Raw genomic sequence first — 1,153,433 nt, forward strand, 5'->3', positions numbered from 1 at the left:
GCTCCCCGCCTGCAGGGGAGCCGCTTCACAGGCGGTAAAGCAGGTCTGCAGGTGTCTTATCTTTCTCTTCCCTTCTCTGTCTTCCCCTCCTCTCTCCATTTTTCTCTGTTCTATCCAACAATCACAACATCAGTAACAACAACAATAAGAACTACAACAATAAAACAACAAGGGCAACAAAAGGGAATAAATTAAAAAAAAAAAAAAAAGAATTAGCCAAGTCACGGGGATATGAGCTGTTTCCCCAAGCAAGTGTGGATATAAACCTTCCTGTGATCTTCCACCCTATTTTGTAGAGGAAGGTGAGGGTTCAGGAGGGGTTGAGGCTTCTCCTGGATTGCCAGAGAGAGACATAGAGGTGGTTCAGTGGGTCAGTGTATGTTTGTGGAACTTCATGTGAGCAAGGCAGTCCTTAGTCTACAGGCAGGATCTAGACCCTGTGAGGGCAAGGCTGGGGTAGCTGGATACAAAAGCATGTGATCTATGCTTAGTCTTCTCGCTGTGTATTACCAGGTGAGTTGCTTCACCTCTCTGTACCTCGGTTTACTTGATGGTGTGTGCCTCACTTAAGTGGGATTGTTGGGAGGAATGCTTGGGATCATCCCTGCAAAATGCATTAAGCAGTACAAAGTATGTAGCAGGATTTTATTTATTTATTTTGAGAGAGGAAAACGAGAGAGAGAGAGAGGAAAGATAACACAGCACTGCTTCACCATCCATGAAGTGCCCCTCAGTGCTGTCCATGGCACTCCCATGTAGTGCTAGTGATTGAACCCAGGGCTTCATGCATGGTTAATGTGACCATCTCTGATGCATGAAGTGGGGGGAGGACTTAGCACAAATAAGCTGCACACTCACACTTCCTAGGGGCCCCCATAAGGCTCAGGGCACTGGGAGAGGGCATGTACTGAATGGCCACGGCTCTGGGTCTCACGTGACTCACCCTAGACCAGACATCTTGCCAACCTTGACCCCTGACCAGCTCCACGGTTCTCTCCAGTTCTGTGATGCTGAGAAGTCTCACAGGACTCAGACTGGTCTGAAGTGGGGGTCCACCCCAGTAGAAGATTCCTCCCCCCGCCTCCCAGGACCCTTCCAGAAGCATAGGGCCAGATCAAAAGGACCCAGCACTGAGCATCTGGAGGCGGGCTTGGAAAGAATGTAAACATGAGGATATTTTTAAACTTTTTCCAGCTCCAGAGATTAGGGCTCTTGAAGCAAGAGGCCCAGGGGTCAGTCCAGCCCTCACTTACAGCCTAGGACCTGATAGATACCTGCCCCACCCACCCCACCTCTACCCATTCTGGGACTCTAACTTGGGTCTCACTTCCAGAGCCCTGAAGCTATGGGTAGGAAGACCCAAGAGTGGTAGGGACTGTGAGCCTCCTCAGCAGGAAGAGTATTGGAAGCCTTGCACTTGGGGACCTCTGAGTGGCTCTGTTGCTTCACTGGGCATGTGTGTGTATGCACTCATGTCTGTGTGAGGATGGATGCATGCATGTTAAAGTCTGAGCTGTGGCACAATATGTGACTCCCTTTCTTCATCCCTTTCTCTGACATTCCTGGTTCCCACCACCTGGGATACCCTTAGGGACATTGTAGGGAACATGTGGAGGGAAGCAGGAAGTAGGAGTGAGGGTCTAGAGGAACAGTCACCAAGAAGGGGAGTGGAGATGAGGAGTGATGGGGGTTGCTGAGCGTGGAGGGGATGGGGAGACTGGAGGATGAGCTGACACCGGAACTGAGCCATCAGTGAGTCAGGCTAGGAGAGCTGCGTGGACCACTGACGTGGAGACTGGGGCCCTCGGCTCCCTTATTATCCTCAGGTGTCTCAGTGACTCAGGACTTGGACACACAGCTCCTGAATCTCTCTCCTCCGGTGTCATAGTGACGCTTGACATGGGTTCCATGACAACAGCCACTCCACTCAGAGCGATGCAGCCACCCTCAAGTGACACAATGAAGCACATCCCCGAGACTTAGACAGGAAACTCAGCCACAACATGCCCTTGTGATCACATTTCAGGCTCTCACCCACTCCCCTGCCCATACCACACTGATAATGGTGCTCAGGGTCAGGGCTGAGGGGCCTTCAGGAACCAGGCTGGGCTGTGGTGACCAAACAGCAAGGGACCGTGACCCCAGGACAGAGATCTTACTTCCTGTCTCCCTTGCTTCAAGGTGCTGCTGGGCCTCTTGCCCTGCTCCTGGACTCAGAAAAGAACAATGGCAGCTCTAGGTCACAGGCTCCTGAGAGCTGGGCAGGGTTCAAGCCCCAGGCTCAGATCAGGAAGGTAGTGTGTGCCCTGCAGACCCTTCTACTGAGATACCAGAACACGTGACCTTGAACCAACTGGAGTGTTGGGTCCAGGATGGGGGTGGGACCGGATGAGTCTGGCAGCAATGTCCTCAAGAAGAGGACTAGAGCCCTCTGCCTACCTGCAGTCTTTGCTGTGCTGTCCCCAGCATGTGCCCACTCACTTGCTTGCTGGCTGTTCCTACCCATTTGGCTCTGGTGGCAGGAACAGAGATAGTAGTGGGGTGAGAGGGAGTCATGAGCACCAGCCTCTTATCTGACACATTCCTTGGAAACTTGGCAGGGGCTGCCAGGCTCTGGGGCCCCCGGGCAAGGGGTGGTGGGTTGGAAGGACTGGGCTCACCCAGGAAAAAGCCTTCTGCCAGATGCCTTGCCCACAGCCAGACAAGACTCCCTTAGAGTCGCTCTGGGGGTTTCCAGTGCGATTGTTACTCACCTGACCATCAAGATATTCAAGTTAGCCTCAACATTCTCCCCTACTCTACCCAGAATGCAACCTGGTTCCCACCTTCGAGCCATGCATACTCTTAGGAGACAATATGTTGGTTCTTCAGTAAGGCCATAGAGGCCAAGGGCCACCTCTAAGGGGAAAGCACTGTGCTGAGCCACAGGAACACAGACTGGCTACTTTCCTGACCACTTCCTAGCTGTATGAACTTGAGCTAGTTGCTTGCCCACTCTGAGCTTCAGTTTTCTCACCCTGTTCCTGAGTCATTGTGGAGGTGACGGTATTACTGTCAGGAAGACAGGCTGAGGGCCGCAAGTATGTGTGTGTGTGTGTGTGTGTGTGTGTGTGTGTGTGTGTGTGTGTGTGTGTGTGTGTGTGTCTGTGTGTGTGTGTGTGTCTGTGTGTGTGTGTGTCTGTGTGTGTGTGTGTCTGTGTTGCATGTGCTTCCATGTGGGTAAGCTGAGCATAGGAAGAGAAAGGCACATGGTTCCCTCACCTTGGAGACTCCTACCCCTTGGATTTTCCATTGGCACGTCGGCACCTTCTCCTCCAAAATAGGCCTTATGAGCCGTGCGCGACAGAGGCCAGACTGTGGGGTCTTTTTTTAGCTGCCCTTTGATTGTCAGCTCTCAAGCAGCAGGCTATTTCAAGCCCCAGAGGGTAGAGGAGGAGGGCCAAGTGGGGCCTGGAGGCAGCTCAGTGGGTCTGGCTGTCTCCCTGAAGGCTTCCCCGAGGGGGCCAGCCATGCCCTCTCACAGCCAGCACTGCTGGCAGGGAGTGCAGAGTGCCTTCTGTGCATTGAGCCTATAGGGCTCTTCTGCCCACCCCCAAGAAAGCTGCAGGAACAAGGTTATTTACAGACTCATCCCACAGGCCACTGGCTACTGCCTGTGAGACATGAGTGTACTGTGGGGATTAACTTAGATAATGTAAGCAATTCCTTACTTAGCACAGAGACTGGCATGTAACTGGCCCTCAAAAAAAAAAAATAGATCCTATTAGTGCTGCCATACTGCTATCATACTATCATTCCTGCTTTTACTGTTAGTTACACTTTTTTTATAAATAAAATTTAAAATTATTTTTAATATTTATTTTTCCTTTTTGTTGCCTTGTTGTTTTTTACTGTTGTTGTTGTTATTGATGTCATTGTTGTTAGATAGGACAGAGAGAAATGGGAGTCGGGCAGTAGCACAACAGGTTAAGTGCATGTGGCACAAAGCTCAGGGACTGGTGTAAGGATCCTGGTTCCAGCCCCTGGCTCCTCACCTGCAGGGAAGTCACAGTGAAGCAGGTCTGCAGGTGTCTATCTTTCTCTCCTCCTCTCTGTCTTCCCCTCCTCTCTCCATTTCTCTCTGTCCTATCCAACAACGATGACATCAATAACTACAATAATAAAACAACAAGGGCAACAAAAGGGAATAAATAAATATTTAAAAAGAAAGGAAGGAAATAAATAAAGAAAAAGAAAGAAAGAAAGAAAGAAAGAAAGAAAGAAAGAAAGAAAGGGCTGCCAAGAGCAGTGGATTTGTAGAGTCAGAGGCAAAAAAAAAAAAAAAGAGAGAGAGAGAGAAATAGAGAGAGGAGAGGAAGACAGAGAAGGGGAGAGAAAGACACCTGCAGACCTGCTTGACTGCCTGTGAAGCAACTTCCCTGCAGGTGAGGAGCCGAAGGCTTGAACCAGGATCCTTACTTCAGTCCATGGGCTTTTCACCATGTATGCTTAACCCACTGCGCTAACGCCCAACTCCCTAGTTATACTTTCTTATTTTATATAGCCCTGGGGGAATGAACCCAGGATCTTGCCCATGTGACTGAGTGGTTTCCTAGAAGCATTTTTTTTTTTTTATTCATTGCTCAATTCAGGTTACAATACTCCTCACATCTCTAAGCACACATGTAACCACCCGGTTTCAGCAGAAAGGACACCTTCCAGGTTTGCTGAGCTGCCCCTGACTATCTCTGAGTTTCACCCCAGATGCCACCCCTCTTTAAATAGTGTTGTGTTTTTTTTCTTTTTATATTTGTTTTCCCTTTTGTTGTCCTTGTTTTTTTTATTGTTGTTATAGTTACTGTTGTTACTGATATCATTGTTGTTGGATAGGACAGAGAGAAATGGAGAGAGGAGGGGAAGACAGAGAGGGGAAGAGAAAGATAGACACCTGCAGACCTGCTTCATCGTCTATGAAACAACCCCCCTGCAGGTGGGGAGCCGGGGGCTCGAACCAGCATCCTTACACCAATCCCTGCGCTTTGCACCATGTGCACTTAACCCAGTATGCTACTGCCTGGCCCCCTATAAATGGTTTTTAATGTCTGTGACCTTGGAGATTGTATTTGGCCTTTTGGAGTGCCTTCCCACTGCTCTGTTATCTCCCCATAAGCCATTAGTTACTGACTGCCATGCTGAATTTCCAAACCCTAATTCTGAAAATCAAGTTCTAGATGTTGGAGCCCAATGCGAAGGTTATGGGATGCCAAAAGAGGGAATGAGGTTGAAGGTGAGATTCCAGGAAATGGACAGGCAGGGAGAAAGGGGGAATGTGGCACCATCCCCCCTTCACTAATAAGATCATGTCCCAGCACGACTGAAGGGTTAGCTGGGTTGGCAAGGGCGGGGAAGGGGGTGGGTGGGTGGGCAGACAGGACTTGTTCCACACTCACCCCAAGTAGTTACTGAACAAGGTGAGACTTCCTTGTTACCCGAAAAACAAAAATAGACCCCAGGTGATGATGAGCGGTGATCTGTGCCCATCAGGTTTATTCTGAGACTTCCCTGGATTGAGGACACCACCAATGTGTCCTGGAGCTCAGCTTCCCAGAGACCCATCCTACTGGGGAAAGAGAGAGGCAGACTGGGAGTATGGACCGACCAGTCAACGCCCATGTTCAACGAGGAAGCAATTACAGAAGCCAGACCTTCTACCTTCTGCAACCCTCAATGACCCTGGATCCATGCCCCCAGAGGGATAGAGAATGGGAAAGCTATCGGGGGAGCGGGTGGGATATGGAGATTGGGCAGTGGGAATTGTGTGGAGTTGTACCCCTCCTACCCTATGGTTTTGTTAATTAATCCTTTCTTAAATAAAAAAAATAAATTAAAAAAAAAAAAAAAAAAGGTTTATTCTGAGAGTGACATGCACAGGGCCAGCTCAGGCTCAGTCACTTGGGACGGAGCTGGAAATGGTATCCTCAGCCTGCCAGCTCGCCCTGCCCTTTCAGGGAACCTGAATGGAGGGGGGGGGAGGACATGGGGAAAGGGGAGTGGAGCCAGGTACAGGCCATACTTGAGAGGTGGGTCTCAGATCCTCACTCTTCTGTGACCTGGGACAGTAAGGTGCTTGTCTTCTCTGAGCATTGTTTTTTCCTGGAATAGTGGACACCTTGACCTCTGCCTCTCAGGGTGGTGGCATGAGGTGGACAGATGGTGCTCCACACATGGGTGCATGTTCACCCAGGTTGTCCCAGAGTCAGCAGAGCCACTGCCATGGTCATTTTTGTTCAAACAACCCCACCCTCCCCCCTCCACTATCTGTCTGTCTGTCTGTCTCTCTCTCTCAGTCTCTCTCTCTCTGTCTCTCTCAGTCTCTCTCTCTCTCTCTCTCTCTCTCTCTCTCTCTCCCTACACAGTCCACCCCTCTGATAAAATCAGACAGGTGCTCACTGTGTGACGATTGAGTTCTGGGGCCTCCCTCATACCAAAGTATCAGAGTAGATCCAGAGAGTGGGGCTCTGTCACCCTAAGGCCACTTCCCTTTCAGTCTGAAGGAGCCAGAGTCAGGCACAAAAGCACGTTTCTGGAAGAGCTTGTGGGAATTTTCCAGGAACAACTCTCCAGCTGGAGAATTACACTCCAGGTCCTACTGCCCAGGGCCCAGGCTAAGGAGGGGATGCTCCAGTTCATTCTGGTTCTGCCCAGCTCCCACTCCTCCCTCCACAGCCCAGGTTCTGATACTCTAACACTATTTGCCATGGAACCTGAGTCTCTGAGGTCCCCAGCAAGGCTCAGGCACAGGACAGTATAGTTGTTCTCCCCTAACTATTCCATCCCTTCCAGGTCTTCTCCCTTTCTTCCATCTAACCTGTCCTAGCATTTTCCCCAGTCAGTCCCTGCTTTCAAGATCACTGCAAATGAACATAATTGACCAGTTGCCCTGATAGACTGACTTGGGGGAAGATGGTGCCTGACTCTGCATGAGGTGTATGCTGACAGTGTCAGCTGCAATGGAGATGTGTGGAGACAGGTGCTTGAGCCAAAGCTCTGAGGCACAGCAGAACTTGGGAGACTGGGACACCCTGTGCATTTCCAAGACTGAATGCAGGCTGGAGAAGTCTGATGGGCACAGAAGCCAGAAGTGAGAACTGACTGGAACTCCAGTATTTGCTGAGCTGGAACTAGATCGAGTTTCCTACCCAGTCCAGACCCTTTCCTTCCATAGCCCTCCCCACACACAGGATTTTTTCCTGAACAGGCCATGAAACAGCAAGGAGGAGACTGGCAAAGAGAAATCTTAAGATGGGGTGTGGGGGAGAGGTAAAATAACATTGGTTATGTTAAAAGGCTTATGTGCCTGAAGCTCCAAAGTCCCAAGTTCAATCCCCACCCTTACCCCCCACATCCATAAGCCAGAACTAAAAAGTACTCTAGTAAATATATGTATATATATATATATATATTGCCTCCAGGGTTATTGCCGGGGCTCAGTGCCTGCACCATGAATCCACTGCTCTTGGAGGCCATTTTTCCCTTTTGTTACTCTGGTTGTTTTACCATTGTTGTGGTTATTATTATTGTTGTTATTGCTGTCATTGTTGTTGGATAGAACAGAGAGAAATGGAGAGAGGAGGGGAAGAGAAGGGGAGAGAAAGATAGACACCTACAGACCTGCTTGACTGCCTGTGAAGCAACTCCCCTACAGGTGGGGGCCCAGGGGATTGAACTGGGATCCTTCCGCCAGTCCCCACACTTTGTGCCATATGCGCTTAACCCACTGCACTACCGCCAGACTCCCATAAATACATATTTTTAAAAGACATAACAAGATGGTAGAACTGGGCTCAAGAAGGTCCCTGCTCAATTCCACATGGTGGCCATCCTCTGGGATAGTCTGGTACCCAGAAAACACACTTTCTGCCTATCCAGGTCCCAGGGGAGTGATAAGTCATTCAGATTTGCTGAGAGCAAAATTCTCAGGCCCCAGCCCCACTCTGCCATTTTCTCTCAGTTTCAGACTAGCACCTAGGCCCTATCTCCCACCCCACCCCCCACTACAGCTACCATCTCTGCCCCTGGAGTGAAGGGACTTAGTCCTCCCTCCACCCTGCAGGCTGGTGCCAAGGTTTATGAGCTAAGACCCAAGTCTTGGAGAGCCACACAAGAGTGGAAAAAGTTACCCAGCTCTAAATCAGCAAGCCTTTGGGTGATCTCATCCCCTTCCCAATATAGCTCCAGCCCCTCCCCCAACGGGGAAGTCAGGAGCCTGCTGGAGGTTAGAGTGTGTGAGGGCAGGGAAGCAGAACTTCAGGCTGGTGGGAGGAGGTCACACTAGGCATTCTTTTTCCCACCACACCTCCTCACTTACAGTATTTCTCTTTAGCAGTTTATCACCAATAAAGCTTTTCTGGCATCAATGTTTCCCTCTGTCCCTTTTTTTTGCTAACCATTTTTTTTTTTGAGGTGTTCTGGAGTTTCTTTTTTCTTTCTTTATTGGGGGATTAATGTTTTACATTTGACAGTAAATACAATAGTTTGTACATGCATAACATTTCTGTTTCTACATAACAATACAACCCCCACTAGGTCCTCTCCCTCTGTCATTTTTAAAGTACATCAGGTGGGTGCTTCAAAATCCCATTGGTGTCCAGTTTCTCTCCCTTACAAAAGCCACTGGCATGATCATTTTTGTTCAAACACACCCACCCTTACCCCCCACCACCGTGCAGCTGTCTGATTGGTTCTCTCTCTTTCTCTCTCTCTCCCTCCCACCCTCCCTACCTCCCTGACCACCCCCTCTGATAAAATCAGATAGGTGTTCACTGTGTGACAATTGAGTTCTGGAACCTCCTTCATACCAAAGTATAAGAGTAGATCCAGAGAGCATATTGGGGGCTGGGAGGTAGTGCACCTTGTTGAATGTACATTGTTGGGTAGTTGCCACCACCCCCTGGCTTCTGCTTAACCATATGCCTATATAGGGATTTTACTGATCCAAAGCTTTGGTCTATTTACATAAATCACTTTTACATAAAGCACTCCAGGGCATTGGTGGTTCTATGATAGGATTCTCTCCTGCTCCACCCCCTCCTTGTCACACACTGATCCCTTCTTTGTCACACTCTGATTTTCACCAGTCACTTTTCTCTCCACCCTCTCTATATCACATCCTGTTTCCACCCTACTTGGAGAGTATAAAAACAGCTGCTCTTCTGATTAAAGACACTTGGAAATTGCTTTCCGGCTCCGAGAGTTCCAGAGTGTATCTCCTGCGGAAGTTGGTGCAGCACGAGTTCCTGATCCCTCTCCCACACAGCAGCCTAGATCAGCTCCAGTCGAGTTCTCTCCAACCCAGAGAGAACTAGCTCGGGAAGAAGTACCCTCAGGCTATCCCGGCAGTACATGTTACAATTTGCAAGAACCAGGGTTCAAGCCCCTGGCCTCCACCTACAGGGGGAATGCTTCACATGTGATGAAGCAGTGTTGTAGGCATCTGTCTCTCTCCCTATCTTCTCCTTCCTCTCAATTTCTGGCTGTCTCTGTCCAATAAATAAAGATCATTTAAAAAAAAAAAAGAGTGGGAATCAGGGTGGGCTGAATCAGATGGGCACACCCTCACTCCAACTACCACCTACCTCTGCCCTCCCAGCTCCATAGATTGGCAGGCTGACCAGGGACACAGGAAGATAGGTATAGGTCTGTCCTGTGCTGTACCTACACAGCCCCATGCCAGCTACAAGCAGAAGGCCTAGCCTTGGAGTCCCACATAGACCACCTAATTTTCACCTTGCTAGTGTTCCCCTTACTTCTGTTAGAATACTTCTCTAGAGCCACAGCTCACTCCTTCCTGCCAGGCTTTTGGGGAGCAAGTAGAGCTTATTATAGTGCTTGTCTTTTAATCAAATAAATATTTAACAGAATTGCAGGCTCACTTTAAGCAATAGCATGGAAGCTAAAGGAGAAACTCTTGGAGTCAGATGCCAGAGTTGAAATTCAGCTCCACACTCATTAGTGTTGTGCTATTGGGCACATCATTCTACCCCTGCAGGTTCAGTTTCACAGTCTGTGAAGCAGGCTGATAATACTTGCCTCACAGGGTTGTGTGAGGATTAAGTAAGATTCACTCATAAATCCTCAGCACAGTACCTGGGAAGAAGTTATGTTCATCAGTGTGACCTAGTTCATTGCCATAAGTCTTACTGAATCCATGGGATATCCAGTTAACCAGATAGACTCCTTGGCTAGAAGTAAATCTGGGTGGTGAAGCACAATGTGAAAGAGGCAGCAGTTAAAGAGTAAACAGGGTCATAGCATATTGAACATCGTGCATCATAAATGGATTAGACATTAAGTGGGGGCAAAGTTGGGTTAGTAATTTAATTTTATGTTTCTTTTGTTTTTAAATATTCTTTATTTATTTGGGGTAGAACAGAGAGAAATTGAGAGGAAGGGAAAGATACTGAAGTAACAAGAGAGAGATCTGCAGCACTGCTCCACCATTATGAAGCTTCCCCACTGCAGGAGAAGACCAGTGACTTGGTCCTTGTATACTGTAATAATATGTATCATCAGGAGTCAGGCGGTGGCACAGTGGGTTAAGCGCATGTGGTGCAACGCGCAAGGACGGGCAGAAGGATCCTGGTTCGAGCCCCCGGCTCCCCACCTGCAGGGGGATAGCTTCACAGGCGGTGAAGCAGGTCTGCATGTGTCTATCTTTCTCTCCCCATTTCTGTCTTCCTCTCCTCTCTCCATTTCTCTCTGTCCTATCCAACAATGATGACATCAATAACAACAATAATAACTACAACAACAATGAAAAACAAGGGCAGCAAAAGGGAAAATAAATAAATGTTTAAAAAATTAAAAAATATAATAATATGTATCATCACCAGGCCCCTAAAATGTCTATTTCTTCCATAAAAATTTAGCTAGATCCTGGAGCTCTGCTTGCCCAGAGACCCACCCTACTAGGGAAAGAGAGGCAGACTGGGAGTATGGATTGACCAGTCAACGCTCGTGTTCAGCGGGAAGCAATTACAGAAGCCAGACCTCCCACCTTCTGCAACCCACAATGACCTTGGGTCCATACTTCCAGAGGGATAAAGAATGGGAAAGCTATCAGGGGAGGGGATGGGATACAGAGATCTGGTGGTGGGCATTGTGTGGAGTTGTACCCCTCCTATCCTATGGTTTTGTTAATGTCTCCTTTTTAAATTAATTAATTAATTAATTTAAAAAAATTAGATAGAAACAGAGAGGGAGAAAGTAAAAGAGACCACAACATTGAGGTTTCCTTCAATGCAGTGGAGGCCAGGCTCCAATCTGGGTTGTACACATGACAAAGAAGTATACTGTCCAAGTGAGCTATTTTGCCAGCCTTAGTTCTTATTTTACTAAATAGAAAATGGTTGAAGAGATGAGACATTGTACCTCTAAAACACTTCTTCTTCTAGCGTTTGCCCTTCTTCCGTAGCCAGTCAACAGCGTCAGGTTGAGCCTGATGTAAAGTTTCGAGACCTCCTTTGAATCTGGAGAGGTGGCAGTCGTTGACTATGTGGGTCATAGTCTGTCTGTAGCCGCAGGGGCAGTTTGGGTTGCATTGGATCAACTTTCCCGTGGTGCATCTCGTGAGTACCCATTCATTGGGGAAACTGAGGATCCTTCCTAGCCGACTGAATCCACATGGATCCCAGTCACTTTCAAAGCCAACAACAAGCAGCTGCTGACAGCTTTCAAGCTGTTGGTCCTGCTCTTCAAGTCCTCCAACTTAATGTTGAGGGGCTGTCCTTTGCCAAACGCGTTCTTATTGGTCAACTGGCGATACAGCATCAGGCAGATGTTATCTGCCTACAAGAAACACATATAGCAGTCGATGAAGCTGCTAAAACACTGATTCTAAAACACTGATAATCTTGTAAATGAAAATTGCCTTAAGGGCAGGAGTAGATAGCACAGTGATTATGCAAAGAGACTGTCATACCTGAGCTTCCAAAATTACCTTAAGAACAAGTAAAATTATGGGGGCCAGGCGGTAACACAGCAGGTAAGCACACATGGTGCAAAGCACAGGGACCTGAGTAAGGATCCCAGTTTGAGCCCCTGGCTCCCCACCTGTAGGAGAGTCACTTCACAAGCGGTGAAGCAGGTCTGCGGATGTCTGTCTTTCTCTCCCCCTCTCTGTTTTCCTCTCCTCTCTCAATTTCTCTCTGCCCTATCCAGCAACAACAACAGCAATGGCAACGATAAAAATAACAAGAGCAACAATAAGGGCAATAAAAATGGGAAAAAATGGCCTCCAGGAGCAATGGATTGGTAGTGCAGGCACTGAGCCCCCAGCAATAACCCTGGAGGCAAAATAATGAATGAATGAATGAATGAATGAATGAATGAATGAATAATAAAAAAAATCTTTTAAAAAAAAAAGAACAAGTAAAACTAGACATGGTGCAGGCCAAGAGAAATTGGCAGAAATTGGCGTGGAGATTTGACTGTTCAGGCAAAGAAGCAGAAGAAGACAAAAAAAGATGCCAAGGCTCCAAAAAAGTGGCCCAACGAAGCACAGGTGGAGGAGGAAGAAGACAAAGACTGTATCCCAGGCCCCGTTTGCAAGGGAAAGTGGAAAAATAAGGAAAGGATTCTCATCATTTCTTCCAGAGGAACAAGTTTCAGAATAAGATATTTGATGCAAGACTTGAGAATGTTGATGCCTCATTCAAAACCAGGTACTAAAATGGACTGCAAAGACAGGTTATTTGTGATTCATGAAATTTGTGAAATGAAAAACTGCAATAAATGTGTCTATTTTGAAGCAACGAAGAAACAAGATCTCTATATGTGGCTTTCAAATTCCCCTCATGGACCATCTGCTAAATTTCTTGTTCAAAATGTTCATACCCTAGCTGAACTTAAGATGACTGGAAACTGTTTAAAAGGTTCTCAACCCCTTTTGTCTTCTGACCCCACTTTTGATGAATTGCCACATGATGCTTTATTAAAAGAACTCTTAATTCAGATCTTTAGCACACCAAGGTATCACCCCAAAAGCCAACCATTAGCATAGCACTGGCATAGTGGTGAGAATAGCTGCCTTCCAAAAGCCAACCATTTGTGGACCACATGTTTATTTTCACCATTTTGGATAATAGGATATGGTTTCATAACTTTCAGATCATAGAAGGAGATGCTGCTCTTGTAGAAATAGGACTTCATTTTGTATTAAATCTCATAAAGATTTTGCAGGGAAGTTTTGAAGGACCAACTTTATATGAAAATCCTCACTACCAGTCACCAAACATGCAACGGTGTAAGATCCATCACAGCTGCAAAATACAGAGAAAAACAGCAAATGAAGGAGGTGCAGAAACTGAGAAAGAAAGAACCAAAGACTATTCTTCCACATGATCCTACTGCAGATGTTTCTGATATTCCAGCTGAGGAAAAACCAATAGAAATACAGTGGGTGAAACCAGAGCCAAAGGTGGATTTGAGTGCAAGAAAGAAAAGAGTTTATAAAAGGCACAGAAAAATGAATCAAAAGATGAAGCGTGGGAATGCAAAATAAATCAATGGATAACTACTTTGTTTTCAGTGTTTTATATTTATTTTGTATTCAGATTGTACATCATTCAGATATCCATTTTAGATCTAATGAATGTGACATTTACAAGAAAAATTTAAATGAAAATGAAAAACTTGTGACTTCAGTGGTATCTATATTTTCTAAATAAAATATCATCAGAGTTCAAAAAAAAAAAAAGAACAAGTAAAATTAGAGAGAGAGAGATAAAGAGAGAGAGAAATGTGGGGCAGCTCTCATGGGGCACAGCCACATTGGGGGGGACCAGGAAAGTTGGCAACCACTCCCCATTGCCTATAACTTACAGCCTGACTCTGACTCCTTTGGAACCCTAATAGCACCTCCTCACATGGCAGGATGGAGCACAGGGCAGGGTCATTCCCCTACTCTATACATTTGCTCACAGCCCTAGAGACATCAAAGATCTAGCAAGGCCTTCTGGGGAAAATATAGTTTGCAGTGTAGGGAGACCCTGCTCAAGCTGGGAGTGATCCTTTGGGCTTCACCTTTCAGGAAGACTTTCCTCCTGCTTCAGTAGCAGCTGCTACCAATATGATCAGTTGATGACATCTAGTGGCAGCCTCCCACCTCACAGTTGCTCATGCCAACATCCCCATAGCAGCCCATGGACGGTGGTACACAGGAAGAGGCTACTGTGGTGGTGGTAGGTGTGGTATGGAACAAATATTTGAAGAGGTGTGAAAACTGTACCTTTTTTTTAAGGTTTTTTTTTCCTTCAGGGCTATTGCTGGGGCTCAGTGCCTGCAGGGTTATTGCTGGGGCTCAGTGCCTGCACTACAAATCCACTGCTCCTGGAGGCTATTTTTTGCCCTTTTGTTGCTCTTGTGGTTGTTTTAATTGTTATTGTGATTGTTATTATTGTTGTCATTGCTGTCATTGTTGTTGGGTAGGACAGAGAGAAATGTAGAGAGGAGGGGAAAAAAGAGAGGGGGAGAGAAAGATAGACACCTGCAGACCCGCTCCACTGCTTGTGAGGTGATCCCCTGCAGGTGGGGACCCAGGGGCATGAACTGGGACGCTTGAGCTAGTCCCTGCGCTTTGCACCATTTGCACTACTGCCCAACCCCCAAAACTGTACTTTTAAAACATACTCTGTGCTGGAAGTCAACTTTATTTCAGTGAAGACAAAGTGGAACATAGAGCCAAGAAATAAATTCACACACATATGGACATCTAATACTTGACAAAGATGCCAAAGTCATAAAATGGGAAAACAGAAATTCTCTTTGTGGTCTGGGAGGTGGTGCAGTGATAAAGCTTTGGACTCTCAAGCATGAGGTTCTGAGTTCAATCCCCGGCAGCACATGTGCCAAAGTGACATCTGGTTCTTTCTCTCTCCTCCTATCTTTCTCGTTAATAAATAAATAAAATCTTTAAAAAAAGTTCTATTCAAAAATGGTATTAGGAAAACTGGTCAGTCACATGTAGAAAAATGAAAATAGGGGAGTTGGTGGTAGTGCAACGGGTTAAGCACACATTGCGTGGGGATTCGACTTCCGGAGGCGGAGCTACGAGCAGCAGATCGCTTTCTCTCCTCTCCTCTCCTCTCCTCTCCCGGATCAACTAGGAATACCAAAGGAGACCACCTGGACCGAAACAAGACAGGACTAGAATGACCACAGAAACCCAGTAAATCACCCATGAGTACAAAAAAGATAGGAATGGACACTACTTAATGCTCAGAGGATCAGTCAATCAAGAGGACTTAATTATTAATATCTATGCACCCAATGAGAAGCCATCTAAATACATCAAACTTCTACTGAAAGAGCTACAGCAATATATTAACAGTAACACAATCATAGTAGGGGACTTCAACACCCCACTATCTCAACTTGACAGATCATCCAGGAAGAAAATCAGTAAAGACATAAGGGAGCTAAATGAAGAGATAGATAAACTAGAACTATTGGACATTTTCAGAGTCATTCATCCCAAGAAACTGGAATACACATTTTACTCAAATCCACATGGATCATTCTCAAGGATAGACCATATGTTAGGCCACAAAGACAGCATCAGCCTATTCAAGAGCACTGAAATCATCCCAAGCATCTTCTCAGACCACAGTGGAATTAAACTAACACTTAACAATCAACAAAAGATTAGTAACAGTGCCAAAATGTGGAAGCTCAACAGTACACTTCTTAACAACTTCTGGGTCAAAGAGGAAATCAAGGAAGAAATCAAAATGTTTCAAGAGTTCAATGAAAATGAAGACACAAGCTATCAAAATATTTGGGACACAGCTAAAGCAGTCCTAAGAGGGAAGTTCATAGCTATACAAGCACACATTAGGAAACAAGAAAAGGCACAAATAAACAGCCTGATTGCACATCTTAAAGACCTAGAAGAAGAACAACAAAGGAACCCTAAAGCAACCAGAAGGACAGAAATTACTAAAGTTAGGGCAGAAATAAATAACATTGAGAATAGGAAAACCATACAAAAGATCAATGAAAGTAAATGTTGGTTCTTCGAAAGAGTAAACAAAATCGACAAACCTTTAGCCAGACTCACAAAACAAAAAAGGGAGAAGACCCAAATAAATCGGATAGTTAATGAAAGAGGAGATATCACAACAGACACTGCAGAAATTCAACATATCATGCGAGGCTTCTATGAACAACTATATGCCACCAAGTTAGAGAACCTGGAAGAAATGAATGATTTCCTAGATACCTACCAACTTCCAAAACTAAGTAAAGAGGAAGTGGATAACATGAACAGGCCCATCACAGCTAATGAAATTGAAACAGTTATCAAAAATCTTCCCAAAAATAAAAGTCCTGGACCAGATGGTTTTACAAATGAATTCTACAAAACTTTCAAAGAAGAACTAATACCTCTACTTTTAAAAGTCTTCCAGAAGATTGAAGACACTGGAATACTCCCTGCCAGCTTCTATGAAGCCAACATCACCCTGATACCAAAAGCAGACAGGGACACAACCAAAAAAGAAAACTACAGACCAATATCTCTGATGAACATAGATGCGAAAATATTGAACAAAATTCTAGCCAACCGGATACAGCAGTATATCAAAAAGATTGTTCATCATGACCAAGTGGGGTTTATCCCAGGCATGCAAGGTTGGTTTAATATACGTAAATCAATCAATGTGATCCACCACATCAACAAAAGCAAGACCAAAAACCACATGGTCATATCAATAGATGCAGAGAAAGCCTTTGACAAAATACAACATCCCTTTATGATCAAAACACTACAAAAAATAGGAATACATGGAAAATTCCTGAAGATAGTGGAGTCTATATATAGCAAACCTACAGCCAACATCATACTCAATGGTGAAAAACTGGAAGCATTTCCCCTCAGATCAGGTACTAGATAGGGCTGCCCACTATCACCATTACTATTCAACATAGTGTTGGAAATTCTTGCCATAGCAATCAGGCAGGAGCAAGGAATTAAAGGCATACAGATTGGAAGAGAAGAAGTCAAACTCTCCTTATTTGCAGATGACATGATAGTATACATGGAAAAACCTAAGGAATCTAGCAAGAGGCTTTTGGAAATCATCAGGCAATACAGTAATGTGTCAGGCTATAAAATTAACATTCAAAAGTCAGTGGCATTCCTCTATGCAAACACTAAGTTAGAAGAAATTGAAATCCAGAAATCAGTTCCTTTTTCTATAGCAACAAAAACAATAAAATATCTAGGAATAAACCTAACCAAGGAAGTGAAAGACTTGTATACTGAAAATTATGAGTCACTACTCAAAGAAATTGAAAAAGACACAAAGAAGTGGAAAGATATTCCATGCTCATGGGTTGGAAGAATTAACATCATCAAAATGAATATATTACCCAGAGCCATCTACAAATTTAATGCTATCCCCATCAAGATCCCAAGCACATTTTCTAGGAGAATAGAAAAAATGCTACAAATGTTTATCTGGAACCAGAAAAGACCTAGAATTGCCAAAACAATCTTGAGAAAAAAGAACAGAACTGGAGGCATCACACTGCCAGATCTCAAACTATATTATAGGGCCATTGTCATCAAAACTGCTTGGTACTGGAACATGAACAGACACACTGACCAGTGGAATAGAATTGAGAGCCCAGAAATGAGGCCCCACACCTATGGACATCTAATCTTTGACAAAGGGGCCCAGACTATTACATGGGGAAAGCAGAGTCTCTTCAACAAATGGTGTTGGAAACAATGGGTTGAAACATGCAGAAGAATGAAGCTGAATCACTGTATTTCACCAAATACAAAAGTAAATTCCAAGTGGATCAAGGACTTGGATGTTAGACCAGAAACTATCAGATACTTAGAGGAAAATATTGGAAGAACTTTTTTCCGCATAAATTTTAAAGACATTTTCAATGAAACGAATCCAATTACAAGGAAGACTAAGGCAAGTATAAACCTATGGGACTACATCAAATTAAAAAGCTTCTTCACAGCAAAAGAAACCACTACCCAAATCAAGAGACCCCTCACAGAATGGGAGAAGATCTTTACATGCCATACATCAGATAAGAGTTTAATAACCAACATATATAAAGAGCTTACCAGACTCAACAACAAGACAACAAATAACCCCATCCAAAAATGGGGGGAGGAATTGGACAGAATATTTACCACAGAATAGATCCAAAAGGCCGAGAAACACATGAAAAAATGCTCCAAGTCTCTGATTGTCAGAGAAATGCAAATCAAGACAACAATGAGATATCACTTCACTCCTGTGAGAATGTCACACATCAGAAAAGGTAACAGCAGCAAATGCTGGAGAGGGTGTGGGGTCAAAGGAACCCTCCTGCACTGCTGGTGGGAATGTCAATTGGTCCAACCTCTGTGGAGAACAGTCTGGAGAACTCTCAGAAGACTAGAAATGGACCTACCCTATGACCCTGCAATTCCCCTCCTGGGGATATATCCTAAGGAACCCAACACATCCATCCAAAAAGATCTGTGTACACATATGTTCTTGGCAGCACAATTTGTAATAGCCAAAACCTGGAAGCAACCCAGGTGTCCAACAACAGATGAGTGGCTGAGCAAGTTGTGGTATATATACACAATGGAATACTACTCAGCTGTAAAAAATGGTGACTTCACCGTTTTCAGCCGATCTTGGATGGACCTTGAAAAAATCATGTTGAGTGAAATAAGTCAGAAACAGAAAGATGAATATGGGATGATCTCACTCTCAGGCCGAAGTTGAAAAACAAGATTAGAAAAGAAAACACAAGTCGAACCTGAAATGGAATTGGAGTATTACACCAAAGTAAAAGACTCTGGGGTGGGTGGGTGGGTGGGGAGAATACAGGTCCATGAAAAATGATGAATGAAATAGTGGGGGTTGTATTGCTAAATGGGAATCTGGGGAATGTTATGCATGTAAAAAAAAAAAAAAGAAGTAGAAACGCAAAGCAGAAATTGACTGAGTTTGGAGTATGGCACCAAAGTAAGAAAGCAGAAGTATACTAGAGTTTGCAGTGAGTACCTCCCTAATACTTCCTCTCCACTTTTCCAAGCTTTGGGTCCATGATTGCTCAACAATTTGTTTGGCTTTGTATGTTAACTCTCTTTTTAGTCACCAGGTTCCAGGTGTCATCAGGATGCCGGCCAGACTTCCCTGGATTGAAGACAACACCAATGTGTACTGGAGCTCAGCTTCCCCAGAGACCCATCCTACTAGGGAGAGAGGCAGACTGGGAGTATGGACCGACCAGTCAACGCCCATGTTCAGCGAGGAAGCAATTACAGAAGCCAGACCTTCTACCTTCTGCAACCCTCAATGACCCTGGGTCCATGCTCCCAGAGGGATAGAGAATGGGAAAGCTATCAGGGGAGGGGGTGGGATATGGAGATTGGGCGGTGGGAATTGTGTGGAGTTGTACCCCTCCTACCCTATGGTTTTGTTAATTAATCCTTTCTTAAATTAAATTTAATCCTTTCTTAAATTAAATTTAATCCTTTCTTAAATTAAAAAAATCCTTTCTTAAATTAAAAATCCTTTCTTAAATTAAAAAAAAAAAAAAAAGCACACATTGCGTAAAGCTCAAGGATTGGTTCGAGCCCTTGGCTCCCACCTGCAGGGGAGTCACTTCACAAGCAGTGAAGCAGGTCTGCAGGTGTCTATCTTTCTCTCCCCCTCTCTGTCTTCCCCTCCTCTCTCTATTTCTCTCTGTCCTATCCAACAACGATGACATCAATAACAATAACTACAACAACAATAGAAAACAAGGGCAACAAAAAGGGAAATATAAAAAAATTTTAAAAAAAAGAAAAATGAAAATAGATGCCAAAGTCTTAAAATGGGAAAACAGAAGTTCTCTTCAAACAAATGGTTATTGGGAAAACTGGTCGGTCACATGTAGAAAAATGAAAATAGAGGTACTCACTTCAGCAGTACATATACTATAACTGGAACGTTACAGAGAAGATTAGCAGGACCCCTGCACAAGGATGACACACAAATTCGTGAAGCATTTCATATTTTTAAATTAGAAACAAATAAAATAGAGGGCCAGGTGGGGGCACACCTGGTTAAATGAACATAGTACCATGCACAAGGACCCAGGTCCAAGCCCTGTTCTTCACCTGCAGCAGGGTGCTTCACAGCAGTGAAGCAGGTCTATAGATGTCTTTCTCCTTTTCTGTCACTCCCTCCCCTTTCAATTTCTCTCTGTCCTATCAAATAAAGTAGAAAAAAAGGGGGGGGAATAGTCACCAGGAGTGGTGGATTTGTAGTGTGGGAACTAAACCCCAGCAATAACCCTGGAGGGAAAAAAAAATACTAGGCTAGGGAGACAGCAGGGTGGTTATGCAAAAGACTTTCATGCCTGAGACTCTAAGATCCCATATTCAATACTTAGCACCACATTAAGCAAGAACTGAGCAGTGCTCTGGTATCTATCTATTTAATAAATGTGAAATGGTTACTTGTGAATGGTAGGACTAAATGAAATAATCTTTTTATTTGTACGTGTCTGTGTACAACAAGTATTGGGTCATTTTCAGACTTAGGGAAGTATCTTAGTATGTTAAAGCACAGGACTTGTGTGAGGCCTGAGCTTGACCCCTAGCACTGCATATGCTAGAATGAAGCTCTGGTCTCGTCTTTTGTTAATAAGCATACATATTACAAATAGCTAAATAAAAATTAATAAGGGAAAACATGAAAAATTTAGAATAAAAAATGTCACAGATGGGGGCTGGGTGGTGGAGCACCTGGTCGAAAGGAATGTGCAAGGACCCGGGTTCAAGACCTCGGTCCCCACCTGTAGGGGGAAAGCTTCACAAGTGGTGAAACAGTGCTGCTACAGGTATCTGTCTCTCTCCCGATCTCGCCCACATAACCATAAGCCAGAGCTGAGCAGTCCTCTGGTTAAAAAAAATAATAATAACAAAAAGGACTAGAAAAACAAAATGGAGTGGAGGCTGTTATAGTGCTGGACTTGATTTTAATTGTTTTACATTTATTTGTTTGCTTATTTATTTACTTGACAGGGCAGGCAGAAATTAAGAGGGAGAAGGGAGACAGAGAAAGAGAGACCCCTGCAACATTGCTTCACTGCTATTGAAGCATCCCCCTGCAGGTAGGAACCAGGGGCTTGAACTCAAGTCCTTGTGCATGGTAACATGTCCACTCAGGCAAGCCACTGCTGAACTTGAAAGCATGAGGTCCTGAGTTTGGTCTCTGCATCCCATATGCCGGAATGACACCCAGTTTCTCTCTTATGAATAAATATTTTTAATGAAAATATTTTATTGGAACTAATTTGAAGGGATATAATCACCCCCCCATATTCATAGCAGCTTTATTCACAACAGCAAAAACTTGGAAACAATCAAAATATCCTTTGACAAGATGACTGGATAAAAAAGTTATGGGACATATACTCAATGTAGTATTATTCAGCAATAAAAAGGTAATATTGTGTCCTTTGGGATTATCTAGATGGAATTGGAGATTATGCTTAGTGAAGTAAATAAGGAATTGAAGGACAACTACAGAATGGTTTCACTGGTGGTCCAGAGGTGGCGCAGTGGCTAAGGCACTAGACTCTCAAGCATGAGGTCCAGAGTTTGATCCCCAGCAGCACATGTATCAGAGTGATGGCTGGTTCTTTCTCTCATCCTAACTTTCTCATGAATAAATAAATATATAATTGTTTTAAAAAGCTAGAATGGCTTCACTCATACACAGAATATAGAGAATTGAATATATGAATGAAAAAAAGTCAACCTATACTTAAGACTGTGGGAGAAATATAGTAGTTATCTCTGGGGGTGGGGGTGTGGACACAGACCTTTGGTGATGGGAGTGGTGAAAAAAAGACTATAAAATAAATTATTACTCAATAAAGCTTAAAAAAAAAAAAAAAAGGAGTCAGGCGGTAGTGCAGCAGGTTAAGTGCACATAGTGCAAAGCACAAGGACCCGTGTAATGATCCCGGTTCAAGCTCCCGGCTCCTCATCAGCAGGGGAGTCACTTCACAAACGGTGAAGCAGGTCTACAGGTGTCTATCTTTCCCCCTCTTTGTACTCCCCTCCTCTCTCCATTTCTTTCTGTCTTATCCAACAACGACATCAATAAAAATTACTACAACAACAAAACAACCAGGGCAATAAAAGAGAATAAATATAAAAAACATTTTATAAAAGGAAATATTTAGCTGGCAAAATAACTTACCTGGATAGTTCCCTGCTTTGTCATGTACACAACCCAGATTCTAGCCTGGCCTCTACCACATTGGCGGAGGCTTCAGTGCTATGTCTCTCTTTCTCTGTCTGTCTCACTCCTTCTATCTGAGAAAAAGTTGTTTTTGTTTTTTTATATTTCCACTAGGGTTATTGCTGTTATTGATGTTTGGTGTCTTTATGACATATCTGCTGTTCCTGGTGGCCATTCTCCCCCACCCCCTTTTTCTTGCTTTTTGTTTTTCCTTGTAATTTGATAGAAGAGAGGGAAATCGAGAGGGCAGGTGGATGGATATATGGTATGGGGGTGGGAGCTACTGTAGCGTAGCACTGCTTCACTGCTTGTGAAGCTTTTCCTCTGCAGGTGGGGACTCAGTCTTGAATCTGGGCCCTTGTGCATGATAATGTGTTTACTGGCTTCATCACCACCTGGCCCTTCCACCCTACTTTTGAGCTGGTAAAGAGCAAATCATGTCCACAGTCCTCTCTGAGGTAGCTTCAGGACCTTGCTCACTTCTCAATTCCTGGAGAACTCCTTAGGGATTCCTCCTGACCCATCCAGTCACATTTTGATTATCCCTGCCCCTTCACTGCAACTTGTCTCTTACTCATTTCCTTGAATTAGTCTCTCCCAGCCCTTTTGTGTGGGCCTCTCACTGGATGGCCATACTTGGAACCAGTTAAGGATATTTAGTAGTATCAAATAAAATGAAAAAATATATATATTAGTTCAAATTTTCTCCTTCTAGTTAGGAAATACTCCCCCAAAGAGCTCACTTTCTAAATTTTAATTCTCCATTTTCCCTCTAGTATGGAAAAGTATGTTTTAGTTTTTTATTGTTTCATTTGGAAAGTATGTTTTAGTTTTTTATTGTTTCATTAGGGAAATGATTTATGACAGTTGGCACATAGGTATAATTTGTCATCTTTTTGTGACAAGCATCAGTATATCACTTCCCACCAACTTCAGCCCTCATCCATTGTGCATTAGGTTCCCACCACCCCACTCCCTATCCCACCACTACCTCCCCAACACACACATACACACTCTCCACATCTGTGGCTTGCTACAACAAACCAAGTCTAGTCCAAATGGAAAGTATATTTTGAGCATAGTTGACCTGTTACAACTAAAGGAATATTCAACTTAACAGAGCTGTTTTATTCTCAGCAATGATGCCCCCCACCCCAGAATCTAGTTTCATTCTAGCATACCACCTACTTCTCTGCCTCATCCCCAAACCACACCAGGCCAAAACTGTGGCATTGAAAGATTTCTTTTGCATTATTATCCCTTTCTGGAAGCCCAGTATGGGGACAAGTGTGTGGGCTGTGAATGGTTTAAATCTGGAATCTACTATCTTGTCATAGGCAAGTTTTTCTAACTATGGGCTAATTCTATCAAGTTTTAAATGATGTTTATTCCTCTATCCTGTCCCTATCAGACCTCAGAAACTTCCATTTCCAACTTTCCCTCCCCCACAATTCACTCTTCAAGACAAAATCACTGACAACTCATACTTTAGTGTTAATGACTGAATAGTTGTATTTTAAGAACCACTCAAATTAGTTTTCATAAATGAGCTATACTATATCAAGGCAATGCATTACAATTCAGTTGGTGGGGGAGATGCACTGGAGAGGGGTCTTCAACTCTAGGTAGCTAACAAGACTGTCCCCAAACTAGCTCTGCATTTAAGATTCACACAGAGGGAGTCAGGCGGTAGCACAGCAGGTTAAGCGCAGGTGTCACAAAGTGGAAGGACTGGAGTAAGGATCCCGGTTCGAGCCCCCGGCTCCCCACCTGCAGGGAAGTTGCTTCACAGGTGGTGAAGCAGGTCTGCAGGTGTCTATCTTTCTCTCCCCCTCTCTGTCTTCCCCTCTTCTCTCTATCATATCTAACAACATCAATAACAACAATAATAAAACAAGGGCAACAAAAGGGAATAAATAAATAAAATATATTTTAAAAAGATTCACACAGAAACGGGCTGGTTAAGCAACTCAGTGGAAGAACACATGTTGCATTTATGAAGTCTTGGTTTCAATCTTTGCTACCCAAAAAGAGATTAAATGTAACATGGCTTTATATGTTTAGCTAAAAAACATGAGAACCCTTCACAACTACTTGCTTCTGCATAGGTGAACTCTCTGACATGTTTTTGTCTTTTTCAAACTCAATTATTTAAAAGCAAGACTATTGTAAACTATCAGTGACTTGCTGAAAGGAAACAGCTCTGAATAGTTGAAAAAAATTACTCTGACATAGATAGAAGTAAATGTTAAGATATAATCATTGAATAAAAATGAATATAGTTTAGATCTTAAATTGAAATATATTACAGGTTGACAGATGAACTAGTCAAGATTTACATTAATCTAAGATATTTGGCTTTGTTCTGTTTTCAGTTATATAGCTACTCTTCTTTTTGCAATCTTATAGTTACACCTTTGCTGTAGAATACCGTCTTTGTTAATTTTCTTTATTTTCTTCCTTGAGATTGAAATTATTTTGAAGGTCTATATATTTTTTATTATCTGTGAACTTGCACTTAGTATATCTTGGATCCATCTGCATAACAGATTCCAGGCTCAGGGGAAAAAAAAAACTAGTATAGCCACAGGCCCTTTGGAATATAACTAAAATATGTCTACTAGCTATCTATAAAACGGAGGACTGCCCCCCCAACCTTCATCTGCACTATTCCAGCCTTTAGTTTCATGATTAGTCAACAATTTGTTTGGCTTTATATCTTAACTCTCTTTTTAGCCACCAGGTTCCAGATGCTAGCATGATGCCAACCAGACTTCCCTGGATAGACAATCCTACCAATATGTCCTGGAACTCCAATTCTCCAGAATTCAACCCCACTAGGGAGAGACAAGCTGGGAGTGTAGATCTACCTGTCAACACCCATGTTCAGTGGGGAAGCAATTACAGAAGCCAGACCTTCCACCTTCTGCATCCCACAACCTTGGGTCCATACCCCCCCCCCAGAGGGTTAAAGAATAGGAAAGCTATCAAGGGAGGGGATGGGATAGAGTTCTGGTGATGGGAATTATGTGAAGTTGTACCCCTTATCCTATGATTTTGTCAATCTTTCCTTTTTATAAATAAAAATAAATAAACATGAGAACCCAGCAGCACTTGGCACTGGAGGGAAATTTCCCTCCACCCCCAACAAAAGCCTTCACTTCTTTTACCTTCTCTTTCAGGTCCCTATTTACTAGGCTTGTCCTAAATGAAGACTTCCTACATGGCGAACAGTCACCAAAATTTTTCAGAGATAACTTAAAAAAAAAAATTCTTAATATTTATTTATTCCCTTTTGTTGCCCTTGTTGTTTTATTGTTGTAGTTACTGATATTGTCGTTGTTGGATAGGACAGAGAGAAATGGAGAGAAGACAGAGGGGGAGAGAAAGACAGACACCTGCAGACCTGCTTCACCACCTGTGAAGCAATTCCCCTGCAGATGGGGAGCCGGAGGCTCAAACTGGGATCCTTATGCTGATCCTTGCACCAACAACACTTAACCTGCTGCGCTACCGCCCGACTTCCGAGAGAGAACTTTTTTGAGTGGACTTTTTAAACAGCCCAAAAATTCTTCCATGACCAAATGTGGTGAAACAAACTCTACCACTCTAACAACCTAAAAGTATGAAAATAGTATGCAAGTCAAAAGAAGCCAAATTTCATTTTCCCTTTTATTTATAACTTTAAATTACTATTTCTCATGGCTAGAAAATCAATGGCAAGTAGAGATACTGGCACACAGCCTAAAATACAATTACTGAAGGACATGGTTAATGATTTCTCCACATAAATCCTTGATATTATTTTCCAGCAGGCAAGTCACACATCGGGTGCCTAAGGTATAAGGGACGGAGAGCCTCGGCTTGCTCAGGAATAGGTTAGACAACAGTCTAAACTTGTTTCTCACTAGGATATGTTTGGCAGCTCAATCGAGTTATACACTTGGTAGCTCACATGACAAGTGGTTTCACCAATCTTTTCTATCCCAGCTCCAGGGCCTTTTTCTGGCAGAACTCAGTTCCAAGATATCCTAGCTTTTCCTGGGAAACTGAAGAATCCCAAAAGTAGTCAATGAAGACAGGTCATCAGAGCCTGATGGACAAGCCAAGCTGATACTGAGCATCCATTTGAAAGAATTTTTTTTCTTTTTAGAAAAATGTTTTTATTTATTTGTTATTGGGTAGAGACTAAGGGAAACTGAGCGGGTTGAGGGAGAGAGGAAAGGAGAGAGATACTTGCAGCCCTGCTTCACCACTCGTGAAGCTCTGAATGGCTTTTTAAAAAAAAATTTGGGGTATTTATTTAGAAAGAACTTGAAAGGGAAGGGGGAGATAGGGAGACACCGGCAGCACTGCTTCACCATTCATGAAGCTTTCTCCGTGCAGGCAGGGACCGGAGGCTTGAACCCAGGTCCTTGCACATTATAACATGTGAAGTGAACATCTATTTGTTCCATGCAATTAACTGTTCTCTTTAACTTGAGCTTAAGCTCTTTATATTTCACCCATGTTTGAAAAGTGTCAACTCAATTGTGTGTAACCTGCACTTTGTCCAGTGTGCATAAAACTAGAGCTCTTTTAGGCCAGGCATACTCAGGTAAAGTAGGCTTATATTAATTAGCTCTCCTCAAACTTTATATTTTTGTTACAATAAATTAGCTTTAATACTATAAAAGACATCTCAGAAACCTGTATAAGTAACTTGTCCTAGTATACTAATTTGAACTGAGAAATAATTCCATCTTCTCTATTCCCTTTGACTAATCCTCAGAAGCAGCTGAGCTGTAACATTTACATTAGACAGTCTCTAAATCATACACTATCGCCAGTTCCTTAAAGTAGGCAATTTTTTATTTATATATGCATATTTTTAACTTAGTTTATTTACTGGATAGAGACAGAAATTGAGGGAAATGAGAGATAAAGATATCTGTAGCACTACTACTTTATCACTGCAAGTGGGGACCAGAGGCTTAAACCTGGGTCCTTGCACACCGTAACATGTCCACTTGACCAAGTGTGCCACTGTCCATCCCCATGATAAGTAGGTAACTTTAAGCACCAAAGCATATTTTATTCATACCTAAAATATTAAACATCCAGTCTCATTTGTTAGTTCACAGTGAAATCTATCTAAAAGGAAAGACAAATTATTTTGGAAAAACCTGACAATTATCACCAATCCTGTCAAATCCCAGTGTCTTTATTAAGCAGTGACCCTTGTGCCTCAGGAAGGCCACTAACAGTAGAACGATTGGTTAAGAAGACAGGCATGGTTCAAGGAGGAGCTCCCTGGAGCACTGAGTTCACAGCAGCAAAAAAGCAGACAGTACACTGCCTTTTCTCTTTTCTGCACATCAAATAGAAAGCAGGAACACAGATAGGCTTCGGGAAATAGGTATTGAGTCCCTTTTCTCTCAAGTGTTCCACAACATACTGAGTCAAAGATAGTTATGACTTATGCTAGGCTTCAATATAAGATTCACAGATCACTCTGGAATTCCATGTTCCAAGACTGCCAGGGTTTAGTTAAAAGAATAAAGGGAGGAGGGATGGAAGCATAATGGTTATGAAAAGAGACTCTCATGCCTGAGACTCCAGAAATCCTAGGTTCAATCCCCAGCACCATCATAAGCCAGGACTGATCAGTGCTCTGGTAAAAAAAAAAGTGGTCCAGCAGTGATAAAGCTTTGAACTCTCAAGCATGAAGTCCTGAGTTCAATCCTCAGCAGCACATGTGCCAGAGTGATGTCTGGTTCTCTCTCCCTCCCTATATTTCTCATCAATAAATAAAATCTAAAAAAAAAACCTAATCAACTAACCTATTGAGTTGTCGGAAAAGTCATGACATGTTTTTCTATGCAAAAATGCATCCTGACTTCTCTAACAATCCAATAATAAAACTGTTACATTTGGGGTCATGCAGTGGTGCACTCAGTTGAGCACACATGCTCAAGGACCCATGTTCAAGCACCTGGTGCCCACCTTCAGGGAGGACATCTCACTCATGACCGGTAAAAAGTATATCTGCAGGTATCTCCTTTTCTCTCTCCCACTCTACCTTCCCTTCAGTTTCTCTTTCCATCAAGTAAAACACAAAACAAAACAAACAAATAAAAACTTGGCACTTCTATACTTATATTTCCATTTAGGGACATTTCTTGTTATTTACATGTCACAGCAATTCATCAAAACATGAAACTCATCCCCCTCAAAAAAAATCACATGGTTTAATTTTCAAGTAAACAGACTGTGCAGTTCACAGAAGCCATTACAGGTTTTTAATTTTCTCCCAAATCCTATAGTAATAAGGATTAATTCTCAAGGAATAGCCATGGCAATACATTCCACAATACATTCTAGAGTCAAATGGCCCATCTAGCAAGTTTCACTCCTCCCTCTCCCCGTACTCAAGATATAGATGGTCTTGGTTAGTGAGTGTTCTCTAGCCTTTCATGTTTTCACCCCTACAGACTCTGCACAAGACAGTTTAACACCTATCACAACCACCACATGCAATCACATTTTCTCCTACCCTGAAGCCATTTAAGAAAACAGTACTTTTCAGACAGTACTGCTAGCAAGGATATTCAGGTAGGGTAGATAACATCATAGTTCTGCAAAGAGATTCACGCCTAAGGCTCCAAAAGTCCTAGGTTCAATTCCCACACCACTATAAGCCAGAGCTGAGCAGTGCTCTGGTAAGAAAAAAAAAGATGTTCATCAGAGCAGAGGTAGAGTATCAGGTGGAGTAACAGAAGGAAGTCTAAGCAGTACAATCAGAAAGTCAAGTACTATGAACATAACCCCAGAGACAAAGCCCTAGAAGAAATTTTACTAGACAGGGAGAGCTAGGAATTAAGGCTTAGACAGAAGTTATCTCCTAGCATGGCTTCAAGGTTCCTGGGGTAAGACACAGTAGAAGGACTGAAAGTTGTACAGGTTTTAGCTGGTCCAGAAGCTGAGCCTGTCTCACCCTCAGCTGAAGACCAAGATAAGTTAGTGCAGGCCTGTTCGTAAGTTTGAGGATTCCATTTTAAAGTAACCTAGAAATCAGAACTAAAGTATTACAAAATGTTTCCTCAAGTACAATCACTAAGAGTTAGAATATGTATGAAAATGTCCTGTTACATGCTTTGTAAACCCAGGTCTTAATAATTTGAAAAAAAAAAAACTTCCCTTCATAGAAGTCCATGACTGTGATTTGAAAAGTACCAAATTTGCACATTTTTCAGCAAGAAAACAGAAGATTCTGAAATTCTTCACATTCCCAGAATCATGATTAAATTTATCCTTTGAAAGTTCAGGCTGTCACAGTTTAACAATAGTGTCTTTATAAAAAGACTTGGGTCACATGAACTCAAGCTAATTCTATGATTTCCTTGCTCTACTGTGTTAAAAAAAAAAAAAAAGTGACCAAACATAAAGATATGACATCACTATTGTTTTTTAAACCTAAGACTTTTTTTTCTCTCATGTTAGTCTGTTATTAAGCAAGTTACCCCTGCCTGCCCTTTCAAAAGGTTTAAGTAGCCAGTTTAAGAGTAAGAGAAGTTTTAGGAGAACACACAAGTTATAACCTTGGCAATAGCATGGAAGACTCTTAACCCCCCTTGTAATATGTTTCAATTGAATCTGAGTTGAAATACACAACAGTGATAGTAATGTCATCCCTATACATCCTAGCCAAGTCCTCAGGCAAGGTCAGCATTGTTGTCAGTCGCTCAGGATCCATCTCCCCATACTCGTTGCTCCCGATGGCATGTCTGATCAGATGTGTGGCCGCATTTTGGCCAGCAGCATGGAGTCCCTTGGCTTTCCTCTGCAAGAGCATATTCTGCATGAGTCCTAGGCTGGTAGGTCTCTGGGCCAGGTCTGGCTTGTGCCGACCTGCTTCAGCCAAGTGCTCCACTACCAGCTTTACCACATCCTCATTGTTTAGAACATCCCACAGGCCATCTGAGGCCAGCACAAGGAACTTGTCCTGGGGCCTCAGCCTGTGGTATGTGACCTCGGGCTCAGCAGTCAGGTAAGGTGGCGTATAGTAGTGTGTGGGGGTGAACTGGTAAATGTTGAGGGCCTCAGTGTCAAAACCCCTCTCCAAGACACTACGCTGCAGCTCCTTACTCCACTTGAGCTGGACATCCCCAAAGGCCCTGCAGGGCATGAGGACACCCAGCAGCCTGTTTTCCATGATGATTGTCCTCTCCTCTGACTCAGGGTGCTCCTTCTTTAGCCTTGTCAGCTCAGCCTCATTCCAGGCATTGTGGTCATGGGTGAGGGGCAAACAAGACCACATGCCACTGCCATCCTGGACACCGAGGATGGCCCGGCAGTCACCAGTGTTTGCCACGTGCAAATGAACTCCACTGACATGGGCCATGCAAGCTGTTGCCCCGGAGAAAGCAACCTGGAGTGAAAGGTTTCTTGTCATCTCATCTTCCTGTGGAGCCTGAATTTCCAGGGAGATGTCTGAATCCAGTCTCCGGAAGGAGTGCTTCAATGCTTCTTCAGTGTTCAGTCCCATTTCCATGTGCAGATCAAGCAGTTCCTGCCAGTAGACGCGAAGGTGATCATGGTGTAGTGATGTGACATCCTTGTAGATACTGTCTCCTGGGTGCTGGAGCCACTGTAGGATAGGCAGCAAGGGTTTCATGCTTTCCACTGCTCCCTCCATCTGTTCTAAAGTCTGCTGGGACATCAGTGACACTGCCATGTAGTAGAAGAGCCTCTCACTCACTGCTTGAGCACAGGCATGTCCACCATGCCCATCAAAGATGCCAAACATCAGCCCATTGGTCTGCATGCAGGACGCTACACCTTGACGGTCCTCCACTGGGGAATTAGCAGCCAGCTGATTACTCTCAAACCGCAGTACTGAATTTGGAACTCCACTGGCAAGGCCAAGAATCTTGTGAGCTGACTCACCAGCTCGAAGCACTTCATTTACCTGCTCAGGGCTGAGCTGCAAGTGGAAATCATCTTCCTCTGTTGATGTGTGTCTGTAGGCTTTCTGCACAGCAAACCCACCACATGGAGCAGTGTTTTTTGGAGTGACTGGTACTGGGGAAAAGAGCCTCCATTTCGACTTACTCCTATTTATGTTTAAGGCATACCTGGAGTATAATCGCCGGCCACCTTGCAATATGACAGTGCTGTTTCTTGCAGAATTTAAGATCCAGTAGGACACAGTACTTGACATTCTGAACTGTGCCAGCCAAATGTATTCCTTCAATAAAAGGGCCTTTTATTTTAACCTGAAAAATAGAGTTTAAAAAGTTTCAAGGGGGTGGGGGGTAGATAGCATGTTTATATACAGAGACTCATCCATGCCTGAGGCTCCAAAGTCCCAGGTTCAATCCCCTGCACCACCATAAACCAGAACTGATCAGTGCTCTGGTTAAAAAAAAAAAAGGAATAGCTAGCATAATGTTTATGCAAAGAGACTCTCATGCATGCCTGAGGCTTCAAAATCCCAGATTAAAAAAAAAAAAAAGACGATCAGAAATAGTAATAGATGTGCTTGCTTCAGCAGCACATATACTAAAATTGGAACGATACAGAGATTAGCATGGCCCCTGCGCAAGGATGACACGCAAATTCGTGAAGCGTTCCATATTTTTTGGAGGGTAGGTAGCATAGTGGTTATGCAAACAGACTCTCATGCCTGAGGCTCCAAAGTCCCAGGTTCAATCCCCCATACCACCAGAGCTGAACAGTGCTCTGGTTAAAAAAATAAAATAAATTAAAAAAAAAAAGTAATAGATGTAGGTGTGTCTTAGAAAGGAAGAGAAGGCAGAACTAAAGGAAAAAAAGGCAAAATATAAAAACATAAATAGTTATAGAAATAACAGTCACGGGCTGGACAGCAGGTTAAGTGCACATGGCGTGAAATGCAAGGACCAAGGTAAGAATCCCTGTTCCAGGTCCCCGCTCCCCACCTGCAGGGGGGTCTCTTCACAAGCAGTGAAGCAAGTCTGCAGTCTTTCTCTCCCCCCTGTCTTCCCCTCATCTCTCCATTTCTGTCCTATCCAACAACGACATAATCAATAACAACAATAACTACAACAATAGTAAAAAAACAAGGACAACAAAAAAGTAAAATAAATAAATAAGGGGTCAGGCAGTGGCACAGCGGGTTAAGCGCACATGGCGTGAAGCTCAAGGACTGGCCTTAGGATCCTGGTTCGAGCCCCTGGCTCCCCACCTGCAGGGGGGGTCACTTCACAGGTGGTGAAGCATGTCTTCACGTGCCTATCTTTCTCTCCCCCCTGTTTTCTATTTCTGTCTATCCAACGACATCAATAACAATAATAATAACCACAACAAGGGCAACAAAAAAAAGGGGGGGAAATAGCCTCCAGGAGCAATGGATTGGTAGTGCAGGCACCAAGCGCCAACAATAACCCTGGAGGCAATAAATAAATAAATAAATAATTCAAGAGGCAGGCAGTGACACACCTGTTTGCACTGCATATTACAGTGTGTGGGCCCTGGGATTCACGCCTGCAGGAAGGAAGCTTCACAAGAAGTGAAACAGTACAGCAGGTTATGTCTCACCTCTCCCTATCCCCTTTCCTCTCAATTTCTGTCTGTATCCAAAATAAGTTAATTAACAAAGAAACAAAACATTCAATACATTTAATTTAACTTAGAATTTTCATATATAATTTATTAAAAGTACTGACTTCTGGGTCAGAGAGATAGCATAATGGTTATGCAAACAGACTAATGCCTGAGGCTCAAAGGTCCCAGGTTCGATCCCCCACACCACCGTAAGCCAGAGCTGCAGTGCTCTCTGGTTAAAAAATAAATGTGGTCCAGTGGATAAAGCATTGGACTCTCAAGCATGAGGTCCAGAGTTAGATCCCCAGCTGCACATGTACCAGAGTGATGTCTGGTTCTTTCTCTCTCTCTTCCTATCCCTCTCATTGATAAAATATTTAAATAATAATATATTGACTTCCAAATCATTTAAATTGCTACTATCCTGAAGCTAAAATATTTAACACCCAATAGAGCTCTCTAGGTACAGGACGAGCTACCTAGGTACAGGCAGCCATCTTTAGTTGTCTAAGCTCCAGCTATCTATTGGTGGGAAGGGAATGCTAATCTTGTGAGGTTTTAATGAAATATCAAGTAGTCTAGGAGGTGGCACAGTGGATAAAGCATTCCGACTCACAAGCATGAGGTCCTGAGTTCAATCCCCAGCAGCACATGTACCAGAGTGATGTCTGGTTCTTTCTCCTCCTTTCTCATTAACAAATATTTTGAACAATTCACAATCTATAATACTTAAGTATAATTTGCCATTGGGAATTTCTGAGGTAATTTCCACTAGTTCCCTGTTTATAAAATATCAAACTGTAGTGCCTTATCTTTTCCCTATTTATTTCCCAAAAGAGGCATCAGTAGGTTAAAGGGTGTGTAGACTCACTGACAAACTGATTTCTAAAAGGTTCACATCTGTGGTCTGGGAGGTGGCGCAGTGACTAAGGCACTGGACTCTCAAGCATGAAGTCCTGAGTTCAGTCCCTGGCAGCATATGTACCAGAATGATGTCTGGTTCTTTCTCTCTCTCCTATCTTTCTCATTAATAAATAAATAAAATCTTTTTAAAAAAAAAAAAGGGTTCGCATCTGCCTCCACGAGGGTATGAAGGAAACAGTTTCTTAGCACCTTCAAAAGTCTCTGGTGGGGGCAGAGAGTAGACAGCATAATGGTTATGCAAACAGACTCTCATGCCTGAGGCTCCAAAGTCCTAGGTTCAGTCCCTCGCACCACCATAAGCCAGAGCTGAACAGTGCTCTGGTTAAAAAAAAAAAGTCTCTGGTGGCATTTTTCCTCATGCAAAAAAAAAAAGTGCTGCTCTACTTTCGATTTCTCTTTTTGAAAGACCACAGAGGAGAGGTTCCCATGTGTAAAAAAGTCTCTGGTGGAATTTTTCCTCATGCAAAAAAAAAAAAAAAAATGCTGCTCTACTTTCTATTTCTGTTTTTGAGGGACCACAGAGGAGAGGTTCCCATGTGTTTTCAGTATTTCTTTATAAACCCTGCCTTTCCCATTTGTCCCTCTGGGTATCAAAAGCTCCCAGAATTGAAGACTTCCCCTCTAGCCCACAGCCCAGGTCCACCCCGCTGAACCTGGGCTAAGAGGGTCGGTCTGAGCGGCCCAAGGGTGCCGGCTCCTCCCCATCCCATCCCCCAGGCCATGCAGAAAAGCCAGGCAGCGGTGCCCCACGCCAAGAGCTCCCGCTACTGCCCGGACCACACCGATTCCAAGTTCAAGTCTGACACACATGAGAAACTATGAGAGCGCAGCCCGCAGAGTCCCTCAAAAACCGGTGCAACCCAGTCCAGCTGAGAGATCCCTAGCAAGCCCTTTGAGTGTCTCTTAAGTTACAGCTTCCCAGCCAGTAAAAGGATGCAATTCAACTGGGATGCCAGGCTGCAGGGGTGCTCAGAGCATTAAAGAGGGTCGTGCCGGCGCCCCGGGTGCAGCAGAGCCTCGATCCCCGGCAGCGAGTACGCGAGCCCACGTGGCGCTTGCGCGCGTGGGGTGACCGTGGCTGCGGGCCCGCCCCCTCACCTCACCTCCTGTCTCCACCCCATCACCTGAGCCCACGCGGGCAGTCAGAGGAAAGCCCATTTGGTGCGGCCCCGAGAGGTGAGAGGTGTCCACATGTCGTACTCGCCTCCCTCCTTCCCTAGAAACCTCGCCCTTTTACCTATGAACAAGGCTGTCTCCGGGTCCGTCCCGTCAGTGCCGCGCCTGCGCAAACCGCAGCCCCCGCTGCCGAAGGAGTCTGGGGTCCCTGAAGCAACCACCTTATGTTGAGGCTGTTTAAGAAGGAAGCATCCTCCACTCAGCCCTTATTGGTTCATCTGCGGAGGCGGACCCTTGACGGACGGCGTAATTGTCCAATAGCAGAGGGAGAGAATGAGGGGCAGAGTCCGAGGGGCCAAATCCGCTTCCACCACACCCACCCAGTCTACCACCGTGGCTCGAGGTTTTAGGAGGTTGAGTGCGGGCCTTTAGAGACCTGGAAGTCACGTGTCTGAGTACCCCCACCACGTGACCCCGTGCTAAGCAACACTCCCCAAATCCTGCAGCCTCTCCAGTTCCTAAAATTGTCAGCAGGCCACCTCGGCCTCTCCTCCAGTCCAGATCCCTTTCCCTGGCACTAAGTACACTTCTAACAACTTACCCCAAGCTCTTCTACCTGGCAAGCTTGCTCTTCCTTTCCTTCTCTAACCCAATAATGGCCCCACCTTCTACCCAGAGACACAAATCAAAAGCTCTTTTAAAAGAGCCCTCTAGATCCCCCCCAGCTCCACCCACACTATATTATCTAATTTCATCAGTCTAATCTAAATATCATTCCTGAGCCTAACGTTTGCCTCAAGCTCCTCCTACCTCCTGTTCCCCAGTTGTGTCTGCTCTCTCCACCTCTAATTTTTACTTGGCTCCATCAAGCCCACCTTCTAAAGCCCAGCTTCTACTGAACAGCCAGCAGTGAGCATTTTAAAACCCAAATTCCTGGGAGAGGGTAGATATGCAAAGAGACGCTCATATCTCATGAGGCTTCAAAGTGCCGAGTTCAACTCCCCGCACCACCATAAACCAGGGCTAAGCAGTGCTCTGGTAAAGAAAAAAATAAAGACTTCACTGATTCCCCACGGACCATTGGACTTTGAACTGACAATTACTTTAACTTAGCCATGGAGACAGCAAATTGTTAATGGCTGGTAGGTTTGAGTCTGAAAGAGCCCTTTCAATATCTAAGAGAATGTGGACACCAGATGCTCCCTTCCATCATCTTCCATTGAGGGGTTCCTGCATATTGCCTTTTTCCTTATAAACTGCCTTTTTTTTTTTCCACCGGAGCACTACTCAGATCTGGCTTATGGTGGTGCGGGGGATTGAACCTGGGACTCTGGAGCCTCAGGCATGACAGTCTGTTTGCATAACCATTATGCTATCTACCCGCGCCTATAAACTGCCTTAACAGACTTCTGTTATTAGCTAGAAAGTCTTGTCCTGAAGGCAGAAAAAAAAAATAAGACAGGATTGGAAAAGACCATTTAAGAGTTCTAAGAATGGGTGGGGGTAGATAGCATAATGGTTATGCTGAGAGACTCTCATTCCTCCAGAGTGCCAGGTTCAATGCCAGGCACAACCATAAACTAGAGCTGAGTGGTCCGGGAAGTGGCGCAGTGGAGAAAGCATCAGACTCTCAAGTGTGAGGTCCTGAGTTCAATCCCAGGCAGCACATGTACCAGAGTGATGTCTGGTTCTTTCTCTCTCTCCTATAATTTCTCATGAATAAATAAATAAAATCTTAAAAAAAAAAAAACAACTAGAGCTGAGCAGTGCTCTGGTGAGAGAGAGAGAAAAAATTAATCCAAAAGAAGGGGGCAGGCGGTGGCACAACTGGTTAAGTGTACACATTGCAGTGTGCAAAGTTGCAGGTTCAAGCCCCTGGTCCCCACCTGCAGGAGGGAAAGCTTCACCAGTGGTGAAGCAGAGCTGTAGGTGTCTCTCTGTCTCTATCCCTCTCTGTCTTCCCTCCCTACTCAATTCCTGCTGTCTCTGTCCAATAATAAACAAATAAAAACATTAAATAGTAACTTTTAAAAAATATTTTATTTATTTTATTTTTGAGAGTGATGCAGAGGGAGAAACACCAGAGCACTGCTCAGCTCTGGCTTATGGAGGTGCAGGGGATTGAACCTAGGACTTTGGAGCCTCAGGCATGAGAGAGAGTATGTCTACATAACCATTATGTTATCTCCCCTGCCCATTAAATAGTAATTTAAAAGAAAGAGAGAGTTCTAAGAATGTGGTCTTCCAGAAGGGGAAGCACACTGGCTTACCTGGGGAGCCTGGCCAGCCCATCTGGAACCAAGGTCACACCTGCCATAAAACTGCTCTTGTCAGACTTGTCCTTGGTGTATTTCTATTGCCAGTTACCTTTAGCCTTTTCCGGAAGTTCTACCAGTAAGTCAGAATTTGCATTATTAGATATTGAAAGGACTCTTTCAGGATGAATATGGGTTGATCTCACTCTCAGGTAGTTGAAAAACAAGATCAGAAGGAAAAAAAAAAAACACAAGTAGAACCTGAAATGGAATTGGCGTATCGCACCAAAGTAAAAGACTCTGGGGTGGGGGTGGGTGGGTGAGGAGAATACAGGTCCAAGAAGGATGACAGAGAACCTAGTGGGGGTTGTATTGTTATATGGGAAACTGGGGAATGTTATGCATGTACAAACTATTGTATTTACTGTTGAATTTAAAACATTAATTCCCTAATAAAGAAAAAAATTACAAAAAAAAAAAGATAGGAGAGAAAGAACCAGAAGGAAAAAAAAAAAAAAAGGACTCTTTCAGACCCAAACTGAGAAATTACTTTAAATAAATGGATGCAATTTGGAAGGAGGATAGCAATATTACATTTGGAGCTTCAGAGGGTCATCCTTCAGGACAAAAGCAATGCAACTTAATCACCTAATCTTCAGGTGTTAATCAGTGCCTCCAGTTTGTCAAGCCAAAGGTCAGCTACTAGAGACACACAGATGGCTGCCTCCCCACACCCCATACACTTTTTTAAAATTACTTATTTATTTATTGGATAGAGACTGTCAGAAATCGAGAGGGAAGGGAGGGATAGAGAGGGTGAGAGACAGAGAGACACACCTGCAGCACTGCTTCACCACTTGTGAAGCTTTTCCCCTGCAGGTGAGGACTGGGGGCTTGAAACTGGGTCCTTGCAATATGTGCACTTAATCAGGTGCACCACCACCCGGCCCCAACAAACTCTTTTTTTTTTTTTTTTTTACCAGAGCACTGTTCAGTTCTGACGTATGGTGGTGTGGGGGATTAAACCTGTGACTTGACGGAGCCTCAGGCGTGAGAGTCAGTTTGCATAGCCATTATGGTATCTACCCCACCCCACATCCCATACAATTTTCAGAAACAAATTACATCACTCCACTAAACCTAAAACCACAGAGTTCCTCCAAGTTACCACACACTGCCACTTCAAAAGTAAAGATGTATCCTTGGGGATTTTGTGTGCAATGGTACTTTTGTTTTAACTGCTAAAACCAACTCAAATCAACCTACATGATACACCAGTCTGAAAACCCCATCTGGTCTCCCAAGGCTTCCTTGCCTTAAAGCCTTGTAAGAAAAGCATTTAATTAAGGAAAAGGACTTATTCTCCTCTGAGAAAGAGGAAGCAGCAGCTCAGTGGCCACTTTATTAAAACATGTGAAACTCTACCTTCTCCAAATCTAAGGAAGGGAAATTAAAACAGTATATTGTTTTATGTCGCTCAACTTGACAGACACTAAAACATGGTTAATACAAATGTTAATGATGTCATTGTAGGACGGAAGGTAGATAGCATAATAGTTATGTAAACAGACTCCTATGGTTTTGTCAGTGTTTCCTTTTTATAAATATTTTTTTTAATGAGGACATTTTGATAACAGCAAAGGTATATATAGTTTTTTTTAATTACCAGAGCACTGTTCAGTTCTGGTTTATGGTGATGTAGGGGATTGAACCTGGGATTTTGGAGCCTCAGACAAGAGAATCTCTTTGCATTACCATTATGCTATCTACTCCTGCCCTATAATTTTTTTTCTCTTCTCTTCTTTCCCTTTCCCTTTAGGCATGTCTTTGCAGCAGCTAACAATGCTATCACTGGGACATAAAATTATAGGAAATTTTATTCTTTACTTATCTTTTTTTTAATTTTTATTTATAAAATGGAATTATTGACAAGACCATAGGATACAAGGGATACAATTCCACACAATTCCCACCACCAGATCTCAGAATCCAATCTCGTCTCTTGATAGCTTTCCTATTCTTTATCTCTCTGGGAGTATGGAACCAGGATCATCATGGGGTGCAGAAGGTGGGAGATCTGGCTTCTGTAATTGCTTCACTGCTGAACATGGGCACTGACAGGTCGATTCATACTCTCTGCCTGTCTCTCTCTGCCGGGCTAGTGTGGGGTGCCTCTTCCCGGGTGTGTACTCTCTGTGTTGGAGAGAACGTGACCAGAGCCAGACTGGGCTGCTACTCACTCAGTGAAGCAAGGGAGATGACTCAGGAACAGACTCGTGGTGGCAAGACAATTAATTCTTTATTGATCAGAGATCCCAGGCTGTTAAAGGTCGGACCCAGAAGTGGCAAATCAGAAACAGAAATCACAAAAAAGAAAAGAAAAGAAACAGAAATCACTAGGAAAGGGGCAGAGAAAGATAAAAGGGAGCTGGAAAGGTAGGGACTTCCTTAGCAATTGTTGTGAGGGTTTTAACTGGTGGGATTAATAATACCCTGGAGGCAGGGAGGGTCTTGAGGGTAGAAAGAAGATAGATCAAAGGAATGGAATGGGTAGGGATCTTTCAGGCAAAACAATTATTATGTAGATAATATGTCTGATAAGACAAGAGGATGGATGCCTCCTCAACTCAAGCCCTGCAAAGCTCAACCACATCCTCACAATTTCCGGACATCTTTTTCCCTAATGGGGCAGAGCTCTGGGGAATCAGGGATCCAGGACATGTTGGTGGGGTCATCTGCCCAGGAAAGTCAGGTTGGCATCATGGTAGCATCTGGAACCTGGTGGCTGAAAAAAAGTTAACATGTAAAGTCAAACAAATTATTGACTAATCATGAACCTAAAGACAAGAATATTGTAGATGAAGATTTGGAGTCTATTTTAGGTATATTCCAAGGGAGCCCATGACCCTACTAGTTTTGCCCTGAACCTGAAATCTAATATGCAGATGACCTAAGTTATTGTCTGGGGAGATAGTGTCATAGTTAGAAAAAGGACTAGAAAGCTGGATTGTTGGGGTCTGCTTGGTCCCGATCTAGGCCCAGCAGACATTCTGTAAGCCTGGCTCGAGTTTCGCTGATGGTCACTAACTTCCTCAGAGTGACACAGCATTTCTTGTAGGCCGTACCTAAATTCACCTCTGCCCTCCAGCTGATGATGCGTTAAGAGCATAGGCCCCACTGATGGTGACGCCACCTCACACCACCTCTAATGTCATCTCACCCTACCTTTCCATCCCTACCTCTACCCCCTGCCTATAAAAAATGGTCTTTTTCTCAATAAAGCGAGTCACTGCCTTGACAGAACTCCCGACTTGGTGTGGTGTCTTTTTTCAAGTCGTCGACACTCTCCCTCCCGCTCAGCCCCAGAAGGGGTGTCCGGCTGGTCCAGATCTCCCCTCCTCGCGACTACCTGTCGGGGAGAACCCCGACACTGGATCAGGGAAGAGAGTAACTCCCAAATATGGGAAAAGTATATAAATATTGTTAACTGTAAACCCCATCAATTTGATCTGGGTCCCATAGTCAGCACAGGAGCCTGTGTAACCTCTGCATCCCTGTAGGTCTGAGCTGGCATTCTGTGGTCACGGTTAGGAACATTCCAGGCTGCACTAATTTTAGGATCCATTATCCACGGGTGATAAGTAGAGTATGCTGTCCAACTTTCCTTCAGAGAATGGAACATTCCTTACTATTGTTGATCCACATTGAAGGTCAGGTCCTACAGGGGCCCACAAAGGGGTCCATGATGTTGTTCCTGATGGAGATGACCAGTGACAGTGGTGAGAGGGATGTTAAAGGTCTAGGCCCATCATGTCTATATGGGAATCCCAGAACTCCTTCACTAGGGTCCCATCACTAGGTCCCAGGTGATGGGGTGGCCTGGTATTGACTACAGAGTCATCATTAAAGTATGCAGGTCTCTTGCCTAATGTATTCCGGTCTATTGCCTCTCTCTCTCTCTCTTTTAATATTTTTATTTATTTTATTTTATAGAAAGACAAGGGTAGGTAGATAGCATAAGGGTTATGCAAACAGACTGCCTGAAGCTACAAGGTCCCAGGTTCAATCCCCCTCTGGTAAAAGGAGAGAGGGAGAAAGAGAAAGAGAGAAAGAAAAGACAGAAACATCAGAGCACTGCTCAACTCTGGTTTATGGTGGTCCTGGGGACTGAACCTGGGAGCTTGGAGCCTCAGACATAAAATTCTTTTGCATAACCATTATGCTGTTTCCCCAGCCCACATTCTTTACATATTTATTATATTATTGCCCCAGGGTTATCATTGACTCTATGAATCCACTGCTCCCAGCAGCCTTTTTCACCCCCATTTTATTGGATAAGATAGAGAGAAATTGAGAGGGGAGGAAAGTAGAGAGGGAGAGAGAATGACAGACACCTGCAGACCTGCATCCCTTCCCCCTCCCCCACATGTGGGGAGTGGGAGTTAGAACCTGGGTACTTGTGCATGGTAATACGTGCACTTAACTGGGTATGTCACCACTGAGCACCCCCATATATATATTTACTTACTTTTATTTTTTAAATATGCAGCATGTATTTAATAATCAAGGGGGAAAAAACAGTATTGTCACTCTTGCACTCACACAAGAATGGCAGGGAAGAATGCAAGAAGAACAGAGCCTAGAAAGGGAGGTAGGTGAGGAAAGGGCAGGGCCTACCCTGGGAATGAAGTGGAGTGTTTGGGAAAAGGTGGTTTTGGGGGAAGCTGGAAGAAAGTGGTGACCTAGGCCTGCAAGTCAGGGAAGGCTTCACTGATAAGAATGACTTTGATAACTTTGGAGAGAGATGTGAACAAAGTCAGGGAGTCAGCCTGGTGATATCTGAGAGAGAGCATTCTGGGAAAGAAATAGCAGGAGCAAAGGTCCTGGCCTTGTGGCCTGAGGGAAGGGCTTGGTTTATATGGCCAGAGCTGTCTGCTCCATCCCCAACCCTTGGATCAGGGCTGAGAAGAACTTGAGAAATCCTTTTTTTTTTTTTAATGTTTATTTATTTCCTTTTTGTTGCCCTTGTTGTTGTTATTGTTATTGATGTCTTCATTGTTAGAACAGAAAGAAATGGAGAGGGGAAGGCTGAGAGGGGGAGAGAAAGATAGACAACTGCAGACTTGCTTTATTGCTTGTGAAGCGACTCCCGTGCAGGTGGGGAGCCGGGGGCTCAAACCGGGGACCCTAAACCAGTCCTTGCGCTTTGTGCCACGTGCACTTAATCCACTGCGCTACTGCCTGACTCCTGAGAAACCCTCTTATCCAAATGACTTAGTCAAGGCACTGGAGAATCAAATTGCTCAGTAAAGGAATCCATTCACTTTTTTATTTTCCTTGTTTGTGGTGTTGGAAATTGAACCTGAGAGCCTTAAGCAATAAAGTCTTTTGCATAGCCATTTTGCTATCTCACTAACCCCCTGCCCCAATCCATCTTTATTGCAGCTATCCTAAACATTTCAACACAAGCCTACTCTTTGCTAGATAGTCTATTTACATCTGGCAGAGACTGGACTATATACTTTATGAAACACTAATTAGACCCATTCATTGAAGAGCTAAATTAATTCAGCTGACACAAATTAACTTCTCCAGGTTTCCCAGCATCCTACTTTAAGTTTGTGGTTGAGCTGAGGCTGGGATCTGCTCTCTGGACCCACAAATCAAGATACTCTGCTGGAAGATGGTGTTGTTATTGTTTTTATCAGAGCACTGCTCAACTCTGGTTTGTGGTGGTGTTTTGCACTGAAGCTGGGACATTTGGTGCTGCCGGGCATGAAGTTTATTTACATAAGCATTAGGCTATCTCCCCAGCCTTCCAGAAAACTTCTTATCCATAGTAAGAGCCTGATAATCTAATTTGGGTTTCTCTGAAGACATACAGAAGGCTCATTACACTCTACCTGGGGAGACAGCAACCTTCTCACCATATATATGTGTGTGTGTGTGTGTGTGTGTGTGTGTGTGTGTGTGTGTGTGTGTGTATATTACCAGAGCACTTCTCAGCCCTGGCTTATGGTGGTGCAGGGGATTGAACCTGTGACTTTGGAGCCTCAGGCATGAGAGTCTGTTTGCATAACCATTATGCTATCTACCCCTGCCCACCATACTGTGTTTTGATTTATCCATCTCTAGGTTCTAGGGAGTCGAACAGTAACGCAGCAGGTTAAGCGCACGTGGCGCAAAGCACAAGGACCAGCATAAGGATCCCGGTTCGAGCCCGGGCTCCCCACCTGCAGGGGAGTCGCTTCACAAGCGGTGAAGTAGGTTTGCAGATGTCTATCTTTCTCTCCCCCCTCTGCCTTCCCATCCTCTCTCCATTTCTCTCTGTCTTATCCAACAACGACAGCATCAATAACAATAATAACTATAACAATAAAACAACAAGGACAACAAAAGGGAATAAATAAATGAATAAATATTTTAAAACACTAAAAAAAAAAAAGACCAGGGGGCTATCTTACATGCTCAACATCCCAGATTCATTCCCTAGAACCACATATGCTATCAGTGCTCTGGTCTCACACAAATAAATAAATGAATGGTCTGGGAAATGGTGCAGTGGATAAAGCTTTGGACTCTTAAACATGAGGAGCTGTGTTCAATCCCCAGCAGCACATGTACTAGAGTGATTCTAGTCCTTCTCTCCTCCTATCTTTCTCATTAATAAATAAATAAGGGAGTTGGGGTAGCACAGCAGGTTAAGCGCATGTGGTGCAAAGCACAAGGACTGGCTTAAGGATCCAGGTTCGAGCCCCCGGCTCCCCACCTGCAGGGGAGTCGCTTCACAGGTGGTGAAGCAGGTCTGCAGGTGTCTTTCTCTCACCCCTCTGTCTTCCCCTCATCTGTCCATTTCTCTCTGTCCTATCCAACAATGACTACAACGATAAAACAAGGGCAACAAAAGGGAATAAATAAATAAATATTAAAAATAAATAAATAAAATATTTTTAAAAACCAAAATAAATAAATATATATTTTTTAAAGATTGATTTAAATAAGATCTTTATCTCCAAGGCTGCTGTTCCCATTGTTAATTCATGCCTCTTGGGCAGGGGTAGTTAGCATAATGGTTATGCAAAGAGACTTGCATACCTGAGGCTCTAAAGTCCCACCTTGAATCCCCCCACTACCATTAGCCAGAACAGAGGGGAAAAAGTGTATGCCTCTCTTCTGAGCCTGGTCTACCACCGGGCAATATAATGCTGTTTGCTTGTTTGTCTATTTTGCCAGAATACTGCTCAACTCTGGCTTTTAGTAGTGCCAAGGAACTTAACCTGTGTCTTTGGAACCTCAGGTATGAAAGTCTTTTTGCTTAACCATATGCTTGATGTCTTCCCTACCCAATGCAGTGCATTTCAAACACATTGAAGGAAAACCAAACTTTAATAAGAAAGCAGAGGCAACCAAATCCTCCATCTGAACAGCACACTGGGGGAAAACTGAAAATCTGTGATAATTTTCCTTCTTGAGGACTTGTGGCAAAAACCCAGGCACTTCCATGGACTGGATCCAAGAATCAGGCAAGGAGCCTCAGGCAAAGTCAGGAGACTCTGTGTCTCCATCTGCTGAATGAAGGTGATCATATGTCTCCATGTGTGCAGTGGTGTCATACCCCATGCCCTAGGTGCACAAACACTGTGGAACAGGGGCAGCCGGGAAGTGTGAGGGGGTGTTGAGGTAGAGTTGTCCTCCTTTTCTCAGCTCTGGAGCTATTCCTGACTGAAGAACTAGGACCCATCTCTGTAATCAGGGCACCTCTGTCCCCAGACTCTGCTGGAGACTAGGTCAACTTTAATTCAGTTTTTTTTTTTTTTGCCTCCAGGGTTATTGCTGGGGCTCAGTGCCTGTACGACAAATCCACTGCTCCTGGAGGCCATTTTTTCCCCTTTTGTTACACTGGTTGTTGTTGGTTTTTTAAAAATGAACGAATTAATTAATTAATTTATTTCTTTATTGGGGAATTAATGTTTTACATTCTACAGTAAATACAATGGTTTGTACATGCATAGCATTCCCCAGATTCCCATTTAACAATACAATCCCCACTATGTCATTCATCATCTTTCATGGACCTGTATTCTCCCCACCCACCCACCCACCACAGAGTCTTTTACTTTGGTGTGATACGCCAATTCCATTTCAGCTTCTACTTGTGTTTTCTTTTCTAATCTTGTTTTTCAACTTCGGCCTGAGAGTGAGATCATCCCATATTCATCCTTCTGTTTCTGACTTATTTCACTCAACATGATTTTTTCAAGGTCCATCCAAGATTGGCTGAAAACGGTGAAGTCACTATTTTTTTTTAATAATTTATTTCTATATTGGGGAATTAATGTTTTACATTCAACAGTAAATACAATAGTTTGTACATGCATAACATTCCCCAGATTCCCATTTAACAATACAACCCCCACTATGTCATTCATCATCTTTCATGGAGCTGTATTCTCCCCACCCACCCACCCACTCCAGAGTCTTTTACTTTGGTGTAATACTCCAATTTCATTTCAGGTTCGACTTGTGTTTTCTTTTCTAATCTTGTTTTTCAACTTCGGCCTGAGAGTGAGATCATCCCATATTCATCCTTCTGTTTCTGACTTATTTCACTCAATATGATTTTTTCAAGGTCCATCCAAGATCGGCTGAAAACGGTGAAGTCACCATTTTTTACAGCTGGGTAGTATTCCATTGTGTATATATACCACAACTTGCTCAGCCACTCATCTGTTGTTGGACACCTGGGTTGCTTCCAGGTTTTGGCTATTACAAATTGTGCTGCCAAGAACATATGTGTACACAGATCTTTTTGGATGGATGTGTTGGGTTCCTTAGGCTATATCCCCAGGAGGGGAATTGCAGGGTCATAGGGTAGGTCCATTTCTAGTCTTCTGAGAGTTCTCCAGACTGTTCTCCACAGAGGTTGGACCAATTGACATTCCCACCAGCAGTGCAGGAGGGTTCCTTTGACCCCACACCCTCTCCAGCATTTGCTGTTGTTACCTTTTCTGATGTATGACATTCTCACAGGAGTGAAGTGATATTTCATTGTTGTCTTGATTTGCATTTCTCTGACAATCAGAGACTTGGAGCATTTTTTCATGTGTTTCTCAACCTTTTGGATCTCTTCTGTGGTGAATATTCTGTCCAAGTCCTCTTCCCATTTTTGGATGGGGTTATTTGTTGTCTTGTTGTTGAGTCTGGCAAGCTCTTTATATATGTTGGTTATTAAACTCTTGTCTGATGTATGGCATGTAAAGATCTTCTCCCATTCTGTGAGGGATCTCTTGGTTTGGGCAGTGGTTTCTTTTGCTGTGAAGAAGCTTTTTAATTTGATGTAGTCCCATAGGTTTATACTTGCCTTAGTCTTCTTTGTAATTGGATTCGTTTCATTGAAAATGTCTTTAAAATTTATGTGGAAAAGAGTTCTGCCAATATTTTCCTCTAAGTATTTGATAGTTTCTGGTCTAACATCCAAGTCCTTGATCCACTTGGAATTTACTTTTGTATTTGGTGAAATACAGTGGTTCAGTTTCATTCTTCTGCATGTTTCAACCCATTGTTTCCAACACCATTTGTTGAAGAGACTCTGCTTTCCCCATGTAATAGTCTGGGCCCCTTTGTCAAAGATTAGATGTCCATAGGTGTGGGGCCTCATTTCTGGGCTCTCAATTCTATTCCACTGGTCAGTGTGTCTGTTCATGTTCCAGTACCAAGCAGTTTTGATGACAATGGCCCTATAATACAGTTTGAGATCTGGGAATGTGATGCCTCCGGTTCTGTTCTTTTTTCTCAAGATTGTTCTGGCAATTCTAGGTCTTTTCTGGTTCCAGATAAACATTTGTAGCATTTTTTCTATTCTCCTAGAAAATGTGCTTGGGATCTTGATGGGCATAGCATTAAATTTGTAGATGGCTCTGGGTAATATATTCATTTTGATTATGTTAATTCTTCCAACCCATGAACATGGAATATCTTTCCACTTCTTTGTGTCTTTTTCAATTTCTTTGAGTAGTGACTCATAATTTTCAGTATACAAGTCTTTCACTTCTTTGGCTAGGTTTACTCCTAGATATTTTATTGTTTTTGTTGCTATAGAAAAAGGAACTGATTTCTGGATTTCAATTTCTTCTAACTTAGTGTTTGCATAGAGGAATGCCACTGACTTTTGAATGTTAATTTTATAGCCTGACACCTTACTGTATTGCCTGATGATTTCCAAAAGCTTCTTGCTGGATTCCTTAGGTTTTTCCATGTATACTATCAAGTCATCTGCAAATAAGGAGAGTTTGACTTCTTCTCTTCCAATCTGTATGCCTTTAATTCCTTGCTCCTGCCTGATTGCTATGGCAAGAATTTCCAACACTATGTTGAATAGTAATGGTGATAGTGGGCAGCCCTGTCTAGTACCTGATCTGAGGGGAAATGCTTCCAGTTTTTCACCATTGAGTATGATGTTGGCTGTAGGTTTGCTATATATAGACTCCACTATCTTGAGGAATTTTCCATCTATTCCTATTTTTTGTAGTGTTTTGATCATAAAGGGATGTTGTATTTTGTCAAAGGCTTTCTCTGCATCTATTGATATGACCATGTGGTTTTTGGTCTTGCTTTTGTTGATGTGGTGGATCACATTGATTGATTTACGTATATTAAACCAACCTTGCATGCCTGGGATAAACCCCACTTGGTCATGATCAACAGTCTTTGTGATATACTGCTGTATCCAGTTGGCTAGAATTTTGTTCAATATTTTCGCATCTATGTTCATCAGAGATATTGGTCTGTAGTTTTCTTTTTTGGTTGTGTCCCTGTCTGCTTTTGGTATCAGGGTGATGTTGGCTTCATAGAAGCTGGCAGGGAGTGTTCCAGTGTCTTCAGTCTTCTGGAAGACTTTTAAAAGTAGAGGTATTAGTTCTTCTTTGAAGGTTTTGTAGAATTCATTTGTAAAACCATCTGGTCCAGGACTTTTATTTTTGGGAAGATTTTGGATAACTGTTTCAATTTCATTAGCTGTGATGGGCCTGTTCATGTTATCCACTTCCTCTTTACTTAGTTTTGGAAGTTGGTAGGTATCTAGGAAATCATTCATTTCTTCCAGGTTCTCTAGCTTGGTGGCATATAGTTGTTCATACAAGCCTCGCATGATATGTTGAATTTCTGCAGTGTCTGTTGTGATATCTCCTCTTTCATTTACTATCCGATTTATTTGGGTCTTCTCCCTTTTTTGTTTTGTGAGTCTGGCTAAAGGTTTGTCGATTTTATTTACTCTTTCGAAGAACCAACATTTACTTTCATTGATCTTTTGTATGCTTTTCCTATTCTCAATGTTATTTATTTCTGCTCTAACTTTAGTGATTTCTGTCCTTCTGGTTGCTTTAGGATTCCTTTGTTGTTCTTCTATGTCTTTAAGATGTGCAATCAGGCTGTTTATTTGTGCCTTTTCTTGTTTCCTAATGTGTGCTTGTATAGCTATGAACTTCCCTCTTAGGACTGCTTTAGCTGTGTCCCAGATATTTTGATAGCTTGTGTCTTCATTTTCATTGAACTCTCGAAACATTTTGATTTCTTCCTTCATTTCCTCTTTGACCCAGGAGTTGTTAAGAAGTGTACTGTTGAGCTTCCACATTTTGGGACTGTTACTAATCTTTTGTTGATTGTTAAGTGTTAGTTTAATTCCACTGTGGTCTGAGAAGATGCTTGGGATGATTTCAGTGCTCTTGAATTGGCTGATGCTGTCTTTGTGGCCTAATATATGGTCTATCCTTGAGAATGATCCATGTGGATTTGAGTAAAATGTGTATTCCAGTTTCTTGGGATGAATGACTCTGAAAATGTCCAATAGTTCTAGTTTATCTGTCTCTTCATTTAGCTCCCTTATGTCTTTACTGATTTTCTGCCTGGATGATCTGTCAAGTTGAGAGAGTGGGGTGTTGAAGTCCCCTACTATGATTATGTTACTGTTAATATATTGCTGTAGCTCTTTCAGTAGAAGTTTGATGTATTTAGATGCCTTCTTATTGGGTGCATAGATGTTAATAATTTTTTTTAAAGATTTTATTTATTTATTAATGAGAAAGATAGGAGGAGAGAGAGAAAGAACCAGACATCACTCTGGTACATGTGCTGCCGGGGATTGAACTCAGGACCTCATGCTTGAGAGTCCAGTGCTTTATCCACTGCGCCACCTCCCGGACCACAATGTTAATAATTTTTAATTCCTCTTGATTGACTGATCCTCTGAGCATTAGTGTCCATTCCTATCTTTTTTAATCTTATCTATTTTAAAGTCTATCATGTCAGATATGAGAATAGCTGTTCCTGCCGTTTTTTGTGTGCCATTGGCTTGTATGATAGTTTTCCATCCTTTCACTTTAAGTCTGTGTTTGTCTTGGTGAGTTAGGTGAGTTTCCTGTAGACAACCCATTGTTGGGTTGTGTTTTCTGATCCATCTTCCTACTCTGTGTCTTTTAATAGGTGAATTCAGGCCATTGACATTTATTGATATCAAAGATTGAAGATATTTTAACACCATTCTTGTAGAGTTTTAGAGTGTTTTGATATATGTCCTATTTGTGGTGGTCTGGTTGTTTATAGGAGACCTTTCAGAACTTCTTTCAGGGCAGGCTTGGTGATGGTTGCTTCCTTCAACTGCTGCTTATCTGAGAAGGTTTTGATGCCTCCATCTAGTCTGAATGACAGTCTAGCAGGATATAGTATTCTTGGCTGAAAGCCTTTCTCATTGAGCACTCTATAGATATCTTGCCATTCTCTTCTGGCCTGTAGTTTGTATGGAGAAGTCTGCTGCTAATCTTATGGGTTTTCCTTTGTAGGTGACTCTTTGTTTTTCTCTTGCAGCCTTGAGGATCCTTTCTTTATCCTTATTCCTTTCCATTCTAAGTATGACATGTCTTGGTGTCTTTAGGTCTGGGTTAATTCTGTTTGGGACCCTCTGGGCTTCTTGAATCTTCATGTCTTTGATGTTGTCTAGACTATAGAAATTTCCAGCTATTATGGCCTGGAAAATGCTTTCTTCGTCTCCTTCTCTTTCTTCCTCTGGTAAGCCAATAATGCGTATATTGTTTCTTTTGAAGTCATCCCACAGGACTCTGTTGTTGTTTTCAGCATCTCTTAATCTCTTTTTGAGATCTCTTACTTCTTTTTTAGTTGTCTCTAATTCATCCTCAATCTTGCTAATTCTGTCTTCAGCCTCATAGATTCTATTCTCTCTGCCCTCTACTGCTTTCTGGAGTTCATCTATTTTGTTGCCCTGCTCTGATACTGTTTTAGCTTGTTCAGCTAGTTGCCTTCTTAGTTCAGCGATTTCAGCTTTCAGCTCTCTAATAACCATGAGATAACTAGAATTTTCTTCCATATTCTCATTTGTTGTTCCTGCATTTCTGATTACAATTTTTTCAAATTCTTTACTCACTCCTGTTATTATTTCCTTAGCTAATGTTTGGATGTTGAACTTGTTGTTTTGTGCTTCACCCTCTGGAGGACTTTTAGCTGGACTCTTGTCCTGGTTCGAGTCTCCAGTATTTTTTCTTGTTGTTTTAACCATTTTATATATGATGTTATGAGTTCCCTTTATCAGTACTTTTCAAATTATTTATCACTATTGCCTGGATTGACTTGTGTCTAAGTAAGTTAATTAAAGGGTTTACAGTGGTGGAAGTTAACAGTTTTTTCAATCCCTGAGTTGGAGCTCAGTGGTTTAAAAGCCTCTTTTTTTTTTTTCTTCCCTGTAGGCTATGGGAGCCTGAGGGATTTTAAACTATTAATAGGCTTTTTAGCTTAATCATAGAAAGACGGACACTGAGAGTCGGGCGGTAGCGCAGCGGCTTAAGCGCAGGTGGCGCAAAGCACAAGGACTTGCGTAAGGATCCCGGTTCGAGCCCCCAGGCTCCCCACATGCAGGGGAGTCCCTTCACAGGTTGTGAAGCAGGCCTGCAGGTGTCTATCTTTCTCCCCCTCTCTGTCTTCCCCTCCTCTCTCCATTTCTCTGTCCTATCCAACAACAATGACATCAATAACAACAGTAATAACTATAACAATAAAATAAGGGCAACAAAAGGAAATAAATAAATATTTTTTAAAAAAGACAGACACCTGCAGACTTGCTTCACCGTCTGTGAAGTGACTCCCTTGCAGGTGGGGAGCCAGGGGCTGGAACCTGGATCCTTATGCTGGTCCTTGTGCTTTGCGCCAAGTGCGCTTAACCCGCTGCACTACTGCCCTACCCCCCTAATTCAGTTTTACACTAACATTCAGTTTCCAGGAACTATCTCCAGGCCTATGCCCTTTCTGCTTCCCTGCCTAGTATGCCTCCCTCTATCCTCTCCTCTTTGGGGGGAATTGTAGGGCCACTGACAGCCCCTTGGTGCTACTCTGCCCCATGCTGGAGCCCCGGTCCAGCAAAGGAAACAAGAACATGGGGTGCCAGCAAAGCTGGAACAAAAGTAACAACAACAACAACAAAAGTTTAAAATATTTTGACAAGTGGTAACCTGCTGGGCAAATTCCCAGCACAGCCAGGCTCATCGCCTGCCTGTGGATCACTAGCTAGAATGGAGACTAAGTGACACCTCTCATTATGGCCACCAGGAGGCGTAAACAGACTAGGAGAAACCCCTGAACCAATCCTGGCCCAAGCGACTCCCAGTTAATTGACATGGGCAAAGCCTCTTAATCAGTCTGATCCTGAATAGCTCATTTGCAAAATGGGAATAAGAATGAGCTTCACCTCTAGTAGTCCTCAGTCTGACTAAATGAATCAATCCATGGATTATGTTCATTTTATTCACCCCACAGGCAAATACAGCATGTTCCCAGGGGCCACCAAAAGAAGGTACCTTAAAATTTGTCGTGTACTACTTAAGAGGTAGCTCAGCAGATAGGACATGTGCCTTGCCATGAGTGTGGTCCAGGTTCAAGCCCTGGCACCACACAGAAGGTATATTATCACTGAAGGAAGCTAGAGGATGGTTAAGGCACCCAGTGTCCCATGATAGAAGAAGATGATAGTTGGGTGAAGGGTCAGGAATGCTGACACTGTGAGGAGATGTAGAAGTGTACCCCTTTGGCAGCATCCCTGTAAATCAACATTTTCCTCAATAAAGTAATTTTAAAGATATTTTCATGAGAAGATATGAAGAGAGAGAGAGAGAGAAAGAACCAGACATCACTCTGATACAAGTGCTGCTGGTGATTGAACTTGGGACCTCATGGTTGAGGATGCAATGCTGTATCCACTGTGCCACCTCCCAGACCACAAAGAAGTAATTTTTTTTTTTGTCTCCAGGATTGTTGCTGAGGCTCAGCACCTGCACTAGGAATCCCCTGCTCCTAGAGACCATTTTCCCCATTTTGTTACCTTTGTTGTTGTTGGATAGGACAGAGAGAAATGGAGAGAGGAGGGGAAGACAGAGGGGGGAGAGAAAGAGAGACACCTGCAGGCCTGCTTCACCGCCTGTGAAGAGACTCCCCTGCAGGTGGGGAGCCGGGGGGCTCCAACCAGGATCCTTGTGCCAATCCTTGCACTTTGCACTATGTGCATTTAACCCAGTGCACTACTACCTGGCCCCAGTAAAGTAATTTTTAAAAGATTTATTTTACTTGTTGCAACAGAGAGAGAGAGAGAAAGTGTGTGTGCTTCACACAAAAGAGTGAGAAATCAGCACCACTTGTATATGTGATACTGGGGATCAAGCTAGGAGCTCAGGCATGCAAGTCCAATGTTCTACCAGTTGAATCATCTCCCCAGTCACTAAAGTGATTTTTTTAAATTTATTTATTGGGGGATTAATGTTTTACATTTGACAGTAAATACAATAGTTTGTACATGCATAACATTTCTCAGTTTTCCACATAACAATACAACCCCCACTAGGTCCTCTGTCATCCTTTTCCAGGACCTGTACTCTCCCTACATCCACCCCAGAGTCTTTTACTTTGGTTCAATACACTAAAGTGATTTTCTTAAAAATAAAAACAATTTTTCTTTTTTTATTTGCCTCCAGGGTTATCACTGGGGCTTGGTGCCTGCACTACGGATCCACTGCTCCTATGGCCATTTTTCCATTTTATTGGATAGAACAGAGATAAATTGATAAGGGAAGGAAAGACAGACACCTGCAGACCTGCCTCACTACCCCGTGCAGGTGGGGAACCGGGGGCTCCAACTGGGATACTTATGCCAGTCCTTGCACTTTGTACTATATGTTCTTAACCTGGTGTGCCACCATCCAGCCCCCAAAACAATTCTTCTTTAGCATACATTGAGAACTCTGGGTCTGATAGAGGAAACCTGTGGGCTGGCCATTCCTATCTGTTCCCATGGCTGCAACCCCAGTTATTCTGGGTGTCTGTGTGGAGAGGGGCAGGAGAAAAGGAAACAAAGCCAGACATCACCCAGCTAGTCCAGGCCTTCAGGACTGCAGGCGCAGAGACCCCATCTTTGGGAGTCTTCCCCTACAGCAGAGGCTCAGCCAACTTAGCTCTTGCCTATTCCCAGATGTCCATGTTTCTCAACTCCATATGACCTATGACCTCAGGGAGCATCCAGCTTGAGGCAGGTGCCTCAAAGACTGCAGAGCTGTCTGCTGGTACCTTATTCAAGCCTCCAGAAGTTGTTGGAGCCACCACAGGCGCCAGTAAAAGCAGCCAGCTTGGCACTCAGTGCCGCCCCTCCACCCTGGGGTCAAAGGCTCCTGTGAGCTATTCTGCACCCAGCAGGCCAGAGCTGAACAGGGGTGAGGCACTCCCCTCTAGGTCCCCTACTTTTGCCCCTGGAAACCACAGGCCTCTGGATTTAGTTCTGGGGCTAGGTCTTCAAAGGTTTGGCTGCCCCCAAAGTATCTTTCCAGTTCAGCTTCCCCAACCTGAAATGATAGCATTAGAGCCCTGCTCTCCTAGGAAAGAAATCATTTCTAGGCGCTGTCTCCTCCTAAAGTGTATACCTCAATATGGCATGGGCCATAGTTCATTGCCGTTCTTCTTGCAGGGAGGCCTTTTCTTGGGCACAGACTCCCGGTGTGCCCACCCTGTTGTGCACCAGATGCGGGGGTCTAGGAGAATGTCACCCAAGGCAGCAGGGGCTGAGTCTTACAGGACTCACTCTGTGTCCACGACAAGAGATGACTCGGAGACCAAGCTAATAGCAATGATCCGTTTATTGATCAGAAAGGCAAGGCTTTTAAGGGGTTGCAGAAGGAGGTAGCTTGTTTATATCATATATGGTTAAAGCATAAAAGGGGCAGAGAGAGCTAAAGGGTTGGGAAAACTATCAGATGAGTGATCTAAGGAATGAGGAAGCTAGATTTTGATGTACATGGGTGTATAGGGGTCCTTGCCTGTCAGGGGGGTGAGGTTTGGTTATAGTCTTATTCAGAAGGGCAAGAACAAAGAAGTGAGGAAAGGGGCTTCTGATAGCATCTGTGTAAGCAGGAGAGCCATTTTGGGAATGAGGAAGTAGGGTTATCAATGGCTAGCAGACAGAGAGGTGTCCTGAGGGCGGAGAGAAGATGGGTCAGGTATGATAACTTCAGGTAGCTTTTGAATAAGCAGACCATTTGGTTTAAAGGCAAGGAAGTAAGCCATTGTATTGGGAATGCAGAGTCCCTGTGAGGCAGAGTCTGACAGGTGAAGCTGAACCTGAAGGCCGTTCTCTCCCATGCTCAGTCTCTGGTAGAGAGAGGCTGAAAGGAAGACCGTGTTCCTCAGGCACCCATCTTTCAATGAGAGCTTCCACCAAGCTCAACCATATCCTCACAGTTTCCCTACAGCTCATGAACTTGGATTTGTGAAACATACAGAATGGTTTTCTTTTCCGTAAATTGGTTACACCTAGCTCTCAACCCCCATTGTCCTGGGCTGGTAGGAAATTCAACCCAGGTTCGATCCCCTGCACCACTGTAAACCTGAGCTCATCAGTACTCTGGTAAAAATAAATAAATAAATAAAAATGAGCCACAGGAAATTCAACCCAGGAGGTCTTCTTGTGCCACACTGAGAAGCAAAGATCTGGGTATCATGGGAGGCTCTTCCAACAGCCAGTTGTCTCTGCCTATTTTGCACCCAGCAGCATGGCCCCTTTCAGTTTAAGAGGTGGCCAGTATACCACTCAGCTCTGGCTATGGGTGGTGTTAGAGATCAAACCTAGAACCCCTGAGTGTAAGTCTTTTTAAAACATATTTATTTATTTATTCCCTTTTGTTGTCCTTGTTTTGTTGTGATTATTATTATTGTTGCTATTAATGTCATTGTTGTTGGCTAGGACAGAGAGAAATAGAGAGAGGAGGGGAAGATAGAGAGGGGGAGAGAAAGATAGACACCTGCAAACCTGCTTCACCGCCTGTGAAGCGACTCCCCTCCAGGTGAGGAGCCGGGGGCTCCTACTGGGATCCTTACACGGTCCAGTCCTTACGTTACCTGAACTTAACCCACTGCACTACCACCCGGCTCCCTGAATGCAAGTCTTATTCACTGTTGCTGTGCATAGGATACACAGTAATGCCCACGCCCCCACCAGTCCTTTTCAGCAGCACACACACCAGGGCTCACTCACCTCCTCTGAACCTTTCTGTATGCCTGCTTTCTCTCAGCATCAGACGTGGCCTGGGGCTAGGAAGAAAGTTCAGAAGTAGAGTGCTCTTCTTGCATATGCAATGCCCTGGGTTCTATCCCCAGCACTGCATAAAATGGCAGGCAGGTCCTCCAGTCTCTCTCACTGCCCAATCCACAATGCCTAGAGTAGTAGTGACAGATAACACAGGCACTCAGTGGGTATTGGTTACATGGATGAATCAATTTATTAATCAAGTCAAGGACAGATTATCATGTAGGTGGCTTTGGTGGTTGAGTGGCAATGAGGGGCAATATTACCACATAAGCTGCAGCCAAGGCCTGCCGGTGGCAGCAGGTGGCTGGAGGGCAAAGGCCATGTCACCTCCAGCAGGCTGGGTGTTGATTTTTATGGCCTGGCAGTGAGGTGTATGTATGTGGAGGCCTACAGAAGAGGTAATACCGAGGGGGCAGCTCTGCCCACCTCTGATTATTGCTTGAGTCTTTCTGGCAATGCCAGGTGCCTGCCCCAGAGCTCTGTCTCATCCATCACAGTGTGAGCTCAGGGTAGAGGTCACTGTCACTGCCAGTGGGGAAGACAATAGGAGGTTCCTGGGGCCTTTTGGTTCTGGAGAGCAGAGGGAGCCCCAGACTTGGACCAGCTAGGGGAGCTGAAGGATGTCCCCCAACTCAAGGGCCCAATCAGAGAAGCCTCCAGAGTGGCCAAAGAGCAAGCCAGCTGAAGGGGAGTTCCCAGCACTCCCCTGAGTAGGAAGCCTCAATGATTTGGTGTCTGCTGACATGGAAGCCCTTGGGAAGATGGTGGGTGCACTAGTGGCCCACTGGGCAGGTGGGCAGCTCAGGCCTGGAAAGAGGCCTTGACCACACGACCCTTCAGTGGCTGTGGAGGCCGGAAGTTGTTCACCATGTGGATCCTCTCATCATCCTCTGAGGTGAAAAGCAGGCTCCGGAACTTCTCCATCTTGAGGAGGCAGAAGAGATATTTAGAGCAGAATAAGTATGCTGTGGTCCTTTCTAATTCCAGACACATCATCTGCCATGTGCACATGGCACATCTCTCAGGCATCTCATTTTGTTCCTAGGGCTTGTTTCCCACTCAGTCCCTCTCTGGGGCCCAACCTCAGTTACTTTACTCCCTAGAAGGCCTCTGAAACTGAACCCCACTTCACTTAATTCCAGTCAGATTCTAACACAGTTCCAGAGACAGCCTCTCCGAGCCCATGTCTATACTGTGATAATTAACAATAAGTCCACTTCTAACCAAGACTAAGCATTTCATAACAAAAGATGGGAGCCTGGGGCCAGGTGGTGGCACACCTGGTTGGATGCACAAGTTAGAATGTGCAAGGACCCAGGTTGAAGCCCCCAGTCCCCATCTGCAGGGGAAAAGCTTCACAAGTGGTGAAGTAGGTGAAGCAGGTATCTCTCTTCCTCTCTATCTCTCCCTCCCCTCTCAGTTTCTGACTGTCCCGATCCAATAAATATTATAAAATATTTAAAAATAAATATAAAATAAAATAAAAAATATTTTAAAAAAAAGACAGAAGCCCCAATTGTGAGAACACAGGCCTGTAGGGTACTGGATTAGAGAGCCTTACTCCTCAAGGTGGGTGCTGAGTGCCACATCCCTCTAACCAGTGCTCCATGAGGACTCACCTGCCTCTCAGAGATGGTGATGGGTTCCTGGAGCACAATCCAGGTGACACTCTCACTCAGTGGAGGCGTGGTCAGTGAACCTGGGTAGGTCCAGTAGTGCCTACTGGCTGGCAGGAGGCACTTGGGGTTGAAGCAGTTAAACTGGGCCTTCGTGCCCTGAGGCAGGATAGGGAGAACCCAGGAATCAGCTTGAATCTGCCCTCCCCTCTCCCCCCAGAACCTACCCAACAGCCTCCCCACCTGATTCAAGCAGCAGGATTTAAGCTTCTCCTTAGTGCACTGATGCAAATTGTGGGCAAATGGCTGCAACCTCTGAAAGAACTTCCCAGACTGGGCTGCGCCCTCTCCACCCATTTATTTATCTTTATGGAAATGTTGTGAAACCCCCTCCCCCAGCTCTTTGCCCAGCATGTTCTATTTTCTGCCTTAGGTGACCTTTAGTGCACTGTCACAACTATGACAGTCATTCCATCAACCCTATATCCAACTAGGCTGTGTGCTGAGCTTCTGGGGATGGGGTCACTAATCCTAATGAAAGAGAACCAGTTGTAGGACATTTCAGAGACCCATCTTGTACCCTTCCTCTCAGTGAGACTGTACTGCCAGAAAAGAGAAGTGAATGGGTCCACCCCAATCAATGTCTGATCTCCGCCTTGCCCCTGGCCCCATCCCACATCCTCCCAACCATTCTCCCCACCCCCAGGCTGTTCTGAGTCAGGGGCGTGGACACCCAGACTCACCTTAAACCGAACCATGTAGAGCGCATCTGTCAGCTGGTTCATGCTGGGATGTTCGTCCCCTGTCTGTCAGAAAGAGTGGTGTGAGCCTAGCACCCAGTAGTTTGGAAGCAGGAGCAGTGCCAGGCTTCCTAAGCCCCTCCTGACCCCAGATAACCACCCCTCACCTCCAAGAAGACACCAACCACAGCTAGGCCATCGGATGCTGAGGCCGCCTCCCCAAAGGTGCTGTACTTCTTGGCATTCCAGTGAACTAGGTGCAGCTACAGAGGCAACAACAAGGCAGGCAGTGCTTAGTGCTCCAAGGAGCCAAGGGAGCAGGGAGCTGGACTCCCATACCCTCTGCAGGAAGGACAGACTATCAAAAGTCCCACACCTGGGCCCCTCCTCCAAAGACCCACCCTGCTGGGGCCAAACTGTTTCCCGAGCTTCAGAGAACACACAGAGGAATCCAGCTCAAGCTCTGCCTCTGTGAACTATGGCTGAACTAGATAAAGGCTACAGCTCACTGAGGAGATGGGCCTATGGTGGAGGCCAAGGACCAAGTGTGGAGGTAGCAGGTGGAAGCCTAGGGAAAGTATTCCAGGCAGAGAGGACAACACAGGCAAGAGGGTGAAGTTATGAAAGAGCCAGGAGCGGGTAGGGGATTATCACATGTGAGTCAGCATGGGAAGGGATAGGGCAAGATAAAGTCTTGAGGGGCCTTGAATACAAGGTTCAGTCCCCCCACATTTTTTACAATTTATTTTTATTATTATTATTAATAGTTTACTTATTTTAATGAGAGAGATATATAGATGGAATGACAGAAAGAGAGAAAGAGACAGAGAGAGAGAGAGAGAGATCCTAGAGGACTGCTCTGGCTTATGATGGTGCTGGGGATTGAACCTGGGACCATAGAGCCTTAAATATGAAAATCACTGGCATAGCCATTATACCTTCTCCCCTGTCCCCTTTCTATTTTTTATTCTTTTAAAGATTAATTTTAATGCATTTCACATGATATGGTTTTCCCATGAGAAAAAAGAGAGAAAGAAAGTAGAATACCACTCTGGTCTACATCAGGCATGCAAGTCCTTCACTCTCCCAGCCGAGCTTATTAGCCAGCCCCCACCCCCCAGTCCCCTCCACTGTCTTTAAAAGGTTGTTGTTAGCAGGGTTGTGGTGGGACTGGATTGGCTCTTTAGAAAACACTTTCTGGACACACAGAGCAGGATAGCAGTGGGCAGAGTTTAGGTAGAAGAACCTATGCTGGGGATGGGTGGAGGGTGTCTCCCAAAGCCCCTTAAGCCTCCTTCTCTCCATGCCCAAGTCTATAGCAAGCACTAGTTAAGCCCACCTCAACCCACCACCTCCCAGCCAAGACAGGGGCTCAGGCAGAGGCAGGCTCTCACCTCACTGGGGAATGACTTGCCATCCACCGTGTGCTCTGAGCCTACGTTGTGCTTCTTGCCCCAGTGGAAGTGGAACTGTTTGAGGCGGTAGGGCCCATCCAGGGGGCCGCCTGTCACCACTGTGGGAAGAAGTGGTGCATGTAGTCATGGTATGCAAGAGCCACACCACTGGCAGGCAGCTATGCCAGGATGAGGGCAATGCCCAGGAGGGGGTGGGTCTCTCTTTCACTTTTCTTCCCTTCTCTCTTTATTTTCTTTCTTTTTTTAATTTTTTTTTTATCTTTGCTTACTAATAGAGACATCCAGAAATTGAGAGGAAGGGGGAGATAGAGAGAGCAGGAGACAGAGAGACACCTGCAGCACTACTTCACCACTTGTGAAGCTTTCCGTACTACAGGTGGGAACCAGGGGCTGAGCCTGGGTCCTTGCGCACTGTAACATGTGTGCTCAACCAGGTGTGCCACCACCTGGCTCCATCTTTTTTTTTTTAATTTTTATTTATTTATGAGAAAGATGGGAAGAGAGAGAAAGAACCAGACATCACTCTGGCACATGTGCTGCCGGGGATTGAACTTGGGACCTCATGCTTGAGAGTCCAAAGCTTTACCACTGTGCCACCTCCCAGACCACATTCTTTTTTTTTTAAGACTTTTTAATTTATTTATGATAAAGATAGGAGAAGAGAGAAAGAACCAAACATCACTTTGGCACATGTGCTGCCGGGGATCGAACTCGGGACCTCATACTTGAGAGTCTAAAGCTTTATCATTGCACCACCTCCCGGACCACCTCTTTCTCTTTCTCTGTCTCTTTTTGTTATCTCCCCACTCCTGGTCAACTTTGTCAGATAGAAAGAGACAGAGACCACAGCACCAAAACATCCCCTGGCACTGAGGACAGGGTTTGAACCTGGGACACATACTTGGCAAAGCCAGTGACATCCCAGGTTAGCTATCTTGCTGACTCTGGGCCAACACAGAAGTTCCTGCTGCCTGTGAAGGAGTCTGGGACTGACAGTATATCTCTCCATCTAGCCATTATTCCTGCCCAGTTTTTTAGACAAGCTGGGACCTTGCCTCTCAAACCCCCACTCATCACTAATTATGGACCTCTCATGTCTGGAGGCCTAACCCCAATCTGGGTGAGAAGAACTGTCTTAGTTCTTTTTTTTAAATTTAAATTTCTTTTTTTTTATTGTTGTTGTTATTGATGTAATTGTTGTTAGGTAGGCCAGAGAGAAATGGAGAGAGGAGGGGAAGACAGAGAGGGGGAGAGAAAGAGACACCTACAGGGAGTCGGGCAGTAGCGCAGTGGGTTAAGCACACGTGGCGCAAAGCGCCAGGACAGGCATAAGAATCCAGTTCGAGCCCCTGGCTCCCCACCTGCAGGGGAGTCACTTCACAAGCGGTGAAGGAGGTCTGTAGGTGTTGTCTTTCTCTCTCCCCTCTTCTCTCAATTTCTCTCTGTCCTATCCAACAAAGACAACATTAATAACAACAATAACTACAACAATTAACAAAAGGGAATAAATATTAAAAAATTTAAAAAATAATAAAATAAGGAAAGAAAGAGACACCTAGAAACCTACTTCACCGCTTGTGAAGCGACGCCCCTGTAGGTGGGGAGCCGGGGGCTCGAACCAGGATCCTTATGCCGGTCCTTGCACTTCTGCGCCTTGCGCGCTTTAACCTACTATGCTACCGCCCAACTCCCTAATTTAAATTTCTTTATTGGGAATTAATGTTTTACAGTTGACAGTAAATACGATAGTTTGTACATGCATAACATTTCCCAGTTTTCCACATAACAGTACAAACCCCCACTAGGTCCTCTGCCATCATGTTTCAGGACCTGAGACCCCACACCCACCCCAGAGTTTTCTACTTTGGTGAAATACACCAATTGTTTAGTTCTTATGGTAGCCCATAAGGGACAGAACTTATTATTAAGACAGAAACTCTTTAATTCTTTATTAAGAAAGGATAAGCTGGAGCCAGGGTGGCACACCCGGTTAAGCACTCATATTACAGTGCACAAGGACCCAGGTTCAAGGCCCTGGTCCCCAGCTGCATGGGGGAAGTTTCACAAGTGGTGAAGCAGGGCTGCAGGTGTCTATCTTCTCCTCTCTCAATTTCTCTCTGTTTCTATCCAATAATAAACAAATATATATATATATATCAAGCCGTTTGACCAAGGTCTTACATCATGGCACTGAACTAGGATCTAAGTCTTTATCTCCTTAACTCTAGAGCCCAAACTTCTAATCACCAGGATGCACTGCCTCCCCAGAAACGCAGTCCTCCCCAGGACCTGGTGTTGTCTAGAGGCCAGCAATTAAGTGTCCCCACTCTGATGATGAGGTCCAAATGCTGCCAATGTCTCTTTCCCATGGCCTCCTAGAAAGACCCATTCATATCACTTTTGTGTCTTTTCCACCCTGATGCCCTGTGGACTAAGGCCATGCTCAAGGCCTCCTGGGGCTGACTGAATTTCCAGCTGAAAGGGATCTAGCCTTGGAGGGTGCCCCAGCCAGACCTGAATGTGAGCCCCTGTATCAGGTAACTGTCCAGGACTCAGAGTTCCCCTGGGCCCCTCCAGCATATGTGACCAGGGAACATTACCCACATAGGGGAGGGTGGGGAGGGATACCTTTAGGACCTCTCTTGGCTGCCATTTCTTCTCTTTATTTTATTAATTTACTAGCAAGAGAGATGGGAGGAGAGAGAGAGAAAAAAAAAAACAACAACAAAACAGACATCACTCTGGTACATGTGCTCCCAGGGATTGAATTCAGGACCTCATGCTTGAGTCCAGTATTTTATCCACTGTGCCACGCCCTGGACCACTGCTACCATTTCTTCTCTGAGATCAGTCTGTTCATGACTGTGTTGGGAGGTCAGGGACTAATCCAGCTGTCCCATCCTGGGGAGGCAAGAACAGCTGGGCCTGTGGGCTGAGCTCCTTATGACCTGTGAGCCTCTCCCAAGTGGGACGCCATAGTGTTATCTCTCTCTCTCTCTTTAAAGATTTTATTTATTTATTCATGAAGAAGATAAGAGGAGAGAAAGAAAGAACCAGACATCACTCTGGTACATGTGCTGCTGGGGATTGAACTCAGGACCCCATGCTTGAGAGTCCAATGCTTTATCCAATGCACTACCTCCTGGATTACCATAATGTCATCTCTCTAAGTGAACTTCCTAACTCCTTGAACTTGACTTGAGCCTCTACTGCCTTCCCTGACCAAAGAACACACTGTTATTCACTATGCACTCTCTTGGTTTGGCACTTTGCTAGTATCAACCCCCTGGTGACCTTGATGGGGCCACATTGTATCTGCCAATGGGATTGAGGCTGAGGAAGGTGAGTACCTTGCTGGAGGTCACACTGATGGTGAGTAGTAGAACCCCAATTGCCTCACTTCCAAGCCCCTCTCTACTGGTTCAGCAATCCAAGGTATGTACCCCTCCCTAGCAAATGTAGTCTTCATTGAACTACCAATGTCTTACTTGAGTTTGCTGTGCCTTTTGAAGGGTGTTAGAAGATATATAAACTGGGGAGTCAGGCGTAGCGCAGCAGGTTAAACACGCATGGCGTGAAGCGCAAGGACCAGCCTAAGGATCCCGGTTTGAGTCCCTGGCTCCCCACCTGCAGGGATTCGCTTCACAAGCGAATCTGTCTTCCCCTCCTCTCTCCATTTCTCTCTGTCCTATCTAACAACAACAACAACAATAATAACTACAACAATAAAAAATAACAAGGGCAACAAAAGGGAAAATAAATAAATATTAAAATGTATTTTAAAAAAAGATACATAAACTATATGTCTATGGCTATCAAGAGGTCTAAGTCCCTTCCCAAAACTCTAGGTCAAAGACTTTTCTTTGTTTTTTTTTTAAATATTTTATTTATTTATTAATGAGAAAGGAGGAGAGAGAGAAAGAACCAGACATCACTCTGGTACATGTGCTGTTGGGGATTGAAAATAAGACCTCATGTTTGAGAGTCCAATCAATGCCTTATCCACTGTGCCATCTCCTGGACCATGGTCAAAGACTTTTCTTAAGAATTCAGTACCAAGAAATTCTGAGTCTCTCTGATCTGCTAGACCACACTTCTGGAGCAAAAGCCATAATTAATTCTCTTTCTCTTTTTGCCTAGCTTACCAGTAAGCTCAAGACCAAGCAATTAAGATCATTCTTTCATGAGATATCTGGCTTCCTTAATCTTTTCTGCCTCTTGACTTTCTGTTTGAAACTTAGGTTCTCTTGAGTGCTTTCACTGTGTGTGTATGGGAGTGACTGGGGGTTATTTAGTGACATAGAGAGGAAATGGCAGGGTTCCAGACACTTCCAGTTACTTCTCTGACCAAACAATTCTAACACACTTCACTTCCATTGCCACAGGCCTGGTCACTGTCACTGAAGAGCACTCCTGAGGCCTCTACCTAAGGATTTTTCAACAAAGAATGTGGACTCTGATCCCTGGGCAAAGAGACTTTGGAAGCAGCTGTCACAAGTTCTAACTGCCTCTCTCTGGTTCAAGATGATTGGGACCTTGAGGCCACTGGTGGGTTGGAAAAAAAGACATTTGGAGTTGGATCAGACTGTTTCTGGGGCCAGCAAAATAGCTCAACTGGGAGGGCACCTGGTTTACTATGCAAGATCCCAGAATACAGCCTGGACCCCACTCCTTGGAGGGAGCTTTGGTGCTATGGTATCTTTCCTTCTCATTCTATCAAAATTCTATCACCTCAGGTTGGTGAAGCTCAAGTTAGGACAAAAAAATTAGTTGTGGCATTCCCCAGCTTAACTTATAGAGATAGATTCTTTCCTTGTCTATCTTAAAGGAAGGTTCTTGAACAGGATAAAGAAGCTGCCTAAGGTCTTAACAAAGGACCTGAAACATATAATACTTTAGCTCTCTTTTCTTTCTACTAGGTTGGGTTTGGCCAGATTACAGAAGAGGGTTTGGCTTTGGGCTACACAACAGATCAGTGATGGAAAACCAACCCAACCAAATGCACAGGGAGAAAGGCAATTCACCTTCCTTCCTTCCTTCCTTCCTTCCTTCCTTCCTTCCTTCTTTTATTTCTCTTTTGTTTCTTTCTCCTTCATCCTTTCCTTTCTCTCTTTCTTTCTTTCTTTCTTTCTTTCTTTCTTTCTTCCTTTCTCTTTTTCACCATAGCAATGCTCATCCCTGGCTTATGGTGGTATAGGGGTTAACCCTGGGACCTGGGAGCCTCAGGCATGACAGTCTCTTTGCACAACCATTATGCTATCTCTTCCACCCTACAAACTAGCATTTCTGAGCATCTGTTCTATGCTAAGATCACATCACTTCAATCCTTCCTCTCCATGACCTTGAAGAGGGAAAAAGGAGTCTTATTACTTCTGTTTTATGCACAAGAAGACTGAGGCTCAGCCTAAAGCTTCATAGCTGGCAAGAGGGGAGACTTCTTTCTCTACTATGGCATACCACCTCCTGAGCCTGCCCAATACCAGGCTAGAGCTCCAGAGGGACAAGTTCCAGGCATCAGTAGGGACTACTTACCAGTTTGGTCATCAGTGTCATTAAAGTCCACCTGGACAGAATGTCCATTGTTGGCAATGCTGAGGGATGTGCAGGTCTCATAGGAAAGCTCCAATGGCTTAAGGCTGGGTGAGTAGACAGCCTGGCTGGATATGATATTGATTGGGGATTGGCGGTCTCCCTGGGCAATGGGGTACATCTTGTGCCACTGTGCGGGGCCTGCAGCAGGGAGAGAGACAGGACTGAGGCTAGGCTGGATCTTTGAGCTGTAGACTCACAGCCCCTGTGGAGGATGGTCTCCTAGTATTCTTTCAGAGTTTAGTCCCTGATTTGAAGCCACGTGGTCTGGAGCTCCAATCTCCTCTCTGCCTCCATTTCTCTGTCTATGAAATGTGCTCATTAAAGTCTCACTTCCTGGAAAGGTCACATATAGGAGGGAAGGAGCACAACATAGCCGTAGGCTCAGAAGCCATATTGGGCAGTGAGTCCACCCTAACTTCCTCTATGTGCTCCAAGAGACCCCAGAAAGCCCTAATAAGATCTCTGGGTTTTACACCCCTCTTTTCATACCTCAGGAAGAGTCAAGTTGGTGTTTGTTATGACCATAGCAAAAGCACACACCAACCAAACTTTGGCTGTAACTTGCATTTGTTCCTTCTAACCACCTCATGAAACAGAAAGCAGTGTGATCCCCTTTGCACAGAAAAGGGAAATGGGGGCAACTCACACATATGCACATACTCCTGGGCACTGGTATAAGTACACAGCATGTGCATGCACTGCCCATGGCTGCTCTTCCCAGGCACACATGTTGTCAGCTCCCAGGAGGTTTTTGTATGTGCACATGCATGTAAATAGTGAGCTAGATCCAGAGCAGCCAGGCCCAGCAACACACATGTGCTCAAATATATACAAACCTGCTGACTACCTCTGTCACACATATGCACCCTTACATATAAGTGCCCTCATTGCAAACCTAGGTCTGCATTGAGAGATGACAGCAAACATTCTCATACACACACACATACACACCTGGGTGAACACCCACGGGCACCCACCACCTGCCTCCCAGAGACTCCATCTGCAGCCAAGAGGTTCAGCATCTCCCCGGGGAACATCCTGAGATACAGTCTATTTTTAGAGTGGTTGCCGGCTGGTGCTTCTCCCTGTTTTTGGCTTCTTAAGTTTTCCCAAGAAAACAGCAGCAGGTGCCGACAGAACTGTGTCCCCAGTGGATGACTCAGAACCATGGCCCAGACCCACTGGGATATTTTTGAAGTCCTGTGCTCATGCTGCATGCTAGCACCTCTCTTCTCATCATTCCCCCGCTCACTGCCCCAGGTCTAGCTGGGGAAGGGCCAATGGCCTGAAGATGGCAGGTTGTATGGGATGCTGAATGCTCAGAATTGGAAGGCAAAATTAGCAAGAAGGCTGGATGGTGTAAAGACATTCCCTCTACGAAAAACCTTCAGCCAATGCAGGGAACCAGTGGACCTTCTATGGGTTCTGTCAGCCCACCTGCATTCTCTGTTTCTTTCTCCATCTCTACTGTCTCTGTTGTCTTTTCCTGAATGTCTCTTTCTAACTTTTGCATATCCAAATGACAATTGAAGAGGTGGGTTCTCCCCTGGAGAATTTGAGAATTTGCTCCTATCCTGGGGGGGGGGGGTTAGAGAAAGTTAAAGAAGTCTTAGCACCTTCCTAACTCCCTTTTGCCCATTGTGACCTCTTGACCCCCAAGCTGCAACTCAGGACCTCCAGGGATCCCCAGAGTAACCACCTCTTCCTAGATAAGTGAGGATGAGAAAGGTTTTTCCAGCTCTTGCTTCCTTTTCTCTCCAACCCTATCTGCCCTGCTTCATCTTGGTAAGTAGTGCAAAGGGTAGTAAATAGCCCAAATGCCGTTTTTTGATAAGAAATGGTCCCCCAAAGGGAGTTAAATTCTTAGAAAAGTCCCAGAAGCTTACTCAGATCGCCTGGCTGTCCACTTCTGCCTCTTCTTCCAGGCAGCCTGAGGAAACTGAGGCTGATGGAGGAGCTAATTTCCAGGTCAAACCAGGAGGCTGGTATGGGCCACTGGCTCCCACCTCTCGCCAGGACATGACCACACACCCATATCCAAGATCCCCTGCCCTCACATACCTGCCAGCACACAGGCTCAGACACGTCCACGGGGCGCTTCCCCTGGACACCACGTCCTTGCCCACGCGGCACCCCTCTCCCCGAGGTCCCCGCACATTGCCGTGCGCGCTCCCCGCACCAACACCCGCGCACAGTGCTCCACCCCAACCGCCCCGAGTTGCCTGGGCCACATCCGCCAGCCTTGCCCGGCTGAGTGAGCGTGAACTGGGTCCAAGCGCGCCGCCCCTGGGGCTGCATGGAGGAGGCGGCAGGATGAGCTCAATCCTGGGGTCGCGGGTTGGTGGCGGAGCCAGCCGGGGCGCAGAGCAGACTTTGCGCCAGACGCAGAGCCAGGGCTCCGGCTGAGCACAGGAGCCGGGTTCTAGGGAACTGGACGGGATGGGGCGATGGGAGGTGGGGGGCGTCCTTTCTGGCTTCCAGGATGGAGGCTGACAGATCCAGGAAACCTGTCCGGGCGGCGGGTCGGGGTCCAGGGTGGTCGGGGTCTGCGCTTACCATCGTTCTGGCCGTAGCCCCAGCCGTGGTGGCCGGTCATGCCGTTGTCCTGCCCGCAGCTGTGCACCTGCCTGCTCGCTGCGCTCCCGCTTGTTCGGGCTGCTGCTCCGGCCCGCTGGTTGCGGCGGAGCAGCCTCTTAAAGCGGCGGCCAGCGGGAGGAGCAGTTCCCGGGAGACCCGCCTCCCCAACCTCCCACCTCCACCCCTAGCTGGGTGAGTGAGGCCCTCACTGCCCCACCTCCGCTCCACTGCAGGTCAATTCTAAAAGGATCTAAATCTCTCGCCCCCCCACCCCGCAATCCCAAACACACACACACACACACACACACACACACACACACACACACACACACACACACACAACCTAGTAGGGCAGCCCTCCTTCTTTTCTCCAGCACGTGCACAGACCGTGGGAGGTCCCCCAGCTCCCCCACAACCCTTCCCATTCCCATGCAGGTTTGCCCCTGCACTGTAAATCCCATCTTCCAGTACCTGGATTCTGGGCCCTGAATCTTCTAAGTTTGGAGAATCCTCTTGAAACTGCAAATTGTCCTGCCTACCAAGTGTCCAGAACCGAGTGTGTGTTCTTCCTATATATAGGCTATGGCCCCCTACAACATTCACTGGGTTGGTCTCCTAGTAAAGTCCTCTTCACAGTAGAGGAACAAGGAGGGCCTGGAGAGGTAAAGTGATTTGTCCTAGGTCACCTGGATAGTGACTGAGGGATCCCCATTTCAGACACTGTGCTCTTAACCACTTCCTCTTGGTGCTGGGTGGGGGAGGGGATCCTGTGAATGTGGAGGGTCTAGGAAGCCTGGGATGAGTGTAAGACAATCTGAATTGGCCCAGGTAGAACCAGACACTCAAAGGGACAGTGGGATGGAGTACTATATCAATTGGTGGGTATGAGGATATATAGAAAAGTTGAGTTCCTGCTGGAATTGAGTCTGAGGCCCTGCTTCCCACTTTCTCATTCTTTCTATTGTTACCTCCTTCCATCCAAGATTCCATGCTGTTCCTCTACAAACTGTTCTTTTGTCCTCCATTCTTTGCTTGCCCATGACCTTTGGCACACCTTCTGGAAGCTCAGAACCCTCCACCCTGCACTCAACTTTAGTGCCTGTCATGGTCCTACATTTTCCCACCCATGAGTCCTGGTCCTTGCTGTGTCTTCCACTTGATATGTCCTCTGTCTTCCACCCACTGGCTCCGGCCAACCCAATCTGATTCATCTCAGAATGTGGCCTTGTGCCAAAGATAGGGCTTGTCTCTGGCAAGGCCACAGCAGGCAGTTTGGGGAAGACAAACAGATGGGTGGATAGAACAGACAAATGATCCTACCCAGGGATCTATTTCCAACAGAAGTTGAAGGGCCATTTGCAGATCTGCTGGTTTGACCTTGACCACAGGAGACTATTTCAGACCCTGATCTTGGTTGGCCTGGTGAAGGGCTCTGCCAGTCTGGCTTCCTGGCTCTCCTATATTTCTGTGCCTGTCCTGACTTCTCTCTCTTAGGTCTTACCCCCCCCCCCCCAGGCCTCCCAGGTAGATTTTATGAGATTTTATTTGGCCAGCGTCAGCTAGTCACTTGCCAGCCCTGCCTAGATGTCCCAACTCTGATCCAGGAGCTGAGAGAGGTCCTTATATAAATTTGATGGGGGTAGGGGGGTAGATGATACATGATAGAGATGAAGGTGGTGGCCACCAAGCCCAGCATGTATCAAAAGAATTAAATCAATATCTTCTTACCTCCAAGGCAGAAAATTTATCTTCAAACCAAGAAGACAAAGACCCATAACCTCTGCCTATCTGTCAAAGGAGCCAGCTACCCTATTCCTGGGGAAGTGTCAGAGTCTGGGGACAAATATGCCCACTTCATGGACCCACTCCTCCTCACAGTGACTCTGATATTACCCATATTTCCTATAGGATTAAAACACTTGGGGGTTGGAGAGCAGAGAGACAGAGCTCCAGGTAGGGTGTAGGCCTTGCCACACATAGGACCCAGGTTCTCAGCCCAGCACTGCATAGAAGGTGCTGTGGTAATGAAGTGCCAGTACTGCTGTCTCTCTCTCTCTCCATATATATGCAACCTGTGCATGTGTCAGGCACAGGCTCCATTAAAAAATGGAATTATTTGGGCCAGGCAGTGGTGCACCTGGTTAAGTGCACACATTACAGTGCTCAAGGACCTGGGTTCAAGTCCTTGGTCCCTACCTGCAGGGAGTGGTGAAGCAGGGTTGTAGGTATCTCTCTATCTCCTTTCCTCTCTCTCTTTCTCTCTTATTTTTTAATTTTTTTATATTTATTTTTTTATTTATTTATTCCCTTTTGTTGCCCTTGTTGTTTTATTGTTGTAGTTATTATTGATGTCGTTGTTGTTGGATAGGACAGAGAGAAATGGAGAGAGGAGGGGAAGACAGAGAGAGGGAGAGAAAGACAGACACCTGCAGACCTGCTTCACCGCCTGTGAAGCGACTCCCCTGCAGGTGGGGAGCCGGGTTTGGAACCGGGATTCTTATGCCGGTCCTTGTGCTTTGCGCCACCTGCGCTTAACCCGCTGCGCTACAGCCTGACTCCCTCTCTCTTATTTTTAATAGCTTTATTTTTGGATAGAGACAGAGAGAAACTGAGAGAAGGGGAAATAGAGAGAGAGACAGAGAGACACCTGCTGTCCTGCTTCACTGCTCATGAAGCTTTCCCTCTGCTGGTAAGGAGGGAGCCAGGGCCTTGAACCCCAGTCATTATGCACTGTAATGTGTACACTTAACCAGGTATGTCACCATCTAGCCTCTTCTCTTTCCCTCTATCTCCCTGTCCTCTCTCAATTTCTGTCTCTATTGAATAATAAAATTATACAAACAGAGCATAAGGGCCGGCGTAAGGATCCTGGTTCAAGCCCCCAGCTCCCTACCTGCAGAGGCGTCGCTTCACAGGCGGTGAAGCAGGTCTGCAGGTGTCTATCTTTCCCCCTGTCTTCCCCTCAGCTCTCTATTTCTCTCTGTCATATCTAACAACGACAACATCAACAACAATAATAACTACAACAACAAAATGGACAAGGGAGTGGTCCAGGAGGTGGCGCAGTGGATAATGCATCGGACTCTCAAGCATGAGGTCCTGAGTTCGGTCCCCGGCAGCACATGTACCAGAGTGATGTCTGGTTCTTTCTCTCTCTCCTCTTATCTTTCTCATAAATAAATAAAATATTTTTAAAAAAAGGACAAGGGCAACAAAATGGAAAATAAATAAATATTTAAAAATTGTACCAAAAATATACAAATAGAAATATTTTTAGATGGAATTATTAATTTAGTTTTGCGTTTAATTTCCACTTGATAGCAACCCTGGGGGATTTCTACCCGATTTTACAGGTGAGGTAAGTAAGACTCAGAGATATTGACTAGGGTATACAGCAAATGACAGAGTAGGATTGAAAACCCAGGGCTGTGGAGTCCCTTATTTCACATGTCTAAAATTACAGAGGAAGAAGAGGATTTCAGATTTGATTGTCATTTGCATATCTATGCATGACTTTCTCTGGAAGGACTAGAGAAACTAGGGAGAGTGTTTGTTTGCTTCCAGGGAGGAATCTGGAAGAGCAAGGTGGGGAGTGAGGAGAGGGGGGGTAACAAGAGTGCTGACTAAGGGTGGGAGGAACTCACTTTACCAACTATTCCTTTGTACCTTTTCTAAGAATTAAAGTATTGCCTCTCTAACAGTCAAATAAAAGTTGATCCAGGGAGTCTGGCGGTAGTGCAGTGGGTTAAGTGCACATGGTGCAAAGTTCAAGGACTGGCATAAGGATCCTGGTTTGAGCCCCTGGCTTCCCACTTGCAGGAGTCCTTCATAGGCAATGAAGCAGGTCTGCAGGAGTCTCTCTTTCTCTCTCCCTCCCTGTCTTCCCCTCCTCTCTCCATTTCTCTCTGTCCTATCTAACAACGATGACATCAATAACAACAATAATAACTACAACAATAAAACAACAAGGGCAACAAAAGGGAATAAATACATTTTTAAATTTTTTTTTTTTAAAGTTGATCCAATTCTTTCCTTCCTGTAGTTTGGCTTCAGCAGTTTCCTCTGGGAGCTGAAGTGCTGGGAACTCAGGCAGGAGAGAGAAGTTGTTGGAGTCTGCCTTCCTCAGTTGAAGCCCCAGTGCCCTCACAGCCCACACAGGTCAGCTTGGGAAAGCCAGTGCTCCCATTCAGGCACCTCTTGTCTCAATTATGTGATGTCTTTAAAGAGGAATTGATTTCCTGCTCCAGAGGTTACTCTTTGGTCTCACTGGCGTCAGTGGTTTCTGGGTTTCACTGGGGAGGGGGAGGAGAGCAGGAACCACTTGCATAGCTACACCTTATCCATCCTGTGACTCTGGCCACATCTCACTTCCCTTCTCCAATGTACAGTGAGTATCTGCTCTATGACCAAGACTGAGTGAAGTGGTGAAAGTGAGTCTCCCTGCCATACTCACCTTATAAGAATTCCTATGTTCAAACCCCCGTCTCCCCACCTACAGGGGAGTCACCCCACAGGCGGTGAAGCAGGTCTGCAGGCGTCTCTCTGTCTCTCTTCCTCTCTATCTCCCCCTTCTCTCTCAATTTCTCTCTGTCTCTATCCAATAACGAATAAAAAAATTATGATAAAAAGAATTCCTATGAACACTGACTGATATAACAAGTGCCCAATGCTTTATCAAAAGGCTGAGTCACACCTGCTTTTCACCTTATGCTATTCACACAGTCAGTGGGTCAGGTCAGAAATATGTTAGCGGGAGTTGGGCTGTAGCGCAGCGGGTTAAGCGTAGGTGACGCAAAGCACAAGGACTGGCATAAGGATCCCAGTTCGAACCCTGGCTCCTCACCTGCAGGGGAGTAGCTTCACAGGCGGTGAAGCAGGTCTGCAGGTGTCTATCTTTCTCTCCTCCTCTCTGTCTTGCCCTCCTCTCTCCATTTCTCTCTGTCCTATGCAACAACGACAAAAACAATAATAACTACAACAATAAAAAAACAAGGGCAACAAAAGGGAATAAATAAATAAAATAAATATTTTTTTAAAAAAGAAATATGTTAGCCTGGGGACTCTAAAGCAAAAGTTACAGTTCCTTGTATTTAAAAAAAGATTTTATTTATTTATTTATTTATTTCCTCCAGGGTTATTGCTGGGTCTTGGTGCCTGCACTACAAATCCACTGCTATTGGAAGCTATTTTTTCCCTTTGTTGCCCTTTTTCTGTTTTTATCGTTGTTGTGGTTATTATTATTGCTTACGTTGTTGTTGGATAGGGCAGAGAGAAATAGTGGGAGGAGGGGAAGACAGAGAGGGAGAGAGAAAGACAGACACCCGCAGACCTGCTTCACCGCTTGCGAAGCGACCCCCCCCCCCCTGCTGGTTGGGAGCTGGGGCTCAAACTGGGATCCTTACACTGCTCCTTGCACTTTGCATTATCTGAGCTTAACCCGGTATGCTACCGCCTGGCCTCCAAAGATTTTATTTATTGGGGTGTCAGAAAAGCCATGATACATTTTGCACAGAAAAAAACAAAAACGGGAGTTGGGCGGTAGCACAGCGGGTTAAGAGCACAAGGCGCAAAGCGCAAGGACTGGCATAAAGATCCTGGTTGGAGCTCCCAACTCCCCACCTGCAGGTCTGCAGGTGTCTGTCTTTCTCTCTCTCCCTCTGATGTTATTGTTGTTGGATAGGACAGAGAGAAATGGAGAAAGGAGGGGAAGACAGAGGCCGGGAGAGGAAGATAGACACCTGCAGACCTGCTTCACCGCTTGTGAAGCGACACCCCTGCAGGTGGGGAGCCGGGGGCTCAAACCCAGATCCTTATGCCTGTCCTTGCGTTTTGCACCACATGCGCTTAACCTGCTGTGCTACCTCCTGACTCCCTTCTTTCTTTTTTTATTTTTATTTATTTATGTTTTTGTTCTGAGCTTATTTTCTGATGTATAAGGTCAGTTGAGAGGGCTAACTGGATGGTCAAATGAGGTGATGATGTCTGTGAGATTCCAGTTAGCAAGGATGCATCACTGCCTATTGCCTGAGGTGCCACGGTTCCAGGTTCAATCCCCAGCACCATTGTAAGTCAAAGCTGAGCAATGCTTTGGGAAAAAACAAACAAACATCACCCTTCACATCCTAGAACCTCTGTTGTTTCTTCTTTTCTTCAGATATCCTTTTTCCAGTTATAGTAATAGCATCTATTAATTTAAAAGATAATAATTTTTTAAATTCTTTATTGAGGAATTAATGTTTTACATTCAACAGTAAATACAATAGTTTGTACATGCATACCATTCCCCAGTTTCCCATTTAACAATACAACCCCCACTATGTCATTTATCATCCTTCATGGATCTGTATTCTCCCCACCCACCCACCCCAGAGTCTCTTACTTTGGTGCAATATGCCAATTCTATTTCAGGTTCTACTTCTGTTTTCTTTTCTGATCTTGTTTTTCAACTTTGGCCTGAGAGTGAGATCATCCCATATTCATCCTTCTGTTTCTGACTTATTTCACTCAACATAATTTTTTCAAGGTCCATCCAAGATCGGCTGAAAACCGGTGAAGTCACCATTTTTTACAGCTGAGTAGTATTCCATTGTGTATATATACCACAACTTGCTCAGCCACTCATCTGTTATTGGACACCTGGGTTGCTTCCAGGTTTTGGCTATTACAAATTGTGCTGTCAAAAACATATGTGTACACAGATCTTTTTGGATGGATGTGTTGAGTTCCTTAGGATATATCCCCAGGAGGGGAATTGCAGGGTCATAGGGTAGGTCCATTTCTAGCCTTCTGAGAGTTCTCCAGACTGTTCTCCACAGAGGTTGGACCAATTGACATTCCCACCAGCAGTGTAGGAGGGTTCCTTTGACCCCACACCCTCTCCAGCATTTGCTGCTGTTACCTTTTCTGATGTATGACATTCTCACAAGAGTGAAGTGATATCTCATTGTTGTCTTGATTTGCATTTCTCTGACAATCAGAGACTTGGAGCATTTTTTCATGTGTTTCTTGGCCTTTTGGATCTCTTCTGTGGTGAATATTCTTGTCCAAGTCCTCCCCCCATTTTTGGATGGGGTTATTTGTTGTCTTGTTGTTGAGTCTGGCAAGCTCTTTATATATGTTGGTTATTAAACTCATGTCTGATGTATGGCATGTAAAGATCTTCTCCCATTCTGTGAGGGGTCTCTTGGTTTGGGTAGTGGTTTCTTTTGCTGTGAAGAAGCTTTTTAATTTGATGTAGTCCCATACGTTTATACTTGCCTTAGTCTTCTTTGTAATTGGATTCGTTTCATTGAAAATGTCTTTAAAATTTATGCAGAAAAAAGTTCTTCCAATATTTTCCTCTAAGTATCTGATAGTTTGTGGTCTAACATCCAAGTCCTTGATCCACTTGGAATTTACTTTTGTATTTGGTGAAATACAGTGGTTCAGTTTCATTCTTCTGCATGTTTCAACCCATTGTTTCCAACACCATTTGTTGAAGAGACTCTGCTTTCCCCATGTAATAGTCTGGGCCCCTTTGTCAAAGATTAGATGTCCATAGGTGTGGGGGCTCATTACTGGACTCTCAATTCTATTCCACTGGTCAGTGTGTCTGCTCATGTTCCAGTACCAAGCAGTTTTGATGACAATGGCCCTATAATACAGTTTGAGATCTGAGAGTGTGATGCCTCCGGTTCTGTTCTTTTTTCTCAAGATTGTTTTGGCAATTCTAGGTCTTTTCTGGTTCCAGATAAACATTTGTAGCATTTTTTCTATTCTCCTAAAAAATGTGCTTGGGATCTTGATGGGGATAACATTAAATTTGTAGATGGCTCTGGGTAATATATTCATTTTGATGATGTTAATTCTTCCAACCCATGAACATGGAATATCTTTCTACTACTTTGTGTCTTTTTCAATTTCTTTGAGTAGTGACTCATAATTTTCAGTATACAAGTCTTTCACTTCTTTGGCTAGGTTTACTCCTAGATATTTTATTGTTTTTGTTGCTATAGTAAAAGGAATTGATTTCTGGATTTCAATTTCTTCTAACTTAGTGTTTGCATAGAGGAATGCCACTGACTTTTGAATGTTAATTTTGTAGCCTGACACCTTACTGTATTGCCTGATGATTTCCAAAAGCTTCTTGCTGGATTCCTTAGGATTTTCCATGTATACTATCATGTCATCTGCAAATAAGGAGAGTTTGACTTCTTCTCTTCCAATCTGTATCCTTTGAATTCCTTGCTCCTGCCTGATTGCTATGGCAAGAACTTCCAACACTATGTTGAATAGTAATGGTGATAGTGGGCAGCCCTGTCTAGTACCTGATCTGAGGGGAAATGCTTCCAGTTTTTCACCATTGAGTATGATGTTGGCTGTAGGTTTGCTATATATAGACTCCACTATCTTGAGGAATTTTCCATCTATTCCCATTTTTTGTAGTGTTTTGATCATAAAGGGATGTTGTATTTTGTCAAAGGCTTTCTCTGCATCTATTGATATGACCATGTGGTTTTTGGTCTTGCTTTTGTTGATGTGGTGGATCACATTGATTGATTTACGTATATTAAACCAACCTTGCATGCCTGGGATAAACCCCACTTGGTCATGATCAACAATCTTTTTGATATACTGCTGTATCCAGTTGGCTAGAATTTTGTTCAATATTTTCGCATCTATGTTCATCAGAGATATTGGTCTGTAGTTTTCTTTTTTGGTTGTGTCCCTGTCTGCTTTTGGTATCAGGGTAATGTTGGCTTCATAGAAGCTGGCAGGGAGTATTCCAGTGTCTTCAATCTTCTGGAAGACTTTGAAAAGTAGAGGTATTAGTTCTTCTTTGAAGGTTTTGTAGAATTCATTTGTAAAACCATCTGGTCCAGGACTTTTATTTTTGGGAAGATTTTTGATAACTGTTTCAATTTCATTAGCTGTGATGGGCCTGTTCATGTTATCCACTTCCTCTTTACTTAGTTTTGGAAGTAAAATACATCAAACTTCTACTGAAAGAGCTACAGCTATATATTAACAGTAACATAATCATAGTAGGGGACTTCAATACCCTACTCTCTCAACTTGACAGATCATCCAGGCAGGAAATCAATAAAGACATAAGGGAGCTAAATGAAGAGATAGATAAACTAGAACTATTGAACATTTTCAGAGTCATTCATGCCAAGAAACTGGAATACACATTTTACTCAAATCCACATGGATCATTCTCAAGGATAGGCCATATGTTAAGCCACAAAGGCAGCATCAGCCAATTCAAGAGCACTGAAATCATCCCAAGTATCTTCTCAGACCACAGTAGAATTAAACTAATACTTAACAATCAACAAAAGATTAGTAACAGTGCCAAAATGTGAAAGCTCAACAGTACACTTCTTAACAACTTCTGGGTCAAAGAGGAAATCAAGGAAGAAATCAAAATGTTTTGAGAGTTCAATGAAAATGAAGACACAAGCTATCAAAATATTTGGGACACAGCTAAAGCAGTCCTAAGAGGGAAGTTCATAGCTATACAAGCACACATTAGGAAACAAGAAAAAGCACAAATAAACAGCCTGATTGCACACCTTAAAGACCTAGAAGAAGAACAACAAAGGAACCCTAAAGCAACGAGAAGGTCAGAAATTACTAAAGTTAGGGCAGAAATAAATAACATTGAGAATAGGAAAACCATACATAAGATCAATGAAAGTAAATGTTGGTACTTCGAAAGAGTAAACAAAATCAACAAACCTTTAGCCAGACTCACAAAACAAAAAGGAGAAAAGACCCAAATAAATAGTATAGTAAATGAAAGAGGAGATATCACAACAGACACCGCAGAAATTCAACATATCATGCAAGGCTTCTATGAACAACTATATGCCACCAAGCTTGAGAACCGGGAAGAAATGGACGATTTCCTAGATACCTACCAACTTCCAAAAGATAATAATTTAAGATTAGAAGAAAATAAAAAGTACTAGTCATATGATTTGAGAATCACCAGTGTTCACGTTAGTGACCATCTTGCCAGACTTTTTTGATATTAATGATACTTAAAAAAAAAAAATCAGAGAGGGCCAGCAAACTGCCAGAGCTGGGACCACAAGAATGAGTTCTTCCCTACAGACTTCAGGGAGAGTATAGCACACACATCTTGGTCTCAGACTTCTAGCTTTCAGAACTGATAGAATTAAGTTTTTATAGTTTTTTTTTAAATTGTTTTTTTGGTTCCAGGGTTATTACTGGGGCTGGGTGCCACTGTTCCTGGAGGCTATTTTTTTCCCTTTTGTTGCCCTTGTTGTTTTATCATTGTTGTGGTTATTATTGTTGTTGTTATTGATGTCATTGTTGTTGGATAGGACAGAGAGAAATGGAGAGAGGAGGGGAAGACAGAGAAGGGAAGAGAAAGATAGACACACCTGCAGACCTGCTTCACAGCTTGTTAAGCGACTCCCCTGCAGGTGGGGTCTGGGGAGCTCGAACTGGGATCCCTGTGCCAATCCTTGCGCTTCCCGCCACCTGTGCTTAACCCCCTGTGCTACCACTGGGCCCCCAAGTTTTTATAGTTTTAAGCCACTCAGTTGTGCTCCTTTATTATAGCATTCCTAGGAAATGAATACAATAAAGTATCCTTTTATAGACACCACAAACCAAAACTTTTCAAAATCATACATTTCTTCATAGTCTGTATAACTCAACTGATCCCCCAATAAAACCCACATTTGAGAATATATTCTTTCATGCAGTTCCTGATTGACTGAGTATGAGAGCCTAAGCAGTGACCTCTCACCTGTCACCTTCTGACCTTCCCACATGTCCTGGGTGTATTTTATTATCCCATATATTTTACCTGTCTAACTGGAGACAGAAATGTGAAATCATAAGCACATGATGAGCTGGGAGAGTCTCCAGCTTCTGTTTCCCACAGCTTGTGCTCCATCTGAGCAGGGTCAGAGGCAAGGAAGTGGCAAGAGGGCATGCCCCCACCCTGGTCCTAGAGACAGCAACAGGGTGCTATAGGGAAAGGGGAAATGCACCCATCATCACTGCATCATTACTGTCAAATTGCCCTCTCCTCTGCCCTGATCCAAGGGTGGGGACACACACTGGCATGCACATATCCACCTGACTTCAGGCAATTATTAACCTGAGGTTGCCTATAGGGCCTGGGGAGTAAAAAGTGAGGAATTCTCATTTCCCACCTTGCTGGCCTTCTGGCCTATGCACTCCTCCTTCTCCAACTTCCTCACTGGGAAGTCTTCATCCCTATCACACAGCTCCACTCAACTATCTCCTGGCTGCAAGTGCCTCTTTTCAGAAGGCAGATGGTTTAAAATTCCTCCTTGCTCTGTCTTCGAAGTCCTCACAACCTGGCACCAGCTGTAACTCACACCTCTCTGTCCACTCTCTTTCACCTAATTCCCTACCACACTAAGCTTACTTTAGAGCCTCCAGCCTCTGTGTCTTTTCTACTTCCCAGAGTTAACACCTGCTGTTCCTTCTGCTTAAATTAACATTCCTCCTAATCCACACCTTATGAAGTATTTATGCACAGGGGTTTTGCGGGGGGGGGGGGGGGGGGGCTTCTTTGGTGCCTCTCAGCACCCCAGCTTCCTCTCAATATTGAGGACCATATTGTCTAGTAGGTACTTGTTTACTATTCCTCTCCTCTCAGGAGAATATGAACCCCCAAACTTAATGGTCTTTGTTTCTGCAGCACAGAGCAACTTTGTAGTTCAAAGCAGGACCTCCCATGGCTTAGCTGCATGGAAGAATGGAAAAAACGGGTGAGCAATACAATCACAATAGAAAAAATAACTATACAGGTTTTTTTTTTCAGATACTGTGTATTTAAAACCTCATTAAGGCTAGTAGAATCCTATGCTGGTGACCCAATTACCTACATTGGACAGGTGAACTGAGAACTTAAAAGGTAAAGAGCAGATTACTATACTTTAATAATAGGAGGTTAAAATACAAACTATATAGCACAAAGTGAGAATTCCTCCACAATTATTACATGTACAAAGTGATCTTCTAGGGCTGGGGAGACAGCATTATGTTTAAGCAAAAGATTTTCATGCCTGAGAATCTAAGGTCCCAGGTTCAATCCCCAACACCGATATAAGCCAGACCCAAGCAGTGCTCGGTATCTATCATTAAAAAATTTTTTTGATTGCATTTGCGATTTGACTTCCTGAGGCAGAGCTACGAGCAGCAGATCGCTTTCTCTCCTCTCCTCTCCTCTCCTCTCCCGGATCAACTAGGAATACCAAAGGAGACCACACGGACCGAAATAAGACAGGACTAGAATGACCACAGGAACCCAGTAAATCACTCGTGAGTACAAACACGCGTGGCTGGTGACAGAGAGGAGAGAGGGGCCTAAGGAGAGATTAAGTGGCTGCTAACAGTTCAACAGTTTATCAGTGGAGACACCACCTCCAGTCTGCTCCACAACAAGGGGACAGCTGAAGGGAGGAAAGGACTCCCCAGAGACTCACCAAGTGCAACTCTGAGTCTCCATTGCTACTACCCTCAGAATCTGGAGCAGCAACAGGGAGGGACACCAGGGGACAGAGATCTAACCGGGAAACTCAGGAGAAGACCTATACCTCGGTGGCATAGCTGAGGGGCTGTGAAAGTCTCTTTGCATAACCACTGGATTATCTCTGCCACACCCTGCTTTATCTCTTGGTCAGGAGTCAGTGATTAAGCTAAGAAGCCTATTGATAGTTTAAAAGCCCTCAGGCTCCCATAGCCTACAGGGAAGAAAAAAAAAAGAGGCTTTTACACCACTGAGCTCCAACTCAGGGACTGAAAAAACTGTTAACATATATAAAATGGTTAAAACAACAAGAAAAAATATTGGAGACTCGAACCAGGACAAGAGTCCAGCTAAAACTCCTCCAGAGGGTGAAGCACAAAACAACGAGTTCAACATCCAAACATTAGCTAAGGAAATAATAATAGGAGTGAGTAAAGAATTTAAAAAAATTGTAATCAGAAATGCAGGAACAACAAATGAGAAAATGGAAGAAAATTCTAATTATCTCATGGTTATTAGAGAGCTGAAAGCTGAAATTGCTGAGCTAAGAAGGCAACTAGCTGAACAAGCTAAAACAGTATCAGAGCAAGGCAACAAAATAGATGAACTCCAGAAAGCAGTAGAGGGCAGAGAGAATAGAATCAATGAGGCTGAAGACAGAATTAGCAAGATTGAGGATGAATTAGAGACAACTAAAAAAGAAGTAAGAGATCTCAAAAAGAGATTAAGAGATGCTGAAAACAACAACAGAGTCCTATGGGATGACTTCAAAAGAAACAATATACACATTATTGGCTTACCAGAGGAAGAAAGAGAAGGGGAAGAAGAAAGCATTCTCCAGGCCATAATAGCTGAAAATTTCTCTAGTCTAGACAACATCAAAGAAATAAATATTCAAGAAGCCCAGAATTAACAGAATTAACCCAGACCTAAAGAATTAACCTAAACAGAATTAACCCAGACCTAAAGACACCAAGACATGTCATACTTAGATTGGAAAGGAATAAGGATAAAGAAAGGATCCTCAAGGCTGCAAGAGAAAAACAAAGAGTCACCTACAAAGGAAAACCCATAAGATTAGCAGCAGACTTCTCCATACAAACACTACAGGCCAGAAGAGAATGGCAAGATATTTATCGAGTGCTCAATGAGAAAGGCTTTCAGCCAAGAATACTATATCCTGCTAGACTGTCATTCAGACTAGATGGAAGCATCAAAACCTTCTCAGACAAGCAACAGTTGAAGGAAGCAACCATCACCAAGCCTGCCCTGAAAGAAGTTCTGAAAGGTCTCCTATAAACAACCAGACCACCACAAATAGGACATATATCAAAACACTCTAAAACTCTACAAGAATGGTGTTAAAATATCAGGAAACACAACCCAACAATATGTTGTCTACAGGAAACTCACCTAACTCAACAAGACAAACACAGACTTAAAGTGAAAGGATGGAAAACTATCATACAAGCCAATGGCCCACAAAAAAGGGCAGGAACAGCTATTCTCATATCTGACATGATAGACTTTAAAATAGATAAGATTAAAAAAGATAGGAATGGACACTACTTAATGCTCAGAGGATCAGTCAATCAAGAGGACTTAACAATTATTAACATCTATGCACCCAATGAGAAGCCATCTAAATACATCAAACTTCTACTGAAAGAGCTACAGCAATATATTAAATGGACCTACCCTATGACCCTGCAATGCCCCTCCTGGGGATATATCCTAAGGAACCCAACACATCCATCCAAAAAGATCTGTATATACATATGTTCTTGGCAGCACAATTTGTAATAGCCAAAACTTGGAAGCAATCCAGGTGTCCAACAACAGATGAGTGGCTGAGCAAGTTGTGGTATATATACACAATGGAATACTACTCAGCTGTACAAAATGGTGACTTCACCGTTTTCAGCCGATCTTGGATGGACCTTGAAAAAATCATGTTGAGTGAAATAAGTCAGAAAGTGAAGGATGAATATGGGATGATCTCACTCTCAGGCCGAAGTTGAAAAACAAGATTAGAAAAGAAAACACAGGCCCCACACCTATGGACATCTAATCTTTGACAAAGGGGCCCAGACTATTACATGGGGAAAGCAGAGTCTCTTCAACAAATGGTGTTGGAAACAATGGGTTGAAACATGCAGAAGAATGAAGCTGAATCACTGTATTTCACCAAATACAAAAGTAAATTCTAAGTGGATCAAGGACTTGGATGTTAGACCAGAAACTATCAGATACTTAGAGGAAAATATTGGAAGAACTTTTTTCCGCATAAATTTTAAAGACATTTTCAATGAAACGAATCCAATTACAAGGAAGACTAAGGCAAGTATAAACCTATGGGACTACATCAAATTAAAAAGCTTCTTCACAGCAAAAGAAACCACTACCCAAACCAAGAGACCCCTCACAGAATGGGAGAAGATCTTTACATGCCATACATCAGATAAGAGTTTAATAACCAACATATATAAAGAGCTTACCAGACTCAACAACAAGACAACAAATAACCCCATCCAAAAATGGGGGGAGGACATGGACAGAATATTCACCACAGAAGAGATCCAAAAGGCCGAGAAACACATGAAAAAATGCTCCAAGTCTCTGATTGTCAGAGAAATGCAAATAAAGACAACAATGAGATATCACTTCACTCCTGTGAGAATGTCACACATCAGAAAAGGTAACAGCAGCAAATGCTGGAGAGGGTGTGGGGTCAAAGGAACCCTCCTGCACTGCTGGTGGGAATGTCAATTGGTCCAACCTCTGTGGAGAACAGTCTGGAGAACTCTCAGTAGGCTAGAAATGGACCTACCCTATGACCCTGCAATTCCCCTCCTGGGGATATATCCTAAGGAACCCAACACATCCATCCAAAAAGATCTGTGTACACATATGTTCTTGGCAGCACAATTTGTAATAGCCAAAACCTGGAAGCAACCCAGGTGTCCAACAACAGATGAGTGGCTGAACAAGTTGTGGTATATATACACAATGGAATACTACTCAGCTGTAAAAAATGGTGACTTCACCGTTTTCAGCCGATCTTGGATGGACCTTGAAAAAATCATGTTGAGTGAAATAAGTCAGAAACAGAAGGATGAATATGGGATGATCTCACTCTCAGGCCGAAGTTGAAAAACAAGATCAGAAAAGAAAACACAAGTCGAACCTGAAATGGAATTGGAGTATTACACCAAAGTAAAAGACTCTGGGGTGGGTGGGTGGGTGGGGAGAATACAGGTCCATGAAAAATGATGAATGAAATAGTGGGGGTTGTATTGCTAAATGGGAATCTGGGGAATGTCATGCATGTAAAAAAAAAAGAAGTAGAAATGCAAAGCAGAAATTGACTGAGTTTGGAGTATGGCACCAAAGTAAGAAAGCAGAAGTATACTAGAGTTTGCAGTGAGTACCTCCCTAATACTTCCTCTCCACTTTTCCAAGCTTTGGGTCCATGATTGCTCAACAATTTGTTTGGCTTTGTATGTTAACTCTCTTTTTAGATAGAAAAAAAAAAAAAAAAGGAACCCTCCTACACTGCTGGTGGGAATGTCAATTGGTCCAACCTCTGTGGAGAACAGTCTGGAGAACTCTCACAAGGCTAGAAATGGACCTACCCTATGACCCTGCAATTCCTCTCCTGGAGATATATCCTAAGGAACCCAACACATCCATCCAAAAAGATCTGTGTACACATATGTTCTTAGCAGCACAATTTGTAATAGCCAAAACCTGGAAGCAACCCAGGTGTCCAACAACAGATGAGTGGCTGAGCAAGTTGTGGTATATATACACAATGGAATACTACTCAGCTGTAAAAAATGGTGACTTCACCATTTTCAGCTGATCTTGGATGGACCTTGAAAAAATCATGTTAAGTGAAATAAGTTAGAAACAGAAGGATGAATATGGGACAATCTCACTCTCAGGCAGAAGTTGAAAAACAAGATCAGAAAACAACAACAACAACAACAAAACACACAAGTAGAACCTGAAATGGAATTGGCGGCATATGGCACCAAAGTAAAAGACTCTGGGGTGGGGTTGGGTGAGTGGGGAGTATACAGGTCCAAGAAGGATGACAGAGGACCTAGTGAGGGTTGTATTGTTATATGGGAAACTAGGGAATGTTATGCATGTACAAAGTATGTATTTATGGTTGAATGTAAAACATTAATTCCCCAATAAAGAAATAAAAAAATAAAAGAAAGGAAAAAAAAAAAAAAAAACACAAGTCGAACCTGAAATGGAATTGGAGTATTACACCAAAGTAAAAGACTCTGGGGTGGGTGGGTGGGTGGGGAGAATACAGGCCCATGAAAAATGATGAATGAAATAGTGGGGGTTGTATTGCTAAATGGGAATCTGGGGAATGTTATGCATGTAAAAAAAAAAAAAGAAGTAGAAACGCAAAGCAGAAATTGACTGAGTTTGGAGTATGGCACCAAAGTAAGAAAGCAGAAGTATACTAGAGTTTGCAGTGAGTACCTCCCTAATACTTCCTCTCCACTTTTCCAAGCTTTGGGTCCATGATTGCCCAACAATTTGTTTGGCTTTGTATGTTAACTCTCTTTTTAGTCACCAGGTTCCAGGTGTCATCAGGATGCCGGCCAGACTTCCCTGGATTGAAGACACCACCAATGTGTCCTGGAGCTCAGCTTCCCCAGAGACCCATCCTACTAGGGAAAGAGAGAGGCAGACTGGGAGTATGGACCGACCAGTCAACGCCCATGTTCAGCGAGGAAGCAATTACAGAAGCCAGACCTTCTACCTTCTGCAACCCTCAATGACCCTGGGTCCATGCTCCCAGAGGGATAGAGAATGGGAAAGCTATCGGGGGAGGGGGTGGGATATGGAGATTGGGTGGTGGGAATTGTGTGGAGTTGTACCCCTCCTACCCTATGGTTTTGTTAATTAATCCTTTCTTAAATAAAAAAAAAAAACATGAAAAAAAAAAAAAAAGAAAAGAAAACACAAGTGGAACCTGAAATGGAATTGGAGTATTACACCAAAGTAAAAGACTCTGGGGTAGGTGGATGGGTGGGGAGAATATAGGTCCATGAAAAATGATGTATGAAATAGTGGGGGTTGTATTGTTAAATGGGAATCTGGGGAATGTTATGCATGTACAAACTATTGTATTTACTGTTGAATGTAAAGCATTAATTCCCCAATAAAGAAATAAATTATTAAAAAAAAATTTTTTTTTAAGGTTATCTACTAGTGGGATGTCAAAATAGCTCACTTAGGTAGTGTGCTGCTTCGCTATGCGCACAAACCAGGTTCAAACCTGACCTCCACTGCTTTGGAGGTAGCTTCAATGCTGTGGTGTTTCTCTCTCTAGCTCTCCTATTTTTTATTTATTTTTAATATGTATTTATTTCCTTTTTTGTTGCCCTTTTTTGTTTTAGTTATTATTGTTGTTGCTATTATTGTTGATGATGTCGTCGTTGTTGGATAAGACAGAGAGAAATGGAGAGAGGAGGGGAAGACAGAGAGGCAGAGAGAAAGAGACAGCTGCAGACCTACTTTACCGCTTGTGAAGCGACTGCCCTGCAGGTGGGGAGCCAGGGGCTCCAACCGGGATCCTTAAACCAGTCTTTGCCCTTTGCGCCATGTGCTATCGCTCGACTCCCTCTTTTATTTTTTATTATCTTTATTACTTTAGTTTAAAATATTGTTTAAATTTATTACTGGATAGAAACAGACATTGAGAGGGGAGGAGGAGATAGAGAGGAAGAGACACTTGCAGCCCAGCTTCACCACTTATGATGCGTTCCCCCAGTAGGTGGGATCGGAGGCTTGAACCTGGGTCCTTGAACACTGTAATGTGTGTGCTTAACCAGGCACGCCAGCGCCTGGCCCCTTATCTTAATTTTTTGGATAGAGAAATCCAGAAATCGAGAGAGAGAGAGAGAGAGAGAGAGAGATGGAGAGAGATTCCTACAACACTGCTTCATTATTCGCAAAGCTTTCCCTTGCAGGTGGAGGGAGACCTGGGGCTCAAACCTGGGTTCTTCTGCATTGTAACATGCTCGCTCAACAAGGTGCACCATGTTGTCTCTCTCTCTCACACTTTCCTTCTCTCTGTCTTTTTCTATCTTTTTTTTTTCTTTTTTAGAATTTATTTATTCATGAGAAAGACAGGCAGAGAGAAAGAACCAGACACCACTCTGGTACATGTGCTGGCGGGGATGGAACTCAGGACCTCGTGGTTGAGAATCCAATGCTTTATCCACTGCGCCACCTCCCGGACCACAGTCTTTTCCTATCTTAAAGAAAAAAAAGGCATTCAGGAGCGGTGAAGCCCCGGCGATGACACAAAACAAGCAAATTAACAAAACAAGCAAACAAACTAGCACACCAGAAGTGTCTGTGTTTCAAGATAGATGCATCCACCAGAGCCCCATGGGAATCAAACCTTGCGCTCTGGAGGCCCAATAGCTCCGGCGACGCGTGCGCAGTGCAATGTCGGCGCCCCCTGCAGGCGGCGCCCAGGAAACAGCCGAGGCGAAGAGTTGCTCACTGCGCCTGCGCACTTGAGCTGGCGGTGTTAGTACGCGGCAGCAGCTCGCCGGTTCCTGGTGCGGCAGGCGCGGCCATGGCGCAGCCGGTGAAGCTGCTCAAAGAGCAGAAGTACGACCGGCAGCTGAGGTGAGCCGAGGCTCCCCGAGCCGGGCGGGAGGGCCAGCAGGCTCGTCTGCATCCTGGCCCGCTGGGCCTGAGCGAGCGGGCGGCGCGGTTGGGGAGCACGGTCGGGCCTCGCTCAGGCCTCCTGCCGGGCCGCCGGGCGGTGCGGGGCCCCGGGCGCGGCGCTGCGTGTCGGGCCTGGGCCGCTCTGTCCCCGCGGCCGCCATCCCCCTGCTCCCCCCCCAGGGGCGTGTCCGCACGCTTCGCGGCGTGTGCTGCCAGGTGCACCGCCGGGCAGGTCTGTCTGCGCACAGGCTCCACATTTTGCTTAATCGGGGTGGAGTGGGAGCTCCCCCAGCCACCCCCAGCCTCGAGAGCGGCCCCGAGAATTAGAGGTATTGTTCCGAGCCGCTGCTGTCCAAGAGAAATACTAAGGCTCGTCTCCCCTATGCAACTACGTTTTCTCGTGGCTACCTTAAAAAAAAAAATAGGTAAAGAGGTGAAATTAATAATATTGATAGTTCATTCAGCCCAATACATTACCCGTTGCACACATAATCAGTATAAAAAGTTGCTAGAGATCATTTACTTTCTCCACCCTCCCCGCCCCCAGCCTGGATTGGAAATCTGGCCTTTTACACTTGAGGCACATGTGGACGCATGTCCTCTTTAGTGCTTTTAATGGACTCTGCATAGCTAAGTAGTCAGAGCCTTGACTACTCACTTTCCTTTCCTTAGCCTTTTTCTTCTGATACTCCCCTTCCATTATTTATTGAACATCTTTGGTATGTTAAGGTAATGCACGTAACAAAAGTGTTTGGTACCCCTTCTTTCCGGAACCCCCAAGTCAGAGGTTATAATATGTCAGTGGGGATCAGAACTCGTATTTGCACCTCCAACCTAGTGCTTTTGGTACTCAATCGTGGGAGCAGGCCAGAAGGTGGACATTCTCTGCTTTACAGAAAGGGAAATTGAGCCGTGGAGAAATTAGATAACTTGTGCAAAGACTGCCTTATTTTTGAGCCAGGAGTAAACTAAGGTCCATCTGGCTTTCCAGAGGTGAGATTCACTATCATTTTGCTCCCAGGTTTCAAGGAAAAGAAAGCTACAGAAACATAAACTGTGTGCTTTTGCCAATTCTGAGAGTTCCCTGTGTCTTGAATGCAGATGGAACTGTATGTAAAGGAATTGAAGATATTTTAGGTTACTAGACAACTGTAACAAGAGTTTTTATTGAGTCCAGTCCATTTAAGGATCACACTGGACCGGATGGTGGCGCACCTGTTTGAGCACACATTTGACCATTTAGGGACCACACTTTACCTTTGTATAGTGACAATTGAGTTTTGGGTGCCAGGGGGAAACAAGCAAAGGTGTCCTGCCAGGCAGCAGTCAGCAAGACCCTGTTCCCCTTAGACCAGCCATTAAGAGTATAGTGGATTGACTTCATGTTTGACTCTTTCTTGGGATAATGATACCTAGAGATACTCCAGTGCTCACCTAGTTGGGTGCATACATTACAGTGCTCAGGTACATGGGTTCCAGTCCCCAGCCCCCATCTGCAGGGGGAAAGCTTCATGAGGTTTGAAGCAGTGCTGCAGTTGTCTCACTCTCCCTATCTCTTCCTTCCTTCTTAATTTCACCGTCTCTATCTAAAATAAATAGATACCCCACCAATGTGTCTTGGAGCACTGCTTCCCCAGAGCCCTTCCTGACTAGGGAAAGAGAGAGGCAGGCTGGGAGTATGGATCGACCTGTCAATGTCCATGTTCAGCAGGGAAGCAATTACAGAAGTCAGACCTTCCACCTTCTGCATTCCACAATGACCTTGGGTCCATACTCCCAGAGGGTTAAAGAATAGGAAAGCTATCAGGAGGGGATGGGATACGGACTTCTTGTGGTGGGAATTGTGTGGAGTTGTACTCCTCTTATCCTATGGTTTTGTCAATATTTCCTTTTTATAAATAAAATAAGTTAATAAAAAATAAATATTTTTAAAAAAGAGTTAATTATTTAGTTATAAAAAAGAAAAGGGGCTAGGTGGTGGTGAACCCAGTTAAGTGCACACATTATCATGCATTAGGACCCGGGTTGGAGTTCCTGCTCCCCACCTGCAGAGGGGACACTTTATTTATTTATTTATTTATTTATTTATTTTATAATTTATTTATTTATTGGGGAATTAATGTTTTACATTCAACAGTAAATACAATAGTTTGTACATGCATAACATTCCCCAGATTCCCATTTAACAATACAACCCCCCCTATGTCATTCATCATCTTTAATGGACCTGTATTCTCCCCAGCCACCCACCCACCCACCCCAGAGTCTTTTACTTTGATGGAATACGCCAATTCCATTTCAGGTTCTACTTGTGTTTTCTTTTCTGATCTTGTTTTTCAACTTCGGCCTGAGAGTGAGATCATCCCATATTCATCCTTCTGTTTCTGACTTATTTCACTCAACATGATTTTTTCAAGGTCTATCCAAGATCGGCTGAAAAACGGTGAAGTCACCATATTTTACAGCTGAGTAGTATTCCATTATGTATATAGACCACAACTTGCTCAGCCACTAATCTGTTGTTGGACACCTGGGTTGCTTCCAGGTTTTGGCTATTACAAATTGTGCTGCCAAGAACATATGTGTACACAGATCTTTTTGGATGGATGTGTTGGGTTCCTTAGGATATATCCCCAGGAGAGGAATTGCAGGGTCATAGGGTAGGTCCATTTCTAATCTTCTGAGAGTTCTCCAGACTGTTCTCCACAGAGGGGGACACTTTATTTTATTTTTTTTTTAAGATTTTTTTTATTTGTTAATGAGAAAGATAGAAGAGAGAGAAAAAAAACAGACATCACTCTGTACATGTGCTGCCAGGGATTGAAGTTGGGATCTATAATTTTTATCCATTGCACCACCTCCCGGGCCATGAGGGGACACTTTATCAGTGGTGAAGTAGGTCTGCAAGTCTCTGTCCCTTTCTGTCTCCCCCACCTCTCACAATTTCTCTCTCCTATTCAATTAAAAAATAGAAAAAAGAGCAGGGGTTGATAGCATAGTGGTTATGCAAAGAGACTCTCATGCCTGAGGTTCCAAAGTTCCAGGTTCAATCCCTTGCACCGCCATAAGCCAGAGCTGAGTGGTGCTCTGGTAAAAAAAAAAAAAGGAAAAATGGCCACCAGGAGCAATAGATTCTTAATATGGGCACTGAGCCTCACCAATAACACTGGCAGCAGGAAAAAAGTGTGTGTGTGGGAGGCTCCAGTGTTTTCTTAATCTCACTCTTCAACTACACAGGCATCCATCAACCAGAAGTATTGGTTGTCTTCTGTGTTCTCTACTTTAATAGGAAATACAGATGTTTCTAGTCCATCTTCCATGTATTTCACAGCTGCTCAGTGATCACATATCCTGAGCAATATATTGTGCTAGGCATTGAAGCTCCAGTGCTCTGGGTTCTTGTGAAGCATGGAGTAAGAGATGGATATTCAGCAAACAGAAAAACAAACAAGACATCTGAAACTGTTATGTGCTTTGGAAGACACACTGACTGAAGACTAAAAGGGAATTTGCTTTAAATCAGCTGACAGGGAAGTCAAAGTAAAGTACCAGTCCTCTACTGCCAGTTGTGGTTTTTCCTTGTGATTTAGGCTTTTTTTAAAAAAAATTTTTTACTTATTTATTTATTTCTAATGAAAGAGACACAGAGAGAAAGATACACACAGAGAGCTACCAGAGAACTGCTCAGCTTTAGTTTATGGTGGGGCTGGGGATTGAACCTGGGATTTTGGAGCCTCAGGCATGAAAGCCTTTTGCATAATCATTATGCTATCTCCCCAGCCCTGGGCTTCTTTAGTCTTTAAACTGGCTAAATAATGGTTAATGGTTTTTAGTGCCAGAGGGAAACAAGCAAAGGTGTCCTGCCAGTCAGCAAGGCCCTGTTCCCCTTACGCCAGCCAGTAAGAGTATGGTGGATTGACTTCATGTTTGACTTCTTTCTTAGAATAATACTTAGAAATGCCCCAGTGCTCACCTAGTTGGGTGCACACATTACAGTGCTCAAGTACCTGGGTTTATAGGCTTTTCTAGTGAAGGTAACCAGATTGGCCCAGATAACTATGTGTGATTGTGTGTCTTGTCCTGTTAATAAGCTGGTATAAATCAGATCACAACACATATTTCTAACTTTTATTACATCTTAGTGTTTGTTGATGCATGCATTTACTAATTATACCTTTAGAATGTTTGTTGAATATTAAATTCTAAAACGTTCCTGTAAAATTGACATAAAGCATTGTAGATTATGCTAACTTTTTTTTCCCTTTTTGCCACAGATCTTGCTTAGTCTTGCAGGTAACATAGTGACAAGTCTAATGTCATGATATTAAAATATACTGGCTCATTGTAACTTAAGGATAAATGAAATAAAGAACAACAGGGTTTAAGTCCAAGGCATTTCTAAATGTTGAGTATATCTAGAAACTGTTTTTGTAAGTCATTTGATTTGGTAAGAATAATGGACAAGAAGCTGAAAGACCAAGTTTCTAGTTCTGACTTGAACACCCCTTAATGCAAGACTGAGTTTTAGGTTACTAAACTCTATAGTCCCCAATATCTCCTCTCACATGTTTGCCAGGGTTATCATATCAGTTATTCTGTGCAAGAACACTTTAAAAGATCTAACAGCACTAGTTCTGTTGTTATGAAAGTTTCTAAGATGGTGAATCTGTGTCTTGTTTTGTAGGTTGTGGGGTGATCATGGACAAGAAGCATTAGAATCTGCTCATGTTTGTTTAATAAATGCAACAGCTACAGGAACAGAAATTCTTAAAAACTTGGTGCTACCCGGTAATGTAGTTTTGTTTGTAGTTGTATTCTCAGTCTACATCTTTAAAGTTTGAGTTAGAAATACATATTCTTGACTGACTCCATTTTGTCTCTTAGGTATTGGTTCATTTACAATTATTGATGGAAATCAGGTCAGCGGAGAAGATGCTGGAAATAAGTATGTTCTATTCTTTCCATACATGTGCATGTTAGAGCCAGGGAGATAGTACTTGCTTTGTATGTGACTCAGGTCTGAGCCATGTTTGAAGCTCTGGTGCTATGGAGTCGGAGTCAGAGTCAGTCTCTCTCTCTCTCTGTTTCTCTCTCTCTCTGTTTCTCTCTCTGTCCTTCTCTCATCCACTCATCTTTCTGATTGAAAGAGCTGGGCAGTGAATTGTGCCACAAGGCCCGGGCTTTGGGGGGGTGGGGGGAGTATATGTTAGGGAAGGTTGTGCATTGTTGTGAGAGAATGAGGCCTAAATCTCAGCTTCACCTTCATTCTAATGACTTATTAGTGAGAAAGGAGGGGATGAGGGAGGGAAAGAGAACTAGAGCATCGTTCTGGCCTATGTGTTGCCAGGGATCAAACTCAGTACCTTATGCTTGAAGGCGCGGCAGTTAATCCACTTCACCACCTCCCAGGCCACTCCAGCTTCACCTTCTCAATTAAGGTGACTTACCTCTCAGCTGGAAATGATCACTAAAGATTAGAGTAATGGCAAGGATGGATTGAGTAAGTGTATTAGGAGCATGCACAATAATATCTTGCAAATAGGCTGTTATTACAAGGTATTTGTCATTATTACCTTTATTGTTGTTACTAAATACAAAGAAGTAACCATTACTTCTTTATCCATGAAATTTAGATACTCCCTAAGTCCTTGCAATGATTACTAGGTGTTAGTCTGTAATTATTAATAAATTTAATTTTTACATTTTGCGTATAATAAAAACTATCTTTTATATATGGTATCACCTGAATTTAGTTAATGTATATCTCTTCCTACATAGTCTCTATAAAAATGCTGTCTTAGGAGTTGGGTGATGGCACAGTGGGTTAAGCACACGTGGTAGGAAGCGCAAGGACCCGTTCAAGCCCCCGGCTCCCCACCTTCAGGGGAGTCGCTTCACAGGCAGTGAAGCAGGTCTGCAGGTGTCTATCCTCCCCCTCTCTGTCTTCCCCTCCTCTCCATTTCTCTCTGTCCTAACAACAGTGACATCAATAACAACAACAGTAGTAACTACAACAACAATAAAAAACAAGGGCAACAAAAGGGAAAATAAATATTAAAAAAATTTTTTTTAATCTTTTTTAAAAAGTGCTGTCTTAAAGATGACCTATATCCTTGAAAGATGCTTGTATTTAGGTTTTCATAGCACCACTAAATTTTTATTTCAAAGTTGCTTTTTCAAAGACTTGAAGTCTGGAATCTCTTATTTTCATTTTTGTTTGTTTGTTTTTTGTTTTTTAACCAGAGCATGACTCAGCTCTCTGGGTTATGGTGGTGCGGGGGATTGAACCTGGGACTTTGGAGCCTCATGCATGAGAGTCTTTTTGCATAACCATTATGCTGTTCCCCCACCCCCTGTAATCTCTTATTTTCCAGTGAACAAATACAGTGATTATAGATAAGGAAAATCAGGATTTGATTGTATTGAGCTTTAAAGATTTATTTCTTTTTTTAAATATTTATTTATTTTTCCCTTTTGTTGTAGTTATTGTTGTTATTGATGATGTTGTTGTTGTTAGATAGGACAGAGAGAAATGGAGAGGGGGGAGAGAAAGACACCTGCAGACCTGCTTCACTATCTGTGAAGTGACTCCCCTGCAGGTGGGGAGCTGGGGGCTCGAACCAAGATCCTTAGGCCGGTCCTTGCGCTTCGTGCCACGTGCGCTTAACCCACTGTGCCACCGCCCAACTCCCTAAAGATTTATTTCTATGAGGGAGAGACTTGAGCACCATTCACTTCTGGCATATGGTGATACTGGGAATTAAATCTAGGGCTTCTGCGACCTTAGGCATTGCAGATACTGTGATCTAGTACTGAGCTGTCACTCTGTTTAAGATGCAGTTATTTATGAGAGAACCGGAACTTCATTGTGGCACATGAGATGCTGGGGATTGAACTCAGAACCTCATACTTTCAAGTTGTGCTCTCTACCCATTGTACCATCTCTGGGGCTTCTAGGGTCTTTTTAAAGATAGACTTTACTTATTGCATATGTGAGAATTTCACTTGAGACAGGTAGGCAGGCAGGCACGCACACACACATGCCAAAGTATTATATGGTGTTAGGTATTGAACTGGGAACCTCAGCATACCAAATTGTCTATCAGCTGAACTATTTCCATGACTGCTAAAGTTAATTTTTTTTTTTTTTGATGAGAGAGAGAGGCATCTCTCATTCTGGCATGTGAAAGTGCTGAGGATTGAGCCTGCTGCCTTCCATGTAAATTCTGTGCTCTAATGCTGAGCTATCTCCTCAACCCTCATATTCAGCTTTTTTTTTTTATTCCCTTTTGTTGCCCTTGTTTTATTGTTGTAGTTATTATTGTTGTTGTTATTGATGTCATCATTGTTGGATAGGACAGAGAGAAATGAAGAGAGGAGGGGAAGACAGAGATAGGGAGAGAAAGATAGACACCTGCAGACCTGCTTCACCACTTGTGAAGCGACTCTCCTACAGGTAGGGAGCCGGGGGCTCAAACTGGGATCCTTACGCCGGTCCTTGCACTTTGTGCCACCTGCGCTTAGCCCACTGCGCTACTGCCCAACTCCCCTCATATTTAGCTTAATATCTTTTCTCTGGGTGGTATAAATTTCTACTATTAGCAATATAATCCATTTATATTGATGTCTGTAAAGAAAAAGCACTGTGGGTGGGAGTAGATAGCATAAAGGTTATGTGGAGACTCTTATGCCTGAGGTTCCAAAGTCTCAGGTTCAATCCCCTGCACCACCATAAGCCAGAACTGAGCAGTGCTCTCGCAAAAACAAACAAAACAAACAAGCAAACAAAAAAACGCACAAAGAAAAAGCACTGTTGGGGCCAGGTGGTGGCGCACCTGGTTGAGCAAGCATGTTACTATGTGCAAGGATCCAGGTTCAAGCCCCTGGTCCCCGTCTGCAAGGGGAAAGCTTTGTGAGTGGTGAAGCAGGGCTGCAGGTGTCTCTCTGTCTCTCTTCCTCTCTGTCTCTCCCTTCCTCTAGATACCTGATTGTCTATATCACTAAATAAATATAATTTAAAAATTTAAAAACTAAGAAAAAGCACTGTTATCTTTGGTTACTTGGCTGATTAAAGCGAGATGTGATAAGAGTTTTTTTCCTCCTTCTAGAGCCAGGTTGTACAAGTATACTCTATAATGTATATGCAAAGACAACATTTTATTTCTCTGTATTGTATTCCTGTCATTAAGCAGCACATATACTATGGATTTTCAGAAAGGAATTTAACATATGGTGCTTCTCAAATTAAAAAAATTATATTTATTTAATAATAGTTTGAATATGTGAATATCATGCTATTTCACATGATCTATTTCCATGATTGCGGAAAAAAAATCTTTCTTTCTCTTTCTCCTCCACACTAGTGTACTACACAGCTCTGAGTAATGGTGCTGGAGATTGAACTTGAAACCTCTTGCTTGCATGCAAGTCCTCTGCACAGCCATTGTACTATCTCCCCAGTGTTTTCCAAATCATTTTAAAGCCAGAGAACCCTTTTCTTCCAGAGCATCTTGTGAAATTTGTAGTTTGTGGCACATACTTTAAATAGCACTCATCACAAGTTTTACCCAGTTTCCTTCTTCAACGGAAATAGTTGTAGTCTGCAAATATTTTTATGCTTTATTTTGTATTGTTAATGAAATGTACCTGATAGTACAAAAAAACTTTCTTACATAGTCAACGAAGCTCTTAATTTCTTTTAATTTTCTCCATTTTAGTTTTTTCCTTCAGAAGAACAGTATTGGCAAGGTAAACAATATAGCAATTTATTGTAAAATGCACTTATATTTTGAGTAGTTGATGGTGCCACTGTTTGATAGCTCAAAAAACTTCGACCTTAAAAGAACTCACTACTCTGAGAAAAAAAGTTGAATTAGCTTGTATTTTCCTGATCTTGTTTTTATATGTTTAGTAGTTTAAGAACGTAGAAGTACTGTCTATGTTGTTATACTGTGTCCTACATTACAGGTAAATCTTGAGTAATGCGTTAATGTTCAGAGGATGGAATTTTAGGTTATAAAATTCCTAACTGATAGTCAGAATGTCCTTTATTTTTTATTTCGTATTAAAAACCATATTAGTTAGCTTAGTACAATATTCAGAATAGAAATGACTGCTTCTTGTATATGAGTGTAGATGTGGAAGTTTTAGTTAAGTCTGAACGTCGACATGCCCGTTTATTATCCAGGGTTTTCTAACTCTGACTAATCAAAAAAGTAGAGTATAAGTATGGTAGTCATTTAAGAACTCTGAATAAGTTTAACTCATCTTTAAGAAATATGTTTAAGTCTCAATTTAAACATGAAAAGCAGACTTGTCATACCTGTGCATGATACTTGAGTAGTTTTATAGTAAGTTTGCCTGACCAGTAAATTGAGGGGGCTAGGGGGCAGGTGATGGTGCACTTGGTTGAATGCACATGTTACAGTGCACAAAGACCCTGGTTGGACCCCCCCCCCCACCTGCAAGGGGAAAGCTTTGCCAGTGGTGGAGCAGTGCTGCAGGTGTCTCTCTGTCTCTCTCCCTTTCTCTCTCCCCTATCCCTCTTGATCTCTGTCCAACAAAAAAAATTGAGGGGGTTACATTTTAATAATTTTTGTTCTAATTCAAGTAAAATTTTTTGCTTTTAAAAAGAACCGAGCTCAAGCTGCCATGGAATTCTTGCAAGAATTAAATAGTGATGTCTCTGGAAGTTTTGTGGAAGAGGTACTTATTTATACATATATACATGATTATTTCTGTGCAGAAATGTCATTTATAATTCAAAGCCATAGGAATTTAGAATTTTGAACCTTCATATTATTTATATTTAGTTGAGGATTGAATTACTTTTAACATTGGAGTCTAGTATGTTGCCTCATTTGTTCTATAATAGTTTTAACTGTTCCTGCCATGTTGAATACAATTGTGAAATTATTGGGTTTTTCTCCCCTGTCCTATTTAGAGTCCAGAAAACCTTCTAGACAATGATCCTTCATTTTTCTGTAGGTTTACCATAGTGGTTGCAACTCAGCTTCCTGAAAGGTAAATTTTAATATTAATATGCTCCTTTAATCTCCTGTTAGATTCGCATAGTTTAGTTTTCTCTTGAACATTCTGTTGTTTTTAAATTTCTTTTTGCTTGTTTTTATTTTCAAGTTTATTAACAAGAGAGAGAGGAGATTTTTTTTTTGGGGGGGGGAGATGGGAACAAACAAGCGAGAACATTACTCCAGCACATGCAATCCTGACCATCAAACTCAGGACTTCATGATTTTAAGTCTAACCATCGTGCCACCTCCCCGATTTTAAAATTTTTAATTGTTCAAGAAACTTGGACTTGAAAGAGCACTGAAGATTTATACTCCAGTATGCAAAAGAGAAGAAAAATATTGAGACTTGAGGGGACATATTTAGAGTAGTTAAATTTATCATTGCTTGTCTTTAGTGAAGAAAACTAGTTAGAATTAATTATAGGGAATGGGCAGGGGAGATAGCATAAATGTTAATGTAAAAAGACTTCTATGCCTGCAGCTCTATAAAGTTCCAGGTTCAATTCCCTGCACCATTGTTAGCCAGAGCTGAGCAATATTCTGTTAAAAAGCAAGTCTATTTAATTATAACTCCTTAGTTATAGGGAACACTTGTGGAGTGTATATAAAGGTTTACTTTTCTCTTTGTTATGGAAATATTTAGGATGTGAGTTTTCAGTAACATGTTCATTAGTACAAATTATAAAGCTTTCATATCCCAGTATCCAAAAGATACATTCTTGGGAGACCATGGTTTTGTTTACTTTTTAGTACATCTTTATTTTGCTTACATACATGCAATTGAAGTGCCTTTGTATTACTTTGTAAGAAAGTTGCATTATTTTAAAACATTTTCATATTTGCTTATGTTCTTACTGTCCATTTTACAGTACATTACTACGATTAGCAGATGCCCTCTGGAATTCTCAAATTCCTCTTCTCATCTGTAGAACGTATGGACTAGTTGGTTATATGAGGATCATTATAAAAGAACATCCAGGTAAAATTATTGTGTGTGAGATTTGCTACTGTTTGCTTTAGCTACAGCTTTAGAAAATTATTATTATTATTATTATTTTTAATAATTTATTTCTTTATTGGGGAATTAATGCTTTACATTCAACAGTAAATACAATAGTTTGTACATGCATAACATTCCCCAGATTCCCCTTTAACAATACAACCCCCACTATGTCATTTATCATCTTTCATGGACCTGTATTCTCCCCACCCACCCACCCCAGAGTCTTTTACTTTGGTGCGATACGCCAATTCCATTTCAGGTTCCACTTGTGTTTTCTTTTCTAATCTTGTTTTTCAACTTCGGCCTGAGAGTAAGATCATCCCATATTCATCCTTCTGTTTCTGACTTATTTCACTCAACATGATTTTTTCAAGGTCCATCCAAGATGAGCTGAAAAACGGTGAAGTCACCATTTTTTACAGCTGAGTAGTATTCCATTATGTATATAGACCACAACTTGCTCAGCCACTCATCTGTTGTTGGACACCTGGGTTGCTTCCAGGTTTTGGCTATTACAAATTGTGCTGCCAAGAACATATGTGTACACAGATCTTTTTGGATGGATGTGTTGGGTTCCTTAGGATTGCAGGGTCATAGGGTAGGTCCATTTCTAGCCTTCTGAGAGTTCTCCAGACTGTTCTCCACAGAGGTTGGACCAATTGACATTCCCACCAGCAGTGTAGGAGGGTTCCTTTGACCCCACACCCTCTCCAGCATTTGCTGCTGTTACCTTTTCTGATGTATGACATTCTCACAGGAGTGAAGTGATATCTCATTGTTGTCTTGATTTGCATTTCTCTGACAATCAGAGACTTGGAGCATTTTTTCATGTGTTTCTTGGCCTTTTGGATCTCTTCTGTGGTGAATATTCTGTCCAAGTCCTCCCCCCATTTTTGGATGGGGTTATTTGTTGTCTTGTTGTTGAGTCTGGCAAGCTCTTTATATATGTTGGTTATTAAACTCTTATCTGATGTATGGCATGTAAAGATCTTCTCCCATTCTGTGAGGGGTCTCTTGGTTTGGGTAGTGGTTTCTTTTGCTGTGAAGAAGCTTTTTAATTTGATGTAGTCCCATAGGTTTATACTTGCCTTAGTCTTCCTTGTAATTGGATTCGTTTCATTGAAAATGTCTTTAAAATTTATGCGGAAAAAAGTTCTTCCAATATTTTCCTCTAAGTATCTGATAGTTTCTGGTCTAACATCCAAGTCCTTGATCCACTTGGAATTTACTTTTGTATTTGGTGAAATACAGTGGTTCAGTTTCATTCTTCTGCATGTTTCAACCCATTGTTTCCAACACCATTTGTTGAAGAGACTCTGCTTCCCCCATATAATAGTCTGGGCCCCTTTGTCAAAGATTAGATGTCCATAGGTGTGGGGCCTCATTTCTGGGCTCTCAATTCTATTCCACTGGTCAGTGTGTCTGTTCATGTTCCAGTACCAAGCAGTTTTGATGACAATGGCCCTATAATACAGTTTGAGATCTGGGAGTGTGATGCCTCCGGTTCTGTTCTTTTTTCTCAAGATTGTTTTGGCAATTCTAGGTCTTTTCTGGTTCCAGATAAACATTTGTAGCATTTTTTCTATTCTCCTAAAAAATGTGCTTGGGATCCTGATGGGGATAGCATTAAATTTGTAGATGGCTCTGGGTAATATATTCATTTTGATGATGTTAATTCTTCCAACCCATGAACAACATGGAATATCTTTCCACTTCTTTGTGTCTTTTTCAATTTCTTTGAGTAGTGACTCATAATTTTCAGTATACAAGTCTTTCACTTCTTTGGCTAGGTTTACTCCTAGATATTTTATTGTTTTTGTTGCTATAGAAAAAGGAACTGATTTCTGGATTTCAATTTCTTCTAACTTAGTGTTTGCATAGAGGAATGCCACTGACTTTTGAATGTTAATTTTATAGCCTGACACCTTACTGTATTGCCTGATGATTTCCAAAAGCTTCTTGCTGGATTCCTTAGGTTTCTCCATGTATACTATCAAGTCATCTGCAAATAAGGAGAGTTTGACTTCTTCTCTTCCAATCTGTATGCCTTTAATTCCTTGCTCCTGCCTGATTGCTATGGCAAGAACTTCCAATAGTATGTTGAATAGTAATGGTGATAGTGGGCAGCCCTGTCTAGTACCTGATCTGAGGGGAAATGCTTCCAGTTTTTCACCATTGAGTAAGATGTTGGCTGTAGGTTTGCTATATATAGACTCCACTATCTTGAGGAATTTTCCATCTATTCCCATTTTTTGTAGTGTTTTGATCATAAAGGGATGTTGTATTTTGTCAAAGGCTTTCTCTGCATCTATTGATATGACCTTGTGGTTTTTGGTCTTGCTTTTGTTGATGTGGTGGATCACATTGATTGATTTACGTATATTAAACCAACCTTGCATGCCTGGGATAAACCCCACTTGGTCATGATCAACAATCTTTTTGATATACTGCTGTATCCAGTTGGCTAGAATTTTGTTCAATATTTTCGCATCTATGTTCATCAGAGATATTGGTCTGTAGTTTTCTTTTTTGGTTGTGTCCCTGTCTGCTTTTGGTATCAGGGTGATGTTGGCTTCATAGAAGCTGGCAGGGAGTATTCCAGTGTCTTCAATCTTCTGGAAGACTTTGAAAAGTAGAGGTATTAGTACTTCTTTGAAGGTTTTGTAGAATTCATTTGTAAAACCATCTGGTCCAGGACTTTTATTTTTGGGAAGATTTTTGATAACTATTTCAATTTCATTAGCTGTGATGGGCCTGTTCATGTTATCCACTTCCTCTTGACTTAGTTTTGGAAGTTGGTAGGTATCTAGGAAATCATTCATTTCTTCCAGGTTCTCTAGCTTGGTGGCATATAGTTGTTCATAGAAGCCTCGCATGATATGTTGAATTTCTACAGTGTCTATTGTGATATCTCCTCTTTCATTTACTATCCGATTTATTTGGGTCTTCTCCCTTTTTTGTTTTGTGAGTCTGGCTAAAGGTTTATCGATTTTGTTTACTCTTTCGAAGAACCAACATTTACTTTCATTGATCTTTTGTATGGGTTTCCTATTCTCAATGTTATTTATTTCTGCCCTAACTTTAGTGATTTCTGTCCTTCTGGTTGCTTTAGGATTCCTTTGTTGTTCTTCTTCTAGGTCTTTAAGATGTGCAATCAGGCTGTTTATTTGTGCCTTTTCTTGTTTCCTAATGTGTGCTTGTATAGCTATGAACTTCCCTCTTAGGACTGCTTTAGCTGTGTCCCAAATATTTTGATAGCTTGTGTCTTCATTTTCATTGAACTCTCGAAACATTTTGATTTCTTCCTTGATTTCCTCTTTGACCCAGAAGTTGTTAGGAAGTGTACTGTTGAGCTTCCACATTTTGGGACTGTTACTAATCTTTTGTTGATTGTTAAGTATTAGTTTAATTCCACTGTGGTCTGAGAAGATGCTTGGGATGATTTCAGTGCTCTTGAATTGGCTGATGCTGTCTTTGTGACCTAATATATGGTCTATCCTTGAGAATGATCCATGTGGATTTGAGTAAAATGTGTATTCCAGTTTCTTGGGATGAATGACTCTGAAAATGTCCAATAGTTCTAGTTTATCTATCTCTTCATTTAGCTCCCTTATGTCTTTACTGATTTTCTGCCTGGATGATCTGTCAAGTTGAGAGAGTGGGGTGTTGAAGTCCCCTACTATGATTATGTTGCTGTTAATATATTGCTGTAGCTCTTTCAGTAGAAGTTTGATGTATTTAGATGGCTTCTCATTGGGTGCATAGATATTAATAATTGTTAAGTCCTCTTGATTGACTGATCCTCTGAGCATTAAGTAGTGTCCATTCCTATCTTTTTTAATCTTATCTATTTTAAAGTCTATCGTGTCAGATATGAGAATAGCTGTTCCTGCCCTTTTTTGCGGGCCATTGGCTTGTATGATAGTTTTCCATCCTTTCACTTTAAGTCTGTGTTTGTCTTGTTGAGTTAGGTGAGTTTCCTGTAGACAACATATTGTTGGGTTGTGTTTTCTGATCCATCTTCCTACTCTGTGTCTTTTAATAGGTGAATTCAGGCCATTGACATTTATTGATATCAAAGATTGAAGATATTTTAACGCCATTCTTGTAGAGTTTTAGAGTGTTTTGATATATGTCCTATTTGTGGTGGTCTGGTTGTTTATAGGAGACCTTTCAGAACTTCTTTCAGGGCAGGCTTGGTGATGGTTGCTTCCTTCAACTGTTGCTTGTCTGAGAAGGTTTTGATGCTTCCATCTAGTCTGAATGACAGTCTAGCAGGATATAGTATTCTTGGCTGAAAGCCTTTCTCATTGAGCACTCTATAGATATCTTGCCATTCTCTTCTGGCCTGTAGTGTTTGTATGGAGAAGTCTGCTGCTAATCTTATGGGTTTTCCTTTGTAGGTGACTCTTTGTTTTTCTCTTGCAGCCTTGAGGATCCTTTCTTTATCCTTATTCCTTTCCATTCTAAGTATGACATGTCTTGGTGTCTTTAGGTCTGGGTTAATTCTGTTTGGGACCCTCTGGGCTTCTTGAATCTTTATGTCTTTGGTGTTGTCTAGACTAGAGAAATTTTCAGCTATTATGGCCTGGAGAATGCTTTCTTCCTCTCCTTCTCTTTCTTCCTCTGGTAAGCCAATAATGCGTATATTGTTTCTTTTGAAGTCATCCCATAGGACTCTGTTGCTGTTTTCAGCTTCTCTTAATCTCTTTTTGAGATCTCTTATTTCTTTTTCAGTTGTCTCTAATTCATCCTCAATCTTACTAATTCTGTCTTCAGCCTCATAGATTCTATTCTCTCTGCCCTCTACTGCTTTCTGGAGTTCATCTATTTTGTTGCCCTGCTCTGATACTGTTTTAGCTTGTTCAGCTAGTTGCCTTCTTAGCTCAGCGATTTCAGCTTTCAGCTCTCTAATAACCATGAGATAATTAGAATTTTCTTCCATATTCTCATTTGTTGTTCCTGCATTTCTGATTATAATTTTTTCAAATTCTTTACTCACTCCTGTTATTATTTCCTTAGCTAATGTTTGGATGTTGAACTCGTTGTTTTGTGCTTCACCCTCTGGAGGACTTTTAGCTGGACTCTTGTCCTGGTTTGAGTCTCCAGTATTTTTTCTTGTTGTTTTAACCATTTTATATATTATGTTATGAATTCCCTTTATCAGTACTTTTCAAATTATTGATCACTATTGCCTGGATTGACTTGTGTCTAAGTAAGTTAATTAAAGGGTTCACAGTGGTGGAAGTTAACAGTTTTTTCAATCCCTGAGTTGGAGCTCAGTGGTGTAAAAGCCTCTTTTTTTTTTTTTTCTTCCCTGTAGGCTATGGGAGCCTGAGGGCTTTTAAACTATCAATAGGCTTCTTACCTTAATCACTGACTCCTGACCAAGAGATAAAGCAGGGTGTGGCAGAGATAATCCAGTGGTTATGCAAAGAGACTTTCACAGCCCCTCAGCTATGCCACCGAGGTATAGGTCTTCTGAGTTTCCCGGTTAGATTTCTGTCCCCTGGTGTCCCTCCCTGTTGCTGCTTCAGATTCTGAGGGTAGTAGCAATGGAGACTCAGAGTTGCACTTGGTGAGTCTCTGGGGAGTCCTTTCCTCCCTTCAGCTGTGCCCTTGTTGTGGAACAGACTGGAGGTGGTGTCTCCACTGATAAACTGTTGAACTGTTAGCAGTCACTTAATCTCTCCTTAGGCCCCTCTCTCCTCTCTGTCACCAGCCACGCGTGTTTGTACTCACGGGTGATTTACTGGGTTCCTGTGGTCATTCTAGTCCTGTCTTGTTTCGGTCCAAGTGGTCTCCTTTGGTATTCCTAGTTGATCCAGGAGAGGAGAGGAGAGGAGAGAAAGTGATCTGCTGCTCGTAGCTCCGCCTAGAAAGTTATTATTTTAAGATTTATTTAATTTCATGAATGAATGAGAGTCCAGACCTCTGCTCAGCTTTGACATGTGGTGGTACTAGGGATTGAACCTGGGACCTGTGGGGCCTCAGGCATGTGATTCTGGTGCACTATTGCTCTGAACCTAACCCCCCCACCCCTAGTCAGTCATAAATTACAGAATAAAATTGTAGTGGCACAGCTTTAATTATAAGCCCAAAGTGGCAATCACAGCCTTAAATTATTATTTTTTTTTTTACCAGAACACCACTGCTCCATTCTGTTTTATGGTGGTGCAAGGGATTGAACCTGGGATTGAAGAGATTTAACCTCATGCTTAAAAGTCTTTTTGCATGACCACTATGCTATTTCCCCTGCCATATATCTGCTTTTCACAGATGAGCTGACACACAGAAAGATGAAGTTATTTGCTAAGTCCACATAGCTAGTAAGTGAGAAAATTAGGCATAGTTTAAACAGCAGTTAATGTACATTGTTGTACTTCCCCATATGTAGAACTGCGTGCCTGGTGATACCAAGATATGGGGAGTGACAGATGTTGGGCCAAGGAAGCAAGAGGTCAGGATTCAAGAGAAGAGGTTTTAAGTGGACGATGATGAAGATTGAAGACCACAGGAGAGGAAGAGTAGTTTATTAAATGTTACTTGAACACACATTTTATTAATTTTGATCTTGTGGGGAGATAGCATAAGGGTTATGCAAAAAAGGCTTTCATGCTTGAGGCTCCCTGCTCAGTCCTCCACACCACTAAAAACCAGAACTGGGCAGTGCTCTGGGGTCTCTCTCTCTTTCATATATTTTACAAATAAAATATATTAACAATTTATTAAATACTATACAACTATAGTAACATGAAGTTTCTGGGCTGGGGAGATAGCATAATGGTTATGCAAAAGACTTCAAGCCTGAGGCTCCAAAGTCCCAGGTTCAGTCCCCAGCTCCACCATAAGCCAGAGCTGAGCAGTGCTCTGGTAGCTCTCTCTGTATCCCTCTTTCACTTAAAATAAATAAATATTTTTGAAAAGTAACATGAACTCTCTCTTTCTTTTCTTTCTTTCTTTCTTTCTTTCTTTCTTTCTTTCTTTCTTTCTTTCTTTCTTTCTTTCTTTCTTTCTTTTCCTCCAGGCTTGTTAATGGGGCTTGGTGCTGGCTCTACAAATCCACTACTCCTGGAGGCCATTTTTCCTTTTTTTTTTAATAGGATAAGACAGAACTTGAGAGAGTAGGGGAAGATAGGGAGAGAGAGAAACATCTGCAGACCTGCTTCACTGATTGCAAAATGACACCTCCCACACACACACACACACACACACAGGTGGGGAGCTGAGGGCACAAACTAGGATCCTTTCAAGGGCCCTTGTGCTTTGTAGTAGGTGGACTTAACCTAGTGCACTACTGCCCGGCCCCCATATGAAATTTCTGCTTTAAAAAAATCTTGGTTTTATTTTTGTTGAAATTAAAAATCTGTTAAAATATTTTATTTTGGGGTTGGGTGGTGGTACACTAGGTTGAGTGCACCCGTTACCATGCCCGAGGAACCCAATTCAAGCTCCTGGTCCCCACCTTCAGGGAGGAAGCTTCACAAAGGAAGCAGTGCTGCCAGGTGTCTTTCTGTCTCCCATTCTTTTTTTTTTTTTTTTAAGATTTTATTTATTTTATTAATGAGAAAGATAGGATAGAGAGAAACTATGGCAGCAATGATAAAAACACTTATAGATTTCCTACATTCCTAAAGTAAAATATCTTGCCAGTGATATCACTAGGGAAGTAAGGCTGTCTTTTGGGATTATTTGTTTTACAGTAATAGAATCTCATCCAGATAATGCATTAGAGGATCTACGGCTGGATAAACCATTTCCTGAACTCAGAGAACATCTTCAGTCCTACGATTTGGATCATATGGAAAAAAAGGTTGGTAGTACAAGAAAATGTGACTTTTTGATTACAGGTAGACTTAAAATATTTTTAAGCCTAAGGTTTTTTTTGGGTTTTTTGTTTGTTTGTTTGTTTGTTTAATTTTTTTTTATGAGAGGGATAAGAGGAGAGAAAGAACCAGACATCACTCTGGTACGTGTGCTGCCAGGGATTGAACTCAAGACCTCATGCTTGAGAGTCCAACACTTTATCCATGGCACCACCTCCTGGACCACGCCTAAAGCTTTTTATTTTTTATTTATTTTTTTATTTTCTTTATTGGGGAATTAATGTTTTACATTCAACAGTAAATACAATAGTTTGTACATGCATAACATTCCCCAGTTTCCCATATAACAATACAACCCCCACTAGATCCTCTATCATCCTTCATGGACCTGTATTCTCCCCACCCACCCACCCCAGAGTCTTTTACTTTGGTGCGATATGCCAATTCCATTTCAGGTTCCACTTGTGTTTTCTTTTCTGATCTTGTTTTTCAACTTCTGCCTGAGAGTGAGATCATCCCATATTCATCCTTCTGTTTCTGACTTATTTCACTCAACATGATTTTTTCAAGGTCCATCCAAGATGAGCTGAAAATGGTGAAGTCACCATTTTTTACAGCTGAGTAGTTTCCATTGTGTATATACACCACAACTTGCTCAGCCACTCATCTGTTGTTGGACACCTGGCTTGCTTCCAGGTTTTGGCTATTACAAATTGTGCTGCCAAGAACATATGTGTACACAGATCTTTTTGGATGGATATGTTGGGTTCCTTAGGATATATCCCCAGGAGAGGAATTGCAGGATCATAGGGTAGGTCCATTTCTAATCTTCTGAGAGTTCTCCAGACTGTTCTCCACAGAGGTTGGACCAATTGACATTCCCACCAGCAGTGTAGGAGGGTTCCTTTGACCCCACACCCTCTCCAGCATTTGCTGCTATTACCTTTTCTGATGTATGACATTCTTACAGGAGTGAAGTGGTATCTCATTGTTGTCTTGATTTGCATTTCTCTGACAATCAGAGACTTGGAGCATTTTTTCATGTGTTTCTCGGCCTTTTGGATCTCTTCTGTGGTGAATATTCTGTCCATGTTTTCCCCCCATTTTTGGATGGGGTTATTTGTTGTCTTGTTGTTGAGTCTGGCAAGCTCTTTATATATGTTGGTTATTAAACTCTTATCTGATGTATGGCATGTAAGGATCTTCTCCCATTCTGTGAGGGGTCTCTTGGTTTGGGTTGTGGTTTCTTTTGCTGTACAGAAGCTTTTTTTTGCCTAAAGCTTTTTAATTATACCAAAATGAGGAAATAGTATATACCTCTATATTTCTGATACCCAGTTACATAATTACAACATTGTACCTAATTTGTTTTAAGTCTATTTCTCTTCAACATTTAAACTTTTCTTTATTGAGAAAAATATATAACCTGAACATAGCTATGTAATCAATACACAGGTCAAGAAGTTAAACATTAACATTCAGGGCCTTTTTTTATGGTAATTTTTTTTTTTTTCCCTCCAGGATTATTGCTGGGCTCGGTGCCTGCACCATGAATCCACCGCTCCTGGAGGCCATTTTTCCCCTTTTTTGTTGCCCTAGTTGTTGCAGCCTCGTTGTGGTTATTATTGCCATTGTTGACGTTGCTTTGTTGTTGGATAGGACAGAGAGAAATGGAGAGAGGAGGGGAAGACAGAGAGAGAGGGGAGAGAAAGATAGACACCTGCAGACCTGCTTCACCGCCAGTGAAGCGACTCCCCTGCAGGTGGGGAGCCAGGGGCTTGAACCGGGAACCTTACGCCGGTCCCTGCGCTTTGTGCACGTGCGCTTAACCCACGGTAATTTTTTTAATCTTTGTTTATTAGACAGAGACAGTCAGAAATTGAGAGGGAAGGGAGGAGATAGAGAGGGAGAGAAACAGAGAATCACCTGCAACTCTGCCTTACCACTTGGCCCCCATGGTCTTTTTTTATGCAAATAGATGCCCTTTTAAACATAGTTTGAATTTGGAGTTGAGTGTTTTGTATGGTTTTTATTTTTTGCCACTAGGGTTATCTGTGGGACTCAGAGCCTGCACAGGGACTCTGCTGTTCCTAGTGGCCATTTCCTCTCCCTTAACCTTCCTTAACCTGTGCTTAACCCGCTGTGCTACCGCCCAACTCCCTACTTTTGTTTCTTAAGAGTTAGCAAGATAAGGAATTTGGCTCTCTCTTTGCTGACATGCCTCCCTCTCATGTCTCACCTTTGAGGCAGATGGCTCCTTTTTACCTTCTCTTAATAACTATTTCCTAAATTGTTTATTCCAATAAATTTCCTATCACCTTTGAAAAAAAAAAGAGTAAGCAAGACAACTATATATTTTGTCATGAAAATGTTACTTTTATAAAAAATGCAACAAAATCTTGATTTGTTTGTCACTCATTTGATTTATATACAGTTGATATATAGGGTTTTGGCATTTTAGGAAAATTATTTGCAAATCTGACAAATGTAAAGTAACATTCTTAGTAAATTGTATAATTATTGCAAATAAATTCTGAAACTTATAAAAAATGTTACTTTTAACAGAGTGTATCATCTAAGGAGTGTGTGTATTTTTTCCTATGTACATATTAATTAAAATGTAGACATCTGACTCATAAGAAAACACAAAGTATTTTTAAGTCAAGAATTCGTGTATAAAATAAAGATATTTGAGTTTGTTTTTTTTAAATTTATTTCTTTATTGGGGAATTAATGTTTTACATTCAACAGTAAATACGATAGTTTGTACATGCATAACATTCCCCAGTTTCCCATTTAACAATACAACCCCCACTAGGTCCTCTATCATCCTTCATGGACCTGTATTCTCCCCACCCACCCCACCCACCCCAGAGTCTTTCACTTTGGTGCGATACGCCAATTCCATTTCAGGTTCTCCTTGTGTTTTTGTTTCTGATATTTGAGTTTTTATATTTGATTATCAGTTTATGAGAGTATTTTCCTGATGATAAAATAGTCACAGTGTGTACATCATTAGGGTTACACTGGACACTGCCACTAGAAAAAAATTATAAAGCAGTTGTTAACCTAGTTCATTTTCCTTTATTTATTGTTTCATATATATTAGGAAAAATGATCATAATTACTTTAAGTCTGTTGAAAACAATATACTGAAAAATAAAAGTTAACTAGTACTGACATTTTCTTGTTTTTTAATTTTCTTTTCTCTTATTTTTAGGACCATAGCCATACCCCATGGATTGTGATCATAGCTAAATACTTAGCACAGTGGTACAGTGAAGTATGTCCTTTTGTAAAAATAAATTTCATATGTGACAATTTTTAAAAAATATTTATTCATTCCCTTTTGTTGCCCTTGTTGTTTTATTGTTGTAGTTATTGTTATTGATGTCATTGTTGGATAGGACAGAGAGAAATGGAGAGAGGAGGGGAAGACAGAGGTGGAGAGAAAGATAGACACCTGCAGACGTGCTTCACCACTTGTGAAGCGACTCCCCTGCAGGTGGGGAGTTGGGGGCTCGAACTGGAACCCTATGCCAGTCCTTTGGCTTTGCACCATGTGTACTTAACCCACTGCACTACCGCCCGACTCCCCTGACTGTAGTTTTTAACTTAAAGATCTCATTGAAGAGGAGTGGGGTGTGTATGTCTTTTTTCCCTTTTACAGTTATATAGAGCAGGTGGGCCCTTTTTAACTTAATCCTAGTTTGTTTTGATACTGGTTTTAGTTAACAAAATCGATTTGAATAAAGGTCATTCTGAAACTGGCACTGAGGAATTAACGTAGAGAAATAATCTCTAGTTTCTGTTTTCTATCAAGTCAGCCTCTGTTTTCACTGAGGTATAAATTTGTTGATGAAATCTTATTTGAATGGGAGAATGGAGAGAAACTTTGGGCTCTCAATTCCTATGTTTGAATTTTTATAACTAAAATTTTTAATATTTTAACCAATTTAGACAAATGGAAGGATACCTAAAACATACAAAGAAAAAGAAGACTTCAGAGATTTGATTAGACAAGGTAATATTACGGGTGTGACTAAAAGTATAAAATTTGAAAAACAAATTGCTTAAAGATAGTGTTCATTGGATTTCTGTGAGCTCATTTATCAGATGATGTCATCATGAGCTTTTTTTTTTCTCCTCAGAAGTGTTTAAGAAGCCACTCCTTGTATAATTTTAGGAATTAACTAATGATAATTTCCAAACCTCTCCAGAATCTGGCAAAGTTACTTCCATAATGTTGGAAGGAGGTGGGAGAATAAAAAGAATTTATTTGCTAACCAATTTCTGTTTTTTGAAATAGTTTTTTTTTTTTTTTAAATCAAAGATCCCATTTCATTTAATGAGAGGGTAGGGGTAAACATACACTAGAGCACTGCTCAGTTTTGGCTTATCGTAATGCAAGGGATTGAACCTCGGACTTCCAGGCTTTAAAAGGCATAAAAGTCTGGGGCACTAATCTCCCTGGTTTCCAAATTCTTTTTTTTTTTTTCCCTCCAGGGTTATTGCTGGGTTCGGTGCCTGCACCATGAATCCACCGCTCCTGGAGGCCATTTTTTCCCCTTTTGTTGTAGCCTCGTTGTGGTTATTATTATTGCCATTGTTCATTGTTGGATAGGCCAGAGAGAAATGGAGAGAGGAGGGGAAGACAGAGAGGAGGAGAGAAAGATAGACACCTGCAGACCTGCTTCACTGCCTGTGAAGCGACTACCCTGCAGGTGGGGAGCCGGGGGCTCAAACCGGGATCCTTATGCCCGGTCCCTGCGCTTTGCGCCACGTGCGCTTAACCCACTGCGCCACCGCCCAACCCCCGCAAATTCTATTTTTATAGGAATCCTGAAGAATGAAAATGGGGCTCCTGAAGATGAAGAGAACTTCGAAGAAGCTATTAAAAATGTGAACACAGCACTAAATACAACTCAGGTAATAAAAGAGTTGAGGAATTCACATCAAAAAGGTGTTTTCTAAAGTCCTCAGATGTAAAATAGTTGATTTTAGATTTAGGTTAACATTTCCTAAATTGCATAGATATTAAAAATTAACATCTATAATACTATTGAAATTTATTATAGTAAGATTCTGTACTTCTCTTGTTAAAATGAATGTTAATGCCTCAGTATATGTGTGTGTGTGTGTGTGTGTGTGTGTGTGTGTGTGTTATAATGTGACCCAGAAGGTGATGTAGTGGGTAAGTCATTGGACTCTGAGACATGAGGTTCCAAATTCAATCCCTAGCATCGAATGTGCCAGAGTGATGCTTTGATTCTCACTTTCTTCTCCCTCCCATAAGTAAGTAAATGAATGAATCTTTTTTAAATTTTTTTTTAGCTCTCATATTAAATAGTGATTTATATGACTACAAGTTAATAGAAGTGTACATAAACACCATTCCCACCACCAAAAGACTGTGTCCCTTCCCATCCCCTCCCTCCCCTCACCCCTAAAGTTCTTTAATGTATGGTGACCTTATTAACATTAAAAGTACTAAATTTAATGATCCTGTTTTTGTCAGTCATTGTTTCAGCAGTCAGTGATTAGGATATACATACACACACATCTCTGTTTTTTCTCTTAAATGAAAGAGAGTAGAGAACTGCTCAGTTCTGCCTTATAGTGGTACTGGGGATTGAACCTGGGAAATTAGAACTTCAGGATTGAAAATTTGGTGCACAACTGTTGCAAAACCCTTATTTTAAATTTTGAAAAGATACAAAAACATGAAAGACTACAAAATCTAGCTTGCTAATAATATCTGTAATCTTTGTTATATTTTCAAATGTAGTTACATAGAAAGATTTTATTTTTTTTATTTTTGTTGTATTTATTTAGTCTCTTTTGTTGCCCTTATTGTTTCGTTGTTGTAGTTATTATTTTTGTTGTTACTGATGTCGTTGTTGTTGGATAGGACAGAGAGAAATGGAGAGAGGAGGGGAAGACAGAGGGGGGAGAGAAAGACAGACACCTGCAGACCTGCTTCACCGCCTGTGAAGAGACTCCCCTGCAGGTGGGGAGCTGGGGGCTCGCACCGGGATCCTTACGCCGGTCCTTGCGCTTTGCACCACGTGCACTTAACCCGCTGCGCTACCGCCCGACTCCCAAAAGATTTTCTTTGACTCCTTCAGTCCATTCATGTTACAGAAGAACAAACTGGTCTTTAATACTTTGCATAACCATTATGCTATCTACCTCCGTGGTCTTGAATACTTAAAACCATAGACAGGAGGAAAGTTTCTTCTATCCTCCCTTTTCCTATCAAATCTCCATTTAGTACTGATTCTAAGTAAAAATCTTAGGCGAATCGGAAACTTGTACTTTAAGAGTTTGAAAATGTAAAGAGTTTTCTTAAGAAATAACAGTAAAAATAAAGGTGGGCTAATTCTTGACTTAACAGATTATTTTTCTTTGTTAGATTCCAAGAAGTATTGAAGATATATTTAATGATGATCGCTGTGTACATATCACCAAACAGGTAACAACTAAAAGTAAATATTTTGTTCTTTAAACCTCTGAGTTTAATGCCGCAAGGTTAATTTTTCCTTCTTTTTCTTAGACACCTCCGTTTTGGATTTTAGCTCGTGCCTTAAAGGAATTTGTGGCCAAAGAGGGTCAAGGAAATCTGCCAGTTCGAGGCACAATTCCTGATATGATTGCTGATTCAGGGAAATATATAAAGCTACAAAATATGTAAGTCACTGTTTTCGGGACTCTGTAACAAAAAATAATTGCTGATATTAGAGTTTAGCAATATATTAGGTACAGTAGTTTAGCAGTCTGTCAGGAATTAAAAGTTTTACTGTACTCATATTTATTTTTCCTTAAATATATTTTTAGGTTTTTTTTTTTTTTTTTTTAGTAGTTTTAGGTTCACAGCCTAACTGAGCAGAAAGACAGAGAATCTCCATATAACCCATAGGGTATAGTTTTTTTTTCCCCTCATATATTATGATAGAATTTAACATTTTAGTACATAATTCTGTGCTAGAAACTGTTCTGTGGTGGTCTGGGAGGTGGTAGTGGATAAAGCATTAAATTGTCAAGCATGAGATCCTGAGTTCAGACCCCAGCAGCACATGTACCAGAGTGATGTCTGGTTCTTCTCTCTCTCCTATCTTTCTCATAAATAAATAAAATCTTTAAAAAGTAACTGTTCTATGTATTAACTAGGTTAATATTTACATCCCTTTGGGAAGATACTATTGTCCCAGTTTTACACGTGAGAAAAGTGAGGTATAGAAAAGGTAATTCATGGGAGTCAATGGTAGCGCAGTGGGTTAAGCACACGTGATGCAAAGCACAAGGACAGGTGTAAGGATCCCAGTTCGAGCCCCCGGCTCCCCACCTGCAGAGGAGTCACTTCACAGGCGATGAAGCAGGTCTGTAGGTGTCTATCTTCCTCTCTGTCTTCCCCTTCTCTCTCCATTTCTCTCTGTCCTATCTAACAACGACATCAATAACAACAACAATAATAACTACAACAATAAAACAAGGGCAACAAAAGGGAAAATAAATAAAATATAAAAACAATTTTTAAAAAAGGAAAGGTAATTCATTCAGTCATTTGCAGCTGACAAGTGGCAGAACCAGGATTTGAACCCATGAAATCCAGCTCTCTATTGACCATTCTGCCATATCTTGTGTTTTATCTATAATTTAAAATTTTCATCTTTGGCTATGATCAGTTTTTTATCACTAATATTCCAGAGTTAAAGAGTTAATGGAGGGGGGTCAGATGGTGGCACACCTGGTTGAGCACACATATTATAATGCACAGCAGTGCTGCAGGTGTCTCTTTGTCTCTCACCCTCTCTATCCTTCCCTTCCCTCTCGATTTCTGATTGTCTCTATCTTATAAATAAAGATAATTTAAAAAAAGAAAAAAGAACATTAAAAAATAAAGAGTTAATGAGGGGGCTAGGTGATGGTGTACCTAGTTAAGTGTACACATTACAATGCACAAGGACCCAGGTTCAAGCCCCTGGTCCCCCCCTGCAGGGCAAAAGTTTCACAAGTGGTGAAGTAGGGCTGCAGGTGTCTCTCTGTCTCTCTCCCTTTCTATCTCCCCACCCCTCTCAATTTCTCTCTTTATCTAATAAATAAATAAATAATATGTTAAAAAAGAGTTAATGAGATTAGACAAATACCTGCCATGTAGGTATCTAACCTGAACCCTAGATAGACTGTCACAAATGTCACCTCAGTGGATATTTGCCGGGATAGCCTGAGGGTACTTCTTCCCGAGCTAGTGCTCTCTGGGTTGGAGAGAACTCAACTGGAGCTGATCTAGGCTGCTGTGTGGGAGAGGGATCAGGAACTCGTGCTGCACCAACTTCCGCAGGAGATACACTCTGGAACTCTCGGAGCCGGAAAGCAATTTCCAGGTGTCTTTAATCAGAAGAGCAGCTGTTTTTATACTCTCCAAGTAGGGTGGAAACAGGATGTGATATAGAGAGGGTGGAGAGAAAAGTGACTGGTGAAAATCAGGGTGTGACAAAGAAGGGATCAGGGTGTGACAAGGAGGGGGTGGAGCAGGCGAGAATCCTATCATTGAACCACCAATGCCCTGGAGTACTTTATGTAAAAGTGATTTATGTAAATAGACCAAAGCTTTGGATCAGTAAATCCCTATATAGGCATATGGTTAAGTAGAAGCCAGGGGGAGGTGGCATACTACCCAACAGATATTACCCTAGTTTGGGCCTGGTACTGATGAATCCAGTGCCACTGACTTGGTTTCTTCAAAGACCAAATGTCACACAGAAAAGAGCTTTGTTCCCTAAGTAGATTGCACTATTCTCAGCCACTAACAATCTCTGTTGTCCTGGCCTGAAAGTCCAACCATTTAAAATTTAGGAAAAGATATAGATAAAGACTACCTTGTTTAAAAAATCTGGTTTTTTAATTTATTATTGGATAGAAACAGAGAAATTGAGAGGGGGAGATAGAGGAAGAGAGACAGAGAGACACCTGCAGACATGCTTCACCATTCCTGAAGCTTTTCCCCCTATAGGTGGGATCCAGGGACTTGAACATGTGTCCTTGTGCACTATAATGTGAGCACTTAATCAGGTATGCCACCAGCTGGCCCCTAAGACTATTCTTCAGTAACATATTTTGCTACTGTCCTCTTGTTGGAGAAGCATGGATCATGAATCTCTCTAGGAGAGGCATTTTTAAGTTGGGTGCTATTAATTGATAACTCCAAGAATCCCATCAGCAACCCTGGGAAGATTCCCAACTGCTAGTGGGTATTGCTGGTAGCATTCTGTTTTTTTTTTTTTTTTTTAATTATTTATTTTCCCTTTTGTTGCCCTTGTTTTGTCTTGTTGTAGTTATTATTGGTGTATTTATTGATGTTGTCATTGTTAGGTAGGACAGAGAGAAATGGAGAGAGAGGGGGAGAGAAAGAAAAACACCTGCAGACCTGCTTCACCGCCTCCGAAGCGACTCCGCTGCAGGTGGGGAGCCAAAGGCTCAAACCGGGATCCTTAACACTGGTCCTTGCACTTCACGCCACCTGCGGTTAACCCGCTACACTACTGCCCGACTGCTGGTAGCATTCCTTTTTATGTGTTGCCAACCACTATCTTTTTATGACAAGAAATTGTTTTTTTCCAGTTACCGTGAAAAAGCAAAGAAAGATGCTGCTGCTGTGGGTAATCATGTTGCCAAATTGCTACAGTCTATAGGCCAGGTATGTTGCTGGGCACACTGCCTTTGATGAACTGTGTAACTCCGTTTAGGCCTGATGTATAACTCTTAACTAGAAAATATTTGCAGATAGAGGATGGGCCCAGCAGTGGCACACCTGGTTAAGTACATACATTACAGTGTACAAGGACCCAGGTTCAAGCCCCTGGTCCCACCTACAGGGGGAAAGCTTCACAAGTGGGTAAGCAGTGCTGCAGGTGTCTCTGTGTCTCTCTCCCTCTCTATTTCCCCCTCCCTTCTCAATTTCTATCCAATAATAGATAAATAAAAATATTTTTTAAGAGAGAGATAGAAGTCTGGTGGTGGGAGTCGGGCGGTAGCGCAGTGGGTTAAGAGCAGGTGGCTCGAAGCACAAGGCCAGGTGTAAGGATCCTGGTTTGAGCCCCTGGCTCCCCACCTGCAGGGGAGTCGCTTCACAGGCGGTGAAGCAGGTTTGCAGGTGTCTATCTTTCTCTCCCCTTCTCTGTCTTCCCCTCGTCTCTCCATTTCTCTCTGTCCTATCCAACAACAACAACATCAACAACAACGATAATAACTACAACAACAGTAAAATAACAAGGGCAACAAAAGGGACAATAAATAGTAATAAAAAAGGAAGTCTGGTAGTAGCACACCTGGTTGAGCACCCACATTACCATTGCAGAAGGACCCCTGTTCAGGCCCCCTCTTTCCACCTGTTGGGGGGGTTGGAGAGAAGCTACACAAGTGGTTAAACAAGTACTGCAGATGTCTCTGCCTCTCTCCCTCTCCTTAATTTCTCTGTCCTGTCGTAGGAAAAAAAAAAAAAGAAAGAAGGAAGGAGAGAAAGGCAGGTCTCTGAAAGCAGTAGATTCATTGTGCAGGCACTGAGCCATGGTGGCAATTACAAAAAAAGAAAATCAGGGGCCAGGCAGTGGTACACCGAGTTAAGCACACGAAGTATGAAGCTCAATGACTCAAGCAAGGATCCTAGTTCGAGCCCCAGCTCCCCACCTTCAGGGGGGTCGCTTCACAAGGGGTGAAGCATTTCTGCAGGTGACTTTCTCCCTATCTTCTCCTCCCCTCTCAGTTTCTTTGTCTTATCCAAAAAAATAAAATAAAATAAATTTTTTAAAAAATGGCCACAGGAGCAGTGGATTTGTAGTACAGGCATCAAGCTCCAGCAATAACCCTGGAGGCAAAAATAAATAAGTAGACAAACAAACCAGGAATAAGACATCAGGGGGTCTCCAACAGAAACTTACTTGTCTATCTGGGAGAAAGCTTAATATAAGGAGGCAAAATGTTCTCCCCATGCTTGGAGGAAGGCTCCTGTGTTACAGTGATTAGCTCTGTGCTGCCCCCTCTGTTATTCTCTTTTACACTGAATCAAAACCTGCATTTCTTTTCTTTACAGGCACCAGAGTCCATTTCAGAGAAAGAATTAAAACTACTCTGTAAGTCTTGAACTGATTTCCTTGTTTTCTTTGGAAAAAAAAATACCACAGAAATGTTCCCAGGCCTTTTACTTTTTTATTAAATACCATTTTATTGGGAGTTGGGCACATCGGGTTAAGCACATGTGGTACAAAGCGCAGAGACCGGTTAAGAATCCCGGTTTGAGCCCCTGCTCCCCACCTATAGGGGAGTCGCTTCACAGGTGGTGAAGCAGGTCTGCAGGTGTCTATCGCTCTCTCCCCCCTCTCCATTTCCCCCCCTCTCCATTTCTCTCTGTCCTATCTAACAACAATGACATCAAGAACAACAACAATAATAACTACAACAACAATAAAAAGCAAGGTCACAAGGGGAAAATAAATGAATATTAAAAATAACTTTTAAATACCATTTTATTGATTTTTTTTTTCTACTGGTTTATAGTCCCAAGAATCTTACTTAGATCATTGAAATTTATAATTTTCTGGGGAGTCGGGCTGTAGCGCAGCAGGTTAAGCCCAGGTGGCACAAAGCACAAGGACCAGCATAAGGATCCCGGTTCGAACCCTGGCTCCCCACCTGCAGGGGAGTCGCTTCACAGGTAGTGAAGCAGGTCTGCAGTTGTCTATCTTTCTCTCCTCCTCTCTGCCTTCCCCTCCTCTCTCCATGTCTCTCTGTCCTATCCAACAACGACAACAACAATAATAACTACAACAATAAAACAAGGGCAACAAAAGGGAATAAATAAATAAATTAAATATTTTTAAAAAATTTATAATTTTCTGTGTTTTTTTTTAAAATGGTATAGACGTAATTAGTGAATAAATTTTTCTTTTTCTCTATATAATAAATGGCTGGGCAAAGCTATTTTAGGACTAGATCAGAAGGTATCTGTGACAAATCTAAAAACATACAGAGGCCAAGTAATTAAAAATTGTCATAAATATAGAATCATTTTCAGCTTAAGTAATTTAAGAAGGTTTATTTATTTACTTATTTATTGTCATCACTGAGGCTTTACAATTCTGGCTAGGCAGGTGGGCAAGCAGGTTGGGTAGGTAGGTAGGTAGATAGATAGATAGTTAGTAAGGAGATAAAATAGGTAGGTAGAACATAGCACCAAAGCTACCCTTAGTGTTGTGGTACTCCCACTTGACTCTCACACTTTGTCACACATGGCAAAGTATTAATAATAGTAACCCTCCCAAGTAGGCAATCTTACTTGCCCAACTTTTGGGGAAAGTTTTTATCTGAAGACTGGGTGTAGAGTCAGAGTAGCAGTACTGTTAGTTTTTTTTTTTCCTTTTTAATATTTATTTATTATTGGATTGAGACAGAAATGGAGATGAGGGGGGAGATAGAGAGGGAGAGAGACACCTGAAACCCTGTTTCACTACTTGTGAAGCTTTCCCCCTGCAGGTGGGGACCAGGGACTTGAACCTGGGTTCCTGTTCACTGTAATGTGAGTGCTTAACCAGGTGTGCCACCACCTGGTCCCAGTACTGATAGTTTTAAATATTCATTTTGACCTATGTCAAAGATTTTGGGGTTTAGGGAATGTTCAGGTTCAAGAAGGCAGAGGAGTATCTGGGGGGCAATTAAGGTGTTATGTGGGAAACTGAGAAATGTTACACATGTACAAACTATTTTACTGTTGACTGTGCAACACTAATCCCCCCCCAATAAAGAAAAAAGAAAAGCTGAGTAATGAGTATTTGAATGGTTATTCTTCTTTCTGTTATAGGATATGTTTAAAAATTACCATGATATAAAGTTGTTTTAAAAACCTCACATGTAGGGGAAGGATGGTAGATAGTATAATGGTTATTTAGAGACTCTTGTGCTTGGGGCTCCAAAGTCCCAGGTTCAGTCCCTTGTACCACCATAAGCCAGAGCTGAGCAGTGCTCTGGTAAAAAAAAAAAAAAAAAACTTCACACGTAGGAGTATAACATACTCCTTTATGGCTACATATCAATAATGATGAAAATGACTATTCACTGAGTTCTATCAGGCATTGTGTTAGGTTTGTGATTTACAAAGGGAGTGATTTGAGACTCAGAGAGGTGCCATCACCTACTTAAACAGTATATAACTGGTTTTAGTGCCAAGGACATTAATTTTTTTTTCAAGGATGTTAATTTAAGATGACTTATGTTCTAGTGGCTTCTTTGCTAACCACTAGAACTAAATAAAAGACATTTCTTCCCATTCCATGTCTGTGGAAAATATGCACAAAATTTTCTCTTCTTCTAGTTGTCCGGGAGGTGGTGCAGTGGCTAAGGCACTAGGCTCTCAAGCATGAGTTCTTGAGTTCAGTCCCTGCAGCACATGTACCAGAGTGCTGTCTGGTTCTCTCTCTCTCTCTCTCCTATCTTTCTCATTAATAAATAAATAAAATCTTTAAAACAAATTTCTCTTCTTAATGTCATTTGTGATTCAGAGCATTCGTCCATATCTACAACCATTTACTTGTCCTCTCTGTTTAGGCAGCAATTCTGCATTTCTTCGAGTGGTAAGATGTCGATCCTTAGCTGAAGAATATGGCTTGGATACAGTTCACAAGGATGAAATTAGTAAGTACAATAACCATTGGATGCTAGGTTATCCCTTTTAATTAATTTTAAAGCTAGAAATCATGTACAAAGAAGAGACCGAAAGGGCCAATAGATATATGAAAACATGCCCAAAGCCACTGGCTTATCTCACTTAACTGGAAGTGTAATTTGGTCCGATCTCTGTGGAGAGCAGTCTGGAAAACTCTCAGGCTAGAAATGGACCTACCCTATGATCCAGCAATTCCTCTCCTAGAGATATAGCCTATGGCAACAAACACATCCATCCAAAAAGTGTGTATACCTATGTTTATAGCAGCACAATTTGTACTAGCCCAAGCTTGGAAACAACCTGGGTCCAGCATCTGTTAATCAACAGATGAGTCGCTAAGAAAGTTGTGGTATAAATACACAATGGAATACTACTCAGCCATTAAGAAATATGAATTTGCCTTCTTCACCCCATCTTGGATGGAGCTTGAAGGAATCATGTTAATTGAGATAAGCCAGAAAGAGAAGGATGAACACAGGGTGATTTCACTCATGGGCAGAACTTAAGACGAGCAGAAAGGGGAAACACATGGACTGGTTGGGTGTGTTGCACTAAGGCAAAAGACTATGAAAAGAAGACAGGAAGAGGGGTTAGGCGTAGGGAAGCCTTCAGGTCCTGATACATGATGAAGGAAGAGGACCTAAACAGGAAAGAGTTTTGTAGACATCTATTATGGCAAGATGAGAAATTGTACCCATGTATCAACAACTAATATAAACCATTTTTTCCTAATTAAAAGAAGAAAAAAGAAATAGTGTTTAATAGTGTTGACTGTATAATAATTAAAGGATATTATAAACATTTCTGCTCTAAATTACACTCTGTAAGCCTATTCAAATAGTTGTAATTTGAAAATATGAAACTTAGTATATACATGAAATCATATTTAGGCCAATGAGTTGGTTCCATGGTAAGTGGAAAAGTTAAATCAGCCTATTATTGGTAGAGAACTGTGTTTATGGCTAGTACTCCATAAAGCCACTAGGTTTCATCTTAACCTATCTCCTTTTGCTTTATTGTTATTTATCATTTTCTATTTTATTGACATAAATATTTAAATTTTGTAGTAAAGTTTCAATCTCTTGAGCTTGAATATATAGTAAATGCAATTCATTGTTTTTTATGTCATGGAGTAAGCAAATTACATTGAAAGAAATTGTTTTCCTTTCAGTTTCCAGCATGGACAATCCAGATAATGAAATCGTATTGTACTTGATGTTACGGTCTGTTGATAGATTTCATAAACAACATGGTAGATATCCAGGTAAGGCTTGCTATTAAATGACCAAATACAATAAAAAAATTGAATAAATAATTGAATCTTCAGGTGTTCTCAGGGTGTTTGTAGTAGTGGTGATTGAATTTTAAACTGCAAACAGTTTGTACCTAGCTCATGAAAGTGAGGAATTGTCATTTGTTTTTTAAGTATAACTATTTGCAAATAGTATTTTTTTATCTAATTATTTTATTATTGGATAGAGACAGAGCCATTGAGAGGGAGAGAGACTGAGAGACTCCTGCAGCACTGCTTCACCATTTGTGAAGCTTTTCCACTGTAGTTGGGGACCGGGGACTTGAACCTGAGTCCCTTGCACTCTGTAATGTGAGCATTTAACCAGGTGCACCACTACCTGGCCCTGCAAATAGTATTTGATTCTGACCTTTTACAGGTGGCTGTTGGTTGACTGCATATAGAAGAAAAGGTGTTTTTGTTTTGTTTTGCTTTTTTTTTTTTTTTTTTTTACCTCCAGGGTTATTGCAGGGGCTAGGTATTGGCATTATGAATCTACTGCTCCTGGAGGCCAGTTTTTCTATCTTATTGAATAGGACAGAGAAATTGAGAGGGGAGAGGGAGATACAGAGGGAAAGAGAAAGATAGACACCTGCAGACCTGCTTCATCACTTGTGAAGCATCCCTGATGCAGGTGGGAAGCAGTGGGCTTGAACCCAGGTCCTTGTACTGGTCCTTGCGCTTAGTACTATGTGCGCTTAACTGGGTGTGCCACCACCTGGCCCCCTCCTTTCAGTTTTTATAGTTTACTTCTAAGACTAAGACTCACTGAGTTTAACTTAATGGATTCTTTTTTTTTTTTTTTAACAGTACTGCTCAACTCTGGTGCAGGGGATTGAACCTGAGACTTCAGTGCCCCAGGCATGAGTCTCTTTGCATAGCCATTATGCTATCTACCCCTGCCCAAGTTTAGTTTATTGGAATGGAATAGAAAAACCCTAAAACTATGCCAGTACTTTTCAACACAGGAAGTGTAGGAATTTTTTTTTTTTTAATCTACAATCTGCAAGTGTAGTGGTTTGGGAGTTGGTATAATCTCTAGGGCCTACAATTGCCAAGAATTTTTTTTTCTTTTTTTGCCTCCAGGGTTATTGCTGGGGCTTGGTGCCTGCACTATAGTTCACTCACTACTACCGGAGGCCATTTTTCCTATTTTGTTGTTCTTCTTATTGTTATTGCTATTGTTGGACAAGGCAGAGAAATCGAGAGGGGGGGGGAAGAAAGATAGACACCTGCAGATCTGCTTCACCACTTGTGAAGTGACCCCCCCGGCAGATGGGGAGCTGGGGGCTCAAATCCAGATCCTTACTCCGGTCCTTGCCATGTACACTTAACCTGCTGTGCTACCACTTGGCCCCCTCCAAGAATATTTTAAGATGATAGTTTTGTTTGTTTGTTTGTTTCTTTCATACCACCAGGTCTATAGCTGGGTCTCAATGCCTGCACAATGAATCCACCACTCCTGACAGCTATTTATTTTATTTTATTTTGATAGGACAGAGAGAAATACCTAGATATAGATAGGGAAGGAGAAGAGAGAGAGGGAAGAAGAGACACCTGCAGCATTATTCCACCATTTGTGAAGCTTCCCTCCTACAGGGCTTGAACGTAGGTCCTCATACATGGTATTGTATGTACTCTACCCAGTGTGCCACTGCATGGCTCCAGGTCATAGTTTCAGCTGTTCAGGGTTATTGGATCGTGATAAATTCTAGGAGTATCATAAAACCTATACTTCACTGTTATATTGTTATAATCCCAATGAGCAAGTTTATTAGAAGAAAAGAATAATACCAGATATATGCTACTTTATTTGTATTATTAATTAGACTGACATATCTTTGTTTTTTATGCAAAAATATGTCATAATTTTCCCAACAACTCAATATAACAAACCATTCTCATGTTTTGACTAGATATATAAAACTAAACTAGCTAAAAGTTATAGCCATTAATTTTTATCACATATTTATTACAATGAAAAAAATATATATATATCCATCCATCCCATTGTCATATATATATGGTTTGGCGTAGTGGGTAAAGTGTAGTACTCTTAACCATAGAGTCTTCTGATCCCCAGCATCACGTATACCAGACTGATTGATGTTCTGGTGTTCTATCTTTTTTCCTTTTCCCTATCTATCTATCTATCTATCCTCTCATAAATGAATAAACAAACCTTTTTTAAAGACAAAATTAATATATATCAGGTATGTTCCTTTTTTAGGGGTATCTAACTATCAAGTTGAAGAAGATATAGGAAAGTTGAAGACTTGTCTCACTGGCTTCCTTCAGGAATATGGATTATCTGTAATGGTGAAAGATGACTATGTCCATGAATTGTGAGTATTTTTACAGGGCATAAGGTATCAGACATAATATTTGTCTTATCATAATCCAGTCTTAAAATCATTTCTCCATCCTTTTCTGTAGTTGTCGATATGGAGCTGCTGAGCCACACACCATTGCTGCATTCTTAGGCGGTGAGTTCCATAGATGAGAAGACCATCAACTGTTGTTATATAGTAGTTACTATTTTACATTATGTTTTCTTAGTTCTTTTAGCTAGGGAGGACAGTGCAGGAGATTGTTATATTAAATTCAGATTATTTTAGTAGCTTCTACAGTGGTCTCCCAGTTTTTCCTTCTCTCCCATTGCTGTCTATCTGAGATTCCTAAATAGTCATTAATCTATAGATAGCAGAGCTCTGACCATGTCTCTTAACTCTCTGCCCCAACAAAACACATGTAACTCACTGCAGTGATTCTCAGAAAAGATGTCTTGGGCTCTTGAAGTCACATGTTCTAATTCTACTCAGCCTTTCTGGTCTTGGTCTTTATCAAGTTACTTACTTTTCCCCCAGTTATAACCTTTGATTTCCTGTTGCTTGAATCTTCAATCCATTTGCCTCAAGTCTCTTTCCCACGAATCTAAAATCCACCTATCCACTGGAGGGTAGGGACATAGGATTTTGGTGCTGGGTGTGGTATGGAACTACATGCTGTAATCTTACTATTAATAATAAATAAGAAATGGAAAAAAATAAAAGCCACCCTTCCAAGACCAACTCAAAAATGACATCTTTACCCCTGAGGCAACAACATACTTATGAAAATTTCCTTAAAAAAAAAAGTAAAACTCCCTGTGTTTCCTTCACTCTACTTCCTCCATTTAAAAAAATAATGAATTTTTCTCTCCTGCCCATGATCCCCTATAGACTGTGTTATTTGTAATATTTTCCTTCTAGATTATTAATAGTTTTGAAGACAGATCTGGGTCTGGTTGATACTCAGTGTTCAAAATGTAAATAAATGAATGATACAGACTTAAGAAAACTGTATTCTAAGCAAGTCTGATTTGGGGTAATTTATTTTTAATTAAAGCCATATCTCTCTGCCAAAATATCAAAGTTAATGTGCTAGTTCACCAGAAAAGGGCAGATTACTAATTTAGATGCCAAAAAATATATCCAGAGAGGTTGGATGACTTGCTTGTAACTGAAATTTACAGCTTTTTTTTTTTTTAATTGAAAATTTTGACTACTGTGTTATATAAATATAAACTATTATAACAAGATGCCATAGAATGGGTAACTTTATTTTTCTTTTTAAATTTTATTTTATTTCCTTTATTGGGGGATTAGAATGGGTGTAATTTAATAGACATTCTCATAATTCTGAAAGTTCAAGATCAGGGTGTCTGCATGATCATTTTCTGGTAAAGCCTTTCTTTCTGGCTTATACATTATTTGTTCTCACATAGCCTTTATTCAGGGCAGGAAAGACAGATGAATTGGACACAAGCTTATTTATAAGGGCATTCATTCAATCAAGGACTCTACCACCCTCATCTAATCCTAATTACTTCCTAAAGATCCCCAGTTTTATCTCAAATATTACCACATTAGGTATTAAAACTTCAGTATTGAATGGGAGAGGGACGACACATTCATTCAGTACTCAATATGTATGTTCTATAATTCTGTATACAGTTATATCTTTTCACTTCTTCCATTGTTTAAATTGTTACCTTTCCCTGTGAGACTCTCTGACTCTGATTTTAACTTCTTGCATTTTCTTTAATTTGTCTTTAATCCTTAGCATTTGAGGTCATTGATACACATTTTATTTATTCTTGATTTATCTTGCCCTTATCTCTAGCTACTCAAAAATAAGATCCATAAAGACAAGCTTTTTATTACTTATTTATGTATGTATATATTTTTTACCAGAGCATTGCTTAGCTCTGGCTTATGGTGATGTGGGGGATTGTACCTGGGACTTTAGAATCTCAGGCATGAGAGTCTCTTTGCATAACCGTTATGCTATCTGCCTCCACCTAAGCTTTTCTTTTTCTTTTTTTTTTTTCCCACTGGGGTTATAGCTGGGGCTTGATGCAGACACTATGAATCCATGTCTCTGGGCAAGCATTTTTTCCTTTTCTTTTTTTTTTTTTCCTTTTGATAGGACAAAGAAAAATTGAGGGGGGTGGGTGAGGTGGGGAAAGAGAAAGAGAGATACCTGGAGACCTGCTTCACCACTTGTGAAGCTTCACCCCTGCAGGTGGGGAGCAGGGGCTCAGAGCTGGTCCTTGCATATGATAACATGTGCACTTCAGCCCCCAAGGGTAAACATTTTTGTCTTTTGTTCTTTACTGTATCTAGTGTCTAGAGCCATATCTGGTATATAATAAAGCTTCAAGTTTGGAAGCCTGGCGGTAGCACAGCGGGTTAAGTGCATATGGCACAAAGCGCAAGGACCGGCATACGGATCCCAGTTCAAGCCCCTGGCTCCCCACCTGCAGGGGAGTCACTTCACAGGTGGTGAAGCAAGTGTGCAGGTGTCTATCTTTCTCTCCCCCTCTCTGTCTTCCCCTCCTCTCTCCATTTCTCTCTGTCCTATCCAACAAAAAATGACATCAGTAACAACAATAACTACAACAACAAAACGAGCAACAAAAGAGAAAATAAATTTTAAAAAAAGCTTCAAGTTTTACCAAATTGTATTTGTGAAACTTGAAACTTCATATTATTAAAGATGAGGAGGGTTTTGGTTTTTTTCCTTTTTTTTCCCCCTCTATTGTTTTGTACTGATAGCAGTTAGGTAATATTTAATAAAGATCATTCAAGTCACAGAAATATTTAGAATAAATACATCTTCACTGCCTTTTTTAAGCAACAGGAAGATGTCCTTTTTGTCCCTATGTCTATATATAGAACAAATTTAAATTTATTTGATAAGTTGTTGAAATTTACACTACTTAGTTTGATATGATTTGGTAAGCTACGTCTGTTTTTTTTTGTTTGATATGATTATTGTATATGTACTTTTGTATATCTTTACTTTGGTAAAGGAAAGGTTTCCTTTATAGAAGTGAACATTTTTATATTACTTGTAAATTTTACTCTTTTCAACAATTTGCTTTTCTCCTTTTTCCTTGTAGGAGCTGCTGCTCAAGAGGTTATCAAAATAATCACCAAACAATTTGTAATTTTTAATAATACTTACATTTATAGTGGCATGTCACAAACCTCTGCAACTTTCCAGTTGTAGAATAAGCATCCTATGTAGTGTGTTACTGATCGGTATTGGAATTGTCTTCAGGGTATGATCCATCAGCTCTCTGCTAATGGAGAACTATTAAATTGTTTCCTTAATAAACATTTTTATTTGTAATTACGTAGTTGTATTCTTTTCACAGAAAGGAAAGGAAAGCAATCATCTTCTCAGAGAAGATGTCCATTTCTAATTGAGTCACTGTAATTTTAAAGTTACTTACAATAGAAATCTCTCTGTGGGTGGAGGGCACTGGGCTTTGTGTGTGCATACACAATTTCACCGTTTCTGGGCCAAATTTTTATTTATTTTTACTTCAGTTGTGTGGGGAGAGGGAGGGGGAGAGAGAGAGAGAAAGAGAGAGAGAGAGAGAGACTGGGTGGTGGTGTTAATCGCATAGTACTAATCTTAAGGATCTAAGTTTGAGCCCCTGTTCCCCACCTGCAGGGGGGAAGCTTCACAAGTTTCAAAGCAGGTCTGCAGGCTTCTATCTTTCTCTCTGTCTCTATCTCCCCCTCCCCTCTCAATTTCTCTTTGTCCTATAGAATTAAAAAAAAAAATGGAAAAAATGGCCACCACAAGCAATGGATTCATAGTACCAGCACCAAGCTCTAGCAATAATCCTGGAGGCAAAAGATAAATAAATAAATAAATCTGACCATCAGAGCTTCCTGTGGTGCAGTGGTACTCCTGTGTGGTACTGGGGCATAATCCTGGGCTATGTGTACACCAGGTGTGATATAATCCAGTGTGATATAATCACTTGTGTTTCATCAAAAATATCTTTAAAATATTTTTCGAGTAGTCTTCATGAATCTAAGCTGTGTATAAACTTTGGTTATGGACATCTTAGAACCATCATTATTAAAATACTTAGGACTGGGGTCCATGTGGTGACTTGTCCAGTAGAGAGCACATGTGTCAAGACCCAGATTGAATGGCAGTTCCTATGGGAGGAAGCATCATAAGTGGTAGAGCTGCACTATGGTGTCACTCTTCTCTCTGTTTCTCCCTATCCCTCAACCCTTTATCTAACCTTTAAAATGCTACCAGGAGCTAGAGAGTCGTGCAGGCTCAAAGCCCCAACAATAACACTTGTGGAGGGGACAAAGCACTTAGGACCATAGCTATTATTATTACTTTCTTTTTAAAAATAGTTTATTTGTTATTGGATACAGATAGAGATAAATTGAGAGGGGAGGGGAAGATAGAGGGGGAGAGAGATACCTGCAGCCCTGCTTCACCACTCATGAAGCTTTCCCCCTGCAGGTGGAGACCAGAGGCTTGAGCCTGGGTCCTTGTGTACTGTCATGTGAGCATTTAATCAGGTGCACCACCACCTGGCCCCTATTATTACTTTCAGTATTTATTTATTTATGAGAAACAGAATGAAGGGAGAGGGAGAATCAAGGCATCACTGGCATATACGATGCCAGGGATTATTGAACTTGGACCTCATGCTTGAGAATCCACATTTTATCACTGTACCACCTTATAGGGCACAGGACCATCACTACTAAAATAAGTCAAGAGGGCAACCTGGGAGTTGGTGCCATGAATAAAGCATTGAGTCTTAAGCATGAAATCCCATTTTCAGACCCTGCCATTACATATTTTAAAGTGATGATCTGATTCTCCCTCTCTCATTAATAAGTATTTTTAGCTAAACTTTTGGAGGAATAGAACTCCTCCTGACAATCACAATAGCTTCATCATAGCAAACCATCACAGCAGAGGAAACTTCATCCCAAAGAAAACCTGCTCCTGCTAAAGCTCAGTCAAGGAATCATATCTCACAGTGAGGAGACAAGAAAACACATTAGGGCAGAGGGTAGATAGCATAATGGTTATGCAAACAGATTCTCATGTCTGAGGCTTCAGAGTCCCAGGTTCAATCCCCTGCACCACCATAAGCCAGAGCTGAACAGTGCTCTGGTTAGGAAAAAAAAAGAAAACACATTCACCAAGAGGTCAAGACAGAACCCCTGAAAAAGTTCCAAATACACAGGAGTTAGAAGTTCCCTAATGGAGTCGCTTCACAGGTGGTGAAGCAGGTCCGCAGGTGTCTATCTTTCTCTCCCCCTTTCTGTCTTCCCCTCCTCTCTCCATTTCTCTCTGTACTATCCAACAACGATAAACAACAAGGGCAACGAAAGGGAAAATAAATAAATAAATGAGAAAAAAAAAATTTTAATTGTTAAAAAAAAAAAGTTCCCTAATGTATCAGTCCTCAGGGAGCACACAGAAATAAATAGTGGAAAACTCCAAGAATATAAATACAGTGATTGAATCTATGAGCCAAATTGAAACAGAAAACAACTAAAGGCTGCAATAAGTGAACTAATGACCACAAGAGCTAAATTAGGTGGCAGTGAAAAAAAAACTAATGAATAAAAATGAGGAACTAACAGCAGGATGGCAGAGGCTAAACATTTAATAAGTAGACTTGAGACATCAGGCAGAGAACACCAAGAAGAAACAAGAAATGAGGAAAAAAGACAAAACATCAGATTTATGGGACAACAAATGCACCAGAGGTGTCCCAGAAGGAGAGAAGGGTAGAACATATACCGAATAATAGCTAAAAATTTTCCCTTAATGGGAAACTGGGGAATGTTATGCATGTACAAACTATTGTATTTACTGTTGAATGTAAAACATTAATTCCTCAATAAAGAAATAAATTTTAAAAAAATGAAAAGAAAAAGTGCTGTTACCTGTGGTCCGGGAGATGGCACAGTGATAAAGTTTTGGATTCTCAAGCATGAGGTCCCAAGTTCAATCCCTGGCAGCACATGTGCCAGCACATGTGCCAGAGTGATGTCTGGTTCTTCCTCTCTCCTCCTTTCTTTCTCATAAATAAAATCTTTAAAGAAAAAAAAAAAAACAACTTTCCCTTAGCTGAATAAAAGGGAAGACGTAAAAATCCAAGAAACAGAGTGCTATACAAAATAAACCCAAATACACGTAACACCAAGACATAAAGTGTCAAAAGCTGAGGACAAGGAAAAATCCAGAGGGCCGCAAGAGAAAACAAAGAATGACCTATAAAGGAATCCCATAAGATTACCAGCAGGTTTTTATTTTATTTTTTTATTTTATATTTTTTAATTTCTTTATTGGAGAATTAATGTTTTACATTCAACAATAAATACATTAGTTTGTACATGCATAACATCCCCCAGTTTCCCATATAACAATACAACCCCCACTAGGACCTCTGTCATCTTTTTTTTTAAAATTTATTTCTTTATTGGGGAATTAATGTTTTACATTCAACAGTAAATACAATAGTTTGTACATGCATACATTCCCCAGTTTCCCATTTAAGTTTTTATTTTATTTTAATGAAAGAGAGGAGAAAGATCACAGTACTGCTCGGCTCTGATTCATGGTGGGGCTGGGGATTGAACCTGGGACCTCAGGGCCTCAGGCATTAAAGTCTTTTGCATTAACCATTATACTGTCGCCCCAGTCCCCAGCAGATCTTTCTATAAAAATGCTAGAATGGTGTACACCTATGTTCATAGTAGCACAACTGATAGTAGCTAAAATCTGAAAGCTATTCAGGTGCCCAACAACAGATGAATGGCTGAGAAAGTTGTGGTATATATACACAATGGAATACTACTCAGCTATTAAGAACAATGAACCCACCTTATCTGACCCATCTTGGATGGAGCCAGAAAGATAAAGATGAGTATGGGATGATCCCACTCATAAACAGAAGTTGAGAAGGAATAACAGAAATGGAAACTCAAAGTAGGATTTGACTGAATTTGGAGTAGGGCACCAAAGTAAAAACCCTGAGTTGAGGGTGAGGGTGGATGTTCAGCTTTGGGGGCGGGGTGGGGGGGGTCTTTTGGTAGTCACATAAATCACTAATATGAGGGGGAAAATTGAATGTCTCAAACTTTTTTTTTCTTTTAAAGAATTTATTTATTTTTTATTAATGAGAAAGATAGGAGCAAAGAGAAAGAACCAGACATCACTCTGGCACATGTGCTGCCAGGAATCAAACTAAGGACCTCATGCTTGAGAGTCCAAAGACTTATTTATCACTGCGCCACCTCCCGGACCACAAATGTTTCAAAACTTTTAAAATCACAGACTGAGTCTTTTTAATACATAGGCTGTCTTTGATATGTTGACTCTCTTAAAAGCCTAGAACAGGAAGAACAGAAGCCACCGGTGGCACAGCTATATACAAATAATGTCAAAGGACATAAATTATGGTGATGTTGTATATGATACAGCAAATCCTAACAAAGGGATATTTCAAAGTTAACCCAATTGCCAAATAATGTGATTAGCAGTAACTCTTGTCTTCTTAAACCCTAAGACAGCAGGAACTTCCCGCTTCCTCTATAAAGCCTATATTTCCCCCAGTCCTGGAACCTCTAGGGTGGGGCTCAAACCGGGATCCTTACACGCCTGTCCTTCAGCTTTGCGCCATGTGCGCTTAACGTGCTGCACTACCGCCCAACCCCCAGGACTGAACTCTTGAGGTCGTCCAGGAGATGAAGGTATAGCAGGTGAGCTGAGTTGATGCCTCAAGGAGCTGTCCAACATCACGATGAGCCGCAAGGGTGAGGGAAAGTGGAGGTAATGGCAGAGGCCCCAAAACCAAGCTCCTGAACCCAGGGCGCTCTCAATTTCCTTGGCACAAGTGCCTCTCTCTGCTAAAAGGAAGCCATAAGAACCCAGGATGGGGGAATGAGAGGATTTCTCTTCCAGGTGGGACTCTCCACCTCAGGAAGATACTGCATCCACACCACACACCTGTTAACAGATCAACTCCCTCTCTTACAAAGGAAGTTAGCTGAGCAAGTCCACGTCAGTCCTCGCGAGTGCACGCGAGACCACAGGAAGTCCACGCGAGAGCCAGGAGGTGCAGCCGGAAGTCCTGCCCCGGAAAGGAGCTGGCCTGCAGCGGGGGGGGGAAATCTGGTCTACGCTCGAGGGAAGCTGGATACGCAGGGCCAGAGAGCTGGAAGGGACGCTACTGGAGGCTGAAGGGTTTGAACCCCGCTCCCTACCGCTTTGGTTCCTGCAGTAGACCCTCTTGGAACTGTCCCACGGCCTCCTGTGGCAGGCGCCCCGACCCAGGTTAGCTACCACAGCTATGTCCTCACCGGCTCGCGGGAGGGTCCTCATGAGGAGGCCGCAGCCCCCTCAGCCGCTGGGCAGAGGGAGTTGTACCATTTAGTCCCGCACCCAGGGCCTGGCAGCGTCACACTGTTTCAGTGTCACACTGGCCCCGGGGCCAGGGGAGATTATGGACGGAAAAGGGAGGGAACCAGCTCAGGAACCACCTTGCAAAAAGCACCTCCCGGGGTAGATGGCTTGTTCACAGGGCAGATTGGGGGTCTAACCTGCGCCCCGGCTCCTCCCAAGGACCTTGGGAAAACTGGTTTAAGAAAACCCTGTGGGACCCACCTGTGCTCCTCAAGACCTTTAGGTGTTGACCTAAAGGAAGCCGTAAGAACCCAGGATGGGGGAATGAGAGGATTTCTTTACTTGTGCTCCTCAAGACCTTTAGGTGTTTAGGTGTCTGTGCTTTCCAGACCTTTAGGTGAGCCGGACCAGGGTGTTGATGAGTGGAAACAGAAAACAGGATGGGGCTGATTTTCTGTCTTTGCAAAGATTATGGAGGCGACGGCTGTGCAAAAAGACTCATGCAAAAGTTGCAGGTTCATCCCCTCTCCCCAACAGAGGTGACCTTCTTGGAACTGAGCAGTGCTCTGGTTAATAAAAATAAGGGGGGGGGGGGGACAGGCGGTAGCGCAGCAGGTTAAGCGCATGTGGCACAAAGCACAAGGACCGGCATAAGGATCCCGGTTCGAACCCCGGCTCCCCACCTGCAGGGGAGTCACTTCACAGGCGGTGAAGCAGGTCTGCAGGTGTCTGTCTTTCTCTCCTCCTCTCTGTCTTCCCCTCCTCTCCATTTCTCTCTATCCTATCCAACAACAACGACATCAATAAGAACAGTAATTACAACAATAAAACAAGGGCAACAAAAGGAAATAAATAAATATTTTTTGAAAAATATTATGAGCATGGGGACACCTGGTAGAGTGCACGCACTGTGGTGCACTAGGACCTGGGTTCAAGCAGCGCCCTGGTCCCCACCTGAGGGAAGGGGGAGAGACAACTCAGCGATAAAGCAGTGTTGTGGGGTGTGTGTGCTTGCCTCGCCCTCTCTCCTTCTTCCCTCTCAGTTTCTTTGTCTATCTAAAATAAATCTTTTTTTAATTTTTATTTATTTATTGGATAGAGATAGCCAGAAATCGAGAGGGGAGAGGGTGATAGGGAGGGAAACAGAAACAGCTGCAGCACTGCTTCACCATTTATGAAGCTTTCCCCCCTGTGAGTGGGGAACAGGGGCTCTAATCTGGGTTCTTGTACATTGTAACTGTGCATTCAGGTGAGTCACCATCTCCTAAAGTAAATCTTTTTTTTTTTTTTTTTTTTTAAAGCAGAGCACTGCTCGGCTCTGGCTTTTATTATTATTATTATTTATTTATTCCCATTTGTTGCCCTTGTTTTACTGTTGTAGTTATTATTGTTGTTATTGATGTCGTCGTTGTTGGATAGGTCAGAGAGAAATGGAGAGAGGAGGGGAAGACAGAGGGGGAGAGAAAGACAGACACCTGCAGACCTGCTTCACCACCTGTGAAGCGACTCCCCTTGCAGGAGGGGAGCCAGGGTTCAAACCTGGATCCCCCTGCTGATCCCTGCACTTGCACCATGTGCGCTACCACCCAGCTCCCTCTCTTTCCCTTTATATGCCCCCTCCCTCTCAATTTCTGGCTATCTCTATCTAATAAATAAATATTTTTTAAAAGCGGAGGTTTGGGCAGTACCGCAGCGGATTAAGCGCACATGGAGTGAAACACAAGGACCAGCTTATGGATTACTATTCGATCCCGGCTCCCCACCTGCATGGGGGGGGTCGCTTCATAGGTGGTGAAGCAGGCCCGCAGGTGTCCACCTTTCCCTTCCCCCTCAGCTATGGCTTATGGTGGTGCGGGGAATTGAACTTGAGACTTTGGCGCCTCAGGCATGAGAGCCTGTTTGCATAACCATTATGCTACCTACACTTAATCCCTAAAGTAAATCTTTAAAAAATATTTTTTGGGGAGTCGGGCGGTAGCACAGCGGGTTATGCGCAGGTGGTGCAAATCGCAAGGACCAGAGTAAGGATCCCGGTTCGAGCCCCAGCGCCCCACCTGCAGGGGAGTCACTTCATAGGTGGTGAAGCAGGTCTGCAGGTGTCTATCTTTTCTCTCCCCCTCTCTGTCTTCCCCTCCTCTCTCCATTTCTCTCTGTCCTATCCAACAACAATAATAACTACAACAATAATAACTACAACAATAAAACAACAAGGGCAACAAAAAGGAATAAATATTAAAGAAAATTTGGGGGGGGTGGAGCGGTGGCTCACCCAGTTAAGCGCACATAGTACAAAGCACAAGACCAGCTCAAGGATCTAAGTTCGAGCCCGGGCTCCGCACCTGCAGGGGAGTCACTTCACAGGCAGTGAAGCAGTCTGCATGTGTCTTCCTCTCCTCTCTCCATTTCTTTCTGTCCTATCCAACAACGACATCATCAATAACAACAAGAACAATAACTACAACAATGAAAAACAACAAGGGCAACAAAAGGGAAAAAATGGCCTCTAGGAGGAGTGAATTCATAGTGCAGGCACCAAGCCCCAGCGATAATCCTGGAGGAAAAAAAAATAGTGAAAAAGACCATGGGTGGAGGGGTTACCTGTGGTGAAAGGATTGATGCAGAATGCTGCTCTGATCTGTTGAGTGTGGAAGTGTTGATGGTAGTGAACTTTGCTTTGTACACTTGATTGTATTTGCAGCAAAGTTTATATACTCAACATCTCTGTTTTATCACCCTTTCCCTCACCTTCATTGGAGGAATTTTTCTTTGAAGTATGAGTCCAAGCAGGGTTTTTACTGTCAACAATTAGCAATGGCAGTTAGTGGTGGGCTGTCAGGCCTGCCTGTCTTGACACAATAAGGTATGATTCATCTTTTTATTATTATTACTATTTTTTAACCAGAGCACTGTTAAGCTCTGTCTTATGGTGGTGCGGGGGATTGAACCTGGGACTTTGGAGCCTCAGGCATGAGAGTCTGTTTGCATAACCATTATGCTATTTACCTTCCACCCGATTCATCTTTTTGATGTTTGGGAGTGTTAAATAGGTTGTAGAAGTGCTGTTGATACATTATCTAGGCCAAGTTGTAATTTTTAAAAAAATATTTATTTATTTCATTGTAATGAGAGAAAGAGGGAGAGAGAGACAGACAGACAGACACCAGAGCACTGCTCAGCTCTGGCTTATGGTGGTGCTGGGATTGAAATTGGGACCTCAGAGTCTCAGGCATGAAAGTCTTTTGCAGAACCATTATACTGTCTCCCCAGCCCCAAGCTATAATGTTGAACTAATTTTCTCACTTAAATTTCAGTTTGAATTAACAGTGCTACTTTAGGGAGTACATTGAGTGAAATTTATAAATGGAATAGTTTCTTCTTGTTTCCTCGGGGAGATAGGCTTTTGCTGTTGTTGTTGAGTGTACTGTAAAGAATTTTGAATTTTGTTGCTCATTACATTTTGTATCTACTCATTGAAAACAATTCGCATTATCAAGTAGATGCATTTGTTCGTGGGAATTTTTTCAATTTTATTTATTAATATTTATTTCCTTTTTTGTTGCCCTTTTTTTTAATTGGGGAATTAATGTTTTACATTCAACAGTAAGTACAATAGTTTGTACATGCATAACATTCCCCACTTTCCCATATAACAATACAACCCCCACTAGGGCCTCTGAATCCTTCTTGGACCTGTATTCTCCCCACCCACCCACTCCAGAGCCTTGTTGGTTTTTTTATTGTTGTAGTTATTATTGTTGATATTGATGTCATTGTTGTTGGATAGGACAGAGAAATGTAGAAAGGAAGGAAAGATAAGAGGGGGAAAGAGAGACACCTGCAGACCTGCTTCACCGCTTGTGAAGTGACTTCCCTGCAGGTGGGGAGCAGGGAGCTCAAACCGGATCCACACGCTGGTCCTTGTGGTTTGCGGCCACCTGCGCCTAACCCACTATGCTACTGCCCGACTCCCTTTTTTCAGTTTTGGATAGAATTTGATAGTTATCAGTCCTTGAAATTTATAACTTGTTCTTAGCTGTGGATGATTTTAAGCACTTAACTAGTAAATAGCTTGTTTATACTGAAGCTACTAGCTACTTAAGCAAAATTTATCTTATTTTATTATGCAAAGAAACCATTTATTAGAAAATAATAAAGACATACATGACTAGGGGCCAGGCAATGGCACACCCTGTAGAACACACATACAACCATACTCAAGGACCCAGGTTCAAGCCTGTGGTCCTACTTGCCAGGAGGAAGCTTCATGAGAATTGAAACAGTGCTGCAGTTGTCTCTCTTTATCCTTCTTTATCTCCCCTCCTCTCCCAATTTTTCTGGCTCAGTCCAAAAGAAAAGCTGGATAAACTACCTGGAGTTGTGGATTTGTCATGCAGACACCAAGCTCCAGCAATAACCCTGGTGTGGGGGGCAGGAAGGAGACATGAATAGAAGGTAGTATATGTTGTTGGTTTCAATTTTAAGACATTTGGGTTTAAAGGTTATACCCCTAAAATCATATCTTAGAACTGAGATAATAACTCAGCCTGCTAGATTACTAATTTATTGGATTGTCAGGAAAGTCATGAGGTTGTTTTTTTTCTATGCAAAAATGTGTCATAACTTCCTACAGTCCAGTACATGCCAGTCTTCAGAGGACTCAGGTTAAATCGCTGGCACCAGTTTATACCAGGGCTAGGTAGTACTCTGGCCCTCTGTCTCCCTTCCTTCTCTCCCATTATCTTTCTGTTAACAATTTAAAGTATGTAAGTAAATAAATAAATAAATGTTTTTAGCCTTGCCATATTTGTGACCCAGGTTCAGGCCCATTCCCTACCACACTGGAGGAAGCTTCAGTGCTGTACTATCTTTTCCTCTTCTTTCTGTCTCTATAGATACATGAAAAAGTCAACCAGGAGTAATGAATCTCCAACAATGACAAAAATAAATATTAAATTATATTTTTAAAAGGCAGAGTAAACTAATAAGGACTAAATAGTTCATAGGCTCTTTTGTAGAGCAAAAAAACTTTCACATATGATACAGCAGTCCTTTTTTGTTTTATTTATTTATTTTAATTTATTTTAATTTTTATTTATCAACTAGAGGGATAGGGAGAGAGAGAGAGAAAGAACCAGACATCACTCTGGTACATGTGCTTCTGGGGATCAAACTCAGGTCCTCATGCTTGAGAGTGCAATGCTTTAACCACTGCACCACCTCCCAGACCACTTGTTTTATTTATTTATTTTTAATTTTTTTCTTTATTGGGGGATTAATATTCTGCAGTTAATAGTAAAATACAGTAGTTTGTACATGTGCAACATTTCTCAGGGTTTTTGTTTGTTTACCAGAGCACTGTCCAGCTCTGGCTTATGGTGGTACGGGGGATACAGTTCTCAGTTTTCCACATCACATAACAATTCAGCCCCCACTAGGTCCTCCTCTAACATCATGTTCCAGGACCTAAACCCTCCCCCCAACCCCAGTGCTTTTTACTTTGGTGCAGTACACCAACTCTAGTCCAAATTCTGCTTTGTGTTTTCTTATTTTTCAACTTCTTTTTATTGTTATTATTAGTGATTTAGTTATGATTGAGAAGATTATGGGATAATAAGGGTACAATTCATACAATTCCCACCACCAGAGTTCCATATCCCCATTCTCTCTATTGGAAGCTTCCCTATTCTTTATCCCTCTGGGAGTATGGATCAGAGCTCTTTATGTGCGCAGAAGGTAGGAGGTCTGGCTTCTGTAATTGCTTCTCTGCTGGACATGGGTGTTGAGAGGTTGATCTATACCCCCAATCTATTTCTGTCTTTCCCTAGTGGGGCAGGGCTCTGGGGAGGTGGGACTCCAGGACACATTGGTGAGGTCCCCTGCCCAAGGAAGGCATGTTGGTCTCATGGTAATATTTAGCAGCTTCTGTCTATGAGTGAGATCATCCCATAGGCATCCTTCTCTTTCTGACTGATCTCACTTAATATGATTCCTTCAAGCTCCATCCAAGATGGGGTGAGGAAAGTGAAATCATCATTTTTAATAGCTGAATAGTATTCCGTTGTGTATATATACCATAGCTTTCCCAGCCATTCATCTGTTGTTAGCCGATTTGCTTCCAGATTTTGACTTATTACAAATTGTGCTGCTATGAACATAGGTATACATAAATCTTTTTGGATGGAAGTTTTTGGTTCCTAAGGATATATCCCCAGGAGAGGAATTGCAGGGTCATAGGGAAGGTTCCTTTCTAGCCTTCTGAGAGTTCTCCAGGCTGCTCTCCATAGGAGTTGGATCAATTGACATTCCCACCAGCAATGCAAGAGTGTTCCTTTGTCCCCACAACCTCTCCAACATTTGTTGCTGCTACCTTTTCTGATGCATGGCATTCTTACAGGAGTAAAATGGTCTCATTGTTAATCTTTATTTACATTTCTCTGACAATCAGTGATTTTGAGCATTTTATTTTCATATGTTTGTTGGCCTTTTGGATCTCTTCTATGAAGAATATTCTGTTCATATCCTCTCTCCATTTTTGGATGGAGTCATTTGTTTTCTTGTTGCTGAGTTTGGTGAGCTCTTTATATATTTTGGTTATTAGCCTCTTGTCTGATGTATGGCATATAAAGATTTTCCTCCATTCTGTAAGGGATCTCTTTATTTGGGTGGTGGTTTCTTTTGCTGTGTGGAAGCTTTTTAATTTGGTGTAGTCCCATTGGTTTATTTTTGTCTTAGTTTTCTTTGTAATTGGATTTGTATCATTGAAGATGCCTGTAAAATTTAGATAGAAAAGAGTTCTTCCAATATTTTCCTCTAAGTATTTGATAGTTTCTGGTCTAACATCCAAATCCTTGATGCATTTGAAATTTACTTTTGTGTTTTGTGGGATATAGTGGTTCAGTTTCATTCTTCTGCATGTTTCAACCCAATTTTTCCAACACTGTTTGTTGAAGAGACTCTGCTTTCCCCATTTAATAGTCTGGGCACCTTTGTCAAAGATTAAATGTCCATAGGTATGGGAATAGTTCATTTTTAACAGTATTTTTAACCTACTTATATTTTTCAGATCTTAACCCATTTGCCCAAGGATAATGCATATTTGTAGATGGGATAGTATAATAGAGGATAAGAATATAGGTCCAGGGATCAAATTTCATGCTTCACATTCTAGTTCTGGCACTTAATAGTTACTTGAACTTGAGAAAATTATTTACCCTTTCCTCATCTATTTCATTTTTATAGCTTCCTTGTAAGATTGTAAAGATGATATTCACAAGGTTAACAGAATAGCAAATTTGCCAATATTACTGGTGTTTTTATTTTAAAAAACTAAGAAATTGAAAAAATGAATAAGACACCAAGAACTAAAAACAAATAATATGTTATAGTTTTCAATCTAGGTTTTTTTTTTTTTTGCCTCCAGAGTTATCGCTGGGGCTCTTTGCTTGCACTACAAATCCACTGCTCCTGGAAGCTATTTTTTCCCTTTTGTTGCCCTTGTTGTTTATCATTGTTGTTGTTATTGCTGTTGTCATTGTTGGATAGAATAGAGAGAGGATGGGAAGACTGGGGGGAGAGAAAGACACCTGCAGACCTGCTTCACTGCTTGTAAAGTGACCTCCCTGTAGGTGGGGAGCTGGGGGCTCAAACCGGAATCCTAACTGGCATTTCATGTCATGTGCACTTAAGCCACTGCACTACGCCCCCCCCCTTTTTTTAAATATAACACTAGGAAATGAACCAAATGTCTCACTCATTTTGTGATATACTGGCTGGATGTCTTGCCTAATTTTGTCACTCTTAATTTCTTTTTGAGAGAGAAGAAGGAGGGAGGAACAAAGACAGAAAGGATTGAGATCCCAGAACTGTTCCTCCACCTATAGAGCTCCCCCTGCTACCACCTAACATTGCTTCCATTTGGTTCAAACATGGGTTCAAACCTCATCACATACGGTAAGGTGTGCACTTGATTCTTTTTTTTTTCTTTCTAATTTTTTATGAGGACATAGAGAAGATAGAAGAAGAGCGAAGATAGAAAGGGAGAAAAAGATACCTGTAGACCTGCTTCACTGCTTGTGAAACGACCCCCTCCCACAGGTGGGGAGCAGGGCCTTGAATTCAAGTCCTTGCATTTAGTAATATATGCACTTAACCTAGTGCATCACCACCCAGCCCCCTGCACTTAATTCTTCTTCTTTTTTTTTTTTATGAGAAAGATAGAAGGAGAGGGAGAGAAAGAACCAGACATCACTCTGGTACATGTGATGCCAGGGATTGAACTCAGGATTTCTTGCTTGAGAGTCCAGTGCTTTATCACTGTACCACTTGCCTGAACGCTGCACTTAATTCTTTTTTTTTTTAATTATTTTTTATTACCAGAGTATTCAGCTCTGGCTTATGGTGGTACAGGGGATTGAACCTGGGACTTCAGAGCCTTAGGCATGAGAGTCTCTTTGCATAACCATTATGCTATCTATCCCTGCCTCTGTACTTAATTCTTTTTAAAAAAATTTTTTCTTTAACTTTTTAAAATTTTATTTATTTATTTATTCCCTTTTGTTGCCCTTGTTTTATTATTGTAGTTATTATTGTTGTCATCATTGTTGGGTAGGACAGAGAAATGGAGAGAGCAGGGGAAGACAGAGGGTGGGAGAGAAAGATAGACACCTGCAGACCTGCTTCACTGCTTGTGAAGTGACTCCCCTGCAGGTTGGGAGCTGGGGACTCAAACCGGGATCCTTATGCTGGTCCTTGTGAGCGCCACCTGCGCTTAACCTGTTGGGCTACCACCCAGCTCCCTAGATTTCTTTAAGACAAACCCTGAGTCCCATCTAATTCTTATAACGACTTCTATGAGGTAGGAAATTTATGTATTACATATAAGAAAACTGAACTTCAGAGAACATTACAATCTCTTCTTTATTTTTTTGAGTCAAAGAGACAAGGAGATAGGAGAATGAAAGAGACCACAGCACTAACGCTTCCTTCATTACAGAGGGGGCTGGGCTCAAACCAGGGTCATGCACATGACAAAGTGCACTCTCCAAATGAGCTATTTTGCCATCATAACAATATCTCATAACTAGAAGTATGCAGATTTAACTTCTACTCTGACTTCAGAAAACCTTCTGTGTAAAGGGGGAGGGAAGGTGACTGGGAGGCAGATCAGTCAGTGGAGCTCATTCATTGTATGCATGAGGTCCCACATGCACATATGACCTCTGCAAAACATATGATGGAGCAGTGCTCTGGTTTGTCCTTTTTTTTTTTTTTTTTTTGCCTCCAGGGTTATTGCTACGCTTGGTGTCTGCATCATGAATCCCTTGCTCCTGGAGGCCTTTTTTCCCCCTTTTGTTGCCTTTGTTGTGGTGGTTATTATTATTATTGTTATTGCTGTCATTGTTGTTGGATAGGAGAGAGAGAAATCGAGAGGGGGAGAGAAAGACAGACACCTGCAGACCTGCTTCACCGCTTGGAAGTGACCGCCCTGCAGGTGGGGAGCTGGGAGCTTGAACTGGGATCCTTACCCTGTTCACTTCACAGCCTTGTGTGCTTAACCTGCTGCACTACTGCCAGACCCCCAGTTTCTCCTCCTCTTATAAAATAAATATTTTTCTAAATTTATTTATTTATTTATTTATTTATTCTTTTTTTTCTTTTTTTTTTTTTTTTTTTTTTTCCTCCAGGGTTATTGCTGGGCTCGGTGCCTGCACCATGAACCCACCGCTCCTGGAGGCCATTTCTCCCCCTTTTTGTTGCCCTAGTTGTTTCAGCCTCGTTGCGGTTATTATTGCCATTGTTGACGTTGCTTTGTTGTTGGATAGGACAGAGAGAAATGGAGAGAGGAGGGGAAGACAGAGAGAGAGGGGAGAGAAGTATTCCCTTTTGTTGCCCTTCTTGTTTTATTGTTGTAGATGTTGTCGTTGTTGGATAGGACAGAGAGAAATGGAGAGAGGAGGAGAAGACAGAGAGGGGGAGATAGACACCTGCATACTTGCTTCACTGCCTGTGCAGTGACTTCTCTGCAGGTGGGGAGCCAGGAGCTCAAACTGGCGTCCTTACTCTGGTCCTTGCGCTTTGTGCCACATGTGCTTAACCTGCTGTGCTACCACCCAACTCCTTAAAATAAATCTTTAAAAGAAGAACTATTATATCCTTTATCCATGTGTAATTCTGACATTTTCACACATTGATTTAAGATGAAAAAATATCTTTATTTTACAGATTGAATATAAGGAAAAATAATACACACAACTATGGAAAGTGAGGACAAAAAGAAAACACAAGGCAAGAGATTCATGGACTATATGTATGGAATTAGTTTTATAATGTACTTGAAGGATATACTGCTGATTACGTGACAGGATCCAGGAAATGAAAAACTCATTCATCAGTTTTTTTTTTAATTTATTTATTCCCTTTTGTTGCCCTTGTTGTTTTATTGTTGTAGTTATTATTGTTGTCATAGTTGTTGGATAGGACAGAGAGAAATGGAGAGAGGTGGGGAAGACAGAGAGGGGGAGAGAAAGATAGACACCTGCAGACCTGCTTCACTGCTTGTGAAGCGACTCCCCTGCAGGTGGGGAGTCAGGGCTTGAACCGGGATCCTCATTGCTGGTCCTTCTGCTTTGCGCCACCTGCGTTTAACCTGCTGTGCTACAGCCCAACTCCCCATTCATCAGTTTTTTTAAAGCTTTAGTTTTATTGAGCTCCTCTTCTGTGCCTGTCACACAGATTTTGAGAAAACTGATAACTCTAATTGCAAAAGTCATGGTGATAATGATGGTTATTTGAAAATAACTTGGGTTAGGGGTTAGGTCTAGGGTTAGATATTTAAGCCAATATATCTGCATGTGTGTGAGAGAGAGAGATACCAGAGCGCTGCTCAGCTCTGGCTTATGATGGTGACAAAGATTGATTGAATTTGAAATCTTTGTTCTCTAGTACCTCTGGCATGTAAATCTGTTTTGTAAGTCACTGTGGCACTTCCCCAGCCCTAGTGTAGCTTTATTTAAAGCAAATTATATTCAGATTTTCTATTCCTGTTTTATTCCAGGGAAAAGTCTAATAATTATAAGGTCATTTCAAGTTCTGTTATTTCAAGGACATCTTTTTCCATATATTTGTTATAACATAAAGTATGTAAGTAATATGCACTTATTTTAAAAACTAAATATTATAAAAGTATGTATTTAGGAAGTGATATTTAAATGATTAGTTTTTTTTAAAGGAAGGACTTGGTTTAAATAATTAACTTTTTGTTGCTTAGAAATGAAGACTGACCTGAATTTATTATTGGAGTGTCTAAAATATCAAATGGACAACCCTTTGTCACAAAAGGAAGCATTGATCACTATTCATTCAGTTTGTCAACAAAACAGTAAGACACTAGTGTGAATTTTTTTTCTGTGGCTGTAATTCTCTAAATGTGATATAAGAAATAAGCATGTGCTTGCTTCAGCAGCACATACACTAAAATTGGAACGATACAGAGAAGATTAGCATGGCCCCTGTGCAAGGATGACACGCAAATTCGTTAAATGTTCCATATTTTTTTTTAAAAAAAGCATATTTTCTACTCAGTTACTCTGCATATCACCATGTTCATGTGATTTATTTTATCCTTAACAACTAAAAATAAATATTTATGTATTATTTTGCTTGCAAACCTTACAGATAATGCTGGTGTTTATTTTCGGGAAATTGGTGGCTTGATGTTTGTGAAAAATCTTGCAAAGTCAAGTGCACATAGCATGGTTAAAGAAGCTGCCTTATATACATTAGGAGCTGTTGCAGAACAAAATGGTAAATTATCAAAACTTTATTTCATTATCCTTTAATGTATTATAATCTAGAAAACCTAAAATAATTTTAAATGTGATTATTTTTATGTTTTGATAATTATACTAAAAGTTGAAGAGTAAGTAGAAAAAATAACTCAATTTGTAGAGTAATGAGATTTCCATGTTTAAAGTTCATGTTTCTTTTTCTTTTTTTTTCTAAAAGGAATCTTATTTATTTATTTACTTATTTATTTTATTCATTTTTTTTAACTCTTTTTTTAATTGATAGAGACAGAGAGAAATTGAGAATGGAGAGGTAGATAGAGAGGGAAATAGACAGAGACACCTGCAGCCCTACTACATCACTCATGAAACTTTCCCTGTAGGTGGGGACCAGGGCTTGAACCTGGGTCCTTGTACACTGTAATGTGTGTGCTTAATCAGGTGCATCACCGCCTAGTCCTAAGGTTCATGTTTCTATTCCCAGTACTAACCTGAAAGCTGTTCTGGCTTCTGTCTTGTGTGAATCTCTCTCATATGAATTTAAAAAAATTACTATTGGAGTAACAGAAGAGTCATGATGCATTTTTGCACAGAAAAATATGTCATGTCAGTAGGCAATGAAAATTATAGATTATCTGCTGCCATCTTATATGTAGGTAAATATTTTCTGGGTATTGTAATTTATGTTGGTAAAAAATCTCTGAAGTATATCTGAAAATGAGGTTGAATCTAAACCATTGCTTTGTCAAACAACTTTATATTCTTATATTTTTATTCATTTACTTGTTACCAAACTCTGCTAGACATTATACACAGATAAATAAAATATAGTCTTTATCTTTGAGGAGGATCCAGTAATAGCCAGTTTTAGACACTGGATAAAATGCTAATTATATTCTTGAGATAAAATTATGTTGAAAAATCTTGCTTACTGAATAATTAATCACACATACTTAAAACCCACTGTCAGGTAGGCATGATTTTTTTATTTTTAAAAAGATATTTTTATTTTAAAAATATCAAAAGTATTTTTATCTCTCTTTTCTTTGTTTTGCCACCAAGGTTACAGCTGGGGCTTTGTGCCTGCAAAATTCCACTGATCCTGACTGATTTTTTTGATTTTTAGACAGAAAGGGAAAGAGAGAGAGAGAGATAGAGAGAGAGAGAAGGAAAAACACCACAACACTATTACACCACTTATGAAGCTTGCCTTGTGCAAGTACTTTCTTGTGGTGTCCAGGAGCTCTAATGTGGGTCTTCGAACATGGTAAAGTGTGCACTGTACCAGGTGAACTATCTCCCAGTTCCTTGTCCCTCTTTTTTTTTTTTCCCCCTGTCATCAGGGTCCTTTCTGGGGCTTGGTGCCAGCACTATGAATGCCTTCTGGCAGCTATCTCCCCCTCATTCCCCCCCCCCCCGTATGTTTTTTATTGGCTAGGACAGAGAAATTGAGAGGGGAAAGGAAGATAGGGAGAGAGAAAGAGAGCTACCTGCATACCTACTACAATGTTTGTGAAGCATCCCCCTGCAGGTGGGGAGCAGGGGCTTGAACCTTGATGCTTAAGCATGGTAATATCTGTGCACTTAACCAGGTGCACCACTGCTCAGCTCCCTCTTTTTCTTTATTTGTTGTTGTTTACTTTTAACCTATTTAATTATTATTAGATATAGAGAAATTGAGAGGGGAAGGGGAGATAGGGAGACACCTGCAGCCCTGCTTTCCCACTCATGAAGCTTTCTGCCATAGGTGGGGACCAGGGACTTAAACCTTGGCCCTTGTGCACTGTAATGTGTTCCCTTAACCAGGTGTGTCACTGCCTGGCTCCCTTTTTTTTTTTTTTTTTTTTTTTACACCAGAGCACGGATTAGGTGGTGTGTGGGAAATTGAACCTGGGACTTCAGAGCCTCAGCATGAGAGTCTCTTTGAATAACTGTTATGCTATCTACCCCTGCCTGCCCCACCTTTTTTCTAAAGCAGGTTTCTGAACTTTCTTTCTTACTGTGTTTTCTTTCTTATTAATCCTCTTAAATTTTTGTCATATTTTAGTATTTTGTTTAGTTAGGTTTTAATAAATTTTAAATCCTAGGATATTTTAAGATCCAAATCCAGTACTTCTTTATTTTCTGTTTGTTTGTTTGTTTTTTCTTTAATATTGGCAGAGCCAAGCCCTTGAGTATGTGTGATTTTACTGCTCCCAGGCTGACTTTTCCATTCAGATAGAGAGAGGGAGAGACACCACAGCACCAACACTTTCCCCCAATGCCACTGCACCACCCACGTGGTGTCAGGGCTTGAACCTGGACTGTGCACATAATAATCCGTATGCCCTGTCCAGTGAGTTATCTCTCTGATTCTAAATCAAGTTCTTCTGATTAAGATATTGACTCCTTGTATTTATTTTATTTTATTAGTGACTTAATTTTGATTTACAAAAATATAATATAATAGGAGTATAGTTCCACACCGTTCCCACCACCAGAGTTCTGTATCCCTATTCCCTCTACTGGAAGCTCAAGTGGTTTTCTCAGTGGTCAGATATAGATTGACTATTATTTCTTTCTTTCTTTTCTTTTCGCCTCCAGGGTTATTGCTGGGGCTTGATGTCTGCACTACTATCCATTGCTCCCAGAGGCCATGTTTTTCCTTTTGTTGCCCTTGTTTATCTCTGTTGTTGTTATTATTGTTGTCATTGTTGTTGGATAGGACAGAGTGAAATCAAGAGAGGAGGGGAAGACAGGGAGAGATAGACACTTGCAGATATGCTTCACAGCTTGTGAAGAGACCCCCCTGCAGGTGGGGAGCCGGGGGCTTGAACAGGGATTCTTACCTTGGCCCTTGCATTTCACGCCAGGTGCACTCCGCTGTACTAATGTCCAGCCCGCAACTGTTATTTCTATAACTATCTTTCTATGTTTTTATATTTTGCCTTTTTTTCCTATAGTTCTGCCTTCTCTTCCTAAGTCACACCTACACATATCACTATTTCTGAATGTCCTCTTTTTTTTTTTTTTTTCCTTCTCTCTCCGGATCCTCATGGAATTAGAGTTCAGAGCCCTCTGGTCATCTTCCCCTATCATTTCTCCCCCTCTGGGACTGTGGACCAAAATTCTTTTTGGGGTGCATACGATAGGAGTTCTGGCTTCTGTACTTGCTTTTCTGCGGGACATGGACATTGGTAGGTCGATCCATACCCCCAGCCTGTTTCTATATTTCCTTAGTTAAGTAGGGCTCTGGAGAGGTGAGGTCTTCTGCTTAGGGAAGTCAGGATGGAATCTTGCTAGCACCTGCAACTTGGTGGCTGAAAGGCAGTAAGATATAAAGCAGAACAAAATGATTAATGAGCAGGAACCAAAAAGTAGGAATAGAGCAGATGAGAATAGGGATTTTTGGGTGTTAAGAAGCGAGGAAGTCTATTTTAGGTATATTCTTAGGGGCCCATGACTTTCATAGTTTTTGCTTGAGTTTAATAGCTAACATGGAAGTGAACAAAAACATTGTCTGAGAAAGACGGTGTCAGAGTTAAGAATAAAGCTAGAAAGTTGGATTAGCTCCCAACTTGAAGAAAATCTGTGAATAAAATTAACTACCCCATCAACCTGACCCAGGGCCCATATGTATTCATATTTAGCACAGGAGCCTGTGTAGCTTCTGAATCCCTGTTCATCTGATCTCACAGTTAATAGTCACAGTTGGGAACATTCTAGGCTGCACTCATTTCAGGATAAGTCTTCCTTGAGTGCCAGAGTAGGATGACCCAGACTCCATTCAGAGAAGTTGACTTCATGTATTTGAAGAGAAGCTTCAAGAACAAGTTGAGGAACAACTGTCCTTCTATGAGACTGGAGAGATTACACAAGATAAGTTGTAAGTCATGAAGGAGGCAGTGTTCAAGGTGAAGTTGCTGCTGATATTACTAAGAAAACACTTGAAGGAAAAGAAATGCCTAGCTGCAGTTGCCCTCTCGGTTTTGGAAAACTGCACTCTAGGGGGATGTGGGGAGACATGTAAAAGATGGAAAAAGAAGAAAAAGCAAAAAACTCAGGTTTCTCAGAAGAATGGAATGGAAGAAGAGTCACCTGTCTCCAAACCCAAGAAAAAGAAATCTTTTTCCAAGGATCTAGTTAATAATGATTTTGAAGAGACAACTAGGGTTGTAAGCTTTCCCAAAGAGGAACCAATTAGTGATCAAGAAGAGACTGAAAACAAGATTGCTTCCAAGGAAAAAGAAATTCATAGAGGAGCCACTCAACAGTGGACCTGGAGAGACTGCTGGCAGTAAGAACAGCTCTATGAAAAAAGAAAACAAACAAAAATTGTCCCAGGTAGACTAAAATGAACAACCTTCTCCCCAACCCCAATAAAAACAAATTTAAACACACACACACACACACACACACACACACACACACACACACAGAAATATGTTGATTCTTGGGGCCTGCTGGTGGAATACCTGGTTGAGCGTGCATGTTACAAAGCACAAGGACCCAGGCTCAAGCCCCTGCTCCTACCTGCAGAGGGATGTTTCACAAGTGGGAAAGCTGTGCTACAGGTGTCTGTCTCTCATCCTCTCTAGCTCCTCAACTCCCCTCTTGCTTTCTCTGTCTCTATCCAAATAAATAAATAAAATATGGAAAACCATAAAAAGAAAAAATCACTAATAATATTTTTAAATATATATGTATATTGAATTTTTGTGAATGAGTAAACACATACCATTTTGTTAAAAGTTTTGTCATATGACCAATGATTATTGAGAGCTGGTTAAAAAAAAATCATCCCAGTTTGATATGTTTGTTTAATATTTTTAAAACATCTTTGTGTTAATATGTAGAAATTAAAAATAGACATTTTTCATGTTTCAGTTTACTGTCAGCAGACTTTGTGTACTTCAGAATTGTTTGAAGACTTAATTGGATACTTATCTGATAATAATTCAAACACAAACTTGAAAAGAATGTCTATCTATGTTATTTTGGGTCTAGTATCAAATAATAGTAAGTATATTCTCTTATGTTGTGGAAACACTTAAAAGGTCGTAAATCGGAATCAGTATTATCAGTCATTTTATTATAGTTCTATATTAATGTCTTTTTATCTTACTACTGAAAACTACTAGCTTTAAAGAAAAGAGTTAACATGCATTTGCTTGAAGTCTGTTACTTTTTAGAGATATAAAAATAACTTATACTATTTTAAGTTGAAAGCAGGCTTTAAGAACAAAAGAGAAGTGGTTAATGAATTAGTTTAGTTGATTTTTCACTGAATTAACCTTTAAGTTACAGCATGTTCTGTAACATTTTTTTCTCAATCAACTCTCTTTATTAAAGAGATGTTGATTTATGAGACTGTTGTCATGTACCGTTTCACATCTCACCAAGATAGGTGTCAACACACTTCACCCACCACCAATTTGTTACCACCCTCCACCATAGAGCACTGGGTCCTCAACCCTTTTACACTCCCAGCCCCCAATGCCTTTTCCAGTATTACTTTTTTAAAAAATATTTTATTTATTGGATAGATACTGGGAAACTGAGAAGGGAAGGAGAAAGAGAGAGAGAGAAAGGAAGAGAGAGACACTTGAGCACTGCTTTACCACTTGCAAAGCTTTTTCCCTACAGGTGGGCACTGGGGCCTTGAACCCAGGTCCTTGAGCATTGTAACATACACCAGCCCCTCAGGATAATTTCAGATTACAGAAAATTTGTGAAGATAATGTAAACTATTCCTGTATTCCTACTGCCTAGATTAGTTTTTTTTTAAACAGTGGTTAATTTAATTCTCTAAATTGTTAGAAAGTTTATAAGCAGGTTGGCAAAATAACTCAGTTGGATAGTATGCTGCTTTACCATGTGCGTGACTCAGGTTCAGGATTGGCCTCCACCACATTAAAGGGAACTTCGTGCTATGGCTTCTTTTCCGCATTCTCTGTCTCTGTCTGAAAAGTCAGTCTGGAACATTGAAGTCATTGAAATGATTTTAGATTGTATTTTTCTTCTCTCAGTTCTTTCTGTTTTATAGCATTTTGGGCATTGTAGCACAAAATTATATGAAATAATTGTTTTGAATATTCTTTTTCTTATTGTGGCCTGTACCTGCATGATTCCACTGCTCCAAGTGGACCTTTTTTTTCCCCCCAATTTCAGATTCAGTAGGATTGAGAGAGACAAAGAAGAGGAGACACCACAGCACCATTCCACTATTAATGAAATTTCCCTCAAGGCTATGTATAGTGCCTCCATATGATGCATGCTGGGGGTTTGAACCCTGGTCCTTGCATATGGTAAAATATGTATTCTCTCAGGTGATTTCCAGCATCTGACATTATAAAAATATTTTTTGATGAATTTATTCATGAGAAAGGAGAGAAAGAACCAGATATCATTCTGGTACATGTGCTGCTGGGGATTGAACCCAGGGCCTCATGAGAATCCCATGCTTGATATCCACTGCGCCACCTCCCAGATGACTAAATATTTTTATTTATTATTTGATAGAGACAGGAAGAAATTGAAAAGGGAGGAGGAGATAGAGAGACACCTGCAGTCCTGCTTTACTCATGCAGCTTTCCCCCTGCAGGTGGGGATCAGGAGCTTGAACCTGGGTTCTTGAGCACAGTAATGTGTGTGCTTAACTAATTTACAAGTTAATTATTCATTAATCTACTACTTAAATGTTTTCCATTTCTGTAAAATTATTTCTAATAAAAGTAATACTTATATAGTATTTGTCTTTCTTTAAGGGACTGGACAAATGCTTGTGAAAAAGACAGGTTGTATTACAGTTCTGTCACAGTTATTCAAGTAAGGAAATATGAATTTCTTGCAATATAATTAGTTATGACATAAAATTTTAAAGCATTTGTTAATTCATTAATTTATTTGCTAATTTAACACATTAACTACCTTTTCTTTTTACATAATAGGACAGTTCTTCCAGAATATGAGTTAAATTTTTCAGATAAAGATGTTTTCCAGAATTATCAGCTGTGGTCTTCAGTGTGTAGTACTCTCTGTGTCTGTGTCAACAACCCTCAAAATGGTAATTTCCTCATCTATTTAAATATAAAAATTAGGATATAAACTGGTAATTCCAAAAATATCTTCTTAAAACATAATCGTCTCCTTCTAGATGAGAATCAAGTGTTTTGCAGTTCACTTTTTCCACATGCTAATGACTGGCTAGTAAATTGTATCAAGCCTGAGATAGTTCGGCCTATTTGCTCGTTTATTGGACTTACTCTTGCAAATAACAGTAAGTATTCATTATTCTCTACGTTATACTTGAAGAAACATTTTAAAATATGACAGGTAGCTTATTTTAATTATTGAATTAATTGATTTTGTTGCAGTGAATTGAACCACTGTAAGTGTATTTGTACAGTTGTAGAAAGGAAAATCTTAAATGTAGATTTTGTTAGAACATTGGGAAGGTGGTTTAACAGCATAATTCTGAATCCCCTATTTTCCTCACAAAGCAAAACAATTAGCAGAATTGAAAGCACAGAGTTTGTTTTCTGAGCATATAGAATTAAGTTAGAGTGGGGTAGGCAGTGGCATACCTGGTTGAGTGCACACCTTATCAAGGACATGGGTTCAAGCCTATAGTCTCCACCTTATAGCAGTAAAGCTATGCTTCAAATGTCTCTCTTTCTCTGTCCCTCTTTGTCTTCCCCTTCTCTCTCAACTTCTCTCTGTCCTAGCAAATAAAAAAATTAAATTAGAAATGAAAAAATACCTAGTCAATGGAAAACTAAATGATGGGATATTTCTAAATTTAGTTTTAAAATAACCATACAGGGGGGCCGGGTGGTAGCACTGCGTTTTAAGCACATATGGAAGCACAAGGACCGGCGCAAAGAACCCAGTTCGAGCCCTCAGCTCCCCACCTGCAGGGGGGTCGCTTCACAAGTGGTGAAACAGGTCTGCAGGTGTCTATCTTTCTCTCTCCCTCTCTGTCTTCCCCTCCTCTCTTGATTTCTCTCCGTCCTATCCAATAGCAACGGCAGAAATAATAACAACAATGATAAGCAAGGGCAACAAAAGGGAAAAAATAGCCTCCAGGAGTGGTGGATTCATAGTGCAGGCACCGAGCCCCCCCCCCCCAATAACCCTGGAGGCAAAAAAATTAAAAAATTAACCATACAATAGAAAATAATTTAACTTCTAGAAAAAAAATCCCAGATATATGGAAACAAACTCTATTTTGGCATACAACACAAGGTTTTATGAGAAAACCCTGTACAAAAGAGGAAACATGTTCCCAAAACACCGTAAGTTCTGTGAAAGCATTAACACCATATTTCAGAAAATATTAGAAAAGATGCACGCTTCAAATACTTTTATGTCTTGTGTTCTGGGGGCATCTCCTCACTTGCCCTTTAGAGTTTTGGGGGTCCCCATGACAGATGGAGTGGGTGCCTATCAACTGGCTTGAAATGTTCAGTGAAATATAACAGGGATGGCCACACCCAGTTGGCTAGGAGGCATGGACACCCCTCTCTGTTCTGAACGTATCAAATATGTTGTGTATGGCGTGGTCTGCCTGTCCTGTGGGGTACTCTAGGAAGACTGGAGGTACTGGCTATGGCTTTGTCTCTCCTGCACCAAGGTGGCTCCTGGCCTAGAGGACCTAGTCAAGGGATGTGAGTTTCTCCCAACTGGCCTGATGTGAACAGAATGTTGCTGAGGCTGCCTACCCTCCCCACTCCCCTACTAAGCAGTCCAGGTCAGTGTAGGCAGGGCTGGTGTGGTTAGGCTAAACTCATTTAAAAAGACAAATCAGCCATAAACTTATGAGTCAAATGAAGGAAATCAGAAATGCTTTGAACTCAGTGATAGCAATATGCAATATTGAAGGGGTCAGGTGGTGACTCACTCAGTAGAGCATATGAGCTTTTTCTTGCACATGGACCAAGGTTCTAGTCCCTACTTGTAGTAGGAGGAAGCTTCATGAGCAGTAGAACAGTGCTGCAGGTATCTTTCCTCCTCTGTTTCACTTTTCTCTCACCTTCTCTCTCTCTCTCCCTTTCCCTCCCTCCCTTCTTTCCTCCTCTTTTTTTCTCTCTCTCTCACCCTCTATACAAAAGAAAAAAAAAAAAAGGTCACTGGCAGTCTGGCAATTGTAGAGTCATGCAGGCACTGAGTCCCAGCAGTAACCTTGATGGCAAAAAGCTAATGAAATATGTTATTAAATTGCAATATTAAAAGCCTGTGACTTGCTGTAAAAGCAGTGTCTAGAGGTGAATTTATAGTATTAAGACTTATTTTGGGAGTCGGGCGGTAGCACAGCGGGTTAAGCGCACGCGGCGCAAAGTGCAAGAACCAGCGTAAGGATCCTGGTTCGAGCCCCCGGCTCCCCACCTGCAGGGGAGTCGCTTCACAGGCGTTGAAGCAGGTCTGTAGGTGTCTGTCTTTCTCTCCCTATCTTCCCCTCCTCTCTCCATTTCTCTCTGTCCCATCCAACAATGATGACATCAATAATAACTACAACAATAAAACAACAAGGGCAACAAAAGGGAATAAATAAATAAATATTAAAAAAATTTTTTTAAAAAAAGACTTATTTTTTGGAAGTCGGGTGGTAGCGCATCAGGTTAAGCACAGGTGACATAAAGTGCAAGGACCAGTGTAAGGATCCCCATTCAAGCCCCTGGCTCCCCACCTACAGGGGAGTCACTTTACAAGTGGTGAAGCAGGTCTGCAGGTGTCTATCTTTCTCTTTCCCTCTCTGTTTTCCTCTCCTCTCTCCATTTCTCTCTGTCCTATCCAACAGTGACGACATCAATAACAATAACAAAAATAACTACAATAATAAAACAAAGGCAACAAAAGGGAATAAATAAATTTTAAAGAAGACTTATTTTCAGCTATTTAAAAAATATTTTATTTATTTTTTCTTTTATTATTATTTTTTTATTTATAAAAAGGAAACATTGACAAAACCATAGGATAAGAGGGGTACAACTCCACACAATTCCTGATAGCTTTCCTATTCTTTATCCCTTTGGGAGTATGGACTCAAGATCATTGTGGGATGCAAAATGTGGAAGGCTTCTGTAATTGCTTCCTCGCTGAACAGGTGTTGACAGATCGATCCATACTCCCAGCCTACCTCTCTCTCTCCCCTTTTTTTTTTTCTTTTTTTTTTCTTTTTCTTCCCCCCTTTATTGGGGGATTGTTTTACATTTGACAGTAAATACAATAGTTTGTACATGCATAACATTTCTCAGTTTTCCATATAACACTACAACCCCCATTAAAAAATCTTAAAAAAAAATAAAGAAAAGCATTACTATATTGTACACTAACCGTGTGGAGAAAACTGAAACTGAGAGAAATAATGTGAAATGATATACTTGAAGTTGAACCTCTGTATGACCATTTTCCATGACTAAAGTTCTTATGCATTGCTACAGCCTCAAGTCATCAGAAAGCTGGTAAGGTTGTAACTCTGAGTAGTTAAATAAATAAATAAATAAATAGCTCACCAGGTGAGGACTAGCTGTATTTGAGAAAATTATATTAATATTTGATGTAAAGTAAGTGAATGAAGCCAAAGGTCTACCTTACTTTGAAGTATTAATAGCTCTGCTCCCTAATTTCTTAAGCATATGTTCAGAAATACTTTGTGTCTGTGGGCGGACTGGATGTACTTTCTCAAGTTCTTGTGCAACTAGAATCTGATTCACACAAGACCCTTTCCAGTGCTAAGCTTGCAGTGGTGGTGGCAAAAACAGTGGATGCATGCATTGCCAATAATCGTGAGTGAAAATGCCTGATATATTTTTTTCTACAGTTGCATTTTATTTGAATTCAGCATGGTAAGTGCTGAAATGATAGATTGAACATAAGTATGAATTGAACTTTCTGTTTCTCACAAGTGGGAAGGAATTTTAAAGATCACTTAGTCTAGTTGCAGAGATGGTAGCATAATGGTTGTGGAAAAAGACTCTCATGCCTGAGGCTCCAAAGAACCATTCAGTTCCCCAGCACCACAAGACTGAGCCGAACAATGCTCTGGTAAAATGTAAACAAACAAACAAAATTAGTTTTGGACACTGTAACTTCCCTAAAGTTTCAAACATTGGTCCTCTGAGTTTAAGTCTTAAGATAAAATTTTATCATTCCTAAGAAATCTTACTTTCATTTAAATGATGTCATTAAACTAAAAAGTTGAGTCCAGGAAGTGGTGCAGTGGATAAAGTATAGGACTCTCAAGCATGAGACTCCATGTTTGATCCCCAGCAGTGCATGTACCAGAATGATGTTCTGGTTCTCTATCTCTCCTCCCATCTCTTTGAATAATAAATAAAAATTGTTTTAATTGAGATGAAAAATCAAGGAACATTTTAGAGACATATGGATGAATGAAAAATAAAATTTATAAATTATAAATGTATATACTATACATTTATAATTCATAAATTATGGGAGTCGGGCAGTAGTGCAGTGAGTTAAACTTAGGTGCCACAAAGTGCAAGGAATGGCGGAAGGATCCCCATTCGAACCCCTGGCTCCCCATCTGTAGGGGAGTCACTTCACAGGCAGTGAAGCAGGTCTGCAGGTGTCTGTCTTTCTCTCCCCCTCTCTGTCTTCCCCTCCTCTCTCCATTTCTCTCTGTCCCATCTAACAATGACGACATCAATAACAACAACAATAATAACTACAACAACAATAAAAAAAACAAGGGCAACAAAAGGGAAAATAAATAAATAAAAAACGAAAAAACAAAAAAAAGATGGGAATTTGAGCCACCAATCACCACATGGGAGCACCATGCAAAGGGGGAACTTCAGAAGCAGTGGAGCAGTGCTATTTCCTTCTCTCTCTCAATATCTCTCCATCTCCCTCTCTCTCCTATCTCTTACCCTCTATTTAAAAAGAAAAAAAAGTCTACTGGAAGCAGTGGAATCATGCAGATCTAAAGTCCCAGCAAAAACCCTGGAGGCAAAAAAAAAAAAAGAGTAAGCATATTCTCCTTTTAGGTATCGAGTATTATTACTTATTTACAACATCTTGCAGCACAATTGAGAAACTACTCTTAAAAAATTTTGCATTAATAATGTCTTTATTTCTTTATTTTTTTGTGGATCTGGGGCTTAGTAGTGCATATGTGATTTCACAACTTCTATGTAGCCTTTTCATTCATAGAGACAGAGACCCCATAACACTGGAGCTTTCTCTGGTGCCATGGTACCACATAGTACCAGAACTGGAACCTGGGTCACTTGCATGACAAGGTACATGCCCTACCTGGAGAGCTTTTTGGTCCTGTAAATTCTTTAAAATGTAGGAGAGGGATTAATGGGGAAGATATAAGCCACCATCTTTTTACTATACATTTATTTATATTCACATACATATACTTACTGTATTCATATACTTAGATGTTATGAGATATGAACATTAGATATTATAAGTTTATAAAATGTTCTCACAGGAAAGATCTGAAAAATAGTGTATGTATAGTTTTTAATTTTATAACAACTTATATTCTGTTTTATACTAATAGCTACTTTTGGGGTCATATTATCCAAGTACTCCATTGTTTCCAAACTTCTGACATTACTGCTTTATGACAGTCTGGATTCAGGAGAAAAATTTAGCATCATACTTACTCTTGGTCATTGCACAGAAGATTGTGGTAAGTACTGAATTCATTTAATACACTTATTAAGACAGTGGAGTGGAAGTAGATTTTCATCTTTCCCCTACTCCTATGAAAAGCTCCATGGTGTTTCCTTTCTCACAGTCACTTAGGCTCCAAATCAACTGTTTTGCTTCCCATCCTTCTCCATTTATAATATACAGACAATCACTAAAGCTGTAATTCTCTTTCTTTTTTATATTGTTGACACCTGCAACACTGCTTCACCACTTGTGAAACTTCACCCTTGCAGATGAAGCCCAGGACTTGAATCAGGCTCATTGATGTGTGGTAATATATGCTCTACTGGGTGAGCCACCATCTAGTCCCAATTCTACTTGTTTTTAATCACTTTTTATCCATTTCTGCCTAATCCCTGTGTTGCCCACCCAATTTAGGTTTTCTTTTTATTTTTTTAAATTTTTTTATTATCTTTATTTATTGGATAGAAATAGCCAGAAATTGAGAGGGAAGGGGGTGATAGAGAGGGAAAGAGACAGACACCTGCAGCCCTGCCTCACCACTCGTGAAGCTTTTCCCCTGCAGGTGGGAACCGGGGGCTCGAACCTGGATCCTTTTGCACTGTGACATGTGCACTCAGCCAGGTGCACCACTACCTGGTCCCCAATTTAGGTTTTCAACCCCTTGACTTTTTTTTTTTTTTTTTGGTCCATTACTGGGACTGTTTTCAGATTAACAGGAGAGAAATCAGGGGGAAACTCTATTAGCACTGACAGTGCCAGAGTACTCCCATGTGGTGCAGGAGGGTTGAATCTGGATTGTGCACATTGCAAAGTAGGTGCCCTCCCAAGTGCACAGTCCCATCAATACCCCTTGACACTTTTTTTTCTAAACCAGAGCACTATTCATGTGGTACTAGAGATTGAACCTGAGACCTGATAGTTACTTTTTTTCTCATCAATCTTTTAAATGACCACCAGGGTTATTGCTGGGGTTTGGAGCCTGCACAACCAGTACACTGCTCCTGGAGGCATTTTTTCTTTTTTATTAGATAAAACAGAAAATGAGAAGGGGCCAGGCGGTGGAGCACCTGGTTAAGCTCACACGTCACAATGCACATGGACCCAGGTTCAAGCCCCTTGTCCGCACCTGCAGGGGGGAAGTTTCACAAATGTGGAAGCATGGCTGCAGGTGTCTCTCTGTCTCTCTTCTCTATCTCCCCTGACCCTCTGAATTTCTCTCTATTTCTATCCAATAATAGATAAATAAATAAAAAATTTAAAAGACAGAAAGTGAGAGGGAAGTGGGAGATAGGGAAAGAGAAAGAGAGACACCTGCAGCCCTGCTTCACCTCTTGTGAAGCTTCTCCCCTGTAGGTGGGGAACAGGGACTCAAACCTGGGTCCTCACACGTTGTAACATGTACACTTAGGCTGAGTAGATAGCATAATGATTATGCACAAAGAATTTCATTCCTAGGGCACCAAAGATCCCAGGTTCAATCCCTAGCACCACCATATCCCAGAGCTGGGCAGTGCTCTTGTAAAAAACAAAAACAAACAACAACAACAAAAAGTACACTCAACCAGGTGCACCACTGCCAGGCCCTCTTATTATTTATTAGTGAAAGAAAGGGGGGGGGAGAACTCGAGCATTACTGTACATGCAAAGCCAGGGATCAAACTGGGAACCCCATGCTTTTAAGTATAAACCTCTAGTACTGTACCAACTCCCAGGCCACCACTAGAACCATTTTTCATTACACTCTTTACACTGCTCTGGGTTATGTGCTGCAGGGGATTGAACTTGGGATCTCATGCTTCAATCCAGTGCTTAGCCACTGCACCACCTCCCAGGATGCACCGCCTCTTTACACTACTGTACAGTTCTTTCTTCTCAAGATCTGTAGTTCTATTTTAAAATGAATATTATGGCTAAGGACATTTGTGACCATATATAGATAGTTAATAACTATCTCCTACTTACCTTTTCATATGTCTTCCAGAAGAAAATCAGTATGATCTTTTTAAAAGCAATGGGCTTCCACTCATGATACAAATCTTAACTGATTCTCAGAATGAGGAACTAAGCAAAGCTGCCACTTTTGTGCTTTACAACTGCAATAAAATTGGTAAGTTTATTGTTATTTTAAGAAAATGCCTGAGTCAGGCAGTAGCACAGTGAGTTAAACGCATTTGGCGTGAAGCACAAGGACTGGTGGAAGGATCCCGGTTCAAGCCTTTGACTCCCCACTTGCAGGGGAGTCGCTTCACAAGAGGTGAAGCAGGTCTGCAGGTGTCTATCTTTCTCTCCCCCCTCTGTCTTCCCCTCCTCTTTCCTTTTCTCTCTGTCCTATCCAACAACAGTGACAACAACAACAGCAATAATAACTACAACAATAAAAAAACAAGGGCAACAAAAGGGAAAATAAATAAATAAATATAAAAAAAGAAAAAAAAAGAAAATGCCAACCAAAGTTTATGAAGGGAAATTTATATCTGCTTTTTGATATACCACATCCCTTTAATTCTCAGGAGCTCATTTGTGAAAAGCAAAACTATATAATTTGGAAATAACAAATAAGAGTTTTTTGGCACATAGAAACCCAATATGGAAGAAAACAGTAGCATAGAAAGTTCACTTTACTTTATATCATGTGGACAGTTTTTACTGTAGGAGCTAAATGTGAAGACTAAAGATGATTTATAGTTAAATTATTATGTGAGATAACTTACTTATTTAAACATTTTTTAATCATTATTTTCCAGGCAGGATACTAAGCATGTACATTATCATGATAAGAAACAACAGTCTATGAGCCTAGAAGGGGGCACAGCAGATAAAGCTTTGAACTCTAAAGCATGATATCCTGAGTTCAACTCCCAGCATCCCATGTGCCAGAGTAATGCTCTGGTTCTGGTTACATCCTTTTCTCATTAATAGATTAAAAAGGAGAGAGATAGACAACAGTCTGTGTACTTGTAAAGCATAGTTTAACTAGAGAAATAGATAGTATTTGAATAATCTAAACAATGAATGTATCATAAATGAACATAAAGTTAAGATAGATGCAGCACAGTTCTTATAGAACCTGTTAACATAGGAATATGACTTAGAGTGGGAAAGGCCTTGGGAAGAAATTATTCTTAAACTGAGATCTGAATATACAATATTAATTAGGCATAAAGAAGAAAATTTGTTATGGTAAGTGTCTCAGACATAAGCAGCAGTCAAGTATAAATGCCTTGTGATAGGAGGAGGCCTAGTATATTGAAGAAATTGATAGTGTGATATGGAGAAGAGAGTAGCCATGAAAAAAAATTTGGTCTTTGTAGAAAAAATTCTTTCTGTAATATGTGAAAAGAATATTTTAAAAGATTATAGGAAGAGCTACTTTATGAAATACATGCTTTAAAAAAACTATAAAACTATTGTCCATTCACTTGAAGGTGTTTACATGCCTGACAAATTTTCATGATGTTTTCATTTTCCTGTAACTTTGAAGGGAAAAGTCTAATTTATGACTCTTCAGTCCTGGACTTCTGCCAGATATGTACTTTCCACTATTTCTAGTATAATTTAGGTAGTATAAATGGTCAAAAGAGAAAAGTGTATTGAGGAAGCACTGGGTATAAGAATGATCTTATGTAAATTGTTTTTACATAAGTAATTTCTAATAATGAATTTACTATTTTCCCCAATTGCAAAGCTGAGAAATTATCTCAAAATCTAGGAGATTATTCTCTTGATGAAAATGAAGCACAACAATTAGAGGCCATAAATTTTAAAGAAAAGAATCTTGAAGGGTACTGGAAGAAAGCAAAGGAAATTCTGCACAGAATAGAACAACTTGAAAGAGAAGAAAATGAGGTTGGCTTCCCTGTTTCATGTAATAATATAAAATACCCACCCCCAGAATTAATTTAGATATTTGTGGTATTTTATGAGTCCATATAACCCTTAGTAGTTTTGCTTTTTTCCTTAAAAATATCTTTGGATTTTTGGTTGGGCTTGCACTGAATTTATAATAATGCTTTTGGTATGATGACCTTTTTTTTTTTTTTTCAATCAGAGCACTGCTCAGCTCTGGCTTATGGTATATGGGGGATTGAATCTGGGACTTAGGAGCCTCAGATATGAGAATCTCTTTGCATAATCATTCTACTATCTCCCACATCCTATGATAGCCATTTTGACTATCCTGGTTCTCCCTATCGTGTTGTTAAATGTCTTTTCCATCTCTTAATGTCTTATTCTAGGTTTCCTCCTCTCCCCCTTCCTTCTCCCACTGGTCCTGCATTGCAGTGTGTCAGTCTGGGATTCCATACATGTCCATTACCAGTGAGTTTTCTTCCTAACCCAAATTATTTCTATTTTTTATATATGTATATAGAGAGAGAGCACAAGAGAGCAAGATAGCTTATAAAACAGCTCCACCATCCAGGGAATTCTTCTTGCTGCTTCCATATAGAGCTGAGGTTAAAACAAAGAGCCTCAAACATGGCTACTGGATGGTCTGCTGCCGAGCAACCTCCCTGGCCTTGTATCATGTCATTTACCAGTGTCTTGTAATTTTTATTAATGGGTTTTTACCCTCCTGTGTTAAATTTATTTTGAGTGTGTAATTCTTTTGAAAGTTAGTACAAATGAAATTGTTTTCTTAGTTTCTTATTGTTGTTTGCATATACTAAAACTGTTTTTTTCTTTTTTCTCATAGAGACAGAGAAATTGATAGGAAGGGAGAGATAGAAAATGAGAGAGGAAAAGAGACGCCTGCTGCACTTTTTTTTTTTTTTTAAACCAAGCACTGCTCAGCTCTGGCTTATGGTGGTATGGGCGATTGAACCAGAACTTTGGAACTTGAGGCATGAGAGTCTTTTTTGTATAACCATTATGCTATCTACCCCCACCTGCACTGCTTACTACTCATGAAGCTTTCCTTGGAGGTGGGGACCAGAGGCTTGAACTTGAATCATTGTAAATAATACATGGGTGCTCAACCAGTTGCACCATAGCTCAGGCCCCACAAATAATTATTTATTGAATGCAGACAGAAATCAAGAAGGATCCCAGTTCGAGCCCCCGGCTCCCTACCTGCAGGGGAGTTGCTTCACAGGTGGTGAAATAGGTCCGTAGGTGTCTATCTTCCCCTCCTCTCTCCATTTCTGTCTGTCCTATCCAGTAACAACAATATCAATAACAACGACAATAATGACTATTAACAATAAAACAACAAGTGCAACAAAAGGGAATAAATAAATAACAAAAAATCAAGAAAGGAGAGAGAGAGAGAGAAAGAGAGAGAGAAAGAGAGGGAGAGAGAGAAAGAAACAGAGAAACAGAGACACAACACTTATTCACCACTTGGGAAGCTTCCCCCTGTAGATATGGACCAGAGACTTAAACCTGGGTCCTAACACTTTGTAAATGTGCACTCAACCAGGTGTACTACCACCTGGCCCCACCCACAATTAATTCATATATATTGCTTTTTAAGCAGTCACTTAGCTGTAGTCATTGTTCCTGATAGTCTTTTAATATAACCTTCATGATTTTTCCCCTATATATTGCCATGTCTTATACAAATAATGGTGATTTCACTTCTTTTCAGATCTAAATTTCTTCCCTTTTTTATTGCTTAAGTTGTCTAGTGATTCTTGGGAGTACTAAATTAAGTAGAAGCTTTCTCCCTGCAGATGAGGAGCGGGGGCTTGCACTGTAGTGTGTGCATTTAACCAGGTGCGCCACCGCCGGGTTCAAACCCTGGTCCCCATCTGTAGGGGAAAAGTTTTGCAAGTGATGAAGCAGTGTTGCAGGTGTCTCTCTCCCTCTTGAGCACGCCCTCCCCTCTCGATCTCTGGCTATCTCTAGCCAATAAATAAATAAATAAGGATAATAAAACAAAAAATTTGAAGAGTTTAAATAGTTGCATTGACTGATATGTGACATCATCTTTGCATCCCTAGAAATTACATTGGGTTATGCTATATGATCTTTTTTTTAATTATTATTTTTCTTTTAATTTTTTAAATTTTTAAATATTTATTTTCCCTTTTATTGCCATTGTTGTTTTTCATTGTTGTTGCAGTTATTGTTGTTGTTCTTCTTCTTTTTCTTCTTTTCCTCCCCTCTACCTCCTCCTCCTTTTTTGATGAACATGAAAGTTACTTCCAACTCTTATCTACTACAGACAATATTGTAGTTAATAACATTAATATTTTACAATGTAAATGTCCAAAAGTAGGTTTATTTATACAGATATACACAGTTTTGATTATACATCTTTCAAATCTCTTCATGGTTTTACTAACTTGTACTTCTACCTGAAATATACAAGAATGCTGTACAGTTTAGCTCCCTTTTTATTTTTATACATTTATGTATTTCTGGTCAATTTATACATATTTCTGGGAACATATACATTATTTTTGGGTAATTTGATTATCATTTTTTTCCACTAAGTTCTTCCCCCCCCCCGTTTTGTTTGTTCTCCATTAGAACTTAAAAAATTGTTATGTGGTTAAGTGTGTTAACTTTTTTCTAACTTGTTGGCTTTGAGAAGGAAGCTTCCCTAGAGAAGTCTCTTTGAGAACATATGTAGTTTCATTTTTTAAATATTTTTTAATTTATTCCCTTTTGTTGCCTTGTTGTTTTATTGTTTTAGTTATTATTGATGTTGTTGTTGTTGGATAGGACAGAGAGAAATGGAGAGAGGAGGGGAAGACAGAGAGGGGGAGAGACAGATAGACACCTGCAGACCTGCTTCACCGCCTGTGAAGCGACTCCCCTGCAGGTGGGGAGCCGGGGCTCAAGCCGGTATCCTTACACCAGGTCCTTGGCGCTTTGTGCCACCTGCACTTAACCCGCATTACCACCTGACTCCTTTGTAATTTCATTTTTATATGTAAATATTTAGTTCATTTTGACTTTATTTTTGTGTCAAATTATGAGGTATGGATCCAACTTATTTTTCCCAAAATCAAGTGTCCTATCTAATCATCTCCCTTTTTCTTCCTAATGCAAACTACCACTTACATCGTGTATATTAATTCTTTTTATCATTTTATTTTATTTTAATGAGAGAGTGAGATGCAGAGGGAAAGGTTAGAGAGAGAGGGACAGACAAAACAGTGTACCCAAGCATTCATTGTTCAGCTCTGACTTATAGTGGTGCTGGGGATAGTGTCTGAGACCTTCATGTCTCAGGCATGAAAGTCTTTTTGCATAGCCATTATGCTATCTCCATGGCCCATGTATATTAATTCTTTTGACAATCAAACTTTTTCTGTATTATTTAAAGAGAATATTGGGGTAGAGAGGTAGCTCACCAGGTAGGGCCAGCCTTTTCATGCTCATGGCTCAGGTTTGAGCCTTGGCACCATGTGGAAGTTGCCATAGCCTTAGGAGAAGCTCTGGTGCTCTGGGGTCCCTCTGTCTCTTTGTCTGAATGATAGAGTAAAGTAATAACAATAATTATAAATAAATGAGGATAGCAAGGTGACTCATGTGAGTAGTGTGCGTGATAGTAAGTGTGACTGAGTTTGGGCTCAGTCCCCAGTGCACTATGTAGGAAGTTTCAGTACTGTGATATCTTGCCTTTTTTCCTTCTTTCAACCTCTCTCTCTTTTTCAGATTTATTTATTTGTTAAAGAGAGACAGAGAGAGAAAGATTCAGAACATAATTGTAGCACATGTCAGGCTAAGTGAGGGCTAAACTCAGAATCTCATGCTTGAGAGTCCAATGTTTTATCCAAGCCTTCTGTCTTTCTAAAAAAGTTGGCCCATAGCAACAAAGCCCCAGTGACCACAAAAAAAGTAAATTAATAAAGGGAGTGTAAACTGAACTATAAAACAAATAGATTAATTTGAAACTATTAACCTTTTTTTACATTATAGGAAAGCATGCAAGAAAAATATAAGAATAATGTTTCATCTGTGAATATTGATACTCAAGAAACATTGAAACACCTCTGTGCAAATAGTTTTTGTGGAGGCCCTAAAACAGAAGATAAAGGAAAAGAACAGCCTAAAAACCTTCAGAATTTTAAGTTCCGTGAACTAATGTCTAAAACTTGCACAAGTGACCAAATGAAGATCCTGTTAAAGAATGCAAATCCAGTTAATGCTTGCTGTCGAGAGAGTGAGAAAAATAAGGTTTTATATAAAACCAATTCAAACTGCAATCTAAACTTACATGAGCAAACAACTCTTGAAAAAAAGAAGTTTGTTTCTTCATCAAGGTATAGTTTAAAAATTGTTTCCAGGAGCCTGGGAGGTATTGTAGGGGCTAGAGCTTTGCACTAAAAGCATGACATCCTGAATTTGATCCTGGCATCTTATAATTCTTTTTTTTTTTTTATTTTTTTCTCTTTTGTTGCCCTTGTTTTTTTATTGTTGTTGTTATTGATGTCATCGTTGTTAGACAGGATAGAGAGAAATGGAGAGAGGAGGGGAAGACAGAGAGGGGGAGAGAAAGACAGACACCTGCAGACCTGATTCACTGCCTGTGAAGCATATCCCATGCAGGTGGGGAGCCGGGGGCTCAAACCAGGATCCTTACGCCGGTCCTTGCGCTTCGCGCCACGGACTTAACCCGCTGTAGTGCTGCCCGACTCCCTGCATCTTATAATTCTGAGTGCTGTTCGAGCTCTCTCCTTACCTCGTTAATGTTGTAAATAAGCCTTTTTAAAAAGTTTTTTTTTCAGAGGAACCAGGTGGTGGCACAGCTGGTGGAGCACACATCACCAAGCACAAGGACCTGGTTCAAGCCTCTGGTCCCCCCACAACCAGTGAAGCTGCTCTACAGTTGTATCTCTCTCCCCCTTTATGTCCCTCTCCCCTTTCAGTTTTTGTCTTATCAAATAAAAGGAAAAGAAGGGGAAAGTGGAAAAAAGATTGCTGGGGGGTCAGGTGGTGGCACACCTGGTTGAGTGTACATGTTATAATGCATAAGGATCCAGGTTCAAGCCCCTGGTCCCCACCTGCAGGGGGAAAGCTTTGCAAGTGGTGAAGCATGGCTGCAGGTGTCTTTCTGTTTCTCTCTCCCTCTCTATCATCCCCTCCCCTCTTGATTTCTGGCTGTCTGTCAAATAAATAAAGTTAATTTAAAAAAAAGATTGCTAGGAGCGGTGGATTCATAATGCAGAACCCCAACAATAACCCTGGTGGGGGAAAAATTATTTCGAGGGGCCAGAGGGGTGGTGCAGTGCTAGAATGCATGCCTTGCATATAAGAGACCCTGGGTTTGGTATCCTATAGTGCATAAAATAAAATGTCAGCAGTGTTCTGTGCTTTCTTTTATCCTCTCTCTCAAAAAAATGAGATTTCTGATTTTTCTTTATTTACTCAGCAAATGTTTTTGTCAAGTATTTTGTGCCATACTAGTGAGCCCTAGTATATGGTTGCCATCAGCCAAGAAGCTAAAATGAAATTATAAAGTTTCTGAAGAGATTGTTAGTCAGATTTTTAAAAGATTATATAATTAAATTAGAGAGCAGAGCTCTAGTATATAGTGGTACTGGGAATGAATCTTTGGCATCTGGTGCCTCAGGCATGTAAATTCTGTGCTCTGACAGGTTGAACTATCTCCCTACCTCCCAGTTTATAAACGTAATATGATAATGAAATGATATATGATGAAAAATTGGTTTAAGCTTGCCCTTCCATTTGATCCCTGCACCTTACCTTTAGTGTACTTCTTTCTCCTTTCCAGGCACACTGTGGGGTTCAATCTAGGATTAAAGATTTCTTCAAATGTTTATTTTTTAATTTTATTATTTTAGGGGGTTGGGCGGTGGCACACCGGGTTAAGCACACATAGTACAAAGTGCACTGACCTGTGCAAGGATCCAGGTTCTAGCCTCTGGCTCCCCACCTGCAGGGGGGTCGTTCCACAAGTGGTGAAGCAGGTCTGCAGATGTCACTCTTTCTTTCTCCTCTATCTTCCCCTCCCCTCTCAATTTCTCTCTGTCTTATACAATAAAAAAAATGGGGAAAATGCCCACCAGGAGCAGCAGATTTGTAATGCAGGCACTGAGCGCCACTGCTAACCATGGAGGCATAAAAAATTAAATTTTATTATTTAAAAATAATACATGTAATATTAATTTTTAAATTTAATAAGTCATTTATTATTTAGGTAATCTTAGTTTACAAACCCATAAATGTTTTAAAATTATATTTTCTCATCTATTTAAAAATGGCTGTACATGGGGAGTCGGGCAGTAGTTCAGCCAGTTAAGTGCACGTGGCGCAGAAGGCAAGGACCTGCATAAGGATCCTGGTTCAAGCCCCGGCTCCCCACCTGTAGGGGAGTCACTTCACAAGCAGTGAAGCAGGTCTGCAGGTGTCTATCTTTTTCTTGCCTTCTCTGTCTTCCCCTCTCCATTTCTCTCTGTCCTATCCAACAACGATGACATCAATAACAGTAATAACTACAACAATAAAAACAACAAGGGCAACAAAAGGAATAAATAAATATTTAAATGTTCATACATTATGTATAACATAACGGTTATACAGAAAGACTTTCATGCCTGAGTCTCCAGAGTCCCAGGTCCAGTCTCCAGCATCACCATAAGCATGTCTGAGTAGTGCTTTGTTAAAAAATAAAATAAAAAATAAAAAATAAAAATAAATAAAATGTACCACTCTGTAATAACCTTCAGCAATGCATCACTATTCCTTTAAAGTCCATTGGGCTGCTCCACCCCCCTCCCCACCATAACTGTTAAACTTAGTTATGCTATCTGAGTCCATAGTCTTTGTTGAGTTTCCTGGTTTTGTTTGTTTTCTCCCAGTGGGTGAAAAAACAATTCTTAATTTCATATCCATGAGCCTCTTTAGTACTTCTTGTAGGTCTGATTAAAGTGGTAGTGAATGCTTTTATCCATTACTTATCTGAAATGTACTTTATTTATTTATTTATTTTTTGCCTCCAGGGTTATCACTGGGGCTCAGTGCCTGCACTACAAATCCACTGCTCCTGGAGGCCATTTTTTCCCCCATTTTTGTTGTCCTTGTTGTTATTATTGTTATTATTGCTGTTGTTGTTGGAAAGGACAGAGAAATCAAGAGAGGAGGGGAAGACAGAGATAGGATAAGATAGAGGGGGAGAAAAAGATAGACACCTGCAGACCTGCTTCACCACTCATGAGGCGATTCCCCCTGCAGGTGGGGAGCCGGGGGGGGGGGGGGGCTTGAACCGGGATCCTTACACTGGTCTTTGAGCTTTGCACCACGTGCATTTAACCTGCAGCGATACCACCTGACCCCCCCCCCCAAAGATTTTCTATAAAGGAAATCCCATAAGAGTATCTGCTCAACAAAAATGCTAAAGGATAGAAAGAATTGACAGGAAGGGGGATGGGTGGTAGTGCACAGGGCTAAGCGCATGTAGTAGTAGAAAGTGCATGCACCTGTGCAAGGATACTGGTTGGAGCCCCCAGCTTCCCACTTGGGGGGGGTCACTTCACAAACAGTGAAGCAGGTCTGTGGGTGTCTTTCTCCCCCCTCTATCTTCCCTTCCTCTCTCGATTTCTCTGTGTCCTGTCCAACAGCAACAACAGCAATGGCAGCAATAGCAACAACAAACGGGGCAACAACAAGGGCAACAAAATGGGAAAAATGGTCTCCGGGAACAGTGGATTCATTGTGTAGGCACTGAGCCCCAGCAATAACCCTGGAGGCAAAAAGAAAGGAGGGAGGGAGGGAGGGAGGGAGGGAGGGAGGAAGGAAGGAAGGAAGGAAGGAAGGAAGGAAGGAAGGAAGGAAGGAAGGAAAAGAAAGAAAGGAAGAAAGAGGGCCAGGTGGTGGCGTACCTGGTTAAGCACACACATTACAATGCTCAAGGATCTGGGGTCAAGCCCCTGGTCCCCACCTGCAGAGGGAAAGCTTCATGAGTGTTGAAGTAGGTCTACAGGTGTCTCTCTGTCTCTCTCCCATACTGTTTCCCCCTCCCCTCACAATTTCTCTCTGTCTCTGTTCAAAATAAATAAATAAATAAATAAATAAATATTTTAAAAATTAAAAAAAAAAGAAGAGAAAATCTTTGGTTTTGTGGTCTGGGAGGTGGCACAGTGGATAAAGCATTGGATTTTCAAACATGAGGCCCTGAGTTCAGTCCCTGGCAGCACATGTACCAGGGTGATGTCTAGTTCTTTCTCTCTCTCTCTCTCCTTCTAGCTTCATGAATTAATTAATAAAATCTTTTTTAAAATCTTTGGTTTTTTGGTGCTTTTTTTTCCCTCTAGCACCAAACATGCCTTAGTGAACATATGTTTGGAGAAATGCTCAGCTAAAATTTCTTCAAATATATTCCTTTCTTTGTCATTTTCTTCCTTTTTTACCCAAATGACATAGATATTGTTCCTTTTGATGTTAGCCCATAATTTTAATATTATTTTCATTTATTTTAGTAATTTTTTTCTTTTTTCTGTTTTTTGTTTTTGAGAGGACTGGCTTCTGTCTTACCTTCTCATTCTTTACTTCAGTCTTTGGTATATATCTTCTTCCAACTATTTTCCTATGCTGTTTTGTTGTTGTTGGTTTTCTTTTTAGCTTGCTCACTGCACTTTTCATTCCTCTGATCACTATTACAAATGTTTCTATAATTTTTCTCATTATTTCTCTAGATTTGTTGCAATACTTTTCTATAACTTCTCTCAATTTGGTGAGTATTCTGAAGACCAGAAGGTTTAAATTCTTTTTTAGAGATTATTTATTTATTTGTTGTATAGAGACAGAGAGAAATTGAAAGGGGAGAGGAAGAGAGACAGACAGCTCCAGCCCTGCTTCACCATTTGTGAAGCTTTCCTCTGCAGGTGGAGACCAGAGGCTTGAACCTGAGTCCTTGCACATTGTAACGTGAGAACTTAACCAGGTGCACCACTGCCTGGCCTCACTTTAAATTTATCATCAGGAGATTTGTATAGTTCTGTTGTATTGAGGTTTTCTTCAAACTGCTATTTTGGTCCAATATTGAAAGGTGGATTATGTAGTAATCTCATTGTTTAATTCTCCATGAAGGTGCTCAGGCCAGCAGGTGACAGGGTCCTAACCAGAACAAGTTGGTGGCCACAAAAGGAGGAGGCCTAGCTGGACTGGATATAGGCTGAACCAGGCATGGGCAGAGAAGCCTGTAGCAGGAGCCCTAGCTGGATTCCTGCAGACTGAATCAGGAGTGAGCTGAACTCAGCAGCCACCATAGATGAGGTAGTAAGTGGCCATGGCAGAGGCAGTTGAGGAAAGGAATACAGCAGCAGTGGAAGTCTCTAGAGACCATGTCTGGACTACCTAGTAATGAGAACCCAGTTGATGACTGTAGTGCCAGTTGGTATGGAACTGAATGGGGAGTAAATTTTTACCTTAGTTGTGAGTTCTGTCCTTACTGCCTAAATTCTGTACTTTCTCCCCTTGTGTTAGTTCATCTGAATTTCAGGCTCATCTCTATGCTGAGTGTGTGTGTGTGTGTGTGTGTGTGTGTGTGTGTGTGTGTGTGTGTGTGTGTGTATGCAAGAGCAAATATGTTACAAAGTCCTCTGCCATCTTGCCTGAAGTCTGATTTTTGTTTTAAATCCACTGCTGTGTTATGTTCTAATGGTTACTGTGCTAGGGAAATTGAAAAGCATACAGCTGTGTTCTAGACAAGTTGCAAGGTAAACTAAGTATCAAAATAAGTGCTAGGAAAATAGATTATATCATCACTACTCTTACTGTCCTTTTTTCTCAAAGTAATTACTGACATTAATTTTAAATGGATCTCTTAGAAATGTGGAATTAGGAAACAGTTATATAGTCTTGAATCAGCCTTCTTGCTTATTTATTTATTTATTTATTTATTTATTTATTTATTTATTTTTTGTTTTACCACAGCACTACTCAGCTCTGGCTTATGGTGGTGCAGGGGATTGAACCGGGGGCTTTGGAGCATTAGGCATGAGAGTCTCTTCCATAACCTTTATACTATCTGCCCCTGCCCGCTGTCTTGCTTTCTAACCCATTGATTTATTCTTTCCCTTTTTTCTCTTATTTCTGCTGATTTTCTCCTCTTCCTCTTCTTCCCCTTCTCCTTCTTCTCCTCATCCTCCTCTTCTTCTTCCCTTTCATCTTCTCTCTCTCTCTTTTTTCCAGAGCACTGCTTAATTTGGTTAATGATGGTGTGAGGGGGATTGAACCTGGGACCTGGGAGCCTCAAGCATGAGAGTCTGTTTGCATAGCCATTAATGCTGTCTCCCTTGGCTTTATCATCATTATCATCTTCCTCTTCCTCCTCCTCATCCTCCTTCTTTTATCTCTCCCTTTCATATTTCTCCTGGCATCAGGAGAATTGTCCTCCATAGTCATATTTAATTTCACTTTTGGACACAAGGTTATAACCGCTACAGATCCTACGTAAGTAGATTTTGATATATCCTGGCTCTAGCTCCTTCTAAATACAAAATACCCAGAAATCATTCCACTGCTTGTAAAAATAGTTGTCTATACACCAAGCAATATGTTTATTTTTAGTAATATGGTGTCTTTTATTTTAGTGACTATGTTTTTAAACAACCAGCTCCTGCTGTCAAAAACAAAAAACAGTTACCAGAAACAGGTAAGATATAAAGTTATTTTCCCCACAAGAACAGACAGTTAGTTGACTAATATAGTTTAAAGTATTCATTGATATATCTGCCATCTAATGTGTAATCCTTGCCTTGAACTCTTTTTGGTATAAACGCTTCCGATATCTTTATTGGTATTCAGAACTCTTGTATTTATCCACTTTAATGATGTATATATCATATTCAACTAATATTTATGAAAATGTCAGGAATAAATAAGCTTTCTAAATATCCAGCTACTATTCTTGAAAAAGCTTGCATTTTGTATTTTTTTCAGATCCATTTACATTATGTTCAGATATAATAAATAAAGAAGTCATCACTTTTATAGCAACTGACAATTCCAAACTGTTGAAGTATAGGTGCTCAGGTAAACATTTTTTAATTGCAGTTATACATAATTAAATTTTTATTATATTAGTTAACTAAAATTTGTAATAATCTAACTTTGTGATTTTAGCTTAATTCCCTGGAAAGGCCAACTGGTGTTGTACCTGGTAGAACATACATATCTCCATGTAAAAGTACCTGAGTTCAAGTCCCTGCCTCCTGCCTTTGGGGGGATACTTCATGAATGGTGAAGTAATGCTGGTGCTTCTCTTTTGCTCTCCCTCTCTATCTTCCCCTTCTCTTTCAGTTTCTTTCAGTCCTATCAAATAAAAGAAAGGGGATAGGAAGGAGAAAAATGATCATGGAGTGCAATAGATTCGTTGTAGAGGCCGCAAGCCCCAGCAATAACCCTGCTAGCAGTTTTTTTAAATGAACTTAATTTAATTTGGATAAATAATGGATAAATAATGTTATAGAACATTCAAATCAAGGTGCTTTGCAATGGTGCACCCACTTGAGAGAATGCATTACTGTGTACAAGGACACAGGCTCAAGCCCCCAGTCTCCATCAGCAGGAGGGAAGCTTCACAATTGGTGAACCATTATTGCAGGAATATTTCTTTCTCTCTTGCTCTCTATCTTCTCTTCCCCTTTCAATTTCTCTCTATCCTAGCAAATAAAATAAATATTATAAAATTCAAATTAATATCTTATGTCTACATCAAGCTGTAATCTCATTGTTTATTGATATGAATGAATATAGCTAATACTCTTGTTACTTTATTCTCTTTTTGTACACTTAATACTTTCTATAATTACACCTTTACTAATTTTTTTAAATCTTTATTTATTGGACAGACACAGCCAGAAACTGAGAGGGAAGGGGATGATAGAGAGGGAGAGAGATAGACACCTGTAGCCCTACTTCACCACTCGTGAGGCTTTCCTCCTACAGGGGGAAAAATGGGGACTAGGGACTCAAACCTGGGTCCTTGCGAACTATCTTCAAAGACCCAATAAATAGGTATGTAGTCTACATTATCTTCTAACCATGGTAGTCATTAAGTGTTTCAAACTATCTGTTTTTATGTTTATGATAAGTATAGATGGGGAGATAGCATAATGGTTATACAAAAAGACTTACATGTTGTGGTCCAGGAGGTGGTACAATGGATAAAGCATAGGACTCTCAAACATGAGGTCTTGAGTTCGATCCCTGGCAGCACATGTACCAGAGCGATGTCTGGTTCTTTCTTTCTCTCTCCTCCTATCTTTCTCATAAATAAATAAAATCTTTAAAAAAAAAAAAAAAAAAGACATGTCTGAAGTGCTAAGGATCCCAGGTTCAATTTCCAGCGCCACTATCAGCCAGAGCTGAGTGATGCTCTGTTAAATAATAATAATGATAATAAGTATAGAAATAATTCTGCTGGGTCCTTGCACATTCTAACATGTGCACTCAACCAGGTGTGCCACCACCCAGCCCCTAATAGTATTTACTGATGCAAAAAATTATTTTTAAAAATAAATATTTCTGCTGTTCCATACTCTATTGTTGTTTATTCTGTAGAGCCCCTATAAATGTTCCAAGATACTTACTCTATTCCTTTTTCTTCTCTTTCCATACTTTGATATTTTCCTATGTTTACTATCACTTTAGTCTGTGGATAAAATTGAAGTGATTTCACAGTTGATTCAAAATATCACTTCAGTCTCAGTGTTATTCTTTTAATATGATATTAGAGAGTGAACTCAAGACCTGACATTTGCATGTACTTCTAAACCACCACAGCAGCCCAAATTATAACATATATGAGATATATATTCATATATATTTATATATGATAATAATCATATCTCTATAATTATCTTAATGTTCTGAAGTTTCATATATGTGCAGTGCCACTGACAAATGGCCTCGTTAGGCCAGGTTTTTTTTTTTAATATTTATTTATTTTCCCTTTTGTTGCCTTTGTTTTTTTTTATTGTTGTTGTAGTTGTTGTTGTTATTGATGTCCTCGTTGTTCGATAGAACAGAGAGAAATCAAGAGAGGAGAGGAAGACGGGGAGAGAAAGACACCTGCAGACCTCCTTCATCATCTGTGAAGTGACTCCCCTGCAGGTGGGGAGCTGGGGGCTCGAACGGGGATTCTCATGCCAGTCCTTGCGCTTTAGCACCACGTGCGCTTAACCCGCTACTCTACTGCCTCACTCCCAGGCCAGGTTTTTAATTATTTTATTAAAAGAATTATTTACCAGGGGTTGGGCGGTAGCTCAATTGGTTAAGCGCAAGGACTGGGTAAGGATCCCGGATTGAGCCCCCGGGTCCCTACCAGCAGAGGAGTCACTTCACAAGCAGTGAAGCAGGTCTGCAAGTGTCTGTCTTTCTCTCCTCCTCTCTGTCTTCCCCTCCTCTCTCCATTTCTCTCTGTCCTATCCAACAACAACGACATCAATAACAATAATAATAACCATAATGATAAAACAACAAGGGCAACAAAAGGGGGAAAAAAAAGAATTATTTACCAGTGAAAGAGAGGAGAGAAAGAAAAATATCAAACTATGGACTTCATACCCAAGAATCTTAACATTCTATCCACTATACCTCTTCCTGGGCCACAGTCTTGTTTTTTCCTTTAGGGTTATTACTGGTACTCAGTGACTACCTAATGGTTCCACCACTCCCAGTGACCACTTTTTTCTTTGTTCTGTCTTTTTTAATGGGGAATGGGGGTGGGGAGAGAGAGAAGAGAAGGACAGAAAAGAGACACCTGTAGCACTGCTCCAACACCAGTGAAGCTTCCTGGCTACAAATAGTGGCCAGATCTTGAACCCAGGTCTTCATACATTAGGTAACTTGTGTACATTACCTGGTGCATTACATTCCTTCTGATTGAATGATAAATGGGAACATTAGAAAGCATTGGGTGTAATGGGTAAGAACCACCTGACTCTTACTTTTAATTAATGAAATGTCATTTATTTTCCTCTTTAACAAATACCTTTAACTTCTTCTCCATTGCTGTGAAGATAGTGTTGTTGTTTTTTTTTCTTTATTGGGGGTTAATGGATTACATTAAATTTTTTTACACTTGGGTACAGTTTCTCATCTTCCTGTGATTGGTATCTGCAAAACGCTCTCATCCCCAACTTAGGTCTTTTTCCACTATCATGCAGATCCCCAGTGCTCTCCTACGCTCACCCTTCCTCTCCTTCCCCATAGTCTTTTCCAAGCTGACTTTCTCTGGTCCATGGGAACCCTCAGGAGCCTCAATTTTTTCATACCTTATACTCCAGTGTACCTCTGATTCTCTTAAAGCACCATGCGTTTTCATGTTTCTCTGCTTTTTCACATGTTCATTGTATTCAAAATTTCTTCAGGGTTATGGAGATTGCATAGTGTTTATGCAAAAGACTTTGATACCTAAGGTTCTAAAGACCTGGGTTCATTGGCGCACCACCAGAAGCCGTAGCTAAACACTGTTCAGGTTTAACAAAAAAAAAGTATGTGTTTCAAACTGTTTAATACATTTCTTCATCCTCATTTGTCACCATGCACAGGGACCAGGGGGGAAACTTCACAAATGGTGACCTGGTGCTGCAAGTCTCTCTCTCTCTCTCTTTCTCTCTCTCTCTCCCTCCCCCCCTCCCGCTCTCTCTCTCCCCTTCTCCCTCTCCCTCTCCCTCTCTATCTCTCCTTTTCCTCTCAATTTCTCTGTCTCTGTCCAATTAATAAAAAAATAAAGAAACAGGCTGCAATGAAGCTGGGAGATCGCTCACCCAGTAGAACACACATGTTACTATGTGAGAACACAGGTTTGCATGTATATACCATGCAAAGGGGAAGCTTCATGAAAAGTGGAGCAGTGCTGTGGCATCTCTCCTCTCCCTTTTGCTCTTCCCCCTATATCTCTTACCTTCTATCTGGAGGGGGAAAAAAAGAAAGAAAGAACCCTAGTTAAGCCCTAGTGGCAAGAAAAGAAGGAAAAGAAAGAGGAGGGGTAGGTAGGTATGCAGCCACTGCCAAAGACTATGACAAATGGCAGGTTAAAGAACTTGTTAACAAATAGATGTGGGGCTGGGTGGTGGCGCACCTGGTTGAGCGCACATGTTATATTGCGAAAGGACCCGGGTTTGAGCCCCCAGGTCCCCACCTGTAGGGGGGAAGCTTCACGAGTGGTGAAGCAGGGCAGCAGGTGTCTCTGTGTCTCTCTCTCAATTTCTGGCTTTCTCTATCCAATAAATAATAAAGATAGCAATATATATATATATATATATATTTATATATGGCAGGCAGGAGTAGATAGAATAATGGTTATGCAACAAGACTGTCATGCCTGAGGCTCCAATGCCTCAGACTCAATCTCCTGTACTACCATAAGCCAGAGCTGAGTAGTTCCCTGGTTTAAAAAAAAAAAAATACAAATAGATGTGGCTAACTAAACCTACTGAATGTTGTTATTATTTTCACAGCCCACATGCATACTTTCACTGCTATAGACTACTTTTTCATTCAAGTAGAAGAAGGTTGAGTACAGAGAGCAGGAGATAGAGCCTAACACCAGACCTTCTTCCAGTACCAGGGCACCTCCCTTGTGGTACTTTAACCTGGGCTGTACACACAGCAAGACAAGTCCCCTGTCCGATGAGTTATCTCTCCAGCTTCTCTATCTTTTCTTAAAATTTACTTCATGAAATAGAGACGGGGAGAGAGAGCAGCCAGAGCAGCATTCTGGTATGTAGTGCTGAGTACTGAACTTTGGACCTCATGATTGGAAGTCTAAAGCTTTAACATTGTCCCCAGTTCCTTTATATTAACTTTATAAAAAGAGATAATCAGACTTTATGTGCCTCAAAATATGACACAGTAAGAAAGATGCCATGTGTGAAGAAATCAACTAAAATCAGGGCTGGGTAGTGGCACACCTGGTTGAGCACACATGTTACAAGGTACAAGGACCCAGGTTCAAACCCCTGGTCTCCACCTGCAGAGGGAAAGTTTTGTGAGTGGTGAAGCAGGCCTACAGGTATCTCTCTGTCTCTCTCCCTTTCTATCTCCCCCTTCCCTCTCAATTTCTGGCTGCTCTATCCAATAAATAAAGATAATAAAAATTTTAAAAAGAAACCTACTAAAGGGAGTTGGGTGGTAGCACAGCAGGTTAAGTGCACATGGCACAAAGTGCAAGGACCAGTATAAGGATCCCAGTTTGAGCCCCCAGATCCCCACCTGCAGGAGAGTCACTTCACAGGCAGTGAAGCAGGTCTGAAGGTTTCTCTATCTATCTCTCCCCCTCTGTCTCCCCCTCCTCTCTCCATTTCTCTCTGTCCTGTCTAACAACAACGACATCAATAGCTACAACAATAACTACAACAATAAAAAAAAATGCAACAAAAGGGAAAATAAAAAAAAGAAACCTACTAAAATCAGTTCAATCTGAATCTGAAAAACCATGTAAATCTAATTACTAGCTTATTGAACATACGGAAATATTTTAAAGTATTCAGCAGAGTGTAGAATGCCAGTAAGAAGTAACTGACAAGTAGAGAGGTGAAATGATAGATTAAAAACTTGGGGCAGGGATAGATAACATAATGGTTATGCAAAGAGATTCTCATGCCTGAGGCTCTGAAGTCCCAGGTTCAATCCCCTGCACCACCATAAACCAGAGCTGAGCAGTGATGCGATTAAAAAAAAAAAAAGATTGGGGGCAGGGCCCAGAGGTGGCACACCTGGTTAAGCTCTCACATTACAATGGCACAAGGACCTGGATTCAAGTCCTTGGTCCCCATCTACGGGGGGAAAGCTTCACAAGTGGTGAAACAGTGCTGCAGGTGTCTATCTGTCTCTCTCCCTTTATATACCCCCTTACTATAAATCTCTCTCTGTTTTTATCCAATAACTAAAATAAAAATTTTTTTAAAAACTTGGTGCCAGGCAAGGGAACACCCCGTTGTATGCACATGTTACAATGTGTAAGGAACAGGATTGAAACCCCTGGTCTTCACTTGCAGGGGGAAAGCTTTGCAAGTGGAGAAACAGTATTGCAGGTGTCTTATCTTTTTCTCTCTCCTCCTTCCCCCTTGATTTCTCTTTGTCTCTATCCAATAAATTCACAAATAAAATATATATTTTTTAAAAAAACAAGAAGACAGGATATCTCTTTTGGTTATATTTCTTTAAAAAATTTTTTTTATTTATTCCCTTTTGTTGTCCTTGTTTTATTGTTGTAGTTATTATTATAGTTGTTATTGGTGTCATTGATGTTGGATAGGACAGAGAGAAATGGAGAGAGGAGGGGAAGACAGAGAGGGGGAGAGAAAGACGCCTGTAGACCTGCTTCACCACTTGTGAAGCAACCCCCCCTGCAGGTGGGGAACCGGGGGCTCGAACCAGGATCCCTGCCCTAGTCCTTGCACTTTGCACCATGTGTGCTTAACCTGCTGTGCTACCGCCCAGCCCCTTGGTTATATTTCTTTTTCTTTTTTTTAATATTTATTTATTTATTCCCTTTTTGTTGCCCTTGTTGTTTTATTGTCACACCTATTGTTGTTGTTATTGATGTTGTTGTTGTTGTTGGGCAGGACAGAGAGAAATGGAGAGAGGAGGGGAAAACAGAGGGGGAGAGAAAGATAGACACCTGCAGACCTGCTTCACCACCTGTGAAGCGACTCCCCTGCAAGTGGGGAGCTGGGGGCTCGAACCGGGATCCTTCCGCTGGCCCTTGCGCCACCTGTGCTTAACCTGCGCCAGTTACCGCCTACTCTGGGTTATATTTCTGAACAGTGACTCCTGCCTTGAGCCAAATCAAAATGTTCCTTTTCTATTTTTCTTTTACTTTTTATTTATTTATTATTGGGTATAGACAGAGAGAAATTGAGAGGGGAGGGAGAAGTAGAGAGGAAGAAAAGACAGAGAGAGAAACCTGCAGCCTTGCTTCACCATTCATGAAGCCTTCTCCCTGCAGGTGGAGGCTGAGGGCTTGAACCTGGGTCCTTGTGCACCATAATGTGAATGCTTAATCAAGTGGCCACCACCTGGCCCCATTTCTTTTATTTTTTTGTTTATTGCCACCAGGGTTATTGCCTTTATTTTTCATTGCCACCAAGGTTATTGCTGGGGCCTAGTGCCAACACTACAAATCCACTGCTCCAGGTACCCACTCCCCCCCTTTTTTTCTTTCTGTTTTATTTGATAGGCTAGTAAGAAATTGAGAGAGAAAAAAAGAGGGAGGAAGAGTGGCCTGGGAGATGGTACAATGGATAAAGCATTGGACTCTTGAGTTCCCAAGTTCAATCCCCAACAGCACATGTACCAGCATGTCTGGTTCTTTCTCTCACTCCTTCTTTCTCATTAAGAAATAAAATCTTGGGGGAGTCGGGCTGTAGTGCAGTGGGTTAAGCACACGTGGTGCAAAGCGCAAGGACCGGCACAAGGATCCCGGTTTGAGCCCCTGGCTCCCCACCTGCAGGGGAATCCCTTCACAGGCGGTGAAGCAGGTCTACAGGTGTCTGTCTTTCTCTCCCCCTCTGTCTTCCCCTCCTCTCTCCATTTCTCTCTGTCCTATCCAACAACGACTACAACAATAAAACAACAAGGGCAATAAAAGGGAATAAATAAATATTAAAAAAAAGAAATAAAATCTTGGGAGTCGGGTGGTAGCACAGCGGGTTAAGCGCAGGTGGCACAAAGCGCAAGGTAAGGATCCCGGTTCGAGCCCCCGGCTCCCCACCTTCAGGGCAGTCGTTTCACAGGCAGTGAAGCAGGTCTGCAGGTGTCTGTCTTTCTCTCCCCCTCTGTCTTCCCCTCCTTTCTCCTCTTCTCTCTGTCCTACCTAACAATGATGACATCAGTAACAACAACAATAATAACTACAACAATAAAACAAGGACAACAAAGGGGAATAAATAAATTATTTTTAAAAAACAAAAAAATAAATAAAATCTTGGGGGCCAGGTGGTGGTATACCTGGTTAAACACACACACTACACTGCTTAAGGACCTGAGTTTAAGCTCCTAGTCCCCACCTGCAGGGGAAAAGCTTCATAAGTGGTGAAGCAGGGCTGCAGGTATCTCTGTTTCTCTCCATCTCTTATCTCCCTCTCCCCTCAATTTCTCTCTGTCTCTATCCAATAATAAATAAATTAATAGAAAGCAAAAAATAAACAATCTTTAAAAGAGAGAGAGAGAGTGGGGGAGGAAGATAGACATCTACAGACTTGCTTCACTGTGAAACTTCCCCCCTGCAGGTGGGGAGTGGGGCTTGGAACCCAGATCCTTGTGCATGATAATACATATGTTCAACTTGGTGCATCAATGGCCAGCCCCAGTACTCCTTTTCTTTTTTTTTTTAAATTTATTTATTTATTTTATTTATTTATTCCCTTTTGTTGCCCTTGTTGTTTTATTGTTGTAGTTATTATTGTTGTTGTCGTTGTTGGATAGGACAAAGAGAAATGGAGAGAGGAGGGGAAGACAGAGAGGAGGAGAGAAAGACAGACACCTGCAGACCTGCTTCACCGCCTGTGAAGCGACTCCCCTGCAGGTGGGGAGCCGGGGTTCGAACCGGGATCCTTATGCTGGTCCTTGTGCTTTGCGCCACCTGCGCTTAAGCCACCTGCGCTTAAGCCGCTGCGCTACAGCCCGACTCCCCCAGTACTCCTTTTCTATATTACCATGAATCTGTTAACACTTTTGGCAACATTTTTCATTGTTTTGTTATGTTTTCTCTCTTGACTTTGAGACTCTTGACTTACTTATAATCATGTTCCTAATTTCACTTCAGTTAGCATCATAGAGATATTTGCTTTCATAGATTTATTATAAGATATTTTGTAACATCTTTACATCACTTCAATATGTTTTCTTTTAGGTTGCATAGCAGTAGGAAAATCCCTGAATAGCCGAAATTTTAGCAAGCTCTTGCATTCTTGCTCCTACCAATGTGATCGTCACAAAGTCATTATGGAAACTGAAGACAGATATAAAAGTGAACTAAGGAAATCACTTATCTGTAACAAAAGTAATTAATTCAGCAGCCTTAAGACTGTAATTATGACTGTACATCCTGAACAGTGATCTACAACATTAAGTATATTAAAAGCTACAGGATAAACCAATGTTGAGAAGAAAATCTGACTTAAAGAGACCAGTGATTTAAGATGTACACAGGGAGGACCATCAAATTAGCTCACTTGTGAGGGGTGCCTTCTTTTTGCCATGTGTGCAGTCCAGGCTGATCCTGGTTCCCACAAGGGAAGGTTTAGTGCTATGGTATCTTTCTTTCTCCCTTCCTTCTTTCCTTCCTTCCTTCCTTCCTTCCTTCCTTCCTTCCTTCCTTCCTTCCTTCCTTCCTTCCTTCCTTTTTTGCCTCCAGGGTTATCGCTGGGACTCAGTGCCTGCACTATGAATCCACTGCTCCTGGAGGCTATTTTTTCCCTTTGGTTGCCTTTGTTTATCATTGTTGTTGGTTAGAACAGAGGAAAAATCAAGAGAGGAGGGGAAGACAAAGAGGGAGAGAAAGACACCTGCAGACCTGCTTCACTGCCTGTGAAGTGACCTGTGGATGGGGAGCCAGGGGCTCAAACCGCGATCATTACGCAGGTCCTTGGACTTTGTGCCATGTGTGCTTAACCCACTGTACTACCACCCAGCCCCATATGGTGTCTTTCTTACATGCTCTCTCTGCCTCTCTGTCTCTTGTTTCACCCATTTTTATCTGGAAAAGTTTGCCAAAAGCAGTGATTCTTTGGCAATAACAAAAAGTTATAATAGAAAGTAAAATGATGCACCCAGGGAATATGTTAAGTCTCTAGTACTTTAAATATTTTTCTTAAATTTACCTAATGTTTCCCACTAAAAGGGGGGAAAAGAAATATACTAATGGAATTGATTCATTGTACTCAGATTGATACACTAAATATGCTAAATGGTTTTTATATTTTCCAGAAGTCCTACTGACCCCTCGTAGAAGGAAACGACTCAATACTGAATCTGCAGCCTCTGGAGAAATAAGTGAATGCATTTAATGTTTAAATAAACCTGAATTTCATAAATTCCTGATAAAGAAGAGGACAGCTAATTGATTAGTCTCAGTCTCATGACTCTGAAATGATCACCTTTCACACTGAGTCTGACTTCCTAAGAAAAGAGACTTTCCAGGGGTTGGATAGTAATGCAGTAGGTTAAGCACACATAGTATGAAAAGAGGCTTTCCTCCTCCTCCATTATTTTGCTTGCTTTCTAATTGATTACAAGCTGGGAAAGAGCAGGAAACTAACATTTATTGAGAATCTTCTCTGTGAGGTACTTTACAGCTATTTTAATTCTTATCACAAAATATCTATTATTTTACTCCCATTTTAAAGCACAATAAATGGGGATATAGATAGTGTAATGGTTATGTAAAAAGATTATCATGCCTCAGGCTCCCAAGTCCCAGGTTCAATCTCTTGCACCACCACAATCCAGAGCTAAGCAATGCTTTGGTAATAAAGAAATAAATAATCAAAGTACAATAAATTAGTAAATAGCAGAGACTAGACTCAAATGCATGCTTGTCTTCCTCTGTAAGTGCCTGACCTTTTTGTTGAAAAATTTGGTTCATGACTGTAGTATATCACATAATAAAAATTGAAGATGCAAAAATATAAACCTTAAAGCCCTGCTTAATAATCAAAAATTTTATTGGGCTCACTTCAGCAGCACCTATACTAAAAATAAAAAATATTTCTTAAACAGTTAATTTACAGGACATTTTATTTAACGGGTTAACAGTTCACATTTATTACCATTCCAAATTTATCACAAACATCATTCTCTTTTATTTGTTTGGAATTAGAATCTGCAGAATAAGAATGAGCAGCTAAATATCTTAAATTTTCAGAGTAATCTGAAAATTAGTAACCTCTGTAGAGCCATTCTATTATTTATTGTAAAGACTTTGAGACTTGGTCCAACCAGGAAACCATTTTCAGTTTGATTTTGATGCGGCATCTTGGAATGAACTCAGGGCATGCATGATGCTGTCACTGAGTGGCCCTTCCTGTTTTTTATTTTCCACTCTTTATTTCTTTTAAGAGAGAGAGAGAGAGAGAGGAGAGACACCGATGCACTGCTTCACCATCCATGATGAGTATGTAGTGCCTGAGCTGGAACTCAGTACCTTATATATGGACGGTGTGCTTTCTGCCTGGTAAGGTATCTTCTAGCCCTTTGACATTTACTTTTTTCTTTAAGATTTTATTTGTTTATTTATGAGAAAGTTAGGGGAGAGAGAAAGAACCAGACATCACTCTGGTACATGTGCTGTTGAGAATTTAACCCGAGACCTCATGCTTTAGAGTCCAATGCTTTATCTACTGCACTATCTCCTGGACCACCATTTTCTTTTCTTTCTGCCAAGGTTATTGCTGTGTCTCCACTCTTGTGTGGATTTCACAGCTCCTGATGGACTTTTTTTTTTTTTTTTTAAGATAATGGGTGAGGGACAGAGAAAAGGAGAGATACTGTTGCACTGCTCCACGACTCATGAAGCTTCTCCCATCCAGATACTCATGTGGCAGCTAGGGATTCAAACTTGGGTCCTTGTGCATGGCAAAGTGTGTGCACTCTTATCCAGTAAGCTATCTGTTTAGGCATTGGTGACAAAAAGTGAGCAAAAAAAAAAAAACCCAACAGCTCAACTTTCATGAAACATGTATTCTAAGAAATATTACTAAGTTATAATCATGTATTATTTTCAGTGTTTTCTCAAACTTTGCTGGTATGATTTTTCTCTTCTGTTTTGAAATACCTTAACTCAACTGGCTATATTTTGCAAAGGCAGTATTTTCCTTTTTTTTTCGATTGCTTATTTATTCTAAGTAGAGACAGAAAGAAATTGAGAAGGAAGGGGCTGGGACAGAGAGATACCTGCAGCACTTTTTTTTTTTACCACTAGTGAAGCTTTCCCCCTACAGGTGGGGGCCAGCAGCTTGAACCTGACTCCTTGCACACTGTAATGTGTGCACTCAACCCAAAGTATAGCCCCAAGATTTTCTTTTCTTTATCTACTGGATAGAGATGGATAGACACTGAAAAGGAAGGGGGAGATAGAGGGAAAGACACCTACAGCAGTGTTTCACTGCTTGTGAAGATTCCTCCCTGCAGGTGGGAACCAGGGCTTGAACTTGGGTCCTTATTCACTATAATGTGTGCTCTTTATTGGGTTCACCACCACCCAGCCCCAAGGCAATATTTTCTAAGAATGTACCAGCCTTATGCCAGGTCCTGATAAGTAAATAACAGCCTTGGGGCTGGACCGTGGTGCACCCAGTTGAGCACATACATTACTATGTGCAAGCACCCACATCAAGCTCCCACTCCCCACTGCAGGGGGAACACTTCATGAACAGTGAGACAGGCCTTCAGATGTCTGTCTTTCTCCATCTCTTATCTCCTTCTCTCAACTTACTTCTGTCAAATAAAATAGGGAAAAAATGCCTACTGGGAGAGGTGGATTTGTGGTACTGTCACTGAGCTCCAGCAATAACCCCAGTGGTAATAAAAAATAAAATAAGTAGCACTCTTAAGTGGAAGTACAAAACCTTGTCATCAATTCCACCTACAGTAATAACATCAATTAATAATAAATAAGGGTAGGGGCAGGTGGTAGTGCAGAAAGTTAAATGCACATGGCACAAAGCGCAAGGACCAAGTAAGGATCCTTGTTCGAACCCCTGGCTCCCCACCTGCAGGAGTCGCATCACAAGTGGTGAAACAGTGGTGTCTGTCTTTCTTTCCCCCTCTCTGTCTTGCCCTCCTCTCTTGATTTATCTCTGTTCTATACAGCAATAGCAGTAACAACACAGGCAGCAAAAATGGGAAAATGGCCTCCAGGAGCAGTGGATTCATAGTGCAGGCACTAAGCCCCAGTAATAACCCTGGAGGCAAAAAGAAAAAGAAATAATAAATGAAAAAATTAAGATATATTTCTGGTAATCATCACCAGGATATATATGTTAGCCAATACCAATAGTACATTATCTCTGTTGTAAAAAGTACCCCTAAAAATAAATTTAAAAATTACTTTTCTTCTGCATTTTGCATGTAATTTTTAAATTTCAGTTAAGTTGAACACCTACTACCAGTGGTGCACCTGGTAGAGCACATATGACCAGGTACAAGGACCTGGGCTCAAGACCCCACCCTCCCCTGCAGAGAGAGGAAACTTCATGAGTGGTATACTAGAGTTGTAGGTGTTACTCTTCCTCCCTCCCTCTCACTTCCCCTTCAGGAAAAGAAAGATAGGAAGAAAAATAGATGAGAGAAAGAGGAAGTGAAAGGTAAGCACCAGGAAAGTGGAATCATCATACAGGCATGTCCTGGGGGAGAAAATAAATAAATTGAACAACCATAGATAGTGATAATGTTTTTAAAGCAAAATTCAAAAGATCTTTATTTAAAAACATTGAACTTAATATTTAAAGTAATGAGTGTTGGTATTTTTTTCTATTCTATGAAGTTATGAAGCCCTTTGGGAAGACTATATCTGTAAGATAGGTAAGCTGTTTATTAACTGTCCTTATAGGAATTTTGAGAGAATTAACAAATATATAAACTTTTGTGTTTCTGGATTGAAAGATGTTGCAGTAACATTGCAATAGAATGCAATTAAATTATTGAATAAGTGGCACTTTACCAGTAGGCACTAATTAAAAAAATTTAAAAAAAAACTGAAGTGGATTTCTGCTTTTTTTTTTTTTTTTTTTTTTTTTTTTTTTTTACCAGAGCTCTGCTCAGCTCTGGCTTATGGTGGGGCATGGAATTGAACCTGGGATTCAAGAACCTCAGGCATAAGAGTCTCCTTGCATAACTATTATGCTATCTACCTATCTACCCTCCACCCCTGAAGTGGATTTCTATATGTTGAATAGAGTAAGCATGAAGCTTCCTTATTATGTGGTTCAGATTCATAGAATAAGTTAAGGACTTACTCAGCTGGTAAGATCTCTTTTTTCCCTAGGAAGTGCTAATATATTTGACAATTCTTATTAATTACAGAAAAAAGAAGAGTTCGTAAAAACTATACTGAAGAAGAAGTAAATTACCTTTTCAGTGGAGTTAAGAAAATGGGAAATCATTGGAATTCAATTTTATGGTCTTTCCCCTTTCAGCAAGGACGGAAGGCTGTGGACCTAGCTCACAAATACCACAAGCTGATCAAATGCCCTGAGTATGTGGCTTCTTGATTAGAATATGTGAACACTTTTAGTTGGGACTCTTATAATACAGTGCCTTGAAGACACAAAATTTTAAATATTTTTCTAAACTTTCAAAAGATAGGGAATGTGAGGTGGAGATACTGTATTTTCCCTTTTAATATTTTTTTCCATATTAGGGGGATTAATGGCTTGCAACTGACATTAAAATACAGTAGTAGTTTGTACATGTGTAACATTACTTAGTTTTCCATATAACAACCTAACCCCCTCTAGGTCCTACTCTAGACCATCATGTTCCAGGACCTGAGCCCTCCCCCTCCCCGGAGATACTATTTTAATAAACAGTTTTTGTGATCCTATAGCTCTTCAAATTATTAAAAATCATTCATGGGAGTGGGGTGGTAGTGCAGCGGGTTAAGCATATGTGGCACAAAGCACAAGGACCGGCATAATGATCCCGGTTCGAGCCCCAGCTCCCCACCTACAGGGGAGTTGCTTCACAGGCGGTGAAGCAGGTCTGCAGGTGTCTATCTTTCTCTCTCCCTCTCTGTCTTCCCCTCCTCTCTCCATTTTTCTTTTTTTTTTTTTAATTTTTTTATATTTATTTTATTTATTTATTCCCTTTTGTTGCCTTTGTTGTTTTATTGTTGTAGTTATTATTGTTGTTGTTGGATAGGACAGAGAGAAATGGAGAGAGGAGGGGAAGACAGAGAGGAGGAGAGAAAGATAGACACCTGCAGACCTGCTTCACCGCCTGTGAAGCGACTCCCCCTGCAGGTGGGGAGCCGGGGTTCGAACCGGGATCCTTATGCCGGTCCTTGTGCTTTGCGCCACCTGCGCTTAACCTGCTGCGCTACAGCCCGACTCCCGTCCTCTCTCCATTTTTCTCTGTCCTATCTAACAACGATGACATCAATAACAACAACAACAATAAAAGACTACAAGGGCAACAAAAGGCAAAATAATTTTAAAAAATTTTTTTAAATCATAAAACATGCATTTTCAGTTTGCAAATATTTTTTCATAAGTTCAACTATTTGCCTAGGCATATGCCTTTTTTTGTGATCAAAGAAGACAAGTCAGAGAAAAAAATCAGCATTTAAACATTATTTGACACTATATAGCAATGAATACTACACAAGGCATTCAGATTTTAGTATTTTTATTTATTTATTTTGCCTCCAGGGTTATTGCTGGGGCTCCATGCCTGCGCTATGAATCTAATGATCCTGTGGCCGTTTTTTGTTTTGTTTTGTTTTTTGTTTTTCTATTTTTTGGATAGGACAGAGATAAACTGAGAGGGGAGGGGAAGATAGGAGAAAAAGATATGACACCTGCAGATCTGCTTCACTTGTTTGTAAAGCGACCCCCACTGCAGATGGGGAGCTGAGGCCTTTGTGTGTGTACTTAACCTGGTGTACCACTGCCCAGTCCCCAGATTTTAGTAGTTTTATCCAGTTTGAGAGTCCCTACTTAGGACATGGGAACATAAAATAGTTTTCAAGCTGTTCCAAGTGAGATTCCCACACACTAAATAAATATTTGACATTTTGCTAATTAAAATATTCCCTCTTTTAAAGGTGAACTATATACTTGCTTTGGCTACACTGAGGTCAGGTTCATTTCTTTATTTTTTTTTAATATTTACTTACTTATTCCCTTTTGTTGCCCTTGTTGTCTTATTGTTGCTGGATAGAACAGAGAGAAATGGAGAGAGGAGGGAAAGACAGAGAGTAGGAAAGACACCTGCAGACCTGCTTCACTGCTTGTGAAGCGACTCCCCTGCAGGTGGGGCGCCAGGGGCTCCAACCTGGATCCTTACTCCACCTGTGCTTTAACCTGCTGCACTACCTCCCGATTCCCAGGTTTACTTTTCATGGTTTTCCTTTTTGTTTTAAAGGTTTAAAATACTTCTTTTAGTGGCAAGCCAAACTATTAGAACTCAATTTCTTGCTCTTCCTATTCTGCTGGTTTCCTTAGTCTGCACTCATCAATTAGGCATCCCTTCCTGAAGCAAATTCTACAAATTCTAAGAATACTTTCTCTTATAAATCAGCGCAGGGAGGGAAGTTGGGGCAGACCCCTAGTGGCCTCTTCTGGTAGTTTCTGCTTATTAGCCATCTATGCCAGGTCTTTAAAGTCCCATTTTTACCATCCAGTCTACATAAAAAAAAAAAAAAAAAGTCATGTGAATTATCAAATGCCCACATTTGCTATGTCTATAACATATTCCTACTAGTATCCTTTGGGGCAGGGTAGGGGACCTGTAAATCTCGTGATATTGTTTCCTTTTCCCACTGGTCACATAAGAGAATTTCACCTAGACGTTCAATGGCATGCAGTTTTCAACTCCATATTGTGTCCTGTGAATATCAAGATGGTAATTTATTTTTTCTTTTAAGACTTATGATGTGCTTGCTCTTCCAGATTTCCAAGAGGTGTGATTTAATGGGTTTTTTTTTTTTTTTCTCACCCTTGTCTTGTTTGAATCTTGCATCAAGGTTGGGAGATGATAGGCCCATTTGCTGGATCCTATAGTTTCATACTACCAGAATTGTGGGAGTGCCATTATCAGAATTTTACTCATTTGAATTCCAGCCTCATTTGTTGCTTTACTATTTACTCCACTTGATAATTTAGATAACCCTTCTAAGAGTCAGGCTAGCCAGAAGGAACACTTAAATTTAGGCTTAACAGGTAGAATGTTTTTTTTTATTACTGTATTCCTTCCCTCATTTGCCCTCTCCCCATATCCATCTTTTCTTTTGATCCCCTTTTTCCTTCCAAAGAAAGGGAAACAAATACTTATTTATGAGAAAGAGCAAGAGTGAACCAGAACATCATCCTGGTGCATGCAATGCTGAGGATCAAACTTGGGACATCATGCTTAAGAGTCCAACTCTTTATCCATGGTTTCACCTCCCAGGCTGCAAGAAAGAAAATTAAAGCCTATAGTTTTTTTTATGTGTTACTGAAAATATCATTAACATAGAACTTGTTAGTAAAGTGAAGTTTATTTCCCACTGCAATAAAGATCACTACAGTGGTCGGGAGATGATGCAGTGTATAAAGCACTGAATTTTCAACCATGAGGTCCGGGGTTCAATCCCCAGCATCACATATACCAGAGTAATGTCTGGTTCTTACTCTCCTGTCTTTCTCATGAATAGATAAATTCTTTTAAAAAAAAAAATCACTACGGGAGTCGGGCGGTAGCGCAGAGGGTTAAGCGCACGTGGCGTGAAGCTCAGGGACCAGCATAAGGATCCGGGTTCGAGCCCCCGGCCCCTCACCTGCAGGGGAGTCGCTTCACAGGCGGTGAAGCAGGTCTGTAGGTGTCTATCTTTCTCTCCCCCTCTCTGTCTTCCCCTCCTCTCTCCATTTCTCTCTGTCCCATCTAACAACGATGACAACAATAACTACAACAACAAAAAGGGCAACAAAATGGAAAATAAAAAATTAAAAATCACTACATAAAGTCTTAGTGGGGTCAAGAAAGAGGAGGTGAACGAGTCTATTTGGGGTCTAGTTAAGGTCTTTTTTGTGGGGCTTGACAAGGATTAGGTAAATTTTGTGATAACTGCAGTTTAAAATCGTCAAATAAGATTAGGAATACCCGAGTGCGCTTGTACCATCAGATCCCTGAACAGATTTCTTAAGTTTTCTGCGCTTCAGGTTCCCCAACTGTAAAGAGGGTTGCACCGGATTAAGTGATAAAATACGCGGTAAGCGATAGGTAAATGATGCTCTCCTGAAATGTGAACTTTTGGGGTCAGTCCATCTGGTTGCTTTGGCTTCCGACCCGCGCAGCTGGAGTGACCCCGCTCACAGGGACCGGGGCGGGGCGGGGGCGCCGCTACGCCTTTCGGCCAGCAGAGGCCGCCCGTGCGCCCCAGTCTGGGCGGCTCCTCCTGCCGCCGCCACCGCCGCCACCGCCGCCTCACTGCGCATAGCTGCCCCGGCGGCCGCCTGACCGGCGTGCACCTTCGCGCCCTGTTCCCCGCCTCGGTGGCAGCCGGACGACTCTGTGGGAAACCGAAGGCATCACGAGCTCGGCGGGAGGCGGAGGGCGGCGCGGCTCCAGCGGGGCGGGCGGCGGCGGGCGGCCGGCCAGGGTCTTGGCGGGTCCTCGGCAGCCCCGGGGGAGGCCCTCTTTGTGGCTGCAGTTGGCAAGATGGCGCCGGTGGGGGTGGAGAAGAAGCTGCTGCTGGGCGCCAATGGCCCCGCGGTGGCGGGCGCCGGCGACCTCACCAGTGAGGAGGAGGAGGGCCAGAGCCTGTGGTGAGGCCCCGAGGCAGCCGGGCCGGGGAGGGCGCAGCCGGTGGGCAGCGGGCCGGGCCGGTCGCCGGACAGACTGACGGCTGGTCAGGTTCAAGCTCGACTCCGGGGCTGACCGCTTTGCCTTGTCCCCGCAGGTCCTCCATCCTGAGCGAGGTGTCCACCCGCGCCAGGTCTAAGCTCCCGTCCGGCAAGAACATCCTGGTCTTCGGTGAGCGCCCGCGGCGGGGCGTTGCCCGGGGAGCCAGATGGGCGAAGCGGGCGCCGGGCTGCAGGTCCAGGCCACCCCGCGCCCGCCCGGCCCGGCCCGCCCTCAGCTTTGCCCGGGGGAGACCCGGGGCCTCGGCTGCGCAGGGCCGGGGTGTTGCCCCTTAGAGAGAGACCCGTGCTGCCGGCCGTGGGGTTGTCGGTCCACTCCTCAGCCACTTGGCCTTCACATCCACCTTACACCGAATACCCTGGACTCTGCGACTCTAGCCCCGGACTTCAGCAAATTGTGGGCATCTTGCGAGGAGAGTAGTTGAGGGTTAGGTGCTGAGCAGTGCGCAGTGGGTGGTTTTCAGGGACCGGCTGACTGACAGCAGATGTGGGAATCCGCACGGGAACTTTCCTGTAGGGCTCCTGCCCTCATTGAAGGACTTGCCTGCATTAGGTCCCTTAACGTCTAGAGTCTCCTAATACAAACGAGGAGGTGGGGGGTTGCATATATTCACATAGCCACCGTATTTATTTATTGAGCAGAGCTTTGGCACAGCAGACATTCCTTGGACGCTACTCAGAAATCTCAGGCTGGTCACAGACAGATGTGTTGGTGATTTCTTATACGATACCGTGGACACAGGTTATTTTGACAGCATTGCTACGCTCGGTGCTGGTTTGAAAGAATAGTTTTTGGGATCAGGTGTTTTTTGAAAGGTTAAGTGTCAGCATGGGGCTAGCAGTGAGGGGAGAGTGGGGTGTGGGGGAGTTTGAAAACAGCCAGAAGCTCCTTGTGGAAGGTGATTGATGAGGTCAGCTGGGGCAGGTGATGAAAGTTTGAAGAATTGGTGTATATTCCTGAAGGCCCCTAATTCTCATGGAGATTTCCCCCACCTTTTTTGAGGGGCGTGTTTGGTCTTTTGGTGATAGTCCATTATGGGGGATCCTCAGAGACCTTCTATAAGTGGGAGAATTTTGGCAGCAGATTAGCAGGTGACTCAAAGGAAAAAAAAGAAAAAGTAGGTACTGAAATCAGACTGACAGGTGCTCACTGTGGTCCAGATGGGGTGTGGATGACCTGAATAAAGTGACGCTGAGGATGGAGAAAAGGCCTTTGATCTATGGAATGCCTTTCAAGTCTCATGTTCTGTAATTTTACATTATTATCTACCAGGGGTACCTGATGGTGTTTCTTCTTCATGTTTAAGGTTTTCTCTCGAAGAAGGGGGTGGATGGGATAAGAGGTGCTTGATGATTACTGAGATTGTGCTTAATAGTTTTGCTTTGGTCTGTAATTAGGGTATTTTCGGCAGTTTCGGAGCCTTCAGGATGCTTATGAAAGAGATTTCACTCTTCACAGTTGTGAGGCAGGAACAATTTTTTTTTTAAGTCCAGAGTTCCTGAGCATGACACTTAATTATATTTTGAAGGTTTCTTTTCATCCTAGTTGATTTTGTGAGACACTTTTTTTTTTTTTTTTTTTTCCCCACCGTGAGACACTTGTCTCTACTTTTAACTTTAACTTCAGCTGATAAATAGGTCTTGTAAATTGAAGGTGGCATCTGTGGGCCTGCCTTATTTCTTCCATTGTGAACTAGGGTAAGTACAGTAGGATGTCATTTTTAGATTTTAGTATCTGCCACCTCCCCTCACCACTGTTATAGAAAAGGCTGTTCTGTTTCTGATGGCAGGTGAGACCCCAGAAGCAGACTTTGTATGAAATTCTTAGTAATCTCTTGTATGGATGTCAAGACTCCCCAACTTTGCTCAGAATAAACAATACACTTTATGTCTTTACAATGCACCATTTGTAGGTGAAGATGGTTCTGGTAAAACAACTCTCATGACTAAACTACAAGGAGCTGAGCATGGCAAAAAAGGAAGAGGCCTGGAGTATCTCTACCTCAGTGTACATGATGAGGACCGAGATGGTAAGTGAAACCTGCATGCCTGTCTGATTCTTACATTGCAGCTCTTGCAACATGTCCAGCTATCCTTAATTTTGTTTGTTGTTGTTTGTTTGCTTGTTTGTTTTTTACCTAAGAGAATAGTCATGGGCAGTGGTGCTTCTAATTAAGTGCACATGCTACTTAGTATGCACAAGGACCCAAGTTCAAGCCCCCAGTCCCCACTTGCAAGGAGAAAGTGTCACAAGTAATGAAGCAGTGCTGCAGGTGTCTCTTCCTCTCTCTCCCCCTTCCCTCTCAATTTCTCTCTGTTCTTTCAAATTAAGTAAATGTGGTAGCACACCTTGTTGAGTACACACATGGTGCACAAGCACCTAAGCCCTCAGCCCCCACCTGCAGAGGCAAAGCTCCATAAATGATCTCTCCTTCTCCCCCTTCCTCCCTGTCTGCCCCCTTCCCAATTTCTGTCTGTCCTATTAAATAAAATAAATAAAAATCACAAAGTTTTATTTTAAAAAGAGAGAGAATAGTCATAAGGGAATAGATCAAGTGTATTATTGTGTAGAACTTTAGCCACTTCATAGACTTTTAGCGAAAGTCGGGCATGCTACTCTTAAGTAGAGGTACTAAAGGTAAAGTTTTAGATATATATAAAAGGAGTTAAGAAAGTTTTTTTTTAGGGGACCAGATGATGGCACACTCGGTTATGTGCACGCAGTATTGGTTACTAGGAGACCCATACAAGGATCTAGGTTTGAGCCCCCCGGCTCCCCACCTGCAGGGGGGATGCTTTATAAGCAGCGAAGCAGATTTGCAGGTGTCTCTCTTCCTCTTCCTCTCTCTAACCCTCCTTTCTCATTTTCTCTCTGTTCTATCCAACTAAAAAAAAAAAAAAGAAAGAAAAAGTAGCCTCCAGGAGCAGTGGATTCGTAGTGCCAGCAGCACTAAGCCCCAGCAATGACCGTAGAGGCAAAATAAAGATGTTTTTAAAAGCCTTGAACTTATTTGGTGTAAGTATTGCACCAAAGTAAAAGACTGGGGTGGTGGGGAGGGCTCAGGTCCTGGAACATGGTGGCAGAGGAAGACCAAGAGGGGTTTGAATTGTTATGTGGGAAACTGATAAATGTTACACATGTAGAAACTACTGTATTTTACTGTTGACTGTAAATCATTAATCCCCCCAATAAAGAAAAAAAAATACCTTGGACTTTGAGACTAATACTTCGCAAATTAACATAGACACGATCACTTCTCTGCCTAGGATATCTGAAACTGATACAATGAATTCACAGTATATATGTGTGTACATATGTGTGTGTGTATATATATATGTATGTATACACACATTTATAAAAAGATTTTATTTATTTATTAATGAGAAAGGAGGAGAGAGAAAGAACCAGGCATCACTCTGGCACATGTGCTGCTGGGGATTGAACTCAGGACCGACCCCATGCTTGAGAGATTAAACCTTTATCTCTGCGCCACCTCCTAGACCACTACACATGTATCTTCTTTTATTTCATTGAGGAAGTAATGATTTTAGGACAGTTGACATATGATACAACTCCCAGAGTGTAACAATTTTACACCACAGTATAGCAGATAACTTATAGGAGAGTTTTCTTTGTGATATTTTAGAAATGCCAATTTTGGGAGCACATTGGGTTAAGTGCAGGTGGCGCAAAGTGCAAGGACCGGCTTAAGGATCCTGGTTTGAGCCCCTGGCTCCCCACTGCAGGAGAGTCGCTTCACAAGAGGTGAAGCAGGTCTGCAGGTGTCTGTCTTTCTCTCCCCCTCTCTGTCTTCCCCTCCTCTCTCCATTTCTCTCTGTCCTATCCAACAGCGACAACATCAGTAACAACAACAATAAAACAACAAGGGAAACAAAAGGGAATAAATATTTTTTTTAAAAAAAGAAATGCCAATTTCCTGTATTTCTTTCAGTGAAGGAACAAACTCGATATAACATTACCTTATTATTTTTTTTTAAGAATTTATTTATTCATGAGAAAGGTAGGAGGAGAGAAAGAACCAACCATCACTCTAGTACATGTGCTGCCGGGGATCGAACTCAGGACCTCATGCTTGAGAGTCCAGTGCTTTATCCACTACGCCACCTCCCGGACCACAACCTTATTTCTTTATCTCAAAAATGTAGAGAGTCTGGGTGGTGGCACACCTGGTTAAGCACATATGTTACAGTGCACAAGGTCCTGGCTTCAAGCACCTGGTCCCCACCTGCAGGGGGAAAGCTTCATAAGTGGTGAAGCAGGGCTACAGGTGTTTCTCTGTCTCTTCCTATTTCCCCATTCCTCTTAATTTCTGGCTGTCTCTGTCCAATAAAAATAAAGATAATACAAAAAAATGTAGATACATAGGTCTATGCATGACAAGTTAGGCACTTTGTAGGCTGTTCTTCCAGTCCTTATTTCAGATTCTCTATGGGATTTTTTTTTTTCAGGCTTACTTTATTAAGTACGAGAGAGTGAGTGTTTCACATGAAACAGAGCAACAAACTAGAGCACTGTTCTGACCCATGTGATACCAAAGATAAAACTGAGTCTCCATTATACAAGTCCCCATGCTCTAACAGTTGAACTGTTTCCCTGACCTTTTTTTAAATACATATGTATATCTTTTTCATTAATGGTTTAGTACTCATTTACAAAATTATTAGATGTTAGAGATATAGTTTCACATGGTTCCATTGCCACTCTTTTTTTTTTTTTTCCATTATCTATTGGATAGAGACAGCCAGAGATTGAGAGGGAAGGGGTGACAGAGAGGGAGAGAAGCAGAGAGACCTGCAGCCCTGCTTCACCACTCATGAGGCTTTCCCCCTGAAGGTGGGGATGGGGGACTCAAACCCCGAGTCCTTGCGCATTGTAATATATGCGCCCAATCAGGCACGCCATCACCCGCCCCACCCCCCTTTGCCAATCTTTATGTGATTTTTTTTTTTTAGGTGACTTACAGATTCTTTTTTTTTTTTTTTTTTTCCCCACCACCCAATCTCCATATCCCATCCCCTCCCCAGTAGCTTTCCCATTCTCTAGCCCTCTGGGAGCATGGACCCAGGGTCATTGAGGGTTGCAGAAGGTAGAAGGTCTGGCTTCTGTAATTGCTTCCCCGCTGAACATGGGCGTTGACTGGTCGGTCCATACTCCCAATCTGCCTCTCTCTTTCCCTAGTAGGGTGGGTCTCTGGGGAAGCTGAGCTCCAGGACACATTGGTGGGGTCTTCAATCCAGGGAAGCATGGCCGGCATCCTGAAGACTTACAGATTCTTACTTGATGAAACAGTTGTCTTTATCTGTGGTTGATTAGTTTTTTTTTCAGCTCTAGTTTTTTTCTTTTTTACTTTATTTTTCTACTGTGTAGTATGACTGGGTTATAAATACATATTCTATAGACAGTTACCCAGGTAGAGAAAATAATCTTTGGCTTGTTCCTAGTTTCTATATATTTTTAGTATGCTGGGATATGACCTCAAAAGGATGGCAGCCTTCAGCATTGGAGGCATCTTTTTACTGTCACATGTTGTATGTGTGTGTGATCTCCACAGTCGTGGGTGAATTATGTATAGTGGACCTGTGGTAGAAGAGACTGAAAAAGGAATATCTGAGGAGAGGCAGGCATTAAAATACATGGATGCAGTATTTCAAAGGGATTCACAGAACCAAAACCACTATCAAAAATGTATTAGAATTTTTGAAATAAAAGTTAGTAGTGGGCTCTCCACCCCAAGTTGCCACAGCTTACGTCGCTTTCAGCCTCTGAGGCCTGAAGGGGGAAAAAAACATTTTTTAAATTTTTTTTTACATTTATTTATTTATTTATTCCCTTTTGTTGTCCTTGTTGTTTTATTGTTGTAGTTATTATTGATGTCATCATTGTTGGATAGGACAGAGAAATGGAGAGAGGAGGGGAAGACAGGGGAGAGAAAGACAGACACCTGCAGACCTGCTTCACCACCTGTGAAGCGATTCCCCTGCAGTTGGGGAGCCGGGGGCTCAAACCGGGATCCTTCCTCTGGTCCTTGTGCTTTGCGTCACGTGCGCTTAACCTGCTGTGCTACCGCCCGACTCCCGGAAAAAAACACATTTAAAAAAAAAATCTGAAAACACTTTAAAATCTAAAAAAAAAAAAAAAACAGTGGTAGTTTTGATTTTTTTTTTTCCTGTTTTATTCAATATGACAGAGATTGAGAGGGGAGGGAAAGAGAAAGATACCTGCAGACCTGCTTCGCCACTTGTGAAGCATCCCTGCTGCAGGTGGGGCTGGGAGGAACCTGGGTCCACAAGTCCTGGCACATATCATTATGTACATTTAATTGGTTGTATCACTGCCTGGCCCCAAACTTAGTGTTATTTCTTATGCATGTTGATGAATTGATTATACAAAAAGAAAGGTAACTAATGTAAGACATGTACTTTTCCTTTCTTTTTAGATTTTTATTTATTTATTTATTTGTTTATCCATGAAGAATGATAGGAGAGAGAAAGAACCAGACATCACTCTGGTACGTTTGCTGCTGGGGGCGAACTCAGGACCTCATGCTTGAGAGTCCTGTGCTTTATCCACTGCGCCACCTCCCAGACCACTTTTTTTTTTTTTTTTTAAGATTTTTAGAAGGTTTATTAATGAAAGAGAATCAAGAATCAGAGAAGCACTCTGGCATGTGTTAAATTAAGGTTTGAATTCAGGACTTCATACTTACAAATTTAGCTCTCTAGTCACTGTGCCACCTTCTAAAAATGTATCTTAGAGTTTACTAAAAGTTAATGAAATGATAATTTTGATGATAGGAATTCCTTGAGGCACATTTTGTGATAAAGTGCTCTCAAAGATGTCTGTTGTTTTCTAAGTATTTTATCAGTTTGGAGAATTGCACAGTTTGATCACCCAAGTGTGATTTTGGTAACCATATGATTCACTAAATATTAAATTTACATGTTTGTATGTATATGTTTTAAACTTTTTATTATGGATAATAAAAAAAATACAAAGTAGAAACTGGTATCATGGGCCCCAGTGTCGATATCACCCACCTTCAACTATTACAATTTCTTGTTCAGTTTTATTTCAGCTATACTATTACACTCTTGTTCATCATTTCATTTATGAATACTTCTAAAACATAAGGATTTTTGTTTTCTTACAAGTGTAACAGTATTATGCCAAAAACAACAGTACAGTCACTTCTTTATATCATCAGGATTCTAGTTCTTGTTTAGATTGTGTATGTAATGATTTTATCTTGCTATTTAATTACAATAGTCCTGTCTCGTACCCTTTGTAGTATGTGCAAGCACTGTGTAGTGTGACTGTCACAAGAAGAGCTTCTTTAACCATAGGCTGTTTAGATCAACTTGCTGCCTCACAGATTGCTGATAGTTCAGAAGAATAAATGAGTTAGATGATAGCATTGTTGTTCAGTGAACATTTGTATCTTTTTAATTAGTTTTTTAAAAATATTTATTTATTCCCTTTTGCTGCCCTTGTTGTTTTATTGTTGTAGTTATTATTGTTGTTGTTGGATAGGACAGAGAGAAATGGAGAGAGGAGGGGAAGACAGAGAGGAGGAGAGAAAGATAGACACCTGCAGACCTGCTTCACCGCCTGTGAAGCGACTCCCCTGCAGGTGGGGAGCCGGGGTTCGAACCGGGATCCTTATGCCGGTCCTGTGCTTTGCGCCACCTGTACTTAACCCGCTGCGCTACAGCCCGACTCCCCTAATTAGTTGTTTTTTTTTTTTCTTGCTCTTATTTAAAGCTAAAATGGCATTCACTCTTAATACATTATTGGAATTATTTTAGACATGGACACATAGTATATTATGGTAGATTTGTGACACTGAATTCTAAAAAGTTCACCAGGCACTCTGACCAAGGATTACTGTCTGCTAGACACTTGAGTCTTTTCTGGGTTAAGATTTGTTTTGTTCTGGGAGTCTGGGAGTCGGGCGGTAGCGCAGAGGAGTCGCTTCACAGATGGTGAAGCAGGTCTGCAGGTGTCTTTCTCTCCACCACCACCACTCCCCCCCCCCCCCCCCGTCTTCCCCTCTTCCTCTCCTCTCTCCACTTCTCTCTGTCCTATCCAACAACGACATCAATAACAACAACAATAATAACTACAACAATAAAACAAGGGCAATAAAAGGGAAAATGAAAATAAAAAAAAAAAAGATTTGTTCTTTGTGGAATTCCACTATCATTTTCAAGTCCTTCCTGATGTGATTTTAAAGCTGAACAGATCACCAGGTACTAACTTAGTTATTTTTTTTTTTTTTAGATCACACACGCTGCAATGTGTGGATCCTGGATGGAGACTTATATCATAAAGGCCTGCTGAAGTTTGCAGTTTCTGCTGAATCCTTGCCAGAGACCCTGGTCATTTTTGTTGCAGACATGTCTCGGCCTTGGACTGTGATGGAATCTCTACAGAAATGGGCTAGTGTTTTACGTGAGCACATTGATAAAATGAAAATTCCACCAGAAGAAATGAGAAATCTGGAACAGAAATGTAAGTAAAATAGTAGTTTTTGTTTGCTTATTTTACTTAAGGAATTTTAAGCTTTATAAAATAGAATTTTATTGGGAGTTGGGCGGTAGCACGGTGGGTTAATCGCAGGTGGTGCAAAGAGCAAGGACTGAGTAAGGATCCCGGTTGAAGCCCCAGCTTCCCCACCTGCAGGAGAGTCACTTCTCAAGCCGTAAAGCAGGTCTGCAAGTGTCTGTCTTTCTCTCCCTCTCTCTGTCTTCCCCTCCTCTCTCCATTTCTTTCCTATCCAACAGTGACGACATCAATAAAAACAAGGGCAACAAGAGGGAATAAATAAATTAATTTTTAAAAAATAGAATTTTATTAATTGAGAAATTCACTACTTTGTTTGGGTGGTTCCATTGAACTTCTAACAGTGCTTCCCTTATAGATTGTGTTGTGCTTTTATTACCATTTGTTAGTGAATCGTTCTTGAAATTTAGTAATCAGAAAGAATTTGAAAGGCCTGGGAGATGACTTGGCAGGTAAAGAGCATTCCTTCCGTGGATGAGATCCTGAGTTAAACCCTGGTGCCACATAGGAGCATCTTAGCCATCACCAAGGGCAAGAGCCTAGGTGTCTCTCCTCATTCGCCCTTTCTCTCTTTCAGTCTCTCTACCTCCCTTTCTCTTATTCTGAAAATACAGAGTAAAAGTTGCAGTCCCCCATACCACCATAAGCTGGAGCTGGTCTCAAACAAACAAACAGAATAAAAATTGTACTGAAGAAGTGACTCAGCAGTATTGCATATACACAAGGTCTTACTTCCAGCCCTGGGGGAGAAGTAGTCTTTATCTCAAATGTCATAATTGAAGGAAATGAATGAATCATATTCCTAATTATCTTCATTGGTTCTCATTTTGGTTTTGTTTACTTATAAAGATTTATTCGCTAGAGATGGGGAGAGAAACAAGGCATTACTCTGCTACATGCAGTGCTTGAAATCAAAAATCTGGACCCCATGCTTGAGAGTAACTATTTATTCATTTATTTTAATTTCTTTATTCCCTTTTGTTGCCCTTGTTGTTTTATTGTTGTTAATTTTGTCGTCGTTGTGGGATAGGAGAGCAATGGAGAGAGGAGGGGAAGACAGAGAGGAAGGAGAGAAAGATAGACACCTGCAGACCTACTTCACCGCTTGTGAAGCAACTCCCCTGCAGGTGGGGAGCCAGGGGCTCAAACCGGAATCCTTATGCCGGGATCCTTACGTTCGCTTAACCCGCTGCGCTACAGCCCGACTCCCAAGAGTAACACTTTATTAATAGCATCACCTCCTGACTGTATTATTTATTTTGTCCAGAGCACTACTTTGGCTTATGGTGTTGCTGGGGATTTGAATCTGGAACTTCAGAGCCTCAAGTGTGAGAGTATTTTGTTGGGGGTTGGGTGGTAGCACAGCGGGTTAAGTGCAAGGACCAGCGTAAGGATGCTGGTTCGAGCTCCCCGCAACTTGTGAAGCTGGTCAGCAGGTGTCTTATCTTTTTTTCTTTCCCCCTCTCTGTCTTCCCCTCCTCACCATTTCTCTCTGTCCTATCCAACAACGATGACATCAGTAAGTAACAACAGTAATAACTGCAACAACAATAAAAACAAGGGCGACATAAGGGAAAATAAGTAAATAAATATAAAAAAGGTCTTTTGTTAATCATTACGCTATCTCCTCAGCTCTCTCATTTATTTTACAATTTTGTTTTTGTGTACACATTTGCTTAACAGTCACTTAATTTCCAGGGCTGGTGAGACAGCATAGTTGTTACATAATGTCTTTTATACTCGAGGCAGCAAAGATCCGTGTTTGATCCCTAGCACCACTATAAGCCAGAATTTAACAGGGCTCTGTTGAAACAAAACAAAACAAGAGTCATTGATGGGAGGGTTAGGTAGCATATGATTATGCAGAGAGTCTCATCCGAGAGGATCCAAAATCCCAGGTTCAATCTCCTGCACCACTATATAATCCAGAGCTGAGTACTGCTCTTGTAGAGAAAGGAAGGAACGAAGGAAGGAAGGAAAAAGAAGAATCATTAATTTCTAGGTTAGGTTCAGCTAATTGGAGTTCATATTGTCTAGACCCAAGATAAGGCTATAAACATAATTTGGAGCAAAATGGAAAATAGCATTTTTCTAAGAATAGGTTTAGAAATTACAATCTGGTGATTTAAGATGTCTTTTCTCGATAAATCAGAGCTGAGCAGGGCTCTGGTCACTATCTCTTTCAATAATTTTTCAATTAAAAAAAAAAAGATGTCTTTTCTCTGTCAACAGGACTAAATTGTACCTGGCATCTAGGCAGCCATTCATACATACAGCTAAGAAAACAGAATATAGATCACCCCAAGCAAGACCAGCCAGTCCTCCCTGGGTTATAGTATAAGCTTCACAATTCAAATAGTCTGTATCCAAAGGGAATTTTACAAAATCTTTGTAAGACACATCCAACTGTCAAAAATGGTATTATTTCCATGATAAACCAGAAGCTCTGCAAATCTCAGTGTTGTATTTAAGACACATTGAAAAATATTTGCTTTTAAGCAAAAGAGCAGCATTTCCCAACATGTTTTCCATGTTCAAGTAGATTCTTTATTTTTCTGGTTATAATACTGAAAATTAAGTTTTCCTTTACGGTATCATTTGCTTCTTGAATTTCCATCTTTCTGTTGTTATCACCACCAAGGGTTCACTTCTCCAGGGCAATTTTTTCTTTTCTTCCTTTCCTTTCCTCTTTTCTCTCTCTCTCTCTCAAATTTCAGATTTATTGATTATTATTACTATTACTATTATTATTTTGCCAGAGCACTGCTCAGTGATGCAGGAGATTGAACCTGGGACCTCGAAGACTCAGTCATGTGACTCTTTTTGCATAACTATTATATTCCCCTACCCTTTTCTTCCTTCCCTTCTTTTCAATTATTTATTTTTAATTAAAGACAGACAGAAATCTATGGGGGAGGTAGACAGGGAGAGTGAGAGACCTGCAGTACTACTTCGCCATTCATGAAGCTTTCCCCCTATAGGTAGAGGACCAGGGACCTGAACTTGAGTCCATGTGCATTGTAACATGTGCTTTCTACCAGATGCACTACCACCTGGCCCCCAGTGTTTTTAGATAGAAAGAGACAGTGGGAGAGAAGAAAAGACTGCAGCACCAGAGCTTCCCCCAGTGTTGTGGGCTCCGGGCTCAAAACTGGATGACACACATGGCAAATCAAGCACCCCCCCAACCCCCTGGAAGCTGTCTTGCCAGCCCTGATTTTTTCATCTTGAGCCTTAAAAAAACACCTTTTCCTCTCCCAGTTATCAGTGCCTCCTTGACTCTTCCTCAGCCATGCTGAAATTCACAGCAACCTTTTGCTTTGAAGTTATGGTTGTTCCCTTACCTTCCAAATGGGATAATTTCTATGAGTAATTTTTTTTTTACTGTCTTACTTTCCCTCTGCTGAAATAGTGGATGTGCAGACTTACTTTGCTCTCTCTGCAGCTTGTGTTCATTGCCCTGGAATTCCATTAAGACCCAGTCACCCCTCTTATTGGCAGGTTTAAAAGAAATCCTAAAAGAGACAAATCTTTCAGCTACTGCCTTAGTTCATTTTGGAATCTTGATAGGATTATTTGCTAGAAATAGAGAAGTCTTTTTTTTCCAGTTAAAATGAAATGCTATTTTAAGACTGAGGATGTCCAAATTATTTTTTGAGAACAAAGAACAGTCAGTATAAGGGAAGCTGGGCTTTTTTTTTCCCTCCTTAAATTGATTCAGAAGCTTGTTTTTCATTTCCCTTGCTTCTGTGCAGTTACGTCAGCTTCTGTCCACTTGCCAGGGAGATGGGAGGGGCAGGGGCTTGAGCTGTGGCAGTGGCAGTGGCAGCAGTCTTAACTGGGTTGGCTTAGTTCAGCCTGGCTTATTTCCATAGGATGACATCATACTCTTTAGTGAATTAATGAGGGCTTGTGGGACATGGCACACAGAATCTTCATACTTATTGCCAAGAGAGTTCAAAAATTTTTTGATGTGTTTTTCAAATCAGCTTTCTTACTGTATGTCTTCCTGTCCTGACTTTTTACTCCCATACCCATTAGCTAAAACAGGGAGTTTAACATCTAATTATTTGGTTTGCATATGTGTTTCCTGGCTTACTTGCATATATACTGTAGTCATTGTTATGCAGCTCAGTTCATCTCTCTCCAACCACTGGCCCTTCTAGATATTGCTTCTTTTTCCTCTGAAATAGAAAACCTAAGACAACTTCAAAGAATAATTCTGAACCTGAAGAGCTGTTTTTCTTCCATTGCATATTTAGCATAGTACCTAAATTAGTGGGTTAGTACACTGGAGACTAGCTTATGAATCTATTTCCTTTTTTTTTTTTTATTTATAAAAAGGAAACATTGACTAAACCATAGGATAAGAGGGGTACAGTTTCACACAATTCCCACCACCAGAACTGTGTATCCCATCCCCTCCCTTGATAGCTTTCCTATTTTTTAACCCTCTGGGAGTATGGACCCAAGGTCATTGTGGAATGCAGAAGGTGGAAGGTCTGGCTTCTGTAATTGCTTCCCCGCTGAACATGGGCATTGACAGGTCATGAATCTATTTTCTTAGCTATAAGCTTATAAAGTTTTTTGGGTTTTTTTTGCCTCCAAGGTTATTACTGGGGCTCAGTACTGGTCCGTGAAGGATGATAGAGGACCTAGTGGGGGTTGTATTGTTATATGGGAAACTGGGGAATGTTATGCATGTACAAACTATTGTATTTACTGTTGAATGTAAAACATTAATTCCCCAATAAAGAAAAAATAAATTAAAAAAAAAGATTCTTTTTTCTTTTTTTTTTTTTTGCCTCCAAGGTTATTACTGGGGCTCAGTACTGGCACTATGAATCCATTGCTCCTGAAGGCCAATTTTTTTTTTTTGTTTGTTTTATTGGATAGGACAGAGGAATTAAGAGGGGAGGGGGAGCTAGAGAGGGGAGAGAAAGACATCTGCAGACCTGTTGCACTGCTTATGAAGTGACCTCCCTGCAGGTAGGGAGTTGGAGTCTCGAACCAGGATCTTTTTTTAAAAAAAATATTTTATTTATTTATTAATGAGAAAGATAGGAGGAGAGAGAAAGAACCAGACATCACTCTGGCACATGTGCTGCTGGGGATCGAACTCGGGATCTCATGCTTGAGAGTCCAAAGCTTTATTACTGCGCCACCTCCCGGACCACAAACCAGGATCTTTGTATGAGTCCTTGCACTTCATACTATGTGTGCTTAACCCAGTGCATCACCACCTAACCTCCATAAAGATTTTTCAAACAGGAATTACACCAAGGATATTATTCTTTCCTGGACAGGGGATGTGTCTTCCCTGCATCAGATACTACTTTAGGTTATCAGGTTATACTTCAGATTATATCATAAATAGGATGCCTGATCCTAAGGAATTTGTTCCAGTGACATACTGAATTTGTTTATTTAGTCTGTGTCAGTTAGGACTAGATTCAGCTGCATGTGACATAAACCTAAAACAATAGTGACTTGAACAAGACTGAGGTGTAATTTTTTCTTTTTCCTGTCTGTGAAATCCAGAGGTAGGCAGTTTGGGCTTAGAAAGCATCTCTAGGAAGATAATTCAAGGGCCCCAGGGCCTCTTTCTGTTTGTTGCTTTGTTGACTCTAGGATGTGGTTCTTGTCATTCTGACAAGTAGAACTCTGACCTTCAGTCCCCATTCCAGGCAGCGGGATGGAGGAAGAGGAAACTAGAAGGGAAGAGCCCTACGTGTCTGATGTCTTTTTATGGAGGCATGGAAATGTAGTCTATTCAGCTCTATATTCTAAGTATCATGGTTCAGTTTGGTGATAAGAAAAGGAAGAGGACCTGAAAGGGAATTAGCAAGTTACTGGAGCCACATCCATATCTCAGCCCTCTAGTTAACCTTCCTCTTGTTTTTACCATCCTTCCACTGAGATGTTTGAAATGATAGTCAGTGCTTGCTGTGTTGCTTGTTGAAGGAATGCCTTTGTGAGTGCTAGTTTAAGGTTACATTTTTTAAATTTATTTATTTTTACCAGAGCTTTGCTAAATTCCAGCTTCTGGTGGTGTTGGGGCTGAACCTGGAACCTTCAGTACCTCAGCATGGAAGTCTTTGTATATAACCATTATGATATAACCATTATGATATCTCTCCACCTAGGTTACATTAAAATATTTTTTATTTCTTTATTTTTTAGATAGAGACAGAAATTGATGGGAAGTAGGAGATAAAGCAAGAAAGAGAGACACCTGTATCTCTGCTTCTTCACTCATGAAGCTTTCCCCCTGCAGGTGGGGACAAGGGACCTGAACCTGGTTCCTTATGCATGATAATGTGTGTGCTCTACCAAGTGTGCTACTGCGTGGCCCCTCGTTAAATTTTAATAAAGCAGTTAACTGTCCTCTTGCTCAGAAGAGTCCCAATTTCCAGATTAATTGAATTGTAATTATAGTATTGAATGAAGGGTTATCATCCAATCTAGCTTTCAATCCTGAAACCAGTCTCAAGTCTGCTGAGTTTGAAAAGTTGCTTCCTGGTAGGCCACATTCAGGTTTAGATTTCTCAGTTGTCCTGGATCTGTTGCAACTGTTTGACTGCTGGATCCATCTGAAAGTAGAAGGGCAAAACAACTCCCAGTGCAGCTTGCAAGTGGGTTAGGCTTGATTTTCCTGCATTCTGTCTGGGACTTCATTTGCTTCTGCAGAACAAGATGAGATGCCATTATGGGTCTTCTCAGGATTTTATAACCAAAAGGTGATTGATTGCTCAGGTGGAGAAAAAATGTGAAGGAGGTGGCAACAATTCAGGTAGAGCACTCTGTTCATTCTTCCATCCCACTCCCCTCTGATCCTATAAAATACTGGCCACCTCACTATCTGGGGGGAAGTTAAAACAGTGATATATGTGTAAATTGAGAACATGCATATTTTATTATTTGCATTGCACATTATTTATTACAAGCTTCTATGTTAAGAATATTTGCTGGGTGGGGCTATAGCATAATGGTTATACAAAGAGACTTTCATGCCTGAGGCTCTCAAGTCCCAGGTTCAATCCCCCACCACCATAAGCCAGAGCTGAGCAGTGCTCTGGTAAAAAAAAAAATAAAAAAAAAAAAAGATTTGCTTTGTTTTCTGACTAGTTTCTATATATATATATATATATATATATATATATATATATATATATATATATATATATATATATATACTTATTTATTGGATAGAGACAGCCAGAAATTGAGGGGGGATGGGAGATATAGAGTGAGAGAGACAGAGAAGACACCCACAGTCCTACTTCACCACTCATGAAGCTTCCTGCCTGCAGGTGGGGACCAGGGACTCAAACCTGGGACCTTGTACACTGTAATGTGAGCACTTAACCAGGTGCACCACCGCCTGGCCCCCTTTCTGACTAGTTTTCTAAAAATGTTGAATTATTTTAAAAATGAATTTCCTACTAATGTTGGGCAGTCATAATTAAGTCATTCTTTTTAGAGAGTGCATACTTTGGACTGGAGAAACAGCATAAATGTTAAGCAAAAGACTCATACCTGAGGCTCTGAGGCCCCAGGTTCAATCCCCAGTACCACCATAAGCCATCTGAGCAGTCCTCTGGTTTTCTGTCTCTCTACCTCCCCTCTATCTCTCTCTCAAGAAAATAAGTAAAACAATTTTTAAAATGTTTAATTAATTAAAAAGAGAGTGTATTGTGGTCCGGGAGATGGCATAGTGATAAAGTTTTGGACACTCAATTATGAGGTCCCAAGTTCGATCCCTGGCAGCACATGTTCCAGAGTGATGTCTGATTCTTTCTCTCTGCTCCTGTGTTTCTCATAAATAAATAAAATCTTAAAAAAAAAAAAAAAAAAAAAAGAGAGAGTGTATAATATAGCCCAAAGCTTTCAAACCATTTTCACATCATAGCACATATAGAATACAACAGAATACGGCACACTTAGCAATGGAGATTCATAGAGCCAGTGACCCACCATCTAATTTGCCTCATTCCCACTTCACTTCTCAGTCTTTCTGTTCACTTGAAACCTGTTCCAGGCTCAGCCATGCTCCCTGTCTTGGAATTTACAGCTGAGTGCCTCACGTGATCTAGAGCAGTTAGTAGAGTTTACTCAGACAATCAAGCCATTGTATTTCATTGATTTGAAGATTTATTGAAATGCTTTTAAAGAGATATCATGAGAACCTTTGATTGTTTCAGGATCCTTCAATAGCCATGCAAAGTTCTAAGCTTGAAAGGAAATCTTTCTCTGTTTTTTGTTCAAAAATGCAATAGAAATCTCTTGAGTAATTATATTGGAAATGAGATTATATGAATGAATTTAATTAAAAGAAGTTGTAACAGCCAAAGAAGTGACTCAGCAAGTAAACAAATTGCTTGAATGTGTGAGGCCTTTGGTTCAAGCCCTGGCATTGCATATAAGAAATTGATATTCCTATATTTCTCTTTCTCTCTTATAAAATAAATCTTTAAATAAGTAAAGAGAAGTTTTAGAAAAATAATTTTTTAAACATAATGTATTCATTTATTTATGAGAAAGATAGGAGGAGAGAGAGAAAGAACCAGACATCACTCTGGTACATGTGCTGCCAGGGATTGAACTCAAGACTTCATGTTTGAGAGTCCGATGCTTGATTCACTGCACCACCTCCCGGGCCACAGAAAAATAATTTTATATTGTGTGTGTGTTGGAGCTTAGTTCTCAACTGATTTTGCAGTTGAACTGCCTGTTTGCTCTTCTGCCTTTAACCAAAACCTCCTTGTCCTCTAGTCTGACAGATGAGCCTTTAAGTTTGTGTGAAAAGGTGCAGCAGGGCTGTGAACTTTGTGGTCACTTACTTTAATTAACCAAGCCACAGACCACACTCGGTCTTGAAAGCTCTGCCGGTGGAGTTTCACCCTTGATCAAAGTAGTGGCTAAATGCCAAGAAGGAGCACTAACTACTACCACTAACGACTTGTGTTAGAGAACAACAGGTCCCAGGAGCCTCTAAAGTTAGACTGAGTTCATGAAAGTGCGGATAATAAGGAAACTTGGATAATACTGGACATGCCTGCTCTTCTTAGTGCCAGCATACCTCAGTTATATGGAAAATAGTGTGTTCTTATAAGTATTGAGGTAGTTTTATTAAATATTTCTGTTTGAGTGTTTCTAATGAAGTATTTATGACTTCTCAGTAATTTCTCCAAAATTTTTTTTAATATTTATTTTATTTATTTATTCCCTTTTGTTGCCCTTGTTATTTTATTGTTGTAGTTATTATTGTTGTTGTCGTTGTTGGATAGGACAGAGAGAAATGGAGAGAGGAGGGGAAGACAGAGAGGAGGAGAGAAAGATAGACACCTGCAGACCTGCTTCACCGCCTGTGAAGCGACTCCCCTGCAGGTGGGGAGCCGGGGTTGGAACCGGGATCCTTATGCCGGTCCTTGTGCTTTGCGCCACCTGCGCTTAACCCGCTGCGCTACAGCCCGACTCCCAATTTCTCCAAATTTTATAAGCTACGACTATTTGTAGTCACCTGTGAAGTAATATGTTTCGGCTTGGGGTATGGATCAACTTGCAGTGCCCATGTCCAGTGGAGAAGCAATCACAGAAGTCAGAAATCCCACCTTCTGCACAACAAAAAGAATTTTGGTACAGGGGGCTAGGTTGTGGCATACCTGGTTAAATGCACATATTACAAAGCACAAGGACCTGGGCAAGAATCTAGGTTCGAGCCCTCGACTCCCCACCTGCGGGGGAGATGCTTCACAAGCAGTGAAGTAGGTCTGCAGGTGTCTATTTTTCTCTCTCCCTTTCTGTCTCCCCTCCTCTCTCAATTTCTCTCTGTCCTACCCAATAAAATGAAGAGAAAAAAAAAAGCTGCTAGGATCAGTGGATTCATAGTGCCGGTACTGGGCCCCAGCAGTAACTCTGGAGGCAAAAAAAAAAATTGGGGGCAAGGGGTAGATAGCATAATGGTTATGCAAACAGACTGTTAAGCCTGAGGCTCCAGAGTCCCAGGTTCAATCCCCTGCACCACCATAAACCAGAGTTGATCAGTGCTCTGGTTTTAAAAAAAAAAAAAAAAAAAAAGAATTTTGGTCTACTCCTAGAGAGGGAGAAATGATAGGGGGAGATCACTAGAGGGCTCTAAACACCAACACCATGAGGACCCAGAGGGAGAAGAGGGGGGAAAGGACAGTTGCAAGTAGTAATAGATGTAGGTGTGACTTAGAAAGGCCAAACCGGGAGTCGGGCAGTAGCGCAGCAGGTTAAGCACACGTGGCGCAAAGCGCAAGGGCTGGCGAAGAATCCTGGTTTGAGCCCCTGGCTCCCCACTTGCAAGGGAGTCGTTTCACAGGCGGTGAAGCAGGTCTGTAGGTGTCTGTCTTTCTCTCCCCCTCTCTGTCTTCCCCTCCTCTCTCCATTTCTTTGTCCTATCCAACAACAATGATATCATCAACAACAATAATAATAACTACAACAATAATTTTAAAAAAAACACCAAGGGCAACAAAAGGGAAAATAAATAATAAAAGAGAGAGAGAGAGGGAAAAAAAAGGCAGAACCACGGGGCCAGATATTAGCACACTAGCTTAAGTGCACGTAGTATAAAGTGCAAGGATCCAAGCAAGGATCACATTTGGAGCCACTGGCTCTCCACCTGCAGGGGGGACGCTTCACAAGTGGTGAAGCAGGTCTGCCGGTGTTTATCTTTCTCCCTCTGTATCTTCCCCTTCCTTCTCAATTTCTCTCTGTCCTATCCAAAATAAATAAATGAATAAATAAGTAAAATGGCCACCAGGAGCAGTGGATTTGTAGTGTAGTCACCGAGCCCCAGTGATAACCCTGGAGGCAAAAAATAGATAAATAAGGAAGGACCATAGGGAAAAAATGGGTGGTCTGGGAGGTGCTGCAGTGGATAAAGCATCGGACTCTGAAGCATGAGTTTCTGAGTTCAATCCCCGGCAGCACATGTACCAGAGTGATGTCTGGTTCTTTCTCTCTCTCCTATCTTTTTCATTAATAAATAAATAAATAAAATCTTTTTTTAAAAAAAGGAAAAACTGGGCAAATATATATAAATCTAGCAGATAGTTATAGAAATTATACTCAATGTATATCTGTAACCTTGGGAGAACTACTGAAGCTTCCAGTGGAGGGAATAGTGATACAGAACTCTGGTGGTGGGAATAGTGAAGAATTATACTCCTGTTATCTTACAATTTTGTGAGTCAATATTAAGTCACTAATAAAATAAAATAAAGCAATATATTTCAGTTCTTAAGATATTTTGAAGTATAAAGTATATAAGGATAAAGTCGCCCTTTTTTCCCATACAAGAAACTGTTAAATGTTTTTTTTTTTTTTATTTATTTATTGGATAGAAATTGAGAGGGGGGGGATAGGGAATGAGGAGACACCTGTAGCACTGCTTCACCACTAGCAAAGCTTTCCCCTTCCAGGTGACTTGAACCTGGTTCCTTGTACTTTGTAACATGTGCTCAACCAGGTGCACCACCACCCAGCCAGCCCCCTAAGGAACTGTTAAGTTTTTTTTTAATATTTATTTATTATTATTTATTCCCTTTTGTTGCCCTTGTTTTATTGTTGTAGTTATTATTGGTGTCTTTGTTGTTGGATAGGACAGAGAGAAATGGAGAGAGGAGGGGAAGACAGTGAGGGGGAGAGAAAGATAGACACCTGCAGACCTGCTCCCCTGCATGTGGGGAGCCGGGGGCTCGAACTGGCATCCTTACGTTGGTCCTTGTGCTTCGTACCACGTGCGCTTAACCCGCTGTGCTACCGCCCGAATCCCGGAACTGTTAAGTTTTTTAAAAGTGCATGTAAAAAAGAAAAAGCGCAAGGGCCGGCGTTAGGATCCCAGCTCTAGCCCCCGGCTCCCTGCCTGCAGGGGGTCGCTTCGCAAGCGGTGAAGTGGGTCTGCCGGTGTCTTTCTGTCTTCTTCTCTTCCCCTCCTCTCAATTTCTCTCTGTCCTATCCAACAACAACTACAACAAGAGCAACAACAACACCAAAAAAATGGGAAAATGGCCTCCAGGAGCAAAGGATTCGTAATGCAGGCACTGAACCCCAGTGGTAACCTTGGAGGCAAAAAAAAAAATGGGGCCTGGTAGTGGCGCACCTGGTTGAGCGCACGTTACAATGCACAAGGACCCAGGTTCGAGCCCCCAGTCCCCAGCAGCAGGTAGAAAGTTTCACGAGTGGTGAAGCAGGGCTGCAGGTTCCTCTCTCCTCTCTCTCTCTCTCTCTCTCTATCTTCCCCTCTCCCCCTCTTCATTTCTGGCTGTCTCTATCCAATAAATAAATAAAGATAATTAAAAAAATGTTTTTAATGTATGTAAAATAGTTAGCTCTGGCTAAATATGTCCGAGTTGTCATTTGGATTTACCACTCCTAAATCCTGTGTATTGCAAAAGGATGTGGTTGGGAAGTTCATTGCAGCTCTTTCTGGCTTGTACTTGTATTACTACCTTTTCCAATTTCTTGTAAATTTTACTTTTATTTATTTTGCCTTTAGGGTTATTGCTGGGGCTTGATGTTGGCATTCACAGCTGCCATTTTATTTTATTTTATTTTATTTTATTTTATTTTATTTTTTATTTGATAGGACAGAGAGAAATTGAGAGGGATGGGGTAGATAGGGAAAGGGGGGCCGGCACCCAGTTAAGTGCACATAGTATTAAGCTCAAGAACCCATGCAAGGATCTGGATTCAAAAACCTGGCTCCCCACCTGCAGGGGAGATGCTTCACAAGTAGCAAAGCAGGTCTGCAGGTATCTGTCTTTCCCTCAATTTTTAAATTTTTTTTTTAATTTATAAAATGGAGATATTGACAAGACCATAGGATAAGAGGGCTATAATTCCACACAATCTCCACCACCGGAACTTCCTATCCCATCTATGCCCCCTCCCCCACCTTTGAAAACTCTCCTATTCTTTATCCCTCTGGGAGTATGGACCCAGTATCATTATGGGGTACAGAATGTGGAAGGTCTGGCTTCTGTAATTGCTTCCCCACTGAACATGGACGTTGGCAGGTCAATCCAGAATCCCAGCCTGTCTCTCTCTTTCCCTAGTCGGGTAGGGATCTGGGGAGGTAAGATTCCAGGACACATTGGTGGGGTCGTCTGCCCAGGGAAGTCAGGTTGGCATCATGGTAGCCTCTGGAACCTGGAAGCTGGAAAGAATTAAGATATAAAGCAGAACAAATTGTTGACTAATCATGAACCTAAAGACAAGAATATTGCAGGTGAAGATTTGGGGTCTCCGTTTTGGAAAAAGCTTGTAGGTCTATTTTAGGTATATTTCAAGAGGCCCGTGACTTTACTAGTTTTTGCCTGAGTCTGACAGCTAATATGCAGGTGGGCCCAAGGTATTGTCTGGGAAGTTGGTGTCTAGTTGCAAAAAGGACTAGAAAGCTGAATCAGGGAAGAGAGTAGCTCCCAAATATAGTAAAAGTATATAAATATTGTTAACTGTAAACCCCATCGATTTGGTCTGGGGCCCATAATCAGCACAGATGTCTATGTGGCCTCTATCTCTGTAGGTCTGATCTGGCATTCTGTGATCACAGCTGGCAACACTGTAAGCTGAACTAATTTCAGGACCATCTTCCTTGGGTGGTAGAGTATGTTGTCCAACCTCCCTTCAGAAAATGGAACATTCCCTACCATTGTTGATCCACATTGAGGGCCAAGTCCTGTAGGGGTCCACAAAGGGGTCCATTGTTGTTCCTGATGGAGATGACCAATGACCTTGAGAGCCCCTCCTCTCTCAGTTTCTGTCCTGCCAAATAAAATGGAAAACAATGGCCGCCAGGAACAATGGATTCATAGTGCAAGCACTGAGCCTCAGTGATAACCCTGAGGCAAAAAAAAAGGGGGGGATAGACCTTTACTGCTTTACTGCTCGTAAAGTGACCCTTCTGCAGTTGGGGAGCAGGGACTCAAACCTGGGTCCTGTGCATAGTAAGGCACTTAACCAGATGTGCTGCTGCACAGCCCCTCCTTTTTCAATGTTTTAAAATTTGGTGTGTGCATATTTTTACTTGTATGAGTATGACATTTCCTTTGACTTTTTTTTTCTTTAATAGTTATGAAAGATTTTCAAGACTATGTTGAACCTGAAGAAGGTTGTCAAGGTTCTCCACAAAGAAGAGGACCTCTGACCTCAGGACCTGATGAAGAAAATGTTGCCCTGCCTCTTGGTGACAACGTCTTGACTCATAACTTGGGGGTCCCAGTGTTGGTAGTGTGTACAAAGGTATGTGCTAGGTGATTGTCAGTTTGTATGGGTTTAACTTTCAACACTAGCCCTCTAAAAATAAGTCTGAGAAACTTTCAGTAGATATTTTCCCCAAAACACTTAACTGATTTGGATTTATTCAAAAATTAGACTTACGGGAGTCGGGCAGTAGCTCAGCAGGTTAAGCGCAAGTGGTGCAAAGCATAAGGACTGACGTAAGTATCCTGGTTCAATCCCCCGGCTCCCCACCTGCAGTGGAGTTGCTTCACAAGTGGTGAACAATTTATCTTGCCCAAACTTATGGCAAAAAAACAGTATGGAAGGGGGGCCAGGTGGTAGTGCACCTGGTTGGTGCACATGTTGCAATACACAAGGACCCAGGTTCGAGCCCCTGGTTGCCACCTGCACAAGGAAAGTTTTGTGAGTGGTAAAGCAGTGCTGCAGGTGTCTCTCTGTCTCTCCCCTTCACTGATCCCTTCACAATTTCAGGCTGTCTCTATTCAATAAATTTTTTAAAAAGATAATTCTAAATTTTTTTTTCTTTTTTTTTTGAAATATTTAATTCATTTTGTTGCCCTTGTTGTTTTATTGTTGTAGTTACTGATGTTGTTGTTGCAGGATAGGACAGAGAGAAATGGAGAGAGGAGGGGGAGAGAAAGATAGACACCTGTAGACCTGCTTCACCGCTTGTGAAGCTGGGGAGCTGGGGATTCGAACTAGGATCCTTAAGCCGGTCCTTGCGCTTTGCGCCACATGCCCTTAACCTGCTACGCTACCACCTGACTCCCTTGATAATTTAAAAAATTAAAAAAAATAAAACATTATGGAAGGAAGAGTAGAGTTCTTTTATATTTTGGTTTCTGAAATCTGTTGTACTTGAGATGATTTTCAAAGGAACCTAAAACCCTAGATGAAAAAAGAAAAGAAACTTGGTTTGAGTTTCTCCTACCCTGCAGAATGATGAGATGAGTAGAAATTAAGTTCTACCATAAAGAATTAAACTTGTTGGGAGTTGGGTTAAGTGCAGGTGGTGCAAAGTGCAAGGGCCAGCTTAAAGATCCCAGTTCGAGCCTCTGGCTCCCCACCTGCAGGGGAGTCCCTTCACAGGCAGTGAAGCAGGTCTGTAGGTGTCTTTTTTTCCCCCTCTCTGTCTTCCCCTCCTCTCTCCATTTCTCTCTGTCCTATACAACAACAACATCAATAACAGCAACAATAATAACTACAACAATAAAACAACAAGGGCAACAAAGGGGAAGAAATAAATATTTTAAAAAAGAAGAATTAAGGGGGTCGGGTGGTGGCGCAGTGGGTTAAGCGCATGTGGCGCAAAGCGCAGGGACCAGCGTAAGGATCCCGGTTCGAGCCCCCGGCTCCCCACCTGCAGGGGAGTCACTTCACAGGCGGTGAAGCAGGTCTGCAGGTGTCTATCTTTCTCTCTCCTTCTCTGTCTTCCCCTCCTCTCTCCATTTCTCTCTGTCCTATCCAACAACGAATTACGTCAACAAGGGCAATAATAATAACCACAACGAAGCTACAACAAGGGCAACAAAAGGGGGAAAAAAATGGCCTCCAGGAGCGGTAGATTCATGGTGCAGGCACCGAGCCCAGCAATAACCCTGGAGGAGGAAAAAGAAGAAGAATTAAACTTGTTGGTGGCCAGGCAGTAGAGCTCTGGTTTAAGTGCACATAGTACGAAGTACAAGGATCTACACAAGGGTCCTGGTTTGAACCCCCAGCTCCCCACCTGCCGGAAGGAAGCTTCACAAGCACTGAAGTAGGTATGCAGGTATCTTTCTCCCTCCCTCTCTCCCCCTCCTCTCTCAGTTTCTCTCTGTCCTATCCAATACAAAGTAGGGAAAATGGCCGCCAGAGCAGTGGATTTGTAATGTGGGCACCGAGCCCCAGAGATAACCCTAGAGACCAAAAAAAAAGAATTTGTAGTGGTCCAGGAGGTGATGCAGTAGATAAAGCACTGGACTCTCAAGCTTTCGGTCCCCAGTTCAGTTCAGTTCAGTTCCTGGCAGCACATGTACCAGAGTGATGTCTGGTTCTTTCTTTCTCTTAACTCCTCCTATCTTTCTCATTAATAAATAAATAAAATCTTGAAAATGAAAAAAGGGGGCCAGGTGTTGGTGCTCCTGGTGACTGCACACATTACAATGCATAAGGGCCCAGGTTCAAGTCCCTGGTCTCCACCTGAAAGGGGAAAGTTTCACAAATGGTGAAGCAGTGCTGCAGGTGTTTGTCTCTCTCCCTCTCTATCTCCCCTTTCCCTCTAGATTTCTGGCTGTATCTATCCAATAAATAAAAATAACAAAAATTTTAAAAAAGGATTAAACTTGTTTCCATTTTATTTTAAAGAAGCTTCAAAAACTTTTTGGATTTCAAAAAAAACTTTATTCCCTGTTAAATCTACCATGTTGCCCAGTTGTAGGATAACCTTTTACAGCATCTTCTATGAGAATGGAGCCCTGTGGAGCTATGTCTGATGGGCCAATTTCCTTGATCAGGCCTGTTCCCCCACTTGACAGATAAGAAGACAGGCCCATGGTAAAATAGAAAAAGCTATTTGTGGGGGCCGCGCGGTGGCTAAGCTCACTATGTGCACAAGGACTGGCGTAAGGACCCTGGTTCAAGCTCCCTGGCTCCCTACCTGCAGGGGTGTTGCTTCACAAGCAGTGAAGTAGGTCTGCAGGTGCCTATCTCTCACCCTCTCTATCTTCCCCATCTCTCTCTATTCATGTCTGTCCTATTCAGTAGCAATAATGACAGTAATGGGGAAAAGATGTCTTCCAGGAGCCGTGGATTCACAGAGCACCGAGCCCTAGCGATTACCCTGGAGCAAAAAAGAAAGAAAGAAGCAAAGAAAGAGAGAAAAAGAAATAAAAGGGAAAGGGAAGGAAGGGGAAAGGGAAAAGGAAGGGAAAGGAGCTATTTGCTGTAGTATGGGAGATGGCATGGTAGATAAAGCATTGGATTCTCAGCAACGAGGTCCCAAGTTCAGTCCCCAGTAGCATTTGTACAAGAGTGATGTCTGGTTCTTTCTCTCTCCTATCTTTCTCATGAATAAATAAATTTCTTTCTTTAAAAAAAGGTATTTGTGGGGCTGGGTTGTTGCGCACTAGGTTGAGCACACATATTACAGTGCACAAGGACCCGGGTTCGAGCCTCCGGTCCCCACCTGCAGGGGGAAAGCTTTGCGAGTGGTGAAGCAGTGCTGCAGGTGTCTTTCTGTCTCTCTGTCTCTCTCTCTGTCTGTCTCTCTCTGTCTCTCTCTCAATTTCTGGCTGTCTTTATCCAATAAATAAAGATAATAAAAAAATTTAAGAAAAAGCTATTTGCTTTTCACTCTTCACTCTTATCTAACTTTTGAACCTTGGTTTCTAGTTTTCTTATTTGAAGCTTTACTTTTGATGAAGATGCCATTTCCATTCTCATGAAACAGGCAAAAAGATGACTCTTCTCTCTTTCTTCCCTGCAGTGTGATGCAGTGAGTGTTCTGGAGAAGGAGCATGATTACAGGGAGGAGCACTTTGACTTCATCCAGTCACACCTTCGGAGGTTCTGCCTCCAGTGTATCCTTGGAGCACTGTGCTGGACCTGGGGTCACAGGCTTCCCTTTCTGTGTGCTAATATACTTTTCTTCCAAACAGAGCATCTTAAAGAAGTATTTCCTGAATCTAGAAGTCTTCTGCTAGGGAGAAATTCTTTACATCTTTTTTTTTTTTTACTAGTTTTGTATTTTTACTCTGTTGGAATTTAAGACATCAATTTGTGCTTATCTTTGATCATTTTTTATTTTATTTGGTACATTTTTATATTAAAATTTATATATGATAATTTTGTGTTGATTATATCATATCTTGAGAATCTTTTTTATACTTGGCATTTTTGCCAAAAAGGTTAATTAACCAACCCTATTATTTTAGATACTTTAAGTGTTTTCATATATTTTTACTTTATTTTGTTCATGAATAATGCCTTGTTTCTGTAAAAATCCAATAGCAGCATCAACAAGGGCAACAAAAGGGAATAAATAAATAAAATAAATATTTAAAAAATATATATATATAAAAAAATCCAATAGCAGTTTATGCACAGTTTCATACCCTGAGGTAGGGACAGGTAGTTCCCTATCACTTCCATTGGGCCCTTTAGGTTGCCCAACCCAATGGAGGGTGCTGGTACATGAAGGTGCCCATCTCCCATAGTGTGCTTAATAGTAAGCTTGCTCACATGTGACACTGCCTGGAAAAGAATCTGCTGTGAATATACTAAAGTTATTTTCCTGGGCTAATTTCATAGCCACTGTTAGGATTGGGAACAGCCTTCAAGTCAAAGGATAACAAGTTACATCTTTTTTTTTTTTTTTTTTTTTTGAAGATTTTATTTATTAATGAGAAAGATAGGAGGAGAGAGAGAGAGAAAGAACCAGACATCACTCTGGTGCATGTGCTGCCAGGGATTGAACTCAGGACCTCATGCTTGAGAGTCCGATGCTTTATCCACTTTGCCACCTCCTGGACCACAAGTTACATCTTTAAAAAAAAAAAAAAAGCCCCACTCACTGCATCAACGTGTTTTTTAACTTATTGCATCGGCTGCCCTTACCATTTTAGATTTTTTAAATTTTTTAAATTTTATTTATTCCCTTTTGTTGCCCTTGTTTTATTGTTGTAATTATTATTATTGTTGTCATTGTTGGATAGAAAAGAGAGAAGTGGAGAGAGGAGGGGAAGACAGAGGGGGAGAGAAAGACAGACACCAGCAAACCTGCTTCACCTCTTGTGAAGCGACTCCCCTGCAGGTGGGGAGCCAGGGGCTCGAACCGGGATCCTTCTGCAGGTCCTTGTGCTTTGCGCCACGTGCATTTAACCCACTGCAATACCACCCGACTCCCTTTTTTTTTTTTTATATTCCCTTTTGTTGCCCTTGTTTTGTTTTATTTTTTTAATCTTTATCTGTTGGATAGAGACAGTCAGAAATTGAGAGGGAAGAGGGGAGAGAGAGAGAGAGAGAGAGACCTGCAGCACTGCTTCACCACTTTTGAAGCTTTACCCCTGCAGGTGGGTACCAGGGGCTCAAACCTGGGTCCTTGCACTGTAAAAGCAGTGCTTTGGTAAAAAATAATAATAATAATAATTAGTAAAATTAAAATTTCACAGAAAATTTTAAATACATACACAAAATGGAAGTGAAAGCTCAAAGGAAGAAATTAAACTGGTGGAAAATTTTTTTTAAATTAAGGGAAAAAATCTTTCAGTTGATGATGAACTAATCAACCTGTGAGTAGTACTTTGAGGATTGTGTTTATATGTGTTTGCTTTTGTCTTCTCCTGTAGTGAATTGATTTTCCTTAAGCAGATTGATTAGATGGAGCTGCCTTGATTTACACATCAGTCAAGGAAGAGAAAAACCTCGACTTGTTATATAAATACATTGTTCATAAAACATATGGCTTCCACTTTACCACACCTGCCTTAGTTGTGGAAAAGGATGCAGTTTTTATGTGAGTTGATTATTCTCCCCCTTTTTTGAACAATATTTTTGCTTATATATCAACAGTACATTGTCTTTTTTTAATATTTATTTATTCTCTTTTATTGCCCTTGTTTTATTGTTGTAGTTATTATTGTTGTCATCATTATTGGATAGGACAGAGAGAAATGGAGAGAAGAGGGGAAGACAGAGAGGGGAAGAGAAAGACACCTGCAGACCTGCTTCACCACCTGTGAAGTGACTCCCCTGAGGGTGGGGAGCTAGGGCTCCAACCTTACACAGTCCTTGCACTTTATATAATTTATGTGAAGGTAATGTAGATTTTCCCTTTTTTTATTTTATTTTTTATAAACCATTTTTATTTGTGACTAATAGTGGTTTACAAGCTTGTAAGATTATTAGTGTATAGTTCCACACTGTACTCATTTAAAATTCTCTGCTCCCACACGCCCAAGTAACCATCATAGTTCTTTTTTTTTTTTTTAAATCTTTATTTATTGGATAGAGACAGCCAGAAATCAAGAGGGAAGAGGGTGGTAGAGAAGGGGAAGAGACAGAGATACACCTGCAGTCCTGCTTCACCACTCAAAAAGCTTTCCCCCTGCAGGTGGGGACTGGGGGCTCAAACCCGGGTCCTTGCACATTGTGACATGTGTGCCCAACCAAATGCACCACCACTTGGCCCTACCATCATAATTATGTGACTTTTTATAGGTGATTTTTTGAATGGGGAGAGAGAGAGGGAGCGAGACCAAGAGACTGAGACATGCGGCACTACATCACCACTTGTGAAGCTTTCTCCCTGCAAGTGGGGACATGGTAACACACACACTTAATCTGGTATGTCACCACCTAAAAACTTGACTCAAGGTCATGTTTTTCTAAAACTCTTCTTTTAACAAGTGCATTTACCTTTCAAGTAAGGTATCATGCAGCCAGCTTTTTGCTGCTGTCTTAGAGGAAAGTACTTGGGCTGGGCCTCGCTAGTGATAAGATATACCCTGTTTTCCTTCTCTACTCCTTTCCAGATCATTTGCCATTCTTCTTCCAGTTGAGGAAAGAGGGTGATGTGAGGTCAAAGGTGCTATTTTTCTTCACTGAGAGCAGTTTTCAAAAACAGCCATTTCTGCCACTTGCTACTGATTCTGATAGAATACTGAATGAGGGCAGGAGTTGAAATCAGAATTGTGATTTGGGCATACTGAATTCTTCTGTTGAAACATCTGGTTTCAGGGCCAGGTGGCACACCTGGTTAAGCACACACATTATAGTGTGCAAGGACCCAAGTTCAAGCCCCTGGTCCCCATCTACAGGGGAAAGCTTCACAAGTGATGAAGCAGGGATACAGCTGTGTCTCTGTCCCTTTCCTTCTCTATATCCCCCTCTCTCAATTTCTCTCTCTATCCAGTACTAAATAAATAAATATAAATTTAAAAAATGAATTAGAGATTTGCATATTTAAAAAAAGAAACATCTGGGGGGGGTCAGGCGGTGGCGCAGTGGGTTAAGCGCATGTGGCGCAAAGCGCAAGGACTGGCATAATGATCCTGGTTCAAGCCCCTGGCTCCCCACCTGCAGGGGAGTCGCTTCACAGGTAGTGAAGCAGGTCTGCGGGTGTCTATCTTTCTCTCCCCCTCTCTGTCTTCCCCTCCTGTCTCCATTTCTCTCTGTCCTATCCAACAACAAACAATGGCAACAATAATAACCACAACGAGGCTACAACAACAAGGGCAACAAAAGGGGAAAAAATGGCCTCCAGGAGCAGTGGATTCATGGTGCAGGCACCGAGTCCAGCAATAACCCTGGAGGGGGAAAAAAAAAGATGTTTTTTTTTTTCCCCCTTTAGCAAGGATGATTGTAAGCTCTCATACCAGCATCCCTATGAGCATAGGCATTGACTATGTTGAATATTTTTAATACCGTGTTCTGGCATTTCACATTTTAGGAGTCAGTAGGTTTTCTCCTTGCCAGAGACTTGGATACCTTTTTGTGCAAGTTTTTGTCAATAGAGAATGGTGACTATTGTGAATGTGGTCTCTCAGAGGACCACAAGGAGACTAATGTTTGAACTTAGATATTCAGTTCACTTAAGAAAGAATTATAGCAACAAAATGGGAGGGTGGGGGAATGGCCTCCAGGAGCCGTGGATTCATAGTGCATGCGCCAAGCCTCAGCAATAACCCTGGAGGCAAAAAAAAGAAAGAAAGAATTATAGTATTATAGTTGTTCATTCAGCAAATAGTCATTAGCTACTTCCTAGGTGCTTAGGTTCTATGCTGAAGATGCAAAAATGAAAGAGATATGGTCCTATACATGGCACTGTGGAGAACACAACAGGAGGCAGTGTAGAGCAAGCCAGGGGTAATGGAGAGGTGGGAATGTGAAAAGGAAGAGCTTCCAGGAAATTTAAGTAGATGGCCATCTTAACATTCAGGAAGATACTCATTTGACTGTTGAGATAGCAAACCAGAGCTTACACTGAATTTAGAGACTCATTGTCCAGAGCAATCAGTCACACACCAAAAACATAAACCCAGGGAGGGGTATGTTTTGAGGGCCAAGCAGTACTGAAATCACTTGTGATTCTGGGGATCAGAGGAAAAAGGGACTTGGTGGTGATAGGACTCATCTAGAATAGAGAAGAAGTGTGTAGCAGCTGTGATAGGCTATGTGTGCTATGACAGTATTTTAATCATTTATTGACCCTTTGATCTTTTGTGGTTCATATTTAGGAGGTCAGGTCATCAAATTTGGATGGTGTGGCCTGACTGAACTCCCTTTTGGTTATAGAACTCATATCCCTCTTGGTTATCAGGGGTTCTAGAATTCACAAGTGTGTCAAGTGGGGAGTTTTATAATTGTTTGAGGAGATTCCAGTGGGAACCCTAGGCTGTAGATTAACTTAATGGAACTTGGTTGCCATTATCCCCTGTGATGTTGATGTGGGAAGTACCCATATAGGTGCCTCAGTGATTCCTTTTGTCCCTCTGGTTTGAGGTCCAAAATAGATACAGACCCTGATACTCCTTAATTCAAGGGTACATCTTTCTTTTCTTTTTCTTTTCTTTCTTTTTCTTTTCTTTTTTTTTTTTTTTTTTGCCTCCAGGGTTATTGCTGGGGCTTGGTGCCTGCACCACGAATCCACTGCTCCTGGAGACCATTTTTTCCCTTTTGTTACCCTGGTGGTTTTATCATTGTGGTTATTATCATTGTCATTGATGTCATTGTTGTTGATTAGGACAGAGAGAAATGGAGAGAGGAAGGGAAAACAGAGGGTGAGAGAAAGATAGACACCTGCAGACCTGCTCCACCACCTGTGAAGCGACTCCCCTGCAGGTGGGGAGCTGGAGAATCGAACAGGGATCCTTCCACCTGTCCTTGTGCTTTGCGCACATGCACTTAACCCATTGCACTACCGCTTGACCCCCTCTTTTTAATTTTTTATTATCTTTATTTATTTATTGGCTAGAGACAGAAATCCAGAGGGAAAGGAGAGATATAAGAGGGAGAGAGGCACTGGCAACCATGCTTCACCACTCGCAAAGCTTTCCCCCTGCAGGTGGGGGCCAGGGGCTCGCACCTGGATCCTTGTGCATTGTAACATGTGCACTCAACCAGCTGCACCATCACCCAACCCCAGGATATATCTTTCTACTGCAGTAAAATTAATGAACCAACCTTCAAGTAAGCTTGTCAGAGAGAAGTGTTCTCAATTGTAAATATCCCACAAGAGGGTCACCACCATACCAAAGCCCAGTGAAGCAGTCCTAATCAAAATGCAATCTTTGTGTTTTCTATTCTGTCAAAACAGGTGCCCATTATGTCCCTGCTCCTCTGTAGTTGTGGGAAAGCTTTATAGACATTTCCTGTGCACTTAAGCATGTATAGTCAATAAGACCTCGTAGTAACTCCTTCCACCTGGAGCCGTCTATGTGGCAGGACCTGTGATGTTGATCTGATGGACTGTACCTGTAGTCTGCTGAAAGCTATATGGAAATCTCAGCAGTTACAGACCCAGTTTTGTGGGGGAAGATCTCATCCAGGATTCCTCCCTTACCTGAATGTGCTCTAAGTGTTTTAGAAGGCAAAACCAAGGCAAACAAGTCAATCCCTGTCTCCTTGCCTTCAGACCTGCAGGCTGGGACAATGAAAAGAAAATAGCTATTTTACATGAAAATCTCACAACTGTGAAGCCAGAAGATACATATGAAGACTTTATTGTGAAGCCTCCTGTGAGAAAGGTACTCAAATCAATCACTTTACAAGTGTCTGTTTTATTTGTTTGTTTTTCATAAGAAAGAAATCCATAAAGGAAACTAGTCTTACACATGGAACCATTTTTGAAATTACAAATAATTAATTCAAGGGCCTTTATTAAACATATTTAAATAAAAGTGCAATGTTATATAAATGGCTGTGAGTGGTAGGGTGTGAGTCCCCAAAGGAGTTGAGTTGGAGTTTCCCAAGAAGTCCTGACAGTGTTACTGTAGCCTCAGTTATTGTTAGTGGAGTGGAATCCCCTTGCTTCTTGGTCTCCTGCAGACCTATGTAGCAGGTATCATTTAGAATATGCCAGACTAGGAAAATGTAACTGCTGTCTCGGCAAGGGCCCTTCTCTGTGCCCTTAATTTTCCTTTTAACTTGTTTATAGTAGGTTTTTGTTGTTGTTGTTGATGCTGTTGTTCTTTGACCACAAACAAGTACCATTTGACTTCACAGTTAGTCCATGAGAAAGAGTTGGCAGCAGAGGATGAGCAGGTGTTCCTAATGAAGCAACAGGTGAGTCCCAGAAGGAGCCTTCTCATGCACAGAGGCCCAGTGCAGTGGTGTGAAAATGGGGGTATCACACAGCTTGCTGGGGTTGAAAGGGTCTCTTTCTTGTTCCTTCCCATTACTAGGATTGATAGAGTAGGTGTTGTGTCACCTGCTTCAGGAGATCCTTGTCTGCCTTGCAGATTCTTCTACAGGGATTAGTATCTTTAATAATCTGTTTTCTCTAGAAATGTCTATTTTGGGACATACTTCTCTGTTGACAGTATACTAAGTGCCCTGTCCTCACTTTCTTTTTTTTTTAATTAATTTTTTAAGCATTTATTTATTTATTCCCTTTTTGTTGCCCTTGTTTTATTATTGTAGTTATTGTTGTTGTTATTGGTGTTGTCGTTGTTGGATAGGACAGAAATGGAGACAGGAGGGGAAGACAGAGAGGGGGAGAGAAAGATAGACACCTGCAGACCTGCTTCACTGCCTGTGAAGCGACTCCCCTGCAGGTGGGGCTCGAACCAGGATCCTTAAGCCGGTCCTTGTGCTTTGCGCCACTTGTGCTTAACCTGCAGAGCTACCGCCCAACTCCCCCGTCCTCACTTTCATTGTTTTGCATAGTTCTCACAGTCCTGTGCATAATGGCAGGTGAACTGATGTACCTGTTTTGTAGTAGAGAGTCACTTCCTATGTGGCTCAGTGATTAGGGTTGCTGAACATCAAAGTGTGGGGTCCCAGTTTGAGCATCATATGTGTCAGAGTGATGTTCTGGTTCATTCTCTTGCTCATATTAATAAATATAAGGTGGGGGGGTGTACCTTGTAGAGCACACCTGTTACCATGTGTAAGGACCTGTGGTCAAGCCCCCAGCCCTCATCTACAGGTGGTAATCTTAACAAGCAGAGAAGTGTGCTATAGGTGTCTCTCATTCTCATCTCTACTCTATTTCTGTATGTTTCTTCTTTTTTTTTTTTACCTTTTTATTTATTTATTTATTCTTTTTGTTGCCCTTGTTTTTTTTATTGTTGTAGTTATTATTGATGTCATTGTTGTTGGACAGGACAGAGAGAAATGGAGAGAGGAGGGGAAGACGGGGAGAGAAAGACAGACACCTGCAGACCTGCTTCACTGCTTGTGAAGTGACTCCCCTGCAGGTGGGGAGCTGGGGGCTCGAACCGGGATCCTTCCTCTGGTCCTTGTGCTTAGCGTCACCTGCACTTAACCCGCTGCGCTACCGCCCGACTCCTCTTCTGTATGTTTCTATAAGAAAAGAATATATATATATATATATATATATATATATACATATATATACACATATATATATATATATATATATATATATATATATATATATATATATATGACTGCCAGGAATGGTGGAGTCATACAGGCACCAAGCCCCAGGTACAACCATGTTGTCATAAATAAATAATTCTCCCCAGTGGTCCAGCAAGTGGCACCATGGATAAAGCATTGGACTCTCAAGCATGAGATCCTAAGTTCAACCCCCAGCAGCTCATGTACCAGAGTGATGTCTGGTTCTTTCTCTCCTTTCTTTCTCATAAATAAATAAATAAATAAAACATTTAAAAAATAATTTCCCCCAGCTGACAGTTCAGAGTGCAAATCCAGTCTCACCTGTCTTCACTTGGACTGTACAGCATGTCACAATTCTGCTTGCTTATATAGGCAGGTTAACACTGGATATTGACACTCCTTTGTCAACTCTTCCTCTCTTGTGTCTTCCTTACTTCCTTAACTTTAAAACTGGTTGGTTACCTGGAGCTTTTTTTCCTTTTTTTTTTTTTTTTTTTCAGTATATACTAAATTACAGGTTTAAATTATTTGCTTTTATAGTGTAAAACTTGTGACTTGAGGGAGTTGGGCAGTAGCGCAGTAGGTTAAGCGCATGTGGTGCAAAGTGCAAGGACCGGCATAAGGATCCCAGTTCAAGCCCCCAGCTCCCCACCTGCAGGGGAGTCGCTTAACAGGCGGTGAAGCAGGTCTGCAGGTGTCTGTCTTTCTCTCCCCCTCTCTGTCTTCCCCTCCTCTCTCCATTTCTCTCTGGCCTATCCAATAACAACAACATCAATAACAACAATAATAATAACACAACAATAAAACAACAAGGGCAACAAAAGGGGATAAATAAATAAATAAATAAATATTTAAAAACAAAAACTTGTGACTTGTTTGTTAGTGGTGCTCTCTAGTGGAAATACTTAAAAGCAGGTGTTTCTCCTGACCTTTGGTGTACTCTACAGACTTCAGTTAATGGCCAGTGTGTCCCTCTCTTTGCAGTCACTCCTTGCCAAGCAGCCAGCCACGCCCACAAGAGCTTCTGTGAGTATCTTAAGCTAAACAGTGGGTTTAGTAGGCCCAATGTCTCTTCAGAAACCATTTTGAGAGCTTGTTGTGTGGGCTTTGGCATTTCCTAAGAGAATTTGACCTCCCTAAATCCAGGTCCATGAACATTGGAACTCAGGAACTGTCTATATCAGGAATACAACTCTGGGAATTAGAGTGAGCAGGCTTTGTAATCTTGAGATGTCATCTCAGGAGAAACTGACATCTAGAAAGAGACTGAGCTAAATGCAAACTCAGTGCTGCCACCCTTCTCCCTAGACTGAAAAATACTTTGCAAAAATGTGTTTTTATTCTTGGAATATGTATTTCCTTTTATTTTCATACCTGTGTGTGACTTGGACTGGTTTTGGACTTTTAGGAATCCCCTGCAAGAGGACCCTCTGGCTCTCCAAGAACCCAGGGCCGGGGAGGACCAGCGAGTGTGCCTAGTGCCTCCCCTAGCACGTCAGTCAAGAAGCCAGATCCAAACATCAAAAGTATGTATCGTGGGGCTGACAAGATACCTCACCAAGATAGTGACTGCTTTACTGTGTGCATTACCCAGGTTTGACTCTGACCCCCACTGCACTGAAGGAAGCTTTGGTGCTATGGTGTGTTTGTCTCTCTGTCTCTGCGTGTGTATCTGTCTCTCTTCCTTTGCCTCTCAATTTCTCTCTGTCTATCCAGAATAATTTTTTTTAAAAAAATCCTATTTGGGGGAGTTGGGCGGTAGTGCAGCAGGTTAAGCGCAGGTGGCGCAAAGTGCAGGGACCAGCATAAGGATCCCAGTTCGAGCCCTGGCTCCCCACCTGCAGGGGGAGTTTCTTCACAAGCAGTAAAGCAGGTCTTTCTCTCCCCATCTCTGTGTCTTTCCTCTCCATTTCTCTCTATCCTATCCAACAACAATGACATCAATAACAATAATAATAACTACAACAAAACAAAAAGGGCATCAAAAGGGAATAAATAAATATAAAAAACATTTAAAAAAATTCCTATTTGGAGTCCTTAGTTTTATCTCTTATTATTATCTCTTATTATGTATATTTTGTTGCCATAAGTGAATTTGGGATTTTTTTTTTCTTTTTGGCCTCCAGGCTTATTGCTGGAGCTCGGTGCCTGTACTACAAATCCACTGCTCCCAAAGGCTATTTTTTCCCTTTTGTTGCCCTTGTTGTTTATCACTGTTGTTGTTATTGTTATTGTTGTTGCTGTCCTTGTTGTTGAATATGACAGAGAGAAATGGACAGAGGGCAGGAAGACGGGGAGAGAAAGAAAGACAACCTACAGACTTGCTTCACCACTTGTGAAGCAACCCACTGCAGGAGGGGAGCCAGGGGCTTGAACCCGGATCCTTATTCCAGTCCTTGTGCTTTGTGCCATGTGTGCTTAGCCCGATGCACTACCGCCCGGCCCCTGGGATTTTTTTTTTTACCTTCGTTTTTCTTATGAAACTCAATTACTGTTGAAATAATCCTTAGGCCACTCAATAATACTTAAAGCTGTTGACTGCAATAAAACTCTCAGAACAAATTTTCATTAATTCTTGAATGAATATTTGAATGTCTTGTATTCAAAATGAGAGCTTTTCACAGCAGCCTTGGAGTACTTAAGGCTATAAAACTTGGTTAAACATTGCTTTGTGGACTTGGAGTGATACGGAGCTTAGGTTGCCTATTATGTACCCAAACAGGAAGTGTTAAATAGGTTTTAACTTCATAAGCTCTAACACATGATTAGCCTCAGCAAATTGTTATGAAGGAATCGTAGGAGGGGCTGGGAGGTGACTCCATGGGTAGAGTACATGCCTTCCCATGCATGAGACCATGGTTGTTTATTTGTTTTATTGCTACTAGGACTACTGCTAGAGCTTGGAACCTATATGGCAATCCACTGTTCCTGTCTTTCTCTCTCTTTCTTTCTTTCTTTCTTTAAGGCTAAAGACTTACAGAGAAAAACACCAGAACACTATTCAGCTCTGGCTTATGGAGGTGTTAGGGATTGAACTTGGGACTTTGGAGCCTCAGGCATGAAAATCTTTTGTATAACCAATATGCTATCTCCCCAGCCCTTTCTTTTTCGTTTTCTTCCCTTCTCTCCTTTTCTTTTTCCTTCCAACAACAACATCAGTAACAACAGTAATAACTACAACAGCAATAAAAAACAAGGGCAACAAAAGGGAAAATAAATATTTAAAGAATTTAAAAAAAAACCCAGAAGATGGCATAGGCAGTGTTCAATCCTTGAGCTTGAATCATCACATGTGCCAGAATGATGCTCTAGCTTTCTCCCTCTCCTTCTGCCTCTCTGTCTCTTTCTCTCTCTCTGTCTCTTTCTCTCTCTCTCTCTCTCTCTCTCTCTCTACATATATATATATAAAGATTTTATTTATTAGAAAGATAGAAGAGAGAGAAAGAACCAGACATCACTCTGGTATGTGTGCTGCTGGGGATTGAACTCAGGATCTCATGCTTGAGAGTCTACTGTGCCACCTGTTGGACCACCAATATATTTTTTAAAAGAGTGGGGAGGGGTGACAGTGGTGCACCTGGTTAAACACACATTACTGTGTAAAGGACCTAGGTTCACATACCTGATTCCCCACCTTCAGGGGGAAACTTCACAAGCAGTGGTGCAGGTGTCTTGCTCTCCTTTTCTATCTCTCCTTCCTTTCTGAATTTCTCTCTATCCTATCAAGGAAAAAGGGGAAGAAGAAAAAAAAATGTTTGCCAGGGACAATGGATTCACTGTGCAGGCATCAAGTCCCAGTGATAACCCTATTGGCAAGAAAAAAGAATTTAGTAACTGGATGGTGGCACACTCAGTAGAACGAACACATTATCATGTGTAAGGACCTGGGTTCATGCCCTAATCCCCACTTATAGGGGAGATACTGAATGAGCAGTGAAGCAGGACTGCAGGTGTGTCTACCTTTTCCCCTTTCTATCTCCCCCTACCCTCTCAATTTCTCTTTGTCCTATCAAAATAGAAAAGGAGTGGTGGATTCATAGTGCCAGCACTGAGCCCTAGAGATAACCTTGGTGGCAAAAAAAAAATATATTAAAAATATTAATCCCTGGCGTATCGCACCAAAGTAAAAGACTCTAGGGTGGGGGTGGGTGCGTGGGGGAAAATACAGATCCAAGAAGGATGACAGAGGACCTAGTGGGGGTTGTATTGTTATATGGGAAACTGAGAAATGTTATGCATGTACAAACTATTGTATTTACTGTTGAATGTAAAACATTAATTCCCCAATAAAGAAATAAATATATATATATTATTATTCCCTTTTATTGCCCTAGATTTTTGTTGTTGTTGTTGTTATTGTAGTTATTATTCTTGTTGTTGATGGATAGGACAGAGAGAAATGGAGATGAGGAAGACAGAGGTGGGGAGCCAGGGGCTCGAACCGGGATCCTTCCGCTGGTCCTTCCACTTTGCACCACATGCACTTAACCCGCTGCGCTACCGCCCGACTCCCAAAAAAGAATTTTTAATTAAAAAACAATACTGAAGGGGACCAGGTGGTACTGCAGTGGGTTAATCGCACATGGCGCTAAGTGCAGGAACCGGCACTTATAAAGATTCTGTTTCGAGCCCCTGGCTCTCCAACTGTAAAGGGGTTGCTTCACAAGTGGTGAAGCAGGCCTGCAGGTATCTGTATTTCTTTCTCCCCTGTCTGTCTTCCCCTCCTCTCTCGATTTCTCTCTGTCCTGTCCAACAATGACAATCGCAATAATGACAACAAGAGCAACAGAATGGGAAATTGGCCTCCAGGAGCAGTGGATTCGTAGTGCAGGCGATAACCAAACCCAGCGATAACCCTGGAGGCAAAAGAAAATAAGTAAAAATAAAAACACTGAAGGGGCCTGGTGGTACACCTGGTTAAGTGTGCGTGGACTTAACTTACTGTGTGCACACAGTACAGTGTGCGTGGACCCACGTTCAAGCCCCTGGTCTCCACATGCACGAGTGATGGGACAGGGCTGCAGGTATCTCTCTGCCTCTTTCCTTCTCTACCTACCTCCCCCTCCTCTCTCAATTTCTCTGTTTCTATCCAATAATAAATAAATTTTTAAAAAACACTGAATTAAGAAACAGTGAGCTCATAATAAATGTTCTTAGTATTACAGGGAGATGGTAACCATACAAATAAGTCCAAACTGAAAACCAGTGGTTGTTTTTTTGTGTTTCTGATTGTCATCCAGTTTATATGATGCTTTTTTCCCTTAATGTTTCCCAGATAATGCAGCAAGCGAAGGGGTGTTGGCCAGCTTCTTCAACAGTCTGCTGAGTAAAAAAACAGGCTCTCCTGGAAGTCCTGGTGCTGGTGGGGTACAGAGCACAGCCAAGAAAACAGGTACTGAAGGCCCCTCAGAGACCCCCGATATGTAGTTGAGCAGTGTTAAGGGTGTAAGGTAATAAATAAACTCCTCTTCCTTCATCTCAACTGCATGCAGGCCCTCTCTGGTCTGAACAGCTAAGCAAGCAAGCAGATGTTCACTCTCTACTGAGCTATAAAGCATACTATACTATATATAGTATACACTTTGTACATTAGTGTTACAACATGCAAATATATAAAGGGTCTTTGCTTCTAATTTGGCCACTCTCTAAAAAGTGTGTTAATATATTGCCCTAAGTGATGTGTTCAGGTAAAAGATGACCCTTGGATGATTATTCCACTTTCTCTCAGGTCAGCCTGGGCCTTCAAAGGTTCGTTAGTTCTTGGAAACTCACATTCTGATCTGCTGGTCCAAGCATAGGGACTAGTATTTCCTGGCAGGAGATAGGGGGTCTCTTTCAGGTTCTAGTCAGTGTCCACAAAAAGGGGGAATATATATATATATAGTGCAGTATTGAAATATGTGATTTTATCTTTGTGTTCTTACTGCAAGATGGTGTTTATAGACCATATAAGTTATTCTAGTGTGTATAATAAGAAACATAGCTTGCTGCACATCCAAAACTCAAAAGGTTCCCCTACCCCAACTATGTGGAGGTATAATGTTTCTCTTGAGTGTGCGATTTTGTAGGTTATCCTTTAGTTCTGTGAATGCACACTTTTTGTTTTCTGTGTAAATTAATGGTAATAAAATTCCTGGACCCAAAAACAACTTACTAAGTCATACTGTTTATGAATAGCTGAGGAAGTCTATGACACTTCAAAGATGGTGATGTGGTACATAAGCTTTGAGAAAGATTCTTGTATTTGGTATAGAGCCATCCTTGAGCAGGGGTTAGTCATAAGTGTGGGAGCACAGACAGATTTGTTAAAATTTAGAATTAAGAAGAGCTGAGGGAGTCGGGCAGTAGCGCAGCGGGTTAAGCACACTTGGCGCAGGGACTGGCATAAGGATCCCGGTTCGAACCCTAGGCTCCCCACCTACAGGGGAGTCGCCTCACAGTCAATGAAGCGGGTCTGCGGGTAGCTATCTTTCTCTCCCCCTCTCTGTCTTCCCCTCCTCTCTTGATTTCTCTCTGTACTATCCAACGACGACATCAATAATAACTACAACAATAAAACAACAAGAACAACAAAAGGAAATAAATAAATATAAAAAGAGGAGTTGATAGGGACCGGGTGGCGGCACACCTGCTTGAGTACACATGTTAACAATACGCAAGGACCCAGGTTCCAACTCTCCCCCCCCCATCTCGACCTGCAAGGGGAAAGCTTTGCCAGTGGTGAAGAAGGGCTATAGATGTCTCTCATTCTCTCTCCCTTTCTATTTCCCCCTACCTTCTTGGTTTCTGACTATCTCTACCCAATGAATAAAGATAACTAAAAATTATAACTAAAATATATAAGAATTATAACTAAAATATATAAGAATTTAGAGCTATTTCCTCATAGTCATTGCAAATCAAAAAGACTTATTAAAGTTACCACCACCACAAATAATTACCAAAAAATAAACATACAAAAAAAATTTAAAAGAAAAGAAACCTCCCATCACTGCTGCTCTTTTTTTCTTTTTAGGACAAAAACCTGTGTTGACAAATGTTCAGGAAGAACTGGATAGAATGACTCGAAAACCTGACTCCACGGTAACAAACTCTTCAACAGAAAATGAAGCCTGATCATCCTTAAAAAGTGCATATGTAAAATGACCAAATAACTATGTATATTGATCTGCTAAGACCAGGATTTTTCTGATATGGCACATGCTATCAGTTTTTTGGGGCAGGGGAGATGAACTTAAAAAAAAAATCTACTTCATTAACTTGTCCAAGTGTGGAATGCACATTTAGGAAAGTTACCTGTCAGACCCCTTTGTAAAAGGATCACCCTTGTACTCTCAGGCATGTGGCTCTCTCGTGGGAAGCAAAGTGCCACTGGGCTCCTTGTGGAGGAGAAGGTAGATCGAGAGAAAAGGGACCCACTTTCTTTCAGGGTGGAGCAAGTGAGGCCAGAAAATTATTGATCCGATGGTGGTTAGTCTGACCAACTGTGTGTTAGCAAAATTTACTTGTTCTTGGAAAGCAGAGTAAGTAGCAGAAAGTTCCGGAAAGAAAGAGAAAGACTGAGAGAAAGAGAAGTGATAGTGGTGGGGAAGCTGAACATTGGAGGAAAGAGATGATAAGCAGTGTTAATAAATCCTGTGTGTTCAGTAGAAGTCAAATAAACATTTTAAGACTTGAAAACATTTCAAACTAAACACTAAGCAAAATGGGAAATAGACTTCTTCTGAATGCATCTGTAACTTACGGGAGATCTTTAAGTGTGAGAGTGCCTGAGTCAGGTGGAGCTGATACAGAAGTGCAGAAGATGGCGACTACCCAGACTCATGTGCTTGGCCCAGGTGGTGTCCTCCTGGGAGGTGCTGTGCTCCACACATGTGCATCATGGGGTGAACAGTCACTGAGGGGTGGGTGTGCTTAAAATCAGCAGTTAGAAAATTAGTTTACTTTTAATTGTGCTTTCTAAATGGCTCCTGCATTGTTTTTCAAATTAAAACAAACAAAATACACCACAGGCTGGCCTACTAATACCAAATAAGTGACCAACTGATCAGTTTTGTCAATGTGCTACAGGAAATTTGAGGGAGGTTTTGGTTATTGGTTTTTGGTTTTTTTGTAATTGCACTCTAATTAATTGACTTGCACCAGTCCCTGCCTTACAGTCTATGGAAGTTGTCCTGGAGTTCCATTGATGCAAAAGGGTCCTAGCTCCTTGGTCTGATCAATGCTATCAGATGGACAAATAAGTGTCCCTGTTTTATATTGAAAAGGGGAATGATACATTTCTCTTGTTTTGCGTTTTTCATAAAATGTAGCATTTTTTTCTTATGGAAATAAGAGCTTTATATGTCTTCACTTGTGGCAAATCCATCCACTTTGTCATGTTACATCACCATTCTGGAAATGAATTCTGTGGTTCAAGATCGCACTTTTAATTTTATACATGACGCAGAACATTTTAATGCAAACACTACCATGAGTTTAATGTGTAAGACATTTGTTGTCAAACCAAGGGGGGGAAAAAACACAGTTCACTTATGTGGAGTTTACTTTTTTATATGAATGTTTGTTGTACTGTGTCTGAGTATAAAACTTCCCTAATGTAATTACTTTTACATACCAGATTTGATTGACCACTAACATAGTACTGGGCATTACTTAATGTCCTATGTTATATAACGAGACTATAGACTGTCTTGAATTCTTTTTTTGTAAAGGTCTGAACACTGTTAAGGAGAAAGTTGGGTATCAACTTGCCTTTCTGATGAACATAAAAAGCACGTTTCTTGTGCCGATTTTATTGTTGAAAATATACTTTTCCTCCCTTTTTTAATTCAGTTTTTTTTTTTTTAATGTATTATGGTTTCCTGTTAATTACAGAGTGTCCAGGTAGTGACAGTGAGCTGACTATGGGATGATAGTTGTGGTGTAGTGATCAATAGATGCCTAATAGCTTGTGGCCACACTAATGATGGGGTCACTTAGCCCCTCCATATAAGCTGAGAAGGACAAAATGAGTGACCTCAGAGATAAGAAAAAATTCTTAGAAAGACACATGCCTAAGAAGGATACAGTATAATTTAAACTTTAATGCAATTTTTTACTTTATTTTTTATCATTTAAACTGATAAGCACTTTTTGTGTCAGTGTAAAATGAACTAAAACTGATGAAATTCCAAGACACCTGTCTTATGAAGGAAGATTCCTTGGAGATCACTTTTAGTTTCTTATGACAAGTGGATGCTCCTATTATCAGAAGAGACTGATGCAGAGTCATGTGCTCAGTGATTGCCAAAGTCTACCAGCTTTGGGGGAGCTACAGGGTTCTTGGGGGAAGGGTAGAAATTTTTTTGTTGTTATTGTTATATTGGGGTTGTCATGCATTGGAACCAAAGGCCAAACAATAAACAGCCTGTGCTTTTTTAAAGTAAAATTCATCTTATTTGTGAAATACACACCTATGGTATACTGTTAAAGGCAATTTTTATGACTATTTATATACATTATATGGGTTATAGCTACTGTTTGTCTTTAAAATGAAAAATCTTAATAAAACAAGCCCAACTTTGAAGATGTGGCCATGAAAAGGCCATGGATTGGTCTTTCCTAAAAACGCAATGGGTATGCTGCTAGAATTATTTAATTTTGTTTGCACTTTTTTTTTTAATTGGCATTTTAAAATCAGTATTTAAACTGAAGACTTTGCCGTGCTTTATTAGTTTAACAAACAGAAAGTGACTGGTCTGTACATCATGACTTTAACAATGTTGATGCTGTAAGTGAAAGTTCACTGTCTGTTAATACTAAGTTTATTGGTGTTTTTAACTTAAAGTTAGGACTGCAGATTTACTCCCCCACCAGCCTTAGTCTGGGGGTATGGTTCTATCCAGATGCAGTATGCAGTCATGTGGAACCTTGCTTTCTAGTGCTGGAAAAGAAGATGTCTCTAATTACTGGTTTCAATAAACATGAACCCAGACTGCTTACAATTTTTGGTGACTTTCTCTGTGATAAATCATCCCACTGGAGAAAAATTGTCTGCTGATTCTATGGGGTATCTATCTGACCAGTTAGCTAAAACTGTATACAACTCCCACTTGAGTGGTCCAGCAGGTGGTGCAGTGGATAAAGCACTGGACTCTCAAGTGTGAGGTCCCCAGTTCATCCCTGGCAGCACATGTATCAGAGTGATGTCTGGTTCTTTCTCCTCCTCTTTCTCATGAATAAATAAATAAAATCTTTTTTTTTAAAAAAAAAAGTAGTTGGGCAGCGGGTTAAGCGCATGTGGCGCAAAGGACCCGTGTAAAGATCCCGGTTCGAGCCCCCGGCTCCCCACCTGCAGGGGAGTTGCTTCACAGGTGATGAAGCAGGTCTGCAGGTGTCTGTCTTTCTCTCCCCCTCTCTGTCTTCCCCTCCTCCATTTCTCTGTCCTATCCAACAATGACATACATAACAACAATAATAACTACAACAACAATTTTTTAAAAAGACAAGGGCAACAAAAGGGAAAATAAAATTTTAAAAAAAAAAACTCACTTGAAATCTAGAAAGGTGAATTTTGTTTATTTCATATAAGATATGAGAGAAAGGGAAGCTTAAGAACCATTCTGCTGGCACATGGTTTGTCAGGATCAAACCAGGAGCTGTAGGCATGCAGATTTTATGTTCTACAAACTGGTATTTCTCTGACTAACCACAACAAAAAGAGGAAAGGAGGGAGGGATTTTATATATTTTGTTACTTTATTGCCACCAGGGTTATCATTTGGGGCTTTGTGCCTCCAAGACTTATCCTGGCTCCTGGCAACCTTTTTGTTTTAGTTTTTCCCTTGTTAAGATGGAGAAAAATTGAGAGAGAAAGGGAAGATAGGCCCTGCAATGCTGCTTCACCACTTGTGAAGCTTCCCCTCTATAGGTGGGGATTTGGGGATTGAATCTGCATTCCTGTGTGGTAACATGTGTTTAACCAAATGTGCCACTGTTCAGCCCAAAATACTTTATTTTTAATTTACTTATTTATTACTATTTTTACCAGAGCACTGTTCAGCTCTGGCTTATGGTGGTGCGAGGAATTGAATCTGGGACTTTGGGGCCTCAGGCATGAGAGTCTCTTTGCATAACCATTATGCTATCTACTCTCCACCCTGCTTATTTATTATTATTATATTGGTTTACAGAATTACAAGAGAAAAGGGGTAGGAATAGAGCAGGTGAGAATAGGGATTTTAGAGTGGTAAGAAGCTAGGATGTCTGTTATAGGTGTATTCCTGGGGGGGGAGTAACACTTTTTTGCTTGAGCATGACAGTTAACTTGGAAGTAGACTTAAGAATATTGTCTGGGAAGATGTAGTCAAGAGAATAAAACTTTAAAGCTTGATTAGGGCAGAGAGTAACTCCCAGACTTGAAGAGAATATATAAATATACATAACTTTTTTTGTTTTGTTTTTTAATAATTCATTTATTCCCTTTTGTAGCCCTTGTTTATTGTTGTAGTTGTTGTTGTTATTGATGTTGTCATTGTTAGGACAGAAAGAAATGGAGAGAGGAGGAGAAGACAGAAGGGGAGAGAAGGATAGACATCTGCAGACCTTGACCACCTGTGAATTGACTCCCCTGTAGTTGGGGAGCAAGGGGCTTGAACCTGGATCCTTCCACCGATCCTTGCACTTTGTGTCAGGTGCACTTAACCCCCTGTGCCACCGCCTGACTCCCTTACTTAACTGTGTACTACATGAATCTGACCCAGGATTCATGTATATTCATATTTAGCACAAAACCCTGTATAACCTCCAAGTATGTCAATCTGAGCTCATGGTTCATGGTCACAGGCGGACCATTTTAGGCTGCACTCATTTCAGGACCATTCTTCCTTGAGTGGCAGAGTAGGCTGACCCCAGCTTCCATTGAGAGAATGAGGCAGCAAAATATTTTTTTAAGTTTAAAAAAAATTTTTTTTTAATTTATTTTCCCTCTTGTTGCCCTTGTTTTTTATTGTTGTAGTTATTATTGTTGTTATTGATGCCATTGTTGTTGGATAGGACAGAGAGAAATGGAGAGAGGAGGGGAAGACAGGGAGAGAAAGACACCTGCAGACCTGCTTCACTGACTGTGAAGTGACTCCCCTACAGGTGGGGAGCCGGGGCCTCAAACCAGGATCCTTATGCCGGTCCTTGCGCTTCAAACCACGTGTGCTTAACCCACTGTGCTACCGCCCGACTCCCCAAAGATTTTTTTTTTAACCTTTATTTGATTTAGATAGAGAAGTTGCGAGGTAAGGGGAAAGTAGAAGGGGAGAGACCTGCAGCACTGTTTCTCTGCTCATGAAGGTTCCCCCTCCCCAGGTGTGGATCAGGGGCTTGAACCCAAGACCTTCTACACTGTAATGTGTGCACTCCACCAAGTGTGCCACCTCCGAGTCCCCAACTCCCAGGACCAGAGCATCACTCTACCACATGCAATGTCAAACTCAGGAACTCATGCTTAAAATTGTAGAACACTAGTCTCTGCAACACCTCCCAAACCATCAAATAAACATTTTGAGCCATGTTTTGTTTTTATTATTACATAGGAGAGTTTCACATGAGACAAGGAGAGAAACCAGAGCAATACTTTGGTACATGAAGTGTCAGAGATTGAACATGATGCTTTAGGTATATAAATCCAGTGCTCTACCAGTTGAATTATTTCCCTAGCATCTCAGATAAATTTTTGATTGTCTGAATTCACAGAGGAATGTCAGAGCAACTGTACTATAGTGCTTTTCACCTGTATAAGTGGGGCACTGTTGCATTACATTTCTGGTAATTTGTTGAGTTTCTTTTTATTTTTCTTCTTTTTCTTTTTGCCTCTAGGATTATTGCTGGTAGACTGTTGCCAATACTACAAATAATCTTCTGTCTGCTGGCCATCTTTTTTTTTCCTCCAGGTTTACTTCTAGGGGCTCAGTGCTTGCACCAGTAATCCACTGCTCCCTGAGACCATTTTTGTTGCCCTTGTTATTATTAGCTAATTATTAGCTATTAGAGAAGAGGGGAAGGCAAGAGAAGGGGAAAGAAAGACACTTGCAGACATGCTTCACCACTTGTGAAGCAACCCCCCTGCAGGTGGGGAGCCGGGGCTGGAACCGGGATCCTTACTCTAGTCCTTGCGCTTCGTGCCATGTGCACTTAACCCGGTACACCTACCGCCCAGCCTCCCAGTTTCTTTCTTTTTTTTAAGATGTTATTTATTTATTAATGAGAAAGAACAGGACATCACTCTGGTACATGTGCTGCCGGGGATGAACTCAAGACCTCATGCTTGAGAGTCCAATGCTTTATCCACTGCACCACCTCCTGGACCACTAGTTTCTATTTTTTCCCTTTTGTTGCCCTTGTTGTTTATCGTTGTTGTTATTGCTGTCATTGTTGGATAGGCAGAGAGAAATGGAGAGAGGAGGGGAAGGCAGAGAGAAGGAGAGAAAGACAGACACCTGCAGACCTGCTTCATGGCTTGTGGGGAGTTGGGAGCTTGCGCAGTTCCTTGCACTTCATGCTATGTGCTCTTAACCAGGTGCACCACCACCCAACCCCCTTGAATGCTAATTTCTCTACATAGATTAATCAGTTATTTAACTTTTTTTTTTTCTTTTACCAGACCACTACTGTCTAATTATGCTGCCAGGGCTTGAATGAACCTCAAGCATATGAAAGTCTGTTGAATAACCACTATGCTATCTCCTGGGTCCTATTAAACTTTTTTTTTAAAAAAAGCAAAGTATTTTTTAAAATATTTTTATTATCTTTATTTATTTGATAGACAGCCAGAAGTCCAGAGGGAAGGGGGTGATAGGGACAGGGATAGAGAGACACCCGCAACACTGCTTCACTGCTTGCAGAACTTTCCTCCTACAGGTGGGGACTGGGGGCTCAAACCCTGGTCATCAAGCATTGTAACGTGCTCAACAGGATGCATCACCACCTGACTCCCTATTAAACTTTTTACCATGTTCCCTCTCTTCATCTTTCCCTCTGCCCACCCCCACCTCTCAATACATATGCATATGCTTTCTTCCCCTAGAATAATTAAAAATAAATGTTAGAGATTCGGGCAGTACTGCAGCAGGTTAAGCACGTGTGGCGCAAAGCTCAAGGACCAGCGTAAGGATTCCGGTTCGAGCCCCTGCCTCCCCACCTGCAGGGAGTAGCTTCACAGGCGGTGAAGCAGGTCTGCAGGTGTCTGTCTCCCCCTCCCCTTCTGTCTTCCCTTCCTCTCTCCATTTAAGTTTCAAATAAATTTTAAATAGACCATTTCCCCCTAAATGTATTAGATGAGTCCAAGCCAGTCATAGGAAATCCCATGTTCTAGATTTGTTTCATTGTTACTTCATAGTCCACTTCCTGGTTAACATTTTGTGCAAAAATACAGCATAAATGAGATTGTATATGTTTCAGTGTGTCATTTCAGTTTACCTCTGGAATGGTGATCTGGACTTTGATTCCTTGGTTAAATTGGTATCTCCTGATCTCAAACCATGGTGATACCATTGAATATTTTGATCTTCTGCCACCTTTTACACATAGTATCCACTAATGATCTTTGCCTAGGTCAGTCATCAATTCGGAGCTTATTTCTGTTTTTGTTATACCAGAGCACTGCTCAGCTCTGATTTATGGTGTTGCCAGGGATTGAACCTGGAACCTGGAAACCTCAGGTATGTGAGTCTTTTGCATAACCATCATGTTACCTTCCTGGTCCACACTAAGAGTTCTTAGTATTATTTTTTAAATATTATCTTTTTAATTTCATAGTACTGAAATTGAGAAAAAGGGAGAAGAAGAGAGAAACACCTGCAACATTGCTTCACCACTAATGAAGCTCCCCTGCCCACAAAACTGGGGACTCGGGGCTTGAACTCTTGTCCCTGTGGATGGTAACTGTTGAATTCAACCAGGTGTCCACCACCCACCCCTCCTTTTTTTTTGTAATTTTTTTTGTTCTTATTTTTATTTATTGGATAGAGACAACCAGAAATTCAGAGGGAAGGGGGAGATAGAGAGGGAAAGAGACACACCTGCAGCCCTGCTTCACCATTCGTGAAGTTTCCCCCTGCAGGTGGGGATCAGGAGCTCGAAACTGGGTCCTTGAGCAACATGTGCTCAAACAAGTGCGCCACCATCCAGTCCCAGAACAGCACTTCTGACACATGGCATTGCTGAGGGCTCAGGATCTCATGCGTGAGAGTCTAATACTTTATTCACTGGGCCCTCAGATGGTAGGTTTTTTTTTAATTTTTATTATCTTTATTTATTGGATACAGACAGCCAAATATCGAGAGAGAAGGGGTGATAAAGAGGAAGAGACAGAGAGACACCTGCAACACTGCTTCACCATTTGCAAAGCATTCCCCCAGCAGGACCTAGGACCTGGGTCCTTGTGCACTGTAAGGTGTGTGCTCAACCAGGTGCATCACCTCCCGGCCCCTAGATGGTAGTTTTTTATCCTCTTATTCTTCCTTTATTAGAAAGCATTTATCTATAAAGAAAGCTTCTTTTCACTTTCATAGATTTACTGTTTTTTGTTGGTTTTGTTATATTTATTTTTTGCCTCCAGGGTTATCGCTGGGGCTCAGTGCTGGCAATACAAAGCCACAGTTCGGGAGTAGGGCGGCAGCACAGCGGGTTAAGCGCAGGTGGTACAAAGTGCAAGGACCAGCCTAAGGATCCCAGTTGGAGCTCCCGGCTCCCCACCTGCAGGGGAGTTGCTTCACAGGCAGTAAAACAGTTCTGCAGGTGTCTATCTCTCCCCGTCTGTCTTCTCCTCTCTCCATTTCTCTCTGTCCTATCCAACAACGACAACGTCAACAACAACAACAGTAATAACTACAACAATAAAACAAGGGCAACAAAAGGGAATAAATAAATATTTACTAAAAAAGCCACAGCTCCTGGTGGCCATTTTTTTTTTCCCATTTTTGTATAGAACAGAAATTGAGAGTGGAGGAGAGACAGGAGAAAGAAAGACACCTGCAGACCTGCTTCACTGCTTTAAAGCTTCCCCTCTGCAGGTGGGAAATGAGGGCTCGAACCCAGGTCCTTGCTAGGGTCCTTGCACTTAGTACTGTGTGCACTTAACCCGGTGCCCCACTTTCTAGTACCTTTTACTGTTTTTTTTTAACTTTTTCTTATTACTATTTATTTTCCCTTTTGTTGTCCTTGTTGTTTTATTGTTGTAGTTATGTTGATGATGATGCCATCGTTGGATAGGATAGAGAGAAATGCAGAGAGGAGAGGAAGACAGGGAGAGAAAGACACCTGTAGACCTGCTTCACCGCCTGTGAAGCGACTCTCCTGCAGATGGGGATCCAGGGGCTCGAACCGGGATCCTTATTCCAGTCCTTGGGCGTGGTGCCACGTGCACTTAACCCACTGCGCTACTGCCCTACCCCCTACTGTTTTTTATTTCAAAATATTATAATCTACTTACTTTTTTTTAATGTTTAGATTGTCCCAAATGTAATGAGTTAGCAACTTCAAGTTCATCCTTATTTTCCCTTTTATTGAAGATAATAATTCATAGCATAAAACTCATACTTTTTTTTTAATTTCTTGGGAATTAATATTTTACATTCAACAGTATTGTACATGCATAACATTCCCCAGTTTCCCATATAACAATACAATCCCTGCTAGGTCCTCTGAATCCTTCTTGGACCTGTATTCTCCCCACCCACCCACCCCAGAGTCTTTTACTTTGGTGTGATACGCCAATTCCAGTTCAGGTTCTACTTGTGTTTTCTTTTCTGATCTTGTTTTTCAACTTTGGCCTGAGAGTGAGATCATCCCATATTCATCCTTCTGTTTCTGACTTATTTCACTCAACATGAATTTTTCAAGGTCCATCCAAGATCGGCTGAAAACGGTGAAGTCACCATTTTTTATAGCTGAGTAGTATTCCATTGTGTATATATACCACAACTTGCTCAGCCACTCATCTGTTGTTGGACACCTGGGTTGCTTCCAGGTTTTGGCTATTACAAATTGTGCTGCCAAGAACATATGTGTACAGATCTTTTTGGATGAATGTGTTGGGTTCCTTAGGATATATCCCCAGGATAGAAATTGCAGGGTCATAGGGTAGGTCCATTTCTAGCCTTCTAAGAGTTCTCCAGACTGTTCTCCACAGAGGTTGGACCAATTGACATTCCCACCAGCAGTGTAGGAGGGTTCCTTTGACCCCACACCCTCTCCAGCATTTGCTGCTGTTACCTTTTCTGATGTATGACATTCTCACAGGAGTGAGGTGGTATCTCATTGTTGTCTTTATTTGCATTTCTCTGACCATCAGAGACTTGGAGCATTTTTTCATGTGTTTCTCAGCCTTTTGGATCTCTTCTGTGGTGAATATTCTGTCCAAGTCCTCCCCCCATTTTTGGATGGGGTTATTTGTTGTCTTGTTGTTGAGTCTGGCAAGCTCTTTATATATGTTGGTTATTAAACTCTTATCTGATGTATGGCATGTAAAGATCTTCCATTCTATGAGGGGTCTCTTGGTTTGGGTAGTGGTTTCTTTTGCTGTGAAGAAGCTTTTTAATTTGATGTAGTCTCATAGGTTTATACTTGTCTTAGTCTTCTTTGTAATTGGATTCATTTCATTGAAAATGTCTTTAAAATTTATGCAGAAAAGAGTTCTGCCAATATTTTCCTCTAAGTATTTGATAGTTTGTGGTCTAACATCCAAGTCCTTGATCCACTTGGAATTTACTTTTGTATTTGGTGAAATACAGTGGTTCAGTTTCATTCTTCTGCATGTTTCAACCCATTGTTTCCAACACCATTTGTTGAAGAGACTCTGCTTTCCCCATGTAATAGTCTGGGCCCCTTTGTCAAAGATTAGATGTCCATAGGTGTGGGGGCAAAACTAACACTTTCAAGATTTTTTTAAACATTTATTTATTATTGGATAGAGAGAGAGAAATCGAGCAGAGGAGGAGAGAGACAGAGAGATGCCTGTAGCACTGCTTCTGGTGAAGCATTTCCCCTGCAGATGGGGACCAGTTTCGGGGTGTCTCCCTCCTTCTCCAACAGGGTGTACTCCAGGGGAAAGGTAACGGGCTGGTTCTTTCTCGCTCACGACAGGGGTGACACGAAGCAAAAGACACCAGGGGACTCTTAGCGTGAATCTAGAATCTGAGTCCTTAGAGTCCCAGAATCCTAGAGTCCGTTTATTAGCAACGTGGACATGAGTTAAATAGGAAAGCAATGAAGTTAACTATTGTTGAAATATGACAGAAATTACAGGTTTCTTAACAGTCAGCATGCCCCTAAGGTAGGGGGTTGGTATGACAGGAATTGATGAGATACAAGACAGTTATTTTCCATAACACAAGCAACTTAATTATCCAAAGGTATTTGAGAGAAGCATAGGGGTTAAACCCGTAGGGTGAGTCAGAGAGAAGATGAATATCAAAAGGCCATATAGTTTGGCATTTCTCTTGTCTGGGGTCTGAGGTGTGTGATGAAGTGTGTGATAAGGTGTGTTCTGTGATCAGAAGGTGACTTTGAATGAGTGAATCTGCGGCCATGTGGCCTGCAGTTAATGGAGGGAAGTACTGGGGTATCTGTGGGCCTGAGAGTCAAGAAGGAAAGAACCAAGTCTGAGTTTCCCCCCTTATGCTCACCTCGGTTGAGAGAGACTTACCAAGAGGTTATCTTCTCAGACCTCCATCCAAAGATGGGGGTGGTTCTCCCTAAGCTCTATCAGGCTCACACATGTTCCCAACAGACCAGGGGCTTGAACTTAGGACCTGTGCACTGTGATGTGTGTGCTTAACCAGGTGTGCTACCTGCCACCACCTGCCCCCCCACTTTAAGATTTTTTATTGTATTTTTTAATTTTCTTTTTATTGCCCTTGTTGTTTTATTGTTGTGGTATTGTTGTTGTTGTCGTTGTTGGATAGGACAGAGAGAAATGGAAATAGGAGGGGGAGAGAAAGACACCCGCAGACCTGCTTCACCGCTTATGAAATGACTCCCCTGCAGGTGTGGAGCCAGGTGCTCTAACCGGGATCCTTATGCCGGTCCTTGCGCTTTGCGCCACGGGTGCTTAATCCGCTGCACTACCGCCAGACTCCCCAGATTTTTTTTATTGTTGTTGTTGTAGTTGTTATTGATGTCGTCATTGTTGTATAGGACAGAGAGAGGAGGGGAAGACTGAGGCGGGAAGAAAGATAGACACCTGCAGACCTGCTTCACCGCCTGTGAAGCGACTCCCCTGCAGGTGGGGAGCCGGGGGCTCAAACTGGGAACCTTACGCCGGTCCTTGTGCTTTGCACCACGGTAAGCTTAACCTGCTGCGCTACCGCCCAACCCCCCACTTTGAAGATTTTTGATTCAGGTAGCCAGGAAGGTGGTTCAGCAGGTATAGCAAAAACTTGAATGAAGACATCAATAACAATAGCAATAATAAGTACAACAACAAAAAACAACAAGGGCAACAAAAAGGGGAAATGAATAAATAAATATTTTTTAAAATTTAATAACTACAACAATAAAACAAGGTTCTGACTAGGAGGGAACAGCTGACATGGCATTATTTTGGTTTAGGAGGAAGAAACCAGAACTCATACTGTGGTTGTACTATGTACCCTGCTGGCGCAGTGAACCAGCCCACAGCTGAGACAATGCCCAAAAGTCTGTCTTATAGGGGACCTTACAACTTGAAGGGAAAAAAGACTGCTGAAGCAGCAAGGCTTTGAGAGGCCAGAAATGCCTGCGGTATCAGGTTCCAGGACAGTGGGACCAGGGTTCTGTGTGGGAACATTGAAAGGTCATGAAGTCTGGTTCCCTCTATCTTTCAGAAGGGAGGAATCTAATTATTTTAATCCTTAATAAAAATTCCTGTGTGTGTAAAGTTAAGCTTTTTTTTTTTTCTTCAGTACCGTTAACATTTGATTTTGTGTTCTTTCTTGTTTTCATCAAGCAACTCAAATCACAGGAACACTGGGGTATTTTTATGTATGATGTTTTTCTAAGGCTTTTAACTGAAACTGTTGCTTCCATAGAAATGTATGAACATTTCTAAATATCATCTAGCTTTACCATCTTCCCTGTTCTGTCTGCTTCCAAATTCATTTCACTCAGTTAGCTTCTTTAAAATAGCTCTCTAAATCCTTAGAAAAGCAAAACCAAGATGTGGACTTCAGATTATAAACAGTCTTCATTTTTGTTTTGGGTAGAATTCAACAATCAAAACTGTCCTTTTAAAAGCAGTGATTTATTTTAAAGAGTGGGGGTGCCTTGGTACATCTGTCAGCAGTCTGTGGAATGCTACATCTGTCCTTGATGTTTAAAATATTTTGGCACCATTTTACTGTGGATCTTTTTTTTTTTTTTTTTTGACATACTCATAATCATCTAACAAATGCTACCCTGGAATTAAATTCCAGAGTGTATATATAGTAAACTGAACACTGTAATTGTTTAAATGTTATGTATACAGATAATATGTGTGCATTGAGAAAGCTATTTCAGAGGTTCTAATTAATGTTAGGTGGTTTTTGTCCCCTAAAAGTCTGTCTGAAAGCTTTGCACTGTAGCAACTTCTAGAACAGCCCTGGTACAGGCTCTGCCCCTCACCAACAGCCCAACTTGTGACATTTTTCTCCCAATTTCTAAAATCCTAAGTCTTAAGTTTTCCAAGGTGTGTTCTGAACATATCAGATTTAAGACGGTCACATGGGATCTAAAAGATAATTAGGCAGATTTTTGTTTTCATGGGAACTACTATGAGTCTTTGAAAGGGCTTAAGTGTGGACTTCCCTGGCCAGCTGTGGCTGGACATCCTCCAGGTTCCACAGAATGCCTTTAGAGAACATTCATATGCAAGTTTTATAAAACTTGGGTCAGTCTTTTTTCCTTTTTTCTTTTGTAAGTAAAAAGGGTGTTTCTTTGTAGAACAAGATTCTAATCAAACAAACTGAATCCTACGTCTTGGCCCAACTCCTCAGACTCCTCCTCCTCTTTCTCTGCTGCAGCTGGAGCAGAACCAGCAGCAGGTGATGTGAATCCTGGGGCTTCTGGGATGGGCACAGTCCCACCATTGGGTACACTGACCAGCTTTCCAATACCCTGGGCAATAATGTCATTGATATATTTTTTTCCTTCCGGCTCATTGAAGACTTGTGGAGCCAATCATCCTCTGCCTCACTACCCATGCTATCCAGGGTTTTCTTGGTGCTGGGGGACACTTTGCCCTTGAGGGCACCCAGCAGGTAGGAGGTGACCTGTTTCTATGGTGTCATTGACCCACAGTTCATGTTCTGATGCCTTAATATGTTGACCCTGGTGCTTTTTCCTTGCCAGGATAGCCTGAGGGTGCTTCTTCCCGAACAAGTGCTCTCTGGGTTGGAGAGAACTCAACTGGAGCCAACCTAGGATGCTGCGTGGGAGAGGGTTCAGGAACTCGTGCCTGGGCTAGCATCGCAGGAGAGAGTCTCTGGGACTCTCATTGCCGGAAGGCAATCCCAAGTGTGTTCAATCAGAAGAGCAGCTATATATACTCGCCAAGTAGGGTGGAAACAGGATGTGAAGTAGAGAGGGTGGAGCGAAAAGCAAGTGGTGGAAATCAGGGTGTGTCTAGGAGAGGGGGTGGAGCAAAAAGTATAAACTAGTGAGATTAAACCAGTGCCCTGCAGGCAGGGCGGTTCTTAGATAACTGGTTATGTAAATAGACCACAGAGTTAAGCAGGGGGAAGTTGGCTACTGTCCAACATTTCCTTGTGGTCGGTCTCTCACTCTCTCTCCAAAGCATTGCTTAGCTCTGGCATAAGGTGGTTCTGGGAATCAAACCTGGGACCTTTGGTACCTCAGGCATGAAAGTCTTTTTTGTATGTCCATTATGCTATCTCCCCAGCCCACCTCTTCACTCTTTTTTTATTTTAATTATTAAATATTTTTAAAATATTTATTTATTTATTGCCTTTTTTGTTGTTGCCCTTGTTGTTTTATTGTTGTAGTTATTACTGACGTCATTGTTGGATAGGACAGAGAAAAATGGAGAGAGGAGGGGAAGACAGAGACGGGGAGAGAAAGACAGACACCTGCAGACCCGCTTCACCGCCTGTGAAGCGACTCCCCTGCAGGTGGGGAGCCAGGGGCTCAAACTGGGGTCTTTAAGCCAGTTCTTGCGCTTTGTGACACCTGCGCTTAACCCTAATTTTTTTTTTAACTTTATTTGTGGATAGAAACAAACTGAAAGGGGAGAGGATGATAGGGAGAAAGAGACACCAGCATTGCTTCATTGCTTGTGAAGTGTCCCCCCTGCAGGTAGAGACTTGGGGCTTGAGAACCTGGGTCCTTGTGCATGGTAACATGTGCTTAACTGGGTTCACCATCACCCAGCCCCCTCTTCACTCTTTTAATGCCTTACAAGGCAGTCAGCCTAGGACATTGCATAGGTGTCATACTATCACAGAACAGCTTTTCCAGTTGATTGTGTGTGTGTGTGTGTGTTCATGAATGTGTGTTTATTTAAAGAAAGACACAACAGCACTATTTTCACCATTAATGGAGCTCTCCAGGTGCTGACCATGATACACCCATACAGTGCTGGGACTTGACTAGGACCTCTCAGACATGTGTTCTGGATGAACTGTCTCTTGGCCATCAAATTTTCCCCTCTTGCGTGCGTGCTCTCTCTCTCTCCTTCCCCGCTCCCCTCCCCTAGTATCCACCTGCAGGGGGAAAGCTTCATGAGTGGTTAAGCATGACTGCAAGTGTCTCTCTATCTCTTTCCTCTATCTCCCCCTTCCCTCTTGGTTTCTGGTTGTCTCTGTCCAATAATAAATAAATAAAAACATTTAAAAAACAAGGGCAACAAAAGGGAAAATAAATAAATAAATATTAAAAATGTTTTTAAAAAAGATAAGGGGCCGGTTGGTGGCATACCTCGTTAAGTGCATGCACATATTACAATGTGCAAGGACCCAGGTTCAATTCCCCAGTCCCCCTCTGTAGAGGGAAAGCTTCACAAGTAGTGAAGCAATTTTGCAGGTCTTTCTTTGTCTCTCCCTCTCTATCTCCCCACTCCACTTAATTTCTGGCTGTCTCTATCGAATAAATAAAGATAATAGAATTTTTTTTAAGATAAGAACCCCCTTTATTTTCTTTTTTATAGTTATTTTATTTATTTTTTTAATTGTTCTTTTTTATATTTTACTTATTCCCTTTTGCTGCCCTTGTTTTATTGTTATAGTTATTGATGTCGTTGTTGGATAGGACAGAGAGAAATGGAGAGAGGAGGGGAAGACAGAGAGGGGGAGAGAAAGATAGACACCTGCAGATCTGCTTTACTACCTGTGAAGTGACTCCCCTACAGGTGGGGAGCAAGGGGCTTGAACCAGGATCCTTACACCAGTCCGTGTGCTTAACCCGCTACGCTACCGCCCAACTCCCTATTTTATTTATTGTTATTATTGTATAGAGACAAAGAGAAATTGAGTGGGGGAGATAGGGAAAGAGACAGACACCTGCAGCCTGCTTCACACTGATGAAGCTTTCCCCCCACAGGTGGGGACTAGGGGCTTGATCCTGGATCCTCGTGCACTGTAATGTATGTGCATAACTGGGTGCGCCACTGCCTGGCCCCTTATTTTTTATTTTATTTTACTATTTACTCTTTAGTTTCTCTTTCCCTGACCCTAGGGAAATCAGCATATGTGAGTTAATGAGTTTGCCAGACAGGAAGGACACTCCTGGGAGGTTTTATCCTAGGAACAGGTTTCTCCTGTGACTCCCATAGGTGACATAGTGCTTGGAACAAGGCAAAGTTCAATAAATACCTCTCTACTGCCAGGTTGGAGTGCTCAAGGAGGCATGCCCAGAGACAGATTCAAGCCAGCCACTCTGCCAGATGATTCTCTTCCACATTTAAAATCATCAGTAATTCTAGCATTGAGGTGAATCAGAACTGCTATGACATAAAAGAAAAATTAACCCTGGCAACCCCACCAGGAGATGGCACATACCAGTCAGAGCACACACTGTCATGCACAGGAACCCAGTTTCAAACCCTTTGGCCACCACATGGGAGCATTATGCAAAAGGAAAACTTAACAAATAGTTGAAACAATACTATGATGTCTCCTCTGTCTCTCATCTACTATAATTTTTTTTTAAAAAAATGGTGGGGGTAGATAACATAATGGTTATGCAAAGAGACTCTCTTGCCTGAGGCACCACCATAAGCCAGAGCTGAGCAGTATTCTGGTGTAAAAAAAAAAAAAAAAGCAGGGGTTAGGCGGTGGCTCAGTGGGTTGAGCACACATGGTGCAAAGTGCAAGGTCCGGTGGAAGGATCCTGGTTCAAGCCCCTGGCTCCCTACGTGCAGGAGAGTCACTTCACGGGCGGTGAAGCGGGTCAGCAGGTATCTGTCTTTCTCTCCCCCTCTCTGTCTTCCCCTCCTCTCTCCATTTCTCTCTGTCCTATCCAACAACAACGACATCAACAATAACAATAACAGCCACAACAAGGCAACAACAACAAAGGCAACAAAGCGTTGGGGGTGGGTGGGAGGGATGGCCTTCAGGAGCAGTGGATTCATGGTACAGGCACTGAGCCCCAGCAATAACCCTGGAGGCAAAAAAAATAAAAAATATATATACATATATATATACATATACATATATATAATTTCTTTAGTAGGGCAGGGGAGATAACAATGGTTATGCAAACAGACTTTCATGCCTGAGGCTTCAAAAGTTTCAGGTTCAATCCTCCATACCACCATAAGCCATAGCTAAGCAGTGCTCTGGTGTTTCTCTCTCTCTCTACTCCCCCTCTCCCTCTCTCTGCATTTCTCTCAAAAATAAAACAAATTTAAAAATTTTTTTCTTTAGTGGTCCAGGAGGTAGTGCAATGGATAAGGCTTTGGACTCTCAAGCATGAGGTCCCCAGTTCAATCTCCGGCAGCATATGTAGCAACCAGAGTGATGTCTGGTTCTTTCTCCCTATCCTATCATTTCTTGTAAATAAATAAAATCTTTTAAATTTTTTTTCATAAAAAATAAAGTTAAGGGGGTCAGGCGGTAGCGCAGCAGGTTAAGTGCATGCGGCGCAAAGCGCAAGGACCAGCATAAGGATCCCAGTTTGAGCCCCAGTCTCTCCATCTGCAGGGGAATCACTTCACAGGCTGTGAAGCAGGTCTGCAGTTGTCTATCTTTCTCTCCCCCTCTCAGTCTTCCCCTCCTCTCTCCATTTCTCTCTGTCCTATCCAACAATAATAATAACAACAACAATGGAAACAAGGGCAACAAAAAGGAAATAAATAAATATTTAAAAAAAATTAAAAGGGGCCAAGCGGTGGTGCATCAGGTTATAGGTGCACATTATAGTGCTCAAGGTTCTAGGTTCAAGCCACTGGTCCCCACCTGCAGGGTGGGGACTTTTCTTTCTTTTTTTTTAATTTTTTTTTATTTTGTATTTATTTTCCCTTCTGTTGCCCTTGTTGTTTAACATTGTTGTAGTTATTGACGTCATTGTTGTTGGATAGGACAGAGAGAAATGGAGAGAGGAGGGGAAGACAGAGAGGGGGAGAGAAAGATAGACACCTGCAGACCTGCTTCACCGCCTGTGAAGTGACTCCCCTGCAGGTGGGGAACCGGGGGCTTGAACCAGGATCCTTCCGCTGGTCCTTGCGCTTTGCACCAAGTGTGCTTAACCAGCTGCGCCACCGCCCAACTCCCGGGATATTTTCATAAGTGGTGAAGCAGGGTTGAAGCTGTCTCTTTGTCTCTGTATCTCCCCCATCCCTCTCAATTTCTCTCTGTCTCTATCCAATAATAAATAAATAAAATAATAATAAGATTTAAAAAGTCTACCAGAGCTGTGCAGTTGTGCAGATTCAAAACCCTGGTGCAGAGGTGTGAGGGTAGGGATACAGAACTTCGGTGGGTATGGCATGGAACTAACTACACTGTAATCTTACAACTGTTTTATCATCTTTATTTGTTTATTGGATAGAGACATCCAGAAATCAAGAGGGAAGGGGGTGACAGGGAGAGAGACCTGTAGCACTGTTCCACTGCTTGCAAAGCTTTCCCCCTGCAGGTAGGGACTGGGGGCTCGAACCTTGGTCCCTGTGCACTGTAACATGTACGCTCAACCAAATGCACCACTACCTGGCCCCTGTAATCTTACAATCTTGTAACCTACTATTCACGAATAAAAAAAAATAAAATAAAATCTGGGGGCCAGGTGGTGGTGCACCTAGTTAAGTGCACACATGACTGCACAAGGTTCTAGTTTCAAGTCCCTGGTCCCCACCTGCAGAGAGAAAGCTTCAGGAGTGGTGAAGCAGCGCTTCAGGTGTCTCTCTGTCCCTTCCCCTCTCTCTGTCTCACTTCCCTTGTCAATTTTTCTCTATCTCTATCCAATAATTAAAAAAAAAAAGGGGGGGGCCTGGTGGTGGCGAACCTGTTTGAGCGCACTTGTTACAGTGCTCAAGGACCCAGGTTCGAGCCCCCGACCCCCACCTGCAGGGGAAAGCTTTGCAAGTGATGAAGCAGTGCAGGTGTCTCTCTGTCTCTCTCCCTCTCTATCATTCCCTTCCCGCTTAATTTCTGGCTGTCTCTATCCAATAAATAAATGAAGGCAATGCATAAAAATAATAAATAACCCTAGTGAAAAAAACCTTAGATCAACTAGGGTTTGGGTCGTGTTCCAGATGTTAATGGTTTTGTAATGGAGGGCTGGTCCCTTAATCTGTTTTTGTTTTTGTTTTTGCTTTTTTGCCTCCAGGGTTATTGCTGGGGCTGGGTGCCTGTACCATGAATCCACTGCTCCTGGAGGCTTTTTTTTTCCCCCTTTTGTTGCCCTTGTTTTTATCGTTTTTTGTGGTTATTGTTGTTGTTATTGATGTCACTGTTGAATAGGACAGAGAGAAATGGAGAGGGGGAGAGAAAGATAAGAAACCTGGAGACCTGCTTCACCGCTCGTGAAACAACCCCTGCAGGTGGGGAGCCAGGGCTCGAACCCGGATCCTTACACCAGTCCTTGGGCTTTGTGTGCTTAGTCTGCTGTTCTGTCGCCCGACCCCCCTCTTAATCCTTCTAAATCTCAACATCCTCATCTGGGAAATGCTGAGGAGATTTACATGTGTATAGGGAGGCTGGATGCATTGAGAGGAGTACTTAGCACAGTACCTACTATGCAGCCTGTCCTGAAACAACCAGCCCTGAACTAATTGTGTGAGGCAGATCTTAGTTCTTTTTTTTTTCTTTAATCTGAGGAAGAATTTATTTTCACCACTAAACATATTTTTTATTGATTTAATAATAAATGACAAGACTATAAGATAAGAGGGGCACAACTCCCACCACCAGAGTTCTGTATCCCTTCCCTTCCATTGGAAGCTTTCTTTTTATTTATCCCTCTGGGAGCATGGACCCAGGATCATCATGGGGTGCAGAAGGTGGAAGGTTTGGCTTCTGTAATTGCTTCTTCTCTGGACATGGGCATTGATAGGTTGATCCAAACTCCTAGCCTATCTCTCTTTCCATAGTGGGGCAGGGCTCTGGAGAAGTGGGGTTCCAGGACACATTGTTGAGGTTGTCTGCCCAGGGAAGTCAGGTTGGCATCATGGTAGCATCTGCAACTTGGTGGCTGAAAAGCATTAGGATATAAAGCAGGACAATTTGTTTAGTAATCAGGAACCTAAAGGAAAGAATAGAACAGATGAGATTTGGGGTCTCCATTTTGGAAAAAGCTAGGAAGTCTATTTTAGGTATATTCTGAGGGGCCCATGATTTTACTGATTTTTTTTTTGCCTGAGCCCAACAACTAACATTCAGGTGGGCTAAAGATATTGTCTGGGGAGATTATGTCATAGTTGGAAATAGGACTAGAAAGCTGGACGGGGCCGTATGGTGGTACACCTGATTGAGCACACATGTTACAGTTCACAAGGACCCAGGTTTGAGCCCTCAGTCTCCACCTGCAGGAGGAAAGCTTTGCAAGTGGTGAAGCAGTGCCGCTGGTGTCTCTATTTCTCTCCTCCTCTCTGTCTCCTCCTTCCCTCTCAATTTCTGGCTGTTCCTATTCAATAAATAAATAAAGATAATACAAATTTTTGGGAGTCTGGCGGTAGCGCAGCACGTTAAGCACAGGTGGCACAAAGTGCAAGGATAAGTGTAAGGATCCCATTTCAAGCCCCCAGCTCCCCACCTGCAAGGGAGTCACTTTACAGGCGGTGAAGCAGGTCTACAGGTGTCTTTCTCTCCTCTCTCTGTCTTCCCCTCCTCTCTCCATTTCTCTCTGTCCTATCCAACAACGATGACATCAATAACAATAATAACTACAACAGGGAGTCGGGCTGTAGCACAGCGCAGGTGGTGCAAAGCCAAGGACAGGCATAAGGATCCTGGTTCGAGCCCCCAGCTCTCCACCTGCAGGGGAGTCTCTTCACAAGCGGTGAAGCAGGTCTGCAGGTGTCTTTCTCTCCTCCCCTCTGTCTCCCCCTCCTCTCTCCATTTCTCTCTATCCTATCCAACGACGACGACATCAGTAACTACAACAATAAAACAACAAGGGCAACAAAAGGGAATAAATAAATATTAGAAATAATAACAATAGGGAGTTGGGCTGTAGCGCAGTGGGTTAAGCGCAGGTGGCGCCACGCAAAGCACAAGGACCAGCGAAAGGATCCCGGTTCGAGCCCCGGCTCCCCACCTGCAGAGGAGTCACTTCACAGGCGGTGAAGCAGGTCTGCAGGTGTCTTTCTCTCCCCCTCTCTGTCTTCCCCCTCCTCTCTCCATTTCTCTCTGTTTTATCCAACAACAACGACAACAATAATAACTACAACAGTAAAACAACAAGGGTAACAAAAGGGAATAAATAAATAAATATTTTTTAAAAGAAATAATAACAATAACTACAACAATAAAAATCCAAGGGCAGCAAAAATGGAATAAATATTAAAATAAATAAAAATTTAAAAAAATGGATCAGGGAAGAGAGTAGCTTCCAAATAGGGTAACAGTATATAAATATTGTTAACTGTAAACCCCATCAATTTGATCTGGTGCCCATATTCAGCTCAGGAGTCAGTGTAACCTCTGCATCCCTGTAGGTCTGAGCTCGCATTCCATGGTCATAGCTAGGAACATTCTAGGGTGCACTCATTGCAGGACCCAGATCTCTTAGTTCTTGAATGGTCACCTTGAATGTAGGGAAATAGGCCAGGGAGAAAGACTTCTTGTCAAGGTTACACAGAAAGAAAGAGGTGGGACTGAGAACCATCCATCTGGTAATTGTTGCTTCCTCGGTACTTCGTTGTATCCAGTCTGCATTCTTTTCTCCAGCTCAGGCAGTGCTACACACCAAGTCTCAAATCTGGAGAAATAAATTGCTGGCTTAGACTATGAGCAAGAGAGCTATTTTAAGGCACAGTAGCTTCCAGTACAACATAAATTCCATCACCTGGGAAACTGCCTGATTTCTTGAGCAAGACTGCTCTTTGCCATCTGTATGTGTGGGTATCTGAATACATGGCCGAGGTATGTAGCCTCCTGCTGACTCCTCCCTACTCTGAACAACCCTTGTCATCTTCAGTGAACCATGGGCATACGTGATGACACTCAAGATGCTGGCTTTAAGGGGTAAACATTAGTGCCTCTACACTGTTGCCAGGAACAGCAGATAAGCCAGCCATTGTCTCTAACACCACAATCAGCTTCTTTGCCTAAAGTAGAAGCCAAAACCCTAGCCTTTAAGTAAGTGGGCAGCACATTGTAGGCATCTATGACTGGGTTGGGGTAGGGAGCTGTGGTGACCTAGAGTCAGTTTTGGGAATCTGAACAGGGTGAGGAAAGGGTCCCTGTGGGTGCGAGATAGCCTGGCATGGAGTTAGCCCCAGCATGATGAAGAAAAAGAAAGAAAAAAAGCCTGAAGTGAGTGAAGCCACAGTGACACACACTTACCAAAAAAAAAAAATTCCCTGCTTTCTATAACCCTGAACAGTCTTACTGGCCTTGAATTCCTTTAGAGACTTATAATAGCAGATTTCTGACCCCCACTTTAGACCTAAGCATCAGACTTTGTAGGGAAGGTCCTGAGAATCTATCCTTTGAGAGAATCCTATGTTCATTTGAGAACCCCTACATTCTAGAGAGGAAAATCCCCAGATAGAGTTTTCATTGGCTTAAATAGGCTATTATTGGAGCTGGTAGTAGTAGTCTTCCTGCGTCGCATCACCTGTTAGAGGAGGTGGGTATTGTAGAAGAAGAATGGGGCCAGGTGGTGGCGCACCTGGTTAAGTGCACACATTGCAATGCATAAAGACCCAGGTTCAAGCCCCTGGTCCCCACCTGCAGGGGGAAAGCTTCTCAAATGGTAAAGCAGGGCTGCAGGTGTCTCTCTGTCTCTTTCCCTCCCTAGCTCCCCCTCCCCTCTCAATTTCTGTATTTATCCAATAATAAATAAAGGGGTCGGGTCGGGCAGTAGTGCAGCGAGTTAATTGCACATAGTACAAAGAGAAAAAACCTGCTCAAGTATGCCAGTTCGAGTCCCTAGCTCCCCACCTGCAGAGGGGTTGCTTCACAAGTGGTGAAGCAGGTCTGCAGGTGTTTTTTCTTCCTCTGTCTTCCCCTTCTCTCTCAATTTCTTTGTGTCCTATTCGACAAGAACAGCAATAAGAACAATAACAAGGGCAACAAAAATGGGGGAAATGGCCTCCAGGAGCAGTGGATTCATAGTGCAGACACTGAGCCACAGTGAAAACTCTAGAGGCAAATAAATAAATAAATAAATAAATAAATAAAATTAAAAAGTAAATAGGGGGCTGGGCGGTGGCGCAGCGGGTTAAGCGCAGGTGGCACAAAGCTCAAGGACTGGCGTAAGGATCCTGGTAAGGCATCCCTGGCTCCCCACCTGCAGCAGCTCACTTCTCTCCCCCTCTCTGTCTTCCTTTCCTCTCTCCATTTCTCTCTGTCCTATCCAACAACAACAACAATAACAACAACAATGATAAGCAACAAGGTCAACAAAAGGGGAAAAAAATAGTCTCCAGGAGCAGTGGATTCATAGTGCAGGCACCGACCCCCAGTGATAACCTGGAGGCCAAAGAAAAAAAGAGTAAATATGTATTTTTAATATTTATTCCCTTTTTGTTGCTCTTGTTTTATTGTTGTAGTTACTATTGTTGTTGTTATTGGTGTTGTGAGTGTTGGATAGGACAGAGATAAATGGAGAGAGGAGGGGAAGACAGAGACTGGGAGAGAAAGACACCTACAGACCTGCTTCACTGCCTGTGAAGTGACTCCTCTGCAGGTGGGGAGCCGGGGGCTCGAACCAGAATTCTTAAGCCGGTCCTTGTGCTTTGCAGCACTTGGCTTAACCCGCTGAGCTACCGCCCAATTCCCAAAAAGAGTAAATATTTAAAAAAGAAAAGAAGAGGGGCCAGGTGGTGTTACACCTGGTTAAGCACACACACACACACTATAGTGCACAAGGACCCAGGGTCAAGCCCCTGGTCCCCACCAGCAGGGGGAAAGCTTCACAATTGGCGAAGCAAAGTGGTAGGTGTCTCTCTCCCTCTCTATCTCCTCTTCCTCTCTCAATTTTTCTCTCTCTGTATCCAATAAAAAAATTAAAGCATTTAAAAGAAAAGAAAAAATAAAATGAGGAGCATGGGGGTCTCCTGAAGGTATACAGAAGCAAGCTTACTCCAGGCATACAGAAGCAAGCGTCAACCCGGCTTTGGCCTAGCACGTTATGATTGGGCCCTCCTCAATCGCTATCGAACAGGCCATGGCTGGTGCGCCGCTATGTTCCATCGCTGGGGAGCCAGAGACAACCCGAACTGCCCCTGCAGCTACAGACAGACTATGCCCCACATAGTGAACGACTGCCACCTCTCCAGATTCAAAGGAGGTCTCGAAACTTTACATCAGGCTCGACCTGACGCTGTTGACTGGCTACGGAAGAAGGGCAAACGCTAGAAGGAGAAGGAGAAGGAGGAGAAGGAGAAGGAGAAGGAGAAGGAGAAGGAGAAGGAGAAGAAGAAGAAGAAGCAAGCTCTGGTTCTCACAACTCCCTCCACAGTTCTTTTTGAGCCCCTTCAGGGCCGGGCACACAGCCCCCTGCCTGATGAGTGGGGTGGACTATCAACAAATGGTTTATCATGTTGTTTCCTGGCTCCCTGGTCGTCTCTAAGGTTGACAGTCCAGGTTAGCTGGAACCTGGCCTGGCGTGACCACCAGTTGCTTATCCAGTAAGTCGCTGAAGTTCTCCCACTTCCTAGTAGCCACATGCTCTGCATTCTTCCTTGGAAGCCATTACTCTTGCTCCACGGTGGGAAGTGAAGGTAGAGTGCAGCCAGGCAGAAGAGATGCAGCTGCGAGCCTGTGGACCCTTTCCTCAATCAGCCGGGCCTCAATCAGGGATGGAGACAGCTGCAATGACCACAAACTGGGGTTCCAGGGAGAGTGAGATGCCTTGGGTGGCTCCAGTAAGGGGTGCAGATGGATTGGACTGAGTTATCCTGGGTCATAGGAACCCAAGGAATGTCAAGATGGAAAATCCCAGCAAATGCTATTTTTAGAGATTTGGAGAACGTTTTTCCGGCTGCAGGGACATGTTCTTTCAGAAGCAGCAGTTAACTGTAACCCCTGAACCGCTCCCGCCTGGAATTGGCCCAGGTCCGCCCCTCCCTGCAGGCTGTGGGAACATTACCCCAGGGCTTCTTCAGTCAGGCCCTCTGAAAGGTAGAGGCTTCCACACTTCTCCTCTACACAAATATCTTTGTTGCTGCTCTTTATTGTTGCTGTTTTTGTTTGTTTTGAGTTTAGCTCCTCTGAGACAGGGACTTTATCCTGGTATTTTTCTTGAAAATGCTTTTTTAAAAGTAGGAAGAATCGCATAATCCTGGAGTCCAGCCTCCACTGAACTAGATGGGGTTTCTGTCTTTCTCTCACTCTCAGTCTCTCTTTTTCTCTGAGAAAGTCTCCCAGAGTGGTGAAGCCACAATGATAACAAACCAATAAAGTAAAGGGAGTCGGGCGGTAGCGCAGTGGGTTAAGAGCACATGGTGCAAAGCACAAGGACCAGCCTAAAGATCCCAATTCGAGCCTCCAGCTGCCCACCTGCAGGGGAGTCGCTTCACAGTCAGTGAAGCAAGTCTGCAGGTATCTTTCTCTGTCTTTCCTTCCTCTTTCCATCTCTCTCTGTCGTATCCAACAATGACAACATCAATAACAACAACTATAACAATAAAACAAGGGCAACAAAAGGGAATAATTTTTAAAAAATTTTTAAAAAGTAAAAGAAGAGAGTCGGGCGGTAGCGCAGCGGGTTAAGCACACGTGGCGCAAAGCGCAAGGACTGGCGTAAGGATCCCGGTTCAAGCCCCCGGCTCCCCACCTGTAGGGGAGTCGCTTCACAAGCGGTGAAGCAGGTCTGCAGGTGTCTGTCTTTCTCCCCCCTCTCTGTCTTCCCCTCCTCTCTCCATTTCTCTCTGTCCTATCTAACGATGATATCATAACAACAACAACAATAACTACAACAACAATAAAAAACAAGGGCAACAAAAGGGAAAATAAATAAATATAAAAAAAAATTTTAAAAAAAAGTAAAAGAAATTAGAAGTAGAGATGCTTCGTGTGTGGAAAGGTGAGCTATCTCCTGTATATGCATAGTGATCACGAACAGTGGTCAATGGTCAACTCCATCAGTTTTCCTACTGTTTACTTCAGGCTTGAATTTCTACTTGCCACCAATATTTATATTTGCTGCTTGAGGTGGAAGTCTCCAGGGCTTCTGCTAATTACTGAGCTTATTAAAAGTAGATTAGATGAATGACTTAATTGAAGTTACAGGAAAAGCCACCCCACCCCCAATACTCACAGGGATGCAGGGAACTCATTTTCTCTCCTCAGGCACTGCCTCCAGAAGACAGTTTAAGAAGGCAGGTTGCTCTTATTCCTTTGTGGGATTTAGAATCTAAACTTTTAAAAAAATTGTTATTATCTTTACTTATTTATTGGATAGAGACAGCAGCCAGATAGCAAGAGGAAGGAAAAGAAAGAGAGGGAGAGAAACAGAAAGACACCTGCAATACTGCTTCACCACTCACTAAGCTTTCCTCCTGCAGGTGGGGACTGGGGGCCTAAACCTGGGTCGTTATGCATTGTAACATGTGTATTCAACCAGGTGCACCACCACTTGCCCCGAATCTAAGCTCTTTATAGGGCCAATGCTTTTGGTGTTAGGACTCTCCATGAGTCCATGGACTCAGCATGCTCAAGGAGGGGGGCTACAGTGAAGACCACCCCCAGACTCAGATGTCCTTGGAGAAAGCCAAGTCCAGCTGAAATGAAAGGAAGAGGCCATTTGATTTAGGTGAACCAGAGCAGTTGGGTACAGACCATATCTAAAGTTACTTTACCAAAAGCAACTCTTTGAAGATGAGTTCAGGGACTGTGTTAAAAGTCAGCATTCTGGGTGGTGGGTGGTGACAAACCTGGTTAAGTATATATGTTACAATTGCACAAAGACCTGGGTTTGAGCCCCTGATCCCCACCCGCAGGGTGAATGCTTTGTGAGTGGTAAAGCAGCGCTGCAGGTGTCTGTCTCTGTCTCTCTCCCTCTCTATCATTCCCTTCCCTCTTAATTTCTGTCTGTCTCTATCCAGTAAATAAATAAATATACTAAAAAATAAACATAAAAGAGTGAGCATTCTGGTTACTGACAGAATCTAAGCCTCTGGCAGCAATTAATAGAGGAACATCTGGCTTAATCATCAGTCTCTTCTGAAACTGGTTGTCTTGAGTCATCTCTGGATATGTGGACCCTGGAACTCAGAGTCCGGCCCAACTGCTGCTCATCTCTTTCTTTTATCATCTTCATGGTTTTTTAAATAATTGAAATCTTATTATTTATTTATATTTTATTTATAGAATTTGGGACCTTAGGTCAGTGAAATAGCTTACTTGAATAGTGTGCTTCTTGGCTATGTGCACAGCCCAGGTTTAGGCCTGGTGCCCACTACACTGTAGTAAGTTTTAGTGCTATCGTCTCTTCCATTCTCTCTTCCTCACTGCCTCTCTGTCTCTAGAAAGAAATAAAGAGAGGTAGAGAAGGAAAAGGAAAGGGAAATGGGAAGGGGAAGGAAGAGACTCGAGACCTCTTTACAGGTCAGATGCTCTACCTGCTGCACCACCTTCTAGGTTATTGTCTCCCTTATTCCACAGCTATCATCATGGACTCGAGGTGTGTTACAATTTAACACCAATGAAGGCACCATAACACCAGATTTTTGTCTATTACTATGTAAGATTGCCCAAAATATCCTTTGGAAGCCTGTGAATGTCTCTTAAAAACCAGAAGTCAAAACTGTGACTGTCACTGGAACTATAAATAACCATAGGCTAGTGTCCAGGAAGAGGGAGCAGTTAATAAGTACTGGAGGGGGAAAGTCTCCAGTCTTACTTCCGCTCAATCCATGTTATTCAGTGAAGTCAGAGAGCATTCTTTTTATTTATTTATTTATTTATTCTCCAGAGTTATTGCTGGGTCTCAGTGCCTGCACTATGAATCAGTCCACTGCTCCTGGAAGCCATTTTTCCCATTTTGTTGCCCGTGTTGTCATTATTATTATTGTTGTTATTGTTGGATAGGTCAGAGAGAAATGGAGAGAGGAGGAGAAGACAGGGGGAGAGAAAGATAGACACCTGCAGACCTGCTTCACCCCTGTGAAGCAACCCCCCCGCAGGTGGGGAGCTGAAGGCTCAAACCAGGATCCTTAGGCTGGTCCTTGTGCTTTGTGCCATGTGCACTTAAATCGTGAGCTACCACCCAACCCCCATCAGAGAGCATTCTAAAAGGCAAAGCTCATCAGGCCAGCCACTCTCCTGCTTAACATTATTCTTTTGGGTGTCTACCCTCTCTCACAGCCCACAAGAGTCTGCAGGGACAAATGTAAGACTTCTTTTCAGCTTCAGATCTTATCTGCCAGTCCTTCTTCTCACCTTGCTTTCTGCACTTGAACCTCTTTATTATGTCTTGTTTTTTTCTTGGCTCTGGGCCTTTGCATATATTTCTTCTTCCCTGGACTCTCTTTCACCTATTCTTACCAACTATGCCTAGCTAATTACTATTCATATTTTAGATCTCTGCTGAAATTCTTTTCTTTTTTAAAACGTTTTATTTTTCAAAGTTTTATATTATACTTATTTATTTATTGGAGCAAGACAGAGAGAAATCGAGAGGGAAGAGAGAGATAGAGAAGAAAGAGAGACGCCTGTAGCATTGCTCCACTGCTTGTGAAGATTCCCTCTCCCCTGCAGGTGAGGCCTGGGGCTTGAACCTGGGTCCGTTTGCAGTATATACCAGCACTACTACATGACCCAACATTCTTTTCTTTTTCATTAGTGTTGAACCTAGGACCTCACACATTTCAAAACATACACTATCACCATTTTACTGTTGTTGTTTTTTTTGCCAATAGTTACTTTTGTAGATTCCACTTGAGTAGTTTTTTTAAAAAATTTATTTATTTATTGGGGAATTAATGTTTTACATTCAACAGTAAATACAATAGTTTGTTCATGCATATCATTCCCCAGTTTCCCATTTAACAATACAACCCCCACTATGTCATTTATCATCCTTCATGGACCTGTATTCTCCCCACCCACCCACCCCCCACTTGAGTGTTATTACAGAGTAGCTGTCTTTGTCTTTTTTTGTTGTTGTTGTTCTTTATTGGGTATTTATTTATTTGCATTTTAAATAAACTTTCACTTGACACTGCAAGTTTTAAATCATATCAGGGAGCATATCTGACCTTATGTGAAAATAGTTGCTACCGATAGGCAACAGTTATCTAAAGACTGTTCACATTTCTTTTTTTTTATTATTTCTTTATTGGGAAATTAATGTTTTACATTCAACAGTAAATACAATAACATTTCTCTTTTCTTTTTTAAAGAATTTATTTATTTATTCATGAGAAGGATAGGAGAGAAAGAACCAGACATCACTCTGGCACATGTGCTGTCAGGGATCGAACTCGGGACCTCATGGCTGAGAATCCACTTTATTCACTGTGCCACCTCCCGGACCACGAATGTTCACATTTCTAAACCTCCTTTGCAGCAAGGCCTGAAGGTCTATGATAATTTGTCTATTACTGACTGCATAAACTAACCCAGAATTAAATGATTTATAAAGGTATTTTTAGGTTTAGGTACTTTTTTTTTTTTTCTTTAGAATACTCCAAATTTAATATCCTTATTTACCACATATGCTTTTTCAAGCCCATGCTGTTTTCTGGTTTCAGAGATGTTAGTTGTGTGTTTGATACCTGGATGATAAAGGCAGCCATGGAATTATGTTCCTAAAAATTGGCATAGTTGGGCAGGGGGAAATATCTTAATAGTTATACAGAATATTTTCATGCCGGAGGCTCCAAAGTCCCAGGTTTAATCCTCTGCACCTCCATAAGCCAGAGCTAATCAGTGCTCTAATAAAATAAAAATTTTAAAAATCAGTATAATTAAAGCTCAGAGGATTACTGGACAGGTGAAGGTTTCTTAACAACCACATTTCATTATTCTAAGAGTTTTGTTATCAATGCTAGGATTGGTTGGATAGGATAACCTTACATATGACATGACATATTTAAGTTCATAAAAGAAAAACAGCTCATTGGGACAAGCATGCCTACTTTGCCAAGCCTGTGACTCAGGTTAGAGCCTGCCCCCACTGCATTGGAGGAATCTGTGGTGTGGTGTGGTGTTTCCTCTTCCCCTTCTCCCCATCTGAAGAAATTCTCCTAAGCAGGTCATGACCAAGTAGTTAAAATGAGATAATGTGAAACACAAAAACAAAAAGAAAAAAACCTCACATGAACACTTTATGTAAGATTAATGTTAACAATGTGTAAGTTTTAGTTAATCATTAAAAGTCAGTGTGTATATACGACATTCAATTTACCACTAAATGTTCAATTATACTGTTCAACATATATTGACTTTTCCATTTCCTTCCAATCATAGGTCTTTAAAAAAATTTTTTTTTAAATACTTAGTTATTCCTTTTTGTTGCCCTTGTTGGATAGGACAGAGAAATGAAGAGAGGAAGGGAAGACAGAGAGGAGGAGAGAAAGAGAGACACCTGCAGATCTGCTTCACTGCCTGTGAAGCGACTTCCCTGCAGGTAGGGAGTCAGGGGCTGGAACCGGGATCCATACGCCAGTCCTTGCGCTTTGCACCATGTGCTCTTAACCCGCTGCGCTACCATCCGACTCCCCCCATTCACTGGTCTTGATGTGTAGAGTCTCTGAATATAAAAGTTGTATTTAGTAATTTAGGCCTGAGAATATTATCTAGAAACTGATAGTGATAAGAAAGGGGAACAATAATTTGTAGTTCAAAAAACTTGGGTAAAACTCATAAAAGTTGGGTTCAATATTTTGAAATAGCTTATATTCAATACTAGTTTATATTCAATACTAGTTTTATTAGTCGAATATTTTTATATTACATACATGAATACCATCAACTTTCCTAACATACTACTTCCAGCATACAGATTATTTTTTAGCTATTATAGTAGGTAAGGGAGGGTATTCTGTAGAAATGTTATCATTCAGTGGATTATCTGCTTTTCCTTTTCTGCCATTTCTTGTTGCCGAATTGTATCTTGTGCTGCTTGTTGAATTTTCTCGTTTTTCCAGGGTCAGAGATTTTTTTAAAAATTTTTCTTAACTTTTACTTATTTATTTATTTATTTATTGGATAGGGATAGAGAGAAATTGAGAGAGGAGGTAAGATAGTGAGGGAGAGAAACAGAGAAACACCTGCAGCCCTGCTTCACCACTTGTGAAGCTTTCCCCCTGCAGGTGGGGACCAGGGGCTTGAACCTGGGTCCTTGTGCACTGTAGTGTGTGCACTTAACCAGGTGTGCCACCACCTGTCCCCAGGGTCAGAGATTTTAAGGGTAAAAGTTTGGGTTTACACAACACCAGTTGATTATATCTTCTGCAGACAACTGTCCTTGTTTTAGAACTTCCCGGAACATCAACTTCATTTCTACCATATCTCACTTGTTGGATAATAGCTTTTTCCTGAAAGTTTTACTGTTCTTTTTCCCGCCGCTTTAAGCATTCGTCCAGGTATTACCAATGACAGTTCTTGACTCAAGCCTATAGAAGGAAAGATGCGTCTCTTTCCTGATGGCTTGCCATTACCCCCCCCCCACACACACACACACACTGTCTTTGTCTTATCTCACTTAGCATAATGTCCTCAGGATCCATCCATGGTAACCCTTGCCAGAACCCACTTTCTTGGTTTAAGTCCTTGTTCTAGTGGTGTCTTCCTCCAGCAGCTTCCTGAGAAAGAGATAGGGGAGTCTTTATTTTTTTTTTTTGGTATTATTTTCTTTTAAAATTTTTTTTTAAAAATATGTATTTATTTACTCCCTTTTGTTGCCCTTGTTGTTTTATTGTTGTAGTTATTATTATTGTTGTTATTGATGTCATTGTTGTTAGATAGGACAGAGAGAAATGGAGAGAGAAGGGGAAGACAGAGATGGGGAGAGGAAGATAGACACCTGCAGACCTGATTCACCGCCTGTGAAGCAACTTCCCTGCAGGTGGGGAGCTGAGGGCGAATCCTTATACACCTGTCCTTATGCTTTGCGCCATGTGCGCTTAACTTGCTGCACTATCGCCGGACTCTGGAGAGGAGTCTGGAGAACTCTCACAAGGCTAGACATGGACCTTCCATATAACCCAGTAATTCCTCTCTCCTGGGGATATACCCCAAGGATTCCATAATACCCAATCAAAAAGATATGTGTACACCTATATTCATAGCAGCACAATTCATAATAGCTAAAACCTGGAAGCAACCCAGGTGCCCAACAACAGATATTTATTTGTTTATTTATTTATTTTATTGCTACCAGGGTTATCACTGGGGCTGCGTCCACCACCTGCAGGGAGGAAGCTTCAAGATGGGTGAAGTAGGGCTAAAGGTCTCTCTCTCTCCCTCTCATTAAAAAAATTAATGCCGGGAGTCAGGCGGTATTTATTTAAAAAAGGAGACATTAACAAAACCGTAGGATAGGAGGGGTATAACTCCACACAATTCCCACCACCAAATCTCTATATCCCATCCCCTCCCCTGATAGCTTTCCCATTCTCTGTCCCTCTGGGAGTATGGACCCAAGGTCATTGTGGGTTGCAGAAGGTGGAAGGTCTGGCTTCTGTAATTGCTTCCCCACTGAACATGGGCGTTGACTGGTTGATCCATACTCCCAGTCTGCCTCTCTCTTTCCCTAGTAGGGTGGGGCTCTGGGGAAGTGAAGCTCCAGGACACATTGGTGGTGTCGTCTGTCCAGGGAAGTCTGGTCGGCATCATGCTAGCATCTGGAACCTGGTGGCTGAAAAGAGAATTAACATATAAAGCCAAAACAAATTGTTGAACCATTATGGACCTGACAGCTGGAATAGCGCAGATGAAGTGTTGGGGGGTACTCACTGCAGACTGTTGTGTACTTCTGCTTTCAGGTATATATTTTTCCCTAGTTTATGGATACTTGTGAACATATGCTCTATCTCATGGGACCTGGTCTATATCTAGGTTTTGGGACTTTGTTAGGAAGTGAACCACCTGGAATGGAATTAGAGAATACTATGAAAGGAAAGGTCTCACCCGAGTAATGAAGCTGAAGGGTTGTCATTCCACACCTGAAGTCTCTGGACACAGTCTGAAGTAAAGCATGCTGGGGTGGCACTCATTGTGTTGATTAGGTTGCGATCGGCGGATGCAATATTATTTTATATGAATTGAGAGAAGCATGCAGGAAAGTGTGTCCCACCCTAAGGTTCCAGGGGAAATATAGGCTCTATAGTGGAAATGTGAGGTTCCTGCTGTCTTAGGGTTCAAGAAGACAATAGATAGTTATTGTTATCATCACATTATTTGATAATTGGGTTGACTTTGAAAGGTCCCTTTGTTAGGGTTTGCTGTATAGTACCCAGCATTTTGTATATAGCTGTGCCACCAGTTGCTTCTGTTCTACCTGGTCTAGGCTTTTGAGAGAGTCAACAAACATATCAAAGACTCAGCCTATGTATTAAAAAGACTCAGTCTGTTTTTTAAAAAGTTCGAGACATACAATAAATTTTTCCCCTCTCATATTAGTGATTTATATTACTGCATTTTAATAGGAGTGTACATAAAAACCATTCCCACCATCAAAAGACTGTGTCTCATCGCCGCCCCCCCCCCCCCCCCCGCCGTCCTGGGAAGCCGAATGTCCACCCTTCCCCTCACCACAGGGTTTTTACTTTGGTGCCCTACTCTCAATTTAGTCAGATCCTGCTTTTAGTTTCCCTTTCTGTTCTTCTTTCTCAACTTCTGTTGATGAGTGGGAATCATCCCATACTCATCTTTATCTTTCTGACTTAGCTCAGTTAAAATAATTCCTTCTAACTCCATCCAAGATGGGTCAGAGAAGGTGGGTTCATTGTTCTTAATAGCTGCATAGTATTCCATTGTGTATATATACCACAGCTTTCTCAGCCACTCATCCTTTGTTGGGTGGTGCAAAGTGCAAGGACTGGTGTAAGGATCCTGGTTAGAGCCCCCCGGCTCCCCACCTGCAGGGGAGTCGCTTCACAATGGGTGAAGCAGGTCTGCAGGTGTCTGTCTTTCTCTCCCCCCTCTGTCTTCCCCTTCTCTCTCCATTTCTCTCTGTCCTATCCAACAATGATGACGTAAATAACAACAACAATAATAACTACAACAATAAAGCAACAAGGGCAACAAAAGAGAATAAATAAATATTTAAAAAATACAAATAATAATAATGGCAATTATATACAAATATAGACATAGTTGTAGAAATAATAGTTGACCCATATCTGTGACCTTAAGAATACTGCTGTAGCTTACAATAGAGGGATAGGGGATTCAGAACTCTGGTGGTGGGAACGGTATGAACTTATACCCCTGTTTGACATATAATTTTGTAAATCAATATTAAGTCACTAATAAAATAATAAAGAAGTCTCCTTAGTTATGGCATTTACTGCTTTTCAGTTTGGAGTCCACAAGCTTGTTTGAATTATATATCGGGGCCAGGGAGATAACTCAGCGGTGGTAATTCACAGGGCTTGCTTTAGAGAGGTCCCAGGTTCCATCCCTGGTACCATCAGTAGCCTGAGCTGAGCAGTGCTCTAATCAAAAGAAGAAACAACCAAAGAAACAAAATACCTGTACAGTCTTGGATAAGGTGCTTATCTGTAAAATGGGAACAATAATACTTTCTTTAGGCACCTTGAGGATGGGAAGCTCTGGCTATTTGTGGTAAGGAAGGGTTTACTAGCCAAGTGACAATTCTTAGAAAGTCAGTTTCACTCAAACTTGCAATTAGCCTTCACACTTGAATTGCAAATTGTTCTTAATTAATGCCCTTCAGCACAAAGTCTGTGTTTAACCTGTTGGTACAGAGAAAGAGTGAAAACATTTTGGCTAGGAGGAAACTAAAGTTAGTAACGTGGATCTACCATGTGTGAGTTCCCCTCCAGTGTCAGGTCATGGATAGAGAACTTAACATTGGGAGTTCGAATGTCCTGCGGATTGTGTACTCGGGGACCCTCCACTCATCCCTGCCATGTCCTCCCCTGACTTCACAAGAGGTCTGTTGCAAGGCGTCCAGAGCGAATCGGGCCCATCCTGAGTCACGCACTCAACTGTTTCCAGTTCGGGCAGGGATTCCACTTGCACCTTTTGGTTTTCCCGGGGAACCTTCTAACCTGCAGAGGACGCACTTCTTCCAGAGCAGACCCTGAGGTAGCCCCTAGATCAAGCAACTCCCTGTCCCCTAGGCCCACCTCAGGCCGCCCCTCCGTCTTCTTTCTTCCCGTCGCCACGCCCCCTATTCCCGGACCCCGGCCCGGGAACGCGCCCAGAGCCGGGTGCCGAGCGACCGCCCGGGTCCAGCGCGCGGGCAGGTGAGGGCGGGGCGGAGGGCGGGGCCGCGGGATCGAAGCCACGCCCCCAGGGGTCTCCAGGGCCGGGCGGCGCGCGGGCCACCTCAGTCTCGCTGGGGCGGCGGAGCGGACCGGCGCTCGCTCCGCCCCCTCCCGGCCCGCCGCGCCGGCTCCCGCCTCCTTCCCTCTCCGCCCGCTCCCGCCTCCCTCCCTTTCCGCTGCCGAGGCGGCGGGAGCCGAGCCCGAGCGGACCGAGCTGCGGCTGTAGCCGGGCGGCGAGTGCAGAACAAGGCGGCGGTGGCGCGCGGGCCGGGCCGCGGGCGGTCAGTCAGCCAGGCGGCGGGGATGGCGATGCGGCGACCCCGCTGAGCCCGCCCGCCCGCGCCGAGAGCCGGCCGCGCCGGGCGGCCCGGGCCAGGCGGCAGCATGCGGAGCGGCGAGGAGCTGGACGGCTTCGAGGGCGAGGCCTCGAGCACCTCCATGATCTCGGGCGCCAGCAGCCCGTACCAGCCCACCACCGAGCCGGTGAGCCAGCGCCGCGGGCTGGCCGGCCTGCGCTGCGACCCCGACTACCTGCGCGGCGCGTTCGGCTGCCTCAAGGTCGCCCAAGTGGTAGGTGCCGGGCGGGGCCCCAGGTGCGGGCGGCCTAGCTGCTCGCCTCCCCTCGCCGCTCCCTCTTCGGGGCGCAGGCCCAGTGGGCCTCCTCCGTGGGGCACCCGCTTCCCGCCCCTCGCACCCCCTCTTCCTCTCGTGGTCCTGGGGACCCCGCCCGTGACCCGATTCAACCCCCCTCCAGCCCCCCAGGTGTGCGCCTACCTGCACACCTGTCCCCGGGCCTACCTGCCTTCCCTCCCGGGCTGGCAGGGGTGCCGGTGGTGGTGGGGGGTCATGGTGTCCCCTGGGGGTGACTGGTCATAGCAACTTGTGGCATGTTTCGGGGTCGCCACCCCTCCCGACGAGGCTTGTCGGGTCTCTGTGGCTTGGCTTCTACCCCACAGCCTAGCAGAGGAGCCCTCGGAGCGGAGGGCCCGGCAGACGTGGACGCACAACCATTATTTGTTGAAGGGAGACAGCAACCTAGGTGCAGCAGCGGAGCCCAAGGCTGCCCACGGAGTGAGTCTCCTATGTACTCTGCAGAGCTTGGACTCCTAGCTCGCCTAGAAGCCAGCACTGGCACCCCCGAGTCCTCCACCCCAGCACGGTAGCTGGCATTGCCCAATTGGTACCCAGAGTTAAAATCACTCTGGGAGGGGAGCCAGTTTTGGAGGTAACAGAAACAGAGAACTTTCTGTTGGACTTGGGTAGATTCTGAGCTGGTTGCTCAGAATTCTTATTTTTAGCTTCCAGGATGTTGAGGGTAGGGGGCCTGCCTGTCAGCTCTGCCCCTCTTCTGTGGTTTTGTAACTGACCTTTCCGGGCTGCTGCTTAGCTCTGTTGTGGACGGGGCAAGCTCTGGTTGGGGGTGGGGTTGGGGGAAAAACATGCTCAGTATTCTCCATCGCAGGTAGGCCTTCTTCTGAGGCCCAGCGTCAAAACTTCTTAGACTTCTCAGTCAGAGAATCCAGTTGATAAAACATGAGGACCTGAGTTCAGTCCTTGGCAGCACATTTATCAATCAGAGTGATGTCTGGTTCTTTTTCTCCTAGCTTTCTCATCAATAAATAATTAAGATCTTGAGAGAGAGAGAGAGAATCCATTTACACTGAACTGAACTGCCATTGCATCCCGTTCTTGTATGAATTGGCCCTGTGTTTACTCCAATACATAGATAAACATTCCTCGGACACCCTTTAAAGAAAGGTCTCAGCCAGTCTGTAAAGTACAGAATCTTAGACTTTCATCTCAGGTGAAAAAGGCTTGCTCTGCTGATTGCCTGAGGGTATTTCCAAAGGGCTGTAAGGAAAGACAATTGGAACATTCTGGACTTTATAGATGATTCTCTAGAATTTTCAGTTGATCTATCCAATTAGCTGGTATGTTCACAGCAATGTATTGCTTCTAACTCAGGCTTTGCTGTTAACTGAGAGTGGAGGAGGTGGGGAGACATGTGTAACTGCCACTTAAAAAGCAGGTAGCCAGTGTCTGAGCACAGATTATCAGAAATTAATGAAGAGCAGAATGGGAACGTCAATTTAGGTGGGATCTAGGACTTTGTTAATTTAAGTACCCTGCTTCATTTACTCTGGACTTTCAAAAGTAAACAATGCATCATCACTCAGGGGCTCTGGTACAAGAATGAAACTCAATAGTTTGCATAAAATGTTAATTATCACCTGCTGGAACTTTGTTTCCCTGACCAGAAATGGAAGCCAGTAGTATTGGTCATTACCTTTTTGGTAAAGTGCTGTTTTCTCATACAACTTTGCTTCTTTTTCTCTTTCTTTCCTCCTACCCTCTTTCCTTCCTTTTCTTTCTTTCTAGACCAACTTTTTTTTTTTTTTTTTTTGAGAAACAGAGATAGCAAGACAGAGGAGGACAGCAAAACTTCCTTCAGTACTATGGGAACCAGGCTTGAACCTGAGTTGTGCCCTTGACCAAGAACTTTACTTTTCATTATGAAGACTTTGGTGCTTGGTCCCTGCATAGTAGTAAATCAGCTACCCCCCACCCCCGTTACCTTTTTTTTTTTTTCTTTTTCTTCCCTTTTTTCCTTTTTTGATAGAAATGGGGGAGTGGGGGGGGGAGAGGAAGAGAGAGAGAGAGAGAGGTGCACCTGCAGCACTGCTTCACTGATTCTCACCCATGCTGTTTTTGTTGTGTTATTTTTTTTTTTTAAAAAAAAAATACCATATACCTGCTCAGCTCTGGTTTATGATGGTTGGGGGTTGAACCTGGGACTTTGAGCCTCAGACATGAAAGTCTCTTTGCATAACCATTATGCTATCCTCTCCTCACATCAGTTTTTATAGCTTTTTTTTTTTTGTGGTCTGTGGCCTATAGATCCTTGCTACTTCAAATGTAGTCATAGTTATCTCTAGCACTGGGAGATTGTTAAAAAATGCAGAGTAGGGAGCCAGGCTGGCTGAGTGCAAATGTTAGCATGCGTCAGAACCCTGGTTAAGGACTCTTGTCTCCCTCCATATGCAACAGTGAAGTGGTGCCACAGATGTTTCTCTTTCTCCTTTCTTGTCTCCCCCTTCCCTCTCAATTTCTCTCTGTTCCTGTGCAGTAATTAAATAAATAAAGACATGCAGGAAAGTGTCCTCATTGGCGTGAGTCATGATATGTATTATAACAGGAGCCCCCATTGGTCACTTGCATACTGAAGTTTGAGACTTACCTTTCTACATCATTTTGCTATGTGTGCTTAATCCTGCCTGGCCCCACCCCCCCATTTTTCTAATATTTCATTTTTCTTTCTTTCTTTCTTCCTTTCTTTTTCTTTCTCCTTTTCCTTTTCCTTCTCCTTCTCCTTCTTTTTAAAGATTTTATTTATTTATGAGAAAGATAGGAGGAGAGAGAAAGAACCAGACATCACTCTGGTACATGTGCTGCCAGGGATCGACCTCATGCTTCAGAGTCCAAAGCTTTACCACTGCACTACCTCCTGGACTACTTTTTTTTATTAAATTTTATCTTATTATATTTATTTATTTATTGGATAGAGACAGCCAGAAATCAAGAGGGAAGAGGGGATAGAGAGGAAGAGAGACAGAGAGACACCTGCAGCACTGCTTTACCACTTGTGAAGCTTTCCCCCTGCAGGTGGGGGCCGGGGACTCGAACCTGGGTCCTTGTGCACTGTAACATGTATGCTCAACCAGGTGGGCCACCACCCGGCCCCTCTTTTTTTTTTTTTTTTTTTAAAGAATTTATTCATTTATTCATGTGAAAGACAGGAGGAGAGAAAGAACCAGACATCACTCTGGTACATGTGCTGCTGGGGATCGAACTAAGGACCTCATAGCTAAGAATCCAATGCTTTATCCACTGCGCCACCTCCCAGACCACTCTTTTTTTTTTTACCTCCAGTGTTATTGCTGGGGCTCAGTGTCTACACTAGGAATCCACTGCTCCTAGAGGCCATCTTTTATTCCATTGTTGTTATTGCTGCTGTTGTTGGATATGACAGAGAGAAATTAAGAGAGGAGGGGGAGAGAAAGATAGACATCTGCAGACCTGCTTCATTGCTTGTGAAGTGACCCTGCTGCAGGTGGGGAGCTGGGGGCTCGAGCTCTTGTGCAGATCCTTGCACTTTGCACTATGAGGACTTAACCCTGTACGCTACTGCCCAGTTCCCTATTTCTTTCTTTTTTTTTTCTTCTTCTCCTTCTCCATCTCCTCTTCCTTTTTTTTCTTTTTGTCATTTCCAAGGCTTTACTGTTCCAGGCTGACTTTTCAGGTAGAGAGGAGAAAGGGGGCTGGATGATAGTACACTCACTTGAGTACAAATATTACCACGACAAGGGGTTTAAGTCTCTGATCCCCATCTGAAGGAGACAAGTTTAATGAGTATTGAAACTGCTCTGTCTTCTTGCCCTCTCTATCACCTCCTCTCCTCTAAATTTCTGAATTTCTATCTTACCTAATGAAACAGAAAAGGGGAAAGAAGGGAGCCGGGCGGTAGCACAGTGGGTTAAGCACAGGTGGCGCAAAGTGCCAAGTTGGGTGTAAGGATCCCGTTTCGATCCCCTGGCTCCCCATCTGCAGGGGAGTCGCTTCACAGGTGGCGAAGCAGGTCTGCAGGTGTCTTTCTCTCCCCCTCTCTGTCTTCCCCTCCTCTCTCCATTTCTCTCTGTCCTATCCAACAACGACATCAACAACAACAACAACAGTAATAACTATAACAATAAAACAAGGGCAACAAAAGCAATAAATAAATTTCTAAAAAAGAAAGGAAGTTGTGCAGTAGCACAGTGGGTGGCGCAAAGTACAAGGACCAATGTAAGGATCCTGGTTCAAGCTCCTGGCTCCCCACCTGTAGGGGAGTTGCTTCACAGGCAGTAGTATAGCAGGTCTATAGGTGTCTGTCTTTCTCTCCCCCCTCTATCCTCTCCATCTCTCTCCATTTCTCTCTGTCCTATCCAACAGCGATGACAACAATAACAACAATAAAACAACAAAGGCAACAAAAGGAAGTAAATAAATATTAAAATTAAAAAAAAAAAAAAGAAAGGGGGAAAGAAAAAGGGTAGAGGGAATGGCCGTCGGGAGTGGTTGGTTCATAGTGCTAGCACCAAGCCTTACCAGTAAACCTGGTGGCATAAATAGAGGGGGCATGGGGAGAGGGAGAGAAAGAAACCATGGCACTGAAGCTGGATCATTCACATGGCAAAGCATGCTATCCAAGTAAGGTTTTTTTTTTTTTTTTTTTAACCAAAGCACGGCTTAGCTCTGGCTTATGGTGTGGTACAGGGGATTGAATTTGGGGCTTTGGAGCCTCAGGCATGAGAGTCTCTTTGCATAACCATTATGGTGTCTACCCCTGCCCCAAGTAAGCAATTTTGTCAGCCCTCTTACTGATATTTCTTGTTTTCTAAAGAAATTTGTGAAGATACCACCCCCAAATCATAATTATACATTTGAATTGAAGGTAGTTTATTTCTTAGTGATTTATAATTTACATCAATATATTAAATGGGCTGTTACTTGATAGTAAAACTGATTTGAAGTATGAAAGTTAATCTGTGTATTTTCATAGTCTTTTAAGAAATGAAACATACCTGTTTCTTAGTTGGGGAGAATGTTTCCTGTGGTTATACCAAACAATAAGGATGTGCTTTTGTGGGAAAAGTGTTTAAATTATTGATTTAAATACTTTCGTCTTCTTATTATAGATTTTATGAAAACTTACTTATTTTTGGCTCCTAGGTATTTTAATGAAATTTAATTAAATAGCTGGTACAGGCTTTTTGCTTACATTGTTTTTCTACTAGCTTGACTAGCCAAGTTTTGCTCTTGGGCTGGGGGAACCACATCATCTGATATTTCATGATTTATGGACTCTTCTGAGCTTTCCAGCATGGTTTCCTGCTCTAGAACCAGCAGGCACTTTCTGGGAAAGACTAGATGAACTTTCTCAAAAGTGCCAAGAGCAGTTTCAGCATTTCATTGTCAGACCCCTTGAGCTCTTTCACTTCTGATATTTTACTTGAATCCTTCCTATGACTGATTGACCTTCTGACATGCATTACATGTATTTAGGTCCTTTTAAAAATTCAGTGTAGGAGGCTGGGTGGTAGTGCACTTAGTTGAACACATGTTAAGAGTGCACAGGGACCCAGGTTCAAGTCCTCCCCTGGCTGCCACCTGTAGGGGGAAAGCTTCATGAGTAGTGAAGCAGTGCTGTAGGTTTCTCTCTCTCTCTCCCCTCCTCTATGTCTCCCTTCCTTCTTGATTTCTGTCTCTATCTAATAAATGAATAAATAAAATTCAAAGTTCAGTGCTAGCGAATTTACGAGTCTTGCATGCATGATACAGACAGAAGCAGGATAGACAAAATGGGGAGATACACCAAAGCACCACTCCATCATCCATAGAATTCTTTTCGGTTCTGTCCATGGTGCTCCCCTGTGGTGTTTATCCACTGTGAGGTATGAGTGCTGTCCAATGAGGAATCTTTCACCCCTGTTTAGGAACTTTTTCTGTTGTTGCCACGTGGGCTTCACTGTTTTATTTATTTATTTTTAATATTCCCTTTTGTTGCTCTTGTTGTTTTATTGTTGTAGTTATTGTTGTTATTTATGTCGTTGTCGTTGGATAGGACAGAGAGAAATGGAGAGAGGAGGGGAAGACAGAGAGGGGGAGAGAAAGAGAGACACCTGCAGACCTGCTTCACCGTCTGTGAAGCGACTCCCCTGCAGGTGGGGATAGGGGCTCGAACCGGGATCCTTATGCTAGTCCTTGCGCTTTGCGCCGCCTGCGCTTAACCCACTGCACTACCGCCTGACTCCCTGGCTTCACTGTTTAGGGCTGATTTTTTTTTTTCCTCCAGGGTTATCATCACTGGGGTTCTGTGCCTGCACTAGGAATCCACTGCTCGTGGAGGCCATTTTTTCCCCCCATTTTATTGAATAGGACAGAGAACTTGAAAGTGGGAAATAGGGAGAGAGAAAGACAGACACTTGCAGACCTACTTCGCAGTTTTGTGAAGCAACTCCCCAGCAGGTGGGGAGCCACGGCTTGAACCAGGATCCCTGCATGGGTTCTTGTGCTTCGTACTATGTGCAATTAATTTGGTGTGCCACTGCCCAACCTATGAGGGGAGCTTTTATGCTGTGATCTCTTTCACTCTCTCTGCCTTTCTGTCTTACTGTCTCTATCTAAAAAGAGAGAGAGGAAGAGGACAAAGGGAAGTTTTTAAAAAAAGGCAATATTGGAAAGAAAGAAAAAGCTTATATTATCCACAGATGGTGTGATTGTTTAATGTAGACAATCTCATAGGAACCTGTGTACAAGGTTCTAGGAGTCATGAGTATCATGGTTGTAAAGTACAGGGGCAGCACATAAAAGTCAATACTATTTCTGTGTTCTAGCAGTAAATCACGGGGAACAGTAATAAAAATTACAAAACCCAGGGGCTGGGTGATAGTGCATCGGGTTAAGCACACGTGGTACAAAGTGCAAGGACCAGCGTAAGGATCTGGGTTGGAGCCCCCAGCTCCTCACCTGCAGGGGAGTCGCTTCACAGGCAGTGAAGCAGGTCTACAGGTGTTTATCTTTCTCTCCCCTTCTATCTTCCCCATGTCTCTCCATTTCTGTCTGTCCTACCCAACAACGACAACAATAATAACTACAACATGAAACAACAAGGGCAACAAAAGGGGAAAAGAAGCCTTCAGGAGCAGTGGATTTGTGATGCAGGCACCGAGCCCCAGCAATAACCCTGGAAGCAAGAAAAAATAATAACAAAACCCATTCTACTTAGCACAATTGCTCTGAAAAGAGCTAAAACTTAGGTGTAAGTCTAACAAAATATATACAGGATCTGTACATTGAAAACTGAAAAACAATGAAGAAAGAAACTAAAGACAAGGAGTCGGGTGGTAGCGCAGCGGGTTAAGCGCACGAGGCGCAAAGCGCAAGGCCCCCAGTGTAAGGATCCCGGTTTGAGCCCCCGGCTCCCCACCTGCAGGGGAGTCGCTTCACAAGTGGTGAAGCAGATCTGTAGGTGTCTGTATTTCTCTCCCCTTCTCTGTCTTCCCTTCCTTTCTCCAGTTCTCCCTCTCCTATCCAACAACAATAACTACAACAATAAAACAAGGGCAACAAAAGGGAATAAATAAATAAATAAATAAAAAAGAAACTAAAGACAACCTAGATAAGTGGACAGAAATACTGTGTCCATGAATTGAAAGATTCTTTTTTTTTTTAATTCTTATTTTTTAAGGTTTATTATCAGTGCTTAGAGGAGAGAGAACCAGAGCATCACCCTGGCACAGGTGATGCTGCAATCAGACTAGGACCTCATGTTTATAAGTCCAGTGCCACAAGATTACATATTGTTGAAATATAAATTCTCCACAAATTGGTTGTATGTTTAACACATTTTCAAATAGTGAGCAAGGTGGGGACCAGGTGGTGGCAACACCTGGTAGAACACACTGATTACCACGGGCAAGGACCTGGGTTTGCGGCCCTAGGCCCCACCTGTAAGGCGGGAAGCTTCACAAACAGTGAAGTAATGCTGCAGGTCTTTTTTTTTTTCTGATTGTCTTCCCCTTTTCTCTCAATTTCTCTTTATCTTACAAAATAAGGGGGTGGGTGGAGAAATGGTCCTCCAGAGCTCACAGACATTGAACCCCATCTGATAATAAACAAATACAGAGCCAGATGTGTGTGTGTGTGTGTGTGTGTGTGTGTGTGTGTAGTGAAGGCACAGATTTTTTTTTTTTTTTTTTTGCCTCCAAGGTTATCCACTGCTCCTGGAGGCTATTTTCCCCATTTTTTTTGTTGCCTTTGTCATTACTGTTGTTGTTAAATAGGAGAGAGAAATCGAGAGAGGAGGGGAAGATGGGGAGAGAAAGATAGACACCTGCAGACTTATTTCACCACCTGTGAAGTGACCACCCCTGCAGGTGGGGAACCGGGGGCTTGAATCAGGATCCTTACTCCGCTTTGTTAAGCGCTTTGCACCATGTGCGCTTAACCTGCTGCACTACCGCCTGGCCCCCATTATGTTTTTTTAATATAGGTAAATTGTAGTATGGAAAGTCAAGTCAACTAGGCAAGGAATGGTGAAGGTTGGTGGAAGAGTGTTCAGGAGACAGTGTAACATGAAGTCCTCTTTGTTTAGGACTTGTATATTTGAGGGTCAGTTCTGAGAGTCTGTATTTTTTTAAATTTTATTCCCTTTTGTTGCCCCTGTTTTATTGTTGTTGTTATTATTGTTGTCGTTGTTGGATAGGACAGAGAGAAATGGAGAGAGGAGGGGAAGACAGAGAGGGGGAGAGAAAGATCGATGCCTCCAGACCTGCTTTACTGCTTGTGAAGTGACTCCCCTGCAGGTGGGGAGTCGGGGACTGGAACCAGGATCCTTATGCCAGTCCTTGTGCTTTGCACTCCCTGTGCTACTGCCTGACTCCCTTTTTTTTTTTTTTAACCAGGGCAGTGCTCAGCTCTGACTTGTTGTGGCGTGGGGATTGAAAATGGGACTTCAGAGCCTATGGATTTCATGGCTCTTGTGACCATGAGTCTGTAGTGATTTGTTCACTTCAGGTCAGAATCATATCCTACTGGGACTTGGTCCTGATGATAATACTACTTGTACTAAGTTCTCTGTCTGAAGTCCTTAGCAAAGTATCTCTCACATATGAAGTCAACCAACCTGTTGGCTTTGTGAATTATCTCTGAATGATACAAGTTGGTAGGTAGGTACACTCAGTACTTTACCACCAACATACTGATAATACAGGTTGGAAAACTGGGAGTCTAAGTGAGGGTTCAGTGGAAAGGCTTACTTTTTTTTTTTTTTTTTAAGATTTTGTTTATTAATGAGAAAGGAAAGAGAAAGAACCAGATATCACCCTGGTACATGTGCTGCTGGGGCTTGAACTCAGGACCTCTTGCTTGAGAGTTCAGTGCTTTATCCACTGAGCCATCTCCCAGACCACAAAAGGCTTACTTTTTTTTTTTTTTTTGCTTCCAAGGTTATTGCTAGGGCTTGGTGCCTACACGACGAATCCACTGCTCCTGGAGGCCATTTTTCCCCTCTTTTGTTGCCCCTGTTGTTTATTGTTGTTGTTACTATTATTGTTGTTATTGCTGTCATTGTTGTTGGATGGGACAGAGAGAAATGGAGAGAGGAGGGGAAGACAGTGGGGAGAGAAAGACAGACACCTGCAGACCTGCTTCACCGCCTGTGAAGCGACTCCCCTGTGGATGGGGAGCCAGGGGCTCGAACTGGGATCCTTACGCTGGTCCTTGTGCTTTGCGCCACGTGCACTTAAACTGCACTACCGCACGACTCCCGAAAGGCTTACATTTTATGAAGTGCCTTTAAATAATTTAATTTATTTATTATCTTTATTTTGGATAGAGACAGATATTGAGAGGGGTGAGGAGAAAGAGACACCTGCAGTACTGCTTAAAAATTATTTTATTTTTGAGAGAGATGCAGAGAGAAAAAGACAGAGAGAAATACCAGAGCACTGCACAGCTCTGGCTTATGGTGGTGTGGGGGATTGAACCTGGCACTTTGGATTCTCAGGCATGAGAGTCTTTTTGCATAACCATTATGCTATCTACCCTGCCCTGTAAATATATTCTATTAAAAAATTTCTAGCTAGCTTTTATTAACTTTACCATAGTATAGATTAGTCTTAAAGCTAGTATAACCATAATCTTTAAATAATCTTTTTTAAAAAATTCTTTTTATATTGATTTATTTTCCCTTTTGTTGCCCTTGTTTTTTATCATTGTTGTAGTTGTTGTTGATGTCATCACTGTTAGGATAGAGAGAAATGGAGAGAGGAGGGGAAGACAGAGGGGGGAGAGAAAGATAGACACCTGCAGACCTGCTTCACCGCCTGTGAAGTGACCCCCCTGCAGGTGGGGAGTCGGGGGCTCAAACTGGGATCCTTAAGTTGGTCCTTGCACTTTGAGCCACATGCGCTTACCGCCCGACTCCCAATCTTTTCTTTTTTTTTTTTAAACTTCATTATTTGGAGGTTCTTAAGAAGGATTATTTGGATAGTATAGGCATCTTGAAAAACACTTAACATTTAAAATGCATTAAAATATTTAAAATACATTTTCTTATAAAACAAGCATAATAATAGGTGCTAATAAAATTAATTCCTCTTGAAACGGATTTCTCTCATTAGTTAAAACATTGTAACACTAGAGGAAATACTTATTCTTTTTTTTTTTTTAATCAAAGTACGCTCATCTCTGGCTTAAGGTGGTACTAACAATGGAACCTTTTAACTTAGGTGCCTTAGGCATGGGCATCTTTCTGCATAACCATTATGTTATTATCTCTCCATCCTATTGCTCAGTTTAAAAAAAATTTTTTTTATATTTATTTGTTTATTCTCTTTGTTGCCTTTGTTGCTTTATTGTTGTAGTTATTATGTTTCCTTTTAAAAATATTTAGTAATTTATTTTCTTTTGTTGCCTTTGTTTTTTTATTGTTGTAGTTATTATTATTGTCATCGTTGTTGGATAGGACGGAGAGAAATGAAGAGAGGAGGAGAAGACAGAGAGGAGGAGAGAAAGATAGACACCTGCAGACCTGCTTCACCGCTTGTGAAGCGACTCCCGGTCAGGTGGGGAGCCGGGGGCTCAAACCAGGATCCTTACGCCAGTACTTGCGCTTTGTGCCACGTGTGGTTAACCCGTTGCGCTACCGCCCGACTCCCTGTTGTAGTTATTATTGTTATTGATGTCGTTCATTGTTGGATAGGACAGAGAGAAATGGAGAGAGGAGGGGAAGACAGAGGGGGGAGAGAAAGACAGACACCTCCAGACCTGCTTCACCGCTTGTGAAGCGACTCCCCTGCAGGTGTGGAGCCCGGGGCTCCAACAGGGATCCTTACGGAGGTCCTTGGGCTTAGCGCCATGTGCACTTAACTCGCTGAGCTACAGCCTGACTCCTTCCCCTTTATTTTATTTTATTATTTATTTTCCCTTTTTGCTGCCCTTGTTTTTTTTTTTTTTTTTGTAGTTATTATTATTGTTGTTGATGGTGATGTTGTTGTTGGATAGGACAGAGAGAAATGGAGAGAGGAGGGGAAGAGAGTGTGAGAGAAAGACACCTGCAGACCTGCTTTACCGCCTGTGAAGCAACTCCCCTGCGAGGTGGGGAGCCTGGGCTTAAGCTGCGCTACTGCCCAACCCCCCCGAAGTTTTTTTTCTTTGCCTCCAGGGTTATTGCTGGGGCTCAGTGCCTGCACCATGAATCCACTGCTTCTGGAGGCCATTTTTTCCCCCTTTTGTTGCCCTTGTTATAGTCTTGTGTTTATTATTGTTGTTGTTGATGTCGTTTGTTGTTGGATAGGACAGAGAGAGATGGAGAGAGGAGGAGAAGACAGAGAGGGAGAGAGAAAGATAGATACCTGCAGACTTGCTTCACTGCTTGTGAAGTGACTCCCGGTCAGGTGGGGAGCCGGGAGGCTTCACCCGGGATCCTTACACCAGTCCTTGCGCTTTGTGCCATGTGTGCTTAACCTGCTGCCCTACCGCCTGATCCCCAGTTTTTTTTTAACTTTTATATTTATTATCTTTATAATAAATATATTTATTATAGATAAATATAATCTTCAGAGATGGAGAGGGAGATTATATTTATTAATCTTCAGAGATGGAGAGAGAGGGGCTAAATAAAGAGGAAGAGAGGAAGAGAGAGAGAAAGGAGACAAGGCAGAAACACACTGGGTTAAACACACATAGTTTGAAGCGCAAGGACCCGCTGAAGAATCCCACCTGCAGGGAGTTGCTCCCCAAGCAGTGAAGCAGCTCTGCAAGTGTCATATCTCTACCCCCCCTTAACCTCTAACGTCCCCTCCTCTCTCAGTTTGTCTCTGTTCTAGAGAGAGGCAGGCTGGGAGTATGGATCCACCTGTCAGTGCCCATGTTCAGCGGGGAAGCAATTACAGAAGCCCAGACCTTCCACCTTCTGCATCCCACAATGACCTTGGGTCCATACTCCCAGAGGGGTAAAGAATAGGAAAGCTATCAGGGGAGGGGATGGGATACAGAGTTCTGGTGGTGGGAATTGTGTGGAGTTGTACCCCTCTTATCCTATCGTTTTGTTAGTGTTTCCTTTTTATAAATAAAATTAAAAAAAAAAAAAAAGAAAATGGCTACCAGGTGCGGTAGATTAGTAGTGTAGGCACCGAGCCCTGGTGATAATCCTGGAGGCAGAGAGAGGAGAGATATACCTGTAGCCCTGTTCACCACTCTTAAAGCTTTTTCCCTGAAGGTGGGGACTGGGGGCTCAAACCTGGGTCCTTGCATACTGTAATGTGTGTGCTTAACAAGGTGTACCACCACCCAGCCCCCCCCACCCCCCAGGACTCAAGTTTGTATGGCAGCCAAGACTGATTATGCCAGAATGAGTCTGTTAGCTCCCTGAGTTATTGATGTAACCTGCAAATACCAGTGTTCTGACCTTCAGCCCAGAGCTGCTGTCAATCGTCCTCTTGTCCATATTCCTGGAAGTAGCTCCAAATCCTCATTTCTTTGGAAAATAAGACTTAGAGAATGGGGAGTAGTCAGAGACCCATGGCTGTGATTACAGATACTAAAATTTCTTGTTCAAGTGTTCTTCTACATATTTCCCAGAAATATCCTGATTTCCAATACTCATCTACATGTATTAACTACCATTTTATGTTTCTTTATTTTTTGCTTTAAATTGTGAAATATTCCTTGCATTGAAATTAGAACCATCTTCAAATAAATCTCTCTGTGCTGACGGTGACAAAGTGTCCTGATGCTTTTCCCACCTATTCTTTTTTTTTTAAATTTTTTATATTTATTTATTTATTTATTTTTCCCTTTTTGTTGCCCTTGTTGTTTTTTATTGTTGTAGTTATTGATGTCATCATTGTTGGATAGGACAGAGAGAAATGGAGAGAGATGGGGAAGACAGAAGGGGAGAGGAAGACACCTGCAGACCTGCTTCACCGCCCTGCAGGTGGGGAGCCGGGGGCTTGAACCGGGATCCTTAGGCCAATCCTTGCACTTTGTGCCACGTGTGCTTAACCTGCTGCGCTAACGCCTGACTCCCTCCACCTATTTTTACCTGTTTTCTTTTTTTTCTCAATATTTTATTTATTAATTTATTTCAGTTTTTGTTGCCCTTGTTTTTATCATTGTTGTGGTTATTATTATTGTTGTTATTGATGTTGCCAGATCGGACAGAAAAATGGAAAGAGGAGGGGAAAACGGGGAGAGAAAGATAGACACCTGCTTCACCACTTGTGAAGCAACCCCCCTGCAGGTGGGGAACCGAACCGGGATCCTTACCCAGTCCTTGAGTTTCGTGCCATGTGCGCTTAACCTGCTGCGCTACAGCCCGACCCCATGTTTTCTGTGTCAGGTTTCCATCACTGTCTGTGTTTTAGGAATATTGTGGTACAGCACTGCTTCACCACTTACAAGCTTTTCCCCTACAGATTAGTTGTCAGGGAGGGGCTCAAACTCTGGTCCTTCTGCATTATAACATGAACACTCAACCAGGTGTGCCACCGCCTGACACCTGTGCAGGTGTTTCTCTACTTCCTCTCCCTCTCAATTTCTTCTTCTTTTTTTTTTTTTTTCTCTATTATCTTTGTTTATTGGCTAGAGACAGCCAGAAATCCTGAGGAAGGGGGAGATAGAAAGGGGTAGATAGTATAATGGTAATACAAAGAGATTCATGCCTGAGGCTCCAAAGTCCCAGGTTCAGTCTCCCGCACCATCATAAGCCAGAGCTGAGCAGTGCTCTGGTTATAATAAATAAATAAATACTAAAAAAAAAAAAAAAGAAAGGGAGAGAATGAGAGAGAGAGACAGATACCTGCAACCCTGCTTCAATACTTGCAAAGCCTTCCCCGTGCAGGTAGGGAGCAGGGGGGCTTGAACCCGGGTCTTTGCACATAGTAACATGTGTGCTGAACTAGGTGCATGACCACCTTATCTCCCCTCAATTTCTGTTCTATCAAATAAATAAATAGTGACTGACACAGTACAACATTGAATAAACACATGCATATATATATCTAATAAGTAAAAATGAATTATTAACATAGGGTTTTTTTTTTTTTTGCCTCCAGGGTTATTGCTGGGGCTCAGTGCCTGCACTATGATTCCACTACTTCTGGAGGCCATTTTTTTCCATTTTGTTGCTGTTGTTGTTATTGTTGCCACTGATGACCTTGTGTCCTTGTTGTTGGATAGGACAGAGAGAAATCCAGAGAGGAGGGGAAGACAAAGAAGGGGAGAGAAAGACAGATACCTGCAGACCTGCTTCACCGCCTGTGAAGAGACTCCCCTGCAGGTGGGGAGCCAGTGGCTCGAACTGGGATCATTACGCTGGTCCTTGTGCTTCACGCCCCAACATATATATATTATTTTATTTATTTTATTTTTGAGAGAAATGCAGAGAGAGAGGGAGAGAGACACAGAGAGAAACACCAGAGCACTGATCAGCTCTGGCTTGTGGTGCGGGGGATTGAACCTGGGATTTAGGAGCCTCAGGCATGACAGTCTGTTTGCATAACCGTTATGCTATCTCCCCCACCCCCCAACATAGTTTTTAAGGTAAAATTCTTTGACAACGTGGGACTCATATGGGAAAAATAATGTATATGTGTTTATAAGTAGATACCTAGGGCCAAGGAGATAACTCAGTTTTTTTTTAAAGACTTTTAAAAAATATTTATTTCTCACTTTTTGTTGCCCTTTTTTTATTGTTGTAATTATTATTATTGTTATTGATGTCTTCATTGTTGGGTAGGACAGAGAGAAATGGAGAGAGGAAGGGAAGACAGAGAGGTGGAGAGAAAGAGACACCTGCAGACCTGCTTCATCGCTTGTGAAGCGACTCCCCTGCAGTGGGGAGCCCTGGGCTTAAACCAAAATCTTTGTGCCGGTCCTTGCGCTTTGCGCTGCCTGCGCTTAACTGCTATAACTCAGTTTGTTAAGAGCATGATATTTGCATGCCTGAAGCCCCAGAATTCTAGGTTCCAGTCTCCAGTACCATCAAAGGTCAGAGCTGAGCAGTGCTCTGGTCTCCTTAATAAGAAAGATAACTAAGTCTAAGTAAACAAACAAAAACCAAACCTGTCATTTGTTCTGGAGTGGGGAATAAGTATGCCATTTATAATTTTTTTCCCATTTATAATTATTTTTATCTTTATTATTATTATTTTGCCTCCAGGGTTATTGCTGGGGCTCGGTGCCAGCACCATGAATCCACAGTTCCTGGAGGCTATTTCTTATTTTATCTTATTTTTTTATTTTTGCCTCCAGAATTATTGCTGGGGCTCAGTGCCTGCACCATGAATCCTCTGCTCTTGGAGGCCATCCCCCCCTTTTTTTGTTGGCCTTGTTGTGGTTATTATTGTTGTTGATATCGTTCGTTGTTGGATAGGACAGAGAGAAATGGAGAGAGGAGGGGAAGACAGAGGGGTAGAGAAAGATAAGACACCTGCAGATCTGTTTCAACGGCTGTGATGTGACTCCCCTGAAGGTGGAGGGGGGGCGGCTCGAACCGGGATACTTCCGTTGGTCCTTGCGCTTTGCTCCACGTGCGCTTAACCCACTGCGCTACGCCTGGAGGCTATTTTTCCCCCTTTTGTTGCCCTTGTTTTAGCTTTGTTGTGGTTATTATTATTGTCGTTGATGTCATTGTTGAATAGGACAGAGAAATCGAGAGAGGAGGGGAAAACAGTGGGAGAGAAAGACACCTGCAGACCTGCTTCGCCGCTTGTGAAATGACCCCCTGCAAGTTGGAATGCCGCGGACTCGAACCTGGATCCTTATGCCTGTCCTTGCGCTTTGCGTGGACATACGCTTAACTCGCTGCGCTACCACCCGACCCCCTATTATTATTATTATTAAACATTTTATTTATTAATGAGAAAGATAGGAGGAGAGAGAGAAAGAATCAGGGGCTCGAACTCAGGACCTCATGCTGGAGAGTCCAATACTGCGCCACCTTCCAGACCACTTATTTTTTTATATTTATTTGTTTGTTAATTTTCCCTTTTGTTGCCCTTGTTTTTTATTGTTGTAGTTATTATTGTTGTTATTGATGTCATTGTTAGATAGGACAGAGAAAATGGAGAGAGGAGGGGAAGACCTGGTGGGGTGGAGTGGGAAGGGGGGAAGGAAAGATAGACAACTGCAGACATGCTTCACCACCTGTGAAGCGACTCTCCTGCAGATGGGGTGCCGCAGGCTCGAACCGGGATCCTTCCACTGGTCCTTGCGCTTTGCGCAATGTGTGCTTAATCTGCTGCACTACTGCCCGACTCCCTATTTTTTTTATTTATAAATATTCATTTTATTTATTTATTCCCTTTTGTTGCCCTTGTTGTTTTATTGTTGTAGTTATTATTGTTGTTGTCGTTGTTGGATAGGACAGAGAGAAATGGAGAGAGGAGGGGAAGACAGAGAGGGGGAGAGAAAGATAGACACCTGCAGACCTGCTTCACCGCCTGTGAAGCGACTCCCCTGCAGGTGGGGAGCCGGGGTTTGAACCGGGATCCTTATGCCGGTCCTTGTGCTTTGCGCCACCTGCGCTTAACCCGCTGCCCTACAGCCCGACTCCCCCTATTTTTTAATTTTTTTTCAAAAGGACTGGCACGGGGATCTCCGTTTTGTAGATAGGTAGTAGGCATATTTTAGTTATATTCCAAAGGGCCTGTGGCTATACTAGGTTTTTTTTTTTTTTTTTTTCCCTGAGCCTGAAATCTTATATGCAGGTGGATCCAAGTTATTGTCTGGGGAGATGATGTCATGGCTGGAAAAGGACCAGAAAGCTGGATCAGGGAAGAGAGTAGCTCCCTAATATGGGAAAGGGGTATAAACATTGTTGACTGTAAACCCCATCGATTTGGTTTGGTCTGGGGCCCATATTCAGCTTAGGAGCCTATGTGACCTCTGCATCCCTGTAGATCTGAGCTCACATTCTGTGGTCATGAATAGGAACATTCCAAGCTGCCCCAATATCAGCCCGTCTTCCTCAGGTGTAGCATAGAGTATGTTGTCCAGCCTCCCTTTGGAGGATGGGACATTCTCTACCGTTGTTGATCCAAGTTGAGGGCAAGCTCCTATGGGGAAATGAAATCTTTAATATCTGTATGAGAATTGTGATTAAAGTACCCTCTAATAGGGTGGTTGATTGAGTACACATATTACATGTGTAAGAACCCAGGCTCAAGCCTACAGTCCCCACCTTCAGGAGAGAAGCTTCATAAGCAGTGAAACAGATCTGTAGGTGTCTATCTTTCTCTCTTCCTCTCACTCCTCCTCCTCCTCTCTTCTATCAAAAAGAAAAAGAAAAAAGAATAAAGGGAATTAATGACTGCCAGAAGTGGTGGATTCATAGTGCTGGCATGGAGCCCTATGGATAACCCTCATGGCAAAAAATAATAATAACATTATTCTCTAATGAGCTGGGAGACAACATAACTGAGGCACCAAAGGTCCCGGTTCAACCTCTAGCACTACCATAAGCCAGAGCTAAGCAGGGCTCTGGTAAGAAATAAAATAAAATAAAATAAATAAACCCCCTAATACCCACAAAGCAACCCTAAAGCCTAAAAAGGGTGCCAGTTTTCTGTATTTACTATTCTAAGGAAAATAAAAAAGTGCCAGAGGTCAATAATTCACCCAAACCCAAATACTTTGAAGTATTCTGGCTCAAACTGACAGCATAATCAATTCAGTTTTTACCTCTTTTTTTTAAAAAAAATATTTACTTATTTATTTTCCTTTTGTTGCCCTTGTTTTATTGTAGTTGTTGTTGTCATTGTTGGATAGGACAGAGAGAAATAGTGATGGGGGGAGTTGAAAAGGGGGAGACAAAGATAGACACCTGCAGACCTGCTTCACCGCTTGTGAAGCAACTCCCCTGCAGGTGGGGAGCCGGGCTTGAACCCAGAGCCTTACTCTAGTCCTTGCGCTTTGCGCCACGTGCGCTTAACCTGCTGTGTTACTGCCCGATTCCCCAATTTTTACCTCTTACCCTTCCTCCACTATCAAACGTTGTCTGCAGTTTCCTCATGACTTTCATTGACTCTGATCTCAACCTTTCTCAAATTTCTTTTTTTTTTTTAAATTTCTTTATTGGGGAATTAATGTTTTACATTCGACAACAAATACAATAGTTTGTACATGCGTAACATTTCCCAGTTTTCCATATAACAATACACTTTCTCAAATTTCATTGACAAGTCTTCTTCTAGCGTTTGCCCTTCTTCCGTAGCCAGTCAACAGCGTCAGGTTGAGCCTGATGTAAAGTTTCGAGACCTCCTTTGAATCTGGAGAGGTGGCAGTCGTTGACTCTGTAGGTCATAGTCTGTCTGTAGCCGCAGGGGCAGTTCGGGTCGTCTCTGGCTCCCCAGCGATGGAACATAGCGGCGCACCGGCATTGACAATACAAGGAGTTAGCAGAGAAGAGCCAAGATGTCTCCCCCCCTTTTTAAAATTTTTAAAAAATATTTATTTATTTATTTTCCCTTTTGTTGCTCTTGTTGTTTAACATTGTTGTGGTTATTGATGTCGTTGTTGTTGGATAGGACAGAGAGAAACGGAGAGAGGAGGGCAAGACAGGGGAAGAGAAAGACACCTGGAGACCTGCTTCACTCACTACCTGTGAGGCGGCTCCCCTGTAGGTGGGGCGGGCTGAACCTGGATTCTTACACAGGTCCGTGTGCTTTGCCCCATGTGCACTTAAGCTGCTGTGCTACCGCCAGACTCCCATAACCACAATATATAAAGAGCTTGCCAAACTCAACAAGAAAACAAATGGTGGTCCAAGAGGTGGCGCAGTGGATAAGGCTTTGGACTCTCAAGCATGAGGTCTCAAGTTCAATCTCCGGCAGCACATGTACCAGAGTGATGTCTGGTTCTTTCTCTCTCTCCTAATCATTTCTCATGAATAAATAAATAAAACTTAAAAAAAAAACAAGTGACCCTATCCAGAAGTGGAGAGAGGACATGGACAGAATATTCACCACAGAAGAGATTCAAAAGGCTGAGAAACACTTGAAAAAATGCTCCAAGTCTTTGATTGTCAGAGAAATTCAAATAAAGACAACAATGAAATAAAAAAAAAAGTGTTGGTTAGTAGTAGAGAAAAGAGAGTCATTGGGGCCAGGCGGTGGCATACCCACTTAAGCACATATACCATGTAGAAGGACCCGGGTTTGAGCCCCTGCTCCCCACCTGCAGGAGGTACACTTCATAAACAGTGAAGGAGGTCTGCAATTCTCTCTCCCTCTTCACCCCTTACCCCCGCCTCAATTTCTCTCTGTCCTGTAAAAGAGAGAGAGAGAAAGGAAGAAAAAAAAAAGGTAAAAATAGCCGCCAGGAGCAGTGGATTTGTAGTGTGGGCACCAAGTCCCAGCAATAACCCTGATCGGGAAAAAGAAAAATTAACGAAAAAGAAAAGAGTCATGGGGCTGGGTGGTGGCACACCTGGTTAAGTGCATATATTATAGTGCACAAGGCCCCGGGTTCAAGTCCCTGGCCCCCATCTGCATGGGGAACACTTCATAAGCAGTGAAGCAGTGCTGCAGGTGTCTCTCTCTCTCTGTCTCCCTGGCCCTCTTGATTTCTGGCTGTCTATCCAACAAATAAATAATAATAATAAAAAAGTCATATCTGATCATCTCTTTACCCCCTCCTATTCTGGACTTATACTTTACTCCAGACACCTGGTATATTCCTTCTCCAGAGAACATAACCATACCTTATTGTAGGCACTGGCCAATCAGCAGCTTATGTGAATGTGCCATTCACACAGGTCACAAGTGCTTCCTTGCCAAGCACACCAATCTCAACTACTACTAGAAAACTTAGCTACAGTGATGAGATCAGTCTGTGTACTTTGTCAGCCCCATACCAAGCCTTCACCTCCCATATGGACCCTGATTCCTTGGAGGCTGGGACTTCTGTCCTATTATATATGTCTCACTGTACCTGACCCTATCAGGCATTTATTTTTAATTTTTAATTACATTTTTATTAACCTTATTTATTTATTGGATAGAGACAACCAGAAATTGAGAGGGAAGTGGGTGACAGAGGGAGAGAGACAGAGAGACACCTGTAACACTGCTTTACCTCTCGCAAAGCTTTCCCCCTGCAGGTAGAGGCCTGGGGGTTGAAAGCCAGGTCCTTGTGCATTGTAGCATGTGCACTCAACCAGGTGCACCACCACCCGGCCCTTCCCTGTTAGGCACTTAAACACATATAAAGTCTAGAATTTTTTATAGGAAGAGAACATTAGAATCTTTACTGACATCCAGCTACTGATCTTGTTTTCTCTTAATCTCAAATCATACACATACAGAACATTTGAACTAAAAATGGTGAAGAGAGGGTGGGGGAGATAGCGGAATGGTTTTGCAAAGGGACTCTCTTGACTGAAGCTCAGAAGTCTCAAGTTCAGTCTCCCGCACCACCATAAATCAGAGCTGAGTGAACAGTGCTCTGGCTATATATATATTTGTTTATTATTTTTTTAATTTTTAAAAAGACAAAAAAATGGTTGCGAGAAACTCAACAAGCTAAGGAAGCAACTACTGATGGAAGAACCATTGTTCCTATGCTGGGTTTTCTTCTTCCTCTTTCTTTTCTTTTCTTTTCTTTTCTTTCTTTCTTTCTTTCTTTTTCTTTTTTTCAAATTGGCACAAAAATCTTTTAGATTTAAACTGTTTTTCATAGCTGTGTTGGAATAAATGAGAAACCACAAAAATGAAGGCTTCTACTGTGCCAGTCGCCAAACTGTAGCAGCAAGAGAAAATATCTCAAGCCATCCACATTTGATTGAACATTGGACTTTTAAAGTACATATTAACCCATTTAGTTCCCAAATTTAATCAATCCCTAGAAATGCTCAGAAACAATACTCTGGATTCCTACTGTCCTCTCCAACCACCAGAAGTTTGAGGTTTCCCTACTCAGACCTGTGAAACCTTTTATTTTAGTCAGAGAGCTTTATTTTACTTTATTTTATTTTTTTGCCTCCAGGGTTGTTGCTGGGGCTCAGTGCCTATACTATGAATCCACTGCTCCTGGAGTCCATTTTTTCCCCTTTTGTTGCCCTTGTTGTTTATCGTTATTATTATTGTCATTGTTTGGATAGGACAGAAAAGTCGAGAGAGAAGGGGGAGATGGGGAGAGAAAGATAGACACCTGCAGACCTGTCTTACCGCCTGTGAAATAACTCCTCTGCAGGTGGGGAGCCGGGGGCTCCAACTGCGCATACCCCACTGTGGTACCTCCCAGCCCTTGTCAGAGAGCTTTGTAAAAGCAACCACTAGGATCCTCCTCCTTCTCAAATCCAGTTGCGACTTTTACGTGTTTTAGTGTATAAGACCTCTTGTAAGACAACAAGGGGTGGGGGGCTGGCTGGTAGGCACCCACCTACAGGAGGGTCTCTTCACAAGTGGTGAAGCAGATATGCAGGTGTCTATCTTTCTCTCCCGCTCTCTGTCTTCCCCTCCTCTTTCCATTTCTCTCTGTCCTATTCAACAACAGCAATGACAATAATAACAACAACAAAGGCAACTAAAGTGGGAAAAAAAATGGCCTCCAGGAGCAGTGGATTCGTAATGTAGGCACTGAGCGAGCCCCAGAGATAACCCTGGAGAGAAGGGGGATGGGGGTGGGGCAGTGGCACACCCAGGTAAGCACACATAGTAGCATGTGCAGATTCATGCAAGGAACCAGGTTTGAGCCCCTGCTTTCCACCTGCAGCAGGGACGCTTCACAAGTGGTGAGGCAGTCTGCAGATGTCTGTTTTTCTCTCTCCCTCTCTGTGTTTCCCTCTCCCCTCTTAATTTCTCTCTGTTCTATCAAATAAAATAAAAATAACAATTAAAAAAAAGGAAAACTGGCTGCCAGGAGCTATGGCTTTGTAGTGCCAGCACCAAGCCCCAGTAATAACCCTGTAGGCAAAGGAAGAAAGAAAAGAAAGAAAGAAAGAAGTGAAAAGGGGGTTCTTGTACATGGTGTGCTCAGTCAGGTGCACCACTGCCCAGCCACCTAAGCTCTTTTCCTTACAGGGGTATATTTAAAATTTTTTTTTTTTTATATTTATTCATTCCCTTTTGTTGTCGTTGTTTTATTGTTGTAGTTATTATTGATGTCATTGTTGTTGGATAGGACAGAGAAATGGAGAGAAGAGGGGAAGACAGAGGGGGAGAGAAAGATAGACACCTGCAGACCTGCATCACCACCTTTGAAGCAATTCCCCTGCAGGTGAGGAGCAGGGGGCTCGAACCCAGATACTTTCGCTGGTCCTTGCACTTGCGCCACCTGCGACAGGGCTGTATTTTTAACTGGTACAGAGATGTTATAGGGAGCAGTTATATCTTTTTAAAATAATTTACTTATTTTGGATAGAGAAGGAAATTGAGTGGGCAAAGGGAGATAGAGAGACAGAGAGACACCTGCAGTACTGCTTCATCACTCTTGAAGCTTATCTGCTGTAGGTGGGGACTGGGGGCTTGGACTGGAGTCCTTGCACACTGTAATGTGTGCACTAAATTAACCAGGTGTGCTACTGCCTGACCCCACAGTTATATCTTGATTATTCAGTCAGGAAATTAATTTCCAGACACATGGCCTAGCAGTGACATTAAGTTAGATAGTAGGATGTAATTTGGGTTAAGCGCAGGTGGCGCTAAGCTCAAGGACCGGCCTCAGGATCCCGGTTCGATCCCCCAGCTCCCCACCTGCAGGCAGGTCCCTTCACAGGCGGTGAAGCAGGTCTGCAGGTGTCTGTCTTTCTCTCCCCCTCTCTGTCTTCCCCTCCTCTCTTCATTTCTCTCTGTCCTATCCAATAACAACGACATCAATAATAACTACAACAATAAAACAACAAGGGCAACAAAAGGGAATAAATAAATAAAATAAAATAAAAAAAAAAGTAGGATGTAATTTAAAATATAAGGTCTAGCAGGTAGAGTCTGGACTTACATGCATTGGGTCTTAAATTCTACACTCTGCATTGCATATGCCATGGTAATGGTAATGCTCTGGCTCTCTCTTTCTCATTAATAAAAGCAGGGGCCAGGTGGTGGCATACCTGGTTGAGTGGACATGTTACAATGTGCAAGGACCCAGGTTCGAACCCCTGGTCCCCAATTGCAGGGGGAAAGCTTTGTGCATGGTGAAGCAGTGCTGTAGGTGTCTCTGAAGAGTGAATGTATTTAAAAATAAATAAATTAAGCAAAATCTCTTTAAAATTGAATAGGGGCTAGAGAGGAGAAGGCTTGGCAGTGGAGTGCCTGCTTCATATGGATGAGGCTTGGGTTGGGTCCCTCATACCATATGGAGAAGCTAGGGGAATGAGGGTCCTTTGTGCTGCTGCTGCTGCTGCTGCTCCTCCTCCTCCTCCTCCTCCTCCTTCTTCTCCTTCTTCTTTTTTAAATCTTCATTGAATAAAGACAGTAAGATGTGGGGGAGATAGCATAATGGCTATGCAAACAGATTTTCATGCCTGAGGCTCCCAGGTCCCAGGTTCAGTCCCCCCATACCACTATAAGCAGAGCTGAACAATGCTCTGGTTTAAAAAAAAAAAAAAAAAGACAGTAAGATATTGAGAGGGAAGGATGAGCTAGATAGAGAGACAGAGAGATACCTGTTTCACCACACATGAAGTTTTCCTCCTGCAGGTGGGGACTGGGGGCTTGAACCCAGGTCCTTGTGCATTGTAACTTGTGCTCAACGAGATGCTCCACTACCCGGTCCCTTGTTCTTTCTGTGTGTCTCTTTTATTAAAAAAAAAAAATAAGGTTAGGTTGGGAGGGAGGTGGCTTAATAATGATGTGCATGGGTGAGACTCTGGACTAGATCTTTTTTAAAAAATATATTTATTTTCCCTTTTGTTGCCCTTGTTTTTTATTGTTTTATTAATTATTTTTTTTATTCAGTCCCCTGCACCACCATAAGCCTGAGTTGAGCAGTGCTCTGGTAAAAAAAAAAAAAAAGAACAAAACATCGTACTGATTATAAGATTAATAAGATAACAGTGACTTGTTGACCTATTTTAGCAAATGCTCCCATGCTGCTGAAATTAAAACTTCCAATCTTGCTCAGAATCTAAATTATTAGAACATCTGTCAAACAACTGATGATATATGATAACGTAAGTAAAGTCTGGTGCAGGGTCTGAGAGCTGGCTCACCTGGTTGAAAGCACACTACCACCATGATGAGCCAGGTGTGAGCTCTGGCTGCCACACGGGAGCACCTTCACAGTGGAAGCTTCACAAGTGGTGGAACCAGTGCTGTGATGTCTCTCCTCTTTCTTTCCCCTCTTTCTTTTCCTCTCTTTCTTTCACACCATCCAAAAAACAAAAGTAGAATATTGTAGATACAGAGCCCCAACAATAACCTCAAAACAAAACTGTTACAAATAGACCTATCCATTTCCCTCTAGGGCTTCTTATCTGGATGTGTGGGCAAGAAGCCCATCCCTGCAATGGAAGTCACTTCTGAGTTACTAGGAAGGGACACAAGAGTTCCTTTAGGGGGAAAAAAAAATTCCTTTAGGTTTACTGCAAGGCCAGGTAAACCAGGCCTGCGGAGAATCTCTGAAAGGGCCAGGCAATTGGGACTCATGGATCTTGGGGCTTCTGAAACTTAAGGCAGAGTGCTTCATTCAGTACATTGCTTAGCTCTGGTTTGTGGTGGTCCTGGGGATTGAACCTGGGACCTGGGAACCTTATAGGCATGAGGGACTGTTTGTATGACCGCTATGCTGTCTCCTCTATCTTCAGTTTCTTTACCTTTTGTTTTTCCTTTTAAGGGTGTTCATCCTTCTCCCACCACTGCCCCTGATGTTTTCAATATAATTGCTATACAATCTGATAATTCCAATAACTGTGCTATTAATAATCTCACTATTGGCATCTGTTGTCTCTTGCCATGTGAATTGACTTTCCTGGTTCTCTGTGCCAAATAATTTCAGGTTATATCATGGCCATTTGAAAATTATGCTTTGAGACTCTGGTGTTGTTTTAATCCTGTGAAGTGTTGACTTTAGTGTTATTTTTGAAGGCAGTCAACTTGATTGGATTAAATGGCTCATTCTGATCAGCCTACTGTGAGTTGATTCAGTGTCAGTTTTATTCCCATGCTTTTGCAGTGCTGCTTGCAAAGTTTTCCCTTTGTGTATGCTTCCAAATAGCCAGTTCGGGACCTGTGCAGTGACCTCCCTACAGTTCAGTTTTCAGAGTTTACCATCCATGTAGAGCTTGTGGTGCACAGTCCAGTTTCTTTATTTTGTTTATTTTTCACTAGAGCACTGCCTCAGCTCAGGTTTTGGGTATTGCTGGAGATTAAATCTGAGACCTTTGGTGCCTCAGGCATGAAAGTCTTTTTGCGTAACTGTTATACTCTTTTCCCAGACCTCACCTTCTAGTTTATAAGTGACTTTATGGTTTTGCTTTCCCTTCCTGATATGTCTTTGGTATTTTCTATTTCCTTGGGACTCCCTTTTCAGGTCTATATCCAGAAAGCTGGCACTGTGATTATTACTGTATGCTTTCTATAACTGTGCCTGACCAGGTTCAAGGTCAAACTGTGGGAGGCCAAGGAAAGAAAAGTCTTTGCTAACCACTCATCCTCTTGGAATTCCACTTTTTCTCAGGTCACACAGAGTAACTAAAGCACTCAGAATTTTGGGCTTCTGCAGACTCTTGCTGTTGCAAGTGCCCCTGCCAGTTTAGAGTTGCCTGGGGTTTGGAATGAAAGGGGGGGGGGGGTGTTGGAGAGAATGAAAAACAAGATCTCTTTTGAGAATCCCACTGCCCGCTTCTCCAGACAGAATTGGAGGGATTGTCGTGGAGTGCTTTCTGTCTACACCTGCTTCCAATTTCAGGGTCCTGCCTGGAGTCCAAACTGTGAAATGATGAAGGAAAAATTGGAAACTGATTCCTAGGTTAGTCATACCTTCAGTTCTGCTCATCTTCTGACATCTGACTATTGCTACTAAATTTTCAGATTCCTGCATGCGCTTCTAGTTTTTATAGCCACATTTAGTGGGAGAGACAGGGTGTGTGTACTTATTCCATTAGCTAGAATTGGAATTCCAAAGTTGTAATATTTGTTTTATTTTATTTTATTTTTATTTTTTTCCATTACTACCTTTGTTGGATAGAAACAGTCAGAAATCAAGAGGGAAGGAGGAGATAGAGAGGGAGAGAGAGTGGTCTAGGAGGTGGATAATGCAATGGATTCTCAAGCATGCAGTCCCGAGTTCAATCCCTAGTAGCACAGGTAGCAGAATGATGTCTGGTTCTTTCTCTCTCTCCTCCTATCCTTCTCATTAATAAATAAGATATTAAAAAGAGAGAGAGGGAGAGAGACAGAGAGACACTTGCAGCCTTGCTTTACCACTAGCAGAGCTTCTCCCCCAGAAGGTGGGGGCTGGTTCCTTGTGCATTATAGCATGTGCATTCAACCAGATGCTCCACCACCCGGCCCCTAAGTTGTGATATTTGTAAATTTTCTAATTTGTTTTTATTGTCTGTATTAAATAGGCTACTAGTTTACAGGCAAGGTCTTGGTCTAGTGGTAGTCTAGAGATAAACTATTGTTGCTGTGTTGTCTTGGTTTGGTTTTATGTTTGTTTTTGAAATAAGGTAATTGCCACTCTGAATACACCTGGCATGTGCAGGGAATCATATACATATTCCTTAAATATGGTTTGGACTTTTCAAACTTTCAAACTCATGGACAGCCTTCAGTCTGTAGGTGTGGAGATGATGGAGCATCTTTGATGAGAGATTTGTGACCAATCACCTCAGTCCTTGCCACCAAAATTTAAGTTTTTTATTTCACTTTAACTGATGTTTAGTGAGTCATGCCATCTAATATCACCAGGTCTGCACTTGCTTGACTGGCTTTATCAAGTTTGAACTCCTATATTCCTATTCTTTTTCCTTTTACCCAGTTAGAATCCACTTTATGGCCTCTACCATGTTGGTATAATTTCAAAGTTTATCACGTTAAATGTGGCCAGTCTTATAAGTGATACACTGGAAACTTAAGTGGGTAGGGATCGTCCCAGAAGTGCTTCACTTGAATTCATATTCTAGGCTGGCATGAAATATTAGTCACCCTTTAGATAGTCCAGTTACCTGTATATATGGCTTAATGATCATTTACTATGGTCCTGTTCATTAACAGTTAGTCTGCCAGTCACTGACAGATGGTCACTGGAGTGCTTGAATAAGGAACCAAAGAGGCATGATTTCTGAGACAGGCGGAACCAAGCACTGAGAACCTGGAGTAAACACAGGAACATGGCAGGTGTGGAGCCACTTCCTCATTCAGTGAGGCCAAAGAGAACGAGGCTATAGGGCAACCTGTGTTAAGTGCTGGGAGGAGGTGGAGAGAAAGTCTGGAAGGAAAAAGGCTGATTGTGGTGGGATCAGGGATGGCTTGTCAAAGGAGATTGTGCTTATCTTTTCTTTTTAAAATGCAGTGCTACGGAGTGAACCCAAGGCCTCTTTCATGTGTTGATTCTGCTGAGGACCTCCCTGGCTCAATTTCTATTTAGTTTTTTTTAGAGGCATATAAAAAAAAAAGAGAGAGAGGGGGGGAGTGGGGCGGTAGCAGCAGGGAGCAAAGTGCAAGGGCTAGCCTAAGGATCCTGGTTCGAGCACCCGACTCCCCGTCTGCAGGAGGTCTCTTTGCAAGCGGTGAAGCAGGTGTCTATCTCTCTCTCCTCTCTGTCTTCCCCATCTCTCTCCATTTCTCTCTGTCCTATCCAACAACAACAACAGCTATGACAATAATAACCACAACAAGCACAACAACAATGGCAACAAAATGGGAAAAATAACTTCCAGGAGCAGTGGATTTGTAGTGCAGGCACTGAACCCCAGTAATAACCCTGGAGGCAAAAAAAAAAAAGAGAGAGAGAGAGACACTGTAGATACAAATTGCCTTGTAAGGGCTGAGAGTTAACTCATTCAGTAGAGTGTATGCAGTTCCCTGTGTAAGGCCCTGGGTTCTAGTCCTGGGACAACATAGGAGCATCATGGAAGACACTGAGGGAGTTCCATGGATGGTGGGGTAATGCTGTGGTGTCTTTCCTCTCTAAAGTAAAAAAATTTAAAAAAGTGGGTATAAGGAGACTACTCAGTGTGGTGGTGCATATCTGCATGGTTCTGTGTTCCTTTGCTGGTTCAGCATTTTTTAATTTTTTAAAACTTTTTAAAAAAATTTATTAAAACTTTTTTAAAAAATTTATTTATTAATGAGACACATAGGAAGAGAGAGAAAGAGCCAGACATCACTCTGGTACATGTGCTGCCGGGAATTGAACTCAGGATCTCATGCCTGAGGGTCCGATGCTTTACGCACTGTGCCCCACCTCCCAGACCACTTTTAAAACTTTTTTGATGGGAGTCGGGCTGTAGCGCAGCGGGTTAAGTGCAGGTGGCGCAAAGCACAAGGACTGGCATAAGGATCCTGGTTCGAACCCCGGCTCCCCACCTGCAGGGGAGTCGCTTCACAGGCGGAGAAGCAGGTCTGCAGGTGTCTATCTTTCTCTCCTCCTCTCTGTCTTCCCCTCCTCTCTCCACTTCTCTCTGTCCTATCCAACAACGACAACAACAATAATAACTACAACAATAAAACAACAAGGGCAACAAAAGGAAATAAATAAATAAAATAAATATTAAAAAAAAACTTTTTTGACAACAGGACTTTATGCCTTCATGCTGTCACCCCCATCCAGATATCCCTAAGTTTAATATATATTGATGATTATTGCTTGAATCAAATATTATGATGCTACAAATTCATCATTCTATTTATATTAGCTGGATTTTCAACTGTAAGAAAATTCTTGTCAGTAGGGATTTGCAGGTTCATTTTATTCATTGCTTTTACTGCTTAGTTGTTATTTCTTTTTATGCTCAAATTATTCCAGATTTGACCAGTAAGGGGTCATTTAAACTGACTCTAATGTCCATGTGATATGTTCCCCTAATTCTCTGAACATAAAATTTCCAGACTTATCTTGTACTCACCTCAACCCTGAAATTCTCTAAGCAGCCCTGATTCCTTTCAGTGAAAAATAGTGGAATGAATGTTTCATATATGTGTGTATGTATCTGCTTATATTGGTTATTGGGAGTCCTTCAAATTGACTTGTTTCCTGCAGACACAATCCTGGTGATCTTTGATAGTATGCTTTTTTTCTGTTAATACATATCATGCAGAGGTCCTCTCCAGACCTGGTTCTCTTTTCTCCTGGAAACTCTTGTTCCTTTTAGTGGGAAGTAATGTTTAGACCTCAGTGTGGACACTTGGTGCTGGGGGCTGTTAGTGCTGTCAGTCTCACAGCTGAGCTGGGTTTGCCAGGCACACCTCTGCCCTTTGTAGGATAGCAGTGTGCTGTTTTCATCTACATTATTCTTTAGCATAATGTTACTCTTAGCCTACTCATTGTCTGAGTAAAACTGGGTTTTAAGGGCTGTTTGGAGTGGGAAGTGCCCTCGAGAAGAAGAAAGGGGATAGGTCTTGTTTTTAAATCACATGGAATTGTCATGTTGCTCTCTGGGATTTTAGCTTTCCCCAGTACGCTAGGACATGGGAAAGGAAGGAGGAAAAGAAGGTCCAAGTGCCAGCAGTATAAACATCTTCAGATGTGTATCATTTGAAGGCAGCTTGTTTCCTGTGTCTTCTGCATGCACGTTGTTTTTGCTCCATTACTAATTTAAACGGTCTGAAAATGGAGGTTTTGGGGCAGGGTGGCATTTGCAGTAAAATGTTGTGGGCAATAGTTTGGCAAAAAAAGATGCTGACCATCTTGTGGTTTTCTGAAATCATGCACAATTATGTCATCAAACCACATAATAAGACTTTTTTTTTCAAGCAAGAAAATATTTTGCACTTCATTGGGGTAATACTATATGCTCTAGGTAATTGGGTGGCCCATGATAAAACAATTTTAATCTGTCAGGGACTGTGATAGGTTGTGGCCAGCCATTATTGACAAGTAGCCTGTGGATTTAGTGTGTGTGCATGCAAGCCTACCTATACTGGAAGTACAATCATTTATGTTAAATGTTACAGTTTTTTTTTTTTTTTTTTTTGCAAAGAAGAAAAGACGAAGCCTCCTGACTTCAGTTGTTTTTCTTTTTTAAAAGAAAAGAACCAGACATCACTCTGGTACATGTACTGCCAGGGATTGAACTCAGGACCTCATACTTGAGAGTCCAATGCTTTATCCACTGTACCACCTCCCAGACCACTCTTTGTTTAATTTAAAAATATCTTTATTTATTGAATAGAGACATCCAGAAATTGATAGGGTTAGTGGGAAATAGGGAGAAAGAAGGGTTGGGGAGATAGCATAATGGTTATGCAAACAGACTCTCATGCCTGAGGCTCTGAGGTCCCAGGTTCAATCCCCAGCCCCACCATAAGGCAGAGTTGAGCAGTGCTCTGGTCTTCTCAGTCTTGTCTTTCTCGGTATCACTTTTATCTCAATAAAATAAAATAAAATAGGGAGCCCCGGCGGTTGTGCAGTGGGTTAAATGCACATGGCGGAAAGCACACCGATCGGCATCAGGATTTCAGTTCAAGCCCCCCGGCTCCCCACCTGCAGGGGGAGTCACTTCACAGGGACTGAAGCAGGTCTGCAGGTGTCTTATCTTTCTCTCCCCCACTCTGTCTTCCCCTCCTCTCTCCATTTTTCTCTGACCTATGCAACAACAATGCAGCAGTAACAACAACAATAACAGTGATGATAAACAACAAGGGCAACAAAAGGAATAAAATAAATAAAGTTTAAAATAATATATTAAAAAAAGAGAAAGAGACATCTGAAGCCCTGTCTCACCACTCACAAAGCTTTCCCCCTGCAGGTGAGGACCAGGGGCTCAAACCTGGGTCCTTGTGCACTGTGATGTGACCATTTAACGAGGTGTGTCACTGTCTAGCCACTGTTTTTCTTTTTTCTTTTCTTATATTTATTTTCCCTTTTGTTGCCCTTGTTTTTTATTGTTGTTGTAGTTATTGATGTCGTAATTGTTGGATAGGACAGAGAGAAATGGAGAGAGGAGGGGAAGACAGGAGGAGAGAAAGAAAGACACCTGCAGACCTGCTTCACCACCTGTGAAGCTACTCCCCTGCAGCTGAGATGCTGGGGGCTCGAACCAGGATCCTTACGCTGGTCCTTGCGCTTCGCGCCACTTGTGCTGAACCCACTGCACTACTGCCCAACTCCATGTTTTTCTTTTTTTCTACCAGGATTATTGATGGGTCTTTGTGTCTGCAGGATTCTACCATTCTCAGCAGTCATTTCTGACTTTCTCTCTTTTAGATAGAGGCAGAGACAGAGAGACAGGCAGGTGCAGGCTATAGCACTTGTTTCTTTCAGTGCAGTGGGGGCTGAGCTTGAACTTGGTTCATGCACATGGCAAAGCAGCACACTCTCCAATTGAGCCATTTCATCGGCTTTTTAATTTTTTTTTTAGAGGGTAAAAGACGGGGGGATGGGAGAGAGAAAGAGGGAGAGGTTGATCGAGATTAAAGACATCTGTGCTCCTCTGTTACTCATGAAGCTTCCTGCTTACAGGTAGGGACCAGGGGCTCAAACCTGTGTCTTCACACATGGTAACATGTGCACTCTACTGAGTAACCACCTTACCCCTGATGAAGCTTTTAACTTATGTATGACTATGGGAGTCTAAAATGGCAAAATTATTTGTATAGTAGGATCCACCTTTGAAAAACCTGCAGAGGCATTGGCCAAGTAGGCATTTATGACATGAGTTGAGCTCAGACCAAAGCAAACTACTTCCTAAAGTGGTTGCATTCTGAGCCTTCTGTTCCCAGTGGAAAACAGTCTTCTAGGGTTTGCAACTGGCACACATTGGAGTATGGTTAACAGGGTTGCCCACTGGGGCACACACCTGGCAAGAGTTGCTGCTATCCTGGTCTCCTCTGTTTTCCAACTGCTTGGAGCTCTTGGCAGCCTCCTCTTTCTGCCTTTATCTCTCCTCAACACCAAAGAACTTAATTGCCTCTGCCTGTTGGCGCCTTTGCTTAACTAATTGTATTCCCTAGTGTTCCCTGCCAGTCTGGGTGGTTTTAGCTTCTCAAGGTGTGTCTGTCCTCCTGAACAGGGAGTTTTCTTTTAATTCGTTGCTTCTCTCAAATCCTTAGCTTGAGCAATGTTTATTTAGCTGGAGAAAAAACAGTGAGACCAAAGATCACATGTAAAGACACAGGCTGCAAGGTAAATAATTTACACATGCAAATTTAGCTCCTTTGTTTTGGAATAAAAAAAAAAAACACTTGCTCCTGCACCTGTTGCTCTGTTGTCTCTAAGGAGAGTACACGATGATATTTTATTTAAATCTGCTTTCCTCTTATGATACCCTTCCTTAAGAGGAACAACCCATGGATTATTTTTCCTTAGAAAAATTAAGATGTGACTATAGATAGATCCCTTTGAGAGTGAGTAATCAATCTGTGTGCTTTGTCAGGGACACTCAAGGCACTAATTCCCTTGATCTCTGTGCTCCTTGAAGAGAAACGATACAGTGATCTATGTGAGGATGAAGTGTGAGGAAGGCTAGAATTTTTGGTCATATTAATATTAGGTTTACATGATACAAAAGAATGAAGTATGGGGGAAAGCTAGTTTCTTTCTTTTTCTTTTTTTAAATTATTTAAAATTTTTTTTTTAAATTTAAAAAACATTTATTTATTCCCTTTTGTTGCCCTTGTTTTTTATTATTGTAATTACTATTGATGTCGTTGTTGGATAGGACAGAGAGAAATGGAGAGAGGAGGGGAAGACAGAGAGGAGGAAAGAAAGACACCTGCAGACCTGCTTCACTGCCTGTGAAGTGACTCCCCTACAGGTGAGGAGCCGGGGGCTCGAACCGGGATGCTGACACCAGTCCTTGTACTTGGCGCCACCTGTGCTTAACCTGCTTCACTACCGCTCAACTCCCTCTTTTTCTTTTCTTTTCTTTTCTTTCTTTTTTTCTGCCTCCAGAATTATCATCGGGGGCTTGGTGCCTACACCATGAATCCACTGCTCCTGTGGCCCTATTTTCAATTTTCTTGGATAGGACAGAGAGAAATTGAGAGGGGAGGTATAGAAAGGGAGAGAGAGAGGGAGATAGACACCTACAGACCTATTTCACCACTTGTGAGGTGACCCCGCCCCCTGCAGGTGGGGAGTGGCGGCTTGAACTGGGAATCCTTGAGCGGGTCCTTGCACTTCATAGTATGTGCGCTTAACCTGGTGTGCCACCACTTGGCCCCGAAAAGCTAGCTTTCAAGATAAACAAATCTGTGCTCTATGGTAGATACAGTAGAATGCCGCCTGTTTTCCAAGTGGGCATGAATATCAGAGAGTGATAGGAATACTATGCCAGCACAGAGCCTGAACATATCATTATATTACTGATGTTCCCTAGATGCAAGTCATTGTTATTTTGACATGCTCAGTACTGTAGAACTAGCTGTACAGATGGTACAGTGTAACTTCTGACCCAGAAGCTACTGCAGACCTAGGAGCTCATGACCTGTCTTAGCAAATGTGGACACATGTAGGGCACTTTACGAGATGGTGGAGGAAGCCATTTGTTGGCTTCTGACTCTAGGATCCCATCTGAACATTTGCAGTGATGATAAAGTTGCTAAGATTGGTGAGGTGCAATCATTGCTTTGCTCTTCTACTGCTCTTTGGGTTTTCTGTTGTGCATACTGCAAGGTCTGCTAGCAGATGCAGCATTTAGCAACTTTGCTTTACCTACTGTTGGGTTGTTGGGAAAGTCATGATGCATTTTTGCATAGAAAAGTATGTCATGACTTTTCCAACAACACAATAAATATGTCATGTCACATCTTTTAAAGTATTTAATATTTTTTCAGTATTGGCAGGAATAGAGATGTTTTAGTTTTGAATGTGCTGTTGATAAAATTGACTAGAGCTTGATCAGATTACATAGGTCTTTTGGGCTCTGAAGTGTGTGTGTGAACATGTTAGTGGGGTTAGTATTTGTGGGGTTAGTATTTGTTAGTATTTAGTGGGGCTTAGTATTTGCTACTCTGCTGGGTTCATGAGCTTCTGTGTTTTGCTCTGTAAATTGTGTTTACAAAGTTGAGTACTGACTAGCTTTCTGTGCTTCTCAAGTGGGTTTACTTCCAAATACTATTGTTAAGTGCTAATAGATGTACTGAGGGAGAAAACAACTTAAGTGTTCAGGTAACATAATCTTTGTGCCAAATAAAGGCAAACAGGTTTTGTTGTTGTTGTTGTTGTTCAGAACTGTCACTATGCTTATGTGCTCAGAGAATCCCAGGACCAAGGATAAATTATGATTGATATATCATGGGGTTTAGGGTAGGTCTCCAAAGTTTGGTGACTGTACAGTTGCAGGCACTCACATTTGTATGAAATTTACATAATTGTTCCTTTGGGACTGGAGAAATAGCATAATGATTATGCAAATGACTTTCATGCCTGAGACTCTGAGGTTTCAGGTTCAATCCCCAGCACCACCATAAGCTAAAGCTGAGCAGTGTTCTGGTTAAGAAAAAATTAAATTAAGATTGAAAATGAATAAATCACAAGAACTGCTTATTTGTAATAAGGGTCAGTTTTCATTATTAGTTTTATTTATTTATTTAGCCATCAGAGTTCTTGTTGGGGCTTGTTGTTGCACTATGAATCCACCACTCCTGGTGGCAATTTTTTTCCTTTTCTCTCTCTCTCTCTCTCTTTTTTTTTTAAATTGGCTAGAACAGAGAAAAATTGAGAAGGGGAGGGAAGGTAGAGAGAGGGAGAGAGGGGACTGGGCGGTGGCATACCCAGTTAAGCACATATAGTATGAAGCACAAGGACCCACACAAAGATCTGTGTTCGAGCCCTTGCTTCCTACCTGCTTCCATGAGCAGCAAAGCATGTCTGCAGGTGTCTTTTCTCTCCCTCTCTACTCCCCCCTCCTCTCTCAATTTCTCTCTGTCTTATACAATAAAATGGAAAAAATGGCCACCAGGATCAGTGGATTTACAATACAAAACATAACTAGACTAAAAAAGGAGGGAGAGAGGGAGTCAGGCGGTAGTGTAGCCGGGTTAAGCGCAGATGAGGTGACGCAAAGCTCAAGGACCAGCCTAAGGATCCTGGTTTGAGCCCCTGGCTTCCTGCCTGCAGGGGATTCGCTTCACAGGCGGTGAAGCAGGTCTGCAGGTGTCTTTTTCTCCCCCTTTCTGTCTTCCCCTCCTCTCTCCATTTCTCTCTGTCCTGTCCAACAGCGATGACATCAGTAACAACAACAGTAAAACAACAAGGGCAACAAAAGGGAATAAATAAAATATTAAATACATATATATATAAAAAGAGAGAGAAAGATAAACATCTGTAGATCTGCTTCATCACTTGTGAAGTGCCCCCCTACAGGTGGGGAGCAGGGGCTTGAACCCAGGTTTTTTTTTTTTTTTGGCCTCCAGGGTTATTGCTGGGCCTCGGTGGCTATTTTCCCCCCCTTTTTTTGTTGCCCTTGTTATTTTTTATCATTGTTGTGGTTATTGTTATTATTGTTGTTATTGGATAGGATAGAGAGAAATGAAGAGAGGTGGGGAAGACAAAGACAGACACTTGCAGACCTGCTTCACTGTCTGTGAAGCAACTCTCCTGCAGTTGGGGAGCTGGGGGCTTGAACCGGGATCCTTCCTCTGGTCCTTTTGCTTAGCACCATGTGCGCTTAACCCTCTGTGCTACCGCCCGACCCCTGAACCCAGGTTTTTATTGATGGTAAAGTATATGCTCAACCGAGTATGCCACCGCCTAGCACCCTGAAAGTACAATTTCTTTTTTCTTTCTTTCTTTCTTTCTTTCTTTCTTTCTTTCTTTCTTTCTTTCTTTCTCTTCCTTCCTTTTAAAATAATTTACTTATTTATTCATGAGAAAGGAGAGAGAGAGAAAACCAGATTATTACTCTGGTACATGTGCTGCCAAGGATTGAATTTGGGACCTCATGCTTGAGAATTCAATGCTTTATCCACTGCGCCACCTCCTGGACCACCTAAAAGTACAGTTTCTTACCTCAAAATGCATTTTCCCACCACTACCCCCCAACTAAAGCACCATTTCTCTGCTCTCTCCCCTCTCCCATATGTGTATGCCTGATTTTCATCTAGAGAGAGATAGAGAGAAAGGAAGAAACACTACAGCACCAGCACTTTCCCTGTTACTATGACACATCCCATGTAGTGCTGGGATTTGAACCTGGCTCATGCAAACGGCAAGGCATACACACTAACTGTGGAACTCCCTCTTGGGTCTTGTGTATATTTTAAATTGAGCGATGCTAGATTTTTTTTGATAAGTTGGTATTCAAGGAAGATTAGTACATTGTTTAATCCTGGAGGATATTTTTATAAATCTGTGGGAGCCTGTCTGTTTAGCTGTTATATTCTGTTCTAGCCTGCAGAACCATACTCCTACCGCTCTCAGTGCATTGGTTGCCAAGAAATGGGATTGTGTTATATCCAGGAGGCTTTAGAGATGCTGAACTCTTCTGATAAAGACGGAGCAGTGTGGACTTGTGGAGCAGCTTACATTTTCCATTACCAATTTTAATGTGATTTTAAAATATTCACGAGTGGATTTAAAACAATGCAGATCGATCTTCAAAATCACTAACATTTCATTCATTTAAAAATGTTTATATGTAGAATATTAAACTTTTTTATTTTTTAAAAATTATCTTTATTTATTTATTGGATAGAGACAGGTAGAAATCGAGAGGGAAGGGGATGATAGGGAGGGAGAGAGACAGAGAGACACCTGCAACCCTGCTTCACCACTTGTGAAGCTTTCCCCCTGCAGGTGGGAACCAGGGGATCGAACCTGGGTCCTTGCACACTGTAACGTGTGCACTCAACCAGGTGTGCCACCACCTGGCCCAATATTAAACTTTTTAAATAAAAAATTTACACTATGGAAAATAAAAGTCTAAAAAATTCACATTTCTACCACAGAGATGGATTCCCTATCTTCTTGGCCCAGGATATGGTCAATCCTTGTGAATATTCCATGTATACTTGAGAAGAATGTGCATGCATTTCTCTTTTTTTCTTTCTTTTTTCTTTTCTTTTCTTTTTTTTTTTTTTCCTGCAGGGTTATCATTGGGACTCGTTGCCTGCACTGTAAATCTGCTCCTGGAGGCCTTTTTTTTTTTTTTTTTTTTTTTACATTTTTGTTGCCCTTGTTGTTATTGTTGCTATTGCTGTTGTTATTGTCGGATAGGACAGAGAGAAATTGAGAGAAGAGGGGAAGGCAGAGAAGGAGAGAGAAAAATAGACACCTGTAGACCTGCTTCACCACTTGTGAAGTGACCCCTGCTGCAGGTGGAGAGTCTGGGTCTCAAACTGGGATCCTTATGCCTGTCCTCGCGCTTCCCCCCATGTGCACTTAGCCTGATGTGCTATGGTCTGGCCCCCGTGTACACATTTCTTTTGGGATGGTAAATTCTTTATCTGTTAGGTCCATTTCATCTGTGGTTTCATTTAAGACCACTATTTCCCTATTGACTTTTTTGTCCAGATGACCTGTCTCTTGCTGTGAGTGGTGTGTTTAGATATCCTACTATTTTTTTATTTTTATTTATTTTTTATTTTTTTCCTCCAGGGTTATGGCTGGGCTCGGTGCCTGCACCATGAATCCACTGCTCCTGGAGGCCATTTTTTCCCCCTTTTTTGTTGCCCTAGTTGTTGCAGCCTCGTTGGGTTATTATTGCCATTGTTGACATTGCTTTGTTGTTGGATAGGACAGAGAGAAATGGAGAGAAGAGGGGAAGACAGAGAGAGAGGGGGAGAGAAAGATAGACACCTGCAGACCTGCTTCACCGCCCGTGAAGCGACTCCCCTGCAGGTGGGGAGCCGGGGGTTCGAACCGGGATCCTTACGCCGGTCCCTGCCCTTTGCGCCATGTGCGCTTAACCCACTGCGCTACCGCCTGACCCCCGATATCCTACTATTACTGTGTTGCTGTCACTGTCTCCTTTCAGTTCAGTATTTGTTTTATATACTTGGGGTGCACTGAGTTTGGGGCATATATTAATGGTTATGTCTTCTTGTTAGATTAATCCTTCAACGATTATATAGTGTCCTTCTCTGTCTCTGCTTACTTTCTTTACCTGAAAGTCTATCTTATCTGAGATTTGAATAGTTGTGCCTGCCCTTTTCTTCTGAATTATTAGCTCAGAGCATTTTGCTCCAGCCGCTTAAATTAAGCATCTGTTTATCTTTTCTTTGGATGTGTGTTTACTGAAGACATATGGATGGATTCTGTTCTCTAATCCATTTAGCTACTCACTGAGTTTTTTGACAGGTGAATTTAGGCCATTCATATTTAGGGTGACTATTGATAATATGTGGTTTACTGACATCCATTCTGATTTTTTTTGAATTTCTTGATTCTTTGTTTTATTTTTCTTTCATTTAAAATTTTTTTTATACTCCAGTTTTTTTATATTCTAATACTGTTCACCTCACTTAGAATGTATATTCCTTTGCTTGCTCTGCTCTTGTGGGACTCCTTTATAGTAATTCTTGTAAGGTGGGGCTGATGATGGCAGATTCCTTTTGCTTTTGGATATTTGAGAAGAACTTTATTTCTCCTTCATATTTGAAGAATAATTTTGCAGAGCATAAGATCCAGGGTTGGAATTCTCTCTCTTTTAGTACTTTAAATATGTCATTTAGGGACCCAGTGGTGGTGCACCTGTTGAGTGCACATGTTACAATGAGCAAGGACCCGGGTTCAAGCCCCTGGTCCCCACCTGCAGGGAGAAAGCTTTGCAAGTGGAGAAGCAGGGCTGCAGGTATCTCTCTTCTCTTTTCCTCTCTGTTATGCCCTTCTCTCTTAATTTCTAGCTGTCTCTATCCAATAAATAAATAAGGTTAATAAATATGTTATTCCATTCCCTCCTTGCCTCTAGGGTTTGTGAAGTCTGATGAGAGCCTGATAACCTTTGTAGAGTTCCTGTTCATATTTATTTACTTATTATCAATATTTTGTTTATTTTGGATAGAGACAGGGAAATTGAGAGAAATGGGGGAAATAGAAAGAGAGACACCTACAGCACTGCTTCATAGCTCATGAAGCTTCCACCCTGTAGGTGGAGACCTGGGGCTTGAACTCAGGTGCTTGTTCATGGTAATGTGTGCACTCAACTCCGTGTGCCACCTCCCAGCACCCTCTGTTTACATATCTATTGGATTATAAATTGCATATAGGTCTTTTTGTAAATTTCCTTTTCATGTTCTACTTATTTATTTTTCCTTACTGACTTATAGGAGTTTTATTTACATATCTGTACTCTCCTTCCTTAATTTCTTGCTTTTTAAAAAATATTTATTTTATTTATTCCCTTTTGTTGCCCTTGTTGTTTTATTGTCATCGTTGTTGGATAGGACTGAGAGAAAAGGAGAGAGGAGGGAGAAGACAGAGGAGGAGAGAAAGATAGACACCTGTAGACCTGCTTCACTGCTTGTGAAACAACTCCCCTGCAGGTGGGGAGCTGGGGGCTCGAACCGGGATCCTTATGCCAGTTTTTGCGTTTAACCCACTGCGCTACAGCCTGACTCCTGCTTGCATTCTTTCTTTCTCCCCCTTCCCTTCCCTTCCCTTTCCCTTTCCCTTTCCCCTTCCCCTTCCCTTCCCTTCCCTTTCCCTTTCCCCTTCCCCTTCCCCTTCCCCTTCCCCTCCCCCTCCCCTTCCCCTCCCCTTCCCTTTCCCCTTCCCCTTCCCCTTCCCTTTCCTCCCTCCCTCCCTCCCTCCCTTCCTTCCTTCCTTCCTTCCTTCCTTCCTTCCTTCCTTCCTTCCTTCCTTCCTTCCTTCCTTTCCCAGAGCGCACTGCTTAACTCTGGTTTAAGGTGCTGTGGGGGATTGAACCTTGGACTATGGAGCCTCAGGCATGAGAATCTGTTTGCATAACTATTATATGCTATCTACCCCTTACATCTGAAGAATTTAAATTAAAACTATTTTATGTATATTACAAATATTTTTTTCTTTTCTGTCATTTATCTCTGTCTATAATCTCTTTTCCATAGAGGTTTTTTTTTTTTTTAAAAATATTCATTTATTTATTCCCTTTTGTTGCCCTTGTTGTTTTATTGTTGTAGTTATTATTGTTGTCGTCGTTGGATAGGACAGAGAGAAATGGAGAGAGGAGAGGAAGACAGGGGGAGAGAAAGACACCTGCAGACCTGCTTCACCCCCTGTAAAGCGACGCCCCTGCAGGTGGGGGGTGGGGGGTGGGGGTTGTCGAACCGGGATCCTTCAGCTGTTCCTTGTGCTTTGCGCTACCTGCACTTAATCCGCTGCGCTATGGCCCGATCTTTTAAATTTTTTTTGTTTATTTGATAGAGACAGAGAGAAATCAAGTGAGAAGGGGGAGATAGAAAGGGACAAAGGGGGACTGGGCGGTAGTGCAGTGGGTTAAGTGCACATGACGCGAAGCACAGGGACTGGCCTAAGGATCCTGGTTCGAGCCCCCTGACTCCCCACCTGCAGGGGGGTCGCTTCACACGTGGTAAAGCAGATCTGTAGGTGTTTATCTCCCCCTCTCTGTCTCCCCTCCTTTCTCGATTTCTCTCTGTCCTATCCAACAACAACGACATCAATAACCAGGTGCAACACAGCCTGGCCCCCAGGATGACTTTCTTAAATCCAGATCAGTGATAGTGTCTTTCGTATTCTTTTATCTTTAAATCTTTTTATTTTCATTTAGGTCTTTAATGAATATATAATCTATTTAGAAATATTATGAGAGAAATCTGACTTCTTTTCCCATATTGGTAGTCTTTTGAACAAGCTGTTTATTGATTTTTTTTTTTTTTAATCCTAGAGAACTACTCAGCTCCAAATTATAGTGGTGCTGGGGACTGAAACTGAGACCTCTGGTACCAGCCTTGGGCATGAAAGCCCGTGTTGTAAACTGCTGTGCTATTTCCCCAGCCCATCAAATCATTTCTTTACCCCACTGATTTGAATTGCTTCTATACAATTACATGTTTGTAAATATTAGTCTCTTCCTCCCTTAATGTATAGAGTGAAGATTGGGCTAGGATGGCAACTCAGCAGTTTCACACATGTGCAGGGTCCTGGGCATATTCCCTACCTCCTCACCCACTGGGGGAGGCGGGGATACATTTAGATTTGGGAAGGTTGCTCAGCAATCACCCACCTGCCTTACATGGCTAAGGCTTTCGTTTTGATTCTTGACATAGTATGAGAGAGCAACAAAAACAAATGGAACTCCTTGGTGATGCTTTGGCCTTTTTCTGTCACTCACCCTCTTTCCCATCTCTCATTTAAAAAGGGCTTCTCGATATTATTTTGTGCAGTTGCAACCTTGTGCATACAGAATCTCGCCACTCCTGGGTCACTTTTCATTTAGATAGAGAGATAGACCACAGCATTGGAGTTTCTTCTGGTTCTCTTGTACCTCCCATGTAGTCTTGGGGTTTAAACCTGGGCCATGTGCATGCCAAGGCATGTGCCCTACCCAGTGAGCTATCTCTCCAGTCCTAGTTTTTTAATTTCATTAACTGCCTTTGATTATATCAGTGTGATTATATGTATTTTCTCTGACATGTTATGTGAAGGAAGAACATTACCACTGTTGCTTCTGTTGGGCCCTTCATCCTGGATTACATTGCCTTTGTATTTCATTGCTAATATTTTAGTTTGTGATTTTACAACTGTACTCACAAGTGTGATTGGTCTACTTTTTCTCATCTGCTTATCAGATTTTGTTGTTGGGGTTATGATAGCCGCAAAGAATGAAACCACACACATTTTATGCTTTTCCTTGTTTTAAAAGAGTTTAAACAACATAGTCATATTTTCGGTTTGACAGCTTGGTACAAGTTTGTTTAATCATTTGGGCCTCATATATCTGAAGAGTGAATAGAGAGGTCCAGCAGGTGACTGACTCACTTGGAGGAGTGTATACCAGATTAATTCTTATTTTAGATTGTCAATATGTTGTTATGCTACATGTGTCAACTTATATCACTGTGACTTTTTTAGGTTGTTTCAATGTGTCGTAGGCAGTTTTGCATAGTATTTTCTTTGGGACTGTCTGATTTTTGTCAGTTCAAGAGCTGTTAACTCCTCCCCAAACCCCCATCTCCAGCTCTCTTACATATTGGTGTATGTGAGCTATGATTACCCACACATATAATTGTTCTTTGTAGTATTACTGCAAGTTTCTGTTTTTATGAATCCTGGGATTCTGGTAAATTCCATTTCATGTGACTCCCACATGAAACCAGAAAATCTATGTTTTTTTTTTTGGGGGGGTAAAAACCTCTGCAGATTTCTTTTTTTTCCTTTTTATTTATTTGTTTATATTTTTTTTCCGTTTGTTGCCTTTGTTTATCGTCACTGCTGTTATGTTTTTATTGCTGCCGTTGTTGGATAGGACAGAGAGAAATGGAGAGAGGAGGGGAAGACAGAGAGAGGAGAGAAAGATAGACACCTGCAGACCTGCTTCATCACCACTCCCTGCATGTAGGGAGCTGGGGGTTCAAACTGGGATCCTAACGCCTGTCCTTGCGCTTTGTGCCATGTGTGCTTAACCTGCCGTGCCACCACCCAGCAGATTTCTTTCTTTTTTTTAAATTAATTTATTTATTTAAGAAAGGAGACATTAACAAAATCATAGGTTGGGGGGGTACAACTCCACACAATTCCCACCACCCAATCTCCGTATCCCATCCCCTCCCCAATAGCTTTCCCATTCTCTATCCCTCTGGGAGCATGGACCCAGGGTCCTTGTGGGTTGCAGAAGGTGGAAGGTCTGGCTTCTGTAATTGCTTCCCCGCTGAACATGGGCGTTGACTGGTCAGTCCATACTCCCAGTCTACCTCTCTCTTTCCCTCTTATGGTGAGTACCTGGGGAAGCGGAGCTCTAGGATGCATTGGTGGGGTCTTCAGTCCAGGGAAGCCTGGCTGGCATCCTGATGGCATCTGGAACCTGGTGGCTGAAAAGAGAGTTAACATACAAAGCCAAACAAATTGTTGAAAAATCATGGACCCAAAGGTTGGAATAGTGGAGATGAAGTGTTGGGGGGGTACTCACTGCAAACTCTAGTGTACTACTGCTTTCAGGTATATATTTGCCCTAGTTTATGGATACCTGTGAACATATGCTCTATCTCCTAGAACCTGGTCTATATCTAGGTTTTGGGACTTTGTTAGGAAGTGAACCACCTGGGATGAAATTAGAGAATACTATGAAAGGAAAGGTCTCACCCTAGTGATGAAGCTGAAGGGTTGTTGTTCCACACTTGAAGTCTCTGGACACAGTCTGAAGTGAAGCATGCTGGGGTGGCACTCATTGAGTTGATTAGGTTGCAATCAGCGGATGCAGTATTATTTGATAAGAATTGGGAGAAGCATACAGGAAAGTGGGCCCTACCCTAGGGTCCCAGGACTGGGGGAAGTTTAGGCTCTATAGTGGAAATGTGAGGTTCCTGATGTCTTAGGGCTCAAGAAGACAATGGATAGTTACTGTTATCACATTATTTGGTAATTGGGTTAACTTTGAAAAGTCCCTTTGTTAGACATACAATCAATTTTCCCCCTCTCATATTAATTAGTGATTTATATGACTACAATTTAATAGGTGTGTACATAAACACCATTCCCATCACCAAAAGATTGTGTCCCATCCCACCCAACCACCCCCACCCCCGCCCCCCGGACTGCCCAGGAAGCCACATGTCCACCCTCCCGCTCACCACAGGGTTTTTACTTTGGTGCCCTACTTTCAATTTAGTCAGCTCCTGCCTTTAGTTTCCCTTTCTGATCTTCTTTCTCAACTTCTGTTGATGAGTGGGATCATCCCATACTCATCTTTATCTTTCTGACTTAGCTCACTTAACATAATTCCTTCTAGCTCTGACCAAGATGGGTCAGAGAAGTTGAGTTCATTGTTCTTAGTAGCTGCATAGTATTCCATTGTGTATATATACCACAGCTTTCTCAGCCACTCATCTGTTGTTGGGTGGTGCAAAGTGCAAGGACTGGTGTAAGGATCCTGGTTAGAGCTCCCGGCTCCCCACCTGTAGGGGAGTCGCTTCACAAGCATGAAGCAGGTCTGCAGGTGTCTCTCTTTCTTTCCCCCTCTCGGTCTTCCCCTTCTCTCTCCATTTCTCTCTGTCCTATCCAACAATGATAATGTCAATAACAACAATAATAACCACAACAATAAAACAACAAGGGCAACAAAAGGGAATAACTAAACAAATATTAAAAAAATAATAAGCTCCAGTGCTATGTATCTCACCCTGTCTTTTTTTCTGTCTCTCTTATCTCGATTTCTTTATTTAGCTTTATTTATTTGTTGGATAGAGACAGCCAGAAATCGAGAGGGAAGAGGGTGATAGAGAGGTAGAGAGACAGGGAGCTTGGGAGGCGGGTGGTGGTATAGCAGGTTAAGTGCACACAGTATGAAGCTCAAGGACCTGCACAAGGATCCTGATTGGAAACCCCCTCCCCCCACCTGCAGGGGGTTGTTTCACAAGTGGCGAAGCAAGTCTGCAGGTATTCTATTCTTCTTTCTCTCTCCTCTCAGTTTCTTTCTGTCCTATCCGATAAAATGGGGTGGAGGGAGAATGGTGGCAGGAATAGTAGATTTGTAGTACAGGCTTCCAGCCCCAGTGATAACCCTGAAGGCAAAGGAGGGGGCGGGGAAGAGACACCTGCAGCCCTGCTTCACCACTCACAAAGCATTCCCCCTGCAGGTGGGGGCCAGGGGCTGGAACCTGGTAACACACTGTAACATGTACACTCAATCAGGTGTGCCACCACTAGACCTCTCTATGATGTGTTTGTAATCCTATACATTGCATCATAGAATAGATTTCTTTTTAAAATTTTTTAAATTTATTTTCCCTTTTGTTGCCCTTGTTGTTTTATTTGTTGTAGTTATTGTTATTGATGTCATCATTGTTGGATAGGACAGAGAGAAATGGAGAAGGGAGGGGAAGACAGAGAGAGGGAGAGAAAGACCTGCTTCACCACCTGTGAAGCGACTCCCCTGCAGGTGGGGAGCCGGGGGCTTGAGCTGGTCCTTGCGCTTTGCGCCACGTGTACTTAACCCGCTGCACTCCCGCCCGACCCCCTATAGAATAAATTTCTAATATGGCTTACCTTCTATCTAGACACTGATGAAAACAAAATCACCCACTTTGTAGTTTTATGTATTTGATTGTTGAGCTGGGAATTTTCCACTGACTAGCTTCTGGCTCCACATTTTTAAAAAACTTATTAGATATTTATTTTTTAAAAATATATTTATTTATTTTGGACAGAGACAAGAGGAATTGAGAGGCAAGGGAAAATAGAAACACCTGTAGCACTGTTTCACTGCTTGTGAAGCTTCCCTTCTCCTGCTGGTGGGGGCTGGGGGTTTGAACTTGGGTCCTTGTGCGCTATAATATGTCTGCTAAAACAGGTGTGCCATCACCTGGTGGTCCCTGGCTCCATCCACATTAAACAATTTTTAAAAAAAATATGTTTTCCCTTCTGTTGCCCCCCTTTTAATCATTGCATTGTTATTGTTGTTACTGATGTCCTTGTTAGGACAGAGAGAAATGGAGAGAGGAGGGGAAGACAGAGAGGGGGAAAAGACTGACACCTGCAGACCTGCTTCACCACCTGTGAAGCGACTCCCTGCAGTTGGGGAGCTGGGCTTAAGCCGGGATCTTTCCGCTGGTCCTTGTGCTGGTCCTTCTGCACTTAACCTGCTGCGCTACCGCCCGACTCCCATTCAGATTTTTCTAACCACTTTTCTCCTTTTGCTACTGACATACTTCTAGTTTGTCATTGTAAGACACTTTAGATTTTAGGGTCTGCTTTTCTTCACCGTGACGTCAGATTAGAATTTAGAAGCTATTCCTACATGGGAAGGGAGTAATCACTTAACTACATCCGTGGAAGTGACAGCTAAATCTGAATTTAACATATCTCTCAGTTTCCATTTAGCCAAATCCCCAGAATGTCCATTGCCACTCCATTACTATCTGGCAAAAGGAATTGTGATAAATATGAAATTGAAGTAGAAGGAGAGAGTGGACTATTAAAGTAGTTTACTTGTGGCTGGGGAGATAAAGCAGTGGTAGCATACAGGACTTGCCTGCAAGAGGTCTCTTTTAAAATTCTGCACTGCATATACTGGAACTGAACAGTGCTTTGGTCTCTCCTGGAAATAAGTAATAGATTTTATAAAAATAACTTTCGTGCTAATTTTACAAAAGAAAGACCATGTCAGACTGGCACCTTTCAGAGTCTTGTAAGTGAAGACTTGTAGAGTGTTTTGTAAGTGAGTACCTGGAAGGGAGAAAACAGGATGTTTTGTTGAGTGAATGGTGCTGTTGATTACCACAGCTCTCCAGAAAAGCCCGCATAGTTTGCACTCCCACCAGTACTTGGGGATTCCTGGAGAAAATTTAGTTTTTATAGTTACTTAATAGCCAATCTTTTCCTCCCTCCCTTCTTGCTTTTTGATGTTGCTAGTCAGAATTAGCCACAGTTGTGGGAACCTGACACTGTTTAATATCAATTCACTTATCAACTATGAAAATATTTACTCCTGGTCAGCTGGTAGGGATTACTTGGGAAGGACTCTTTCCAAGGGCACCTATGATCTCTATTTTAGAAAAATATAGGGGAGCTGGTGAGATAGCATAATGGCTATGCAAATAGACTTTCATTTGAAGTCAGTAAAAGTCCCAGGTTCAGTCCCCAGTACCACCATGAGCCAGAGCTGAGCAGTACTCTGGTAAAACCAAAATAAAGCAAAAAACAAACACCTGTAAGGCCCTTGGTCCCATCCCAGTACCCAGTACTGCATAAAAACAAGAAAGACAAAAAAATAAATAAAATGTCATAAATGTCAGAGTGTTACTTTACTTTTTCTCTCTCCCTCTCCCCCCTTCCTCCCTCTGCTCCCTAAAAAAAGAAAATATACCAGCTTTTCCTTATATACATTTTGTAGAACATCTCTGTACAGTTTTACTTGTGGCATACATGTACTCCAAAATTGCCCACTGCACACACTGCAGAATTTTTATTACTTGAGTTACTTTTGACTCTTGGATACCATTGATATGCTAGTTGGCTTCTACCATAACTTTGAATCATCATTTATTTTCTTTTTGATGAATAGTTTTATTTATTTATTTATTTTTATTTACCACAGCTCTGATATTGTTGGTGTAGGGGCTTGGAGCCCCAGGTGTGAGAGTCTCTTTACATAACCATTATACTATCTACTGCCTGTGAATGGGTACTGAGAAAGAATTGTTAGATTTTACTATGCTGGAGGAAAATTTGACATTTTGCTGGGCCAGAAAGGAGACAAAATGTATGCTGTTAATAAAGTCAGAGTATTAGAAACTACCTAAAATTTTATTGTTAGAGAATTGATTAAATTGATTTAATTGTATTTTTGTGTATCTCTATCTACATATAAGTTCTTTTGATTTGTGGTTTATAATAAATACATAAGAGTTTTTTTTTTTTTAATCAGAGCACTGTTCAGCTTTGGTTTATGGAGGTGTAGGGGATTGAGAGCCTTAGGCATGAAAGTCTCTTTGCATAACCATTATCCATTATGCTATATCTTCACCCTGTTTGTTTATTTCATTGCTGGGGCAAGATTATCGCTGGGCTCAGTACCTATATGTGAATCCACTGCTTCAGGTAGCCATTTCATTTTCTTTTCTCCTCTTTCTCTCTTTCTATCCTTCTTTCTGCTTTCTTCCTTCCTTCCTTCCTTCCTTCCTTCCTTCCTTCCTTCCTTCCTTCCTCCCTTCCTTCCTTCCTTTTTTTCTTTATTTGATAGAACAGAGAAATTGAGGAGAGGGGGAGATAGAGAAGTCTCTCTCCCTTTCTCTCACCCTTTCCTCTCAGTTTCTCTCTGTCCTATCTTAATAAAATGGAAAACATATGGCTGTCAAGGAGCAGTGGATTCATAGTGCAGGCACTAAGCCCCAGCCCCAGTGATAATCTTGGAGGCAAAACAAAAACCAAAAGAGAGTGAGTGTATGTGTGTGTGTGTGTGTGTGTGTGCATGCGTGTGTGTGTGTTTGTATGTGAAGAGAGATAGAGTGAGAGAGAGAGAGGGGAAAGATGGATACCTGCAGCACTTGCTTAAACTTGAGTCCTTGTGCATGGTAATGTGTGCACTCAGCCGGGTATGCTGCCACCTGGCCCCATATTAGATCTTTATTTCATTACTGGCACAGAGCTTTTAAAATCCTTGAAATTCCCAAAGTGATATGGAGTAGTGAAGGTGTCCTTTGATATATATAACAAATCCCTTACAGCACACCTGAGTTTGTGTTAATATGATGTCTTTTGGAAAACACCTAAGGACAGGGGCTAATTGTCAGGGGGATCCTATCCTATGATTATAGTCTTGAAACTTGAAACCCTGCACGCTAACTTCCTGGGAGGGCAGGGAGGTTACAGATTAAGCTCTGTAAAAACTCTGGAACTAGGAGAGTTGGTGAACTTCCAGGTTGGTAAACCAGAACATGTGTACATTCCAAGCTCCATGGAACAGAACCTCCTGGTTTAAGACCTTCTGGGCTTTAGCTTATGTAGTTCTTCATCTGACTGTTCACTCATACTCTTTGTCATAAACTGGTAATCTAGTTGGTAAACTGATTTGATCATTTCTGTTTGCTTCTTTAGCAAATTAACTGAACCCAGGAGTGGAGGTAACGTTGCGGGGCTGAAACTTTGAACCCATGGGGTCTACTGTATCTCCAGATAGTGTCAGGATTGATATAATTGCTTGGTGGTACTAAAAAACACTCACTGGAATACTTACTGTCATCAAAGAATGACATGTATGTTTAAATTTATGTGGGAATATATTATTTAATGAGGAAAAGGCTGGAAAACAAGATGTGTAATATATATTGGATAGCTCAATAGTTACATATCACTGTGCTTATGATTTCTCTACTTTTCATACAGCTTTTATCATTTGCTGAGTCCTCTTAAATGTTTACCCACTAAAGAAAATTATTTTTTTTTTGCCAGCAGTGTTAATGAGGGAGTTCTGCACCTATATGATTCCTTTGCTCCAGGTGCACTTCTCTGTCTCTTAAAACAATTTTCCAATATTTTTAACTTTATTTAATTTGATAGGACAGAGAGAAATTTAGAAGAGAGGCGGATAGATGGAGACAGAGAAACACTTGCAGCACTGCTTCACCACTCCTGAAGCTCCTGCCTGCAGGTTGGGGGGGAGACTTGGGGGGGTTGAACCCAAGTCCTTGTGCTCTGTAATGTGTGTACTTAACCAGGTGTACCACTGCCCAGCCCTTCTATCTCTGTTTCTGTCTCTGTCTATCTCTATTTCTATCTTTATTTCTATCTCTATAGAGAGTAAGAAACAGAGGGAGAGAGAAGAAATACTATAGCACTGCTCTACTGCTTATGAAGTAACTTGCACAGGTGCTCCCGTGTGGTAGCCAGGAGCTCGAACCCTAGTCCTTGCATATGGTAAAATATATGTTTTCCTAGGTGAGCTATCTTCCAGACCCCCAAATGCCTATTCATTTTGAACTATATAATTTTGAATCTGACAACTGAGGTGTGCAAAGAAGGTCTGGATGAACAGTGATGAACAGAGAAATAACATAGTCAGGTAGCAAGAAGAGTCTTTTGTCACAACTAGGGAGACCGAGGATCAGTCTGGGCTATTAAATCCTGGCATTGCCTCTTGGCTGTCTATATGTGACACAGGGCTTCAGTGTCCTTATCTGTAAAATGAGGTAAATGTATACATTATATGATCTTGGTGGAGACTCAGTGGTAAATAATGAGAAGTGCAGCTATAGCGCTTGATTTGTAGGTAATCGACGAATAATATCTACTCCTTATTAATACTACTAATTATAATAGTAACATTCTCTTCTGTATTAGTTATGTTTTTGCGGTAGTGACTACCTGAAAACATAGGGCTTAAAACAGTAGGAGGTCTTTATTATCTTTATTTCTGTGGGCCAGTCACGCTGCAAGTCAGTTGTGAGTGTATCATCTGATGGTTTGCCTAGGGGTAGAGGACCTGTCTCAGGCTGGCTCACTTGCATGGCTGTTACAGGTGGCATTAGCTCTTATTCCCTGAAATTCTCGATAAGGCCACTGTTCTCTTGACATAACAGCTGTTTTCTCCCAGAGTGTATAATCTAAGGAAGAGTGACGTTGGATAATCGTTTTAACCTAATCTCTGAGGTCACAGACCATGAAATTATTCCTGCCAAGATAACAGATCAGCCCCGTTTCTCTGTGTGTCAAAAGAATGTGAATAGCAGAGAGGCATGAATCCTTGGGTGGCATTTTGGAGGCTGACTGCTACATCCAGCTAGTAACTAGCAAGCAGACATTTCAATCCAAGTTATCTCATTCTTTGCCACCCACATGTTGGAGTGTCCCAGACTTATCTCTAGTTTTGTTTTCCACTCCATAGTGTTTGTATCCTTCAGACTCCCAATCACATGTCCCATGTCCACTCTAGGCCTCTCAAGACCATATTAACTACAACCACCTTGAGCCCAACAGGCATTTTAAGGTTTATAGTCTTTTTTTTTTTTTTTTTTAATCAGAGCACTGCTCAGCTCTGGCTTATGGAGGTGTGGGGGACTGAACCTGGGACTTGAGAGCCTCAGGCATGAAAGTCTCTCTGCATAACCATTATGCTATACTCCCACCCCCAACAGGCATTTCAAACTTACTATGTCCACAGCTGAGCTCCAGACACCGCACCCCAAGCTTGTTTCTCCAGCACATCCCCTATATCAGTTACTGGCAGTTCTGTTCTTCCAGTTGCTGAGATCATTAACTTCAATGTTATGTTTGCCTCCCCTGTTTCTTATATCCCTTCATCTTTCAGCAGATCCGGTTGGCTGTGCCTTTAGATTTTGCCTAGAATTCAACATTTCTCATAGTCTGTGCTTCTCCCAGTCTGATCCCTGCCACTATCACCTTTCACCAGGACATAGCAAAAATCTTCTAGCTCTTTTCCTAGCTTCTGCCCCTCCCAAAATTTTTATTTATTAATGAGAAACATAGGAGAGGGAAAGAATCAGGCATCACCCTGGTACATGTGCTGCCGGGGATTGAACTCAGAACCCCATGCTTGAGAGTTCGATGCTTTATCCACTGTGTTACCTCCCGGACCACCTTTCTTTTTCTTTTCTTTTTCTTTTTCTTTTTCTTGTTCTTGTTCTTGTTCTTGTTCTTGTTCTTGTTCTTGTTCTTGTTCTTGTTCTTTTCTTTTCTTTTCTTTTCTTTTCTTTTCTTTTCTTTTTTTTTGCCTCCAGGGTTATTACTGGTTATTACTGGTTATTACTGGTTATTACTGGTTATTACTGGTTATTACTGGTTATTACTGGGCCTCACTACTCACAAAGCTTTCCCCCTTCAGGTGTGAACTGGGGCTGGAACCCAGGTCCTTACGCATTGTAACATGTGAGCTTAACCAGGTGGGATACCACCCTGCTCCTGGTGATTTAATAATGGTTTACAAGTCTCCTTTGTTTTGACCACTGCCAAGCATGCTATAATAACTTATATTTCAAATTTTTAAAGCTTCTTCATGTTTCCCGTAGGTGGCACAGTGGATAAAGTGTTGGTCATTACGCCAGGTCCCCTGCATTGGTTGGTGCTGTGGTCTATTTAGATAATGATTGTTTTGCCTGAGACCCGCCCTGCCTGCAGGGTATTGGTTTTATCCCACTGGTTAGAACCTTCGCAATAGCTGCTATGGAAGCTTTAGCTGCTATGGAAGCTTTCTACCTTCCGGCTCTTTTCTTTACTCCACCCCCTCTTGAAGCCATTTCCTTTTCCAGCCTGCCACTTCCGTTTAAAAAAGATATAAAGGCGTTGTCTCTGATCAATAAAGGCATTGCATTGCGTTCCTGCTCCACCATGAGTTCCTCGTCTCTCCCACGTCGCTGAGTAAGCAGCAGCCCAGGTTGTCTCCGGTCGAGTTCTCTCCAACCCAGAGAGCATGTGCCCAGGAAGAAACACCCATGACGCTAGCCCGGCAATAAAGCACTGGACTCTGAAGCATGAGGTCCTAAGTTCAGTCCCCAGCAGCACATATACCAGAGTGATGTCTGGTTCTTTTTCTCCTCCTTTCTCATTAATAAATAAATAAAATCTTAAAAAAGAAAACAAAGAAAAAGCTTCACTATAATATCTAGAGGACAGGGTTTGTTTATTTGTTTATTTATTGCCAGGGCTTCACTGCTTTAGGCTGACCATTTCATCTAGAAAGAGAGAGGGACAGAATGAAAGACACCACAGGCCTGAAGCTTCCTCCAGTGCAGTAGGGGCTGGGCTCAAACCTGGGTCAAGCACGTGGCAAAGCAGGTGCCCTTCCAGGTAACTTATCTTGCTGGCCCTGAGAACAGGGATTTTTGTCTGTTTTGTTTGTTCTGTGCTGTAGTGAATGACCCATTATATTTGCATATTCTTGAAACCATTTTTATTTTAATATTTAAGAATGTAGGTGTTACCTTCCCACACAAATATGGTTGAAGCTAGCATACCAGAAACATTTGTAAGTCATCAGTACAGTGTGTTATTTCTTGCCCAAGATTAGTAGATCCAATTACAGGGGTTGAGAAAAAAACATTAGGAGCTTTCCTTATATGAACTATTTCTTTGTGAATTGATTGCCAGCCAGGCATGTAATTCAGGTGGAGAAATAAAGTCTATGGTTCTATAGAGGACTGTAAAGAAAGCCATTAGGAGAAGCAGAAAGTGTGTGTTGAAAGACCCCAATATGTTTTATGTACTGATTCAGAATAGAAATGTGAAAGGATCTTGTGTTGTTAGAAAAAGTATCCTTTACAGACATTTTGATCACTCTGTGGAGGTATCAACAGTAGGAAAAGCAGACCTGCCACCTTACTTTCATGTGAATACATGGAAAAGTGTGTCAGGCGTTGCCTGCAAGTTTTTGGTGACTCAGTGAGCCTCCATTTGCTGATGGTGTACAAATTACTATGCTTGGTACTTTGGGGGAATAGCTAAAGGTAGACTGGCCCCTGCTCTCAAAAAACTCAAGAGGCAGAGAGCACACACTTTTCTGAGAGAGAATTCCCCACCCAACTCTTTTTATTAATTTATTTATTCTCTTTTGTTGCCCTTGTTTTTTTATTGTTGTAGTTATTATTGTTGTTGATGATGTTGTCGTTGTTGGATAGGACAGAGAGAAGTGGACAGAGGAGGAGAGAAAGACAGACACCCGCAGACCTGCTTCACTGCAGGTGGGGAGCCGGGGCCTCGAACCAGGATCCTTACGCTGGTCTTTGTGCTTTGTGCCACCTGTGCTTAACCCGTTGTGCTACCACCTGACTCCCCTTCATTTTATTTATTGGATAGAGACAGAAAGAAGCAGTTGGGGATGAGGTGGCTTGAACCTGGGGCCTTGGATATTGTAACACTTGTGTTTAACCAGGTGCAGCACCACACAGCTCCTCCATAAATCTTTTTTTTTTTAATTTCTTTATTGGGGGATTAATGTTTTATAGTCGACAGTAAATACAATAGTTTGTACATGCATAATATCTGTCAGTTTTCCACTTAGCAATACAACCCCCACTAGCTCCTCTGTCATCCTTTTTGGACTTGTACTCTTCCCCTCCACCCACCCCAGAGTCTTTTCCTTTGGTGCAATATACCAACTCCAGTTCAGGTTCTACTTGTGTTTTTTATTTTGATCTTGTTGTTCAACATCTGCCTGAGAGTGAGATCATCCCATATTCATCCTTCTGTTTCTGGCTTATTTCACTTAACATGATTTCTTCAAGGTCCATCCAAGATCGGCTGAAAACAGTGAAGTCACTGTTTTTAATAGCTGAGTAGTATTCCATTGTGTATATATATACCACAACTTGCTCAGCTACTCATCTGTTTTTGGACACCTGGGTTGCTTTTAGGTTTTGGCTATACAAATTGTGCTGCCAAGAACATATGTGTACACAGATCTTTTTGGATGTGTGTGTTGGGTTCCTTAGGATATATCCCCAGGAGAGGAATTGCAGGATCATAGGGTAGGTCCATTTCTAGCCTTCTGAGAGTTCTCCAGACTGTTCCCCACAGAGGTTGGACCAATTTATATTCCCATCAGTAGTGCAGGAGGCTTCTTTTGTCCTTCTCACAGGAGTGAAGTGGTATCTCATTGTTGTCTTTATTTGCATTTCTCTGATAATCAGAGACTTGGAGTATTTTTTTATGTCTTTCTCGGCCTTTTGGATCTCTTCTGTGGTGAATATTCTGTCCATGTCCTCTCCCCATTTTGGGATGGGGTTATTTGTTTTCTTGTTGTTGAGTTTGGCAAGCTCTTTATATATGTTGGTTATTAAACTCTTGTCTGATGTATGGCATGTAAAGATCTCCCATTCTGTGAGGGGTCTCTTGGTTTGGATAGTGGTTTCTTTTGCTGTGCATAAGCTTTTTAATTTTATACTTGCCTAGGTCTTCTTTGTAATTGGATTCATTTCATTGAAGATGTCTTTAAAATTTTTGCAGAAAAGAGTTCTGCCAATATTTTCCTCTAAGTATCTGTTTCTGGTCAAACATTCCAATCCATGATCCCCTTGGAATTTACTTAAAATTTTTTTTTAAATATTTATTTATTTTCCCTTTTGTTATCCTTGTTGTTTTTTATTGTTGTTGTGATTGATGTCTTTGTTGGATAGAACAGAGAGAAATGGAGAGAGGAGGGGAAGACAGAGAGGGGGAGAGAAAGATAGACACCTGCAGACCTGCTTTTCACCGCCTGTGAAGCGACTCCTGTGCAGGTGATGAGCCAGGGGCTCAAACTGGGATCCTTATGCCGGTCCTGGAATTTACTTTTGTATTTGGTGAAATATAGTGGTTCAGTTTCATTCTTCTGCATATTTCAACCTATTTTTTTCTAACACCATTTGTTGAAGAGACTCTGCTTTCCCCATTTAATAGCCTGGGCACCTTTGTCAAAGATTAGATATCCATAGGTGTGGGGGCTTACTTCTGGGCTCTCAGTTCTATTCTACTGGTCAGTGTGTCTATTCATGTTCCAGTACTAAGCAGTTTTGATGACAATGGCCCTATAATACAATTTGAGATCTGGGAGTGTGATGCCTCCAATTCTGTTCTTTCTTTCTCAAGGTTGTTTTGGCTCAATAAATCTTTTTTAAATGTCCACCTGCTATTTTCCACTGATAGCTATTTGATCTTTTTTTTTTTTTTGCCTCCAGGATTATTGCTGGGGCTTAGTGCCTGCACCATGAATCCACTGCTCCTGGAGACCATTTTACCCCCTTTTGTTACCCTTGTTGTTTTTTTTATCATTGTTGTGGTTATTATTGTTGTTGTTGTTGTTGACGTCGTCATTGTTGGATAGGACAGAGAGAAATGGAGAGAGGAGGGGAGACGGAGGGGGAGAGAAAGACAGACACCTGCAGACCTGTTTCACCGCCTGTGAAGCGAACTCCCTGCAGGTGGGGAGCTGGGGGCTAGAACTGGGATCCTTACGCTGGTCCTTGCGCTTTGTGCCACGTGCGCTTAACCAGCTACACCACTGCCTGACTCCCAATAGCTGTTTGATTTTATAAACTATGATCTATCTCTTGGGACATAGTACTAGATGTTATTTTGGCTTCTTAGAAATACATTGATTCTATAATTGGTAGTTAAAATTTTTTTTCTTTAAATAAATGGCCAGTCTGTCTTCTTGAGACCAAGATCAGTAATAAGCTTTATTTACAAGGTTTATTTAAGGGGCCAGGCAGTGGCTCACCTGGTTAAATGCACATGTTACAATGGGTAAGGATCCAAGTTCTAACCCCTGACTCTTACCTGCAGGGGGAAGCCTTTTCAGTGGTGCAGGGCTTCAGGTGTCTCTCTGTCTCTATCCCTCTTTATCTTCCCCTTCCCTTGATTTCTTTCTATTTCTATCCAGTAAGTAAATAAAATATTTAAAAGATTTATTTATTCCTCTGTGAAAGGGAGGGAATCAGAATATCACTCTAACATATGTGATACTGGGGATTGAACTCAGGACCTCATGCTTGAGCATCCAGAGCACTGCTCAACTCAGGTTTATGGTGGTACAGGGGATTGAACCTGGGACTTCCGGAGCCTCAGGCTTGACAATTTCCTTGCATAACCATTATGCTATCTAACCCCGCCCTCCAATGCTTTATCCACTGCACCATCTCCAGGTTCACCAGTCACAAATCCCAAACTTGTGAAAATCATACTCATACCTGAATTAGGTGTTTTTATTTTGTTTTGCTTCATTTTTATCAGAGCACTGCTCCCTCTGGCTTATGGTGGTGCTGGGGATCGAACCTCGTGCCTCAGAGCCTCAGTTATGAATGTCTTTTTGCATAACCACTGTGCTATTCCCCAGCCCTAGGTGGGTCTCATTTTTAGGGACTTATAATTGGAAGAGGTTCATCATTCCCTAAAGCTGTTATCATAAACACTAAGGTAGTTTCAGATACCATAGAATTAATACCATTAGAATTCTGCCCTCTCGGGAGTCGAGCGATAATGTAGCAGGTTAAGCGCAGGTGGCGCAAAGCACAAAGACTGGCCTAAGGATCCCGGTTCGAGTCCCCGGCTCCCCACCTGCAGGGGAGTCGATTCACAAGTGTCTTTCTCTCCCCCTCTCTGTCTTCCCCTCTTCTCTCCATTTCTGTCTGTCCTATCTTAACAACGACAACATCAACAACAACAATAACCACAACAATAAAAAAGTGCAGCAAAAGGGAAAATAAATAAATAAATATAAAATAAAATAAAAAACAAAAAGAATTCTGCCCTGTCCTTGCTCACCACAGTTAACACATAAATTGGAAACTCATAGGACTGAAAGCATCACAGAGATTTTCCTTTCTGCTTCTGCACAAGGGCCCTGCCATACCAGACTGGTTTCAGTGTACTGTGGTAGAGGCTTAATTGTTCATGGGGAATTTGTTCCTTTCATTAAGGCTTTTATACCTGTACCCATATAAGAATTGAGCCAGATTATATTCCTGACAATATTTTCTTGCTATCTCCAGAAGAGAACTTTGTGACTGTATGTGCTGGTGGTGTTCGCACGTTAAGTTAGTGTGGTAGTACGTATGTCCACAGGTGTGTATGAAGTATACACATACATGTATGTCTCCTACTTTCTGCCTAGATTCTGGCCCTGATTGCGTTCATCTGCATAGAGACCATCATGGAGTGCTCCCCATGTGAAGGCCTCTACTTTTTTGAGTTTGTGAGCTGCAGTGCATTTGTGGTGACTGGAGTCTTGCTGATCCTGTTCAGTCTCAACCTTCACATGAGGATCCCCCAAATCAACTGGAACCTGACGGTGAGTATAAAGCACCACTCTCTGACTGTGAAAGGACTGTATGCTGCTTGGTTGGTTCTGAGGGAGAGATGGGATATTTGGTTCCAGCTCATTTTGATTTTTAAATTTCTGAGGGCTGGGTGGTAGCTTACCGGGTTAAGTGCATGTGGCACTAAGCACAAGGACTGGCCTAAGGATCCTGGTTCGAGCCCCTGTCTCCCCATCTGCAGGGGAGTTGCCTCACGGGTGGTGAAGCAGGTCTGCAGATGTCTATCTTTCTTTCCCCCTCTCTGTCTTCCTCATCTCTCTACATTTCTCCTTGTCCTATCCAACAACAATAGCAGCAGCAGTGGCAACAATTATAACAACAACAAGGGCAATAAAATGGGAAAATTGGCCTCCAGGAGCAGTGGCTTGGTAGTGTAGGCACCAAGTCCCAGTGATAACCCTGGAGGCAAAAAGAAAAAAAAGGAGAAATGAGCATTTCTTCATAGGGTTGAATAAAACTGTAAACTGTAAGTTTTTTTTTAATATTTTATTTATTTGGCTAGAGAGAGAAGTCAAGAGGGGAGTGGGGAGATAGAGATGGAGAGAGACACCTGCAGCCCTTACTTCACCACTTGTGAAGCTTTCCACCTGCAGGTTGAGGCTGGGGGCTTGAACCCTGGTCCTTGTGCATTGTAGCATGTGCGCTTAACCAAGTGCACCACCACCTGGCCCTGCCACAAGGCATGCTTATATCTTCACTGTTGGTAGAAATAGCATAGCAAAATTATTCTGAGCCTTTTTAAAGATGTCATTCCAGTCTGTGCTCCTCTGAGAAAATTGGTAATGTTAATATTTACAGAATATAAAAAAGAGAAAATGAAATTAATGAATCATCATATTCTTCATATTGGATCCAAAAGCCATTTGCTAAAATACTGATTCAGGAAAGATTGAAAATATGAATGAAAATGCAAATAATTTACCAGACAAGGACTATTATTAAACTTAGGACAATTGGGAGGACACTAGACAACTTGGTTTGATTAGAGAGTTGTAAGTGTAAATGTGTCCTAGTCTTTCTATGGTTTGAGCTCTGAATTGTGTTCTATTGCCATATTCTGTACCTGGCAGAAGCACAGGACTGGCCATTCTCAGGCCCATTTTCCCAGACTTGTGTTACTTGTCCATATTATGCCGAAGAAGGAAGGAAACTTAACAAAACTTGGCTGCTTGCTATTGCTGTTCAAATAAGCACATATAAGAACTCAAAAGGAGTGGTCCGGGAGGTGGCGCAGTGGCTAAGGCACTAGACTGTCAAGCATGAGGTCCTGAGTTTGATCCCCGGCAGCACATGTACCAGAGCGATGTCTGGTTCTTTCTCTCCTCCTATCTTTCTCATGAATAAATAAATAAATAAATTCTTTAAAAAAAAAAAGAACTCAAAAGGAATCAGTCTGGAAGTTACTGGATAGTACAAATAACTGCCTGGTCCTTCTGTGCTCGTGGGAGGAGAACCCTGTGATGCCACAGCTGCTGAGAGGATAGTGGGAGGAAAGAAGGGGGTTGAGATGCCCCCCAGCCTCATGTGGGCTCCACTCTCCTTGCCTGGTGCTGGCTGTGTGGCTCATGTGTGTGAGCTAGGAGGAGGCCAAGGCTCTGAAACCCACTGCCATGGTGATGCGTGGGGTACCGAGAGAGGAGCATCTTCTTGACAGAATGCTCACTGTTGTCCTGAGGACCTCAAACTCTTTTAGAAGGAAAAACAAAGCAGAGCTGCTGAGCTAGAAAAGTTAATGTCAGTTGAGGGTGGCAGATATACGATAGTAGTCACACAAAAGACTTGCATACCCGAGGCTCTGAAGTCACCTCCACACCGACATAAGCCAGAGCTGTGCAGTTCTCTAGTAAAACAAACAAGTAAATAAGAAGAAAAGGATAAAGAAAAGCTAACACCAGTTGAAAATGTAGTATGAAAACACCGTGAATAATGTGATGGGATTTTACACTTAAATTCTAAAATTTTAAGACACTAAAGGCATTTTTTTCAGGATTTTTTTTTTTTGTGTGTGTGTGTGTGTGACAGGTTTTAATATCTCAGCTATTTTTCAGGTAGACTTGGCATTATCTGTAAGAGAATTTTCATCGAGTTAGGATCTTAGTTGATAGTCTGGTGGATAGAAAGAAAACCAAAAATGCAAGCAAGCTCCATAGGGGCTTGGTCCTAGTATTCATTGGTATCCCCGATCCCTGGACATTTCTAAGACCTTCTCAGTAGATATTTGTTGAAGGAGGGGCTGGGCTGTAAATGAAACCCTGCTAGAGGGCCTATTTGAGTCAGAATGACACTATAGCACCATCCATGGAACTCCTCTAGTATTGTCCATGGTGTTCCCATGTGGTACACAGTAAGGACTGAGTTCTTATAAACTCTCCTCCATGTAAATCTAGTCCCCAAAGCCTATGGTTTGCAAGTAGTATGCAGTGACAGCCCAGGACTGAACCTCTTTAAATATGTCTCATCTGCAGTCAATTCAAACATTTATTGAATAGGTTTTTGTGCCAGATTTGGGGAACTGAAAATACAGGCGTTGCTGCTTTCCTATGGTATTTGTGCTCTGTATGATCCAGCTTTGTATAAGACCTCAGAGAATGCAGTCCAGGCACTGGTGAATTCCTCCAGGCAGGGGCCTGGACCAGGATAGAGAAAGTCCAGAAAAAATGACAGATTCTAATTGGGTGACTCTCAGAGAATGAATAGGTGCTTAATGGGCATATTATTTCCATGCCCTGGAGCAGGTTTATAAATTCAGGGCTCAGTGGAGCCGCCTAAGTAACATAACTGGGCAAATGAGAAGGTAGGCTGGGGATCTGGGAGATGGAGGTGGGGGTTTTACTCACCTCCAACTGATTTGCTGTTGCTTCCTGGAACTTACGTATAAGAACCGTGTGCTAACCTATTGCACTACTGAAGCTCCCTGGAACTTATGAAGCAAAAATTTCAGGAACAATAGAAATTGGTGGTTTATTTAAGACTTTTAAAAATTATTTATTAACATGCTTGAGAAAAAGAAAAGGAGGGAGATAAACTGTGCTGAAGTGTTTGTTATAGAAAAACCATAAGATATCCTAGAGAGATAGCATAATGGTTATTTGAAAACACTTTTATGCCAAAGATAGCAAAGGTCCCAGGTTCTGTCCCCAGCACCACCATAAACCAGAAATGTGCAGTACTGTGGTAAAGGGAAGAAGGGAGGAAGGGGCTGGGTAGTGGCACACCTGGTTGAGCATACATGTTAACATGCACAAGGACCGGGGTTTGAGCCCCAGGACCCCACCTTCAGGGGGAAGGCTTTGTGAATGGTGAAGCCGTGTTACAGGTGTGTCTCACTGTCTCTCTCCCTCTCTATCACCCCTTCCCTCTTGATTTCTAGTTGTCTTTATCCAATAAATAAAGTTAATAAAAAATTTTTTTAAAAAAGAGAAAACCATCACCAACAATCCCCTCCCCCCAAAAAGATATAGGGAATAAAATAAAATCATGGGATGATCTAAGAGAAAAGAAAATATATCTACACAAAAGCTTGTGAAATTCTTAGTAATAGTATTCACAGTAACTAAAAAGTAGAAACAACTGCAGTGCTCAATAATGAAAGAATAAATTGTGATATTTTGTACAATAGTATATTATTTGATAGTAAAAAAGGATGAAGTATTGCTACAACAGGAATGAGCAAATTTTAGAACCATCACTAAGTGAAAGAAAGCAGCCACACACACAAAAAAAAAAACCACAGGGAGTCCGGTGGTAGCTCAGAGGGTTAAGCGCATGTGGCGCAAAGCAGAAGGATCCTGGTTCGAGCCTCCGGCTCCCCACCGGCAGGGGGGTCGCTTCACAGGTGGTGAAGCAGGTCTGCAGGTGTCTGTCTTTCTCTCCCCCTCTCAGTCTTCCCCTCCTCTCTCCATTTCTCTCTGTCCTATCCAACAACAATGACATCAATAACAACAACAATAATAACTACAACAATAAAAAAACCAACAAGGGCAACAAAAGGGAATTAATAAAATAAAAAAATAAATTATAAAAAAAAAAACCCGTTACATCATTCTACTCATATGCAATGTTCTGAGTTGTCAATTCCACAGAGATAAAAAGCAGATCAATGGTTACTTAGGAAAGGAACAAACAATTAACTGTTAGTGAGTATGAGATTTTTCTTTTTGAGAGCTGGCACTATTCTAAAATTAGATTGTGATGATTAAATTGTACATTTTAAAAGACTCATTTGCTTATTTACGAGAGGGAGGTAGAGTGAGAGAGCATAACTGGCATATGTGATGCAGGGGATAAAACCTGGGACCTTATGTTTAAAGGTCCAACATTATTCACTGCACCACCTCCTGGGCCACAAATCATACATTTTAATTGGTTACATTGTATAGCTTATGTGTTATAGGTCAATAAAGCTGTTTCAAAAAAAAAAAATGTTGGATAGTTTGTTGCTTTGCTATGTGTGAGCCCCAGGTTTGAGCCCAGCTCTCACTACATTGAAGGAAGTTCAGTGCTGTGATTTTTGTTTTCCTTCTCACTCCCTCCCTCCCTCCCTCGCTCTCCCCCACCCTCTCTTTACCTTTGTCTCTCTTGTTCTATGTGGATTAAAGGAAAAAGGAAAAAAAAAAAAAAGTCAGCCAGAAGTAGTGAAGCCCTAGAGATGACCAAAAGCAAAATCATATATGAATATATGCTAACAAACCTTTTCAGGCTAAGTACTTGTAATACTTGAGATATAACCACCTAAAGTATTTTCTGTAGATCATCTTACACACACATGCTGTGATATGTTAGTGAAAAACAAGGAGGCCATTAAAATCACAGTCTTTCATTTAAACTATCACGAGCACCTTCCATGTTAAACACCCAAGCTTATATTTTTAATGGTTGCATAGTTTTCCATTATGGACCTACCATTTTATTTAACAGCTACCTATTCTTGAACATCTTATTTGTTTCTACTGTTTTGCTATTTTAAGTAATACTATGTAGAACATCCTATACTTAGATGTTTTTTGTTTGTTAATTTTTTTTTTGTTTTACTCTTAAGTTTTATTAATGCCTTCAGTTTGTGTGTCATTTAAAACAAGACATGTGCTTTAAACAGCATTCTTATACATAAATAGATCAAGAACAGTTAAGTAACTCCTAAAACATGCACATAAGTTTTATTCAGGTGTGTACAAGAAAGGGAAGTACATCCTTCTCTTTGGATTAAAGACATTTGGAAATCACTATTCAAGAATGTTTTCTAATATATCGAATAAATGCTGACATGACTAAATGGCAGTGGAAAATGTTTGCACTATGCACTCGACAGAGTGTTCAAGCAGATCGGAAATACATGTCAAATAACCCCACCAGGTAGCATGAGTCCAAAGGGTTAGATGGAAGGACAGGAAGCTTGGGCCAGATTTCTTTGACACTCGCTTCAAGGCATATGACTAAGCTGAACACATAGCTAGGTTTACAGGAAAAAAAAATTACGATGGAAAAAATTTTTAGTATAATTTCCAATTTACTGGCATTTATTGATGAATAAATGTGATTTTATCTAGGGCAGAAAAACCGTTATGCCACAAAGAATGCTCAAACTTACTCAACAGCAGTCACACCTAAATCCTGGGATTGAGTGTAGACTATATTCAAGTTGGGCTTCTCCCAGATGGGAAAAAAAAAATTCCCACACTACCTTCCTCATGTTTGTTAATTTTTAAAACCAGCTCAGCTCTGGCTTATGGTGGTGACTTCAGATCCTCACGCATGAAAAATCTTTTGCATAATTAGTATGTTATCTCCCCTGCCCACTGATAAGATTTGTAAGATTAGTTTCTAAGGGGTCAGGTGGTGGTGCACCTGGTTGAGCATGCACATTACTATGTGCACAACCCAGATTTGAACCCAGGGCCCACATTAAAGGAAGCTTCAGAGGTATAGTCTATCTCTGTCTCTCTGTTACTACCTTAAAAAAAAAAAAAAGAGTGATGTTGGCTTCATAGAAGCTGGAAGGGAGTATTCCAGTATCTTCAATCTTCTGGAAGACTTTTAAAAGTAGAGGTGTTAGTTCTTCTTTGAAGGTTTTGTAGAATTCATTTGTAAAACCATCTGGTCTAGGACCTTTATTCTTGGGAAGGTTTTTTATAACTGTTTAAATTTCATTAGCTGTGATGGGCCTGTTCATGTTGTCTACTTCCTCTTTACTTAGTTTTGGAAGTTGGTAGGTATCTAGGAAATCGTCCATTTCTTCCAGGTTCTCTAGCTTGGTGGCATATAGTTGTTCATAGAAGCCTTGCATGATATGTTGAATTTCTGAGGTGTCTTGGGAAATCTCCTCTTTCATTTACAAACTGATTTATTTGGGTCTTCTTCCCCCCCCTCCCTTTTTTTTTTGTGAGTCTGGCTAAAGGTTTGTTGATTTTGTTCATTCTTTTGAAGAACCAGCATTTACTTTCGTTGATCTTTTGTATGGTTTTCTTATTTTCAGTGTTATTGATTTCTGCCCTGACTTTAGTGATTTCTGTCCTTCTGGTTGCTTTAGGGTTCCTTTGTTCTTCTTCTAGGTCTTTAAGATGTGCAATCAGGCTGTTTATTTGTGCTTTTTCTTGTTTCCTAATGTGTGGTTATATGGCTATGAACTTCCCTCTCAGTACTGCCTTAGCTGTGTCCCAAATATTTTGATAGCTTGTGTCTTCATTTTCATTGAACTCTCAAACAATTTTGATTTCTTCGTTTATTTTCTCTAGACAAGTAAGATGAGAGTTAAGTTTTTGAAGCACTGGATATGTAACCTGGTCTGCTCTGCAAGAAGCTTAGGAGAAAATCCTCTAGGCTTTAGTTCTTCTTCTAGCGTTTGCCCTTCTTCTGTAGCCAGTCAACAGCGTCAGGTTGAGCCTGATGTAGTAAACAGAGGCTCGAAAGATCATGTATAACAATTAATTTAAGGTCTGGTTATGTGTGCTCTCAGGCCTCAAACTGCCTTCTTGAGATATCATAAATGAATGAAGGGATATTTGAGGGGATTCTAGCCAGTTTCAGTACATACTTGACTCTTAAGAGCTTTGTGTTGCCAAGATGACTCACACATTTTTCAAAAGATGACAATAAATATTAATGGATAGCAGACTGTAGTTAGTGTGTATATTCTTGGTGGTTAACAGTTTGAGTTTCTATAATAAATTAAGAAATGGGTCAGGGCTGGCAGATGGCTCACCTAGTAGAGTGTCCATATTACCATGTACATGTACAGGCTTTGAGCCATGCTCCTCCACATGGGAACATTTGCAAGGAAAGGGGGAAGCTTCATGGGTGTTGGAGCAATGGAGCAATACTTTAGTGTCTTTCCTCCTCTTTCCCTATCTTTGTCTCTTACTCTCAGAAAAGGGGAAAAAAAAAGCTATAACTCACCCAGTGGCACATACATTTTACCGTGCTCAAGGATTTGTGCCCCTACTACAACATGGGAGAAGGGAAAACCATGTGAGAGAAGCTTCATGGAGCAGTGCTGTAGTAACTCTTCTGCCTCTCTTCCTCTTTGTTGCTCTCTGATTGAAATTAAAAGGACCAAAAAAAAAAAAAAAAAATCCACTGGGGTGGTCTGGAAGGTAGTGAAGTGGATAAAGCATCTGACTCTCAGGCATGAGATCCTAAGTTCAGTCCCTGGCATTGCAGGTGCCAGAATGATACTCTGGCTCCCCCCACCGTCTTCCTTTTTTACCTAGTAGAATGTGTAAGCTCCCATGTATGAGGACCTGGGTTTGAAGCCCTATTCCCCATCTGTGGGTGTGTGTGTGTGGGGGGGGGTGAGGAAGCTTCATGAGCAGTGGAGCAGTGCTGCAGGTCTCTCTCTAGCTCTGTCAGGTCTCTCTTTCTCTCTAGCTCTCTCTCTCTAGCTCTGTCTCTCACCTTCTATCAAAATAAAAATAAAAATGGCTGCCAGGAACGGTGGAGGTGAAATTTCTATTTAGACATGAACACCAGCAATAACCCTGGTGAAGTAAAACAACAACAGCAAAAAAGTCCATTGGGAATAGTAGAATCATGCAGGTGAAATGGCTGGTTAAAGTATGGACTGTGGTGATTTATCAGGTAACAATCATAAACTCAATCATCTGACTTCTCACACCTAAAATCCTGCATAATAGAAACTAACATGGAGCTACTAAGAGGTTGGATATTGTCTTTCTTGTTTTGTAAGTTTTCTCAGTTGATTTTAGGCCAAAGACTGGAATGATTCTTTTCAAGTTATTTTATTTTCTCTTTTTCTTTAGGATTTGGTCAACACTGGACTGAGCACTTTCTTTTTCTTTATTGCTTCAATTGTACTGGCTGCTTTAAACCACAAAACCGGAGCAGAAATTGCTGCCGTGGTAAGGAACTCAGTTGGCCATCAACAATCAGCAGGCTGACTTGTGCATTTACTGGGACTTTCTCTGCTTTCCTCTTCCCCCCAGACCATGTCCTCATTCCTTAAGGTGTTTTCCCCCTTTAGCTATTGATGTTATTAGGTCAGTGGGGATTTTCAGTTGTGGATCTGTGCGGTACCTGAAGCAGTAGGTTTTAGGAGCAAGTAGGAACTTTAGTTAGGCATTCCTTTCTCAGATTCCCTCTGTGCTACCGTATCAGAAATACACTTTAAACAAGCCCCCCTGGGTGATGCAGATTTGTGCTTAAGTTTGGGAACCACAACTTTAGTCTAGCAGAACCCTGGATAACTGTTAGTGATTATTATTATTTTTTAAACCAGGGTACTTCTCAGCTCTGCTTTATGGTGGTGCTGAGGTCTGAACCTAGGAGCTGAGAGCCTCAAGTATGAAAGTCATATGCATAACCATTATGCAGTTTTTCCAGCCTTTGAGGTTGCTTTTGAGAACTTCACTTCATGTACCAGTGTGGAGTCTTCAAAAAGAAAAGATCATTTAGTAGTTAGCAAATGTTTTTGCTCTTTTAAAAAAGAATGTGGGAGTAAGGGGGCAGGTGTAGGGGGGTACACAGGAACCAGATAATGTAATATTTTCATTCTCTGTGCCTTGAATTCCTGTATTCTCTATTTACAAAGAACATGTATTACTTTTGTAATGGAGGGGGATTAAAATAAATATAAGTAATACATAAAATAATTATAAGAGGGCTTTTTGAGTGATGAAGCAGTGCTGCAGGTGTCTCTCTGTTCCTTTCTCCTTTTCGCCTCTCTCTTTTCTCTTTTCTTTCTTTTTTTTTTTTTTCTTTCTACCAGAACACTGCTTAGCTCTGGCTTATGGTGGTATGAGAGATTGAACCTGGGACTTTGGAGCCTCAGGCATGCCAAGGTTGAGCCTTGGCACCACATGGTAGATGCTATGGCACTGTCATAAGCTCCAGTGCTAGGGAGTTGGGTGGTAGCGCAGTGGGTTAAGTGCAGGTGGCACAGAGTGCAAGGACCGGTGTAAGGGTCCCAGTTCGAGCCCCTGGCTCCCCACCTGCAGGGGAGTCGCAGGACCTGCCAGCGTCCTCCTCCCTTTCCCAACCTGTGTCGCAGTGAAGCAGGTCTGCAAGTGTCTCTCTCTCTCCCCCTCTCTATCTTCCCCATCTCTCTCCATTTCTTTCTATCCTGTCTAACAACGATGACATCAATAACAATAATAACCACAACAATAAAACAACAAGGGCAACAAAAGGGAATAAATAAACAAACAAATATTAAAAAAACAATAAGCTCCAGTGCTGTCTATCTCACCCTGTCTTTTTTTCTGTCTCTCTTATCTCGATGAATGAGTGACCCAGGGCAGTGAAATCACACGTGTGAAGCCCAGCTCCACAACAAATTAATCAACAACTATTTTAAATTACAAGTTTTGTGTATGTTGTCATTTTTTAAATATATATTTTAGTTATTTATTCATGAGAAAGATAGGAGGAGAGAAAAAGAACCAGATATCACTCTGGTACATGTGCTGCCAGGGATTGAACACAAGACCTCATGCTTGAGAGTCCAGTGCTTTATCTACTGCGCCACCTCCTGGACCACTGTTGTCATTTTTATAAATAATAAATGCAAGAATATTAAAGTAGCTGCTCTCCCTCCCAGATGTTACTCCAGCAAGTGGCATCTGCTTCTCAACTTGGAGCTGACCACTTGGAACTGCCCAGGCTCGAGGGAGCTGCATAGTAGTTTGGGGGTTCAGGGTAGTAACTAGGACTATAGGCTTTACAGTTTGATTTGGGCCTCACATGTGAGACTCCTAATGTTTGTCTATATGGCATTTTGTCTTTATTGTATTTACTTCTCTGAGGCCAGTGACCATGAGGCATTATGAGTCACCTGTCACTTTTTTTTTTGGTCATTGTAGAGGCTTCACTGCTCCAGGATGACTCCCTCTCCACCACCCCCACCACCCCCAGATAGCAAGAGAGAAAGAGACCAGAGCATGAAAGCTTCCTCCAGTGTGGAAGGGACCAGGCTTAAACCTGAACTGTGTACATGGCAAAGCAGTGTGCTATCCAGCTGAGCTATTTTGCTAGCTAAAGAGGCACTTATGCGTTATCATAGAATAGAATCCTTCAAAAGAAATCTTGTGCTATCTTTAGGTCACATGGAGCTTGATGTGAGTCTTGGGGCTACAGACAGGATCCAATAGCTTAAACATTCGGTGGGGCATAGGCATTGGGTACACAGCTTGGCTACTGTAAGCTGCAGACAAGCCAGAGACTCCACATAGACGTGTGATGTGCCTGAAGACTAACTAAGTCCTTTTTTTCATAGATATTTGGTTTCTTGGCAACTGCAGTGTATGCAGTGAACACATTCCTGGCAGTGCAGAAATGGAGAGTTAGCATCCGTCAGCAGAGCACCAACGACTACATCCGAGCCCGTACGGAGTCCAGAGATGTGGATGGCCGCCCTGAGATTCAGCGCCTGGACACGTGAGGACCTGCCAGCGTCCTCCTCCCTTTCCCAACCTGTGCCCATCCTTTCAGTCAAGTCTTCTTTACCTTGTCATGTTAGACTTTCATGTGATTATTTTGAATTTTGTCCTCTTTGGGAAAATTTTATTTTGAGAAAGGGTCTGTAGAGTGTCCCTGTTGGTGGGTATGCGAGGTGGGAGCCCTCCCCCTTTTTTCTCCCCCCCCTTTTCCCTCCCCATCTTGTTGTTCAGACGGAGGTGAATGGGAGAGGTCTATGGATTCTCCAGCACTTGATGACTGTGGAAGCAGCTGGCCTTGGGGCTGCTGTGTCCACTTTAGGTCTTTATACAGGCTTTCCACCTAACTCTGAGCCATCCTGTCATAATATATTTGTGATAAAGGGGAACAAAGCATGGAGGCACAGCAACCAGCCAGCAGCTATTCTTGGGCAGTCTGTCACCACACTGCCAGGGCTGTCCCTTGCTCTTCACCTCATGCCCAAGTCACAGCCAGTCACCACAAGCCCAAAATCCACATGACAGTAAGGGTCTTGCTGGTGGGTTTCAACTTGATGGGGATGGAAAAAGCTGGCATCCTCTTGGGACAGTGCCACAGGACTGCTGACATATAGGAGGGCCACCTCTCCTTTCCTACCCTGCTGAGAAGTCACTTGATTCTTCCTGAAACCTGGGGTCTTCTCTAGGAATATAGACACCATCTTTTCCCTTAGTTTCCTACCTATTCCTAATATTTGGAGGCTGGGTTGCAGCTTCTCTGTGTTTACCTTCTCAGGTAAAAACCACAGAAGAAATATGATCCATTCCACCAGCCAGAACACTTGCCCACTGCTGACGTCATGAACCACAGGTGGAGATACCCTACATTTTAGGACTGTGTGCTAATTCTCAAATGCCTGCGAGAAGTTCTAAAGTGATTCTGAGTAGATTTGTCTATGACTTGAAAATACTTGAATTTGCACCATGACACATCCTTTTACAGATGTTTCAGAAGGCACACATTGTAGCTTTGGTGCCTTAGTGTCATAACTATGAAACTGATCTTGGAAGTTATTGGGGAAAAATTCTAGGTATGTGAGGAAGTGATTCTTGATGAAGTGAAGATTATTGTGGTGAGTGAGTTAAATGAGCCCCTATCATGGTGTAGCTTTTTTGTTTTTTTGGAGATTAATTGTAGCTTTTATGGAAAATTTGTTGGAATTTGTTAGGTTTTCACTCTTTGAACTGTTTTTAATGTTTACAAACCTCATTTGAGCTCTAACATCCATTTATCACTCAGCAAGGAAAACATTCTGCTGGTGGAAAGGTTTTGCAGCAGCATGGAGACTCTCCAGGATTCTGTTCTAGTGTGACTGCTTATAGCTTTAGCTGTATCCTACATAATGAGAGGCAAAGAGAATGAATGAATGTGTGGGTGGGTGGGTGGAGAATGTGTGAGAAAGTGTCCACTTATACATGTGGGCATTGCCTTCCTCATAAAAGAGCAGTGTGTGATTTGGGAAGGGGGTTGACCAGGTGACACTGCTAGGCCAGGGAGTCTGTGGAAAATGCTATGCTGCCTCTGAAGAATTGAAGTTAAGGGTTAGCATCTGATCATCCTGCTGAGTATCACCACAGTTCCTTTCTAGAGCAGCACTCCAGGTCAGATGTTCAAGTTCTAGGGATCATGGGCTACTCGGCCCAGCTAGTATGGTGGTAACTCAGCTTCCCTCTGCTCCACAGAAGGCAGGAAGGCTGAGTCACAGGCACACATGCTGCCCAGCAGGTCCAAAGAGAGCCTTCTTCCCATGTATCTTATAAAGCAGTACAAATCATGCAACACAAACTTTGAAGCTACTATATGTAATGATTTCAGAGGAGATTGTGACATCTGGATTTTATCTGTTCATTTAATGTATTTATTTTGCATTTGATAAGTGGCTATGCATAATCAAAATTGCAGTTATCTCCCTCAGAGTTCCATTTAAAAACAGTTACAAAGACTCAGCTTTGCATTAAATGGGGCCCACTTGGAAAGACCACCCTGAACCATATCAGTAATCTTCCTGCCGGGAATCATGTTACTTGGCCTCAATAAAAAACTCTGAGACTGAAAAAAAGAACACCATTCAGGCAGGACCAGTTTATCATCTGGTACTAAGGAGCTGACTGGCCTCCTCAGGATGTGTTGTTAGCTGCAAGGAATAATTTTGAAGCCCATTTGAAACTGTAAATGCTGAGAAGATAAAAATTGATGACGCTTTGTGCCACAGAGCTACTTAAGAGTTAATTTGCATCTTAGTGTTAGGATCTTTGGAATTATTTATGTCCCTGTAACTATTTAAAATCCTATGTGCCATGAGACTCTCCATGGTTTTTTTGTAAATATATTTCTTTATATTTAATTAGCTGACACTACAACCAGGAGTGGCCAGGTTTGCATTGTAACTGGTGTGATGCAGAATCACACATCTCGTCACCTACGGCACTGTGGTGGTGAATATGAAGGGGATATCATTTATGGTGAATGTAAAGATACTTGCATTTTTTTTTTATGCTGTCTCTACAGATAAGACAATCTGTGTTATTTGTGTATGTGTGTTGGGGGGGGGCTTAAAAGGGCTTTCTTTTGGAAGTTAAAGGCAGTGTATTATCTCCTTTAATAGTTGCAGTATGGACAGATTGAGGCATTTTGAGACTAAAGCAATCTTAGTGTTTCTCAACTTCCTTGTGGATGATATTGGCTTTCCTAATTTGGCCAAACTTGAAGAGAATGACAGATGCTCTGTACATTTAAATTTGTTCCTGGAGACTGTATGGTTGAAACCCTCAAGCATTTGGTGGAACCTCTGGTGGTTTTAGATGGATGCAAATACTGATGTCTTCAGAGAGAGTTTATCTTGGCACGTATTTGGTTAATGTGGTTTTCTTTTCCCCCTTGATTTTCCTTTATCCTCTTTTCATTTCATTTGAAGGCATGAAAGGAAATGCCTTTTCCCTTTCATACAGAGAGATTACAATCATGAAAGCCTAAAGTCACTTGTTGGTCTGTGTATAAGACTAGGAAAGTAAAAAGGCAGCAACAGATTAAAATCTCCTGAGTTTGCTTTCAGGTAAAGAAAACATTTTTACTTTGTGTAGCAGCAGTCTTCCAGATTACCTTTGCCTTTGAAAGAGCAAGAACATAGTAGCCTGCCCAACCCCAATACCCAGGTTTTCCTTGGTAACTTGGCATGAAGTGCCAGCATTGGCAGAACCTAGCCTGGCCACAGGGAAGCCAACATATACCCAGCCTAGCTCTCTGGGCTTGCTTGGCTCAGGGGTAAGGGGTAGGTGGGTCACACTCCCAGCCATTTGGACACCATTCTTACCCCCAGACAGGAATGCTCACAGCATGGAGAGACATGGAGCATATCTGACCTCTGCTAATGCTTCTGATGAGAGCATTGTGGTTTTGTTGAAAATATCCCTATGCTTTTAAAATTGTGCAGTTTCATCTGCCTTAAAATTTTTTTTATTACTATCTTTATTTATTGGGACAGCCAGAAATTGAGAGGGGAGTGGGTGACAGAGAGGGAGAGAGACAGACACCTGCAGCCCTGCTTCACCACTCACAGAGCTTTTCCCCTGCAGGTGGACCAGGGCTTGAATCTGTGTCCTTGCGCATTATAACACGTGTGCCACCACCCAGCCCCTTATCTGCCTTTCTTTGAAGCTTTCTTAGTAGTGATTAAATTTGGGTTAAACCACAGGCAGTCTCTGAAGAAAAGTACTAGTTTTTCTGTTTGTTTGGTTGTTTTACCAGAGCACTGCTTAGCTCTGGTTTATGGTGATGTGGGGGATTGAACCTGGGACCTTAGAGCCTCTGGCGTGAGAGTCTTTTGCATAACCATTATATTCTCTCCCCAGCAGAGTGTGCTTTTTTTTTTTTTTTTTAAATTTATGGTGTTTGCATATTCATGCATTCTTACTTACAGTAAATGAACCTTGAGTGACCCTGCCACATGTCCTATCTTACATGTGGTTCCCAGCTCACCTTTTCTTGTAGATACTTCTGTACTGGCTAGACAAAACAAGCCTTTTTATATCCATGTATTTTAAAGAGGTCACCTAAGGTCTGATATCTGCAAGATTGTGGGTTGGTCTTAGAAACTCAACAGATGACTAGAATATGGAGACAACATGTGGCAAATTCAGTGATTCTGGGCAGCAGTGGTGATTCTAAGTAACTCCCATTTATATTCAAAACAAAGCTACCATGAAGTCATTGTGATATTACATGATTGACATTTTCTCTATACTGAACAATAATGATATTTTAAAAAAGATAGCAAGAGAGAAAAACACTTTCTAGGCCAAAGGTTTCTGACTGACTCGCAAATGAAAAGTTGTTCACTGCTCTAGGCACTGCCAGTTTTGTGTGAGGTCTAAGAGACACTTTTTTGTTGTTGTTGTTGTTAAGTTCCTAGTGAAGTTTGCAGATTCCAGGTGAACCAGGTCATTCTTAACATCAGCACTCAGGTCTAGTAAGCAATAGGCTTGGTGAGTTAGTGAGGTGGGAGTGTGCGGAGCAGGTCTGGGAAGTAGGAGGACAAGTGTCTTCCTTGAAGCTGCTGGCACAGTTACTAACCCAGGCTGTCTTGGAAAACTGCACTTGGTTAACTACCTTCCTGTATTCGGAAAAGAGACCTTAGGTTCCAAAACTAGCTCTAGAGCAAGAGCCAAATGTTATAGCAACCATTCCTTGGTGCTATAGGTGGGCTCATAGTCTCTCATTTAGAAACTAGGGGGCTCTGGACAGGTAACTCAGTTTCTGGTTTGGGTGCTACCTTAGGCAGGACTCAACCTAAAAACACTGCCTACCTTGACCTTTGTGGGCTTTTCCTGACTTGTTATAAATGTTTTCTTCTTGGTATCACTGAAATCAATCAACTGTCTTAGCTGAGAAGGTAATTTGAGATATTTGATCTTTTACTGTTCTTTCACTTAGAAACTATCTCTAAAAGGAAATAGCCGCAATACTGTTAGATCTAAAAGAATTTTCTTCTGAAAGTGAATATTCTATTAGAATTTTCTTTATCCCAGTCAGTGGCATTTTCATACACTCTTAACCTGAAACAGAGGAGTGGGTCCTGATACATTTTCTTCTCTTTAGATTATACTGTTATTCTACTTGGACCAATTTTTCAACCTTGAGGATTTTCTAGTTTTCTTAAAACTAATAGTGAAACAAAAAAGTTACCCACAAGCTCCCCATGAGTTTGAATTGATGGCAACTTTAAAATTTAGATTATGGATTTTTGCATAGTCTTCCTTTTCATAGGCTGAGTATTGTGTACTTTTTTTTTTTTTTACCAAGACTAATGCAAGTAACTTGCTGGTTAGACATCTAGAGTGACATTTTCTTTGGGTTACATAATATACAAAGCTCCAAGAGCCTTTAGTAAGGGGTTAATAACCTGGACTCTATGAGAATTCAGCATTTTTATGTATCTAATTTACCGGTAAGAATTTGTCTGTTGTCTGAAATGACCTTAATCAGCTGTTGGTAGGATTTAGGATAAAGTTTCTTTTCATAGTTGTGCCTCCTGTGAGGAGAGGTGTGAAGTCATCAGAAGGATGGCCAGTAAGGACAGCGTAGGGGTTGAGGAGAGAAAGGACCTGATGCTGAGGTCTGTTTGTTGGCAGCTTCCTTCCATGGGACCTTTTGCTTTCTTGACTTTTCCAGAATTGAGTCTGAAAATTTGGAGACACTATTTCTGTAGAACTAAGAAAGGCAATTATTTGAGGCTTGAGGGGATCTGTCTGTCAAAGCGCTACAAGAAGGCTGTATCCCCACCCCCCCACCCCAAGCTAGCCTGGCTTGCAAAGGGACCACCTGCTTTGCTTACTCTTTGACTATTACCCTTCCAAAAATGAGTTTTCAAATCCTGCCTCATGATAAAGTTAACTTCTAGGGATAAAAACAATGTTTTTCATAACCTGATTTTATTTGATGGGGTTTCCGCTCAGAGAATGTGAGGGAGTGGGAACTATTTGTATATGTTGAATTGTGTAGGGGTTCAGGAAGCCGTGACAAAAGCACTGACCTATTTATTATAGGTATGACTGTATTCCCCCCCCCCCAAAGTAGGTAATTCTTTGTATTTTAAGACAAATAATAATCACTTCACCTTTGGTGCCTTCGTGTGTCACATAAGCACTCTTGTCAATCATGGAATTTAAAAAAAAAAGATGTACATTTAGTTAAATCAAATAACACTATTTTTGTAGCATGATTTTAGATTGTGTCCTTTTAATATTGCTTTCAGCAATGCTGGCTTTGAAGCTTGGCCATCTTCCTTTTAAACTTACATATTTTAAAAAAGAAAAAATAGTAGCCCTGGCTATTCCTGCTTTTCTCCCTGCTGTTCTCTGCTTATTTAAATAATCTGAGCATAAAAGTATATTTCTGTGAAATAATTCTTAGTCAGTATAATTGCATTTGGCATTTTGGAACCACTTATTCTGTTTGGAGAAGTACTGCTCACTCACCCCAGTAAGAGAAAAGTGGCTCCATATTTAAAACAGAACATCTTTGGTGCTTTGACTTCATCTTTCTTGGGTCTACAAGGGTGAAAAGCCCTACTGCTGTGGCTAGTGAACTAGGGGGTATTCTTTGGCCTGGTGTCTTCCAAGGTCAGCTCAGGCTGTTCATCTGGCTTTGCTGCCTGTGTGTATCTCCCCCCACCACACTCCCTCTACCTTGCAGCCTCCCAAAGTGATGGAACCCTTGGGCTTACCTTCCACTTGGATTTCTGCTTGGCCATGGATACCCATTCTGGTTTCCAACCTGATCAAGATAGATTCCTCACTGTGAGGAACTTGATGAAGTCAAGACACAGTTAATGTTTCAGCTGCTTCGTTAGCTCTACTGCCCCTGCAGGACCCACTTTATGTCAAGAAAAATCTTGAGTAAATTAGTTAAGCCATTGCAAAATGAAGGGATTTGCTAAAGCATAAAATTTTAGGTTTTTTTTTTTTTTTTTGGTCCTTTTAAAAGGTCAGAATGTCATTATTTTTTAACCAAGGAAGTTGTAACAGATGACTTAAAAACTCTTCCAGTACGATCGCTCATTGGTACTTTGCCCAGTGGCACTTTTTTTTGGAGGGGTGGGAGGGGGTGCTAATTTAATAACAATTACAAGCTGCTTCTTAAAATGCTAGTAGTTCCTTTGAACAGTTTAGACTCAGCTGTGGGGCATTCTGAGTTGAGCCCATCTGGCAAAATTTCATTGATGCTGTTGGTTGGTCAGCGCACCTACCCTGGCATCTCATACTGGCATGTGTGCCCTGGAGTGGGCACCACCTGACTCTGGCTGACTCTTGGGTGAGATTATCCATTTGGAGTGATTTTAGGGTCCCAGAGCCTTTTCTCCTGTTGGTTCGTCTCGACAGCAGACAAGGCAAGTTAACATCAGTGCCCCCTTTACTTTTGAAGGACCAATTTTTCATGGTACTTGTCTTGATTGTTTTCATAGTGTTCAAATCTGTATTTTTGTATGTAGAGGGAAATAAGTTTCTCAACACTAATCGCTAATGAATATTGTATTAAATTGTCATGAAGGAGTTCTTGTTTAATAAATGACATGTAAAATGGCATTGTCACTTTTTTGCTGGTTTACTTCCTGCCCCTTCAAAGGCCTATCCTGGTTCTTAAAATGGGTCTGTTGGGTGGAGTTTTGACACAGCCACTATCCCTGGGAGCAGGCCTTTGCAGCACCAGTATCAGCAGGCAGCTATGGGGTTTGGTGAAGTGAAGCAGAAACTCCTACCACTTAAGCCCTCAGCTTCTGCACTATAGCTTTCTGACTTTTAGAATACATTCTGTGTGACTGTTGGGCTAGAATGCCTTGTTTTGTCCTACTGGCCCAAGCCAAACACTTATCTTAGAGATCTACCAGGATGCAACTCTGACATCCTTTGTGCAGTTTCCAAACCTAAGCATTCCAAGTTCTGGCCACCAGAAAGTAAGGCCCTGGGTTTCTTCAAAGGGACTATGGTGACCTGAGCAAGTCACTGAACCTTTTGTTAGTTTCTCAGTCTATGAAGCAAGACTGTGTGAGGAGCTCAGAAGACAGTGGGAGTCAGGTGCTTAGCAGGGTGCCTGGCACAAAGTGTACGTGTATCCCTGCTGGAATCTGGAGCTGTCAGCATTCACACGGTGAGTGTAACAAGTCTGTGTTGAAGATGATACCCAAAAGCACTGCTCTGGCTGTCGTACGATTTTCTCACATACATACATACACAAGCAGATAGTCTGGCTTTATTCACCATGGTGTTTTTCAGGATGGGGATTCACATGCAAAGAGAATTAAGGTTAAAATACCTGTAACATGGGTCTGGAACTCTGGCTCATTCACTAAGCCTCTTAGGTTATAGGAAATGCTATTTTTAAAAATAGCTTTTGTATACAAAAAAAAAAAGAGTGACATAAAGTTGCAAAATTCCACCAAACACACATATACAATACAGGCGCTTAGGTGAAGACAGGAGGCACACCTCACCTCTCAGAGGTGCTCAGGAGACCTGCTCTGGTAGTGGCCTGAGAACCTATTGTCTGCTGAAGGGGCCTGGGAAGAGGGAAGATTTGGCTGGGCCTGCCCAGCTACTCAGGATGCTATTTCTTGTATCTCTATCTTCTGGCCTTAGCAAGCAAAGCTTCTCTGACATGTTCTCAAACTTAGAACGGTTATATCACACAAAGAAGACATAGTTACTAAGAGTGTAGGTGTCAGTTATGGGCACTATCTCCTAGGTCACAAGGCAAAGGCCAATTGTCTCCCTTCCTAGAGAATGAAGAGGAAATTGGTGATCCTTGAACAGAAGAATCTTCCTCACCAAGTGCCAGGCATAAGCAAGGGCAGCAATGTAGACAAAACCCACCGGGACTTGTCCAGGTGACCCAGTCTTATTTGTCTTCCCCCACTCCCCCTCTCACCTCCCTGCCCACTGAGTTTACATGCTTACCTGTGGGGGGGGGGGCCTGGGGGGAGAGACCATCTGCTTTTTCCCCTAGTGCTTGTTTTTTGGTAGAAAGGCTTAAGGCTTAAGGTCTGTGGGGCAGACATGGAGGCAAGGGGCACAACATTCAAAATGCCTCACATGTGGAGTGGTTAGATAGTGCTAGCCCAAAGGGTGCAGTCTTGGGTGCTGGGCTCAGGAATGTCACCTTAGGACTGTGAGGAGGCCTGCTCCGTCAACGACTCCTGCTGCTGCTCAAGAAGTCATAGCCTCCCTCCAACCCACGGTCCTCTGGCCACACTGGCCAGCCAGTCAGAAGGTTCAGGAGTGAAGACCTGTGTGGCTCGGGTTGCTAGGGCAAAGGCATGCGTTCAGTCAGAATCGGAGTCAGAGTCCTCTTCTGAAAGGAAAGCAAAGAGGATGGTTGGCAGGCATTTCTGGGCCAGCTGTGCCTGGGAATGATCTGGAGAGGCTGCTGGCTATAGGCTCAGGCCCTCCTGGTTGTGTCATTGGAGGTGACTGCTGGGCATAAGAACTGGCCCTGTGCCTGGGGCCTTCCATAAGGAACTGTAGGGCAGCCAAATAGCTGTGGGATCTAGGTGCTCTTTTAGGGCTCCAGACCCTCCTGGAAGTTTCTGCCCCCCAAAAAAGATTTTTTAATTTGTGAGAAAGATAGGAGGGGGAGAGAGAGAGAGAGAGGATGAGAACCAGACATCACTCTGGTAGTACATGTGCTGCCGGGGACTGAACTCGGCCTCATGCTTGAGTCCAATGCTTTATCCGCTGCGCTAACTCCCAGACCCCCCCTTTTTTAAGCATCTTATTTATTTTAATGGGGGGGGGACAGAAAAGATACACACACAGAGAGAGAGGCTAGAGTACTTCTCAGCTCTGGCTTATGGTGATGCTGGGGATTGGGCACAGGACCTCAGAGCCTCAGTCATTGAAAGTCTCTTTGCAGAACCATTATGCTGTCTCCTCAGCCCGCCCTACAACTATCTACTTGTCTAGTGTGGGATGGGATGAAATAGGGATCATTTTTAGCAGAGGGATTATCTCTACTGGCTGGGCTGACTTGGGGACAGCAGGCACTCAATGGGGACACCCCAATTGCAAGGCAGGGCTTGCAGGCTCCCTTGGTCAGCTGTCCCGTCTGTTGTCTGCATTGATTTTCTGAGGTGCACAGCCATCATTTCAGAGAAGCAATTCATCTGGATGGGATCACCTGCTCTTTATACTCTGCTGGCCTCCTCCCTCTACACTCCTGCACATTCAACAAAACCCAGGCTCCTCCACTTCCTTCTGACTGGGACAATGGTGGGTTTTCCCACTACTGCTTTAGCTCAGCCTCAGCTGCCCTTCTTCTCTAGCTCCTCTCATCACTCTACATGCCTGTGTGTGTACATTACAGCTCTGTTTCCAGCTGACTTATCTGGACTGAGCTTACTGTGTTCATCTGCACACCCCAAAGGCTGAACATGTGGCGGCCTCACTTGGGGTCAGGGTCAAAAGAGGCTGACACAGGACCCTGGAAGGAGAGGGGACACCACACTAGGGTGGATGGATTTTTGGTTCTGAGCTAGACATCTGATTTGCAAAATTATACGAAGCTGATGGAGCTGCTAGTCCAGAATAGTTAGCTATCAGTGTCTTTGGGCTCCCCAGTTAAAGCCTATCTGGGGGTGCAAAGAGGGTGGGGCAGGGAAATGGGCTGCAGGTTACAGAGTCATGGAGCCAGGCTTCTGTCCCAGGACAGTTCCTGGGTTTCCTGGCATTTCTGTGTTAGAGCCTATAGCCCTTTTGGGTGGTGACTTCCTCTTGTGGCCCCTCCTCTGCAGGAGGCCCCTGAGTTGTGACTCCTCTTAATGTATTCTTACAGGATCCCCACCATATGCCCACTCTGAACTGGGCACAAACACCCCTGAGATGTGACCTGTTGGCATGGCTGTATTGTCACTAACGGATCAGACAGGTCATCTAACTTTAGCTTTTTTTTTTCTTTTCTTTTTTTAAAATCAGGTTGACAGGAATAAAGGTCAGTATGAGTTGATGAAGGATGACTTGAAGCCAGGATGTCTCTTGTGCTTTGATTGGAAGTGAAAAACAAAAAAAAAAAGTTTGAGCTTGCACAGGTCCTGTGGATGAGGACGAACATTGGGTGCAGGCCCTTAAGCCAAAGGCCGGTGAGACTGTAAGGGAACTGGCTTTACACAGGTGGGCATTCTGCAGTCCAAGGGACAGTGCCTGGGGCACTGAAGGGGGTGATGGGATTCCCTGGAGGCTCACTGGAAAGGAAGGTTTCACAGAGGGAGAGGTGTGGGCATGCCTCCAGTACTCTCAGCCTGCCTGTATTAAAATGGCAGAGGCCTGGAGGGGTTGATCTGGTTTTATGATCAATGTGGCATGGAGAACGTCTGTGAAACACTTCCTGCCCACAGGGGGAGGGGAAATGCTCCTACCCCGCCAGTAAACTAGCCAAGCATCCCTTGGGAAAGGCTGGGCCCTGCAGTGAATCTACAGGATAATCAGGTGGGTTCTTGGGTAGAGCCCCCTGGGTGGCCACTCACCTTCTGCCTTGTCAGCTGTGGTCTCCTCTGTAGCATCCCCCTGTTTGAGGAATTTGGCCACGTCGTTAAAGATCAGGTAAAAGTCTATTGCAAACACGATGGTGGCAAAGAACCCGAATACCTGTTGGATACAGGGGACAAGAAGGATGGGTTGCATCATCAGGTATTGGGAGCCACTGATCCAAGAGTTAGATGGGGAGACTCACCTCCTATTTGCTAGGTTAAGCTGCTAGGATCAATAGGCACAGATCCCTGCCATTAACAACAGGAAAAAGCTATCTGCTTGATTTGCCAAGCTGACTAATTTTTTTTGCCTCCAGGGTTATCACTGGAGCTTGGTGCCTGCACTACAAATCCACTATTCCTGGAGGTCATTTTTTCCATTTTTTTTTTTAAAGAGATAAACAGAGGAGGGGGAGAGAAAGAAACACACCTGTAGACCTACTTCACTTGTGAAGCGGGTCCCCCCTGCAGATGGGGAGCTGGGCGCTCGAATCAGGATCCTTGCACTTCACACCATGTGTGCTTAACCCAGTGCGCCACTGCCCGACCCCCCAGAATAACTTTCTAAGAAGACTTAAATCACTGAGATTCACACGACAGTCCGGTGGGGCACAAAGCAAGACAGGACATGCTCCAGGTTCCATACCAAATGGGTGCCTTAAAAGGTATCTAGAGTTTCAGGAAAGGGGCATCACTGGACAACCACCAGGAGCAGTGCCGCTACTCACCCCAGCTGCTTTGGAAGCCCCGTCTTTGTATTTGGCAACAGCTGTGATCGAGATGGCAAAGTAGATAAGGGCTGCTGTGACACAGCGCAGGAAGTCCTATGGAGAAAGGAGCATGATCACACTGCCCTGAGTTCCCTGAAAGGGAGTACAGCATGGGGAGGGGGGGCCCAGCTGGGAGCCAGGACAGGGAGATGGGTTCAGAAGGACACCACTGGCAGGAATGGGAATGGAAGGCACTGCTCCGAGAGGAAGGGCCTCACAGCCTGGTCATGTCTAGTTCTCAGGTCCAGAACACATGGGGCTCATGCCCTGTCCCAGCCTCACCTACTCCTTCTCCCCCAGCTCCTGCCTCTGCCCAAGTGACTCCTGCCAGCTGATGAGACTGCTCTGGCTCTGATCGTCTGGCTGCCATCCTCCATCCAAGATGTGGATGTGGGCCAGCCTACAGCTCAGCCTGTGACTTGGCCTGGAAACCCTGTTACCTGCTTCGTTTCTGTTCTCTCATGAGAGATCTGGCCCTTGATTTGCCACATATCTTATGGCAGATCCATTTATATGTCATGGTGTCTGCTTATTGTTCCTAAAATAGACACATAGGATGCAGCCCGTCAAAAAGGAATGCTGGGTATGGAGCCAAATGGCCAGGGTTCAAATGCTGCTTTTACCGTCCAGTCTGTGTGACCCATCCTTTCAGTAAAGTTTGAGATAGTATTCTTTGACATTCCCAGGTGGATAAAGCCAGCTGCCAGATGAATTAGGTCTGAGTAAGTCCTCAGTTAACCTGATCTGCCTATGTGGAAATGGCTGGTATTCCCGCAGGTTTGAGATCATGTGCGCCACCTGGTGGCCAGGGAGGGGGCAAGGATGGCGTCTTAGTTCTGCCTCAGAGGCCTTGCAGATGCCATCACCTGCTCCCACCTTGTAGCTACTGCTCAGTGGTTAGATGTGGATTATCTGAAGCCAAGTCTGCTGACCTGGCACCAGCCAACTGCAAACAGTCCGTCAGCTCCGGAGGAAAGGTGGAAAGGAGGGAGGTAAAATGCACAACTCTGTGATAGACAACCAACCCCTTTCTCCTAGGGCCCCAGCCTCACCATCATGGGCCAGCACAAGCCCTGCCACTTGTCGTTCAGTTGCATGGCGTCAGCAAAGAGGAAGCAGAGGGCCAGCAGAAACTCCAGCAGGGGTGCTGTGAGGAAGGCAGATGCTGAGGACGCCACATAGCAGACAAAGGTGATGAATGAGAGACCCTGGAGGGCAAGTAGGTAGGGAGATGTCAGAGCTGTTGTGCAGCCCCTTGCACAGGGCCCCACTATGCCAACACTGTAGTCAGGATAAGGAGGCCCTAGCTGACCTGCCCACAGCCTTGGAGCTGCCAGACATAGAACCCATGTGTCCTCACCTCACACCTGTTCCCTGCCAGGGCCCAATCAGATACACATCCCTGTGTATCCAGCTTCCCATGGAGGACACCTCCTGGGTGGGAGAGCCCTCACCCACATCCCAGAAGCTCTGACAGAACTCAGGCAACTAGATAATGCCAGAGCGGGGGAGCAAATCACAATAAGCAGTCTGTCTCAAAGGCAGGATCGTTTTAAAAATTGTACTCGATGCCCATGATTTGTGCTTTATTTTCATGATATTAATTCATGATTGAAAAGCAGTACAATGCACCCATCTTGAACTTCAGTTGGTGAAATGCCTGCCAAAGTGTTCAGAGCTAAAATGTTCTGATGTTTGCACCTGACTCTCACTGCTTCACAAAATGGGTCTATGGCAATGTGATAAAGCAAATTCTGCAGTGTGTTAGCAATAGCAATTATACAAAAACTAATAAGATGGTGGTCCGGGAGGTGGCGCAGTGATAAAGCTTTGGACTCTCAAGCATGAGGTCCCGAGTTCGATCCCTGGTAGCACATGTGCCAGAGTGATGTCTGGTTCTTTCTGTCTCTTATCTTTCTCATAAAAGAAAAAAAAAAAAAACCCAAAAAACTAATAAGATGAATACTGCAGCCTTGTCCACACATTTGTGTGTGGAAATGGATGCTGGAGGAAGCACCTCAGTTTCTTCTGCAGACACTTGTGCTCTAGGGCAGACCCAGATAGTGGGAATTGTCACTGAGACAGAGCTCCTGGGAGCCCCACAACTGCCAGGTATTGTTCAGTGCTCTCACAGCCCATTAGTAGCAGGCTGGGGGTCAGGGAGGTGCAGTGATTTGCTCAGTGGCCTGCAGCTAGTGAGATTTGAACCCAGGACTAGCTGATCTCATAGCTGGAGTCCTTAAGCAAACCTGCCCTGTGGGTGCTTACTTACCTGTCTGACCTGTTTATGCCACTGTGGCTGGGTTTGAGCACTTCCATGGCTAAGTTGCTAGGAGTGAGGCCTAGTAATCCCCTGGGGACACATAGATATCCCACAGGGAATACTGTGGCTGCCTCTGGAGAGATCCCAGGAAGTCCCCAGGGAACCTACAGCTGCCTTGGGTGAATGAAGGGAGCTGAGCCCAACTAGTGAGGGGAGGAATAAGGCCTGGGGGTGGGGGTGGGGTGGAGATGCAGGCTGTCCCTGCTTCCCAGGAAGGCAAGGCCATGGAGCCCTGACTAGAGTTCTCAGCTCCTGCTGTACTTCCTCTGGGGTGGCTATATGATTGTGTCTTTCCCTTTCCTGTCCCCTCTGCCAAGGCTTGATTCTGGGGATCTCCCTCTGGATTCCTGTTTCCTCATTTCCTGACCCCTGGTGACTGCTTCCTCTCCCTTCCAGTCCAGGTCAGTTGCCCCACTTGTTTCAAGGTCTGGAAGCAGACCATAGGTGACCAGAAGGGGGCAGGAGTCACTTGGAGTGGCTCCCCCTGTATCTCTGTCCCTTCCACTCCCTCTCTTCATCCTCCTTGACTTAGATTCAGGACACCCAAGGGGTGGCCCTGAGTAGGGTAGAATTGGGAGTCCTCTCAGTAGAAGGGTAAATCCTGGGCTGGTTCTCCCCCAGAGTGGCTTTCAGCAACAGTCTCGAGGCTGGGACTGACAAAGAGGTGATGCTATGAAGTGTGAGGCTCTGAGTCTTGGGCCCTGGTACCTCCTGTGGGCTAGTGACCTCTGGGCTAACCCCTCGCATGGTGGTGGTAGGACCACCACCTACCTTCTGCCAGGGTAGAATCCTCCCTTCTCTGTCCCTACCCCAGTCCTGTTGGACAGCTAAGGAGTTGATTCACCTGTCAAACCACTCTCAAGCCCCTGAGGCCTCAGCTTTGTAAATTGGCTAAGTGGGGTGGGGGCCGCTGAGCTGCTCAGATTGGATTGCTCCCCACCCGGCCTTCCCTCTGCCCAGAAAGCCGGGCAGCATCTCCTACCCGACCCGCGAACACGCGGAGGTTTGGGGAGTGTCCTGAGGACAAAGGCCTGCCGGGCTGGGGCGGGTGGAACGAGAAAGAGGAAGGAGCTACGCGGAGGAGGGGCGGTGGGGTCTGGGGGATGAAGTCACCCCGCTGGGCTCCAGTCCCTATGCAACTGCAGGGGGCGGTCTGCGTGCCCCCCCCCACGCGCGGCTGGAGCCTCACCCTGTCTCTGGGGTCCTCTCCCCACCCTCCGCCACTCCATCCCAGCTGGCGGGACTCCATCCTCAGTGGTCTCCGCCCTGCAGCTCGATTCTAGTCGACTCTCAGTGCCCAGGAGAGCAGGCAGGGGCGCGGAGAGCCGACCGGACCCGACGGGGCGCGCGGGGGGGCGGACTGCAGGGCGCAGCGATGGGGGCCGCGGGAGGGGAGGGCGCAGCCCATCCCGGAGCCCAGAGAAGCGCCGAGGCCACGCACCTCGGGCAGGCGGGTTTCCAGAGGCCGGGTCGCTGCAGCAGCGGGACCCTCTCCAGGTCCCCGATGACTCCCCAGTTCTGAGCCGAGACCAGGAAGGCCCGGAGAGAAGTGGGGGTGGGGCTCCGCCTTGCACCTCCCCCTCCAGGAAGCCCACTCAAGTCCTAGGGAAATTTGTGCAACTTCGACCAACTTTGTGGGGCTCGAGGTGGGGGACGCCCCGACTGGGCATCCGCCCCACTCCCCACCCAGACATCCCCCGCGGCACCGCACTCACCGACTCGGCCAGCAGGAGGCGGCCTTTGAGCGAGCAGAGGAAAGCGCGCGCGGGCAGCAGGGCGCGCAGCCCGGGAACACCCGCGCCGGGCTGGGGGCGGCTGGGGGGCTCGGGCTCGGCCTCGGGGTCCGGGTCTGGGGGCCACATGGCAGCAGCTGCGGCCCGGGCTTAGCCTCCCTGCCTCTCACCCGCGCCCAGGAGGGAAGCGGAAACTCGGAGTGTGCGGAAGGAGAAAGAGGCGAGACGAGTTCGACGCGGGGGCCATCCCTTCTGCCCCGCCCATCCTCCCCTCCTCCCCTCCTCCCCTCCTCCCCTCCTCCCCTCCTCCCCTCTTCCCCTCTTCCCCTCTTCCCCTCCTCCTCTCCTTTCCTTCCAGTCACCACTTTCCCCTGCTCCCTTCCCCTGCGGGGAGTTGCTTGGGCCCTGCAGTTCTGTAGATTCCTCAGAACCCCTCATTCTCCCCCCACCCCCACCCCAAGCCTCTGGGAACTTCCTAGTAGCGCCACTCAACTTGCCCGCAGAGATCCCACTCATCTGGCCTTGCCTAAAGTATCATCTACACAGGCTGCCCCCTAGTCTAGTTCTCTGGTCATCTGTGTGCCCTGAACCTAGGAGTCCAAAATTCAAGACCTTGCTCCTGCCCATTTGTCAGGGCCTCACCCCGCCTCCCCAGTCCCCTCCCATCCTTGGTCTCTCTCCCCCCCCCCAACCCCCCCTCTCTATATATCCCTCTGAAGGGCACTTCCATCTAGTTTTCCACCCTGAGACCAAGAGTTGGCCTCTTCCTCTCCCACCTGACCATTAGTCCAGCGCCAAAGGCCCACACACTTTACCTCTTAAAGCTGTTTTCCATCTCTCTCCATTTATCACTACCACTGGTCCCACACCACTCCTGTCTCCTCCCTGGACTGTTGGAAGCCTGTTGCAGACTCTTCTTTTGGCTAAGGGATATTAAAATCATCCTTCATTGCCACCAGATGGCAGCGCAGGGGAAGAGTGGACTTGGCAAGCAAGAGGACCTCATATGGCTGAGTGATGCTCTGAGTTCTCATTAACAAATCTTTAAAAATCCTGACTCACTGTAGAATCCCCTCGCCCCAAATCTTGAGAGCATCATAACTAAAATCATAACTCCATGTTGCTCCTTCCTCCCACTCATAGCTTCTTCAGTTTCTTGAACAAATCATGCTGCTTTCTTTCTCAGGATCTTTGTACATGTGGATGACTCCATCTGGAATGGCCTTTCTCCACTTATTATCTGATCAGTGCCTCTTTATTCATCTGTGATCATAATATTGTTTCTTCCTTAGAGAAGACTTACCTGACCTCTCTAGCTAAGAGGAATTCATTCATGCATTCATTCACAGTGCTAAAAGTTCAGGATGCAGGGGAGCCCCTGGATTTTTTTGGGGTGGTGGTAGTAGTGAGTGAGTAAACACTAAATGTGTCCAGGTGACTCCTGGTAGCAGTTATCTGACTGGTTGGAAGAACCACTAGGAAATAGTTCATTTGGAACTATACACAGGAACCCAGGTTTGAGCCCTATGCCACTATTTGGGAGCACAATGCAAAGGGGAAACATCATAAATAGAGAAGAGGTGCTGTGGTATCTCTCCTCCTTCTCTGGCTTTCACCCTCTACTGAAAAATATCTACTGAGAATGGTGTGATCATGCAGGCAGGAAGCCCCAGGGAGGCCCTAGTGGGGAAAACGAGGAAAAGAAAGGACTCAATCAAGGACTATGAGGGGACAGTTTGGAAGTGGCAGGGCCAGGTCATAGAAGACCAGGCCCTTGGGTTTGGATTTTATTCCTGAAAAGAGGTCAAATGAAGGCTCTAACAGAAGACCTTGCTCAAATTATGGTTCAGAATTGTGAGTTGCCTTAAACATGTATCAGGGCATTTAACTTCCCTCCTTCTTTCCATCCTTCCTTCATTTCATTGTTCCTTCCCCCCCTTCTTCCTTTATTTTTTATGAGAGAGAAAGAAATCACAGTACCACTCTTCCATTTATAATGTTCCATTTGGTTTTTGTTTTATCTCTAGGTTAGGAGTGAATAGTTAAGCTAATGGACCACAAAAAAAGGGCAGGAACAGCTATTCTCAATCTGACATGATACACCTTAAAATAAATAAAATTTAAAAAGATAGGGATAGACATGAATTAATGCTCAGAGGATCAGTCAATCAAGAGGACTTAATGATTATTAACCAAAAAGATGGCCAAGGAGAGGCTATCTAAATAGATCAAACCATCTACTGAAAGAGCTACAGCAATATATTAACAACACAGTAATAGTAGATTTCAACACCCCTTGGATGTTTTTTTTTTTTTTTAAAGAATTTATTTATTTATTCATGAGAAAGATAGGAGGAGAGAAAGAACCAGACGTCACTCTGGTACATGTGCTGCCGGGGATCCAACTCAGGACCTCATGGTTGAGAATCCAATGCTTTATCCACTGTGCCACCTCCCGGACCACCCCTTGGATGTTTTTAAAAAGGGCCAACAATTTAAATAGGCAGTTCAACAAATAAATACATGAACATCCAATAAGCAAATAAAAGTATGTACAGTATTATCAGACATTTAAAAATGCAGTGAGATACTTCTCTTTCCATAGCCAGGTCTTATGCATGCATGACTGTACTTTTTCCCTAGTCACATTTTTCATTAATTTTTTTCCCCCAAAAGCCAGGCAGTGGTGCACCCAGTAGAGCAAGCATATTGCCATGTACAAGGACTGGTATTCAAGCCCCCTGTTCTCGTATACCGGGGGAAGCTTCATGAATAGTGAAGCAGTGCTGCTGTTGTCTCTTTATCTCTGTCTATCTCCTTCCCCCAATTTTTTTATATTTATTTTCCCTTTTGTTGCCCTTGTTTTTTTATTGTTGTAGTTATTATTGTTATTGATGTTGTTGTTCTTAGATGGGACAGAGAGAAATGGAGAGAGGAGGGAAGACAGAGGGGGAGAGAAAGACACCTGCAGACCTGCTTCACCGCCTGTGAAGCGACTCCCCTGCAGGTGGGGAGCTGGGGCCTCAAACCGGGATCCTTATGCTGGTCCTTGGGCTTGGGCTTGGCGCCATGTGCGCTTAACCTGCTGCGCTACTGCCCAACTCTCCCCTCTCGAAATTTGTTTTACCAAAAAAAAAAAAAAGCCGCTGGAAGCAGTGGATTGGTTGTGTAGATACTTAGCCACAGTCATAACTCTGGTGGCAATAAAAAAAAATTCAAATAGGAGAGAAATAAAAAGAGAAAAAGATTCCACAGCAACACCCTACTGTCAGTGAAATTCCCCCTCCATAATGCTCCCATGTGATGCCAGGGTTCAAGCCCAGGTCCTCACACATCGTAAGGTGCATGCTGTGTCAGTGAGCCATCTTTCACTCCCCACCATAAGGTATACCACTTTATACCTAGTAAGATGGTTTAATGAAAGGGGACACTGATATATATTTTTTTGCCTCCAGAATTATTCCTGGGGCTTGGTGCCTGCACTACAAATCCACTGTTTCTGGAGGTCATTTTTCTAATTTTTTGTTGCCCTTGTTGTTACCCTTGTTGTTGTCATTATTATTGCTGTTATTGTTGGATAGAACAGAAAGAAATTGACAGAGGAGAGACAGAGAGTGGGGAGAGAGAGACACCTGCAGACCTACTTCACTGCCTGTGACACTATCCCCCCCCTGCCCTGCAGGTGGGAAGTGGGGTGGGGGGGGTTGAGGTGGGGGGGGTAGAACCGGGATCCTTACTCTGGTCCTTGCGCTTAACGCCACGTGCGCTTAACCTGCTGCGCTACCACTGGACCCCTGGGGACACTGATAATTTAAGAGCTGGTGAGGATGTAAAACAGCTAGGACTCTCAGGCACTTCTGATAGTGGTAGAAATTGTTGCCATCACTTTGGAAGACTGACTCTTAAAAAGTTAAATGGGAGCCAGCTGGTAGTGCACCAGCTTAAATGCATATAGTGCAAAGTGCAAGGACGAACACAAGGATCCTGGTTTGAGCCCCTGGCTCCCCACCTGCAGGAAAGGGGGGAGTCGCTTCACAAGCAGTGAAGCAGGTCTCCAGATGTCTGTCTTTCCCTCTCTCTGTCTTCCCCTCTGCTCTCAATTTCTCTCTGTCCTATCCAACAACAGCAGCAGCAACAACAAAAAGGGGAAAAGATGGCCTCCAGAGCAGTGGATTTGTTGTGCACGCACTGAGCATCTGCGATAACCCTAGAGACAAAAAAAAAAAAATTAAACAGAGGCCCACCATATGACTCAGGCATTTTACTCATAAATGTTTACTCACTTCCAAGAAAATAAAACAAATATCTATACAAAGTCTTGTAAGGAAGTGTTCACAGCAACCCTTTTATTTTGTTTTGTTTTTCCCCACAAGGGTGATCGCTGGGGCTCATTACCTGTAATGTCAATCCACCACTCCCAGCGGCTATTCCCACCCCCCTTTTTTTTCTATTTTTTTTAAACACTTCTTTGTTTAAATTTTTTTATATTTATTTTCCCATTTGTTGCCCTAGTTTTTTTTATTGTTGTAGTACTTATTATTGTTGTTATTGATGTCATTGTTAGACAGGACAGAAGGAAATGGAGAGAGGAGGGGAAGACAGAGAGGGGGAGAGAAAGATAGACACCTGCAGACCTGCTTCACCACCTGTGAAGCAACTCCTCTGAAGGTGGGGAGCCCGAGCCTCGAACCGGGATCCTTACGCCGGTCCTTGAGCTTTCTGCCGTGGTGCACTTAACCAACTGTGCTACCACCTGACTCCTTTCTATTTTTTTTATTTGACAAAACAAAGAGAAATTTAGAGGGGAGGAGACATAGAGGGAGAGAAAGATAGACACCTGCACACCTGCTTCACCGATTGTGAAGTGACTCCCCCCTGCAGGTGGGGAGCTGGGGAGCTTTACACTGTGTGCTTAACAGGGTGCATCCCCCCAGTAAAGCCCCCCTTTTTTCTTCCTTTCTTCCTTTCCTTTTTTATTCCTTTTTTCCTTCCTTCCTTCCTTCCTTCCTTTTTTTTCAGATAGAGACAGCAGAGAGAGAGAGAGACCACAACACCAAAGTGTCCTTCAGTGTGGTGGGGGTTGGGTTCAAGTCTGGGTCACATATCTGGCAAAGCAACACACTATGCAAGTGAGCTATTTCACTGGCCCTGAGGTCCTGTATTGTGACCCTAACAGGAGTTTGGGACTATTAGCATACGAATGACAGCCTGAGGCGGGATACACAGAGAAGGGAATGTATAAAAGCACGGGACTTTGAGCAGGTCCCTCTCTTTTGGCTGCTGTTTCTTCTCCTGTTCAGAAGCATCTCGGCAGAGGTGCAACAGGTATCTGCCATGGCTACTTCTCATGGGAACTAAACATGTGTGACTCTGCTAACTGGTAACCTTTTAGACCCCTCTACAGCCATGAGCAACCTTTACCAGAGCTGATAATTATTTATCTTATGGGACTAAACTTTTGATAACTATACTCAAACTTTATGGACCTAGTGTACTCTCAACCCTTAATGATAATTGCTTATTTTGCCTTTTACCTGTTTCACCCTAATAAACCTTGTATTGGTTTAACCCATTCCCAGTTCCCCACTGTGAATCCTTTTACGTGCCGCAGCCCCACAACCCCCTTTTTAAGTTAAATTACAACAGTCCTGCTTTATTCTTCTGCATATAGATACCCAGTTTTCTCCACACCACTTGTTGAAAAGCTCTCCTTTCTTCATGTATTATGTAGGGCTTATTTTTGGACTCTCAATTCTGTGAAGGAGTAAGTCCCCCAAGTTGATTCCATTAGAAATTCCCCACATAATAGGTAGAAGTAACCTGTTGTATGTTTTACATTGGGTTGTTCTAGCTCTCCCCCGCCAAGAAAATTGGATCAGTCTTGCTAGTTTCGCGGGCCCGCTTGGCCCCGCCCCAAGGAACCCCGAAAGGGTTCCAGAGTTCCAGAGTTGGAGAGTTGGAGAGTTGGAGAGTTGAAGAGTTCGAGAGTGCTTGGCGCTGCCACGGGGAAAGAGGCAGCAGAGTTCTGTTTGGTGATTAGTTTGGTTTAGTTTATGAATCGTTGTTCCTGAATAAAGAAATACAGCTTCCCTGCCCAGCCGTATGTCTCTGGTCATCTCTGTTACCCGCCCATAAAGCTAGCCCGGCCAGCTGGAGCCTCCGAATTTTAACAACAAATGGCGCCCACCTGGACCTGACCTGCACATCTCTCAGATAAGTGAAGACAATTTGGCTACCTATGTACTATGGCCTTCTTTTCTGCTTGTGAAGAGATCTCCAAAGGCCTCTGCTCTTTCTTCACGAGACTGTTTTGCTGTTTCTGGAACATTTATCTCTTGACCACTCTGTGGTTTCCACTCGCTTGGGTGAACTCAAAACAGCCAGAGGAGTCGGGAAGAGCCAGCGGGCAAGAGGTGAGGTGCGGAGCTGCCTTTTCCACCTGGTAGAACAGCCAGCCAGCCGGCTGCACCCAGACAACCCCGCGCACCACGCCCGCAGCCCTGCAGCCTGCAGGAGGCTGACGCCAGCACGCAGGAGCCCGATGCCAGCACACAGGAGCCCAATGCCAACATGCAGGAGCCCGATGCCACCACGCAGGAGCCCAATGCCAGCACGCAGGCCAGCCCACAGGAGCCGGCTCTCCACCGCGTGGCACAGGGCACTGGACGTGTGATCCCTCCACGCTGCTCGGCCACTGTGAGCAGGGCAGCAGACATGACAGGGCCATGGGGCAGGGCCGCAGCGGCCTATCATGGCCGCCACCACTGGACACCTAGGCCCACGCCTTCTACAAGGCTGGCCCGCCCGCCCTCGTGCTATGAATTCTGGAACGATCCTGGACCTCCCGGACCCCCGGGCTCCCTGCCGAAACTGGACATCCTGGCAGAGATCCTCAGCTCCGGTCTGAAGACAGACAAGCTGGAGTACGCAGAGATTCGTGCAGAGATCGCAACCTGCAATTCCTAGAAGTGAAGCTGCCCAAGAGACCACCACTGGACAACGCACCCCCCCAACAACTAAGACAGTACATATCTAAATTCGTGTTTAAAATGACATGTCTTCGTAACAAAGGTTTCTCTCCTTGTGCATTAATGACCATGTTTATGTGTATGTTTAAAGTTTGGTGGTAAACAATAACTTTAAGGCTAAATTCTTACTAGTCAAAGTTAAATAAAAAAGGTTTTCAACGTAATTCTCATAAAGATAAAATTAACTTACATTTAAAGTCTGAGGTAAAAATTAGTTAACAATCAATATATTTTAACTAAGTTGGTCTAAACAAAAGGTTAAATAGACTTGATATGTAAAACTCTCGATTACCTTCTCTATTAGAAATGGCTATGCTAATTATTCTCATGCCTGAGGTTTCCTTTCCTGCACACACCTAGGTTACATCTCCATCTTAAATGGGTGTAACAAAAGTTAAAAGGACGTTGTTGATATGTAAAAGTCTCAAATTCCTTCTCTATTAAAAACGTTAGATTGAGCTATGGTTATGCTAATAAGTTTTGTTTCATAGTAAGTAAATTGCAGCCAGCTGCCTTTGGGACTCTAGGCCATTCCCCACCCCCATACAAATGCCTGTTGAGGCAAGTACGCCCCCCAGAGACAAAAAATGTTTTTTTTTAAGCTGATAAAGTTTTGCCCACAGAGGCAAGAAATGGCCCCTTTAGGCCTTCCCTTGGCAGCACACTGGTTCTTGTTACTTGCTTATATGTTTCTCCATGTTTGTGCCAGTTTCTTTTTTTTAAAATGCCTGTACGATATAGGTTTCTGTTCACCCCACACCCTTGATATTGTAGTCATTTAGTTAAAAAAAAAAAAAGGGAGAATTGTTGTATGCTTTACATTGGGTTGTTCTAGCTCTCCCCCGCCAAGAAAATTGGATCAGTCCTGCTAGTTTCGTGGGCCCGCTTGGCCCTGCCCCAAGGAACCCCGAGAGGGTTCCAGAGTTCCAGAGTTGGAGAGTTGGAGAGTTGAAGAGTTCGAGAGTGCGTGGCGCCGCTCACGGGGAAAGAGGCAGCAGAGTTCTGTTTGGTGATTAGTTTGGTTTAGTTTATGAATCGTTGTTCCTGAATAAAGAAATACAGCTTCCCTGCCCAGCCGTATGTCTCTGGTCGTCTCTGTTACCCGCCCGTAAAGCTAGCCCGGCCAGCTGGAGCCTCCGAATTTTAACAACAGTAACCCTTTATGAAGACTATATAATAAAGGATTTCTCCTGTTGCCCTAATCAAGGGCAGGAATGAGTATATGGTCAACTGGAATGTTTGTAGAAGAGATACTTAAGTTCCCCATACCCCACTACCATTGTACTTTAAGAATTACCTATTAACTTGCATTCCGCTTCTATAAATCCTTGCTTGCTCTCTGGCACCATAAGTTAGTTTTGAAATGTTTGTCCTGAGTTCAGTCACGTAGCCCCCTACAGACTCCCCACTCACTTTTCCCTTTAAAAGAAGACAGGTTCCAACCCTCAGAATCTCAGTGCGGCGGGACCAAATCTGGTACACCAGCCTGGGATCTCCTAGCTAGGATTTGTCTCTTGTCTTTGTCTGTGTAAGTCTGTGTACTGGCCTTATTTTCACTCTTTCAAAATTAAGAATAAATTCCTTATACTTCACTTGTATACGGGAGTCATGTCAGTTTATGTGGCTTCGGATCAGAAGTGCTCTTTTATATGGCGAGCCAGGCAGAAGCTCTGAAGCCTTCTGACCGAGTACCACAGCCAACTCATGTTCTGCTCATTGTCAGATCTCGAATGGATTCTCCTTGGTCTTATGATAGCTTGGTCTTATGATAGATCTACCTGCGAACAAGCCCTGGCCCTCTCAACTTACATTGAAAATGGATTCCAGAAGAATTTAAAGACGGGTGCTGTCTTTGTTGATCTCACAGCAGCCTATGACACGGTCTGGCACTGTGGTCTCCTAGTCAAGATCTCAAGATGCCTGCCTCCATGGGTGGCCAACACTATATCGTTTCTTCTCCAAAACAGAAGATTTCGGGTGCATCTGGGTGACAAGTCTAGCAGATGGAGACTTGTCTCAAGTGGCCTCCCCCAGGGCTCTGTTCTGGCTCCTACGCTATTTAATATTTACATCAATGACCTCCCAGAAACTTCTTCAAGGAAGTTCATCTACGCCGATGACATCTGCTGTGCAACTCAGGCATCCAAGTTCGACATCCTCGAGGAAACACTCACGAAAGACATGTCTCTGATATCTGATTACTGTAAAAAATGGCGACTAATCCCTAGCACTGCAAAAACGGTATCATCTGTTTTCCATCTACACCATGTCTCGGCCTCATGTGAGCTTAATGTGCAGCTTGGCGATACGAGAATCCGGCATGAAGCCCAGCCAGTCTATCTTGGCGTTACTCTCGATCGCACTCTGTCATTTCACGAACATCTCATAAAAACTGCAGCAAAGGTGGGTGCAAGGAATAACATCATTGCAAGACTGGCCAGCTCCTCATGGGGCGCGAGTGCTTCCACACTATGATCATCATCTCTGGCTTTATGCTATTCCACTGCAGAATACCGTGCCCCAGTATGGTTCCGTAGCCCCCATGTCCACTTGGTCGATTCCAAATTATATTCCTCCATGAGGATAATTTCTGGAACCATCCGTTCCACCCCGGTTCCATGGCTGCCAGTTCTTAGCTACATTGCCCCGCCAGATATTCGTCGGGGTGCGGCATCATCTAAGTTCATTTCCCACATCTACACTCGACCGGACCTGCCAATATACACGGATATCTTCGCCCACCCTGTCCAACGCTTGATGTCTCGTCACCCAATCTGGTCCCCTACGCTTACACTGAACTTCTCTGTTCCAGACTCTTGGAAACAGAGTTGGCAGTCAGCTGAGGTAAAGAACAAACACCTCATCACAGACCCCTGCAAGCGTCAACCCGGCTTTGACCTAGCACGTTATGATTGGGCCCTCCTCAATCGCTATCGAACAGGCCATGGCCGGTGCGCCGCTATGTTCCATCGCTGGGGAGCCAGAGACGACCCGAACTGCCCCTGCGGCTCCAGACAGACTATGACCCACATAGTCAACGACTGCCACCTCTCCAGATTCAAAGGAGGTCTCGAAACTTTACATCAGGCTCAACCTGACGCTGTTGACTGGCTACGGAAGAAGGGCAAACGCTAGAAGAAGAAGGATGATAGCTTTGATCCTTGTTGTTCTTTATGGAGTAGTTTTTCTGGCTAACTTCCCTAGAGATAAGCCATTGGCTATAACCCACTTCTCCTATGGCCTTAGCAGTGGTCTGATTCTTTGTACATTTGTCTTTGTGTGTGTTAATTGCCCTCTCTATTTTACTTACAGCTCCTCCTCTTGAATGCTGTCCAATCCCTCTCAGCTAAGTCCTTGCGAGGAGATTGGTATGGTCTCTTTCTCCTATCATTTCTCATGAATGAATAAAATCTTTCATATATATATAATTATAGTATATAATATTATATATATATAAATAATCTTGTATTGTGCCCAAATTCTCCCTGTGCCCATTCTACTCAGCCTCTATGTCAGCCTGTCTTGCTCTTGCAATCCCTGAGCATAACCTTGCCATGCTCTTTCTTTCTTTTTAAACATTTTATTTATTTTTTAATAACCAGAGCACTGCTTAGCTCTGGCTTCTAATGGTGTGGGTGATTGAACCTGGGACTTTGTTTGGAGCCTCAGGCATCAGAGTCTCTCTGCATAACCGTTATGCTATCTATCCCCGCCCACCATCCTCTTTTCATGTTCACTTCAAGTGGTTGCCAACTCCAAACTGCAAAGTAAAGGTCAAGATGGTCAGCACCTTACTTTTCTCATAGTGGCTTCCAGGCTACTTTAAAGGGAATGTAAAATAAAAATATCTGTGTGGACACGATGCATCCTTTTGTTTACTGGTCTGTTTCTCTGGTCTCTTTGGCTGACTTGGGTTGACAACCAGCGTCACACACCCTTTTAGTCGCCTCAACCACCTGTCGCCTGGGAATGCCTTACGAGACCCAGCTCAGGCCCTTCTCTCTGTACCTGAGTTTTCAGTCACTTTCCTTGAATGATCAAAATATTTATGTCAACTTTTAAGTTTTACAATCCATTTAAAGGGAAGTGCCTTCTTCCATCAAAGGTGGTTATTACAATGGAAAAGGTCACCATAGCAGAAACAAGACAAAGAAGGCAGTGGATATGTTTTATAAAATACACTGCCATTTGGGACAACAGGCAATTCCTGTTCTCATTTCTTGCCTCCCTTTGCAGGAGCAGGTGCTGCCCCTGGTGCCGCGCCTGGTGCCGCGCCTGGTGCCCCGCCTGGTGCCGCCCCTGGTGCTGCCCCTGGTGCCGCCCCTGGTGCCGCGCCTGGTGCTGCCTCTCCTGGTCCCTTTCCTGGAGGAGGAATCAGCACATTCCTTTTGATCTTCTTGCCTTTGAAGTACTTTCTTTGCAGACATACATCGACTAGAGCAAATAGAGCAGCCACACCAATAAGGACCTGGAAAACACAAGGATCATGCACCACCTTACTCTTTTGTTTTTCATTTCAAATCTAGAATGTTCCTTCATTTCTTTTTTTTTTAAATTTTTTAATATTTATTTATTCCTCTTTGTTGCCCTTGTTTTATTGTTGTAGTTATTCTTATTGTTGTCATTGTTGAATAGGACAGAGAGAAATAGAGGAGGGGAAGACAGAGAGGGGGAGAGAAAGATAGGCACCTGCGGACCTGCTTCACCGCTTGTGAAGCGACTCCCCTACAGGTGGGGAGCCAGGGGCTCGAACTGGGATCCTTGTGCCCGTCCTTGAGCTTTGCTCCACCTGTCCTTAACCCGCTGCGCTACCGCCCAACTCCCCTCCTTCCTCATTTCTTAATTTTAGTAGGTGCTGTTCAACACAATTCTTTGTCTTCTCAGACTGCCAGATCCTGGAGACTCTGGTTTGCCCTTTCCCACTGATAGTCCCAGTTCCAGGGCCTGTCCTCTTACAGTGAAGCTTTCCAGGCTTGGTTCCCTGGATGTCGTCTCTATTTAAATATCTTCCCCACTGGAAACTTCATTTCTCAACTTTACTTATAACCTTTGTTTGAATACCAAGGTTTTAGGGAAAGAGGATAATTTCTGGAACCATCTGTTCCACCCCGGTTCCATGGCTGCCAGTTCTTAGCTACATCGCCCCGCCAGATATTCGTTGGGATGCGGCATCATCTAAGTTCATTTCCCACGTCTACACTCGACCGGACCTGCCAATATACGCGGATATCTTCACCCACCCTGTCCAACGCTTGATGTCTCGTCACCCAATCTGGTCCCCTACGCCTACACTGAACTTCTCTGTTCCAGACTCTTGGAAACAGAGTTGGCAGTCAGCTGAGGTAAAGAACAAACACCTCATCACAGACCCCTGCAAGCGTCAACCCGGCTTTGACCTAGCACGTTATGATTGGGCCCTCCTCAATCGCTATCGAACAGGCCATGGCCGGTGCGCCGCTATGTTCCATCGCTGGGGAGCCAGAGACGACCCGAACTGCCCCTGCGGCTCCAGACAGACTATGACCCACATAGTCAACGACTGCCACCTCTCCAGATTCAAAGGAGGTCTCGAAACTTTACATCAGGCTCAACCTGACGCTGTTGACTGGCTACGGAAGAAGGGCAAATGCTAGAAGAAGAAGGGAAAGCAAAATAGAAAGAGCTCAAAGAATCCGCCCCCACCCCACCCCACCCCCAGGTGATTTCTGAGCAAATAAATAGCTGGTCACTGAGACTTACCACAGCGATAAAATAGTGCATTGGCAAGGTTTGTCGAACTTTCACAGCAAATACCAAGATCCCCACAAGGAAAATGAAGGCGATCAGATCATTGAGAAGGTCCTGAAATGGGATACATGACAGTGAACCTATACAGCAGAGTTGAGTCTCCAGCCACTCCCAACATCGTACAGCTTCCTCCAGGGGAAAATGTTCTTAAACTTCTGCTTGGTTTTCCCCAGCCCACCCCCAAGTACACATATAAAATTAGGTGGACATATCTGTGACCCATGCCCCCACATCTGGACTCTATCCACCTTAATGGGGTCTTGTCCACTCCCACCTCAGTGGGTAATTCGTGGTTATATGTGTTCCTGTTCCTTCTCAGAAACTCATTTAGTTAAATATGCTCTGGTTCAGCAATGGCCTTCTTAAATACCATCCTGCATCTTTGCTGTGCTCTCAGGACTAGTCCTCTCTCTAGATTTGGACCTGATGGTATTGCTGGCAGGGAATTTAGTGTAAGTAAATGAAACAAGAGAGTGAAATAAAAAAATAAAAACAACCAAAGAGAAATTTAAAAATGGTGCTGGGAAGTTGGCTCAGTGGTGAATAAATGTTTTTGGATAGTTTGCCTATGTCTTTAGAGAGTTTGATTAAAATGTGTCCCAGTGGGGGCTGCGGGGTAGTGCAGTGGGTTAAGCACACATGGTGTGAAGCACAAGGACTCCAAGGATCCTGGTTCGAGCCCCCAGCTCCCCACCTGCAGGGCAGTCACTTCACAAGTGGTGAAGCAGGTCTGCAGGTGTCTTTCCCCTCTCTGTCTTCCACTCCTCTCTGTTCTTTCTGTCCTATCCAACAACAACAATAGTAACAAAATGGAAAAAATGGCCTCCAATAGGAAAGCTATCGGGGAGGGAATGAGATACAGAGTTCTGGTGGTGGGCATTGTGTGGAGTTGTACCCCTCTTATCCTATGGTTTTGTCAGTGTTTCCTTTTTATAAAAAAAAAAAAAGCCTCCAGGAGCAGTGGATTCATAGTGCAGGCACCGAGCCCCAGTGATAACCCTGGAGGCAAAAAAAAAAGTCTCAGTGAGGATCAGTTTTTAGTTTGTCTTATTTGTGATCTTTTATGTGTAGATGGTATCTTTTTTCAAATTTGTAAAGTTTTGGACCATTCTTTTTTAAAATTTTATTATTTTTTTATGCCTCCAGGGTTATTGCTGGGGCTCGGTGCCTGCACCATGAATCCACTGCTCCTGGAGCCATTTTTTCCCTTTGTTACTCTGGTTTTTTTAATTGTTGTTGTGGTTATCATCATTGCTATTGATGTCATTGTTTTTGGATAGGACAGAGGGAAATGGAGAGAGAGGAAGGGAAGACAGAGAGGGGGAGAGAAATATAGACACCTGCAGAACTGCTTCACTGCCTGTGAAGCGACTCTCCTGCAGGTGGGGAGCCGGGCCATCCTGCAGGTGGGGAGCTGGGGGCTCCAACCAGGATCCTTGAGCCAGTCCTTGCGCTTTGTGCCATGTGCGCTTAACCCGCTGCACTACCACCCGACCCCCTCTTTTTTTTTTTTTGCCTCCAGGTGCCAACACTATGAATCCACTGCTCTTGGAGACTATTTTTCCCATTTTGTTGCCCTTGATACTGTCCTTGTTGTGGTTGTTATTAATATTACTCTTAATATACCTGCTGTTGTTGGATAGGACAGAGAGAAATGGAGAGAGGAGGGGAAGACAGATGGGGGAGAGATAAGACACCTGCATACCTGCTTCACTTCTTGCGCAGTGACCCCCCTGCAAGTGGGGAGCTGGGATCTCGAACTGGGATCCTTAATGGGATCCTTGCACTTTGCGCCATGTGCGCTTAACTTGCTGCACTACCGCCCAGCCCCCGAACCATTATTTCTTGGGAAATTAATGTTTTACATTCAACAGTAATACAATAGTTTGTTCATGCATAACATTTCCCACTTTTCCATATAACAATACAAACCCCACTAGGTCCTCTGTCATCCTTCTTGGATCTGTATTCTCCCCACCCACCCACTCATCCCAGAGTCTTTTACTTTGGTGCAACATGCCAAATCCAGTTCAGGTTCTACTTGTGTTTTCTTTTCTGATCTTGTTTTTCAACTTCTGCCTGAGAGTGAGATCATCACATATTCATCCTTCTGTTTCTTACTTATTTCACTTACCAAACCATTATTTCTTAAATAATTTTTTTACCTCTTTCCTCTTGTTCCTCAAATGTCTCCTAAGGCTCATTTTGCCACTAGGGTTAACCATTAGGGGATACTTCAGGACAGTGGAGTAGTGCTGTAGGTGTCCCTCCTCTCTGTCTCTCTCCCTCTCCTACCCTCTTATCTCTGTTACTCATCCTCTATTAAAAAAAATACTGCGAAGACTGCTGGAAATGGTGTAGTCATTTGGGCATGTAGGATCAGTGATAACACGGGTGGCAAAACAAAAAACCTTCCTATTTCTCCAATACTATCATCTACTTATTGCTGGTGATTGTAGCTGAATAAATAATAATATTCTTCCTGGAACTATCACTACTAAATTCTTTATTGTGACTAGGGTTAGGTTAGAGGCTCCATACCTGCATGACCTCACTGTTCCTGACAGCCACTTTTTTTTTTTTTTTCCTTTAGATCAGGGGTGGGGAATCTCTTTTCTGCCAAGGACCATTAGGATATTTATAACATCATTGGTGGGTCATACATAGTTATCAACTGAAAAAATCAGCACTTAATGTTGATATAATAATAGCTCCAGTTGATTTGGCAGTGCCAGAAAGTGACTTCGACCATTTTAATGCTCCCATTCTCACCAAGTCTGGAAGATTCTCAGTTATCACCTTCAGTATTGCCTCAACTCCAATATCTTGAGCCTCTTCTAGGTTATCTATGAAGCTTATGATGGACTGTCTCATTCCTTATTCTATGGCTCAACTTCTTTTGTATTTAAAAATTTTTTTTTTAATATTTATTTTATTTACTTATTCCCTTTTGTTGCCCTTGTTGTTTTATTATTGTAGTTACTATTGTTGTTGTCGTTGTTGGATAGGACAGAGAGAAATGGAGAGAGGGAGGGGAAGACAGAGAGGAGGAGAGAAAGATAGACACCTGTAGACCTGCTTCACCACCTGTGAAGCGACTCCCCTGCAGGTGGAGAGCCGGGGTTTGAACCGGGATCCTTATGCCGGTCCTTGTGCTTTGCGCCACCTGCGCTTAACCCGCTGCGCTACAGCCCGACTCCCGGCTCAACTTCTTTTATATTTCCTTTTCCTCTCAGTGCCACATTCTGAGAAATTTTCACATCTTTCAGTTCACCAGTTCTCCAGCTTTGTGTGGTCTGTTATTTAACCCATCTATCAACATCTTTACTTGAGTAACTCTATGCTTGATTCTAGACATTATACTTTTTGAAAAGTTATACATGTTGTCCTCACAATGTCTTATCTTGTCTTTGGGCTCTTATTTGTGTCTTTAATGATTTTTTAAAGAGACTTACTTGTTGAGAGAGAGAGAGAGAGAGAGGAGAGGGATGGAGACAGAGAGAGAGAGGAGCTGAGCATTGTTCTATATACAGTGCCAGGGATTGAACCTAGAACCTCACCCATGCACCTTATGCTCCACCTACTGAGCCACCTCCCTATCTTTATCTTCATTTATTTTAATGTTCTTTTTCCCCACTTATTCTTTAATTAAAATTATTTTTTTAAAACTAATTTTAAAATATTTTATTTATTCACTTTTGTTGCCCTTGTTTTATTGTTGCCATTTTTGTTGGATAGGACAGAGAGCAATGGAGAGAGGAGGGGAAGACAGAGAGGGGGAGAGAAAGATAGACACCTGCAGACCTGCTTCACCGTGGCCCATGAAGGGACTCCCCTGCAGGTGGGGAGTTGGGGGCTTGAACCGGGATCTTTAGTCTGGTCCTTGCGCTTTGCGCCACCTGTGCTGATTAAAATTATTTTTTAAATTATTGTTTTTCAGTTGACTTAATACTGGGCTACAATATTAAGATGTTTTAGGAGTACAGTTTCGTGTGTGTGTGTGTGTGTGTGTGTGTGTTTGTGTGTGTCTTAAGGGCTGGAGAGATAGACATCTGGAAGCACAAATGCCTTGTCATGAGTACAACACAGGTTTGAGTGAGGTATATTCCATTTTTCTTGTTTAAGTGCACTCCATACCATTTTCCATAGGGTCTGCATCAGTTTTTATTCTTCTCAAACAGTTGTATACCAGAATTCCTTTTTCTCCATATTCTCATCAGCACGTTTCTAATCTTCTTTTGAGGCAGGCCATTGGCATCTTGTGCTTTCAATGTGCATTTCTCTAATCATAAATGATTTGCACATCTTTTCACAAGTCATAAGTACATCTTCTTTGGAGAAATATCTGTAAAGGTCTTTTGCCCACTCCCCCCCCCCCTTTTCATATCAAGTGTTTATTAAGCAAACAAGTCAAGGAAACTGTCTCAGTGGTTACCAAATCCTCATTGACTATCATTTAAAAAATTTTTATATTTATTTATTTTCTCTTTTGTTCCCCTTGTTTTTTTATTGTTGTTGTTATTGATGTCATCATTGTTAGGACAGAGAAATTGAGAGAGGAGGGGAAGACAGAGAGGGGGAGAGAAAGATAGACACCTGCAGACCTGCTTCACCTCCTGTGAAGCGACCCCCCTGCAGTTGGGGCTTGAACTGGGATCCTTATGCCGGTCCTTGTGCTTCGCGCCCTGTGTGCTTAACCCACTGCGCTACTGCCTGACTCCCGACTATCATTTTTTAACTGTATTAGTGAAGAGCCTACAGTGTCCAGTTGGTAGCACACTTGGTTGAGTGTGCATGTTACAATGTTCAAGGACCCAGATTCAGTACCCTGACCCCCACCTGCAGGAAGAAAGCTTTGTATGTGTTTTGTCCACTTTTTTTTTGTGGTTGTTGTTCTAACTTTATTTATTTTTTATATTTATTTATTCCCTTTTGTTGCCCTTGTTTTTATTGTTGTAGTTGTTGTTGTTACTGATGTCGTTGTTGTTGGATAGGATAGAGAGAAATGGAGAGAGGAGGGGAAGACAGTGAGGGGGAGAGAAAGATAGACACCTGCAGACCTGCTTCACCACCTGTGAAGCGACTCCCCTGCAGGTGGGGAGCCGAGGGCTCAAACTGGGATCCTTATGCAGGCCCTTGCTCTTTGTGCCACCTGCGTTTAACCCACTGCTCTACCACCTGACTCCCTTATTTTCATTTATTTATTTATTTTTGATAACTCATAGTAATTTTACTTTATTTTATTTAGTTTTATTTTTTATTTCTTTATTGGGGAGTTAATGTTTTATATTTGACAGTAAATACAATAGTTTGTACATGCATAACATTTCCCAGTTTTCCATATTATTATTATTATTTTTTAATTTATTTATTTATAAAATGGAAACACTGACAAGACCATAGGATAAGAGGGGGTACAATTCCCACCACCAGAGTTCCATATCCCATCCCCTCCCCTGACAGCTTTCCTATTCTTTAACCTGTGGGAGTATGGATCCCGGGTCACGATGGGGTGCAGAAGGTGGAAGGGCTGGCTTCTGTAATTGCTTCCCCACTGAACATGGGTGTTGACAGGTTGAGCCGTACTCCCAGCCTGCCTCTCTTTCCCTAGTGGGGCAGGGCTCCACATTGCTGGGGTCATCTGTCCAGGGAAGTCTGGTTGGCATCATGATAGCATCTGGAACCTGGTGACCTAAGAAATACCGAGGCCCTCTTTTTATTGTTTTTTTTTTTTTCTTGTCATTATGATTTCTTTATCAACCTCTTGTCAGAGCGAGAGAGATACCAGAACACTGCTCATGTCTGGCTTATAGTAGTGTGGGAATTGAACCTGAGACTTTGGAGCCTCAGACATGGGTCTTCTTGCATAATCACTATGCTATCTCTTCACTTGCCCCCCCCCACTCTAAAATGAACATTAAAATTTTTTTATATTTATTTATTTTCCCTTTTGTTGTCATTTTTCATTGTTGTAGTTATTATTGTTGTTGTTGGATAGGACAGAGAGAAATGGAGAGAGGAGGGGAAGACAGAGAGGAGAGAAAGATAGACACTTGAAGACCTGCTTCACCATTCATATTTATTTATTATTGGATAGAGATAGAAATTGAGAGGGGAGGGGAGATAGAGAGAAAGAGAGAGAGAGACATCTGCAGACCTGCTTCACGATTCATGAAAGTTTCCTTCTGCAGAAGAGTATCAGAGGCTTGAACCCTGGTGCTTGTGCACTGTAATGTGCCACCGCCTGGCCCCCTCTTTGTATCTTTAACAGTGCCCTATGGTTTTTACTGTAAGGGTACTGTACTTCTATTGTTATATTTACTTCTAGGGGTTTTTTTTTTTGCCTCCAGGGTTATTGCTGGGGTTCAGTGCCTGCACTACGAATCCACTGCTCCTGGAGGCTATTTTTCCCCTTTTGTTGCCCTTGTTGTTTACCATTGTTGTTATTGTTGATGTCATTGTTGTTAGAGAAAACAGAGAGAAATGGAAAGAGGAGGGGAAGACAGAGACACCTGCAGACCTGCTTCATCTCCCATGAAGCAACACCCCTACAGGTGGGGAGCCGGGGCAGGTGGGGAGCTAGGGCAAGCAACACCCTGGTAGGTGGGGAGCTGGGGCTCGAACTGGGATTCTTGCTTTGCGCCATCTGCCCTTAACCCGCTGTACTACCACCTAACCCCATATTTCTAGATTCTTTTGTGTATGTGTACACTTGTGTATGTGTGCAGTGGGATTGCTTCTTTGATTTCTCTTCCTTCCCACTCTGTGTACAGAATTGCAGAAGGTTTATGTATATCGATTTTGCATCCTGCCACTTTACAGAATCTTTTTTTTTTACATTTATTATCTTTATTTTTTGAGTGGATAGAGACAGTCAGAAATTGAGAGGGACAGGAGGGACAGAGAGGGTGAGAGACAGAGAGGCACCTACAACACTGCTTCACCACTTGTGAAGCTTTCCCCCTGCAGGTGGGGACTAGGGGCTTGAACCCAGGTCCTTCTGCATTGTAACATATGCATTCAACCAGGTGTGCCACCACCTGGCCCCCACTTTACAGAATCTTTTCATTGTTCCTAATAGCGTATTTGTGGAGTCTGTGTGCATTATGATGTCATTTGCAAATAGCAATAGATTAACAACTCTTTAAATTGAGATTACTTTTATATCTTTTTCTTGCCTTACTATTATGGCTAGGAGTAGGACCATTTTGAATGAGTGTGAATAATGGGAATAGATATTCTTGTGCCATTCCAGATCTTAGAGGGAAATGTTTTAGTTTTTCACCTAAGTATGAGTATGATATTTCTGTGGGTTTGTTATATATGGGTTTAATTATGTTGTGCTATGTCATTTCTATTCCCAATTTATTTTATTTTGCCACTAGGATTATTGCTGGAGTTTGGTGCTTGCACAATGACTTCATCTCTTCCCGTGGCCATTCTTTTCTTCTCTTTTTTTTCTTCTTTCTTTTTTTGCCTCGGGGGGGGGGGTCACTTCACAAGTGGTGAAACAGGTCTGCAGGTGTCTATCTTTCTCTCCCCATGACTTCTCTTCCTCTTTCTATATCTCTCTGTCCTATCCAACAACAATGATAGCAACAATAATAATAATAACAGCAATAAACAACAAGGGCAACCAAAGGACAAAAATGGCCTCCGGGAGCAGTAGATTCATAGTGCAGGCACCAAGCCCCAGTGATAACCCTAGAGGCAAAAAATTAATTAATTGATTTAAAAGAAAGAAGACAAGAGGGGCCAGGTGGTGGCGCAGCAGGTTAAGGGCACATGGCATGAAGAGCAAGGACTGGTGTAAGGATCACAGTTTGAAGTTTGAGCCCTGGGCTCCCCACCTACAGGGTGGGTCACTTCACAAGCAGTGAAGCAGATCTGCAGTGTGTATGAGTTAGGTGGGTGTGCCCTCTGTGATGACACAATGGTGAGCAGGAATTCCAGCCCAGGAGTTCCCAGACACCATGTCAAGCACATCACATGTGACCCTCTGGGACAACCCAGGAAGGATGAGTATTGTGCCTGTGTTGCAGATGGGAAGACGGAGACTAGGGGTAGTGGAATAACTAGATCCCATTTTAACAGACAGCTGTTTGCAACTTCTTTTTTTTTTTAATATTTATTTCCTTTTGTTGCCTTTGCTGTTTTATTGTTGTAGTTATTATTGATGTCGTTGTTGTTGGTATGTTGTTGTTGGATAGGACAGAGAGAAATGGAGAGAGGAGGGGAAGACTGAGAGGAGGGGAGAGAAAGACAGACACCTGCAGACCTGCTTCACCGCTTGTGAAGAGACTCCCCTGCAGGTGGAGAGCCAGGGGCTCGAACCAGGATCCTTACACAGGTCCTTTCACTTTGCGCCACCTGCGCTTAACCCGCTGCGCTACCGCCCAACTCCCTGTTTGCAACTTCTGAGCTTTATTAACATTATTTACAGGGATGTGCACTGGTGGTCGAAGGTTGATTTAGAAGTGATTTAAAGTAAATGTGTTTGGAAGATAGTTCAGCTGGTAGAACACATCCTTTAGCCTACATGAAGACCTGGGGACAGAGGACAGTTCACAGGCAGTGGAACAGTATTTTGAGGTCTCCCTTTCTCTCCCCCATCTAAAATCATTAAAAACAGTCGTCCAAGCTGGAGAAATAGCTCACTTGGATAGTGTGCTACTTTGCCATGCATGCAACCAAAATTCAAGTCCAGTCCAGTACTTAAGGAAGCTTTGGTGCTGTGGTCTCTCTCTCTTTCTCTCTCTCTCTCTCTCTCTCTCTCTCTGTCTCTATAAAAATATGCACTGGAATGTAGAAATCAGGAATCCTGCAAGTGCAGAACCCTGGCATCCAGTACAGCAAACAAATAAACAAAATAAAAATTATTAACTTATGGGAAGAAACTGGTTTCTTTGAGTTCTGGGAATACAGTACCATTTGTGGGGATTCCTCCAGTCAGGTGTGACTGTCACAGGACAAACCGGTGGCTATACCCTACTCCCATAAGAGAGCAAAACTCAAGAAAGTAAAGACCTCTTTCTCTGACCACCAGGTAGGCAAGAATCCCTAAACTTTTCCAGAGCCTTTCCTATTAACTTCAGTTACCCCTGAGGCAGCCCTACCTGACATTGTTGAGTTCAGTCCCAGGAGATGCACATAGAAAGTGACCTCTTTCCAGTCATTTGTGGATATGAATCCCGCATCAGACCCAGGGGCTCCCCACCAGCCCTCACTTACGGTAACAGGCCACAGGATGAAGGACAAGTATCTGCTGATGGCGAAGGTGTAGACGATAAAGAAGAAGCAGAAGATGGAGATCTCCATGGTGATGACCAGCGTGATGAGGGGGTGCAAGTTGATTCCGGTGAACATTATCAACGCCCCTACCAAGAAGCCCTGTGGAGACACAAGCCTCTGAGCCCCAGCAAAGTGTTCTTGGGATCCCCGTGTCTCCTGGAACCCTCCACTCCGCCGCCCCCCACACACTCCCCAACCCAACTCACTATGCTCAGGAGCTTGACCTCTGCATGGCCCATAACCCAGAACTTTTTGTTGCTGTCTTTAAACTCCCATTTGTAGCGGCGACATCCTTTCCTCGTACCCACTTCATCCTTGGGCTGCACTGACTTGGGCTTTTTGGGCTTCTCCTCTTTCTTCTCCTCTTTCTTCTCCTCTTTCTTCTCCTCTGCCTTCTCGTCTTTCTTCTCGTCCTTTTTGTCTTTCTTGTCGTCTTTTTTCTTGTCGTCCCCTTTGGCGGGCGGGGGTGCCGCTCCCCCCTTGGGGGCAGCCTTGGGCTTTGGTGCCATCGGGACCTGGGGCTTCTCGGCTTCTCAGCGTCTGGTCCCCCAGCTCTGGCCGGTGCAGCTGACCCCACACAGCCCTGGGGGACCTGAGCCCTAAGCCACCTGCTCAGAGGCCACCCTCAGCTAACAGAAGGACCGGCCGAAGCCAACGCCCCGCAGCCTTCCCGCGCGCCCTCCCGCAGCGCCCTCCCTGCAGCTGCAGCTTGGCCAGCCTGGTACCCCCTGGCTGCCGCCTCCCGCCCCGCCCCTCGCCGCACCCCTAGGCAACACTAGGAGGATGCAGAGGCCTTGTGACTCAGCTCTGACTTTATGACCACCGGTGTCCCTCAGGGGGTAACATCCTGGGGGTGTGCTGGGGACAGTGAGGCACCCACACTTAGGTCCGTGTGGATGGCCTCTTGGTGCTTTTCGTGGGTGCCCGTGGCGGTGCCATCGAGGTCGGTGAGGGTGCTCGCGACACAGCTTTCGTAGGTGCTGAGCCCGGTGGCTGAGTGGGTGCTGGGGCCGGGCCGGGTGGCTGAGTGGGTGCAGCCGGGGTGGACGAAGTGATGACTGTTCGGGAGAGGACCTTGGTGGCTCCTTTCTCTGGTATTTCCTTCACAACCCGCACTTGCTGGGTTTCGACTTTGAATCCCAGGAGTTTCTTCAGTTTATTCCTCATCCCCCTGGTGACCAAAATTGCATCGATGATACACAGGAGTGCTGCTATGAGACACAGCATCTGCCAGACATAAGGAGGGGTGGGGGAGGGTCATCCTACCGCTCAGCAGCAAGTCTTCCATCTCCCCATCCCAGCTTGGTCGGGGCCCCTATGACTTTCCACAACTTTTAAGTATCTGTCCAGATAACTGGTGCTTTCCAGAGAGGAATGACATTGGAGTTGATGGGTTTTGCTGCCAGTAACCACCTCACTTGATGCCTGAGGCATTAAGCAAAGAAAATCACTGGCCTTAGAAGGCTCCAGCAAGTCGTAGGCTCCAGCAAGGGGTGGGCTCCTGAGAAGGCCTCTCAGGGGAAGTGACTCAGATTGTGTTTAAAAGGGCAAAAGGGGCACAAGGACCGGTGTAGGGGTCCTGGTTCGAGCCCGGGCTCCCCACCTGCAGGGGAGTTGCTTCATAAGCAGTGAAGCAGTTCTGCAGGTGTCTATCTTTCTCTCCCCCTCTCTGTCTTCCCCTCCTCTCTCCATTTCTCTCTGTCCTGTCCAACGACAGCAACAACAACAACAATAATAACCACAATGATGGGACAACAAATGAAACAAAAGGGGAAAAAAATGGTCTCCAGGAGCAGTGGATTCGTGGTGCAGGCACTGAACCCCAGCAATAACCCTAGGGGCAAAAAAAAGGGGGGGGCAGAAGGGAGTTTCCAAGGACCATATGGGAGGAAGAGAACTTCAGGTATTGGATTCCAAGGAATCAGGTGTGGCTGAAACCCATGTAGCTAAGGAAGCACAGCTTCTGGAACCTTCTCTAGAGGAGAGGTTAGGGGGTGGATTCCCATACAGTAGCTGGGAATTGAATGAATGTGAACCAGGCTAGAGGCAGGGAGACCAGTGGGGGATAGTGGGAGACCCTGCCATCCAGATAGCAGTTGAAGAGAGGAGTGGTTCCTGGCAGCTAGGAAAAAGGCTTGGTAGTTAAATTAGTATATATGGAAGACGGAATCCACAGTACCCAATATTCCTGCTGGTTTCTGACTCCCACCTGTTTTGATATTTCTCTTTTTGACACTTGTTCTCTGATAGCTATAATGATAGGTCTTTTCAGTTGTCTTTTTTTCCCCCAGTTATGTCTTATGGCAATTAGTATGTTATAGCAACTAAATGTCTTATGGCAACTAAATGTCTTATATCTTTTTCCAGGGGAAAGAAGTCTATCCCCAACACTGAGTTCAGGTCTGGCATAATCCAGTAGGATTCACAAATATTCACTAAATGAATTAGTGATTATAAAATGAATGAAAACACTTCAATTTTTTTCTCCATGACATTTTGTTCCTATTTAACTTTTTTAAAAAATTCCCATGGTGGGAGTTGGTTGGTAGCACAGTTGGTAAGCGCACATGGCGCAAAGCGCAAGGACTGGAGTAAGGATCCTGGTTCAAGTCCCTGGCTCCCCACCTGTAGGGGAGTCGCTTCACAAGCAGTGAAGTAGGTCTGCAGGTGTCTATCTTTCTCTCCCCTTCTTTGTCTCCCCCCCTCTCTATTTCTCTCTGTCCTGTCCAACAACAATGACATCAACAACAACAATAACTACAACAACAATGAGAAACAACAAGGGCAACAAAAGGGAAAATAAATAAATATAAAAAAATTCCATTGTTTAACTCCTTAAACCAAAGTTCCCCTGCTCCCACTACCTGTCTTCAAATCACTTTATTTGTCAGTTTTTTTTAATTTGCCTCCAGGGTTATTGCTGGGGCTCACTATAAATCCATTGCTCCTGGAGGCTATTTTTTTTCCATTTTGTTGCTTTTGTTATTATTGGATAGGGCAGAGAGAGCTCGAAAGAGGAGGGGAAGACAAAGAACGGGAGTGAAAGATAGACGCCTGTTTCATCGCTTGTGAAGCAAACCCCCTGCAGGTGGGGAGCTGAGGGGTCGAACCCAAATCCTTATGCTGGTCTGATGGTCCATGTGCTTTGCACCATGTGTGCTTAACCCGGTGCACTACTACCTGGCCCCTGATAGTGTTTTTCATATGATAAGGATTTGAATCCCAGTTTGTCCCAACCTTATGTTTCAGGTGAAGATATTTAACCAGAGCTAGATATTTAACCTCACTCCCACATCTGTAGAAATGAGAGTTACAGTGATTAAATCAGAAGATACTTAGCCTGACATGGTGGGGGAACTTCTTTCCTTCCTTCCTGTCACTCACTTTTGACAATGCACTTTCTTCCACTTTCATCCTTTTATTTTTTTCCTTCAGCTAATGAGTATGATTTTATTCAAATGAACCAAGACACATTGATTACCTTATTTATTTGACATGGCTGTCTTTAAATATTTCCAAATAAAGTTACTGCTATGTATAGTATACCACGCAAGATGAAAGAATTGAGGGGCCAGGAAGTGGTGCAGCCTATTAAGTGCACATAGCACCATGTACAAGGACCCACACAATGACCCAGGTTTGAACCCCCACTCCCCATCTGCAGCAGGGAGGCTTTATAAGTGGTGAAGCAGGTCTGCAGATGTCTCTCTTTCTCCTTCTCTATCTCCCCCCCCCCCAATATCTTTCTGCCCTATTGAATAAAACAGAAAAAAAAAAAGGCCACTAGGAATGGTGGAATCAGAGTGCAGACACAGAGGAAAAAAGATGAAAGCTTTGATATATTGTAAAAGTAATACTTCAAGTTTGCATTCTAGATAGGCAGTTCAAAATGTTCAGGGAAATTCATGATACTTGTGTTTTTTAAAAAATTTTTTTTCCTTATATTTATTTTCCCTTTTGTTGCCCTTGTGGTTTTTATTGTTGTTTTAGTTGTTATTGTTGTTGATGTTGTTGTTGTTAGATAGGACAGAGAGAAATGGAGAGAGGAGGGGAAGACAGAGAGGGAGAGAGAAAGATAGACACCTGCAGACCTGCTTCACCGCCTGTGAATCGACTCCCCTGCAGGTGGGGAGCTGGGGGCTTGAACTGGGATCCTTATGCCGGTCTGTGCTTTGCGCCACATGCGCTTAACCCTTGTGTTTTTTTGACTCTTGGATCTTGAACATATGCGATTTCCACCTTTCCAGCATTAAGACCCCCCCCCAATATAAGAATCGAAGCTTGCCCCAGTGCATTCGTGCTTTCATGAGGTATGCTGGGGCTCAAATCTATGTTGTGTGCAGGCAAAGCAGGTACTCCATCAGTTGAGCTATCTTGCAGGATCCCTCATGATACATTTATTAAAGTGTATATACTGTTAAGATATAATTTTGGGTAAATAAAAAAGATGAATAAATTAGCCAATCTTGTCATAGATAAGACCTCAGCTAATAAGTATCTAATACAATAGTTAGCCAACTTCCTCTCCTTCCCTCCTATTCATTAAAAATTCCACAAATATATCAGGCTCCCAAAATGAAGTCTTCACTGGACTAATGAAACAGTAAGCAAAATATAATTCTTTCTCCCTTGAAACATACTTGTCTGCCAAGTCAGAAAAATGTACAACTTTGTATATGTATTTATATATACATACAAGCATATGTTCATAGTTTCTATTTACTTTCAGGCCATCTATAAACTATAGTTATGTTCGCCAACACTTCAATAATATACATGTAGAAAAACACTGGAATTCTCTCCCTGAAAGAACTGAAATGCAAATAACATTTAGAATGTATTTTCAATAAAGGTGCATAATTATCTAAACTTATCTCAAAACTAAATTATGTCTATAACAAAGACTAAACTATTACTATTATTTGGTGGGTCTACTCTCATATCTTTTCATGTGAGTCTGATATAATTCTCTAGTAAAAAGAAACAGTTCTACTTATAGACAAGCACACCTTATTGCAACATTAAAAAAAGAGTGTGTATATGATTCACAAAAAGAGCTCCACAGACTTATTTTTGTATTCATTCGGAGATTGAGTATTAGAATGAAAATTTACATGAGCGTGCATCCTCTTATACTTCCTAAAGGCTGTGCAAAAAGAGAAGAACAGAATGGTGGGGAAACTATTCTGTAAATGAAACAATAATGGAGACTTGTCAATTTCCCCCATCAGAGTCTTGAAATACTGATTTTAAAATTGAATCACAAAGGCCACTTACCCCTCCAGTAAAAAATAATTGCTTTCTCTGCTGTTCTTTTATTGCCGAAGCAGCAACTACTAAAAGGAAGACAGATGTAATGAAACTGTTGATAAGATCCTGTAAAACACAATTGAAAATAGTCATCTTAACATGAAAAAAAATTGATAAAATATTTAAATTGGTGGGAGTCTGGTAGTAGCGCAATGGGTTAAGTGCACGTGGCATGCATTGCAAGGACCAGAGTAAGGATTCCAGTTCGAGGCTCTAGCTCCCCACCTGCAGGGGAGTCGCTTCACAAGCGGTGAAGCAAGTCGGCAGGAGTCTATCTTTCTCTCTCCTTCTCTGTCTTCCCCTCCTCTTTCCATTTCTCTCTGTCCTATCTAACAACAATGACATCAATAACAATAACTACAACAACAGTAAAAAACCAAGGGCAACAAAAGGGAAAATTAATAAATATAAAATATTAAAAAATATTTGAATTGGTTGGGAGTACAGCTAAAGACAGATACCTTTCAAAATAAATTTCCCTTTGGCTAATATTAAGAGGAACCCTCAATAGCATAATTCATACATCTACCAGAAAGACATGGATTCCAGGTCTGAGGCCCCGGCTCCCCACCTGCAGAGGGGGGTCACCTCACAGGCGGTGAAGCAGGTCTGCAGGTGTCTTTATCTTTCTCTCCCCCCTCTGTCTTCCCCTCCTTTCTTAATTTCTCTCTGCTCTATCCAACAACAACATCAGTAACAATAATAACAATAAACAACAAGGACAACAAAAAGGAAAAAAATAGCCTCCAGGAGCAGTGGATTCATAGAGCAGGCACTGAGCCCCAGCAATAACCCTGGAGAAAAAAAGAAAAAAAGTCCCTCATACATTTGAAGAAAATTTGTGCTCAAGAGCAACCATCTTAACTTCAGCTTATTAAAAAAAAAAGTTGCTACAAGGAAGTGAGACATGGAGGTGGCCTGAGCTCGGAGCTGAGATTATTCATAGTGCAAGATAAAATGGTCAGAGTTGCTCAACTACCTCATGGGGTCTGATGGGTTATTTCTTCTCTTTAAACACCTTTTCGTAAATGTTGATTATGTACTACACATTGTGCTCTTTGCTTTGAATACACTTAAATGCCACAAGAAGCCCATGAGATAGTTATTGATCATCACCCTTTATTTCTGTTGAATTTCTTAGATGGGGAAGCTGAGATGGCAGAGCCTAAGGCTGCATCAGGACAGAACTCTAGTCCCTGGCTAGTCTGTGCAGGTATGGAGCCTTAGGCTCTTCTGTAAGCAGGATTCGTCTATGACCTGAGAGATTAGCTTCAGAAGTTTTTAGTGGTGCAAAGTAAGCAGTTCTGGGGCAAAGGCTATTTATTCAAGAAGGCCCTGAAATATTGTTTCTGGAATCACCCACCATCCTTTGGGAGTAGGGGCACTTACCACACATAAACAAGTTGACTCCTGCAATCTTTTGGGGTATGCATGAGAATCCTCTAAAATGATGTCATGTCAACTTTTGATTTTTTAGGGGAAGGATGTAGAATACTTTTGAGAAGGTGCTGTTTGACAAGTAGATGCATGTACTGTTTGACTAGCAATGGGTGAGAAGTGTGTTTACTTACTGAGTATACTAATTAAATGTTTCTCTAGAAGAAGCTGAAAAGTATCATATGCTCAGAACCATAATGAGATGGAAACAGGTATATGTTGGTTGTCCTGGTCACATGGGGTTGAAAGAAGCTTTTTGGGTAGTAAGCTAGTTTCTCCCCTGGTAACAGGCAATTCCCTGTCCCAGCTCAGATATGTCCTCATCCTAAAAGACAGCTCTGTTGTTTTCACTTGAGGGGAACCTTTACTTGGGGCTGAGAGGCAGTTTATATTTGAATTACAAAGGTGAAACATATTGGAGTTACGAAAATGAACACTTACAAATAAGTGCCAGTCTAAACAAAGCAGCAAGTGATGAAGGGTTAGCACATAGACTAGAATAAAGAAGAGAACTATGCAGATTTCCAAAACTGTGATTGCTATGTACGATTCATGGGCATCTGCAGTCAGGAAGACAGACAGTGCTGCTACGAGAAGAATCTGTAGTAGAAAGAGACAGGGTTGATTTTAATGTACATTTTTTAAAAAATTCATGAAATAGAAAGATGTAAATATTATATTGCTTTACTTGTATTATTTAGCACATACATTTTATTTTTAATTCCATATATGTTAATTGAATACATTAAGATAATAAAAAATGCACACACTACAGAAGAGTGAAAAATAAAGTTAGTCTTTCTTTTCTCTCAGCCCAATCTTTGTCTATTAACTTAAAAGTGACCATTGTTTGTTTTATTTTGTTTATCAAAGTACTGTTGAGCTCTGGCTTATGGTGATGCTAGGGACTGAACCTGGGGGTGCTCAGAGTCTCAGGCATGAAAGTCATTTTGCATGTGGTCTCCCATTTCATACCAGAGAGAAGTATATATAGGGAGTCAGGTGGTGGCACAGTGGGTTAAGGGCACATGGCGCAAAGCTCAAGGACCGGCATAAGGATCCTGGTTTGAGCCCCTGGCTCCCTACCTTCAGGGGGGTCGCTTCACAGCGGTGAAGCAGGTCTGCAGGTGTCTCTTTCTCTCCCCCTCTCTGTCTTCCTCTCCTCTCTCCATTTCTCTCTGTCCTACCCAACAACAATGACAGCAATAACAACAATAACAACAATAATAAACAAGGGCAACAAAAGGGGAAAAAAGATATATATATATATATCTGTAAATTAGAGTAAATAAATATTTATTTTGGTAGAGTGAGGTACAGTTCTTCCAAACAGCTGCCAATTACCCCTGACATCATTTATGAGGTAACATCAGTGTTCTTCCCACTGATCTGAAATTAAAATTTTTATCTAAATTTCAGGTCTACTCAGGCCTCTTTCAAGCCTCCCCTCCCCCCCCCCCCCCACCAAGGTTTTCACTGGGGCTCCTTGGCTACACAATTATACCACTCTTGGCAGACTCCCTTTTCTCTTTCTCTCTTTCATAGAAGGAGAGAGACACACAGAAAGAAGGAACACCATAGCACTGCTCTATGGCTGGTGGATTTTTGTTACTTAATTTGTATTCTCACACCAAGAATGGTTTCTGTTTCACTGATAACATCTGAGTTCAAAATTTCCTTATTTAGTCATGATTCTGAGCATTATCATATTCCTCTAAAAATTGATGCTTTGTTACTTTAATTTTTAAAATATTTTAATTTTTATTTGTTTTGAATAGAGACAGAGAAATCAAGAGGCAAGGGGGAGATACAGAGAAGGAGATACATATATTATATATTATATATATATAATACAGAGAAGGAGATACAGAGAAGGATATATATATATATATATATATATATATATAGAGAGAGAGAGAGAGAGAGAGAGAGAGAGGGGGAACGAGAACTACAGCAATGTTTTACTGCTTATGAAGCTTTTCCTCTACAAGTTGGAACCAGGGCTTGAACACTGCCTTGTTACTTTAAGTGATTGTGTTAGGTAACTTTTTTTTTTTCTCTATTGAGAATAGTCACCTGTTAAAATTGTATATATGCTGAAATTGCTTTCTTTCTTTCTTTCTTTCTTTTTCTTTCTTTCTTTCTTTTTCTTTCTTTCTTTCTTTCTCTCTTTCTTCCTTTCTCTCTTTCTACCAGAGCACTGATCAGCTGTGGCTTTGGTGGTGGTGGGGGGACTGAGCCTGGGACTTGGGAGCTTCAGACATGTGAGTCTCTTTGCATAACCATTATACTATCTACCCTCACCCTGAAATTTCTATTAGGGAGCAGGGAAGTAGCTAATTAGAATTTGTTCTCTGTGTTAGCTTGTTTTCCTCCTGGCTGGTCCTTAGCCCTTGACTCTGAAAAATAATGTTCTCTTCTCTGTGAAAAGAGTTTGCAAGAGAGCAGACAGACAGAACACTACTCCAGCATTAAGATGATCTGCTTTATTCTTGTCTTTGTTTTGTGGTGTCAGAAATTGAACCCAGGGCCTCATATATGTAAGGCAAGCCCTCTGCTGCTGAGGCACCTTATTGGACCTATTTTAGCTACCACATTAAAGAACAAAGAATTATATTTTCAGTGTTACTGTTTTTAAAGATTTCTCTCAATACAACTTTTAAGGTTTTTTATACATGTCTTTCAAATATATTTCATTTAATCTAAGATCTATTATTTTTTATTTCTATCATAATAGAAATATTTTATTTTTATTGCCACCAGGGTTATTGCTTGGACTTGGTGCCAGCACTACAAATTCACTGCTCCCACTGGCCTTTTTTTTTTTTTAAAGAAAGGACAGATAGAAATTGAGTGGGGAGGAAGGATACCTGCTGTAGATCTGCTTCACTGCTTGTGATGAATCCCCCTACAGGTAGGGAGCTGGGGCTCAAACTTAGGTCCTTCTTTATACATGGTAATGTGTGTGCTTAACTGGTGTGCCACTGTCCAGACCAGAAATATCTTCTATGATAAGTGCTTGTTTGCTTATAAGAAAGTTTTAAGTTTATTTTTAATATTTGTTTATTCTCTTTTGTTGCCCTTGTTGTTTTTTTATTGTTGTAGTTATTATTGTTGTCATCATTGTTGGATAGGACAGAGAGAAATGGAGAGAGGAGGGGAAGACAGAGAGGAAGAGAGAAAGATAGACACCTGCAGACCTGCTTCACTGCCTGTGAAGTGATTCCCCTGCAGGTGTGGGGGGCTTGAACCATGATCCTTAGGCCAGTCCTTGCGCTTTGTACCACCTGCACTTAACCCACTGTGCTACCACCCAACTCCCAGTTTTAAGTTTATTTATTAATAATGAGATAAGTAGAGTTGGGAGATAGTGCACTCTAATAAAGCACATGCCTCATTGTATGGGAGGTTCAAGCCTCAGTGCCACACGGAGGCACAATGCACAACAGCAAGGAGAAAACTCCATGGACAGTAGAGAGTTGCTGTGTTATCTCTCCTCTCTATTTCTCCCCCCTACTCTATTAAAATAATAATTAAAAAACCCCTATAAATCTAGATTAGGGAGGCCATTCAACAGTGCAGGCTTTAAAAAACCAGTGCCACATTAAAAAGAAAAAAGAGTCACTGGGGGCCTATGGTAGCACACCTGGTTAAACGCACATAGTATTATGCTGAAGGACCTGTGCAAGTATCCGGGTCAAGCCCCAACTACCTGCCTGCAACAGGGACACTTCATGAGCAATGAAACAGATCTGTAGGTGTCTTCCTTTCTTTTCCCCTCTATGTACCCCTCCCCTCTCAATTTCTCGCTGTACTGTCTAATAAAATAAGGGGGGGAGGGACATGAGAAAAAAAAATGGCCACCAGGTAGCAGTGAATTTGTGCAGGCACTAAACCCCAGCAAATAACCCTGGTGAAACAAAAATTCACTTAATTATTTTTCTGTAAAGTGTGTTCAGTTAATTAATAGATTTTTAAAAAGCAATTAATATTATTTTTAGATCTATAATGCAATCAGCTGAAATGATGTATTTTGGCTCTTTTCAAATATTTCTTTTTTCTATCTGTGATGACTAGTGGTTTCAAAGAAATATTGAATAATAGTGGTGATAGTGGGCATCCTCTTTGGTCCCCATTTTAATAAGATTGCATCTCATATGTAAGTGTATTTAACACTGATTTTGGGGTTTATGTCATGAAATATCTATTCATTCCTATTTTAATTTTAATAAAAAGATTTGTTTGATTTACTTCATATGAGAGTTTCACATCGGAGAGGGCAAGAGAGAGAAAGAGACCAGAGCCATAGTTTCTGCCAGGATCCCTGCATGTAAGTCCCACACTTTACAAGTTGAGCTATTTCTCTGACATTTGTGTTCCTATTTAGCTGGGTTTTTTTTTTTTGAAGATTTTATTCATTTATTCATGAGAAATGACAGGAGAGAGAGAAAGAACCAGACATCACTCCAGTACATGTGCTGCTGGGGATTGAACTCAGGACCTCAGTCTTAAGAGTCCAATGCCTTATCCACTGCACCACCTCCCTGACCACTAGCTTGTCTTTCTCCCTGACCTTTCTCCTTGTCTTTTTCTTTTCTTTCCCCCCCCCCTTTTTTTTTCTTTCCCCACTCCTGCTCTCCTTCTTTTTGTAGTTATGGATAAATGCTCAATTTTGTTAAATGTGTTCTGTATCCTATTTTTTATTGTGGGGACTAAGGGCAGACTACCTTCCTCAGGATTTGCAGAAGTAACATACAGATTATTATTTTGAACAGAAAGCATTTGAAAAATAGCATATCCAAGAATGTTTGGCCCAGTTATCAGTTTCTCTATAACCAGAAACAAATCTTTGTAGTGATCCTAGAAGTGAGAAAAGCCTTATCACTTCTCACTTGGGAAGTCTGTTTCTCATGTATATGCAGATAACCTGCAAAATTTCTTACTTTAAATAGCAAAATTTCTGTTCTTTCCCTCCCAATTCTTTTTTTTAATGATTTTTAAAAATATTTATTTTATTTACTTATTCCCTTTTGTTGCCCTTGTTGTTTTATTGCTGTAGTCGTTGTTGGATAGGACAGAGAGAAATGGAGAGAGGAGGGGAAGACAGAGAGGAGGAGAGAAAGATAGACACCTGCAGACCTGCTTCACCGTGTGTGAATCGACTCCCCTGCAGGTGGGGAGCCAGCCAGGGTTCGAACCGGGATCCTTATGCTGATCCTTGTGCGCTTAACCCACTGCGCTACAGCCCGACTCCCTCCTTTCCTCCCAATTCTTACCCCTCTCTAAAAACTATATAAATTTACTGAAATGACCAGATCACAAGTTCTATTATTTTACATATGGATCTTCCTGTGCCTAGAAGTTTGTTTTTTCCTCTTATTAATTTGTCTCATCCATTTAATTATTTTCCAGCCTTATGGGCCTAGAGTGGTAAAGATTAGCTTCCTCCTCAACAATAGAAGATCTTGTCTTTTTCTCTCTTACAGTATGGTGCATTAGTTTAGTGCTCCTGATATTGAATCATTTTTGTGTCTTCATCATGGTATACATTTTTTTAAATACTGATGAATGTTTTTGGCTAATAACATTTGATATAAGAGCTCTAGTTTTATTTTTCTCAACTTTCATCAGGTTTTGCTATCAATGTTATGGCTAACTTTATAGGAATAGTTCAAAAAGGGGAGCCGGGCGGTAGCACAGCGGGTTAAGCGCAGGTGGCGCAAAGCGCAAGGACCGGCACAGGTATCCCGGTTCAAGCCCCCGGCTCCCCACCTGCAGGGTAGTCGCTTCACAAGCGGTGAAGCAGGTCTGCAGGTGTCTGGCTTTCTCTCCCCCTCTCTGTCTTCCCCTCCTTTCTCCATTTCTCTCTGTCCTATCCAACAACGATGACATCAATAACTACAACAATAAAACAACAAGGGCAACAAGAGAATAAATACATATAAAAAAAATAAATAGTTCAAAAGTGTCTATTTCTCTACACTGTGGAAGAAGTTTGACTAGTATCAGAATTAATCCCATGAACGTTTTAAAGAAATCACTAGTGAAAAGGTTTGAACCTGATATATTATTTAGATACTCAATTTTGTGTGTGTGTGCGTGTGTTTGTACTGGGCTATTTAGGCTTATCTCTATTCTGGAATCACTTTTGGTAACCTTTATTTTTTTTCCTCTTGAAAGCCAGCCTTTCAACTCTATTTGTTTTGCAACGTACTCCTGTGGCCTCTTGAGTCTCACTGGTGTTTGGGATCACTTTTCCTTTCTGCTCAAATTCAAGGATATATTCCCTTCCTCCTCCCCCTCACCCTGTCCCCATTAGATTGTATTATATTGTAACCTGAGAAATATGAAAGGCTGGCTGAGGGAGGCAGAGTGGTAGACTGAGGGGGCCAGCAAAGTGACAAAGGGGATTTGGCAACTCTTTCCCGGGAGGCCAGAGTAGGCCTCCACCCACCCTGGCTCACCAGCCTCAGGACTTTGAGCACTCCGGTGGGCGTGAAGAAGAAGTGCTTGAAGCCGTCCCTGAACTGGATGGGAACCCTGTTCCGTTCCTCAGCACGCTTTTGGATGGCAGCCTTATCCGCTGAGGCCTTAGACACCGGCTCTTTTGCTGGCGCAGCGGCCCCTGGCTTCTCAGCAGCCTGCTGAGCCTGTTTGTTCACTGATAGTAAGGAAGGCTTTGGGGTAGGTTTGGGGGTTGCAGCGGCCATGGGTGGCGCAGCAGGGGGCGGAGGCCCTCCGTGCACCGGGCGTTCTGAAGGTGCCTCCCGTCCCGCAGGACCCCGATGCCCCGGGGCCCGGGAGGGTCAGGCTCGGCGGAGGCCCCCTCTCCCCAGGGGCCCAGCGTCCAGCCTCAACGGCCACTGCTCTCCTCTCCCTCGCGCACACCCAGTTCTCATTGTGTGGGGGGGAGGATACCCCAACCCCTGCAGTCGGCCACCCGGGTTGTCACTGCCACCTGGGGCTTCAAAGTCCCTGCAGCCCCACAACCGGGGGCTGCCAGTCGGCCTGGGCAAGGACTCCGAAGACCATGCTGGACTGTCTGGGCCCGTTCAGCTGTGTCACCGGGGAATTCGGGGTTAGTCCTTCTCATCTGGGTGTCCTACCCCACCCCCACCCTCACCCCCACCCCATATAAATTACAGGGAGACAGAACACTAGGCACATAGAATTTCCTAAATCTTCCGGCTTCCATCTGGAGGCTTAAATGAGAATCACGGCAGAAAAAAATGTGTGTAAGAATAAAGGAATGGGTTTAATAAGCAGCATCAGCTAAAGAGAAATATAAAATTACAAAAGTTAAAATTTGTCGTGAACAGAGCTTTTCCGGTACGGACCACTTGGATTAAACATAAGTTTCCGGTAAATCAGGGCCCCATCGGCAAGGCAGCACACAGCTGTCAAAACTCCAAACACCTGGAAACAGAGACACAGCGTCAGTATTGTGGCCCTGGTCGGGATTCCTTCATTCATACTGGGTGTGGCTTCCTCTTCTGCCCTAAGGTTGCAACACTGCTTTCTAGGCAACCAACTACTAAAATGGGAAGAGACTCCAGCTATCCTATTCTCATTTCATGATTTTCCAATACCTGCCTAGAGAAAGGGAAAAAGTAAGTGACCAGAAACTATCAAAAGGTAGTGTAGGCTTGGAAGTAAATACTTCTCTGGATCTTGTAACTTGCCCCTTGATAATACTGTTTAAAACCCTACATGTTACCACTGACAAGGACTAATGTTCAAGCTCCTAGTCCCCACCTGCGGGGGGAGGAGGGGCGCTTCCCCAGTGATGAAGCAGTGCTGCAGGTGTCTATCTCTTCCTCTCTAGCTCCCTCTTTCCTATTGATTTCTCTGTCTCTAGTCAATAATAATAAAAACAACTTTCTGATGGGGCTAGTGAAATAACAGGCCATTTGGGTAATGTGTTGCTTTGCCACGTGTGTAACCTAGACCCCACTGGATTAAGGAAGTTTCTGTGTGCTGTGGTCTCCTTCACTTTTTTTTTTTTTGCCTCCAAGATTATCTCTGGGGCCCAGTACTGGCACTATGAATCCACTGCTTCTGGCACACATTTCCTCCTCCTATTTTATTGGGTAGGTCAGAGAAAAATTGAGAGAGGAGGGGGAGATTGAGAGGGTGAAATATAGACACCTGAAGACCTGCTTCACTGCCTGTGAAGTGTCCCCTATGCAGGTGGGAAGCAGGTCCTTGCGCTTGGTACTATGTGCATTTAATTTGGTGTGCCACCTCCTGGCCCTTGTCTCCTTCACTCTTTGCCTCTATCTAACTAAATAAATACTGCGTTGTTGGAAAAGACATGGCACATTTTTACATAGGAAAATACACAACTTTTCCGACAGCCCAATAAGTAACCCTTCTGATGATACGTAATTATCAACCAACATTTCTCTCCCCAGTGTTCAACTGCTTGACTGTCCTATTGCAAACTCTATTGGAGAAAGGATGAAAATTACCACCGACAGGAGATTAAACAATTGCAATAGTATCTGTGATAATGAATTTTGGAAAAGTGATCCTGGAAAGGTGGCGCAGTGGATAGAAAGCACTGGACTCTCAAACATAAAGTCCTAAGTTTAATGCCCTGCAGCACATGTATCAGAGTTATGTCTGGCGCTTTCTCTCTCCCTCCCTCCCTCCCTTTCATCCTACCCATCTCATTAATAAACAAAATATAAGTTAAAAACAAAGAATTTTGGAAAGTATAGCAACAAGAGACAATCCTAAGTGAACTTTTTTTTTTTTTTTTTGCCACCAGGGTTATCACTGGGGCTGGGTGCCTACAGTACCCTGGTGGCCATTTTTTCATTCTATTTTTATTTGACAGGACAGAGAGAAATTGAGAGGGGAGGAGAGATAGAGGGAGAGAAAGACACTTGCAGTCCTGTTTCACTTCTCATGAAGTATTCTCCCTGCAGGTGGGGAACGGAGGCTCAAACCTGGGTCTTTGCACATGGTGATATGAGAGCTTAAATGGGCAAACTGCTGCCAAACCCCCCCACCCCAAGTGAACTCTTAAGCTGGGAATGGCCATAGTTAGGGAATCCTTGTATTCCCCCATAGACAATATGGGCCAAGAACTCTAATAGATCCCTCTCTCCACCATCACTGGTTAGTTTCATCAGGAACATCATAAGACTTCTTGTAAACCTCTCAAGGACCTTACCCTCACTATAAAATAGCAATGGTAAGGACTGCCCCACTTTTCGAAGGAAGACTGGGTCATTCTACTCTACCACTTGAGGAAGATTGGTCCTGAATGAATGCAGCCTAGAATGTTCTCAGCTGTGATCATGGACTATGAGTTCAAACTGACTCAGAGGTTACACAGGCTCCTATGCTAAACGTGACTATATATGGGCCCTAGGACAGATCGATGGGGTAAATAGTTAATTGCATTTATATACTTTCTTCACATTTAGGAGCTACTCTGCCCCAATCTGGCTTTCTAGTTCCATTCTCAATTCTGACACCATCTTCCTAGACAATATTATTAGTCCACCTGCATATTAGCTATCAAGCTTAGGCAAAATAATACTAAAGTCATGGGTACCTTGAACATAACTTATATAGACTTCCTAGTTTTTAAAAATTCATTTTAAAGTCTTTTTATTATTTAGAGTCATAGAGAAATTGAGAATGGAGGAGGAAATAGAGGGAAAGAGACAGACACCTGCAGCCCAGATTCACCACTCATGAATCTTTCCCCTTGCAGGTGGGGAATCGGGCTTGAACTCAGGTCCTTTAGCACTGTAATGTATGTGCTTAACCAGGTGCACTACTGCCTGGCCCCCAGACTTTCAAGCTTTTTTCCATCCCAAGATCCCTATTCTCATCTGCTTTATTCCTACTTTTTGGTTCCTGTTTATTGAATTTCTATCTTTCTGCCTTTCAGCCACCAAGTTGCAGATGCTACTATGATTCCATCCTGACTTCCCTGGGAGTAAGGCCTCACCAATGTGTCCTATAACCTCACCTCTCCAGAGCCCTACTCCACTAGGGAAAGATTGAAACAGGCTGGGGTTATGGGTCGACCTATCAATGCCCATGCTCAGCAGAGAAACAATTCCAAAAGCCATAACTCCCACCTTTTGCACCCCATAAGGAATTTTGGTCCATACTCTCAGATGGGGAGAAATGTGAGGGGAGGATGACCAGAGGGTCTGAACTCCAATTCCATCAGGACCCAGAGAGAGAAGAGGAAAGGACATTCAGAGGTCGCAGTGGGTGTAGGTTTGACTTGGAGGGGAGGAGAGGGCAAGACCATGGAAGAAATGCACAAATATATAAATATATAGACAGATAGTTGTAGAAATAATAGTTAACCCATATCTGCAACCTTGGGAGAACTGCTGTAGCTTCCAATGGAGGGAATGGGGACTCTGAACTCTGGTGGTGGGAACGGTGTGGAATTATACCCATTGTCTCATAATTTTGTAAATCAACATGAAATCACTAATTTAAAAAAGCTGGGTATGGTAGAGGCTATATCTACATAAATATGGGGTTCTCAACAGATCTTAGGATAAATCTAAGGTAAAGAGGATAGACAAGTACATGGTCTTTTAAAAATGTTCTTTTCTCGGGAGTCGGGCTGTAGCGCAGCGGGTTAAGCGCAGGTGGTGCAAAGCACAAGGATCGGCATAAGGATCCCTGTTCGAACCCCGGCTCCCCACCTGCAGGGGAGTCGCTTCACAGGCGGTTGAAGCAGGTCTGCAGGTGTCTATCTTTCTCTCCTCCTCTCTGTCTTCCCCTCCTCTCTCCATTTCTCTCTGTCCTATCCAACAACAACAACAATAATAACTACAACAATAAAACAACAAGGGCAACAAAAGGGAATAAATAAATAAAGTAAATATTAAAAAAAATGTTCTTTTCTCTTTTGTTGCCCTTGTTTTTATTGTTGTAGTTATTATTGATGTTGTTGTTGTTGGATAGGACAGAGAGAAATGGAGAGAGGAAGGGAAGACAGAGAGGGGGAGAGAAAGACAGATACCTGCAGACCTGCTTCAACACCTGTGAAGTGACTCCCCGGCAGGTGGGGAGCCGGGGGCTTGAACTGGGATCCTTATGCCAGTCCTTGCTCTTAGCGCCCTGTATTTAACCCGCTGCGCTACTGCCCAACTCCCACAAGTACATGGTCTTTAGGTGCTCTGAAGGCTTGAGAGCTGTGGCCTGGGCTACAGAAGGGGGCAGCATTCAACTGCCAGCAAGCCTGACTTTCAGATACCATTCCTTTTCCATCCTGATTCTCAACTTTTGCTTCCTAAGTTCTGACCACTCCCAGAGTGGTCATCTATGATGCCATCTGGTTTGGATGCTATTGGTCTTGTCATAACTCTGTATGGTATGTTATATGCAGTTTGTTAAGTGGTAGATAGTCCTAATATAGACCCTTAGCAACTTTAGGATAGGGCTCATGTTTTTATTTAGTGTTAGCCACAGAAATATGTGAGTCACCAATGTAAGTCACAGAACTAAAGATTTTATAATAGCAACATTGCAAAATTAAAAAAATAACAGTAGGGGGTCGGGTGATAGCGAAGTGGGTTAAGTGCACATGGCGTGAAGCGCAAGGACCAGCATAAGGATCCCGGTTTGAGCCCCTTGTTCCCCACCTGCATGGGGTCGCTTCACAAGTGGTGAAGCAGGTCTGCAGGTGTCTGTCTTTCTCTCCCCATCTCTGTCTTCCCTTCCTCTCTCCATTTCTCTCTGTCCTATCCAACAACGACAACATCAACAACATCAACAATAACTACAACAACAATAAGACAACAAGGACAACAAAAGGTAAAATAAATCATAATTTTTTTAAAATTAAAAAAACAGTGAAGTAAATGGTAATATATTTTATTTAGCTTGGCATATCCAAAATGTTATAATTAAAAAAATATTTATTTATTCCCTTTTGTTTTATTGTTGTAGTTATTATTGATGCCGTCATTGTTGGATAGGACAGAGAGAAATGGAGAGAGGAGGGGAAGACAGAGGTGGGGAGAGAAAGAGAGACACCTGCAGACCCGCTTCACCGCTTGTGAAGCGACTCCCCTGAAGGTGGGATGCCAGGGCTCAAACTGGGATCCTTACTCCGGTCCTAGCGCTTTGTACCATGTGTGCTTAATCTGCTACGCTACTGCCCGACTCCCCAAAGTGTTATAATTTTTATCAATATAATAAAATTAACGAAATATTCTACAATACTTCTTAAAAAACTCCTTTCTGTAGTTTTTAGTATTTATTTATTTTTTTATAGAACAACGAAATGGAGAGGCGAAGGAGAGATAGAAAGAGGGAGAGAGAGACAACTGCAGAGCTGCTTCACCACTTGTGAAGCTTGCCCCCTTGCAGGTGGAGTCCAGGGACTCGACCAGGTGCATCACCACCTGACTCTGTGCATACTCTGTGCATACATCTCTGATCAATACTTTTTATAGCAAGTCTTTGGAATCTAGTGTGTATTTTACACATACAAGTCATTTCAATTCAGGCCAGCTGCATTTCCAGGGCACAGGGGTCACACATGATGAGTGGTTATTACAATGGACAGCATAGCTCTATACTTTGTCAACACCTACCATGGTATACTTAAAGAAGCAATCAGTGAGCAGATGAATAGTGAATGATAGTAAATCTTATGCTTGGTCTCTTATCTCCACAGTAGAGGGGTAAAATTATGTCTAAACACAGTTGGAGAATACTGTTATTACAGTGTTAGCTCAATCTCATTTTTAGAATAATTTCCCATTCTGTATAATGCTGCTTAGGGTCTAATAAGAGAGATGAAAAACCATGGATTCTGATAAACATGGCTTTCTGAAGAGTCATCAGTTCTCCAAGGTAGCCTATACTATGAAAAAACAAGGAGGTAGGAGGGAAATTTATTTAAGAAAGTTGTTATTCATTTATATCAGAACTTAGATAATTCACACATTTTTGTGTGTGTGTGTCTCCTGTGAAAAACCTCAGAATAATAACAGATGGAACCATTTTGCTTCTTACAAGCAGTTCAAAATAATCATTTAGTCAAAAGATTTCCCTTTTTTTTTTTTTGCCTCCAGGGTTATCACTGGGGCTTTGAATCCACTGCTCCTGGTGGCCTTCACCCCCCCCCCCCATTTTTATTGGATAGGACAGAGAGAAATCAAGAGAGGAGAGGAAGACAGAGAGGGGGAGATAAAGATAGATACCTGCAGACTTATTTCACCACTTGTGAAGTGAGCCCCCTGCAGGTGGGGAGTCGGGGGCTCAAACCAGGACCGTTGCACGGGTCCCTGTGCTTTGTACTATGTGCGCTTAACCCAGTGTACTACTACCCGACCTCCAAAGAGGTTTTTGTTTTTTGTTTTTTTACCAGAGGGGTATTCCTCTGGTTTCTGGTGAGATGGGGGTTTGAACCCGGAACTCTGCTGCCTCAGTCATGAAGATTTTTGTGCAGAGCCACTCCAGTAGGGAAGCAGTCTCAAGATTTCCTACTACCATTCTTTTATCATTAGACACATTCTACCATTTTCCATCTGAAGAAAGATCTAGAAAGAAAGAACTAAGCACAGAAAAGTCTATCTTACCTCAACATAGTATGTATCCTACTCTTTTCTTACCAGAGTACTTCTCAGTTCTGGTTTATGGTAGTGCTGGGGATTGAGCCTGGGAGCTCTGGTGCTTCAGGCATGAGAGATTGCTGTGTAACCTAGAGTGTTATTTCCCTGCCTGTACTCTCTTCTTTAAAAGGGACAGTTATGACATCAGGTTTCTCAGAGGAGGGATTGATTTCAAATTTTCTCAGTCTATTGTAGCCCTATAAGAGACATGGAGAAATGGCTATATTTGGCTAACTTCAGTTCTAAATGTGAGATCGTATTTCTTCTTGTTAATCAGGGCAGACGTTCACAAATGAAAACAGTAAGCCACTGGGTAATATAAACGGGTCTAATGTATAGGGGAGTCCAAAGGAGGAATACAGTATCATTTCTGTTTTTGAATCTCTTTGTCAAGTAAATCTGGATTCTGATCATACCTAAAGGAAGAAACCACAAAGACCAACTTCACTTACCCCTCCAAGAACAATGAAGAATGTGGTTTCTGGTATCAGTGCCAACACAGATACAATTATCATGAATACTGCTGTTACCATTGAGTTGATAATATCCTGTAAACAGAGAAGAGGAAGGTCAGTTCCCACAGAACAGTCAGCTCCCTATAGAGCGTCCAAGTTCCATTTTGTTAAATACATAGTGTTTGTCTTTTAGGAAGCTGCACAGCCATAGTAATATGACAACTATATCGTATTTGGTCTATAGTGACAACTCAGATACACCAATGCTTTAATATTTTTAAAAATTATTTATTTTAATTTTTTTCACTTAATGTAGTTAGAAGAAGAAGTCATCTTAGATTTAGAAAAGTGGACAATGTATTATGCAGAAGGTTTAAGGTAGAATGGCACAAGGGGAAGTCAGAATGCTCAATTTTAATAATGACAAACATGGAATTGTCTACTCTGTGAATCAAACAACTTTGTGCTGTTACTAAAATGCGATCAGTATAAAGCGGGAACACACTTATGAGAAAGTCCTAGTTTTCAGAAAGTCTTCTACACATCTGTATGCAACAACTGGTCAGTACAATCTTTCTGAAGATGTAGCTCATTTTGAATATATAGCTCATTCACTTCATACTTTCTTGGCAAGCAGCCTTTTTTTTTTTTACTTTGAATTAAGAGCTGTGATTTAAATTTGGAATGCATGTCTAGTTTGGGAAAGGTAAGTCATTTTTATTCTGGGATGTCCTATGTATGTATTGGCAGGAAAAAAATGTTAGCAGAAACATCAAACTTAAAAAATCTGATAACAAAAAAAAAGTCATTAAGAAGAAAATAGGTTCAATGGAGACAGGGTAACATATGTATGAGTTAAAAACAAAAGTTCCCATTTGTAGGAGCTATTGAAATGGATTGTCCAAGGCTAGTGCTCTTCTGTGTTGGATGCCCTTCTCTGCTTCAAGGCAACAGATTGTACTTCAACTTCAGACAAGACAATCCTGCCTCCTGGGAGTAATTTAGGTAAGTGATTATGAATGGTTTCTTTGCTTTAAAGTATTTGTTAGTTTGATTAGATGTGTATGAAACAGGGACAGAGAGAACCAGAGTATCACCATGGCCTGTTGCAATGCTGGAGGTTGAACCTGGGACCTCATGTTTGCAAGACCAGTGCCCTGTAGCTGAGCCACCTCCCCAGGCACTATGAATGGAGATAAAAGTGTTATTTTCTAGGGAGTGCAGAGATCCACAGGAAATAAAAAGGAGACACCTGCTCTTTAACATCAGCATTCCTTAATGATCATTAAAAACGTTCTTAAAAGCCAAACACTGATATGCCATGGAGTACAAATGTATAATTACAAAACTGGAGATTTCATAGAAATTTTGAACCTGTACTTGGTTACTACCTCGGAGCAGCCCTTGGTTGGATTATTCTGTACTTCTGTCATTAGAGCACAGAAGTGTTCTCTAAATTGCAAGCATACACATAACATTAAATGGTATATGCAGCATGTCTATATCACACAGAAATACACATGTACATGCATGACACACAACACAAACAGGTATATTAACATTCAAGCCTATAATCTGAAAACACAAATCATGCAACACATGGAAACATACAAACCACCCCACATGCAACACCTACACAGAAACCTCAGAAAAGGCAGAGAAAGTCTACAATTTTATTGGTTATTGAAACCTTGGGACAATGATACACATAATAAATCTGAGGGCAGATCATCATGTCTTTTCCTAACTAGTGAAGGTAATAGCCATTGGGCTGAAGTCCTTACAAATTGCCTTTTCCTGACCTACAGATAAAGTGGACTCTCCTGTCCCCTTTGTGTCCTCCTCCTTACAGTGGAAGAGCCCCACGAAACGTTTCCAGGTGTTTCTGGCTCCCCTTTCTATAGGCCACTCTTCAGGGTCCTCATTCTATCCCTCACCCTTCTCTGTGCCTGGCCAGGTGTCTTCAGCTTAATGATGGCCCTTCAGTTTCCTCTTCTTCCTTGCTCTATCTTTCCACTTTCCTTCCCCCCACCTTTAACTTTATTGTCACCTGTTGTGGTAGAGGCAAACCACCTAGGTAAGATCAGCAGGAAATTTGATTAATGTAGTCAGTGAATATGTATTTTTTTTTCCCCTTCAGGACTTAGCCTTCTTTATATGTGACATGAACTTCTTTTTTTCCTTGTTGAAATGCTCTTCTATCTTGTCTTCTGTAGCATGGGTCTTGTGCTACCTTTTTCGGCTTCTCTCCTCCCTTTCACTCCAGATACAGCTGGTTACCAGTTTTACCTTTGGCTTGCTCTACACTCTGAGTCATTTAGGCCAGTCTCAGCTCATGTACATCACAAGGCGGTGACTCCTGAAGCTGCCGCTCTAGATAATCTTCAGATTAGTTCTGACGTTTCTGTTTGAATAGCCCATCAGCAAATATAATTTAGTGTTTCTCAAACTGAATTCATTTCTTACCAGACTCCTAACCCTTCCTTCCTTAAACTAGCTCTTCCTCTGATACATCCTTTCTCAAGATAGTTATTTAAATGACAGGTGTCCTTGATTCTCCTTACTCCATATTCCCTCTTTCCAGCTAACTTTAGTAAGCTTAATTCAAGCCTTTATAACTTTCATGCCTGAATTACATTAAGAGTTTTCTTTATTTTTGGTCATTACCAGCTTCACTGCTCTAGGCCAAGATTTTCGTGGGGGGGGGGGGGAGGCTGGGAAAAAGACAGTACAGCACCAAAGCTTCTTCCACTGCAGTGGAGCCAGGTTCCAAACCTGTATTGCACACATGACAAAGCAGGCACACTTTCCAAGTGAGCTATTTTGCCATCCCTAGTACAGATTTTTTTTTTTTTATCTTTACTTATTTATTGGATAGAGACAGCTGGAAATTGAGGCAAAATAGGAAGGGAGGAAGAGAGAGAGAAAGAGAGAGAGAGAGAGAGAGAGAGAGAGACCTGCAGCCTTGCTCCACTACTTGCAAAGCTTTCTCCTTGCAGGTGGGGACCAGCCTGGGTCCTTGCGCATTGTAGCATGTGCGCTCAACCAGGTGTGCCACCACCTGGCCCCCAATTTTTTAAAAAATATTTTATTTATCCATCAATGAGAAAGATAGGGAGAGAGAGAAAGAATCAGACCCGGGTACATGTGCTGCTGGGGACCGAACTCAGGACCTCATGCCTGAGAGTCCAATAGTCCATCCTCTGCGCCACCTCCCAGACCACAGTACAGATTTTTTTAGTGGTCTCTGAGACTTCTCTTTTTGTTATTGTTTTTCTTCAAGCCATTATTGATCATGCCAGTCTCCTAAAATTTCAGTGGATCATGTCACACTTTCCCACTTAAAACTTCCAAAATAGGACGCCAGGTGGTAGTGCAGTGGGTTACGTACACATGGCACAAGACATATGTACCGACATAAGGATTCCGGTTTCAGTCCCTGGTCATCTGTCGCCTGTGAAGCTAGGCGGGCACCCACCTGCAGGAGGGTTGCTTCACAAGTGGTGAAACAGGTCTGAAGGTGTAATCTTTATCTCTCCCTGTCTTCCCCTCTTCTCTCGATTTCTCTCTGTCCTATCCAACAACAACAGCTATGACAACAATAACAATGACAACAAGGGCAACAAAAAAGGGGAAAGTGGCCTCCAGGAGCAGTGGACTCCTTCCTAGTGCAGGCACCAAGCCCCAGCGATAACCCTGGAGGCAAAACAAACTTCCAAAATCATCTATTGGCCTCTAGGTGAAAATTCAGGGCATATAAAGTCTTGTATGGGGGGTTGGGCGATAGCGCAGTGGGTTAAGTGCACATGGCACAAAGCGCAAGGACCAGTGCCGTAAGGATCCTGGTTTGAGCCGCCAGCTCCCCACTTGCAGGGGGTCGCTTTACAAGTGCTGAAGCAGGTCTGTAGATGTCTGCCTTTCTCTCGCCCTCTCTGTCTTCCCCTCCTCTCTCGATTTCTGTCTGTCCTATCCAAGAACAACAAGGGCAACAAAATGGGAAAAAATAAGTCTCCAGGAGCAGTGGATTCCTGGATTCGTAGTGCTGGCACTGAGCCTCAGCGATAACCCTGGAAGCAAAAATAACAATAACAACAAAAAAACCCATAAAGTCTTGTATGTTCTGACTTCCAAATTCCTCTTGAAACTCTACTTTCTTTCATGCTATGTCTAGGAACGAACTCAGGGACTTGTGTATGTGCTATACTGATGAATTATTTTCCCATCCCAATTTCCTGTTTTCATTTTTTCCCCCTATTGGCAGAGTGGGGAGAGAGTAAGACAGAGAAGAGACATCACAGCGCTGCTCCACCATCCATGGGACGTCCTTGGTGTAGCCCCTGGTGCTCCTGTGTGGTACAGGGACTATATGTAAAGTCTTTCAGATCAAGATCTGTGTCTTGCTTGCTGAAAAACCTTTGTGGAATCTGGGATTAGCAGACATTTAAATGTTTTAAAGATTCATTTTTTTCTTTGTCTCTCTGTCTCTGTCCTTTTTTTGTATTTTTTATTTCTTTATTGGGGAATTAATGTTTTACATTCAACAGTAAATACAATATTTTGTACATGAATAACATTCCCCAGTTTCCCATATAACAATACAACCCCCACTATGTCCTCTATCATCCTTCATGGACCTGTTTTCTCCCCACCCACCCACTCCAGAGTCTTTACTTTGGTGCGATACGCCAATTCCAGTTCAGGTTCTACTTGTGTTTCTTTTCTGATCTTGTTTTTCAACTTCTGCCTGAGAGTGAGATCATCCCATATTCATCCTTCTGTTTCTGACTTATTTCACTTAACATGAATTTTTCAAGGTCCATCCAAGATCGGCTGAAAACGGTGAAGTCACCATTTTTTACAGCTGAGTAGTATTCCATTGTGTATGTATACCACAACTTGCTCAGCCACTCATCTGTTGTTGGACACCTGGGTTGCTTCCAGGTTTTGGCTACTACAAATTGTGCTGCCAAGAACATATGTGTACACAGATCTTTTTGGATGGGTGTGTTGGGTTCCTTAGGATATATCCCCAGGAGAGGAATTGCAGGGTCATAGGGTAGGTCCATTTCTAGTCTTCTGAGAGTTCTCCAGACTGTTCTCCACAGAGGCTGGACCAACTGACCTTCCCACCAGCAGTGTAGGATGGTTCCTTTGACCCAACACCCTCTCCAGCATTTGCTGCTGTTACCTTTTCTGATGTATGACATTCTCACAGGAGTGAAGTGATATCTCATTGTTGTCTTTATTTGCATTTCTCTGACAATCAGAGACTTGGAGCATTTTTTCATGTGTTTCTTGGCCTTTTGGATCTCTTCTGTGGTGAATATTCTGTCCAAGTCCTCCCCCCATTTTTGGATGGGGTTCTTTGTTGTCTTTTTGTTGAGTTTGGCAAGCTCTTTATATATGTTGGTTATTAAACTCTTATCTGATGTATGGCATGTAAACATCTTCTCCCATTCTGTGAGGGGTCTCTTGGTTTGGATAGTGGTTTCTTTTGCTGTGCAGAAGCTTTTTTCTTTTCTTTCTTTTTTTTTTTTTTCTCCTCCAGGGTTATTGCTGGGCTCGGTGCCTGCACCATGAATCCACCGCTCCTGGAGGCCATTTTTTTCCCCTTTTTGTTGCCCTAGTTGTTGCAGCCTCGTTGCGGTTATTATTGCCATTGTTGACGTTGCTTTGTTGTTGGATAGAACAGAGAGAAATGGAGAGAGGAGGGGAAGACAGAGAGAGGAGGAGAGAAAGATAGACACCTGCAGACCTGCTTCACCGCCCGTGAAGCGACTCCCCTGCAGGTGGGGAGCCGGGGGCTCGAACCGGGATCCTTACGCCGGTCCCTGTGCTTTGCACCACATGCGCTTAACCCACTGCGCCACCGCCCGACCCCCGTGCAGAAGCTTTTTAATTTGATGTAGTTCCATAGGTTTATACTTGCCTTAGTCTTCTTTGTAATTAGATTCGTTTCATTGAAAATGTCTTTAAAATTTATGCGGAAAAGAGTTCTGCCAATATTTTCCTCTAAGTATCTGATAGTTTGTGGTCTAACATCCAAGTCCTTGATCTACTTGGAATTTACTTTTGTATTTGGTGAAATACAGTGATTCAGTTTCATTCTTCTGCATGTTTCAACCCATTGTTTCCAACACCATTTGTTGAAGAGACTCTGCTTTTCCCATTTAATAGTCTGGGCACCTCAAAGACTAGATGACCATAGGTGTGGGGCCTCACTTCTGGGCTCTCAATTCTATTCCACTGGTCAGTATGTCTATTCATGTTCCAGTACCAAGCAGTTTTGATGACAATGGCCCTATAATACAGTTTGAAATCTGGGAGTGTGATGCCTCCGGTTCTGTTCTTTTTTCTCAAGATTGTTTGGCAATTTTAGGTATTTTCTGATAAACAGGTACAGATAAACATTTGTAGCATTTGTTCTACTCTCCTAAAAATGTGCTTGGGATCTTGATGGGGATAACATTAAATTTGTAGATGGCTCTGGGTAGTATATTCATTTTGCTGATGTTATTTCTTCCAATCCATGAACATGAAATATCTTTCCACTTCTTTGTGTCTTTTTCAATTTCCTTGAGTAGTGACTCATAATTTTCAGTATACAAGTCTTTCACTTCTTTGGTTAGATTTACTCCTAGATATTTTATTTTTGTTGCTGTAGTAAAAGGAATTGATTTCTGGATTTCAATTTCTTCTTAGTGTTTGCATAGAGGAATGCCACTGACTTTGAATGTTAATTTTATAGCCTGACACCTTACTGTATTGCCTGATGATTTCCAAAATCTTCTTGCTGGATTCCTTAGGTTTTTCCATGTATACTATCATGTCATCTGCAAATAAGGAGAGTTTGACTTCTTCTCTTCCAATCTGTATGCCTTTAATTCCTTGCTCCTGCCTGATTGCTATGGCAAGAGCTTCTAACACTATGTTGAATAGTAATGGTGATAGTGGGCAGCCCTGTCTAGTACCTGATCTGAGTGGAAATGCTTCCAGTTTTTCACCATTGAGTATGATGTTGGCTGTAGGTATGCTATATATAGACTCCACTATCTTCAGGAATTTTCCATCTATTCCCATTTTTTGTAGTGTTTTGATCATAAGGGGATGTTATATTTTGTCAAAGGCTTTCTCTGCATCTATTGATATGACCATGTGGTTTTTGGTCTTGCTTTTGTTGATGTGGTGGATCACATTGATTGATTTACATATATTAAACCAACCTTGCATGCCTGGGATAAACCCCACTTGGTCATGATGGACAATCTTTTTGATATACTGCTGTATCCGGTTGGCTAGAATTTTGTTCAATATTTTTGCATCTATGTTCATCAGAGATATTAGTCTGTAGTTTTCTTTTTTGGTTGTGTCCCTGTCTGTTTTTGGTATCAGAGTGATGTTGGTTTCATAGAAGCTGGCAGGAAGTATTCCAGTGTCTTCAATCTTCTGGAAGACTTTTAAAAGTAGAGGTATTAGTTCTTCTTTGAAGGTTTTGTAGAATTCATTTGTAAAACCATCTGGTCCAGGACTTTTATTTTTGGGGAGATTTTTGATAACTGTTTCAATTTCATTAGCTGTGATGGGCCTATTCATGTTATCCATTCCTCTTTACTTAGTTTTGGAAGTTGGTAGGTATCTAGGAAATCATCCATTTCTTCCAGGTTCTTTAGCTTGGTGGTATATAGTTGTTCATAGAAGCCTCACATGATATGTTGAATTTCTGCAGTGTCTGTTGTGATAATTCCTTTTTCATTTAGTATCCAATTTATTTGGGTCTTCTCTCTTTTTTGTTTAGTGAGTCTGGCTAAAGGTTTGTCGATTTTGTTCACTCTTTCGAAGAACCAACATTTACTTTCGTTGATCTTTTGTATGGTTTTCCTATTCTCAATGTTATTTATTTCTGCCCTAACTTTAGTGATTTCTGTCCTTCTGGTTGCTTTAGGGTTCCTTTGTTCTTCTTCTTCTAGGTCTTTAAGATGTGCAATCTGGCTGTTTATTTGTGCTTTTTCTTGTTTCCTAATGTGTGCTTGTATAGCTATGTTAAGCTATGTAAGCCTTGTATAATGTGTGCTTGTATAGCTATGTTAAGCTATGTAAGCCTTAGTTGTGTCCCAAGTATTTTGATAGCTTGTGTCTTAATTTTCATTGAATTCTCAAAACATATTGATTTCTTCCTTTATTTCCTCTTTGACCCAGAAGTTGTTAAGAAGTGTACTGTTGAGCTCCCACATTTTGGGACTGTTACTAATCTTTTGTTGATTGTTAAGTGTTAGTTTAATTCCACTGTGGTCTGAGAAGATGCTTGGGATGATTTCAATGCTTTTGAATTTTCTGATGCTGTCTTTGTGGCCTAACATATGGTCTATCCTTGAGAATGACCTATGTGGATTTGAGTAAAATGTGTATTCCAGTTTCTTGGGATGAATGACTCTGAAAATGTCCAATAGTTCTAGTTTATCTATCTCTTCATTTAGCTCCCTTATGTCTTTATTGATTTTCTGCTTGGATGATCTGTCAAGTTGAGAGAGTGGGGTGTTGAAGTCCCCTACTATGATTGTGTTACTGTTAATATATTGCTGTAGCTCTTTCAGTAGAAGTTTGATGTATTTAGATGGCTTCTGATTGGGTGCATAGATGTTAATAATTGTTAAGTCCTCTGGATTGACTATCCTCTGAGCATTAAGAGCATCCATTCCTATCTTTTTTAATCTTATCTATTTTATAGTCTATCATGTCAGATATGAGAATAGCTGTTCCTGCCCTTTTTTGTGGGCCATTGGCTTATATGAGATTCATTTATTTTTATGAGAGTAAAAAAGACAAAGACCAGAGCACTGCACGGCTTATCTGTTTTTTTTTTTTTTTTTTTTGCCTCCAGGGTTATCGCTAGGGCTCAGTGCCTGCATTATGAATCCACTGCTCCTGGAGGCCATTTTTTCCATTTTGTTGCCCTTGTTGTTACCCTTGTTGTTGTTAATATTATTGTCGCCATTGCTGTTGTTGTTGGATAGGACAGAAAGAAATCAGGGGAAGACAAAGAGGGGGAGAGAAAGATAGACACTTACAGACCTGCTTCACCGCCTGTGAACCAACCCTTCTGCAGGTGGCGAGCTGGGGGTTCGAACCGGGATCCTTACGCCAGTCCTTGCACTTTGCACCATGTGTGCTTCACCCCCATGTGTGATTAACCTACTGCGTTACCACCTGGCCCCCTGCTTATCTGTTCTATCCAGTGCAGAGGATGAAACTTGGGCCCTAAGGCTCCAAGTCCTATGCTCTACCACTTCACTAGCTTCCTGTCCTTACTTGACATTTTTGAATAAGTTATTTCATTAGATTAAGAGTAGAGACATCTGGATTTCTTAGTGAAGTAATCACTTAGTTGACCATCTGGCATGGTTTCAGTGAAGTTTGGTCCTCAAGAGAAAACAGACTATGCTCAGTATGTCACACAAAGGCTATTCTTCCTCTCAGCTATCTTGTTGAGTTTATAGGGCTCTAACTTTAATACCTGAACATGTAAGAAACTCCAGAGGACTACTAATTTGAAGACAAATGAATGCCAGAATGTGTTAGTTGTATTAACCAGGGAAGTACAGGATACAAAGAACAGCTATATACTTTTCTGAATACAAGACCAAGAGGATATGACCTACATTCACAAGCTTGAAGAAATATTTCAAAAATAATTTTACTTGGGGTGGTAAAATAGCTCACTTGGATAGTGTGCTGCTTTGTCATGTATACAACCCACGTTTAAAACATAGTCTAGCCCTTTCTACTGCTATATAGTACTATATAGCCTGAGGGTCGATGAGGAACTCTTTGTTCGTAATCTCTTTTCTTAGACTTCACCCCATCAGATCCAGCACTGAAGTGTAGATTAAGCAGGAGTTTGGAGAGGTTCTGAGATGTATTCAGTAGTTCTCAGCTCTGCCCTCCTGCAGTTTTCTCAGTTTGTGATTAGCCTGAAATGCTCATCACTGTGGTGGTTCTTGAAGGTACCACTTGAAGGCATGTTTACAGTTTGAGGATAGCTCTAAAGTTCTCTCTTTAATGGGGGTTATAATCTTAGATGTCCGTACTTTGGAATCTAAGAGAATGCAATGTGTGCAGCAGAGGAAGGCAAATTCAGTTACTAGTTCAGCCTGGGGGTGGGGAGAGGGAGCAAGGGGCAGGAAGGAGGTAGGAGACCTAGGGAAACAGGATGGTGGAGATAAGGGTTGAAAGGAGAGCAGAGAAGTGAAATCACTCAGTTGTTACCACAGCTAGCTTATAGTCAAGGCTGGAGGGTAATACACACCTTAACTAAAATCTTCAACTTGTCTATTTTGAGTTTCCAGAACCATCTGGGTACTTCATTGGGCAGTTATTTCTAATGCCATGAGTATGGCAGGTGAAGTCCATATGCTACTACAAGATGAGTTAAACATTATTTAGTATTACTGATTAAAGACAGTTTAAATAATACATAAATAGTAACATAACTTGTTTTATTCAGCCTTCTAGATTATTGTAATTTTCCACAAGTAAGTCAGCATGTGCATGATGTAGATCTATATTCATTCATCTCCGTCCCCAAAATTTTAGGCCATAAAATAACTCATTTAAGATGGAGATAAAGGGGCCTGAGAGATGGCTCAATGGGTAGAGCACATGGCTTCTATGCATGAGAACCTGGGTTTGATTCCTGGCACCGCAGGAGAACACTGAGGAAAGAAATGGAATAATGCTTTAGTGTCTCTCCCTCTCTTTCTAACTCTAAAACTATATAAAAGTTTGGTCAGTGAAGTGGCTTAGCAGTATAGTAAATGCTGGTGGCCCTGGGTACTTTAGATTAGATCCCTAGCACTTTATTTGTTTTAACCAGAGCACTGCTCAGCTCTGGCTTATAGTGGTGCTGGGGACTGAAACTGAGACCTCACAGCCTCAGGCATGGAAGGCTCTTTGCATAGCCATTATGTTATCTCCCCAGTCTAGATCTCTAGCACTTTAAAAAATAAGCAGGAGATAAAAAGTAAAACAAAAACCCAAAATAAAATAAATAAAATGAGATTAAAAAAAGTAAAACAGTGGTCCAGGAGGTGATGCAGTAGGTAAAGCATTAGACTCTCAAGCATGAGGTCCTGAGTTCAATAGCTGGCAACACATGTACCAGGGTGTATGTCTGGTTCTTTCTCTCTCCTCCTGTCTTTATCATAAATAAATAAAATATTTTTTAAAAGAATATTTATTTTCCCTTTTGTTGCCCTTGTTTTTTATTGTTGTTGTAGTTGTTATTGTTATTGATGTTGTTGTTGGATAGGGCAGAGAGAAATGGAGAGAGGAGGGCAAGACAGAGACGGGGAGAGAAAGATAGACACCTGCAGACCTGCTTCACCACCTGTGAAGCGACTCTCCTACAGGTGGGGAGCCGGGGTATCCTTACGTCTGGTATATATCTCGAACCGGTATCCTTACGTCTGGTCCTTGTACTCTGTGCCACGTGCGATTAACCCGCTGTACTAACGCCCAACTCCCAAGAATAAAATCTTTTAAAAATAATCTATTTATTTATTATTGAATAGAGACAGAGAGAAATTGACAGAGGAGGGGAGATAAGGAGACAGAGAGACATCTGCAGACCTGCTTCACTGCTTGTGAAGCTTTGCCCATGCAGGTGGGCGACCTCCAGGGGCTTGAACCTGGGTCCTTGCACACTGTGGTGTGTGCGCTTAACCAGATGTGCCACCACCTGGCCATTAATAAATACAATCTTAAAAAAATGGTGGTCTGGAAGGTGGCGCAGTGGATAAAGCATTGGATTCTCAAGCATGAGGTCCCGAGTTCAATCCCCAGCAGCACATGTACCAGAGTGTTATCTGGTTATTTCTCTCTCTCCTCCTGTCTGTCTCATTAGTAAATAAATAAAATATTAAAAAAAAATCTTTAAAAAAAGTAAAATAAAAATGCAAAATAAATAGGAGTATATGAGAAACAAAAGAGAAGTAAAGAATAAGAACGCTCTAGGGGGCCAGGTGGTAGTGCATCTGGTTGAACACACATGTTAGAATGAGAAAGGACACAAGGTCGAGACTCTGGTCCCCATCTGCAGGGGGAAAGCTTCAGAGTGGTGAAGCAGCACTACAGGTGCCTCTCTCTCTCCCTCTCTCCTTTTCTCTCTCTCTCCTTCCCTATATATTACCCACTTCCCTCTTGATTTCTGGCTATCTCTATCGAATAAATTAAGATACAAAAACATTTTTAAAAGGTGGGGGCCATGTGGTGGTGCACCTGGTTGAGCACATGTTACAATGGGCAAGGACTCAGGTTCAAGCCCCCAGTCCCCACCTGCAGGAGGAAGCTTCACAAGTGGTGAAGCAGAGTTGCAGGTGTCTCTCTACCTCTCTCTCCCCTCTCGATTTCTGGCTGTCTCTACCCAATACATAAAGATAATTAAAAATATTTTTTTAAAAAAGAGTAAGTAACTTAAAAAAATTAAAAAGAATGCTCTATAGTTTCAGTAACTATGACCTTAAATTTAAATGTTTTCTATATTATAGACACTTAGGTTAATTCTCCTACCAGAAAGGTCAGCTACATCTACTCTTGGATAGAGGAGAACTTTTTTTCTATTTGTTTTGGTGCCAGGGCCTTGTGCATGTGTGATATTTACCACTGCTGGGCATATATATGTTTTTTTTTTCCCCAGACATACTGAGAGGGAGAGAGATAGGCAGAGAGGGTGTGACACCACAACACTGCTCTACCATCTGTGGAACTTCTCCCAGTGTTGTGGTGCTTCCATGTGGTGCTGGGGCTCAAATCCAGGGCTTTGTGCATGACAACTTGTGTGTCAGCTGGGCAACAGAACTCCTGCCTGCTGCTCTGCAGCTTCTCTTTTTCCCTGAGAATCTCCCCAGGCTATAGAGTGCATTAGCTGTGAAAACAGTTCCTGCTTCCTAACTAAGCCTGTCAGAGATTACCTTATAGGTTTAAGAAAACTAAAGAGTAGAGATTATTGTAATATCCCACCAGTGGCAGGAAAGGGTAGTTAACTTTAATGACAAAATTGAACACTTACAAGCAAAGGCCAAAACAAACAGTTCATTAATCGATCAAGTCTGAGCATATATAAAAGTATGAAAAATAAAATAACGGTGACTTCAAATCCAGTGATAACAATATATGGTTCAGGGGCTTGTGCGAGGATAAAAAAGGTCATAGATGTTGCAGTTAGTGCCTATAAAGAAAAAAAAATTGTTCAATTACTGAATAAGTTTAAGATGTAAAAATGATTTCTGAAACAAGTAAACAAAAGGGTTCCTGTTCATATGCAGACATACCTAGAAGAAGAAGCCTGGGTAAAATGTATGGATTGTTGATTTCTGCATTATAGAGAACTAGGTGTCCCTCTATGTTTTCAATTTAATTATTCCACTTGTATACCTTGTACTATCACCTCCCATATCTGTTCTCCTAATCTTTCGCCACCAAGTATCTCCTTTTCCCTCAAGTACTTCCAGGCTTTCCTCCTTCATCATCCTTCCTTTTGCTCATGTAGCTATTGTACAGATCCCAGCCTGAGTTCTTTTAGGGAGTTGACTCACACCTCTCTCTCATCCCTAGTTAGCCATCTCACTCCATGTACTATCTCCATCTTCTCACAGATTATACCTATCACCTGTTTGTCTCCCAGACTCAACTGAACATTTCCAGGAGTCAGATTTTTCTGTTGTCTAGGTCTTCATGCAAACCTGAGAATATACTAAATACTCAAATTGTTTTTTAGTTTTTATTGCCACCGCCAGGGTTACTGCTGGGGCTTGGTGCCAGCACTAAGAATTTAGCACTCCCAACGGCCACTTTTCCTCCTATTTTATTTGACTGGACAGAGATAAATTGAGAGGGGAGGAGAGATGGAGAGGGAAAGAGAGGGAGAGAAAGATAGATACCTGCAGACTTGCTTCACCGCTAGTGAAGCAATCCTGCTGAAAGAGGAGAGTAGGGGCTTGAACACAGGTCCTTATGTGGGTCTTTGTGCCCAATGCTATCTGTGCTTAGCCAGGTGTGCCACTGCCCAGGCCCAATAGTCAGATTGTTTGTTAAGGGAATTAATATGTCAGAATTAAAATTTTTCCACAAAAGTCAGGTCTTCTCCCAGTGTTCCAATGTTATCAGTACCTGGCATAAAACCCCAGATTTTAGGTCACTTCTTCCTTCATTATTTACTCCCAATTCAAAGCTATTTCTCCATTCTTTGAACTCCAGAATTTGCTAAACCTCATTTATGCATTCAGACTTGTATCACATTAAGTTACTTCTCAGAATTACAGACTATTACTGTGGGGAGAAACTTGTATTTAGTTTATCTTACATTCTGAAGTGTCTTTCCTTTATAGCATACCAAGTGTTCATCTATAATCTTTGCTACCTGGAAATGTACTGACTTTACAAGTGGACATATCATTTTTGAAACTTTCAAAATACAAACTTCTTCCTTGTAGTAAGCGGAACTGTAACTCTGAACCATTTTCACCCATTCTCTTACATGGCTCTTCTCTAAAATTAAGAAAATTATTTTTTCTTGTCATTTTCTCTTCTTGAATTCCTTCAGTTTATTTCCCTATGACAATTTCTACTCACTACAACAGCTAGGTTATCATTCTCCAAAGGATGATACATTCCCTCCAAACATCTGTTCAGAACTGACCCAATGCTCCTGGTATGTTTGACACCCCAGAAACCGGCATTTCCCTTGCCCATGCTCCGGACTGTATCAGTCTTGAGCTTGACCACATCAAACTTCTTTGGTAAAATAAGCTTATACAACATCCAGCAAAACTCAGCATGGCAGGATGAAGTAGTTAATTTTGGCATGTGTGCTTAATTGGGTGTGCCACTGCCTAACCCTGGTATACTAAGCAATTAATCTTAATTAAAAAATTGGGTGGGGGGGGGAATGGGCTGTGGTGCACCCTGTTAGATGCACATATTATCTTATTAATGACTTGGGTTCGAGCCCCCATTCCCCACCTGCACGGTGTGTGGGGGGTGGATGCTTCAAGAGCAGTGAAGCAAATACTGCAGGTGTCTGTCTGTCTCCCTCTCTATTTTCCCCTGTCCTCTCAATTTCTTTGTCCTATTTAATAAATAACATAATTTTAAAACTCATTTTTAATAGCATTTGGGCTGAGTGGTCTCACTGCAGCTGCTTCACCGGGTATTCCGGGTACCCGGTTTATGTGAGTCATTCAAGGAGAGATGCTCGATTTGCAAAGTCCTCCCCCCTCCTCCAGGACAATGCATTTTTTTTTTCTTCTTCCACCCTACCCCCACCCCTCCAGGCTGCAGAGCTAAATAATACTTTGCCTCTAGAGAGGCTTTGGTTAAAAAAAAAAAAAAGTCTGTTACTGTTGAATGTAAAACATTAATTCCCCAATAAAGAAATAAATTTAAAAAAAAAAGTCTGAAAGCGGACTTCTGCCCCACACTGTCCAGTCCTCTCTCCCTGCCCTAGAGGCAGCTTGCACACCGCCTCCCGCAGCCCCTGCAGTGGCCGGGCTCTCACCAACCGCAGCATCTTCACGTGACCTTTCACGCTGAAACAGAAGGGGCGATGCTGAATTTTCACTTTCAAGGGCGGCATCTCCCTCGCTGGCTCGGCGCCTGCACTTGCCATCCGGCCCCTCTGGCCAGCACACGGGCCCCCCCGCCAGCCCGCAACCGCCTCTGCAGCCGTCTCGCACTTTTTCTAGGCGTCTCACCTTCGCGCACGCATGCGTACGGCGCCGGGTTCGTCCTCACTCGTGCGCATGCGTCTAACTGTAGTCTGCTACTTGGGGCTTTTCTGGCTCGGTGGGCGTGTGCAGCAAGGGTCACGGTCAGTGTTAGCAAGACCGTGCGCTGCCAGGCACCTGTAACAACTGCTCTCCGCCTCTCTATGCAACTTTTCCTATCAGGAACTGCTTCCGGGGCGGGAGAAGGCAGGATGCTGCAGACCATCAACATCACAAGTTCCACCTCCCTAGTTTTTACCTTGCTCTCTTGTTTTAGCGTGGCCACCATCATTCTTCCTCAGCATTTTATTACCAGCTGATATGTTCTCTTTCTTTCTTTCTTTCTTTCTTTCTTTCTTTCTTTCTTTCTTTCTTTCTTTCTTTCTTTCTTTTTCTTTTTGACTCCACGATTATCGCTGGGGGTTGGTGCCGGCACTACGATTTCTTTTTCCCATTTTATTTGATAGGACAGAGAGAAATTGAGAGGGGAAGGGTAGACAGAAAGGAAGAAAGAAAAGACAGACACCTGCAGACCTTCTTCACAGCTTGTGAAGTGACCCCCTGAAGTTAGGGAGCCAGGGGCTTGAACCTGGATCCTTGGGCAGGTCCTTGTGCTTTGTGCCATGTGCGCTTAATCGGGTGCACTAACTCCTGGCCCCTCTTCTTTGTTTTACTCTACCCCGTCTCCCCTCACCCCCCCCCCCCCCCCCCGTCTCCCCACACTGGTGCGTGTTTTCCCCTTAGTACAACTTGTGGCCCTCAAGAAAATGGACTTGAGTTTGTTGATGACTCAAATGAAATCACAGCTCCACTTAGCTTGCAGTCTGTCTTTTTCAGGGATATAAATTACATTTGGCTCTCTTTATGTGATTTTAAACTCTGTCTTGGATAATCCATCTAGAACTCTTTAAATCATGCCCATTTTAGTTTTTACTCCATTTCATCCAGGCTTCTTTCAGTTAAATCTGATCAGCAAGAACCTCCAATGTCCTCACCCCAAGTTTATACAAAGATGTGGAACTTAACCCTGAAGTCTGTATACGGAGAGGAGTGGGGGAGCCCTGTGAGAAGTAGGTCTGTGGCATATATTACAGGAAATGTGAGCGGGTTGAGGCTTTCTGGTATCAGTGAATGGATAATGCTCTTCAAATGGCTTCCTTTTCCCTCTCACACTTCTTGCACCCCACACACTGGAGAAGGGTAGGATGAGTGTCATTGCTTTTACTGCAACACCTCACATTCCAGATCTTGGGGTCACCCACACTTGGGCTACTTGCTACCTGACCCACAGACTTCCTCCCTATCCTTGTTTTCTCTCCACCTGGAATGTTAGTCGTGCATTTAAAAATATTTATATTTAATTAATTTTAAAATATTTATTTATTCTCTTTTGTTGCCCTTGTTTTGTGTTGTAGTTATTATTGTTGCTGTCATTGTTGGGTTGAACAGAGAAATGGAGAGAGGAGGGGATGACAGAGCGGGGAGAGAAAGGTAGACACCTGCAGACCTGCTTCACCGCCTGTGGAGCGATTCCCCTGCAGGTGGGGAGCCAGGGGCTCAAACCCGGATCCCTCGGCTGGTCCTTGAGCTTTGCGCCACGTGTGCTTAACCTGCTGCGCTACCGCCCGACTCCCTATTTATTTATTTTTAATGAGAGAGATACAGAGAGGAGGATAGAAACCAGAGCACTGCTCAGCTCTGGTTTATGGTGGGTGGTACTGGGGATTGAATCTGGGATATGATAGCCTCAGGCAGGAAATATTTTGCATAACCATCATGCTTTCTTTCCATCTTAGTTGTACTTTTCTTTTTAAAAAATACTTTATTAATTTATTATTGGATAGAGACAGAGAGAACTCAGAGGGGAAAGGAAATAGAGAGGGAGAGAGACAGAGCAACGCCTGCGCCCTGCTTCACCGCTCTTGAAACTTTCCTTCTACAGGTGGGGATTGGGGGCTCGAACTCAGGTCCTTGCGCACTGTAGTGTGAGCGCGTAACCAGGTGCATCACCATCTGGCCCCTTATTATTATTTTTACCAGAGCACTGCTTAGCTCTGGCTTATGATGGTGCCGGTGGATTCATGGTGCAGGCACTGAGCCCAGCAATAACCCTGGAGGGAAAAAAAAAATTAAAAATAAATAAATAAAAAAAAAAATAGGGAAGCTTCCAATAGAGGGGATGGGATATGGAACTCTGGTGGTGGGAACTGTATGGAACTGTCCCGTTACCTTACAATTTTGTTAATCATTATTAAATCACGAATAAAATAAAAAAGAAATAGATGCTTGATTAAATAAATCATAATTGAAGTCAGGGGATAACAATTATTTGCTACCTATCACTAGTCATGGCTTTATTCTGCCAGGGTCTCATCAACAGGAATATTTCCCGGCTGCAATGGGCCAAGTCCTCCTCCCTCAAGATATTTTTCCCTGGCAGAAGATGAAATGCGATCGTGTCGCTTTAAGAGCCCGGCTGCACAGGGCGCCGGGATTGGGGGCGCGCGGACCTGGCGGCGCCGTGCGGGGTTGGGAGGCGGGCTCCGCTAGCAGGCCGCGCATGCGTAAACTCGCGCCGGCTGGACGCTCCGCCACCCGGCTATGCTGCTGCGGCCACTGTGGGGCCGGGTCTCCCGGGCGCTTCGCCGGGGACAGCGGAGGAGCCCCGCCTCGGCCGTGGGGCTGCGGGTGGCACAACACGGGACTTGGGCTCCCGGTAACGCGTCTATCCCTTTCTCTTCGCCGGCCGCTGGGTCGCCGCCGCCCTATCCGTGTACCCCGAACTCCTCCGCCGAGCTTCTCCGGCTAGGCGCCCGGCACTGCGAGGAAGGCGGGTCCCCGGGACGCGGGTCGGAGCGCGGGGTTGGCGCTTCCGGGCTCCCCGCCGCTTACCTGCTGGGCCGGGCTGGGGGCCCCGCAGCGCGGAAGGTTCCTCCCCAGCCCTCAGGCGAGGTGCTCGGTCCCGGGCTCCCGTCTCTGAGGAGCTGCGGTTAACTGGCCGGGGATGCCCACGCTCCTCCAGCAGCTACTACTACTACTTCTTCTAGCGTTTGCCCTTCTTCCGTAGCCAGTCAACAGCGTCAGGTTGAGCCTGATGTAAAGTTTCGAGACCTCCTTTGAATCTGGAGAGGTGGCAGTCGTTGACTATGTGGGTCATAGTCTGTCTGTAGCCGCAGGGGCAGTTCGGGTCGTCTCTGGCTCCCCAGCGATGGAACATAGCAGCGCACCGGCCATGGCCTGTTCGATAGCGATTGAGGAGGGCCCAATCATAACGTGCTAGGTCAAAGCCGGGTTGACGCTTGCAGGGGTCTGTGATGAGGTGTTTGTTCTTTACCTCAGCTGACTGCCAGCTCTGTTTCCAAGAGTCTGCCGCTGGTCGAGGCCCTCTCTCCCTCCCCTTCAGAAAACGGGGCAACTGGCGCACCCGCTTCTGGCTTTATGGGGGCCTCCTCGGAAGCACCCGTGGGTGGGTGGCAGGCAGCCTCGTCAGCCCAGAGCCGTCTGGGACTCACTCTAGCCCGTGTGCTGCGCTGCTCCTGCGAGGGTCTGAGATGAAGTGAAAAGGGCGCTGTACTGAGTGGGAGGAGCTGAGCACATGTGGGTGCCGATGTGCCAGTGGGTCCCGGTGGTGCTCAGTGTCACAACTTGGGAGGGCTGAAAAGACCTTCATTCGCCGTTGGAAAGAGCGGTGTCCATAGTGTTATTGGAAAACCTTTTTTTTTCTTCAGGAAGCAAGCATTAAAATGACTGTGCTGGTTTAATAAATGAGGACAAGGAAATGAACTATTTAAAACTGAGTTTAAAAAGTGATTTCTCCCCACCTGCCAGGGGGAAAGCTTCGTAAGTGGTGAAGCAAGGCTGCAGGTGTCCCTCTGTCTCCTCTCCCTCCCTATCTCCCCTCCCTCTCAATTTCTGTCTCTGCCTAATAACTAATAAAGTTAAAGAAAAGCAACTAAAATTGGCTTTTTTTTTTTTTGTAGATGAAGATACAGGAAATGGAAAAGAGAAAAAATCAGTGGTAAGTCCCTTTTTTGTGCACTCTCCAGCACAGGATATACGGAATATATATATGTGTGTATGTGTATATGCATATGTATGTATAATATATATATCATCTTGAGAGTAGTAAGGGAATGTTTGCACATAATATATATTACCATGTTTGTTTTATACACACACACACACACACACAATGTGCGATGTCTATAGATATATCTTCACTCTGTCTATGAGTGGGATCATCCCATATTCATCGTTCTCTTTCTGGCTTATCTGACTTAACACGATTCCTTCAAATTCCATCTAAGATGAGATGAAGAATGTGAATTCACTATTTTAAATAGCCGAGTACTATTCCATTTTGTATATATACCACAACTTAGCCACTCAAGTAGAAGTTGAAAAATAAGAACAGAAGGGAAAACACAAAGCAGAACTTGGACTGGAGTTGGTGTATTGCACCAAAGTTAAAAGACTCTGGGGTGGTGGGGAGAGGGTACAGGTCTTGGATGATGGCAGAGGAGGGCCTAGTGGGGGTTGAATTGTTAAGTGGGAAACTGAGAAATGTTACACATGTACTAACTACTGTATTTTACTGTCAACTGTAAACTATTCTCTAATTAAAAAAATACACACACACACACATACACATCAGGATAATCTGTTGCCACCTCTGGGTCTCAAACCCTTCTCTATAACCCATCTCTGTGACTAGTTTCTTGTAGGTTCTAAAGTTCTGCACAAATTAAGAGTATATATGTACTCATGTCCTTTAGGTGGATGAGTGACTATAAAGGAATGTGGGAATTGCTCCCCCAGTATGGGAAAGGTTACATTGGTAAGACAGCCTGGATGCTGACCACTACTTCTACCTGTCAGTGTTGAGAATGGTGGGTGGCTGGGGCATCAGAGACAATCCACCAGGCTCCACCATCATGGACCATCCAGGGCTGTGATACTGAGATACCAGTTCTGGGGTAGGACTGTGGCTGATGTGAAGTGGAAGGTCATGTTAGACTTGTCCACAGGATGCTGGAACCTTGAGCTGACTAGGGTGAGGACAATATTTCCGTCACTATCAATCCAGAGCCTTTGTTTCTTTTCTTTTTTTTTTAATTATTGTTTTTTAATTTGATAGGACAGAGAAATTGAGAGGGGAGGGGAGATGGAGAGGGAGAGAGAAAGAGACATCTGCTTTACTGCTTCACCACTCTTGAAGCTTCCTTTCTGCATGTGGGGACTGGGGGCTTGAACCCCAGGCCCTTGCACCTGATAGCCTATGTTCTCAGCTATGTGTGCCACTGCCTGGTGACCAGGCCTCATTTCTTAAGGGAACTGGACATCAGTGGGCTCTGTAGCTGGGAAGGGAGTGTCTGGGCAGGTGACAGAAATACAATGTTTGGGATGCAGGGGCAGAAGGTTTGGGCAGGTCCTATGGGATGTGATGGGAAAGAATGAAATCACTCTGAGATGACTAGTGATTGAAATGCTTGGAATCTTTGGAAGTTTGTTGAAACTAGAGGTGATATATATATGTGTATATATATGGCACCATGGAAGGGTGTTGAACTGGATGGGGACTAGTACATTATCATACTGCTACTACTAATTATTATTATTATCTTTATTTATTGATTGGGTAGAAACAGTCAGAAATCGAGTGGGAAGGGAGCGATAGAGAGGGTGAGAGACAAGACAGACACCTGCAGCACTGCTTCACCACTTGTGACGCTTTCCCCCTGCAGATGGGGACTGGGGGCTCGAACTCAGGTCCTTGCGCATTGTAACGTGCGCTCAACGAGGTGCGCCACCACCTGGCCCCTTATTATTATTTTTACCAGAGCACTGCTTAGCTCTGGCTTGTGATGGTGCCGGGGGATTGAACCTGGGACTTTGGAGCCTCAGACATGAGAATCTCCTTGCATAACTGTTATATTATCTACCCTCTGCCCATAGTACTTACTGAGCTAGCAATGATGAGCCAATTTGCTTATGAGCTGGGTCTTTCCTAGGTTCTTTTCTGACATCCCCCAAACACATAGTGGTTACTCCATAAGAAGAAGTGTGGAGTAGTTCTAAGGTTGTTCTTAGTTATACTTTGAGTTTCTTTGTGGATCTGGGGACTTGGAAATCATATACCTCCTGCTAGAAGCGAGTTTCAGATCTGAGATGGCAGTAAGTGAGGCCATGGTAGGTCTGAACAGTGGTGAATCAGGGTGCCACAGTGTGCATGCTGTGGGAATTGCGGCTACTTTGGTCTTTGTGACAATCAGCAAAGAATGGAAGACTGATATAAGTTTGAAGTGTTCTATTGCAGTGCTAGTAAGCAAAGATATTCTTGAAGAGTGAGAGATCTCTTCAAGAAAGGAAAATGAGCCTTGGTTATAAACTCTGAGGGTTTTTTTCAGTCATAATTTTGGGAGGAGTTTGAGATTACACAGTTGATTGACAAGCTTGGGTGTATATAATCAATATTATTCTGTGCATGTGCTAACCCATAATGCATACACTAAAACTTGGGGGGGGGCTGCAATGTGAATTTATTAAATGACATAATGAAGCAGGGGCTAGTCTCTCTTTGTGCCTTCTCCACCTGTGGTTATTGACAGATGGGCATTGTTTCCCATCAGTAAGTCAGGTAATATTTTACTTATGGACTCTGTCCTTTCTCAGTATGATGGGTGTGAAACTTGGCAGGACCTATACCTGACCATGAGTTCTGCTACCTCACATTCTGTTCTTTACATCCTTCCTGAGTGGTTTGGCACCTTCTGCTGGTCTTCTTGCAACAGGCAGCATTTTGCTCTTTTTAAGATGGGTCTGGAAACTCCCTAAACTTCTGCTGAAGTGACTAAGTAATTTTCTTACTTTACTGCTAGTCTACCATAACATGGAGACTGTGAACAGAGCAGTGGGACTTCCAGAAGACAGTGGCTAAGGGTAGCCTTGGGGAACCTTCAGGCCTCCTGGGAGATGGGTGAGTGGGCCATGCAGCAATGTATGAACAGAGTAAACTTTAGCTGCTGCATGGACAGGCCTCAGATGGAGAGGGCAGGCTTTGTATGGTGTAGAGGTTGACAAAGAGGAGGGTAGTTTTATCGTAGAAGGTAGCAGTCTGGGGGCCACTTGCAGTGGGCCTGGAGGTTGTCACTTGGAGAAGAGTATTATTTTGTTATTGCTAGCAGTAGGAACTTGGGGATTTCCCCAAGGATTTTGGCTTGCATATCTTGGTTTGAACCAACTGTATTGCTTACCTGAGATGTTCCCAAGAAACTGTTCCATGGGACCTAGTGGTGGCTCACCTGATAGAGCACAGGTGCTACCATGCACAAGGACCTAGGTTTGAGCCCCCAGTCCTCATCTGCAAGGGAGAAGCTTCACTAGTGATGGAGCAATGCAATAGGCACCTCTCATTTCCTCTTTTTGTCAGAAAGAAAGAAAAAGGAAAAATGGCTACCAGGAATGATAGAGTCATGTAGGCACTGAGCCCCATTACTAACCCCGGTTGCAAAAAAACAAAAGTGAGGGGGAGGGAGGAAAGAGAGAAAAAAAGAACTATTCCCTGATGCTCCTCTAGGCACAGTATCCGATTCTGATGTGCATTGTCTTCTGCCAGATCTGTGTGGAGGGCAATATTGCTAGTGGGAAGACTACGTGCCTGGAATTCTTCGCCAATACAACAGGCATTGAGGTATGGCCTCTATCTGGGGTTTAAAGGAACTTGTATAATCTTGGTGGAATAATTTATAAGGGTATAAATCAGCCCTGATCAATAGAACTGTAATATAGAGCCAGGAGGTGGCGCACCCTGTGCATGCAAGCATGAAGACCCGGGCTCAAGCCCCTGGTATCCATCTGCAGGGGGAAATCTTCCTGAGTGGTGAAATAGTGCTGCAGGTAACTCCCTCCCTCTCTGTCTCCACCATCCCTCTTGATTTCTCTCTCTATCCAATTAAAATATTCATTAAAATGGGAGTCGGGTGGTAGCACAGCGGGTTAAGTGCACGTGACGCAAAGCAAAACGACTGGCATTAAAGATTCCCGTTCGAGCCCCTGGCTCCCCACCTTCAGGGGAGTCTCTTCACAGGCGGTGAAGCAAGTCTGCAGCTGTTTGTCTTTCTCCTCTCTCCATTCTCTCTGTCCTATCCAACAACGAAGACATCAATAACAACAACAATAATAACTACAACAACAATAAAAAGTAACAAGGGCAACAAAAGGGAAAATAAATATTAAAAAATAAAAAAATTCATTAAAATAACTGTAGTATGAGCCACAAATAAAACATAGAACTTATAATAGCCTCAATAAAAATACCAAAAGAAGAACAAGGAAGTAACTCACTCTTGCACGAACACCCAAGCTCCCATCATTTCTTGATACATGTTCTTAACCGGGTGTGCCACTGCCTGGCCTTCACACCATTTCTTAACTGATAGACCTGGCTCTCTGTGCCTGCACTATTCGTGCAGACAATATAATTTGTTCTAGACACCTGCTTTCTTTCTGAGTATCTGGAACTTTGATGTATCTGTCTACAGGACTGAGCTCTAATAAAAACCCTGACCTCACAGAGCTGAGTGTTTCCCATGGGATTCCTCTGGGAGAGAACCCTGAGAGCTAATGCCTGAATCCCTCAGATGCCACCCCATACAACCTTTTCTTTTGTGGATTTTTGCTTTGTTTCCTCTCATTGTAAATTTAGAGCTGTGAGTGCATCTCGATAAGGAATCATCAAACTTGGAGAGGCAATTGTTTCGGGGACTCGGTCAAACCTGTCCTGAGTGGATTAACCAATCCATAACATCTCAGTACTTACTGAAGACTTTGGAGTTCACGAATGACAGCAACAATGATAGTAGCATTAGTGTGAACATTGCATGAGGAGAATACTATATGCCAGGCACTGTTTCAGGGCTTCGTTACATGATCTAGTTTATTTTGCCCTTGCGAGAGTAGTTCCCACAATTTGGTTAATATTGCTACCTCCAATGCAAAGGAGAGAACTGAGGCTCCATGAGGTTAAGTGGCTTGACCAGGTTCACACTGCTAGTGCATGGTGGAGCCAGATCCCAGCCCCTGCTGTCTACTTCAGGGGTTATTCTCTCCTGTGATTTTTGTATCTTAGGAAGAGCTGTGCTGACTTGAGCAAGGCCACTTCATCAGTTCACTGCTCTCTGATCTCCCCAGCTAGGTTACCCTCCCTAGGGTAGGTTGTTATGACCCTTTTTCGATATTCTTTTTCAGGGTTAGATTTCTGTGATGATTTGGTTAATAGCTACTTCCCCTAGTAAGTTTAAAGTCTGATGAAAGCAGTATCTGGATGGTTTTGTTTTCATCGTATCCTCAGGCACTTGGCACAATGTAGGCTCAATAATGAAGGTGGAGGCTTCCTGTGACCCAGCTTCTAGTGGGCCTGAGTAGTGCTGCATCTGCAACTTAGAGGACAGGTACAAAGCACTAAAAGTCTAAGTAAAGGGGAGTGACTTGGAAGGGGGCAGAGGATGAATCATACAAGAAGGGCTATTGGAACTAGATTTTGAAGAATGTTTAGGAGTTTTTCCTGTAATGAAAGTTGCTGTAGAGGGCTGGGGTAGATAGCATAATGGTTATGTAAAGAGACTTGTCTTTCTTGAGGTTCTGAAGTCCCAGGCTCAATCCCCAGTACCACCACAAGCCAGAGCTGGAAAAAAAGGAAAGTTAATGTGACGTCTGGGAAGATAGCACAGTGGCAGCACACTAGACTTATATGCATGAGGCCTCAGAGGTTGCAAGTTCAGTCCCTGGTACTCCTGTGCCAGAGTTGAGCAGTGCACTGGTGTCTCTGCCTCTTACATGCTGATTCATAGCTCAGAACTGAAGGGCAGCAGTTTTCTGATGTTTTCTTTCCTTCTAGGTATTAACGGAGCCCGTGTCCAAGTGGAGAAATATTCATGGCCATAATCCTCTGGTGAGTGGGTTGCTTCCTGGAGAACCAGCAGCTTCCCTTCAGCCACCTGGAGATGGTGGTAAGATTCCATAGACTAAGTCTGTCCCTGGCCAGGCACCTTCCATGCTGTAAACCTGGCAGGAGGAAGAGAGAGATGGTATCCATGGAGAGTGGCATCATGCTGGTGGTCTGAGGTCAGGGCTCTGCAAGGCATAACAAGTGTGCGGAGCCCAGGGATTTCCTGTCATCTTTCTGGAACTCTCCCAAGGGGTAGCCTTCCGTGCTGGGGATGTTTGTCTCCTGCTAGTCATTCTCCCTCTACCTTTCTTAGAAGAAAGTCTCCTCAGCTGTATGTCTAAATAACAAAAATCTCTAGTTTGGGCAATGTCCAGGGGCTCCCTCTGACTTACTCTGAAGCTACCTGCCTGCTTTCCTAAGGGTGGAACCCTAGTAAGTGCAAGACTCCAGTGTATCTGTGTCCTTTTCACTCCTATTATGTTCAGAAGGCTCTGCTGTGGGGGCCAGGCTCAGTGCCTGCACTAATAATCCACTGTTCCTGAAGGCTTTTTTTCTCCTTTCATTGCCCTTGTTGTTTACTGCTGTTATTGTTCTCATTGTTGTTGGATAGGACAGAGATAAATCGAGAGAGGACAGAGGGGGAGAGAAAGATAGACCTGCTTCACTGCCTGTGAAGCGACACCCCTGCAGGTGGGGAGCCAGGGGCTCAAACAGGGATCCAAAGCACATGCTTTGTGCCATGTGCTTAACCCGCTGCCCAATGCTGGGCCCCTTCAAATGAATTTTTACTGAGATAAACAACTTATGACACTAATAGAAGTTTCAAGTGTACATTATTATATTATAGAATTAGATTATTTTTGAATGGAAAGAGAGAAATTGAGAAGAAAAGGGGAGATAGAGATACCTGCAGCACTTGCTTCACAGCTGGGACTAGAGGCTTGAACCCAGATCCTCATGCATGGTTATGTGTGTGCTCAACCAGGTATGACACAGCCTGGCTCCCAAACTAGATTTATTTAAAAATCCATTTCCACTCTGGACAGAGGAGCCAGATTGCTAGATTTTTGTATGCAAAGTCTAAATTGAGCACTTCATCTGAATTGGATTCTATTGCAGGAATGTCTCTGTTCCTGAAACTGCAGGATAAGAGGGAGTGTCTTCTTTGACTTTCTTGAGATTTTCTTCACCTATGGTTAAGAACACTTGATGCTATTAATACCTAGCACTGGAATTTCAGGAAAAGCCTTCAGAGAAGGTGCAGCAAAGGTGAAGGCCCTGGCGGGGGGGTGGGGTGGGAGGGCATCAGGTTTATGTACTGGGGAAGCCCACTGAGTCTGTAAACAATAGTAGGAGATGAGAAATGATGGAAGCCATTCTCTGGGTAACTTTGAGTCTTGGTCTGAACTTTAGGTTTTGTTCTGAATTCAGTGGAAGCCCTGGGAGTTCTGTGCTGAGGAGTGACAAGAACTGGTTTAGGTTTAGCAGGCCCACTGTGGTTGCTGTACAGAGAACAGACTGCACGAGACAGTGAATGTGTACTGAAGGGCTGAATCAATGTTTCCTGGGGACCTTAGACACTTAGTTTTGCTGTTAATGGGTTGTCCTGTAGTTGCTCCCTTGCTAATAACTGTCCACTCTTGTGAGGACCCTGTGACAGAGTTGGGTTCATCTCTAGCCCAAGCTCAGTACACATAGGTGACATGAGGTAGCTGTGAGTGACTGGGCAATGGATCAGGCATATTTAGGTAAAGTGCTGCTTTGTCCTTTCTGCAGGCTCTGATGTACGGTGATGCCTTTCGCTGGGGCCTCACGCTGCAGACATACGTGCAGCTCACCATGTTGGAACAGCACACTCGCCCTCAGGTATCTTCCATCGGCTCAATTTCAACTTTCTTATATTGGCCCATGATCACCAGGAAGGAAAACCTTAGAGAAAGGCCACCCTGGGCTGTTATTACTCCTGTCTCGGGAGAGCAAGTTCTGTCTCCCTACAGCTCTTTGAGGACCAGCCTCAGCTAGCCAAGAAATTGCCAGGCTGTCACTTTGAACCTGAGTCTTTATAGTCCCGCCCCAACTGGGTTAAGCACTATTTAACTTGGTTCTTTTCTTCTCTTTTCTTTCTCATTTATTTATTCTCTTTTGCTGTCCTTGTTTTTTTATTGTTGTAATTATTTTTGTTGTTACTGATGTCATTGTTGTTGGATAGGACAGAGAGAAATGGAGAGAGGAGGGGAAGACAGAGAGGGAGAGAGAAAGAGAGAGAGACACCTGCAGACCTGCTTCACTGCCTGTGAAGCAACTCCCCTGCAGGTGGGGAGGCGGGGCCTCGAACTGGGATCCTTCTGCCGGTCCTTGCACTTTGCGCCACATGTGCTTAACCAACTCCGTTCTTTTCTATGTGGTCCCCGGACCAGGAGCAGCAGCAGCACCTGGGAACTTATTAGAAATTCACATTTCCTACTGAATCAGAGATTCTGGAAATGAGTCCCAGCAATCTGTGCTTTATCACGCTTTCCAGGTGTTTGTGATGCATGCTCTGCTTGTTGGCATGTTTAAGGGCCTCCACTCTAATGCGTGCAAGGCCTGGCACTTAGTGTAGTATGGAGAGAGAGCCTGATGGACTCAGCTTGGGTCAAATATCCACCCCTGGGCTGGTCAGGCACTGGGGAAGATAACAGTTGCAAACATGACTGTCAGGGTCTTTCCAGCATCAGGGATGTGAAAAGTGCAGAGTCTTGGCAAGGGTAAAGGCCTCACTGGCTGCCCAGTGGGTCATTGTGTGTGACGAAGGAGAAGGGTGATGTTAGTGTTATTCTCCTCCTCCTGGGGCATAGTCCTATCCACGTTCCAAAGGGCTCTGTGATTCCCCGAGGTGTTGAATCCTTGGGGAATTCCGGAAAGCCAGATCCTCAGGTACTCATGGCAGTGTCACCAGAATGTCACCCACAACCATCTTGAGCTCTACTTCAAACATAGATAGACCCTTCTGATTATGCAAATGCACCCTACCTAAGGCCCTTAATAATCACACTTTGTTATTACTGTTATTTTTTTAAATTGCCACCAGGGTTAGTTATTGCTGGGGCTCAGTGCCAGCACTACAAATTCATTGCTTCCAGTGGCCATATCCCACCCCCTTTTTTCCTTTCTATTTTGTTTGGTAGAACAGAGAGAAATTGAGGGAAGTGGGCGATAGAGAGGGAAAGAGAAAGATAAACACCTGCAGACTGACTTTACCATTTGTGATGCTTGCCCCCTGCAGGTAGGGAGTGAGAATAATAATCACACTTTGTACTTGGACAGCACATGGGCAGTTTTTCTAGCACTTCTCTCAAACCCACATTCCAGTGGAGCCTTACTTACGTCTCCTGGGAAAGTTGCTGCTATTGCTGCTGCTGCTCAGGCCATGGAGGAGGCTAGGGCAGGGAACCAGAAACAGGGTTCTCTGTGTGCCTCATTCTCCCTGTGACCTCTTGATTCTTGTATTCAGTATAGATTGTAGGCAGAGGGTGCAATAGGTCTTCCTAACCCTCCCCTCTTTGAATGAGTTCATGAATCACTTTTTTTTTTCTTTCCCTTTAGACGTTACCTGTACGGTTAATGGAGCGGTCCATCCACAGTGCAAGATATATTTTTGTAGAAAACCTCTATAGAAGGTATCAATCATTTATTCAACTTTGAGTTTTTTTTTTTTTGTTTTTTTTTTAAGAAGTGAAGCAGAAACTTACTAGATTGAGCGATACTGGGTACCTACTTTGTTATAGCAGTTATGGTTATCATGGAAATGCTGTGAAACAATCAACCAGACAGCTTTCTGTGTGGACTTCCATGTCTCTCCTTTCTTGGTAACTGCATGCCAGATTCTCCTCTGTTTCAGTACACTGTGCACCACACACATTGTAAAGCTTTTTCCTACTGTGAGCTGCTACTGCTCCCTCACAAAGCAGGTTTGATATGAGCCCTTCCATTCTCTGTATGCTGGGCCCTGTTCTGTCTCATCTGCAGTTGTCACCCTAAATGTCATATTCTCCCCTAACTACCCTGTCTAGATGGGTAAGCCCCTTGTCCCCTTGTACTTTATTTATTTAGCTGCATGATTTCACTACACCATACGGACTCTTCCTTTCAATCTCAGAAGCAGAAAAGGAGAAAGACATGGCAGCACTGCTCTGCCACTTGCGGGGCTTCCCTTATGCAGTTAGTCCTGTTTCACCCCAGAGACTTTAGCCCAAGTTCTTACACATGAGAAAATATGCCCTCTACCAGGTGAGCAGTCTGACCTTCATCTTTTTATTAATTTTCTTTTACACTGTATGAGGAATGAACTCAGAGTCTTGTGTAAGTCAACGCCACTGGGCCTCCTCCCTGCTCAATTTTCTAGATAGACGGATGGAAAGAAAGAAGACATGGTTGGGAGTGGGGCGGAAGCACAGCGGGTTACATGCATGTGGCAAAGCGCAAGGACCAGCTTAAGGATCCCGGTTCGAGCCCCTGACTTCCCACCTGCAGTGGAATTGCTTCACAGGTGGTGAAGCAGGTCTATAGATGTCTATCTTTCTCTCCCCCTCTCTGTCTTCCCCTCCTCTCTCCATTTCTCTCTGTCCTATCCAACAACAACACAATAACTACAACAATAAAAAAACAAGGGCAACAAAAGGTAATACATAAATTAAAAAAAAAAAAGAAAGAAGACATGGTTGGGAGTCAGGCGGTAGCACAGCGGGTTATGCGCACGTGGCACCAAGCGCAAGGACCTTGGGAAGGATCCCGGTTTGAACCCCCGGCTCCCCATCTGGAGCAGGGTCGCTTCACAAGCGGCGAAGCAGGTCTGTAGATGTCTATCTTTCTCTCCCCCTCTCTGTCTTCCCCACCTCTCTCCATTTCTCTCCTATCTTAACAACGATAACATCAGTAACAACAACAGTAATAACTACAAAAAAATTAACAAGGGCAACAAAAGGGAAAATAAATATTAAAAAAAAGAAGAATAGAGGGAGAGACAGAGAAAGGGTGACACCACAGTACTACTTCACCATCTATGGAACTCCTATGCCAGAACTTGAACCCCTAGCCCTGTGTGTGTGAGACAGGGTCATTTTCTAGCAGGCTCTCCTCTTCAGTCAGCCGTCTTCCTCATATTTGAGCCCCCCTCCATCTGCCTAGGTTCCCAGCAGGGCTGAGGTATCCACTGCTCAGTTCACACAGCCCTGTGTTCTCTGCTCTCTGCACATAAGCATGTTCACCCAGAAGGACAGGCAGCGGAGAAAAGGGAAGAACAAGGAGGCCTATTGGCATTTACTTCCTGCTCTTAGGAACTGACCCTGGGCAGTTGGGTGAGCTGCCCTGTCTTCTGATGGCAGTTCATATGCCTAGTTCTGTGTAGCAGCCAGTGATTCTTTTGTGAAGCTGGCCACCCAGAGAGGTATAGCCAGGTTCCAGACAGAGAGAGCAGATGTGGGGCTGCTGTGATAGCTCACCTGGGAGGGTGCCTGCTTCGTCATGCACATGGCTATGGTTTCACCACAGTATTCATCACACTGGAGGAAGCTTTGGTGCTGTGGTGTTTTTCTCCCTTTTCTTTGTCTTTCTTTTCCTACCTAAAAAAAGTCTGTTCAGACTGTTTTGTTAACAAAGAAAAAAAAAAAAGAGAAAAGAAAAGAAAAAGTGGGCGTGGAGTTAGTTGAATCCAGCTTCCACCCTGGCTTTGGGGTTTATTTTGCTCCCTTGCTAAACCTTCTAGAGTCCTGCTCACGTTTCATTTCTGTTATCCATCTTTGGAGAGCTTTGAAACAACTGCCTAGTTTAGGTCTTAGGACACTTACACAGGTTCTTGCCCACCTTGATCTTCATAAAATATGTGTTAATGTCCCTCCTACACACACACACGTACACACACACACACACACACACACACACACACACACATACACATACACACACCCCATATAGAAAACACAAACATTGGGAGTCGGGCAGTAGTGCAGCGGGTTAAGCGCACGTGGCACAAAGTGCAAGGGCCAGCATAAGGATCCCAGTTCGAGCCCCCAGCTCCCCACCTGCAGGGGAGTTGCTTCACAAGTGGTGAAGCAGGTCTGCAGGTGTCTGTCTTTCTCTCCCCCTCTGTCTTCCCCTCCTCTCTCCATTTCTCTCTGTCCTATCCAACAACTATGACATCAACAACAATAATAACTACAACAACAATGGAAACAACAAGGGCAACAAAAAGGAAATAAATAAATAATAAAAAAAAGAAAGAAAAGACACACACACACACACCCTCTCTCTTTTTTTTTAATTTTAAACTTTTTAAAAAATTAATTAATTTTATTTATTTATTCCCTTTTGTTGCCCTTGTTGTTTTATTGTTGTAGTTATTATTGTTGTTGTCGTTGTTGGATAGGACAGAGAGAAATGGAGAGAGGAGGGGAAGACAGAGAGGAGGAGAGAAAGATAGACACCTGCAGACCTGCTTCACCGCCTGTGAAGCGACTCCCCTGCAGGCGGGGAGCCGGGGTTCGAACCGGGATCCTTATGCCAGTCCTTGTGCTTTGCGCCACCTGCGCTTAACCCGCTGCGCTACAGCCCGACTCCCACACACCCTCTCTTATAGACTGCCCACACTAATGATGTTCCTCAGAAGCTGTTTGCCATTGCTTGTCCAAAAGCAGTTTTAAGCTAATGTCTCTGGGCTTTGGCTATACTAACACCCTAAATATTTATTTATTTTCCCTTTTGTTGCCCTTGTCGTTATTGTTGTACTTATTGTTGTTATTGATGTCGTTGTTGGATAGGGCAGAGAGAGATGGAGAGAGGAGGGGAAGACAGAGAAGGGAAGAGAAAGATAGACACCTGCAGACCTGCTTCACCGCTTGTGAAGGGACCCATCTGCAGGTAGGGAGTCGGACGCTCGAACCGGGATCCTTCCGCAGGCCACGTGTGCTTAACCCGCTGTGCTGCCACCTGACTCCCACCCTAAATCTTTTATTAAAACACTTCTGTGTTCAGTGTTTACTAATCTCTGTGGCTAAAATCTAGGTATTGAATAACATGGGACTTGTCCAGGCCTCTTTTATGGGCAGTACAGAAGACTCAGAACTTTTCTTCTTCTTTTCTTATATAGACATTTTCCTCCTTTATTACTTTTTTTTAAGAGAGGCAGAACCAGGACATCATTCTGGCATGTGCCATGCCAGAACTTGGCACCTCACGTTTGTCATTCTAGCACTTTATCCACTATGCTACCTCTGGGGCTGCAAGACTTGTAGCTTTTAATATTGTGAGGTATTTTCCTGCCCTGGTAACTTTATATGTATTTCCCTGTCCTGACTTTTCCCAGCATGCCTGGTATCTGTGGGACAGTGACCCACAGAAGGAATGTACAGTGCCCTCATTTCTGTTCTCTTCATTTAGTTAAGTCCATACAACCTCTAGAAGCCATAGATTCTCCTTTGACTATGTTGGAGTCTCTGGACCACTTACTGGGGTGTCACCTTTTGAAGCCAAGGGCTGGCCTACATGTGGTCTTGGAATTTCAGAGGCTGCTTGCAGAACTTTGGCACCCTGGAGGGCCATCACCTCAGTTTCAAGGATATGGGAGAAGGTGGTATTTCTCAACCTCATTCAGCAAAGTTCTCCAAAGGCCGAGGAAAGCTCACATAGGTTTCCTCACTTACACCCTGCCAGCCCCTGTGGACTGAAACAGCCTGCTCACAAATTAGAAATTTCTTTGAAGTCTCCTCTTTGACCTTAGGAATTCATCTGGATTTTACATTCTATTTTATGATCTGTTCTTCTGTGTGATCCTACAAGTACTAGTTTAGATTACCTAACATTGAGAAAAATGGACAAGTCTACAACAAACACCATGTTTAGCATGTGACTCAGAGTCCCCTTCCATTGTCCATGTCCCCAGGCCCCCAAATTTGGGAGGGAAGGGCAGTGAGACACACTTTCCCCATACAAGTGATTCCCTCATGGACCTTCCCAGCTCCTCTGTGATCCCTGGAGGTTGGAACATTGGCTTAGGTGGTTGAAGGCAGGGCAGGGATCCTGAACTAATGCTGTGTTTATTACTGGTACTTCCTATTCCACCTCTTTGAACAGACACGGCAAATGAGAGACCAGGATGGGATTTGAAAGCCAGTGCTCCCTCCTGACTGGTTGGGAAACTGACTGTCTAGACAGTGAGGGGGCAACAGTGAATCAGGGAGTGGTGAGAGACATTTCAGTTCATTCCTGAGCCTTCATTGCTTCAGGCTAACTTTTCCAGATAGAAATAGAGTCAGAGGGAGTTGGGCAGTAGTGCAGCAGGTTAAGTGCACGTGGCGCAAAGCGCAAGGACCAGAGTAAGGATCCCGGTTTGAGTCCCCAGCTCCCCACCTGGAGCAGAGTTGCTTCACAGGTGGTAAAGCAGATCTACAGGTATCTATCTTTCTCTCCCCCTCTCTGTCTTCCCCTCCTATCTCCATTTCTCTCTGTCCTATCCAATGGCAGCAGCAACAACAACAATAATAATAATAACCACAACAATGATAAAACAACAAGGGCAACAAAAAGGGGAAAAAATGGTCTCCAGGAGCAGTGGATTCATGGTGTAGGCACCAAGCCCTGGCAGTAACCCTGGAGGCAAAAAATAAAATAAAATAAAATAAAATAAAATAAAATAAAATAAAATAAATAAATAAAAGAAATCGAGTCAGAGATAGAAGGCATAGGGTTGGGGGAAGAAACCACAGCCCTGATGCTTCCTTCAATGCTGCAGGGGCCAGACTTGAACCTGGGTTGTGCACTTGAGTAGCACACTACTCTAGCTATTTTGCCAGTCTTTTTTTAATTAAAATTTTTGTTTTTATTTCTTCATTTCTTTAATGACAGAGCAATTCAGTAAGAGAACAGAGAGACATCAGGGCACTGCTCACTTCTGGCTAATGGTGGTGCCAGAGACTGACCCTGGACCTCTGGGACCTCAGGCATGGAAATCTGGCACAAGAACCACTGTGCTGTTGTTGGCCTACCTGCCATTTCTCCATTGCATATTTGCTACTTCAGCTTTTAGTTTTGGATGTGTTTTTGTTGTATTATCTCTGTTTCAAGGGCCTCTAAGTTTATTCCTAGGCTAGGAGTGGGGCCACTGTAGACCAAAGGTTTTTTTGTTCGTAGGCACAGTAAAAAAGTGTTTTCTATGAAAGCAAAAGAATTGGTGAGTGGAGGTTAGAACAGAAGACAGGGAACCCTGGGGAGGACTGATACACTGACTTCTGGGGCTGATGGTCAAACATTGACTAATATGTTGCTCCCCATGGAGTTCCCCCACTTAGTTGGGAGGGGGGTATGTGTGCCCATATTAATGTGTGTTGGTCTCTTTGCTGACACCTTAGGCCTCAAGGCACTGACATCTGCTTTACTGCCTCTGTTGTTTGCTTAGACACCTTTACCCTCCTACTGCTCAGTTCAGAACACCTCTTCCAGGGGCATCACAGGCATTCCAGCCACTAGGGGAGAATGGCCTTCTGCAGTTCGTGCCATGCCATGCCCTGTCATTGGATGACCAAGCAGGACTTCTTGTGCCTTTAGTCCCCCATACTGCCTCCTATAGCCAGTCTCCTGCCTCTCTCCATCCCCTCCCCAACGGGAGGCAGTTCACAGGGCCCAGTTCCAGACCACCCTCTTCACTCCAGCCTTTCCTCTGTAGCCATGCTGCACATAGCTCAGCACCCTGCACCTGCACCCAACTCTGCCAAGCCCAGTGAATCCCTGGTGGGCAGAGGATGTTAGAAGGAAGAATTCTTTCCCAGGCCTTTGAGAGGATTTGTTTCCTTTTGCTACTGCCACCCCTCTGTGGCTTCTCTGTTCTCTTCCAGGGCAGGGCTTGGAAACCCATGGGAGCAGGAAGAGACACCAGGTTTCTTTTTTATTCTGTGTTTCTTCCTTTTTAACCTTTATTTATTGGATAGAGACAGCCACAAATCTAGAGGGTAGAGGGAGATAGAGAGGGAGAAAAAGAGAGATACGTGCAGCACTGCTTCACCACTTGCAAAGTTTTCCTCCTGCAGGTGGGGACTGGAGGCTTGAACTCGGGTTCTTATGCATTGTAACATGTTCTCAGCCAGGTGCACTACCACCTGCCCCTGTGCTGCTGCTTAATTCTTTCCTTTTTTTTTTTTTTTTGCCTCCTCCTGTTCTGTTTTTGTTAACATTTGTAAATGTGTACAGTGCTTATTTTATTTTTTTTTTCTGTTAGTTGGAGTGTCTTTCCACCACTTCTTTTTAAAATTCTTATTCATTTTTATTTTTGTTGGATAGAGACAGAGAAATTGAAAGGGAAAAGGGACACAGAGAGGGAGAGAAAGAGAGAAACACCAGCAGCACTGCTTCACCATGGGGAGCAGGATCTTGAACCTGAGTCTTTGTACATGGTAAGATTTGTTCTTAACCATGTGTGTCACCTGGCCCTTAATTTTCACTTTGAATTTGCTCACTCTTTACAATTTATTTATTCATTTTATGAATGTGAGAAGGCCGGATCCCTGTTCTGGCATATGCAGTTTCAAAGATCAAACTTGGGGTCCTCTCACATTTGATTTCAGAGCTAAAGCATAGTTAAAGTCTGGAAAACATAGAAAGACATAGAAGAAAGAAAGGACTCTCATTGTCCTACAGCTCAGAGAATAACACTATAAATATTTCAGTGTCTTCCCCAATCTTTTTTTCCAGATGAACAAATACTCTAGAAAATGTGGCCAGGCCATATGTACACATTGCCATATGCCCTGCTGTTTTTATTGAGTCTTATGATCTGAGTGTTTTCCGTGGCTTTAAGTGATAATGTAATTTTACCACTTCATCTTTCAGTGATTGCCTGGTTTTCTGTTACAGAGCTATGGCAAGATTTAATTCTTGGGGGTTGGGCGGTAGTGCAGTGGGTTAAATGCACGTGGTGCAAAGCACAAGGACTGGCGTAAGGATCCCGGTTTGAGCCCCTGGCTCAACACCTGCTGGGGAGTTGCTTCACAGGCAGTGAAGCAGGTCTGCAGGTGTCTGTCTTTCTCTCCCCTTCTCTGTCTTCCCCTCCTCTCTCCATTTCTCTCTGTCCTATCCAACAATGACGACATCAACAACAATAACTACAACAACAATAAAAAACAACAAGGGTAACAAAAGGGAAAATAAATATAATAAAAAAAGGATTTATTTCTTGACTATTTTAAACAGTGCTACAGTGGGTATTCATGATTGTTTCCACACCACAAACTTGCAGAGATGAAATTGCTTTGCTCCTCCACCTCTCAGCCTAAGTGCTCTCTCTACTCTCAGGGGACAGTCTCCTTTCTCTGCTTGGAGTTCAGATCCCACACAGACCCTCCTACTAGGTAGAGCTATGCCAGTCGCTGAGTCATATCCTCAACCACTCCCAGGCAGTGGGAGGTCATATGCATTATTTAGGTGTCTTGTCATTACTGCATGCCCAGTATCATGTGGCCTTTGGTAATGCTCCTTTAGCCAAAGCCTGCCTCAGATCTTATTTATTTATTTATTTATTTATTTATTTATTTATTACCACCAGGGTTACTGCTGGGGCTTGGTGCCTGCATGATGTGTCCACTGCTCCTAGTGGCCTTTTATTTTTCCATTTGCTAGAGACAGCGGGAAATTGAGAGGAAAGGGGAGTTCTCTCTTTTCCTCTCAAAGTGGTATGTGAGAGAAAGAGAGATACCTGTAACACTGCTTCACTATTTGTGAAGTTCCCCCCTGTAAGTAGGGGCTTGAACCCAGGTCCTTGTACTATTTACTGGCTAATAGTTTTTAAAAAAAAATTCTAAAGATAAAGGGAGAGCACTACTTGGCCGTCTGTAGAGCTCTCCCCTGTGCTGGTGCCATGGTGCTCCTTAGTGGTGCCATGGTGCTTGAACCTGGGGCTCCATGCTTAGTTACACTCCCTGCTGGGTGAGCTATCCTCCAACGCCCAGCTCTCTGGGGCCACCCAAAAATATCTTCATGGGTCTGAATAAAATATTCATCTCTCATTGCAGAGGTGACATGTCTGAAGTGGACTATGTGATTCTGTCAGAATGGTTCAACTGGATCTTGCGGAACATTAATGTGTCTGTTGACTTGATAGGTGAGGTGTCCCTCCCATGTGCCTTCCCCTTGGCCGCTGAAGGTGTGTTGGGCCAGGCCCCTAGCCAGCAGGGACTGTGGGCAGGCTCCTCACCAGTAGTAATTCTTTCCCCCATGTTAATTCAGGTTTCTCCCAAGGGTAGACAGAATCTGAGGCCTCTCTGCCCATATTTCCTGCTGTCCCCTGGGTCCTTTGAGACTTGATGGATAGCTCCTGGTTATACACCAACTCTGAGGTTGGTGACACACTCAGGTGTGTCAGGCCCTGCGTGACCCTTATTCATCCTATTGATGACTGTAAAGCTGGTAGCACTGGGGTGGAGGGAGGTGTCGGGATATCTGTCAAGCCACACAGTTGTCAGTGGTGGGCAACAGCTGACCCTGCCCAGAGCTGCAGGCATATGTTTCTCTCCTAACCTGGTCTAGGGCCTGCCTTCTCCCTCGCCTTCACTTTTATTTTCAGGTCATGAATGGAAAAGATAGAACCACTTTTGTTTGTTTGTTTGTTTAAACCTCAGTTTATCTCCGGACCACTCCTGAGACCTGTTACCAGAGGTTAAAGATGAGATGCAGAGAAGAGGAGAAGGTCATTCCACTGGTAAGGGAGACAGGTCTTCCCTGCCTGACTGTGCCTTCCCTAAGACCAACATGTTGTGACTAAGAAACAGGAACCTTGGGAGTTGGGCGGTAGTGCAGCGCGTTAAGCGCACATGGCGCAAAGCGCAAGGACCAGCATAAGGATCCCAGTTCCAGCTCCTGGCTCCCCACCTGCAGGGGAATCGCTTCACAAGCAGTGAAGCAGGTCTTCAGGTGTCTGTCTTTCTCTCCTTCTCTCTGTCTTCCCCTCCTCTCTCCATTTCTCTCTGTCCTATCCAACAATGACGATGACATCTATAACAACAACAATAATAACTACAACAATAAAACTATAAGGGCAACAAAAGGGAATAAAAAAGTTAAAAAAAAGAAATAGGAACCTGACTTGGAGGAGGAGGTGAGCTCTGACTTCCTGTGCAGCTTCCTGTGCAGAGGTCTCTCCTCCCCTGCTTCATACCCAGGCCACAGCAAGGCTTGTCCATTCTACTTTCTGAAGCCTTCAAGCCTCAGCGCCCTCCTGGCCACCTTGTGCCCTGTTGCTTACACTCATATCCTGAGTGCTTAGAACAGAGTTTACCTTGAGGGTGGCATCCATAGATGTTTTCCCAAAACCTCACCATTTGTTTCCTGCTCAGGACCAAGACAGGATTGAAGTCATGACTAACTGGGTTGTGCTACTCTTCTTTTTTTTTTTTTCTTTAATTTTTTATTTATAAAAAGGAAACATTGACTAAACCATAGGATAAGAGGGGTACAGCTTCACACAATTCCCACCACCAGAACTCTGTATCCCATCCCCCTCCACTGATAGCTTTCCTATTCTTTAACCCTCTGGGAGTATGGACCCAAGGTCATTGTGGGATGCAGAAGGTGGAAGGTCTGGCTTCTGTAATTGCTTCCCCGCTGAACAAGGACATTGACCGATAGATCCATACTCCTAGCCTGTCTCTCTCTTTCCCTAGTGGGGAAGGGCTATGGGGAAGCAGAGCTCCAGGACATATTGGTGGGGTTGTCTGTCTAGGGAAATCTGGTCGGCATCATGCTAGCATCTGGAACCTGGTGGTTGACAAGAGAGTTAACTTACAAAGAGTCAAACAAATTGTTGACCAGTCATGGACCTTAAGGCTAAAATAGTACAGATGAAGAGATGGGGGGGGGGTTCCTCCATTTTGTAGATAGCTAATAAGCATATTTTAGTTATATTCTAAAGGGCTTGTGGCTATACTAGTTTTTTTTTTTTTTATTTTTCCCCCCTGAGCCTGAAATCTGATATGTAGGTGGATCCAAGTTATTGTCTGGGATGATGATGTCATGGCTAGAAAAAGGACCAGAAAGCTGGATCAGGGATCAGGGATCAGGGAAGAGAGTAGCTCCCTAGTATGGGAAAGGTGTATAAATATTGTTGACTATAAACCCATTGATCTGATGTGATCTGGGGCCCATATTCAGCTTAGGAGCCTATGTGACCTCTGCATCCCTGTAGATCTGAGTTCACATTCTGTGAACTCATGAGTAGGAACATTCCATGCTGCCCCAATATCGACCCATCTTCTTCAGGTGTAGCATAGAGTATGTTGTCCATCCTCCCTTCAGAGGATAGAACATTCTCTACCATATCTTGTCCTAGTTTCCAGCCATCACACTGCTGCTTAGGTAATGTTTCTAGTACAGAATGACACTCAGTTAGTTTCCCAGGTCACACCTTTTAGGGCCTTGCTATGGTCTGGGACAAAGCCCCCCATGTAGAGTCAGTCTGGGCAGATGGCTTTATTTTTCTCTACCCCCTGCCTTTTGCATTCTGACCATAAAGAATTGGTTTAGAACACACACATATCACACACACGCACACACACACACACACACACACACACACACACACACACACACACACGATATTACACAAACTTGCCCTTGTATAGTGATTCTTTTATTTCCTAAATTCAGTTAAGATGCCACCTCCTCTAGGAAGCCTTCGCTGACTTCCTTTTTTGTCCTAGCTTCAGAGTTTATTATATCCATACATCTTAGAACAAGCATGCTGAAACAAATTATAGATTTGTACCTCAATCTATGGATGCATGGTTCCACAGCTCCTGGGTTAACTTTTTAATTAAAAAAAAATCCAAGTGAGATAAGTCAGAAGCAAAAGGTTGAATATGGGATGATCTCCCTCATAGACAGAAGTTGAAAAACAAAGATCAGAAGGGAAAGCACTAAGCAGATCTTGGACTGGAGTTGGTGTATTGCACCAAAGTAAAAGACTGGGGTTGGGGGCACAGGGTTCAGGCCCTGGAACATGATGGCAGAGGAGGACCTAGTGGGAGTTGAATTGTTATGTGGAAAACTGGGAAATGTTATGTATATACAAACTATTGTACTTTACTGTTGACTGTAAGCCATTAATCTCCCAATAAAGAATTAAAAAAAAATCTAGATAGAAAACTATATAGACAAAGAGGGAAAGATAATAAGGGAGAGACACCAGAGCACTGCTGTTCGATCTGTGGGCACGTTCCCTGGTGCAGTGGTGTTCCCAGATGGTATGGGGTTTGAGTTGGGGGTTCACATATGGTAAGGTGCTGGCAAAATAGCTCACTTGGATAGTGTGCTGTTTTGCCATGTGTGTAAACAAACCCATGTTCAAGCCGGGATCCCACTACATGTTGTGGTCTTTTTCACACTATCTCTGTCTCTACCTTTCTATCTTTTATCTTAAAAAGTATTAAACTATTTAATGTCATTTAATAAAGTGACCAAAATGTGTTGTGCTCTTTAAAAAAAAAAAAAGTATATTCCCTGGGAGTCGGGCTGTAGTGCAGCGGGTTAAGCGCAGGTGGTGCAAAGCACAAGGACCGGCATAAGGATCCCGGTTCGAGCCCCGGCTCCCCACCTGCAGGGGAGTCACTTCACAGGCAGTGAAGCAGGTCTGCAGGTGTCTTTCTCTCCTCCTCTCTGTCTTCCCCTCCTCTCTCCATTTCTCTCTGTCCTATCCAACAACGACGACAACAACAATAATAACTACAACAATAAAACAACAAGGGCAACAAAAGGGAATAAATAAAATTAAAAAAAATTTTAAAAAAGTATATTCCCTTTAAGCTTTTTTTTTTAAAATTTCAAACTTGCACATTTGAGAGGCTGTGGGTGGGCATCCGGGGGGGAGACTGTGCACCCCTCAGTTCTGCCTGGTTCAGAGGCACAGGTTGCTTATGGGTGTGTCTAGGGCTCCTTCCATCATCTTCCATCTCCTTGGACTCTTGGTCTTTATGGTCTTGAAGAATGTAGGCTAGATTGCCTAGGAGGGTTGGGAGTGAGGGGAGTGGGGCTCATGGGCCAGTAAGAGTCATGATCCTTTTGCTGAGGAGGACAGAGGGAGGGTTCAGAGGCTGCCCAGGGTTGGGGCACCTGGCCCCGGCACAGCCATGGACCCTACACCACCATGTGGAGGAACTGGTGGACAAGTGGTACTTAAGGAGAGAAGCCGGGAGGGCCATATACCATCTGTAGTGTGGGCTGCACCAGAGGGATGGCATGAGCAGTTGGGTGCAAGGCAGGGTTTGTCACTGTGCTTCTGGGCCGGGTTGGCTGCTGCCTTTGTCCAAGTCACTGGCCTCAACCATTGACAGTCTCTCTACCTACCAGAGTCCTAATGGGAGAACTCTGGGTCCTGACAGCCTGTGTTTCCCTACAGGAATACCTTAATGCTATTCACCAACTCTATGAGGAGTGGCTCACTAAAGGAAGCTGTTTCCCCAAGACAGCTCCCGTTTTGGTAAGTCTGCCCCCTCCCCCAAGTGCCCCTCCCCAACCCCATAGACAGGAGACTTTTCTAAAAGGAGCTTTGGCCACTCTGCAGTTCAGAGTGGGGCCAGTTCCTTCAGAGCTTGAGAATTTGGAAGAAGAAAGAGGAGGGCAGCTAGGAGGGGCTTTTCATGTTCCAGTTCCCATTTCTGGACTGGGGGGTGAAAATTGCCGCTTGTGGAGGAGTTGGAGGGCAGCCATTACCCTGTTTCTGGGCTGAACCTTAGAGTGAGCCAGACCTGAGAGGAGATCGCTCCTGTGTCATCACATGAGCCACCGCAGTAGTATCTCACTTACCCAGCAGCATCATGAAGGGTGTCCCAGATGGCAGAGGCCTCCAGACCTGGGTTTTGCTCTGTGTCATTTGGGATAGTGGCATTTCTGATGCAGCTGTCCCTTCTTTAGTGTAGGCAGGCTCAGAGCCTCACCCGCACCTTTTCTTGGTGACCCAAGGCATCCGAAGGAACATCAGTCGCTGTTCTGGGCTGTTACACAGTGAGGCCCTTAAGAGGTGCTGAAGTATGTGTGTGTTTGTCACAGAGCACTAATATCTGAGCTTCTGTGTTTGCTGTTCCAGTAACCCTCCTGTTTCCTACTGGCACTCATTATTTCTAACTGTACTAACTTGCCTGCCCATCTCAGTGATTTCTTGCTTCGCTTACCCCTCATTTTCTGATTTGCTGCTGTTGACATTCAGATAGATGAAGATCTAAGACTCTTAGAATGAGTCTACCCTTAGACTGTATGGGAAGATGTGTGTCTTTTATGCATAGCCTTGGGGACTTCCACTTGGGCTGCTCAGACTTTACCCAGGGCTCTTCTGGGCAATGAGGTTGCTGGAACGTGAGATATTACTGTAGTGGATCACCAAAGAAGGAAATTCTGTCTCCCCCTGTAGACAATTGGATGGTATAAAATGATGGGAGAAAAAAAGACATGAGCTCATTGCAGGGACAACCATACTGGCCTCATAAGTAAAAAAATACAGCCGAGAATGGGGATGTACCTAGCACTGGGTTCTGTTTGACTTGGGCCTTCCTTTTCTTATTTGCCTGTGACCTTGGGCTTTTCTGTGTCATCCTGCCCACCTCCATCTCTGTCCATCTGTGAAGGGAGGATGCTACTGAAGTTGGGGGAAGTCCTGTAACCTGTGTGTTTGATTTCCAGGTGATCGAGGCTGACCACGATATACAGAAAATGTCAGAAATCTATGAACAAAACCGGGACCGAATATTAACTGCAGGGACTCAGAAGCACAGCCCATAAGGCAGGAAAGATCCTGCCAGGAAAAGTGCTCTCTGCTGCTGTTAGGAGCGATCTGGAAAAACCCACTCTTGGGAAGGCTTTCGATCTGGTCAGGCTTGCTTTCCTGACAGTCTTTCTCCTTTACCTGTGTTTTCACCCTGCTTGTCTGGCCTTCATGTCTGGCCAGTGGGCTTGTCATTCCCTTTGAGATTTGTATCATGGCATACCCTTGTACTTCTGGTGGTTTCTCACAGCTGGATCCCTTTAGCTAAGTCAGCTGATGTGCTGGGCCCATGGTCTCTATCCTTTCAGACCAGCTGGGAGGTAGGCTTTTATGTCCCAGGGGAGGATGTTGAGGCTCAGAGAGGCTACAGACTCCTTCAAGGTCATACAACCATTGACAGTGATGCCACAGAGTTTTGGCCCCCAACTGTCCCACCTCTGCAGAGGGACTCTCACATCTGTGTGGGGAGATCCAGCAGTGCGTTGGGCCAGTACCATAATTTTCTAAATATTTGAGGATTTTTAGGGCAAATTAGCATCTCTAAGATGAAGAGTTGTGCTGTGCTATGCTGTCTTTGGCTTTACACAGTGCTCACTAGTTTTCTAGCAGGAGGCCACATTTTACTACATTTACTATCACTTACCAAAGTTATCAGGACTTTGATGTCCTCAGAGGAATGTCATGCTGCCTCATGCCTGGTATGTGGCCTCTTTAGTGACAAAGGACCTACCTGAGCTGCTGCCTGTTCTCGGTCTTCTTTGGTTTGTCCAACGTTGAGCTAGGACAGGAGGCTGCCAGCCATGACTTCTGGAGATCCCTTCCTCTGTGGAGGTCTTGCATGAGGACCTTCTCCTTTAGAGTTGTTGAGAATTTATGACTTGAGGAAGAGGAGACACAAGTGACCTTAAGTCTTTGACAAGCTGTTTCAACCTCTGAGAGGACACTTTGGGCCATGGGACACAAAACCATCTTTATATGTCTAGAAAACATCTCCACTTTGTTCACCTGTCTCAGTGCATTGAAGAAGGCACAGCTTCCTTTTGTTTCAAGTCAAGGAAGCAGGACAGACGAAGAACATCCTTTGAGGGGCCAGTCTGGATAGAAAATTCTGGACCAGCAAGCAAAGGCTCTTCTTGAAACCCAGGTGCCCCTGTTGCCTTGGAGATAGGTGGAAGAACTTTAAGGAAAATGCTACAGACACCAGGGAATGACTGTTAGGAACTTGGGAGGAACTGTCCTTGGCCTTTTCCCAACCAGCAGTTGGCTATACAGGAAAGTTCGGGGTCCTGGTCTCAGCCCCTGTGTGATGAACCAGCTGGGTGTGCAGTGGTGGTGGTGGTTGGCCCCCCAGTGGTCCTCCCCCATGAGGCATGCTGTGAGCACTAGCTCTTTGGTTCTGAGCCTTCCTGTCTAGATTGATTTTAGGGCTATGTGCACAAGATGAAAGGTGGCAGTCAGTGGGAACATTTCACACTGAGGTGCTGCTTAAATATCAGTGATTGACCAAAAACTGAAGAGGCAGGAACCTCTGCTACCAGAACTCCTGACATGCTGGGGCATTCTTTGGGAATTGATAAGTGAACAGTCCAGTGTTTTCTCTACAACTCAATTTGAGCATCTGTTTCATTATTTTTTGAAATGTGTTAAAATTATTCTATGGTAGCAAATGAATTTTAATAAAACTTATCATCTAAAACCTGATGCTAATCTTTGAATGGAGACTGGGCCACTTTTTCATTCAGATAGAGCTAGAGAGACACCACATCACCAGAGCTTCCTCCAGTACCTTCTGTGTGGATCCAGGGTCACAGACTTGACAAGGCATGCACCCTACCTGCTGAGTTGTCTCTCTCTTTAGCCCCTGCTGTGAATTTGGGAGACTTCCTATACCAGTGACTTTTAGCTCCTTGACACTTTGGCCAGCAGAATAGTGTGTTTTTGTTTTCGAAGGACTATTACCTAGCTTGAGATGTAGGGGGTGCCAGGGACCCTGCTGGGCCGGGTCCTGGTTGCAGAAGTCTCCCAGCTCAGAGATGTCTTGTGAAATAGCTGGGGTCCACCTTGGACAAGGGTTGCTCTCAACATGTGACAGACAGGGCTAGTGGTGGCAGGGGTCACACTGGAGTGAACCAGGGCAGGAGAAGGCAGTGGCATGTGGGAGTCATGGAGCCTGGTTCTTAGAACACAGGAAGGCACTCCCCCAGGCACCCTCAAGAATGGCCAGGAGGGACATGATGGGAGCTGGCATCCCCAAAGATGCAGACAGGGCCATTCACCATGGCAATAATGGCTCAGACTTGTTGGTGTCACCCCATTCTTACCTGAGGCATGAAGTCAGTATACCCCAGAGCTGCCTCCAGTGCTTTAACTCTTGCTAATTAAAGATTTGTTTACTTATTTAATAAGAGAAAACCAGAGTATCTCTCTGACACATACAATGCCAGACCTCACAATTGAGAGTCCCAACACCTTATCTACGGCACCTCCTCCTGGGTCACTAAAAAACACTGAGGGGGTCAAGTGGTGGGACACCTGGTTGAGAGTACATGCTACCATGGGCAGAGATCTGTGTTCAAGCTCCCAGTCCTCACATGCAGAGGGGAGCTTGACAGACTTCACAAAAAGAAAAACTAGCTGCTAGGAACAGTGGATTTATCATGCAGGTACCAAGCCCCAGAAGTAAACCTGGTGGAAAATACATATTTTGAACAGCATATATGTGTTCTTTCATTCCACAGTGAGTTAATTTGAATGCACATTGGTGCTTTTAAATCATATATGTAAAATACACCCTCAGAACCATTCGGAAGTGGTTCATGTACTATATTGGACATGAGATAGGTGCAGAGGTGGGTGGTCCAGGGCTAGTGTGGAGGCTTCCAGGCTGTCAGTGTTCCAGGTTTTTTTTTTTTTTTTTTTTTTCCTGTTTTCTCTTTCCGGGTTGACTTCATAGTTCCCTCCCTTCAGGGACCTTACTGTTCAAAATGGGCCTGAGATCCCTCTCTAGCTAATGTTGACACTGGGCACACTGCCCCTACTCATCACACTTCATTCAGATGTGAATGAGAACTTCTGTGAGGCAAGAAGATAAGCTGAAAGGTTCTAATATGAACTTCCCAGTTGCTGTAGAGGTGGGGGAATGGCAAGAATCTGGACCACAGGATCTGATTTCAGTGCAGTGCTGCCCTCTGCCCCCCCCCCCCCCCACTTAATATACTCCTGCCCTCATGTCATACCAGTCCCTCCTGTCACATCACTGCCTGTTACCTGGAATCTGTCTCCCATGCTAGGCTGAGCATTGTGATGGCCAGGGGCTGTCAGTCTCATTCAGTCCCATGGCTTGGCCCTCAGCAGACTGTCATTAGATAGGAGTGACAACTTAGGAGCCAGTCAACATGGACCCTGGGAAGTGACATCATCCCATTTGTATTTACCTTTTTCTAGTTCTCTTCTTGCTCCCTTCCATTTCAACCTGAGTCAGTTACCTAGATGTGAAGTGCCCACACTGTCCGGGTAATATTTTGGTCAGAGAACCTTCCTTGAGTCCCCTCTGTCTCCTAGTAAGACTTGGGGAAAAGACAGAGGTGCTTCCAACTTTGAGAGCAGATCAAAGATGTTTCTAAAACCTGTCTACCTCCAAGTGCTATTGAATCTGTACCCTCTGTTTTCCTAGAGCCTCAGGACTAGATGGGGGAGCTCATGGTAAATGCTCACATTTCTGGAGTGAGTAGTGCTCATCTGCTTGGCTTCTCCACCCTGAGCAGTTAGTTACAAAGATAATTTGCATACTCTCAGACATGTCAGCCCTGCCTTACTGAAAAGCTGGTAATAAATAGCTCTGAGGTCCCTGGGCTTTGGCAGTGGCTTACTCATGGAAGATTCAGGGTCACTAGTTCACAGCTTTCTTTCCCTAATTACCCCAGCCCCCATGGCTTCCCTAAGGCCAGGGCAAATTCTGATCTCTCATCTCCATAAGATGATGACATTAAAAGCTGTCATTGGGTCATTGATCAGTGTGAAGAGGAAACCCATCTTGTAGATTCCAGGATAGTTACTGACATGAATTTCTGCATTTCTTTTTACTTTTTCAAGAGTAGTGCTTCCCAGACTGGGTTCCATGGAACTTAGGTTTCATGAGTTACAGGTGTTTTGAGAAAAGAGTTTTCAGTAGTTGAGAAAGTTTGGGACATACCACTTGGGTACTCTGAGCTATATAAGGTAAGTTAGCCCAGTTAAAACTCAGGAAGTGTTGCCTTTTGAGCTTGCTACTCAAACTCACCTGACACTAGAACCCCTCAATCTCCAGAAGCCTGGGTGTTCCCTGGAACACATATTGGGAAGTACATTTTAGGTGAGCTGTATAACTGCTGATAACTCCCACCTTTTTTGTCTTTTGGAATTCTCTAGCTCAGGGGACTCTAGCTTATGGGTCTGGATCCCTTGGAGGAAGCATTAAAATCTTGATCAGTGGGCTGGTTTGTAACATTTCTAATGGAGCAGGTCTGGGAGAATAGGTCTCTTGACAACTTCAAGTAGAAGGCTGCCCCTGTCCAGAGACCCACCTCTGAGAACCACCACTTTTGATTAATTTTGTGCTTTCTAGAATCAGAAACCCAGGAATTCATAGAAACTCGGTACCTTGTTGAGTCTCTTGTGAATGCTGGTGCCCTTACCTGCCAGGTGGGAGGCCTTGCTCACTTCGCAGGACTGTGACGAGAGCTGATCTGGTATGTGGAAGGGGCTGCTGCAGGGCTGGGTGTATAGCAAGTGCCCATCAAACCTGATTGGATTGTTGAGTCTGGGAGAAGTGGGCTGAGATGCAGCCCTCAGGTTTGGAAACTGCAGTAACCATGGCAACCAGAACTTTCCATCACAGGACACATTCTGGCAGTGGGGACCAGCAGGCTGACCTGTTGAGTAGGAGTGAGTCATGGGCCTGGAGGAAGCTTACCCTCAGGACAGCATTTCTTTCATTTATTTATTTATTTTCACTTTTGTTGCCTTTGTTTTATTGTAATTGTTGTTGTTATTGGTGTTGCCGTTGTTGGGTAGGACAGAGAGAAATGGAGAGAGGAGGGAAAGACAGGGGGAGAGAAAGATAGACACCTGCAGACCTGCTTCACCGCCTGTGAAGTGACTCTCCTGTAGGTGGGGAGCCAGGGGTTTGAACCGGGATCCTTATGCCGGTAGGTGTGCATTGCTCCATGTGTGCTTAACCTGCTGTGCTACTGCCTGACTCCCAGGATATCATTTCTAAAAGGCACTTCATGACATTTCTGGACTATCAGCACATGGGGCTGACCTGGCTTTCCTCTTTGTTTTAAACGTTCCCCTTTCTCATGGGGACTCTTGACTCTGGCACCTGCCTTTCAGTGGCATGAGAAAGAAGGCCAGGAGAGGTACAGCCACTTCTCAGTCTGTGGAAACTGACATTTCGTGTACCTCTGAGACCACAGAGTCCCTTACACCATAAAGTGATAGCTTCTTGGCAGCCTCCTCTCTCCACAGGACAGGTGGCTCCTCACCCCACCTTTGCCTTGCAGCAGAGAGCAAATTGCTCAGTAACCAGAGATGGGAAGATGTTCACAGTTCCAGGCTTATCTTAGACAATGCCCAGGAAGATAAGCAATGATCACTCACTAAGTTTTATTTTTATTTAATTTTAATTTTATTATTTTTTTGCCTCCAGGGTTATTGCTGGGGCTCGGTACTGGCACTATGAATCCTTTGCTCCTGGCACCCATTTTTTCCCCTTCATTTTTACCAGATATGCCAGAAAGAAATTGATAGGGGAGGGAGGGAGAGAGAGAGAGAGAGAGAGAGAGAGAGAGAGAGAGAGAGAGAAACACCTGCAGACCTGCTTCACTACTTGTGAAATGCACCTCCTGCAGATGAGGAGCTAGGGGCTCGAACCCAGACCCTGGTACAGATCCTTGCACTTAGTACTATGTGTGCTTAACTGGGTGCACCACCACTCAGCCTCCCTCTTACTAAGTTTTAAAATGGTCTTATTTTGAGGCTGGGAGGTGACTCACCTGGTAGACTGCATACTTGCTCATGCACAAGGACCTGGGTTTGAGCACTGAACTACATGGAAGCACCATGCATAGGGGAAGCTTCACAAACAGAGAAGTGGTGTGGTGTCTCTCCTCTCTGTTTCTCTGTCTGTTACTGAAAGAGGGAAAATGGCTGTAGGGATCAGTGGAAATGCAAACAGGATGTGTGTGTGGGAGGAATCTGATCTTTTTGAGATCGGTCCACTTGACTTTGTGGATCTGGTTTGGCTTTGGAGTCAGTGACTCTGAGACCCTGGGCAGGTCACCTCAGTTCTCTAGACCTTCTTCCTCTCTTGGACACTGGTGTTCTGTCTTTCCTCACCTAGGAGAGAGGCTACACAGACTGTTAAATGAATGATGGACAGAGAGGGGCTAGAGTAGCCTTTGGCAATTCCTTGCTCCTGGAAACCTTTCCTCAGTACTTGGCCCAAGGCAACGGAATTCTAGGATCTTCACTGGCAAAGTCCCTGGATGGGGAAGTTGTCGGGAGCTGATGAAAGCCAGGGCAGTAACCTTGCAGATTCATTTCCAAAGCCTGACTCTCAGAACTGTGAGGAATGCTCTCAGTGTCCTTGCCAGCCATTCCTCAGTCCAGAATCCACAAGGGGTCATAGCAGACTTCTGTTCTCTCTCTGCCTGCTGACAACCCTTCCCATGCAGCACTTGGCCCACTCTGGGAGCAGGGTAGACGGACCCTCCAGTCAGGAAGCTTAAGAGTAGCTCCTCCTGGAACCCACATAGAGGCAGGAGGACACCAGAAGCCTCTGTAACACCCCCCCCCCCCGGCTCTACTGAGGTTAAGAATTAATTCCAAGACAATCATCTATCCCATGAATCAGCAATAAAAATCAGCATATGCAAGATTTTGGTGAAGCAGCAGAAAAAACACACACACACATGAACGGGTTATACTGGTAAGTGAAAACCCCATGCATGACTTTATTTTTCTGGGCTGACATTTTCAGATAGAGACACCACAGCTACCCCCAGGGCTGTGGTATTCCCATGCAGTGCCAGGGTTTGGAACTGGGCTGCAAGGCAGGTGTATGAACAAGTGAGTTATTCTCAGACCCTAGATTTCTATTATCTGGAAGAGGTTCAGACTGGTATTTTGTTATCACAACCCAAACAGACAAAGACAGCAATTAAACATGGAGATATCATTCCCCACCTATCAGACTGGGGGGAGGGGAATAGCACATTGTGTGTGTGAGGACACAGGCAAATTCATGCATTGCTGGTGGTGACAGACAGGAGGAGGACACACTCTTTTGGCATCCAAAGGAGAACTGTCTCACAGTGTGTGCTTGCATGGATACAGTCCCTGGGTATGAAGCAGATAAGGTAACACCAGAGGGTCACTGGACCAGCCTCCCCTGGGCCTTGGGGTGGGGGACGGCTCATGGTGGTTCCCCAGGGCTGTGTTTCCTGGGATCACCTGCCCACTAAATCAGTTCTGTCTGGAGCCTTAGTCAGGAATCAATGCAGACAGACACATGTTCTCATATACTCTTCCTCCACCCACCTGCCTCTTGCTCTCTCTCCCTGTCTTCCTTGTATTTACTTACCACTCAGTGCAGTGATGATTCATTAACTACTTTTTTTTTTAAAGTTTAAGTTTAGCTTTTTTAAAAAATATTTATTTTATTTATTCCCTTTTGTTGCCCTTGTTGTTTTATTGTTGCAGTTATTATTGTTGTTGGATAGGACAGAGAGAAATGGAGAGAGGAGGGGAAGACAGAGAGGGGGAGAGAAAGACAGACACCTGCAGACCTGCTTCACCGCCTGTGAAGCGACTCCCCTGCAGGTGGGGAGCCGGGGTTCGAACCAGGATCCTTATGCCGGTCCTTGTGCTTTGAGCCACCTGCGCTTAACCCGCTGCGCTACAGCTCGACTCCCTCATTAACTACTCTTAACTACTTATTCAACCACTCTTGACTTCCTCTTTCTGTGTGGGTCAGTATTTCTCAAAGTATGCTCCACAAGGAGCCCTTATGTGGGACCCTTAATTAGTGTTATTTGGGGGGAGAAGAGGCGGGGCATGGGAGATAGCTTACCTAGTACAGCAAACACTTTACCATGCACAAGGTTTCAGGTTCAACTCCCCCACCCCACCTGGCCACCCTATGGGGGTGCAGCAGGTTGATTGGGGTATGGATGGATGGCTAGGAGGTGGCAACAGGTGCAGTGTGTTCCCAGCTTCTCAGACCTGGGCTTCTTTTTTTTTTTTTTTGTGCCTCCAGGGTTATTGCTGGGGCTTGGTGCCTATATTACGAATCCACAGCTCCTGGAGACCATTTTTTTCCTTTTGTTGCCCTTGTTGTCTATTGTTGTTGTTAATATTATTGTCGTGTTGTTGGATAGGACAGAGAGAAATGGAGAGAGGAAGGGAAGACAGAGGGGAGAGAAAGATAGACACCTGTAGACCTGCTTCACCTCCTATGAAGTGACTTCCCTGCAGGTGGGGATCCGGGGACTTGAACCAGGGCCCTTACGCCGGTCCTTGCACTTTGCCCATGTGCACTTAACCTGCTGCACTACCGCCCGGCCCCCTTAGACCTGGGCCTCTTTTAGCCCCTGGTCTGTCTGATATTTGGGGGAATGCTGTCTTTGAGCAGCCAGCTTGTGTCCCATTCCATGTCAGTTTGGGGTTTCAGAGGCCAGTGAGATCAAGCTTCTGCTTAGGGGGATGGGCAGTGGGTGGAGGCTGGGTTAAGGGTTTTGGGGCAGTTGACCCTGTAGTAACACAGTCCGGGAAGACTTACTTTGTTCTTGGTCTTCACTTGCTACAAGTGTCTGCTGGCTTCTGCCCTGCCAGTTACTGCTACAGATCAGGCTCACTATACCCATCCTCTGCCCCCCATCCACTGCTGCTCTTTTTGTTTTTATTAATTCTTTTTTATTCTCTTTATTTATTGGTTAGAGAAAGTCAGAAGTAAAGAGGGAAGGGGGATGTAGAGGGGAAGAGAGGCAGAGAGACACTTGGCAGCATTGCTTCACCACTTGGCAAAGCTTTCCCCCTCCCTGCAGGTGGGGGACCAGGGGCTCCAATCTGTGTCCTTGTGCATGGTAACTTGTGTGCTCGACCAGGTGCACTACAACCTGACTCTCCACTGCAGCACTTTCTGAGCTCAGTGGTCTGGGTGGTTCCTATTCCTGTGGGAAGGTTCTCCGAAGTGAAGTCCCATCTGGACATGAATTCCCCATGAGCAGTAATTTCCTCTAAGGGCCATTCTCTCTGAGGGTCATTTTAGGTTGAACATTGGGGTGCTGATCTTTGATGCTAGCTTATCTGATCCTGAGCCACAGAAAGGTAAGGTGACCTTATTAGGGTCACATCTGGCCATATGTGGGCTCCTCTGCCTCCTCTGGGTTGCAGGCCTGAATCAGGGCCAGTGCAGGCTAGTGCGAGGAGAGAGCTGTCAGAGGCTTGACCATGTCCTAATCTGAGTCCAAGGCCCTTGTCCATTACGAGGCCCTTCTTCCCTATTGTGCAAATGAAAAGTCTAGAGAAGAGAGGGCAAGGACAAGGATTAGTGCCAAAAAATTTAGGTTTCTTATTGTACTGAAACAAATTACTAGAAATGTTAGTGACCTAACACAAGCCCATTACAATTCTGGAACCTAGAGGTCTTAAGCTGTCTTACTGGTTGGTTTCTTTCAGAGGTTCTGGGAGGCATCAATTTCTTTGTTTTTTTCAGCTTCTGGGATCCACATGCAGACCTTAGTTCATGATTCCTTCCTCCTCTTCCATGTTCAAAGTTAGCAGTAACATTTTCTATGTTATTTTTTGATCAGAGCACTACTCAACTATGGCTTATAGTGGTGCTGTGGATTGAACTCAGGACCTCTAAGCATCAGGCATGAAAGTTTATTATGTAAACTACTGTTTTTCTCTCCCTGCCCACCTTTTGTTTCACTTTTCTCTCTTAATTTTTTTTTTTTTTTTGCCACCAGGAGTTATCGCTGGGGCTCAGTGCCTATATGACTCCACTGCTCTCTTAGGCCAATGTTTTTCTTTTATTTTTTTTCCTTTCTCTAGATAGTGGGTGAGAGATAATGAGAACTGGAGAGGAAGAGAAAGAGATATTGAAATACTACTCTACCAGTCATGCAGTCTCTTTCTTCAGTCACTTCCATGTGTCTCAGGGCTTGAACCTGGATCATTGTGTTTGATAACATATATGTGCTACCGGGTGAGCTGCCTGCCAGCCTCTCTGTTCTTTATCTTTCATTAATTTTGTTTTTATGAGGTGTTGGGAAAGGAAAGCAGGGCCCCATGCATGATACTGTTAAGTGGCCTTCCCAGCCCAAGTTTTCATTCTTTACTTCTGTGAGAGAGAGGGCAGAGACCACCACACTGCTCCACCATCCATGGAGTTCTTCCTGCTTTGTCCCACGTGGCACCAGGACCAAAAGCAAGACCCCATATATAGCAAGGTGTGTGCTTCACCAGGTGAGTCATCTACAGACCCCATTCTTTTTAAGTTTGAACTTCTTTTTTTGCCCCCAGGGTTATTGCTGGGGCTCAGTGGCTGCACCACAAATCCTCTGCTCCTGGAGGCTATTTTTTCCTTTTTTTGTTGTTGTTGCCCTTGTTGCTTTATTATTGTGGTTATTATTATTGTTACTGATGTTGTTGTTGGTGGATGGGAAAGAGAGAAATCGAGAGAGGAGGGGAGACAGAGGGGGGAGAGAAAGACAGACACCTCCTGGAGCTCCGCTTTACCAGAACCCTTCCCCGCTAGGGAAAGAGAGAGGCAGGCTGGGGGTATGGATCGACCTGTCAACACCCATGTTCATCAGGGAAGCAATTACAGAAGCCAGACCTTCCACCTTCTGCATCCCACAATGATCTTGGGTCCACACTCCCAGAGGGATAAAGAATAGGAAAGCTCAACAAGGGCAACAAAAGGGAATAAATAGTAAATAAATATTGAAAGAAAAAGGAATAGGAAAGCTATCAGGGGAGGGGATGGGATATGGAGTTCAGGTGGTGGGAATTGTGTAGCGTTGTACCCCTCTTATCTGGTTTAGTCAGTGTTTCCTTTCTATAAATAAACAATTAAAAAAAAAAAAAGGAAAGACACCTGCAGACCTGCTTCACCGCTTGTGAAGTGACTCCCCTGCAGGTGGGGAGCTGGGGGCTCGAACCGGGATCCTTGAGCCGGTCCTTTCACTCTGCGCCATGTGTGCTTAACTGCTGCGCTAACACCTGACCCCAAGTTTGAACTTTTTTTTTTTTAATCCTTCCGCCAGTCCTTGCGCTTTGTTAAATAATTTATTTCTTTATTGGGGAATTAATGTTTTACATTCAACAGTAAATACAATAGTTTGTACATGCATAACATTCCCCAGATTCCCATTTAACAATACAACCCCCACTATGTCATTCATCATCTTTCATGGACCTGTATTCTCCCCACCCACCCACCCACCCCAGAGTCTTTTACTTGGGTGCAATACGCCAATTCCATTTCAGGTTCTACTTGTGTTTTCTTTTCTAATCTTGTTTTTCAACTTTGGCCTGAGAGTGAGATCATCCCATATTCAGCCTTCTGTTTCTGACTTATTTCACTCAACATGATTTTTTCAAGGTCCATCCAAGATCAGCTGAAAACGGTGAAGTCACCATTTTTTACAGCTGAGTAGTATTCCATTGTGTATATATACCACGACTTGCTCAGCCACTCATCTGTTGTTGGACACCTGGGTTGCTTCCAGGTTTTGGCTATTACAAATTGTGCTGCCAAGAACATATATGTACACAGATCTTTTTGGATGGATGTGTTGGGTTCCTTAGGATATATCCCCAGGAGAGGAATTGCAGGGTCATAGGGTAGGTCCATTTCTAGCCTTCTGAGAGTTCTCCAGACTGTTTTCCACAGAGGTTGGACCAATTGACATTCCCACCAGCAGTGCAGGAGGGTTCCTTTGACCCCACACCCTCTCCAGCATTTGCTGCTGTTACCTTTTCTGATGTATGACATTCTCACATTGTTGTCTCTATTTGCATTTCTCTGATAATCAGAGACTTGGAGCACTTTTTCATGTGTTTCTCGGCCTTTTGGATCTCTCCTGTGGTGAATATTCTGTCCAAGTCCTCCCCCCATTTTTGGATGGAGTTATTTGTTGTCTTGTTGTTGAGTCTGGCAAGCTATTTATATATGTTGGTTATTAAACTCTTATCTGATGTATGGCATGTAAAGATCTTCTCCCATTCTGGGAGGGGTCTCTTGGTTTGGGTAGTGGTTTCTTTTGCTGTGAAGAAGCTTTTTAATTTGATGTAGTCCCATAGGTTTATACTTGCCTTAGTCTTCCTTGTAATTGGATTCGTTTCATTGAAAATGTCTTTAAAATTTATGCGGAAAAAAGTTCTGCCAATATTTTCCTCTAAGTATCTGATAGTTTCTGGTCTAACATCCAAGTCCTTGATCCACTTGGAATTTACTTTTGTATTTGGTGAAATACAGTGATTCAGTTTCATTCTTCTGCATGTTTCAACCCATTGTTACCAACACCATTTGTTGAAGAGACTCTGCTTTCCCCATGTAATATTCTGGGCCCCTTTGTCAAAGATTAGATGTCCATAGGTGTGGGGGCTCACTTCTGGGCTCTCAATTCTATTCCACTGGTCAGTGTGTCTGTTCATGTTCCAGCAGTTTTGATGACAATGGCCCTATAATACAGTTTGAGATCTGGGAGTGTGATGCCTCCAGTTCTGTTCTTTTTTCTCAAGATTGTTTTGGCAATTCTAGGTCTTTTCTGGTTCCAGATAAACATTTGTAGCATTTGTTCTATTCTCCTAAAAAATGTGCTTGGGATCTTGATGGGGATAGCATTAAATTTGTAGATGGCTCTGGGTAATATATTCATTTTGATGATGTTAATTCTTCCAACCCATGAACATGGAATATCTTTCCACTTCTTTGTGTCTTTTTCAATTTCTTTGAGTAGTGACTCATAATTTTCAGTATACAAGTCTTTCACTTCTTTGGCTAGGTTTACTTCTAGATATTTTATTGTTTTTGTTGCTATAGTAAAAGGAATTGATTTCTGGATTTCAATTTCTTCTAGCTTAGTGTTTGCATAGAGGAATGCCACTGACTTTTAAATGTTAATTTTATAGCCTGACACCCTACTGTATTGCCTGATGATTTCCAAAAGCTTCTTGCTGGATTCCTTAGGTTTTTCCATGTATACTATCATGTCATCTGCAAATAAGGAGAGTTTGACTTCTTCTCTTCCAATCTGTATGCCTTTAATTCCTTGCTCCTGCCTGATTGATATGGCAAGAACTTCCAACACTATGTTGAATAGTAATGGTGATAGTGGGCAGCCCTGTCTAGTACCTGATCTGAGGGGAAATGCTTCCAGTTTTTCACCATTGAGTATGATGTTGGCTGTAGGTTTGCTATATATAGACTCTACTATCTTCAGGAATTTTCCATCTATTCCCATTTTTTGTAGTGTTTTGATCATAAAGGGATGTTGTATTTTGTCAAAGGCTTTCTCTGCATCTATTGATATGACCATGTGGTTTTTGGTCTTGCTTTTGTTGATGTGGTGGATCACATTGATTGATTTACGTATATTAAACCAACCTTGCATGCCTGGGATAAACCCCACTTGGTCATGATGCACAATCTTTTTGATATACTGCTGTATCCGGTTGGCTAGAATTTTGTTCAATATTTTTGTATCTATGTTCATCAGAGATATTGGTCTGTAGTTTTCTTTTTTGGTTGTGTCCCTGTCTACTTTTGGTATCAGGGTGATGTTGGCTTCATAGAAGCTGGCAGGGAGTATTCCAGTGTCTTCAATCTTCTGGAAGACTTTTAAAAGTAGAGGTATTAGTTCTTCTTTGAAGGTTTTGTAGAATTCATTTGTAAAACCATCTGGTCCAGGACTTTTATTTTTGGGGAGATTTTTGATAACTGTTTCAATTTCATTAGCTGTGATGGGCCTGTTCATGTTGTCCACTTCCTCTTTACTTAGTTTTGGAAGTTGGTAGGTATCTAGGAAATTGTCCATTTCTTCCAGGTTCTCTAGCTTGGTGGCATATAGTTGTTCATAGAAGCCTCGCATGATATGTTGAATTTCTGCAGTGTCTGTTGTGATATCTCCTCTTTCATTTACTATCCGATATTTGGGTCTTCTCTCTTTTTTGTTTTGTGAGTCTGGCTAAAGGTTTGTTGATTTTGTTTACTCTTTCAAAGAACCAACATTTACTTTCACTGTTCTTTTGTATGGTTTTCCTATTCTTAATGTTATTTATTTCTGCCCTAACTTTAGTGATTTCTGTCCTTCTGGTTGCTTTAGGATTCCTTTGTTGTTCTTCTTCTAGGTCTTTAAGATGTGCAATCAGGCTGTTTATTTGTGCTTTTTCTTGTTTCCTAATGTGTGCTTGTATAGCTATGAACTTCACTCTAAGGACTGCTTTAGCTGTGTCCCAAATATTTTGATAGCTTGTGTCTTCATTTTCCTTGAACTCTTGAAACATTTTGATTTCTTCCTTGATTTCCTCTTTGACCCAGAAGTTGTTAAGAATTGTACTGTTGAGCTTCCATATTTTGGGACTATTACTAATCTTTTGTTGATTGTTAAGTGTTAGTTTAATTCCACTGTGGCCTGAGAAGATGTTTGGGATGATTTCAGTGCTCTTGAATTGGCTGATGCTGTCTTTGTGGCCTAACATATGGTCTATCCTTGAGAATGACCCATGTGGATTTGAGTAAAATGTGTATTCCAATTTCTTGGGATGAATGACTCTGAAAATGTCCAATAGTTCTAGTTTATCTGTCTTTTCATTTAGCTCCCTTATGTCTTTACTGATTTTCTTCCTGGATGATCTGTCAAGTTGAGAGAGTGGGGTGTTGAAGTCCCCTACTATGATTGTGTTACTGTTAATATATTGCTGTAGCTCTTTCAGTAGAAGTTTGATGTATTTAGATGGCTTCTCATTGGGTGCACAGATGTTAATAATTGTTAAGTCCTCTTGATTGACTGATCCTCTGAGCATTAAGTAGTGTCCATTTCTATCTTTTTTAATCTTATCTATTTTATAGTCTATCATGTCAGATATGAGAATAGCTGTTCCTGCCCTTTTTTGTGGGCCATTGGCTTGTATGATAGTTTTCCATCCTTTCACTTTAAGTCTGTGTTTGTCTTGTTGAGTTAGGTGAGTTTCCTGTAGACAACATATTGTTGGGTTGTGTTTTCTGATCCATCTTCCTACTCTGTGTCTTTTAATAGGTGAATTCAGGCCATTGACATTTATTGATATCAAAGATTGAAGATATTTTAACGCCATTCTTGTAGAGTTTTAGAGTGTTTTGATATATGTCCTATTTGTGGTGGTCTGGTTGTTTATAGGAGACCTTTCAGTACTTCTTTCAGGGCAGGCTTGGTGATGGTTGCTTCCTTCAACTGTTGCTTGTCTGAGAAGGTTTTGATGCTTCCATCTAGTCTGAATGACAGTCTAGCAGGATATAGTATTCTTGGCTGAAAGCCTTTCTCATTGAGCACTCGATAGATATCTTGCCATTCTCTTCTGGCCTGTAGTGTTTGTATGGAGAAGTCTGCTGCTCATCTTATGGGTTTTCCTTTGTAGGTGACTCTTTGTTTTTCTCTTGCAGCCTTGAGGGTCCTTTCTTTATCCTTATTCCTTTCCATTCTAAGTATGACATGTCTTGGTGTCTTTAGATCTGGGTTAATTCTGTTTGGGACCCTCTGGGCTTCTTGAATCTTTATGTCTTTGATGTTGTCTAGACTAGAGAAATTTTCAGCTATTATGGCCTGGAGAATGCTTTCTTCCTCTCCTCTTTCTTCCTCTGGTAAGCCAATAATGCGTATATTGTTTCTTTTGAAGTCATCCCATAGGACTCTGTTGTTGTTTTCAGCATCTCTTAATCTCTTTTTGAGATCGCTTACTTCTTTTTTAGTTGTCTCTAATTCATCCTCAATCTTGCTAATTCTGTCTTCAGCCTCATAGATTCTATTCTCTCTGCCATCTACTGCTTTCTGGAGTTCATCTATTTTGTTGCCCTGCTCTGATACTGTTTTAGCTTGTTCAGCTAGTTGCCTTCTTAGCTCAGCGATTTCAGCTTTCAGCTCTCTAATAACCATGAGATAATTAGAATTTTCTTCCATATTATTATTTGTTTTTCCTGCATTTCTGATTACAACTTTTTCAAATTCTTTACTCACTCCTGTTATTATTTCCTTAGCTAATGTCTGGATGTTGAACTTGTTGTTTTGTGCTTCACCCTCTGGAGGACTTTTAGCTGGACTCTTGTCCTGGTTCGAGTCTCCAATATTTTTTCTTGTTGTTTTAACCATTTTATATATTATGTTATGAGTTCCCTTTATCAGTACTTTTCAAATTATTGATCACTATTGCCTGGATTGACTTGTGTCTAAGTAATTTAATTAAAGGGTTTACTGTGGTGGAAGTTAACAGTTTTTTCAATCCCTGAGTTGGAGCTCAGTGGTGTAAAAGCCTCTTTTTTTTTTCTTCCCTGTAGGCTATGGGAGCCTGAGGGCTTTTAAACTATCAATAGGCTTCTTAGCTTAATCACTGACTCCGAATCACTAATTCCTAGCACTGCTAAAATGGTATCATCTGTTTTCCATCTACACCATGCCTTGGCCTCACGTGAGCTTAATGTGCAGCTTGGCGATGCGAGAATCCGGCATGAAGCCCAGCCAGTCTATCTTGGCGTTACTCTCGATCGCACTCTGTCATTTCACAAACATCTCATAAAAACTGCAGCAAAGGTGGGCGCGAGGAATAACATCATTGCAAGACTGGCCAGCTCCTCATGGGGTGTGAGCGCTTCCACACTACGATCATCATCTCTGGCATTATGCTATTCCACTGCAGAATACTGTGCCCCAGTATGGTTCCGTAGCCCCCATGTCCACTTGGTCGATTCGAAATTATATTCCTCCATGAGGATAATTTCTGGAACCATCCGTTCCACCCTGGTTCCATGGCTGCCAGTTCTTAGCAACATCGCCCCGCCAGATATTCGTTGGGATGCGGCATCATCTAAGTTCATTTCCCACGTCTACGCTCGACCGGACCTGCCAATATACACGGATATCTTCGCCCACCCTGTCCAACGCTTGATGTCTCGTCACCCAATCTGGTCCCCTACGCCTACACTGAACTTCTCTGTTCCAGAGTCTTGGAAACAGAGTTGGCAGTCAGCTGAGGTAAAGAACAAACACCTCTTCGCAGACCCCTGCAAGCGTCAACCCGGCTTTGACCTAGCACGTTATGATTGGGCCCTCCTCAATCGCTATCGAACAGGCCATGGCCGGTGCGCCGCTATGTTCCACCACTGGGGAGCCAGAGACAACCCGAACTGCCCCTGCGGCTACAGACAGACTGTGACCCACATAGTCAACGACTGCCACCTCTCCAGATTCAAAGGAGGTCTCGAAACTTTACATCAGGCTCAACCTGATGCTGTTGACTGGCTACGGAAGAAGGGCAAATGCTAGAAGAAGAACAACTGACTCCTGACCAAGAGATAAAGCAGGGTGTGGCAGAGATAATCCAGTGGTTATGCAAAGAGACTTTCACAGCCCCTCAGCTATGCCACTGAGGTATAGGTCTTCTGAGCTTCCTGGTTAGATCTCTGTCCCCTGGTGTCCCTTCCTGTCGCTGCTCCAGATTCTGAGGGTAGTAGCAATGGAGACTCAGAGTTGCACTTGGTGAGTCTCTGGGGAGTCCTCTCCTCCCTTAAGCTGTCCCCTTGTTGGTGGAGCAGACTGGAGGTGGTGTCTCAATTGATAAACTGCTGAACTGTTAGCAGTCACTTAATCTCTCCTTAGGCTCCTCTCTCCTCTATGTCACCAGCCACAGCGTGTTTGTACTCACCGGTGATTTACTGGGTTCCTGTGGTCATTCTAGTCCTGTCTTGTTTCGGTCCTGGGTAGTCTCCTTTGGTATTCCTAGTTGATCCGGGAGAGGAGAGGAGAGAAAGCGATCTGCTGCTTGTAGCTCTGCCTCCGGAAGTCCCAAGTTTGAACTTTTTAAAATGCAGTGCATGGAATGAACTTTATTCATGGGCAATACTGCTGAGCTGCCTCCTGGCCCAATTTATATATATATATTTTTTTTACCAGAGCATTGATCAACTCTGGCTTATGGCGGTGCAGGAGATTGAACCTGGGACTTTGAAACCTCAGGCATGAGAGTATGTTTGCATGACCATTATGCTATCTACCCCTGCCCTTATTTCATATATATATATATATATATATGTATATATATATATATATATATATATATATATAGAGGCAGCGAGGCAATTCAAATCTTTATTCACCCAAGTGCCCCAGAGTTGGCAGTAGCACACCTGGTTAAGCCACGTGGTGCAAAACCACAATGCCCAGTGTCAGCCTCCAGGTCCGCCTGTGCGCTTCTTGAGGCCAGAACCTATTTTACTATTTTTACAGAGTGAGAAAGAAAGGGAGATGAACTTAAGCACTGCTCCATTACCTGTGGCGCTTCCTTGGTGCTCCCATGTGGTGCTGAGGGTCAATCAGAGTCTCATGCCTGCTAAGATGTGCACTTGATCTGCTGGGCCACCTCCTGGGCCCACTTCTCTTTTCATTCTGCTTCTACCTGTCACTTCACTTCCCTCCTGAGAACACTGAACCCACCTGACAGTCCAGGATAATTGCCTCATCCCAGCCTGAGTCATTTCCTGGTACTGCAGGACACAGCATCCCACATGCCATAAGTGGGTGAGAGAAAGTAGTGAGGCTGTGATAGCAGGGCCTATGGACAAAGGAGTCCTTGGAGCATTGCTGAGCAGGCACAGCTGCTCTGAAGCCTGTGAGCCACAACCCAGAACTGCAGCTCTAACCCCACCCAGGCAATCAGCCTTGATTGAGAATCCTCACGTGGACGCGGGCAGAAGACACTGCTCTCAGCGGCGGAAGCTGCTGTCTGTCCTTTCCCTGGAAGACCAGGAAACTGCTGGCAGTCAGGTGGGTGCCGCAGGGATAGCTGCACTGGAGGGTGGGTGGCCTTCGAGCATGTAGCCCTGAACACACGAGTTCTGAGTGTGAGGGGTACCAGTGGACATGTGTGTACACACCCACAGGCACATGGGCCAAGTGTGTGTCTCAGGGACGTGATGTGGAGATCCCTAGTGTGTTTATGCAGGTGGGCTGGGTGGAGCAGGGCAGCTTGGACATTTAGAGCCACCAGCTCCTTCCCTCAACCCCTACAGTTCCTTCTGTCCATGTATGGCAGATACAGGGTGTGCTTCTGTCCTGGGAACCCCCAGAACAGGTGGGGCCCTTGTATACTGGCCAGTGGCAGAATGTAGGCTTGTCTTGAGGCCTCTGTGACTGTTCTAAGATGCTCTCTGGTCAGGGAGGTCCACTCAACCTGTATAGGGCCAGAGTGTGGGTGCAGGTGGCTCTGAAGCACAGCTGAAAGCAATCGGTGTGGATGGACAGTTTGAGGGCTGGGGAGTTTCCCCCCACCCCCACACACCTCTTTTGTAAGCTCTACCAGATGCACCACACTCTAGCCCTTTAGCTTCACTTCTGTTCCACAGAGAGTCTGATGAACCTGGGGTGAGCACCTTCTGCCTGCAGTGCTATCCTCAGTCCCACCCTCAGGTCCCCAGCAGGGAGGAAGCCAGGATCTTTGCAGGAGTGTGCCAAACAAAGCATGTTGTCACAGCACACACAGGGTGTGTCATGGGTAGGAGGCAGAAAACACGAGGCCTGTCTGTGTGCCAGGTTGGGTGAGACTCCAACGGTGCTTCCTGGTGGAGCTGGGTGTCAACACTAGCTGGTCTTGGATACCACTCTGTGAAGGTTACTTCATTCATTCTCAGGAGCAGGGGCCCCAGAATTGAAGGTGGCATCTGAGCTACCCACAGTGGCCTTGAGGAGGACAGAGAAGTGATTATTTTGTATTTAGACTTGGGAGCTTAGTTACAGGCTGTGCCCAGAAAGAGGCGCTGGGGGACAGAGATGGCTTCTGAGAATGGAAAGCTTGAGTATAAATGCCACAGCTCAAGGGTGGAAGACAGGTTCAGGACCAAAATGGCAGGTTTTTTTTTTTTTTTTTTACCTACAACTTTCTAGGTAGTGGGTATGAAAGCAGAAAGGCCTTTGCTTTGCTTTGCACAGTGGCAGCAGGTGGCCAACAGATGGCAGTGTGGGCTTGGAGTGGGGCTGGTGCATGCGGGATTCTTGGGACTGGGAACCACTCTCCTAGTGCACCCCACTTAAGCTTTTAGTGAGGTGAGTGTGACAGAGGAAAAGAACCAGTTGGTGTGAGTTGTGAGATCAAGCACTAAAAGTGAGGTCTCATGGAGGGCACAGAAAGGGAAGGGATTTCTGCTAAGGGGAGAGAACAGCTTACTTCAGTCTCATTACAAATGTCCCCTATCCTGATAGTCAAAACCAGCAGGGTCCCCTGGGGGGTTAAGTACAATGTGAAGTCCCTGGGATTCCTGGAGCCAGGCTTCCAAGTCCGTAGTCTGTTCTAGTGGCATCTGCAGTAGCCAAGTCTCAGATGATACACATTTCAGTGGGGTTAAAACAAAACAAACACAATAACAAAACTCTTGTAAGTCACTGCCTACCCAAATATGAAAACAGGCCTTGATGACTATTAATGCTGAGAGAAGTGACATATATATTTTCAATCTACTGCTATTTCTTTTTTTCTTACTTGTTTTGGATGGCAAAAGACTTCCAAATGCATAAGTAATGCTACTTCTTCTTTTTTCCACCAGGGTTATTGCTGAAATTTAGTACCTGCAGGATTTCTTTGCCCCAGATAGTCAGTCTCTATTCTCTCTCTCTGTCTCTCAAACTAGAAAGTGAGAGACAGAGAAGAGACACTGCAGCACTGTTCCAGTACTGTAGCTCTGTGTAGCTTTCCCTGTGCAGGTGATCTGATGTGATGACCAGGGGCTTGAACCTGGGTCCTTGTGCATGGCAAAGTGTGTGCTTTAATGGGGCCATCTCCAGGTCCCTCTTGTTATATATTTTTATTGATATGATATTTATTTTGAACACAGAAAAGATACATTGTTGCTTATCCAGGAAGAAGAAAAGCTATTTAGCTCCATCACTCAGTTGAATGTGTGTTTACACCCCCATCCCTAGCACGCTCTATAATTGCAGAAGCAGGAAGTGTTTCTTAAAAGAGTGTTGTTCCCGGGCTGCATTGTAAAGGCTATACATTACAACACACACACACACACACACACACACACACACACACACACACACACACACACACACACACACACCTTGCCTAGGAAACAGTACCTAAACCACAAAGGTGGACAGAACTGCTTGTAAACAGGGGTCCCTGTCCCTTCAGAGTAGAGTTGGAGGGGCTCCCTGGGACACTATAGGACCTCTAAGCAGAGTCCTGTCAGTTCTGCACCAGAAGAAATGATTTCTACAGAAAATAAAATTCACAATTGCCATCTCTCCACCCCTTAAGGAAATGAATAAATTATCTTAGCCCTTCATTGGAGGAACTGAAATGTGGAGGATAGTATCGGTGAATGGGAATGTTGTTGGTTTGGGGGGAGGGAGTGAGGTTGGGGGACTTGAGGACTCAGCTCCATGCTGCTGGTGGTGCTGATCTTTTAAAGGTCACCTCTGGCAGGTTGAGTCTTCAGCCCTGTTTTCTGATGAAATCACTGGGATTCTTGGGCCAAGAGCTGAGCCTCTCTCCCCCTAGGCATCTCCACACACAACAGGTGGCATCTCCCCTCCTGCTGCCAGCCCCAGGCAGCAAAGTCCACTGGCAACACTTGTTCTCCCATGGTGGCATGCTGGCAGCCCATTCTCTTGACCTGGTGCCTGCAAGCACTCCAAGGGTTCTGGCCTCAGCGCCCTTTCAGGTGGCCCCCATCTTCTTTATAGAGCCTCCATTAACACTGTCAGTGGTTGGACTGACCCCTGGGGGGGGTTTACAGCTGTGCCTCTCTCCACCACTACACACCCATTACAGTAGTACGCCTCCAGAGGCTGGGGCTGGGGGCTTCTTAGCTAAATCCTCCACTAGCACCACCAGATTGAGGGCACTGAGATGGGGGAGGAGGTAAGGTGGGCTTAAGCCCTAGCCCCACACCCCTCACCCTGTGTACATGCCAGGGTGGTAGTGTTGTGGCTCACAGCCCTGGGGCGGAGAGGAGGAAAAGCAGGCATCTGAGCCTCACTGAGGCCTGCCCCACCTCCCAGGATGGTAGGCTGTGGGGGTGGAGGGTATGGGGAGGAAGAGATGGCAGGCAGTGGACCTAGGAATGGTCCAGCAGCAGTTTCCAGAGGCAGAATTAGAGTGTGGGTGGCCTGCCAGGCCAAAGAGACCCAGGGAGGGAGGTGAGCAAGCCCAGCCCTTCCTCACTGACCAGCAGCCTTATCTACCCCTCCAGGGGCACCACCAAGCTGGTCACATAGTTTTGTTCATAAAACCTTCACAGATGGTTATGTGTGGGTGTGGGAGCCAGTGTGTGTATGTGTGTGTGTGTGTGTTTTGGGGGGTACTAGTGTGTGTGCCTCTGTGTGTCTAAGTGATGTGGCTTTGGTGCCCAGGGACTGGCAGGGCTCAGCTGGCAAGGTCACTCACACCATCCTCTCAGGGCCAGAGGCGGGGGCCTGGGTGGGGATGGGCGAGTCCCGGGGGCTGCGAGGCCCTGGCTCAGGGCCCGGCAGCAGCAGCAGGCCTGACGGGGGGCCAACCCCACACACGGCCTCGTAGGAAGGCAGGGTGTCCATGGAGATGGTGCGCACGGCACTGTGGCTGCTGTCCGCGTCCAGAATGCAGGCCAGCTCAGGGCAGGAGTCCGTCAGCGAGTAGGGTGGTGGAGCATCAGTGGGGATGTACAGCTGTGTGGCCCCAGGCCCCATACACTCCTCATAGCTACAAGAGAAGAGGCTCGTTCAGGGCCTGGTCTATGTGTGGGCAGCTATGGAGTCTCTGCCCAGGGGTGGGGGACTGCCTGCAGTGACCAGCCGCTTTGTGAGGACCAGGCCAGGCCTGTCAGGTTGGCTCCAATTTGGATTCTGGTGCCATCTGGTCCCCATGTCCCTTGTGGGCTTGAGTGAGCCGTCACTAATATCTGGATGTCACAGATCAGAACAACACCTTCCCACTGCGACCCAGGGTGTAGGTGGTGCTGGGTGGAGCAGCTGCAGGCTGCCAGACACCCCTGGACTCAGATCACCCTGAAGCTCCATTCCAGGCTCAGGAAAGATTTCCTAGGGCCTCTCTGAACCTGTATGTGTAAGGCAAAGAGACAACACTGCTCTTCTCTGTACTTCTGGGGGCAGAGGGCAAAGGGGAAGGGGTCTAGGGTGATGGGAGGGCTTGACATGGGGTAATAAGAGCCAGCACTATTAACTCCTTATGTGCTGGGGCCTCTGCTGAACCCATCACCTCTAGTATGCCCTTTTCACACTTGTCAGAGGGGGCAGTTGGCATGATGCCCTTTTTTTTTTTTTTAGATAGAAAAATGGAAGGGGAAGAGAGGGAGAGGAAGAAGGAAAGGGAGAGGAGAGGGAGAGGCAGAGAACACACAAGCACAGCACCAAAGCTTCTTGCAGTGTGGTTGGGGCTTGGCTTGAACTGGGGTCGTATACATGGCAAAGCAGCACCACTATCTATGTGAACTACTTCACCATCCCCAGATGCCCTTTTTTAACAACAGAAACACAGGCGCAGGGATCAGACAAGAAATTTCAGAGCAGATGAGTTGGAGGCCTGCAGACAGTAGCATTGGAACTGATCCTTCTTTGCCATCCTAGTGATACTTAAAGCAGCACTATGCAACCCTGCCTCTCAACCCCCATCCTGCCCCAAGGAAGAGATCCCACAACCACTGAGACAACCTGATGTTCCATCTGGTCCAACTACCCAAAGCGTCACTTGGTGGAGAGACCCTCCCATACCTCTCTAAACTCAGGGATACTCCTCTGGGACCCCTGGAAATCAGCTTGAAAGGACTGTTCTTTTCTCAATCACACCCCATCCCAGGACCTCCAGGTGGGGAGTGAGAAGAAGGCTACATCTGCCCAACAGAGGCGTCCTGCATTTCCATCATTTGGGGAGGTGCTGCTGTCTCTCATGCTGGGATCTTCTTGCCCCTGCCCAGCCCTCTCTGGCCTCCTTACCCAGGGGGAGAGTCAGGGTATAGTTCACGGAGCACCTCGCCGTCCAGGTCCCCATCAGAGCTGAGGTATACAGCTGGGGGCCAGTCCTCGGCAGGGCTGCAGGTGTCACGCGTGTTACGGCTGGAGCGGCTGTAGGTTTGCCCGTCGGATGCTGCAGAGGACAGACATTCAGGCCAGGCCTCAGGCCAGCACCAGGGGGCTACCTGAGGCCCAGTTCTCCTCTCAGCAAGCACAACTACCTTTATCTCCTCAGCAACAGTCTCAGAACAAGTTGTGCTGGGCTGGGTGGTAGTACATCTGGTTGAACACAACACGTACCATGCACAGGGAACCAAGCCCCCAGTCCCCAGCTGCAGTGGGGAAGCTTCACGAGTGGCCAAGCAGTGATGTAGGTGTTTCTTTTTCTCATGCTGTCTCCCTTCTCCCCTTTTAATTCCTTTGTCTCTATCCAAACAAAGCAAAACAAGCAAACAACAAAAATAAAATAAAATAAAATAAAATAAAATAATCATTCAGAGCAGTGGATTCACTATGTAGGCACTGAGCCTCAGCAATAACCCTGGTGACAAGAAACAAAACAAAACAAAACAGCCAAACTGTGCTGGGCATGGGGTCACAGAGAGGTAGCAAATCTGGCCCTGTCTTGGTGGGCCTCCCAGAGTTGGGGACAGCCTGCCCTTGGGGTCAGTCCAGTGCTGAGCAGTGTCATGAATTTTGACAGATACAGTACTGGGACTGTAGGAGTGGAGTTAGACTGGGGGCCCTGAGAGAACTTCTTGAAGGAGGGGTTTCCAGAACTGAGGCACTTCTGGGAAGGAGCCAGGGGAAGAGGGATAAGACTCTCCTTTTGGTGCAAACAGGAAGCTCTGAGCCAGGCTGGGGTCAAAAATGGGACAAAGTGCCAAGCGCTGAAGGTAGAGTGGTTTCTAAAGCAGCCCCCTCCCCACCTGATCCCTACCCCTAGCCACACACGTCCCTGTGAGATCCATAGGTGTCTCAGGAAAGAGGGGCTCCTAGGAATTCTGGAAACTCCCCATGTACTGCATTCTCTTCTGGGTTCTCTTCTGTATATTAACAAACCAAAGGCTCTGAAAAATCCTGCTGCTAAGAAAGTCAGTGATCTCTGTTTGTGTATTTGACCACAGCATCTTAATATTTTTGAATTTATTGATTATGAGAGAGGAGGGAGAAAGAGCTTAAACCAGCTCAGCTCTGGCTTAAGGTGGTGCTAGGAGTTGAATCTCTGCCCTCTGGGGCCTCTCACATATGTAAAATTAATCTTTATTCTGTATTTTTGAGAAAGAAAGAAAGAATGGGAGAGACTCCAGAATACCATTCCACCATCCATAGAATTCTCTTGCTGCTGTCCATGGAATTCCCAAGTAATTTTTGGAATTGAACACAGGGCTTCATACATGTTATGCCATGCATTTTACATGATGAGTCCTGTAAAAATCTTTTTTTTTTTTTTTTTTTGGTGGCACAAGCATCTTGTGCATATTGGATTCTACCATTCCTGAGCTGAGAGAGAAAGCAGGATAGAAATCTCAGCACTGCTTCACTATTCAAGGAGCTTCCTGTGCTGGTACTGTGGTCCTCCTATGTGGTGCCTAGGCTCAAAAATAGGGCTTCAGGCATGTTAAGGTATGCACCCTACTGGGTGAACTGTCTTCTAGCCCTATTTTTTTAAAAAAATGTGTGTGTGTGTGTGTGTGTGTGTGTGTGTGACGGGGGGGGGGTGGAGGGACAGACACACACACCAAGGTACTTTTCTGCTATTTATGATGTTCTACTTTGTCTTTTTAATTTTTTTAACTTTTTAAAAATATTTATTTTTCCTTTTGTTGCCCGTTTTATTGTTGTAGTTATTATTGTTGTTGTATTGATGTCAACGTTGTTGGATAGGACAGAGAGAAATGGAGAGAGGAGGGGAGACAGAGAGGGGAGAGAAAGATGGACACCTGCAGACCTGCTTCACCACTTGTGAAGCGACTCCCCTGCAGGTGGGGAGCCAGGGGCTTGAACTGGGATCCTTATTCTGGTCCTTATGCTTTGCGCCACGTGCGCTTATCCTGCTGCGCTACTGCTTGGCCCCCATCTTTTTAATTTATTTTTGCCTCCAGGGTTATTGCTGGGGCTCAGTGCCTACACCATGAAGCCATTGCTTCTGAAGGCCATATTTTCCCCCTTTTTGTTGCCCTTGTTGTTGTAGGCTTGTTGTGGTTATTATTGTTGTTATTGATGTAGTCGTTGTTGGATAGGACAGAAAGAAATCGAGGAGGAGGGGAAGACAGAGAGGGAGAGAGAAAGATAGACACCTGCAGACCTGCTTCATGGCTTGTGAAGCGATTCCCCTGCAGGTGGGGAGCCCAGGGCTTGAACTGGGATCCTTTCGCCAGTCCTTGCGCTTTGCGCCATGTGCGCTTAACCTGCTGTGCTACCACCTGACCCTCGTCTTTTTTTTACTTTTATGTGGTGCTGGGATTGAACCCAGGATCTCATGCATGGCTTCTTTCCCCCTCTGGGATCAGAGCTCAATATCAAAGATGCGGCTTCGCTGTCTGGGAGTGAGATAGAATGGCTGCTACTTCCACTATGCAGAGCTTGAAACTCAGGTTCACACCTGGTAAAAGTGTGGAGCTGGAATTCATGTACAGCTTTTAAAACCCCAAAGACTGCTCATTCCATTCTCTTTGCCTCTCATGTTTTCATTTTTATTTGATAGAACGGGGAGAAATTGAGAGGGAAGGGGAGACCGAGAGGGAGAAAGGGAGACAGACCTGCTTCACCGTTGTGAAACTTCCCCTGAGCAGGTGGGGATGGAGGCTTGAACCAGGGTCCTTGTGCATCATAATGTACATACTCTGAATGCACCACCACTAAGTCTCTCTTTTTCTGACTCTTGACACAATGGGAAGTGCCAAAACCTAAAAAAACCTAGAAGAAAAAAAATCTGAAGCTTGAACTTCGGGAGATGACTCCCCTGGTAGAACACATACTTTGTTAATATGTGAGGACCCGGATTTAAGCCCCTAGCCAATGCTCAGAAATGTCAAGCAAAGGGAAAGCTTCATGAGGTAGAGGAGTGCTGCCATGTCTCTTCTTCTGTATCTCTCCTTCTCTGTCTCTCACCCTCTGTCTAGAAAATAACACATGCACATGCACACGCACACACACACACATACAAATATGATTCTCTCTCTGCAGCCATATCCCAGGGAATATCTAGGGACATCAAGAAAACTCTCTAAAGAAATTATTTCAGGCATGTTAACAGTGGCTCTTGGGGTGACAGGAGCACAACCCTTATTTTCCTCTTTATAGTCTCTCTATTTTTTAGCTTTTCATTAGTGCACACATATTAAATTTTCTACCAGAGGAAAAGAAACCCACCCATGAGCATATGCTATAAAAAGGAGCTGAAACAAGATTTGTTTCCCTTTAGGGCACCAACTGAAGAATGAGAGTTTGGAAAAGGCATCAGGGCAGACACTCGTTGAGGAAGAAAGCATGATGGGATAGTGAGGTGAGGACAGAACCTGGGAGCTGCTTGGGCCACACACCCACCCACCAGCACTACTGGGGAGGGTCCCAAGTTGGGCATGGGAAGCTGAGGCTGTCAAACCACAGTTACATGGCAACTCTTTCCTGGACCTGCACTGGAGATTGGCGCTGGTGGAAAAGCCTATAGGTCTGCAACACTCCAGCTTTCTCTTTGCTTGCTTTTCTGGGGCTCCAGGAGGCTGAGAGCCTTAGGCAGCTGAGGCTTTTCCCAGAGTCTTGTCTGTCTCTGATTCCCATTCCCACAAGACCAAAGTCAAGCCCCACATCCAGCTGGGCTGAATGCCTGTGGGTTAGCTGGAAAGAACTCCTTTTCCCACTCCCCTACTTGAACCTCTGGATTCCTTATATCCATCCTTCCTTCCTTCCTACTTTCATCCATCCATCTGTCCGTCCGTCCGTCCATCCATCCATCCTTATTGCCAACAGGGTTATCCCTGGGGCTCAGTGCCTGCACAAGAGTTCATCAATCTCAGATAGATCCCCCATCCCCTTTCTCCCTCTCCCTCCCTTTTTTTCAGTTCTCTCTCTCTCTTTTTATACTAGTGACTTAACATTGATTTACAAAATTACATGTCAACAGGGGTATAATTCCAGATTGTTCCCACCACCAGAGTTCTGAATCCACAACCCCTCCATTGGAAGCTACAGCAGTTCTCCCAGGGTTGCAGACAGGAGTTAGCTATTATTTCTACAATTACATGTCTATATTTGTATGTAATGGCCCCCCTTTTATTTTTTTCAAGGTTCCCTTTTTCTCTTCCTTTCTAAGCTACATATAACCCTACTACAACTTTCTTTCTTCAATTTGATAGGACAGAGGGGGTGAGATAGGAAGAGAGACACCTGCAGCACTGCTTCACCCCTTGTGAAGCTTCCCTCATGTCCTGAGGGGTCACAAGGAGCCATGGATGGATGTGGAGCGAGGGTGGAGGTGGTTGCAGTCAGTCATGTTGATCACTGCTGGAGAACACCTGCTAGTGCTGGGCTGGTGGCTGGCAGATAGGAGCAGCTGGGTTCATGAGCGAGTTTTCTCTGGGTCGGCAGAGATGTTAATGGAGAAGTCAACATGTATTATACGTTAGCACTTACCATTAGCCAGGAACTGAGCTAATTTTGTCCTCACAGTTACATTCTGGGGGTAATCTGTATACCTGAGGTACAGAGAGGTTAAGAAACTCTTTTGATTGGCTGGGTGGTGGTGCACTTGGTTAAGTGCACATATTACCATGCACAAGGACCCGGGTTTGAGCCTCCAGTCCCCATTGGCAGGGTGTAGAGAGCTTCACAAGTGGTGAAGCAGGGATGCAGGTGCCTCTCTGACTCTCTCTCCCTCTCCCTCTCCCCCTCAATTTCTCTGTGTTCTATCAAAATTAAGCTAAAAAAAAAAAAGCTCTTTTGAGGTTGGATATAAGTAAAAGTTGGATATAAGAAGTAAAAGCTGGGGACTGGCAAGGTAATTCACCTGGGAGGACACATGTCTTGGTGTCCTTTCCACTTTCTTTCATTTATTATTTTTTAATTTTAGGGGTATATATATATATATATAGAGAGAGAGAGAGAGAGAGGGAGAAAGAAGAGAGAAGAGAGAAGAGAAAGGCAGGGAGATAGAGGCTGACCGGGGAACTGCTCAGCTCGGGCTAATGGTGTTGGGGACTGAACCTGGGGCCTCATAGCCTCAGGCATTAAAGTCTTTTTCATAGCTTTATTCTGTTTCTCCAACCCCTATCTTTACCTTTCTATATGAAGTCAGCCCAGAGCAGTGACGCCCCCGTGATGAATAATAATAATAGTAGTAGTAATAATAGAGGAAAAGGAAGAGGAATTCTAAAGCTGCTTTGGATGCCTTGGGTCCGAGAAGCCTTTGGGAGCTGTCTGGGGCCTGGGGGTGGGTCTGAAGGGAGGGCTGGGACAGGTTATGGGGCAGGGTGGTAGGTGGTATCTAAAGTAGGCAATGAGGGAAATAGAGCTGGGAGTGGGTGTAGAGAGCTGGAACTCAGGGCCAAGGCTGGCCTCTGAGGGACGCTCCATTCCTCTCTGTGGGGATGAGGCATTTTAGGAGAGAGGCTGGGGTGGTGGGTGGGGCTTGTGAGTAGCATGTTCCCCCACAGGGCCGTGCTGGTCTGTGTGCTGCCACAGGTGAGCACAGAGCACAGCTGAGCAGGGAGGTTTCTCCTCCTTCCCTGGCATCTCCCCAAGACCCTGCAGTCTCAGCACACCTAGAAGGCTGGGGGGAAGATGTTTGGGGGTGTCAGCACTTCCAGGCTCCCCACTGAGACTACAGGATATTGCCAAAGTCAGAGCTGAGAACAGAGAGGCAGGGAGGTCTGAACTCCACAGAGGGGTCCCCATAGTGATGGGACTGCAAGGCTGCCTGTCAGTGTGTTGTGTGTGTGTGTGTGGGGGGGGGCTACAAAGACCACACAGTGCACTGTGGCCTCCCCTCATCTCACTTGTATCTGGCCCTTCTGGTGCCCTCTGCCCCAGGCTCAGTCATGGGGACTTGCAGGCCATTGTACAAGGTGCTTTGGTTCCTAGTCTGTATAAGGGGCTAAGCAGGCCCTCACCAGGACAGAACTAAGTGCCTTTCTCTTTTGTCTGTCCAGACTGGGCTGTGGGAGGACAGGGCACTCCACACACAGGCCCTGCCCTCACTGTTGCAACACCCCACTCCCCATGGGGGGTACCGTGGAGGTGTTGCACCCCAAGAAGTACTGGGGTGGGTGGGGGCAGGGAAGCTCTCCAAAGGAGGTAGCATTTGAGCCGGACTTGGAAGAACAGGTAGGTTTATGTTGGGGAACATAGAGGAGGTGATTAGAGGGGAGCAGAGAGTGTGATGGCAAAGGTCAGGCTGTCCAGGTGGGCTGTTCTGACTAGCACCATCTTGAGGTGGCAGAAGGTGAGTGTGGTTCCTAGACTTCTTATTAGGAATGGACATGCTCTGAGCAGGCACTCTGCGCCCTCCAAGGACCCTCCAAGGACCAAGTTGGGAACAACAGCATGGGAACAGGTCTAATCTAGTGGGTGTCCAGCAGTTTGTCTTGTGCTATATTTGCTCATTTGTTTATCATTTGCCACTAGGGCTTTGCCAGGGCTTTGTGCCTGTGTGATTCCACTGCTCCCAGTGAATTCTCTTCTCTCAGATACAAGATGACAGATAGCAGGAAAGAGAAACAGAGAGAGAAGGATGGTCACCACTGCACTGCTTCACTGTTTGTGAAACTTTCCCCTCCTTTTTTAAAATATAATTTTTAAAATATTTATTTTTTTCCCTTTTGTTGCCCTTGTTGTTTTTCATTGTTGTTGTAGTTATTATTGTTGTTACTGATGTCATCATTGTTAGGGCAGAGAGAAATGGAGAGAGGAGGGGAAGACGGGGTGGGGGAGAGAAAGATAAACACCTGCAGACCTGCTTCACCGCCTGTGAAGCAATTTCCCTGTGGGTGGGGAGCTGGGGGCTCGAACTGGGATACTTACGCTGGTCCTTGTGTTTTGTGCCATAGCTTCCCCTTTTTGTGCTGGTTTGCCCTGTGGTGGTGGTGGGCTCGAATCTGTGTACTCATGCATGTTAAAGTGTGTGCTCGACTGGGGGAGCCAGTTCCTGGATTGGATTCATGTTCATTTACTTATTTTGGGTCGTCAGGGCCTTGCGCCAGAACGAGTCTACTGTTACTGGGCCAATTGAATTTCACCCTTTCCATTTCAGAGGTAAAGAGGGAGAGAGAAGGGCACAAAGGAGAGGGAGATACACAGTGGCACTTTCCCCCAGCCTTGTGAGAGCTCACTCCCCTGTGGTGCTAGGGCTTGCAGCTGGGGCCTTAAGCGGGGTAAGGTGCACTTCCTACCAGGTGAACTATCTCCCTTGTGCTGCTTTTAGATAATTGGTCTCTTCTAAGAATAAGACAGAGTCAAGGGGTGCATCTTATAAAGTTGGACATTCTGGCTGAATGCACACTTCTGGGAGCGGCCACCCCAAGTTAACTACTAACTGTGTGAGGATGACTCTTGGGTGAAACTCTCACATCACTTCTAGCTGCACTTTACTGGCTCTTCAGAGAAAATTATTCATTCACTTCTTCTTCTTCTTCCTCTTCTTCTTCTTCTTCTCCTTCTCCTTCTCCTTCTCCTTCTTCTCCTTCTTCTCCTCCTCCTTCTCCTTCTTCTTCTCCTTTTTTTTTTTTTTTCGCCTCCAGAGTTATCACTGGGCTCAGTGGGCACTATGAATCCACTGCTCCTGTGGCCATTTTTTTTTTTTTTTGATAAGAGAGAGAGAAATTGGGAGGGGAGGGAGAGGTGGAAAGGTACAGAGGGAAAGAGACAGAGAGACAGCTGCAGACCTTCACCACTTGTGAAGTGACACCCCTGCAGGTGGGGAGCCGGAGGTTCAAACTGGGATCCTTGCACGAGTCCTTGTGCTTCGTACTATGTGCACTTAACCTGGTGTACCACCGCCTGACCCCCATTCATCCACTTCTTCATCCTCTTTAGTCACTCACCTATCCCAGCCATTCTTCTACCCATCTCTCCACACCTCTCTCGCCCATCCATCTACCTGTTTCATCTGTCCATCTGCACATGCATTCTATCTGCATCATAACCCCATCCATTCATTCATTCATTCATTCATTCATTCATTCATTCATTCATTCATTCACTGTATCTCCATTCCTGCATCCTTGCATGTATACTTTCAGTCATCTCTCTTCTTCTTCTTTTTATAACATAAACACCATTCCCACCACCAAAAGACTGTGTCCCATCCCCTTCTCCCCACCCCCAGCCCATGAAGCTGAACATCCACCCTCTCCCTCCACCCAGGGTTTTTACTTTGGTGCCCTATTATACATTTAGTCAGATCCTGCTTTGAGTTTCCATTTCTGTTATTCTTTCTCAACTTCTGTTTAGATGTCTGGAGTCATCTATCTTCTATCCCACTCATTATCCATCTTTCCATCTACCCACTGATCCACCTACCTATACTGCCCAACCCCCTACCTATCCATCCATCCCTGTATTCCTCTACTGGTCTATACTCCCTTCCCACTCACACACCTCCTTCCTTCCTTCCTTCCCTCCCTCCCACCCTTCCTCCTTCCCCCTCTCCCTCCACAGCAGCCGGGCTGGCTGTCTGAACCCAGTGGTCAGTGGTAGAGGGTGGAACCACACCTTTCCCCTGACCTGTGGGAGCAACAGGGCCTCTCATTCCACCAGGAACATTATTGTGAGCACTTCTGAACTCCTCTTACACCTTCCCCCAAGTCCTCTAGTATTCCCTCTGTGATGCCCTCTGGGGTGTAGCCATAGTCTGCCTGAGCCCAGGGGCCGGGGTGGCACAGCTCACCGTAGCCATGCTCATATTCTCGACGCTGGTGGTGGCGCCGACTGTGGTGGTGGTGGTGGCGGTGGCGATGGCGGCGGTGGTGATGGCGCTGGTTCTGGAGCTGCAGCTGGTCCTGCCTGTCCTTGCTGATGCCACCTACGATGATGGTGATGCAGGAGAGGATGATGACCAGCCCCACGACTGCACCTGCCAGCAGCACTGGGGACACCAGCAGATGGTTGTGCTCAGTGCTCTCTGTGAACGTGGGGTAGAAGTAGCTGGTGTAGTTGTATCGAGCTACTGTGGGGAAAGAAAAATAGGGGGAGTAAGTGAGAGACGACATTGAGTTGAGATGCAGCCCTGTCACATAGTTCTGCCCTCTATCACTGCTGCCCCATGAGCCATTCCTAAATAATGCAGAGTACTGGGAGGCTGGACGGTGGCATACCTGGTTAAGTGTACATGGTATGAAGCACAAGGACCCGTGCAAGAATCGGGGTTCAAGCCCCCTCTCCCCACCTACAGGGAGGACACTTTACAATCAATGAAGCAGGTCTGCAGGTGTCTGTCTCTCTCCCTCTCTCTCTCTCTCCCTCCCCTCTCAATTTCTCTCTGTCCTATCTAATAAAATGAAGAAAAGAAAAGGCCCCCAGGAGCAGCTGATTCGTGTTGGCACCAAGCTCCAGTGATAATACGGAAGGCAAAACCAAACCAAACCAACCAACCAACCAAACAGAGTATTCTGGAATCAGGCCCATGGCCCCTTCTACCAAGGAAACGGGGCAGTGCCTCACACCACTGTCTTCAGGAGCCTCTGATGAGGGGGTGACCTGTTCTTTCCTGAAGCCTTGGGCCTAGAAGCTCAGCTACCACATAGAGAGGGACAGGGAAAACCAGAGAGGGCAACTGGCTTGCTCAGGTCATAAAGCAAACTTGTGGCAGAGCTGAGGCCTGAACCCAAGGCTTGGTGGAGTCTGCTCTACCAAGATGCAAGGCTGAAAAGCCTTGGGGAGGGGCAGGGGATATACCTAGTCTGAAGAGCAACTCTGCTGACCTGCAGTGAGGATGAACCCTGCCCAGGACTCTGGTGTAGTGTCCTGAACCTTGGGCAGTAACAGAGGGCTGGGCCAGATCAGAAAAGGCTTCCCAGAGGAAGGGGAGCTTATGGGCAGTCCAGGCAGGGAAAGAGCAAGGACAGAGGTGCAGAGGGTAGCAGGTATCCTCGAAGAGGGGATATCCTCCTTCAACGGTCCCACTGTCTTATCTGCTCACTGTTAGTCCCACAGAAGGAGACTCCTGGGCACCATAGGAGCTCTGTCCTCCTGAAGATTAAGACAATGGGCCCAGAGTCCAGCATCTGGGGAAGGGATTAGAGCCAGGCAGGATGGACAGGGCAGCCACTGCCTCATACATGGAATTAGCACCTTGTTAATTAGTGCCTGGACATGTCACTCAATCCCCCCTGTCCCCAATTCAGCCTATTGGGTGTGGGCTGCCTTTTTATACATTCATGTGGATTCAGTGTGGCCACTTTCTCTGTGGCCAAGCCAGCTGGAACTCAGGCCCAAGCTTCAATGTCCAGCATTCACTCTCTGGAGTCCCCTATCCTTGGCACAATTCCTTGCTGAGGCCACTAGCTGGTTTCTTGGACAACTTCAGGAAGCCAGCTCAAGATATTCAGGGGACCACACACTTGGGGGTCAGCACCCCAGCCTCTTTTGAAAGCACAGTTTGGTTCTGGTTGCCTGTGGTCTTCTGGGTTTACTCTCTGTGACCTCAGGCTCAGGAGCCCAAGATGTGTGTACTGGGTGGCTCCAAGACTTGAGACCAGGTAGGCAGATGGCAAGGAGGCCCTAAGCTACTTCAGGGGGTGGGGGTAAAGTCTCTGTGAGAGGTGGTAACCAAGCAGAATTTGAATAACCAACTGTCTGTGGAGATGGACAGGGGACCTACTCTCTCCCTTTCCCCACCAACCTTGTCCGCAAGTAAGGACCTGCAAACTAGAGACAGAATGCTCAGCCACTCAACTGTGGGTCTTTGCTTTACTTCCCAGCCTTGCCTCCAAAGCTCACCCACATTCAGCCCATAGCAGGGGCCGGTGGGTGAAGCCTGAACAGGGAGGGGAGCTTTGCCTAAGCTATGAATGCGCCTTGTCAGCAGTTCTGGCTCTAGTGATCTACCCATTTGATCAGGAGGCCCTGCTGTTTGACCCAATGTGGCCACCTAGCCTAGCAGGCAACTTCCCTGGAGGGCAATGCCCAGGGGAGAGGCCCCCCACCCCCAAGAGTTCGGCTGGCATGCATGGATATCTGGGATTCTTTGGGGGGTCAATCATATGCCATTCACTTCAGAACACCTCCTGCATGCAGGCTGCGTTCTGACCGTACAGGTGAGAAGAGAGGCTCAGAGCTATAAAGCGAGTTCATCCATCACTAAATGGCCAGTATCTAACTAAGCCAAACCATAATGGGCCCTGGCTTCTGAGCTCACTAAAGGGCTAAGCCTTTAGTCTCAGACCTTAGAAGACTTTAATTTCTGGTCTGTGAAACCTCTAAAGGATGAAACCTCTAACGGATGACAATAAAGCAGAAAAGGGGGAGGAAGGAAAAGGGTTATGGAGTAGGGGCTTAGTCCCCAGTGGAATTAACTTAATAGAACTATGAAGCAGACTGTGATACAGTAGATTCAAACAGAAAAATCCTAGAACATTGTTGGTATGCTTCTAAATTCTGCTTCTAAGACCCCTTCTGTTACATTGCTTGAGGCTGTGGTCTATTTACATAATCATTGTTTTCATTGGTTTAATCCCCACTGGTTCCCTCCCTATTTTCCCTCTCCCCACCCCCTATCCTACGTACTTCCTCTTCCTGACACTTCCACCTCAGGAAATATATAGGACAGAATTGTGATTAGCGATTAGATTGTTGAACTGCATCCCCGCTCGTCAATAAAGATTGAACTGCATTCCCAGCTCAGCCATGAGTCCGTCCCTGGTCATCTCTCTACTGCCTGTGAAGCTAGCCCAGCCCAGCAAATGGCACCCTGAACAGGGACTGGCAGAACATCCTCTAAGGAAATAACTCAAATATAGTGAAAAAAATCATAAAGGGAATTAGAATATCATCATAGGAAATATTCACATTGGAGCAAGCAAAAAAAGTGTAGGATGAAAAATACTAAGAGAATTATAAAAGACAAGAAAATGGCAGATGTAAATATAAACATATCAACAAGATCAAATACAACTGACTGTAGACAGTCTGATCAAAAGACAGAGATTGCCAGACTGGATAAAAAACAATATTCAACTATGTTGTGTTATTGGAGTCTCACTTGGGAACCCAAGACAAAATAGGTTGAAAATGAACAAATGAAAAAAAAGAGTGAGAAAGAGATACCATGTTAATAATAAACATAGGAAAGTTGGGGTGACCACAGTATTATTAGAAAAAATATAAAACTTCAATAAACAAAAAAAGCCAATTAGAAATAAGAGGGATGGGCAAGTGCGTGTGTGTGCACGCGTGCAAGTGCATGTAACTTTCTTTCGACTTAAGTACTTGAGATTTTTATGACAACACTTAATAACAGCTTCTCATTTTTATTCCCTTGGCTGTCAGTTACACTAAGTAAAAGTTTACCATTTTTCTTCAAGACCCAGAGATGACAGGTGGTACAGTGAGAGTCCCTCCATTTCCTTCTCCCTGGAAGAAGCAATCCATCTAAATATGGTCTGATGTCAACTCTGGAGAAAACTAGTGCTTGGCTCCCAAGTCTATGCCAGTGGCAGGCATTACAGATCGATGACTGTTCTCTCTTCTGTTTGACCTAGGAGGCAGCCTCAGTATCCTTGTCAGCACAGCCCTTACACAGTAATTATACTGACCATAAAGTGGAGCTCTTGGCCACTACTCACTTGTGATCACACACCAAGCTCCCACTTCTAGGCTAGTGGTCAGTGCCCTTAGCTGGACTAGTACTGAGCACATGGTCACATGTGTTTTCTCTGAGCAAGCAGAGGCCAGCTGGATGTCCAGTCAATGTCAGCCTCTCCCTAAGGGTTTCCTACCTTTGAAGCCAAGTACAAGATTTGGAAGTACCTTGGAAGCATCTCCTTAGGAGGGTAGGAGAGCATGGGGCCCACTCTGCTGTCAGGACTGTATTGTTTTAGTGTGTCCCAGTTGTTGCAATGGCCAGTCCAGGGCATGTGTGCTCCCACAGAGAAGGACATAGCAAGGCTGCAGGTGCTCAGAATGGATGCCTATGGTTGGATGTGTACATGCATGTCTGTGCTCACTCAGCACACACAGTCTGTAGCCCTGATGCCAGTTCTGTGGAGTCACTTTGTTCAAGCCCCTCCCTACCCCTGCCCTAGCAGCAGAGGCCCCTCATTCCCACCCCTTCCCACCAGGCAGGGGAGTTGGTCTCTCCAGTGGCTGCACACAGAGCCAGCTGGCTAGAGTGTTCCCAGCAAAACTGACTGGGAAATTAATCTTCCTGTCACTCTGGCCAAGCAGAGGCAGATATTATGAGGGAAGCTCTCCCTGTTTCCAAATGCAGGGCCTGTGCTATCAACAAGATAAATATGACTGCAGAGAAGGCATGAGGACAGCTCCCTCCCCCCCACCATTCTGCTTCACTGTCCCTCAGTGCTGCTGTGACAAGGACAGGAGGAAGCAAGCTTTGCTTCTGTGTGGACGTTTTTTTCTCCTACCAAGGTGCCCTAACTCTGCCCTGAGATGTCACTTGGGTCTGTTGGAGTAGCTACTATCTCCAACATGCCTATTGTGGCTCCTGCGTTCTGCTTGCTGCTTTTCACATGTGATCTCATTTAGGTTTTTTTTTTTTTGCCTCCAGGGTTGTTGCTGGGGCTCGATGAATCCACTGCTCCTGGAGGCTATTTTTTAATATTTTATTTTATTTATTTATTCCCTTTTGTTGCCCTTGTTGTTTTATTGTTGTAGTTATTATTGTTATTATTGATGTCATCATTATTGGATAGGACAGAGAGAAATGAAGAGAGAAGGGGAGAGAAAGACAGACACACTTGCAGACCTGTTTCACTGCCTGTGAAGTGACTCCCCTGCAGGTGGGGAGCCGGAGGCCCGAACTAGGATCCTTAGACCAGTCCTTGCGCTTTGCACCACGTGCACTTAACCCGCTGCACTACTGCCCGACTCCCTCATTTAGTTATTGTGCTGACTAAGATGGGATCCCAAAGTCACAGGAGGGGAGATGGAGCCTCAGGGAGGTTGAGTAACTTGCCTGGGGTCACACAGTCCATGGGGAGGGATCCAGGTAGGTGGACAGCTAAAACCCTGTACTCTTGGTTAAGTGTTATTCTGTGGTTGCCAGGCACTGTGTATCTGGAGCTCATGGTTTATAGATCATGCTAATTGAGACTCTTCTATCTCTGGAATGATAATACTTAGCTTCCTCTGAACTTTTTTTTTTTTAATGCAGTAATAATGAACTCAAGGTCTCACATATGTGTGCTATTATTGAATGACCTCCCAAATCCAGTTAATTTTTTTTTAATTTAGGGGGAGACATCACAGCACCACTCCACCATCTATGGAGCTCCTCCACTGCCATCCATAATGCTTCCAGGTGGTTCCAGGTCTTGAACACAGGATCCCCAGGACCTTATGTAAGGTAAGCTATTGATTCTAGCAGGAGATCTATCCCTTGGTCATGTGGGCCATTTTATTTTACTTTATTTATTTTTTTGAAGAATTTTTTTTTTTTTTTTGCCTCTAGGGTTATTGCTGGGGCTTGGTGCCTGCACTATGAATCCACTGCTCCTGAAGGCCATTTTTCCTCATTTTGTTGCCCTTGTTGTTGTTATTGTCATTGTTGTTATAGCTATTGTTGTTGTTGAGTAAGAGAGAAAATGAGAGAGAGAGAAGACAGAGAGGGGGAGAGAAAGATAGATACCTCCAGACCTGCTTTACCACTCATGAAGTGACCCCTCTGTAGGTGGGGAGCTGGGGGTTTGAATCAGGATCCTTACTCCAGTCCTTGTGCTTCACACCATGTGTGCTTAACCTGCTGTGCTACTGCGCAGCCCCTAGAAATTTTCCTTTTGTATTTTATTTATTTATTTTAATATTTATTTATTCCTTTTTGTTGCCCTTGTTGTAGTTATTGTTGTTGTTGGATAGGATAGAGAGAAATCAAGAGAGGAGGGGAAGACAGAGAGGGGGAGAGAGGTTGACACCTGCAGACCTGCTTCACCACCTGTGAAGTGACTCCCCTGTAGGTGGGGAACTGGGGGATCGAACCGGGATTTTTCCATCGGTCCTTGTGCTTTGCAGCATATGCGCTTAACCCGCTGTACTACTTGCCTGACTCCCTATTTTATTTGTTTATTATTGGACAGAGACAGAGATAATTTGATAAGGGAGGGGGAAATATAGAGGGAGCTAGACAGAGAGACATCTGCAACTCTACTTCCCCGCTTGTGAAGCATTCCCCCTGCTGGTGGGGGACCAGGGGCTTGAACCTGGGTCCTTGTACACTTTACTGTGTTCACTTAACCAAGTTCACCACTGCTTGTTATGGGCCATTTTATATACAGACAAAGAAGCCCATGATGTGGTTTTATTTGTGAGTGACCTACATTTAAACTTAGGCCCAGCCCCACTGCACTGAAAGAAACTTTGGTGCTATGGCCAGTCTCATTCTTTTTGCCTTTGTTAGGAAAAAAAAAAAAGTGTGTGTGGAACGATGGTTGGAGGGCAGCAAAATAGCTCACTTGGATAGTGTGCTGCTTTGCCAGAGTGAAAGCATCTCAGTGGCTGGACACTGCTGGAGAGACACCAAGATTCCAGGGTAGGGAAGTCTATGTCCCAGGAGAAGCCAGACCTCTGGGGAGTGAAGCAAACAGTTTATGGCGAGAAATTCTGTTCTGTGTATTCTCTGTATTGACATCTGTTCCACAGAAGTTTGTGGGCTTGTAGACAAGGGGCCCTGGGTGATTTCTCCAAAAATGAACAGTGGTGATAACAAGGCTGGTCTCACTGACTGAGTATCTGCTTGCACCAAGTTTTATATCCCTTTACCTGTATGATTATCTCTTTTAATCCTCACAGAGACCTTAGGGGTAGGTATTGTCTTCCCCCCATTTTACAGGTGGGGTGAGACTCAGGGCTAAAGTGGTAGAGTCAAAACTTAGTCCCAGTTATGCTAACTGCTCAGCCTGCATGCTTCAGCATTCTGTTTCCATATGCAGAGAGAGCCCTCAGACTTGGTTAGGCCCGCGGCTGCTCACTGGTCTCTCCCTGGACCAGCACAGAAAGCCACTAGCAGAGGTACACAAAGTGAGGCCTGGGAACAGCTACTCCACCAGTCTGCGCATGTCCCCGGGGTTGGCAAAGCAGCTGCAGCCCTGTGCTCTCAAGTCCTCGCTGAGTGTAGTGTATGGGCTGCTCCACACAGGCACTCTGTTGGGCACAGCGAAATGTTCTCTGTGGTTGAAGCCACCTGAGCAGTACAAGGGGGAGGATCAGACACCAGAGGTACTGAACAGACATCTTTGAGCTGATTTGAAGGAGAAGGGAGGGCAGGCAGGAATCTGACTGATGGCTCCTGTCACAAAAAATTCTGAAGACATTTGTCACAGGCCCTCTTAGCTGACAAATCTGCCTCGGCAATTCAAGCTTTTCTTTACTGCTGTAATTGTCAGGTTGATGAGTGTGGAGTTACTTGGGAAAGCGGGGAACGGGATGTGGGCACCATCTTGCATTGTTGGCTTGTCCACCTCTGTCAGGGACATGGAGAGACCAGGAACAGGGAAGGCTCACTTCTCTGTATCTCCTCCCTGTCCTAATTTATTTATTTATTTATTTATTTATTTTTATTTATTTTATTTATTTATTCCCTTTTGTTGTCCTTGTTGTTTTATTGTTGTAGTTATTACTGTTGTTGTTGTATAGGACAGAGAGAAATGGAGAGAGGAGGGGAAGACAGAGAGGAGGAGAGAAAGATAGACACCTGCAGACCTGCTTCACCGCCTGTGAAGCGACTCCCCTGCAGGTGGGGAGCCGGGGTTCGAACCGGGATCCTTATGCCGGTCCTTGTGCTTTGCGCCACCTGCGCTTAACCCGCTGCGCTACAGCCCGACTCCCCTTGTCCTAATTTATTTATTACTATTACTACTACTATTTTTTTTTGGGGGGGGAACTGTCAGTCCACTTTCTGATATCCACCCTTCAATTACCAGGAGACTGATGGAGAGAAATCAGGGCTCTGAGTCTTTACAGAGACAACCATACAGATGGAGCTGGGACTGTTGTTGGGACAGGGTGTGTATGCTAGGTCTTAAGGCTGAACCAGGAGGATAAGCTCAGAGGAACTGAAGGAGTATGTGCAGGAACACCAAGGGTTGAGGTCTCAGGGCACTCAGGAGAGGGCACAATGCTCCAGAGGGAAGCTGAAGGTGATGCCTTGTTAGTGGCTGAACGAGGGGATTAAGTGAGCAAGGAAAATGCTACTCAGTGCTCAGGATTCCTCTTACAGTGGGGATGCACCGCTGCACAAAGCCAGCTATTATCATGCCAAGGCCCATGCATCATTTACTTGTCCATTGTGGCTTAAAAGTGGGGGGAGTCGGGCGGTTAAGTTAAGCGCACATGGCGCAAAGTGCAAGGACCTGCGTAAAGATCCCGGTTTGAGCCCCCAGATCCCCACCTGTAGGGGAGTCACTTCACAGGCAGTGAAGCAGGTCTGCAGGTGTCTCTCTTTCTCTTCCCCTCTCTGTCTTCCCCTCCTCTCTCCATTTCTCTCTGTCCTACCCAACAACAACGACATCAATAACAACAACAATAACTACAACAATGAAACAAGGACAACAAAAGAGAAAATAAATAAATTGAAAAAAAAAAAGTGGGGCAGACTCTGGTGAAAACGATTGTAATGTGTATTCACCCACCTATTTACTAGCCTTCCAAAAAATGCACTAAGCCAGGGAGTCAGGCAGTAGCATAGCGGGTTAAGTACACATGTTGCCAAGTGCAAGGACCTCCGTAAGGATCCCAGTTCGAGCCCCCGGCTCCCCACCTGCATGGGAGTCACTTCACAGTTGATGAAGCAGGTCTGCAGGTGTCATCTTTCTCTCCCCCCTCTGTCTTCCCCTCCTCTCTCTATTTCTCTCTGTCCTATCTGACAGCAATAATAACCACAACAACAATAAAAAAGGGGCAACAAAAGGGAAAAACAAATAAACGAAATCACTAAGCCAGCCAATCACCCTGCTCTTATGCATTCACAGACATCCTTTTTGTTAATGTCCCCAGGGCTTTATACCCACACAATTCCACCATACACTGTGAGCTCTTCTTCCCCCCCCCAACCCGATAAAGGAAGAAAGGCAAAGAAAAAGAGAGAGAGAGAGGCCAGGAGAAGAGAGACACCATAACAATGTGCCACCACTTGTGAAGTTTTCTCTTTGCATGGTTCTCCTATGTGGTAGCCAGGGGGCTAGAACGTAGGTCCTCACACCTGCTGAAGGGTGAGTTCTACTGGGTGAACTACCTCCTGGCTCCCTCAGCATCTGTTTGGCCTTCCATTTACTTATTCATTCATCCATCTACCTATCCACTGGCCAATATCTGCCAAGTGTTTATTCGAATGCCTAGATACATACTAGACACTTGCACCATGAATATGAACCAGATTAAAATGAACTTCTTAGGCCAAGAGATAGCTTACCCAGTAAAGTGTTCACCTTTCCACACACAAGGTCCTGGCTTTGAGCCCTGGGACTACATGGGAGCACCACGACACTGGAGGAAGTTCTATGGGCTGGTGAAGCTGTGGTATCTCTTCTTTATCTAAAAAGATTTATTAAAATCATAGGAGTGGTGGTTCTATTGCATATGTGTGAGGCCCCAGCACCACACACAAGAAAAGAAGTCTCTCAAATTTTGGAGGGCAAAAGGTTCCTGCAGATGGCCCAGTGCTGAGAGAGGGTACATTTTGTTTGTTCCTGTTCTCTCTTTATGCAGAGTAGTTCTGTTTCCCTCAGCTTTATATGTCAGAGTTAATAGGAGAGAGCTCCACTGCCAAGAAGATTTTCAACCACTGTATAAAATATAGCTAGAAAAATGTAAGTGACCACCCACATGCCCTTCATGATTCTGTAAAAGATGAAAGTGATTTACAGTATTAAGACACATTCTGCCTCTTAAATAAACTCACATGTTCTTCTACATCCCCAATTTCTGAAGTTTACTGCTGTGTCATCATTCTCTTAAGATTTTATCTCTGGCCTGAGGAATAATTTATTTGACAGTGGGGAAACTCATGGATACAACATTTTTCCCTACAAGGGCCTTTGCTGGGCCTTCATACCTGCACTATTCCTCTGCTCCCAAGAGCCACCCCCTTTCCTCTCTTTTTTTTTTTCAAATAGAGGGAGAGAAAGAAAAATCCACTGCACTGCTAGTGATGCTTCCCCTTTGCATGGTGCTCCAGTGTGGTGGCTGAGGGCGCAGGAGCTTGTGCTTTACTGGGTGATTTATCTCCCTAGCCCCTATAAACAGTTTTATAAGCCTCTTCCCCCTATTTCTGCTGAGGGAGTGGTGAGCTGGATGACACTACAGAACCACGCCACAGCACATGTGGCGCAAAGTGCAAGGACCGGCGGTGAGGATCCTGGTTCAAGCCCCCGACTCCCCACCTGTAGGGGGAGTCGCGTCACAGGAGGTGAAGCAGGTCTGTAGGTGTCTATCTTTCTCTCCTCCTCTCTGTCTTCCCCTCCTCTCTCCATTTCTCTCTGTCCTATCCAACAATGACGACATCAACAGCAATAATAACTACAACAACAATAAAAACAAGGGCAACAGAAAGGAAATAAATAAATGTAAATAAAATTTAAAACAAAAAGAACCAAGCCAACATCTAATCTTTGACAAAGGTGCCCAGACTATTAAATGGGGAAAGCAGAGTCTCTTTAACAAATGGTGTTGGAAACAATGGGTTGAAACATGCAGAAGAATGAAACGGAAGCACTATATTTCACCAAATACAAAAGTAAATTCCAAGTGGATCAAGGACTTGGATGTTAGACTACAAACTATCAGATACTTAGAGGAAAATATTAGCAGAACTCTTTTCCACATAAATTTTAAAGACATCTTCAATGAAATGAATCCAATTACAAAGAAGACTAAGAGAAGCATAAACCTATGGGACTACATAAAGTTAAAAAGCTTCTGCACAGCTAAAGAAACTACTACCCAAACCAAGAGACCCCTCACAGAATGGGAGATCTTTACATGCCATACATCAGACAAGAGGCTAATAAACACAATATGTAAAGAACTTGAAAATCTCAACAAGAAAACAAATAACCCCATCCAAAAATGGGGGGAGGATATGGACAGAATATTTATCACAGAAGAGATCCAAAAGGCCGAGAAACACATGAAAAAATGCTCCAAGTCTTTGATTGTCAGAGAAATGCAAATAGAGACAACAATGAGATATCACTTCACTCCTGTGAGAATGTCATACATCAGAAAAGGTAACAGCAGCAAATGCTGGAGAGGGTGTGGGGTCAAAGGAACCCTCCTGCACTGCTGGTGGGAATGTCAATTGGTCTAACCTCTGTGGAAAACAGTCTGGAGAACTCTCAGAAGGCTAGAAATGGACCTACCCTGTGATCCTGCAATTCCTCTCCTGGGGATATATCCTAAGGAACCCAACACACCCATACAAAAAGATCTGTGTACACATATGTTCTTGGCAGCACAATTTGTAATAGCCAAAACCTGGAAGCAAGCCAGGTGTCCAACAACAGATGAGTGGCTGAGCAAGTTGTGGTATATATACACAATGGAATACTACTCAGCTATCAAAAATGGTGACTTCACCGTTTTCAGCCGATCTTGGATGGACCTTGAAAAATTCATGTTAAGTGAAATAAGTCAGAAACAGAAGGCTGAATATGGGATGATGATCTCACTCTCAGGCAGAAGTTGAAAAACAAGATCAGAAAAGAAAACCTGAACTGGAATTGGCGTATTGCACCAAAGTAAAAGACTCAGATCGAAGAAGGATGACAGAGGGCCTAGTGGGGGGTATACTGTTATATGGAAAACTGTGAAATGTTATGCATGTACAAACTATTGTATTTACTGTTGAATGTAAAACATTAATTCCCCAATAAAGAAATTAAAAAAAGAAAAACAATCATGTTAAGTGAAATAAATCAGAAACAGAAGGATGAATATGGGATATTCTCACTCTCAGGCAGAAGTTGAAAAACAAGATCAGAAAAGAAAACACAAGTAGAACCTGAACTGGAATTGGCGTATTGCACCAAAGTAAAAGACTCTGGGGTAGGTGGGTGGGGGTGAGAATACAGGTCCAAAAAGGATGACAGGACCTGGTGGGGGTTGTATTGTTATATGGAAAACTGGGAAATGTTATGTATATACAAACTATTGTATTTACTGTCGAATATAAAACATTAATTTCCCAATAAAGAAAACTTTTATTAAAAAAAAAAAGAACCAAGCCACAGCAGAACTAGATCTTTTCACCTGAGCCCACATCAAACTTAAATTTTTAAATTATATTTATTTATTTATTGGATAAAGACAGCCAGAAATAGAGAGGAAGGGTGAGGTAGAGAAGGAAAGAGAAACAGAGTGACACCTACATTATTTCTTCACCACTTGTGAAGCTTCTTCCTCCCTGCAGGTGGGAACCAGGGGCTTGAACCCAAGTCCTTGCCCATTGTAACATGTGTGCTTTGGCAGGTGCACCACCACCTGGCCCCACCACATCAAACTCTCATTTGCTTCCTAGCATCATCCCTCTTTGCTCTCCTTCCCCTTTGTCACCACCTAGTGTGTGCTCCTGAGTCATTTCCCACAAAGAACACAGGCGGCTGTCACAGCAGCATGTCCGTGTCTGTGCAGGCTGGGTGAGGAGGAAACAATGGGCTCATGCTGAGAAGCAAGTGTTAAGGGTCTACCAGGTCTGGTCCTCATCACCCCCTGCCATGCTGGCTCAGGGATCAACTCCCATGCCCTAGCTTGCATTGTGAGAATCAAAATCATGGCTCAAAAAGAAAATTACATATATATCCATTTGCTCCACCATAGGCATCCCAGGAAGTTCACAAATATGGGAGAGAAGTATGCTAGTGTAAGGAGGTTACACACTGTCACTTGCTTATTACCTCCCCCACACATACACGCACACAGCTGTGTTTTGCAGCCCATAGCCCAGCCTCCTTCTGTCTTCCTCAGGTTTGGCGTTGGCCTCAGAGCCTGCACTGAGGGAACCAGCTGAAGAGGTGACTTTGTGCAGCTGCAGGCATGGCCCATTGTCACCACTGCCCGGGAGGTGAGGCTTTATGTAAGCAATCCCTCCCCAGCTTAGAGGCCCATGCAGAGCTTTGCTTTCCCTTGGACTAGGAAATAGCTTAATGAGCAGAGCAAGTACCTACCCATGCATAGGGCCCTGAGTTTATAGCCCAGCCCCACAGGGGAGTATCATGGACAGCATGGGGGAGCTCCATGGATGGTAGAGTGGTGCTATGTTGTCTCTCCTTTCTCTCTCCTCTCTATATACAATAAAAAATTGGCCTGGGAGCAGTAGCAACAATAGAGAAAAAAAAAGATGGCCTCTGGGAACAGCAGATTCATAGTGCAAGCACTGGGCCCCAGTGATAACCCTGGAGGCAAAAAAAGAAAAACAAAATTGGCCTGGAAAAGGTGCCCAGAAGGACTGTCATGCATGCACAAGGTCCTGCATTTAAAATAGAGCTGAAATTAAAAAGAGAAAGAAAGAAAAAAAGAAAGGAAGGAAAGAAAAGAAAAATGTTTTCCTTAGATAGTCTCTCTTTCTCTCCTTATAGACCATGAGACTTCTTGGAACTAATTCTTAGGGCCTGCGTGTCTGCATCTCTGCCTTAACCCACTCCAGTTCTTATGCCAAAACCCTAACCCCCAAATGGGATGGTATTAAAATTTGGGGCCATTTTAGCCCAGAAAAAAATAGCTCACCTGAATAGTGCATCTGCTTTGCCATGTGCGGGTCCCAGTTTTGAGCCTACTTCCCACTGCAATGGAGGACACTTTAGTGCTGTGGTAGCTTTCCCTTTGTTCCTCTGTCTTTTTCCAGATGAAAAAGTAAGCCTGGAGCAGTGAAGGGTTGGTGATGACAACAACAAAAAGATAATGGAGTCTTTAGGGTATAAGAAGTCAGAATCTGGGGTTTTAACTTGGCCAGAGGCCAGGATGATGAGTCATGAGGGTGGACACTAGGATGGGATTAGTGCCTTTCTTCTTTTTGTTTTTTGTTGGGCCTATTGTTTTGAGAGAGAGAGAGAGAGAGAGAGAGAGAGAGAGAGAGAGAGAGAAAGGATGAGAATATGAGACAATGGGGGGGAGGGAGAGAGAGAGAGGGAGAGAGAATGAGAATATGAGACAACTGGGAGGGAGGGAGAGAGATAGAAATAGGTACAGAGACCACAGCACCAAAACTTCTCAGTACAGCACGGGCGTACTGTACACTCCCATGTGGTATTCCAGGGGCTCAAAATTGGGTTGTGTGCATGATAAAGCAGGTATCCTCTCAAGTGAGCTAGATCATCAGGACTAGTGCCTGTAAAAGAAGAGCTGGCTTCCTCTTCCTCGTTCTCTCTGCTGCTGTCTTTCATGTAGGGGCATAACAAGAAGGTAGTGTCTCCCCACAGACGCCTTCATTAACCACCCAGAAAGGATTCCACTGCCACCTGACTTCTCAAAATGTCACACTGTTTAAGCACAACGTGCCTCTCCTGGCCCATCTGTCTGTACAGCAGGGGGAGTTATTGTTAATCACATTGTCCAAGGCCTACAGATGTGGGGCCCTGTGGGTTTCAATTCTGGAACACATGAACAGTAATGGACTCATGTTTCCTGTTCCCAGAATTTACAAGGGCCTCTGGGAAAACAGCACCAGGGCAGCTTTGCATTAAAAATAATACAGTCTGAGCAGAGAAGGTTTATTCCAGGAATGTAAGAATGGCTTCAGAGCAGGAACTCTATTATAGTGTCACTGCAGTAGGTGGGACAAGGCACCCCTGCAGAAAAGGCAAAGACAGATACTTCTAGGCCAAGATAAATCCTAATGATTTCTCTTTTTCTTTAAATACAGGGTGAAACACAGAGAGGGAGAGAGACTCCACAGCACTGCTTCACCACTTATAAAGCTCATTCATCCCCATGCACGTGCTCCCATGTCATGCTGGGGCGTTGAACCTGAGTCCTGGCACGGGGTAAAGTGTGTGCTGTACCAGGTGAATTATCTTGTAGGGATGAAGATGATTTTTCTAAATCTCTTCATTATTTGTAATTCCCCCTCCGCCTGGTACTGATTACAGTTTCTCTTGAAGGTTGTGCACAGGTGCCTGGAGCTATTTAATAGATCCTGAAACACAAAAGGGTCCTTCTTCATCTCTTTATGGAATTATCTATTTTTTTCATGAGCTGTTTCACTCTAATAGGTTTGTTCTTGCAGGATGCCCAAGAGAATTGTCACACCACCCATTACAGCAGTTCAATGTCAAACAGTATTAACCGAGTGTAGTATGTCTTGTGATGATACGGGGAAACTAATTTTGAAAGCTAGCCCTCATGCTCATTGAGGGGACCTCTAACAGCCTTTCTTCAAGTGGAAGATAAGGAAAAAGACCCCCAGGATTCCTTTTCCCTTGGGAAAAAAAAAAGCAAGCCTTAGCAGCAGCTGACAAGAAATGTGCAATGTTTTCCTAGCCTATCTTTTTGATGACTCACACAGTCAGTATCTTCCTTACCTCTGATTACGTGTCTCAGTATTAGCCTCACTTTAGTACTTCCAATCCTGCAAGACTTTTTGCACAGAAGTTCTAAATTGAACTTAGAAACAGAGCCTAATTTTTATGTTTGTGCATTCTTCTCTAAATCAAAGCCAGTGCTTATCAGAAGGAAAGTACCCTTCTGTGCATTTCATCAGCTTGCCACCCGTGTGGCTCTTGTAACAAGATAATGGTGCATAACTGGGCTTTCATTTTGTGCTCTTAAGAAGTAAAGTCTACTGTGGGAGACATGCTGGATTCTGTGCAAGGAATGAGCAGAAACTGATGCTAAAATGAGTGGCAAGCATTTATGAAGCCAGATACTGGGCTGCCGTCTTGACCATGGTTGTACTCTTTGGTTTAGTGTTTTTATTTATTGCTTCACAGAAACAAAAATATTATTATAGTTATTTGCCTCCAGGGTTATTGCTGGGGCTCAGTGCCTACACCATGAATCCACTGCTCCTGGAGGCTATTTTTTTCTCCCTTTTGTAGCCCTTGTTGTTTGATCGTTGTTGTGGTTACTATTATTCTTGTCATTTATGTCATTGTTGTTGGATAGGACAGAGAGAAATCAAGAGAGAAGGGGAAGACAGAGAGGAGGAAAGGATAGACACCTGCAGACCTGCTTTGCCTCCAATAAAAAAAAAAAGATGAGAGACAGAGAAGGAAAGATAGATAGAAGGAGACACAGAGAAAATGAGAGATACCACAACACTGCTCCACCACTCAAAGTTTCCCCATGCAGGTGTTGTTCCCATGTGGGGGTCTGGGTGTTTGAACCTGGGTCTTCATCCATAGTAAAGTGTTGACTCTACCAGGTGAACTATCTCCTGGCCCCTTATCAACTTCCTTCTTCCATATAAGAAAACTGAGATTCTAAGAGAAATGGTAGCTTGAAGTCAGACCGTTTACTTTTTTTTTTTGTCCACTCTAAAGTCATTTATTATGAAGGAATAGCCAAAAGTTTCATTCCATAGGCTTTGTATTTGGAGAGGGTCTGAGATTGCTTCTGGGCCCAGAGGGAATGAGGGCTACCACTGATTAGTGATGTATGCTCTGGGCTCAGAAGTAATAAGCAGTGGACTGTGTCCTTATCATTCACCCTCTGCAAGTTGTTATTCAGTAGAGGTAACTGCTACAATGAGTAGAACAGAAAACCGTAGTATTTAGACAGACCCCCAAATTCATATCCGAAGTCCCCATCTCCATTTCCTTGCCCTAATTACTAGAGATTTAAGTAATACCAAGTTGTGTAAAGAGAACGATTAGAAGGACAAGACTTTAAAGTTTCTTGAGCATCTTCTTGGTATGTGGATGGATCAAACTAAATTCTACCTGTGGCTTGTTGCATTGGAGTATCAGATCAGAAGGCTGGTCTGACTATTTCTGGTTTATAGATGGGCAGATTGAGGTTTCTACATGGTAAATAGCTTACTCCAGATCACACAGTTGGCCTGTGTGAGTCCTGGGCTGTCCTCCAACCCCAGCACTGTGATCCCTATTACAGTGACTCTGAGGGGAGCCCTAGCCCACCTAGAGGCTTTTCCAGGCTGCAGTTTCCATCAGCTTTCTGGTTCCCTAATAGTACAGAACAGAATGGCTGAGAGGGTTGGGCATTATCCACAGTACGTGTGGGGGAGAGGCAGAGATAAAGGAGGCTACAGCGTGATTTCTTATTTCATGAGACTCAAAGTCTGGATGGAATAAGAAGGGTAACTAGCTCACTTGGATAGTGGGCTGCTGTGCTATGTGCATGGCCCAGGTTCAAGCCTGGCTACCCCTACACTGAAGGTGCTGTGCCTCTTTCTGCCTTTCTTCCTTTCCTGTCTCTGTCTCTGCTTTTTTTTTTTTTTTTAAAGGTAGGGAGGTTATACATGCCCCTTCCCCCATGTCCATCAGCAAATTATGGTGTTTGGGGAGGGGGCAGGTTCAGAGAGAACTCAAGAGGAGTAAGTGTATAACTACCATGGAGGGTGGTGAGAATGGCAAGTAGCAGTATGAGTGGGGTAAGGAGCTGGTGGAGACCAGAGAAGTCAGCCAAAGGGGTCATAGCCTTGAGCCCCCGGGACATACCTAATGGAGTCTAGCACCCAAACTTGAGAATAATGTTATGGGCAAAATGATCTAATGGCATCAGTACATGAGGGCTCTAGGGAGGGAATGCTGCAGAAAGGATTTTTGTAGGCCAGTTATCTCCAAGGAATATGTTCTATGGCACAGGGATCCTGTGAGCCATTCTTTGTGGCCAATAAAATTCCGGAAGACAGGGGAGATGGGCAGTAGTGTAGCGGGTTAAGCAGTCATGGAATGAAGCACAAGGACAGGCTCAAGGACACTACTTTGAATCCATGGCTCCCCACCTGCATGGGGTCACTTCACAAGCTGTGAAGCAGGTTTGCAGGTGTCTTTGTTTCTCTCTCCCTGTCTTCCCCTCCTCTCTCAATTTCTCTCTGTCTTTTTTTTTTAATATCTTTTTTAAAAAATATTTTATTTTATTTATTTATTCCCTTTTGTTGCCCTTGTTGTTTTATTGTTGTAGTTATTATTGTTGTTGTCGTCGTCGTTGGATAGGACAGAGAGAAACGGAGAGAGGAGGGGAAGACAGAGAGGGGGAGAGAAAGATAGACACCTGCAGACCTGCTTCACCGCCTGTGAAGCGACTCCCCTGCAGGTGGGGAGCCGGGGTTCGAACCGGGATCCTTATGCCGGTCCTTATGCTTTGTGCCACCTGTGCTTAACCCGCTGCACTACAGCCCGACTCCCGATTTCTCTCTGTCTTACCCAACAAGAACAGTAATAACAACAACAACAAGGGCAAGAACATGGGCAAGAAATTGAGAAAAATGGCCTCCAAGAGCAGTGAATTCAGAGTGCAGGCACCGAGCCCCAGCAATAACCCTGAAGGCAAAATAAATAAATAAACTGATAAATCAGGAAGACCAACATGTTTTTCTTATGGGAGGCTCACAATATGTGCCACCACATTAAAGGCCCTGGAGAGTCCTATGGCAGAAAACCCACGTAATGTGGCTTAGCTAGTGTTTTCCACACTCATCTGGCTGTGGAATTTTCTCCCTGTTTTTAATGTAGCCCCATTAATATCCCTTGGTGGAACCCCAGCACACATTCTGGGAAGTGCTGACACAGAGAGATGGGCCCAAGAGAGACTCCAAGTTTTCAGAGGATACCTGCTTGCAGCTGCTGGGGGTGGTGGGAGTGGGTGGGGCTAGTAGAGTAGGTCTGTTGTTTCCTTTCTCCTTTCCTCATGTCACATCAGCCCTGGCCAGACCCCTGGACCTCTTTGACCAAACAACTCAGGACTATTCTCTGCAACCCTGACTCCAGGCACTGCCCTCATTTGGCCCCAAGCTACAGAAGGGTGCAGGGAGGGCACTTACAGGGACAGGGACGCTTGAAGGACATGGAGTCCCGGGAGCAGTAGAGTGGAGCCAGCCTGCCCACGTGCGCAGCTCTGACTTCTTGCGGGGAAGAGCCCTCCACTCACCTGCAGAGACACAAATGGGAGGTGATGAGGGTGCTCATTTCACACTCATTGAACCCTGCAGGCTGGACCCTCATATCTCTTCTCTGGGGAAAGGATAAGGACTTTAAGACCCTGCCCAGGGTGCCCAGGAGAGTTCTAGCTGCAGGGTCTGAATGGAGGGGGAATACTATCTTCCTTGGGTGGAACTGTGAAGGGGAATGAGAGATGACAGTGAGTTTTGTCATGAACCTTTGTGATTACACTGCTTTGGACTTTTGCAACTGACCACAACATCCCTGGCACTTACATCCATTAGGCTGGAAGGGCCCTTAAAAACCAACCCAAGAGGGCTAAGAGAGAACTCATCTAGCTGAGCACATGCTTTGCAAAGCACATGGCTTTGGGTTCGAGTCCTCACTGCACATGAGAGCAGCATAGACTGCACTGGGGGAGCTCCACAGATGGTGTTGTAATGCTGTGATATTGTTGTCTTTCCCCACCCTAAATAAAGACTGGAAGAATTGGCTCTGGGAGCCCACTTAATGATTTAGCCAAAATTTCTCAGGCCCTGGTTCATGCCCCAGCACCACAGAAAAACAGACAATTCAATGTCATTTTACAGATGAGGTGAATGACACCTGAAGAGGGTGAGGGGTTAGTTAAACTCTGGTCCCAGCATGTCCTAATTCATTGACTCCCTGAGGGTTAGTGATGTTTCTTGGTAGCTCACTCAGGGCCAGAAACTGAGTAGATGTTGATGACAATGCAGAAAATGTAAGCAAGTTTGTCATGCTCTGAAGTTAACATCTGACTACACAGCACACAATGATATGTTCTGAGGTGGTCTTTAATTTAAACGAATTATTTAAATCACTCACACACACACACACACACACACACACACACACACACACACCCCATAACACTGCTCAGCTCTGGCTTGTGGTGCTAGGGGCTGGGGAATGAACCTGGAAGCTCAGAGCCTTAGGCATGAAAGTCTTTTTGCACAAACACTACTGCCCAATTTTATTTTATTCACCAGAGTATTACTTAGCTCTGGTTTCTGGTAATGCTGGAGATTGAACTTGGGCCCTTTGGTGCCTCAACCATGAAAACAGACTGTTGTTTTATTATGTCAGACAGAAAAATAAGGCGGTAGTGGGAAAGAGAGGGAGGGAGGGAACCAGAAACCTGCAGCACTGCTCTAGCAGTGTTAAACCTCCCCCTGAAGGTGGGAATCAGGGGCTTGAACCTGGACCCTTCTCACCCATGGTAACTTGTGAGCCTTATTTATGTCAGTTGTGCCACCAATAGACCCTAGATACTGTTTCTAGCAAAACCATTTTGGGGGGATAAGGTCTTCAAACAGGGCGCTGAGGTACTAGGGTGATATATATATATATATTGCGTCTCTGGTGTCTTGTATGAACAAATACCTTGAGCTGCTGTGAGGGGGCCAGCGATCAATAAAGACTGCGCAGGTCCGGAACGTGGGCCCTGTCTGGGAAAGGAACGGTAGGGGTGGGGGTGAGGATAAGAGTAGGGGTAGGGGTAGGGGTAGGGGTAGGGGTAGGGTAGGGGTAGGGGTAGGGATAGGGGTAGGGGTGGGGTGGGGGTGGGGGTAGGGGTGCGGTGAGGGTGGGGGTAGGGGTGGGACTGGCACCCTCCAAGGACCTGCCCATCTCAGTGGTACAATTTACCTGATTCATCAGCCTGCCTGAAAGCTGGTGGGCGGGTTATTAAGCGCTCAGGTCCAGCAAATGTTGAGCACATCTGCTCCTTGAGCACCTCCGCTTCTGCCCTGCTGCGGTGCTCACGCCCTGCGGACAGTCCGCATGTGGGCAGTCCGCATGTGGGCACTGCGCAGGCGGGCTGAGTCTGGCGCCACCGTAGTGGTGGCGCGGTGGCGCGATCTCCATAGCAAGGTCTCCGGGCACCAGACTGGAAGGGCTGTAAGGGGTGGGCTGCAGAAGGTACCACGTGATTCCCACGGTGGTCACGTGTCTCAGCTCCCTGGGCTTCAAAATAAACCCCCTTTCACAGATAACCATACTGAGGAAGGAACAGGACTGGGGAAACAATTTGCTCCCTGCCCTAACAGTGCCTATTGGAGAATTTAAGGAGAGCAGTGTGACTAACATGCAGGGAAGGCAGTGTGGAAGAGACTGCCTTCATTGATTTGACAGTTTTTTCTTAAAAGCTCCTGGTACCTGGCGCTTTCTAGACTGCAGTTGAATGCACAAAGGTTAACTATGTCTTGCCAGTTAGAGATTCATTCCTAGGGCTTCAGGTAGAGGTCCCCAGGTGTGGAGAACCTCTTTCCCACAAAAGATTTTTTTTTTTTTTGCCTCCAGGTTTATTGCTGGGGCTTGGTGCCTGCACTACAAATCCACTGCTCCTGACAGCCATCTCCATTGTTGTTGCTGTACTTGTTGGATAGGACAGAGAGAAATTGAGAGAGGAGGGGAAGACAGAGCCAAGGAGAGAAAGATAGGCACCTGCTTCATTGTTTATGAAGCGACCTCCCCCATAGGTGGGGAGCCAGGGCTCCAACTGGGATCCTTACGCGGGTCCTTACACCTATGTGGGCTTAACCTGGTGCACTACCGCCCAACCCCCAGCTGCTACTTTCTAACCCACTACCACCACCACCACCACCATAGCCTACCCTCTAAGAACTTGATTGGTCGCTAACAGAAGTCTGTCTGCAAACTGACAAGAAGGTCCTGACCAAGTAGGCAGAGAAACTCAATCTAGGGCTCAGAACACATCAAAGGAGACACAGAGGAGCATTATGTACAACAATGAAACATGGGAGACAGTGTCCAGTCAGAGACAATAAAGAAATGAGTAAAGAGGAGTTGGGCAGTTGCGAGCTAGGTAAGTGCACATGGGGCAAAGTGCAAGGACCCATGAAGGATCCTGGTTTGAGCCCTCAGCTCCGCACCTGCAGGGGAGTTCCTTCACAAGCGGTGAAGCAGGTCTGCAGGTGTCTATCTTTCTCTCCCCCTCTGTCTTCCCCTCCTCTCTCAATTTCTCTGTTCTATCCAACAACAACTACAGCAAATGACAACAACAACAATAACAACAAGGGCACAAGAGCAACAAAAAATGGCCTTCAGGAGCAGTGGATTCATAGTAAAAAAAAAAAAAAAGTCAAAAAGAAAACCATGAACATCTTTCCTAAAATTATACAGCCCATATATAGACATAAAACCTTGTAGCTAGCCATGGAGAAATTGTTTCAATAACTAAATACACAGAGAACATACTAATTATCAATTTGATAAAGTTATAAAATTATGATGGACCATTGTATTATTTTATATATTCTGTATCTAGTAAAGTCAACTAGACCTTAGCCTATTTAAACCTTGGTATTCATACAAATAAGGTGGGGGAAGTCACAGCACTCTAATCAAAGAGTTGTAATTAGGATTCAAAGAGAAAACACAATGGCAAGAAAACTTCTCAACACATGTTCATGATGCAGATACAGCAAGGTAATCAGAAAAGGTGCATTTGCCAGTGTTCTGTCTTCTATATATTATTTCTTCAGTCCTTGTAACTGTAATGGGAAATGTGTGACATTTGCTTCCATTTTCAAGAGGAAAATGAGGCTCTGAAGGTAAATAATCTCCTACCCAGAACCCCATGATATTGTCCCAGGTAGTTCTGTGCCAAGAAGTCACACTTTCAGCTATAACTTTTTTTTGTACATTTTCTTTTAAAAAAATATTTATTTATTTACTTGTTTATTTATTTATTCCCTTTTGTTGTCCTTGTTGTTTTATTTTTGTAGTTATTGTTATTGATGTCGTCATTGTTAGATAGGACAGAGAGAAATGGAGAGAGGAGGGAGGGGAAGACAGAGGGGGAGAGAAGGACAGACACCTGCAGACCTGCTTCACCGCCTGTGAAGCGACTCCCCTGCAGGTGGGGAGCTGGGGAGGGGCTCAAATTAGGATCCTTACTCCCATCCTTGTGCTTTGCACCACATGCGCTTAACCCGCTGCGCTACCACCGACTCCTTTTTGCACATTTTCTAAGGTGCTCTGGAAGCCCTCTGACTTCAGTTTTTCATTTTTGGAGTCAGAGTCCATTTATATCTTCCTGCATCTTGTGCTCTGCGCACTTCTAGGGCAAAGACATCCAGTGACAGATCTCTGATCATGTCTAATGAATTATTCCCAAAGACTGATAGCAATGCCCAGGTTCCCACTGTCGTTCCCCTTGACCATGTTCCAAATACTATGTGGACCACTCCACTCAAACCTTATAATGAATTTCTGAGTAGTAATGCTCGGAACAAGAGAAGTGAGGATCATGGAAGATACAGGGGTATGTCATCCTAGTGAGCAAATGGGGGAGGGGTAAAACAGGCTTGGGGGGGCTAAAAGGGGGTTCTCTGTATAATGGCACCCAGTAGGCAGCCCATTCTCCCTGCAGGTCTCTGCCACTTCATATGTGGACCTACCCTGGCCCTCTCTATTTCAGGAAGCTGGGCCATAAGTGGTCAAGACAACCAAGGGTGTCCATAAGCTGGGCCTTGTTTCTTTCTCCTGAAAGCTACTTGTCACCTCCACCATACATACCACCCTACAGTTCTTGGCATGTCCCCTGGTCCTGGCCTTCACCTGTTCTGCCTCTGAAGCTTACCCTGCACAGACTGGTTCCATCTCTCTCTCTGGGGACCTTCTTGCTATGAAGTTTTATCCACTTTCTCAGTCACTATTCCACTGCCCACCCCTGATACTCTGTGGCTCACTTATATGAACAAACACACCATAGTCAGCAGAGAATCAGGGCCAAGACCCTCAGGAACGCCCCCCCCCAACCATCTCCTTGTTTTGGTAGCTTCTCTCTTCACTACCTCTCTGAACCGTTGCTACCAGAACGGCCAAGCCTCTGAGGACTGTGAGCTCTTTGTGGGCATCCCCCTGCCAGAGCAGCCGACAGAAGCCAAGGACAAAGGAAAAGTCAGCCAGATACAATTTATTTCAACCTGGATGGAGATGGGGGTAGGGAGGGATGAGTTAGGGACGAGCATGTATCTGAGCTGGTGTAGGCCCAAAGGAGAGATTGGTATTGTGATTTTATGTCAGACTGCAGATTTCAAAGACTACTTTGGAGGGGGATTGGGGGAAAGTGTCAGGTTCCCAGCATCTGGGAAACTGCCTCATGATGCAGGACACATCATAAAAGAACATCTGCAGCTAAGTTGGATGTCCCCATGTTTCACATAGGGAAACTGAGGCTCAAGAGAGCTTTGAATCTTGCCTATGGTCCCACAGTTAGGCAGTTAGTCAGCCTACTTTCCAGTAGCAAAGACCTCAAACACTGCTCACAACAATCCAGCCTATTTGCCAGTTGAGGAAATGGAGGCAGAGTGGTCACTTGTTCAGCAGGGCATTTAGGATGTTTGACCCAGCAGGGACAACTTCAAGACTGGAGTCCTAGGACTGAAGGTCTAGTTCATAGACCAAGCTCTCTGCCCTTCTCAGGCTAGGCCTGGTTACCCATACTGGCACTGTGGAGGGATAAGGTGTGTGTGTGTGTGTGGGGGGGGTGAGGGCAGCCCAGGTATTTGCATGGCACTCTCCTGGCAGGTCCCAATGGGGAGGGGGACTACACAGTCCGGCCAGGGGTGGGGTGGGAACTACACAGCTGCTGAAGTTGCCTGATGGAGAGGAGCTAGGGACTCAGTGAGCCAGAGAAAGCTCCCAAACTCTAAGAGGCAGAGACGACCCTCACTCACCCTCAGTGCCAGCTCCAATGGACACTGAAGCTAGGACATGGCCCGGGTGACCCACCTGTCAAGGGTCAAACTTCCTGGCTCAGGGCTGGGCTTGAGCTTCAAACCAGGCAAACACAGGAGCCCCTTGCACCTGGACCTAGTATGCATCCCAGTTTTCCCTTATAGGGCGGCTAGCTCACCAGCCCCCTGAAACCAAAGGCTCAGGGCTGGGGAGACTGTCCCGTGCTCCTCCTCGCCCCTGATCCGGGACTGGGTGGAAGGAGGATCCAGAGACGTCCCCCTCCCCGCGGGCGGAAGGAGAGCTCTAGAGCAGACTCAGCCCCTCGCGTCCTGCAGCCTGCCTGGGGGCGCTGGCGGGGGGGGGGGGGGGTGGAGAGGGGGTCCCTGGGGTCTGGGCGCTCGGGACCGCCGGGAGTCCTCCCTTCCGACTCGCAGAGGTTAGGAGCCCCACTCCCCGCCCCTCCTCAGCACCGTGTCGGCCCCACACCCCTTACTCGGCTTGGCTGCCTCGCTCCGCTCCGTGCGCCGCACCGCCGGCTCCAGCTTCGCTTCCAACCGGGTTTCCCGCTCAGGCTCCCGCTCCCGCTCCACTTCCCGCTCGGATGTGGGATACAGCTGTGCTGGGGCTCCGGCTCTTGCTCGGGCTCCGGGGGGGCGCAGAGCTACACCTCGGCCTGCAGGAGCGCAGGGGCGGGGCGGGGCGGCAGAGCCCACCCGGTGCGCCCGCAGGATCCCCGGAGTCCGCAGCCCTCAGGGCCCCGGGACGCGCCCTGCCCTGCCCTGCCCTGCCGCAGCCCCGCCCGCCCGCTGGGCCCTGCGCAGCCGCCCACGCCGCCGCCGCTGCTGCCTATAACCGCTCGGCCCGCAGGCGGCGGAGCGGCTGCGGGACTTCAGCTGAGCCGCGGAGCTGCTGGGACATGGAGAAGGGCAAACGCTAGAAGAAGGAGAAGGGCTGAGCCGCGCCCCACTGCGCACAGCCAGCCCGGCACCCCAGAGCTGCGGGCAGGCAGGCACTGTGAGGAGGCTGACATGCAGGCCAGACCCATGAGGACAGACAGACAGCTATGTCAAGGACAGGCAGGCGTGTTAGAGAATGACTTGCAGACGAGGGGAGCAGTGGGACAGACTCCCAGACAGGTGCAGGGAAGGGTAGACAAATGATAGGAGCAAAGAAGGACAACCAGGCCAGATGGGCCAGGCAGAGGCAAGGACAGGCACTGGAGCAGGGGGTCCTGTCACTGGCCCACAGAGCCTCCTGCTTGCAGGTGGGACAGTTGAGTTGCAGAGTAGACCCCGGATGTCCTCCAGGCCCAGCACAAGCCTTCCTCTCTGGAGCAGCCAATCTGCCTATTTCCTTCCCCTCTCTCCACCCTATGCTCTCTGTCCTCATCCCAGCCCTGCAGAATTTGGTCTTGGCAGATGCATGCCTGCGCCAACCATGTGCCTGGTTCAGGGGTAGTGACTTCTGGGGTCCTGTTGTGTTCCCATCCAACATTTGAGCCTTGGTCAAGTCCAGTTCACCTATCCTCATTTCTTCATTGCAACGGAGCTCCTGTTTATTGTACCTCTGGTACCATATGTGGTGAAGACCTGCCTGTGCCTCAGATCTTCCAGCCTCCAGGGCTTGGGCTTCCCCAGCTGGAAGCAGAGGCATCTGTGAGGTCCAGGACCCTAGTAGATGAGGACACTCCCAGCCTCCTCTGGTGACTGGTCATGACTGGTCATGCTGGCCCAGCCTGCTTATCCTGTCTTCCCAATGCCAGTTCCATCTGGAACCCCTCCAGGAGCATTTGTGTAGTGCAGAAGATGCGGCCAGAGTAAAGGGAAATCTCTCTGGGAGTCCTGAGAAATGGGCTTTTGTCCAACCTAATGTATCATTTTTATTTATTTAAATGTAGCTCTGGTGAGTGAACACAGGGTCCTGTGCAGGTGCAGTGCTAGCACCTCTGAGCAGCCTCCCTGGCCCATTTTGTGGTTGTTTGTGCGTGTGTGCATGCATGCGTGTATTTTAGGGTGGGGGTCATGTATGTATGACATCATGTGTGACTTTTATTAAATCCTTGTGGAAGGCTCCAACCCTAGAGTCCATTTTTGTCCATTCTCAATTTGGACAAATATGACTTAATTCTTTTTAGTTTTTTAGTTTCTTTAAATTTTTAAAATATTTTTATTTACTATTGGATAGAGACAGAGAGAAGTTGAGAGGGGAAGGGAAGTAGAGAGGGAGAGAGAGAGAGAGGGAGAGAGAGAGAGAGAGAGGGAGAGAGAGAGAGACACCTGCAGTACAATTTGATCACTTGTGAAGCTTTTACCCTGCAGGTGGGGACCAGGGGCTTGAACCCAAGTCCTTTGCACCATAATGTATGCACTCAACCAGGTGTGCCACCTCCTGGCCCTTGACTTACTCTCCACATTGGAATCCTGAACTAGTTTCCTCTGTGCTTGTTGGTGGTGTGCCTAGTTATAGGAAGTTGGATTATGACTGTTTTCCCATGTGCCTATCCACAGATAGACACAGATGTAGGGAAACTGGGAAACTCTAAAGGGAAAAAAAGAAAGTAAGAATCAGTCATTGTTAATGCTGAGGTTTCATTTTTCTTTTTAATTACGAAACTCTACAAGGTCCCTGAATTAGTGATGCCTCAGCACCCTTTCTCCTGGTTGCAGAGGTTGGGGCAGGCAGCCCTTCACTCTCCCCTCTAAAGGGAAGCACCCTTCCTCCTGGCCCAGGAGAGGGCTCCAGGTGTAAAGTGCAGAGGACAGCCTAGTATGTGGAGGGCTCTCAATGCATACCTTGCACAGCTGGGGCTTCCTGTTTGATTCCCGGTACCACACCCATCAGAGGACCAGAGGATGCTGTGGCTCCTCTCTTGCTCATGGGACATAAACTCTATCTACTAGTAAGTAAATATTTCAATTTTTTTGAAAGCAGTGTTTTTTTTTTTTTTGGGGGGGTCTACTCCTGAGGTTATTTGAAAATTCAGGGTAAAGTTTGTTTCAGGATCAGCTTGTCCAGGGGTCAGTGGGAATGACACACAGACCTTCCTGACACAGCTCTCAGCCAGGCCCAGTTCTGATATTTCCTCTCAGGAGCCAGCCTCTCTGTCAGCCCTGCCACATGCATTAGTTAATTCTATCCTCCCAAAAGCCTGTAGCAGGGGACCATATTTTCTTCATTGGTTTTCCTTGTGCAGCAACGGGGTTTTTGGTCATGTACCTGATTAGGGGCAGAACTCAGATTTGCACTTTTCAAACCTCCACAGATTGAAGGTTACAAGCCAAACAAGCCAAGTCCAGTCTGTGGAGGTTAGAAAAGTCTACACTGGGGCTATGTTCCTTGAATGGAGCTAAAAGTTCAAATAAGACCTCACTAGGTTGGTAGAATGGGTTGAAGTCTCAGGAGAGATGACAGCTTGTGTGAACATTGGTGGAGTAGCTGTGGAGAGACCAAAGTGGTTCCAGGTAACTTGGAATACTGGGGGCAAGACTGAATGTGAATAAGTAATGCATTATAAGAGAAGACTGGAATGGCAATCTTTCTAGACAAGCAATTCTACAACTTTCTTTAAAATTTTTTTATTGTCTTTATTTAGAGCATAGAGACAGCCAAAAATTGAGAGGAATATGGGGATAGAAAAGGAGAGCAATAGAGAGACACCTGCAGCACTTTACTTCACCAGCAAAGCTGTCCCCCTGAAGGTGGGGACTGGGGGCTTGAACCCGGGTCCTTACGCATTGTAACATGTGCTCAACCAGATGTGCCACCACCTGGCCCCTCCAACTTTCTGGATATCGTCTGCATATTCAATAACTCTATTGAATTCTGGCACTTCATATGTATATATTTACCCATCTTATTCCAGTTTTGTTTTTTAAATTATTACTTATTTATTTAGCAGTATCACATTTTAAAGTTATTTATTTATTTTAAAAATATTTATTTATTTATTGGATAGAGACAGCAAGAACTAGAGAGGGAAAAGGAAGATGGAGGAGAGAGACACCTGCAGCACTGCTTCACCACTCACAAAGCTTTCCCCCTGCAGGTGGGGATCAGAGGCTCAAACCTGTGTCTTTGCACATTGTAACATATGCATTCAACCAGGTGTGTCATCACCCAGCCCCTTGTTTATTTATGTAGGATAGAGAGGGAAATAGAGAGGAAAGGGGGAATAGAGAGGGATAGAGGAAAGGAGATACCTACAGCACTGCTTCACTGATGATGAAACTTCCCTACTACAGGTCGGGACTGGGGGCTCTAACCCTTGTCCTTGTGTGTTGTAACATATGTGCCACCACCTGACCCAGTTTAGTTTTTTTAATTTTTTCCTAGTAGAAACTAGTGAGAATCAACTTGAGCAATTTTAAGAAAAAAAAAAAAAAAGAATACCTAGTACCTTACTTCATACCTTAGTACCTTAGTCTGGGCTTTTTGAAGCATTTCACTGGAGAAGAGAGAGGCAGACTGGAACCCAGGCAGGATTCTGCTTCTTGTCTCTGTGTACCTTTCTGTTCACTCTTGTGATTTCTGTCTCCTTGCACACATTTTTTTCCCCCCATTAGGTCATTAAAAAATTCACAGTGAAGCTTCACAGCTCCTCAGTTCTAGCCTCAAGCTAACTTTAGCTTCTGACGGAAATTGTAACCACCAGTCCTCATTCCTGAGAGAGTATCTGATTGGCCGAGTTACATTAAGATGTCTACTGCTGGGATGGGGGGGAGGGTCAGGCGGTAGCACAGCAGGTTAAGCGCACATGGCCTGAAGGGCAAGAACTGGGGTAAGGATCCTGGTTCGAGCCCCTGGCTCCCCACCTGCAAGAGGGTCGCTTCACAAGCGGTGAAGCATGTCTGCAGGTGTCTTTCTCTCTCCCTCTCTGTCTTCCCCTGCTCTCTTGATTTCTCTCTGTCCTATCCCACAACAACAACCTTGGTAATAATAACAATAATGGCAACAACAAGGGCAACAAAATGGGAAAAAATAGCCTCCAGGAGCAATGGATTCATAGTGCAGGCACTGAGCCCCAGCAATAACCCTGGAAGTAAAAAAAAAAAAAAAAAAGTCCACTGCTACTATTGTTAGCACTTACCAAGGGGCAGGGACATACAGCATAAACAAGGCAACAATATATATAAGCAGGAAATGATCTAAAAAGTGGGTACTTGTGATCTGGAGAACACCCACAAAATGTTTCATATGCTATCTTAGGTTTTCTGAGAAGATCAAATAAAATAATGAATATAAATATTTTTATAATTTCTACTTTATACTATGAGTTCCATAATGATAGCTACTATTATTTATCCATTGCCTTAAGAAGGCATGTTTGGGGCTAGAGATAGACTGAGTGGTAGAGCATGGTTTCGTTTATATAGATGACATGTGTGAAGTCCTGGGTTTTAGTGCCTATGCCACACAGGAGCACAAGCTCCACAGATGACAAAACAGTGCTATAGTGTCTCTCTCATTCTCTTTATTCACTCCTTTTTTTCTGTTTATTTCTCACTCTATGAAACAAAAAGAATGAAAAAAGAAAAAAGGTCCTGAATTAGTGAACTCTCACACATGCACGAATCCCCTGCATAACAAACAAACAAGCAAACAGAAACACTTTGCTTGGTTTTTATTAGATCCTGTGGTAGGTGCTGAGGATGAAGGACTGGGAAGAACTTCAAAAATGAGAGAAATAAGTAGAAAACAATTTCACTGTTTGACATATAATTGTCAGGGTTTAAAGAAATAATGCATTCAAAGTTTTTTGGGGAGTGGGGTGGGCTAGAAGGCAGCTTACCTGGTAGGGTGCACACCTTGTTGTGAGTGCAGCCTGGGCTCAGCCACGCCACTAGGGAAGCTCTTGTGCTATGGTGTCTCTCCCTCTCCCTCTCTCTGTTACTTTCTATGTGAAGAAAAGAAACAAACAAACAAAAAGAGAGAAAAGAGAGTAGCCTGGGAGTACTGAAGTCATGGGTGGATGTACAAGGTATAACAATCACCAGGTGTTTAGTGCAACTTCTGACACACACAGTCTCACTAAATGTTGCCCACAAATGTTGAATGTCTATATGGAAAAAAAAAAAAAAAAGTCACATGACTTTATCTGTTTTTTCTTTTTTTTTTTTTTTTTAGTTCCTATGGCTACAAGACTAAGACATATTTAATTTCAAAAATAAATTTTGGTGATCAAAATAATGTCAGCTGCTAGACTGACAGTTTTTAGAAACTGCATTTGAGTTTAATTAATTACAAAGTTTAGAAAAATAATATGAGTTGTTTTTTTGAGCTCAAGCACATAAATTGACTGTTTACAAAGTTAACTCCAAAATACCCTGGTGTAGTCTTGGATCATCTGTTTTCCTGGCTGCAGGGAAACAAATAGTGGTATTGCCAGATGACAGAGTATGGCAATGGGAGTACACACTGCAACTACCAGCAACATAATGGATGAGTCACAAACACAGGGTCAAATGAAAGAAGGTGAATACTGCATGATTCCATTTATTTGAAGTTCTAACACAGGAAAAGCACATCTGTAGTAGTTTGTCCCTCTAGACTTTTGGTGAGAGATACTATCTGGGAGAGAACTTCAACTGTGCTGGCAGTGCTATAGTTTTTGCCTTAAAAAATATTTTTTTTGAGGGTCGGGAGGTAGCGCAGCTGGTTAAGCACACGTGGTGCAAAGCGCAAGGACCAGCAGAAGGATCTCGGTTCCAGCCCCAGGTTCCCCAACTGCAGGGGAGTCGCTTCACAAGCAGTGAAGCAGGTCTGCAGGTGTCTATCTTTCTCTCCCCCTCTCTGTCTTCCCCATCTCTCTCCATTTCTCTCTGTCCTATCCAACAACAACGACATCAATAACAACAATAAAACAACAAGGGCAACAAAAGGGAAAATAAATAAATATTTAAAAAATTAAAAAAAAGAATAAAAAAAATTTTTTTAGTGCTATAAAAGTTATGCTATGAATCCATTGCTCCTGACAGCCATTTCCCCCCTTTTTTCCTTCTTCTTCTTCTTTTTTTTTTTACTTTACTTGATAGGACAGAAAGAAATTGAGAGGGGAGGAGGAGATAGGGAAAGAGATAGACACCTGCAGACCTGCTACATCACTTACAAAATTTCCCACCTAGAGGTGGAGCCAGTGGCTTGAACCCTGGTCTTTGATCTTGGCAATATATATTATGGTATAGGTGTACCACTGACTAGTGCCTTCATAAAGATTATTTTTTGTTATCTTTATTTATTTATTGCATAGACAGCCAGAAACTGAGAGGGAGGAGACAGTGAAAGAGAGGGAGAGAGATAGCGAGAGACCTGCAGCACTGATTCACCACTTATGAAACGTCCCCCCTGTAGGTTGGCACTGGGGCCTTGAACCTAGGTCCTTGCACGCTGTAATATGTACAGTCAACTAGGTGAGCTGCCACCCAACCTCCCTTCAATAACAATGAGCACCTTCTCATTGTTATTTTGACTTGCATTTTTTCCTGAAGACTATGGATGATGACCATCTTTTTTTGTATCTACTGTCTATCTGTATGTCCCCTTTGACAAACTGTTCAGATCCTTTTTAATTGGCCTGTTTATAGTTTTGCTATTGAGTTATAGTCTTCTTAATATGTTTTTGATATTAGCACTTTTTCACATAATCTGAGTTGCATATATTTTCTTCCCTTTAGTAGGTAGCTTTTTCATTTTCCTGATGGTTCTCTTAGCTGCACAAAAAGCTTTTTAGATTGATGTAATCCTACTTGTTTACTTTCTTTTTGTTGCCTTTGGTAATGCAGTTTCTTAGTCTAGGCACTGGATACATAGGCATATTTCCTTTGTAACAATTCCCTGAACAGTAAGTATACTTAAGTGCATTTAAATGTATGCATGCTATACTTTTATAGAAAGTTTTTTTTTTAAAGTGTACCTTGTTTTGTGCAGCCCAGTCTAGATAGGAGAGTCAAGCTCCCAGCTAGAAGATGGAGGAGGAACTCGGATTCCTGGAGGAAGGGCAAGGGAATATTATTTTTCATAGGAGAATCCTCTAGGCTCAGTAACAAAAGTAGTTTCATTTCTTCTAAGGGAAATTTTGATCTTTTTTATTTTAAAATTGACTGCTATTGAGGAAATACTGTTTTATTGTACAGTTGTCTTAGAAGCATATAATTCCACATGTTCCCCAAATATGTGCTAACCCAAGTTACCAATTACTACAATGTTCTATCCCTCCAGTGCAGGACACTGGGCTTCCTCCTCTATTATAGCCATCCCTTCCTCCCCTCTTAGTGACTTCAAACTATCAGATTCAGGCATAGGGTTTAAACATGTTTTATTCTATTTCCTTGCTTTGTTTCCTAAACCATATATGCATGAAATTATCTGCTATTTCTCTTTCTCTTTCCTCTTGACTTGTTTTACTTAACACGACTCCCTGTAGTTCCACCTATGTTGTAGCAAAAAGCAAGACTTCATTTCTTTTTCTACACTGCCACCATGAGTACTATATATTTTTTAGAGAGAGAGTGAGAGACAGAGTTATAAAGAAAATGTAAGACACCACAGCACTACTCCATCACTTGTGAAACCTCCCCCAGGCAGGTGCTGCCATCCATGTGGTGGCCACAGATTTGAACTTGGGTCATTACTCATAGTATAGTGCATTCTACTAGGTGAACTAGCTCCAGGCCCCAGGATGGTATCATCTTTTTTTTTTATTATTTATTTTTTATTTAAGAAAGGATAAATTAACAAAACCATAGGATAGGAGGGGTACAACTCCACACAATTCCCACCACCCAATCTCCATTTCCCACCCCCTCCCCTGATAGCTTTCCCATTCTCTATCCTTCTGGGAGCATGGACCCAGGGTCATTGTGGGTTGCAGAAGGTGGGAGGTCTGACTTCTGTAATTGCTTCCCCACTGAACATGGGCGTTGATTGGTCGGTCCATACTCCCAGTCTGCCTCTCTCTTTCCCTACTAGGGTGGGTCTCTGGGGAAGCGGAGCTCCAGGGCACATTGGTGGGGTCTTCAGTCCAGGGAAGCCTGGCCGGCAAGATGGTATCATCTTTTAGCCAAGTTGTGCTTCACTGTGCATGCAGACCACAACTTTCTCATCCACTCATCTGTTGTTGGGCATTTGTGTTGTTTACATACCTTGACTATTACATCAGTTTCCACTGGTTATGAAACCTGTCGTTGGATAAGACAGAGAGAAATCTAGAGAGGAGGAGAAGATAAGGGGAGAGAAGCATTTCCCCTGCAGGTGGGATCCGGGGACATTGTAACGTGCACTCAACCAGGTGTGCTATCACCTGGTACCTAGTCCTGACACAAGGGAAAATATCTCTTGTATATTGTGAATCTTGCAACAGAGAATATTCCCCTCTATAGTGGTTGCTATTTTAAGTGATTTTTTTTTTGTTTTGTTATGAGGGGATAAGTGCAGGAATTGTTTTTTGGTTTTATTCTGAATTTATTTCCTTTTATTTTCTATCCTTTTTGTTCCTTTATCTAAATTTGCTCACTTATTAAAAAAAAGTGTTGGGGTCTGTTAGTGGTGCACCTGGTTGAGTGACTATGCACAAGGACCCAGGTTCAAGTCACTGGTCCCCACCTGCACTGGGGAAGCTTCACGAGTGGTAAAGCAGGTCTGCAGGTGTCTCTCTTTAGTCTTTCTCTCCATATCCCTCTCTCTCCTAATATCTCTCTGTTCTACCAAATAAAACAGGAGGGAGAAAATAAGAAAAATGGCTGCCAAGAGCAGTGGTCTTTTCATGTATTATTACCATGGTGGTAATCATCATCATCATCATCATCATCATCATCATCATTATCATCATCATCATCATCATCATCTGTGTGTTTTAGGGGCCAAGAGATGGTTTACCCAGTAGAGTACATTCTTTACCATGTACAAGGACCCAGGTTTGAGCCCCCAGCCACAACATGGGAATAACATGTAGAGAGGAACATCACAAATAGTGATGATCATAGTGCCATGATGTCTCTCCTTTCTTTCTTTATCTCTCCTTCTCTGTCTCTCCGCCTTTACCTGAAAAAAGAAAAGAGTCTGCTGGGAGGGGTGGAGTCATGTAGAAACTAAGCCCCATCAACATACCCTGATGACAAAAAATAATGCATTTCCTTTGTCATGATTTACTCACATATTAGAAACATAAGGTATATATGCTTCCTTTGCCCCTAATCAATCATTCTTTAAAAATAAGTGTGTGTGTATGTGTACACATGTATATGTGTTTCAGTAGCTTGATTCTTTTTGGAAGACATTGGTGTACAAAGTAGTATAGGAAATATTTCTAGATTGTGTGTGTGTGTGTGTGTGCGTGTGTGTGAGTGATATTTCTCCAGTAGTTCTCTTCTACTTGGCCAGGATGAGCCTTCCTGGGTTCAGAGACAGAGTTTATTTGTGAACTTTGATGTGAAAATACATTTTCTGTTCAGGAGTTTCCTTCGAAAACAAAACTCCAGTGGTCCGGGAGGTGGTACAGTGATAAGGCTCTGGACTCTTAAGCGTGAGGTCCCGAGTTTGATCCTTGGCAGCACATGTGTCAGAGTGATGTCTGGTTCTTTCTCTCTCCTCCTATCTTTCTCATAAATAAATAAAGTCTTAAACAAGCAAAACAAAACTCCAGGGGCTGGGCGGTGGCATACCTGGTTAAGTGCACATAGTACTAAGTGCAAGGACTGTACAAGGATTTGGGTTTGAGCCCTCATTCCCCACCTGCAGGGGGAAGGCTTCACAAGTGGTGAGGCAGGTATGTAGGTGTCTCTTTCTCTCTCCCTGTCTATCTCCCCCTCATCTCTCAATTTCTCTCTGTCCTATCCAATAAAATGGAAAAAAAAAGGTTGCCAGGAGCAGTGGCTTCTTAGTGCAGGCACCAAGCCCAGTAATAACCCTGGAGGCAAAAAAGAAAAACCCCTCAGGCTTGGCAAAAAACCCTTAAACATCTCCTGATCTCCTACTCGGGAGTATCATTACTCAGGAGTATCCTGGGGGGACTGTCCTCCCTCCATGCTAAGCTATGAGAGAAAACTATGTGAAATGTGAGCGCTCCACAGCTTTTCCAGGCACTTCTGCTGGCCTCTGGCTATGAGGAATTGGTCCTATTACTTTTTTCTACATCTTTGAGAAAGAGGAGCATCAAATACCTCTGAACAGTCATGATCCTCTGGAGACCAGATGGCTAGGAGGAGAAAGGTTGCCCTTATCCTGCTGACAGTAATTGTTTTGATCCAAGAAATTGCTAGAAATTTGGACTTAAAGATGTCTAAAAACTAAAAGGTACATGCCCCACATATCAAGTTTAAGGAAATGCTTTCAGAAACAGTAAAAATAAACAAAGCAATAACATTAACCTTTCAAAATAATTTTCCTGAGTTCAAAAGCAATGCTTTAAAAGAGTAATTCAGGGCTGGTAATTCAGTGAGTTGAGTGCACATTACTATGCACAAGGACTTGGGTTCAGGCTCCCTGGTCCTCACCATAGGGAGAAGCTTCACAAGTGGTGAAACAGTGCTGCAGGTGCCTCTCTTCTTCTCTCCTTCTTTGTTTCCCCTTTCCCTCTCAATTCTTCTCTTTCTATATTTGGAAATTAATAAAATATTTTTGAAAGCAACTCACTTAATAAGAAATATGTTGCATTTATAGATAGTAACCCCCCCCAAAATTTTAAAACAAACTTTCAGTGTTAAAAATAGAAAAGATATTTGGAGGTTGGCAAGGTAGCGTACCTGGAAAGGCATTTGTTTTGCCATCCACACAACTCAGTTACGCTACACGTGAGTGCTAAGGCACTGGGGGAGCCTTGGCCTTGTGTATTTATTGTGAGGTCCAGGAACTCAGCCCATCAATTCCAGGATAGTTCCAAGATTTATCATAATAATTCTTTTTTATTTAAAATTTTTATGCCACCAGGGATTCCTACTACCACTATGATTTTACTACTCCTGGCAGACTCTTATCTTCCTTTGTTAATTTTAGACAGACAGACAGACAGACAGCCACACACACACACACACACACACACACACACACACACACACACACACACACACACACTGAGAGAGAGGAACTGAGAGTGGGAGGAGTGACACCACATCATGTTCTACCACTCATGAAGCTTTTCTTGTGTGTGGCGTTCCCATATGGTGGACCTAGGTAGGCCCTCGTGCGTGTTAAAGTGTGTGCACTACTGGGTGAGCTCTCTCCTGGCCCCTATCATAATAATATTTGAGCTGTGAGGTTTCTGGAGCTAGGGTACTCTGGGAAGGATCCTGTCTCTGTCCCAGCGTCAAGGCTCTAGAATTAGCTTAGCTGTAGGAGGGATGGAGCGGGAGAGGGCAGTGTGAACATATGGCAGAGGCTCCTAGTGCAGGAAGGGGGGGGGGTATAGGTGCACTGTGACCACCACAAGACCAAGGATTGCAGGTGGTCAGTGACTCCTGTGAGTTGAGATTTTGGATTCTGGTAGGGCTGCTGGAGACTGCAGGTACCCCATCCACCTAAAAAGTTGGGGAGCTAGACCCTGCCTCTCTTCCCTGTGAGAGTCTGGCACGACAGAGGCCAGAGTGGGAACTTAAAAGGGTTGTTGAGCTACCACCTTTTTGATTCAGGTTCTCTGCGTAAATTCAAGGCCTTGGGAAGCTGCTGTCTGTCAAGACACCTGGGCCCACAGGGCCAGGGGTGTAGTAGATGACTGAGTGTGTGTTGATGTTGTGCGCCTCCCCCAGTGGTCATTTTCCCCATGACCTTCACAATGGACCTGGTGGGTGTTTCCTGGCCCAGCCTCCAGCCCCTTTGTCTGGGGATATCTTTGGAGACCCAGAGTGTATTGCAGTTCTAGCTCTAACTCTATCTCTGACTTGCTCTGTGGCTCTGGCCAATTATACCCCTTTCCTGATCTCACTTTGGTCATTTTTGAAATGGGGAAGGGAAAGGTGTGTGGCGGGGTGTGTCCTGTGGTGCATAAGGATGGTGGTTTGGTGGTGGTCGAGCTGTGCTGATGCCCATCTTGAGGAGATGTGGAAATGTACCCCTATTACAACTACCCTGGAAATCAACATTTCTTCAATAAAGAGGTAAAAATTAACAAAAAATAGAAATAATTTCTAAAAGGGCAAATAGACTGAAAGTGAAAGAATGAAAAATATGTCATGTGAACAGTAACCAAAAGACAACTAGAATGACTAAACTAATATACTAAAATAGATTGTAAGATTGGGGCAGCATAATGGCTATGCAAATGACTGTCATACCCAAGGCTCAGAGTTCCCAAGTTCAATCCCCAGCACCACTAGAAATCAGAACTGGGCAGTGCTCTGGTAAAAACAACAAGAAAAACCTAAACAAAACAATTATAAGATAAAGTTGATAATGTATAAAGAGAGATGCACTAAAGATGGACTAAAAGGCTTAGTCCATAAGAAATATATACCACTTATAAATCTATACACCTCTCACAAATGTGTCACTAGCTACATGAAGCAAAAACTGATAGAACTGAAGGCAGCAGGAGAAATTTAATCACAATAGTTGGAGAGTTAACCCCCTCATTTGATAACTAGACAGAAAACAAATGGGGGAATCAAATACTTGAATAACACTATAAACCTGCTAGATCTAAGAGTCATAAAACATTCTACCACTGGCAGAACACACATTTCTCTTAAATGCATATGGATTGTTCTGCAGGACAAGACAATGTTCGGATATAAAACAAGTCTCAATACATTTACTAAAAGGACTAAAATAATGAAAATTATGGTTATTTTTAACTACATTAGAATAGCATTAGAAATAAAAAATAGAAAAGTTGTAAAATTTACAGCTGTATGGTAACTAAACAATATATTGTTTTAATAAAATAATCTGGGGGTCAGGTCATAGTGCAGTGGGGTAAATGCACATGGCGCGAAGCTTAAGGACTGGCGTAAGGACCCTAGTTTGAGCCCCGAGCTCCCTACCTGCAGGGGAGTCATTTCACAAGCAGTGAAGCAGGTCTGCAGGTGTCTATCTTTCTCTCCCCCTCTCTGTCTTCCCCTCTTCTCTCCATTTCTCTCTGTCCTATCCAACAACGACATCAATGATGATAATAATAACCATAACAATGATAAAGCAACAAGGGCAACAATAGGGGAAAAAAAAAGCCTCCAGGAGCAGTGGATTCATGGTGCAGGCACTGAGCCCCAGCAATAATCCAGGAGGCGAAATATTCTGGGGTTGGGTGGTGGAACAACTGGCAAAGCACACGTTCCCATGTGCAAGGACCTGGGTTTGAACACTCAGTGAGGTGTCGGAGTGGAGTAGGTTTTAGGTATCTTTCTCTCCCTATTTCTCTTTGTATCATAATTTAAAAAAAGGGGGGTGGCACACCCGGTTGAGAGCACATGTTGCAGTGTGCAAGGACCTGGGTTCAAGCCTCTGGGCCCCATCTGCTGGTGGAAAGCTTCATGAGTGGTGAAGCAGGGCTGAAGGTGTCTCTCTCCCTCTCTATCTCCCCTGTCCTCTCAATTTCTGGCTGACTCTATCCAATAAGCAAATAAAGATAATAAATTTAAAAAATTATTTATTTATTCTCTCTTGTTGCCCTTGTTTTTTATTGTTGTAGTTATTATTATTGTTGCTGTCATTGTTGGATAGGACAGAGAGAAATGGAGAGAGGAGGGGAAGACAGAGAAGGGGAGAGAAAGATAAACACCTGCAGACCTGCTTCACCGCCTGTGAAGCAAGTCTCCTGCAGGTGGGGAGCCAGGGCTTGAACTGGGATCCTTACACCGATCCTTGTGCTTTGTGCCACCTGCGCTTAACCCACTGTGCTATAGCCTGACTCCCATAAAAAATTTTTTTAAAGGGGGCCGAGTGGTGGTACATGTGGTTGAGTGCATATGTTACAATGTGCAAGGACCCAGGTTTGAGCCCCCGGTCCCCACCTTCAGGGGGAAAGCTTTGCAAGTAGTGAAGCAGTGCTGCAGGTGTCTCTCAGTCTCTCTCCCTCTCTATCTCCCCTTCCTTCTCGATTTCTGGCAGTGCCTATCCAATAAATAAATAAAGATAATAAAAGAGGAAATAAAAAGGCTGTTGGGAGTGGTAGATTTGTCTTGTAGGTACCAAGCCCCAGTACTTACCCTGGTGGCAAAACAATTATAACAAAGGAAAGGAAAGAAAAAAGTGAAAGAACCATATCTTTTTGTAAGATTTATTTTGTGTTTTTGGTTGTCACTGGGGCTTCACCACTCCAAGCCAACTCTTTAAGACAGAATGACAGACACAGAGATAGCAAGACACTACACCACACTAATGCTTCCCTCAGTGTAGTAGGGGCCATGCTTGAACCTGTGTGGTGCCCATGACAGAGCAAGCACAGTATCCAAGTGAGCTGTCTTGCTGATCCTGATTTATTTTTATTTAGCACAGTGGGTTAAGTGCAGGTGGCCCAAAGTGCAAGGACCTGCACAAGGGTCCTGATTTGAGCCCTCAGCTCCCCACCTGCTGGGGAGTCACTTCACAAGCGGTGAAGCAGGTCTGCAAGTGTCTATCTTTCTTTCCTTCTCTTTGTTTTCCTCTTCTGTCTCCATTTCTCTCTGTCCAATCCAACAATAATTGTTATTATGACATCAATAACTACAACAATAAAAAATATTTTTATTTCATGAGATAGAGATAGAGGAGGGTAGGCAGTGCGGTACTGTGGTATATGCAGTGTCGGGAGTTGAGTTCAGGATCTCATGTTTGCAAGTCCAGCCCTCAGTCACTGTGCTATCACCCCAGCAACACATTGTTAAATAGCTAATGAATCTTTTTTTAAAATTATTTTTAAAGAAACTATATGGGAAATTGCAATGAAGACAGATTGAGTCCTAATGGTTCCAAGAAGTGGTGTTTGTCCAAGGCACAGTATGTGACATGTCACACATGCATTCCAGAACCCTCTGCTGCTGGGGCTTAGGGACCAGGAGTCTTGCTGAAGTGGGCTTCACACTCCACATCTCTGACTCAAGCCCTGAGTGTGACATGTTGGTGTCCATTCTCATTCTGATTTATTTATTTTATTATCTATATTTATTGGATAGAGCTAGCCAGAAATTGAGAGGGTAGGGGGAGATTGAGAGGGAGAGAGACAGAGACACACCTGCAACACTGTTTCACCACTCAGAAAGCTTTCTTCCTGCAGGTGAAGATGGGGAGCTTAAACCTAGGTTGTTACACACTGTAACATGTGCACTCAACCAGGTGTCCTACCACCTAGCCCCCTCCATTCTCATTCTGATTATGGGACATTCCAGGCAGGACCTTACTGTTGGGGTCTATACCCTCCAAAAAACACTAGGTGCAGGGTGGTGGTGGTGGTGAGTGGTAGCACAGCATGTTAAGCACGCATGGTGCGAAGCGCAAGGATGGCATAAGGATCCCTGTTTGATCCCCTGCATCCCCACCTGTCGGGGGGGGGGTTGTTGCTTCACAAGCGGTGAAGCAGGTCTGCAGGTGTCTGTCTTCCCCTACTCTGTGGATTTCTCTCTGTCCTATCTAACAACAACAACAAAATAATGACAACAAGGGCAACAAATGGCCTCCATGAGCACTGGACTCACAGTGCAATCACTGAGCCCCAGCAATAACCCTGGAGGCAAAACAAAACAAAACACAAAAAACAAAACAAAATAAAATAAAACAAACAAACAAAAAACTGGTTCAATCACTGTTGTTAATCAAGTAGAGATCCATGTCCTCCCTCAGTGCTGAACTAGTTCACCTCCTGCTCCCTACTCATCTGCCAGATGGAAGTGGCATTGTGGCTCCAGCTTCTATAGTACCTATCTGTTCTGTACAGTGGGGGTGGGGGTGACAGATGAAGGCCTGGGGCTCCCAAAGGAAAGGGGGCTCTGAATTTTTTTTTCTGTAGTGAGTATCCTAAAACCTTCACTGCCAGGCTCCCCTTATTCCCAGAGCCTTTGGCAGTGGTGGTGTGTACATGCAAGTGGTTCACATGAATTTTCTCAGCTTGAGAAGAGGGAGAATTTCAAGAATTTTTTTTCTTTATTTAGATATAAAAAAATACAGTACATCCCATGTGCCAGTGTGGACAATCTAGAGTCATCATCTCTAGAACAGTTATTACAATGACAGGAAACAGACGGTTACGGGGATACGCTTCTCTAACTAAAACCCTGAATTAAAATTGTTAACCTAAATACCAACCACGTTATTATGCAAAACCTTTATGCTACGGGAAGAGCTAGAAACATGTGAGTAATATTAGTAAAAATAAAATTATAAAGATAGTTATTAGTTAAAAGTAAAAACAAAACAAAACAAAAAACAGTGAAATCTACAACCCCCTGAAGCTTTAGGGAACTTGCCCGGAGTGGGTTCCCTCTGCCACAAAGAAGTGTGAGTTGGAGCCTTTACCTCCTACTTGCTCCCTTGGAGTGACACCTCTCCTTCCCCCTCGGCCAAGGTGTGCTTGCAGTGGAATGTTCTAGGCGTGGCTGAGATTGGGCCATGCGCAGGTGACCACAGGGCCTGGGCCCAGGCCTGAAATGGCCTTGCCTGCTGGGGTTCCCTGAGATATGGCAACAACGGGGTGTGATGGCAAATAGTTTGGCTCTGATGTGTGGACATCTGGGTTTGGACATTGCGCAGAGTCACTGTGGGTCCTATATGGGGCCAAGTGAGAAGGACAGAATTGTGGAGCAGAGGGGAGAGTGAGCAGGTAGGAGCAGCCTGGCAAAGTGGAGATGGGAGGTCTCTTGCTATGAGAGCATTTGTCCCATGTCTTGAGTGGGGCTGCAGGATATTGATAATGATCAAACTGGGGTTCACAGTTACTTCAAACCCTCTGCAGAAGGGGTGTATGTGTGTGAAAGTAGCCTTCACTCTCTGATCTGTCACACTTGGTCTCCACTGTCCTTCCACGATGAATTCACAGTTGCTTCAAAATTCAACAAGTCATTTCTCTAACTTTGGTTGAATTGTCCTCACTCAGTACAGTACAGTTACAGGGACTAACTGGGATGGTCAACTCAGGACTCAAGGGGCCCCTTCCTCCCTTTCCACAGGCCTGGGAAGTGGTGGGAGACTTGGTGTGTGTGTGTGTGTGTGTGTGTGTGTGTGTGTGTGTGTGTGTGTGTGTGTGTGTGTGTAGAAGCAGTGTGTGTGAGATAGGTATGTCTCTTTTGGGGCTGGAGTACAGAGTTCCATCTAGTCCTCTGGTCATGCCATTCAGTACTTTGCTTCCACGATCTCACAAGGGAGCTCAGTGACCTCAGGGCCTCAGTGGGGAGACTGTGCCCACCTCACCTGGGGTTAGTTGGACAAACTGCAGTTTCCAGAAGCCAGAGAAAGTCTTTATGTTAGCTTTGAGGTCTGGGCTGCGGTGTTATGTGGTTGTCCGAACCCAGACAGAACACGAACTGGGATTTTCCAGCAGCTGTGTGCTGCAAGTGTGATCACTGAAGTGTGCTCCACAGCATTACTGGGAGTTGGAGTTTGCTACCCAAGGAGAGGAGGTCTCTGCAAGACCTGCTGGGGGTTTTGGTGGTGGTGAGTGGGTAGCAGGCTGGTGGTGGGGTGCTGGGGTTTCAGTGCTACAATGTCAGGGCTCAGTGTCTGGGGTCCAAAAAGCCTGAGCTACCCTGGGGAGGGTCTCAGGGCCCAGAGGCAATGGTCACCCTAGTAGAACATCTCCTCCTGGGGGTCGGAGCCATATAGCTCGGCCAGCATCTTAAACCTGGGTCCCCAGTCGTTGAGGAAATCGTAGTTGATGTCTGAGCCGGAGGAGTTGGTACCCAGGGAGCTCAGGGACTCTGCGATGGACTCGGAGCCCTCGTAGCCGTAGACGTGCAGGGTGTCATAGGGAGGGCTCCCGTCGTCCTGGTCGGCCTCGTCCTTCTTCATCTCGATCATAGCTGCCATATCCCCGAGGCTCCCCTGCTGCCCGGTGGGTCGCAGCTGGGGCTTCTGCACCTGCCTGTACAGGGGCGGCAGCTCCTCCCGAGGCGCCCGGGGAGGCTTGGTCACGCTGCCGCCGCACCGCACCGAGTTGAGCACCGACACGTCGTAGCTGGTGGTGTCCATCTCACCGCCGCCCTCCTCGTCGTAGGTGACCAGTTGCTCGTGGATCTCCGGCACACTTTTGCTGTTCGCCTGGGCCTGCCTCCGCAGCCGTCGCCGCAGGAAGATAAGCAGGGTGATCACTGTGGTGGATGAGTGGGTGGGTAACAGAGATGTCAGACTAGGCTCCCAGGAAATTCTTGAGTCAACCCAGTTTCCCACCCCAAGACACCTGAGTCAACACAAAAGGTCTAGTCCACACACCAGGAAGGTCCACCCCCACCTCACGGGACAGGAAGCACCTGTTACCTGCACCCTCCTCCCCCAGTCTCACCCTAAGATGACCAGACAGACTGTCATGGCCACTGGTGGCAGAGGGACTGGAATGGGAAAGGAACAGAAGGGTCTCCCTCAATTTCATATTTACAGTCTTGTTTCTTGACTCCTCAGACCACTGTGAAGAATTACTATTATTGTTGTTTTTATTATTATTGCCACCAGAATTATTGCTGGGGCTTGGTGCCCACATGACAAATCCACCACTCCTGGCAGTCATTTTTTCCCCTTTTATTTTTGATAGGGCAGAGAGCACTTGAGAGGGTAGGGGGAGATAGAGAGGGAAAGAGAGAGCTCTGGTAGCACTGCTTTACTCCTCTAGAAGCTTCCCCCTCCCCTACAGTTGAGGACAAAGGCTTGAACCCAGATCCTTATGCATACTAATATGTGTGCTCAACTCAGTGTGCCATCACTTGGCCTGGAGGAATCCTTCCATGCCATATCCAAAGGCCAGGAGGCCAGAGGTTGGTTAGGAAGTAGGGAAAGGTATGGTCTTGTATTTGGAGTTGATAGATTCTGAGCCATTGCTCTGTTGTCAACCAAGCTGATGTTATGGCTAAGTGATGCTGGTCTGGTAGTTTCCACTGTTAAGCACCTACTGTATGCATGCTGGCATGATACTGGGAACAGTCTCATGTTATCTCATTCAAGAGAGATATTATTACCCCCACACTACAGTTAAACACACTGAAGTCAGAGACTGAGCAACCTGTCCAGAGTCCTATGGTTGGACAAGGGTGGGGACATCACCACTGCTCAAAGTTCTGAGGGTGTGACTATGTGAGGGCCTACATGAGGGGGGAGAATTGGGGTGCACAGAGTTCCTAAAATTGGGTTCATCTGATACCCCAGATTCCAGACTTGACTGACTTAAACTTTTACACACATAAGTAAAACAAAGATACTTTTTCTGAGCCTCAGTTTTCTTGTGTTAAGTAGAAGTGATGATCTCTCTGCTCTGTATATATTTGGTAAAATGGCTTTCAGGTTAGTATAATTCTTTGTGCTGCCAATGTTATCATCATCATCAAAAATAGAACTTGGGTCTGAATTCATTAATTAATTCCTTCAAAAGCTCCAGAAATATGACCATACCTAGAGATCTCTCACAGGCACCACTATCAGGAAAGGTCTAAGACAAATAATGAGGGTACTCTTCCAGGCTCTGGTACAGCTACTATAGTACCTGTGTTGGTTTTTAGCCATGAAAAGATTCATCTGGAGGGCCAGCCTTACCCCATCTCATGGCAGGTTATATGCAGTAGAACTGACAACACCTCTGGGGGGAACCTCTGATGATGGAAATAGGTCACTCTCCTGTCCCTTGTGGTAGGGAGCTCTGGTGACCCACAGGGGTTACTGTGTGAAAATGTACTCTTGGGGGTCGGGTGGTAGCGCAGTGGGTTGAGCGCACTGTGGTGCAAAGCGCAAGGACCAGCAGAAGGATCCTGGCTCGAGTCCCCGGCTCCCCACCTGCAGGGGAGTCGCTTCATAGGCGGTGAAGCAGGTTTGCAGGTGTCTATCTTTCTCTCCCCCTCTCTGTCTTCCCCTCCTCTCTCCATTTCTCTCTGTCCTATCCAACAACAAATGACATCGACAACAATAATGACCACAACAAGGCTACAACAACAAGGGCAACAAAAGGGGGGAAAAATGGCCTCCAGGAGCAGTAGATTCATGGTGCAGGCACTGAGCTCCAGCAATAACCCTGGAGGCAAAAAAAAAAAAAATGTGCTCTTCATACAGTGAGTCCTTACCCTACTCTCTCTTTTAAAATAAGCTTTTAATTTCCATTTATTTATTTATTGTGGCACAGGGGCCTCTTGTAGGTGTGGCTCCACTGCTCCCAGGCCAACTTTTTTTATTGTTTTATGTTTCAGACAGATACACACAGAGAAAAAGAGACACAGAAAGGAGATACCATGATTGTGGAGCTTCACCTGATACCATTCATGGTTCTCCCCTGTAGTTCCAGGGCCTGAACCATATACCCAAGATCTTGAGCATAGTACTCTACCCTCCTTACCTATGTCACTTTCTCTTTTCTTCCTGAGACTCTCTGAGAACACTATTCAAACTACTTGCATGCCAATTTTTGTCTCGATTTTTTTTTCCTGGGGAAGTCAGACCTAAAATTTCTGAGGCCCAAACAAGGGGGGAAAAAGAGCTATCAGGTTAGATGAATCTTATAAGAGGAAAGCCTCTGGAGATCATTTTAACTATGGGTTTTAGAACTCCATTTGTCTTCAAAAGAGGAATTTTTCTAGACTTTCTCTCAATCTCTCTCTCTCTCTCTCTCTCTCTCTCTCTCTCGGCTTATGTAAATACATGCCCTGTGGTTCTTGGTAGATTCACTATAAGTTCCTTACAAGTATTTCCCTTTTTAAATTTTTCTTTCTTTCTTTGTTTCTTTCTTTCTTTTCCAACTGGGTTATTGTTGGGGCATAGTGCCTGCATGACTCCATTGCTCCTAATTTTTTTCTTTTAGCTACAGAGGAAACTACAGAAGGGGAGATATAGATAGAGATAGAAGAAGAGACACTGAAGCACTGCTCCAGTATTTGTGAAGCTTCTTCCCTGCAGGCACTCCTGTGTGTCGGCTAGGGACTTGAATCTGGGTCTTTGCACATGGTAATGTGTATACTGTACTGGGTGAGCCATCTGTCAGGGGTCCCTCCTTGCAAGCATTTTAAGGCAATTTTGTTGTAGAAGAAAGTCATGAAAAATAAAAGAGGGACATTAGGGATTCAGAATCTGTTGGGCATAGTTATTGACATGATTAAAAAAAAAACTGCTGTAACTATCTTCAGATCTCTCTGGAAGTAAAATGAACACAGGAGGGGCTTTGCTATTCCTTATCATCCCATGTAATGATATTGCTGGCAGTATTTGGACTGCTAATATTTCATTACATACCGTTTTATATCTCACCCTATCATTTAAACCAGAATCCAAATACCTATATTCTGTTTATATTATGGTTCCCACTGTCAGCTATAAAGAAAATTTACCATCTTCAAGAAACCTGTACTCATTGGGAATTGCGTAACAATTTTGAGCGTGTGGATAGGAGGAAGTTGATTTTTTCATCTAATAGTCTGTGTCAAATTTGGTAAAGACAGTATTTGAGTACAAGTTCTTGGATTTAAATTAGCTTAAGAAGATCATTAGTATGCATGAAGATGATTGTGAATAATAGCAGAAACTTGGAAACAGCCAAAATGTCCTTCAACAGATGACTGGATAAAAAAGTTATGAAATATATACACAAAAGAGTATTATACAGCAGTAAAAAGAGATGGTATGTGATCCAGGAGATGGTGCAGTGGTTAAAGTGCTGGACTATCAAGCATGAGGTCCAGAGTTCAATCTCTGGCAGCACTACCAGAGTGATACCTGGTTCTCTCTCTCTCTCATTCTTCCTGAATAAATAAAATCTTTTTTTTTAAAAAAAGGGATGATATTGTGTGCTTTGGGATAAAGTGGATGGAACTGGAGAAGATCATGCTCAATGAAGCAAGTAAGGAGGTGAAGGACAACTATAGAATGGTTTCACTCATATGCATAACATAAAAAATTGATCATACAGATGTTAATGAAAATGTCAACCAATTTTCAAGACTGTGGGAGAACTATAGTGGCTATCTATGGGTGTGGGGATGGTGATGGGAGTGGTGAAATAAAAATAAATAAAATAAAATAAAAAAGGTGATTGTGAATTACTAGCTTCCATTATCATATTTGGTAACCTTTGGTTTTGACCAGGTGGGAGGTTGACTGTATACACTGAGGGATTGGCAAACTAATATCATTTTGCGGAGCCGGGGGCTCGAACCCGGATCCTGGGGCCGGTCCTTGGGCTCTGCACTTTGTGGGCTAAACTAGAATTATTGTTACTTCACACTTCCAGTAAGACTTATCACTGATTTTTTTCCTACCCAGTCTATTACCCAGTCATCACTATTTTAAGGTCCTTCTCTGGGCTGAGCTTGCCCTGCGGCAGCACCCTCAGTGTGAACTGTGCAGCCTCAGGGCGGCCGCAGCACTTTGCTCCTTTTACGGCAAAACTGCCTTACGGCCAAGGAGTTTTGCGACACAAATGTTTGCTGCTTCAGAAAGCTTAGGACGTGTCTGTGGCACGCACAGTAAGTGTTCAGAAATGGTAGAAGTTGAGGGAGTGACTGTCACCTAGAAAGCACTTGAGGTGAGAGAGGCGGCTGGAGAGCTGCTCGGCCCTGCCCCACACCGCCCCAGGCGCTCAGGGAGAGGGACCTGCGCCCTGCGCCCTGCGCCCTGCACCCTGCATGCTTCCTCCTCGCGCTCCTCCCCTTCCTCTTCCTCCTCCTCTCTCCTCCCCTCCCTCCTCCTCCCTTCCCTCCTCCTCTTCTCCCTCTTCCCCTCCCTCTTCCTCTCCCCTTCCCCTTCTTCCTCCTTTCCCTCTCCCTCTTCCTCTCCTTTCTCAGTCTCTCCCTCTTCCTCTCCCTCCTCCTCTCCCTCCTCTCCTTTCTCCTCTTCCTCCTCCTCCCCTCCCTCCTTCTCTCCTTCCTCCTCCTCTCTTTCCTCCTCCTCTCCTTCCTCCTCCTCCTCTTCTTCCTCCTCCTCTCCCTCCTCCTCCCTTCCCTCCTCCTCTTCCTCCTCCTCTCCTCCCTCCCCTTCCTTCTCTTCCCTTCTCCCCTCCCTCTTCCTTTCCCTCCTCCTCTCCTCTTTTCTCCCATCCTCCCTCCCTCCTCCTCCCTCTCCATCCTCCTCCTCCCTTCCCTCCTCATCTCCTTCCTCCTCCTCTCCCTCCTCTTTCTCCTCCTTTCCTCCCTCCCCTTCCTTCACCCCTCCCTCCTCTCCTCCCTCTTCCTTTCCCTCCTCTCTTCCATCCTCCCTCCACCTCCCCTCCCCTCCTCCCCTCCCCCTCCTCCCCTTCCTCCTCCCCTCCCTCTTCCTCTCCCCTTACCCCTCTTCCTCCTCCTCCCCTCCCTCTTCCCTCCTCTTCCTCCTCCCCTCCCTCCTCCTCCCCTCCCTCCTCCTCTCCCTCCTCCCTTCCCTCCTCCTCTTCCTCCTCCTCTCCCTCCCCTTCCTTCTCTTCCCTTCTCCCTTCCCTCTTCCTTTCCCTCCTCCTCTCCTCTTTTCTCCCATCCTCCCTCCCTCCTCCTCCATTCTCCTCCTCCCTTCCCTCTTCCTCTCCTTCCTCCTCCTCTCCCTCCTCTTCCTCCTCCTTTCCTCCCTCTCCCTTTCCTCCCTCCCCTTCCTTCTCCTCCCTTCCCTTCTCCCCTCCCTCCTCTCCTCCCTCTTCCTTTCCCTCCTCTCCTCCTTTCTTCCATCCTCCCTCCATCCCTCCTCCTCCCTTCCCCCTCCTCCCCTCCCCCCCCCCGCCCCCCCCCCCCCCTGCGGTGCCCAGGTCTGAGCAGACACTGACCTGCGATGGTCAGGATGCAGAGGAAGATGGCCACCAGCGCCTGGACGCTGACTCCCGCCAGCCCCGCCGCCTCCTCGCAGAAGGTGAAGTGGCCGCGCTCATCACACTTGCACACGGTCACGGCCAGGGTGCTGGTGCTGGTGAGGCTCGGCCTCCCGTTGTCCGAGATGAGCACCGGCAGGAAGTGGACCTTGGCCTGCTCGCGGTCAAACTGCCCGTGCTTGACCGTGATGTTGGCCGTGTTATCTGGAAACACCCAGGCCTGAGTCAGATCAGCCGCCCCAAATGCCCAGCCCCATATGCATACTGGCCCGTGGCCAGCCTCTTCCAGGAAGCTCTCCCTGACTGCCAGCCCAGGTGCTGCCCGGTGTGTGTATGCATGACAAATCTCTCTCTCCTGGTGGCTTTTTTTTTTTTTTTAATAGAGACAGAAATTGAGAGGGGAGGGGGAAATAGAGAGGTAGAAAGAGAGATACCTGAGAACCTTAGGTGAAGCTCCTCATCCCCCCACCCCCCAGTACGTCGGAACCAGGGACTTGAATCTGGGTCCTTGGATGTACTGATGTGTGTTGCCTGCTGTGTGTGCCACTACCTAACCGTCACCACTCCTCTGCGTTTTAAACACACTGACTTTCAGATGTTCCCTCCAACTCCTGCTTTTCTGATTCAGTGGCTCCTGACAGAGGCCAGATCCTCTACCTAAAGACTCCTGGCTGGTGTGATGCTGATGGATGGACAGAGAGGATCCAGCTATCTCTTGACTCAGCTCTTTGTTCTCAATGATATACTGATTGGTACATAAAAATATGTAGTATGGGGAGTATGGATCGACCTGTCAACGCTCATGTTCAGCGGGGAAGCAATTACAGAAGCCAGACCTTCCACCTTCTGCATCCCACATTGACCTTGGATCCATGCTCCCAGAGGGTTAAAGAATAGGAAAGCTATCAGGGGAGGGGATGGGATATGGAGTTCTGGTGGTGGGAATTGTGTGGAGTTGTACCCCTCTTATCCTATGGTTTTGTCAGTGTTTCCTTTTTATAAAAAAAAAAAAAAGCCCCTTGGGAGTCGGGCTGTAGCGCAGCGGGTTAAGCGCAGGTGGCGCAAAGCACAAGGACCCCGGCATAAGGATCCCGGTTCGAGCCCCGGCTCCCCACCTGCAGGGGAGTCGCTTCACAGGCGGTAAAGCAGGTCTGTAGGTGTCTATCTCTCCTCCTCTCTGTCTTCCCCTCCTCTCTCCATTTCTCTCTGTCCTATCCAACAACGACAACAACAATAATAACTACAACAATAAAACAGCAAGGGCAACAAAAAGGGAATAAATAAAATAAAAAAAAATTAAAAAAATTATTTAAAAAAAAGCCCCTTAAGGAGCCAGGTGGTGGTGCACCTGGTTGAGTGCACATGTTACAATGCACAAAGACCCGGGTTCAAGCCCTCAGTCCCCACAGACCCCATCTGCAGGGGGAAGGCTTTACAAGAGGCGAAGCAGAGCTGCAGATGTCTCTCTGTCTCTTCCCCTATCTCCCCCTTCCTCTCAAGTTCTTACTGTTTCTATCCAATAAATAAATACAAATAATAAAAAAATTAAAAAAATTAAAGCCCCTTAACAAAAAAATATATAGTCTGCATGGAATATACTTCAAAATATAGAGTGTAATACATTTCATTCTAGTGCAGTGTATTATTAGAATTGAAAATATAATAATATATATTAATTATATAATTGTGCCATATAATATATAACAGTATAGATTTATAGTATATTAATATATAATGTATAAACTATTATAATTTAAAATAACAATGGCATGGCCATTGGTAATTTGTAGGGGAATGCAGAGATTTCTCACTCTATTCCCTTATCAGGACATTCATGCTGTAAGTGAATCGGAGACCAATTTTTCTGACTCCTGATTGCCTTTGGGGTGCTTTAGGGTAACACTCAATATTTCAACTATATTGAAGACTCCCTTCAAAGTGCGATTGCACTGGACATTGGGATAGGATGACAGGCATATTTGTCATACTATTTACTGCTAATGACAGCTGAATATTGAATGGTCTGTCACTGACTGTCAATACATTTTGACCATTTTTGCAGTCTGACCCCTAGTCCTCACGTCTAGGGACTCCACTCACCAGCCTTCTTCAAAGGTGGCAGTGATTGTTTCTCTGAATAGGCATACTCAGTCTTATCAGTCAGGAACAGGCAGACTCTTTCCATTATGAACTAACTGAAGAATTGCTCTTTTTAGACCTAAGGGGGATTTTCTCTCTTTTTTTTTTTTTTGGAAGCTTCAGGAACCATGGACACTTGTCTACTATTGGCTGTATTCCACTGTATTCATCCTCACCTTCAAAAGCACATATGCATCCGTAGATCTGATTGGCCACTACTAGCATTGGTGGTTTGTGATTGGTAGACCAGATCCTGTCCTTAGATCACCTGGGACCAGCTAGTGGTAAGTAGTCCTTGTAACTGGATCAAAACATTGTATCCTTGATACTTGGGATTTCATGTTGACTATTTGGAGCCCCCCTGGACATTCCACATCATAGTATAGCAGTTGTGCTGAGCAGAGATATGATGTGACAGGAGTTTTTTTTTGGGCTAGTTTTGAACCAAGCTGTCTGCATCAGTTTCTATTCTTGTTCCTCTTTCTCCTGAATATCTTATGGAGAATAACAGGCCACATGGACAGGGCGTTTCTGCTGCATAGAACAGCAAGGTATGTGGTGAGAATGGTGCAAAATATTCTATAGTTTGAAAGCCCCTCCTTCAGTGATTTAGTGATTGACATTTCAAGATTTAAATTACCACACCTGTGACCCTGCTAAGGACCAGGCTGACTGATTTGTTCAAGCTCACCGTTATTATCCGTGAGGGTGAAGTTGTTGTTTTCAGTACTCAGGGAGAATTTGAACTTCACATCTTGTGGTGTTATGTCCTTGTCTATTGCTGAGATTTGAACCACCAGCTGGAGTGTGGAAGATGGGGAGTGGTTAGTGGTGGTGGTGGGGGTAGCCCGAGGTTTAGTGTTGGAGATTTGGGTTCAGACCTCACCCTGGCTGCTCCTTCCCTGCAACACCAAAAATAATGGTCTGTGCAGAGCCACTCCTCTTACCACCCCCTGCCCCAGTAATAGACTCTTCACATATTTTTTCAAACCTCAATTTTTCCATCTGTGAAATGAGAGTGATTTCACCTTTCCTCAAGCTATCTTCTTTCCTGTGCTGGGTTCCATTCAACTCAGTGTCCCACCAGCCATGGAGTAGAGCTGCTATTCCCTTGACCTGCCACAGGGGGCGCCAGTCTCTCCCTCCCACCGGAGCCAGACTCACCTTGCCCTGGGCAGCATTCTCACACACTTTGGGCTCATAGGGCTGGGCAAATATTGGGGCGTTGTCATTTTCATCCTCAATTTCAATATAGACTTGTACTATAGATTCTTTGCCTGTGGAGAACCCTGCAGGGGAAAGGACTTGTCATTAGCTGAGCAGGTGACCCCAGGAATAGGATGTGTGTGAATAGGGAGAAGTGACCCTTTCTGCAAGAGGATGTTGTGGATCTCTGGAAAGGAGGCTGGATAGAGGTGGTGTTATGATGAAGGAAGAGGAAAGGGGTGGAACTTTATTCAAAGAATTACTAAAGAAAGGTAAACAAGTGAATCGAGAGGTTTAAATTAAATTAATGTAATTAAGCAATTCAGTTGTTAAATAATCTAATTTAGTAATTTAATTGATTTATATAAGTATGATTTATCAAATTAGACAAGCTAGAGTTATTTACAAAGTGAACTGAAAGGTAAACAACCGAAGTGGGATTAGGTTAATGAAATTATGCCACTTTAAAAAGTAGGAAGTGAGTGACCATTTATAATGTCCCTGTAAATTACTGTTTTTAAAGGTAACTCTGAAGGCATGTTAGTGAGTACTATGAGAAAATGATTCTGGAATAAGATGAGTTAAAATGGAGGATATGATTTTTTGCAAATATTGTGATCTTATTTGTGTAAAAGTTTGTACAGAAAAATAGCAGAGCAAATACACTAACATGCTAATGGTAATTACCTCTGTAGGGTGGGATTATGGAATGATAATTTTATTGTTCTTTTTCATATTTTCCATAAAAAATGAACAGAAATTGCTATGTCTAAAGTTTAAACCTGTATGAATGAGATTAGATGGGGAAGAGAGGCACAAGTTGGCCTGGCTGCCTTGTGGGGGGATGTGGAAGTCTTCGAGTGTCTGAAAGGGGCAGGGACCTCCAGGTTAGTGCCACTGGGCCTTTGGGGAGTCATTCTTTCTTTGGACTCTGGTGGTCTGGGTGTGGTGGAAATATAAATCATCTTGGCAGGCAGTTGGGCTTGTCTTCTGTAACAAAGAATTGCAAGGCCTCCATTTGCCTTTTCTCTCTGGCCAAGGTTGTACTAATTTTTGGAGAATCCAACAATCTCAGCGTTGGATACTGCTTTAGATTTTGATTTCAACTCACTAAATGACACACTACTCCCCACCCACAACAGTGTTTTCCAAATATCTATGAAAATAAGAACCTTGAGGGCGGGGGTAGGTAGTATAATGGTTATGCAAAGAGACTCTCTTGCCTGAGGCTCCGAAGTCCCAGGTTCAACACCCCCCACCCCAGTGCTCTGGCGTTTCTCTCTGTGTCTTTCTCTCTCTGCATCTCTCTCAAAAATAAAATAAATAAAATACTTAAAAAAAAAAAGAACCTTGAAACACTTGTTCAGTGTACATTTCTTGACTGCATTTCTATCTCACTGGGTCAGAACTTCCATGGAGAGGTCTAAGAAGCTCTGTGTTTAAGGGATACCTTTGATAATTCTTGTCACAGGGACATCTGGCAGCACCCCCCCTTTTTTTTTTAACCTATAGTGTGCATGTGATTCTGATTCAGCTTGGTGGTGGGCCTTGCCATTCTGTACTTCTAGCAAGGTCTCAGGAAACATGACTTCTGCTGGCCCATCCACACCCTGGGCGTGGAGGTTCTACGTCATTCCAGTCAAGTGGTGCTTCAGCAGTTTATAATATGTCCAGAGACTCGAAAGGACCAATTATGGATATAGGAAGGGAAGGAGAAAAGCCAGGGTCCCATGGCAGATGGGGCCACTCACCTTGAAGATTGAGTTCTTTGGCTTCTATAGTCAGGTTGTACCAGGGGTAGACTTCTCTGTCTAGCTCTTTGTCATTGTAAATGTCCCCTTTCTTGGTTATTTGGAAGAAATTACCCTTGTCACTGGTCCTGCGGATGGAATATCTGTCCAGGGAGAAAGATTTTTTATTTTTATTATTTATTTATTTATTTATTTATTTATTTTCGGAGTCCAAACTCCTCAGCATGGAAGACAAGGCCCATCAGAATCTGTCTCTTCTCCATTCCACCATCCTCTTCTCACTGCTCACCATACCCATGAGGTTCAGAGTAGCTAGATAATCCCTTTGATTTTAACAGTGTTGTCTTCACTGGACTGATTGGGCTTGGTGCCCAGGACTGCATCAATAGCACTTGTAATAATGAAGAAGAGTTGGGATTGACTTTTGTGTTTAATGAAAAGAAAGTTGGGCAAGATCCAGGAAGGAGTAAACATAAGAGAGGGGAGAAATAAATAATTGAAAGGAAATTATTTTTTTTCTGGAAAGTTCTTCCAGAAATGAAAGAGAAAAAGATATAAAGAGATGAATAGAGAGAATATCTGTTGATGCGTGTCTGTTCACTTGTGTATGTGTGTGTATTTATTTTTTTAATTTTAATTTTTATTACTTTTTTTGTATCCAGGGTTATTGCTGGGGCTCAGTGCCTGCACTAACAAGTCCACTGCTCTTGGAGGCTATTTTTTTCCTTTTGTTTCCCTGGTTGTTTATCATTGTTGTTATTATTATTGTTGTTACTGCTGTCATTGTTGGATAGGTAAGAGAGAAATCGAGAGAGGAGAGAAAGACACCTGCAGACCTGCTTCACCGTCTGTTAAGCCACCCTCCTGCAGGTGGGGAGCTGAGGGCTTGAACTGGAATCCTTACGTGCTGGTCTTTGTGCTTTGTGCCATGTGTGCTTAACCCGCTGTGCTACTGCTCAGCCCCTGTGTGTGTATTTCTATTGAGGAAAATTCCAGACCAAATGAACTACAGAAATAACCAAAGATGGAATGAAAATCTTCCTGATTTGAAGAAAGTCCCAAAGGCTACAGATGAAAAGAGGTCACTGCTGTCAGGTATACTTAAAAAAATAGCTATGTCCCAAATGACAGTTTTGAATTTCAAGGTTATAGGGAGAAACTGAAAAGAATTCAGATAGAAAAACAAGGTGTTTTTTTTTTTAATGAAGAAATAGAAATCAGATTCATCACAGACATTCTTACATAGTTAAATAGTAGGAACTATTAATAGTATTTTTTAAAGGGAATTTAGTTTGAAAATTACATAAGTACATCCAGATATTTTTTTAACATAAGGAAGCAAAAAAAAATGTTTAGTATATCACCCACAAAGATGGATTCTGATAAAAAAACTTTCTAAAACCTTAATTCATCTAGAAATGTCTTACCTTAACAGGAAGTAAAAACTTGGGTTTAAATGAATTAAAATTATGTCATCATACATATGAAGGCAGTGATGTGATCATGTATTGTTTTCAACTAGCAAATATAATTCTAGGAAAACATTACACATTTTACAGATAGAAGTAAATTTTACATAAAATGGATGGAAATAAAAATGAATGTAACCCTTCCAAATGTCTAGGAGGAAAAAAACTAAAATAAAAAAATGGAGTCTGGGGCCGGGTGGTGGTGCACCTGGTTGAGTGCACATATTATAATGTGCAAGGACTGGGGTTCAGACCCGTCCCCACCTGCAGGGGGATGGCTTTGTGAATGGTGAAGCAATGCTGCAGCTGTCTCTCTGTTTCTCTCCCTCTCTATCACCCTTTTCTCTCTTGACTTCTGGCGGTCTCTATCCAGTAAATAAAGATTTAAAAAAAAAAGTCAAAATTTTTTTAAAAAAGGAATCTGTAACAAAGATAGGTAAAAAGGAAAAGACCAGGGGGCTGGACGGTAGCACAGCGGCTTAAACAAACATGGCAAGGGCTGGAGTAAAGATCTGGTTTGAGCCAGGGCCCCTGGCTCCCCACCTGCAGGGGGGTCGCTTCAGAAGCGGTGAAGCAGGTCTGCAGGTGTCTGTCTTTCTCTCCCCCTGTCTGTCTTCCCCTCCTGTCTCGATTTCTCTCTGTCTTATTCAACAATAACAACAGCTATAATAATAATAATGACTACAACAAGGGCAACAAAATGGGAAAAATGGCCTCCAGGAGCAGTGCAGGCACCCAGCCCCAGTGAGAACCCTGGAGGCAAAAAAAAAAAAAAAAAAAAAAGACCAGAAAAAGATCAGTTAGAGAAATAGGAAGTATGAAAGATCAAGCCTGTCATTTATGATGAAAATGTAAATAGGTTAAACACAAAGCACCCTTAAATTAGATTACCACCCCCCATACAGAGTATTTAAAATAGAATGGGCCATAAATCACTTGTCCTACAATTTAGGAGACTTGGCCAAATATGGGTAAATATTTTTGTCCTTAATAAGAAGACCTAACATGGGGACGGGTGGTGGCACACCTGGTTGTGTGCACATGTTACAATGCACAAGGATCTGGGTTCGAGGCCCTGGTCCTCACTTGCAGGGGAAAGCTTCTTAAGTGAAGCAGTGTTGCAGGTGTCTCTCTGTCTCTTTCTCTCTCTGTCTCTCCTTCCTCTCAATTTCTGGCTGTCTCTAAATAAATAAATAGAGACTAAAAAAATAAAAAAAAGAAAACCTAACAGTATTGAAGTACTAACTTTCTCAGACTTGGTCTGTAAACATAATTCTTTTTTAGTTGTAATGTTTGAAAGAAATATATATATATATATATATATTAGCTGAATGAATGTTTGGGAATGCATAAAAATTATATAAAGTAAAAAATTAATGTTTATTATGTCAAATTATAATATATTCTATTATATTTAATATTTAAATATAACATTAATATATTTATTATGTTTAATTTATATTTATTAAATTTAATTTATAATTTATTATATTTAATTCTAAAACTGCTGAGTTAAACAGAGTGACTTCCACAGAGCAATATGTAGAATAGAGAATCGAGAAACAGATTAAGTATATACAGGAATTTAGTAAAAAAAAAAAGATGGAAATGTTTTATCTTAATAAATGGTACTGGCTCAATAGGATATTTTCTAGAATAAAATGAGATTGTATTAAATTTATACTACTATGTTTTGGTTTGTACATTTGAAGCTACTATAAGATAGCTATATTGCAATAGAGAAAAATATTACATTGCTCTTGAAAGAATGAGTTAGATAGAACTCTTATCATTTGTACCAGAGGATAGAAGAGAGGAGCCTAATTGAGCTTGAGTAACAAATAGTGATAAAAATGGGTATGGTGGAAGTCGGACAGTAGCACAGTGGGTTAAGCGCAGGTGGCACAAATCACAAGGACCAGTGTAAGGATCCTGGTTCAAGCCCCAGCTCCCCACCTGCAGGGGAGTCGCTTCACAAGTGGTGAAGCAGGTCTGCCGGTGTCTTATAAATCTTTGTGGTGTTTCACTGTGAGAAATGAACTTTTGTTTTTTACCTTTTGCAGTTTTGGAAAGACAAATTTACTAAAATGTACTGAGTGAAGGGATTTCACATATGTCATTTGCTTGACCATCAGATCTCCTTAAACAGGACCCATGGGACCCACCCAAGACTAGGCCCTTCACCTGGATCAGCTCTGATGGCTTGGACCACACTAGGTGAAGGTTCTTGGGCAGGACAAGATTCCATTTGCCACGTGGGTTAGTAGAAGAATTTAGCTTCTCATTCTACCTCGACTACTCCCCACGTACATGCCAGGAGCACTTAGTGTCAGTCTGTCAGGCATAGGCAGTGCCAGGGTTGCCATCATCCTCACCAGCCTCAGACCTTTCACCCTCTTACCCAATACTCCGCTGTGCAGCGTCAGGGTCAATGGCCTTCACTGAGCCAACCAGAGGTTTTTTCTGGTTTTCACGCAACTTAAAGTAGTAGGCAGACTTCTCGAAGATGGGGGGCTCATCCACATCTGTGACATTGATGATGATGCTGGCGGAGTTTTTGTTGGGAATAAAGCCTAGGAGTCTGAGGTTGATGGTGGGGTCCGTGGCCTCGGCTGTGAATCTGTATTGTTGGATGCGTTCATAGTCCAAGGGCTGTGGAAGAAGGATGATGAGTGGTCACTGTGAGTTAAGCAGGGGTTATGTGATCTCCACAGTGACAGTGACCCTGCAAGTAGAACTAGGACAATACCCATTTTATACCTGGAGAAGTATTTTTGCATGGTTATCAGGAGGGGCTGCCTGGATGTCTATGTCCAGCTGTGCACACCTCTTTGATTTCTACAGCCTCATGGCTGCACTCTGGTTCTGGCTTTGTACCTGGCCCTGTTCTAGGTACCTGAGGACACAGAGTGGATCAGTCATAGCTCTGCTCTTAAGCAGATCCCAGTCTCATGGTTCTATCCTTCACTCCTCAAAGATGAGTTGATTTTCAGACCATTCTCCTGCCGTAGCCCATGCAGCACACCCCTGCTCACCCCTCTAGAAGCCAGACTAAGGTCACTCAGTGTCTTCTCAGAACCTATGCCTGCCCCTTCCTACACAGGTACTTGCTTCTTGCATAGGTTGCTATGACACTGAAAATGGCTACCTTTTCTGTCTGTGTATCTATCTTCTCTTTTCTGAGAGTTAATACCCTAACATATGTGTGATTTCCCCAGGTGTTTCCAAGCCATCTCAGGACTGGACCAGAGGTTCATTTAGGCGAGGCCTGCTGGAAGAGTGGTCTGGCTGGGAAGAGGGGTTCTGGATGATCCCATGTGAAGTGGGGGTATCCCTGGCCCAGGATCCCCTCAGATGCTGCAACTTAGATTTATTGCACATTGTCACCCTAGCTGTCCTCAGTGGAGGGTCACAAGTTATTTTCCTCCTCACATGTCCCTGCTCCTGGGTCTTCTTGGGATCACCTTCCAAACAATTTACACCCAAATCTTTACCTCAACATATACTTTGGGTTAACCCAGCCTACATACTCACCCTTCTCTCCTGGATCTCCTTTCCTAATTCCCAGGTGGATCCCAGTCTCCATGAGCACATAACTAGCTCTGAACTAACCTAGAACATGCGTTTCTGATTGCCTCTGATTTGGGAGTACTGGACAAGTACTGGGTCTGCTGGAACCTCAACCCCAGCTCTGGCCCCCACTGCCACAAGCATACAAACCTTCCTGAGTTTGATGATGCCCTCATTGTGGGTGGCGTCCGTCTCGATGGTGAAGATGTCCTTGTATTCACCATACACAATGCTGTATCTGGTCATCCGGTTCTGGGGCTCATCTGGGTCCTTAACAAACAGAGAGCCCACAGAGCTGCCCACATGGATATCCTCTGGCACAGTAAACGTGTACATGGCTGATACGAAAAGGGTGCCCGGTGGGCAGTGGGTTAGGAAAACAGACAAGGTGATTGTCCCACATATTATCCTAATACATTTTATTTTTTAATTCATCCCCTTCTAGGTACTCCTCTGCCATCATGTTCCAGGATCTGAACCTTCCCCTGACCCCAGAATCTTTTACTTTGGTGCAATACACCAAACCTAGTCCAAGTTCTGCTTTGTAGTTTCTTATTTTTCAACTTTTTGAGAACTCTCTTTTTATTAATGAGTTAATAATGACTGACAAGATGGTGTGATAAAGGGGTACAATTCCATACAGTCCCCACCACCAGAGTGCTATATCCCATCCCCTCCATTGGAAGCTTTCCTATTCTTTGTCCTTCTGGGATAAAGGATACAGGAAATGGGCATAGTAAAAATAATACCAATAGCAGTTATAATACTACCCTGAAATTTTGGGCCCTAAGGGAAAGAGGCTCTTTTCTTTCTGTCCTCCTATCTTTCATTCCTCACACCTCCAACAAGTTGTTATTAAGCAAATACTGTATGTGAGGTCCTTTCAATTAAAAACTTATCAATTACAAACAAAACATGTTGTGTCTTTACATGTTGTGTACTAGGCACATCGAGGGCAACTTCAGGAGAGCTGGCCTGACCTTGGGGTGGTTGACCTTTGAATTACTCCTCAGCATGAGAGGTGCAAGTGATAAGCTATCTGACCTTTTTTCTTTAACCCCTTCCAGGGCAGATGAAATGCTCGTGTCAGACAGTTTTTTTTGTTGTGGGGGTAGGGCTCAGTGTTGGCTCTAGGCTTAAGGTTTCCTATACACCTCCCCAATTACTAGCTTGTGGGAATTTTCTAGCTGGGCCTTAATTTTCCTGTGCCCATAGGATCTGGATGAAACTCACTATCTGTAGTGGGCCCCTGGGCACAGACGTGATTCCCTCTGGTCTAGAAGGGTATGTGATGGGGGAAATTTCACAGCCATGGGAATGTGTGTAAGAGTGGGGACAGGACTGTTCCTTGTACCAGAAGGGCTTCTGTGGGGACTGGGTCCACTCTTAGAGAGAGAGAGAGAGAGAGAGAGAGAGAGAGAGAGAGGGGAAGTAGAAGTAGAGGTTGATAGATGCTAGTTTCTTCCCCTAGAGTCCCCAAGTCACTCTGGAGTATCCTGGTCCCTGCTGTCCCTAGGGACCTGGGGAGGAGGCTCACTCTGGGTGAAGATGGGAAAGTTGTCATTGACGTCCTGTAGACTTATCACCACGGTGGTTGTGCTGGATTCCCCTCGGAGGCCCTGGGCATCTCGTGCTTCTACCACAACCTCATACTTGGCCTGCATCTCTCGGTCCAAGTTATTGGTTGTTGTGAAAATGAGTCCTGCAAAAACAGTCTTATCAGGAACCATGTCATCAGAGACTTTTTTTTTTTTTAAGGAAATACTGGTACCCAGGCCCCACTCTGAGGGCACCTGACTGAGAGGTTCCCTAGGTGGTTTTACTGTACCCCAGGGCTAAGGGGGCAGCAGCCTTCTACCTCTGTTTCCAAATACTGCTAAACCAAAGCTACCCCCAAAAGTTTGGTTCAAAATTGGTCCTAGCTGCCTGGTACATCGTGCTAAGAAATACTGTGAGGCCACATGTAGGCCTGTGCTGTGATGGATCAGTGCTTCTTTCCTTGACATATTATAGGTTGTGGATGTGTCCATTCTTCGTATTTGTCCTGTGTCTGAAAGATGGCATGTCCCAGACTGACCAATGGATTTCTGCCTTGCTTCCTCACAATTTTCAAAATCACATTAGTGGGTAGTTTGTCCTCCTATATTACCTGCTTCAAATTCCATAGCTCCCAGACAAGGTGAACATGAGCTTTCCCATTTCCAGATTGAGAGAACTTAGCCTCACAGAATTTAGTTGACTTGCCTAAGGTTTTTAGAGGGAGTGAGGAAGCCCATCTGAACTTGGACTCAAGCTCTGTCCAAATCCATACCCAGAGCTGCTAACCACCCTCCTATAATTGCTTGGGTCATGATTTTTGTTCCTTAGATGTGAGTTTATTTCTTGGGTACCTTTCTACTTCCTTTGCCCTCACCAGACATTTTGTGTGATACAGAACACCTGATAGGGCACGGCAGTTCAGTAGTAGGTGACATTTGTCAGGCTGTACTTCTGTCAGTACCTGCACTTAGAATATCCTCTCTGCCCACCCCCTGCACCTTATACACCCTCTTCTCTAGCCCAGTGCCAGTCTGATAGGGCTAGTCACACAGACCAGAATTGTCGATGGCGAAACTCTTGTCTCCCCTCAGGATTTGGTACATGACAGAAGCGTGGTCTGCCACAGTGGGGTCATCTGCATCCACTGCTGTCACACGTATGACGGAGGTCCCTGCGGAGAGAGAATCCACTGGTTTCTACCTTGTGACTGACCATTCTTAGATGAAGGCAGGTGGTGAAGCCCTAAACCACTTCCCCTGCATCCCAAGGGAGAAAACGGCTTTGTTTTCTGAGGAACCTTCATGGAGGCAAAGTATTGGCGATGGTGGAGACCCAGCTTGGTCAACTTTGAAGGGGGTGGAGGGAATAGATTGTTTCTATTTGTGGGGGTAATAAGGGAGGGAACGGATAAATAGCTGAGTGTGTGGGAAAAAACTAGGAAGAGTAAGGTTCTACTTCTTTCCTCTCTTGGAAGGGCGAGAACAAGGAAATTGAAAGATGGCCCTGGGAAGTGAGTGTCATACTTCTTTTCCCCTTGAACTCCAGGGTCTCTATCTGAGGGACTAGGGAACCCCCCCCCCCCCCTTTTTGGCATTGCTGGAGGCTTTGCACATGGGCAGTTTCACTGCTTGTGGGATGGCTCCACCCCCCCATTTTTTAAATGTCATATATATATATATATATATATATATATATATGTATTTACAGAGAAACACAGAGAGGCCAAGAAAGATACTGTAGTACTGGCACTTCCTTTGCTACTACAATACTCCTTTGTGGTGCCAGGGTTTGAATCTGGACTGCTCCCATTGGCAAAGCATATACCTTACAGGTTAACTATCTTCTAGCCCTGGCTGGGAGAATTATTGAAGAAGTAATCTCCTCTGGAGTGTGGGGTCCTTGAGATGAGTGAGGGTACTAGTCTTTCCCACCCCCCTTCCTGCATGGACCTTTGACATGACCCTTTTTGCCTTGGTGGTAGAATTGAGTTCTTCATACACAAAAGCTATGCTCCTAGTGGGCCAGTCCTGTGAGCCAGTGAAGTGGGTGGAGTTCATTTCAAAGAGTAATGAGAACTGTGTGTCTTAGCAGGGTAGGACTTAGCCCATGGTTAGGGTCAGGGCTTAATCTGTGACTAGGGTGAGAGTTGGTCCAGGTTCAGGGTCAGGCCTCAGTCTGAGTCCAGGTAAGAGCTTAGTCTTTAGGGACCAGGGAGTGAAGTAGCTGATGGGAAAGCTACCTCTCAGCTGTGAAGAGTAAGGGATAGCATGGGTACATACCCACATTCGACATCTCTGGCACAGATGCATTGAACAACCGGTGTGTGAACACAGGCCAGTTGTCATTTATGTCATGGACTTTGATGGTGAAGCTGGAAGGAGACTCCAGGTTCTTCTTGGTGTCCTTGTCTACCACAAGGGCAGTGAGGTGGTACTCAGAGATCTTCTCCCTGTCCAGCCTCTCAAAGGCATACACATCCCCTGTATCTGCATTGACCTTGAAGACCTTGTCAGCGGCTTCCCCTTTGAGAACATACTGGGCGTTCTTGCGGTTCACGCTTGACTTGATCTAGGACAAAGAGAAGTGGTGACTGTGGGCAGATAGATGTGTATATGCCTGTATGTGCACAAATTCATGTTCATAGTGTGTGTGGTATGTTCTCCAGGCATCCTGAATGTGATGCTGATTTGTTTATTTTTTTATGTTGTTCGAGGGCTTCACCACTCCACGCCAGTGTTTTCAGATAGAGAGAGACAGAGACAGAGAGAGGAAAGATACCACAAGCACCAAAGCCATCTGCAGGGCCATAAGTACTCCTGTGTAGTGTACTGAGGGCTTGAACCTGGGTCTTGCTCATGGCAAAGCAGACACTTTCCCAGGTGAATTGTCTCTCCAGCCCTTTCATTATGCTTGTTTTAAAAGATGTGCTTATTTATTTATGAGGGAGAGGCGGAGAAAAGGAGAAGGGGAGAGAGAGAGGGAAGACACTAGAGTTATCAGTCTGGCACATATGGTGCTGGAATTCCAACTTGGAATGTCATGTTTGCAAGTTCTGTGCTGTGCTACTATTCTACCTTAGGCCACTGATCCAGCAGGAGTTGCTGTTCATTAGTAGCGGTTCTCAGCCATGCCACTGCAAATGTCACATTAATGCAGACATCAATATGGCTTGCCAAGCACAGTAGCCTAGTATGCTCAAAACAGTGCCCGAGACCTAGTGGGTGCTTAGAAAGTGCTTTTATTTTTTTTGAGGGGGTGGTGCTGGATGGTGGTGCACCTGGTTGAGTGCTGCAGTGCACAAGGACCCCAGATTTAAGCCCCTGGTTCCCACCCGCAGGGAGAAAACTTCACAAGACCTACTTGTGAAGCAGGTCTGCCGGTATCTCTCTGTCTCTCTCCCTCTCTGTCTCCCTCCTTCCTCTTAGTTTCTGGCTATCTCTATTCATTAAATAAGTAAAGATAATACAAAGATTAAATTTGATGCTGTTGGAAAGGAAAGAGTATTTTGTCTCACTGAAGCCACTTCATCTCTCTGAGTTGTGATTACATCTGTAAAGTGAAGATAAGATTACTTTTGGTGTTGAGTCCTCTGTTAAGATAACTTTTGAAAATGAGTTCCAGTGATTGCTTGTGCTGTCACACAGAAATACAGTCCCAGAGTGCTGAATGGAACTACTGGGCTTTCAAGAGCCAGGTTCTATTTTCAGAATGCTTGTGAGTTTGTTGATAAACACAACCTTTGTTAAAAAGCTGATCATGTAAACTTACCATGGAATAAGTTATATTAGACACAAAAGCAAGAAATACCCAGAGTTCCTTTCTTTTTTTAAAAAAATTTTTTTAAATATTTATTTTACTTATTTTTTCCCTTTTGTTGCCTTTGTTGTTTTATTGTTGTAGTTATTATTGTTGTCATCGTTGTTGGATAGGACAGAGAGAAATGGAGAGAGGGAGGGGAAGACAGAGAGGAGGAGAGAAAGATAGACACCTGCAGACCTGCTTCACCGCCTGTGAAGTGACACCCCTGCAGGTGGGGAGCCAGGGTTCGAACCGGGATCCTTATGCTTGTGATCCTTATGCTGGTCTTTGTGCTTTGCGCCACCTGCGCTTAGCCCGCTGTACTACAGCCCGACTCCCTCAGAGTTCCTTTCTGCGTAGTTATTTGGCTGTATTCTAGAAGTTTTATATGTCTACTATAGCCAATGAGGCAAATACTAGATATACTGTGTTTTTAATGCATATCTTGTCCCAAACCTTCCTGCCATGACATCAAGTTGGTAGCTACAAACTGATGTGGTAAGAGCTGCTATACCATGGAAATTAGCAGACGCTTCAAATCAGGACCTTTCCTCTAGAGAGCTAGTAGTCAAACATTTGTGAGCACACCAGTGGTCCTGGTCAGTTTAGTCGGGGATGTTACATAAAGTGTTCACTCCTTGGCGGTTTACAGTATGATAGAAAAGAATGCCTGTGAGGTTTAGCTCAGGATTTCCTGTTTATTAGACCGCAGAATCCTTTTTCTTTGTAACATAACCATTAACATCCCAGGGAATAAGGTTTGGGCAATAATCTATGCTAAGTAACATACACAGATTCTCAATAAGTGCTAGGCATTAATCCTACTAGATTCATACCTTTAATACTCTTAGAAGGTTATAACTGCTGAGCATTTCCTTGATTGAATTTTAGGAATATATTTCATCCATGTAAATTAGGAATATATTACATACATGTAAAATGTTGAGTCTCATAGACTTGTAGGAAAGTCAGTAAATAGAGTGAACTCAATTAAATATGTAAATAGGATGCATATAAGATGGCAGGGCACATGGTTGGAACCTAGACACTGTTCTTGTTCTCAGGGTTAGAAATTTCAGAGGCTGAGATTCTGACGTAAATCTGCATTTAAGATTTGAGTGTGAGATGGAACAAGTTTAAATGCTAAAGGAGGAGGGGAAGACAAAGAAAGGAGGGGAGAAGATGAGAGGAGAGATTCATGACAGAAGTGAATATGAGGAGGGGTGAGGGAAGATCCCAGGAGGTGTGTAGGGTGGCCCCAGATTTAGTAGACACACAGTCTTCGGAGTCCTAGGTGAGAGCAGTGTTGGTGGGTGTTGAGGTGACGAAGCCACATGATATGGCTTAGAGGAGAGTCTGGAAGGTGAGGAAGTAGAGCAGGGAGCAAGGACCCTCTCCCTTGGCTAGGAGGGGAGTGTGAGGGGCAGGTCAGATATGAAGGTGGTGTCTTAAATCTTAACTCTTTTTCAGCCACCAGGTTCCAGATGCTATCATGATGCCAACCTGACTTCCTTGGGCAGACAACCCCACCAAGGTGACCTGGAGCCCCACCTCCCCAAATTTCTGCCCTGCTAGGGAAAGAGAGAGACAGGCTGGGAGTATGGATCAACTTGCTAATGCCCATGTTCAGCAGAGAAGCAATTACAGAAGCCAGACCTTCCACCTTCTGCACCCTATAATGATCCTGGGTCCATACTCCCAGAGGGTTAAAGAATAGGAAAGCTTTCAAGGGAGGGGATGGGATACAGGGTTCTGGTGGTGGGAATTATACAGAATTGTACCCCTCTTATCCTATGGTCTTGTCAATACTCCCATTTTATAAATAAATAAATAAATAAATAAACAAATAAAAATGGAGGTGGTATGGGGCTGCCGTATGCAGGGGTCAGGTGGGTTCTTGAGGTGGACCCACCCAAGGCCTCATGACCAGGACATGTAAAGAGCTGGGTAAAGGGTGAGAGGCATGCTCTGATTCCGTACCTTGTGCCCTCAGGGAACAGGAGAGACACAAAAATGAGGGATCCCTTTGGGCCCTAGTTACTCAGGGTCAGGGTGCATTCCAGATGGGTGCCTGGGAGCTTTATGGGCAGGAGTGGTGAGGGTGAGAGAATGCTGCTTAGATCTATTTTGTTGAAATTCTGTAAAATGTTTTGTTTTAACATACGTATCTGTTTTACTTCCCCCTAGCATTTTTCCATTTTTCCAAGAGACTGTTTCTTTTATTTTCTCTTTTTTTTTCTTTTTGCCTCCAGGGTTATTGCTGGGGCTCGTGCCTGAGCTACAAACCCACTACTCCTAGAGGCTATTTTTCCCCTTTTGTTGCCCTTGTTGTTTATTGTTGTTGTTATTATTCTTATTGTTATTATTGCTGTCGTTGTTGGACAGAGAGAAATCGAAAGAGGGGAAGACGGAGGAGAAAAAGATAGACACCTGCAAACCCATTTCACCACTTGTGAAATGAACCCCCTGCATGTGGGGAGCTGGGTACTTGAACCAGAATTCTTACGCCGGTCCTTGCGCTTTGTGCCATGTGCGCTTAACCCACTGCACTGCCACCCCCCCCCCCAGACTATTTATTAGTACATTAGACTTATGGGAAGGCTGGACAGTTCCCACATAGCCAGTTCCCATTTTATTTTATACTTTACATTAGTGCAATAACTTTGCTATCATTAATGAACCAACAACAAACTATTGTTATAAACTAAAACGCATAGTTTATGCCGATGTCCTTTTTAACGTAATGTCCTTTATTCGGGGACCCCACCTTACATCTAGTAGTGTTGTTTTTTTACACTCCTCTTGACTGCTGACAATTTTTGTTTTGAAACAGCCTTGACAGTTTTGAGGGGGTGCTACATAGGTATTTTGCAGAATAACCTTCTCTTGGAATTTGGCGTTTTCTCATGATTAAACAGACTGAGTTTTTTTTTTTTTTGGGGGGGGGCTATCCTTTTAAAACAAATAATCACTTGATTTTAGATGTGACATCTTAATGTCCAAAGCCATGCTGATCCAGTTTGTAGAAGCAGAAGACCTCTCCGGGTCCTTGCCCATTGTCCCTCCAGGCCTGTAAATAAAGGCTCCAGACTTTGGCCTTGATAAGCAGGGACTTCCTTCCCTCAGATTACATGTGTTTTTGGGAACCAGAAGGTGACTCTTAGAGTCCTGTTCTTGCCTCTCTCTTGTTTCTTCCCAGAGTGGGGACCCTATGTGGTTGTACCCCAGCCCCATGGCAAGTGCCATTTGAATACTGTTGACTGATGGCCATAGGTCTGATGTTCTTTTTGCCTCAAGTCTCCAGAGGTTATCCTGTTGGGACTGTGTGTGATGTGGGGACTCACCCTCCTTCTTGTCTTAGCTTTCTTCTGACTCTCCCTGACTCACCTACAGATTTCCGTTGGTGCTGATGATTCTCTTCAGAGGCTGATTCACAGCACAAGTATCCCACTGGGAAGGACGTAGGGAGGTTGATGACAGTTTCCTTTTTGACACAAAGTTTGCATTCATGGTGGCCTGTACTTTCCTATGGCTCAGTTCTCCTAGGGCCCTGTTCCATTTTCACTGTGTGATCCTATGTGCACACCATACCCTCTGTCCACACTGAAGGACTTAACATTTTTCAGCCATTCTCAGGAGCCCCAGGAGCCCAAGAGCATAGTGAGTTGGTAGTGGGTGGCCCTGTGAGCGGAGATACCCCTTCTCCAGCTGCTGTGGCATTTCTGTGCAAAGACCAGAGTGGACCCTCTCCTGTCAAAGGGTCCTTTCCATCCTCTGTGAGCACAGGGCTTCCCCATCATGTTCCTTTGTAGGTGTCTTTGTTTAATGTTTGTTGCCCCTCTATACTAGGATGGACAAATTTCTATATATGACCAGTCACTTTCAACTTTGTGAGACGTAATGAGTTTTGTCACAACTACTGAGCTGAGTTATTATTGCATGAAAGCAACCATGACAGTTTGAAGTGCATGGGCATGGCTTTGTCCCAATAAAACTTTATTGACAAATTCAGGTGGTGGGCTATTTCTGCTGGCCCAATTTATATCATAAACTTAAAAAAATTTACTTTTTATTGAATAGGGGCAGAGAAATTGAGAGGGCAGGGAGAGATAGAGGGAAAGAGACAGAGAGACACTTGCAGCTGTACTTTACCACTCATGAAGCTTTCCTCCTACAGGTGGAGGGAGACCAGCCCCTGGTTCTTGAACACTGTAGTATGTGCACTTCACCAGATGCACTACCACCTGGCCCCTATCATAAACTTTCTGAGAGGGAGGAGCCCGCCTAGCTTTGTTCACTGTTGTCTTCCCAGATCTCAGTGTCCTATTTAGTTCTATTCTTCCTCTTAACCACACATTACAGAAAGAAAATATTCTCCTCATTTTTGTTTAGATAGAGACAGAGAGGCACAGAGAAAGAGTGAAAGGGACCACAACACTGAAGCTTCCTTTAGTGCTATGGGGACCAGGTTTGAACCTGGGTCATGCACACAGGAAAGCAGCATCCTCCCCAGGTGGAGGATTTCACCAGCCCCTCACTGAAAACTTCAAAAGTTTATTACACAGTTTATAAAAGCTTATGTCTTATAGTCCAACTTATAGTTGTTGGAAATTCCACCCCTAGAATCTTTCCTTTGAATTAGAATGAGTGGTTATGACATCAGCATTAGTCACTCAAATTAGCTCCCAGTCTGCAAAGGGTCTGGGGGACTGTGGAGGGACATCTTTAAATAGGGATGAAGTGAGGGTTTTGAGCCTTGGACACTGCCCTGGAGGAAAGACTTAGGTTAGGAACCTTGCTCTGCATATCCTAGAATCCAGAGAGCTGTGTGGAGTGACAGGGAGATAATGGAGAATAGTCTGAGAAAGAAGGCATTTTTATTTTATTTATTTATTTTTGGCCTCCAGGGTTATGACTGGGGCTCAGTTCCTGTACTATGAATCCACTGCTCCTGGAGACCATTTTCCCACTTGTTGCCCTTGTTGTTATTATTGTTATTGTTGTCATTGCTGTTTTTGGATAAGACAGAAATGGAGAGAGGAGGGGAAGACAGGGGGAGAGAAAGATAGACACCTGCAAGCCTGCTTCACTGCTTGTGAAGCAACCCCACTGTGGGTGGGGAGCCAGGGGCTTGAACCAGGATCCTTGTGTGAGTCCTTATGCTTTGCACTACATATGCTTAATGGGTGCACCACCGCCTGACCCCAAAAAAGGTGATTTTTGAGGAGGTTCAAAAGTCCAGGTTGGCAAGCGGATTTGGATAATTAACTCTGTCATCGGCACAGTTTTATAGAAAATGTTCACGTCTTTCAGACCTAATATGGCTACTCAATGACACCTATGACTGGCTCTTCCCTAAACCCTAAACCCTGATCCCTCAGACTGGACTGCCCTTGTCAGTCTGTATGTTGGGTGACCTTTTTGTCAGCGGTATTTATTTTAGCCCAGACCAAAACCTGGGAGGAAACTGAAATCACAGTGCCTACTGTAACTCCCACCATCGTATTATATCACCTCTGTGGTTATCATCACCACCACCACCACCTTTCTCTCCACAGTCATATCATAATCTGCATAATCATTACCACCACATCGATATCATTATTGCCACCTTCCCATCGCCACCATCCTGTTACCATTACCACTAACCTATCACTACTTCTCTTTGTTTTCATGACTTCCAACACCATTACCAGTTATCACCGCCACTACCACCAGAATGCCTTTCCTTCATCACTACCATCACCACCATCATTTTGGTCTTTCCTTTGTTTATTTTATTTCACTGTACAGGAATTGAGAAGGCAAGGAGCAATAAAGAGGGAGAGATACCTATAGCACTGCTTTGCCACTGCTGGAGCCTCTCCTCTATAGGTAGAGACTGGGGGCTTGAACCTGGGTCCTTGTGCATGGTAATATGTATACTCAGCTGAGCGCACCACCACCCAGCCTTCACCTTTCCTTTCCTTGTCATAATTAACAATGTCACCGTTACTGTATGCTTCCAACTAATAGGATTATTAACACTATTGCCGCCATAATTATATTTATCATTGCTGCCCTACTACTGCCTTCCCCTTCACTACCATGGCCTCTAGCACTTTCACCTATTTTTGTTTTTAATTTTTAAAAAAATTTTGCCTCCAGGGTTATTACCAAATCTACTGCTCCTAGCAGTCATATTTTCTGTTTTACTGGATAGAGATAGAGAGCAAATGAGAGAGGAGGAGGAGAGAGGGAGAGAGAAAGATAGACACCGGCAGACAAACTTCAACACTTGTGAAACATCCCCCTCCAGGTGGGAAGCTGGGGGCTTGAACCTGGATCCTTGCGCTTTGTACTGTGTGTACTTAACCAGGTGCACTACTGCCTGGTCCCCTCTCTTTTTTAAAAAAATTATCTTTATTTATTTATTGGATAGAGACAGCCAGAAATTGAGAGGAAAGGGGAAGATAGAGAGAGAGAGATAGAGAGACACGTGCAGTCCTGCTTCACCACTCGCAAAGCTTTTCCCCTGGACCAGCTGGGGACCAGGGGCTCGAACTCAGGTCCTTCTGCATTATAACATATGCACTCAACTCGGTAGGCCATCACCCAGCCCCACTTTCTCCTTTACAATCATCATAGTCAATACCACCACCATCACTGTCACATCTATGCTTCCCCTACTCCCATTATCCTCACAACCATCATTCCCCCTTATACAATCATCATGGCATCTCTCACTCTCTTTACCATTAGCAGCATCATTGTGGGCCACCTGTTGCTGGTGGGGGTCTCCTGGTTGGGGCCCGAGTCTTACCTTCCCCACATAATGGGGCAGCGAGGTGTTTTTCTCTTCGTCAATATGCATCTGGTTCCAGATCCAGTCCCTTTTCTGCCGCCGGTGGGTGGGTAGCCTGGGAAGGTCCAGCTGGGCATAGTCAGTGTCAGCTGCAGCTTCTGCCCACAGGTCCAGGCAGGTGCCTGCTGTGATGAGCAGCACCACGAGCATCTGCATCTTCCTTGGAGGCACAGATCTGGGGAAGAGAGACACTATTAGGATGTGGCAGTCGCCACCCTGGAGTGTGAGTGGTTCCCAAGGAGGCTGAGAACCCTTTTTCTGCTCACTCCTTCATGGTTCTCAGAGACGGTCTAAAGAACAAGGGCAGAGGTTGAGAGATGGGGTTTTGCAGGGCTGACTTGTGCATAAAGGGAGTCTGGGGTTCTTTAGAAATCATTAAGAATCTTAATATGGGGACAGAAGAATATTACACCAGGCTAGGGGCCTTTTACGCATTTACATGGGTGGTAATCCCGGAGAGTCAGCCTGTGAATGTGGGGTCGCCTGGACCAGGATCTGGGGTCAACCAGAGATAGGGCCTGAGTTCTCCCTGAATTTAAGGAAGAAGGGTTTTCCCCACCATCTTATAGTGAGTGAAGGTAGTGACCTTGATCATCATCATGGTCTCTCAGCCCTGACCCATTCTGGGTCCTTGTATCACTGACCTGTGGCTCCCCGGATGGCTTGAGGGGATCAGGAAGGTGGGTGAAACAGGAGCCTGGGCTCCTTCCTGGAGAGAGAAGGGTCCTGGGGATGCTGGATGAGCGATCTCTTTCTTCTCTGACTCTCTACTCCCTGGCTTAAGGGAGAGACTAGACTCTGCATGCCACAGGAGATTTCTAAACTTTAGTAACATTTCCTCTAAGATACTGGCGCCCTGCTAGATCAGGAGGAAGTGGGCCTGCAGGGATAGGGTGGGGGCAAGTCTCCAGCAGGCCTAGCAGTGCTCTTTGCCTGGGGCAGGTTTGGGTCTCAGTTTCCTTAGTCCTCAGTGAGGAGGTGAAAGTGGAAGAGACCTCTTGTGGTAGGATGTGACCAGGCAGGATGAAGGTAGTGAACAAAGGTTGGGGTAAGCGGGGAACACTGGCCAGAAAGCTGGTCCTGACCGTGTGTGTGTGTGTGTGTGTGTGTGTGTGTGTGTGTGAATAAATATGTGTTGTGACCCCTGTCCCAGCCTCACTGGGTCCAGGCTTACTTGGCCATTTCCTTCTTTGCCTAGAAAGGAACAAGTCTTGCTTCTTACTTCCTTCCTCAAGGGTGAAGAGACAAAAAATGAAAAAGTAAAGCAAACAGAAGCGAAACTGAGAGAGACAGACAGAGATAGAGATAGAGATAAAGAGAGAGAGAGAGAGAGAATGAGAATATTTTTAGGCTTCTGGATAGGATAGGGTGAGAGCCCAAGCAAGCACTGAGCCGATGAGTACTGAGCTCCTACAGTATTCTGGGCTCCACGCTAGGCATTGGGATACAAGATAGACCAGACCTGTCCTCAGGGAGTACACACTGTGGCAAGAGCACCAAGACAATAAGTAAATGAGGAAAAAAAAAATCAATTAGTAGTCAGACCAGCTCAGGGAATTATAGGGAGGGGATGCAGCAGAGAGTGAATAGCTGGTGAGACTCCAAAGTCAGGGAAGACCTCCTGGAGAGATGACACTTAGCCAGTACCTGAATGGCAACTCTGAGTATGCAAGGGGAAGGAAGGGAATTCCAGGCAGAAGGACCTGGAAATGTAAAGAAAGCCTCAGAGGGGGAAAGTTTGGTTAGTATGTTAGAAGAATCAGAAGAACTGCCATGGGTCAAATAGCAATGAACAGTAGGCTGTGAAGAGTTAAGAACAGGCGATATATCAGTGTGGTGGGTTAAATGATGCCCTTCCTGCGATGTCTCTGTCCTAATCCCCAAACACTGTGAATGTCATCTCACATGACAAAAGAGTAAGAGAGGGAGATTGTCATAGATCATGGAGATAGACACAGTGTAAATGCAAGGTCCTTAAAAGGTTATGCAGAAGGGTCAAAATCAGAAAATAGATGTGACAATGGACATACATTGTCATGGTATGAGGCCAAAAGCCAAGGAAAGTAGGCAGCCTCTAGAAACTGGGAAAGTGGGAGTCAGGAGGTAGTGCAGTGGTTCAAGCTCACATGGCACAAGCGCAAGGACTGGCATAAGGATCCCGGTTTGAGCCCCCGGCTCCCCACCTGCAGGGGAGTCGCTTCACAGTTGGGGAAGCAGGTCTGCAGGTGTCTGTCTTTCTCTCTCCCTCTCTGTCTTCCCCTCCTCTCTCCATTTCTCTCTGTCCTATCCAACAATGATGACATCAATAACAACAATAATAACTACAGCAACAATAAAACAACAAGAGCAACAAAAAGGGAAAATAAATAAATACATTAAAAAAAAGAAACTGGGAAAGTGAAGGAAATGGATTCTCCTCCTGGAGCAACAAAAGGAACAGAACTAATTTTAGCCCACTGAAACCCATTTCAGACCTCTGACTTCCAGAGCTATAGAATAATAAACTCACAACACTTATAGCTTTTAACTGCTCATCTTTGGGATTTATTATGACAGTCATGGGAAGATAAAGGGGTCATGCTGTGACCATAATCTTAGCAAGAACTCTTTCCTAAGTATAAAAGTATAAGGGAAAGTGACATGATCAGATTTGAAGAGACACGTTAAAGGGACATTTGCTGTCATCCAGGCAGGAACTGGTGTCTGATCAGGGGGTTAGGAGGGTCTGACCACAGGGATATATTTTAAGGTAGCATGAATAGGATTTGCTGGCTAATAGGACACGGAGGAATCAAGAAAGACTCTTCAGTGTGACAGAGCAGTTGATGGATAGCTGGTCTTTTCTCAAGATTGGGAAGACTGTGGTGGTGGTGCAGTTGGTAGGGGGGAAACCACAAGTTCTTTGTGGGCTGTGATAAGTTGGTGTTGCCTGTCAAATCTCTCAGTGGCCATGGCTACCCCCTGGAGTTTGGAGGGAGGATGTAGAGGTAGAGTAGATAGTAGACGATGTTTGAACACCAATGCTAGAACCTATGGAAAGTAGCAATTGGAGAGGAGAAGCAAATTGGGACAGCCACCATGGACTCCTGCTCATTCTCTATTTGATGAATTTGGTTAAGTCCAAAGTACTCCTCTGGGGAGCTTTGTCCCTGTCCCCTGCATCTCACATCCCCCTCTGCAGTGCAGCTTGGGGCCAGTCACAAGGGTGACTGACTTCCAGGCCCCACTACAGGGTTCAAGTCACAACTTCCTCTTCTTGGAGAATATCTTTTCATCTTGCACTGACTGCATCGTCTATGCTTCCTAATCCCTAACCACCAGTCAACTTGACTTCTTCCTCTCTGCTGTCACACAGTGCAGGATGACAGTTATGAGACAGACCCTGGCTTACAGGAACTCTGCTATACTGCTTATTGCCGTGTGACTGTGTAGATAAGACACCGACCTCCTTGGTCCTTAACTTTATTACCTCTGTGATGGGGCCATGTGTTTGTGGCAGGGGAGATAGCATAATGGTTATGCAAAGAGACTCTTGTGAGGGAGACTACTAAGTCCCATGTTTAATCCCCAGCACCACCATAAGCCAAAGTTGATCTGTGGGGGTGGGGGGAGGGGTTGAAACAAACAAACAAAACATTTGCTGTGTGGCCAGTAGACATTAACTAACTGTGAAACTAAATGTGTGTCAGTGCCTGATGACTCTGGTTGTGGCTCAGTTGTCTACATACTGTTCTTACTCCTTACTATCCAGTCATTGGGTTGGGGATTTGCAGGGTCTCCCTCCCCACCCCTGTCTCCACCCTCCTTCTTGACCTTGGCTTTGTGTCCAGGGGATGGGCCTCTAGATCTCCTGACTCTGACTTCCCATTGTGTTTGGCCAATAGTGGCTCTGGGAATGAGAAGGAAGAAGCATGTGTGCCTCCTTTGCTGCTTTCAGGTCAGACTTCTTGCATGGAAATCACTTCCCAAATCCTCAAACCCTCTGCAGTCTATTGAACCCCAAGCCTACTAAGCATTAGCCTGAGTCTCTGAAAACTTGAGGGGAACAATCAAGAGAAGTATAGGCAGATAAAGATGTAATTTTAACCTCAGCTGTGACTCTAAGCACAGCCCCCAGAGGGACAGCTATGGGGAATTCCGCTCTGAGGTGTGGGTACTGACAATCCTGCCAGTCTCACTTCCTCTCCACAAGCAACAGAAGGAAAAATGCTTCTCCTCAATCCTCATTTTGGTGGTTAAATTTCCAACACAGAAAGCCAAAAGGCACAAATAGAAGTTCCTTTTCCATTAGAAAGGTCACTCAGATCTTTCTGGATTTAGGTATACAAGGAGTATATGATACAGAAAAAGATCTGAGGGTTGGGGAGCATAATGGTTAAGCAAAAAGACTTTTATGCCTGAGGCTCTGAAATCCCGGGTTCAATGCTCAGCACCACCATGAAAGAAAAAAAAAAAGAGAATCTGGGTGAGCATTCCAGAGCCATCAACTGTGAACTACTGTTGTTTATCTTCTGAGGTCAAAGATGACTCAATTTCAAGATGTGGCTCTACCCCTTGATGCTGTGTCACGTGGGGCAACACTATCTCTCTGAACATTACTTTCAAAGGGGGTTACTGATAACTAATTCAGGGATGCTAGGCTTCAATGAGATAATCAGCACCTTGGAGGAAGTGCTTGGGAAAGACACCCAGAATGTGGAATAGAATCTGTACTATCGGGCTTTCTGCCTATTTAGAGAACACTTTATAGGTGGGGCCAGTCTGAGCCCACCGAGGGGCTAAAGTCTCCTGTAAACCATGAAGTCAGAGCCTGTGAGTGGCAGCCTCTATTTTATTTGAGTCTGCTGTGATTATTCATTCCTTCGGCTCAAGGCTCCATCCCCTCCAAGCAGCCCCAGCAAAGAGAAACCCATGTTCCTGTGCACAGTGTCAAACAGGGGCCCAATAGAAAGCAGACTTTACATGGGGGTGGGGTAGGGGAGGTGGTTTCAAGTAAGAGAACAACTAGATTTTTTTTTTTTTATTGCCACCAGGGTTGTTGCTGGGGCGTGGTGCTTTCTGTGTTGGAAATTTGACCACCAAAATAGGGATTGAGGAGAAAGTTTTTGTTGAGCTGTTTTTACTGCTGCTGCTGAGTGACCTGCGTCAGCCCCTAGATGAGGTTGTTCCCAAGACCAATTCAAGTGGATTGCCTAAGGAGGATGGAACAGGTGTCCTATCCTTCTACATATTTAGCCAAGATTAGCCCCAAGATTAGCCCTAGCCTTCAGGACATCCCTTTTACTTGCTGGTCTTTCTCCTGGATTTAGGTCAGATGTCTCCCCTATAAAGTCTTTCCCAGGGCCTTGGGGTTGCACCATCACTCAACAAACATTTATTGAGCAAACATGTCCTAGTCACTGAACTGCCTGTGTGGTGCAGTCAGTCTGCTCTCCACTGGGGGAGGTGGACGTTAACCTCATGATAAAAAGTATACTTTTCAGTTGTGATTTGTGCTTTGATGTGGGCCAGGGGAGTTGTGAGAGGCCTCTGCTTGCTTTGCAGTGAATGTTGTCCCTCTCTCACCACTGTGGGACAGCAGACAAACCTTCCTTTGGTCCCTTACTCTCTGTGACTCTCTGCTGTCTCCAGTGTTTGTCCTCTAAGGGGTTATGGGACTCTGTGCTCTGTAAGAGGAGGGGCTCTGGGGATGAAGACAGAGGGGAAGGGAGGACAAGGAAGGGCTGCACATGCAGCTTTGCTCTGTCTTTGTTGGGGGGCCAACATTTTCAGAGAGGGGGAGAGAAAAAAAAGTCACTTCAGCACTGGAGCTTCATCCAGTGCAGTGGAGGCCAGACTTAAACCTGGGCTGTATGCCTGGCAAAGCAGGCACACTGCCTAGGCAAGCTATTTTGCTGGCACTGGCCCTGGCCCTGCAACTCTGGAGCTAAATGCATTCCAGGAAGCTTGAGAACAGCTCATTGGGGCAGCCTGGCCCCTGCTTCTTGACCTGCCCAGAACCCTTTTTAAGCCTTAGGCTTCAGGGAACAAAGTTTAGGCTAGTGGGGTGTGTGTGTGTGGGTGGGGGAGGGCTGTGAGAGGGAGAGCTGGGAGAGCTAGAGGTCCTTGGGGGTGGGCTGGAGCAAGCCTGTAGGCCAGGAGTATATACATGATGTTCTCAGGACTCGTGTACACACAGCCTCATCTGTGTGCACACCCTGGTCTCTGCCCGGCTCCTGATGGGCTTCTCTAGGAAGAGGCCTCCACTCCCATCCTGAACACCCGCTGGCAGCTTGGAAGGATCTGGCAGCTGAGTCCTGCCACAGGCCAATCCTCAGAGGGTGCTCTGGATGCTCAGCTCAGCCTCCCACAGGTTCTGGACTCTAGCCCAGAGGCCCAGGGTCAGGGATGAGGGGTTGGGCAGTGGAAGGAGAGGCCCAGAACATGCAGGAGGTGTGTCTGCAGGCAAGGGGAGCACAGGCACCTCAGCTCCCTGTGTGGCCCTAGGCAGCTCCCCCAGCTGCTCTCCCCACCATCATGACCCTCTAGGCTAGGACAAAGGTTGGAGTCAGTGACCTCCAAACTACTTCAGGAACTCCTAAATTTACTGCTGGGCCTTGGCAACAGCAGATACTGGCAGCATGGAGGGCGAGGCTCTGGGGGCTCAGAGATGGGGTGTGCTAGGTATGTGACTGGACTGCCATGAGCTGGCCCCTTGCAACTGTCTCCTGGTTTGGGGTTCAGTTTGGCCCTGGGATCTGCTGATGTGTATTCCAGACTGAATCCCCTCCCCTCTGAGCTCTGTTAGGAGAGATATTTTCATGTCCCTTAGACCTGATCTCACTGCTCCCCTCTCACTCCCTCCCTGTCTCCCTACTTCCAGCAGGATGAAGTTCACTCTTGAAAAGGCATTCAGAGCCCAGCATGGAGAGTTCCCCGCCTGCCACTCTAGCTCCCAGTCCACGAGGAGAGCTAGATGTTTCTAGAATCCACAGTGCTCTTCCTCTTCTATCAGGCTCCTAGCACAGGCTGCTCCCTCTGCCTGGAATACTAATTTGTGCTTTGGAACACAGCTGTGCTGGGGCTCTGGCTCCAGGATCTTCCAGTATATTCTCCTGTCTTACAATGGGGCAGCATCAAGTTTCAAAATAGAGAACCTGCCCTAGGGAGCCTTTTATATTCTTCTCTCTCATTTCTGACCTTGAATGTGTCCTTGAGGCAAGCAATGGGGGGACAAGAGAAAAGCCTCACACAACTGCCTGTTTGAATTGACCCAGTTGCTCATGAGATGTGTAACCTTAGGTCCACCCCTTGTCCTCTCTTGAATTCCAGCTTCCTCACTTCCCCAGGATCATGGACCACTTCTCTCTCCCTCTCCCTCTCCCTCTCCCTCTCCCTCTCCCTCTCCCTCTCCCTCTCCCTCTCCCTCTCCCTCTCCCTCTCCCTCTCCCTCTCCCTCTCCCTCTCCCTCTCCCTCTTTCCATCTTCTTTGTCAAAATAATGGAGGTAACAGTATGTGCTTCCTTGGTTGGGAGCCTAAAAGAGATGATGGATGGGAAGCTTGACATACAGTAGATGCTCAGTTAGCATGGGCTAACCCTCATCTGCCCTCCTCCTGCAGTCTGTCAGCTGTGAATTTGACTGACCGACTCATGACTGACCGACTCATGACTGACCGACTCACACCTGACTTCATTTCCTGACTGCCATGAGTCCACCTCCTACTCCCCTCTTCCTTTCCAGAAGGCAATCTCATTCACTGCCTACCTGGCTCAGTCCTTTGGGCTCAACCTCTTCCCAGTAACTGTACCCGCTAGACTCTGATGGTTGTGTTGTGACCCACAATAGATAGTCTGAAGGTCCATGGATATGTCTAGGAAATACAGGATTTATCCTCTGCCTTAGAGTGATAAGAGGAAGGAGGCTTAGAGAACAGAGTCAAGGCCTCCCAACATATTCTGGGGCATCTACTCTTTTCCAGGAAGTCGTCTGTGATTTCTCTACCCAGTATAAACTTGGACCTAGGATAGATGGCTTTGTAGTACCTCAGTATCCAGAAGCCAAGCTCCTGAGGGCAGGACCTAGCTCCTAGGATGTTTTTTCCCCAAGCACCCGATTCTGTAGCTGTTGCATTAAGCCCTTTCCTGGCTTTCCCCTGCTATGCTTCCCTGTGCACTGGGGCACAGGCTATGGGACTAGTAAGGGCTGCCTCACTCATCCTGTTTCCTTCTCATGCTGTGGAACCTTGGCAGCCACTCAGCCTCCCTTGGCCTCCATGGTCCCATCTGCCAAGGGGGATGGGTACTGTTACTAGCTTCAGGGCTGCTGGGCAGGTGCATGGAGGTGAGAGAGCTAGCAGGGATGGGTCTACATGGCCAGAGGGCCAACAATTGTCCTGACCTGGTGACCACCAGGTCTCCCTCCTTGAGGCAGCAGCAGAGCCGTGAGTCATACAGAGCTGGGTGAGAATCAGCATGGCCTCTCTGGTTTCCTGCCCTCATGTCCGGCCCTTGTTCACAGCACAATCACTTACTCAGGTCGAGACTGCAGGGCGGGCAGCTTAACTCTCTCCTGGCCAGTGGACACTTCCCCTCCCAGTCATCCCAATGAGTTCTAGTTGGGAGGCCCAGCTGGGGTTCAGCAGCATTGGGGTCCCTCGATGGCCATCTATTATCCCACATGCTGAGATGAACAGATGACTGGACTCAGGCTGGATGGAAGGGTCCCACTCTCTGCCCCCCACCCCAGTCTGATGATGAGCCAGAGTCCAGACACTGGTGGCCTTCAGGGCCACTAACGCTTCAGCCATCTCGGTTTCCCCAGATCATCTGAGCTGTGCAGTCTTTTAGCCTCTCCCAGAATGCCCTTCCTCTCCTACCAGAGCACCATCTGCCCACCCCACATGGGGATAGTGTGTGGTACCAAGCATGACACAGAGTGTTCATCTGGTATGGCTAAGACAACACCTCCTACTTGCACCCCCTGCTTCTTACCTGTTGGGGTCCCACCAACCTCAGGAGTCAAAACCTTTGTAACTACGGCCATGGTCAGCTTTGGGGTCAGTGGGGAATTGGGTCGTGATTTCTGGAGGTCCCCTGACTATGCACTATTCTGAGACCAGATCTGTATATTGCCTCAGGTAATGGAGTGACAGGAAGATCACTTTTTCCACCTTATAGATGAGAGCACTTAGACATGGGCAAACAATGTGGTGCTGGAATGAGCCTGGGCTTTGGGGCACACAATCCTCTTTCAAACTCCCATGGCAGCTCTTCTGCAACTGCTCTAAATCTCAGTCATCTCAACTGAGAAACAGAGTGAAAAAAAAATATATATCAAACTTATCAGCTTCTTGGGCATAGTAAAATAACAAATTCTGTTGTTTAAGAGCCTTCTGTGGTCATCACCTACAGTTCCCACAATGAACTGCAAAAAGCATTGCTGTCAGCATTGTGCAGAAGTACAAATGGAGAATAGATGCAAGATCTCCCAGCATGCTCTGGGGCTGTTCTCCTTCTCTAGGGGGTCTTCTGTGATTTCTCTTTCCAACATCAAGCTTTTCAGTATTTCCTCATCCAAGCTCACAAGAGCAGAGCCTGTCCTCTATAGCAGCCCAGGATCCTCAGGTTTCTTGAGATTAGGTGATGCTAAATGATTGTCACAAAGCCACATAGGAAGCAAGTGATAGAGCTGAGATTTACACCTGGGATGACCATCTGCAAGCTGGACTCATAGCCAGTATTACCTATCTCCAGGCATTTTGGGGGACTTCCCTAAATTTAGGCTAATGAGAAGTCTCAGCTTTCAACTACCTGGGTGTTAGAGGACAGAGATTGGGGTCATAGGTCATCGCCAGCCTCATGGGGGCAGTAGGAAGGAGAGGGGCATCAGGTACCCAAGGTGAGGCTCAGCTTGTCCATTCTGAGATTGGGACATTGGCAGATAGCAGGGCTGAGGTTCAGAGCTCCCCTTAGGTTTGTCTCCCAACCCCAGCATAGAGCCTGGGGGCAGACAACACTTGGCCAATCTTCTCCCGTGGTGGGGTGGGTGGAGTGGAGAGACACTGAGGGGGAGCTCGGTCTGGGGGCCTGTCCTCTATCCCCTGCCCCAGTATGTTGGGTGACTGGTAAAATCGTGACCTCCCTGGACCAGGTCAGTGGGCCCTCAAGTCAATGAATTAAAGAGTCTACCTGTGGGCAAGTTAAAACCCTCACCATCTCTCACCTCAACAAGGCTCATTCGAGTCAGCATCACTGTGGTGCCCCCTCCAAGGCCCATGCCAAGAGACCTAGTCTACCCTAATGATGACCACTCATATAGGTGGGGAGGGTCAGAGGTGATGGGTGAAGTGGGGTGCTACTCACAGTTCCAGGAAGTTGAGGTATATCTTCGCTCTGTCAGGCTGTCTGAGGCTGAGTGTGCTGTGGACACTGAGTTCAGCTTGTTGCCTCTTTGGAGAAGCCACACCCGGCCAGTGAGGGAGGCCTGGCCACCACCCCTTCAGGTTTTCCAGCTGGCCCTGGCCCACTTCCCCCCGGGATGGTTTCCTGTTATTGTTCCTTTGTGAGGGCTGGGCTAGCTGCAGATAGGCAGGCCCTGAGGTGGGCGGCTGCCTTGGCCCAGCCCAGCTGTCCCCACCGAACCCTGGCCCTTGGTGGGGGGCAGGGGGTGGGATGCTTACCTCACCCCAGACCCCAGCTTGAGGTCCCAGTATCGTGCACCTGCTATGGACCTGAGCTCACCCTGCTTGGAGCCCCCAGAGCAGGGTTAATCATTCCCCACTTTGTAGCTCAGGTCACTGAGACTCAGCAAGGTCATGGCTCTTGTCTACCCAGCTGGGACAGAGCAGAGCCAGAAATCCAGCCTGGTCAGTCTGGGCCCAGAGCCAGATTTTCCCAAGTGACCCCAGCCTGCTGAGAGAGGGGGCAGCCTTTGCCAGCGATAGGAGGCTTCAGGGGTCTCAAGGGAGTATGGTGGTAGGGGGAGGGAAACAGCACTGTTTTTCCTATAGAAGCCAGATTTGCTTCTTTCGGGTTCGAGAGGCATGGGCACCAACTCTTAAGGTGCCAGCCTAGAGTTGTGGGGGCTGATTGGGTTTAGGAATGCTAGAGGAGCTGAATGTTCTAACTCAGCTTCTGATGTGACCATGGGTCACTGGTGCCTCCCCTCCCCCAGTCTCAGCTTCCCATCTGTAAAATAGGGTTAGTCATAGCCTTACTTTCACAGGGTAGTTGAAATAATTGAGTTGAAGAGGGCTTTGACAAGAGGTAAATTAGAACTAGGAGATGAGCCTGTTGGAACCAAGATGCTGGGGCCCAGGAGGGGCTCAAGTTCTAGTAATCATGAGAGTCATAGGAGGAACACTTACACATGGAAGGCCCCAGAGCCCCATCCCAGGCCAGCTGCTTTGTAATCCTTCAGGGTTGGCGGTGGGGATATGTCCTCTGCCCTCTGCCCTTAATCTCCATGGATAAGGGGTTGAGAAGTTCCAAAGTTGTTCCACTCTGCAGCTGGGCAGAGGCTGAGAAGGACAGGGTCTTGTCCAGCGTCACTCAACAGTTAGTGGATGATAGTGTTTGTGTGTGGGGGGGGGATGGTGGTGGGGGTGTTGGTAGTGATAGTGGTGGAAAAGGGGGCCTCATGTCCAGTGGAGAAGCAATTACAGAAGCCAGAACTCCCACCTTCTGCACCCCCAAAATAATTGTGGTTCCATATTCCGAGAGAAGGAGAAATGATAGGGGAAAGGTGACCAGAATGCTGTGAACTCCAATTCCATCAGGACCCGGAGAGAGAAGAGGAAAAGGGAAGAGACATTTGGATGTAATAACAGTTGTAGGATGTGACTTGGAAAGAAAGGGAAGATGGGACCATAGGGGGAAAATGGGCAAATATATACAAATATAGACAGATAGTTGTAGAAATAATAGTTAACCCATATCTGCAACCCTGGGAGAACTGCTGTAGCTTCCAATGGAGGGATTGGGGACTCAGAACTCTGGTGGTGGGAACGGTGTGGAATTACACCTCTCTTATCTTGTAATTTGTAAATAAATATTAAATTGCTAATAAAATTAAAAAAAGAACAATGGAAGCTATAGATTTCTGTTTGAAGTACATTGGATTTGAGAGGACACTTAGACATATAAGTGATAATGTGGGGTTGGTAGTGGGTGGGCAGAGTTGGAGACAGGAGGTTAGAGTTAGCTTTGAGGCAGAACTAAATGATGGCACCTGAGGCTGAGGCATGGCTGCCTTCCAGGCCCTATGGTGGCATATATATATATATATATATATATATTTGCCTCCAGGGTTGTTGCTGGGGCTCAGTGGCTGCACTAGAACCCACTGCTCCTGGAGGCTATTTTTTCCCTTTTGTTGCCCTTATTGTTTATCATTGTTGTTGTTGCTATTATTAGTGTTACTGTCATTGCTGTCATTGTTGTTGGATAGGACAGAGAGAAATGGAGAGAGGAGGGGGAGACAAAGAGGGGGAGAGAAAGATAGACACTTGTAGACCTGCTTCACCACTTGTGAAGCGACCTACCTGCAGATGGGGAGCTGGGGGCTCGAACCGGGATCCTTACACCTGTTCTTGTATTTCGTGCCATGTGCACTTAACCCACTGTGCTACCACCCAGCCCCCTGTAGATGTTTTATTTTATGTAGCAATGGAGGATAAAACCAAGGCCTTATACACACACAATACTATCTCCTTGGTTCGTTTTTTACTTGGGGAGAGAGAGAAAGAGAGAGAGAGAGAAGGGGAGGGGAGGGGAGAGGAGAGGAGAGAGAAGAGGAGGGGAGGGGAGGGGAGAAGAGAGGAGACGAGAGGAGGGGAGGGGAAGGGAAGGGAGGGGAGAGGAGAGGAGAGGAGGGGAGGGGAGAGGGAAGAGAGAAAGGAGAGAAGAAGAGAGGGAGAGAGAATGAGGAGAACCACTATAGGCCCTGCCCTACTGTCCATGGGGCTCCCATGTGGTGCAGGGATTCAAACCCATAGTCTCACAGGGCAAGGCACATCCACTACCAGGCAAGCTACCACCCAGCCCCAGTTTATGGCTCTTTAGCCTGGTGGCAGGAGGAATTGGGATGAGCAGACAGGCTGAGCTGGTCCTCCTGGGTATGGGGAGGGTGTTTGAGGCTGGAGGTCTGCAGGGCTGGGAGCAGAGCATAGGCTGGTGAGAGGGGCTGAGGAAGAGGCTCTCTGCAGCAAGTGGAGAAAGAGTGCATTTTGCTTTTGCTTTGTTAGACTGCAGTGGTGTGTTTGTGTTTAGAGGGAGCTGCCAGACAGGGAGACAGATGGTGCTGGGGCCAGCTATGTCCTGCTGGAGGGAGCCCCATCCTGAGGTGCGCCTGTGAGTTGGGGTCCAACATATTGGCTGGCTGCTTGTGGAATGAATAAACAAAGACTCAGCATTTCCTAGCCCCAATAGCATTAACTCTGCTTCTCCTGCCCAGTGTGGGAGTGGCTTCAAAGGATCCAGGGCAGACCCCTGGGGCCCCAGACCCATTCCTCCTCTCCCGCCTATGCCTACTGCTTACTCTTGGACATCTTGTGCCCACAAAGATGTGAAGGCCCGACCATCACTTCCTGTTGAGTTTCAGGCTGAGTGCTGGTGGCAGCCAGGCTAGGGTCTGTCCTGGCACCCTGTTCAGTTCTGTGTGTGCTGCTGGTGAGGGGAGTTGACTCTACATTGAATTCTGCTGTTCCTGTCCTCTATAAACAAGGAGGTGGCATCCAGGCACGTGCCCTGGGTGGGCTGCCAGGGCAGGGGTGGGGTTGCTGTGTCTGAAATGGGCTGAGCTACAGGAGGGTGGTTAGCCTCTCTTAATGCCCACTGAGGCTTTCCTGCCCAAGTTCTGCACCCCCAGCCCTTGCTGTAGGCCTTGTGGAGGCAATGGGGGTGAGCAGAGAGAGCGCAAGGCCAGGAAGTGCCATGGGAGCAAAGGAGGCAGCTGGTGGGTTGGCAGGAAACGGGATGGTCTGGGAGACCTGATTAGCACAGGAGGAGGAAGCAGCCCGGTGCTGGGGGAGGGCTGGGAATGTGGCAGCCTGGCCTGGGGAATGCCTGTCTGGCCCTACAGGCTGAAAATAGAGGTGGTGGTGAGGGGTGTATATGGTACCCTTTCTGAGGGGTAAGGGCTGGGGGTGGGGATGATAAATTATGTCCCTGGATGTATGACCTGGGGCAGCTGGCTGGCTTCTCAGAGCCTCCTGCTCCTCTGGGTTACAATCCACACTGTGTGGGACTGTGTGAAGAACAAATGAGAAAAGGCAAACAAAGGACGACAAGCACTTACTGAGCCGGGATTTCCTCAGCGTGCTCTTGAAACCATTTGCCTTCAGTCACCCAGAGAGTGTGCATTGAACACGCAGACTCCTGGGTCCCACCACAGGCTGACAAGAGTCAGAACTGGTAGTGCAGCAGATTAAGCACATGTGGCTCCTAGTGCAAGGGCCGGTGTAAGGATCTGGTTTAAGCTCCTGGCTCCCCACCTGCAGGAGGGTCATTTCACAAGTGGTGAAGCAGGTCTGCAGGTATTTATCTTTCTCTCCCCCTCACTGTCTTTCCCTCTCAATTTCTCTTTATCCTATCCAACAACAGCAACAGCAGCAACAACAGCAACAACAACAATAACAATAAAGGTATCAAAATGGAAAAAAAAAAAAAAAAAAGGCCTCCAGGAGCAGTGGATTCGTAGTGCAGGCACCAAGCTCCAGTGATAACCCTGGAGGCAAAAAACAAACAAAAAAAGAACTGATGATAGTGCTGATAGTGGAACCCCCTTTCAGGTTGCAACTCTAACCGTTCATGATATTCACATTTGGGGAACTTGGCCTGCAAGTGTGGAAGCATAAGGAGTGCCCTCTTTGAGTAATGAGCCTGTATGAAACTGTCAGCTCATTCTAGGTCTTGTGTGAGCACTCCTTGCTGCACACCCTCGTCCAGTCTGAGGCTGATCTGCTCCGGAATCTGCTCCTGAGCGCCTGCGCCTGCTCTCCTTGTGGCAGGATCCTCTCCCCTCCCAGCCTTTGGCTGCCCTGTCCCTTGCAGAGCCCCAAACCAGAGCTAGATTCCCCTCTTGGAAAGCACCTTGCCCCTTGAAGCTTCCACCCCACCTACACCCCATTTACTTTTGCAACCTGTTCGGTCCTTCTATTATTTCCCCTAGTAATAACTCCATCCAACAATCCCCAAAGGTACAAATTCATCTCCCTGATGAGGGAGTCAATGCTCAGAGAGGCAGAGTAAATTGTTTAAGGCCACACAGCTGGAGTAACTGATCCAGGATTCCAGGTCCTAGTTTAGTGCTTCCTTTGCAATAGCACTTTGCCTCTGGCAACCTGTTACCAGGTAACCTGTTTTATTTCTGTGTTTATTTATTTTTTTGCCTTTAGGGTTATCAGTGGGGCTCAGTGTCAATACTACAAATCCTCTGCTTCTGGTGGCCATTTTTTTTACCCCATCTTACTGGATAGGACATAGAGAAATTGAGAAAGGAGGGGGAGATCAAGAGGGAAAGAGAAAGGCACCTGCAGACCTGTTTCACTGCTCATGAAGCAGACCCCCTGCAGGTGGGGAGTGGGGGCTTGAGCCCAGATCCTTGCTTGGGTCCTTTCACTTTATGTCATGTGCGCTTAACCCACTGCACCACCGCCTGGCTCTGGTCCTTGCGCTTTAGAGTTAAGTACCATGTGTGCCACCTCCTGGCCCCTCATGCAACCTGTTTTATATCCATTTATTATTATGAATGCAATGAATGATGCTTAGACCTTGCCTAGCTCTGTGCTGTCTGGGGAGTGTAGGCCTACGGTGCTCCCTGCCCTTGTGAGTTGCACAGGGTGGGACAAGGTTGGTGATAAGGGCATGTACTCCATGCTGCCAGTACCTGCCCTGGGGAGTTGCTGAGACAGGCCCCCAGGTAAAAGGACAGGTTGGAGCTTTCTGGGCACAGAAGATGAAGGGCTGGCCAGGCAAGGAGACCTATTTTGGAAGAAATTATTCTGTGGAAGGAAAGGCATAAAAATGCAGGGATTTGGGGACTGGCTAGGCGTGAAGCCGTGTGGTGGGGTGACCCTTCTTGGCATTTTGAGGATTTCACTGGGGTGCCTCATGCTGGGCAGGAGTGCTGAACTTTAGAGACGTGCCTTACCCAACCCTAGCATCCTCATCCGGCCACCTGGTGGCCTGTGGTCAGGCCACAGGAGACCGCAGATTGAGGACCACAAGTCTTCACCTTGGAGCGTGCAGCCCCTGTAGCTTCCAGGAGGGCAGGGGCCAAGAGGGACTTGTCCTTCACCAGGAAAGGACTGGCTGAGCAGAGGCTGAATTCCTGATGGTGAGAACAATGCCTTGGTCACAGAGCACTTTCCCAGATGTGTCTCACTTTTCTCTCACCACATCCGGGCAAGGCTATTGGGGAAACTGCTCCTCTAATAGGGCTGAGGGGTTGGCTACCATGGAACAGCCAAACAAGGGGTTTAGGGTGCTGTCTGTGGGTTCGTCCTGGACACTTCTGCCACTGCCACTTACAGCTCTCCAATCCTGGGCAAGTCATGCAGACTTAGGGACGTTGAGGGGGGGTAACTGAGAAGACTGAGGTAGAGTACACGCAACACTGTGGTATACAGCAAGTGCTTAGTGTTTGCTTATCAGGACAATGGTTGTGTGTAAGGAGGGCACAGAGGACGTAGTCTCTGGACATAGCTTGTGTGTGGTACTGGTTTGGTAGCTTGGTGAGTCCAGGCACATAGAGTATGTGAGGTGTCCACCTCAGAGTAGTGCGACTGAGGAAGGCAGGGCCAGGCTCTGGGGCAGCACCTCCCTTCTCCACCATCTGGGGTCCCCTGCCTGTGACTAACTGCTTCTGCCTTCTGCTCCCCCACCCATCCCCTGCAGAGGCCAGAGAAGTCAGGGCCTTGCTCTAGGGTGGGTGACCCAGTGAACTGAGAGGGACTGGACAGAACCACAGCCTTTACCTCCCCGTCTGGAGGGCAGGCCTACGTCTGGCAGAGCTTGTCCCGGAAGCCTGAGTGGAAACTGAGTGGAAACCTGGACTTCCCGTCTCCAGAACCCACATTCCTTACATCCCCCATCAAAGTGTCCTGAAGAACAATGGGTAGGAGGCTTTGCCATCTGAAGGACAGGAAGGTGAGGGGCTGGGCGGGCCCTACCAGTTAAGTGAGCAAACAGAATGGCTCTGACTGCCAGCATAGCAGTGGGATAGTTGGTCTACAACCCAACAAGCCTAAGGTATCCACTTGCTGCCTGCCTGACCCTTCCTTTCTCCAGGTCAGGGGGCACCCAAAGGCAGTCTGGATAGAACTGAGTGACTATTCAGGCTGGCTGGGAGGAACCTCAGTCACCTACCATGCCACTCTGAACCAAGAAAGGCTCAAAGCAGCCACAAGAAATCCACCCCAGACTCACTGCAAAAGCTTACTTTTCCAAGTGTCTCTGAGCATCTGTTGGCTCTCACATAGTCCTAACAAGCCTATGGTAAGAGTAGTGGGCTGGGATCCACAGCCCTGGTTCTGATCTCACTCTGTCACTGACTGCTCACCAGGCCTTATTTTAAAAAATTGTTTTTATTAGTGATTTAATATTGAATTACAAAATGGTACAACTTTGCACCATTCCCATCACCAAAGTTCTGAATCCCTAATTCCTCCATTGGAAGTTACAGTAGTTCTCCTAAGGTTGCAGATATGGGTTAACTATTATTTCTACAACTACTTGTCTATATTTGCCCTGTTTCTTTTCCTATGGTCCCATCTTCTCTTCCTTTCCAAGTTATACCTATACCTATTACTACATCCAAATGTCCCTCCCTTTTCCCTCTTCTTTCTCTGGGTCCTGATGGAGTTGGAGTTCAGAGCATTCTCATCATCTTCCTCCTATCATTTCTCCTCCACTGGGAGCATGAATCAAAATTATTTTGGGGGTGAAGAAGATGGCAGTTCTGGCTTCTGAAATTGCTTCTCCACTGGACATGGGTGTTGGCAGGTCGATCTATACTTCCAGCCTCATCAGGCCTTTTGTTTGTATGATGCTAGGACCTTGTTTGTATGATGCTAGGACCTTGCTTAATGTTGCTTAACCTTGCTCATCTACTCCTGGGCTGACATCTTCATTAAAACACACACACACACACACACACACACACACACACACACACACACCCCAAAACAGATATATAGAGCTAGACAGAGTGGGAGAGAGACACCACAGCATCACTCCACCATCCCTGGAATTTCCTCTGGTGTTATGGTACACCTTTGTGGTACATGGATTCTCTTTCTCAGAGCCCCACCTCTTTTTTTTTGAGAGGGTTTCACTGAAACAGTCATGTCACTTATATTTTATATGTTTTGCCTTTTTTTTTTTTTAAATGTAATATGGTACCAGGGTTCAAACCCAAGGTCTCACTATGCAATGTATTTGGCTGAATCACATCCCTGGCTCTTACTGAAAAAAAAATGATTGTATTTATTTATTGGGTATTGATAGCCAGAAATCAAGAGGAAGAGAGTGATAGGGAGGGAGAGAGACAGAGAGACACCTGCAACACTGCTTCACCACTTGTGAAGCTTTCTCCCTGCAGGTCGGGACCAGGGGCTCGAACCTGGGTCCTTGCACATTATAACATATGCGCTCAACCAAGTGTGCCATCACCCAACTCCAATTCTTACTGATCTTTTGCTTCCATTTCCTCACTTGTGATGTGGTGATGATGATTTGCCACGTTCTGCTGAACTCACAAGCAGCTTGCAAGGGTTATATGAGTAAGAATCTCAATGAGTCTTCTCCCCCTTCTCTTTCTCCAACTGCCATTAAGCCCAGAGAAATGAAATATATAGGGGAGACCCGTCATCAGGGAGAGCTTCCTCTCAAGTGGGTGCTAGTACCAGCCAAAGTGAGGTGGCAGGAAAGTGTGAGTGGGTGTATGGCAAGTCTGGCTTCTCTAGGGATGCAGCAAACCACCCCAATAAGGTAGCTGGGGTTATTTTGTCTCTAGAGCACTCTTTAAAGACTTGGGCTGTTTCTGAATGGATCTGGCCATCTGAGATTCCTCTGCCTTGGGGGTACAGGGCTATCCCTGAGGACAGCTGTTAGTACTTCTGAGAAGGTTCCTTTCTTCTTTAGAGAAGGCCCAGTAGATGGTCCTGGGCTGCTGTGGAGGAGGGCAGGGCACAGGACTGCAAGGTTTGTGGGGGCAGAGTCCTGGGAGTTGAGGAGCTACACTGGGGCATGGTTTACCACCTCCCTGCCCATAGACCAGCCTCTTCAGCTATGGGACTCTGCACAGTGGCCTCCCTTATCTTAGGAAGGTCTTGAATTGACTCAACCCACCCCACCTCACCTCCACCTCTTCCCTCTGTTGTTTGCTACCAGATCTTGCATGACAGCTATTATTATTCATTCCTTGGTCTATGGGCTTACTTCCTCAGCCTGACATTCTAGGCCCTGATGCCTTCTGCAACTTCGCTTCTCACCCTGAGCTCCAGCTAAATTGAGGGATTATTGAGTCCTCCGTGGTGCTATTGGGCCACAGGACCTTTGCATATGCTATTTCCCCTTGCCTGAAAATTCACTTTCCAAGGGACTTCTAACTCCCTCAGCTCCCTGAAATACCATCCAAAATATCTTCTGGTAGCTGAGAAAGTGGCTCAAACTCAGGACTTGCATGAGTTTGGTCCTTGACACTACATGTGATGTAGTTGTTGTGCCAACAGGCTTGCTTGCTAGCATGCTATCTCCCTTGTCCTCTCTCTTTCTAAATAAATATATAAAGAAAATATCAGACAATCCCTAATATCATCTTCTACATGATAGTGCTGGTAAAGAATATTAATATTCCCGTTTGTGTAGCTTATTGAGAAATAATTCATGTATCATAAAACTCACTCTTTAAAAGCCTACATTTCTTTAAAAAAAATTTTTTTTTATTAAAAAGGAAACATGGGCAAAAACATAGGGTAAAAGGGGTACAATTTCACACAATTCCCACCACCAGACCTCCATATCCCATCCCCTCCCCTGATAGCTTTCCTGTTCTTTAACCCTCTGGGAGTATGGACCCAAGATCACTGTGGGATGCAGAAGGTGGAAGGTCTGGCTTCTGTAATTGCTTCCCTGCTGAACATGGGCATTGACAGGTCGATCCATACTCCCAACCTGTCTCTCTCTTTCCCTAGTGGGGAAGGGCTGTGGGGAAGTGGAGCTCCAAGGTACATTGGTGGGGTTGTCTGTTCGGGGAAGTCTGGTCACATCCTGCTAGCGTCTGGAACCTGGTGGCTGAAAAGAGAGTTAACATACAAAGCCAAACAAATTGTTGAACAGTCATGGACCTAAAGGCTGGAATAGTGCAGATGAAGTGTTGGGGGGGGGGTCCTCCATTTTGTAGATAGCTAGTAGGCATATTTTAGTTATATTTCAAAGGGCCTGTAGCTATACTAGTTTTTTTTTGTTTGTTTTGTTTTGTTTTTTGTCTTTTTTTTGGCCTGAGCCTGAAATCTGATATGCAGGTGGATCCAAGTTATTGTCTGGGGAGGTGATGTCATGGCTGGGAAAAGGACCAGAAAGCTGGATCAGGGAAAAGAGTAGCTCCCTAATATGGGGAAGGGGTATAAGTACTGTTGGCTGTAAACCCCATCAATTTGATGTGATCTGGGACCCATAATTAGCTTAGGAGCCTGTGTGACCTCTTTATCCCTCTAGATCTGAGCTCACATTCTGTGGTCATGAGTAGGAGCATTCCATGCTGCCTCAGTATCGACCCATTTTCCTCAGGCATAGCATAGAGTATGTTGTCCATCCTCCCTTCGGAGGATGGAACATACTCTACCATTGTTGATCCAAGTTGAGGGCAAGGTCCTATGGGGGTCCCACAGAGGGGTCTATTTTGTTGTTCCTGATAGAAATGACCGGTATCAATGGAGACAGAGATTTATTCGAGTTCTAGGCCCATCAAGTCTTTTTTGGGAATCTCAGGATTCCCTGATTAGGGCTCCAGCTGGTGGAATGGCCTGATAATGACTAAAGAGTCATCGTTAAAGTATGCCCGTCTCTTGCCCTTATTAAGCTTTTGCAGTCCTTGCTTTGATAAGGTTAGCTTTGGAGTGAGTGAGAGAACTATAATAGGAGGTAGGTGAGGAGGATATCTAAGTCTAAGTGGATGCTGTTTCATTATGAACTTGATACTGACTCAATATAGATTATTGTGTCTTTTTGCTTTCAGGTATGTATTTTGCCCTAATATATGGATACATGTGAACATATGCTCTAACAGGACCTGGCCTATATCTAGGTTTTGGGACTTTGTTAGGAAGTGAACCTCCTGGAATGGAATTAGAGAATACCATAAAAGGAAAGGTCTCACCTGAGTGATGAGGGTGAAGGGTTGGCATTCCATGCCTAACGTCTCTGTACACAGTCTGAGGTGAAGCATGCTGAGATGGTATTGGAATTGGCAGGTGCAATATCATTTGGTATGACTTGAGAGAAGGATGCAGGGAAGTGAGCCCCACCCCAGAGGTTCCAGGATTGGGAGAAACATAGACTCTATAGAGGAAGCGGGAGATTCCTGTTGTCTTAGGGTTTAAGAAAGCAATAGATAGTTATTTCAGTAATCATAATGTTTGGCAGTTGGGTTAACTTTGAAAAATCCCTTTGTTAGGATTTGTGGTATCATACATACCATCACCATATTTTATGTCCTTTGACATTATTTGCATATAGCTATGCCACCAGTTGCTTTTGTTCTCCCTGGACTAAGCTTTTAAGAGAGTCAACATATCAAAGACTCAGCCTGTGTATTAAAAAGACTCATTCTGTGCTTTAAAATGTTTGAGACATTCAATCAGTTTTTCCCCTCTCATATTACTTAATAGTGATTTATATGACTACAAATTAATAGGAGTGTACATAAACACCATTCCTGCCACCAAAAGACTGTGTCCCATCCCATCTCCCCACCACCTCACGGCCCCATGAAGCTGAACATCCACCCTCACCCTCCGCCCAGGGTTTTTACTTTGGTGCCCTACTACAAATTTAGTCAGATTCTGCTTTGAGTTTCCCTTTCTGTTATTCTTTCTCAACTTCTGTTTATGAGTGGGATCATCCTATACTTGCCTTTATCTTTCTGACTTAGCTCACTTAACATAATTCCTTCTAGCTCTATCCAAGATGGGTCAAAGAAAGTGGGTTCATTGTTCTTAATAGCTGCATAGTATTCCATTGTGTATATATACCACAGCTTTCTCAGCCACTCATCTGTTGTTGGGCACCGGGGTTGCTTCCAGGTTTTAGCTATTATGAATTGTGCTGCTATGAACATAGGTGTACACATATCTTTTTGGTTGGGCATTATGGAATCCTTGGGGTATATCCCCAGGAGAGGAATTACTGGGTCATATGGAAGGTCCATGTCTAGCCTTGTGAGAGTCCTCCAGACTGCTCTTCACAGAGGCTGGACCAATTTACATTCCCACCAGCAGTGCAGAAGGGTTCCTCTGTTTCCACAGCCTCTCCAGCATTTTCTGCTGCTGTTCTTTTTGATGTACACCATTCCCACAGGAGTGAGGTGGTATCTCAGTGTTGTCTTTATATGCATTTCTCTGACAGTCCGTTACCTGGAGCAATTTTTCATGTTTGTTAGCATTTCGGGTCTCCTCTGGAGTGAATGTTTTGTTCTTATCCTGATTGATGGGGTCCATTTGCTTTTTTGTTGCTAAGTTTGCTGAACTCTTTGTATCTTTTGGTGATTAGTCTTGTCTGATGTATGGCATGTGAAGTCTCTTTATGTGATAGTTTCTTTGGCTGTGCAGAAGCTTTTCAATTTGATGTAGTCCCATTGGTTTGTTTCTGCTTTAGTCTTCCTTGCAGTTGGGTTTGTTTCATCAAAGATGTCCTTGAGGTTTAGGTGGGAAAGTGTTTTACCAATGTTTTCCTCTAAGTATTTGATAGTTTGTGGTCTAACATCCAGGTCCTTGATCCATTTGGAGTTGATTTTTGTTTTTGGTGAGATAAGGTGGTTCAGTTTAACTCCTCTGCAGTTTTCCCAGCACATTTATTGAAGAGAGCTTCTTTCCTCCATTTAATACTTTGGGCCCCCTTATCAAAGATTATATGTCCATAGGTGTTGGGGTTTAGTTCTGGGCTTTCAGTTCTGTTCCACTGGTCTGTGTGCCTATTTTTGTTCCAGTACCAGGCTGTTTTGATGATGATGGCCTTATAAATATAGTTTGAGATCTATGAGTGTGATGCCTCCATTTCTGTTTCTTTTCCTCAAGATTGTTTTGGCAATTCTAGGTGTTTTCAGGTTCCAGATAGATGATTGTAGTGTTTGTTCTATTCTCTTAAAGAAGCTTGGTGGAACTTTGATGGGTATTGTGTTAAATTTGTATATGGCTCTGGGGAGAATATTCATTTTGATGACATTTATTCTTCCAATCCATGAGCATGGGCTGTCTTTCCATTTCTTGGTATCCGTTTCTATTTCCTTGAATAGTGACTCATAGTTTTCAGTATACAAGTCTTTCACTTCTTTGGTCAGCTTTACTCCTAGGTATTTTATTGATTTGCTGCAACAGTGAATGGGAGTGATTTCTGGATGTCTTCTTCTTCAGATTTAGTGTTTGCATAAAGAAATGTCACTGATTTTTGTACATTGATTTTGTAGTCTGACATCTTGCTATATTGCCTAATAACTTCCAGTAGTGTTCTGCTGGATTCTTTAGATTTTTCTATGTATACTATCATATCATCTATAAATAGTGAGAGCTTGACTTCTTCCCTTCCAATCTGTATCCCTTTTATTTCTTTCTCTTGATTGATTGCTATGGCAAGAACTTCCAATACTCTGTTGAAGAGTAATGGTGATAGTGGATATCCCTTCTAGTCCCCGATCTGAGGGGGAATGCTTTCAGCTTCTGTCCATTGAGTATGATGTTGGCTGTAGGTTTGCTATATATGGATTCCACTGTCTGGAGGAATTTCCCGTCTATTCCCATTTTTTGTAGTGTTTTGAGCATGAAAGGGTGTTGGATTTTGTCAAAGTCTTTCTCTGCATCTATTGAGACAATCATGTGGTTTATGGTTTTGCTTTTATTGATGTGGTGAATGACATTGATTGACTTACGGATGTTGAACCAGCCTTGCATTCCTGGGATAAATCCCATTTGGTCGTGATGAACAATCTTTTTGATATACTGCTGTATCCAGTTGGCCATGATCTTATTTAATATTTTGGCATCTATGTTCATCAGAGATATTGGTTTCTAGTTTTCCTTTTTTTGCTGTATCCCTATCTGCTTTTGGTATCAGGGTGATGTTGGCTTCATAGAAAGTAGAAGGGAGTGTTTCTGTTTCTTCTATCTTGTGGAAAAGCTTTAGAAGTATAGGTATTAACTGTTTCCTGAAGGTTTTGTAGAATTTGTTTGTGAAGCCATCTGGTCCAGGACTTTTGTTGTTGGGGAGATTTTTAATAACTGTTTCGATTTCTTTGTCTGTGATTGGTGCATATAGATTTTGTGGTTCTTCTTGGTTCAGTTTTAGAAGGGCATATGTTTCTTGGATTCGTCCATTTCTTCCAGATTCTCTAGCTTGGTGGTGTATAGTTCTTCATAGAAGTTTCACATGATTTTCTGATTTCTGTGGTGTCAGTTGTGATATCTTCTCTATTGTTTACAATCCTATAAATTTGAGTCTTCTCTCCCCCCCCCCTTTTTTAGTGAGTCTGGCTAGGGGTTTGTCAATTTTGTTTAATTTTTCAAAGAACCAACATTTGGCTTCACTGATCTTTTGTATGGTTCTCTTATTTTTGATGTTGTTTATTTTTGCTTTAGTTTTAGTGATTTCTGTCTTTCTGGTTGCTTTGGGGTTCCTTTGTTCCTCTTCCTCTAAGTCCTTAAGGTGTGCAGCAAGGTTGTTTATTTGAGCTTTTTCTTGTTGTTTGATATGTGATTGTATGGCTATGAGTTTCCCTCTCAATACTGCTATAGCTGTGTCCCAAATATTTTGATAGCTTGTATCTTCATTTTCATTTGTTTCCAGGAACATTTGAATTTCTTGCTTGAATGTCTCTCTGACCCAGTGGTTCTTAAGCAGTATGTTGTTTAGTTTCCAAATTCCATGTCTTTTAGTAATTTTCTGTTTGTTGTTAAACATTAGCTTTACTCCACTGTGGTCTGAGAAGATACTTGGGATGATTTCAATGCTTTTGAATTTGTTGATGCTATCATTGTGGCCTAACATGTGGTCTGTCCTTGAGTGTGTGTTGTGTGAATTTGAAAAGAATGTATATTCCAGTTTTGGGGGTGAAGAACTCTGAAAGTGTCCAGGAGGTCTAGTCTGTCCATCTCTTCATTTAATTCTCTTGTTTCTTTGTTGATTCTCTGCCTTGTTGTGAGAGTGTGAGAGTGGGGTGTTAAAGTCTCCCACTATTATTGTATTACTATTGATATATTTTTGTAGTTCTTTCAGTAGGTGTTTAAAAGCCTACTTTTTAGTCTTACTTTTAGTATATTTTAGTATATTCACAGAGTTTAGTATATTCACAGAGTTGAGCTCCAGCCACTGTTAATAAACCCCAGATTATTTGCATTACTCTCCAAAAAATCCAGTACCCACCGGCAGCCTCCTCCCCTCCCCCACACTCAATCCCATTATCTCCAGTCATTGGAAAGCTTTCATCTTGTCTCTGTAAATTTGCCTATTGTGGACATTTCATATCAATACAATCTTCAATTTTTTTTTGTGATTGGATTCTTTCACTTAGCACAAAACTTTCAAGATTCATCCTTTTATGACTGAACTGTCTTTCAGTGCGTACACATACTGTGTTTGTTTATCTTTTCATCAGTGATGCATAATTTGGGTCATTTCTTCCTCTTATTTTTCTGTGAGTAAGACCACTATGAACACTGTGTACATGCTTTTATGTGGACATCTGTTCATGCTCTTATCATATATATCTGAGAGTGGAGCTGCTGGGTTATGTGGAAGCTCTAGATTTAATCTTTTGAAGATTTCTCAAACTTACTTTCCACAGTAATTATGCTGTTTTGTGCTTTCATTAAAGAGTTTCTGCACTTTTGTTGACATCTATGTTTTTTTTGATGATCACAATCTTGGTGAGTGTGAGCTGGTATCTCAGTGTTGTTTTGACGTGAATTTCTCAAATGACTAATATTTTTAGCAGTCTTCTCTTGAATAATGGCTATTTGCATATTTTCTCTGGGAAAATGTCTATTAAGATCCTTTTCCCTCTTGTAATTATTTTTTCTGTCTTGTTATTGTACTATTAGATTTTTTTTGCCATTTTCAAATAGATGATTATAATTTTTTTCCCCTTTATTTGAGTTGTCTCTTCATTTTCTTTATGTTCTTTGAAATTAAAAAAGAAACCTTTTGGCTTTAATGAAGCATTTATATATAGCTAACCCTTTAGCAATGTGGGCATTAGGGATGTTAGTCTCCACATGTAAAAATAATTTATACAGAGCTTTTTGACACCCCCATCCCAGACTTAATTGCATTCATCCTCCCTATAGGGGATTTGTTTCAGGAATCATCCTACCATACCTAAATCTGGTGCTGCTTAGTTCTCTTATGGTTGGCTCTCCACATCCCTGAGTTCTGCACCAGCAATCCACATCTGTGGCCGAATGGATTCTTGAATGAGGACCCTGCAGATAGGGGAGAAAAAAAAAAACCCAACAACAACAAAAACCACCTGTATATAAATGGGTTTGTATGGTTCAGAAATGTATGATTCAAGGGTCAACTATGTTTTTTTTTTCTTTGTTATTGTACTTTTGGGGCCAAACCTACAAAACCATTGCCTAATCCATGGCTGTGAAGATTAGTTCCCACTTCCTGAGTCCTAGCCTGTATACTTCAAATGTCCTTTCTCCTCTTATCACATCAGGGTGAGGAGCTTGGCCCCCATTTTACAGATGTGAAATTGAAATGCAGGGTGAGGCAGTGGTTCACTTGGTACAGCATACATATTACCACACACAAGAACCTGGGTTCAAGTCCCCTCTTCCCACCTGAAGGAGGGCGGGGAAGCTTCATGAGCAGAGAAGCAGTGTGGCAGATCTCTCTCTCTCTGTCCTCCCTGTATCTCTCTGTCTCTATAAAGAAAAAGAAAAAATAATAAAAAGAAATAAACAAATGGCAGCTGAGAGTGGTGGAGTCATTTGTGCATGCACCAATCCTCAGTGATAACACTGGTGGCGAAAACAAAACAAAACAGAAACGCATTCATTAAAAATATTTTATTTATTTTAAATATCTATATCTATAGATACACCCCACACACACACACACACACAGAAGAGCACTCACTGTTCACTCTGGTTTAGGGTGGTGCTGGGGAATGGACCTGGGACCTTGGAGCCTTAGGTATGAGGGCTTTTTTGTAGAACCATAATGCCATTTACCCAGCCTACATTCATTCTTGGCCATACAGCTAGAGGATGGTAGAGTGTCTAGCTCCAAATCTGGGCTCATATGGGGCCCCTGGTGACTCATATATAGCCTGGAGGCATAACAGAGCATTAGAGAAAGAGTAGGTAATCATTATTATTCAACATAGTGTTGGAAGTTCTTGCCATAGCAATCAGGCAGGAGCAAGGAATTAAAGGGATACAGACTGGAAGAGAAGAAGTCAAACTCTCCCTATTTGTAGATGACATGATAGTATACATAGAAAAACCTAAGGAATCTAGCAAGAAGCTTTTGGAAATCATCAGGCAATACAGTAAGGTGTCAGGCTACAAAATTAACATTCATAAATAAGTGTCATTCCTGTATGCAAACACTAAGTTAGAAGAAGTTGAAATCCAGAAATCAATTCATTTTACTATAGCAACAAAAAACAATAAAACATCTAGGAATAAACCTAACCGAAGAAGTGAAAGACTTGTATACTGAGAATTATGAGTCACTACTCAAGGAAATTGAAAAAGACACAAAGAAGTGGAAAGATATTTCATGTTCATGGGTTGGAAGAATTAACATAAGCAAAATGAATATACTACCCAGAGCCATATACAAATTTAATGTTATCCCCATCAAGATCCCAAACACGTTTTTTAGGAGAAGAGAACAAATGCTACAAATGTTTATCTGGAACCAGAGAAGGCCTAGAATTTCCAAAACAGTCTTGAGAAGAAAGAATAGAACTGGAGGCATCACACTCCCAGATCTCAAGTTGTATTACAGGGCCATTGTCATCAAAACTGCTTGGTACTGGAACATGAATAGAGTAACAGCAACAAATGCTGGAGAGGATGTGGGGTCAAAGGAACCCTCCTGAACTACTGGTGGGAATGTAAATTGGTCCAACCTCTGTGGAGAACAGTCTGGAGAACTCTCAGAAGGCTAGAAATGGACCTACTCTATGATCCTGCAATTTCTCTCCTGGGAATATATCCTAAGGAACCCAACACACCCATCCAAAAAGATCTGTGTACACATATGTTCTTGGCAGCACAATTTGTAATAGCCAAAACCTGGAAGCAACCCAGGTGTCCTACAACAGATGAGTGGCTGAGCAAGTCGTGGTATATATACACAATGGAATACTACTCAGCTATAAAAAATGGTGACTTCACCGTTTTCAGCCGATCTTGGATGGACCTTGAAAAATTCATGTTAAGTGATATAAATCAGAAACAGAAGGATGAATATGGGATGATCTCATTCTCAGGCAGAAGTTGAACAACAAGATCAGAAGAGAAAACAGAAGTAGAACCTGAACTGGAATTGGCGTATTGCACCAAAGTAAAAGACTCTGGGGTGGGTCGGGGTGGGGGGTAGAATACAGGTCCTTCAGAGGACCTAGTGGGGGTTGTATTGTTCTATGGAAAACTGAGAAATGTTATGCATGTAAAATGTTATGCACTGTCAAATGTAAAACATTAATTCCCCAATAAAGAAATTAAAAAAAATAGTTTGGTCTTGACCACCAACCTTTGTTAATTCTTAGGCTGCACTGAACTAACTTAATCAAAAACCCTGGTGGGGTGAGGGGAGAGGGGACACTCTGTTATTGAAGAGTTTCAAGTGATTCTGATGCTTGCTCAAGCTTGAGAGCTACTCCCCCAGGTTGCACATTGCAATTGCCCAGGGAACTTGTATTGGTTTTGTTTTTTTTGTAAGTAGCAGATGGGGTGGGGAGGCACACCTAGAGATTCTGATTTAATTGGCCTGATGGGGGCTGGATATCATTTTTAAGTTCTCCAGGAGATGCAAATGGGATTGAGTCGGTGCCTTAGGAGTAAGTACTCATTTTACAGGTGCAGAAGCTTTGGAGACTTAAGGTCATATCCAAGGCTACACGATCATTTAGAAGAGCTGGAAATCACTCTCAGCTTTCCCCTTCTAACTGCCTCTACTATAGCACTAATTACTTTTTTTATTCTTTTAGTCTGTGTGTTGGTTCTCCATGCTGCTCTTTGGGAAGTAAATGATGTGTGATGTCACCACCTAGCGGCTATTGATGAGAACTGAGTGTCTTCAGGACTTGGCAGTAATTGCGTTTTCAGGACACTCCCATGAGAAAAGGAAAGGAAACAGTTCTCAGTTGCTTAGACAGATGTTTTTTGGAGACAGAGATCTTTTTTTTTTTTTCTCTCTGAAAGGTGTCCTTTGAGAAAAGAAGAGCGTGATGATGGTGGGTTTCATGGTTAAGCACTATTGGTTCGTTTCCACTCACAGAACCCAGGAGAATCTCTTCTTGAACAAACTTTAGGCCCAGCTGTGCACTTCTTGTCAGAAACCAGTTTTAGCAAGAATGCGCTAAATCAGCTTAACCAGAACCTCTTCCCCCATAACATGTGTTCAGGCTCCTCATCCTCCCCCTCTCTCTAGAAGATGCCCTATCACCTTACTTTTCATTTTTTAAAAAATTTATTTATTCCCTTTTGTTGCCCTTATTGTTTATTGTTGTAGTTGTTATTGATGTTGTCATTGTTGGATAGGACAGAGAGAAATGGAGAGAGGAGGGGAAGATAGAGAGGGGGAGAGAAAGACAGATACCTGCAGACCTGCTTCACCGCCTGTGAAGGGACTCCCCAGGTGGGGAGCCGGGGCTCAAACCGGGATCCTTAGGCCGGTCCTTGCGCTTTGCGCCATGTGCGCTTAACCCATTGTGCTACTGCCCGGCTCCATTTGTTTGGGTGTGTACTCAGAGGAGGAATTGCTGGGCCTTATGGTAGTTTCTATTTTTATTTATTTTAGGAACTACTATACTGGTTTCCAGAGAGATCCTATTTCACATTCCTTTCAACAGTGTGCAAGACTACGGATTTTTTTTTTTTTAAATTTTTTATTTAAGAAAGGATTAGTGAACAAAAGCATAAGGTAGAAGGGGTACAACTCCACACAATTCTCAACACCCAATCCCCATAACCCACCCCCTCCCATGGTAGCTTTCCTATTCTCTATCCCTCTGGGAGCATGGACCCAGGGTCATTGAGGGTTGCAGAAGGTAGAAGGTCTGGCTTCTGTAATTGCTTCCCCGCTGAACATGGGCGTTGACTGGTCGGTCCATACCCCCAGTCTGCCTCTCTCTTTCCCTAGTAGGGTGTGACTCTGGGGAAGCTGAGTTCCAGGACACATTGGTGGGGTCTTCAATCCAGGGAAGCCTAGCCAGCATCCTGGTGGCATCTGGAACCTGGTGATTGAAAAGAGAGTTAACATATGAAGCCAAACAATTTGTTGAGCAATCATGGATCCCAAGCTTGGAATAGTGGAGAGGAAGTGTTAGGGAGGTACTCACTGCAAACTCTAGTGTAGTCCTGCTTTCAGGTATATATTTTGCAGTAGTTTATGGATACGTGTGCACATAAGCTCTCTCTCACAGAAACTGGTGTATATCTAGGTTATGGGACTTTGTTGGAAAGTGAACTACCTGAGATGAAATTAGAGTGTACTATTAAAGGAAAGGTCTCACCCGAGTAATGAAGCTGAAGGGTTGTCATTCCACACGTGAAGTCTCTGGATACATTCTGAGGTGAAGCATGTTGAGGTAGCAATCGTTGCTTTGGTAAGGTTGTGATCGGCAGATGCAATGTTATTTGGTTTGGATTGGGAGATGCATACGGGAAAGTGGGCCCTATCCAAGGGTTCCAGGACTAGGGGAAGTAGGGGCTCTATAGTGAAGATGTGAGGTTCCTGCTGTCTTAGGGTTCAAAAAGACAATCAATAGTTAATGTTATCATCACATTATTTGTTAATTGGGTTAACTTTGAAAAGTCCCTTTGTTATGGTTTGCTGGACAGTACCCAGTATCTTGTATATAGCTGTGCTATTGGAAGCTTCTAATCTACTTGGTCTAGGCTTTTGAGAGAGTCCGCATATCAAATAAAAGCAAATGACCCCATCCAAAAATGGGCAGAGGAAATGAACAAAACATTCACCACAGAGGAGATCCAAAAAGGCTAACAAACATATGAAAAACTGCTCTAGGTCACTGATTGTCAGAGAAATGCAAATTAAGACAACACTAAGATACCACCTCACTCCTGTAAGAATGGCATACATCAAAAAGGACAGCAGCAACAAATGCTGGAGAGGATGTGGGGACAGAGGAACCCTTTTACATTGCTGGTGGGAATGTAAATTGGTACAGCCTCTGTGGAGAGCAGTCTGGAAAACTCTCAGAAGACTAGACACGGACCTTCCATATGACCCAATAATTCCTCTCCTGGGGTTATACCCCAAGGACTCCATAACACCCAACCAAAAAGAGGTGTGTACTCCTATGTTCATAGCAGCACAATTCATAATAGCTAAAACCTGGAAGCAACCCAGGTGCCCAACACCAGATGAGTGGCTGAGAAAGCTGTGGTATATATACACAATGGAATACTATGCAGCTATCAAGAACAATGAACCCACCTTCTCTGACCCATCTTGGACAGAGCTAGAAGGAATTATGTTAAGTGAACTAAGTCAGAAAGATAAAGATGAGTATGGGATGATCCCACTCATCAACAGAAGCTGACTAAGAAGATCTGAAAGGGAAACTAAAAGCAGGACCTGATCAAATTGTAAGTAGGGCACCAAAGTAAAAACCCAGTGGTGAGGGGTAGGCATGTAGCTTCCTGGGCCAGTGGGGGGTGGGAGTGGGCGGGAGGGATGGGTCACAGTCCTTTGGTGGTGGGAATGGTGTTTATGTACACTCCTAGCAAAATGTAGATATATAAATCAGTAGCTAATTAATATGAGAAGGGGAAATCAATTGTATGTCTCAAAGTTTCTCAAAAGACAAACTGAATCTTTTTGATTTTTTTTTTTTAAGGTAGTAGCCATGTTGATAGGTATGAAGTGGTATTTTATGGCTTTGGTTTTCATATCTGTAATGACATTGAATATGTTATGTAGCTTAGAAGTCTTTTAAAAATTTTATTTATTTTATTTTTGAAAGAGATGCAGAGGGAGGGAGGTAGAGAGAGAGAGAGAGAGAGAGAGAGAAAGAAACACCAGAGCACTGCACAGCTCTGGTTTATGGTGATTCAGGGGACTGAACCTGGGACTTTGGAGCCTCAGGCATGACAGTCTGTTTGCATAACCATTATGATATCTCCCCCATCAACTTAGAAGTTTTTTATAAAATTAAATCTTGGGGGTTGGGCAATGGCACACCGGCTTAAGGGCACATAGTGCGAAGCACAAGAACAACAACAAGGATCCCGGTTCAAGCCCCCGGCTCCACATGTGCAGGGGGGTTGCTTCACAGATGCTTCACTTTCTTTAACCATTTCTGTCTTCCCCTCTTCTCTCAATTTCTGTCTGTGCTATCCAACAACAATAACAGCAACAACAGCAATGATAACAATGGAAAAAGGATGGCCACCAGGAGCAGTGGGTTCATAGTGCAGGCACCAAGCCCCAGAAATAACCCTGGAGGCAACAACCACAACCACAACAACAACAACAAAAATTATACCTTAGTGGACAAAACGGGTGTATTGGATAGAGTGTTGGACTCTCAAGTCAACCAGATTCAAGGACTCAGTCTAGAAGTAAACCCTCTAGTTTGGAAGCAGATTATTAGATATTGTGTCTTTTCCATTTGCAAATGCTCTCTTAGCACCTGTCGTGTAGTAATCTCATCCAATCAAAGGCTCCTTTGTTCCCAAATACATGTTACTATCTCATGGAAACTAAAAGTTTCCCACATTTGGAAACCTTGACTCCAAGGGAGGTGTCCAGTGGTATGTCATAGGATTCCACCCCAGGTCCCTGTAAATTAATTTTTCTATCAGTAACTTAGAAGAAGACAGTAATTATATATACTATTCTGAAACTCAGTGTGTTATTCCTGATGGCACGGAGAGAGAATGTATTGTGTAGCAGCATCTAAATGTCTTGTAAGTGAAGAAATGGCTCAGAATAACATGTCACATTACAAGAATGAGTTGATGGTTATGCACTTGGACACAACAACAACAGCAAAATCAAAAGCAGAGTAGTATTCCATTGAATATATATCCCACAGCTCTTTTATCCAGTTGTATGTTGATGGGCATTTAGACAGTTTCCATCCCTTCACTAATGTGAATAATGCAGCTGGGAGCATAGGGATGCATATTCAAATTGTTGTCTTCGGGGTTCACAAAGTGACCAAGTTGTATCCCAGACTGTGTGAGAACTGTGGTGGCTAGTGTGAAACTGTACCCTTGAAATCTTTTGATTTTGTAACCCAGTATTGAGTCACTAAAAAAAAAATAAGTAAAAATAAAAAGCAGTTTTCCACAGACAAAGGAGTCACATGTGAAAGTAGCTGAGCATACTCAGTTAGTTCTTTGGTTCACAATAATAATAGTGAATATGACAAGGGGCTGGCTCTTGGCATATCTGGTAGAGTGCACATGCCACAATGCACATATACCCAGGTTGAAGCCCCTGGCCCCCACCTGCAAGGGGGGAAGCTTCATGAGCAGTGAATTAGGGGTATAGATTTCTCTCTCTCCTTTCCCTCTCAATTTCTCTCTATCTTTATAAAAATAAATAAAAATAAAATATGGAAAAACTAATGATAGTTAAGAATGGCTCATGTAGTCCTACAACAATGTAGGACATGGGTAGTATTAGAAATGTCACTGTCACAGATGGGAAAATTGATTTCCTAGAGATAAGATTACTGTGACATAGCGAGTAAGTGACAGCACAAATCAGGGGCCTGTCTTCCCTCCAGACTTACTGGCTCTGCCCTGTCCAGACTCTGGAGCTCTGTTTGTTCATTACTTTCAAAGCTACTCAGGGAAGTTACAGGGGTGACTGACAAGAGTGAGCTAGGAGGCTGTGGCAACAGTGAGCTTCCTGTCACTAGGAATATAGATTCAGATGGGAGTTGGCATGGCAGTGATGCTGTGGATACCTACAGGGCTGAGTGGTGATGCACCCAGTTAAATGTACATTACCAAGTGCAAGGAACTAGGTTTGAGCCCCCCACTCCCTCTCTGCAGATGGGACACTTCACAAGCAGTGAAGCAAGTCTGCAGGTGTCTGTTTTTCTCTCCCTCTCTCTATTTTCCCCTGCTCTCTCAATTTCTCTCCTATCTAATAAAAATTGGTGGAGGGGGAATGAAAAAATGGCCATTGGGAGTGGTGGACTTGTGTTCAGTGCTAATTCTGGTGACAGGAATAATCAAATCAAATCTAAAAAAATAAAGTACCTCCTTCCTCTGCAATTCTCTTTTTTTTTTTTTTTTTGCCTCCAGGGTTATCACTGGAGCTCAGTGCCGGTACTATGAATCCTTTGCTCCTGGCAGCCACCACACCCCACCCCCCCATTTTATTGGACAGGACAGAGAGAAATTGAGAGAGGAGGGGAAGATAGAGAGGGCAAGAGTAAGATAGACACCTGCAGACCTGCTTCACCACCTGTGAAGTAACTCCCCTGCTGGTGGGAGCCGGGGACTTCAATGAACCTGGATCCTTGCGTGGGTCCTTGAGCTTTATATGATGTGCACTTAACTTGGTGTGCCACCGCCCGGCCCCCTTTGCAGTTCTATACTTCTTCTTTAGCAACTTGTTATCTTAAAGTTAAGTTGTGATGCAGAAGAACTAGATCTTTACACACTGAATGCCTACATAAACACTTTGGAGTTCTCTTGAGACAGATGTGTACACTGTATTTATCCCCAGGCTCTAGGACTTGTGACAAATTTTACATGACCATTCAGGCTTTACATTTCAGCTGATTATCAAGGCATTTATAGTTACTGTACACTTATATTAATAACACAGTGTTGGCCATATTTATGATGTACCAGATGCCCAGTCATTGATCAGCAACCCAAGCTGAATAGCCTTCATAGACCTTGTGGGGAAACGTGTCCTGATGAATGACATCTCATTTTAGGATGTGGTTTCAGAAGCTCAGAGACTTTACTTTGAGGAAAAAAACTACCCCAGTCACTGTGTTTGGGGAAGTCCTTTGTATTTGGAGGTAGACAAACCTGAGTTTGGTATGAAACCTGGATGAATATCTTAACATTTCTGTGCCATAGTTTCCTCATTTAGGGACTAATGGGGGAAGGTGCCCTTCTCACAGTTGGTGCATTGACAGAGGGATCTGTGGCCCATTAGCTTCCTTGGCATTGCTCTGTGGGAATGACAGTGGCCCAGGGGAGCACTGGATTTAGTGATTCTTCCCAGGAATCTTCTTTTCTAGCCATATCTTTTCACCAGTGTTAGGGTTTCGATTGGGGCCTCTATACTAAAGTGGTTTCACCTTAAATAAAAATCTATCTCTGCAGCTGAACTGTTGTATGGTATATATTTGGCATAAATATGGAGACAGCCTGGCTAATAAATGGGCGAAAGGCAAAATAAACATGAGGCAGAAAGAGCTATAAGGGGTTGGAGGTGGGAGAAGGACCAGTCGCCTCTCCCCCTTCTGCTCCCAGCCAACAGCAGGGGAATTGGTGGAAGTTCTGGGGGCTGCCCCAGGACTCTTGGTTGCTTAGACCAGTCTAGCAGAGCAAGAAAAAGCCTGCTCTGCCCTTGCTGTCCACCCACCTAAGTATGCATCTTAGTTCTCAAGCTGTGTGACCAAGGCAGAGAATCCAACCTCTTTGTGCCTGTGTTGTCTCAACTGAGGGACTGTGGAAATTGACAAACTTCTGGTTGGCATAAAATGAGCCCCACAGCAAGCCAGCACACATCAGCAGTGGCTGCCACATATGCCCAGACTGGTCACATTGTGAGGGGATCCAGGAGCTGCCCACCAGGTGCCACACAGTAGGTGCTCTGAGAATGGGCAAGGGTTACCCTCAAATTCAAATCCTTCCTCCTTCTGAAACACTTCCGTCCTGGGATCAACACCCCTGTGTTCTCAGTGGAGATTATCACTGTGATTTGTGGTCACCCTCCGTTGAATCCTGAATCCCAACCTCACATCAGGCTTCTTGACTTCCCCTGGCCTCTGCTGGCCTCTGCGTGTGCTGGCTCACACTTGCAAGGACCTATTTGTCCCCAGCCACACCCTGCAGCTCTAATTTCCCATCCGGAAGAGGAGCCCTCACCCGCATAATTGCATTTTTCATACCGTGTTAGCAACTTAATTACCGGTTAATAGGAACCTTGAATAAACAACTCTTCTCTGCATCTGCTTACTAGGAGGTGATGAGGAGGAAAGGAATGCTTATTTGAAAAGTAATATGTTTTCCCCAACATGACTTCTGTCTCTGGTCATAACCATCTGAGATAAATGAATCTGGTTTGTTCAGAATCAGCATTTTGTTGCGGGGAAGCCCCTGCTGGGCTGTGAATCTTGGAAACCCTGGTCCCCTCACCCCTTTCATCATTATTGTCTGCAAGCATTGCCTTCCTGCTTATTTTGGGGGGCCTCACAGAAAAGAGCTGGGCTATTGCCCCCCCCATATACTCCCAGCTTCCCTACCCACCAAACCCAGACCCTATATCCAGATCCTTTCAGGTGTCACACCTGCTGGTGTAGATGGCTTTGCCATGCCAGTGTGACCTTCGCTATGACCCTGATAACAGCTGCTCAGCCTGTGTATGAATCTAGAGGCAGGCAAGACTGTGCTGGCACTTCAACATCATTGTGCGACCTCCAGAACTGTTTGTCGATTCTAAGCCTTGGTTTTATCAGCTCCACATCAGGAACACTAAAGCGCTGAACTCATCTGTCCCTTATCTTGCTTATGACACTTTCAGAAAGAATGACCTTGCAAAGATGTGCACATCAAAAATTCCTAACAAACATGAGTATGTTATGCTGCACAGCAGAGGGGAATTTAGTTTGCAGATGAATCGAGGCTGCTAACCAGCTCACCTTAAAATAGAGAGATTATCCTTGTGGTCCCAGTTTGACCACAGGGTGCTTAGACATGGAAGAGTGTCAGTCCTGGCTAAGACTAGACAGGCCATAGTTGGAGTCTGGAGACTGGGGAGCCACCAGCAAGCAATGTGGGCTCCCTCTAGAGTCTGGAAAAGGAAATCCCTGAAATCAGAATCTTCCCCAGAGCCTCTCAGCAAGGTTGCAGCCCTTCCAGTAGTTTGATTTTAGCCCTCTGGGACCACTTCAGACTCCTGACCTCCAGAACTGTAAGCCAGTATATATATATATATATATATATATATATATATATATATATATATATATATATATATATATATATATATATATATATTGCCACTTGGGCTTACTGCTGGGGTATAGAGCCTGCACTACAAACCCATTACTCTAACAGTCATTTTTTTTTTTTAGATACTGCTTTGAGCATTTTTTCTTTCTTTCTTTCTTTTTTTTTATTTAAGAAAGGATTAATTAACAAAACCATAAGGTAGGAGGGGTACAACTCCACACAATTCCCATCACCCAATCTCCATATCCCACCCCCTCCCCTGATAGCTTTCCCATTCTCTATCCCTCTGGGAGCGTGGACCCAGGGTCATTGAGGGTTGCAGAAGGTAGAAGGTCTGGCTTCTGTAATTGCTTCCCCACTGAACATGGGTGTTGACTGGTCGGTCCATACTCCCAGTCTGCCTCTCTCTTTCCCTAGTAGGGTGTGTCTCTGGGGAAGCTGAGCTCCAGGACACATTGGTGGGGTCTTCAATCCAGGGAAGCCTGGCCAGCATCCTGGTGGCATCTGGAACCTGGTGATTAAAAAGAGAGTTAACATACGAGGCCAAACAAATTGTCATTTTTTAAAAAATAGAGACAGAGAGATATTGAGAGGGGAGAGGAAGTAGGGGAGTGGAGCTGGAGAGGTGGGGTGAGAGAGACAGAGACAGACAGAGAGAGACATATAGCAACACTTCACTGCTTCTGAAGTGGGGACCTGGGTCCTTGCACATAGTTACGTGAGTACTTAACTGGGTGTGCACCACATGCACTTCAGTTTGTGTTGGTTAAGTCAACAGAATATATGGAAATCTTATTGTAAGTACAGTAAGAAATAATTACAGTGATCCACAACAATGTTCAAATTTGTTTTAAAATCAAAAGAAAAATAAATATGATATAAGTAGGACTCTATTTGTCTTTGCACCAGTGATATCATCCAATACAACTATTATTTATTGTTTAATTTTCATGTGACACCAGAGAAATTGATCCAAAACATTGTGTATGTGCAACACCATTAAGCAGCCTCCCTAGCAAAGTTTTTCTATTCTTTATTTACTTTGCTGTCAACTGGATCCTCAGTCATGTGTGATTCTATTGTTTCAGGCCAACTTCTCATTCTTTTTTATTTTAGGCAGAGAGAGAGAGAGAGAGAGAAAGAGAGAGAAGGAGAGAGAAGCAGAAGAAGAAGAAGGAGGAGTAGGAGGAGAAGAGGAGGAGGAGGAAGAAGAAGAGGAGGAGGAGGTATATAGGTAGATGATAGAACAGCTCCGCTCCACCATCTGTGGGGCTTTTCTTTTCTTTTCTTTTTTTTTTTTTTCTGGTGGGTTTCTTTTTTTTTTTTTCTTCTTTCTTTTTTTTATAATTTATTTCTTTATTGGGGAATTAATGTTTTACATTCAACAGTAAATACAATAGTTTGTACATGCATAACATTCCCCAGATTCCCATTTAACAATACAACCCCCACTATGTCATTCATCATCTTTCATGGACCTGTATTCTCCCCACCCAGCCTGGTGGGTTTCTTTCCTATAACCATGTCATGTTTGAGGGCCTAGGGTCCTTGGGAGCCAAGACTTTACTCTCATCCTGTGGGGCTTTTCTTTGTGTTGTGGTGGTCCCTTGTGGTGATGGGGCTTGAACTTGGGGCGTTACACATGATAAAACATGTTCACTATTGGGTCAGCTATTTCTCAGCTTTATTTTATTTATTTCTTTTAAAAAATATTTATGTATGTATTTATTTCCTTTTTGTTGCCCTTGTTTTTATTGTTGTTGTCGTTGTTGGATAGGACAGAGAGAAATGGAAAGAGGAGGGGAAGACAGAGAGGGGGAGAGAAAGACAGATACCTGCAGAGCTACTTCACCGCTTGTGAAGTGACTCCTCTGCAGGTGGGGAGCTGGGGGCTCAAATCAGGATCCTTGCCAGTCCTTGTGCTTTGCCACCTGTGCTTAACCCGCTGAGCTACCACCCGACTCCCTCCCTCTTTATTTCTTTATTTACTTTTCAGATAGAGAAAGAGCAGAGAGGGAAAGGCAGACAGACAGACATATTATATCACCACCTGCCATCTATGGGGCACCCCCAGTGCTGTTCACGGTGCTCCCATGGGTTGCCAGGCCTCAAACCCAGGGTCTCACACATGATCTGGCATTTCCTGGGCCGAAATAGAATTTCTAATTTTTCGTTTTATGAAGTGGGGAGGCTCACAAAGGTAAATGTGCTGAGATCCCAGGGAAGTCAGGGCTCAGCCCTGACTCTTCCTGACTCACAGCCTGTGACAGGTTAAAATGAAGGGCTATAGGCCAAACATCTTCTAGGGTGTGAGGGTGCCCAGGGGAGTCAGCAGTGGTGGCAGCAGTAGTTTTGGCTGTGCTCAGCTCCCCTTCCAAGAACAAGACTCCCTGTTGGGGGGCACTGCCAGCTGCATTGCTCTGTTTTACTGGGACCCCTCAGCTCTATCAGGGACATCACTCATCTAAGAGGCCTACGGGCACCTGCCCCTGATCTGCTGTATGCCCAGTGGGGGTGCCTTTCCTCCTGGTCTCACCATGTCTTCCACAGTTTCAATCATTTCAGCACCTATTTTTAAATGCTTTAAAAAACATTTATTAGTGATTTAATATTGATTTACAAATTACAAGGTGACAGGTACAGTACCACATTGTTCCCACCACCAGAGTTCTGAATCCCCAATCCTTCCATTGAAAGCTATAGCAGTTCTCCTAAGGTTGCAGATATGGGTTAATTATTATTTCTACAACTGCCTGTCTATATTTGCCCATTTCCCCCCCTATGGTCCCATCTTCTCTTTTGTTCCAAGTCTCACCTACACCTATTACTACATCCAAATGTCCCTCCTCTTTTCCTCTTTTCTTTCTGGGTCCTGATGGAGTTGGTGTTCAGAGCACTCTGGTCGTCTTCCCCCTGAGAGTATGGATCAGAATTTTTTTTGGGGTGCAGAAGGTGGGAATTCTGGCTTCTGAAATAGCTTCTCCACTGGATGTGGGCATTGGCAGGTCGATCCATACCCCCAGCATGTTTATATCTTTCTCTGGTGGGGTAGGACTGAGCACCTTCTTTGTACTTGAACTTGAGGTAGGATCTCAAAGTTTATCAGACCCTCTGACCAAAAAATAGTAAGACCTTTAAGTCCTTGAAACTATATGATGAGGCTAGAGCTGCCACCCCCATGCAGGAGTTGTGACCCCGTCCTGCCTAGTAGAGCTCCCTGAACCCAGTCCCATGCAGCCCCATTGAATCCCAACCTCCTGGAAGGTCCTGGGTGGTTGCTATATGGTTAGTGGAAGCTTAGGTGGTGATACCAGCCTCTGTTTGGGAGACCCTGCCACACTCATCAGTTGCTCAACTTGCAACGGCAAGAAGAGGGATAAACATAGCAGTTTAAGCGCAGGTAGTGCAAAGCACAAGGACCGGCCTAAGGATCCCAGTTCAAGTCCCGGCTCCTCACCTGCAGGGGAGTTGCTTCACAAACGGTGAAGCAGGTCTGCAGATGTCTGTCTTTATCTCTCCCTCTCTGTCTTCCCCTCCTCTCTCCGTTTCTCTGTCCTATCCAACAATGATGACATCAATAATAACAACAATAAAAAAACAAGGCAACAGAAGGGAAAATAAATAAATATAAAAAATTAAAAAGAAGAAAAGGGATAAGCTAAAGGGGCTTACATGTGACATGTGGACATGGTTACATTCTGTGTGTCAGGTACTGGGCAGGCACAGCCATCTCTCAGGATGATAATAACCTCCTTTTAGAGCTGTGAAAAAAAAAAAAAGAAGAACCATAGAAGTTGAGGTGGAGTGGAAGGGTGGATAGGTAGAATGCAGAGTCCCAGTACCAAAGATGCTGGACCCCAGGTCATGAGACCACAGCACAGGGACCTGGTATTAATACAGAAAGCCCATTGTCTCCTCCAGGCCACATGCTTGTGTGTGGGCTCTACTCAGACCTTCTAGTACAATTCCAGCAGGATACTTTGGGGTTGTGTGAGAGACTGAAAGTCCCCTCCCAATTGGGTTGGGGTCCAGTCCAAGTTGGTTGGACCTGTTGGATTCAGGTTCATGTGCTGCTGGCAAAGAACTTGGCAGGGCCAGTGGGGTAGGGAAACTGCCCTGGGCGAGGCCAATTCAGCAGGTGTCTCCCTAGCCTTCACCTACAGAGGGGCCTCTAACTTTTGCCTCCCACAAATTCTGCTTCTGGCAAGTATGTTACTGCTCTTATTTATTATTATTATTTTTTACAACTCACTCCTCCAAACCCCCCTTTCTTTGGTGGGGGCTGTGGTGTGGTAACATGTTTTGAAGAGGTGAGAAATTGTACTTCTTAAACATTTATAGTCCTGTTAATAGCCGAGGCTATCTCAAAAAACAAATATCAGCTATTATTTAAATTTTTTCCCCAGGGCCCAAGTGGTAGCACACCCAATTGAGTATACTGGCCATCCATGAGCAAGGATCCAGGTTCAAGCCCCTGGTCCCCACCTGCAGGCCAGAAGCTTCACAAGCAGTGCTACAGGTTTCTCTCTCTTTCTCTTCCTTTCTACTCCCCCCTTCCATCTCTGCCTCTATCTGTTTCTCTGCCTCTATCAAATAAATAAATAAATAAATAAATAAATAAATAAATACTGTTCAAAACATTTTTTTTTTTCCAACACAAGGATTCAGAGCTTATCCGTGATTGTGGCAACATGGTTTCATGTTGGGGCCCTGGTATATGATGGGAGAGGTGATCCTAGGTTAGGTGAGTGAGGGCCTTCCAGACACCTGCACACCTATCGTGGGAAAATGGGGGTTGTACCTTTGTGTCAACAGCTGTACTGTAAATCACTAATCCCTCCTCCAAATAATGTATAAATAATTTTTTTCCCACTAACTCAGAAATTTCTCTCATACCCCTTGTAAATTCTATTCAACTCCCTCCCCACCAGAGGGAACTGCTGTTCTGGCCTCTGGAAGCACAGCTGTGTCTTGCCAGCCCTTGCATTTTATGTAAAGAGCACAGGGCTATATGCTCCCTCTGTCTTTGTGTCTCATGAAATTCATCCACATTGTGGTGCTTACCAATGGCTTCTTTCATTGCTGAGGGATGTCCCCTTGTATACATGGACTGTTATTTCTCTTTACTGTTGGAGGTAGTTATGGAAAATCAGAGCATTTTTGAGGCCTGGGTATTTTTGCAAATGTCTAGGTACTTGGGGGTCTTCTTGTGTGACAGCCACCCAGACTGCCCCCTTCTCTTCTCCTGGGGCACTGTGAGTTGCTGCTGGACCCCATGTTCCGACCATGTCTTCCTCTGTGTTCTGCTTCCACTCAGTATTGTTGCTACTATTAGGTACCTAGGTGCCTGGCCCCATCTCTTTCCCTGCATGCTCCACTGACTGACTTTCAGCCCAGGCGTGAGGCTGTGTGTGTGTGCTTCTCAACAGCCTTCATGGGTACTTGTCTTTGGAACTTGGAGATCTATCCGAGAAAAAAATGGGAAGGGCATTGCCTTTGGGGAAGCAGCCCTACATTAAATTGTAGACATTTTCCTGCCTGTCTTTCTGAAAAGCTTTAGCTGTGGGCAATACTATCTGACTTAACAGGTCTGTGTGTCCTTGAATGTGCTCACTGGTGTTATGTGTGTCAGTGGCACAGTGGTGTGTGTGCTAACTGGTTCATGTGTGCATTTGTGAATGTGTAAATATGCCAGTGCTAGTCAGCATGTGTGTCTGAATATGTGCCAGTCCATGTGTGCATGTGACTTAATGTGTATGTATGTGTGTGAGTTTTGCTTCTAGCAATGTGTTCCTGTGTGTGAATGTGTACACCAAGAAATTTCTTTGCAGCAGTTTTTTTTTGTTTTAATTTAAAAATGTTTCCTCCTGCTTCTACATTGTCCCCTCTGGGCTCTTGGTCAGTAAATACCAGTAACCTGGGGGGAAATGCTCCTTTTGTTGATGTGAGAGAAACCCCACAGCCTTGGCAGGTCATGGGCAGTGTGTGAGAGGTGGAGGGAGGGGGCAGCAGAGGCCCTGGTGACAACAAGGAGATCACACACCTGCATATCCTCCAGCCACAGTGACTTACTTGTGGTCACTCCCGTACATAGGGACAAGATGGAGGACTTTTCTGTGATGTCCTGGCTAATAAAGAACTGGAAAGAGAGGATGACAGCTTTTGGACCAGACATGAGTTCAAGTTTGGGCCTTTCGACATTTACTGGTTGTTGATGCTGGGAAATTCACTGCATCTCTCAGAGCCTCAGTTTCTCATTTGCCAAACAAAGATGTTGACACCTGCATCAGAAACGGCCTGAGCATGGCTCAAAGGGACAGCAAGTCAGGGGTAACCAGGGCCTTAGAGAGCATGTGTTTTATCCAAGGAGCTGCAGGAGTAGGTCTGTTCAATCATTGCCACTGCCCCTGAGGGTCTGCGGAGCCCTTGCAATGTGACTAGTGTCGCTGCCTGCTGAGCTGGGATTTTAGTTTCATTTAATTCTAATTACATTCAAATAGCTGCATGGGATTCTTGAACATACCACTAGAGGACAGCATGAGAAGATTTTAAGTCATGAAAGTGACAACCCAGGACAAAGCATCATCAGCACCTGCTTGGCTGCCCCCTGCCCTGGGACCTTGGGCAAATCGCTAGGTACATCTGGGCCTCAGTTTCCTCATCTATGATTCACCGTCCCAGTGATGATGATGACAGCCTGCTGTTTCTAGCCACCTGGCAAGCAGCTTTGTCCACAGTGCCTCCTCATCTTTGTCTGTTGAGTGGTGTCAGTATGACAATGCTCCCAATTTTCAGTTGAAATTTCTGAGTCCACTCTGGATGAAGCTATTTAACCCCAACATGTAACTGAAGTGTTTTTGAGATATACATATGCCCAGGCCCAGCTGAGGCATTCTGAGCAGTAACTGGGTATGCATTTTTTTTTAAGTTTCAAAGTTGAGTGTGATGGTACTTTAGTTTGTATGTAATCAGTATAAACTGTTGGGGACTCATGTATATGGCACAGAAGTATAGAAGAAGATATAGATAATTACATTGTAGAGAGAAAAACTCTAAGAATGCTGAACTGAGCACACACAATTGTGCATGTGCAATTGAGTATGAAAGTGTGAACTCCACTCTATTTTCTGTGTCCCAGAGCAAGGCAGTGTATGTTCTTTGTCATGGAAAGGGGCTGGAGCCAAAGGAAAAAGTCTGACTTGTGCCTTCCGATGAGCCATGCCTCGCTATGCAACAGTCATGATAACTACATGGCGCTAGTATGTGGGACTGATGAGGTAATGTCTGTAAGACTGGTTTCTGGCATGAGGTTGGGAGTCACCTAGAACTCATGAGAGTCATATAGAATATACATTTTCTCTGAGTTGTTCATACTTGGCTAATTTGCTTTGAACTTCTGCTTTCTTTTGATGTATCTTTATTAAGCACCAATAAAAAGGGCCTGAGGCTTGGTTCACTGCGGCACTTGGGTCTCACTGTCTATGGGGAACTTGCCTGATGGAGCCCTTCTGCCCGACTCACTTACAGCATTAAGTGTCTGAGTCTTTCTTTCACTTCAGGTTGGTGTTGGGAGCTGAAGCCCAACTATAAAGAGTGTGATAACATGGATCTAGATGGATCACTCCAGGTAGATGGTCCACAGCAGAACTGGCTCTCTTGAGTAAGCTTGGGGTTTCAACTGGGCTTTGCAGCTGCTTATCGGTTCTGGCATCATCATTCACTAAGATAGCCAAGTTCAGCTCCTCTGGCTGCACAGTCTGTGTTCTTTGAGAGGAGGATTCCATGGACCAGGAAGCTGATTGAGGACCTCCTTGTGGTGGATAATGGGAATTCTTGGCCTAGTTCTCCACTGCAGGTTCACATACTCAACCTTCACCTGTCCACTATTTTAGTTTGCAGCTGCATCTCTCACTGGAATTGACCTCATTGGTAATAACTTCCTTGCCCAGTGATCTGCTTTTGAACACAAGTCTGTGGCCAGTGAGTCACTGAAACACTTGATGTCAAGTTCTATTTTCTTGCCTCAATCCGGGTACCTCTCTTGCTCCAAAGCTCTGGGAAGAGGTTTCTTGCAACTTCATGGAGGCCTCAATTGCTGTAGCTTCTCCCTCCACCTTTTGTCTTCCTCTCCTTCTCACATGTATGTCTCCCTGGAACATTCCCCCCTGAAACCTATAGCATGCAAATATCTACCCGAGTGTGTTTCCAGGGAGCCCACTCAAAGATACCCATCTTCTTGGCAGTTCTTTGCTAAAACCTGGCATATTTTCAACTTCTAGAAAGTCATCCTAGAACATCTGGGTCTTTTTATGACTGAACATTTCCTAGAAAAAATGGGCTCTCCAGCTGTGGCTCATGGTTGAATGCCTGCCATTTGCTGAGCAAGTCCCCAGATCATTTGGATACTGTTGCGGCCACCTCAGCTGTTGATATTAAACAAGGAAAGGCAGTGAGAAGTACACACTCCATTTAAATAATCAAACTGAATCCAAACACTTGCACACCACAGCTGTTTAGGAGGAAACTGCTCCAGCTCTGGTTCCCTCCAACTGTTGGCCTTCTGTCTTGTCTAAACCTGTGTTTGTCTTCAGACTTTTATGTAGATTGCCAAATTCAGGTTTCTGTCTTCCATTTGACTAGCTAAAATTATCTTGTGGCGAGGTGAACCCTTCACTTTACTCCTCATGTAACCACCTGAATTCCAGCTGCATAAATCTCAGATAAGACAGTCAGATCCATGCTCCTGTAGGTGCCCCATTCTCGGCAAATTCTTGGCCTGATATGCTGGGCTGGTCCTGACCAGGTCCTGTGTGTGTCCCTATCTCCCAAATCAGTTCTTCTCCAGCCCTCTAACCTTTAGCCAAGACAGATCACATATATCGTCTTAAACATTCCTTGTTTGTGTCCAGCTGTCAACAAATGTGTCATTTCCTCTACCTAGAAATCCTCTGTGCTTTTGTAGTTGGAGAACTTCTATTCACCTCTCAAGATGCACTTGGAACATCAGTTCCTATGGGAAGCTTCTTCTCACTGCTCCAGATAAGATGAATCTCTTACCCTTGCTGGGATTCCACTATGTCCAGAGGTCTTTCTTAGCATAGCACTAGGCTTATGCTTTTGATGTCTTTTTTTTTTCCTTTATTTTTTGGGATGGGACACATGCCCAAGCTGACCAGTAGTGAGAGGAAAGTCTACATGGCCAGTCTATGTAGTTCACAATATCACATCACAGTGGAGAGATACCTCTTTTAAAAATTGGGCACTTCTGGGCTTCCCAGGTAGATTTCTTACTTTGCATAGCCTTGATCCCCAGCACCACATGGGAACAGGTGAACTCCAAGGTGGTGGGGCATTACTTTTTTTTTTTTCTTTCTCTCTCTCTCTCCCATCTCTCTGTCTCTCATTTGTTTTTCTCATTCTTTTAAAGATGGATGAAAAAAGTTATTTTGGGTAGATGATTCAGTGATAAATATTGTATGTGAAACCCTGGATTTAATCTCAGGCAGCAATATGAATTGGGCATATAGGACCAGCAGGATAGCTCACCCAGGTGGTGCACTTTATAGAAAAAAGGCTCTTCTGTAGAATTTTGGGGTATTTAAAGCCAGTGGTTTTATTAGGTTATGGAAACCCTGGTAAAGGCTTGACTTTCGGGTGAAAAGAAAAAAAAAACACCAGACATATTACTTTCTGCCATAAGTCCATTATCCAGCCCTCATCTTCCAAGATACACTAGTCCCAGGAGAAGCGTGGGTTAGTGGTGATCTGGGAGATCTGGGAGACCAAGAGACCAAAAATGTGAAGGGACTGGAGCAAGCCAGTTTGCTAAGAGCCCAAGAGGCTGTTTCTGCTAGACATCTGCTTAAATCCCTTCAGCTCTTGAAAGCTTTCAAGAGGTTATGTTGTATGCTAGTGATGTCTGTTAATCACTCCTATGTGGACCTTCCTCTTTGTTTACAGGCATAACACATCATGAATTTCCAACTGCACCTTGCTATCTCATGCATGCAATCCAGGTTTGAGCCTTAAACCCATAACACATTGGAGGAAGCTTCGGTGCTGTAGTCTCTCTCTCCCTCTCCCCACTTCTCCCTCTGCCTCTCTTTCTGTCAGAAAATGTCAGCCTGGAGTGAAGTCTCAGCAATGATAAAAACAAATGAACAAACAAAACATCCCGCCTACCCTCCAATATCCTGTCCCAGGTAGCTCTGACTAAGACAGTTCCAGGTCTATTCTGTGGTCTAAATTTTGCTTCTCTATTCATCCTAGATGTTCTTGGCTTGGGACAATGCTGATTAGTAACAGTAGAAAACATTCCAGATTTCATATGAAGATAGCATTCGAGAAAATCAGTTAAAAAGTTCCATACCTTCCACTTTTCTGCCAGAGAGTCTCAGTGCAGTAAGGTGTAATGCAGTCCCAAATCTCTCCTTCCCATTTTTATTTTCGGGGAGCAGAGTTTGAGCCCCTGGATCTGAAAGTATACAGTCTGATAATCTTCCTTCCATCCCATTCTAAGATCTCCCCCAAAGTTTCTGCCTCTACAGCCCATTTGGATTCAGATTTCACTTGATGCTCTGAGCCTAAAGGACCTTCTGTATTTATTCTCTCTCTCTCTCTCTCTCTCTCTCTCTCTCTCTCTCTCTCCTCTTTCTCTCCATGTACATATATATAATTATTTTTTGCCATTAGGGTTATTTCTGGGGCTCGGTGCCTGCACTATGAGTCCACTGCTCCTGGTGGCCATCTTTTTTCCAGTGTTATTGTTGCTTCTGTTGTTGTTGGATAGGACAGAGAAATTGAGAGAGGAGGGAAAGACAGGGGGGGAGAGGAAGACAGACACCTGCAGACCTGCTTCACGGCTTGTGAAGTGACCCCCCCCCTACAGGTGGGGAGCTGGGGGCTTGAACCGGGATCCCTTCACTGGTCCCTGTACTCTGCACTATGTACACTTAACCTGGTACACTACCACCCAGCCCCCTGTCTTTTAGCTTTTTATTTAACAAACACCCAAAGTATGCTTACTCTATATCTGGTTCTTCTCAGAACACTTTATGCATTGTCACATAAAGTTCTTTCTAAGAAAGTAAACTCTAAAGTGCAGAATTTATGTGAAGGGGGAAAGGTGTCTTGGGATCAACATCCACATTACCAAAGTAGAAACTGAGGCTCAGGAGGTTTTCATGCTTTGCTCAAGGCCATGTGCCTAGTGCTTGGAATTCCAGCCCAGGCACACCAGCCCAAGTCTGCATCTAACTTAAATTGCTCCAAGACCCCCTTCAAGGACATGACTTCTGAAGAAGGAGCCCTGGGAGTGTTCTCTCATAGCTGTGTAGAATTAAAGATTATAAACTCTAACCACTTTAAATCAGACTTGACTAAAATTAAGTTGAGGGCAGAGGCTTCAAGCTCTAGTAGTAGGTGTCTTGAGAGGGCACTTTCACTTTTGAGAATACAAAAACCTGGATTAGCCATTAGCCTTTATTTAGATAGATGAGAGAAGTGCAGCAAATATTTACATACCAGTTACCAGGAAATTCAAGTTGAGTTGTATTTATTTTGTATCTTGCCATCATAAAGTTGATTTTCTGTCTAAACGTGTTTCCTAAGGGGATAAGGTTGTGTTCTAGAAATATTGAAAGATTTATTTTAATAGGTCCAAGGACTGTAGGCTTTTACATTTGAGACTATGAATACACATCATAGGAAACCAACTTTGTTAGAATGTTTGTATAAAACTGTGGGTTCACTTAAAGTTGTAAACTACAGCTTTTGTGGAGGTTGATCTCATTTACCAACTCTGTACGAATGAGCCTGAGTAGACTCCTCCACAGGTCGAGTTCTGATGAGCCTCTCTAAGGGAAAAGATGGGGCCGCTTCTCAGTTAGGAACACCACTCACATTAGGTAAAGCCACTCACATTGGAGAGAAGTGATTGTGCAAGGAGAACTATATGATGGAAAGGGGAAAGCTGTGAAAGACTGTGCAAGATTCTTAGTGGAAAATTTAAAAACTTTATCATTTTTATTGGTTACGTGCGTTATATTTTTTATTATATGAACCTATGAATGTTTTAGGGATACAGTTCCACACTTCTTCAGAGTATGTGTCCTTACACTATACCACACCCACTTTCAAGATGCCATTATTCTCTACCACACTCTTTTGGATCCTTCTTCCCTCTCAACCCACCTGTCATTCCCCACTGTGGTAGCCTGAGTTCTACAGCAAAATCTCAGTACTTGGGGACTGGGTGGTTGCACAGCAGATTAAGCGCACATGGCACAAAGCACAAGGACCTGCATAAGGATCCTGGTTTGAGCCCCTGGCTCCTCACCTGCGGGGGGGGGCCGCCTCACGAGCGGTGAAGCAGGTCTGAAGGTGTCTATCTTTCTCTCCCCCTCTGACTTCCCCTTCTCTCTCGATTTCTCTCTGTCCTATCCAACAACAATGACAACAATAATAACAAGAACAAGGATAAACAACAAGGGCAACAAAAGGGAAAAAATAGCCTCCCGGAGTAGTGGATTCATAGTGCAGGCACTGAGCCCCAGTGATGACCCTTGAGGCAAAGATAAATAAGTAAATAAATAAGATCTCAGTACTTGTTTTTATTTAACCTGTCCATTGTTTTCCTTGTTTATATCCTTTATGTGAGTGAGGTCACCTGGTATTTGCTCTATTTTTTTCTGACTTACTTCACTTAGCAAGACCCCCTTCTACCCCCAGTTCTATCCATATTGTAGCAAAAGCCAAGATTTCACTTTCCTATAGAAAATAGCATTCTATTGTATATACGGCACATCTTTATTAAATTATTTTTGTTATTATTATTATTAATTATTATTATTACTACTACTACTATTTTCCCAGAGCACTGTTCAATTCTGGTTTATGGTGGTGCTGGGGATTAAACCTGGGACCTGTGGTCCCTCAGGCATGCATGTCTTTTTAAATAAGCATTATGCTAACTCCCTAGCTCTTTATTCACTTAAACTTTTACTTTACTTTTAAATTTTTTTAAAATTTCTTTATTGGGGAATTAATGTTTTACATTTGACAGTAAATACAATAGTTTGTACATGCATAACATTCCCCAGTTTTCCATATAATAATACAACCCCCACTAGGTCCTCTGTCATCCTTTTTGGACCTATCTTCCCCCCCCCCCTCAGAGTCTTTTACTTTGGTGCAATACGCCAATACCAGTTCAGGTTCTACTTGTGTTTTCTCTTCTGATCTTTTTTTTCAACATCTGCCTGAGAGTGAGATCATCCCATATTCAGCCTTCTGTTTCTGACTTACTTCACTTAACATGATTTTTTTCAAGCTCCATATAGATCAGCTGAAAATGGTGAAGTCACCCTTTTTTTTATAAGCTGAGTAGTATTCCATTGTGTATATAGACCACAGCTTGCTCAGCCACTCATCTGTTGTTGGATACCTGGGTTGCTTCCAGGTTTTGGCTATTACAAATTGTGCTGCTTAGAATATATGTGTAGACAGATCTTTTTGGTTGGGTGTGTTGGGTTCCTTAGGATATATCCCTAAGAGAGGAATTGCAGGATCATAGGGTAGGTCTGCTGTGCTACTGCCCAACCCCCACTTCTCTATTCTTTATCCCTCTGGAAGTATAGACCAAATATTTCTTTCTTTCTTTTTTTTTTTTTTGAGATACTTAAAAAATTTTATTTATAAAAAGGAAACACTGACAAAAACCATAGGATAAGAAGGGTACAACTCCATACAATTCCCACCACCAGAGCTCTGTATCCCATCCCCTCCCGATAGCTTTCCTATTCTTTAACTTCTGGGAGTATGAACCCAGTGTCATTATGGGATGCAGAAAGTGGAAGGTCTGGCTTCTGTAATTGCTTCCCCACTGAACATAGGCATTTGCTGGTCGATTTAGACTCCCAGCTTGTCTCTCTCTTTCCCTAGTAGGGTGGGGCTCTGGGGAAACAGGGCTCCAGGACACATTGGTGGGGTCATCTGCCCAGGGAAGTCCGGATGGCATCATGGTATCATCTGGAACCTGGTGCAGAAAGCAGGAGGTCTGGCTTCTATAATTGCTTCTCCACTAGACATGAATGTTGACAAGTTGATCCATACCCCAGCCTGTCTCTACCTTCCCCTAGTGAGATAGGGCTTTGGGGAGGCCTCACCCTCTCATTCCCTCAACACAAGACCTACATTCCTAGATATACCCTTCTGTTCCTATCCCCTGTCCCAGCCAGGCTGTGACAGTGTTGGCCACACTACAGGAAGCTTTGGCATCAGAATCTGGGGATTCACTTCTCTCTTGAAGTTCGTGTTCTTTGGTGGGCCTCAAGCTCCAAAAAGGAAATTGGCATCAGGCTGACAATAGCAGATCTGGAAGGTGAGAAAAGACATTTATTTTCCACTGGTGATCAGGAAAATGCTTTAAATATAAGCTGTGGGTTTAGTTGTGCATTGTGAGTTTGAGCACCATGTGTGTAAATCTTTGAATTCCAGATTTTTGCTTTCAGTGTATGGTTGTGGGTTGGTATATCCAGGTCCTGTGTCTGTGTCTGTTTGTGGAAGATGTGCATGCATCAAAGTATGGGTCTCTCATCAAAGTGTGTGAGTACGTACACCTCATTGTGTGCTAATAGGTGGAACAGAGTATGTGTGTTGCATGAATGGCATGTGAGAGTTCGAGGCCTGTGGCACTAGGTTTGCAGCAGCAAGGAGTGTGAGACAGACTGGTTTAGAAGGGGAGTGGGAGGTAGTTCAACCAGTAGAGAACACACTTTTACATGTGCATGAGCCCAGGTTCAAGCCCTCAACCATGAGATGTGGGAACACCTGTATGGGAGAAGCTTCATGAGTGGTATGGAGTTTCTGGTGTCTCTCCTCTCTCCCTCTCTGTCTCTCACTCTTTTTTAATATTTATTTGTTTATTTATTTTCCCTTTTGTTGCCCTTTTTATTGTTGTTGTTATTGATGTCATTGTTGTTGGATAGGACAGAAAGAAATGGAGAGAGTAGGGGAAGACAGAGAGGGGGAGAGAAAGAAAGACACCTGCAGACCTACTTCACCACCTGTGATACGATTTCCCTTGCAGGTGGGGAGCTGGGGGCTCAAACTGGGATCCTTACGCTGGTCCTTGTGTTGGTGCCATATGCACTTAACCCGCTGTGCTATCGCCTGGCTTCCTTACTCTTTCTAAAAAAGGCAAAAGAAGAAAAAAAAAAAAGAGTCTGTTTTGAGTGGTGGAATCATGCAGTCATGGTACCCTAGTGACAACCATGCTGGCAGTAAACAAACAAACAAAAAAACAAACAGACTAGTTTGGATTTGAGACTCTGGAGGAGAAATGCTGAGGAGTGAGCTCCTGGTGGATTTCTCACCCCCCCCCCCCCCAATTATTGCTGTGCCTCAGTGCCAGCACTATGAATCCATCTCTCCTAGTGGCCTTTTTTTCCCTTTCTTTTTCCTTCTTTTCTTTCTATTTTATTTGCTAGGACAGAGAGAAATTGGGGGGGTGGGTGGTGAGATAGAGAGGGAGAAAGATACTTCTAGACCTGCTTCACCACTTATGAAACTTCCTTTCTGCAGGTAGGGAGCAGGGAGTGAGGAGAGGCTCAAACCCAGTTCCTTGCACATGGTAACGTGCGTGGGTTCCACTGGGCAGACCACAGCCAGGTCCCTGGCTTTTTGAAAGTGTTGCCCACATTAGTTCAATATGGTGGTATGCCAGGACAATGTTTAGAGGCAGATGTGTCACCTCCTCAACCCCATTGGTGATCTGCACCAGTCCTACTTGCCTCTTCATTAAGTGTACTGTCTCTGTGGAAAGCTGGGAAGCATAAACAGTGCCCTTGGCCAGGAACCTGGCTGCAGAGACCACCCCCTCTCTTCCACATGCTCTATTTCAAGGGTCAACTCAGCTTCACTCATGCCAGCCATCTCCTGCCAGAGGCCCAGGCCACCTTTCTCCTGAGCCTGTTCTAGACACGGCTCAAGAATACCCCTTCGCTTTTGCATTACCTGGTCACCTTTTAGTCTAACTCAGCCAGGCAATGTGCTAACACCCATGGGAGACCCCTTCAGTCCCCTAGCCCTTCTGCTTTATAGAGAGAAAGCCTGCAAGAAAGACCCAGAGAATTGTGTAGGAAGTCCTCTAAAAGGTGGGATGTGCCAAAGAAGGGCAGTGAAGTTCCCCTGCACCGCTCCTTGCATTTCCTTCTTTGTTTTGTGCCCCTGGCTCTGCTCTCTCCCCTGACTTCAGTTTCAAATGAGATCCCTACTCCCAAGCCCTACAGCACCCACCGGTGAGGCCAGCCTCACAGAAAAGGAGGCCTTGTAGCAGCTTTTGATCTGTTTGCTTCCTGTGTTAAGTCAGTGTCTGCTGCTTTGTTATAGCAGCCCCAGGGAACCAGTATACTTAGGAAAATTACTCATTCCCTGAAATCAAAGGCAATTGGACTTCCTGTATTTTTATTTGCTGATGCTGGTGTCCCTGTGCTCAGCATAGGGTTTCTTTCTGGTAAAGTTTTCAAGGATGTGCTACTTGCCTCTCATAGGCCTGGTTTGAGTTTCTGTGAGGTCCTGGGAGGAAGTGGCCAGTCAGACAGAGGGTATCTGTCCTTTTATGGGGGTCTGCTGTGCTCTTCAGTCTGTCCACTACATTAGCTAGGGTAGTAGCTTGTAACTGGGTGGCCTGGGACAGCAAGAGCTGACTGCAACTTGGCTGTGGAGGGGGACAGTAGTGACTTCCCCAACTCCTAGATGATCCAGCCCCTCTGTGACTCCCATCCATAGCTTCTGTGAGAAATGTACTTCCATTTGGATCTTGGTTAGGAGCAGTTTTCCCCAGAAACAGTCAGAGCTGCCTGCCTACCCATCTGTGCTGTGAGAATGGCTTAGGTATTCTAGGGGCTCCCTTTGTCTCAGACGCCACTCTGACTTTGTTCCTGCTTAGTGTGGGGTGGGGGTGGGGGTGCAGGGCTGTGGGGATGAGGAGGCATGGGAAGGGCTCTCCTTACCTCAGAACAGAGCCTACAGGCAGGTCCTATCTCTGGGGTACCTGGGGCAGGGGGTGCGATGTGATTGCGGCTGTCCCAGTCAGTGGCTGTCTCACAGGAGAGCTGGACAAGAAAACTGCCCAGGCAATCAGTGTCTTTGGGTGTGGGACCAAAGCCTACAAATATAAATGGAGGTTGTGGAGGGAACATAAAACCAAATATATTTAACATCTGACCTTTTCCAGAAAATGTCTGCTGCTTCAGAAGATATAAATTGGAGCCATCTGGGATGTGGTGACGCTATATGCCCCGACACAGTGCTGACGTCAGCCTTGGCGACAGAAGGCTGACAGAATATGCAGTGATCTGCACAGGCACACAGTGGACTGTAGGTGAATCCAGACTGCTGGTGTGCAAAGCATTGTGGGTAGGCTGAATAGACTTAAAAGGACAGCAGCTGGACCTCTCACCCTCTTTGGCTGCGGCTTCTTCTCCTGGTCAGATGCCTCTCTGAGGAGGTGCTCTAGGCATCCATCGCCATGTCTACTTCTCCTGGGAACTGAACACGTGTGACTCTGCTAGCCGGTAAACTTTTAGAACCCTCTAGTAGCCATGAGCAACCTTTACCAGAGCTGCTAATTGTTTATCTTATGGGACTAAACTGTTGATGACTATACTCAGACTTTATAGACCTAGCTGTATGCTTAATCCTTGATGATAAGTGCTTATTTTGCCTTTTACCTGTTTCACCCTAATAAACCATGTATTGTTTAAACCCGTTCCCAGCTCACGCTGTGAATCCTTTTATGCACCTCAGCAGCAGCTCCCCACCTAACCCTATTATGTTTTAAGTTAATTTCCAACACTGGGGGTATGGATCAACCTGCTGGTGCCTATGTCCAAAGGAGCAGCAATTACAGAAGCCAGAACTCCCATCTTCTGCACCCCCCAAAAATTATATATATTTGTATTTTTTACCAGAGCACTGTTCAGCTCTGGTTTATGGTGGTATGGGGGATTGAATCTGGGATTATGGAGCCTCAGGCATGAGAGTCTCTTTGCAAAACCATTATACTATCTACCCCCCCCCCCAAATAATTTGATCCATACTCTCAGTGGGGAAGAAATGATAGGGGAAAGATGACCAGAGTGCTCTGAACACCAACTCCATTAGGACCCAGAGAGAGAAGAGGAAAAAGGGAGGGACATTTGGATGTAGTAATAGTTGTAGGTGTGACTTGGAAAGGAAGAGAAGATGGGACCATGGGAAACAAAGGACAAATATATCCAGATATAGACAGATAGCTGTAGAAATAATAGTTAATCCACATCTACAGCTGTTGTAAATTAACTTAAAAAAGGGGTTGGTTAAAGGCTGCTTGCGGCGTGTGAAAGGATTCACATCAGGAGCTGGGAATGGGTTTAAACAATACAAGGTTTATTAGGGCAAAACAGGTAAAAGGCAAGTAAGCACTTATCGTCAAGGGTTAAGAGTACCTAGGTTTATAAAGTCTGAATATAGTTATCAAAAGTTTAGTCCCATAAGATAAACAATTATCAGCTCTGATAAAAGTTGCTCATGGCTGTAGAGGTGTCTAAAAGTTTACCAGCTAGCAGAGTCACACATGTTCAGTTCCTAGGAGAAGTAGCCATGGCAGAACCTGGTGCACCTCCACCCCAAGATGCTTCCGACCAGAAGCAGCAACAGTCAAAAAAAGCGAGTTCCGGGCTGGCTGTCCTTTTCTTTGTACACCAGGACAGACTGGATCTGCTCACAATCTCCCATGCGCCTGTGTAGACCACTGCATACTCTGTCGCCAAGGCTGATGTCAGCACTGTGCTGGGACTTCCATCCATGGTTGCCCGTATACTGCGTCACCACATACAACCTTAAGAGAACTGCTGTAGCTTCCAGTGGAGGGGTTGGGGATTCAGAACTCTGGTAGTGGGAATGGTGTAAAGTTGTATTGTACCCTTGTTATCTTGTAAGTTCATAAAATCAATATTAAATCACTAATAAAAATAAATTGGAGCCATGAAAATGTTTTTAATTATGCCACAGACTGATAATTTAAATTTTATTGTCTTTCCCACTGAAAACTGGTCAGCAAGGTAGGTGGGTAAGCAGTCAAGGAGGGCTGGGTGATGGTGCACCTGGGTCCTTACTGTGCACAGTGACCCTGGTTCAAGCCACTGGTCTCCATGGGGAAGCTTCACAAGTGATAAAGCAGTGCTGAAGTGGCCTCTCTCTCTCTCTCTCTCTTTCTCATCTCCCATTCTTTTATCACTTTTCTCTGTCCTATCAAATTAAAAAAAAAGAAAGGAAGGAAGAAGGAAAAAATGGTAGTCGGGAATGGTGGTAGATTTGTCATTCAGGAATAGCCCGGGTGGCAACAAGCAAAAACCAAGAAATCTGCAGAAAGGAGAGAGAGAGAGTGTGTGTGTGTGTGTGTGTGTGTCTGTGTGTGTGTGTCTGTGTGTGTGTGTTGTGTGTGTGTGTGTGTGTGTCTGTGTGTGTGTTGTGTGTGTGTGGTGTGTGTGTGTGTGTGTGAAGGAAGGAAAACCAATCTCTGCTGAAATCTTTTATTTTTTATTTTATCTCATACAGGGTAGTTTTGCATGAGAAACTTTTATATGAGAGACAGAGAAGCCAGAACACTGCTGTGGTACATGCAGCTTCAAGGACTTAACTGGGAGCCCCAGCCATGCAAATCCTGCATTCTGTCAGCTGATCTTATTTTCTCAGCTGCTGAAATGAAGTCATATTTGGACACAAACATGGCTAGAGAACACAGGTGAGGTTAGGCTGCACTGACTGGTGGGGAGAGTCCTAAGTAGGGAGAAAGGACAGTGTGTGCAGCATGGTCTGGGGCTGCCCTGCCTTGTCACGGGTGTGCTGCATGCTCCTGGCTTGGGGGCTAGTAACTTGTTTCCACCCGGCACTTAATCCCCACCCCACCCCATCTGCCCGCCCCGGAGTGGACCAGCCTGCCCTGTGCACCATCAGTGTCGCCCCACAGCTCACAGTCTCCCCTGACTGCTGCCCCTTGGACTCCTCCTGCCAGGGCTGAGCGTTAGGGACTGGGGCTGAAAAGTCTTCAGGCTGAGCAGATTATCATGCAGAGAGGAGTCCAGTGCCGTGTGACAGCTGTGCTCTAAGGTCACCATCCATTGACTGTGCCCCCACACCCCCTACAGGCTTGGTCTCCGGCTGTGGAATGATTGGGCTTGACATGTTCATTTGCTGCCTGTTAAAAGTCCATTTTCTGGGCCTGAGCAGGCGCCGGTGGGGTGAGTTTGAAGACCTCACTGTGGACCAGCTGCACCAGCTGTTTAACATGCAGCATAAATATTAGTCTCTCCAGAAAGAGGCTCAACTGCAATTGTCTTTGGCCGATGGACGTGACTGGGCTGTTTGCCTGAGTTCCTCCCTGGCCCTGCCTGACTCAACAGAGCCTTCTAGAATCCTGGAAGGCTGAGTGTTGGCTGACCTTGGTCCAGCTGTGGATTCAGCCTTCAGAACCCTCCATGGAGAAGTCCCCTCATCTTCCCACAGAGGAAGAAGAGAGTGCATATGTGGAGGGGTGTGTGTGTGTGTTTTGGGGTGGCAGCCCACCTGAAGTTTGCTTATTTGCTGGGCAGCCCTGCCTCTGTCACTTCACCCCTGCTGTCACCCCTCTATGCACCCACCTCACCGTTATGCCTTTGAATCTGCTCCTTGGCTGGTGCAACCACAATGGCTGGACTAATTTCTGCTTACTGCCTGGCCCTCAAGGAGGGTCTGGATGCTTCCTGCCTACCCATGCTGTGCTCCATGCCACTGTCTCAGGACAGCTTTGTGGTCACCCAGCTAGATGTAAGCTCTGACCTCTCTTGCCCACTTTCCAGTGCTTATTGACTCAGTCCCTGCCCAGTGCTGTGGCTGGGGTCATAGTGTCGAGGACTGTGAGGGTCCCTGTGGGCATAAGCAGGCCACTAACAAAATGCTTCTGAATAACTTCATGTGCTGTGGACAGATCTTGTGACAGGTGTATGCGAACCTACGTGGTAGTCATGGTCTCTTGAGAGGAAGGACATGTTTGAAGTAATACTGGAAACTTTTTTTCTAATCTGTAAATAGTGCCCCCCCACACACCTCTAGGAGGCCAGACATAGAAATGACATGTGTACACAGGTCAGGCACACTGCAGGAGTCTGGGCCTGGTGCCTTGGAACACGTTTCCTCTGAGCATTTGTCTGTTCTCACAGTGTTACTAGATTAGGCTTTCCCAAACCTCTCAGTGTATCAGAATTACCTGGGGAACTTGTTAAAATGCTGATTTCAGGCCCCTGGAGAGCAGGACTCAGGAATCTGCATTTTAAAACGTTTTGTTTATTTTCAATGTGAGATAAGAGGAGAAAGATCCAGAGAGACAGAGTCCAGAACACTGCTTAGCTCTGGCTTATGAATGATCTGGGGATAGGACTTGGGATCTCAGAGCCTCTGGCTTGAAAATTTTTAGCATAACCCTCATGTTGTCTCTCCAGCCTCGGAATCTGCATTTTTGCAGGTGCTGTAGGTAACGTGGGTGGCTCAGGCAGGACACCTTGGGAATCACGGCTTATATGGCCTGAGTAAGTCCTGCCATCCCACTCCTAGCCCCCACACCTCAGTTTTATGAACTTGTGTGGGTGATAGCTTTGGGGAATTGCCCCCCCCCCCCCCCCCGAAGACTCAGAAATGCTGCTCTGAAATCCGAGACCTGTCTAGTCTGAGTTCTGAGCAGGGCTTGCCCTCTTGTCCACATGAACTGCTGCTTTGAAAAAAGCAGCTGTTCAGAATCCCAGAGTGTCCTGAATTTATTAACACCCAGAACGTCTCCTGAGCCTGATGGGGAATATTAAGTACCAAGCCTACCCTGGAATGAAGCTTGGCGGAAGCAGGCATTGGGTCTGACACACTGAGGGCCAGCAAGCACACACTTAGCCTGATGGGAGAGGAAAATCAGCCTCCAGTATTGGGAAGGGGCCGGAGGTGGGCAATTCAGGGTTTCCAGGATTGTGTTTGGTGAGACTGAGGGTGTGGTGCAGAGACTCAGCCAGGTCCTCCACCTACCTCACTTCCCCCATTGTCTTCTGGCCTAAGACCCAGGGATCTCATTAGCATGGATCACACATGATAATGTAGTAACAGCTGATAATTATATATCTCTGCTATAGGGGGCCTGGGCAGTGGCATACCGGGTTAAACACACATACAACAAAGCACAAGGGCCAGCACAAGGATCCCAGTTTGAGCCCTGGGTTCTTCACCCTCGGTGTGTGTGTGGGGGATCACTTCACAAGCGTTGAAGCAGGTCTGCAGGTGTTTGTCTTTCTCTCTCCCTCTCTACGTTCCCCACCCCTCTCAATTGCTCTCTGTCCTATCCAGAAAACTGAAAAAAAAAAAAATGGCCACAGGAGCAGTGAATTTGTAGTGCAGGCACTGAGCCTGAGTGATTACCCTGGAGGCAATATATATCCCTGCCTATTGTGGGAGTTGAAGCACGATGATTGAGCCTGGAGAGCCACCCTGATCTCTTGCACCTATTTGTTATTTTATTCACAGGGATTTTAGTTCTTTTCTTCTATTGCAAAATTTGGTCCCATCTAAAAAAAAATAATTTTTTTCCCTACTTCCTCCTTCAGCTTGGCCAGCCCCACCCAACCAGCTGTGATCTTCCCATGGCTCTGACTGGAAGCCCCACACAGGCCAGGTGGGTTCCCATCATTCTCCCCAGCAGCCAAGCCACAGCTGAGTTCATCAAGATTTCTGAGAGGTGAGATGTGAAATCTACATTAAAAAATTAAGGGGCCAGGCGGTTGCACACCTGGTTAAGCACACACATTACAGTGTGCAAGGACTCGGGTTCAAACCCCTGGTCCCCACCTGTAGGGGGAAAGCTTTATAAGTGAAGCTGGGCTGCAGATGTCTCTTTGTCTTTCTCCCTCCCCTCTCAGTTTCTCTCTGTCTCTATCCAATAATAAATTAACAAATTAAATTTTTTTTTATTGCCTGAAGGGCTATTTCTGGGGCTCTGGGCCTGCCTGATGAATCTACCACCCTTGGTAACCTTTTTTCTCTTTTTATTTATTTTATTTTGATAATATAGAAAGAAATTGAGAGAGGAGGAGATGGAGAGGGAGAGGGAAAGAGAAAACTGACACTGACAGTACTGCCTTACTGCTCCTGAAGCTTCCCCCCACCCCCGGCAGGTGGGGAACTGGAGGCTCAGACTCAGGTCTTTGCACATGGCAATATTTGTACTCATCAGGATGTGCCAACACCCGACCCTGAAACCTACATTTTAAAAAGGCTGCTAGGTGACTGCTTTGTGCAGCCCAGAAGGAGACCCTCTCCTGTGCTGGAAGCTTCCTGCGCACGGTCTGGCACACGGCGGGCTTTCAGCGAAGGAGAGTCCTTGTTTCATGATTGTTTATTGTTTTGAGTATGAACTTGTATTGCTGTGAAGACACTCATTTGAAACCAGTGGACTGAGAAGAGCATTGTTAATTAACAAAAATTCTTTAATAGAAGAGAGATATATAAATATGCCCACACAAAGGGTGAGTTAGTAAGAGAAAAACTGGCCAGCTTCAGTGGCTCCTTCCACTACCCCCATGTCCAGGAAAGAAGATGAGGGGAGGGAGGAATGTTCTGGCAGAGTGAAGGCATAAAAGGCTTATGCAGCTCATGGGGCTGATCTAGGTCCTAGTAGCTCCTTGAACAGCCCCCCTCCACCCCCCATTGTGGACAAAGGGGCCTGAACAACAGGCTACGATCTCAGCATAACCAGAGCATCCTGAGGGCCAGAGGTGTTATTCCCACTCTAGCACACTGCACACTCCCTACCCCACTCCAAGACGCTGAGATGGAATTGCCTGTCACCTTGTGGGGCAGGGGCTAGAGATAATTTAATTGGCTATTAAGAAAAGTAATATGGCATTTTCTGACACTGCAGTAGGACGTCATAAAAGTCATGCCTATTACTTCTGCAAGTCAAAAACACTAACGAGACCACAGTATAATACTTGTGAGCCATGTTGGCACCCAATGGAGAGACCAAGGGCTTGCTTGGCTCTGGAGGCAGGTGGCCTGGAAGGGAACATGGGGCTCAGAGTTTCACAGTTAGAGCAGGACTTTCAGTATGACACACTGGGGAATAATGTTAGGGGCTCCCAGCATACCTGGGAGTGAAAAGGTAGGGTTGGAGAATTCTTTCCACTCCTGTGGGGTTATTTAAGATGACCCCAGAGAACTTGATAGAAATGCATGTTTGTAGCCTCCACCTCAGATTTGAATACAGGAGGGCAGGGGCCTGGAAATCCGTAGTATCAACAGGCTGTGGAGGTGAGTCTGATAATTCACTGAGGCTTGAAAGTGATGGGGATTGGGAAGAGGCAGTAATTTCAGAGAATCTCAGCCTCCCCCCTACATACACACTTCAGTGCCCCTGATGGTCACAAGGCTGGTCCCCTGGAGCATTTCCTAACCCCCTTCCTTGATTTTCAGCCTCCTGTGGGGCCTCTGGTGGGCGTCCTCCTTTTGGGGTGGAGCCCACTTTCTCCAGAGAGGATGAGGCTTTGCAAAGGGTGGGCGTGTCAGGGCTACATTTGCTTGAAATAAGCTTTTCTTGTTAAAGCAATTTCATTCTCCTAATACTCAAATATGATATGCTGCTGTGCTGTGCTGTTTGCAGATTATTTTTCTCTCTGATGAGCAGTGTCAACAACACCAAGTAAGCGTGTGTGTGTGTGTGTGTGTGTGTGTGTGTGTGTGTGTGAAACAGGTGACAATTTATAGGAATTAGAAGTGAGGGAGTTCAAACCTGAGATTGACTGTATGAGGGCCTGGGGCTCATACAGTCCATTCCACTGCCTGAAGTCTGGAGCACGATCCTCTTGGTTGTCTCTGTCTACTCTTAGCTCCTCTCACCACTTTTCATGTTCTCATATATGACATCTATGCCCTCTCAAATGCCCATGTGGCTTGGCTTGGCATTCACTATGCTTTCTCATGCCCCCAGCTTCCCAGAGGCATGGGAATGTACATGAAAATCAATCATCTCCACACTGTCATTATTATTGTGGTGTAGTTGACACGTATTCATGTGTTGTGTAGTGACATCACAATCAGTGACCTATAACCAAAATGGTAGGGGTTGTCGAAACAGACTAGGCCACATAGGCTAGGTGTGTGCTAGCCTATGTGGCCTAGTCTGTTTCGACAACTGCGCTGGTTAGGCTTGTGTCATTATACATTCTTGACAATTACACAGGGTAGGAATCCCCTAAGGATATATTTTACAGAACCTGCCTGGATACTTAGAGGGATCCTTGAGAATGTGCTAGAATGCAGAGCCCTAGGCCCTACCTCTTATTTGGGCACAGGGACATTGCTCAGCAAAGTATCACTTCTCTTCCCCTCTTCTCATGTGGTTCCTCTGCTCTGCATCTTTCCTCCTTTGGCTGCAGGTCTCCAAAGCCACCTTCTTCTCCAACTCAGCTTCCTCTGGTGGCTGTCAACCTCCCTTCTTCTACTCCTGCCCCCAGCTACCATTTTTCTCACTCAAACCCTGAGCACTTTACACAACTCTCATTCATATATCTCCCCATTTACACACTTGGGGTTTCCTTCCCATTCATCCCTACATAGCTCTCCCATACTCTGCACAGAGTAGGTGATGGGGAGCATAGTGGGTGCTCAGCTGTTCTTAGCTGCAGAGACTGTGTGTGGTGCAGAATACACAGAACTTTTCAGACTTTTGGGCAGGAGAACCTGTTTTTTTTTTTCTTTGCAGGACAGAAAGCGCATGATTTTCATTCATAAAATGAAGAGTGTGATCCCCTTCTCAAGGGTGCTCACCCTGAACCCCTGTTCCTTGCAAGTGGGCTCTTGTTTAGTTGACAGTGGGGCCCACCCAGTATTTGACTTGAAAAACAAGTCAGATTTTGTTCTGTAAACAGCCTATAAAGAACCAGACTTGGGGCCAGGCATTGGTGTAGCCAGTTAAGCTCATATAGTACCAAGCACAAGGACCTGCACAGGGATCTGGGTTCAAGACCTGACTGCCCACCTGCAGGGGGGAGGCACCTCACAAGCGGTGAAGCAGGTCTGCAGACTTTCTCTCTTCCTCTCTATCTTCCCCTCCTCTCTCAATTTCTCTTTGTCCTATCCAATAAAATGGAAAAATGGCCACTATGAGCAGTGGATTCGGAGTGCTGGCATTGATCCCCAAAGTCTCTCTGCCCAATAGGGCAAGAGACCCCTCAGGATATGTTCTGCACTATAAGAAAAATGAACTTTGGAGTGAGACATTCTTGCATGTAGGTCTTAAGTCTGCTGTGTGACCTCAGGCTCATTCCTTTGCCTCTCTGAAGCTTTGTTTCCTGATTAGGAAAATGATGCTACTGATAACTTTATAGGTGCTTGATAAATGATGGTCAGTGTGATTATAATTACCAACATCAGAAGCCCCGATTTCTTCTTCTTTTTTAGAATCACTTATTTCTTTTTTAATTTTTAAAATTTTTTATTTATTCCCTTTTGTTGCCCTTATTTTACTGTTGTAGTTATTACTGTTGTTGTCAGATAGGACAGAGAGAAATGGAGAGAGGAGGGGAAGACAGAGATGGGGAGAGAAAGACACCTGCAGACCTGTTTCACCGCCTGTGAAGCGACTCCCCTGCAGGTGGGGAGCCGGAGGCTTGAACCAGGATCCTTATGCCGGTCCTTGCACTTTACTCCACGTACGCTTAACCCGCTGTGCTACCACCCGACCCCCAGGATCCCTTATTTCTAATCCTTTTCTTTGTAGTTGTCGTTGTTCCCTCCAGCTAGTTGGTGCCTGTGCTGGGATCACCCAAGGCTGTGAGCCTGCCAGGAAGAGCTGTCTTGTAATTAGGTTGGCAGATGCAGGATGCAGTGTACCCCCTGCCGGGGATCACAAATTAATTAATGTCGTTTGTGGGGAGGCAGCCCTTCTACAGACTTGATGGGGACAAGTCAGGCTCACAGGCGCCTGACCTCTGTTCTGGCTCTGCGGAGGGGTGAACCCCATTAACATCAGCAGAAGGAGGTACTCTTGGGGTCTGTAAAGGTCCCAGAGCAACAGAGGCTTCCCCTTCGTATTTGGCAGGTGGGACTGGGCTCTGTCACACCACGTGTGCTCAGAGAAGCCCTGAGTTCCAGGGATGCTGTAGAGAAAAAAAAACAAAAACCAAAAAACAGTTGGATTCTACGTAGTGCTGGGCCTGTTCATGTGCCTCAGTTTCTCCACACAGTACTCCATCTGCTTTCTAAGTCTGTGTGTTCCCTGGCCGACTCCCATGTGGAGAACTCCTCTGAACATCATTGGCAGCACCTGTGATTTCCCTGTTGCAGCCCCCGGCAGCCAGAAGTCACAACCTCTGTTCATATCAGTGATTATAGTGCACAGAGGGCCCCGGCACTGTTTTATGTCAAGGATCCTGGCCTTGCTTTGTTCTCCTGGGATAGAGAGTGGGTTGATGGCACACTTGTGTCTGGCTGCATTTGGGATGTGTCCTTACCTGTAACTCATCCTGTCTGTTTCACCACAGAAGTGTGAGCCTGCATGTACCCCAGGCTTTCCAGGGTTTCATCTCACATGCCAGGGTAGACTCTCCACACAGTCAAGATCTCATGATCCTGAGTAATGGCTGCAGCACACCCTGGCAGGCTCACTGCTGTCATTCTCATTTTCCAGATAAGGAAGTGGAGTCTCAGGCATTAGTTTGGGTCACAAAGGTGTCCAGGGCTGAAGTTAGGGTTTGAACCCACATGGTCTGACTGTACAGTTTCTTTCTATTGAGATATAATTAAAATGCAACAGAGTGCACAGATCCTAGGTATTCAGATATATGACACACGTACCATTCCCCAGGCCTAGTCTCAGTTACTCCCTACACCCAATATGTTAGCACCCAGGTCCTCATTTCTACCACCAGAAGTTTGTCTGTTCTTGTTCTTGAATTTTGCACAAATAGAATTGTGATCTGGGGCCAGGTGGTGATTCACCCATTTAAGTGCATATATCATCATGCATAAGGACCCAGGTTCGAGCCCCTATTTCCTACCTGCAGGGGAGCACTTACTTCATGAGCAGTGAAGCAGGTTTGCAGGTGTCTATCTTTCTCTCCCCCTGTCAATCTCCCCTCCCCTCTCAATTTCTCTCTGTCCTGTCAAATAAAAATAGAAAAAAAAAGTTCTTAGTACAGGCACCAAGCCCCAGTGATAACCCTGGTGGAAAAAAAATTGTTTACTGTACTTCCTTGTATACTTTTATATACTGTTTAATGACATATATCTGTGGTTCACTGCTTTTATTGTTGTGTAGTATTGCATTACATGGCTACACTGTGATGTGTCTCTCTTTTCACTTACTGTTAGACATTTGGGTCATTTCCAGTTTGGTGCTTTGATGAGTAAAGCAGCTTTGAACAGCCATAGACAAAGCTTTCTGTGGATATATATCTTTGCTTTACTTGGGTGGATACTTGGAGTACAATTGCTGATTCACAGGGAGATGTATATTTAGCTTCATAATTGCCAGACATTTTCTAAAGTAATGTGCCATTATGTAGTCTTACTCTCATAAGAGTTCTAGTGGCCTCACATCCTTGCCAACATTTGGTGGTGTTAATTTTAGCCACTCTAGTGGTATCTCATTTTAGCTTTAGTTTACTATTTCTGTGATGACTAGTGATCTTAAGCTTATTTCCAGCTGTCAATAAGCCTTTCATATATTTTCTTCTGTGATATGTCTGGTCTAGTTTTTTGTGCCCTTAAACAATTAGATTGTTTGTTCTTTTGTTGCTGATATGTAAGAAATATATATATATATATACCTTTTTCAGATTTTTTTTTCTAGAGCACTGATCAGTTTGGCTCATGGTGGTACAGGGATTGAATCTAGGACCTCAGAACTGTAGACATGAGAATAATTTTGTATAACCATTATGCCATCTCTCCTGCCCTATATATCCTGGATATGAGCAATTTTCTTCAATATGTAGCTGGTTTAATGTTTTCTTAGCAGTGCCACTCATGAGCAGAAATGGAGTACTGCCCCTCGGCCTTTGATTTATAGATGCTTCTTAAAGGTGTGACTGAAAGAATGTAATATGCCAACTAGACAAGCAAATGCTGAGAAGGTATTTATTTCCTCTGTCCTTCTCTCTCATGCCACAGTCTTCCCAGACATTTCTCTAACTGAAACACATTCCTCTTCCCCTTGTTCATCTGTCCACATTTTAATTTTATTTCTTTTGATAGGGCAGTGAGAAATCAAGAGAGGAAGCTAGTGACCTGCTTCACTGCTTCACTGATCAAGAATCCCAGCCTGCCTGCCCCCCCTCCCCCCCCCCGCCGGTAGGGACCAGGAGATTGAAGCTTAGTCTTTGGACATAGTAATGTATGTGCTTAACTGGGTGCATCACCACTCAGCTCCCCATTTACCAATCTGTCCACATTTTGTACATCCTTGGAAGTCTTGTTTGATATGAACTTCTGGCACTACATTCCTTAGATTTACCCAGTCTACAGAACTATCCAAAAGCTGGATTGAACAGTGTCTGCTATAAATCACTTTGCATATTATATCTTTTATTTCTGGGAGGATGTTAGAATAATGTGCTACTATTAAGTCTGTTCTGATTTAGGGTTGGAGAGAGATCAGACAACTCTCTCATAGTTACTAGTATATCTAGGACAGAGATAGTCTTCAAGTTCATGGGAAACTCTCTATGGCCCCTCAACCACCACTGATGTAGACTCCCCACATCTTGGATGGACCACTATAGAAGCATTTCTCTACTCGCTCAACACAGATTTTTTAAAAAGTTTATTTTATTTATTCCCTTTTGTTGCCCTTGTTTTATTGTTGTGGTTACTATTGTTGTCGTTGTTGTTGGATAGGACAGAGAGAAATGGAGAGAGGAGGGGAAGACAGAGAGGGGGAAAGAAAGATAGACACCTACAGACCTGCTTCACCACTTGTGAAGCGACTTTCCTGCAGGTGGGGAGCCAGGACTCGAACCGGGATCCTTACGCCTGTCCTTGTGCTTTGCGCCACCTGTGCTTAAGCTGCTGCACTACAGCCCGACTCCCTCTCAACACAGATTCTAATGTTAATTACTCTTAGGCCTTTTACTAGGTTATCAGAATACAGTTATGTGTTGTTTAAGGACAGAGATATATTCTGAGAAATGTGTCATTAAGGTGATTTCCTTGTGTACTCACATAAGCAGTGGGTGACAATGAATAAACCAACATGAGACTCAGACTAGCACAGGGGGAAACAATGCTATCAGGTGATACAATAAACATGAGATGTATGAGGCTGCTCCACATAAAACCCTATCATGTGACAAACACGATGTCACCAGGCAATAGGAATTTGGGAAATTTCATGTGGTTGGACTGACAGGGTTTGCCTCCTACCTCTGGAATGGTGCTTTTTGAACAAAACCCTCAATCTTTAAGTCACACTCTCCTTTCCTCTGAAATAGGGATAGTTTCAGCCTCTGTTATGGAGCTACTTGGAAATTAAATGGGAGGTCCGGGAGGTGGTGCTGTGGTTAAGGCACTGGACTTTCAACCATGAGGTCCTGAGTTCAATTCCAGGCAGCACATGTACCAGAGTGAGTCTGGTTCTTTCTCTTCTCCTATCTTTCTCATAAATAAATAAACAAATAAATAAAATCTTTTTTTAAAAAAGAAATCAAGGGAAGGGGTAGATAGCATAGTGGTTATGCAAAGAGACACTTGTACCTGAGGTTCCAAAGTCCCAGGTTCAATCCCCTGCACCACCATAAGCCAGAGCTGAGCAGTGCTCTGGTAAAAAAAAAAAAAAAAAAAAAAAGAAAGAAATTAAATGGCAAAAATCATGTAAAGAAAGCCCTCGGCCTTCACTTGGACTCTGTTAATACTGGATTCTGGAAAAACAGTTGAAGTCACCACTAAAACTTGTTGACCTGCTTCCCCTGTCCCAGCTCTGGAAGTGGGGTCCTCTATGAAGGCACTTATGTGGAAGCTGATTCCCAGGAGGGAATCGGGGGGCCAGTGCCTGGCAATCCTCTCAACCCACAGCAGCAACTGGGTTGTGAGCAGTAGGGCCTTTGGCAAAGATGTGCTTTCTGTAGCTGCTCCAGTCAAATAAACATCATCTTCTGGTACGTTTTCCATACTGTTCCCACTAGGCAGAGAAGGAGCTGGAACACCAAAGGTAATGTCTCCCTGTGGAGGTGTTTTATGGGCCATTCATTCTGCATCACTGCCAAGAGATGGCCCTGTACCTCCCAGGCTAAGTTTGCACAAGTCATAGCACTCTGACTCACCGGCTTCCCACCCTCCTCCCCCAAGCCTATGTTCCCTTGACCAGGCGGAATGGAGTGGGCCTGGACCCTGGACACGGGGGCCTCTGCAGAGACTGTACTCCTTGTCTGCAGAGTGGGAGGCTCCGACCCACGAATGCACTGAGATTGCCCAGCAAACACTGTTATTATTGAAAACCAGAAAACTTTCTCTCTTACCTCCAAGGAAAAAGAAGCAGAAACCCCTAAGTGCCTTAATAAGCGGCTGCCATAGACTCAACAATAGCTGTTAAAAACTATCAATTATTCAGATATGGGGAACTGGCAGGGGGAAGCTTTTAGGGACGCTTTTTAAAGCCTACATAGTACCAAGTAGTTGTTATTCATTTCCAGCTCAAAGATAGTATTTAAAACATGGGCTATGTAAGTCCTTTGGAGACAAAGAACTTGCACAAACATGCAGATGCTGAGTTAATGAAATTTCCATAGGCGCCCAGGGTGTTTTTCCTACACTGCCTCCAGAATGGCCTAGTGTGGGGCATGGGCTCAGGAGGAGAGCCCAGGGTGGCTCCATTTGAACTTTGTCTTTTTTAGACAGATTCCTATTTACAACAGCATCCCCTCTGAGTGTCTCTGCCCAAGACGGCCAGTAGAGGGAGCTTAAGTTCTCAGCAAAGAACTACTCTTCCAAAAGGTGAAGTTCAAGGAGGTATTTTCACATCAAGTGGACTGATTCCAAAAGTCACCTGGGGTGGGGACAGGGTGGCAGCAGCCCTGCATAGGGGGACAGTATTTGCAGAAGTTCCTGTTTCTGAACTATGCGAGATGCTTCCTCACCAACTTGTTACATTGTTTTTTAAGTTTTTTAAAATATTTATTTATTTTCCCTTTTGTTGCCCTTGTTGTTTTATTGTTGTAGTTATTGTTGTTGTTATTGATGTCGTCGTTGTTGGATAGGACAGAGAGAAATGGAGAGAGGAGGGGAAGACAGAGAGGGGGAGAGAAAGATAGACACCTGCAGACCTGCTTCATTGCCTGTGAAGTGACTCCCCTGCAGGTGGGGAGCCAGGGGCTTGAACCGGGATCCTTACACCTGTGAAACGACTCCCCTGCAGGTGGGAAGCCGGGGGCTTGAACCGGGATCCTTATGGTCCTTGTGCTTGGCGCCACATCTGCTTAACCCGCTGCCCTGTGCTTAACCCACTGCGCTACTGCCGGGCTCCCAACTTGTTACATTCTTAAGCATAGCTTAAGCACAGCTGCATTCTTGGCACCACATAGTCAGCTCCAAAAATGACTTCTATTGGGGAAACTTTTAGGAGCCACCATGTGATAGCTGCACATCTCTGGGCCGTGTCTCTTCAGCAGCAAGGAAGCCAAGGAACATGTTTTGTTTCCTTCTTGCTCTTCCTGCTCTTATTTATAATTTATTTATTTATTGTTTTTGCAGAGCTTGGGACTTGCAAATACATGGTTTCATTGCTCCCAGTCTGCTTTTTCATATATATATATATATATATATATATATATATATATATATAGAGAGAGAGAGAGAGAGAGAGAGAGAGAGAGGCACCAACCATTGATGCCATAGCACCTTCCACGTGGCTCAAACCTGGATCACCTGGATCACACTCATGGCAAGGTGCACAACTAACCCAGTGAACTATTTTTTCATTTCTGTAGGAGGTTTTTGTTTGTTTGTTTGTTTCAGTGTAGTGCTATGGATTGAACCCAGGGCTTGCACATGTGCCCTGCTGTTGAACCACTTACCCAACCCAATGAAAACACTAGAAAATATTTTTTAATGAGTGACAGAGAGAGAGAGAGGGAGAGAGAGAGAGAGGGAGAGAGAGAGGGAGAGAGAGAGGTAGAGAGAGAGGGAGAGGGAGAGGGAGAGGGAGGGGGGGGCAAAAACAAACAAACAAAACTCTAAAAAATTATTCCACCTTTAGTGGAGTGCCACCTGTCTCTGTCCTTGGTGCTCCTGTATTGTGCAGGAGATGAAAGCCAGGGTCTTTCCCACAGAAGTGTGTGACCTTTTCTCTGTCTCCTGTTTCTCTTCTTAAAGGCCACCTCACTCCTACTTGACAACACCCTTTATTTCAAGTGAACTGTGGGTATGGCAGTGGGGGGAACACGAATTGTGGAAACAGATAAAGAAGTATAAGCAATGACTCTTCCTACTCAATTTAGAGATGGAGGAACTTGATTCAAGCCAGTCAATATTTTCTGAGTGTCCATCTGAGAAACAGTGAAATACTAGTGACTTGAGTTTCAGTCAGCCAGTGATGTTGTGCCACTTAAACCCACTGGGTCTCTATTTCCTCATTTGTAAAATGGGGCCTGGAACCCATGAATTATCCACAGTCCTGCTTTGAATATTACTTATGGTGAGGGGAGAGTATATTTTTATTTTATTGAGAGAGGAGGGGGAGATAGAGAGGGAGAAACACACCTGTAGACCTGCTTTACCACTTGTGAAGCTTCCCTTTGCAGGTGGGGAGCAGGGGCTTGAACGTAGATCCTCATGTGGGTCTTTGCACTTCATACTGTGTGTGCTTAACTGGGTGCGCCATCAGGGTTATCACTGGGATTTGGTACTTATACGACTAATCTGCTGTTTTCAGTGGCCATTTATTTCCTTTTTTTTCTTTATTTGATAGGACAGAGAGAAATTAAGAGGAGAGAGCAAGATAGAGATAGATAAATAGGGAGACAGATACCTGTAGACACTTGCTTCACTGCTCATGAAGCTTCCCATCTGCAGATGGGAAATGGGGGCTTGAACCCAGGTCCTTGTGTATGATAATGTGTGCACTTAACCAGGTGCACCACCACTTCCTCCCATGAGAGTTTTTAAAAAATTATTTATTTATTTATTTTCCTTTTTGTTGCCCTTGTTTTTATCATTGATGTAGTTATTATTGTTGTTGTTATTGATGTCGTTATTATTGGATAGGACAGAGAGAGGAGGGGAAGACAGAGAGGGGGAGAGAAAGATAGACACCTGCAGACCTGCTTCACCACCTGTGAAACGACTTCCCTGTAGGTGGGGAGCCAGAGGCTCGAACCAGGATTCTTATGCCGGTCCTTGAGTTTTGTGCTTAACCCGCTGTGCTACAGCCCAACCCCCGAAAGTTTTTCTTTAAACTGTTTTTATTCAGACAAAAAGAACCCCAAACAAAGAAGTTTTCCAGCCACACACAGGAAAGTGTGAGTAGATGGAAATATCTGCCCATCTAGCCCAGGCCCCAGCCCATGTGTTTTGGTAGCCATAAAGGGTGTGAGTAATGGCCCCCCTCCCATGGAAATGGTGTGTATGTTTGGGATGGGCCAGGTGTAGAAGTTGTGTGGATTGGTGGAAGGACAGCTCAGGTCAGTACTGGGTACTCTGCAGGTGATCACTCCATGTTGATGAGCTCCACCCCCCTCCCTCACCACCTTCTCTTCTCATCCAGCAGCAGGACTAGGGCTTGGCCATCATGGTGGTGATGTTGAGGGTGGTAATGCCACCTTGGTTTTTGATGTGAAGATCTGGGCTTATGTCCTTGCTGCACAAGCGAGGCCAAGATCACAGAACATTTCCTATACAGTGTCTGCCCATTCATGGAAAATCCTGACTGACCTTTCGCAACCTCAGCTGCCACGAGAGTGACCACTTCCTTGGAAACAGAGGCCTTATTGCCCTCGACGGCGGTCCTGACAGGGCTTGTGGGCACTAGGTTGTTTGTGTAGGTGCTCCACCAGTGTGGTGCTGCTGTAGGCTGGGCATGGACTCTGCAGTGAGACAGGTTTTTTTTTTTTTTTTTTTTAATTGTGTGTGTGTTGGGGGAGGTGATCAAAGAACAGTTTTGTTACTTGCAGTATTGGGTATATGTGTGTGTGTGGGGGGCTGCTTATACAGGACAGAAAAGATGCCAGGAATAGAAAGAACTAGAGCTAGGCCAAGTCATATGGTGAGAGAGAGACTGAGATTATTTTTGGCATATGCTAGGCCTCAGACACATACTGTTTCGTCACTGTGGGTCTCTTTTTCATTCAGATAGAGGGAGAGACCTATAGCTCCAGAGATTCCTCCTGTGCCATAGAACTTCTCATGTGGTTCTGGGGTTGGAACTTGGCTGACTTACATGCCAGGGCAGGCTTCTTACCTGGTAAGTGAACTCTCAAGCTTTTTTATTTTTAATTTATTTTTGGGGGGATTTATGGTTTACAGTTGACAGTAAAATACAGTAGTCTGTACATGCATAATACTTCCCAGTTTTCCACATAACAATGCAACCCCCACTAGGTTCTTCTCTGCCATCATGTTCCAGGACCTGAACCCACCACAGAGTCTTTTACTTTGGTGCAATACACCATTTTTTTTTTTTCTTCTTTTACCAGAGCACTGATCAGCTAGGCCTAATGGTAGGGACTGAACCTGGGACTTTGGAGCCTCAGGCATGAGTCTCTTTGCATAACCATTACACTATCTACCCCCCTTCTCAAGGCTTTCTTAATGTTGCCTTAGCAATATGAGCCTCCTCTGTCACCTCCCCCCCCTCTCCATTTAAATGACTATTGCCTAGTCTGTTTTCCAAAAGCCTCCTCCTAGCCCAGTTTGCATTGTCTGGGATGCACTCACTGCCTTTTATCCTTTTTTTTTTTTTAATTTAAGAAAGGAGACATTAACAAAACCATAGGATAAGAGGGGTACAGTTCCACACAATTCCCACCACCCGATCTCCATATCCCATCCCCTCCCCTGATATCCTTCCCATTCTCTATCCCTCTGGGAGTATGGGCACAGGGTCGCCATGGGTTGCAGAAGGTGGAAGGCCTGGCTTTTGTAATTGCTTCCCCGCTGAACATGGGCGTTGACTGGTCGATCCATACTCCCAGTCTGCTCCTCTCTCTTTCCCTAGTAGGGTGGGTCTCTGGGGAAGCGGAGCTCCAGGACACACTGGTGGGGTCATCTGTCTAGGGAAGCCTGGTTGGCATTGTGCTGGCATCCAGAACCTGGCGGCTGAAAAGAGAGTTAACATACAAAGCCAAACAAATTGTTGAACAATCATGGACCTTAAGACTGGAATAGTGCAGATGAAGTGTTGGGGGGTATTCCCTGCAGGTTCTTGTGTACTTCTACTTTCAGGTATATATTTTTCCCTAGTTTATGGGCACATGTGAACATATGCCTTTTATACCTTTTATCCTTTCTGTGTTATTAAGTGGAGAATTCTGTCAGAGAACGAATGGTGGGGAGACCTGGGCCATGGGCACATACTTTGGAGGTGCTCAGAGCACTGAAGCCCTGGGAATGTGTGGGCTCCAGGAGAGAATGAGAGATGGTTTCTCATAAGGTGAGGCAAATGTCACCCAGGAGAGTGCAGCCTTAGAGTGTCAGCAGGAGCCCAGACACAGTGCTTCTGCTGTGCTCACAGGCTGAGGAAGGGGCCACACCTCCCTATCACTCCTGCTTTGGCAAAGGAGACTGTTGAGTGCTAGCTCTAACCTCTGTTTGATTTTTCTTTTTCTTTTTTAAAATATATATATATTTTACAAATTTATTAATTTGATAGAGACAAAGAGAAATTGAGAAGGGAGGGGGAAATAGAGAAGGAAAGAGTTTGGGAGATACCTGCATCCCTACTTTACCCCCTCAGGAAGCTTTCCCCGTGCAGGTGGAGACTAGGGGATCGAACCTGCATCCTTGAGCATGGTAATGAGTGTGCTTAACCAGTGTAGCACCTACTGCCTAGCCTGCTTGATTTTTTTTCTTTAAAATTTGGTTTTTAGTTAATATGAGATAGTTTCACTGAGAAAGAGGTCAGAGCATCACTCTGGTGTATGTGGTGCTGGGAATCAAGCCGGGAGCCTTGGGCATGCAGGTCCTCAGCTCTGCTCACCCAGGTTAACCCTTTGGATGAGAACAGGCAGATTGAGGCAGGGGCCTTCAGCAGTATCAGGTTTTGGTGGCAACTGACACTCATGTTTTTAAATTTTTTTTTTGATAAGTGAGACTATTTTTAAAAAATTTATTTATTTTATTTTTTTTTTTGCCTCCAGGGTTATCACACCACAAATCCACTGTGCCTGCAGGCTACTTTTTTCCCTTTTGTTGCCCTTGTTTTATCGTTGTTATGGTTATTATTATTGTTGTTGTTATTGATGTCATTGTTGTTGGATGGGACAGAGAGAAATGGAGAGAGGAGAGGAAGACAGAGAGGGTGAGAAAAAGATATCTGCAGACCTGCTTCACCACTTGTGAAGTGATGCCCCTGTAGGTGGGGAGCCAGGGGCTCAAATCAGGATCCTTTACGCTGGTCCTTGTGCTTTTTTCTTGTGGACTAAACCTGCTGCACTACCACCCAACCCCCTAAATTTTTTATTTCTAAAATGGAAACACCAACAAGACCATACGATAAGAGGGGGTATAATTCCACACAGTTCCCACCACCAGAACTCTGTATCCTATCCCCTCCCTTGATAGCTTTCCTATTCTTTATCCTTCTGGGAATATGGATATGGACACGGGATCATTATAAGGTGCAGAAGGTGGGAGGTCTGTCTTCTGTAATTGCTTCCCCGCTGAACATGGGCGTTGGCACGTTGATCCATACTCCCAGCCTGTCTCTCTCTTTCCCTAGTGGGGCAGAGCTCTGGGGAAGTAGGGCTCCAGGACACCTGGTGGAGTCGTCTGCCCAAGGAAGTCTAGTTGGCATCATGGTAGCATCTAGAACCTGGTGGCTGAAAAAGAGTTAAGATATAAAGCTGAACAAATTGCTGACTAATCATGAACCTAAAGGCTGGAATATTGTAGATGAAGATTTGGGCTCTCCATTTTGGAAAAAGACGGTAGGTCTATTTTAGGTATATTCCAAGGGATCTATGACTTTACTACTTTTTTGCCTGAGCCTGACATCTGATATGTAGGTGGATCCAAGTTTTTGTCTGGGGAAATGATGTCATGGCTGGAAAAAGGGCTAGAAAGCTGGATCAGGGAAGAGAGTAGCTCCCAGATATGGGAAAAGTATATACATATTGTTGACTGTAAACCCCATCAATTTGATCTGGGCCCAAATTCAGCACAGGAGCCTATGTAACCTCTGCATCCCTGTAGGTCCAAGCTCACATTCTGTGGTCACGAGTAGGAATGTTCCAGGTTGCACCAATTTCAGGATCCATCTTCCTCAGGTGGTAGGTAGACTAGTATGTTATCCAACCCCCCCTTTGGAGAATGGAACATTCTCTACCATTGTTAATCCACATTAGGGCAAGGTCCTATGGGGGTCCACAAAGAGGTCTATTATGTTGTTCCTGATGGAGATGCCCAGTGACAGTGGAGAGAGGGATCTATTCGAGGTCTAGGCCTATCATGTCTGTGTGGGAATCCCAGGACTTGACGACTAGGGCTCCAGGTGATGGGGTGGCCTGGTAGTGACTAAAAAAAAGTCACTCATTAAAGTGAGACAACTTTTTACCTGTACCATACTGACACACTGTTTCCTTATAATGTGTTTATTTAAGTTAAAGTGAGGGGAGTTGGTTTTAAAAAAAATATTAGATAAACAGTAGCACAGGTGGTACAGAAATACAGGAAAAATCTTGATGTCTGCCTGGGAATGAAAGCACAGATGTGCCACCCAGGTGGAGTTCCTGGCTCTGTCTCCCATAGTGCTGTAACTTGGGACTTTTGAGCCTCAGTTTCCCAGGGCTAGCAGGCCTTCTCAGGAGAGTTTATATAAGTAACAAATGAGCTAATGCATGAAAACGACTTAGCCCCAGAACAGGCACACAGCAGGTGCTTGAGAACTGCACTGGTTGATGATTCCTTTACGGCTGGTGGTTGAAAAACCCTGGCCTGAGCCTAAGGGAACATGATCCTTGGAATGGAGGGGCAGAGGAAGTGGGTGTGGTCAGGGAGGGAAGGGGAACCTAGGGAAAGTGGCTTGTGGCCCAAAGGAAAGGTGGCCCCATGCTGCAAGCCAAGGACTCAGTCCTGCATTCCTCTGTCAGGTTGGAGAGTCTTTCTACCTGTGCCACTCCAGATCCCCCTGTTTCAAGATTTAATTCAGAATTACAAGTGTTCGTAATAAGATCCTGGTAATGTTAACCTTGGCAGTTCCTAACCTGCAAGACCCCATTTTCTCCTGAAGTTCAGTATTAACATGCCAGTGAGAACAGTCAGCCTCCCTCAGGGAGCCAAGGGACTTCAGCTGATGAGAATCACAATCATTCTCCAAAGCTCAGGCAAGAGGGCAGCACCTGAACAATACTAATGAGGTTTCCCTTCCCTCCCACTTGCCTTCCTGTCTGCCTGTCTGCTTGATTCTCCCTTCTTCCTTTCTCTCTCCTTCCTTCCTTTCTTTATTGAGGGTGTATAATATTTTAATCTTTGTCAAAACTTGGAGACTCTCCCTCTTTGGCAAAAGCCTAATTTTTTTTTTTTTGAACACAAAAAAGGGCAGAAATTCCATTACCCATGTCATTTGGATCAGTCAAAGAATTCTCTTCTTCATCTGCTTCCAGTGTTCACACAACATGCAGGTCACACACATTGGTTTATATTGTCTGCCCATGTGAATTAATCTTGCTGGTCTGTTTGCTTACCCCTCCACTTCCAGGCAGGACAACCAGTTCTCCCTCTCCCCCTGGGCATCTCAGCCCATCGATTTGAGTCCTCCACACCAGGCCAGATCTTTTCCACCTTCCACTCCCATCACCTTCAAGTCTATACATTCTGACCCCTTTCTGGATCCTGTCTTTCTCCCCCTTTTGTTTTCTGAAATGCTTTATTATCTCTTTGAGGGCTGCCTCAGGCTTTCTAGTCCTTTCCTGTTCTGAGTTTCGTAGTCCTGGTTGCACATGAGCCCAGCAGTCCTAGTCATTTGGCTTTCCCACTGCCATGGGGTGGGGAGGTGGCAGCAGCAGGGAGACCCTGGTCTGAGAAATGATGTTTGTGAAAGTGCTAGGTGAGCACACACAGTACCATGTCAAGGACCTGTGTTCAAGTCCCTGGACCCCACCTAGGTGGTGGTGGGGGGCTTCATAAATGGTGGAACAGTGCTACAGCTATCTCTCTTTTGCCCTCCCTCTCAATTTCTCTTTGTCTCTAATAAAAATAAAGGAAACACTAGCCACAAGGATGGAATATGTATAGTTATTGCTGGGACTCAGTGCCAATTAAAAAACAAAGAAGAAATTATGTTTGCTTGCCCCAAGAGGTATCTTACTTGGAAGAGCGCACACCTTTTTTTGTGTGAGGCTCTTCGTTCAAGCCCTGTGTGTCTTTTCTTGTTCTCCTTCTCCCCCTCCCTGCACCCCCCCTCCTTCCCTAAAACAAATAATGAAAAATTGGCCCAGGCATACTGCTTGCATAGTTCTTGGTCCTTTTCTTGGTGCTGCATTTAAAAACAGAGATAACAGCCTGGTATGTGGCTCAGTGGGTAGAGCATGTACCTCTACATCATGTGTGAGGCTCTGGGTTCAATCCTTGCGTCCCTGTGGTAGCACCAGGTGGACCTCTGGATGAAACCTCACTTTGGTGTCTCCTTCTTTCAAAGATCATAGAATAAAACTGGGCTGAGGAGGTGGTTCAGCTGTAGCTTGTGTGCATGGCCTTGGGTTCATCCTCAGCACTGCATAAGCAGAGCAGGCAGGTGACAGGCAGGTGTGGTGATGTATCAGGTCAGTATTAGTTTGAGACACATCCAGACTAGAGCTGTTAGTGCTGCTGCATTCCCCACCCCCCATGTATGTGTGTGGGGGTGGGGGATTGGCTTCTCTCTGCAAAGCACCCCTTCTGATAACCTGGGTGCTCACTTCTATCTCTGAAATACTGTCCCTCCTATACCCTAATTCAGAGCACTTGTTTATTCCTGCTTTATTCTATTCCCTAAGGGATGTGAAATGACCTACAAGAAAACATTCAATAAAGCCCTAATAAAATATAAATAAGAACAACAAAGGAAGACGATGCTGCTCATATCAGAACACTGGGAATCCTGCATCACACAGTCCTTATGGCGCCAGCCAATCTTACTTTCCAAGCCTCCCAGCACAAAGGTCACCTGTCATCTGAGATGTGCACAGGCATCTATGTGCACACAGATCCAGGGCTTTCCCAGATTTCCTTTACCTGTGATGTCAGCAGGTTCTTCCTGACCAAAGCAATTTATTTGAAAGGCAGGAGACACGGCCAGTCTTCTACAATCCTCTCAGAACCAGTTTTTTAAAAAAGGAATTCATATACAGATGGAGAGAGAGAGAGAGAGGGAGAGAGACCAACCATGACCATAGCACTGAAGCTTCCTTCAATGTGGTAGAGGCTGGGCTTGAATTGGGGTATCATCATTCATAGCCAAGCAGCTCCCTATCCAAGTGAGCTATTTGCCAGGCCACATTTTAAATTTCTATTTATTTTTTTTGCTTATAAAATTTTATCTTTTTTATGGGAAAGAGGGAGAGAGACCAGAGCATCACTGGTGGCAGGGATTGAACCTGATATCTTGTGCACACAAGGAATGTGCTCTCCTCACTGAGCCACCTCCCCGATCGTCCATCTCTCATTCTTGATCAGCCTCCCGATGCCTGTGAGGAGGAGGTCCTATGCTCTGATATGATCTGATGACTTTGCAGGAACTATGCTAATGTCTCAACTCCTGTGGGCAGGCAGCTGCCCACTTACAGGGATCTGCTTCAGTCAGTGGTCTGCCTGAGCCTGGCACTGAAAGACCTTTCCCCTCTGTTGCTTCTGTTTACATGCCTCAGGGAAATTGGGTGGGGTTCTGAGAAATCAGAGAAGGGTTTGTTGAATGGATAGTGAGTTTGGCTTGTTGGGATGTCATGGGGTTGGGGAACCAGGAGGGTGAAGGAGCTAGAAGAACATAGAAGTAGGTGGTAGTCTGAGTAATGGCCCAAGAGGGCCCCTCCCACCACAGTGTCATCAGTCTCCTTCAAAGGGCTGCAGCTCTCCTGGGGAGGGAGTACGCCTCATCTATGACCAAGCCGGAAAGAATTGATTGTGGTGCAAGATTACATTTGAGTGGATTCATTGCCTGCTGCTGCCTATGGAACTTAGAGAATGGGAGTGGAGGATAATCAGGAAAGGACTGAATTTGAGTCCCAAGTCTGGTCCACACTTTACTAACCTTTGTCTCTGACTGGGTCTCTAGCCCCTCTGAGCAGCCAGAGACATGTGAAAATTGCAGAGATATCTGCTAAAAGCCCAGCACCCGCAGAAGCAGCATGATTCTTTTCCAGCCCCAAGTATTTGGGAGATGGATGATTTTTATGAGATGGTGTTGATGATTCCTCCTGTTTCCAGATTTGGAAGAATGGAAAGAGCCAGGCCTGGTGTGCTTTGGAGAGTCTGCAGTGCTCAGAGCTCCCTGCAGGTGAACTCACAGGTAGATTCATAGATATTTGAATAGGTGACTTTGGGCCAGGTAGTGCTCACCCGGTTGAGTGCAAGGACCCAGGCTCAAGCCTCCACTCCCCACCTGCAAGGGGGAAGCTTCATGAGCAGTGAAAGAGTTCTGCAGATATCTACCTTTCTCTTTTTCTATTTCCCCTCCCCTATCAATTTCATTCTGTCCTAGCAAATAAAATTGAAAAAGAAAAATGGCTGCTGTGAGCAGTGTATTCATAGTGCTGGCATAAAGCAATAACTTTTGTGGCAATAAAAAAAACAAAACATGAGTTGGTGACTTCAACAGGTAACCATGACCATGCCAAGGGCAAGCTCTTGAGGGGACTTGCCTGGACCAGAGGTGGTGGTAGTGAAGGATAGATAGAGGTCAGCCCAGTAGGAAAGAGAGAGGGCATCCCCAGCATCCCCAGGCCTGGTGGAATGGCATGGTGAAGTGGCAGAGTGGGAGTTAAGGATTTAGCTGTGTCTGCAGTGTGCTGTTGTTTGTATCAGCGAGCTACAAGAGAGCTAGTAGATTGTGGTGTGGGGCCTCAGCTACAAGCCACAAGGCTCCAGCCTTCTTGACCTATGTCCTTGAAGGGACCAGTGCAGTGGTCTCCAGTCTTGGGTCAGGATCTCAGGCTGTGAATCCAGGGGTGTTTTCTTTTCTTCTTTACTTTATTGGGGGATGGTGGTTCATGATTTACATTACAGTCTTTTAAAATATTATTTGTTTATTTATTGTTAGATAGAGACAGAAATTGAGAGGGCAGGGGGAGATAAAGAGAGAAAGAGATGAAGAGACATCTGCAACTGTGCTTCATCACTCCTGAAGCTTTCCTCCTACAAGTGGGGGCCAGGGCATTGAACCTGGGTCCTTGTACACTATAATGTGTGTGTGTGCTTAACCATGTACACCACTGTTTGACCCCAGTACAGTTTTTAACACATAGGTACAACCTCTTATCTTCCCTTGACTGGCATCTAGGAGACACCCCAGTATCCCAATGTCTGTTTATCCTATCCTTGCCCTCCTTTCCTGGAGTCCTTTGTTTTGGTGCACTACACCACTCCCAGCCCCAGTTTCACCTTATGTTTTCCCTTACTGTTCTTTGTTCTTAAGTTCCACCTGTACGTGAGATCATTCAGTATTGGTCTTTCTCTTTCTGGCTTGTCTCACTCACATTATACCTTCAAGTTCTGACCATGATATAATAAAGAAGATGACCCGAGAGGTGTTTCCAGCATGAAGCTACAGGGGCTGTTAGGCGGCTCAGTGCCCTTATCCACAGGTGGAGCCCTATGATTCCCTACTCTAAGCCCTTCATGGCTCCTCCTTATTTGTTTATATTTCTCGTAGAGAGTGGAAGATACCACATCACTGAAGCTTCCTTCAGTGCAGTGGGGACCAGGCTGGAACCTGGATCACACACAGGGCAAAGCAGCACACTACCCATGTGAGTTACTTTGCCAGCCCCCATTGCCCCTTCTTGCCCCATGATGAAGCCCACACATTTAGCCTTATCTTCATGGCCTTGTGTGATCTGACTCCAACCACACCCTCCCCAGCCTCATCCCTCTCCGTTACTCTTTCAAACTTCTTTCTCACTTTACCAGTACTCTCTTTTCCTCACTCCTTTTCTGATTCACTCCTACTCATCCTTTAGGTCTTTTCTTACTCTTAGAAGATCTCCTTGACTGTTCTGAGTCCTGTGGTCACTATGCTTTAGGCTCTCAGAATATTTTGCACCCAGCTTTTTGTTGGCTTCCCCATAAGACTGTTGGCATCTTGGCAAGAACAGGTCCATCCTCTTCCTTTTGAACTTTGGACCCTGGCACAGTACTCGGCACATAGTAGGTGCTCATCAATCACTTCTGTATATATGAACGGTCAAGTGAATTAATGCAAGCCTTCAATTTCCTCCTGGCAATCAACTTACTTCCCTGACCATGACTGGGACCCTGCACCCATATGAAGCCACTTTAGAGATTTAGGAGCTATGACTATAATGTTTCACATATATTTGTATTCTGGCTTTTCTCCCATCCAAGTATTAACCAGGCCCAGCCTTGCTTAGCTTCCGAGATCAGATGAGATTGGGTGTGTTCAGGGTGGTATGGCCACAGACTGTTCCGGCTTTTCTATTCCACTTCCTGGTAGACAAAAGCACTCCACTTTTTTATACCTGTCAGCCCACCCACTTTGTCCTGATGCTCGAGACCCTCTGATTCTTAAGAAGACTTTTAATCTTTCCAGGCACAGCCATTTCAGAAACATGTTTCAAAGCTTCCTGAAAGTGAGAGGCTGCAGCTTTGATGCCTCTGTTAGTTTCTAGGTGGCAAGAAGACTAACTGATCGCATTTGCCAGGGGCCTGAGGATGGGGAGGCAGTACCCCATGTGAGGTCTTGGCTGGTGTAGATTTACCAGGATTAGAGGTGGCAATGGGATACCCTTTCTTTCAGGCTCCATCTTCTGCCTGTCTTGGCTGGCAGGTTCTCTCTTCTCACCTTGAAGCCCCAGCCTCTGCACAGGCCTGTCCAGGACCTTGTGCCTGCTCCCCAGATGCAGCCTGCAGCTTGAGTGCCTCACCCATTGTGCAGCCCATTCTATGGTTAGTGACGGGCTGATGGAGGAGGGGGCACAGTTATGAAGGCCTGGCCCCTCTGTCCTTGTTTAGCACCCTCTTAAGAGACCTGCCGCCCTCCCCTGGGATCTGTAGAGGTTTCAAGTTGCTGCTATGAAGTTGTGGTCAGTTTATCTCTCTGTCTAGCCCTGCCTGTCTCATTCCCTTTCAGGTGTGATTCCTGGGACTCCTTGGTTCTAAGTGTTCTTCAAGAGACTTTTTGCCCCAGTGTGTTTTTGGGGACCCTGCTTGAAAAATACCCTTTTATCTGTTGGATAGCAGAGGCCTCTTGGCCATTCACTTGGGGAGGGGGAGACGTGCAGCCTAGGAAGATGACTTCTGATGTGGATGCATGGAGCACTGACCAGGGCCCCAGCTGGTGTCTCCTCCCGGTTCCTGCTCACTTGTCACCTCTGTGTTTATGGGTTACCAGTACAGCCTTTACTGGCTGTTTCTCTTTCTTTGTCTCTGCTGGTGGTTCCTGGTACTTCCCAAGTAAGTGAATTGCACTTGAAACCTTATCTCATTTCAAGGTCTTCTGGGGGAGTCCAAATGAATACAGCCAGTAAGATTTCCAAATTAAAGACACAGTGCAAAGGTAAAGTAAATTAAAGCTACGGAAACACAAAACTGAAAGCAATGTCACATGACTATTTGGATGTCTATAAGAGCAAAAATTGAAGCAACTTTTTGAACAGATGTCTGCCTTTCTATCCTTATTGCAGCCCGATTCACAACAGACAAGATATGGAAACAACCCACATCTCAGTCAGTGGCTGAATGGTTAAAGATGTGTTTTTTTATTTTATTTTACTCAGTTATTAGAAAGGATGAAAGCTTGAATGTTTGATAATATGGATGGACTTTGAGGGGATTATGCTAAGTGAATAATTGAGAAAGGGAAAAACAAATACTATATCATTTCTCTCATACATGGAATATAAAGAAATAAAGCAAAACACACCCCAAACCAGACCCCTAGATTTGGGCAACAGAGAAGGTTACCAGAGGGGAGTGGGTGGCAGGTGGGTGGAGTATGTGGGGGAAGCTGGTTGGCTGCTGGTAGATGGTGTGGTATGGTATGTACCTCTGTCAAGGTACACTCCTGGATTTGCACAGTACTCCTGAAACCGACCCTGCCCGGCAAGCCAGTGCTATCTCAAATAAGCAAATGGTAAAAAAGAAGACTAAAACAGTGAGTTGTGACTGTACCTGCCCTCCATTGAGGTTGCTGGGCTTTGAGCAGCCCTCCTGGCCCCCCTTGCTATCTTGCATAAGAGAGTTCCCAAGTGGAGGCAACAGCTAACCATTTCCACTCAAATGTCTCTCTTCATCCCCCTGAGCACCTCACTCCCACCAGGTAACAGGTGCAACCATGCTCAGAATAACTCATTGGATTCCTTTAGAAAATTTCAATGTTAAGTGCTTGCTTGAACCAACATTATTTATTATATCTCTAGTACACTTGAGCTTTGAAGCTGGTTTTGATTGGTCTCCGTCATTATTAAAATTGAAGCTGTGTCTTCTATCCAGTGATGGTTTTCCTTGGTAATGACATAGTGACTAGTGGATACTGTTTCAGTCCTCACAGAACATGGGGCTCATCTGGGCCTTCCCTTCAGGATTTCATCCTTTACTGTCTTCATTATCTCAGCTCTTGCTATGGCTAGGTACCCATTGACACTTAATAGCTGATTGAACAATTTGTTCTGGACATTCAAAAATACAATTTAGAGCATATAGGAAAACACTGTAAAAAAGAACCCTCATGTTTCCACTGTTAACATTTATCATATCTGTCACAAACTGCACAGATGTTATGTGCTTCATGTTTATGAAAAAGTTAGAATGAAACACACAAATCCCTTTCCTCCCATACCCCTTATCTCCTGGTGGTAGTTTCTGTAATGAGTCTAGGGTATTTGGTCCATATAAAAGTAAAAGCTTACCACATATCCATGGAAAATATCATACCTTTGTGCATTTTCACTTTGATAAATGACATTATGCTATCCATGCCACCCTGTAACTTAATTTATTTCGCTCAAAAATAGGAGTTGTAGGTCTATGTTTCCAAACAAGCAATTTCATTTCATTTTCTCTAACTTCTATGTTTCATACACATATAAAAAATTCATCCTACTAATAAACATGTAGGCTATTTTCAGTTTCTTTTTGCTGTTTGAAACAATAATACTACTGTTATGCATATGTCTTTCAGGGAGATGGGGGAAACATGAACTTATTAGTAAGGGATGAGCTTCTCAGTTTTAATGGAAACATTATTCAGAGTGACTGTGCCACCCCCCCCCCCCCCGAAGCTTATGGCATCTTTGCTTCCCCACATCTTCAGCAGCAGCTGGCAAGTTTGATGTTTCCACTTGTGCCTTTCTGAGGACATGCCCACTTTGAAGCCAGACAGGTCTCTGGAAGTCTTTCCACTGTTCTTGTTCTCAACGCACAAAATGGTAGTAGCCAAGAATCTATTTCATGTACTGGTCGGTCTCTCTCTCTATCTCTCTTTCATCTCCTTTTGTCTGTTTGAGGGCAGGGTGGCCATCTGAGGGAAGTGTACCAAGGTGGTAACCCAGAAAATGGTGTTTTCCAAGGAGGTCGCAGGAGATTGTTTGGGTTGGAGGCAGGACAGTGTTGCTATCATTGCAGGTGAAGCTGGAAGGATACTCAGTGTGCTCTAAAGAAGGGCTGGGTATGAATTTGGGTCACAACACAGAAAGAAGACAGGTTTGTGAAAGCAGGAGCTGAGAAAGAAGGTAAAGAAAGAGGCCTCTGGTGTTTAGATGTGAAGCTGGCTTCATGGTTCTGTGGGGCTGGCTGTCAGGTTTGGCTTGGCATAGAAGATGATGAGAAAGAGTGAATAAAGAGGAGTAAAGCTATCAGGTGTAATCTGGACTCGGGCTAATTCAGTAGTCATGGGAGTAGTTTGTGTTGGGCTTCAGAAAAACTTGAAATTAACTTCCTTTCTTCCCTCTTTCCTTCCTTCTTTCCTTCCTTCCTTCCTTCCTTCCTTCCTTCCTTCCTTCCTTCCTTCCTTCCCTTCTTCCTTCCTTCCCTTTCATTCTGCCTCCAGGATTATCGCTGGGGCTCAATGCCTGCACTATGAATCCACTGCTCCCAGAGGCCATCTTTTCCCCATTGTTGTTGCTGCTGTTATTGTTGTTGTTGGATAGGGCAGAGAGAAATTGAGGGAGGTGGGGAAGACAGAGGGCAGAGAGAAAGATAGACACCTGCAGAATTGCTTCACCACTTGTGAGGCAACCTCCCTGCAGGTGAGGCACCAGGGGCTCAAACTGGGGTCCTTGCATGTGTCCTTGTGCTTTGTACTATGTGCATTTAACCCAGTGTGCTATGGCCTAGCACCTGAACTTGAAATGCAGTGGCTGTTTTAGCAGAAAACATTATGGTAAGAGAACTTCTGGTTTGAGAGAAGGAACACTTTGAAATATTCTCTTTGGACCTATTTCTCTTTGCAGTTTGGAGCTCTTGAGGAGTTAACATAGGCTCAGAAAGCAGATAGCATAGAAAGTGGAATTTTGGTCAGAGGGAATAGCATATGTGCTGGCATGGAGGTGTGGGAGGATGGTGGGCAGCCCATGGACACATGGCAGGGGGATGTGGCAGCATCTACAGGATAAGAGTAGTGGTCAGAGGAAAGCTTAGGCAGGGCTTATCAATCAAATTGAGTTTGGTCTTCATTCTGAGAAGACCAAAATCCACTGAAAGACATTCAACAGTGTGTGGGGATTCACTTAGATGAGAAGTTTTAATAAATAACTCTGGAGGCTGAAAAAGTGCTGGGGCTCATGTGGAGTGACTCCAGCCAGGAAGGTAAGCTTACCGAGGCCCTGTCACCAGTTCTAGGGACTGCGTGATAAAGAAAGGGAACTCGGGGAGAATTCTGGTACGAACACTCGTTTACTGGGGGTGGGTTTGGGTTAATATAGAAGGCTAAACAAAGAACAGTTTTCACATCCATGAGAATTCACAGGTTTCTTAAAGGTTAGCATGCACCTTTGGTAGGGGGCTGGTATGACAAGAGTTGATACATAAAGATCAAAACAGTTAGTCTCCTGATGCAGTCATTTAATTATCCATAGGCATTTGAGAGCAGAATAGGGGTTGAACCAGTAAGGTGAGATAGAAAAGGAAGAAGAAGGCTTGGTATAAATTAAGGACATCAAAGGGCACCAGGAAATACGATTTGGGGGGCATTTCACTTGTCTGGTGTTAGGAGTGTGTGACAGGATGTGTTTTTCCTTTGTGATCAAAAGGTGAAGTGGAATGTGTGAACTCTGAGTGAGTAAATCCTAAAGCAGGCAACCATTTGGCTGACAGCAGGGGGAGCTAAGTGAGAGAGGGTGTGGGTTTTCTTGTGAGCTGGGAGTCTAACAAGGGAAAGCTGAGTCTGGAAGACTTTTCCTCTTGGCTCATCTCTATGAGAGAGGCTAACAAGGGGGTGTCTTTCCAGATCTCCATCCAAGGATGGGGGGAGTTTTCCCTAAGCTCTACCAAGCTTTCACATAGTCCCACAAAAAAGGAGAGGATGGGTTATTGATGACTATGGCAATATTACCTGGGGAATTTGGTTTTTGCCCAAGTATTTTACCCTCCACTCCTCTCTCTTCTCCTTCTCTCCCCTCCCTCCATTCTTCCTCTTCTTTCTCTTTTTCTCCTCAGAGAGACCACACCACTGAAACTTCATTCAATGCAGTGGGGGCAGGGCTTGAACACAGCAAAGAAGTACTCTATCCAAGCAAGTTTTTTTTTTTTTTTTTTTGCAGGCTTTATAAATACTATCTTAATCTTAAAACCTATCTTAGAGGAGAAGGGTTATCTGTCAGCTGCTGACAAGGCAACAATGTGTCGTAACTGTATCATTTTTCTGCAGTTATTTCTCTTTTTTAAAATTTTATTTATAAAAAGGAAAAACTGACAAAACCATAGGATAAGAGGGGTACAATGCCACATAATTCCCACCACCAGAATTCCATATCCCATGCCCTCCCCTGATAGTTTTCCTATTCTTTATACCTCTGGGAGTATGGGCCCAGGGTCATTATGGGGTGCAGAAGGTGAAAGGTCTGGCTTCTGTAATTGCTTCCCCGCTGAACAAGGGCATTGGCAGGTTGAGCCATACTCCCAGCTTGTCTCTCTCTTTCCCTAGTGGGGCAGGGTTCTGGGGAATCAGAGCTCCAGGACACATTGGTGGGGTTGTCTGCCCAGGGAAGTCTGGTTGGCATCATGTTAGCATTTGGAACCTGGTGGCTGAAAAAAGAGTTAACATATAGAGTCAATGAAATTGTTAACTAATCATGAACCTAAAGGCTGGAAAAGTTCATATGAAGAGTTGGGGGGTCTCTGTTTTATAGATAGTTATTACTCCTATTTTAGTTATATTCCAAAGAATCCATGACTATTTTTTTTCTAACCAAAATAGTCGTGGATCTGAGGCAACTTGGCTTCAGCCACCAGAAAATTAGCTGATCTCTCCTTCCCTGTGTTTTTGTTGAGGGCCAGGCTGGCTGGAGGAGAGTGACCCTCCAAAGATTATTCTTGTGGCCATCGCAAGGGTCTTAGAAGTCAAACCCAGTCCTGTGAGGTCATTTTGAACTTAACTGCTGTCACATCCACTAATACCCGTTAGCTAAAAGAAGTCACACACTCTGGATGAAGCTACTGGACGTAGGAGAGGTCTAGGACAGGAAAATAAAGGTTGGAACCAATAACTCAACCTTTCACCAAGGGGTTTATTCTCATCTCTGTTTGGCAGTGAAGAACAAGAGAGAAAATGACTTATTTGGGGTTGCAATTGGGCCGGTATTACTCGTGGGTGACCCCTCTGCTGTGCTTTCTCCTAGCAGGCTGCTGTGGTAGCTACACCATTCCTTGAAGGGTGGGCACACCTTCCTCCAATCCTCCGCCAAGGGGGGGGGGCAAATTTCTCTCCTGTAGCACAGTCCCCAATCCTCTCCAGTAGGCATCAGGTAACCTTGATGACAAACTTCTTTCTTGGGCTGCATCAGGAGACTAAGCCCTTCCAGGAACATGTCTTATAATCATCCCAGTTCTGGTCTGGGACTGTGAGGCCTGGACACTGACCTGTCTGGTCCCAGCTCCTTGTCCTGGAAATGAGAGTGACATCACTAGCAGGAGGGCCACAGGGCCATTCAGAGGATAGCTGCCAGTCAGTGTCCCTTCTGAAGTGCTCTGCTACTCCGTGGCTGTGGTTCTTGTTCTGCAGCTGCTCTGCATCAGTCAGTCACAAGCACGAGGGGATGGCTTTTTCATACCCGTGGGATGTTGGATTATTTTGAAAAGGACAAACCCTCACATTCACAACAAGCCTCACTGAGGCGAAGCAGCTCATTTTTTAGATGCCTGCCTCTGAGATATTATTTACCTAGTTAAAAAAGGATCCCAGCCAATGCTGGTATAGCCCTAGCTCTGTCACTTGTTACTTGTCACGTGAGTCTAACTAAGAGGGGCCAACTGAGGCATGGAAGCCCAGGAATGTTGAGGACACAGAGGAGGCTCAGACCCATGTTGACTGGCTTTGGATGGGATGGATGTAACTTTGGGGCGCTACTTAGGCTCCATCTGCCTGCGGTGTCTGAGTCATCCAGTGAGGTCTTGGGAGCTCTAGAAGTGGGGTGGGGGATACAGACTTCTTCACACACCCCCTTCACATTCTAAAGCCTCCCTTCTGGGTGATAGCAGAGGCCATTTTAGCTTGCAGATTTTTATTTTTGAAACACCCCTTACAGTCATTCTGGAGAACAGATTTGTGTTTAACATGAGGCTGGGGAAATGGCTCTTGTTTATTAAAACACACACACACTCACAACAAAACCCTCTTACTTTGTATTACCAGATTCTGCCTGGAGGCAAGGGTGAGGCCAAGGAGACTTGACTTTATTTTGTTTAGTAAAGGAAACATGCTTCCTACCTATTCCTTGTTCTCAGGAGGAGATATCTGGAAGAATGACGGAGTCCCAGGAGAGGAGAAGACTGGGGAGGAGGCTGGGGCTTGTCAATCTCCTATTCTTCCCCTAAGGATTAGCTTATGCTATTTTGTGTGTGTGTGTGTGTGTGTGTGTGTGTGTGTGTGTGTGTGTGTGTGTGTGTGTGTGTGTGCGCTGCATGTGCTCAGTGATTAGTAGAGAAATGAGTGATCTTATTCATTCCCCTCAAACTGCCTTATCTATTAGGCACCAACATCCTGCCCAGCCTTCTGGGTGTTTTCAGCTAGCTATCTTATCTCTCTTGCTTTAAAGCTCCATCTGGTATTGTAGGACCTTCAAGCTTCACCCGGGGTTCCCAAGAGCTCCCTGGCATCTCATGTGAGCCTCTCACTACATTTTGACGGCATTCTCTGTCTTCTTCCTGCTCCCACTCACCTTGTTGGGTCCACTCGTTGTTACATCTTTGGGGATTTACCCAGGACTAGGATATTTACACTCATACTGTCTTCTGAGGCTCACCTGGCTCTCTACCCTCTAGGGCTCCCAGTCATTGTGCCTCTCACACCCAAGCTGTGCTGTGTAACAGCAGAACAAATGCCTCTTTCCTATTTGTGCTAAAACTTGTTATGGAGGGAGGGCATGTGGGTTCCTTGGTGCTGTTAGCACCTGGAATGCCATATCTATGTCATATCCATATGATCTCTTCAGTAGGAATAAAGGCACATTCTGGCCATACTGATAGGTCCCTTCTGGGACTGGAACCCTCCCCACTTTCTCTAATTTGGAATATACTTATAATGCTGTTTCCAAAACCTTCAGACTCCAGTAAAAGCACCCCCTCTTGCTGAACTGTAACACAAGTTCAATTACCATTTCAGAAAAATTACACTTGGGTCTTTATATCATGTTTGCCTCTTCAGCTAATCTACGAACCATTTTATGTATTTTGACAGTGAAGTTTTCCATGGATTTAAAACATTTACCAATTAAAGCAAAAATATATAGAAGATGAATTGTGTCACAGATTTCTGTCATTGGAACAATGTCCCAGATCCTTCATTTAGTTTGGAAAGACATAGAATCTTAACTAACAGTGAATCTGGGTCAGTACATGTAAATGTCAGAATAGGTTTTATCACCTAGAAGTTGAGCTTGGGTGTCATAATCAAAATAGTCCTCATATAGCACTGGCCCTGTCACTCTTAGAGTACAGGTGGAGTTAGAGTTTCCTTATGGCTGGGGTGATGCTTCCTCTCTAAACGAGGAAGCAGAGACTCAGCAATTGGTATAAGTGAACTAAAAATTGAGCTTAGGTTTGTTCTAGTAGAATAACCTTCTTTACATTAATTAATTAATTTTGCCTCCAGGGTTATCACAAGCTCAGTGCTGGCACTACGAATCCACTGCTCCTAGCAGCCATTTTTTCCAGAGGGCAGGAAGCTAGAGAGGGAAAAAGACAGACACCTGCAGACTTCTTTCACTGTGAAGCATCCCCATTGCAGGTGGGAAGCTGGAGGCTTGACCCTGGACCCTTGCATTGGTCCTTGAGCCTCAGATTATGTGTGCTTAACTAGGTGTGCCACTGCTTGCCTCTCCTTTGTTTTATTTATAAGACATACTAGAATTCTACCTATTCCAGTTAATTTTGCTGTGTCACATGCTACAGAAGCACACATATAAATACATACATACATACATACATACATACATACATACATATGTATATATATAGTAATTATGCTTACAGATTCTGTGGTTCATATTTCAGACAACCCAGCAGGGACTGCTTGTCAGCAGCAAAAGACTCCACATTGCAGTGTGAAGGTGGAGCCTGGAATCTAGTGGAGACTCACTCACTCACTCACTCACTCACTCACTCACTCACTCACTCACTCACTCACCTGTGTACTGCCTGGACTGAGATTGCCAACTTGAGTGCCTATACATGACCTCTCTTTTTTTGCTTGGTTTCCTTCCCAGGCAAATGGCTTCAGAGTAGTTGAACTCCTTATGCGGTGACCCAGTACTCCAAGCTGGGCTTTCTAGGGAATGAGGTGAAAACTGATGGTCTTTAAAGGCTCAGACTTTGAAAGGCATGCAGTGTCACTTCTGCTATAGTCTCATGTTGAAGCAGTTGTATGGTAACTTAGAGTAAATTGATGCCAACTCAGATCTGGGGTGGGGGCACACCTCATTCCTACCCTCCAGGCCCCCAGTAGTGTCAAGGCCACATTGTAGAAGAGGACAGGAGGAGGGAGTGGGTTGTTGTGGTTGTTGACTAATGCAACCTGCCACTTTACTAAGCCCAGTGAGAGCACACCAGCCCAGCCCACTGTTCATAAGTGGCTCTGTAAATGCGTGGGACTTCATAAATATAAATGCAGCTCCAGTGGATTCTTACCCATGGACAGGAAGGGCAGTGCTCCATTGTCAGCTATCCCTCCTGAGAGCAGATCAGAACCCAGGGAAGTACAGAGTAGTCTGTCCTTCATCTTCAACCAACTTCCCCCAGAGCAGGTCTTTTGATCTTAGCTCTTGGGACCACCTCCCTCTGAGAACACTGCTCTGTAGTCCTTTGGAAGTGCTGGAAATGCACCCTTGTCCTATTGCCTCTCTTCCTTATCTTTCCTCTTCCATGGCTCTCAGCATCTCTGTCTCCTTGAGCTCAGTCAGTGGCATGGATCTGAATACACAGCCCTCTGGTTCTCCTTGAAGTGCTGAAAGCAGTGAGTGGGAACTCTGGGCCAGTTTGCTCTGACATAGCCAAGGCTGGTCCTCTGTTGTCATCTTCTCATGTGTTATCATGCCGAAAGGGGGCATGTTCCCTTCTTAGACCAAATGCCACCATCTGTTACTACACCCTTGGGTATACTACACCTCAAGAAGAAGGGCTAGTGTGGGGAAGGGAAGGAAAAAAATATCCATCTCATAAGGAAGTGGTACAGACTTTTATTTGTTTCTTAAGCTAGTGCTCAAGTTTCCCAGTTAATTTGCAGAACAGGCTGGAAGGTATTTCCTTTACAGATTGGATAAAGGGGTAGAGGGGAGAAATGTACCAATTCTTTGTGTTGATACTTACTGGTGCCTGATAATATGCTTGAAAGCTTCCAAACTCAAAATCACCTTTCCTGGCTTCCAGCCTGTGTGACCCCATGTGGTGGGAAATGACAGGGATGCATTTCATCCTTTGGGCTGAGAGTCAGGGGTTACCAATCCCTGGACAGCTGCAGGGCTGGAGAGAACAGACATAGAGCAGAAAGGGGGACTTTAGGAAGCACTAGTAAAAGGTCAGTTGTGAGAATCAGGTGGTAGCGTAGTGGGTTAAGTGCACATGGTGCAAAGTGCAAGGACTGGCATGAGGATCCCGGTTTGAGCCCCTGGCTCCCCATCTGCAGGGGCATCGCTTCACAGGCGATGAAGCAGGTCTGCAGGTGTCTCTCTTTCTCTCCCCCTCTCTGTCTTCCCCTCCTCTCTCCATTTCTCTCTGTCCTATCTAACAACAACAATAATATAATAACTACAACAAGGGCAACAAAAGGGAATAAATAAATAAAAACAACACACACACACACACACACACAAAAGAAAGGTCATTTGTGATTTAGAATATCGTAGGGTCTGTGAGGAGTCAGGAGAAGATCTGAATTACTGTTGAATCCACCTTGCATGTAAGCTTATGCTGCTTTGCTTGTTACCCAGTCCAGGGCCAGGGCAGCTAGGCAGCCCACAGGAAACTGGGAAATATGGGATACATATCATTTATTGGAACCTAGGGGAAGGTTGAGTGACTGCAGGGATGGGGAGCTGTACTGTGTCACACAGAGAGGCTGGAAGGAACTCAAAATTCTGGGATCTTTGATAAGTTTGGCTCATTTGCTGGGCTTTAGCTTTAGCCAGGAGGCAGTGGGAAGTCCCTAAGAGGTCAAGTGAGACAGTGGCCTGATCCAGTGGGTCCCTCTGACTACTGTTTGGGTGTTGGATTAGAGGGGTCAGACAGGACCTGGAAGGAGGCTGAGACAGCATCCCAGTAGTGCTTATAAACCTGGTCTACAATGATGGGGAGGGGAGGGAGAGGCAGAGAGACATGAGAGTGGAATCATCTGGACAGTTGGCTGGTGAGATGAGAGGGTGACAGGGAAGAAGGAGCAGAGGATGCTGCCCAAGTCAAAATGGACTGTTGGGAAAATGAAAGGAGTCAGTGAGTAACTCACCTGTCACAGTTCCTGGCACAGAGCAGCTGCTCCAACAGGTGGTACCTACTGTTAGAGCACTTGGAACTACATCTCTGTGGAAGAGATGACTTGATATGGTCTGTTTCCATTAGGACCCCCCCCCCAAGAACAAGGGCCATTTTCCTTCCTTCCTCCCTCTGTCCTTTCCTTCCTGTCTCCCTCCCTTCCTTCTTTCCTTCTTCTCTCCCTCCCTCCCTCTCTCCCTCCCTCCCTCCCTTCCTTCCTTCCTTCCTTCTTTCCTTCCTTCCTTCCTCCCTCCCTTCATTCCTCCTTCCATCCTTCCTCCATCCCTCCCTCCTTCCCTCCCTCCCTTTCTTCCTTCCTCCTTTCCTTCCTTCCTTCCTTCCTTCCTTTATTTCTTCCTCCCTCCCTCCCTCTTTCCCTTCCTTTTTTCTTTCCTCTCTTCTTTCTTTTCTTCCTTTACTTACTTATATATTTACATTTTGTTTATTTATTTATATCTTGGATAGAGATAGAGTTGAATCAAGAGAGAAGGAGGAGATAGAAAAGGAGTGAGAGAGAGACATGCACTAGTACTGCTTTACCACTTGAGAATCTCTCCACATCCCATCTCTACTCTCTGCTTCTGCTGGGAACCAGGGCCTTGAACCTAGGTCCTTGCACATGGTAACATGTGTGCTCAAACAGATATGTCACTGCCTAGCCCCCTTTCCTTATTTAGTGCCAGGCCCCAGTGAAGCCTTCATATGGTGGTTGCCCCATGACATCCTGGCTGCCAACTCATGAGGGTCCTGAAACCAGAACTTAGCAAAGTCACTTCTGTGTTCCTGACCCACAGACTGTGAGAGATGAGAAGTGTGACTGTCATTTTAAATGTGTTGCACTGTGCTTGACACAGGCAAGCAGACACTTAGTTACTATTTCTTGAGTGAAAGAAGGAACCAGTGAATCAATAGCTGGGCCATCCCCTCTGCTCATCACAGCCTGCTTCCGCTAGACAATGATGCTCTTCCCAAGAAGAGCTGTGAGGATTGCCTCTGTAAATATTACTCCCAGGGTCCATTTTCATGGCTTAGAATATTGGTAGAAGTGTAATTCCTTAGGATCTCACAGCCTTTTATAAAACAGTGGAAGGAATCAGTTGGGCTTCTCTCAGGAAGATGTGTATGACAGTGTGTGCATGTGCCCAGATGTGTGTGAGTGTGTGTATGTGCATACACATGTGTATGGGAAAGAGAGGAGTTAGTTGTAAAGGAGACTGACTCTCGTTGGTTTATTGAGGTCAAAAGTCATGGGTCTGAGTATGTTGGTTCCTTTGAGATTCCTATTTTGGGGTCCTGTGGAGAGATGGATTCTAGATGGTAGATTTTCAGAATGTTTTGGACAACTCCTAAGACCACCTGTTTAGAACTGACTTTATTTTCTGGCAGAATATATGATCTTGGTGACCTCTCTTTCAATTCATCAGAGCAGGACAGGAAATTCTCTGCTTGAAGAGAATATAGGAGAGGTCCACAAACCACATGTGTGTGTGACCCAGGTTCTAGCCCTGGCACTACATGGGTGGTGCTATAACAATGAAAGAAGATTCAGTAGTTTTTCCCATTTCTCTTTCTATCTGAATGAAAAACATGACTAAGAGCAATGAAACTGTGTCTTTACGGCCCTTGTTCTAGAGAGAGGGAGGGAGGGAGGGAGGTAGGGAGGGCTTCCTTTTCATCCCCAGGAAAGTTCTGTTGGGGCTTCTGCAGAACTGCCTGCCCATAGGAACTCCTATCCCACTAGATGGGCTGTTGAGCCTCATGTGACCTTGGTGGCATTTAGATACGCCTTGGGACATCTTCTCTCACCCACCTCAAGCATCTTTCCCACCTCTGGCCTCAGATATCATATGATCAGGTTAGCACAGGTGTTTTTAACTTGGAAATATCTGGTATTGTCCTTTGTTGTGGGGCCCACCAAACATGGAAGGGTATTCAGTGTCAGTCAAGGCCTTTCCACATTAGATGCTGGGAAAACTCTTCCCCTCTGTCTTCAAGTTGTGACAAATACCTCTTTGGATATTGCCAAATGTGCCCTTGGGAATAAACAGTTCCTGATTGAGAACAGCAAGATTAGAGGAACCAAGAAACCACAAGGAGTGCCCTCTGCTCTGTGAGCAGTCTCTCAGGTGTGTGTCTGTCTTGTCCTCTCAGTGCCAGGAGTCTAAGAGTGGCTTGTAATGGTGTGCAGTTGTGGAAAGAGAAACTGGTGGGTTCAGAAAAGCACCTCCATTTTTCTTGTCTTGATGGTCCTCTGCTTGGAGATAGCTTTGTTCTTTATTTCAATATTGTTTTGGCTATTTGGACTCCCTTTAGATTCCATATGCGTTTTAGGATGGGCTTTTTCTATTTCTGTAGAAAATGCCATTGGAATTTTAATAGGGATTGCACTGAATTCATAGATGCTTTTGGGTATCTATGGCATCTTAATGATATTAAATTTCCCAAGCCATTAACACAGGCTTTCTCTCCATTTATTTATATTTTTCTTTCATTTCTTGGAGCAGTATTTTGTAGTTTTTAATATGAAAACTTTCACCTCCTGGGGTAGTTTTATTTCTATGTATTTTACTCATTGTAGCTATTACAAATGGAGTTGCTTGTTAAATTTTCTTTGGAATTGCTTATTATTTGTGTGTGGATACCCATCTGATTTTTGTGTGTTGTTTTTCATATCCTGCAACTTTTCTGAGTTCATTTATTCACACAAGTTGTTTATAAGAAATCTTTAAGGTTTTCTGTATGTAACATTATGTTTCTGTGAACAGAGAGCACCTTATATCCTCATTTGCAAGTTGGGTATCTTTTATTTCTTTTTCTTGCCTAATTGCTCTGGCTGAGATTTCCAATACCATGTTGAGTAAAAGAACACATTTGTCTTGTCCCTGTCCTTAGAGGAGAAGCTCTCAGTTTCATTACTGAATATGCCTATAGGTGAGAGATTTTCACACACAGTATATATATCCTCACATTGGATAGTTGTTTTTTTTTCTATACCTAGTCCATTGAATTTATTATTATTTTTTATCATGAGAGGTTGCTGAATTTAGTCAAATGATTATTTTTTGCATAAATTGGGATGTTCATGTGACTTTTGTCCTTCACTTTGCTAATGTAGAGCCATATGTACATGTATATGTACATGTTTGCATATGTAGAGCCATAGCTAAGCATTTGTCAATTATGCCATTCCTTAATAATGATAAAAAAACCATAATTCCTAGTCTCATTGACTTTACTTTAGTATCCATTTCACTTTTCTCTGCTTGGGGCTTAGTTTGCTATTATCCAGTTCTTTGAGATGAGTAGTTTAGCTGCTGATTGGAGATCTTTTTTCTACTTTTAAAGTGTAAGCAATTACAGCTATAAATTCCCCGTTAACACAGTTTCCACTGCATCCTGTCTATTTTGGTATGTTAGGTTTTTTTGTTTTCATTCATTTCCAGGTATTTTCTAATTTCCCTTGTGCTTTCTTCTTGACTCATTGGTTATATAAAAGTGTTTTGCTTAATTTTCACATACTTGTAGATTTTTCCAAATATCCTTCTGCTATTGATCCTAGTTTCATTCAGCTGTGATTAAAAAAAATACTCTTTAATTTTTAAAAATTATTAGTTATTTACAACTTGATATCTAGGATATAAAGCTGTAATTTTCACACCCATACATGGTATATTAAATCAGTGTACACACCACCAAAACCCGTTGCCCTCTCTGCCACCATCGCCATGGTTCCCACGAAGTTGGAGACATATTTTGGTTACTATTTGTTTTTGCAAGTTCACTCATGTTAGTTATCTATATTCCATGTATGACCAAAACTATCCAGTAATTGCCCTTCACTTCTTTTTTTTAAATTGCTGTAGTTAATATTGTTGTTGTTATTGATGTCTTCATTGTTGGATAGGGCAGAGAGAAATGGAGAGAGGAGGGGAAGACAGAGAGGGGGAGAGAAAGATAGACACCTGCAGACCTGCTTCACCGCCTGTGAAGCGACTCCCCTGCAGGTGGGGAGCTGGGGGCTTGAACTGGGATCCTTATGCCAGTTCTTGCACTTTCTGCCATGTGCACTTAACCCACTGCGCTACTGCCTGACTCCCTTGTCCTTCACTTCTTATTTCACTTAGCACAATCACCCCCTACTTCTGTTCATTTTGTCACAAATGATACAATCTCATCTCACAAACCAACTCTATATCATTTCAGTCTTTTTTTTTTGTAATTTTATTTATTTATCTTCACTTTTGTTGCCCTTGTTGTCTTTTTTTTAATTGTTGTTGTAGTTATTGTTGTTGTAGTTGATGTCGTCGTTGTTGGATAGGACAGAGAGAAATGGAGAGAGGAGGGGAAGACAGAGAGGGGGAGAGAAAGATAGACACCTGCAGACCTGCTTCACCGCCTGTGAAGCGACTCCCCTGCAGGTGGGGAGCCGGGGGGCGTGAACTGGGATTCATGCAGGTCCTTGCGCTTAGCGCCACCTGCACTTAACCTGCTGCGCTACCGCCCGGCCCCCCATTTCAGTCTTTTTAAAAGTTGTTAAGACTTGTTTTATGGCATAGCCTGTGGTCTGTCTTGGAGAATGTTCCATGTGTACTTGAGAAGAATGGACAGTCTTCTGTTGCTTGGAATGTTCTATATATGCCTGTTACGTCTTGTTAGCCCGTAGTGTTATGTGAGTCCTTCATTACTCAGACCTCTTACTATTGTTGTGCTGTTGTTTATGTCCTCTCTCTGCCTTGGGAGCTTAGACGGCTGGCTGCAACTTGCTGCTCTGGCACCAGTAGTCTTTTACTAGGTCCTGAACTGCTTTGTGAAGTTGTGAAATGGTTGTCACATTGTTATTCTTTACCTAGTTTAAGGTGAGCTGACATTTACAGTTGCAGTGCTTGGACTGTGACCTCCACAATGTCAAGGAATATAGAAAGAACCACCATTCTTTTTTCTTTCAACTCCAGCTAATGCTCTACTCCAGCCTCTCCTCAAAAGCTTTATCCACAAAATCTCTTTGATATTGGATGACATCTTGTAAAGTAAAGTGTCCCCATCCTCCCACCTTCCAAAGTAAAATAAAGGCTAGCGGTCTGGGTGGTAGCTCACCTGGTTAAGCACACGTTTTGCAATACTCATAGACCCAGGTTCAAGCCCCGGATTCCCATCTGCAGGGGGAATGCTTCATGGCTGGTGAAGCAGTGTTATAAGTGTGTGTGTGTGTGTGTGTGTGTGTTTCTTTCTCCCTGTCTATCTCACCATTCCCTCTTAATTTCTCGGTCTCTATTCAGTAACACACACACACACACACACACACACACACACACACGAGCGCACACTTAGGGAGGAACATGATGTGCTATATTTTGAGTTGTAGGAGCTAAATTTGAATCTAGGTCTGTAAAATCAGTCTTCTTTTTATTACAGTTGGTAGAAGCACCAGTATTGGCCATATAGGCCCCCTCACTTACACACATGCTAATAGCAGAGTTCATCATAGAAATGAATGCATGGATGTGGTGAATGAAGGTGGCAACCAAAAGGATACAGAAAAAAATTGCTTGCCCTGCTTCCTTGTTTGTGAGTCAGCTGACTTTTACCTTCCCTTGGTTATGTTCTGGAGATCTGCAGGCTCCCAAAGCTGAGCAAAGCCTACTGAGGAGGGACACATCCACCACCAGGTTATACAGTATATTCACATATAGGCAAAAACTCCCTTTCCTCAAGCCACTCACATCTGTGGGAAATTACTGTAATATAGTGAATAGGTCCACACACATCTCTGTAGAGCCATCTGTTGGACATCTTTGGCACTGTCTAGTACACTCATGTTTATGATCTGTCAAATGCCCCTAGTTATGGCACTCTGATGCACCTGTGTATGGTGACCTTTCAGGAGGTTGAAGCTGATTCAAGGACTTTTTTTTTCTTTTAACATTCTGTAGACTAGGGGAAGGTAGCTGTGGATTTTTTTCTTTCTATTTGGTTTTGTCATCCTGCCTCCTCAGTGTGAATCTCTGGGTCTCTGTGTAAACTGACCTGCTCATACCTGTCTCTGCCCTGGGTCCTGGAGAGAGTCTTGTTTGAATGCAAGACATGGGGGATGGGAGTTTCTCACATCCCATCAATCCTCTGTAGTCTACTACCTCAGTTTCCCTACTGGGCTGTCAGCTCTGCCACCTGCCCTGGTGCCTTGGTGATGCATCTGTGTGTGGGGGTCCTCAGCTACTAGCTGGGCTCCTGCAGCGATGAAATTGACCACTGGATAAAAAGGACCAAGATCCTTGGAATGTCTTCTTATATTGGACTGTTAGTGATTCTCCCTTGGGTTACTCTTATGGTGTTTATTCATTCATTTACTCATAAAGTCATGAACTCAGGAGATAAAAAGTTAGACTGGGCACTGGAATGGTGAGAAACACAAGGCAAAGAAGCTGATGAAATACCACGCTTATCACTCATACCCCCTTCTCATCACATGCCTCGTCCAACTCTAACTTTAGTCCCAGTCATGGCAGCCCATACAATCCTCCTCTTCCACCACAAGGATACAAACATTGTGAATGTATTTAATTTTCCTGCATTATATGCTTTAAAATGGGTGATATAATGAGCTGTATTTATATAATTCAAAATATCTTTGTATACATATGTGTGCTCTGTAGTTAGCATATTCTCTTTCTCTTAAGGTATGTTCAATTTACATGAGCATTACGGAAAAACGCATGCCACAAACCATAAGTCTTCCAAAAGAACCTATTCAGTTGTGGGTTTGTTTTTGATGTGGTTCAGGGGATGTGATCCAGAGCCTCACCTCCCTGGCCTCATTTTTATGTGTTTTATGAGTGAGCAGGGCAGTGTGAGAGGGGCAGAGAGAGGAGCACCATTCTATTATCTGAGAAGTTCCATTTACTTTGTTTTGTTACTGTCTCATGTGGTGCTGGGGATTGAACCCACACCTCACACATGTAAAACAGCTTTTCTGCTGTGGAGCAACCTCCTGCTCCTTAGAAAATAGGTTTTTATTAGTAACTTTAATAACTGATCTTCATATGTATTTATTTATTTTTAAATTGTCACTAGGCTTATCACTGAGGCTTGGTCTTGCCACTACTAATTCACTGTTCCTATAGCCATATTTTCCAACCCCCACTCTTTGTTTTACTTGATAGAACAGAGAGAAATTGAGAGGATAGAGGGAAAGACAAAGGCAGACAAGCTGCTTTACCACTCATGTAGCATCCCCTTCTGCAGGTGGGGTGCAGGAGGTTCAAACCCAGATCCTTGAGCATGGTAATGGGTGCCCTCAACTGGGTGTTCCACCAGCTGGCCCCTTAATTGGCTGACTTTCATTTGAAAGGAATACTTTGCACTTGGGGAATAGCTCAGTGGGTAGAGTGCAGGGTTTGCATGCTGGTGGCTTTCAGTTCGATCCTAGGTCCTGCACTTACTCTTCTCTCCCCCATGTGAAACTCAGTCTGTATTGCATATGAAGAAAATGGAATCTTTTTTTTAAGGTTTAGTGTTATTTATTTATTTATTTTTATTTAAGAAAGGATTAATTAACAAAACCATAGGATAGGATGGGTACAATTCCACACAATTCCCACCACACAGTCTCCATATCCCACCCCCTACCCTGATAGCTTTCCCATTCTCTATCCCTCTGGGAGCATGGACCCAGGGTCATTGTGGGTTGCAGAAGGTAGAAGGTCTGGCTTCTGTAATTGCTTCCCCGCTGAACATGGGCGTTGACTGGTCGGTCCATACTCCCAGTCTGCCTCTCTCTTTCCCTAGTAGGATGGGTCTCTGAGGAAGCGGAGCTCCAGGACACATTGGTGGGGTCTTCAGTCCAGGGAAGACTGGCCGGCATCCTGATGGCATCTGGAACCTGGTAACTGGAAAGAGAGTTAACATACGAAGCCAAACAAATTGTTGAGCAATCATGGACCCAAAGCTTGGAATAGTGGAGAGGAAGTGTTAGGGGGATACTCACTGAAAACTCTAGTGTACTTCTGCTTTCAGGTATATATTTTGCAGTAGTTTACGGATACATGTGAACATATGCTCTCTCTCACAGAAACTAGTGTATATCTAGGTTTTGGGACTTTGTTAGAAAGTGAACCACCTGAGATGGAATTAGAGAATACTATGAAAGGAAAGGTCTCACCCGAGTAATGAAGCTGAAGGGTTGTCATTCCACATGTGAAGTCTCTGGACACAGTCTGAAGTGAAGCATGTTGAGGTGGCAATTGTTGTGTTGGTTAGGTTGTGATCGGCAGATGCAATATTATTTGGTATGGATTGGGAGAGGCATACGGGAAAGTGGGCCCTATCCAATGGTTCCAGGACTGGGGAAGTAGAGGCTCTATAGTGGAGATGTGAGGTTCCTGCTGTCTTAGGGTTCAAAAAGACAATCGATAGTTAATGTTATCATCACATTATTTGGTAATTGGGTTAACTTTGAAAAGTCCTTTTGTTGGGAGTCGGGCTGTAGCACAGTGGGTTAAGCGCAGGTGGCGCAAAGCACAAGGACCAGCATAAAGATCCCGGTTCGAACCCCGGCACCCACCAGCAGGGGAGTAGCTTCACAGGCGGTGAAGCAGGTCTACAGGTGTCTATCTTTCTCTTCTCCTCTCTGTCTTCCCCTCCTCTCTCCATTTCTCTTGGTCCTATCCAACAACGACGACAACAACAATAATAACTACAACAATAAAACAACAAGGGCAACAAAAGGGAATAAATAAATAAAATAAATATTAAAAAAAAGAAAAGTCCTTTTGTTAGGGTTTGCTGTACAGTACCCAGTTTATTGTATATAGCTGTGCTATCGGTTGCTTCTGATCTACTTGGTCTAGGCTTTTGAGAGAGTCTGCGTATCAATTACACAGCCTATATATTGAAAAGATTCAGTTTGTGTTTTGAAAAACTTCGAGACATACAATTAATTTTCCCCCTCTCGTATTAATTAACTAGTGATTTATATGACTACATTTTACTAGGAGTGTACATAAACACCATTCTCACCACCAAAAGACTGTGACCCATCCCTCCCACCCACTCCCACCCCCCACTGGCCCAGGAAGCTGCATGTCTACCCCTCACCACAGGGTTTTTACTTTGGTGCCCTACTTACAATTTGGTCAGGTCCTGCTTTTAGTTTCCCTTTCAGATCTTCTTACTCAACTTCTGTTGATAAGTGGGATCATCCCATACTAATCTTTATCTTTCTGACTTAGCTCACTTAACATAATTCCTTCTAGCTCTGTCCAAGATGGGTCAGAGAAGGTGGGTTCATTGTTCTTGATAGCTGCATAGTATTCCATTGTGTATATATACCACAGCTTTCTCAGCCACTCATCTGTTGTTGGGCACTTGGGTTGCTTCCAGGTTTTAGCTATTATGAATTGTGCTGCTATGAACATAGGAGTACACACCTCTTTTTGGTTGCGTGTTATGGAGTCCTTGGGGTATATCCCCAGGAGAGGAATTACTGGATCATATGGAAGGTCCATGTCTAGCCTTCTGAGAGTTTTCCAGACTGCTCTCCACAGAGGCTGTACCAATTTACATTCCCACCAGCAATGTAAAAGGGTTCCTCTGTCCCCACAACCTCTCCAGCATTTGTTGCTGCTGTCCTTTTTGATGTATGCCATTCTTACAGGGGTGAGGTGGTATCTTAGTGTTGTCTTAATTTGTATTTCTCTGACAATCAGTGACCTAGAGCAGTTTTTCATATGTTTGTTAGCCTTTTGGATCTCCTCTGAGGTGAATGTTTTGTTCATTTCCTCTGCCCATTTTTGGATGCGGTCATTTGCTTTTTTGGTGCTAAGTTTGCTGAGCTCTTTATTTATTTTGGTGATTAGTTTCTTGTCTGATGTATGGCATGTGAAGATCTTCTCCCATTCTGTGAGGGGTATCTTTGTTTGTTTAATAATTTCTTTGGATGTGCAGAAGCTTTTAAATTTGATCTAGTCCCATTGGTTTGTTTCTGCTTTAGTCTTCCTTGCAATTGGGTTTGATTCATCAAATATGTCCTTGAGGTGTAGGTGGGAAAGTGTTTTACCAATGTTTTCCTCTAAGTATTTGATTGTTTCTGGTCTGACATCTCAGTCTTTGATCCATTTGGAGTTGATTTTTGTTTCTGGTGAGATAAAGTGGTTCAATTTCATTCTTCTGCATGTTACAACCCAGTTTTCCCAGCACCATTTATTGAAGAGAGCCTCCTTTTTCCATTTAATCCTTTGGGCTCCCTTATCAAAGATTAGATGTCCATAGGTGTGGGGATTTATTTCTGGGCTTTCAATTCTGTTCCACTGGTCTGTGTGCCTATTTATGTTCCAGTACCATGCTGTTTTGATGTTGATGGCTTTATAATATAGTTTGAGGTCTGGGAGTGTGATGCCTCCATTTCTGTTTCTTTTCCTCAAGATGGTTTTGGCAATTCTAGGTGTTTTCATGTTCCAGATAAATGATTGTAGTGTTTGTTCTATTCTCTTAAAGAAGCTTGGTGGAACTTTGATGGGTATTGCATTAAATTTGTATATGGCTCTGGGGAGAATATTAATTTTGATGATATTTATTCTTCCAATCCATGAGCATGGGATATCTTTCCATTTCTTGGTATCAGTTTCTATTTCCTTGAGTAGTGACTCATAGTTTTCAGCATACAAGTCTTTCACTTCTTTGGTCAACTTTATTCCTAGGTATTTGATTGATTTTGCTGAAACAGTAAATGGGAGTGATTTCTGGATGCCTTCTTCTTCAGATTTAATGTTTGCATAAAGAAATGCCATTGATTTTTGTACATTGATTTTGTAGCCTGACACCTTGCTATATTGCCTAATAACTTCCAGTAGTTTTCTGCTGGATTCTTTAGGTTTTTTCTATGTATACTATCATATCATCTGCAAATAGTGAGAGCTTAACTTCTTCCTTTCCAATCCGTATTCCTTTGATTTCTTTCTCTTGCCTGATTGCTATGGCAAGAACTTCCAATACTATGTTGAAGAGTAACGGTTACAGTGGACAGCCCTTTCTAGTCTCCGATCTGGGGAGGAATGCTTTCAACTTCTGTCCATTGAGTATGATGTTGGCTGTAGGTTTGCTATATATAGACTCCACTATCTTGAGGAATTTCCCATCTATTCCCATTTTTTGTAGAGTTTTGAGCATGAATGGGTGTTGGATTTTGTCAAAGGCTTTCTCTGCATCTATTGAGATAATCATGTGGTTTTTGGCTTTTCTTTTATTGATGTGGTGAATGACATTGATTGACTTACAGATGTTGAGCCAGCCTTGCATTCCTGGGATGAATCCCACTTGGTCGTGATGAACAATCTTTTTGATATGTTGCTGTATCTGGTTGGCCAAGATCTTGTTTAATATTTTGGCATCTATGTTCATCAGAGATATTGGTCTGTAGTTTTCCTTTTTTGTTCTGTCCCTATCAGCTTTTGGTATCAGGGTGATGTTGGCTTCATAGAAGGTTGAAGGGAGTATTCCTGTTTCTTCAATCTTATGGAAAAGCTTAAGAAGTATGGGTACTAACTGTTTCCTGAAAGTTTTGTAGAATTCATTTGTGAAGCCATCTGGTCCAGGAATTTTGTTGTTGGGGAGGTTCTTAATAATGGTTTCAATTTCTTTGTCTGTGATTGGTGCATTTAGATTTTGTAGTTCTTCTTGGTTCAGTTTTGGAAGGGCATATGTTTCTAGGAATTGTTCCATTTCCTCCAGATTCTCTAGCTTGGTGGCGTATAGTTCTTTATAGAAGTTTCGCAGGATTCTCTGGATTTCTGTGGTGTCAGTTGTGATATCTCCTCCATCGTTTACAATTCTATTAATTTGAGTCTTCTCTCTTTTTTGTTTGGTGAGTCTGGCTAGGGCTTTGTCAATTTTGTTTAATCTTTCAAAGAACCAACATTTGGCTTCATTGATCTTTTGTATGGTTATTTTATTTTTGATGTTGTTTATTTCTGCTCTAACTTTAGTGATTTCTGTCCTTCTGGTTGCTTTAGGGTTCCTTTGTTCCTTTCCTCTAAGTCCTTGAGGTGTGCAGTAAGGTCGTTCATTTGAGCTTCTTCTTTGTGTTTAATATGTGATTGTATGGCTATAAGTTTCCCTCTCAGTACTGCTTTAGCTGTGTCCCAAATATTTTGATAGGTTGTGTCTTCATTTTCATTTGTTTCCAGGAACATTTGAATTTCCTGCTTGAGTGAATCTCTGACCCAGTGGTTCTTAAGGAGTATGTTGTTTAGTTTCCAAATTCTGTGACTTTTAATAATTTTCTGTTTGTTGTTAAATGTTAGTTTTACTCCACTGTGGTCTGAGAAGATACTTTGGATGATTTCGATGATCTTGAATTTATTGATGCTGTCTTTGTGGCCTAACATCTGGTCTATCCTTGAGTATGTGTTATGTGGATTTGAAAAGAAGGTGTATTCCAGTTTTTTGGGGTGAAGGACTCTCAAAATGTCTAAGAGGTCTAGTCTGTCAATCTCTTCATTCAGTTCTCTTGTATCTTTGTTGGTTCTCTGCTGTGTTGATCTGTCTAAGTGTAAGAGTGGGGTATTGAAGTCTCCCACTATTATTGTATTACTACTGATGTATTTTTGATATTCTTTCAGTAAGTCTTGACGTATTTAGATGGTCCCTCATTGGGTGCATAGATGTTAATGATTGTTAAGTTTTCTTGGCTGATTGATCCTCTAATCATCATGTAATGTCCTTGCCTATCTTTTATTACTTTATTTAATTTAAAATCTATCGTGTCTGAGATGAGAATGGCTGTTCCTGCCTTTTTTTGTGGTCTGTTAGCCTGTATGATAGTTTTCCATCCTTTCACTTTAAGTCTGTGTTTATCTTGTTGTGTCAGATGGGATTCTTGCAAGCAGCATATGGTTGGATTATGTTTTCTGATCCATCCCCCAACTCTGTGCCTTTTGGTGGGTGAGTTTAAGCCATTGACATTTATTGATATTATGGATTTAATGTATTGTAGTGCCATTGTTCAAAAAAACATTTTTTTTGTTTGCTCTGATATATTGCCAGTATTATAGTGATGTTCTTGTTTATAAGAGGTCTTTTAGAACCTCTTTCAGGGCCGGTTTGGTGATGGTTGCCTCCTTTAACTGTTGTTTGTCTAAGAAGGTTTTGATCCCTCCTTCTAGTTTGATTGAAAGTCTAGCAGGATATATTATCCTTGGTTGAAACCCTTTTTCATTCAGGGCTCGATGGATATCTTGCCATTCTATTCTGGCTTTTAGAGTTTGAGTGGAGAAGTCTGCAGATAATCTTATGGGTTTTCCCTTGTATGTGACTTTTTGTTTCTCTCTTGCAGCCTTTAGGATCCTTTCTTTATCCTTACTTCTTCTCATTGTGACTATGATGTGTCTTGGTGTCTTCAGGTCTGGGTTGATTCTGTTTGGTACGCTCTGGGCCTCTTGAATCTTGATGTCCTTTCTGTTATTCAGGTCTGGTAAGTTTTCTTTTATTATTTCCTCTAGAATGTTTGCTTCCCCTTCCTCTGGCAGGCCAACTATGAGAATGTTACTTCTTTTGATATCATCCCATATGTCTCTGTTGTTGTTTTCAATGTCTCTCAATCTCTTTTTAAGCTCTTTCACCTCTTTCTTCATTTTCTCTAACTCATCCTCTGTCTGACTAATTCTGTTTTCTGCTTCTGTTAGTCTGCTTTCCCTTGCCTCAGCTTCTTTCTTCATTACAGCTATTTCAGCTTTCAGTTCTCTAATTGCCTCAAGATAATCAGTATTTTCCTTGGGGGTCTCAACTGTTGTTTCCCTAATACTGCCATTCCTTTCCTCCAAAGTTGTTTTCATTTCTGTGATTAATAAATTTATTATTGCTTGTATACTTTTCTTATCTATGGTTACTTCTGGCTGATTTGTAGTTTCTAGGTTTAGTGTTTTAACACCCCGAATTCATGCTTTTTTCCCCCTTCAAATACGTATGACATAAACTTACATGAAAAATCACTTATTTTCTAAATTGAGCAAGTTAATTGATGTCAAAACACATATGCTTTAACTTACAGTGTCTTTGCTAGAAGTGCTAGTGAGTGTTTTTTTCTGAGCTATTGTAAACTTGCTTGTTTTCTGTAGGAGAATGCATCCTTCCCTGTGTTACTATACATTTTATTTTATTTTATGTTTTGCCTCCAGTGTTCTTGCAGGGGCTCAGTGCCTGCACTATGAAGCCACTGCTCCTATTTTTTCCCTTTTGATGCCCTTGTTGTTTATCATTGTTGTTATTATTATTGTTGTTGTTATTGTTGTCATTATTGCTGGATAGGACAGAGAGAAATTGAGAGAAGAGGGGGAGCCAGAGAGGAGGAGAGAAAGATAGACACCTGCAGACCTGCTTCACTGTTTGTGAAGTGACCCCGTCCCCTGCAGTTGGGGAGCCAGGGGCTCCAACCAGGGCTCAAACCAGGATCCTTAACCGCCCCCCCTTACTATACCTGAAATGTACCAATTTATAATCAGGCTTTATTTATAGAATTTGTGTTAAAACATTTGTTAAAGCTTTAAAGGGGCTAGGAGATAGTTCACCCAGTAGAGTGCATATCTTACAGTGCTTAAGGACCCAGGTCTTTCTCCCTCTTTCTCTCTTCTTGGGCACATAGTACTTGCATTTATTCAATACATGCATGATAGCACCTTAGGAAATACATTTATATATATATTTTTCTTTTGTAAAAGGTTAACTCAAACTTTCTCTTTGGGGTTTAGTGGTTTACAATACAGTTGTTGACACATAGGTACAACTTCATCTCTCCATAAGAAATGTCTGCAAGACACATTCCCCCCCCCAAATTACGTTCTTTTCTACCATCCTACACAGGACCCAGAAGTCCTCTCTCCCACCCCTTTCTTCTCACTCCAGAACCCAAGCTTTTGCCTGCTTTTGCAGTTAGTGAGAGACAGAGACAGAGGGAAAGAGGGAGAGACACCAACCACAGCACTGAAGCTTCCTCCACTGCTATAGATGTCAGACTTCACTGTGGGTTGTGCACACGGCAAAGCAGGCACACCCCTGCCCCCCACCACCGCCAGCTGTCTGTCTGGTCCAGAGCCCATATTTTCAGCTGCTGTTCTATATTGCCTGCCTCCTGTGGAGCCTCCTATCCTCCATGAAAGAGTAATTACTGGTCTAGTAATTACTGGTCTACTGTTGTGGCTTGAAAAATTCCACTCACTAAGGAGAGTCAAAATTTATGCCCCAGTAGTGCCTGAGTCTACATAGTTATATATTATGAATAGTCTGGATGCATTCAGTCTCTCTCTCTTTTTCTTTATTGGGGGGGGAGTTAATGGCTTACAGTCAACAGTAAAATACAGTAGGTTGTACATGTGTAACATTTCTGTTTTTAACATAACAATCTAACCCCTCCTAGGAGGACCCAGGCTTTGAACCTTGGCACCATGTGGGAGCACTGTGCACAGCACTAGCGGAAGCTCCATGGACAATGGAACAGTGTTGTGGTGTCTCTCTCTGCAAAATTAAAAAATTAAGATAGCCCAAGAGCTGTGGAATGTCGTGTATGAGCTCTTTGTCCTTCAAAACAAATTAACAAAGCTTTGGGTGGGGTGTGTGTGTGGGGGTGCTGTGAGGAATCATACCTAGAAGGTACTTAGTACAGTCTGTCACCTGTCCTTTCATATCCCTAACCCAGCACAGAAAAGGGGAGCTTTCATACATGCCCTCACAGGTAGGACCCAGCTGAGGAAAGGGATCACAGGCTCCACGTTTAGCTACCACTGTTTGGGGAGAGAAGAGGGCATCCTGTTGGTTGTCCTCTTAAATACACTTTAGTAGGAGAGGGAGTTTGCCCCAGGGCTTAAGGCCAGATGCAGCCTTTTAAGTCCGCTGTGGGTGAGGAGTGGTATTTGGGAGACTCTGGCTCGCCCAGGCAGCGACATTCTGTCATCTGGTTGCAGAGCCACAGCGCGCTGGGATGCTGGCGGACGCCAGGGGGCGCTGTGGGCACGCTGCCGCACTCTACCTGCCCGGTCGCAATCAGGCTGCTGTGAACTATGCGGATCCAATGATGCGATCTGGATCAGCTCTGTACCAAGGCCCCGCCCTTAGCGCGACCGCCCCCAAAGTCTTGGCTGCCCGGAGCCATAGGACCCTGCTGAAGGTGGTGCTCGCTGAACTTCACCATCCTTCTGGCTTCTATTTGCATATCTGCGAAGCTAGAGCTGCCAGCTTCCCTAGAGTGCTACTGCCCCCTAGATCAGCTTTCTGGTTTGTGTTCTCAGAATCCCTGGACTCTAGAACTTCTTTAGTCTCCTCAGGTCAGAATTTGCTGCTTGTCTTTCCTAGCCTTCCTCTTCGTGGTCTTACTTCCTCTACCCCCTCCTTCCTCTCTTTTTCTCTTCCTTCTCTTGTCTCTCCCTGTAGTGTCCCCCTCCTCTGCGGACCATGCAGCGACAGACAGGAGATTGTGGCTTTAATCCTGGCTCTCTGTTCCTGCTTTTTCAATCCACCCTCCTCTAGAGGATGTATCAGAATTCAGGGTGTGGTCAAATGTGTACCCCCAGGCCCTGTTCCTGAGCCCCAATTGAAGGTGACTTCTCAAGTGGGCCCTGAATATGCATTAAATTATTAGTGATTTAATAATGATTAACAAGGTTGTAAGATAACAAGGGTACAAATCCATATAGTTCCCACCAGCAGTATTCATGCCGTATTCCCTCCATTTGACGTTTCCCTCTAAATCTACATTTTGAACAAGTGTGAGGGCTTGCAGGGCTTTGAGAGCAGCTAATCAAAAGACTCTGGTCACCTGGAGTGTGAGCCTTGAAATGGGTGTACAGATGTACTGTTAAGCTGGGGGGGGGGGAGAAAGAAAGAAAGAAAGGAAAAGAGAAAAAAATGAGAAAAGGAAAAACAAAACAAAACCAAAAACAAATCCAGGGTATGCAAAACCCAATCTAAATGGTATCCCAGCAGGCACGAGTCTGTGTATCTTTGGTAAGTCGGGTGGGGATGGACTGTCTGGAGAAGGTCCCATGCTCAGAGGACAGGAGAAGGCAGAAGACAGTGTGGTGACCTGGAGCAGTTGGGGACAACTTATGAGGACAGGGGATGACAAGGGCCATTGAAGTCCTTGGGGCTTCACATTTCAGAGCCAGAATGGACCTCTTACCCTAGGCTACTGTTACTTTATGGGTGGGCAGTGGCTGACCCAGAGAGAGGAGGCTGTGATGCCAAGGTCAGGTGTCAAGGTCAGTGGTGGGTGAGAGCAGGTGGCCTGCACCAGGGGCCCTGTCCTTCAGGTCACAGTTCTTCCCACTGGGGAGGCATTGGTGAAGCATAGATGGTTTGAGAGTACTCTCCAGGATGAGCAGGTTATCTCTCCAACTGGATGGTGACAGATCCCACATGTCTGCAGGCCTGTAATCCCAGTCCATGGCCCAGAGTAGGGAAGACTCTGGAGCTGTGACTAGTCTATAGAACAGACTCAAGCCTGCTGCCCCTTGATGGTCATTGCTGTGTGAAGATGGTGGGGGGGGGGGCTCCAGGAAGGAGCGCAGTCTCCTTCCCATGTCCCTATGAGGTATGTGCTAATACCACATCTCCAGTGAGCTGTCAGAGCAATGAAAGTAGTGTCTTTCTGAGCAGGGGGCCCCCCACATTCACATTTTTAAAGACAGCTATAAAGGGCATGAAAGATATAAAAGTGCAAATCTTCTCCATCCATGACCCAGCCTTCCAGTTCCTCTCTCTGGAGGCAACCATTACTCCTAGTTTCCTGCAAGCCTTCTAAATGTTCTGCAGAGAAAAGCACATATGACCATATATCTTCTCTGAAACATATAGCACATTATACCAGCTGTTCTACACCTTGTTTTTCCACTGAAAAGATACCCTGATATATTTATTATCTTAAAGACTGTGATAAATATCATTCTGTGAAGCTGACCTGTCTCCATCCTGCTGAGTGGCTAAGAACACATCTTCGGAGTGTGGACATAGCATAATGGTAATGCAAAAGCAGATTTTCACGCCTGAGGTTCAGAGCACACCTTCGTGGACAAATGCTACCTGTGTTTGAAGTTGGGTCCTCCAACTTAATGGGCTGGTGGTGAGGAAAACTCTTAACCACTCTGGGCTTCAGTCTGCACTGAAAAAAGGCTTCAGTCTGCACTGGAAAGTAATGGTAACATATTTCATGAGGTTGTTGTGAAGATGTAAAGAGAAAAACATTTGCCAGGGCCTGGCATATAGTAAATAAGTGCTCAGTAAATGATTAGAACCATGCCCGTATTTTATTATTAAAAACTCCAACTTCAATTGTAAACAGTTTGAAGAGATCTTGTGGAAAAGGCATGGCTTATGGGTCCTATTAATACCAGATTTTCTGTTTTCTTTGAACAATTTATTTTTCCACCTCTAGGCCTCTGCCTAACCCACCTGCAAAGCCAGGGTGATGGTGCGGCTCCTTGTAAGGCAGTGGCAAGGTCAGGTGACATCACGGCTGAAAAGGCACCTAGAACAGTGCCTGGTATTAATACAGTTGACTGCTCAGCCAGGTACAGTGGTGGTTCACATCAGCTGAACCATGTGCTTAGCTCTCCCTGACCCCACCAGGGTTCTACCTTTCTTTTGTTTTCATCCAGTATCTTCCACGTGCCCAACTATTCTATATTGTTGTTGTTTCTCTGTGACAGAGATGCTACATTATCCCCATTTTAAAGGAGGTTCAGAGAGTTAGCTCACTGGGCGAGGTGCATGCCTTGTTAAAGTTATGAACTGGGTTCAGACCCTGGCATCATATGGAAGGTGCTGTGGCATCTCTCCTCTTGATCTGTCTGAATGAAAGTGTGGCTCAGAGTGGTGAAACTGAGCATGTGTTAGGCTCTAGCTCTGGGAAAAAAAGAAGGTCCCCTAAGATCACACAACTAATACCAATCCAGATTATTGTGTGTTGGATTCAAGACCTGGAGGCTAATGGTTTACACACATGTGCTCACTGGGAATCAAAAGGGAGGCGCTCACTGGGATTCAAAAGGGAGGCGCTCACCTCTCCTTTCACATCCTCCCCAACATCCCTTTTCATGTCTTTCCTCTTCTGCCTCCTTGCTTTTTTCTCTTTCTTTCCTTTGTTTACTTTGAACTCTTCTTCCTTCTGCTCCCCTCCATTTCTCCAGACTCTGGACTTACGGACTGATGTCTGGGTGGCTTCTGGCAGATGATGAAGACACAGGTAAAGAACATGGTGCTGACCTGCCCCAGGGCCCACATGGAGTGTGTGCACGTCTATGTCAGCCGCTGTGAGAGCTGTTCCTGTGCTATTGTGCACATCCTGCATGTCAGTCTCCACATGCCTGGGGGTGGTGCATATGCTTTCATAGTTGTCATTTGTATTCTGTTTCCTTCCAGAAATGCTGGGAGACCTTTATAGCACAGAGGCAGAGACAAGAAGTCATCAAACCATCTTTGAAGGGCAGGAAACAGGAGCGAGTGGAAGTGTGTGTGTGTGTGTGCATGTGCACAGATGTGTATACATACATGTGCATGCGGGTGGGAGGTCCCCAAGTCCTTCACTAGGCTCCTGACTGTGAGCATAGTGCCCAAGCTCATTGTCTGCCTGCCCCAGATGTGGCTGGCTAGCTGTGCCCTGCCCACCCAAACATCTTCCAGCAGGACTTGTGCCCTGTCGGAAACCTGGCCCAGTGTCTCAAGATTTAGGTCCAGGAATCTCTGAAAACTGGGTTTTTCTTAAGGCCCCATTGTATCAGATCTCTTCTCTACTTCTTCTGGCTAACTTGGAAACAGGCTGAAAATGCCTACTAAATAGCATGATTGCGGGGTTCCAAGGAGAGTAGGAGAATAAGTGGGTAGGTGGCTACCTAGTGGTATTCATAGTCTCCCCCACCTCCCCCAGGACTTCTGCATAGGTGGAGCTACTGGACGCCTGCCCACACTATGGGCGTCACTCACTGTCCTACAGCCCAGGAAGCCATCTCAGCAGAGCCTGGGATGAATATCTGGGTCTTGGAATGTTTCCTGAGTGGTTTGGGAGGAATGTGCCTGGGGTGGTGGGTGGGGCTGGACCAGTTCTCACTGCTGGGCCAGTTGCTGGCCAGCACACATCTGGACGTAATTGTCTCCATCTGCTGGGTGCGGTGCAGGCTGTGGTCAGGACTGGATGCTCGTGCTTTTGGAGAACTCACAGGGGCCCCTCACCCCCTTAGAGAAGAGAAGGAAGGCCAGGGAAAAAGAAAAGATTGGACTATGGGTGGGGTGGGGGTGGGGAGGCAATCTTTTTGTTCTCAAGAGCCTTTTGGCTTCTTCCCAAATCAGAATCCCCAGTGGGGTTTCTACTCTCGTCAAGCCCCTCTCTAAATCCGGCAAACTGGAGACTCACATATGTTTTTGTTTCTAAACTAATCAAAGGGACTACAGGCCTGTACAGGGGCCTAAAAATACATACTGGAAACTCCTCATATTCCACCCTCACTCCTAAAACATTTACTTAAAAATTTCCAGCAACCTGACATGGCTTCCTGATCTCAACAGCAGTGGGCCTCATTCAGTGGTGCCTGCATGCTCAGTTTTGCCTCACCTTAGGGCTGATGCAGAGAGGAGGAGCATCTGGCCCCCCAGCCCCATGGCTGGAAATGCGTTTCTGTGATGAGACAGCATGAATGGAGAGCATGGAGGCTTTAGCATGGCCGGATGTCCAGGGACACTGGCAGAGAGCAGAGCTGGTTTTCTGCCCTAAGTTAGGGGTCTTCCAGTTCACTCTCCTCCCTTGTGTTGTTGGGAGTAACTAACCTGCCCTCCCTCACCTGCTCACTTAACGGCTGTAATAGTAATATCCATACTAACTGTTGCCATTCAGTCAACACCTACTATGCTCACCCGTACCTTTCAGCCTGTTTGACCCCAGGGCCTTTTCAGCCAGGTCCTCTGACCAGCTCTTCTCTACAGATAAGGAAACTGAGGCTCAGGCAGGTTGAGTGATTTGTCTAAGCAGTGGAGTAAGAGTTGAGCTCAGGCAGCCAGGGCAGCTAACCCTCTCAGTGGCACCTGTGCCCTTTGCTGCCCCCACGCCCCAGGCTGAAACTGTGGGTTCACGGGGCCTTGAATAGATGAACTGAAAATGTTTGTAGGTGGTAGAATGGTGTTGTGGTCTTTCCTCTGTCTCCCCCTTTGCCTCTGCTTCTCTCCCTCTAAATACAAAATGAAAGAACTGGGTCTGGGAAGAAGCTCAGCTATATTTTGCATGTGTGAGGCCCTCTGAGTTCATTCCCAGGCACAACACTAGAAAAAGGAAAATGTGCTCTTGTTCACCAGTACAGTAGCAGGGCCCTGGTGATAGGGCTCAGAATGGACTTGGGGCAGAAGCCCTCTCTCTCTTGGTCTTCCTCTGGAGTGCCCTCTCCCCCCTGAGGTCCCCCACATAGCAGAGACAAGGCCTTTCTGCCTCCAGAAGGGCATGGGCTTCAGTGCTCAGCCTGAAGGCGGCACTTCCCTGCATTCCACCTGGAGTGCTGGCTCCCTGCCTCCCTTCCCACAGTGGCTTGGCCCTGCAGCCACCCAGCCCTGTGCCAAGGCGAAATTAAAGTGTGCAGCTCCTGCAGAGAGGGCAGTTTAACCTGTTTTCAGCTACTCCTGTGGCTGGGCATTTATCTATTATAAATAAGGCAAGGGAGAGCCAGTCGGAAAAGGTTGTATGACAGTGACGGGATGCTTGGGCCCCACATGGCAGGGCATGTGATTTCTGAAGTGTGCCCTGCTGAGGCTGGTGATGGACCAGCAGCTCAGTCACCTGTAGGTTTGCTTTCCTGTGCAAGGCAGAGTGGCCCAGGGGTTGGGTCCTGAACCCAACCTTGACCTTGAGTGAGAAGGACCTGTCTCATGAAGAGGGTCTTCTCTCAGGCTTTGCTTTTGGGAAACCTGAGCTCAGTCCAGAGTTTGCAAGTACTGTGTACTTCCTGTGTGCTTTCCCTCACGCACTGTACCCTCTTCCGTTAGCATCCCGTAAGGCTGGTATCTTTTATTTTTGGGAGGAAGGAGTCCAGGCACCACCAGGTAGAGTGATTTACCAAAAGTCACAGAGCTCGGCTCCCAGTCCAGGTAGAGTATGACTGTGGAACTAACCTTCACCATGAGCTTGTAACAGACCTGTTTGTTCAGAGGACAGAGGTTAATGAACTATGTACTAGCACTTTACAGCTTTACATCAGGTCCTCTCAGGATGCTGTTAGGTAGGAACTACTATGGTTCCCATTTCATAGATGAGAAAACAAGTCCTAAGAGCTGAACAAACTTGTTTAAGGTCATCAACTGGCAGGTACTGGGATCTGGGTTCAGACCCATCTGCTTTTACTTCCAGCTCCTTGGATGTGTCAGGAGTCAGATGTGCCCCCTGGTGCTTCAGGGGTTGGTCATTGAACATCTGTTTGTGGCATCATCATCATGTAACTGTGTCTTCTTAGAAAGCACTGTCACAGAACTCCATCTTGCTGACAGATGGTCTTGCCTGGCTTCAGTTAACAATGTTCATCTTTTTGTATATGCAGAATTTGTGTTGGTGGGTCCTGGGACCAAGTGCCACAAAGACATAATAGAGTGAAAGCAGGGCTCTGATGGGGTCTTTAGCGAGCAAGTCTGCAGGCCTGCTTGGCAAATGTGCCCTTTCAGAGCTGTCCAGATACAGAATTCAATTCAGTGCCCAAGAGTGTCCCTCTTCTGTCTCTCTGGAATTCTCACCATTTCTGGAGCCTCCTCTCCTTGCTCTTTGGCATTTTGTCTCCTGCTCTCTGGACTCCCGTGGACCTATGCTTCATCCTTCTTTGTGGATTTCTTCATCATCTATAATCTTTAACCCCCCAAGTCATAGAGGGGAAGCCAAGGATCCTGGTAGGTCCCCTTTCTGTTGCTGCCATTGGGGAGTCCTGAAGTTCTTAGCCCTTCCATCCCCATCCTTCTGTAGGAAGAGAGGGGCCACCACACTAGAGAAACCTCAGCAAGAAGGTATCTGACCTGGGGGAGCCCTGTAGGGTGAGCAGGGCTCGTGTATGGCAGGGAGACTAATCCTGAGATTTCTTCAAGATCAGATGTGCATCCTGTGGGATAGACAGACTGGAGGCAGCATCAGAGAGGGATCTATGGATGGGGAGCTGGGATTAGAAGATGTTAAGCTGAGGATTTTATAGTGTGTCTTTCTGCCCAGAGTTAACAGTAGGCCAGAGCTGTTTCTCCTTCTTGAATAAACAATCAGGCGAGTCACAGGAACAGCAGCCTCAGCCCAAGTATGAGTGAGTGCACATGTGTGTGCATCTCTGTGTGAATCTGAGGGTGCAAATTTGTGCATATGAGTATTGTATGGAGTGCGTGTGTGTATACAGGGCTGTGGTTTGGGGTCTGTACACACTTATATGTGAAGTTACAGGCATGTGTGTGAGTGAGGATCTTGGAGAGTATGAGCATGTCTTTGAGTGGTTGTGTGCTTATGAGTGCAGATCTGTTCATTAGGGTGTTTGTGGAATTGTGTGTAGGTAGGAATGTGTAAATGAGAGAAAGTGTGGGTATCTGTGGCTGGAATTCAGTTTTATTATTATTGTTATTATTTTTTAAATTAATTTTTTTAATTTAAGAAAGGAGACATTAACAAAACCATAGAATAAGAGGGGTACAATTCCGCACAATTCCCATAACCCGATCTCCATATCCCATCCCCTCCCCTGATAGCTTTCCCATTCTCTATCTCTCTGGGAGTATGGATCAGGGTCGTAGTGGGTTGCAGAGGGTGGAAGGTCTGGCTTCTGTAATTGCTTCCCCGCTGAACATGGGCGTTGACTGGTCGGTCCATACTCCCAGTCTGCCTCTCTCTTTCCCTAGTAGGGTGGGACTCTGAGGAAGCGGAGCTCCAGGACACATTGATGGGGTCGTCTGTCCAGGGAAGTCTGGTCAGCATCTTGCTGGTGTCCAGAACCTGGTGGCTGAAAAGAGAGTTAACATACAAATCCAGACAATGTGTAAATGAGAGAAAGTGTGGGTATCTGTGGCTGGAATTCAGTTTTATTATTATTTTTTTTATAAGACTCTCAGATTACATGCAGGGTAGGTTTTGAGATGCGCTGGGAGATGCAGAGAGATGTTTTTTGAGGGATATCCAGCCCAGGGCCCCAATTCTGGGGAAGTGACAGAGCTCACAAGCCCTCTGCATTCTTGCCTCTGCTGGCACAGTCATGGGACCGAGATTTCAAGGTCCATGCTAAGGGCCAGCTTTTGAGTCATTGTAGGCCCTGGGTACAAAGCCTAGCCCTGCCTCCCCCATGTGGGGGCCCTGGATATAGCTGGCTGCCTCCCTCAGGCTTCTGCTTCATGATTCGTAATTAAGACCAGTCATGGGTGCATTGCTGAAAGACTGAGAGGAGACCTGCCAAGAGAATGCACAGTGGTTTAAAGGCTCTGTATTCTAGCTTGGGCAGGATCCCCTCCCCAGCCCTGATGCCATCTTAAGGGCCATCTCTGCACAACATCAACAACCTAAAGACTTCTGGGCACATCATACCTTCCCCTCTCTTTTGCTTCTGGACCATCAGTCTACATCTTGAGATCCTTGGGGGCTCAGATGTGTCCATAACTATCATTGAACTGCATTTCCACCTGGACAAGCCACTTGGAAACAGGCTGTTTCCCACAGAGCTGCTTCCTGTGGGCTGGGGAACCATTGGGATCCAAGGCATGTTGAAGTGTGTGTTAGGGGCCATTGCAAGTCAGTAGTTACCCTTCCCTTTGGTACAAGGCTAACAGTAAGGATTTCAGAGGCCGATAAATGAAGACGCAGTGTTGTCCAATACCCAACTGAGTGCATTGGGGCACACCCCTAGGCTTTTCTGGGTCTTGGTTCTTCACCTGTGCATCCCTGTTATTGGGCTTCTCTGCAGGGATTGGGAGGAGCTCCTCCAGGGAGAGCTGGGGCAGGGTAGGTTTCTTGCTGCCATGACAAATTGCTGTGAACTTCTTGGCTTAAAGGAACAGATGCTTATGATTTTTCTTACTCTTTTTCTTTTTTTTAACTTTATTCTATTTGATAGAACAGAGAGAAACTGAGAGGGGGAGGGAGAGGGGAAAAGTTAGATACCTGCAGTCCTCCTTTACCATTCATGAAGTATCTCCCCTGCAGGTGGGGACTGGGGGTTTGAACTTGGGTCCTTGTGCATAGTAATACGTGCACTTAACCAGGTGCACCACCACCCAGCCCACTTCTTACTCTTTTTCTAATGTGTCACTAGGGAATGGACTGAAGATCTCATATATAAGAAGTGACTCTGAGCAGCCTATTTGGCCCAATTGAAAAAATTCTGAGGGGTTGAGCGGTAGCGCAGTGGGTTAAACGCACGTGGCACGAAGTACAAGGACCGGCATAAGGATCCTGGTTCGAGCCCCCAGCTCCCCACCTGCAGGGGGGCGTGGTTTCACAAGTGGTGAAGCAGATCTGCAGGTGTCTATCTTTCTCTCCTCTTTTCTGTCTTCCCCTCCTCAACAGCTATAACAACAATAACAACAACAACCACAACAAGGGCAACAAAATGGGAAATGTGGCCTCCAGGAGCAGTGGATTCATAGTGCAGGCACCAAGCCCCAGCAAATAATCCTGGAGGAAAAATAAATAAATAAAAATAAAATAAAAAGAAAGTGAAATCAGGATCTTAACAAATTGAAAATTGAAAAATTGAGAAAAAAAATTCTGTATACTTGGAGAGAGTAGGAGAGGGAGATAGAAAACAGAGGTGGAGAAAGAGAGAGAGAAAGGAGAGAGAGAGAGAGAGAAAGAGAGAGAGAGACACTACCTCACTATCCATGGAGCTCCCCTGGAACTGTCCATAGTCTTCTCATGTGGTACCAGGGATTGAACCTAGGGCCTGACAAGGTAAGGCATTTGCTCTACCTGCTGACCTATTTTTCTGCCCCCCATGATTTTCTTACATATCTGGAGGTCAGAAGTCCAGCATAGGCTTCACTGGGTTAAGACTGAAGTGTTGAAAGAGCTGAGTTCCTTCTGGAGACTCCAGAGGAGAATGTGTTCCTTGAATTCTCCACTTTCCACAGGCTGCCAACACCCCTTGGCTCCTAAGCTCTCCCTCCATCTTCAGAATGCATTACTCCAACCTTGGTTCCAAATCTGCCTCTTATCCCACTCTGGTCTTCCTGTTTCTTCTTCAAGCACCTCACTTACCCATCAGGTGATTATGCTAGGTCCACTCACTTAACTACAAATCATCTCTCTTTAGTCCATGAGCAACTTTCCAAGGGCTGGTGGACAGTATCTCTCCTTCATGATAAACATAAAATGACTAGTAAATACTGGCCTTTACTGTATTATTGGGTGTGTTATAAGCACCATCTCATTCAGTTTCACACAGCTCTATTCTTGACATGCTCTCAGGCTTACTTATTATAAATGATAACAGTTGCTTGTAGTGACTATCCCAACAGAGCACACTCAGCTATCTCACGGGAGGGAGCTGAGACTCAACCCCAAGGGCCACAGCCCTGCCCTGCCCTGCCCTCCCTTGCCCTGGGGGTGGCTTGAGGACAGGGGCCACTCACTTTTTCCTCTGTGGTCCACATGCCTGGCACATAACAGTCAGTGAAAACATATTGATTTTTGCATTCATTAATGATCTCATAAATCTCGAGAAGAGAGTTTAGTTCAATCAGAAGTTTTGACAAATCGCAAACCAATTTTCCCTTCTCTGTTGCCTTATTTATTCTGTAAACATTTGCCAAGAGCCCCTAAGCTCCTGGGATAGGCTGCAGGGCTATTTTTTTTGGCCCTATTCTATGCAGACTCTAATTATAGTCACAATTTTGAGAAGGGAATGTTTTTCATTGGTACCTGGGTAAAAATACCTCAAGGATCCACTGGTGTGACCTCCAGAGAGCACAGGAACCTCAGCTGGGAAACAATACCCTTAGCTTCTGCACCCCTGTGGCTGGAAGCCTTTGACTCTATAGGTCTTCCTGGCCCTATTGAGGGTGCTGCTTTTCTTGGGTTCACCCTGCTCCATGGCCTTTAGAACACTACTGGTCCTGGTTATCTCAAGCTTGGGTCCCAGGGACCTTTCTTTCCAATACTCTGGAGAACTCCTTACTTACCTTCACAAAAGAACTCTCCTTTTAATGTATTTTTTCTTTTTTTAATATTTTTTAAATTTTATTTATTTACTAGTGGATAGAGACAGAGAGAAATTGAGGGGGAGAGAGAGAGAGAGAGAGAGAGAGAGAGAGAGAGAGAGAAAGAAATAGAGGGACACCTACAGCCCTGCTTCACCACTTGTGAAGCTTTCCCCCTGTAGGTGGGGACCAGGGGCTTGAACCTGGGTCCTTGTGCACTGTAATGTGTGTGCTTAACCAGGTGCGCCACCACCTGGCCCGCTCTCTTTTTTTTTTTTTTTTTTTTGAGACTTCTGCCACTGTCACTGATAAATTCTAAGAGCAACCAAGATGGCCAGATTTGGGGTATCTTGGGTGACATCAGGGCCCTTGATAGTAATTTTTTATTCTTGCTGCCAGGGCACATTTCTCCCACTCTTGCAGCCTGTTTTTATTTTTATTCCCTTTCTCCTGCCACCCAGTAGAGGGTGAAAGGTAGTGAGGGAGCATGGTGGGGTGCGGGTGGGTGGGAAGAGGAGGTGAGATCAAGTGTTGCTTCATTGCTGGTGTTGTCTCCATCTGGTGACTAGGGACTTGAACCCATGTTTCTGCATATGGTAAAGTGTGCACTCTATCAGAGGAATCATTCCCCACCCTTGGAGAAAGCCGTTCTTAGAAATTTTATGTCTTGTCTTTGGAAGGATATGTGGGAAGAAAAAGGCATGGGTGGTGTAGAGCAGTGGCTGGAGTGCTGAGAAACGGGGCAGAAGAGCTTCCTTGAGGTACCTAAAGTGAAAGCATATCAGCTCAAGTGACAAGGTCTTATCGATTACACATCCACTTGGCACTGCTTCAAAAACAGTGAAACAATTGCTTGATAAAGCTCAGTCTGCAGGGTCTCTCTTACCACAGTGAAATAACAGTAGGAGAGTTTCTCCGAAAAACAATTCAGCATCATGCATTGAGGCTTAAATGAGCTCCTACCCTTTGAGCTAGCAGCAGTTGTTCTTCTAGGATAGATGTTAAGTCAAGAGAGGCAAAAAGATTCAATTGAGAGATTTCTTGTCATTAGATAGAATAGTAAAACACCGGAAAGACCCCAAGCTTCCAGCAATAGGGAAGTGATTACATAGCTTACATCCATCCATCCAGTGGAATGTTCATGTCCATTTCTGTTGCCATAGAAATTCAGTGATCATGGTCATATTGTCTACAATGGTCCAGGAACTGCTTTTAATACTCAGCAAGGGCTAGCCCAGTGAATCCCCCCACTGCCTCCTACTACTTCATAGGAAAGCCCATGCAGCAGCAAGCCAGTAAGGTGAATCAGGACCATGTGGCCCTGAGGAGTCATGAACTGCAGCCGTCTGTCTGCCACCATACTTCTCACTGTGACTATGAAGATGGAAAACTCAAGGACACAAGACTGGGCATGTAGCCTGACCTCATTTCCATGGGGAGGACATCTTCCCTGCTAGAAAAACTAGAAAACACCTGTGAAGTAGCAGCTTCTGGGATGTGGGTTCAGGGGGTTAATTCTCTCTGTACATAGGCTTTTGAAGTTCTTTTTTGTTGTTACTTTAGCTTTACTCTTCTAAGCTAACTTTTTCAGATAGAGACAGAGAGGGAGAGACACCACAATGCCAAAGCTTCCTCTAGTACAGTGGGGGGCTGGGCTGAAACTTGAGCCACATAACATGGTAGGTGTTGCCCCAGGTGAGCTACCTGACCATATTACTTTAATAATAAAAACATTGAGAAGGGGGTTGGGTGGTAGCATAGCAGGTTAATTGCGTGTGGCACAAAGCGCAAGGACCGGCGTAAGGATCCCGGTTGGAGCCCCCAGTTCCCCACCTGTAGGGGAGTCGCTTCACAGGCGGTGAAGCAGGTCTGCAAGTGTCTGTCTTTCTCTCGCCCTCTCTGTCTTCCCCTCCTCTCTCCATTTCTCTCGGTCCTATCCAACAACGAATGACATCAACAACAACAATAATAACTACAACAACAAGGGCAAAAAGGGGGAGAAATGGCCTCCTGGAGCGGTGGATTCGTGGTGCAGGCACTGAGCCCCAGCAATAACCCTGGAGGCCAAAAAAAAAAAAAAAAAAGAAGACATTGAGAAAAGAATAGGCATATGTGGAAGTATCTGTCAGGATTGCAAGGGCTACTTCCTTTCTCTGAGGGTTTCTGGTGATTCGCTGTCTCTAGGGATGGGGTAGGACGTGTTTTATGTTTTTGATGAAGGAAAAGGACTACTGTGTGTGTTTTAACTTTGGCTGCAGGAACTGGGAGTGTGAGTCCTCCTTGGGATCAACCTGGAGTATTTCTCCTTTAGGACTCTTAGAACTAGTAAAAATTGTGCTTCTGTGAACATAGGTATACATATCTATTTGGATAGGTGTTTCTCTGTTCTCTGGGTAGATCATGGGTCCTTTTCTCATGTTTTGAAGAATCTCCAGGTTGTTTTCCATAGGAGCTGGACTAATTTACATTCACACCAGCAGTGTTGAAAGGCTTCCTTTCTCCCCACCTCCTTGTCAGCACTTGTTTGTATCATTTCTAATGTATGACATTCTCACAGGTGGGATGTGATAACTCATTCTTATCTTTATTTGGATTTCTGTGATAATTAGTGACTTTGAGCATTCTTTCATATCTATTGATCACCGGGACCTCTTCTTTGTTGAAATTTCTTTTTTTTTTTTATTTAAGAAAGGAGACATTAACAAAATCATAGTATGGGGGGGGGTACAACTCCACACAATCCCCGCCACCCAATCTCCATATCCCGGCCCCTCCCCAATAGCTTTCCCATTCTCTATCCCTCTGGGAGCATGGACCCAGGGTCATTGTGGGTTGCAGAAGGTGGAAGGTCTGGCTTCTGTAATTGCTTCTCCATTAACATGGGCGTTGACTGGTCAGTCCATACTCCCAGTCTGCCTCTCTATTTCCCTAGTAGGGTGAGTCTTTGGGGAAGGAGAGCTCCAGGACGCATTGGTGGAGTCTTCAGTCCAGGGAAGCCTGCGCGGCATCATGATGGCATCTGGAACCTGGTGGCTGAAAAGAGAGTTAACATACAAAGCCAAACAAATTGTTGAAAAATCATGGACCCAAAGGTTGGAATAGAGGAGAGGAAATGTTGGGGGTTACTCACTGCAAACTCTAGTGTATTTCTGCTTTCTGGTATATATTTGCCCTAGTTTATGGATACCTGTGAACATATGCTCTATCTCCTGGAACCTGGTATATATCTAGGTTTTGGGACTTTGTTAGGAAGTGAACCACCTGGGATGGAATTAGCGAATACTATGAAAGGAAAGGTCTCACCCGAGTGATGAAGCTGAAGGGTTGTCGTTCCACACCTGAAATCTTTGGACAGTCTGAAGTGAAGCATGCTGGGGTGGCACTCGTTGCGTTGATTAGGTTGCGATCAGCGGATGCAATATTATTTGATAAGAATTGGGAGAAGCATATGGGAAAGTGGGCCCTACCCTAGGGTCCCAGGACTGGGGGAAGTTTAGGCTCTATAGTGGAAATGTGAGGTTCTTGCTGTCTTAGGGTTCAAGAAGACAATGGATAGTTATTGTTATCATCACATTATTTGATAATTGGGTTAACTTTGAAATGTCCCTTTGTTAGACATACAATCAATTTCTCCCCCTCTCATATTAATTAAATAGTGATTTATATGACTACAATTTAATAGGTGTGTACATAGACACCATTCCCATCACCAAAATATTGTGTCCCATCCCACCCCCCCTCTGCCGGCCCAGGAAGCCACATGTCCACCCTCCCCCTCACCACAGGGTTTTTACTTTGGTGCCCTACTTTCAATTTAGTCAGATCCTGCTTTTAGTTTCCCTTTCTGATCTTCTTTCTCAACTTCTGTTGATGAGTGGGATCATCCCATACTCATCTTTATCTTTCTGACTTAGCTCACTTAACGTAATTTCTTCTAGCTCTGACCAAGATGGGTCAGAGAAGTTGAGTTCATTTTTCTTAGTAGCTGCATAGTATTCCATTGTGTATATATACCACAGCTTTCTCAGCCACTCATCTGTTGTTGGGCACCTGGGTTGCTTCCAGGTTTTAGCTATTATGAATTGTGCTGCTGTGTACATAGGAGTACACACCTCTTTTTGGTTGGGTGTTATGGAGTCCTTGGGGTATATCCCCAGGAGAGGAATTACTGGATCATATGAAAGGTCCATGTCTAGCCTTCTGAGAGTTCTTCAGACTGCTCTCCACAGAGGCTGGACAAATTTACATTCCCACCAGCAGTGCAAAAGGGTTCCTCTGTCCCCACAGCCTCTCTAGCATTTGTTGCTACTGTTCTTTTTGATATATGCCATTCCCACAGGAGTGAGGTGGTATCTCAATGTTGTATTTATTTGCATTTCTCTGACAAGCAGCGACCTGGAGAAGTTTTTCATGTTTGTTAGCCTTTTGGATCTCCTCTGGAGTGTATGTTTTGTTCATATCCTCTGCCTATTTATGGATGGGGTCATTTGCTTTTTTGTTGCTAAGTTTGCTGAGCTCTTTGTATATTTTGGTGACTAGTCTCTTGTCTGATGTATGGCATGTAAAGATCTTCTCCCATTCTGTGAGGGGTCTCTTTGTTTGTGTGATAGTTTCTTTGGCTGTGCAGAAGCTTTTCAATTTGATGTAGTCCCATTGGATTGTTTCTTCTTTAGTCTTCCTTGCAATTGGGTTTGTTTCATCAATGATGTCCTTGAGGTTTAGGTGGGAAAGTGTTCCACCAGTATTTTCCTCTAAGTATTTGATTGTTTCTGGTCTAACATCCAGGTCTTTGATCCATTTGGAGTTGATTTTTGCTTCTGGTGAGATAAAGTGGTTCAATTTCATTCTTCTGCATGTTTCAACCCAGTTTTGCCAGCACCATTTATTGAACAGGGCCTTCTTCTTCCATTTAATACTTTGGGCCCCCTTATCAAAGATTAGATGTCCATAGGTGTGGGGGTTTAGTTCTGGGCTTTCAATTCTGATCCACTGGTCTGTGTGCCTATTTTTGTTCCAGTACCATGCTGTTTTGATGATGATGGCTTTATAATGTAGTTTGAGGTCTGGGAGTGTGATGACTCCATTTCTGTTTCTTTTCCTCAAGATGGTTTTGGCAATTCTAGGTGTTTTCAGGTTCCAGATAAATGATTGTAGTGTTAGTTCTATTCTCTTAAAGAAGCTTGGTGGAACTTTGATGGGTATTGCATTAAATTTGTATATTGCTCTGGGGAGAATACTCATTTTGATGATATTTATTATTCTGATCCATGAACATGGGCTGTCTTTCCATTTCTTGGGATCACTTTCTATTTCCTTGAATAGCGCCTCATAGTTTTCAGCATACAAGTCTTTCAGTTCTTTGATCAGCTTTACTCCTAGGTATTTGATTGATTTTGCTGCAACAGTGAATGGAAGTGATTTCTGGATGTCTTCTTCTTCAGATTTAGTGTTAGCATAAAGAAATGTCACTGATTTTTGTACATTGGTTTTGTAGCCTGATACCTTGCTATATTGCCTAATAACTTCCAGTAGTTTTTCTGCTGGATTCTTTAGGTTTTTCTATGTATAGTATCATATCATCTGTAAATAGTGAGAGCTTGACTTCTTCCCTTCCAATCTGTATCCCTTTTATTTCTTTCTCTTGATTGATTGCTATGGCAAGAACTTCCATTACTACGTTGAAGAGTAATGGTGATAGTGGATATCCCTTCTAGTCCCCGATCTGAGGGGGAATGCTTTCAGCTTCTGTCCATTGAGTATGCTGTTGGCTGTAGGTTTGCTATATATGGAATCCACTATCTTGAGGAATTTCCCATCTATTCCCATTTTTTGTAGTGTTTTGAGCATAAATGCGTGTTGGATTTTGTCAAAGGCTTTCTCTGTATCTATTGAGATAATCATGTGTTTTTTGGCTTTGCTTTTATTGATGTGGTGAATGACATTGATTGACTTACGGATGTTGAACCAGCCTTGCATTCCTGGGATAAATCCCACTTGGTCGTGATGAACAATCTTTTTGATATGCCTCTCTATCTGGTTGGCCAAGATCTTGTTTAATATTTTGGCATCTATGTTCATCAGAGATATTGGTCTGTAGTTTTCCTTTTTAGTTCTGTCCCTATCTGCTTTTGGTATCAGGGTGATGTTGGCTTCATAGAAGGTGGAAGGGAGTATTCCTGTTTCTTTGATCTTACGGAAAAACTTTGAAAGTATGGGTAATAACTGTTTCCTGAAGGTTTTGTAGAATTTGTTTGTGAAGCTATCTGGCCCAGGACTTTTGTTGTTGGGGAGGTTCTTAATAATGGTTTCAATTTCTTTGTCTGTGATTGGTGCATTTAAGTTTTGTAGTTCTTCTTGGTTCAGTTTTGGAAGGGCATATGTTTCTAGGAGTTGTTCCATTTCTTCCAGATTCTCTAGCTTGGTGGCGTATAGTTCTTCATAGATGTTTCGCATGATTTTCTGGATTTCTGTGGTGTCAGGTGTGATATCTCCTCTATCATTTACAATTCTATAAATTTGAGTCTTCTCCCTCTTTTGTTCAGTGAGTCTGGATAGGGGTTTGTCAATTTTGTTTAATCTTTCAAAGAACCAACATTTGGCTTCATTGATCTTCGGTATGGTTCTCTTATTTTTGATGTTGTTCATTTCTGCTTTAATTTTAGTGATTTCTGTCATTCTGGTTGCTTTAGGGTTCCTTTGTTCCTTTCCTCTAAGTCCTTGAGGTGTGCAGTTAGGTCGTTTATTTTAGCTTTTTCTTGTTTAATATGTGATTGTATGGCTACGAGTTTCCCTCTCAATACTGCTTTAGCTGTGTCCCAAATATTTTGATAGCTTGTGTCTTCATTTTCATTTGTTTTCAGGAACATTTGAATTTCTTGCTTGAGTGACTCTCTGACCCAGTGGTTCTTAAGCAGTATGTTGTTTAGTTTCCAAATTCTGTGTCTTTTAATAATTTTCTGTTTGTTGTTAAATGTTAGTTTTACTCCACTGTGGTCTGAGAAGATACTTTGGATGATTTCAGTGTTCTTGAATTTATTGATGCTGTCTTTGTGGCCTAACATGTGGTCTATCCTTGAGTATGTGTTGTGTGGATTTGAGAAGAATGTGTATTCCAGTTTTTTGGGGTAAAGGGCCCTGAAAATGTCCAGGAGGTCTAGTCTGACCATCTCTTCATAATTCTCTTGTTTCTTTGTTGATTCTCTGTTTTGTTGATCTGTCTAAGTGTGAGAGTGGGTTGTTAAAATCTCCCACTATTATTCTATTACTATTGATGTATTTTTGAAATTCTTTCAGTAGGTGCATGATGTATTTAGATGGTCCCTCATTAGGTGCATAGATGTTAATAATTGTTAAGTCTTCTTGGCTGATTGATCCTCTAATCATTATGTAATGTCCTTGCCTATCTTTTATTAATTTATTTAATTTAAAATCTATTGTGTCAGAGATAAGAATGGCTGTTCCTGCCTTTTTTTGTGTTCTGTTATCCTGTATGATAGTTTTCCATCCTTTCACTTTAAGTCTGTGTTTATCTTGTTGTATCAGATGGGATTCTTGCAATCAGCATATGGTTGGGTTATGTTTTCTGATCCATCCTCCCACTCTGTGCCTTTTGATGGGTGAGTTTAAGCCATTGATATTTATTGATATTATGGATTTAATGTATTGTAGTGCCATTGTTCAACGAATTTTTATTTGCTCTGATATATGGCAAGTATTATAGTGAAGTTCTTGTTTATAAGAGGTCATTTAGAACCTCTTTCAGGGCCGGTTTGGTGATGGTTGCTTCCTTTAACTGTTGTTTGTCTAAGAAGGTTTTGATCCCTCCATCTAGTTTGAATGAAAGTCTAGCAGGATATATTATCCTTGGTTGAAACCCTTTTTCATTCAGGGCTCGATGGATATCTTGCTATTCTCTTCTAGCTTTTTAGAGTTTGAGTGGAGAAGTCTGCTGATAGTCTTATGGTTTTTCCCCTGTATGTGACTTTTCATTTTTCTCTTGCAGCCTTTAGGATCCTTTCTTCATCCTTACTTCTTCTCTTTGTGACTTTGATGTGTCTTGGTGTCTTCAGGTCTGGGTTGATTCTGTTTGGAACTCTCTGGGCCTCTTGAATCTTAATGTCCTTTCTGTTGTTCAGGTCTGGTAAGTTTTCTTCTATAATTTCCTCTAGAATGCTTGCTTCCCCTTCCTCTCTTTCTTCCTCTGGCAGGCCAATTATACAAATGTTACTTCTTTTGAGATCATCCCATATGTCTCTGTTTTTGTTTTCAGTGTCTCTCAACCTCTTTTTGAGCTCTTTCACTTCTTTCTTAGTTTTCTCTAACTCATCCTCTGTCTGACTTAATCTGTTTTCTGCTTCTGTTAGTCTGCTTTCCCGTCCCTCAGCTGCTTATTTCAGTTCAGTTATTTCAGCTTTCAGTTGTCTAGTTGCCTCAAGGTAGTCATATTTTACTTGAGGTTCTCATCGGTTGTTTCCCTAATACTGTCATTCCTTTCCTCCAAAGTTGTTTTTCATTTCTGTGATTAATAAGTTTATTATTGCTTGTATACTTATCTATGGTTACTTCTGGCTGATTTGTAGTTTCTTCTGGGCTCTTGTCTTCATTCATTGGAGTAGCAGTTTTATTTGCTCTTGATCTACCCATTTTTTTGATTAATGTGTTTGTTATTTTTATGTTCTGTTGTTTTTCAGTTGTTATGTGTTGAGTACAAGCAACACTGTACTAAATACCTTTATGACAAATGCAATCACCAACCTCAGAAATTACAATAGCAACTGAAGCTAGGATTGAAGTAGTTTAACCACTACCAGTTAGCCAAACAATGTCTCCAGTCCATGAAAAAATAGCAACCAAGTCCAACTGAAGAAAAAAGAGAAAGGAAAAAGGGCTAGAAAGAAAATACAATTATGCAAATCTACTATCCACTGTATATTCTAGGGGTAGCAAGAGGAGAAAGGGAAGTAGAGCAGAGATACACACATAGAGCATCCACTCTGAGTCAGATTTCTTCCCCAATATAATTCACAAATGAATATTAGTGAATTCAGAAAGCTGAAGTGGGAGGAAGGAAGAAAGGAAGACAAGAAAAAAAAGAAGAAAAACAAGAGAAAGAAAAGAAAAAAGATAATAAAAAGAGCTGTAATAAAAGAGCAGTGAAAGGAAAGTTTTTTAATTAATTAATTAATTTTAATTTAATTTAATTTTTTAATTAGCTAGGAGGAGGGAGAATGGGATAGTGTTTAGGGGAGGTAGGAGTAGTGAAACAAGTTACTCTCGCAATGGTTAAGACGCACAGTCCCCTAGCAATGGAAAATACACTAAGAGTTAATTCTAGTCAACCTAAAGGAGTGGGGGAAAGGGATACACCTTTATATAAGATTAATAATAAGATAGATCAGGGTAAAAAATCTGTCCCAGATTGCCTCAAGCCATCTGAGCAGAGGCAGCTGATTGTTGAGAAAGTAAACAAGCAAACAGACAAACAAAAAAAAAAACCCCAAAACCAAAAAGAAAAGAAAACAAAAAAACACCTCAGGGCAGTTTTTCCCTTTTATAGATCCAACTGGCCACTTAGACAGAAAGAAAAAGGGCCAAGGGTTTCAGAAATGAATAGGATTGGAATGGAACCCTTGTTGGGCCAGGAATCTTGGTAAAGAAAGAAGCTTAGCAGGGGAGCCTGCTAGGAGCAGCTCTCTGGCACCCAGGGTCTGGTTGGGGGGGGCAGGGGTGCGCTTCATAAATAATAAAAAAAAATTTTCCTTTCTTTTTTCCTCTATATTCTAACCCAAACTGGGCTATATTTACCCCCTTGGTGTCATAGCTAGGACCCCGAATTCACTGTCCTGCTGAAGGCAAAAAATCCTACCATTTCCAGCAGTTGTTCTTGGTATTCAAGCCAGTAGATCCTTCTCAGTCACCCTCTTGGCTCCGCCCTCCTTCTTTGGTGAAATTTCTATACATATCCTCTCCCTGTTTTTTAGTTGGATTGTTTGTTTTTTTGTTGCTGAGTTTTGTGAGTTCTTTCTATATTTTGGTTATTAGTTCCTTTCCTGGCTTAGGCATGCAAACATCTCTCATTCTGAAGGATATCTTTCTGTTTTGGTGATAGTTTCTTTGACTGTACAGAAGCACTTCAGTTTGACATAGCTCTGTTAGTATGTTTTTTTGTTTTTATTTTCCTTGATGTTGAATTTGATTCTTAAAAGACTTTCTCAAAGTACTTATTGTGGAGTGTTCTGCCAGTGTTTCTTCTACATATTTGATGGCTTTTGATATAATATCTCTGTCTTTTGACCATTTGAGTTAATTTTTGTGCATGGTTATATGTGGTGGCTCTCTTTCATTCTTCTGCATGTCTCAACCCAATTTGTCCTAGAACTATTTGTTGAAAAGATTCATTTTTTTTCCATGGAATGTTTTGAGTCACCTTGTCAAAAAGTAGTTGTTGTAGGTGTAAGAATAGACAAAATTCTATGAGATAGAGGGTGAAAAGAAAAGTGAAGACTTGGGTACTAAGTTGGCTGGGAAAATGGTTGAAAAGAAGAGGTTTAGTTGTTCATTTTGAGATCTTAGTGTTGTTGTGGTGTTGAACTTCAGGACCCATTGGTGGTATGACTTTTAGAGAGTCACTTCACCCCTCTGAACTATAGTTCCTAATTGGCAACTGGAAGCCAGTTACCTTTTAGAGTTGTTGTGAGGAAAAGAACTCTCTAGGAATAGTGTTGGCACCAGACCTATTTTGTGGTCAGGTCATTCTCACTCTGCCTAGATTCCACTTTCTAAGCCAGGGTAGTGGAACGATCCCTAAGTCTCCTAGGCCAGTGGTCTTCTAGTTATGCTCAATCAAAAGGAGGTTGGAGGATGGGAGGGATGAAATAGCCAGACTTGATTATCTGTCTCCTTTGATTTCTCAGTCAGTAGCTGTGCCTTGTTAGTGGTCCTAGGTTCTGTGACAGAAGGCCACTCTGGTTCCAGCTTCCACTAGGTCACACCAATCATCACCTCTTCCTCCTGTCCTTTCAGCCTAGACATCAGTTTCCTGCTGTTTCTACATTTTTCATTGCATCTCAATTCCCTAGCTGGCTCATCTGCTCTTGTGTCATTCAATATGTTAGTCTGGGTTCTCTGAGATATAGAACCAGTAGGATGTATACATGAAATAAAGAACTGGCTTATGAGATTATGGAGACTAAAAAACCTCAATAACTACAGTTGGGAAGCTAGGACACTCCAGAGAGCTGACTATACAGTTTCAGTGGAAGTTAGAGTCCAAAGGCAGGAGAAATCCTATCTCCCAATTGAAGATTCAGGCAGAGAGAGAGAGAATTCTCCACTTTTTTGTTCAATTCAGGTCTTCAGGAGATTGGAGGAGCTCACTCATTTTTGTGTTTACTTAGTCAATTGTGATTTACTTAGTCTATAGACTCAATTGTTAATTTCACCTAGAACCTTCTTCATAGATTCACTCATAATACTATTTAACCAAATATCTGAACACTCTGTGGCCCAGGTGTGTTGGCACCTATAATGGCCATCATGCTTTTTATAGCCTAGTTCTCTGCCTTCTCTCTAGTTGAGTGATGTTGGTTTCCCTGACTGGATTCTGATGGCAGAGATGAAAGAAATTTTGACCTTGGCATTTAGCATTGGGTGGCTGAACACACACTTGTCTATCTAGAGTAATGTCATTTTGGGGACCTGTAAAATTATGAGTTATCATTGACTATTATATAGGCTACTGTCATATCTAATTTTTATAATAGCTAAGAATATGAATGTGAGTATATAGATTATTGCTTAATTGATAACATGAAACAACTTACATCTTTAGACTTGTGAGAATAACAATGTCTCTAACTCTAGATCTAGTTTTGTGGTGCTTTTTGACTGGAGCACCATTCAGTTCTGGCTCTGGGGAGGGAACTTGGGATCTCTCATGTTTAAGTGCTGCGTGATACCCCTGCACTATTTCTGTGACACAAGAACATGCATCTTTCATGTTTTGGGTTAGTGTCTAATTGTGTACTTTCAAATACAGGTGAGTGCTCTTAAAGTACTATGGGATTAAGATATTTTGAAAATTTCTCACTTATTTGAAGTATAAGTTATTTCAAGAGTAAAGTGCTACAATAATTAATTTTGATTATGGAAATTAATATTTTACTCACTATAGCATCTTAACATATTCTCAGTTGACAAATAGAGTGACAGTTAATTCAGATACTGAGCATATTAGCTAGATAGCTTTTGAAGAATATTATTTCCTTTCTGAGCCAGGCAGCATTTATAAAATTTAAATAATAATAATATAGAATAATAGAAATTAGAACATATCACAGTTACAATATTTATAGAATTATTATTTTACCCACATGTATAACATTACAAATAAACTTTAATAATAGTATCTAATTTTTAGTAACTTAATTCTAACTAGGAATTCTATTTAGGCCATGAGGACTTCAAGGTAATGTTTGGCTTTATTTTTTTTCACATTGTGAAAGGACAGACTGAAAAATGAATGTTAACTTTGCTATCTCAAAATAGGATGAACCCTCCACCCCCAATATGTACAATTTCCACAGTGAATCTGATCCAGTGTAATCAAGAACATTCAGTATAAAGGAAAAAAGAAGAAGTGTTAGAAAAAGATGAAGCAAGCCCCAAAGATCTTGCTTCTCTCCCACCCTCAACTGATAGGGAGCATTTCCTTAATATCACAAATTTGAGTTCTGAGAACCTGGGGGCATCTGACCAACTGACACTTAAATATCAAAGTAATGTCAGACACTGCTCTCTGATGGGCAAGTTGGCTCACATGATGCTCACCTCCTGCCAATCTCTGAGGCTGAGAGGATGGGATCCATATGGTGCTTGCCTGAGCCATGGGATGGTCATAGTGTGATTGCTAAAATGGAAGTGATGACATGGCAGCAATAATGCAATTTTTAAACAAAATCAAGATTGTTTTCTTTTGACCCCAGAAATAAAATTTCATGACAGTGTCATTTGGGGCTAAATGCTAATTTTGACACTTAGCCGTTTGGCCAATGTACTTGTGGCTTGTACTGTGTATGCAATTTGTAATTACTGGTTTGCTTCCTGAAACCCCACCGGACTTTGATATGCAAAAGCAGTAACTGTGGTGCCACTTCTCTGCTCCATCTCAGGAATGCAATCTCTGGCACTTAATGAGCCCTCAATCAATTCTTGTTGAGTGAACAAAGTACAGCATGAGGCAGTGTTATTAGTATTATGACCCAAGGGGCAGCTATGAGGCAGCTGTTGGAAAGTCAGGGCCTGCATCTGGGATGTTCACATAACCCATGCCATTATTCTGAATGCTTTGAACTAGGCTACAGGTAATCGAGAAATCAATATATAATGACTTGCACAATACAAGGGGTTTATTAATGGGTGTCTGGAGAATCCAAGGTGGGTGGGTCATAGGTGCAATGTGTTTTCAAGCCCATGAAGTTATGAGGTCATACCCCACAGTATCTATGACAGTATTTATCATTCTCTTTCTCCACCTCTGAGTTTCTCTTTCCCTAGCACCAAATTAATGTCCTGAGCTGTGCTATGATTGGGAATTGGGTCACATACCCACCTTGGATCAATTGTTAAGGAGTGTAAAGAGGGGACCCATTTAATTGGTTTAGGTAAATAGGCCTACCAAATAGGTTCCCTGTTACCCAAGAGGTGAGAATAGATGAGAATGATTACAGTATACACTTGTTTTTCATTCCTTTCATAGCAAATCACCACTAACTTAGTGATTATATGTAACACACATTTAAGTTTTTTTGTTACTGATTTCATATTCGTTTACAAAATTACAAGATAAAAGGGGTACAACTTTGCACCATTCCCACTACCAGAGTTCTGAATCCCCACCCCCTCCAGTGTACATACAGCAGTTCTCGTAAGGTTGTAGATATGGGTTAACTATTATTTCTACAGCTGTCTATATTTGTATATGTTTTCCCATTTTTTTCTATGGTCCCATCCTCTCTTCTTTCCAAGTCACACACATACCTATTAGTGCATCCAAATATCTCTCCCATTTTCTGTTGGTATTCTTCGTATTGGTTTGGCCCCCTTCCCCCTACCTCTGAGAGAAATGGTTTGGTCCTTGCTAGTTTCGCGCCTCTCTTTCTCCCTGCCCCGTATGCTAAGGACGTCCAGAGTCCCAGCAGCAGCAGCGGAGGAAGAATGATGGGGGAAACACATGGTGTGGTGATTTGCCCGCTCGTGAATAAAGATATACAGCTTCCCAGCCCAGCCGTGTGTCCTCGAGTCTCTCTCTACCATCGCGATGCTAGCCCGGCCAGCTGGAGCCCCCGAATTAAACGACAGTTTTCCTCCTCTCTCTCTCTGGGTACTGATGGAGTTGGAGTTCAGAGCCCTCTGGTCATCTTCCCTCTATCATTTCTCCCCTACTGAGAGTATGGATCAAAATTATTTTTGAGGTACAGAAGGTGGGAGTTCTGGCTTCTGTAATTACTTCTCCACTGGACATGGGTGTTGACAGGTTGATCCATACCTCTAGCCTGTTTCTGTCTTTCCCTAGTGGGATATGGCTCTGGAGAGGTAAGGTTCCAGGAAACATTGTTGTGGCCATCTGCCCAGGGAAGTCAGGATGGAATCATGATAGTGTCTGCAACTTGGTGACTGAAAGGCAGTAAGATATAAAGCAGAACAAAATGATTAATGAACAAGAGTCAAAAAGTAAGAATAGAACAGATGAGAATAAAGTTCTTAGTGGGAAGAAGCTAGGAAGTCTATTTTAGGCATGCTCCCAGTCACCCACGACTATCAGTTTTTGCTTGAGCTTGATAGCTAAGATGGAGTTGGACAAAAATACTGTCTGAGAGGATAGTGTCAGAGTAGAAAAAAAGTCTAGAAAGTTGTACTAGGGCAGAAATTAGCTCCCAATCTTGAAGAAAATCTATGAATAAATTAATTGTTTACCCCATCTACTTGACCCAGGGCCCATATAGATTCATATTTAATACAGGGGCCCACACAACCTCTGAGTTCCTGTTGGTCTAAGCTTGCAGTTCATGGTTACAACTGGGAACATTGCAGGCTGCACTCATTTTTAGGACCAGTCTTCCTCCAGTGACAGGGCAGGTTGACCCAGCCTCCCTTTTGAGAGTGGAGCAGCCTCTACCATTGCAGCTTTATGGTGAGAGCAAAGTCCTGGGAAGGCCCACAAGAGGGCTTATGGTATTGTTTCTGATAACACACATTTACTATTGCACAACTTGTGCGGGTCCCGAATTTGTGTGTAGGTTAACTATCTCCTCACTCAGGGTCTCAGTAAGCTGGTGCTAAAGAGTCAGCTAAGGCCATGACTTCATTCAATGTCAAGAGGTCTCTTCCAAGTGTGATTACATTTGGGGGATTGGCAGAATCCATGTCCTCATGGTGTAGATTGAGGTCCCTGTTGCCATGTTGGCTGTGACAGGGGCCTGCTTTCACGTCCTCACTGTTTGGCCCCTTTCACTCTCAGAATGACTGTGTGCTTCTTCCTCCTTCATCTCTGACATCTAACCTGTCTCATCAGAGCTCCTTGATTAGTGTAGGCCTACGTAAGATAATCTTCAGTGTGGTGACTTCAAAGCCAAGATGTTAACTAGCAATTTGTGACATTGCTTCATTTTTATCATATAAAGTAACCTCATCTGGGTTGTGACATTTTGTCGCAGGTTCTGCCCACACTCGAGAGGGGTTTATACAGAGTGTGTACATGGGGGAAGAATGATGGGAATCTTGGGGTCATCTGAATTGTGCCTATTGTGAAAATCAGTGTACCCCCACAATCCTGATAATACCTCAGTCCAGATTTCCTGATCCCTAGTCCAAGCTGTGTCCTCTTGGCCAGCTCCTCTGCTCCATCTCTGTAGCCTGCAGATGCTCCAAACCCAGCATTAGACACCCTTGACCTGGGTTGCTTACTGGAAGAAATGTCATGCTTTAGGATCCACTGAGACCTCTTGAGGTTTGGACTCGGTGAGGCCAAAGGAAATTAAGATGCCTTCATTTACTAGATGACTTTATTTGGGCCTTACAAGTGGCCACACATTGCATGATGCATCATTTTCCCCATTAGCTCATTCAACCATCGTCACATGTTAGGATAGTTAACATCTAACAACCAGCAGGTTTGCTGCTATCAACATTCCCACTCTGCAAGGGAGAAAACCATAGGCTCAAACAGGCTAGGTTACTGGCTCAGGTCATAGGGCCAGTAGACAGCAGAGCCAGGACTTGACCTGTGAAGCACATGCACTTGACCACTTTGATAGTAGGTCTTCCTCCAGAATGCTCTAGACCATGCAGCCTAAGTTGCCCTTTTTTCTGACAGAGAAATGGGGGATCTAGGTTCAGCATCCCTACCCAGGTGGTCAGAGGCACTATTGGTTTAACTTTCAAGCCAGCGGTTTGCATACCAAAATCTGCAATGTAAAGTGCAGGGGAGCAATTCCTGCTTTACTTCCCAACTCTTGGAGTGCCAAGCATGTGATCTTTTGGGATAGACATTGCAGGCTTTAGAGAACTCTAAACAAGGGAAATAGAGAAAAGCAATCCATTTGGTGCCACTTGGGGAGGAAAACGCTGGCTGCTTTTTAATTTACCTGTGAAATGGCTGCTTTTGGGCATGAGCTCTGGCCACCAGCTCATGGGGCTGAGAGCCAGGCACTTTGGCACTGCATCCTTGCTCTGGATAACTCCAGTACCTTAGAGTACCTCCCAGATGTTTCCTGCTGAAAGAACTTTGCAAAAACTCTGAGCATCGTCACGCACTCTCTGGCACCAGGCTCTTTGCTTCAAGGCATTTTAATTACTCAGTGAACTTGGCAGCAGGGGAAGCAGGGCCTAGCAGAGAGGACATCAGCAGTTTGGCTGGACTGAAATGGCCCAGATGTTGATGATGCCTCCAGCTGCTCTCTGCTCTCATTTGTCCGGTGAACACTCCCGGACAGGGATATCCAATGGATCCATGATGTGAGCCATGTATGTAACTTAAATTTTTAGTCAACACATTAAAGAAAGCAATGGAAGTTGGTAAATTCTATTTCTATTCCATATTTTATGAAACAGCATATTTAGCGGACTATGTGAAAACCATCAATAGATATTATATAGTCTTTAATTGTACTCAGTCTTGGAAATCCAGAGTGTATTCTGTACATATGGTACATTTCATTTTGAACTAGTCACATTTCAAGCACTCAGTACCACAAGACTTCTTTGCTGGCGGTCCATCTCTTGTGATCTCCTTCTGTCCTAAGACATTCTCTGGCTCCCCACTGTGCAATCTGTTGGAGCCAACCATTTATTACAGTGATTTGTGTCTCTGCTTGCCTCTCTCTCCAACACTAAGAGTTTTTATGGGGTGTAATAGGGTACTGATTATTCACCTACTGTGTCTTAGTGTGAATTTCCCAGAGCGATGTTAATTGTATTTTCCATTGGCCCTTAAGAAATCTTCCTGGGCCACATGAGTGCATCAGGCGTTGTGTTAAATGCTTTATGTAATTTTCTGATTTAATTCTCAGTACAACCCCCGAGATAGGTATTTAATCTCCATTTTATGGCTGGAAATTGGGGGCTCAGAGAGATTGCCTTAAACCACAAATCTCTTTAAGTTACTCTCTCAGTTATTCTGTGTTGAGTCAGGTACCTTAGCTGGACTTTCGGTATGCTCTCAGAAAACATGGTGGATGACCTGAATTGGACGTAGAGTACAGTTTCTTCACCCCTTCTGGGAAGGGACAGCAGGTGTGTGGAAGCAGCAAGAGGATCTGGATTTACTGATTTGAGTGTACTTCTTGGTCATTGGGTAGCGCTATCAGCTTGGGCTTCAGATGTGCTGACCACAGACTCTTTGAGACCTGGGTCAAGCAGAGCCAGTGCTCTGTAGCCAGGCAGCAAATTGGCAGGCTTCCCCTGTTAGAGATAAACAGCTGCATCCTCCCTCCATCCCTGCATAGGGCTGATAACTAGCACTCTGCATCTCGGGCTTGCCTAGCCATGGCTATTTGTGTGATGCATGATTCACACTTGGTTATTGCCAGAGTTAAGATGCTTCACCTTGGTACCTTATTGAGATCACGATAAATATAAAGACGAGCTACTTAATAAAATGTCAAAAGAGGATGTCAATTAGGATTATCAAAAAAAAAAAAAAAGCCAGTGTTATTGTACATCACCCAGTGAATTCCCTCTAATTAATCAAATAAATATACATTCCTCCCACTCAAGTGTGTGTTTGTTTGCTTTAAAAACATTATAATTAATTACATCCCCTGCTTTGGAAACTTCTGGGAACCAGAATCTCCACACCTAGGCTTTGGCTTAGAGGACGTGAGCCAGTGCTTTGACTGAGATCAACCTACCTGCCTGTGGAAGTTAGTGGGGATAATATTCAGAAGCAGGCTGTGTGTTACCCTCACCTCACTCAGACACCTTTAGTGAGTCCCTAGGGTCTCCTGGCATCAGATTAACTCCACTCTATCCAGTGGAAAGGGAGCCAAACAGGGAACTTGGGGAAGTGAGTTTTTATTTTTTAAAAATTAAAAAAAAATTATTAACTTTATTTATTGGCTAGAGACAGCCAGAAATCAAGAGGGAAGGGAATAAAAGAGAGACAGAGAGACACTTGCAGCCCTGATTCACCACTTGCAAAGCTTTCCTCCTGCAAGTGGGGACCGGGGGCTTGAACCTGGGTCCTTGCGTGTCGTAACATGTGCACTCAGCTAGGTGCACCACCACCCAGCCCCAAGAAGTGAGTTTTATAAGACCTTGAGCTAACCTCTCTGGAATTCTGCTTCCTCTCATGAATTGTGGAGGCCCCCCTAGCTTCCCCTAGCCTGGAGGCAATGTCAATTTCTGGGACAACAGCAGCTCTCTCCCTTCCTCCATCTTACTCACATCTCCTTCCTAGAAAATAATACTAGAACTTCTGTTTGTTTTTAGCTTGCATCTACTTACTCTACTGTTATTTTATTTTGTAAGTCAGCTATATATGTTTGACCTTTCTTTTTTTAAAATTTATTTTTTATTTAAGAAAGGATAAATTAACAAAACCATAGGGTAGAAGGGGTACAACTCCACACTATTCTCACCACCCAATCTCCATATCCCACCCCCTCCCCTGATAGCTTTCTGATTCTCTATCCCTCTGGGAGCATGGACCCAGGGTGTTTGACCTTTCTTATCTGCTTGTGAATCCAATACTCTAGCCACTATGCAACTCACAGGCCACGACCTTTCTTGTCTGAAATAAGTGAAGCAAATCTGTTTCCTGGGAGGTTATTCTGAGAACTCAATTATTTGATACATGTAAAACTGTCCCTCTCTTTAATACATGTGTATCTTTGAATTATGTATGCAATGTTTTTTTAACCCCGAGGCCCAGTGTCTATACTACAAATCCGATGCTCCTGTGGCCATTTTTTCGGTTTTTTGGATAGGACAGAGAGAAATTGAGAGGGAAGGGGAATGTAGAGAGGGAGAAATATAGACAGCTGCAGACCTGCTTCACTGCTTGTGAAGTGACATCTCTGCAGGTGGGGAGCTGAAGGCTTGAACAAGGATCCTTGTGCCAGTCTTTGCTCTTTGTACTCTGTGCACTTAACCTGGTGCGCCACCGCCTGGCCCCCTGCAATATGTTTTTTAAGCATATTTTATTTAGTTATTTTAATCAGAGAAATAAAGAGAGAATTGGACAGGGAGAGAGAAGGTGTGTGTGTGTGTGTGTGTGTGTGTGTGTCTGTGTGTGTGAGAGAGAGAGAGAGAGAGAGAGAGAAAGAAAGAAGGAGAGAGAGAGAGCCAGCCACCAAAGCACTGCTCTGGCTGATGGTGGTGCTGGGGATTGAACTGGGACCTCAGAGCCTCAGGTGTGAAAGTCTTTTGCATAACCATTATGCTGTCTCCCTGGTCCTACATATATAATTTATATCATATGATATATACTACATAGTATGTAATCTATAGCCTCTAATTAGGGATTTTTTTAAATAGAGTAATGAATACTGATATTTAAGTAGTGATATGTTGTGAAAAAAAATCTTCCTGAAATATCTGTGATTAAAGTAAGAGGTGAAGGTACCAGGAGCAGGCTCATGTGGTAAAGGAACATACCTTACCAAGCATGCAGACTTGGCTTTCCTCCCCAGCACCACGTTGGAGCACTGTGGTCTGCACCAAGGGAGCCCCATGGATGCTGGAGAAATACTTTGGTGCATCTGTCTGATTGTACAGATCTTTGGCTTAGGTGAAGGATGTTAAATAAACTTCTTGTGGTAATTATCTTGCAATATCTACATATATCAAATAATATTATGTACCTTAAACTTATACAATGTTACATGTTAATATCCCAATAAAACTGAAAAAAGTTTAAAAAAAAGAATAAAAATGCATTGGTGAGGCCACCCAGTGGTTAGTGAACTTCAAGTTCATTCCCCAGCAATCAATAGTAGTACCCTATGTCAACAACTGTACTGTAAACCATTAACCCCCCAATAGAGTGATTAAAAAAAAACCAAAAACAAGATAACTTGTTTGAATAAAAAGAATCATATAGATTGAACTCAAGAACTGCCCTAAATTCCTGATCCTCTCTCTTACTAAGTGCATTGCCTTGGGCAATGTTTGACCTTTCTTCTCTGAAATGAGTGAAGCTAACTTGACCTGAATGGTTTGTTTCTTCCTTCCTTCCTTTTTTCCTTCCTTCCTTCCTCCTCATCCTTCTTCTTCTTCTTCTTCCTCTTTCTCCTCCTCCTTCTTTTTCCTCTTCCTCCTCTTCCTCCTCCTCCTCTTCTTTTTCAAGAAGGTTATTCTGAGGGTTGAATTATGTGAGGTAATGATGGGGTGAGTATAATAGGACTGTCTTTAGAGAGCACCTATCAGTTTATTAGGTACTGTATAGATCTTTACATATTCTCTCAGGATTGATTGATCACAAAAGCTCCAGAAAGTGGGACTTGCTAGCTCCATGAACCTGTCAAGAGAGAACTTCAGAGAGGAAGGGCATGATCAAGGTCACATGGCTAGTGTGGGTTAGTGTCCACTTTGAAGTCCAAAGCTCATGATATTGCTACTGTAGCAGACTTTTTTTTTTTTATCATTTCGTCTTTAGAGATCATACTGATTACATCTGTGGTAACAATTTTCTCCCTATCCGGTTGCCAGCCTATGATAGATTTGCTCATTTCAGGTGCCATTGACCTTATCTAATAAAAGGAATCAGAATCCAAGGAGTCTGTTTAATTCATTATTAAAGATCATTTCCTGTTTTTATCTTCCCTGTAGCAAAATTAGCTGTTAACTCTCCTGTTAGCATAACCGAGTCAGTATTACTAGAAAATTAAGGAAAAAAAAATCAGTTCAGTGATATGTGAGTTGAGCTCAGGGAATTTCCATTCTTGGTGCATATTAACATTATGCTTTAGAAGTTGAGGAAATGTTCTGTTAAGTGGAAAAAGAATTGCAGAAATTTTACTTTCAAAAGTCAAGTGAAAAGTTACTTTTTTTCCCAAGTCAAAATTAATTTTTGTCTCAGGGCAAGAAAAAGTAAATTAAAAATCACATGCTGTCATTTCCTTCTCCCAGGCCTGATTCCTCCTGGGTCTGCATCCCTCTTGGCTAGAGTTCTTGGGTTTTTCTAGCCTGATTTGAACCTCCAAGGACACCTTGTTGCAGGGGTTTCTGCTCCTGGGGTCCTGATGGTGGTGGGATGGGGTAGCCTGTTCTTTCCTCTACCTGGTATGCTTCTGGTTTTCCCTTTCTTCTTGGGTAGTTGTTGGGGACTTGGTGTGCAAGAACTGAGCTTATTGTTACACAGGGATGTATGTATTTTATGATGTGGGGTGGGTCTGACAACTGGACCAACGTTTGCTGTATGCTGGCCACCTCTCCCTCCTCTGGGCATTGAAGTGCCAAGATGCCCATGCAGCTATGAGTGGGCATGAAGAAACTTAGAAGCTCTGGACAAAAGGAGTAGGCACTGAGCAGGTGCCTATAGGCAGAAAGAATATGCTTACCTGTGTGTATGCCTGGGTGTGTGCGTGTGTGTGTTGTGCGTATGTGGGGAGGTGCTCATGGCAGCCTGGACAGGCCAAGGAAGGAGCTACTGTGCTTGAGGTAGTGAATGTGGGGTGGGATGGGGTCCTGGCTCATTTATTTAACATCTTTGTGACTGCAAGCAAAACACATAATTACTTTGGGCATCAGTTTCTTCACCTGGAAGTTGGAAATTTCCTGACCTGTGGGGCTATGGTGAGGGTTGCTGGTGGTAACATTTCAAGGCTTCACCAGCAAGAACTCTAACGTCTCAGATCAACCAGAGGTGACAATGCTAGGCAGGAACAGAGGGAGTAGGTATAGAGGTCCTACTGTGTGCTGGATAGTCTACTGGGCTCACGCCACATTCAGCTTACTCACTTAATATTCCTTGGAATTATTGAATGACTCTTACAAGGAGTATTATCATGAGTCAGAATGATCTAAGAATGTCAGTGTAGGAATCTTGAAAAGTCCACAGGTGACTAACTTATCCTTGTTTGTCTAGAGCTTTGTGATTTAAGCACTTATATCTGTGCCCAGGAGCCCCACCTCTCAGCCCCACTTCCCAGGCCTACTTAAACTGGGACAGCTGGCTACTCTGCATATCCTGCTTGTTTCATTGACATGAGGATCAGAGACTGTGCTCAAGGGCATATGTCTAGTATGTGGCTGAAATGTTTATGTCTTAAACCCATAGTTTTGGACTGAAACAGAACCAGTCTGGCTCCTGCCTGAGCAGGACCCAAATTCCACAAGTCCATCCAAGGATAAAGTTGCCTTGGGTTCCTTTGCCTGTTGGTGTCAGACTTACAATTGTTCTCTTTTAATTCCATTATCTTTCATTTGTAAGAACATAGTCAACAGGAAACCTCTGAATGCTTTCTCTTTAATGAAACAATTTGATTACAAATATTCAGATGCCCCCAGGGACAAGATTTTCTGGAGGGTTTCAGCTAGTATGGCCGCTTCAGCTTCATTTCTATCCTATGGGAGAGTCAGATAAAGGGAAGTCTGGTGGAGGCTGCTGAAGGGGTCCATCCTCTAATGCCAGTTACTGAAGACATCCTCCCACAAAGACCTATGGGGGAAGGGATATTCTTTGGGGGCCCAAGGTCCAGAGTGCCAGAAATGCTTTGCAAGTTTGCCATGGAAATTTGCATAACATTTATTTATTTATTTTTATGTTATCTGCCTCATACTGCAGTTGCTGGGCATAGTCGTGACCAGTGCCCAGCAGGCCAGATAGGGAACTTGGGATGATTTTATTGGTTGAAGGTGAAAGGTGAGAGCCATGAAGTTGAGGCATCGGGACACATCTTTTGCAAATCAATGGAGAGCTTTGATTTGTGAAACTTTCAGTAGCAGTGCCAGCCCTCTCTGTGTAGCCTTATACCCTATGGGCCAATACTATGTGGGCAGAAGTCTCAAAGTGTTATTCTATTGGATGAGACTCACTTGTCTTTTTGGATGGTCATGTGTAGAATGAAGGTCCTGCTCAGGCAAGAGCCAGACTGGGTTCTGCCTTAGCCACAATGGTAATTGCTAGTAAGCATCCTTTGGACTCTTGTAATCCTCTCACATGTGCCAACTCAATTCCTATCCCTTCCTACTTGGCCACATATACCAGAGAGTTGAGTTTCCAGATTGCTTCTTCTTTTACCACCTCAAACCTGTGAGATTCTATACTCACCCCAGCCTCAGGCCTCCACTGATCTGCACTTCCCACTCTACCTGCAACTAGAAGTTAGTTCTGGTATCAGAACACATGGCGATGAAGTTGTCTTCCAAACAGGGACTTGAGGCACAACTGTGAGTTGCTGAACCCAGCTGTGCCTGATGTTAGCTTCCTACTTGTGAGTCACTAAGTCATTCTTAGCTTTTCTTCACTGCAGAATAGTATTAAAACCACTCCTGTGGGTTCTTTATGACCCAATGAGATCACACAAAGGAGAAGATTATTAATTTGTCATTAGCAAGTGGGCAGGGGGTATGGTGAGCCTGGGATGTGCTATTGGTTTACTCAGCCTGGGAGAGTGCTGGGCCTCAGTTCTTTTAAATAGGCCAGAGTTGCACTGACTTCATTGTGTAATAAGTATGAGTTTTAGGTGTTTAGTTGCAAAAACAGAATCAACAGAGGTGGGGTGAGTAGTCCAAGATTTTTCAGATGGTGAAGGGTCTGAATGGAGACTCTGGTTCTTTCTGGTTGAGGAGTTAGGAGGAAGGAAGGTCTTATCCTTAAAGATAAATTAAATCTCCTCTGATCTTTCCAGCCACCAACTAGAAGTAGTTGGGTAGATACATGGGAGGACAGATGTATGACCTTTGACAAATCACTCTTTTGGTCCATTCAGTGCCTCAGTTTGTAATGTTGAAAAATTAGACTGAACTATCCACAGGCTCTCTCCCCACACCTCATTCCATGATTTTCTAGGTGCCATCTCTTTATTTCTTATGTATACACTATCTTGTCCCAGATCATATCTCTGCCTTCCAACCAGAAAGCATAATCTTCCCTGGAGGAGTCTGGAAGGTGCCCTGCACTGTAGGAGCAGGGTTTGGGCCTGTGTGAAGTACCAGAAGATACACATATTGGCCTCTGTCTCCAGTTTATGGAATAGAGGCCCTAAAACTTGTCATTTCCTAACTTACAGGAACTCCAAGAACACATTTCCTTCTTCTCCTCCTCCTCCTCCTTCTCTTTCTCCTCCTTCTCCTTCTTCTTTTTCCTTTTTAACATGGTACTAGGGCCTCACACATGCAAGATATTGCTGAACTTACTCCTGGCCCAGTTCTCATTCTGTATTGTCAGAGACACACACACACAGTTTTCATTCTGTATTGTTACACACACACACACACACACACACACACACACACACACATGCAATGTCCGGATTTTTCTTCTCTATACTCTCCTTGGGAGCTCATACCCAGGGTCTCACACATTGCACGCATGTATTACACCTGCTGAGTCACCTTCCAGGCCCCTAAACTTTGTTCTCAGATTTGGCCTTTGATCCTGGTTCCTGACACAGAGCTCCTAAATCCCTTGAAAAACTCCAGAGATATTTCTGACTCTAGCCTCTCAAATAATGATACTCTGATGTTGCTTTCAAAAAAAAGTTTACTCTCTTTCCGTGCCTCCATTGGCACAGCATGTTCCATGTCATGGAGAACTTTTCTCTCAGAAAATTTCCAAAGGACAAGGAATGCATTATGTCTTCAATTATTGGAGGCATCACACAATAGCTGTAATAGCCTCTTGGCTTTCATCTCTGGGGGATGGCGTGTCAAGTGTGCTGGGCAGGGAATGCCTGTGGTTTAAAATTTTAATGAAGGACCTCACCCTGTTCTCTCTTTATTGTCTGGTGCTCTGTCTCTGGCTTCCTGGCAGTCACCAGCTTTGCAATCTACCTCCCCCCCCATCTCTTCTCACATTGGGAGGGGCTACCCCTCCTGCTAGCTGTAAGCCCTGACTCTATTAGCATAGCCAACAGGCTCCTCTGAGGCCTTCATGCTCAGCAGAAATTTGGATGTCAGTAGCTGAGAAAACCAAGCTTACTACTTAATAACATTACAAAGTCAACCTGTTCTCATTCCATTCCACACAGATAGGAAAAACAGTGTTCTCCAGGAGACACCCCCAAGGAAGCAGGAGACAGTTGATGTGAGAGCCACAGTGATTTAGTTTGGGATTACTGGCCTGGAAGTCAGCAAGTTTAGATGCCAGTTTTGGCTTGGAAGCTGAATAGCTGTGACCTTGGGCAAATTTCACCCCCTCTGTGAGCTGTGATTTCTTTTTGCGTGGATACATGTTTGCTCAGGTTAGGAGAACTCTCTTGAGTTTCAAACTATCACCTCACTTGTGAGTATGTTCCTGTACCTCATACAGATGAAAGGAAAGACCAAGGCTTTTCAAGAAGAGATGTCAAAAGAGAAGGGAGGTACCCTGGAGACCATACCAGGGGTTCTGTGCAAAGGGAGTGGCCCTGCTTGTAGGACCTGCAGAAGGATCAGTGTGCTAGTCACTGTGCAGAGGTTCCAGGTTAAAGTCTAGAAGCTTTGGGAACCTGCAGGGAAGAGCAGGTCTGAGTGATATGAGTGGCATATGGGAGGGAGCCAGTGGTTTGATGTTCAAGAGATCCAGGCTTATACCAGTCCTGTTGCCTCAGATCCCCCAGCAGCTGCATGTTTTCCTCTCCCACCCCCAAACACAGTAAATGAAAGTAGAAGCCAGTTTCCAAATGTTGGTGTCTCTTCATGTGCCTGCAAGATGGTATTTAAAATTAAAAAAATATTATGTTTCAAGAGAGAGGCAGAGATCAGAACACCATTAAGACATTTTATTCAGTGCCTAGAACTGAGCTCAGGACCTCACATACATAGAACATACACCATCAACACGGAGCCACCTCCCTGACCCTCAGGATTACTTTTTTCCCCCCCTAGAGACTGGGGTGGCTGGAGGGGGAAAGCAGGTCTGAGAGGGAGGGCTGGGCTGGAGCAGGTAAGATGGCAGCTGCCAGCTCAGGTGAGCCATCTGTGTCCAGACCAAACAGAAAACTAAGATGAAAGCATCACTGCAGGGTTGGGTGACACTGAGGAGTAACATGAGTATCACTAACTACCCACATGAGAAATGATATCTCATTCCCTAGTCATCAGAGAAACCTAGCATGCTACATTGTGACCCAGAAAGCTTTACTTATTTCATGCAATTATCTCCAGATGGAAGTTTTTTGTGAGATTCAAAATGACATGATATTTACTGTCTTGATAAAAATCCTGCCTAATATTAGAAAAAAATTTGATATGGCTTAGAAATAAACAAGACTAATCTAACCAGAATCTCAGTATGCAGACACTCTGTTGCCCCAGAGCTGGGAATTGTAGATTATGCCATTTTGTGGGAAGTAGTTCTTCAGGTGGGAAGCTTCATTGTGGACAGTCCTGAAAGATGGATGGTATGCTTGTCAGCTTTCTCTTAGGGCATCTTCCATACTGTGCAGAGAGTGATGCTCGATCATGATCATGTGTTTTCTTTGAATGTTTTCTTATTGAATGCTTTCAGGTCTGGCCCACTCCCTTCAACATTTCTTACTAAGATGTTCTCTTTCTAAAGTTTTTGAATGTATGATGCAAAACCCCAAAGCCACAAAAGATAATATTCATAAATCCAATTATATTAAAATGGGCTTTTCTAAGTACACTGTAAAAACAAAAGCAAAAGACAAGTATTACACTGGAAAGCTGTTTCCACACCACATCAAGAGAAGGTCTAGGCTCCCTGATATGCAAAGTGACCCTACAAGTTCATTAGCAAGGGCTGAGCTCAATAGAAAAATGAGCAAAGGAAGTAAAACTGCCTTTCTCAGCACACAAAAATCACTCAGAAAATGTTATGCATGTACAAACTATTGTATTTACTGTTGAATGTAAAACATTAATCCCCCAATAAAGAAAGAAAAAAAGATTAAACACAGTTAAGTCTATATCACTGAAAAGCTGAAAAATTAAATTACTTATCCTTACCCTGAGTTTCTAGGACTCAAGAGCAGGCAGCAGAAAGAGGTTGGCGGGGAGGGGAAGACATTTTCTCTCTAAATTGGGGCATCTGGGTAGGAGACTAATAAACTGATCTTTCCTCCTACCTAGGTCAACCCTACCTTTTAGCACACAATGCTTTGCTCTCTCTTCCCAAGATAGTGAACCAGCTCCCCCCACCACCCCCAGGGCTATTGCTGGGGCTCTCTGCCTGCACTATGAATGTACTTCTCCCAGTAGCCATTTTCCCCCATTCTCCCCCTTTTCCTCTTCCTCTTATTCTCCCTCTTTTCCTTCTCTCTTTCTTTTATTTGCAAATACAAAGAAGTTGAGAGGGTAAGAGGATATAGAGTGAGAGAAAAAGAGATATAGGAAAAAAAAAAGAAAATCACTCAGAACACATTCTTTTCCCCTCAGATTTGCAACAATAAAAAAATAAGTGTGACAATGTCAAGATAGTCAAGTGTGTGTGTGCATATTGGTAGGAGTAGTATAAATTGTTATGGCTCTTGTGGGAGAGCAGTTAGGCAATACATATACAAGGGGCTTGTAAATATCCTGGTTTTCCCAAACAGTTTTTATTATTTATTTTTATTGCCATAGGGTTGACTTACAAAATTGCGTAAGTTTTCTTTTTTAAAATTTTTATTTATTTATTTTAATTTTTTTATTTATAAAAAGGAAACATTGACTAAACCATAGGATAAAAGGGGTACAACTCCACACAATTCCCACCACTAGAACTCTGTATCCCATCCCCTCCCCTGATAGTTTTCCTATTCTTTTAAAAAATATTTATTTATGTATTCCCTTTTGTTGCCCTTGTTGTTTTTTATTGCTGTAGTTATTGATGTCGTTGTTGGATAGGACAGAGAGAAATGGAGAGAGGAGGGGAAGACAGAGAGGGGGAGAGAAAGATAGACACCTGCAGACCTGCTTCACTGCCTGTGAAGTGATTTCCCTGCAGGTGGGGAGCCGGGATCCTTAAGCTGGTCCTTGTGCTTCATACCACGTGCGTTTAACCCACATGACTCCCTAGCTTTCCTATTCTCTATCTCTCTGGGAGTATGGACCCAAGGTCATTGTGGGATGCAGAAGGTGGAAGGTCTGGCTTCTGTAATTGCTTTCCCGCTGAACATGGGCATTGACAGGTGGATCCATACTCCCAGCCTGCCTCTCTCTTTCCCTAGTGGGGAAGGGCTCTGGGGAAGAGGAGCTTCAGGACACATTGGTGGGGTTTTCAGTCCAGGGAAGTCTAGTCGGCATCATGCTAGCATCTGGAACCTGGTGGTTGAAAAGAGAGTTAATGGGTGGGGGTGACAGCATAATGGTTATGCAGACAGACTCTCATGCCTGAGGCTCCTAAGTCCCAGGTTCAATCCCCCACACCGCCATAAGCCAGAGCTGAGCAGTGCTCTGGTGTTTCTATGTGTGTGTCTCTCTCTGCATCTCTCTCAAAAATAAAAAACATAATAAAAAAAATTTAAAAAAAAAGAGAGTTAACATACAAAGCCAAACAAATTGTTGACCAAATAAGTTTTCATTGTATGGCTTCACACTTCTTCAAATGTATGATTCCGTACTATATCAGTGTGCTAAAAATCCCTCACCACTGTTCAGTCACCCTCCTCTACCCCTCTGCTCCCAACCCATCCAGTGCCTGGCTGATCACCACCATTCTGTCTTCAGAACATGGCTCTGTTCACCTGAAAAGGTTTTGTTTTCATTTCTGTGTATTACACATATGAGGGACATCATTTGTCATTTACCTTTTTCTTTTTTTATTTCTTTTTTTTATTTGCCTTTTTTTATTTCACTAAATATAATTCCTTCAAGTTCACAAATAGAAATGGTTTCTCTCTCTCTCTCTCTCTTTCTCTCTCTCTCTCTGTTTTTAAAGCAGCTGAGTAGTTAGTTTCCCATTGTGTATATATACTGCTCTCATTATCTATTCACCTGCTGATGGGCACTTAAGATGGTTCCCATGTCTTGGATATTGTAAATAGTACTGCAGTACTTATGGGGGTGTATATATCTTTTTGAGTGGTTGAAAACATGAACGAGTATTTAATGGAGCAGGCTACCCTGCAAAATACATCATTTATAAGGATACAATCTGAGGAACACTGATAAGTATGTCAGGAGTTCAGAAATAGAAGTAAAGTCAATGAGCTACCCAAATAGCAATAGCAAATATTTATTGTACTTGCATAAGACCAAGCAATTTGTGAGTATTCAAACAAAAACATGGAGTCTTTAAAGAGGGTCCTTGGTATGTTATCACTCAGAAGGCAGATAACTTCTTTCTATTTGCAGTGGTCAGTTATACTATTAGAATTTTCTTTTTTAATGATGGAGAATTGTTCAGTGGATATCTCATCCCAATCTTGGGACTCTTTAAAGGTTTTACTGGCAGTTTCCAGAGACATAAATATGAAGTTGACCTAGGCTAATTTGGTATTGCGGTTTAAACTCAAATGAATTTTTTCTCTGCTTGTGGTAATTTAGGGCTGGCCTCTTAGTTTTTAGCAGATATGACATCATCTGTAATTTTAATTTTAATTTTTTTTGTTGCCATCAGGGTTGTTATTGGGGCTTAGTGCCTGCACAAGGAATCCATTGCTACTGGCAGCCATTTTTTTTCCTTTCCCTTTTCTCTTTCTTTCTTTCTTTCTTTCTTTCTTTCTTTCTTTCTTTCTTTCTTTCTTTCTATTTTGTTTGGTAAGACAGAGAAATTGAGAATGGAGTGGGAGACTGAGAAGCAGAGAAAAAGACACCTGCAGATCTGCTTCACTGCTCATGAAGCATCTCCCCTGTAGGTTAGGAGCAGGACTCGAACCCTGGTCCTTGAGCATGGTATTGTGTGTGCTTAACTGAGTGTGCCACCACCTGACCCTCCACTTACTTGTATTCTTATATGTTAGAATGTATCTGAGAGTTGCAAAATACCTAGCAGATTCACCTATATTATATCTTGTTACTTTTTGAGAGAGGGAGACTCTAAAACCTCCACCTTCATTTTCTTCTCTCAAAAGTCTACTTTAGTTAGGAGTATAAATGCTAAAAATTCAAAACCAGTGTAGCTGCCTGGGGACAGACTCTGTTCTGTGGCAGGGACAAGGAGATGTCAGGCCCTTCTCTCCTCAAGAACCTCCCTGATGTGGGAAGAGAGGCCAGAGATTTACCTGGCAGCATTAATGAGGATAGATGCAACACTTGCAGACAGTCTGTTCAAGAAATGCTGCACAGAGCACATTTGCACCCTGAGCTCTCGGGCTCTTCAGTGCCACAAGGCTGACTCCATGCGCCTCTGTGGAATTCTCTGGCAGAACCTCTCCAAAATGTGTGGAAATATCTGTCTCTGCAGGTTCTCCTCCCTTGCTTCAAGGTGAAGCAGGTGACTTCACACACTGCCTCTGGGATCCAGAGGAGCACTAATGACCTGTTTGCTACTGAGCCGGGTCCTGACAGGAACCGCCGAGGAGCCTTCACTCTACCCAGAAGTCACAGGTAAGTGACACAAATAGGTAAATAAATGATGGGCATAGCTGGGCCATAAGTGGACATCTTTCTGCTTCCTGATGTGCTGCCCCAGGCAGCTCAGAACTCGCTGGGGTTTTACCCATCAGTAACCTAATTTATAGGTGAGGCTCAGAGAGGGAGGGCGAGTTGTCCCAGGTCATATGGCAGAAGGGACAGAGCCAGGCTTTTTGAACTTGGGCTGCCTTTCACTCAAACTAATGCTTTGTGAATCATGCCACCCTCTTTGTCCCTCTGTGCTGACGCTCAGACATTAAAATGATACACTGTTTTCTGTGTCAGCCTGATTCACATGTGCAAACCGGGAAGGACTGCAGGTTCCACTGAGGACAGTGGCCTTTACCCAGAGCTGCACATTAACACCACTGGGGTAAAGCTTACAATCAGAAAAGCAGAGCCTGGATGCTATAGACTTTGATCTCATAGAGATGTTGATACAGTTGCCCAGGTGAGTTTAACATGTTGTCAAGGTTGAGAAACACAGACTGACATGACTTTTTTGGGGGGTGAGAGCAGAGGTACTATCATGATTTTGCATTAACTGGCACTGTTGTAGGCAACCTGGGGTGTGAGCCTCCCTGCTTTATCTTGAGAGCCCTGAAAATTATCTTCCACAGCTATATGCTCAGAGCTTTATGATTTGTTGTAATTTTTTTTGTGTGGATGCAAATGTTGGCACTTATACAGCACTACAGAGAATCCAAGGTAGGGTCATACATTTGAGTTCAGGTTCTGCTATCTTCCCTTCTTATTTATATTATATATTTTTTTTTATTGGATAGAGAAAGAGAAATTGAGAGGGACTGGAGAGATAGGGAGAAAGAAAAACACCTATAGCACTACTTCACTTCTTGTGAAGCTTCCCTACTGCAGCTGGGGACCAGAGGCTTTAACCTGGCTCCGTGTGTATGATAACGTGCACTCAACAGGTCCATCACCTCCTGGTCCATCTGCTATCTGAAAGCTTTATTTCACCTCTTCAAGTCTTCTCCCTCTACTTTTTTTTTTTTCCTTTTGAGAAGTGGAGGGGTTGTCTGCTCTAGTAATTCTTGTTATTTGAGCTTCCTCTTGGAGCACTGGGGAATTTCACATGGCCCATCACTTGTTTAATTCTTCTCTACATGCAACTATCCCTCTCATAGTATTTTGGGTGATGGTGGTTAGCCAGCTCTGGTTCTGGGGTTGGCTGACCTCTCTGAGCCTCCATTTCCTCATTAGTAAAATGTGGTTTGCATTTTAGCTTTTAAACGTTTTGGTGGTCCGGGAGGTGGCACAGTGGTAAAAGCATGAGGCCCTGAGTTCGATCCCCAGCAGCACATATGCCAGAGTGACGTCTGGCTCTTTCTCTCTCCTATCTTTCTCATAAATAAATAAAATCTTAAAAAAATGTTTTGGTAGAATGAGAGCCTCTTATAACACATGACTAGGGGTGGGTATGCAGTGAACAGAGTACAGCTCTCTCCTCTACCTTTCAGGGTGACAATCTCTTAATCTTTTTAGGAATGGCAGGTGGTAATTCCTGCATTGTTCAGAAAGACTAGGGTGACTATTTCACACATGACACCTGGAATAAGTGAGGTCTGTTATAAATATCATTTTTTTAACATAGATTCCTTGTGCATGGACTGACAAAATAGCTCACTTGGGTAATGTGCCTGCTTTTCTATGCATCACCAAGGTCTGAGACCAGTTCCCACCACAATGAAGGAAACTTCAGTGGTATGGTTTCTTTTTCCTCTCTGTCTCTCTCTGAGGGGAAAAAAAACAGCCTTGAGTGGTGAAGATGCTGTAACAACAATAATAAAAACAGCAATTAAAATTTCCTTGAGCAATGACATATGCTGAGAGCATTCATGCCTGTTAGAAATGATGTGCAGATGGAAAGAATGAGGTTCTATGTGGTCTCAGTTTAATAGCAGGTATCCCAAGGAGGAAAAAAGATGGTTTTGGGTGTCATGTACCTCTGTTATACTACACTTTTCAGCAACCATACACAGCATTTATTGCTATCTTTACATGTTGAGGTAACCGAGGTTCAGAGAGGTTGTATAACTTACCTAAGATCACACAGCAAGGTGGTCAACAGGACTGTGATTCTGATACTGTCTTGCTCCACAGTGCAAGTCTGGATTTTAACAAAGGTAAGCATGTCTGTCCAAAAATGATTATCATATCTAAATTTCTGAAAAAATCCTTGGATTCATTGGAGATAGGTATTATATCTCCAATGAATATATATATATATATAATATATATTATATAATATATAATATAATATAATATATATAATATATATAATATATATATATATATATATATATATATATATATATATATATTCCCCATTTCATTAATTTAATCTCCAGGTCCACAGTGGGCAAGTTCAGTAAATCAGGGAAGACTACATGGAAGAGGTGATTTTTGAATCTGGGTTTGGAGCTAGATTGAGATGGAAAAGAAAAGAAATCGGAGGGAAAATGTGTACAAAAACACTGGAGTGCAGAAAGACACCACATGTATGAGAAAGGCAAGTCTTGGGCTGCAGGGCAGCCAGAGGCTGATGGGTAGCCAGGGGCTAGTCCCATCATTTCTGGGATTCTGTTGGCTCTGGCTGTGCTGGATGCAGCCAGCAGGCACCTTGGCTCTGTTGCTGTAATTTGTAGTCTGCATGCAAAGCTGGAGCAAGGTCCCATAGCATCATCTCTTCAAATTAGACTGAAGAGGAGAAATGACTTCATTAGCTTGTTTTTGCCAGTTGCCTCTTCTCTCTGAGTTCCCCCTGTTGGAATACCCAGGGAAAGTGGCTCTCAACTGTGCCCTGGCCTTGGAGTGTTTCCTCTGCCATTCAGTGGCAGTCTCACTGCATTTCAGTCTTCAGCAGACCTTTGCTATAGCCTAACAATTTTCTTATAAAAGAGTTTTCACCCATTAAAAAGGCCACACGTGGAAATATATTTTATTTATGCTTATATATTTCTCTGGGAAAATAGGCCATATTTAAATTGGTATGCTATTGTTGCAAGCTGAATTTTATTAGCATTTCACCTGTGGTTTGGTGACAGACACAAGCTGCCTTGAAAACTGTTGAGAAGGAATTCTTTTGTTGATTAATTTGTTTTTCTTTCTCATGGTTCTGACACAGAGGAGATATTTAAATTGTATTTTACCGCTCTGTGCAAAATCAATCTGAGTATCACAGAGCTGTGTGGGCAGAATTTAGAGGTTTTTAATGATGCAGTGGGGGGAGTCACATTTTGAAATTCAGAGTCAGACGCTCCTAGAATCTAAAGGAACTCAGTGGCCAAGAAGTCCAGTGTTTACATTGCCAGGCTTCTGGCTCTCCTTTTAGGTAGCTGGATTGAATTCAGCTTGGATCCCTCCAGTGACAGGGAGCTCACTACCTTATTACTGGAACTGAGTTACTACTATTGCAGAGATAATGAGCTATTTTCTCATCAGAGTCATCCCACTGCCACCACCTAGAGTTTTATTTTTTATTTACTGTTGGTATTCTTCGTGTTGGTTTGTTCCCCAAAGAATACCAACAATTTACTTTTTGCCTCCAGGTTTATTGCTGGGGCTTGGTGCTGGCACTATGAATCCACTATTCCTGGAGGCTATTTTTTCCATTTTTATAGGATAGGATAGAAAGAAATTGGGGGGGGTTTGAAGGGGGAGAAAAAGAGACACCTGTGGACCTGCTTCACTGCTTATGAGGTGACCCCCCTGCAGATGGAGAGCTGGGGCCTCGAACCAGGATCTTTGTGAGTCCTTGTGCTTTGTACTATGTGAGGTTAACCAGAAACACCACTGCCCCCACCCCCTAGAGTTTTCATCAGAATCCCTCAGAACATGCTGGGATGACTACCAACCAGGCTGAACTATGGAGTGAGGCCTGACACTACACTCCTCATGGTTGAGAGAGGCTGCCTTAACAAGGAGTCCTTATTCTAGCTGTGCTGCATGTCACAAAGTCACTGTGAAAGACAAGGAATGTTTCCCTGATGTGATGGGCATGGAGGGACTTGGTAGCTGCAAGGGCTTGTAGAACTACTCCATCCTATAAACTGGCTGTGTTACACCCCCAGCCTCTGTCCTGGCTCTGGTCTAAAGAAGTCTGCCAGGTCTGAGTATTTTTCTCTAAGGGGCTTGACATACATCTAGGAGTATGTCAGATGCCTCCTGCATTCTCTTGGCCCCCTGCAGACTGTGGGAAAGCTCCTATCTTGCCCATCATACCATGGGGACCAAGTGGTGGACCACAGCTGAGAACATTCACTCCTTGCACCTAGCAACTCAGCCCTGAATTTTCTCTGCAGTACTGTCTTTGCTCCCAGCTTTGGGTCACACAGCTCTGACCTCCAATGTCCAGGACACAGCCATCAGACAGAGCTTTGATTAGCAGGAAATATATCCTGCTTCCCTGGAGTTCAGAGATAGTGTGAGATAAGTGGGGTCTGATGATACAGCCTTGTGAAAGACCGTGCTCCTAGCTGAGGTGAAGGTGCTGATGTGGCGACAGGGTGTCCCACTCCAGTGCCATACGCACCCACACCTCCAATTTGCTTTTCTTGTTGCCTCCCTGGGAGCTGAGTTTGCCACTTCTCATTTAAGATCTCTGTCTGCCTCTTCCCCACTTGCATCTTGATTCTGGCATTGGTCTGGGGTTATGGACTGAACATTTGTGCTCTCTCTAAAATTCATATTGAAATGGTAACCCCAGTGTGATAGTATTAGGACGTGGAGGCTGTGGGGAAGGTGACTGGGTCATGTGAACAAATTCTCACGCATGGGACTAGCATTCTCAGGAAAGAGCCCCTGTGAGCCGCCTTGTCCTTTTTTGCAGTGTCCTTTTTGCAGAGGACAACAGAATATGCTGTCTGTGAACCAAGAAGAGGTTCTCCCCAGACACTGTAGCTGTTGGATCTAGCATCCCAGCATCCAGAACTATAAAGAATACATTTCTTGGGGGCCAGGTGGTGGTGCACCTGATTGAGGGCACACATTACTAATCACAAGGACCTGGGTTTGAGCCACCACTCCCACCTGTAAGGGAGGTTGCTTCACAAGGAGTGAAGCACATCTGTGGATGTCTTTCTCCCTCCACATCTCCCCCTCCCCTCATTTTCTCTCTCTTCTATCAAATAATATAAAAAGAAAGGGGGAAAAAGAAGAAAAAAGAAAAAAATGGCCACTGGGAGTGGTGGACTTGTAGTGTTGAAACTGAATCCCAGCAATAACTCTAGTGGCAAAAAAAAAAAAAAAAACCAAAAAAACAAAACCTTTTGTTTATTGTAGTCAACTTTATCTTTTTTGTTTAATGTGGAACCAGGGAATGAACTATGGGTGTCATGTATGTGTGATATTGTTGAGTGGTGACCTGGCCAAATATGTTATTCTTTCTTTTTAGATAATGGGGGGGGGAGAGGGAGAGAGAGAGAGAGAGAGAGAGAGAGGAGGAAAAGGAGGAGGAAGGAAGGAAGGAATGAAGGAGGGAAGGAAGGAAGGAAGAGTCTGGCAGAGAGAAAGAACAGATACCATAGCACTATTCATCATCATTCATTGGTTCCTCTGCTGCTGGGAACTTGAACTCAGGACCTCACACATAGGAAGGCATATGTTCTTTAGCATGAGCTAGCCCTTAACTCTTAGCCACTTTTTTCCCCCCATATGCTCAGCTATGTCTTACAGTGGTGCTGGGAATTGAACCTGGGGCCGTTGGCACCTCAGGCATGAAAGCATTTTTGCATAACTATATGCTTTATTTCCAGTCCACTCTTAGCTACTTTTTGATATTATGTTATGGCTGTATAGAAGGATATCTGATAAACTTGAGCAATTATCCTGAGCCTCAGGACCCACATCTGCAAGGTAAGGCTTCCCCATTTCTTAGAGCATGTGTAGAAGAAAGCTTCTCTATGCCTCCTCTTTTCTTGTCTCACAGAAGTTTGTGCGTGTCTTATTTTCTGTCTGTGAGAACATCGCACAGTTTTATTTGTCTAGGGTGGGGTAAGGGGGAAGGGTCTTTATTGCCTTTAGCTTAGTGCTTGCTATTATAGAGGAAACACACAATCAATAGGAGATTTCAAAACCTTAAAGACCTGGTGAGTTAATCCCAGGTGGAGAAGGCAGTGCAGATGGAATCTGGCCAATCCTATGTTCACATCTGTGTTTACTCTTTATGCTGGTTTGTTCTGTTTCATGCCCAAATAGTGAATGGTTTACTTCTCCCAGTTCTGTGTGAGTTACAAAGGAGTTCCTGCCCTGATAATTTGTAACCTCCTTCCATCCTGATAGCTGCAAATCTAGGGGTCCTCTGGCTGCTGGTGCCTTTTCATTGTGAGCTCTTAGCTTCTCTTGGCTTTGAGCAAACACAATGAAAACCACTTGGACAATAATATGACAATGGTGTCTTCAAAGACATTTCAGGGACTGACTCGATTTTTTTTTTTTAGTATAATGAACTCATCTTGCTGGTTAGATTAAAATGTGATTTTCTGATGTTATAAAGTGCAATATATATGCAATTGAGCCCAAATACAATTACTGTTTACATCTTCATCAGATGGAGAACAAGCTGATGAGGACAGTTGAAATGCAATTTATGATTATGTAAATTAGGCTAGCTTCAGGACCCTAATATGTAGATAAACAAGACTTTGTTATTGTGAATCAAGATGTCATTAACCTTAAAAATCATACAATTGTTGCAAATGTTTCCTAAATGCATGAAAAGATTCATTGTCAGTTTTGTGGCTTTTTTTTCTATTAACTTATTGATTTTTCCAGCTTTATTGAGATATAATTGACATCACATTGTATAGGTTAAAGGTAATGTGATACAAATATATATTGTGAAATGATTATCACAATAGAGTTAGTTAATACCTCACATAACTATTATTTCTTTTGTGTGTGTGTGTGTGTGTGTGTGTGTGTATGTGATGTGACTATTTAATATCTATATTTGAGCAACTTTCAAGCTTAAAACATAGTATTGTTAACTATAATCAATCACTGTGTTCTCCATTGGCTCCCCGGACCTTATTCATCTTGTAACTGGAGGTTTGGGTGCTTTGACTGACATCTCCCTTTCCTCCACTTGCATCCCCACCTCTGTTCCATCTGTTCTTATGTGTTTACTATAAAATTGAGAGGGGAGGCGGAGTTCAAGAGAGGAATATAAATACCTGCAGGCCTGCTTCTCTGCTCTTGAGGCCTTTCTCCTCTGCTGGCGAGGAGTCTGGGCTCAAACCTAAGCCTTTGCATATGGTAATGTGTGCACTTAACCTGGTGCACCACCACCAGGCCCCACCTTTTAAAAATTACCATTATTTATTTGTTGAATGGAGACAGCCAGAAATTGAGAGAGTAGGGGAGAGATAAAGAGGGAGATAAAAAGAGAGACAACTGCAGCACTACTTTAGCATTCGCAAAGCTTTCCCCCTGCAGGTGGGGTCTGGGGGCTCTAGCCTGGGTCTTTGCTCACTACTGTTATATGTGTGCTCAAACAGGTCTGCCACTATATGCCCCCACCTTGATTTGAATTACTTTTACATATTTTTTCTTGCCTAATTCTTTAACTGGAACTTCCAGTATTATATTAAATAGAAGTGTGAGACAGTTATGTTTACCTCATCCTTGACAGGCTTTGTGAGTTGTGGGCTTACCTAAATGTCTTTACTGTGTGTAGAACATTCCTTCAGTGACCAGTATGCTGAGAGCTTTTATCATGAAAATTGTATTTTGCCAAATACATTTTTTTTACATCTATTGAAATAGTTATATGTCGTTCTTGCATTCTATGAATGTAGGGAATCGTCTTGATGAGTCATGGATGAATCCCATTGATTGTGATGGTATAACCCTTTTAATGTGTTGTTAAATTTGGCTTGCGAGAATTTTTTTGACACTTATTGTAAATATGTAATACTGGACTGTAGTTTCTTTTTTTCCTTGTAGTGTTCTTATCTGGTTAGGGTGTTAGGACAATTTTGAGGTAAATTTTTGAGAGTGCCCCCTCCTTTTCAAAAAATTTTTGGAGGAGTTTAAACAAATCAGCAATATGTATTCTTTAGATGATTGATAGAATTCACTAGTAAATTACTTTAGTCCTAGGATTTTATTTTGTTGGAGATTTTTTATAGTTGATTCAATTTTCCTTCTCATTATTGGTTGTCCAGGATTTTTTTTAGATTTAATAGGTTATATACACATTTCTTCCTGGTTATTTATTCAGTATAGTGGTATGTGGTTATTTCTAGTAGCCTTTTATTATCCTTTCTTCTTCTGTGGTGTCAGTTGTAATACTTTCCCCTTAATTTATCATTATTATTTTGCTTCCAGGGATATTACTGGGGCTCGGTGCCTGCAATCCACTGCTTCTTTTGGTCATTCTCTGCCCCCCCCCGCCCATTTTTATTGCATTAGATAGAGAGACATTGAGAGGGGAGGGGAAGATAGAGAGGGGGAGAGAAAGATAGATACCTGCAGATCTACTTCCCACTTGTGAAGTGACCCCCCTGCAGGTGGGGAGCTGGGGGCTTGAACCGGGACCCTTGCATAGGACCTTGAGCATTATACTATCTGCACTTAACCTGGTGCACCACTGCCTGCCCCTCCATTCTCTTTAATTTTTCTATTTAAAATTTCTCTGCCTTTTGTTTGTTTTTTTACTCTGCCTGAGGTTTGTTTATTTTTCTTATGTCTATAAAAAACTCATTTCTTAGACTTGTTGATTTTTTTAAGTCTTCTTGATCTTCATTTCATTTATTTCTACTCTGATCTTTATTAATTCTTTCCTTCTACTAATTTTGAGCTTAGTTTGTTCTTTTTCCCTTTTGGGTTCTTGAATGATAAAGTCATGTTGTTTGAGATATTTCTCTCTGACAGTTTTTTTCCCCTCCCTCCTTTCCTCCTTCCTTCCTTCCTTCCTTCCTTCCTTCCTTCCTTCCTTCCTTCCTTCCTTCCTTCCTTTCTTTCTCTCTTTCTTCCTTCCTTTTTTTTTTTTTCTCATCAGAGCACCACTCAGCTCTAGCTGTTGAATTTGGGGCCTCTCCCATGCAGGCCTGAGCACTACTTATGTGGTGTGATATCTCCCTAAAGTGAGATCTTTCTTTTCTTTTCCTTTTTCCCCCTATGGTAGGCATTGATTACTATAAACTTTCCTCTTAGAACTTTTCACATTTCCTGGGGATTTTGTTAAAATGTGGATTCTGGCCGGATAGGTCTGACTGTTCACAAACTCCATCTGTTAATGGGCCTGTTTCAGGTAGCCAACATCTTGTAATGGCATCCTCTCTTGATGATGTTTCTTTCTGATTCTCCTTTCTGCCTTTCTAGTCTTCTTACTGTTTTTTATATGAACATGTCTCCTTATCTCAGGGTCTGAGGCATTCATGTATCCTTTGAGATAGACCATGCTACCCCCAGTTTACAGATGAGGAAACTGAGGCTCACAAAGTGGCAATCACTGGTGCAAGTTCACATGGGCAGTAAGTGGGAGAGAAATGGGGCAGATATGCAGATATATGGGATACCCAAACCCATTTTCCTGGTACTGCACCATCAGTCAGGTCATCTGCATCCACCCCCTTGGCCAAGTCCTGCACTTTGTTTCATTGTATTCTTCCATTCACAGCTCTCAGTTTTGAAACCAATTGGAGGCAGTTTCAGGTCACCAAAACTGTCAAAGCTTTGGGGCCTGGAACACTTTGTTTATATAGCAAATGCACAATGATCACTCACAGACTTCCAGCTTTCCACATGACACTTCTAAGCCTTCTTAGGGCCTTACTTCTCTTATTTTGGCCATAAGACAGTTAAGCAGTGGATTCTATGGGAGTCATCAAATAAGGCAGAATGTCAGAATCAATTGAAAGCTCTTCTATCCTTTTATCCTTGTGGAGATAGAGCAGAGGTCACACATTGTGCAGAATGAACGTTTGCTTTCTCAAAAAGCACCCACAGCCCTGCCACCCCATGGCTGGGGAGCGATGCAGGGTTGTAGGAAAGCCCATAACCCCTGAAAAAGCTCCTTTCCACTCCCTGTTGAGATACAAACCTCTACAGATAAAACTGCATTGACCTGCTTCTAATTGGAAATGCTGCCCAATAGCCTCCACAGCTGTTTCTGCCTTCCATATATATATGTATTTAGTTTCTGGATCAGAATCAACACACTTATTTCCTAAAAGCTTCTATTAGCTTTACACCGGAATTTTGTGAAACATTTGTAGGAGATTTGGCTGCCCCTCCCAGCAGAACTTTAGCACTAGATTGTTTAATGCTGATTTCTCAGGTAGGGGAACTTTAACAGGGAGGGGGTTGCTGGGGTGTCAACTCAAGTGTTCAAACTGACACAAAACAGTTTTTTTTAAATTTCTTTATTTAAAATTTTTTTTTGATGTTCTTTTTTTCTTCTTTTTTTTATTTAAGAAAGGAGACATTAACAAAACCATAGAACAAGAGGGGTACAATTCCACACAATTCCCATAACCCGATCTCCATATCCCATCTCCTCCCCTGATAGCCTTCCCATTCTCTATCTCTCTGGGGGTATGGATCCAGGGTCATTATGGGTTGCAGAGGGTGGAAGGTCTGGCTTCTGTAACTGCTTCCTCGATGAACATGGGCGTTGACTGGTCGATCCATACTCCCAGTCTGCCTCTCTCCCTCCCCAGTAGGGTGGGGCTCTGAGGAAGTGGAGCTCCAGTACACCTTGATGGGGTCGTTTGTCCAGGGAAGTCTGGTCAGCATCTTACTGGCATCTGGAACCTGGTGGCCGAAAAGACAGTTAACATACAAAGCCAAACAAATTGTTGAACAATCATGGACCTAAAGACTGTAACAGTGCAGATGAAGTGTTGGGGGTATTCCCTGCATGCTTTTGTGTACTTCTGCTTTCAGGTATATATTTTTTCCCTAGTTTATGGGCACGTGTGAACCTATGCTCTATCTCAGGGGACCTGGACTAAATCTAGGTTTGGGGACTTTATTGGGGAGTGGACCACCTGGAATGGAATTAGAGAATACTATGAAAGGAAAGGTCTCACCCGAGTGAAGAAGCTGAAGGGTTGTCATTCCACACCTGAAGTCTCTGGTCACAGTCTGAAGTGAAGCATGCTGGGGTAGCACTCGTTGCGTTGATTAGGTTGCGATCCGTGGATGCAATATTATTTGATTTGAATTGAGAACAGCATGCAGAAAAGTGGGCCCCACCCTAAGGTTCCAGGACTGGGGGAAATATAGGCTCTATAGTGGAAATGTGAGCTTCCTGTTGTCTTAGGGTTCAAGAAGGCAATGTATAGTTATTGTTATTGTCACATTATTTGGTGATAGGGTTAACATTGGAAAGTCCCTTTCATAGGGTTTGGGGTATAATACCCAGCATCTTGTATATAGCTGTGCTACCAGTTGCTTCTGTTCTCCCTGGTCTAGGCTTTTGGGAGAGAAGGGGAGGGTGGCCATTGGGCTTCCTGTCATGGTGGGGGGTGGGGGGCGGGGGTGGGTGGTGGGGATGGAACACAGTCTTTTGGTGGTGGGAGTGGTGTTTATGTACAATCCTATTAAAGTGTAAACATATAAACCACTATTTAATTAATATGAGAGGCAAAGAAGAAGGGCAAACGCTAGAAGAAGAAGAAGAAGAGGCAAAAAACTGATGATATGTCTAGAACTTCTTAAAACACAGACTGAGTCTTTTTAATTTCTTTATTGGGGAATTAATGTTTTACATTCAACAGTAAATACAATAGTTTGTACATGCATAACATTCCCCAGTTTCCCATTTTTTTTAAATAATTTATTTCTTTATTGGGGAATTAATGCTTTACATTCAACAGTAAATACAATAGTTTGTACATGCATAACATTCCCCAGTTTCCCATAGAACAAAACAACCCCCACTAGATCCTCTGTCATCCTTCTTGGACCAGTATTCTCCCCCCCCCCCCAACCCCGGAGTCTTTTACTTTGTTGCAATACACCAATTCTAGTTCAGGTTCTACTTGAACACAAATAGTTTAAGGTCAAGCATTGTTTAAGTATATGGATGTCTTCTGAGAAACGTATCCTTGTGTGATTTTGTCTTTGTGTGAATGTGTAGCACGCATGTACTCAGGCCTAGTAGGTCTAGCCTGTCACACACCTAGGCTATGTAGCATAGCCTGTTGGAGCTACCACCATTTACACTATCTGTCATTGACTGAAATGTTGCTAAGCAAAATACACCTGTATTTTAATGGAAATAAATATAACTGCACTTGGTACATTGAAAGGGAGATGGCCCTGATGTAGGGGCTGGGAGTGAGACAGAGGTCCTTTTTCCTTTATACAAAGGCCTGAACCACATGTAAGGGAGAATGCTCTCTCCTCTCTCTGAGGGTCATTGCTTGGTCATGTCTTGTCTTTTCTTTTCTTTCCTTTCCTTTCCTTTCCTTTCCTTTCCTTTCCTTTCCTTTCCTTTTCTTTTTTGACAACTGCAGACCTGCTTCACCGTTTGTAAAGCGACTCCCCTGCAGGTGGGGAGCCAGGAGCTCTAACCCAGATCCTTACGCTGGTCCTTGCACTTTGCACAATGTGCGCTTAACTGCTGCGTTACCGCCCGGCTCCTGGTCATGTCTTTTCACGTGACAGCCAGGGCTCCAGAAGCAAATGGGCTTCTGTTCAGATCTCAGACCTGCCACTGAAGACTAAGTGATCTTGAGCAAATTTCCTTACCTTCCTGTCATTTTTTCCTCACCTGTGGTGGGCCCTCGCACACTGAAGGAGCACCTGTACACACAGGATGCTGCTCTTGCAGTGTATGTGCAAATGCCACTCTCAGCCTTTCAGGTGACAGGAGGCTGAATAATATGGTCTTAATGATGAGTGCGAGTTTTCTAGTGGGTGAAGTTTGAGGCTGCTCTCTTTAAAGCCCATCAGACCACCATCAGGTACCTATCATTCTACCCAATTTGTAATTTTAGTATGTGTTTTATATAAATGCTGAATACTGTCTGGATCAGATAGCAACTCAGGCTGCTGACTTCCTCTCTGAAGCCATCCATGTCATGCTGGCAGGCAGAAAAAGGCAGAGATTAATAGATCTTGGAATTCTCATCAGCTGGGAAGATAGCCTATGCACAAAGTTTTTTGTGCCTGAGGCTCTGAGCTCCCAGGTTCAATCCCCAACACTTCTATAAGCCAGAACTAGGTAGCACTCTGGCCTTGCTTTATCTATGTTTCCTGCTCTCTCTCTTTCATTAAAACTATTAAAAACATAAAATATTAAAAATATTAATAAAATATTAAAAAACAAACCTGGAGGTTCACTGATCATAAGATGGTTGGGTTCCAGCATGACATGATGGAAACAAGAGGCAGAAGCAGGAGTGATATCCTTCCATTATTCCCAGTGATTTACCTGGGGGACTTCTGTTTCCCAGGGACACAGAAAAGGCTCCTCTAAAGACCTGGCCTTTGCCTGGTCATATTGGGCTCTATATGCTTGTAAATTAGCAGAAGAGAAAGGAGTTTGAATACCCATAGTGGGAGTGACTGGTTACCACAGGGAGACAAGGTGATTACTATTTAATGCGGTCAGGAAAGGACATGCTTGGAAATATGTACAAGTGTGCTTGAAAATATGGGGATAACATGGGCAAGCAGTAGAAGGCCTGGAACCCAGGAGTCAGACCCTTAGTAGTGAAGGACTGGAAAGAGTCTAGACCAATCAAAGAACTAGCCAAGGAAAAACTAGGAAGGGTGATAGAGGAGTGTGTTAATTTCTTGGGACTGCCATATCAATGGCCATAGGTAGATGACTTAAGATATAGAAATGTACTATCTCACAGTTCTGGAGGTTAGATTTCCAAGAGAAAGGTTATCTATAGGGTAGGTTTCATTTAAAGACGTGTAGATGACCATTTTTTCTCTGTATCTTCAAAACACTCTTCAAGTATGTACTTCTGTCCCAATATCTTCTTTTTAAAAAAATGCTTATTTATTCCCTTTTGTTGCCCTTGTTGGTTTATTGTTGTAGTTTTTATTGTTGTTGTTGTTGGCTAGGACAGAGAGAAATGGAAAAAGGAGGGGACGACAGAGAGGGGGAGAGAAAGATAGAAACCCACAGACATGCTTCACTGCTTGTGAAGCAATTTTCCTGCAGGTGGGGATCCAGGGGCTCGAACCAGGATCCTTACACCAGTCCTTGTGCTTTGCACCACCTGTGCTTAACCCGCTACGCTACTGCCCGACTCTCCCAATATCTTCTTATAAAGACACAGTCATAAGACTTTTGGGAGGCATGGCCATGGAGTAACAGAGACCAGGCCACTAGCTATACTCACTAAGAGAAAAAGAAAGAAAGCTATGGTAAAATTACTCAGATATGAGAGAGGAGCTATTATAACAGATGAGGCAGAGATACAAGGGATCCTGCAAGACTATTAGGTACATCTATATGGAAATAAATTTGAAACTTAGAAGGTATGGACACATTCTTAGAGTCATACCAATTGCCAATCTTGACACAGAGGAAGTAGGTAAACTTAACTGGCCAGTCACTAGTAAAGACTTCCTTGGACAGACAACCCCACCAATGTGTCCTGGAGCTCTGATTCCCCAGAACCCTGCCCCACTAGGGAAAGAGAGAGGCAGGCTGGGAGTATGGATCAATCTGTCAATGACCATGTTCAGTGGGAAAGCAATCACAGAAGCCAAACCTTCCACCTTCTGCATCCCACAATGACCGTGGGTCTATATTCCTAGAGGGTTAAAGAATAGGAAAGCTATCGGGGGTGGGATGGGATATGGAGTTCTGGTGGTGAGAATTGTGTGGAGTTGTACCCTTCTTATCCTATGGTTTTGTCAGTGTTTCCTTTTTATAAATAAATTAAAAAAAAAAGGAAAAAAAAAGAAATTGAAACAGTAATAAAAAGCCTCCCCAAAAACAAAATTGCAGGTCCAAATAGATACACTAATGAATTCTATAAATATTCAAAGAAGAACTAACACCCATCCTCCTCAAACTTTTACAGAAAATAGAAGGAATACTCCCATGTACGTTCTATGAGGCTAATATTATTCTGATCTCCAACTCAGGAAAGTACTGCACCAAAAAAGAAAACTATAGACATATACATTAGAAAACTATAGACATATACCTGATAAACATTTAAGCAAAGATCCTCATCAAAATCTTGGCTAATTGAATCCAACAACATATTAAGAGAATGATCCACCAAGACCAAGTGGAATTCATCCCTGGGAAACAGGGATGATACAATATCCGCAAGTCAATCACAGACCTACTTATTCCCACACCCTGTATTTGCCTGCTTGTACTCCTTATTTCTCACTTCCCCACTCTCTTCTTAGTGATTATTGGCATCTCTTTCCTAATAAACTATATACTTTTAAATCCTTGTGCCATGCTCTGCTTCTGAGGAGCCTCTTTGCATACAGGAAATGTGACAGAACCTTATTTGGAGGTTGTTTTTTTGTTTTTTTTTCACTCTGGGCAAGTTGTTTTGCCAGGCTTTTTCACATTATCATCTCTTTTAGTTCCATAAGACCAAATTGTATCATTCCCATTTCAACACAGGAAGATCAGGCTAAAAGAAACTGCTGAGCATCCAGTCTGCTATCATTAACTGGTAGAGGTGGATTTGTTTCTGGTGATTGGGCAGTCCCAGTTTCCAAAGGACAGGTTGCAGAATGTGTCAAGACCAGCCATGAAGTGGGAATCAAAAGCTGTTGGTCAAGTTTTAGATGTAGCAGTTACTTATACTCATTATCTGTTATTCTGGGCCTCAGTTTCTCTATCTGTGAAATAGAAGCATAAGGTAAGAATATCTCTCAAAAGTCCCTCTTGCTCTCTAGAATGAGAATCCATTGGTGAGCCCCAATCCTGGATGCTATCCTACTCTTTATTGTTCACAACACAGCCAGGTCTCAAGTGTGACTTCCAGACAAAGTGTTGGAGGATGTTCTGGAGATTGTTTCTCTCAATTGGTCTTGTACTGAGGTTGATGCACTGTCAGATATTTGAGGGTTCTTCTTCTAGCGTTTGCCCTTCTTCCGTAGCCAGTCAACAGCGTCAGGTTGAGCCTGATGTCTGCTTGTTGCTGGTTTTGAAAGTGACTGGGATCCATGTGGATTCAGTCGGCTAGGAAGGATCGTCAGTTTCCCCAATAAATGGGTACTCACGGGATGCACCACGAGAAGGTCGATCCAATGCATCCCTTTGAGGGTTAGATGGAGTATCTCTTTTGATAAGACAAAACATAATTCTCCAAATGTCATTTGACACTCTAGGAAAAGCAAATTTCTTGTCTGCTTTAAAATGTCATAGAGGCAAGTCATTGGAATTCATTGATAAAACTGTAATCTTTCTCTCCATATTTCCCATGGATGCCATATAACTCTTTCCCACAGACAGTTTCTACAGACTTAATGAAGAGAATGAAGCAGGTATGATTGAGAGTGACAGCAGATTAATGATTGCTTATGAGATTATGCACAGATGGTAGCCGGTGATGGATGGGAAGTTGGATAAGGGTTTTCTACACATCAGGCACCATCAGGCTAGGCATGAAATGCATATGACTTGAATGAGTCATTTCATTTCTGTGATGAGGAAGTGATGAGAGGCCAAGCGGTCAGAAGAGGGTCACACAGTTTATGGCAGAGTTGGAAGTTAGACCCAGATTTAGAGGTGAAGAGCAAAGGTGTGGGAGAAGGAGGATGAGAAAACGTTTCGTAAGTCCTTGAGGTGCTATACTGTCTTTTAGAGCTCTCACCCCCTTTCAGCCTTCTCACTCTACTTGCCAGCCCTCCTGTAAGATAATTCTGGCTGCCTTATATTCCCTGTGAAGTTTTCTCACTTAGGAGCAAGACCGTTGCTTTACCTCTCCTCCAGTATTTCATCTCTTTGATATTTGTGATGGCAGATGTTTGTGGAAATTTTTCCCCAGATTGGTTCTTGGTTTTTCACATTTCCCCAATTTTTCCACCTTCATGGCATCTTAGTCCTGTTCTGGATGGCCAGTGACACCTGCCTCTGCACTGTGGATCCTGTAACTATTTACCACTCAAGCTACTCCCACAATCCCCTACACAATATGCGGCCTTCACCTACTCTCTGACAAGGTTACTGCTTCGATCATACCACCCCATGAATTAATTCACATTCCAGTTGAGAATTCGAATTTTAGTTAATGAGTGTCAAAATTAATAGGAAACCATGCCTTCACCCACCTGTCATGGTACCTGAGGCCCAACATTGTAATGCCACTTGTTTGGCTAAAGATAAAGTGTCTTGTGTTAAAATACAACTATCGGGTTGGTCAGTGGTGTACCTGGTTAAGGGCACGTCATACTATATGGAAGGCCCTGTGCAAGGATCTAGGTTTGAGCCCCTCCCTGCCCCACCTACAGCAGGGATGATTCAAGGGCAGTGAAGCAGGTCTACAGGTGTCTATCTTTCTCTCTCCCTCTCTATTTATTTCCCTCTCCCCTCTTAATTTCTATGTCCTACTGAATAAAATAGAAAAAAAAGGGGGGGGAGGAATGGCCACCAGGAGCAGTGAAATCATAGTGCCAGCACTGAGCCCCAGAAATAACCCTGGTGGAAAAAAAATCAATCTGCAAAATGTGTAAACCAGCATATTTTTAAATCAATCATCCATGCCTTTGTAAGAGATGTCTTTCAGTAATAGGCTACTGAGTAGGTAAGATACTGGGTGATTTGGAGACTCTGATGGGTGGGTGAGGAAATCTCAGTATTCCTTATCACCTCAGCCTCACCTTTACCTGAAGCTTCCAGGAGAAGACTGAGAGAAATGCCTTATATTATATGCATAGAGTATGCAGTTAGTGAGGAAAATATAGCCAAACACAACCCAAACCTCAGGAAGCTCTGGCCCTTTCACACTCCCACCTAGTATTTCTTAGAGAAAGCCAGCTGAAATGGGAGAGATTTTGCTCAATCCAATAGAAGAGTATATGATGAAACAATAGAGAATGGGTGGCTACACTTATAGACTCTTTTTTAAATTTTTTATGTATTTATTTTTTTTCCCTTTTGTTGCCCTTTTAAAAAAATTGTTGTTGTAGTTATTATTGCTGTTGTTGTTGATGTCGTTGTTGTTGGATAGGACAGAGAGAAATGGAGAGAGGAGGGGAAGACAGAGAGGGGGAGAGAAAGATAGACACCTGCAGACCTGCTTCGCCGCTTGTGAAGTGACTCCCCTGCAGGTGGGAAGCCGGTCCTTGCACTTCATGCCACATGCACTTAACCCGCTGCACTACCATGTGACTCCCCACTTATGGACTCATAATACTATCCAGCACTCCCTTCAGGATAGGGCACAAACTCATGAGAATCACTGGTTGTGGAATCAAAATTGAATAAGACAGGGCCTGTAGAGACAAAGGATGATAAAACCCAGATTACACTGGGAGGATAACATGGGCCAGAAAATCGAAGAAAGCAAGCTACATAGTTTTGAACACTAAATAAAAAAGTGAAAGTAGAATTCCTATGCAGTTAGTATTTCTAACTTCTCAACAATGCTTCCTAAAAAGCCAGCAACTTGCTTTCATGCACACACACACACAGAGTCACAGGGAAGAATGAAGACCAAATCAAATACAAAGTTAAAAAAAAACAACAATTTTCTTGCAGAATAGCATTTCCACAAACAAAGAAAATATGCCACAAAGAGAACAAAAGTATGGCTTCCTATTTCAAATGAATAAGAGATACGATGACACTTGATACGGAATCAGAACTAGGAAAACTCAGAAGCAAAGTGATATAACTCAGATTTAAATTAGAAAATGAATTCCAAAACATAGAGGACAGAGGGGAATATAAATGATCTAAATATCTTCATAGAAACAATGTTTAAAAGGAGAAGGAAATTCAGAACCAAAGAAAAATTAAATATAAAATAGTTTAAAAGAATAAGAAAATATTGAAGAAAAGCAAAGTCAGTTTAGTGTATGGATAGTAGAAGTTCCCAAAGAAGAAAACCAAAGGAGACTGGGCAGTAGGGCAGTGGGTTAAGTACAGATGGCACGAAGAACAAGGACTGGCTTAAGGACACTGGTTCGAGCCCCTGGTTCCATATCTTGGGGGAGGGTTGCTTTACAAGCGGTGAAGCAGGTCTGCAGGTGTCTATCTTTCTCTCCCCCTCTCTGTCTTCCCCTCCTCTCTCAGTTTCTCTCTGTCTTATCCAACAACAATGACAGAAATAACAACAACAATAATAACAAGGGCAACAAAATGGAAATAATGGCCTTCAGGAGTAGTGGATTGGTAGTGCAGGCACTGAGCCCCAGCAATAACCCTGGAGGCAAAAAAAAAAAAAAAAAAGAAAGAAAGAAAGAAGGAAAAGAAAGCCAAAGCAAAACAATAAATAAACCCCACAACTGTAATTCAAGTAAACTGTTCTGAAATAAAATGTGATTCAAGACTCTATATTAATATAGCATAAGATGTTTTCAATATTTAAAAAAAATATTTACTTACCAATGAAAGGGAATCAGAGCAGTACTTCTTCTTCTAGCGTTTGCCCTTCTTCCGTAGCCAGTCAACAGCGTCAGGTTGAGCCTGATGTAAAGTTTCGAGACCTCCTTTGTATCTGGAGAGGTGGCAGTCGTTGACTATGTGGGTCATAGTTCCTCTGTTCCAGTCTCTTGGAAACAGAGTTGGCAGTCAGCTGAGGTAAAGAACAAACACCTCATCACAGACCCCTGCAAGCGTCAACCCAGCTTTGACCTAGCACGTTATGATTGGGCCCTCCTCAATCGCTATCGAACAGGCCATGGCCGGTGCGCTGCTATGTTACATCGCTGGGGAGCCAGAGAAGACCCGAACTGCCCCTGCGGCTACAGACAGACTATGACCCACATAGAGCAGCACTCTAGCACATGCAATGCCGGGCATCAAACTCACAACCTCTTGCTTGAGAGTCCAACACATTATCTACTGTGCCATCTCTCAGGCTTTCCCAAGAATATTGACACAAAATAATCAAATCAAATATATATTCCTGTAAAACCATTTGGTTATAAAGAAAAGAAAAATCACTTGGATATTTACTCAGAGCTAGTAACATAGAAGGAAAACGAAAGCATCACTGGGGTTAAAAAGTGTGATGCTTTATTACAAGTCAAAGCAGAGTTAATATATTTTATCTACTTCAGGGAAGAATGTAGATTTTATGTTCATCAACTCTGATATTCATGTATACTAGAGAATGGACTATTATTTACATACAGAAACTCTAGACTTCGTTCTATTGATACTCTAAGAGGATTCTGCTAACAAGGGATTTTCAGAATGTCCAAGTAGCTAGAAAAACATTAATACAAAGAATTATGGTGAACATTAAGTACACGGTTAGTTGAAAATATAACTAATTAATGAAAAAGAGTGGCAAATTTATCTGTTAGTGTATATGCAATACAACTATTTTAGTGGAAAGTGAGACAAAATGTGAAAAACCATCTTTATAAATTTCAGTAATCATATTGATGATTGTAGTGCTAATAGTTACTCTGGTAGTACTAACAGTTACTCTGGAATGTGGCACGAAGTAAATAAACAATTAGCAGATATTCAAATTCTGCCATCTTCCATGTCTTGGGAATCATAATTCTTTGTGTGGAAGAAAAAAATATACAAAAGTAAGATAGAAGTAGTAATATGAAAATTTCAGAGTCTTGAGTTCAAATGATAAGTGTTTTTATATATTCATATTATGGACATCTGTCCCTATCTTCTTTTCTTTTCTTTTCTTTTCTTTTCTTTTCTTTTCTTTTCTTTTCTTTTCCCCTTAGGATTATCATTGGGGTTCAGTGCCTGCACAACTTCAGCATTCCTGGTGACCATTTTTCATACTTTTTTGATAGAGGTTGAGAGACAGAGAGAAGGGCAGAGAAGTGGAGAGAGATAGAGGAGAGATACATGTACCACTATTCCACTAGGGCTCAGGAACTTGAATCTGGGTTTTTGTGCATGGTAACATGTGCAAACTCCCTGGTGTGCCACCACTTAACCCACCATATCATTTTTATTTATATATAACTTGTCTTTTATATTGAATATAATATTGAATATAAAATATTGATAAATATTCCACTGTATGGTTTTTATTACAGTTTATTCAACTAAATGTATACATTATATTTACTCAAGAACATTGATTTATTATTCCCCCATCCCAAACTTTCACTGTTACAAATCATGTGGCAATATGTCTTTGAGTGTATGAGAGAAGTGTCTTGAATGAAAAAATCCCTGTAATTAGAATACATTGTCAAGAATACATTGCCCTTCAACAGATACTAGATCATTTTCAAAAAGGTTATATTAATTTTAATTTCCACTATAGGTGGGTAAAAGTACTATTTTCTAATGATCCCACTGAAGTATTTTCAATCCATTGGGATATATATATATATATATATATATATATATATATATAAATATAATTTTACCCTAAATGAGAATTCTTACCAAAATATTATAGTCTGGGGTCCAGGTGGTGGTATGTCTGGTTAAGCACACATATTACAGTGAATAAGGACCCAAGTTCAAGCCCCTGGTCCCCACCTGCAGGGAGAAAGTTTTACAGGTGGTAAAGCAGGGCTGCAGGTGTCTCTCTCCCTCCCTATCTCCCTTCTCCTCTCAGTTCCTCTCTGTCTCTGTCCAATAATAAGTAAATAAATAGTTTTTCAAAATATTATAATCTATTTCAATTTCTTCCTTGGTAAACTGTCTACTTTAAATAGACTCAACAAAAATTAATACTTATATTTTATTGTTTATTCGTAGACAATTTCAGTACATTTTGGACGTTTATCCTTTTTTAGTTATCTGTACCAGAGAGTGAACCCAAGACATTGTATGTACATGGCACTGATGAATAGTCTTCCCTGTCCAGTCCTCTATTCTTTAATGTTTTGGGGAGAGATGAGACAGACAGAGGAGAGACCACAGAATGCTCCACAATCATGGAGCTTCTCTGCTGTGCCGTCCATGGTGTGCCCAGGTGGTGTAGGGCTTTGTTCCCAGGGTCTCACGTTCAGTAATGTGTGTCCTATGTCATCACCCCTGGTTGTATAAGGATTTTCCGTTAATACAACACTTACTTTTAACATGAAAAAATTTAAACTTTGTATTTAACCAGATTCATCAAAGTATGTCAAATCCAGTGACTCTGGGTGTTTTGTGTTGTCTAAAATAAATAGCTATTCTTCACCTCCCAGACATGACGCTTTCGTTATATTTCCTTGTAGTGGTTTTATAACCTTTTATTTTATACTTAGACTTTAAAACAACTAAAATTGTATTTATATGTAAGTGATATAAGAATCTGTCTCTCTGCATATATATATGTATATATGTATATATATATGTATATATATATATATATATATACTGTTGATAGATACAAGCATCTTTCAGATAGTGTATTTTCTCTAACTCAGTTATACTGCTGGTGGGAATGCAAACTGTGTAGACCTTTGGAAGACTGTATAGAAAGTCCTTAAACAAATTAAAATAGAATTACCTCAAGATCCAGCAATACCACTCTTAGGCATTTATTCAAAAGACTCAAAAACACTGTTTCTAAGGGATATATAGGCCCCTATGTTCAAAGCTGCATTATTTACAGTAGCCAAAGAATGGAAAAAAGCCTAAATACCCATCAACAGTTGACTGTATAAAGAAGCGATGGGGTATATACTCCATGGAATACTACCCTGCAATCAAAGAAAGATATTGTGTCTTTGGGGACAAAAATGGATGGAACTAGAGGTAATTGTGTTCAGCAATATGAGAGATGAAGGACAGTTAGTGGTTTAATTCATATGTGGTATCTAGAGAACTGGTACACATGAACTTAAAAAGAAAAAAAAACAAAACATAAAGAACAGAAACAGTTGCTTTTTATTTTTTATTTTATTTACTTTATTATTTATTTATAAAAAGGAAACACTGACAAAACCATAGGATAAGAGAGGTACAACTCCACACAATTCCCACCACCAGAACTCCATATCCCACCCCCTCCCCTGATAGCTTTCCTATTCTTTGTCCCTCTGGGAGTATGGACCCAAGGTCATTGTGGGATGCAGAAGGTGGAAAGTCTGGCTTCTTTAATTACTTCCCTGCAGAACATCGGTGTTGACAGGTTTATCCATACTACCAGCCTGCGTCTCACTTTTCCTAGTGGGGCAGGGTTCTGGGGAATCGGAGCTCTAGGACACATTGGTGGGGTTGTCTGTCCAGGGAAATCTGGTTGGCATCGTGGTAGTATCTGGAACCTGGTGGTTGAAAAGAGAGTTAACCTATAAGGCCAAACAAGTTGTTGACTAACCATGAACCTAAAGGCTGGAGTAGTGCAGATGAAGAGTTGAGGTGGGGGGGTTTCCATTCTGTAGGTAGCTAGTAGGCATATTTTAGTTATATTCCAAAAGGCCTGTGGCTATACTGGCTTTTTTTTTCCCCTTCTGATCCTGAAATCTGAAATGCAGGTGGATCCTAGTTATTGTCTGAGGAGATGATGTCATGGCTGGAAAAAAGACCAAAACGCTGGATCTGGGAAGAGAGTAGCTCCGAAATATGGGAAAGGTATAAATATTGGAAATATGGGAAAGGTATAAATATCTGAAATATGGGAAAGGTATAAATATATTGCCATATAAATATTGTTGACTATAAAACCCATCGATTTGATTTGATCTGGGGCCCATATTAAGCTTAGGAGCCTATGTGACCTCTTTATCCCTGTACAGCTGAGCTCATATTCTGTGGTCATGAATAGGAACCTTCTAAGCTGCCCCAATATTGACCCATCTTCCTCAAATGTAGCATAGAATGTGTTGTCCATCCTCCCTTCAGAGGATGGACATTCTCTACCATTGTTAATCTAAGTTGAGGGCAAGGTCATGGGGCCCACAAAGGGGTCTGTTTTGTTGTTCCTGATAGAGACGACTGGTAACAATGGAGAGTGGGATTTATTTGAGATCTATGCCCAGCATGTCTGTTTGGGAATCTCAGGACTCCCCGAATAGGGCCTCAGAGCAGTGTGTAAATCACAGGCTCCCATTTTGACTCCTATTGTTGTGACTTCTTGATTTACTTTCTAGCTTCCTGAGCTCCTTCATTCTTGGGGGTCCTATATATCCCTGTATGGGACCTTTCAGGTAATTGCTGTCCTTTGATCAGACCCACACCAAGCTCTTTGAATTATTTTAAAGTAATTTAAGTGTCAGTATTTGGAACTCTCAAGATCCCTACAGAACATTCTTTTATATACGTTTGCGCTATTCTTGTATATTTGTTTTCCAAATGACCTTAATATCAATTTGTTATATTAAAACAATGTTTAGTAGCCTGACAGAAATAACATTATAATAATGAATGAATTTGGGGAAGAGTAAAGAAATATATAATATGTATATTTATGTCCAAGAATCTCTGTCTCTCTTTTTAGATCTTTTGAATTTTTTTTTTTGCCTCCAGGGTGATTGCTAGGGCTCAGTGCCTGCACTACAAATCCACTGCTCTGGAGGCTATTTCCCCCCCATTTTTGTTGCCCTGGTTGTTGTTATTATTGTTATTGTTGATGTTGGATAGGAAAGAGAGAAGCTGAGAGAGGAGGGGAAGACAGAGAGAGGGAGAGAAGGATAGACACCTGCAGACTTGCTTCACCACAGGTGGGAAGCCGGTGTCTCAAACCTTTATCCTTAGTCTGTGCACTTTGCACCAAGTATGCTTAACCTGCTGCACTGCTACCCCACCCCCTTGAAAATGTTTTTTTATGTATATATATATATATATATATATTTGTTTATTTAAGAAAGGAGACATTAACAAAACCGTAGGATAGGAGGGGTACAACTCCACACAATTCCCACCACCCAATATCCATATCCCATCCCCTCCCCTGATAGCTTTCCCATTCTCTATCCCTCTGGGAGTATGGAATTAGGGTCATTGTGGGTTGCAGAAGGTGGAAGGTCTGGCTTCTGTAAGTGCTTCCCCGATGAACATGGGCATTGACTGGTGGAGCCATACTCCCAGCCTGCCTGTCTCTTTCCCTAGTAGGGTGGGGCTCTGGGGAAGCAGAGCTCCAGGACACATTGGTGGGGTCATCAGTCCAGGGAAGTCTGGTCGGCATCATGCTGGCATCCGGAACCAGGTGGCTGAAAAGAGAGTTAACATTCAAAGCCAAACAAATTGTTGAACAATCATGGACCTAAAGGCTGGAATAGTGCAGATGAAGTGTTGGGGGGGGGGTACTCTCTGCAGACTTTGTGGACTTCTGCTTTCAGGTATATATTTTTTCCCTGGTTTATGGACATGTGTGAACATATGCTCTATCTCAGGGGACCTGGTCTATATTTAGGTTTGGGGACTTTATTGGGGAGTGGAACACCTGGAATGTAATTAGAGAATACTATGAAAGGAGAGGTCTCACCAGAGTGATGAAGCTGAAGCGTTGTCATTCTACACCTGAGGTCTCTGGACACAGTCTGAAGTGAGGCATGCTGGGGTGGTACTCGTTGGTTGATTAGGTTGTGATCAGCAGATGCAGTATTATTTAATATGCATTGAGAGAAGCATGCAGGAAAGTGGGCTCCACCCTAAGGTTCCAGGACTGGGGGAAATATAGGCTCTATAGTGGAAATGTGAGGTTCCTACTGTCTTAGGGTTCAAGAAGATAATGGATAGTTATTGTTATCATCACATTATTTGGTAATTGGGTTAACTTTGAAAATGTTTTTAAGTCTATCTCCATAGAAAGTGTTTGCATCTCATCGTCTGGGAGGTGGCGCAGTGACAAAGCTTTGGACTCTCAAGCATGAGGTCCCGAGTTTGATCCCGGGCAGCACATGTGCCAGAGTGATGTTTGGTTCTTTCTCTCTCCTCCTATCCTTCTCATAAATAAATTCTTTAAAAAAAATGTTTGTATCTTTCTTGTTTAGCATGTGTTTAGATGGGTTCTAATTGCTAGGCATATGTTGAATGTAGTTCTGCTATACTGTTTATCACTATATTTTACAACTGACTTCTGTTTGTTTAAAAGTTCAACTTTTGGGTGGTAGCGCAGCGGGTTAAGCGCATGTGGCACAAAGCGTAAGGACCGGCATAAGGATCCTGGTTCGAGCCTCCTGCTCCCCACCTGCAGGGGAGTCACTTCACAAGTGGTGAAGCAGGTCTGCAGGTGTCTATCTTTCTCTCCCCCTCTCTGTCTTCCCCTCCTCTCTCCATTTTTCTCTGTCCTGTCCAACAATGACGAGAACAATAATAACTACAACAATAAAACAACAAGGGTAACAAAAGGGTATAAATAAATAAATAAAATAAAATAAAGTTCAGCTATCACATTTGAAGCTATTCCTTCCAGAAGGCAGGAGGAGAAGTCCATTTTTATGGAAACCTTAGGAGGTGGGGTCAGCAGGGTTGGGGGAAAATAGCTCCACTGGGAGGATCAATAGATTTTCTACTCTTCTGTGTCTCATAGCTGGCTTTATGAAATGCTGAGCCTCATTGCAGGATGAATGTTTACTTCACTTGAGCCTTGGATATCATTAAGGCAACACATCAGCTGGCCCAGTGATCTTTCAGAATCTCCAGGCATTTTTTAGACTTGCACTGAAGTGTTGCTCCTCTTTTCCTCTGCCTTCCTCTGTGCGCTCAGAGATACTGTGTTCATGCCGTTGCAGTGGCCCTGAATGACTAGTGTCTGTATATATCACACCAACCAGCATTACACATATGCTATGTAGTCTCTATTGATAAAGCTTCTAAATATTGGGCTGTCGGAAAAGTCATGGCATGTTTTCTATTTTCCTATACAAAAGTGAGCCACAACTTTTCCGACAACTTACTATTGTCTATGGCAAGAGAATTGGAGAATTTCCAATAACATTAGGTATTTCTGAGGAGTTCTGGGGTAGAGAACTTTTCTAGCTGATAATATCCTCCATTACTAATTTCCTATGGAAATCGATACAAAACTGCACTGTCATGGGTGGTGGAAGCTCATAGGTGGTAAGTGAAGCCATGGGGTCACTATTTTCCATGCCTATAAATGCATGGTCATATGCTATTCCTGGCCTTGGCGTAGGCTCAGCACCCAGCAGGATTGAAGTCACGTACAGAGCCTTCACAATTAATATGGGAAACTGTCTAACAAGTTGTACAATTTGGTTTAATGGGATGTCTGATGAGTGACACATGGTTGTTTATCGACTAAAAATATCTTGAAGACCTTTGAGCAAACCAAGGGAGACCTCTCTTGTGTTGCATCTCACAAACAGCTGCGTCCTGCCCTGGGTACACATAATTGCTGAAACTGATTGGGGAGGGCTGGAAGTGTTGATGCTGTCGTATTAATTTGCTCCATAAATCAACACATGAACTTGACAGCCCCTTGAAATCTTATCATCATGTATTTATTCTTTGTATTTTGGAGAAGCCTTAGCTGAATTTGATTCAAAGCAACTCCAATTCATTCAGTAAATGTTTATTTAGCTCTGGCAGGTAGTGAAGGTATAGGTCCCAGAACCTGTCTTCAAGGAGCTCCCGGTCTAATAGGGGAAAAACTATATAAACAAGAGACTGAATTTTTGTATGATCAAGATAGTGAGTGATTGAGTTAGGCATTCACGTAGTATTGCCACTAAGATTCATTTATTCACTTAGCTGTTCATTCATTTATTCATCCAACAAAGACTAAAACCTGCTAAGGTACTGGTGGGACTTGTACAGACACAAGAAACAGTGCTACTTGAGGGAGTTTCAGTTTCATCTAGAAGCAAGAGACAGACACATAAACAGACTGTGGCATATATATGGGGTATGATGTGGCATGTCAGAGCAAGGGGAGGTCATTTCAGGTAGGAGAGTCATAAAAGAGTTCATAGAATTTGAATTGAAGGGGGCTGGAGGTGGTGTACCTGGTTGAGTGCACATGTTAGAGTGCGCAAAGACCCAGGTTCGAGCCCCCAGCCCCCACCTGCAGGAGGAAAGCTTCATTAGCGGTGAAGCAGTGCTGTCTCTCTTCCTCTTTATCCCCCCTTCCCTCTTGATTTCTGACCATCTCTATCCAATAAACAAATAAAGATAATAATAAAAAAAACTAATAAAGAAGAATTTGAATTGAATAGTACTTGAATCTTAAAATATGGTCGGGGCTGAACACTTTACCAAGCTTGAGGACCTGGGTTCAAGTCCTCTACAACGCCCCCCCCCCCCATCTGTAGGGGAGAAGCTTCACAAGCCAATAGAGCAGCGCTGTAAGTCTTTACTTTTCTCCACCTCTCTCTCTTTATCAAAAAGAAAGAAAAAGGAAAAGGATGGTCACTTGAAATGCTGGAGTTGTGCAGGAACCAAGTCCCAGTGATAGCCCTGGTGGAAACAGAAGTGTTTATGTCTTAGATGATAAAGGGCACTCAGGAGTCGGGATGCTGTGTGCAAAGGCCCGAACACATGTCAGAATGCAGAGCAGAGAGAATATATTGTTTATGTCCAGGAAGTAGAATAGCATAAACTGAGCATGATAAGAGGGGGGCTTACAGGAGGGGAAGCCAGAGAATCATGCGGAGGTCACATGACAGATGGTCTTGAATGCCTAGCTGAGGAGCCTGATTCTACCACAAACTCATTCACAGTCCAGTCCCAGCTTTACTCTTTCTCAGCTTCCTCTCTGTAGAAATGTCAGCCCTAATTGTTCACATGCTATAAAACATAATACAAAGTCTCAGATTTGAGTGTGCCATGCCCATGAAATAATAACATTTTGAATTAAGCTTACTTGTTTATGAACCTTTCCGTTTACTTGTTTATGAACCTTTTGGTTTTTTGTCTGTTCACATTTCAGTTATAATATAGTGTAGGTGACATCTACCATTGAACATAAAATGACAAAGAAAGGCTCTTGTATTTACCGAAATGAAATCCTTTGTTCCCTTCAAAGTTTGGAGGCTTCCAGGGATCTTTCCATTACGATCACTACCCTGGAATAGGTGGGCAGTTAGAATGCCCCAGTGGTTTTTTGCCAGCATTTATACACCTACGCTCCTCCTAGTACCAAAGTGGAGGGAGAGAGAATCTGCTTGACAGTCACATATGGTCATAATTCAAGTTCATAATGGTCTGTGAAAGTAGGTGGGATCCTGACACCATCTTACAGATGAAGCCATTGAGGTTTAGGTTATGTAAGCAACAGACTTTAGATTCCGGCTACTTAGAGGGTGATCCATGTCAGCAGCATTAGCACCACTTGGAAGTTTTTAAATGCAAGCATATTAATAAGAATTAATCTGCATAGTAAGAAGACATCCCCCTCCCATGATTCTATTCTGAATAAAATGTGAAAAGCATTGGTTTCCTGAAAGATGAAAGAGCCTGGTTAGTCTGACTTCCTTTTTCATTCACTTATTTATATTTTTATTACCACCAGAGTTATCGCTGGGCCCGCATTAAGAATCCACTATTCCTGGTGGTCATTTTCCCCTCCCAATTTTCCTTCCTTCCCTTCCTTCCTTCCTTCCTTCCTTCCTTCCTTCCTTCCTTCCTTCCTTCCTTCCTTCCTTCCTTCTCCTTTCATTATTTTTTGATAGAAAAAGAGAAATCGAGAGGGAAAAGAGCACTGCTTCATCCTGTAGGTAGGGACTTAAGGCTCAAACTGGGATCCTTGTACTTTGTAAGGTGTGTTCTACCAGGAGTACACTGCCTGGCCCTGCTCTTTCTGAGATGTTTTCTTGACTCTGATTTTGGCAGCTAGGTTTATTTGTGAATATCATGAGCAATTTAAACAGGTATAATGGATAAGCTTTGGAAGCTATACATTTTTAATTTATTTTTATTTTATTTTTATTATTATTATTATTTTGCCTCCAGGGTTATTGCTGGGGCTCGGTGCCTGCACTATGAATTCATTGCTCCTGGAGGCTATTTTTCCCATTTTGTTGCCCTTTTTGTTGTGCTTGTTGTAGTTGTTATTGTTGTCATAGCTGTTGTTGTTGTTGGCTAGGACATAGAGAAATGGAGAGAGGAGGGGAAGACAGAGAGGAGGAGAGAACGACAGACACTTGCAGACCTGCTTCACTGCTTGCAAAGTGACCTCCTGCAGGTGGGGAGCTGGGGGCTCGAACCGGGATCCTTACGCTGGCCTTTGCACTTTGCTCGAGGAAGGTATAAATTTATACATATTGTATGAGTTCTAGGTTTAACATGCTCACTATATGATATCCTTTGTGATAAAAATGGAATATAACCCTCCATTGAGGTGGCATAGTGAATGGAGTCCCCAGCATCACATGTGATGGAGTGATATTCTCCTTCTTTCTCATAAATAAATAGATAAATACATCTTTAAGAAATGAATGGAAAAATATGCATGCGACTCCCAAACTTGTAAGACCAAGTGGAAGATTTATGGAAAATGGAATAGAGAATGGTGCGAAGTGCAAGGACCAGCAGAAGGATCCTGGTTCGAGCCCCCGGCTCCCCGCCTGCAGGGAAGTTGCTTCACAGGTGGTGAAGCAGGTCTGCAGGTGTCTATCTTTCTCTCTTCCTCTCTGTCTTCCCCTCCTCTCTCCATTTCTCTCTGTCCTGTCTAACAACAACGACAATAACAATAGCAATAACTACAACAACAATGAAAAACAAGGGCAACAAAAGGGAAAATAAAATAAATAAATAAATAAATAAATAAATAAATAAAGTTTCTGAGGGCCCAGGTGGTGGCACATGGCACGCCCAGTAGAGTACACATTATACCATGTGCAAGGACCTGGGTTCAACCCCCTCATCCCCACCTGTCGGAAGGAAGCTTCATGAGCAGTGCAGTAGTGTTACAGGTATCTCACTTTCTCTCTCCTTGTATATCCTTTCTTTCTCTCTCAATTTCTCTTTGTTTATACCCAAGGGAGGTGAAGAAGGGGAAAAAATGGTTGCCAAGAGCACTGGATTCGTTGTGCAGGCACCAAGTCCCAGTGAGAAACCCTGTTGGCAATGAAAAAGTTGCTCTGAGTAGATATAAAGCATCTCTCTCACACAGTTAATTATGCTAACTATGTGAGGTGTTGAATGTTTTCATAATCTTGATCTTGGCAATCTTTCTGCAGTGTTTATGTGTATTCAATCATTGTGCAGTATACTTTAAATATATACCATTAAAAGTAAATATATACAATTACATTTGTCAATTATTCCTCACTAAAGTGAAAAAAAAATCGTTCCTGGCCTGGGTGCTGCTCATGTAGCAGAACGCACACATTACCATCTGTGATGACCCAGTTTCTAGGCCCCTGTCTCCACTTAGAGGGGGAAAGCTTCATGAGCAGTAGAATAGTGGTTCAAGTATCTCTCTCTCTGTCCCTCTATCTCTGTCTGTCTCACAACCTCTGTCAGAAAGGGAAGAAAAGTGTAAAAAAAAAAAAAAAGAAAAAAGCCATTAGGAATAGTGGAGTTGGGTAGACACCAAGCCCCAGCAACAAGTCTGGTGGTAAACAAAACAAATAAATAAGAAAAGCATTCCCATGACCTAATACTTGAAGGAAAAATAGTGGGAGAAGGCACATTCCATGTAGCAGAAACAGTAAGTTTCTGAGAAACAAAGGCACAGGATCACAGTGGAACTCAATGTGTTCCTCCAAATGAAGGCTCAGCATGGCTAACAGGTAGATGTTACCATTGCTTAATTTTTGTTTAAATAATCAACCATCTCTCAGCTTTATTAACACAAGAGATGACAAACTAGAATTAAGCATTACCTGAGAGACCATCAACTCCAGAGAATGGCCCCGGTATCCCCATGTGCCCACTGGGGAATTCTTGACCTTCTGTTTATCATTAAGACATTATAGATGGGAAAAAGCTTAGAAAAGTAGTGAAAACTACTCTTGGAGATTTTTTTTGAAGTCCCCTTACCTTAGGGATACATTTGTGGGGTGAAGTGAGGTAAAATGGGGTGGTAGTTAATTAAAAAGATTTTTAAGTTTGTCTTCTTAAGCACACAATAGCACTGGGAGAAATGCTGACTGTCTCCAGCTGCATATCAACACCCAACCGGAAGCATGAGACAAAGAGCTGATTATGAGAGTGGCACTGGGCTGTCTGTGCTGAGCTGCCAGATGCCTTGAACAACTGGGGGGAAAGTTAGATTGGAGAGTTGCCAGGAAAGAAGCCTCTGTGCACCTCATAGAAGTTCCTTGGGTAATACAGTAAGGATGACACTAGGATGAGAGTAAGAGCCAGGGCTGGGGACAGATTTGTCTCAATTATAGTTCCAGACAATCTTTAAAGTACAACTAATCTCAGGGACAGGTGGGAGCTAGTGGCAGGTAGCAGATAAATTGAAGTTGAAATCTGAGGATTAGCAGTTGAAGAGCATTATGACTTGATTTATGCTTCCTCCTCTCCCCCAAAAAGGCATATTGAAGTCCTAACTTCCAGCACTTCAGAATGCAACCTTCCTTGGATATAGAGTGACCATGGAGGTATTAAAGTTGAAATGAAGGTACAAGGATGGGTTCTAATCCAATATAGTGCTAGCTTTTTAAAAAGGAGGAATCTGGACACAGAGGAAATTGAGGGTTGAAGAGACACAGCAAGAGAACACTTGTGTAACTGGAGTGATGTGTGACTATAAGTCAAGGGATGCCATGGATTACTGGCAGATATCAGAAACCAGAACTCAAGGAGGCATTCTTTTCCTAGAATTTTCAGGGAGATTATGGCTCTGCAATACTTTGATTTTTGATTTCTAGCCTTCTGAACTTTGTGGCAATACATTCCTGTTGCTTTCAGTCACCAGTTTCGGGTTCTTTGTTATGACACTCCTAGTAAACGAATTCAAAGTGCTGTGCTTTCAACGAGGGGCATGTACCTTTTCAAACCTCTCCAGTAGGATAGAGGCCTAATATTCTTAATACAGATATGGGAAAGGTAATCATCCTTACAGTGACAATGCTAGTCATTTGAATCTTATAGTAGCTTGTGTTATGTTTTCATTCTGTCCAAGTCCTGGGAAAAGTGGAACAGAATAAATGTCAGCTCGGCGATTCATAAACTATGATCCAGAGCATACAGTTTTCTCAAGTCTTGGTTTTCATGTCTGTACAAAGAAGATTATAGCACCTTCCTCCTGAATGTTGAATGTTACAGAGATTGTTATCCTATCCCTTGACTGTTCGATTCAGTGATCAGCATATTAACCTTGATGCTCACAGATTGTCGAAGACATTCAGTAGTGTTGAAGTTTTAAGTTCCATAACTGAAACCTTAGGGGGTGGAGAATGGACAAAACTTGCCTTTAGTGTTCTCTCTTGCCTGACCCAAAGATGGGATGGGAGGATGAGAGAGAGGGAGAGAGAGAGAGAAGAAGAAGAAGAGGAGGAGGAGGGGGAGGAGGAGGAAGAAGAAGGAGGAGAAGGAGAAGGAGGGGGAGGAGGAGGAGGAGGAGGAAGAGGAGGAGGAGGAGGAGGAGGAGGAGGAGGAGGAGGAGGAGGAGGAGGAGGAGGAGGAGAAGGCCAAGAGAAGGGAAAGAAAGGGAAGGGAAGAGAAGAGAAGAATGTATTTGCTGGTTTCTGTCTTTTCCTAATCTCTGCACTCTGAATTCTGTCTGTGCAATACTGAGAAGGCTTTCTTATAAGACTCTTTCCCCTTTTCCTGTAGAAACTTACAGTCCTTCATTGTGGCTAATGTAAATGTGATGCATATGCCAGAGAAATGGTCTGATTTGAAAAGCCTTATACACAAATTATTCATAAACAATAATCCACAATGTTCCTTCACCATTTAAAAATGTTCTGTTAACATCAAATACATTCTATTTGATGGTGTAGATGTCTTTCATGGTTTGGCTTTGAGGGACTATAGAGTAAATATTTGTGCTCCCCACAATTAACATCTTGAAATCTAATCTCCAGTCTAGTGGTCTTTGGAAGTGAAGGACCTTGGTGAGCCCTCATAAGTAGTATTGCTGCCCTTATAAAATAAAAGTCCTCACAGATTCACCTTCACCTCTTCTGCTTTGGGGAGAACATAGCAAAGAAAACAAAAAGGCAGATTTTCGGAAACCACGAAGTAGACTTCCACTAGACACTGAATCTGCTAGTTCTGAGACTCTAGCACTGTGAGCAATAAATTTTCATTGTTTATAAGCCACTCAGTCAGTGGATTTTGTTATAGCAGCCTAAATGGACTAAGACAGTATCCCTTTTTGCTAAATCAAATCCAGGAAAAAAGCTAATGTGTCAGCAGTGTAATACTGTATTTTTTGAAAGACTGCCATGTGGTTTCTCCCATGCCAAGCCAGTGGCTTGGCATGGTTTCCATATTCTTCACAGGAAAGGGGGATGTGTTTGAATAAACCAAAGAAACTTGGCTGGTATATTCACTATTCCCAGAACTCGATTTACTTGTTCCCAGTCCCATGGCATTGCCCCCTATGCTTTTTCTTTCTCCTACTATTACCATTTTAGCTTTAACTAGGTCAACCACAAACAGGACTCATGACTGGAAAATATGGGAAACTATTTGTTATTGTCTCAAACCAGCCAATAAAGAGAATGTGCCACTCTGGATTTTACCCTGATTCTTCCCCCCCACCCACCCTCCGCGCGCGCACACACACACACACACACACACACACGCACACGCACACACACACGCACACACACACACACCTAATCCCAACAGGAGGGTGCTGCTGCTTTTCTTTCTACCAGGAATATCCTTTCCTTACCTTGACTTGCTGGTCAACCCATCCTTTTAGGGTGCTGTTCATTGATACCTTCTCCCTGAAGTCTTCTTGCCATTCCATGTCCCTCCAGAGGAGGAGGAGCTTATAACATGACATCTTCTAGTACTTTACAAGATTTTAAGATTATAAGGTATAGTTCCACACTGCACCCACCAGCTCCAATAATAGCCACTATAGTTCTCACAAACTTTTAGAGACAGTTTGGCTGTTTTAGATCACATTATTCATCTGTTCCTCTCTCCACATAGATGGTGAGGTTTTCAGTTAGAAGAGTGATCAAACTTAAAGGCCCTGCCATACAGTTAGAATTATTCACAGTTGTTGTCAAGGTGAATAGGTAAATGGATAAGATAAGGTAGAGTGGGGAGTCGGGTGGTAGCACATAAGAGCATGTGGTTAAGAGCATGTGGCGCAAAGTGCAAGGACTGGCATAAGGATCTGGGTTCAAGCCCCCGGATCCCCACCTGCAGAGGAGTCACTTCATAGGTGGTGAAGGAGGTCTGCAAGTGTCTATATTTCTCTCCCCCTCTTATCTTCCCCTCCTCTCTCTATTTCTCTTTGTCCTATCCAACAACAATGACATCAATAACAACAATACAGCAAGGGCAACAAAAGGGAATAAATAAATAAATATTAAAATAATCTTTTAGGTATCACAAAGAAAAAAAAATGAAAAAAATAATCTTTTAAAAAAGATGAGGTAAAGTGAAGACCAGATATAGAAAGGTGATTGGACATGCAGGGAAATTGTAGCATTTCTGTCCCTGTTTTGGTTGGGGATATAATCATCTGCAAGTTTATGTTTACTCTTAATGCTGGCATCTATAGATACGAGAATTACTCATATCCAGAATGTGAGAGCTAGAGATAGACATCTACTAAGATATGAGATCCACAGCTTTCCTTGATACACTTCATAAGTAGAATCTGTGGTGACTCACCTAATAGAGACACAAATAACTATGTGCAGAGACCTGGGTTCAAGCCCCTGGTCCTCACCTTCAGGGGAAAGTTTCACATGTTGTGGAGCCTTTTCTCTGTGGGATTCACTGTGTTTTTCACTGTGTTTGCCTTTCTGTCTCTTTCTCATTTCCCATTGAGAGAGTCGAGAGAGAGAGAGAGAGAGAGAGAGAATAACTGCCATAGATGGTGGGTTTCTATGCAGATACCAAGCCCCCAGCGACTAGTGGTAATACATGAATGAATGAATAAATCAGTCAATAAAATCTGTTAACTCCAAAGAAGATCGACTTGGTGGACTGTTTGGGAAGTATTTTAGAGGACTGTATTTAGAGGAGAGTACCCCCTTGATCTTGCTTCTCTCCGTGGTTCACAGAATACTTGTCTTGGTGTGTGCTGGATTGCTCATATTTCTGTGGTCTCCTTGCTCCTCCTCATCTCCATTTTCTGGGTGGATCTGACCATTTTACTGATTCAACCTGGATGTGTATCTGCCAGGCCTTCTAGCTCTTTGGCTGCTTGGATAGATGTAGCCATAAAAGAGGAACAGTGTGTCCCAGTGAGACGTGGAGAAAGTGCCTAGGTTTAGAGGCAGAAGCCCTTCCTTGGCTGGGATGTTGAGAACAGTTGCTCTGCTGCTGCTAAGCACACATCCACCTTCACGCTGACATTCCTGAGCAGATTCTTTATGTGCTTTTGCTTTCTTTGTCTGTTCAAGGTGAGTTTTAATCGAGGCTAGAGAGCAAGGTGAACATACTTTACTGTATGGAAAGAGAACTGGCTAGCAACAAGTTTCTATAAAATCCATAGTGCTTAAAGGAGAGTGCTCTGTTGATTCAGGGGACTTTGTCCTTCCCTCCCTCTCTCCCTCCCTCCCTCCATCTCTCTCTCTCTCTCTCTTATTTTTTTATTGACCCTCCCTCTCTCTTTCTCTTAATTTTTATTGACCCCAGGGTTATCATTAGGATTCAGTGCCTGCATAATGAATCCATTGACCACCCCCCGCCACACACACACACACACACACACACACACACACACACACTTTCTTTCTTTTTGACAAAGAGAATTTGAGAGGGAATGGGGAGCTATTATGAGAAAGAGAAAGCAAACCACTTGCAGCACTGCTTCATTGTTTCAACACTTTACAACTCTTGAGGCTTCAACCCCTGAAGCTGGGGACAAGTGACTTGAGCCTGGATCTTTGAGCACGGTAATGTGTGTACTGTACTATGTGCACTACTGCCTGGCCCCTGAAGATCTGTTTTATACACAACATGTATCTACCATTGTCTGAAGGGCAAGGGATCTTTCCCCTATGGATTGACTCCATTTGAAGATCACCCCCACCCTCTATGTGTGAAAGACATTAAAAAAAAAACAAAACAACAGTTGAGATAAATTGTACTCCTCAGCTCTGGGAGGGTTTCACTCATATTCAAGAGTCTGAGACAACCTATTAGACATAAAAGTGCTTGGACAAATGTCACTATTTGGCCAGGCCATTGCTTCAGCTCACTAAGCCTCAGTTTTCTCATCTGTATAATTGTTATAATTGTTCTGCTGTACTTCATAGAGCTCTAGGGATAATATAAGTTAATCTAAATTGTCAAATGTTAAACAAATGCTAAAGTTTGATGGTGATTATTAAGAACACAGCACCAACCATTCATCTCAGAACAGAGGAAGTCTGCAGAGTGACTTAGAAAATTAATGGGACAAGTGACATTTATCCTCTAATATCCATCTCCTCTTAATTGTCTGTGTCTGAATCTATGGGATATAAAGACTAGCTGCTAGGTAGTAGAATTGAAATTAGTTTCTCCTCAATCCTAACACCTCTGATTGAGTGGGGCATTTGTGTAAATATCTCAGGGGTATTATTAATTTTATTAGTGATTCAATGTTGGTTTACAAAATTACATGTCAACAGGGGTATAATTCCACACCGTTCCTACCACCAAGTTCTGGATCCCAAGTCCTTCCATTGCAAACCACTGTGGTTCTCCCGAGGTTGCAGACATGGGTTAACTGTCATCTCTATGACTATCTGTCTACATTTGTACATAATTGCCCCCTTTTTCTTCCAGGTACAATCCTCTCTTCCCTTCCAAGCCACACATATCCCTATTGCTACATCCAAACATCTCTCCCCTTTTCTTTTTTTTTTTAAATTTTTTAAATTAATTAATTAATTAATTTTTATTTAAGAAAGGATTAATTAACAAAACCATAGGGTAGGAGGGGTACAATTCCACACAATTCCCACCACCCAATCTCCATATCCCACCCCCTCCCCTGATAGCTTTCCCATTCTCTATCCCTCTGAGAGCATGGACCCAGGGTCATTGTGGGTTGCAGAAGGTAGAAGGTCTGGCTTCTGTAATTGCTTCCCCGCTGAACATGGGCGTTGGCTGGTCGGTCCATACTCCTAGTCTGCCTCTCTCTTTCCCTAGTAGGGTGGGTCTCTGGGGAAGCGGAGCTCCAGGACACATTGGTGGGGTCTTCAGTCCAGGGAAGCCTGGCCGGCATCCTGATGACATCTGGAACCTGGTGACTGAAAAGAGAGTTGACATGCGAAGCCAAACAAATTGTTGAGCAGTCATGGACCCAAAGTTTGGAATAGTGGAGAGGAAGTGTTAGGGGGTACTCACTGCAAACTCTAGTGTACTTCTGCTTTCAGGTATATATTTTGCAGTAGTTTATGGATACGTGTGAACATAAGCTCTCTCTCACAGAAACTGGTGTATATCTAGGTTTTGGGACTTTGTTAGAAAGTGAACCACCTGAGATGGAATTAGAGTATACTATGAAAGGAAAGGTCTCACCCGAGTAATGAAGCTTCTTCTTCTTCTAGCATTTGCCCTTCTTCCGTAGCCAGTCAACAGTGTCAGGTTGAGCCTGATGTAAAGTTTCGAGACCTCCTTTGAATCTGGAGAGGTGGCAGTCGTTAACTATGTGGGTCATAGTCTGTCTGTAGCCGCAGGGGCAGTTCAGGTCATCTCTGGCTCCCCAGCGGTGGAACATAGCTGCTCACCGGCCATGGCCTGTAGCGATTGAGGAGGGCCCAATCATAACGTGCTAGGTCAAAGCCGGGTTGACACTTGCAGGGGTCTGTGATGAGGTGTTTGTTCTTTACCTCAGCTGACTGCCAACTCTGTTTCCAAGAGACTGGAACAGAGAAGTTCAGTGTAGGCGTAGGAGACCAGATTGGATGACGAGACGTCAAGCGTTGAACAGGGTGGGCGAAGATATCCACGTATATTGTCAGGTCGGGTCGAGCGTAGACGTGGGGAATGAACTTAGATGATGCCGCATCCCGACGAATATCTGGCAGGGCGATGTTGCTAAGAACTGGCAGCCATGGAACCGGGGTGGAACGGATGGTTCCAAAAATTATCCTCATGGAGGAATGTAATTTGGAATCGACCAAGTGGACATGGGGGCTACGGAACCATACTGGGGCACAGTATTCTGCAGTGGAATAGCATAAAGCCAGAGATGATGATTGTAGTGTGGAAGCGCTCGCGCCCCATGAGGAGCTGGCCAGTCTTGCAATGATGTTATTCCTCGCACCCACCTTTGCTGCAGTTTTTATGAGATGTTCGTGAAATGACAGGTTGCGATCGAGAATAATGCCAAGATAGACTGGCTGGGCTTCATGCTGGATTCTCGTATCGTCAATCTGCACATTAAGCTCACGTGAGGCCGAGGCATGGTGTAGATGGAAAACAGATGATACCATTTTTGCAGTGCTTGGGATTAGTCGCCATTTTTTACAGTAATCAGATATCAGAGACATGTCTTTCGTGAGTGTTTCCTCGAGGATGTCAAACTTGGATGCCTGAGTTGCACAGCAGATGTCATCAGCGTAGATGAACTTCCTTGAAGAAGTTTCTGGAAGGTCATTGATGTAAATATTAAATAGCGTAGGAGCCAGAACAGAGCCCTGGGGGAGGCCACTTGAGACAAGTCTCCATCTGCTAGACTTGTCACTCAGATGCACCCGGAATCTTCTGTTTTGGAGAAGAAAAGATATAGTGTTGGCCACCCATGGAGGCAGGCATCTTGAGATCTTGACTAGGAGACCACGGTGCCAGACTGTGTCATAGGCTGCTGTGAGATCAACAAAGACAGCACCCGTCTTTAAATTCTTCTGGAATCCATTTTCAATGTAAGTTGAGAGGGCCAGGGCTTGTTCGCAGGTAGATCTTCCTGGGCGGAAACCAGCTTGGGCGGGTGATAGAAATTTCTCTGTAAGAGGAGAAATACGTGACAGAAGCAGCCTCTCAAGGAGTTTGTAACACACGGAGAGGAGAGAAATTGGTCTATAGCTGGCGGTCAGTGTTGGGTCTTTCTTTGGTTTCAAAACTGCAATTATCTTCGCACGACGCCAAATTTTGGGCATAGATTCGGATTCCAAGGTGTGGGACAGGAATGTAGTGAGCCACTTCTTTGCCGCGGGGCCCAAGTTAAGAATGAGTTCTGGGGTGATGTTATCATAGCCAGCAGCCGTTCCTGGTTTAACCCTTTTCAAAGCGTCTTCCAGTTCAGACAGTGTAAAGGGAGAGAGTTTTGGAGATGGACAAGATAAACGGAAGTGGGATGACCACTCATGGGAAATTTCTCTTTTCCAGACTGGGTCGATCTTAGCACGTCCAATTTGAGTTAGGTGACTAGCCACTGAGTTTGGAGATACAGGAGGATGGGAGACGGGAGAGGGTTGGCTACCGGCACCCAGACTATGAAGAAGCTTTCAGTTCTTCCTACTTGAGTGGGTGAAGTTCAGACTTTCTGTGAGTTGTTGCCAGCGGGCTTGGTGTGCTGCATCCAGGGAGGCAATGAGATGGTCGGCCATATCTGGGTCGCCCGACTCATCATACTGCTTTAGTAGTTGCTCGCATTCAGCATCAAGACAAGGCGTATAGTTAGCACGTCTCCCATGAGGAATAGCTTGGGAAGCTGCTTTGAAGATGGCTTGGCAGAAGCGCCTGTAGGAATCTTCAGAGGGGATAGAGTTAATTGGAATTGCAGGAATAGATTTGTTGGTAAGATCACTGAACAGACGCCAGTTTGCTTTCCGAAAGTTCCATCTTAGTTTCTCCGAGGACAGAATCAGTGGGAGCTGGAGACCAATGTGGATGATAGCTGGGTGGTGATGACTGTGCAGGAAGACCTTGAGAACTTGTTTCGTAGCGGGAAAGGCTTGGCCGTTGACTGTGCTAATCCAGCACAGGTCGGGTGACGAGTCTTTATTCCATCTAGCACTGTGAAAAGAGCCTGGCTGTTTGGGATCGTATAATAGGGAGAGGTCATTCACTGAAGCCCAGTCGGCTAAGATAGAGCCGTCAGCACGAAACTGAAGGGTTGTCATTCCACACGTGAAGTCTCTGGACACAGTCTAAAGTGAAGCATGTTGAGGTGGCAATCGTTGCGTTGGTTAGGTTGTGATTGGCAGGTGGAATATTATTTGATATGGATTGGGAGAGGTATACGGGAAAGTGGGCCCTATCCAAGGGTTCTAGGACTGGGGAAAGTAGAGGCTCTATAGTGGAGATGTGAGGTTCCTGCTGTCTTAGGGTTCCAAAAGACAATCGATAGTTAGTGTTATCATCACATTAATTGGTAATTGGGTTAACTTTGAAAAGTCCTTTTGTTAGGGTTTACTGTACAGTACCCAGTATCTTGTATATAGCTGTGCTTCTGATCTACTTGGTCTAGGCTTTTGAGAGAGTCTGCATATCAATTACACAGCCTATATATTAAAAAGATTCAGTTTGTGTTTTGAAAAACTTTGAGACATACAATTGATTTTCCCCTTCTCATATTAATTAACTAGTGATTATATGACTACATTTTACTAGGAGTGTACATAAACACCATTCCCACCACCAAAATACTGTGACCCATCCCTCCCACCCACTCCCACCCCCCCACACTGTCCCAGGAAGCTGCATGTCTACCCCTCACCACAGGGTTTTTACTTTGATGCCCTACTTACAATTTGGTCAGGTCCTGCTTTTAGTTTCCCTTTCAGATCTTCTTATTCAATTTCTGTTGATGAGTGGGATCATCCCATACTCATCTTTATCTTTCTGACTTAGTTCACTTAACATAATTCCTTCTAGCTCTGTCCAAGATGGGTCAGAGAAGGTGGTTTCATTGTTCTTGATAGCTGCATAGTATTCCATTGTGCATAGTATTCCATAGTATTCCACAGCTTTCTCAGCCACTCATCTGTTGTTGGGCACCTGGGTTGCTTCCAGGTTTTAGCTATTATGAATTGTGCTGCTATGAACATAGGAGTACACACCTCTTTTTGGTTGGGTGTTATGGAGTCCTTGGGGTATAACCCCAGGAGAGGAATTACTGGATCATATGGAAGGTCCATGTCTAGCCTTCTGAGAGTTTTCCAGACTGCTCTCCACAGAGGCTGTACCGATTTACATTCACACCAGCAATGTAAAAGGGTTCCTCTGTCCCCACAACCTCTCCAGCATTTGTTGCTGCTGTCCTTTTTGATGTATGCCATTCTTACAGGAGTGAGGTGGTATCTTAATGTTGTCTTAATTTGCATTTCTCTGACAATCAGTGACCTAGAGCAGTTTTTCATATGTTTGTTAGCCTTTTGGATCTCCTCTGTGGTGAATGTTTTGTTCATATCCTCTGCCCATTTTTGGATGGGGTCATTTGCTTTTTTGGTGCTAAGTTTGCTGAGCTCTTTATATATTTTGGTGATTAATTTCTTGTCTGATGTCTGGCATGTGAAGATCTCCCATTCTATGAGGGGTCTCTTTGTTTGTTTTATAGTTTCTTTGGATGTGCAGAAGCTTTTCAATTTGATGTAGTCCCATTGGTTTGTTTCTGCTTTAGTCTTCCTTGCAATTGGGTTTGATTCATCAAAGATGTCCTTGAGGTGTAGGTGGGAAAGTGTTTTACCAATGTTTTCCTCTAAGTATTTGATTGTTTCTGGTCTGACATCTCAGTCTTTGATCCATTTGGAGTTGATTTTTGTTTCTGGTGAGATAAAGTGGTTCAATTTCATTCTTCTGCATGTTACAACCCAGTTTTCCCAGCACCATTTATTGAAGATCTTTCCCCTTTTCTTCGTTTTTCTCTGGGACCTGATGAATCTGAAGTTCAGAGTCCTCTTGTCCTCTTCCTCCTATCACTTCTCCCTCACTGGGAGTTGGATCAAAGTTGTTTTGGGGATGCAGAAGGTAGGTATTCTGGCTTCTGTAATTCCTTTGAATTACCACTGGATTTGAATGTTGACAGGACGATCCATACCCCCAGTCTGTTTCTATCTTTCCCTAGTGGGGTAGGGCTCTGGAGAGGTGAGGTTCTAGGACACATTAGTAAGGTCATCTGCTCAGAGAAGTCAGGGTGGAATCATGGTAGTGTCTACAACTTGGAGACTGGAAGTTGGAAGGACATAAAGTGAGACAAATGGTTAATGAACAGGAACCAAAAAGTGGGAACAGAGTAGATGAGATTAAGGACCTTAGGGTGGAAGAAACTCAGAAGTCCATTTTAGGCATGTTTCTTGGGGCCCACGACTATGGTAGTTTTGCTTGAGTTTGCTAGATAGCATGAAGTTTGATAAAAAACCTTGTCTGAGAAAATGGTATTGGGGTAGAGAAAAGGGCTAGAAAGTTGTATTAGGGCAGTGAGTAGCTCCCATTCTTGAAAATATTCTTTGGATAGAATTAAAGATTAACCTCCACCCACCTGACCCAGGGTATATCTCTATCTCTATCTCTACCTCTACCTCTACCTCTACCTCTACCTCTACCTCTACCTCTACCTCTACCTCTATATCTATATATCTCTATATCTATCTCATATATCTATATCTATATCTATATCTATATCTATATCTATATCTATATCTATATCTATATCTATATCTATATCTATATCTATATCTATATCTATATCTATATCTATATCTATATCTGTCTATATATATTTAGCACCAGAGCCTGTGTAACCTCTAAGTCACAACTGGTCTGAGTTCACAGTTCATGGTCACAGATGGGAATAGTGAATAACTGGTCCTGCACTCATTTCAGGACCACTCTTCCTTGAGTGGTAGGGCAGGATACCCCAGCCTCACTTTGGAGACTGAGGCAGTCCCTACCATAGCTGCTCTATGATGAGGGTAAGGTCCTGAGTGGGCCAAAAAGAGGGCTTGTAGAGGAGTCAGAACTCCACTACCAGAAGAGACCAGTGTTGGTGGAGAGAGAGATCCATTAGAGGTCTAGGCCCATCATACTTGTGCGGGAATCCAAGGATTCCCTGATTAGGGCCCCAGATAGTGAGGTGGTGTAATATTGACCCAAAGGGCCATTATTAAGTGAGCCTGTCTCTTGTGCTTATACAACTTTTGTAGTCCTCTCTTTGTCCGATGACCTTAGACTTTCTACCTGTTGTTTAAGCATTGAGTGTCATTTGTTGAACCCAACGGGAATTAGGTTTTTGGGATCTGTCTTCTTTGGGCCTTTCTGTTATATTGCTAAGCTAATTTTGTCTAAGTCTAATAGATTAGAGAATTTATGATGCCTTATTTAGGTATTACAACTAGGATTCCTGGATTATTCAGTCTAAGTAATCATCAAGGACTATTGAGTACTATTACTTTGAGTTATACAATTGCCCTTAGCTTATGGCTACATGTACACCTGTACCCAGTACCCTAAATGCTACCCTATACCTAGTATCTGTAACTTTGTTAGATGATGTGCTGTCTAAAGTGGATGTTGGTAGTTCCATGTGTTAGGAAATATTTCACCAGATTTTAAGAGTTGTGAGGTTGACATCTTGGGTTCCTTATCTCTGGTTGCAGTCCACCTTAAGAATTAAAAAAAAATAAAACAATAAAAAAGTTAGTATAAAAAATAAAATAAAATAAGATAAATTAAAAAAAGAATTAAGTAACAGCATGATGTGGGATGGCAGCACTAGTAATGATTCATCCTATGAGTTTTAATATTTTCTTATGGTTTGGCAAGGCAGCTCATATAGAAGGGGGCTGCTTTGTCATAATGTGACCTGAGTTTGAGCCTAGGTCTCACTGTACTAGTGGTATGGTGGTTAGGAATCAGAGAGAAGAAATAGCGAGAAATATGGGCATAGTCATAGGGGTTCCAGGACTAGGAGAAATGAGGATCTTAAAGAGAATTCAAGCAGTTTTTGTAGTCTTAGATAGAGCTTAGAATAGGAATACTTAATTATTATTAAAGCCAGGTTATTTTAAAATCTTAATCCAATGGTTTGCATCTATAGTAATATATTAGGCCTCATTTTGCTTTGTGCCCTTTAGTGGTATCTGCACATCTTTGTATTTTAGATACTGGTCTTGATCTGTCTAGCCTAACGTTATAGTTGACTTACATGTGTAAAAAGCTATATGTGAATATATATTTTTAGAGTTCCTTGAATAGTTTAAGCTCAGTGTCAGAGTTTGATCATCTTACAAATGTGAGGTATTGAATACTTAGGCTAAAGTAAATGTTTGTACTTAGAGCTATGGGCTAGAGAACTTGAAGTATTACATCTTTCCCCTCTCTGACATGTCACATTAATAATGATTTATGAGAGTTTAAATCAATAGAATTATAATTTCACACCTTTCCTGCCACTGAAAGTCTGTGCCCACCTCCCAAGCCCCTAGATAACCACTATAGTTTTCCATAGTCTAAACATGGGTTGTATTTAGTTAGTTTGTTTCAAGTATATGTGTTTAGTTCTATAAATTCCACATGAGTGAAACCACCCTGTGGTTTTACTTTACTCCTAACTTGCTTCACTAAGCATAATGTTCCATCAGTTTTATCCCAAAGGATGTAAAATTGACTTTTTTTTATTACTGAGTAGTACTCCAATGAGTTTATGCCCCATAATTTTTTTATTCAATCATTTGTCAAAGAACTTTTTAATTGATTCTCAATTTTGGCTATTGTGGATAAAGAAGCTATGAACATAGGGGTACAAATGTCCCTTCAAATTAGTGTTATTATCTCTTCTGGGTAAATGTCTAGGAGTGGACATTATGCTGGAACATAAGGTATTTCCATCTGTATTTGTTTAAGAATTCTCCACATTGTTCTCTATAGTGGTTGCACCAGTTTGCATTCCCACCAGCAGTGTAATAGAGTTCCTCTCACTCTTTATATATTTATTTTTCAAAATTATTTACTATTGAATAGAGACAGAAAGAAATTGAGATAGATGGGGGAGATAAAGACAGAGGGACATCTGCAACTCTTCTTCACCACTTGTGAAGCTTTCCCCCTGTAGGTGGGGACCAGGGGCTTGAACCCAGGTTCTTACACATTGTAATATATGTACTTAACCAGGTGTGCCACTGCCTGGCCCCTGCCCACTTTTTTATTGGATTATTCTTTTTTCTTTTTGTTGATCTGTATGAATTCTTTATATCAAAGATTGAAGATATTTTAACACCATTCTTACAGATTTTTAGAGTGTTTTGATATATGGCATATTTATGGTGATCTGACTATTTATAGGAGACCTTTCAGAACTTCTTTCAGGGTGGGCTTGGTGATAGTTGATTCTTTCAACTGTTGCTTGTCTGAGAAGGTTTTGATGCCACCATCTAGTCTGAATGACATTCTAGCAGGATACAGTAGTTGAAAGCCTTTCTCATTGAGCACTTGATAGATATCTTGCCATTCTCTTCTGGCCTGTAGTGTTTGTGTGGAGAAGTCTGCTGCTAATCTTATGGGTTTTCCTCTGTAGGTGACTCTTTGTTTTTCTCTTCCAGCCTTCAAGATCCTTTATTTATCCTTATTCCTTTCCATTCTAAATAGGATGTGTCTTGATGTCTTTAAGTCTGGGTTAATTCTGTTTGGGACCCTCTGGACTTCTTGAACCTTTATGTCTTTGATGTTGTCTAGACTAGAGCAGTTTTTAGCTATTATGGCCTGAAGAATGCTTTCTTCCTCTCCCTCTCTTCTTCCTCTGGTAAGCCAATAATGTGTATATTGTTTCTTTTGAAGTCATCCCATAGGTCTCTGTAGTTGTTTTCAGTATCTCTTAATCTCTTTTTGAGATCTCTTACTTCTTTTTTAGTTGTCTCTAATTCGTCCTCGATCTTGCTAATTCTGTCTTCAGCCTCATTTATTCTACTCTCTCTCCCCTTTACTGTTGTCTGGAGCTCATCTATTTTGTTACCCTGTTCTGATACTGTTTTAGCTTGTTCAGTTAGTTGTGTTCTTAGCTCAGCTATTTCAGCTTTCAGCTCTCTAATAACCTTGATATAATTAGTGCTTTCTTCTCATTGGTTGTTTCTGCATTTCTGGTGACAATTCTTTCAAACTCTTTACTCACTCCTGTGATTATTTCCTTAACTAGTGTTTGGATATTGATCTCATTATTTTGTGCTTCACCCTTTGGGGGCTTTTATCTGGACTTTTGTCCTAGTTCATTTCTCCAATATTTCTTGTTGGTTTAACCATTTTATATAGTGTATTGTGAGGTCCCTCTCTCAGTGCTTTTCAAATTACTGACCACTCTTGCTTGGATTGACTTGTGTCTAAGTTAGGTAATTAAAGGGTTCACAGTTGAAATTGACAGTTGTTTCAATAGTATTTTAATCCCTGAGTAAGAGCACAGTGGCTTAAAAGCCTCTTTTGAGCTTTTTCTTCCCTGTAGGCTATGGGAACCTGAGGGCTTTTAATCTATAAGTAGGCTTCTTAGCTTAATCACTGACTTCTGACCAAGAGATAAAGCAGGGCATGGCAGAGATAATCCAGTGGTTATGCAAAGAGACTCTCACAGCCCCACCGTTATGCCACCAAGGTATAGATCTTCTCCTGAGTTTCCTTGTTAGTTCTCTGTCCCCTGGTGTCAGCCCAGGGCTTCTCCCCTGTTGCTCCAGCTTCTGAGGGCAGTAGCAGTGGAGACTCACAGTTGCATCTGGTGAGTCTTAGAGGAGTCCTCTCCTCCCTTCGGCTGTCTGGTAAACTGCTGGACTGTTACCAGTCACTTAATCTCTCCCTAGGCTCCTCTCTGTTCACACACCACACATGTTTGCACTCACCAGTGATTTGGTGGGTTCCTGAAGTCGTTCTAGTCCTGTCTTGTTGTGGGCCCAGGTGGTCTCCTTTGGTATTCCTAGTTGACCCGGGAGAGGAGAGGAGAGAAACACAGCTGCTGCTGCTGCTGCTACTTCATAGCTTCACCTCCAGAACCACCTGAATTCTTTATAGATGTTTTATATTAACCACTTGTCTGAAGCATGGTGTGCGAATATGTTCTCCTAGTTGCTAGGTTTCCTCTTTATCCTTATGGAGTTTTCTTTTCATACAAAGAAGCTTTTTAATTTGATATAATCCCATTTGTTAATTCTTGTTTTTGTTTCCCTTGCTGATAGGGAAACAAAATACATCTCCAAATACGTCTATAGTGTTAATGTAATGAAATGTTTCACTGGTATGTTCTGCTATATACTTTATACTTTTTGGTCTAATATCCAGATCTTTGATCCATTTTGAGTTAATTTTGGTCAGGATTGTTCTTAGATTATGAAGCTCACAGTTCTTGTGAGGAAAGAACTATTATTGATTGTGAAGCTTTTTTTGGTATCTATCCACCAGTTCTCCATACATCTACCTACCCTTCTTCTGCATGAATAAAAGTCCTCATCCTTTCTTTCTTTCTTTAAAGAACAAGTCTTTTTTAATTATTATCTTTATTTTATTTGATAGACAGTCAGAAATCAAGAGGGAAGAGGGTGACAGAGAGGAAGAGAGACAGTGAGACACCTGCAACACTGCTTCACCACTTGCAAAGCTTTCCCCTTGCAGGTGGGGACCAGGGGCTTGAACCTGGGTCCTTGAACACTGTAATGTGTACGCTCAACCAGGTGCACCACCACCTGACCCTCCTCATCCTTTCAAGAGCCATATAATCTGATTCCTTCTTCATGTGTTGAATACCACTTTTCAGAGTGAGAAAGTTATGTCAAGTCTGAGATTTCATCCCAGCCAGAGACCCATGGCTTCCTGCATCCTGATCTGTTCCCTGGTGCCCAGGAAGTTAATTAATTCCTAGGATGATGAAAAGCAAACAAAAGCATAGTTGTTACATTGTTGATGGGAACTTGATTCCAAGAACTAAGGTTGATTTCTTGTACACCAAGATAGAAACTGTGAAGGACTCCCTTTTCGTAATCTTTGTGGACTTCAGGGACATTAGGCTGATTGCTTGAGATAAGCCTTAAAAACAGAGTAGCCTTTAGCAGGGATAACCTGTTCTAAAATAAGACTATTCCCAGGACCTACAGAGAAGCTTTGAGAACACCTGAACAGTGGAGAGGGCTCCAGTTCTGGAGCAGAGCTGCCCCAGAAGTCCATACTTGGCTTGTTGGTCTGAGGTAGCACCTGAGTCTGGTGCCCTGAAAGAAGGGAGAATAAGTCAATAGGGCAGAAGACCACAGCTCTGCTGTGGGCCTGAGTGGAAGAATGAGATGGGAGCATAGACTTCATATTCATACAATTTGATTTGAAAACACTCCCAGCTTAGCAAAACTCCCTTTAGATACAAAATCAATTAAAAAATTTAGCAAAGAACAAAAAACCTTACTTAAAAAAACTGAAAATGTATTAAATGTCAGAAATTCAGATGTTTTTATTGTTTTGATGACATAGCTCTAATATTTTCCTCATGTAATCTTTGCTTCCATACTGTCAATGCCTCTTCATATCACAAAGAATTTATAATTTCCTTATAGAGAGAAGTGTAATTCCGTCTCCTCTAGCATTTTTTATTATTGATGCTTTATAAGTCCTTCAGTTCCACAGCTCTTTATTAGTAATGGCATGCACATTTTTAGAAATGTTGCCAAATATGGGGATGTATCAAGTTTCTTATGCATAGGCCCTCAAACAATTTCTGATATTTTTTTATGCAGTTGCTAATCTTTAAAAATAATTTACTGGAGATAGAACTCACATATCATAAAATTCATTCCTCGGAAGTGTAAAGTTGACAGAATTGTGAAGCCATCATCGCCATCTAATTTCAGGACATTTTCATCACCCCCGAAAGAAATCTCCTTACCATTAGTAGCTGCTTCCCATTTCTGTTTGTCTTTCCATCATCCCTGGAAAACATGTTTCCACTATTCATCTCCTTGGATGTTTTATATAAATGGAATTTTATGATACAAGGTCTTTTGTGTTTGTAGCTCTTTCAGTAAGTGTTTGACATATTTAGATGGGCCCTCATTGGGTGCATATATGTTAATAATTGTTAAATTTTCTTGGTTGATTGATACTTTGATCACTATGTAATGTCTATGCGTATCTTTTATTACTTTATTTATTTTAAAGTCTACTGTCAAAAATGAGAATAGCTGTTCCTGTCTTCTTTTGTGGTCCGTTACCTTATTTATTTATTTATTTATTTATTATTTTCCCTTTTGTTGCCCTTGTTGTTTTTTATTGTTGTTTTAGTTATTATTGCTGTTGTTATTGATGTCATTGTTAGCTAGGACAGAGAGAAATGGAGAGAGGAGGGGAAGACAGAGAGGGGGAGAGAAAGATAGACACCTGTAGACCTGCTTCACCACTTGTGAAGTGACTCCCCTGAAGGTAGGGAGCTGGGGGCTTGAACCGGGATCCTTAAGCAGGTCCTTGCTCTTTGCGCCACATGAGCTTAACTCACTGCACTACCACCCGACTCCCAGTCCATTAAGTTTTATGATAGTTTTCCATCCTTTCACTTTGAGTATGTATAGTCCTCTCTTTGTCTGATGACCTTAGACTTTCTACCTGTTATTTAAGCATTGAGTGTCATTTGCTGAACCCTGCAGACAGCAAATGGTTGGGTTGTTTGCTGATCCATCTTCCTTCTCAGTGCCTTTTAATAGGTGAATTTAAGCTATTGACATTTATTGATATTATGGATTTAAGGTACTGGAGTACCATTATTCAACCATTTTTTGTTTGCACTGATACATGGGAATTTTTTTGGTGAAGTTGTTCATGTTTATAGGAGGTCTTTTAGAACCTCTTTCAGGGCAGGCTTGGTGATAGTTGCCTCCTTTAACTGTTACTTGTCTGAGAAAGTTTTTATCCTTCCATCTAGTCTGAATGACAGTCTAGCAGGATATACTATCCTTGGTTGAAACCCTTTTTCATTGAGAGCTCAGTAGATATCTTGCCATTCTCTTCTGGATTTTTTAGAGTTTTTGTGGAGAAGTCTAATGATAGTCTTATGGGTTTTCCTCTATGTGTAACTTTTTGTTTTTCTCTTGCAGCCTTCCGGATTCTTTCTTTATCCTTACTTGTTTCCATTGTCACTATGATGTGTCTTGGTGTCTTCAGGTCTGGATTTATTCTGTTTGGGACTCTCTTGGAGAGAGAGTGTCCTTTCTGTTGTTTAGGATTGGGAAGTTTTCTTCTATTATTTCCTCTATGGTGCTTTCTTCCCCTTGGTCTTTTGTATTTTACTTTTACTTAGGTTAGTGATTTGAAGGTTTCATGCATATTATAACATGTATCAGAACTTCATAGATGAATAACACTCCATTGAATGGATATGCCACGTTTGTTTATCCATTCATAGATTGGACATTTGTATTGCTTCCACATTTTGGCTATTTTGAGTAATGATGCTGTGGATATTCATGTATAATCTTTGTGGATAGATATTTTAATCTATTTCCCACCTGCAGGGGAGTCACTTCACAAGTGATGAAGCAGGTCTTCAGGTGTCTTTCTGTCCCCCCTCTGTCTTCCACTCCTCTCTTGATTTCTCTGTCCTATCCAACAATGATGACATCAGTAACAATAATAACTTCAACAACAAAACAACAAGGGCAATAAAAGGAAATAAATACATATTTTTTAAAAAAGTTATTTTCATCTCTTTCAGATATGGACATAAAAATGCAGCTTCCAAGTGATATAACTATAACTTTTTTTGATAATTGCCACCAGAGTTATCACTGGGAGCTGGTGCCTGTACTATGAATCCATTGAGCATTGAGCCCCAGTGGGGTGTACAATGCAGTTGTAACACTTATTCCTATCCCCAGATAGCTTTGGTCCTATTATCAAGGGACTAAGGAAATCCAATATATGACAATAGGTTGTATGTGGAAAATGAATAGAAAGGATCTAATATTTTTAAAGATATTAGATTTGGCTGTGGATAAGTCTGGAGAATGTTCCCAGATCCACACTTCTGTACAAATCTCCCCAATGAAGGAAAGGGACCAGGCCTACTAATAGACTACTATATCTTCCAGAGTCCTATTTATGCATTGCATTTCCCATATTATGTTGCAATAATTTATTCACTTGTGTGTTTCCTATTCATTTCTTATTCTGTTTACCCAAACACTAGCTGACAAACAATAAGTACTGGTAAACATTGCTGGGTAAGTGAATGAGCCTCTGTAAGCCCACACTTCATAAGCCTATACTACATTAAGTAATTAAAATGATAAGAATGTATTTTTTCCTTGTGGGACTAAGTAAAATTTCATTTTAGAAATGTAACCTACAAATGTATTTATTTTTCCTACTGTGTCCCTGAGGACAGGTCTCCATTGCTCTTAGCAACCAAAGAAGAAAGAAGGGGCACTGAAAGTGCTCTACCTTGTGTACAACCCCGTCCTCCCAGCCTGTCACGCCATTGCCCCTAGCCTTAGAGTCTAGGCCTGAATAGTTAACAGATTTGTCTGTAGCTCTTTTCCTGGATGCATCAGCTGCTGGTAGCACTCTCTGTTATATATATATTTATTTCCCTCAGGGCTATCACTGGTGCTCAGTGTCTGCACTATGAATCCACTGCTCCTGGCAGCCATTTTTCCCCATTTTATTTGCTAGGACAGAGAGAAATTTAGAGGGTAGGGGGAGGTGGAGAGGGAGAGAGAAGGATAGACACCTGTAGATCTGTTTTGCTGCTTATGAAGTGTCTCCTGGGCAGGTGGGGAGCTGGGGGCTTGAACTCCTTGTACTTAGTACTGTGTGCACTTAACCAGGTGCACTACTGCTTTTTGTACTTCTCATTATCAAGGCAACAGCCACAGGTTACTTGACTTTCTGAGCTGATATATCTGTCCCCAAGACTAACTGTTTTCCATATTTTTATTTTATTTTGGTGAAAAAGAGAGATGGGGAGGAGAGGAAGGGAGAGATCAGAGCACTGCTTAGCTCTGGTTTATACAAATTGAACCTGGAACCTTGTAGCCTCAGGCATGAGAGTCTTTTGCATAACCATTATGCTATCCACCCAGCTGGGGACATGTATCTTTCAGCTAAAAGCACTATTGGGTCCAAGTAGGAACAAAATGTACACTTTCAGGAATCAGTCTGGGATGAGAAAGACGTATGGGATCTTGTTCTCCTCCCTTGCCAGACTAGGTCTCTGTTTAAGGGGAATCATCCTCTGCCACTTCAAAGCTCCTCCCCATCTCTAGGTCGCATATACAAAGAAGTACCCGGCACCACCTGTGGGCAACAACAGAAGCCAAAACAGATAGGTCAAACTAGGAAAATGCTGTTTCTGCAAAACCAAGATGAAGAGTTGAGGGGTCACGGAACTGTGGTGGTGGAACTATTCCCCTGTAATCTTCTGACATTGTGAACCATTATTAAATCACTGATAAAATAAAATTTAGGAAAAAGAATGCAGGGGCCTGGTGGGGGCACATTAGGTTGAGAGTGCATGTTACAGTGTGCAAGGACCTGGGTTCAAGCCCCAGCCCCCACCTGCATGGGGGAAACTTCTCATGTGGTGAAGAAGTGCTGCAAGTATCTATCTATCTATCTATCTATCTATCTATCTATCTATCTATCTATCTATCTATCTATCTATCTGTCTGTCTATATGTGTGTTTATCTATCTATCTATCTATCTATCTATCTATCTATCTATCTATCACCTATTTGTCTTCCTTCCCCCTCAAGTTCTCTCTGTTTCTCCAAAAACTTGGGGAAAAAAGCACCATTGGGATTTTATTTTATTTATTTACTCATGAAGAAGATAGGAGGGGAGAGAGAGAGAAGAGAAGAGAAGAGAAGAGGAGAGGAGAGGAGGAGGGGAGGGGAGGGGAGGGGAAGGGAAGGGAGGAGAGGAGAGGAGAGGAGAGGAGAAGAGAGGAGAAGAGAGGAGAAGAGAGGAGAGGAGAGGAGAGGAGAGGAGAGGAGAGGAGAGGAGAGGAGAGGAGAGGAGACAGAAAGAACCCCAGCCATCACTCTGGTACATGTGCTGTTGGGGTTGAAATCAGGACCTCGTGCTTAAAAGTCCAATGCGCCATCTCCCAGACCACCCACTGGGATTATTTAGTGAATCAAAGCTAAGCTTATGTGATTCTGAGTGACAGTTGCAGACACCCTTTTTTTTTTTTTTTTTTACTGTCAGCTGTGTTATGTAGGGCAGAAACTGTTCTATGTCATCTTCACCCACTACCCTTCACCTCTTGTTCAGCCCAGAGTCTGGGTCTTTGGACTTAGTCAAGGTGCAGTGAATGCAGATCACTCAAATGGCTGACTCTCTCTATGTCATCTGCATGTGGAGCCATCTGGCAGCCTAACCAGCTGGCAAGATATTTGCCCTGGCACATGTTCCTCAAGAAGGACACAGCTGCAGAAGTGCTCTGATAAGGTGTGTACTTGACTGGGTGAGTTATCAGGGAGCCTTGCAGAAGTGGTATAGAAGGAGGAAGTGCACTGTCACTACTGGTGCTGGGGTGGGGGGTGTCCTTTTGATGCTCAGAGCCACTCTGTAAAACAAAAAAAAAAATCCACATGTATGATTCATGGTGGAGGGAAACACATCTTCTGGGGGTGCCTGTTGATTTCTTTCTGCATTCCGGAAGGTTTGCATGGCCTTCCAAGAAGTCAGTATAGTATCACCAATCTTGGCAGGAGCTGAGGTTTCTCTTGACTTTTAGAAAGTAGTGAGAGTCATCATGCCACACTCTTACTCCTGCAGTTGCATATGCTTAGTGTCTCCCTGATAGCATTGCATCTTAACAGTGACATTAACTACTTCAACTGTAAAGTCAATGTGACATTCATTTTTTTTTCTGACTGTGCTCTATCAAATGGTATTATTGTCCCAATTTTGCAGATAAGAAAATGGAGATCAGAAGCATTAAGCAATTTGTTGCTGTTTCTGTCCCCAAGCCAAGGGACAGTAATAATTAACACTTATAGATCCCTTTCCTTGAATCAGAGACTGCTCTCCATGTACCAGGCTCTTTACATTATCTTTATTTAATCTTCCATGATATAGGCCCTATTATTATTTACATTTTTCTTTATGAGGTATCTCAGGTAGGAAACAGTTTAGCAAGCTATTCAAGGTCACAGAGATTTTATACTACAGGCTTCAGTGGTCCCTTACCCTTGGTGGTCTGAGTTCTCAGCCATCATGCCTCTGAGGATATAATTTGATAGAATAGCTTGGTTATCTATGGGCTTAGATGTGTTACTCAAGTTTTTCCCTTGAAGATAGATGAATTGCCCAAAATTATTATTATGCTATGTTCATAATTTATTTCCATTTCTGAAGCCAGTCTGCAGTAACATAAAATATATCAGACTGAACACTAAATGAGATTTCTACAACCTTTTTTTTGTAGAATGTAATCTGCAATATCTATTAAAACAAATAGCACACTTGTCTTTTTTATTCACCATTCCCACTTTGGGAAATTTTCCTGTAGAAACAAAAGTACCAGGGAGATTATGTGCATAACTAAGGAAGTTTTTTAAAAGATTTATTTATTTATTTATTATTATTTTTAAAAAAATTTTTTATTTAAGAAAGGATTAATGAACAAAAACATAAGGTAGGAGGGGTACAACTCCACACAATTCCCACCACCCAATCTCCATAACTCACCCCCTCCCATGATAGCTTTCCCATTCTCTAGCCCTCTGGGAGCATGGACCCAGGGTCGTTGAGGGTTGCAGAAGGTAGAAGGTCTGGCTTCTGTAATTGCTTCCCCGCTGAACATGGGCGTTGACTGGTTGGTCCATACTCCCAGTCTGCCTCTCTCTTTCCCTAGTAAGGTGTGTCTCTGGGGAAGCTGAGTTCCAGGACACATTGGTGGGGTCTTCAATCCAGGGAAGCCTGGCCAGCATCCTGGTGGCATCTGGAACCTGCTGATTGAAAAGAGAGTTAACATATGAAGCCAAACAATTTGTTGAGCAATCATGGATCCCAAGCTTGGAATAGTGGAGAGGAAGTGTTAGGGGGGTACTCACTGCAAACTCTAGTGTACTTCTGCTTTCAGGTATATATTTTGTAGTAGTTTATGGATACGTGTGCACATAAGCTCTCTCTCACAGAAACTGGTGTATATCTAGGTTATGGGACTTTGTTAGAAAGTGAACTACCTGAGGTGGAATTAGAGTGTACTATAAAAGGAAAGGTCTCACCCGAGTAATAAAGCTGAAGGGTTGTCATTCCACACGTGAAGTCTCTGGACACAGTCTGAGGTGAAGCATGTTGAGGTGGCAATCGTTGCGTTGGTTAGGTTGTGATCGACGGATGCAATATTATTTGGTTTGGATTGGGAGATGCATACGGGAAAGTGGGCCCTATCCAAGGGTTCCAGGACTGGGGGAAGTAGGGGCTCTATAGTGGAGATGTGAGATTCCTGCTGTCTTAGGGTTCAAAAAGACAATCGATAGTTAATGTTATCATCACGTTATTTGTTAATTGGGTTAACTTTGAAAAGTCCTTTTGTTATGGTTTGCTGTACAGTATCCAGTATCTTGTATATAGCTGTGCTATTGGATGCTTCTAAGGTTTATTTATTTTTATGAGAGGGCAGCAGGTGGGAAGGGAGAAGGGGAGGAAGATAGAGAGGAAGAGGGAGGGGGAGGGGGCTGAGAGGGGGATGGAGAGAGAGAGACAGAGAGAGAGAGAGAGAGATTGATTAACCAAGATTAGAGGACTGCTGAGCTCCAGCTTACAATGGTGTCAGGGAGCTGAATCTGGGACCTCAGGTCTACAAATCTGGCATGTTGAGTTGTCTTCCCAGCTAAGGAAGATTTTGATGAAGTTTTTTGTTTCATTTATAATGAAAGAAAGAAAAATAAAACCTGGAGTGAATCCTAGGCCCATCACTAAGGTGGCAGGGGTAAATACTAGTGAATAATGCCCACCCCTGGAGTATTTATAGTTTTCCACCAAGGTCCACTGGCCCCCTTTCACCCTTACAGACCAGTCCTCCTGTTCCAAGATCCCCTTTAACAATTTAGCTTCTAAAGTCTGAGTCCAAAGGTTTGACCTCATTTGACTTCACTTGCTTTTTCTGTCTTATTTCTCCCTCTGGGTGAAATAATTCTATTTTCATTGTATATAAGTACCTTTAGTATTTCTTGTAGGGATGGTTTGTTGGTAATGACTTTCTTAACTGTTACTTGTCTGGAATTCCTTTCACTTTTCTTCAAACCTGAGTGAGAACCTAGCTGGATAAAGTATTCTTGGCTAGAGGTACTTTCTATTAAAAACCTATAAATACATCCTGCAAGTTCTTTCTGACTCTTAGAGCTTCTGTTGAGAAATCAACTGATAGTCTTATGGAGGTTTCTTTCTAAATGATTATTTGATTTTTCTCTTACCTTTTTTTTTTTTTTTTTTGCCTCCAGGGTTATCACTGGGGCTTCTTGGTACCTACACTATGAATCACTGCTCCTGTGGCAATTTTTTCATATAGGACAGAGAGAAATTGATAGAGAGGGAGAGAGAAAGGCACCTGTAGACCTGCTTCACCTCTTGTGAAGTGACCCCCTTGCAGGTGGGGAGCTGGGGGCCTGAACTGGGATCCTTGCGCTTTGTACTATTTGCGCTTAACCTGGTGCACCACCATCTGCCCCCCTTTCTCTTACTTTTATTAAAATTGTCTTCTTATCCTTGATTTTGCTAAATATTATGTGCTTTGTTGAGCTCATGCTTGCTTTTGTTGTGTTTGGAACACTCAGAGTTTCATAGGTTGAAGAAATGCTCTCTTTCACTATGGGGGAATTCTTGGCTAATATTTCTTCTAATAAGAATTCTGTTCCTTTCTTTCTTCTTCTGTCACCCCTATTATGTGATGTGAGTGCTATTCTTCTTGATATCCCACAAGTCTCTTATTTTTTTATTTATTTGTTTCAATTCTTTTAATTTTTCTAGACTTGCTTGATGGTTTCTTCTACTTCTACTCACTCCCATACATCACCTCTTTGCTACTTGGTCTCTATTTTTCTGCAGGTGGACCCCTCCACTGTTTTTTTTTTTAGTTCAGCTACTGTATTATTTATGTATAAGTACCGCACACTAACTGATGGCACTACTGGAGTTTCTGGTTTCTATATAACTTCCCTTGAGAACTTTCTTTCTCTCTCTCTCTCTCTCTCTCGACTTGAAAAAAAAAAAAACCCAGAGTCTTTATGTTGGTGCAATATACCAAACCTATTCCAAGTTATGTTTTGTGTTTTTTTATTTTTCAACTTCACTTATTATTATTATTAGTGATTTACTTATGATTGACAAGATTGTGGGATAAGAGGGATCCAATTCATACAATTCCCACACCATATACCCATCCCCTTCCATTGGAAGCTTCCCTAGTCTTTATCCTCTGGAAGTATGGACCAGAGATGTCCATGGGGTGCAGAACATGGGAGGTCTGGCTTCTGTAATTGCTTCTTCTCTGGACATGGACATTGACAGGTCGATCCATATCCCCAGCCTGTTTCTATCTTTCTCTAGTGGGACAGGGCTCTGGGGAGATAACTTTGAGACACATTGCTGAGGTTGTCTGCCCAGGGAAGTCAGGATGGCACCTCTCCGAATCCACTGCTCCCGGTGGCCATTTTTATTCCATTTTATTGAATAGGATAGAGAGAAATTGATAGGGGGATAGATAGATAGATAGATAGAGAAACAGAGAGACATCTGCAACTTGGTGGCTGAAAGGCAGTAAGATATAAAGCAGTATAACTTGTTTAATAAACAGGTAGGAATAGAGCAGATGAAATTAAGGGTCTTAGTTTGGGAAGAAGCTAGGAATTCTATTTTAGGTATGTTCCAAGGAGCCCGTGACTTCAGTAATTTTTGCCTGATCCTGATAGTTAACATACAGGTGGACTAAAAATAATATCTGGGGAGATGTTGTCAGAATTTAGAATAGAGCTAGAAGGCTTTCTTTAGAAGATTTATATAACCCTGTTGAATTTAGAGTTTTCTTCTGCTTGTCATGATCTAACAGTGTAGTGTTCTCTGCATTTTCATTTTTTTGCTGCTCTGGGAAGACTTGGACTTGAGGAGAGGGTCTGTGTTTGGACCTGGTTAGTTCTCCAGTATCTCGGCATTACGCGTGCTCTGCAGTTACCCGGTTGCTGTGGATAGGGGTTCAGGTCTGAGAATGTATTTGTGGTCTCAGTCTAGGTACTGACAGCTCTGCATGCACTCTGGGTCTAGCAGGGAAGATTTTGAGATTAACCAAACATCTTTTATTTTGGACACTGAACTCCAATATAACTGAGTCCACTAGAGCTCTGCAAACTTCTACAACTCACTTTCTCTTTCTTTATGGCTTTAATTTTCTATTTTGCGTCATTGCAGAGTTTTAGGAATAGATTTGGGTTGCTAGGATTTCAACACAGACTGCCTCCCACTCTGGTAAAGCACATGCCCATTCCACCCCCAGACCAGAGTTCTACACCTTATAGATATCTTCTAGTCTTTTTGTTGTTCTGTAATGGTGGTGGTGGGGCTGTGCAAAGTCTGTTTTTATATTTGATATTGTTGTCTCTTTGCTGTCAGTTTGGAGGAAGACTAGACAGGCCATTCTATTTACCCAGCTGGGCCCCACCTTCAACATCCATGGCAGGATGCTGACTGGATCTGTAGACATGTTCTCTTCTATATATTTTTGAGAGTTATATTTTTGAAAGTTTGAGAGACAAAAAGAGAGAATTGAGGGGGAAAATCAATTGTATGTCTCAAAGTTTCTCAAAACACAAACTGAATCTTTTTAATATATAGGCTGTGTATTTGATATGCGGACTCTCTCAAAAGCCTAGACCAAGTAGATTAGAAGCATCCAATAGCACAGCTATATACAAGATACTGGATACTGTACAGCAAACCATAACAAAGGGACTTTTCAAAGTTAACCCAATTAACAAATAATGTGATGATAACATTAACTGTCGATTGTCTTTTTGAACCCTAAGACAGCAGGAACCTCACATCTCCACTATAGAGCCCCTACTTCCCCCAGTCCTGGAACCCTTGGATAGGGCCCACTTTCCCGTATGCATCTCCCAATCCAAACCAAATAATATTGCATCCGTCGATCACAACCTAACCAACGCAACGATTGCCACCTCAACATGCTTCACCTCAGACTGTGTCCAGAGACTTCACGTGTGGAATGACAACCCTTCAGCTTCATTACTCGCGTGAGACCTTTTATAGTACACTCTAATTTCATCTCAGGTAGTTCACTTTCTAACGAAGTCCCATAACCTAGATATACACCAGTTTCTGTGAGAGAGAGCTTATGTGCACACGTACCCATAAACTACTGCAAAATATATACCTGAAAGCAGAAGTACACTAGAGTTTGCAGTGAGTACCCCCCCTAACACTTCCTCTCCACTATTCCAAGCTTGGGATCCATGATTGCTCAACAAATTGTTTGGCTTCGTATGTTAACTCTCTTTTCAGTCACCAGGTTCCAGATGCCACCAGGATGCTGGCCAGGCTTCCCTGGATTGAAGACCCCACCAATGTGTCCTGGAGCTCAGCTTCCCCAGAGACACACCTTACTAGGGAAAGAGAGAGACAGACTGGGAGTATGGACCGACCAGTCAACGCCCATGTTCAGCGGGGAAACAATTACAGAAGCCAGACCTTCTACCTTCTGCAACCCTCAATGACCCTGGGTCCATGCTTCCAGAGGGCTAGAGAATGGGAAAGCTGTCATGGGAGGGGGTGGGATATGGAGATTGGGTGGTGGGAATTGTGTGGAGTTGTACCCCTCCTACCTTATGTTTTTGTTTGTTAATCCTTTCTTAAATAAAAAATTTAAAAAAAAGAGAGAGAGAATGGAGAGAAGGAGAGATACATTTTTTTGTTCCACCATCCCTGAAATCTCCTTGGTGCTTTCCATTCATGGTATTTCTGCATGGTGTAGAGGGTTGAACCTAACGTCTCACATATGGTTGGGCATGTGCTTTACTAGTTAAGTAATTTTCTGACCCCATTTTTAAAAATAGCTGATTAATATTCCATTATATATTTCCTTTTCCCAATCATGTTATGCATATTCTTCCACAGTTGTTTTTATGGGCTCCGTTTTTATTTCATTTGGATACATATCTACAAGTAGAATTGCTAGGTCAAATAGTAGGCATATACTTTGCCTTATAAGTAACTGACAAGAGTCTTCCAAATGGAATAACATTCTGTGCTTCCAGTAGCAGTGTATGAGAATTCAGACTGCCCCACATTTTTGTGTGGCATTTTGACCTTATTAGTTTTATATTAGCCATACTATTGAGCATATGGTAGTATCTCATTCTAGTTTTAATTTAAATTATATTTATTAGTGAGAGCCAGAGAGAACATCATTTTTGGACATGTGATGTTGGAAATCATCACATGCTTGAGAGTACAGTGCTTTATCCACTGTACTACCTCTCTGTCACACATTTAATAAATTTAATTTAATGTAAATTTAAAAATTGTGGAAAATGTCTATATGGAGAAAGTGGAGGGAAGTTCAGGGAAGAAAGTGAGAAAGAGAAGGAGAGACAGAAAGAAAACACTGGCCTACTATTCCACCATCCATGGAATTCATACTCATTTTGCTGTTTTCAAGTGGTGCCAAGGATTGAACCCAGAACTTTACATACTCATGGCAAGTACTATACCACTGAATCACCTCCTGCATCTAATGACTTATGACATTAAGTACTTTTCATGTCATTATTTAAATGCAAACTGTATGATTCTAGTTATATGTTTAACCTTACAACAATATCACACTTTCTTAATTATTATAGTTTTATAGCAACTTGTAAAATCAAGTGGTATAATTTTTAAAATTTATTCTTCCTTTTAAAAAATTGCTTCATTCTGAGTATTTTGAGTATTTAAGGATTTTTTTATTATCTTTATTTTTATATATTGGATAGAGATAGCCAGAAATCGAGAGGGAAGGGGTGATAGAGAGAAAGAGAGACAGAGAGACACCTGCAGCCCTGCTTCACCACTCGCACAGCTTTCCCTCTACAGGTGGGGAGCAGGGGCTTGAACATGGGTCCTTGCACTTTGTAACATGTGCACTCAACCGGGTGTGCCACCACACAGCCCCTGGTTTTCTGAGTTTTTATATAAAGTTTAGAACCAGCATTCTATTAATAATTTCTACAAAAAAACTGCTGTATACATTGATTCCATGAATCACCACTGTTCATTAAAAATAAGTGAGCCCATGACTATACTAGTTTTTTTTTTTTTCTCTCCTGAGCCTGACATCTAGTACAGTCATGGGCTCTTTGGCATATAACTTTTCTTCTTCTAGCGTTTGCCAACTAAAATATGCCTACTAACTATCTACAAAACGGAGATCCCCCCAACTCTTCATATGAACTATTCCAGCCTTTAAGTTCATAATTAGTCAACAATTTGTTTGGCTCTATATGTTAACTCTTTTTTCAGCCACCATGTTCTAGATGCTAACATGATGCCAACCGGACTTCCCTGGGTAGACGACCCTACCAATATGTCCTGGAGCCCCACTTCCCCAGAACCCTGCCCCACTAGGAAAAGAGAGAGACAAGATGGGAGTATGGGTTGACCTGCCAATGCCCATGTTCTGCAGGGAAGCAATTACAGAAGCCAGACCTTCCACCTTTGGCACCCCATAATGACCCTGGGTCCATACTCCCAGAGGTATAAAGAATAGGAAAGATATCAGGGGAGGGGATGGAATACAGAGTTCTCATGGTGGGAATTGTGTGGAGTTGTACCCCTCTTATCCTTTGGTTTTTGTTAGTGTTTCCTTTTTTTTTTCCCTTGATTTTTTTCCCTTTTATTTGTAAAATAGAAAATATCGACAAAACCATAGAATAAGAGGGGTGAAATTCCACACATTTCCCACCACCAAAGTTACATATCCCATTCCCTCCACTGGAAGCTTTCCTATTCTTTATCTCTCTGGGAGCATGGACCCAGGGTCATTATGGGATGCAGAAGGTGGGAGGTCTGGCTTCTGTAATTGCTTCTCTGATGAACATGGGTATTGACAGATTGATCCATGCTCCCAGCCTGTCCCTGTCTTTCCCTACTGGGGCAGGAGATGTGAGATTCTAGGGTACATTGGTGAAGTTGTCTGTCCAGGCGAGTCAGGTTAACATTATGGTAGCATCTGCAACTTGGTGTTTGGAACGTGTGTACTCCTTTACTTCCTCCTGTCTTGTGGGACTCGTTCAATAGTTCTTGTAAGGTGGGGTTGACTGTGGAAAATTCCTTTAGTTCCTGAATATTTTAGAAAACCATTATCTCTCTTATATTTGAAGGATAATTTTGCAGGATACAATATTTGTGGCTGGAATTCCCTCTCCTTTAGAACTTTTGAGTATGTCATTCCACTCTCTCCTTGACTCTAGAGTTTGTAAAGAGAAGTCTGATGAAAGTCTTATAGCTCTGCCTCTGTATATAACTTCTTTCCTTTCCCCAGCAGCCTGCATTTTTCCCCTTGTCATTGATTTTTGATAGTTTTACAATAATGTGCCTTGTTGTTGGTCTTTTTGTATTTATAAATCTGGGTTATTGTTCTGCCTCTTGAATGCGAGTGTTCTGATGGTTTCCTAAGTGAGGGAATCTGTCAGCTAAATTGCTCTGAAAATGGACTCTGGGTCTTTGGCCTTGTCTTCCTCTCCAGACATACCTATCACTCTTATAGTCAATCTTTTGATGGAATCTGCAATTTCACAGAGAGTTGTTTCAGTCTTTCTAAACCACTCCTCTCCCCCATCTTTGAATTGAAAGAGTGGCCAGGCTGTATCTTCTGGACTGGAGATTATTTCTTCTGAATGTGTGGATCTATTTGCTAAGCCTTCTACCTGGGCATGGGTTGCAGTTAGGGTGTCTTTTACTCCCTGGAGTTCTGACTGATGTTCTTCTTTCAAAAACTTAGTGATGTCTGTTATAAGTTCACCTCTCATGCATTTTAATTACATAGTAACATACTCTTTTAATTCTTGCTTAAATTCTTGGTGAGCACTTATAATGAGCTCTGTGTAGCCTGTCTCTGAGGGTCTCTCTAAATTTGTAATTCCTTGGATTTCCTCTGTTTCATTTCTGTCTGTCTGATATAGCATAGTTGGCCGTTTAGTTCTGTTTCTCTGCTTGTGCATTTTTTGTGCTGGTTATTGATGGCCAGCAGGTGATGCTGTTGTGATCTCTAGGTTTTTCTTGCTTGTATGATCTGTGGCATATGGGACGGGGTGGGGGGGGTAGTTGTTTTGGGCTGTCTTGTGGTCACAAATGCCCTATTTTATGTTGTGTCCTTGCCTTGAATTCAGAAGGCTAAAGGCCCCTTGAGTCAAAGACTGAGAGGTTTTAAGCCCTTGTCTCTTTTCTTATGACACTAGGAACATGTTACTTGCTTGCGGTTATTAAAGTGAAATCACCAAAATGGCACAGCTCAGAGCCCATGCTACCCAGAGCTCTGATTTGACTTTGCTGTTCTTCAACCTGCGTCCACACCCCTTTTTGCTCCGACAGCACATGAGCATCCACCTGAGGCTGCAGAACTTTCAGCTGTAGATTATGACTTCAGTTGGGTCTCTTGTTGTGTTTATTTGTTGTTTTGGGAGGAGAGGTGCTTTGGTCCCAGTTCTTCCACGGCCACACCTCCTGGAAGTCCATGTTTCCTTTTTATATGAATCCACTGCTCTCAGTGACCTTTTCTTTCTTTTTTTTCTTCCTTCTTTTTTTTTAATTTTAATTTTAATTGACAGGAGAGAAATTGAGAGAAGATGGGGAGATAGAGGAGAGAGAAAGATAGATACCTGCAGACCTGCTTCACTGCTTGTGAAGTGTCCCCTCCTGCAGGTGCAGGGGCTGATTTTTTTTAACCTCTTTTCTAGTTTGTCAGAATATCATGTTGTTAGATTATATAGTGTGTATTTTTTCAGATTAACTTCTTTCACTTAGCAGTATATATTTAAGCTTCATCTGTTTACATTTGATAGATTATTTCTTTATATCACCGAATAGTTCCATTGTGTGGATGATTGATGGTGGTAGTGTAAAAATAACACACATTCAGCAGAATCTTTGGCATAATGCTCTCTCATGATGCTGGGTAGTGTCAATGAATCACTTCTCTCAGATAATATTCTTGACTTACAATACTTTCAACTAAATGGGTTTATTAGGATGTAACAGAAGATTTGCAATGTGATATCTCATTAGCATTTAAATTTGTCATTCTCTAGTGATGTGCTGCTGAAAAAAACTTTTTTATGTGTCTACTTATTTTTTCCTGTGTATCTGTTTGGTCAAATGTCTGTTTAGATATTTTGTCAATGTCCATTTTAAAATTGGGTTTTAAATATTTTATTTTTATGGGGCCAAGTGATGGCACATCGAGTGTGTTATATATATTATCATGTATGAGGTGAAGACCTGGGCTCAAGCCCTTGGTTCCCATCTTCTAGGGGAGGGGGAGGGAAAGTCTTAAGAAGTGGAGCAGTGCTGCAGGTATCTCTCGTTCTCTCTCCTTCTTTATTTTCCTCCTCCTTCTCTACCTCTGTATCTATCTAGTAAAAAGTAAAGGTTTAAAAAAGGGAAAAATGACTTCTGTGGATGATAGAGTTGCCATGCATGCATGTACCAACTCCCAATTAAAACCCTGGTGGGAAAATTTTTTTTTTCTTATTGTTGGTCTTAAGACTTTTTAGCACTGTAGCTATCGTCAGTGTGTTGGGGCTGGGCTTGAACCTGGGTTGTGTGCAAAGCAAAGCAATACATTATCCAAATGAACTTTTTTTTTCTGGCCCTAGACATATGTTTAATAATGATTTTCTCCCAGTCTGGTTTGCTTTTTACTTTCTGTCTTTTGAAGAGAAGAAGTTTTAAAACTGTAGTGAAGTCCATGTTAGCAATATTTTCTTTCATATATATATTTTCAGTGTTTTATCTATTAAGTCATTGCCAGTTTAAGGTTACCTAAGTTTTTTCTCCACTATGGTCTAGGAGTTTTATAGTTCTGTGTATATATAAAATATCTTGTGCATATGCAATTTCACTACTCTGTCATGACTTTGTTTCACATACATTTATGTACATGTATATGTGTATACACACACACACACACACACACACACACATATATATGGAGAAGGAGAGACAGACAAACAGAAAGAGAAAGAGAGAAACCTTAGCTCTGAAGCTCCCCTGGGCCTATGGCACTCCATTGTTGTGTGCCAGGAGCTGGAACTTGAGGTTTGTGCCTGGCAAGTCACATACTCTGCCAGGTGAACTATCTCACAGGCCCCTTGAGCTAATCTTTGTGAGAGGTGTGAGGTTTGTGTCTATATTAACGTTTTTTAAAGGATATATATTTTTAAAATTTCTTAATATTTATTTATTTTCCCTTTTGTTGCCCTTGTTTTTTATTGTTATTGTAGTTATTACTGTTGTTGTTATTGATGTCATCATTGTTGGATAGGGCAGAGAGAAATGGAGAGAGGAAGGGAAGACAGAGATGGGGAGAGAAAGACACCTGCAGACCTGCTATTAACTTTTTACAGTGAATATACAGTTGTCTAAGTACCTGACTTTTCTTCATTGAACCCCCTTTTCTCTTTTATTAATGGTAAATTCATTATATTTGTGTCTTTTTAAAAAATTTAAAAAAAATATTTATTTTATTTATTTATTCCCTTTTGTTGCCCTTGTTGTTTTATTGTTGTAGTTATTATTGTTGTTGTCGTTGTTGGATAGGACAGAGAGAAATGGAGAGAGGAGGGGAAGACAGAGAGGAGGAGAGAAAGATAGACACCTGCAGACCTGCTTCACCGCCTGTGAAGTGACTCCCCTGCAGGTGGGGAGCCGGGGTTCGAAACGGGATCCTTATGCCGGTCCTTGTGCTTTGCGCCACCAGCGCTTAACCCGCTGCGCTACAGCCCGACTCCCTGTGTCTGTTTTTTTTTTTAAAGATTTTATTTATTTATGAGAAAGATAGGAGAAAGATAGGAGGAGAGAGAAAGAACCAGACATCACTATAGCACATGTGCTGCCAGGGATCAAACTCGGGACCGCATACTCGAGAGCCCAAAGCTTTACTACTGCGCCACATCCCGGACCACAAAGTTCCCTGATCTTTTCTGCTTTAATGTCTAATCTGCTTTTATGACCATCTACCAGATTTTTCAGTAGATGACTATACTATTTATTTGTTTCCAGGCTGAGGTTTTATTCTTTTTAATTTCATAAAGAGAGAGAGAGATAGGCAGAGAGAAAAGGAGACACAAAGAGAGGGCGAGATACCACAGCTCTGCTCTACAATCCATGGAACTTCCCGTGGTGCTGTGCTGCTCTCATATGCCAGTGAGTCTATCTAGTATGCTGTCTCCTAGAACTACATCTTTTATTGTATATGCCAAATTTATTGTTGGTTATTTTTTTATAGTTTCTATATTGCCACTAAAATTAGGCATCCATTGTCTCAATTTGGTATTGAAACATCTATTTCCTACATTTCTCTTAAATATATTTACAGTGGCTGATTTTAGACATTCATGTTCAGCATCTTTATTATTCTCACTCTGTTTCTTTTATTTTTTTCATCTAATAATTGTCACACATGATTTCTTATTTATCATGTCTGTTATAACTTAATTTTTACAAATGGAGATTGTTGAGTCTTTGCATTTTGTTATTTCTTTTTTTATTGAGAAGATTAATGCTTTACAGTATTTGCAGTGTAAATGATGTATAAAATTTCTTAATTTTCTGCAAAATACTCTCACTCCCAGCCCAGGTCCTTCTCTACTGTCTTGTACCAGGACTTGAAATCTCCCCCCCAACCCCAACCCAAGACCTTCACTTTGATGCAATACACCATATCCAGTCTAGGCTCTACTTGTGTTTCCCTTTTCTGTTCTTATTTATCAACTTCTGTCTGTGAGTGAGATCATCCCATATTTATCCTTCTCTTTCTGGCTTATCTCATTTAATATGATTTCTTCAGGCAGGAGTATAGGCTAATTTTACTCGTAGAAAATTAATTTATATGAAAAAACTACAGTCATTTTGGACTTTAAAAATAGCTTTCATAGGGAGTCGGGTAGTAGTGCAGTGGGTTAAGTGCACGTGGTGCAAAGCACAAGGACCAGTGTAAGGATCCCAGTTTGAGCCCCTGGCTTCCCACCTGCAGGGGAGTCACTTCACTAGCGGTGAAGCAGGTCTGTGTCTATCTTTCTCTTCCCCTCTCTGTCTCCCCCACCCTCCCTTTCTCTCTGGCCTATCCAACAACAATGACAATAATAATAACTACAATAGTAAAACAACTAGGGCAACAAAAGGGAATAAATAAATAAATATTAAAAAAACAGCTCTCATAGGGTGGTTTTAAAGTATTCCATGCAGTGTGGTCAGGTCTGTTCTCTTTGGGCTCTCAGTTGAATGATTGGGGTGTTCTGGGATTTCTCAACTCTGGTTGGTTGGAACTACCATATATTCCAACACAATGGATGTATTCTTGAAGCCACTCAGTAGTTTCTTTTTTTCTTTTTCTTTTTTATTTAAGAAAGGATTAATTAATAAAACCATAGGGTAGGAGGGGTACAATTCCACACAATTCCCATCACCCAATCTCCATAACCCATCCGCTCCCCTGATAGCTTTCCCATTCTCTATCCCTCTGGGAGCATGGACCCAGGGTCATTGTGGGTTGCAGAAGGTAGAAGGTCAGGCTTCTGTAATTGCTTCCCCGCTGAACATGGGCGTTGACTGGTCGGTCCATACTCCCAGTCTGCGCCTCTCTCTTTCCCTAGTAGGGTGGGTCTCTGGGGAAGCTGAGCTCCAGGACACATTGGTGGGGTCTTCAGTCCAGGGAAGCCTGGCCGGCATCCTGATGGCATCTGGAACCTGGTAACTGAAAAGAGAGTTAACATATGAAGCCAAACAATTTGTTGAGCAATCATGGACCCAAAGCTTGGAATAGTGGAGAGGAAGTGTTAGGGAGGTACTCACTGCAAACTCTAGTGTACTTCTGCTTTCAGGTATATATTTTGCAGTAGTTTACGGATACATGTGAACATATGCTCTCTCTCACAGAAACTAGTGTATATCTAGGTTTTGGGACTTTGTTAGAAAGTGAACTACCTGAGATGGAATTAGAGAATACTATGAAAGGAAAGGTCTCACCCGAGTAATGAAGCTGAAGGGTTGTCATTCCACACTTGAAGTCTCTGGACACAGTCTGATGTGAAGCATGTTGAGGTGGCAATTGTTGCATTGGTTCGGTTGTGATCGGCAGATGCAATATTATTTGATATGGATTGGTAGAGGCATACGAGAAAGTGGGCCCTATCCAAGGGTTCCAGGACTGGGGGAAGTAGAGGCTCTATAGTGGAGATGTGAGGTTCCTGCTGTTTAAGGGTTCAAAAAGACAATCGATAGTTAGTGTTATCATCACATTAGTTGGTAATTGGGTTAACTTTGAAAAGTCCTTTTGTTAGGGTTTGCTGTACAGTACCCAGTATCTTGTATATAGTTGTGCTATTGTTTGCTTCTGATCTATTTGGTCTAGGCTTTTGAGAGAGTCTGCATATCAATTACACAGCCTATATATTGAAAAGATTCAGTTTGTGTTTTGAAAAACTTCGAGACATACAATTAATTTTCCCCCTCTCATATTAATTAACTAGTGATTTATATGACTGCATTTTACTAGGAGTGTACATAAACACCATTCCCACCACCAAATGACTGTGACCCATCCCTCACACCCACTCCAACTCCCCACTGTCCCAAGAAGCTGCATGTCTACCCCTCACCACAGGGTTTTTACTTTGGTGCCCTACTTACAATTTGGTCAGGTCCTGCTTTTAGTTTCCCTTTCTGATCTTCTTACTCAACTTCTTTTGATGAGTGGGACCATCCCATACTCATCTTTATCTTTCTGACTTAGCTCACTTAACATAATTCCTTCTAGCTCTGTCCAAGATGGGTCAGAGAAGGTGGGTTCATTGTTCTTGATAGCTACATAGTATTCCATTGTGTATATATACCACAGCTTTCTCAGCCACTCATCTGTTGTTGGGCACCTGGGTTGCTTCCAGGTTTTAGCTATTATGAATTGTGCTGCTATGAACATAGGAGTACACACCTCTTTTTGGTTGGGTGATATGGAGTCCTTGGGGTATAACCCCAGGAGAGGAATTACTGGATCATATGGCAGGTCCATGTCTAGCCTTTTGAGAGTTTTCCAGACTGCTCTCCACAGAGGCTGGACCAATTTACATTCCCACCAGCAATGTAAAAGGGTTCCTCTGTCCCCACAACCTCTCCAGCATTTGTTGCTGCTGTCCTTTTTGATGTATGCCATTCTTACAGGAGTGAGGTGGTATCTTAGTGTTGTCTTAATTTGCATTTCTCTGACAATCAGTGACCTAGAGCAGTTTTTCATATGTTTGTTAGCCTTTTGGATCTCCTCTGTGGTGAATGTTTTGTTCATATCCTCTGCCCATTTTTGAATGGGGTCATTTGCTTTTTTGGTGCTAAGTTTGCTGAGCTCTTTATATATTTTGGCGATTAGTTTCTTGTGTGATGTATGGCATGTGAAGATCTTCTCCCATTCTGTGAGGGGTCTCTTTTTTTGTTTAATAGTTTCTTTGGATGTGCAGAAGCTTTTCAATTTGATGTAGTCCCATTGGTTTGTTTCTGCTTTAGTCTTCCTTGCAATTGGGTTTGATTCATCAAAGATGTCCTTGAGGTGTAGGTGGGAAAGTGTTTTACCAATGTTTTCCTCTAAGTATTTGATTGTTTCTGGTCTGAAATCTCAGTCTTTGATCCATTTGGAGTTGATTTTTGTTTCTGGTGAGATAAAGTGGTTCAATTTCATTCTTCTGCATGTTACAACCCAGTTTTCCCAGCACCATTTATTGAAGAGAGCCTCCTTTTTCCATTTAATCCTTTGGGCCCCTTTATCAAAGATTAGATGTCCATAGGTGTGGGGATTTATTTCTAGGCTTTCAATTCTGTTCCACTGGTCTGTGTGCCTATTTTTGTTCCAGTACCATTCTGTTTTGATGTTGATGGCTTTATAATATAGTTTCAGGTCTGGGCGTGTGATGCCTCCATTTCTGTTTCTTTTCCTCAAGATGGTTTTGGCAATTCTAGGTATTTTCATGTTCCAGATAAATGATTGTAGTGTTTGTTCTATTCTCTTAAAGAAGCCTGGTGGAACTTTGATGGGTATTGCATTAAATTTGTATATGGCTCTGGGGAGAGTATTCATTTTGATGATATTTATTCTTCCAATCCATGAGCATGGGATATATTTCCATTTCTTGGTATCAGTTTCTATTTCCTTGAGTAGCGACTCATAGTTTTCAGCATACAAGTCTTTCACTTCTTTGGTCAACTTTATTCCTAGGTATTTGATTGATTTTGCTGAAACAGTAAATGGGAGTGATTTCTGGATGTCTTCTTCTTCAGATTTAGTGTTTGCATAAAGAAATGCCACTGATTTTTGTACATTGATTTTGTAGCCTGATACCTTGCTATATTGCCTAATAACTTCCAGTAGTTTTCTGCTGGATTCTTTAGGTTTTTTCTATGCATACTATCATATCATCTGCAAATAGTGAGAGCTTGTCTTCTTCCCTTTCAGTCCGTATTCCTTTGATTTCTTTCTCTTGCCTGATTGCTTTGGCAAGAACTTCCAATACTATGTTGAAGAGTAACGGTGACAGTGGACAGCCCTGTCTAGTCCCCGATCTGAGGGGGAAAGCTTTCAGCTTTTGTCCATTGAGTATGATGTTGGCTGTAGGTTTGCTATATATAGACTCCACTATCTTGAGGAATTTCCCATCTATTCCCATTTTTTGTAGAGTTTTGAGCATGAATGGATGTTGGATTTTGTCAAAGGCTTTCTCTGCATCTATTGAGATAATCATGTGGTTTTTGGCTTTGCTTTATTGATGTGATGAATGACATTGATTGACTTATGGATGTTGAGCCAGCCTTGCATTCCTGGGATGAATCCCACTTGGTCGTGATGAACAATCTTTTTGATATGTTGCTGTATCCGGTTGGCCAAGATCTTGTTTAATATTTTGGCATCTATGTTCATCAGAGATATTGGTCTGTAGTTTTCCTTTTTTGTTGTGTTCCTATCAGCTTTTGGTATCAGGGTGATCTTGGCTTCATAGAAGGTGGAAGGGAGTATTCCTGTTTCTTCCATCTTATGGAAAAGCTTAAGAAGTATGGGCACTAACTGTTTCCTGAAAGTTATGTAGAATTCGTTTGTGAAGCCATCTTGTCTAGGACTTTTGTTGTTGGGGAGATTCTTAATAACGGTTTCAATTTCTTTGTCTGTGATAGGTGCATTTAGATTTTGTAGTTCTTCTTGGTTCAGTTTTGGAAGGGCATATGCTTCTAGGAATTGTTCCATTTCTTCCAGATTCTCTAGCTTGGTGGCATATAGTTCTTTATAGAAGTTTCGCAGGATTCTCTGGATTTCTGTGGTGTCAGTTGTGATATCTCCTCCATCGTTTACAATTCTATTAATTTGAGTCTTCTCTCTTTTTTGTTTGGTGATTCTGGCTAGGGGTTTGTCAATTTTGTTTAATCTTTCAAAGAACCAACATTTGGCTTCATTGATCTTTTGTATGGTTCTTTTATTTTTGATGTTGTTTATTTCTGCTCTAACTTTAGTGATTTCTGTCCTTCTGGTTGCTTTAGGGTTCCTTTGTTCCTCTTCCTATAAGAGGTGTGCAGTAAGGTCGTTCATTTGAGCTTCTTTGTGTTTAATATGTGATTGTATGGCTATAAGTTTCCCTCTCAGTACTGCTTTAGCTGTGTCCCAAATATGTTGATAGGTTGTGTCTTCATTTTCATTTGTTTCCAGGAACATTTGGATTTCCTGCTTCAGTGACTCTCTAACCCAGTGGTTCTTAAGGAGTATGTTGTTTATTTTCCAAATTCTGTGAGTTTTAATAATTTTCTGTTTGTTGTTAAATGTTAGTTTTACTCCACTGTGGTCTGAGAAGATACTTGGGATGATTTCGATGTTCTTGAATTTATTGATGCTGTCTTTGTGGCCTAACATCTGGTCTATCCTTGAGTATGTGTTATGTGGATTTGAAAAGAAGGTGTATTCCAGTTTTTTGGGGTGAAGGACTCTGAAAATGTCCAAGAGGTCTAGTCTGTCAATCTCTTCATTCAATTCTCTTGTATCTTTGTTGGTTCTCTGCTTTGTTGATCTGTCTAAGTGTGAGAGTGGTGTTTTGAAGTCTCTCACTATTATTGTATTACTATTGATGTATTTTTGAAATTCTTTCAGTAGGTGCTTAATGTATTTAGATGGTCCCTCATTGGGTGCATAGATGTTAATAATTGTTAAGTCTTCTTGGCTGATTGATCCTCTAATCATTATGTAATGTCCTTGCCTATCTTTTATTACTTTATTTAATTTAAAATCTATCGTGTCTGAGATGAGAATGGCTGTTCCTGCCTTTTTTGTGGTCTGTTAGCCTGTATGATAGTTTTCCATCCTTTCACTTTAAGTCTGTGTTTATCTTGTTGTGACAGATAGGATTCTTGCAAGAAGCATATGGTTGTATTATGTTTTCTGACCCATTCCCGCACCCTGTGCCTTTTGATGGGTGAGTTTAAGCCATTGACATTTATTGATATTATGGATTTAATGTATTGTAGTGCCATTGTTCAAAAAAATTTTTTTGTTTGCTCTGATATATTGCCAGTATTATAGTGATGTTCTTGTTTATAAGAGGTCTTTTAGAACCTCTTTCAGGGCCAGTTTGGTGATGGTTGCCTCCTTTAATTGTTGTTTTTCTAAGAAGGTTTTGATCCCTCCATCTAGTTTGAATAAAAGTCTAGCAGGATATATTATCCTTGGTTGAAACCCTTTTTCATTCAGGGCTCGATAGATATCTTGCCATTCTCTTTTGGCTTTTAGAGTTTGAGTGGAGAAGTCTGCAGATAATCGTATGGGTTTTCCCCTGTATGTGACTTTTTGTTTCTCTCTTGCAGCCTTTAGGATTCTTTCTTTATCCTTACTTCTTCTCATTGTGACTATGATGTGTCTTCAGGTCTGGGTTGATTCTGTTTGGTACGCTCTGGGCCTCTTGAATCTTGATGTCCTTTCTGTTATTCAGGTCTGGTAAGTTTTCTTCAATTATTTCCTCTAGAATGTTTGCTTCCCCTTCCTCTCTTTCTTCCTCTGGCAGGCCAACTATGCGAATGTTACTTCTTTTGATATCATCCCATATGTCTCTGTTGTTGTTTTCAGTGTCTCTCAATCTCTTTTTAAGCTCTTTCACCTCTTTCTTCATTTTCTCTAACTCATCCTCTGTCTGACTAATTCTGTTTTCTGCTTCTATTAGTCTGCTTCCCCTTACCTAAGCTTCTTTCTTCATTACAGCTATTTCAGCTTTCAGTTCTCTAATTGCCTCAAGATAATCAGTATTTTCCTTGTGGGTCTCAACTGTTGTTTCCCTAATACTGCTATTCCTTTCCTCCAAAGTTGTTTTCATTTCTGTGATTAATAAGTTTATTATTGCTTGCATACTTTTCTTATCTATGGTTACTTCTGGCTGATTTGTAGTTTCTTCTGGGCTCTTGTCTTCATTCATTGGAGTAGCAGTTTTATTTGTTTTTGATCTACCCATTTTTTTGACTTATGTGTTTCTTTTTTATGCTCTGTTGTTCCTCAACTGTTGTGTCTTGAGTACAAGCAACACTGTACTAAATACCTTTATGACAATTGCACTCACCAACCTCAGGAATTACAGTAGCAACTGAAACCAATATTAAAGCAGTTTAATCACTACCAGTTAACCAAAGAATTTCTCCAGTCCGTGAAAAAATAGTAACCAAATCCCAGTGAAGAACAAAGAGAAAAGAAAGAAGGGATAGCAAGAATAGACAGTTATGCAAATATACTATCCACTGTATATTCTAGGGGTAACAAGAGGAGAAAGGGAACTAGAGCAGAGATACACACAGAGAGTCCACTCTGTGTTAGATTTCTTCCCCCAAATAATTTACAGATTCAGAAAGGCAAAGAAGGAAGAAGTGTATGACAAGATAAAAAAAAAAAAGAAAAAGAATAAAAAGAAAAAAGAGACAAGTGAGAGAAAAGGGAAAAGATAAGAAAAAGAGCTGTAATTAAGGAGCAGTGAAAGGAAAGGTTTTTTTTATTACTTTATTTTTAATTTAATTTAATTTTTTTAATTAGCTAGGAGGAGGAGGGAGGGGGAGAGTCTGTAGAGGAGGTAGGAGTAATGAGACAAGTTCCTCCCACAATATAAGATGCCCCCTACCCTAGCAATGAAAGATACCCTAAGAGTTAATTCTGATCAACCTAAAGGGGGGGAAGACATATGCCTTTATATAACATTAATAATAAAATAGAGAAGGGTAAAAAAAAAACAGACACCCTGTCCAAGATTACCTCAAACCTCGTGATCAGAGGCAGCTTATTGTTAAGAATGAGAAAAAAAAAAACAAAAAAACCTCAGGACTAGACAAGGATAGCTGAAATAGACAGTTAGGCAAATCTACTATCCACTGTATATTCTAGGGGTGGCTAAAGGAGGAAGGGAAGTTGAGCAGAGACACTCGCAGTGAGAGTCCACACTGAGTCAGAATTCTTCCCCAAAATAATTCCCAAATGTGTATCAGTGAATTCAAAAAAGCACACTGTTTGGTGGTGTGGGGGCTGGGGCCTGTGGCTTTGGAAGCTGTAGGATTAAGGAAGAAAGGATGACAAGAATGAGAAAAAGAAAAAAAAGAAAGAGAGAGAGAAAAAAGAAAAAGATAAGAAAAAGAACAGTCATAAAAGAGCAGTGAAAGGAATGAGTTTTATTTATTTATTTATTTTTAATTATTTAATTAGCTGTGCGGGGTGAGGTGGGGGCTTGGCTACTTAGAAAGAAAGAAGGCCAGAGGTTTCAGAAGGATATAGACTTAGAATGAATGATACTCCCTGGTGGGACAGGAATTTGGTAAAGAAAGAAGCTCAGCAGGGGAGCCTGCTAGGAGCTGGTCCCCAGGGACTGGTTATGGGGGGCGGAGGGGGAGAAGGTGTGCTTAATAATTAAAAGGAAAAAAATTTTTTTTTCCCTTTTTTTCTATTCTATCCGAATTAAGTTATAGTCACCTCCTTGGTATCACCACTAGGACCCCTTATTGACTGGCCTAGTAAAGGCAGAAAATCCTACCGTTTCCAGAAGATATGGTCAGAGCTCAAGCCACTACAGCTTCTCAGTCCGCCATCTTCCGGGAACCCAGTAGTTATTCTTAAGTAAACTTTCTGGTGTCTTGTCCTGGGTAAGTCTAGCTTCATACCTGACCGAGAATATAAGAATAGCTTTTTGTGTATATCTGTTTTTTCTCTACTTCATCCTTCCCAGTATCTTACCACACATACTTCAACAGTCTCAGCAGAGCTCTGATCTTCATTTCCTCAACTTATAGAAATTACTGTGGTCTATCTTTCTCCTTCTCTTTTCATGGTTTGGACACCAAGCTCAGACATAAATCCAGGGCAATGTGAGTTTCATCTTCTTTCATAGTTCACTGTATAACATCTGAAAATAATGTTCTCAAATATTTTATGATTTTTAGTTGCTTACAGCACAAGCCTATTTGATATCAGTTACTTTATTATAGTAGTCTGGAAAATTCTAATAATTTTTAACAGCAACTTAATAAGATAGTTTATTCAAAAGAGAGATAAATCTTAAAATATTATTTAGGCAAACCAACCTTTATAGGATACATCAAATGGGTAAGAGGTGTGAAGAACAGAATCTTTTGGTTTGGGGGGGGCAAAAAAAATTGCCTTTTTGTTTCTGCTCTTTTTGACATGCAAGTTTTGAGGCTGATATTTGACTGATTGATAGGAAGAAGGGTGTTGGGAACACTGTGTTTTATTGGTTGTAAACAAGAGGAATTGTAGACCATATATGTAATTAGTATATGGCTAATATCATAAGCTATACCATAAGATGTAAACTTGTGAGGGATTGTGGTTCTGAGAGACTACTTTAGCAAGCCTCTGGCAGAAGTTCAGCTCTTTCTTCCCCTTTCACCTCTCTCCCCCTTTGACTGTGGCTGTTCCCATCTCTTCTCTGAGGACTTGTGTGATGCCATTTCTCCTGGAAACTAAAACTACCCAATACAAAGCTTCCTGAGACAGGATGTGAAAATACCAGAGACCACCTCCTACTTTCTCCTGACAGAAGCCTCTGTCCTTAGTGTTTTGGCTGGTGGAGAAACTCCTCCCAGTGTCAGGAAAGGCCTGATCTGAGCTCTGAGTCATAGCCCACTGTGCTGTGGGTGGGAGTCTTAGAACTGAACATGGGCTCCCTGACTTTGAGTGGCCTCTCTTGCCTTTCAAGTGTCTGGTTCCCTGCTCCTCCAGAGGGCTGTGACCTCCTGTGAAGTAAAAGAAAAATTTCTTTAATGAGGAATCTGCTTGATAGCTGATTGCTTTACCTGTATCTCACACATAGCTCTGAAGCTTCTGGCAACTTTTTTATTTATTTATTTTTTATTTTCCTTTTTGTTTTAACATTGTTGTGGTTATTAATGTCATTGTTGTTGGATAGGACAGAGAGAAATGGAGAGAGGAGGGGAAGACAGAGAGGAAGAGAGAAAGACAGACACCTGCAGACCTGCTTCACCGCTTGTGAAGCGACTCCCCTGCAGGTGGGGAGCCGGGGGCTCGAACTGGGATCCTTACGCAGGTCCTGGCAATTTGCGCCACGTGCGCTTAACCCGCTGCGCCACCGCCCGACCCCCCTGGCAAATTATTTTTAAGCAGTAAAAATCAGGAAGTATTGTACCCATTATTTTATAATTTACTAAATCACTAATAATAAAAATAAAGCAGGAAGGGAAAGGCTGTGAAACAGATCATGGGGAATGGGGTCTTCCCATTTCATAGTGAGAATACTAGGTGATGGCACTAGAAACAGCTCTCAGAAATTTCCTACTCTGTGTCTTTGATTTTTAGAGATGGTCGTAAATGCGGTCCTTGAATCGGGTCCATTAGATATGTTAGAATTCTTTCCACCATAACAGAGTGCTTCTTGATAAAGTTGGAAACAACAATAAACTGAAAAGTACCTCTCTCAAAACAGTGTCTCTGGGAAAACCCAGAGTACAGAGATGAGGAACAATGGAGCTGAGTGACTATGCAGCAGAAACAGAACAGGAGCCCCACAATTAGAGACTGGCACCACCCACCTGCACTGCAGCAGGCAGTGGTGAATTTTGCCAGACAAGACATCTTAAATAGGGGGTTTTTAGGGACATCAAGCTAGAGCATCTCAACATGACATTTCGTTTGCATAGAGAGACTGCTCTGGTGGTTTGGTAAGTTTTCAAGTTAAAGCAACACTTGGATTATCACATTCCCAAATCATGACTAAGAAGATTCAAGCTGTCTAAATAAAGGGAAACAGTCTTATTTAGTGGCCTCCAAACTGCCGAATCAGTAATTTTCTAACTGCAGCCACCTCATGCGTGACTAACACCTTCATTCCCCAATCAAAATACACTGAAGGAAAGAAGAAAACAAACAAAACAGAGCAACAGGGATATTTTTGCATATATCCTTATGGATTTAGCCTTCGACGTTGCATACTTTATTATGAACTTATTGCCTAAGCGAGACATTGCTGAGATTTAAAGTTACCCATCTGGCTTTTGCAAGACTGGCGCAATGTTGCTGAGAATCCTGGCAAGAACATTAGGTCACTCAAACTTATAATTTGCCAAATCACTAATAATAAAAATAAATCAGGAAGGGAAAGGCTGCAAAATAGATGACTGGGAATGGGTTCTTTCCATTTCATAGTGAGAATACTAGGTGATGTCACTTGAAACAACTCTCAGAAATTTCCTGCTCTGTGACTTTGATTGTTAGAGATGGTGGTAAATGAAGGAAAGTGGGCAAGTCCCAGGTGGATGCTGGAGAACCAAAGTTGAGAGTGAAGAGGTCAGGCTTGACCTTTGAGCTGTCAGACTCCTGACTGGTACTGTGTTGGCCTCTGCTGCTGGGAGCGAGGCCTCTGGCCATGTGCATGCTTGCTTGGTATCTATTTTCCAGAACTGTGGAGGTCTGCAGCCACAGGTGGGGAGTGGTGTGTACGTTTCCTTGCAATTCAGGCCAAGGAAGTGGGGGAGGCAATGGGTAGACAAAGTTCATCCTGTAACTCTGAACTAACTCTGAAAGCAGCAGGGTGAGGTGAGAGGCAGTGTCTAGTCCACTGAGCTCATAGAGGCTTCGAGTGTGTTCTGCCTGGAGCTAGTCTACCCCACAGAGACAGCCAAGTGGGTGGGCTTGATATCAGTAGGAGGTGAAAGGAAGGGCCAGGCTGTTTACCAGGCTAGCCTCATGAAAAGAGTTGAATATTGGCAAAAATCTCCAGTTCTGACTGTGAGACTGAGTTATTTATGTTGAAAACTTTTGAATGATCCTCCCCCCACTTCTTCCACAATGCACGTAGGGCACACTTCCAGATCTGCCTCCGCACCCAGCCAGCCTCCCATAGGTGCCTAGTGTTCTCTGCCCAAACGGTAAGGAGCCTAGCTGAATAAACGCCCCAGCAGAGCTCTGTGAGCGCTCCAGTTTAATATGCACTTGACCTCTTTGTCTTTCAAAAATGAAATTTATTGAATTTGGATTCCAGCGCCCCTGGGCCCCCACTAACATCTAATTAACCAGACCACACTTTGACTTCAAAAGTGCAGGAGAAAATGAGGCAATGTATTATGATGTTCTCCCGGCAGGAACTTTGAAGGAGGGGTTGGAGAGCTGAGCCAGGGGTCTTTTGAAGTATGTGAGTTGATGGTCTGTGGTTCAGCCAGAATGCAAGATAAGCAGGTCAACATGCTTTGGCTGCTGTCTTTCTTCCCAGTGAAGAGTGATTAGCTTCCTTTTTGTTGTCATTGACCCTTCTTGGCCTGTATTTCCCAGCCTCCAAATCTGAACTTCTCTGATGCACCAGCAGACAAGGGGCAGCCAAATGTTCCTTCCTCTAGTTTCCTGCTACCCTGCTGCTGTGCCTGCAATGCCCCGCCATGAGAACAACTCTGCCATCATCAGGGCACTGGGTCTAGAAAGCACAAGGGAAATATATCATCACAGACAGAATGATGCGTGAATCCACAGGAAGTGGAATCATGACTTAGTGGATTTCAGGGATTACAGACCAGACTAATAGTCTAATAATAGTCTAATTTTCAGGCTGTAGAGATAGAAAGATGGAGGAGGAGGAGGAGGAGGAGGAGGAGGAGGAGGAGGAGGAGCAGCAAGCTGCCATTTTTCTAAAGAAACTGAGAATGATGGGGGCCCGGTAGTGGAGCACCTGGTTAAGCACACATGGTATGAAGTGCAAGGACTTGTGCAAGGATCTGGGTTCAAGCCCCTGGCTCCTCACCTGCAGGGAGATGCTTCACAAGCTTTGAAGCAAGTCTGAAGGTCTCAGTCTCTCTCTGTCCCTCTCCCTCTCTGTCTTGCCCCCCTCAATTTCTCTCTGTCCTATTCAATAAAACAGAAAAATATGGCTGCCAGGAGCTGTGGATTCATAGTGCTGGTACCCTGCACTAGCAATAACCCTGGAGGTAAAAAAAAAAAAAAGAAAAGAAAAGAAAATGAGAATGACTAAGGAAGACATTTGTTCAGTCTCCTGCCTCTGGGAATCTATGCATGGCAGGATGCTGTACATTATTTACTTTTGGGAGATGGCATTAGCCACTGGAGTGGAGTAGAAGGGGCTTTTGGGGGCTTCAGGTCATGCTAGAACCTCAGCTACAGGAGATCATGAAGGTCACACTGGGCATATCAGGCAAATGCTGCAGGGCTCAGCCAGCTCAAAAGAGTGACCAGTAGGTCTAGTGTGGTGACAAGAATATTGTGAGGACTTGATTTAGGCCATGGTGATTTCTAAGGAGGATTTAGCTAGCTGGTGTGATACTGCAGTGACAGGGCTGGGAGCATGAGAATGAGGCCATGATGGTTCTGGAAATTTAAATAAGATGATAATCATGGACATTAACCTAATGGCTAGCATATTATGGTATATACTAAATAACTGGTTTAATTCAGCCCTGTTACTATCAACAATGTGAATAAGAACAAAGGTTACCATTCAGAGCCTAGGATGGGGGTGGGAAGAATGAGAGAGAGAGAGAGAGAGAGAGAGAGATCTGAAAACATATGACAGGGCACAGGCTAAAAAGACTTAAAGAGTATAGAGATGACATTTAAGAACTCTAAGGTACAGTTTTTTTATTTAATAATTATTGACAACACCATAGGATAAGAGGGGTACAATTCTATACAGTTCCAACCACCATATTTCCATATCCCCTTCCCTCCATTGGAACCTTTCCTATTCTTTATCCCTCTGGGAGTATGGACCCAGGGTCTTATGGGGTGCAGAACTGGAAGGTCTGACTTCTGTAATTGCTTCCCCACTGAACATGGGCATTGACAAGTCGATCCATACTCCCAGTCTGTCTTTTCCCTGGGAAGGCACAGGTTTGTGGTATCCTTCTATCTGTCCAGGAGAGAAAATTCTCTGGGACATGTGGTTTGTTATTTTGTCTCTAACAGACTCCATAGTCAGTGGCCATTTTTCACACACTCATGTACTAAAGAAGGCATAGTGTGGCATATAGCACAGTCCATAGGAAGTACAATCATGATTTGTTGGAGTTCAGGGATTACATACTGAGTCCAGTACTCTTTTTTTTATATATATATAAAACATTTTATTTGGCTTTAGTTGGGCTGCTGTTTTTTTTATTTATTTTTATTTTTTATTTAAGAAAGGATTAATTAACAAAAGCATAGGGTAGGAGGGGTACAACCCCACACAATTCCCACCGCCCAATCTCCATATCCCACCCCCTCCCCCGATAGCTTTCCCATTCTCTATCCCTCTGGGAGCATGGACCCAGGGTCATTGTGGGTTGCAGAAGGCAGAAGGTCTGGCTTCTGTAATTGCTTCCCCGCTGAACATGGGCGTTGACTGGTCGGTCCATACTCCCAGTCTGCCTCTCTCTCTCCCTAGTAGGGTGGGGCTCTGGGGAAGCTGAGCTCCAGGACACATTGGTGGGGTCTTCAATCCAGGGAAGTCTGGCCGGCATCCTGATGACACCTGGAACCTGGTGACTGAAAAGAGAGTTAACATACAAAGCCAAACAAATTGTTGAGCAATCATGGACCCAAAGCTTGGAAAAGTGGAGAGGAAGTATTAGGGAGGTACTCACTGCAAACTCTAGTGTACTTCTGCTTTCTTACTTTGGTGCCATACTCCAAACTCAGTCAATTTCTGCTTTGCGTTTCTACTTCTTTTTTTTTTTTTTACATGCATAACATTCCCCAGATTCCCATTTAACAATACAACCCCCACTATTTCATTCATCATTTTTCATGGACCTGTATTCTCCCCACCCACCCACCCACCCCAGAGTCTTTTACTTTGGTGTAATTTTTTTACTTGAAAAAATCATGTTGAGTGAAATAAGTCAGAAACAGAAGGATGAATACGGGATGATCTCACTCTCAGGCCGAAGTTGAAAAACAAGATTAGAAAAGAAAACACAAGTCGAACCTGAAATGGAATTGGAGTATTACACCAGTACTCTTTTTATTTCCGGCTACAGAGGTAGGAGGGTAGAGGAGAAGGAGGCCCAAACTGTCATTTGTCTAAAGAAACTGAGAATGATTAATTCATTTCTGCTTCTGGGAGAATCCAAATCAAGGCAGTGCTCGGTACCAAGTCTTTGGACAAAAAAATTAATGTGCAAACTGAGCCTAGGCAGTGCCTCTGCAGCTTTGCTCTTTTCACTGATGTCATTTCTGATGAAGCATCCACAGACTCAGAAATGGCTCTGTAAGTGTCCCAGAAACTCCAGACCTTTTCCCTCCAGTCTTTGACTTTTGTTTTTGTATTAGTTTTCCTCTTCCTCCTTCCCATCCTTCTCCTCTCCTTGTTCTTCTTCCTTCTTTTTCCTCTTTTTTCCTGCCATGATCAAGAGGGAAAAAGAGGCTTTCTGTTCTATAGGCCTCATCCCTTGATCATTATGCTGGGCAATTCTTGCATCAAGGGAGAAACTTCCCTTCATTACATTTTTTTCAGTGTCTGCCTCTCTCTATCTCTTGTCTTAAATGATTCCTTAATGGAATCAGACAACAAATGCACCAGATATTTTAGTTTTATCTCTAAGAAAGACTGAAAAGATGGGATAACAGTACCTGTCATGCAGAACAAAACAGAACAAAAAGCCATGTGCAGAGACACAACCAAAGAAGAGAGATAGAATCTGGATGTCCAGGGAATCCAAGCTGCTGCTGAAACCTTCCTCAGAGAAATGTGTTAAACAATCTCCCAGTCTTGTACAACTAGATGACAATATTTATTTGCAAATTGTAAGGGTGATGGTGACAGCACTATAATTTATGTCTTCAATAAGTGGCTCATGCCCAGCGTCAGAATGGATCCATTGCCATTCAATCTCGCTCTTGGTATTCCTGTTTTTGCATTTATATTGGGGATATAAGTGACAAAATAGAGCATGTGACAGGCCAGGTTGTTGTTGGTTTCATTCTCTTATTGTCAATTGTGCTGGTTTTTGATAAGATAATTACTTTACTTTGTATGCATTTCTTGCTTCTTTTATGGAAAGTTGGGAAATATTGGGACTGTCTCCAGAGTATGTCGTCTCATGAATTTTCAGAGGGAAGGAGAAGGTAGTTATTGCTTTGTTACTTGAGTTTGAAAATGTCCCAGCTAAGCAGAGAACATTCTGGAACCTCTAAGGTCCTCTTATTCATCTCATAATCACAGACTAAATGGCCTCTCTAACATCACCATACAACATCAGTCTTTTGCTACAGGGAGTATACTGTTTATTGTCTTAACTAAAACCCTTTTGAGGATGAAAGGGCATTATTAATAATCGTCTTGGGTAACAAGCACATATTTGGCAAATTAGAACATAGAGGCATGTTACCTTCTGTGCTTGTACAACTCCATGGTGGGGAACTTCTTTAACCTGGAAAAAGCTTATAAAATCTTACTTACTTGTGGGGGAATTATATATTCCTTTTAAAACTAAAAGAATGAAGATGTTTATTCTTACCATTTCTTTTTTCTTTTACTATATATTTTTTATTTCTTTATTGGGGATTAATGTTTTTTTTTTTATTTAAGAAAGGAGACATTTTCTTCTAACTTAGTGTTTGCATAGAGGAATGCCACTGACTTTTGAATGTTAATTTTATAGCCTGACACATTACTGTATTGCCTGATGATTTCCAAAAGCTTCTTGCTAGATTCCTTAGGTTTTTCCATGTATACTATCATGTCATCTGCAAATAAGGAGAGTTTGACTTCTTCTCTTCCAATCTGTATTCCTTTAATTCCTTGCTCCTGCCTGATTGCTATGGCAAGAACTTCCAACACTATGTTGAATAGTAATGGTGATAGTGGGCAGCCCTGTCTAGTACCTGATCTGAGGGGAAATGCTTCCAGTTTTTCACCATTGAGTATGATGTTGGCTGTAGGTTTGCTATATATAGACTCCACTATCTTCAGGAATTTTCCATCTATTCCTATTTTTTGTAGTGTTTTGATCATAAAGGGATGTTGTATTTTGTCAAAGGCTTTCTCTGCATCTATTGATATGACCATGTGGTTTTTGGTCTTGCTTTTGTTGATGTGGTGGATCACATTGATTGATTTACGTATATTAAACCAACCTTGCATGCCTGGGATAAACCCCACTTGGTCATGATGAACAATCTTTTTGATATACTGTTGTATCCGGTTGGCTAGAATTTTGTTCAATATTTTCGCATCTATGTTCATCAGAGATATTGGTCTGTAGTTTTCTTTTTTGGTTGTGTCCCTGTCTGCTTTTGGTATCAGGGTGATGTTGGCTTCATAGAAGCTGGCAGGGAGTATTCCAGTGTCTTCAATCTTCTGGAAGACTTTTAAAAGTAGAGGTATTAGTTCTTCTTTGAAAGTTTTGTAGAATTCATTTGTAAAACCATCTGGTCCAGGACTTTTATTTTTGGGAAGATTTTTGATAACTGTTTCAATTTCATTAGCTGTGATGGGCCTGTTCATGTTATCCACTTCCTCTTAACTTAGTTTTGAAAGTTGGTAGGTATCTAGGAAATCATTCATTTCTTCCAGGTTCTCTAGCTTGGTGGCATATAGTTGTTCATAGAAGTCTCGCATGATATGTTGAATTTCTGCAGTGTCTGTTGTGATATCTCCTCTTTCATTTACTATCCTATTTATTTGGGTCTTCTCCCTTTTTGGTTTTGTGAGTCTGGCTAAAGGTTTGTCGATTTTGTTTACTCTTTCGAAGAACCAACATTTACTTTCATTGATCTTTTGTATGGTTTTCCTATTCTCAATGTTATTTATTTCTGCCCTAACTTTAGTAATTTCTGTCCTTCTGGTTGCTTTAGGGTTCCTTTGTTGTTCTTCTTCTAGGTCTTTAAGATGTGCAGTCAGGCTGTTTATTTGTGCCTTTTCTTGTTTCCTAATGTGTGCTTGTATAGCTATGAACTTCCCTCTTAGGACTGCTTTAGCTGTGTCCCAAATATTTTGATAGCTTGTGTCTTCATTTTCATTGAACTCTCGAAACATTTTGATTTCTTCCTTGATTTCCTCTTTGACCCAGAAGTTGTTAAGAAGTGTACTGTTGAGCTTCCACATTTTGGTACTGTTACTAATCTTTTGTTGATTGTTAAGTGTTAGTTTAATTCCACTGTGGTCTGAGAAGATGCTTGGGATGATTTCAGTGCTCTTGAATAGGCTGATGCTGTCTTTGTGGCCTAACATATGGTCTATCCTTGAGAATGATCCATGTGGATTTGAGTAAAATGTGTATTCCAGTTTCTTGGGATGAATGACTCTGAAAATGTCCAATAGTTCTAGTTTATCTATCTCTTCATTTAGCTCCCTTATGTCTTTATTGATTTTCTTCCTGGATGATCTGTCAAGTTGAGAGAGTGGGGTGTTGAAGTCCCCTACTATGATTGTGTTACTGTTAATATATTGCTGTAGCTCTTTCAGTAGAAGTTTGATGTATTTAGATGGCTTCTCATTGGGTGCATAGATATTAATAATTGTTAAGTCCTCTTGATTGACTGATCCTCTGAGCATTAAGTAGTGTCCATTCCTATCTTTTTTAATCTTATCTATTTTAAAGTCTATCATGTCAGATATGAGAATAGCTGTTCCTGCCCTTTTTTGTGGGCCATTGGCTTGAATGATAGTTTTCCATCCTTTCACTTTAAGTCTGTGTTTGTCTTGTTGAGTTAGGTGAGTTTCCTGTAGACAACATATTGTTGGGTTGTGTTTTCTGATCCATCTTCCTACTCTGTGTCTTTTAATAGGTGAATTCAGGCCATTCACATTTATTGATATCAAAGATTGAAGATGTTTTAACGCCATTCTTGTAGAGTTTTAGAGTGTTTTGATATATGTTCTATTTGTGGTGGTCTGGTTGTTTATAGGAGACCTTTCAGAACTTCTTTCAAGGCAGGTTTGGTGATGGTTGCTTCCTTCAACTGTTGCTTGTCTGAGAAGGTTTTGATGCTTCCATCTAGTCTGAATGACAATCTAGCAGGACATAGTATTCTTGGCTGAAAGCCTTTCTCATTGAGCACTCGATAGATATCTTGCCATTCTCTTCTGGCCTGTAGTGTTTGTATGGAGAAGTCTGCTGCTAATCTTATGGGTTTTCCTTTGTAGGTGACTCTTTGTTTTCCTCTTGCAGCCTTGAGGATCCTTTCTTTATCCTTATTCCTTTCCAATCTAAGTATGACATGTCTTGGTGTCTTTAGGTCTGGGTTAATTCTGTTTGGGACCCTCTGGGCTTCTTGAATCTTTATGTCTTTGGTGTTGTCTAGACCCATGTTCAGCGAGGAAGCAATTACAGAAGCCAGACCTTCTACCTTCTGCAACCCACAATGACTCTGGGTCCATGCTCCCAGAGGGGTAGAGAATGGGAAAGCTATCGGGGGAGGGGGTGGGATATGGAGATTGGGTGGTGGGAATTGTGTGGAGTTGTACCCCTCCTACCCTATGGTTTTGTTAATTAATCCTTTCTTAAATAAAAAAAAAAAAAGAAAGGAGACATTAACAAATCATAGGATGGGAGGGTACAACTCCACACAATTCCCACCACCTAATCTCCATATCCCATCTCCTCCCCAATAGCTTTCCCATTCTCTATCCCTCTGGGAGCATGGACCCAGGGTCATTGTGGGTTGCAGAAGGTGGAAGGTCTGCCTTCTGTAATTGCTTCCCCGCTGAACATGGGTGTTGACTGGTCGGTCCATACTCCCAGTCTGCCTCTCTCTTTCCCTTGTGGGGTGAGTCTCTGGGGAAGCGGAGCTCCAGGACGCATTGGTGGGGTCTTCAGTCCAAGGGATTAATGTTTTATAGCTGACAGTAAATACAATAATTTGTATATGCATACCATTTCTTAGTTTTCCACATAACAGTACAACCCCCACTAGGTCCTCTGCCATTATGTTCCAGAACCTCCTCTTACCTTTTATTTTCAATTTTATATCAGTTAATAGTAGCCATTACAATAAGATAATGGAAAAAAGAAAGTTCCAAGATTGGAAAGAAGAAACAAAACTATGATTTTTTTTCATGCACAATTATGTTTATCTACGAAGAAAACTTTGGATACTTCAAAGATTATACTTAGAACTAATAAGGGGGTTATTTAAATTTGTTGTATGTAAGATCAGTATATAAAAATCACTTACATTCTGTGTATCAGCAACAAATCATTAAAAAATACAGCAGCAATGCAAAAATAACTGATATGATATCCAATAGGTAGTCTGAGTCTATTCTGCTTGAATTTGAGTATCCATCTTCCTCTATCCTCAGACATCAGCACTTCTGGTTTTCAGACCTTTAAGTTGAACTGGGAAGACCATTAACATCTCTGATTCTTAGATTTGAGCAGAAACTTTGTAGGACCTTCACATTGCAGATGGCAGATCATGAGACTTCTCAGCCTCTGATAACAAGTCGATCTTTCAAAATAAATCCTTTGTCAAACAATCATTTTCAAGACCCCATTGCTGTGGGTCTACTTTTTTCAGATAGAAAGATAGAGACAGAGATGAAGAGATAGAAAGAGAGAGGAAAAGCCACCACAATACTGAAGCTCCTGGAATGGAATTAGAGAATACTATGAAAGGAAAAGTCTCACCCGAGTGATGAGGGTGAAGGGTTGACGTTCCACACCTGGCATCTCTGGACACAGTCTGAAGTGAAGCATGCTGGGGTGGTACTTGTTGCATTGGTTAGGTTGGGATCGGTGGATGCAATATCATTTGGTATGAATTGAGAGAAGCATGCAGGAAAGTGAGCCCCATCTAAAGGTGCATTTCTAAGAATATGTAAGTTCTTAAGCCATGTGTAATTGTATCCTTTACATACATGCATATGCATGTACACACACACACACATACACACACACACACACACACACACACACACACACACACACACACACACTGAAGGAAAAGGGAGACAGGAATAGTTCATGAAGCTCACAATCTAATTATGTTTCTTTTAGAGCTTCCCTCATTGAGAGGGTTTGTCTCTGCTACCATTACAATTATTTTTCTCTTCCTCTGCCCTAAATGGTATACTTTTCCTTCTCTCTAAAATTTTTACACTTTCATAGACCTGGAGAATGGCACACTGAGGAAGGTGCTGGACTTGGAAGCGTGAGGTGATTTTCCAGCACCTCATATGCCAGATTGATGCTCTAGTTGTCTCTCTCTCTCTCTCTCTCATCTTATGTTAGTAAATAAATAAAATCTTGTGGTCTGGGAGGTGGTGCAGTGGATAAAGCATCAGACTCTCAAGCATGAGGTCCTGAGTTCAGTCCCCGGCAGCACATGTACCAGAGTGATGTCTGGTTCTTTCTCTCTCTCTCTCCTCCTATCTTTCTAATTAATAAATAAATAAAATCTGAAATAAATAAATAAAATCTTTCAAAATGTCTACATTTTAATTAGAAGACATTTTTTCTCTTGATTGAATTTTAATGCTCATCTAGTATTATATTATTATATATTATATAACATTATATTTATATTGTATTAAAGAATCCCTACAGGTTATTTTGCTGGACTGAAGGGAATTTTTCTGTTGTGTTTTAAAGGTTGAGCATGGTTTCTGATTGTTTCCGGTGATGAGGAACTCACTACTATAAAAAAAAAAGCGCAGGTTTTTTAATAAAGCAGCAGACCTGGATTCTAGTGCTAGTGCCATCACCATGGTAGTGAATCTTGTGTGTATGTGTGTCTCAGTTTTCTCATCTGAAAAGTAGTATCATTCTGTTAATATAACCACAGTTCTGGAGTCACTGAAACCGGATAAGGTCACAAGCTGTTTGTGGGGAAGAAATATTTTGTTTAAATGCAGGCTGGAATTCAAGGTCAGGGTCTCAGGCATGTGTATTACAACTGAACCACCTCTTGAGCCTAACTTTTTTCCCTATTATTATTATTTTTTAGTGGGAGAGAGAGGGAAAGAGAGAGAACACATAGAGCGGGGTGGTGGTGCACCTAGTTGAGCATACATGTTACAATATACAAGGACCTGGGTTCAAGCCCCTGTTCCCCACCTTTAGGGTGAATGGTAAGCTTTGTAAATGGTAAGCAGTGTTGCAGCTATCTCTCTCTCTCTCTCTCTCCCTCTACCACCCCTTTCTCTCTTGATTTTTGACTCTTTCCAATAAATAAATAAATAAGTATAATAAAGAAATTAAAAGAGAGGGAGAACACAAAGCAACACTCTGTTATTCCTGGAACTTTTGCTGCTCCTATAAGTTGGTGAGGATCAAGACAGAGCCTCACACAGGTAAGGCCCTACCACTGCCCTGACCCCAGGAAGACCTTACCTTTTCATTTGAAGTTTTTCTAGTCATAGAAGTAAATGTGTCCATTATAATAAAACTAAGAAATTATGTAAAACCAAGAGACTGAAACCGAAAACTGTCCTGAGCTTCATAAATCCGAGCTAGCTCCCATTCACAGAATAGACTATAAAAGACCTGGTTTCCTATATAAAACTGATGAAGGCACAATAATAGTACTTTTATGCAAAAGGGAGCATTAGTAGAAGTAGAAACGAAGCCTTTTCCTACTTTTACATGTATTTAAATTTTTTTTATCATTTTATTGGGAAAGGCATTCAGCCTTTTACGTATTTCTATCTCATTTAATTCTCACATGAAATCCTCCATTTTATAGCTGACGTGGCCAGAGCTGAGGAGTGCTAGGAACTTAAGGCCACACAGAAAGTGGCAGGGTTTGTGCTCCTAATCACCATGTCAGAATTTTATATGGAATTTTGAACCCATCCTTTCAAAACATCATATGCATTGGACCACCTGCAAATTTGACTGGTGAACCAAGTGCCAGTTTATTTTTATTCCTTTTTGTTGCCCTTGTTGTTTTATTGTTGTTGTTATGGATGTCATCGTTGTTGGATAGGACAGAGAGAAATGGAGAGAGGAAGACAGGGTGAGAGAAAGACACCTGCAGATCTGCTTCACCACTTGTGAAAGGACTCCCCCTACAGGTGGGGAGCGGGTGGCTCTAACCAGGATCCTTAAGCTGGTTTTTGCGCTTTGCACTATGTGAGCTTAACCTGCTGTCCTACCGACTGACTCCCCAGTTCTTATATTCTATGATTTGCAGTTTGAATGGGGGTGCACATGGCTTATCACAACATGAACTCTCCTGTGTTCCCAGGAATGCAGATGCCAGTAAATCACTGAAATGAACCTTTGCTTTGGATATTTTAGTTGCCTTTGAATTTTGCTATTATTATATAAAAACACAAACCCCAATAACTGGCTACTGATGTGTTTTTGCTTTTTTTATTTTTCTAGGAAATGTTCTTGGATGTAGAGTTAGTGACTCTCTGCTTTGGGGACTTTTATTTTATTTATTTATTTATTTATTTATTTATTTATTTATGTTTTCCTCAACGGTTATTGCAGTGGCTCAATGCCTGCACCACAAATCCACTGCTCCTGGAGGCTACTTTTTTCTCTTTTGTTGCTCTTTTTTTTTATCGTTGCTGCTTCTACTATTATTGTTGTTATTGATGTCGTTGTTGGATAGGACAGAGAGAAATGGGGAAAGGAGAGGAAGACAGAGAGGGAGAGAGGGAGAGAGAAAGACACCTTCAGACCTGACTCACTGCGACCTTCCTGCTGGTTGGGAACCAGGGCTCGAACTCCCGTCTTTGTGCTTGGCGCCATGTGCACTTAACCTGCTGCGCTACCACGTGGGAACTTTTTTTTCAATTTTTTCTTTACTGTGAGGATGAATGGTTTACAGTCAACAGTAAAAGATAGTAATTACTACATGGGTAACATTTCTCAGTTTTCCACATGACAATTTAACCTTCCCCCACCCTGCTAGGTCCTCCTTTGTCATCATATTTCAGGATCTGAACACTACCCCCTTCTCCAGAATCATATATATATATATTTTTTTTCTTTATTGGGGCATCAGTGCTTCACAGTTGGCAGTAAATACAATAGTTTGTACATGCATAACATTTCCCATTTTTCCACATAACAATTCAACCCCCTCTAGGTCCTCCTCTGCTGTCATGTTCCAGGACCTGAACCCTTCCTCCACCTACCCTAGAGTCTTTTACTTTAGTGCAATACACCAACTTCAGTCCAAGTTCTGCTTAGTGTTTTCCCTTCCATTCTTATTTATCAATTTCTGTCTATGAGTGAGAATATCCCATATTTATCCTTCTCTTTCTGGTTTATTTCATTTAACATGATTCATTCAAGCTCCATCCAAGATGATGTGAAGAAGGTGAACGTAACGTTTTTAATAGCTGAGTAGTATTCCATTGTGTATATAGACCACAACATACTCAGTCACTCACCTGTTGTTGGACACCTGGGTTGCTTCCAGGTTTTGGCCATTACAAATTGTGATGCTTTGAACATAGATAACATAGATCTTTTTGTATGAGTGTCTTTGGTTCCTTAGGATATATCCTCAGGAATAGAATTGCAGGGTCACAGGTAGGTCCACTTCTAGCCTTGTGAGGGTTCTCCACAGGGGGCAGACCAATTTACATTCCCACCAGCAGTGCAGGAGGGTTCCTTTGTTCTGCTTTGGGGACTTTTAAGGTTCTACATAATTGGGCTCCTACCAGTGGGGCAGGTGAATTACCTGTTCTGATATCTAGCAGAGCTGTGGATGATGAGGCCCAAAGGTTGAAGTCTCTTGTCAGGGTACTAGACCCAGTGCTCTTATGTGGTTCCTTTAGTTCTCCTTCAGGAAAGAGACCTTTCTTCTCTTCCAGGACTTTAAACTTTCTGGGCAGCCTCCACACAGGACAGTAGGTGATGATGACAACCTCTGATTGCATTTCAGGCCCATGTATTCCAGTAGTGGGAGCTTTGAGGTAGTTTAGAGGGTCTGGCCTCTTTCTTTCTTTCTTTCTTTCTTTCTTTCTTTCTTTCTTTCTTTCTTTCTTTCTTTCTTCCTTTCTTCCTTTCTTCCTTTCTTCCTTTCTTCCTTTCTTTCACTTATTTATAAAATGGAAACACTGACAAGACCATAGAATAAGAGAGGTACAATTCCCACCACCAAAGCTCTGTATCCCATCCACCTCCCCTGATAGCTTTCCTATTCTTTAACCCTCTGGGAGTATGGACCCATGGTCATTATGGGATGCAGAAGATGGAAATTCTGGCTTCTGTAATTGCTTCTCCACTGAACATGGGCATTGACAGGCCGATCCATACTCCCAGCCTGTCTCTGTCTTTCCCTAGTGGGGCAGGAAGTGGGGCTCCAGGACACATTGTTGGGGTCATCTGTCCACAGAAGGCTGACTGGCATCCATGTTAGCATCTGGAAGCTGGTGGCTGAAAATTATAAAGTCATACAAATTGTTGATTAATCATGAACCTAAAGGCTGGAATATTGTAGATGAAGATTTGGGGTCTCCATTTTGGAAATAGCTAGTAGGTCTATTTTAGGTATATTCCAAAGGGCCCATGACTTTATTAGTTTTTGCCTGAGCCTGATGTCTGAAAGGAGGTAAGGTTGGCCTTTCTTTAATAGATGGTTGAAGGCAAGTTCTTCTGTGCTTCCTAACATTTATTGGCTTGAAAATTTCCCATACAGCAGTGTACTTAGATTTAAAAAATAAAAACAGAGCCAGGTGGTAGCACAGCAGGTTAAGCTCACATGGTGTGAGACTCGAGGATGGGCGTAAGGATCCCAGTTCGAGCCATTGGCTCTCCACCTTCAGGGGGCTTGCTTCACAGGCGGTGAAGCAGGTCTGCAGGTCTCTCTCTGTCTTTCTCTCCACCTCTTTGTCTTCCCCTCCTCTCTCCATTTCTGTCTGTCTTATCCAACAACAACAGCAATGACAATAACAACAACAACAACAACAAGGGTAACATAATAGGAAAAATATATAAAAACACCTTTGTGAATGTTTATTACTTTTGCTACCAGTTTTATCTCTTAGGCTTAGTGCCTGCATGACCAAGACTCTACCATTCCCAGTGACCTGTTTTCCTCCTCATGTTTTCGTTTTTAATAGAGTATGAGAGATAGAGAAGAGAAGAGAGAAGGAGGGACACTTGCAGCACTGCTTTACCATTTGTGAAGCTTCTCCCTCTGCAGAGACTGGGGGCTTGAATATGGTGAATGAATGCATGGTAAATGAATATTTATTTACTTATTATTGGATAGAGGCAGAGAGAAATTGAGAGGGGAAGGGGTGGTAAAGAAGGAGAGAGACACCTGTAGCACTGCTTCACCACTTGTGAAGCTTTTCCCCTGCAAGTGGGGATCAGGGCCTTGAACCTGGGCCCTTGCACACTGTAATGTGTGTGCTTAGTCAGGTGTGCTACCACCTGACCCCATAAATGAATCTTTAAATGACTTAAATTTTTTTTCACATGGTAGAAGCTAAATACATAATTTTAGTAAGAAGTAATTTTGAACTATTATAATGTTAAATTTGATTTAAAATATACTTGCGGTCAGGGGAGACAGCATAATGATTATGCAAAGAGTCTTTCATGCCTGAGGCACTGAGGTCTCAGGTTCAACCCCCAGCATGAACATAAGCCAGAGCTGAGAAGTGCTCTGGTCTTATTCTCTCCCTATATTTTCTATCTGCATTTCTCTTTCATTAAAGAAAATAAAGTACTTTAAAAAATAAAATATACGTGTAAATTATATTTATAATATAAAAACAGATAAAATTTGAGCCTTTGTCAATTAACAAGTGGCAAACAATGCTTCATGAACTTTGAAAAAGCATGATACATTGGTAATTAGATGAAAAATTAAATTGACTTTTAACATCATTTGGGGACCAAAAGTATAGGACCTCAAATTTAACTCTACATTATAGCATAAGAAACAGACATACAATATTCCCATGACCTGACATTTGGCATGCCTGAAATCTTGCTTAACATTAAAACTGTTCTTTTAAAAGCAAATTTAACATTTCATTTCCAAATGTCATATATAACAGAGTTTTCAGGCCACTATTTTCAAGCCTTTCTCCTTCACTAACAGCACACTGTGGATTGTAGATGGATTTTACTTCTATCCAATATAAAAAGTCAATTGGATGGGCTAGTTACTCTCTTTCCTCAATTATTATTTTTTTCTTTTTAGGATTAAGTAATGGGGTCTAATCTTTCCTCCTTAGAAAATGACTTTTGAAGTTGTCAAGACATCTTGATACTCTCCTTTAGAATTTTGTCAGATGAATACAATTTCTAGATATGGCTCAGGTGGTCTACAGGTGAATTTTCAGGATTCTGGCTCTCTTTGTGCTCCTCATGTGTTTCATATTCCGTGGCAAGAGCTCCTGATGCCTGTGCTTTGAGCCCCATCAAAGGTCAGTCTTTAACTGACCTTTGCCTCCATCACCTCTATGAGGGTGCCCTTTGCAACTTGGAAGGTTCTTGAGGAAAAAGACTTAATGAAAAAAAAGACACTGATAATTTTATTTATTTATTGACTTATTTTTGCCCTGCCACTCCTATCCTCTGATTTACGGTGGTGCTAGGGATTGAACCTAGGACCTTTGATGCCTCGGGAATGAAGGCATTTTCATAACCACCATACTATCTTTAGTCAGCAGTTTTTTTTTTTTTTAAATAATAAAATTGAAATAGGCAGGTGAGTGGCTGGGGAGTTGCTGCAGTAGTTGAGCATAGGACTTACAAACATGAAGTTCCGAGCTGGATTCTTGATGGTGCATATGCCATCAGGATGCTTTGTTTCAGTCAGTCAGTCTTTTTCTCTTGTTAACAACTTCCTCCCTCTCCCTCCCCCCCTCCAGGCTAGACAATATAGCTCACCTGGGAAGTGTGCTGCTTTGTCAGGTGTTCTACCCAAGTCGGAGCCTGGCCTCTACTTTGATGGCACTGGAAGAAGCTTCAGTCCTGTGGTGGTGTTCCCTCTCTTTCTTCATCTCATTCTTTTAATCTGAAAAGTTGACCTGGAATGGTTAAATCATGGAGGCAAAAAAAGAAAAGCCAGTTGTGAACCCTGGGGGTGAACATCAGTCCCAGACTGAGGAATAGATACTTGAGGAATGTTCTCTCCAACCTTTTGATAAGCAATCTCTACTTCATTTTGCATATAGGGCATCATGCACAGGCATTTAATTAATTTCAAGGTTCCTGATCAGAATTTTTCTTTTCTTTTTTGTTGAAGTGGGAAGTATCAGAGATTTGGGTGTCCAGGATGGAATAGGGAACCAAGGACCTTGATCTATGACTGGGAAGGTAGCTCAACAGACAGAACAGAGAACTTTATGGTTGAGGCCCCAGGGGTCTCAGGTTCAATTCATGGCACCACCATAAGCAGAGCTGAGCACTGCTCTGGCCTCTCTCTCTCTTGCTCTCTCTCTCTCTCTTGCTCTCTCTCTCTCTCTGCCCCTCTCTGCCTCTCTCTCTCCCTCTCTCTCAAATAAATCTTTTTTCCCCTAAAAGTCTGCATTTGTTTTGGTAGTTTGCCTCTTTCCCTTTCCTTACCTCTATCTTCTTCTCTCTTTCTTTCCCCTTCCTCACCAATCCCTGGCTTTTTCAGCTGCAAAACAAAAGCAAAGAATTATTTGACCTTGAACCACAGTTCAGGATTTGCATCCTTGGATTATTTCTTAAGCACCAAATCCCTTTTCTGCCTTCTCATGGCAGAATAATTTTAGGCAGTGATCTGACAAACTCTCTAGAGATGCTTTTATAGAAGCCTCCAACTTTGTTTGGAGAAAGGTTGAAAGAGATGCTAGGTCATGAATCTGACTCACTTTTGGGGGGCTGTGGTTTTAGAGGCACCAGGAGCTCTGTAAAAGTCCCTTTGCTTCCTTACTAGCTTTGAAACTATCTTTTCTCAGCTGTCTTTTTATTCCATAGGGAGTGTTATATTTTCACATCAAAAATGAATTGTTAAAGGAAGAGTCAAAAATGTAACTCAGATTCAGGATTCCTTCTTCAATGGGAACCAGAGCTGGGATAGCCTTTCAGAGAGAAGGATTGGATCGACCTTCTCGTGGTGCATCCCGTGAGTACCCATTCATTGGGGAAACTGACGATCCTTCCTAGCCGACTGAATCCACATGGATCCCAGTCACTTTCAAAGCCAGCAACAAGCAGCTCCTGACAGCTTTCAACCTGACCTGTTGACTGGCTACGGAAGAAGGGCAAACGCTAGAAGAAGAAGGGAGAAGGATTGATGCTGGAATCTTGCAGACTCAGATATCTGGCAACCCATTCCTCTGGTTTCACACCTGCAACTCCAGCTATGACCTCTAGAGGGTGTGGGCCCCAAGCTTCTGGGTCCTTGACAAGAAGTCTGTGGCTTTGTACAGTTTTAGAAATTCTTGAGTGTTCCTGCTGGAGAGGAGCCATGAGCCAGAAATCAGTCCCTTGCCTGAGTCCACAAGGAGGAGCTAGTGAAGGGAACTCACACAGGGTCACACAGAGAAGCAGAGCCAGTGATTGTGGAGCCCTGGCTACAACAGAAGATTGAATTTAGATATTTTGTGAACCTTGGGTGGCAGGGAAATGGATACTGGGGAGGAGGGCTCCCCAGAATTGTTCACTCTCTTCCTCAGCCACCTGGCTTATCACAAAGTTTTGATCTTTGAATCATCTCAAGTAGCTAAGAAAATTCCCTTGTAGTGGGAATTTCCAGTATTGAACCAGAAGCTCTTGGGTGTGCAGGAAACTTTGGTCTTTTCCTGCAAATAATCTCTCTTGATTTTATTTATTTAAAATAAATATTTTTAAATGTTTTATTTATGAGAGATACCAGAGCACCACTTAACTCTGGCATATGGTGGTGCCAGGGATTGAACCTAAGGCCTATGACATCTCAGGTATAAAAATATCTTGTGGTTGTAAAGAAACTGAACAAATCTGGGGGGAATGCAGAATCTTTTGCTGCAGATGAATTTTACACAGGAGGGACTGGTTCAGGGAAGGTTCATGAAGTTGGTGTCAGGGGTAGCAGAAGTCTTGGGAAGGTTGGAGAGCAAATATCCGTGTGTGATATTTATCCTGTTGGTCACTGTAACTCATACCAAAGATGTGGCTCCTCCAGGCTACCAGAAGGCACCCAGCACTATAGCTTTGAGAAATGAGTTCCGTTTGTGTCTGCCCCCCAAGGGGAAGCCCCCCTCCCCAGGATTTGGAAAGCAATCAGTTAACAGCCTGTGCATAGCCTCCCTGCCCTCACAAACTTCTTCCAAACACATCGGATCATAATTCTCTCTAATAAAATAATATGAAGCTCAATTATGTTCCTGTTCCCATGTTCCTGGACTTCATTAAGCACAGAGGGATTAAAAACTTGTATAAATTAATCAATGTACCATAATCCTAAAAATTAGCAGATGAGTCCTTGAGGAAGTAATATAATACGGGCTTTTTAATTAGCAGGGCCCCTGAGATTCATTGCTCTCCCCTTGAAAGTCTTGTGTTCATGAATTGTTTTATCATTTGAAGGGGAAGACTCTGCAGATTCCCAACCTAGTTTGAAGAAATTCTGAGAGCTTCACTAGTTCCCTTGGGCTCCTACCCTCCCCAGAGCCAGAGCCAGAGCAGAGTGGCAGAGCTGGTCTGACTGCTCTTTTTCTTCTACTCCCACAACAAAAGCTAACTTAAAAGGAAACTCATGGGGGCCAGATGGTAGCACACTAGGTTAAGCACACATGGTGTGAAGCACAAGGATTGACACAAGCTTCCTGGTTTGAGCCCCCAGCTCCCCACTTGCAGGGGGTGGGGGTCACTACACAGGCCGTGAAACAGGTCTGCAGTGTCTGTATCTCTCTACTCCCTCTGTCTTCCCCTCCTTTTTCTCAATTCCTCTCTGTCCTATCCAGCAGCAACAACAACAATAACAGTAACGACAACAACAATGGGAAAAGATGGAAAGATGGCTGCTAGGAGCAGTGGAGTAGTAGTGCAGGCACTGAGCCCCAGCAATAACCCTGGAGGCAGAAAAAAAAAAAAAAAGGAAACTCATAAGAAAAATCGATCCAGGGGGAAAAACTCAAGTCACCTTTATCCCTTTATCCTTTTTGCTTGACCTGTGGAATCAAGAAGATAGTTTTTGAGACACATGGATCTGGGTCTGGATTCTGCTGCTCACTAGTTCTGTGGCTTATAGCTTGATCCCTCCATTAGCTCATATATTTTCCTCTTTTCTAGAACTGCTTCCTGACAATGAATGGGAACAACCTATAGACCCCATGTATTGTATCATATATGCTCTACTGCGTGTGCAGCCGCCTGGGCTCTCCTTCCTTCTTTCTGGTTTAAAGCAGCTTCTTTCTCTGTGGGCAAGTCTAGCTGGTCTTGATCTGGCATTCCTGCCTGTCTCAACATGGTGGATATGTCCTCCATCCATTATTCCTCCATCTATCCATCCATTATCTCTATTTTATTTTATTATTATTATTTTTTATTGCCACCAGGTACATTACCAGGGCTTGGTGCTTTTTTGAATGAAAAATTCACCACTCCTATTGGCCATTTTTTCCTTTCTTTTTATAAATTTGACAGGACAGAGAAAAATCAACAGGGAATAGGAAGATAGAGAGGGAGAAAGAAAGAGAGACACTTGCAACACAGCTTCACGACTTCAGAAGCTTTCCCATTGTAGATGGGGTTTGGGGACTTGAATCCAGTTCCTTACACATGGTGATGTGTGTACACAATCAGATGTGCCACTGTTTAACCCCCTAACTTTATTTTTAAGATTCTTTATTTTTTAAGAGGAAGGGAGACCAAGAGGGAGGGATTGAATGGGCACAGAGCACTGCTTCATCATATGCAATTCTGGGGGTCAAACCTAGGGCCCCAAGTATGAAAGGAGTGAGCAGCCTTCCACATCACACTTCTCAATTTCTTCTCAGTAGCCTTGAGCTATGTTAAATCCTTCACCCTAATAAAACCCTTCCTTGACCCTACTTTCCCCTCCCTCTACCTGTTGTTTCCCCTCTTCTTTGCACCTTATGATGCCCCCACTCCCTTCACAGTTCAGCTCACTAGAACTGGACCATATCTCCCACATATCACTGAAGTCTTCTCACTAAGCTCTTCAGTGGGTCTTCTCCCTTCTCCTCCAGATCATTAAATTTGGAGGGGGGGAATTAATGGTTTATAATACTGTTGTTGATGAATGGGCATAATGTTTTATTTATTTATTTTACCAGAGCAGTGCTCAACTCTGGCTTATGGTGGTGCCAGGGAAGTCTTTTGCATAATCATTATGCTGTCTCCCCAACCCTCGTTTTCCTTTGATAAGGTGTCTGCAGAGCACTAAACACCACCCCCATACCCTCAATTTAGGACCCTTCAGTGAATCTTTATTCTGCTTTATATCCTGCTACTTATGGACTCAGATGACACTTTCCTCCTTCTCAGGGCCCTTCCTGGTTTCCTCCTGGCTTTTGGATGTTCCTTTTCAGGTTCTCTTTCCCCCTTGATCCCTTGGGTGCTGGACAATTCACAGATCTTTTCACTGTGCTCCCCCAAGGAGCATTTACCTTCTCAGAGTCTCTTCACTACCTATGCACAGGGTTCCCTCAGGCCTTTCTGGCTCAGTCCTCTCTGCTCTGCTTCAGATTCAGAACCTAAAGGCTCATTGGTCACTGCTTCAGCTTGGATACCCAGTGTGTTATGATAAACCCTATTCCTCCACCACCAGAGTTCTGTATCCCATCCCCGCCATTGGAAGCTTCCCTAGTCTCTATTCCTCTGGGAGTATGGATCAGAGGTCTTCATGGAATACAGAAGGTGGGAGGTCTGGCTTCTGTAATTACTTCTCTGCTGGACATGGGTGTTGACTGGCTGATCCATACCCCCGGCCTGTTTCTGTCTTTCCCTGGTCAGGTAGGGCTCTGGGGAGGTGGGGTTCTGGGATACACTGGTAAGGTTGTTTGCCTAGGGAAATTAGGTTGGCATCATGTTAGCATCTGTGACTTGGTGGCTGAAACGCATTAAGATATAAAACAGAAAAAAACTGTTTAGTATTCAGTAACCTAGGCATAAGAGTATAGCAGATGAGATTTAGGGTCTTCATGTTGGAAGAAGCCTAGAAGTTTATTTTAGGTTTATTCTGATGGGCCCATGATTTTATTAATTTTTGCCTGGGCTGGACAGCTAACATGCAGGTGGGCTAAAAGTATTGTTTAGGAGGACTGTTCCAGAGTTGGGAATAGGGCCAGAAAGATGGATCAGGGAAGAGAGTAGCTCCCAAATATAAGAAAAGTATATAAGTACCATTAACTATAAACTCCACTGACCTGACCCAGGGCCCATGTCTATTCATATTTAGCACAGGAACATCACTGCCAGTCTGAGCTCACATCCCATGGTCATTGCTAGGAACATTCTAGGCTGCACTCATTTCAGGAACAGTCTTCCTCGAGTGGCAGAGTATGTTGACCCAGCCTCCCTTTAGAGAGTGGGGCAGTTTTCACCACTGCTGTTCTACACTGAGGGCAAGGTAGAGGCCCACAAGAAGGTTTATAATGCTTTTCTTGTAGATGACCTGTGATGATGTAGAGAGGGATCTGTTAGAGGTCTAGAAAGGCCTGGAGGAGCTTCCCTGGGGTCAGAATCTGTGTTCTGGCAGTACTAGTCACACCCTGAATAAGTCTGTCTTGGGGATTCACCTGTTACCAGCAGTCAGTCACTTGCACCTGCACTCAAGGCAGTGGCAGCACCACTTTTTTTTCTTTTCTTTGCTACTCTCTATTTTTATCCTGACTCATTTACCCTGTGTGTTTTGGAAAACACACACACACACACACACACACAACAGCAGTGCTGCCAAAATTCACACTTTCTCTCCCCGGCAGGGTTTTCCCTTGAAGCCTGGTGCTCTTGGAGAACCTGCTTCTGGATTGAGCTGAGGACCAGGCAAGGAGCCAGGGCAAGCAGACTCAGTAACACTGGGTTCAAGACAGCATGGCAGGCTGTCTGGCTCTTGCACCCTATTGCTGGGGAGCCTTCTTCTTCCTCAATTACTCTTCTGTGTCTTGGGGGAGTCTGACCTATGCTTTCTAGTCAGTGGGAGCCAGAGGTATGACTTCTGTGAAGAAGTCTCAGATCTCCCCTGCCCCATTATTATCTCCTTTTACCAAACTCAGTCATCAGCCTGCCTAGAGCCTTTCACTACTTTTTTTTTTTCTTCTTGTTTTGTTTTTTTTTGCTTTTCATAACTTCTTACTGGATATGGAGGAGGGAGATGGGTCATTGGACCAGGAATCCCTCCTAGTCTAATTTATATCTGCACATGAATCCTGCCTGCCATTGTTTCCTAGCAGCTCTCATTACTATGACAGAGTCCATGGATCTTTCTGTAATATTCTAGATGACCCCAGGCCCTCCTTGCAGACCTTCAAGAACAGTGGACATTCTTTCCTGAACCAAGTCTGGCTCCGTGAATTGCAAAGGCAAGTTCTTGGGACACAGATCCTGTGGGAACAGTGTACAGAATGTTTAAGTAAATGCTTTTTAAAGCCTGACCTCCTGCAGTCATTGTATACTGTTTGTATACTTACATACACTCATACACATGCATACAAAGGGTTGGAAATACCTCCCGGGGCCAGCTGGTAACACACCTGGTTGAGTACACATGTTACAATGTGCAAGGATCCAGGTTTGAGCCCCCCTTGATCCTCACCTGCAGAGGGAAAGCTTTGCAAGTGGTGAAGCAGAACTACAGGTGTCTTCTGTCTCTCTCCCTCTCTATCTCCCCCTTCTCTCTTTTCTGGCTGTCTCTATCTAATACATAAATTAATAAAGATAATTTAAAAGAAATATCTCCCATTTGGCACTTCCCTTATACTTCAGAAGAGTTAACCCACTGTTGCTGAACACTGGGTATTTTGTACACAGACATGTGACTACAAATCAGTCTGCTGAGCTCAGACCTGGGTTTGCCACAGCCTGCCAAGCCTGACCTGATAGAAAAGCAATAAAGTGGCAAAGCAAACCCATTGGACTCTATGTGCAGGGTGAACCTAGAATTCAGGATTTTTCACTTATGGCTATGGCTTATTTAGAATGTCAGAGGAGAGATAAAAACCAGCAGAATCCAGGGTAAGATTGTCTCTTGATAAGGCTCCCAGCAATTTTTTTTCTCTTCTTCTCTTTCTTTCCTCCCAGAAGTTGGAAAGTACAGAGTTGGACTGGGGTAAGGATGGGCCTATTGCGAATGACTTGGGAAGTTTTGATGTTGGTGCTACTCAAGTTTTCTAAGGATGTTTTTTTCTCCCTCTTTTTTTTTTGCCTCCAGGGTTATCACTGGGACTGCACTATGAATCCACTGCTCCTGGAGGCCATTTTTCCCATTTTGTCGCCCTTGTTATTGCCCTTGTTTTTGTTATTGTTGCTACTGCTGTTGTTGTTGTTTAATAGGACAGAGAGAAATCCACAGAGGAAGGGAAGACAGAGAGGGGGAAAGAAAGATAGACACCTGCAGACCTGCTTCACCACTCGTGAAGCACGTGGGGAGACAGGGGGCTCGAACCAGGATCCTTACACAGGTCTTTGCACTTCACACCATGTACATTTAACCCACCATGCTACCACTCACCCCCCTACCCCCTAGGATGTCTTTCTTTCTTTCTTTCTTTTTTTTTTTATTTAAGAAAGGATAAATTAAAAAATCCATAGGGTAGGAGGGGTACAACTCCACACAATTCCCACCACCCAATCTCCATATCCCATCCGCTCCCCTGATAGCTTTCCCATTCTCTATCCCTCTGGGAGCATGGACCCAGGGTCGCTGTGGGTTGCAGAAGGTGGAAGGTCTGGCTTCTGTAATTACTTCCCTGCTGAACATGGGCGTTGACTGGTCGGTCCATACTCCCAGTCTGCCTCTCTCTTTCCCTAGTAGGGTGGGTCTCTGGGGAAGCAGAGCTCCAGGACATATTGGTGGGGTCTTCAGTCCAGGGAAGCCTGGCCGGCATCCTGATGGCATCTGGAACCTGGTGACTGAAAAGAGAGTTAACATACAAAGCCAAACAAATTGTTGAGCAATCATGGACCCAAAGCTTGGAATAGTGGAGAGGAAGTGTTAGGGGGGTACTCACTGCAAACTCTAGTGTACTTCTGCTTTCAGGTATATATTTTGCAGTAGTTTATGGATACGTGTGAACATATGCTCTCTCTCACAGAAACTGGTGTATATCTAGGTTTGGGGACTTTGTTGGAAAGTGAACCACCTGGGATGGAATTAGAGAATACTATGAAAAGAAAGGTCTCACCCGAATAATGAAGCTGAAGGGTTGTCATTCCACATGTGAAGTCTCTGGACACAGTCTGAGCTGAAGCATGTTGAGGTGGCGATCGTTGTGTTGATTAGGTTGCGATCGGCAGATGCAATATTATTTGATATGGATTGGGAGAGGCATATGGGAAAGTGGGCCCTTAGGATGTCTTTCTAAGGGTCAGGCATGAATCAAGGAATTAGTGCTCTGGCTCCTGTGGTACAGGTCACATCACTTAGTGTAATCTCCTCCTCACTTCAGTCTATATTCACATCACCAGGTCCGGACCCCAGGGTGAATAGAGCATGGGTACTAGGCCTATTACCTCCTGTTAACCCACATGACTAGGGCACATGGACTATGAATATCTTTCATCAAATCTACTTCCCAGGGCCGATAGCTTCTCCATATGACATCTATGCTGATCTGTGCATGCTATAGAAAGCTGGGGGGGGGGGGTGTCTGTGTCCCTGTCACATGGATGGAATCAGCTGACACACAGACCATTTCTTGTGTGGTTTTTAGGGGGATCAGGAAGCCCTATTCAATGTATCATGAACATGTTGGGTCCACTGATAGATCTTTGATTCCATTCTGTATTTAAATCTGTGATTTATCCCTTCCTTTCTTCTTTCCTCCCTCCCTCTCTCTCCCTCTTTCATCCTTCCCTCATTTCATCCTCCCTACCTTTCTATTTAAAAAAATTAAGCCCAGTAGGGGAAGAGGTAGCAAATAAATGTATAGGCAACTATTGGTGAGGACTTGAAATTAAAAAAAAAACTTTTTTTATTTAACAGTCTAGACTCCAGCAGGTTCTAGAGCACCCGGGCTGTTCTTGCCTCTCTACATGTTTCCTGTAGCATCTCCATTCCAGAAAGCAGATGAGCAATGTACCATTTAGCTTTCACTGTGTAACAGATCACTCCAAAATCTAATACTTTAAACAAACAATATGTATTTAGATCATGATTCTAGCAGGTCAGTACTTTTGGGTCCATTAGACAGTTCTGGTTTTACCTCCCTGACAGATGTCAGATTGGTTGGGGGTCCCCTGAGGTCTAGGAAGGTCTCATTATATGGTAGTTGGGTGATTCTGGCTTAGAGTTATGAAAATTGTTTGAACCTACATATCTAATCCTACAGTGGGGCTGTGGGGGTGATGACAGTGTTCCAAGAAAGAGAGCAGAAACCACAAGCCTCTTGAGACCTAAGCTTGGCACACCACTTCCACTGCATTCTGATGATCAAAGCAAGTCCGAAGACCAGCCCAGATTCAAGGAATGGAGAATAGTTACGATCTCAAGAGGAGACGATCTGAAAGGTCACACAACAGAGGGTGTGGGCACAGAGCAGGCAGAGGACTGGGGTAGTTTTTGCCAGTAGTCTAGCCCAGCCTGCCAGCCGTCTTCTTGGCCTGGACAGAGAAGGCCACCCAGTCCTGAGTTCTCTGTTGTCCTCTCTGCTTAACAGCTGATTTAAATGAGGAGTAAGGGCAGAACCCAGCCATTAGCACCTTCTTGTCCAGAGTGAACCTGACCTGTGTCATTCCAGAAACATTCCATCCATCCAACAAGTATTGTAGCATCCAGCTCAAGGCCACACTTAGTTAGAGACCCACACAGGAAAGCAGGCCATCTTAGCAGTTTGAATTGGGATTTTAGAGTCAAATTAGTCTGTCTTTAGATCCCTGTTTGTTCTTATAGACTATGCTTGGGAACAAGTCACTATCCCTTTCTGAACCTGTTTCATTGTTAGAAACATGAGGACAATGTATGTTTTACAGGAAAGCTGGGAGGCCTGAATCAGACACCACAGGTAAAGTGCTTAGCACAGCACCTGCTCCACAATGGAAACCTACTAAATGGCAGCTATTATTATCAATAATAAATGCAGACTGAGTGAATGCATAGATGAATGAATGTCTGGGCAACTTTTGTCTCAATGTGCATAATTAATGCTTACTCCCTCCCCATCCTGGTCCAAAGGAAACATACAAAGGATCTAAGGGAACCCACTAGTGTTGCTAACTTTTATAACAAGAAAGAACCAGGTGACTCAGAGCAAGGAATGGATTAATAACACCCATTCCACTTCTGATCTCCGGAAGCAAGTGGTGTCCCTCCCTGCACCCACCAATTCCTCCTCCCTTCTCTGAGAACACCCCGTGGAAAATGGAGGTGCACCTGCAACAGTGACTGCCGAGAAGCAGTTTCCCCTTGGTTGCCTGGATGATTTTGTCTCCACACCTGCAAGCAGCCCTCTTTTTTTTTTTTCCTCCCTTCCAAATCAAAGCATGCTTTTGCTCTCCATGTCACCAGCCTCCCAAGTGGAGCCAGCAGAAGGGCAAGGAGAAAGCTGAGCGATTAGATACTCAGCTGGCCCCTCTCTGGGACTGAAGCTGTTTTTAGCTCTGCCTCTCTGGGAGGCAGGTCTGGCCTTGGGGCCTGGGCCCAGCCTGGTAAATTAATAATAGTAGAAGACAGTCAGGGCCCACTAGAGCCAGGAGGAGGCTGGAAATGCTCCCTCTGAGCGGTGCAGTGTTGAAGGTGCTTCTTTTTGTTTCTGTAAAGGATAGTTCCTCTCTTAAAACGTGCATTGCATTTGTCCAGATTCTTGTTGTCTAATAGCCCAGTGTAATTAAAAACAACAGTAATAAAATCCCCCCCTCCATTTCTTTTCAGTGGAAAAGAAAACATTTTAAAATCCAAAACAGCATGCCCACAAGAGAATTAGGAGAAGGTGGGTGATTCAGGGGTGCTGGGAAAGTGAAAGAATCCTGGGACTTCCAGCCAGACAAAAAAAGTTTTCTGAAATTTTAAGTTGGGGTCACTTCCTCCAAGGGGTCTGAGGTGGGTGGAACTTGGGGTATTTGTTGAACATTGGGCTAATTTTGCTTTGTAAGCAAGAGGGTCAGTTTCTGGAGGCAAACAGGCTCCAGATTGATACAATCTGTTGGCAAAAATAAGTCTGGATTTGGATCTAACAAAGACTATAAAAGAGAAGCTTGAAGACTTGTTTTCCAACCTTGCAGGAGTCAGGGTGGTTTTAAATGAAGGGCAGATGTAGCCTGAAGCCAAATTCCACCTCCCCAGTCCTGCTGAAACCTTGTTAAAGAAGAGAAAGAAAAGCAGGGCTTTTATGGTGGGAAAGGAAAGCCATGGTGAGGTGACTTCTCTGAGCAGAGTGTTTTCTGGGGATACACAAGGAGGAGGGATCTCTTCTCTCTGTAAGGGCAGGACAGAGCAGACAAGAAGGGGGAGGGGTGCTGGGGTGCTGGGCAGGTACAGGGTGGGGGCGGGGTGGGGTGGGGGCTGTAAGCTCAGGGGTGGGCAGGAGGGGCAGGAGACTGAGTAATCTCTCAGGCCTTCCTTAGGATGCTTTGTGACTTCATGGAAAAGGGGACCAAAACAGGAGTCCTGGCTTTTCAAGGTAGTATAGCAACTGACACTCAGGAGGGACTTAGATCCGTGTTCTGTTGTCATGTGAAAAAGCACAGGCTCCTTGCAGCAGGGGACTCTTGCCTTTAAGTCACAGGAGAGGGAGCTGATCAGGTCTGCCTTAGAGAGGTACCTCCAACTGAGTCAGAGTCTCACTGTTTCTGTGCCTGCATGAGCAGCTCACACCTGTCAGCTGGGCCTTAGTCAGAAGAAGAGGGGGTCGGGCAGTAGCACAGCAGATTAAGCGCACATAGTGAGAAGTGCAAGGACTGGCACAAGGATCCCGGTTTGAGCCCCCAGCTCCCCACGTGCAGGGGTTAACTTCACGGGCCTTGAAGCAGGTTTGCAGGTGTCTATCTTTCTCTCCCCCTGTTTGTCTTCCCCTCCTCTCTCTCAATTCCTCTCTGTCCTATCCAACAACAACAATAATAACACCAACAGCAACAATGGAAAAAAGATGGCTGCCAGGAATAGTGGATTCATAGTGCAGGCACCAATAACTCTGGAGGCAACAGGAGGAGGGGGGAGAGGGGGAGGAAGAGAAGGCATTAGGGCCTGGTATGGGGGCAGGCATGTGGGACTGTGTGCCCCTGAAGGACTTTTTGCATATTGGATCTGAAATCTGGGCAGAGAAACTATGACAGTGTCCTCATTGCAATAGTCCTCACAAGGGGACCAGAGCAGAGAAGTCTGCAGCTTGGTGGACCCAGGATCAGCCCAAAGGGCTAGTGGAGATGGGTGGACCCTGGTCTCTGTGAGGGGCCAGCCAAGCTGGGGGTTTGGGAGCCAAGAGAGAGGGTCCAGAGAGGCCTTTAGTCTAGCATGGAGGATGGACAGGGGCAGGGGGTATTGTATTTCATCCTCTCTGGCTTCAATTTCTCCAACACTCCATTCTCTTCTCTAACAAGTCTCATGACTCCAGTCTTTCTGGCTGCAATCCATTTTCTAGAAGACAGCTAGAGTGGTATGTGTAAATCACAGATCTGACCATGCCACTCTCTATCCCTCAAATCCCTCCCAGGGCTCCCAATTACTTCCGGGATAGAGTCCAAACTCCATAATGTGTTTCACAAATCCTTCTGCAGTCTCTCCTCTGCTTTCTTCTCAGACAGCCTTGCATCCTGGGGTTTGGTATACATAGCTTGGGGTTCCCTGAATGGACCTGTCACAACACAGTGTATTCAAATAGTGTCACAGCCACCACCATTATTCCCCCAGAGTTCTTTGATCCTTCCATCTATCTGCAGCACCCATCCCCCCTTACCCCCCATCTTTGAATCACTCCCTGCCTCCTATAGCATCAGATCTCTCAAACCTACCTACCAGTCTCTGATCAAGGACTTTTTTTGGATTTCAGAGGATGTTCTGCCTGCTTACCACATAGAAAGGCTTTAAGGGCTGGGCTAGGATATCTCAGGAGCCACCCAAATAGGTGAGGGACAAGAATTGGAGACTGGGAGCTGGGCGGTGATGCGCTTGGTTGAGCACATACATTACCTGCTTTAAACCCCTAGTACCCACGTGTAGGGGGAGCCTCATGAGGCAGTACTGCAGGCATCTCTCTTATCTCTCTCCACCTCCCCCTTCCCTCTTGATTTTTCTGTCCTATCACATTAAAATAATAAATAAATGTTTTAAAAAAGAATTGAAGAGCAAGTATCTAATTTCCAAGAATCCCAGTGTGACTCTAGTGGCTGTATACAGGCCCCAGGATAATTGTCCTGACTGCCCCTGGGACCCACTGTTAATGCATTTATTGCTCCTTACTCTTCCCTACTGCTACTGAGTACATGTTAGTGTCCCCTGAAAAGGCCTGTGTTGAAGCACTTTTCACAGTGAGGGACATGAGGATGGGACACTTCCTAGTGGGATCAGTGCCCCTACAAGAGTCCCTGAAGGGCTTGCTCTCTGCCATGTGAGTAGTCAAAGGGTTCTCACCACAACCCCTCTGTGCTGGTGGCCCAGATTCAGACTTCCCAGCCTTTGGAACTACAAGAAATCATTTTCCATTTTTCTTTAAATCACAGGGTTTTGTAGTAGCAGCCCAAGCTGAATAAGACATCTGTCTCACTTCTTCACTCCTTCTCCAATTTCCTGGGACCATGCTTCCTATATACTCAGATCCAAGTTCTGGTCTCAGGGTCTGCTTTGCAGGGGAGCCCAAACCTTGATCCATCTGCTGTTCCTTCTGCGTGAAATACTGGCTCCATCTAGTTTGTGAGCAAGTCTCCTGGAAGTTAACCACCCTGTTCTTTCGCCCCCTGATTCTGGTTGGCATAACCTGTCAACTCTTTGGTGTGACCCAGGGACCAGCATCAGGAGCCATGTGTTTATATCTGCATGTCCAGCAGCTGGCACACAGTAAGGGCTCAGCACATGTGCAGAGAGGCCAGGCTGCTGACAGAATGACCACTTGCATGTGTGAGCAGTCTGGCTTGCAAATAGCAGTAAATAACATTTTCTGTGTTGCACAGATTTTTCCTCCCTTGATCAGTGTGTACACAAACGTTTGAAAAATAATGCCTTGCATTGTGTATTTTGAGGACTTCTCAAGGCAATTGTATGTGGGGCTGAGTTTCACCTAAACTCTGTAGTGAGTGGACAACACTGCCCCATTTGATAAGAAAGACCACTGAGACATGGAGACTGGTTGACTGATTGGTCAAGACAAAGACCATAATAATGGAAACTGCAGTTCAGAGAGGTTGAGCAAATGATCCAGAGGCACAGAGCTCAGAACCTTCAGGAGGCACTTAGCCAGATACCAGTCCTGTCTGTTTCCAGAATCCACATTCTCTCCCCTGACAAACCACATAGCATGGCTACTTATAGCTGGCTGGTTCTCTCTCTCTCTCTGTATGTATGTGTGTGTGTGTGTGTGTGTGTGTGTGTGTGTGTGTGTGTGTGTGTGTGTAGGGTCCCCTCCTCTACTTCACATTTCATTCTCACAATGACCCTCTGATCTGGGGAGTACAGGTTCATTTTTCAGATAAAGAGACTGAGTTTCTGAAAGGTTGCAGGGACAAGTCCAAGCTTGAGTCCCTAGGTCAGACTGATGCTGTATCAGTGTCCTTTCCCCTGAGTCACCATCTTTCTTGATCTAAGCTTTCCTGTATTTTACACCCCAAAGCAGACAGCACAGGGGGAGAGCAGTGTGTCAGGAATATATCTGGTAAAGATTTAATGACTGGCACTGGTGATGAATGCTGGGTATTAGTGAGAGTCTGAGGACTCAGGGTTCCAAACATAGATGAAAACAGACTGAACCAGAGATGCTGAGGCAGATCTTGCTGCCGGCAGGGTCACATGAATATTTATCCTTCAGATTTAGGAGGTTTTTGTTTGCAGAGTGAGAAGATGAGGACGAAGAGGTGGTAGAAGAGAGAAGAGGAATCACTTCCCTTGAGTCAGGGGCAGGCTCACTCCATTCTCTCGCCAGCCTACACCAGCCCATCCCTTCCAGGGTTATAAAAAACATCTCCATACAGCTTCTGTCCTCTTTGGTGCAGTGGGACATCAAGAGGATAATAGCTAGACATTTGTTGACTTGAGAAAGGCTTTTCCATCATTTCAAGCTCGAACGTCCTCCTCTCATCCCTGCACCCAGTCCCCTCTCCCTGATGCCAGTTGCCAGGCATCAGTTCTGCATCTTCAATAGAATCTCTTCTTGCTAAGCAGAACCTGGACTGGAGTTGGTGTATTGCACCAAAGTAAAAGACTCTGGGATAGGTGGGTGGGGGGAGAGTACATGTCCTGGAAAAGGATGCCAGAGGACCTAGTGGGGGTTGTATTGTTATGTGGAAAATTGAGAAATGTTATGCATGTACAAACTATTGTATTTACTGTCAAATGTAAAACATTAATCCCCCAATAAAAGGAAAGAAAAAAAAAGAATCTCTTCTTGGCTTCTGTGTATATGATATAGACAGCTGTGGCTCTGCCACCACTCTCCAGAACAACTTGAGAGTCTCCTTGCTTCTTCCTGCTTCCAATCCTAGGCCAAACTGTCCCTCCTGCACTAGACAGAGTGATCTCTTTGCAAGTGCAAACCTGACCATGCCACTCTCCCCTTCAACACTCTCATGGCTCTGTATAAGAATAGTACACACTTATGTACAATTGTGTGCTGACAAACCACCTATAAAAGAAAGTCCTGATTTATAGTGTTTGCTGACTACTGTGGTGTAAAGACTCCCACAATTTCAGGCTAATGTTCTGGCTGGCAACACTGCTGAATATTTAGCAGTGGCTCTCTTGAATGGCAGGAGGTGGCTCTAGCCCAGCACTGAGTACACCTGGCACCATTATAAGGATTTTATCTTTATTTCTGTCCTCTGGCTGCTTGAATTGCCTTCTCCACTTGTCTGTTAATTCAGACTTCTCCTCCACTCCTCAGTCCCCTTTTATTCTCAGTCAGTCCAGAGTACCTCCCCGTGTTGGCTTCTTATGCTCTAATAGTTGAAAATACTCCTGCCAACACCTGATTTATCTTCTGTTCATAGCAGAATCCTGTCTCTTCCTGTGGGTAGGATGATCTTGTTCAGGAAACCCAGTCACCATTAGTGAATTTAAGGTGCTACTAACACGGGTCACTAATCAGGCCACTCCAGTGAGCACTGGTGGGGCATCAACAATACAGTTGGTCTTCTGCAATCCCTGGTGACAAGGAAATGAAGTGGTGGCCTGGAAGTGGGCCCAGATTTGGGGGACCTGAGAAATTGCTTTGGAATCCATGGATAGAAGCTAGTCAGCAGCTCCAGCCCTTCATGGTGACAAGCTGCTACTGTTTATTCTCTGCCCAAACCTGATTCTTCTCCTTTCATTTTGCTCACAGCCACAGTAGGTAGAGGCCATTTATCCTGATTAGCAGTTAACTGCTCAAATCAGAAAGGGCTGAAGGGACATTTTCAAAGTCAGGATCTTCCCTTCCTGTTGAGCATTCATATCTGTAAAGATGGAAAGGAAGAGACACATTTTCTGCTTAGTACCCAAAGTGTGGCAGTGTTTTCTTCCCCACTCCAGGTTGGGGCCTATCATCCTCGCTCCAAATCTTTGACATCTCCAGTTTCCCACCATAAAAAGACTGAACTTGGCATTGCAGAGCACTTAACAGTAAAACAAAATCAATATACGTTTTCCCTCCAAACAAATGGCAGAATCTAAAAAGATCAGCAGAACTCCATGTTGTCAAGGCTGCTGCAAAATGGCCTTCTTGTGTGCTGTCTGTGGAGAGTTAACTTTTCTTTGGATAACACAGCGGCACGGTCTGTGTAATACAAAAATTTTCCTTTGAGGTATTTGTAGAGTTTAGGTAGAGGCTCACATGAATACATTAAAGATGTGGTTCTCTTTGTATGATCAAAAGTGAGAAATAATCTAAATATCTATCAGTAGATGGTGGGTTAAATCAGTGTAATAACCTGTCAAGTGAAGCAGGAGGCAGAGTTCTTTCACTGTCCCACCCGAGGAGGATCGTGTGTGTTCACAGTAGTTCTGGCACTAGGTACAGAACCTGGTCCCTGGAAGTGCTCACAAGTGTGACTGCTATTATTGTCAATGGGCCATAAATAAGTGATGAGCGAATCTTACTTTATAAAAGCCTGTGTAGAGGGAAAGGAAAGATGTGGAAGGAACCTCAAGAAGACATTGACAGAACTTACCTGCTTGAAGTTGAAGTTGGAGGGGGAGATATGATGCCTATTTACATATTTTATTTCCTTTCAGAGCTTCACAGAGGGTTTATACATACACAATACACTGTTCCTACTTGACTCCTTTAATTATCTCCACTTAGAGAGTGTTAGGGAGAATGAGAGAGAGGAAGAAGGACATGTGTTGACCAGGGGCTCAAACTTGAGACTTTGCATGTGGTCAGTTATGCACTTTATCAGGGGAGTCATCTCCTATTCCTTACTGTTACAGAAGTAAGAGGGAGGCAGCATATGCCCCCCATTCTGAGTTTGCCATGCCTTTTCAACAAATAATTGATGGAAAAGCATGATTATTCAGGTAAATTAAACTTTTATTAAAAACAAAACATGTCAGGGAAAAAGAGAGAAAGAGAAAGAGGGAGAGAGAGAAAGAGAAACAGGACTGAAAATTGCTCACATGTTAGTCCCAGGAAAGGATGGGGGGGGGGGGGGAGGTAGAGAAACTTACTTGGTTGTGGTCATGGCCAAAGAGAGGCCCAAAGCACTCCTTTTCTGGGTTATAAACCCGAAACCCCACCTACATCTCCCAAGCCACACCTGTAACCACTCTCATTTCTGGGTGGTTCTTCTCTCCCTCAGCACTACTTCACATTTTTCTTAAGATTAAAATGAAAAGCAAAAGTTGTGGAACAAAGATCCCTCCACACTCTTTCCTCTACAGCCACAAGTGTCTGTTGTTGATCTTTTCATGTAATACTCACCTGGGCCTTGGCAGGCCTGGGGGATAGTATTGCTTATGTTGATTCCTTCCTGGTGAGCTATGGCTGGTGAGAGAGTCATGGGGTGGTAGAGAGACCACGCAGCATGTAGCGATAAGGGCAATGTGCTCAGTGCTAGCCCAGCATGCCGGATTGGCACTTCCTGAAGGTTTCATCCCTGGTCATCACTGTCAGCTGTCTTCTCTCTTCCCACAGAGTTTCATTCACTGGCTCTCCCACTTACCTTGTGCTGCTCCAAGGCCTTTACTTCAGTTCATTAGAGACTTAGCACTTCCTGAAACATGACCAGGCATGAAACTTTTAGGAAGTTTCTTCGAAACCAAGGCTCCAAGGGGCTGATCAGCCTGACTGAGGCCACAGCTTCCATGTGGCCAACGTGCTTGTTGCATTGAATTCCCAGGCCACATGCTTGTACACTGCATGGCGGGGATTTGGGGTTTTGATTTCCTGTGAGGGTTCCTAGAGGCAGAGGTCATTATCCCAAAGAAAAATAATCTCCAGAGAAGCTTCTAGCATTCTAGAAGTTCTGTCCAGTCCATTCTCTCTGACCCTGAGAAAGGAAGAGACTTGGCTGTGAAACTTACCTGTATCTAGATGAACACAGGCCAATCTTCTCCAGTTACACACACCTTGGGTCTTCCTTGGTCATCACCAAGGCTCATGACAACAACATCTGGGCTCAAAATTCTGCTCTAATAGGTTGTGTACATCTGTAGCTGTACATCTGTCAAGTGGGGCCAATGAGACTTAGCTGGTACTTTGTAAGGACTGGGTAAGACGGCAGTTCCTAACCTGTCTGGTGTGGTCTGACCCCCCATAGGTATGCTGGTTGGATGGTAGGTAAATCTGAATCAGTCTGATTAAAGGAAGATACTTTGCTCCTGGGTCTGGGGATCCCCTGCTACGCGTGGCAGTGCTCCATGACTGGGGATAAGAGAAGAGCAATGTCTCAAAGTCTCCATGTTCCTGACAGGATTCTTGGCTTGTTCTGTTTGGAGACAGGGTGGAAGAGTGAATAATAACATGATTCTGGGAGCTTTAGTGTAGGAGTGCACTATTTACCAACTATCTAGTTTGGGCAAGTCTTTTGAGTCCATGACCCTCTGTTTCCTCTGTAAAATTGGGTGAATAGAGGTGGGTGAGGCCACATAATGGTTATGCAAAAGACTTTTTATGCCTGAGGCTCTGAAATCCTAGATTCAACCTCCTGCACCAGTATAAGCCAGAGCTGAGAAGTGCTCTGGTTAGAAAAGAAAAAAGAGAAAACAGAAAAGAAAGGAAAAGAAAAGTTGGCTGGATAGTATTATTAACTTGTGTTTGCCAAATGAAATAGAAATGTGAAGTACTTATATTCAAGTCTGCTATATGATAAAAATCAATAAATGTTAGTTTATTTTCATATTTTGCCATCACTAATTTTTTTTTTTTTACTGCTGATATTATGTCACACATGCTATTCACCAGATGTTTGACTCTGGGAAAGTGGTAGGATTTTACTTCTCTGACCTATTAAGTCAAGCTTGACCTTTGACTTGCTTGGGGCTAGTAAGGAGCTAGTGAGGAAAATATATTTATGGCCAGAGTGGAATTTGATGCCTTTCTCTTCTCCAGCAGGAACTCTGATGGCTCAAAGCTCTGCCTTAGACATGTGGTACAAGCAGCAATCAGCCCTTTGTGAATGTGAAATACTGAAAGTGAGATGACTTGTTACAGTGGCATAACTTGACTTTTCTTGCTGATAAAGATGGGCTGACCAACACTATCATGGAAAATCTGGAGGTGGTAAGTAGTCTCTTACTTAGTGACACTGCAGAGGAAGAGACCTTCAAATAGTCACTCACATAGGAGGTTTTTATCAAATAGAGGATCAAAGCTAGCAGTTCCAGAACCCTCCTCCCCTAAGGCAGGGGATGCATGTGGGTGTCTGCACAGATAAGAACCAGATTGCAGTGGTGTATTTCCTCCTGGAACCAACTGAATCTCTGCCTGAACTTCCTGCACTTAATTTCACTGCACAAATAGGCTGTTCATACTTCCAAAAGGATGAACTTCTAAGAATCACCATGCACCAGGGTTTAAAACCCTCACTTCCTTGGTGCAACTCTGGGAAATCATCTTGTAATCACTCCCTGCCTGATCATTAAATAAACTTCCTGTGTGTGGCCACCCAGATGGGCTTGTGTGGAAGTACTACTCTCTGGAGCCTGTGCTGGAGGGCATAGACAGGAGAACATGGGCAAAACAAAAACAAACAAAACAAAACAAAACAAAAACAACCCTAATCTTATTTGGACAAATTGTGTTTTGCCTCATACCCTCATTTCTATAAAGTACGAGTGATGGGTGTAAAAGTTATTCAGCTCTAGACTATTTCAGCAGAAGGAGGTGCTTGAAATGCTTGAAAGCCAAGTCATGAAGACAAAAGGGTTAAAAAGGGGCCCATGAAGATTGGGGGTGAGATGCTATGAACCACAAGTCTAGCATCCTCTGGAGATGAGGCAAGGATTTTGGGGGCAGGTGACCTGGGTTCAAAACCTGCTCTGGCCACTTGGCATCCATGTGGTCTTTGTGTATAGGTGGCTTGTTTTGAGTCCAGGTGAGTACAGTTGTCTCCATCCATGCGGTGAATACCCCTGCTGGTTTATAAATGGGGGACTGAAAGAGCCCCCACTCCCTGATCTGAATATCCTGTCCTCTGCCTCCTATAGCATGCTAGCACCATTTTAGGGCCATTTTTTCTGTTTTTCAATTTTCATTTAAAATTAATTTGAAGTCAGTGAAACACATCCAGGGTTACATGTATAGACTTTTGACTGGGTTTGTATGTGTGTGTGTGTGTGTGTGTGTGTGTGTGTGTGTGTGTGTGTGTGTGTGTGTGAGAGAGAGAGAGAGAGAGAGAATAGAGAGAGAGAGAAGAGAGAAGAAAAGACTGTTGCTGGTGGGAAGTTCTAAGACACCACAAGGATAACTCAGGGTTAGGCACTTGGGGGAATTGGTCTGGAAAAGTCATTTATTTCCCTTTCTAGGGCTCAAGCTCCATATGTAATCTAGAGAGGCCTTTGACATCTCTGACACATCATGGGGGCACTAATGAATGGGCATGTATGGAAATCATTTGCAAACAACTATGCTCCTTGCAAGTGAGAGGTGTTTTATTAATCACCCCTGGTTGTACCCATGTGTCCCTGTGAGCGCTTGCTGGGATTTTCCTTGGGATAAGTTGATAGGAGACATTTGATTAGACTTGAATCTGTCAAGGAGCCTGGTTGTTGTCTGCTCATATTGGTTTGCAAGAGAGGGTGCTGTTGCTTCAGTCTATCATAGGTTTTCAATTGAGAGCCAATCCTCTGCATTCCCAAACTAAGGAAGTAGAACTGTATCCTGGTCTAGGAAGAGTTAACCATCTGCCCCTGCAGTGGTGCGCTGGAGAACTGTCTTCAGTGTGCAAGCTGCAGGAGTCAGCAGGAGGCTGGGAGATGCACTTCTGTCTTCATGTGGGAGAGTTAGAAGCCAACCTCCATTCCTCCCACCTTCCATTCCCCTCCTTCCTGCCTTCCTTTCTCATTGTAGCTGGGTGTGGTGGTGTCCCCCTTCCTCCTATGGCTCCCTAAATTCTACCTCCTTTGGTAGAGGAGGGCAGTTCTTAGTCAAGGGTACATGAGAAGTTACCTCTTTAGAACCTCAAAATAATCTTTTGTTTAATAAAATATCACTGGCTTTTATAATTTCTGAGCCCTGGTACCCCCAAACTGAGCCCCCTGATTATTTTTTCTTGAGTATTAAAAAACGTTGTTATGATCTTATCTTCAAAGATGACTTGATTAGCTTCCAACCACAAGCCTTTTGGCAGAGTAGGAAGGACTTATCTCTCTGGTCCTGGCATGCTGGACCCAGGATTACTCTCTGGGAAGATGAGAAAAACCATAGGAGCTGTTTACCTGATCCTGGAGTCCTCCTAACTCTGCCAAGAAGAATACAAGAAGAGTGCAAAGTATAGGAGCTGATTACCCTTCTGAAAACACATTCACTGGGACATGTTTAGAGTGAGGCAAGTTGTTCAGTAATTTGGAGGGGGGTAGGGAGGGGGAGAGAGAGTTATTGCTGTTCTGTGTCCATCAAAAAGATAAGGAAATAGGCAAGTCAGCAGCTGACCCATGAGAGCTCAGAGGAAAGATCCACAAACCTGTGTGGGAGGTGTGATTGGCATAGGAGAGGCATCTGCATAAGTCTATCAGTTTGGTGTCCTGAATGTGGAAAGGGTTCATGGGCATTTTGGCAGAAGGGCAGCATGGTTGAATATTGAGAGGTGAGAAACTATTGTTTGTGGAGTAACAGCTGTCTGTATGGGCTTGTGTTTGAGGCTGGGATGGGTGGGAGCTAGACTAGGGAAGACCTGAAACACCAACGGGGAAGCTGACATTGTGAAGTCTGTGATTATGATGCTTTCAAGATTGGAAAGATCTTCTGTTTGAACACTCCTAGTAATGGAAAATTTATGACCTCTGGAAATAAATTTTTTCTTTCACCTTTTACTCATGAAAAAAAAATGTCCTTGCCAAGACCAAGCTAATGCCTGCCTTTGCCTTTGAAGGTGTCTGAAGGATAAACATCTTGTGCTTCCATCCTTGTTTTTGTCCCTATAGAGCAATGGACATTTGGTTTTGGGACCAGCATGATCATTTCTTTTTTTTTTTTTTTTTTTTTTTAATTTCTTTACTGGGGAATTAAGGTTTTACATTCAACAGTAAATACAATAGTTTGTACATGCATAACATTTCTCAGTTTTCCATATAACAATATAACCCCCACTAGGTCCTCTGGGTCCTCTGTCATCCTTCTTGGATCTGTATTCCCCACACCCCCACCCACCCCAGAGTCTTTTACTTTGGTGCAATACGCCAATTCCAGTTCAGGTTCTACTTGTGTTTTCTCTTCTGAAGCATGATCATTTCTTTTACCACAACTATTACAGAGGTGAGACATTGGGCTGAGAAGAGAACATAATATGGTCATGCAAAAACACTTTCATGCCTGAGGCCCCATCGGCCCTAGGTTCAACCTTTAGCACCACTAGAAAGCTGGAGGTTAGCAGTGTTCTGGTAAAAACAAAAACAAAACACACAAAAAAATTGTTAACAACAACAAAAAAAAATGAGGCATGTGTCCAGAACCTCTGGAACTTCCCATTGATGACCCATTCCAACCCTGCTTACAGAGAACATTATCTGAATTATTCTTTTCAGCTTGCTTAGTGGCTAAGGACTTGGGATTCAACAGTCCTGATGGTCCTTTTTTGTTGTTGACATTATTGCTAGGGTTTCACTACTCTGGGCTGACTTTTTTAGACTAAGAGAGATAGACGAAGAGGAAAAGACCAAACCACTGAAGTTTCCTCCAGTGTGGCAGGGTCTGGAATTGAACCTGAGTCACATTTTGGCAGACCAGGTACATTGCCCAGATGAGCTATCTTGCTCGCCCAGCAGTCCTGATGCTGAAACTCACTCCAGCAAGTGGTTCTATTGTTTCTCCTATCCAAGTTCAGCTTCCTCAGCCTGCCACAGAGGTTTACTGCAGATGTGGCTGGCACAGGCATAGGCACACCACTCCCCTATTCCCAGGCAATGGGGATGGAATCTGGGGAGATTCTTGGCCTGTGCTATCAAAATAAGACTCCAGATTCCTTGACCCCCTTTCAAGCACCTTATTTCCCTAGGAACTGATTTATATGTTTTCTGATTTAAACAGGTCACCTGAGAACTACTCCTGTTTCTATAAATGTTGTATGTGAATGGCTGCTCTCTCAGTTCAGTTTCTGTTGGTTTAGGACACATGTGTACTATACATTTAGTAGGCTGCACCAGTCTGTTTCTATACAAAATATTTTTGCTTATTTGTTGCTTCCATTACAAATTATTATATACTCAGTGACATAAAAGATACAACTCTGTTGTTCAACTTAGGAAGTCAGGAGTTCAAAGAGTCTTAAGGGGATTAAAATCAAGGTGTTGGCAGGACTAACTCTTCCTGGAAACTTCTGGAGTTGTCTTTCTAAACTCTAGGGGTCACTCTTATTTTCTTTTGTCATCTTGAAAGCTAGTGGTTTAGCATCTTCTTTGAATCTATTTGCCATCACGTGGCCTTCTTATTTTCCCCCCATAATGATGTTTGTGGCTCTGTTCAGAATTTATGTAGATAACCCAGGACAGCCTCCTATTGCCAATATCCTTAATTTAATCACATCTGCATAGTGTCTTTTACCATCTGAGGTGACACTCTCAGACTGAGATGTAGACACCTTTGAATCCATCATCCGTTAATCATAATGGTCAGTCAAGTTCATGCCCACTTTAAAGACTTGAAACCTGAGGTCTAGAGAGTAGTACAGGATATTGAGGTCTCTCATCCTAGTAGCTGGGCTTTCTGAGGTACTTTTGGAATCTGTGGGCTTCTTTTTACCAGTACGGTATCTGACAGTTTCTCACATTAGTTGAATGTTTGCTGGGGGTGAGAAGTTGCTTCTTGATTGTTTCTACAAAATCTTGTTCAAGCTCCCCTTGCTTTCCTTATCAACAAACTGTTGCTAGTAACACCTACTTACTGACCTTGTTGGGTTGAAAGATTGACATAACAAAATGAAAGTCTCTAGTTATTTTTCTGGTGATCAGTGAATGTGACTGTCCTCTCTTCCTCCACAATGGATCTAATTGGTATGCAACTCAGACCCTCTTTCTGTGAAGCAGGTGCACTCACCTCCCAGCTGCCCTGAATGTTGGGTGCTCTGAATAAGAGCTTCCTCTTTCTCTGCAGCATTATCCTGTTCCAAACAAGAGCTGCCTCAGATGTATATAATGTCCAGGGATGCTCTCTCTCTCTCTCTGTCTTGTCTGTCCTTCCGCTGAGATAATGGACACACAGGACAGGTCTCCTTCTGCCATGCAAGACCACCTTTGGTGCAGCTCCTGGTCTGGAGCTGCCTGTGGCATCAGACTGGTCTCTGCTTCAAGCCACATCTTCCTAGGCTCCTCCCCTGCCCCATCATGCTTCCTTATTTCCTCCATACTGAGATCCTGCGCCACTGACTCAGTGTACCCTCTAGCTATGGAATGTTCTGCTTCTAGGAAACAAATTCCAAATCACTTTCCCTCATGCCTTTCCATTTTTTTCTTTTCCCTTTCTTTTTTTTCCCTTTTATTTATTTATTAAAAAGGAAACACTGACAAAACCATAGGATAAGAGGGGTACAACTCCACACAGTTTCTGCTACCAGAACTCCATATCCCATCGCCTCCTCTGATAGCTTCCCTATTCTTTATCCCTCTGGGAGTATGGACCCATGGTCATTATGGGGTGCAGAAGGTGGAAGGTCTGGCTTCTGTAATTGCTTTCCCGCTGAATGTGGGTGTTGCCAAGTCGATCCATACTCCCAGCCTCTCTCTCTCTTTCCCAAGTGGGACAGAGCTCTGGGGAAGTGGGGCTCCAGGACACATTGGTCAAGAGAGCATCATTTTGTAAAAACAAAGTCTAGAGAGTTTCAGTACAGGTGACCAGTGGCAACAGGTGAGAAAAGTGGTTACCAAATCCAGACTAAAGAGTGCTCTTCGGCCTTGGCATTGAGATGGTTTTATCAGTGTCCTCTTGTCCTGTTAAATATCAGGATACATGTTCAAAATCACTTTCCTTCTTTACTGTTAGGTCTGCAAAGCTGGGAAGACCGTCTTTAATAGTATAAAAAATGCCAGGCAAGTCAATGCTCCTGTCTTAACTCCTGTTTCCTGCAAATTAAGGTTTTTAAGTTAGGCGACCTTTCTAATGTGTTATGATTTTAAGAATCCATCCTTCTGTGATCTTCTACAAATAAGAATGGTTCCTCTTGCCAAGTCACCCTTGTGTGCCAGTACAGTGCTGAGCAGACGGTGTGAGGCATTTGTTCCAATTCTCACAGCTACCTGTGACATAGGAAGCATATTGTCTCTCCTATCCAAATACTTACCTTCCAACCCTGCTTAGCTTCTGAGATCAGATTGGATGAGGCATATTCAGGGTGGTGTGGCCATAAATGAAAATATAATATCTCTCATTCATTCATTTATTCATTCACTCATTCATGTCTAGAGCTTTACTGATTTGAGACAGCTTTTTTCAGGTAGAAAGAGAGAAGCAGAGACAGAGAGGGAGGGAGAGAGGAAGAGACACTACAGTACTGAAACTTTCCCCAGTAGAGGGGCCCTGGAATCAAAGTTGAGTAGTGTTTATGATATAGTGGGGGGGGGCAGGCGGTAGCACAGCAAGTTAAGTGCATTTGGCACGAAACGCAAGGACCAGCATGATATAGTTTGGACCCTCCCAGGTGAGTTATCTCACTGGCCCAGCCCTGTCGGGGTTCTCTCCAACAGGTAGTCGCGAGGAGGGGAGATCTGGACCAGCCGGACGGACTCCCCTTCTGGGGCTGAGCAGGAGGGAGAGTGTCGATGACTTGAGAAAAGACACCACACCAAGTCGGGAGTTCTGTCAAGGCAGTGACTCACTTTATTGAGAAAAAGACCATTTTTTATAGGCAGGGGGTAGAGGCAGGGATGGACAGGTAGGGTGAGATGACGTTAGAGGTGGTGTGAGGTGGGGTCACCGTCAGTGGGGCCTATGCTATTTACGCATCATCAGCTGGAGGGCAGAGGTGAATTTAGGTATGGCCTACAGGAAACGCTGTGTCACTCTGAAGAAGTTAGTGACCATCAGCGAAAATCGAGCCAGGCTTACGGAATGTCTGCTGGACCTAGACTGGGGACAAGCAGACCCCAACACAGCCCTCATTTATTGCTTTACCAGTCTGTTTATATGTTGAGGTCTTCTGGATTTATATCTCCAGCATGGACCTCACTCCTCAAACTGGTTTGACTATGTTTCCTCTAACCACAAGACTCCTTTGTTAGTCTCTCAGGCTGCCATAAGAAAATACAATGAATTTCCTCTCTCACCCATCTGGAGACAGGGTGCTGGCACAGTTGGGGTTTGGTGAAGGTTCCCATTGTAGCTTGTAGGTGGCTACCTCTTCACTGTGTCCTTATATGGAGAGACCCCAAATACCAAATGCTTAAGGCCACACCTAGTCTACTTGGGTTCCCTCCCTGCTTCCCCAGCTCCTCCCATCCTGGGGTCCTACCCTACTGACTCATTGCACTGGACATCTGATTCAGGCTCTGCTACTAGGGAACCATCTCAAATCACTTCCGTCTTTTGGCATGAGCTGAATACACTCTAGAAACCAGAAGAAGCCTCATGCAGAGGTACAGGTTTTGGTCATTGGAGCCCTTTGGTCTTCAGGCTTAGGTGTTAATGCAGAATGAATATAGATGGTGTGTGTGTGTGTGTGTGTGTGTGTGTGTGTGCGCGCGCGCGCTCGTGCGAGCGCACGCGCTAGTGTGCAGGGGACTTATGCTAATAGATTGAGTGCATTAGCATTTAAATTGGAGCAGAGAAAAGGGTTCCTGGAGCATTCAGAAGAGGGGAATGGCTTCAATGAAATTGTGGCTTATAGCCTCATGTGGTGGGTTACTAGTGAGTAGGTGTTGAAGGAGTGAAAGCATGTGAGGTCTCCTCCTGAGTGAAGAAGTAGGGTGAACAGAGGCTATCCTTGTTTGAAAATGGAAGACTCAGAAGTGAGCATTTGTACAGCCAGGAATGCCCAGAGAGTGAACAGCATAAATGATGAGGGAAACCGAACATGTGAAGATCTAAAGACATGTCAGGGTCCAGAGAGAGTGAAGTTCAGACACACACGGAGAGGGTATTCTGTGGTAAGGAGAGAGCCTTCTCTGTTTTGTGAGAAGGGGCAAAAGGGGCAGTGAAGCTACTGAGGTATATTTGGTCAGAAATTATAAAGGAACTTGCTTGATGTCTTCTGTTTTATCAGGGAAATAGAGATATTTAGCATTTTTCTTATAGTCTTTGAAATCAGCTATTGGTTTCCCTTGTCAGCACTGTGGGCATACTGAATACAAAGTATACTAGTGTTTTTCAAGGGAAATTTGAAATTGCTAGTCAAGATTAGCAGGGAATATAGATTTTGACGCAACAGCTTCATGAAATTTGATAGCTTTCATTTATGGAAAGTCAAAGGAAAAGGTATTAAAATGAGATTTAGAGTCAGAATAAAATGATTCTTTTGGTTGCTCAAGAGGAATAAACATCTAACTTTTGTTGAGTTCTGATTGTGATCTGGGACCTACCCACTAAGTTTTAAACACTTACTTCCACAAAGCTGTGAAGTTACTTTTACTATGCCGGTTTTACAAATGAGAACCTGGAAACCCAGAGAGGTGCTAGGTAACCTGCCACTCTGGAGGTATGGATCCGCCTACCAATGCCCATATCCAAAGGAGAAGGATTACAGAATTTGGGCCTTCTACCTTCTGCACCCCATAAAGACCCTTGGTCCATACTCTCAGAGAGGGATAAAGAATAGGGAAACTTCCAATGAAGGTGACATGGGGACTCTGGTAGTGGGAACTATATGGAATTATACCCCTGTCATTTTACAATTTTGTTAATTATTATTTAATCACTAATAAAAATAAAGCAACCTTCCACAAATACAACCTATAAAAGGTAGACCTAGGAATAGAAGTAACTCTAATTTTACTGTTTGCCTCATCCCCACAAATGTCATTTCGTTCACTGTCATCTGACACCTCCCCACCCCCGTGTGTGTGTGTGTGTGTGTGTGTGTGTGTACGCATGCATATGTTTTCCTGAGATATACTGGCATATGATATTATATAAGTTCATGGCATGAACTGCATTGATTTGATAGCACATGCATGATGTGAAATGATCACCACAACAAGGGTTACTTAGAACCTCCATGACCTCAAGTAATGACTACTTTGTTTTTCTTTTTGGAATTAGAACATTTAAGATCTACTCTCTTAGCAACTTTCAGATACATATGCAGTGCAATAGTGTTAACCATAGTCACCACATTGGAGTTAGATCCCCAGGTCTTCTTCACCTTATAGCTGCAATTTTTTAATTATTTATTTATTTATTTTAATTAATTAATTAATTAATTTTTATTTTTATAAAATGGAAACACTGACAAGACCATAGGATAAGAGGGATACAATTCCCACCACCAGAACTCCATATCCCATCCCCTTTCCTGATAGCTTTTCTATTCTTTGACCCTCTGGGAATATGGACTCAGGGTCATTATTGGTTGCAGAAAGTGGAAGGTCTGGCTTCTGTAATTGCTTCCCCATTGAACATGGGAGATGGCAGGTCGATTCATGCTTCCAGCCTGTCTCTCTCTTTCCCTAATGGGGCAGAGCTCTGGGGAAGTGGGGCTCCAGGACACATTGATGGGTTTGTCTGCCCAGGGAAGTTCAGTTGACATCATGGTAGCATCTGGAACCTGGTGGCTGAAAAAAAGTTAACATATAAAGCCATACAAATTATTGATTAATCATGAAACCAAGAGCTGGAATATTGCAGATGAAGATTTGGGGGTCTTCGTTTTGGAAATAGCTAGTAGGTCTGTTTCAGGTATATTCCAAAGAGCCCATGACTTCATTAGTTTTTGCCTTAGCCTGACCTCTGATATATAGGTGGCCCCAGGTTATTGTCTTGGGAGATGATGTTATGGCTGGAAAAAGGGCTAGAAAGCTGGGCCAGGGAAGAGAGTAGCTCTCAAGTATGAGAAAAGTATATAAATATTGTTGACTGTAAATCCCTTCAATTTGATCTAGGGCCCATAATCAGCACAAGAGCCTATGTAACCTATACATCCCTATAGGTCTAAACTCTTATTCTGTGGTCCTGAATAGGAACATCCCAAGTTGCACCAATTTCAAGACCCATCTTCCTCAGGTAGTAGATAGAGTATATTATCCAACCCCCTTTTGGAGGATGGAACAGTCTCTACCATTGTTGATCCACATTAAGGACAAGGTCTTATGGGGGTCCCCAGAGGGGTTCATTATGTTGCTCCTGATGGAGATCCCTAGTGACAGTGGAGAGAGGGATCTGTTAGAGGTCTAGGCCCATCAGTAATAATGGAGAGAGGGATCTATTTGAGGTCTAGGCTCATCATGTTTGTGTGTGAATCTCAGGACTCCCCGACTAGGGCCCCAGCTAATGGGATACAGAGGTCTGGTGGTGGGAATTATGTGAAGTTATACCCCTCTTATCCTATGGTTTTGTCAATGTTTCATTTTTATTAAAAAAAAAAAGAGTCATCATTAAAGTATGCCAGTCTCTTGCCCTTATTCAGCTTTTGTAGTCCTTACTTTGATAAGGTTAGCTTTGAAGTGACTGAGGAAAGTGTAATAGGAAGTGAGGAGGGTATCTATGCTTAAGTAGAAACTATTTCATTAGGTACTTTATGGTGTCTTCTTAGGTCTTTCTATTTGCTTGCTTCATTTATTGATTCACTGAAAACTATTGTGCGCCTTTGCTTTAATGTATATATTTTGCCCTAATTTATGGTCTCTATCTCATGGGACATGGTCTATATTTAGGTTTTGAGGCTTTGTTAGGAAGTGGACCACCTGAAATGGAGTTAAGGAGTCCTATGAGAAAGGAAAGGTCTCACCCAAGTAATGAGCCTGAAGGGTTGACATTCCATGCCTGATGTCTCTGGACACATTCCGAAGTGAAGCATGCTGAGGTGGTCTTCAATGCATTGAGTAGGTTGGGATGAGCAGATGCAGTATCAGTTGGCATGAATTGAGAGAAGCATGCTGGAAAGTGAGCCGCACCCTAGAGGTTCCAGGACTGGGGGAAATATAGGCTTTATAGAGGAAGCAGGAGGTTCCTGCTGTCTTAGGGCTTAAGAAGGCAATAGATAGTTATTGTTCTAATCATATTATTTGTCAATTGGGTTAACTTTGAAAAATCCCTTTGTCAGGTTGCTGTATCATACATGACCTCATCGTAATTTATGTCCTTTGATATTACTTACATATATCTGTATCTTATAGAGTAATGCCACCAGTTGCTTCTGTTCTCCTGGTCTAAGCTTTTAGGAGAGTTAACATTTCAGAGACTCAGCCTATGGTCTGTGGTCTGTGCATTAAAAAGTTTTAGACATTCAATCAATATTCTCATATTAATCAATTAATCAATTCTCATATTAATTAAATAGTGATTTATATGACTACAGGTTAATAGGAGTGTATATAAAAGCCATTCCCACCACCAAAAGACTGTGTCCCTTCCCAAACCCCCCGGCCCCCCGCCCCCCGCCAAATGAAGCTGAGCATCCACCCTCACTCACCACCCAGAAATTTTTACTTTGGTGCCCTACTCCAAACTCAATCAGATCCTGCTTTGAGTTTCCCTTTATGTTCTTTTTTTCTCAACTTCTGGTTATGAGTGGGATCATCCCATAATCATCTTTGTCTTTAAGGCTTAGCTCACTTAACATAATTCCTTCTAGCTCCATTCAAGATGGGTCAGAGAAGGTGGGTTCATTGTTATTCATAGCTGCACAGTATTCCATTGTGTATATATACCACAGCTTTCTCAGCCATTCATCTGTTGTTGGGCACCTGGTTTGCTTCCAGGCTTTAGCTATTACGAATTGTGCTGCTTTGAACATCTGTGTATAGCTGAAAATTTATACCCTTTTACCTACAGCTTCCCATTACCAAACCCTGCCCCATCCCACCTGTCAACTGTTTCACTCTACCACCAAGCCTGATAGCCACCATTCTGCTCTATTTCTTTGACTCTGGCTTATTAAAATTTCAATTGTAATGTTACCTTTCTCTGTCTCACCTGTTTCACCATTTCTTTCATCCTTCAGCATTGTCAAAATTCAACCCCCTAAGCCCTTCAAAATGCAAAACTTCAGGTGAGGCTGTTATATTTCTTTGCAAATTCTTTGACAAATGAGAAAATCCCATTTCCTGTGAACGGATAATTACATGTTCATGGAGTTGATCATTGAATTACAATGATGAAAGGGAGAATTTTTCAGACTTTAGGAAGTGATTTATAATGATAAATATCTACTTTATTCCTCCTCTTCAATCTTACTGGAAAAGAGGCGAGACCAGTTGCAAGTATCATGTAATCTTCATTTGCTGCTCTGCCTTGGTTTTTTTCAAAAAGGCATGCTGAATAAGTGTATTAATTTGAATTTTGTAGTCCTTTTATACTAAAATGATGGGTACAGAAACATATAAAATTACATATTTTTTGCTGTCACTGATATAAGATGGATACTCAGACCATCTAACATGACAAGAGACAACTTTATTTCCCTGAGAAGAAATAAAGATGACTAAACAGCCTGATAGCTAGCATTATGAGTCGCATTTAGACACCATGACACTAAATTTGCAGCATGATAATAACTTTTCAGAGTTCACAACTTATCTCTTGTGCCTGCCATCATGTGTACTTCTATGTAGTTTATGGTTTTAATATTATTCTGCAGGCTCGTCCAAATCATATTACAGTGAAATTTCTCTCAAAGAAGATCCAGCTGAGTAATAAAGAACAGTGTTGTATTAAACAGAATGATAGATTCCTTGTACAGGATCTGAGCCCTTGGCCTTCTTGCATTTGGTTAGGTGCGGATAGATAGGTTCTAATCAATTTGGCCGTAAGAAGCAGTTTGCAAATTTAGAAACTCTCTTCTTGTGTGTGAGGGTGAATTGAAATTCTGTGTGCTTTATTCTGGAAGATGAGATCACCAGCAACAACGAAGATTTTAGTTCAGAGGGACTTGGAGATGTGCTATACACAATCACACAATCACATGTGTGAACATCTTGTCTGTGATTGCTGATTTTTTTTTTTTTATCATACATGTTTGACTGGATTCTTAAAGAGGTCCTAGAAATCCCACACATACTTTCTAGGGTATTGAATTCTTGGCCTTGCTAGGAGGTAATAAAACTGAAAATGAAGTAGCAGTGTGTTTCGGTGGAAGAAATATGGCCAAGAGAAGGTGGGTCCTGGCCTAGTCTGACACTGATTCCTGCAGGAATGGAGGCATTTGCCTTCTCTGGAAAAGGGGGAAATGTAGGGTTAGTTTAGGGATATATATCCCCAAGGTTCCTCCAAATTCAGCTATGCTATAATTCTACTTCTGATCTTTATTCCTTGCAATTAGCTTTATCATCTTGAATCTCCAGCAAATGGACAGGACAGGGCGGGGGTCTTAATAGAAAACTCATTTGCACATGTTAGTGAGCGCTCCAGACAAGGTACTAGGGAGGCAGGAGACAGAGGGTAAGTGGGAGCTCAGCTAGGTTTTTGGATTGTCTTTGCTGGTTCAGATCAGGGAGGAACCATCTCCATTAAAAGGAAATCCTTTGTAATGGGTAAACCTTCAGGTTAGCATTTAGGCAAATCTGATCATTGGTTAAATAAAGGGTAAGGTGATGGAGGAATGTTGTTCTACACCTTGGAGGCTATTGATTTCTTGAAATTATGTCATGGCAGTATTCTCTTAATGCAGACAAAAACAGTTGTCAAGAAATTATTGAAAAATTAGCAATGGGCAAAAAAATGCAAGGTGACAGATTGGTGCCCAGAGTGCTGGGAGAAGAGTAATTTACAGTCTCCAAGTGAAATCTCAGGTTGTTTGTTCTTCCTTTCTGAAAGCTTAACACAACATTTACAGCATGTGTTGGATAAATTAACCTCTTGTTTATTTTAGAAGCTGCTGCCAGCCCCTCCCCTTACTTTTCTGAGCTTCAGTAAGGACACAGACAGGAAGACTGGGAACACAGCATTGTTCCAGTGTGAGCTCACTATGGGCTTTCCAAGCTGCTGCCTTTTAGCTTTCTGGTCTGAAGACCCCAGTGAGAGCAGAGGCTGTGTCCATCTTGTATCCTTAATGCCTGGTACATACTAGATGGTCAGTAGATATTGTTGCTTTCTGGACTTCCTTCTAAATTGAGTGGGGTTGATGTTTCATCCTGCACTTGGGAACAGGGTCAGTGCAAAGAGCAGACAAGACTAGGAGAAGAAGGGGGTTGAGACCAGGGATTGAAGGATTTTACTACCTTACTTCCCTACAGCAGACTCCCTCCCAGAAGCAGAGGAGAGTGGACCCATCTTTGGTGCTTTGCTTCTCTTTTCTGTCCCTCATTTGCCCCTCATGGGGGGAAGGACAAGGACAGCCCCCAAATGGTTGGAAAAAGAAACTTTTTCTGTAAGTCCCACATGAGAGGAATGTCGTGGCAAATGTGACTGTCACTTGGACATACTAGAGTGAAATCTTAGGTTGGTCTTCATCATGCTCAATCTGAGGGCACCTTGCAGGGGAACAACTTCCACCCATTCTGTGGCCATGCTCCCTGCAGGAAGGCAGGGAGTGTCTGTAGCTCTGAGGGAGTGAGATGGAACTTGTGTTTCTATGCTCACGTTCTCACATGGACATTATTCAGCTTTTGCTAATTGGCTTTACAATTTTCTCAGTAGTTAATATTCATCTGTCAGAGATGGAAGCATAAATAAATAAGTTTGGTTCTAGCACACCTTCTTATTAGGCCATACATCATGTTAGAAAGTTCGCATTCTTTAACCAGGAAGATGAAATTAGAAACATCTTGAAAAAGGCTCCTTGTTATCAATCATGTCATCTTGAATATGTTTCGAAGCTTGCTGTTGGCATCAAAAATAGATGTTTTATTCAAAAGAATGTATTTAAAGAAAATGACAGTGTTTTTTGATTTCAGGTTTTTTAAAAACAGGAAATCTTTCAAGTCTTCCAGACTGTGAGAATCCCAGCACCACAGAAAATGTGCATAGTGGTCGCAGCCTTCTTGTGTGCTCCTGCTAGCAGCAGGACTTGCTGACCCTTTGAGAACGTTCTGGGCTAGAAAGACACTTATAATGGCTTAGGCAGACTCCCTTGGCTATGTGTAAGGGGGCTTCATTCTATTCATTTATAAAATGAAGAGGCTGTAGAAGGCAAGTGTTTTACCTCCAGCAGGTATAATAGGTGATCAGAGATGAGAGAACTTAACAAACATTGATTTCTTGTGGCTCTGGGAGTGGGAAGCCCCACACCACAGTGCAGTAGATCTGGCATCTGGCAAAGGCCTCCTTCTTGGTGGGCACATGACCATTTTCTTGTATGTTTATCTGGAAATAGAGTGACCCTTGTCTCTGTTTCTGAGGACCTTAGTCTTATCATAGAGCCTGATACAGGCTGAGGAGATCACTTAATGGTTACTGAAAATACTGACATGCCTATGACTTGAAGATCCAGTTTCAATCTTTAGCACCACCATAAGCCAGAAATGAGCAGTGCTCTGCTTTAAAACAAAACAAACAAACAAAAAATTCAAACAAATCAGTGAAGTCTATTCTATTTTATTTTGTTTTTACCACTAAGGTTATCATTAGGTTTTGGTGCCAGCACTATGAATCACCACTCCTGGGAGCCATTTTTTCCTTTTAAAAGTATTTTATTTATTTTATTTTTGAGAGAGATACAGAGAGAGAAAGACACACAGAGAGAGAAAGGCACAGAGAGAAACACCAGAGCACTACACAGCTCTGGCTTATTGTGGTGCAGGGGACTGAACCTGGGACTTCGGAGCCTTAGGCATGAGAGAGTCTCTTTGCATAACCATTATGCTATATAACCCCATCCTTTTTTTCTGTTTTATTTGTTTAAACAGACAGAAAAATTTGACAGAGGAGGGGAGATAGGGAGAGAGAGAGAGAGAGAGAGAGAGAGAGAGACCGAGACTTCCAGATTTGCTTCTTGGAAGCAGACTCAAACCTGGATTCTTTTTTTTTTTTTTTTTTTTGCTTCCAGGGTTATTGCTGGACTGGGTGCCTGCACCACAAATCCACTGCTCCTCGTAGCCATCTTTTTCCATTGTTGTTGTTGCTACTGCTGCTGTTGTTGGATAGGACAGAGAGAAATTGAGAGAGAAGGGGAAGATAAAGAGGGGGAGAGAAAGATAGACACCTGGAAACCTGCTTCACTGCTTGTGAAGCGACCCCCCTGCAGGTGAGAAGCCAGGGGTTGATCCTTGAGCCAGTCTTTATGCTTCGCAGTATATGCGCTTAATAAGCTGTGTTGCTGCCCTGCCCCCAAACCTGAGTTCTTAAGCATCATAATATGTGCACTCATCTGGATGCACCACCACTCACCCCCAGACATCTAATATTTTAAAATAAAACATTTTGGGGACAAGGAGCTAACACCATGTAAAATACATGCCTCAGGCCCCAGGCTTAATTCCCAGCACCACCATAAGCCAGAGATGTGTAGTGCTCTGATTAAAAAAAGAAAAAAGAGGGGCTGAACGGTGGTGCCCCTAGTAAAGCACATGTTACAGTGTGCAAGGACACTGGTTCAAGTTCATGGTTCTCATCTGCGGAGGGAAAGTTTCATGAGTGGGAAAGCAGTGGTGCAGGTGTCTCTCTGTCTCTTTCCCTCTTTAGTTTCCCCTTCCCTCTCTATCTCTATCCAATCAATACATAAATAATTATTACTTTATGTCGGCTTTCTGGCGGGGTGATCTCCAGGAGAAAGGTAGTGGACCGATTCTTTCTCGCTCGTGCAAGGGACGACACAAAGTAAAGACACCAGGGAGACCTGAAGCGTGCTCAGATCTCAGATCTCAGGTCTCATTTATTAGCAGGAAGGCAAAGATTTAAGTAGAAAACCAAACATGTCAGAAATTACAGGTTTCTTAAAGGTCAGCTTGCCCCTATGGTAGGAGGCTGGTATGACATGAATTGATGCAGATACATAAAGGTCAAGATAATCAGTCTCCTGATGCAGGCATTTAATTACCCAAAGGCATTTGAGGGGAGAATAGGGGCTGAACCAGTTAAGGCAAGATAGAGGGAAGATAAGCAAGGTTTGATGCAAATTGAGGACATCAAAGGGCACTGTTAGGAGTGTGTGATAAGGTGTGTTCTCTGTGATCAGAAGGTGAGGTGAACTTTGAGTAAGTGAATCTTAAAGTAAGTGGCCATGTGGCCTGCAGTTAATGGAGAGAAGTATTGAGGTCTCTGTGGGCCTGAGAGACTAACAAGGCAAGCTTAGTCTGGGAGACTTTTTCCCTCTTGGCTCACCTCTATGATGAGAGAGACTTACAAGCGGGGTGTCTATCCAGACCTCCATCCAAGGTTGGGAGAGCTCCCCTATGCTCTACCAAGCTATCACATAGTCCCACAATTTTAAAAAAGAAAAAAATGGGGAGGGGGCACATCCAGTTGAGTGCACACACTATCGTGCACAAGGACCCAGGTTGGAGCACCTGCTCCCCACCTACAGAGGGTAAGCTTCATGAGTGATGAAGTGCTGGGATAGTCTGAGGGTGCTTTTTCCCGAGCTAGTACTCTCTGGGTTGGAGAGAACTCAACTGGAGCCGATCTAGGCTGCTGCGTGGGAGAGGGATCAGGAACTCGTGCTGCACTAACTTCGCAGGAGATACACTCTGGAACTCTCGGAGCCTGAAAGCAATTTCCAAGTGTCTTTAATCAGAAGAGCAGCTGTATTTATACTCTCCAAGTAGGGTGGAAACAGGATGTGACATAGAGAGAGTGGAGCGAAAAGTGACTGGTGGAAGATCAGGGTGTGACAAGGAGAGGGGCGGAGCAGGTGAGAATTCTACCACTGAACCACCAATGCCCTGGAGGGAAGGTGGTGCTTTATGTAAATGTAAAAGTGATTTATGTAAATAGACCGCAGCTTTGAATGGGATCAAACTAGTCTCATACAGACATACTGGTGTTTAAGCTGGGGGGAGCTGGCATACTATCCAACAATGAAGCAGGTCTGCTGGTGTTTGTCTTTCTCTCTCCTTCTCTGTCTCCCTCCCCCCTATTAATTTTTATCTGTCCTATGAAATAAAAATAGAGGAAAACAAAGGTCTGCTAGGAGTTATGGATTTGTAGTGCCAGCACTGAGCCCCAGTAATACCCATGGTGGCAATAAAAAAAATGTTATGGTCATCATAGAGCCTGACCTCTGTGACCTCATCTGATCGAATTACTTCACAGTTGCTCTACTTCCTTTACCCTCTGTGGGCATGAGGATTTTCTGCCCTGGTCCACTACCTGCTCCTCTCTGGGTAGGGTCCATAGGGGTGGACATTGACCAACACTCTCTAGCTCTGACCTGATGAACCTCAGGAGAAGTGAGATGAGGGCTCCATGCCTCCAGGCCACTCTTTTCACAGGATCTCTCACCAGCCCCAGCTACACTTCCCCAGTTGCAAATGTTGGTTTCCACAGCACAGCATGTGTGGTTACATATTTTCTTAAGTAGGAAAACAGGAGACCTCTGCTGTAGCTCTATCCCCCCTGTCCATTATGACCTTGAGTTCACCAGTTCCCTTCCCAGGCCTTTTTCTCTACCCTTAAAACAAGGCTGTTGGATGGGCTGACTTCCAGTAGTCAAGACTTAGTCATGATTCAGGGACTTTAAAGATAGCTAAAGCCTGGATGTACTTTGACAAGACAAGTAGAACTTGATCTACTTTCTCTAAGCTGGCATCTATGGAGTAATGTTTTCCTCATTGTGAAAATAGGTTAGAATCTTTCAAATGGATCCAGAAAACAGAGGGACTCAGTCTTTCAGCTTCCAATCTCAGATCAGCAACATAGGTCACTGCAGGGCCAAGAACACTCACAGCTTTCCCAACTTCTTGATGGCTCTGGTACAAATATTAGAGTCTGTAAATTCCACTGAATTGGCTTCCAGTGACTCCTGGATTGTGGAACCTAGAAGAAGCATCAAAGAGTTCCCTCATCTGACAGTTGAGGAAGTAAAGCTCTAGAAAGAGGAGCTCACTTACTTAAGGTCAAGCCTAGGTAGTGGCAGAGATGAGATTCAAGCCCAAAATTCTCTCTGCAGGGCCTACTCTCCATCTCTAAATTTCCTTCTCACTGCAGCATAAGCACAACTTTTTTTTTTTTTTTTTTTTTTTTTTTACCCAGAGCTCTAGCTTATGGTGGTGCGGGAGATTGAACCTGGGACTTCGGAGCCTCAGGCATGAGAGTCTGTTTGCATAACCATTATGGTATCTACCCTCCGCCCAAGCACAACTTCTTGAAAAGCACAATTTGGTTTTGAATTCTTTCCCTTTCTTGTGCATAAATATAAAGTTGTAGCTTATAGAGATGCATAAACACTGAATCTACACATGAAGCCATATGTAGCTTACCACATCCGTCTGCCGCCTTGAGTTCTCAGAATGACTGACTGTCAAAAACTCATCATGGACAGTGTGCCAAATGCTTTACAGCCAAACCTAGCTGAAAATTAATAATGTTAAGTGTGTCTGTGACATCTCATATGACTCAAACAGGTCAATATATTACAGACACAGTTCTCCCCTACACCTCCTACTTAAAAACGGAAGGCGTTAGATTGAATTACTAAAGATTAAATTACAACAACCAGAACAGAAATGATTAAGACAGAATCCAGCTCCTTGGAGCCTATAGTTTTTGACAGGAAAGATATTCTTTATTAAACACACACACACACACACGCACACGCACATGCACACCTGCACACGCACACCCACACACACACACACACCCACACACATGCGCGCACACACACACACACACACACACACACACACACACACACGCACGCACACTCACGACTGATGTAACATCTTACCTCGAAGTGCCTGTGTGTGCCTACTTTGCCATGTTTGCAACTCAGGTGCAAGCCTTATCCTCACTGTCCTTGAGGAAATTCTGGTGCTATCATGTCCTTTTCTGTCTCTGTACCTGGTTTTGTCTGTCTGTCTATCTATATAATCTATCTGAAAAAAGCGAGCCCATGGTGGTGAAGCCCTGGTGATGACCAAAAATTATTTTTTTCTCTTGAGAAAGTGAGAGAGAAAGAGCCCAGAGCACTGCTCCATCATTTTATGTGGTAAATAGGATCAAGCCCAGGATTCTATTCATTCTAGCTCTGAGCCACTTTTCTGGCTCCAGAAATGCAGACTTTGGAGAAAAGACAATCTGCAGTTCAAATTTGGAATATTTTGCTTACTCAGTTTGTGACCTCTGGGTAGTCACATAATCTACCACCCTTGTAACAGGACATTGACTTATCAGATAGTCCTTTTACTTTATGTGTCTCTTCTCACAACAAGAACCAATATGTGTTGATGCATACTATGTCATGGATTGTATAAAACTTTATATAGCTTGCATCATTGAATGTTCAGAATGACTTTCTGTGGGAAGATACTGATAGATAAGGAGACTGAGACTTGGGCGTGGGCCCTGAATTATGCCACCCAGAGTGAATCCCTCAGTATAAGCTGATGTCTGGGTGTTGTGTTTGGTCCAATACCATCAGTTACTACTTTACAGTACTTCAAGAAGCCAGGCGTCTGCTACATAAGTTTTTAACACATGCACTTTTACTTTAAGATATATATATATATATATATATATATATATATATATTTCCCTAACTTATGGATACATGTGCACATGTGCCTTATGTCATGGGCCCTGGCCTATATATAGGTTCTATAACTTTGTTAAGAGGTGTGTGATCCAGAATGGAACTAAGGAGTCCTGTGAGCTAGGAAATGTCTCACCAGAGTAATGAAGCTGGAGGGTTGACTTCCCAGGCCTGGCATCTCTGTACACAGGCTGAAGTGAAACATGTTAAGGTGGCACTGGTTGCAATGATTTGGTTGAGATTAGCAGATAAAAATAGGGAGCTTCCAATGGAGGGGATGGGGTATGGAACTCTGGTGGTGGAAATTGTAGCCTTCTTATCATAGAAACTTGTTCATCATTATTAAATAACTAATAAAAAAATTTCCCATGCACTTGAATTGATACATTGCTTCTTCCATGGTAGTAGACTCTTAGCATAAGTTTGAATGAATGGATTTGCTTATAATGCTTTTTTTTTTTCAGTCTCTAGATTCCACGTTCATGGATTCAACCAGTGTCAATGCAGAGACACCTGTGACATGGCCGACTGACTGTAAGTTCTAAAGAGACTTTTCTACTGTGTGAGGTCAGCTGTATAAGGATGGGGAAGCTAGTACCTTCCCTATCTCTTATGTCTGAAGACCTAGGTTTGATAGATTTATTTGCACTGTGTAGATTCTGATGTAATTGTCTGAGTGGTCTTTTAAAAAGCTGCCCAGCTGATGTGCTACTAGACCTGAGGCATGCGCCCACCCCCCACAACAACAATAACAACAATAAAAAAAACAGCCAATCTGGTGGCAAAGCTTGTATTCTTCTCTAAGGCTTTTAATAGGAAAAGTCTACACAGTTCTCCCTCTCTTCATGGTGAACATGGTTTTCTAGACCTAGATCTTTGTTCCACAAACAAATTGACTTCAAATAAAATAAAGTTTGAATTATACTGCTACTACTACTGTTTTAAAGAATAGACAGAAGGAGAGAAGCTTTTTAAAAAATGTAGATATACTGGTACATTAATAGGAGTGCCCAGAGCAAAAATAGCTTTTACCCACCTGTCAAGTTTCTGTTATCACCTGCCAACAAAGTGAACTTTATTTTCTAAAGATATTTAAAAGAATATGAACTGTGGGTTTCCTGAAAAGCAGAAAGTGTGGGCTCTCATAGGAGAGAACAAAACAAGTTTTCATCTTGTTACTTCCCTTTGTGAAAAGCGCCACTATCTGAATCTCTTGGAGATGTCAGAAAAGGAGGGTGGGTTTTTAATACTTTAGAACTAAGGAGAAGGGTTTTGGAGACTATTTGTAAGATTTACCTCACTATTTGCTTCTGTTTCTCAGAGCAAGTGTTCTTCTGAGTTCAAATGAGAGTCAGTTCTCCCTGGGACCACAGCCCCATGGGACCTCCCTTCCAGCTTCTGGCTTGGCTGTTCCTGCTTCTCCTTCCTTCTCTGCCCTGTCAGCCACTTCCAGCCACCCCTTGTAGATAGACATCTGTCTCCTTTTCAGGGAGGGTTGTGTAGCCTGGGTGCTGACACTTTCCAGGAGGGGGCCCAAGTTTTTCTCCAGATCAGAATTGGGACACTTTGATGCCTTTAGGTTGTGATTGCAGAACTAACAAACACACACCGATAATAGCAAGGGAGCCAAGACCAACCTGGTGACCAGCTGAATGAAATACCTGAGTTGTAAGTGAAAGTGGGGTCAGCTTTTGGCAGTAGATTCTGCCATGCTGTTCAATCATTTGCCGTGGACTGTTCAGAGGTCATGTTTGATTACCAAATGGACTTCAGGTTGGAAGAGGCTGCCCTAACCTACATGGAAGGAGGGATATTCCTTCCCCAGTGTGGATGTGTTGAATTTCACAGGAGTTGGAATAAAGAAACTGGACTCATTATTTTACTAAAAGTAGAAATGCTAATAATAGCTACGATAAAAATATTAATAGCAAGGCTGGGTGGTGGTTCACTCAGTTGAGTGTACACATTACAATGCACAAGGACCTGGGTTCAAGCCCTCAGTCCCCACCTGCAGGGAGAAGTTTCACTAGTTGTAAAGCTTCAGGTGTCTCTTGTCTCTCTCCCTCTCCCTCTTTGTCTTTTTTTAATCAAATTGATGCTATTTTTCTTTTTTATTACTTTTTTTCTATTAGTGATACATTTATTTACAAAATTTTAAGATAATAGTGGTACAATTCTACACCATTACCACCACCAGAGTTCTGTATTTGCAAACTGCCCACCCCCACAAATGGGGGCTGTAGTAATTTTCCCAAGGTCACAGATATGGGTTGACTTTATATCTATAACTATATATCTATACCTATATCTATATATTTCTTTCCCATTTTTCCATGGTTCTGTCTTTACTTCCTTTCAGTTCATACCTACACCTAATACTACTTCCAAATCTCCTTCCTTTTTTCCTCTTCTTTCAGATAAGGAAAGAGTGCCTGACTTCTTTTGGTGTATTCCAGATTCACTTCTCTTTAAGTGATGGCATAAAAACAAGATTCTTGGTTACAAAAGAATTTTGGCTCATACTGCCAGAGGAATAAATGATAGTAGAATATAACCAGAGGGCTCTGAACCACAGTTCCACCAGGAATCTTCCCCTTGCCCCCCATTTTTTTGTTGAATTGGGTTCTTGTGCTTGTGTGATTTTGCTACTCTAAACCACTTCTTCCTTTAGGTAGAGAGCAAAAAAGAGAGAGGGAGGTACCACATCATCAAAGTTTCCTCTGTTGCCATAACAACATGAGGTATCAAAGTTGGGCCACCTGCAGGCAGTGCAGTCACCCTGCCTGGTGATGGAGTCATTTTAACCTTAGTCTCTTAATTTCTGAACTGTGTACTCCTTTATCTCTCAGTAGTACAGACCTGCTTCATGACAACTTCCCATGATTAGTTCCTGCTTTCTGGCAGCCTGGGAAGTGGCATAGTTGTAGAGTCAAGAACTTGGAAGCTGAAGGCCTAGAGTTTTATCCCAACACTTCATATGCCAGAGTGCCACTCTTGTTTTCTTGATCATCAATCACTGAATCAGTAAATCAATAAATGCTCCAATTCTGCTTTCAGGAAGAAGGGGTGTGGTGTCCTTGCAAATGCTATATCTGCTCTGCAGGGTGCAGCCCTTTCCTGTCCTGTACCCCCCCCCCCCACACACACACACACACTCTCAAGGTTTCTCTCTCAGAGTAGAGTAGGCAGCACTTCTCATCCCTTCCTGCCAGGCCTTTCCAGCCCAATATGAAGTCTATTTGATAAGTGTTCCTTGGAAAACATTTCTAGTTTTAAATATACATCTGATAACATGATCACATTTGGGACATTTTTTTTTTAAGGCCAGAGACTATTTTTGGTAAGGTCTTAGGATTACTAGTGGTCCTAGAGATAGTATAATCCACTGCCCCTCAATTTTATAGATAAAACTGAGACACAGGAGGAAGAGAAGCTAAATGCCCAGTATCACAGGAGACAGTGTTGGTTCTGTACTCCCTCCTTTTTCATCCCTTAAGCAAAGACAATGGGGCTGCTGGCAGAATGGCATGGAGTAATTTTCCTCGTCTATTTAGTCCAATACATGGCGCACAGAGGTGGCCGTATTTGGGGGAAAGATGACAGGGCTAGATTGTCAGAAGAGCAGGAGATGGAGGAAGAAGGGAGGGATTCAAGAGCTAAAAACAATGGGGCATGCAGTGATGGATGACTCTCAGGTTTCTTGTTTTTATTTTAATGGGCTTTGATGGGTGAATAGGAGCTTTCCCAAGGGGCAGAGCAAGGAGAGGGTCTCAGCTTGGTAGCTGCGGCCTTATAAGACATGAGTCACAGAGCAGACTGTACTGAGGCTCACAGTAGATATCCTCTCCTGGACTGTGGCTAGGCCAGTGGAGCAGGGGCAGTAGCAAAATATCTTAGTAGCAATAACAACCACAAAAACAGCAGGGAGAGAAAATGAAAATCAATGCTCAAAATGATGTCTGGAAGACAGTTCAGCACCTTTGTTCACTAATGTCTCAGGAGCTCCATCCAGAGACTCCCAAGTTAATGAAATCTAAGCAGTGATCATCCCTCCTGGCATAGTTTGTCCCTGAGGCCAGCTGAGCTGTAGACCTGATGACTTCCTGGAAAGATGTGCAGGGAGATCCCAGGCCCCAGCACTGGATCAAACTGGCCTTGGTGGGAACAGCAGAATTCCTCTGAATGGCTGGTATTTCCAACCAATCTTTTATTCTTTTTTCCAAACATACTGAAAAAATTAATTAATTAACTTATGAGAGAGAGAGTATGCAATGGCCAGGGATTGAACTTGGGACCTTAAGTTTGATAGTTCAATCAATGCTTTCTTCACTGTACCACTTCTCCAGGTCACTTCCCAACTTATATTTTAATTAAAATTTACAAACATCTTTTTTTTTTTCTAAACCAAATTGCAGTGATAGCCACAAGTGTCATTTCTTTTTCAATGCTGAAAGCTTGCTTGTTTGGTTCTGTTTTGTTTCTGAACTTTCATTAGTTGTTCCTAGGGTTGATAGTAGGGCTCTAGATCCTGGGTTTGTTTGCTTCTTTCTAAAAACGTGTGTGTGTGTGTGTGTGTGTGTGTGTGTGTGTGTGTGTATGTGTGTATGTGTGTGTGCTGAATGTGTGACCTAGAGCCAGCCATACCTGAAGATTCATCACTTATTGGCACTATCTGACTCACATATCCTGCCCCCTAGCACCTGATAGAGATGTTAAAGTTAAGCGACTCTAGACATACCATTCCTTCCTGGTTGGAAGCTTGTCACACTTCTCCCCTTCTGACAATAACCTGTTGCACACTGGAAATCAGTGAATGCTTCACCCATTACCCTGGACTCACAGACTGCCTGGAATCAAAGGGGTTACTACTGTAAGATATAAGGAGGTAGGGCTGGGCAGTGACACACCCAGAGGGCCTGGAGATTGCTCATGGGATAATGAGAATAAACTCAATATCTTAGAGGATCAAAAGAATATAAAGAATATACCTGACTAATGACATTTGGTTTATGACAGTTCTAAGCACCCTAGCCTTGATGCTTTTTCCCTTAGAAATATATTCTGATCTTTGTCTATGTGATGTATAACCACCTATTATTTGTACCTGACTATTGGGGAGCCATTTTTTTTTGTTTTGCCACCAGGGTTATTACTAGGACTTGATGCCTGAATGAAAAATTCACCACCCACTCCTCTTCTAGTGGTCAGATGTTCCTTTTTAAAAATTTATTTTACTAATTTTGATAGGACAAAGAGAAATTGAGAGTTGGGGGGAGATAGAGACACCTGCAGTGCTGCTTCACTGCTTGTGGTGCTTCCTCCTTGCATGTGGGGACTGGACTGGGCGCTTATGCATGGTAATGTGTGCATTCAACTGGGTACACCACTGCCAAGTCCCTAAAAGGAGATCATATATGAGATATGTAAATATATATTTCATTTATTTAGGATAAGTACAGAGAGAAATTGAGAGGAAAGAGTATGTATTATTTAGGATAGATACTGAAAGGGAGAGGTAGAGAGGCACTTGCAGCACTGTTTCACCTCTCCTGAAGCTTTTCCCCTGCATATGGGGACCAGGGGCTTGAACCTAAGTCCTTGCATGTAGTGATAGTGTGCTCAGCTAGGTGCGCCACCACCTAGCCTCAAAGGAGATTTTTAGAAACAGATAAGTCACAAGAAAATCACATAATGCCAGTGAAAACAGAGTATACAAAGTTGTATGGGGAGTCAGGTGGCAGCTCAGCGGGTTAAGTGCACGTGGTGCAAAGTGTAAGGACCGGTGCAAGGATCCCGGTTCGAGCCCCCTGGTTCGAGCCCCCCGCTGCACTACCACCCAGCTCCCAATCTAGATGTTTAAAATAAACAAATTGGGGGTCAGGCAGTAGCGCAGCTAGTTAAGCGCACATGGCACAAAATGCAAGGACTGGCATAAGGATCCCTTACACTTTTATAAAATGGTAATTTGCAGAAGTGCAGTAATCCCACCATGATTTATAATTTAAATGCCACTAGAAATTACTGCTGATATGTAGCTGATTAACAGTGACCTTAGTGTATCTAATCCAGAGTATGTATTAAGATGGACAGGCACATCCCCAGGACCAGCCAAGTTTTATGCCAGGTGTTGTTCTAAAAGGTACTTAGTTGTCACTCTGGAAACTGGTTCAGGAAATCCCAGATCTCTGGGAATAATTTCTGAACTCAAAACACCTTATACATGTTAAACATGATCCACTCCAATTCATCAACTCAAACTGAGTCTTATCATAATCTCCAGGATCATAGTGAGTGTAAACAGGAGGTGAGGAGACCCCCTGAATGCACATGGCTTTCATAAAATGGTAATTTGCAAAAGTGCAGTAATCCCACCATGCTTTATAATTTAAATGCCACTAGAAATTATTGCTGATATGTAGCTGATTAACAGTGACCTTAGCGCATCTAATCCAGAGTGTGTATTAAGATGGAATGAGAGTAAAAAAAAAAAAAAAAAAAAGACCCACCTTCCACCCTTTCTGCTTTTATTTTGATAGAAGCCTAACTTTTTTACAGTTTGGGACTTGGACTGAAAGCTTTGTTTGAATACCTTTCTTTACATGAAAAAGACATGTAAATGATTAATTGTCAAAACATAAGTGCGATTTTTCCCTCTGGGGATTGAATCACCTCCTCTTCCTTTGATGTGGTTAAGAGGAACCTGTCAATCACTGTGCCCACAGTTGGACTCTTTCTTCCAATATGCTTGAACGATAAGCCTAAAGTTGTCACTTCTAGGAGCCACTAAGAATGACCCTGGGTCCTTTCAGTAAGTTCGGCCCTTTTTTTTTTTTTTTTCTTCAAAGTTAGCTGGTATTTATTTTGTTTGACTAAAAACAAACAAACAACAAAAAAACAAAACCCAGAGGAATCCTGATGTGAACATGTTCAGTGAAAATAAAGCTAACATACTGGAATCATAAAAAGGTTTTGAAAGGTCTCTCAGACCCAAGTAAAGCAGTAAAAAGGATGTTGTTGTTGTTCCCAGGGCTCAACTGCTCTAGGCCGGTTTTTTTCAGATAGAGTGGACAAAGACAGAGAAACAGAGGGCGAAAGGCACAACAACACTGAAGCTTCCCCTCATGAGGTGAAGGCTTGGCTTAAACCTAGGTTTTGTGCACATGGAAAACAGGTGCACTGTTCAGGTGAGCTATCTTAGTAGCTCAAATATGATCTTTACAAGAACACTGTGGAAAGTGTGGTGGTCAGGGGACTGCGTGTGTCAGATACTATTTAGGTGGAAGTGGACTTTCCTGTTACCCTTATCAAAGGCCCATTGATGTTATACTTCCTGGTTCTAAAACAAGACCATGGGACTGTGAGCTGCAACCCCCAGAATGAGTGCTTCAACTTTTTTTTATTGTTGAGGGGGGATAAATGATTTACAGCAGATATAGTTGCTGGTATATCTGTAAGATTTCACAGTTTCCTGCAAAACTCTCTCTCACCTCCAGCATAGGTCTTCCTCCACCATTGTGTACCAGAACCTGAAAGTTCTCCTGCCCCCAGAGTCCTCTGCTTGGTACAATACAACAAACCCAATCCCAGTTCTGCTTTGTGTTTCTCCTTTCTCTTATTTCTCAACTTATGTCCATAAGTGAGATCATCCCATATTCGTCCTTCTCTTTCTGCCATATATCTAACTTAACATGATTCCTTCTAGCTCCATGCAAGATGAGGTGAAGAAGGTAAGTTCATTGTTCCTAATAGCTGAGTAATATTCCATTGTGTATATATACTACAGCTTTCTCAGCCATTCATCTGTTGTTGGGCACCTAGGTTGCTATTTGGCTAGGTTTTGACTATTACAAATTGTGCTACTATGAACATAGGTTATACAGATCTTTTTGGATGGGTGTGTTTGATATCTTAGATCTATTCCCAGGAGAGGAGTTGCTGGGTCATAGGGTAGATCCATTTCTAGCCTTCTGAGAGTTCTCCAGACTACTCTCCACAGGGGCTGGGCAGATTTATATTCCCACTAGCAATCCAGGAAGATTCCTTTGCCCCTGCAGTCTCTCCAGCATTTGTTGTTATCCTTCCTGATGTATGACATTCTCACAGGAATAAAGTGGTAAGACAAACTTATCTATTGCAAAGGTTCCACCATGGACAGAAGCCTCAACTTCATAGATTCCCCCCTCTGGCTCCTTTGGAAAGTCTCAGGGAAGGACCCTCTAAGGCTTTTCTGTCTTGCAAACATCTTAGGCTAGCCCCTCATGTATGGATCTCATTTTTCTCATATCTGAAATGGATAGTTGGAACTAAATGGTCTCTAAAGATTCACTGGTTTTTAAACTCCTATGGGAGATGTGTCTTTTCATTTCTGTAGTTTGAGAACCTTGTACAGGGCATGACACAGTAGAGTGCTTTAAAAGTGTGCCAACTAAATTTTTCTCTCCCCCAACATCCATCACTGCTCTGACTTGATGAGAAGCGAGAACCATAGCAGTTCTCAGGATCTTTGGCTTCTGGGCCAACCTCTGGATTAGGAAAGACATGCAATTGTGCACATCATGTGGAGGAGATTTTTCTCCAAAGGAGAGGCCATCTGGGAACAGCTGACTATGCTGAATGGCCTGGTGAAAGAATTTTTCTCTACCTTGGCTTTGCCTTTTAGGAAGAGTGGAGGGTTGGACACTCAGAAAACCAGTGATAAATGAGATGAGGGCCCCAAGAGAGACAAAGATCTCTACCAGTATGTCTCTGCCTGGGTCAAGGCTGAGGCACATGAGGATGTTTTGTGTGAACAGCTGGCTAAGCTCCTATCAGCTCCAGGTCTGGTGCTGAAGGAAGCCAGGTAGTGGAATCAATTGAAGGAGAGCTGGAAACGTGAGCCAGTCTTTGTCATGTTTGGAGTAGACTGAGAAGGACTTCTAAGGAATTTTTGCCTTCAGAAAGAACAATAAATTCATGGTATGGGCATCTTAAGGTGAATCCTAATCTGTCAACCAACACTTTCATGCCCTGGACAAGCTGATTCCCTTCTCTGAGGTTTTACCATCTGTAGGGTCAACCTGACAGCACTATCTTCCCGATAAGGGTGTGCCTGGGCAGTAGCTACACATACATAAACTTTAAGTTACTGTGTCATTTTTTTATTTAGTCCATTGCTTTGTGAAAAGATATATTTCATTTCAGCTTTCAGGGTGATTGTGTAGAGCCCTGGATTCTATAAGTGACTGATGAAGCTGGGCTGGAGGCTAGAAGGTGAGGAAGGTTTTGGGACCAGGCTGATCTCTGTCCTCTGATTCAACTAGGGGTGCTTCACTCACACTGAGTTTCTGTGTTGGGGTTCCAAGTCATATTTATTTTGACAAAGTGGCTTGCTGCTCTAAGACATATTAGCAACTGATGGCAACATAGAGGCCATGTGAGCTCTGTGTTAGCCTATCAGGTCCTTCACTCAATTGTTCAGGACCCAGGGATGCCACCTCTGTCCCAAGAGCCAGGGCAGGTATAGTCCTCTGAGCTCACTGGCACACAAAGAAAATCTGAAAGGTGGCTGAGTAGCTTGAGGTCAGTCAGTAGGTGTTCTAACAGCAGGGAATGTGCTTAAAATCTCATATACATAAGTCAGGGATTCAAATCCAAGAGGTTCCCATTTCCTGGGACACATGCCAATGAGCACCTTGCATGCCTTATCTGGCATCCTGCTTGGATGGCTTTCTCTTTAGTTGATAGGAGTAATCTGTGCCACATTGGCTTTGAGAAGTACTCTTCTCCATTCAGATTCATCCTCTACTCTTCATCTTACTTCCTACCTCTTCTGCTCAGTTCCTCTTTCTCTTTTTCTTCCTTTCTTTTTCAGATTCATGCATGACTCTTACTTGTCATCTTTCTTTGTTATTTTATTATTTTTTATTTTAATTTGTTTATAAAAAGGAAATACTGACAAAAACATAGGATAAGAGGGGTACAACTCCACACAATTCCCACCACCAGAACTCCGTATCCCATCCCCTCCCCTGATAGCTTTCCTATTCTTTAACACTCTGGGAGTATGGACCCAAGATCATTGTGAAATGCAGAAGGTGGAAGGTCTGGCTTCTGTCATTGCTTCCCCACTGAACATGGGCATTAACAGGTTGATCCATACTCCCAACCTGCCTCTCCTAATCCCTAGTGGGGCAGGGTTCTGGGGAATTGGAGCTTCAGGACACATTGGTGGGGTTGTCTGTCCAGGGAAGTCTGGTTGGCATCATGGTAGCATCTGGAACCTGGTGGCTGAAAAGAGAGTTAACATATAAAGCCAAACAAATTGTTGACTAATTATGAACCTAAAGGCTGGAGTAATGTAGATGAAGAGTTGGGGGGGGTGTCTCAATTTTGTAGATAGCTAGTAGGCATATTTTAGTTATATTCCAAAGGGCCTATGGCTATACTAGGCTCCTAAGCTGAATATGGACCCCAGATCACATCAGATTGATGGTTTACAGTCAACAATATTTATACCCCTTTCCCATATTAGAGAGCTACTCTCTTTCCTGATCCAGCTTTCTTGTCCTTTTTCCAGCCATGACATCATCTCCCCAGACAATAACTCAGACCCACCTACATATCAGATTTCAGGCTCAGCAAAAACAAACAAACAAAACTTGTCATCTTTCTTTGACCAAGGAGGAGGATAGATATCTGCTTGATAAAATTCTAGGGTTTCCATGACTTTCAGCCTGACACTCTTATACTGTCTTTGTCAGACAGGCTTTCTCCCCTTCATTTCACAGCATTCCATGGGGAAGCAAATCTATCTAGTTCATATTCATAGATTCTTGCTGACCTCTGAGCCCTACTTGATGCTTAAGATGGTGCTTCTTTGGTGACAAGTCCATTATCAAAATGGGGTTCTAGCATCAGTAATCTAATAAATTACACATCCAGATAAACATATTTGTCTTTCTATCTTGGCTGACTCATTTTTGTAGAAAATTCATAATCAATTCATCATAAAGTAGAAAATTCTTACATTGTAAGGTTTTGCATATTTAAAAGAAAGTTGATTTCTTTCCCCTCTATGACATCTTACCCGACACACTTTACCTGTGCTCCTGAATAAAGGTGCTTAAAAGAGAAATGAGTGGAAAAGGAGAGAAGGACACTTTAACAGAGCATTTAAAGCTTTACCAAAATAGAAGCAACCATGCCTTACTTTATTAAACTCTTTTTAATTTATTTGTTATAGTCTTGTGCATGTGTTATCTCACAGCTCCAGGTCAAGTCTTTCAAATGTAAAGACATACAGAGAGATATATATATAGAGAGAGATAAATAGATAGATATATATTTAATTTTATTACTGATGTAATATTGATTTACAAAATTAAAAGATAATAGGGGTACAACTTTGCATTGTTCCCACCACTAGAGTTCTGAATCCCCAATCCCCCCTCCCTTTTTTTTTAAAGTTTATTTTTGCCTCCAGGGTTATTGTTGGGACTTGATGCCTACACTATGAATCCATTGCTCCTGGAGGCCATTTTTTTTCGTTGTTGTAGTTGTTGTTGCTGCTATTGGTGGGGTTGTCTGTCCAGGGAAGTCTGGTTGGCATCATGGTAGCATCTGGAACCTGGTGGATGAAAAGAGAGTTAACATATAAAGCCAAACAAATTGTTGACCAATCATGGACCTAAAGGCTGGAATAGTGCAAATGAAGAGTTGGGTGGTCCTCAATTTTGTAGATAGCTAGTAAGAATATTTTAGTTATATTCCAAAGGGCCTGTGGGTATACTAGTTTTTCTTTCTTTCTTTCTTTCTTTCTTTCTTTCTTTCTTTCTTTCTTTCTTTCTTTCTTTCTTTCTTTCTTTCTTTCTTTCTTTCTTTCTTTCTTTCCTTCCTTCCCCCGAGCCTGAAATCTGATATGCAGGTGGATCCAAGTTATTATCTGGGGAGATAATGTCATGGCTGGAAAAAGGACCAGAAAACTGGATCAGGGAAAAGAGTAGCTTCCTAATATGGGAAAGGGGTATAAATATCGTTGACTATATACTCCATTGATTTGATGTGATGTGGGGCCCATATTCAGTTTAGGAGCTTATATGACCTCTGCATCCCTATAGATATGAGCTCACATTCTGTGGTCATGAGTAGGAACCTTCCAAGCTGCCCCAATATTGACCCATCTTCCTCAGGTGTAGCATAGAGTATGTTGTCCATCCTCCCTTTGGAGGGTGGAACTTTCTCTATCATTGTTGATCCAAGTTGAGGGCAGGGTCCTATGGGGGGCCCACAAAGGGGTCTGTTTCATTGTTCCTGATAGTGATGACTGGTAACAATGGAGAGAGGGATTTATTTGACGTCTAGGCCCATCATATCTGTTTGGGAATCTCAGGACTCCCCAAATAGGGCCCCAGCTGATGGGGTGGCCTGATAGTGACTAAAGAGTCATTGTTAAGGTATGCCAGTCTCTTGTACTTTTTCAGCCTTTGCAGTCCTTGCTTTGAAAAGGTTAGTGTTGGAGTGAGTGAGAGAACTGTAATAGGAAGTAGGTGAGAAGGGTATCTAAGTCTCAGTAGACACTATTTCATTATGAACTTTACACTGATTCACTGTAAACTATTGTGTACTTTTGCTTTCAGGTATATATTTTGTCCTAATTTATGGATACATGTGAACATGTGCTCCATCTCATGAGACCTGGTCTATATCTAGGTTTTGGGACTTTGTTAGGAAGTGAATCACCTGGAATGGAATAGAGAATCCTATGAAAGGAAAGGTCTAACCTGAGTAATGAGGGTGAAGGGTTGACATTCCATGCCTGACTTTTCTGGGCACAGTCTGAAGTGAAGCATGCTGAGGTGATGCTCATTGTGTTGATTAGGTTGGAATTGGTGGATGCAATATCATTTTGTATGATTGAGAGAAACTTGCAGGAAAATGAGCCCCACCTTAGAGGTTCCAGGACTGGGGAAAATATAGGCTCTATAGAGTAAGCAGGGGGTTCCTGCTGTCTTAGGGTTTAAGAAGACAATAGATAGTTATTGATATAATCATATTACTTGGCAATTGTGTTAACTTTGAAGTATCCCTTTGTTAGGATTTGCTGTATCATATACAACATCACCATAATTTATGACCTTTAACATTATTTGTATATAGCTGTGCTACTGGTTGCTTCTGTTCTCCCTAGTCTAAACTTTTAAGAGCGTCAACATATCAAAGACTCAGAGTATGTATTAAAAAGACTCAGTCTGTGTTTTAAAAAGTTTGAGATAGTCAATCAGTTTTTCCCCTCTCATATTAATTAAATAATGACTTATATGACTACAAATTAATAGGAGTGTGCATAAACACCATTCCCACCACCAAAAGATTGTGTCCCATCCCACCCACCCACCCCATCCCCCCACCACCCCAGGAAACCAATTATCCACCCTCACCCTCACCCTCACCCCAGGGATTTTACTTTGGTGCCCTATTCCAGATTTAGTCAAATCCTGCTTTTAGTTTCCCTTTCAGTCCTTCTTTCTCAACTTCTGTTGATGAATGGCATCATCTCATACTCATCTTTATCTTTCTGACTTAGCTCACTTAACATAATTCCTTCTAGCTCTGTCCAAGATGGGTAAGAGAAGGTGGGTTCATTGTTCTTAATAGCTGCATAGTATTTCATTGTGTATATATAGCACAGCTTTCTCAGCCACTCATCTGTTGTTGGGCACCTGGGTTGCTTCCAGGTTTTAGCTATTACAAATTGTGCTGCTATGAATATAGGTGTACAAATATCTTTTGGGTTGTGTGTTATGGAGTCCTTGGGGTATATCCCCAAGAGAGGAATTACTGGCTCATATGAAAGGTCCATGTCTAGACTTGTGAGAGTTCTCCAGACTGCTCTCCACAGAGATTGGACCAATTTACATTCCCACCAGTAGTACAGAATGGTTCCTTTGTCCCCACAGCCTCTCCAGTATTTGTTGCTGCTGTCCTTTTTGATGTATGCTGTTCTCACAGGGGTGAGGTGGTATCTCAATGTTGTCTTTATTTGTATTTCTCTGACAATCAGTGACCTGGAGCAATTTTTTATGTGTTTGTTAACCTTTTGTATCTCTTCTGTAGTGAATGTTCTGTTCATATCCTATGTCCATTATTGGATGGGGTCATTTTTTTTGTTGTTGCTAAGTTTGCTGAGCTCTTTGTATATTTTGGTGATTAGTCTCTTGTCTGATGTATGGCATGTGAAGATCTCCCATTCTGTGAGGGGTCTCCTTGTTTGTGTGGTAGTTTCTTTGACTATACATAAGCTTTTCAATTTGATGTTGTCCCATTGATTTGTTTCTGCTTTAGTCTTTCTTACAATTGGGTTTGTATCATCAAAGATGTCCTTGAGGTTTAGGTGGTAAACTGTTCCACCAAAATTTTCCTCTGAGTATTTATTTGATAGTTTCTGGTCTAACATTCAGGTCCTGATAAGAGTCTTTCTATAGAAGAATAACTCAGTTAATGACTACAGTTACTCCAGAAGAAGGAAAACCACCCCCAGTCTTAATTTCTTCAGGATCCGTGTGCTGAGAGTCTCTTGTAAAGTACCCAACTTATAGACAGTGAGTTTTTGTGTTCTGTGGGTGTTATGTATATCTTTACCCAAAGTATTTTGACATGGAGTGAGGGAGTTTATTCAGAGTTAGAAAGCTTGAAATCTGTTTCTGAAGTGTTTCAGCAATTTTGATAACCTTGAACAAGTCAGTTAAGTCCACTGAGATTTGAATTCTATATGTGAAGAATGGATTATGTGTTAGTAGAACTTCTGAACTTGGATGTTTCCTGTGAGACCAAATACGGGCTGGGGATGGGATAGATAAGAACTGCCCTGTATACCTTTCAGGGATAGTAAGATAGTCCCCAGATACGTTGAATGTGTCAATACCCAAAAGTTATGAGGAAAACTGTTCAAAACTGTACACAGTCACAGTGTTCTTGTGATGCATTGCCCTCCTTGTGGCTGGCTGGAGAGTGAGGGATAGATGGTATTACTTCAGGGGTGTGGGTAGGGCTGGGTAAAAGCTGACTCAAGTTTTCTATCCATTCATTCATTCTCAGTGGCCAGGACAATACTGCTCTGGGTATTTCTGTTCTTCCCTGCTTTTTGTCATGAGATAATGTGTCCAGAGACCAGCATGGCCATTGCTACTCTTTTCCTTACTGGATCTAGGCAAGGCTGTTTCTGAACTGTGATTCTTCAGATTTTTTTAAAAAAGATTTATTAGAGTGAGAGCAAGAGAGGGAGGGAGGGAGGGAGGGAGAGAGAGAGAGAGAGAGAGAGAGAGAGAGAGAGAGAGAGAGAGAGAAATGTGATCAGCTCTGAGTTATTGTGGTCCAACTGGTAATGGAAGCCAGGGACTCTCAGCCTTCAGGCATGTAGTACTGTGCTCTAACATGTTGAGCTCTCTCCCCAGCCCTTCAGACTCCAGGTTTTATTCAGCCTGCAGATTGATAAGTACAGTGGGAACTCCACCCCAAAGGCTCGTTCTCACAGTTTTCACTCTCAACTTCACCCCTAGGATCCTGTAGGGGTTCTGCAGTTGTCAATGACCTGAGCTAAAACAAACAATAAATCTTTAAAAATAATCAGAGGGAAGATTTCTCATTCAAATGGAATGATTGACAAAATCCATGCCAAGGATCAAAATGTGACTGACTTTTTTGTGTAACTTTTTGTAGGGTTTTTTTGTTTTTTGTTTTTTTTTGGTTAGGGGAGACTGGGCCATCAACATACAAATAGCTAATCTAAATGAGACATTCCAAGAAAATGAAACACATTAAGCTTTCTTCTTTAATAGATGAAGTGGAAAAAACAATTTCATCAACTCCCACAGGGATGTTTTATGATAACAAGGCCATGACCTCCAATGGGCAGACACTGATTCTGAGGCTTAGACTCAAAATCTGTGTAATGTCTATGAGGCATCCCACACTGAGCAGAAAGGGACGGGGTCCTATATCGGATCTGCTCTACATGGCAGATTGCTTAACAATCTAAAAACAGAAGCTGTATTTTGAGGCAGCTGCCCTCTGAAGACAGAGCTACCCCCAGTCAAGTGCTGAGGAAGCACCAGGTATGACCAGTCCCCAGGTCACTCCAGAGCCCCAACAAAGTAGTATAATTAAACTGAGGTTCAAGATGCACTTAGCTTCTCCTGGTCCTTCTACTTGACTGTCTATGGTGCCTTATGCTCAAGTTACTCTTCTTGTCTCAAAGTCTAGGGATCTTGCTGGGTGTCAGAGTTATACTTTTCCCGTCTCTCACTGTGGGGAACCCAAGCCAGGGCTGCACATTGCCTCTCCCCTTCTAGGGCACTCCTTCAGCTCCCCAGCTCTAGTCTGTAGTCTCTTCCTCTATTTACAGACACTAATCATTTCCCATGCAGTTGAACAACTTAATAAGCTGCAAAAATTTGATAAGACAATTTAATTGTCGGCTTTTACATATCTTCTCAATATAGCTGAGTTTCTCAGGAAGGTGAGTTGGAAGTGTGAGCAGAGAGACACTTAATTAGAGAGCTGAAACAATGGAGCTAGATTAGAGAGCACCAGCACACTCCAATCTGGACATATTTCCTTGCCCCCTTCCTCAGATGGGTCTTTTCTGCAAACTTTGGGGTAGGGTGGTGGTGTCCTCTGGATGGTAACAAAATAAAGACGCAGGCCCCACACAACTGCTATATAACAAGTGGTTGGCTTTGTGGGAGACAATTCTGAACTCTTGTAAAGGTGCTTTTTTTTTTTTTTTTTTGGTTGGGGGAGTGGATAGGCTTGTTGGAGAGACATAATTCTACTGATGGGATCCAGGAGACATGTAGCGGGCAAGGTGACAGACTTGCAGGTGCGAGGTCCTCTGCCTTGACTATGCCGGAGTGGTGCTCTCCTTTTCTCTCACTCAAATAGATTAAAAAATAAAAATTAAAAAATACGAAAGAAAAAGGTCAGCTCCCTACCTGAGGCATAATAGTTGCTCCAGAGTCTCCCGTAGAACTACATGGAAGCCAGGAGGATCTCCTGTAAGAGCACACTTTTTTTTTTTATCTTATAAAATTCTTTTTAAAAAGTTAAAGAGTGGGACTAGGTGGTAACACAGCAGGTAAAGTGCACATGGCACCAAGCACAAGGACTGGCACAAGGATCCCAGTTTGAGCCCCTGGCTCCCCACCTGCAGGGAGGTCTCTTCACAGCAAGTCTGTAGGTGTCTGTCTCCCTCTCCCCCTCTGTGTCTTCCCGTCCTCTCTCAATTTCTCTCTGTTTTGTCCTACAACAATGACAGCAACAATAACAACAATAATGACAATAACAATAAACAACAAGGGCAACAAAAGGGATAAGCGGCCTCCAGGATCATTGGATTTGTAGTGTAGGCACAGAGCCCCAGTGATAACCCTGGAAGCAAAAAAAAAAAAGGGGGGGGAGGGTAAAGAAAAATAAAAGAATGGTGTTCACAGGTGGTGCTGAGAAGAGCACACTTCTGCTGAACTGCTTCTGCCTTTTCTTGGTCCTTCCTCCTCTTGATCACCTGTTTCTTTGCCTTCTGCCTTAATCTCCTACACACAAATGCTCATATGGCTGCTTATATCTGGTGGACCTGACCTAAGACATAGTTTGACCCAGCTTGGAGTGTGGAAAACACCCAGCTTGAAGTTTCTGTAGGTTCCACAATCATAGTCAACTAGAATGTGAGTTGGAAAGAACTCCAAGGGGTGAATTTTCACTTTTCTCCCTTCTTACACTTTTTTGTTTTAGTGACTTAATAATGGCTTACAAGATCATAAGATTACAGGGGTTTAGTTCTGCACCTCACCTACCACCACAGTTCCATGGCCAGCATCCCCCCAGTTGTGCCCCCAACACAAGGATAACCACCATAGTTTTCACAAAGTCTTAATGATAGATTTACTACTTTCCCCCCTTTTTAAACAAGATCATGCATTTTAGTTCTTCATATTACACATATGAGCCAAACCATCTGGTCTCTGTCCTTCAAAGAAATGCAGGTCATTTGGTAGTAGATATAAACTATAACACGACTCCTTGAACACAAACACCAAATCAAAGAACCTTAAGGATGAGAAAAAGAACAATGTAGGAAAGATTAAAAGGTACTAAAGAGAAAGTGACATCATTTAAAAAGACCCAGGGGACTGTATATATTTAAATATGTTCTGTATAAAAATACAGACATATACACACAAACACACATATATATATATTCATATATGCATATGAATGCATTTAAAAGAGTCTTTTCCTTTGCCTTTCTAATGAGTTTCACTGCTTCTAAAATGACACTGATATTAAAGAGCTCTTGTGAGAAGTAGCCATAAGCACATACAAAGTGTTTAGCAAATGTTAGTAAATTTTATTGATGCTCAGATATTTGTCATTCTGGGAGACCTTGATTCCTATTCAAGGCTCAGAATGAAGGTCACCTTAATGGGAGTTCTTTGGGACAGGAACCCAGCCAATTGTTCAGTGAATTCTAAAAATTTCTTGAAACATTTTTGATAGGGAGTTTTCACAAGGCTGTTTGTTAGAGAGAGCATTTGCCTGCTGTTGCTGGGAAAACCACCTAATGACTTTGCTGTAAAGTGTCCTGTCAACCACTCCACTCCCTCTCTGGCTGTTTTTCCTTTGTGAGATTGAGTTTGTAGAGCCTTTCACAAACACTGTTGTTGGTGGGGGGGTATAGGAGGTACAATGTGACAAACAGGGGAGACACTGGCTGCTCTGCAGCATTCCCCAGGCTCCCACATTAAAGGGCTGATTAACTTAAAATATTTTCCAGCTTCTGAAGCACTTGATTAAAGTCAAATGGGGGAAAAGAAGATAAGCTCTTGCAAAGGCTAATTTGAAGCTGAGAAAACTTAAATATGTGAAACTCTCAAAGGTGTGGTGTTCTGGCAATTGGTGTGTCTGGGGACACACTTCAGCAGTCTGCCAGTGGGTCTGCTGCCCACTGCTGCAGCCCCAGCCCCCAGCCTCACCCTTCTTTGAGGCTGCCTTACATTATAAACCCCCATACCCTCTTTTCTTCCCTTTGTGAGGGCTTCGATGAGTTTCCCTTTTGAAGGCACAGAAATAGAGTTTGGGATTCAGAACACAGCCACTGCTGCCTTCTTCCTCCCCCAGAAGCCTGAAAAAAATCAAAGTAGGGTTTTACTCATGCTGTCCCCTGGCACCCTCTTGATGTGTTAATGGGTCACACTTGCTGCACCTTTGTCCCTGCTGCCAGGAACACTATTATATGGGCAGATCTCCCTTTCCCCTCAGATCTGGTGGCACAGAGCCATGCAGGGAACAATTGGCTTTCCTGTCATGAACCACACTGGGTTAACTTTTGATCTTTGACAGGGAATTTCCTGCACAAAAGCAGACAAAGTGGGGCTCTAATCCTGGCCACACTGCTTAGCACAGTGAAGGCTGGGGATGAAGGCACATTTTGTGGTCATTGGATGATGTGTTCATTTTCTGTGGCTGCATAGTGGCTTCAAATGTAACCATTTATTAGCTCATGACTCTGGAGGTCATCGGGCAGTCTGTCACGGCTGCTTATCTGCTCACAGTCTCAGAGGCTGACAATAAGGGGACATCTGAGTTAAGTCAGATTCTGGAAGCTCTGGAGGAGAACTCAGCTTCCAAGAGAATTCTATGTGTTGGCAGAGGTCCGTTCATAGTGGCTAGAAGGCTGAGGTCCAGATTTTTTTTCCTGCCCACCTCTGGTTGGGTGCTATCTATGAGGACCTGAAGGCTCTGTGTATTCCAGCTTACTTGATCACTTCTACCTTCAAATCAGCAAAGTCACATCAAGACTCCTTTGTGTGTCTGGCCTCTCTGAGTTCTTTTGTCACAATCCAGTGGACACTGATTTTAAATGCTCAATTGTTTGAATCAAACCCATAAGGATCATTTGATTTTTTAAATTTCATTTATTTTTTAAAATTATCTGTTATTTATTTATTATATAGAGGCAGCCAAAAATCAAGAGGGAAAGGGGTGATAGAGAAGGAGGGAGACAGAGACACCTGCAACACTGATTTACCACTGGCAAAGCTTTCCCCCTGCAGGTGGGGACCTAGGTGCTTTTACATGTATGCTCAACCAGGTGCACCACTGCCTAGCCCCCTCTTTGTTTTCTTATGTGACCTTCCAAACCAAGCAGACGCTATCAGCACCACACAGAGAAAACTATTACTGCTTCATAGGAAACTTAATATTGGAAATAATTAGCCTTTTATTTTTATAGTCTTTTAAAAATATTTTATCTATTTGGGGCTGGGCAGTAATGCACTGGGTTAAGTGCATATAGTACCAAGTGCAAGGACCTGCACAAGGATCCCAGTTCAATCCCTTAACTCCCCACCTGCAGGGGAGTTGATTCACAAATGGTGAAGCAGGTCTATAGGTGTCTTTCTCTCCCCCTCTCTATGTTTCCATCCTCTCTCAATTTCTCTCTGTCCTATCCAGTAAAAAATGGCCACCAGGAGCAGTGGATTTGTAGTACCAGCAATAACCCTAGAGGCCAAAAAATTTTATCTATTTATCTATATATATATTTATTTATTTGATAGAAAGAGATAAACCAATAGGAGAGAGAGAGAGAGAGAAAAAACAGAAGATACCTGCAGCACTCCTTCACTACTCATGAACCTTTCTGCCTACAGGAAGAAACCAGGAGCTTGAACCTGGTTTCTTATGCATTATAACATATGAACTCTACTAGATGCACCACCACCTGGTTCATGCTCTATTCTGGCTGCTGGTGGTCCAGAGTTTGAGCCTGGATCACTTACATGTAAGTCCTTTATATTGTCATTGTGACTTTTCTTTGACACAGTATTTTAATATTTAAAAGGACTATCTATTTTTATGAGAGAGGTTCAAAACATAGAAAGAGTGAAAAAGAGTGCTGCTCACCTCTGGCATTTGGTGGTGCCAAGGTTTGCACCCACAGTCAATGGGGTATCAAACATGCAACACCTATGCTCTAACACTGAGATATTTCCCCAGTCCTAGCATAAGTATTTTGTCTTCACCATGCTTATTTATTAAAAAAAATTAATTGATGACCTCTAATTCCAAAATGATGCTGTCTTTCTAAGGCCCTTCAGAAATAACTCTGAACAACAGAAATAAGTTCAAAAGTACGTCACCATCTGAAACCTTATTTCAGGGCAGTTCCATAAAGGGCAGATGGGAGATTGCTATTGGAGGTCAAATGAGTTCTATGGTTGTAATCTGAATATACTTACCAGCTTCCAGGAAGGAAGCGGCCTGTGTTTCTCCCTCTCTGTGAGGTAGAGGGAGAGATAAAAGGCAAGGCTCCTGTTCAGCTTGGAATGAGCTACCCATCTCACTCAACAGGACAGTTGAGTCCCGTATCTACTGAACCCCTTCCGTCAGCCTTGACCCAACACATTCTCTGTGTACCATCTGGGGCCCAGTGAAGGGAGTTTCTGTCTTGGTAAGAGTGGCCTATGGCCACAATGGAGTGGTTGACGGAGTGGCAGACAGAGCTGAGGAGCAGTGCATTTGGGGAACTGTAAGTTTCACCAAGTACCTTTATTTCAGGGAAACAGGCAGTCAGGGTGTAAGATGTCCTTCCCAGTTCTTCCATTTTAGCATAGGCCATGCACTTATCATGGAGTGTATTTTTATACAAACATACTAGCAAATACGAGTGGACTTCTTCCTATACCATTAAGTCTTTTTTTTCTATTCTAGAGTACTTTGATAAAAGCAAGCACAAGAAGATCCTTACTTTCAGGATATTGAAGTGCTTTATGAAGCTAGTAATCAAGACAGTGGGGAGCTGGCATAAAAATCAGCTGAGAGATCAATAAAATAGAATAGATAGTCATATCTTAAGCTAGAACTTGTTACAGGTTAAAAAGGCTTCTGAATGGAAATAGTAAAGACACGGAGTCCAACAAGTGTTATTGTGAATCTTGGTTATTTGCCAAGAATGTCAGATTAAAAAGATTCTTACCTATTACCAAATCCCTAATGTATTAAAAATATCATTCTGCCCCCCCACTCCATATACTTTATGCAATTTAGAGGACAACAACAAAAGCCCACACTTTTAATCCTTTGACAGACAAAGCAAAGTAAATATGTTTAAGAAATAATTAGCAGGGAAGAACCATTGAAATAGCTCGATTGGATAGTGTGTTTGTTGCTTTGCCATGTGTGTAGTCCAGGTTCTAGCTCAGTCTCCACTGCACTGAAGAAAATTTTGGTGTTTTGATCTCTTTCACTCTCTCTACCTCTCCCTATAAATAATAATAATAATAATAATAACCAGGAGAGCAATACCTATTTGTAAGTGTGATTCCTGTTTCCCTACATTGAAGAACAAAACACCATTAAAAAAATACCAGAAATATTTTAACAATTGAAGCTTGGTCAACAAATTGTAGCCTACTCATGTGATACAATGTAGGGCAGTTATGATAATTGAAATGCACTTATAATAATTGATATGATAATTGAAGATGCACTTTTGTGGACTCAAATGTGGCATTAAATTTTATTGATTTATTTATGATTTTAATCTCATTGATTAAGTGAAATTTTATTGATTACAATACCCTGTAATTTTGGGGAGTACAGTGGTGTATGTGTGTGTGTGTGTGTGTGCGTGTATGTGTGTGTATACACTTCACCACATTAATACCAAGTTGCATTTTGAAGCAAATACCCCCTGGAGTTTGCTATATGTCAGCACTCCACACCCTTGCTTGCAGATGCCCAGCACACACAGTGCCCATTAACAGCACCTCTCTATTGGGATACAATTATAGGGACTTTTTGTGCTTCTGCACTTTCTTCTATATTTTATATTTCTGTTTTCCCACTTTCCATAATGAGATTCTTATAAGCAAGCTATGCGTTATTTTAATAAATCAATAGCTGTTAAATTGGTGTCTGAGCACTGAAAACACTATGGGAACAAGTAGTTAGAGGCAGTGTTTATTTGTAGAATAATCGCAATATTGTAAAGCCGTAGCTCCTCTTTAATCTATTAAAAAAATTAATATATAAATGCAGTGAAACACTAAGGGAATATCACTTTTAAAATCTGACAGAAAGATTCAGAAGTCACCTGAGAAAAATATGAGCAAAATTGGAACAATAATGTAAAAAAAAATAGCAATAATAAAGGGAGAGTCGTGCTAGAAGATCATGAAAGTTACAATAATCAAAATGTTTGGCTTCAGGAAACAAATGAACAGAATGGATCCTCACCACCATCATCACCCCATTATACTTAGTACCCAAAGGAATTGTAGTATATGTTGAAAGGAACACTTCAAATTAAATCTTGGTAAGAGGATGATATATTATTTAATAAGCAGGGCAACTGACCAGTAGTTTTGTAGGGGAAAACTCGTTACATTTCTATTTCTTTATTTCTTTCAATAAAATAACTTCTGAATAGCACAGAAGATGATATTTTAAATGCACAAAGACCCGGGTTCAAGCCCCTATGACCTACCTATAAGAGGGAAGCTTCATGAGTGGTGCAGCAGGTCTGTAGGTATCTATCTTTCTCTCTTCTTTTCTGTCTCCCCCTATGCCATTCAATTTGTCTCTGTCCTGTAAAATAAAAAAAAGAAATAAAAAAATAAAGAAATCAAAATGGTCCCTAGGAACTATGGATTCATAGTGCTAACACTGAGCCCCACTGATAACCATCACAGAAAAAAAAAACAAAAAACTTGAGGGCTAGGTGGTGGTGCATTAGGTGAGTGCACATGTTACAGTGCACAAGGACCTGGGTTTAAGCCCCCAGTCCCCACCTACAGGGAGAAAGGTTTGTGAGTGGTTAAGCAGTGTTGCTGATATCTCTCTGTCTCTCTCCCTCTCTATCACCACTTAACCTCTCGACTTCTGGCTGTCTCTATCCAATAAAAATCTGGGTGGAGTCAGATGGTGCCTCTCCCAGGGATACAGAGCAATGCAGGGCTGCCAGTGCAGTTAGAATATGATCCCTGTGCTGTGCACAGAAGCCCTATGGCTCTGCTAGCTGAGATCTAACTCCCTTGTCTTAGTTCTCTGTGGGAACCCAGATTTCTCTGTGCTATGTATTCACCAAGCACTCCTGGCTCTTGCATCCAACAACCCAACATCAGCTCCTGCACCTGCTCTTTCCTGCTTATGTGCTCTTCACAGGTGCCTCCCAGGGCTTCTTCCTTCTCATTGAATCAAGTATTCCTTTCACAGTGAGAGCCCTTATTCCCACCCTCTTTCACACCATCCTGATTTGCTATCCTCTAATATTTATACCTTCACTCTCATTTTGTGCTGGGCCTGCCTGTTGTCCCCACGGTGAGATTTGAACTATAGCACAGCTATCTCACCACTCTTCTTTACCACAGTAACCCCTCTGCCTATACACAGCAGCAGGAACAGAGACTGAACTGGAAAAGGAAATGGGAGACAAACACTCTGTTTCTTAGCTTCCTAGAAAAATTAAAGGATGTAAAAGAAGAGGATTAAAAAAATTCCAAGTAGACATAATACAGCATTAACTAAATAACTGGGGAAGGCCCACAGTATTGGCCCACAGCTGAGCATACAATGGCAAATAAAACGGATGAGGTTCTACCCTCATAGAGCTTACATTACTCCAAGGCAACACTTGGAAACATCAGGTAAGCAGCTCTGTTCAGCAAGAAGTGGAGACAGATAGGCATGGAGTTAAGACTAGCAGAGGAAGCCTGCCTTTCACAGAGATAGGAGTTTCTGAGGTGGTGACATCAAAGCTGAAGGCTGAAGAATGAGGATATTTTCTTTTTATTAGCTAGTTGGAGTCAGAAGGGAAAATTCTGGAAGGAAAGAAAGTAAAGGAGAGAGAAGTGATAAAGAAAGTGTCTAGGTAATTCTGAATCCCAACAAGTAAGAGAAGGTTGGAATATTATGCTGGAGAAACAGGCAGTGTCTAGACCTTGATCATAATCAAATCATAGAATGTATCTTGGGAAGCAACAACATGGGTTTAAACAAGGAAATAACATGCCCTGACTTTAGTTTTTTTATTATATATATATTTAAATTTATTTTTTATTTAAGAAAGGATAAATTAACAAATACATAGGGTAGGAGGGGTACAACTCCACACAATTCCCACCACCCAATCTCCATATCCCACCCCCTCCCCTGATAGCTTTCCCACTCTCTATCCCTCTGGGAGCATGGACGCAGGGTCCTTGTGGGTTGCAGAGGGTGGAAGGTCTGGCTTCTGTAATTGCTTCCCCGCTGAACATGAGCGTTGACTGGTCGATCCATACTCCCAGTCTGCCTCTCTCTTTCCCTAGTAGGGTGGGTCTCTGGGGAAGCAGAGCTCCAGGGCACATTGGTGGGGTCTTCAGTCCAGGGAAGCCTGGCCGGCATCCTGATGACATCTGGAACCTGGTGACTGAAAAGAGAGTTAACATACAAAGCCAAACAAATTGTTGAGCAACCATGGACCCAAAGCTTGGAATAGTGGAGAGGAAGTGTTGGGGGGGGGGGGTTACTCGCTGCAAACTCTAGTGTACTTCTGCTTTCAGGTATATATTTTGCAATAGTTTATGGATACGTGTGAACATATGCTCTCTCTCACAGAAACTGGTGTATATCTAGGTTTTGGGACTTTGTTAGAAAGTGAACCACCTGGGATGGAATTAGAGAATACTATCTAAGGAAAGGTCTCGCCTGAGTAATGAAGCTGAAGGGTTGTCATTCCACACGTGAAGTCTCTGGACACAGTCTGAGCTGAAGCATGTTGAGGTGGCAATTGTTGTGTTGATTAGGTTGCGATCGGCAGATGCAATATTATTTGATATGGATTGGGAGAGGCATATGGGAAAGTGGGCCCTATCCAAAGGTTCCAGGACTGGGGGAAATAGAGGCTCTATAGTGGAGATGTGAGATTCCTGCTGTGTTAGTTTTTAAAAGTCACAATTGTGGCTGAGTAGAAAACAGAGAGTCAATTAGAAGGTTATTTTATATGTAAAAGATCCACAGCACAAATTCAGTAAAGAAATAAAAAGAATACCAAATCTGGAAAAATAGGCAAGGGCTATAAGGAGGCCATAAGAACTCCCAACCTTAATCAGAATCAGTCTCTCTCTCTCCCTTTCTCTCTCTCTCTCTCTCTCTCTCTCTCTCTCTCTCTCTTTCCTAAAGAAATAACTCTGCATAACAAATTTCCAATCAATATATAAAAATATGTTCACAGTCATAATAAAAGATATACAAATCAAAATAGCAACAAGATTCCATTTTCACTTTCCAGACTGCAAATATATATTTTTTTATTTTCCAGGACTGATGAGAGCTGGGTGAAAAGGAATGCCCCCATATAGAGTTAGTAGGAGAAGTATATGTATATGTGAGGGAGTGTTTGGCTTATCTTTCACATGTGCAAAGACAAATATACAGGGCACCTGATGCACCAATTTCAGATCCAAGAATATGCACAAGGGTAATTCTCCTGGCTATAGTCTTACTTAAATACATGGATGAGATAGTCGTGACAGCTCAGTTGTAATAGGAAAAAATTCCCTGCCAGACCACAAATGACCATCAACTGGAGTCTGGTTAAATAATTTCTGGTGTATCCATTCATGGAACTCACCTCCTTAAAAATTAATGAGGTGAGTCAATATACTACTGTGTAAGCCTGCCCAAGTGTCTGCTATTTAGAAGAAAATAGAAGAAACACAAGGTGCAAAGAGATGGAAAACACACATACTCAGACACACACACATGCACAGTCACACATTGTTATTTTCCATCAGTGTATATTAAAAAGCCTTCTGTTAACAGAAGTTGCTTTGGGATACTTACTTTTTAATTTCATACTTATGGTATTTGGAAGTTTAAGTGTGCTTTATTAAGTATGACAAAAATGCATTGCTTAACAAAAATATGTTTCAAAAGCCAGAAAACAGATAGCAGCCATTATTCCAGGCACAGCAAATAATAATGCCACTTAATGATGAAGAATGGAGATTAGTAACTCCTTGAGTTTGCAGAACTCTGTACCATTTACTAACGTAATGTCTTCAGACAGCGTCTCATTTCATTCCCAGCAGGACAGACACATTTATCTGCATGTTACTGATCAGACTCTGGGACCTGTGCTGGGGGAGCTTAGAGTTTTTGTCAGTTTGTCTGATTTGCCACCCAGGGCTTTTCTATATTCTACTTTGACAATAGAGATGAAAAACCCGGTTGAAAAAGGCAGCACATGCCAAGACGTGTGCAAGTTATGGGTTACCAGTGTATCTCAGCCCATCCTGTCCTCCACTGTGTGACCTTGGCTGAGTCGATTCCACTCAGTGGATGATCTCCAGTGTCTCTCTCAGCTATATATATCTTTGATTTATGCTGAATGTCTTACTGGGATAATTGAATTTTCAGGGAGGTGTGTCATAACTCATTCCTAAAAGTTGGAAACACAGGTTCATAGGCAACACTGAAAGAACTGGGGTCTTGAGCAACTCTGTAAATCACCTGTTGTACAAAGCACATCTGCCATTGTACCCTTGGAATGACTGTTTAGGGCAGGAGCACACACATTAACCCAGCTTTGCTCTGTTTCTGGGACTGTAGGAGCTCTCCCCTCTCCTTCCAGAGGACCAGCTGAACCTCTGCTGGCCTCAGTATCAGCTTTCTACCCTGTTTCACTATATGTATTCACATTAACCCACTTACTAAGGCAGCATTCCTCACTGCACAGGGATTGTTTGAGCCCAGATGCAGAATCTGGAGCATTGTGTGGGCTGGCAGGTACCTGTGAAACTGATAAATGAATAACCATCCTTGGCTAATGGGCTTGGCTTACTCAGATGTTGGAGACATTTGTCTCTGTGTATTAGATTTAGGAGCTGATGACTTCTACATTCTTAGAAGTCCAGTGCTTTATAATTCAGGGAAATGATAAACGTTGTAGACATTGAGTAGAGGCTGCATGAGCTACAGAGATAGAGATCCTGGGTTTGAATCCTGCTTGGACTCAGGCTTTGCTGGGCAATGCAGCACAGGCCAGGGCTGGTCAGTGAGTTTCCTCCTTGCTGCCAGCATTTAAAAAAAATTATTAGTGAGTTAATATTTATTTACAAAATTACATGTCAACAGGGGTATAATTCCATACCATTCCCACCAAAAGAGTTCTGAATCTTCAGTCTCCCCACTATAAGCCATTGTAGTTGCCCCTAAGGTTGTAGACATGGGCCAACCATCATCTCTAAAACTATCTGTCTACATTTATACACAGTTTACCCCTTTTTCTTCCTGATGCAATCTGCTCTTCCCCTCCAAGCCACTCATGACAACATTACTACCTTCTTATATCTCTCTCCTTATCCTCCTCTCTCACCGGGTCTGATGGAGCTGGAGTTCAGAGCCCTCTTATCTTCTTCCTCCTATCACTTCTCCCCCACTGCGAGTATAGATCAGAGTTGTTTTGAGGTATGCAGAAAGTAGGAGTTCTGGCTTCTATCATTGATTTTCCACTGGACATGGGTGTTGGCAGGTTGATCCATACCCCCAGCCTGTTTCTACCTTTCCTTAGTGGGCCAGAGCTCTGAAGAGGCAAGTTTCCAGGACACATTGGTGAAGTGGCCTGCCCAGAGAAGTCAGGGTGGATCCGATAGCATCTGCCACTCAGTGTCTAGAAGGTGACAGGACATAAAATGAGACAAAATGGTTAATGAGTAGGAACCAGAAAGTAGAACTAGAGCAGATGAGCTTAATGACCTTAGGGTAGAAGAAAGCTAGGAAGTCCATTTTAGGCATGCTCCTAGGGCTGCCAGCATTTGTATATCTAGACTCAAGGGCTGCCTCCACTCCAGCCTCAGAAAGCTGCTCTTGATGCAGCGCAAGATGGAAATGAAATTGACACTCTCCTTCCCCCACCTAGCAGCCCTGAAGCAACAACTCTTGGAATTATTATGCCAAAAAAAAAAAAAAGAGGCCATTACTATAGGTCAAATGTAACTGGACAATAAGAATTTCATGTGGTTCTATCTAATATAAACCCTCAGGTGCATTATTTGTTATGGAGCAGCCTGCCTACTCCTCATAACTTCTCCTTGAGTTGATCAGTTACAACTCTGTAGCTTGTTTAACACCCCCTGTTGTCTGTGGTTCCTTGCCTGTGTCACTCCCCTACTACCATATTGATATTTCCTAGGATCACCTTCCAAATCAGCTCTGTACACTCCCATTTTTTGTCTCAGAGTTTGGTACTGAGGCAGTCCCAACCTAATCCACTCAGTATTTCCAGGCCTGTGGACAGGATCAAATGCATGGTACTGCACACAGCAGGTACCAATCTATGTCATCTCTTACTGTTCCCAGGTCCATGTGCTTTTTAAGAGTCATGGTAATGGGGCCAGGTGGTGGCACACCTGATAGAGCACACACATGCAGTGTTTAAAGACATGGCTCAAGCCTCAGTCCCTACCTGCAAGGCAGAAGCTTCAGGAGTGGTGAAGCAGTGAAGTGGAGTCTCTTTTTCTCTCTCCCTCTCTACTTCCCCATTGCTCTCAAGTTCTCTCTGTCTCTGTCCAAATATAAAAAGGAATAATGACCACCAGGAGGGGTGAATTTGTTGTGCAGGCACCAAGACCCAGTGATAATCCTGGTGGCAACTGAAATGATAAATATTTATTTATTTATTTATTTTAATTTCTTTATTGGGGAATTAATTTTTTACATTCGACAGTAAATACAATAGTTTGTACATGCATAACATTTCCCAGTTTTCCATATAACAATACAACCCCCAGTAGGTCTTCTGTCATCCTTTTTGGACCTGTATTCTCCCCCCCACCCACCCCAGAATCTTTTACTTTGGTGCAATATGCCAATTCCAGTTCAGGTTCTACTTTTGTTTTCTCTTTTGATCTTGTTTTTCAACTTCTGCCTGAGAGTGAGATCATCCCATATTCATTCTTCTGTTTCTGACTTATTTCACTTAACATGAAATTTTCAAGGTCCATCCAAGATCGGCAGTGATTTGATGGGTTCCTGAAGTCATTCTAGTCCTGTCTTGTTGCAGTCCCAGGTAGTCTCCTTTGGTATTCCTAGCTGACCTGGGAGAGGAGAGGAGAGGAGAGGAGAGGAGAGGAGAGGAGAGGAGAGGAGAGGAGAGGAGAGGAGAGGAGAGGAGAGGAGAGAAACACAGTTGCTGCTGCTCCATAGTCTTGCCTCCAGAAGTCTATATCAATAAATATTTATTTTTAAAAAGTCATAGTCACTGAAACCCAGTGAAGGACTCTTGATATCACTTCATGGGTGAGTCTGAACTTCTTGTCTTGAGCAAAGCTCAGCAAAGGTGATGCCAACAGCAGGCAGAGATCTAACTGATCCTTTCCTCTCATTTTTGAGCAATTTCCTGATGGAATGTGACAGGATAACTGGTCAGGACACTCCTGCGTACACACGTGCAGATATGTGCCCAGGTGTTCCCATCCAAGGCACTAGCCTTGTCCATCGAGGAAGATCAGTGGCACATGGGGTGGGGCGGTGCCCAGAATGATGACCAGAGGGAGACTGGGGGAGATTCAGGAGTATGAACCCATTTTCTGCCAAGGCTCTATCCAAGCTGGGTCGCTGTTATCCAAAGGGCAGGATTCTCAAGTGAACTACTTTAAAATGTCAGCTCCAAACAGATGGAGAAATGAACCAGATGAACATTTTGGACCAACTTGTGCTCCAGCCATATATTGAATTCAAGTCTGGAATGGAAAATTATCTTTTACAGACCTCTCTGGCATTCCGGATTTAGTTGTGAGGTTCTCCTGAGGGTGAAGACTGGTGCCTTCTCTCTTCACCTCCCCATCCAGTTTTGGTGCAGGTGGGAAAGGGGATGCAGTGGCAGATGGTAAGGAGTCTGCATTGCATTACTGATGGCATTGTGGACCAGCGATAGGACACTTGGAAGCAGACTTTGGCTGTGCCAGTAGGTTGCTAGCAAATCCCTAACACAGTAAGCTAGTTTCTTCTTTCTGGGGTGGAAGTTGAATGTGTCCCGAAAGTGATCCTTTCAGGAAAGATGGCTGTGGTTGACAGCAACCAGATTCACCCTATCACCCTTTCTCCCACCTCTTCCATATTGCTGCTCAAGGACCAGACTCAGAGTACTAATTCTAGGGGGAAGGACAAACTTAGGTCTGGTCTGGGTCAGTGGTATTGCCTGTGAGGCAGCATCTCTCAGAATTTGTTCTAGAGAGCAATGCTTCTATGAGCTATTACTAGCTATTCATTAGTAAGAGGGTTTTGTGGTTGTTAGGTTAGAATGCCAGTTATAAAAATGTTAGCATGGTCAGATTACTTTGGTATGGCACTTTTTTTTTTTTTTTGCCTCCAGTGTGATTGCTGGGACTCAGTGCCTACACTATAAATCCACTGCTCCTGGAAGCTATTTTTTCCCCTTTTGTTGCTCTTGTTGTTTATCATTGTTGTTATTGCTGTCATTTTGTTGGATAAGACAGAGAGAAATCAAGAGAGGAGGGAAAGACAGAGAAGGAGAGAGAAAGAGAGACACCTGCAGACCTGCTTCACCGCCTGTGAAGAAGCAACACCCCTGCAGGTAGGGAGTGGGGGGCTCAAACCAGGATCCTCATGATGGTCCTTACACTTTGCACCATGTGTGCTTAACCTGCTCCACCACTGCCCAGCCCTCGATAGTGGGATTTTTGATAGGTAATACTTTTGATAGGTAGACATAGTAGTTAAGGAAGCTTCTGTGCTTTGGTGTATTTCTCTCTGTTTTCTTCTCTGAAAGTCTGCCTGGAGAGGTGAAATCCAGTGATGACAAAAAAAAAAAAAAAAAGTAAATTCTTGGGGCCAGTAGAACACATAGTTTACCATGTGAAAGGACTCAGATGTGAGCCCCTGGCCACCACTTGGGTACACCTACATAGGCTGTATCAAGAGGGGATGGAGCTGTGTAATGGTATTCTCTCTCTCTCTCTCCCCATCACTCACCTCTATTTTTTTTTAAAGATTAAAAAAGAAAGACTGATGCTACCATGACTCCAACCTGACTTCCCTGGGTAGATGACTTCACCAGTGAGTCCTAGAACCCCACCTCCCCAGAGCCAGCCAAACCTCACCAGGGAAAGATAGAAATGGGCTGGGGGTGTGGACTAACCTGTCAATTCCCATGTCCAGTGTAAAATCAATTATAGAAGCCAGACCTTCCACCTTCTGGATCCCATACAGATCTTTGGTCCATACTCCCAGAAGGATAAAGGATAAGGAAGTTTCCAATGGAGGGGATGGGATGCAGAACTCTGGTGGGGGAATTGTGTGCAATTGTGCCCGTCTTATCCCACAATCTTGTCAATCATTATTAAATTACTAATAAAAAAATAGAGAAAGGAAGAAAGAATGTGGGGCTGGATGGTAGGGCACACATGTTATTATGCACAAAGATTAGAGTTCAAGTCCCCACTCCCCACCTGCAGAAATGGGGGGGAAACTTCACGGTGAAGCTTCAGAACATCTTGAAAAAGTGTTGCAGGTGTCTCTCTATCTCATCCTTCCCTCTCAGGATGTGACACTCTAGCAGTATCACTGGTGGCAAAGAAAAAACACTGTTAACTCACCTTTAGCTCTATTCAGTTAAAAACGAATGTTAGGGCTGGGGAGACAGCATAATCATTATGCAATGAGACTTTCCTGCCTGAGGCTCCAAGGCCCTAGGTTCAATCCCCAGCACCAGCATAAGCCAGAACTGAGCAGTGCTCTGGTCTCTCTTTCCTCTCTCTGTATCTCTCATTAAAATAAATTAAAAAAATGTTGAAGACCAGTGTTAATTTATCAAGAACTTGTCATCTGAAAGTCCATTCCTATAGTTCATAGATGCAGAAAGAAGTGGTGTCTGAGTCCTGCCCTATGGGGTTTGGTATCTAGTCAGGGAGACAATCTGGAAAACTCCCTATTACCATGATGGTGCCAAGAGTGAGAACAAAAGTGCAGACAGGAGATGGGGCTAGCATGAGTGAGTGAGTGATTAAGTCTGAGTGGGCCTGAGGGCAGAAGGTCTCACACATGCCAGTGAGGAATTGGATTGGAGTTTGCATTAATTTTCCTGGTGGTGCTTTGACTCACAAGACCTTCCCTGCAAGTACAGTGCCACATCTAAGGCACAAAGGCTTGAAGCAGCAATGGGGTCTTTGGGGAGCTCTGTGACTTTGACAGGCTTATGTGAATAGTTCCTGAGAGCCAAGGCGGGTCACCTGATATAACTCCACAGCTGCATCTTCTCCATATATATTATTATGAAAACTAGAAACAGAACATGTGGCTCCACTGACCCTTTGGAAACACCATAATCAAATGTAGACAGCTGCTTAGATAGTCTGAGTCACCAAGAAGATGCTACAGAAATGTGGCAGCTAGGAGACAGCCAGGCTGATAGAGGTGACAGGCACAGGAGATGCTGACAGTGATGGGAACGTTCCGCTTCTGTGCTGTGACAATGTCAGGCCCGCATTCACACAGATACCCTCTGAACCGAGGCCTCACAGACTGGAAAGTGTATGCATGGCTTCTGGGTTCTTGTTGGGGATCTGCATTTTTGACAAGCTCCTTAGGTCCTGTCCATGCTGCTGGTTCACAGACCACCCTTTAAGTAGTGAAGCTCTGGAGTAGGTGTTGGCCAGCTATGGTCTGTGACTTAATTTTGTAAGTAAAGTTTTATTGCAAAAGCAGCCATGCCCAATTTATCCATGTGCCACCTTTGACTGCTTTCATGCCACAAAGTTGAGTAGTTGTAACATGGCCTGAAAAACCAAAAATAATTTCTACTCTGATCCTTTCCAAGTAAAAGTTTGCTGGCATTTGCTCTATGGTCATGGTTCTTGAACTTGGTTGTGAACTAGAATCAACTGTGAGGGGATGGTGACACAAGTCACTGGATAGTGCCCTGCTATGCTATATGCGAGACCAAGGTCAAGCAGGTCCCCACTGCACTGAAGGACGCTTTGGTGCAATGGTTTCTTGCTCTGTTTCTCTGCCTCTTGCTCTGCCTTCATCTTAAAAAAAAAAAAAAAAGAATTACTTGTGAGGAAGATTTTAAACCATCTTAAGGTCAGAAATGCACCAAAACCAATCAAATCTTGATTTCTGGAGGTGGTCTTCAGGCATCAGTACTGTTAAATATTATGTGCTTTGAGTATGCAGTGGAGATTAAGATGTGCTGCTAGAGAGGCTGCATTGTATTTTGTCTACAATTCAGAAACATGTCACCAGGAGGCAGCAGCTTAGACTATGCACAGGAGGCAGAATAATGAGGCACAATTCTGGCTGTAGCCACCAAGATCTCCTACATTAATTAGAACTTCCCTTAAAACTGTGAAATCACTCATAAGTGATCAGCTAATAAAAGTAATTTGACTTACTCAGTTTAGGGAATGTTGTGGACCTGTAGGTTTTAGGACTTGGCACAGAACTGCCTTAGACCTTTTACAAATGATTCTCTTATGGAAATTGCTTTGGGCTTGAATCTTATCATTGCCAGTCTTGGCTGTTCTCATCTGAATTTTGCCCCTGGGCTCTTTGTCAGGATTTCTATTCCATATGTGGTGTACACTGTGGCTTAAATTAAAACAATCGTAAGTATAGCTAGCGTCTGTGAGGCTCTCAACAGCTTATTAAAGACACATCTATTATATCAATAGAATTTTCTCAAAGTCCTGTATATGGAGTTTACTTCTGCTTTATAGGCGAAGGAAACAGCAGTTTATAGAGTGGACGTGATATTTTCTAGAACTTAGTAGAGATGGCACTCTTCGCCAGATCTGCCTATAACACCAGTTATGGAAATGGCTAACTTCCTCCCTATTTTAGGAAAAGCCCCCTTTATCACACCACAGAGTTGTCTCTCACAGCTCCCCACTCCCCTCTATGGTGCAGCTCAATCTTCTGCCTCACTTCCTGAATCTCTCTTCCAGCTCTTTTCAAATGAATAAAAGGTTTTTACAGGTTCTTTATACACACTCTGCAGGTTTCAGTCCAACCGTTTTGTAGATTCAAACAAAGTCCCTAAAGGGGCTTGGCTCCCTCTGCTTTTTCCTTTCTGCTCAATATCTTTGAACCATTTTCACCTTATGCATCAGAACTGTTTTTAAACTTAGGTAACCAGTAATTGACTCACAGATGTGAGTCTGAGCATTGCCATTTGTGCTATCACTGGAGACCAATGCAGGTCATGGGGAAGACAGATCACCTCCAACTCGAATTCAATTTCATTTCCTCTGCCCCAGTGAAAAAAAATTTTTTTTTTCCAAAGCTGTCAGCCTCGTGTTCATTGCAAACAAAGGACCAGTCTCCTTGAATCTGACCTGGGTGGGCTGTAGCTGTAAAGGTACTTTGAGATGGATGGAGATGGATGCTAGACCACTTTGGACTAGCCCTTTGCCCTGGGGCATGGTCGTTGATTGGATTCCAAAAGTCCAATAGTTTTTCTGTCTTAAAGTCCTTACCTTTCACTTTAGGGAATGAAGTGAGTGTCCAGACCACAAAGGCAAAAGGAGAGGAGAGGTCCAAATGCTCCTGGTTGAATTTGTGCTTCACCCCTACATTTTTTTTTTTTTATCAGAGAATCAATTTCTGGTTTGTTCTTCTGAACAGGAAAAATGCTTAACAAAGCAACCATGATTAAATGTCTAATGGGAAATGCCAATTTTAGAAAGGGTAATAAATATAAGTGAAGGATACCTGATGTATATCAACCTTCAGTGATTTTGTGTACCCAAGTGGACTGATCACAGGGAAAACAGAGTTTCTAGATATCCTGGGATAGATAGAGCTCATCTATGTCAATTTACTTTTTTCCCAAGTAAAGGTGGTTTACTAATTGTGCAGTGAAACTTTATTTCATTTTCATGTCTTGTTTTTAAAGTACTAATATATGCCACATCATAAGGAAACACAGTAAGTGTTGGTAGCAGGTTAGAGGAAAAATGGGTAATTAATTACAAAACAAACAAACAAAAAAGGTAATTACAAGGTTTGAGTGCAGTGTGCTGAAGTTAAGATCAGTCAATGGCCCCACTGAATTAGAAGCCTTTGTAACAAATCATGAACACAAAATCTGAACCGGCTTGAGCAAATGATAGTACTTATTGGAAGGCTGTTAGGACACATTATAGAATTAAAGGACAGGGTAAAAAAAATCTGGGACTGGGTGGTGGTTCACATAAGACTGTACATGTTATCATGTGAGAGGACCCAGGTTAAAGACCCCAGTCCTTATCTTCAGGAGAAAGCTTCACAAACAGTGGAGCAGTGCTGCAGGTCCCTCTCTCTCTCTCTCTCTCTCTCTCTCTCTCTCTCTCTCTCTCCAGAATTCTATTTCTGCGTCTATTAAAAGAGAAAGAAAATGGGGGTGGGGAGAACTGCTGGGAGCAGTGGGGTCATCATGCAGACACCATGCCCCAGAGATAACCTGTCAGCAAATAAAAGAAAAGGCATGGCAAGTCCAAGGAGCCCATAGATGAAAAGTGAGTCTTCAGATATCACAAGAATTATCTCTCTGTGACTTAACTTATGTATTCAGCTTTTGTCTCACCTCATGAACCCCCATATGCCTTCAGGGCCACTAGAAATTGTAAAATCATATTTCAGAGCTTCACCAGTGGGGAAAGGGCTCTGATTGGTCAGACTTGGGTCACATGTCCAACCCCCTGGACTGATCACTATAGTTAGAGCTCTGGGAAGATAATAGCTCCTGTTCAGAACCTCAAGTAGAGATACTGGGAGAGGAGCAGCTCCCCAAAGAAGCATGACCTTGCTGGCAGTGGTTAAGAGGCAGCAACTTCAATTGCTGTTTGTACGTCATGAATTAGGAAGAAAATCCTGGAAACTGTAGGGACTATTTACTGAAGACATATTTATGTGGCAGGCCTTTAAATAGATTGTCCTGCTTAAAGTTCCTGAGATAGAAGATTGCTATCTTCATTATAGTTATTAGAAACAGAGGTCCAGGGAGATTAGATAACTTGCCCAGAGTCTCACCAGTGATGAGAGAAAAAGAACTTTCTTCTCTTCTTTTTTTTTCCTCCTCCTCTTTTACGTCCTCTTCTTTTTTTTCTACTTCTAATGCATTTCAGAGCAGTAAACACAGAGTCTTCAAATGTATGATACTCCTGAGTGGCCTTTCCAGTTCATTAAAAAATTTTGTATCCTGGGGGAGAGATAAATGGAGAAAAAGAGAGGGGGAAATATCAAAGCATTCATCTGCTATATATGAAGTTCCCTTGGTGCTTTCACATGGTTCTGGGGATTGAACTCAGGCCTCACACATGGCAAAACATGCAAGTTACCTGCTGAACTATAGCCTGGCCCAGTGGAGATATATATAGTATATATGTGTGTATATATATACACACATATATATTTCTTCTCTTTTTTAATATAGCACCGCTGGGTTCTGGCTTATGGTGGTACTGGGGGTTGAACTTGAACCTGGGAGCTCAGAACTTCTGGCACGAAAATCATTTGCATAATCCTTATGTCTATGAATATGTTCTTAATCACTAGGCAATGTTACTTCACAACCTATTCCACACTGCAGCCTTTGCATGGCATCTTTTCTTCTGGTATTTCCAAAGCTGAATAGTTATCTTCCCCCTTTTCTTACAGTGTGAAGTTCATATTCCCTTGTCTGTTTTACTGAACCCTCCTACCATCTCTCTGGGTCTTTTGTTTTCTTTGAAAAGACCATTGTGGACCTAAACAATGATTAAAGCTTTGCTGCTGCATTCTCTTTCTCACCCATCATGTAGGCAGTTCCATACCCGACACCCCTGCCATTGCCACCCGCTGACATTGAAATCCAATGTCTTTCCAGCCCTATGAGCCCAGTGCAATGAGTCTGAGGTTAGATAACCTCAGAAATCTTCTAAGTTTCTAGGTCCTTGACAATGGGGGGAATATCATTATGGTAGTCAATGTATACCATTAAAACTATATATATATATATATATATATATGGGCTAGGGAGATGGTTTAATGGCAGCACATAGAACTTCTATTCAAGATACCTAGATTCAATTCCCAGCACTGGCAATAGCTAGAGCTGAATGGTGCTCTGATTAAAAAAAAATGTCTTTTGGGGGGCCAGGAAGTAGCTCATCTGGTAGAATGCCCACTTCACCATGCATGAAGATCTAGGTTCAAGTCCCTTACCACCACATGGGATCACAATGCAATGGGGAAGCTTCATGAACAGTGGAACAGTGTTAATGTATCTGTTCTCTCTGTCTCTCTCTATAGTTTTCTTGGTCTTTCCCCCTCTCTGTCTTTCATCCTATATCTTAAAAGGAAGAGGAGGAAGAAGAGGAGGAGGAAGAGGAGAAGAAAAAGAAGAAGAGAAAAAAAGTTGGCCAAGAGCATTAGTGGAATCATAAAGGCATAGAGTCCCAGTGATAACAACCCTGACAAATAATAATGATAATAAAAGTCTCTTCCATTCTCCCCCTGCCTCTCTCACCTCATCTCTCCTTTACATTCCCCTGGATGGTTGAGCACTGTTCTTATTTTATGAGAACTGTTACTGAGCCTGCGTAGTAGTCTCTCATTCCAGGAAGCCAGGGGTGTGGGCCCTTCACAATTCCACCTTTGTTCAGAGAGCCCAAGCTTGTCCCAAAGTTGTTACAGCAAAAGCCTAGGAAATGGCATGTCTCCCAGGTGGCCACTTGAGGCAGCATTACCCTCTGCGGCATCTCATAGGTCTGGGACTTGTTAGTTCTCCAAAGTGAGATTGTTGGACAAGCTGCTCAGAAGCTCTAGGCTCTCTGTGTGTTCAGTGGGCAGTAGTTATCCTGGTTATGCTGAACAGGATGAGATCCTCCCAGGAGTCAAACTGAGGGGCAAGTCTAGGGTGGAGAGGCTGCCTAGAAGATGTGGAGAGGAGGTCTGTGGGTCAGAGACTGTTGGGCCTTAAAGCCAGGCCCCCTGCTCTGCTTATATAATCATTGTTTTGCCTGAAATATCCCCACCAAGTTATCCCCTCAGGGTATTGCTAATTCAGTTAAAGCCATCGCAACAGTTGCTAAGGATGCTTCCACCTTCCCAGCATGCCTTTTGCCTCTCTCCACTCCCTTTCCTAGACAATCCCATTCCCGACTTGCCACTTCCATCTTTACCCTATAAATCCCACTGCTGTTCTGGTTTCGCCCCTCTTTCTCTTTCTCGTCCTGACCTGGAGAAGACCTGGAGAAGGCTGGTGGGCATAGTGGGAGGTGGCCATTTTGCTAGCTCCACATGGCCTAAACCACTGTGCCCGCACCCAAAACCCTGGGGCGTCTGCGTGAATAAAGCATTACGTTCCCACCCTGTCACAAGGTCCTGGTCTCTTCTCTCTCCCCAGCGACACAATCTGACAAGAGAGGGAAGGTGTACCTGTGAGGTGGATCAGAGTAGCACTTCAGGAACTAGATATCATGAAGAAACTAGAGACAGTTACCCAAGGTGGTCCAACTTTTGGTCTCAGAAAGAGCACTGCACTTGGAGTCAGAAGGCCTGAACTGCCTTGGCTTTGTAATTGACTCAGTGTGAGTCCACAAGCAACCTGCAGTTTCCTATAGACCCTGAACTATTCCAGGAAAATTAAATTTTGGTAAGAACTAGAGTAGTAAGCAGTATTTCTCCACCCCACCCTATCCCCTGGAGTCTTTGCTTTAGAGTCTGCCTTTGGGGGAATCCAAACTAAGGTCCTTTAGGAAAAGAACATAGCACAATTTGCTTGACTTGACCCCTTATGATTAAAAAAGCATGATGAAGGAAAAAGCCATGCAAGTGATGTTTCTAAAGTGAGTGGCAAACATCAGTGGATAACTAACTACTGCATGGTGTTGCTGCTGTTGGGTTAAAGAAGGTTGATTTTGGGGGGTTTGATGGTGGTGCACCTGGTTAAGCATATTACAATGTTCAAGGACCCAGATTCAAGCCCCTGGTTCCCCCTGCAGGGGGAAGCTTCACAAATGGTGAATCAGGTCTGCAGGTGTCTCTCTGCCTCTCTACCTCCCCCTTCGATCTCAGTTTTTATCTGTCTCTATCTTTGGTGGCAGGAATGGTGTTAACATATACTCCTATTAGCTTACAGTCTTGTAAGTCACCATTTAATAAACATGATAAGGGAAAAACAGATTAAATGTCTTGAACTTTTTGATGCATAGATTCCCCCCTCCAAAAAAAGAAGGTTGATTTTTAAAATAAGTCTTAAATTCAGGTGACCTGAGAAGGAAAAATCCAAACCCTGGATTTACTTTTCATCTAGGGATGAACAGAACTAGTCTAATTCATTGCTCCAAGGCAAGCCCTGCAATTTTTTTTCCCATAGAGAATGAGAGAAGTCATTGGGGTGGGAGGTGGGAACTTGGGTCGGGGTGGATAAAGAGAGGAGAGACACCTGCAACACTATTCCACTGCTCCTAAAATGTCCCCTCCTGTGGAAGGGAACTGGGGACTTGAACCCTGGTCTTCATGCTTGGTAATGCACACTCTACTACCCAGGAGAGCCACCACCACCAGACCCCACCCCTACTTTTTTATATACTTTGGTTCAAAAACCTTATCTTTTCATGAGTTTTCAATGGTTCCTAAGACTCTGAAGTAAAAAAAAAAAAAAAAAGGTCTGATGCTTTCAAGAACAAAACATTTATTTCAATAGGGAACATTTTCACTGGCTGGGAAAGCTCACATGAAAGTCAGACGGTGTGTGACCCAAGGTCGTTTATTTATCTTCAGCTTGTGCCTCTGGAAGCATGGAAGCAGAGAGTTTCCTGGGGGTACAAAGGGAGGATTCTACCCTTGAGGGCCCTGGGGAGCAGGTGATGCAAGAGCCACAGGGAACTGGCATTTCATCATGGAACTGAATGAAGAATTCTCCTGCTCCACATCGCCCCAGGGAGCTGTTCTGGGAGCTCTGTTCTTACTTCCTCCCTGTACTGCCTTTACTCTGACTTTCTTACCTCTTGCCTTGGTGTCTAAATGATTTTCCTACCTCTGTATCTCCCAGCGCACACCTCACAGTGAGGCCAGGGCTGACCTTTCACCTCCCCACTTTTCCTGCCCTGGCGGAGTTCAAATTCTAAACCTGCATCCAAGGTCATTCATGACTCCAGCTATCATAGTTTCCCACTAAAGACTTCATCATGGCCCTTTACTGGCTTTCCACCTGCTCTATCATCACTCATGCCATCCTTTGTGCTAGAATGCCCTTCCTCATGTTACTTTCTTTTTAAATTTTTTTTAATATTTATTTCCTTTTGTTGCCCTTGTTGTTTTATTGTTGTAGTTATTATTGTTGTTGTCGTTGTTGGATAGGACAGAGAGAAATGGAGAGAGGAGGGGAAGACAGAGAGGAGGAGAGAAAGATAGACACCTGCAGACCTGCTTCACCGCCTGTGAAGCGACTCCCCTGCAGGTGGGGAGCTGGGGTTTGAACCGGGATCCTCATGAACCGGTCCTTGTGATTTGCGCCACCTGTGCTTAACCTGCTGCGCTACAGCCCGACTCCCTTAATAAATTTTTTTAAAATTTATTTTAAAAAGGAGACATTAACAAAACCATAGGATAAGAGGGGTACAACTCCACACAATTCCCACCGCCAGAACTCCATATCCCATCCCCTCTCCTGATAGCTTTCCTATTTTTTTATCCCTCTGGGAGTATGGACCCAGGGTTACTGTGGGATGCAGAAGGTAGAAGGTCTGGCCTCTGTAATTGCTTCCCTGCTGAACATGGGTGTTGACTGGTTCTTGGTTGAGAGAGACCTGAGAGGTAGAGAGGGAGACTTGACAGAGGGAGAGGGAGAGGAAGAGGGAGAAAGGGATAGGGAAGGGGGAGGAGGAGATGCGGAGGGGAGGGGGAGAGAGAGAGACAGAGAGACAGAGAGAGAGTGAGTGAGTTCTGGCCCAGGTAGTGCCAGGGATGGAACCTGGGGCTGCACAAATGGAAGTCTTGTGTTCTACTGCTGAGATAATTATCTGGCCCTGGAACTTAAAGGCTTCCTGGACACACCCAGCTATAAAATGTGGTAACTCATTTCTCTGTGCTTCTCTAGGCTCTGAACATCCCTCTGCTGTCTCCATCACTGAATTTTTGTTTAATCCTCCAGTTCCTTTGTTGAGTGTTGCTCCCTGCAGGTGTCAATACTGAGACTCATTCTGACTTTCCAGAAGGGGGCACAGTGCCTGGTCCATGGAAGATGCCTCATGTGGCTTTGTGAAAAATAATTGGATGACCTCGAACTATGCTATTTTTTTTTTTTACTGTTCATGTGTTCCTCATTTTCACCTACGCCTTAAATGCCTAGAGAGTAGGTGTGATTTATTTCAGAGTATTTTTATAATCGTTATTACTCTGTGACTCTCCCCCAGCCCCTCTGCCAGCCCGGCACGTTATTGTGTGTGTTAAGTGGCTACTGGATGAGAGAATGGATGACATTCATTCTTCTAGCTCCAGAGCTCACCTCAGAATCTTCTATCTCACATGGATATGCTGTCAGAGAAATTTTTTCTCATCCTGCCATGCTTAGAAAGCCAGATCCTTGATCCAGGTCATTTCTAAGTCAAACGTGATATAGTCTCCAGATCCCCTTGCTCGGAGAAAATACCTAGCAGAGCATCCTGCTTCGGAAGATGTGACATGTGCCTTTGCAGCATATCTCACACACCTATGGGGTGACGAAAGGTAATTTAACACCTGTCCAGGCCTCCCATGAGGCTCTCTAAGTGGGTTAATGGGGTGTTGTGCATAACCTTAAGATAAAGTCAGAGCCCAGTGGTGTTACTGAACCTGAGCCCCTCTAACAATAGGTTCTGCTCCCTATTCAGCTCTTGGTCATAGTTAGCCTCTACTAGGCTGTACTCCAAAGCCAGACTTCCTGGGTAATAAGGCCTCTCCTCTGTGGCTCTCTGTGGGCTCTACTGTGGGGGATGGACAGTGCTCAAGGGCACAGCAGTGGGCAGTTTCCTATAAGGTCTGTCCATTGTGACCAGTGGAATAAAAGACACTTCTGTCACCATGCTCTCCTGATCGGGGCATCTGTTGTGCAAGGGTATCCCAGGCTTTGCAAAGCTTGCAAAAGGATTCACTGAAAAAGACATTCAAAGGATAGGAAGTGAAATATATACACTTAACCAAATAGTTGCTGATGTTATTAGTTTTTCCGACAGAATTATCACTGGGGCTTTGTGCCTGCAATGAGCCCACTGTTATCACTGGCCATTATTTATTTATTTATGCAGAAATTGAGAGGGAAGGGAGAAATAGAGAAGGGAGAAACACCTGTAGAACATGTCCATCACTTGAATAATTTACCCTCTGTAGGTGGGGACTGGGGGTTTGAACCTATATCCTTGCATATAATAACATACACTCTAATTGGGTGCACTGCTAGCTGCATGCCCTCTCACCCCCCCCCCCGAAAAAAAAAAACAAACCAACAGTTCTTCAGTGGTTAACATACTTACAAACAGGACTATGCACAGAGGAGCTTGATTCTAACTTCCTTTCTCTCCCTTAAATAATTGGTAGCCCTCCCACCCCCACCCCACAGAGCCAGTCAGTACTGTGAGGGTTCAGAACTGGGGAAAGAGGCCTTCACATCACTCACACACAGTTCAGGGAAGACCCATTTTAGGTGAAGCTCACTAGTGCAGACTCAATAAGAGATAATAATACCACCACCCACCACCGCCCAGTTTAGTTTGTCTGGCTTGGCCTGGGGATTGTGGCACCACACACTGAGTACACTCCCAGGCATGAGTGAGACAGGGTGGTATTGCTGACTTGGCTTGGGTCTTGGTACCTGCAGGCTTCTTTTTTTTTAAAATTTTTAATTTTATTTATTCCCTTTTGTTGCCCTTGTTTTTTATTGTTGTAGTTATTATTGATGTCGTTGTTGTTGGATAGGACAGAGAGAAATGGAGAGAGGAGGGGAAGACAGAGAGGGGGAGAGAAAGACAGACACCTGCAGACCTGTTTCACCGCCTGTGAAGGGACGTGCCTGCAAGTGGGGAGCCAGGGGCTCGAACCGGGATCCTAACGCCGGTCCTTGAGCTTAGCGCCACCTGCACTTAACCCGCTGCGCTACAGCCCGACTCCCCTGCAGGCTTCTTACCAGCTGAGCCCCTGCTTGTGATCCTTTGCTCTGCAGAGAGGTGCTTCCTATACTTAGCCTTCCTTGCTACATTCAGAGTGTACCAGATGAGGTAAACTTTAGTTTATAGACAAACTAAGGACTTCTCAGGAGATGCAACAGATTTTTGACCTTATGTGCTGAACTAAGAACCCCAATTTCTGGGTCAGATATGGCTCCACTAAAATGATATCAGGATGATGAGAGTAGCATAAATAGTCATGAAAGCCATCATTTCACTGGCTACTGACTCAGCCCAGCTGTCAGATAACTGCATCCAAGGACTATCTTCATTTTCACAGCAATTCTGTGCATCACCTGTTTTTTTTTTAACGTGGTCTTTTAAATTGAGGTATGCATTTCATAGGGTATATTTTGTTGACTCCTGACATGTACACACTCATGTAATTGCTACCTTGACCCTGACACAGAGCTTTCCCAACCTCCAGCAAGTGTTCCCATGCCCCTTCCCCGTCAGTACTGTCCTTTCCCAGGTGGCCATTCTTCCAACTTCTAAGACCATGGTTTATGATTTTATGTCCTATAATGTTTACCTTTTGGTGTCGGGCTTCTATTAATGTAATGCTTTTGATACCTCTTACTTCACTGAATTTATTAGTAGCTCTCTCTCCTGGGTTATCACTGGGGCTCAGTGCCTGCATGATGACCCCATCGTTCCTGGTGGTCATTTTTTTCTTTTTCTTTTGATAGAGGGCAAGAGAAAGAGATAGAGGGAAAGACACCTGCAACACTGCTCTGCCATTCATGAAGCTTCCCCTCTGCATGTGAGAACCTGAGGCTTGAACCCAGGTGTGCTACCACCTGGCTTCAGCAACAAGTCATTTTTATTGCTGTGAATTAGTCCATGATTTGAATATACTTCAGCACATTTCTGTGTCTATTTGTATTTTGATCTCTTTATATCTATCTTTATGCACCAGATAGTACTCATTTCATTTTATAAATAAAGAAATGGTGGCCTGAAGAGACAGCATAATTTATTTAAGGTGACAAAGATGATAAATGGCACAGTGTGGATTTGAATTAAGGTCCACCATACCTCAGAGGTTCTTAGTCATTGTGTGTGTGTGTGTGTGTGTGTGTGTGTGTGTGTGTGTGTGCATGTGTACAAGTGTGTGCGTGTGTGATAGCCACTCCTGTCTTCCAGTCTTAGAAGTGAAGTCTACCCAGAAGTAGATGAATCTATAGAGGCTGAGTACAATCACACTGACAAGAGGATGCAATAAATATAGCCCCAGTGCCCTTTTCCAGCCAGTTATCTGCAGATGGATGAAGCCTCAGAAAACCAGGCCCTTCTTAGCATAAGAGGCCAGCCTATCACTAAAGCCAAAGTCTCCATTCCTTTGTGTGGATTCTTGATTTCCTGAATTTAACAGAAGAGGTATTACTTTGATGTTCCAATCGTGCCTTTGATCAAAAGCTGGCTGGCTCCCTCGTGTCTCTTAGAGCAAGACAGTAGTTCTATTGTGCTGGCGTGTGTTTTAACATTTTGGACAGCAGAAATGACATTTACATGAAACAGCCATCCTTGGAATGCACGAGATAAGACAATTTCAACAGCTCCTCGAAGAAGAGTCCCCAGCGTTGACTTTAAATCAAACAGAAGTAATAGCATGTCACCCAGCTTCCCCTTTTCTACCTGGTGTTAATTAAAATCCTGATCGCAGAACTCAGTCAACATCCATATGAAGAAGACCAAAGCACAACTTAAAAATGTTCAGATGAAAGAGCAGTTAATCAGAATTAAAACCAAAACACCCCCCACAGTCTCCATTCTCATTTAGTTTCTACTGAGTGAGATGAATAATATGCAAAAGTAATTATTAAGGACCCCCCCATCCAATACACTTTTCCAAACTGAACTGCTTGAAATAATTGAACAATTACTTTATGCAGTGTTATCAGAGTTTATTAAGTTGTTCCCATCAGCTTTGTCCAATTATCAAATCCAGTTGTCTGCATACTATATAGCAGAGTGGTAAAAGGGGTTTTCTTAAGTAGGCACTGAGTGGTAAATTCACTTGGTTCAGCCCCTTTCCTCTGACAAGCTAGGGAGCTGAGCTTCAAAGACGTGAACTGAAGTCACAGAGAGGGCAGTTGTAGTTCTGTGTCACTATTCCCCAAAAACCCCACCAGTCTTTGGGGCTCTCTCTCGGTGGGCGAACCCTGTGTTGTCCTCAGTGATGCTGGGGGCAAGCTCCCATGCTCCTACACATCTCAACTAGCTCCAGTTAAGAAATGACATTGAACACACACCTAAGATGCAAATCCATTCTGACAGGCCAGGAGATAACGGACACAGATTTTACCAGTACAATTTAGTAGTTCAAGGATCTTGGAATTTTGAAGTGACAGACTATAAATGGTGTGTGTGTGTGTGTGTGTGTGTGTGTGTGTGTGAGTGTGTGTGTGTGTGTGTGTGTGTGTGAGAGAGAGAGAGAGAGAAATTAGTTTCTGATACATTTTAATTCTTTTTTTTAAAATTTTTATTTAAGAAATGATTAGTGAACAAAAGCATAAGGTAGGAGGGGTACAACTCCACACAATTCCCACCACCCAATCCCCATAACCCACCCCCTCCCATGATAGCTTTCCCATTCTCTATCCCTCTGGGAGCATGGACCCAGGGTCGTTGAGGGTTGCAGAAGGTAGAAGGTCTGGCTTCTGTAATTGCTTCCCTGCTGAACATGGGCGTTGACTGGTCGGTCCATACCCCCAGTCTGCCTCTCTTTCCCTAGTAGGGTGTGTCTCTAGGGAAGCTGAGCTCTAGGACACATTGGTGGGGTCTTCAATCCAGGGAAGCCTAGCCAGCATCCTGGTGGCATCTGGAACCTGGTGATTGAAAAGAGAGTTAACATATGAAGCCAAACAATTTGTTGAGCAATCATGGATCCCAAGCTTGGAATAGTGGAGAGGAAGTGTTAGGGAGGTACTCACTGCAAACTCTAGTGTAATCCTGCTTTCAGGTATATATTTTGCAGTAGTTTATGGATACATGTGAACATAAGCTCTCTCTCACAGAAACTGGTGTATATCTAGGTTATGGGACTTTGTTAGAAAGTGAACTACCTGAGATGAAATTAGAGTGTACTATTAAAGGAAAGGTCTTACCCGAGTAATGAAGCTGAAGGGTTGTCATTCCACACGTGAAGTCTCTGGATACAGTCTGAGGTGAAGCATGTTGAGGTGGCAATCGTTGCTTTGGTTAGGTTGTGATCGGTGGATGCAATATTATTTGGTTTGGATTGGGAGATGCATACGGGAAAGTGGGCCCTATCCCAGGGTTCCAGGACTGGGGGAAGTAGGGGCTCTATAGTGAAGATGTGAGGTTCCTGCTGTCTTAGGGTTCAAAAAGACAATCAATAGTTAATATTATCATCACATTATTTGTTAATTGGGTTAACTTTGAAAAGTCCCTTTGTTATGGTTTGATGTACAGTACCCAGTATCTTGTATATAGCTGTGCTATTGGAAGCTTCTAATCTACTTGGTCTAGGCTTTTGAGAGAGTCCGCATATCAAATACATAGCCTATATATTAAAAAGATTCAGTTTGTCTTTTGAGAAACTTTGAGACATACAATTGATTTCCCCCTCTCATATTAATTTACTACTGATTTATATGTCTACATTTTGCTAGGAGTGTACATAAACACCATTCCCACCACCAAAGGACTGTGACCCATCCCTCCCGCCCACTCCCACCCCCCACTGGCCCAGGAAGCTACATGTCTACCCCTCACCACTGGGTTTTTACTTTGGTGCCCTACTTGCAATTTGATCAGGTCCTGCTTTTAGTTTCCCTTTCATATCTTCTAAGTCAGCTTCTGTTGATGAGTGGGATCATCCCATACTCATCTTTATCTTTCTGACTTAGTTCACTTAACATAATTCCTTCTAGCTCTGTCCAAGATGGGTCAGAGAACGTGGGTTCATTGTTCTTGATAGCTGCATAGTATTCCATTCTGTATATATACTACAGCTTTCTCAGCCACTCATCTGGTGTTGGGCACCTGGGTTGCTTCCAGGTTTTAGCTATTATGAATTGTGCTGCTATGAACATAGGAGTACACACCTCTTTTTGGCTGGGTGTTATGGAGTCCTTGGGGTATAACCCCAGGAGAGGAATTATTGGGTCATATGGAAGGTCCATGTCTAGCCTTCTGAGAGTTTTCCAGACTGCTCTCCACAGAGGCTGTACCAATTTACATTCCCACCAGCAATGTAAAAGGGTTCCTCTGTCCCCACATCCTCTCCAGCATTTGTTGCTGCTGTCCTTTTTGATGTATGCCATTCTTACAGGAGTGAGGTGGTATCTTAGTGTTGTCTTAATTTGCATTTCTCTGACAATCAGTGACCTAGAGCAGTTTTTCATATGTTTGTTAGCCTTTTGGATCTCCTCTGTGGTGAATGTTTTGTTCATTTCCTCTGCCCATTTTTGGATGGGGTCATTTGCTTTTTTGCGGCTAAGTTTGCTGAGCTCTTTATATATTTTGGTGATTAGTTTCTTGTCTGATGTCTGGCATGTGAAGATCTTCTCCCATTCTGTGAGGGGTCTCTCTGTTTGCTTAACAGTTTCTTTGCATGTGCAGAAGCTTTTCAGTTTGATGTAGTCCCATTGGTTTGTTTCTGCTTTGGTCTTCCTTGCAATTGGGTTTGATTCATCAAAGATGTCCTTGAGGTGTATGTGGGAAAGTGTTTACCAATGTTTTCCTCTAAGTATTTGATTTTTTATGGTCTGACATCTAGGTCTTTGATCCATTTGGAGTTGATTTTTGTTTCTGGTGAGATAAAGTGGTTCAATTTCATTCTTCTGCATGTTTCAACCCAGTTTTCCCAGCACCATTTATTGAAGAGAGCCTCCTTTTTCCATTTAATCCTTTGGGCCCCCTTATCAAAGATTAGATGCCCATAGGTGTTGGGATTTACTTCTGGGCTTTCAATTCTGTTCCACTGGTCTGTGTGCCTATTTTTGTTCCAGTACCATGCTGTTTTGATGATGATGGATTTATAATATAGTTTAAGGTCTGGGAGTGTGATGCCTCCATTTCTGTTTCTTTTCCTTAAGATTGTTTTGGCAATTCTAGGTGTTTTCAGGTTCCAGATAAATGATTGTAGTGTTTGTTCTATTCTCTTAAAGAAGCCTGGTGGAACTTTGATGGGTATTGCATTAAATTTGTATATGGCTCTGGGGAGAATATTAATTTTGATGATATTTATTCTTCCAATCCATGAGCATGGGATATCTTTCCATTTCTTGGTATCAGTTTCTATCTCCTTGAGTAGCGACTCATAGTTTTCAGTATACAAGTCTTTCACTTCTTTGGTCAACTTTATTCCTAGGTATTTGATTGATTTTGCTGAAACAGTAAATGGGAGTGATTTCTGGATGTCTTCTTCTTCAGATTGAGTGTTTGCATAGAGAAATGCCACTGATTTTTGTACATTGATTTTGTAGCCTGATATCTTGCTATATTGCCTAACAACTTCCAGTAATTTTCTACTGGATTCTTTAGGTCTTTCTATGTATACTATCATATCATCTGCAAATAGTGAGAGCTTGACTTCTTCCCTTCCAGTCTGTATCCCTTTGATTTCTTTCTCTTGCCTGATTGCTATGGCAAGAACTTCCAATACTATGTTGAAGAGTAACGGTGACAGTGGACAGCCCTGTCTAGTCCCCGATCTGAGGGGGAATGCTTTCAGCTTCTGTCCATTGAGTATGATGTTGGCTGTAGGTTTGCTATATATAGACTCCACTATCTTGAGGAATTTCCCATCTATTCCCATTTTTTGTAGAGTTTTGAGCATGAATGGGTGTTGGATTTTGTCAAAGGCTTTCTCTGCATCTATTGAGATAATCATGTGGTTTTTGGCTTTGCTTTTATTGATGTGATGAATGACATTGATTGATTTATGGATGTTGAACCAGCCTTGCATTCCTGGGATGAATCCCACTTGGTCATGATGAACAATCTTTTTGATGTGTTGCTGTATCCGGTTGGCCAAGATCTTGTTTAATATTTTGGCATCTATGTTCATCAGAGATATTGGTCTGTAGTTTTCCTTTTTTGTTCTGTCCCTATCAGCTTTTGGTATCAGGGTGATGTTGGCTTCATAAAAGGTGGAAGGGAGTATTCCTGTTTCTTCAATCTTATGGAATAGCTTAAGAAGTATGGGTATTAACTGTTTCCTGAAAGTTTTGTAGAATTCGTTTGTGAAGCCATCTGGTCCAGGACTTTTGGTGTTGGGGAGATTCTTAATAACGGTTTCAATTTCTTTGTCTGTGATTGGTGCATTTAGATTTTGTAGTTCTTCTTGGTTCAGTTTTGGAAGTTCATAGGTTTCTAGGAATTGTTCCATTTCTTCCAGATTCTCTAGCTTGGTGGCATATATTTCTTTATAGAAGTTTCGCAGAATTCTCTGGATTTCTGTGGTGTCAGTTGTGATGTCTCCTGCATCGTTTACAATTCTATTAATTTGAGTCTTCTCTCTTTTTTGTTTGGTGAGTCTGGCTAGGGGTTTGTCAATTTTGTTTAATCTTTCAAAGAACCAACATTTGGCTTCATTGATCTTTTGTATGGTTCTTTTATTTTCGATGTTGTTTATTTCTGCTCTAACTTTAGTGATTTCTGTCCTTCTGGTTGCTTTAGGGTTCCTTTGTTCCTCTTCCTCTAAGTCCTTGAGGTGTGTAGTAAGGTCGTTCATTTGGGCTTCTTCTTGGTGTTTAATATGTGATTGTATGGCTATAAGTTTCCCTCTCAGTACTGCTTTCGCTGTGTCCCAAATATTTTGATAGGTTGTGTCTTCATTTTCATTAGTTTCCAGGAACATTTGAATTTCCTGTTTGAGTGAGTGTCTGACCCAGTGGTTCTTAAGGAGCATGTTGTTTAGTTTCCAAATTCTATGTCTTTTAATAATTTTCCGTTTGTTGTTAAAAGTTAGTTTTACTCCACTGTGGTCTGAGAAGATACTTGGGATGATTTCAATGCTCTTGAATTTATTGATGCTGTCTTTGTGGCCTAACATGTGGTCTATCCTTGAGTATGTGTTGTGTGGATTTGAAAAGAAGGTGTATTCCAGTTTTTTGGGGTGGAGGACTCTGAAAATGTCCAAGAGGTCTAGTCTGTCAATCTCTTCATTCAATTCTCTTGTATCCTTATTGGTTCTCTGCTTTGTTGATCTGTCTAAGTGTGACAGTGGGGTATTGAAGTCTCCCACTATTATTGTATTACTATTGATGTATTTTTGAAATTCTTTCAGTAGATGCTTAATGTATTTAGATGGTCCCTCGTTGGGTGCATAGATGTTAATAATTGTTAAGTCTTCTTGGCTGATTGATCCTCTAATCATTATGTAATGTCCTTGCCTATCTTTTATTACTTTATTTAATTTAAAATCTATCGTGTCTGAGATGAGAATGGCTGTTCCTGCCCTTTTTTGTGGACTGTTAGCCTGTATGATAGTTTTCTATCCTTTCACTTTAAGTCTGTGTTTATCTTGTTGTGACAGATGGGATTCTTGCAAGCAGCATATGGTTGGGTTATGTTTTCTGATCCATCCCCCCCCCCTGTGCCTTTTGATGGGTGAGTTTAAGCCATTGACATTTATTGATATTATGGATTTAATGTATTGTAGTGCCATTGTTCTAAAAAACAATTTGTTTACTCTGATATATTGCAAGTATTATAGTGATGTTCTTGTTTATAAGAGGTCTTTTAGTACCTCTTTCAGGGCTGGCTTGGTGATAGTTGCCTCCTTTAACTGTTGTTTGTCTAAGAAGGTTTTGATCCCTCCATCTAGCTTGAATGAAAGTCTAGCAGGATATATTATCCTTGGTTGAAATCCTTTTTCATTCAGGGCTCGATAGATATCTTGCCACTCCCTTCTGGCTTTTAGAGTTTGAGTTGAGAAATTTGCAGATAGTCTTATGGGTTTTCCCCTGTATGTGACTTTTTGTTTCTCTCTTGCAGCCTTTAGGATCCTTTCTTTATCCTTACTTCTTCTCATTGTGACTATGATGTGTCTTGGTGTCTTCAGGTCTGGGTTGATTCTGTTTGGTACTCTCTGGGCATCTTGAACCTTGATATCCTTTCTGTTATTCAGGTCTGGGAAGTTTTCTTGTATTATTTCCTCTAGAATGTTTTCTTCCCCTTCCTCTCTTTCTTCCTCTGGCAGGCCAATTATACGAATGTTACTTCTTTTGAGATCATCCCATATGTCTCTGTTGTTTTTTCAGTGTCTCTCAATCTCTTTTTAAGCTCTTTCACCTCTTTCTTAGTTTTCTCTAACTCATCCTCTGTCTGACTAATTCTGTTTTCTGCTTCTATTAGTCTGCTTTCTCTTGCCTCAGCTTCTTTCTTCATTACAGCTATTTCAGCTTTCAGTTCTCTAATTGTCTCAAGATAATCAGTATTTTCCTTTGGGGTCTCAACTGTTGTTTCCCTAATACTGCCATTCCTTTCCTCCAATGTTGTTTTCATTTCTGTGATTGATAAGTTTATTATTGCTTGCATACTTTTCTTATCTATGGTTACTTCTGACTGATTTGTGGTTTCTTCTGGGCTCTTGTCTTCATTCATTGGGGTAGCAGTTTTATTTGTTTTTAATCTACCCATTTTTTTTATGTGTTTCTCTCTTTTTTTTTATGCTCTGTTGTTCCTCAGTTGTTGTGTTTTGAGCACAAGTAACACTGTACTAAATACCTTTATGACAACTGCACTCACCAACCTCCGGAATTACAGTAGCAACTGAAGTAAGTATTGAAGGAGTTTAATCGTTACCAGTTAGCCAAACAATTTCTCCAGTCCGTGAAAAAATAGTAACCAAATCCCAGTGAAGAAAGAGAAAATAAAGAGAGGATAACAAGAATAGACAGTTATGCAAATCTACTATCCAGTGTATATTCTAGGGGTAACAAGAGTGTAAAGGGAACTAGAGCAGAGATACACACATAGAGAGTCCACTCTGGGTCAGATTTCTTCCCCAAAGTAATTCACAAATTCAGAAAGGCAAAGAAGAAAGAAGTGTATGACAAGATTAAAAAAAAAAAGGAGATAGAGAGAGATAAGAGAGAGAAAAGGGAGAAGATAAGAAGAAGAGTTGTAATTAAAGAGCAGTGCGAGGAACTTCCCAAATGTGTATCATTGAATTTAAAAAAAAACAAAAAACAAAAAAAACAAAACAAAAAAAAACACCCTGTTTGGTGGTATGGGGTATCCTGCTAGTAGCTGGTCCCAGGCACTGCTTATGGGGGGGGGGGGGCGGCGGGAAGGATGTATGCTTGAAAATTAAAAGGAAGAAAAAAGAATTTTTTTCCCCTACTCTAATTCTTAACCCAAATTAAGTTATAGACACTCCCTTGGTGTCACCGCTATGGCCCCTTGTTGGCTGGCCTGCTAAAGGCAGAAAATCCTATTGTTTACATGAGATGTGTCCGGAGCTCAAAGGCTAGCCACTTCTCAGTCCGCCATCTTCCGGGAACCCCCCCCTCCAGACTTTTTTAAAGGATTTCTCAAAAATGAAAACTAGCTCCAAGTCCTTTGATCCAATGAGAGCTATACTCAAGAAGTCTTTGGATCCGCCCTCAGGGTCGCGGTGGACTCTGGAGACTCCCAAGAGGAAGCCCCCGAGCTAAAGTGCTCTCTCTGGGTCCTCTGCCCGCCGTGCTCTGCAACCGGCGGAGGAGCCGCCTTCCTGGGCTGGTGGAGGACAATGCCCGGCGCACTCGCCTTGCCCGGCGCAGCCTGGGAATTCTGGAGCCCTGCTAGTCCGTGTCACCTTTACTCTAATTCTTAACCCAAATTAAATTGTAATCACTTCTTTGGTGTCACCCCTTACTGACTGGCCTGCTAAAGGCAGAAAATCCTACCGTTGCCGACGATGCGGTCAGAGCACTCACTGTTAGCGACTTCTCAGTCCGCCATCTTCCCAGCAGCCTCCTCTAATACATTTTAATTCTATTCCTTTTTGTCTCAGGCTCTTCTTAAACCTTATTTGGACCTCGACTTTATTTTTAAGGTATTTTTTTGTTTATTTATTTTTAAGTGTGTGTTTGTATATATCTGTGTGTGTGTGTGTGAGAGAGAGAGAGAGAGAGAGAAGAGGAGAGGAGAGGAGGGAAGAGGAGAGAAGGGGAAAGGAGACGAGAGGAGAGGAGAGGAGAGAAGGGAGAGGGGAGAAAGAGAATGTATTTGAACCCAGATCATCACAAACTCTGGTATATGCAGTGACAAGAATCAAAGCTGGGCCCTCATACATGCAAGTCCTATGCTCTTCCACTGAGATATCTCTTCTTGACCCCTTGTATACTTTTCATAGTGAAGATCATCCTAATAGGACTATCACCTAGTTCAACAATGACTAATATCTGGTCCATCTATCTGTCTTCACTCATATTCCCCCACTCGCTAGACCACTTTAAACTAGATGTAATGTCTGCTCATAAATTTTTAAGTATGAGCCTTGTTTCTCTCTTTTCAAGGTTACTGTATATACTTTGTGTTTTGTTGGTTTCTTCATCTCTCCCAGTGGACTTTTTTTTTTTTCCTGTTTCTCATAAAGAGGATGAGCGGCAGAAAGGGAGAGACACTGCAGTACTGCTCCTGAAGCTTTCCCTCTGCATGGTGCTCCCATGTGGTAACTGGGTGATTTCATCCAGATCTTCAAAAATGGTAAAATGTGTACCCTACCAGGTGAGCTATCTCCCAGCCCAAATACCAGCAAAATGTATGCTTTATAAGTGATTTCAAATGATGAAATATTATACAACCATAAAACTGATGTTTTGCCATGTAAATACTTATAATTAATTAAAAGTTAAATGCCAGTGGAATATAGAATAGACTATACTTCTATTATGTGACATACTCAAAGTCTGAAAGGTATGTGCAAAAAATTAGTTTCTTCTTGTTCTTTTTGCTTCCCTTTACTATTATTTTTCAATGAACATTCATTATTTGTAATAAAAATAAATGAACCTGAGGGTCTGATATTATTCATAAAGATGTCATAAGAAAACGGAAAAGGGATGCTAAACTCTACTAGTTTGACTGCAGGCTGTTGTACCAAGAGAGATGAAATGACCCTTGATGTGTGTTTGGCCTTAAATCAAGCCCACTGATAACAGGAATGAAACTGATTACATTGCTTTCATGAAACAAATATTTTATGAAGCATCCACTCTGGGATAGGCATTGTGGTACTTATGTTGGGATTGTAATTATGAGACTGGAAAGAAAACAAGCATGTTCTTTGAATCAGCATTACTGACAGCATAGAAATTCAGATTCTGGGTCAAGAGGTAGTTCAACCAATAGAGCACACACCTTACCCTGTGTGAGGCTTTGGGTTTGAGCCCTGAAACCACATGGAAGTACCACTGATGGCATGGGGCAACCGTACTATGGAATCTTTCCTTGTTCTTTTTCACTCTTTGTCTGAATAAAAGAAAGAAAATAATACCAGGGAGGCAACAATGGTATGCATACATAAGGTCTTGGGTTCATTCCCCAGTGACATACAAAATAAAAGAAATTCAGATTCTAAGGCTCCCAGATTTACTGACTCAGAATCTGTCTGCAGCAAACTCATAAGTGTTATGTATGCATTTTAAAGTCTAAGAAGCACCTGCTGAAGCAGGATATTCATGACCATGAAAGATGTGTCTCCTGTGTTTTTGCTTCTCAGCCTCTCTCAGAGACTTTCCAGAGTGGCTGGCAGTGGAAGTGAATGGTCATGTGTGTCCTCTCACACACGAAGTGGGTCCCTGGTGCACCTTCATCAACTGAGCAAACAGAGGATTGTCCTCACTTGCTGCTACTGCTTCTCCTTTTTCTTTTAATATTTATTTATTTATTGCCTCAGGGTTATTGCTGGCGAGTCAGTGTCTGCACAATGAATCCACTGATCCTGGTGACTATCTTTTAAAATAGGAAAGGGAGAAGTTGAGAGGGAATAGGGAGATAGAGAGGAAGAGAGAAAGAGAGACTCCTGTAGCACTGATTCACTACTTGTGAAGCCTTCCCCCTACAGGTGGGGACCAAAGACTTGAACCTGGGTTCTTGCACATGGTAACAAGCATGATCAACTGAGTGTGCCATTGCCTTCCCCCTTAATTATTTTTTAATGAAAGAATTACTGAGAGAAATATACAGAGTATAAGATCAGCACTGTCAGCTCTGACCTATAGTGGTGATGGGGATTGAAGCTGGGATCTCAGAGCCTCAGGCATGAAAGTTTTTTGCATAATCATTATCCTACACACAGTTTTGCCAACTCACCACTGCCAAGGAAGTATCTCCAGACTTCTTGGCCAGTATTCAAGACCCAGGACAGAACAGACCTTTGTTGTTTTTGTTTTTAATTTTTGAGAGCCTAGCCACCCTTTCTGCTATGTGTTTTTGTCTCCACCATTAGAAACACTAAGGTTGAGTCACATCTTTCCTATTCTGCAAAGCTGAGAAGTCATCCTGTCTCCCCCAGGAAACATTCTGGCAAATGCACCAGTTAGTAGGATCTCTTCCATCTATTGGGTTGTGGGAAAAGTTATGACACATTTTGCATAGAAAAACAGAAAATATGTCATGATTTTTCTGACAACATAGATTTTTTTTATTGATTTATTTTTATAGATTTTTAACAGGCTCTACAATGTGACATTCCCCTGGCCCCTTATACATATGCTGTCATGAAAGAGCTAACTCACAAGTCTCAATTTTCTGTAAAATGGACATCATACTTTCCTCTTCACAGGGAGTCTTGAAGACAAATTGAGAAGCTGTAGGGCAGGCAAAATGGCCCATTTGGATAGTATGCTGCTTTGCCATGTTCACCACTCAGATTTGAGCCCAGCCTCCACTACACTGAAGGAAACTTCCATGGTGTGGTCTCTTTTACTCTCTCCCTCTGCCCTTTCTCTCTGTGTCTGTATCTTTTAATAAAGAAGCACAATAAAACAACTAGGACAATGTCTGTTGAGCTAGGCACTGCTATAAGCTTACTGATATCAGAAAAAAAAAATCGAGCTTCACAACAATTCTGTAAGACACATGCTAATTGTTCTCTTTATTTCACAGGTGAGGGATAGAGACACAGAAAAGTTGAGTGCATGTTCAAGGTCACCACAGCAAAAGAGGTGAAAGCAGATGTAAGTTTAGGCAACAAACATTAATTTACACTTTCTGTCATGACAATTAGCACACTATCTATCCTCTTTAGTATTATAGTTTAAGTGTACAGCACAGTATTGTTGACTGTAGACCCAACGCTGGGAAGCAGATCACAAGAATGGTCTTGTCTAATTTTTAGCTGTGAATAGCAACTCCTCACTTCTCTCTCCTCTTTGCCTTTGGAAACCATCATTCTCCTCACTACTTCTGACACTGGCTATCAAAGAAGTAGAATTCTGCAATATTTGTCTTCCTCTGACTGTCTTATTTCACTTTGTACAACATTCTCAATAGTCCAGCCATATCATTGCAAGCATTAGGATTTCCTTCTTTTCCAAGCCTAAGTAATATTCCATTGTCTACATTTAGAAAGTGGGTCATGGGAGTCAGGCAGTAGTGCAGCGGGTTAAGCGTATGTGGCGTGAAGCACAAGAACCAGTGTAAGGATCCCGGTTCGAGCCCCTGGCTCCCCACCTTCAGGGGAGTCGTTTCATAGGCGGTGGAGTGGGTCTGCAGGTGTCTATCTTTCTCTCACCCTCTCTGTCTTCCCCTCCTTCCTCCATTTCTCTCTGTTCTATCTAACATCAATAACAATAGTAATAACTACAACACAACAGGGCAACAAAAAAGGAAGATAAATAAATAAATATAAAAAAATTAAACAAAAAAAGAAAGTGGGTCCCTTCCATGCTATTTATGGGGATGAAAAATGTTGCAGCTGCTGTAGAAAATGTTTATAGTTTTAAAAAATAGAACTACCAAATAATCCATATATATATATTATATACCATATAATTCTCATTTTAGGTATTTATTCAAAAGATTTGAAATCAAGATCTCAGAGAGTTATTTTTACATCTGTGTTCATTGCAGCATTATCCACATTAGCTAAGATATAGAAATAGCCTAAGCAATGAATGAATGGATAAAGTATATACACTTCATTAATGTCTGTATCTGGTAGTTATTTAGCAATAGGACAGTGGTTACTTCTGTCTCCTCTGTACCCTTCACCCAGTTTATAACTTAAGTAGATGGCTGTATAAATTGATGCAATTTAGTTATACATGTCTCCCCCAGCACCCTTACCTTCGGTTGCTATATCTTGAACACAGGCACCCTCTTCAGTCTCACTGGCCCAACTAGATATCACAGAACATAAATGCATGCCAGCTCTCTTATGGGGGAGTGGACCTTCTGCAGGGCCTGCTAGTAGCAGATGGCCAGTTCAGAACTGCCTCTACCCATTTGCATATTAGCAGCTCTTCCTGTTCACTGTGCCTGATAGAAGCCGAGAACAGAGCACTGGATTAGGTTGAGAGCTCGTGTTCCTTGATATACATGTTGTGTACAAGTCATTCAGTTGCTTCATCTACAAAATAGGCCCATAATATCAACATCATGAGATTGTCTTGAGAGTTGAGTGAGAACTGTGAGATAAAGACTTCTCAGACAACTGATGCTCAAAATATAACCTACTGAAAGCCCAAGAGTTAGAATGTAGAAAGCACACGTGGTTATTGACAACAGTGTGTGTGTCCTTTTACTTGAAGTTAGATCCCCCAAATGTCTTCAAATTATTTAAATAGCAATATACTATTCCCTTGGGTGTAAATATCTCAACTACCTGAACCATTTCTATTAGAGAGTGATAGACTAAATGTTCTGCAGCATCTTTGCTCCTTTGTCTTAGAACTGGATGAGTTGTTGGGGGAGTGAGGGGAGTGCTATCTAGCTCCCTATACTGCCTCTATAAATACATTTTCATGTTGTTTTCTTATCATACTGTACACATTTCACCATAACTTCATTTAATTTAGGTTTTTACCATTATTTGCTTTGATTTTTAAAAATACAATCATAGCTCAGGCATTAGCTAGTCAGCTTTCACACACTCTTACTGTTGCAGTTATCCCATCAAATAGTAAATGATGTATTTTCCTATCTTTCCCCAGCCCCTGACATATCAAGAAATGACTGAACTCTATGTCATCTGTGGCCATATTTTATGGCTGGAGCATAGTAGGCTTGCAGTAATTGTTCATTGAAATAATTTTTTTCATCTTGTCTAACATAGTGGCCACCTCACTATGTTGTGAAATAAAATCTAAATTTAGTTTGCCTAAGGGACTGACAAAATAGCTTACCTAGATAGTGAGCCTGCTTTGCCATGTGAGAGACCCAGGTTCAAACCCAACCCCTACAGCACTGGAGTGCTATAGTTATACTGTCTTTCCAGTCCCCTTCAACACACACACACACACACACACACACACACACACACACACACACACACACACACACACACACACTGAAACATTTGGCTCAGAGCATTGAAGCCCTGGTGATGACAATTTTCTTTTAGTTTTCCTTGGAAGATGGGGCTGTTGGATAAGAATTGAGGCTCTGCTGGACTCTGAGCAGGTTTAGTAAACAGTGTCTGAGTTCCTCAAGCACAGCAGAGTTTCTAGGAGGGGGTGTGGGCAAAGCCTCTGAGCTGATGTTTTGCAGAGGAAATTTGGGCCTGTAGCCCTGTAAACTGATCACAGATAAGATATTTTCCATCAGAGGCATAGTGCTGTAGACCCAGAGGTATAGGCAACATATACATCACCTGATTTAGTCAGATCTAGTCTCCAGAGACAGTGGCTGAAGATACAACCCGAGTATCAGTGCAAGGTGGGATTCAAAAGATGGTTTTCAGGAATGCATTTTAAGCTGAAAACCAGACTGAGGTAAGGGCTGGGTTGATGGGGAGACTGTGTGTAAAGAGTGCATCTGTTGTGGCTTCAGAAGGGGTGAGGGAGGAGCTGGAGAGGTGGACAGGAAGGCAGGGACTGGTAGGGGGCTGAATGATATCTGTCAGGGCTCTGTTAAAGTATACACTGAAATAACCAAGAAGAGATTTGACCTGTTATAGGGAAAGGAAGAACACAAAGCTGTGTGAGGCAGGCTGGCAGTGAGGACTGGGGTGGGGGTGAAAGATGGAAGGTAGGGACATCTCTGACTGGGTCAGGGTATGCGGTACAGCTGTGTTAGAGCTCTTGCTTCCGAGGCCACATATGAGGGTTGTGAAGAGGGTAGAGGCCACCCAATGGAGGGACTGGGGCAATGCCTTCTTGCCATCTCCTACCCTTCTGTTCAGAACTCTTCATGTATCAGCCAGATTTTTTTTTTTTTTGCCATAGTCTCTGAAGTGGTTGCTCACCTTCTTCTTTCATGCCAACACTCCACCTTTCTTTTCTTTTTTTTTCTTTAAATTGGAGACCAGGAGCCTCTTTTTAAAATCTTTATTTGTTGAATAGATACAGCCAGAAATCGAGAGGAAAGGGGGTGACAGAGAGACACCTGTAACACTGCTTCGCTGCTCACAAAGCTTTCCCCCTGCAGGTCATGACCATGGGCTCAAACCTGGGTCCTTGTGCACTGGAACATGTGAGCTCAATCAGGTGCACCACCACCTGACCCCAACACTCTATTTTTCCAGCAACTGTCCTGAGTAAGGGACTTTACAAAGAGACTCACCTGAGTTCACCATTTCTCCATCACTTTCAGATGTTGCTCTGATATTCAAAACTTTCCACAAAACTTCCAGATCATTCTCATCCCTATCCCTTCTCTCCACTTTCCTCAGGCTTTTGTGAATTGTTCTTCTCAGATCCAGCTGCTTTGCTAAGAGAAGTCTATCAATCTGGAATTGACACTCCTCCCCCTTGTATTTAGCTGGAATGTTCATATTCTTTCTTCCAGGTCCAGTTCAAAAATCCTCTGCTTTAGGGAAACTTCTTTGTTCCCTTTTTGTATTTATTTATTTATTTATTTATTTATTTATTTATTTATTTATTTATTTTTGGGTTATTTCTGGGACTTGGTATCTGCACTACGAATCCATTGCTCCTATTATCATTTTATTTTGGATAGGACAGAGAGAAATTGAGAGAGGAAGGGAAGATAGAGAGGGAGAAAGACAGACACCTGGAGACCTGATCCTTGTGTGGGTCCAGTTGATCACATTTTGACATTTCAAAGACAAGAAGAAGTAGAGGAAACTCTGAGCCCAGGCAGGTGAAGTATCCTCCTTGATGTCATCCAGCTAATGTGGGGCCAAAGCTGAGACTTGACTCCCCATCTTCCCAACCCAACACTTTGACATAGTGAAAATGTGGAGAGTGCTGAGTCCACACCAAGACATGAACTGGACAGAAACATGTGTGCAAAGAATCTGTTCCTGGGAGTTGGGCAGTAGCGCAGCGGGTTAAACGCACATGGCACAAAGCGCAAGGATTGGCATAAGGATCCCTGTTCAAGCCCCCGGCTCCCCACCTGCAGGGGAGTCGCTTCACAAGTGGTGAAGCAAGTCTGCAGGTGTCTGTCTTTCTCTCCCTCTCTCTGTCTTCCCCTCCTCTCTCCATTTCTCTTTCCTAGCCAACAACGACATCAATAACAATAATAACTACAGCAATAAAACAACAAGGGCAACAAAAGGGAATAATTAAATAAATAACTATAAAAAACATTTTTTAAAAAAGAATCTGTTCCTGCTCACCAGGACCGTGGAGATCTTCAAATTACTCGTTCCACAAATGTTGATCAAGCAGCTACTTTGTGAGCCAAGCACTGTTACAGCCTGTGGGGCTACAGAATATAAGACAAATACAGATCCTTTTTTTGTGAGCTTGCTTTCTAGGAAGAGAAGACAGAATATCACTTTTTAATTTATTTATTTTCCCTTTTGTTGCCCTTGTTGTCTTTTTTAATTGTTGTTGTAGTTATTATTGTTGTTATTCGTGTTGTCGTCATTGTTGGATAGGACAGAGAGAAATGGAGAGAGGAGGGGAGGACAGAGAGGGGGAGAGAAAGACAGACACCTGCAGACCTGCTTCACCACTTGTGAAGTGACTCCCCTCCTCAGGCAGGTGGGGAGCCGGGGGCTCGAACCGGGATCCTTATGCCAGTCCTTGTGCTTTGCGCCACGTGCGCTTAACCTGCTGTGCTACCGCCTGGCTCCCCAAAATATCACTTTGTGGATGCATCTGCAAGATGTGATAATGCATTGGAAATGCCTTGAGGACAATATGGGAGGGAGGACAGCAGAGTTGCCCAGTGTGGTCTCTTCTGAGTGAGGGAGTGGACAGGCAGTCTGGGAGGAACATCTGTTAGCTTCTAGTCTTAAGGGACCTCTGTTTTTAAGTTGCTCATCTCAAATATTCAAGAAGCTTTTCGTGTTGGAGGCTATACCATTTGTGCCTCTCTAATACTCACCGGCACTGTGGCAGCTTTCTGTAGGCCTATCTATTCTGATCCTACAATTTCCATTTGTTTTGAGAACTGGTCTGCCTGGGAGACAGGTGTTCCATCTTTGCCTGGAAGGAAGGAATGGCTTTGTCTTGCTTAGCATCCAGGTGAAAGTGGATTCATCATTGGGCAGAAACAGGAACACAATGGAACCCTCTGAGCAACACCATTTTACTTCCCTGGAAGCAGTGTTATTTGTTTTGGATGCTTTGATGACTGATGACATCAAGGCAAAGGTTCTGAGGGTTTCAAAGTGATCTCTCTGAATTAATCCATTCATGATGATTAAGTGTTGGGGGGTGGTGGTGGAGGTTATTGTCTGGCAAAATGGCCAGTGTGGAATTCCTGGACCAGAGGACTGTGGCACACAAAAGAGGACTTTTCTAGTCTGCACACCTTGTTGCTGAGGAGGGTTGCCCCCAAATCATGGCAGGGTGGCTCATTTGGAGAGGCAGCCATCACAAGTTTGAGACATTCGGCTCTTTGGTTTGTCAGTGATTCATGTGGTGATTATAAACATTCAAAACCACTTCATGAATCAACCAGGAGCTGGAAAATGATTTAACCAGAATGAGCTCATTTCCATAGAAATAAGACCAGACTGACTGGTGGGTCAAATACTACTGTGGCTTAGACTTTGCAAACCTCTCAATCCCACCGCTTCCTTGTTTCAGGTCTCATTAGCCTTTGTGGCTTTGCTCCCTAACCAAGATCACCCACATTCAGCCCCCGCTCCCACAAAATGAGGAATTCGGAGTCTTTTCTTGGTTTATTTGGAGCTGGGTATCTCTCAAGGACTGTTCTGGCTGAATTGTGTCCTCTTTTATAGACAACTCATATGTGGAAGTCCTAAACCCTAGGATTGCAGAGTGTAATTACATTCAAAGATAGGACCTTTAAAGAGGCAATTTTAAGGTAAAACAAGGTCATATGAGTAGACCCATATCCAACACCATGTTTTCCTCTTACCTGAATGTGGAATGTTCCTGTTCGGTATGATATGGCAGGTTCAGTTTTTTCCCCATAAAAGTAATGGTCATCACAGAGGCCGAGTGGTAATGCAGTGAGTTAAGTTCACATGGCTCAAAGTGCAAGGACTGACTGACTTAAGGATCCCCGTTTGAGCCCTAGCTCCCCACCTGCAGGGGGGTCACTTCACAAGTGGTGAAGTAGATCTGCAGGTGTCTGTCTTTCTCTCCCCCTCTTTGTCTTCCTCTCCTCTCTCAGTTTCTCTCTGTCCTATCCAACAACAATTACAGTAATAACAACAACAATAATAACAATGATAACAAAAGCAGCAAAAGGGAAAAAATAGTCTCCAGGAACAGTGGATTCGTAGTGCAGGCACCAAGCTTCAGCAATAACCCAAGAAAAAGAAAAAAAAAGTATGGTCATCTTACTCCTACAACTCCCACCAACCCTGTCAAGTTACATCAAATAGGAACATTCTATTGGGTTGTTGGAAAAGTTATGACATATTTTTGCACAGAAAAATATACCATCGGGGAGTTGGGCGGTAACACAGAGGGTTAAGCACATGTGGCGCGAAGCACAAGGACTGGCTTAAGGATCCCAGTTCGAGCCCCCAGCTCCCCACCTGTAGGAGACGTCACTTCACAAACAGTGAAGCAGGTCAGCAGGTGTCTGTCTTTCTCTCCCCCTCTCTGTCTTCCCCTCCTCTCTCCATTTCTCTCTGTCCTATCCAACAATGATGACATCAATAACAACAACAATAACTACAACAACAATAAAAAACAAGGGCAACAAAAGGGAAAATAAATAAATATTTAAAAAATAAAAGAAATTTAAAAAAGGAGAAAAATATACCATCGGGAGTCAGACGATAGCACAATAGCTTAAGTGCACGTGGTGCTAAGTGCTAGGACTGGCGTAAGGATCCCGTTAGAACCCCCAGCTCCCCACCTGCAGGGGGGTCGCTTCACAGGTGGTGAAGCAGGTCTATCTTTCTCTCCCCCTCTCTGTCTTCCCCTCCTCTCTCCATTTCTCTCTGTTCTATCCAACAACAATGACAGCAATAACAACAACAATAACTACAAGAACAATAAAAAAAGAGAAAAACATACCATAAATTTTCCAACAACCTAATTTTTTAGACAGTAGTGGGTGGCCTGCATGATGGGTGGTTCCTACAGGAAGCGAAAATTAGGATACAGATAGACACAGAGAAAAGACACAAAGAGGAGGGGGCCACTGCAAGCCAACCTTCCGATGGCCTGATCACAGACTTCCAGTGTCTTGGGAAATTATTTGCTATTGCTTCAGCAACTAGTCTGGGTGCTTTATTAAGGCAGTCCTAGCAGATTAGGGAGGCCTTTTTGTGTCTCCAGCCATTGTTGATGGGGTCATATTGGCAAGGCACCTTCTCTGCAGGTTTCCTGGCTCCTTCTCTTAGAAGCTTACTGCCTCTGCCCCCACATCCTTGGAAGTGACTGCCCTTTGATACAGATACAGGCTTTAAATAGCTGGGCTCAAACTGGGATCCTTGCTTTGGTCCTTATGCTTTGTACTATGTGCACTTAACATGGTGAGCCACTGCCCAGGCCCCCAAAGCTCCTCTTTTTTCATGCTGCTCCTGTGTGGTGGTTGGGAGCTCCAACACAGGTCCTTGCACATGTAAAGCGTGAGCTGTAAAGCGTGAGCTCTACTGGATGAGTCATCTCCTGGCCTGGCTTTACTCTTTACAAGGACTAAACATACACCTGTGGCTTGAGATAGAGAGGTACAGGAGAAGTTGGTGTTATAGGAAAGTCAACCAGTGATCCCAAGGGTGAGGGAGGGGCTCTAGGGTGGCCCCATAGTAGCTACATTAAGCTCCTTCCACTCCAGGACTTCTTTTCCATGGGCTCTAGCATGTTATACAGCTAGCCCACCCAAATGCAAAGCACTTTCCCCTTTCTTGGGCTGAGATTTCAACTCCTTTCCAAACGGCATTTGCTCTGTTAACACCCAGTATCTGTTTGGACTTCAATAGTCACTTCTGTGCCTTATGACTCACCACTCACCTAGATGAAAGGCAAGCTTGCAGAAACCAGAATGAAAGGATTACTAGACCAGTTTTCTTTTCTGTTGAAAGGGAGGCTTCCTCTTGTATGTTTTTATCCCATCTCTTCAGAGAATTCCTGGGTGAGTCTGGTTTGGTGGAAGCACCACACAAACACACACACACACACATGTGCACACACACACACACACACGTGCACACACACAGTTGTACACACACAAATTTCTGGAGTGATGATGGTCATTCCTCAAATGGTCTCCATGTTGGAAAGTGGTACCTTTCTGGGTTCTGCTGTGCTGCCCCACCTAAAAGGCATTGTGATATAATTTGAAAAAGATGTGTTCTCTGAATGCTTCAATACATGTTTTGATATGGCCTCTAAGCTTTCAGGCTTGGAGGTTGGGGAATTTTTATTTATTTATTCTTTTTGTTGCCCTTGTTTTTTTTTTTTATTGTTGTAGTTATTATTGATGTCATTGTTGTTGGATAGGACAGAGAGAAATGGAGAGAGGAGGGGAAGACAGAGAGGGGGAGAGAAAGACAGACACCTGCAGACCTGCTTCACCGCCTGCCTGTGAAGTGACTCCCCTGCAGGTGGGGTGTTGTATGCTTTACATTGGATTGTTCTAGCTCTCCCCCTGCCAAGAAAATTGGTTCAGTCCTGCTAGTTTCGCGGGCCCGCTTGTCCCCGCCCCAAGGAACCCTGAGAGAGTTCCAGAGTTCCAGAGTTCGAGAGTGCTTGGCGCCGCCATGTGAGAAGGAGGCAGGAGAGTTTTATTTGGTGATTAGTTTGGTTTAGTTTATGAATCGTTGTTCTTGAATAAAGAAATACAGCTTCCCTGCCCAGCCATGTGTCTACGAGTCTCTGTTACCCGCCCATGAAGCTAGCCTGGCCAGCTGGAGCCTCCGAATTTTAACAACAGTGGGGAGCCGGGGGCTCGAACCGGGGTCCTTCCGCTGGTCCTTGTGCTTAGCGCCACCTGTGCTTAACCCGCTGCGCTACCGCCTGACTCCCGAGGTTGGGGAATATATCCCAAATGTCATTGGTGTCAAGTACTAAGTCCATTCAAGTTTTCTGTCTGAGAAGAAAGTGTGTTGGAAATGCTGGTCAAAGTTGTGGTGAAGAATATGAACATTCTGGATCTATGTTTGGGACCACTGGATGGAGAGGAAGAAAGACTCATGGTTGGGGATTTTGAGAGGTTGGGTCAACTGTTAGAAAAAGCAGAACAAACTCTGACCACAAGGGGATGAACAAGCTACCAGTTATAGCTCTCCTATTAGACCTATCATTTGGGTTCACCTCAAATCACAGCTGATCTAATTTCCATAGTAACCTCATGAAGAGCACATCAGGATTGTCTTACAGAAGATGCTGAGTGTTTATCCATCGACTCCTGTCTTCCAGTAATGTCCCTGAATGCCAAATGTCATATTTTCATTTCTTCTTGACTTTACGGAAGCTGAATGGTCTTTTTTGAGCCCCCAACTTCCTCCTTATTTTTAAGATTTATTTTCTTTATTTTATATGAGAGAACTCCATATGAAATAAAAAGAAAGAGATAAATCAGAGCAGCACTAGAGTACCCGAGGCACCATGAATTGAACGGGGAACCTATTTACAGACTTTTATAGTCTGCCAACTGAGACATTTTGCTACCATTGACAACTTTCTGCTACATCCAGGCAGTTGTGTTCCGTTCCCCCAAAAGTCTGGGTGATAATGTGGAAGGAGCATCTGCTGTGGAACCAGATAAGTCTGTATTCTGAGACCTGCTTTCTCAATTACTTGAGAACTCAGACCTAGAAGCTGACCTCAGATTTCTTCTTCTTTCCAAGTCTCTCACAGTCTTCTCTTCAGGGGGGCCTTCACTGATCTCTCAATTAAAACAAAAATCACTTAATTACTGTCCAACCCTTACTTTACTTTAATTTTCTTCAAGGTCCTCTGATGTTTACATATGCATGTTTACTTAGTCATTGTGCATGGATGTGCCTCTGTTTTGCAGGCTCTAGGATATTGTGGGCATTACTTTTTGTTCATATTTCTGTCATTCACTGTACAGAAACAGTCATAAGCACATAGTAGGCCATCAACAATTATTTGTTGAAAAGATAAATCAGCCAATCTCCTGGTATTACAGATATGAAGAGAAACAGGAATGTAGCATTATTCAACTCTGAGACTTACAGACATCTCACCAGATACAGTAAGACATATTCCCTTCTAGCTATTGTTAAAAACAGAAAAAGCCTGAGCCACACAGCAAGCATTCATTTGATCAGCTGGACTTACTATGCCAGCATATCTAAGGCAATATTCCACTGGATTTCACCCTGTATTTGAAAGCAAAACAATTCACATTTGAAAATCTCATTACCAGCATCTTCCCTCCAAATCCATTAACGGCGTGAGTGTTTCTGGCAACCGAGATCACCTCGGATTATAGTATGAAATGCAGCTCTGGGGAAAACTGTATATTTCAAGATGTTTGTACCATTCAATTGTCAAATATTCACACGGTTATGATTCTCAAAGAAAGCATACAATGTAGGGAAATTGGTAACAAAATAAAAGCTCCAGGATGTATTGAGAGAAGGTAGCCAAAGCATTCCTCCCTGACATACCTAATCCTGGGGATGGGAAATTAAAAACTATCCCAGAATAGCAATGACTCACACAGAAGAGAGCTTGCTTTTCCTGAGGGAGATTCCAGGTCTCATCTTGTATAGTAGCTACAGAGTTCTCACTGAACCTTCAGGTCTCTGTGCAAACACCTTGTGCCTTTTCTCTTAGAAAGATTCTCCACCAGCCGAGTTTAGCTATGTTTTAATATCTAACTTCACATGACTTTTATTGGTGAATTTAGATGACTTTATAGGCTGCTGGATCAGGTAGAATTCCATAAAACAAAATGAAAAAATATGATTAGGCTTCTATAGTCAGGTAAGCTTGGGAGCCATAGCATACCCTACCTTCTGCTCAGTTTCCCAGTTCACACAAAAAGCTCAAGACTGTGAGATGTTGCACAATCAGAAGACCTTTTTATACTGATTTAACCGAGCATTGCTGAAGGGCACCTAGTCCAACCAAGTTCTATGGACAACTGGTATGTCAATTGGAATGATGCAACAGATAAGGAAACAGAACATGGAAGTTGTTCCAAGTGCTTGATTATTTGATTAGTCAAGGACAATATAAGAAGGGATGGACATAAGGGACCACGACAGGGCTTCTCTACTACCTTCCCTCATTTACTCTCATTCAGTAATTTTCATCCCATGCTGAGCACATGTCATGACCAGCTATCTTTCTGGGCACTGTCTTACTGACACAAAACTGAGCTTTACAGAATGTGACTTGGCTCACACAAATTGAAGGGCCTAATTCATAACTTCTTGTCATTTTCCTCCCACATTCTCCTTCTAGTCGCTCCCACTCTTTCCCTTCCCCCTTCTCTCTCACCCTCATTCTGCATCATCCTTCACTCTGAACAAGATAAATGGCCCTCCAACTCCACTTAGATCGCATCATTCCCTGGGTAAGAACTTTAATTGATTCCTTTTTTTTCCCTCACAGAATAAGCATAATCTGTGAGACTGTGAGATTCGTGACACTAGGGTCTGTGCTGGTTTCATTTGCTGTTCTGAGAAGAACACCTGGTCCCCATGCTCAGTGGGTACCTGTTCCACAGATGAATGTCGGTCCTGAAAGACATCCTCAGGCCCCATACTTGTTATTCTTCTACTAGGTTTGAAACCTTCCCTCTAAGTCAGGAAATAGCACTTAGGAGTGCTTCACAAACCCCACATTCCTTTTGTAATTTTCTTTGAACTGATTTCTCAGCAGAAGAAAGCAAGCCTTGGATTACTCTTATGTTGATTCAAATCTCATTTCCAGCTCAATTTCTTATCTCACCGAAATCTATCTTTATTTTCTCTTCCCATCCCTATCCTCCATCAGATTTTATGCCTCCTATAAATGCAAATATAAGTCAGGACTTACCCTGTCATTTAGGATCTCAAAGTTCAGTGGAGAAGACAGACAAGTAAATACAATGCAGCATGATTTTTATTGCAGGAATAAGAATACACTACCAGAAGTCCAGCTCATGTAGGATCAGAAAAGGCATCTAGAAGGAGGAAATTTACTAGTTGATCCTTGAAAGGTCATATGAAGTAAGGCAGGGCAAAAACTGGAAGGAAGGAGGGAGGAAGGGGGGGAGGAAGAGAGGGAGGGATAGATAATTATCATAGCTTCTAAATTCCTTATGGGAGGAGACCATATCATCTCTAAATGTTATTTGGAGTCAGAGCTTAGGTCCAGTCACAGTTCTGAGATTTACTCTTAGAGTAAAAGAAGTTACTTAGTTTTAGTGTATTACTTATGAAGCAAGAGTTTTGTCAGCACAGAAATTGATATATAGGTGTTCAATAAATACATATTGAGCAAATAAATGAATATCTGCCTGACAGTGTTTATATTGAAATAATAATTATTTTTTGTGGTGCTAGGCATTATGCTTTTGCAATTCCCCTGTCCTAGACAACTTTTTTTTTTAATTTTGAAAAGTTCATATAGAGAGAGAGGAGAAGAGATACCACAGCACTGCTTTACCAACTGTTCCTGCAACCTCTCCTGCTGTTGCCTATGATGCTACCATTTAGTGTTGGGGCTCAAACCCAGGGCCTTTTCATAGTAAGGAGTGAACTCTACTAGGGGAGATATCCTATCCATTGTTGAAAATATTTAAAGTGAGGGGGCTTTGTGGTGACACAGAGGGTTAAGCGCACATGGCACAAAGTGCTAGAACCGGTGTAATGATCCCAGTTCAAGCCCCTGGCTCCCCACCTGCAGGGGAGTCGCTTCACAGGTGGTGAAGTGTGTCTGCAGGTGTCTATCTTTCTCTCCCCCCCTGTCTTCCCCTCCCTTCTCCATTTCTCTCTATCCGAGCCAATGACAACGATAGCAATAACAACAATAATAACCACAACAATGATAAAAAAACAAAAAGGGCTACAAAAGGGAAAAAAATGGCCTCCAGGAGCAGTAGATTCATGGTGCAGGCACTGAGCCCCCACAATATCCCTGGAGGCAAAAAAAAAAAATGAAGTGATGAAATTACTTGTTATGTGTTATTTCCTTATACTCCATCCAATGCTATAGATGTAGAGAGGGGACAGATGACTGGTTAAGACTTAAGAAGGGGCCAGGTGGTGGTGTGCTCGGTTGTATGCACATATTACAATGTACAAAGACCCAGGGTCAAGCCCCTGGCCAGTACCTGTAGGTGGGAAACTTCACAAGTGCTGAAGTAGTGCTGTATGTGCCTCTCTTTATCTCTTCCTCTCTAACTGCCTGATCCATTTCAGTTTCTCTCTGTCTCTATCCAGTAAATAAATATATACAAAATATACTTCATAAATGCTGTTTTTTTTAAAATACTTGAGAAGATCTGTGATCCATCTGTTCCAAAGAAAACTCCCATGTTTTCATGAACTCTTCTTTCTTGCTCCTAATGTTAGGCCTTTCTATTTAAATATAGGTTTTAAACTTGTTGTCTACCTTCTCTGAGAGTTCTCTGTGTAAGATATAATTTCTGAGTAACACAAGTGTTGGCAGTAATCTTTTAAAAATTTTCCAGTTGACTACATTTTACTAAACTTGGTTTTTCCTTCCTGCATTCTTTTGACCTCTTGCCCAGCGTTAAAACAAAATTTGTATCTTGGCCCCCAGTTAGTGTGGTCTACTCCTCCCTCTGCTATCATTCTCTCTTCTTTTTTAAAAATTTATTTATTGATTTAATAATGATAGACAAGACTGTAGGATAAGAGGGGTACAATTCCACACAATCCCACCATCAGAGTTCCATATTCCACCCCCTCCATTGGAAGTTTTCCTATTCTTTATTAGTCTCTCTTCTAGTGAGTTACTCCAACAAAGTCTGCTGCTACTGCTGCCCCTGACAGGGAGCCATACTTTAGGTATTCCTTTTGCCTCAGCAGAAACTGGGAATGCACATGTGACAGAAGACAAGGCCTTTATCAGTTCATCAAGTCGGTAGTTGTCTCAGTCACCGCGTCTGCTGTTTCACATGCAGAACCTCATGGTTATTCTAAATTCAAAGTTAAGGCTTCATTTCCTAATTGAATTGAATTAGAATTCTAGGGATGGAGGGGGCTGGGCAGAGTGCAACAGGCACAGATGGCGCAAAGCACAAGGACCGACCTAAGGATCCCGGTTCAAGCCCCTGGCTCCCCACCTGCAAGGGGGTTGCTTAACTGGTGGTGAAACAGATCTGCAGGTGTCTATGTTTCTCTCCTGCTCTCTGTCTTCCCCTTCTCCCTTGATTTCTCCCTGTCCTATCCAACAACAATGACAGCAATAACAACAACAATAATAACAACAATAATGATAAGGGCAACAAAAGGAAAAAAAATAGCCTTCAAGAGCAGTGGATTGTTAGTGCAGACACTGAGCCCCAGCAATAACCCTGGAGGCAAAACAATGAATGAATAAAAAATAAATAATTCTAGGGATGGGATCTAGTCACTGGTGTTTTCAAAAACTATTCTAGGAGGGGGTCGGGCAGTAGAGCAGTGGGTTAAGCACACACGGTGCAAAGTGCAAGGACTGGCATAAGGGTCTCGGTTGGAGCCCTGGCTCCCCACCTGCAGGGGAGTCGCTTCACAAGTGGTGGAGCAGGTCTGCAGGTATCTATCTTTCTCTCCTCCTCTCTGTATTTCCCTCCTCTCTTGATTGCTCTCTGTCCTGTCCAACAACGAACGACATCAACAACAACAATAATGACCACAACAAGGATACAACAACAAGGGCAACAAAAGGGGGAAAAAATGGCCTCCAGGAGCAGTGGATCCATGGTGCAGGCACTGAGCCCCAGCAATAACCCTGGAGGAAAAATAAAAATAAAAATAAAGAAAAAAAAAACCTATTCCAGGATATTTTACTAGTCAGGCACATTTTACATCACAATCAAACCAGGTTGCCTCTCAGAAAGCATGTTGCAGAGAATTTTAGGGGCCATAAATATAAATACCAGCTAGGGGATAAAAGGGTATTTGGCGTGAGGTCTTTGGCTGCGGCCATAACTTTGTTCTTAGCAGTGACAAGTCGGCTCTTTAGGGAATAATCTAGTCAATCAAAAGTAGTATCTGAGCCTTTTGTTCAAACATAAAGTAACATTAAATACTATGGCAGTATTACCTAGGGAGCATTTATAAAGTAACATAGGAAGTCTAGCACGATTAGCTTCCCCACCTAACATGGGAATTGTCCATGTAGCCACTATGCTACGAATTGTCTGTATGGTGCCATAAGTCAGCATGGCCACTTAAGATCTGCACTTAACATTCATCATTGCAGAGGATCATATACAGAAAGTTTAATCCAGGAAAATGTTGTGTGAATTTTGAAGATCTCACATCAACATTCTAATGAATTTCCTTACTGAGATTAACAGGAAGAGCTCTGATAGGAAATAATTGGTCTCTTATGCACCCATGTAAGACACAAACCATCTTGATATTGTCTTAGGATCATTTCTCTGAGCTGCACGTGCCTGAGGGAGTCACTAATTTTTTTTGGTGGGGAGAAATTTGAATTAATAATAGAAGTGTACAATAGTAGATATGGCTATTAAATGCAGTTTGTCTGATGCATGCTTTTATATAAATCACATGCTAAGCTATTTTATTGTGTTCTATATTGTGGATTCAGTAATTTCCTGTCATTATATCATTATTAAAGAAACTCCTCCAGGTTTATAAAAATGGCTGTTCAAGAAAAGTAATTCCTACTGAATAAGTTTTCCAGCCTACAGTGAGAAAATGATGTGACCAGTGCTGTTTTACAGAATATAGGAAAAAAAATAATTGGGGGGGGGGGAAGAAGAACATCTAAAATCAGTGTAACCCAATAGAGAAACTGTATGTTAAAATTCATTATTAAAGAACAGTAGAATTGACTGACCAGATATACAAATTGATTCCAGAATAAAATATAAAGAAATCCTACTTCTCTTTGGAGTCATCTAAATAATATAATGAAGTGATTAAAAATGTGGACAATGAAGCTAGGCAACTTGAATGTACTTCCCAGCTTTACCACTTACTACTTGTGTGACTTCAGGCAAGTCACTTAACTTTCTGAGTTCCATCTGCCTCTTCAATCTGAGTTCAGAAAGTTGCTCTGAAGACTCAGCCTGTTAATATCTGTGAACACTAGAACAGTGCCTGGCACATAATATATGCTACAGATGTCTTTGCTAACTACAAGCAAATGAACTCCCCCTCTCCCCTTCCAATTTCTCATATTTCAATGTGCATATGAATCATATGGAGATTTTGTAGAAATACAGGCTCCTTTTTTTTTTTTTTTTTTTAGAAGATATGGGCTGGGGTTTGAGATTCTGGTTACCCCCTCCTCACCAACAAGGGTTATCCCTGGGACCGGGTGCTTACATAGTTCTACCATTCTCAGCAATCAGTTATTTCTTCTTTTGTTATATATATATAAGTATGTATGTATATCTTGTTTAATTTTAACGAGAGAGAGAGAGATGAGAAAGACAGAAATATGTAGAAAGAATAGAACATTGCTTAGCTATGGACTATAGTGGTATATGGGATTAATGTATTAATTAAGGGACTTAATACATTAAGGGACTTAATGTATTTTTGCATAACCATTATGCTGTCTCCTCCACGTCTTTCTTTCCTCCTTTTTCTTTCTTCCTTTTGTTCTTTATAGAGAGATAGAGATGGAGAGGGAGATACACTTGCAGCCCCAACACTCTGAAGCTTCTCCTGTTACAGGTGAAGACCAGGGGTTTGAACCACGGTTCTCAGGCATGATAATATGTGCTCTTCTGGGTACACCACTGCCCTGCCTTCCATACTTAATGACAGGCTCCCAGGTTATGTTACAGTGATTGTCCCGTGGGCTCTGCTTTGGGTCGTAGGAGGTCCACGTGCTTCAGGAGGACTAGAGTGGGAAGGCTTCAGGAGTGATTTAGCTGCTCTCTTAAACTTGCCTCAGATTTTCAACAGCTGTGCAGGCATTTGACGGCAAACTCTTGGACCCACCCTCTAAGTAGTTGTGAGGAAACCTGAGCCAGGAGGCTCATTAAATTCTCTGCTGAGGCTCAGAAGCATTCCCATTTGTTACTAGGCGACCAGTCACTTCTCCCCATCAGTAATGTCCAATTAACTGACTTTTAATTGTGTAAGTAGGCAGCGAGGGGGCGGAGCTTCAGGTCCTAGACCTTCTGACTTTAGATCTTTAAAGCTACACTTCTCACACTACTAATCACATAAGTGTGTCTGGAATTACTACGCAAACAACAACAGTTTATTTTGCTTCTGGCTTGAAGCGCCACAGAAAATATACTTTCAAAGATACTTGTTGGGTAGTATGCCACCTCCCCCTGGCTTCTGCTTAACCATATGCCTATATAGGGATTTACTGATCCCATTCAAAGCTTTGGTCTATTTACATAAATCACTTTTACATTTACATAAAGCACTCCCTCCAGGGCATTGGTGGTTCAGTGATAGGATTCTCGCCTGTTCCGCCCCCTCCTTGTCACACTCTGATTTTCACAAGTCACTTTTCTCTCCACCCTCTCTATATCACATCCTGTTTCCACCCTACTTGGAGAATATAAAAACAGCTGCTCTTCTGATTAAAGACACTTGGAAATTGCTTTCCGGCTCCGAGAGTTCCAGAGTGTATCTCCTGCGGAAGTTGGTGCAGCACGAGTTCCTGATCCCTCTCCCACGCAGCAGCCTAGATCGGCTCCAGTTGAGTTCTCTCCAACCCAGAGAGCACTAGCTCGGGAAGAAGTACCCTCAGGCTATCCCGGCAGATACTTACAGCACCTTCTTCCCACCTGTAGGAAGGAAAGTTTTAGGAGCTGTGAAGCAGATCTGCAGGTGTCACTCCATCTCCTTTTCCCTCTCCCTCTCCCTTCCCTTCTCTTCTCAATTTCTCTCTGTCCTATCAAGTTAAAATAAATGGCGACTGGGAGCAGTGGATTTGTCATGTAGGCACTGAACACCAGCAGGAACCCTAGTGGCAATAAAAAACAAGCAAAAAAGATACTTACATATTTATTGCTACCAGGGTTTTCACTGTGGTTTGACACCTGCCCAACACCACTCCTGGTGTACTCTTTTTTTTAAAAAATATTCATTTAGGGGGTCGGGCGGTGGCGCAGTGGGTTAAGCGCATGTGGCGCAAAGCGCAGGAACCGGCGTAAGGATCCCGGTTCGAGCCCCTGGCTCCCCACCTGCAGGGGACTCGCTTCACAGGCGGTGAAGCAGGTCTGCAGGTGTCTGTCTTTCTCTCCCCTTCTCTGTCTTCCCCTCCTCTCTCCATTTCTCTCTGTCCTATCCAACAACGAATTGCGTCAACAAGGGCAATAATAATAACCACAACGAAGCTACAACAAGGGCAACAAAAGAGGGGAAAAAAATGGCCTCCAGGAGCGGTGGATTCAAGGTGCAGGCACCGAGCCCAGCAATAACCCTGGAGGAGGGAAAAATTAAAAAAATAAAAAAAAATAAAATTCATTTATTAGCTATAGGATGATAGATAGGGTCAGAAGAGAGAGAGAGAGAAAGGGAAGGAAAGTGACACCGCTGCGCTGTATCACTGTTTATAAAGCTACCCGTTTGCTTGGGGCTTCCATCTGGTGACTTTGGGCTGGAACTGGGGCCTCATACATGGCAAAGTGTACACTCCACTGAGTGAACTAGCTCCCAGCCCCAGGACATGCTCTTCTGGTTGTCTTGCTTTGATAATTTCCAGATAGGCTCAAGGAAGGGGGTTTGGAAAAAGATGAGGCAACCCTTCTCACCGCCGGAAAAATGGTTTGTTGTCTACAAACTATTTAACGTAGACTTTTTTTTCTTTGCATTCATGTTAGACAATTTGCTCAAGTTTATCCATCCACCAGATCAGTTGATGAAACTCTGGTACATTGTATGCATTTGAAGCATTTAAAAAAATGGTTTCAGGGAAACCAGAGACTAAAGCATATAAAAGGCCAGACTTGATGAGATAAGGGCTCAAGTGAGTCAGAGAATGGTCTATTTCATGGGCTTGCTTGGTGCTTTGTATTGCACCTGTCAGCTCAGCTTCCAGGTGCTTGCCTGCCTACTCTTTCTTCAGGCAGGTAACATGCCACCTAGCAGGTTTATTGTGCTATGGTTTGACCAACTGTATCTGCTAGAAAACGGTGTTGCAATCTCACCCCAAATTAGCATATTTCTCCAAGTCTGCATACTTTAGGAGGAGAAGGAATTAACTTAAAGTAATCATAGATAACATTGAAAAATGAATCATTAGCAAAAAGCAAATTTACAGAAAACAAATATTTCACCATGATTTGGTGCCTTTCATTGATGTCTTACCTGTTATTAATCACTGCTTAACTGCTTAGAGATTTTTTTTCAGACTCTTGTACTTTCTTTCCTCCATTTTTTCTCCTCTAAAAAATGTCAGCATCTTATTTTTAAATTGACATGTAATTAATATACAATGAAACCCACAGATTTTAAGAGTACAATTTAATGAATTTTTGTAAAGGCATGTGAGGAGTAAACCAGATCTCTGTATGGACGTAGAACATTTCCATTATCCTCCAGACATTCCTTCTGCTCCTTCCTGCTCATTCCCCCTGGTTCTCAGGAAAAGAGCATGCTGCTATCTTTCAACAGAGACTGATTTTCCTGGTTCTAGAAGTTAGTATAACAGAACTGTGGGAGTGGGGGGCATGCGCTTTTTTCCCCGTTCCCCCCGTAGAATGTCTTTGAGGCACATTCATGTTGTTATATTGATAATTCATTTTTCTTCATTTCTGTTGCACATTTCAGTTAAATTGCTTATCCACTCACATCTTAAAATTAACATTTGGGTCATTTCCAGTTTGGGAATACTATAAATAAAACTGGTAAGAATATTCTTGAGCAAATCTTAATGGTCTACATATGTTTTCATTCCCCTTGAGTAAATAAATGCACAATCACAGGGTTGGTGTGCTTATGGGAAACTGAGTAGTCGTACCATTTTGCACTGCTGACATTAATTCATGAGCATTCTTGGGTGCCACATCCCTATAGATATGTGATTTTGTCAGTATATTACATTACAGTCATATAGTAGGTGGATGATTATGGCTTACTGTGGTTTTCATTTGCACTTCCTGGATAGTCAGTGATGTTGAGCCATTTTCCCTGTGCTTATTGACCAACCCCATGTATTCTTTTGTGAACTACCGACTCAAGTTTATTGATTCATTTAAAAATGTTATGAAGTCTATGTCTTCATCAAGGTTGCAAAGATACCATCTGTGATTTTCTTTTGTCAATACGCTTTAAAGTGTTTACATATTTTATTATTTTTTATTATTTTCATTATATGATGATCAATTAACAATACTTTGTAAATTGTCAAATGTCTTTGAAACATTATTTTAATGATAATAAGGTGGAGAATTAATAGGAAGTGGAGTTAATTCATGTAAGGCTGTGTACTAAAGATAGTTCTTTAGGGGGTCAGGTGGTATAGTAGCAGGTTGAGCGCAGGTGGTGCAAAATGCAAGTACCGGCATAAAGATCCCGGTTAGAGCCCCCAGCTCCCCACCTGCAGGGTATCACTTCATGAACAGTGAAGCAGGTCTGCAGCTGTCTATCTTTCTCTCCCCCTCTCTGTCCTCCCCTCCTCTCGTTTTTCTCTCTGTCCTATCCAACAATAATGACAGCAGTGACAACAATAATAATAATAACAATAACAATGATAAATGAGGGCAACAAAAGGGAAAAAATATAGTCTCCAGGAGCAGTGGATTTGTGGTGCAGGCACCAAGCCCCAGCAATAACCCTGGAGGCCCCCAAAATAAAGATCTTTAAAAATGTGTAGTCCAAATTATGTTATTTTCTCCAGCTAGATTTTATTTCTTTAATTTTTAAAAAATATTTATTTATTTCCCCTTTTGTTGCTCTTGTTTTTTTATTGTTGTAATTATTATTGTTGTTGTTATTGATGTTGTCATTGTTGGACAGGACAGAGCGAAATGGAGAGAGGAGGGAAAGACAGAGAGGGGAAGAGAAAGATAGACACCTGCAGACCAGTTTCATTTCTTTCCCTCTTGGATAGTTTTTTGCTCTAGCATCATTTGTTGAAAAAAGATACTTTAGCCCTCCTATTAGTTGCTCCTATTAGTTGACTGATGATATATTGATAATATAATCATAGGACTTTCTGGACTTTTCTGTTCCACTGATCTATATGGGTTTTTTTTTGTTTGTTTTCTTAGCAATACTACAGTGTCTTTATTATTTTACAGCAAATCTTTTTAGGATTTTTGTGTATCTGGTTAAAATAATTTAATCTTAACAGTTTTTGCAAATGTAAGTGGATATCCCAATCTTTTTCTTGATATAAATAGGATCTAATGTTAAGTATACTGCCATAAGCTTTTTCTAGATGAAATTTATTATATTTAATGAGATTCTAGATGTGTTATTATTTTTGTGAATCATGAATGGTTGCTGAATTTTTCCAGATGCTTTTTTTTTTTTTAAGTTTCTATTGGTATGGTCATAGTCCCCTCCACCCCTTTGTCTATTAATATGAAACATTTTAGTTATTTTTTAAATAAAAAAATATTTTCCTTTTTAATTTGATAGGACAGATAGAAATTGATGGCTACCCAGTTGAACACACACAGGTTATCATGTGCAACGTTCCAGCTTCAAGCTCAGGTCCCCACCTGCATAAGGGAAGTTTCATGTGTTATGAAAAGTGTTGCAGGTGCTTCCCTCTCACTTCCCCCTCTCAATTTCTGTCTATTCAAAATAAATAAATGTAATAATAAAAACACATCTAAAAAGGAAGAGAGAAACAGCCCATCACTCTGGACCATGAAGTCTGGGGATCACATTCAGTAGTACCTCCTGCTTGCAAGTCCTGTGTTTTGTTTCCACCTTCCAGACCACTTTGTTTAGCTTGTTTAAAAAAGTTATTTTTTTTATTTTTATTTATAAAAAGGAAGCACTGACAAAACCATAGGATAAGAGGGAATACAGCACCACACAATTCCCACCACCAGAACTCCACATTCCATCCCCTCCCTTGATAGTTTTACTATTCTTTAACCCTCTGGGACTATGGACCCAAGGTCATTGTGGGATGCAGAAGGTGGAAGGTCTGGCTTCTGTAATTGCTTCCCTGCTGAACATGGGCATTGACGGGTCAATCCATACTCCAAGCCTGTCTCTCTCTTTCCCTAGTGGGGAAGGGCTCTGGGGAAGCGGAGCTTCAGGACACATTGGTAGGGTTGTCTGTCCAGGGAAGTCTGGTCGGCATCATGCTAGCATCTGGAACCTGGTGGTTGATAAGAGAGTTAACATACAAAGCAAAACAAATTGTTGACCAGTCATGGACCTAAGGGCTGGAATAGTGCAGATGAAGAGTTGGGGGCTTCCTCCATTTTGTAGATAGCTAGTAAGTATATTTTAGTTAAATTCCAAAGGGCCTGTGGCTATACTAGGTTTTTTTTTTTTTTTTCCTTTTTCTTTTTGCCCCTTAGCCTGAAATCTGATATGCAGGTGGATACAAGTTATTGTCTGGGGAGATGATGTCATGGGTGGAAAAAGGACCAGAAAGCTGGATCAGGGAAGAGAGTAGCTCTCCTAATATGGGAAAGGGGTATAAGTATTGTTGACTGTAAACCCCTTCGATTTGATGTGATCTGGGGCCCATAATCAGCTTAGGAGCCTTTGTGACTTCTGCATCCCTCTAGATCTGAGCTCACATTCTGTGGTTATGTATATGTATATGTATATGTATATGTATATGTATATGTATATGTATATGTATATGTATATGTATATGTATATGTATATGTATATGTATATGTATATGTATATGTATATGTATATGTATATGTATATGTATATGTATATGTATATGTATATGTATATGTATATATATTAGGAAAGCTATCAGGGGATGGGATGGGATACAGAGGTGTAGTGGTGGGAATTGTGTGGAGCTGTGTCCCTCTTATCCTATGGTTTTTGTCATTGTTTCCTTTTTATAAATAAAAATTAAAAAAAGTTATTTTTGTTGGGAGACAAATAGTTTGCAGTACAACTACAGTTGTTGGCATATGGGTAAAATTTATCATCTTGCCATCATAGTTGACTACAAAACACTTTAACTCCTCCCAACTTAAGTCCTTTTCCATCATCATTCTCCAGGACCTGAAAAGAGAACCTCTCTCCTCTCTGCCTGTCCTGTCCTTCCCCAGAGTCCTTTGCTTTGGTGCAATACACCAAACCAGTCTTTAAGTTGTACTTTGTTTCCTCTTTCTGTTCTTTTTTTCTTAAGTTCTGATCATGAGTGAGATCACCCCATATTCAACCTTATCATTCTGAGCTTATCTTCACTTAACATGATTCATTCAAGCTCCATCTAAGATGAGGTAAAGAAGGTGACTTCATCATTGTTGATAGCTGAATAGTATTCAGTTGTGTATATATACCACAGCTTTCTTGGTCACCAATTATTTTTCAAACTGGCTGCATATTCTCTCCAGCCAAATGATAGTTCCTGCCATTCACATCCTCACCTGCATATGATATTGACCACATTTCAAATTTTAGCCACTCTAATTAGTGTTATTACCATGGTAATTTTTTACAACTTTTATTACTCAGTTGAGATCTCCTGTTTTCTCTTTAGTCTTATTTTCCTCAAGTCTTTTAAATTAAGTGCTATCTTATTTATTTTTTTTCTAATTGCCAGGGCTTTACTGCTCTGAGCTAATTTTTTTCAGGTAGGGGGAGTCAGAGAAAGATACTAAGGAAAGTCAGATGGTAGCGCAGCAGCGGGTTAAGCACACAGGGCGCAAAATGCAAGGACCAGTGTAAGGAGATACCGGTTTGAGCCCCCGGCTCCCCTCATGCAGGGGCATCACTTCACAGGCGGTGAAGCAGGTCTGCAGGTGTCTTTCTCTCCCCATCTCTGTCTTCCCATCCTCTCTCCATTTCTATCTGTCCTATCACAATGATGACATCAGTAACAACAACAACAACTACAACAACAACAACAACAACAAAACAAGGGCAACAAAAGGGAAAATAAATTAATTAAATTAAATTAAAAAAAGAGAAAGATACTAAGTACCAGAGCTTCCTCTAGTGTGGTGGGGACCAGCCTTGAACCCTGAGTTGTGAATGGTAATGCAGACATACTATTCAGATGAGCTAGTTGGCCAACCCGTTAGTGCTATTTTAAAATCTTTTTGCGGTTAGAGGTTAAGTCAGTCAGTAAATCACATGCCTTGCCATGTAAGAGGTTGTAAGTTTGGTCTCTGGGGGCATGTGGATACATTGTGGATGGTTCAATGATGCTTTAATGTATCTGCACTCCCCAATAAAGATATAGAATTAAAATTGGGTTAGAGTAGCTGTTTAGTGATTTTGTGTTTGCACACGTCCCCACTTTCATTTTCCAGTATCTCAAAAATTAAAAATAAAATCTTTTGTGAATTCCTTCTTGTTTGTGTTTTCTGAGTTTGTTTATATTTGACTGATTTATCCCCCTGCTGTGCATTTCATTTTCTTCTTCTTTGCCTATCTTCTTTATTTATTTATAGTGTATGCTTAACTCTGTGGATATTACATTTTCCAATGTCTATATATTTAAACTATTTTTAAAAAATATTTTATAGAGACAGAGAGAATTGGAGAGGGAAGGGAGATTGGGAGAAACCAAGAGACACCTGTAGCACTGCTTCACCATTTGTGAAGCTTTCCCCACTGCAGGTGGGGAGCAGGGGATTGAACTTGTGTCCTTGTGCATGTTGATGTGTATGCTCAATGCAGTGCATGACAGGTTGATCCTGGATGTCTATATTTTTAAAAAAATCTTTATGTTTATTTGTTATTGGATAAAGACAGACAGAAATTGAGAAGGGGGGAATAGAGGGAGAGAGAAAGAAACAGAGAGACACCTGCAGCCCTGTGTCACCACTCATGAAGCTTTCCCTCTGCAGGGGGGAACAGGGGCTTGAATGTGGGTCCTTGCACACTATAATGTGTGTGATTAACCAGGTGCACCACCATCTGGCTCCTGGTTTTTTTTATTATTATTACCAGCTCTTTAATATTGATGTACAAAATTATGGGATAATGGGTTTAATTCTACACTGTTCCCACCTTCTGAGTGAGTTCTGTGTGTGTCCCTGTCTCCTCCATTAGAAATTGCAGTAGTTCTCCCAAGGTCACAGATAGGTTGACTATTATTTCTATAACTATTGCCTATAAATATATATTTGCCCTTTTTTTCCCCTATGGTTCTGCCTTCTTTTCCTTTCTAAGTTACACCTACACACCTATTGCTACTTCTGAATGTCCTTATTTTGTCCTCTTCTTTTTCTGGGTCCCAATGGAATTGGAATTCAGAGCCCTTTAGTCATATTCCCCTAACATTTCTCTTCTTCTGGGAGTATGGACCAAAATTCTTTTTGGGGATACAAAAGGTAGGAGTTCTGGCTTCTGTAACTGCTTCTCTACTAGACATGGGCATTGGCTGGTTGATCCATAGATTTTAATAATTTTTTTTTTCTTTTTAGTGTTTCTTTTCACAATGCTGTGTGTTACCCCACTAGACAGTTTTTTAAAAAAGTATTAATGACTTAATTGTGATTCACAAGATTACAAAATAATAGAGGTATAGTTCCACACCATCCCTACAAAGGTTGTACGCTCCACCTCTCCCACCCCAAGGATAACCACCATAGTTCTCCCAAGATCTTATAGGTGAGTTGAGTCCTTTTTTTTTTTTTTTGGCAAGTTCATGCTTTTTAATTCAATTCTTTATATCCTGCATAGGAATGAAACCATCTGATAGTTGTCTTTCACTTCCTTCCTTACTTCACTATGTTCCTTGCTTCACTTACTTCTTCAGTTGCATGTCTTTAAAAAAAAATAAGAGCATAAAATTGTTTTTTTTTAAAAAAAAATTCTGAGTATTGCTTCATTGAGTATATGCCCCATAACTTCTGAATTCACTCATATGTTGATGGGCATTCAGACTGTTCTCATCTTAGTGAATAATGCAGCTATGAACATAGGAGTGCTTATGTCCCTTCAAATTAGAATTTTTCATGTCTTTGGATAAATGTCTAGATAGAAATTTAATTTACTTCAGGACTCCTTAATATACTCTAGACTTTAGAAAGATCTTTGTTTGGCTGGTTCTATGGCTAGGTTCACCCTGTTCCTAAAGTATCATTCTTTGTACTGGGAGTCCAAAGTTTCTCTACCATTCCTGGTTGGGACTCCATCTCTCTCAGCCCTGTGTGAAATGAGACAGTTAGCTTATGTTTTCTTGGAGTTAATTTCCCTCCCATTTTAGAGGCTTACTGGGGCACTTAGCTGATATCTCAAGAGAGCTCCTATGCACTTTTCCAGAGTTTCTCTCTTGATTGCCTTCTTCCAGCACCTTGCCTTATAAATTTCAGCCACCTCCACCACCTTCCTCTCTCTATTTTTTTAAAAAATTTTTTATTTAAGAAAGGATTAACGAACAAAACCATAAGGTAGGAGGGGTACAACTCCACACAATTCCCACCACCCAAACTCCTTAACCCACCCCCTCCCATGATAGCTTTCCCATTCTCTAGCCCTCTGGGAGCATGGACCCAGGGTCATTGAGGGTTGCAGAAGGTAGAAGGTCTGGCTTCTGTAATTGCTTCCCCGCTCCCTGGATTGAAGACCCCACCAATGTGTCCTGGAGCTCAGCTTCCTCTCTCTATTTTTATCATTTCAACAGGATCACAGATCCTTTGTCTATTCCTTCTTCCTGTTCTTGTGTCAGACTGCATCATCCAGGCCAAAGCCTGGAGCACTTAAGGGTCTTACCTTAACTGATTCCCTTTTCTCATGCCTACTTGTTCCTTACCACTTGCTGCCTACATTTGAAATTAGCTCTGTAACAGTCTTATAGCTATTTGCCACTGGAAGGGCTCCAGTCTTATAGCTATTTGCCACTGGAAGGAGAGTCTAGTATCTGTTGTTCCTTCATGGCTGGAAAGCAGACATCCCACTCATTCTTTATGTGGAGGATTTACTGTTCTTTCCATGAATTTTGTGTTTCAAAACATCAGTCTTATCTAGTATCTTGAGACACTTTATTTTTCCCCCCTTCTTCCTTAGATGACAAGTCTGATATGATCTTGATACTGAATAATTCTCTTATCTGAAACAGAAACAAGCATTTATGAATTGCACCAGCTAGCTGAACCAGGGTTCACTCTGAGTGAGGCCTGTGTCTCTCCCTATGAAGCAGGACTGACCAGCACCACTCTTTCAGAGGAGGAAAGGGAGGCTGAGTTAGAAGTCACTTGCCTAGTAGCTCTGAGGAGGGAGGAAGTGATTTTCTGAATCTAAAACACTGCCCTCAGAGATGGTATACCTCTGAAGCATTGGGATGTTACTAGAGGGCCATTAGACAGATAGTGACTCATCTCCACTTCACTCACTCACCTGCTTGCTGTTTGATCTAGAGCAGATGTGTTTCTAAATGATTGCTTTCCTAGAACATCATACCAAAAAAAAAATCTTGAAATCATTTCTATAGCACACTAAACAAACATCTGGGGGAACTTGCTGTGTCACAATAGGCATTGATTTGCCTTTTAAAAATACTGGTTTCCTTTATGCTGTGGGAGAGACTATAGCAAAGAACACAACATACCCCATCTTGGTAGTTTTGTGTTTCCTGCTTTGCCCTCTTGCACTTGGGGTTGAGCACTTCAGCTGGAATCCAGCCTCTGTCACAGACACCTCTGACCTCAGCTATAAACTACAAAGCCTGCTTGATTAGACAAAGATTGCTTTCCATAACCTTTTGTTTGTAGTAGATACATGTAAAAGGTCTGGTCACATGTTGGCAGTCTTAAAGCTAGTCCCTTTCCCCCAATCCTTGCCTTCTGCTGTTGGTGTCCTTGTATGACCCCCTCTTCTTGAATGTGTGACAGGCTTAATGAGCTGCTTCCAGTGAATATATTGTGGCAAAGGTGATGGGGTGTCATTTCTAAGATTATGTTACAAAGAGGCTGTGGCTTTCATCTTGAGTTCTGTTATGGACTGGCTCTGAGAGAATCCAGCTGCCCTGTTATGAACTGTCCTATGAAGAGGTCCATGTGGGAAAAAATACCCTGATGTTTCTTGGGGGACAGTCAAGGAATACTGGACCACTTCAGCCACTCTGGTAATGAACCCAGAGCCAGACTGTCCCCCAGTCAGGCCTTGACAGTAACTACAATCCTTTGTTTAACTTGATGGCAGCCAGAAGCACCTAGTAAGATTATAGTGAGTTTCCTGATCTTTGAAATGGAAAAAATGTGACTAAGTTACTAAAATTAGGGGTAATTTGTTATTTATTTATTTATTTAGCCTCCAGCATTATTGCAGGGGCTTAATGCATGCAGTATAAATCCACTGCTCCTGGTGTCCATTTTTTCCCTATTTTTGTTGTTGTTGGATAGGACAGAGAGAAATTGAGAGAGGAGGGGAAGATGGTTGGGGGAGAGATAGACACCTACAGACCTGCTTCATCACTTGCAGAGCAACCCCCCCATGTAGGTGGGGAAGTTGGGGCTTGAACTGGGATCCTTATGATGGTCCTTGTGTTTCATACTATGTGCACTTAACCCAGTGTGCTACCTCCTGGCTCCCTATTTATTTATTTTTAGTTGCCATTAGGGTTATCGCTAGGGCTCAGTGCCTGCATGACAAATCCACAGCTCTGTGCTGCCAGTGCTCCCTCTTCCCCCTTTTTTCCTTTTCTTTGACAGGGCAGAGAATTTGAGAAGGGGGGGAGAGGTAGCGGAGACAGAGAGAGAGAGAGAGAACTGCTGTACTGTTTCACTGGTTGTGAAGCTTCCCGCCTCGCCAGGTAAGTACTAGGGTCTTGAACCCTGGTCCTGTGCATGGTGATATGTATACCAGTGGGTGTGCTACAGCCATGTACCTTGGGGATCATCTGTTATTAGTAATCTATAACAAATATAGTGTCTAGTGCAAAGCAGATGCTCTGTTAGTGCTAGTTCTCTCATCCTGCTTTCTTCTTGTGCATCCCCTGGGAAGTGTGACTTTTTTTTCTTTCTAATCTTTATTTATTGGATAGAGACAACCAGCAATCGAGAGAGAAGGGGGAAGAGAGGGAGAGAGATAGATACCTGAAGCCCTGCTTCATGACGTGCAAAGCTTTCCCCCTCAGGTGGGGACTAGGGGCTTGAACCTGGGTCCTTGTGCTTTGTAACAAGTGCACTCAACCAGCTGTCATGCCACCCGGCCCCAGGAGGGTGGCTTTTACAGAGACCTGGCTCTTCCAGCTATAGGGTGATGCTCACACTGGACTCTGACCCAGTCAAAAGCACAGTTCCTACTGCAAGCCAAGTTCTTTTTTTGCATCTTTTCCAATATTTTGTTAGGGTGTGGTGAGAAGGGAAATTTATACCTTCTAAGACTTCTAATACACACACTCTGACCCTGCAAGCATTTAGACCTGTGGAAATTATGGTTCAGCTTGTAGAATCATTTTAGAGACACTCTAACTATATTAGGGTCTTAAAACAGATACAGTGTTACTCCCAAAGGTGATTCCATTGAGGTTAACAGTTCATTGTGGAAGCACAATGAGAAAATGTGTTCTCTGTCAGTTTTTTCTTCTTCCTTCTCATGTTCTCTAGCTGATGGTAAAATTAAGTCTCTTCCTGTGAGATCACTTTTATTTCTTCTCAGGTACAGGTTCTCAGTTTTCAGGTTTCCTTAGATTTTCCCAGTTAGGAAATGAGGGATCACAAGCTGAGATGCCTGAAGTCTTTGGGATATTGTTGTTCATTTCATAAAATTCATCCCTCAGCCATGCAGACACTTGTGGAATTTCTGAGGTCTGTCTGCCAGAATGGATTACATTTGATCTCCCTGAGAACTGAAGGCAAATTTTGAGATCTAAAGGCAGATGACAACGAGTACTGCTCTCATACTCTTTAAAATTAAACCTCAAAATTCCTGACATGACTTTTTTTTTTTTTTGCCTCCAGGGTTATTGCCAGGCCTCAGTCCCTGCATCACAAATTCACTACTCCTGGAGGCCGTGTTTGCCCTTTTGTTACCCTGGTTGTTTTACCAGTGTTGTGGTTATCATTATCATTGCCATAGATGTCTGTTGTTGGGTAGGACAGAGAGAAATGGAGAGAGGAGGGGAAGACAGATAGGAGGAGAGAAAGATAGACACCTGCAGACCTGCTTCACTGCCTGCAAAGTGACTCCCGTGCAGGTAGGGAGCCAGGGGCTTGAACTGGGATCCCTACACCAGTCCTTGTGCTTTGCGCCATGTGCACTTAACCCACTGCTCTACTGCCTGACCCCCTGACATGACATTTTTTTTTCTTGTGAAATCTCAAATGGTGGGAGTGGTATAGGAGGTGGGATCTGGGCCTCTACTAGGTATTTCCTGGCCCCTGTTCCAGAGTTAAGGAGAATATACTTTTAAAATTATACTTTTGTTTATTTATTTTTTTGGCAGAATAAAAAATATTTAATTCACCAAAAAGCACAACAGATTCAACAGGGGAAAAAAGCATTACATAGTGCAAACACCAAAAAATATACAGAGATGGGTTTTGAGGTGCTTATAAAGACTAAACAAGAAGAGGTGAAAATGTCTCCTTTCTGCATCCAGTGAGCCGGCCACTAATCCAAAAGTTCATTCAGATTGTCTTTTTCTTCCTACTTTAAGAGACCACAGTTGCTACAATGCTTGTCAGCTGACAGGTTGTTTGGGATACTCTCTGATCACTTACTGGCAGTGCATTTTATGCCACCCACTAATATAAGGTGTAGCAGAAAGAGAACATTTTATATGAGCCCAGAAAGCAGATATATCTGCTACTCAAAATCATACTCATTATGATCAACCTTAAAGGCAGAACTGTTATCTAGTTGACAGCTTTGAATCAAAGGAACGGAGATCTGCCATGGAGGTGTGGGTAAGGAACAGAAGCAGAATACCAAGACGTGAAGTATTCTGAACACACCCCAGAGCCCAGTCTGTTGAGAGTCTAACTTGTAAATCAGGCTTCTGAGTTGTTCCCCCATACTTGATTCCCACACCTGACGATGAGGTAGAAAGGGTAATGAATGTACTCCTCTTATAATTGGGGAAAATGCAGGCTTAAGAAAGTCGAGACTGGGACTCAAGAGATCATTATGTCATTCCCTATCTCTATCCAAGGAGGCCCTTAATAGTTCCTAGCTGTAGACTCAGGAGAAAGTCCTAGTAAAAGACTGCTTAAGACTTTTCAAGTGCTGAGGATGGCAAGAATACTTCCATTTCCCCTTTAAAACATGTTTCTACTACTTTTAATGGAGGAGAGGAAAAGGTATTTTCATACTTATAAAAGGAAATTTTAAAAATGAGGCAAACTCTTTTACTGTTGCTCTTTTTGCTTTTACTGTTGTTGGAGTTTATAGTTACTTATTTCTTGATAATTTTATACCTTTCTGCATCACTTTCTGGATGGTTCTGGCTCTAGTATCTTTAGATACTATTCCTCTTTTCCAGCCTGTTCTGGGGAGTGTTTCTGTTGTAGAATTAGTGTTAGGTAATAAGGGAGGGAAGTTGCGTATCAAAATCACTATTACAAGCATCTTGCAGTAAAGTCTTCCTGTGTGCGTGATGGGGAAACTCTCCTTTGTCACAGCACTATGAAATTAAGGTTAACTTTTTCTTATGCTAAGGAGGATTGTACTTTTTATTTCCCCTTCCCCTTCAATTTGCCTCATTTTAAAAATTATACTTTTAAAAATGTTATTTAAATAACATGATCAAGGTTCTGCAATATATTACATTCTTAGGGGCTTGAAGGGTCTGATTCACTTAGTCATTCCTCTAAGGCAGTATATAGAGCCCTAGAGCCCTGCTTGGAGTCAGCATTTTTTCAAATGTTCCAGGAAGGTTTGGCAAATGGCAATAAGGGGACACCAAGTTTCTAGTACAGTTTTTTTTTTTTTTTTTTTTTTGGTAGCTGCTGGGGCTTTACACTTCCAGGTGGAATTTTTGGAAAAAAATATATTATTGGATAGAGACAGAGAGAAATTGAGAGAGGAGGGGGAGACAGAGAGGGAGAGAGAAAGAGAGACACCTGCAGCCCTGTTTCATCACTCACAAAGCTTTCCCATTGCAGGTGGGGACTGGGGGCTTGAACCTGTGTCCTTGTACATTGTAATATGAGCACTTAGCCAGGTGTGTCACCACCTGGCCCCCAGGTGAACTTTTTTGGAGGCTCTAGCTGGCCGGGCTAGCTTCACGGGCGAGTAACAGAGACGACCAGAGACATACGGCTGGGCAGGGAAGCTGTATTTCTTTATTCAGGAACAACGATTCATAAACTAAACAAAACTAATCACCAAACAGAACTCTGCTGTCTCTTTGCGGCGGCGCAAGCACTCTCTCTCACTCTGGAACTCAGGAACCCTGGAACTCTGGAACTCTGGCCCTCTCGCGGGGTTCCTTGGGGCGGGGCCAAGTGGGCCCGCGAAATTAGCAGGACTGATCCAATTTTCTTGGCGGGGGAGATCTAGAACAACCCAATGTAAAGCATACAACAGAGAGGGAGAGGGAGAGGGAGAGGGAGAGAGAGAGTGTAACACAGCACCAAAGCCTCCTGTAGTGTAGGAGAGACAGGGATCCAACCTATATTGCATACATGACAAAGCAGGCACACTGTCCAGGTGACCTATTTTGCTGACCCCTATCAAATTTTCCAATATTTTAAATTTGTGATTAATAGTTGGTTACAATTTTTTACAATTTTAATGTATATTTCCACACTATGCTCACCACAAAATGGGAAGGTGTCTTCACCCTCCCATCTCCCAAAGACAACCACTGTAGTTTTCATCAGTCTTGGAAACAATTTTTTTTCGCTTCTGTTTTGTTTGTTTTGCAAGTTCATGAATATCATATAAAGTACCAACAATGTATCTACTATAAACCATTAATCCCCCCAATAAAAAAGAAGATAGCATCAATAAAAAATCACAAATATATACCAAAATTTACAAAAATCATGCAGTTTAAAAAAATAAATATATTTACTGAAGTCTTCTCAAGGTGACCAAAGAATACATCGCATACAGAAATTATATAGAAATGCTAAAACATCCATCTTCAACATCTCATTTTCTGAATTTTCTCCTGTCAATTGCCAAACCATCTATTCTTATTTTCCTTTGTCTAGTTTTATTTTTTTATTTTTTCTTTTTCTCTCTCAGGCTGTGTTCCTACAGTTTTATTCTATCTCTTGGGAGCTCCAGACGTCTGTAGAACTTTTTTAGAAGAGGGATCATCAAGCCTTTCCTGTGAAGGACTAGATATTAAGTAATTTATGGTTCATGAGTGATCTATTCTGTCAAAATTACTCCTTTAAAATTTTAAATGTATTTTTAAAATATTTTATTTATTTTCCTTTTTGTTGCCCTTGTTGTTTTTATCATTGTTGTAGTTTTTATTATTATTTTTATATGTCATTGTTGCCAGATAGGACAGAGAGAAATGGAGAGGGAGAGGAAGACAGAGAGGAGGAGAGAAAGATGGACACCTGCAGACCTGTTTTACCACTTGCAAAGTGACCCTCCTACAGGTGGGGAGCCGGGGTCTCGAACTGGGATCCTTATGCCGGTCCATGTGAGCTTAACTGCTGCGCTACAACCTGACCCCCGAAATTTTAAATGTATTTTATTAGTAATTTAATTAACTATGAATCATAAGATTTTAGGAGTATAGTTCTATATACCACACCCACCATCAGAGCTTTAGGGCTTCTGTCCTCCCCCCATAGTTCTCACAGTGTCTTAGAGATAGTTTAGGCAGCTCCTTCCCCCCTTCTTTTGCAAGTTCATGTTTTTCGAGTATCTATATTCCACATATGAGAGAAGCTTACCTGGTAGTTGTCTTTCATCCCCTGGCTTCAATACGCATAATCACCTCCATCTAGTTACATCCATTTCCCCCTGAAAGTCTGGTGCCATCTTTAATTGTAGAGTAGTACTCCACTGAATATACATGTCTCGTAACTTCTTTATCCAGTCATGCATTGGCTCACATTTAAGCTGCTTTCACTTTTTGGTAGTGTAAATAATGCAGCTTTGGATATAGGGGGTGCATATGCCCTCTTAAATTAGTGTTTCCATATCCTTTGGACATATGTCTTAAGAGTGGTATTGATGGATCATAAGGTATTCTCATTTTTTGTTTAAAGACACCCCATACCATTTTCCATAGGGGTTGTACCAATTTGCATTCCCACCAGCAATGCACTAGAGTTCCTTCTTCACTACTAGTTTTTATTTCCTGCTTTGCTGATGGAGGCTATCCTTACAGATGTCAGGTAGTATCTCATTATGGTTTTAATTTACAGTTCTCTAATATGAGTGAAGTGGGGCATTTCTTCTTATGTCTGTAGGTCAATATACATCTTCTTTAGAAAATCCTCTATTCAGATATTTTCCCCACTGTTTTTCATGTTGTTTTGGACCTGTATAATTTCTGTATATGTATTAGATATGAATCCCTTGTCAGATGTATGATGAGAAAATATCCTCTCCCAGTTACTGGGTTGCCTTTTTATCATTGTGCTCTTTCCTTTGGATGTGTTGAAGCTTTATAGTTTGACTATAATCCCATTTATTTAATCTTGTTTTAGTTTGCTTTCCCTTTAGGGTGGAGTCTGCAAAAACAACTTTGATATTAAAGTCCCAAAGTGTTTTACTGATGTCTCCTCCTCCTCCTCTTCCTTACTCTTTGTTTGTAGTTTCAGGTCTAATGCCAAGGTTTTTGTGCTTAATTTTGAGTTAATGTCAGTATATGATGTTAAGTAACTGTCTAGTTTCTTTTTTTCACATATGGTTGGTTGTCCAGGTTTCACAGTAATATCTGTTAAAGAGGCCTTTTCCTCATTGAGTGGTTTTGGCATGTTTGTCATAAATGTAGTGTCTATATATGCATGGGTTTATTTCTAGACTCTCCTGTTCCATTAGTCTTTGTACCTGTTTTTGTTTCAAAACCGTACCATTTTAATTATTCTTGCTTTCCTGTATAATTTGAAGTCTGGGAACATGGTACCTGCATCTTCCCTCTTTTCCTCCCTCAATAATGCTTTGACTTTTCATGATTTTTATTTTTCAAATTCTTAATCAGTCATAGAAAAATAAAGAATAGGAAAGCTATCAAGGGAGGGGATTGGATATGGAGTTCTGGTAGTGGGAATTGTGTGGAATTGTATCCCTCTTATCCTATGGTCTTGTCAATATTTCAATTAAAAAAAAGAAATGAATGAATGTGGCTACTAAAATGTTATTTAAAAAACAGTAAAGGGGTCAGAAGGTAGGGCAGCAGGTTAAGTGCACATAGTACAAAGCAGGAACTATCCAATGACAGCAACAACAATAATAATAACCACAACAATGATAAAACAACAAGGGCAACAAAAGGGGAAAAAATGGTATCTAGGAGCAGTGGATTCATGGTGCAGGCACTGAGCCCTGGAAATAACCCTGGAGGCAAAAAAAAAAAAAAAACTTAACAGAGCTAAACTTGTGAGTGAATGAACCTGCCAAGGTCAAACACAAAAGTAGTGATTCAACCAAAGTAGCAATCTAAACCATTGGCGCTGGTCTAGTACTTTTTCTATTATACAGTTTGATGTAAGGATCTTCCCAGAATCAAATGAGAAAGTGAAAGAGGGAAAAAAAAAAAAAAGGGACCTTGGCTTTTTCCACTGATGGTCAAGAGAAATATGGTCTCAGGTCTCACATACATACATATATATGTACACATAGGGACCACTCAAGGAATCTGAGAGATGCTCAGTAGTACAGAATATATATTGTATATGTCCAATGGGCAGTGTAGACAAAGGCTCATTTTGACCTGTTTAATCTACATGAGATGAAAAAATGAATGATTATAATACCACATTACCTTCCTTGTCTTCCAAAATTAAACATAGTAATAATAAAATCCTCAATTTGATAAGCAGAGTAATAAAAAACAATTGATAAATATTTCAAATTCGGTGACATCAGAAGTTAGCAAATTATTGCCTATGGATAAAATCAGGTCATTGTTCTGTCCCCCCTCCCCTTCAGGGTTATCGCTGGGGCTCAGTGCCTGCACTTATGAATTCACTGCTCTTGAAAAATATTTTTCCCATTTTTGTTGCCCTTGTTGTTGTTATTGTTGTTATTGCTGCTGTTGTTGTTGGATAGGACAGAGAGAAATCAAGAGAGGAGGGGAAGACAGAGGGTGAGAAAAAGACAGACACCTGCAGACCTGCTTCACCGCTTGTGAAGTGACCCCCTGCAGGTGGGGAGCCAGGGGCTTGATCCAGGATCCTTGCACTGGTGTTCACCTAACGTTTATCCTTCTGGGAGCATGGACCAAAATTCTTTTTTTTTAAATTCCCTTTTTGTTGCCCTTGTTGTTTTATTGTTGTGGTTATTGATGTTGTCATTGTTGGATAGGACAGAGAGAAATGGAGAGAGGAGGGGAAGACAGAGAGGGGGAGAGAAAGATAGAAACCTGCAGACCTGATTTCCCTGCAGGTGGGGAGCCAGGGGCTTGAACCAGGATCATCCTTATGCTGGTCCTTGCACTTCGCTCCACATGCGCTTAACCTGCTGCACTACTGCCACATGCACTTAACCTGCTGCACTACTGCCGGACTCCCAGCTCTGTTAAGTATTAAGCTAGAATTTTTAGTCACCAAGTCTTCAGTAGTTCACTCTTCGCCAGAGTGAATTATACCTGGTGTTCAGATGTGTGTGGAATGGAGTTGGTCTAGTGGAGCAGAGCCTTGTTGCAAGTCCTCTCTTCTGACACCCAATTTCAACCCCACCTTAGGGGGACCCAGAAGCATCTCTCCTTAGAATCAAGGACTCTGGGCAGCACAGGTTAAAAAGCAGTTCCCTTTCATAGTATACTCTAATTCCATCTCAGGTGGTTCATTTTCTAACAAAGTCCCAAAACGTAGATATACACCAGTTTCTGTGAGAGAGAGCATATGTTCACACGTATCCGTAAACTACTGCAAAATAATATACCTGAAAGCAGAAGTACACCAGAGTTTGCAGTGAGTACCCCCCTAACACTTCCTCTCCACTATTCCAAGCTTTGGGTCCATGACTGCTCAACAATTTGTTTGGCTTCTTATGTTAACTCTCTTTTCAGTCACCAGGTTCCAGATGCCACACCCTACTAGGGAAAGAGAGAGGCAGACTGGGAGTATGGACCGACCAGTCAACGCCCATGTTCAGCGGGGATGTAATTACAGAAGCCAGACCTTCCACCTTCTGCAACCCACAATGACCCTGGGTCCATGCTCCCAGAGGGCTAGAGAATGGGAAAGCTATCAGGGGAGGGGGTGGGATATGGAGATTGGGCGGTGGGAATTGTGTGGAGTTGTACCCCTCCTACCCTATGGTTTTATTAATTTATCCTTTGTTAAATAAAAAAAAAAAAGCAGTTCCCCGGCACCACCATAAGCCAGGGTGGTGCTTTTGGGGTCTCTCACTCTGTGTCTTTTTCATCTCCCCTTGAGAATTAAGAAGATTTCAAATTCTGACCAGTAAAAACCAATAGGATTCTGTGTCCTGAGAGCTGTCTCTGGAGGAAGCATCAATTCACCCTTTAAAGAATCAGCCATAATGTCACTAAAGTGTTTTTGTTTGTTTGCTTATTTGTTGTTTAGTTTTCCCTTGTATTTAATGATACATTTCTTCCCTTTTCTCTAGATATCAGAAGGTAAGGATCAACACATATTGGGGTGGGACAGGGGGAATAGAATTTTGTCCATCGATTGAAGAGAGTTTGGAGTTTGAGAATAGAGTGATTCATAGGTTTAAAATTTTTCCTGTGAGGATTCAGTGAGAAAATATTAAAAAGCATACAGGTGTGGGGGCTATGGGGGGGGGGGAAGCACAGAACTTTGGTAGGTAGGTGTGGTATGGAGCCTGTGACCTTATAATCTGGAAAACCAATATTAAATCACTAATAATTAAAAGAAAAAAATTAGACTTCAGCATTGTGTATGAATACTCCAAATTCTTGCCAAATAAGAAAGAGTTCCTTTTGTAAAGTCTTTGCTAATAGGCTCTTTCTTGGCTTGGATGACAAGTTTTGTAGTCCTAGCTATATCCAGATGTCACTCTTCCACTGTCCACCTGGACTCTTCCTGGCTGGTGAGGAAGCTGAGAGGAAGCTGTGACTGGGCCAAACCTCACATAAAAAGAGACAGAGACTCAGAGACAAAAAAGGAAAATGATTAGAAAGGAAACCAAAGGAAATTACAATTAGCTGCAGGTTGCTAAATCTCCATTAGCCTCCTACTGTGCTGTTGTTCTGTAGCCAACTTAGATTATCCAAAGACACTGTTTAAAAGCCATTTTAACTAAATTAGCAATCATGTAAAACCTTCTCACAGAATATATGTTTATCTGCACTTTCCCCTGAATAGTTGCTGTCAGTGAATCCCATGAAAAATTGAGGTCAGAAAAGGCTGATGAAGAGGGAAGATGTTTTGAGGAAGACATCATCAGACATTTGATAATAGCTCTGTGTGAATGAGTGATTTTCAGATGTTTTCTTTGACAAGGATGACTGTCTTGGTTTACCTCAGACTGTTTTAGTTTTTTTATTTGTGGTTATGGCACAAGAATGAGCAATACCACTCTTGATCCTTACAAGTGATCCAATCTGGACAATAAAATATATCATTACTCTATATAAACATGGGCAAAGAAAAGTCCCAACCTCTCAGGAAGTTTCAGTGCTGATATTAATAGCCAAATATATTCTAGAACATAGACTTTAAGATTTTACTTTTTTTTTTTTTTTCTGCCAGAGTGATTGCTGGGGGTTAGTGCCTGCACAAGGAATTCACCACTCCTTGTGGCCATATTTTTGCTTTCTCTCTCTCTCTCAATTTGATAAAACAGAAACTGAGACGGGTGGGGGTGAGAGAAAGAGACCTACACTATTTGCTTCACTGCTCATGAAGCTTCCCCCTCCTGCAGGTGAAGAACAGGGGCTTGAACCTGAGTTCTTGTGCATGGTAGTGTGCATGCTTAACCAGATGCACCACCTCCCAGCCTTTTGTCTTTAAGATCTTAGGCCATAGAGTGGAGCATCTTATCAATGACAGATACATTCATCACAATTTATAAATCTTGAATATAATAGAATAGAATCTCAAATCTCTTTCTGAAGTATTAGGCAAAATGTCTTCATTTCTTGTGTCAACAAAATAGCTCACTTGGATAGTGAGCATTGAAGAAAGCTGTGGTATCTTTCTCTCTGCCTCTACCAAAGAAAGAAATCCTTTTTTGTTTTTTCCAAATGGCCAATTTTTCTCATATATATATATACACACACACACATATATATATATATGGAGAGAGAAAGAAAGAGGGAAATAGAGGCAAAGACAGGGGGGTGACACCACAGCATCAGAATTCCCTCCATGTTTGTGGCATTCTTATGTGGTTCTGGGACTTGAACTTATGCTGCATGCCTGGCAGGCGGGGCACCCTACTAAGTAAAGAATGTTCATTTTTCAAGAATCACACCTGGGTTGATATATGGACTTATCAGACTATTTGGTGCTTTTGTCCTGTTGGAGTATAATTATAAGACTTGCCTTTTTTACTTGGGTCTCTTTGTACCCTCACATCAGGGAGTTTGAAGGAAGTTTCCCAAGTTGGCCAGGGGGTTTGCCTAATAATCTTCTAGATCATTCTTACGCTCAGGGTCTACATGTGTATTAAAACTGACAGCTCACTTCAGTATATAATGAAGAGAGAATGCCATAATCATTTCTGTCCAACTTTTCTTTTTCAACACTGAGCTGAATTTGAGCCTGAGTTTGACCATTTTATAATTAATGTGGCCGTCATTAAGAGACTTTAGTTTTCTGAACTTATTTTCCCATCTGTGAAAGGAATTATAAGCACCTGCCTCCTTTGTCCTTAAGTGATAAGGGGAAACTCAGGTTCAGTAACGTCAGGAAGAGGTATGTTTTCCCCACCCATGGAAGCTAGAGTGATTATCCAACTAGTGTGTTGGAGACCCAATTCCTAGTTAATTAAGTATGCTTCAAAGTGGGTCCCTTTCTAGCATTTACCTCATCCCCTTTTGGTTAGAGTACTCATTTTCTTTCAGGGAAATTATATCTCAGTGTTTTCATCTGTAGAATGGGAGCAGTCACAGCATTTAAATCTCATACTTGGTCACATGGACTTTTTAACTGTGCCACCATCAATCTTTACTAGAACAGAAAAACTCATTCTCTCAAGCGACAGAAACAAGACCCTCCAGCCTAGTCCCTGCTGACCTGTGAAGTTCATGTTAATCAATTCATGTGTTGAACAAATATTTATTGAGGTCTTTGTATTAAACAGTGTATATTAAGTCTTTCACATCTTCAGTATACATTATGTGCTGGGTCTTGCTGTTTGCTTTGTAAATAAAGAAATAGAGCTCTCTCTCTCTCTTTTTCTTTTTTTTGCCTCCAGGGTTGTTGCTGGGGCTCGGTGCCTGCACCACAAATCTACTGCTCCTGGAGGCCATTTTTTCCCTTTTGTTACCCTTTTTTTTATCATTGTTGTGGTTATTATTATCATTGCTATTAATGTCATTGTTGTTGGATAGGACAGAGAGAAATGGAGAGAGGAGGGGAAGACAGGGGGAGAAAAAGATAGACACCTGCAGACCTTCTTCACCTCCTGTGAAGCGACTCCCCTGCAGGTGGGGAGCTGGGGGCTTGAACTAGGATCCTTACACTGCTCCTTGTGCTTTGCACCACCTGCGCTTAACCTGCTGTGCTACCGCCCAGCCCCTAGAAATAGAGCTCTTAGGGTTAATGCAACTTGCTCAGAATTAGACAACAAACATGTTAGGAGGCCAAGATCTGTACTCTGTACTCAGATCTGCCTGACTCCAGAGCTTCCTTTTTTAAAAATATTTTTAATAAAAAACAACTTGTTAATTCATCTTTTAATGAGTGATAAATACAGAGAGAAAGATATATAGAGAGACCAGAGCACTGTTGAGCTTCACCTTATGGTGGTGCTGGAGATTGAACCTGGAACCTCAGAGCTTCAGGCACTAAAGTCTTCTGCATAGCCATTATGCTATTTCCTCTTCCCTAAGGGAAGAGCAGTTGAAAATATATTTTATCTGGAACTCTAGGAACTGATCATCCCTATGTTCTTTGATCCAAGTGTTTGCAGCAGTAATGAAGGCTTCTATGAGTATGGATGATATGAATGGGTACAGGGCAGTTACGAGTTCTATTTATCTAGCATGCCTTCCTTTCTTCCTCTCTTCCTCTTCCTCCATGATGAATGATGTTGGCTAACTCCCTCCTTTGAGAGACATACCCATTGACTCATTCCATAGGATTCTTTGGGGGTTGTCAGCTGCAGACCCAGCTCCTTGTGCTTACCTCTGAGCCAAGCCTGGTGTTAAGACTATTTTCCACTGGTTACAAAGGCCTAGTCCTATGGGTAGGCACATAATTCAGATGAGCCAATCAGTTTCAACATGGGTTCTTCTATAGACTCGAGAAAGGGTAAAAAAGCCTCATCATTTCCTCTCTCTTTTTCTTTTTTTGATTATCTCTGGGACTTTCCCATTCCAGGTTAACTTTTTGAGAGAAGAGAGAGAAGGAGAGGGAGAGGGAGAGGGACAGGAAAGGGAGAGGGAGAGGGACAGGAGAGGGAGAGGGAGAGGGACAAGAGAGGGAGAGGGACAGGAGAGGGAGAGGGACAGGAGAGGGAGAGGGACAGGGAGAGGGAGAGGGAGAGGGACAGGAGAGGGAGAGGGACAAGAGAGGGAGAGGGAGAGGGACAGGAGAGGGAGAGGAACAGGAGAGGCAGAGGGACAGGGAGAGGGAGAGGGAGAGGGAGAGAGACCACAGCTTGCAGGGAGAGAGACCACAGCTCGCAGGGAGAGAGACCACAGCTCTGGAGAGAGACCACAGCTCGGGAGAGAGACCACAGCTCTGGAGAGAGACCACAGCTCGGGAGAGAGACCACAGCTCGGAAGCTTTCTTTTTTGATATGGTGACTGGACTCACATAGCAAAACAGTACACAGTCCAAGTGAACTATTTTGCTGGTCCATATTCTTTTTCTACCTCTGGCTTGTTGAGTAAGGATACTGAATACATCCATCATCCCTTTGAGGAAACTATAGTCATAGGAAGGGAGAAAAAAAATGAAACTGACCTGTATATGAGTGAGTGAGTCTGGAAATAACAAATCACACACTATCCCATAGTTTTTGTATTTGAGTTTTGTCTCTGTCATTTGCAATCAGATAACATAAATATTTTCTAGCATATGCTTACAGAAGCCTAAAAATTCTGATCTAGATATTTCTGGTCTCAGATCTGGGAGAATTTTTTTTTCCCTTCCTTTTAAACTCTGAATGGCTTCAGTGGAAGGGCCAATAGTAACAAATTGGATCAAGGTTATGGTCGTTGCTTGTGTTTTCCTTTTCTTTTTTTTAAATAATTTTTATTTTTTTAAATATTTTTTAATATTCCCTTTTGTTGCCCTTGTTTTATTGTTATAGTTATTATTATTGTTATTGATGTCGTTCATTGTTGGATAGGACAGAGAGAAATGGAGAGAGGAGGGGAAGACAGAGAGGGGGAGAGAAAGATAGACACCTGCAGACTTGCTTCACCACGTGCGAAGTGACTCCCCTGCATGTGGGGAGCTGGAGACTTGAACCGGGATCCTTACACTGGTCCTTGCGCTTTGCACCACATGTGCTTAACCCGCTGTGCTACTGCCCAGCTCCCAGTGTTTTCCTTTTCTAATCGTTGATAATATGGCAACGGTCAGCAGCTATGGCCCCTGTCCTTGGTATTATAGTCTAGAGATTTCTTTTTCTTGATGCTCCCATGGCCCTCCGCTCTGCAGGCTGTTTGGTCTTTGGAAACTGTGACTTGGGGGGTGCTAAATTATTTACAAACACTTATTACTACAACATCCAAAGCCTTAAAGACAGATTCTGTTTCTATGATTTAGGGTCAAAGCCCTTTACAGAGAGACTTCCCTTATTATTTTTTTTTTCTCTTTCTTTTCTTTACCCCTTAGCATACCATGGATTCGGAACAGTTCTCTTGTCAGAATCATTCTAGTAGGGATATTTAAGCTGAAACTTGAGCCCTTTTGCATATGTTTCTTCTTGTTTCCTTGAATTTAAGCTCATGTTTGAATCTTGCTGGGTCTTGAGGTGAAAGGCTGTGCCCATTAGAACAGAGCAGTATGCTGTGCCTTGAAGCTGACACAGACCTGGTGACTTCCTTTACTCTCTCTGATTTTGTTGCTAGACCCACAGCCCCTATGCCTTCAACATTCTCACTATCAAATATGGTTGGAGACCTCTTCCCCCGTGTGCTTTTTCCTGCTCCAGTGTCTGCTTTTTCACTTGTCTGTCATGATTCCAGGTTGAGTGTTTTGTAAGTGTGTGTGTGTGTGTGTGTGTCTGTGTCTGTGTGTGTGCATGTGTGTGCAGCTCAGGTCTTGCACATACACAACTTCAGTGCTCCTAGGCCAGTTTTTTCATTCAGAGAAGGAGAAAGGGAGGGAGGGAGTGAGAGGAAGTGAGAGGGAGAGAGAGAGAGAGAGAGAGAAGGAGAGAGAGAGAGAGTCAGGCACCCCCACAACAGCAGAGCTTTCCCTGGGCCATCACATGCCCTGGGCCATCACATTCCCATGTGATGCCAGTGCTCAAACATGTGTTGTAAGCACAACAAGGTAAGCACCCTTCATGGGGATCTGTTTCTCTGACCTCTGACCTGTATGACCTTTTTGCATGTGAATGTGTTTTTTGAGTGTTGCCCCACTTTGGCATCTCCTCTCCCCAAGTATATAAGACTAGGCTCTAGGGCAAAGATCCCGTGTAGAAAGTAGGAGAACCTGGAACCTGTGACACTGGTTGAATTAAATATCAGTTCAAGGAAAAGGTTAATGTACTTGAATTAAGGAGGAGTGGAGATTGAGAGGAGGGTTTGGGAGACATAGTAGTGTGCAGCAGAGCAGGAAGGGAGGCAAACACAGAACCAGAAAACTGAGTAGTACAGCAGCTGGGTTTGGAGGAGTTGTTCTTGTACATCATGGGGTGCCCAGTAAAATCTTCAGAACATAGTAGGCATACACACACACACACACACACACACACACACACACACACACACACACAGTTTGTGGAGTGACCAGAAAATATATGTATTTGAGCAATAGACTTTTGATCAGATTTTCCCTGCAAGATTTTATCTACATATATCAGGGATTCCTGGTGAAGAGAGATTGACTATCTAATCACTGTGATTCACATGCATTTGATCTCAGGCCAGCTTGATTTTACTCAACACAGAAGCACAAATGAAGAATATTTATGATCACTTCCAGAAAGACACATGGGAAATGGAGAAGCCACTTAAAGCAGTGGTAAGCCATGGCACATTTGCCATCAGAAGCCAATTTAATCAGCAGGAATTCTCTGAGACACAGAAGGAATGATCTAGAAACCGAGAAAAGGTTCCTGTTTCTGCTCCACACCCCACCACCCCATCTGATGACTGCTGCCATTTCCACCACGAAAACTTGTCCATATTTTAATTTTTTGATCCCAGTTATATTTCAGGACTTCCACTGAGGAGGGTTCATTTTGCCCTGTTGGGAGATCAGAGGACAAGTGTAGGCTCCCCTCCACAGGGTAAGGAGAAGGCAGCACTGGGGTGGGAGCAGAGTTGGCATCTAAGCACAAGCACTAGCTCTTTTAGAAAATCTTTTCCCACTAATGGAAGACCCTGGGGCTGCTAGCTAGCAGGCGTATTAAATTATCCTCCCTGTGCATCTGTTATGTTCCAGGGACTCGAGGAACAGGAGTTTTAGTAGAGGAACACAACATAGTTCTTCTCTATGTGACCTCATGTGGGGTTTGAGATGATAAGTGCGCAGAGGTTATATATCTGGGAGATAGTTCCCACACTAGAGAATATGCTTTGCTTTTAGTGAGGTTTTAGAATTAAGCCCCAGCACCATGTGGGAACCTTGTAGATGCCACTAAGAAAGCTCCATGAATGGTGGGACAATGCTATTCTCTTTTTCTGTTTCTTTTTCTCAAAATATTTTTTTAAAAAATGGACTGGGGAGTCAGCGGTAGCGTAGCGGGTTAAGTGCACATGGTGGAGAGTGCAGGAGCCAGCGTTGGGATCCTGGTTCGAGCCCCCGGCTCTCCACCTGCAGGTCTCTTTGCAAGAGGTAAAACAGGTCTGCAGGTATCTATCTTCCTCTCCCCCTCTCTGTCTTCTCCTCCTCTCTCCATTTCTCTCTGTCCTGTCCAACAACAACAACAGCTATGGCAGCAATAACAACTACAGCAAGCACAACAACAAGGGCAACAAAATGGGAAAAATAGCCTCCAGGAGTAGTGAAATCATAGTGCAGGCACCGAGCCCCAGCAATAACTCTGGAGGCAAAAAAAAAAAATTAAAATTAAATAAAATTAGGAAAAAATGGACTGAAGAGGCTGCCTGGTGGTATTGCACAAGCATAAGGTCCTGGGTTCTTTCACTAAAATTGGGCATTGGCAGGAACTAGCAGAGATAGGGATTCTTTATACTGAATAGGTAAACACTGTGAAGAGGTAGGGCATAAACTAAGAGCTGAAAGATGAGTTATGCAAAAAAAAGATCAGAGCATCTCTAGAGGAAGGGTTGGTAAGTGCAGAAGTTCTGGGGCAGAGGTGAGCTCTGTGGACCTAAGTAGCTGGGTGCGGGTGTGGTGAGAGGTTAGGAAGTTGCTGATGCCTAGTAAGGGTAACAGCAGCAGTTGTGCATGGTGAAAAGACACATAAGAGCATTGGACAATCAGGAGACAGGTTTTGAGCAGAAAGTAATGTAATCTGATTTATTTTTTATATTTTTAAATATATGTATATATTTAATTTTTATTAGTGATTTAATAATGATTAACAAGATTGTAAGATACCAGGTATAATTCCATACAGTTCCCACCATCAGAGTTCCATATTCCATCCCCTCTACTGGAAGTTTCCCTATTCTTGATCCCTCTGGGAGTATGGACCAAAGATCTTTATGAGGTGCAGAAGGTGGGAAGTCTGGCTTCTGTAATTGTTTCTCCACTGGACATGTGCGTTGATAGGTTGATCCATGCTTCCAGCCTGTTTCTATCTTTCCCTCTGGGGAGGTGGGCTTCTAGGACACATTGGTGAGGCTGTCTGCCCAGGGAATTAATATTGGAATCATAGTAGCATCTGCAACTTAGTGGCTGAAATGCAATAAATCAGGACAAATTTTTTAATAAACAGAAACCCAAAGGTAGGACTAGAGCAAACAAAATTAAGGGTCTTCAGGTAGGAAGAAGCTACAAAGTCTTTCTAGGTTTGTTCCAAGGGGTCCATGACTTGAATAAGTTTCGCCTGAGACTGATAGCTAACGCGCAGGTGGACTAAAAATACTGCCTGGGGGTTAGGGAGCTACTTTCTTTCCTAATCCAGCTTTCTGGTCCTATTCTTAACTCTGACACCATTTTTCCCAGGTAATATTTTTGTAGTTTTATTTGTTTATTTTGGATAGAAACAGAGAAGACTTGATAGGAAGGATGAGAGGAGAGATAACTACAGCACTGTTTGACTGCTCATGAAACTTTCCATTGATAAGTGGGAACCAGGGGCTTGAACCCAGGTCTTTGCATACTATGTGTGTGCTCTACCAGATATATTACCAATGTTTCTTCAATTTCAGGTTTTTTTTAATTACAAGGAAATGTTATTCTATAGTTACAGAAGTATATAAATTTTTCTGTAATAATAATCTAATCCAGTAATAAATAATCCACTTCTTTTTCTTTTTAAAATTCATATATATATATATTTTCTTTTTCTTCTTCTGTTTAATTCCAGTTTTATAGACATTTTATAGACACTTTATAGAAGGCCAGATGTTGGAGGGAAGGGGCTTGAGAGCAGGAGGCTAGTGGACAGTGATGATTTAGAGAAAGTGGAAGGCATTGGAGCAGAAAAGAACATAGTCACTTGGGAGCTTTAGAGTTTCACCTCTGATCCTATTAATAAACTCTGAGTTCTATTCCTTAGTTTTCCATTTGTAAAAGGAGACCTACTCACATCTATGCTCCTAGGTTTAGTTGTTCTGAAGGGTCTGGGCCAGTTGGCTGTGGTCCTAAGAGCTTTTTCCAGGATCCATATCTGCTTGCTTCTTCTCTCAATTTTGAGCATCTCTCACTGGGAAGAATTTCAATGTATAACTTAAAGATACATTTTCTGTCTTTCTAAAGTTCTGTTCATATTTTAAGTGTGTGACTATCTTGTGTCCTTCATCCTTGGTGAGAGGTGGGAGGTGAGGGTGTTACGTTATTAATAAAATATGAATACATTAAAATATTTATTTAATGCAAAGTGTGTGGAAAACATGGTTGTTAGAACTTTTTTGGCAAGCAGTTGGAAATGCATGTCTGCCCTGAACCTTTCAAAGACCTTAATCAGACTGGGATCTTTGTTTCCAACAAAGCCCTTGACCCCTCGTGGTTTCAATTCTGTTTACTCTTGGCAAGTGTTTCTGGTTCAAAGGGGGGAATCTTTAAAAGCTGGATTGGGAAAGTCTATAAAATCTTAACGCATCTTTGACATCAAATAGCTCTTTCAAAGCAGTGATTTGATGAAGTAAATAGGAATGCGGCAGCACAAACCATATGGAACACATTTTTCCATAACTGCTCCACACTTGAATAACAAAGGAGAAAAGTTCTTGGCACAGGAATTTGGGATTTTAATGACCCTTTAAATATTTGGCTTAGCTGCCAGATGTGCTTTACCAGGCTGAAAACCCCAAGGATAGGTCCTGCCTCTCTCTTTGGCAAAACATAAGCTAACATGATGTCGCTGTTCATGAAAAGATGTTTGTGCCTCATTGCAGAAAGCTTAATTCACCATGATTTCTTTAATTATTCACCCCTCCCCCAACTGGCATAGCTCCCAACATGCCTCAGGGCATTGTTTCTGATCTGAGGCTTGGAGCCCTTTATGAGGATGTTACAGAAACTGCCTTTATTATTTGAAATTGGGATCAAAGGGTTGAAACATTGTTCATAGTGAGTGCTATTGATGGAACAGGGGCTGGGCTTGGGGGCTTGGTCTTGCGGTCTGGAGTGTTTCTGTCCTAACTACCATTGAGCAGCACAAGTTGCTAGATTTCTTAATGTGACAGAAAGCAGTTAGTGTCAGGTTGTAGTTCTGACTATGAAGAAACTACCTGTACTAAAAACACAGGCACACATTTGGCCCTTCTGAGAGTCTGTGCCTGGCTCCTTTATGCATCAGCCCACTGTGTGAAACATCTTTGTGGGTACGCAGACTAGTCTGTCCAAGTTCTGCATGCTGACAGGTGGATAGTAGATTTCTGGTAATAACCTTCCTCTGAAAGAGACCTACACTTGCAACTTCCAATGGAAGGGCCCTCAAAGAGACTGAGGCAAGCAACACACACACACGCACGCACGCACGCATGCACACACACACACACACAGCACAACACAGCACAGCACAGCACAGCACAGCACACCACACCACACCACACCACACCACACCACACCACACCACACCACACTCAATTACTTGTTGGAAAAGTCATATTTTTCCTGTTTACCTATGGAAAATGTGTGGTGACTTCTGAAAACCATATACATGGTTTTATTTTAATGAGAGAGAGAGAGAAGAGAAGAGAACTGTTCAGCTCTGGTTTATGGTGGTATAGGGGATTAAACCTGGGACTTTGGAGCCTCAGACATGAAAGTCTTTTTGCATATCCATTATGCTGGCTCCTGCCTAAAGATTTATAACAGGAGGAAGAGAAGGAAAAAGAATAAGAGCAATGCTTCATCCACTGTGCCACCTTCAGAGCTATATCCCCATTTTAAAGATGAGGAAACGAAGACCCAGGACACCGAAGTGACTTTCCTAATGCCACATACCTTGTCATTATCAGAGCCAAGATCAGAGCCATCTTCATTCATCAGTAGTTTGGGCATCACGTGGCTGCTGGTGACATAAGTAAAAGTGAAACTGCAGAGGATGAAGATTTCCCCGCACACGAGTTTCAAAAGCATGGCATTTAGGAGGGGACATGAAGAGGGTGTGGAGACAAACCACCCATTCATACTTTTCTTGTACCATGCTATTTAGTCTTTCTTCTAAAAGAAGAGGATAAGGGCCAGCAAGGTGGCTCACCCAGTGAAGGAAAAATGGTACTGTGTGCAAGGACCTAGGTGAGCCTTGGCCACCACGTGGGAGCAACTATGGAAGGCAATTTTCACAAGTGGTGCTCTCCTTCTTTCTCTGTTTCTTTCTCTCTCCTTTTTGTATCCTCTATCTAGAGAAAAGGAGGGGGAAAAAAGTGCCAGAAATGGTGGAGAAGTACAGACTCTAAGCCCTAGAGATAACCCTGGTAGAAAAACAAAAACCGGGGGTCATGCGGTGGCACACTTGCTTGAGTGCACATGTCACAATGCACAAGGCCCAGGTTCAAGCCCCACAGTCCCCCCCACCTGCAGGGGGAAAGCTTTGCAAGTGGTAAAGCAGGACTGCAGGTTTCTCTCCCTCTCTCTCTCCCCCTCTCTCTCCCTCCCTCTCTCTCTCTCTCTCTATGTGTATATATATATATATATATATATATCACCCCCTTCCCTCTTGGTTTTTAGCTGTCTCTATCCAATAAATACATAAAGATGTTACAAAAAAATAAAAAAAAAACAGAGTTAGAAGCTGGCTTAACCAGTAGGATGCACACTTTACCATGCATGATAGTCTTTGGGTTCAATCCTCAGTATCCTATGTAGGAACAGCATGGAGGGCACCAAGAGCTCCATGGATGATGGGAGCAGCTCTGTGGTGATTTCTTATATTTCTCTTCCCTGATAAATCTATAGAATTGCAAAATTGGGTCAGGGAGACTATTCAGCTATGTCCTACATTTGTTGAGACACTCAATCACTCTTTAATGGTGCCATATTAAAGTGTAATAAAAATATAAAAAAGTCTTACAGAAGACACTAAAGGCTAGAGAAGGACCTTGTGGTGCCACATAGCCTGGCATATGCACAGTTGAAGTGGAGGTTCTGAGGCCTCACTCTTCTTCTATTTTATTATTTTCCTTTTTGTTACCCTTGTTGTTTTATTGTTGTTGTAGTTATTATTGTTGCTGTTGTTGATGTCATCGTTGTTGTATAGGACAGAGAGAAATGGACAGAGGAGGGGAAGACAGAGGGGGAGAGAAAGATAGACACCTGCAGACCTGCTTCACTGCTTGTGAAGCGACTCCCCTGCAGGTGGGGAGCTAGGGAATCAAACCAGGATCCTTACGCCAGTTCTTGGGCTTCATGCCATGTGAGCTTAACTGGCTGTGCTACTGCCTGACCCCCACTCTTTTTTTAAAATTTATTTATAAAATGGAAATATTGACAAGACCATAGAATAAAAGGGATACAATTCCACAAAATTTCCACCACCAGAACTACACATCCCATTCCCTCCCTTGATAGCTTTCCTATTCTTTAACCCTCTGGGAGTATGGACTTAGGATCATTATGGGGTGCAGAAGTTGGAAGGTGTGGCTTCTGTAATTGCTTCCCCACTGAACATGGGCATTGGCAGGTCGATCCATACTCCCAACTGGTCTCTGTCTTTCCCTAGTGAGGCAGTGCTCTGGAGAGGTGGGGTTCCAGGACACATTGATGAAATTGTCTGCCCAGGAAAGTCAGATTGGTGTCATGGTAGCATCTGCAACTTAGTGGCTGAAAAAGCATTAAGATATAAAACAGAACCAATTGTTAAATAATCAGGAACTTAAAGTAAGAATATAGTATATGAGATTTGGGGTCTCCATTTTGGAAAAAGCTAGTAGGTCTATTTTAGGTATATTCCAAGGGAGACTTCACTTTTCTTAGGAAATGAGGTCAATCCTGTGCTCAGCCCATAGAGCATATGGGACTCTGCCTTTGTTGGGTCCTCTGACTGGACCACTGCCCTTCTGCTTCTTGTCACTCTGGATGGGACTTGAATGCTCCTCTCTCTCTCTAGAAGTAGTCCCATGAATGTATCTCTTTCCCATCCCTGTCAGCAGATGAGTTTAAACAAAGGGCCCCAGAGAAGGTTCAGATACTCTCAGACCAAAGTCACAGTGCCTGTTGAAATATACTCTCCTTTTTAAAGGATAAAATGTCATTCTATTTAAAAATGCAAACACTCTGTTAGAATCACCGAACAAGTAAATGCAGTAAAACTCAAAGTTAGCTTAGACCCTACTAAAATCCTAGCTGTATTTCTGCCTTAACTTGAAGCCAGACCCCATAAACTTGAAACCAGTCTGGATACTACAAATGATACTCAACGCTTTAACAGGTGGGAAAATGCCCAAGTTTTTCAGGTAAAAGATGGGAAAGGGCAAGACTCTGGCTCACTTAATAATGGCCTTCTTAGTCACTACCAGGCCACCCCATCACCTGGGGCCCTAGTCAGGGAATCCTTGGATTCCCCTGTAAATACAATGGGCCTAGACCTCTAATAGACCACTCTTTCCACCATCACTCGTCACTTCCATCAGGACAGTCATTATAAGCCCTTTTGTGGGCTTCTTCAAGACAATACCCTCACTATGAACTAGCAATGGTAGGGACTGTCCCACTCTCCAAAGGAAGGCTGGGTCAGCCTACTTTGCCACTTGAGGAACACTGGTCCTGAAATGAGTGCAGCGGAGAATGTTCCCAGCTGTAACCATGCACTGCAAGCACAGACTGATAGGAAATCGGAGGCTATGGGAGTCAGGCGGTAGCTCAGCAGGTTAAGCGCAGGTGGCGCAAAGCACAAGTGCTAAGTATGAATAGATATGGACCCCGGGTTAGATTGATGTGGTAAATAGTTCATTGTATTTATATTTTATATATATATTTCTTCAAGATTGGGAGTTACTCTCTGCCCTCATCTAGTTTCCTAATCCTATTCTCAACTATGACACCATCTTCCCAGACATTATTTTTAGTCCACCTGAAGGTTAGTTATCAAGCTCTTGCAAAAATTACCAGTCATGGACCTCTAGGAACATATATAAAATAGAAACCCTAGCTTCTATCCACTCTAAAATCCCTGTTCCCATTTGCTCTATTCCTATTTCATGGTTCCTGTTCATTAATCATATTGCCCTGCTTTATATCTTACTGCATTTCAGCCACTAAGTGGATGAATGCTGCTACAATTTCATCCTGCACTTACTGGGCAGGCAACCTCACCAGTGTGTCCTGGAACGCTACCTCTCCAGAGCCCTACCCCACTAGGAAATATAGAAACTAGCTGTGGGTATGGATCAACCTGCCAATGCCCACGTCCAGTGTAGAAGCAACTACTGAATCCAGACCTTCTACCTTCTGCACCGCATAAAGACTTTTGATCTGGGAGTCGGGTGGTAGTGCATTGGGTTAAGTGCAGGTGTCACAAAGCACAAGGACCAGTGGAAGGATCCCAGTTCGAGCCCCAGGCTCCCCACCTGCAGGGGATTTGCTTCACAGGTGGTAAAGCAGGTCTGCAGGTGTCTATCTTTCTCTCCCCCTCTCTGTCTTCCTCTTTCCATTACTCTCTGTCCTATCCAACAATGATGACATCAATAATTAAAACAATAAAACAACAAGGACAACAAAAAGGGAATTTAAAAAACAGAATTTTGGTCCATGCTCACAGAAAGATAAAGGCTAGGTGAAGATGACTCTGAACTCCAGTTCCATTAGGACATGGAGAAAGAAGAGAAGGGGAAATGAGGAGGAAGAGAATGAGGAGGAGGATTAGGAATTGAAGAAGAAGGAATTAGAAGAAAAAGAAGGGGGAAGAACTGAAGAAGAAAAATAATCTTATCTGTGAAAGCTGATCAGTTAGAAAACTATTATGTTGACATAACAAAAGTAGGTTTATGTACAAATTTAAAAAAAGCAAAAATGGTATATACTTCAGGGTATATTACTCTTAAGGAATCAGATTAATTTTCAAAAGTAAGAAAGAAAATGCAAACACCAAACACTCATTCTAAGTTCCTTGTCTTATGATCTGTAGCCACGGGTAGCACTGGTGACTGTTTTCAGAGGAATTCATGGGCAGTTGCCTTGCTGGTTTCCATCTATCAGCTACACTGCTATCAACTTGCCCCACTCCTCCATCCCCAGACTGGTGTCTCTTGTAGAAACTTCTTCCTGACCATGACCCCCATCATCAACCCTGTCTGTCATTCTCCTAGGATATGTAATAGTAAACATGACTTCCCTTGAAAGGCCAGACATCATTAAGGGGAGAAGAGCTCCAGCCAGAAGGATGCTGAGAACTATGAAGAAATGACAAAAGAGAGGTCAGAAGTGTGGAGCATAGGTATTCAGCCAAGCCCAGGGAGGAGTTCCCCTCTTTACTTCACCCTCATCATTGGGATGTAGGAGAAGACTCCGTAGATTGAGAATACTAGGACACAATGTAGGCCTGATTTGGGATATAATGATTTCTGAACCTAGCTCCAGATTTTTTTTTTCTTTTATTGCAGTCCTGGGGGAAGGAATTTAGTAACTTGCATGTGTGATATTGATGAACATTCTGCCTGTCCCAAGTTACAGTCTGTATTTTTAGAAAGAGAGTAGAAGAGACATCAAAGCGCAGCTCCATTGGGTGTCTCTTAATTTCCATCCATTGGGTGTCTCTTAATTTTGGCCCTTGGGGCTTTCCATGAAACTCCCATATGATGCTGGCAGGACCTCACACATGGAAGTCCTGTGCTGTATAGGCTGAATTCCAGGCTTTTGGGAGCCTCAGGCATGAGAGTCTGTTTGCATAACCATTATGGTATCTATCCCCACCCTGCTCTAGGCTTTTGTTCTTTAATTGAGAGGCAAAAGAATCTACAGACTTCACAATATCTCCAGCCTGGAATGGGGAGAGGGAATTTCTCCTGGGTCTCATTCCAGATCTCTGATAGTACCACTCTGTTGAGCAGAGTGAGGGATGATGCAGACTCAGAAAACTGGGTTGAAACTGGGCATCTATGCACTGCTTCAGGCATGTTAATTAAACACAGGATTATACACCCCAAATCTTCAGCAAGTAGATTTATCATACCTCATTGCCAGATTTTATACACTCCACTTGGGTGAGATGGATGTTCTGCTTTATAAAATAATGCTGGATTTTATGGTCTAAACCCTTCAAATTAAGAGAGAGAGATTAAAAAATGACAGCACTGAGACCTGCAGTGGTACTTACAGACTCTCCATGAGAAGCTGAAGCCAGAGAGAGTTCAGATGTCCCAGTACTGTCTAAGTGAGTCAGAGGCAACTTGAGTTGAGAGACTGCCACCTCTAAGGGGCCATGGACTTTATTTTTTACTTCTAAGACTCTCCTCTGATGCCCGTGGGACCTACTCCTGACAATCCCATCACATTTGGTAAAAGGCGAAAGATTTATAGTATCTGAAGAGAAACCAGAGTATACACATTTGGGACTAGTAGAGGAATTTAATATAGTTATTGAGAATGTAGGTGGATAGACAGTGTGTGTGTGGAGTATGTGTAAGGTGGTATGTTTACATGTGGGTGTATGCAAGTATATGTGTATATATGAGTGTTTCTGTGTAGACTGGGAGGTGGCACAGTGGATAAATCACTGGACTTTCAAGCATAAGGTCTTGAGTTCACTCCCTGTACCAAAGTGATGTCTGGTCCTTTCTCTCTCTCCCTTCTATTTTTCTTATGAAAAGTAAATAAAATGTTTTTTTTAAAAAAGTGTTTCTGCATATGTAAGGAGGAGTTTGTATGGGTCAATGTAGGTAGATTTGTTAGTATATGTTTGTAGGGATGTGTGTGCCTAGAACTTGAATATAATTTAAGTTCTAACACAAGGATAAATAATCAGATAGTTCTACTATGTTCTTAATAAAAAACAACAGACTCCCAACAGTTGGTCCCTTCCTTACCTCTTTCCTAGGAGGTATCAATCTTCAACTCTTAATTGTTTACTGCCTTTCTAAAGAGCATATGTATACCGCTATGAATGCTTTCTGTGATGGATGCTGTTGATACTCTTCTTCCTTCTGCTTATTGGGATGGGGGCTTAAACCTGGGTCCTTGCACATGGTAACATGTGTGTTCAGCCATTGCACCACTGCCCAGTCACCTGACACTCTTCTTCCATCTTGCGCTTTCATATATGTATATCCCCTCCCTCCATTGTCCCAATACATTCACTACTCATGTCAGTTAAATAAGGAGTGTTGTTATCATCTTGTCAACATTATTCACAGTTGAGACTTATAGGGTCTCAAGGTTGTATTTTCTTTTCTTCTTTTTTTAAAATATGGAGCACTTCAAGAATTTGCGTGTCATCCTTGTGCAGGGGCCATGCTAATCTTCTCTGTATCGTTCCACTTTTAGTATATGTGCTGCTGAAGCAAGCACAAGGCTGTGTTTCCTTATTGATCAAATTTTGGTTCAAAAAGTTTTAAGATTCCAGGAGGAAAGAGAGAGAGAGAGAGAGAGAGAGAGAGAGAGAGAGAGAGAGAGAGAATGTGTAGCGGGGACCCTGTCCATGTGTGATTCTACTGTTCTCAACTGACTTTTCATGCAGAAGTCTCTCAGAGACAGAGATATAGAGACGATACCACAGAGCCACTCATCTCAGCTTTAACAGTGCTGCCCTGGAAGTCCAGCTCCAAGAGTTGCTATAGACGTGGTTACACAGACCTCATCCTGGCAATACCTGCCTGCCAGCCCCTGACAGCTGCCTGCTACTATGTTCAAGCTTTAGTTTCTTAGGTTCTAACCGCTCCTTTTTTGGTTTCTTCTCACTGGATAGATGACTTCCTCATGAATGCATGGATAATGACACTTAGAAGACCATGCAAGGCTTAAAAAGATATAATTTGCTCCCCAAACATAGGATTGCTAACTAGTTAGGAATAAAATTCTGGATTTAACACAAACACACAACATATATATATATATACACACACACACATATATATATGTATATATATACATCTATATATCAGCACTTTAAATCATTTTGTATATTTCATTTTTTTGGTGCTGAAACCAGAATTGAGGCATAGATTCCAACATTTTTGTGTGTGAAATTGTATTTTTATTATTTTAAAATTACTGTTTTTAACCAAAGCACTGTTCACCTCTGGCTTGTGGTTCAGGAGATTAAACCTAGATCTTGGAGCCTCAAGCATAAAAGTCTTTTGCATGACTGTTATGCTATTTCCCTTGCTCTATTGATGAAACTTTAATGACTGATCTTTTGTTTATGACAGTTTTTTTCCCCCTTGTAGAAGCTTTCAGTATTTTTTTTTCTTTTGTCTCCAGTGTTATCACTGGGGCTTGGTGCCTGCACTACAAATCCACTGCTTCTGCAGTATTATTATTATTATTATATAGGACAGAGAGAAATTGAGAGGGGAGGGGAAGTAGAGGAGAGAGACAGAGAGACACCTACAGATCTGCTTCACTGCTTGTGAAATGACCCCCCCTGCAACTGGGGAGCCAGGGGCTAAAACTGGTATCCTGGCACAGGGCCTTATGCTTCATACTATGTACACTTAACCTGGTGCGCCACCACCTGGCCCCTGCTTTCAGTATTTATCTTCCTCTCACTGATCCTGAGCTATTTCACAGCATTGTGCCTTTTTTCCCATCATTGAACAGTTTTCAGAGTGCCTTTTCAGTCTAGAAATGCTTGTCTTTTGGGTTTAAGTTCTTTTATTTCTCTATTTTTTACTTTCTAGAACATTTAGCACCCAAATCCTTTTTTCCTAATTCTCTGACTTTTTGATGTTCCATTATTTTTTTCTATTTCACAAGATGATGATGATGATGACTATTTTATGTAGCACCAGAAGATGAATAGAGGGTAGTGTGCATGGCATGTGTGGTAATGCTTCCCCAGCCCAGTTTTTTTCTCAATAATTATAATCATTATTACTTTTATTGGGGGGGGGGAACTAATGGTTTACAACATACTTCAATACATAGAAACAACCTTTCATCTACTCTTGGTTGGTATCTAGGAGATAATACAGGACCCAAATGTCCCTTCATCCTGACCCCCAGAATCCTTTGCTTTGGTGCAATATGCCATACCCAGTCTAAGTTTCATCTTAAGTTTTCCCTTACTGTTCTTTATTCTTAAGTTTCACCCATAAATGAGATCACTCAGTATTGCTCTTTCTCTTGCTGGTTTGTCTTACTTAATGTGATGCTGGCCATGGTATTTCAAAGAAGATGTCCACGTTGTTGTTTTTAACAGCTGCATAGTACTCCATTGTGTATATGTAGCATACTTCCTTAGCTATTCATGTGTTGTGTTGGGCATCTGAGTTACTTCCAAGTTTGGTTTATTACAAACTGTGCTGCTATGAATTTTGATGTGCATAGGTCTTTCCCATCCCAATATTTAAATCCTATGAGAGAGATTGAGACTGATGGAGGAGAGAAGAGAAAGAGTGGTAGAGAAACCAAATCACTATTCCACCACCATGAAACTCCTTTGATACTGTCCATGTTACTCACATGGGGTGCCAGGGATTGAACCCAGGACTCCTGTATGGTAAGGTAAGGTAAGACATTCTCCCTACTAAAGTAACTCCTATTCCTCCGTATACTACCACTTTTTATTATTGTTATTGTTGTTGCTATTGGTGACAGAGAGGAGGAAGGGAAGGAGGAGAGGGAAGGAGGGAGAGAGATAGGGAGGGGGAGGGGAAGGAGGGGAGAGAGAGAGACTGAGACTATAATACTGAAGCTTTCTGTATGGTGGAGACTGGGCTCCAACCTGGGTCTCATACATGGCAAAGCAGTACATTATCTGAGTGAGCTATTTCACTGCCCTGGCCAGTATATATATATATGAAACACATCTATCTTATGTATAGAATGTTTCCTTAAACATCCAGAAATAATTGAAATAGTGAATACATTGCTATTGTATCTATGTCTGAGTTCTTATATTTCTATTTGATTTGCTGTGAGAGACTTTCCTAAAATTCCTGGAAGTCGCTGGCTGTCCACGTACATATTTAAGGGAAGTGTCAACTTGATGATCAGGCATATTAGTGCAGCCTTTTCAGCTGGAGGCTTTGTTGTCCAGATGTGGAGCCTAGCCCTGGCAATATCCTTGTTGTCCATTCTTCTTTACCAGGATCCAAATACAAGAATTAATAGGCCTCTTCTTTGGACACTATGGTCACTTTGTCCATGGAGGAATTTCCTTCTGTCTGGGGAGGCAGCCTGGGTGGTTTGTGGTCTTGGGGTCTCCCTGCTCTGGCTGTCAACTTTTCCTCCTGCTCTTATTTTCACATGGTGACTCTCCAAAGCCCTAAGTTGCCTCTGTAGAGTGTGAGTCCTGAGGGCCTCTGAGCTACTGTCTCCACATAGCAACACTCCCAAGTGGATCCTTTCACCAGACTATGAAAAGGGCTGGAGCCCAACTGCATGGGAAGGGAGGAGCTGGGGCTGGAGTAAATCTCTGGACACCTTTCAGCCCATCAGTAATCCTGTTCCATTCTCAGCTGCACACTCCATCTACATTGACCCCTGCTCCTATGGCTGCAGTAAATGTATCTCCTCAGATTCTCTCACCTACATGCTGGGCCCTTGACCTCTAGCTGGGCCTCAGTTATAGGGACACTGGTCTGTGTCATTGATCGTTGATTCTGGGCTGACTGCTAGAGACTGATTAGCTCCCCACTCCTCATACTTTTTTTCCCCATTCAAATGGGGATTCTGATACTTCCAATGACTCCAGAAGAGAATCAGTAAGGACAAAGAGAGCATAAAACATATATTAACTTCCTCCTAACTCAGTCTGCCTTGGATGCATATAAAATAAATGAGTTCACTGCTGTACACTGGGGATTGTGAGCTTGAGGTGTCTGCTGGTGTGCACAGCCTTGATCCAATCTCTCTCAGCCCCTCTAGAAGCCCATTTTCTCTCAAAATTTTTAAGATCCCCCTCACACCCCGCCACAACACCCTCATTCATTCATTGAATATTGTTGTAGACATGGGAAAGGTAACAGTAATTTATATATTTTTATTTTTCAATAAATGATAAAACCAGAAGGTTTGGGAATTGGCACACCCTATTGAATGCACATGTTACAGTGTGCAAGGACCTGGGTTAACCCCCCCTGCCCCAGTTCCCACGTGCAGGGGGAAAACCTCATGAGCAGTAAAGCAGGGCTGCAGGTGTCTCTTTTTCACTCTCTTTGTTTATACCCCCTTCCTTCTTTTTTAAAAATATTTATTTATTCCCTTTTGTTGACCTTGTTTTATTGTTGTAGTTATTATTGTGGTTATTGATGTGGTTGTTGGATAGGACAGAGAAATGGAGAGAGGAGGGGAAGACAGAAGGGGAGAGAAAGACAGACACCAGCAGACCTGCTTCACTGCCTGTTAAGTGACTCCCCTGCAGGTGGGGAGCCAGGGGCTCGAACCAGGATCCTTATGCTGGTCCTTGCACTTTGTGCCACATATGCTTAACCCACTGCACTACTGCCCAACTCCCCCCCGCTTCTTTATCTCTACCTCTATCCAATAAATAAACTCTATCCAATAAAAAAAGAATAGAAAGAAAAATAAGACCAGAAATAGAGGGCTTCCATTCAGCTCACTGAATAGGATGCATGCCTTGCCATGTACATGGCCCGGTTTTGTTGTTGGCAGTGGTTATTTATTTATTTATTTATTTATTTATTTATTTATTTATTTTGAGGGATTAATGGTTCACAGTAGATACTGTTGTTGGTATGTGTGTAACATTTTTCAGTTTTTTGCAGAATACTCTCTCCCTCAGCCTAGGTTCTTCTCCAGACCATCATACACCAGGACCTGAAAGCCCCTCCCCCCAGCCCAGGTTTGAGTCCTGGCACTGGAAGATGCTATGGTGTGCACAGTACGCATGTGTGGCTCTCCTCAGCTGCATTTTTTGGTCTTATTGTGGTTTTGGAACTCATAGATAGGACCTTTGCCAGTGGTCTGCCTGTCATTTGGGCTTGCCTTCTTCTCCTAGGTGTGCTGAAGGGCAAAGACTATCTTGTATATCTCAGCCCAGCACCCACAGAAGTGATGGGCTCAGGGTTAGGTGTCAAAGATATTTATGAAACTGGAAGATTGGAAAACTCCCTGACATTCCCCAAGGGACCTGTATACCTGAAGGCACCAGCCTTCAAATTGTTCACGGGCCGGGTCTGTGAAAACAGACATGGCTCATAAATCTGAAATAGGTCATCCAGCTGTGAAGAGGACTTGGCTGCCAGGAAGCAAAGATTCAGTTGTTTCCTTCTCAAAAACAGTGTTTTTGGAGTGAAAGGAAATTTAACCTGAGTTTTTCCTTTCAACCTTGGCAAGACTTCTTTCTTCTTAACCTTGCATCTTTGGAAATGTCTGTCTGCCTCAGCAAGATTACCATGGTCCTGCCCCTTCCTACTCTATAGTCTGTCCTGGGGAACAGTCCTCCTGTCTCTTTCAAGCACAAACCAGACTCATGTCAGTCCTGGGTTGTCATTAAAATTCGGTGCTCCAGCAGGCCGGGCTAGCTTCGCGGTGGTAGACAGAGACAACCAGAGACACACGGCTGGGGTGGGAAGCTGTATTTCTTTATTCACGAACAGTGATTCATAAACTAACCCAAACTAATCACCACACAGATCTGTCCTGCATCCTTCTCTTTTGGTGGCCACTGCCAGAACTCCGAAGTCTGTCAGGGTTCTGGGGGCAGGGAGAAGAGGGCCCGCGAAACTAGCAGGAGCCATACCACAATCTCCCAGAGGCGGGGGTGGGGGGGGGTGAGACCAAAACCAATGTGAAGCATATAACAATTCCCCCTTTTCTTTTTACACTGGGTGGGTCAGCCAGGCTCTTTAAACCAGCTTTAAAAACTACTATGTTAAATATATAAACTGTTAAATGGAATCAAACATCAGTGACTCCAAAACTTAATTAAAAAAATATTGCAAGGCCAGTGTAGTGATAGTTTCCCATACACTAAAATATTCTGTCGCATTTTTGAATTTTGGGGCTTGCCATTTACTTTCCTTTCTTTGGAATATTAATGTATGTGTACATATTCCTAAACAGTATTGTTGAGTTTATTTTTTGATTCATCATTTTATAATTCTGTGAGGTATATTTATTTAGTGGAGCCAGGGCATCCCCAGTATGTAGTTTAAACTGCTCCAGTTTACCTTTTCTCTGTAGAGAAACAGAGTAGAAGGAGGGGGAAGGAAGAAGAGAGAGAGAGAGAGAGAGAGAGAGAGAGAGAGAGGTGTTATTTGAGTTTTCTCCAATGCCAGTGATACCAGTGCTTGAACTTGGGTCATGAGCATGGCAAGGTATATGTCCTATGGGTGAGCTATCTCTCCTACCCTTAAAAAGGGGAGAGAGAGAGAGAGAGAGAGAGAGGAGAGAGAGAGAGGGAGGGAGGGAGAGGGAGGAAGAGAGAGAGAGAGAGAGAAGGGAGAATAGTGCCTCTTACATGCATGGTTTCACTACACTGGCACAGTTTTTTTCCCATTCAGCTGGAGAGACAGAGAGAGAAGGACAGAAAGTCCACAGCACCAGCACTGCCTTCAGGGCCAGAGTTTCTCCCATGTGGTTCCAAAAGTTGAATCTGGACTGTGAGCTACCTCTTGAGTACATAACTACTCTTTTGTAGTTGGTGTTTTCCTTTTACTATTAGGTCTGTGAAACTCACTCTGCACTTTTCACTGTTGTATAATATCCCATTATGTGATTATACCACAATTTCTTTCTCCAGTTCTTAGTAATGGAAATGTTGAGTGTTTATAGAGTTTCCTAGGGAAAATCTTCTATTAAAAAATCTACTTGCAAGCATATCTGAGTATTCGTCTTCCACCTAAGAGTAGAGTTACTGGGCTGTTTGTGATATTCAGACTAACCTAATGACGCCAAATTGCTTTCTGAAGTGTTTGAGTCAGCTTACACTCTCTGGGTAAGTTTCTAATGTGCATCTTCAGTAGTACTCTGCATTGTCAGATGTTTTCATTGGAAATGACTTACTTTTGTTCAATTTGTATTTTCCCAAGACTTGATTGGACTGGCCAGGTGTCTTTGTTGGGAAGACCTGTTCAGGTCTTTATTTCCAGAGAGGGCAGAGCTGATGCTTTTCACATGCATGATTTTACTGCTGTAGGAAGCTTTTCACTCAGTGAGAGAGACAGAAAGAGGGGAGAGACACTATGGCACTGAAGCCTCACCTCCTCTGTGCTACTGCGATTCAAACCTGGGCTGCACATATGGGCATCCCAGTGACTAGCTTTCAGGTTCACCTGTTTAACCTTCTTCTGCATGATATGTTGGATTGTGTGTCTCGGGGTACACAAATCTCAGAGAGGGAGAGCTGAGAGCCCAGAGGGGGGGGGTGAGGGGGCTTTTTATTGGGCGACAACCAGAGGTGACGTGTAGGGCCAGGATTGGTTGAAGGGGGCAATGCTAGGGTTTCGCGGGGAGTACTAAAACCTGGGGGCGGAGACTGCATCAGAATAACTCCTCAGCAACAATCTTTTGTCCAAGAATTCCTGATTTCTAATTCTCATTAGTGCAAAGTGGTACTTTGAAAAACTGCTGTCTGATCATTAGGATTCCGTATAGCTATTGATTTGTCATTATTTTGAGACTATTGCAGTGGCTGGAGCTAAGGATACATGCACATATATGCACACAGTAGAGATGCATTAAGGGTTCTCAGTTATGGTTGCATGGCTATTATTTATCTCTGTCAATCTTCTATAAGTTTTTCCCTCTATGACCTTAATGTCATTTTAAATTATCACCAGAAAAAAAAAATCTCATTTTGAATTATTACCAACATTGTTGAAAATACTTTTTCTCCATGTTTTTTTTTTTGGGGGGGGGTAATAGTTCTTTGGAGGGGAAAGCTGGGGAGAGCAAGATGCAATTTCACTGTATATTTGTCAGTCTTTGAGCAAGATGAAAATTATTGTGTTTGGTATGTGCACGTACACATTCAGTATAGGTATCTAAATTTGAGCTTATTAACAAATATTACCTCTAAATTTTCCAAAGGTAGATGGGGAAAAATACTTTCACACACTATGTATAAGAGCCCAACTTGGCTAATTAAGGCCATAGAGGGAGACCTTAAGGAAGTATGATCGGTGAGGATAGATAACAACTATGTCGGCTAAGGATCCCGGTTCCAGCCCCCCGGCTCCCCACCTGCAGGGGAGTCACTTCACAGGCGGTGAAGCAGGTCTGCAGGTGTCTATCTTTCTCTCCCCCTCTCTGTCTTCCCCTCCTCTCTCCATTTCTCTCTGTCCTATCCAACAACAATTACTACAAGAAACACAGCAGCAAGGACAACAAAAGGGAAAAAATGGCCTCCAGGAGCAGTGGATTCATAGTGCAGGCATAGAGCCCCAGCAATAACCCTGGAGGCAAAAAAACCAAAAAACTATGTAAGCACAACTTGATGATGTCTCTTTAAATTGTATACGTGCGTGTGTGTGTGTGTGTGTGTGTGTGTACCTATACAGGTATGTACATGTCCATACATATGCACATATATATACACATACACATGTGTGCTTCCAGGCTCTACCCATTGAAATAATCCAGAACAATGATGATTAATCCAATAGCTATTGATGGCAGTTCTTAGTGGGTACAGCAACTCTGTGGACATTGAGTACTGTTATCTGCCAACAGCTTCTGTTTATTGAGCTTCTATTCTATGGGAGGACATGAGCTAAGGGCTTTATTCTTTGTTATTTCTGGGCTCTCCTGCCATTGTAATCATCACCTACCATGCCAAGGCCCTGAGATAACCACAGCAAGTCCATCATAGCCTCTATTCTGGCAAATAGTCCTCTGGATCCTTGTTTTCCTGGTCTGCAGGGTCTCTGTGCTGCCACTTGGATTTGATACCTACTTTGCTGATGTGCTCTAGTGTTCTTGTCCAGTTTCAGTACAGAGCCCATTACTACAAACTCCAGCACCCAGGCAGTCTCTGGTCTTCACAGGGGTTGGGCAGTCTATATAGCCCAAGTTGTTTCAGTCACAGGCTTATTAAGTATATCTTGGCTTTTATCTCAGTTACTCATGGAATAAATGATGAGTGAAAATCCCTAGGACCCACCTCATAAGAGCCACACAGATTCATGGTGGATGTAGATTGGAGTTGGCCCTTTGCTGCAGAACCTTAGGCAAATCTGTTCCTGTACTTTGTCCTGACCTTTCCCAGTTCAGCTCTCCCAAACTGTCTGGCCAGGGACCTGATAATTCTTCCCTGCATTCTGCCCCTTAAGCATACTCCTGACTTCAGGGAAGTATCTTCCTACCATAAAACTCAGTCTGGGAGGAGTTAGAAAATTCACTGCCCTCGTACCTTGCTATTATCATGACCAATCTCCTTTCACACATTTTATTCTTCATTTTATGATAGCTATTAAAGACAGGCGCTCTCTAGATTCCTTGAGGAATATTTATGTATTTTATAGGACTCTTATGGAGACGAGACACCCTTATGAGGAGCAGGCAGGGTTGAGTCTACATTAAGGGGCCTTGCCCAGAGAATAATGGGGCTGAGGCTCCTGTTTCACTCTCTTAATGTTTGCAATGTTTTCTTTGGGGGTAGGTGCAGTAAGGGATCCTTGAGAGTTTCAAACATCACAGAGAGACTGTTCTGCTGAGATTTTGTAGCTATTTACACTCTGCACTGGCAGGATGGGTGAGAGGCCTATCCTTCTGGTTTTGCTTTTGCGAGCCTTTCCCCATATTGTTCTTCACTTATCCATGAAAGTATCACAGGCTGGATTCACTTCTGCTATGTCCCTGCTGCTTTAGTCCCTGTCCCATGTCTTATGCTCTGTCTCTCTAACATATACCATGTTTCATGGCATTTGAGGCAATCTCTTGCCTCACTCTTTTTTTTTTTTTTAATAAATCAACTTTTTTTTAAAAAGAATACTTTTAGTGGGAATCGGGTGGTAGCGCAGTGGGTTAAGCGCACATGGCGCAAAGCGCAAGGACTGACATAAGTAAAGATTCTGGTTCGAGCCCCCAGCTCCCCAGCCGCAGGGGGGTTGCTTCATAGGTTGTGAAGCAGGTCTGCAGGTGTCTATCTTTCTCTCCCTCTCTCTGTCTTCCCCTCCTCTCTCCATTTCTCTCTGTCCTATCCAACAAGGACGACATCAATAACAACAACTGCAACAACAATAAAAAACAACAAGGGCAACAAAAGGGAAAAATAAATAAATAATATAAAAAATTTTTAAAAATGAATACCTTTAGTTTTACATCAAAATGCAGTGAAAAGTAGAGAGTTCTTAAATACTCTCTGTCTCCACATACACATAGCATTTCCCATTGTCAATATCTTCTGAGTATTTTGATATAATCAATGAACCTACATTGACACATCATTATCTTATAGGGTCCATAATATGCATAGGATTCATTCTTGATATTGTATTTTATGTGGATTTTGACAGTGGCCTCATAAAGTGTTTCATGCCCCTAAACAGCCTCTATGCTCTGCCTGTTCCTTCTTTTCTGCATGTCCCTTACAACTGTGGTCTTTTAACACTCTTGATAGTTTTCTTTACCAGCATGTCATATTATTGGAGTCGCACATTATGTAATCTTTTCAGATTGGCTTCTTTTGGTTGGCAATGTACATTTAAGATTTCTTGGAAATACTCATTTTTATGACTTGCCTAGATAATTTATTTTGGGGACTAAATAATATCCCATAATAAGGATATACCACAGTTTATTTACCATTTGCCTCCTGTGGGGCATTTTGTTGCTCCCAGATTTTGGAAATCATGAATAAAGCTTTTATAAACATCCTTCCGTAAATATGCTTTCATTTTTTTGGCTAGTTTTCACCTGCTTTGGGGAAAATACCAAAAAGTATTCCTGGATCATATAGTAAAAGCATACTTATTTTTGTGGAAAAAAAAATCCTGTCAAGCTGTTTATAAAACTGGTATAAGTCTCCTTTGAGTCATATGTCTACTTGTGCTGATAAGTGGGCTATCCAAGCCATGGATTTTGAAGACCACTCCCTTCCTTTCTCCTTCACATCACACGTGGCTTTCAAGTTCCGTCTATTCATTCTTTTAAATATACCTCCAGAAGACCTCATCTTCTCTACAGGAGCTATTGTAAAGGTCTTCACACTGTCAATCTCCAGCCTACCTTCAGCAGTCCCAGGATGGGCACTGTATGACACAGTAAGACAGGCACACCATAGAATCTCTTGACTAGTCCTTGCTTCTCAAAGTGTGGTCTCAGATTACCTATGCTGGAGACTGGGACTGGTTAAGCACTTTCCCAGTTCCTCTATAGATCGAATGAATCAGAATCTCAGGAAGTGGGAGCTGTGCATACATAGCCCCCTTATCTCCATCTCCCCCAAAGTTGATTCTAATTCTTACTGAGAACTGAGATCCCTTCACTCAGGCTCTGGGTCCAGTGCTCACCAGTTCTCTGAGACTGGAAAAGAAAATGCCCCAAATCCCTAGATTTCCTGCCCTTCCTGGGGTGGTCTCTGTGAATTTAAGGTTCTTCAACTTTGCTCTGCTGTGAGTTTCCCTCCTCCTTGTCCTCCTTTTTCCCAACCGGGTCTTCTGTCATCCTCTATTTCTCAGTGCCGTTTTCTCCATCTCATTTTAATTGATTCCGAAGTGTTAAGGCATTTAGTGAGTATGAATTTGTGTTTCACTGAAATCAATCTCTTTCTGCAAGCTTGCTTCCCCCTTCTTTCAAGTCAGCTAAATCTTGCCTCCCCAAAATTAAATGGCTCTGGGCAGAACCAGCCTTGAGTTGATTACCTAATGCCATAACAGCTCCAGCGCTGCTGATCTGTCTTGACCTAATTTAACCCAAAAATACTGTCCCGTTCACAAGTACAGTCCTCAAGTTGAGCTAGGAATGCTTTAACCTGCCATCCACAGGACAGCAGGGAGAGGAAGGATGCTCAGGAGTGACAGAATGTTTGCCCAAATTGGAGAGACAGAGTTCCAGAGGAGGGGGTGACTTGCCTCTGAAGCTTTGGAGAATCCCCAGAGAAGATAATCACATGCCTTTCTTCCTTGATTCCATTTGGTAAATTTATTACCCTCATAGTGGGCCTAGAAATCTTGTATCCCTGCTTTTTGAGAAGCCAGGAGCTGCCTTGGAGACAAGCAGGTAATTGTTTGTGACCATGTGGGCCTGAGCTTATTTTCTTATCTGTGAAATGGTGACCATAAATGGGTTTGTTATGATCACTAAGATTCTATTACCTGCATGTTTATGTGTACCGGGGCCCATGGCAGGTCTATATAGATGGCTTATCTGAGGTCATTTTCCTGTTCCAGGTGGTGATTGGTGGACAGGTCCTCCTGTGCAGTACGCTCTCAGCTCAGAAGACAGGTATCCCAGAGAATTTGGCTCTCTCTTCTTCTCCCCCCTTTTCCATCAGGTATGGCCAGGGCTTATTCTATAGCTCTTGCTTACTGAATGTGGTGTGTTTCTTCAGGAGTCTGAGGAAAGATGAAGTGTTTAAACAATCAGGACAGACAGACAGACACACACACACACACACACACACACACACACACACACACACACACACACACACTGCTTACAAGTCAAAGGGTGGAGAGCAGAGGTTGGTGACCATATGACAGATCAAGCAGTGATTCATATGGACATTGTAGCAGGGAGTTGGATGGTAATTGACCTTCAGGGGCTGGATTTCTGTCCTGAATTTGGTTCATGTTGCTGTCCCTTACGTTGATTCCCTTGGGATGGCAAATGGGAGAGAATATCACCATACTCTACTCCCTCTGCTTCTGTGGGGCTGTGAAGAATGATGTTAATGACCTGAATTGGACTAGCAACATTTCTCTCTCTTGGGTAGTGTGCTTACATTGTCACAGGAAGAATCCTGAGTTTGAACCTGGCCCCCACTGCACAGAATGCAGCTCTGGTATCTTTATCTCTGTCTCTCTGTCTCCATTTGAAAATATCAACCGGAAGTAAAGCCATAGTGATGACAAAATTAAAAAAAAAAAAAAGAAAATGAATGAACAAAGAATGGGAGCTAACCTACCACATTCCTTCACACACAGTAGATGCTCAAAAATGGCCTATGTGTCAGTAGCTATATTATAAACCATATACCCTCCCAGTAAAGTGGGGGGTGTCCTTTATATGTCCCAACCTATGGAAACATTGTAATAAAAATAAGTTTTAAGAAGCATATTAAAATATCTATGAGTGCTGTGTATTAGAAGGCAAATGCAGACAGGAATGATTTTAGCTGATCTGTCTGCCAAGGGCATGCCTTCAGCCCTATAGCCCAGGGGACAGGGCATGATGCCAAATCATAAGAATATCTGTCTTTGTTAAATACACACACACACACACACACACACACACACACACACACACACACACACACACACACACACGATGATTAGGGGGTATGCTGATTACAGGCACATGAAAAAATTTCAGCCTCCCTTGGTTAGATCAGCAATTCTTCCTCTTGGTCTCACATCACCCCAGGGTGTCTCCAATTATCTCAAGAAGGGTCAGGAACCACTCAAGATGTTATTAATTTTAATCCATTCTAATTAAATATATAAATGGGCCATGGACCACTTTGTGGAAGGAGAAAAGGGGAAAACTTATCTTAAAACCAAATATGTAATTCTTAAGCACCGGCAGCTAGCTTCTCAAGGGTTGAGAAGCATGGCTTACTATTTCTTTTTTCTTTTTGTCCCCTGGTTCTTCTCCTTATTTATGTGTCCTGTTGGGCACTCTGATTTATACAAGCAAAAACTTGTTATATCCACAGAGCCAGTGGTATGATAGGAAAAATGAGACTGAGGGTCGGGGATGTGTGAATGGATTTCAAGGCCTGGCCTCTTGTCCTGATTAAGTTTGCTTCCCAGTGCTGTGTGACATTGCCAGGATAAGCTCTGAGTGAGTCTCTGATGAGGCTCATCATCATGCCCTGCCTGGCTCATTAAGTCAAGACAACACTTTTAGACATCACATTTATAAGCACTGTCTGGTGCCAAGTGCTGGGCCATAGACAAGAGAACAAACAGGATCCAAAGTTGATGGTTCCCTGCTGCTGGGCAGCTCCCAGTAGAGCAAGTTGAAATGGCATCTGGGAACTGCTTGCAAAATGTGGCCTATGAAGGAGAGAGCTACCATGACTGCTTTCATCCTGGGACATCCCCGCACCTCTAGATACTGCTTCTTCTTCTTTGTCTTTTTTTTTTTTTTAATTGGGAGGTTAATGACTTTACATTACAGTTGTTGGCACATGAATCCAATTTCATATCTTTCCATGATAGGTGTCTGCAAAAACACTCTGACATCGGAGAACTGAGCTCCTTCTCTGTCATATTTATTCATTCACTTTTTTGGACAGAGATAGAGAAAAAACTGAGGGAAGGGAGGGAGTTTGGGAGCAAAAGAGACACCTGAAGCACGACTTCACTGCTAGTGAAGCTTTCCCACTCATTCAGGGACTGGGGGCTTGAACTTTGGTCTTTGAAGGTGGTAATGTGCAGGTTCCTCCATGTGTGCCACTGCCTGGCCCTCCCCTCCAGATAATGCTTATGGGAAGAGGGTGTGAGGACAGTGAGGGCTGTGGAGGAGGGACTGGCTCTCTGGCTTGTCTCTCCCCTCCAGTATTTCTAGAAGGTTATATTCAACCTGCCATCACCCTCAACAATCTTTACAGGGCTGGTTATAAAGAGGAAAGGCCTCATTTATCATGGATTCACAGGACATGGAAGGGCTTGCTGACTTTTCAGGAGAAAGGTACACTGGGCAAGGCTGTGAGTTAGTTTCTGTTCCCTTGAACAATTTTCCACATGGACCCCAGAACATTATGTTCTGAGATCTCCTTATAAGCTGTTTGTGTGGATGTCCTGCCCCACAGAGTCTTGGGGTGTGTCAGTGGGAGTCTGTGTTGGGAGAGGGAGTGGGAGTGTTTTACTTCAATAATTCTACTTTCTCTATTCTTCTCTCATTTATTCACTTAAATTATTTTTTACCAGAGCACTGCTCAGATCTGGTTTATGGTAGTTCTGAGACCTCAGAGCCTTAGGCATGAACGTCTGTTGCATAAACTGCAGTATTATCTCTCTATCCTATCACTACAAGCAATCAAGAGACTGTAGACACTGGGTGAACAGAGGTAGGACCAGCAGGTAGTGAAGTCCAGGTTGCACAGTCAAGGATGAGCAGGTGTCTCAAGGTGGCAGTGTAGAAGTAGGCCTGGCTAGACTGTTTTTTGTTCAGAACACCACCCTCCCCATGTCTTTGGTCTTTTGACCCACATCCATTCTGACTTTTTTTTTTTCCCCAACATTCCTTCTGGACAATGGAGACTTAGTCTTTTGGCTTCATTCTAGATTTACTTTCCTTCATGAAGCCTCATCCAGCCATGGAGCAGGTGCTGTCCAAGTGGTTAATCATAGCCTCTCAAAGCCTGCATTCTTCTGCTTCTCAGCCTCCTAAATTGGAGTGACCCCTTTTCACATTGGTAGCACATCAGACTGTGTGCTGTGAACCCATAACTCCAAGTACAGTGTTGGACACCCAGTAGGTGTTCAGTAAATGTTTCTGGAATGAAAGATACATTGAAATTATTGGTGCAGAATCAATACATTAGCAGGGTGTTGGAGAGATGGGGCTATGTCAGCAGGAAGTGGACCTCAGGGCTTTTGGTAAAGGCTCTGGGATTAGGTCCTTCTGGCCTGGGTCTGGAAGGTCTTGAGGGTTTTGGGTCAACCTTCCTGCTTTCTCAAGCTGCTCACTCTTGGGGTTGAGTTGCAGCTACGTTCTAAATTCTGTAAATGTCTTGGGTGATTTTTCAAACATTTTACCTCCAACGTGCTTTGCAAACTGCCACACGTTTTAAAACCCACACATAATTTAGGGAACATTTAATCAATAGAGTCTTGATTCATTTTTCTCTTAAATCATCAGTATTATTGTTGTGAAGAGCCCATTTGAAGTTCAGGAAGGCTCTTAAGCATTTTTAATAACCATTTTCATCCCTTGCGTCCTATTTTTTAAGCTATCTTTTTGAAAGATACTTTTTCCAATGGTTGAACAAGCTCAAAAATGCCAGATTATCAATTGCTCAAATTGTGTCCAATATGCAATTCTGTAAGGAAAATGAATTCTTCCATAATACTTTCATATATATATATATATATATATATATATATATATATATATATCCAAAGATGCAAAGTAGCTTTGCTGTTGGAAGTTTTAGGGTTATCTGAGAGGGTCGTCTAACTCCCAGCTGTGACTTGAATGGCCATTCTCTTGGAGAGGTCTGAGTCTTATCTTGGGTCTGATGTCTTGGGTCTGATGTGAGTCTCTTGCCTATTGAAGCTTACATTTATTCAGCATTTAGTGGGGATTATAATAAGCCCCATATCCTCTGTGAAATCATTATTAAGTTATTCCATTTTTCAGACACAAGAACTGAGGTGGATTTTTTTTTTTTTTTTTTTTTTTGCCTCCAGGATTATTGTTGGGACTTGGTGTGAGCACTACGAATCCATTGCTTCTGGTGGCCATTTTTTCAGTTTTATTGGATAAGACAGAGAGGAATTGAGAGGGGTGGGGAAGATAGAGAGGGGGAGAAAAATATAGACACCTGCAGACCTGCTTTACTACTTGTGAATTGACCCCTCTATAGGTGGGGGGTCGGGAACTTGAACTGTATCCTTGCTCAAGTCCTTGTGCTTAGTACTATGTGCATTTAACCCAGTGTGCTACTGCTAGCCCCACTGAGGTGGAATTCTTAAGCCTTAATTTTAAGGTGGCTCAGTGACAAATGGCATCAGACTTAACTTCTTAAAATAGCAGACACATTCTTTCATACTTCTGGAGACCAAAAGTTCAAAATCAAGATTTTAATAGAACTCTACTTCTGAGAATTCCAAGGATATGTTTTCCCCTTACCCCACTGGGCCTCATGCATAGTTTAATCACTTCCAGCTGAATTTCTGTTCAGACAGAGAGGGAGAGCCACTCTAGCACCATGACACTGTTAGAGGTTGAACCTGGGCCATATGCCCTACCTGGTGAGATATCTCTGGCTCAGGAATCTATTTCCTGCCTCCCTAAACTCCTGGACCCTTTACTGACTTGTGGCCGTACTCTAGTCTCTGCCTTTGTGGTCACATGGCATCATCCTCTTCATGTAAGGCATCTTCACTCTGTGTCTCTCCTAGAAGATTACTTAGATTTAGGATCCTTCTAGACAATCCAGAATAAATTTCTCCTTTCAGGATCCTTAATTTTATCCATCTTTTGCCATATAGAAATAATAGTCATTCTTCTGCTGAATGAGGTACTGTTCATAAGCTCATGACAGGGAGTTAGGACAGGACCTAACTTTGGGGGTCTCTTTTTAATAAATTTATTTTTATTTTGTTGGATAGAGACATAAATGGAAAGGTGGGATGAGAGAGAGAGAGAGTCCTGTGGCATGGCTTCATCCCTCACAAAACTTTCTCCCTGTTGATGATCTCACTCATAGAAGTTGAAAAACAAAAACAAGGGAAAACACAAAGCAGAACTTGGACTGAGTTGGTGTATTGCACCAAAGTAAAAGACTCTGGGCTGGGGGTGGGGGGGCTCAGGTTCTGGAACATGATGTCAGAGGAAGACCTAGTGGGGGTTGAATTGTTATGTGAAAAACAGAAATGTTACACATGTACAAACTACTGTATTTTACTATAATCTGTAAACCATTAATCTTCCAATAAATAACTTTAAAATAAATAAACCTCCCTGTCGTTGGGGGACTGGAGACTTGAACGCAGGCCTCCTTAGGCATGAGGACATGTGCACTCAATCCAGTGCACCACCACCCAGTCCCCCCTGGGGGCCACCATTCAACCTCGTACAGTCTGTGCAGAGCATGACCAGAACTTGACCAGATCGTGAGACTTTAGAGAGGAGTTTGTTGGCTTTGCTTTGTGACACCTGTTTCTTTATTGTTGTGCTAGGAAGATGGGGACAGAAACTGTTAACAGTGTTGGGCTTAGTCAGACTGACTGGAGTTTTAAGTGGTCTGTCCCCCTAGGGCTATTTCTACTTTATCTTAATCCTTTTGGGCGGCTGTGCCATAATGCTACTGACTGGGGTAGATTGTAAACCAAAGTTTATTGCTCTCCAGTTCTGGATACTGGAGAGCCCTGAGATGAGGGCACCAGCACGGTTCCATTCTCAGGAAGGCCTCACAGCTGCTGCCATCTCATTACATCCTCAAATGATAGAAGGGACTAGGACCTGTCAGAAACCTCTTTTGTAGACACTGATCTCATTCACGAGGGCTCCACACTATGGCATAAACATTTCCCAAAGCCTCCATCTCCTAGTACTGTCATCTTTGGAGTTTAGGATTTCAACATATGAGGCTTTTTTCTTCTTGTGTTGCTGGGGGGCAGTGAGGGAGCAAACACATTCATAACATGTCATATACTTTCTGAATTTTATTTTTGTGTTCATTTCCTTTCTCTACTTTGACAAAAAGGCCTGGATCTTTTCACTCCAACACATAAATGCCAAAGTGTCCATGGCTGGTTTCCATGCTGTGGACTGTGGTCTCACCTTGTGATAAGGAGGTGATGGTCAGTCCACCCATGACATGGGAGCCCTGTGACTGGAATATACGGTCATGGTATTGTTATTAGGGTGATAATCTATTAGATTAAATTATGTGAAAATGCCACATGTGACTCATGATTCTTTAAAATAGATAGCCTATCAGTGATTATCTTTCTTCAGCTTGCCTTTATATTCTTACTTACTCCAAAGACAAATAAATAAATAAATAAATCCACTCACCCACTGCATGCCTGTGCCTTTGATTTTGGTACATGAATAATCTAACCCAGCTCCAGTCGTGAGTTATTTAGATATAACTTTGGCAGATTTGGTGCTTTCTCATGCCCCAAGTCCGATCCTAATTTTGACTGTCTCCAAAGAAGCCACAGAACAGCCATCTCATCTTAAAATCATCAACTTCCACTAAGAGTCCCAGTGTAACAGTTTGAAACCAACAAGCTATTTTTCTGCCTGGCAAGTCAGTTGCAGGATTGCCTACTGTGCCCTCTAACACAAAGAACTTATGGGTAGTCTCAAGTTTGGATACAAGTCTAAAAATACCTACTTCCCTTCAACATCTTGTTTTCTCTGAAGAGTGACCTGACTCACTACCAGAACTTTGCCACACTCTAAACATTGACACATTTAATGCATCCTGAAATACTAACCTATATTATGCATGAGCAACAGTGTAAATGTTTCCTTTCCTGGCAAGAATTGTGTTATTGGAAATCATTTATTATGATTTATGCCTTAACAAAGCTGCAGGACTGTTTGCTTTGTTTCCAAAAGTCAAGCTGGAAATTCTGGGGTGAGGTTTACCCCTAGGAATGTCCCTTCCAGGAACAGAGCTGTCAGTCAGCCCATTAACATTTATAGGTGTGCACTACCTGTGTGCCTGCAGGAGTACAGTCTTAATTCACTGGTTGTGTGATCTTGAACACATTGTTATCTCTCTGAACCCTAGTTTTCTCTGTAGGATGGGGTGTTAGTAGTAATGGGACACACTTTGTAGAGTTACTAGACAGAATCATGGATTGGACCAGAGCCAACCAACCTCCTTTCAATTCCAAATATAGAATGCTATCATGTACTCTGTAGCTGAAAGTGTTTTAGCAGAGAGTATGTGATAGCTCAGCAGGGATCATGCTCGGGGGGTGAGGGGCTACATTTATAAAATAGAATAGACTTTGCCCATTGCCAAGTGTATAGGATTATGGTCTAATTTGACTTGGGGAGATGAAAGGTAGGAGAGATTATCAGAGATTATCAGAGATCACCAAATTGTTCATAGATTAATCATTGGATATATACTCTTGAGTACATATTTGAGTACATATTTCTTGAGCACTGACTTTTAGAAGCCTCCTGGTACAAGGACTAGGGACACACAGATGGATGTGCTTGCATATCTGTCCTGGTGGAACTATCTCAAAGTTTCAAACTGCATCATGAAGGATTTGGGGGCAGGGAGATAGTGCACAGAAAAGAGAATTTGTGTTCGTTAAAGACCCTCTGTGTAGCAAGCCTAGTATATATTATCTTCTTAAAACTTTGTGAGTGAGATATAATTGTCTTCATGTGAAATGACCTCCATGCAGGTTGTGACTTTATCGATGCTGCAGTCAGTATGAGTTAGGTTATGCTGTGGCAACATGTAGCCCTTGAACCTTTGTAGTTAAACTCTAAGGTCTATTTTTTGCTTGCTCTATATATCTCATGTGGGACAGCAGTGACTTCTGCTCTTGTTATTTTTATTGGGAACCCACATTGATAGATCAGTCACTTTCTGGAACTTTGTTATCTGCTATGCAAGAGGGAAGGAAAAGTGTGAAGCAAGCATTGTCCCTTAATGTTCTAATTCACATGGCCACACCCAGCTTCCCAGTGGTAGGAAGATCAAACCTACTTTATGCCTGAAAGGAAAGTGTCATGATGCTGGTGAGTAGCTCTTGCGACCATGGTGTTCACCAGTGGCAGAGTCAAAGTTTAAACTCAGTCCAAATTCTCCAGTTTAGGATGTTACCACTTTGTCCTATGGCTTGGGACATGGCAGGAGACCCATGGTTCCAGGATGTGTTGTTTCTCTGACATCTACAGTGGTGATAGTGAGAGTGTCCCCTGTGACTAAGTGTTGGTCTGCTTCTAATTCTGCTTCTAAGACCCCTTCTGTTGCATTGCTTAACGCTGTGGTCTATTTACATAATCACTGCTTTACCTGAGACCCACCCTGCCTACAGGGCATTGGTTTAATCCCCACTGGTTAGATGCAAGCTTGATACATGCACTTTTTCCTTCTCCCCACCCCCTATCCTACGTATTTCCTCTTCCGATCTGACACTTCCACCTCAGGAGATATAAAGGACAGGATTTTCTAATGAAGAGAGATTATATTGATTGCACTGCATCCCCGCTCATTAATAAAGACTGAACTGTGTTCCCAGCTCAGCCATGAGTCCCTGGTCATCTGTCTCCTGCCTGAGAAGCTAGCCCGGCATATTGGCACCTGAACAGGGACTGGCAACTAAGTACCCTCAACCACTTTAGTGTGGAGCACTGTCATTCTTATTTAACATCTGGAGTCTCCCTAAGAACTTTATCCTCCACTTCCATCAACACCAACTGAAGGCTTGGGGAAGACTTTAGGTGGCCTCCTTCCCTGGATTCCAGAGGTAGGAAAAGACCCTCCTGGCATGTTCAGACTAGCTATTAGAGCCTCAACTGTAAGGTGGAAATCTGAGGAAAATAAGATGTGAGGGATGTAAAAGAGCCTAGCAGGACAAAGAAAGATCTTTCCTGGAAAATGGCTGTATGAGCTCTGGAAGCTCTGACAGGATCCATAGACTGGGTAGTTTCAACAGCAGAAACTGAATTTCTTATATTTCTAGAAACAGCATATTCAGCATTAAGGTGCCAGTAGGGTTGGTTGGTGTTCAGTGATGCTTCTCTTCCTGGTTTGAAGACGACTGTTCTGCCACCATGTTCCCACATGGTCTTTTCTCTGTGCAGAAGTAGGGGTTAGGGGTTTATATGAACCTTGGTGTCTTTCCTTATGCAGATGTCAGTTGTATAGGATTAAAGTTTCACTATTATAACTTTATTTATACTATTTTCTGTGTAATTACTTATTTCATGTTTTTAAATAGTTTTAATCATAATTTGATAATAGTTTACAAGGTCATAACATTATAGAGTTATAATTTCACCTTGCACTCATGGCCAAAGTTCTGTTTTCCTTCCTGGCTGCTGATAACCACCCTACTTTTATTTATCATTTTGTTTTGAGAGAGGAGGAGCAAGCTCTACTCCATCATTTATCATGTCCTACTTAATTTTCTTTTTCTTATTTTTGTGCAGTGTTAGGCATTGAACCCAGGGCCTCAGGCATACACAATATAATTCTGCCACTAAGTCACACACCTAGCAATCTTAATTCACCATTAATTACTTCCTTAAGGACCACGTCTCCAAATTGAGCCATGCTGAGGGTTAGAGACTCGGCTTAACAGTGTGGGAGGGAGACACAATTCAATCTACAACAGTAGCATACAACAAAACTCTGCATTTGTGTGATGGTAGAGAGGGTAAATTGGACTTGAGGACCCAGTTCCAGCTGTTATTATCTCTGTCACTCATGTCCACTTGAGGGCTCAGTTGCACCATCCACACAACAAACAAAATACAAAACACCAACTTCCTGACACAGGCAGCTAGGTGAAAATTACAACACAATGGTTCCCTTGCCTTCCAAGCCTCTGTTTTTTTTTTAGGCAAAAGAATGTGGTCATTTGCACCTTGTGAAATTGCTCTGAAGTTGGAGGAAACAGGCTCTCATGGATGTTTTAGAGAGCTATAGTAGCCTTCAGGCTGCCATCCTTTCTTCACTCATGCACCTCACGGAGTCTGGGGCTTAGAAGGGCAACAAATGTATATTAAATGAATAAAGTAATAATTGGAGAATGAATAACACACTGGGTGAGCTGGAGTCCTGCTTCTCACCCTAAGTCTCTGCCTTCTCTGAGGATGATCAAAGTAGACAGGCAGCTGGGGTAGAAGAAATTTAATGGGGAAGCAATTACAGAAGACAGACCTTCCACCTTTTGTGACCCACAATGACCTTGGGTCCATTCTCCCAGAGGGATAAAGAGTGGGAAAGCTATCAAGGGAGGGGATGGGATATAGAGATCTGGTGGTGGGAATTGTGTGGAGTTGTACCCCTCCTATCCTAAGGTTTTGTTAATGTCTCCTTTTTTAAATAAATAAGTAAATAAAAAGAAATACAGTGAACTTTGGCACAGATACATGTATAAAAGTCTCAGCCCTTTAATGTTCTGTGTACAAGGTAGAGCAAGTTTTGAGTCAACAAGAGCATCAGTGTTCTTTTCTCTAGCATGTGAGAGTACTGGCTCTTCCTTGTGTGAAGATGATCAGGTGCCAAAAGTTGTGATTCCTGGTGGACAGTGCTATGGGGACCTGCCTCCACGACCAATGGATATTGCTCCTGTTTACCACCCTTCTCCAGGATGGGGTTGTAATCCAGTGCTTCCCTGATGAGGTCATAATTGCTGTCCTTGTAATAGACCCCACCACCACCTCCAGATCACAGAGTTCACCTCTGTCAGTGGCCTTCCTCTGGGCGTTCTCTGCTGAGCTGGCTCTTTAGCCAAGGATGATATAGAGCCACAGTCCTTTATACTCAATGAGCCTCCTGATGGGAGGGTGTTTAAATTTGACCTATGGCTTCCTATTTTGTCCTCTAGAGGAGGCAGTCTCTCTGAGGCCCTCCAGCCATGCATCATTGTAATGGCCCCTCTCAGGAGCACCTGAAAGTTATCAGTTGAAAAACAGACCCTTTTCCTAACCTAGGATTTCTGTGCAGGGTACTGGTTCCTGACAAACTCCCCAGAGTTCTGCAGCCCTGCTTCTCCTGACCCTGCCTGGGGCGTCGGGGCTCCCATGACCACAGTAGCAGTCTGATGGTTGCTCAGTTATTCCACCATCCTCTCTTCATCACTCTTCTCCATCATCATTCTTGCAGAATTGTAGTCCATGGGTGTGTGAAGTCTTCTGGGCTGAGGCTCAGAGAAACTGCTGGATTAATGGATGTGTTTAATGGTGTTTGCAGTCCAGATGTCGGGGGGCACCATCAGAATGCCCTTAGCTATCTGGGGGTCCTAGCTGGTCTTTCAGTACATATTTAAGCTAAGTTTCATTGGGCACTCAATGCTGGCTGTGACTATTTTTGGCATTGTGTCTGTACTTTATAACTAGCTAAATCTTCCTTTCACTTTCTGTGTAATGTACACTCATTCAGTCATTCACTCCCCATTTGTTTACTCAACATATTTGTTGAGAACCTACTATGCATGCTAATAAAATGTAAAATGGGCTCCCTATGCTTATAGACATATGAAGGGAAAGACACGGATACCTTTTTTTCTGTTCATTGAGTGGAATTATATATTTTGGGAGCCTGGTTCAGGAGAGACATTAGTCCAGCAGAGTAAGAGTTAAGAAGGGGGTGCCACTAGGCTTCTTAGAGGAGGTACTTCTTAGACTAACTCATGAGGCATCCAAAGGGCCCTATGCAGTCAGAAGATGGTGCAGGGAAGAAGGTAAGCAGGCAGAGGAGCAACACAGCCAACAGGGTGAAGACATTGTAGATAGTTAGGTTTCTTCATGGAGTAACAGCCCTGTGAAGAGGTACAGGTGCAGTAGAAGACAACATGCCTGCTTCTCTCAGGCAGGGGCTGCTTCTCTTACCTGATAATAAAAGTGTAGTGCAGAGAGTGATTGGTGTGGGTTAATATGAAACCTAGAGTATTATTGTCTGTGGGATGGGTGTTCTCTTCATTCAGAGAACTGACCAAGGCAGTGATATGTTTCAGTTCTTTCTTCTTCTCAGTTTTGGCCCTGGTCTTTTTTTAATGTTTAATTTTTTTATTATCTCTATTTATTTATTGGATAGAGACAGCCAGAAATCAAGAAGGAAGGAGGTGATAGGGAGAGAGACAGAGAGAAACCTTTAGCACTGCTTCACCACTCCCAAAGCTTTTCCTCTGCAAGTGGGGACTAGGGGGTCTAACCTGGGTCCTTGCATATTGTAACATGTATCGTCAACCAGGAGTGCCAACACCCAGCCCTGACTCTGACCTTCTAATCAAGAACTTAGGCTCCAGATGGTACTACATTGATTTCAATATTCCCAGTAACCCGGCCCTCAGAGCAGAAGTCTGGGGGTAGGCATCTGTAGTCACACTTGTACTGGTTATTGGGGCCACTTGCCTGAGTATCAGGGCTTAGGTTCTAGGTTAGACTCAGCTTTTGATTCCAAAACAATAAGATCTCAGGCAAGCCATGCTCCTAGTTTCTAGGTGGTAAGGTAAGCATAAATGTAATATTCCCACTTATAATATTGTATTTATAGACAGATAAATATGTCTCCACATCATGCTCATTTAGTATGTTAACTATTTTCAGCAGCCTTGTTTTTGACAAAGTAGCAAGCAATACACCAATAAAATATTTGAAAGCTCTAAAAGCAGGTACAAAGGGGATGACCAATGTGCTTGTCTGTCTTATAGGGTCACAAACTCTAGAGATATTTTTGTTCCTATTTACATAGAATTGAACCCTCATTTTTGTTATCTGTTACTGATGTTATCAGTAGTATCCACCTCATAAAGGCAGTGCTGAGTGGGTCTGCCATGTATTGTTGTGCCCTTTGCTCGATGCCCAAGAGCACCTGATTGGGAAACAAATGAATGTGCTGATCCTCCAAGCCCTTGGCATTGGCTAGACTCATGAAGGGATCTGAGAATTCAGAACAGGGCAGGAGAGATAGCATAATGTTTATGCAAAGAGAAACTCAAGTTCAATCCCCTGCACCAACCACTGTAAGCCAGACCTGAGCAGTGCTCTGATAAAATAAATAAATAAAACAAAAACAAAACCAACAATAACAACAACAACAAAAAACTTAGAACATGCAGAATGGCAGTCCTTCAAGTGGCATATTTCCTTTGGTGCTGCTAAAATAGTTCAGCTCTAATCCAAAAAGAGCTTTAGATTGAAAACCAGGAGTTTCATGTTTGTGTTTGAGTCTTGCTGCAAACTTAACTTTCTGGGTGAGATTGAATTATTTTCTCTCATTTGGTCTTAGTTACTCCATCTGTAAAATGACATTTCCACTTTGAAGCTTAGAAACTGAGGACAAATTAGTTAGCCTTTCCAAGAATTAGCATCCCATCTGTAAGATGTCCTGGCACATAGTGCTAATGGATGACTTCCTCTACTGCTAATAATTAGCAATAAAGATCATGACCTGGATTCGTTACTAGGGTATGGGAATAAAAGTTGAATCAGAATTCTAGGGCAGCTATCTTAATCCTGGGAGAAATGTACTGTGTTCTGATTTCCTCTCTGTCTACTACCCAGCAGCCCACCCAATTCTTTCATCCCCTGCCTAATTCCTTGATGTCCCCTTTATACATTTCCTTTATTCTCCGTGTCTTTGCTCACAGCTGCATTGCATGCATGTCCCCTTGCTCAGTCCTGAGTGTGCATCTATCACAGATTGACTCATGGAAGAAGATTCCCTTTGAACTCTTTCCTTTGAGACATTCTCTAAGGGTTTCCTGTGAAAAGTAGGTACCCCATCCTGGCTTCCAATGAGTACTGATATAAATTTCTAAATCCAATAGCACCTAGATCTTCTTTGCCAGGCAAGAACCAGAGGTAAACAACTGACAAGAAAAAGATAAGAACGGTGCCCTAGTGATCAGAGCTCCTAGCAAACATGGCAAGGGTAGTGCAACACTAGTTCAAGGCATTACTACAGATTAAAAATCCTCTTCATAATCAGGCGACAGAAGCTTCAAATCATAGGATTTAGAAGATAAGGGATTGAGTCACATTTAGACATTGTCTTTGTCCTCCCACTATGCCCTCAACCCATTTCCTTCTTGAATGAAGTTTGATGGATCCCCTCCAAGCCTTTAGAACATATGATTTTTCCACCACCCAATTGAAACAGGACCTCACTTCACCTCCAAAGAAGGATTTTAATTGGCTGCCTTCAGGCCAATCATTGTTGCTGAGGGATAAAGAAGCAAGTTTGGCTGAGCCTGTCTGCCACTCCTCATTGTAGCAAGTGTGTGTGAGATGCACTGTGCCCACCATTTCCTCCAGAACCTGAGCAGTGCGGGTGTGACACTGTAAAGGAGAGGTGATCAACTGCCCATGCATACTCTCTTGGTCCTGTTGGGAACATTGTTCAAAAATATCAAATCTCTTCATGGCTTTCTGTAGATTTTATATGATAAGTACTTTGGGTTGAGGGGGAGATGCTAGTGGGGCTCTTTTTTAAAATTTTTATTTATTATTGGACAAAGAGAGAAATTGAGAGAGTCGAGGGAAAGAGACACCTGCAGCCCTGCTTCACCACTCATGAGACTTCTCCTGCAGGTGGGGACCAAGGGCTTGAACCTGGGTCCTTGTGCATTATAGTGTGAGCACTTAACCAGGTGCGCCACCACCTGGTCCCACTAGTGGGGCTCTTTACTTTACAAAAGATTAATAATATACATTGTCAAAGGGGGTGGGGGGAGCCAGCTGAACTCACTGCACCAGTAACACCTGGGATGATGAAAGAAGTGTGGTGTATTTGCATAAAGCAGAGTTGTTTGACACATACAGAAAGCAGAGTGGGTTTTATATAAGAAATTAGGCCTTCCTGCTGTCAGATGTCTGGGGATGTGCTGGTCAGTCAGTGACACTCTACTGGCTTTGTACTCTCCTCTCTCCATCAGCTCGCTCTGTGACCTCCCTAATTGAATTCTAGAGTTTGTCCATCTGGATGAGGCTCTGCTCTTTGACCTCCCACCTGCTGTGGACTCCCTCCTGTCCAGGTCCCACAGAGCTGCAGGTGCAGGTTTGCTGTGCTCCTTGCTTACTGGCCTCTGCTGATTTTTAGTAACCAACAGAATAAAGGCTCACCGACTTTTTAAAAAATGCATGCTATTTCTTAAGCTCACATTTACTTCCTGCTACAGGAAAAAAGCACAGGTTGGAACACAAATGGCCTGAATTCGACTCTTGTAGCATTCTACGTTAGCCATGTGACTTTGGATTTGATATTCACCCTCTCTGGAGCTCAGCACCTGTCAAGTAGAGTTGAAAATCTTGCTGTTCCTCCTTTCAATTTTGTTTTTCTCTCATCCTCTGACTCTCTACATCCTTTTCACTCCCTCCCTCTTGTCCCCTTCCTAACATGCACACACCTCACAGTGAAGTCACAAGGGATCTTGTCAGGGAAGCAAGGTGCTCATTATTGCACCCAGACCTGCAGCGTGTGAAGAAGATACTCAGTAAATGTCATTGCCTTTCTAGTGTTCTCTGCTGCCTTGTTGAATGCTTTATAATGAATGGTCCTTGTCATGGAAATCCTAAGCGATAGGTGCTTCTTAGGTTAAACCTAGATTTATGCTAATATTATGAGGCTGGGGACTGGGCAGGGACCAGAGAACTGAAACTGTGTGACTAGAGGTTTGGGACTTTGAATCAGCTTGCTTTCCTAATCCAGTGATCTTTCTGTAATGAAGCCCCAGTGTAAACTCAGCACACTGAAGCTTGCTGGATCTACCTTGTTGATGTGCGAGGAGGACGACATATCCACTACACCTCTTCCCAGGCTGCAGGAGGCTGAGATACCTTCATTCTACTGGGAGAGACACAGAGGTCTGTCTGATTTGTAGTTGTCATGGTAAATTCCATGTCTGTAGCCAGTTGGTTAGAAAGGGAAGATGCCCTGGGCACCCCACTTGCAGCTGTGGTCTAGAGTGAGGACAGGTCTAACAGAGGACTGACGGACTCTGTGACTTGTGAGGTACCACTGACTCTGGGTGGCTCATGTCAGAATGGAGTTGACTTGAACTGCAGTTCACCAGTTGAAGTTAAAACAGAATAGCCCTCCATCAGACTGTGCCTCTCTGGGCTCTTTTTCTATGACATCTCTTTCTGTTGGGATTATTTGCTCTTCCTTATTGGATGAGATAATCCTGTTCACCAAGCAAGATTCACACTAGATACATAACTCTGAGACTTCCTTCCTCATTGTCTTATTATGGGAAGTCACAAATATATTCAATTACCGAAAGTAACACAAATATCTCACACATTTCACCTTCAGTTCAGTAGACATCAGTTGCCTGGTTCCTTCTTCTTCTCCTCAACTCTTGGAGGCTCGTCAAGGTCTCTGCAGAGAGGTCTGACATGTCTTCCAGTGTCGGCCGAGCTTCACTGATGGGAGACAGACGACCAGGGACTCATGGTTGAGCTGTATGCAGTATCTCTTTATTCATGCAGGATGCAGCGCAATCTATACCAAGCTAGACTAAACTAACAACTAACTAAAACGAACAATGTTGTCTTTATATATACTTCCCAAGTAGGGTGTGAATAGGATGTGACGCAGAGAGGGTGGAGAGAAAAGTGACTGGTGAAAATCAGGGTGTGACAAGGAGAGGATCAGGGTGTGACAAGGAGAGGGCGTGGAGTAGGTGAGAATTCTACCACTAAACCACCAATGCCCTGGAGGGAAGGTGGTGCTTTATGTAAATGTAAAAGTGATTTATGTAAATAGACAGCAGTGGTTATGTAAATAGAATACAGTGGTTATGTAAATAGAATGCAGTGTTAAGCAGGGGGGATTTAAACCAAATGAAACAGAAGGGGTTTTTAAAAGCAGAATTAGAAGATACCAACATTCCAGGGTTAAGAGACTGAAGATAAGGCCAAGGTCACCCTCTAGGGAGCACAGAGCAATCCAGCATGTAGCTGCTTTGCATCAGTGAGTTGTATGCAGAGGAAAATGAAATGAGAAGCTCACTTACATAAAAGCTGAATTGGCACGGCAAGCAAATTTACAGAGAGAACGGCATGTCGTTTGAAATAATAAGACCAGCATTGTTTAGAAGGCAGCAGATGGGGAAGAGCACACATCTCCCAGCCTGCCCTTGGGTTTGTCTAACAGCCTGTGTTAGTTCAGTTCACCAAATATTTCCCTATGAGCTGTGGTAGGGGCTGGAGTCTGCACCTACTTGTAGATGTTAGCCAGGAAATGGCCAGGGAGTAAGGGGAGAGTGGGGAGAAAGGTGGTCCTAAGGGCTTTCTGATATACTCTTAAAAAAAAAAAGATTCTTTAACCTGCATTTTCTTCTTTCTTTCCTTCCACCCTTTCTTCTTTCTTTAAAGTTGTCTGTGGTGTGCTTGTCCCAATCTGGAAGGTGAGGTGGTGGTAGTGATGATGGTAAAGACAGAAAAATAGGAATGAATAACAATTTTTTCCACAAGGCTCATCCTTTGACAGCACAGTTGTAAGACCTTTAGTTACATCTACTCATCTACTCAGCTCATTCTCATGGCAACATGTTGAGATTAATTATTACCTGTTTTACAGGTGGAAAGACTGAGAAACAGAGAAGTTAAACCCACTTACAAGGCCACTTACATGTAAACCCAGCTTACTCAACCTCCTGAAGGGATAATTTGGGGGCTGCAAATAGAATCATACAGTATTTATTTATTTATTTATTTTAGTTCATAGTTGATAATAGTCCAGGAAAGAGAGGCATGAGAGAAGGTTGGGGAAGAAAAACCGTTTTTGTTTTATTTATTTATTTTTTTTGCCTCCAGGGTTGTGAGTGGGATTTGATGCTGGCACTATGGCATTGCTCCTGGTGGCCATTTTTTTTTTTCATTTTCTTGGATAGGACAGAGTGAAATTGAGAGAGGAGGGGGATATAAAGGAGAGAGAAAGAGAGATACTTGCAGACTTTTTTTTGCCACTTGTGAAAGCATTCTCATAGGTGGGGAACTGGAGCTTGAACCTGGATCCTTGCATTTTGTACTATGTGAGCTTAACCAGGTGCACCACTGCCCTGCCTCCAGAAGCCATTCTTTACAGAAGTATGTCAGCTAGTCAATAAATATGGAAGGAATAAGAAAGCTATTGATTTGCTTTTTTAAAATATATTTTATTTATTTTATATTTAGTGGAGAGAGACAGAAATCCAGAGAGAATGAAAGAGAGAGAGAAGTGTGTGGGAGAGATAGACACCTATAGCACTACTTAATTGCAGTAGGTGGCCACCAGGGGCTTGAACCCAAGTCCTATATATGTTAATGTGTGCACCTAACCAGGTGTGCCACCACCTGGCCCCTCTTATTATTATTATTTTTAATTTGTGAGTTAATAGTGATTTACAAGACTATAGGATAACATGGATATAGTTCCACACCACCAGCAAAGTTCTGCACTGCCTCTCACCCCTACCCCCACACCTGCCCTAGGATAATCGCCATTCTTTTCCTAATGTCTTAAGAAATTGGGTGGCTACTTTTTGTCTTTTTTTTTTTTTGGAAAATTTATGTGTTTCTTTTCTTGTTTTCCCTCTAGCTTTTATTTGTGATTAAGATTACAGTGTATATTTCCACACCACACCCACTACCAAAGTTCTGTATCCCTATCCTTTCACCTCCCAAAGATGACCAACATAGTTCTCAAAAGTCTTAGAAACAATTTTTTCACTTCTCTGTTTTTGTTTGTTTAGTTTGTTTTTGCAAGTTCATGTGTATCAGTTCTCTAGATCCCACTTATGAGTGAAACTATTCAATAATTATCTTTCATCTATTTACTTATTTTGCTAAGCATAATCACCCCCAAAGGACACAGTATCATTTTTTAAAATTAATTTATTTATTTTAAAAAAGATACATTAACAAAACCGTAGGGTAGGAGGGGTACAACTCCACACAATTCCTACCACCAGATCTCCATATCCCATCCCCTCCTCTGATAGCTTTCCCATTCTTTATCCCTCTGGAATTATGGACCCAAGATCATTGTGAGTTACAGAAGGTGGAAGGTCTGGCTTCTGTAATTGCTTCCCCGCTGAACATGGGCATTGACTGGTCGATCCATACTCCCAGTCTGCCTCTCTTTTTCCCTAGTAGGGTGGGGCTTTGGGGAAGCGGAGCTCCAGGACACATTGGTGGGGTCTGTCCAGGGAAGTCTGGTAGGCATCATGCTGGCATCTGGAACCTGGTGGCTGAAAAGAGAGTTAACATACAAAGCCAAATAAATTGTTGAACAATTATGGACCTGAAGGCTGGAATAGTGCAGATGAAGTGTTGGGGGGGGGGGTACTCACTGCAGACTATTATGTACTTTTGCTTTCAGGTATATATTTTGCCCTAGTTTATGGATACATGTGAATATATGCTCTATCTCATGGGACCTGGTCTATATCTAGGTTTTGGGACTTTGTTAGGAAGTGAACCGCCTGGAATGGAATTAGAGAATACTATGAAAGGAAAGGTCTCACCCGAGTAATGAAGCTGAAGGGTTGTCATTCCACACCTGAAGTCTCTGGACACAGTCTGAAGTGAAGCATGCTGGGGTGGCACTTGTTGCATTGATTAGGTTGTGATTGGCGGATGCAATATTATTTGGTATGACTTGAGAGAAGCATGCAGGAAAGTGCGCCCCACCCTAAGGTTCCAGGACTGGGGGGAATATAGACTCTATAGTGAAAATGTGAGGTTCCTGCTGTCTTAGGGTTCAAGAAGACAATAGATAGTTATTGTTATCATCACATTATTTGGTAATTGGATCATTCTTTATTGTAGAGTAGTATTCCAATGAGTATATATCCCATAACCTTTTTATCCAGTTATCCGTCTATGGACAGTTAGGTTGCTTCCACTCTTTGGCTATTGTGAATAATGCATTTGTGAGCATAGGGGTGCATATGTCCCTTTGAATTAGTGTTTGAAAGTCCTTTGGATAAATGGCCTAAGAGTAGTATTGCTGGATCTTGAGGTCTAATTTCATTTTCATTTGAGGACTCTCCATAGCATCTTCCAAAGGACCTGAACCAGTTTTCATTCCCAAGCAGTACAACTAAGGCCCCTTTTCTCCACAACCTCACCAACACCTGCCATTTCCTTTTTTGCTGATGTAGGTTATTCTCACAGGTGTGAGAGAATTTTCAGTGTAACTTTGATTTGCATTTCTCAAGTGGTAAGTGAACTGGAGCATTTCTTCATATGTCTGTGGGATATGTTTAACTCATCTTTTAATTTATTTTTTAATATTTATTTTCCTTTTTGTTGCCCTTGTTTTTTTATTGTTGTTGCAGTTATTGTTGTTGTTGGTATTAATGTCGTCATTAATAGGACAGAGAGAAATGGCGAGAGGAGGGGAAGACAGAGGGGGAGAGAAAGAAAGACACTTGCAGACCTGCTTCACCGCTTGTGAAGCGACTCCCCTACAGGTAGGTAGCGGGGGACTCAAACCTGGATCCTTATGCCGGTCCTTGAGCTTTGCGCCACGTGCGCTTAACTAGCTGTGCTACCGCCCGACTCCCATAACTCATCTTTTTTTCTTAAAACTATCTGTTCAGTTCTTTGGCCTGGCAAATTCTTGTGTTTGTATTCTGTTTCACATAAGTGCTAAACAATATAGTGATTGTCTTTCATTTAACTGTTTCACTAAGAATAACTTCTAGTTTTGCCCAGCAATATACAATTTAGTCTATTTTAATTAGCAAGTATTACTATCAATATGTTGAGTATTTACCCCATAATTTATTTATCTAGTCATCTGAGAAAGTAACCGGTCTGTAACCTCCGGTATATTCATGGATTCAGATAAGGGCCACTAGGGTTACTGGAAACAAGGACAAAGGAGTAGAAAACAGGACATTACTGTGATATAATGATCACATTTAACAAGTAATTACATTTGGAAAATTGGACATTTATTGTGGAGAGGTCTGGTAATATCCATTTTTGCCAAGTAATTAAAATTAGTATCAACCAAAGTGGGAAAAGCTGATATTGTACCTCACTTGATGTGAAATAGTGAGAAATGGATGGATCATCAAAAAAGTATCCTTGCCAAAAATATTTACTATGAATTGAGTCATGAGGAAATAAGTAGGCAAATGTACAACATAGGACTTTCTGCCAAATTATTAGTTAAACTTTAAATTTTTACTAGGCAGGCATTTTGAGAAAGAGAGAGAGTAGAAGGAAGAGCAGAAGGAATAGGAGAAGGAAAGGGAAAGGGGGGGAAGTGAGAAATACCATAGCATTGAGGCTCTCCCCAATGCAGAGGGGGCCACACTCAAACCTGAGTTGTGTGCAAGACAAAGTAGACACCCTCCCCGGTGAGCTATCTTGGCCCTTGATTTTACTATTTTATTTCTGACTGAAAAAAAATAGGGTTGATGAAACCCTTGTAGTGGGATTTGAGGAGGGAAAGGAAATGAATATGGGTATAAAACTCAAACTCATCTATCCCAGAAGTTACTGCATGTCTTACTACCCCCCAACCCCCGCCCAGTCCTACATCTACCTTTTCTGGTTCCCAGATTAATTTTCAGTAAATTCTTGTTTTTGCAGGACATTTGGAGGTCCTGGGAAGGTATAAACATGACCCTTGGCTCACTTTTATTTTTATTTTATCTTATTTTTACCAAAGTTACCAGTGATGCAGGGAGTTGAACCTAGAACCTCTTAAATTCAGTTCCTCTGGGGTCGGGGCGGGGGGTAGATAGCATAATGGTTATGCAAACAGACTTTTATGCCTGAGGCTCCATAGTCCCAAATTTAATCCCCTATGCCACCATAAACCAGAGCTGAGCAGTGCTCTGGTTAAAAAAAAGGAGAAGGAGGAGGGGGAGGGGGAGGGGGAAGGAGAAGGAGGAGAAGGAGAAGAAATCAGTTCCTCTGTACAACCACTAGTCTATCTCCCAGCTCAAGTTACTTTGGATTCCAGAAATAGGGCTTCATGGGCTACAGCTTTAGAGTGAGAATGAGCCCTTCCTAACCCCTAGGAGGCAGAAGGCACGCTAGTCCCCTCTCCCCTTGATAATCTTGTTACTAGGCTGTCAGAGTGTTGCTGGGTTGCATTGGATCGACCTTCTCATGCTGCACCCCGTGAGTACCCATTCATTGGGGGAAACTGAGGATCCTTCCTAGCCAACTGAATCCACATGGATCCCAGTCACTTTCAAAGCCAGCAACAAGCAGCTCCTGACAGCTTTCAACCTGATGCTGTTGACTGGCTACAGAAGAAGGGCAAACGCAAGGAGAAGGAGAAGGAGAAGGAGAAGGAGAAGGAGAAGGAGAAGGAGAAGGAGAAGGAGAAGGAGAAGGAGAAGGAGAAGGAGAAGGAGAAGGAGAAGGAGAAGGAGAAGAAGAAGAAGAAGAAGAAGAAGAAGAAGAAGAAGAGTGTTGCTTAGAAGAGTGATGGGGAGCCATCACTCCCCCAGCCCAACCCACATCATGCCCCTTTGACCTCACTTGAATGGAGTAAACATTTGTGAGTTGTCTTAATGTTTTGAAATTAACTGGTACTAGACAAGAGAAAGAAAATACTAGAGGGGACTTTGAAGCTCATTTGCACTTTGGGGAAACTTTCCATCTTTTGTAAGCTGGGAAGGCTTTCCTCTTTTGAAGTGGGCTTTCTGTTCTGTGCAATATTTAATGAGGGAATGTTGCAGATCAGGCTCATGTAGGTCTCTGGATCTGTTGGCCTCTCTTCTGAAGTGCACTGCCTCTGGCCCTGTGCCAAAGGGCCCGGATGTGCTGGGGAGCACCTGCTGATGCTTTGGAGGCCCCAGGAGGTCTGTCCTCACCTTTGGGTCAGACTGTCACTGACCTTTCCTGAAGCCCTTACTTGCTATTGTACTAACCCTGCTCACTGGCATCCATGTCTTCTCTGTGGAAGCTGCCTGGGGATTTGCGATCTCAGGAATGAAACATCCCTTCCTGCTGTCTGCTCTCAATTTGTTTGGCTTTGGACTTGAGCGCCTTTGTTCCATCTCCCTTACAGAGCAGACCTGTGATGTGAGCTTTCCATTTACTGTTTTTCTTCCATTCCATTTTAATTGCTCCTTACCCAACTTGGCTCTGAGAAACATAAAGCCACCCTCCCTTTTCTAGGAGTCCTTTCACATTGTTTAACTATTTCCTCTTTAAAGGGCTGTGATTCACCAAGATACCTTCCCAAGCTCCACTTTACCTGAAGATGCCCCACGCCCCCCCACCCCATCCAGATCAGCCTGTCATAACTTTAATAGAGAACCCTCTTCCTTAAACATAATCAGCCACATTACTTTCTAGATTACAATCCTTTACTCATTCTCCCTCCACAAATAGAATCCATAAAGTTCCACTTACCTTAGGTGAGATGTTTAGGAAGCCTTGGTTCACTGTTTTAAGTCCACAGTGTGCCTCTCTCTCCTGGCTTTTGACCCACGACTCCTGACTCAGACTGCATATTGGGAAAAAGCTTTCTTTTCCCCACCATTTATCTTATACTATCTCATCCCTCTCTGCTCACTCAACAGGTTATCTATTGGGTGTCTCCTGTGCACTAAGTATTTTTCTATTTCATGTCATACAATAGAAATAAGATTTGAAGCAGATATGTAATTTCAAATGTTCTAATCACCACCTTAGAAAAGGGAAAAAGAAAAAGGTAGAATTAACTTTCTTCCTTCCTTCCTTCCTTCCTTCCTTTCTTTCTTTCTTTCTTTCTTTCTTTCTTTCTTTCTTTCTTTCTTTCTTTCTATCCAGGTTATCTCTGGGGTTCAGTGCCTGCATTACAAACCCACTGCTCCTGTAGCCATTTTTTTTTTTTTTTGGATAAGACAGAGAGAAATTGAGAGTGGATGGTGAAGACAGAGAGGGAGAGTGACAGAGAGGTACCTGCAGATTTGCTTCACCGCTTGAGAAGTGACCCCCCCCATACACACACAGGTGGGGAACCAGAGACTCAATCTGGTATCCTTGTGCTTTGTACTACATGTGCTTAACCTGGTGTGCCACTTCCTGGCCCCCATAAAATTAATTTTCTATAATTTGTTATTCATCCTACATATCTAGAGTACTTTTACAGCATGTAGTCAACACGAACATATTAGCACACTATTTTACATTTGTTTTATTGTACTAAATCTTTGAAATGTTGTGTAGGTTGTCACATACAGCACGTCTCAGGAGTCATATTTCCAGTGCTCAGTGAGGCTTGTGATGACTGTGTTAGACAACCTAGCTTTTGATGATGGGATTCCCAGTGATCACAGCATTAGAATCCCTGCCTTATGTCAGCAGTCTTTTATTTATTTATTATTTGATAGGAGAGAGGGGAGGGCTATGGGGGAGAAAGAGGGTTGCAGCACAGCTTCATTGTTTGTGAAACTTCCTCTCCCACTGTAAGTGGGGACCAGGGGTTTGAACCCAGGGCCTTGGGCATGGTCACGTGCACTTAACCAGATGTGTCACTGCCTGGCGTCAGTTAACAGTCATTTTTATAGAAAGAGACAATAAGCAACTGTATGTCAGGGACTGTCATTTTAGGTGGGTACACTACCCACCTCCCAATAAGCTACAACTCCCTTGATATCTGCCTTTGTTTAGGACAATGGCTAAGGTCATGGGAAGGACTGACTGTTTTGCACCCCTGACTGTGACAGGCAGAATATTGACCACTCAGTGCTGTCCTAATCCACTGGCCTGTGAATACGTAACTTTATATGACTAAAGTACTTGCAGATGTGATTAAGTTTAAGCATATGGGCCAGCAAGATAATTTACCTGGGAAGGTGCCTGGTCTGTCATGTGTGTGACCCAGATTTAAACCTGACTCTGACTGCACTGTGGGCAGTTTCTGTGCCGTAGTATCTGTCACTCTTTGTCTCTGACATTTTACTTTTTCATATATTTATTTATTTGAATTTTATTTATTATTGGATAGAGACAAAAGTTGAAAGGCAAGGATGAGATAGAGGGGAGAGAGACAGACGTCTGTAGCACTACTTCACTACTCGTGAAGCTTTCCCCCTGTAGATGGGGACCAGGGGCTTGAACCCAGGTCCTTGTGCACTATAGTGTATGCACTTAATCAGGTGCACCACTGCCTGGCCCCTGTCTCTGCCTTTTTCTATCTGAAAAAGTCAGCCTGAGCCAAATGGATGTAACTAGAAATGATGGTGTTAAGTAAAATAAGAGGGGAGGGTCAGCTAATGGATAGTTTCACTCATATGTGAAGTATAGATGACTAAAACAAATAAACTTGCCAAAACAATAAGTTAAGTAAATAAATAACTAAACAAGCTGTCTCTTGGTGGTTATGGAAGGGCAGGCACAGAACTTTGATGAAAAGTGTGGTGGCTTACTCACACCATCTGTGGGTATGAAATTACACCCCTGAAATCTTAGAGGTTTGTAAACACTGTTAAATTGCTTAAAATAAAAGGGGGCAGGGGGGGAAAGGTAGTTTAAAGTGGTGAATCCTTGGTAATTACAAAAAGAAAAGATTGATAAAAAGATGGAAATATGGAAATAAAGATGATCCAGAAAAGTCTGACACCATGATGATTAAAAGCAGAGTACTTCCCCTGGCTGCAGAAACTGATAGAGAGGTCATGACCACATGGGTTGTGTTGGTAGCTTTCATGGTGGAGGATGGGGTCCTGAGCCAAGGTATACAGTGGACTCTAGAAGCTAAAAAAGGGGAGGCAGCATTATCCCATAAAACAGCCAAAAAGAATGTGTCTCTTGACTACAGCTTATTGAGATCTGTGTTGGACTGCTGACCTACAGAACTATAAGACAATAAATGTCTGGTGTTTTAAGCAGCTAAGTTTGTGATAATTTGCTATGGTAGCAGTAGAAAACTGAAACACCAGCTTTGGAATTCAGTGATGAATAATTCACTATTCTGAGATTCAGAAATTAGTTATAGCTACCACATGGGATTTTTCAGGGGATAAAAATGAGATAATGACTCTAAATTGCTTAGTCCAGTGCCCAACCCATCATAAAAGCTCACTTACTGTCAGCTAAAGCTACATGTATTGCTATGATTTCTCAAAGTGGTTGGCCTGAAGCAGGACTCAGTAATCGTTCGTTGAATAAGCACTGATAGACTGGCCTTCTATCACGACCTTCTATGACATGGTTGTTGGCTTCTTAGAGATCACCACCTCTTTTATTTTTGAGAGTGTGTAGCCTAAGGGGGATATGAGTGGTACACAGTCCAACATGTTTTGTTTGAGTAGTCATGCATTTTAATGTGCATGGGGAAAATATGGCTGGCAGATCAAATCCATTATTGACACATAAAGGACAACAAAGTGAACCCTTTTTAAGAAATGAGAAATGCTGTGTAAATACTGGTTCCCATGGTGGAGGTGGTAGGAAGGCTGAAATCCTGATTTATTCAGCTGTCTCATTCTACAGTTGGCGAGATTGAGGCTGCGCGTCAGGCAGTTTATATCTGAGAAATGGGTCAATCTAATTCCTGCTCAGTATTCATCCTTATGTACTAAGTTCTTCTGCATTGGGATCAGTGTTTTGTTTGTTTTTTCCACTTTACTGGGGCTGGGGGATAGTGGTTTAATGTATAGCTCCTGACACATAGGTACAATTTCTCATGTCCCCATGACAGGCATCTGCAAGATACATTATCCCCTAACCTAGGTCCTTTTCCATCATCATGCAACAAGACCCCAACACTCCTCCACCTCATCTCTTTCCCTCCTTCTCCAGAGTCCTTTGAAATGTGCAATATACCAGTCTTTTGGAATTCTTAGAAGTCAGTACTAAACTTTAAGTCAGGAAGGCTATTCAAGTGAAACTTCTTCATGTTTGAGAAATAAGGGACTTCTTTTATTCTGTCTGAAACCCACTTTACTTATTTTTTCTCCCACTGAGTACTAGGAAACATGCACATAGGACTATTTTCTTAGTTTTTCTGTGGTTGTTAAAGACCAACATTTGAATAGAGATAGCTCAGGCAGAAGAGATTTATTGACTCATGGAAGACAAGTTAGGTCTGAATAACCAAACCATACAGAGCAGGTGGGCTCTGGGCTCTATTCATATCAGAGACTCTGTAATTCTCTCATCTCCACACTCCACTGAGAATAGCTTCCCACTGACTCTAGTATTTATGTCTTGGTCTCAATTTCCCTGATGCTAGGTCAAAGATAACATAGCTGTCATTTTCAGTTCCAATGTGGAAAGCCTCAGAGAAGGACACTGGCTGGTTAGGTTTAAGCTGAATGCCCTGTTCTGGACTAGTCTAGTTGATTCGACTTGTATTTTACATCCAGCCTTGGGCTAGTCAGATTGGTAACTTGGATTGAATGTTTTATCCAGGAATGAACAGTCAGTGGTATTCCATGGAGGTGGGGAGCAAGGCCAAAGCAGAATGTTGGCTGCCTTCTCTAAACCTTCAGGGTGCTATTCTCCAAAGAAATTGGTGGTAAAATGTGATAGTCAGACCCAGTCAGAGGCAACTTCTGGACCTATAAAATTTTTTATAGTTTTTATAGTTCAAACCTATGCTTTGCTTTTCTGATAACTAGGATTTTTTTTTAACTTCTGAGATATTTTCAATTTCTCTAAGAACTCAGTTTCCCAATCTATGAAAGTGGGGATTTTGATACGTATTTTTTAAGGTGGTATGAGGTTTGTGATGATTAACAGGTCAAAATTTCTAGTGCACAAAAGGGGATCAAAGTATTTTTGATTCCTTTCCCAAGTGACTAATTTCTCTCCTGGAATTTTGCTTAAGAAGCAGATAGAAATCTTGATAGAAATCATTCGCTTATTATTTCCTCCTGTTGATTGGAAAGAAGCAAAACTAGTTCCCTACTATAATTACTTCTAAGACTGGCTTTAAAACATACTGGGTTAATGATAATTGGAGAACACCTAGGACATCAAAAAAATATATGTAGGTCATGCTAATAGTGACTGCTGGAGTTCCTGAAATAAACATGATGGAAACTGTCTAGGGAAATGAACATTATGCAAAATGCTAAAATGCATGATGGGAGGAATCCATCTCTTGGGAAATTGCCTTGGGACGATGGTATCAATTCACAAGTATTGATGGATTCATACATGGTCTTATAGAGTAGACTACCATCTTAGAAGGGTTTCAGGTTTTCTCTCCTACAGAGCATTTCATATGATGAAAAGCTTGAGTCATATAGGAATAAGTTAGCCAGGTCCTGGGTCCTGTCCTGAAGTAACCTTAGGGATAAAAGAAAAAAGAAAAAGGAAGAGGAGGAGGAGAAGGAGAAGAAGTAGAAGAAGCAGAAGAAAGTAACCTTAGAAAAAACTAAGGATACTGGTCTTGGGGATGTCAAAACAGAGGAGAGGCCACTACATAGCAGGGCAAAATGGGCAATGCTAAAGATACCCTATTCTTTCATCTACCTACTCACCACCCCTTTGTCTTTACATCTGTCTGTCATCATTCATCCCTCTGTCTTGTTGCATATACACTTCAGTTCTATGATTTGCCTAAGGTGAGGAAAGGGTTAACTAGTCAATGCTGGAGAAATGGGAAAATGGATTAGACAAGGCCATCCCTATTTCACCAAGTTCAGTCATGATTTGCAGAGTACATAGTGTAGAGAGGGTGGCTTTGTTCTGTACATATAGAAATAAGCAAACAAGGGAAAATATTTTAGAATACACAGCACATACAGGGAAACCTGATCCATCAGCTCAGTTGCCCTTGTTTATGTTTCATTTTCCCTGAGCTTTGTTCTGTGAATGGTGTCTGGGTTCCTCTGGGGAAATTTGCCAGATTCAGCTTGAATTGGGGTGTTCAGAACAATTACTTTCCTTCAAATACTGCTTTCATGTTGCTTACTTACCCTTCAAAAAATATTGTGTTCTGATCTGCTGAAAAAAAAGGCCAGTGCCTAGTTAGTTCAGTTTTGGCTCACCATTTTTGAGAGGTGATGAGTTAAGTAGAAAGATGACTTGCCTGGGAATTTGGAGCCTGGACTTCTAGTCCTTGTGCTGTTATTTTGAGAAAGTCACCTTCCTTCTCTTATGTGGGCTATATCACTCCTCAGCATTTCTCACTAAGAACATTCCAAGACCCCATATTTTTCCAATGGATATTTCCATTTCTGTCTCTGGAGCACCATTTATCTACTCCCCTCTAGCCCCTGATGGGGACAAAGAAAAAGGTAGTGGTAACTTGGCATGAGAGGAGATATGAAGGTATGTAACTGAATGGGTGTTTTCACTATAGGTAGTTACTGTTGCCACTTGGGGCTTCAATAAGTTAATTTTAAGGGCTTTGAACATTTAGCTAAAAATATAGGTTATATCCTAAAGACAAAGATTTTGAGAGGAGGAGGTGTTAAGAGGGACATGAGATGGTAACTTAGTTTGGGTTTCCCTGAAATAACATATTCTAGATAAGAACTTTGGTGCTTTGGTGTGGTTTACTTTTCAGGATGAGGCCTTATAAGTAAATGTGTATGTGGAAGAGTGATATATAACAGGGAAGGACAGCAGAAACTGTTTCAGAGAGCTGATAACCACTGTGGACAAAGAAGGTGTCCGTCTAGCTGGAAATCCCTTAATGAATCATAGAGAATGTGTCCCAGAGCCATCCCAGTGAAGAATGGGAGCTGAGAACCTTTATATATCCACTGATTCCCATCATTCATTGGTAAGAAGTTGCCCTCAGAAGCAACGATCCCATCTTGCACTTCATTGTCTCTATGAGAGTATTTCACACATGTGGACATACAGAGTGGGACCATAACTGACCTTATGTGGTGGCCATTTTAAGAGCTAACTGAGCTTTTATTGATCCTGGTTTCAGCTGGCTTTTGTGCTTTCAGAGAAATCCCAGAGGTAGAACAGGAGAGCAACAGCTCAGAATGCACTTGAGAAGAGATGTTGGGTATGTGCTTGGTGCCGTTCATTGAGGCTTCCCTAAACTCAGGAGTAGGGGCCTCCACATATGGGCATCCACTGCACACATGGTTAGATTTACTGTTAGAATGTCACCTTGGTGATAGGATGGGAGCACAGATTAGAGGGCCAAGACGGGCAGCAATAGGCATGTATACTATAGGAGAAATGGTCATCTCAAATCCAGTCAAAGCTATGTGATTGAGCTTTTCTGTGAAGGCTTGGTGCCTCCCTCGGAAAAAAGCAAGGGCAATTATGGACATGACAGAAGATGTGGAAGAAGGCTGAAGAGGGTGAGAGGACAAGGCCATCTCGGTTTACATGAAGGGCTGGTTTTTCTCAACTCGTTGATACTGAAGACTTATTCTTGTAGGTGTTCAATAGCAAGGTAAGTAGGATCTTACCAAGGGGGCAAACTGAAATTTGACCTTTTCCAGACTCTGGAAGGCAGGTAAATATTTATGGGCTTAGAACAACTCCGAGTGATAGAACTAAAACTTCTGTCTTATGACAGTGGCTTAATTCAGGCATTCACCTTGTTGGGGGAAAAATTAAAGATTAAATCAGAGCTTTCAAATATCCTGTGGGCTCTATTGTTCTAAATGTGGGGCATTCATATCAGACGCCTTTGGTCTGGAGAAAGAAAGGTCACATTGTGTGTGTGTGTGTGTGTGTGTGTGTGTGTGTGTGTGTGTGTGTGTGTAAAATAACATTTAGACCTTACAAAGCTTTGTACTTTGCATTTACAATGTCTGCCCTATAATTGGAGAAATTCTTTTCTTTTACGTTTTCTACCTGCCTCTTGGAGAAATACCTCTTCATTGCTTTGGAGAGATTCTTAGCCTGGACTTCAGGGCAAGGAAATTGCTTGCCGCTCCATAGCCATAGAAATGCAGGAAGTCCAGGGCACAGTCAGGTCAACAGAGCAGTTGCTAAATGTTATATATGCTTTTAGTGCCAGGGAGATGGCCATGGAGTTGATCTTGTAGCAACTGGATGAAGTCTAATCTTATTACCTGCAACTAGGTTGTTAAAGTGTCTGCATTTATAGATCTATCTCTTGAGCCTTCACTTGCCTGTATGCACTTTCAACCCTGCCCTCCCCACCTCCATCAGAACATTTTACACGTGGCCTGAAGAGCGGATTGCTACAGAGCCAAGAGGCCATGCCTTGACCTTCCCTCTGACTGACTTCTCCCTATGTATGGAGGTCAGTTTTTAGAGTCAATTGAGTCTTAGTCAATCTTTTCCCTATTGACTATCAATTTAATCTTCTTATAGCAACAATGCCAACACATCTTCCTATGGCTATGGTGTGAAATAATTAAAGCAGACCTTCTTTTAGTGATATACTCATAGTGTCTATAAATTTCATGTAGCAGGTACTTAATAACTATTGAATTTACAACTTAATTTATGGGATAAAACAAGATGCTAGGCATTGGAAAGAAGGGCACTGGAAAACTAATGGTGATTGGAACTAGCTACATAATTTGTAAGGCAGTGGACAGAGTGAAAAATGCAAGGTCTCTTGTTCAAAAATCAAGAAGCTTGCACAAGCAAAGGGTCAAACTGAGCATATAGCCCTTCTAAACAGAAACCCTTTGTGACTACACATGTTGAATGTTAATATAGCTTGACTGTCTTTGAGAACTAGAATTATGGAGTAAATATGATGTGAACATAATGAGCATGAATACTTTTAATATAAAAATTAAAACAAAGCCTATATTCTAAAACAAAGCCTATAGAAGTAGCTGTGTGGATTCTGGATCATGAATCAGGAGATATTTCTAACCTTCATTCCATTCCTACATGACTCTTAATGAATCTTATCTGCCCTGTTTTTTAAATTTTTTTATTTCCTCCTTATATAATTGACAAGATGGCAAGGAATAAGTATAAGGTCACTTCCTGCTCTGTCATTCTTGAATGCTAAGGGTATTGCCAGGAATGGATACCCTGAGAAGGGAACAGTTGTTGGAAGTTGCATGAGGGCCCGAGTACTAATATTTTTTTCTGGAGTCCATGAGCTTGCTTACCTGGGAAGGTACCTGTTCTGCGATGCATGAGACCCAAATTTGAGCCCCAGCCCCCACCTCACTGGGGGAGGGGGAAGGGGTTTTTATGCTGTGCTGTCTCTCTGTCTCTATTTGAAAAAAAGTCAACCTGGAGTGTAGCCCTAGTAAGAACAAGAGAAAAAAAAAAAAAGATTTTCCTCACAGTTGCCCTTGGGAACATTTCTGAACAGGCTGTCAGGAACCTAACTCTCTCCATGAAAAAACTTAAAAATTTAAAAACTTAAAAATTTGTTTTATTTTTTATTTATTTACTTATTTATTTACCAGAACACTGATCAGTTCTAGCTTATGGTGGTGGTGGTGGTGGGGTATTGAACTTGGGACTTTGGAGCCTCAGGCATGAGAGATTCTTTGCATAACCTTTGTGCTATCTACCCCGCCCAAGATTTTTAAAATCTCTTTTTACTGAGATAAAATTGGTTTATAACATTGCACATATCTTAGGGTCTAATTCATCACTCACCAGGTTGTATATTACTGTACCACATGCCCACCACCAATGGGCCAATATTCCTCTCCCATTGTCCATTTGACCAAAACTGAAAAGAAAGACCTTCTCATTATAAGGTCTGTTTTACTGTTCTCAAGGACTATGGTTGCTTTGTGTGGTTTGAAGTCAGCAATGTAGAAGGGGCCAGCCCCGCCCAGGCTGTAGCTGCCTGTTACTCTGTTCCAACAGTGTGGCCCAGGGTGAGGTGGGGAGGGAGGGGTGACCTGTGGCACACAATCCCCTGTTTTCTTAAAGCAACTGCACGAAGACTGCAAATATTTGAGCTGAAAATATTTGAGTGAGTACTTACATGCAGCAATGAATCATCTCATGATGAGAGACCTGAAATATGTGGGGATGAAATTAACATCAATTGAAATAGAAAATGGATTCTAGCTCCCACCACAATGAGCTTCAGAAGACAGGATCAGAGAATATAGTCAGTGGCTGCTATTCTTAGTGGCAAAAGTGCCTATGCCACTGCTAGAGCGTCATCTATTTTTATTTTCTTAAAAGGTTTCTTTTCAGCCCCTCCTGTGGAGGTACCTTCTAATCAGACTGGCTTAGGAATACTTCTTGCCTTCTTTGGAGTAAAATAGAAGAAAAAGGAAATAAGCATAAGCCATTAGAGTCTAGAGGATAGGAGACAGGAGAAAAACTATTCAACAAGAAAAACAACAACAATAATAACAAAAACCCCAAAACCAATAACAACAAAAAATGATATTTTTCACTCTCCCTAAAAACTAGCTAATGTGACATTTAACAAGTGAAATAATGTGTTGGGGGGTGGTGGTGGTGGTAGAATTTAGAAGCATTAGCCAGAGTTCCTCCTTCCCTTCCCTTTCTGTTTCACTTCTCTTTCAGCCATTCACTGCCTTGCTAGCTTTTGAATTTCAAAAAGGCAGGCCCTGCAGGAAACAGAAGGAACCCATGCCAAGAGGTAGATTTGGGAGAATTCCTGGTGAGTCTGCAGCTAGGCTTTCTATTCTAGCATCAAAAAAGGATTCCCTAGTTGAGGCTTGCAGGCCCAGGGGTGCTCCAGTAAGCTCTAGCCCTTAACTATTCTAAACTTCAACTTCCTCAGACATAAAACAGGCCTAGTGCAAAGTGCTCCACAGGGTGGGGCAGTATTGAATCATGACAAAAAGACCAGGAAATAGCTCACTTGGTAGAACACATTTCTTACTGTAAAAAATGGTGACTAATCCCTAGCACTGCAAAAACGGTATCATCTGTTTTCCATCTACACCATGCCTCGGCCTCACGTGAGCTTAATGTGCAGCTTGGCGATACGAGAATCCGGCATGAAGCCCAGCCAGTCTATCTTGGCGTTACTTTCGATCGCACTCTGCCATTTCACGAACATCTCATAAAAACTGCAGCAAAGGTGGGCGCGAGGAATAACATCATTGCAAGACTGGCCAGCTCCTCATGGGGCGTGAGCGCTTCCACACTACGATCATCATCTCTGGCGTTATGCTATTCCTCTGCAGAATACTGTGCCCCAGTATGGTTCCGTAGCCCCCATGTCCACTTGGTTGATTCCAAATTATATTCCTCCATGAGGATAATTTCTGGAACCATCCGTTCCACCCCGGTTCCATGGCTGCCAGTTCTTAGCAACATCGCCCCGCCAGATATTCGTCGGGATGCGGCATCATCTAAGTTCATTTCCCACGTCTACACTCGACCGGACCTGCCAATATACGCGGATATCTTCGCCCACCCTGTCCAACGCTTGACGTCTCGTCATCCAATCTGGTCTCCTACGCCTACACTGAACTCCTCTGTTCCAGTCTCTTGGAAACAGAGTTGGCAGTCAGCTGAGGTAAAGAACAAACACCTCATCACAGACCCCTGCAAACGTCCACCCGGCTCTGACCTAGCACGTTAAGATTGGGCCCTCCTCAATTGCTATGGAACAGGCCATGGCCGGTGCGCCGCTATGTTCCACCGCTGGGGAGCCAGAGACGACCCGAACTGCCCCTGCGGCTCCAGACAGACTATGACCCACATAGTCAACGACTGCCACCTCTCCAGATTCAAAGGAGGTCTCGAAACTTTACATCAGGCTCAACCTGACGCTGTTAACTGGGTACAGAAGAAGGGCAAACGCTAGAAGAAGAAGAAGAACTGTATGAAAGACCCTGGGTTAGAATCCTAGCACTACATGGGAACACTATATGGATGGCAGAATAATGCCATAGTTTCTCTTTCTAAATAAAAAAAAATGAAAATAGTGGGCCAGGTACACACCTGGTAGGGTGCACACATTAGCATGCTCAAAGACCCAGAGTCAGGCTCCTGGTTCCCATCTGCCAGGGTGAAGCTTCACAAACAGTGGAGCAGTGTTGCAGATGTCTCTCCTTCTCTATTTTTCTCTGCCTTTCACCCTCAATCAAAGAATAAGGAAGGAAAAAAAAAGCATCTGGGAGTGGTCAAGTCCTCTGTAGGCACCATGCTTCAGTAGTAGCTCCTGTGGCAAAATAAATAAATAAATAAATTACATAGAGTAAAATAAATAAAATGGGCCAGAGAGATAACTCAGCAGTGTCACACAAGTACAAAATCCTGGGTTTATCCTTAGGTATCATGTTAAAAAAAACTGTAGAATAGATGAAGTTTTTAGCTCTATGACCTACATGATTACCTGCTGGGGAAGGGCTATTAATTACCTAATGTTCCAACTAGTATTCTCAGTTATGAGGCTTTTCCCTGACAGCTGGGATGATGCTTTGGTCTTGCCCAAGCCTCTAATTGGAGTCTGTCCAATATTCTTTAGGCCCCAACACTCCTTATACTTAATACACTTATGAACCCAAAAGCCAGCAAGATAGTTCATCTGGATAGTGTGCTTACTTTGTCATGCATGGAACCCAGGTTTGAGCCCAGGAAGGGAGGGAGGAAGGGAAGGAAGGAGGGAGGGAGGGAGGAGGGAAGGAAGGAAGGAAGGAAGGAAGGAAAGAAAGAAAGAAAGAAAGAAAGAAAGAAAGAAAGAAAGAAAGGAGGAAGCTTCAGAGGTCCAGAACCTGAAGCCTTTAGAGAAGTGTCATATTGAGCAGTCTGGTGTGGAGCTGAGAGGTTAGACTAGTTGGGTTCATGCTCCACAGTAGCTGTGGCAACTCACCTGAACTTCTTTGTGTCTCTTTCCTCACCGGTAATAGTAATGACAATACTTTCTTTTTAGATTATGAGGATTCTATTGGGTTGTCAGAAAAGTCATGACACATTTTCCACAGAAAAACAATAGAAAAATACATCATGACTTTTCTGACAACCCAATATGTGACAACACATATAAAGTGCTTAGAGAAGGCCAGGGCCAAAAGACATATTGAATAAGTGCTACTTATATCTATTGTTCATTTATATTATCTGGCTTGTCTTAGGTTAGCTTAAAAAATTATACTGTCTGGGGAATGGGGCTCAGATCTTCTCTCCATCCTGTCTAGAAAAGTGTGCTAAAGATGGCAGGTCTGGACAACACCCATGCTCAGCAGAGAAGCAATTACAGCAGCCAGAACTCCTCCTTTTCCATCCCCAATACAATCATGATCCATACTCCCAGTGGGGGAGAAGTGATAGGAGGAAGAGTATAAGAGGGCTCTGAACTCCAGCTCCATCTGGACCCAGAGAGAGAGAGAAGGAAAAAGGGGAGGACATTTTGTTGTAGTGATAGGGTTATGTGTGGCTTGGAGGAGAAGTGAGAACTGGACCTGAAAGAAAAAAGAGGGAAATTATGAACAAATGTAGACACATAGTTGTAGAGATGATAGTTAACCCATGTTTGCAATCTTGGTAGCTTGCAATGGAGGGATTGGAGATCAGAGCTTTGGTTGTGGGGATGGTGTGGAATTACACCCCTGTTGACATGTAATTTTGTAAATCAATATTAAATCACTAATCAAATAAAAACCCTAAAGAATTTACATTAAAAGCTGTTAAAATTAATAAATAGTGTTAGCACAGCTAAAACATAGGACAGGCTTGGGGTGTCAGGTGGTGGTGTATCTGCACTGGGGATGGATACCACTGTGAACTCCTCATTTTGCGTCTCCCATCTCTGTCATTAAGCTTCTTCCCTCTCCTCCTTATAAATTTGTTTACCCAAGTCTTTCCATGACCTCTTCCTCAATCTTAGCCTTTCTCCCTCTCCAATATGGGCTTCAGAAGCAAATCCTAAAATGAAAATTCAAATGTGATTGGTTGTATGTTTGCAGGGAACATCAAAAGGGGTTAGCCAATGAGGCAGACAGTAAGACACATTGTCAGATAAGTTACCACTTATGACAACTGAAGTCTCCCTCATTTGGGCACCTTGGGGCTTCAGTGTCAAACATGAGCTAGCAAGGCAGTTTGCATGAAAGGGAAGAGGGCTGGGGTATCTATACACATAATCTTTCTAGCCACTTTCAAGGCTCCTGTAGGATGTTGATTTTCAACACCTGTAACTTCTTCTCCATGCTTATTAAACATGATTTTGTACTCAGAATTGCAAGTATTTACAGAATTTTAGCATGTAGTGGTGGGGCCTTCCAGGACATTGGATGGGACATCTTTCTACCTATGATAACCCCTTATTGTGACTCAGAACATCTCTCTTCATTGTATAAAAGTAGATATGAGGTACAGAAAGACAGCTAAGAGCAATTAGGGACCACGATTGGAAGAAGGGATGACAAATAGGGCTGAAAGAAAGAAGGGTGAGAGAATAAGAACAGATCCCAGTATACGATTTAGGGTTAGAGCCATGTCATGGCTGCACTACTCTTAGACAGTAGTCCCCTATGGCCAGGAGGGAGGCATCATATTTCAGTGGGAAGTCAGGGAGAGGGAATTTCCTCTGAATGTCTTATAGGTTGGGTCTTCCTTTTAGGCACCTTTTTAATCATAATCTCCTGTGGGTTATGGTGGTATGGATTTGTTCTCTTAGTTGGAGGAAAGAGGTAGAATCAGATGACTTTAGTGTAGTTCTTACTTTTCTCAGCATTCATATCAGCAAGCTATTGAATCCCTCCCCTCTCAACATTTGAGGCAATGAAAAGTCACATAAAACCCAGCCCTGGAGAAGAAGCCCTGGAGAGTGGCCAGCTCAGCATAGTTGTTTCACCTTAAAACAAGCCTCATCTTGGTTGTGTCATCAGCATACCAGAAGTCACACATGGCTGTGCTATTTTCTTTCCTCTGCAAAGGCTGGAAGAGGAAGTAACAGCTTTCACTCTCTGATATTTTTCTTGCTCCAGGGTAAATCTCAGCTAAGAAAGCAGAATATCTTGGCCAGCTTCTACCAAAAGAAAAATAAATGAAGACTTAGTACTTTAGAAGCAAAATCTTTTTGAAGGATGTTTGAGAAGGGATCTTCTAAAAATGATATTCAAACCTAAGAGAGCATATAAGTTACCTGGTGACCTTACTGAGATGCAGATTCTGACCCAGTAGATCCTGGGTGGAACAAGGTAATGAGAAATCTGAAACTCCACCACAGTGTTCATGTTGGCAGTCCAGGAACTTTGAGTAAGAAGAACATTACCTGCAGATTTAGATACAACTGGATTCATGTTCTGCTGCTTCCTACTTATGGAAAGTTAAATGAGTGACATAAGTTGTTTGAGGGTCACTCCTTTGAGTTTATGCATGGGGGATAGATTTTTACCCCCTCAGTCTTGCTGTGCTGCTATGATGGTATAGTGTGTGCCAGAAACCACACATGCACATTCTACACTATAATTACCTTTTGAGTCACTCACCTAAGATTCTTTCCCTTTTCGCTCTGGCCATCTGTCTATCTGAGCAGTTGACATCTGTTAATTTCAGTTAATATCAGTGATGGCCACAAGATTTATCTGGAGCAGAGGTTGCCTGGTAACTTTTGTGAAAAACAGACTTGTGGGGAGATAATGTGTGTGACTAGTGGAGAAGATAACTATGGCTGCCTTTAAGAACCATGGAATGGGTGGCAAGGTGGTGGCACACCTATTTGAGTGCACATATGACAGTGTGCATGGACCCAGGTTTGAGCCCCAGGTCCCCACCTGCAGGGGGAAATCTTTGCAAGTAGTGAAGCAGTGTTACAGGTCTCTCTCTCTCTCTCTCTCTCTCTCTCTCTCATTCTCTCTCTCTCTCTCTCTCCCTCCCATTCCCTCTCCCTCTCTCTCTCTCTCCCTCCCTCCTTCCCTACCACACCCTTCCCTCACGATTTCTGACAGTCTCTACCCAATAAATAAATAAAGATAATTAATTTTTTAAAAAAGAACTATGGGATGAGGACCAGGGAGATACGTATGGAGTGGAAGGGCATAGGACTTGCATGGGAGAAGTCCCAGGTTTGACTTCTGACACTGCCAATAACCAGAGATGAATGATGATCTGGTCAAAAAAAAAAAAAAAAAGATCAAACTAGGAAATAAATTCAGACAGCAGATATTCAGGAGTTCAGCCTGCCTTTTGGAATGGGGTCTGGTCATTCTACTCTTGCCTTACTCATGAGACATTCCCCTGGATCCCATGTTCTCATTCTCAACTTATTTCTTTTATATCAACTCATTTTTGCTCACTTCTTAGTCAATAAGGTCTTCTTGTCTTGAATTTCAAAGGGAGCCCTTGAAACTCAAGACCAGAAGTTAGCAACTGAGAAAATGGGCAGGCATGGAGGTACATGAACAAGACAAGAAGAATGAACTTTAGAGTAAATCTAGGCTAACATGAAAAGAAGTAAGATTGAAAATGTTTGCACAATAAACGCTATGACAAAACCATCACTTGCCACTGTATGCCTTTCTTGGGCCTGCCATTTCAGGCTTAATGTCATGACTTAAACATTTGATTAAGTATTAAGATGCGATGCTCTTCAAAAACTCTCAATTTGGAGATAACATCTTGAATTAATTAATTATGCTCACTAGATGACAAATTCCAGTTGTCTAATAAGCATTTGTCTGTGCTGTACCCATAGCAAGAAGGCAAATGTCAATTATGCCTTGATCAGTCACAGCACTCAAAGTCAGTTGTCAGTGATAGAGTTTACTTTAGTAACTTTAGTTCAATGTCACCATTCATGTTTCAATGTTCATGCTTCAACATTCACATTTCACTGCCACTGTTCTTGTCAGGCAGGTGTCTATGAGACTATTCTTTTTAAATTCATGCTGAAGTTGCATAAATGAGAATTGCTAGATTGGTCAAATTTAAGTGAATATGCAATATATATATATATCTGACCAAAGAAATATTTTATGGACATATGAGCAAGGGAAAAATTAATGGAAGACTAAATCACATATATGCAATGGATAGAAACAGAACAGCAAATAATGACACTTACACTTTCTTTCCCTATCTGGTTATACCTTGGATGATGGGTGTGTGTGTGTGTGTGTGTGTGTGTGTGTGTGTGTGTTATTTCTTTGTTTTTGCCACCAGAAGTCTGTATGATGAATTCACTGCTTCTAGTTGCCATTTATTTATTTCATTATTATTTTTATTTTTTCTTTGATAATGGTAGAGAGAAATAGAGAAGAAGAGGGAGTGAGAGAGATACTTGCATATTACTGGGCCACTCATGAAGCTGCCCTCTATAGGCTGGGCCTGGGAGCTTAAACTTGGGTTCTCATACATGGTGGCACGTGCTCTTTATCTCATGTGTCACTGTTCAGACCCTGTTTGTGTGCATTTCTTCCCAGCTCAGCTTCCAGGGTACCATGTTGATGATATGATATTGGCAGCATAGGGAGCATTGCTACCTTGGGGACTGGTTAACTGATAGCACAAGTCAGGGCTTATCTTCTTTTTACTGAGTGGCAATTAAATATTTATTAATCTACTCTGCATTCTTCTATCATTTATGGCAAATATTACTAGTAGATTCTAGAATATCCTCTCCCTTTTGATCTCAGATGAGGCTTAGAGTCCTTTCTAATACTAATTCTAGCTGGCATTTACCAATGAGTTGGTCTCAGCAAATAAAATAGAATTCATTTAATGATGTATGTTTACTTGGACCTTTATATGGTGTAGAACACAAGATCTCAGATTTTTGGATTCTATAAGCCTTTAAAATGTTCAGAAACATTCTTTGAAACCACATTTGAGTAAATGATTTATTTAATTTAAATGACATAATCTAAGACAAAGCAAAACAGTAACTACAAACTATTTTCTACCTTCTAGCATCATAATAATTTCATTTAATTAAAGAAGGAGTTTTTAGCAACACATTTCAGGCAGAAAATACAAAGGAAACTATTAAAGTGAATAAATACCTCTTAATCTTTGCTCATGTGTAACTTCTGGATGTGAACTGTGTGTGTGTGTGTGTGTGTGTGTGTGTGTGGTGGGGGTCAGTCATGTTTATGGACACATGTTTGGGGATAATAAGATTCATGAGTTCAGGAGACTTTTTCAGAAACCAGTGGTTTCAGCATCCATGCTTCTTCCCAGTTCACAAGGCTACAGAGAGGATTGAACAATATGATATCTGCAAAAAATAGTATCAGTAAATAGTTTTGTATCTTACTTTTCCCCCCATCATTGGCAATATCTCTCTAGTGGGTCAGTTAGCAGAGATATCTAGCAGTGCTGAAGATGTCTCTCTCTATGTCCTCTCTCTTTCTTTTTAATTTTTTAAAAATATTTATTTTCCCTTTTGTTGCCTTGTTTTTTATTGTTGTTATACTTATTATTGTTGTTGTTATTGATGTCATTGTTGTTAGGACAGAGAGACATTGAGAGAGGAGGGGAAGACAGAGGGGGAGAGAAAGATAGACACCTGCTGACCTGCTTCACTGCCTATGAAGCAACTCCTCTGCAGGTGGGGAGCCGGGGGTTCGAACCAGGATCCTTAAGCTGGTCCTTGCGCTTCGTGCCACGTGTGCTTAATCTGCTGTGCTACTGCCCAGTGACTCCCTATCTATGTCCTCTTTCTATGTCACCCTTCCTTCTGTATTTCTCTCTGTCTGTATCCAATAAATACATTAATTAAACAGGTTAAAAATAAGACGTAAGTAATTCTTGATATGTTTACAGTTCTGAGAGGGACCTGTTTCATATTACTAGGTTATAATATTAGAAATAGTGAATTAAAGTAATTCATTAAATCATAAACAATAAAACTACTTTTAGTTATGTTTATGATTTATTTATATTTTTTACAGAGAAATATCTTTCTTTTTTAGTCAGTATCTTACATCAAAGTTCCTTATTTCTAGTTTTTATTTATAAAATGGAAACACTGACAAGACCATAGGATACATTTATGATTTATTTTCAATAATAATTCTTATAGGGATCAGGTGGTGATACACCTGCTTAAGCACACACATTACAGTGTACAAGGACCCAGGTTCAAGCTCCTGGTCCCTGCCTGCAAAGAGAAAGCTTCACAAGTGGTGAAGCAGGGCTGCAGGTGTCTCTCTGTCTCTCTCTATATCCTCCTTCTCTCTTAATTCCTGTCCCTAATAAATAAGTAAAAATGAAAACAAATTTTAAAAAACTTAAAAATTAAAAAAATTATTAAAAAATTGTATCTAATATTTTGGGACACATGACAAGCACTTTTCCTGTCTGGCTCCTGTCACATGGTAACTCAGGGTTTTAAAGTAAAATGAAAATTTGCTCAGGTTACCTCCCAACTTAATGTTCCCAGTAGTTCTATTGAGTCTCCAGGTGAATTCCATGTGATATACAGGCCTCTTCATGACTTTGTCACCACCTATCCGTTTCTCTTTCCAACATACATTGTATTCTGCATATGTAACTAGTTTTTGTTTCTTCCCCAACTCTTTCATCTTTCTTTTTTGGTGAGATTGTTTTTGTCACTTAGGTTATCTGTATTATTGACTCACTTCTATTCTCTCTCATTCAAGGATGACCTTCATGAAGTCTTCTGAGCATTTCTTGAATCTAAACCTTGCCATATTTTAGTTGCCCTTGTATTTTTGTCTCACATTCATTTCAGAGCTCATGGGGAACACCTTATTGGCTAGTGAGACACTTGCAGGTTATCTAATCAATTGCAGAGGACTAAAAGTCAATAAATTAAGTTTCATGTGCAGCTTCCCCATAGTTAGGAAGCAATAGAGTTGGAACTTGAATCCAGGTGATGTCCTTGCTACTTAGAATCTTTGCCCTCACAGTATTGACTTTGTCTTGGAGCTTGCTAGAAAATTCCAAATCCCTGGCTCAACCCAGGGCTTATTGGATCAGAATCCAAGTAACTTGTGTGCTCACTTAAGTTTGAATGTCATTGTTTTAGAAGAGCCTTTCCCAGACATCCTTCAAAAATTATTTTGCTTTCAGTATATTCAATATATTGAGTATTTAAATAATTTTATTCTGCTAGAACTTGAAAAAGATACTCTGTCATTTCTAGTCCCATGGCATGGGCTTATTTATGCTAAAGAAAAGAGAAAGAACATTCCAGATAAAGGAATAGGAGTTATAGAAGACCTGTGTGGAGTAGGAAGTGGTGTTGTGTGATGAGGGAAACAGCTAATGTGTCTGAGAAGAGAGTGCAAGGGTCTCAGTCTAGGCTAGTGAAACTGAAGAAGTGGCCTAGAGTCACTTCCTTAAGAACCTGGGTTGGCACATCCAGTTAGCATCCATGTTAGCAAGTGTATGGACCCAGGTTCAAAACCCCAGTTCTAGAGGAGAGCGGTGGGGAGGAACTTCAGGAGTGGTGAAGTAATGTTACAGGCATCTCCTCTTTCTCTCTCTCTCTCTCTCTCTCTCTGTCTGTCTCCCTCTCCCTCTCTCTCTTCCTCTCCCTCTCCCTCTCCCTGTCCCTCTCCCTGTCCCTCTCCCTCTCCCTCTCCTCTCCCTGTCTCAATTTCTCTCTGCCCTATCAAATAAAAAAATAAGGAGTTGGGCTGTAGTGCAGCAGGTTAAGCACAGGTGGCACAAAGAGCAACAACTAGCTTAAGGTTCCTGGTTTGAGCCCCAGACTCCCCGCCTGCAGGGGAGTCGCTTGATAGATGATGAAGTAGGTCTGCAGGTGTCTGTCTTTCTCTACCCCTCTCTGTCTTCCCTCCTCTCTCCATTTCTCTCTGTCCTATCCAACAACAACAATAACTACAACCGTAAAACAACAAGGGCAACAAAAGGGAAAAAATAAATTTTTAAAAATTTACAAAATAATAATAAGATTTTTTTTTTAAAAAAGAACCTGGGATGGATGCACTGCCTGACTCCATCCTGAATAGCAAGGGAGTTTTGAAGGGGGTGAGAAGAATTGGCTTACCTGTTACAAAGGACATTCTGTTAACTTGTATGAAACAGAATTGTGGGGACAGGAAACTGGATTTAGGTAGACTAGTTACTTCCCTGTTACTTGGGCCTGCAAAATGAATGTTGATCCTAAGTAAGATGTCAGCAGCAAGAGTAGAGAGTAGGGGCCATTTGAATATACAGTTCTGTGCATATTCCAGATATTTTCTGGGAAGCAGTTTTGAGACATTAAGAGCAGATGTTCCTCTGTAGGATGTGGCAGTAGCAGCAGTCAGTTGTGCTGCACCAGGAAAGCCTGAGGTATAAATTGGTACCACTCTGAAAAACCATCCTAGCAGTTCAGACTGTGCAGGTTAACATGTAGCTAATTTTATTGGGAACAAACAGTAATGTTTAAGTGGTGTGCATTCTTTGGGTTTGCAGATTTGGAACATATTTTGATATTTCCCTTTGCCTCCTGCCCATTAGGGAAATTTAATTCTTATAAAAGCATTGCTGTTACTTGGAACATTTTTCATTAGAACAAATTTGTTTCAAAATTGACTATAAATTATATTTCATTTTGTTTGAAAGAACTCTCTGAGTTAATTTTTAGAGCCAAATATGTAGTACTCTGTGTTAAACAGAAGTTCACTTACCTGCAATTATGAGCATGTTCTTCTCCATACGCATATAGGAGATGTCACACATGTAAAGACTTTTATTGCTTAAAGTTACTTTATAGATTACTTAGCTCAGCATTCCCAAAATAGAGATGAAAGCACAGAGAGGGAAAGAAAGTTGCCTAGGGTAACTAGCTAGTTACCCCATAGCTAGTTAGTAGCAGAGCTAGAAATGATGTAGGTATCCTGATGTAGCTTTTTGATGTAATTTTAAAATGTATTTCTGAATTTCCATTTCACATAATAGCCAATAGTTCCCCCCTTGACTGAGTGTCATTAAAATAAATCAGATTCTAGAACACATCTAAAGAGAAACTGTGTGAGACTATTAGGCACAATGACCAGTTCATGACACAAAAAATTCTAGGAAGGGGATAGCACAGCTACCACTCACCCTATTTTCCAGTACTCACATGAGCAGTGTAAGACATCTTACTTTTTGGTCAGTGCCAAGTTCATACAGTTTCATTAGGTTTTGAGATAATGTGCACTGGTGGAGTATTGAATGCATACTGAGGCTCATGTTTTAGTTTTCCTCACCCACCAAGTTCTGATTTTACCTCCTAGATGTTTCTGGCATATGTTCTGTCCACTCTACTTTTCCCAAAGCACTCCTGTTTCCAGCCCAGGTTAATTCATCATAGTCTTTGAAGCCATTGTATAGTCAGTCTCCTAGTCAATCTCCCTTCTGCCCCTCTTGAGAAAACCTATAGTCCAGTCCCCACATAGCAACAAGAGTTAATCTTTCCTTCTCCAACAGAAGTCTAATATTTTGATCTGTCACTTCCACTGAAATTCTTACTATGATCTCACCATAGTCCCTGGACATTTGACCTTCTAGTCCCCAACTCTTCACTCCAAATTATAGGTTTCCCTTTATTCCTTCATACTAACCAGGTTTTCTGTCACTACAAAGCTTTTATACACAATGTCTGTCCTCATCCCTCCAACCTTCTTGTGGCTATTTAATGCCAACTCACTGTTATGACATCATTTCTTCATATAAATCTTTTTAGTGATCCTCAGATTGGAGTCATTTCTCATTTTATTCACACAGCACCAAGTTTGCTCATAGCCCTTAATGAAACAATGAATTCAGATTTACTTGTGTAATTTTTGGTTAGCTCCATGACTCTTTTCTCCAGACATTCTTTAAGAACTACTTTTGTTCTATATTGTTGATTATTCTAGTATTGTCCAAATTATACCATCTACTATTACAGTACTAAGCACTAAATAAATACTGTTAAATAGGATAAACCTGGGATGAGATAGTTCCAATGATGTGGTTCTGTCTGTGAGAAAAACCTGTGAATTCAAATCAACAGATGCCATCAGTTTCCATAAAATGTTGCCAAGAATGAAATCGTTGTGCCCGATGTATTTTCTTACTAATAGTTATTTGTTAACATATGTTAAGGATTGCATTTGATTAATATCTAGTGAAGATACTCTGCCAGAATCTCTGGGGTCTAGAAATCTTTGTTGCTACTTCCTCTTCTTGTTCTGTTCTTTTCCTTCCCTCCCTCTTCTTTCCTCCTTTTCTCCCTTTTTTCTTTCTCTTCCCCTCCCACCTTCACTTCATCCCTCCCTCCTTCCTCCCTTCCTTCTGTGAGAAACTACCACCAAAACTTCTTTCAGTACCTTAGTGCTTTCATGTAATACTCTTCCCCCACCCCCAGTTTTTTTTTAAATATTTATTTATTTCCTTTTGTTGCCCTTGTTGTCATTGTTGGATAGGGCAGAGAGAAATGGAGAGAGGAGGGGAAGACAGAGAGGGGGAGAGAAAGAGAGACACCTGCAGACTTGCTTCACCGCCTGTGAAGGGACTCCCTTGCAGGTGGGGAGCCGGGGGCTCGAACTGGGATCCTTCTGCTGGTCCTTGTGCTTTGCGCTACATGCGCTTAACCCACTGTGCTACCTGCCGACTCCCTTTACCCCCAGTCTTAGTGACAGTTTGACTACTCTTCTTCTTCTTCTTTTTTTTTTTTACAAGTTCATGTGTTTTAATTGTTTATATTGCATACATCCGTGAAACTAAGTAACAGTTTTCTTTCAGACAAATGCAGGTTACTTGTTAACAGATAAAAGCTGTAGCAGGAAGAGTCCTTGAACACAAAGAACTAGAAAATAAAACTTCTCCCTTCTCCCCATCCCCAACCCCAAATTTGTATTTAATGCCAAACCATGGAGTGGGAGGTAGCACTGTTATACAAAAGACTTTCATGCCTGAGGCTCTGGGGCTTCAGATTCAGTCCCATAAACCAGAGTTGAAAAATGTTCCTGTGAAATAAGAAAAAAAAGGCCTATGCCTTCTTTCTGTGACACCTTTGATGACTTTTTCAGTGGTTGAATACCTTTTTTTGGTTTTGTTTGCTTTTAGAGAAAGAGTATGAAAGCTGCCACCCCTTTTTTTTTAGTGCAGTGGAGGCCAGACTTCATCCTGGGCTGTACAGATGGCAAGCAGAACACTACGCAAATGAGCTATTCTTCCAAGATCGGGCGTGTTCAGGGTGGTATGGCCTTAGACGAGCTATTCTTGAGAAGGGTCTTTCTAGGCTCCAATAGAGGCCATCCATTGTGGGAGCCAAGGATATGTCATATACTTGTCTATTACATGGCAACCGTTTAGAAAGTAGTTAAATGAATGAATTAGTGTATAGAAGAACAAACAAAATCAGCCTGTTTCCACTAACAAAATTTAAAACTGCACTACTTTTTCTTTCCTAAGGGAATATTATCATCAGCATCCACACATGCTCATCTTAAAAAGAAAAGAAAAAAACTCAGCACTTATCCATTGATACCCTATTTGCCTTCAGAACAGTTCTCCTATTCTCTTTAGATTCTATTAGCATTGTCTCTGCTCATTGCTCACTTCCCAGTCTCTGTTCAGATTCTTTGGGGTAGAAGAGCATTTTCTGTTCTATGAGAGTCATATTTTTTGTTTGTTTGCTTTTTAAGATCAGCAAATACCTCCATGCTGCTAATCCCAATAAATCTCATCAGACATGTGGGTCTTAGTGGTATTTGGTGGAGTTGCTCACACTTTCAGACTCCAAAACCTTCATCTTTGTGTTCTCTATGACCTTCATGTGCTCATAACTCTTAGCAGTTTTGTATCCGCATCTGTTCTCTCCAATTGTATCTTCAGTTTATATTATGAACTCACTGCAGACTATTGTGTATTTTTGCTTTCAGGTATATATTTTGCCCTAATTTATGGATACATGTGAATATATGCTCTATTTCATGGGACCTGGTCTATATCTAGGTATCTTTAACTTATTTAATTTATTTAATTAAGATCCTAGGAACATATTCAGCTTAGGAGCCTATGTGACCTCTGCATCCCTGTAGATCTGAGCTCACATTCTCTGGTCACGAGTAGGAATGTTCCAAGCTGCCCCAATATCAGGACCAATCTTCCTCAGGTGGAGCATAGAGTATGTTGTCCAGCCTCCCTTTGGAGGATGGAACATTCTCTACCTTTGTTGATGTAAGTAGAGGGCAAGGTCCTATGTGGGCCCACAAAGGGGTCTATTTTGTTGTTCCTGATAGAGATGATCTGTAACAATGGAGAGAGGGATTATTTGAGGTCTAGGCCCATTATGTCTGTTTGGGACTCCTCAAATAGGGCCCCAGCTGATGGGGTAGTCTGATAGTGACTTAAGAGTCATTGTTAAATTATGCCAGTCTCTTGTCCTTATTCAGCTTTTGCAGTCCTTGCTATGATAAGGTTAGCTTTGGAGTGAGTTAGGGAAGTGTAATAGGTTGTAGGTGAGGAGGGTATCTAAGTCTAAGTAGACACTATTTTCATTATGAACTTTATATTATGAACTCACTGCAGACTATGGTGTATTTTTGCTTTCAGGTATGTATTTTGCCCTAATTTATGGATACATGTGAATATATGCTCTATTTCATGGGACCTGGTCTATATCTAGGTTTTGGGACTTTGTCAGGAAGTGAACCACCTGGAATGGAATTTGAGAATCTTATGAAAGGAAAGGTCTTACCTGAGTAATAAGGCTGAAGGGTTGACATTCCATGCCTGACGTTGCTGGACACAGTCTGAAGTGAAGCATGCTGAGGTGGTACTCATTGCATTGATTACGCTGGTATCAGCAGATGCAATATCATTTGGTATGAATTGAGAGAAGCATGCAGGAAAGTGTGCCCCACCCTAGGTTCTAGAACTGGGGGGAATATAGGCCCTATAGAGGAAGTGGGAGGTTCCTGCTGTCTTAGGGTTTAAGAAAGCAATAGATAGTTATTGCTATATTCACATTATTTGGCAACTGTGTTAATTTTGAAAAATCCCTTTGTTAGGATTTGCTGTATCATACACAGCATCACCATAATTTATGTCCTTTGACATTATTTGTATATAGCTGTGCCACTGGTTGCTTCTGTTCTCCCTGGTCTAAGCTTTTAAGAGAGTCAACATATCAGAGACTCAGCCTATTGTCTGTGCATTAAAAAGTTTGAGACATTCAATCAATTTTCCCCTCTTATATTAAATAAACAACGATTTATATGGTTACAAATTAATAGGAATGTACATAAACACCATTCCCACCACCAAAAGACTTTGTCCCATCCCACCCTCCTCACTCCCCCCCCCCCCCCCCGCCGGCCCATGAAGCCAAATATCCACCCTCACTCTTAACGCAGGGTTTTTACTTTGGTGCTCTACTCCAAATTCAGTCAAATCCTGCTATGAGTTTCCATTTATTCTTCTTTCTCAATTCCTGTTTATGAGTAGGATCATCCCATGCTCGTCTTTATTTTTCTGATTTAGCTCACTTAACATAATTCCTTCTAGCTCCATCCAAGATGGGTCAGAGAAGGTGGGTTCATTGTTATTAATAGCTGCATAGTATTCCATTGTGTATATATAGCACAGCTTTCTCAGCCACTCATCTGTTGTTGGGCACCTGGGTTGCTTCCAGATTTTAGCTATTACAAATTGTGCTGCTATGAACATAGGTATACACATATCTTTTTGGTGGTGTGAGATAAAACAAAAAACTAGTATAGCCACAGGCCCTTTAGAATATATCTAAAGTATACCTACTAGCTATCTATGAAACAGAGACCCCCCCCCAACTCTTTTCTGCACTACTCCAGCCTTTAGGTTCATGATTAGTCAACAATTTGTTAACTCTCTTTTCAGCCACCAGGTTCCAGATGCCAACCAGACTTCCCTGTACAGACAACCCACCAATATGTCCTAGAGCTCGGATTCCCTAGAACCCCACCCCACTAGGGAAAGAGAGAGGCAGATTGGGAGTATGGATTGACTTGCCAATGCCTATGTTGAGTAGGGAAGCAATTATAGAAGCCAGACCTTCCACTTTCTGCATCCCACAATGACCTTGGGTCCATACTCCCAGAGGGTTAAAGAATAGTAAAACTATCAAGGGGGGGGGGATGGAATGTGGAGTTCTGGTGGTGCGAATTGTGTGGCGTTGTATTCCCTTTTATCCTATGGTTTTGTCAGTGTTTCCTTTTTATAAATAAAATAAAAATAAAACAATAAATAATGAAAAAGTAAATAAGATCCTAGGAACAAAATTCTTCACTGTTCATTCTGGACCTCAGGTCTTCCCCATTGCAGTAAAAGACAGATGTTCAATAGAAAAACACTCAGCTTCTTTCTTTTTTTTCCCTTCCTTTTCACTGTGGTTATAACTGGGACCCAGAACCTGCACAACTTCACTTCTTCTGTGGCCACTTACTTATTTATTTTTTCTAAATAGAAGCAAGTAAAGACACCATAGCACCGCTCTACCTCTCATGAAGCTTGTTCCCTGCAGGTGCTCCTTCATGGTGCTCTGAGGCATAAGCACATGTGTGTGTTCTACCAGATGAGACACTTGCTCTCTCCCAAAATACCCAGATTCTTTTATTTCCTTTTCCCTGAAGTTCCTGTCCATTTTTTAAAGGGCTCCTCTTGCCTTTATTATAGAGGCCAAGTGACTTACTATGACTCAGATTTAAAAGTTATATTGAAGATTTAGAGAAGTTGCTGGAGAGCTATTGGACCAGAATGGAAGATGGATATGAGACACTGTACATGGAAGGCATCATGGGAAATTTCAAATCAGACTGAGCTAGCAGTGGTGTCTAAAGTATGTAATATCTACTGTGTGTAAAGTGTGGGTCAAGAAAGTACCCAGGAAAATATCACTCTTGCTTGGTGTTGGGTTATGTAAATTTACTTCCAGAGCTCTTCTTTTACTTGGGGGTAGGGATTAAATCAAGTATGACAATAATTGCCATTTTCCGCCATTCTGTTTTTCCGTTGCTCATAGAAGGCATTAATAATCAAGATCAAAAGGATTTCCCAAGGGGCCAGGCGGTGCTGCACCTGGTTGAGTGCACACATTACCATGCTCAGAGACTATGGTTCAAACCCACAGACCCCAGCTGCAAGGGGGGCAGGGGGTGGGGGGGCAGGAGGGGATCTTCTAAAGTAGTGAAGAGGTACTGCAGGTATCTCTGTGTCTGACTCTCCCTTTCTATCTCCCATGTTCCTTTCCATTTTTCTCTACCTTATCAAATCAAATAAATTAAAAATATTACCAAAAAATGGATTCCCCCCAAAAAACCAGAATGAAACACCCTAACCTTTTTGAACTCTTAAGAAACCTTCAAAGCCAGATGGACATGGCACAAGAGAGGCAGCATATTTGTCAGTAGATGAGAGTGGAACTGTATTTCAGAGCTTGGATATTGTTTTTGGTGGTGGTGGTGAATATAGTAGGGTCAAAGTCTTAACTGACCTGATGGCTGGTAATGTTCAGGTGACTGGGTACCCAATGCTCTTTATCCCTGAGCAGCCATGAAAAGGCAGAACCTTTTTCATATCCCTATTGTGTTCTTAAAATTGTTCTGTTACTGCTGTTGGGGAAATGACTCAACTTTTACAGCATTAGACTTACATACCTGAGGTTCCTGGTTCAGTGCTGGGAAACGTAAGTACCAGAGTCGTGCTCTGGCTTTCTTCTCTCTCACTCATGTGAAGCTGTCTCTCACATATGGAATAAATAAAGTTTAGCAAAATGTGTTGGGTGGTGGAGTGCATGTGTAACCACGCATAAGGAACTGGGTTCAAGCCAAAGACCCACGAGCAGGTGAAGGTGTCTCCCCTTCTCTCCATCTCTTTCCCCTCTCTCCCTTCCTCTTTATCTCTCACCCTCTAGCAAATCAGAAAGGAAAAATAAAGCTGTTGGGAGTCACCAAGCCCCAACAATAACCCAACAAATTAAAAATTTTAGAGCTTGTTCTATCAGAAGCAAAGCAGACTTAGCATTTGCCGCTTTGAAGTCTGAAGAGTTTGAGATTTTTAAAAATTCCCAGCTGCTGGAGTAGAAACTGGGATGAGGGCAGGTGTATGAGGTATATAATTCCAAATTTCATTCACCTTTGGATCCAGATATTCACCATTACTTGATGAAAAAGAAAAGTATGTCCTGAGATACTTACCATTTGCTCTCCGTGTTTTGATCTCTGAAAGCTCCAAAACTGAGAACTGCCTCCCTATCTCTTCTGTCCTCTGCCACTCAATACCTATCAGCACACATACCTGCTCCTGATTTCTCAGGGAAGACTGACAAGGACTTGTCATAATGCAGTGTCTTCCTTCTGCTGTGGCCAATGCTTCCTGCTGGGTACTTTGAATGTTTTAGCAGTTGAAAAAAGGAAATGAAATGGTGTAAATGAATGTGCCATTGAAAATGCCCCTACTCCTTTAATTTATGATTTGGGATCACATTTCACTCAATTCTGCCAAGCTATAGAGTGATTTGTGATAACACATTCTGGCAATAATTTAGAAGAACCAAAATGACATTTGAATGGAGCTGCAGAAACTCCAGCTCAGAAGAGTCCCCACAGGGGGTTTTGTTCAATACAACAGCTGTTTACTTATTGATTCCCCTTTGGGAAGATGCACCTGATCTCACCTGTGCTCTGTCCCTGTCAGGTGGGCCTCTAGGGTCCTTTTTAATCCTCTTTCCTCCATTACCCCTACCCCGTAGTGCTCTCCTGCATCTCTCTGAAATAATCACAGCAATGATGATAGGAGTTAGTATTTACTGTGTGCTTGTTGAGAGCAGGCAGTAGGCGTCATCTCATTTAATGCAAGAGCCCTTCAATAGGCAGCTATTGCTTCACCTCACAGAAGATGAAAAGGAAGTTCTAGGAGGTTAATTGACTTCTTAAAGTTATCTCTGTTGGTGGAGCTGGGATTGAACTTTGTGTTGGACAAGATCCCAGAGGTTGCAGACAGAGTTGTTGAGATGATAAGGAATACCAAAAGCACACCATGGGAAATGGGTGTTTGCCTGGACATGGTCCTTGAGGAGGAAAAGGAGTGGTAGTTCAGAGATGCTGTGTGTCTGTAGCTGCACATACATACTGCAGGGCATATTTCAGTGAAATGCAACAAAAGGGTTATCTGATGTGATGAATGGGTCCCTTTCACTGGGGCTGGATAGAGCTGCTCCCCACCCCGCTACCAGAGTACCAGGGAAGTTGGGTAACACAGATGTTCATATTCCTCCTAGCCCTTAAGTTCTGATTCCATTATGTGCCATGGATCTGTTCACAAGGCCCCAAAATGTCTAGATGCAATTGTACCACGTGGGAATTGATTTTCTTTACTGTATTATACATCATTTCCATCACGATAAGATTATAGTACATCAGTCTTGCTGCTGATGTTGCTACTGGGGACCATTAATTGAGTTTGTGATGTTATCTGAGGGGATTAGATGATGGATTTAAAGTCTGCAGGGTCTTCCTTAAAATTTCCTGCCAATCATAGCTATGTTTCCAAACTTGAGCTTTAATTTCTCCCTTTCCCTTACCATGATGGTTAAGAATTTGAACATCAGAATTTGATGGACTTGGTTTAAATCCTGGCTCTGCCACTTCATAACACTGTGAACTTAAGATAAATCATTAAGTAGATCGAAACCTTTTATTTTACCTATGGAGTGAAGATGTCAGTGCTTCTTCCATGGGTTTCTGTGCTCAGGATAAATGGAGATACTTCAGGTGAATGAAACATTTTGCCTAGTTTTTGGTATATAGCACATTGCCTGTAAAATACTACCTGTGATCATTATGATTTAGTGCATATTAGTCACTGTTCATCACAGTTTACATTATTATTCCTATTTCTCACAGTAGCATAAATATTTCCATTAAAGAAATGAAACAGGGGTCATGGTGGGCAGTGGTGCAGCCAGTTAAGGTCATATATCATCATGTGCAAGGACCTGGGTTCAAGACCCTGCCACCGCCTGCAGGGGGCGAAGGGATGTTTCACAAGCTGTGAAGCAGGTTTGCATGTGTTTATGATTTGCTCTCCCTCTTATTTCCTCTCCCCTTTAAATTTCTCTCCATGCCATCAAATAGAAAGAAAAAAAATTTAAAAGGAAAAAATGACTGTTGGGAGCAGTAGATTTCATAGTGCCTGCGTAAGCCCCAGTGATAACCCTGGTGGCAATAAAAATAAATAAAGAAAAGAAATAGGGTGAAATAGAGGCCTAGGTGGTGGCACACCTGGCCTAGTACACACATTATCATGCAAAAGGACCAAAGTTCAAGCTCCCACTTCCATTCTGCAGGAGGCAAGCTTCATCAGTGGTAGTAGTGCTGAAGATGTCTCTCTTTCCCCCCTCTCCTTCCCTGTCACCCTTCCCTTTCAATTTCTTTCTGTCTTATCAAGTTAAATAAAGTTTTTAAAAAAGAAGAAATAGTATACAGGCAGAGAGAGGTTATGTCTTAAACCCTGATTATTCACCTCAAAAAGTGGCCTTCGATCTCCCATTTCCTCATGTCCAGGGTGATCCACTTAACTCGTGCCAACCATGGTACAATGGCCACCTGGGACGGATTGTCTCTCCTTTATGCCACACACAGAAACTGCCTGCCAAGTGCATTTTGACTTAAAGAACGAGGAGCAGAAAGAACCCTTCATCTCCATCTCTGTTTTCTTGCAGCCAATCGAACATATCCCTTTGGGTTATGTTTGGAGGATTTGGACCACATACATTCTCCAGTCCCTTTTCATGGTTAACTCATTCTTTATGAGTACCAAGCACACAGTAGTTACCCTGTGACTCTTCCTAGTAAGGCTGGAACTCGAGTGAGGCAGCAAGGAGAGGACAAGAAATTGAAGGAACTCCCTAGGTTCACACTTGGAAGGTGTCGGAAGTTCAGGCACTACACCTGGGAGCTTGTGCCTCTTTAAATCTTCTGCCCTTGTCACTTCTTACCCCCTGGCTCTAATTTTGCTTCCCAAGAAATCTGGTTGAACATATTAATGACTCAGTGGTGAAAGCAGATTTTTTTCCTTCCCTTTTCTTAAGCACCACTGATATATACAATGATATTTTTTTTAATAAGAATTAGCTGGTACTTTGAATAGCTTTGCTCAAAAAGACATTCTTGAAAAAGGGTATTATTCATCTTGTTATATGTTTTAAGCTTCTGGGGAAAACAGTAGGGGTACTGAATTATAAGGAATAGAAAGAATGTAAAAGGGAAAAGATAAAATTACTGTAACAACCATTAGACTAGCCAAGGAAATAATTTCCAATGATACGGTCATTATTTGTACAAGCTCTCCCTACCCCCTCTACAGAAAGCAGACTCACAGAATTTTCACACTTACTTCTTTGGTTTAATTGTCTATTTGTTTCAAATGAAAGCTAATTAAAAGATTATTTTCATATGCTTTAATCACACTACAGCTAACTGTTGGAAAATTTGCAATTAATTGATACAACAGTTGACATAAGAATGCATTTTTTTACAATAACATCACTATTTGAATACACAGAGTGAAGCAATTAGTCCTTCATTACTTCTGAGTTATTTCAAATGCTTTGAAATAGTTGTGTGCTTAATGTTTAATCATCAAGGAAATATATCTGGCAATGGTGCTAGCTCCAGCATCATGAATTAAATATGGCCCCTTGGGAGTAGGGGAGTTCAGGAAGAAAAAATGGCAGCCTCCCTAGGCTGGGGTGCAGACAAATTCCTTCTCTCTGGACCACCAGCACAGTGAAGGCTCTTGCTAACGCATCGCATCAGTGCTTCTCACAAGCTGGCATTTCACAAATGTGGCTGTACATGCTGCTATGGAGTAGAGATGACTGGGAGGAATAGCCCCAGAGCCCAAGGCCTCCCTGCTGAGGCATTAGAGAGGATGTTGGCAGCTGCAGGGAAAGGTGATGGTGGGGTGGTGGTGGGGGGTTGGGGGTTGGGGGTTGGGGGTAGGGGGTGAGGGGAGGAAGGTCATTAGCATTCTGAGAAGAAAGATGTCACTGGATTCCCTAGGTGGGGGCATACAGGATGAGTAGGGAACATGTTTTCAGTAAGGGCAGAGCTTGCCAAGATGGCCCTTTCTGGCATTGAAACACCGGGAGGCACAGAGATATCCCAAGGCTCCTTGGTAGAGAGTGAGTGTGGCTTTCCTGCCTAGGTAAGAATCCAAGATTGGGGAGTCGGGTGGTAGCGCAGTAGGTTAAGTGCACATGGTGTGAAGCGCAAGACTGGTACTAGGATCCTGGTTCAGGTCCCCGGCTCCCCACCTGCAGGGGAGTCGCTTCACAGGCGGTGAAGCAGGTCTGCAGGTGTCTATCTTTCTCTCCCCCTCTGTCTTCCCTTCCCCTCTCCATTTCTCTCTGTCCTATCCAACAACAACAGCAGCTACTACAACAACAATAAAAACTACAACAATAAAACAATAAGGGCAACAAAAGGGAATAAATAAATAAATAAATAAATATTAAAAAATCTAAGATTGACCCAAATTAGCAGTCATATTCTCTCCTAGGAATAGTGTCATGGTCACTAGGCAAAACATACATTAGAGGTGCAGGTCATATTTCCTTTGGATTGATGGGAAATAGACCAAAAGGCTGCAAGTTTTCATCTTCTGGAGGTCTGGCCATAGATAGTAAGTGCTTATATCTCACGTTTATTCTGTGTTCTTTATAGTTTTTTTTTTTTTATTTGATTGTCACAATGGAAGCCCAGAAAATTAGGTAGGAATCGACCCCTACTCCAGAGGTAATAAGCTAAAGAATGAAGCGGTTAAAGGATTGCCTAAAATAGAACTGTTCCTTATTACTTATCTCACTGGTGTTTGGGGGGGAGGATAAAATGATATGTAACATTCCCTACTGTGCAGAGGAAAGTGTAGCTTATACACATTAGAAAATCTGCCCGAGAACATGTCCACATGTGTTAAGTAGCTGAATCAGCATTTGAGTACAAGCTTTTCTGACTCCAAATTCACCCAGGCCTCAGCTCAGGGGTGTGTGTGTGTGTGTGTGTGTGTGTGTTTGTGAGTATGCTGTGGATGTGCCAACACTCCTCAGGTGTCCCATGCTGTCAGAGGAGGCTCACTTCCTGTTATCAGCCAGGAGAAAGTCTTAGGGAAGCAAATTTCGATTCCAGGTTATGCCTGTTCTCTTTTTAACAAAACCAATGAGAACTGTTTAGGTAAGAATACGAGACTGTACCAATGACAGCAAATCAAATTCCAGATTTCCCACCTGCACAGGGCATCTAAGGCTTGAGATGTAGATGCCCTGGAACACTAGGAGGTGAGGTAGGGAAGAGGGGATCCATGAGTTGGCCATGGCCATTCACATTTGACTTCAGAAGGAGCACTGAGTTTTTCATAGGCCAAGGTCAATGCCAAGATGAAAACAGTTAAATTCCAGCTTCATAGTAGTAATAGGGGACAATCAGAATCAGCATTTTTTTCTTCTGAAGAGGAAGTTTACTAAGATAAGTCCTTTAAGAGACATTTTAGGATTTTCAGTAGACTGTTTTTTTATTTCTTTGTTTATTGGCTCCCACAGTGTGACTTCATTGGTTTCTACAGCCACCCAATTTAGCACTAGCAATTCCAAAAAGGTTAACAGAGCAAAGGAATATAAACCAGTCTTGCTAGTTTTATTTTATTTTTATTTTTTTTTACCATCTGGCTTGGTCATAGAATACATTTTAGGTTATTTTGATGGCTTTGGTTTTTGAAGACATTAATATTTGTTTTTAAAAACGCAATTTGAGGGGCAGGTGGTGGCTGTTCTCACCAATACTTAGTATTTTTTTAAAGTACCTGGTTGAGTGCACACTTTACAATGCACAGGAACCAGAGTTCAAAAATATTCTTTTTTAAAATTTTTTTGTTATCTTTATTTATTGGATAGAGATAGCCAGAGACCGAGAGGGGTGGGGGAGATAGGGAGAGAGACAGAGAGACACTTGCAGTGTTTCACCACTAGTGAAGCTCTCCCTGTGCAGGTGGGGACCAGGGGTTCAACCTGGGTCCTTTTGCACTGTAATGTGTGCACTCAACCAGGTGCGCCACCACCTGTTCACCAAACCGTATTCTTCACCTGCATGGGAAAAGCTTCATGAGCAGTGAAGCAATGCTATAAGTCTTTTTTTTTTCTCTCTCTCTCGCCCACTCTACGACCCCCTTCACTCACAATTTCTGTCTCTATCCAAGCACATCCACAGTATCCTGTATGTAATAGATGAGATCTCTTATTCTCAGCAATGGAGGAGAGTCTGGATATTAGTTTCTAGAGAGCTTCCAGGATACCTCCAGGAATTCCAGATCTCTGGGGATGGTAATCTGAAAACCTGCTGACTTAAGGTGGGGGGGGGGGGGACAACATAACCTTCAGGCAATGCTCTATAAATTTTACTCCTCAGTGTTAGGGGCTTTGACAGGGATTGCGATGTAGCATGTTTGAGCAGAGGTTTGCTGGATAAATGTAGGTGACTTCCCAAACACTTTATCACACAGTAAAGGGTCAATTTCTGCAGGCTGCTGTAGTCTCCAGAACTAGATCTAGGAGGGTAAGTGTTCAAGGATTCAAGGCCCTGACTGTGGGTTCACAGGCTGCATCAGAGATCCTGAGCAGAAGCTGTCTCATGCTGACACAAGTCTCTCAGGACCAGGCTGCTCTAGATCTTCTTAATTGTTTCTTGACTTTCCTTTTAAGCTGTCATGGTGAAATGTGATTCCCAGCTTTGTTTATCTAATGTCACCAGGGAAAGCACTTGGAGAATTGTTATGACTAGACAGCACCCTACAAACAATCTCTCTTTCTTTCCCCTTAACTTCTGGAATGTCTCTGTAGTTGTTGAACAACTGGCAAGGTCTTTGGAAACAAAAAATAAGGACCAACCTGAAGCAAAGCAGGTTTCTACTGGTTCTCATGATGTCGGGATATATATATATATGGATTAATTATGTACAGTAAATATAGTTGTGGACACATGTGTAAACTTACTCAATTTTCTGCAAAATCCTCTCACTCTCAGTCTAAGTCCTCCACTACCATCATGCATCAGGACCTGAATGCCCTCCATTCCATTTGGTGTAATACACCAAATCCAGTCCAAAGTTCTAATTTGTGCTGCACCTTTCAGTCTTATTTCTAAGCTTCTTTTCATGAGAGAGATCATCCTTCTCCTTTATTTTTTTTAATTGGGGGGGGGGATTAATGGTTCATAGTCAAGTGTAAAACATAGTAGTCTGTATATGTGTAACATTTCTCAGTTTTCTACCTAACAATTTAACCCCACTAGGTCCTCCTCTGCCATCATGTTCCAGGACCTGAACACTCACCTCCTACCCCCACCCAATCTCTTACTTTGGTGCAGCACACCAACTCCAGTGCAGGTTCTGCTTTGTGTTTTCTCTTCGTTCTAATTTTTCAATTTTTGTCTATGAGTGAGATCATCCTATATCTATCCTTTCTCTTTCTGAATTATCTCATTTAACATGATTCCTTCAAGCACTGTCCAAGATGAGCTGAAGAAGGTGAATTCCCCATGTTTGTTAGTAGAGTAGTATTCCACTGTGTATATATACTATAAGTTTCTTAGACACCTAGGTTGCTTCTAGGTTTTGGCTATTACAAATTGTGCTGCTATGAATATAATTAGACACAGATAATTTTGGATGAGTGTGTTTGAATCCTTAAGATTTATCCCCAGGAGAGGAATTGCAGGGTCATAGGGTAAGTCCACTTCTAGCCTTCTGAGCGTGCTCCAGACTGCTCTCCACAGGGATTGGACCAATTTACATTCCCACCGGAAGTGCAGGAGTGTATCTTTGTCCTCATATCCTTTCCGCAACACTTGTCTTTTTTCACTGTCATTTCTGATGTATGATATTTTCATAGGAGTGAAGTGATATCTCACTGTTGTTTTACTTTACATTCCTCTGACATTGTTTTGGAGCATTTTTTCATCTGTCACCATTTTGGATCCCTTACTTGGTGAATATTATATTCATGTCTCTTCATGCTTTTGAATGGGGTCATTTTTTTTTTTTGATGCTGAGTTTGGTGAGCTCTTTATATATTTTGGTTGTTATACTCTTGTCTGATGTTTGACATGTAAAGGTCTTCTATTCTGTAAGTAATCTTTTTGTTTGAATGGTAGTTTCTTTTGTAGTTCAGAAGCTTTTCAATTTGATGTAGTCCTATTGTTTATTTTTGTTTTTTATTCCTTGCAGTTAGATTTTATAGATGCCTATAAAACTTAGATGGAAGAGTTCTGTAAATATTTTCCTCTAAGTATTTGATAGTTTCTGGTCTAACATTTAAGTTCTTGATCCATTTGGAGTTTACTTTTGTGTGTTGTGAAATGTAGTGGTTCAGTTTCATTGTTCTTTGTGTTCCAATCCACTTTTCTCAACACCATTTGTGGAAGAGACTGTTCTTTCTCCATTTAATTGTTTGGGCCCCCTTGTCAATAATTAGATGTGTGGAATCTTATTTCCAGGCTCTCAGTTCTGTTCCATAGGTCAGTGTGTCTATTTTTGTTCCTGTACCAGATGGTTTTGATTACAATAAAGTTTGAGATCTGACAGCATGATTCTTCCAGTTCTGTTCTTTTATCTCAAGATTGCTTTGACTAGTCTAGGTATTTTCTGGTTCTATACTATTATTATCATCATTTTTAATGAGAGAATAATACACACACAACACACACTCTCTCTCTCTTTCTCTCTCTCTCTTTAGTACTGCTCAACTCTGGCTGATGGTGGTTCTGGTAATTGAACCTGGATCCTCAGGCATGAAAATCTCTTTGCATAACTAATATGCTGTCTCCTGCAGATTCTTATACTTACCATATATATGTTTCATACAAGGCTCTGAGATGGGCCATGGGAGATGTCTGTGGAATGGTTAAGTGAAGTCACTTCTGTGATTTTCTGATGTAAAAACCTAAACTCTTTGCCTGAGGAGGGAAGAGATATCCACTCTTTACCCTTATTCCACCTACTTTCTGTCCCCAAGCGTGACCTTCATAAATGGCATCAGTGAATTCCTCTGTCGTCATTGTCATCGTCTTTGTTGTCATCGTCATCTTCTTCTTTTTACAGATGTGACAAACTGAGACTCAGAAAGATCAGTAACTTAATCAAATCAGCCTTATTCTTATAAGTATGTCCAACCAAGGAGTAACCCTAGAAAGAGTTTGGAGGGATATCAGAGTGTAAATCATCAATTTAAATTTTAATAAGTGAGTCTGATAAATTGTTGCAGATTAGCTTCAGAAACTTCTGGTCTACCCATAATTGCAAATCAACTCTACTAGTAGGGGTGCTTTATGACCTGACCAAAGGTTAGAGTCATACATGTAACTTTTTAGCAAAGTAGTTTAGGAACTACGGATCCTGGTTCGAGCACCCGGCTCCCCACCAGCAGGGGAGTCGCTTCACAAGCAGTGAAGCAGGTCTGCAGGTGTCTCTTTTTTTTTCTCTGCCCCTCTCTGTCTTCCCCTCCTTTCTCCATTTCTCTCTGTCCTATCCAACAACAACAACATCAATAACCACAACAATGTTAAACAACAAGGGCAACAAAATTGAAAAATAAATAAATATAAAAAAATTTAAAAAAATAGTTTAGGAATGATTTTAAGATTCTGGAATTAAACCTTTTCAAGAATAAAGCCAGAGAATCCCTCCCTTCACTATCACCTTGCTTGACTACCATCTTTTGTCTGTGAAAGTCTGATCGCCATTGCTTCTATCAAAGAAGCCCACTCTCTCTGGTTTCTGGTTATTACTTCCTTCCCTTAGCTGTTGGGTCCCAGGGTTAGTGAAGTTCTGCTGTGACCAAACCTCAGTTATTTTTGATCAATTAGCCCCCTCAACACACACCTAAATATATGATTTTTTTTAGAGATAGAGCCTCATCAGCTCACCCTGTTTTCATTATGCAGTTTCTTTCTAATTGGAACACAGAGTAAAGAAGAATGAATCAATTCTGAAAGAAGAAAAGTAGTTTCAAGGATTGATTCTTGAAGGAAACTGTCATGGGAATAGGTAAAGAGTAGGGTAATTGTTCATTGTTGTGTCTCTTTGGTACCAGCACTTATGCCTGGCAATTAATCTACAGAATTCCACTGGACTATCCCAAGAGCCCGATAGGCAGGAGTGTTCCAAGTGAGGACAGTCAGCCTTGGAGAGGTAGGTCATCTAGGACTCATTCCACTTAACCTTCTTTCAAGTTCTTTACCCCATGCTGCCTTCCATCAAAGGCCTCCTTCACAGCCTAACAGTAGGTATTGTTGGAGAGGGCAGAAAGACCTGAAAATAAAGAAAAATGCTATAGAGATCCCTGGGAAGCTAAGAGTAAAGGTCTTAAATCCCATACCTGTCCATATTCCTTTCTTTCTTTCCCTCCCTCCCTTCCTCCCTTCCTTCCTTCCTCCCTCCTTCTTCCTTCCTCCTTCTTTCTGCCCTCCTTCTTTCTTCCTTCCCTTCCTTCCTTCCTTCCTGCTATCCTTCCTTCCTTCCTTCCTTCCTTCCTTCCTTCCTTCCTTCCTGCCTTCCTTCCTTCCTGCTATCCTTCCTTCCTTCCTTTTTGCCACCAGAGTTATCACCAGGGCTCAGTGCCTGTACTAGGAATCCACTGCTTCCAGTGGCTATTCTCCCCCCTTTTATTTTTTTTCTTCTTCTTTCTTTCTATTTTTATCTGACAGGACAGAGAGAAATTGAGAGAGGATGGGGAGACAGAGAGAGGGAGAGTAAGATAGACACCTACAGACCTGCTTCACTACTCTTGAAGCATTCCCCCTGCAGGTGGGGAGCAGGGATTTGAACCCAGATCCTTTCACATATGTATGCTTAACCAGGTGTACCACCACTTGCTCCACCCCAGACTTGCCTCTTAAGAATTCATTCATGAATCTGGTTTCCTGACAGTAAGGGATAATGATTGCCTCTACCTCAGAGACTTCTGGTGAGAAATAAATTAGATATTCTCTGAAGTCTGACTCATATTTCACATTCCACAAGTACTATTTAAATTATTATTGACAAACAAGAGGTGGCAGGTATGGATGCTAAGGCAGCTGAAAGAGGGGAGATATGATAGTCATGAGAAGTCTTGAAGCTAGAGAGTGACCAAGTATAAGAGATGAAGGACACTTATTTTATTCTTTTGTCTAAATTTCCTCATTTACTCAGGTGGGAAAACAGTGAGTAACGTGAAGAGAGGCTAATTCAGGATTACTCGGATCTTGATGGTGGAATGAGAGTTTGAACTTAGATCTTCTGCTTGGCTTTTTTAAGTCTCTTCCCCCAGTGTTTTCCATGGAAATAACCCCCACTGATTTCTTTTCCTCAAGGGTAGTGATGATTGTTAAATTTGTTAATGTCATTGTAAGGAATATTTAAGAAAATAATATCCTTGAAGCAAGTCAGACTCATTTTTTTGAAGAGGAAGAAAAATTGCTACATTCCCACTCATTTAATAATACACCATGAGTCACGTCATTCACAGATAGTGAAGAGGGAGGGAAGGAATAGAGACATCACCTTTCCAGACCTCCACGTTTATCTTTTCTCCCCCATGTCACACTGCTTCAGTCATTTCTTAGCAAAAATTAACAACTGTGGTTTCAAAGACAGCTACTTGCTTTATACAGTCTTACTTCCTTGCTCCAGGAAACTCTTTCTTTGTGACTACCTCCTACAGTGTTGGTTGTTACAGGATGTCAGGGGACAAGAAAACAGAGTCTGAAATGTTTCATCTAGATAGGCAAACACAGAGAAACAAACAAGGGGGACAATTAGTTTTTGTTCAGGCTGGGATGGGTTAGGTATTTTCCATTTAAATGTTAGCCTGTAGAATTTAATAGGATTACTGTAAGGTAAGGAAGTCCATTTAGAGCAGAGGGGAAAAAAGAAAAAAAAAAAAAGGATTAAAACACATCTTTCATGGGTATCGAAAATAATAACAAACTTGAGGTCCCAAAAAATGACACAGTGGATATAGTGTTGGACTTCTCAGGTAAAAAGTTCTGAGTTTGATCCTCAGCAGCTAATATGCCAGAGTGGTACTTTGGTTCTGTCTCTGTCTCTGATTCTCTCTCTCCCCCCATTTCTCTCACTGATTAATAAAATATAAAAAAAATAATAAAAAAATAATCCTGCTGGGGATGTTAAAATAATAATAAATTGAACTTAAGAAATTATTATTATTTTCAATACAGAGGAAACATTTCTACCACTGCTGATAGTGTTGATGTCATTTCAACTATGGTAGTAGTAATGTTAACCAGCCACCATTAGCACTAAATGATGTCTTATTTTAAGACTTGCAAGCAGGCTAGAAATGTAAGCAAAGTAAAGTGGATTAATTCAGGGTTCAAATGAAACATGTTAATAAAACAGGATGTCCTGGAGCCCCATCTCCCAACATCCCTAACCCACTAGGGAAAGAGAGAGGCAGGCTGGGAGTATGGATTGATCTGTCAATGCCCATGTTCAACAGGGAAGCAATTATAGGAGCCAGACCTTTCCATCTTCTGTACCCTATAATGATCCTGGGTCCATACTCCCAGAAGGACAAAGAATAGGAAAGCTTTCAAGGGAGGGGAATGGATATGGAGTCCTGATGGTGGGAATTAAGTGGAATTGTACCCCTCTTTTTTAAAAAAAGATTTTTAATTTATTTATTATTTATTCCCTTTTGTTGCCCTGGTTGTTTTATTATTGTTCTTGTTGTATAGAGAGAAATGGAGAGAGGAGGGGGAGAGAAAGATAGACACGTGCAGTCCTGCTTCACCGCCTGTGATGCAACTGCCCTGCAGGTGGGGAGCCTGGGGCTCGAACTGGGATCCTTACACCAGTCCTTGTGCTTTGTGCCATGTGTGCTTAACCCACTGTGCTACCGACTCCCAAATTGTACTCCTCTTATCCTATGGTCTTGTCAGTACTTCCATTTTATAAATAAATAAATAAATAAAACAAATAAATAAAACCTAAAATAAAGAAAACCTGTGAAGATCTACATTTTCCATAGAAGGAAATTTTATATTATCACCAAAATAGAATGTGAGTCTTTACGTCCCAGGTTCAATCTCTAGCACCATCATAAGTCAGAACTGAGCCAGGCTCAGGTAAAAAACCAAAACCTAAAATAAAAAAACCTTTTAAAATCTAAATTAGATGAAATTTGGGGGTCTCTGTTTTGGAAAAACCTATTGGGTCTATTTTAGGTATATTCCAAGGGGCCCACATATGAGCCTGACATCTGATATGCAGGTGGACCAGGTTATTATCTGGGGAGATGGTGTCATACTTGGAAAAAGGACTAGAAAGCTGGATCAGGAAAGAAAGCAGCTTCAAATATGGGGAAGGAATATAAATGTTGTTAGCTGTAAACCACATCAATTTGATCTGGGGCCCATATTCAGAACAGGAATCTATGTAAACTCTGCCTCCCTATCAGTCTGAGCTCACATTCTGTGCTCACAACTGGGAATATTCCAGGCTGCACTAATTTCAGGACCCATCTTCTTTGGGTGGAAGGTAGAGTTTGTTATCCAACCTCCCTTTGGAGAATGGAACAGTCTGTGATCTTCATCTGCAGTATTCTTGCCTTTAGGTTCATGATTAGTCAACAATTTGTTCTGCTTTTTACCTTAACTCATTTTTTTAGCCACCAGATTTCAGATGTTACCATGATGCCAACCTGACTTCCCTGGGCAGATGACCCCACCAATGTGTCCTGGAGCCTCACCTCCCCAGGTCCCTGCCCCACTAGGGAAAGAGAGATGGGCTGGGGTATAGATTGACCTGCTAATGCCAATGCTCTGTGGAGAAGAAATTACAGATGCCACTAGGACAAGAGAGATAGGCTGGGAGTATGGATTGACTTGCTAATGCCCATGCTCTGTGGAGAAGAAATTACAGATGCCAAACCTTCCACCTTCTGCACCCCATAATGATCCTGAGTCTATGCTCCCAGAGCTATAAAGAATAGGGAAGCTATCAAGGGAGGGGATGGGATATGGAGTTCTGGTGGTGGAAATTGTGTGGCATCGTACCCATCTTGTCAATATTTCCATTTTATAAATAAAAATTATATAAATTATAAAAAGAAAAAAAAAAGGATGGCTTAGAAGGTGTGGTGTGCCTGTTCAGTGTAATTCTAATGGAAATATGTTTTGTTGTCACTTGTAAATTTAGAGTGAATGCTTCTTAAAGTATGAATGTCCTCGTCTAGCATCAGCAGAGATGTATTTTCTCATTCTTTTTCCTGACATGGATGTCCAGCAAGTATTGGCTCTCAGTATGGACTTGCTGATCTATTGACCAACTGATTGACTGATTAATTGATGTATTTGTTGCAATATGTTTTGGGGCTTTCATCTCTTGTTGGGAATTGATTTTAATCCTCACAGGTTACAAACAAAAGCAATCAAATCCTTCATAGGGAATGGAGATCAGACACAATCTTATTAAAGAGAAACTGACAATTTATCATCCTCCAGCAGCTCGAGGCCCATGTGTATGTGTGTGTGTGTGTGTGTGTGTGTGTATTCTTGCCAGGATCTCAGTGTCTAGTTCAATATCTAGTTTATTTAAGATTTTATTGAGGCAAGAGTGTCTCTGCAGTTCTTGTCTCCAATTTTCAAGGAGTAGTTAAGCAGCAAAAGTCACTCAAAAGAAAGCTTGGTGGTTATAAAGGGCTTAGTCCAAGTAAGGAGTAGTAACATACCTGTTTCTCTTTACTGTGAAGGTTGTCTCCTAAATCTAACTTGGTATAGTATTTTTTTCCTTCTGACCAGTTATGGCCAAAAATCCCTTCATTTCTTTGTTTTTGTGTCATCACCTTGATTTGAAAGTTTTCATCCTATCATCAAGTACTGAAATGTTGTTGAGTGAAACTTATCATTTAATGCATTTCATAAACTAAAAGCTGTAATAGCACATGTCAATTAGACCCTCTAATGAGTGGACATGCTTATCCCCTCTGGCTTGGTTAGGTGTTAGCCTTGTTTAGTATTTGCTACAGGAGACCTGGGGCTCCAGGAGTAGGTGACTAGACAGAGAGATAAACACACTGGACTGACTCACCCCATCCTATTTCTTGTTATAGTGACTGGATCTGTGTGTGGAGATGGACACGGTTGGTTGGCTGGGCCCATCCAACTTCTTTCTTTATTTTTCTTTTTAAAACTATTTTTAAATATTTTTATTTATTAGTATATAGAGATAGAAATTGAGAGGGGTGGGAGAGGGAAAGAGACAGAGAGATACCTGCAGCACTGCTTTACCACTTGTGGAGCTTTCTCCCTGCAGGGGCTTGAACCTGGATCCTTGAGCACTGTAATGTGAGCACTTAAGCAGGTGAGACACTGACTGAACCCCTTCTTTGTTTTCTTTTAAATGTTTCATTTATTTACAAATGAGAGAGAGAGAGATAGGAGGGGAGAAAGAGAAAGAGAACCAGATATTACTCTGATACATGCACTGCCATTGACTGTACTTAGGACTTCATGCTTAAGAATTCACTACTTTATTCAATGCACTACCACCCAGACTGCCCATCTTATTTCTTATCACCTAGTTACAATGATTGGTTTGGAGCCAGCAGGAGGTGGCATAGGATTTAAGCAATGTGTCAGGATCATCTTTGGGCTTGTTATATGGAACCTGGGAAAGGTATTTTTAATTTTTTTATATTTATTTATTTTCCCTTTTGTTGCCATTGTTGTTTTTCTATTGTTGTGGTAGTTATTGATGTCATTGTTGTTAGATAGGACACGCCAGAAGAAGATAGGACAGAGAGAAATAGAGAGAGGGGGGAAAGACAGAGAGGGGGAGAGAAAGAGAGACACCTGCAGACCTGCTTCACCGCTTGTGAAGCAACTCCCCTGAAGGTGGGGAGCCAGGAGCTCGAAGCAGGATCCTTCCGCCAGTCCTTGCGCTTCACATGGGAAAGGTTTTATTTCATCCAAGTTAATCTAGGAGGTCAAGCAAACCTGCTGGTGTCCCCAGTGCTGTTACACAGGGAAAGTATCTTAAGGGTGAAGAAGAAGGTAGAGCTTATAGATGGAATGAATGCCATCAAGATTCTTTTCTCATCTGTGTAGCTGAATGGGTCTCCCTTTGTATTCTAAGATAGTTTGAATTGTATTTCAGCCACTTATGAGTGAGAGCCTTGGCCAGCATATCAATATGTAGGTTTATTTCCTCTTATCTTACAAAGAGCTAAATGAAGTTCATGCAAGTGATGACTGACAAAAGTTGGTCTGCCTAACTCCAAAGCTGCTCGAGTGAAGTTACCCAGGACAGTACCACTGCATGCTTCATTTACTAAGTGACATCTATTTTTATTTTCAAGATTCAAAGCCAGTTCCAGTCAGTCCTTTCTTTTCCCACTGCAAACCCCTAACACCAGGACCCCTCGCTTTGTTGCACCTTTATTTCCTCTATTTATTTTATTTTAAAAAATACTATGAAAATACTAATAAAATACTGTTTATCTATTTTGGATGGAGACAGAAGTTAAGAGGAAAGGGGAAGATAAACACACCTGCAGCACTGTTTCATCACTGGTGAAGCTGCACCCCTCTGCAGGTGGGAACTGGGAGCTTTAACTCAGGTCTTTGCACACTGTAATGTGTGCACTTAACCAGATGTGTCACCACTTGACCTTTCCTCAACTCTTTTCATGAGTATAATTTACTTTCTATTGTTATATCTTTTAAATATCTTTGTTCTTATTTGCATTTAATCGTGCTTTACAACTGGTAAGATTTCAGGGTATAGTTCCATATCACACCCACCACTGAAGTTCTATTCCCCAATCTTCCCAACAGTAACTACCATAGAAGTCTTAGACTTACTTCTGGGTTGTTTTTTGTTTTTGAAAGTTCATATGTTCTGTTTATCATTTCTCTAGATTCCACATCTGAATGAAACCATCTAGTAGTTGTCTTTCATCTCTTACTTCTCTAAGTAAGTAAGTTGTGGAAGAAAGAGTATTGTTCTATTATTGGTGGGCATGCAAACTGATGCAGCCCCATTTGGAAAACTGTATGGAGAGTCCTTAAATAAAAATGGAAATAGCTCAGGATCCAGCAATACCACTCTTGAGTATTTATTCAAAGGGCCTGACGTTTCTAATATTTTCTAAATATAAAAGTCTTGTGTGCACTTTGTAGAAGTTAGTAGTGTACAAGAGTACAATAAGTTACTCCTAACCTTGCCACCTAGAGGAAACCAATAGAGAATGGTGTGCTATTTCTTCTCCATGTCCTGCCCATTAAGGAATGGATAAAAGTGGCTCCATACTTGCACAATTTCTTGACTTGTATAAACTCCAGTATTCACTCAACCCTTAAGTTGAAAATTTGTTCTTTACTAGATTTGTGATCTTGGGAAAGTTACTTACACTTTCTGAATCATTTTATGATCTGTCTTCAGCAGTTAATAATTCCCTTTAACTTGATGGGTTTATGGGGAAACCAAATGAAAAAAATCAATAAATACTTTGAAAAGTATAACTCACGATGTACATTATAGTGATTTACATTTTTCTTTGTAGTAATAAACACCTTTTATAAAAAGTATCTTATGTAGAACTCTAGCATATAAAACGGAAAAAGAAGGATTTTTTTGATTAATGTGGAGCGACTCCCAACCCCAAGAGACCTCTCGTGTGCCTTCAGGTAAACTCAGGACACAGAAGCTAGAGACCCTGGTCTATTATGAGATCATTTCCAAAATGCTTTCATCTAAGCAGTTAAAGGGAAAATGCCCAAGAAATCTTTGCATGGCTAGAAACAGAAATAATAGGCTAAGTGACAAAGAAAAACTCAACATATTACCACTTGAGAATTCTAAATGAACAAGAACTCCACCCAGCACCTCTACTTAGAAGCCATCAATAAGTAAAGTAAAATTCTCTCTGGAGTCTCTTTGGCTGTTGAGTGCAATAAGGCATTTTCTTAAAATCTTTCACACCCTTCCTTACTCCCTTGCTACCTGTGTGTCTAGAAGGATTGGGACAAAGAAAAGTACTGAGAACATAAGCCCTATCCACATGGACACCTAGAGCCACTCTGCTAGGCTCTGAGAGCTATACAATATCTGCTAAACACTTGTTCTATGCCAAGTACTTTGCTAAATACTAGAGATACATAACGGGGGGGGGGGGGGAAAGCAGCTCAAGTCCTGTTCTCTGAGAACTTACTAATTAGGGACTTAGAACATAAATGCTAAAATTCTTTTCAAAAAATTACAATGTAAATTGCTCTCATTATAAATGTTGGACAAACCCAGTCTGGGAGATTAGAAGCAATATGATGAGGATGTAAAATTTAAGCTATAATCTTAAATTAATGAACATCCCAAGTCAAGGAGAAAGGTAACTCATAGGGCCTGTGGTAAATAGAGGATTCATGTCATATATGAACTGATACAAAGTAGTGTGTGTGTAGAGTACAAGACAAGCCTGGAAAGAGAGAGGGAGCAAGTTAAGCACTTTTTTTCATCAGTCCTGCAGTTTTATTTTTTCTCATAATATCCAAAGGAAACCAGATGTAGTGGCACTTGTCCCTTTGAGAGATGATGAAATATTGTCCAGTGGAAGTCGTTGTGCATATGTGGGAAAGTAGATGCATCTGGAAATAATAAAGAAATCATGATAGCATATAAGCTATATAGTAAGGTGTATTAATTAACCAATTCTTCTGTAAAAAATTATCACCAATTTGTGACTTACAACAATATCAATATTCTCCTACAGTCCTGGTGGCCAGAAGTCAGAAATGAGTCTTATAAAAGGTTGAAATATCAAAGTGTTGGCAGAGCTGAAGACTCTTATTTGGACTCTTTTTAAAAAATTTTTATTTATTCCCTTTTGTCACCCTTGTTGTTTTATTAAATTTATTATTGTTATTGATGTTGTCATTGTTGGATAGGACAGAGAGAAATGGAGAGGGGAGGGGAAGACAGAGAGGGGGAGAGAAAGACACCTGCAGACCTGCTTCACCACCTGTGAAGCAACTCCCCTGCAGGTGGGGAGCCGGGGCCTCAAACAGGGATCCTTATGCGGGTCCTAGCGCTTTGCACCATGTGCGCTTAACCCGTTGTGCTACCGTCTGACTCCCTTATTTGGATTCTTATACTGGTCTTATTTGGGGGAGGGGTGTTAATATTCAGTTGATCACATAATAAAAGGATATAATGGTTGTTTGGGATTTTTGGCTTACAAACAAGACAATTCTGTCATGCCATTCTGAACTTAAGGTGCTTTTGAGACATTCAAGAGCAAATGTTAGCCAGCTAATCTAGAAATGCAGAGCTGGCGTCTAGAAGTGACATCTGAGCTAGAGATATACATTTGAGAATGGCCCAGTAAATTATATGTGGCATAGATCAGCTTGTTCAGAAAAAGAATATAAAATGAGAGAAGTTTCCAAGACTATGCCTTGAAGAATACATATAGGAGAATAATTAAGTAGTTACAGTTTTCAAAGAGAATCCAAAGAGTAGGAGGGAAACCACAAATGTCTAGCTCCAAAGACAAAGCGGATACGGCCAGAGAGGCAGCACAGTGGTAGAGCTCAGGATTTGCATGCATGATAGGGTCCTGAGTTTGATCCCCAGCACTAAATATAACAGAGTGATATTTAGGTTCTCTCACTGTGTTCAGTTATTCTGTGAATAAATGGGTTGATTTGGTGCACTATTACATACCCAGAACAGAGTCCTAAGCTGGGGCACAGTAGCCACAGAACTGACTTTACAGAAAGGGAAAATGACCAAATGAAAACTATACCTGTAAATTGCAGAGGCATTTTATTTCTACAAACACGTATGTAACAAAATGCACATAGACTTTCAACTCTGGAATTCAGAATTCTTAATCCTGAACCTTCTGTTTTCCAGTTATGTGGCTTTGGGTCCTTAGTTTTCCCGTAGATGCTGTCTAGCAGTGTTTGCTCTAGTCTTTGCTCTCACAGCAATTCTGCCTAAGGAGCTGATAACCAGATATGTCAAATAAGGAATAGGTTTATACATTTCAAGAATATTACTTTGGGCAATCAGAAGTAACAATAAAGGGGGAGGAAAAGACAAAGAAAAAGGGCAAACACAGAGGAGGAATTTAGGGCACCAGGCTTATAGTGACTACTTAATAGCTCCCACCCCTTGACCGCGTGAGGCTTTACTTTGTCCTTTACATGTTGTGGTTGGGGCTTTATAGCTGCATAGAGAGTGATTTGCTAATTAGAGAAGATGTCTTGGTGGGAACCTGCACCTGCTGATGGTGATGAGCACTCAGATGTGTCTGGGGACTGGGAGGACTGGGCCTTGTGCACAGGGGCCTCACCTTCCCCTTCCCCGTTGGCATTCCAGCTGGGCACCTGGCAGAAGGAAGCTGCACGTTCTCTCCCACTGTGCCCACACCTCAGTAATCACATGCAGAGATGGGCTGCCTGCTGGAAATCCAGAGTAATCCTGGTTTATTAATTTGTGCCCTGTAATTAAACAGTCATATTAATTAGCATTTCTGCTTGTGTGCCTTCCTTTTTCATGTTAGAATTGAAGCTCAGAGTAATTATTTATATGATTTCTCAATTTGTTTTGGTTTCTCTTTTCCCAAAGTGACACTTCTGCAAAATTCATATATAGCACTTATTTTGCATGTCTGATTGTCAGCTCTTGACAAGGCAGCATTGCTGTGGGAGCAAATTCATCAGATGACATCAGTATTCTGGGAGGGCCTATTCTTTCTGATAGATTTGCAAGGAAATGTTAATATTTATGCACAATACCAGTGGTCCTTGCATTGTTTTAGTGTGCATGTTTTGTGTATGTGTGTGTGCACCTGTGAATGTCATTTTGTTGTATATATAGGAGTGCTCAGAAGTTTTTGGTGGACAGTTAATTATTCTGCTTGGTTTGGCACCATCACAGTGAATAGCATTTTGTTTTAATGATAATGGATAAAGTCTATTGAGCAAGGAGGAAGAGTGAACATTTTATGACTTTGTTTGAAGTCATCCTTTTTGTCAAATGTTTCCTCTCAGGGTTGGTGGGAATAATTACTTCCATGGGTATTTGTGGAGCATACTTAAGAAGTTACCATCACTCAAGATGAAGTGGACTCTTGTCCTTGTCTTTAAAACATTGATTATCCCTTTCTCTTCCCCTGTTTGGATAAGGTCAAAATGACTAATGACTCAAAAGAACATACCTCAAATTCAGAGGAGCAAACAGTGGAATCTATTCCTGATAGTCTGATGATATTCATCAAAAAAGATGCAGTAGGTAAAGAGTTTGGGGAGAGAAGAGTTTAGTGAAGGGAAAGGTGGAGGAAAAGGATGATAGGAGAATCTATAGTTACTTCCTAAGTGCTAAACTCTTTGTAGATATTCTCTCTCCCTACTAAAACACCCCAACAGATTTTGCCTCTAGTCCTTCCCTTAGCTCCTATGTGGTAATGTGAAAGCAGAGGCTCAGTAGGGACTGAGTTGACTTCTCCAGAATGACCCACTAGAATCCTTTCACAGGTAGGAGGATTCAAACCTCAGCTTTTCTAATCCCAGAGCCTGGGAACCCCGCAGTGACCTGTGCTCCTGCACCTAACATTTATAAGAAAATATGAAAGAATACACAGAGATTTACAATGATTTATTGACCATCCACTCTATGCTAAGTTCTCTACTTTTGGGATGGACAGTGCTCAGTGCAAAGTGGGATGAACTTGGCTCTGAAGTCAGCATGATGTAGTCAAAGCTTTTTAAGACATAGTAAGGAAGCTATTATTGTAAATCTTCAACTATGTGTCTGACTTATTCACAGCATTTTACATTCATGATACTATTGAGTTTTCACAGCTGCTGCATGATAGAGGTATGTGTTTCTCTCTGTCTTTTATAGATGAAACAACTGAAGTCAGAATGATAACAGGAGAAACAGCAGAAATAGACTGAGTTATGGTTGTAGTCCTAATCCTGGACTGGGGGTGACCTGCAGATTCTAGGGGTTGCAATGATTCATCCAGGTCCAGTTGAAAGCAGGATAGATGGAGCTGTAGTGACCATGATGGGCTCTGGAATATCAAACCTAGTGCCTGAGTATCTCTTGGGTTCCACACAAGAGACTGAGTATTTCTGGCATGGCAGGCCCATTCCAAGCAGGACCCAGTGCATTCAGCAGGTTGTGATGCCTAGACAGGAAGCACTAGGTTGTCATTCCAGCAGCAAGATAGTCAGTGAAAAAGAAAAGAAAAAGCACATGGGCTTTGCAGCCAGGTCAAACCTGGTTCAGATACTGCCTCATCTCTTATTCAGTGTGATTTTGAGAAAGATACTTAATCTCCTTGAGCCAAATTTCCTCTTTTAAAACATGTGGCACTAGGATTTGCTTTGCCAGGTGGTTAGAATGGTAACATAGGAGAGAGAAGGAAGAGATATAGAGGGTGGGAGAGAGAGAGAGAGAGAGAAATACCTGAAGCCCTGCTTCATCACTCATGAAGCTTTCTCCCTGGAGGTGGGGACCAGGGTCTTGAATCCAGGTCCTCGTGCAGTGTAATGTGTGCACTTAACCAGGTGTGCCAACACCTGGCTCCACCATGGAGTTCTTCAAGGAGAAGGTGCCAGTTCAATTAGGTCTTAAAGGGTGGATAGGATTCATCCAACTTTCATGGGAACAGAGAACCAAGCTATAGGCAGATGTGTTACCCGTTGGGATTGGCAAAGGCACACAGAACTCCATGAGGGGATAGGGACTCTTGAGATGAGATGCAGTGCACCTTGCAGGGTCTCTACCACAGTCAGTGAATGGGTTAGAGATGCTGATGGAGGGCCAGGTGGTGGGGCCCACTTGGTTAAGCTCAAGGACCTGGGTACAAGCCCCCCAGTCCCTACCTGCAGGAGGGAAACTTCATTAAGTGGTGAAGCAGGGCTGCAGGTGTTTATCTTCCTTTCTTTATCCCTATCTCTCTACCTCCTCTTAGTTTTTCTCTGTCCTATCAAGTAAAAAGAAATTTAAAAAAAAGGAAAAATAATAGCCCCTGGGACTATATAGTGGACTCATAGTACAGACACTGGACTCCAACAATAACTCTTCTGGCAATATAAAAAAAAATTAAGAAACCTGAATGGAGAAAACTACTGAAAGCCAGACTCTGGGCTGGCTCGGTGCAGATACTATTACTACCAGTGCAAGCACTGTTGCCCAGTGTTGTGCTGAGGCCGAGTGCTAAGCAGGGACTCCAAGCTCATCACAGTGTCCCTTTCACCTTGAAGCTTGAACATAGAAAGCTGTGCCCATGGAGCCTGTCCCCTTTGCTGCAGCTGCTCTCCTGCTCTGAAGAACAGGTATCTGTGGTGTTCAGTTCCCTGATGAAGACGTACCCATCACCTACAGAGGCAGCCCCTTTGACACTTCTGGCACAGACATTTTGAATTCTAATCGTGGAAATAATTTGGAGGAAGGAGATGAAGGTTATCATTTATTCAGGGGGCTTTATCAACAGAGGCCCTCGCTGGCTTTAATAAATGAAATGTGTCGCCCAGCACAGGACTCACCGAGGCATGAGATACTGTGTCTGCCCATGAAGGGCTTTGAATAATTTACATCCTGGAAAGATATTTTATGACAGTGCTTATAATCTTCTTATTGGTTCAAAATCAACATTTACAGCTGCTGTCTTTGAACTGATGCAGCTGATAAGCTTATCTCTTCATTAGGTGACACGAATCAAACCTGCCCCGGAAGGGGAGGTTTCATCAAAATTGATTTCTTTGGAGCTCAATATTTTATTCTCCAAAAACAGCCAATAAATAATAAAGGTTAGTGATTAATATTTCATTTTAATTAATATATTAGGAGAGGGAACTCTTTAAATTTGAAGGGGCCTGAGAAAGGTAGCTTTGGGGGTTCGGAGGAGGTGATTTATGTTGGAGGCTTCATCTTTGATGACACTGACCAGGACAGTTCTGAGTCTTGGCTTCTTGACTGAGGCCAAGGAGCAGGGGGGATCTCTGATCTGAGGGCATCTGTGACTCTTTAACAGGAGCCCCTTGCAAGTGACTCTTGAACCGAGTTATTCCAGGTGAAGCATTCAGAGATTACAGATCCCCAGACAAAAGATGGAGAAAGCAGTTTGCTTCCACAAGTTTTGTAGTGTGTGGAGGGAAAGGAATGACCACCTCTGCACATCTTTCTGGACTTAGGCTTCTAGCTTTCTGGGTGACTGGACTGTATAGCAGAATAGGAACAAAGTGAAGGACCTGAGCTTGAGAGTTCTGCCCCAGTGCTCAAACTGTAGCTTTGTATTTCACTGGGGAATTAATTCCCTGCTCTGAACCTTAGTTCTCCTGTCTATCAACTGGGGTGGTAGGCATTCATCTCATGTGCAGTCATTCCTGTTAAAGGTGCTGTGCCACTACAGATGAAGCTCCTTTTTATTGCTCTTCTCCCCCCACTCCAGAGCATCATTGGGCTTAGTACCTCTATGATTCCACCATTGCCAGCAGAGAGGGGAGAGAGACAGGAGAAAGAGAGATACTACATCACTGCTTCACCATTTGCAAAGTTTCCCCTTTGAGTGGTATTCCTATTTGGTGGCTGGGGGCTTGAATGTTGGTCCTCACTTATGGTAAAGTGTATGCTCTACTGGGTAAGCTATTGCCTGGTACCCCTAAGCTACTTTAAAAAAAGCCACACACACATACGTATGTGTGTATGTGTATGTGTATGTATGTATGTATGTATGTATATATGTATGTATATGTGTGTGTATATATGGGGGGGAGGGAGAGATAAAACTACTAAAGTGCACTACCCCATGATCTGTGATGCTAAGAAATGAACCCAGATCTTTATGCATCAAGCCCTGTACTCTAGAAGAGGTTACTCTTAATATTCTACCTTGATGGTCCTGGTGCCCGGGAAAGAAGAGCTTTGCAGGGCATCACAGTATGTATGCATTTTAGGAATTGGGAGATGGAACATTTGGATGTTTGGGATATTTTAATGCCGCCAAGTCAAAAGGCAAAGAAGGTGCCATTAGTAAATGATACAGACTGTCATCGTGAACTAGGTTGCTGCTATATAACGGGTGTGAATGAGCAGGATTATGTCCCTGTGGGGTTGCTGGGGCAGCTCTCTGTACTCACTTCTTCAGTGTCCTAGCCAGCCTCACTGTAGCAAGGCCACCAGAGACTCACACCTATAAAAAAAAAGGAAGCTGGGTTCATCCTCAAAGTAAGGAAGGTTTCCCAGGCAGGAAGACAGGACCTATATAATGGGAGATGAAAGAAGAAATTGTGGCTACAAACTGGAGATTCATAATAGGGGAGGAGCTGATGCTTGACATTACCCTGCCATGTGTCAGTGGTGAAAATTTATGTGTCCCCATATAATGGGGTCATGGACGATAGTGGATGCCTCTTGCTTTTGGTCTTGAAAAGATGATCACTTTGGAATATTGCTGAGACACACAGTACTTTGGGCTTCCTGTTGGTTGGATTTCTGTCCTGAAGTGACTAGTATCTTTCCCTGTACTCTGCCCACACCTGTGTGACTGGTCATTTAATGGAACTCTCAATACATAGGCCAGTTAAGTGCACTGTTAGACTTTCTCTGACTAATGTAGAAGGCAGCCTCACAGACATGATGTGTGATGGGTAGAATGTGGACAGATGGGAGTAGTCTGGCAGTAGAGTGGAAAGAGCAGGCAGGTGCTGAACCTACTTACTGTCACTTTGAGACAAGTTACTGAGCTTCAGCTTATGCAACTCAATTGTCAAACGGGAATGATATAATAACAACAGTATGGAATGGGATTCAGGATGTTGAAGACTAGCTAAAGAGCTGGCTAGGTGCTCAATGAAGCTGCTAGCTCAGTGCCCCTGCTTAACCGTGTGATTTCAAGGGGTGTCAGAGAGGCTATGGACCCAGGAAATGAATGAGCATTGTAATAGGAAGCACGCTTGTCCTTTTGCCCTTGAATATATGCAGACATTTCAACTTGGGGAGCATTCAGAAGGAGCTGTTTTGGGAGTAGGGAAGTGAGATTGCAAATGATTTCAAGTGTCAAGGACTGCTTTTAAGCAAAAACAAACAAACAAGCAAAAAAAAAAAAACTGAGATCTAAATGTAGCAAAGGCTGGTCTGTGGAGGCCGGAAAAAGGGAGAATCCAGCTAACAGGTGGAAAGATAGAGCTACTAATCCCTGAGTCCCTGTTTGATGGTCTGGTATGCCCCCCTTAGGCCTCTCTTATGACATCAGTGGCTTCTGAAGCTGGAAGCTTCCCCACTACCCCCAACTTGACTGCAGGTTCCCTAGTGTGACCTTATCCTTTCTGAGCTGATCCTGATTTAGAGTTTGAGGTGGACAAGTTTAAAGGTTTGTTTGTTTATTTCCACCTGAGTTTTCTCTGGGGGCTTCCCGTGCCTGCATTACAAATCCACCACTCCCAATGGCCTTTTTTTTTTCTTTCTATTTTTATTGACAGGGCAGAGAAGAATTGAAAGGGAGCAGGTGAGTGAGAGGTAGAGAGGAAGATAAACTTCTGCAGACATGCTTCACTGCTCATGAAGCGTTCTCCCTGCAGGTGGGGAGCAAGGCCCGAATCCCAGTCCTTGTACATGGTGATTTATGTGCCTAACCAGTGCGTCACCACCTGCCCCCCATCCAAGTTTAAAGCTTTATATGAGGAGTCTGGGAATAGGAAAATACCTTAGGAATTGATGCTACAGAATCACTCATAACCCTACTATCCGTAGAATTTAGAGTTGAAGGTCCTTCAGGAGGTGCTGGCCTGTCCCCATGCTGTGCAGATCAGGCTAGGAGTCCTGCCTAACAAGGACAGAAACAGGCCATGGTGTCTGAACTTAAGGTGTTTGCTTCTCGCAATTAAGGAGAGTAAGTTTCTGAGAGCTCTTTCCATATTTTCTAATCAACAACATTATGTTAGCCATGTTGCTTTTGAAGTCCTTTAAGGGCCTGTTGGACCATTGGCTCAAGAATGTGCACTGATTATAACTATATGGAGAATTTCTGCCCCATTTGGGTGATACTCAATCTCTTTTTTTTATATTTTATTTTATTTATTTATTCCCTTTTGTTGCCCTTGTTGTTTTATTGTTGTAGTTATTATTGATGTCGTTGTTGTTGGATAGGACAGAGAGAAATGGAGAGAGGAGGGGAAGACAGAGAGGGGGAGAGAAAGACAGACACCTGCAGACCTGCTTCACCGCCTGTGAAGGGACCTGCCTGCAGGTGGGGAGCCGGGGGCTCGAACTGGGATCCTGACGCGGGTCCTTGAGCTTAGCGCCACCTGCGCTTAACCCGTTGTGCTATAGCCCGACTCCTGATACTCAATCTCTTAACTGAGTATGCAGTTCTTTGCCCCATGGAGATCCCAAATGGGAATTTGGCAAAGGCACAAATAGCCAGAGAGCATTTCTCCTGGGCACGGTGATTAGACAGAGAGCCTGAAAAACCAGAAGATAAACACCAATCTGATCACTCAAACTCTTATTATTTTATTGAGCCTGTTCTGGGCCTGGTTATGCTATGCCCTGGGAATGTAAAGATCCATAAAACATGGTTTTGAGGATTTCTTTTTTTAAATTTATTTATTTATTCTCTTTTTGTTGCCCTTGTTTTATTGTTGTAATTGATGTCGTTGTTGTTGGATACAACAGAGAGAAATGGAGAGAGGAGGGGAAGACGGAGAGAGGGAGAGAAAGATAGACACCTGCAGACATGCTTCACCGCCTGTGAAGCGACTCCCCTGCAGGTGGAGAGCTGGGGGCTCGAATCGGGATCCTTAGGCCTGTCCTTGTGCTTTGCGCCACGTGCGCTTAACCAGCTGCGCTACCGCCAGACTCCTGATTTTGAGGATTTCTAATCAAAATAGAATGAGCAAAATGTGATCAGATATCAGTGGCATTTCTGTTTCTGTGAAACTATAGCCCACCAAGAGAGGGAGGGAGGAAGATGTCAGGGAGCAGGAAACATAGATCATGAGCTTCACAGGGAGCTCAGGTCTTTGGGGCATAATTGGATCAGCTCTAGAACCCAGGAAGATCTTGTGTTCTTCCTTGATGCTAGTGACTGCCTGATAGTTTGTTGTTTTCAACGGGTTATGTTGTTTTCACTGGGCTGGCTTCACGGGCGGGTAACAGACGACCAGGGATTCATGGTTGAGCTGTAGGCAGTATCTCTTTATTCATGCAGGACGCAGCACAATCTAGGCCGAGCTAAGTTAAACTCAAAGTACAGTACAGTACTCTAAAACTCACAATGCTGTCTTTATATATACTTGCCAAGTAGGGTGGAAACAGGATGTGACATAGAGAGGGTGGAGAGAAAAGTGACTGGCGAAAATCAGAGTGTGACAAGGAGGGGATCAGGGTGTGACAAGGAGGGGGCAGAGCAGGTGAGAATCCTATCACTGAACCACCAATGCCCTGGAGGGAGGGTGGTACTTGTTAACAGTGGTTATGTAAATAGAATGAAGTGGTTATGTAAATAGAATAGTGTTAAGCAGGGGGGATTTAAACCAAATGAAACAGAAGGAGTCTCATGCATACCAACAATAGTTGTGATGCTGTTTGATATCGATCAGCCATTCCCCTGGAGTTTTTTTTTTTTTTTTTTTTTTAACTGAAGTAAAGATTATCCTACCTAATTTGTTGTTTCAGAAGCTTGGTGCACTTGGTATAGGAAGAAGTGGGTCGACAAGTTAGTGGAAGCAGATTTAGGTCACTTACTCATTTCTTTTTAGCAGCACTAGGAAAGGGATTCTGATGCAAGTATGTCTTTGTTCAGCTGAACTGCCTGTGGTGTGTGAGGCTCCATCATTCACTGGCTGCTAACATCAGATTTCTTATCTCCAGAGACTTACAAAACAGCTCATCTCATTTATTGAGATAGTCCTGCCCACCTGTTTTGTTGTGAAGTCCCCTGAAGCCCAGCAGGGGAATCTTAGTCTTTTGGGAGGCTGACAGTATCACCCAGAGCACAAGGTGGTCTAGATGTCTGTTGTTTTATCATAAAAGTCACATGGTTTTGTGTTCCACTCCTTTATGTAACTGTTCCAGCTTGGGGCTATTTTAAGCAAGGCTGAGACTAAGTTGAGGCAAGTTGGGAATTTGCCTTGGACCCCAAATTTAAGAGGATACCCTCTGCTATAAGGGTAATATTTTTGAACAGCGTTTTAAAAACCTGGATTGACAATCTGGCTGTTCTCTTTTGTAAATTAAGTTTTACTAGATCCAGGTGCAGAATTAAAGGAGACAAGTGAGACAAATAGAGGATTAAATTCTGTTTCCATTGAAAATTGTGATATTTTGAATCAGGAAGATACTTCACTTGGGAGGGTACCTGCTTTGCCATGCATGTGACCCAGGTTTGAGTTCAGTGCCTCCCTGCCCCACATTGGAAAAAGCTGTGGCACTGTGGTGTCTCTCCCTCTCTTCATCTCTCTCTTTCTTCTCTCTCTCTTTCTGAAAAAGCCTGGAGAGGTGGAGCCTCAGCAACAATTTTTAAAAAAGGGTGATGCTTTGTTCACTGTGGATCTTTTGACATTGTTTTTGATTTTGAAATACTGCACTAGAAACAGCACATTTATATGAACTTATATATATCTGGACAACTTCACTCAAGAAGCACCAAGATACAAGAAGTTTTAAATATCAGGTTACATGCCTAGGGACTTGTTTAGGGCAGTGGGTTGAATTGGTCTCCATCCTGTTATAAACTTACATGTACCTTTGGGGGGAACTCCTTTGAGCAGTCTCGCTCTCCACTTCCATTTGCAAAATAATGGGTTCAGATAATCTTTATTCAGCGTTATTATCTTGTATTTCTCTGCAGGCACCCCTATGGACCATGGAGGACAGAGACTATAGCAGACATATCCTCATGCCAGAGCTTTTTGCAGGTCACAGACTGAACAAAGGTCAGTGTAAAAAAATAAAATCATTGAGGTTCAAAATAGAAGTGCTGAGGCAAGTTCCACAGGTGCAAATTTGGGAGGGAATATTTACTGATCTCTTAGAACTCTTCAGAGAAACATGACTGGTGTTAGTTGTTGTGGAAAATGCAGAGGGGATTAAGGAGAGCTCCCACACACTAAAGGGTGGGCAGGGCTCTGAGTAGGAACTGAAGGTTGGCAGTATGAGGGAAGGATGATACAGAACAAATGGTAGGCACAAAGTTGGCACAGAAAGAAATAACAAGGCTGGTCTGGGGAGATTTCTTGGAAAAGATGAATTTTGAAGGTTGAGCTTCAAATAGTAGTGATCTACTTAAGGCCAAGAGCTAAGAATTCTTGTAGTCTGGGGCTTTTAATCAGGGTCCCAGAGGAAGACAGATGATATTCTCCAGTAGGTTGAGGGGAGGTCAAGTAAAAGGACTCCGTGTTCTGACAGTTCCAGGAGGATGAATGGAAAGCAGCAAGGGACCTGAGAAAACTTGGGAGCATGCAGCATTGGGGAGCCACAACTAGCCCTGGCTTGGATTGGAAGGGAGGGAGGGCTTGCTGGATCTTAGAGGGGATCACTTTAAGGGGGATCTAGGACAGGAAGGGATGGTGGTGACTTTCAGGGCAAGGTGCAGTCATCCTACAGAGTGACAACCTTCAGCTGAAGGGCTCAACACCCTCACCCTTTGATCTCCTGTCTGTGCCTTTGGCAGGGCTGCTTTGGGGGTGGCCCAGAGGGTTGTCATTAAAACAAGTGAGCAGCTCTGGCTGATGAAGGATGTGGAGAGCAAATGTGAAGTGGAGGCAGAACAGTTTCAGAAGCTGAGCCTGTTGTTAAGGGAGAGATGGAGGTGCCTCCATTGATACCACTACACCTGGCCATGTGGCTCCCTTACCTTTGATTTTCATGAGAGAAACTTGGGAGAGAGAGAGGGGAAGGGAGAGGGAGAGGGAGAGGGAGGTCACTGGAGTTGTGATTCGGAGTCTGTCACCTTGGCCACCTACAGAATGTTGGTGTTGGCATTAGAAGGAGGAGTTTGACCCTTCTCTGGGCTCCTGCAAGTTGTGCTGCACTGTGCTGTGACCCTGATCGCCCAAGAATTTTCCTGAAGGCAAGACTCAAAGCTTAGGAAGGTGCCAGGGAGAGGGAGAGGACACAACACAAATAAGATGAAAGGGTGGACTGGTTCATGCCAGTGGCAGGGGTGGTTGATGGTGCTCTGAACTGACCAAACCTGACTCCCAGATGGGGAGAACTAGGTTGGACTCAAGAGCCAGCCACACCTTAAACCCAGCACATGTGAATGCTGGTGGGGTCCTGGGTCTGGTGAATGGAAACATCCCAGCTGTATCTGCTTGGTCCTCTTCGGCCTTACATAACAACCACCATTCAGTGAGCAGTTACCTTTGTCATGCCATCCTTTTGTCCCTATTTTTGCTCTTTTGTTCTCCATCTTCTCTTCATCCTTTCTCCACTCAGGGTCTCCTTGGTTGGCTTTCACACTAAGTGTCTTGAAATGTCTCTCCAGTCACTCTAGGTCTGATATCACATATCACACTTACGTGCTTGTGGATTGGCCCACAGTGGGCCAGGAATGAGACCCCCAGATATGGATGAGAATTGTGTGGCAATTATATGTACACCAGGGAGTGGTCCCCGACCTCCTTCTCTTCTCTCTCCCTTTTTTCTTATCCTTACTTCCCGTGGTGCAAGGACCTGGACAAACAGCCTAACATCAGACAGTTTCACAGATCACTGAGTTCTTCCCCAGTGGGCTGTTGGTTCTTTTCTCCAGTTGTACAGATGTGCACACTGCATCTCAGATACAGAATGTGATTAGGTCATTCAGCTCAACAGAAGGGAGCTGGCATGAGCAGCTGGTCTAGTCTGACATTGAAACCCCACTCCCTTTTCTCTCCAAACTGGTAAATTACTATGTTTTTATTGGCCTTGCTTTCTCTTTTGAGATCCTTCCATCTCTTCCCCAGTCCTTTGCTTTGTCCCTACTGTCAGTCCTTGAGCTGTCTCTTCTGCTTGAAGCTAAAAATGCAGGAATGGTCCCTTCTTATGGGCTGGACTTTGGACAGTTGCACATACATGCTGCATGAGCCTGAAGCAGGTTGGAGAAAATCAGGGGGGGGGGATATTGTGGGTGAACAGGGTGGAAAGATTCAGGCTCCATGGAATGAAGAGTTGGAGGACCTAGGAAGCCTATGGGGGGCTGCCTAGATGTTCTGATCACACTATCCAACCAGAGGCAGCAGGAGCTGGAGTGTCTACCTTTCCTTACCTCTATGGTAGTCTGGCCTGCTACACAAGATTGGAAGGTATCTGGCTATAAGACAGTACATCATTTAGCTCTCAACCCCTTGGCAAAGACATTTTTATTAGTTCATGCATGTACAGATGTAGCAATTTTAAGAACAGGAGAACAGTGATATATGCCCTGGAGCTGCCGCAGCTTCTGCCATCCTGAGCCAGGGTTTCTGCATTGGAGATTTCGTAACACAGGTTCTGTGCAGAAGGAAGGAATCTTAGAGGTTTCCCTATTCTGCGGCCCAGAGCTACAGGCAAAGCATCTGGCCTCCACTGCTTCTGTAAGGTGCCTCTCACACTTTAGCATACCAGCCTTACCTGGAGGACTTGTTAGAAACACCCACTGTGTTTCTTTCTCAGCAAATCTGGAAGCAGGCCCAATTCTTTGCATTTCTAGCAAGTTCTCAGGTGAAGCTGAGGTTAAATTCCTGGGGAGCACATTTTGAGAATCACAGGTATAGGACTAACTACCCCCCCACTCCATTTTGTCTATGTATAACAATCACCTGAGCTATCCTTAGAAGATACGAAAGCCAAAGCTTTCTTCCAGTCTAACTGGAGTGTGTGGCATCACCAACTCCTTGTCAAAGATACTTCTGGTTGTAATTATTATGCCAGGGTTAAGAGTTACTCTTTAGGTATCATTTGTGGGGGGGCAGCGGTGGCTAAAACTCCAACAAAATAAACTTATAAAACAGATAATACTCTCCCAATTCTATTGTCAACTTGATTAATTGACTAAGCCAACAAATAATTCTTGAAGGGTCTCTTTGGTCCATGGGGTAAAACTGGGCAGTAGAAATAGAAAAAAGAAAAAAAATTGGCTGTGGTAGTGAGAAATAGATAGTAGAAATCCATCCATTTTGAGCTGGAGGAGACTGATTCAGAAGTCATCAATTCAATGTTTAATTATCAAGTAATGAAGTGATTATATAACATGAGTCTGTTCATTCTCAACTCGCCTTCAGGCTGTTTGCATAACATTCTCAGTGCATGGGGCCTGGCGGGGTCTGACTAACCAGAGGTTTGGAACTGGGTCTGCTGGCAGGGGCTTTACGTTGATCCAGTGAACAATGTGCTCTCATGCTGGGGCGACCTACTGCCCTCTTCCATACATACATTAAACTTGTGTATCAGCAGCACTTCCATAGTCCCCATTCTAATTGCTTTGCTAAAATCTTCCAGAAAAGACAGTTAGGGATTTGTCAAAACATAGGAATCTAGCCAGGTTTAGTTGGTATCATTTTCTTTAAGCAGAGGATGTACAATAGTTATTCTTGTCAACCTGAGGTACAAAATGCCGGGAGTCACTGAGAGACCTTATATGCACATGATTAGGACTCTGCAAGCCCTGATTCTTTTTTTTTATTTAATTTTATTTATTAGTGGATAGAGACAGAGATAAATTGAGAGGGGAAGGGGAGATGGAGAGGGAGTTAAAAAGAGAGACACCTACAGCCCTGCTTCACCGCTTATGAAGCTTTCCCCCTGCAAGTGGGGACCAGGAGCTTGAACCTGGGTCCTTGTGCACTGTAATGTGTGTGCTTAACCAGGTGCACCACCACCTGGTCCTGCCCTGATTATTTTTTATTTATTCATTTATTTAAAAAAATTTTATTATATTTATTTATTTATTGGATGGAGACAGCCAGAAATTAAGAGGGAAGGGGGTGATAGAGAAGGAGAGAGACAGAGAGATACCTGCAGACCTGCTTCACCACTTGTGAAGCTACCCCTCTACAACAGGTGGCCTGGGGCTCGAACTTCGGTCCTTGTGCACTGTAACATGTGTGCTCAACCAGGTGTGCCACCACCCAGCCCCCCCCCCAAGCCCTGATTCTTACTATGACTCTTGCATCACAGAAGATTGGTCTGTGAGTCCAATATTAGTGGACAAGCTTTGATTGACTCAGTGTACAGATCTGATGCAAGCCCTTGGTTGTTCTGGTGGTAGAATGAGTCTTGTGTAGGATGTCCAGGGAGACTGAATGTGATACATAGATGTACCTCTCCTGTTGTAAAATCTAAGAACAGGCATTTTCTTTCTTGCATAAATTCAGCCACTTCTCTCTACCTGCAACAAACACATTAATGCTATGTAAATTAATGTGTATTTTAATGATGAAAGCTACTGAGCATTCCTGAGAAGTTGGCCATGTTGATAAAAAATATTTGCTTTCTTGAGGGGAAAACTTGGCAGATGGAAAAGGTGCTAGAAGAGGTGATGGGAGCCTGGGGGAGGCAGGAGAGGCTATATCAAGGTGTGCATGCATATGGATGGCTGTGAGCTCTCTTTGCTCTCAGATGTAGTAGGGACTCAGTTGTCTGCCACTTGGCATATGGTTCCTGTAGATCAGTCACTTGAAACAAACATGTTGGTTTTCAGAATCTTCTTGGGTGCAGATTTCTCCACCCACACAATACTGTGAGTATAGACTAATTACGAGTAAACTCTGAAAATGCATGATTATGTGGCGGATGATTCACAGCATTCTTACCCCATCCTCTGTCAATAACGGTGGGGCAAGAAACCAGATTGTCTGCTGGAAACTTGAGTGAGTCCCTGTGTCCCTTTGCTTGCCTTGGGGACTTCTGCCATTCCTTTGAGCAATTCTTCCCAGGGGTGCCACCAAAGCAGGGGGCAGGCTTAACCACCCATGTTAGAGGGGAAGACAGTATCCCTTCTTCTCTTAGAAGCAAAACAGAACTAACTAACCAAAAAGCCAGACAGAAGACATTATTTGATGTGTCTAGGTGTATGTATGTATGTATGTATGTATGTATGTATGTGCTTCAAGATGGAAAGATCCAAGCATTTGGAGACCTGATCTTTGAATCCTTATTCTGTTGTTATTATTTTGTGCGTCCTCAGGACATGCCTATTACTTTTTTTTTTTTAACCAGAGCACTGCTCAGCTCTGGTGTATGGTGGTGTAGGGATTGAACCTGGGAATATAGAGCTGCAGGCAAGAGAGTCTCTTTGCCTCATCATTATGCTATCTACCCCTACCCTCTATTTTACTTTTTATTGATTTAAAATTGTTTTTACAAAACTATTAAGATGTTGTCTGTGCAGCTCATTGCACCTGTCTCCAAAGTTCATATGTTCTTAGATAACTCCTCTCTCTCTCTCTCTCTCTCTCAACTGGGACCTCATGCATGTGAAATTCCACAGTTCCCTGGATGACTTTTTCATTCATATAGAGACAGAAGGTGAGACACCCCAGTACCAGAGCACCAGAGCTCCCCCCGGTATCATAGTGGTCCTGATGCAGGGGAAACTAGTCAGGGTCTGGGGGGAAGCCCCAAGGACCAGTGTTTTTCTTAGAGAAGGGTTTAGTCACCAGTCACAGCACTGTCTTGAAAAGAAATATGTGATTCTGTGATCCAGTGTGCAAAGAAGTACAATTTTTTTTTTGTTACAGTTGTCTGCAAAGACTTTGGCATCCTGACTATTAACTCCCCTCACCTTTGTTCCTCAGTTTTTAACACAGTGTTTGGCACATAATGACCACTTGTAAATTACTGAGTATAAAGCTGAGCCTGAATTTGGGAAAGTGGCTTCCCCCATGCCCAGTGCCTGGAATGCACTAGTTAAACATTACTTTGCCGAGGAGGTATGTGATCTGTTAATGGTGGGGCTAGGACTCTCTGCATTTTGCTGAGACGTGCGGCCTGCTGCGTGTGCTCATTTTCCAAGCCAGACTATACTCTTTCAGCTCTGAAATGAGGGCAGAGGGCTTTTTCGGCTTCCATATGCTTTTAAGTTAATTTCTTTAGGTGGAGTTTTTTTTTTTCTTACTTTTCCTTTTCTTTTCTTTCTTTCTTTTTTTTTTTTTTTATGATGCTAGAGAATGACTCCCTTGGTTTAATTTTTCTGCCGGCTACTCAGTTCAGTGTTCTTGGGCATAAAGGTTGGGAAAAGATATCACAGGTTGAAGAGAACTCACCAACATTCTGACTCTACCACCTCTGAGACATTGGTGGGGATTTGTCATGGACTTGGGTGCATGCCAGATGGCCCATGGGTGCCAAGCCCTCCCTCATCTCTCTTTGCCAGAGGTGCCCTCCTCTAAAGGAGAACTCAAGATGAAGTAAATGTTGTGGGCTAGCAGGCAGGTACAGAAAACTGTTTTTCCCCTTCCACAATACCTAGAGACCATATCCTATCCCCCTCCCTTTTTACTTTCCTTCTTAATAGAGACAAAGAATACGAAGGAGGGAGAGAGAGATACCTACAACTCTTCTCCATCACTTGCGAAGCTGGTACACCAGCACCCAGACCCAACAGGAAGGAGTCTAAAGTGAACACTCTTCATCATCAGTGCTTATCTCAACAAAAGGGACCACTAGCTTCTATGTGATTTAGTGGGGATACTTTGCTCTCTAGTTCACTCAACTCTGTCATAAGGACAGAGAGTTTGGGACATACCTCCTCATCTGAAACACTAACTATAACTGCTATGGTATCATTCACTTTGCTAACAGTGGCCTCGCTGTTTACATAGACTTTATTTATAAAGATCGCCTTTATTGTATGAGAGGGAGACTAGAGAGCACTTTTCTAGCATAGGAAGTACCAGGGATAGAATCTGAGGCCTTCTAAGGAATATGCTCTGTTTGCTGACTCACCTCCCTGGCCATTTTAACTTAATTTTATTTATTTATTTATTTATTTATTTATTTAGACAGAGAATGAAACAAGCCACAGCACTGAAGCATTTTTCAATGTGGTGTGAGCTGGACTTGAACCTACACATGTGGCACATGTAGCAAGGCAGCACAAATTGAGCTATTTCACCAGCCCTTGCTGACTGCTCAGTTACCTAAATGCTCTTCTCAGAGATGACCTGTAACCCCCAGAGAACGTGAGTCTCAAGTACATATTGTTGGTTGTCTGCTTCACTTCCCTCCGTTGTTTCACTTAGAGCTTGAGAGGAGCAGGGGGGCTGTGTATAGTTCTTTCAGAGACAGGCAGAGAGCCATCATTCCCGAGTCAGCTGTTAGAGTCCCAGGAGCTTCTAGCTTCACTTCTCTCCTCCACGTCTTTTTTTTTTTTCTCACACCATCTCTTCCTTTCTCTAAACCTCTTAGTAGTAACACATCTATTAGTTTATTACTTTTCTTAAAAGTATTATGTTTTTATCTTTATTTATTTATTGAATAGAGACAGCCAGAAATTGAGAGGGGAGGAGGAAATGGAAAGGATGAGAGATAGAGAGACACCTGCAGCCCTGCTTCACCACTCATGAAGCTTTCCCTGCAGTTGGGGACGAGGGGTTTGAACCTGGATCCTTGCACAATGTAATGTATGCACTTAACCAGGTATGCCATCGCCTGGCCCCTTTTATTACTTTTATTTCTTTTACAGTGCCAGGGCCTCACATATTTGCAATTTACTATCACTCTTAGATCATCTTTTTTATTCTTTTTAATTCAGATAGAGACCGAGAGAATAAGACACATCACAGTACCGAAATTCTCCCCTAGTGCCATGACACTCCTATATGGTGTCTGGGTTTCAACCCAGACTACATTCAGGACAAGCTACATTCCCTGGCTGCTGAGCCATGCTATAGCCCCACACATCATCTCCTGTGATGGACCCAGATCACTGCCTTTCCCTATACACCCTGAACTCCCACCTCACCAAACACCACGACTAGACAATGTGCCAATATTCTCTAATCTTAGTTGCATGTTTCTAACTAAATGTTCCCATCTATTATAGGTCTATCCTAGAAACTCTCAGTGATCACATATGTGAATATTATCTAGAGTGCTGCTGGACTTGCAAAAACTAATTGTTGGTCTCTATCTGAGGGTCTCAGAGTCACTATCTGGGGAGATTTTTTTCCCCCTCTAGACAGAAGGTAAGAAACAGAGAAAGAGACTAAGAAGAAAAGCCACCAAGGCACTGCTCAACTACTTGTGAAGCCCCTACCTCCACCCCACCCCATTGCAGGAATGCCCATGTAGTGATCTGGGGCTTGAACCCAGGTCCTCATGCATGGTAATATGGGCACTCCAGTGGGGGAACCACCAGCTGGCCCCAAGAGATTTTGTATTTCTAACAAGTTCTCAGGGAATAGTGGTGATGTTGGTTTGGGGTTTTGTGAAAAGCGCCATTCTGGTCTTCTGACTCAGCGCACATTTACTAAGCTCTCCAAGGGCCTCACTTCTCAAGGAGTAGTGGCTTCCCATGTCTGCTGATGTTAGACAGGTGCTCTCAGAGGGCACACACATTCTGTCCTTGAGAAACAGCCCTCAGTTGTCTTCGGTTTTTAGTTGCCTGGGGGAGCTTCACAAAAGGGTGTACCTGAGGTCTATGCCGAGTCAGGAGCACTGAGTGAGGTCCTACCATTGCTTTAGTTAGCTCCCAGAGGATTCTGAAGTGTAGCCACTGAGGTGAGAAGCATTGTGCCCAGGAAGTACATTGCTGGGATCAGCCTGCTTTTTTTAAAAAAATATATATATTTATAAAAAGGAAACACTGACAAAACCATAGGATAAAAGGGATACAACTCCACACAATTCCCACCACCAGAACCCCATATCCCGTCCCCTCCCCTGATAGCTTTCCTATTCCTTAACCCTCTGGGAGTATGGACCCAAGGTCATTATTGGGTGCAGAAGTTGGAAGGTCTGGCTTCTGTAATTGCTTTCCCATATTCAACCTGCTTTTATAAGCACCTTCTTCAGTTGACTTGGTTAAGTCAAAGGGATGAACTTGATTTGGACGACAGGGTTTCAGCTCTGTCTGTGCCCTGTGGCTTCAGGCAGGTTTCTCAGCCTCTGTAACACTAGTCTCTTCGAGGCCTGACTACTGAAAGGCAAGGGGTAGTAGTGGTGGTGGTGGTATCTGTAGGACTCCATAGTAACTTTCCCCTTTCCAGAGGAATAATTATTTGCTATTAGGGCAGATCACTAGCACTTGATGCCTGCACCATAACCCCTCTGTATCAGCCTTTTTTTTTTTTTTTCTTTTTCTCCTCCTTCTTTCTTCTTCTTTCTCTTCTTCTTCTTCTCCCTCTCCTCCTCCTCCCTCTTCTTCTTCTTCTTCTTCTCCTTCTCCTCCTCCTCCTCCTCCTTCTTCTCCTCCTTCTTCTTCCTTTTCTGATAGAGACAGAGAATAAAGAGGAGAGAAAAGCAGAGGCACCTGCAGTAATGCCCCACTGCATGTGGAGCTTCCCACCCTACAGATGTGGACCAGGAACTTGAACACAGGTCCTTAAGCATGGTAACGTGTGCCCTGCTGGGTTTGTCATCAGCTGACTCCCTAGGAAGATGATTCAAAGATGATCAGTCCCATGAGGATGGATCTCTGTCTCACTGTAAATATTAATAACTGCAAGGATGATATTGTCAATGTGAGTAACATAGGAGAAATAAGATACAGCAAGCTTGTTTATTTGGGGATGCGGAGGCAGGAGGGGAATATAGATCTAAGGGTTTATGAATTGTGTCTCAGACATCTTGCCCTGCAGAATGCAGATGGATTTTGTTAATGAGATTTTGCTTAGAGTGGTAGTTCTCAAACTGTGATCTTTGAACCAGCAGCCTCAGTACCTTCTGGGAACTTCCTAGAAATGTGAACTTCTGAACCCTACTCCAGATCTTCTAAATCAGAAAATTAGAGGTGGGGGCCCATCACCCTGTGGTTTAATAAACCCTCCAGGTGGTTGCAATAAGGTTCTCACTTCAGTTGGAGAACTACCAAGGTAGAGAAATTCTGCAGTTAGTTGGTACTTATTCTGAGCCCTAGCCCCATTAGAAGACAAAGGATTTTCTCTCAGTTATGAATTCCCTCTGTCCTGTGGATCACTAAGGCACCCAGTTTCCTTCAAAAGAGTTGGCAGACACGTTGCCAGCATACATTTGTTGCTTTTTTTTTTTTTTTCCTTTCTCACATCATGGACCTTTTCTCTTACTACTCCATGGCTTTGTACTTGAATTTCTCTGGCTTCAAATAAAATATGGAGAGGCCAGCTACCATATACGATGATTTCTCTTTCAATGTGTCCATGTTCAGTTTCACTCTTGTGATTGTCCTATTGCTACAGTTATCCAATCTGATTCAATTATAGTGGAGGGAAGTGGTTACTTAGGAGCATGCTGTATTTTGCAGAGAAAGCTCCAAAATATTCCATGGAGACGTAAGTAAGCAAGCAGCTAGTACCTGATTTCTGGCTGACAAAAGGGTGGGCTTGAAAGGTTTGGGAAGAGAATGGCCACATTGTGTCAAAGAAGTTAACAGGGGAAGGTCTTCTTTAATTTTATCACAGAGGGCTGCCTACAAGCATCTCAGGTCTGCTTTTATGAAGATGAGACTCTAAGAAGTGTTGCCATTGTGAGCCGTGGGGGACGATGTCACCTTGATCCACCAATTTACTGCTGACAGCCCTCAAAAGAGCTAAACATCTTCACAGGCTTTTCAGTCCACTTTGATTTGATCACCCAAAGAGGTACCTGGGACAATAGTAGCAGGGTGTGACATATATATATGCTTCAAGTGAAAGGAGCAGGTGTGTTTGAAGAGCTTAAAAATGGAATGGGAGAAGATTCTGATTTCCCGCAAGCTCTCTGGTACCACCAGGAAGTAAAAATAGAATTTTGCATCAGTCCAACTCTTACTTGATTGAAGTTCCCTTTAATGACAAACAGTTTTGCAGCTCCCAAGCCAATGGCTGCCTCTTGAGCCATCCCATCTGCTTTATATCAGGCAGACCAGGAACCTTCAGCAGCATTACTTCCTGCTTTGGTGCAAAGTATTCTTTGAATTTTTGTCTCAAGATGATAGCATTAAACTACCAAATGTTAGATAATGGCATTTTTCTGTCTGCTCTTTTTAATTTATGTCTGGCTTGTGTCTCCCTCCTCCACTCCTCCTCCAGTTTAGCTCAGAAACATCTGTCTTTTTTATCCACCAGTAGAATCGCAAAAGGTAACAAACCTGTGAGATAAAATATCAAAGTTATGAATTCTGATTTAGTAAATGTGCATTCAAGAGATGATTCATGGCATGTATGATGGCTTCCAATTGCTTTCTCAAACAGCTCATGCTTCATTTCATTAAGAGCGTCAGTCAATGCCAACTGATTAATTATCACAGCACTAGTCATCTTTTGTTTAGTAAACACGTGCAGGAGAACATCTAGGCTTGGTCAGAAAGATGTATTTTTTAAATGCAAATGTTCTAAATTGGGCATTTTCAGAAGTGTTTTTAGAAATTCACTAAACTGATGGAGGAAACCATTGATTTCTTTATTTTAAAATAGGCCTATGGGGTACCTGCAGGTATCACCCATGGCTGATCATTTAGAGACTGTAGTGTGTGTCTCATGCCTCAGTGGGCTTACTATATGATTGCTGAAAACTCTTTTATGTAAATGTTTTTGTCTGAGTTTTTTCTTTTTTTTAAATTTTTTATTTATAAGAATGAAACATTGACAAAACCATAGGATGAAAGGGGTACAGCTTCTCACAGTTCCTACCACCAGACCTCCATATACCATCCCATAACTTTTTTTATCCAGTCATCAGTTGAAATACATTTTTGTTGCTTCCATATTTTGGTTATTGTGAATAATGCAGCTATAAACATTGGGGTCTTTCTGATGAAGTCTGCTATTTCATAGAGAAGTCATTCAGTTTTTTAAAAACCTTTCATTTCTAAGAATCATAGTTTGGTGATTGTGTCTCCTAGTGTTGATATTCTCTCCTCCAACTGCTTAAGTCTACTTTCTTTTTTTAATTTAATCTTTTATTAGTGATTTAATAATTACTGATAAGATTGTGAGATAAAAGGGGTACAATTTTATACAGTTCCCAACACCAGAGTTCCATATCCCCTCTCCTCTATTGGAAGTTTCACTATTCTTTATTTCTCTGGGAGTATGGATCAAAGATAGTTATGAAGAGCAGAAGATGGAAGGTCTAGCTTTTGTAATTGTTAAGTCTAATTTTGAGGCCTCTTACCTCAACCTGAACTGCATTCAATGTGTTATTTGGTCCCTGCAGTTCTGTTTGGATTTTTTTTCCTGTACTTTGTAATTTTTTTTTTTTTTATTCAGGGTTATTGCTGGGGCTTAGTGCCTGCTACTGCGAATCCAATGTTCCTGTGGCCATTTATTTTTTTGTTTTTTATTTTTCATAGGTTAGATAGAAATTGAGAGGGGAGGGGGAGATAGATAGGGTGAAAAATAAACACCAGCAGACCTGCTTCACTGCTTAGGAAGTGACCCTCTTTATAGGTGGGGAGCCGGGGGCTTGAACCAGGATCTTTGTGCACACCCTTGTGCTTTACTATGTAATACTTTAGTAAAATGATCACTGAGTTCTAGAATTTTAACTTTAGGTTCTTGAACTGATTTTATAAGATGTTTTCTGAACTCTTTGTCTGCTATTTTTTTTCCCCTTAGATCTGTGTCTGGTCACCTGGGTCTTCTGTCATTGCTATCTGTGTATTTCTCAGTTTCCACATGCATTTAGTGTTTTTTTTTTTTTTTTTTTTTTTTGTAGTCATGCCAATAGGAGGCAGCATGTCTAAGGCACTTGATTTCACTGCTTATACATTTTGATTGGGGAGGGGAAGTTTTATCCTGAGTCAACAGGCCATGTCAATATAGGGTCTCTCTGCTGCTGTTCCAGCCTCTGTAGGGCAACCATATTGGAAAACAAGAAGTCACAGTTGTAAACTAATAAGTTTTAGTTTTTTTTTTCTTTTTAACACTTCTTTATTGCTTAAATTTGTACCCAGAAGTGGTGCATCTTAGTTGCCAGTCTCCCAATTTGGTGCCAGCCATTCCTGAGCACTGGAATTTTAGTCCTGGGAATTTCTCCCTCAATCCTGTCCATCCACTAACCACATGTGCCTGTACTCACCTGTGGCTTAGTTGGTTTTCTCTTTCTCTTTCTCTTTTTTTTTAAAAGTTGTTTCTTTGACTCAGATCTGGAAGTGGTGTCCTACAATTGTCACTCTCCCAGTTTGGTACCAGTCATCCCCTTGCATTCTTTGGAATCTCTCCCTCACTGCCTTTCTGTCCATGAGCCATACATGTCTGTACTCACTTGTAGCTTGGTGAGTTTCTGAAGAAATGCTGGTCATATTTTGTTGAGTTTTTCAGGTGATTTCTGTTGCTTTTTCTAATTAACTGGAAAAGCAAAACACGATTGCTGCTGCTCCATAGCCACACCTCCAGACGCCCCTAAACACTTTTACGTTGAGGTATATTATTCTCCCTGGGTACACATGCACTTAGTACCTGAGACCCTAGCTTGCCTGTATCTAATATTTATAACTTTGTTAGATAATGTGCCTCTGAAATGTAACTGGGTAGTCACATGTGTTAGAAAAATATCTTACCAGAGGAGTTGGAAGGTTGTTGACATCTCAGACTTGGTATCTCTGGAGATAATCTGCAGTAACAAGTCAGTAGCAGTAGAATATTGCATGACATTGATATTGAGGTAGTTATTAATTTCTTTTTTTGATTTTTTTCAGTGACCTGTGTATTGTTCCCAAGAATGTTATTTAGTCTTGGGGAAGTTTCTTTTCTTTTTGTGGTTGATTCCTAGCTTCATAGCATCATGGTCTGAAAAGACGCATTTTATGATTATAATATTTACCTGTTTGTTTAGGCTACTTTTGAGGCCCAGCATATGTTCAGTCCTTGTGATTGTCCCCTATGTACTTGAGAAGAATGTGTATTCATTTATTTTGGGATGGAAATTTCTGTATATATCTGGTAGGTCCATTTCATCTGTGGTTTCATTTAAGACTGCTATTTCCTTATTGATTTTTTGTCCAGTTGATCTGTCTCTTGCTATGAGTTGTGTTTTAAGATATCCTACTATTACTGTGTTGCTCTCAATGTCTCCCTTAAATTCAGTAAGTGTTTTATATATTTGGATGCACCTGAATTTAGGGCATATATGTTTATAATGGTTATGTCTTGTTGGATTAATCCTTTACCATTTATAGTGTCCTACTCTGTCTCTGCTTACTTTCTTTACCTGAAAGTCTATTTTACCTGAGAACAGAATAGCTATCCCGGCCCTTTTTCTTAATTATTAGCTTGGAATATTGTATTCCAGCCTCTTACACTAAGATTACATTTGTCTTTTCTATGTATATGTTTCTTGAAGACATATAATGGAAGGATCCTGTTCTGTAATCGATTTAGCTACTCTGAATCTTTTGACAGGTGCAGTTAGTCCACTCACCTTTAGGATGATTATTGCTACATGTTTACTTATGTCCATTCTGATTATTGTTTTGGGTTTGTTTTAAATTGTTAATTCTTTTCCCATTTGCTTCTACCTGTTATTTTGTGTGGATGGGTTTCTGTGATAAATTCCTCACTGATTTCTCTTGTACTTTATGTAAATACATGTTCCTTGTTTTATTTTGTGGTAACCGTAAGTGTAATCAGTAAGGTAATGTATCTAAGAAAGTCTTATTTTTTTTAAGCTGGTCTTATTAACTAACATTTTATAGAACTTTTTTTTTCATTAATTTCCTCCCCTTTTCTGTTCTATTATTCTTCCCTATTTTTATTGTGTCCTTAGTTCTAGTCTACTACTATTCACCTCTCTCAAATGTGTATTATTTTGCTTCTTCTATTCTTGTGGAACTCGTTTCAGTACTTCTTTTTAAAAAATTTTTATATTTATTTATTTATTTGTTTTCACTTTTGTTGCCCTTGTTGTAGTTATTATTGTTTTTATTGATGTCTTCATTGTTAGATAGGACAGAGAGAAATGGAGAGAGGAGGGGAAGACAGAGAGGGGGAGAGAAAGATAGACACCTGCAGACCTGCTTCACCGCCTGCAAAGTGACTTCCCTGCAGGTGGGGAGCCGAGGGGCTCGAACCGAGATTCTTAGGCCGGTTTTTGTGCTTCGTGCCATGTGCACTTAACCCGCTGCGCTACCACCCAACTCCCTGTTTCAGTACTTCCTATAAGGAAGGATTGATGATAGCAAATTCCTTTAGCTTTTGGACATTTTAGAAGACCTTCTGCAGGATACAAGATCTGTGATGGAAGTTCCCTATCTTTTTGTTCTTTGAATATGTCATTCTACTTTCTCCTTTCCCCCAGGGTTGGTGAAGAGAAGTTTAAATATACCATTATATCTGTCTTCTCCTCCTCCTCTTCTTGCTCCTCCTCCTTCTTCTTTTAACCTAGAGGCCTGCAAATTTTTTTTTTTGTCATTGAGTTTTGATTGTTTTACAATGATGTGCCTTGGTGTTGGTTATTTTGCATTCGTGGACCTGGGTATAAACTCTGCCTCTTAGATACATGTGTTCTGAGGATTGCCGAGGAGAGGAAAAATTTTAGCTATAATTTCCCTGATTATGGTCTCTGTTCTTTTTATACTGTCCTCTTCCTCAAGAATTCCTATCACTCTTACATTCAACCTTTTTTTGGAGTCTGGAGTTTCACAGAGTCACTTTATTCTTTCTAAACCTTTCCTCTCCCTCATCTTTAAATTAAAAGAATGGGCTAATTGTATCTTATAGATTAGACATTCTTTCTTCTGCATGAATGACTCTACTTTCTAACCCTTCTACCTAAGCTTGTACTGCACTCAAAAGTGTCTTTCCTGTAATTATGTTTGAAATTTTTCTTTCATGCTTCCTAACTATTTAGTGAACTCTGATTGAAGTTCTTCTTTCGTGTTTTCTATTTAGAGAACTTTGTTTGGAGCTCTTCTTTCTAATTAATTTTTTAAATTTATTCAGAAAATAAAAGTATCAACAAGACCATAGGATAACAGGGGTATAATTTCACATAATTCCCACCACCAGAGTTCTGCATCCCATCCGCTCCCTTGAAAGCTTTCTTATTCTTTATCTCTCTGGGAACATGGACCCAGGATCATTATGGGGTGCAGAATGTGGAAAGTCTGGCTTCTGTAATTGCTTCTCTGCTGAACATGGGCATTGGCAGGTCAGGTTGATCCATGTTCCCAGCCTGTCTCTCTCTTTCCCTAGTAAGGCAGGGCTCTTGGGGAAGTACGGTTCCCAGGATACATTTGTGATGTTGTCTTGCCAGGGAAGTCAGTTTGGCATCATAGTAGCATCGGCTATTTGGTGACTGAAAAAGAATTAAGATATAAAGCAGAACAAATTGTTTAATAATCAGGAACCTAAAGGCAGAAGTATAGCAGATGAAATTTGGAGTCTCAGTTTTGGAAAAAAAGCTAGTAGGTCTATTTTAGGCATATTCCAGGAGGCCCATGATTTTACTAATTTTTGCCTGAACCCAACAGCTAACATGCAGATAGGCCAAAGGCATTATCTGGGGAGATAGTGTCAGAGTTGGAAATAGGACTATAAAGTTGAATTAGGGAAGTGAATAGCTCCAAAATATGGGGAAAGTAAGGGGGCTGGGCAGTAGTGCAGTGGGTTAAGTGTACATGGCACAAAGCGCAAGGACCAGGATAAGGATCCTGGTTTAAGCCCCCAGCTCCCCCCTTGCAGGGGGGTCGCTTCGCAAGCCGTGAAGCAGTTCTGCAGGTGTCTATCTTTCTCTCCTCCTCTCTGTATTACCCTCCTCTCTCCATTTCTCTCTGTCCTATGAAATAACAACAACAGCTATAACAACCACAAAAAGGGCAACACAATGTGAAAAACAGCCTCCAGGAGCAGTGAATTCATAGTGCTGGCACTGAGCCCCAGTGATAACCCTGGAGGCAAAAAACAAAAAAACAAAAAAGGGGGAAAGTATATAAATATGGTTAACTGAAAAATCCCATCAATTTGATCTGGGACCCATATTCAGTACAGGAGCCTGTGTAACCTCTGCATCCCTATAAGTCTGACCTCATATTCTATGGTCATAGCTAGGAGCATTCTAGGCTATACTCATTGCTGGACCCATGTTCCCAGAGTGGTAGAGCATTTTGGCTCAACCTCCCTTTAGAGAATGGGGCAGTCCCTACCCTTGTTGATCCACATGAGGGCAAGTTCATGAAGAGGTCCAGAAGTGGGTCCATTATGTTGTTCCTGATGGAGATGACCAGTAACCCTGAAGAGAGGAATCTACTAGATGTTTAAGCCCATTATGTCTGTATGTTAATCCCAGGATTCCCTGACTAGGGCCCTGGTGATGGGGTGGCCTGGTAGTAGCCACAAGAGCCATCATTAATGTATGCCAGTCTCTTACTTATCCAACTTTTGTAGTCCTTACTTTGTCTGACAAAGTTAGCCTTGGAGTGTTTGCGGGAAGTCAAATAGGAAGTAGGTGGGGAGAAGATCTAGGACTAAGTAGAAACTATTTGACTAAGTACTTTATGGTGTCTTTTTAACATTTTATTTATTTATTTGTTTGTTTATTTATTTATTGGATAGAGACAGCCAGAAATCAAGAGGATAGGGAGAGAGACAGAGAGAAACTTGCAACACTGATTCACCACTTACAAAGCTTTCCACCTGCAGATGAGGACCAGGGGCTCATACTCAGGTCTCACACATTGTAACACGTGCACTCAACCAGATGCACCACCACCCGGCCCCTATGGTGTCTTTTTTTTTTTTCTTCAGGTCTTTCTACTTGCTTGCTTCACTTATTGGGTCACTGCAAGCTATTGTGCACTTTTGCTTTAAGGTATATATTTTCCCCTAACTTTTGGGTACATGTGCTTTCTCTTGGGCCCTAGACCATATCTTAGTGTTGTGGCTTTGTTAGGAAGTGCACCACCTGAAATGGAATTAAGGAGTCCTTTGAACTAAGAATGGTCTCAGAGTACTGGAGTTGATGGATTGACATCACAGACCTGGCTTCTGTGTACATAGTCTGAAGTGAAACATGTCTGGGTGGTACTGGCTGCATTGATTAGGCTGTGTTTCCTAACTCTTCAGTGAAATATTATTTCAACTCTTGAATATGCTTCTCCATACTATGCGTAGATTCTTGAAGAGCCTTCATAATGAGCTTTCTTAGTTTTCCTCTGATAGTCCTTCTATGTGTTTATTTTCTTGGGGTTCATCTTTTTCACTTTTGTATGATTTGGCATGTCTAGTAGTTTGTTTCTACAATGTTTCTGTTTAAGCATTTATTGTGCTGGTTATTGCTGGCCAGCAGGTGGTGCTATTGTTGTGGTCTTTGGGTTTTGCTTTGTTCATATGTTGCACAGTGCAGGGGTGGCGGTTGGGTTAGGTTTTTTGGTTGTTTCCTTGAGCTATTTTATACTCTGTGTTATATATATTCTGTGTGATCTCAATCTTTAACCAAGCTTTAGGGGCTTTGCTGCTGGGCTGCAGCTCTGTTCATAGAAGCAGGGCTCAATTCACCATTTAGCTGCCACCAGCTGCCAGTTTAAATTACTTTTATGTTTTGGCAACAACCCAAACTCCTTTGGGTTGTAAATGCTTTCTCCTTTTTTGGTGTATCCTTGTCTTTAATTCTGTAAGCTAACACGGTCATGGATTAAAAGGTTATAAGTTCCCTTCTCTCACAGCCAGCATTTTATGTTGCCTTAACTACAGCTGCCCATAGAGGGAAAATGGCACTGTGCTCTGCAGGGGCTCTGAGTTCTTTGTGTTTGTTCTCCATCCCACACCCATTCATAATGCCAACCAAGTATGCAAGCACCCACTTGAGGCTGTCTCAGCTGTAGTTGGTAGATTTTGTAAAGTTCTATACTTGTCCATATTTGTTGTTTTGGGAAAGAGTCTGATCTATTTGCTGTTTCTTCATGGTCATGCCTCCAAGAAGAAGATGCTATCATATTCATTTTCCATGTTAAAATTCAGATTCCCCAAAGGTAGGGGGCAAGCTTGTCCCATTCACAGCCAATTTCCTAATGGCTAACCTGCTACTGACTAGTATTTGACACTCAGTACTTGCATAATAGGTGAAGAAAGGTATGCAGGCTAGGCTTCTCAGTCTTACAGCCGAGTGAAAATCTTTCCAAGCTTTTGGGTCTTTTGCTTTGTTCCCATTCCCCAGGTGAGAAGGGCTGAGGCTCTCAAAGTGCTCGTACACTCAAGTGGGTGGCTGTTGGCCCAGGTCTGTGCTGTCCCTTTTTCTGACCATACCAGGCTTTTCTCACTTTGCAGGGTTGAATTTCCAGCTGTAAGCAAGTGGGGTTTTTTTTTGTGGCTCTTGTCTAACAATAGGGAGGCCTTCTCAGTTTGAGCCACTCCTGCCCCCACCCCTCTGCTGTAGCCAGCAACATCTGCTTGCTGTCTTGCCAACCCTGCCTTGGGTAGACTACTGCTGGTGTGGAAAAAGATCATTTCTCTGGCACCTTAAAGGGTTTTCAAATAAAGCTCCTTTCAGTTCAAAGGCACCTGACCATCAGGTACCAGTGGTTTTACTTATACAAAAAGAGAGAGTGAAGATGCTGGGATGTTGTTCCATTCTACCCCTTTATCCAAGCCTCATGAGGTAGCTTCCCTTGTTGGCCAGCAAACATTTCTGAATGTTTTAAGTGTACAGCAACTGTCATCTTGGTCTGCCTCTTACAGCCCATAGCATGCTTGGGCTGCTGGCTTCCTGTAGATCTGAGCCAGGAGGATAAAGTGCAGTATTCTAGAAAACAGCTTCACCACAACTTGTGCTAGTCACATTTCAAGGCCATAGCTCCTTTCCCCCATCACACTGTGTGGCCTTGGGAAATGGAGCCTTGTATGGGAAACAAGCTTGGAGGGTCAGCAGGGACATCAAGGACTTTGGAACTTGGAATAAGATGATTCTCTCTGGAGAACTTCCAGCAGGGGAAGTGTTGTTAATATTCGGAGGCTCCAGCTGGCCGGGCTAGCTTCACGGGTGGGTAACAGAGATGACCAGAGACATACGGCTGGGCAGGGAAGCTGTATTTCTTTATTCAGGAACAACGATTTATAAACTAAGACAAACTAATCACCAAACAGAACTCTGTTGCCTCTTTCCCCCTCGACGGTGCCAAACACTCTTTAACTCTCGAACTCTGGAACTCTGGAACCCTCTCGGGGTTCCTTGGAGCGGGGCCAAGTGGGCCCGTGAAATTAGCAGGACTGATCCAATTTTCTTGGCGGGGGAGAGCTAGAACAACCCAATGTAAAGCATACAACAATTCCCCCTTTTCTTTTTAACTAAATGACTACAGTATCAAGGGTGTGGGGTGAACAGAAACCTATATCATACAGGCATTTTTAAAAACAGAAACTGGCACAAACATGGAGAAACATGTAATTAAGTAACAAGAACCAGTGTGCTGCCAAGGGAAGGCCTGAGGGGGCCGACCATTTTTTGCCTCTGTAGGCAAAACTTTATCAGCTTAAAAAAAAACATTTCTTGCCTCTGGGGGGCATACTTGCCTCGACAGGCATTTGCATGGGGGTGGGGAACGGCCTAGAGTCCCAAAGGCAGCTGGCTGCAATACTTACTATGAAACAAAACTTATTAGCATAACCATAGCGCAATCTAACGTTTCTAATAGAGAAGGAATTTTAGACTTTTACATATCAACAACGTCTTTTTAACTTTTTGTTACACCCATTCAAGATGGAGACACACCCTAGGTGTGCTCAGGAAAGGAAACCTCAGGCATGAGAATAATTAGCATAGCCATTGTGCGATCTACCATTTCTAATAAAGGTAATCGAGAGTTTTACATATCAACAAGTCTATTTAACCTTTTGTTTAGACCAACTTAGTTAAAATATATTGATTGTTAACTAATTTTTACCTCAGACTTTAAATGTAAGTTAATTTTATCTTTATGAGAATTATGTTGAAAACCTTTTTCATTTAACTTTGACTAGTAAGAATTTAGCCTTAAAGTTACTGTTTACCAAACTTTAAACATACACATAAACATGGTCATTAATGCATAAGGAGAGAAACCTTTGTTACGAAGACATGTCATTTTAAACACGAATTTAGATATGTACTGCCTTAGTTGTTGGGGGGGGGTGCGTTGTCCAGTGGTGGTCTCTTGGGCAGCTTCACTTCAAGGAATTGCAGGTTGCGATCTCTGTACAAATCTCTGCATACTCCAGCTTGTCTGCCTTCAGACTGGACCGGCAGCTGGAGATCTCGTGTGCCCAGTTTCGGCAAGGAGCCCGGGGGTCCGGGAGGTCCGGGATCATTCCAGAATTCATAGCACAAGGGCGGGTGGGCCAGCCTTGTAGAAGGTGCGGGCCTAGGTGCCCAGGGGTGGCGGCCATGATAGGCCACCGGGGCCCTGCCCCATGGCCCTGTCATGTCTGCTGCCCTGCTCGCAGTGGCTGAGCAGCGTGGAGGGATCACGCGTCCAGTGCCCTGTGCCACGTGGTGGAGAGCCGGCTCCGGTGGGCTGGCCTGTGTGCTAGCATTGGGCTCTTGCGTGGTGGCATCGGGCTCCTGTGTGCTGGCGTCAGCCTCCTGCGGGCTGCGGGGCTGCGGGCGCGGTGCGCAGGGTTGTCTGGGCACAGCCGGCTGGCTGGCTGTTCCACCAGGTGGAAAAGGCAGCTCCGCATCTCGCCTCTTGCCCGCTGACTCTTCCCAACTCCTCTGGCTATTTTGAGTGCGCCCGAGCGCATGGAAACCACAGAGTGGTCCAGAGATAAATGTTCCAGAAACAGCAAAACAGTCTCGTGAAGAAAGAGCAGAGGCCTTTGGAGATCTCTTCACAAGCAGAAGAGAAGGCCATAGTACATAGGTAGCCAAATTGTCTTCACTTATCTGAGAGATTTGCAGGTCAGCCCCACGTTGGGTGCCATTTGTTGTTAATATTCGGAGGCTCCAGCTGGTTAGGCTAGCTTCACGGACGGGTAACAGAGACGACCAGAGACATACGGCTGGGCAGGGAAGCTGTATTTCTTTATTCAGGAACAACGATTTATAAACTAAGACAAACTAATCACCAAACAGAACTCTGTTGCCTCTTTCCCCCGCGACGGCGCCAAGCACTCTCCAACTCTCGAACTCTGGAACTCTGGAACCCTCTCGGGGTTCCTTGGGGCGGGGCCAAGCGAGCCCGCAAAATTAGCAGGACTGATCCAATTTTCTTGGCGGGGGAGAGCTAGAACAACCCAATGTAAAGCATACAACAGGGAAGTGGCAGGGAACTGAGAAAGATCCAGTGCATGATGGCAAGAGACCTTGATTCTAGTCTGGGCTTTGTCTGCCATATGCCTGACCTTGGGACAACATCTGTCTTGAACCCCTCATCGTTGAACCTCTCAGGTTGCCTGGTGGAGAGTAGCCCTGCAATCAACATGACTTTGGAGTTTTCTTCCCTTGGATGAACTGTTCTTTCAAAATCCCTTGGAGTGCAGTGTCGTCATCTGTGAAATGGGTATAAGGAAGGATCTGGAAGAAGTATGGTGGCCACTATATAGCATGTTGTCTGTTAAGGTGATGTCTCTATTTTCATTGCTCCATTCTGGGCCATCTCCTTCCAAGAGATGTGCTTTCTCAAATTCTGGGCTCATTGCTGGCAGGTGAGCTCAGCTGCGAGCCTTTTCAGTGCGTGTTCTGTGCCCTGCATGTGGTGAGTCCTGCCACATTTCACCCTCACAGGAGTCCCATCACCCTGGGCTACACACAAGGCAGCCGGCAGAGAAGTTTCTGTGAAGTCAGTCAGTAAGTCAGGAAGCTGCAAGAACCAGGCTTCTCACCACAGGTTTACCTGACTCATACAGAGGAGCTTTTTTTCCATTGTAACTACCCTACCCTCACTCCCACCACTGCCAACTCTCAGAAGGTGATTTGATTTATTTGCCAAATTCCATCTGCTCACTATTGAAGCAGAATCACCCATGGTGTAGCCAGGTATCTGTTGCAGGTAGAGCAGAAATACCAGGATCAGGCTCTCCAGTCCACAGCAGAGGGTCTTGGATGCCTGCTTTGGTGTCCCCCCTGCAGGCAGTATAGATTAGGCTGGTGAGTATTGGCAGAGAAATAACCACAGCAACATCACATCCTCTGTGTTTGATCTGATGGCTAATGGGGTCATTAACAAAGGAGTGTAATTGTAGGTGTGCCTCACCCCCAATGGCTGTGCCAGATCAATGACCATTTATCATCTTCCAGCCTCCTGCCTGGGGTGCAAGCCATGGAATCAGGCTGGTTCTGGTTTCAATTTCTGGGAAAATAAACACACCCCATAACTGTTTATCCTTGGTGCTGGTTAATAACTTCCAGGGCCTTCCTATAGCTTCCCAAAGGCCTCTGCCTGAAAAAATGGGCCTCAGTGTCTCAGTCTGCTCAGCACGTGACACAGCTGTCTCAGGGAGCACACGGGAGATGGCACGTCTGATCCCGAAGGCACCCAGCAAGCTTCCTCCTTGAAACAGCACCAGCGAGACAGAATCAATTTCCCATTGACTTTCAGCCCCATTGCAGACACAGTGTAATTCTTGTCTGAGGGTTTCTAAAGGCCATTGGCTGTCTTATAAAAAGATTTAAACACTTACCTTGTGGCCTTCAGGAGCTCTAGCTAGCAGGTGCTTTTGAACAATTTGTGGGAGTGGTGATGGCTTGGTGGAGGGGTGGTTGATGGTCCCAAGGCAGGTGTGAGGCAGAGGGTCAGAGCCTGTGGGACTTGTTGGACAGAAATGAATTAAGTGAGTGACCCCCCTCCCCAATTCATCTCTAAGAAGGCTCTTCTCATGGACAGTCAGGTTGCTCTTGCCACTTTTTGTAAACAAACCATGTGTGACACAAGATAAACCTTATCCAGTATTACCTGTACCAGATGCAAGGGACATAGCTGAAGTGTGACTGTGACCAAGTGCATCTTTGTCTGGCACCAAAGATTTTCAAGGGACCAGTTAGTGCAGTGGCAACTAGTGGAGGAACGATGCGTGACACCCAGAGCCAAGAATGGACTCCTTCTCCTACTCTTCTCCCTTTTGCTCACTTTCTTTTACCTACACTGACCTCCTTGCTATGTCCTCAATACATCATGGGTGATCTTACCTCAGGGTCTTTGCACAAACTTCTCACACTGCCTGGAGTGGCACCTGGATATCTTTTAAGATTCATAGCCCCAATTCCAAGTTTTTGCTCCGGTGTCATTTGCATAGGATGATTCTGGCTACCCATCAGACACTGCAACCCTGCATCCTTGCCCCCAGAATTCTACATCACTTTTCCCTGTCCTCCATTTTCTTTTCTTTTATTCCCCTAGCACATATGCTCTTCTAATAACATGTTGTGTGATTTACATATTTATAATTGTTATTATTTACTGTGTTCTCCACTTGCTGGGATGTAAGTTCCATCAAAGTGGAGGTCATTGTCTTTTAGTTTCTCTGTATTTATGTATTTTTTTGAAATTTTTTATTATCTTTATTTATTTATTGGATAGAGTCAGCCAAAAATCGAGAGGGAAGGAGGAAATAGTGAGGGAGAATTACAGAGAGACACCTGCAGCACCGCTTCATCACTTGCAAAGCTTTCTGTCCTGCAGGTGGGGACCAAGGGCTGGAGCCTGGGTCCTTGTGCATTGTAACATGTGCGCTCAACCAGGTGCATCACCACCCAGCCCCCTATTCATTTTTTTAATGGTGATTTTTTTTTTGCCTCCAGGGTTATTGCTGGGGCTTGGTGTCTGAACTACAAATCTACTGCTCCTAGAGGCCATTTTTTCCATTTTGTTGCCATAGTTGTTGTTATTATTTTCATTGTTCTTGGATAGAACAAGAGAGAAGAGTAAGACAGGGGGAGAGAAAGATAGACACCTGCAGACCTGCTTTGCCACTTGTGAATCAACATACCTGCAGGTGGAGAGCTGAGGGCCTGAACTGGGATCTTTACATGGGTCCTTGTACTTTGTGCTATGTGCGCTTAACTCACTGTGCTACCTCCAGACCCCTATTCAATAGTGATTTTTAACTGTGTTGATAAGAATTATAAGATTTCAGGGGTACAGTTTCACACTGATGGATGGAATTTATAAGTCTTTCAACCCAAGTATCTAGAATAGCACCAGGCACTGGGTAGATATCCAGTATTTGTCACACAGATGGAATAGTAAATGATTGGTTTCCAATGATTAGTAACCTAATTGTTGAAGTTCACTGTAGTTGAATGGAAGAAATTTAATCAGATGACTTGTGTGTTTCTGTTTTATTTTAGAGAGGTCTCTCCAGCCATGCATGAAAGGCGTAGAGGGGCGAGGGAGGTATAATATAGATGAAGGAGTAGGAGGCTCTAGGGAGAGGGGGACTTCTTGTGGGCTGCTTGTTAAGCTGAAGCTGATTCCACTGTTTGAGTTCAGAGTGACAAGTGGAGAATCTGGTTAGTCACTCATCAGCTTTGAGACCTTGGTTAGGGGTGGGGAGCATGCTGTATGAAGTGTGTGTGTTTGCATGCCTGTGCACTTGCATGTCTTGGCAGGGTAGCCTAATTTATGCTGTGTTACAGGCTATGGCTGCAATGTCTATGGCACTGTGTGTTTGGCTGGATTGGTAGAAACCATTTGACATAGAGCTGGCTAACCATCAGAGGCCCAGAGTGGTGTGGAATTGTTAACTGGATCAGTAGAAAGCTGGTAGGAAGAAGAAAAATAAAATAGAGTGGGTCTGACTGCCTTGTGTTTGGTATTCTAGTCTAGGGCTGGACTGAATGCTCTGATAAAAGCACTCCTGACTCACAGAAGACTATCCATGCTTCCTGAATTAGAGCAGGGAACATGGTACTTGGTGTCTTGTGAGGCCAAAGTCAGAGACTTAGCATGATCTGACTATTCCTTCTATACTATGAGGTCTATACTATGAGTCCTATACTATGAGGTCTATACTATGAGTCCTACTTCCCTTTGTGAAGGCTTCTCCCACCACTTCTTCTTCCCCCTCCTCCTTAATACTTATCTGTCTGCTTTCTCCTTCTCTGTCCTTGATGTCACCTGGGACTGCTCCTAAGAGCTTCTGCTAGTATTCTATGTGAACCTTGGGCTCTGCTCCACAGATGGGACAAAAGACTAGTTTTCAGTCCCAGAACTTCTACTCACCTTGGATGTGGGTTTGAATAGGAATCCTTTTTCTTTTTGGATTTACAAAGTCATCTAGCAACAGGCATATTTACGACAGCCCCATCTCTGTAGGCCCAATTGCTGGGATCTGAGGGTTGGACTGAATTGCTGGGTACTCTGCGAATAGAAAGAAGGACCATCTGATGTTGGACTTGTGAATGTCACAGGAGGTCATCAGGACCATATGGAACTTGCCTCTCACAGCATCTTCTCTGTTGGGAGAAAGAACCTTATTAAAGTTATTTTTGAAAAGGGACATTTCCATTATGCTATAAAAAGATACCAATTTCAGCCATACTGGATGAATTTCCTTTGCAAGTTTGGAGAAAAAAAAGATACCTCCTACTGAAATATTTTTCACATGAGGGAAATGGATCCATGCCCTGACTGAAGAGAGCCCAGGATCCGTAAGATGCTCAGTCACCATAAAGAATTATCAGTGTGGTGACAGACCATAGGTAGAGGACACAAAGGGCCCTCCTTGCACATCCTACAGAGTATCACAGAGTTTCCCTGCAGTGCAAGGGAGTCTATTTTAGAATGCCAACCAAGGAGACACATTCCTAGTTTCTCCTTGTTTGGCATGGTGTGGAGGCCAGATTGAAGGGGTGTGAATTAGACACTTTGCAATGAGTTTGGAAAGCACTAACACATCACTGATCGTGGATGGAAAGATGAGAGGATTTGAAATATTTTGATTAGACAGAGCTGAAGAAATTTTGAGTTACTAGATGGGAGAAGTGAGGCAGACAAGGGCATCCGGTATCATTTCACATTTGGTATTGCATCATAGCATCACTAGGTGGGAAGCCAAACTGCCGAACAGGTGAAAGGTGGAAGAGATGAGCAAGAGGTACAGATAACTTTTTTTTTCTTTTACCAGAACACTACTCAGCTCTGGCTTATGGTGGTACTGGGGACTGAACCTGGGACCTCAGAGCTTCAGGCCTGAGAGTCTCTTTGCATAATTATTATGCTATCTACTCCTGACCCAGATAACTCTTAGGATGCTTTTTTTTCATGAGGGGTTGTAAAATCTAAGAAGGCTGAAGGAGAGCTTTCTTATTCTTTATAGGCATATGAAATTTGGACATATTTATATCCTAGGGAAGAGTCTCTAGTGAGGGAAAGCATGGAAATTCAGGTGACAGCAGTGATGAGCCTTCCTGAGTGGTGCATGGTACAGAGATAGGGGCAGATTTGTCTGCGGGAGGAGGATTTGCAAAGAAGCAGTGTGGGGCCCCTTAGTGAGTGGGGAATCAAACACTGAGGTGTTTCACACCTTTTTAAAATTGATTTGATAATGATTAACATGACTGTGGGATAAGAGAGGTACAGTTCCATACAATTCTCAGCACCAGAGTTCCCTATCCCATCACCTCCATTGGGTATTCACACTTAGTCCCTCTAGGATCACTGTCAAGTAGGAAGCAAAGAGCTCTGCTGTGACACCCTGCAGAGAGGGAGCCCTGGAGACTGGAGGAGCAAGTCAGCTGTGCGCAGAGGAGGGAATCTTCCTGGGCACCAAAGTATGTTTGTGCCTCAGCTGGAATAGAACAGAAGAGAGGGTAAGGCTGGACCACTGTTGTCATGAGGAGGGCCTGCAGGGGCAGCACTAGACAGTTAGTTTGACCTATGACTTGAGTCTTACTGGGGGTATAGCTGCAGTGCTATAGAGGCTGTTCCCAGAGAATGATGGAGAGATGAGTAAAACTGGTGGAATTAAAAGAGAAGGATTAAGCAGGGAGAGTTGTAGTTAGAGAACCTTTCAAGTCACTGGACATCACAATGAAGGTGAACAGAAGATGCTGCATGATTAAGGATGTTGAGAAGAAAAAGTGTATGCTTAAGTATTAGATTTTTAAGACTTCAAAGCCAGAGACTTTCTGAGAGAGTCCATGAAATCCTGAGCATGGTAGCCAATGCAGAGGTGAAAAGTTCTGATAACGTGACCACACCAGGAAATGCTTCAAGTGGAATTTTTCTCACTAAACCTCATAACAGTCTTTGTTTTTACAGAATAGAAACTGAGTCAGAGAGGGAAGAAATAGTTTGATCAAGGAGCTATGATTAGTCATTATCCAAGACTGGGATGTGGAGGTAGGTAGTTGTGAGTTGATAGACTAACTGTTCTTTTTTCTTTTTCTTTTTTTTTTTTTTTTTTTTGCCCTTTTAATGCTACTCTTGATTTCCCATGGCAGTTTGGTCATCTCTTTGCAAGTCTCTGTTCCTCCATGGGATGGGCATTGCTGGTTGGAGTGGAGCGAAAATGATAAGACAGGACTGAGTCCTGTATGATATGTGAAACTTTACCCAAATGAGAGCTGCAGCATCAGTCTGCCCATGTCATCCTATCAGCATTCATATTGGCCAGGTCAGATCAGGGTTTTAAAGGGCTGAAAACCCCTTCTGCTATTGACTGAAGGATGGACCTGGCATTAGATTTCAGCTCTAGCCATCAATGGTAGGGGTTGAGTGACAGTGGACACTCTACAGTGACACACTACAGTATACAAAGACCTGGGTTTGAGTTCCTGGTCCCCCCTGCAGGGGCGAGGGAAGCTTCCTGAGCAGCGGAGCAGGGCTGTAGGTGTCTCTCTCTCCTTCTTTCTTTCTTTCCTTCCCCTCTGAATTTCTGTCTCTATCCAATAATAAATAAAATAAAATAAAATAAAATAAAATAAAGTATCTTTTTTAAAAAAAAGCAGAGACATGTTACAGTGTTCAAGCACTTGTCCCCACCTGCAGGGGAAAAAGCTTCACAAGTAGTGAAGCAGGACTGCAGGTGTCTCTCTATCTCTTTCCCTCTTCCCCTCCACTTCGCCCCTCTTAATTTCTCTCTGTCTCTTTCCAATAATATAAATACATAAATAAAAACATTTTTTTTAAGAAAAGCACAGCTAAGCTGATGTGCCTTCACTGGGGAAACTTTGTGGTTTCTGCACTCTTCAGCACATGCTCTCTTCAGGCCAAGATGGAAAATCTCAGGACCAGGGGATGGAGCACTTGGTTAAGTGCAGGTTACAGTGCACAGAGACCTGGGTTCAAGACCCTGGTCCCCATCTATAGGGAGAAAGCTTTGCTAGTGTCAAAGCAGTGCTGTAGGTATCTCTCTTTCTTCCTGTCTTTCCCTTCCCTCTCGACTTCTGTCTGTCTCTGTGCAATAAATAAATAAAGATAAAAATTTTAAAATTTATTTATAAAAAGGAAACATTGACAAAACCATTTGATAAGGTTAGCTTTGGAGTGAGTGAGAGAACTGTAATAGGAAGTAGGTGAGGAGGGTAGCTAAGTCTAAGTAGACACTATTTCATTATGAACTTTATACTGACTCACTGCAAACTATTGTGTACTTTTGCTTTCAGTTATATATTTTGCCCTAATTTATGGATACATGTGAATATATGCTCTTGGGACATTGCTAGGAAGTGAACCACCTAGAATGGAATTAGAGAATCCTATGAAAGGAAAGGCCTTACCCGAGTAATGAGGGTGAAGGGTTGACATTCCATGCCTGATATCTGTGGACACAGTCTGAAGTGAAGCATGCTGAGGTGGTACTCCTTGCGTTGACTGGGATCGGCGGATGCAATATCATTTGGTATGAATTAAGAGAAGCATGCAGGAAAGTGAGCCCCACTCCAGAAGTTCCAGGATTGGGAGAAATATAGGCTCTATAGAGGAAGTGGGAAGTTCCTGCTGTCTTAGGGTTAAGAAGACAATAGATAGTTATTGCTATAATCACTTTATTTGGCAATTGGGTTAAAAAATTGGGATGAAAAAATTTTCAAGTGTCATGCTAAACCTAATTAAGAAAAAAAAAAAGAAAGTTTCCCTAATTAAGAAAAAAAAAAAGAAAGTTTCCCTAATTAAGAAAAAAAAAAAGAAAGTTTCCCTGGGGCCAGCTTTCCTAAGAGGTGTTGGTGCTTCACACACGTTTTAGCCTGTGTGGTTGCTCTTCTGGAATAATCCCCTGTGCACTGGCACCACAAGTGTGACACTGAATATGCTGGTTGTTTGCCAAGCCTGTCCAATTATCCCAATTGGTTTTTCCTCTCATTCTAATTAAAATCCTTTCCCTTCTGTTTAGTCCATCATTAAGAGGAGAACATAGTGTGATGGGAATATCTGTATTTACCTGTTTACTTGGCAGTTACATATTGGACCCTTCAACACAGACTGAAATGTGGTTTTTTTTAGGGGGGTGGACTTGAGTCTAGATCTAGTTATGTACTGTCCATGTAGACAGGAACCACCACATGATATACTTTGAATGCCTGTAAATGATAAGGATGGCTTTGTATCCTAGAGATGTTTATAATACTCATGGATTATCAAGTTCCTTTCCTTTCCTTTGCTTTTTTTTTCTGGTAGAAGCTAGCCTCATGCATGCATGATTTCACGACGCTCTGGCCTTCTCATTCAGAGACAGACAGAGAGAAACATTACAACACTAGAGCTTCCCTCCCTGACACACACAGCAAGTCACACAACCTACCTGATGAGCTCTTTATCCAATACCAAGCCCTCAATTTTTTTTTCTGTGCAATGGGGTATTTGTTTAAACTTGACACAATGTATTGATACATGAGAAACAGATAAGAAGATATTATTCAGAGTCTAGTCTAGTGCCTTGTAAATGGCTGTATCTACACCTGTTGATTTCACCAGTATCATCCCTTTCATTTTAATTAATTAATTAATTAATTAATCTATTTATTGCAAGGTCACATATTTTAGAGTATTTATTTATTTGTTTATTATTTGGTAATTTGTAAGGACAGAGAGATATTGAAAGAGAAGGGGAGATAGAAAGGCGAGAGGCAACTACAGCACTGTGTCACTGCTTGAAGCTTCCCCCGTGCAGGTGGGGACCTGGGCTTGAACCTTTGACCGTGTACACGGTAGCATGTGCACTCAGCCAGGTGCCTCACTGCCTACCCACTGCCAGCTTGGGACCTTTGTTGTCTCAGGCATGAAAGACAATTTACATAATTACTGTATCATCTTCCCCCAGCCGACCTTGCATTTTTTATGCAGTCATTACTTTATTGACATAGGATGAGTGAATGATTGTCTAAGTAGCTCTTATCCTGACAAGATATGGTTTCACACGAATTTGTTTATAGTTTGATTTCTGATACTTTAAAAAAAAAACTAAGAGGTTAATGGTTTACAGTACAGTTGTTAGCACATAGGTACAATTTCCCATCTCCTTGTATTTTTTAACTGTGAGGACAATGCTATTTCCCCAGATGCACTATTGTGCTGGTAATATAACAGTGGCTAGGAGGTACTCCTTCCTTCCTTCCTTCCTTCCTTTGTTCCTTCGTTCCTTCTTTCCTTCCTTCCTTCGTTCCTTCTTTCCTTCCTTCCTTCCTTCCTTCCTTCCTTTTTCTTTCTTTCTAACATCAGTATGTTGGATATCATATTCCTACTGATGGCAAAGGCACTGTAGCCATGGGTGGCTGGCAGTCCAGTTACCCCAAATGAGAAATATGGACATTTTGATTATAACAGAAAGGGAGGTGTCACAAGTTTATTTTAGAACTTTTGCCTTACTTCATAGCAGCAAAGATCTAGCTTCTTTCCTTTTCCAGCACTGCTGATCGAAACTGACTTGGTCAGGGGATGTGGTGGGATCCTCTGACTCTAGCATTTGTACAAACATCCTTGAAACTGGGATTGAACCAGCTGTGACATCTCCCCTGATGCCTTCTAGTTTAAGAAGCTGAAACTGCATTTTTCACACCAGGCACATTTTCCAGATGAAGCAGGCCTATTCTCTGCTGGCAGCTTCTATTTCAGCACTTCTGAGCCTGGAATCAGGTCATCAGGCCTGAGGGGGACCAAACCTTGCCTTGGTTTTCTGGGCGATCTGTGTTCTTTCTTGGCATCGCTGGGTGTCTAAGCCTGGGTAGTAATATGTCATCTGGCTTCATGTCATGTTTCTTATTGCATATGTCATACCATTTTGGCAAGCTTAGGAAGCACTGTGATTTCCATGGAAAGAGCAAAGGCTTTGCAGTGATACCACTTGTGGGTAACTCCTGGCTTTCAACCTCTCTGAATCTATATCACACCAGCCCCCCACACTGTGCTTTTGAAGCCCAAGAACACAATGCCAGTGAAAATGCAGAGCAGTATAGATATTGTTATAGTTTTATTTATTATCTTTCAGTTTATACTAACACTCACATTTACATTTCCAGGCTGCAGTAATGCTTCACATAGTTTGTTAGAATATCTTTTAATCTGCCAATTAATAGAAACCAGGAGTACAGATTGCATGATATTCATGCACTCACTATTTCCCTTTCATTGTAGTATTTGGCCTCATCTGATGAACCTTCGATGATGGAGGAAATTTTGAGAATCTATTTGCAGGATTTTATCTTCCTATATGGCTTTGCTTTTTAAAAAGTCTAATGGAGATTAAGTGAAGACAGTTTGCAATATTGTCTGTGTTAATGTAGAAGTGAAGCCAGTTCTATCACATCAAGGCCTTGGGAATGGTAGGAAAAACCATTGGTGTGGTTTTGGAATTGAATAATTGCTCAAGGCTTGCTTTTTCTGTTCTTTCTTTTCCTTTTCTTTTCTCTTCTTTTCTCTTCTCTCCTTTCCTTTTCCTTTCTTTTCTTTTCTTTTCTTTTCTTTTCTTTTCTTTTCTTTTCTTTTCTTTTCTTTTCTTTTCTCTTCTTTCCATTGTGTCCTAGCCCTACCCACAGCACCACACTTATTCTGCACCTTATCTTTATAACAGCCTCCTATTTTCAAAACTCTGTCTAGTTTCCTGTTGCTCAGTAATTCTTCAGAGTGTGGATTAGACGATTCTTTTGGGCATTTTTGTCCCTTTTCTTCCCAATCTTGATCTTTGTTTTCCTTAAGATTTACTGTCAACTTGCATATTATTTTTTTTCTTTTTTAAAAAAATTGAGATATAACTTACATATAAATTGCATGTTAATTTTCTTAAGACTATCTTCTATATAGCCATCATGATGTTATAAGCCATTTCTGCAAGAATCCTGTACATTCTCAACTAATGCCGTGCAGTAGTAACCGGCCTTAGTCTTCAAGTCAGTCACACCACAAACCATACCACATCAGAAAAGAATACGTCCAAAAACTCTCCAGTACTCTCAGGATCAAGTCTTATGATGAATTCACAGATTTTGTTTTCAAGAATCAGATTCTGAAACAACGGATAGTACATGTGGGTATATTAGCAGACCCTCTTGGGATCTAGTCATGTAGAAGGGGAAAGATGAGTAGGAGGCAGGACTGAGGGAAAATTGAGAGGCTGTGATCCACTCCCAACAAGGGAAACTCCAAAACCAGATTACTTTTCAGATTTGACCTAAGCTGGGTAAAGGGGCTGAGTCTTAACATCCAAATGTCAAGACATCTTGAATATAGGCTATCTGGGATAAAGCAACTTCTGATACAAGACAAGTTCCCCAAAGAAGCTGATAGCTGGGGTTTCTCTGGTAGCCACATTTCCCAGTAGGAATAAGGTCATTGGAGCTGAAAGAGCTAGTGATGCATCCCAGCACCTTGTAATGTGCATTCAGAGATTTTGATTTTTTTTTTTTTATGACCTGTCCCATCAGACTACTGAGGCTGTCATAACAAAGTAGCACAAAATGGGTGTCATAAAACACAGAAACTTTTGTCCCCATAGTTTAGTTTTCAAAGGAATCTGAGATCAAGGTGTCCCTAGGGCTAGTTTTCTCTGAAATGTCTCTACTTGACTTGTCAATGATTGTCTTCTCTCTGTCCTTGCTTGGTCTTCCCTCTTCATCTGTCTCTGCCCTGAGTGTCTGTCTCTGTCTCTGTCTCTCTGTCTCTCTCTCTCTCGCCTCCAGGGCTATCACTGGGGCCTGGTGCCAGCACTACGAATCCACTGATCCTGGTGGACATTTTTTTCCAACTTATTTGATAGGACAAAGAGAAATTGAGAGAGGAGGGGAAGATAGAGATAGATCTGCTCCGTTGCTTGTGAAGTGTCTCCCTTGCAGGTGGGTCCTTGCACTTCATGCTATGTGCACTTTACCGGGTGCACTACCGCCCGAACCCCTGAGTCTCTTATAAGGACAATTGTCACACTAGATAAGGACATGCCCTAATGAATTCATTTTCATTTCATTACAGCTTTAAAGACTTTACCTATGGGCCAGCAAGGTCACTTACTTGGATACTACACCTAGTTTCGCATGCAGGTTCAAGGCCAGTCCCATATCACCTGGAGGAAGTCTTGGTGCTTTGGTAGCTTTCTCTTTCTTCTTCTACCTCTGGCTCTCTTTACCTGAAAATTTCAGCCCACAGCAATAAAATTTAAGGGAAGTAAAACTATCTCCAAATACAGTCACCTTCTGAATGGCCAGGTGTTAAGGCTTTGCTATCGCAATGTTGAGGAGGCACAATTCTCCCTGAAACATGTCTTCCACTATCAGCTATTTCCAATCACCTCTGACCAAATTATATCAAATAACTCTCTCATTATTTCTTTTCCACAAAACTGTATTTATTAACTTTTAAGGAGGTTCACTCTTCCAGGGATATAGCATCACATGTATTCTGTGTCCAGTTAGCTGGAAGATCACTTCAAGATCTGGTATAGGCCAGGCTGCTGTTCCATAGAAATGGGTTACCTGGGAGTTGGGCAGTAGTGCAGCAGGTTTAGTGCAGGTGGTGCAAAGTGCAGGGACTGGCATAAGGATGATCCTGGTTCGAGCCCCTGGCTCCCCACCTGCAGGGGAGTCGCTTTACAGGCCGTGAAGCAGGTCTGCAGGTGTCTGTCTCTCTCTTCCCCTCCTCTCTTGATTTCTCTCTGTCCAATCTAATGATGACATCAATAACAACAACAATTATAACTGCAACACAATAAATAGCAACAAGGGCAGCAGAAGGGAAAATAAATAAATATAAAAAAATTTTTAAAAAAAGAAATGGGTTACCTTTCCGAGGGTTGGGCAGTAGCACAGCGGGTTAAGCACACATGGTGTGAAGCGCAAGGACCGCCATGGGGATCCCAGTTCAAGGCCCCGGCTCCCCACCTGCAGGGGGGTCACTTCACAAATGGTGAAGCAGGTCTGCAGGTGTCTATCTTTCTCTTCCCCTCTCTGTCTCTTCCCCTCAATTTCTCTCTGTCCTATCCAACAACAACAACAACAATGATAACAATAACGATAATAACAAGGCCAACAAAATGGGAAAGGATGGCCTCCAGGAGCATTGAATTTGTAGTATAGGCACTGAACCCAAGAAATAACCCTGGAGGCAAAAAGAAAAATGGGTTACCTTTCTGAGGTTACTCCAGTTTGGTTTGATTTGCCTCCACAACTCACTGTTTTGTACACACAAACACTTACCCTGTCTAAGTAAAATTCAGTTTTCTGTCAGATGCAGACACTTTCAGTTTTAAGAAGAGCTGCGTGATCTTTTTGGTTTGGAAAATCTTGCTTACAACCAGCATAATCTGGGCTAGTTTGCCAGAAATAATTGGCATTTTAGAAGTCATGATCCTATCACACTGCTATAAATTTCAAGATGAAAAAAAATTTTAAAAGAGCTAGTGAATAACACTTAAATATGCCATACTGGTGGCCTATATGCTTTGCACATGTTGTGCCCTCTGCCAAGAAGCCCTCTCTACTCTGTCAAGTGAGCATATGGCCACTTCATAGTGTCTCCATAGTGTCTTCTATTTAGGTTCTTCTCGTGCCCCTGATAAAAGTGAGTTGTCTCAGAATCACAAGTAAATAGCAAGCATTAATAAATTGATACAGTTGGGGTGACTGTGTGATGGGTAGAGGACTGAGGGATGTCAAGGACTCTATCATAACTATGTCCAATTACTGTTTCAACAAATGAGGCCTCATTGCAGATGTCTCTTACATATATAAATACTCAGCTTTTTCTGTTTTAATGTAGAATAATGTTGGTGTGTGTCTCATACTTTAATGTTACATTTTATTTACACACTCTTCATTTTTTGAACACAGGTTGTCTACATTTGCATGCATGAATAATACTGCTATGAACATATTTGTGTGAATATGCTTTCATTTCTCTTAGATATTTACCCAGGTGTGGGGTTATTATTTTATATAATAAACTATGTTTAATAAGTTAAAAAGATTTATTTATACAATAGCATGAAAGAGAGTATTTATTTATATAATAGCATGATAGAACATCACTCTGGTTATGAGTGTCAGAGGTCAAGCCCAGGGTCTCTCACTTGAGGTTCTTTGCTCTACTGCAGTGCAACCATTAGATCTGCCATGACAGCATTCTTAAAATAACCTGTGGCATGCTCAGTATCTCAGTGTTTAGTTCCTGGCAACCTAATCTGAGAATTCTCTTTTTGCATTGTGAATTCTATTCTATTCTACCCTACCCTACCCTACCCTACCCTACCCTACCCTACCCTACCCTACCCTACCCTACCCTACCCTACCCTACCCTACCCTATTCTATTCTATTCTATTCTATTCTATTCTATTCTATTCTATTCTATTCTATTCTATTCTATTCTATTCTATTCTGAAAAAGTCAGGGTTGAGTCTAGGCAGAGAAGGAAGGGGCAAGTCTGGGTCTGTAGGAGGAGAGGGCCCAATTTCACATAAGAGAGCACCTAGTGTAAGAATGAGTCTGCCAACAGAATTCTCTCAAGATCTGGTTGATGGCGATCTCTTGTTCCAGTGATGCTCAGAAAGGAGGACTTAATGTGGGGAAGGGTGATGATGACCAACCACAAATAGATAGCAGATGTTTTCTGGACAAGGTGATCTGTTGGGCCCTGAACTGAGATGCTTAGGGAACATTATATTTTAGATGGATATGATCCATTGTCAACAGATATTTCTTGAGGGCTTTTAAAATGCTGTTTGGAAAGTTGCATAAATGGTTCTGAATATTATAAATATAATTATCATGAATATGCCCAGTAGTGTGACCTAGGATGGATAAGTATGGATTTGGATTAAATTCCATCTGAAGAAGTAGGTGACAAACTGGAGACAACAACATGTGTCCTCAGTTGAAGTCCTTCTTTGTCAGATTTTGTCATAAAGAAAAACCCTTTTTCCTGACTCCAGGAATCATTGAATGGTGATCAAAACCACGATTTCTTAGACATATTATGGAAACTGAGAAAAACATCCCTCTTTTACCTGCCTCCATCCCACACAGCCTCCAGGAAGTTACACTTCTTATACATTAAAGTCTTATGAATAAAAGTAATTCTTCGAGCACCTCCTGTACCCTTGATAATATGCTGAGAAACTGGAAAACAGAAAAGTGGTTTGCTCCTGAATAACTCTCAGCTTCCTGGGGGAGGCAGACACAAAAGTAATAAAAATAATGGAGGTATTGGTGTTCTATTAAATGGCTTATGATTAGGGAACTGGAGAATGACTATGAATGACTCAGACTTAGTGAGGGATGTGCAATGAATACATGCATCCAAGGGGGAATGAAAAGAGCAAAAGGCAGAAGAGTATCGCATTTTTGTTAACTGAGTAGAGAAGAGGCAGCCAGATTGAGCAGGGTATTAAGAAATGAAAAAGAGGGGCTGGGAGGTGGTGTACCCGGTTGAGTGCACATGTTACAGTGCACAAGGACCTGAGTTTGAGCCCCTGGCCCCCACCCGCATGGGGAAAGCTTCACATGTGGTGAAGCACTGCTGCTGGTGTCTCTCTATCTCTCTTCTTTTCTCCCCCATCCTTTCAATTTCTGGCTATCTATCCAATAAGAAAATAAAGATAATTTAAATAAAATTTAAGAAAAAAAAAAAGAAATGAAAAAGAATTTCCGGGCAGACCTCAGGTCACCAAGAACCACATTTATATTTGTGGAGTCTCATTTGTCTCAAGAGTAAATGATTTGAACTGGTCTGATTGCCACAATAACCTAAAGGGCTAGCAAGACAACTCCCCTGGATAGTGTGCCTGCTTTGTCATTGGCCTCTAGCCTGAGCTCCACTGTACTGAGAAAGGAACTTCAGAACTGTATATTCTTGCTTCTCTCCCTCTGTGTATCTGTGCTCTTTCTCTCTGAAAAAGTTGGCCAGGAGCTGTGACGTTCTAGCAATGACAAAAACCAGCAAAGAATTTATAGGAGGGACCTCTAAGGCCAGGTACCTTACACAAAAATTCTCGTTTGAGTAGAGGGCAGAGAGAAATGATTGGTAAGGGAGAATAAGAGCTTTATGTTCTCAGCTCTGATGTATGGATTTGGAGTGTTTTGTTGAGCTGCAGGTATCATATACTGCTTCACCAGTTCCACTAGGTTCAGGAATACTAAGGTTGTCAGTGACAGAGATTCCTTGAAGACATCTTTAGGTGAATGCTTTTCATAAGAGACCCATATCTCTCCATAGAGATTGCATTACCTGGTCAAGCACACAGAGTACTATGTGCAAGGACTAGGATTTGAGCCTCTGCTCCCCAACTGCAGTGTGTGTGTGTGTGTGTGTGTGTGTGTGTGTGTGTGTGTGCGTATGTGTGTGTGTGTGGTGGTTTCACAAGCAGTGAAGCAGGTCTGCAGGGATCTATCTCTCTCCCTCTCTTTCTTCCCTCTCAGTTTATCTCTGCTCTATAAAGAATAATAAAAAGAAAAAAAAGGAAAAAATGGCCACCTGAAATGGTGGATTTGTAATGCTGGCAATGTGCCTCAAACGATAATCCATTTTGGAAAAAAAAAGTTACCTTGGCTTTAAGGATATTAGGGCAAACTGGGAAAGCATTAGAGATGTGGGTGGGGCATCCAGTAAAGTACACATCTTTTTTAAATGTTATTTATTTATTTATTTGGGGAATTAATGTTTTATATCTGACAGTAAATACAATAGTGTGTACATACATAACATTTCCCAGTTTTCCATATAACAATACAACCCCCACTAGGTCCTTTGTCATCCTTTTTGGACCTTTATTCTACCCCCCGCCAACCCACCCCAGAGACTTTTACTTTGGTGCAATACACCAATTCCAGTTCAAGTTCTACTTGTGTTTTCTCTTCTGATCATGTTTTCAACTTCTGCCTGAGAGTGAGATCATCCCATATTTATCCTTCTGTTTCTGACTTATTTCACTTAACATGAATTTTTCAAGTTCCATCCAAGATCGGCTGAAAACGGTGAAGTCACCATTTTTTATAGCTGAGTAGTATTCCACTGTGTGTATATACCACAACTTGCTCAGCCACTCATCTGTTGTTGAACACCTGGGTTGCTTCCAGGATTTGCCTATTACGAATTGTGCTGCTAAGAACATATGTGTACACAGATCTTTTTGGATGGTTGTGTCGGTTTCCTTAGGATATATCCCCAGGAGAGGAATTGCAGGAACATAGGGTAGGTCCATTTCTAGCCTTCTGAGAGTTCTCCAGACTGTTCTCCACAGAAGTTTGACTAGCAGTGCAGGAGGGGTTCCTTTGACCCCACAACCTCTCCAGCATTTGCTGCTGTTACCTTTTCTGATGTATGACATTCTCACAGGAGTGAAGTGGTATCACATTGTTGTCTTTATTTGCATTTCTCTGACAATCAAAGACTTGGAGCATTTTTTCATGTATTTCTTGGTCTTTCGGATCTCTTCTGTGGTGAATATTCTGTCCATGTCCTCTCCTCATTTTTGGATGGGGTTATTTTTTGTTGTTGTTGAGTTTGGCAAGCTCTTTATGCATTTTGATTATTAGCCTCTTGTCTGATGTATGGCATGTAAAGATCTTCTCCCATTCTGAGAGGGGTCTCTTGGTTTTGGTAGTCGTCTTTTTTGCTGTGCAGAAGCTTTTTAATTTGATGTAATCTCATAGGTTTATGCTTGCCTTAGGCTTCTTTGTAATCAGGTTCGTTTCACTGAAGATGTCTTCAAAGTTTATGCGGAAAAGAGTTCTGCCAATATTTTCCTCTAAGTATCTGACAGTTTTTGTGTGAAATATAGTGGTTCAGTTTTATTCTTCTGCATGTTTCAACCCATTTTTTTCCAAAACCATTGTTGAAGAGACTCTGCTTTCCCCATTTAATAGTCGGGGCACATTTGTCAAAGATTAGATGTCCATAGGTATGGGGGCTTACTTCCAGGCTTTCAGTACTATTCCACTACTCAGTGTGTCTATTCATTTTCCAGTACCAAGCAGTTTTGATGACAGTGGCCCTATAATAAAATTCGATATCTGGGAGTGTGATGCCTCCAGTTCTGTTCTTTCTTCTCAAGATTGTTTTGGCAATTCTAGGTCTTTTCTGGTTCCAGATAAACATTTGTAGCATTTATTCTATTCTCCTAAAAATGTGTTTGGGATCTTGATGGGGGTAGCATTAAATTTGTATATGGCTCCTGGTAGTATATTCATTTTGATGATGTTAATTTTTCCAACCCATGAACATGGAATATCTTTCCACTTCTTTGTGTGTTTTTCAGTTTCCTTGAGTAGTGAGTCATAATTTTCAGTAAACAAGTCTTTCACTTCTTTGGTTAGGTTAATTCCTAGATATTTTATTGTTGTTGCTGTTGCTATAGTAAGAGGAATTGATTTCTGGATTTCCTCTTCTTCTAACTTAGTGTTTGCATAGAGGAATGCCACTGACTTTTGAATGTTAATTTTGTAGCCTGACACCTTACTGTATTGTCTGATGATTTCCAAAAGCTTCTTGCTGGATTCCTTAGGTTTTTCTATATATGCTATCATGTCATTTGCAAATAGGGTGAGTTTGACTTCTTCTCTTCCAATCTGTATCTCTTTAATTCCTTGCTCCTGCCTGATTGCTATAGCAAGAACTTCCAACACTATGTTGAATAGTAATGATGATAGTGCTTTCTTCCCCTCCCTCTCTTTCTTCCTCTGGTAAGCCAATTTAAAGAGTTCACAGTTGTGGAGATTGACAGTTGTTTTGATATTATTTTAATCCCTGAGTTGGAGCTCAGTGGCTTAAAAGCCTCTTTTGTTCTTTTTCTTCCCTGTAGGTTATGGGAGCCTGAGGGCTTTTAAACTATAAGTAGGCTTCTTAGCTTAATCACTGACTCTTGACCAAGGGATAAAGCAGGGTGTGGCAGAGATAATCCAGTGGCTATGCAAAGAGACTCTCACAGCCCCACAAGGAGGCCAATAAGGTATAGATCTCCTGTGTTTCCTGGTTAGTTCACCAGGGGGTGTCAGCATAGGGCCTCCCCACTGCTGCTCCAGATCTGAGGGCAGTAGCAGTGGACACTCACAGTTGAATTTGGTGAGTCTTAGGGGAGACTTCTCCTCCCTTCAGTCTTTTTGTTGGTGAAACAGACCGGAGGTGGTGTCTCAACTGCTAAACTGCCAGACTGTTACCAGCCACTTAACCTCTCCCTAGGATCCTCTCTGTCCACGAGCCACACATGTTTGTACTCACTGGTGATTTGGTTGGTTCCTGAAGTCGTTTGGAGTCCTGTTTTGTTGCAGTCCCAGGTGGTCTCCTTTGGTATTCCTGGGAGGGGCAAGGAGAAAAACATAGCTGCTGCTAGATCTAGCAAACATCTTATGATGTATGAGGAATGAGGTTTAACCACCCCCCTCCCCACCTACAGGGGAAGCTTCAAGAGTGGTAGAAGAGTGTTATGAGTATCTGTTTTTCTCTCTTTCATAAAAGGCAACTGGAAGTGGTGGTGTCATGCAGGCACTGAGCCCCCGTGCTAACCCTGGAGGCAAGGGAGGAAGGATGTTCATCTGTTCCCCGTGCCTTCCACCCATTGGTTCCTTTTTCATCCCTCAATGTTTGTTGGTGGAGTGAACCACAATCTGTGGTGCTTGAGGGCTGTTTTAGCTAAAATTAGTAATCAATAAAATCTACGGTCGATAGGCACCAGGCAAAATAAATAGTCACATGAAGGTGGCCAACCCTAATTTAATGAGAGTGATTCATCACTTTAAGGAAAGTGCTATTGGCTCCAGAAATTGTAATCTAATCTTTTAGGAGGGATATGGTGGTCACCTGGGGGAGGGGAGAGGGGAAAATATGTGGGACCTCTGGCACATTAGTCCTGCTGATGGACCCCGCAGACGAAGAATGGGCCCCTCAGCAGTAGAGCTGTCACTGAGCAACATTTATAGATTACATGAGGATGGGGGAAATGATCAGCATAAATACACTTAATGTCCAAAAAAACACAAGCACTGATTATCCAGTGAAGAAAAGTATTAGGGAACTCATTAAGAAATATGTTTTTGTCCTTGCTTTGGTTTAAGCATCACAATTAGCATTCACACCCACACGAAATGCAGATAGAGTTATAAAACAAATCTTCAAAACCAAGTTCCTCAAGATTTCTGGTTCCCATGCCAACTATGTATGTTTGATGTCGCTTGGATCTTGATTGCATTTGAAATACTTCTTGTTCTGGCACTTCCATCACTCCCTCAAACCTGTGACTGACATTTTATACTTTATGGGTATAAAATAAAGCTCTATTGTTTCAGCCACCTTTGCGAGGCATTTTGTAACTTGTATGTGAGAGGACTTGCCTTTTGTGAGATCTCTCTTTCTGTAAAGCTGAGAGCCCTCTCCTTTTTACTCACATATTTCTTTCTTAAAATACTTGTGATAGATAGATAGATAGATAGATAGATAGATAGATAGATAGATAGATAGATACCAGAACATCACTCCATCCTATGTGGTGCTGATAACTAACATGCAAGTGGGCTAAAAGTATTGTCTGGGAAGATGGTGTCAGAGTTTGGAGTAGGACTAGAAAAATGGATTAGGGCAGAAGCTTTTGTGGTAAAAAGCAAGTCCAATGATACTTGAGTCACCCTAGATGGTACCCATCCTTGGTAATGGGTTCCTGCTGATAACTCAGAGCTATAGTTATAAAAGGCACTAACTGGACTTTCAGGAAGTCCATGGAGGTGACACAGAGGTGGAGCGCAGAACTTGAAGTGTGAGGTTTTGAGGTTGATCCCCAATACCACATCTGCCAGACTGGTGCTCTAGTCTCACTTTTTTGCCACTAGGATTATTGCTGGGGCTAGATACCTGCACAGTGACTCTACTGTTGCTAGCAGCCAACTTTTCCTTTAAATTTTTTGTTTCTTTGTTTCACTGATAGGACAGAGAACAGTGGAGAGAGAAGGGTGAAAATAGGGAGGAAGAGAGAAAGAGAGACATTTGGAGCACTGCTCCACCACTTGTGAAGTTTCCCCACTGCAACTTTGAACTCAGGTCCTTCTGTATGATAACATGTGCATTCAGCCAGGTGCATCTCACTGCCTGGTCTCATTCTCTCACTCTAATAAGGTTATTTTTTTTTTATTTAGGGAAAAGAAACAGAAGTCCATGTACAATGGTGTGTTCTCAGTGATGGCAGTGAGTCCCCATGAGTTTGTGATTCTTCAGAGGCCTTGGAGGAGGCTTTACTCTCTTCTCCCCACTCAGGCCCCAGACTCCATGCAACCATCTTGTTTTATTCTTCAAAGTATTTCCTGAAGGTTTTCATTTACTTTGTGTCAAGTCAGGGTCTGGTTGAGGCTGCCTGCATCTCCACAGAAGCAGGTTCTAAATGGAGTTTGTTGTGCTGTCCTAAGTAAACAGTGACAGGTCACCTGCAGAGCTGTTCAGCTCTTCCTTCATTGCCTTCTCTCGGGAAACTGGTGAAACCTTCAGTGGGAAGTGTTTCTGGGGAATCCGACCTCACTGGACTTCCCAGATCTCTCCTTTCAATGTTCAGTCTCTTTTCACCTCCTGATTATCTTCTTCCCCATGTCTCTTATTGGAGCATCACTTCCCTATCCAGGTTCTGTGTGGAGTGATAATAAAAAAGCAAAACACTGCAAGACTCTTGAACTGGGGAGATATCACAGTGCTATTGCAGCAGTTTTGTATAATTAAGATCAGAGAAACACCAGGATTGATTCTTGCCACCCCCCTCCTTCCCCCTGTTCCTCCTCCTACTCTGCCTCCTCCCTCCCTTCCCCCCCTTTATTCTATTTTCTGTGAGCCCCACCCACGGGACCCTGACTTGCTAAAGAGCCTGATTCACAGCACCTGTGAACCCTGCCCACCCTGTAACCTGACTGGTTAGGATTACCAGCTGATTCAGGGCTCCAGTGAGCCCCAGTCACTCCATAACCTGATGGCCAATCAGCCTGAGCTAGATAAAGAGATATCTGCAACACAGTTTTATCTCTCATGAAGCTTTCCCTTGTAGGTGTGGAACAGAGGCTTGAACCTGGGCCCTTCAATGTAGTAGCAAGCACCTTTACTGGGTATGTCACCACCTAGCCACACAAAATTCTTTCCTTTGTTCTGTTTTTATCCTTTTATTGCCACTAGGCTTGTCACTGGGGCTCAGTATCTCCTGAACCACAAATCCAATGATCTCAGAAGCCATATTTAATCATTTGAATAGAGACAGAAATAAAGAGAGAAGAGAAAGAGAGGGAGAAAATAGGAGAGACACCTGCAGCACCACTTCACTGCTTGTGATATTTCCCTCCTGCAGGTGGGGACCAGGGACTTAAACCGAGGTCCTGGTGCATGGTAAAGTGTTTGCTTAACCAGACAGTCCCTATAATTGGTGTCTTCACTAACACCAACTGAGTCAAATAACAATTTCAGGGTATTAGTAGATACTTCAAAGTGCAGTGTGTACCCAGTTACATTTACATCATTGGTAGTTGTAGCTCTCTTCACCACAGCCTTGCCAATTTATTATGTTTTGTTTAGTCTTTGCCAAATTAAGTGACAACCATTACTGGTTCTGTTTTAATTCTTTAATTATTCAAGTGTTAGAGCAATTTTTCATAAGTTGATTGTTCATTTCCATGCCACTTTGGGGGATTTATCTCTAACCTCTGTGAATTAATGGTTTTGGTTTTCCCCAGATGAGTTCATAAATCAGAATAGTCAACAGTCAGATCTGTATTTGTATATTTGTGCTTCACTGAAAATGCTTATCATTTTCTTGTTTACCAGGTACAGAATTCACTGCATGTGGAATTCAGTCCAGATTCACAACTCAATAGGGCTCAATTGATTTTGTTTTCGTTTTTGTATGTGGGCCCATATCTGATGTGTGCACATATGTATATACTTACATGTACATTGACAAATGCATTCGTACATATATATCTGTCTATACTCAATATGTGTCTATCTTTAGCTTGAAGTGTGTGCTAGAATATAATGGCGAAGGTTGGTAACTATAGCTTCATGAGAGTATTCTTAAGTTGAGGCAGTGTGAGAACTTATGAATCAAAAAATATTTTTACCACTGTTTTATAACTCTGTGAAAATTTGTCTCTGGGCTGAGCATTATAGAAAATGGACTGGTCTTTAATGGTAGCTCCTGGTGTGCTTCTAATTATAAGTTAGAAACCCCTTCTGGTCTCTGTGCCCTCGCCAGCCACTTCTCTGTCAGATGAAAGGATGGGGGCTGCTACTTTGGTGTTTAAGTGGTGTGCTCCTGCCTGTGTCTGCAAAATCCATAATGCTATATTTATGCACTTCCTGAAGTGGGTTTTCACAGCTATAAAATGAATATGTGACGAGTGCTCTCTGCTCAAATAGACGTTTGTGTCTATTTCTGTGGTTCTGATCAGGGAGGGGTCCTCAGGAAGTGACCAGGGCTTCCTGCCCCAGGTCCTTTTGGAAGTGCATGGAGCCTGCAGAACCTGTGGATTTACGAGGTCCATATTGTGGTGGCAACACTGCTGTGTTTATCGGGCTGCCGAGCCAGGAGGCTGGGGGTGGAGGACATGTAGATCTGCTTTATGGTAAAGATGACTTATTCAATAAACCAAGTTTATTAAAGCATTCACAGGTTGATGTAAAATGTTCCAGTGCACCTTAGATAGATCTCCTTTCTCTCCTCTCTCCTGCTAGGATTTCTGTGCTAGCTCCTACTCTTCCTCCTCCTTTCCTCCCATTATTTTTTCTCTCCAGTTCTCTCCTTAGTTCCAGGAAGCAAGGTGGTAAAAGCCATAGACCAAGCTCCAGTTCCTCTGACCTTGGTCATAGAGATCATACATTCTCAGAGTTCTTGGCCTGATTTCCTTCTCCACCCACCGATTTAGATGTAAGTTGAGAGGCCTTACTGGTGCAGCATTCCCCTTCAACTGCACACTTACACTCGACTGTCAGCCTCTGCTCATTCTGTCTGATTCTTTCACCCTGTCTCCAACCTGCTCCATGAGCACCCCACCTCCTACTTCACTAGGATTCTGACTGAACAGCCTTTCTTGCAAGGTGTCTACCTCACACTGCCCTTCTGTATTCAGACATCGGCTGTTCTCCATGTGAGCAGACTTGCTCGTGTAGTCTTGTGTCCAGGTTTTACACAGTCCTGACTTCCTCTTATCCACTGGTATATAGGTTAGAGGTACTCAAACTCTTGGCTTCTGTAATGTGAGGGCATTGTTCCCTTGGCCTTCCCTGCAAGACAAAGAAACTAGTGACAAAGAAAATTTTATGTTTAGAAGGAGGAAGGTGATATCCTTTCAGGAGAAATGTACTCAACATGGGACTAGGCGGTAGCATAGTCAGTTGAATTTACATGTTACAGTGTGCATGGACCCAGATTCAATCTCCTGGTCCCTAACTGCAGTGAGAAACAGTCAAGTAGTGTTGTGGGTGTCTCTCTTTTGTGCTTCCTCTCTATCTCCACCTTCTATCTCAGTTTATCTCTGTCTGTCCAATACATGAATAAAGAAAATATTTAAAAGTAGCTCAACATTTCTAAATATTTGCTTATTGCAGGTACTACAAGAGGGAGTGAGACATGCCTCTGAATTATCAGGCTTGCCTGGAGCTGGGGCTTACCTCCAGTACCTGTACATGGAGGGGGGAACCCAGAGTGGAGTGGATGAGTGTGTGGCTGTTCACTGCAGGCTTGTAAGCAGGGTTGTTAGCTCTGAGCATATGGGGACCATTGTTTCCCGTGGCTGCAATCCTAGGTTCCAGCACAGGCCTGTGCCAGCAACGTACATAATCAGTGATCATTGAGCCAGTAAGTGAACAAGCCATGTTGGAACATAACAGTTGAGGGAATGGTAGTATGTAGCTAGTAAAAAAAAAAGGAAGGCAGAATCTAATGGGATACTTAATACTAATGGGATATCAAAGGGTATCATGTTATTACAAGGGGTTGAATTGGGTCTAAAGGGTGGCAGCTATGGAGATTTGGATTTCAACTTCACATCAGGAAATTATAGTTGTATAGTGAGGAAATAGGCCGGATCTTGAGATGATGAACTCCATGACATGTGAGACATATAGGTAGGTGGAAGATATTGTATCACCACATATCTGTTAAGATGTGACACAGGTGGTGCACTAATTGTTTATAGCATACCTATTACATGCAAGGAACTACCTCAGGATCTGAGACTGGAGAGACGGTGAAGTCCTTCGTCTTCAAGAATTGCTTGAGTAGAACCTTCGTTTAGTGATCACTCTTAGATAGATAGGTATATAAAAGTCATTGTGTTGATAGGGAAACCGAGGCCAGAAAAACAAAGGTCAGGCATCTCTCTTTCTATCTCCCTCTTCCATCTCAGTTTCTCTTTCCCTTTTTTTGTATTATCTTTGATTTTTTAATTGGATAGAGACAACCAGAAAATAAGATGGAAGGGGGTGATAGAGAGGGAGAGAAAAAGAGACACCTGCAACACTGCTTCACCACTCACAAAGCTTTCCCCCTGCAGGTAGAAACTAGCAGCTTGAACCTGGGTACTTGTGCATTATAACATGTGCATGCACCCAGGTGTGTAAGTACCTGCCCCCCTCAGTTTCTCTTTCTTTATCCAATAAATGAAGAAAGAGTAGCCTGGGAGGTGACACAGTGATAAAGTATCGGACTCTCAAGCATGAGGTCCTGAGTTCAGTCCCCGGCAGCACATGTACCAGAGTGATGTCTGGTTCTTTCTCTCTCTCCTCCTATCTTTTTCATTAATAAATAAATAAAATCTTAAAAAATGAAGAAAGAAACTATTTTAAAAGTTAAAAAATATCTCAATATACATTTCTCAATATTTATTTGTTGTAGGCACTGCACAAATGAGTTAGGATTGCGTGACATGGTAATGTGTGTACACTACTGGGGTCTGCCACTGCCTGGCTCCTAGATAAATCACATGTGTATGCATATATATATAGTGAGTCATAGACAACTTTTGACATCAAACCCAAATGAGGAGCAAGGCCAGAGGCATGAGGTTAGAGGTATGAGGGGAAGAGCCGTGCTTTTTTGGTGCATGGCACTGAGCATCTGTGGTATTAAAGGCCCATCTGGAGGCCTTCCTTGCATCTTTTCACTCAGCCTTTCAATTCTCACATGAAGATGTTGACACTGGGGCATTAATTCAGCTTCAAAGTCTACTCACCAGTCTTCCAATCTCATGTTCTTTCCAGTATAATAGTTCACAAAGACAATTTCCAGACATATAATCAATAAATGCCAACAGTTCATAAGCTCATGGTAGAGAGCAAATAAGATATTAGAAATAGGTGGAGGCATGGTCTGGGAGGTGGTGCAGTAATAAAGCTTTGGACTCTCAAGCATGAGGTCCTGAGTTCAGTCCCCAGCAGCACATGTGCCAAAGTGATGTCTGGTTCTTTCTCTCTCCTCCTGTCTTTCTCATTAATAAATAAATAAATAAAAAGAAAAAAGAAATAGGTGGAGGCATCAGAAAGATAGCCCAGCCTGTTAGGGCACCAACTTGCATGCCCAAGAGGACTCAGATTCAATCAACTTATACCAGAACTGAATGATTCTTTGGTTTTCCTTCTGTCCTTTCAAACAAATCCTTTTAAAAATGTTATTTATTTATTATTGGATAGAAACAGAAAGAAATTGAGAGGGAAGAGGGAGGTAAAAGGAAAAAGGCAGAGAGACACCTGCAGCCTTGCTTCACCACTTGTGAAGCCTTCCCCCAGCAGGTGGGGAACAGAGGCTTGTACCCAGGTCCTTGTACACTGTAATGTGTGCACTTAACCTGGTGTGCCACCACCTGTCCCCCTCTCAAACAAATCTTTGTGGAGCAATTGGGAAAATAACAGACTGGTAGAGCTCAACATTTTTTTTTCTTTTTTGGCCTGGAACTTCTAGTTCCATTCATGGCGATACTTGTACCAGATTTGTACTATGGCATCTCTTTCCCCCTCTCATGGGAAAATCTATCTCTCTATGTCATCTGAACAATCAATCAATCAGTCAGTTAATCAATCAATAGAAGGCAGCTCTAAGCTCACTTGAGTAATGTGCTTGCTTTGTCATGAATATGACCTAGGTTCATACCCAGCTTCCACAGGACAGAAGGAAACATCAGTGTTGTATGTCTTCCTCTCTGTCTCTCTATTCGAAAAAAAGTTGTCCTGAAGTGGAGAATCTCGGAGGACAACAAAATAAAAATAATAATTTTAAAATTAAAGAGTCTTAAAAAATAGGTGGACTCTGATACAGAAGGGAACTCTCATGCTTTATGGGCTTCCTGTGCTGTGTGCCAGACGACCCACAACACTGGATTGGATGGACAATGGCCTTAAGAGTTGGGTATATAAAAGTCATTGTGTTGAGTTGGGCAGTAGCACAGTGAGTTAAGTGCATGTGGCTCAAAGCTCAAGGACTGGTGGAAGAATCCCAGTTTGAGCCCCTGGCTCCCAACCTGCAAGGGAGTCGCTTCACAGGCAGTGAAGCAGGTCTGCAGGTGTCTCTCTTTTTCTCCCCCTCTCTGTCTTCCCCTCCTCTCTCCATTTCTCTCTGTCCTATCCAACAACGACATCAGTAATAACTACAACAATGAAAAAACAACAAGGTCAACAAAATAAATAAATAAATAAATATATAAAAAATAGTTAAATGCTTTTACTGATGCTTTATAAATTATGAGTCTGCACCTCAAGGGAGTTAAAGGACTTAGCTAACATCATACTGGTTAAAGAATTGGAGCAGAGATTTTCTTATTACTAACACTACCACTGCTAACAATACTTGTCTTGTTTCTACCAGTATACTGTAACTCTTAGTATCATTACTAATACCAGTAGTACTTCTACTCTGATTACTAGTATAGTAACTACTGTTTATCCATTCTCCTTCTGATGATAAAACCTTGAGTTATCAGGTATGCAATCTCTGTGAGATCCTGCATTGTGCCCTTTAAAATCTAACTTACTTAGTTTCCACAACAATTCATTGAAATTTATAATACAGCCTTCACCCCAAGTTTGGATAAATACTTGTCTATCTGATCTACTGGAAAAGAACAAGATATGGAAACACATTAGTTAGATGCTAATTTTGGCAAGCCGTGTGTTTATTTTATGTTTGGAATCTTTCTGAAGCCCCACTTATTTTCATTAGATCTATTGTTTAGATTGTTCTCCCCAGAGTTGGCTAACTAAGGTCTACAGCAGAAGAAATAATGCAGCTATCAAGGAAAAACACAATGATGAATTTTTTACCTTTTGTTGCTCCTTTTTAGCTGAGGTTGAAGTCAAAAGTTGTAGAGACATTGACTCACTTTATCCTTTTTTTTTTTTTTACTTGTAAAAGATTATCTAGGGGCCAGGCAGTGGCAGACCCAATTGAATACACACATTACCATGTGCAAGGATCCAGGTTCAAGCCACCATCTCCACTAGCAGGGTGAAAGGGTGGAATATTTACCACCAGTGAAATAGACCTGCAGGTGTTTCTCCTCTCTCCCTCTTTATTTTCCTTTTTAATTTTTACATTTATTTATATTTATTTTTCCTTTTTTGTTGCCCTTGTTTTTTTATTGTTGTTGTAGTTATTATTGTTGTTGTTGCTGTTGGATAGGACAGAGAGAAGTGGAGAGAGGAGGGGAATACAGAGAGGGGGTGAGAAAGACAAACACCTGCAGACCTGCTTCACTACTTGTAAAGCGACTCCCCTGCAGGTAGGGAGCCAGGGGCTTGAACTGGGATCCTTATGCTGGTACTTGCGCTTTGCACCATGTGCGCTTTACCTGCTGCACTACCATCAGACTCCCTTTTTTAATTTTTTAATCAGTGTTTAATAATGATTAACAAGATTGTAAGACAACAAGGCTATAATTCTATTTAGTTCCCACCATCAGAGTTCCATGCCCTATCCTCCCTCTCAGCTTCTCTCCTATCAAGATAAAATAAAGAAAAGCTTCAATAATATTTATATTTTAAAGATCACACAGTATGTTTTCAGAAGGCAGAGAATGCAGAGTATCACTCTGGTATGTCCTGCAACAGGAACTAAACTGGCAAGTCCTGCCCTCTTCTAGAGGAGCTATTTCCCTAACTTCTGTCTCATTTACTACTATGTTGTCTGTAAAGGTAGGTCTTACCATCCCTATTTCACATATCTGGAAAGCTGAGTATCATGGAGGGGGAAGAGCTGGTTCATGATCACGTCTCTAGCGGGATATGCCCCGTGTATGAACAGGTCCTTCTGAGTCTTCATCTCTGGTCCCTCCCATCCCAGCATAGCTTCTGCAGCAGAATTAAAATGTAAATCAAAACATAATTGGTTTTGTGCACACAGTTTAGATAAGATTTACTTTTGAAGAATGACTTTGTGTTCTAACCCAGCAGGCCCAGCTCCACGAGGCCCACTTGCACTTAATAACGGCCAGGGTACAGGACCATAAATATTGCAAACGATGCAGCTTGAGCGAAACGCCCTATGAACCGTAATAAAACCCCCCATGATTAATTCCAGAACGCGCTCTGTTCATATTAGACCTGCAGTGGCTTCCCTGATGAGATCAATACAGCGTGGTGGAGTGATCCTAATAGAAGTGTTATTATCTTTTAATCTTCAGGAAAATGCCAACTTCTCGAATCCGTCACCAGGCCGCCTGCTTTATTTTCTTGGTGCAACCTTGAAGGCAGTTGTTTTCCCTGAAATGAAGATACATTAGAGTCTTTTCAAGGATTTATCAATAATAGGACCCAGCCCTCCTTTGCAGGGATCACAGCTAAAAGGCACATTTGTATGCGGCGAGTCAAAACTGGTCACCATGACCTTTGCTGTCAGCTGCTATTTTCCCAGCAGACAAATGCCTCCAGAGAGTGAGTGGTAAAGACAGATCTGCACAGGAGGGGGACAGAGAAGCAAGGGAGGGAGAGAAATAGCACCAGGAACAATAACCTAGGGAGGATTTAGCAGGCCGGGTGTGGCCCCCTGTTGAGGAATCCAACAACAGAAATAGTCTTCTGGGCCCCAACTAGTCAGATATCATCTTTGCTGCTGCTGCAGCTCTCTGAGGACCATCCTGTAGTGGAACAGGTCATGTGTCTTGGTGGAAAATGAAATGTCACTGCCTGTAGTGAGTGTCCAGGCAGGAGAGAAGGAAGACATGTATATCTTAGCTCTCTGCCTCCAGGGGAGCTGGACATGGGAGGCAAGGAGGCTGTGACTGGGGTTTGATGTATTCCTCTTGGTGGCAGGTTCCTGCTGGAGAGGTGATGATAAGTGGCTATGGCTCTTGGAGGTGAAAATGAATCAGCTCCAGTGAGATAGCCTGGAAGCTGTCTCAGCAGGTGTCCTGAACTCTGATGGTGTCACTTAAGGACCAACAGAGTCACAAAAGAGACAGTGAGAGCCCTGGGAGGAGAGAAGTTTTCTTTTTTTATTTTTCTTCTTTTTTTAAATTTCTTTATTGGGGAATTAATGCTTTACATTCGACAGTAAATACAATAGTTTGTACACGCATAACATTTCCCAGTTTTCCATATAACAGTACAACCCCCACTAGGTCCTTTGTCATCCTTCTTGGACCCCCCCCCCCCAACCCACCCCAGAGTCTTTTACTTTGGTGCAATATGCCAATTCCAGTTCAGGTTCTGCTTGTGTTTTCTCTTCTGATCTTGTTTTTCAACTTCTGCCTGTGAGTGTTTATCCTTCTGTTTCTGACTTATTTCACTTAACATGAATTTTTCAAAGTCCATCCAAGATTGGCTGAAAATGGTAAAGTCACCATTTTTTATAGCTCAGTAGTTTTCCATTGTGTATATATACCACAAATTGCTTAGCCACTCATCTGTTGTTGGACACCTGGGTTGCTTCTAGGATTTGGCTATTACAAATTGTGCTGCTAAGAACATATGTGTACACAGATCTTTTTGGATAGGTGTTTTGGGTTCCTAAGGATATATCCCCAGGAGAGTAATTGCAGGACCATAGGGTAAACCAATTTCTAGCCTTCTTAGAGTTCTCCAGACTGTTCTCCACATAGGTTTGACCAATTGACCTTCCCACCAGCAGTGCAGGAGGGTTCCTTTGACCCTACAACCTCTCCAGTATTACCTATTACTGCTGTTACCTTTACTGATGTATGACATTCTCACAGGAGTGAAGTGGTATTTCACTATTGTCTTTATTTGCATTTCTCTGACCATCAAAGACTTGGAGCATTTTTTCATGTGTTTCTTGGCCTTTTGGATCTCTTCTCTGGTGAATATTCTGTTCATGTTCTACCCCCATTTTTGGATGGGGTTATTTTTTGTTGTTGTTGAGTTTGGCAAGCTCTTTATATATTCTGATTATTAGTCTCTTATCTGATGTATGACATGTAAAGATCTGAGGGGAGAAGTTTTCTTCAGTGGCTTTATTCTTGCTTCTCCACCTAAGGAAACACACATTTCTGAAAAAGGAGCATTCAGCATCCTCTGGTCCCACTTGAGGAACTGAGGCTCACCGTGTGGATATGATTGAGTATTAGAACTCATTGCAGGCTGTCTGAGGACATAATACCTGGGCTTCTGCCAGACAGTCTCCCTTTATATTGTAAGTCAGAGATCCAGGCTCCTTCTGTTGGAGGTGCTACCAGTCTGTGGGACTTCTGAGTCCTGTGCTTTGTCATTTATATACAGTCAGAAGACAAAGGGAGGAGGAACATGGAAGATTGTTGGAAGAATTGTGGAGACTAATGAGTAGGTAGGTGTAGGCCCTGCATACTTTTTGTCATGGTCCATCAGCCAGAATCCAGACAAATGGCCCTGTCTAAAAGGCATTTGCTAGGAAGTGTCAGCCACAATGTGTCACCAAGAAGGAAACATGAAACTTAAGCTTATCACAGCATTTTCATTTGATTAAATAGGCATCAAAATTACCCTCTTATTGAGCTATAGCAGAGACTGCAAACAAATGCAAAGTAGGGGAGCCTCTGACATATAATAAGTACCAAATTAATGTTAATCTTGTCTCTGATGGACTGAAATCCTTACTAAATCTGAGTCTTCCGTTTTGCTCTATCGAGATACATTCTTTGTGCCAGGGCTCTGCCTTTTAGCAGGATATAAAGACACCTCTCTCATTCTGATCTGGTATTGACAGTGACTTTGCCTTGCTTTCCTGGCTTGCTAGGTGCTGTTAGTGAGACTTCCTACCTGCCCAATGACTCCTTGTCCTGCTACTGTCTCCTTTCCTTTGCTTTCCTGTCATGCTGAAGTGGGCCTGCCATCTGGGCCCAGTAGGTAATGCATGGCTCCTTAAACTCGTCTAAGCCACTCCTGGTATGTTTCAGGAATCACATTCAGTTGCTTGGTGTCCTATACCACCAACATTAATATTGATAGCACTAGGGGGAATGATTTTTTTTCTTTACTAAAGACTATATGATCCTAGGCAAATGAACTTGCCTCTTTGAGTCTCATACAACAACAAATAATCAGACTGTTGGGTTTAGTCATTGTGTAATTACTGAGCATACAGCCTAGCACAGAGCAGGCAGGAGGAAAAGTTTGTCTTAAAGTGGGGTAATGCATGCTAATTAATACTTATATTTCTCCCTCCTTGGAGGTCAGGGTTCTCTGAGCACATTGATAAGGTGGGAGCACTGTAGGGTGATGCTCTGGGCTGTGAGGGCCCAGCACATTCTTATGCCACTCCCTCCTCCCTCTTCACCAGCCCCCTCAGCAGGATCTTGCATTTCTCAGGCCTACTTTTGAATCCAGATTCAACGGGTAGCTCTGGAATGAGGAAATCTGTGTTCTTAACTGAACATAGAACTTATGGGAGGTTTTCTTTCTCCAGAATGTTACTTTCCCCATACCAACCCTTTGGATCCACAGAACCCATATCAGAATAAACCCATCAGACATTCAGGCAAGAAGGATAGGCAAGAACAATGGTTATTTAGGGCTGCAGATATAGACGCTTACCTTCTAGTAAAGCTTATTTTCTGTTGTAACTTGGGCTATCTGTTCATTCTTTATAGAAGTACTTTCACTTTTATGACACTTTTGGTTTAAGATCACACTATCAAAGGAGTCCAACCTTTGCTGATGGGGAACTTGGGCGTATTTCCAATCCCCTGCTATGTAAACACTCACCTGCCCACATACTGTGAGCCTGGTATTCATTCACTCAAACAGTCATGACCTACTCATCTAACCTCATTCTGCTTTATTCCAGGCCCTACAGAAATGTTACACTTCCCAGAAAACCTGATAGTCCTTCATCCAGGGAGACTGCTCCTTTCTCCAAAAAAACATGTATTCCTTGCAACTCCCTTGTGACAGTTCTTATATTTTCTAGTAGATATGTTAGCACTGCACATGTCCCATCAACTAACCATAGCAGTGCTGATAGTTATGACTTCCGTTCATTATTCTCTAAGTGTTAGGGAATTTATTGACATTTTCCCAGTTAATCCTTATATTGGCCCTTTGAAGGAGGTATCATCATATTCACCGTGTTCCAGATGAAGAAACTGAGCCATGCAGAGATTAAGAATTTGTTGTAGGTCCCACAAATAATGGTTTAGAAATTTACTCCAATCTCTTACAGCCTCCAAGTTGTTAAGAATGCAGTTTGTCTTCAGTTTAATAGAAAGTTGAGACCTCACATAGATAGCCGATTTGGCTACAGCACTTCATCTTATAAAAGAGAAGATGGGCTTTGGAATTGAAAAGATGAATACAGTATCAGCCTTTTGGTCAATTGTCCTCTGTTTTTATTTTACGAAGTATGGACAACTTCATGTACAATGTTGTTGGGTGTGGTCAGGCTTAACTGAGATCCGGCATGCAATGCTACCTTAGTAATTTAGGTAACAGTATTAGCTCATGTTTATCAAATACTTGATTTATGACATGTGATTTCCTGTGTGATTCCTGTGAGCTACTTATTTAACCCTTCATAAAAATCCAGTGATTATAGTGGCTGTACTAGTAGTCATACAAAATATATTTTAAACACAAAAAGAGTTACTAAAGATGAAGAAAGCTGATAAAATAGCTCACCTGGATAGTGATCTGCTTTGCTCTACACATGGCCCAGGTTAGAGGCTGTACCCCACCACATTGGAAGGAGCTTCGGTACTGTGGTGTTTTCCCTTTTTATCTCTGTCTCTCTCCATATATGTATACACACACACACACACACACACACACACACACACACACACACTCTCAGAGTGGTAAAGTTCTGACAAGGACAGATACATAAAAATATAATTCAAAGGAACATTTTGTAATGCTATGAAGATCAGTCCATTAGAAAATCATCATAAGTAAAATTATGTGTCAGTCAACAGAACCCCCAAATATACAAAACAAAGGTTGATAGTATTGAATGAAGAGATAGACTATTCAAAAATAAAAGTCAGAGATATTAATCATCCCATTAAGAAAATAAAGATGACTCACATTCCTAAAAACAAAGAGGATATTTCTACTGAACTTACAGAAAAATTGAAAATGAATAATCTAAATAACCATATAACACACACACACAATAAGAAATAGAAGATTTGAATAATAGACAGGTTAGGTAATATATATGTGTGTATATATATATATATCAGTATATATGCATATATATGTATATGTAACATGTAACATTCTACCTAGTAGCAGCAAAATCCATTATTCTCAACTCAATCTTTGAGATCAATATTATCTTTTATCTGAAAACAAGCAAATAAAATAAAATAGGCACTGAATACTACAGACCAACAGCTTTTATGAACTTAGGTGCAAAAATTTTTAACAAAATTTTATCAAATCAAAAAAGTATATAAAAATAATGTACCAAATCGGATTTATCATGGGTATGAAAAGTTGGTTCACTCCTTACAAATAATTAATCCAGTATACTAAATTAATAGAATAAGGGAAAAATACTACATGATTACCTCAAGTGATGCAGAAAAAAAAATATGTGACAAAACTAACTACAAAGTAAAAAATTCCAAAAACTCAGAGTAGAACTAAACTTCCTCACATGATAAAGGTAAAAAAAGATTTACCTTAAAAAAAAAGACAAAAACCACCAATAACATCATCTTGAGTGGTTAAAACTAAGAGCAGGAACAAGGCAAGGATATTCACTTTTACCAGTATAGCACTGTATTACCCAGTCCCATTTAAAGTGTCATCAAAAAGCATAAAAGAGGAATAGTTCTAACAAAATAAGTATAAACCATATAGGATAAATCCTAGACAACATTGCTGGAAGAAATCAGAGTCCTAAATAAATAAAAAAAGCACTGTGTTCAATAATGAGGTGATAATATTGTTAAGATAACACCTACAGATTAAGTGAGAATCCCTACTGAAATCCAAACTTCTTTGCAGAAAGTGACAAATTGATCCAAAATTCATATTGAAATTCCATGTACCCAGAATTACTAAGAGGACAAGGAACATTTTCCAAATTTAAATCTTCTACAGGTCATGGAGACACTGTGGAATTAGTGTAAAAATACACATACAGATAAATGAAATAGAATTAAAAGCCCAAAGTAAACTCTCACATTTAAGACCAAATGCTTTTATTTCCTTTCCTTTTCTCTCCTTCTTTTTTCTTTTTTTTTAATTGGGAGGTTAGTAGTTTACAATACAGTTGTTGGCACTTGGGTACAATTTCTCATTTCACCAAGCTAGGTGTCTGCAAAATCCTCTTATCTTCAAATTAGGCCCATTGTCATGTACCAGGACCTGAAAGATTCCTGCCCACTTGACCCCTCTCCTTGGTCTCTTTCCCCAGAGTACTTTGCTTTGTGCAATATACCAAACCAGTCCAAGTTTTTCTGTTTTCCCAGTTCTGTTCTTGTTTCTTACGTCCTGCCCATGAGTGAGATCGTCCTTTATGTATCCTTCTCTTTCCGGTTTATCTTACTAACATGATTTGTTCAAGCTCCATTCAAGATGAGATAAAGAAGATGACCTCATCATTCATAATAGTGGAGTAGTATTTCATTCCTAACTACTCATCTGTTATTGGACATCTATGATACTTTCAAGTTTGACCTAATACAAATTGTGCTGCTATGAACATAGGTATACACAGATCTCTTTGGATGGATATATTTGTTTTCTTAGGATATATCCCCTGGAGAAAAATTGCAGGGTCATACAATAGGTCCATATCTAGCCTTTTCCATACTGCTCTCCAAAGGGGTTGGACCAATTTACATCCACACTAACAGTGTAGAAGGGTTCCTTTACCCTCACAACCTCTCCAAAATGTGTTGCTAGTGTCCATTCTGATGTATGACATTCTCACAGTAACAAATTGGTATCTCATTGTTGTCTTTACTTGCATTTTTCTGATAATCAGTGACTTTGAGCATTTTTCCCCTTGTCTGTCAGCCTTTTGGATCACTTCTTTGGTGAATGTTCTGTCCATATCCTTTCCATATACTTTTTAATGGGGTTGTCTATTTTGTTGTTATTGTTACTGCTGTAACTGAGTTTGGTGAGCTCTTTGTATATCTTGGTTATTAACCTTTTGTCTGAAGTATAGAATAGAAACATCTTCTCCATAAGGAGTCTATTTGGGTGGTGGCTTATCTATTATATAATTTTTATTTATAAAATCGAAACACTGACAAGACCATAGGATAAGTGGGGTACAATTCCACACAATTCCCACCACCAGAACTCCGTATCTCATCCCCTCCCCTGATAGCTTTCCCATTCTTTATCCCTCTGGGAGTATGGACCCAGGATTATGATGGGGTTCAGAAGGTGGAAGGTCTGGCTTCTGTAATTGCTTCTCTGCTGAACATGGGCATTGACAGGTCGATCCATACTCCCAGCCTGTCTCTTTCCCTAGTGAGGCAGGGATCTGGGGAAGTGGGGCTCCAGGACACACTGATGAGGTTGTCTGCCCAGGGAAGTCCAGTTGGCATCATGGTAGCATCTGAAACCTGGTGGCTGAAAAAGAGTTAAGATATAAAGCAGAACAAATTGTTGACTACTCATGAACCTAAAGGCTGAAATATTGCAGATGAATATTTGGAGCCTCTGTTTTGGAAATAGCTAGTATGTCTATTTTAGCTATATTCCAAGGGGTCCATGACTATACTAGTTTTTGCTTGAGCCTGACATCTGCTATGCAGGTAGATCTGAGTCTCTGTCTGGGGAGATGATGTCATGGCTGGAAAAAGGACTAGAAAGCTGGATCAGGGAAGAGAGTAGCCCCCAGATATGGGAAAAGTGTATAAATACTATTGACTGTAAACACCATTGATTTTATCTGGGGCCTGTATTCAGTATAGGAGCTTATGTAATCTCTACATCCCTATAGATCTGAGCTTGCATTCTGTAGTCACAAGTAGGAACATTCCAGGTTGCACCAATTTCAGGACCCATCTTTCAGAGGGTGAAACATTCCCTACCATTGTTGATCCACTTTGAGGGTAAGGTCTGTGGTGCCCACAAAGGGGTCCATTATGTTGCTCCTGCCAGTGACAGTGGAGAGAGGGATCTGTTAGAGGTCTAGGCCCATCATGTCTGTGTGGGAATCCTATGACTCCCTGACTAGGACCCCAACTGATGGAGTGGTCTAAAGAGTAGTGACTAAAGAGTCATTACTAAGTGTTCCAGTCTCTTGCCCTTATTTAGCTTTTGTAGTCCTTACTTTGACAAGGTTAGCTTTAGAGTGATTGAGGGAAGTGTAATAGGAAGTAGGTGAGGAGGGTATCTAGGTCTAAGTAAAAACTATTTCATTAGGAACTTTATGGTATCTTTTTAGGTCTTTCTACTTGATTGCTTCATTTATTGACTCACTGCAGACTATTGTGCACTTTTGCTTTCAGGTATATATTTTGCCCTAATTTGTGGATACATGTGTATAAGTGACCTATGTCATGGGACCTGGCCTATATCTAGGTTTGGGGGCTTTGTTAAGAAGTGCGCCACCTGAAATGGAATTAAGGAGTCCTATGAGAAAGGATAGGTCTCACCAGAGTAATGAGGCTGAAGGGTTGACATTCCACGCCTAACGTCTCTGGACACAGTCTGGGTGGTGATTTCTTTTGCTGTGCAGAAGCTTTTCAGTTTAACTAGAAACAAGAAAATACTTAGAAGAAAACATTGGCAGAACTCTTTTTGATCAAAATATTACAAGCATCTTCAATGACTCACAACAAAACAAGCATAAACCTGTGGGACTATAACAAATTAAAATCTACTTTTTTTTAGGAAGAATTTAAGATCATTCAGTGGGAAAAAGAATAGCCTTTTCAATGAATGACCCTGGGGAAACAGAATACATATATATAGAATAATTAAGTTGGATGCCTTACTTTATTGTATATGAAAATAATTAAATGTCTAAATGTGAGAATTAGAACTGTAAAACTATATACAGAAAACATAAACATAGGTGTAAATATTTATGACCTTGGATTAGACCATGAATTTTTTCATTATGCCACCCAAAATGCAAACAACAAAAAACATAAACTTGACATAATCAAACTAAAAAGAACTTGTTTCTAGAATGTGTAAAGAATTTTGTAGCTCAATAATAAAATGATAGATTAGCATGACAAAGAAGCAGAATTGACAATTTGTCCAAAGAAGTTATAACCAATAATTGCACGAAAAGATGCCCAACATCATTAATGAGTGTTATAAGGGAAGTTTTATTAAACCTTCATACAGTGCCAACAGGTATTACAATATCATGTCACACATATTTTGGGAAATAGTCTAATAGTTCCTTAAATTATTAAAAACAGAACAACTTACATTGCTAAGTATATATGCATGTATCTGTAATGTGTGAGCTTAACCAGATGTTCCACCACCTGGCCCCTCAGTATGCTTGTATCTGTACACATATATATGCACGTACAGACTTGCACATATGCAGAAAGATGGAAACATGTTTGTTCAAAACATTTAATTGAATATTTACAGCAGCATTATACGTAATAGCCCAAAGATGGAAGCAGTCCAGTTATCTATCAGCCAATGAATGGATAAAAATGCTGTATATATTGAAATATTCTTCAGTAATAACAAATAATGAAGTACTGATACATGACACAAAATGGATGAAATAAACCAGTTATAATTGACAACATGTTGTATGGCTCTACTTATATTAAATGTTGAGAATATTGAGTCTGTAGACACAAAACATGGATACATGATTTCTAGGGCTATAGGTGGGGGTGGATTAAAGGAGTAATATTTTTTTAATATTTATTCCCTTCTGTTGCCCTTTTCTATTGTTGTTGTTGTTATTGATGTCATTGTTGTTGGCTAGGACATAGAGAAATGGAGAGAGGAGGGGAAGACAGAGAGGGGGAGAGAAAGATATATATCTGCAGACCTGCTTACCTCTTGACTCCCCTGCAGGTGGGGAGCCAGGGCCTTGAACTGGGATCCTTATACTGGTCCTTGCATTTTGAGCCACATAGGCTTACCCCGCTGCGCTACTGCCCGACTCCCTGAAGGAGCAATGTTTAAGGGACAGTTGTTTCTTGGGATGGGGCAATGAATATATTCTTAACTTGATTGTGGATTTTTCTCTGTACATGCTAAAACCTATTGAACATGTTAAAAATGGTTGAGAAATACTGTGTGTGAATTTTGTCTCAGAATCTGTCTAAAAGCCAGAGTAGGTATTAATCTGCCTGTTTTAGTCTTGTGCAGAGACATTGAGAAACATCCATGGTCACATAGCACTGGTGAAGAATGGGGCTAGAATTGAGCAATGTTTGACAGTGTTACCCCAAGCAGAAGCTGTTGTTGTTACCATAGATTCATTTACAAAACTAAACAGAACATTGAAACCTATTCTGTAAAAACATACTCAGACTTTATCTCTAAGATTTTTCATTTAATGAAGGAGGGTTGGCATTTATAGACCCACTTATTTTTGCTTGCTAGGTGATTCTGCAATTCAATGAGGATAGAAGACCATGATTGTGGCAGGCGTTAATAAGTGTACATTTGTTGAATAACAGGTAGACAAGTGCACAGTTGAGCATTCTACTTAGATATGTGATGACTGTTCTGAGCAATTTCATGATCATGAATCATACTAGTCAGAGAAGCTGAAGTCTTTATTGACAAACTGAGCTGATGTACAGTGCTGGTGAAGATTTGCTCATGAATCTTGAGTAAAGAGATCATATTCTAGAGCAAACTTTGGTTGTTTTACTTTAAAAACTCACACCTGGAGATCACCAGTAAAAGTTGGTGAAAAATCTTAATGAAAGTGTTATGGTTAAAAAAAAAAAATAAAAAAAAAAAGAAGTGGTGAAGCAGGTGTGCAGGTGCCTCCCTCCCTATCTCTCTCTTCCCTCTAAATTTCTCTGTCCTATCAAACAAAATAAAGCTTAAAAAATAAAGAAGCAAATTCTTAAAAAAAAATAAAAATAAATAAATAAGTAAAATAAATTAAAAAAGAAAGTGTTATGGTGGCAGCTGAATTATTATTATTGTTTTAGTTTTTATTTATAAAATGGAAACACTGACAAGATCATAGGATAAGAGGGGTACAACTACACAATTTCTACCACCAGAACTCTATATCCCATTCCCTCCCCTGTTAGCTTTCCTATTCCTTATCCCTCTGGGAGTATGGACCCAGGATCAGTATGGGTGCAGATGGTAGAAGGTCTGGCTTCTGTGATTGCTTCTCTGCTGAATATAGGCATTGACAGGTCGATTCATACTCCCAGCCAGTCTCTTTCTCTAGTGAGTTAGGGATCTGGGGAAGTAGGGCTCCAGGAGATATTGGTGGGGTCATCTGCTCAGGGAAGTCCAGTTGGCATCATGGTAGCATCTGAAACCTGGTGGCCGAAAAAGAGTTAAGATAAATAGATATGAGAGTCAACTTAACCCAAACACCCATGGTTAATTAGAAGTTGGTTACACTGGAGTCAGGTGGTAGTGCACACATGGCGCAAAGTGCAAGGATGGGCGTAAGGATCCCAGTTCGAGCCCCCGGCTCCCCACCTGCAGGGGAGTCCTTTCACAGGCGGTAAAGCAGGTCTGCAGGTATCTGTCTTTCTCTCCCCCCTCTGTCTTCCTTTCCTCTCTCCATTTCTCTGGATCCTAACAGTGACAACATCAGTAACAACAACAATAAGTACAACAACAATAAAAAAAAAACAAGGGCAACAAAAGGGAAAATAAATAAATAAAATAAAAAAAGAAGTTAGTTACATATTGTTGTGATGTGTACAAAATACTCCTTTACATGCCCTGTATCCTATATTTCTTATTAAGAGACCACACAATCTAAAGTGGGATTTATAGTACTTAGACCTGTGATGCCATTAAATTACTACTGTAGGTCTAAGAGGTAGCTTACCCAGTAGCAGACAGGACTTAACACTGCGCTCAATCACTTGTACTATATAGACAGCCCCAGTGGGAAATACCTTGGATGGTGGAATAGTGTTATGGAGTCTTTTACCTCTTTCTGCCTGACCGTTTCTCTCTATCCTCTTTCCCTGCTAAAAAAATTAAAAATAACAACACGTCACTACTGTTAAATGTGTACGGAAGGCCTTTCGAAGTCCCTCAGATATGGTTAGGTGGTCTAGGTTAAACAGAGGCTATATAGCACGGGGCAGAGCTAGGAGTTAGGATTACAGGTGCTGGAGTTAGAAGGATCTGATGCATTTTTTCTTTTTGTCTTGAGAATTTAAGAAGTGATACTACTCTTGGCAAGTCATTTATCTTGAGTTTCAACCACCTGCTATCCAATGAATGACAATTAGAATGTTTTTGGCAATCATTTGAATAATCTTTCACTGTATAATGCCACTAGGGTTACTGCTGAGGCTCAGTGCCTGCACAATGAATCCACCACCCTCTTTTTCCCCATCCTCTTCTTCCTCTTCTTAGATAGAAACAGCAGGAAATTGAAAGTGAAGGGAAAATAGAGAAGGAGAGAGGAGAGAGAGACAGAGACAGAGGCAGAGAAACCAATAATACTGTCTTACCACACATGAATCTTCCTCCAATTTAAGGGCAAATCAGAGATTAGATGCTGGGTTCTTGTGCATGGTAAAAGCATGTACTCTACTGAATGTGACTCCATCCAGCTCCCTTATTTTGTCTACTGAGATTATTTGGTAAAATAATTCAGGTTAAATTCTGAAGTTTTTGAAAAATGTGAGCTGATGTCATGAACAGAGTAATAAAGCCTTGTCCAGGTCACTCACTATTGCTGGCCAAGTGTCCATCACCAACGACACTAGGATGTAGAGGGCTTCTCTCACTGTTGCATATACATATTGCTTATTCCCTCATAATAGTAATGTAAGTAAATGTGCCAGTGAACAAAAGTAAAACATTTAATAGGGGAGGTAAATGGAGCCCAGTGAGATTAGATCAGCTCTCCAAGTCCCACAGTGAATTAGCTGTTTGAATATAGTTGCTCTGACCCCTTCTGCCCTCTTTCTGTCCTGTCATTCTCTCACCATTGAGGAATAAGTCATTATTGCAAGAGCATAGGCTAGTACTAGTGAGGGATTTAATTAGCCACCTTCCATCCCAATTAATTATTCTCTTCCCCAGTTTCCTCTGTTTGCTTGGTGGGGCCCTTCTTGTTTGAAGGTGAGCCAGGGGGCATCTGGGCCAGGCTGCAAGGTCATGGAAATGATAATGACTTGTGGAGGTTAATGTGACTTAATTTTGTATTAGTCACTTCATCTGTTCTAATGGGAAGAAGGTGAGCTGGAAACAATACTTGTCAGCACTGATCAGGATGCCAGTCCCTCAGTATGTGGTGTAACAGTCTTGGCCTCTTGGTTTGTGTTCTGATGTTTTGAAGAGACCAGGTTTTACTTTTGACCCTTCAGACTTGGGCAGCAGGGATGTGCCCCAGAAATATCAAATTCTTATTTCTCAGTTTTGTAAAGGAATGAAGTGAAGCTTTAGGAAGTCTTTTGTACAAGGACATGTGGTTAGTGGGTGACACATAAGATGTGGGCATGGACTCTAGGGGGTGGAGGATAATGAACTTGTTTATAGACCTCCAGCACTTCTCTTTTCTGGACTGCTTCTCAGCTCCTTCTGGCTTGTAATAGCATTGGATGTACATAAGAACAAACAAGAGTGAGAAAAATCTCCCCTAGGTACTGTGGGACCTTGAACTTGAAGACTGAAGAATAAATCATCTTGCATATTCTCTAAGGTAGGGAGGAGACTACAAAATAGGAGACTATTTTGTCCTCCAGGCAAAATAAACAGCCACCAGAAAACCGCTCCGGCAAGTTTGCTGCTGCCAGTTGGCAGTCTGGTGCCCACACTGTGTAGTAAAGGTACTGGTGATGGAATGTCAGAGAATAACCTGGCCCAATCCTTGTTCCGGAAGATCTGAGTTTGTAGACAGCAACACCTAGCAAATCCTGATTCTGTTTTCCCTTCTATGGGCTTTGCGTTTGGTATTACCTATGACTACTGACCTCATGAGCTCCTGGAGACTTCCCAGCTCCCAGAATAACTGAGGGGTATTTTGCCTGGAGGGCCAGGAGAGAAGCCTGGCCAGGAGCACAGAGGATAAGATTTTGATGGACTCCAAACTTTCCTACATAAGGTGGTGAATTGGGGAGTCTTGTGGGGCTCTCGGCAAGATGTAATAACTGCTTATGGGTCTCTGCTATGATAAGATACATTCCCTAAAATACACCTGGGAAGAGAGATGCTTGATAAATTAGTGGAAGAAATTGGACAAAGCATATAACAAAGGAAGGAGAGTCTTTGTGGATGAATGATCATAATGGCCACCATTAGTTGAGCACTTACTGTTTGTTCAGGATTTGACATGTGTGATTTCACCTAACCTTTCCATCAGCTATGCAACTGAGTGTTATAGCTGAAGAGAGTACCACAAGAGATGGTAAGAGACTTTCCCAATGTCACATAGCTGTCAAATGAGAGAACCAGGATTCAGTTCTGCTATTATGCTATTATAGTTACAATGCCTGCATCGTGCCCCCCCAAAAAATAGATTTACATATCATGCAGGTAAGATAGCTCACCTGGAAACCAGCTTTCTTTTTTTTTAAATATAATTTTTTATTTTTTATTTAAGAAAGGATTAATTAACAAAACCATAGGGTAGGAGGGGTACAACTCCACACAATTCCCACCACCCAATCTCCATTTCCCACCCCCTCCCCTGATAGCTTTCCCATTCTCTATCCCTCTGGGAGCATGGACCCAGGGTCATTGTGGGTTGCAGAAGGTAGAAGGTCTGGCTTCTGTAATTGCTTCCCCGCTGAACATGGTCATTGACTGGTCGGTCCATACTCCCAGTCTGCCTCTCTCTTTCCCTAGTAGGGTGGGTCTCTGGGGTCTCTGGAGCTGAGCTCCAGGACACATTGGTGGGGTCCTCAGTCTAGGGAAGCCTGGTCAGCATCCTGATGACATATGGAACCTGGAAACCAGCTTTCTTTGTCATACATTGTTTCCTGTTTGTTTGTTTTGTCTTTTTTTTTTTTTTTTTACCAGAGCACTGCTCAGCTCTGGCTTATGGTGGTTTGAAGAATTGAACCTGGAACCTTGGAACCTCAGGTATGAGAGTCTCTTTGTGTGACCATTATGCTTTCTACCCCCACCCTTCTTGTCATACACTATAACCCTGGTTTGAGTCTGGCTCTCATAGCACTGGGGAGAACTTCTGTGCTGCAGTGCCTCTCCCTCTTGTTCTATCTTTGTCTCTATCTGGAAAAGTCACCCTGTGGTGGTGAAGGAACAACAACCAGGAAAGGGTTTATTTATATTGATATGAGGAAGAGAGAAAGGAGAGAGAGAATCAGAGCACTGCTCAGCCCAGGTATACAGTGACACTGAAGATTGAACCTATAGCCTCTGAGGACTCAGGCATGCCAGCTGGTGCTCTGAGAGCTGATCTGTCTGGCTCTTTAAACAATTATTTATTAATGAGAGGCATATGCAGTGCTGGGGATCAAACTCAAGACCTCATACCAAAAGTTCAACACTCTAGCCTGTGTGTCACCTCCTAGGTCACCTAAGACCTGTGTCTATTATAGTAACAAGTTTTCTTTTCTTTCTTCTATGTCTTGGAGCAAGTCAGTTTTCAGTGGTTCTCGAGGTTTGTAGAAAGGAGCAATTCCCTTTGCTCTATCTCTAATTTTCCTCCAACTAATTGCAAATTAGTGGTAATTTTCAAATGAAAAGAGCCATCCTGCATGCCATCCATTTGTGCTTATCCAGTGAGGCCCTGGGCCTTTGCCTGGTTCTGTTGCCATAGCAACCCAACATGAAGGTCTTCCCTGGTTCCTTGGCAGAGTTGCCCTGGACTTGGTGGTGGGGGCACTTATCCTCAGGGTTAGCCTGTTTCCTGCTCTCATGGCCCCAGCGCAGGCCCAGAATTTCTATTTCACAAAGTACCATTATACTTACTTCTCACCTTTGCTCTCCTTTCTACTTAGGAGATTAGAGTTAATAATGAAACTTTCCTAAAAAGAAAGGAGAAAAAGAAATTAAAAAAAGAAAAAAAAAAGACGAAGGAACATAGACATATAAACTGCATACTGAAGTAAAACCTCCTTTCCACTTTAAAACATTGAGACATCATTATACTTCTCACCTCAACTGCTTTGGTGAGCAGAACTCAGGCCTCTGGATCCATGAGCCTGTGAATCTCGATAGTCCCACCTTCCCTAGTGCAGGGGGGTTTGAGGGATAATTGAGGAGTGATGGCAGTACTCCAGTCAGAGCTCCAGCCCAAAAAGGGACTTTTGCTGGACAGCCCAGACTTAGAAGAAGGAAATCTTTGGCAGCACCATTGTCTTTGTGTGTGTGCTTTCCATCCATAGAACACATTTGTTCATTACCCACTCTGGACCTTGAGAATAATCATGAAGAATTCTGTCCCGGGGGGGGGGGTCAGGGGTCAGGTGGTAGTGCAGCTGGTTAAGCACACATGGCATGAAGCACAAGGACTGGTGTAAGGATCCCGGTTTGAGCCCCTGGCTCCCCACCTGCAGGGGGGTCGCTTCACAAGCTGTGAAGCAGGTCTGCAGGTGTCTATATTTCTCTCCCCCTTTCTGTCTCTCCCTCCTCTCTTGATTTCTCTCTGTCCTATTCAACAACAATGACAGTAGTAACAACAACAATAATAACCACAACAACTATAAAAAAAAAAGGGCAACAAAAGGGAAAAAATAAAAAAATTCTGTCCTGCGTTGTTATGTAACTATTGACTAATTACTGGGGCACAAATGCTCAGAGTACCGTCTGCTTATTGCAGAATTCTTTCTTTTTTATAATATTTTTCTTTACTAGATACATAGAAAGAGAAAAAGTTAAAGATACTACAGAATTGAAGCTTCCTTCAATGTGGCAAGGGCCAGGCTAGAACCTAGGTTGTGCACAGAGCAAAGCAGCACACTATCCCAGTGAGCTATTTCACCAGTCCCGAAGAATTATTATAATTGCTTAGAACAGAAAACAAATGTTGGTTCTTGTCAGCTAAAGACTGGAAGGTGAAGAAGAAGGTGCCAGTTAGATGGACAAAGTAATATTACTCAACTATGAAAGAAGACAAGCCTTTCATTTGTAATGTGGACAGATGGAGCTGGAGGGTTTCCTGCTTAGTGAAGCAGGCTGGAGATGGACACACTGTGTGATTTCACTAATATGCTGTATAGAGAATGCAAGCAAAAAAAAAAAAGAACTACATAAAGTAAAAATCATCCTCTAGGATGGTGAGAACAGTTATTTGTTTAGCAAAAGGGGAGATGTCAAGTGGATAAGTTGGAGATAAAAGGGGTCAGTTGTATGAAGGATTTTTTGTGGTGAAATTTATAGTATACATCCATACTAATTTTCAGTGATGTGCATCTGAAACTTGTATAATATTATAGTGCGGTGTTACTTCAACTGAAAAAATAATAGTCAAGTTAATATATAATTTAAAAAACCCAGTGTGGTGTTACATATGCTGAGACCACAAGCTGTGGTTGGTCAGCATGACTGAGTATGTTTGCAGATATTGGGACACGTGCTGAGTGTTGAGAGGGACTCACAGATTGTAAGATAGAAACATTAGGAAGAAATGAATTCTGGAAAAAAAATTATTTTCAATGTATTTTCAAGCCTGTGTGAGAACTATAGTGGTTATGGGAGTGGGGATGGGGACACAGACCTTTGGTGATGGGAATTGTGAAAAAATAGATAAATAATTTTTAAAAAGGGAAGAAATGAATTCTAGGCAAAAAGAATAGCAAAAATGTAGAAGGCTGGAGGCTAGAAGAATATTCAGATATTTTGGTAACTCCCCCTGGCAAGTATGTCTATAATATAGGTGACTGTCAAATCAAATAATATTAAAAATTACAGTGAAAATAATTTGAGTGCTGAAGAGCCTGGGTTTGGTACCAAATGGGAGACAGGTCTCTATAACACCATCTGTTTTACTTGTATAGATGTGAGGACTATCTGGCTTTGACATCTGTCACCCTACTGATTGCCAGGATTTATCTATCTTATTTATTTATTTATTTATTTGGAAATTAATGTTTTATATTCAACAGTAAATACGACAGTTTGTACATGCATAACATTTCCCAGTTTTCCATATAACAATACAACCCCCACTAAGTCCTCTGTCATCCATCTTCGATCTGCATTCTCCCTACCCACCCACCCCAGAGTCTTTTACTTTGGTGCAATATGCCAATTCTACTTCAGGTTCTACTTGTGTTTGCTTTTCTGATCTTGTTTTTCAACTTCTGCCTAAGAGTGAGATCATCTCATATTCATCCTTCTGTTTCTCACTTATTTCACTTAATATGAATTTTTCAAGTTCCATCCAGGATTGGCTGAAAACTGTAAAGTCACCATTTTTTATAGCTGAGTAGTATTCCATTATGTATATATACCACAACTTGCTCAGCCACTCATATGTTGTTAGACACCTGGGTTGTTTCCAGGTTTTGGATATTAAAAATTGTGCTGCCAAGAACATATATGTACATAGATCTTTTTGGATGGGTGTGTCAGTTTCCTTAGGATATATCCCCAGGAGAGGAATTGTAGGATCATAGGGTAGGTCCATTTCTAGCTTTCTAGGATACTCCAGACTGTTCTCCACAGAGGCTGGACCAATCTTCATTCCCACCAGCAGTGTAGGAGGGTTCCTTTGACCCCACAACCTCTCCAGCATTTGCTGCTGTTACCTTTTCTGATGTATGACATTCTCATAGGAGTGAAGTGGTATCTCACTGTTGCCTTTATTTTCATTTCTCTACAATCAGAGACATGGAACATTTTTTTCATGTGTTTCTCAGCTTTTTGGATCTCTTCTGTGATAAATATTCTGTCCATGTCCTCCCCCCATTTTTGGACGGGGTTATTTGTTGTCTTGTTGTTGAGATTTGCAAGTTCTTTATATATTCTGGTGATTAGCCTCTTGTTTGATGTATGGCATGTAAAGATCTCCCATTCTGTGAGGGGTCTCTTGGTTTGGGTAGTGGTCTTTTTTGCTGTGCAGAAGCTTTTTAATTTGATGTAGTCCCATAGGTTTATGCTTGCCTTCAGCTTCTTTGTAATCAGATTCATTTCGTCGAAGATGTCTTTAAAGTTTATGTGGAAAAGAGTTCTGCCAATATTTTCCTCTAAGTCTCTGATAATTTCTGGTCTACCATCCAAATCCTTGATCCAGTTGGATTTTACTTTTGTATTTGGTGAAACATAGTGGTTCAGTTTCATTCTTCAGCATGTTTCAACCCATTTTTTCCAACACCATTGGTTGAAGAGACTCATATTTCTTCATTTAATAGTCTGGGCACCTTTGTCAAAGATTAGATGTCCATAGGTGAGGGGGCTTACTTCTGGGCTCTCAATTCTATTCCACTGGCCAGTGTGTCTATTTGCCGGGATAGCCTGAGGGTGCTTCTTCCCGAGCAAGTGCTCTCTGGGTTGGAGAGAACTCAACTGGAGCCAACCTAGGCTGCTGCATGGGAGAGGGATCAGGAACTCGTGCATCGCAGGAGATACACTCTGGAACTCTCAGAGCCGGAAGGCAATACCAAGTGTATTAAAACAGAAGAGCAGCTGTATATATACTCGCCAAGTAGGGTGAGAACTGACTCATAATTTTCAGTATACAAGTCTTTCACTTCTTTGGTTAGGTTTACTCCTAGATATTTTATTGTTTCTGTTGCTATAGTAAAAGGAATTGATTTCTAAATTTCAACTTATTCTAACTTAGTGTTTGCATAGAGGAATGCCACTGACTTTTGAATGTTAATTTTGTAGCCTGACACCTTACTGTATTGCCTGATGATATCTAAAAGATAATTGCTGAATTCCTTAGGTTTTTCTATGTATATTTTCACGTCATTTGCAAATGGGGAGAGTTTGACTTCTTCTCTTCCAGTCTGTATGCCTTTAATTCCTTGCTCCTGCCTGATTGCTATGGCAAGAACTTCCAACACTATGTTAAATAGTAATGGTGATAGTGGACATCCCTGTCTAGTACCTGATCTGAGGGGAAATGCTTCAAGTTTTTCACCATTGAGTGTGATGTTGGCTGTAGGTTTACTATATATAAACTCCACTATCTTGAGGAATTTTCCATCTTATTTATTTATTATCTCCAGGGTTATTGCTGGGGCTTGGTGCCTGTACTACAAATCCACTTCTCCTGGAGGCTATTTTTCCTGTTTTTGTTGCCCTTGTTGTTATTGCTGTTTTTGGATAGGATAGAGAGAAGTCGAAAGAGGAGGGGAAGACAGAGAGGGGAGAGAAAGATAGACACCTGCAGACCTGCTTCACCTCTTGTGAAGCAACCCCACCCCACCACTGCAGGTGGGTAGCTGGGTGCTTGAACTGGGATCCTTGCGCTGCTATTTGTGCTTCGTGCCATGTGCGCTTAACCCACTAAGCTACTGCCCCCCCCCACCCAGGATTTATTCAGCTTATCTGCCTGGCTATGTTCCTTCTTTACTGCTCCATGTATGTCCCTCTCAAAGTGTTAGCCATAGAGGAGGATAGCCATCCCTAAATAGAGATGAACCTTTCAGAAATTGATGGGTGAGAGATGGTAGCTGCTCTCCCCTACTAGAACCTCCAAACATGCTCTCAAGATTTTCCTTCCTTCCTCCTTCCCACCCTGCCTCCCTCCTTCTTTCCTTTCTTCCTCCCTCCCTGCTTCCTTCTTTCCTTCTTCCCTCCCACCCTATCTTCCCTTCTTCTTTCTTTCCTCCCTCCCTCCCTTCCCCCTTCCTTCCTTTTTTTTTTTTTTTTGCCTCCTGGGTTATCACTGGGACTCAGTGCTGGCACTATGAATCTACTGATTTTGGCAGCCATTTTTTCCATCTCATTAGATAGGACAGAGAACTTGATGGAGAAAGACACCTGCAGACCTACTTCACCACTTGTAAAGTGTTCCCCTGCAGGTGGGGAGGGAGGACTGGAATCCAGATCCTTGCTCAGGTCCTTGCACTTAGTACTATGTGCACTTAACCTGGTGTGCCACCACCTGGCTCCCTCAGTGTATTTCCAAAGCATTGCTTCATCATATATGGTGTAAGGCTTGGAACTTAGGTCCTACCACATATCTGGAATATTTTCTTCCTGGTGAGCCACCTGCCTGGTTACTCAGATCTTCTGGTTGTTCTAATAATGACAGAAGATGAACTGATGCCAATGTTACCATATCCCAGTGTGGCTGAAATTTCCAGGCAGGAGGGAGAAATCACAACCTTGAACTTCTGGGTTCGAGAGCTACAGGGAAGACTTGACGGCTCACCTCACCTAGTCTTCAGTGTCAGTGTGTTTCAGGAACTGCCCCTGCGGCTACAGACAGACTATGACCCACATAGTCAACGACTGCCACCTCTCCAGATTCAAAGGAGGTCTCGAAACTTTACATCAGGCTCAACCTGATGCTGTTGACTGGCTACGGAAGAAGGGCAAACGCTAGAAGAAGAAGGGAGCCCTTCCATGGAGAGAGGGTATCTGCTAACAGAGGGTGACATGGGGGATTTGCAGGGAATATAGGAGCTGGGCTGTGTGGGGTCAAGAAAGGATTTACAGTTGTTGGGATTTCACTTCAATCCCTTCCAAAGTGATGTGGATGGAGACTAGATCATGGGGTGAATAGGTGAATGATGAGGGTGTTGACAAGGAAGCAGAGACTGCAAGAGGCCCCCAAAGCTCATACCATACCAAGTGAGGAACACATACTGGGCTGAGTGCTCTGACATAGTTTTTTTCAACCAGGTGATGCTTCCTAGGTCACTACTATGCATATACGACCCCATACCCACACCAGTGTCACTCTAATTGTTTCCTGCTACCCTCTGTCCTGTTGCATTACATCCCTCTCAGCCTTGCATCTTTTAAAGTCTTAAAGATTAAAATCTTCATTTGATGAAATGTAATTCAACAATTTCTGAAAAATTGCTGTAGCCAAAACACCAATAAAACATTGATTAATAGATCATTTCCACTTGTCTTCCTCTTCCTCCTCCCCCAGAAAGTTCTGTCTAGCGCTCTCCTGCTCCCCACAGCTACCGTGGTTCTGATGATGCTTATCCCGTTTGTAGACTGATGAAAAACGCAATCATATTGCGAGTCCTCTCCAAGGTTTGTCCTTTTGAATTTGTTATTGTCTCCTGCCCTGTGTTCTACATCTCCCCTGGAAGAAACAGGAAGAATCTCCCTTCCAAAGTTTTTTTTAAAGTCAATTAATAATAATTGTTTATAGAACAGTTATTGATCCATGATCCCAGTGGTAGGTGTCTGCATACCACTCTCATCGCCAATCTAAGTCTCTCTTCACCATAGCATCCTGGGTACCGGACCTCCCCTACCCCCTGCACAACTTCTCCTTAGTCAGTACTTTCCTGCAACACACCTCAACCAGAGGAAGTTTCTCCCTATACTTCCCTTGTCTTGGCTTGCTTCTTTTCTTTATTACATTTTATTTATTTTAATGAGAGACACACACAAGAAGGAGAGAGAGAGAGACTAGAGCACTGCTCAGCTCTGGCTTATGGTGGATTGAATTTGAAACCTAGGACCCTCAGGCATGAAATTTTAAAAAAATATTTATTTATTCCCTTTTGTTTCCCTTGTTGTTTTATTGTTGTAGTTATTAGTGTTGTTATTGATGTCGTCATTGTTGGATAGGACCTCCCTCAAAGGCCAGAAATCTTAGGAGCACTGTGCAATATATATATATTAAAATATTATATATATTTATACACAGTATATATAAAATTGTATATACACAGTATATAACATATATATACTGTGTATATATATATATTAAAATATTTATTCCCTTTTGTTGCCCTTGTTGTTTTATTGTTGTAGTTATTATTATTATTGTTACTGATGTCATTGTTGTTGGGTAGGACAGAGAGAAATGGAGAGAGGAGGGCAAGACAGAGAGGGGGAGAGAAAGATAGACACCTGCAGACCTGTTTCACTGCTTGTGAAGCGACCCCCCCCCCCGCAGGTGGGGAGCTGGGGGCTCGAACCGGGATCCTCACGCTGGTCCTTGTGCTTTGCACCATGTGTGCTTAACCCGCTGTGCTACTGCCTGACTCCCCCCCCCCTTTTTTTTTTTTTTGCATGACCATTATGCTCTCTACCCTGCCCTTGCCTCTTGCTTCTTAAGTACCACCTATAATTTCTTTGGGACTCATTGTGCAGAATGTAAGCATATCATTGCTCTAAGTTGCCTTACCACATTAGCACACTACTGGCCCAGGTCAGAGGGCTCATCTTATTCATTCAGGGTCCAGAAGAAGCAGTGGCTCTGAGTGCAGAAACTTAGCTGACCATGTTTCCCCTTAGAATGGGTGTCACAGGGAGTCGGGCTATAGTACAGCGGGCTAAGCGCAGGTGGCGCAAAGCACAAAAGACCGGCATAAGGATCCCGGTTCGAACCCCGGCTCCTCACCTGCAGGGGAGTTGCTTCACAGGCGGTGAAGCAGGTCTGCAGGTGTCTATCTTTCTCTTCTCCTCTCTGTCTTCCCCTCCCTCTCTCCATTTCTCTCTGTCCTATCCAACAACAACAACAACAATAATAACTACAACAATAAAACAACAAGGGCAACAAAAGGGAAAAAAAAAAAAGAATGGGTGTCATGTAGCTGTGGCTCCTTCTAGGGACTGGAGTAGAACTCCACTTGTGAAGTTGGTACAAGGTGCCGGGCACTCTTAAAGTGTATAGTTTTCCTTTTAGTGTAAGAGTTTCAGAGAACTATGTGGTGGGCCTCAGCAGCTTAAGATCTTAACACACTTCAGAGAACATCTCAGCTGCCTCCTTGCCTTTTGTAAGAAGGATAATCCTTATGACTAGCATTTACGGGGACCTGATGTCTCAAGCACTGTTTTTAAATGCTTTGTACAAATACTTACTTTAAAGTCTCATCATTCTGACCATCTGCAAGGAGCTAGAGAGGTTGGCAACTTGTCAACAACCACACAAGTAGCCAGAGACTGAACTGGAGTTCTGTACTGGGAGGTCTGCCTCATGAACTTGACTTTTAACCACTGGCTTATACTCAGGAACACTTCCTTTAAAGCGCTCCCTTTAATCAAGCTGAGTAACTAGAAATAGGATCTGGGTTGCCTAGGACCTGGATCAACTGATTAGAGGTTACATTCTCTACCCCAAATTACTCTTAAAAATTAGAGGTCTGATCTTGGTTCTTTGGGAAGGGAGGAAAATTGAAAATCAAGGGTGTGATTGATAGTCAAGTAATCAGATAGAACAAATCTCTTTTTTTTTTTTTTGCACAAATGGGGTTTATGCTTAAGGCAAAGAAAAGTACACACACTGAATAGTCACATTTAGGATTAGTCAGAGACAAAATGTTCCTATGGTATTCAGGGTCCTTGTCTTACATTTGCATTTTTTTTTAAAAAGGTAGGATCAGGTTTTGCTAAAAGCAGACAACAATGGCAGCCCTTGAAATGTTAAAGGCTGTATGTAATCAGTTCCCTGGATATTCTCATTTGTGATTTATGACACTTAAATGAACTGATAGAAGAAGAAACAGGCAGGTAGTATATTAGTGTTTGGGCCTGTGCCCTGGTTCAGGACTCTCCTGGAGGAGGCTGGTAGGTACTGGCTGTGTCCTGCTTCCTGAATAGTATGTTCTTACCTGGGCTGGACACACGTTTCTCCCTAGGTCTTGATCTTTTTGTAAATTGTTCATCTTTATCCTGTTGTCATGGCCCCTTGGGACTTGCCCCTAGCTTTTGGAAGTCACTTGTCCAAACAAACTGCCCCTCACCCCCTATATCCATTTTCACTTGTTCCTATTTCTTTGGGTTTACTCTCTTGGAATATCAGTGATCTCATAGTCCAGTGGAGATAACAGTAGTGAACTCAACTGTGAATTACTGTGAGGAGTGCATGATGTGACTTAAGTGTATTTTGTAGTAAAGGATCTGACATGGATGAAGCATGGGAAAGACCCTTTTCCCTCTTGACAATTTTATTTGTGTGAAAGAAATGAAGTGTTTCTTTTATTTTCTTCTCTAGCTTAAACCTGATACTAGTCTCTTGGGGGCTTGTGGGAAATATTAGTAGCTTTGTAACTCTTCCCAGTATCTTTTGTTCCAGAGAGACAGAAACACACACACACACACACACACACACACACACACACACACACACACACAGGTTGGGTGGGGGATGTAGGGGATAGGTCTCAAACTTGTGTAAAGTAGATAACAAAGCAGCACACTATCCAAGTGAGCTGTTTTTACAGCCTTCTTTCCAGTATGTTATTTCTGTTTTAGACTGATTTCTTAAGGAATAAAATCACAGTTGTAAGGAAATCCCTAAAGAACAAATTTCCAACAGTTACTAAAAGGCTAGTTTTTATTAGTGACAAATACAGTATAAGTTCCTAAGTAAGCTAAGTACCACCTGAAACACTTGATTTTGGAATATAGAGGATAATATACACTTTAGTGGGAGGAAGTCTCGACTCAACCCACCCATTTTACAGATGAGGAGGTAGAGGCTCATAAAAGTTCCAAGTGAGTGAGATCACAGAGTCAACATTCAAAAGCTGATATACACATATACAGATCCTGTAAGGAGTCAGGCCAAACCCCCCTCCATCCCAGGCTCCCATGGGAAAGATCTGATCTTGAAATGGATTGCCTTGACCTGTAATTTATTTGCAGATCCCAGCCTGCAGGATTGATTCTGAATTTATGATGCACACTCAAGCCTTTCGTGACTTGTGCTCCTGGAATTTCATTAAGGCCAACCTGTAATTGTTGTGGTAAATGTTTACACATCTATAAATTATTATTAGGCAAGCAGGGCAAGGTCAGTGTTTATCTTTTAAGGTGCTGGGGATAGGCTCCAGAGATTTTCTAGCAGACAAAGAGGCTGGGATCTGATTAATTACATATTGGGTTGATGTCATATTGACAACACTATTTCTTGCTGTTAATTTTGAAGCCCCAAATGTGTCATTTTTCCTGAGCATGAAAAATTATTACCCTTTACTGATTGTTTTGTAAGTGATTTAATTTTAAATCATTAATGACTATTGATAGCTGATCTCTTTACCAAGGAAGCAAAGCCCAAGATGCCTCTGGAGTTTCAGGCTGAACCTGATTTTACTACATTATTTTTCTGTCTTTTTAGGCTCATACCTTTATTTCCAACTTATTTATGTTTTATGGGATCATATACTATTGTAAAAATAACTGCAGTAATAACACTAAATAAATATCTATAAATGGAGAAGAGTTAATTAACATGACTTATGTACACAGTGTTCCCTGTGTTTATGTGTTGGTCATCCAGTGCAACAAGAACTGTGGTGGAGAGCATTGATAGTTTTGAGTTACAGAAGCTGAGGTTTAGAGTGTTAAGTGAATTCACTTGGCTACAATCCTGCTTCCTTCCATATGCATTTAGACTTAGCACCAAAATTTCTCTGCTTCTTTCTTTCTTTCTTTCTTTCTTTCTTTCTTTCTTTCTTTCTTCCATCCTTCCTTTCTTTCTTTCTCCCTTTTTTCCAAATGTAACTTTCTTCACATAATCAGTTTTTCCAGTCCCCTTTTTTAAATTTTCACTTCTGATCTGAAAGGTTAGGTATCATGCCTATTTTATCACTTAAACCCTAGCAGATAATATAATAGGTGCTTATAAAATCTACGGAAGGAATACATGAATGTATGAATCCTATCTCACCTAAATACCCTAAAGAACTTTTTTAAAACTTTCTTTTCTTTTTTTAATACTTTTATTTATTTATTTTTATTATCGAGAGAAATTGAGAGGGGAGGAAGAGGTAGAAAGGGGAAAAGACAGAGAGACACCTGCAGCCCTGTTTCACCACTTGTGAAGCTTTCCCTTACAGGTGGAGACCAGGGGCTTGACCCTGGGTCCTTGAGCACTATAACATGTGTGCATAACCAGGTGTGCCACTGCCTAGCCTCCAAGAACTTTATAAATATAGCCATTGCCAGAAAATGATGTCATACTTATATGTGTGTCTACCTCAACATTCTATAGTTCTATATTCCCTTCATTTCCTTTTTAATATAATTCCACCATTTTACCATTGATGGAAGAAAAGGATGAGTTAATAGTTCTGCCTTATGGAAAGCTAAAAAGAAGCCATGAGAAAACTGTAGTCTCAAAATCTGAAAATAAAAGCCAAGGTCTCCCCTCTGTACTTAGGGCAAATCTGAGATGTTCTCTCCTACTGCCCTGTGTTAGATCTGGGCCATTATCACGCTAAAGGATAATTATTGGCATTTATGCTTTTGTCCGCTAAAACAAGCTCCTTTCTACAGTTCTGTGTGCCCCCTGGGGGCTCTTCCTTAGAGAGAATTGCAAGGGTGGGCCTGTTATTCTGGCCTCTTTCCTTTTCCACCCCCCTTTCTTTGTTCAGCTTACCCCTAAAAGTCTGAATACCCTTTGTAAACAAAAATGCAAGGATTTCATCAGAAGATGATAACTCAAGTTCAACTCCCTGTGAGTTGAACTGGCCCATTGTATGCCAGTACCTTTCACATGTAATCACCCAGCAAAAAATAACTTCTCTCATTTGGTTCCGATGTCATGTTGCTCTGTCTGTACCCTTGGCAGCAATCCTCAGGACCTTCTAGGAATAGGGGAGACCCAGGAGATGTTGTAAGAATACAGAACAACACTTAGCACCCTCTTGTGTGACTTCCAGACTTATCCAGGATCCTTGCCTCTCAGGAAAATGAAACCTTGCAGTGTTTGTAAGAACAACCCACACTAAATTATTTATAAAGGTCTTTCTTGGCACCTCTCCTGTTTTCTGTACATAAGAGCCATTCACTTAGACAATGAAAAGGCCTGTTTAGGAACCATCTGAAATAACTCGTTTGACTTGAAAACCTTGGTCACCAGTATTTTGACTTCAAATGTCCAAGCATTCTGCCTGCTTCAGCAGTTATCTGGAGGTGTTCATTTATTAGAGTCTTTAAAGGGCAACATGGATATTAGTTGAGTGGATTTAGTTCATTTTCTGGAACTAACCCCTAACCCAAATTAACTTAGATATATCCAACTATTTGTGTAGTCAGTCTACTACAAATAACCTGTGTGTGAGTATGATTTCATAAGCATTTCCATATCTCTGGACCCTGGGGTCACCTTTCCAAAGTGTAATAATTACAATGTCCCAGTCTTGAGTAGACTCGCAGTCCTATCCCATCACCCACATCTTCATTGTCTGTTATCCCCTTACTGCATCTTACATCTGATGGCAAGAAGTAGAGTGGAAGGGTGAAAAGGTCAAATGATGAAACAAGATTTGTATTTTATCCATGAGCAGCACATATATACATTCTCCTTATTATCAGGGTTGAGGGAAAGAGTAAATATCTTTCCAACTATGAGGCAAAACCTTTGTTTGTCCCCTGCCTTGTTTCCCCATCTGTCTATAACAAGTTTCCTTCCTTAACTCCCTCCTCTGTCTTTAGAAACCTCTTCTCGGGAGTCAGGCGGTAGCACAGCGGGTTAAGCACAAAGCTTAAGGACCAATGTAAGGATCCCAGTTCGAGCCCTCAGCTCCCCACCTGCAGGGCAGTCACTTCACAAGCAGTGAAGCAGGTGTGCAGGTATCCATCTTTCTCTCTGTCTTCCCTCCTCTCTCCATTTCTCTCTGTCCTGTCCAACAGAACGACATCATCATCAACAACAACAATAATAACTACAACAATAAAACAAAAAGGGCAGAAAAAGGGAATAAATAAATATAAAAAAAGAAAAGAAACCTCTTCTCTAAAGTGTATGGGTAGACATTCCCCAATCCTCTGAGATCTTCTGTTCCAGAATATTTAATTAATCAGCCAGCTCCTCCTTGGAGATGATTCAGCCTCTGAGACTTATTTAGAACAATGCTTTTGTTTGGATTTTAAAACACTGATAAAGCTTCCTTGACAGTCTACCCATTTAATTGAGGTTAACACCACAACAGAGGCATCAGCCCTAGGTTTCTTCTCACTGCACATGAGATACTGTAGAAAGTGCTTCACCCTATTAACTCATGACAACCTCACTGTGAGATAAGCAGGCATCCTATGTTCCCATTTAACAGGAAGAGGAATTGGATTGTAGCCTATATGGTGTCTGACAAAGAGCTTTTGGCTGGGCAGGTTATTGTGAATGAGCAGAGAAAGGCTAAATGTGTATGACTCTGAAGAGGATCCTGTGAGGTTGAGATCTCAGGAAGTGAACTAAATCTCCTACACTCTCTTTAGGTTCAAACTAGAGAAATAGACTGAACACGTGATTATCGGAATCCACGAATGCTAGATTAGGATTCATTGTGGTCTCATGCACTTAATTCTACCTCATCCCCACCTCCCCTGCTATTTTGCTTTTCAGCAAAACCTCACCCTGAGAATCTGTTTCTAGTGGTTAGGGAATGACACTTTACATGGCTCTTACCTTATGGGCCTCAGTTTCCCCATCTGTCAATGGGAGGTAAATGTTTCGTACAAGCACTGAAGGTCTTCCGAAAACCCTCATGATGCCTCCATAACACAGGTGTCTTCTTGGTCTCTGTGCACATCAGTGAAGCACCCTGAGCTTCTCTTTCTTAAATGCTATTGTGTTGAGTTGCATGATTTTCGTTTAAAATGAAAAATAAAAAAATTTAATAAAAATTTTTAATAATATTTAATAAAAAAATTCTGGTTAGTGGTCCTGGAGGTGGTGCAGTGGCTAAGGGACTAGACTCTCAAGCATGCAATCCTGAGTTCAATCCCCAGCAGCACGTGTACCAGAGTGATGTCTGGTTCTTTCTCTCTCTCCTCCTACCTTTCTCATTAATAAATAAAAATCTTTTAAAAAATAAAATTCTGGTTAAACACTTAAGTATCCTTTTTTCTTTTATTTTTGACCAAAGCTGTTAGCATTCAGGTTGCATGAATCTTAATCCCAGAGTAACCTCTACTTCCTCATTGGCAATGACAATGCCTTGCTTCTTAGAGGTCAGGCCAATCAGAGCAATGAGCCTGGGGTGTATTGAACTGCAACAAAGTGGTAATTATTCCTTTTGCTTTTCAATAGATTCCTATTAGCTGGTTAAAGCATTTGCAGAGGGCTGTATGCCCTGCATGTGATTCAGTGTCCCAAGTCCAGTTCTTCACACAGCTATCAAGCCCATTACTGCTAGCAGCTCTTCCTAACCCCTTCTCACCCCTACCAAACAATCACCAAGTGCTGTTTGTTTCTCAGAAGGCCTTAGTACTTCCTGTTTCTATTGTCCTCACTCCATCCTTGTGTCTTTGCTTTGCCTCTTATCTGCTTTCTTTTCCTGCCATGTTCTTTCAGCATTCTAACTGATTCAGCAACATGATACCCTCTAATCCACCATACCTAGAACAACCAGCAAGAGTTTTTGAAAATGCAAATGCCCTACCTTGTCCATAGGTAATGGCAGAAGCAGGCTCTGGAAACATTTTCACCCAGTGGCCTGTGATCTTATCCCCATCTTTGGCCTCCTTGTTGAGGCCAGGGAACCTGTGTTGTTTCACACACAGGGTCTGCTACATAGCTTATGTCAGTTTGTTTAATTGTGAAAAATGAGTTGTCAAGTGTCCAGGTTGTGAAGAGGAACCCATCAGGTCAGGGATCATAGGAAAGCAAAAAAAATGTCATTTACTGTTAGGATTGAATCTAGGTGGACAGGCTGGACCATGACAGTCAGAGCCCAAGAGATCCTTGACTGTTGTTTTTGCCAGGCTGGCTTCATGGGTGGGTAACAGACGACCAGGGTCTCATGGTTGAGCTGTACTCAGTATCTCTTTATTCATGCAGGACGCAGCGCAATCTATACCAAGCTAAGCTAAACTAAAAACTACAAACAATCTTGTCCTTATAAATATACTAGCCCAGTAGGGTGGGAACAGGATGCAATGCAGAGAGGGTGGAGAGAAAAGTGACTGGTGAAAATCAGGGTATGACAAGGAGAGGGGGTGGAGCAGGCAAGAATTCTACCACTGAACCACCAATGCCCTGGAGGGAGGGTGGTGTTTGTTAACAGCGGTTATGTAAATAGAATGAAGTGGTTATGTAAATAGAATAGTGTTAAGCAGGGGGGATTAAACTAATGAAACAGAAGGGGTTTTTAGAAGCATACCAACACTTGACCAAGAAGTCAAGAATTAGGCAAGTGGGGCAGATGTGATGATGGGCGGAAAGATGTCAGTGTGGTGGATGAATGGACAGAAGGGAAGTTATTAGTCCCCTAGTCATGTTTTTGCTGAGCACCAAATTGAAGACCTGGTTCTATGGTGCCCTCTGAACCAAATCCCATTGTACATCTAGTCTTTATAGCCCTGGATCTGAAAACTTGCTTTCTCTTTACAAGCCTTCATTTATCAGTCTGTTAAAGGAGAACTGAATCATATCCAAGAGTATTAACACTTTCTTCTTGGAGTATACAACTCACTAGGGAGAATAGGTCTAAGGGAAAGGGTATGTTGTGTGGAACAGGTCTGCCTTTGAACCCCAACTCTGCTCTGTGCTACCTGTGTGAGCTTGGGGAAATTACAGAACATCGCTGAATCCTGCTTCCAGGTTCAATGAAGTGAATAAGCTTAATTAAACATGAATTTCAAGAATAGAGTTATATAAAAAGGGTGGTAACTATTAGGTAGTTTGTGAAAAACAGCTCTTGCCATTCTCAAACTACCACCTTGGTTGCCAGCCTCACCCCCACATCCCACCCTGTGCTCAGAATTGCTCTTTCTCCTGCTTGTTGATCAAGCCCACCCTGTGAGATGAATGTCTACCTCTTGTCTCCTCCTTGGCTCCATGATCTAGCCTTGCTCTTGTTTCTTCTGAAGAGCAATTTTTACATCCTTAGCTTTGTGCAAGCTCTTGACATATGTTAATGTTTGCAAAATCAGCCTGGAACAGAGCAGGGAGCCCTTCCATACAGGATCCCGGAGGCAACAAATAAATTAACTTTGCAGCAAGGGTTCTGTCTGTCGCAAGTTAAAACTTAACAAAGAAAACAATGCCCTTCTGTTGTGGATGCTCTGGAAGTTGTGGGCAGCCTCCCTTCTCAGTCAGGATTCCACTTGCTCCATGGCCAGGGAAAGACCTGTCATCAAAGGCTTTGTGCCCTGTGCCTGGCCTTGTGCAAGTGCCTTAACACATGTATTCTGGATGAGTAAGAGCAGCTTGGTGAGGCTAATTAACTTGTCCAAACTCACCCAAAAAGTCAATAGTTAAAGCCAATTTGAAGTCTGACCTATTAGGTCTCAGGGCCTGATGACCATTCAAGTCTCATAACTTTTTAGATAGTTAACAATGTGGAGAGTCACCTTTCTTTCTTTTGTATAGGCAAGAAGAGTATTTTGATAGTGGCTTGATAATAGAAGGTAGTGAGAAGAGCATTAGGAAGGTCAAGTAGAAGACTGGTGATTGGACCTAATTTGGGAGTGAGAGTGTTTTGCAGACACATTATCTCACTGAGATAAGAAATTGGTACCCACATGTGAACAACTGTACTGTAAGCTGTTAAGCTCCCACCCAAAATTTTTTAAAAAGTGATCTGATTTATGATTTGCCAGGTAAACAGGTGAGTAATGCTGAGATTTCTTTCATTTATTTATTTATTTTGATTTTACTAGTGACTTAATACTGATTTACAAAATTATAAGATAACGGGTATAATTCTGCACTATTGCCATCACTAGAGTTCTGTGTCCCTATTATTCCCTCCATTAGAAGCTACAATGGTTCTCCCAAGGTTACAGATATGGGTTAACTATCATTTCTATAACTATCTGTCTATATTTATATATATGTACCCATTTTTACATGGTCCCATTTTCTCTTATTTTCCAAGACATACCTATACCTATTATAACTTATGAATGCCCTTACTTTTTTTTCTCTTTTGAAAATTGTTTTTATCATTGTTTATTTGTTGGGTGGAGACCATCAGAAATTTAGAGTGAAGGGGGAGATAGAGAGGGAGAGAGATAGAGAGACACCTGCAGCCCTGCTTCAAAGCTTTCCACCTGCAGGTAGAGATCAGGGGCTCAAACCCAGATCCTCGCACACTGTAACATGTGCACTCAACCAGGTGTACCATCACCAGTCTCTTTTCCTCTTAACTCTCTGGTTAAAAATTTTTAGGCAGCCACCAAAAATTGTTTCAGTGAAGAATTACAAAAATATTTCACATGAAAGGAGTGTCAACAAAGAAGTAAAACATCTCAATAAAGAAGATTTGAAGAAGAGACAGATAAAAATTTTACAACTGGAAAATGACTAAAACAAAAAGCTCAATCATGAGTTCAGTAGCAGAATTGAGAACACAGAGAAAAGAATCAGTAAATATGAATATAGTAAAATAAGAATTGCTCAGTGTGAACAATAGGAAAAAAAAACAGGCTGAAACAAACAATAGGTCCTCAGATACTCATTAAGTTATAACAAAAGAATGCTTGTGTAATTATGATCCTTAAATGAGACAGAAAGGGGTGAGTTTGAAAAGAGAGAGAGAGAGAGAGAAATCATGACTATATCTTAAGCTTTGCAAATACAAACAAATAAAAACAAGAAAACATAGAATCATGGGGCTGAGTGAACTCCAGACAGGATACCCATTCTCTAAATCACCAAGGTGTGTCATTCTCAAACTTCTGTATTCAGAGATAAAACTAAATACAAATATCAAATCTTGAGAGATAAATGGCATCTATAGAGAAAAGCCAATTTGAAATAGCAGCTTTATGTGTTTTTCTGAAGCTATTTTATTTTACTTTATTTATTTTTAAATTTTTTACTAAAAGGAAACATTGACTAAAACATAGGATAAGAGGGGTACAACTTCACACAATTCCCACCACTAGAACTTTGTATCCCATCCCCTTCCCTGATAGCATTCCTATTCTTTAACCCTCTGGGACCATGGACCCAAAATCATCGTGGGATGCAGAAAGTGGAAGGTCTGGCTTGGGTAATTGCTTCCCTGATGAACATGGGTGTTGACAGGTCAATCCATACTCCAAGCCTGTCTCTCTCTTTCCCTAGTGGGGAAGGGCTCTGAGGAAATGGGGCTCCAGGACACATTGGTGGGGTTGTCTGTCTAGGGAAGTCTGGTCGGCATCATGCTATCATCTGGCATCTGGTGGTTGGAAAGAGAGTTAACAGCTTTATGTATTTTTGTTTTCAACAGGGCTTCACTACCCTAGAATGATATTATCAATAAGAGGAAAGAGAGGGAGAGACATCAAAACACCAAAGCTACCTTGAGTGTCATAGGACACCCATGTGGTAGACTGGGGACTTGAAGGACTTCCGGAGGCAGGGCTACAAGGTGGCAGCAACTGTGTTTCTCTCCACTTCTGGGTCAACTAGAAATCCCAAAGGAGACCACACCTGGGACCACAACAAGACAGGACTAGAACGACTTTAGGAACCCACCAAATCACTGGTGAATGCAAACACTTTTGGCTCCTGGACAGAGAGGAGCCTAGGGAGAGATTAAGTGATTGGTAACAGACCGGCAGTTTACCAGCTGAGACACTACCTCCAGTCTGTTTCACCAACAAAAAGACTGAAGGGAGGAGAGGTCTCCTCTAAAACTCACCAAATTCAACTGTGAGTCTCCACTGCTATTGCCCTCAGAATCTGGAGCAGCAGCAGGGAGACCCTGTGCTGACACCAGGGGACAGATAACTAATCAAGAAACTCAGGAGAAGATCTATACCTCCATGGCCTAGCAGTGGGGCTGTAAAAGTATCTTTGCATAACCACTGGTTATCCCTGAGACACTCTGCTTTATCTCTTGGCCAGGAGTCAGTGATTAAGCTAAGAAGTCTACTTATAGTTTAAAAGCCCTCAGGCTCCCATAACCTACAGGGAAGAAAAAGAACAAAAGACACTTTTAAGCTCCAACTCAGGGATTAAAATGATATTGAAACAACTGTCAATTTCCACAACTGTGAACTCTTTAATTATCTTACTTAGACACAAGTCAATCCAGGCAAGAGTGATCAGTAATTTGAAAAGTACTGAGAGAGGGACCTCATAACAAACTATATAAAATGGGTGAACCAACAAGAAGAAATATTGGAGAAATGAACCAGGACAAGAATTCAGCTAAAAGACTGGGGACTTGAACCTGGATTTCAAAGATGACAGTACAGCTGCTCTTCTAGATAAGCTATCTCACTGGCTCACACAGTGGATTTCTTATCAGAAACAAGGGAAAACAGAGGAACCAGCCTATTTTCCAATTGATGAGAGAAAAGTATTCTCCACATGCAATTCCATATTCTACAAAAGTATGGATTCATTCTTAGTAAAGGAAAATTAAGAATTTTTCACTAGCAAGTCAACCCTTAAAAAATAGATAATGCGAGAAAAAAGAATAAGGGTATGCTAGAATCTTGTAACAATAGAAATAAGGGAAAGTGCTATGAGCAACAATATGAGTTTATACAATAGACAGTTCTTTTCTGGAATTTTCTAATTTAAGTTTGAGGGATGAAACCATTATAATAACACTAATAGGCTTATAAATGGATCAAGAGGAAATAGTTAAGAGAAATATATTTTAATGGAGGAGGGCAGAGAAATCTAAAATACTATCTAAAAGTATCTATATTTTTTTCAAACTAGTAAAATTTCATGACTGACTTCTATCTGTCTAAATATAGTTTGATGTGAAACAAAAAATGGCATAGAAATAAACTAAGTGAAACTGTAGATAAATTTAAATGGAATTCTAAAATGATATGTTCAAATAGTTCACAGGAAGGTAGAGAAAGGAAAACATAAATGTAAACAGATTACATGAAACAAAATCAAAGATGTAATCCCTAAATATCAATGATTAACTACTTGTAAATATATTCACAGCAACTGAAAGGTAGATATTGGAGTAGATTAAAAAACTATGTCCCAACTATTTATTAAAGTAACTTCAAATATAAATGGGTGAAAAAAGAGATATTACAATTCAAAGGAGTGTCTATACTCATATTAACTAAAGTAGATCTCAGAGCCAATTAAGTTACTAAAGTATTGGCATAAACCATTGGAGAATTGTAAGAAGGAAAATAAATGGCTAAATTCTGACTTTTTCTACCTCAAATTAGTCTGAAAGAATATAAAACTTCTTGGGGGTTGGGCAGTAGTGCATTGGGTTAACTGTACGTGGCATGCAGCACAAGGACTGTTCAATCCCTTGCTCCCCAACTGCAGGGGGGTCGCTTCACAAGCAGTGAAGCAGGTCTGCAGGTGTCTCTCTTTCCCACTCTCTGTCTTCCCCTCCTCTCTCCATTTCTCTCTGTCCTATCCAACAACGATGACATCAACAACAACAATAATAACTACTACAACAATAAAACAACAACAAGGGCAACAAAAGGGAAAATAAGTAATAAAAAATATTTAAAAATGAAGATAAAACTTCTTGACTGTGTAGCTCCTGGGTTCATCTCTTGAGATATTTTCAAGCTCTGAGTTCACAAACCTTTAGTATGTGGATTCCTATACTATGTCTGTTTCTCAGCCTCTCTTTCCCTTTACCACTGCCTATTGCAAGTGAGTTTTCAGAACAACACTAAGTGTGATCATTTCCTGTCCTTTAGTAGGTAGGTTGTGGTACTGGTGGGCTCTGACTTGCCAGCCTCAAGAAAATGAGAGTAGCTCTAGGTTTTTGAAAGCTATGAAAGGGAAGGTGATGGGAGGTCATACAGACCTCAGTAGCTATGTTCCCTTTTTGTTTGTGAGTTTTCTGTCTCCTCCATGCAGGGAGGGACCCTCATTCTGCTTCTCTAGTCAGGACAGTTAATTCCATCTCTAGGTGAATTACCTTGCCTTCCTCAGCTCTGAGTAACCCTCTAGCCTGATTGGTGATCCCTTTGGGCCCTCTGAAGGTTGTCCCCTTTTAACTTTCTCAGTCTTGAAGGTTGGACCGAGAAGCTCTATACCAGGAGTCTGCAAGGCAGATTTCTTTTCCCCACCAGTAACTTGCTGTTTGACCTGATATGAGTATCTTGTATTTTTTTCTATGTCTCAGTTTCCATATTTATAGAAATAAAGAGCAAATAGTATTAATTGAAGTATGGGGGTGTGTCTTTAAAGGAAATGCCGTTAAGCCTCCCCATCTAAATTGTAAAGCTGGAGCAAACCTAACTCTTTTTGAAAGGAGCCACAGGATTTGGTGACTTTTATTTTCAGCCCTGAGTTCTTCAACATTGCTTCTCTAGATTTCTTGTCAGGACATTTTTCAGATATATCTTGCGTCCTCTTTAGGAATTTCCCCCTCTGCTACCAAATGCCCTTCCCTGTGTTAAGGGATGTCCTGGAATTGTCCGGTGGAAGTTTTGACATTTCAGAAAGTTGGAAAAGGGTATGAGGTAGCTAAGCAGACAGGTCTACTGCAGGTGGTGGGAAGGAGTGAGAGGGCTCTCCAGTGAAGGGAGGGGAGAGGTTTTTTCATGCCATAAATGAGCATCAGAAAAGCACATCTACAGTGGGCAGTTGGCCAGTAGTCCTGGATGCCACAGCCTAGCCGTACATTGACCTATATTTTCAAATTTCTTATCTAGATTCAGCCAATATTATTGGAATCATTCAACTTTATTTCAGTTGTTCTCAGGCTTAGTTACACATGAAAATCACTCAGGTAGCTTTTACCAAGTACCCAAGCCTGAGCCTCATCACAGACTAGTCCGATTAGATCCTTTTGAAATGGAGCCCAAAAGTGGGGCATCATAAAATCTCCTAGGTGATTTGAGTGTGCAACAGCCCTGCTTGTTGTGGCATGCCTCTTATCACACATTTTGTAGTTAACGGTCACAGTGCATCTGTGAGGTTCATGTGCTTTCTTCCCATTTTATGAGTAAAGTGATTGATCAAAGCCTAGAGAGATTGAAAATATTTTCTCGTCTATGGATCAAAACTAGATTTTTAACTAGATTGCCTGGACTTCAATTCCTGAGGTGTTAATTACGTCTCCTCAGTGGAATAAGAATGTGGAGGCATGTGAGTAGAGGAGTCTGGAGAGAGGAAATGAGAGGGTTTCAAAGGAGTTTAAACTCCTTCCTGGATGGGTGCAGGAGTGACCAGATGGCCTCTATGTAGCAGAACCTTCTAGTAACAGCATCTAGGCATTCTTCTGACTCTCTTAGCCATCTCAGTGAATATGAAGCTTCTCATACAATAAAGAATAAAAGAGTTGAGTTTCTAAAAGAATTCAGATTGATGATGGTTTTGAGCTGGTTAGGGAATCCTCTTTGCCTTCTTACTATTTTCTCTTTGTGCTGTTAGACTGTGTTAGGACTTGAACAAAACAAAAAGGGGTCCATTGAGAGAATGCTGTGAAGGATCTCAAGAACCTTTTGGGTTAGTCAACCTCATGTTAACAGATTTACCTCCATTTCTCAACCTACTTCTCTCTATTTGTTAGATTTTTCTTATGTATATAGGCTTCTTCCTATCTTCCAAGGGTTGGTGGGAGGGAAGGGGGAAGCTACCAGGCTCTGTGCTTCCTTTTTTTGGCCCTTCTCCCCTTCCTCCCTCCATCCCTCCACATCTCTAGGACCTCATACATGTTTAATATCACCACTCATGGGCCAACTTTTTATTTATTTCTTTTTATGTCAGATACAGTGGGAGAGAGGGGGTGGGGAGAGGAGAGGAGAGAGAGAGAGAGAGAGAGAGAGGAGAAAAATTAACACAGAGAGAGAGAAATGCAGAGGCAGGGGAAGGGGGAGACACTGACATTTCATCATCTATGGAACTTCTTCCATGCTTTTATGTGGTGCTGAGGCTTGAAGTCAGTGCCTTCATGTGGAAAACTATCTCCCAACTCATGCTTTGACTCTTCCTACTAGAGATCAACATCCTTTTCCCTTCTGTTTCCAAGTGGCGAGTGTTGGCAAAGATCTCTGGTTCTACCAGGTCCACTTATCTGTCCCTGGAACTTCCTGCTGCCATGACTGTGGTTTGCTCTGATGCATGTGTCCTAGAGGACCTGTGGTTCCAGACAGACAAAGCAAATGATGTCCACACTGAGGGAAAAACTTGTGGACTACTCATGGAAAAACTGACTAGGCAATGAAACATTAGTGTTAGTTTTCTCAAGTAGATGTTTTTGAAAGGAAATGAGAAAAATCACACCTCTAAGAGCTTGGCACTGTGAAGCTTTGGGCCTTGATGAAGCAATTGGCTGAAGAAAGGCCAAGGAACCCTGGAGACTCCAGAGTGGCTTTCACTTCTTCTCTCATAGTGGCATCTATTACTGTATGATAAATAAGGCTGCACTTATCAGGATTGTGCTGGAATATGCCTTCCTTCTCCTTGGAGGAGGAATAGCCGTTCCCACAGAAAATCTTGTTTGGGGGCCTGAGATTGGTCCTAGTCAGCTTCAATATGCTCCCAGGAGCTGGTATTCATGGTTGAACATGGTCAAAAGCTACACTCTTTGAGGTAAAGGGAGATAGGGGACAGAAATCCCTTGCTGCAGTAGGGGCAGATAATCTGGAGACCAAGGTCATCTTCCCAGACCCACCTTTTAGGGTCAAGCCCTGTGCCTGCCTTCACTGTCACAGGGACACTTATTTCCTATCAGCTACATAGAAAACTCTGTCATCACCCTCCCCTTGACAGGACCTGGGGAAGACAGGACCAATGCCCGCCCCCCTTTGTCTCTTCTGCCCACCATGGGATCTCAGACTGATCAGGAGACCAAGGTGGGTGGGGGATTGTGAATTGAAATGCAAACCCAATCACAATTAGCAGATGGTAAAATTCCTCTCCAGGTGGTTCTTGACCTAACAGGTGCACATGTGGAAGGCCTTCCCCTCTGCAGTGTTTGAGTATCTGATTTATTATTAGCAAGACATGGTGGATCTGGAGTGGATCCAGAAAACAGTCAGAGACATGAGTAAAGAGGCAATAGATCCTAGGAGGAAAGTTTAAAGCAAACATAGCCCCTCAGTAAAGCAGGCCATAATATATAAGGTGTCAAAGCAGTGAGGAGGCTTTGGGAAAAAGGCATCCCTTTCTTCTTGCCTCCTCCCTCCCTCCTTGTCTTTCTTTTCCCTCCCACCCGGCTGCCTGAAACAAACATTGATCAAGGACCTACCATATACTTGGCATTGTTTTAGAGGTAAGGAAAGATAAAGAGGTTTGAAATGTATATTCTGTGACTTTAGTACACTTAAAATATGGTCAGAGACAGAAAATGAATAGCTGTAATGAAAAAGAAATCAAAATCAAGTTGTATGAGTAGCCTGGAGGAGGAAGCAGAGGTTATTACAAGTTTGGATGTTTCCAAGAAAGCTACATGAAAGATGAGGTGAACTTGAGTTAGAGAAGGAGTTGAAGTAGATGAGGAAATCATTAAGAATAAAGACTTTATCCATTAAGAATAAAGACCTCATGTGAATCCTGACCCACACTGAATAGTTGTTTCGCCTTAGTGAAACCACTTCACCTCCCTAAACTTTACTTCATCAATGGGAAAATTTGTTAGAATATTCACCAACAACTGTTCTTTATCCTGCAATCGACCTGTTTTTCTCTGCATAGCCATTTCGGACATAGGCAGTACTTATAGACAGGGGGAGAGAAAGATAGACACCTGCAGACTTGCTTCACAGCTCGTGAAGTGACCCCCCTGCAGGTGGGGAGCCGGGAGCTCAAACTGGGATCCTTATGCTGGTCCTTGCGCTTCACGTCATGTGTGCTTAACTGCACCACCACCAGGTCCCCTAGGCGAAATTCTCACATAAGTTGTCTCTACTTTCCCTGGCCCCATTTTCCTGCCACCAGCTCCAATCAGGTTGTTGTTTCTGTTTCCCTACTTTAATTTCTCAGATCATGGGCCTCAATATACCATATGATGAAGAAAAAAAAAAAAGTCAATTCCAAGTTACATCTTGACTTAGAAGCTTCTCTTGTCACAGTGGCTATTTTCAACTCCTTCTTGTGGCACTCAGGATGCCACGCCCTTTGGGTTTCCTCCCAGTTCCCAGGCTGTGCCTTTTAAGTCTCCTTTGCTGCTGTTCTTCATATCCTTGACTTTTGTTTGTATCCTGGGCTGGTCTGGTTTTGTTTGTATCCTGGGCTGGTATGGAGCTCAGCCTTAGGCTCTTTACAGTATCTCTGGTGACCTCAGTGATGCCCTGGTATTTTCTCCAACTTATATTCCGATTTCATACTGTTCCCTGTCTTCAGTCAGACACTCAGCTTCCTGATGATCATCTTCTCTAGTAAGCCTCCTTAGCATCTGGATCCCTGTATGTCTAAAAGGAAACTCCATCTTCTTTTCCCATTCATCCTTATTTAGTGATTTTACCTCTGTTTTGGCAATTCCATCTTTCTTGTTGCTGCAGGTACATATTTTACAGTCCATACCTGATTCTTTTTATACCTCATATAAAGTCCACATGCCTCATAGGTTCTGCTTCTGAAATATACCTGGCACATGACCATTTTTTAAATTATTTTTATTTACAAAATGATTCTAATAGGAATACAAATCACATTAGGAATTAGTTGCAACATAAAAATTTTGGGGGACACAAATTGATTATGCATATCTCTGTGTGTATGTGCTTTCACTGCTGCTTCTTAGAAGAGAATTGAACTGTTCAATTTTCTACAATATTGGAAATACAAAGAAAAATGTGGTAACATGCTAATAATACATGTTTTGTTTCTGTTTTGTGTATCATACTTAGTTGCATTTACCTTTTTATATGACATAGAGGCTAGGAACCATGGTTTAAGTAGAAGATGTAGCAAAACTTTCCATTAGGTTTAATTAGGCTTTGTTAATTGTACTAGTAGGATCTTCAGTGTCTTCCTCATGTATAAGGACCTCAGTGGAAACCAGAAGTCTTCAGTATTTTCAAACAGGAGAAGAATCTCTTGGCTACAGCTGAATCACGTTGAGTATAGTTTATACTGGAGTTGGGGGGAGATGCACTTTGGGATAGAGAGCTCCAAGTAGAATTTCTCAAGTGAGCAAATCTGACCAAGTGCATTTTCATCATGATCTTTTAGTGACCAGCAAGATAGCTTGCCTGGAAGGGTCTGTGCTTTGTCATGTACTCAACCCAAGTTCAAGACAGGCTCCCACTGCACAGGGGGAAACTTGAGTACCTCAAGTACTGTCTCTCTCCTTCTGTCTCTCTCTGTGTTTATTTATCTGAAAAAGTCAGTTCAGAATGGTGAAGTCGTGATGGGGGAAAAAAGTCTGCTACTCACTACTTATCTCTCGTATTTTATTTCAATAATGTGTTTCTCACTCAAAGTCAATACTTTTTGATCCTTTTTCATATGAGCCATGTAATTGCTAAACTACTCACTAAAGATGTGAAGTAGAGGATGTAAATCGAGTTCTCTCAGCATCTTCTGTAATATTGTGGTTAGATCTCTGGGTGAACTTTTTTTTTTTAGAATTAATGAATATCCTGCAATGTATGGTGATTTCTTCATTCTCATTTTTTTTTTTTTTTTGCATCCAGGATTATAGCTAGGTCCCGGTGCCTGCTTTTATCATTGTTGTGGTTGTTATTATTATCATTGTTGTTAGATAAGACAGAGAGAAATGGAAAGAGGAAGGGAGGACAGAGAGGGGGAGAGAAAGATAGACACCTGTAGACCTGCTTCACCGCTTGTGAAGCAACTTCCCTGCAGGTGGGGAGCCAGAGGCTTTAACAGGGATCCTTTTGCCAGTCATTGCGCTTCACGCCATGTGTGCTTAACCTGCTGTGCTACTGCCTGACCCCCATTCATTCTCATTTTTAGAGAGATGATATGTTTACTCATGGTTAGGAGAAAAATGATTTCTGCTTGATATGAATGGGTCCTATTACAGTGGTAGCATGGGGACCTGTCTTCTGCCTTCTCTGGTGGCATCCGTAACAACTTGGGATGGAGGTGGAAGTGGATTTCCCACTATGGTTGGTGGCTCTTCTCCCTCCTGGTGAAGTCTTTCTACCTCTGCACCTGGGTAGAAAGACTTCACCCCGATCAGTGGCATATTCCTTAGCTTGTAGAATTCTTTGTGTAGGAAACTCCCCCCTGACCCTGCTATACTGTAGGCTTTGTCCTCAACTCCATCAATTCTACCTCCTTACCTCACTGATCCCAAATGCTATGTTCTTCCATCACAGTTGTTTTACCTAAGCAAGTACTGCACTCTAGCAAAACATGTTCTTGTTCTGTCTCAGTGTTTCCAAAACTGGTCTAAATCAACATCTCCTGAGGTATTTATTATGTTAATTATGTGTTTGCTAGTCATTTCACAGGAAAAGGGGTGGGGAACTAAGTCTTTTGAAACATTGACTCACTTGCCAACCACAGATGTATTAGGACTTTTATATTCTTGGTAAGTTTTTATTAGAACTATAAAACCATATTGCAGAAAACTTGAAAAATAGTCAGAAAAACGTAATTTCCCCAATTTGACATAATGACTATTTTTGTATTGTTTTGGTCCCCTTGGGCCTCTGTGCAGAAGAATTCATTAATATAAGCAGTGCCAGTGTGTTCGGACCATTTGAATTAAGTTTGACTGGAGAACAAATACCAGGAGTAGTCTTTGTTCTGTGAGGTGGGAGGCTGCCTTCTCATTCGTGAACATATCCCACAAGTCTTATGAATAAACCTACCTACAAGAGACACCCCCCATCTCAGAGCTCCCTCACTCCCCTCCCCCAAAGAAGGAGCAGAAGCAGACTCCATAGTAGGACATCCTCAGATTACCAAAGTTTCCAGAATCTTTGGAGCTAGTATACTTTTCAATTCTATCTAAGTTTGTTGGCACCTGCTCATTATTCATGAATGAACAGCAATCTGTCCCTGCCTTGCAACTTCCAGGTTGGGGGAGTGAGTGGGGAAGGCTGGACAGACAGACACTTGTAACTAGAAATTATCACACAGTGATAATTCGATCGCACTCTGTCATTTCACAAACATCTCATAAAAACTGCAGCAAAGGTGGGCGCGAGGAATAACATCATTGCAAGACTGGCCAGCTCCTCATGGGGCGCGAGCGCTTCCACACTACGATCATCATCTCTGGCATTATGCTATTTCACTGCAGAATACTGTGCCCCAGTATGGTTCCGTAGCCCCCATATCCACTTGGTCGATTCCAAATTATATTCCTCCATGAGGATAATTTCTGGAACCATTCGTTCTACCCCGGTTCCATGGCTGCCAGTTCTTAGCAACATCGTCCCGCCAGATATTCTTCGGGATGGGGATGCGGCATCATCTAAGTTCATTTCCCACGTCTACGCTCGACCGGACCTGCCAATATACGCGGATATCTTCACCCACCCTGTTCAACGCTTGACGTCTCGTCACCCAATCTGGTCCCCTACGCCTACACTGAACTTCTCTGTTCCAGACTCTTGGGAACAGAGTTGGCAGTCAGCTGAGGTAAAGAACAAACACCTCACGTTATGATTGGGCCCTCCTCAATCGCTATCGAACAGGCCATGGCCAGTGCGCCGCTATGTTCCATCGCTGGGGAGCCAGAGACGACCCGAACTGCCCCTGCGACTCCAGACAGACTATGACCCACATAGTCAACGACTGCCACCTCTCCAGATTCAAAGGAGGTCTCGAAACTTTACATCAGGCTCAACCTGATGCTGTTGACTGGCTACGGAAGAAGGGAAAACGCTAGAAGAAGAAGAATCACACAGTGAAATATGTGTCATTCTAAAATGTGTCAGGGTACCACCTACTGAAATGGCCAAAGAAGGAACATGGAGGTGGTCAATAGAGGTAAACATTCATGGGCACACCTTGACTGGTGCTGCATTTCAGGAGCCATGGTGAATGGAAATAAAGGCTGGGCTTAGGTCCAGGCCCATTAGAAGACCTCTATTTTTCATCCTAGATTTGTTCCCAGTGGAGCCAACAGACTTAACAAAAGATTGAAGCACTGATGTGTGCAAGATGTTGTATTAGGCTTTGTAACCACAAGGCAGTGAGTGGTATATTCTCTCTGCTTTTGATTGCATTGCAATCCTAACATATTTCAACTACACAGAAATAAACTCATGGCTTATCCATCTAAGTTCTATACTTGACTGTTGTGCTATTCCATCTATGAAACCATCTGGACTTAATTTTGAATTTGTTGAGAAATTAGTATCTAATGTTATTCTTGTGGGCATGATCAATTGTCCTAGCCTCACTTAAAGACTATCATCATCTCCCCATTAGCATATTAATACACCTCTACCACTTCCCTTTTCACCAATAGAGAGGATCTTTATGATTCATGAACTCTGTATTTGTGAATATGTTTATTCACAAATCATTATGCAACTGCCAAATCAATACTCAGGACACTTCCATGACTGATAGAATAACAAAAAAATTGAGTTAACCAGAGTGCACAAATCCTAGTTGAGGTCAAACAAAGCTCTGCCTGCTTTTTTGTTGTTGTTGATCTTTTTAATACCACTTCTGAGTTTTGTTAAATTTGTTGTGTGAAACAGTCTCAAGTATAATGCTGATTAGATTCTTAAATGTAAGAAGGCTGTGGTGTGCCTCATAGCACCCAGTAGAGCATATACATTACTCTGTGCCAGGATTTAATTCAAACCCCTGGTCCCTACCTTCAGTGGGGAAGTTTCATGAGTGGTGAAAATATGTTGCAGGTATCTTGTCCTTCTCTGGATAGATGTATCTCTCTCTCTTTTTAAAATTTCTTTATTTGGGAATTAATGCCTTACATTCAACAGTAAATACAATAGTCTGTACATGCATAACTTTTCTCAGTTTTCCATATAACAAACAATACAACCCCCATTAGGTACTCTGTCATCCTTCTTGGACCTGTGTTCTCCCACACCCACTCCAGAGTCTTTTACTTTGGTGCAATATGTCAATTGTAGTTCAGGTTCGACTTGTGTTTTCTCTTCTGATCTTGTTTTTCAACTTCTTCCTGAGAGTAAGATCATCCTATATTCATCCTTCTGTTTCTGACTGGTTTCACTTAACAGGAATTTTTCAATGTCCCTCCAAGATTGGCTGAAAACAATGAAGTCACCATTTTTTATAGCTGAGTAGTATTCCATTGTGTATATATATACCATAACCTGCTCAGCCACTCATATGTTGTTGGACATCTAGATTGCTTCCAGGTTTTGGCGATTACAAATTGCGCTGCTAAGAACATATGTGTACACAGATCTTTTTGGATGGGTGTGTGGTTTCCTTAGGATCTATCCCCAGGAGAGAAATTGCAGGATCATAGGGTAGGTCCATTTCGAGCCTTTCAAGAGTTCTCCAGACTGTTCTCCACAGAGGTTGAACCAGTTGACATTACCACCAGCAGGGTAGGAGGATTTCTTTGACCCCACAACCTCTCCAGCATCTGCTGCTGCTACCTTTTCTGATGTATGACATATTCACAGGAGTGAAGTGGTATCTCATTTTTGTATTTGTTGGCATTTCTCTGACAAAAATTAGGAGCATTTTTTCATGTGTTTCTCTGCCTTTTGGATCTCTTCCTTGGTAAATGAATATTCTGTCCATGTCCTCCCCCCATTTTTGGATGGGGTTATTTGTTGTCTTGTTCTTGAGTTTGGCAAGCTCTTTATTTATCTGGTTATTAGTCTCTTATCTGATGTATAGCATGTAAAGATCTTCTCTCATTCTGTGAGGGGTCTCTTGGTTTGGGTAGTGGTTTCTTTTGCTGTGCAGAAGCTTTTTAATTTGATGTAGTCCCATATATTTATACTTGTTTTAGTCTTCTTTGTAATTGGGTTTGTTTCATTGAAGATGTCTTTAAAATTTATATGGAAAAGAGTTCTGCCAATATTTTCCTCTAAGTATCTGATAGTTTGTGGTCTAACCTCCAAGTCCTTGATCCACTTGGAATTTACTTTTGTATTTGGTGAAACATAGTGGTTCAGTTTCTTTCTGCTGCATGTTTCAACCCAATTTTTTACAACACCATTTGTTGAAGAGACTCACCTTTCCTCATAATAGTCTGGGCACCTTTGTCAAAGATTAGATGTCCATAGGTGTGGGGGCTCACTTCTGGGCTCTCAACTCTATTCCACTGGTCAGTATGTCTATGTTCCAGTACCAAGCAGTTTTGATGACAGTGGTCATATAGTACAATTTGAGATCTGGGAGCGTGATGCCTCCAGTTCTGTTCTTTCTTCTCAAGGTTGTTTTGGAAATTCTAGGTCTTTTCTGTTTCCAGAAAAACAGCTATAGAATTTGCTCTATTTTCCTAAAAAATGTGTCTGGGATCTTGATGGGGATTGCATTAAATTTGTATATGGCTCTGGGTAGTATATTCATTTTGATGATGTTGATTCTTCCAACCCATGAACATGGAATGTCTTTCCACTTCTTTGTATCTTATTCAAATTCCTTGAGTAGTGATTCATAATTTTCAGTATACAAGTCATTCACTTCTTTGGTTAGGTTTATTCCTAGATATTGTTGTTGTTGTTGTTGTTGTTGTTGCTATAGTAAAAGGGATTGATTTCTGGATTTCCTCTTCTTCTTATTTAGTGTTTGCATAGAGGACTTTTGTATGTAATTTTGTAGCCTGACACTTTACTGTATTGCCTGATGAGTTCCAAAAGCTTTTTTGCTGGATTCCTTAGGTTTTTCCATGTATACTATCATGTCATCTGCAAATAGGGCAAGTTTGACTTCTTCTCTTCCAATCTGTATGCCTTTAATTCCTTGTTCGTGCCTGATTGCTGGCAAGAACTTCCAAAACTATGTTGAATAGTAATGGTGATAGTGGGCATCCCTGTGTTGTACCTGATCTGAGGTGAAATGCTTCCAGTTTTTTCACCATTGAGTGTAATGTTGGCTGTAGGTTTGCTATATATATACTCCACTATCTCCAGGAATTTTCCATCTATTCTCATTTTTTGTAGTGTTTTGATTATAAAAGGATGATGTATTTTGTCAAAGGCTTTCTCTGCATCTATTGATATGACCATGTGGTTTTTGGTCTTGCTTTTATTGATGTTCTGGATCATATTGATTGATTTATGTATATTAACCCAACCTTGAATCCCTTGGATAAACCAACTTGGTCATGATGAACAATCTTTTAAATATACTGCTGTATCAGGTGGGCTAGAATTTTGTTTAAGATTTTAGCATCTATGTTCATCAAAGATATTGTTCTGTAGTTTTCTTTTTTTGGTTGTGTCCCTGTCTGCTTTTGATATCAAAGTGATACTGGCTTCATAGAACCTGGAAGGGATTATTCCAGTGTCTTCAATCTACTGGAAGACTTTTTGAAGTAGAGGTATTAGTTATTCTTTGAAGGTTTTATAGAGTTCATTTGTAAAACTGTCTGGCCCAGGACTTTTATTCTTGGGCAGTTTTTTTTTGTATTCTTATTCATTTTCCTTTTTGTTGCCCTTGTTGTTTTAGTTATTATTGTTGTTGTTATTGATGTCATCGTTGTTGGATAGGGCAGAGAGAAATGGAGAGAGGAGGGGAGGACAGAGAAGGGGAGAGAAAGATAGACACCAGCAGACCTGTTTTACCACTTGTGAAGTGATCCACTGCAGGTGGGGAGCCGGGGGCTCGGACTGGGATCCTTATGCCAGTCCTTGCGCTTTGCACCACCTACGCTTAACCCGCTGCACTACCACCCAACTCCCTATTTTTGATAACTGTTTCAATTTCATTAGCTGTGATAAGCCTCTTCATATTACTAGTTCCTCTTTATTAATCTTGGAAGTTTGTAAATATCTAGAAAATTGTCCATTTATAGCCAGGTTCTCTAGCTTGGTGGCATAAAGTTGTTCATAGAAGCCTCACATGATATGTTGAATTTCTGCAGTGTCTTTTGTGTTATCTCCTCTTTCCTTTACGATCATATTTATTTGGGTGTTCACCCTTTTTTTGTTTTGTGAGTCTGGCTAAAGGTTTGTCGATTTTGTTCACTCTTTTGGAGAACCAACATTTACTTTCGTTGATCTTTTGTATGGTTTTCTTATTTTCAATATTATTTATTTCTGCCCTAACTTTAGTGATTTCTGTCCTTCTGGTTGCTTTAGTGTTCCTTTGTTCTTTTTCTTGTAGGTCTTTAAGATGTGCAATCAGGTTGATTATTTGTGCTCTTTCTTGTTTCCTAATGGAAAGGCTCCCACCTCAGCCCCACTGCTAGGCTGCCAAAGTGTAGATCTTCTCCTGAGTTTCCTGGTTAGTTCTCTGTCCCCCAGTGTCAGCACAGGGCCTCCCCACTGTTGCTCCAGCCTCTTAGGGCAGTAGCAATGGAGACTCACAGTTGCATTTGGTGAGTCTTAGGGGAGTCCTCTCCTCCCTTCAGCAGTCTTTTTGTTGGTAAAATAGACTGGAGGTTTTGTCTCAACTGGTAAACTGCCGGACTATTACCAGCCACTTAATCTCTCCCTAGGTTCCTCTCTATCCATGAGCCACACGTATTTGCACTCACTGATGGTTTGGTGGGTTCCTGAAGTCATTCTCGTCCAGCCTTGTTGTGGTCCCAGATGATCTCCTTTGGTATTTCTAGTTGACCTGATAGAGGACAGGAGAGAAACTCAGGTGCTGCTGCTCTGTAGCCCTGCCTCCAGAAATCTCTAACCATGACTCAACAATTTATCTAAAATAAGGTACCTTTAAACACAAAACAAGTTTATATATTGATCGATTAATGATGATGTTATGACAGAAGCTTACAGGAACTTATCAGTTCTCCTAAGATCAGACTCCGTATTTACTAATTTAGGGTTAAGAGGACTTTACACAAAAGAACTATTAGGAATTATGGAAATTTGCTGTATTTTATTTTTATGCATTTTTATCCCTTTAATAATTTTTCTGCCTGGTTCTTACAAACAGCATATAGATGGACATCTTCCAACCAATTCTGAGTACATATGCCTTTTAAAAATGAGGTCATTGGGAGTCAGATGGTAGTGCAATGGGTTAAGCATACGTGGCGCAAAGCTCAAGGACCTACAGAAGGATCCCGGTTTGAACCTGTGGCTTCCCACCTGTAGGGGAGTCGCTTCACAGGCGGTAAAGCAGGTCTGCAGGTGTCTATATTTCTCTCCCCCTCTTTGTCCTCTCCCCATTTCTCTCTGTCCTATCCAACAAAACGACATCAATAACTACAACAATAATAACTAGAACAACAATAAAAAGACAACAAAGGAGGCAAACAATGAGCTCATTGTTCATAAACACATTTTCCTTCTTCTCAAAATCTATTTGATGTTTCTTTTGGATCTGTAAGTTACATGCTCTATTTTATTCATTTGGTGGTTACACTTCCCTTAAATGTTTTTAACATGTGTCCTCAATCAACAAAGACTAAAGCTAAGCTATAATTTTTCCTTTCCCCTCAAAATGCAGGAGTGTTTTCTGGTTTCAAGGCTTACATTATACTATCCTTGTGATGAAATATCTTAGTATAGGGAGTCAGGCAGTAGCACAGTGGGTTAAGCACAGGTGGCACAAACCACAAGGACTGTCATAAGGATCCTGGCTTGAACCCCCGGCTCCACACCTGCAGGGGAGTCGCTTCATTCGGAGTGAAACAGGTCTGCAGGTGCCTATCTTTCTTTCCCCCTCTGTTTTCCCCTCCTCTCTCCACTTCTCTCTGTCCTATCCAACAATGATGGCATCAGTAGCAACAGCAATAATAACTGCAACAATAAAAACAAGGGCAACAAAAAGGGAATAAATAAATAAATATTTTACACAAAAAAGAAAAGAAATATCTTAGTATCTAAGATTGAGTGGGCTTTGAACTAGGTCTCCACTAGGTCTGGGAAGCAGAGATGAATGTTACCGTTAGAGTCCCAGTTGTTGATCCTGCTCACCTCTCACCTCGGCAGTGTCTCACTGGAGAAACCATTCTAATTTGCATGATGACAAGGATTCTCCAAGCCTCTGATAGTTTGCATATCTGCTACTGACCTGACTGTTTAGGGGTTTTGCACTTGTAACATCTTAAACAATTATTTAAATGTGAAACAAGAGCAAACATGTGAGTTATATCTGTGAGTCATGTTGACCCCTTCTTTTAGACCAGTGTCACTATTTAGAAACGATTGATCATTGTGACCAAGCATGGGGCTTTTCTTTCCTTTCCTTTCCTTTCCTTTCCTTTCCTTTCCTTTCCTTTCCTTTCCTTTCCTTTCCTTTCCTTTCCTTTCCTTTCTTTTTTTGTTTCTGCTGAATATTTGTTAAATTGGCTTTTGAAATTCCTGGCAGATTTTGCCTCGAGTTTTAGGTTTAAGGTCAACTCCATTCTTTTCAAGAGTGGCTTATATCAGTGGGGTATCCATTTTGTAACCTGCCTTGGGCACCTTGATTTTACATCTACTAATTCTCTTAAGTGCAAGCATGCAATAGCTCTTTAAGTGAATTCACTCTGCATTATCTACATTATGAGACAGACAGAATCACAATGAGGTTCAAGGCCAAGAAATTGAAAGAGAGTGGCACATTTTAAAACCTACTTGGTCAATTCCCAGCCCTGTGCAATTATTCTGTGTATCAGGTGCCTCACCCCCTAGGGATCTCAGATTCACCTGGGAAACTTGTAAAACTACATTTCCACAGACGCTAGTCTCCATAAATATACTCAGTGATTCCTGTGTGGGGCCCAGGAAGATGCACATGTATCCATTTCCCTAGATGATGTGAAAATACTAGTTGAAGGAAATCAAAGACTTTGAAATAGCTGAATGAAGGGCTAGAGGTCAGTCACTCTAAACAAAAACTGACCAGCCAAGCATTTATCCCTGTGCTTTATACTAATTCTACTCTTCCTCCCTAGCCGCCTCACCTCAGGACAGTTATAGCTCATCCTTGGTTCTCTCAGGATCTTGGTACCCCAGTTTTGTCTTTGGATCTCATACCTACTCAATGCCACACTCTTCCCAGAGGACACTGGGTTTGAACCTTGAGGACGAGAATGTCTAAAAGGGTGTTCACCTTGAAGAGTGCTGGGGGAGCAATATGACCAATAACTAGAGACTATGCCTGTTCTAAGAGGCTGGAGCAGAGTGTTTGCAGAAAGTACAGTAAAATGAAGCCCTAACACTTCTGTTTTTCCCTCCTGCCTGTGCCAGGAAGATATGGACTCCTTTTCCATTATGTTGAACATATACAGAATTTTCCTTCTTTTTTTTATTATTTTTAATTCTTTACTGGGGGATTAATGGCTTATAGTTGACAATAAAATATACATGCATAACATTTCTGAGTTTTCCACAAAACAATTCAACCTCCACTAGGTCCTCCTCTGTCATCATATTGCAGACCCTGAACCAACCCCAGAGTCTCTTACTTAGGTGCGGTACACCAACTCCAGTCCAAGTTCTGCTTAGTGTTTTCCCTTCTGATCTTGTTTTTCAACTTCTGTCTATGAGTGAGATCATCCCATGTTCATCCTTTTGTTTCTGACTTATCTCACTTAACCTGATTCTTTCAAGCTCCATCCAAGATGGGATAAAGAAGATAACTTCACCATTTTAAATAGCTGAGTAGTATTCCATTGTGTATATAGACCACAACTTACTCAGCCACTCATCTGCTGTTGGACACCTGGGTTGTTTCCAGGTTTTGTCTATTACAAATTGTGCTTCTAAGAACATAGGTATACACAAATCTTTTTGGATGGGTGTGTTGGGTTCCTTAGGATATATCCCCAGGAGAGGAATTGCAGGATCATAGGGTAGGTCTATTTGTAGCCTTCTGAGAGTTCTTCAGTCTGCTCTCCACTGAGGCTGGACCATTACATATTCCCACTAGCAGCACAGGAGGATTCCTCTGTCCCCACAACCTCTCCAGCATTTGTTGCTGCTGCTCTTCATGCTGTATGGCATTCTCATAGGAGTAGAGTGGTATCTCATTGTTGTCTTTATTTGCATTTATCTGACAATCATGATTGGAGTATTTTTTCATATGTTTGTTGACCTTTTGGATCTCTTCTATGGAGAATATTCTGTTCATATCCTCTCCCCATTTTTGGGTGGGGTCAGTTTGTTTTATGTTGCTGAGTTTGGTGAGCTCTTTGTTTACTTTGGTTTTTAGCCTCTTGTGTGATGTATGGCATGCAAAGATCTTCTCCCATTCTGTGGGAGTTCTGTTTGGGTGATGGTTACTTTTGCTGTTTAGAAGCTTTTTAGGAGCAGGGGTAGATAGCATAATGGGTATGCAAAGGGACTCTCATACCTGAGGCTCCAAAGTCCCAGGTTCAATCCCCTGTATAATACCACTATAAGCCAGAGCTGAGCAGTGCTCTGGTAAAAAAAAAAAAAAAGCTTTTTAATTTGATGTAGTCCCATTGGTTTATTTTTTTACTTAGTCTTCTTTGTAATTAGATTCCTTTCATTGAAGATGAATTGAGAGCACAGAAGTAAGCCCCCATACCTATGGACATCTAATGATTGACAAATGTGCCCAGACTATTAAATGGGAAAATGAGAGTCTCTTCAATAAATGGTGTTAGAAAAAATTGGGTAGAAACATGAAGAAGAGTTAAACTGAACCACAATATTTCACCAAACACAAAAGTAAATTCTAAATGGGTTAAAGACTTGAATGTTATACTAGGAACTGTCAACTACTTGGAGGAAAAATATTGGCAGAACTCTTTTCTGTATTGATTTTAAAGACAGATACAGAATTTTCTTTCCAGAATATGTTAGAGAGGATGAGAGTAATAGGACCTCAGAACGTATGGTCTCTCAGATGTGCAGAGAGCATGCCTTTTGTTCAAAGATTGTTGCCAGCTGACTAAGTTGGCTGGCTGTTTCCAATGCTTCCCTAGCCATTGGCCCACTCTCCACCAGTTTCTTAGTTCCTCTCTTGTGCTCCTTATTTGCAAGACCAGGCTACCCATTCTTCATTCAGAATAATGTCACCCCGAGAGTACTGAGCCACTGCAGGCCCACTGTTGATGCTTCTAGAAGGTATTGAGACCTGGGCTGCTCACATGACTAGTTATTGAATGCTTGAAAAGTGAATCAAATGCATAGACCCCAGATTCACTGCCCTACCTCGGTTCTTCTGATTCAGACTCATATTAACCCAAACTTAATGCAAACCAAGTCTCTCTTCACCAAGGAAGGAGTGGGGAAATTTAATCACAGTGGACAAAGGTTTGGGGAGAAAATAATTCAGGCTGAAAATCTGAAAGAGCTATATAAAAACCCTATTCCAGGCCCAGCGCCAGGTGCTGGGGAATTCCAAAGCCAGCTGGTTTTCCAGGGCAAATAAGGATTTTTATCATGTCTTCCTTGCTTTAGAACCTACTGTTTCTTAGAGATTTAAAACACGCTCGGGAATGGCTTAAAAAGTTAATAACCTGTTACCATTATGGAGAATTACATTTGATATTGTTTATAGCTATTTGGCTTATGAAAATAAATAGATTAAGATTGGGAGCCAATCCTTATTCATGGCACTTATTGAAGGAAGATCATCCAATAATAAACAAATACCATTAATCTTATACCCACGTGGGGAGAATTTCATTTTTTAAAACTAATTTTACTCATGGGATTACATTTTTAAAAAAACAAACTTGAGCCTAGAAAAAAATTACATTAATACAATAAACTTTGCATCTATGGGACAGAATTTGATTTGTGTGGGAAAAACAAATTAACTGTGAAATGTAACCAGGGGAAGTAATGTCGATTATAAGGAGCACATAATTAGGGTAGCTCAGAATTGCACCAGGTTCCTCTTTGCTTCTACCAAGTCTGAACACTAGTGAATAGATATTCAACTTGGTTTTAATTATTATGTTAGTGTTGGTCATAATTTCTATAAATGACTTTTAAGCCACAGAATGGATACTATAATTGGAAGCTTCTTTTTTCCACCTTCTTTTAAATATTAGAACATTTATTTCTTAAGTATCCATTGGAGTCTTTTCCAGGAAAAAAGTTACGCAAATATAGCTGTTTTTCATTATGGAAATTCCAGATTCTCTCTGAAGCCAGGTCATTTGCTTCATTTCATTGGTTAAAGTCTGCTAACCATTAATTAGGGACTTCCTTAAATGTGCATATGCCAGACTCAGAAGTTTAGATGTCTGTGTACTGGCATTGAAATTTATCAAAGGAGATATGCTTGAAAAGCAAATTATAAGTAATTAAAAGTAATTAAATGTGAAAATTACCGTTCTAAAACTTGAACTGTCATAAGATATAAAACAACATGCTTATTAAGGTCAGGCGTTTTATAAGAAGATAGAGGAGGGAAGAGTGAATCTTTCCAAGGGTGAAAACAAGGGAAAGGGAACATTGATTAGGGTTTGGTGGATAAATGAGAGTTTACTAGTGGGAGAAGGGAAACTAACTTGAGTCCGGAAAGGGAATGGAGTTTTCAGAGAACAGTGAAGCTCAGGAGACTGGAGAGTAGGGCTCTGGGAGAACGTGGCTGGAAAGACATAATTCTTGGTCACCGAATTAATCCTCATGGTTAAATATTTTACCTTAGCCAGAGATAGAGCTTCAGTGTAGTTCTCCCTACTTCCTCCCATCCTTCTTTAATGTGCTTTCCACATTATAAGCATACAGATCTATTTGAAACCCACTCTTAGCATGCCACTCCCCCAGGATTTTGCAATAAAACCCAGACCCACGATCCACAAAGAAGCTGGTCTCTGGGCTGGCAAAATAGCTCACCTGGACTGTATACCTGTTTGCCATACGTAAGACCCAGGTTTGAGCCCATTCCCCATGATACTGGAGGAAGCTTCCATGCTATTCCCTCTCAATTTTTCTCTGTCTCTCTTTTTCCACATGAGGAAAGAAAAGAAAAAAAAAGTCATACTGGAGTGGTGAAAAGAAAAGAAGAAAAAAAGAGGTAAGGTAAGAGGTCATAGAGGGTAGATCAGAAGTTTCTTCCTAAGCCCTGTGCAGTCCAGGAAGGAGGCTGCCACAGTCACACTGAAAGATAAAATACCATGGCAGCAGGAATGTTCTGGCCCTAGAGGAGGATGTAGGAAATGCCCTTTTTTGGTTGTGGTCTGTATAATTTGGGGGCTTGGTGGTTATTTCACAGAAATGAAGAGAAACCTCATAGGAAAGCCTCTGCCAGATAAGCACTGGACGTGAAGGAAAACAAGGAGAGGGCTTTAGGCCCTTTTCTTGTACCTAGGTTTACTGATACAAAAAGAAAAAAGGGCCTGTTCAGCCAAAACTCAATTTCTGTCTTTTTAATTCAAGTGCAAATGGATTGAAGGTTCAGATAACAACATAAAATTGGTTAATCAACTTTCATCTCATATTTATACTGCAACAGGGAGATTTTACGGTTTTCTGTAGCAGCTCAGCCTGGCTCTCTGAGAAAGCTAGCCAGCATTTTATGTCCTCTTAAAATTGGAAACCAGAGGCCCCTCTGCTGTCAATGACCCTCTGCCCCTCCCGCTAAGCGGCTCGCTTCTCTGCCTGGACGGGGCCATGGGTTCAGTTTCCATTCTGAGCATGTAAAGCCCTGCAGGACTAGGTTTTATGTTTTACTAGAGAAATGAAAATCATTTTTTGCCCACCTCATCACATCACTACAGAGGGATGCCAGTGAAGTCATGGTCTGAGTTAAATTACTGAAAATATTTTAAACTTAATTTTCTCTGTCAGGCAGACCCACACCATGCTCACTTGCAGGCCTGGTTAAATCTCGCTCTTGGCTTCCGATTGTTCACAGGACCTAGTTTGAAGCTGGCTGCCTGGCACACAAGACCCTCTGGGTTCTGGTCTCTTCATCTGTTTTACTCAAGGAGCAGTTTTGGGGAACCTGGGAGGTGCCTGTATCCATGCCAGGTGCTAGGTCTACAGCTGTGAGCCAGACAAGCATAATCCTTCCTCACATGGAGTTTACATTCTAATGAGGAGAACACGCAAAACCATATGGGCCCAAGCAGCAAATGGTTACAGATGCACGCAGGGGATACAGACAGAAGGAAAGGAAACCAAGGGTTCAGAGACTAGGAGGTAGGAGGATAGGAGAGGAAATAGGAGTTGTGTTTATCTTACAAGATGGTGATTTTGCCAGATAGTAGGAAAAGCATGTGCAATAGTTCAGAGGAGAGGAGGAGGCTGGCAGGCTTAGGAAAGAAGAGGAGGGTGGTGTGCTGGCAGCTTAAGGAGAGAGAGGGTGATAGGACAGGAGGTCTGAGAGGTTAACAAAAGTTGGCTGTATCATTGTTGTCATCAGCCCTGTAACACTTGAATTCTCCCCCAGAAAATCCCATAAAAACAGAGAAACCTTTCTTGCATTCTGTATGTTCAGTCCTTCCCAGGATTCTTGATCATTTATGCCTACTCTGTAACCTGTAACCAAGTAGAAGGGGTTGCTGACACCATCCCATGCTGACAATCACTGTACTAACTGTCCATTTCTATGCTTCCTTTCCACTATGTCCTGCTATCTAGGACCTGTGTGTGATCTGGTCTCATCTCCTGTCTGTGATCTGGCACCTATTATCAGCCCGAAATCTGATGTGAGTCTCTGGTTCTAACTGCTGGCATTTCTTTTTGCCTCTACGATTCTGGATCTCTGAGGCTATCCTCTGCCCTATCTGCCCTGGATATGGATCTTTCATCAGTGACAGGGAAGAACCTGGGGTTCACCTTGGCTCAGCAAGAGGACTCAATTGATGTCCAAGAAACCAACACAAAACCCACTAGTTTGATTTCAAAGCTCTCCCTACGCAGACCCTCTACACATCCAAGGCATCCTTACCCAGTGTTTTTGTTTTTTTTTTTTTACCCCACTGAAGACCACTGGAACCCATGATGAGGAATAGTGTGTGCTATTACCACAGCTGATTTAGAAGAACTGGGGTACAGAAAAGGACTCTGTGGGAGTGTGCAGTTCTCATTACCCAACAAAACCAGGATTCACTAGCTTCACTAGCAGTCTTGTGATATACGGCATCTATTGAGTTATTAGAAAAGGCATGATGCACATTTTCTGTTTTTCTATGCAAAAACATATCATGGCTTCTCTGACAACTTAATACTTTAACCCTCCTGAGCTCCATAGATTCTCTTTAAGATGACAATAACCATCTCCTCCTTAGTGGCTGTATTGGGGTTCTAGGAGACATAATGCCTGGGATATGTCCTCCTTGTGTAGTCAGACTCTGAGACTCCAAGTGCTCCTCTGCATTATCACATGCTCTGGTGATAGTCAGGACAGTTGCTTAGTGTTTCCCTAGAGGTGTGAGCTTGGAGGCTGGGTGTACAACCCTTCCTTGTGGGCAGGAGGCTGGGGGTCATATTCCTCTGAGGCCACTCAGGAACCCCTGTGGAAGATACTAATTCATAGATGAATTCAGATGCTCCCTAGGCATTGCAGTTCTAGCTTTAGAAATACTACCAGTGCCTGCAAGTCCTAGTTTGCAATGACTCTAAGGGGGTTGGGGGTGGGGAGCTCTGGAGAGCCCACAGGCAGTTTCTTCACATCCTCACAAGAAGAATGATCTGGAAACTTCTTGCCAAAGTGTTTGAGTGAGAAGCAGTGTACAGAGCAGAGCAGATGAGCACATCAGGGTGCTCAGAAAGTATTGCTCCCCATAAGTACTTATTCGTAGAAATATGCAGAACATTACTCTTTTGTATGCTTACCCTGTACTAGGTGATGCCTTTCTTTTTTTAATATTTATTTTCCTTTTTGTTGCCCTCATTGTTTTATTGTTGCAGTTATTATTGTTGCTGTTATTAATGTCATTGTTGTTGGATAGGACAGAGAGAAATGGAGAGAGGAGGGGAAGACAGAGGGGGGAGAGAAAGACAGAAGCTTGCAGACCTGCTTCACCCCCTGTGAAGTGACTCCCCTGCAGGTGGGGAGCCAGGGGCTCTAACTGGGATCCTTAGTCCTCGGTACATGCGCTTAGCACCACATGTGTTTAACCCACTGCACTACTGCCCGACTCCCAGGTGATGTCTTTCTATTGTAGCATGAATTTCTTTTTAAAAAGATCATTATCATTATTATTTATTGGATACAGACAACTAGAAATCAAGAGGTAAAGGGGTGATAGAGAGGGAGAGAGACAGAGAGATGCCTGCAGCTCTGCTTCACCACTCGTGAAGTTTTTCCCTTGCTGGTGGGGAGCAGGGGCTTGAACCTGGGTCCTTGTGCATTGTAACATGTGCGCTTAACCAAGAGAGCAACCACCCGGCACCTTGTAGCATGAATTTCATCAAGTGTGATTATGGTTCCTCCCCAAAGCATACTTGAGGGCCAGAATTAGGGTGTATGTAGCTTATTTGGGGAGTGAGCATGGGAAGTGCTGTGAGTGGGGAAGAAATAGCAAAGGAAAAAAAAATAGGAAGGGTATGATAATGCTGGGTTGCACTATAGACAGCTGAGGGCACCCCACCTAGAATTTTGTAAAACTGAGCTGCATGCTCAGACTGTACCATTGTGGAAGGGGTGTTCATTGTGGGTGGTGAGTTTCCTCAGGGTACTCATTCTCTGGAACTTGCTGCACACCCCATCCCTGATGTGAGCCAATCATGCTGCCTTAGCCAGGAAACACTTCTATACAGAGTGATACAGAGGTCATTAGAATATCAGGCACGGGGGGCCAGGTGGTGGTGCACCTGGTTACGTATACATAGTACTATGTGCAAAGACCTGTGCAAGGACCTGGGTTCAAGCCTCTGCTCCCCACCTACAGCAGGAACGCTTCACAAGTGGTGAAGCAGGTATCTATCTCTCTCCCTCTTTCTCTCCCCTCCCTCTTTCAATTTCTCTCTGTCCTATCAAATAAAAAAAATAAAATAGAAGGAGAAAAAAAGTATCAGGCACTGTCCTCCAGTGACCCCTGCATGGGTCAGAGTCAGTGATGTTCTGGAGTCTGTTCATATCTTATCTCAGGCTGATTGCAGACTGGGAGATAGTTTACCAGTAGATTATACAGTTTACTATGCTGAGGACCTGGGTTTGAGCCCCTGGCACTACCTGGGAACACCATGAACCAGGGAAGCTTCATGGGTAGTAGAGCAGTGCCTCTTTCCCTTTCTATGTGATATTAAAAATAAACGAGAGTCCGCTGGAAGCAGGGAATCAATTGGGTGTGAAGACATGATGACACAAAAAAAAAAAAAAAAGAGGAGGAGGGAAGGAAGGAGAAAGTCAAAGGGACAGGTGAGGATACACCTGCTAGAGTACATGCATGCATGCTGACCTGGGCTAAAGCTCCTGCTTCTTACCTGTATGGGGAGAGGCTTTATGAGTTCTGGATTAGTGCTATAGGAGTCTCCTATGTCTCTCCTACACCCCCAACAAAGAAAGAAAGCTTAGCATCATATTTTCAACTTTTCAAGAATGTTTTCCAACTGGCTGTGAACTATAGACATTATTAAAAGATACATTTTATGGGGCACTGGGTGGTGGCACAGCTGGTTAAGCACACATGGTGCAAAGTGCAAGGACTGGCATAAGGATCTTGGTTCGAGCTCTCAGTTCCTCACCTGCAGGGGAGTTACTTCACAAGCGATAAAGCAGGTCTGCAGGTGTCTATCTTTCTCTCCTCCTCCCTGTTGTCTTCCTCTCTCAATTTCTCTCTGTCCTATTCAACAACAGTGACATTAATAACAACAACAACAATAAACCACATGGGCAATAAAAGGGAAAAAATAGCCTCCAGGAGCAGTGGATTCATAGTGCAGGCACTGAGCCCCAGTGATAATCCTGGAAGCAAAAAAAAAAAAAAAAAAACACACACACACATACAACACAAAATTATACATTTTATAAACTTATAATTGAATAAATTATATAAAGGCAGAGATTAAACACAACTCATCTAATTTCACTATGTATGCTACTTTGTATGTTCTCAAGTTTATCGTATTTGTGGGTTGATGAAGGAAGTATGATGATAGGTATGTATATCATTTATATCTTATGATTTGGTAAATGGCAGAGAAGTGATGCAATACTTACCAGCACCTGAGGTTAGGTTGCTACCATAAGGACACTGACTATGTCTATTCAAATGTCCATTACAATTTGTCATTTGTCTTCTAAGTAGGCTATAAATCACCTCCCCAAACTGCTAAGAAGTCTGAAGGAACAGGGATGAGTTCCAAAGTCTCCTCACATAG

The 1,153,433-nt window shown here is 42.8% G+C and overlaps 13 protein-coding genes, 3 long non-coding RNA genes, 4 other non-coding genes and 1 pseudogene across 50 annotated transcripts; 10 read left to right on the plus strand and 11 right to left on the minus strand.

The window, feature by feature from the left end:
• Nucleotides 1-6,989: 6,989 nt before the first annotated feature.
• Nucleotides 6,990-13,054, plus strand: LOC103108781 (ribosome biogenesis protein BRX1 homolog). Its single transcript, XM_060172053.1, has 2 exons — nt 6,990-7,120; nt 12,430-13,054. The coding sequence occupies exons 1-2, from the start codon at nt 6,990-6,992 to the stop codon at nt 13,037-13,039; spliced, it is 741 nt and encodes a 246-aa protein (XP_060028036.1). The 3' UTR covers nt 13,040-13,054.
• Nucleotides 13,055-19,957: 6,903 nt separating this feature from the next.
• LOC132537156 (U6 spliceosomal RNA) lies at nt 19,958-20,064 on the plus strand. Its single transcript, XR_009548619.1, has one exon. It is a non-coding gene; the product is annotated as a U6 spliceosomal RNA (small nuclear RNA).
• A 7,070-nt stretch (nt 20,065-27,134) lies between these two features.
• On the minus strand, nt 27,135-35,154 carry PDP2 (pyruvate dehydrogenase phosphatase catalytic subunit 2). The gene is made up of 2 exons (XM_060185398.1): nt 35,029-35,154; nt 27,135-31,558 (listed from the first exon to the last, which is right to left on the minus strand). Exon 2 carries the CDS (start codon nt 31,501-31,503, stop codon nt 29,905-29,907), a length of 1,599 nt encoding a protein of 532 aa, XP_060041381.1. The 5' UTR covers nt 31,504-31,558; nt 35,029-35,154; the 3' UTR covers nt 27,135-29,904.
• LOC132537158 (U6 spliceosomal RNA) lies at nt 31,821-31,924 on the plus strand. Its single transcript, XR_009548621.1, has one exon. It is a non-coding gene; the product is annotated as a U6 spliceosomal RNA (small nuclear RNA).
• A 20,795-nt stretch (nt 35,155-55,949) lies between the features above and the next one.
• CA7 (carbonic anhydrase 7) lies at nt 55,950-67,828 on the minus strand. Its single transcript, XM_007517758.3, has 7 exons — nt 67,704-67,828; nt 65,088-65,285; nt 59,535-59,653; nt 58,308-58,403; nt 58,144-58,206; nt 57,404-57,559; nt 55,950-56,708 (listed from the first exon to the last, which is right to left on the minus strand). Exons 1-7 carry the CDS (start codon nt 67,741-67,743, stop codon nt 56,586-56,588), a joined length of 795 nt encoding a protein of 264 aa, XP_007517820.1. The 5' UTR covers nt 67,744-67,828; the 3' UTR covers nt 55,950-56,585.
• Nucleotides 67,829-86,791: 18,963 nt separating this feature from the next.
• NAE1 (NEDD8 activating enzyme E1 subunit 1) lies at nt 86,792-126,505 on the plus strand. Its single transcript, XM_007517759.2, has 20 exons — nt 86,792-86,919; nt 91,646-91,749; nt 91,846-91,906; nt 95,679-95,709; nt 96,595-96,666; nt 96,905-96,984; nt 97,862-97,971; nt 105,699-105,808; nt 109,042-109,104; nt 109,782-109,845; nt 110,659-110,750; nt 112,237-112,296; nt 112,378-112,511; nt 115,443-115,518; nt 116,911-116,950; nt 119,418-119,504; nt 120,707-120,799; nt 123,057-123,171; nt 123,263-123,312; nt 126,273-126,505. The coding sequence occupies exons 1-20, from the start codon at nt 86,867-86,869 to the stop codon at nt 126,380-126,382; spliced, it is 1,605 nt and encodes a 534-aa protein (XP_007517821.1). The 5' UTR covers nt 86,792-86,866; the 3' UTR covers nt 126,383-126,505.
• A 4,851-nt stretch (nt 126,506-131,356) lies between these two features.
• Nucleotides 131,357-185,294, plus strand: TERB1 (telomere repeat binding bouquet formation protein 1). Of its 4 annotated transcripts, XM_007517790.2 has the most exons (19): nt 131,357-131,494; nt 139,377-139,513; nt 141,785-141,847; nt 142,830-142,940; nt 143,237-143,365; nt 148,213-148,344; nt 150,093-150,153; nt 150,276-150,391; nt 150,482-150,604; nt 153,960-154,112; nt 155,864-155,995; nt 157,964-158,089; nt 159,668-159,828; nt 163,855-164,198; nt 170,490-170,551; nt 170,839-170,931; nt 179,762-179,911; nt 180,838-180,903; nt 184,933-185,294. In XM_007517790.2, exons 3-19 carry the CDS (start codon nt 141,817-141,819, stop codon nt 185,118-185,120), a joined length of 2,178 nt encoding a protein of 725 aa, XP_007517852.1. In that variant the 5' UTR covers nt 131,357-131,494; nt 139,377-139,513; nt 141,785-141,816; the 3' UTR covers nt 185,121-185,294. The 4 variants fall into 4 exon arrangements, with proteins under 4 accessions (XP_007517852.1, XP_060041382.1, XP_060041385.1 ...); XM_060185399.1 differs by lacking the exon at nt 184,933-185,294 and having other exon boundaries at nt 180,838-180,944; XM_060185402.1 differs by lacking the exons at nt 153,960-154,112; nt 184,933-185,294 and having other exon boundaries at nt 180,838-180,944.
• Nucleotides 143,009-143,115, plus strand: LOC132537143 (U6 spliceosomal RNA). The gene has a single exon (XR_009548606.1). It is a non-coding gene; the product is annotated as a U6 spliceosomal RNA (small nuclear RNA).
• Nucleotides 185,295-189,109: 3,815 nt separating the features above from the next.
• Nucleotides 189,110-233,876, plus strand: DYNC1LI2 (dynein cytoplasmic 1 light intermediate chain 2). 2 transcript variants are annotated; one of them, XM_060185403.1, is made up of 13 exons: nt 189,110-189,134; nt 189,509-189,582; nt 191,384-191,500; nt 197,773-198,003; nt 212,159-212,328; nt 215,792-215,885; nt 217,684-217,819; nt 221,939-222,050; nt 222,529-222,588; nt 224,875-224,916; nt 225,299-225,416; nt 229,166-229,282; nt 230,906-233,876. In XM_060185403.1, the coding sequence occupies exons 3-13, from the start codon at nt 191,413-191,415 to the stop codon at nt 231,004-231,006; spliced, it is 1,269 nt and encodes a 422-aa protein (XP_060041386.1). In that variant the 5' UTR covers nt 189,110-189,134; nt 189,509-189,582; nt 191,384-191,412; the 3' UTR covers nt 231,007-233,876. The 2 variants fall into 2 exon arrangements, with proteins under 2 accessions (XP_060041386.1, XP_007517825.1); XM_007517763.3 differs by lacking the exon at nt 189,110-189,134 and adding an exon at nt 189,141-189,374.
• A 10,953-nt stretch (nt 233,877-244,829) lies between these two features.
• Nucleotides 244,830-246,456, minus strand: LOC132532821 (large ribosomal subunit protein P2-like; annotated as a pseudogene).
• Nucleotides 246,457-251,228: 4,772 nt separating this feature from the next.
• LOC132536981 (uncharacterized) lies at nt 251,229-259,238 on the minus strand. Its single transcript, XR_009548497.1, has 4 exons — nt 259,066-259,238; nt 257,763-257,863; nt 253,080-253,253; nt 251,229-251,525 (listed from the first exon to the last, which is right to left on the minus strand). It is a non-coding gene; the product is annotated as an uncharacterized LOC132536981 (long non-coding RNA).
• A 3,120-nt stretch (nt 259,239-262,358) lies between these two features.
• LOC132536758 (uncharacterized) lies at nt 262,359-267,000 on the minus strand. The gene is made up of 2 exons (XR_009548278.1): nt 266,689-267,000; nt 262,359-263,253 (listed from the first exon to the last, which is right to left on the minus strand). It is a non-coding gene; the product is annotated as an uncharacterized LOC132536758 (long non-coding RNA).
• Nucleotides 267,001-267,102: 102 nt separating this feature from the next.
• On the plus strand, nt 267,103-800,243 carry CMTM4 (CKLF like MARVEL transmembrane domain containing 4). Of its 4 annotated transcripts, none has more exons than XR_009548277.1 (5): nt 267,103-267,477; nt 325,247-325,423; nt 333,707-333,805; nt 336,178-341,651; nt 800,211-800,243. XR_009548277.1 is itself a non-coding variant. In XM_016185872.2 (5 exons), exons 1-5 carry the CDS (start codon nt 267,292-267,294, stop codon nt 337,114-337,116), a joined length of 627 nt encoding a protein of 208 aa, XP_016041358.1. In that variant the 5' UTR covers nt 267,103-267,291; the 3' UTR covers nt 337,117-343,957. The 4 variants fall into 4 exon arrangements, 3 of the variants coding, with proteins under 3 accessions (XP_016041358.1, XP_007517827.1, XP_060041407.1); XM_016185872.2 differs by lacking the exon at nt 800,211-800,243 and having other exon boundaries at nt 336,178-336,338; nt 337,113-343,957; XM_007517765.2 differs by lacking the exon at nt 800,211-800,243 and having other exon boundaries at nt 336,178-343,957.
• On the minus strand, nt 344,600-352,966 carry CMTM3 (CKLF like MARVEL transmembrane domain containing 3). 2 transcript variants are annotated; one of them, XM_007517767.3, is made up of 5 exons: nt 352,698-352,966; nt 349,712-349,867; nt 348,618-348,713; nt 347,887-348,007; nt 344,600-345,719 (listed from the first exon to the last, which is right to left on the minus strand). In XM_007517767.3, exons 1-5 carry the CDS (start codon nt 352,842-352,844, stop codon nt 345,691-345,693), a joined length of 549 nt encoding a protein of 182 aa, XP_007517829.1. In that variant the 5' UTR covers nt 352,845-352,966; the 3' UTR covers nt 344,600-345,690. The 2 variants fall into 2 exon arrangements, with proteins under 2 accessions (XP_007517829.1, XP_060041408.1); XM_060185425.1 differs by lacking the exon at nt 352,698-352,966 and adding an exon at nt 352,424-352,555.
• Nucleotides 363,899-375,494, minus strand: CMTM2 (CKLF like MARVEL transmembrane domain containing 2). Its single transcript, XM_007517791.2, has 4 exons — nt 375,028-375,494; nt 374,762-374,920; nt 365,483-365,584; nt 363,899-364,211 (listed from the first exon to the last, which is right to left on the minus strand). The coding sequence occupies exons 1-4, from the start codon at nt 375,328-375,330 to the stop codon at nt 363,957-363,959; spliced, it is 819 nt and encodes a 272-aa protein (XP_007517853.2). The 5' UTR covers nt 375,331-375,494; the 3' UTR covers nt 363,899-363,956.
• Nucleotides 374,850-411,350, minus strand: CKLF (chemokine like factor). Of its 10 annotated transcripts, XM_060185405.1 has the most exons (7): nt 411,187-411,350; nt 408,700-408,858; nt 395,634-395,729; nt 382,010-382,168; nt 380,099-380,197; nt 375,702-376,048; nt 374,850-374,920 (listed from the first exon to the last, which is right to left on the minus strand). In XM_060185405.1, exons 1-6 carry the CDS (start codon nt 411,295-411,297, stop codon nt 375,704-375,706), a joined length of 969 nt encoding a protein of 322 aa, XP_060041388.1. In that variant the 5' UTR covers nt 411,298-411,350; the 3' UTR covers nt 374,850-374,920; nt 375,702-375,703. The 10 variants fall into 10 exon arrangements, 9 of the variants coding, with proteins under 9 accessions (XP_060041388.1, XP_060041389.1, XP_060041387.1 ...); XM_060185406.1 differs by lacking the exon at nt 374,850-374,920 and having other exon boundaries at nt 375,614-376,048; nt 411,210-411,350; XM_060185404.1 differs by lacking the exon at nt 374,850-374,920 and having other exon boundaries at nt 375,614-376,048.
• On the plus strand, nt 396,573-440,808 carry TK2 (thymidine kinase 2). Of its 8 annotated transcripts, none has more exons than XR_009548275.1 (11): nt 413,906-414,110; nt 415,375-415,412; nt 418,971-419,084; nt 421,290-421,343; nt 423,117-423,206; nt 424,926-424,999; nt 433,373-433,461; nt 433,979-434,058; nt 437,749-437,829; nt 438,264-438,377; nt 439,026-440,808. XR_009548275.1 is itself a non-coding variant. In XM_016185874.2 (11 exons), exons 5-11 carry the CDS (start codon nt 422,550-422,552, stop codon nt 439,122-439,124), a joined length of 573 nt encoding a protein of 190 aa, XP_016041360.2. In that variant the 5' UTR covers nt 414,858-414,991; nt 415,375-415,412; nt 419,010-419,084; nt 421,290-421,343; nt 422,460-422,549; the 3' UTR covers nt 439,125-440,808. The 8 variants fall into 8 exon arrangements, 6 of the variants coding, with proteins under 6 accessions (XP_060041399.1, XP_016041359.1, XP_060041396.1 ...); XR_009548274.1 differs by having other exon boundaries at nt 438,264-438,369; XM_016185874.2 differs by lacking the exons at nt 413,906-414,110; nt 438,264-438,377 and adding exons at nt 414,858-414,991; nt 422,460-422,609 and having other exon boundaries at nt 419,010-419,084.
• Nucleotides 457,682-478,146, plus strand: LOC132536757 (uncharacterized). Its single transcript, XR_009548276.1, has 3 exons — nt 457,682-458,171; nt 466,786-466,866; nt 477,765-478,146. It is a non-coding gene; the product is annotated as an uncharacterized LOC132536757 (long non-coding RNA).
• Nucleotides 460,187-498,147, minus strand: BEAN1 (brain expressed associated with NEDD4 1). Of its 7 annotated transcripts, none has more exons than XM_060185417.1 (7): nt 497,796-498,147; nt 493,244-493,507; nt 491,458-491,564; nt 478,979-479,090; nt 472,243-472,521; nt 463,341-463,491; nt 460,187-462,090 (listed from the first exon to the last, which is right to left on the minus strand). In XM_060185417.1, the coding sequence occupies exons 2-7, from the start codon at nt 493,314-493,316 to the stop codon at nt 461,793-461,795; spliced, it is 1,020 nt and encodes a 339-aa protein (XP_060041400.1). In that variant the 5' UTR covers nt 493,317-493,507; nt 497,796-498,147; the 3' UTR covers nt 460,187-461,792. The 7 variants fall into 7 exon arrangements, with proteins under 7 accessions (XP_060041400.1, XP_060041405.1, XP_060041401.1 ...); XM_060185422.1 differs by lacking the exon at nt 478,979-479,090 and adding an exon at nt 492,980-493,044 and having other exon boundaries at nt 472,243-472,518; nt 497,796-498,143; XM_060185418.1 differs by lacking the exon at nt 478,979-479,090 and adding an exon at nt 492,980-493,044 and having other exon boundaries at nt 497,796-498,142.
• CDH5 (cadherin 5) lies at nt 514,318-554,943 on the minus strand. The gene is made up of 12 exons (XM_007517796.3): nt 554,800-554,943; nt 544,415-544,631; nt 536,094-536,382; nt 534,869-534,985; nt 533,813-533,977; nt 532,426-532,613; nt 531,107-531,357; nt 527,237-527,379; nt 525,444-525,568; nt 524,971-525,079; nt 522,099-522,344; nt 514,318-516,498 (listed from the first exon to the last, which is right to left on the minus strand). Exons 2-12 carry the CDS (start codon nt 544,610-544,612, stop codon nt 515,975-515,977), a joined length of 2,355 nt encoding a protein of 784 aa, XP_007517858.1. The 5' UTR covers nt 544,613-544,631; nt 554,800-554,943; the 3' UTR covers nt 514,318-515,974.
• A 146,180-nt stretch (nt 800,244-946,423) lies between the features above and the next one.
• On the minus strand, nt 946,424-946,530 carry LOC132537145 (U6 spliceosomal RNA). The gene has a single exon (XR_009548608.1). It is a non-coding gene; the product is annotated as a U6 spliceosomal RNA (small nuclear RNA).
• Nucleotides 946,531-1,153,433: the final 206,903 nt, after the last annotated feature.

This window comes from Erinaceus europaeus, chromosome 2 (genome assembly GCF_950295315.1).
Source record: "Erinaceus europaeus chromosome 2, mEriEur2.1, whole genome shotgun sequence".
Classification (NCBI taxonomy): Eukaryota; Metazoa; Chordata; class Mammalia; order Eulipotyphla; family Erinaceidae; genus Erinaceus; species Erinaceus europaeus.

What these genes read in the sequence shown, in the direction of transcription:
- LOC103108781 (XM_060172053.1), top strand. Translation starts at nt 6,990, where the DNA reads ATGGAGATGTGTGGAGACAGGTGCTTGAGCCAAAGCTCTGAGGCACAG. An exon ending in GATGGGCACAGAAGCCAGAA is followed by an intron (nt 7,121 to 12,429) that starts GTGAGAACTGAC and finishes GACATGGTGCAG; the next exon opens with GCCAAGAGAAATTGGCAGAA.
- PDP2 (XM_060185398.1), bottom strand. Translation starts at nt 31,503, where the DNA reads ATGTCAAGTACTGTGTCCTACTGGATCTTAAATTCTGCAAGAAACAGC.
- CA7 (XM_007517758.3), bottom strand. Translation starts at nt 67,743, where the DNA reads ATGACCGGCCACCACGGCTGGGGCTACGGCCAGAACGATG. An exon ending in TGGTTGGTGTCTTCTTGGAG is followed by an intron (nt 58,207 to 58,307) that starts GTGAGGGGTGGT and finishes TCTTTCTGACAG; the next exon opens with ACAGGGGACGAACATCCCAG. An exon ending in TCACCATCTCTGAGAGGCAG is followed by an intron (nt 56,709 to 57,403) that starts GTGAGTCCTCAT and finishes TGCCTCCTCAAG; the next exon opens with ATGGAGAAGTTCCGGAGCCT.
- NAE1 (XM_007517759.2), top strand. Translation starts at nt 86,867, where the DNA reads ATGGCGCAGCCGGTGAAGCTGCTCAAAGAGCAGAAGTACGACCGGCAG. An exon ending in AGAAGAACAGTATTGGCAAG is followed by an intron (nt 95,710 to 96,594) that starts GTAAACAATATA and finishes GCTTTTAAAAAG; the next exon opens with AACCGAGCTCAAGCTGCCAT. An exon ending in TGCTACAGTCTATAGGCCAG is followed by an intron (nt 115,519 to 116,910) that starts GTATGTTGCTGG and finishes TTTTCTTTACAG; the next exon opens with GCACCAGAGTCCATTTCAGA.
- TERB1 (XM_007517790.2), top strand. Translation starts at nt 141,817, where the DNA reads ATGGAAAGTGAGGACAAAAAGAAAACACAAG. An exon ending in GGACAAAAAGAAAACACAAG is followed by an intron (nt 141,848 to 142,829) that starts GCAAGAGATTCA and finishes TTTGTTGCTTAG; the next exon opens with AAATGAAGACTGACCTGAAT. An exon ending in TTGAAAGAGAAGAAAATGAG is followed by an intron (nt 159,829 to 163,854) that starts GTTGGCTTCCCT and finishes TTTACATTATAG; the next exon opens with GAAAGCATGCAAGAAAAATA.
- DYNC1LI2 (XM_007517763.3), top strand. Translation starts at nt 189,268, where the DNA reads ATGGCGCCGGTGGGGGTGGAGAAGAAGCTGCTGCTGGGCGCCAATGGC. An exon ending in CAAGAACATCCTGGTCTTCG is followed by an intron (nt 189,583 to 191,383) that starts GTGAGCGCCCGC and finishes CACCATTTGTAG; the next exon opens with GTGAAGATGGTTCTGGTAAA. An exon ending in TGTTGGTAGTGTGTACAAAG is followed by an intron (nt 212,329 to 215,791) that starts GTATGTGCTAGG and finishes TCTTCCCTGCAG; the next exon opens with TGTGATGCAGTGAGTGTTCT.
- CMTM4 (XM_007517765.2), top strand. Translation starts at nt 267,292, where the DNA reads ATGCGGAGCGGCGAGGAGCTGGACGGCTTCGAGGGCGAGGCCTCGAGC. An exon ending in GCCTCAAGGTCGCCCAAGTG is followed by an intron (nt 267,478 to 325,246) that starts GTAGGTGCCGGG and finishes CTTTCTGCCTAG; the next exon opens with ATTCTGGCCCTGATTGCGTT. An exon ending in GAGCAGAAATTGCTGCCGTG is followed by an intron (nt 333,806 to 336,177) that starts GTAAGGAACTCA and finishes TTTTTTTCATAG; the next exon opens with ATATTTGGTTTCTTGGCAAC.
- CMTM3 (XM_007517767.3), bottom strand. Translation starts at nt 352,844, where the DNA reads ATGTGGCCCCCAGACCCGGACCCCGAGGCCGAGCCCGAGCCCCCCAGC. An exon ending in GCTTGTGCTGGCCCATGATG is followed by an intron (nt 348,714 to 349,711) that starts GTGAGGCTGGGG and finishes CTTTCTCCATAG; the next exon opens with GACTTCCTGCGCTGTGTCAC. An exon ending in CACAGCTGACAAGGCAGAAG is followed by an intron (nt 345,720 to 347,886) that starts GTGAGTGGCCAC and finishes CTTTCCTTTCAG; the next exon opens with AAGAGGACTCTGACTCCGAT.
- CMTM2 (XM_007517791.2), bottom strand. Translation starts at nt 375,330, where the DNA reads ATGGCACCAAAGCCCAAGGCTGCCCCCAAGGGGGGAGCGGCACCCCCG. An exon ending in AGGTCAAGCTCCTGAGCATA is followed by an intron (nt 374,921 to 375,027) that starts GTGAGTTGGGTT and finishes GTGTCTCCACAG; the next exon opens with GGCTTCTTGGTAGGGGCGTT. An exon ending in TGCACTATTTTATCGCTGTG is followed by an intron (nt 364,212 to 365,482) that starts GTAAGTCTCAGT and finishes TGTGTTTTCCAG; the next exon opens with GTCCTTATTGGTGTGGCTGC.
- CKLF (XM_060185405.1), bottom strand. Translation starts at nt 411,297, where the DNA reads ATGGCAAGTGCAGGCGCCGAGCCAGCGAGGGAGATGCCGCCCTTGAAA. An exon ending in GTTTGTTTTGGCCTTTGCTT is followed by an intron (nt 395,730 to 408,699) that starts GTAAGTGTTCAA and finishes CTCTGTTTACAG; the next exon opens with GATATTATCAACTCAATGGT. An exon ending in TCTTCATTGTTCTTGGAGGG is followed by an intron (nt 382,169 to 395,633) that starts GTAAGTGAAGTT and finishes TTTCTACTACAG; the next exon opens with ATTCTTCTCGTAGCAGCACT.
- TK2 (XM_060185412.1), top strand. Translation starts at nt 413,996, where the DNA reads ATGCTGCTGCGGCCACTGTGGGGCCGGGTCTCCCGGGCGCTTCGCCGG. An exon ending in ACACGGGACTTGGGCTCCCG is followed by an intron (nt 414,111 to 415,374) that starts GTAACGCGTCTA and finishes TTTTTTTTGTAG; the next exon opens with ATGAAGATACAGGAAATGGA. An exon ending in TGTGTCTGTTGACTTGATAG is followed by an intron (nt 433,462 to 433,978) that starts GTGAGGTGTCCC and finishes TTTAAACCTCAG; the next exon opens with TTTATCTCCGGACCACTCCT.
- BEAN1 (XM_060185417.1), bottom strand. Translation starts at nt 493,316, where the DNA reads ATGTGCTCAACATTTGCTGGACCTGAGCGCTTAATAACCCGCCCACCA. An exon ending in CTTCAAGCGTCCCTGTCCCT is followed by an intron (nt 479,091 to 491,457) that starts GTAAGTGCCCTC and finishes TTCACTCCCCAG; the next exon opens with AGGTCTGGCTTCTCCTGGGA. An exon ending in CAAAGCAGCACACTATCCAA is followed by an intron (nt 472,522 to 478,978) that starts GTGAGCTATTTT and finishes CTTTCCCCACAG; the next exon opens with TAGCTCGATACAACTACACC.
- CDH5 (XM_007517796.3), bottom strand. Translation starts at nt 544,612, where the DNA reads ATGCAGATGCTCGTGGTGCTGCTCATCACAGCAGGCACCTGCCTGGAC. An exon ending in GCCAGAGATGTCGAATGTGG is followed by an intron (nt 534,986 to 536,093) that starts GTATGTACCCAT and finishes CTCTCTCCGCAG; the next exon opens with GGACCTCCGTCATACGTGTG. An exon ending in GCTGCACAGCGGAGTATTGG is followed by an intron (nt 527,380 to 531,106) that starts GTAAGAGGGTGA and finishes CTCCCTGGACAG; the next exon opens with ATATTCCATCCGCAGGACCA.